General features: G+C 42.1%; 120 protein-coding genes, 37 long non-coding RNA genes and 2 other non-coding genes across 324 annotated transcripts in view; 79 read left to right on the plus strand and 80 right to left on the minus strand.

Moving 5' to 3' along the window:
* Positions 1-3206: 3206 nt before the first annotated feature.
* LOC124314489 lies at positions 3207-4258 on the minus strand. The gene is made up of 3 exons (XM_046779706.1): positions 4131-4258; positions 3597-3819; positions 3207-3479 (listed from the first exon to the last, which is right to left on the minus strand). The coding sequence occupies exons 1-3, from the start codon at positions 4149-4151 to the stop codon at positions 3367-3369; spliced, it is 357 nt and encodes a 118-aa protein (XP_046635662.1). The 5' UTR covers positions 4152-4258; the 3' UTR covers positions 3207-3366.
* A 13053-nt stretch (positions 4259-17311) lies between these two features.
* On the minus strand, positions 17312-28385 carry LOC124314398 (toll-like receptor 6). The gene is made up of 4 exons (XM_046779530.1): positions 26399-28385; positions 24208-26052; positions 20970-21033; positions 17312-20847 (listed from the first exon to the last, which is right to left on the minus strand). Exons 1-4 carry the CDS (start codon positions 26806-26808, stop codon positions 19150-19152), a joined length of 4017 nt encoding a protein of 1338 aa, XP_046635486.1. The 5' UTR covers positions 26809-28385; the 3' UTR covers positions 17312-19149.
* LOC124314515 lies at positions 22058-23280 on the plus strand. The gene is made up of 3 exons (XR_006911274.1): positions 22058-22091; positions 22265-22358; positions 22573-23280. It is a non-coding gene; the product is annotated as an uncharacterized LOC124314515 (long non-coding RNA).
* Positions 28386-34714: 6329 nt separating the features above from the next.
* LOC124314480 (coiled-coil domain-containing protein 28A-like) lies at positions 34715-35878 on the plus strand. 3 transcript variants are annotated; one of them, XM_046779697.1, is made up of 4 exons: positions 34715-34862; positions 34927-35204; positions 35393-35524; positions 35589-35878. In XM_046779697.1, exons 2-4 carry the CDS (start codon positions 34961-34963, stop codon positions 35798-35800), a joined length of 588 nt encoding a protein of 195 aa, XP_046635653.1. In that variant the 5' UTR covers positions 34715-34862; positions 34927-34960; the 3' UTR covers positions 35801-35878. The 3 variants fall into 3 exon arrangements, with proteins under 3 accessions (XP_046635653.1, XP_046635652.1, XP_046635654.1); XM_046779696.1 differs by having other exon boundaries at positions 34716-34851; XM_046779698.1 differs by having other exon boundaries at positions 34716-34851; positions 35444-35524.
* A 210-nt stretch (positions 35879-36088) lies between these two features.
* On the minus strand, positions 36089-37420 carry LOC124314469 (carbonyl reductase [NADPH] 1-like). Its single transcript, XM_046779681.1, has 4 exons — positions 37273-37420; positions 36662-37185; positions 36378-36595; positions 36089-36311 (listed from the first exon to the last, which is right to left on the minus strand). The coding sequence occupies exons 1-4, from the start codon at positions 37294-37296 to the stop codon at positions 36187-36189; spliced, it is 891 nt and encodes a 296-aa protein (XP_046635637.1). The 5' UTR covers positions 37297-37420; the 3' UTR covers positions 36089-36186.
* A 245-nt stretch (positions 37421-37665) lies between these two features.
* On the plus strand, positions 37666-46372 carry LOC124314402 (protein Aster-B-like). Of its 4 annotated transcripts, none has more exons than XM_046779538.1 (11): positions 37666-38203; positions 38997-39085; positions 39167-39903; positions 39986-40216; positions 40342-40518; positions 41063-41377; positions 43758-44151; positions 44228-44352; positions 44424-44616; positions 44686-45286; positions 45364-46372. In XM_046779538.1, the coding sequence occupies exons 1-11, from the start codon at positions 37989-37991 to the stop codon at positions 45668-45670; spliced, it is 3384 nt and encodes a 1127-aa protein (XP_046635494.1). In that variant the 5' UTR covers positions 37666-37988; the 3' UTR covers positions 45671-46372. The 4 variants fall into 4 exon arrangements, with proteins under 4 accessions (XP_046635494.1, XP_046635495.1, XP_046635497.1 ...); XM_046779539.1 differs by having other exon boundaries at positions 39989-40216; XM_046779542.1 differs by lacking the exon at positions 37666-38203 and adding an exon at positions 38484-38683.
* On the plus strand, positions 41967-43304 carry LOC124314490. The gene is made up of 2 exons (XM_046779707.1): positions 41967-42981; positions 43094-43304. The coding sequence occupies exons 1-2, from the start codon at positions 42766-42768 to the stop codon at positions 43196-43198; spliced, it is 321 nt and encodes a 106-aa protein (XP_046635663.1). The 5' UTR covers positions 41967-42765; the 3' UTR covers positions 43199-43304.
* Positions 46148-49657, plus strand: LOC124314416. Its single transcript, XM_046779587.1, has 5 exons — positions 46148-46258; positions 46466-46567; positions 46878-48160; positions 48224-48963; positions 49035-49657. The coding sequence occupies exons 2-5, from the start codon at positions 46488-46490 to the stop codon at positions 49440-49442; spliced, it is 2511 nt and encodes an 836-aa protein (XP_046635543.1). The 5' UTR covers positions 46148-46258; positions 46466-46487; the 3' UTR covers positions 49443-49657.
* Positions 49658-50167: 510 nt separating this feature from the next.
* LOC124314476 (40S ribosomal protein S5) lies at positions 50168-51584 on the plus strand. The gene is made up of 6 exons (XM_046779691.1): positions 50168-50272; positions 50483-50621; positions 50810-51019; positions 51081-51209; positions 51271-51369; positions 51428-51584. Exons 2-6 carry the CDS (start codon positions 50490-50492, stop codon positions 51494-51496), a joined length of 639 nt encoding a protein of 212 aa, XP_046635647.1. The 5' UTR covers positions 50168-50272; positions 50483-50489; the 3' UTR covers positions 51497-51584.
* A 399-nt stretch (positions 51585-51983) lies between these two features.
* On the minus strand, positions 51984-61324 carry LOC124314473 (RWD domain-containing protein 1-like). Its single transcript, XM_046779684.1, has 4 exons — positions 61268-61324; positions 52763-52892; positions 52466-52697; positions 51984-52396 (listed from the first exon to the last, which is right to left on the minus strand). The coding sequence occupies exons 2-4, from the start codon at positions 52842-52844 to the stop codon at positions 52003-52005; spliced, it is 708 nt and encodes a 235-aa protein (XP_046635640.1). The 5' UTR covers positions 52845-52892; positions 61268-61324; the 3' UTR covers positions 51984-52002.
* Positions 53065-55983, plus strand: LOC124314550 (mucin-5AC-like). The gene is made up of 6 exons (XM_046779746.1): positions 53065-53284; positions 53356-53488; positions 53629-53973; positions 54044-55530; positions 55599-55651; positions 55730-55983. Exons 1-6 carry the CDS (start codon positions 53126-53128, stop codon positions 55797-55799), a joined length of 2247 nt encoding a protein of 748 aa, XP_046635702.1. The 5' UTR covers positions 53065-53125; the 3' UTR covers positions 55800-55983.
* On the minus strand, positions 57507-61197 carry LOC124314412. 2 transcript variants are annotated; one of them, XM_046779582.1, is made up of 12 exons: positions 60960-61197; positions 60762-60878; positions 60119-60694; positions 59812-60047; positions 59540-59736; positions 59028-59475; positions 58848-58965; positions 58698-58789; positions 58511-58631; positions 58324-58434; positions 58034-58264; positions 57507-57978 (listed from the first exon to the last, which is right to left on the minus strand). In XM_046779582.1, exons 1-12 carry the CDS (start codon positions 61033-61035, stop codon positions 57602-57604), a joined length of 2700 nt encoding a protein of 899 aa, XP_046635538.1. In that variant the 5' UTR covers positions 61036-61197; the 3' UTR covers positions 57507-57601. The 2 variants fall into 2 exon arrangements, with proteins under 2 accessions (XP_046635538.1, XP_046635537.1); XM_046779581.1 differs by having other exon boundaries at positions 60762-61197.
* A 207-nt stretch (positions 61325-61531) lies between the features above and the next one.
* On the plus strand, positions 61532-62259 carry LOC124314487 (COX assembly mitochondrial protein homolog). Its single transcript, XM_046779705.1, has 2 exons — positions 61532-61758; positions 61829-62259. The coding sequence occupies exons 1-2, from the start codon at positions 61710-61712 to the stop codon at positions 62152-62154; spliced, it is 375 nt and encodes a 124-aa protein (XP_046635661.1). The 5' UTR covers positions 61532-61709; the 3' UTR covers positions 62155-62259.
* LOC124314484 lies at positions 62225-63459 on the minus strand. The gene is made up of 3 exons (XM_046779702.1): positions 63144-63459; positions 62785-62934; positions 62225-62678 (listed from the first exon to the last, which is right to left on the minus strand). The coding sequence occupies exons 1-3, from the start codon at positions 63205-63207 to the stop codon at positions 62446-62448; spliced, it is 447 nt and encodes a 148-aa protein (XP_046635658.1). The 5' UTR covers positions 63208-63459; the 3' UTR covers positions 62225-62445.
* A 733-nt stretch (positions 63460-64192) lies between these two features.
* Positions 64193-66767, plus strand: LOC124314442 (WD repeat-containing protein 37-like). The gene is made up of 8 exons (XM_046779628.1): positions 64193-64747; positions 64843-64968; positions 65024-65212; positions 65295-65467; positions 65546-65813; positions 65881-66019; positions 66089-66335; positions 66402-66767. Exons 1-8 carry the CDS (start codon positions 64513-64515, stop codon positions 66534-66536), a joined length of 1512 nt encoding a protein of 503 aa, XP_046635584.1. The 5' UTR covers positions 64193-64512; the 3' UTR covers positions 66537-66767.
* Positions 66713-67575, plus strand: LOC124314478 (UPF0598 protein CG30010-like). The gene is made up of 3 exons (XM_046779693.1): positions 66713-66850; positions 66946-66994; positions 67060-67575. The coding sequence occupies exons 1-3, from the start codon at positions 66713-66715 to the stop codon at positions 67491-67493; spliced, it is 621 nt and encodes a 206-aa protein (XP_046635649.1). The 3' UTR covers positions 67494-67575.
* A 46-nt stretch (positions 67576-67621) lies between these two features.
* On the plus strand, positions 67622-71146 carry LOC124314494. Of its 17 annotated transcripts, none has more exons than XR_006911234.1 (8): positions 67622-67781; positions 67852-68117; positions 68770-68890; positions 69065-69197; positions 69331-69470; positions 69639-69674; positions 69844-69927; positions 70157-70821. It is a non-coding gene; the product is annotated as an uncharacterized LOC124314494 (long non-coding RNA). The 17 variants fall into 17 exon arrangements; XR_006911229.1 differs by lacking the exons at positions 67622-67781; positions 67852-68117 and adding exons at positions 68134-68411; positions 68472-68641; XR_006911239.1 differs by lacking the exons at positions 67622-67781; positions 67852-68117 and adding an exon at positions 68136-68411 and having other exon boundaries at positions 69260-69345; positions 69401-69470.
* Positions 71147-71364: 218 nt separating this feature from the next.
* Positions 71365-72403, minus strand: LOC124314503. The gene is made up of 4 exons (XR_006911259.1): positions 72285-72403; positions 72154-72219; positions 71915-72072; positions 71365-71854 (listed from the first exon to the last, which is right to left on the minus strand). It is a non-coding gene; the product is annotated as an uncharacterized LOC124314503 (long non-coding RNA).
* A 471-nt stretch (positions 72404-72874) lies between these two features.
* LOC124314506 lies at positions 72875-74407 on the plus strand. Its single transcript, XR_006911263.1, has 4 exons — positions 72875-73005; positions 73066-73303; positions 74032-74160; positions 74246-74407. It is a non-coding gene; the product is annotated as an uncharacterized LOC124314506 (long non-coding RNA).
* Positions 74408-74847: 440 nt separating this feature from the next.
* Positions 74848-78412, minus strand: LOC124314508. Its single transcript, XR_006911265.1, has 5 exons — positions 78088-78412; positions 77850-77862; positions 77519-77701; positions 76243-76606; positions 74848-76128 (listed from the first exon to the last, which is right to left on the minus strand). It is a non-coding gene; the product is annotated as an uncharacterized LOC124314508 (long non-coding RNA).
* Positions 78413-78697: 285 nt separating this feature from the next.
* On the minus strand, positions 78698-79539 carry LOC124314516. The gene is made up of 2 exons (XR_006911275.1): positions 79237-79539; positions 78698-79020 (listed from the first exon to the last, which is right to left on the minus strand). It is a non-coding gene; the product is annotated as an uncharacterized LOC124314516 (long non-coding RNA).
* A 163-nt stretch (positions 79540-79702) lies between these two features.
* Positions 79703-83955, plus strand: LOC124314411 (protein unc-45 homolog B-like). Its single transcript, XM_046779579.1, has 18 exons — positions 79703-79897; positions 79972-80370; positions 80433-80562; positions 80633-80763; positions 80828-80996; positions 81061-81219; positions 81282-81459; positions 81525-81687; positions 81746-81865; positions 81946-82055; positions 82120-82261; positions 82360-82533; positions 82592-82674; positions 82738-82829; positions 82897-83104; positions 83163-83424; positions 83502-83670; positions 83755-83955. Exons 2-18 carry the CDS (start codon positions 79984-79986, stop codon positions 83859-83861), a joined length of 2784 nt encoding a protein of 927 aa, XP_046635535.1. The 5' UTR covers positions 79703-79897; positions 79972-79983; the 3' UTR covers positions 83862-83955.
* Positions 83956-83977: 22 nt separating this feature from the next.
* On the minus strand, positions 83978-85612 carry LOC124314454 (E3 ubiquitin-protein ligase RNF113A-like). Its single transcript, XM_046779662.1, has 5 exons — positions 85264-85612; positions 85001-85193; positions 84717-84941; positions 84450-84633; positions 83978-84382 (listed from the first exon to the last, which is right to left on the minus strand). The coding sequence occupies exons 1-5, from the start codon at positions 85429-85431 to the stop codon at positions 84043-84045; spliced, it is 1110 nt and encodes a 369-aa protein (XP_046635618.1). The 5' UTR covers positions 85432-85612; the 3' UTR covers positions 83978-84042.
* A 7300-nt stretch (positions 85613-92912) lies between these two features.
* On the minus strand, positions 92913-102231 carry LOC124314409. 2 transcript variants are annotated; one of them, XM_046779561.1, is made up of 6 exons: positions 101164-102231; positions 100757-101084; positions 95757-96026; positions 95562-95688; positions 95386-95497; positions 92913-95321 (listed from the first exon to the last, which is right to left on the minus strand). In XM_046779561.1, exons 1-6 carry the CDS (start codon positions 101317-101319, stop codon positions 93468-93470), a joined length of 2847 nt encoding a protein of 948 aa, XP_046635517.1. In that variant the 5' UTR covers positions 101320-102231; the 3' UTR covers positions 92913-93467. The 2 variants fall into 2 exon arrangements, with proteins under 2 accessions (XP_046635517.1, XP_046635518.1); XM_046779562.1 differs by lacking the exons at positions 100757-101084; positions 101164-102231 and adding an exon at positions 97479-97718 and having other exon boundaries at positions 92916-95321.
* A 3037-nt stretch (positions 102232-105268) lies between these two features.
* On the minus strand, positions 105269-113001 carry LOC124314448 (lipase member N-like). Of its 4 annotated transcripts, XM_046779647.1 has the most exons (15): positions 112854-113001; positions 111598-111754; positions 110921-111522; positions 110704-110839; positions 107658-107719; positions 107475-107596; positions 106665-106779; positions 106437-106599; positions 106282-106362; positions 106060-106218; positions 105915-105999; positions 105745-105845; positions 105639-105683; positions 105489-105572; positions 105269-105408 (listed from the first exon to the last, which is right to left on the minus strand). In XM_046779647.1, the coding sequence occupies exons 6-15, from the start codon at positions 107521-107523 to the stop codon at positions 105355-105357; spliced, it is 936 nt and encodes a 311-aa protein (XP_046635603.1). In that variant the 5' UTR covers positions 107524-107596; positions 107658-107719; positions 110704-110839; positions 110921-111522; positions 111598-111754; positions 112854-113001; the 3' UTR covers positions 105269-105354. The 4 variants fall into 4 exon arrangements, with proteins under 4 accessions (XP_046635603.1, XP_046635601.1, XP_046635602.1 ...); XM_046779645.1 differs by lacking the exon at positions 110921-111522 and having other exon boundaries at positions 111581-111754; XM_046779646.1 differs by lacking the exons at positions 110921-111522; positions 111598-111754 and having other exon boundaries at positions 112854-112971.
* A 191-nt stretch (positions 113002-113192) lies between these two features.
* LOC124314425 lies at positions 113193-116249 on the plus strand. 2 transcript variants are annotated; one of them, XM_046779605.1, is made up of 4 exons: positions 113193-113291; positions 113378-113517; positions 113780-115079; positions 115145-116249. In XM_046779605.1, the coding sequence occupies exons 2-4, from the start codon at positions 113506-113508 to the stop codon at positions 115933-115935; spliced, it is 2103 nt and encodes a 700-aa protein (XP_046635561.1). In that variant the 5' UTR covers positions 113193-113291; positions 113378-113505; the 3' UTR covers positions 115936-116249. The 2 variants fall into 2 exon arrangements, with proteins under 2 accessions (XP_046635561.1, XP_046635562.1); XM_046779606.1 differs by having other exon boundaries at positions 113193-113281.
* A 125-nt stretch (positions 116250-116374) lies between these two features.
* LOC124314462 (aquaporin-10-like) lies at positions 116375-118680 on the plus strand. Of its 2 annotated transcripts, none has more exons than XM_046779671.1 (8): positions 116375-116536; positions 116851-116953; positions 117027-117153; positions 117245-117382; positions 117458-117588; positions 117657-117812; positions 117890-117951; positions 118015-118680. In XM_046779671.1, the coding sequence occupies exons 1-8, from the start codon at positions 116514-116516 to the stop codon at positions 118286-118288; spliced, it is 1014 nt and encodes a 337-aa protein (XP_046635627.1). In that variant the 5' UTR covers positions 116375-116513; the 3' UTR covers positions 118289-118680. The 2 variants fall into 2 exon arrangements, with proteins under 2 accessions (XP_046635627.1, XP_046635628.1); XM_046779672.1 differs by having other exon boundaries at positions 116377-116494.
* A 769-nt stretch (positions 118681-119449) lies between these two features.
* LOC124314486 (nuclear envelope phosphatase-regulatory subunit 1-like) lies at positions 119450-120281 on the plus strand. The gene is made up of 4 exons (XM_046779704.1): positions 119450-119611; positions 119701-119772; positions 119841-119975; positions 120047-120281. Exons 1-4 carry the CDS (start codon positions 119584-119586, stop codon positions 120187-120189), a joined length of 378 nt encoding a protein of 125 aa, XP_046635660.1. The 5' UTR covers positions 119450-119583; the 3' UTR covers positions 120190-120281.
* Positions 120282-120372: 91 nt separating this feature from the next.
* Positions 120373-128004, plus strand: LOC124314463. The gene is made up of 9 exons (XM_046779673.1): positions 120373-120575; positions 122186-122613; positions 123176-123307; positions 123432-123502; positions 125843-125904; positions 125991-126064; positions 126206-126342; positions 126617-127004; positions 127433-128004. The coding sequence occupies exons 2-9, from the start codon at positions 122559-122561 to the stop codon at positions 127522-127524; spliced, it is 1011 nt and encodes a 336-aa protein (XP_046635629.1). The 5' UTR covers positions 120373-120575; positions 122186-122558; the 3' UTR covers positions 127525-128004.
* Positions 128005-142447: 14443 nt separating this feature from the next.
* On the minus strand, positions 142448-144273 carry LOC124314447 (glutathione S-transferase LANCL1-like). Its single transcript, XM_046779642.1, has 5 exons — positions 144069-144273; positions 143647-144002; positions 143266-143572; positions 143011-143193; positions 142448-142942 (listed from the first exon to the last, which is right to left on the minus strand). The coding sequence occupies exons 1-5, from the start codon at positions 144153-144155 to the stop codon at positions 142592-142594; spliced, it is 1284 nt and encodes a 427-aa protein (XP_046635598.1). The 5' UTR covers positions 144156-144273; the 3' UTR covers positions 142448-142591.
* Positions 144274-144312: 39 nt separating this feature from the next.
* LOC124314461 (OTU domain-containing protein 3-like) lies at positions 144313-146087 on the plus strand. Its single transcript, XM_046779670.1, has 5 exons — positions 144313-144557; positions 144625-144773; positions 144829-144899; positions 144965-145282; positions 145352-146087. Exons 1-5 carry the CDS (start codon positions 144406-144408, stop codon positions 145682-145684), a joined length of 1023 nt encoding a protein of 340 aa, XP_046635626.1. The 5' UTR covers positions 144313-144405; the 3' UTR covers positions 145685-146087.
* Positions 146088-146501: 414 nt separating this feature from the next.
* LOC124314413 (OTU domain-containing protein 7B-like) lies at positions 146502-150802 on the plus strand. Its single transcript, XM_046779583.1, has 8 exons — positions 146502-146897; positions 147017-147158; positions 147226-147408; positions 147479-147649; positions 147713-147840; positions 147905-148156; positions 148291-148486; positions 148559-150802. The coding sequence occupies exons 2-8, from the start codon at positions 147020-147022 to the stop codon at positions 150094-150096; spliced, it is 2607 nt and encodes an 868-aa protein (XP_046635539.1). The 5' UTR covers positions 146502-146897; positions 147017-147019; the 3' UTR covers positions 150097-150802.
* Positions 150803-151332: 530 nt separating this feature from the next.
* Positions 151333-153564, plus strand: LOC124314441 (histidine--tRNA ligase, cytoplasmic-like). Of its 2 annotated transcripts, XM_046779627.1 has the most exons (7): positions 151333-151414; positions 151496-151581; positions 151816-152256; positions 152325-152531; positions 152598-152892; positions 152955-153220; positions 153286-153564. In XM_046779627.1, exons 3-7 carry the CDS (start codon positions 151942-151944, stop codon positions 153496-153498), a joined length of 1296 nt encoding a protein of 431 aa, XP_046635583.1. In that variant the 5' UTR covers positions 151333-151414; positions 151496-151581; positions 151816-151941; the 3' UTR covers positions 153499-153564. The 2 variants fall into 2 exon arrangements, with proteins under 2 accessions (XP_046635583.1, XP_046635582.1); XM_046779626.1 differs by having other exon boundaries at positions 151362-151581.
* Positions 153565-154655: 1091 nt separating this feature from the next.
* On the plus strand, positions 154656-167739 carry LOC124314444 (heterogeneous nuclear ribonucleoprotein K-like). 6 transcript variants are annotated; one of them, XM_046779634.1, is made up of 11 exons: positions 154656-154813; positions 161147-161241; positions 161311-161367; positions 163106-163149; positions 164359-164431; positions 164517-164642; positions 165506-165634; positions 165704-166014; positions 166107-166185; positions 166308-166477; positions 166891-167739. In XM_046779634.1, the coding sequence occupies exons 1-11, from the start codon at positions 154783-154785 to the stop codon at positions 166925-166927; spliced, it is 1152 nt and encodes a 383-aa protein (XP_046635590.1). In that variant the 5' UTR covers positions 154656-154782; the 3' UTR covers positions 166928-167739. The 6 variants fall into 6 exon arrangements, with proteins under 6 accessions (XP_046635590.1, XP_046635588.1, XP_046635589.1 ...); XM_046779632.1 differs by lacking the exon at positions 154656-154813 and adding an exon at positions 155989-156292; XM_046779633.1 differs by lacking the exon at positions 154656-154813 and adding an exon at positions 155989-156292 and having other exon boundaries at positions 164526-164642.
* A 2344-nt stretch (positions 167740-170083) lies between these two features.
* LOC124314394 (unconventional myosin-IXb-like) lies at positions 170084-189561 on the plus strand. 5 transcript variants are annotated; one of them, XR_006911202.1, is made up of 22 exons: positions 170084-170576; positions 175285-175474; positions 176042-176355; positions 176432-176904; positions 177088-177215; positions 178660-178754; positions 178853-179015; positions 179086-179412; positions 179524-179699; positions 179869-180069; positions 180255-180580; positions 180649-181076; positions 181158-181315; positions 181397-181622; positions 181682-181995; positions 182082-182810; positions 182914-183295; positions 183391-183718; positions 183804-184034; positions 184116-185603; positions 185874-185980; positions 186732-186818. XR_006911202.1 is itself a non-coding variant. In XM_046779525.1 (22 exons), exons 3-22 carry the CDS (start codon positions 175445-175447, stop codon positions 188150-188152), a joined length of 7470 nt encoding a protein of 2489 aa, XP_046635481.1. In that variant the 5' UTR covers positions 170084-170576; positions 173379-174242; positions 175285-175444; the 3' UTR covers positions 188153-189561. The 5 variants fall into 5 exon arrangements, 4 of the variants coding, with proteins under 4 accessions (XP_046635481.1, XP_046635480.1, XP_046635482.1 ...); XM_046779525.1 differs by lacking the exons at positions 185874-185980; positions 186732-186818 and adding exons at positions 173379-174242; positions 187200-189561; XM_046779524.1 differs by lacking the exons at positions 185874-185980; positions 186732-186818 and adding an exon at positions 187200-189561.
* A 476-nt stretch (positions 189562-190037) lies between these two features.
* On the minus strand, positions 190038-194685 carry LOC124314453. Its single transcript, XM_046779661.1, has 4 exons — positions 194211-194685; positions 193634-193778; positions 193330-193535; positions 190038-191040 (listed from the first exon to the last, which is right to left on the minus strand). The coding sequence occupies exons 1-4, from the start codon at positions 194431-194433 to the stop codon at positions 190460-190462; spliced, it is 1155 nt and encodes a 384-aa protein (XP_046635617.1). The 5' UTR covers positions 194434-194685; the 3' UTR covers positions 190038-190459.
* Positions 194686-203727: 9042 nt separating this feature from the next.
* On the minus strand, positions 203728-205622 carry LOC124314479. Of its 2 annotated transcripts, none has more exons than XM_046779695.1 (4): positions 205242-205622; positions 204826-204964; positions 204556-204713; positions 203728-204428 (listed from the first exon to the last, which is right to left on the minus strand). In XM_046779695.1, exons 1-4 carry the CDS (start codon positions 205303-205305, stop codon positions 204199-204201), a joined length of 591 nt encoding a protein of 196 aa, XP_046635651.1. In that variant the 5' UTR covers positions 205306-205622; the 3' UTR covers positions 203728-204198. The 2 variants fall into 2 exon arrangements, with proteins under 2 accessions (XP_046635651.1, XP_046635650.1); XM_046779694.1 differs by having other exon boundaries at positions 203728-204431; positions 205242-205619.
* A 1396-nt stretch (positions 205623-207018) lies between these two features.
* LOC124314510 lies at positions 207019-208025 on the plus strand. Of its 3 annotated transcripts, none has more exons than XR_006911268.1 (5): positions 207019-207121; positions 207182-207293; positions 207362-207435; positions 207536-207774; positions 207849-208025. It is a non-coding gene; the product is annotated as an uncharacterized LOC124314510 (long non-coding RNA). The 3 variants fall into 3 exon arrangements; XR_006911269.1 differs by having other exon boundaries at positions 207019-207117; XR_006911267.1 differs by having other exon boundaries at positions 207019-207293.
* A 643-nt stretch (positions 208026-208668) lies between these two features.
* LOC124314511 lies at positions 208669-209000 on the plus strand. Its single transcript, XR_006911270.1, has 2 exons — positions 208669-208831; positions 208863-209000. It is a non-coding gene; the product is annotated as an uncharacterized LOC124314511 (long non-coding RNA).
* LOC124314502 lies at positions 208826-211245 on the minus strand. Of its 3 annotated transcripts, none has more exons than XR_006911258.1 (6): positions 210871-211245; positions 210618-210819; positions 210164-210392; positions 209967-210102; positions 209590-209738; positions 208826-209237 (listed from the first exon to the last, which is right to left on the minus strand). It is a non-coding gene; the product is annotated as an uncharacterized LOC124314502 (long non-coding RNA). The 3 variants fall into 3 exon arrangements; XR_006911256.1 differs by having other exon boundaries at positions 210164-210427; XR_006911257.1 differs by having other exon boundaries at positions 210164-210430.
* A 373-nt stretch (positions 211246-211618) lies between these two features.
* On the plus strand, positions 211619-213836 carry LOC124314451 (stimulator of interferon genes protein-like). Of its 3 annotated transcripts, none has more exons than XM_046779654.1 (9): positions 211619-211843; positions 211926-212125; positions 212202-212261; positions 212337-212530; positions 212629-212860; positions 212939-213084; positions 213156-213327; positions 213396-213509; positions 213572-213836. In XM_046779654.1, the coding sequence occupies exons 2-9, from the start codon at positions 211936-211938 to the stop codon at positions 213625-213627; spliced, it is 1164 nt and encodes a 387-aa protein (XP_046635610.1). In that variant the 5' UTR covers positions 211619-211843; positions 211926-211935; the 3' UTR covers positions 213628-213836. The 3 variants fall into 3 exon arrangements, with proteins under 3 accessions (XP_046635610.1, XP_046635608.1, XP_046635607.1); XM_046779652.1 differs by having other exon boundaries at positions 211619-211812; positions 211903-212125; XM_046779651.1 differs by having other exon boundaries at positions 211622-211812.
* Positions 213834-220799, minus strand: LOC124314396 (nuclear pore complex protein Nup205-like). The gene is made up of 17 exons (XM_046779528.1): positions 220507-220799; positions 219976-220448; positions 219144-219914; positions 218657-219084; positions 218449-218598; positions 218159-218382; positions 218000-218096; positions 217733-217938; positions 217371-217626; positions 217079-217286; positions 216476-217001; positions 215847-216420; positions 215442-215785; positions 215013-215363; positions 214713-214944; positions 214068-214642; positions 213834-214001 (listed from the first exon to the last, which is right to left on the minus strand). The coding sequence occupies exons 1-17, from the start codon at positions 220639-220641 to the stop codon at positions 213924-213926; spliced, it is 5628 nt and encodes a 1875-aa protein (XP_046635484.1). The 5' UTR covers positions 220642-220799; the 3' UTR covers positions 213834-213923.
* A 213-nt stretch (positions 220800-221012) lies between these two features.
* Positions 221013-232268, minus strand: LOC124314392 (histone lysine acetyltransferase CREBBP-like). Of its 2 annotated transcripts, XM_046779520.1 has the most exons (9): positions 231520-232268; positions 230600-231354; positions 229903-230538; positions 229646-229829; positions 229162-229577; positions 224802-229088; positions 223411-224542; positions 222938-223347; positions 221013-222862 (listed from the first exon to the last, which is right to left on the minus strand). In XM_046779520.1, the coding sequence occupies exons 1-9, from the start codon at positions 231602-231604 to the stop codon at positions 222578-222580; spliced, it is 8190 nt and encodes a 2729-aa protein (XP_046635476.1). In that variant the 5' UTR covers positions 231605-232268; the 3' UTR covers positions 221013-222577. The 2 variants fall into 2 exon arrangements, with proteins under 2 accessions (XP_046635476.1, XP_046635475.1); XM_046779519.1 differs by having other exon boundaries at positions 221013-223347; positions 231520-232267.
* A 1131-nt stretch (positions 232269-233399) lies between these two features.
* LOC124314399 (adenylate cyclase type 9-like) lies at positions 233400-239597 on the plus strand. Of its 3 annotated transcripts, XM_046779533.1 has the most exons (8): positions 233400-233490; positions 233574-234407; positions 234472-234666; positions 234887-235699; positions 235774-236486; positions 236557-236934; positions 237004-237452; positions 237521-239597. In XM_046779533.1, exons 4-8 carry the CDS (start codon positions 234909-234911, stop codon positions 238976-238978), a joined length of 3789 nt encoding a protein of 1262 aa, XP_046635489.1. In that variant the 5' UTR covers positions 233400-233490; positions 233574-234407; positions 234472-234666; positions 234887-234908; the 3' UTR covers positions 238979-239597. The 3 variants fall into 3 exon arrangements, with proteins under 3 accessions (XP_046635489.1, XP_046635490.1, XP_046635488.1); XM_046779534.1 differs by lacking the exons at positions 233400-233490; positions 234472-234666 and having other exon boundaries at positions 234082-234407; XM_046779532.1 differs by lacking the exons at positions 233400-233490; positions 234472-234666 and having other exon boundaries at positions 234083-234297.
* A 2-nt stretch (positions 239598-239599) lies between these two features.
* On the minus strand, positions 239600-242876 carry LOC124314426 (1,4-alpha-glucan-branching enzyme-like). The gene is made up of 14 exons (XM_046779607.1): positions 242621-242876; positions 242372-242541; positions 242187-242302; positions 241998-242120; positions 241792-241936; positions 241622-241712; positions 241355-241564; positions 241217-241288; positions 240982-241153; positions 240682-240891; positions 240446-240617; positions 240195-240379; positions 239882-240130; positions 239600-239822 (listed from the first exon to the last, which is right to left on the minus strand). Exons 1-14 carry the CDS (start codon positions 242746-242748, stop codon positions 239775-239777), a joined length of 2091 nt encoding a protein of 696 aa, XP_046635563.1. The 5' UTR covers positions 242749-242876; the 3' UTR covers positions 239600-239774.
* Positions 242877-243082: 206 nt separating this feature from the next.
* LOC124314404 (rap guanine nucleotide exchange factor 1-like) lies at positions 243083-247918 on the minus strand. Of its 2 annotated transcripts, none has more exons than XM_046779546.1 (7): positions 247230-247918; positions 246712-247163; positions 246453-246631; positions 246137-246378; positions 245713-246074; positions 244231-245632; positions 243083-244162 (listed from the first exon to the last, which is right to left on the minus strand). In XM_046779546.1, exons 1-7 carry the CDS (start codon positions 247491-247493, stop codon positions 243797-243799), a joined length of 3267 nt encoding a protein of 1088 aa, XP_046635502.1. In that variant the 5' UTR covers positions 247494-247918; the 3' UTR covers positions 243083-243796. The 2 variants fall into 2 exon arrangements, with proteins under 2 accessions (XP_046635502.1, XP_046635501.1); XM_046779545.1 differs by having other exon boundaries at positions 246137-246381; positions 247230-247917.
* Positions 247919-254599: 6681 nt separating this feature from the next.
* On the plus strand, positions 254600-255804 carry LOC124314514. Its single transcript, XR_006911273.1, has 3 exons — positions 254600-254940; positions 255031-255120; positions 255197-255804. It is a non-coding gene; the product is annotated as an uncharacterized LOC124314514 (long non-coding RNA).
* Positions 255805-262366: 6562 nt separating this feature from the next.
* Positions 262367-271216, plus strand: LOC124314407 (transcriptional regulator ovo-like). 2 transcript variants are annotated; one of them, XM_046779553.1, is made up of 5 exons: positions 262367-263227; positions 266881-268811; positions 268874-269309; positions 269379-269503; positions 269568-271216. In XM_046779553.1, exons 1-5 carry the CDS (start codon positions 262912-262914, stop codon positions 269736-269738), a joined length of 2979 nt encoding a protein of 992 aa, XP_046635509.1. In that variant the 5' UTR covers positions 262367-262911; the 3' UTR covers positions 269739-271216. The 2 variants fall into 2 exon arrangements, with proteins under 2 accessions (XP_046635509.1, XP_046635510.1); XM_046779554.1 differs by having other exon boundaries at positions 266884-268811.
* A 1023-nt stretch (positions 271217-272239) lies between these two features.
* LOC124314423 (1,4-alpha-glucan-branching enzyme-like) lies at positions 272240-275559 on the plus strand. The gene is made up of 14 exons (XM_046779603.1): positions 272240-272524; positions 272596-272765; positions 272827-272942; positions 273001-273123; positions 273190-273334; positions 273407-273497; positions 273556-273765; positions 273826-273897; positions 273964-274135; positions 274271-274480; positions 274539-274710; positions 274773-274957; positions 275021-275269; positions 275329-275559. The coding sequence occupies exons 1-14, from the start codon at positions 272376-272378 to the stop codon at positions 275374-275376; spliced, it is 2112 nt and encodes a 703-aa protein (XP_046635559.1). The 5' UTR covers positions 272240-272375; the 3' UTR covers positions 275377-275559.
* A 1422-nt stretch (positions 275560-276981) lies between these two features.
* LOC124314492 lies at positions 276982-279201 on the plus strand. Of its 11 annotated transcripts, none has more exons than XR_006911208.1 (9): positions 277047-277061; positions 277165-277215; positions 277300-277338; positions 277465-277588; positions 277760-277915; positions 278120-278191; positions 278361-278394; positions 278581-278650; positions 278828-279201. It is a non-coding gene; the product is annotated as an uncharacterized LOC124314492 (long non-coding RNA). The 11 variants fall into 11 exon arrangements; XR_006911213.1 differs by having other exon boundaries at positions 277764-277915; XR_006911210.1 differs by lacking the exon at positions 277300-277338.
* Positions 279202-279730: 529 nt separating this feature from the next.
* LOC124314497 lies at positions 279731-283477 on the plus strand. Its single transcript, XR_006911250.1, has 6 exons — positions 279731-279940; positions 280095-280235; positions 280298-280426; positions 280889-281066; positions 281140-281253; positions 282768-283477. It is a non-coding gene; the product is annotated as an uncharacterized LOC124314497 (long non-coding RNA).
* A 440-nt stretch (positions 283478-283917) lies between these two features.
* LOC124314498 lies at positions 283918-287514 on the minus strand. Its single transcript, XR_006911251.1, has 6 exons — positions 287305-287514; positions 287010-287150; positions 286819-286947; positions 286179-286356; positions 285992-286105; positions 283918-284447 (listed from the first exon to the last, which is right to left on the minus strand). It is a non-coding gene; the product is annotated as an uncharacterized LOC124314498 (long non-coding RNA).
* Positions 287515-288043: 529 nt separating this feature from the next.
* Positions 288044-290260, minus strand: LOC124314493. Of its 10 annotated transcripts, none has more exons than XR_006911223.1 (9): positions 290184-290198; positions 290030-290080; positions 289907-289945; positions 289657-289780; positions 289330-289481; positions 289054-289125; positions 288851-288884; positions 288595-288664; positions 288044-288417 (listed from the first exon to the last, which is right to left on the minus strand). It is a non-coding gene; the product is annotated as an uncharacterized LOC124314493 (long non-coding RNA). The 10 variants fall into 10 exon arrangements; XR_006911220.1 differs by having other exon boundaries at positions 289330-289485; XR_006911221.1 differs by lacking the exon at positions 289907-289945 and having other exon boundaries at positions 289330-289485.
* A 1445-nt stretch (positions 290261-291705) lies between these two features.
* On the minus strand, positions 291706-294565 carry LOC124314419 (cyclin-dependent kinase 12-like). 3 transcript variants are annotated; one of them, XM_046779598.1, is made up of 4 exons: positions 294404-294437; positions 292825-294335; positions 292379-292753; positions 291706-292309 (listed from the first exon to the last, which is right to left on the minus strand). In XM_046779598.1, the coding sequence occupies exons 2-4, from the start codon at positions 294300-294302 to the stop codon at positions 291793-291795; spliced, it is 2370 nt and encodes a 789-aa protein (XP_046635554.1). In that variant the 5' UTR covers positions 294303-294335; positions 294404-294437; the 3' UTR covers positions 291706-291792. The 3 variants fall into 3 exon arrangements, with proteins under 3 accessions (XP_046635554.1, XP_046635555.1, XP_046635553.1); XM_046779599.1 differs by having other exon boundaries at positions 291706-292306; positions 292825-294565; XM_046779597.1 differs by having other exon boundaries at positions 292825-294563.
* Positions 294566-295056: 491 nt separating this feature from the next.
* LOC124314390 (chromodomain-helicase-DNA-binding protein 7-like) lies at positions 295057-314605 on the minus strand. Of its 5 annotated transcripts, XM_046779517.1 has the most exons (23): positions 314452-314605; positions 314093-314388; positions 313675-314034; positions 313464-313606; positions 313336-313405; positions 313047-313280; positions 312761-312977; positions 310441-310725; positions 309705-310380; positions 307677-309636; positions 307334-307607; positions 306609-307222; positions 306126-306538; positions 305346-306055; positions 303899-305236; positions 303541-303829; positions 303221-303472; positions 302675-303155; positions 302370-302611; positions 302076-302163; positions 301490-301873; positions 301044-301416; positions 295057-300966 (listed from the first exon to the last, which is right to left on the minus strand). In XM_046779517.1, exons 2-23 carry the CDS (start codon positions 314348-314350, stop codon positions 295754-295756), a joined length of 14874 nt encoding a protein of 4957 aa, XP_046635473.1. In that variant the 5' UTR covers positions 314351-314388; positions 314452-314605; the 3' UTR covers positions 295057-295753. The 5 variants fall into 5 exon arrangements, with proteins under 5 accessions (XP_046635473.1, XP_046635472.1, XP_046635469.1 ...); XM_046779516.1 differs by lacking the exons at positions 312761-312977; positions 313047-313280; positions 313336-313405; ... (2 more) ...; positions 314093-314388; positions 314452-314605 and adding exons at positions 311033-311267; positions 311938-312164; XM_046779513.1 differs by lacking the exons at positions 312761-312977; positions 313047-313280; positions 313336-313405; ... (2 more) ...; positions 314093-314388; positions 314452-314605 and adding exons at positions 310970-311267; positions 311938-312164.
* On the minus strand, positions 301944-302023 carry LOC124315052. Its single transcript, XR_006911479.1, has one exon. It is a non-coding gene; the product is annotated as a small nucleolar RNA U6-53/MBII-28 (small nucleolar RNA).
* A 440-nt stretch (positions 314606-315045) lies between the features above and the next one.
* LOC124314499 lies at positions 315046-318058 on the minus strand. 2 transcript variants are annotated; one of them, XR_006911253.1, is made up of 8 exons: positions 317982-318058; positions 317759-317914; positions 316878-317177; positions 316655-316796; positions 316213-316572; positions 315674-315878; positions 315503-315585; positions 315046-315415 (listed from the first exon to the last, which is right to left on the minus strand). It is a non-coding gene; the product is annotated as an uncharacterized LOC124314499 (long non-coding RNA). The 2 variants fall into 2 exon arrangements; XR_006911252.1 differs by having other exon boundaries at positions 317759-317917.
* LOC124314445 (alkylglycerol monooxygenase-like) lies at positions 315169-317371 on the plus strand. The gene is made up of 11 exons (XM_046779639.1): positions 315169-315287; positions 315349-315393; positions 315516-315640; positions 315719-315870; positions 315957-315985; positions 316062-316136; positions 316204-316366; positions 316427-316578; positions 316646-316780; positions 316843-316956; positions 317021-317371. The coding sequence occupies exons 1-11, from the start codon at positions 315222-315224 to the stop codon at positions 317306-317308; spliced, it is 1344 nt and encodes a 447-aa protein (XP_046635595.1). The 5' UTR covers positions 315169-315221; the 3' UTR covers positions 317309-317371.
* LOC124314509 lies at positions 317758-318658 on the plus strand. The gene is made up of 2 exons (XR_006911266.1): positions 317758-317863; positions 317956-318658. It is a non-coding gene; the product is annotated as an uncharacterized LOC124314509 (long non-coding RNA).
* On the minus strand, positions 318567-319205 carry LOC124314491 (ATPase inhibitor mai-2, mitochondrial-like). Its single transcript, XM_046779708.1, has 3 exons — positions 319052-319205; positions 318868-318976; positions 318567-318806 (listed from the first exon to the last, which is right to left on the minus strand). The coding sequence occupies exons 1-3, from the start codon at positions 319108-319110 to the stop codon at positions 318666-318668; spliced, it is 309 nt and encodes a 102-aa protein (XP_046635664.1). The 5' UTR covers positions 319111-319205; the 3' UTR covers positions 318567-318665.
* A 181-nt stretch (positions 319206-319386) lies between these two features.
* Positions 319387-320861, plus strand: LOC124314465 (26S proteasome non-ATPase regulatory subunit 14). The gene is made up of 6 exons (XM_046779676.1): positions 319387-319630; positions 319709-319858; positions 319918-320134; positions 320193-320305; positions 320374-320574; positions 320639-320861. The coding sequence occupies exons 1-6, from the start codon at positions 319538-319540 to the stop codon at positions 320798-320800; spliced, it is 936 nt and encodes a 311-aa protein (XP_046635632.1). The 5' UTR covers positions 319387-319537; the 3' UTR covers positions 320801-320861.
* A 1221-nt stretch (positions 320862-322082) lies between these two features.
* On the minus strand, positions 322083-325878 carry LOC124314513. The gene is made up of 3 exons (XR_006911272.1): positions 325790-325878; positions 325558-325619; positions 322083-322537 (listed from the first exon to the last, which is right to left on the minus strand). It is a non-coding gene; the product is annotated as an uncharacterized LOC124314513 (long non-coding RNA).
* Positions 322083-326569, plus strand: LOC124314437. Of its 2 annotated transcripts, XR_006911203.1 has the most exons (6): positions 322083-322158; positions 322948-323671; positions 324395-325057; positions 325783-326077; positions 326137-326254; positions 326369-326569. XR_006911203.1 is itself a non-coding variant. In XM_046779622.1 (4 exons), exons 1-4 carry the CDS (start codon positions 323055-323057, stop codon positions 326200-326202), a joined length of 1641 nt encoding a protein of 546 aa, XP_046635578.1. In that variant the 5' UTR covers positions 322531-323054; the 3' UTR covers positions 326203-326569. The 2 variants fall into 2 exon arrangements, 1 of the variants encoding a protein (XP_046635578.1); XM_046779622.1 differs by lacking the exon at positions 322083-322158 and having other exon boundaries at positions 322531-323671; positions 326137-326569.
* A 390-nt stretch (positions 326570-326959) lies between these two features.
* On the minus strand, positions 326960-328379 carry LOC124314464. The gene is made up of 2 exons (XM_046779675.1): positions 327817-328379; positions 326960-327734 (listed from the first exon to the last, which is right to left on the minus strand). The coding sequence occupies exons 1-2, from the start codon at positions 328186-328188 to the stop codon at positions 327117-327119; spliced, it is 990 nt and encodes a 329-aa protein (XP_046635631.1). The 5' UTR covers positions 328189-328379; the 3' UTR covers positions 326960-327116.
* An 811-nt stretch (positions 328380-329190) lies between these two features.
* On the minus strand, positions 329191-333243 carry LOC124314414 (zygotic DNA replication licensing factor mcm3-like). Of its 2 annotated transcripts, XM_046779584.1 has the most exons (12): positions 333031-333243; positions 332852-332964; positions 332587-332795; positions 332387-332517; positions 332058-332157; positions 331846-331984; positions 331440-331777; positions 331182-331363; positions 330589-330714; positions 330195-330518; positions 329817-330128; positions 329191-329755 (listed from the first exon to the last, which is right to left on the minus strand). In XM_046779584.1, exons 1-12 carry the CDS (start codon positions 333100-333102, stop codon positions 329288-329290), a joined length of 2514 nt encoding a protein of 837 aa, XP_046635540.1. In that variant the 5' UTR covers positions 333103-333243; the 3' UTR covers positions 329191-329287. The 2 variants fall into 2 exon arrangements, with proteins under 2 accessions (XP_046635540.1, XP_046635541.1); XM_046779585.1 differs by lacking the exons at positions 332058-332157; positions 332387-332517 and having other exon boundaries at positions 331846-331904; positions 332578-332795; positions 333031-333189.
* Positions 333244-333370: 127 nt separating this feature from the next.
* LOC124314408 (protein argonaute-2-like) lies at positions 333371-341951 on the minus strand. 4 transcript variants are annotated; one of them, XM_046779556.1, is made up of 16 exons: positions 341563-341951; positions 339781-340195; positions 339482-339708; positions 339065-339421; positions 338801-338997; positions 338521-338744; positions 338204-338451; positions 338014-338142; positions 337773-337939; positions 337530-337714; positions 337355-337448; positions 337036-337272; positions 336767-336966; positions 336656-336697; positions 336448-336587; positions 333371-336338 (listed from the first exon to the last, which is right to left on the minus strand). In XM_046779556.1, the coding sequence occupies exons 1-15, from the start codon at positions 341621-341623 to the stop codon at positions 336479-336481; spliced, it is 2892 nt and encodes a 963-aa protein (XP_046635512.1). In that variant the 5' UTR covers positions 341624-341951; the 3' UTR covers positions 333371-336338; positions 336448-336478. The 4 variants fall into 4 exon arrangements, with proteins under 4 accessions (XP_046635512.1, XP_046635511.1, XP_046635513.1 ...); XM_046779555.1 differs by having other exon boundaries at positions 333371-336587; XM_046779557.1 differs by having other exon boundaries at positions 333371-336587; positions 339077-339421; positions 341563-341949.
* LOC124314482 lies at positions 341071-344159 on the plus strand. Its single transcript, XM_046779700.1, has 4 exons — positions 341071-341495; positions 343318-343471; positions 343561-343799; positions 344048-344159. The coding sequence occupies exons 1-4, from the start codon at positions 341387-341389 to the stop codon at positions 344068-344070; spliced, it is 525 nt and encodes a 174-aa protein (XP_046635656.1). The 5' UTR covers positions 341071-341386; the 3' UTR covers positions 344071-344159.
* Positions 344160-345132: 973 nt separating this feature from the next.
* LOC124314517 lies at positions 345133-345777 on the minus strand. The gene is made up of 2 exons (XR_006911276.1): positions 345556-345777; positions 345133-345452 (listed from the first exon to the last, which is right to left on the minus strand). It is a non-coding gene; the product is annotated as an uncharacterized LOC124314517 (long non-coding RNA).
* Positions 345778-345937: 160 nt separating this feature from the next.
* Positions 345938-348017, plus strand: LOC124314449 (abhydrolase domain-containing protein 2-like). 2 transcript variants are annotated; one of them, XM_046779648.1, is made up of 8 exons: positions 345938-346082; positions 346152-346315; positions 346382-346557; positions 346632-346986; positions 347059-347253; positions 347323-347477; positions 347572-347665; positions 347730-348017. In XM_046779648.1, the coding sequence occupies exons 2-8, from the start codon at positions 346161-346163 to the stop codon at positions 347794-347796; spliced, it is 1197 nt and encodes a 398-aa protein (XP_046635604.1). In that variant the 5' UTR covers positions 345938-346082; positions 346152-346160; the 3' UTR covers positions 347797-348017. The 2 variants fall into 2 exon arrangements, with proteins under 2 accessions (XP_046635604.1, XP_046635605.1); XM_046779649.1 differs by having other exon boundaries at positions 345968-346082; positions 346135-346315.
* Positions 348018-348230: 213 nt separating this feature from the next.
* On the minus strand, positions 348231-349804 carry LOC124314500. 2 transcript variants are annotated; one of them, XR_006911255.1, is made up of 4 exons: positions 349716-349804; positions 349021-349363; positions 348844-348944; positions 348231-348689 (listed from the first exon to the last, which is right to left on the minus strand). It is a non-coding gene; the product is annotated as an uncharacterized LOC124314500 (long non-coding RNA). The 2 variants fall into 2 exon arrangements; XR_006911254.1 differs by having other exon boundaries at positions 348844-348949.
* LOC124314475 (probable thiopurine S-methyltransferase) lies at positions 348601-350864 on the plus strand. 3 transcript variants are annotated; one of them, XM_046779688.1, is made up of 9 exons: positions 348628-348773; positions 348861-348984; positions 349039-349166; positions 349240-349370; positions 349436-350084; positions 350153-350276; positions 350332-350459; positions 350514-350644; positions 350712-350864. In XM_046779688.1, exons 5-9 carry the CDS (start codon positions 349912-349914, stop codon positions 350846-350848), a joined length of 693 nt encoding a protein of 230 aa, XP_046635644.1. In that variant the 5' UTR covers positions 348628-348773; positions 348861-348984; positions 349039-349166; positions 349240-349370; positions 349436-349911; the 3' UTR covers positions 350849-350864. The 3 variants fall into 3 exon arrangements, with proteins under 3 accessions (XP_046635645.1, XP_046635646.1, XP_046635644.1); XM_046779689.1 differs by lacking the exons at positions 350153-350276; positions 350332-350459; positions 350514-350644; positions 350712-350864 and having other exon boundaries at positions 348601-348773; positions 349436-349579; positions 349723-349916; XM_046779690.1 differs by lacking the exons at positions 350153-350276; positions 350332-350459; positions 350514-350644; positions 350712-350864 and having other exon boundaries at positions 348601-348773; positions 349564-349690.
* A 3-nt stretch (positions 350865-350867) lies between these two features.
* LOC124314483 (probable thiopurine S-methyltransferase) lies at positions 350868-352031 on the plus strand. The gene is made up of 5 exons (XM_046779701.1): positions 350868-351186; positions 351255-351384; positions 351454-351581; positions 351637-351767; positions 351834-352031. Exons 1-4 carry the CDS (start codon positions 351059-351061, stop codon positions 351722-351724), a joined length of 474 nt encoding a protein of 157 aa, XP_046635657.1. The 5' UTR covers positions 350868-351058; the 3' UTR covers positions 351725-351767; positions 351834-352031.
* Positions 352032-354836: 2805 nt separating this feature from the next.
* On the minus strand, positions 354837-357078 carry LOC124314430 (late embryogenesis abundant protein At3g53040-like). 2 transcript variants are annotated; one of them, XM_046779614.1, is made up of 4 exons: positions 355414-357078; positions 355298-355353; positions 355107-355221; positions 354837-355045 (listed from the first exon to the last, which is right to left on the minus strand). In XM_046779614.1, the coding sequence occupies exons 1-4, from the start codon at positions 357076-357078 to the stop codon at positions 354977-354979; spliced, it is 1905 nt and encodes a 634-aa protein (XP_046635570.1). In that variant the 3' UTR covers positions 354837-354976. The 2 variants fall into 2 exon arrangements, with proteins under 2 accessions (XP_046635570.1, XP_046635569.1); XM_046779613.1 differs by having other exon boundaries at positions 355411-357078.
* On the minus strand, positions 357056-358553 carry LOC124314466 (late embryogenesis abundant protein At3g53040-like). Of its 2 annotated transcripts, XM_046779677.1 has the most exons (3): positions 358406-358553; positions 357943-358041; positions 357056-357854 (listed from the first exon to the last, which is right to left on the minus strand). In XM_046779677.1, exons 1-3 carry the CDS (start codon positions 358438-358440, stop codon positions 357056-357058), a joined length of 933 nt encoding a protein of 310 aa, XP_046635633.1. In that variant the 5' UTR covers positions 358441-358553. The 2 variants fall into 2 exon arrangements, with proteins under 2 accessions (XP_046635633.1, XP_046635634.1); XM_046779678.1 differs by lacking the exon at positions 357943-358041.
* A 155-nt stretch (positions 358554-358708) lies between these two features.
* On the minus strand, positions 358709-363226 carry LOC124314474 (tumor protein D54-like). 2 transcript variants are annotated; one of them, XM_046779685.1, is made up of 6 exons: positions 363033-363214; positions 362823-362971; positions 362617-362765; positions 362190-362249; positions 360205-360367; positions 358709-360140 (listed from the first exon to the last, which is right to left on the minus strand). In XM_046779685.1, the coding sequence occupies exons 1-6, from the start codon at positions 363043-363045 to the stop codon at positions 359970-359972; spliced, it is 705 nt and encodes a 234-aa protein (XP_046635641.1). In that variant the 5' UTR covers positions 363046-363214; the 3' UTR covers positions 358709-359969. The 2 variants fall into 2 exon arrangements, with proteins under 2 accessions (XP_046635641.1, XP_046635643.1); XM_046779687.1 differs by lacking the exon at positions 362190-362249 and having other exon boundaries at positions 363033-363226.
* Positions 363227-363680: 454 nt separating this feature from the next.
* LOC124314427 (F-box/WD repeat-containing protein 5-like) lies at positions 363681-367080 on the minus strand. Of its 2 annotated transcripts, none has more exons than XM_046779609.1 (15): positions 366822-367080; positions 366636-366756; positions 366371-366528; positions 366118-366291; positions 365712-366035; positions 365542-365638; positions 365392-365473; positions 365100-365329; positions 364914-365043; positions 364736-364849; positions 364541-364661; positions 364366-364457; positions 364211-364284; positions 364118-364148; positions 363681-364055 (listed from the first exon to the last, which is right to left on the minus strand). In XM_046779609.1, the coding sequence occupies exons 1-15, from the start codon at positions 366894-366896 to the stop codon at positions 363911-363913; spliced, it is 1968 nt and encodes a 655-aa protein (XP_046635565.1). In that variant the 5' UTR covers positions 366897-367080; the 3' UTR covers positions 363681-363910. The 2 variants fall into 2 exon arrangements, with proteins under 2 accessions (XP_046635565.1, XP_046635564.1); XM_046779608.1 differs by having other exon boundaries at positions 365100-365332.
* Positions 367081-367304: 224 nt separating this feature from the next.
* On the minus strand, positions 367305-367376 carry Trnam-cau. Its single transcript has one exon. It is a non-coding gene; the product is annotated as a tRNA-Met (tRNA).
* Positions 367377-373977: 6601 nt separating this feature from the next.
* On the plus strand, positions 373978-380082 carry LOC124314428 (transcription factor GATA-4-like). 3 transcript variants are annotated; one of them, XM_046779610.1, is made up of 8 exons: positions 373978-374401; positions 374475-374593; positions 374668-374961; positions 375032-375193; positions 377235-377407; positions 377633-377797; positions 377872-378253; positions 378663-380082. In XM_046779610.1, the coding sequence occupies exons 1-8, from the start codon at positions 374202-374204 to the stop codon at positions 379133-379135; spliced, it is 1968 nt and encodes a 655-aa protein (XP_046635566.1). In that variant the 5' UTR covers positions 373978-374201; the 3' UTR covers positions 379136-380082. The 3 variants fall into 3 exon arrangements, with proteins under 3 accessions (XP_046635566.1, XP_046635568.1, XP_046635567.1); XM_046779612.1 differs by having other exon boundaries at positions 373979-374401; positions 377238-377407; XM_046779611.1 differs by having other exon boundaries at positions 373979-374401; positions 374478-374593.
* Positions 380083-381866: 1784 nt separating this feature from the next.
* On the plus strand, positions 381867-394382 carry LOC124314406 (box A-binding factor-like). Its single transcript, XM_046779552.1, has 11 exons — positions 381867-381951; positions 382364-383153; positions 383545-383794; positions 383982-384534; positions 384609-384892; positions 385688-385950; positions 386027-386161; positions 391944-392049; positions 392124-392309; positions 392408-392705; positions 393522-394382. The coding sequence occupies exons 2-11, from the start codon at positions 382365-382367 to the stop codon at positions 393646-393648; spliced, it is 2991 nt and encodes a 996-aa protein (XP_046635508.1). The 5' UTR covers positions 381867-381951; position 382364; the 3' UTR covers positions 393649-394382.
* A 78-nt stretch (positions 394383-394460) lies between these two features.
* On the plus strand, positions 394461-405969 carry LOC124314431 (transcription factor GATA-4-like). The gene is made up of 7 exons (XM_046779616.1): positions 394461-394646; positions 394719-395014; positions 398988-399755; positions 399919-400095; positions 403883-404055; positions 404497-404950; positions 405062-405969. The coding sequence occupies exons 3-7, from the start codon at positions 399041-399043 to the stop codon at positions 405427-405429; spliced, it is 1887 nt and encodes a 628-aa protein (XP_046635572.1). The 5' UTR covers positions 394461-394646; positions 394719-395014; positions 398988-399040; the 3' UTR covers positions 405430-405969.
* A 918-nt stretch (positions 405970-406887) lies between these two features.
* Positions 406888-408359, plus strand: LOC124314470 (estradiol 17-beta-dehydrogenase 8-like). Its single transcript, XM_046779682.1, has 7 exons — positions 406888-407059; positions 407200-407322; positions 407388-407428; positions 407492-407647; positions 407718-407899; positions 407963-408090; positions 408162-408359. Exons 1-7 carry the CDS (start codon positions 407011-407013, stop codon positions 408251-408253), a joined length of 771 nt encoding a protein of 256 aa, XP_046635638.1. The 5' UTR covers positions 406888-407010; the 3' UTR covers positions 408254-408359.
* A 928-nt stretch (positions 408360-409287) lies between these two features.
* Positions 409288-412884, plus strand: LOC124314495. 4 transcript variants are annotated; one of them, XR_006911243.1, is made up of 8 exons: positions 409288-409522; positions 409674-409806; positions 409868-409996; positions 410319-410497; positions 410571-410689; positions 411104-411205; positions 411602-411718; positions 412210-412884. It is a non-coding gene; the product is annotated as an uncharacterized LOC124314495 (long non-coding RNA). The 4 variants fall into 4 exon arrangements; XR_006911242.1 differs by having other exon boundaries at positions 409289-409522; positions 410571-410670; XR_006911244.1 differs by having other exon boundaries at positions 409290-409522; positions 409728-409806; positions 410571-410670.
* LOC124314518 lies at positions 411364-432128 on the minus strand. The gene is made up of 3 exons (XR_006911277.1): positions 432118-432128; positions 417950-417952; positions 411364-411493 (listed from the first exon to the last, which is right to left on the minus strand). It is a non-coding gene; the product is annotated as an uncharacterized LOC124314518 (long non-coding RNA).
* Positions 414171-415793, minus strand: LOC124314512. Its single transcript, XR_006911271.1, has 3 exons — positions 415744-415793; positions 415135-415231; positions 414171-414520 (listed from the first exon to the last, which is right to left on the minus strand). It is a non-coding gene; the product is annotated as an uncharacterized LOC124314512 (long non-coding RNA).
* Positions 418693-429115, minus strand: LOC124314443 (serine proteinase stubble-like). Of its 3 annotated transcripts, XM_046779630.1 has the most exons (10): positions 427771-429115; positions 425954-426156; positions 424724-424999; positions 421222-421407; positions 420271-420347; positions 420077-420177; positions 419907-420006; positions 419678-419846; positions 419440-419597; positions 418693-419377 (listed from the first exon to the last, which is right to left on the minus strand). In XM_046779630.1, the coding sequence occupies exons 1-10, from the start codon at positions 427773-427775 to the stop codon at positions 419222-419224; spliced, it is 1431 nt and encodes a 476-aa protein (XP_046635586.1). In that variant the 5' UTR covers positions 427776-429115; the 3' UTR covers positions 418693-419221. The 3 variants fall into 3 exon arrangements, with proteins under 3 accessions (XP_046635586.1, XP_046635585.1, XP_046635587.1); XM_046779629.1 differs by lacking the exons at positions 421222-421407; positions 424724-424999; positions 425954-426156; positions 427771-429115 and adding exons at positions 420698-420869; positions 422069-424675; XM_046779631.1 differs by lacking the exons at positions 421222-421407; positions 424724-424999; positions 425954-426156; positions 427771-429115 and adding an exon at positions 421993-424670.
* On the minus strand, positions 430105-432822 carry LOC124314458 (mitochondrial folate transporter/carrier-like). Of its 2 annotated transcripts, none has more exons than XM_046779665.1 (7): positions 432577-432822; positions 431717-431934; positions 431492-431645; positions 431235-431429; positions 430992-431166; positions 430773-430918; positions 430105-430388 (listed from the first exon to the last, which is right to left on the minus strand). In XM_046779665.1, exons 2-7 carry the CDS (start codon positions 431892-431894, stop codon positions 430175-430177), a joined length of 1062 nt encoding a protein of 353 aa, XP_046635621.1. In that variant the 5' UTR covers positions 431895-431934; positions 432577-432822; the 3' UTR covers positions 430105-430174. The 2 variants fall into 2 exon arrangements, with proteins under 2 accessions (XP_046635621.1, XP_046635623.1); XM_046779667.1 differs by lacking the exon at positions 432577-432822 and adding an exon at positions 432366-432443.
* A 432-nt stretch (positions 432823-433254) lies between these two features.
* Positions 433255-438533, minus strand: LOC124313829 (polyamine-transporting ATPase 13A2-like). The gene is made up of 15 exons (XM_046778626.1): positions 438446-438533; positions 437915-438185; positions 437623-437829; positions 437470-437561; positions 437199-437403; positions 437055-437127; positions 436891-436995; positions 436793-436819; positions 436406-436719; positions 436154-436342; positions 435916-436081; positions 435674-435852; positions 435217-435616; positions 434715-435154; positions 433255-434637 (listed from the first exon to the last, which is right to left on the minus strand). The coding sequence occupies exons 2-15, from the start codon at positions 438155-438157 to the stop codon at positions 433579-433581; spliced, it is 3699 nt and encodes a 1232-aa protein (XP_046634582.1). The 5' UTR covers positions 438158-438185; positions 438446-438533; the 3' UTR covers positions 433255-433578.
* A 307-nt stretch (positions 438534-438840) lies between these two features.
* On the minus strand, positions 438841-440029 carry LOC124315001 (lysozyme-like). Its single transcript, XM_046780340.1, has 4 exons — positions 439870-440029; positions 439444-439647; positions 439282-439355; positions 438841-439215 (listed from the first exon to the last, which is right to left on the minus strand). Exons 1-4 carry the CDS (start codon positions 439937-439939, stop codon positions 439069-439071), a joined length of 495 nt encoding a protein of 164 aa, XP_046636296.1. The 5' UTR covers positions 439940-440029; the 3' UTR covers positions 438841-439068.
* Positions 440030-441864: 1835 nt separating this feature from the next.
* LOC124315002 (lysozyme-like) lies at positions 441865-443120 on the minus strand. Its single transcript, XM_046780342.1, has 4 exons — positions 442940-443120; positions 442409-442597; positions 442262-442335; positions 441865-442162 (listed from the first exon to the last, which is right to left on the minus strand). Exons 1-4 carry the CDS (start codon positions 442995-442997, stop codon positions 442013-442015), a joined length of 471 nt encoding a protein of 156 aa, XP_046636298.1. The 5' UTR covers positions 442998-443120; the 3' UTR covers positions 441865-442012.
* A 188-nt stretch (positions 443121-443308) lies between these two features.
* On the plus strand, positions 443309-444780 carry LOC124315000 (protein LZIC-like). The gene is made up of 7 exons (XM_046780339.1): positions 443309-443341; positions 443411-443551; positions 443613-443825; positions 443880-444015; positions 444080-444235; positions 444308-444428; positions 444492-444780. Exons 2-7 carry the CDS (start codon positions 443529-443531, stop codon positions 444542-444544), a joined length of 702 nt encoding a protein of 233 aa, XP_046636295.1. The 5' UTR covers positions 443309-443341; positions 443411-443528; the 3' UTR covers positions 444545-444780.
* A 6564-nt stretch (positions 444781-451344) lies between these two features.
* Positions 451345-457499, minus strand: LOC124314999. 3 transcript variants are annotated; one of them, XM_046780336.1, is made up of 4 exons: positions 457316-457499; positions 456732-456827; positions 454677-454815; positions 451345-452373 (listed from the first exon to the last, which is right to left on the minus strand). In XM_046780336.1, the coding sequence occupies exon 4, from the start codon at positions 452355-452357 to the stop codon at positions 451584-451586; it is 774 nt and encodes a 257-aa protein (XP_046636292.1). In that variant the 5' UTR covers positions 452358-452373; positions 454677-454815; positions 456732-456827; positions 457316-457499; the 3' UTR covers positions 451345-451583. The 3 variants fall into 3 exon arrangements, with proteins under 3 accessions (XP_046636292.1, XP_046636294.1, XP_046636293.1); XM_046780338.1 differs by lacking the exons at positions 454677-454815; positions 456732-456827; positions 457316-457499 and adding an exon at positions 452692-454622; XM_046780337.1 differs by lacking the exons at positions 454677-454815; positions 456732-456827; positions 457316-457499 and adding an exon at positions 452487-454621.
* Positions 457500-458071: 572 nt separating this feature from the next.
* LOC124313926 lies at positions 458072-491069 on the minus strand. Of its 2 annotated transcripts, none has more exons than XM_046778777.1 (4): positions 490538-491069; positions 464497-464607; positions 459616-459933; positions 458072-459289 (listed from the first exon to the last, which is right to left on the minus strand). In XM_046778777.1, the coding sequence occupies exon 4, from the start codon at positions 459263-459265 to the stop codon at positions 458315-458317; it is 951 nt and encodes a 316-aa protein (XP_046634733.1). In that variant the 5' UTR covers positions 459266-459289; positions 459616-459933; positions 464497-464607; positions 490538-491069; the 3' UTR covers positions 458072-458314. The 2 variants fall into 2 exon arrangements, with proteins under 2 accessions (XP_046634733.1, XP_046634734.1); XM_046778778.1 differs by having other exon boundaries at positions 459529-459933.
* Positions 469227-479185, minus strand: LOC124313923. Its single transcript, XM_046778772.1, has 2 exons — positions 479046-479185; positions 469227-471568 (listed from the first exon to the last, which is right to left on the minus strand). The coding sequence occupies exons 1-2, from the start codon at positions 479143-479145 to the stop codon at positions 470532-470534; spliced, it is 1137 nt and encodes a 378-aa protein (XP_046634728.1). The 5' UTR covers positions 479146-479185; the 3' UTR covers positions 469227-470531.
* Positions 491070-491149: 80 nt separating the features above from the next.
* Positions 491150-492643, plus strand: LOC124313924 (protein HGH1 homolog). Its single transcript, XM_046778774.1, has 6 exons — positions 491150-491304; positions 491370-491793; positions 491865-491986; positions 492053-492243; positions 492302-492435; positions 492502-492643. The coding sequence occupies exons 1-6, from the start codon at positions 491220-491222 to the stop codon at positions 492596-492598; spliced, it is 1053 nt and encodes a 350-aa protein (XP_046634730.1). The 5' UTR covers positions 491150-491219; the 3' UTR covers positions 492599-492643.
* On the minus strand, positions 492627-500022 carry LOC124313921 (dentin sialophosphoprotein-like). The gene is made up of 6 exons (XM_046778768.1): positions 499822-500022; positions 499613-499746; positions 499228-499530; positions 494874-496703; positions 493372-494805; positions 492627-493305 (listed from the first exon to the last, which is right to left on the minus strand). The coding sequence occupies exons 4-6, from the start codon at positions 496686-496688 to the stop codon at positions 492952-492954; spliced, it is 3603 nt and encodes a 1200-aa protein (XP_046634724.1). The 5' UTR covers positions 496689-496703; positions 499228-499530; positions 499613-499746; positions 499822-500022; the 3' UTR covers positions 492627-492951.
* Positions 500023-501930: 1908 nt separating this feature from the next.
* LOC124313922 (uncharacterized protein DDB_G0283697-like) lies at positions 501931-504963 on the minus strand. 3 transcript variants are annotated; one of them, XM_046778769.1, is made up of 13 exons: positions 504752-504963; positions 504371-504676; positions 504271-504300; positions 504062-504196; positions 503864-503995; positions 503676-503795; positions 503440-503607; positions 503278-503376; positions 503080-503202; positions 502911-503015; positions 502754-502842; positions 502527-502672; positions 501931-502440 (listed from the first exon to the last, which is right to left on the minus strand). In XM_046778769.1, exons 1-12 carry the CDS (start codon positions 504842-504844, stop codon positions 502663-502665), a joined length of 1410 nt encoding a protein of 469 aa, XP_046634725.1. In that variant the 5' UTR covers positions 504845-504963; the 3' UTR covers positions 501931-502440; positions 502527-502662. The 3 variants fall into 3 exon arrangements, with proteins under 3 accessions (XP_046634725.1, XP_046634726.1, XP_046634727.1); XM_046778770.1 differs by having other exon boundaries at positions 504371-504672; positions 504800-504946; XM_046778771.1 differs by lacking the exon at positions 504062-504196 and having other exon boundaries at positions 504752-504959.
* A 243-nt stretch (positions 504964-505206) lies between these two features.
* Positions 505207-506083, plus strand: LOC124313928 (ribonuclease P/MRP protein subunit POP5-like). The gene is made up of 4 exons (XM_046778781.1): positions 505207-505321; positions 505505-505650; positions 505714-505883; positions 505950-506083. Exons 1-4 carry the CDS (start codon positions 505302-505304, stop codon positions 506052-506054), a joined length of 441 nt encoding a protein of 146 aa, XP_046634737.1. The 5' UTR covers positions 505207-505301; the 3' UTR covers positions 506055-506083.
* On the minus strand, positions 506057-507139 carry LOC124313927 (mitochondrial import inner membrane translocase subunit Tim22-like). 2 transcript variants are annotated; one of them, XM_046778780.1, is made up of 5 exons: positions 507012-507139; positions 506656-506947; positions 506401-506588; positions 506304-506339; positions 506057-506213 (listed from the first exon to the last, which is right to left on the minus strand). In XM_046778780.1, the coding sequence occupies exons 2-5, from the start codon at positions 506864-506866 to the stop codon at positions 506097-506099; spliced, it is 552 nt and encodes a 183-aa protein (XP_046634736.1). In that variant the 5' UTR covers positions 506867-506947; positions 507012-507139; the 3' UTR covers positions 506057-506096. The 2 variants fall into 2 exon arrangements, with proteins under 2 accessions (XP_046634736.1, XP_046634735.1); XM_046778779.1 differs by having other exon boundaries at positions 506656-507139.
* A 278-nt stretch (positions 507140-507417) lies between these two features.
* On the minus strand, positions 507418-509720 carry LOC124313925 (transaldolase-like). 2 transcript variants are annotated; one of them, XM_046778776.1, is made up of 9 exons: positions 509435-509720; positions 509229-509301; positions 508960-509083; positions 508764-508871; positions 508571-508702; positions 508375-508500; positions 508160-508296; positions 507888-508095; positions 507418-507704 (listed from the first exon to the last, which is right to left on the minus strand). In XM_046778776.1, exons 2-9 carry the CDS (start codon positions 509287-509289, stop codon positions 507638-507640), a joined length of 963 nt encoding a protein of 320 aa, XP_046634732.1. In that variant the 5' UTR covers positions 509290-509301; positions 509435-509720; the 3' UTR covers positions 507418-507637. The 2 variants fall into 2 exon arrangements, with proteins under 2 accessions (XP_046634732.1, XP_046634731.1); XM_046778775.1 differs by having other exon boundaries at positions 509366-509448.
* A 431-nt stretch (positions 509721-510151) lies between these two features.
* LOC124313853 lies at positions 510152-534762 on the minus strand. The gene is made up of 7 exons (XM_046778649.1): positions 534731-534762; positions 523574-523810; positions 513670-513847; positions 511472-511620; positions 511289-511402; positions 510952-511182; positions 510152-510846 (listed from the first exon to the last, which is right to left on the minus strand). Exons 2-7 carry the CDS (start codon positions 523808-523810, stop codon positions 510709-510711), a joined length of 1047 nt encoding a protein of 348 aa, XP_046634605.1. The 5' UTR covers positions 534731-534762; the 3' UTR covers positions 510152-510708.
* A 37-nt stretch (positions 534763-534799) lies between these two features.
* Positions 534800-536469, minus strand: LOC124313891. Of its 2 annotated transcripts, none has more exons than XR_006911044.1 (3): positions 536303-536469; positions 535164-535253; positions 534800-534940 (listed from the first exon to the last, which is right to left on the minus strand). It is a non-coding gene; the product is annotated as an uncharacterized LOC124313891 (long non-coding RNA). The 2 variants fall into 2 exon arrangements; XR_006911045.1 differs by lacking the exon at positions 536303-536469 and adding an exon at positions 535360-535642.
* Positions 536470-538535: 2066 nt separating this feature from the next.
* LOC124313864 (voltage-dependent L-type calcium channel subunit beta-1-like) lies at positions 538536-596451 on the minus strand. 10 transcript variants are annotated; one of them, XM_046778687.1, is made up of 12 exons: positions 594707-596451; positions 591877-592902; positions 588380-588469; positions 545620-545736; positions 545090-545209; positions 544232-544475; positions 543808-544048; positions 543103-543268; positions 542928-543026; positions 542513-542837; positions 541531-541575; positions 538536-541021 (listed from the first exon to the last, which is right to left on the minus strand). In XM_046778687.1, exons 2-12 carry the CDS (start codon positions 592162-592164, stop codon positions 540510-540512), a joined length of 2247 nt encoding a protein of 748 aa, XP_046634643.1. In that variant the 5' UTR covers positions 592165-592902; positions 594707-596451; the 3' UTR covers positions 538536-540509. The 10 variants fall into 10 exon arrangements, with proteins under 10 accessions (XP_046634643.1, XP_046634647.1, XP_046634648.1 ...); XM_046778691.1 differs by lacking the exons at positions 588380-588469; positions 591877-592902; positions 594707-596451 and adding exons at positions 546910-546954; positions 548774-549418; XM_046778692.1 differs by lacking the exons at positions 588380-588469; positions 591877-592902; positions 594707-596451 and adding exons at positions 546910-546954; positions 547198-548703.
* On the minus strand, positions 589291-589901 carry LOC124313865. Its single transcript, XR_006911031.1, has 2 exons — positions 589814-589901; positions 589291-589739 (listed from the first exon to the last, which is right to left on the minus strand). It is a non-coding gene; the product is annotated as an uncharacterized LOC124313865 (long non-coding RNA).
* On the plus strand, positions 589346-589876 carry LOC124313866. The gene is made up of 3 exons (XR_006911032.1): positions 589346-589428; positions 589603-589705; positions 589800-589876. It is a non-coding gene; the product is annotated as an uncharacterized LOC124313866 (long non-coding RNA).
* A 167-nt stretch (positions 596452-596618) lies between the features above and the next one.
* On the plus strand, positions 596619-611036 carry LOC124313863 (protein abrupt-like). Of its 8 annotated transcripts, none has more exons than XM_046778679.1 (8): positions 596619-597664; positions 604825-604936; positions 605136-605822; positions 606464-606661; positions 607094-608156; positions 608239-608475; positions 608573-608703; positions 608775-611036. In XM_046778679.1, the coding sequence occupies exons 3-8, from the start codon at positions 605136-605138 to the stop codon at positions 609387-609389; spliced, it is 2931 nt and encodes a 976-aa protein (XP_046634635.1). In that variant the 5' UTR covers positions 596619-597664; positions 604825-604936; the 3' UTR covers positions 609390-611036. The 8 variants fall into 8 exon arrangements, with proteins under 8 accessions (XP_046634635.1, XP_046634629.1, XP_046634633.1 ...); XM_046778673.1 differs by lacking the exon at positions 596619-597664 and adding an exon at positions 601217-602071; XM_046778677.1 differs by lacking the exon at positions 596619-597664 and adding an exon at positions 602562-602713.
* A 2001-nt stretch (positions 611037-613037) lies between these two features.
* LOC124315011 lies at positions 613038-614465 on the plus strand. The gene is made up of 4 exons (XR_006911468.1): positions 613038-613427; positions 613487-613612; positions 613676-613789; positions 613857-614465. It is a non-coding gene; the product is annotated as an uncharacterized LOC124315011 (long non-coding RNA).
* Positions 614466-619114: 4649 nt separating this feature from the next.
* Positions 619115-672403, plus strand: LOC124313854 (tensin-1-like). Of its 9 annotated transcripts, none has more exons than XM_046778650.1 (26): positions 619115-619531; positions 622271-622502; positions 636851-636962; positions 637207-637244; positions 637730-637771; positions 645042-645164; positions 649059-649106; positions 649336-649536; positions 649777-649949; positions 651259-651417; positions 651687-651819; positions 651912-652161; positions 653534-653647; positions 653871-653975; positions 656887-657674; positions 658769-659658; positions 666143-666512; positions 667060-667362; positions 668062-668577; positions 668756-668976; positions 669322-669432; positions 669900-670081; positions 670156-670377; positions 670489-670828; positions 670902-671003; positions 671070-672403. In XM_046778650.1, exons 2-26 carry the CDS (start codon positions 622413-622415, stop codon positions 671242-671244), a joined length of 5808 nt encoding a protein of 1935 aa, XP_046634606.1. In that variant the 5' UTR covers positions 619115-619531; positions 622271-622412; the 3' UTR covers positions 671245-672403. The 9 variants fall into 9 exon arrangements, with proteins under 9 accessions (XP_046634606.1, XP_046634614.1, XP_046634607.1 ...); XM_046778658.1 differs by having other exon boundaries at positions 668062-668229; XM_046778651.1 differs by lacking the exon at positions 669322-669432.
* A 1387-nt stretch (positions 672404-673790) lies between these two features.
* On the plus strand, positions 673791-676474 carry LOC124313855 (probable chitinase 2). 2 transcript variants are annotated; one of them, XM_046778661.1, is made up of 11 exons: positions 673791-673943; positions 674009-674122; positions 674347-674550; positions 674638-674797; positions 674859-674958; positions 675023-675099; positions 675159-675241; positions 675316-675389; positions 675628-675813; positions 675874-676011; positions 676080-676474. In XM_046778661.1, exons 2-11 carry the CDS (start codon positions 674053-674055, stop codon positions 676389-676391), a joined length of 1404 nt encoding a protein of 467 aa, XP_046634617.1. In that variant the 5' UTR covers positions 673791-673943; positions 674009-674052; the 3' UTR covers positions 676392-676474. The 2 variants fall into 2 exon arrangements, with proteins under 2 accessions (XP_046634617.1, XP_046634616.1); XM_046778660.1 differs by having other exon boundaries at positions 674021-674122.
* Positions 676475-676483: 9 nt separating this feature from the next.
* On the minus strand, positions 676484-677334 carry LOC124313858 (receptor-binding cancer antigen expressed on SiSo cells-like). The gene is made up of 2 exons (XM_046778670.1): positions 676906-677334; positions 676484-676846 (listed from the first exon to the last, which is right to left on the minus strand). Exons 1-2 carry the CDS (start codon positions 677200-677202, stop codon positions 676577-676579), a joined length of 567 nt encoding a protein of 188 aa, XP_046634626.1. The 5' UTR covers positions 677203-677334; the 3' UTR covers positions 676484-676576.
* Positions 677335-677446: 112 nt separating this feature from the next.
* Positions 677447-679685, plus strand: LOC124313857 (adenosine deaminase-like). The gene is made up of 8 exons (XM_046778669.1): positions 677447-677660; positions 677720-677907; positions 677981-678381; positions 678452-678564; positions 678619-678918; positions 678980-679058; positions 679301-679479; positions 679562-679685. Exons 1-7 carry the CDS (start codon positions 677643-677645, stop codon positions 679375-679377), a joined length of 1176 nt encoding a protein of 391 aa, XP_046634625.1. The 5' UTR covers positions 677447-677642; the 3' UTR covers positions 679378-679479; positions 679562-679685.
* Positions 679686-680465: 780 nt separating this feature from the next.
* Positions 680466-681275, plus strand: LOC124313859. 2 transcript variants are annotated; one of them, XR_006911030.1, is made up of 4 exons: positions 680466-680585; positions 680779-680896; positions 680956-681082; positions 681147-681275. It is a non-coding gene; the product is annotated as an uncharacterized LOC124313859 (long non-coding RNA). The 2 variants fall into 2 exon arrangements; XR_006911029.1 differs by having other exon boundaries at positions 680523-680896.
* Positions 681276-681777: 502 nt separating this feature from the next.
* Positions 681778-685601, plus strand: LOC124313856. 6 transcript variants are annotated; one of them, XM_046778664.1, is made up of 10 exons: positions 681778-681938; positions 682228-682763; positions 682845-682984; positions 683167-683301; positions 683403-683502; positions 683571-683630; positions 683728-683807; positions 683861-683969; positions 684067-684283; positions 684365-684462. In XM_046778664.1, the coding sequence occupies exons 2-10, from the start codon at positions 682229-682231 to the stop codon at positions 684375-684377; spliced, it is 1389 nt and encodes a 462-aa protein (XP_046634620.1). In that variant the 5' UTR covers positions 681778-681938; position 682228; the 3' UTR covers positions 684378-684462. The 6 variants fall into 6 exon arrangements, with proteins under 6 accessions (XP_046634620.1, XP_046634624.1, XP_046634623.1 ...); XM_046778668.1 differs by lacking the exons at positions 681778-681938; positions 684365-684462 and adding exons at positions 682055-682158; positions 685508-685601; XM_046778667.1 differs by lacking the exons at positions 681778-681938; positions 684365-684462 and adding exons at positions 682055-682158; positions 684579-684702.
* Positions 685602-686448: 847 nt separating this feature from the next.
* LOC124315022 lies at positions 686449-687807 on the plus strand. Its single transcript, XR_006911470.1, has 3 exons — positions 686449-686589; positions 686823-686952; positions 687308-687807. It is a non-coding gene; the product is annotated as an uncharacterized LOC124315022 (long non-coding RNA).
* Positions 687808-688489: 682 nt separating this feature from the next.
* LOC124313827 lies at positions 688490-689148 on the minus strand. The gene is made up of 3 exons (XR_006911022.1): positions 689057-689148; positions 688776-688949; positions 688490-688704 (listed from the first exon to the last, which is right to left on the minus strand). It is a non-coding gene; the product is annotated as an uncharacterized LOC124313827 (long non-coding RNA).
* A 1344-nt stretch (positions 689149-690492) lies between these two features.
* Positions 690493-692579, minus strand: LOC124314522. The gene is made up of 4 exons (XM_046779719.1): positions 692308-692579; positions 692063-692206; positions 691052-691987; positions 690493-690960 (listed from the first exon to the last, which is right to left on the minus strand). The coding sequence occupies exons 1-4, from the start codon at positions 692320-692322 to the stop codon at positions 690592-690594; spliced, it is 1464 nt and encodes a 487-aa protein (XP_046635675.1). The 5' UTR covers positions 692323-692579; the 3' UTR covers positions 690493-690591.
* An 879-nt stretch (positions 692580-693458) lies between these two features.
* On the minus strand, positions 693459-696376 carry LOC124314520 (U3 small nucleolar RNA-associated protein 14 homolog A-like). Its single transcript, XM_046779716.1, has 8 exons — positions 696070-696376; positions 695776-696004; positions 695547-695702; positions 695407-695478; positions 695199-695344; positions 694921-695122; positions 693940-694854; positions 693459-693885 (listed from the first exon to the last, which is right to left on the minus strand). Exons 1-8 carry the CDS (start codon positions 696210-696212, stop codon positions 693526-693528), a joined length of 2223 nt encoding a protein of 740 aa, XP_046635672.1. The 5' UTR covers positions 696213-696376; the 3' UTR covers positions 693459-693525.
* Positions 696377-696627: 251 nt separating this feature from the next.
* Positions 696628-699272, plus strand: LOC124314521 (ubiquitin carboxyl-terminal hydrolase 16-like). Its single transcript, XM_046779718.1, has 4 exons — positions 696628-696911; positions 696979-697312; positions 697374-697551; positions 697623-699272. Exons 1-4 carry the CDS (start codon positions 696762-696764, stop codon positions 699175-699177), a joined length of 2217 nt encoding a protein of 738 aa, XP_046635674.1. The 5' UTR covers positions 696628-696761; the 3' UTR covers positions 699178-699272.
* On the minus strand, positions 699189-702520 carry LOC124314519 (GPI ethanolamine phosphate transferase 2-like). Of its 2 annotated transcripts, none has more exons than XM_046779714.1 (9): positions 702225-702520; positions 701750-702155; positions 701464-701683; positions 700916-701394; positions 700598-700858; positions 700081-700535; positions 699765-700017; positions 699618-699696; positions 699189-699553 (listed from the first exon to the last, which is right to left on the minus strand). In XM_046779714.1, exons 1-9 carry the CDS (start codon positions 702374-702376, stop codon positions 699294-699296), a joined length of 2565 nt encoding a protein of 854 aa, XP_046635670.1. In that variant the 5' UTR covers positions 702377-702520; the 3' UTR covers positions 699189-699293. The 2 variants fall into 2 exon arrangements, with proteins under 2 accessions (XP_046635670.1, XP_046635671.1); XM_046779715.1 differs by lacking the exon at positions 702225-702520 and having other exon boundaries at positions 701750-701873; positions 701947-702036.
* Positions 702521-703832: 1312 nt separating this feature from the next.
* Positions 703833-704489, minus strand: LOC124313900. The gene is made up of 2 exons (XR_006911053.1): positions 704341-704489; positions 703833-704285 (listed from the first exon to the last, which is right to left on the minus strand). It is a non-coding gene; the product is annotated as an uncharacterized LOC124313900 (long non-coding RNA).
* Positions 704490-706028: 1539 nt separating this feature from the next.
* LOC124315017 lies at positions 706029-708267 on the plus strand. Its single transcript, XM_046780368.1, has 6 exons — positions 706029-706427; positions 706505-706778; positions 706913-707089; positions 707276-707530; positions 707596-707769; positions 707842-708267. Exons 1-6 carry the CDS (start codon positions 706215-706217, stop codon positions 707937-707939), a joined length of 1191 nt encoding a protein of 396 aa, XP_046636324.1. The 5' UTR covers positions 706029-706214; the 3' UTR covers positions 707940-708267.
* A 30-nt stretch (positions 708268-708297) lies between these two features.
* LOC124315016 (ATP-dependent Clp protease proteolytic subunit, mitochondrial-like) lies at positions 708298-714549 on the minus strand. 3 transcript variants are annotated; one of them, XR_006911469.1, is made up of 9 exons: positions 714424-714549; positions 714224-714367; positions 714077-714168; positions 713821-714013; positions 713465-713759; positions 712243-713096; positions 712101-712175; positions 709597-709723; positions 708298-709532 (listed from the first exon to the last, which is right to left on the minus strand). XR_006911469.1 is itself a non-coding variant. In XM_046780365.1 (5 exons), the coding sequence occupies exons 3-5, from the start codon at positions 712122-712124 to the stop codon at positions 708415-708417; spliced, it is 1269 nt and encodes a 422-aa protein (XP_046636321.1). In that variant the 5' UTR covers positions 712125-712175; positions 712243-712478; positions 712747-713091; the 3' UTR covers positions 708298-708414. The 3 variants fall into 3 exon arrangements, 2 of the variants coding, with proteins under 2 accessions (XP_046636321.1, XP_046636323.1); XM_046780365.1 differs by lacking the exons at positions 713465-713759; positions 713821-714013; positions 714077-714168; positions 714224-714367; positions 714424-714549 and having other exon boundaries at positions 712243-712478; positions 712747-713091; XM_046780367.1 differs by lacking the exons at positions 708298-709532; positions 709597-709723; positions 712101-712175; positions 712243-713096 and having other exon boundaries at positions 713437-713759.
* Positions 714550-714567: 18 nt separating this feature from the next.
* LOC124315019 (citramalyl-CoA lyase, mitochondrial-like) lies at positions 714568-716010 on the plus strand. The gene is made up of 5 exons (XM_046780370.1): positions 714568-714783; positions 714882-715010; positions 715075-715459; positions 715517-715629; positions 715712-716010. Exons 1-5 carry the CDS (start codon positions 714673-714675, stop codon positions 715982-715984), a joined length of 1011 nt encoding a protein of 336 aa, XP_046636326.1. The 5' UTR covers positions 714568-714672; the 3' UTR covers positions 715985-716010.
* LOC124315018 (reticulon-4-interacting protein 1, mitochondrial-like) lies at positions 715987-717625 on the minus strand. The gene is made up of 5 exons (XM_046780369.1): positions 717289-717625; positions 716800-717230; positions 716610-716722; positions 716275-716548; positions 715987-716207 (listed from the first exon to the last, which is right to left on the minus strand). Exons 1-5 carry the CDS (start codon positions 717509-717511, stop codon positions 716103-716105), a joined length of 1146 nt encoding a protein of 381 aa, XP_046636325.1. The 5' UTR covers positions 717512-717625; the 3' UTR covers positions 715987-716102.
* Positions 717626-717838: 213 nt separating this feature from the next.
* On the plus strand, positions 717839-719991 carry LOC124314578 (glutamyl-tRNA(Gln) amidotransferase subunit A, mitochondrial-like). Its single transcript, XM_046779774.1, has 8 exons — positions 717839-718100; positions 718157-718349; positions 718417-718593; positions 718679-718854; positions 718921-719076; positions 719177-719229; positions 719284-719507; positions 719573-719991. The coding sequence occupies exons 1-8, from the start codon at positions 717941-717943 to the stop codon at positions 719937-719939; spliced, it is 1506 nt and encodes a 501-aa protein (XP_046635730.1). The 5' UTR covers positions 717839-717940; the 3' UTR covers positions 719940-719991.
* Positions 719992-720072: 81 nt separating this feature from the next.
* Positions 720073-724918, minus strand: LOC124314577 (DNA-directed RNA polymerase III subunit RPC2-like). Its single transcript, XM_046779773.1, has 19 exons — positions 724634-724918; positions 724369-724575; positions 724057-724305; positions 723832-723999; positions 723616-723773; positions 723424-723532; positions 723063-723362; positions 722839-723004; positions 722724-722758; positions 722485-722647; positions 722278-722431; positions 721705-722216; positions 721447-721628; positions 721291-721391; positions 721076-721227; positions 720829-721010; positions 720657-720770; positions 720421-720584; positions 720073-720355 (listed from the first exon to the last, which is right to left on the minus strand). Exons 1-19 carry the CDS (start codon positions 724700-724702, stop codon positions 720136-720138), a joined length of 3405 nt encoding a protein of 1134 aa, XP_046635729.1. The 5' UTR covers positions 724703-724918; the 3' UTR covers positions 720073-720135.
* A 533-nt stretch (positions 724919-725451) lies between these two features.
* On the minus strand, positions 725452-729871 carry LOC124314581. The gene is made up of 4 exons (XR_006911280.1): positions 729685-729871; positions 729204-729604; positions 727835-729132; positions 725452-727723 (listed from the first exon to the last, which is right to left on the minus strand). It is a non-coding gene; the product is annotated as an uncharacterized LOC124314581 (long non-coding RNA).
* LOC124314580 lies at positions 729475-730847 on the plus strand. The gene is made up of 4 exons (XM_046779776.1): positions 729475-729559; positions 729878-730291; positions 730368-730453; positions 730533-730847. The coding sequence occupies exons 1-4, from the start codon at positions 729542-729544 to the stop codon at positions 730669-730671; spliced, it is 657 nt and encodes a 218-aa protein (XP_046635732.1). The 5' UTR covers positions 729475-729541; the 3' UTR covers positions 730672-730847.
* A 10-nt stretch (positions 730848-730857) lies between these two features.
* On the minus strand, positions 730858-733103 carry LOC124314579 (eukaryotic translation initiation factor 2 subunit 3-like). The gene is made up of 9 exons (XM_046779775.1): positions 732945-733103; positions 732712-732775; positions 732450-732643; positions 732253-732391; positions 732034-732192; positions 731736-731965; positions 731511-731655; positions 731100-731442; positions 730858-731034 (listed from the first exon to the last, which is right to left on the minus strand). The coding sequence occupies exons 1-9, from the start codon at positions 733017-733019 to the stop codon at positions 730977-730979; spliced, it is 1407 nt and encodes a 468-aa protein (XP_046635731.1). The 5' UTR covers positions 733020-733103; the 3' UTR covers positions 730858-730976.
* A 27546-nt stretch (positions 733104-760649) lies between these two features.
* LOC124315010 (toll-like receptor Tollo) lies at positions 760650-766133 on the plus strand. Its single transcript, XM_046780358.1, has one exon. The coding sequence runs from the start codon at positions 761226-761228 to the stop codon at positions 765501-765503; it is 4278 nt and encodes a 1425-aa protein (XP_046636314.1). The 5' UTR covers positions 760650-761225; the 3' UTR covers positions 765504-766133.
* Positions 766134-826075: 59942 nt separating this feature from the next.
* On the plus strand, positions 826076-826824 carry LOC124313912. The gene is made up of 3 exons (XR_006911059.1): positions 826076-826156; positions 826324-826422; positions 826630-826824. It is a non-coding gene; the product is annotated as an uncharacterized LOC124313912 (long non-coding RNA).
* A 5872-nt stretch (positions 826825-832696) lies between these two features.
* Positions 832697-834041, plus strand: LOC124313884. The gene is made up of 2 exons (XM_046778720.1): positions 832697-832744; positions 832860-834041. Exons 1-2 carry the CDS (start codon positions 832727-832729, stop codon positions 833328-833330), a joined length of 489 nt encoding a protein of 162 aa, XP_046634676.1. The 5' UTR covers positions 832697-832726; the 3' UTR covers positions 833331-834041.
* A 3887-nt stretch (positions 834042-837928) lies between these two features.
* Positions 837929-855282, minus strand: LOC124314583 (tyrosine-protein phosphatase non-receptor type 4-like). Of its 3 annotated transcripts, XM_046779780.1 has the most exons (15): positions 854789-855282; positions 854348-854727; positions 854188-854285; positions 853646-853814; positions 853427-853577; positions 853167-853346; positions 852979-853099; positions 852829-852916; positions 852612-852770; positions 851520-852546; positions 851224-851452; positions 850749-851154; positions 850630-850681; positions 847419-847420; positions 837929-837939 (listed from the first exon to the last, which is right to left on the minus strand). In XM_046779780.1, exons 4-13 carry the CDS (start codon positions 853757-853759, stop codon positions 850631-850633), a joined length of 2526 nt encoding a protein of 841 aa, XP_046635736.1. In that variant the 5' UTR covers positions 853760-853814; positions 854188-854285; positions 854348-854727; positions 854789-855282; the 3' UTR covers positions 837929-837939; positions 847419-847420; position 850630. The 3 variants fall into 3 exon arrangements, with proteins under 3 accessions (XP_046635736.1, XP_046635734.1, XP_046635735.1); XM_046779778.1 differs by lacking the exons at positions 837929-837939; positions 847419-847420 and having other exon boundaries at positions 850264-850681; positions 854789-855281; XM_046779779.1 differs by lacking the exons at positions 837929-837939; positions 847419-847420; positions 854188-854285; positions 854348-854727; positions 854789-855282 and having other exon boundaries at positions 850264-850681; positions 853646-853934.
* Positions 841275-844933, minus strand: LOC124314582 (pre-mRNA-splicing factor ATP-dependent RNA helicase DHX16-like). The gene is made up of 6 exons (XM_046779777.1): positions 844310-844933; positions 843720-844250; positions 843368-843636; positions 843095-843304; positions 842677-843033; positions 841275-842615 (listed from the first exon to the last, which is right to left on the minus strand). The coding sequence occupies exons 1-6, from the start codon at positions 844815-844817 to the stop codon at positions 841449-841451; spliced, it is 3042 nt and encodes a 1013-aa protein (XP_046635733.1). The 5' UTR covers positions 844818-844933; the 3' UTR covers positions 841275-841448.
* On the plus strand, positions 845151-846488 carry LOC124314586 (centrosomal protein 43-like). The gene is made up of 4 exons (XM_046779783.1): positions 845151-845290; positions 845346-845399; positions 845464-845815; positions 845878-846488. Exons 1-4 carry the CDS (start codon positions 845210-845212, stop codon positions 846093-846095), a joined length of 705 nt encoding a protein of 234 aa, XP_046635739.1. The 5' UTR covers positions 845151-845209; the 3' UTR covers positions 846096-846488.
* Positions 846674-850123, minus strand: LOC124314585 (GATOR complex protein WDR24-like). Its single transcript, XM_046779781.1, has 11 exons — positions 849852-850123; positions 849667-849783; positions 849487-849602; positions 849315-849421; positions 849025-849241; positions 848689-848937; positions 848465-848610; positions 847832-848396; positions 847246-847770; positions 846944-847163; positions 846674-846874 (listed from the first exon to the last, which is right to left on the minus strand). The coding sequence occupies exons 1-11, from the start codon at positions 849940-849942 to the stop codon at positions 846777-846779; spliced, it is 2451 nt and encodes an 816-aa protein (XP_046635737.1). The 5' UTR covers positions 849943-850123; the 3' UTR covers positions 846674-846776.
* Positions 855283-858904: 3622 nt separating the features above from the next.
* LOC124314997 (F-box only protein 21-like) lies at positions 858905-861592 on the minus strand. Of its 2 annotated transcripts, none has more exons than XM_046780330.1 (8): positions 861298-861592; positions 860986-861228; positions 860506-860899; positions 860301-860434; positions 859927-860230; positions 859776-859856; positions 859478-859712; positions 858905-859401 (listed from the first exon to the last, which is right to left on the minus strand). In XM_046780330.1, the coding sequence occupies exons 1-8, from the start codon at positions 861456-861458 to the stop codon at positions 859229-859231; spliced, it is 1725 nt and encodes a 574-aa protein (XP_046636286.1). In that variant the 5' UTR covers positions 861459-861592; the 3' UTR covers positions 858905-859228. The 2 variants fall into 2 exon arrangements, with proteins under 2 accessions (XP_046636286.1, XP_046636285.1); XM_046780329.1 differs by having other exon boundaries at positions 859927-860233.
* Positions 861593-876236: 14644 nt separating this feature from the next.
* Positions 876237-877692, minus strand: LOC124314551 (inactive pancreatic lipase-related protein 1-like). Its single transcript, XM_046779747.1, has 6 exons — positions 877682-877692; positions 877419-877570; positions 877168-877334; positions 876810-877098; positions 876557-876737; positions 876237-876476 (listed from the first exon to the last, which is right to left on the minus strand). Exons 1-6 carry the CDS (start codon positions 877690-877692, stop codon positions 876419-876421), a joined length of 858 nt encoding a protein of 285 aa, XP_046635703.1. The 3' UTR covers positions 876237-876418.
* A 203-nt stretch (positions 877693-877895) lies between these two features.
* On the plus strand, positions 877896-881943 carry LOC124315020 (transcriptional regulator ATRX-like). Of its 3 annotated transcripts, XM_046780372.1 has the most exons (13): positions 877896-877977; positions 878080-878653; positions 878709-878984; positions 879042-879080; positions 879160-879300; positions 879362-879601; positions 879659-879953; positions 880017-880298; positions 880359-880628; positions 880705-880925; positions 880985-881226; positions 881303-881381; positions 881452-881943. In XM_046780372.1, exons 2-13 carry the CDS (start codon positions 878594-878596, stop codon positions 881788-881790), a joined length of 2484 nt encoding a protein of 827 aa, XP_046636328.1. In that variant the 5' UTR covers positions 877896-877977; positions 878080-878593; the 3' UTR covers positions 881791-881943. The 3 variants fall into 3 exon arrangements, with proteins under 3 accessions (XP_046636328.1, XP_046636327.1, XP_046636329.1); XM_046780371.1 differs by having other exon boundaries at positions 877907-878653; XM_046780373.1 differs by having other exon boundaries at positions 877907-878653; positions 879371-879601.
* Positions 881944-882095: 152 nt separating this feature from the next.
* On the minus strand, positions 882096-883202 carry LOC124313828. Its single transcript, XM_046778625.1, has 2 exons — positions 882964-883202; positions 882096-882877 (listed from the first exon to the last, which is right to left on the minus strand). The coding sequence occupies exons 1-2, from the start codon at positions 883098-883100 to the stop codon at positions 882658-882660; spliced, it is 357 nt and encodes a 118-aa protein (XP_046634581.1). The 5' UTR covers positions 883101-883202; the 3' UTR covers positions 882096-882657.
* Positions 883203-889934: 6732 nt separating this feature from the next.
* LOC124314590 (inactive pancreatic lipase-related protein 1-like) lies at positions 889935-892281 on the minus strand. The gene is made up of 8 exons (XM_046779790.1): positions 892006-892281; positions 891618-891948; positions 891361-891532; positions 891126-891277; positions 890886-891052; positions 890528-890816; positions 890275-890455; positions 889935-890194 (listed from the first exon to the last, which is right to left on the minus strand). Exons 2-8 carry the CDS (start codon positions 891652-891654, stop codon positions 890137-890139), a joined length of 1056 nt encoding a protein of 351 aa, XP_046635746.1. The 5' UTR covers positions 891655-891948; positions 892006-892281; the 3' UTR covers positions 889935-890136.
* Positions 892282-892426: 145 nt separating this feature from the next.
* On the minus strand, positions 892427-897893 carry LOC124314589 (vacuolar protein sorting-associated protein 8 homolog). The gene is made up of 18 exons (XM_046779789.1): positions 897716-897893; positions 897526-897621; positions 897277-897459; positions 897037-897188; positions 896752-896929; positions 896445-896684; positions 896068-896376; positions 895885-896010; positions 895576-895824; positions 895371-895510; positions 894955-895304; positions 894533-894885; positions 894198-894460; positions 893806-894123; positions 893251-893717; positions 893061-893195; positions 892677-892987; positions 892427-892621 (listed from the first exon to the last, which is right to left on the minus strand). The coding sequence occupies exons 1-18, from the start codon at positions 897743-897745 to the stop codon at positions 892523-892525; spliced, it is 3999 nt and encodes a 1332-aa protein (XP_046635745.1). The 5' UTR covers positions 897746-897893; the 3' UTR covers positions 892427-892522.
* Positions 897894-898004: 111 nt separating this feature from the next.
* Positions 898005-905002, plus strand: LOC124314588 (1-phosphatidylinositol 3-phosphate 5-kinase-like). The gene is made up of 12 exons (XM_046779788.1): positions 898005-898431; positions 898504-899035; positions 899100-900098; positions 900162-901543; positions 901609-901720; positions 901780-901941; positions 902015-903330; positions 903415-903680; positions 903754-904083; positions 904162-904323; positions 904411-904548; positions 904621-905002. The coding sequence occupies exons 1-12, from the start codon at positions 898121-898123 to the stop codon at positions 904653-904655; spliced, it is 5745 nt and encodes a 1914-aa protein (XP_046635744.1). The 5' UTR covers positions 898005-898120; the 3' UTR covers positions 904656-905002.
* Positions 905003-905642: 640 nt separating this feature from the next.
* On the minus strand, positions 905643-906590 carry LOC124315027. Its single transcript, XM_046780380.1, has 3 exons — positions 906490-906590; positions 906115-906343; positions 905643-905978 (listed from the first exon to the last, which is right to left on the minus strand). The coding sequence occupies exons 1-3, from the start codon at positions 906497-906499 to the stop codon at positions 905810-905812; spliced, it is 408 nt and encodes a 135-aa protein (XP_046636336.1). The 5' UTR covers positions 906500-906590; the 3' UTR covers positions 905643-905809.
* Positions 906591-907722: 1132 nt separating this feature from the next.
* Positions 907723-908677, plus strand: LOC124315015. Its single transcript, XM_046780364.1, has 2 exons — positions 907723-907823; positions 907906-908677. Exons 1-2 carry the CDS (start codon positions 907814-907816, stop codon positions 908490-908492), a joined length of 597 nt encoding a protein of 198 aa, XP_046636320.1. The 5' UTR covers positions 907723-907813; the 3' UTR covers positions 908493-908677.
* Positions 908678-912254: 3577 nt separating this feature from the next.
* On the plus strand, positions 912255-918581 carry LOC124315028 (ras-like protein 1). The gene is made up of 8 exons (XM_046780381.1): positions 912255-912380; positions 914069-914221; positions 914292-914322; positions 916547-916686; positions 916820-916966; positions 917521-917644; positions 917753-918076; positions 918156-918581. Exons 2-8 carry the CDS (start codon positions 914108-914110, stop codon positions 918392-918394), a joined length of 1119 nt encoding a protein of 372 aa, XP_046636337.1. The 5' UTR covers positions 912255-912380; positions 914069-914107; the 3' UTR covers positions 918395-918581.
* A 568-nt stretch (positions 918582-919149) lies between these two features.
* On the plus strand, positions 919150-921984 carry LOC124313860 (alkaline phosphatase-like). Its single transcript, XM_046778671.1, has 10 exons — positions 919150-919416; positions 919485-919589; positions 919651-919766; positions 919847-920020; positions 920093-920287; positions 920358-920550; positions 920621-920755; positions 920823-921014; positions 921084-921206; positions 921313-921984. Exons 1-10 carry the CDS (start codon positions 919224-919226, stop codon positions 921648-921650), a joined length of 1764 nt encoding a protein of 587 aa, XP_046634627.1. The 5' UTR covers positions 919150-919223; the 3' UTR covers positions 921651-921984.
* Positions 921951-924267, plus strand: LOC124313862 (la-related protein 7-like). The gene is made up of 9 exons (XM_046778672.1): positions 921951-922263; positions 922326-922399; positions 922462-922575; positions 922632-922796; positions 922864-922943; positions 923043-923336; positions 923400-923637; positions 923720-923861; positions 923925-924267. Exons 1-9 carry the CDS (start codon positions 921972-921974, stop codon positions 924128-924130), a joined length of 1605 nt encoding a protein of 534 aa, XP_046634628.1. The 5' UTR covers positions 921951-921971; the 3' UTR covers positions 924131-924267.
* A 7427-nt stretch (positions 924268-931694) lies between these two features.
* LOC124313872 (FH1/FH2 domain-containing protein 3-like) lies at positions 931695-934026 on the plus strand. Of its 2 annotated transcripts, XM_046778708.1 has the most exons (8): positions 931695-932029; positions 932095-932372; positions 932443-932482; positions 932562-932596; positions 932681-933042; positions 933114-933286; positions 933501-933602; positions 933686-934026. In XM_046778708.1, exons 2-8 carry the CDS (start codon positions 932293-932295, stop codon positions 933686-933688), a joined length of 795 nt encoding a protein of 264 aa, XP_046634664.1. In that variant the 5' UTR covers positions 931695-932029; positions 932095-932292; the 3' UTR covers positions 933689-934026. The 2 variants fall into 2 exon arrangements, with proteins under 2 accessions (XP_046634664.1, XP_046634665.1); XM_046778709.1 differs by lacking the exon at positions 933501-933602 and having other exon boundaries at positions 931696-932029.
* Positions 934027-936134: 2108 nt separating this feature from the next.
* LOC124313873 lies at positions 936135-937372 on the plus strand. Of its 4 annotated transcripts, none has more exons than XR_006911034.1 (6): positions 936135-936299; positions 936485-936575; positions 936653-936861; positions 936944-937032; positions 937090-937224; positions 937316-937372. XR_006911034.1 is itself a non-coding variant. In XM_046778710.1 (6 exons), the coding sequence occupies exons 3-6, from the start codon at positions 936785-936787 to the stop codon at positions 937306-937308; spliced, it is 309 nt and encodes a 102-aa protein (XP_046634666.1). In that variant the 5' UTR covers positions 936135-936299; positions 936485-936575; positions 936653-936784; the 3' UTR covers positions 937309-937372. The 4 variants fall into 4 exon arrangements, 1 of the variants encoding a protein (XP_046634666.1); XM_046778710.1 differs by having other exon boundaries at positions 937301-937372; XR_006911036.1 differs by having other exon boundaries at positions 936286-936405; positions 937301-937372.
* Positions 937373-937557: 185 nt separating this feature from the next.
* Positions 937558-938404, plus strand: LOC124314552 (delta-1-pyrroline-5-carboxylate dehydrogenase, mitochondrial-like). The gene is made up of 5 exons (XM_046779748.1): positions 937558-937628; positions 937691-937763; positions 937826-937921; positions 937983-938170; positions 938236-938404. The coding sequence occupies exons 1-5, from the start codon at positions 937558-937560 to the stop codon at positions 938402-938404; spliced, it is 597 nt and encodes a 198-aa protein (XP_046635704.1).
* A 165-nt stretch (positions 938405-938569) lies between these two features.
* LOC124313875 lies at positions 938570-954223 on the plus strand. Of its 3 annotated transcripts, XR_006911040.1 has the most exons (6): positions 938570-938735; positions 938836-938908; positions 938981-939107; positions 939188-939325; positions 939426-939540; positions 954212-954223. It is a non-coding gene; the product is annotated as an uncharacterized LOC124313875 (long non-coding RNA). The 3 variants fall into 3 exon arrangements; XR_006911038.1 differs by lacking the exon at positions 954212-954223 and having other exon boundaries at positions 939426-939793; XR_006911039.1 differs by lacking the exon at positions 954212-954223 and having other exon boundaries at positions 939456-939790.
* LOC124313877 lies at positions 943319-943862 on the plus strand. Its single transcript, XR_006911042.1, has 3 exons — positions 943319-943336; positions 943625-943740; positions 943832-943862. It is a non-coding gene; the product is annotated as an uncharacterized LOC124313877 (long non-coding RNA).
* Positions 943863-945820, plus strand: LOC124313874. The gene is made up of 2 exons (XR_006911037.1): positions 943863-944150; positions 945226-945820. It is a non-coding gene; the product is annotated as an uncharacterized LOC124313874 (long non-coding RNA).
* On the plus strand, positions 944234-945004 carry LOC124313876. Its single transcript, XR_006911041.1, has 2 exons — positions 944234-944767; positions 944881-945004. It is a non-coding gene; the product is annotated as an uncharacterized LOC124313876 (long non-coding RNA).
* On the minus strand, positions 946332-988227 carry LOC124313870 (rho guanine nucleotide exchange factor 11-like). 11 transcript variants are annotated; one of them, XM_046778700.1, is made up of 43 exons: positions 987520-988226; positions 985180-985427; positions 984871-984920; positions 984684-984741; positions 982814-983061; positions 981759-981989; positions 980710-981168; positions 980308-980425; positions 980025-980200; positions 979784-979918; positions 979586-979699; positions 979405-979503; positions 979225-979317; positions 978942-979135; positions 978652-978829; positions 978435-978549; positions 978176-978331; positions 977993-978076; positions 969234-969399; positions 964859-964928; positions 964689-964744; positions 960417-960491; positions 959592-959827; positions 959001-959221; positions 958767-958880; positions 958344-958652; positions 957972-958236; positions 957688-957775; positions 951973-952161; positions 951666-951856; positions 951198-951377; positions 950891-951067; positions 950606-950811; positions 950286-950511; positions 950096-950226; positions 948133-950031; positions 947929-948036; positions 947757-947827; positions 947551-947693; positions 947355-947488; positions 946945-947259; positions 946746-946884; positions 946332-946527 (listed from the first exon to the last, which is right to left on the minus strand). In XM_046778700.1, the coding sequence occupies exons 1-36, from the start codon at positions 987549-987551 to the stop codon at positions 949951-949953; spliced, it is 5769 nt and encodes a 1922-aa protein (XP_046634656.1). In that variant the 5' UTR covers positions 987552-988226; the 3' UTR covers positions 946332-946527; positions 946746-946884; positions 946945-947259; positions 947355-947488; positions 947551-947693; positions 947757-947827; positions 947929-948036; positions 948133-949950. The 11 variants fall into 11 exon arrangements, with proteins under 11 accessions (XP_046634656.1, XP_046634655.1, XP_046634660.1 ...); XM_046778699.1 differs by having other exon boundaries at positions 948123-950031; XM_046778704.1 differs by having other exon boundaries at positions 947929-950031; positions 969234-969396; positions 987520-988227.
* A 929-nt stretch (positions 988228-989156) lies between these two features.
* On the minus strand, positions 989157-993198 carry LOC124313880. Its single transcript, XM_046778714.1, has 2 exons — positions 992717-993198; positions 989157-992346 (listed from the first exon to the last, which is right to left on the minus strand). Exon 2 carries the CDS (start codon positions 992336-992338, stop codon positions 989399-989401), a length of 2940 nt encoding a protein of 979 aa, XP_046634670.1. The 5' UTR covers positions 992339-992346; positions 992717-993198; the 3' UTR covers positions 989157-989398.
* Positions 993199-996228: 3030 nt separating this feature from the next.
* On the plus strand, positions 996229-998058 carry LOC124314593 (mitochondrial genome maintenance exonuclease 1-like). Of its 3 annotated transcripts, XR_006911282.1 has the most exons (6): positions 996231-997062; positions 997159-997375; positions 997443-997536; positions 997612-997650; positions 997714-997957; positions 998022-998058. XR_006911282.1 is itself a non-coding variant. In XM_046779797.1 (5 exons), exons 1-5 carry the CDS (start codon positions 996312-996314, stop codon positions 997867-997869), a joined length of 1254 nt encoding a protein of 417 aa, XP_046635753.1. In that variant the 5' UTR covers positions 996229-996311; the 3' UTR covers positions 997870-998058. The 3 variants fall into 3 exon arrangements, 2 of the variants coding, with proteins under 2 accessions (XP_046635753.1, XP_046635752.1); XM_046779797.1 differs by having other exon boundaries at positions 996229-997062; positions 997717-998058; XM_046779796.1 differs by having other exon boundaries at positions 997714-998058.
* Positions 997986-1068998, minus strand: LOC124314592 (irregular chiasm C-roughest protein-like). 4 transcript variants are annotated; one of them, XM_046779791.1, is made up of 13 exons: positions 1068330-1068998; positions 1047770-1047912; positions 1027235-1027366; positions 1006036-1006202; positions 1005653-1005915; positions 1002137-1002372; positions 1001606-1002071; positions 1000445-1000696; positions 1000232-1000366; positions 999986-1000144; positions 999803-999919; positions 999435-999737; positions 997986-999338 (listed from the first exon to the last, which is right to left on the minus strand). In XM_046779791.1, the coding sequence occupies exons 3-13, from the start codon at positions 1027235-1027237 to the stop codon at positions 999034-999036; spliced, it is 2406 nt and encodes an 801-aa protein (XP_046635747.1). In that variant the 5' UTR covers positions 1027238-1027366; positions 1047770-1047912; positions 1068330-1068998; the 3' UTR covers positions 997986-999033. The 4 variants fall into 4 exon arrangements, with proteins under 4 accessions (XP_046635747.1, XP_046635748.1, XP_046635749.1 ...); XM_046779792.1 differs by lacking the exons at positions 1047770-1047912; positions 1068330-1068998 and adding an exon at positions 1038242-1038574; XM_046779793.1 differs by lacking the exons at positions 1047770-1047912; positions 1068330-1068998 and adding an exon at positions 1027466-1027585.
* Positions 1068999-1078277: 9279 nt separating this feature from the next.
* The window catches only part of LOC124313913, a 38966-nt gene continuing 30162 nt past the window's right edge, over positions 1078278-1087081 (minus strand). Inside the window, exon 3 of the long non-coding RNA XR_006911060.1 lies at positions 1078278-1079870. This is a non-coding gene — a long non-coding RNA (uncharacterized LOC124313913). The remainder of the gene's footprint in view (positions 1079871-1087081) is intronic.

Genomic DNA, 1087081 nt, shown 5'->3' on the forward strand with positions numbered 1-1087081 from the left:
TGCTCCCGCCTTGCAGATAACCGGCCAGCCTCCAGTTGACGTGCTGGAAACTGCCGGCCAGGGCCAAAGCCGATATGAAGAACAGGCAATAGCTGGCCATCGGGTAAAACATACAGAGTTCGCCCAAAATGGAAGAGCTAGTTTGAAACCAGTTCCATTTCTGTCGGTACAGCGTCATCGCGATTTGCGCCGTTACCTGTGAATTGCACCAATTCATTTTATCTTTCAACAAATAGAGGAATTATACGGTAGTCATTTATTAGGGGGGTATAATTTGGGCGGGTTTTCGGTCTTTTTGCGGGTTTCATGCAAATTTTGATATGGATCTTGTCCGTGCAGGATAGGCTAAAAATCAAATTTGTTGAGACGAACAATTTAATATGAAAATAATGCGGTTGTGATTGAAGGAAGGGGTCGATTTTTCTACCGGGGGAATTATTATACCAAACAGAAATGGTATTAAATTTCAACTAAAATTATTCCCCCAACTTATTCGGTTAAAGTCGGTTAAAGTTCAAGGTTTTTATTGTTATACATTTATTTGTTTTTTATAGCCGCCATACTCCGTATTGTTTAGCGGGTAAATAAAACTAAGGATACAAATAGAATGATTGTGGGAGTTATAGAAGAGTTAGTTCCTGACTAGTCTTTGTCATGTGATTGCCCTGTCGATGCATGGCAGTTTGTTGGTACTATGTATATAAACCTTTTTTTTTTTTCAGATTCGAGCCAGCCATCATAAAACCACACAATATGCAAGTTTTTCTTATGCAGATGTCAACCTGTCACTGTCACCATCAACAATCTCAGGATCATCGCTTGGGTAATGATTTCCTTAATTTGAATTGACCTGTGACCTACTAGATATTTTAATGCTGCATTACCTGCATCAATGCAGTGTATTACATGTAAACCTTTAATTCTCCCATCCCATTTATTAAAAATTAGGGTTTACCCAGTGTCTCGCTTTCAACTGTTTCTGGCTTGTTGTTCCTGTCAATACTTATTCGTAACCCATTTTCTATTTTTATTTAGATAAAAAGCATCCCATTTGCACTGGAAAACTACCGATGTCAATCGAGTAACGGATCTCTCTTTTCCCCTTTCTTTAAATGTCCTCGTGTACGCCCATGTGAATGTGGGTCAGTGGGTGTATTCACGAGGACACCCTTTTTACCCTATCCCGTCTGGTTGTAATTTCAACTCTTCAGCGGATGGATGGAGCAACTGACGAAAATGCCTGGCTGTATTTCCCAAGCATAAAGGTAGGACAAATTGATCTCTATTCTTCCTTTTTGGTAATTTTGGGTGGCGTTGATTATAAATCGTAGTCACGGGGGATGTTTATTCCGGAGCTAGGCGGTTGACTGAAACTGTTTTCTCTCTCCGTTTTAGTTTTTTCTCAGTTAGGGTTCACTAAAAATCTCATTTGTCGAACGACTGCAGATCAGGCTTGTTTTATTTTGGACCTCACAACTTTTTCTGTGAGTAAACCATCACATTTTTAAATATTTGAACCTCTTACGAAAGCGACGATGAGAGTAACGGCGATGAACGACATGCGGCGTAATTTGCGGTAATAGTGGGCGTCGTGTTCTAGGAGGCGCTCCAGCCGCTCGATGGCGGAAATGATTTCGGCGAAGCTGCCGAAGGTCATGCTGTACAGAACCGCGTGAGCCAAAACGTTGCCAAGAAAGAAATTGATGTTATCAACGAATTCGTTCATGGTGGACAGTGTCAAGGTAGGAGTGTATTTCACGTAACGGTAGCCGTTCCATCCCATGTTGAGCGTGAGGCAAACGGCGGCGTAGAAGCGTAGAAAATAGTGAGTCCCTCTTCTTCTGCTGACTAATTCATCATCCAGTTGGAAATGGATGCCGCAAAATTGCAGGAATTTCAGGATCGGCTCAACGGCTTCCGAGAACGAAGCCATTTTTGAAATGTCTCTCAGCTTCAAAGTACGGCGCCAGCCAAACTGAACTGCTCGTTTATCAATTTGACTCGTGGGGGTTCCTCTCTTTGGTGGGGTTGACGATTGCGCCGTGACGCCATAACGTCACCGCCGGCCTTTATAACTCCAATATGTTTGATGAATGGGCTGAAACTGTAAACGTCAATCTAAAAAAAAAAGCCAACGCAATTTGTTAAATGGTTTTTTATTTATTTATTCTTATTTTCTGGAACGTTTTGTTGCGTCACGGCGTTTGACCTCGGCGACGATAGATAGCGCTATCGTGAGTTGCCCATCTTGAGACCTTATAAAGCCTCATCTTTTGGTGATATCACCCGATGATTTATATCTCTCTCGCCCGAAAGAGATGACACAAAAAGAGCTGCAACACAACATTTCATTGCCACGCACTCAGTGAATGATGATCGATCCCGTTTCAAATGCGTCCCACATGTAGGGAAGAAAAATATTGGACACAGAAGTTGCTAAAAAAGATATGCTGAGGGGTGACTTTTTTCTTTTCTTTCGAATGGGGATCAAGATGCGATACATAACACGTTAGCGAGGAAAAGGCAAGGCAAAAAAAATTAATGTATACCAAAAGACCTATTTCCCTAATGGAGCCGCCGACCCAGGGGAATGACAAGGCACAGCAGCGCCGACCGGAATATAAATATATAGATACTTATATATATATATATCTGGCAATATATAGAGCAGCAGCAATATAGCTGGTGATGTTTCCAACACATCTCTCGCCTCACCCCTGCTGCTCTATAGCTGGCTGTATTTTATATATATATTTCTTTAGTTTTCTTCCCTGCACTATATACTATATGACAAGGGTACCTTTCGCGGGTGAGCGTGTACACATAAAAAAAGGGGGGAAAATGATCAATACCAACCACTACTAGTATATAGTGTGTGTACACCGGCTCACGCGTCCTGTGTACACACATATCTATCTGATGTAGACAGCGGTATATATTGAGAGTTTATACGAGCGGATAAAAAAAGAGAAGAATAAGTCGACGACCGTGAACTTATTCACACGCTCACTCACGAATATTACATCTCGGTTCGCATTGATATACACACGCGCCTATTTCGATCTTTTTTTCTATCTATTATAATATAAGGAAGAAACTGGTGGGGATAATTTTCCGCTCAAAAAATCAAGGGAAAACGATTTGTGTTTCAAAAAAGAAAAATCAATTAATTCAAAAGGATTTCAATTTTCTATATTTGACGCTCAAAAAGGGGAAAAAAATTTCAAATTGGATTGCCATGACGACAATTTTTAGTAAAGTGACAGGGTGATAGACGCGCACACATTTTATATAATATTAAATCAATCAATCAAAGCGTATTTTAAAAGCTCCGGGGTTGGTTTTCTTTATATCTTGTTGATCGAATTAATGACGTAGTGAATTGATTTGCTGATCCACGCTGTGAATTTGCCGGATGAGGTTGGCTTTCTCCACTTGTAGTCGACTGCACTCTTCCTTCAATGAATGGTTATTTAGGACTGGGTTGATTTTTTCCGCCGTCCGGCAACAACAGCAGCAGCGAAATTGCGATAGATAAATCAAATGAAATCAGAGTAAATATAGATAGATGTTGTTATATAAACGTGTAGACTCACGGATTCGATTGGCGAAGGAGAATCGCGTATTGAAATTCCATCCGTGTCCGGCATTCTGGCACGGCTGGGTCGCGTAGTCCAAATCCCTCAATCGCATTCGGTCCACTTCAAGTTTCTTGCAGACGGCGTCCAGCTCCGACTGCAGTCGACTCTTGTCCTGCAAAAGCCTCTCCTTCTGAAGGTTCTTGTTGGCCAGATTTCGGACGGCCTCCGCAATATTTGTCTTTTGTTTTCAAACCCCCCAACGGACGTATTATTACATTTCAAAAAATAAAAGAAACGGCAATTGAACAAGAGCTGCGGTACTACTTGATGGCAAAGTTTAGACAACGCTGTATACATATTTACACAAGAGAGTAGAATGTAAATGAATTGATAGTCAACACAAAAGCAGCACGGGGGCGACTTTGTGCATGGCTATAAATATACGCGCAAACACAATCAAAACGAGTAGAGCGAGAATTGCCCGTTTGCGTAATAGTCCATGTATATTACAGGTGCGTGGGTTTGCTGTCTGTCTGTCTGTGTGTTTACCTGTTCGCCGTAAGAATCCATCGATGCGCAGATAAATGCAGAGGAATAATAACAAAGGGTGATGCTGTATAGCTGCTGCTCTAATAAATTTGTGTAGGACGACGTGTGTTGCTCCTGTTGTGTATCGATTGGATCTGGACCGGCAACTGATTTCTCCAGCTTTTAACAACTATCAAAGAACACACTGAAAGCTCTCTTTGAAGGCAGCCAACGAACCGGAACTGCACGAGTCTCCCCCTCCCACCCCACCCCCACTCTTTTTTTTTTTAAAGCGAATGAAATTTGAACGAATAGTTTGAGCCTCCTGTCTGCTAGCCCACACGTTCCAAGTATTTGGTGAATGTATCTAAACACCAGAGGCTTTTATTACTATTATAACATCACCATCTTTTTAAACTGGTGCACAGTGATTGGGTGTAAAACAAGAGTGCGACGAAGATTCAACTTACAACCACAACACCACAGGAAACAGATCCTCATTCCCGCGTTGTGTTGTTTTACAGCGCCCGGCATCGTCTCCGGTTTCCGCGTTTGTGTTATTATTCCCATCTTGAAATTACAGAGAAAAGCTTCTCCTTTCTTTCTTCTACTCTGAAAGTTTATACTATAACTTCTATATAATAGATCCATCCATTATTTGATGGTGTGGTGAAAAGAAAAGAGAAAAATATTATTGTGATACTCGGCTCGGCATCACGTCTCCCGATTTGTATCGCTCCGTTTCGGGTTACCCGACAGCACGAGCGGTGTAGTACACGCATTGACGACAAGGGGGGAGGAAAAAAAGAAATAAAAGAAAATCGTTTTTTCCTTCTTCTTCTTCTTAGATATTTTCCACTGGTGCGTGTTTCGTTTCAACTAATTGGATTGCTCTGCTTTAGGCCTTTCAAGTTCTTATAAGGAACATTTCTTCCAGTGTAGTTTCTTTTTCCAGTTGCCCAGTCATTGGTCAATTGTATCTCTCTTGTGTACACAGCACAGGCTGAAATAATATCGACTGTGACTGGCCTGTTTGTTGTGTAGTGTATAGACTCGTCTCTGCTGAGCTCTCCTGGACATGTCGACCACTTTGATGTCGTGAATAGATGAGTCTGGACGGGCAGGAGTGCCCGTTTCTCTCTCTATACTGCTGTCTCTATGCGCATTGACTAATTCCAAATGTCCAAGTTTGTAGGACTCGTTAATGAAGCGGCGCAGGCAGCAGCAGGAGCCCAGTGCTGCTGGCCCTCATTATACGCCCGTCTATATTCGCCCGCCGCTGCGACGGGAGAATGACGCGTGTCAAGAGTCGACAATATAAGTTGGGGGACCCAAAGAACGCCCCCCCCCCCCCTCGTGCAGCACTGCCAGGAGGAAGAAGCAGGAGCTATTACTAGCAGTTTCTAGAGCATCAGAGAGTTTGATGGTGGGCGAAGTGAACTGTCCAGCGCCACCGCCATCCCAGCAGTAGACTCACGCGTGTGATGCAAAAGGAGAAAAGCCCAGCAGCAGCAGCAGAGGCTCCTTTCATCTCTTTTCATAGTCCTCACCTTATCGATCGCTGACGAGAAGTTGTCTCTTTTATTTTGATTATTTCCACGAAATTATTCTCCCAACAAATTGAACGTTCACCGTCCGAAATTTGGCCCGGCCAATCGCTCACTTTTGGGATGGAGTTAATCGAGTAGAGATTTATAGTTTATAGATTGCGATGGACGGTGTCATTCATTTAATGCTGAAGGAGTTTGTCCGCCCACGCATCACACAGCTGGATTGAACGCACCTCTTTATCTCTCTCTCTCTTCTGTAGACAAATAAAGGAGCATCAGAGATATTAAAGGGGGGATCGCGGGGATTGCTTTTTTTCGCCTTCTTGCCCGTCAAAACTTTCCTGCCAAGGAGCAGCAAGGAGCTGCTGCCTTTGGAAAAAATAAATAAATAAAGACAAGTTTCAGGATAGGAGCTCTCTCTCTCTCTCATCGCTAGGGAATTCCTATCGTTGCTGCAGTCTATATAGAAGCTCCTTCATCTATTTCCCAACTGATTGTCCTCCTCCTATACACACGGCCCCGCTCGTTTTCTCTCTGCTCTCTCTCGTAGGATATATCACAAAGTCGAAGATGCTCCTGGCTCCTGTGTTAGTAGCAGTAGTAGTTGTGTATAGTCTATAGTATGTTGGTAATTGAAATTCCTGGCAATCTTCGTGTCTAACGCTATAGACGCGGGAGAAAGAGGGAAGAAAAAAAAACCTTGTGAGGGACACATAAGAGCACCGATCCTTCCCCCCTGCTCGTTTCTATCCCTCCCTCCTTTTCTTAGCCAGACGCAAACGTTCTTCCAATTCTCTCTCCCTCTCCTTAATATCATTCGACTATTATATGGTGCTCCTGCTGTATAGTACTTTTCCACCCACCCCACCCCCTCCTTTTTCTCTCTTCCTCCTGCCAAAACAGACAGACAGCAGACGTGTGCGTTCTATATAGTATGCTATGGGGCCCAGCAGCAGTGCTACACACACACATTGGAGCGATATCAACTTGGTATATTAGTCTCCAGAGGGGTTTGCTATATCCAGCCGATGGCTTTCGAGTCTTATAGTTAGAGACACACAACTTTTGGGCGGCTGTAATATGTAGTAGGTCCTTATTATAAAAGCGCTCGATTTCACCCTCTGCCAGTTATCATTATAGTGTGTATAACATCACGTGAAAAAGTGTTGAAACTCGACATTCGATTGGCATCCGGCTCCTGGATTGAGAATCTTTCAGTCTCACAAGGATCGGCGTATATACTGTAGACTTCCAGGAATGTTGCTGGTCTGAGGGGGGAGATGAATCAAAGAGGACGACCAAATCATCATCGTGCCGATGTTGGGCTCAATCATCCCCAAACCGAGTCGTCACGTGGCGCGTTCCTTTTCTATCACGTCAATAACAGGAGCCGCCCCTTCCTTTTTTTCTCTCTTTCTCTGTCGTCCGTGTGTGTGTTATGATATGTCACGATCATCCACCTTCTCTCTCTCGTCCACCCCCCCCCCTCTTTTCATATGGATACAAATGCAGCGGCTATGATTGCGCGATAAAAAAGAGAGAAGAATGACAAAAGGATGTACGTAACGTATTTACGTAAGAAGAAGAAGCGTTTCAATCAATACATAATAATAATACACTCGTGACCGGTTCGTTTTTATCCGAAAGTCTAAAAAAAAAGAGAAAAGAGAAACCCTTTTTTCTCTTTTATTATTTGGGTGTGTCCCCCCCATCTGTCCGTGCCTATTGTTCACGTACAAAACTTTTTTTCCGAGGGAAGGGGGGAGATGGCCATGACGTTTTTGCTGGGCATCCCGAAAATAAATAATAAAAAACGCGTCTGAAAGAGTAGAAGAGTAGAGAGTAGATGAGAAGTTGTATCTCCTTTTTATGATGTCGAGTAATACAGAGCGCCTGTCCGTGTCTACTATATAGAGGAGAGAGAGAGAGAGATAAAGGCGCGCGGTTTAAATCGATGGAGAGGCCATAGGCGATCGTCGGATATAGAGAGTCGTCAATATCTATCTATCTACTCTTTATATGTGTGTGTGTGTGTGTACTTTGGATATATAGTACATAACGACATGGCGAATGGAAAAAAAAGTAAGAAAATCTCTCAAAAGAAAAAGCTCGGGGGGTTCGAGAGCGGGAAGAAAGAGATGGCCGATGATTGCCAATGTTCCACGGCTCTAGACACATTTTTGGTCGATGGCTCTTTGATGTTCGAACTCTGTCTACGTGTAGACACACTGTGAATGTGTGTGCTGTGTGTGATGTTATCGTCCGTTTCGACTTCTTCTTTGTACCTTTGCGTTTCTTTTCATCGTTTTCATCCTCTTTTCCCTTTTTTCTTGGGAGATATATTTCTGGCTCTTTTGTGTCCTGTCGGGATATATATTCACGTTGGAATTTTTTCTTCATCATTTCAGTTGGGCCAGGGACGCTAGAGACCCCAGGAGCAGTCATTAGCCGGAAGAAGTCGGGTTACATATATATTCCGAATCTCTTCTCTATTAAAAGGAACAAAAGCAGCAGCAGTAGCAGCAGCAGAGAAACTGTACATTCATAAAATCCCATTTCTCTAGAAGAGAAAAGGTCTATATAGAGTCGTCGTATACCCTATGCTCTATTTGTTAGATTTAGTTTTGATAATGAGGACTGACGTCACATCGCTCTATAGATGTAGAAGACTACGATTCTAGCGAACTATATATTCTCGCCGTGAAAAAATAATGAAGCGACGACATATGCATTTCTATTTATCAAATGGAGGAAATGTTTGAGAGAAAAAACACACGAACGACGTGACGGGGCACCGGCATCCGCCAAACGAGCCGTCGAGTGTGTCGAGAAAAAAAACCTTGTAGCTAACCGGCGTCCTCGACTGCTGCACCGTGACGTTTATATACCGTAGCACAGTGCTCAGACGGACGGACGAGGAAGTTGAAGTGATTTGAATATATTTAAGAAAGTTTTCTTGACGCTGAGAGAACTGTGAAGAGCGCGCCCAGCAACTTTCCTCTTTCGTTTTTATTCCAGTCGCGAAAACTTGATAATTCTCTTCTGCTTTTTCCCTTAGCTGCTGCTGTACTATACTACTGCTGCTGGGGTGTGTAGACACTAACAACACGGTTCAGGGTCTCTCCATCTTGTTTCATGTTTATCTTGAAGTGGAGGAGCTGGGCGGGCGGGCGGCGACAACTTCAAAAAGTCATCGTGATGATGACAACGTTTCCAACAAAAACTTCCGCCTTTCTTCTTCTTCTTTTTCTCTTGACAGACAGGAGGAAAAAGAATCGATCGATCAACAGAATTTTGATTCTTGTCTCTAAGAGCCTTTGCTCTAATTGGGATGTCTTGTATAGGCGGACTATAAATATGACGATACAAGAAACGCCAGCAGCCTCATCTGCGGGCGTTTGTTGCATTGCATTTATGGATTTCTGTGTCTAGTAGCTACATAGTACAGTCTAGTCGTGTTTGTTTTCCTTTTATTTTTCTGCTGTGGCAGCCGCTTTCCTTCGCACAGCTGTGCGCTCGCCCAGCAGCAGTGGAAGAAGAATAAAGTGTCTAATATAGTACACACAGAGCGCAGGGTTTTGATGTGTTGTGATAGCCCAAGGAGGTACAGACGGGAGCAAAAATGGTGAGAGGGGTTCCTTATTTTCTCGTCGCTTTTGTGTGTAGAGCCAGAAATAAAAGGGGGGCACATGTTACAAGACCACCATCTATATATCCCTCGTCGCAGATATTATATATAGCAAGCCTTGGTGTAGGAGGGGTGGGGGTGGGGAGATGTACTATGTACATTTGTATTCAGGTCGGATGCGATCTTGATGTCGACGCGTGCGGCGCCTTGACAAAATCTTTGGCTGGGGGGGGGGGGGGGAAAGGGGTCGACGTCGGTGGCGTCGGCGGTGAGTCAACGGAGATTGTCGGCGACCCAGGGATTTTGACGGATGTGTCAAAATGCCAAGAAGAAGAACGTGCACAATGCAAACACACACAAAAAAACAAAAGCAACCCAAGACCCCTCTAGCCTGTTTAGTGTCGCAAAGCCCCTTTGGATCTATAAAACATCTTAAATATAGTACACGGCCACTTTTGAATAAATGTTGTAATCCATCCGCATTTCCGCGCTAAATCGATGAAAACATCGCATTTTGCATCTCATTATTGAGGAAAAATTCCTGACGTCTATACACATCGATCGATAAAAAACAGTCTACAACATCCTTAGTTGTATAAAACTCTAATGAAATCAAATTGCGCGCGGGTCCAATAGAAAGAAGAGCGGGAAATTGATCAAAAGTGCGAGCGCTGTTTTCCCTTTATTTTTTTTTTTATTATTTGCCCTTAACTAGATAAGAGCGCAGCAGGAAACTTGCAACTACTCTTGATAGAAGCGGTCGGGACTCGGGTCGTGAAAAAGAAAAAGTTTCGGGTTAGTAATCAGTTGATGGACTGGTCTATTCTCCTGCTGCTGCTGCTGCTGCTGCTGTGTGTATCTCGTCGGATGTGCGCACGTATCAACTCAATAGACGAGAGGGAGAGATGAGCGAAAAGAGGAAAAAAAAAAGGGATGACAGAAATCAATAACGAAAAAAAGTTTCTTTTTTGAAAAAAGGGTTTATTTCTTTTTTTCTTTTTCATTATATAATATCGATCGTCGCTAAATAAAAGTCTCTCTTTTTTTGTCACACAGCAGATAGATATTTAGATATGGTATTTCCTTATATTATCCATTTCTTCGACGTTGTATAATTCCTTGTCTATCAGGATTCCCTTCACCAATCAGATTTCCTTTTTTCTTCCGGCTTTTTCTTTGATCCTGTTTTTTTTTTTTAAATCTTGTTCACTCCTTGACTCGTTGTTATAACTATCTTAGCTCACAAGTCTGGCTAATTTATTAGATTTTCCCCCCTACGGTCGTCTTCGTTCAGAAAAATTCTGTGCATAGACAAACAAGAAATGTCGTACAGTACATCCATCGGGTCACAACTTTTTGGCTGTTGGGATGGAGAGGAAACAGATATCCCTTTTCATTTGTAGCAGCAGCAACCCGACATATACACACACACGTAGTTGGGCAGTGCACTATATATGCAGTACACACACACATGGATGTAGAATAGAGTCGGATGTGGCCATCTTTTATTCAAAAGCTGAGCTGCTGCTGCCACTGCTGGGCTGTATAGTATAGAAGCGACGCTTTGACTACTTGATACATGACGGCCCGCAACGAGACGGACGAATAAAAAAGGGTGGGGGAGGGGGGAGGGAAGAAGAGGCTTTCCGGCCTGGCTTCTTCTTCTTTTCTATTCCGGCGCTCTCTTAATATATATGTATGTACTTTTTTGAAGCTGTCTGTGTGTACAGTATATATATCTACTTGAGATTTATATATGTGGGACGCTCGTCGGTCACGGTTGGTGTGCGGTTTGCATTGGTTTCTATCTCTTTCTCTCTTTCTTTTCTCGTGTGTCAACACATCCATACTCATATATACAGCCGGGCAAAAGGGGGGAGGCAGAGCATTCCAGATTGATATTCTCCTGGCCCGCCGTATCCAATTTCTCCTGATTCTTTCTGATTCGCAGCCGGCCAGCATCCAGGGGGGACGACAACAACAACATCAACAACCGGCGTCACATTTTTCACTGCTGCCACTGGTGCGATAAGGAGAAGCGGAGGATCTCACTAGGGTCAAATTATTATAGAGGGGCTCCTGGAATATCTAACCGATCAAAGCCCCAGCCAGTGGCAGAGTGGGAGCCACACCATTTATTCAAAAAGTTGATGACGTGATCTACACCCTCTCCACCCGTTCTCCCTTTTTTGAGACCAAACCAAATTGAAGACGAGATATACAAAGTTCTTTTTCTTCTTTGGCGTGGGTGTGTGTCCCTGCAGCAGTAGCAGCAAAATTCAGCGCGTACGAAATGCTGAATGAATTCCTAATTAAACGGAGCAGCGGCTCGCAAGAGATCCTCTGCTGCCGTCTACATAGTCGCCCCGCATCTTTTCACATAGATGCCCTGTAGTTGGTGTGTAAATAGTGTACATGGATGTTGTTAATCAAGTTCCTTCGTCATAATTGCCAGCTCCTTTTCTACGTTCAGTACACACACACACGTACAAATTTAGAGATATATTTCTCGTCGTATCTTACAAGCTTTTGAGAGATGTACCCGCCGGCGTTTCTCTCCTGGTACATGTCGACTCAAAAAGCCAATCAAGAAATCAAATCTTGTCCCCAGGAAATGTGGAATCAGATTACATCATCATAGGCGTACACGGAATATAATTTGATTTCTATAGGCTACTAGGGGTAGGTCAATTGACGAGGAATTAGACGCGCCCATTTCAACCCGGGAAAATGAATTTGACGTTCGTTCCGTTTGAGAGCCAGAGAATACAAGGAAGACGATTCGATAGATTCAACTCCGCTCCAATGGTCTTCCTTCCTCCCTGAACCCCAGAATTCAATAATTATAACAATAGGAAATAAAGAAGTAGAAGAGGGGGAAAAGAGAAAAAATGGGGATTTTTTGGGTGATCCTGTTTAATAAAGCCGAGCTCGCGGCTCTTCATGACGTTGTGGAGCGAATTGGCTCATTTGAAAGTCGTCGACTGAATCATCTAGAAACGCGCACAACTAGACAAAAGGGGGTTTCTTCTTTTCTTTTTTTGATTTCCTGTTCTGATATTATGAAGTATTATACAGCCTGGTGATCCTGCCATCATTGATTGGGCGCCAAAGTTCAACTTGAAAGACGGGCTGAGGCTCATCTTCTTTTTCCCCCTTCTCAATTCTCATAGAAAATAAAAAGCGCCGGCTAATTGGATGGGCACGCACACACACAACCGACTTCTATGATATGGCGGGAGGAGCTTTTCAAACATGGCAACTTTGTGTGTTTGTGTGTGCCTTGTAGAGTAGATTTTTCACAAAGCCCCTCCCAACCAAAAAAAGAGACTTTGCGTGGATCTCTAACTGCCGAAATGCGCATACCATAAATCTGATCTCTCTCTCTCTCGGCTGCGCTGTACTGCTCTTGTCTAGATTTTTAGCCCGCAACATCTATTCTACACTGCCTTGTTACGTCAGATATACAGTAGTAGTAGCAGGAACTTTGTGCGCTTGTTATAATGCTACCGGCAAAATAGAAGATGTATCTTGATGAACCGCACGAATGCCCCCCGACATAGTATAGGATATAATACGTAATATCCATGGCCAAATAATAAGAATATCGAACAAAGTTTTCGCTAGCTGGATAAGTTGGGGGGTCACGTCCGTAAACAAATCGAGGCCATACGCCGTCAAATATTTAGACAAGAGCCTATCGTCGTGTGTTATTGTGTTGTCTAACTATATGGGCTAGTAGATCTAATGCCCTGCGGGCTTTAGGCTTTTTTTTTTTCTTTTTTTTCTACATGGCAAGACGGCGTGAATGTGTACACGCCTTTTTTAAATGCCCAGAGTTCATCCGCCGAGAGTTAATACGGCCGCCGCACACGCGGAAGCCGCCGAGGCTCAAAAGTTTTTCGACTCTTGTATAAAAGCACATTTGAAAGGCTTCAAACTATTCCAGCCTGACTTTAATTCTTTTTTTCTTTACGTGTATGTTGTGTGTATATATATACTACGCTTATGCACATCCAGCGATTTTTTTTTCTTTTTTGGGCGAGAGTTGCTGGTTCCCGCACTTGCATGCGGATACATATCCCGGGGTTATAATTTAAGGAACGTGAACTCCCAACCACACCGACACCAGGGAATAAGCTCTGGCGCGTGTTTTCAGAAGATATGGAGATTCTTTCTCTCTCAAGAAGAAAAAAGTTTATTTTAAAAATACAAATAAAAACTAGAATTTTTTTTTGAAATTTATTTATTTCAGTTGCTAGCGCAAACTGCTGGTGCTGAACTGCGCAACTTTTATTTATTTTCGGAAAAATAAAAAAAATCTTCTTTCCGGGAAGTTGTGTGCCGAATTTTACATAAATATATATAGCAGGCGCAGCAGCAGCAGCAGCAGCAGCAGACGCTTTACTGAGAAAGAAGATTCGGTGTATGTATATAAGGCCAGCAGCAGTCAGCGCTCCTTATGTGCTAGGAGCGGCTCGTTTGATTATATCGACGTTGGCATTTTTTCGCCGATTGCCGAATCCGTTTTCCTTCAGCGCCAGAAGTTTCTCTACATGTATAAATATACTCTGTACGCTTATATATATTATATATATATATTTCCCGTATAATATACGCTTCCTGTTGGACGTCGTCATCACACATATAAGACTGGGGGGGTAGGGCGGCGTCGTCTGTTGGCGACAGTTTCGTTATTATCGAGAAAGAAAAGGCATCGCCAGTTTTGATGGCAGTTGAGAGAGAATAGAAGGAGATCCTGTTTTCCACGAATGGGAGGGACAGAATAATAATAGGAGGAGAAACCCTCCTCCTCCTCCTGCTGCAGACACAGTTGAGCCTTTTTGAAAAAGGAAATACGTGAGGGCTACAAACATTTCTATATTATATAGACGGGAGCCAAGTGTTACTAGATGCAGTCTCGAGTTATGTTATAAAAGTGGGAGACTGCCTGTGCTGTCGTTATTTCTTTCTCTCCAATAGAATATCCAAGCCAAAGAGAATAGAAAAAGAGTCTAGGGGTGGGGTGTGGTGTCGCTAATACGGTCGTAGTTGTTAAGGGGTGTGAGACTAGCGGTCATTGTTTCGGTTGCCTAGGCGACAAGACCGCATCATCGACACCGTTCATATCCGGGGCTGGTTGTTTGGGCAACGGATAACATCATCTCTGTTGGGCTTCTACTATATCGTCTCAAATCTCTTTTCTCCATCCGCGTTCGACGATGATATAATTACCTTTTCACGCTAATCTTTTTGTCTCCTTATACGTATATTTTTGTCGCTGGGTGTTGTTGGCAGTCACTTGGGCGATAGATCTATATAGTCCGGATGGGGGGATTATACATGTAAGCAGAGCACGGGCAAATGATTAACGCGCTAATGACGCAAGGGGGGCGATGCGAAGAATCCAGACTGAACTGGAAGGGCGGTGCCAATATCAAATGATTTGGAACATTCTCTCTCTCGACTATAAAATCAGGCTCCCCTATTACTCTGTGCACAACTCCCTCGTGTGTGTCCCCCCAAATGAATCTCGTCGTCTCTTATTGCGCAACTGGGAAAGAAAAAATGTACCGAGAGAAAGAAAAAAACTAAGCGCATTGCGAGCTGGCGACAAAGTGATTTGACTGCCGGCTGTGCTGAGGACGACGGTGACGTCCGTCGTTTCATCGTGGCCGCCGCCCTTTCAATTCCGCTCCTCCGTGTTTTCAAGTGGATTTCAATCCGACCGACGCCGCAGCACACGCTCCCCACCCTCCCTCTCTTCCATTTCGCCTTGATGTTGGACTGCGAAATTGTAGACCAAATAAAACAAAAAGAAGAAAAGCTCGTCGTGATGGGGAGATATTGTCCCCCGAAAAGAACCTCCCCTTTTTACATAAATAGGGGGCACGCCCATCATCACCGACCGACGTCGGTAGACGCGATTATTTGACTGTTTCTCCCCCCATCCACCCCCGACGTCTAATCTTTTCCAACGAGAAATAAAAAAGCCAAAAAGTGGCTTAGACTCATTTTCTCCTGTAGTATAGGGTAGCCTTCCGGTTCCATCCATTGGTTATTTGGCGGAATATTAGGAGCACCAACGGGCCAAGGCTAGCTGCTGATCTCTGGTTGAGGGTGGGGCCACATCATTTCGTCTTTACTGGCAACTTGCCTTCCGTCTCTATAAACTACGAGATTGCGGATATGAGACGCGAAAAAAGAAAAGAAAAGAAAAGAAGAAGCTGCTCTCATGGATGGGCCGGCAGTGTGTATCTAGATGCACACGGATGCTCTCTATATAAGATACATCCAGGCCGTGCTGGAAGTTATCGAACCGCGGCACATCATATCCTTTTTTATTTTTTTTACTATTTGACTCGGACGATCTATATAGAAAAGTCGAAAGAAATTTCGATTTACAGTCGCTGGATCCGACCAACTTGTTAGTGATGGTCGGCTGGAATACACAGCAAGGCCAGCAGCCAAGAGTCTCTCTCTCTCTCCCGGCCACAGCCAAAGACATACGGAGAGACATCGTCGATGACGACGGAAGAAGAAGAAAAAATAAAGTTCCTTCCGGCCTATCCATCTCCGCTGCTCCTATCGATCGATACGCAACTTCTCCAAATTCCTTTTTATTTTATTTTTTCTTTTCAAATCGGAGCCAATTGAAATATTGAGGGGGGGTCTATTTTTGACACTTGGACCCGTTGCTCCCAATGAACGAAATGAGACAGTTCTCCATTATGGATAAAAGGTGGAAATAATAAAAAAAGGAAAAGAAATATTTGAGGTTAGTGCTATACGCTACAGCCAGAGTTGAATACGGTCGGGAATAAATAGACGTCATCACGAACACCAGCTCTCTCTCCTTTCAGGCGAGTTGTGTCATATTACAGCGGGACTATTTTCATTTTTTTTCCCGCGTCTACGATTTCGAACCCGCCGACACCGTTTAGACTCCCGCACTGCCGATGCACACACACACTCGAATAACACCAATCTCCTTTTCTTCTCCTTCTCCCATTTTGAGAGATGTGTGTGTGTGTGTGCATAGAGATACAAATCAAATATCCATTACTCTTATATAACAGGGTCGACTTTTCTCAACAATATTGAACAAAAGGCTCTTCGCCAACAGCACAAGGATCCTCCTAGTTTTTCTTGGTGGAGGGGACTACTGGAAACGATTTATGTACATTTCGAAAACGAATGGGCAAAAGCAGTTTCCCGACCGTCATTTGTGTGTGTACACATGTTATATACGTATATATATATATGATTTCCCCTCTTCCTTGTAGGCTTCTTCTACTGTCATATAAATCTCCTGGCTAAAGTCGTACGTATGAGAGCAAATGGCGAGAATGTTTATTTCATTGTTTATTGTTATTTCGTGTGAAGAATCAATGAGGAGAGAGAGAGAAATGAAGGGACCACACGCGATACACACATACAAATGAAAGGAGAGTCTCTCTATATGTACACACATTCCCTCATCCCCCATCCCCCATTAATAAGTATATGTATATAAATATAGGAATGGGATTATTATGAGTTGTTAGTAATAATAATAATAATAATATGCAATATATACAAGGGTGGGGAAATTGATTAGTAATATTTACCGAGCTGAAAGAAAATATAGAGAAAAGATTACACACAAGTCTTCTTCTTTCGTTATTACACCACGGAGTACATGTACAGTATAAGAAGTAAAAGAGTATAAGATCCACAAGGAGAGAAAAGTGTATTATTATGTAATGAATGATTGGTGAGAGAAAAGATATCGAGCTGCTGCTGGGGGGATATTTACTGCTGCATGATGGGACATATTTATTAACATGTATAACACACATTAGATGGATATATTTTCTCGAGAGTTATATAGCTGCTGCTGGGTGTGTGGGTAAAAGAAAGGGAAAGTTTCGTTATTGATTATTTTACATGTACACATCCAGCGCAACCAATTCCGGACATTCCTCGAATTTTTATTTCGTTTTTTTTTGCGGCGCTTGTTCTATTTGATTCGTCGTTTTTACTTTTAAGTTCTTCCAACAAACAAAAAAATTGTTTTCTTGTCATCAACGACTCGTCCAACAATTCTATAGTGACAAGGCACTGGCAGTTCGATTCTTTGCTTTTCTTCCGTTTGGGCGCTATACAATTCCGCCAACCTCTTTCCTCCTGCTCTCGCTCCAGCTGCTGCTGCTGTGTATTTTTTTGATAGACGAATACGTAAATTTCTAGACAAGAAGAAGAAGAAGAATCAAAAGGAAGGAACTGTTTGTAGAGTTCCTTCAAGAGAGAGTCGCTACTGATTAGCTTGACAGACCCTACCGACTTCTTTTCTTTTCTTTTCTTTCCCTGGAAATTTCTCTCCTGTTTTTAGCACGTGCATCCTGGCCAGCCAGCCATCTCTCCCCCCTCTTCCACTCATCTTCTTCTGCTGCTCCGCGCCCGGACAATCGATTTCCCTTTGCACGGTTGACCGAAAGAGAGACCGAGAGAGGGAGAAACTCACTCACAAATATCTCGAAATATTACGGATGGACGTCGAGCAGCAGTTTTCTATGTACCGCATATAATAACGAGGGTATGGTAGGGTGGTGGTGGTGCTAGGGGGGGGGGGGGGATATAACCCCTTAGCGTGTAGTATATGTACACTCCCTTGTGTTTCTCCATCTCGTCCGCGGAGGAACTTGCATCCGCGACGCCTCCACGGCGGCGGCGACAATTGTATTGATCGGCGCCATGGCAATATAGTGTCGACTGCTTTCGTGTGTACATAGAACAACACGCGGGAAAATAATATTCCGAATTTTTCAAACAAAAACCCCATCAATGAATAAAACCGGTGGCATGAGAGCCTGGATCTTTCAAATAGATTTGTGATGATACGTAAGAGAGATTAGAAAATCAAAATCAAAATCGGTCGATGTTTCTTTTTACAATCGTCGCTCGTAATATAAAAATAGAGCCGTGTCGAATGTGCAGCCTGCTGCTGCTCTTTTCAACAACATACAACAACCCCCCAACTGTAATTTCAGTTTTTGATGTTGGCTGATAGATATGAGAACACGAAACCGGGCGGTTGAGGGGGGAGAGGGTCGTCATCACTTTAATACACAAAAAAAGATAAAAGGGAAATGATGATTTAAGAGAGAGAGAATATAAATTTATTTATAGTGTGTGTATAGAGCGTCGAGAAGATATTCGATCCGACTAGACTCGGCAGCAGCTGCGACGACGAGCAGCTTTTTTGAAAAAACAAATTTTTTTATTTTATTTTACTTTTTTAATAAAATCTATTCACCCTATTATTATGGCCCATAGAGTATTATGTGTGTGTGTGTGTAGATCTGGTTCGCTTGAAATGTTTTAACTCATCCGCTTGAACGATCGCAATGAGGGAGTAGAGGGGGAGATTCTCTGGTTATCTAATCCTGTGGGGGTTGCTGCTGCTGCCGCATAGAAGATCGTTGCGGCTGTTTAAGCGTCGTCAACCATCTTGTTTTCGGTTGTTGTCGTTGTTGTTCGATGTCAATACAATGTACAGTTTTTCAATTCTTTTTCCCCACCGAATCGAAAAAGGTTTTTATATTCGTTTGGTTGTTGTTGTTGTTGTTCTAGTGATTGGGCTCGTTAAATTCACACGACTAGGTGGGTCGTCAAGGAGTTGAGGCCAGCACCAACAGGGCGTCACACGGCCTCTGCCTTAGGGCCATCTAATCCAGCCCGGAGTCGAAAAACGAACGAGTCTAGAACATAATGGATAGAGCGATGGGGAAACGCGATACATCATTGGCTGAATACAACAAGGAGCAAGTTCTCCCCATGTACACAGCCAAAGGATGGAGGAAGGAGGAGGACTGACTCATCAGATCGTTTCCGGAACAGTGGGCAACTGTCGCTGATGGATGAGCTTGTGATGGTGGTGGTGCTGCTGCTGCCTGCCAGCGGTTGTTGTGTAGTTGCTGGTACCACCGACTCCGCCGCTCAAATGATTGCCCAGCGGCAAGGCTCCGGAATAGGCGGATGAAACCGTCTGCTGCTGCTGCTGCTGCGGATGACTGATGGCCGGCTGATGGCAATCGGCGGGTGCCAGGACTCCTCGCGGCGGAGGCAGGGCCAGCAGCAATCGACTCCAGCAGAATCTCCGGTTCCACTCGACCACTTGACTGTGTTTCAACAGCAAGTGCAGGTCCAGGTCGGCGTCGATCTCGCGGACAATCTGCGGTTCCGGCAGCAAAATGATGACGCGGTCCCGACGGGATCGCACCGACCCTCCGCCGCCGACGGCCCCAGCAGACGCCGGTTGCCACGTCGATCTCAGCAAGGAGCGGACGTTGGCTTTGCCCCATTCCGTTTCCACGAAGCTCTTGGTCAGCAGGATGAGGAGCCGGCGGCTGGCCAGGGCCGCCGCCGTCAAGTCCTGGTCGTGATCGGCGATCCGGTGCTGCAGGCACAGCTGGTAGGTCTTGCGCTCCAGCCGGACCAGCGTGTCTTTGAGCAGGACGTCGTCCTTGGCCGAATAGACGACCAGAGCATCGAACGGTTTGCTCTCGGCGCTCTCCTCGTCCTGCTGCTGCTGGTAGCACATCCGCACTCCGCACTGGCTGAAGAGCAGCAGCCGCAACTGGCGGCGGCAGCAGCACAGGCAAATGCCGGCCGACAGGACCACCAGGGCCAGGGAGAATGTGGCGGCCATCAGGAGCCACCAGTCGGCCGGATGGTAGGGACTCAACAGGACCGACGAGCTGTCCGACGTCGGGCAACTTTCGTTGGTGGCCACCAGGATCTGTAAGCCCAGCGGTGAACAGGTGACCGACTCCTGGTCGTCGATGCTGGCCCGGGTCGACTGGAGCCAATCGCGCAGCGGGCGGACGAAATCGCATTGACACGACCAGGGATTGTCGGCCAGCCATAAGGAGCGCAGGTAAGGATTGGCCGTCAACAGCTGGGCAGCGTCGTAGCGCGCCAGCTGGTTGCCGCTGACGTCCAGCACCTGCAAACTTCTCAGGTGACTGAACGTCTTGGCGTGAATAAAAGCAATCCGGTTATTCTGGACGTAGAGCTCGCGCAGGTTCTCCAACGGCTCGAACTCGTAGCCGGACAACTCGGTCAGCTGATTGCGGTCCAGGTGGAGGACCAGCAATCGTTTCAGCCCGCTGAAGGTGTGGTTGTGCAGCGAGACGACGGCCGAGTTGTTGAGCAGCAAAGTCCTCAAGTTCTTCTTGCCGATGAAGGCGTGATTGGTCAGCTGACTCAAATTGTTGCCGTCCAGGTAGACGTCGGTGGCGTCCATCGGGATCCTGGACGGTATGTCGGTCAGCAGGTCACCTCCTCCGCCTCCGCCGGAACAGTCGACGACGTTGGTGGACCACGATTGGTCGTGGTAACAGGAGCAGTTGGTAGGGCAGGTCATTTCGCAGTCGCAGGCGTCGAAATCGCAGCAGTGGCACAGGGCGAAACAGTGGGCCCGGTACGGGCACAGAAAATCGGACGAGGTGGCCTCCACTAGCGGCGTGACTGAGCGTGAACCACGCCCATACGACAGCCGGCAGTAAATCGAGTCCTACATGTATAATTATGGAGATTGTTATTTATCGAACGGTGGTGGCGGAGGCCGGAAGCCGGAGCTCGTTAACTATTTTTTAATGAATTGATGAATTAAAAAACAGAACGGGAGAGACTTACCAAATCCATGGCACGTGGGTATTGGCCGGCATTGTTGAGTGCGTTGATCCTTTGGAGCCATTCCCTGCGTCGTTTAATAAATCAAGGCGTCATTTGCATTTCGATCCTTACTCAAATAGTTGTGACACACATTCAACGTCCCCCCCTTCACTATTCTAATTGGGCCGCCGGGCTCTCCACAAAAGAATAAGTATATCCCCTGCAGCCCCCTCCTCCCAGGAACAAAGTCAAATGAAAATGAATCGTTTCCTCCTCCTCCCGCGGTGCAACTATATGGGTGCGGCTCCTGCCGGCCGGGATCGACTCCTCGAGACTTTATTGATTGATCAGAGCTTGATTGATGACTATAAAAGACTCTATTTCTTTTCTCATTCGTTGTGGATATAAAGGAAGAAGGAAGAAAAAAGTAGCTTTGAAACAGGTCAAGGATTATATAAGTTCGGGCCGATGGAATATAAGGAGCTGATGGTACAGCCAAGGAGCAGCAGCTTGGTGGTATATATCGAATCCTATTCTCAGGGATATAGCTCGGGCCAAATGAACGACGGGTATAGTAGTATAGTAGGATGGCGACCCAATCTTATATTGCCCGTCTATATAGACGACGGCCTCTTTTTTCTCTCGACTCTCTCTATCGCCGGCCGTAAAGCTCCTTTTTTTTGTGTCGGGCTGGACAGGAGCTTGGCATATATACACTATATATAAATATACGAGCAGAGGCTTTTCTTTTATGAAGTGGCTTGTGTGCCACAGGAATTAGGGGGCCTCCTTCAGGATTGACTGGGCGATTCATCAGTGGATCGAGTAGAGAAAATAAAAGGAATCAAAATGTAGTACATCTTAAAAAAGGAAAAAAAAAGGAACAAGTTTCTCTATTCTTTATTCTTTTGTGTTTGATTAGGTTTTGGGGTCTTTGTTTTCATGTTCCATTTCTTTTTATTTTATAAGTCGATTTTGAATCATTTTAACTATCGATATCTTATTGGGCATGGCTTATGCTAATTAGAAGATTAATTTCGTCTGCTTTCCTTTTCTTTAAACGTTTCGAAAAATAGACGAAGATTATCTGGTGTCGCGACTGTTTATAGAATCACTTGATACACTCTCCATGCTGTTCAGCAGGTAAACAAAACTAAAAATACAAATAGAATAACTATGGGAGCTTAAATTAAAAAGAAGAGTTAAATCTGTTCTAAACTTGTGAAATCTAAGTTCCTGATTAGCATTTGTCATGTAAGCACCCTGTCGATGCATGGTAGTTTGTTTGTACTATATGTCACCTTTTCTTTGTGCAGATTTGAAACTTGAGGATGACCACAAGATATGCCAGTTTGGCTTGTGCTGATTTATTGACCAGTCATCAGCATCAATCTTATTATCATCGCTTTGGTAATGAAATTCTTTACAATTTTGCCTGTGACCTGCTAGGTAACTTAATGATGCACATGACTTGCACATGTGCAGTGTGTTACATGTAAACCTTTTATATTCTCCCATTTATCAAAAATTTTGGTTTACCCGCTATCTCATTTTCAGCTTTTCGTTAGTTATTGTTTCTGTCAATATTTTTATTCGTAAACCCATTTTAAAATTTTTAATTTAGATAAACAGCATCCCTCTTGGTTGAAGAAACTTCTAATGACGGCGTTACCGGATCTTTCACTTTCTTTAAATCCCCTTTCTCCTCGTGTACACTCATGTGAGTGTGGGTGTTATTAGACCCGTACGAGTCTGAGCCCCAGCATTTTCCTATCCCGCCTGGTGGATTCAACTCTTCAGCGAATGGAGCACTTTTGGATGCCTGGCCGTGAATTTCCCAGGCTTAAAGGTAGGACAAACGTTTCTCTCTATTCTTCCTTTGGCGTTGATTATAAATCTTTAAGGCCTACGATTATTTATGAGCTAGGCTGTTGACTGTTTTCTCTTGCCGTTTTTGTTAACTCAGTCAGGGTTCATTAAATAACTCATTCGTTAGAAGAACTCTGCACATCAGGCCTGTACGTCACAACTTACGTCTTTGGGTCGCAAATATTTTAACTTTAAACACTTGAAGCAAAGTGCCACTAGAGAAAGGGACGTGCCGCCACACCTCCTCGTTATCGACCTAAAATTTCACTTGATCGGATTTTTAAGTTGAAACTCTTTTATATAGGCCCACACACAAAGCAGAGCGAGGGCGGGTCACTATTGAGTGAGAATGGGGCTACAGCTAAGGATCGATGAAAACACAACTGGGGAGGAAAGGGACGTGTACACAATTTCGTGTGTGTGTGTGTGACAGTCAGTTGGCTTGACAGAGAGAACGACGACAGCTGAGAGAGAGTCGACAGATTCTTCAATTGTTGGTTGGCGATCGATATTCCATCTAGAGATGTTCCCTTAACATTTCCCTATTGTTCTCTGCTCTTTCTCATCTCCTTCCTCATCTTTTTGTCAAATTTGATGATTTCCCTTTTTTGCTCTCTCTCTCCGCCTCCTTGTTTGTATCTTTTTTCCTCGACGCCTCGATGGATTTCTTTTTCCCAGGGCCTAGATACTTTTTGCCCCCGACCCAACGGAGGAGGCCCATATATATTTTTAGTCTATCGAGCGAGAGGGGAAACAAAAGAACCGGAGCCTCATACTGTCGAAAATGAAATAGACAATTTTCTCCTCTCTCTTTTCTTTTCTTCTTTCTTCTACCCTTTTTCTTCCGTCATCCGGACAAAAGCTCCGGGGCCTATTATATATAGAGTCGACCGTGAATGTTGGGAGTCCAAATAAGAAGCTTATACAATCGCCCAGTGTGTACACACACACACGCTCGCTTGCAGAGAGAGAGAGAGAGAGAAAAGAGCCATATATACCCTGTTTTTCTTCCTTTCTTCTTCTTTTTGTTACTACAGTCAACTTAAAGATGAAGAAGAAAAAAGTCCGGCCACTCCGGAGCTTAGAGTTTCAAGTTTCGTGGCATCATGTTCCACGTCCAGTCCATAGCAAAAGAGCCCAGTCTTTTCTCCAGTTTGGCAAGTGAGAGAGAGAGAGATACAGAAGGGTCTTCTCAAGTTACTGGACTTGGGGGGAAAACTATCGCGTGCGCCGCCCAGGGAAAAAGACACACAGGGAGGGAGTCAAGTTGCACGGTCCGTCTTTGGTCCAGCAATGGGGAAGGTAAACTTTTTTTTTTAGAAATGGGCAGGGCCGGTGACTGTTAATTCGTGATTTCGCCTAATGAGCGCTTAATGGTAGTTCTACTTACATGTCGCAATCGCACTGGAACGGGTTGCCGCCCAGGTAGAATTCCGGCAGGACCTGGACATCGGGGCTGAGTCGCAGGGCGTTGAGGTTGAGCGTCACCAGCTGGTTGCCGTAGAGGTCCACTCGGCTGAGATTGGCCTTGTCGGCGAACGTGTTGGGCTCGACGACGCTGATTTGGTTGTCGCTGAGCGTCGCCACCCGCAGGCCGTGCGGAAGCGACGAGGCTCCGATGGAAGCGATCCGGTTGTAACTGGCGTCCAGCGTCTCCAACTTGAGGTGGCTCTCCAGTCGCAGGTAGTTGCCCAGCTCTTCGATCTGGTTCTTGTGCAGGTCCAGCCACTGAAGCCCAGTGGGCAGGAGGGCGTAGTCGAACCAGCGCAGGTCGTTGTCCGACACGTTCAGCCGCGTCAGGTGCGGAAGATTCTGGACGACGTGCTCCAAGCTGCTCAGGTTGTTGCCGTTGAGGAACAGCGTCTCCAATCCCGTCAGCCCGTCCAGGGCTCCTCGCTCCAGCGTCTGCAGCGACGAGTGCGACAGGTCCAGACTCTTGAGCAGACCCAGCGGCGGAAGCGAAGCCGCCCGGATGGTCTTGATTTGGTTGCCCGACAGCCGCAGGTGGTGGAGATTTTTCAATCCGCGCAGGGACGTGGCGTTGATGAAGCGGATGCGGTTGTGCGACAAGTCCAGGGTCTTGAGGAGCGTCAGGGTCTTGAAGGAGGACGGCAGTCGTTCCAGCCGATTCTCCTGCAGGTGCAGCTCCTCCAGGTTGGAGCAGTTGCGGAAAGTTTCGGCGTCCAGGCCGACCAGTGAGTTGCCGTTGAGTCTCAGCTGGTTGAGGACCAGCAAACCGTTAAAGTAGTGGCTCTCGATGAAGGCCAACTTGTTGTCGGACAAGTCGAGCGTGTGCAAATTGCTCAGCGAAGCGAATGAGCCGGACTCGACGGCTTCGATGGCGTTCGAGTCGAGTTTCAGGACCTGCAAACTGTACAGGTCCTTGAACAGCGGGCGGCGGATGCGGCCGATTTGGTTGTGGGACAGGTCCAGCACCACCAGACGGACCAGGTTGTCGAAGAGGCTGCCGTTGGCCAGCGTCAGTCGGTTCCAGGCCAACTGCAGCACTTCCAGGTGTCGCTGGGAAGCCAATGCGCCGGCCGGCAGGACGGACAAGGTGTTGTTGCTCAAGTTGAGCTCCTTCAGAGCGGCCGTCGACGTCAGGAAGGTTTCCGGTAGCCTCTCCACTTGGTTGACGGACAGGTCCAGTTGCTCCAGCTGCTCCAGGGGACCCAGAGCCTCGTCGTCCAGCTGCTGGATCTTGTTGTGGTCCAGTTTGAGGATGCGCAAGTGACGCAGGGCAGCCACTCCGCGGCCTGTCAGCGCCGCCAGTTGATTGTAGGAGGCGTCCAGCGTCGTCAGGGGGGTCGGGCAATACGCCGGTGGCGTTGGAGTTGAACTGGTCGTCGCCGCCGTCGTCGTTGTAGTGGAAGTTTCCGTCTCGATGGCGGCGGCCTCAAAGTTCAATCCCAAATCGTTGAGATCGGCCAGTCGGTTGTGACTGACGTTCAGAAATTGGAGGCTGGTCAGATCGCAGAAGAGCTGGCGCCGAAACGATTGGATGTTGTTGCGGCTGAGATCCAGCCGTTCCAGTTGGGCAACGTCGTGAGCTAAGCTGTCGCGACTCAGGTCGAGATTCATGGCCGGCCAGACGTCGTTGTGCGAGCGAATGGCCAACGATCGAAGATCGCGCAGTCCATGGAAGACGCCGCGGACCAGCTGGCCCAGCTTGCAGTAATCGATGGCCAGTTGTCGCAGATGGTGCAAATGGCTGAAACTGTGCGGATGCAGAAAGCTGCGACCAACACCCAACATACACAAAACCATTAAATTTTGATTGATTCGCAAGAGAGGCCACACACCCACACATCAAAAAGGCCTTTTAATCAATAAATCAGAGAGCTCGTTGCTGCTGCTGCTGCCGGAAGGTTTATTTGTCTTCATATACAAATGGCTGCAGCGGCGGCAGCAGCAGCAACGATTGAATTGCCAATCATCAAATGACGATCGATCAATAAAGTTAGGCGGGAAAATTGAATTATTTCGACGACGAAATTGAAAGGGCGGGTCTTTTTTGGAAAATAAAAGAAAATGGGTAATTGAATGTGTTGTACAATGGACGTTTTGTGTTGCTGGATTACCTTTGGTAGAGGAGCGAGTCGCTGCATTCGATGGTGAGCGAGGCCGTGTGCTCCCGCGGCACGACCGAGAAATTGGTCTGATCGAATTGACTGTTGATGGTGCGGAGTCGGCAGTGAAGTGCCACGTCGTTAGGGCCGGCGACTCCGGCCATTGGCAGCAACGCCGAATGACCCGATGATCCTCCTCCGTTCCCATCGCTTGACGTCGCCATCGACGACGACATGGACGACGTTGACGAAGTGGATAATGACGAATTCATCATCGTCCATTGGCAATCGGACGGCGCCTCGTAATGGAAACCGGCCCGGCACAATGCGAATTGCGTCGTCAGTAGTAGGAAAAGGACGGATAAAACATTGGCGGCGTTATTTATCGGCCGGCTCCGTTTCATCCCCATCATGGCCGCCATTTATATATATCCTCCCTTTTCTTTTGATTCCTTTTCTTGTATTTTGACTTGTTCCCGGATGATTCCCCACACTCGCACAGCTAAGAGATCGGGCACTGCACAATTGGAAGGAGGAAAGAAAAAGCCGGGCGAGTTGTATGGTACGTCTCTGAATGGGCAGCAGCAGCCTAGGAAGCACTTTGGAATTCTTCTTGTCTCGTCGTCGTCGTCCTTGTCTGACTTCTTTTCAAAAGTTGAAAACGTGAATTATGACGCCGATTTATCACAGCCAAAGGATCTTTACTTCGTTTTTTTATTTTTTTTTACCGTATGGTGGGTGGTACTAGATAGTTTTTCTTTTTTCCTTTTGTCGTTTATTTTGGATATTCCGTCGTATTTTATAATTCTTTTGTGAACGTCCTCGACAGAAAAGTTTTTTATTTTTATTTTTTTCCGGATTATAGTTAAGTATATCGGATGGGATCTAGGCGACACGGTCCCATTAAACTGACATCTGCACCGTTTGGTCTCTAAAGAATAAAAAAGGGGGGGGGACCCTGGACTGTTTAGTGGAAAAATCTAACCAGAGGGGGGGTCACACATACACATACACAACACACAGCTTTTTCTTTTTTCCGCTCACTCACTGTGCAGAGGTTCTTTCGGCTATTGAATTTCACACGACAATGGGCACCGGCAGAAGAAGAAGAAGAAGAGGCCTCAGCCGTTGGTTGTTGTGGGCTCAGCTCTCGGACGAATAATCAAGTGAAGGGATGCAGCAGTGGTGGCCATTTCCGAAAAGAATAACGAAACTTCCACTTTTTCTTTCGGTTGAAAAACAACAACAACACACGATCCGGTCATCAGCAATTTCCCAACGCCGTGATAATTACAGGCAACAGCACACCGAACACACACACACAGCCCTCAACCAACACTGGTCGGTTGGTCTGGAGAGAGAGAAAAAACAAGAAAAAAACAAACACTGCCACGCACAAACAACAATCATCAAGACACCCGCAAACTTGAAACCCCCAAAAAAATTCGAACGAGAGTCTCAGAAAGGGAATGTCGGTCGTGAATCACGAAACACACAGCGGCTGATGAGTTGTGTGCGTGTGTAGATTATTTTTCTTTCTTTCCCTGGGAAGAAGAAGAAGAATCGAAAAAAAAAGTTTTCTGGGTGGGATGAGACTGACACACACACACACACGTCTATCACCGACTATAGCGGCAGAAGGAATGAGAGAGATCCGTCCAGCCACGGTGACTTCATAACACACATACACACACACGGGCTGGGGGCTTTCCAGTACGTACCCAGTGTTTTCGGCGCAGACTGGATGGAGTTCCCTTTTTATCGACGAGAGAGAGAGAGTCTCTGGCCCTCCTCCTCCTCCCTGTACACACAATCCCCCGAAGAGAGAGATGGTTGGGGGGGGATTTTCAAAGCTCTTTATTCTTCTTCTTCTTCTTCCTTTTTTTTCTGTGTGTGTTGTTAACTGTGAGGGCCGTCTAAGAGCAGAGCTCGGACCCCCCGCTGCTGAACAATACACGGGCCGCGCTATATAGTACAGGCTCGTGTATTTATGTATACGAATGGCTTTTTAGATTGTCCACGGCGAAAGAAGAAGCAAAAATATCTGTCAACTTTTTATTCTTTTTCCAAAGACGGGACAGCATTTTAGTTCGGGAACGTGGAAACTTTTCGATCTCTTGTTATTTGGGAGAGATTGAAAAAAAAAAGGCGACACACACAAGTTTTGTTGGGGTGGGAGCTATAAAGCTACTGCTGTGGACGTTAGGCCATTTCTCTCTCTTCTTTGTTAACACTGGGAGAAGAATCCCGCGCGCATTTTTCAAAAAAAAGGTTCGAGTTGACGTCCGACGACCTATTCTGTGAAACTCTTTTTCCGTCCAATCGAGTTGACACTCGTCTTATTGTGGAGAAACTAACAAACAGAACGGGTCGCATCGATCAAAGTCACCAGCCCCCCAGAAAAAACTAGAGAATAAGTGAGGGGAAATGCTCGAACAACAACAACAACAACAACCACGACGCTACAATAATAGTCGGCACATTTATAAGAAAAAAAGTTGTTGCCATCCGAAAAAAGAAGAGGGTTTGAGCTTTGCTATTGGAATCGATTGTTTGTTTCTTTTACTTGTACGCATTGACGATAATCCACCATCCAAGTGTCCGCCTTATAATATTCCACGTCTTTTTTTCTTTCTCGAGTCTCTCAGTCTCAATCAAAGCCGCACCTGCTCTACGCCTACTCTCTTTTTTCCCTTCCTTGTGAGACAATCCTCCACTGTTGAGCTCGAATAATTCCGGGTAACAGTATCAAATTATGAAAATTCTAAAGGCCGGCCAGACGTGTCGAGTTTCCAACAGCAAACAGGACTAAGGGAGAAAGAAGGAAAAAGAGAAAAATGATAATCCTAAATTCAATTATAGAGGGAACAACCCCAGCCGACCATTTGAACTTTTGACGGTCTCACACGCCATATACATTCACAAGGAGGGGGGGAGGGGAGTCAAATAAACCTCCGACGTGCAGTGCAGAGAGAGAAACTGAAAGTATAAAAACTTCGACCTCAATCAGCAGCTCACACGATGTTTCTCCCCTTATTTCCAAGTGACACATGTGCTGCCAGTTAGAGCGAAATCTACGAGGGTAAAAGGGAATGTAGTATAACCTTTGTCAAGTTATAACCAGCACACACGGGGTGTAGAGGAGAGTAACAGCAGCAGCCCCTCTTAACTCGATTGTTAACAGTCGACGAGAGCGCAGCAGCACAAACGCCGAGGTTCTTATCTACGAGTCAGTGCGTTTTTTGGAGAGGGGGGGAGGAGGGCCGGGCGTGTATAGAGTCACGTTGATGAGAATCATCAAAACCTTTCATATTGTTATACATACACTTGTATTACGCAATTTTCTCTCTTTTTTTTGATTCTCTTAATGCGAGGGGCTCACATATTACAGACACCGACGACGACGAGCCAAGGATCAATGACTTTTTTTTTTCCTGGAAAGCTTTTGATATTTTTTTTTTGTTTTTTTTCAAGTAGGAGCCAGGAGCCAGTGTATAGTCGAGTACTTTTTTCTTCTTTCAGGAGCTCCTTGTTCATTCGACTTTGAAGTTGGAAACAAGCGCAAACGACGACGGTGTCGCTCTTTTTCTTTGCCCAGATTTGTATTTTTCTATTTGATGTCTTTCTCTCTCTTCGACTATTCATCGAATTTCCCCTCAAGTTTGTCTTCCTTTTCTCTCACGGCACAAACGCAGAGTCGACTGATTAGCCCTGCAACTGTGTTAGATAACTATCGTCTTCTTTCTTTCCCTTTTTTTAAAAAAATAAAACACGAAATCCTAAAGCGGTTGCCTCCTGCCTCATCCGAGAAAATTTCCCAATCGGATGGACTAGGACGCGTCAAACACTAAAAAACTTTTTCAACACCGCTCAAGTGCTTTTTTGTGTACTTATATAACACACACACACGACTATTATATGTTGACGGCCTCAGCGGGATTTTTTTCTTTTTCCTAGTCGACTTTGTGTCCGACCACTGCAGAGCCCTCGAGATGTGCTCCGACAACAAGGCAGGCGCACACACAAAAGAAAGAAAGTCTGAACCGCATACATATATAGCGTGTATACATAGCGGGGCGCTCACGGTCTATATCTATAATGTTCTATCATTATTTATGTGCGTTTACGCCTACGTCGTAAAAAACATCCGCGACAACAAAGGGAATAAACCTCCTCCTCCTCTCGGAATAATAAAACGCTGGTGAACAAGAAGAAGAAGAAGAAGAAAGTTTGAATGGTGTCGATCCTGCTCGGATGATGATGGCGGGGGGATCCCTTTTGGTACTGCTGCTGCTGCTGAAGAGAGTGTGCGGCGCATATCATTCTCTCTTTCTTTCTTTCCAGCTCTTTTGTATAAGTAGATATGTTGCGCGGCTGGTGCTGTGTTGTGTACAGTCGCTTTTATCAGTCGACTGGCCCTCCCGCTTCTTCTTTCTTTATTATTATTCCCTCCCGAACGCGCTCGCGTATTATAGTCGACGGCACGACGCGCCTATTATTCATTCTTGTTGCAAATTGCCACACAAGACTTTTTATTTTGTATTTTTCCGAATATTCTTCTTCTTCTCGTTAACTTTCGCTCTTAAAAGGTCAAGTCAATGTCGCCCAGCATCTTCTTCTTTTGCCTTGGCGTGTGTAATGTACATTTCCCTTTTTTTTTTATTTTTATTTTTCTCTCTCCCGAGAGTGAGAGAGAGAGAGAGAGCAATGATGGCGTGACGGATTCGATTTGTGTGAGCTGCTACTCCATCCGGATGCCTACGTGTTATTTCCCCTCCTTCTCCTCCTCCGCTCTCTTATACGGTTCATGTATAAATGTACATTGCGCGCACACACACACAAGTCATCAGGGAATCCGATTCTTAATGGCTCGGTATCATCGCGCCAACAAGCGTCGTCGGCGTCGGCGGCAACTTTTCCCGCTCTGCCAAATAAAAGGGGACGACGACACAAATATAACCCCAACAAAAAGTATAAATTCCGTATGTACCGGGAAAACGGTCACGAAATGTTCTTGTCTCTCTCTCTCGGCAGCTTTTCATCGTGACGTTACAGTTAATCTCGCAGACGAGAAGCTGCAGCAGCGCTAAACTATTATGTGCATCTGCGATATTTGAGCATCTCGCTCTAATGGCCAGTGTCGTCTTTGAACGGAATTGGGCACGAAACATTCATATTAAGGACCAAAAGGATACAAGATCAAAGGATAATAATGTGTGTGCACAGTACACACGGTCAAGAGCAGCAGCCAAGAGCGTGAATACTGCACCAATCCGCCGTGGACAACGTGACGCATAGTCGGGAATAATCCGTTAGACGGCCACATACAGATAGAAGCCAAAAAAAGAAAGCTAGAGAAAAAGGGAAAAACACAAGACACCCAGAAGTTTATATACATATACCTAGAAGAATTAAAAATGAATGTATACATGTAATTTTTTGGTTCCTTTATTTTTCTATCCCGTCTGCGCCATATAATCCCCGGGAGATGTCGACTTCTCGCCTATTCTTTTTTCTCTTTTTATTTCCCCGACACAAGGCCACGCCACACGTATGTACACGTCCATCTTGTCGACTTAGGATCTATTTATCACGAGAACTTTGTCTAGCGGGACTCTATATACATGTATGTGCGGCTTTTCGGATGCGGCGGCGGCGGCCCCCTTGCACACACTGTATAGACGCGGTTTACGTTTTCGCTTTGGCTGCTGCTGCTGCTGGCTTCTCTCGTGTATAAAAGATTAAATTCCCGCAGGGACGTGGTAGGACAGAGAAAAAAAATGGCAGCCAAAAAGGATGGAAAAGAAGAGGTTAATTCAATGTTATATTCGCCGGAGAATAGATATAGTACTATAGAAAGTAACGGCGCGGGTCTATAGACTTGCACGGAGACATGAACACGGTCAAATGAATTGACGGTTAGATGTGTACGTTTTGTGGAGAATAGCGACAGCCCAGAGAAGATAAACGAGGGACTCTGTACGTACAAGCCGCTGGGGGAAAGCATTCGATCAATTTGTTGGTTGCGGCCGTCCGTGTGACTTAACTCGCCAAAAAATTGTTCAGAGTCTTTCATCAAGTCTTCCCCTACACATAGTATACACAACCGCGTGTCGTTATTGAGCTTTCTTTTCTTTTGATATCGTTTATGTTTCCATGTATTGTGGCCACCCATCTCATCTCAGGCGTTTAAGCCTTTACATATACGAGCGTCCAAATTTGTTTGGGGGTTTCGTCGAGTGAAATTTGCATGTCAGATGAGGGAGAGAGAGAGGGGGAAAAAAAAAGAATCAAAAAGTTACAATAGGGAACGACTCGCTGATGAGTTATTCAGTCAGCGTGATGATGATGAAAAGCCGCACTGGGTTTTTCATCTTCCCATCAACCCTTGCGTCATCTCATATTTATGATAATGTCGGCGGTTTTTTTTTTATTTTTTATTTTTTCCCCTCCTTTTATTTTCTCGTTTCACAGAACGTGAACGACAAAAGAGTATATATGCGCGCTTGAAACTCTTGATGAATTGCTGGATCGTTCATCCATGTACAGTATATATCGCCCCCCTGCCATTCTTTTGGGTTGCGCTATCAATTCAGATCAATTCCCGTTTACATTCCCAATTGTTTTGCTGACCGTTTCGCCCAATCGATCGAATGACGTCGTCGGAGAATTCCAGCGTCCCCGTTTCTTTCGATTGCTCAGTTTCAATTACAAAACTATTTCGCCCCCCCCCTCATCTGATGTCAAGTATAGGATAGTCAAGTGTGGTATTCCGAGTAATCAACGTCACCAGAGATCACGACTCAAATGAATTTGGCTCGTTAATAAGTTAACTGCTTAGTTTGGTGAATGAAGCGTTGATTTCATTACGTGGATATCCGCGAATCGCATGCGTGCAAAAGTTCATTGAAAAATACCTGGAATCTATAATTCATTTGGAATTAATGGCGCTCTGCTGGCCAACAAGACAACAAACCTGTGCAATTCTTCACGACGACGACCGGTAACGACGGTGATTTACAAATTCGAAACAATACCAAATTTATGTCTGACATTTAGACTAAACAAATTGATTTAAAAAAATATCCTTTTGGCCAATCAGCGTAGTCATGGCGAGTGTAATGGCAAGGATGCCAGTCGAGTAGTTCTCGGTTTTTATAGTTTGAAATGGGGGGACGCCAATTAATTTTAACTGTTAACTATTTCGGAGGACTATGCCTATGAACAAAATAGGAATAAATATTAATTGACTCTTATTGGCTTCTGCGGGCACGCCCCTCTCGACTGCTACGTCAGTACTTTACCCGTGTGCTATCCTAATTATCTATTTATGGATCGTCCAATTATTTTACTGTCACTTCCGAGCAGAACAACGTATGAGTAGTGCAATTTTTACAAGTGAATAGCGAAATCCTCTTCCCATTCCGCGAATAATTATTTATTATGCAGTGCGAGCGCTATAAGATTCTGCTGTGGATGCCGGCAGGCTTAGAGCAACCCACTAAAATTGTTTGAATCAATGATTCAAAACTGAAATAACGTTTTGGTGAAAAGGGAACGATTCGCTATCTTGAAAAGACTCGTTGACATTGTTACTCGTATTACGACGCTTGGGTACCGTTAGAAAAGTCAATGATTGTAACATGTACCCGGAGGAACGATTGGGGCGTAGTTTTCAAATAAAATTTCATTTTACAAGAACCAGTGAAATACTGTTAGCTAACACTTGAAAAATAAATTAGTTTACTCAACACCTGCAGGTAATATGACTCAACGTTTGCTTTTTGGGCTGATTTACCCCTAGGAAAACTATACAGTAAAAAAATAAGAAATTACTAATGCTAACGTGATGAAGGGCTAGTAAGAAAATAAAAATGACAGCATGAACGAATGCTCCCATGAATATGCCGAAAGGTCATCTCTCGAGGGTCATGTTCATTTTCCTCTTCGCCAGCGCCCGCACACAGAGACAGCCTAGCTATCATGTTATCCACAGCTTGTTATCATCTAGCCCGAGTTTATGTAAACAAGTTTCCCCTTGGTCCGTTCAAATTGACAGGGCACAACAATAATAATAAGCTCTCAGACACGCTAACAAGAACTTACGCCCTCAAGCTCTGCTCTTCACCAAAGTCTGTTCTCCTTTTTAAGTTGATGATGATAACGAACGTACATGTATAACACAATTTATCTACACATTATATTTTAGTCTCTTCTTTCAACAATCTTTTTTTTTTTTAAACTTTCCCTTTACATCGTTTTCGTGACTGAAAAATAACAAAATAAACGAGCCGTCGCGTCGAGTTCGTCGAGTATGGCCGACTGGCCGTACCTCGAGTGAGAAGAGGCTTCAGTCGAGAATTGACTCGAAAATTCGGAAAATAAAAACAGTAACAAACATGGCCTACCTATGACATTTCACTTTCTACAACTGCTGACTGTAACGAGAAGTTATCAATCAACAGGTTTCTTAGAAGTCTTTTATTTGATTGAATTCATAGTTTAACAATGTAGTTTTAATTTTAACTATTCGTTTTTAGGATCCATATTGGTTTTCATCGTTAAGCAAGGATCATGGAGGAATCCCATACACCCAACACTCATAGCCATCATAACAGTAAAGAACGGACAAAGAAAAGCCCACATCCGATTCCTGAAGTGAAAATTCAGATTGATTGTTCTTCTCGTACGTCTTCCAGTCACAATCACAGGGGTGCTTCTTCAGATGGGACGTTGACAGAGAATTCTTCCTCAGAAACACCTTGGAATCGGGAAGCCAAAAGAACTAAGATATTTCACCCCAAGCCTCCCAGGAAGGGTATGACATCATTTAGCCTAGCATATTTTACTTTCTTCTCTTGGTGGCATGACTTTTTTTTAACTAGCACTACCAGATCTCCTGTAGTCAGTTGCATGCCTCATTATGATTTACACATGTCCTTTTCTCCATGTTATGTGCCTGTTTTCCCTTGCTTCTTTGTTGGCTTGTTTGTTGTAAATTGTCAGCTAAGGAGTTGTACCCAGAAAGTTCGCACAGTTCCCACTCATTCCTCACAGATGTGGCTGATATGAGGTCCATGGAGACGGCGCTGATTCAACTAGTCAACGATTTTCATTCTGGGAAACTCCAAGCATTCGGCAAGTTTCAGAGCCTTTAGTTTTTATGGCGTAATTTTAATAATCAAAATTTCGGAATTTGTAGGTCGTCACTGCAGTACTGATCAAATGGAAGCTATTAGAGACCAGCAGGAGAAATTGGCGAGATTACACTTCGAACTTGGAGCGCAGCACGATGTCAACGCCCAGCAGACGTCGGACAACATGAATGAACTCGTATCTGCTTTGGAGCATCTCTCCCAAACCATTGAACAATTACATCCACACTCTAGCCAGAGCCAAAGTGATTCAAACTAGCTTACCTCATAGTTCTGCTGTACAGTTTCAAGATCATTTTCTAAATTGATATTATACATTTCGGATCCTTTTCCATCATTCTGTCGAATTTTAATTTGAACCACGTCATATTTTTCTACCATTACACAGCTATCATATAAAATAACCTGACTAATCCTCAACATGTCTCATAAGTGTATTGCTGATGGGATGTGGCGCTACTACCTTCAGCATTATGATTTTCTCATTAATGTGACCAAAATGAGAAAGTATGAGAATAGTGAAGAAACGATGACAATGACCAAAGTATCCCTTTCAACAACCAAATATATTGTATTAAAAATATAAATCAACTAATTAGCTGGGTTGATTCTTAATCCATATTACCGATCAACGGACAGCAAACATTAGTCAAGAGGCGGCATCGGTCCTTTTACCCAATCAACAATAGTCTTATCGCACCAAACAAATAGCCCTTTAGGTTCTTGCACATTAGGAGGCAACAGGGCCAGCCACGATGGAGCAACGGCACCTAAATACAACAACATACCAGAAATCAGTAACGCACTTAATAATTTATTAGTAGAAATTGTGTTACCTTTTTCAATGGTGAGGACTCCTCTATATTCTGACATTTGAGTGTTAACATAACCGGGGTGAACGTGGTTGATGATGATGTCTTCGCGTGAATCGCGTTCAAAGTCTCTGTGTTGGATGCGGGTCATTGCGCTTACACCGATTTTTGATACGATGTAGGTCGTGTAGTAGCCAGTTGCAGGCCAGCCATACTTGGTATGTTCCCCTTTTTGAGCTGAACTGTTAATAAAGAACTTTTCTATCAAAATTCAATTCACTGTAGACTTCTAAGCTGAAATAACTTACTCAACAAAATTCTGCATCAGACCATCAAGTTCTTCGTAGGTCAAATCTGGTGAAGACAGCTTAGCTTTCAACTCCATAGCAACTGAATCTTCTCCTTTAATTTGTGTCAGATGACCCAACATGCTAGAAAGGTTCACCACCCTTGCATGTGGTTTGAGGATAGGAAACAAAATTTTGCAAACACGTTGAGTGTCAAAATAATTGGTTTGCATGGTTGTTTTTGCATGTTCAGCAAAGACTTCATCAGGCAGTCCTTCCTTGAATGGAAGTAAAATTGCAGCATTGTTCACAAGAACATCCAACCCTCCATAAGTGTCTTTTAAGTGATCTCGAAGTTTTAGCACACTGGATTCATCATTGATGTCCAGTTGATGAAACTTTGGCTGTAATCCCAACTTCTTCAGTTCTTCAACAGCCGCCAGTCCACGTTCTTCACTTCGGGCAGTGAGATATACTGAACCTTCGAATTTGGCACATAGTTCCTGTACTGTGGCAAATCCTATACCCTGATTAGATCCAGTTACCTAAAATTGTTTGAAATAAAGACAAGATTGTGTGAATGTATGCTTAAAATATGTGTGCGACATGTGGCACAAACGAAGAGAAATTACCACAGCGACTCGGTTTCCTGACATAGTTCAGATGGAGAATTTGTTTGACCTTAGCGTAAAAGTGCGAAGTGTGAACTGTCAATGTCAGTGAACTGTCAAATTCCAAAGCAGAAGACGTGCGGAAAATTTTTAAGAAACTCTGGAGTACGCAAGTCGCTAGATGGCATTAACAGTTTAACACTTAGTAGCTAGCCTATGGCAAAAATGGTTGTTTTACTGAAACGTGTTAAAGAGCTCGATATCTTTCAGTAACTTTTGGTAAATCAACTCAAAGGCACTGATTATTTTTACTGAAATCTGTAAGGTTTTATATTTTTCTTTTCGATATTGACCTTACCGATCGATTTAAGAAAGCAATCGATTACCTGAATGTTTTTACTTTTTTCCCCCTTCCCCCTTTTTTCCAGCAGAAGGAAGAAAGGAATATGGCCGGTTTACGGTTTTTGACGTGTCGTTCAGTCGTTCTCAACTGTGATTTTGTTGTCCCCTTCCCTAAACTCATCATCGCCATGAATCTCATCTCTATGTAATTCTTATTGTTATTGTGATTTCTCCGTTCTAATTGAGTGACGTGAAATAAGGGATTTTCCACTTAACCTTGCACAATCTCAGCTGTATTACTAAGTCTCAATACCTTGCTGAACAGTCACGCTTCAGTATTAATCGCGCGGTTTTCATCTATCCCCTTTTGTGATAAATAAAAACAAAAAAAAAACATGTCTCTTGAAAAGAGTCTCAACCTGGACAATGAAGAGTCTCCCGTTGGAGTGGTCAGACTCTTAAAACAGATGTCTGAGCCTAGTGATTTCAATAGCAGCATCAATAATGTTCAGTCTGGTGTGGTGATTTCTCGGCAGAGCTCCAGTAAGTCTCTGGGACATTCTTCAACAGCAGATTCCAGCTTTGACAGCATCTCCCCCGAACCTCTTAGGTAAATTGCAAAACATTTACTTAATCGTCAAACATTACAATGTTAATGACAATGGGTAAACACACACAGGATAATAAAAGAAAAGAAACACATTGTTTTGCATCACTAGTCACTGCCATCTGCTGGTAAACAGATGAGGATATACAAACTTAACTACGGCGCGTGCGCCTTTTGGGCCGTTATATTATACACGTTTGCCAATCGGTGGAAATGCTGCTCACGACTGTTTATTGATCTGTGCGTCCCCATGTAGCCTTAGCTCTTTTTCCTCTGCTCAGCTCATCCGCATTGATTGCTACGTGTCAGTTAAGCTGGTCCGGTGTTCTTCAGTTGCTGCTGCAACGGAAGAAAAAAGTCGTCAGAAAGCCGCAGTCATTCGATTGATTGCGGAACTTTTGCGCAGTAGCCAATGAAATCAGGAGCGGATATTATGTGTGAGCAACGTGTGATCAAATAATTTCATCGTTTTTTTATTCCAAGGTAAGGAAGGACTGATATGGCAACAATTCACGTTGGTGTGTTGTACCTTGGACTTTTTCAAAAGAGCTGAAGAAGTCTTAGGAGTTATAAGTATCGACAGATTTGCGCGTGCCTGTCTGTGTAGGGCGTCCTTATCGATTTGAAACCAGGAAACGACCAAAGAAAAAGTGTAGGAAGTATGACAGAAACGAGCAGGACAAGTTGTGGCCTTGACAAATGATGTTGTTGTCGACGTTGTTCCGTCTTCAGATGGAACATCTTTAACATTGTTTTTTATCATTGGCAATTATTTTTATCCGTTCGTTGATGGCAGTCTAGAAAGCAGCGAAGAACAAACGTCGCCAATACGGAATCGTATCCGTCGGAGCGAAACTCTGCCCCCAATCATCTGCAGATCCGAAGGTTTGTTATTTAATATTCATTCATTCTGTTTATGAAAGAATTCAAATTAAGTTGTTGTTTTTTTTTTCTTATAAATTAAAGGGGATTCGGCTGAAATTCCGAATGGAAACATGGCGACAACCGGATTGGACCATGGTGGAGGATCTTCTCATCTCACATCGCCGGAACGATTGGCTCCCGCACTTTCCTACCCTTGTCTGTTTACGGCCACGACGTCGACGTCGGGAAATTTATCGACGACCACAACGGCCACGTCCGGCCTCTCCAACTCTTTGCTCTCCTCTTCACCAAACTTGGCCGGTGCGACAGTGGAAGGAACAGCAACAACACCGTCTTCATTATCATCGTCGTCGTCATCCAACAACAATTCCTCGTCATCGGAGACGACGGAAGCGATTGGACCATCACCATTGGCCCCGGCTTTTTCATCCTCGTCCCCCCTGAACAGCAGCAACAGCACCGGCTGTTGCAATGGCTCCGTGGCGGACCATGAAATGAATCCTTTAGTTTCTTCCCCGTCGCCGATCCCCGGCGGTCATCAGAGACCGTCCAGGTCCCGTAGTCCATCCAGCCCGTCGCCTACCCGACGGAACGATGAATCTTCTAGTAGAGAAGCTAGTCTTGAGAAAGCTTCCAGTAGTGCGGCCATTGCCGCTGCTGCTGGCGTAATAGGAGTTGGTATTAGTAGTGGAGGTGATGTTTCGCTGGATCAGATTTCCGTCGAAGGGGGTGAATCTGGAAGCGCTGGATCGATGCGATCCTTTGAACATTTGCCGAGAAATACGCCCAGTGGTCCGGAAAGTATTAACGGTAGCAAGGTATTTCACATTTTAAATTTTACTTTTTTTTTTTAATAACCTTGATTGAATTACAATTGATTTTTGCTTATTAATTCGCCAGCAGGGTCGTAGTGGCGGAAGGAAAAAGTCTGCCTGGTACCAAATGTTGAATCCGACGTACCGCTCACGTTGCGAGGATTTCAAAAGGATTTTCAAAGATTTGCCGGTCGACGAGCGATTGATTGTCGATTATTCATGCGCCCTGCAACGCGACATTTTACTGCAGGGTCGCATTTATGTGACGCAGAATTACCTCTGCTTCTACGCGAACATTTTCCGCTGGGAGACGCTGGTATGAAAAAAAATTCTTTTTAAGTAAAAAAGAAAAGAAAAAAAAAATCAATTTGCTGTTTATCGATTTTATCAAATTCTGTGGCGTCGGATCTTTACTATTCCATTTTTTTTTTGTACACAAAGGTGCAACTCCGATGGAAAGAAGTGTCTTCACTGACAAAAGAAAAGACTGCCCTGGTGATCCCCAATGCAATCCAGATCTGCACCGAGGCGGATAAGCATTTTTTCTGTTCTTTTGGGGCGCGTGACAAAACCTACGTTGTCCTCTTCAGAACTTGGCAGCAGGCTCTTCTCGATCAGGTTTGTATTGATTTCCTTTAACTTTTCTATTATACATGGAGGCAGGCGGCAGCCCTGACGACAAGATTCTTTGATGCATCCTGCGTGAGCAGCGTATAAGATAAAGAAAGAAAGAATGGGGGGTTGACGACCGATCGAGAAACAGTACCATCTACTGGACAGTTCTACAGGCAGGAAGGGAAATGGGAGCCGAGATAAAAATTGTCTAGTTGAAAAAAAAACTGAAACAAAAAAACTAAAGCCAATGACTATGTGAAAATGAAGAAGGGATAAGATAAGAAGACACACCAAACTTTAGCGTAGGGGGTTATAGTCGAGAGTATCTGTTCTTTTTTTACTTCCTTCTTTTTCTATCCAATTGTTGATGATTCTCTCTGTCTCTCTTTCATTTTTTCCCTGATTGGTTCCGACGCTTCCGTCTCGGTTCTTTGGGTTTTTTCACACTCGTTCGTTTGCGGTGGCCGTCGTCGGTGTCTCTTTTTTTCACCTCATACGAAAACCCAACGGAAATCACTCACGCACATACGCACGCACTCGTTTGCAGCCGTTAGGCAATCAGGAATTGTGGAAGTTCGTCCATTCTGTCTACGGCACTGAGTTGGGGTTCAGCAGCAACGACGAGGCCGGAACTTCTTCGTCCATCGTCTGCGGAGTCAGCGCTTCCGCCGGCGAGGCCTCTCCTCTATCGGAAGTCAACCAAGTCCAGCCGTCTATTTCTTTGCAGCAGCTCAGCTCGCCCAGTCCATCGCTTCATTCAGCCCAGACGTCCAACGACGACGACAGTGGCAACGTCCTCCACCAGCCCATCAGCCACAACGCCATCCGAAATCGGCACCATCATTACAGTCGACGCCTTCAGGTGGGTCCTGATTCTCACTCACTTCATTCTGCATGTCTGTCCGTCTCGTCCGTTGCATCCATCTGCCGTTTCTCTCGTCTCTTTCCACTTCATCGTCTTCTATGTCTATCCGATTATAATCTCTGCAACAGATGGCGTTCGCAACAACTTTCACCATTCTTACCGCTAGATGGCAGTCAACCAAGTACCTAAAAAAAACGGTCAAAAAAAGACTCGAGAGACAGCATGCACGGGAAAAAAAAAAAAAAAAAAACAAAAAACGCAATTGACACAACATAGACTCATTGGGAGTCATTTGAACGTGAAGTTGGAGGGTGGTTGTTGTTGTTATGCCGGAAGGGCATGCGTGGACTGCTCTTTTGGTCCCTTTGCGACGCAGTAAAGATAAAGAATTAAAAGGAAAAAATAACTTATGGAATGTTGAAACCTACAAAAACGATCAACCAAGGACAAGGAGGGTCCTCTTCATCAATTGAAAGATGTGGGTTCTAATTGGAAACTGCTTTCTTCTTAATGAAATCAAAGGTTATCCATTTCAAACCAGTTATCGACCGTCGACCTCGATCTTATCTTTGAAAAATGTCGTCCGTTTCCTTTTTCCTTGCGATAGGGAAAAGTGTCAGACAGTTTTTTTTATTTCTTTAGATGAGCATGAAATTTGTTTATCACTCAATTGGTTGCCAATCATCTTTTAAATCACTCTTTTTTTTATTCGTCGTTTTTGAGGAACAGTTTATTTGTTTTTTAAAAGGAAACAAGCCGATAATGACGTCATTTCGCTTCCTGGAGCGATTCGTGATTCGATCAGCTGTTTAAGTGCGCGTGCACCGAATGAATAAAATACTACTGCGCTGCGTGACCCTTGTTGTGGGTGGGTAGACAGGCAGGCAGGCAGGCAGGCAGAGGGCACACTAACTAACGAAAATTTGACATTCAAACCACTGTCGTACGCGTGTTACGAGTTGTTGTTGTTACAAAATTAATGGAAAAAAACGTCTGTAATCGGTCGATCATATTGGAATTGCTGATGGTCCACCTACTCAACTACCGGGTGTATAGTGGAATTGTCCTTGGGTGTCGTGACTCACGGCCGTCGCTCAATTATGCAAACGGATAATGGAAAAGGTGATGTCGGTAACATAAGGAAACTTTAACAGAAAATAGTCTACACAGTGGGATGAGAATTAAAAAAAAAGGCCGAAGAAGAAGAATCGGATTGCTCAAGGACGGGTGGACTGGAGTGAGTAAGCCACATCCTTCTTTTTTTCTTTTCCCCCCAGTTTCTTTTTTTTTTTTTTTATTTCACTGGCACTCACGATGCGTAGTATATAGTAGCGAGACACGTTGAGTTTCGGGTCCAGTGCCGTGGAGGAGAGTCTCAGAGAAAGATGACGGGTGACGAGGTGAACGTAGCGTCTCGGCATCAGATCTTGTTGCCTATATCCGTCGAGTACACTGAAGAACCGGAAGAGCACGTGGATAATCAGAGTACAACCAGCGAAAGTATGGCGGAAGACGATCATTTGTGTACGGCCGCCGTGGTCATTGTAGTTGACGATCCCGTTTCCCATGTGACGACAGTCGAACCACCACCTCTCATTCAGGTATCCCGTCACTCAGACACTTTCTGTTCAGTGGGGAAATTTTTAATGTTTTTGGCTTTTTGGTTGATTGGTTTATTGATTCGTTTGATGTGTGGTGTTTGGTGTGAATTAGACGAAGGCGGCGACCCTTTTGGACGAATTGTTTTATCTCTTGTCCATGGATGGCGAAGCACTCTTCTACGACTCTGTCCATTCTTCTTCTTCTTCTTCCAATTGAACGGCACAATTTCAAAAATTCTATTAGACCGTCTTCTGACGGCTATTGTTTCTTTTTGTTCGTTTTGGTCGCTTCTATTTATTACACGCCCCGGTTGTTCTTCTTTTCTCCTCGACTTATTTCTGTAGTTTCTGCCTATCGCAATGATTTCAGATCGGGTCAACACTTCCACCGTCCAGAGAGCCAGTATTTATAAAAAGAATCCAGGTACATGAGTCCTTGCCAAACGGACACACACACAGAAAAAGAAGAAGTAAAAGTTTTTCAAGAGAGTCGAGATTAGAATAGAACGGCGGTGCAATGACGTCAGCCTCTCTCGGCCTTGCCTTTTTTATTTTTCCTTTTGAGTCGCCAGTTTCGCCACCAAAAGTTTGAATTCTTTTTTTCTTTTTTTTTGGTTTCCTTTGGAAGTTGACCAAGTTTTTCTCTGAAAATTCAGTGCTCGAATTTTCGCCCTCTTAATTGGGAATGTTTGTAAAAATAACAGCTTGCCACTTTTTTCTTTCTGAAGACAAGTTTTCCATTGTTTCCTTTTTGTATTTCGTCTGAATTTTATTAGCTGCCGGGTGACGGAACGGGATCCGATTGGAGAGAGTCGCTCGGTATCAGCAGCGGTGCCAGTGGTGGTAACAGCGTCGCCGGAGTGGGCGGATTAGTGGCAGTGACGGAAAGAGGAGGAGGATCGACTGGAATCATCTTGAAGGACAACATGCCGTCAGCTGGCGGAGGTGGTGGAACGGGCGATGCCGATGTTCCCCCGCCTTACAGCGAAACGACCGAGTCGGAAGATGAGCGTTACATGAATGACGAGGCCGTCCAGTGTCCCGTCTTGCACGAAGGCCGCGAAATGGTTAACATGGTCATGCCCATGAGCGTCGACGAGCTCTTTACTCTTCTCTTCACCAATTCCACGTTTTACATTGATTTCATCACCACAACTCGCAAGTGCACAGGTACATAAATTCAATCAAGCAATACAAGACATATGTTATTTCGAAATGTGAAAACTAACGAATTTGGGCCAAACAGATTTAGATGTGAGCCCATGGCAGGAAGGCGAGACGAATCCAGCGGAGAAATTCCGCAAGGTTGCCTTTACTATTCCGCTGAGTAACAACATTGGAGTCAAAAGTACACGGGCGGTTGAGAGTCAGGTAAATTACAAATCAAATTTACGAGGAATTCAGATTTGACGTTAATGACGTTTGCGACTTTGCCATTTTAGACATTATTGGATGTAAGCCGACCGGGCGATTTTTACGCGATCGATGTGGAAGCCTCAAACAGTGGAATTCCGTACGCCGAAACGTTTGCCGTCTGCTGCCATTGGTGTCTGATGCGATCGGGTTACAGAAAGTCGCGCCTCGTCATTTACTCGCAAATAAAATACAAGAAGTCCGTATGGGGAATCGTCAAAAGTAAAATTTTAAAATAAAAAATTATCTGAATTCACCGACTTAACGCGAATGTTTAATAATAATTTTCAGCTTTTATCGAGAAAAATGCTTGGGCTGCTCTTGAGGAGAATTTCGACCAAATGAAACGGAGCTTATTGTCAATGCAATCATCGAGAGACGCCGAAGATGTCAGGATCGAAAGACGCGCCGAGTTGCCCTCGTCGTCGGGCACAGGATCCGGCGGAGCCATGGGCGTCGGTGGGCCAATGAGTAGCGGTGGTCCGTTAAAGAAGAGACACCACTCAAGAGCCAACAGGAGGCGCAAGGAGGGAATGATTGACAATGGATTGATGGAGAAACGATCGAAGGAGTCACCTCGGTCGTCCAGAAGCGTCAAACAATCGGGAACTGGCGCTGGTGGCGGATCTGGCAGTCTAGGGGTTGTACGCCACAGTAAAATGGCGGCCTCCTCTTCTTCTTCCTCACCGACTCCATCTTCATCAGGATCGACGCCACCTGGTGGTTGCAGCGCTGTTTTCTATGTCGTTTTAGTTTCGCTGGTTCTTTTGCTCTGCACCAACGGGTTCCTCTTCTCCAAGATTTGGGCATTGGAACAATTGGCCGAGGAACTTGCCCGTCATCCGCCATCTTGCCTTTCGGCCGCCAACATGGCCGACCTTCGTGTATTAACGTGAGTGTAACCATTTCTGTCACTTTGGCAACCAAAATTGAAAGAAATAAATTTTCATTTTTCTTTTCTTCTTCTAGAGCCCAGCCGAAATCACCGGAAGAATGGATGCGGATATTGCGGCAACAAGAGACGCTTTATCGATCGACCGAGTCCAAATGGCGGTCGACTCTGTCGGCCATGAGCGGTTACTTGAAGCAAACTCAAGAATCGCTGGCGAACCTTGAAAGAGAAATGGAACCCGATTCCGATTTGATCCGCGCCATTTTAGAGAAAATCCAACCACCTGCCTCCTCTTCTCCTTCGCCCGTTCCTCCCGTTAAATACCATCCACCTCGATCGACTCCTGCGACTGACGGCGACGACCCTACCGATCCGCCCAGTTAACCCTAGGAAAAAAAACAATTATTCAATCATCACTTTAAAAATCCTATTCCATTTGTGACCACCTTTTAAAAGTTTCCTCTTACATACACACACACACAATTCACACACGTGCACACACACACAAACAAACAAAAAAAAACGGGCAGGATCCCCCCTGTTAAGTTTTCATTCTTATTATAATTATTCTTAAAAAGATTACAAAAAATATATATTATATTCAAAAATTAGGTGAAAAAGAAACAAAAATAAGGAAATGTGTGTGTGGCCCACGGCGTAGCTGCCCAACCCCCCATGTTTAAAACTATTCCAAAAAAAGAGATAAGATGTGGTATTGTTAACTGCGATAAACCCCTTCTTCCCCCGAACACTCCTCCCATTTGTGAAGAGAAGGAAAAAGTCTTGTTATTTGTCATATCATCTTATTTGGCGGCAACGTATAAAAACAAACCTCGGTTATCTTTAATTAGATTGAAGGCACCCTTTGTTGTTTATAGATACTTAGCCCACTTGTGTTTCATACATATAAATAATTGTGTATAGGAAGAGCCGAGAAGAAAGTGAATTCACCCAGTCAAGATGATGAAGAAGGTAAAAAAAAAGTCCTGATGATTGTGTGTGTTATACTATTATTTCTTGTCATGTAATTTGATTGTTTCGTCTATCATCGAAAATAATATCTAATAGGAAATGGAATTTCCCACATTTTCAAGTGTTTTCAAATCTCAATGTTTTTAACAAATACTGCCGCCATCAGCTTATTATCTTAAGCTGAGAATGCATTTTTTATCTTTTCAGGTAGTCGACGTTGGTTTATCCTATGATAACAATGAACGTCATTTCGAATGACGACTTGAAAAATAGCAGTCCACAGCAGAAGGCGTTGCAATCGAATCCCACGTAGGTCGAAACCGTTTCTTAACCAACGAGATGATGCATTTTTCTAAATTAAGAAATGATCTGTCGATAGAAATCAGATACAAAAACTTACCCAATGATTGAAAAAGGTTAATGATAAACAGGATATGGTAAAAAAAAAATTTGAACGTCAAGTATCGTCGCTTGATAGATTAATGGTCGAAATGATTGTTTACATTTCGGTCAAGAGTCGTCACGTCCACTGCGAACCTTCAGAGCTTTTGTAATCAGTTTGGAAAGCCGAAGATTAGAGTCCGGTTAGACTTTGATAATATTTTTATTGTTACTTTACAGTTGAGCCAAGTGAGGCCGAGACATTCGTTCCACGCATGGCCGACGCGAGTGACGACCATCCATTGAGGCCGCCTCTCTGGTACCTGGAGTTCAGGCAACTGCTGCGCCGGAATCCAGAAGAGGCGGCCAGACGATGGACTCGGCATCTGGACGACAAGGAAAGAATCGACATTGTTTGGACTGCTGCTAAAAGTATTCATTTGGATGTGCTCGAATGGAGTTTGTTGTTGGAGAACCAAGCGACAAGAAAACGATGGATCGACGCCAACGAATTGCGGGACGAATCCGGTTTGTGTCTCCTGCACGAAGTGGCGTCCAATATCTACGTCACCGTACGCAAATTGTTAGCCGTCTTCCAGTTGTTGATCCAGCGGGTCGGATGTCAAGTCAACGTCACAGATCCCGACGGATGGACCGTCTTGCACTACGTCTGCGGATCTCACGTCAAACGCAACCGTCGCGGGCGCCAAATGTACATCTGCCTGTTGAAACTTTTAGTCGAGTCCGGAGCAGATGTTACTATCGATTTTGAGGGAATCACTCCACTTCATTTGGTTCACGAATCTCCCTGGGCTATCAGGTACTTGCTGTTGAACACTCCAGCCAGGGCTGACATCTCGGATACCTTCCAACGGACGCCTCTCATATGGATTTTACGAAATCCTCACCTTCCGCCTGTCCGACGCATTCCAGTCTCCATTTTCCGCGGGCGAATGGACTTTACCGAGGCGGATTACATGGGCCATTCCTTGATTCACTACGCCGTTCTTCGCGCCCAGTCTGACAAACTGGACGACACGCTGCGACTTATCAAGCGACTTGTTGACATTGGCGCAGACGTCAATCATCGAAACAAACGACTTCGTACCCCATTATTTTTTCTCGTTCACAAGCCCGACATGCGCCAACTGGCGGAATCGCTCATCCAGCGATTTAATGCTGATGTTAACATCGTCGACGCCGACGGTTTCACCGTCGTTCATATTGCAGCTATCCTGGGAAAATTGGATTACGTCGCCTTGTTCTTGCCTTACCTGAAAAGGAACGTGCGTACCATCAACGGCGAAACGGTTCGCACTTGTCTGGAACAGTACTGCGATCCTTCGGCTATGACTCCCGAACTGCAGAATGAACTGGCCTTACTGGAAAGCAAAAGTGAATTCAGAGCCAAGCGGGAATATGTCGAGCCGTACACAGTTTGGAATTACGTCCATCAAATGGATCGATTTAGGGGTCTCCTGTCGCTTTACATTGTGGACACCTTTATCCGGTATCGAGGAGGTAATAATATCACGTGTTATTTGAAATTAATGACATTGATTCAACTTACGCAAAAATTTACAGGTCGGTCGTTATTTACTGACTTTTTCCACCATATCAGCCACAGCGCAGCGATTATACAAAGAGCAAAAGATTTCTTGACCCACATTTCCAAGTGGAACGGATCTTCGCAAATTTTACTGGATATAATCGATCAGTACTCGGTCGTTATTCAGGACGACGCTTCCCAAAGTCAAAATATGTCTATTGAAGTAGAAGAATCTACCCAAATTGCTAGATCTGTTCATCAGATAGTCCTGAAATTGATGGAACAAATTCGGATTAAAGATGCTCAAAATACCAATTTCGGTTGGAAATTGGACGTTTTGCCCGTGGGAAGCTCCGTCGATGGCAGTAAAATTCTCCTGCCGGATGAATATGATTTCCTTGTTGTATTCCGCCGTTTCGAGACCCAAAACAAGTTGGTGTCTATCGGAGAGGATTACGTGGATCAAGTTGAAAAATTTCGGCTCTATTTGATTCAATGCATGCAAGAAATGGACCAACAGTTGGCCGGAGAGGAACTTGGATTTCAGTTTGTCGATTCCGAAATGCGACGGGTCTGTCTCAACATTCGATTGACTTGGCGGGGTAAACAATTGTCAAAAAACAGTGTTTTTCGCGGTTTAGCCATTAGCGTCGATTTGACGCCAGTTTTCCACTTCATCGGATGGGAAAATCAAAGTGGATTTCGACCACTTCGCCCGCTAGAGTCGCTGCCCCTATGGTTTCAACGCGATCAAACTGTTGAACATTTTCGACCGGTAAATTATAATACAAAATATTATCGCAAAAAGTATTCTCATAGCATTGATAAAATATTTTTAAAATTCAGCTTCATAATTGCCTGACAATACCTCCGTGCGCTGCGACGATGGAGGCCCGCTGTCTGAGTCATTCATCTCACTGGCTGTTTCAATATTGTCTAAAACTTTTGAAACTGATTGTCCAGAGTGAATGCATCATCCAGGACGAACCTACACCCAATTCGCATTTTCTGAAAGTGGCTCTACTCAAATACATCGACGAAAAAGGTCCCCCAGTCCAACATCAAGACGTGGCCCGATATGTGGCAGGAATCTGCCGCAAATTGCAGGACACGGACTGGCGTTTCAGAATTGATGATTTTGTAGCTGATGTCTTGATGCCCTCGCCTGTCGTTACTTTCAAGAAAGAACTTTTATCAATTTTGGATAGAACTTGTTGTTCTTCTTTTTTATTCCATGATTGTACTTTACTTTAACTGTTTTCATGTTGTAATCGAATGCGCATTATATAAAAGGGTGATATATTTTTTCGGTCCTTTGTTGGTTTTGAGATTCATTTGGGCATTTAGTATTTTCTATCTTGTCAAGTTGCCATGATTGATAAAATTATCTGTGTGTATCAATACGCCTGCATCAAAGTCTTGTCAAATAGTTATTGGTTATAACTGGATAAATCTATGTAAAACACGTATTCCAATTCGCTTATCTATTTGGAAAATAGCTATGAGCCCTATGACATTGGGTGGGCAATTCACATTATTATCAAAAAGAGTTGAACTTAGCAAAAAAAAACCCCTGAAATAACCTGTGGTTGCACAATGTTGCAAATAAATACAAAACGGTTGGATTGTAAAGTAATAAATGTCAGAATCTTATCCCCGCTTTCTTTCAATTTGTAAACCTTTAATCGGGGCATCGGAGTTTATGGTTATGGTTATTTTGTGATGACTTTCACTGGGAAATTTAAAAAGTTTAGACATTTGTCCAGTAGATGGCTTAAATAGAGAAGCAATGAGAAAGAAAAGACTGGAATGAAAAAAAAATCAATTGTGATTGAATTAATAATATCAAATAAAACAATAAAATGCATATAATCCTATAATTTATGTTAAAAGAAATAACTAGAGTAAATTATATTAAATGATGTGCAAAGTTGTGAACAGTGTTTGACTTTGGTGTGTGTCCCAAAAACAGTGTTTAGGGATGTTCAGGTTTCGGTACGAACAGCTCCAACTTGCCTACAGTCGCGATATCCGATTTGTCTTTTCAGCCATTTTCTCGTCTGTGTGCACACCGGACTAACGTGGTGGGTGATTATTTAGCTACTCCTTTTCAGTTTTACATTTCTTACAGTTAATATTATTCATTACCTTTTCCAATTGTAATTAATTGTTAGTCCGTTTTCCTTGAATGTCGATTGAATGAGTAGATTCGTTGTAGCATTAAGAGTAACATACAGCCGGTTTCACACGGCGTGCTGTCAATATTGCTGAACGTGCTCTCTTCTAATTTTCAGAAACACCATGGCTGATGATGGACATGAAGAACAGGCTGTTGTGGTGGCTGCCCCTCCACCCATGGCTGAACTCCCAGAAATTAAACTGTTTGGTCGTTGGTCTTGTGATGATGTCCAGATCTCTGACATGAGTCTTCAGGTTGGTTGTGTTTCTCTTGTAAACCTATTCTGTTGCGGGATATTATCCCTGTTTGAGGCTCTACTTCAAACAGACGAGTCACTCCTGCTACATTAAACTGATATAAATTTATTTGATCATGATTTTCATTGCTATCTTCATGTTTAAATTTGTGTCAAACATAATTAAAATTTAACTTCTCATTGTAGGACTATTTGGCTGTTAAGGAGAAGTATGCTAAATTCCTGCCTCACAGCGCAGGACGGTACGCTGCTAAGCGATTTCGCAAGGCCCAGTGCCCCATCGTTGAGCGAGTTACTAACTCATTGATGATGCACGGACGTAACAACGGCAAGAAGTTGATGGCTGTTCGAATCCTCAAGCATTCTTTCGAAATCATCCATCTGTTGACTAGTGAAGTATGTGACAAGCACACCTGTTTAAATTTTGACAAGACTAACCAATTTTGAAACCATTTAGAACCCGCTGCAAGTACTTGTGAATGCCATTATTAACTCTGGACCTCGTGAAGATTCCACCCGTATTGGTAGAGCTGGTACTGTTCGCCGTCAGGCCGTCGACGTTTCACCTCTTCGCCGCGTCAATCAGGTATACCATTAATTTGTTTACGTAAGGGCTAATAGAATAATTGATATTTATTTTCATGCAGGCCATCTGGTTGTTGTGCACTGGTGCCCGAGAGGCCGCTTTCAGAAACATCAAGACGATCGCCGAGTGTCTCGCTGATGAGCTTATCAACGCGGCCAAGGTCAGTTACAGAAATATGCCGTATTTCTTGCATTGTTTAACGTATTATCCAACTATAGGGATCAAGCAATTCCTACGCTATCAAGAAAAAGGACGAGTTGGAGCGAGTTGCCAAATCTAACCGTTAACAACAGATTCTGGTACGGTCAGTACCATCGACCCTCCAGAGGTGGTTTTGTGTCGATCAGTACAATACACAGAATTGCCCAATTAAAATTTTGTTGCGTTTTTCTTCGAAATTACATTGCTTGTTATTTATTGAATGTTAATTAAATGAATCAAGCATGCTATTATAATGCTTTGTTCGTAGTCTTATTGTGAAGGACTGACATTGCCTTTTGTTAAATCGATCAGCTTGATTTAATTACGTAGTAAGTCATTTTTTTCATGATTCGAATATCACCGTGAAGATTGGTTAAGGTGAAGTCTTATGTGAGTTCTATGTTGGTCTACTTTCGCAAAATGACTGTCTAGGTGAAACTTCAGGGTCGTAAAAATTCGATCCAAACGTATTTACGCTCTCAAGTAAATACTCGCTTTGTCTTTGACCTTATGTTGTCTAGGTTGAAATTTGGTTTAAAAATGTAGAACAGAAAACAGACAAATAAAGTTGAATAATAACCAGTATTTTATTTTAATCACTTCCATCTGACACAAGTTCATCATCTAAACCTAAATCTTCCAAGTCCTGGAACAAGGATTCATCAACATTGACAACTTCTCCACCCTCTTCCAAGAATTTCAAATCAGATTCAATCAGTGATTTGTCAACCATGAACAACTCTCTACCAGAGAGCTTCTTATCCTTGTCTTCCTTCTCTGGTTTCTTCAGTGCAGCAATCTCAGCATCAAACTCAGCCTTCCACCGTAGAAAATTCTCCACAGTGACAGCAGTACCATGACATTTTTTATTCTCTGCTTCTTCAGCTTCAAGTATTTTACGTTCTGCTTCGTCATCCCGACGCCTAAGCTCAGCATCCCATTCATTATTAAGCCACTCATTGGCAGTGGAGACTAAAGAGAATATCCTAAATTGAACAAATCATTAATAAAATAAGTGATAACTTGATGGAAAACTTTTACTGTTAAATTCTTACATCACCATTCCTAGATTATCTTCAGCTTCTTTTTCAAGACGGTCTTTCAGTCTTTCCAACTGCTCATCATCCAAACCTACATCATCCATGATTTCAATCATTGGAATTTCTTCTGGGTAAGTTGGTGTGTAGGTAAATTTAAGGTCACATGCATAACCGATCCCTTCTTCTTCATCGTGTCCTTCGGATTTCACTTGCAGTTTAAATTGATGGAATGGCTCCTCTTCCAGAACTGAAAAAGTAGAGAAATTAATTTGTTGGCACAATGCTTTCTTGTATTTAAATTACAGTACTTACTTTCCAGTTCATCGGGATAAATTGATTCGAGAGAGAATATCTCGCCCAATTGTTCCTCTTTGTATTGTGAATTTTGTGACATTATTAAATAGGAGAAAACAGTTAATGACGTACTGTTAAATTCTCACATGTCACAACATGGGTTGCACTGAGCCAGCTCAGGCGCGGGTGAGCCCGTCGGCGGCACGGTGTTGAAGCGATCCAAGCGGCCATCGGCCGCAACTCGTCCTTAGCGTCAGACGACTGTTTTGAAAATAGCTCACCCCCGCCTGAGCTAGCCCACCTCTTCGTTTGAACTCTCAGGTGCTTTAATTATTCGTTTACCAAGTGCTTTCTATTTACCTTTTTTAAAGTGTGGTTGTGATGGAGAACTCTGACTGTGAAAAAAGTGATGAAGGTGATTATCTTCAAGTGAAACAAACGAAAAGTGTTTTTGGTAACTTAAAAAAAAGCCCTCTTGGGATTGGCGATGGATTGAGTGAATCAGCAAGAAAACGTCGGACATTAGCATTTAAAAAAGAGGTAATTGCGTATTTCTTTATATTGCATACTAAGTGTTGATCAATTAGTCTTGATATTTCTTGTTTGTACAGGCTGAAAAGTTATGCGAGAAGTTCAAGCTAGAAATACTGCTTGGAATTCATTCCCCTACAGCCGTTAGAAAAAGCTGGCATTTTGATGGCTATGGTGTGCGGATGAAGCAATTTGCTAATGAGACTGCTATTGGTAAGAAGATCAAGACCGACTTACAACTATTATCAAACAGTTGGTTGGTAGGTATGTAGTATACTGTTTTCATTATCACCATTCATTAAATGGTTTATTGTGTAGTATGTACATGTCAGTAATGTAATATTTTAATTTAGATGACAAGATAAACTTGCAAGAAGCGGTTACTGCATCCAGTTGCATTACTGGACCGTTTATCAGCGCTGTAGGAGAGGAAGCAATAATTGTTGCTCAGCAGCGTGGTGCCAGTAGGCAACTAGAGTTGGAAGCATTAAAGAAAAAAAAGGAGGAGAACCGAATCAAAAGGATGGGCCATGCTTATGGTCGCCAAAAAATAAGTCAAAAGACAACAAACTCAAGTTCAGGATCTTTCGCCGTAATCCCTTCACCTTCGAAATCTATTTCTTCTGGCAGCAGCTTGGTGGCGACAAGCACTTCTCCCTTTAAAGTTTCCCTGTGCAACAACATTGAAGACACACAAGGTAGTATTTAGTTAATACACACGAAAAGTGATGTTTACTGACGAATAAATGTTTAAAAAAATTTGTACAGGTGTTAAACGGAAGATATTTGATCGAACGGAATCTGACATCCAGGATGTGGTAGTAATCTCCGACCTTGACGAAGCTTTTTCTGAGGTCTCAAATGAGTTACCGCCAACTCCTCCACCTAGTAGATTATCTTTCCTACTTGCAGCTCCGACTGTCGCTATTGGAAAGCGCACTGTAACTGCCCCAGATCCAGCGACTGGCAGGAAGACTTTCTCGGCGTCCTCGGATGAAAATGTTGCTGCGTGTGCTACCCTGACAGCTCCGAATGTCGCTATTCGAGAGAAGACTATAACTGCACGAGTTCTCGCGGCCAATAGGAAGACGATTTCGGCATCCTCGGCTTCCCTGGCGGATCCATCTGTCGCTATTAGAAAGGTGTCTGTTACTCCAATTGCCCGAGTTCCAGCGGCCGGAAGGAAGACGTTTCTGGCGTCCACGGTTTCCCTAGAAGCTCCATCTGTAGCTATTGAAAAGGTGTCTCTTACTGCAACTGCCCCAGTTCCAGCGGCCGGAGGCAAGACGATTCCGGCGTCCTCGGTTTCCCTAGAAGCTCCGTCTGTCGCTATTGAAAAGGTGTCTCTTACTGCAACTGCCCCAGTTTCAGCGGCCGGAGGGAAGACTATCACATCGTCCTCGGATGAAAACGTAGCTGTCTCGGCTCCCCTGACAGTTCCGACTGTCCCTATTCGAAAGAAGACTATAACTGCACGAAATCCAGCGGTCGGAAGGAAGACGATTCCGGCGTCCGTGGCTTCCCTGGCGGATCCATCTTTTGCTAATGGAAAGGTTTCTGTAACTGCAAGTGCCCCCCTTCCAGCGGCTGGGAGGAAGACGATTCCGGCGTCCTCGGTTTTCCTAGAAGCTCCGTCTGTCGCTATTGAAAAGGTTTCTGTAACTGCAACGGCCCCAGTTCCAGCGGCCGGAGGCAAGACGATTCCGGCGTCCTCGGTTTTCCTAGAAGCTCCGTCTGTCGCTATTGAAAAGGTTTTTGTAACTGCAACGGCCCCAGTTCCAGCGGTAGGAGGGAAGAATATCACATCGTCCTCGGATGAAAACGTAGCTGTCTCGGCTCCCCTGACAGTTCCGACTGTCCCTATTCGAAAGAAGACTATAACTGCACGAAATCCAGCGGTCGGAAGGAAGACGATTCCGGCGTCCGTGGCTTCCCTGGCGGATCCATCTTTTGCTAATGGAAAGGTTTCTGTAACTGCAAGTGCCCCCCTTCCAGCGGCTGGGAGGAAGATTTCCCTGGCTTCATGTGATTCCGCTGCAGGAAAAGGGGCTGGTGCTGCTAAACAAAATACTTTACCGGTTGTTCCAACCACCGTTGCTGAAAGTGTGGCGAGTGTGGCCCACTCATCTTTCTCTGAAAAAAAAGATACCGAGCTGTCCAAGAAGCCTATCGTGACCAAGCGTAAGCGCTCGATAAAGACAAGAACCGAAGAAGAATATAATAATGGTTTATGCGATTTCCAACTGTGTTCTAAGGTAGTAATTTTTATTAAGCGGTTTACTTTTTATAAATGAAGTAACTTCTTAAACCTTTTTGAAAATAGCCCAATCAAGACTTGGTGGGGTGCGACATCTGCGATAGATGGTTTCATTTTAGGTTATAGTTTTTATTTTTTAATAATATTTATACGTTCATTAATTTTAATAGCAAATTCTCTATTTTTCCCCTATTTAGATGTGTGAAAATAAAGAAGGGTGAATACACTGAAGACCAACCCTATCTTTGCTCTGTTTGTATTAAGTAGGCTCAAGAAGACACCAACATTTGCTCACTTTCTATATTAATTTCCATACGTAGAATTTAGAGATGTCGATGGGAATAAAGAAAAAAATCCCCGTTGGTTTTATAATTGTAATGATTGTGTTTGACTGTTTGTACAGTATTGTATTATGGCTACTCCTTCTCTCAATTTCCTAAGAAAATAAAGAATTCGGAATAAATCTTTGCGTGTGGATATACTATACTGCACGTCTGTAAACATAGCACAAGGAAAAAATTATGGAATTTACGGTTTTAGTTACGCGCGCCAGACCCTCGCTAATAGACATCGAAAACTGAACTTGTCGCGTGTTCATATTTGTTAATCATCTTCCGTGTAGAGAAGCTGCTGGCATATTACACCTTCGCCAAATTGATATTCCAGTAGCTTACTAATTGCACCTAGCCGCATCTATATAGGTACTAAACGAAAACTTTATCGAAGCGGTAACACTTTGTATAGCCAATGAGGAAAATAGAACACACACACAACAACTATGCAACTCACGGCAACTCATAACGCGATATGTGTCTATTATGTAACATCCATGCTGGGCAATAGCCTATTTCGTGTTCTTCTGGGAAGAAACCTTTTCGGCGAAGCCTCGTCGACCGGCAACCACAGCTGGCGACCAACGTACGTTCACGGATCACGGTACGTTGAATATAATGCGTTTCTTAATGAAATGAAACGTTTTTTCCACTTTCGATGGTTCGGCTCGCCGGCTCGGTTTGGTTATATTCATTCGCTCACTTGATTTTCTACGACGTGTCCCGGTGTCGCAGTAGTCCAGCGCCCGAGTTTCGGCCCATGTGATCAAAATCCATAATCCGCAGCACAGCACAACGCGTCCAGTTCGGCCGTTTTGAGCAGAGTTGTAATATACAGACAATTTTAATATATCGGGAAATATTTTGTTTACTGTAATCATGAAATTGAAGTGTCTTCAAGATTGAGATCATGGCCGATAATGGTTGGCTGTACCCGGCTGTACGTTACGAACGAGATACTTTCAATAATACGTTTGAATTTATATTCCATTGCAGTCCTAGATTGGCCGTGTCCCTATATAGAGTTTTCTAGAGTATACAGGGCAAAGTCGTTGCTCTACACACCAGGCTCTGGTTTATTACAGCTTAGTCCGTGATATTATAGCTAGTCTTTAATTGTGTGCGGTTTATCTGAGACACGTAACTTCGTATCTGGAAGATAAGATAATCATGACCAAACTGTATGAATTCAATTTCGATTTTACAAGACACTTTATCGCTAGTCCAAGCACAGAAAAACTTGTGTTATAGACATGGTGATTGCAGTAATTTATTTTCATTCCTTTCAACTCTAAAAATACGTTATTGGAAACGGTCAATGGTGTTATACGGACTATCGTTTTACATAACCACGGCGTCTCTGGTAAAAATTTATTGTTTGCAGTTTTAAGATATTCACATGTTTTTTTTTTCAAATATAGTTTTCATAAGTAGCCTACTACCGTTTACATAAGTGCTACCGTTATTATGACCACACTTTTGCGGTCTGTTTCCGTAAATTCCGTCGTAATCAACAAAGAGTTGTTTCTGAATAAACCTCGTCTGAAAGTAATACCTAATACCATGTATGTTCTATCGGCTATATCTACTAATCTGTAATCTTAGAATACACGAAAGATTCAAAAAACAAATCATGTCTCTTTTATGAGCTCTTTTTATTAAGAGAAATACAGGAATGAACACAAACACAAGAAAAGTTGATGAACATTAGTGCGCAATAAAATAAGATATTTTCTTCTATCCTTCTTCCGCATCATCTTCTGTTTCACATCCGTCTTTTTGCATTTCGTCATCATCTTCTTCATCGTCTAGAAAGTTGAAAACATCTTGTGTGACGACGTCTTCCCTGTAGAATGCGGCGTAGCTTAAAGCTACTTCGCGAAGGTCTTGTAGTCGTCGAATTTCTTGAGCTTTTAGAACCACGTGAGCACGAACGATCTCATCACTGGTAAGACGGGATTTCAGTTGATTAATTTCTCCGGACAATGAGTTGATGCTTGAACAAACAGAGCTGATAAACTGCGACATTTCCCGAAAGGACAGTTCTATCTGCTCCTTGTTTCTATTTCGCATGTGCCAGTTGTCCACCAACTTAAATTTTTCTTTATACGATCCTGTTATTTAATTTTTTTAAATAAAAATTTATTTGATTTATTTCAAAATTAGTACTTCGGTTAGCTGGTTCCCAAGGGAAAATTCCCTCTTCAAAGTGGTTTAGAGTTACGAGAAAAATGGTCTGCTCTACAGACTTTTCCTGGTCCTTTTCCTGATTGCAAGATTCGGCAGCTGACTTTCGAACAGTTTTTTTGATCAGTTCGTTCATTTCTGATATCTTTTTCTCAGCCGAAGCGTACAAGGTCCCTTGTTTCCTCCTCAATTTCGTTCTCCATTTGCAGCCCTCTGTTAAGACAATGAAAATAATAACACTATTCCAATGATAAAAATAATTTGATACGAACCCGCTACAGCAGAAACTCTGTCTTTCACATTAAGCCACTCAAAGTGCAACCATTCCAATTCATCTTGTAATGTGGAAATATCTGTTCCAGCTTTCCCTTTAGATAGACTCTCTGATTGATCAGTTAAGTTAATAGAATTGATTAATAAAGAAATTGCTTATTTAAATATATCGCATCACGTAATTACTATATTCCAGAGCTTCTGCTACCAGTTCATCTTGGATGGATGGCAAATCCTCCTCTGTCAAATGGTTTGCATCTAAGAGAAATTTCAAACGATCTGTGTAAAATTCAAGTCCAGCGACGGCCTGAATAATGCGAAGGTAAATTTAAATTTAAAAATGTATTTTTATTGTATTAATTTCGCTAAACACCTTGAACATCCTGATAGTTATGATTCTCGGAATATTCCACTCTTTTCGTTCATTAATGTAAAATCCTGCGCACGTGAAAAAGTCGATCCAGTCTAACAGAATTTTAATTAATAAAATTGTTAAGTGAAAAATAAGAATTTGCAGTATTACTTCCTTCGCTCATATATTTAGTAGAGTTTTGGTATGGACCAAATATCGAAAATACACGTTCTGTCTCTTCACCCAACAACATACAAGCACCTTCCTTCCAATGACCAAAATTAAGAACCTGCAAAATCAAATAACAAGAATGAATAGGAAGATTATGGGGTTTCCATTGAATTCTATTACTTGACAATACCACCCGTGTGCTTGACCATGCACACGTGACAGAAACGGCCTCATATTTTCAGTCAGATACTTATATTGCGGCAAAAGTAATCCAATTGATTTCGCAAAATCCCAATATTGGCAAACGACGTCGTTAACCATGAACTGGGCATTCAAATCTCTGCATTTAATATGTGCTGTGAAAGTGTCACGAAATGTTTCCCCTTCTCGCATTTCAACAGCAGCATGAACAATATCGTGACCGCAAGCGGCCATCACAATACCTGTCCCCTCCAATTTTCTGTATTTGGTAGAAACTTCTCTGGCAGCAAGAAATTGAGAATTTCCACATTTGCTACTTATCGTGTTTTTTCCGGGAGGTTTTACACGATTAATTTCATCCCTAACTTTCGTTGCATATTCGTTAGAAACTATGAGCTTATCTCCAAACCACGCTTTGCCTTTCTCCCTGAAATTACAACGGAATAATTTTTAAATTTTATTATCCAATGAAGTTCGTAAAAACAACTCACTTTTTTTCCATGAATCTTCTAATGCATTTGTGACATCCGTCACAATGCAAACCAAGCGGGCAGGGCATTCCAAATTTATCAGTACAAGCTCTGCAAATACTTTTTCTTTTCCCTCTAACATTCTCATCCAACAGGTGACTGAAATATTCGTAGAGTTTACTGGCTTTATTGAACAGTCTTTTGTTTATCGTTCCCCGCTAAAAAAAGATAAAAAAGGAACACACATTAGAAACATCTTAGTAGTAGGCTAAGTACATAAAGCCAATGCTTACTCTTCCTAAATCGGCAGATATTGCTAAAATTATTTCCAGGAACTTAAATTCAGATGTTCCAGGCGTTAAGTATTTGAAATGGCGCCACATACGCAGTAACTCAAATGAAAAAAGATATTTAGTGGAAATTGGTGAACCAGGGAAATACCCTGAAACAATAAAGTCGCTCAACTCTGCTTCGCGGTTAATCGAACAGCTTTCGCAATGGAAACTAGTCCTATGCAAATTGAACCTCCCTATAAGAGAAACAAATAATATTGTTTGAAATTATTTAACAAATAAAAAACGGAAGATGCTCGAAACCGACCCTTTGGTGTGATGACTGCATGCATCTCGATAGTACCATTTTGTGACATAAATTTTTCACAGTAGTCGCATTTCGGTGAACACAATGGGAGCACAACGCGTTTAACAACAATTTGTCCTTTATGATCAAGAAATTCAGTAGGAAGCAATTGCTTCCCTGGCCGTGTTTTGGAATGTAATGATCTATGATGAAATGGATTTTGCAAGTGGATATCTTCATCACACTTTCCACAAAATACTTGATTGCAATCAATGCAATTCACTATTTCACTTCCCTCATTGCCACAGTTCTTACAACTGAATGTCTTACAGCCATGGTGAAGTTCAAAAACTTTGAAGGCAAGGGCCTCTTTGTCAGTCCACAAAAAATCAAGATCTTTCTCCTCTGACTTCCTTTTCTTCTTTTCTTTCTTTTTTAATAAGATTGAAGGATCAGCCATTGCTTCCAATTCTGAAGCAATCAATTCTTCTTTCAGTTTTTCTCGTAGTTGCTGTATATTCATGCTAGCACTTGAATGCTCCACCGGTGCTTGTTCAATATCTTCCAGGAATTTTTCGTGTAGATCCTCTTGAACTTCTGAAATAAACAAGAATACATTCATTACAAATAATTTAAATATCTAAATAGACTGTTGGCAACCAACCAAGTATGCTGCTGTTTACGTTGGATTTGTGTTTTAGATGAGAAGTTTTTTGGTCTTGTGGCTTCAGCTGCTTTTTCTGGATTTTGGCCTTCTTCTCACTTGGTTTCTTTGCAGCCCCTAGGAGAGGGCCCATGTTTAACTTGGCAATTCGTTTGGCTCGTTTTAACGCATTTCGATGCTCGGCCTCTCTTAACTTACTAGCTGCTTTTTCCTCTATTTGCTGTAGCATTTCCTCCTCATTCCGAGGTTTAAACTTACGACCCGTACGAATCATTTGGGACAATACCCTAATTAATGAAGCAGCAGATTAGATTAAACGTGACAATTATAAGTTTGACAGTTCAAACGAAGAGGTGGGCTAGCTCAGGCGGGGGTGAGCTATTTTCAAAACAGTCGTCTGACGCTAAGGACGAGTTGCGGCCATCAGCCGCTTGGATCGCTTCAACACCGTGCCGCCGACGGGCTCACCCGCGCCTGAGCTGGCTCAGTGCAACCCGCGTTGACATGTCAACATGTGAGAGAGCAGACGACACATTTCCAATATTCGGCTTGCCCAGTAACTATCGACATCTATGAGATATTGAAGAGACACCAAAAAAAGAAAACTTCTTTACGAAATCGTCATGTCGGGGTTAAAAGTCATCGAGTTTTTCATCAGTTTTTCTCATTACAAATTAAAAAAATAAATAAATCGATTATTTAGGAAGTTTGCTGAAACAAGATTGTGACTAACAAGTAACATGGCTCCATCTACATCTAGAACCAGGGTACTACACATACACAACTCACAATTGGGGGTGAAGCCAGCAGGCCTTGACTTCTTTTTTTATTTCTCTTATGTTATGTATGTTTTCGAAGTTAACTTCTCTTCCAGTCTTCCACTAAACGGTGTTATCGGGTTGTGATATCATTGACATATAGGTCATCGACTTTGAATTTAATGCGATTATGTCGAAACAGGAGGAAACGCTCAACGCAAAAGGCCCTCATGGGCTCGGTATTATATAATTATATCATTCCATGTTTAACCGGCTCCATTAATGTATATTCACTTGGTAATACCATAGGCGATCCAGATGACAGGACTTTGAGGATTGTCGAAAAAGAAGTTCTTATTCCAAAGATTATGAGAGACAGAGCCAAAATGGAAAAATGTGTGCCTGAAGTTGAAGAATTTACAAAATGTTGTTCATCCAGCAATGTGCTGATGGCATATTCATGCCGGAAACAAAATGCAGCCATGCAAGACTGTCAGACAAGATGGTATAAAGATGAAGTCTTCAAAGAAGAATGCAAGGAAATTTACCTTAAAGAAAGGAGAGAATTCAGACTAACAGGAATTCCCAAGAAACATCGTCACAAGGAAACTGAAAATGCAACTAATAGTACCTAGTCAAATATTGAATGGAGTTGGTGTAAGTTTTTCTTTTCTTTATAAATCATGAAGAATTTAAAATAAACAATGAAGATGTAGAATAAATTGTATTGATAACTCTGATGATACATTTTAACACAATTGATTGACACCAAATTATGAGCCCATTGCTTCACATCTGGGAATGTTATAAACCCACTCTACCCACCTATTATGAACTGGGATTGAAAGAGATTAATTGAAAAGGTAACATAGTGTAGACCAGAAAAAATGATGTTTCATTTTCTCTGGTTCAGCCCATCAATGCATTTACTGGTGGAAATTCTTTGAATTAAAGTTTAATTTCATTCCCTCCAGTGGGCACTTGATGGGATTTTGCAACCAGTCCTGGCTTTCTTTAGTAGCCGGCTGTTGCAATGTTGCAGTTTGAGCTTGACCTGACGAAGTGTTGCTTTTAAAATTGTGAACAGAATAGCGATTGTAAAGTCCCCAAATGGAATTCATCATCTTGTCACAGTACTTTGACGGTGATGGATCTGCATCTGTTGAAATAGATTGAAAAGGTTTGATATGATTAAGTACATGTTGGGAGAATAAAGTTGTATTACTGGACAATGAGAACCAAATCAAATATTTAAAAAATCTTACATTGGTCATTGCTAAACTTGAAGTTTGTATTATTATCTTTCTGACGTTTGCTTCCATTAGTAGTAGCATTTGCAGTGAGGTTCATATTAGCCCTCACTTTCTGCACAGCATGCATCCCAAATGGCATTGATGCCATTGTATGCAGCACAACTGGGGACAGAAAAAAAGGAAAACAAGAAACAAAGATCAAATTTTGTTCCCAATACAGGTTATTGAACATTTTTTATGAAATTCAAAAACAATAGCACACTTAAGCAAAGATAATAACCCATTCACTGTTTTAAGATTTTGGGTAGCAACAGATAAATGAAAAAGTTCCAAGTCCAAACGAAATCAGGCAAGTACGTGCGTCGAATTACCTGGATCACGAATATCAGCGATGCGAGAAAGGACTAGGTTGTAACTGGCCCCAGTAACACACATATAGAGTTTATGAAAACTAATGTTGACAAATCTAAATGATCAAATGGAATCACAGATGGAAGCGCTCGGAGTTTGTGCGAGAATAGTTAGTCGAGATATATTTAGAAGAACAGTTTCAAGGGAAAAATTTCGGGAGTTGAGGGAGCGGAGATTCTAGTCGGGAGGGATGTATGAACGCGACTGCTAGCTTCACGGTTTCGAGACGCCAAATTAACAACAACTCGAGCTCTTTGAGCTTTGGAACACGATCGATGGATACCATTGGGTAGAGAGACCAGTGCGTCAATGTTTTTATTTTGGTTCTCTGCGCTATCTGGTGGCAAGTTCTGAACTACTAATTTGGGCATGGAAAGGACTTTTGAGGTGCTTAAATTCTTGATTGCATTAGACGCACTTAAGTGTTATATTTTTGGGCAAGGGTTGACTCTCTTTAATGAAAACTAATTATCTCGCATATATTATCGTATTGTTTGTTAAATTCATAATGTCAGGAATTAGTTGTAACTTCAGCCACCAGTGGAAAATCAAACAATGGATGATAGCAGGAAGTTTTATCTCAATTTCGTGAGAGGCCCTGTACTAGTTTCAGAATTTTGAGCTTACTTGTCTGTCCTCACGTACACAACACGTAGACCAATTCCCATTGACCGAGAGCATTAACTAACTTTAAATATGCGAAACATTTGCTCCGGGCTAGGAGTTGATCACGTTGTGTGGACATGTGCAAAACCTCAAACTGATATTAAACATATTGAAAATGCCACATATCTATCTGGGCTGGCAAGGCCATTCACACATTCTTCTTTTATGTGTACAAACACAAACATAAATAACCTCATCATTTGGTATATTGTATTGTGAACAAAGACCCATCTAGTCTTATTAGCGGGATTGAAATAGTTGGCCCGAGAAGCGAAGTTCACGTGATGATAAGAGACTACTGGGCAGTCACGGTTATTTTTGCTTTGGCTTGAGCAGAAATGAAAGGATTTGGACAGGCGCTCTTTCCTTTGGCTTGCATGTCCATATATAGCTGAACGTGTGGGATCTATCCAAACAATTTGCGTCACGATCCAATAAACGAGGTTTAAGCTTTTGACGTCAGTAACAATCAAGTTCAGCAACTGGACGTAATATCTGTGGTTGCCGGACCCCATGTCGGGCGCTCCCAGAATCAGCTGTTCAGCTGTCAATAAATCCGCCTGCGACGATTAAAAGTCGCTGTTTCTGTGTTGTTATAAATAAGGACACTAATCTTTATCGTTATTGTACCACAGTTACTATAAAGAATTGTGTATTTCAATCATGGCTTCATCAAAGCCGTCCAAAACAAGGAGAATCCGAATGCCTGGAACTCCTCGAGCCTCGGGAAGTGACGATTTCGGTGCTGGATTTTTGTCCCTTTCGTTTGGTCGTACTGACCCCATGGAAGGCTCTGATCCTGTTTCCATTCTTCCTCCTGCATTTCGTAGCAGGCTTTATGGCCTCTTTAATCAGATTGAAAGGGAGTTTGAAGCACTCTACTCTGAAAACCTCCTGTGTAAGTAAATTATGCCTATCTGATATTTTTCTTGGTGATAATTCACATTCCATAAGACTAATAAAAAGTTATCTTTCTTTCATTTGTGGGTAAAGTGCAAGAAAAAGTTGATTCTTTAAGTGAGAGAACTGATAGAGATGGAATAATAATTGGAGAGAGAGGCGGATTGGATCAGACTGATTTTGACTCCTTCTTTACTCGTAACTTGTTGAAACAGAAATGTAGGTATTTTTTATCACAATATTTATCAAATGTAATAACAAATGTGTACTACAGCAAGTACAGGAAGTGCTCAGAAAATGAAGCCCAGTCACCGATTGAAAGCACAAACTAGTAGAATTGTTTCAAGTTTCAAGGCACCAGCCATCACTTGTGCCCTTTCACGACAATTCCGTGGTCACAGAGATGGCGTTTGGGATGTGACTACTTCCAAAACCTTCCCACTCGTTGGATCGGCCTCTGCAGGTTCTCGATTCAAAACGCCTTTCAAAACATTTTAAATAGCTCATAGTAATAATTTATAAATTTAAAAAATATGCATTTTCAGATGGCACAGCTTGCATTTGGAGCACAGAGTCTAGCCGTTGTCTTCTTCAATATCAAGGACACAAAGGTTCAGTTAATTCCATGAGGTTTCATCCAACCAAGGATCTCGTCATGACGGCATCGGGAGATCAGACTTGTCACTTATGGCAAGCTGCAATTTCACCCGAGCAGATGGTATCAAATTTCGTGCTCTTATCTGTTATCGACCAGATATATAGTATTTCAATATTTACTGCGCCGTTTTTTTTTTAGTATTCGCAGCCAAAGGGACTTTCTTCGGAAGAAGAAGTGGAGACGTCCGAGAGAGAGGATAATCTAGGACCAGCCGATGAAGATTACACACTTCCTGTCGGTCCGTGGGCGACACTGCGTACTCCAGTATGCGAACTCGTAGGTCACACGAACGCGGTAATTGCAGCTGACTGGATAGCCGGAGGTGAACAAGCTGTCACTGCTTCCTGGGATCGTACTGCCAATATTTGGGATGTAACGACTGGGGAGCTTCTTCACCAGCTTGTTGGTATGCGGAAATGTCTTAAACAATCTACCGTTTCCTGTATACTCTATAAACTTTTATTGACATTTAGGACACGACCAAGAACTCACTCACACTTCAGCACACCCTATTCAGAGACTGGTCGTCACTGCGTCGAAGGACACAACGTTCCGTCTATGGGATTTCCGTGACCCGATCCACTCGGTTTCTGTATTCCAAGGGCATTCAGAGTACGATAATTAAATTTTTAAATTGCTTAATTGGCATTTACAATTTTCTCTCTTCCTTCGTGTTTACAGAGTCGTTACTTGTGTCACTTTCACCCGAGAAGATAAGGTGGTTTCCGGCTCCGACGACCGGACTGCTAAAGTATGGGACTTGCGAAATATGCGTTCTCCTCTGGCTTCCATTCGCTGCGATAGTCCTGTGAACAAGGTGTCTGTTTCTCCAACTAACGTTATTGCTGTCCCCCTGGACAATCGTAACGTGCTTCTCTTTGATCTCAACGGCCAACGGCTCGCTCGCCTTCCGCGGAGCAATCGCACGGTATGTCTAATCGAAGCCAATAAAGAATGTAATAATTCAAATTTAATTTAATTTGTTTTATCATAGGGCCATCGTCGTATGGTGTGCGCCACTGCATGGTCTGAAGAAAACATTAACACTCGCTGCAATCTCTTTACGTGCGGATTTGATCGAATGGTATATGGATGGAATGTTCAGCCCAACAAAGAATTGAAAGATTGATCATCAACATAGAATGAGTGATCAACATAATATATATAGCATCTCTCTAATCATTTTTTTTTTCATTAACGTTGTTGCATTATTTAAAGCACTAAGAATCTTATACAAGTTTTCCGTGTTTCGATGTTTTGTGTAAAAATCTAACTAAAAGATCCAGCACCAGATGTCGCCTGAAAATGTTTACTAAAATGCAGGGACTTGGAATTCTAATACAAAAATGTTTCAATCACACTCGTGTTCTTCAATATATTCAAGGACAATCACCAAAAGCAGGAATACGAGAATACTTTTACTACATCGATCATCAAGGAATGGTAAATGTGTAAAAGAAAACTATTGAAAATCAATTAGCATGGCTATCATTTGAATCTGATGTTGCATAACTACGGCACTTTATTTCGCTTATTAGTTGTTTTTGGATGATGCGCGAATTAAGAATTTCACTTCGTGTTACAAAGGTACATATCTTTTAAAAACATTACAGATTTTTGTGATTTACAATGATTTTTAAAAATTAATTCAGAGCTCAAGTTTCTGAATTTTTTCTTTGAACGACTAAGAATCAATGACACTGGAAGCTACCAAAATGAATTTCCTTATCTATCTCCATGTGGAAGGGAGAGAAATTTTGTCCGTTGTGATGATCTACCCATTGTTTTCACCAAACTTCAGGTTTTAGAGGAAAAGCTTGTACTTCCTTACAATTACTGTGGAACCAAACATGTTAATTTTGAACCCCACAAACTGTACATGGGATCTAGTGGAAGGATCTACCATCCTGGGCCTGAAAAACTCCATGGAATTGGGTTAATCAAATCTAGTTTAGCAATAGAATTAAGTCAAGATTTTACATTTGGAGCTGATGGTCATCCAACCCATTTTAACATGCAAAAGGCAACGTTTGAACTGGACGATAGTCTAAAAAAAAATCTGCTTAATCTTGGACGGCCGGAATAACTTTACTGAACAAAATGCTCCATTCAATGTAAATGCTCAGTAAAAAAATGTGAAATCATACATATAATTAGCAGTGTCGAAACAGTGCATTTATTTTTATTTTTCCAGTTTTAACAGGACTCGCACAGGTTTTCTTCAGCATATATCTAATTTCGACATCTTAAGGCAGCGCTGAGGCGAATTTCTAATCAGATGATCAAAATTCAACATTTTCTTGTTACTTTTGCGGTTTTGCAATTCATCACCATGGTGATGAATAATTATAAGCAACGGCACGAATTCATCGGTGTAAGACAATCGATTACGAGTTTGCTGTAGACTTGATAACAAACGTTAGATTTTTATTATTATTTATTAGTAGTAGCCTACAACACGAAAAAATGAGAAAAGTATGATCTTCAGATACAGTTAGGAATTAATCAAGATGGATCAGTGAACATCTGAACAAACGTTTGAAATCGTGTAAATTCTTTTTTGTTTTGTTTGCTTTATTAAGAAGTTAAAGCAAGGCAGTGAAAAGTCAATTGTGAGGGGAGGGACAACGTAAATTAATTTTGGTGAGATCAGATGCAGTGGTGATGTTTGTTGAGTGACTGATGAGTGCTCATCTTGATGTGGATATGGGTAAAGTTAAAGCATTTTCACTAACTATTCCCTTTAAAATAACATTTTTCCCATAAAATAGAAATACCTACTCGGCTACTCCTTAACCAGCAAGCAACCAGCTAGGCCTAGCTTGTGAATTTCGTTTTCCGCAAAAATATTTTTGTTGTTGCATTTGCATTATTCGAAGGGAATAAAGAGTTGGCAACCCTGTTGGTTTTCTTCTTAAGTTCTTAGTCATACTCAGTCTCAAGTCGCATTAACTATTCAACCGCTGACAGAATATGTTAGAATTCTGTGCCAGGCTGTTCATGGGTAAGAACTAAGAACTAAGAAATCTTATTGTCCCTTTTAATATGCAAATGTGATGTGTAGTTGTCGATTGTCATTGTTGGAATGAGGAGTTGTGCGTCATTTGAAAAATGTAATAACAAATTTTAACCAGTTGAAACAATTGTCCAGTCAAGAGATGATTCTCCATGGTTTCTGAAATCAAAAGTCAAAAGGTTGACAACATTGCTTGAACTAGGGCGAACTGATGACCAGTAAGTATATTTGTTAGTGACTGTGAGATGTGTAACTGACACATGTGAGAAAACTTAGTTACCATCTAGAGTGATATCATTTAAAATATTTCAATCTATACTGATAGTCTATTTTTTCTGTTATTTAGTAGATGAAAAATGTTGAAAATTGCATACTGTATGCAGATCATGAGATGTACCACACTGTGTGTTATGGAAGTGCTGGGTAGTGCCCTCTTTGCTAGTACCCATTGTGTCCTGCAAACAAAGGTATATCATATGTGTCATTTTGTTATTGGTGTATGTTATACCATGCTGATGACACGCTTAGGAAACCTAAATATTTACCATGATTGTTGCTAATTCTGAATGAAACAAATATGAGCTTGAAAAGGACTCCTGTTGGTAGAGCAAATTAATGGTTTACTACTAAAAACTAAACAGGTGCTGAAACGTGGTTACAAGATGCATGACGTGTCTTCCGCGGTGTTTTACTGGATCGCCCAACTTGGTGTTTGCGTATATGCCGGTCGGAGGCCTTCGTGATTAGTTGACTACTTGGAAAGTCTTTGCAAAGGTATTGCATGATATATGCTTATCCATTCGAGCCTCAGAGTCACCGGTTTGACGTATGTCTAGGATTCCGGTGCTAGAGGATCTCATAAAGTAAAGGTCTAACCATTTATGCTCGATCATATTATTCGTTTCAGTGATCGATCACCTCGGTTGATACATGTGGTCGCTGCGATTGGAGTTCACTAATCATTGTATGTTCTTAAGGGTGTTGGTGTTATTCTGCTGCCCGATGTTCTCTCGCGATGCGTAAATCGATATATCTACCATGCCTGATGTGAGTTTCTTTTGTGGCATTGGTATTTTGACTACAAGTGATGATAATCTCAAGAGCCAATTTATCTATATGAGTATAAGTGAAATTGAATGATAGGACTGAATAAGATATTTGTTTTTGTTCTCAAGCACCATGAAGGTGGAATCTAATCAATTCGTCCATCTTTAGGTATGATCGTGTATTGCGGTTTCGTGGACGTAAATGGTAAATAAGTATTTTTTGACAACCATTTTCAAAAAATTATGTGGACCTTTTTCCAGATATCTTTCGTTAATAAATGGTAATTTGTCATTGGATTCTTTAAAGTTGTGAATGTAAAATATTTGTATTATATTTTATATTTATTACTTGCAATTTTCATCTGATTTTGTAGTATGCTAAGACTGCTGTACATTTAGCCAAAACGTCGTCTCTTCTCTCTTGCTATACATGAACATCTGCTTCGCAACCAACCAAAGTAATTATATTGATCTAGTTTCTAACCGTAAAGCTATAGATTTAGTTATTTTATTATTAGACCTTTTGCTCCTCGTTTTGTAGGATTCTCAATTATCAAGTTTATGTTCCCTATTTTTGAACTTTTTCTTTATTTGTAAGTTTGCCAACAGTTGATTCTTTTTTAACATTAAAAAAAAGTATTTGTTATGTTACGTTTCTCGATAGTAATAGAATTTTTTAAAGTATAGGATTAACAGGCAGACGAGAAGCTGAGCTTATTCGTTGCAGTCCAATGTGCATATGGATTTGTTGAAGCCGGCCAGTGAAAACTCTGATATTGAGCTGTTGCAGTCGTTAGTGCTGGTGTTATGATTATTATCCTGACGGGTTAAAGAGCTCTATTCTTCAAGTCTTATAGGAGTGATCATGTCTGAATCGATACTGGATTCTAATGCATGTCATCTTAAATTTAATGTTTAGATTTTCCCTGTTTTAACCTATTTTACCAGGATGTAGAAGTTAAGCCTGAAAAATGCAGACCAGGAGAAGGATATTATAAATGTGGGAATTTTAAAATCTCTTGAAGCCATTCAGGATGGTGATGATGACTGACAAAGGAGCTGTAACCTACAAGACGTAAACTTAAGGAACTTGTTACCGGAATTTTCCACAAACGGTAATTTTTTAAAGGATTGTTAGTTTTACTTAAAAGGTATTTAATGTTTCTTAAATTATCCATTCTCTAAAACATACCTTTTCTTGTTTGGAATATATAATCAATTAATTGCTTTTGATTCATTGAAATTATAATTCCAAAAAGAAGTTTTTTAACTTAGCTAAAAGCATCTGAAATATTCTTGCTGGTTTCTTTGACAAATATGTATGCCTGCAAGTATATAATTTTTTTTATTTTTTTTATTTCATAGAATTGCTAGCTGGGTTAGTAGTTTGTTGTTGCAATCTAATGCAGAACATTCTTTCTTATCACCTTGCTAACTGCAAAAATTGAAAAGCTGCCTTTTTTCACATCTACAACAACGTGTTAGTAGTTTTGTCTTGTATCTGATTTGTTTCATAGGTTTTCTCACTGTTGATGTTTAAAGTATGACTGAAATTGTCTGGCTTTGTAGTCTAAATTGCAGATTTCCACTGCCGCTTACAGCTTGTTTGAAAAATATGTAAACAAAATTGATTTCAAATGGAAGTTCTTTCGTTTTGTTTATACGTGTTTTCTACAAGTCGGTATGTGGTTTTGTTTTATTTGTAATCATCGTTTCCCGCCATTTATTAGGAATGAAAAATAATTGTGACATGTTAATTTGAAACACATTTTATAAAATATCTAATTATAATTTACTATCATGCGTGGCTAACAAATTGCGCATCTTCAATTTGTGTGTATATTTTTTAAAAACTTCGGAAAGAAAATTGTTAAATAAAGTAAATTGGTAAAATCAATATAAACCGCGTATTTAACTCTGTTAATACATACGTACACTAGACAGTTGGCATTCTAACAAATCAACACCAACCGAATAAATAAATGCCCCTGTTTGGCCGACTTGCAGGTACCGTCAATCAATGACGGGGGAAAACACTATCTTGATTAACTCCGACAAAGAAAAGTGTGCCCAGTTTTGCTAGGGAGCAATTAGTCATAGTCATATTCCTGATTAGACTCTACTCATAAACCTCCATTTTCATCAAATTATGAGCCTTCCAAGTAGTCCCCGCTCGACCAGCGCCCTGCGCCCTCCTCGTCCTCCTTAGTACAGCGAGTGAGTGACCACCGGCGGGAGTTGGTTATTGGTTAGTAGGGGAAACGGGGCCACAGAAAAGAAGGGAGCCCAAATATGCACTTGTAATTTATCTACGTCTACACAAATTATCAGTCTTCCATTCCAGAAATCTCTTGTCGGTTTCCAAAACAGAGGAGAGGGATTAACCTGAAAGGTAAATCCAATCAAAAGAATTTATAATTATATTGTAGTGACAGAAAGCAATACCTCAAATCTATCAATCTTACATTGTCCTCCTAAATTAGAACTAAGTGGTGATCACCACAAAATCTTGAGTGGCAGCATTTTCTTGCTGTTGTGACACACAGTATGTAGCAAAGAATTGGATCTGGCGAAGGCATCAATATCTTGAAGATTTACAAAATCTTGACAGGGAAAAGTTCATGTGAATATTATAAACCTTAAGGAACACAGTTAATTAAGATAAATTTTGGTAAAATAACTACCTTGCAACAGAAATTGTTTAGCTTCAGAAGACCAGGTAGGCAGGTACACGAAAACTTCACCTGAAACTATTGAAAACATTTAGTCAAGAATGCAGTAAGAATCATTGGATAAGGATTGTGTTATCTATTACTTCAAAACAGTTAACTCATTATCCGATCTCCGTTGTTCAATTTTTTAATTTATTTTGATTTAATTGAAGGAACTTTTGAAAGTTACGAGGTGTAATGTCATGTATGTGCGACTGTGTTGTGCAACCAACATAAGATTCAAAACTCATTACTAGATGTCGCCACTGTCTTTCTTGTTGATTCTATGTCATGAAACGAGGCGAAATGGGCGAAAGAAAATTGTTGCTCATATATTCCTGTGATTTCAAATACCAAATTGAACTCCGTATCTTATGTAGGTTTATCTTAACCTAGTTTCCTTATTTTCATATTATACCAACTTATTTCTTCAAATTTTAGATGCATAGCTGTGTTATGTCAGTCATCCCAACAAGTTGACTTAGAGCTCAGTCACTTTCCATCCATTAGATCCTCATGCTGTCAAAAGCCTAACACTCATGTTTGAAGCAAACATATAGTGGTATACAAATGTGTGTGTGGAGATAAGGTATTTTCCCATTACTGCTACCACACCAACCACACTACATCAAATACCTACTAAATCATCACCCATATGATAAAGGTAAGCATCAATATCACCTATCACCACGCTATTGCAACACTTCATAACATTTTCTTTAACATCATGAAATTTATCCCACCCGAGGAGTAATGCAGTTGGTTGCTGTAATTCCATTATTATGGTTTTTCATCATGAACATTTCAGTGTGTTTCTTAGAAAAGGTAAAGATTGATATGCTTTTTAATTTTTATATTTTCTTAAATGTAACATTTTTTTTACAGAGCACGCAAGATCCCCACGGACATCCTTGAGCCAATGCTGGATTTTGTCCATGACAGAAGAGGGACTTCCACTAACGTTCTGCTCCATCCTTATCTTCAAGACTCATCCAGCTTTACTGCTTCAGTGCTTCTTATGCTGCTAGTCCTGCTACACAAAATTGTGTTGCTTCACTGGCGAGTTGGATCACTTCAGTTGCTGTGACACACCTGCAGTCACTCACCACGGGATTATGGCAAGGTACCGGACAATTGACTTATTTTCGTAGATTATGTACTAGTAATCTATTTGCGTTAAACTCTCTGTCTGTAAAAATCAGGCCCTTCTTGCGCGCAAAAGTGTTACTTAGACTTAGAAGTGTTTCTTTTTTCTAACGCTAGATGGCTTTTCGATAGTTTTCAGCTGTCAAAACAGTCAGTTTCAGTTACTTTGCACTAAACATTTATCGGCAGCTATTGTGTGGAATTTTTTTAGTTAAAACTGATGATAACTAGTCAACCAACAAAGCTCACTTGTTAGATTTTTAATAATGTGTTTTTTTTCTACTTCCGGTTTTCTCATTTCAGTCAGTAGTTAAGTAAATATTCATCTAACGTACTAAATAACCACATATTCGTGATCCTCGTCGAATTTATGGTAAAGTTCGTGTTTTGTTTTTTACGTACGCGTAATTCCAATTTGGCCAAATTTTGGATTTCGTTTAAATCACACTTAATCGACCCCAAATTTCATGGAGATCACGAATATGTGGTTTAATTTGACGACAGCTCAATGGTTGAGGTGCTGTGGTCACTTTCGGTATAGTTCCGTAATTTTTTTTAAAGACTAGCAAGTGAGCTTTGTTTTGTCAATATTGTTAGGTAGATTTTAAGCAATTTAAAGCACGCCTTTGAAGTTTTGAGCGATGCGACTACTATGTAACTTTTATTGGCATGTAACTTAATAAGAATTGTTTTGTCATTATTCAGGTAATGCAGAGGAGACGTCGAGAAGATAGATTTTCTCATCTTTAAAAATCGTTGAAAAATCGTCACCGGTCTCCATCGGATGTTGCCCCTGCTCCTGGTGCGAACAAAAATTCGGTGGAGTGAATGGATGTAAGTTCATCATCTACAAGTTACTCACATTTAGGTTGTGTGTATTGTATTTTAATCCTATCCAATTATTCAAAATCTGATTTAGAATGCGCCTAACAAAATACTTCTGGCAATGCAAAGGCACTGGAAAACGGAAAGGGACAATCGCGACCGGCACCGAGACTCGTCATCAACGTGGATCATCGTATTGTTGGTATTATTTCGTTTGTGTTAGTGTTAGTTAACCCGTTGGCTGCCACGCCTTTGTTCTCCCCCTAGCTCCTTAGCACGGGCCGCGCTGTTCGGTCTCGTGGTTTATATGCCGCGGGGTCGGACAGTCGCACCAGCCCCAGATTCGCCGAAAGGCCCTGTTAGGCAATGCACCATAGGGACTTCCCCCTTGTCGATGCGGTGATGGATTCTAGAGGTTGTGCATTCCATCTTCTCCTGTCACCGTGTCAGCCCGGACTTGTCAGCAATGGCAAGTCCCACCTTGGTCATAGATCCCTCAGACGTGGCGCGTAGAGTAGTAGAGATCAACCTACGGGTTGTATGGCGTGGCAGCCAACGGGTTAACTTAAGTGTATGTATGTATGTATGTATGTTTGTATGTGATTGTGAAATGTGGTGGAATTGTGGGTGGAGGTGGGAAAATAAAGCAATTCCTTTTTAAGTTCTTTGTTTGCTGTGTCTTATAATAAAATAATGTTTAGCACTTGACTTTTATATTTCTTACAACTTTGAAGTTTTACATAAGTTATAGGCAAGTGACTGATCATTTCCAGACTTTTAAAATAAACTTCTATGAGAAACCAAACACTATCTGCAACTCCTTTGTTACGCCAACTTAAGTTAAAAACAGAGCTGTTTTTTAGAAAACGTAAACGGCTCTTTCGTAACTTGCCCTGTAAATCAAGTTCGTCCAAACATTAGAAAGTGTCGGGATGCAGATCGACTAGTGCAAGTCACCACCAACATGCGAAATAGGAAAGATCGAACAAAAATCAGAATACGTCGCAAAGTCAAAAGGCTTTTAGGTGGCAAGAGAAGTCGCGCAAAATGATTACCCAGATAAAAAATTTATTTTCTCATTAAAGATCAACAATTCCCAGTGACTAGTAACTATTAAGATATGACTGTAGTAAGTTGGAGAAGCGTATGTTGTGATATAATATTCAGGTGCCTCAGTAGTGTAGTTACTCGGGGCAGAGTAAGAAGGAGCTTCGGTGTAGTAGCTGAGTGTAGCGTAGGTTGTTGTTGTAATTGGAGCTTCAGTGAAGTATTTCGGTTCAATGAAATACGAAGAGACGGCGGTTGTGTAGGAAGATGGGGCTACCTAATACTTAGACGCCTCAGTTTGGATTATGTAGCTCGGGGCAGAGTAGTATTTGGGTGCTTCTGTGTAGTATTCGGCCGTTCTTGTGGTGTAATAAGTTGGAACCTCGGTGTAGGAGCTGGAAGCAGTGTAGTACTTGCAAGCATCGGTGTAGTAAGCTAGCGCAGCATACGTAGTGGTGTAGTACTTCGGTACCTTGATGGTGTAGTACTTCGCAGCCTCGGTGTAATACTCGACCACATGGTAGTGTAGCTCGGGGAAGAATAATACTTCAGGGTTTCGGTGAAGTAGCTCGGGACAGCACAAGTTGTGTAATAATCTGGAGCCTCCTTGGTGGTGTAGTACTTCGACGGCTCGGGTGAGTATGCTACGCGATGGTGGTGTAGTACTTGGGAGCCTCTGTGTAGTACTCAGGATCTTTCGTGATGTAGCTCGGGTAGCATAAGTTGTGGTGTAATACTCTGGAGCCTTGGTGGTGTACTAGTTGGGGGCCTCGGTGTAGTAACTGGTCGTTGCGTATCATGTTGTGGTTGTGTAGTAGGACGGCGGCGTTGTTCTTAAATATCCGACATTCCCATGAGACATCGGTACACTCGTGGTCGACCCAGCCATCAAAGATACAACACCCAACAGCAGCACAATACCATAGTAATCTAAATAATTAACAGTTCGAAAATAGACTTAATTAAAAGTGGCCATATCAAATTATCAACAATTAGAAACGAAATAGAATTGATTCACGACTCGAAATATAAATTAATAATTACCCATGAATCCGAATTGGTTTTCCTTCAATGGTTTCGGAGCTTCAGTGTAGCGGTTGGGGGCAGCGTAACCCTTGGGGCGATGGTTGTGTAGTTAACAGGAGCCTCTGTTGTAGCTCAGAGCAGAGTAATGCTTAGGTTGCTCGGTGTAGTAAACTGGGGTAGCATACGTCCTTGTGTAATATTCAGTATTTTAGGTGTAGTATTTGGAAGTCCCGGTGTAGTAACAGGTCGTTACGTGTGTTGCTGTGTAGTAAGACAGCAGCGTTGCGGCTTGGTATCTGCCATACCCAGGGAACATCGGTACACCAGTGGACGACTCGGCCAGCAACGATACAATATTTAACAGCAGCACAAAACCAGTTGACTAAGACAATGAAAATATCAACATCAATATTCAATTATAAGTGACACACAAACAAATAGGAAAAATTTGAATGGTCACAAGCACTAGTTGAACAAAAATTTTTGATCTATCATTGATAATTGAAAGTGAAGTTGTTGCCGGGTCGGAGATGCCCACTCGACTGAACTCTATCTTCTCCTTTTATACGACTTTTTCTCACCCTAACTGAACTCTCAAGCCTTGCGGCTATTGTAACACCTTGATAATTATAAAACACGCCACGTTCTTACCCAACCCCTACACACTACATGACAAGTTTAACGTAATGATCTCCGTGACCTCCGAATGTGAAAGCCATGCAAACTGCCTTTTCCTTCTGCAGGTTGACGTTGCTGGGGATTAGGATTGGAATATGTCTACAACAAAACAACCAATATCAAAATGAACACGAAATGGTTGTCTTAAATCTCGCTTTATGAACAGAAATTGGCATTGGAGAAATTAGAATGATTAAAAAATGATTTAACATGTAAAAACTCAATAGTCCTTACACAAGGTCATGTGCTAGTGAAGAGTCAACAACGCTTCATGGATTATACTAATCAAAAGAATTCTTGCAGAAGATAGAGCCCATCAATCACACATTCCAACACAAAACCCCACATGTTTAAATGCCTTGTTATGTAGAACTTCTCCTTAAAATAAATCCAAAGCACTATTTCTTTTTCTAAGCAAAACTATTTTCCCTACCCTCTGTACTTCAAACACATAAAATTATTCTAGTATTTCAGACATTAAGTGTGTAGAGACGAGAATTAAAGCAACACCCGTTGGGCCCACATCTGTTCCCATTTCTGGCTTCACCCCATGAAAACTAAAACATGCTGGAGGTTTGAAACCAATAGAGAGAGAGAAGAAAAAAAAAACACTTACTGATTGCAGCAAGTGAAGAATATCTATAATTCAGGGCGTCGGTGTAGTAGCTCGGGGCATCATAAGTTGTGGTGTAATTCCCTGGAGCCTTGATAGTGTGATAACCGTCTGAAGCGTATGTTGTTGTTGTGTAGTAGGGCGTCGGAATTGCGGTTTGGTATCCGTACAAAACACATTAGGACACTAGTGGTCGACCCAGCCATCAACAACACATCATCCGACAGGAGCGCATTATAGTTGAATAAACAATTAAAAATATTATATTTATACTCAATAACCGGCATATTAACAAATAGGACAAAGGATTGATAAACACTCAACATAATATTACCTATAACTGCAAACTGGTTAAACGATGAACAATCCAGTCATTGATGGGGTTGGTGAAGGAAACATCGGTACACCAGTGGTTGACCCAGCCATCAACGATACAACACCCAACAGCACCACGACGTCATAGTTAAATAAACAAATTATATATTTAAACATTAATATTCAATAGCATATTAACCCATAGTCAATAATAGATTAATAATACAAAACTCTATGTAGAGAAACGGAATGTTTACCAATTGTTGCGAGCTGGTAATGCGATGAAGAAGCCAGTTGGTACAGGTAGTTCGCGACAGTTGTTACCGTGTCGATGATGCTCACCCAACTGATGTCGGTATCCTTTTCTCTCTCCATTTATACGAATTTTTTTATCACCCTCACCTCCTAAGCCTTGCGGGTATTGTACCTGCTTGATAATGATGCAACACGTGTCGTTCTCACCCAACCTCTAGACTACACCACTGCATGACATGTTCTACCTGGCCTTTCCTTTTGCAGGTTAAAGTCGCTGGGGATGGGTCTACAACAAACAAAATCAAAATGAAAACCAAATTGTTAGTAACACGTTCCGTTCTCACCCAACCTCTACACAACATGACACGTTTTACGTAATGATCTCCGTGACCTTCGAGTGTGAAGGACAGGACAACTGGCCTTTCCTTCTACAGGTTGACGATGCTGGGGATGGGTCTACAACAACCAATATAAAAATGAATACCAAATGGTTAGGCCTATGGGTTAAAACCCACTTAATACCAATTGACATTTGAGTCATTTGACTCGATAAATGAATAAATCTTCCATTTCGATCCGTTTGAAGGACAGTCGGACTGTCGGACTTTTTAAAAATATTCCACTGCAACCTTATCTGTTTCAAACACATGATCAATCCATATTCAATATTAATTCATCAATCCATGATGTTTGTGCCTTTGTGGTCCTTGTTATTAGAAACCTCTTTTCTGTTTCTCAGTCGATAAGTTCTCAAAAGCTGCAAAAATGTTAATAAGGTATGTTGTTGGCTTGTTGCTGCAATGATGTTAAGGTAATTTATCTGATTTTGGCAATGACACCAACGATGATTTCGTATCCTATGGTTCAATAACATTTTCGGGTAGGGTGAAGGAAAATTCGGAATAACCCCAAAACCAACGATTCCAACAAAGAAGCTGAAAATTTGAATATAGATATGGGAAAACGGTTTAACGAGATTGCATGTTCAGAGGACATAAATTCATATAACATTTCAAAGTCAAAGAATTAATATGTAATAGGATTCATTCAAATTTTTAATATTTCTTCCAGCTCGCACATGAAAATTTCAGTTCAAGCTTGGTTTTTATTACTTCACCTTGATGACATCAACACAAATATTTAGAAATTACCGTTCAGTGAGACCTTCAGTTGAAATCTGGTGCTCTGTAGTACAAATAAATGTTGAAACATGCTCATGCAAAAATTGAGCATGACTGACTGCTGGTTGCTGGTTTGAAGGAATCCATTCAGGCATGTATAAATACAGCTCTTTTTATTTTTTCATAGCATATCTTTAAATGAATGAAATCATAGTCTTATTTCGGTGACACATCAATTCTAAGGAAGATGTAGCATGTAGCCACAGCCAGATAAGGGTTGTTAACTTGTTATAATCATTTACATATACAGATTTTCACACTCTTCAGTTTAACAGTGTTTTGGTTTTGGAATTGTTCGTCTGCTCTGCTTTCAGATTTTTCCGATTCTACAAGCAGAGCCATCTGCCCTTGCTACAAGAAATCAAGGAATTAAAACTGTATACCGCAGCAGACGATTCAAGAATTTGACAGCGGATTATTTGGGTGTGTGTTTTTTAACAAACCGTAAATAGAATGGTAAATTTAGAATCTCCCCCTTCTTGAACATTCGAGCCTGTTCTTCGCTTCTGAAAAAGATTTAAAAAAAAACATTCGAAGTTTTTACATAGTCTTTTTCCACGAGTTCGTTTAGTATTATCTTGCGCGCCACACAGAAAACACAAAAATTGCTACAAGTAAAATTGAAGCTACGGTAAGCAGATGTGCTAGGTTTACTCATGGATCGCATGTGCTCTTGTATTTAAGAATCTTTTCTGTTTTAAACAGGAGTCTAGGAAAATGACAAATGATAATCCAACAATTCGGCTGAAAGAGGCTGGAAATCAAGCATTTGCAGAAGGAGATTGGGACAAGGCCTTATCATGCTATACTCAAGCACTTCATTTAATTGAACTTGACACTCCAGAGAAAGCTGTCCTCCTCAAAAACAAAGCAGCAGTTTACTTGAAAGTGTCTGACTATGAAGCTGCCATCAAAGATTGCACCACGTCTTTGGAAATTTCGCCAGATGATCCCAAAGCTCTTTTTCGTAGATGCCAGGCATATGAAGCCTTAGAAAAATATGAGGAGGCTTACAAAGATGCCAGACAAGTCCACAATTTAGATAAAAAGAATAAAGCCATTGCTCCTATTTTGAAAAGGCTCCATGATATTGTCCAAGACAGGGTATGTTCCAATCAAATATTTTTATTTATTTGGTTATTAAAGAAACACTTGTATCCTTCTAGATGGCAAAATTTGCTCAGACAACCACAAAAGTGTCTCAAATGATGGAAATCGCCTTTGATTTTTCTTCGACTGTTGAAAAACGGGAAACTGCTACTTCAAATATTTTAGTTCTTGCCAAAGAATCTGCCGGTATGTATTTTAATGGTAATTTCCAGTGATGCAATTTTGTCTATAAGCTTGCACTAATTTTTCCGAAAAGGTGCCGAATTGCTGGTCAAGGAAGGAATCTTCGAGAAAATTAATTCTTTGTTGAAGAAAGAAACGACGCCAAGTATTGTAGTGACTTGTATCCGCATCATCAGTGCATTGTGCAAAGGGAATCTGCCTCGAGTAATTTAAATTTTCACATTCGCCTACGGGTTTTCTCCTTTTACTATTTATTCTGTTTGTATAGGCCAAAATGATTCTCCAGCTTTTAGGAGTTCCTTGGCTACTTGATCAACTGAATTCAAATAATGACGATCAAGTCAGTGCAGCTCAGTATTGTGTCCAAACAGTGATCAACACTATTTCGGGCTTGGATTTGAAAGACGATAAACAACCCAATAAGGAATTGTGCGAAGGTATTTTCGTTTTTCGTTTGTTTGTTTGCTTCTTTGTTTTTAATTTAATTTTTCGGAAATGCAGCGCACCGCAAGGAAATTGATACGATTTTAACTTGTTTGATTTACTGCTCCACCAGTCGAACCATCACTGGCAAATGCCGAGATGCTGTTCTCGAATTGATGATGAGGAATTGCGAATACCGCGCCCTGGATTGGGCCGAACGCCTCGTTGATATTAATGGTAATGCTATAAATTGAAAATGTAGTTAGTAAATCGATGACTATGATCTTTTTACTCAATAGGCTTACAGCGAATGATGCAAATCGCCAGTGAATTGGAGGAAATGAAGTACGAATCGTCCATGGAAATTACGGAAAATACCCGCACCATCATCTCCTGTGCCTTGGGGAAAGTCTATGACAACATGTACTACGACTTAATTAAAGAACGTTTCAGTGCAAAGATTGAAGATTTTATCCAGTAAGTTATTTTCTCTTTGAATAAAAATCGCAAGCTTGATTCTCCGTCTGATTTTTTGTAAACAGCGAACAATTGCAAACTCCTGGGATGGATAGCAAAGTTCGAGTGGTGGTGGCAGTGACGACGCTACTTCTGGGACCTCTAGATGTTGGTAGTTCTATTATTGGCAAAGAAGGTGTCTTGGAAATGATCCTCGTCATGGCAAACAGTGGCGAATTCCTCATGCAGGTGAGAAACCTTTTTCATAATTGATTTCTTTATCCGAGAGTTTACCGTCTTTTTTTAGCGTGTCTCTTGCGAGGCTTTGATCGCCGCCGCTTCTAAAAAAGATAAAGCCTCTGCCATCTTGGCTCAAGGCGTTACCATTCTCAAGAAACTCTATCAAATCGGCAACGACAACATCAAGGTGCGTATTTCAGTACAACTTTTAAGAAAACCGCAATCAATGAATGGATTGAATCACCTCGATTCCATTTGAAAATTTAGGTGAGAGCTTTGGTAGGTCTATGCAAATTGGGAAGTTGCGGAGGCACCGATTCGTCGTGGAAGCCGTTCACCGACGGATCCACCATGAAGTTGGCCGAAGCTTGTCGAAGGTGAGTTTCCTCCACTTTGTCTGTAAGAGAATTCAAAGTGAATTGAATGTTATCCATTTTGTAGATTCTTGATTAACCCAGCCAAGGACAAAGACATGCGTAAGTGGGCTATTGAAGGCCTCTCCTACTTGACATTAGACGCTGAGGTTAAGGAGAAACTCATTGAGGATCGTGAAGCTCTTCAATCGCTAATTGAAGTGGCCAAGGTATGAGGGGAAGGAAAGAGACCCAGAATTTTTACATTCCTAATAATTTGAATGAAATAAAATTACATTTGATAATCGTTATTTGGTAAATTTTACAGTCTGGAGACATTTCTGTTATTTACGGAGTCGTTTCCACATTGGTGAACCTTTGCAATGCATACGATAAACAAGAAATCATCCCAGAGATGTTGGAACTGGCGAAATTCGCTAAACGTCACGTGCCAGAGCAACACGAATTGGATGATCCTGATTTCGTTCACAAACGAGTCGATGTACGTTTCCACTTACCTTTAAAAAAAAAGTTCTATTGTAAATTGTCCATTGTTTCAGATTTTGGGCAAGGCAGGTGTCACTGTCGGTTTAGTTTCTCTTTGTAAAACAGAGAGCGAAAATTGCAAGGAATTGATAGCCAGGTAAACAAAACTAAAAATAATTTTTTAAAGTTTAAGTTATTTTATAGTAACTTATATCGTCAGGGTATTCAACGCCCTTTGTGAACACCAGAATTTGCGTGGCATCGTGGTCCAACAAGGCGGTGCCAAGGCTTTAATCCCATTGGCCCTTGAAGGTATTTCTACTTATTTTCAAATAAAATAGAAACCAATCGTAATTAAGATTTAAATGTAAAAAAATAGGAACGACTAAAGGAAAATACCAAGCAAGCCAGGCATTGGCCAGGATCGCTATCACCATCAACCCGGAAGTGGCATTCCCAGGACAGAGAATGTGCGAATTGATCCGGCCGCTTTTAGGTCTCCTTGATCTTGAATGCAACGCTCTAGAAAACTTTGAAGCTTTAATGGCCCTCTGCAATTTAGCTGGATTCGATGCCCCGAGAAAAAGGTATGAAATATTTAAACAATTGATTGTTGGCCAATAAATAATTCATCTCGGTTAAAAGGATCCTCAAGGAGCAAGGCGTCGCTAAAATCGAGAATTACATGTACGAAAACCACGAAATGTTGAAAAAAGCCTCGGTTCAAACGATGAGCAATTTGCTGTTTAGCGAAGAAGTGGTCAAACTCTTTGAGGGTAAAAACGACCGCACCAAGTATTTAGTCTTACTTTCCACTTCAGAAGACGTTGAGTTGTCCAAAGCTGCTGCAGGAGCCTTGGCTATTCTGACGTCAGTCAGTAAACGGGCTTCACGGAAAGTTTTCGAGGTTTGTCTCTATTCTTTTTAACTTTTTCCCGAAATTGATTTTAACTTTTTTTTTTCTCTTGTTAAATTTGTCAATAGCCGACAGAGTGGAAAGAAATCCTTTGCTTCCTACTGAGCAATACGGACAAAGACGTGCAATATCGAGGAGCTGTTATCGTCAAAAACATCGCCAGTCATTCGAAGGAGTTGGCCGAAAAGTTGTTGCAACCTGAGGTTATTATGGTCCTGGAAGTTCTCACCAAATTCGGTAAAGAGGATTAAGTTAAAACTTTTGACATGGTGCCTTGAACTAATCCTTTTTGTAACTCATTTGAATCCGCTCTGTACACAGAAACACCTGAAATGGCCAAAATTTGCGACTGCGCCAAATCAACCCTGGAAATCGCCGAGCAATGGAAACTGATCGAGAAGGAGGATGACTCTGAAGATGAGTCTTGATAAATTTTAATGAAATGATTTAAACAAAAATTAAATTGTGTGCCTATGCAAATTCACTCGTTAAAGTTAAATACACTTTATACGTCAATTGAAAGCATTATTTAAAAAAAAAAATAAATTACAAAATAATGTATTCTTACACGTGAATGGTAGGGGGGAAAAAATAAAGATGATCTTATCCTCAATCGCTGTCATCATCTGAATCCGTATCGTTGGCCACGACTCCTTCGTCTGCGTAGTGAATGTGCTCAATCTCCGTAACGGGCTCTTCCACATCTGCTGTTGCTCCCGTAGGTTTACCAGTAGTGCTGCCAGACGGCTGCATAATCAATTCCAAGTTGTTGAGCTCCTCGTCGCTGTCTGCTTCCTTGTAAGTTTTGCCTTCTTCCTCCAACTTGAGCCGCTCAATGAGGCTCTTTGCCGGGTTAAAGACACCAAAAGTTTGTTTGCCGCAAACAAAACACCGCTGCGATTTGCGGTAATGTTTCAAGGCGCAGGCCTCGCAGAAATAATGCTTACACCTGCCGTGTCAAAATTTGCGTTAAATTCTTCCTCTTATAAATGAATAGAAGAGAGTCGCTTTATTACTTGGAGACAACGGGATGTTGGAACGACTCGCGACAGATGAAACACTTGAAGGGCAAATCTTCGTCGTCCGAGTGTATTTCATACTTTGAGTCGTCTTCGGCCGGCTCACCTTTTCCCCTTTCTTCTCGCTCCAACTGCCATCCGAATTTATAATCGGAACGGTCGTGCAAGAACTTACAACTGTCTAATAAAACACAGCAAAGCTTTATAAAAGTTCAACTGAATGATGATAATAACCCCAAAAACTTTTGGTTAGATTTTGAATACCTCCGAAACCGCAGAAACCCGTTTCCTTGTAATCTTTACAAAGATCTGGTTGGTAATCCCATCTCACTGTTGACCTGATGTTGGCTGGGGCTCGCATAGGGCCTTTTCTCACATTGGCAGATGCAGCATTTCCTTGGGCTGTATCTCTTTTCTCGTAGTACTGGGCATAGTTAGCAAGGCCACGATATTTCTTGTCATCTGCTTTGCCTTTCAGCTCCTGCTGGACTGTCAAAAGATAAAAGAATTATTTTGGTTCATTCATTTTCATTTTCAAGTTGACCTACTTTGCAAAGATTTCTCAAAAATTGTCCTGGCATCTTGATCGATGGCAGTGTCGATCTGAACTGTGGAAGTGGCAAGATCATCTTTCTTGTTCTCAGCACTTCTGTCAGACTGGAAGACGACTGTGACCTTTTCCTTGACTTCCTCATCAGAGCTGTTTTGGATTTCTTGACGGGACTTTTTCGTGGATTTGAACTGTCAACCCCAAAGAAGAAAACACGATGAGAAACCCAAATTCTTTTTGCAGAGACTTTCAATAACTCACAGTTTTAGCCGAAAGAAGTCCAGCCGATTCCTTTTTCCCCACTCGAGCAACAACAGTTTCATCTTCGCTGCTGCTTTTCTTGTCATCATCAGCTTTTCTCCTCATGGCGGCTCCTCCTCCTCTTCGTTTCTTGAATGTAAACGTGCAAACTTTATTGTCGTCGGCCATTTTTGTTGTTTGTTTGTGGATTTTCTTGTTGGATCAAGCTTTCCTTTTCGTATATAAAAATGTATTTTGACTTGTCAACAAACGAGAACAATAAAAAAAAATCCTTCCGTCTTCTCGTCGTCGGCTTTTCAAAAGGATTACCGGTGCACTGTTGTCTGATTCCTCTAATTGGGTTCTTGATGACTGATTGAATACGCAGCAAGGGATCTGCAGATTTACATATATATGCACAGCAACAGAGACTAGTACAGTGAACTATGCACACACACACACACTCAAAAGCTTTTATTATTGTGATCCAGATTTGTCATCTACGATGTCGGTATTAACGACCCCGAAAACCCGCTTGAGACTTTGAATATCTTAACGTCATCCCGTTTCTACTACTACTACTACTACGGGTTTTGAATTTGTTTTGGAAAAATAAAATCGACATATCTTATTGCTTTACATCATTATTATTAGGCATCGTCGTCATTTCTTATGGTCTTCTTCTAATCATTTCCATATGCCTTGGTGATTTATTTTCCTTGTGCAAATGAAATGGATGGGGGGAAGAATCACGTTACTTAAAAATCTCTGGCGACTCGATTACACACAGGCAGTACAAAAAGGAGCATCCTTTCATTAATTAGTAGGTTCCCCTCTAATAATCTGGTGACGTGTATATGTATAGATGTGCTCGGCATCAGCACAGAGTCTGAGGACCTTCTTCTTTCTTCTCCTCGAAATAATAATACGCACTATACGCTTCTGCTGGCGATCAATTAGAAAAGACTGCCGAAGCTTTTAAGAACCTTTTCGCCACATATGACTGAATAATAATTCTATTTTCTTAATTCCCCTACCCAATTTTTATTAATTTGTCTTCGGTGGGGTTGGGCGGCGGCCACTGAACTGTTATCTCCTCTTCGTTCGTCGTCTACTTTTTTCTTTTTGGGTTTTTGGGGCTTGTTCTCCGGGCCTCTTTCGTCTTTGCCCGATGTCGCGCTTATTATTTCTATATCATCAGCAGACTGGATGCTAGCTGCTGGGGGCCGTTCGCTTGATGATTCCCTTACAGCGCCTTAATTAGCCCAGCACTTTTCATCAAGTTGAAATAATAAGGAACGCAGGCCAGAAAACCCGGCCGCAAAAGTGCACGCGGCGCTTCACCGTCCGATGAAAAGCTACTTGATCTCCATCCTCCGACTCCATTTATACACCTATACTGCGTTACAATATCTACCTATTCATTTAAAACAAAAAATATTTGTTTCGGCCAAACTTGTCGCTGACTGAAAAGCCCGTCTGCCAAACTTTGACTTCCTCCTCCAGCAGGATTGGCACATTGACTTATAACAGCACAGTTTTGCAGATACCGTTTCGTTCTGTGCAAAGAGAGGAGGAGGCTATAAATAGGGACTCAATGATAGATACATGTTATGCATAAAGCGAGGGCCTATTTATACAGAAGCTGAATGATCCAGACAAGATATATAATATCCACATGCTACACTTCTATACACGTATAAAAGGGGCTTTTGAGAGAAGGGCCAGCACGGCAGCAGGATCAATCCTTTACACACACACAAGTTACGCGCGCGTTCTAATGGGGCTGCTGCCCTTTTATTAAGACTTTTCGCTCTATGTTCTCTATATGCAGTTCAGCGTATTTATCATCTATATATTAAAGAGTTTAGATACAGTTGTTGCTGGGCTTTTAACCGACTTTTAATGGCCTTCAAGGTTAGATTACATGAAAGGTCGACTAACTGCTGCTGTGTATTTAGTTCAGTCTGTGAAAAGTTTTCCACAGTCTCCGGTGGGCGCGCTTGGCTCTATAACTAATCATCTAAATCTGATAAATAGCCTTTTATTTATATCCTTGGCAATCGAGGCTGCTTCCTATTTCTAAATTCGGGTGGAGAATATAACGCGTGTAGCCTACGTGATCAAATAATGACATTTGCTAGTAGACGACGACGACGGCTATCTACTTGAAAATTAGAATTTTTGAAATCCAATTTCCAATTCCCTCATATCTATTCCAATGAAAAAGAAGAAAAGAAAAGAAAAGATTGGGAATGTATTACAATTTATGCACAACAGTGATGAAAGATATATGGGGGTAATTGATGATCCCCTTTTATACGTTTTCATGATTATTCGACTCTTTTGCGTTCCGGCCGGATGCCCCGGCGGATATTCCCCACCAAACTCTTTTTTTTCTTTTCTTTCTTCTTCTGCTATACTTGAATTAAGGAGAAGAGCTATACGTAGAGAGATCTAACTACCAACCAGTATTTAGTCGAGTGGGCCTGTGCATTATTATTTTAATCATCCGGTCGCGCCTTATAACATTTCCCCGCGATTTTTCTTTCTTTTTTTTTCATCCCCCCGTTATATTTACCATATTCAACCGGGTTATTAAAATGATAATAATAAAAAAAGAATTCCGTGATATCTTCTCTCTCTTTCTGTTTTAAGGTACAGCAAAGGCCTATACGTATATATATTGATAAGCTTCTTTTAGACATCATCATCGTGTTGTGCTGCTGCTATAGACTGCCTGCGTCTTTGATGAACCGCAGTCTGAGAAGAATATATAAAGGAAAGAAAGAGCACAGAAAAGCAGCTTATATTTGCATCTTTTCTACTCCCTCAAACTTTGTTTCTCTCTCATCGCCCAGCAGTTTTGGCTGCTCTCTCTCTCCTTATACACGAACGAGAGACAAGGCGCGTCTTTTCCCGCATTTCGATTGGGTGTGTTCTTCTATTCTCCTTTTTACCGATGGAAACCGTTTTATTTTCCGTGCTCTATGGCAATTGATAGATACAAAAATGGGAAAATGGATGGTGTATATAGAGGAACACGCGGGAGTGAATCTCTCCCCATCCCCGGAATAGGAGGGGGGTTGGAAAAGAAGCTTATATATAAATGCGGCCGGGTATATTTATAATATTGTGTAGGGAGATTTCTTCGATGATTTGAATCGCGAACATCATCAGATCTTTCATAGGCTCGAGCTGCTGGATGCTGGGATCTTCTTCTTTATTTTTTTGAATTTTCCAATATCTATTAGCCGCCAGAGAGAATCAGATGAACGCACTGCAGTAAATAAATATATCTAGGCTGTATAGCCTTCTCTCTCTCTCTCTTATTTCTCTTCTTTCTTTTTGTCTGGAAGAGAATTAAAAAAAAGAAAAGAGGAAAAGTTCAGTGAATCGTGAATTCCCGCATGTATATATATATATATATATAATCCTCTAGCGAGTATAGCAATTGATTGAAAATCCTCCAGTCGTACTTTGCATATAATTGGACCCCCCTCCGATCCATCCATCCATGCACTCTGCTGTTATATATGTATTTACTGCATAGCCACGCATGTAATATTTACTGACTGTATAGGTATTATTAGATTTTTTTTTGATATCATATTCGGCCGTCGGATCATTCTTTCCCCCCCCCCTCAAATCTCTTTATTTCATTCAATTCAATAAAGTATTATTTCTCGGTACCGTGATTTTTATTTCACATCATAGTATTGAATTCCAGGTCTAACAACATATGTAACAAATTGATGACAAATAAACACCCGAAATTTCCATTTCACCAGTCAAAAATGGCAGCCGGAAAACCAACTTGTCTTTATTGAAATATCTACTAAGTCTTCTTTTCGGAATGTGCGTATGTGTGTCGTTTCATTTGATAATGTGTTGATCTGATTATGGACGAGCTATAAGAAAAAAGGGAATGGACTGGCGTCTAGTCCCGTGCGACCTGCTGACGACGAACGAAAGAGAAGAGAGCTCTAATATAATTAAAAATACGTCGTCACTTTAAAACTATGACATGCACACCCAACTTCTCCTTCAATTTGTTTCCTAAATATTTGACGAAGTCCGGAGAGAGAAGATAAAATCCAAGAATTTGACGTAGAACTACACAAGTTTTTGGGTTCTAGATTGATGGCTAGCTCGTATATGCTCGTATGGATGGATGGATATGTGAGCATAAAGAAAGTAGAGCGACTCAACTATGTGATATGTGTGTACAACATCTACGTGCAGTCATATATGTATAGCAGGCTTGGCCTCTCTCAATGCGCCTTTTTTTTCCCTCCTTTTTAATTAGCATCAGCAACTTGCTAACTTTATTCTCAACTGCCGAGCAGATGGAAAAGGAGACACCCACATAAGTTGATTGTAAGAGCAGCCAAAGGGAGAGGCCTCTCTTGAGCCTTAATCAACTCATTATTCTTCCATCTCTCTCAACACAGCACAAAGTCTTTTCAATGCTCTTTCGCCCCCTTTTTCCACTAGACGATAGACGTTCGCTGCATAGACACACACAGCAGCATCTTAAATATATATATACACCCATCTATACATGATATATATAGGCCCATACTATATGCCATACATCCACAGCATCTTTTTTTCTTCGTTCTTTGATAATCAAGTCGTGCAATCGAATCATTCGTCATTTAAGCAGAGCGGCAGAAAAGAAAAGAAAAAAATTTGTTTGAAAGAACAAAAGTCCGGGGGTTCCTTAATAAAATTGGGCGGAGGTGGGGGGGAAGGAAATGATGCGCTATTTAGAGCATCCTTTTCTCTTATGCTGTTATTCCGCCTCTGATGAAAAGATGCCCATTAAAACATCATCAAAGGTGATAGATCTGGCCCAGCCCTTTTTCTCTACCTTTTTTTCATATCTTTAAATATTCATCGCCGTTTGATATTCCATCGAGGCTGAATGGCCTATTATTAGCCTGCTGCTATAATATTACCCTTTCGTATTTGATTGTGATCTCTTCATTTGATGAGACTGTCGATCCGCCGTGTATCACCAACAGGAAAAAATCCGGGTAGAGCTCAGTCCGGAAGTGAAGAGAGTCGTCAGTCGTCTAAAATCAAACCACGGATGGATGGATGGATGCGGAATAAATCTGATTAAATATTGTGACGTGACGCGCCTAAACAAAGATGAATACTACACACACACAGCACACAGGCATGTATATCTAATGACACAAATCTATTATCTGTGGCTGCTAGCTGCTGTTTATTAAATATGGCGAGACTTTTTCCTTGTTTCCTTGTCGGCTGTTACATAACAAGATAAAAAGATTGCGTCTTGTCGCCTATTTATCAAAGGGATGAAAATGCGCATCGATTGTCAGTCGCGGGAAATTGAAATATAATAACAGCCAGCATCATCAGTATACCATGACATTTGTGCACGTAAAGACAGCGCCGGGGTGTTTAGCTGTACAAATTGAATTTATTGAAAGAAATCATTTGCAGTTTTTCACTAAATTGTTGACGAAATAGCGCATAGTTGTTGTATTGGCTAAAAAAGTAAGATTCGAATGTTTTCACGGCAATAAGCTGTAGATAGACACAGGTGCATGTCGAAATCAAAAGTATCTATACGCGGCTGTGCAATTGAAAGAATAAAGCTGTCATGTATATACTCCGGCCATGTTTTATAAGCGGATTATTTATGCGTGTGCGCCCGCAAAGTTGGGTGGGTTTCCATTTATATAAGAGAAGGGGGGTTCACGGTCCCGGAGAATATTATTTGTGCGTACAAAAATACATTTCAAATGCTGCTGTCTACATAGATAGATTTTTTTCCCAGTGTCTCTAAAGCGATCGTCATTGGGAGCATTGAACAAGTAGAAATATAAATCCGATTTTTAAATAATCAGCCCATTGAGGTGTAGTATAGGCTACCGCCTCCCCGACAGCAGCTGAGAAAGTATCTGAACACACACATCGGATGATAATAATAAAAATAAAAAAACATTCCCCGCCGTCTCTCCGTGCTGCTCCAAGAGAGCGACGATGCCGTTTTTCCAATCAAAACTTTCTTCCGGATGACAAAGTTTCCCTTTCCATGGCATTTCTAGATATATTCCTTCTTCTTCTTCTTCTTCTTCTTTTGGAAATAAGAGCGATGAGGTGAGCACAGGTGTTCCCCTTCTGTCGTTCGCCTGTCTGTCTGGGCTACTCCTGTTTCTGTTGTCGTGCAAATGTTAGTTAAGCCTTTCACTTTAAATTATTCTCGTCCGTGAGTGCTGTAGCACTACTTTCCGTCCAAACAAAAACTCTTGCCGACGTGATCATTACGAATGTTAGGCAGCCTGCTGAAATTCATTAGTCGTGTTCTCAGCGCCCAAGAGTTGATGTGTGCGCCCTCAAATTTGAACGAATCAAATTTAGAGCGATCGAGTCAGGCGCGGGAAATTTGATTTTCTGGCGACAATCGTGTCACTTTTTTTGGGTTGGGGGATACACGGCGGGCGGGTTACACATCAGATGACGGAAACCGGAAATCAAAAATCCCGCCAGTCACGCAGTACAAACGTCGCGGGCATTGATACACGCCACACATACAGACTGATGAATCGCCATTACATCCAATCACTTTCTTTGAAACGTTTCTTCTTCTTCTTTTTACATATTCCGCATAACATTTCTATATTATAGGAGATGAAATCAAGTTAATATCATCAGTTCCAGCATGCGCTGATCTCTCCACCAACGCAATTTACAGGAGGGCAGAGGCGACCATACACCCGATGACATAACGGTCAAAAGAAGAAAAATATCTTCTAAAGCTGATGTATGAGGATTAGCTCTCTTGTGCAGCAGCAGCAACAGCAGCCAGGATAGAGATGGAAATATATCAACGTCGTCTGATCAGCTTCTTTTTATCTCTTTGCTGCTGTTGCACCATCTTTCATCATCATTTCGACTCGGTTCCCGGGATTTCGGATTATTGCCCCTTTTTTCTCTTTTTCAGCCTCAAAACTTGTTGGTTCTCTATTGGCTTTATTATAATAATACGGAGGGGTTATTTCATCATTATTAAACAAGCGCCGCGATGCGCAATCTCCCCCGAAGAACACGATGAGTTGATTTCGTCTTTGCATGATGATTCGCTTATATTTTATTGAGCAATAATTAATACGATAATGCGATGTGAGACGCGCTGGGCGGATGAGAGTTTTTCTCTCCAAAGTTTTCCTGCTGCTGCGCTCGGATTATTATTACGCGCTACCATCACCGGGAGCAGCACGACAACAAACAAACAGCTCAAAAAGAAAACGGTTCAAAATAAAATGTAATAATAATAAAATAAAAAAAGAGCTAGCGCGGCGGCTTTGGGCCAACAAAATATTTCGTCACGTAAATCTTGAGATTAGTTTCATCCTCTCTCGACGACTCGTTGAACCTTGGCTACGATTTTCGCCCTGGTAATATAATAAGACCCTCACATCTAGACTATCACTCACTCACTGAGCAGCACCACCAGCACCACCAACCAAAAGAGTAATCCTCACGAACCTTTAATACATCTTATATCGTCTCTGCTGCAGTCTCTAATATATTATACTTGTGTCTCTCTCTCTCTCATCGACACAAAGTTTTTTATTTTTCAACCAAACTCTTTTAATGTCGCCATTTTTTTTTAGTCCGTTTATTTTTATTTTTTTTTAAGGTTTATTTGTTGGGGTGTGTTTTCAAAAAATAAACAAATTGAGGGGGGAAGAAAAAAATTAAAACAAATGGCACTTTTACACACACACAAACATTCGCGAGGATTCAGGTGATTGGGTAATGAACATCACATTGCCACATGACGAGAGATTATTTCCTTATCATCATAAAAAATTTTGCATTCATTATTTTCTTTCATAGAATAACAGAATGGGAGGGGAGGACATTGAAACACAAAAAAGATTGACGAGGTCCATCAACACACAAATGACGAAACAATCATGGCGGAGGGAAAATATTTTTGCCTTTTTCTTAAAATCGACACAAAACAGACGGAATCGTCAAAATCGGAACAAAAAAAATGTGACGACTAGGACCGAAAGAGAAAATAAAAAACAATCGAGGGGGTTGGATTGACACAAACATCACAAAAGTTAAGATAATCAACAAATGGCCATTAAATCGTCAAATAAAAACACAAAAGAAAAAATCGAGCCCCCCCACAACGGAGGGGGGGAACGGACTCGCAATGAAATTCAAATTCAGAGTGAAAGTTTGAGCCGTTTGCATTTAGCGCGTCGATTTTTGAACCAAAATTGGACATTTTTCGGCTCCAATTTGGGGAATTTGAGCCGATAGGGTTGGCGGTTGAGTTCGTCCGTGTAGCGGAGGACCAGTGAGTGCGACGGATGCGTGTTGAGAGAAAACCAGTGCTCCAATCGCGGCACTTCCGTCACCGGATCGATGAACGTCCGATTGCGTTTACGACGGTCGTCGCTGCAATTGCCGCCGCCAGACGATGACGTCAGACTCAATGGATCCATTCCGATGCTTCCGCCGCCACGGGACGAGGAGGAAGACGATTGGTGGTGGAGGTGATGGGCCAGTCCGGCGGCAGCGGCGGCCGCAGCCGCTGCAGCAGCCGCCGACTGGTGATGCAACAACGAAGATCCGATGCCCTGAAGGTATGGTGATGTCATGTAGACCAGTCCGTGCGGATTAAGTTGTGCGTGACTCAAGTTCAGGCCGGCGAATCCGGAATATCCGCCACCACTTCCGCCTCCGCTGGATCCGGCCGCTGCAGCTGCCGCCGCCGCGTAGTCCTGACTGCTGGATGAACCTCCGCTCGTGTTGTGTTGCGAAAGCGGATCGACTTTCTTGCCGTGGTGGCCGTCATCCACTGGATGTTTCGACAGCGACAAATTCTCGGCGTAATCTTCCAAGTCGGAATCGGAATCGCCAGAGGCCTGCGACCCCAAATCCTCGTCGTCGTCTAAATCTCCGCCGTCATTGACTCCGTTGGGCTGGACAGCCGGATGATCCATCGTTTGCTGTTCCGCAATCGGATCGCCATCGGTCCCCTGGTGTTGACCATCTCCTTCGTGATTAACTTTAACGTCACGTTCGTCGCAGCTGCTGCTGCGGTTGAGATCCAGCGGCTCCAATTTGAGCGGAATGGCGATCGACGGATGTGTCGAAGTGAAGCTCCGCCTGGAACGGTCAGAAACCGAAGAACTGGCGTCTTCTTCTTCCTCCTCCTCATCCATGTCTTCTTCCTCTTCCTCCTCGTCGATCGGATGATCCAATTCATCTTCATCCATCATCCGGCGACGGTGGCGATGATCTCCATCCAAACTCTCTTCTTCCTCCTCTTCTCCAGCGCCGCCGGAAGAGGAAAGCAAAAGTCCTTCGCGCAAAGATTGGCCGGCCATCCAGGATCCTCCTCCAATTCCTCCATTGGATTCTCTTCCGCCAGCCAAGTGCTGGTGATGATGGCCGTTGCCTCCGCCGCGGACCTCTGCGCGTTTGAATGCCGCCCTGGCGTTTTTGAACCAATAAACTAAATTGCTGACATCCAGCGGTTTACGGCCCCGTCTCGACTCCAATTCGTTGAGTTCCTGGACGTAGAGTTGGAGCTGGAAGCGGGTCGGGTGTTGATTCTCAGAGAACCAGCGCTGAAGCCGAGGCAGTTCCTGTTCAGGATCAAATGTTGTCCTCATGCGGACCCTAGGAGCCGCAGCCGAGGCCATTGCGGAAACATCGCGAGACAACTGGGACGAGGATGACGACGAATGGAGTCCGGCGCCGACGGACGTCGAGGACATGAAAAGGTGAAGGTTGTTGTTGTTTTCGGCCAACGATCCAGCCGATGGATCATTAGTGCTGTTGCTGGGACTGTGACGGTGGTGATGGTGACCAATTTTCTCGCTGTTGCTGGATCTCGTCATAATCAAATGTTGTTGCTGTTGTTGTTGCTGCTGCTGCTGTTGTTGAGTTGAGGTTATGGTGGGACTGGGACGGATCATTTCCTGTTGAAACCAAGCGTCGAATTGGCGTCGAGTATCGGCCGACGGTGTGGTGGGTCTCTCTCCTCTAATCACTTTTTGCTGCCATTTCTAAATAGAAATTAAAATCAAGTTAATTCATTTTTACTTGAAGATGTCGAATGAAATGTTTTACCTCGTCTAGGGGGAAACGGCCGTTGTTGATCAAATGTTGGCTTTGAGTCATAAGCCATCGTAATACTTTGTTCTTCATTTCCGACTGGTGGCTCGCATTGCCACTAAAATTTCTTTGGAAAAAATAAAATTAATTTTACACTTTATTCGATCTTAATTAATTTTAAAAAAACATACTTTCTGATGTAGATGCGGAGTGTGGCAACTGTAGTCAATTCGCCGAGAACTCCGCCGACAGTGTCCCGATCGCTGCTGGCGATTTGAGTCAAACTCAATGGCCTCCAGTTTTTCATCATCAGCCAACCTGTTGGGTTTTTCATCAACCATTTTCTATTACTTACGAAGGCCCATACGAATCAAATGAAAACAAACCGGTTGCGTTAAAGATGACGTCATCAGAGTATCCGAGTTTACGAAGGACGACGGGTACAATTTGGTTAAATAACGTCGACGCTGGAATGATAGCGTAACTGTCGACATCCACCGATTCCTCAGTCAAATTGGGCGTCAACTTGCTGTTGGGAGTCGAAGCTCCTCCTTCCATTCCACCTGGTGAAGGTGGCGAAGAGATCATGGCTGCATCCGCCAAGTAACACGGCGTCGTCGTGTTCATCACCACGCAATGAACCGGAATCGATTTACCTGTTTAAAAAATATAAGAATTGAGTCCAAGTTTTCAACATACAAATATTTGATACATTTTAAAATTCAGTTAATTCGTTCGTTAGTTTTGTGAGAAAGTTGGTTGTGGGGGGGGATACACATCCGACAGAAGAGAGGATGGGGGATTCATTTCCTTGGCTGTCACGGCGCCTGGAGATTAGACTAATCCCGATGGATAGAACGGGAAAGAGAGAGAGACGCGGATGAAAATGCGAAGGAGGAGATGATATAAAACAGAAATTCTTTTCCTCGTGAGTGTGTAGATCCATCCATCCCTTCATCCTCCCGAAAAGGAATTAGAGAGGAAGAGGGTGAAAATCCGGTTGGTGGGTGGGGATGCTACGGATGGATGGAAAGAGGCAGGGCTGTGTGTGTGTGGTGTAATACGAGGATTTATTGAGCGAAGTGAAGAGACGAACGAAAGTGAAGAGGAAAGAAGAAGAAGAAGAAGGAAAAGTAGAGAAAAGAGGGAGAGACGCTGTGCGGCGTGGCTACACAATGAGATTTTGGGACAAGTAAAAAGGAGAAGAAGAGGATCTCCTTCAATCCCCCATCGTAATCCCATCCCTCCCACCAGGAGGCGGAGGCCAACAACTTTTTATTTCTTGGGTAGGAAACGCCAACGCAACTGCCGCCCATTGGAAAAATTTCAAACAATTCTTCTCGCCAAAACAACAAATATTTTGTGATGCAATTTCATCAGTCGAACGAGCAAGTACAAAACTAATTAATCGATTTTTTAAAATTATTATTACATCGGCAACCCAAGGGACTCTACATACGGTATATGTGGTGAAGGGAAAAGGATTTCTTCTTCAACGACGTCGTCGCTCCGGGCGCGTCTCTTGTGCACACACACAACACGAGAGGAGGAGAGGGAGGATGAAATGAAAGACAAAAAAGTAGGTGGGGGAGGGAAGGAGGAGGAGGGTTACGGATGGAAGAGCTTTATCGATTTTTAAGCTGCACAGTTTTAAGCCAAATCCCCCAAAGCCGCTCTCGCACAACCCCACCGCCCAACCCCACACACGTCTCAAATCCTATCCCCCATCCACCCACCCACCTTTTCTTCAGCCTTCCCCTTTTTTCGCCTTTGTACGATGCCAAATGGATTGGCCTTCGCGGCGGTGGCGCTGCTCGACAACCCAGACACACCGATTGACTCGATACTCGGCACACACACACAACAACCCAAACAACAATTCATTGACACTCCATTTTTAGTGACTTTTTCAACTTTGTCTTGAATCCTTACATTTTTAATGTTCTGAAATTGATTAAACTCAAACTTTCGAAAGAGGAAATTTCAATCAAATTTCATCACACACAATTGTTCAGAAAAAGAATATTATCTAAAATTTTTCTTGGTTAAGAATCGAACAATAGAATTGAAACACTAAAAGGAAGGAAAGACATTGCAAAAATGCTCACCACATTCGACAAAGATGGGAGAATGATTCTCCATCTCGACACGCATGTCGGAATTCTTCATCACATTTAGCCAGTCACAAATTCAAGAGCACAACAACGACAAGTGTGTGTTGTTGTTGTTTGCACACAACAAAAAAAAACACAATAAAACAACGAAATGAATCAAGGAAAATGTTTTTGTGACGACAGCAACGACCGTCTTCCACGCAGGACACTGAGCGTCTGCCTCAAGACGTCGTCTGCTCTTACGCCCCAAAGACTTTCTCTCCTCTTCTCATCCCCCAAGGGCCCCCCTCCCAAACGCTTTTCCAACAGTTGTGTGTGTGTACAAGACGGTGGTTCCACCTTGAGGCTGATCTTTTGCCTATTATTATCCCAACAACGACGACGTTGGGAAACTTCAAAAAATAACACCAATGATCCAACAACATTTTATTTGCTGCCTAATCTCGCAATGACGCACAACTTATCAATATTTTTGAATTATTTCGGCCATCACATCTCACCTGATTAAAAGGTACAAATAAACGTCATAGAAAGTTAAAAATAAATATTGGAAACACAAAAACCGGATCCGTGTACAATGAATAGTAAAAGATAAACCACTTAGACTATGGGGCATTATTGCCAAAGGAGAGTCGGATAATACGGTTTTGTTACATTAAGGAATTAAAGAAAGAAATAAAATATTCCACTTCCTACATTGTACTATTTGCCGGAGGGAACCGAAAAAGGGATTTTCTAGTGATGCTCTCTTGGCTGAGGAGGCCAACTCCTCCTCGTTTCCTTACCTTTTTTCTTTCTCTTGAACTGGAACTGACTTTTATAACTAACACTTACGGCTTCCGGATTAGGAATCCCCATCTCTTCTCTCTCTCTCGCTGTGCAAAGTGACTTAACACGAACAAAAAACGATTAAGGTTCTTTCTACTTCCCAAAATGTGGGCGGAGTAGACTAGTCTCAAAGTTGCCTCCTTTTGATTTCAAACCCAAGAAAAAAGATGAAAGAAGAAGAAAGAAAGAAAGTGGACACATTCTTTGGCTGTAGATATATTGTCATGGAAAGTGTTGACTGGATAGGAAAAGCCAATGATCTATAAAGGTATATATACAATTCTCCTTTTCTCTAAGAGAAAAAGAAAAAAAGAAATAAGTTTTTTCTTTCTTTCTCCCGAAAAAAAGGACCAAGTCTATAAGGAACGGCTAATCCTCTTTAGCGTCTGTGACGAGCTTTTATATTTATATATATCTACGTAGAGAGAATAAGAACTCGGCGTAGGCTAGTATACGCTCCCTTTTTACTCACGGCACACACACACACTTAGTCGCTCGTGTAAAAAGCCAAAGCAGAGAGAAGGAAAAGCTTTTCCATGGAACCTACCAACTCAGGAAACTCTTCTTCTTCTTCTTCTCCAATCCAATCAGAAAAGAAGGGAGAAATAAGAAGAGAATCCATGTTGGTGGAGGTGGTGGTGACATTTTGCACCGGATTTAGATATGGAGGAATAGGATCGGAGGAATAACCAAATGTGTTTCTTCTTCTTCAATATAATGTTAACCCAATGATGCAACCATGAGGGCTTCTTTCTTCTTCTTATTGAATGTCCAGTTCAACTTGCGACTATAGGCGAACATACACACACCCCAAAACCTTGCAACTTCTTCCTTTTATCGTCGACTCTCTAATCCTCTACCTTTGCGTTTCTTCTTTACTTATAAGATAAAACTAAAACTTCTTCTTCTTCTTGGCTATGCCCCTCTATTGCAATGGCTTCCTTTGACCGACACGCAAAAAGAAATGGCCTCCCCCCCCCAACGGATAATAATAGGCAAATTCAAAGCCAAACTTCAAGTCAGAATTAGAATAATAAGAGTAGCTCAGATATTATTGTATACGTGACTGGTTAGCTTGGTTATCGGCTTATAGTGACGTCGTTGTGTGACTATAATCTATCGGCATGTTGTATACTCTTATATATATGTGCGCTATAATAAAAGAGAATGGAACAAGTTTAGAACCTTCAAAATAAAAATAAAATAAAAAAAGAGAAAAAAAATCCCAACAGCAGCAGCTCAATCCAAAAGCTTGAAACATGTCTCTACTCTAGTCCGCGTGCTGTTCTGTTCTGTGGGTCTTTAATCCGCTTATACATATACACACACAGAGAGAGAGCGTAGAGGCTCTCTACACAGTAGTAGAGAGAGACTGGGGAAGGGGGGGGATTTATATCATCATACAACTAAATATCATCTCTCACCCACCCGATGACTGTATATCCCTGCCAGCATAGAATTCTATACGGCGATAGAGAGCCACACCATCCCAGCCGGCCAGAGTTGCGGATCCCAATAATCGGGCATCTTCTATCCCATAAAGAAGAGAGACCACACCCCACCCTATATGCAACTCTACACAACCCCCTGATGCTTCCAGCAGCAACTCTCTTATACTTGCTTTCATAATAATAACGATGAATAATCTCCCCCCCCCCTCCTATATAGCAGACATCCTTTATCCGAAATCCTCGACGCATCTCCCCACAGTCTCTCCTTCTTTTTTGCAGCTTTTGACGTAACATGAAATGAAATCAGCCTAGGATCATTCTTTCTCCTCTTTTTCTTTTTTTAATCCAACGCGGGTCGTCGGTTATTACCTCCCTCTTTTTTTTATAACCCTCCATCAGGACGTAAACATTTAAGAAATAAAAAGAGAAAAGTGCTGAGCTCTTAATCTGCTTAAAACTCTAAAACCATCTCTAATCCTTCGTTCCTTCCTTATTCCACATTGCCCCCTGCCTTCACTCCCGTCTCTTATTTCCCATTGCCTCTTTATTCCTGTCGTCGTCTCTCAGCATCCCCCGCCCGCCTTTTTATCAAAATCCCCTTTCTCTCACTCGGATTTTTGTCTTCTTCTTCTTTCGTCCATTCCACTCCGCCCCCCTAGATTCTAACACTCCTCAGTCGTAATAGACGTTGAATAATCACGAGTGCCAAATCTTTCACGACGACTTTGGAAAATTAAACAGATAAATACTGGCGATTGCGTAACGACACACAAGATAAAAGAAAACGGGCGACGAGCTTTATCAATTCATTCAAAGTTAAATTTCTCCTTGACACGAGCCAGGTCAGGAGAATGTTCCAATTAATAACTTGAGTTAGTCGGACGAAAACTGATCTACCCATCACATTTTATAATTGAGACGGAAAACGGAACACCCGAAATTCCCGGTACAAAAGTGTCGGTAATAAGTTGAATAAAACGGAAGAAAACTTACTCGAAGTCGTAGGTGAGGCGAGATGGGCGTGAGAGTCGATCGAGATTTTGTTGTTGTTGTTGTGTTGATGGGACGAGCAGTTTTTGCTGCTGGTGTTGTTGTTGTTGTGGTGTGAAGCTGTCGTCGTCGTCGTCGTTTTGGACGGATCGACGCTGATGGAGTGGAGATAGGGATGGATGCTGTTACTGGCTGTCAACATCGACAGGTCGGTGGCGGTCGGATTTGAATTTCGCGTTGTTGTCGTTGGCGGTGGGAGCGGTGGCGGGAACATTTGACTCGTTCGGCACATGATCGGACGCCATAACGACATCAATTGTTGACTGCCCTGCTAAAGTAATTTATTTTTTAAATATTTTTCACATTTCTGACAACTATTTCTTTATAATAATTTCCAAAAATCAACTTACGCAGTCGTCGGCTGAATTCTTTGAGGAAGATGAGGTGGCGTTTTGAATTGCCGATTCCGCCATGTGGGCCATGTGACGGTTCAACACCGTCAGGTTGTTGTTGTCGATGAGAGAAGTTGTTGTGCTGCTCGGGGCGGCCACCACATCGGCATTCATTCCGATATGAAAAAAACCCACAAATCTCTTTTACCTTCCCTTGACTAATAAAACAAAAATTGTTCTGGATTTTAGAATCCCTCACGCGGGAGTACAACAATTGTCGTTGGGGGTTGTTGATAGAGCAGAGACACAAGAAACGGGGGGAGTTCTATCCCGGCCGGTTTGTATCACCTCACTGACGGTGTCACGCGCCGGAGAGCAACTTTTTGAAACTCTACTTTCATTCCGACGAGTCCGTGAGGGTGGAGATTCACTAACTCCCCGTTTCTCTCTCGCTCTTTTCTATACACGCTACCCCTCCCGGTGTGTGTGTGTGTGCGTGTAATGGAGGGCGGAGTCACCGCGGCTCCGCCCCTTTCTCTCTTACGCGACTTGCGCTGAATAAAAAAGAATCCTGCTAAATGAATCCGCCAGCGAGAGATCCATCCGGACACAACAACAACGTACTCGACAACTTCCTACCAAATCTAATTAATTTCAATTGTTGTTGTTGATCCAGGAATGTCTGGGTACAAAAAAAAACCCCAGCAAACTAAAATTTCGACATTTCCTTTTTTTAAAAGAGATTTCGGTTGCTAAGCTGTTTATGTGGCGTTACTCGACAAAAAAAAAAATAATAATAAAAAAATCACGGAAATTCGACTTTAGATCACGATAATCTCCCGACTGTGACTTTGACACGATGAGCCTAAAAAATATGTTGACTAACCACACAAAAATAGTTTATCGTGATTTTTCGACAAGGGGCGGTCATAGCTAAAAAGATATATGAAAAGCTAATCGCTTCTTCTTGTGTATAGGCTGTAGCAGCTACGTGACTCTGCCGTTTGCCTGCTCCACTTCTATAGCCCAACGAGTAAAACAAAACAAAAAGGATGACATGATTAGAAGCGGATCAAAGATTATTAGATCATCGGTCGTCACGCACGCTGCCCTTTTGCATAGATCGCCAATCAGTTTCTTCAACCGTTTGTGGGTCAGTGCGCAAAAATGTCACGCGGCAAATTTGTTTTTCTTTGGCCCTCAAAATAATTGGGGACGGATATATTAGTGGGCCTCCGTCGGATCAAACGGAACGTTACGTCAATGAAAAGAAAAAGTTAATCGAATATTAAAGAAGACCTTGTGCTGCTGCTTGCCCTCTCGACCCCCACGAGCGATGGCTCAGTCCATTTCTCTGTGAAGAATGGAAAAATCAAACATTTCAGTTCAGCAGCAATCATACAAGTCCGAACGTACACTATGTGTAAGGCAGTTATAATAATTTAATATCGTCGACTCCAAAAGAAATCAAGGGAAAAAGGTATGGAGGTTTGACCTTTCTTTCTCGGAAGACCGGGGGAAAGAGAGAGAGAGAATCATGTTCAACATTTGATATGAATCCGGTTGACAAGAGAATCTAACAAAAAAGGTTGGGCACGGATATCTTCAATGTCCGGCCGGCAGCAAGCGGGAGAGAGAGAGAAAATAAAATGTATATGATGTTATAGAGAGATATGAGATCCGAATGGTTGCGTCCAACATCATTGGATCTTGAGCAGGGCAGGGAGAGCAGCCATGGATCCGCAAAGGCAAAAGAGGGAATGGACATGGGGAAAGTCGATGAATCAATTTTTCTGTTCAAGAGCCGACGCTCATAGCAGAGAGAAAAGGAGGAGAAATGAAAAAAAAGGAGGGAGGGATAAGATCCCGCGGGTTAAAAGAGCTCCCGTTGTCAATATTGTCGGGATTTCTCTTCTTTTTTTCCAAAAATTTATTTTTTCCCTTGATCGGCCCGCTTCTTTTTTGTGATAAAAAGACCGAGCAACGACACCTAACGATAGAAATTGACAGCGCAAGTAGCAAACATTTTCTCAACAATATGACTTTTCAAATTGATTTCAATCGGGACAAGTTCTTTTTATTCCATAACAAACTACGTATTTGCAAGTTCAAAACTTATTTGAATAACAGCAATTTTCAAATAATTTTTGAATCTAATACTAAGTCATATACAAGTCTAGCAGTTAATGAATTAATAAAAAATAAAAATGTTTACTCACCTCAACGTCCATCCTTAGTTCTCCTACTCCAATCCAAAAATTGGTGTCTAACTGCATTTGTGAATATTCAAAAATAAAAAAAATTACTACAGGTAGAATGCCTCGAAGAAACTGCTTTGATGCTCATCTGACTTATAAAGGTCTATGAGTCCATTTTCTAAACATCGACTTCACGGTACTATCTATGTCAGCCGCTTCAATTCCTTTTTCAAGGTAACGGCCCACTTGTAGGACAACGAGGAAGATTGGTCAGATACAAAGTTTCTTTCGGTGTCATGGACAGTTTTTTTGCAGGACAGCAGCTATATCTAATCGGACTAGGAGCTATGGATACGCCGACGTTAATGCCAGCTATATGTGAACATATATTGCAATCTGACTGATGTAGGATGAATTCCAACAGTAGCCAATTGCATTAGGAAACGTAATTCTCGGAAGTTGGATAGCTGGATGAGAGATCAGTGTCGAGAGACGCTTAAAGCTACGAGTTGGATTCAACAAGAGTGAATAAATAAAAATTATTGCCGCTTGGACGCATTGTCAATTCTCTCGGTTGGCTGCACCGCTTATAACAAACTGCCAACATTGAACAAGCAACTAACAAATTGAATGCACAAAATTATCCATTACTTTTCAAAGTTAAAGAAAACAATCTTAACAAGAGGGGATCGTTTAGACTAAACCTTTTTCATGGGGAATTACCTTAAAAGAAATGTTGCGATTTTTAAGAAATGAATCTCCATTTGTGTCTTACCTGACCGCTCTAGGCATCCAGCAAGTGAGTGGTAAACTGTGAGCGTCTTCTAGATGAAAATTTTAGACTGTATAACATGGCAGAAGATAAACCAGTCGCATAATCCATAACTTAGCAACAGCTGATGGTCCGTTGAAAACCCATCATGCTAGATCAAAGCTGCGCAGCTACAGCTATGACTTGCTGCTGATATTGTGGTCCTAGGGTAGTATCCAGGAAGAGAAATGAAGAAAGCTTGGCGATGAGAACCTTTAGAAAAAGTATGATTCATCATTACAGTGGACGTCCAAATTTATCGAAATAGATTTATCTTTTCGTTTGATGGCTATGCAAACCAAAATTGCAACACAAAGCGACAAGGCATAAACAAACATGAAATGTGAAAACGGACTGAAAGTTCTTGTTATTTTAGTTAAACAAATAAATAGCATACCGTAGGTAGTGAAGTAGATTGATGATACCATACATTAATGGACGATTGGAGGTTTTTAAATTCTATTAGCAGCGAAAAGCACAGCAGGTTTTACGGCCTTCCCGTCGGTTGCCATTCGTGCAAATCCTACAAAAAGATGTACTGCAAGCTTATAGTGTTACAAAAGTGAAAACTCCAAATTCACCTGGACTAAATGAATTCAGGTATACATGTTAAGAGATCTTGATACTTCGACCTCCAGTATTGTGGAGCCCTATTGACACTACTAGTTGAAAATAGAATAATCAAAATTTTGAATTAGCTGTTAAATTATGTTGGAATAACGAGAAAGAAAAAACTTCTGTGTTAGAATGAGAAAATGTCGTGATAATACAGGTTCCCCTGTAATTCTCCAAATCGCCTTTAATGAAGATATTACAAAGCATTTCAGGATTGATCAGGCGCCAAATCAGGCGGCTGATGTAATCACCGATTAAAATTAAATTGCTGACAACTTTTGGCACTTGTCTTACCTCACCAGTCACACAAAATAAGCATAGTTCGTAAATTTTTTGATGTAGGGGGAACAAGTTATCATAACAAACGTTGATGAATTATTATAAAGAAAATAAAACTTAAATATAAAAATGAAAAAATAATAATTTAAAGAAAAATAATAATTTAAAGAAAAAATAAATAAATACAAAATAAATATTCTCTCTAACTCAACAAAACCAGAAATAATCAAACGAGATTTTATTTCTAACTTTTGATAACTTTAATTTGTGACCCATATCTGCTTAGGAGCAATTTTGGCTAAGGCATTACGATAAAAGAGTTAAGATATTATCATAGAGCCTCTCCTTTACATCGGTTCCCTATTGACAATTCCAAAGCATACATTTCAAACATTAGAACAAAAAAGAAATAAAAATTTATAGGTGTTCATTTCACATACCCATATGAAATCCAAGTGGTTGTATTCGAAGAAACGAGTTGAGCCCTTCAGGTTACTAAGTTTTGTAAGAAGCCAATCAACATCCTAAATTTAAAACATCGGATCAATTGTTATCCAAACGAACAATAAACAATAAATTGGAGAACTAACCTTCGGTGTAACTATTCGGTCAGCATTTCCTGAGAAGACATACACCTGAAAATTAAGAACTGGCCTTTAAAAGGAATTTCAGTTTCGATGACAAAAAGAATCATACCGGAGCTGTAACTTTTGTCAGGTCGTATTGATATGGTTTCGTTGAACCATATTTCTGCAAATTACCTTCTCGTCCGTAATCGTAAGCCTGAAAAACATCACCTGCATAGAAAAGTAAATCAAAACACTGTAATCGACCTGTTAAACAATTCTGGTCTGATTTAAACTAACCTGCATTATAATTCTGTGCAAATTGAGCAATAACAGCAACTGAGGTTCCAGTCATGAAATTCTCATTGATGACAGGGATCAAAGCCTAGATATTGATAATATATGACGAAATTAAAAATAACATTCAAATTTAAATCAGTAGTACGGGATCAATATTGTCGCGGTTTGGTCCACAAACAAAAATGAAGACGTCTCGACAAAATCGTGCTTGACTGTAGGTTTGTTCACATGCAAGGTCGAATAAATATTTCCCGCGAACATCGCTGTCCAAAATCACGCGAGCTCGAGTAAACTCAAGAAAATTCTGTAATATGATTCTTTTTTTTAGATGATAAATGATTGCATATTTGAACTGTGGGAAACAAACCTCAATGGGATTACTAAACGGAGTTAACATCCTAAAGATACCGTCAAAATGGGCAAAAGATGAAAGTGGCGCAAGGCCTACCTGTCGATCACAATCAAACGAAAAAAGTACCACGGATGTTGGCCACTTACGATTCACTAATTAATATTCCAAACCATGAGATCAATCTTCGCATTAAGCTCCGGATGCAAGACCATGGCTATAAAAAAGACACCACATCCTAACGAGTGTCCTATGTAAGTCAACTTGGGTTGACTCGTCTCTTTCAGAATATAATTAATGACAGCTGGGATATCATAATTCCCTATTTGATCCCAGCTAAAGAAAAAAAAATGCGTTTACATTGTAACAATTGAATTAATTATTGCTAACGAAGACCTTACCTAAACTTCCAATATTGTTCTGAATTTGGATCGAGGGTTGTATGTTTCCTTGAATACCTGTTACCACGGAAATTACCGAGCCATACGTCGTACGACTGATCCGCTAGTAATATTGCTAGAGGTAACAAAATATAATAATAAGAGTTTCATGTTAGTTTTTCCAACAACAAAAGTACGGCGCTTACATTAAAAAAAATTAGAATACTACTGCTGTCATAAAAACAAAAACCAAAGAGAAATAGGTAAAATACACAATGTTGAGAAGGAAATGTCGGTTACTAAACAGATGTTCGAAAAAAATTTCGACCTCGCGAAGAAATCTTTTTATTCCTCCCGGAGGCTACAAAGCAGCAGTTATTTGCTTATTATCGTAAAGATTCAACTAAACGTAAGTGTTAACGGGAAGTGAGCTCAGGGAAACCTCCCGTTGCCATCAAAATGGACCCATTTGATAGAGCAGGAAAACGTGGAAATGACATTTAAAAAAATTTTGCTGTTGGGAAAGGACTTGCGCTGCGATTTGAACTTGCTCTGCTTGTTACTTTTCTTGACCTTGTTGCGCATACTGTGATGAGCCATTTCCGGTTTCATTTTAAGCAACTACCGTTTCTTGGTCTCGATTATCCACGAAAAAACTGCAAAAGCGAGTTACCTGTTTTCTTCCCGAAACGATTGACAAGGGAAAAAGCTCACTTAAACTTTTCAAGTTCCATTTGATCTTTTCATGAATGGTTGAGTCCTTTACAGGCAGTAACAGTATAATAACACTTACCCACTTAAAGCTAGTCATTTTAGAATGATTATAATTACCCAGCGAACGACTGGAAGGATTGACGAGCCAAGTGCCTGAAGATTGCATAACTCCATGTTGCAAAAACACAACTTTCTTGGCGGTACCCCTAGGTGGAATTCGATGAAGTTCTATAATGTAACTACAAGTGGAGAGATTCCATTAATTATGGTCAACACAACAAATCTTTTAGAATTCTTTACCCGTCGTCTGTAGTCACGTGGTGAATCTCGGAAGGATATCCTCGGTATGAGATAACTTGCGTCTGTTTAAACAAAAACCAAACATAAATGAAGAAAGGATAATATTTAAGTAGTATCAAGCCATGGCATTAGTTGAATTTACTGTTGTATATCTGGATTCAACACTCTGAGGAAGCCGATCGAAGAATCTAACGCGTTGCTCTTCCACTTTTTTCCTCCAACTTTTTAACAGTAAACGGGCGATTAATGCGTCTCGATATTGTTTAATTGAACTGTAACTATTGACGTCAATTGCACTGATGGTCAACAGAAAAAACAAGCAACTAACAATAAATCGGTTCAAAAGCATAGCGGGAAAACTGTTGCACAGCACAATACGGAAAAACTCCAAACTGCAATGCAATAACAACAACAAAATAAAGTGCGACACACACGACGGACTTCCAAACGCACGGGCAACACGAACTCAAATAAAATTTGAGACAGGGTGCGCATCAAGACAGCGTGAAGGACTGAAGCCTTGAAGGCATTTTTTTTGTTTTTGTTTTTTTTTTTTTTTTTTTTTAAGATAACATGAAGTTGGTCTGTATCAAAATGTCGATTTAAGGGGATTCGCTTTAGAACGCTGTATTGAATGTATTTGTAAAAAAAAAAAAATGTGGTAGGCCTTGTCTGAAATAATAAATATAATAATCTAAAAAAAGAAAAAATCATTGACAAGAGGCGCGAAAAGTCCCGTTACTTGTACCCTCAAATTCTTTCTGGACATCGTCTACTTTCTCGCAGACACTTTTTAGATTTTAGAACAAGACGCACAAGAAAAAACATAACGTTTTCTCATAAACGCCTTCTACCAATGAACTAAACCAATAATGTACGATATGTCATTCAGTTATGGTCTAAATAAAACGTTGGATAACAGACCCTTCTGTCATTTGAAACTTCTGACTTTGAAAACCTGCATATGGTATTTTTTTAACTACTAGATAATGAAAGATATTTGGAACAAACGAAAACATGTTGTAAAATTGACAATGGAGACTTGGAAGTCTCCACACTAACCTACAAAACTGGACTAGTGGAACATAACAAACAACAAAACTTACTCGAGTTATGCAAGTCTAAAACCGCAATGTTTTCTGACACCGTCAATCATTTTTGCAACCTAACCAGTTGATGAAGGGACAAAAGAGATCAGTAGTAGTAGGGCACGAGACTTTCTAATTTTGACAGGTGGCTGTTAAGCAGTGGAGCGGAATACAGATTGTACCTAATGATTTTCTTGTCTTTGGGTTAGAGCCCACCCCTATAAATAACTACTTGTAACGCTGTACCGACTATAAAGAAAATCGAAATAGAGAAGTTTAAATAAATAAAAGTTTTCAAAGGTGATGAGTAAGAATAAGCAAAAAAATCCGAAAAGAATCGCGAGTGGGTTAACTCAACGAATGGTTAATGTACTAAGGTTAGCAGTTTTTTCAATACATTTATCACAATTACAACAGGTGGTAAAGAAGTACAGTTCAGTGTATCGTCTATTATCAATCGATAGCGAGCGGAATTTAAACGGAGAGAAGATTCTCGGCTCATTTGTAACTCAGCACACGACTCACAATCCGTGGCGGAATGCCAAGCAAATAAGGAAGCCACAAGACCAGGAAATATTTTCTCTTCTGAGGTCAAGAAGAGTTCCGCTAACCTACTACCGCGCTTTTTTTTTTATTAGACTGATTAGTAAACAAAATCGACATTGATTTTACGCAAAAGGCACGCCTACAATTTGAATGCCAAATTCATCTCTGGCATCGCCTATAAACTTATTTACACGTGTCGAATTTAAGAATTCAACCCTTTAGTCGTGACAAAGCAATAGAAAGAAAAACCGTTTGGGAAATAATGTTAGATTCCTAACTGCTGTTAGGTTTTAATGGTAGTAAAAACACATTCTTTGGAGCTGCTCAACCACAGGCATATATATGGTCTCCCAAGACTACCATAGAAATTTCGCCAGCCTATAAAAAGGAAACGAAATACCGTTATAGAACACTTATTTCTTTCGTGATACTTTTTCACGGACTAGAGACATCAACTGCAAAAAAAAGGAGAATCGCCTCTTTTCTTGAATGAATAACATATTTTCATAAATTTAGTCTTTCTACTACCGGAAACTAATGGGTTGCCCAGCTGTTATGAAGGAAAACTACCGAGTCTTACGCAGTCACCATGACTTGCAAGAAAAAAAGGGATGCCCTTTTTTCTTGTAAACAATTCCCAACACGGGAATATCACAGTAGAGCCATTCCTTTAATACACCAAAGAGAAATTCTATAAAATATTACGTAATAACGAGAAGGCCGTTTTTGTTTCCTTTTTACTACGTATGTTGCCTGGAGGAAAGTTCCCTGAGTCACCATGACTAGGCAGGAAAAAAATGGTGGTTGTCCATATTTTTTTAAATAATTTCCAACGTGAAAATATGACAGTAGAAACATCTTTATAACTCCGATACACCAATTTCAGATTTTAAAACGCTTATGTAATAACGGAACGGCTGATGTTTCCTACACATATGCGTGACCATTGCAAGACATACTTATGACGTATACTCGTGACGTTGAATAGAGAGGAAGATGGCGTTAATTTCCCTTTTTCGAAAGAGAACATTCTATTTGTATGAGAAAAAATCTCTTTGCTCCAATTTAATATAGAGTCAACGGCCTAACGGAAATATCATTTTGGAATTGTCGCTAAAATAGCTAGAGTAAAAGTTAAAGTAGTTAAAATTTCCCCCAATTGGGTATTGCGTTCCGTTTCCCACTGGAAAACAAACATGACAAAAATGCTGAACAGTTGTTTCATAGAAACATTTTCAAATGTTAAGGTTAACTTACACACGGTGTTTTAAACAAACTATTGAACACAAAAATAGCAAGTTCAACCACAAAATATTGTTGTTGGTTAAACCCACAGGGTTGAACGAGTATGATACCCATTTTCATGCTAGTTTCAACTTAATTTTACGTTAAAAAAATAAAAAGTGTCTGACCTTTAATAAATTAGTGATACAGCTGCGTTATCTTCTAAGTAACTAGCTCCAATCTTGGCGTCCATCGAAACTATCACAGCAAGGCCAACATCTGAATGATAGCTGGAAGGATCTTCAGGATAGAGCTTTAAATCGTCTTTAAGGATAGAGAAAAATTGGAGTAGTTAAGACGAATCACAAAAATAGCATCAAATACTCTATAAGATGACAAGTCTACCCTCTTTCACGCCTCAAGTTGGCGTATTCTTCGTTGAAAAAGGAGTACTAACAGCCTTGACTTAATGACGCACGTATTTGAGATCCTGCGGTCGAAAAACTTAAATACACAAGGTAACCGTTAAGGTTTGCAAGGTAACTGGCGTACGTTATGGACAGCGCAAACATTGAAATTTTTCTAGAATATGTTGGAGGAAACGACAATTCAGGAATTGTACTGTACACCTGACAAATGTTTTGTTGACTTCAAATGTATGTTTGAAATATCCCACTTACTGATATTGGACTAAAAATCATGGCTTTCTTTAACTCAGCATTAAGGACAAAATCAATCATTTTAGACAAGACTAGATGTTTACATAACTACTGTAATTAAAATTTCTAATTCTGAATAGCATATACTAACATTTACCCATTACCATAACAAAACCTCACTAGTAAAATTTCCCTCAGCCATTCAGCCTGATTGTAGAAAAAAGAGGTTTCCTTTGGTGTTGAATTCTAGAAATTTTCTTTGATTATTTTCATTCAGATTCTCTCTTGAATGAATTATTATACTAATATGTACATATCAACGTACAATATTCATTTCTATAAATAAAACTGAGATGGCGGAGAGAAAAGGACAAGTATGAATAAAACCATCACTTCCATAACTTACAACTTTTGTTGGAATACTTATTTCAGAATCTCCTCTTCAACAAAATCAGGAAAAGGGTGTTTATTCAATAACCGCACTTATCCAAAAGTGGCTCTGACAAACAACCCACGTTTTATCGTTTGAAATCCCATTCAGGGTAGCTGTAACCTTTTCGTTTTTTTCGTTCAATTTGATCTTTTATGATTTGTCAAAACAAAAAAAAAGTTAGCAAATATTCTTGAAGTAAAAGTAGTGGTGTCGATATGAGACTTTTGATGCAGATATATCTGTTTTTTGATCAATATATCAAAGTATCGATATATTAGATATATCTGTATCAAAGTCCGCTTCTCCTGCCATCTAGGAGTCAGAAATACAAACTACGGGTTATTGGACGAAGTGTATAAAATTTCTATTGTTTTTATCAAAAATTTTTAGAAGAACAGTCATTTTGCCCCTTCTCAACTAGTATTTGTGTTTTAAACCCGTTTGAGATCGAACAGTCGAGCTGATTGCTATGTTTCAGTATCTTTTTCATCAAGTGTAATCAGGAATAAGTTAAACGGAAAATGGCTAGAAACGTTGTTATGCTTCATTTCGAAAAAGAAGTGAAACCGGCAAAAATGATGCAAACGTATAATCGTAAGACCGACTAATAAGACGCACATCTACAATTTATGGACACTCTTAAATGAAATATAAAATGATAGGATTGGTATAGTGGCTAGCGTCCGCATGTCAGAATCTCGAGGGCTAAATTTCAACTCCAGCTGCCAGCTTTGGCTAATACAAAAATTAGAAATAGTTCAATATGCTGTGATATGTTTTTTTTCTATTTTATCATTTTAACTAAATACCTGGCGACAGAAACTTGTTAAAATTTTAAATTTAAATAAAAACCGTCATCTGAAGCATTAAAACAGCTTTGAATTGCATCATTTTCTTTTTCCGCACAATAACGCCTGACTTTTCCTCGTGTTTTTTTCCCCACTCATTGGAGCTTCATATGTTTAATATTTGTTCATTTGATTAAGCTAGCATTTTTATCTTTAAAAGATTGATTATGAGCAATTAAATAAAAATAAACCTTGTCGTCTTTTTCCTTTCATTAACAATCGATAATGAAGAGATACAACCTATTTAAACATTTTGCCACTTGGCAGCGTTGTTAGTTTGATATTTTCCCGATACAGATATATCAGAATATCGCGATCGATTTTTCTGATATCAGATAATCTAAAAAATATCTAATATCGACAACACTAAGTAAAAGTAACAGATTGGGAAGTGATACCTAATATGATTTCATTTTAGAGAGCGAAAGGAAATCGGCCATCTGCCTTACTGCCTCGCATTTCACATTTTCACTTAATCGAATTGCTGACAGTGCTTGCTGCTGCTGAGTGCTGACTGGCCTTGTGGGCTGTGGCTTGTGCTCGTGAGCTCGTCACTTTTCGCTTGGTTATGGCGCCAAACTAGAATGTAGAATGTACCAAAAAGAAATAGACCAAAAAGCAAAAACCATGTTGTTCCACGTGCTACGTTGCCAAGCCAATCAGTTGACCAAGGCATGAATATTATCCGCTAGGTGGGCATCATCCGTTTATCCCTTCAGGGGAAAAGGAAGCAGGAAGGGGAGATGGTTTCAAACATTTTTTTAGCACATGTGGGACGAACATAAGTTTGTCCATAATGACTAATGTAAACACGACTAAATAACCGGTGTGTGGTAGTACGTTATAACTAATAAAGATTATTATAGCAGTTATAACATATTTCTGAAAAGTTTGAACTTTGAAGTAATCTTGGTCTTTCAAGGTCTTATCAGCTGTTCAGTGTTCAATCTCACTGTGAAGAAGTTTAATCTGATTCTGTTTTTCAAGACCTCGTGACGAGCTACTACTTACTTCATTACTTAATCGAATTTCCTCAATTGAAAAATCCACATGACATATAAGGTAAATAAGTAACTTACTCAAAAATATTGTTCTTCATAAAACAAGTTGGTTAGCCGTCCCCAACAAACCCTGAAGAATTCAATTTAATTTTGTACAAATTATTTTTACAAAACCTCATGTTTGTACAAATTCTGAATTCTAGTTAATTGTCTTACCAGTAATTTTTGTATCATCCAGGTGTCTAAATTGAATAATACCATATCACATTTCTTATATTATTCATCGTGAATTAACATATTGTTATTTGTCTAATTTTATCCAGGAAATGGGTGTAATGAACGGTATTACAGTACAACCATCAATAGCTGATGCGGAGATACGCAAGTCTATGCAACTTTTGTCTACGGCTTTAAATGAACACATAAAAAAATGCCGATCAAGCAGTGATGACGACAAGACAAAGGTTATGTTCCACCAAGTGGTGGATTTAATGCTTGCCGACTGGTCGGCATTTTTCTTGCCACCAAAGCATTTGAAGTACAAAAAAGTATTTCGGCGAGCTCTAGGAATTCAACCTCAATTGGCGCAATTTGATGAAGAATCTTTCGATATTGATCGTCACCAACATGATCTGGAATGTTTAGCCAGAATCGCTCTTTCGATCAAACGAAATGACGTCGAAGAAGAAATCCGCAAATGGCTGCCTTATCAACCTCAAATAAATAATCCTACGTTGAACAACGAAACGAAGATAAAAGACGGCTGGGTAAAATTGAAAGATGAAGGAAAATATTTAATTGAAAAGAAGGAATGGGCGCAAGCCATGTTTCGATTCAGTCAAGCAATCTACCTTAATTCCGAGGAAGGTAGTCTCTACTGTTACCGGGCCATGTGCGAAATTCGTTTGTCCAAATTCCAGTTGGCGATTGAAGATGCTGAAGACGCCATTGATCTTAATCCAAAATGTTCCGAATTTCAGAATACTTTATCCAAGGCACATTTGGGATTGCGCTCTCCTCAAATCAAGGTCGCCACAAAATTACCAAAGACAGTGTTACAAGAAAATCATAAATGTGAAGAAGCTTTTCCAGTACTCCAGCGTGCGGCCGAAAACGGTTTGGCTGAAGCTCAATACCGATTGGGGCGAATGCTGATCTATGGAGACGGATGTCCTCGTAACGAGTTGGCGGCCAAAAAATGGCTTCTTCGGGCCCGTGATCAAGGATTCAAACCTAAAGCGCTGAGGACCGAAAAATGGGTGGATGACATGATGCGGCATGCCAAGTGTTTAATTCAATTCGAATCGGAGAATAAAATCAAGATCAACGGATTAAGCCTTGTTAAAAGGATTGAACGGTTTTCCTTTTTTACCCACTTTAAGTTTGACAGCATCGACGAACTTTTGGAATCCGCCATCACATTTGAAACTCGCCTTCCAGCCAAACAATCCAATTCGATTATGAAGCCAGTTGTAGAAGAATGGATGCCCTTAATGATTGAGAGAGCTAAAACTCGTTCGTTGAAAGCCCAATCTTTCTTCGTAGCTCATGAACTCATCATTAAAGCTAAGAAGTTACTCATACAAAACCAAACTGTTGAATCATTTAAAATGCTACGAGAAGGTACAGCAATTGAGCCCGTGCAGTTTCCAAACTATTAATGTTTTTTTTTTTGTTGTTGTTTATAGCTCGTCGACTTTGGGATTGCCCCATCATCGATACAACCATTTTTTCCGATGCAGCCGAAGAGATGCTCAAGAACAATCTCGCGAATGCTGAAGCCTATCATGTCTTGGTTTTCTCAGATAAGGCGTCATCCACTGAAAACCAACTTTGGTTGGCCATGCAGTCAGTTACGCTTGATCCATCGATTCCTGATTTTCATTGTGCTCTTGGTCGTGTCTATGGAATTATGGGCGACTATCAACGTGCTCTACAGTGTATTGATCACGCTCTAAAATTGGCTGTGCATTCAGATTGGCTGTATGAACGCGCGTCGTTTATTCGATTGAGCAAGGACAATCCCGATTCTGAAGTCATTAATGCTTACGAGAAATACCTTTCTTGCAGTTCATCCGATGATTTTCGCGTCCCTGATGCCCATTACTTTATAGCGTTAGCGTATTACCTCATGTCCCATTCTAAAAAATTCCGTATTTCTCTCAAGAACGGCCAAAAGGCTGAGAGCCCTGAAACCCGTCTACCCTGTTTCCTGTCTGTCAGTAATAGCGAGTGCGTTGCCAAAGAAGTTCTCAAACGCATTTTGAAGCCGAAATCTCGAGAGGATAACAAGCAAAATGAAGTCAAAATTTCTGAAATTTTTTGCGTAGTTTGTTCGAAGTGCAATCCGTCCATGTATTGCCTGTTTTGTCGAAAATGGGTGTGTGCTAGAGATGAGCACGATTTTCAGGGTATTTTGCACGACTGCCAGGTCAGTCACGTTGCGAAACACAAATCCGCCATCGTTGCTTTGTTCTAAATTGTCTCATTTTTTCAAAAGTGCTTTCTTTTTTCATTTATTTCTCTTTCAAATTCGCCACACTTGGTCTCTACTGCAATCCGATTGTTTCAGGGTTGTTGCTCCTTACTTCTTCCATTTATTTAAATGCGTTTAAACGGATTGTTTTTTGTGACTTCAAATGCGCCATTTCAGCCGATGGTTTAATTTTAGGACGCTGTAAGTGGGCTGTCCTCTGGGAAATTGTTAATTTCTACACATTTCCTGATCTTTTATAACCGAGTTACGGTATACAAATTGAAGTCGTTTCTTTTAATAAACGGAAACGATTTTGACGATTTCGTTGCTTTTTCATTTATGTAGATTTCATGTATGTAATTGTAAATCCTGTTAAATTTTTTCTATCTCTATTTTTAATCCCAAACTTGTGTTAATCTGGCAACATCATACCTCACCCCGTCTACCTGTCTCCCCACCCTCGTCGTAATTGAAGCAGATGTAAATTATCATTCGCGATCATTTTCTGTTTTCTAACTACACCATTTGGTTTTCCTGATATTGTCTGATCACAGTTTTAAAAGAACGCCCCTCTCTGATCTATGACATTTTGTACACTTAAAGGGTAAGTTCTCTCTTTTGCGATTATAAATTTTAAAACCAGTTTTGAGGATTGAATTATACCAGTCCAGAACTCCACGTGTTTTTATCAAGCGTTAATCAAAGAGGTGTATACATATGCCTATAAAGACGCTATTGTTTGCGATCTATTCGTATTATAGCCATAACATATTTATTCTACTGCCGGTTATTTAGTTTCAACATTGTGCAATCCTGTCCCTTGCATCTTTTACTGTGGTTTTATTTCATATTGTGTAGTTAATAGTAAGCCATTCCATGATCCTGAGTAAAATGTGTGATGTACTGTTGAATCTACAGAGTGTCACTTGTACGAGCATTAGAGAAGATGCGTCTGTGCTGTCGTGTTCATCCCCTGGTTCGAGCCGCTTTTGCCGAATTTATTGGCACCTTCATTCTTGTTGTGAGTTATTTCATCAATTTGGTCAACAGCAATTTTACATATTAATGTGGTTCCATTTCAACGTGAATTTCAGGCCATCGGAAATGGAAGCGTAGCCCAATCACAATTGACCCAAGGCGAAAAGGGCAATTATTTCACTATCAACTGGGGATGGTGTATTGGATGTTGCCTTGGAATTCTCGTTTCAGCTAAAGCATCAGGTAAGAAGTATTCGAATTTTCAATGAATATTTTGCTATTGAATTTAAGTGTGAATTAAGATACACTAAACGTTTTATTTCTGTGATGTTAGGTGGCCATCTGAATCCAGCAGTTACAATGGCTCTTGCTGTGGCAAAAGATTTCCCGTGGAAAAGGCTTCCAGTGTACTGGTTTGCACAGTACTTGGGAGCTCTGGCTGCGTCTGGTACTGTCCTTGGCGTTTATTACGGTAAAGTTGCATTGAAACTTGAATGCATCGCATATTTTTTATTATATTATCTGTTCTGGGGTTTCTTTTTTGTAGAAGCAATTATCGTTAGAAAAATTGATGGCAAATTCAGGATTCATGCCAATGCTTCTGAGCCCGGATCGGCTGCCATTTTTGCCAATTATCCGGCCCCTTATTCGTCAGTTGTTACTGGTTTAGTAGAGGAGGTGAAACGTTATTTAATTTTTCATGCATCATATGAGGTCTCTAATAATGTCGAGTCTATTATCCATAGATTTTATGTACAACGATATTTATGCTGGTTATATGCGTGGTAACAAATCCAAAGTATTCAAAAGTCCCCAGTTTTTTGCAGCCGTTCTACATTGGTTTCACTCTTTTGGCCGTCGGAGTGGCTTACGGATCTAATGGAGGATACGCTCTTAACCCGGTAGGTCAATCATTTTGAATACATATGCATATGATACTCGTCTATAATTGTTTGTACTTTTTAACGTTGAATTACAGGCTCGTGATTTGGCTCCTCGACTTGTTTCTTATTTCGGTGGATTTGGATCACGCGTATTCAGGTAAATATGAGGAGCTCTATTTATCTGTTAATTCTTGATTGCTAACTTTTCTTTAAATTTTAGTTTCCGTGGATACAATTGGTTTTGGATCTTTTTGGTTGGGCCGCATGTTGGAGCCATTCTGGGTGTATTTATCTTTCATTTTATTCTCATGGAAACGGACCAACCAGCGAGCGTAGAAGAAAAAATGAATAGTTCGCAGTTGCCAATCGTGGATTACGAATATGAAATGGCGAATGAGCTGGACGTCAAACCTCAAGCCAATAACAGCAAAGCTTCTGAGCCGCGTCTGCAATATCAATGTGAAGAATACGTTGACATCGCATCGCCAATTTAAACTTTTCTTCGATGTTCCGCCGTCTGTCCGTAAGCAAAAGTCAACCTTAGTACATTTATTTTACGGTAATTGACACAAGGTTACGGTCGTGTTGTATTTAATGATGTGATTTGCGTTTGGTATTACTAATTTACTATGCTTCCTGTGATCTGAGTATAGCTGGATTTTATCGTTAGTTACTGGTTGTAACCCTAGGAACACAAATTTTCCCAATTCTTTTTTTTTTTTACTATTATTATTTAAGATGGCTTTTTAAAAAAAAATCAATAATTCGTGTTTAAGTATAATTGTCCTTTGAAAAATAATTTAATGATGCATTGCCGTGGAATCATCTGGCTGGAGCTTAACTGTGTAAGCCTTTTTACGATCAAATACAAGAGATGGAAAGCTTTTTCGGACAGCCTGATACTTTTTGATGTCGCTACGTCATTTTCTAAATTGGAACCCTTTATAACCAGATGTCCAGATCAGATGATTCCCTTTAATGTAAATGTAGGATATATTAGTATGATGGCATTGAGTATCATTCTCTGTTGTATACAAAGGAGCAAAAGTTATTGTTATTACCAAGGTCCCGCGAAAACTCACAATACGAAAAGTGTATCTAAGATTGTCGTGATAGACTTGTCACCAACATGTTGCCCAGTTGCACGTTCTAATTGCTTAGGAAGGAAGAAAAGAGGCTGAGTTTTAAAAATATTGCTTAGGTCACGGAATAAGATAATAAGAATACAAAGTTAATAAGAATTCCGACAGTTGACTTCTGAGAGCCGTATTCAATCAGCAACTACGGATCGCTTATCATTAATATAGTTAGTTAGGTAATGTAAAGTGGTTCAATTAGAATTAGGGCCCAGTGCGCAATCAAGTATACAGCGTGTATAGTGTAGCAATTCTCTTTTAGGCTTTCAGTCCTTTCACCCTTTACAAGTGTGTATAGATCCTTAAGTATCATAAGTATACGAAGTATGCATGTTTTTTTTTGTTTTTTTTGTTTTGTTTTTTTTGTTTATCAATTACGTATATCAATTATTTACTGCGCTCCGGCTATTCCAGCCATCCTCAAAGGGATTTAATGCCATCTGTGGGAAACGTAAAATTCCACTATCGAGTGTCAAACTTTACCACCAGGTGCCCTTAATTATATCAAAGTGTTCAAACATTTCTCAGTTACGTCTGCTTTTGCCTAGGCTTGGTTTGGATTGCTCGAAGTCTCGAACGCTGGGAAGCCTGTTTTTGTTTTTTTTTAATTCAAGTGCAACAATACACAGTAATTATTTTCTTTTATTTGGAAAATGAGCTTGGAACAAACAGCATGTGAAGGTGAGCAAATTGTTTTCCTTCACAATATTGTATAAAACATTTTATCAATCTCTGTGTGAACGACTCCCGAATCTATTGGTTACTTTTAGACCTGAAAGCATTTGAAAGACGACTCACAGAAGTAATACAGTCCATACAGCCTTCAACAATAAGATGGAGAGGTATGATTTCGTACAAAAATGTACTTTGAATGTCATTAAAAGCCTACATTTTAATACAACTCTTGCAGTCTTGTTGGCCTTCATTTCCATCTGCACGGCAATTGCAGCTTGGCAATGGCTCGTGGATCCTGAAACGATGCAAGTGTCTTTCCTTTACTCACTCTACAATCATCTCTTTTTCACAATTGCATCTCTGCTACTAGGTAAATATTATTCAATCCCAATAAGTATTGCACAAGATACTTGAATTAACGGTGCATCTTGTTTATTGCAGTCATCTTATTTGTTTGTGGGATCCACAAACGTGTCGTGGCCCCTTCTATAGTGGCATCTAGAGCCAGACAAGTTCTGACTGATTTCAACATGTCTTGCGATGACACAGGAAAGCTGATTCTGAAGCCCAGACCCTCATCGTAATGTGATTTTCTTCATAAATGACTAATTATTCCTTATTTTGTAACCGGGGGCTAGAGAGAGAGAGAAAAAAAAATAGAAAGCCAGTCTCATCAGCTCTATTGCATCTCAAGTTTCTGCTACTCGATTTTGTTTTGATTCCTTGATGTAGGAACGAAGTCGTCGACGCATGCGTCTGTTGCCGTCTGGCGCAACAGAATGGTAAGAAAGGGGGTGTCTCTGGTAACCTTTCAAGAGGGGACTGTCAGTTCCACAGCCAACGTTCTCATGGTGCGGCACGTGAAACCAATCCAAGCGAGCAAGCAGTTTTTTTCATAGAGAAAAATACATTTCCCTGTATCCTTAGGCGACGTCGGACTTGGTTTCATCCTCCGCTTAAACTCTTTAAGGTAATATCACCCTGCCCTCCCCTTTTAGCTAATCTCAAAGTCAAATAATCAAATTTAAATAAAGAAAAAAAACTTTGGGTCCCGCGGAAACGTGCACTCATTGATCGCAAGAGGAAGTAAAATACCGCGTTCATCATCAGAGAGAGAGTCCCGCGAAAAAGTTTATCCTCGCAAGTTTAATTTGGGAAGGATGAGCATGTCGTCATATTCGTCTGCGGAGGGAGGATCTCAATCCAATCAACAATCTTTTTTTTTTCTTCCTTTCTTCCCGGGATTTGTTCTTTTTTTTTTATCACGAGGAAAGAAGGGAGAAAAAACAAGGGAGGCAAATGCAATTTGAATCGATCAACTGCTGAAGAAGCGGAAATAAATGTGTGAGAGCGCCTCAAGTATATTCCTTTACTCCGTCGGCTGCCCTTTTCTTTGTGTCCAACGAGCTGTAGAGATAAAGGAGCTGCTGCTGGAAAGCTTGCGCGGTTTCCATTGCTGCTGTTGGGTATTGCCGTTTCCGTTGATCGCTTCCGCTGATGGAAACATGTCCCTTCTATCATGTCCTCCACAATAACAAGAGAGAGAAAGAGAAAAGATAAGAATATCCCCCCTTTTTTCTAACACACATTTGTACTTGTGCAAACTCTCTCCTCTCGGCTGCTCGATTTATTTTCCCCTTTTTCTTCTTCTTCCACTTTCATGTCGGCCACTTTTTTTTCTTCGGGGGGTGTGTTTGTGTTTCTCCGTACCAACTCCCTTTTCTTTTAAACGCGGTAGTAGAGAAAAAGAGAAGTGAATTGATTACACATTCGTTGTGGGGGGAAAGAAGAAGAAGAAGCAAAAAAGTTTTTGTGTTGTGTTTAGGTCGCCAGGGGGGCTGGAGTTCTTTTTTTCTTTCCCGACCATTATTATATTGTTGTGTTTGAGTTTTTATTTAAAAAATAAAAATAAAATAAAGTTTTGACTTGTTAGCTGCTCAGTGGCTCGGTAATCATTCGTGAAAATTAAAGGGGGGAGAAAAAGAATGTTGAATAACGCCGGGGTACATTCGTTTGGCGGGGGGAGGGCGATATATACATTTTAATCAATGTCTGTTGTTGTTTCTTTTTTAAAAAAAAATCACTACTGCTAACCATCCAATTATGCGTATGAGAAAGGTTCTCTCATCCGAACAAACCAATCATCCCTTTTATTCTTTGAACGAAAAAAAAAAAAAAAAAAAAAAAAGATCTTATGAAACATTCCAAGTGGCAACCCCTCTGAAGCATTTTATCCTGGCCAGGCGACTGTTTCGTCTTTCACTTTCATCGGATGGGTTTTTTTTTTTATTTTATTTTTTCTCTCTCCTTACATCGGGGTGCGGATGATGATGAGAAGTGTGTGTGTGTGTGTTAGCTCTGGGGTTCGTTATTGGGCGTGTTTGTTATAGTGGAGCCGCTCGCGCTTGTCGCCAACCCACTTGAGTGGCAGAGCGCACAGCTCTCGAGAAAACTATTTGGTGTTTGGGGGGGTTAGAAGAGAAGAGAAAAGAGGGCACTCAATCGCACGACGTCTACACATCAACTCTCGTTTGACTCGTTTTTTCTTTCTTTTTCTTTTTCCTTTTCTTGTTTTTATAGGGCGACGACGTGCAGTGCTGTTTGGATACAATAGCCCGACTGATTTCTCGCCCTTGTGTGTGTGTCTCTGTGTGTGTGTGTGTGTGTGTGTTGAGAGAGTGATTTCTCCTCTCTTGGTGAAAAGAAAAAACAACCCCAAGGATGAAGAAGAAACTGGAAGCTGTTCCTCCTGTTACGAGGGCAAACATATAAAAGGAGCCCCGACGAGCGAATTGATCGACCGACATCACTCACACGGTCTGGGTTTGGGTGTTGAAGGGGGGGGAAGGCAAACCCAAGTGCGAATAAAAGAAGAAGGAAAAAAAAAAAGAATTTTGAGGAAAATATATTTTTACACCAAAGTCGATATAGAGAAGAAAGTCGGAGGCTGAAAATGTCTTCTTGGTCCGTCTTGGCACTGCTCATTCTCCAGCACGTCACCTACAAATGTAAGTTTTTTTTTGGAAAAATGCAACATTTCCCATTCAAACTGTCGTCGCCGATCCTTCCGCCCCTCCCTATCGCGTACATAGAAGGACCACATTCCATTTTTATTTTCTTCTTTTTTAATTCGGTTCTTCTTAATAAGTCGATACCGAAGTGGAGGAAATCGATCGACAACTTTTTTTTTTTTTTTCACCGGGAGCCATCCACAACAAAGTCCGTGATTGAAAACCGAAAATCCTTCTATTGGGCTTTCAGCCGGTCCCCGGTCCCTCTTTTGTCCGGCATCGATATATAATTCCCTTTTGATCAACTCGACCATTTATTCGCAACGTCGTCTAGTTATTATAATATCATGGTCCGGACACACACAAAAAGTTCTCCCCCATTAAATTCTACCTGTCATCCGCCCGGAGTACTACTATAAGGGCGGATTGATCTTTGCTATAAATAATTGGTTTAGAATTTATCTTTAAAAATAAAAGAAAGAAATTGAATTTAAAAAATAAGAAAAAATAAATTGTTGAAAATGTCATTTTTTGTGTCTGGGTGCATTGCTGAGTTCAGGTGACGCCTTGGTTATCACGCAAATGGTCGTTCCCGGTCACGTTCAACGAGGATCGGATTTTGTGCTGCGGTGCCTGTACGACCTAGACGGTGACTCCTTGTACTCGGTCAAGTGGTACAAGGGCTCTCACGGTACGTCTGAATATTCAAATAAATCAAAAAATATTATTCATAACCACCACAAAAAAAAAATCCCAAAAGTTTCAAAAGTTTCGTGCTGAAAAATTTCCTTAAATTTATCCCGGACGACATATAGAATTCTTTGGCTACGTCCCCAAAGAGACGCCGCAATTCCGAGTCTTCCCATGGTCGAATTTCACCATTCACGTGAGTCAACAATTTACACACACACGTTGAACTTAGATGCACGCGGCGCACAGCATAGACTGACAATGCCCCCCCTGTAAATAACTTGTTCTTTTTTCCTTCTTCTTCTTCTATCTGCGGGCTCCTTTTTACTTTTCTTTTCTTTAACTCCCGCCGTGCCCAATCCCGTCGTCGGCGTGATTTTGGTTTGTTTGTTGTCGTTTGCCAGAATGGGGCGCAATCAAAGTTTGTCCATCCGTGAGCTGTCGAAAAGGGCGGGGAGCGCGTGTTTGCCCAGAAACTTGCACACAAGTTTGGGGGACTTATAATATTGACTCATCTTCTTTTGTGTCAAGCATGTTTAATTACAGGACGGGCCAGAGCCCTAGGAGCGCATGGTGCACCCGTATAGTTGGCATACCCCAAATCTTTGCAGTTGTGTAGAAGCGATTAAGTGCAGCACGCCGTCGTCGTGTGCATTCCCGAAAAGATCCTTGCCCATGTAGACACACATTTCCATGGGTTCTATAGTAGTACGGTAGTGTAGTGTAGTGTAGTACGGTAGTAGTCGTCGTACTCGAGTCTGAGAGTTTTGTGCGCTTTAGGTTTATTATACCTCCGGGATGAGGAAAAGGAGCACATGTACATGTAATACTCTGCTGCTGCACGTATATATAGACTGTCACGGGGCGGCTTATATTTGCATACGTGAAATGGATGGGAAATGTTGGAGCAGCCAGCTACTACCGATGCTCGGTGGTGCCATTATTCAAAGTTCCTTTTGCTTATAGATCTCCTTATATGTACTACTCTCGCCCCCGTATACCATGCTGGCGCTAGCTGCTAGCTCTCGTGTTCAAGTAGTTGGTTCGACAATTAGTCCAGCTTCATTAAGTTGGTCTTACATGACGTCACTCCATGTGTGTGTATAGAGCGGGAGCGGGAATGTTTTTTCTTTAGATTTTTATTTTAAAATAGAGAGAAAGAAACGCCTAATTATATCTCTTGGCCGCTCTTTTTTCCCCCTTTCCTATTTATATCAGAGTCTAACTTTTTCCCCTTTTATTTTTCTCTCATTATACTTACCCGAAAGTCAAATATAATGGCCTATGGTGATGTACACTCACGAGTTATTGCCATTTCCTGTCTTTTCTCCCAATAACTGTCGGTACTAACCAATTCCAGGGCTTCATTATACTTGCGCAAACTTTGAATATATGGGTTTTTTCTTTCTCCTTTCGACAACTCTGTTATAAACATATTTGAGAGTACGTACGTTATTGGAGAAACAAAAATAGACTTGCGGGAAGGGGGGTATATAAGAAAATCAATTCCCCGAGATTTTGTTTGTCATTTCTTATATATAAACGTATCCATGACAGAGAGAGAGAGAGCAAAAAAAAACAGGGGGTAGAAAGAAAAATAACAAGAGAGTCTGTTGTATTGATATATATACGCGGTGTATTGCCATAGCTGGCGGCGGGTAGATAATGTCGCCGAAGAGAGACAGGTTACATTCAAGTGATTCCACATATAATATATATATAAAAATATCGACAGCAGCAGCAGCAGCAGCAGCTGGTGACTTTTTTCACTTTCAGCCGACTGCTACTCGCTTGAAAAACCTATAAAAATATCCTGGCCACATTGTTGTTTGTCTGACAGATATACTACGTATATATATATATACTGTAGGCACCTTTGACGTCTCCTCATATTGTTATTCCCCATAACACACACAAACGGGATCTATATAAAAAAATATAAAAAGTCGGTCGGGATTTCGCGGTAGACGGCTGCCGCTTTCACGTAAACAAACATGGCCGTCGCCGTCGTCTAAATATATATTCGTCGGATTTGTACGCATCGGTTACCAATCTATTGGCCATATCGTCGTATATATATATAGGCAAAGTTTCGTAGAAATTCAATTCCTCTTTTTATTTACTTCACTTATTGACGTGTGTATCCGCTGTCAAGTCTTCGAGTTGAATCGCTAATGGCGCCGCCGCCCTCATACATCAAATCTGCATCTTTTTTGATTCTCCGGTGGCGGTTATTTATATGTAAAGTTTCAATAAAAGAACGTGAGTGGCATGCTATTGGGTTTTTTTCCACGTATTCCCCCCTCCCGCTGTAAGTTGCTGTTGTTGTTGTTGTTGTTGTTGCTGTCGTCGTCAGCTATGGTGTAATCTGATGGGCGGGTCTCGCAGATGTCGCGTCCCATAACGCCAATGGAGCGGCATCAGCTGCTGCGCTCAGATCAAAATCGATTTATTCCACACCATTTCTCCTTGTCTTTCCCCCTTTTATCGACTTAATCAAATTAAATCTTATGTACTTCTTTTTATATCTCGTCAGTACGATGAGCTAGAAATTGGTAAAGTTCACCTGAAAGCCGTCACCCGCGAAGCCGAGGGCAGGTACGTACAATTAACGGCTTGAATTATTTCCCTGCGCCAATTTAATTATGTAAAAGATGTAATCAATTGGATTTTTCTGGGCGCAGGTACAAGTGCGAAGTATCGACCGAGGCCCCGCACTTCAACACCGACTACCGGGAAGAAAACCTCACCGTTTACGGTTAGTTGGATTCCGGCTGGAAATGACATTTCAACTTTTTGGACCAAAAAGTCAAAGATTTATTTCATTTATTTTATTGCTTTTTTTCCTTATACGTTTCCTATTGTCCGGGTGATTCTCTATATCCATACGGACAAATAGACATTTACAGTGACGGCCCTTCCATGGTAGGTAACCCTACCAACGATTTGAAACCGGGCAACCAGCTCCGATTCACCTGCTCCTTTCGTAAATCCAGACCCAAACCGATTCTCTCCTGGTTCGTAGACAGTCAAGAGGTACTACCATTCTCTCATTCTTTTCTATAATATACTACTACGTAGTAGACATATAACGCAAACAACAAGGGAATAAAACAGACAGGTCGGACAGAATCGTCCGCTGATGCATGAACTTAATGAGCTCCGGAAATCCTTGGCAACTGCCAATGTTTCGCCCGCATAATAATTTTGATCATTCGTCTCGATGATGACGAAAGTTGGGGGCGGTCTAATATAGGTACAAGTATATTATCAAAGTTAATTCATTTTGGCTTTTGTGATTGTCCACCAGACGATAAACAAAGTGGAGTCTCGCTACGTAATGGAATCTGCGCTGCTGGCCTCGGAGGACAAGAGTAGCGGAAGCGGGATGGAATTGTGGTCGGCCGAATCGGAATTGAGCTACTGGCCGACGGCCAGGCAACTGGAAAGAAAGTTTCTCAACGTGGCCTGCCGGGCCGTCGTCCTCAACGAAAGCATTTACCAGCGAGTGGCGTCGACCAACGTGACGACAGCGTCGGCGCTGACCGTTCAGCTCCAGCAGCAGGTGCAGCAACGATCCCGTTCTTCCATTCCATCCGACCGGAGCAGCAGCAGTTCTTCTTCCGGACAAGTTTCAGCTTCCATGGCCTCCTCCCATCACAGCCGCGATTCCTACTCTCTATCAGCGGCCAGCAAAGGTATAATATACACGTCCGTCCGTCCGTCCGTCCGTCCGTTTGGAGAAGAAAAAAACAGTTTGATCGATGACTCGACGGACGTTGTCAAAAGAATCTCCCACAGTCGGCTGTCAGGTTTTCATGGCCGGCCAGCAGAAAAAAAAGAGAAACGGGAAATCTTTTTAGTTGATTGAATGGCAAAAGTATAGCGGACGTCCTAAAAACTTTCTTCTTCTTTCCATTTTTGTTTTTTCTATCTAACTGTTATTTACTTTTATTTTGGAAGGGTAGGGGGGTGACTGTCGTCTTAGATTGTTGTGTCATTTCCTTGTCGCGATAGAGCGTCGGCGGGATGTGTGTGACGCACGCGGGTAGAGATGCTCGTAACAAATATCCCCGGCTGATTGTCGATTTTTCTCTTTTATATTCTTTTCTTTTTCTCGGCCCAGGACAAGGAGGATCGAGCAACGCCCGACCGATTGTCGTCCTTCTGGAATTATGGCTCTTTGTCGTCGGTCTGAGTGCCGCCCTTCTCAGTTGACGTGACGTTGTCATCGACGCCTGGCATCTTCGCCCGTAATCAATTTTCAATTCTCCCCCCCATCTCCTCCGTTTTTGTTTCTATTCGAATTTTTTTTCTTTTCTTATACGATCGGCCAACCTTTGCCCGTCGTCAATAATAAAAAAAAAAAAAAAAAAAATTATTATATTTGACTTGGAATCGAGCCAGCGGGAATGTATCGATATTTCTTCTTCTTCTCCCTGGAAGAAAAAAAAAAAAGAAATGTACTTAATCCGGTTTTTTTGGGGGGGTTTCCTATTCTTTCTTGTTTAACATGATTCCAGAAAAAAAAGGGAAATGTTTTTCCATACATATTTATAAATATCATATTTTGCCATTAACCCACTGCGGTATCACTGCGCCGATCTCAACAGCCCCCCCAAAAAAAAAAGAAAAATAAGAAAATACGTATATTCGAGCTCTATCATTTCCTTGTTGTATAATCAATGAAAACGTGACGATCAAATCCCCCACCGGAAAAAAAAAATTATAAAAATAATTTCTATCCAAAACTTATAAAAAAGAAAGAAAAAAGAAAAATGAAAATCATTTATTAGATGTGCTGTGGTTTCACGCGTCTTGGGGCTCAACGTGTTCTAATATAATATATATAACTAAATATATATATCCATCTAATTTGTGAAAACCCAAAAAAGAAGAAGGCGCACAAAAACGTCTAATAATAATTGTAATGTGTTGTATATGTCATCGTAATCGGCTATACCATATAATAATAAGAACCACCACCATTATTATTATTGCAATCTCTATATATATACTGTCACCCGGCTCTCTTCTGTTCTCTCTCCTCTGTGTGTGTGCGTGTGGCTGGGACGATGGGCTTTAAGAAAGCTCATCTGCTGCTGCTGCTGCTGTACTTCTTCTTCGTGAATTGGCGTTTGTAATAATACACGAAAGCGTTGCGCCCTAGGCGTGGCTCATTTATCTCCGTTGCCATCCGTCTTATTCCTCTAACCCGCGCTTTTGTTTTGCTTTTTAGTTTTCCGGATTTAAGTTGAGTTTCCCAAACGACTTGCTATTGAAATGAGCGACGGGCCCAGAAGTGTCTATTTTATAGATGTGAAAATCGAATTCATCTATTGTAGTCACGCCCAGCCCTGGGGGCAAATGACGACCGCCTAGTTTCAGCCAATGGGGGGGACCGACCTGTCATCGACGCAGTTATTTCATGTTCTCTCTTCTTCTCGCATTCATTTTCCTAATAATAGCAATAAAACCATAGTACCAGGCCGTAAATTTTCGTCGGCCGTATTTTATATCTATGGATCTATCGCTGGAATGCGAGAGAGTTTTCTTCTTTTTTAGTTATCCGTGGTTGTTACGTATGCCAAGGGGGGGCATACGGGTTAGCACGGTGGGTGGAGATAGACCGCATTTCGATTTTCCAATCGATTTTGATTAAATCATTTTTTTAGCTTTTATTAGTTGATTTAGTATATTAAGAAATATATATCCAACATTTACTATAGTTTTAGTTTTTGGTAGATTTTGAAATCCATTTTTACCGGGGGGGGGGGGGAATTTCTTTGCATAAAACGAAGAAATTTGAACTTTATTTTAGCTCTTTTTTAATTTTTTAGGGGGGTGGGTCAGCTGTTGACGTCATTTTCAAGAGGGGTCAGACATTTGTGACGAATAGGAAATCTCCCCCCCCCCCCCCATCCGACATTGTGACTGCGAGCTGGTAAAGTAGAAAGAAAGAAACCCGAGGTGAAACTATTCAAGTCGCAATCTTTTGAGTGATCCCCTCCCTGGTTATTACCTTGTTTGAAAACCCCCTCTGCCCAAACTTGGGTGGTATGGCAATAAACTCAAATGGCAGCAAGTGCGGAATAATTCCACACTTGCTAACACTTGACTCGCCGACACCAACCAAAAGTTGTGTGTTGGCACACACAACAAAATGGTTAAGCTTTACCTGCAAGGAGAAAAAAAAAAGCCTTAACCGATAGATTAAACAAAAATGAAATTGCAATTAAAATATCACATTAATTCAAAATTAATTTCCCCCTGGCCCTTCCCCCCCAAAAAAAACCCTTCCCCCCCATCTTCCCAGGATCCCAAATCCCCATTTTTAAACGGACCCCAAAAAACCCTTCCCACACATCTTCAAACTTTCAAAAATTCCCGCCAATCCGAAAAACAGCATTGCCCTTTTCCAGCTTTTCGACACAAACTGCGTCGGAGGTCTTCGTTGCGCATGCATAACAAAAGATCAAACAAATCTGAACTTATTTAATTGAAATTAGGGAAGCGGGGGTAGCCTCCTCCCCCTCCCCGGTAGAAAAATCACCGTTTCCTTGACCATTGACCACCAACCAACAACAACAACCAAAATAAAACCTTCAAAAATTATTTTGGAATTCAATCAACGAACTGTTGAAGAAAACACAAAGTAAGAAGATGAATCAAGGGGGAGAAAATAAAAAAAAACGAGACCCTTTCTTTTCTTAGGGAAGCGGGGGTAGCCTCCCCCCCTCTCCTTGACCACCAACCCCCTGCCCCTCCCTCCCAAAAAAACCCTTCCCATCCATCTTCAAACTTTCAAAAATTCCCGCCAATCCGGAAAAACAGCATTGCCCTTTTCCGGCTTTTCGACACAAACTTGGGTGGTATGGCAATAAACTCAAATGGCAGCAAGTGTGGAATAATTCCACACTTGCTAACACTTGACTCGCCGACACCAAAAAACTCGCCGAAATTAATTCTAAATTAATTTCAAAAGACGGTGAATGTGGCAATCAAACTCAAATGGCAGCAATCGTGGAAAATTATTCCTCAATTGCTGCGACTTGACGCGCCGACATCACCGACTACTCTGAATCGTTTCCCCGTTTGACAAGTCAATATTAAACAAACGGAGGCGTGAATAAACTGCAATACGATAACTACCTCCTCATCTAGTAACAGACCCGCCTTTGGACGAAATTGGAGTGGCTATTGTTGTTGATGGTTGATGCTGTTTTGTTACGTGGAACGTGGGTTTTCTTTAGATTATTGTTTCACTTTCGATGTTGGAAATCAGCTGAAATTTGAAACTCGTTCACCAGTTCAAGACCTCCTTTTAATTTCCCATTTTCAGGCCCAATTCAGAGAATAGTTAAACGCTGTATTGACTATTGAGAGAGAACAAACGATACTGATTTTTACCGCTCTTTTTGGCCTCCAAATGAGCCAAAGAGTTGGCTTAGGACATCTCTTTTTCAATATTGATTTCAAAAGAGATCACGGGATACTATAGGCCTACATTTTTCCTTTTTCACCGCTCTTTTATTTTCTATTTGAAACTTTTTTTTATATCTTTTCGGCGTGTCATATGTTATATAATAACGGCAACACAAATAAAAAAATGTACAAAAATGAAAACCATTAACCATTTTAAAACTTTTTATTTTATTTTATTGAAAAAAAGAATTTGATTCGCCGCTGTCGCCAAACACTCAGGGGGAATGGCAAAATAAATCGATTCGAGTAAATGAGAGATTGTAATATTATATGTGTGGTCACCGTTGATCAAATCACATATCACACATGTATCATGTAGGATGTAGCCATGTACTAGTAAATTTTAGCCCGTCCAGGGCCGGTCCTAATAATCTAGGGTCCCGTGACAAACGAAACACATTTCATTTAAGAAAAAGGTTTGACCAATAGGTTATGGGGAGGGGCGTAAGGGAAATGCAAAATTACACGTCTGCCTGCCGGGAGTGGCCGTATTCACGCGTTACGCCATGTCAAAGTTGGCGGGATTTGTCAGAAAACACATTTCTTTTAAGAGATGTGAATCAAAACTCAATAAATGAATAAAAAGAGATTGTATCAAAGAATCGTTTACATGTAGTATCTTTATTCATATTTAACTGTTTTTGCCTAAAAACAAGAAAAAAGACATCACAAAAACAAACTTAAATTAAATGATCTTTTACTGTACCTTGGAAGAGTATTAGCTTAGCTTAGTTTACTTTTCATCTTGTCTGTCGTGGGGGAGGGGGGCTCAGTGTAACTTGGTGAGATGAACTGTTAGAAACTAAAATATTCCGTTCAGCGGATCGGGTAAGAAAACCGCTTTTATAGTTTTATTGCTTTTGAGAGGTTTGGATTTAGGGGATGGCCGATAATGGTTTATTGGCTAATAGCAGAAGAAAATGAGAAAAGGATCGTCTGCTTTTCTTTGTGTTAACAAGTTTCAAAAATGTGGTGATTAAGTGATTCGTGATTAGTGAATGATATTGATAACTATGACCAAAAGATCACTCTCTGGGGAAACGTGGCTGCTCGAAAAATAGCACAAGAAATAACATTACAAAAACGTGGTCGTCGTGTGAAAAATCTGATCGTGGTTCTTAATTGAATAGCTTTATACACACTGTGGTATGCTGTTTGGCGGGTAAATATAACTAAGAATACAAATGCAATGATTAATGGGAACTTGAAGAAGAGTTAAACCTGTTCTAAATTTGAAAAGAAATGTTATAGTTCCTGACTTTAGCATTGATCATGTAAGCCCCAGGCTGTCAAAGCATTGCACATTGTTATTGACACTGTGGAACCTTTGTGCAGATTTAAGCCCTGAACCTGCCATCCTAACCACACAAGTTTTGCATGTACTGGTATTAACCTATCATCAGCAACAATCCCAGTATCATCGCTATATGATTTAATGATTTGTGCTACTTTTATTCATTTGACCTGCTAGGTATTTTAAGGATGAATGATTTGCACATATGCAGCTTGTATTCCATGGTAATCTTAAATTTTTCCTGTGTATTAACAATATACCCATTGCCTCATTCAACTTTTCTTAACTTGTTGTTTCTGCAAATATTTTTCGTAATCCATTTTTTTATTTTTTATTTAGGTAAACAGCATCCCTATTGATTGGAGAAGCTACCGATGTCGATCGAGTTATACGGATCTCTTTCTATAAATGTTCTCTACCCTCGTGTACACTCGTGTGAGTGATTCACAAGGCCTTTTTTCCTATCCCGCCCGATGGATTCAACTCTACAGCGGATGGAGCACTTTTGGATGCCAAACTTAAAGGTAGGAAAAGTGTTTTTCTACTCTTCCTTTTTGGCTTTTTTATTGTCTTTGCTGATTATAAATGTTTACATAGTACGAAGTACTTTTATTCCTGAGAGTCTGGGCGTTTGACTGATGGGAAGGTTTTTTTTTCTTGGCGTTTTCGTCGTTTACTCAGTCAGGGTTCATTCAATAATTCATTCGTAGAACGACTGCAGATTAGGCCCGGTTTTAGTACCTCGCAAACTTTGTCTGCCGGTAAATAATCAAAGTGGAAAAATAATTGTTAACTTAAACTTCAAGCAAAGTGCAACTGGAAAATGTTATGACCGGCACCTTCTCGTTATAAGACGTCATACTCAAATGTAATAATCATTTCAGACTAAAAAAAATCAACTCGTTTCCTGCCATCACAAATCTAAATTGTCTATCGATTTTTCGACAAGCGGAATCATAGTAATAATCACAAAAATATCAGCGGGACCCAAATTGAATTGACGACTCGGGGAAAATTGATGTCGAATTTGATTGTCGCCCATCTATCAATAACAAGATCGAATATATACGTGTGTGCGTGTCTCTATAGTATAGCTAATGCAGTCCTGCGTCGAAACCGATTCCGGGTCGTTCCGGGTCTGCTGCTGTCCAGCCAGCATCCCAGGAATCGATAACAAAAAAACATTCGCCAGGCGTCAATGGGCTACATGATTCGGAAACATTTTCTTCTTCCCCAAACAACAACTATCCATGATACAATAATGGCGAAAAAAAAGGGAGGGGGGGGGGAGGGCCAACGCGATTTCATTCGATCGATTCGCCGTTTCACAAACTTTTCTTCGCTTGTGCCATCGTCCAATCGAAAAAATTTCACACACTACGACCTACGCTGAGATTTGTGTCTCCGCCGAGACATATTTTGACGTTTGGGCCGCCGATTTCTTAGCTGAGACTGGATCGTTATACGACGGCACCGTATTGCCATCCATATCCGAAACTTGGGAAAAGGGAAAAAAGAAGATGGGAAATAATATATTTCTCAGAATAATAGTTCCATGTGTGCTGTGTGCTGTGTGTTGCTGCTGCTGATGTATAGGCCCATCAAAGTTGTTCAGTCATCCGTGCAGACGGAGCGTCGCGGGCGCCGAGACGCCAAGTGAAAAAGAAATAAAAAAGGAGAAGTGAAGAACTACATCACGGGGGCGGAGTTTAGGCTGGAAATCCCAGCAGCAGCACAGTATGCAAGAGTCTAAGAAAAATCTAAAGCAAACTCTCCCGACGACCCCAAAGTACACACACACAACCACATATAATGTGGGAAAACCGCCAAAGCCCTGGAAATATTGTGGTTGTTGTGCGGTTGTTGTTGTTGTTGTAGAGAGCTTTTAATATTTTTCTGGTCTTGTTTGGATTGCGACTTGTTTGGGCTTCTCCTGGCGCCAGTTCTTCCGCGAATGATGCGCATACGGAATCAAAAACTTTTTTCTTTTTTCATACTTCCGCCCAGCACGTGACCCGGCACTCTTTCCCTAATGGCCACCGCGCAACGCTCGAGGTATACAACATAATGTGTACACTTGTGCCATATCCATTAGGGTGTTTCAATGGCCTGTGCAGATATTGCTGGGGGTTTTTCACATCAAAAATTTTTTCTCCGGGCGCGTCGAGGCTCTTTCCTGAATGACTCGGCGATTCCGTCTACTAACTTTATAGACGCCATCGCGGATGGCTTGTGTTGGCTATTTCAAATTTGCGATGGACGATGAATAAGTCAAAAGGATTTTTCGCCTGGGCGTTGGGCCCATTCGGCGTGTAGAATCTTTGGAATTCATCAGAGCATTTCTCCACACATCTGTCACATTTGATGTTATTTTTTCAGCCCAACTGCTGCCCATTTGAAACGAACCAAAATGACATTTCCAACTTCTTCCGCCAATGAAAAAATATCGAATGATAAGTGAAAAGTTAAGTTGACCCTTAAGAGTGTGACTCTCTCGACCTACAGCAGCCAGCAGCCACTTTGAAAAGAAGTTTTTAGCCTTTACTGCATATTTCATGGCCGGCTCTTTCCTCTTTCTTCTTGCCCACGTCTTGATCCGTGACTCTTATATGCACCGTCCGTATAAAATGGGCGCGCACGCTACTTGCACCGCAACGGAAATGGCTTTCCATGAAAACTTTATCCCGCGCCAGCCATCTTTAAAAAAAATCTAACCGTAATAGTTGGATAGATCTCTGATGGGGATGGGGGGGGGGGATGATGCTCAATGGTGAGTTGATGTAGCTACAAGTTTAGACATTTCTACAAAGAGTACGACGTATAATAACCCGAACGAAAACTTGTTGCTAGAGATATCATATCCAATCTCGTTTTCTTCTTCTTCTTCTTCAGACTTGACTGCCAACTAATTGACTCTCAAAGTTTTGATCCGCACTCGAATCTATCTGCTAGCCTTCATATGATATGTATTTATATAGTTGTCGACCTTTCTACATCATTGATGGTATTACATCAAAGCGAGTGCATGGTGTATAATATATTTAGACTCTTTTTGAGTTGACGCTAAAGTCATCTTATCGATTTCTTTTTCTTTTTCTCTCTTTTTAAGTTGAAAAGTGATTGAAATAGATGAGGGGGGCGGGTGGAAAAAAGAGGAAAAAATCACAGAATTTCTTATTATTATTACACAACAGGCCAAAGAGAGTTCCTGTAAAATGAAATGGCTTTTTGCAACTAAAATAAATATAGGCTACAATGTGCCGCCGCCGCTCGTGATCTCACCCACGCCCCAGTCATTGACACTTTTCGCCTTTTCCTCCCGCGGGAATGCCGGGAGAGAGCGGGGGGGACTCTGGGCACACGAGCCAGAAATCTCTCGTCGTATAGAGAGAGACGGAAGAGAGTCCTGGGCATTGTGCGAGTTTTGGCCCCCTCGCTATCCACCCTCACCCACCCATTCGTTGTTGTGTATATACACACTGGTGCGCTTGTTTGTTTTGTCGTCCCCCTTGTATATATCTCTCCACTGCAGGGACGGCCAGGCCAGCAGCACAAGATAGAAATGTTATTTTTCTTTTTAGATTCATCCACCCCTCTCCCGAACGAGATCTTTTTCTTCCATCAGTGTCCAAACAAACTCTTTTGTCTGTACATCATCGACTGTGTGTGTGTGTATCCATCTCCTCGGGCAGTGTTGCCAAGGATTCGATTTGCACTCCAGCAGCAGCATCGCTGTTACTACTACTACTACTACGGTGAGAGTATTGCAGATGCCATCGACAGGGACCAGACAACAGGACAAACACACGACCCCGCATAGTAGACGAGAGTCTCTATAATATAAGGGACACGGGCGTCCAGCACTACTTGTTTTATTTAGACCTGCGCCGGCCTATATCAAAACACAAGTTTTTGTTTTCCTTTAGCTATAATGTACATCTTCTCTATCATCCCTGTGGACAATTTTTGTTTTTCCTGGGGGGAAATCTTCTTTGATAAATTGAGAAAAAAAAGTTGTAATTTGTTATTTTTTTGTTAACTGGACTTTGTGTTGTGGCGGACGATTATTGCGCAGAGTAGTACACAGCTGGGCGGCTATTATGTAACTCTTTGTGCTGCCCAGAGGCAGCAGCTAGGCTATTCTTAATGAACTGAGCGCGGGTAAGCGAGTTTCTTTTCTCTCTCTTGTTTGATGCGAAGAAAGTTTATTATTATTATTAGCCGCTCACTTATTTCACTGTTGTGCGTTCAAACTTTCTTCCTTTCTCTCTCTTCAATCTCGTTGTCGGGAGGAGAAAAACGCCGGTTGCTGGGCAATGGTTTTGCCGTCGAGCTGCTGTACAGATTGACCTCTGAGGGACTCATCAAAAAAAGGCGCAGCAGAAAATGTTTCATTCTCCAGAGCAGACGGCCAAAAATATAAATCTCGGAATTGACAATCGAGAAAAGTATAGAACGCCGGCCGGCCACTAGTAATTTGATGGGCTGCCCAGCAGAGAGAGAGAGAGAAAAAGCGGGGGATGGCAATCGCTATAAAAAGGATGGCTAGAGCCATTAGATGATGTGAAACTTATTTCAATGGCTAGAGCATCAGTACGTAAAAGATAGAGGACGAGAGCGAAAAACACACAACAACATTTCTATTATTTACAATGAAAAGAATCTTCTTCTTGTGCTTGTATACTTCTGGCCCTCCCACGTTTCCGTTCTAATTCCTCCCTCGGTGATCATTTGACCTACTACAACGGCGGCAACGGGTGCGCGCGCCCTGAACCGAGTTGATGTAAATAAATAATTCTTCTTTTTCTCTATAGCTCTTTCTATTTGGACGGATATAGACGCGATGATATTGTCTAATGCGTGATGGAAGCAGTCGTCGTGTCATACGCTATACATCACCAAGACGACCAAGACACAAAAGACGAAATGGAAATTCGTCTTCTTCTTTTTTCTTATTTTTGGGCACAGGGGCGTTGGTCCGCATAATCATCGCCCATCCAGCCATGAAAATGGATTGGGAAAAATATATGTTTTCGTTGAATCAGCTAGATATTCGCCACACACACGCAAGCCAAATATATACATAGGGTTCTGTAAAGTATTACACTGCAAATACTACATATACGTATAAGACTACAAATCAATTTTAGACACATATGACATCAATCCGGATCGATAGAAATCTGTTTTTGCTGACCGCTAAATCTTGGTGGAAATAAAATTCGCCCATCGGCAGGTAATATGGCATTTAAATTAAAAGCGACATTATCTATCTTCTGAGCTGATAGCAACGAGCCCAATGACTGTCATCAATCTTTTTACTGAAGTGGCAAAATCAAAACATTTATATGTAAGCCGTCCTCTTTGCCCTGAAGGGTTGCCTGGAGGGCGCTTAGATGGATCAACAATATCGCCCTCCCACTCTCTTCCCTTTTTTCTCTTTCCTGTCATTACATAACGTTACATATCAATAATTTAGATGCATCTAGGGAGAGAGAAAGAACCCGTGCTTCTTTTTTGAACATCAACACGCAGAAAATAGGATTTTCGTGCCGTATCTCTGTCCGGCGCTGAACGAGAAAATCGCGCCAACGGACTTGATAAATGTTTCAAGGCGAATCTATAATTCTCGGAAATGTGGGCGATGTTGAAATACTGTACAATTTCACCCCCCCCCCCCCCCAGATTTATTTTATTTTATTTCTTTTTGACGTTTTTTTTTTACAAATAGACTCGGTCGATTTCAGTTGGAATTCGTCGAACGAGCGAAAGAATATCTTGATGAGATCTATTTGAACCGCTATGCGGATTAGGCGCCTAAAAATCCCACGGACGGCATCTGTGCACATAGAGACACGGGATAATAATAATAAGTACAGGCCAAATAAGAAGAAGAAGAAGAAAGAAAGAAAAAGAGTTGAAAAGAGAGAAATGATGATGCTGATATACGGGACGAATCGTGAGCTCGCAAACGTCCATCATAAATTACGAATAGGAAAGAAAGAAAATGATCGATTGAAACTGCCTGCTGTACCACACACTGTGTGTGTATCTCGCTATCTATTTATAGAAGCACTTTGGCCAATTGAATTTCTCAAACTCGGCAGGAAAAACACAAAATAGACAAAAGAAAAACGCCATCAGTTGTAAAATAATGATACCAAAAATAAAAAGGTTGGGATTTATTTGAAAAGTAAAAAAGACTCACACTTAATTATTAGTGACGGGAATCCACTTTTCTGTTTCGTTCCTGAAAACGAATTGCATAAAATAAAAATAAAAAGATTCCAGAAGCTTTTGAATAATAATGGGAAAATTTCGCCCAACTTGTTCTCTCTGCTCTTGTAATGTCGACACAATGTCGCCATCTTTCTAATTGCGTTTGTCTTTTTCACGACTTGGATCGGGACTCCCGACAAGGAACGGGAACCACCCCTCCACTGATGAGATTATTCCGCAAACGAAATTGTCGATAGGAAGAGAAGGAATAAGAGAACCTGCTAGTTAAATCGCTGTTTAGCTTTTTGTTTGGTGTTAGCATGTTAACGAGTTGCGGCGGCGAAACTAAACGAAAATGATAAGAAGAAGCTAAGGAAAATAAATAATGAGATGGAGCGGCGGCGGCGGCGGCGTCGCCCATTCCGGAAGTAAGGGAATATGAAAAGCGTGAGCCATAAGGGCGACATTTCCGTCTCGTTTCCATCGCCCCATTTCGGCAAGACATTTGCTGCTGGGCTGGGCTGGGTGCGCGACGCAATGAAGTGGCGGGAGCCGTGTAGCATCTGGGTGTGCTCATAATATGATGGCGTCAAGGAGGCAGCAGTGTATTAGCCCCTCGGGTCTCTCTCTCTCTCTCTCTTATAGAGTGGATATGTGCTGTATACATCTGTTATTGGCCCCGGCACATCTAACAGCGGCAACACTCGCCGAATTTTCGTTCCCATGGCATATTCTGGGAGAAATAAGAAGAAGAAGAAAAAAAGAGAAGGCCAATCCAAGTGCGACTACATATTCTACCGACGACGTTCCCGATAACACATATGAGCGGGGCTAATAATTCCCCATCTCGTCGCTCTCTGTCGTGTACAAATCGTCACAACTCGGCAGCAGAACAGTTTCCCCCTCTAATACCATCGCCTTCCGCCCCATTTGATTGCAGTATTGGCTCTTGCCGAATTCAATTACCCCTCCAGCAGTAGTGCCATACTACTACAGATTTTTTCCCCGCATTTATATATCAATAAATAGCTACAACATGTAACTATTTATCTGTGGGTTTTTCTTATCTTATCTTATATCCTAGCTTATACCAGAGAGAGATAGAAAAAAAAAATAATAATTTGTAATTTTCCTGGGTCTATATTGGCTATTCTATTTCCAGCACCCGGCCAATCCCGCTGATTGGCTCCATCCAGCTCTTCCGATTCACATGGCCCATCTCTAGCTAGCTCCTAAATATTAAAAGATTGCGCTTGTATATTGCATATGATACACACACACACACACGGGCTATTAGATGGAAGCTCATCGTACGTGCAGTAAATATTGGACTAGTAGTGCACATAGAAATAAATGTGTCAATCTATAATATACTCTATAGACGAAAAATGAAGCCGAGCCCAGCAAAAGCAATACATATAAATGCTGGCGGCGGCCGGCCGAGAGAATAGTCGTTTAATTAGCTGCGACAAGAGTTGAAGAATGACTTGGGGTTCTCTCTCTATATTATATATATTATAAGATGTATCTAGTAGAGTTGTTTTGTTTGGTGAAGATGATGAAAACTTTTTTATCATCGTCGCGTTTCTCTCGTTCTCCGACGGAATGAAAATGTTTTTCCCTGAAAAAAACATGATTATACAATGTCGTTTATTTATTCCAATTGAAGAAAAAAAAACGGCCGTCTACCTCCTGGATATTTTTGTTTGCTCGCGTTTGTTCATCATCTCGTTTTCTATAACTTGGAAAAAACGAATGTGGCCCAGCATGATTGCTCTTTTCACAAACAAAGTTTCGAAATGATATGATGTCGACAATCTTTTCTTATTAGACATTTTCGGATGCTGGGTTAATTGGAAACTGCCGCCGCCACCGTGTCCTATTCCCCCGAAAATAACAGCCTAGTAGTATATTTCTTTCGAGTTAAGTAGTATATAGAGGCAACAAGAGAGGCAAAGGTCGGATAACAAACAGGACATCAGCGACGTATTGGCAAATGAGGCCGTCTGTACTATAAAGTCTGGGAAATATAGTGGCGCGGAGAGAGGCGTGCCTCTTATTTCTTCCCGGGATCACGTCGTTATTAGTTCTCTATAATTATTCAAAAAGGCGTAGATGAGGCACCGCCCCTTTCTCCCCCCTCCCTCCGCAACAGCCGGGCTAATGGGACACACACACACAGAGCACTAAGTATGCAGCGGCAGAAACTTGGCCGGCGTCATATTAAAGTCTTGAAATGCTCGGAAAATGTGACTAGCAGCGCAGTAATTAAAATGAATATTATTATCAGGCCCGCTCGTCTCTTCCATATGTCAAAGAATAATTAAGTGCTCGACAGTTTGCACAAAAATCTGTGTGTGTGTGTGTGTGTGTGTATGTGTGTATGGTGAACTGAAAAGAACTAAAAATGCTGCATGTTTGGGCATCAATTGATGCACTTATGCTGATCCATGTGTGTACAGCCACTACTATAGTAGCAATTAATATGATCTCCGGGCTGCCATGTAAATGTCACTGGCATAATGCAATTTCGCGACGCTTAATCGGGCCCCGTGACGCAAATGTGTGCACACACACACACACATCTCTCCGAGGGAAACTCTCTGGTTCTTAGCTAGATAACCGAATGATCTAATATGCGCTGGCGCATGAAATATTATTATTGTACTACTACTTGTCCTACTATTCCCATGTAGTAGACGTCGGATATTTATGTGATATGCAAGGAAAGCCGTTGCCAACACACAAAATCCAATGACGAGGGGTTTATTCTTCGGCGATTTCTTTAATCCCGGCCATGTCTGCTGCTAAGTCATAACATTATAGTTGCCCGCTAGATTATGTCGGCCCAACTTTGGGTGTGTGTGTGTGTACACGCCCAACTGTTGGTGCTCTATAAATATCGAAGAGGAAGCAAACATAGCACAAGTACCTGCTCTATATTATATTTTAGGACATTTGAGATGATAACACAACGGCCAATTGGTCAATTTCCCATCAAAAGGTAAATCGAGCTATGCGTTGACGTAATCGCGGGAGGGGGGGGGGAGATAAATCGGAATCGTCGATTCACCGGAAATCGGGATTAATTATAAGTAAAACGTCAACTCGTTCATTATGATCAACGTCAAACAACTTATTCCAATGACGAAGAATAACACACGTATAGAGAACTTTCCCTAGTGATATTGACAATGATATTTTCAATCAATGTCTTCATTCCTTTATTATGTCATCCCGATATTGTAACATCTACCGGTACAGACGCGGTGATATTAAAAACATCATGACAAGCAAGGAAAAGTTTCCGTATCGTTGTGGAAAAAAAAAACCTCGTACAGCCATGGCAACTTCGGTACAAATTAAATTCCGTATTGTTATAGATACTATACTGCACACACATGTGTGTGTAATCCTACCCTCCTTCCCATTTTTCATGGATATTTATTGTTCGTAGCGGAGACTTGCAACGCAATCCGATAAGCTCCAAAGTTTCTGCAGTCTGTGTCTGTGATGCAGATGGTGGTTATTTCTCAAAGAGGATTCAAGTTGTATAAAGCGGACATTATACGCGTGGACTTATCCACCTCTAGTCGATCCCTCAGGAGATTCAACTTGGATGCGTCTGTGCTGTGCAGCTAAGCTCTTTCTTTTTCAAATCGTTGAAAGCATTTTCGAGAAAGTGAAGAGAAAAAAGTTGGAGAAAGAAGCACCTGAACCAAGTTTCGCATCTTTTTTGATTCTACGATTCCCAGACACTTTGGAACCGGACGGAAAAGTATCGATTGCTTCAGCTTTTTTATTCATTTTATTTTAAGTTAATAGTTTGACGGGAAGAGAGAGCTGAGAGAGAAACAAAATACTCGTTACGAATGACTAAATATCACGCAAATAGCGATAAAAGTTACGAGTTTCTCTCTCGGACTCTGGAGGGAATAATAATGACCTTTTCCTGTTAATAGTTAAAACTTATACCCTTTCGACTTTTGTCCGCGTAACTTGGTAGTAAAACTACCAACTCAATATCAACAATGTAACCCAAAATAGTCTAATGGAATAGTAAATAAAGGAGTTGCTTCCGGTTGCTTCCAAATGGATTTAGGGCATCTAATTAACACGGAAACGTTAAACAAGCTCAACATGTCTGATGTTTAGGTATTTAATATCAATCGGATTCTTCGAGGTTGCAAAACAATTTGCAGAATAACAAACAAAAGATTTCAATATTCAACCGAAAAAACAAAACAAAAAACAAGTAACAATAACCACGTTCCATAATCGGATCGATTATGCTTTGTCAAATGAGTTGACTTGGTATCCGGGGAAGCTGCAATCGGATTTCTCGGGATCCAACAAGTTCAGCAAGAAGAAGATTACTCCGGCCATACCTTCGAACATGGACAACGGTCGATCTGGAGTGCGGAATTCGTGCGGACGATCGTCCATGACGATCTCGGCGAGCTTGCATGCACGCTGCAAGTAGACGAGGTCGTTCGTGTGCTTGTAGAGATGAAGAATGGCCATCGCATTCCCCGAGATGCCATGGCAAATGCTGAACCCTTTGGTCAAGATTCCGCGCTCCCAAGTCACATCGGCGCATTGTTTGGCTGCTTTCAAGTAAACATCCGAATGGAATACCTTTGGAAATTCAATTAGCAACGATTGCTCCGTTCATTTGCGACAAAACAATAGAAACTTTGAAATACCTTTGCGGCAACTACGAAACAGTGGATGAAACCTGGGGCACCGTGACACCACTGGACCAGACGATCACGATCACTACCCATAGACGACGGGATGTTCCCGCTGGGGAAACGAATTTCAAGAAGGAAATCAAGGCAAGGGCGGATGTAGTTTTCCAAAACACCTGGCTCCAAATAGTCCTTTACCTAGAATGTTAAAATTTAAAAGAAATTGGTCTATTTTTAACCCAAATTCCATTCAGTTTGTTCCCAACTGACCTGCATGAGAAGATAAAGTATTCCGGCGAAACCATGCGCTGGTCCCAGATATTTTTGCTCGTGCCATTCGAACATGAGTGGTGGTGTTTTGTGTCCTTTATGCTGCATCTCCTTGGCTAAGCGCTTGCCAGATTCAATAATCGCTTCGGTGATGTGAACAATCAAATCGCCGTCTACTTTTTCCTTGCAGTATTGCTTTATGAAGAGCAGTGCATAAAGACAGCCAGCTCGCCCATACAGCAGCTCGTCGGGAAGCCCACTGCTGCTGTTGGTAACAACTTCAAAAGAATGGTACAAACTTTGCAACCTAGACAAGGAGGATAAAAATCATATAATAAGCCAAGGAGTAAAAAATTATATACAATTATAGTTTATTAATACCTGTGAATGAAATGATGCTCTTTTTCTGGTTGCTTGAGGAAATGAGCACACACAGCAGATAAGGTGAGTGGGCCTCCAGCTCCAGTTAGGAAAGTGAGGCTTTTCACATTGGGTTTGTGCAGATGCATGGTGCATTTTTCTGCCATGAAAAAGGCTTGTTCCAAGTATTCTGCAGAGTTCAATATCTTTCCAGCTTCAAAATACAAGAGGGCATATCCTGAAGTTCCAGTGTAAATCGAAAAATCATCCCAGTTGGTGCTTCCAGTGTAATCGATCTCTGCTTTCACATCTTTTTCCCATTGCAGTAAAAGTTTGTTGGTGACAGCTTTCAAATGTTTTGTAAACTCTTCATTTTTCTAAATTGCACAACGAAATATTATGACAACAAACGTAGGCTGCTGATTGGCTAGGAAATAACTTACCGGATCAAAATTGAGTTGCTTTCCAGGAACAAGAAAAGGATTGAGGAAATGGCGATCGTCTTTTTTCACCAGCGACCAGGTATTCATTTTACGTTCTTTCACGTTCGGCAGTCAAGCGTAAAATGAACGTTGGAAAACGAAAATGAAATTCACATTAACGATTTCTTGGCGTTTTGACGTTTTCTGATGTTTTGAACTTGGCGACGTTTTCGGATCGTCTGCTTCAGAAAGAATTATTATCGGAAATTGGCAACGCCGAAGAAAAAAAAAACAACAATTTTGACGTGATAGCAGGGATAGCAGCAAAAAGTGACACAATTTGAGAACTTGAGGGAAAATGGCCAGGAAGAAGGAAGACAATGGAAAGTACAAGAGAATAACGAACAAATCAAAGAAATCATCTCGTGATAGTAAGGATGTAGACGCCGATGTGATAAAATCTCAACTTATAACCCTAGGTCTGACATTGAGAGAGGTTCCTGGGGATGGGTAGGTTGTGTTGCATAATATTTTAAGTTATCTCCTGTCTTGAATCTAACGATTGTTTGTTTAATAGGAACTGTTTGTTTCGTGCGTTAGGTGACCAACTAGATGGTCATATGGGCAATCATTACAGACATAGACAAGACACAACAACCTACATGCTAGAACACAGAGATGATTTCCAACCTTTCGTGGAAGATGATCTTCCTTTTGAGAAGCACAGTATGAATACATTTTGTTTTAATTATCAGCCACTTACAATCAATTATTTATTCAGTCAGTGAACTGAGTCAGCCAGGTACATATGCTGGAAATGATGCAATTGTGGCATTCGCTAGACTCCATCAGGTAAAAAAAATCCAACGGCATTTAATCTACTGGTTTTTTTTAATCATTAAAATGTATGTTCACAGGTCACCATTGTCATTCATCAACCAAACGCACCACTTTGGCAAATCCGTGGCTGGGAAAGTAGTGGAACTCAAACAGAGAAGAATAAAAAGGGAAAGAATTACAACAATATTCCCATATCTCGTCAACTGCATATTGCATACCATGGCGGAGACCACTACGATAGCGTCAGACGATTGGGAGATACCAGCCATATCCCCGCGAATATTCAAATCGACGTCGAGAGTGAAGGAAATGAGGTAACAACTCAGAGCCAAAACACAGCCGACCAAGATTATGATTCCTGCGAACTTCACGAAATCAACCGTGTCGATGATTCAGTGAGTGTTTTTATTAAAACGTTAAATAGTGAAATCTCAGTGCGAGTATTGTTCAATTTTGAAAACCAGGAAGCCAACGAAATTGAGCGCGAAGCTATTCTACGTACAGGATGTCAGGATCTCGCCATCGTTCGACAACTCCTTTACAATAATTGTGGAAACCTTGAAGCTGCCGTTGAAGATCTCTTGGCATTGTCTTTAACTCCCGTTGACAACGAGGAACCTAAAATGGATCCATCTGGGGGACGTTCTAAATCGACCTTCAGCCGAAAACAGTTGGAACGAATTCGTAAACAAGAGAGAAAGCGAGCCGGCGAGGCCAGAAGAAAACCTTGTAATACTACTAGAGAATCCCCAGAAGAAGCAGTCATAATTGGAAAAGTTCAGTGCCTAAACATATAAATAATTTTGGAATTTGCTAAACGTTAGTTCATTAACATCCAAGCTACAGCCACCGAATATGTGTAGCTGTGTGAATTATTTACTCATTGTGCTTAGTATTATTTATGAGATGAGTACGGTGTATGCTATCACTATTTACTGGAGGAATTGTGTGCTAGCTCTCACACAATATTTTCATAGACTACTCTTCACTGTGGTGAGTTCGATAGCTATGCTAGTTGTCGTTGCCAGCCAAACAGCTACTATGTTGTAAATTTAAAAATTAGAGCATATCGCTTCCCTGCTATTTGTCAAAATGAAAATTTATAAAATCATTTGTGTTTGATAAATTTAATAATTTATATATCTTTTAATCTCTTAATTATTAGTTGGTTCAGAAATAAAGTATTGGTGGAAAGGTCAACTGCTTCTGCTCACGTCTACTGAAAACTATATTATAAACAAATCTTTTGTCCGTGTAGTTTAATCAGAATTTTTATTCAGTGCCAGGGACCTGCCCGGTTAAAGTACAAATTGCTGAAATTAATCCGCAGGAAAGTCCGCCTCCGCCCGTCAGCTTATTATTAGTGCGGACTAGTAATAAATGTGACATAGCGTTGGGTACATTTGTAGTTTCGGCCTACAGGAGATTATGAATTTATTCTTTTTAGTCATCACATGATATAATAAGGTTACAGGGAACGGACGAAGTCTGTAATGAGAAGTTTCCCAGTCCCGCCCTTTTAGAAAATGACCGAAATTACTTTCGCTCTTTATTTACAGAGACATCTAGCGAAAAGGATTGAAACAACTCGTTTCAGGCTCCAGCTGCGCCGTCAAAATAGTAGCAGTCTACTCTACACTGTTACGACTACATAACACTGCAAATATGGAGCTTACGCTTGTTTGACTTTAGTGAAAGTGAAAATTAGGTCAGATGCTATACAGTTGAAGGACTAGTCACACGGACAAAAAAACTAGCTTCATTAGTGTACAGTTATATACCTGAGAAATGTACGGTTATTTAGATACTTCGTCAGCTAGTGTGAGGTAGTTTTCCTTATTCCTAATGTATACACTGGCGAACGACAGAGCAGGAAACATTTCGGGAACAAAGTAAACCCCAGGTGTTTGTGACGTGATACTCCTATCAGCTTTGACAAGTGGCCTGAAATAATCACGAACGTCGGACAGGAAATGCATTGATACTTAAAAGACTACAAAGGAAATTGTGGTAAGACATGTTCTAAATCCTTGCAGCCATTTACTTTAAAAAATCACCTTTAATTTTGGTTTTTAAATATATTTCTTCATTTAATATCAGTATTTCCACTTGCTTTGTTTACATTTCAGGTGATGCCTGTAAATCCAGTGGTAGCCCCTCTATCCCTTGGAAATGGAGTACAAGTATCTTCAGCAAACCTCCCTACTAATGTTGCAACTAATAAACCCACTTTAACCAAAATCTCAGCAGTTGATGTTTGTGATGAAGAAGGTGATTTTAACTTTAATTGTCTATTAATATTTTCAATGATTTCATGTTCGCTTTTTATTTCTTCCAGCCAAAAAGCTGTCTCGTGGGATATCCCGTACAGCAGAAAATGCTTGTGTAATCTCTCAAATTCGCAATGAACTTTGTGTTTCACTCTCTGAAGTTGAGGAACCTAGTTCTTTAAACAGTCAATTCAATGCCTTAGAGACAAATGACTGCACCTTTACTCTTCCTGATCTGTCAACCCAATCTGGTGAGTGATTACTCAATTAATTGTTATATATTTTTATTATGGTTTAAACAACATATTTTTTTTTCCATAGATGAGTTCCGTGCGTTCCTTGAAAATGAGTTGATTGACACATCTATGGCTGTGTCGTTGCAAGAGGCTGTCCGTTTAAACTGGTGGACATGTTTAGGTGAAGGCTGCGAGAAACTATGGCCGCTGTCGACAACAGGGGACGGCAATTGCCTTCTCCATGCTGCGTCTCTAGGTATTTCCATTGTGTTTCCGTGTGATAGAATAATTTTATTTGAAATGTTTCTTCTAATGAAAGGAATGTGGGGATTTCACGATCGACTCCTTATACTGAGGAAAGCACTGCACAACTTTCTGACCATGGGGACATTTCGTCATGCCTTGTGGAGGAGGTGGAGGTGGCAAAACGCTCGATCCAACCTCCAAGTAATAATGTTTTGATCACATTGTTTTATGGTGCAGTAAAATGATTCGATTGAAACTATTGCAGGCGGGATTGGACTTGCGTCTAAACGAGGAAGAATGGCGACGAGAATGGGAAAACATTCTGAAGCTAGCTAGTTCTCAGCCGAGAACATCAGGTTCATCTACACCAAGTGCATGCGAAACGGAAACCGATGGTCGCGGAGAATCCTTTAACACCTCGAGTAAAACTTACGAATCCCTGGAAGAGATACATGTGTTGGCATTAGCCCATGTTCTCAAGCGGCCTATTTTTGTCATCGCGGACACTGTTTTGAAAGTAGGCTATAAACAGGCTCGAATGATTCATGTCACGCCTATCACTCACGAAGGATCTAAGCTGATTACGACTTTCTGGCGGCCTTCTTCTGAGCTTTATTTTAAAACGTTTTTATTGGTCTATATCTCATCCAGGATGTCAATGGAGAGGACCTCGCACCTATCCCATTTGGTGGCATCTACCTTCCGCTGGAGATTGAGCCTAGTGAATGCAGCCGGTCGCCTTTAATTTTAGCCTATGACGCTGCTCATTTTTCAGCTTTAGTTGCCATGGCACCTCAGAAGAAATTCTCCCCGACCACTTGCGAACAAGTTCATGAGCCACCTGCCGGTATTTTCTTGTTTATTCAGAGCCAGCTTTTGTCACTGTTTGGAAATTGGTTTTCTTTTTAAACTATTTTAGTTATTCCTCTGGTGGACGTGGATCGTGAATTATTGCCCATCCAGTTTGAGGTGGATCCAGGCGAAGCGTGCGTTTGGAACCGGGATGAATTCAATGAGGCTGTTGTTCAACGGGTTGCCTTCACGCATGAGGATCGTCTTGCGTTGCTGAACCAGTTCCTTGATTTAGTCGACATTCCGTGTCCGGCAGTCATTAAAAATAGCAGCTCTAAAACTTCCAAAGTCAAAAATGATACCAAAGCAAATGGAACTCTCAGTCGTCCGTCACACGACACGGAAGGATGGAGTAGTGATGGCGAATTTAATGGGGCTCGATTTGGTCCATCCGGGCCCAAGGCCCCTGGCAAGCAGCTACACTACAGTGTAGCTAAACAATTTGGCAGTCTAGGGCGTTCCGTCGGTCGCAAGATAAAGAAAAATTTGATTGACAACTTCACCCTGAAGCATCCGCTACCGTCGCCAGCCCGCCTCAATAATGTCCAATGGGAATGTCCGGATTTCATACTGTGTGCCCGTCTGCATACCGAGAAGCACCATCCTTGCCTCGAGCAGATGATTAGCAATTACATGCAATCCGCTCGTCATAGATTTGAACAGCAGCAGGCCGAACGTCAACGTCAAACGCTTGTCTGGCAGCGCCGGAAGCAGCATACCTTGGCCGAAATGGCCATCCAAGAGGGACCTAGCCCTTGCATTAATCCCAACTGCTCCATGTACGGGACTGCCCTTACCAGCTACATGTGCACGGCCTGCTACGCAAAACAACTCGAGCAGGAAGAAGAAAGGGCCAAGAATCTGAAAGTGGCTGCCACAAAATCAAATAGTTGTGGCAATCAAAACGCTCTGTACGGAATCGGGAAATCCGTGTTCTATGCCCAATCAGACAGCCAATCTTACGCCGATGCCACCAACATTCCGGCGCGCAGACCACCGAATGGACAAAACGGGACGCTGTATCTCTCGAATTCTACTTTTTACGGCGACGGGAATCCGCCCAACTCCGCAACACCTTCTCCTAAAATCGAGGAAAAGGTTGTTTTCGAGAAGATAAGTCCTAATATTTGTGAAAAGTTTAAACAGCCCAGCGTGGTGGAGCCAGTCGGGCAACAAGCAAAAGCGACCACACCAACCATGCCGACGATCATTGCCAAAGTTTACGAGCGCAACGGAACCCATAAACCAACTGAAGAACTGATTGATTTGAGGCTGGATCATCCTGAAGAACAACAAAGGCCGACACATCCGCTTCGTCCGCCCAGACTTTTACAGCAGCCACACAAAGGGGTGGCAGGAAATTCTCATGTGGACATCGATTTACCGCGCTCTTCCGCCGTAGTTGAGAAAGTTGCACTGCAGCCTACGTCTCGACTTTTATCTCATTATGATAGCATCCGCAAACAGTGCAAATCAACCGGATGCACCTCGTACGGCATGGCGAACACCCAGTGGTTTTGCTCAGATTGTTTCTTTATCCGAAAGAAAGCTGCACTGGCTAGGGAGTCCATCCTTGAAGATCTGAAAGCGGCGCAAATGCAATAGTGAAAACGGAAGCAAATAATCTAGACTAATTATCCAAAAATTTCAGCCCGACTTTGTTCATATAATCGACTATTTATGACTACAGGGATACCGTTCCTCCAAACCTATTTCCTTACAAATACCAGTACATTTTGAAAAAAAAAAAAATAATTAGTAGCCAACGATTCAACTGATTGCCTTATTTTTCATGGATAGCGTCAAGCTTTTCTCGTTATCTCACGCTTTGAAACGAATTTTAAACGTGAAATTGCAATGTCAGTGAATTGCGGTTGTTTGTTTTGTGTGGCTTTACAAGTGGGCGGGTTCTGGTTCCATGCAGTTGTTTAGTCTCAAAAAGATTGGCTGAGTCACTTTTTAGTCGACACGTTCTTTTATTGAGAATTGTAGCTTTCTTCGATTGGATTTGTTCATAGTTGTAATATCGATTTTTTCAAACAAAGTTGTTTGCGTATTATCAAGTCCTTCTCTCTCCGCGTTTAAAAAAATCATTTCCGTCGCGTTTTTATTTCTTTTCGTTCTTTGTAGCATGCAAATCTCTCTAATCCGGGATATGAATGTTTTCTCATTTTTCCACATCACTAAGATGATCTGTCTTGATCAAAGAACGTCATATCTGGCATTTATTATTTCGATGTAGCTTATTGATGACTAAATATATATACGTATATATAAATGAAGTAAAGTAAATACACAACTTGCTCATTCACTAGCGTCTAGATGTGAAAAAAGGTTACGTTGTAGTTGTACTACTAAAGAAAAGCCCAATACAATTAAAAACGAATAAGTTGGTATGATCATCTGGGATATGACAGGCGTCACGCACATCCTGTATCACGCAGTCGTCGCTGCATAGTACTTAAAAAGTAAACTTTCAGTTACCATGACCCGATTTTGGAAGAGCATGCCAACTATAGGTGGATCGCGCTCACATTAGTACTATATCTTCTAAAATGTCATGGGACGTATAAGAAAAATAAGCAAAAATGTTAAAATACATAATGTAAACAAAATACAATCAAATATTTACGAATAACGGGGTACACTCTCTGTTTTTTTAAATAATTCAAACTTGTCTAGACGGATCATTTAAAAAATGCTTGCAGCTTAAAATTCACAGTTGTAACTTACAAGGTAGTAATCCGAAGAGAGTACAAATTACGATATGCATATTTACGACGGATTATTTACCCGGTCGGGATTATTTTGGTTCGTTCGTTCGCAGACAGAAGTTCATTCAAGTTGCATACTCGTCTGATAGGTGGTGGGGTTGTAGCCAGCCAGCTGATGCAATGTGCACATTGTAGTACTTGCATTTGATGTAATTATTCGTGCAATATTCTTTCATCTACTATTCCGGTATTTATTGCAATTAGTAATCTCCACACTTAAATCATGGCAGATGCCGGTAAAAGTATCGCCGACCAGATAAAAGAACAAGGAGAGATCGTTCGAAAACTCAAGGCGGAAAAAGCCGGCATTGACAAGGTATAAATTAAGTTTCCATTGCTGACCAGCACATTGTAAAAAAGTTCTGAAAGGTTTTTTTTTATTGGTGGAACTTCTTTTCTTACAATTCTTCCACACTTTTCCAAGGTGGTTGAATCTGTTGCATAGTTTCCTTTTCTATATTGTCAGTCTGCAAAGTGTTGATTGAAAATGAGACTTATCAATTTGATGCCCGGTGCTTATTATAAACAATTCCGCTGCCTTTCTTCCAAGATCACAGAGGAAGTCTCTAAACTACTGGCACTGAAGGCTCAACAAGGAAGTGACAAGGATGAAAAATCCAGTGGCAAATTCGTCCTCAAAACAGCCAAAGGAACTCGTGATTTCAACCCAAGGCAGATGGTGATCAGGCAGCAAGCTTTTGACAAAATTATTGCATGCTTTAAACGCCATGGTGCTGAGACTTTGGACACACCGGTTTTTGAACTGAAAGAAGTCCTTACTGGAAAATATGGAGAAGATTCCAAACTTATCTACGACCTGGCGGATCAAGGAGGAGAAATTCTTTCACTTCGTTATGACTTGACCGTTCCGTTTGCTCGCTTTTTGGCGATGAACAAGGTTGGATCCATCAAACGATACCAACTCGGCAAGGTGTACAGAAGAGACAATCCTGCCATGACCAAAGGAAGATTTAGGGAATTTTTCCAATGTGTAAGAATCTTTTAATTGAACAACTTGTTGCTACCGATATTTTAATTATACTAATTCTTTCTTTCTAGGATTTTGATATCGCTGGCCCAACTGATCCTATGATTCCCGATGTCGAGTGCGTCAGAGTGGTTACTGAAATTCTCGATTCGCTGGATTTGAGCGAACACATCGTCAAAATTAATCATCGTAAAATTTTAGATGGCCTTTTCGAAGCTTGTGGTGTTCCTGATACTCAATTTCGAGCTATATGTTCCTCAGTTGATAAACTAGATAAGGTACGATATTCTGTTTGATACTAGAATTCCACATAAACGATTTATATCAACTTAATAAATTTTTAGTCGCCTTGGGAAGAGGTGCGTAAGGAGATGACCGATGAGAAAGGTCTAGCACCAGAAAAAGCTGATCAAATTGGCCAATATGTTCTTCGTTCTGGCCAAGATGACTTGGTAGAGCAACTGTTAGCCGATCCCAAATTGAGTTTATCCAAGTCGGCGATTGAGGGCCTTGAGGCTTTGAAATTGTTCTTCCGATACGCAGAACTCTACGGAGTTAAGAAGCGTGTCAAGTTTGACATGAGTTTAGCCCGAGGATTAGACTACTACACCGGAATAATCTACGAGGCTGTGTTAACAAGTATTTTGTATATATTTTTTTACATTAAAAGACAATCCTATTTTATATCCATTTTTTGTTAGACCAAAACCCTGAAGAAGGCGTCGGTTCGATTGCAGGTGGCGGTCGTTACGATAATTTGGTGGCGTTATTCGATCCTAAAGCAAAGGCCGTCCCGTGTGTCGGTGTTTCGATCGGCATTGAGCGGATTTTGGCGATTTTGGAGAACCGAGAGGCCAATCTTAAATTGCGAACCGTCGAAACCCAAGTTTACGTTGCAGCTGCGCAAAAGAATCTCTTGGAGGAAAGGATGAAAATTTGTGCTGAGCTCTGGGACAAAGAAATAAAGGTTAAACGACGTGCTTATTAACACCTAAAGAACTTTTACTAATGCAATTTTATGTATCGTTGCAGACGGAAATGTCCTATAAAGCTAATCCAAAGTTGCTGGGGCAATTGCAGACTTGCGAGGAGCAGGGTATTCCCTGGGCAATTATTATTGGTCAATCGGAATTGGAAAAAGGAGTGGTCAAACTGCGTCACGTCCCGTCTCGTCAGGAAGAGGAAATTGAACGCTCGAAATTGGCGGACGTGTTGAAGCAAAAATTGAACGCTTCGATTGTTTGAAGATCACCTTTTTTTGTCAGTGCAAAAGATTCTATCTTGAAATAAAGATGTATGGATCAACTGAAATCCATCGGTTTATTTGCTGATCCGATGAAACGATTGACAACCAATTACTTTAATTTACTTTGCTTATTATATATACAGTAAATGGGTACATTTGTTTAATTAAGTGACGAGTCTTACTTTGAACACCTGATCAATCAACTATCACTAATGCTGACGTAACTTAGTAAAGTGACATCATTAAAATTGTATTCCATCCTCAGCAGACTGTGGGGCGTTACTGACGGGAAGGGGGGGGGGATAGAGACAGGAGTGACGAGGGCTTTCCTGTTTCCGGATTTCCGTGAAACCTCATAAACGATGCTTGTATGTTGCAGGTGAAAACACATCTGCTCCGTATCTCAAGGGACAGTTGCTATAGCGTAGAACAAAGAAGAAGATCGTGCTCAGTACACAACGGTCGATATTCTTCTGGGTCGCTCGTCCGTCAACTACGAACAATGAAACTCATTTGATATTCATGAGTCGGCCCACGCCGAAGAGTCGTTTTAATATTAGAACAAGCCAACTGAAATACGAGCAATAACCAGAAAAACTGCACTGTATTTGCCATGAAAAATAATGTTCATCACATGTTACTGGATAGCAGGAATATGTTTTGCTGTATCATCGTCCCGTATTACATCAGGTTGGTATATGGTCACATTGATCACATTACATCGATATGTCACGGTAACAAAAGGCAATACGAATAATGAAGAAAGAAGATGCTTTCTACTTAAACTCTGCCTTTACAGCTGCCTTTACATATGTATATATATATATAGGCTACTACCTGGAAAAATGATAGAAGACGAGACTGATAGCCGGCATATTTTTAGAAGCAGAGGTTAGTCAGTTAGTGAGAGTATATTTTTCTAGCCATAAAGGAAGAGGATAAACATTTCTTCGCTAAAGAGAAACGATCGTGTGGACTACTTTGTGACACCATTCAAAGCCAACGCAAACATTTTCGATCGGCTAAAAATATTTCCAAAAAGTCATCCCCCAGAAAAGGGGGGGTGGCGACTGGCGTGGTCTTTTTAATTCTCACCGTTCTCGCCACCGTGCGCAAGGAGTTAAAAACCGAGAAGAGGCTTCGCTAAGCGTCTATGACGCCTTCCCTTCCTCCTTGATTTTTGTTAGGGAAAAAAAGCGTTTTACAGTAACTTTTCTGGCTTATTCAAAGATATTTACAAGACACAGTCGCCGGCTTCTTCGACTGTTCACAAGAACGGGCAAATGTCAACTTTGATTCACATCCAACCGTTCGGTAAGTTACATTTTTAAGTTGTAATTCTACGTTGTCTATCTCGCCCATGCCAGGCTGTGTGTGAAGTTTCCCTCCATCAGGCATCTACTTCCATGCGAATCGATAAACCTCTTTGTTTAATCATACCCAATCCTGCCTCCATTTTTGATCGACACGCTATTCAACGTCATTGAAGAGCTGTCTGATCACTTTATTGACTTTTCCCCTCTGCAGCTCAAATGTGGGATTCATGTAGTTTGTTAGGGGACGTTAAGTTTTTTGTTTCATCAGTAGACGATGTGGGTTTGAATTGGCATTCTCATCTGGTCTCTTGAGCATCGGAATGCCTTCATCAAGAGACAAACCCTGTTTATGTGGCTTGCATTAGCAGGGCTATGTAGGATTGAATAACAGGTGGTAGGTTTAAAATCTTTAAAAGCTTAACAGGCAGTTACATTTTATTGATGCATTTTAACAAGGAGATAACCTCAGAGATTACCTCTCTCTTTTTTTAGAAGTTCTGGTTCAATCTGGTTCATTCGTTCCTACTGTCTGATTTCCCCCTTGAGCACCTATATGCCAGAACATATTTCCAGAATCCAGGTTTCTGTCATTCTTCTGATTGATGTGTTGAAGGCATTAAGATTGGGTTGGTTGTTTTCCCTCTTTTTTTCTTTTCTTTTTTCTTTTCTTTTCTTTTTAAAAGCCGTCTTACTAGGATAGCGCGTGTCGTGGATTTAGGAATCACGCGAGCGGTTCAGTAAATCATTCCCGTTTCATCAACATTTTCGACTCGATAACACATACATACACACCAACGCACACACACCGTCAGCTGAAAGACGAAGAACTTTTTCCTTTTTTCTTCACAAGCAAAGCAACACATGCGTCTTTTCTATGTTTTTGCTACTCTTCCACCCCAGCATTTCTCCCCCCCCCCCCTTAACCCCGCCCGGTTTTGAAGGAATGGGCCAAGTTTAGCACGGCGTACTAATGGGCTCTTCCAAGTCGCCTGACGTCGTATCCCGCTGACTTTGGAAGTTGAGAGAAAGAAAAAGTCCAATGAGGAGCAAAGGAAAACAAAACGAGTGCATAGTCGTCTAGCGTCGCAAGGATGTGGTAAAGCAGTCCTCCTTGAGACGTCGATGGTTTCAGTTGCTCAATCCTCCCCGAAACAAAAAAGTTGATCTCGAACCCGTTTCGCGTGTCAAATGTTGGATCTCGAATCCAGCGATTCTCCTTCGACATCCGGCAGCAGCCAGGAAGAGACGGCGTTGGCGACGCCGACGACGACCATTCAGCAGCTGCCGTCGTTGATGTCACTAAACGTGCCTCCTCCTCCGCCTGTCAGGAGACCCGACGTTCCAGCCGTTATTCCCGGAAACGGATCACCTTCCCAACAATTGCACATTTTAGTCATTTCACAGCCTCCCGGCTCGGCATCCGCTGCTTCTTCTGGTCGAAACGGGAACGCCCTTCAAGCCGTTCATTTGTATCCAGGTATGACTTGACGAGGATCGCCGAGACTCGCAGGATCGAAATGAAAAAGCTTCCTCCATCCCAACGGCGTGTTGGAATGTTTGTTGACGTTTAGATGGAAGTGGTAGGAATGTCAGCCACACGGGGGGGCCTATCGCGTATTGATTAATCGGCCGTCGGCGGGTGATGACTCCGATCCGCTTTGAGGGCAGAGAATCAGTGGAAAGAAGCTTATCAGTCCTTCTCCTTTCTTTCTTTTCTCCCTTCCGTCAGTCGGATGCCCTTTCTTCCCCCCTTCTCTCTCTCCATCCAATTAGTTATTTCGCCCCAGCAAACAGCCAACGAGTTTTTATGATACGTTTCAACTCCTCCTTCACGTCACTGTTCACTTCCGAAAAATTTCTGGTAAATCCTTCCTGCGACCGTGTGAGGATTCCGCACTGGCGACGGCACGCGGCTCCGACGACAGATCAGAAAGATCACGGCTGAAATTTATTCCTGGATAACTGTGATCGATGACTTTTTCTTCCCTTTTTTTCTTCTTCTTCCAGGGCGGTTCTCGCCCAGACTTGTAACGAGCGATTGAGTCATCTTTGCGTGCGTTTCGGGTCGCCTCGGTGTTAAGTCAGATAGGTCCCTTGATTGGATTGATGTTGACGAACTGTGTGTGTGTGCTAGCCTCCAGCGGAGAATCGTTGCCGGCGGCTGCCGGTCGTCAAGGCAAAACGGCGGGGTGAACTTATTTTTAAAAACGTCATCCCAGGGAAAAGAACCTGGTTGTAAGCCAAAGATGACATGGACACGGGACTTTTTTCCGTGAGAATATAAAGATTTTTCTTTATTATTATTTTTAAAGCTCGACACACTTAAAATTATAATTTTCCTGGGCCGACATCAAAGATAACACGATTTTTTGTTATTTCGTAGGAAAATGTTGTGTTGGGATTGTTTGGCTTGGTTTTTATTTGGAGGGGGGAACTTTTGCCAGAAGCATTGCGTGGAATGATTTACCGTCTAGACATTTTGTGTTTATACAATATGGGCAAGAAAAGTTGCTCTCTACGTACGAAATACCTCGTTTGAAATTTTTCCTCCGAAGAAGAAAAAACATTTCAGTTGGCTGGACAGTCGACCGGAGTAGAGCAGGGCAACAACAAAAAAAGGAGAGAAATCCCGAAACTTAGAGCAGAAGACGGGAAAAAAAACTATTCTTGTAACTTTGTTGATCGTCCGTCGGATGGGTATTTTCTCTCCTCTGCGGTGCATCAAATAACGGAGGAGCTGCAACTGGATTTTCTCTTCTTTTCTCTGTGTATATAGATTGCGATGTGTGTGTGTATGTTATGGGTACTGGAGAGGGGGGAACGTAGGGCCATGAAAAATATCCATTCGGCTAGGCAGAGAGTTGAAATATATCAAGGAGGAGAAAGAAGTAAACTTGGAAGACACAACAGGCAGCGAAGACAGAAGGAGGGTGGAAGGAGTTGGGGGGGATTGATGACCCTCCACCGTATTGTTGTAATGACGTTAAACATGATGGTTGCAGTGTCATTTTGGGAGCTCCTCATTTGACAAATGATGCAACTCACGACTGGCAACAGAGCCACGTCATTAGCGTCATCGAAGAATTCGACTTTTGTCTGCTCTGCTCTGCTGTTCCGCCAGCGTTTTTCTCTTAACGACTTTTTCTCTATTTTCACCGATTGAATTTCCAACACAAATTTGAATCTTGCATCGAAGCAACCTTTTTGTTAATTGAATTGCCATAACATTTGAGTCTCACTAGGGCGGATGCTGGATCTTGTTGAATAATTTGAGAGGGCGTGTTTCGTGTAAGTAGCGACTCTCAACAGGAGTGAACGAGCGTGTGTTTGTGTGTCTTGTCCGTCTTTTCTCTCTTGTGTTGTGACAGTTGACCGGTTGCCTCGGAGACGGGAATTGGACCAAACGTTTTATTTAGGACTTTGGTAGGGGGGGGGGGGCCCATTTCTCTCTGGTCGTCTCCTTGGAATTGGTTGGGGCATCTTCTCCCCAAATTTGGTTAAATATTGAAACTTTTGCCCGGCCGCATCCTGAAACTGTTTGGGATGATTGTCATGGTTACTCTCTTGTTTGTGTTTTGATTTGAATCTGGTTTGGGGTCTTTAGTTATTCATGATTTTGATCGACGTGACATTTCGATGGGTCCGATTGGAATCATTCCCATCCTGCGGGGTGGGGGGGAGCAGGCATATCTTTCGTGACGAGAATAATGGATGAGATTTTGTGGTCAGAAGGTCCTGCTCACCTGAAATGCTTCTCTCCGATTCTGAAGCTGACGATACTGATGATTATTTCACGTTGAATTTTTCCATCCCCTATGGGCTCCGGTCTTGTTTGTGGTATCGGTTGCCCCCGACAACGGCTCTTGTTTGGGTTAGTTCTTGACTGGCGTTTGTTTTGTTAGGCACGTTGTCATGGCGACGCGATAGGGAGCAAGAAAAAGTCGGAGAAGAAGCGAGGCCCAACAGCGGGGGCTGGCCATTGGCATGTCGTGCGGCTTTTTCGGACGGCTGGGCATCATCAGCGGATCTTTTTATTTTTTCACGTTTCCCCCCTCTTTCTCGTTGTGTGTGTCTTTGGGTCTCTTTATTCTCACCATTGTAGCCAGCTAGCAGCTACTACTGATGGATTATTGACGAGGTATCGGGAAGTTGGGAGGCGGTAGTATGTCCTCCCCTCTGCCAGCGCCACCCACTTTCACCTGCCCACCACCCACTGAAATTCATTCAAAGAGCCCAGGTGCTTGTGATTTCCGGACCAGTCTCGCTCATCCCGGCACGGTAGCCGGATGGGCTCTTCCGCAAGCTGGACGCTCTTTCCTCATCGGCTCGGCTCGGTCCGGTCTTTTTACTCCGCTGTCGTTTGATCATGGCAGTCGTCAGATCATTGGCCTCCTCCTACTAGGTCCTGTCACGAGATCCCGTTTCTCTTTTTTTTTTTTTTTGATTTATTTCGTTCTTCCTTACTTTGATTTTCTCGTTACTAACCCCCCTCCACCAGACACACACACACACACACACTGGGAGCCAATCTTGACTACGTGGTTAGTATATTATTACCTTACTTCACCTATTCGTCTCTTTCCGTACAAGAGCGCACAAGTTCCGTGCCAGTTTTGATTGGCTTTTTGTCCTCCGGGCTCGAAGGAAGCCTTTAAAAAACATCTCTCACTCTACACTACAGTCTACTTAACTTCTTCTTTTTTCTCTCTTTCAACTGGGGAAAAAAGAAGCTTTTCCTATTTATCGATCGTTTTCTTTTACCCCGCTGGCCTCGAGTGCTACCAATCATTTCTCCCTCCTCCTGTTCAACCTCGTCTTTTTATATGTCGTCGTTTCGTACTTGGTTTCCTCCGTCAGTCTCCGTAGATCGGCTGTTGCGTACGGGTCTTGTTAGATCCACAAAAGAGAACCCCGAGTTCAATTTCTCGATCTGTCGAGTAAGTAGTTTCTATTTTTATTTTTTAAGGGAATCCAAACTAACTTGTTGTACCTTTTTTACGTCACCGATTCTCTTGTTTCCGCTGTGATTAGCCAGAGAGAGCCCGTTGAGATAACGATCACCTGATTGTTACGTGTCTCATTAACGGTCAACCGTATTGTGAAATTTGATATCCAGAGAGCGAGATTCTTTTTCTTCTTTTTGTGTGTGTCGACTTAGTTTATTTTTTGTCCGTTTATCTTTTTTTGATTTCAAAACAGGAAATGGGCTTTGAAAGGTTTGCCACGTTTATACGTGCGACTGTCGTGTCGTTGAATCATTTTCACGCAATGAGCCCGTCCGAGAACGAAAAACTGGCGGCAGAAAAGGAAGGAAGGAAAAACAAAAAGAAAAAAATGCGGAATCGATTGACCAAGAGAGAATATAAGAGAAAGAGGCGAATAGATGGAAACAAGAGAAACCGGTTAAAAAGTGGGAGGGGGGTTTTGGGTTGAAGGGTGGGGTGGGGAGGAAGGAAGGAAGGAAAAGGGGAAAAAAAGGAGACGCTCGCGCAGCCGCGGACGCAATGGTCGACGCTCTTTGAAATGGAGTTGGGGGGAGAGAGTAACGGCGTCGGCTATGACGGTCTTTTCGGTAGTATTGCGCCACTCACTCACCGTGATTGACCTGATTCCCTCCCACTCTCCCGTTTGGTTTTGTTTGATTCTCTCTTGCCTACCACATTCGTCACCTTTTGAGAGTTTGGTCTTTCCATTTCCAACTCTATTCCATTTAAGAAAAACAAGTGCGAACTCGACTTACAATCATTGAACCTATCCTCTGTCTCGGGCCTTCATCAACACTCTGCGCTGATGATGTTGGTGAGTCATTCCGTCCAGCATTTCCCTCTGGTCGTCTTGTATTTTTCTTTTTCTTTTATTTAAAAAGCTCCGGAAGAAAAAGAAAAAGGGGGGAGCTAGTTGAAGGATCGCATTCGTTCCATGTCCCCTAAGCCCGCGCACTCCCGATTCCGGCAGCGAATACACACACCCAGTTCTCTTCTTGTGTGTGTGTGTGTGTCTCCCCCCCTCCTCTCAAGCAAGGAGGGGAGGGTTGCAGAGGGGTGGCAAAAATCAATAAGAACGCCTCTGTCCGCTTCTCTCTCTCTCTAGTTCTCTTCCGAGGTCCGCCTTTCGTTACCTTTTGTACAAAAATGGAACTCCGCACTGAAGCTTAGAATGCATAATGCAGTGACCGTAGGAGCGCTCTGCTAGTTTGTTTAGCGTTTCAAAATGATATTTTTTTGTCTTCTTCTTCTCTACTCCGATCTTGAACTGACGTTTTCGATTAAATTTCGAGGCCCCCCTCTCTCTTGAAATGTGTTTTCATTTTCTTATTTGAATTTTCCCAAAGGTATGAAGCGTAATTCTGACGGTGAGACAGGGCCGGCGGCCAAACGCCTCCGCCCCATGGGCGACACGGAACTTCGTCTACTCGTTTACAGCAAGGTAAATATGGCTCTCCCCTAGAAAATTGAATTTTATTTTTTTAATCCGTTTACTCCGTCGTGCTCCCAGGTTGCCGGGTCCATCATCGGCAAAGGTGGTAGCAACATCTCCAAGCTGCGCACCGAGGTGAGTTAAAACTCCTCCAATTGCCATACAAAAATTTTTTTAGTTCTTCACTCTCAGCAGCGCAGACACTTGTTTCCTTTTGTTGTATTTGATTGCGAATCGTTGATCGTTTGCCGGCTAGTCTTCTATCGACATTCTCGTAATTCCGTTTCCGTTTTATAAATTGGTTTAAAATGAAAAGATGTTGTTAATAACCTAAGCAATCGACTGTTAGTAGAAGTAGTAGTAGTAGTTCATCGGGTTAATGGGGAATAGTCATTACGTGGGGAGTTATCGACCGTGGCAGGGCGTAACCGCCACTCGGCATCACGCGATATCTTTACCGTCCTTTGCCGCTCTGGAAAACGAACCAACTATTTCATTTTTTTTTCTCCCTCTCTCTGTCTCTCCTTTCTCTCTCTCTCCCCATGTCCCCCTTGACTTCATGTTGTTGTCGGAAAAGTAGTAATAGCGGGTAGTAGGTTTTTTTAATCAAAGTTTCCCTCTCACACACGTCAGTAATGTCATTCCACCATCAGGCGAGTTGATGAAGTGGCGGGTGGTTGTTTGCCTCGCGGTTTAAAATCGTCCTTCGTAGATGAAATTGACTTTTTTGAAATCTTTCGACTTTTAATATGCCGAGCAAAGAGTGGGGGGCGGTGAGTTTGTTTTTCATTATGGGCCAGTCAGATTGATGAAAAAAAGTATTTCCAGGGAATTTATTGTTCGTTGCATTCGAGAGTCTTGTTTGTCTGTGTTTGTTTGACTGCGCCGCATATTTGTCGAGTGATTTAGACGGAATTAGATTTTTGTGTAAACCAGTAGAGAGGAGCAACTTGGGTGGGAGGAGGAAAAAGGAAAGAAGGAAACAAAACTTTTATTTTTTTGACTTTCTGATAAGAAAAGCTGGCCACTGCGTAAAATATAACAAGTAACACACGGCCCTCTTCTTCAGTAAAGAAAAAAACATATATAGCTGAGTCAATAAAAAGATTCTTTCTTTCTTTTTTTTTTCTTTGCCGCAGTGAGTTTCCTTTTTTCCCTTTCTCCCCCGGAAATGGAACATGATGAAATGCGTGCCCCGAGTACTTAATTATAATTTATTGTACGTTCTAAAAGATTAGATGATAGTTGAAGGACAAATGCGAGTCACTTAATAAGAAATGGGGGGAGGAGGCAATGGCAGCGAAGTAGGAAGTGTGTGCATTTCTTTTTCAATTGGAATTCGTGTGTGTGGCGTTATTTTCTTTTTTCTATTTTTCTTATTATCTTTTTCATTATTATTATTATTCTGCTGCTGCTGCTGCTGTTGAGTGGTGAATGATGTCTTGTCAAAATTTGTTGTTTCTCATCCGCGTGATTTTTTTTTCTCTTCTCTCTCTCTCTCGCTCGATCGCTCGTTCGCCCTTCTCCGCTCACTCTCTCCGCCAACAAAAAAATCCGCCTGATTCCGTCCCGGTCCTTGTCCGCCCAACAAATCGAAATGCGCGCGCGCGGAATGCCTTAACCGAAAAAAAAAAATGTTTTAAAAACAAAAAAAAAAACAAAAACGTACGACACACACAAAAAAAAACTCTCCGGGTCTTCCAAACTCCACCTCCGCCAAAATATATATATTAAAACACAAAAAAAAAAATCAAATGAAACATATCCGGATGGTTTCTTTGTCCAAATTGGGTTCCCGAAAAAAATAACTAAAAAAACGAAAATTCGAAATTGTGTTGCCACGAAACATAATGAAAAATCCACCATTCCACAGAACCACGCCACTATATTACTTCCCGATTGCCCAGGCCCAGAAAGGTAAATTTTCGCCACCAACAAAAAAAGAAAAAAAAAAAGAAAAACTTTATTAAACTCAATTTTTTTCTTGTAAGAAAAAAAAACATTTATAATTCCGCCTTGATTTCTTTTAAGATTTTAAAAGAAAAGGAAAGTTCTTGATGATTTGTATTTTATTTTTTATATAATTCAATGTGAAATCTCTTTGTCCTCCGTTTGTTATATTTCATCCTATTTTTTTCCTCCTCCTCTTCGCCCTCGTCTCAATCCACCTGGTCTTCCTCCACCTTGACCGTTTGGCACTTGCGCCACAAGCAAACAAAAAAGATGCAAAACCTTTGAAATTGCCGAATCAAATTTGCTGTTGTTTTTGTCAAAATTTCCGAAACATTTAATATTTTCTTTTCTCCTTAAAAAACAAAACAATAATGTAGTCCTCCGATATCCAGTTTTATTTTCTTTAAATTGTTATTTTAAATTCTGAATTTATTACTGTCTCTATCCCTCACGTCTCTCTCTGAAGCTCTCTTTCTCTCGGGGACTCGGGTGCCGCAAAGACATTTTTTTTTTCTTCCAGTAGTTTTCGTTGTAGAGTAGTAAAAAACATTTAAAAAAAAAGATCTTTTAAAAAATTGTAAGAGAAAAAAAATAAGACTTTCGTCTTGTCTCATTTCCATATGACAACACAAAAGACGGAGGAATCGACGATTACCACCATCCTCTTCATTCTTTCTCTCCCCCCTTTTTGCTGTGTGTCTTTTTTATTTTCTTTTTTACTTCGTTTCACATACTAACCCGGTTTTTGCATGTCCCTTGTCTTTCATTTTGATTTGGCTGTCTCCTATTTCTTCTACTCCACCACCACCACCGAACACACAATCCACACATATCCCCCCTCATCCACCAGAAAGAAAATTGTGTGCGTTTGTTGTATGTGCCTTTTGTTTCCTTTTTCGTTGATTATCTTCTTCTCTTTGCCCCCTCTCCCATCCCCTGTTTTACTTTTTCTTTCTGTTATCGTTTTTTTTTTTTAATTATTATTATTATTTATTTCGATCGATCAAGAGAAGCATTTGATAGACAAAACAGACAAAAAAGAGAAAATTGATATAAATCGATAAGAAATGTATAGACTAGACAATCTTTGCCAGACTGGATGACTGATTTGTCTTTTCTTTGTTATCCCCACCACCCATCCTCCCACTCTCGACCTTTTGAAACATCCACCAGGATCCTGACAATCCAGGGCAATTTGGACGCAGTCATCAATGTTCTGCAGAACGTTCTGCCATCGCTCGAAGAGGTACCGACCCCGTTTTTCTTGTCCGCCTCATTTTGTTCTGTCCTCTTTTTTTGTTTTCGAATGCCATTGATTTTTACAACTCAAGGTTTCCAAGATTCGAGGAGAACGGACTGGACGCGTTGGCGACTCGGATGCCCGTCTCTTGGTTCACCAGAGCCAAATTGGTTGCATTATCGGACGCGGTGGAGCCAAAGTGAAGGAACTCCGTGAGGTATTCGACCTTTTTATTTTTTTCTTATCGATTTAAATCACGTTTGATTGATGAAGAATTGTTTGTTCGGCTTTGTAGCGACAATGCGACTCGTTTGTTTTTTGTTGACGACTGCAACTTGTTTTGCGGAAAACTTGCGTCAGAATAAATTTCACCTAAAATGGGCTGACGAATGGAGTCCACGATAAAGAGGGCTCGACAGATGCGTCCCCCACTCGTCTGGCAGGTGGTGGTAGTAGTGGCGGTGTTTATTGAATTAACAGAAACGGCTGGTCGGGTTTTTTTTTTTTTTACTTCTAGACTTATGCAGATCCTGCATAAAAGTGTACGTTTTTATGGGCCACCCTGCTGCGGATTTGATCGCTTAGATATTCAAAACTAGTGGCGATTTAAAAGTATAAATGCCAACTGGACTTGTTTTTAAAAACGGAAGTTGAATTGTTTTTTACATGTTTACACTGCAGAACGCAATTCTTTCACTGGAAAACCAAATCCAGAGAAATAATTCAAAGGGGGTCATGTGTTTTTTTCTTTTACTAGGAAAGCCGGAAAAGGTGGGGGTTTGGACAGGTGCGAGATGTTGAAATGGGACAGATAGTAGGAGAAGGAAGGGGGGACGGAAGAAGGGAAAAACAAAGGCGAATGTTACACAGGAAAATGGGGGTTAAAGAGGGTGGATAGACAGACTGTAAAAAGAGCAGCTGCCAACTAGACCCACGTCTACCAGTGTAGGGTTTTTTTTTTTGTTATTCTACTTTAGTGAACCAAAGGTGCTCGTTGTCGCACAAGTGGTTCAGTCGTCGAGTCGCAGTCGCCCAGTTGTGTCGCATCTATTTCAATGTCTTCTTCTTTTGATTCGACAGTCTACTGGAACGAGGATCACGGTCTACTCTGTCTGCTGTCCCAGGAGCACTGATCGCATCGTCCAGATCCTGGGCAAGCCCAGTGATTGTGGCGAATGCATCAAGCAGATCATCGCGCTCGTCAAGGAGGTAATTTAAATCTAAAATTTACTTGATCCAACGACAGGTGGTTTTAATGATTTTACTTTGACATTTTAGTCGCAAGTGAAGGGACCAATTGACCAGTACAATCCGTATAATTATGACGAGTCGTTCGCCCAGGAGTACGGAGGTTACGGCGAAGGTGGCGTACTGGTTGGCATGGGAGCCGGTGGTGGTGGTGGTGGCATGCGCAATCCGGGCGGCCCTCGGGGTCCCGAAAGGGAGCTGAAGATTCCGACTTTGGTTCGTGACGTACCGCGTCCCCTCTCGCCGCCCAGGCATCGCTACAGGGCCGGCAGTTATGAACGTGACTTGCCACCGCCGTCGCTGATGGGTGTCGGCCAGCCCGTCCGTGGTGGACCTGGCGGGTATGTGTGCCATCATAAATTTCAATTCGTCCGTCGTTCGCAGCTTGTAACTCATTCCTTTCTCTCTCTCGCCCACCTCTCGCGCATTTCAGGATGTACCATGACGAACGGATTTTCCGTGAAGACGATCGCGGCCATACTGAAACTACCCAAGTTTCCATTCCGAAAGACGTGAGTTGTTGTGCATTTCTTTTTGAATTTTTTTCCATCGGAAAATTAAAAAAAAAAAAAAATAAGATCTTGAGGAGACACATTTTTTAAACAACTTTTATGGTTTTTCGGGGGGGTTCCAGTTGGCTGGTGCGATTATCGGCAAGGGCGGAGCTCGGATCCGTAAAATCCGCGGCGACTCTGGCGCCAGCATCACCATTGACGAGCCTCGCCCGGGCTCCACTGAACGGATCATCACCATTTCCGGCTCGTCGCATCAGATATGGAAGGCGCAATATCTACTGCAACAGAGGTGTGTACATGTTTCACCTGAGTTTTATGGACCGTCATCTGGCACGGCTTTAACCACTCTACTATCATTATCGCTCCACTATTGCTAACAGCCTTGTTTTGTTCTTTACCTAACTGGCGGTAGTAGTGGTGGTAGAGCACAAGACGTAAAAAATATAAAAAAAAGGGATTGTGCATTATTATTTGGTGTCTCGGCCTCCGGCTGTTGTGGTATGGAAGACTAGTGATTTTGTTGTTCGGCATAAAGACCGGTAACAAAAAATCTCTAGTTCACCTACCAAGGCAGTTGCATTCTTCACCGGGCGACGGCTTTACCCATTTTATTATTATTGTTATGATTACTACTGTCCGTCCAGTTGTGTTTCTCACTCAATTGTTTCTTAATGTCTCTCTTATCCTTTTTTTCCCGTCCAGTGTCCGCGAGAACAGCCAAGGAAAAGGTGGTTTCTGATGAGGAAGGAAAAAATGAAGAATTCACAAGACAACTGACTGGCAAAGGAAGACATTTGATTCTTAAAAAAACTAAATTCAAAAAAGGAATAAAATTCAAAGGCATTTTCGACTCTGTTTGGACAACCTTTCTCCACCCAACCAGCACCACCACCAACACCAACCAACCGGCACTTCTTGTTATGGATGATGTAACACACACACACACCTCTTCAACATAAAAAAATCAACCCCCCTTCTCCCATTCATCCCCTCATAATTAATTTTCACGTGTAATCGTAATCAGAAAAACAAAAAATAATTCGCAACACCATGTGGAACCATTTTCTTACCCGAATATGATTGACTTTGTGTATCATGTGTGTGTTTGTGGCCTCTTGATTTTTTTGCGTGTTTTAAAAAATTCGCCAAAATATTTTCAAAATTTTTTTTTATTGATTCGGAAGACAGGCAAGACACTAAAAATAAAATCGACCCAAGAGAAATCATTTACAAAAGCAGAAAGTTAACAGGAACTTATTTTCATTTCATTCACAAATTGTTCATTACAATCTGAGAAGACGCGGGACATTCACTTATTTTGTTCTTGTTTGAATTTTGTTTTCTTTTTCAATTTGTTTGTTTCCGTGTCTTATTCATATCCGATCCAAGACCATCTTCAAACAACCCACCAAACCAAATTTCCTGTCGACCACCCGCCACCCCGTTTTTACGTGTACACATTCGGTCCCTGTTGCCGTATGCTTTTTAATTCTATTGTGTACGGAACTCGCCGTTGTTGCCAACTTCATAATACATTTCACATTTTTGGGGGCTCAAATTCATTTCAATTACGTTGGAAATAGAGATTTTCAGTTGGAAAGTCTTTCCAGTTGCAAATATATGCTCTGGATTGTTAATTACTTCATTGGCTGGTTAGCCGCCACTTTTCCTTTTTCATTTCCTCGACTAAATAAACGTCAAATCTTTTGAATTCCACCAAAATGCGTACGTAGTAGTGGTGCACGTACCCTTTGGTAAAGAGAAGAAGGAGAGCTTGGCTATTTTTGGCGTTTGGGGGGACGGCGCGGCCGCACGGAATTCCGGTCATCCTCTCTCCTCTTCTTCCTTCTATTTTACACGTAGGCAACTCTTTGACGCTTCTAACTGGAGTGGATGTAGCTGCTGCTGCTGGTATAGCCAGCGCGCACGTGGACGACATGTACACATATACACATCTCACTCGCTTCTCTCGTTCGGACGGACGGACGGGAATAGCTTCGCAAAGCCGCGCTCCATCTTGTCCACTCTGGAAACGAGTTGCACCTGGAGGTTTTCGAGTGTGTAGAAAGTCTTGTCTTGTTGATAAATACTTCCCCCTTACCCATCCCTCCTTGTGTGTTTTTTCTCACTCTAATAGAAGGCGATTTGAAAAAGGAAAAAGGAAGCGTCGCAGTTTTTAGATGGGCCGGCCAACGATAGTCAGCTGCACTGCTCCGTCTTCCCGGCGACAACAAGTCAACATTCTGCTGCTGCTGCTGGGCGCCGCGTTGTTGACGTTAGGACTGGAGGAACTCTGAAAAGTCACGACTTTTCCCGTCTCTCTTTTAAAAAGAAGAAAGAATGCCTTGTCAAAGCAATCGATTTTCAATGATGATGATGATGGTCTTTTGGCCCGGCGTCGATGCGGCCAAGCCCTCTCATCATCTTCATCTTCTCCTCCGGTTCTCCTCCACACACCAATTGATCGATGAGCGCAGCAGTCCCGCTGAAGCAAAAGCAACGCCCGCGTGAAAAAGCGTAATGATCAAGTCATCAAAAAGGAGAGCCCACCCACACACAATAAGCCACAGCAGCAGCTACTTTGATTTATTTTCTTACGCCGAGAGCCGTCCAGCAGCAGCAGCAGGAGCGAAGAAGAAGAAGAACGAACAACAACAACATCCCAAAAGGCTTCAGGGGGGGAGATCCGGCTCAGTACGGCGCGTCCGCAACTGTCCGCGCGGCGTCCCGGAACGGACGGCTAAGTGTTCACCCGAGGCGAGCTGTTTCCTCCCGCTCTCACCAGATTTATGACTGGACACGTATGTTGTGTTGTTTCTCTTTTTATTTTTTTATTTCTTCCTGAAATTATTTCATTTTCTTTCTTTTTTTTACAATATCTGATGAATAGTGTTTTCACATTTGTTTTACAAAAGTGAAGCAATTATTCAATTTGCCAAGATCCTTTTCTGATTGATTCATTCGATAATTTGTTTATGACATTTTATGCTGTCGTTAATTTGTGGTTGTGGAATGTCCCAGCAGAAATTGACGTTTTCTCTGGGACGAAATACATTTGCGTCTCTGGGTGTTTTTGTTTTTCCCCGATCCTGCTGGAACTGCTTAGCATCCGTCAAGACGATGGTGTTATTGACCTACATCAGGACTTCCCAAGTCCCGTCGACGTGCGGTTTCGCCACCACCCACCACAACGTATTGACGCACGATCTATACGGTATGCGCTGCTGGCTTTGGGTTTTGTTGTTTCTCGTCATCTGCATATCGCCCCTTTTTTTAGATTGTTTCATGTCATTTATTATACACAAATAACACGACTCTCTGGTCTGTTTCGTGTATAGACGCGAGTCTATTTTGGATACTCTTATCAATGGGCTCGGAAACTCGTTTTCTCTCCAACGGAGAATTTCCCCATCAGTTTGCGATGAATGAAACCAGAAATCGATCGAGCGGATTGTGTGGGTGAAAATTTCCTCCTTTTTTCAATTGGAAAGTTGTTTGAAAATAAATAAAAGGAACGAGCTGTTGAACGAAAGGGGGGAAAAAGGAAGAAGAAGAAGAAGAAGAAGCCGGTGAAATGGGCCGCAACATAAATGTTTGAGAGAGTTCTGGGTCCCTATAAATCAGTTGACACCGTCGTCGGTGCAAACGTCGACTAACTCTGAAGAGCTATCATAACACTAAAACTATCAGAAAATATGAGTCCTGACAATCTGAGAAGTCGTTAAGTTCTACGCTACGAAAATATTCGACGTAGTAGTAGTAGTGTGCAATAATAATCATCCTTCATCTTCGAGACCCGAGTGACGTAACGTTAAGAAAAACCAACCGACATCCGCCAACATTTGAAAGCGAAGTGGCAACGCCGCCGCCATCGAAAAAAGGCTACCCTTCCCCACAGGAGAGGGAGGGAAACGTCAGTCAGTAGTCCCGAGAACTCACGAGAGTTTGTGTGTGTGTACAGTGAATGTGTGTGTATATGCTGGCAGTGAAGAACACTTCCTTCATTTTTAGATTTTCTTCTTTTTTTTTTCGAATCGACGTTGTTTTCCCTCTTGTTTGTTATTTTCTCTCTTTTAACTGGATCGACCAGGCCGATGACGTTTTAATGGAGGTCTCGTCTGCAAGGCTGGGTGCAAGTGTGTGGCCTTAAAGAACGCACATGGGCCACATCATCACCAACAGGTTGGGATTGCACAAAGTTTCGGAAGAAAAACGCGAAAACTTGCAAGCAGCGGGCGTTGCCTAGTGCCTTAGCCATTGTGTCTGCAGCCATTCCAGCCAAAAACACTTGCCTCTCTGCCGGACTCGATGTGGCTGTCCTTCTCTCATGGCCAAAACACTTTTGACAGGATACCCCAGCTATGACAGCCCATCTTCTCTCTCAGTTGGTAAGTCATTCTTGTGTCAGAAAGCCACCACTTTGATTCCCCGTTGTTCATCTAGTGTGAGATTCCAGGAAAGCTTGCATAATCACACATTAGTCAGCTCGTGCAGACTTCTGGTTTTTTATTGGTTCACAGTCTGGGGCCAGCCCGGAAACTAGTGAATGGCTGGCAACGAAACCCAACTGTACTCAGGCCACTAGTGTTGTGCGTGTTTCTTTCCTCTCCCTTGTTGACATTTTTCAATGATCTGGGAAACTGGTGGCAATGCTTGGTCGCTCAAGTGTCCAGAAACTGCAATGTGCTCTCACTCATCGGTCCACACACACATATGGCTGCAGCAAACTCACCTTGCTCAAGTCTTCCTGTAGGCAGAGGCATTTCAGACGAACGCAAACGCCGAGCGGCAGAAGCCACATGCCTTTTTTATTTTTTCTAGGCAGGTGTAATGATCCGTTCGCCCCGGATGAGCACAACTGCGTGTCCGAGTCTAAAAACCTGTGTCTGAGAGAAGAAGAAGAACTTTTGTTTCTCAAACGGGAGCCGCGTCTGCATTTCGGCAACTGCTGTCGTCGACAAGTTGCCTTGCACGCGATTCTCCCGACAAAAAAGAAAGAAATATCCCGAAGAAGAAGAAAAAAAGATGAGAGATGGAAGAGAAGTGGTGAGTTTATTGTTGTTGGCCTTGAGACGTAAGCATTGGCTGGAGCCAGGCAAAACATCTTGCACGAGTATAAAGAAGCTACACCAGCCTTTTTCTAAAGAGGCTGCTGCCATTTCTTCTTAGCTTTTTTAAAGGGGGGGGGGGGTTATGTCTTAACTGTAGTGAAAAAGTTGGGCGAGAGAAAAAACAGCCGGGCGAAGAAGAAAAACAGGTAAATAATAACAAACTTTTTTCCTTCTTCTTCTCACCCGGCCAGTGAGATGAACGGAACGTTTCATCATCGAATATAGAAAGAGAAATGTGTCGTGGGCGTGTGTTCCAGCCGGCCGGTTTTTCTCTCTTCTCTTAATCTTTTCCATCTTGATGTGTTACGTGTTGAATACTTTTCCGGCTACTTTTTCTTCTTTCGTTTATTTTGTTTTTGTCTCTTTTCTCTCTCTCTGCCGAAAAAGTTCATTTGGGATCGAAACCGTTAGCGCGTGGGTACCATAGTTGTGACGGCTGCTGTAGCCATATCTTTTGTGTAACGAGAAAAAAAGGGACTGAAGATGTGAGAATATGCGACGGAGCGCAAGAAGAAGAAGAAGGAAAACGGTCCAGCTTGGTGTGCAGCCCAGGCCAGCCAGACTCCTCTCTCCGTCTTTCTCGGCCAACTGTTGCGCCTGTCGAAGAAAATCACGGTCACCTCTGTCTCTCTCTCTCTCTCTTGCGGGGGCTAAAAGAGTTTTGTCAGCCAACACCTGGTGTTGGACCGCAGTTCTTTTTCTTTTTAAACGAAAAAAGAAAGAAAATTAAATTCTCTTTCTGCGTCTTAACAAACGAGCCACACTCCATCAAACACCGGAGCCAAAGCAGCAAGTTCCCGTGGGTTGTCCATTGTTTCTTTGGTAGCCGGCCAAACGAATGGCCTTTACTTCGAAATAATTTAAAAGAAAAAAAAATCTTCTTTTACATTTACATTGATTCAATCGACTCTTGTTTAATAGAAGAAAATCATCGTTGTAAATTAAAAAAAAAAAATTGATTTTTCCAAAAATCCCCTCAACAAAAAAAAAAGAAGATGAAACTAAAAACAAAAGAACGTCGTTTGGAACACCTGACTAGTTTCTGGCCGTTGGTTCGAACGGCTTGAGCGTGACGGGACCGTGTGTTGTACCTCTGCCCGAGTTGGTTGGTTGCGTTTCCCCCTCTCTTTTTTTTACTTCTTCTTCTTCCATTGCGGAGTTTTTTTGGTTTTTTGCTCCGGCTGTCGGAACTTGATGCTGACGAGATGTGACGCCGTAACCGCCCAGGCTGCGGCTATGATAACCTACAACAGTTGCAGGAGCAGCTAGAGACGAAGGATCTTTTAATTGGGCACGCGTCTGGTCCCGTGCCAACGGGACTCGGGGGGTCTCTCTTGTGTCTTGGGAGTGGGGGGGGGAGTGGAAGTTATAGAAGGAGCCGGTTGTTTCTCCCACCGCCAAGTCGTTCCATATATTTCCAAGTGAAGCATTCTTCTTCTTCTTCTTTCTTTTTGGACCCTTTTCATCCAATTGTCCATATCGGCTGCTGTTGCTGTACTAGTGGAAATATCCGGTTCTTGTTTGACTACCAAATTCAATCAGGATTTCCAAGGGGACACAAATTCAATTGCCACAGTTGGCCGAGCGTGAAATGAGATCGGTCGTCTTACCGTTGCTGGGCGTCTCTCGTCCTGTCTGTGTACTGAATTTGTTTTTTGTCTTTTTGTTCTTTTCTCTTCTTATCCACACAGTGGAGGTTATCGCACGAAAGTTTGAAACGCCGATGACAACAACGTGTGTTTGTTTCTGTTGTTGCGCCCCATCTCAGAGCGGGTGGTCCCCCTCTTGTGTGTCTATTATTTCTACCGATGGAGATGTTTTGTCAGTCAACCCCCCGGCTCATGCCCATCACACCCAGCACGAACATTGTCTTCGAAGACATTAGCGCGGTTAATTGGCTGTGCGGAGGAGCTCCTGTGTGTGCGTTATGAGTCGTTTTCTCCTCTTCTTCTTTTTCTTCTTCTTCTTCGTGTTGTTGTTGTTGTTGCTGTTACCGCTCCCGATTTGCCAGTGTGTAGCCATTGTTAGTGCGTGTGTGGGTTCGGGGCTCTGAATTTTTTCCTTTTTCTTCTTCTCAAGAGGCTGAGATCCTCGTGACGCGCATGACTGGACTTGGCGTCGTCGGCGGCCTCCCCTTTTGGCCGGCGCGAGGCTGATCCGCCAAAGAATCTCTTTAGTGTTGGACGAGCCTCTGGGCCGGACGCAGCCGTTTGACTCCTCGTTCAAAGACGACGACCCCCCAAAGTGTCTCTCATCTTCTTCTTTCTTGTTTCTTTCTTGTTTCTTGTTTCTTTTTATTTCGACTCGGATGTGCAATCCGGTCGATGGACGCAGGCCGATGGCAGGAATTTCTCTTTGGACGCGCCCGGGTGGCGGGCGGTATAAATAAGATGTGGAATCCGCCTACTCGTGCTCTTTGCATCAGCCGGACGGGACGACGCAACTCGCTCACCTCTGTGCCGTGCAGCAGCAGCAACAACAAGGGCAAAGTGCCGCGGCTGCTGTTGTACGTGTTGTTGTTGTGTTGTTGTCGGTGAGTGTCGTCGGGTGGGCCCAACAACTTACGCACGGCTTGTGTGTAGTGTGTTGTGTAGTGTGTGTGTGTACTATTATCCAACTGCGCTCTCGTCCCCTGGACTCTCGACAGAGACAGAAAAGATAAAGCGGGGGCTAAAAATAATCCGCATTGCCGGAATAGTATCGACCTCTTGTTCTCCTTGTGTCTGCCACGACGACAACGACGGCGACGTGGAATTATCAAAAAGACAATTGGATGCTCCTCTCTCTCCCTCCCTCTCTCTCTTCCTTCTTATTTCATCCGCAAAAGTCGACCCACATTCGCCCCCCCCCCCCTCCCAACTGACGTCTAAATTCGCCAGTGGGCGCCTGATGGTCAACAACAACATCCCGTCTACTTCAATTTCTCTTGATTGTTCAGAAAACGTAAGTTGCTCGGTAAGAACTTGTGTGTGTGTGTGGTCTCTGGTGATTGGGTTCGAGAGATTGAGAGAGAGGCCAACACAACCAATCGGGATGGCCCGGATAATGTCGTAAGAAAAGAGTTGACGCGTCGTGCAACCAACTCGTTGATGGATCACTTTTGTATTTTGGCCAACAAGTCATTTCGCCAACGTGGTTTCGCTGCTGCCCTGACTGGGTGCTCCTCTCGCACTCATGGGAGAGGGGGGGGGGGAATTGCATCGCATTCCGGAATTTGCGTCTGAAAAAATTGTCATCTTCTTGGCTGACGGATGCGAGCCCAAGCCCAAGCCAACATTCATCAAAGCCGGAAGAAAAAGTAACAACAACAACAGCAGCGGAGGAAGAAAAAGAAAAATAGGTCCCCCCACCCACCCACTAAAAATAAGACAAAAAGGAAAAAGAAACCAAAACCAACAGCAGACAATAGAGACGTCCATTTTTTCTTTTGGGGGGGGGGGATAATGTGTGAAAGACAAAAAGGGGAACACGGGCAGAGACGGACACGAGAGAAAACAAAAACACACACAAACAGTTATACAACTGGACCCAACTGGGCAGGACGTTCATTGAATCTTATCTCTCGCTCACGCGTTCACGCCTTGTTATGACCAGCCGCCGACGGTGACAGATGGCTGACCGGAAATTTCAAATGATAAAATAATTGACAAAATAAAAATAATAAAAAAAAGTGGATTTTATATATTTCATTATTTTTTCTTTTTTTTTTTTTCATTCCGCTTGACGGAATCGAGGAGAGAAGATGAGAGAAAAGAAAAGAAAAAATCCCGTTACTAAAAATTCTGAAACGGTATTGATTATTTCGTGGATTGACCGTTCATTTTTCTCCGTTGGAATTATGTTCCGAGTTTCAATGTCAGCCATTCTTGTCTTGATGAGAATGTGACGTAAAACTCGTTTTTTATTTGATTTTCTTTTTCAAACACGTGTAATTGATTTGTCTATTTTATTGTTTGTTTCTTTCTTTTCTTTTTCTTTTGATCAGGTTTTAGATAGTTGCATTTCGTTGGAAACGGGTCGGACTCCGGCTGGCGGATCGTCTTTCTGTCGGTTCAAGCCGAACTGAAAGAGCTGGATTTATGCGGCTGGATTCTGTGGACGCGTGATGAAGTTACGTCACCAGCGTCGACATCATCATCTTCATCATGGAACCAGAATCGCGATACATTGTACAGGTAATAAACTACTTTCTTCTTCTCATCTCCTCTGAATTATTCAAACCTTTTCCTCGTGACCGGCAATGGCTGAAGAGAAAGTGCGTGTGTGTGTGTAGATTTGTTACATACGAGTGCAGCAGCAGCCGGCCCGGAATAAAGTCGAAACCCGGAAAAAGAAAAAAAGAAAAGTTGACACTTTGTCCGTCTGTAGTGGGGAAACTTGTTTCCCCTCCCTCCCTCGCCCCCCGTGCCATAAGTCTCTCTCGATGATGATGCGTGTCGAGGAAATGTTATGTTCACTCGTTGTCATGTTCTTGACATCTTGCCCGCACCTCTCCCCCGACCGACGCAACTCCGTTGTTGGTCATTGGCGCCCGTCTCCGTGACGGATGGAGCCATTTATTTCTTGCGTGCAACAGCTGGAACATAGTGACGCGTGTATGACCCAAACGCACAAACGGAAACGTGAATTTCTGATTGACCACCGCCGCCGACGCTCGTTTTCCTCCGTCTGGGCCTTTTTTGAGTATTTCCATTTTAATTTTGGTTTTTGGTTTCTTTTTTCTTTCCATTTTTGGAACGCAGGTGTTTGTGGGCGCCCTGTCGCCCGAATTCGAGGCCTTATCGATCGAAGCCCTCAAGGGCACGACGGCCGACGAGATGGTCTGCTGCATCGTCGACAAGCTGCAGCTTCCCCTGCCCATCGAATCTTATGAGCTGGCCGAAGTGGTGGGCAATGCCGTCGGACAGGAGTGCAAGGAGAGGCGACTGGCCTCTCACGAACTGCCGGTCGCCCTTATGCTCCTCTGGCCAAAAGTCTCGTCGCCAGCCCAGGAGACCGCCTCCGCCCTGGCCGCATTGGCCGCCCACCGCAAGCTTCTCCAGCGATCCATTTCCAGGTAAACTGCGCCAAATGAAACAATTAAAAAAAGTTTATTGGCCTTCAATCTTTTAATTCGTCCACCCATCAATCAGGACGCTGGAAAGTCGTCCGATCGAAGAGGAAGGAGCCGATTCCGGGGCCGTGGCGCCGGATGACTCGCAGCAGTCCGAGTATCGGTTTTACCTGCGCGAGAAGCTCAACGACACGGTGTGGTCGGAGGCGCTGAACGCGGACCCGCAAGTGATCCGGGACTACTTTTACCGGTTCCTGTATCAGCCGCGGGATCGCGAATACCCCGACCTGTGCCAGTTGCCCGACTTGAACGAAGAGACTCTGATGGACAACCTGCGGGCCCGCTTCCAGGCCGGCCACATCTACACCTACGTCGGCTCGATCCTCATCGCCGTCAACCCTTTCAAGTTCTACCCGATTTACAACCCCAAGTACGTCAAACTCTACCAGAACCGGCGGCTGGGCGAGTTGCCTCCGCACATTTTCGCCGTCGCCGACGCCGCCTACAACGCCATGATGCGCGATCGGAAACCCCAGTGCATCGTCATCAGCGGTAATGATCCGTGCCAAGTTATCATCTTTTTCTAGAATTGGTTGTTGTTGTTGTTGTACCCGTCATCCCGAAATGGGATCTCTATTTCAAAATCTAATGGATTCCTTATCCATTTTCTTTTTTTTCCGTTTCGGTATTGTTCACTTGATTGTTGCTGTTGTTGTTCACCGAAAAATGCGATAGGTGAATCCGGTTCGGGCAAGACGGAGTCGACCAACTTCCTGCTGCACCACTTGACGGCCTTATCGCAAAAGGGAAGCCAAGGCTGCGGCGTAGAGCAGACCATACTCAGCGCCGGGCCCGTCCTTGAAGTAAGAAGTCCCGTCAATGTTTTTCTTTCTCTCTATTTTGGATTGGATTGGATTGGAGATTTGTTTTTTTCCGTCTTCTTCTGACATTTCGTCGAATTGATTTTTTCGGACAACTCAAGGGGGAAAATTTCTTTTTTTACTTGTAAACCGTTTTAAAATCATCAACGCCAATTAGTTAGCTATTTCTGACTGGAATGGATGTTGGGGTCCAGTAGTATACCACCCCCTGGTACTGGGACGTCGAAAAAAAAATAAAGTGCCCAGCGTCGAACTCTGGAACGGGCCTCTCTTTTTTTTTTCTCCCAGGAGAAAAATTCCAGGAGCCCAGTCGAAGCACTTTGGCATGAATTCTTACACCTTGCGTCTGGGGGATGACGACCGGACTGAACGACACGCTCGCAAACGGCCCCTCTCAACCTCCACACCCTATTTTGGAATGTAAATGACGGGTTGAACGTCTTGATGTTATGACCTGGTTTTTATCTTTTTTTTTTTTTTCTTTTTTAAAAGAAAGAAAAAGAAACGGGCGAGTTTGCTCGGGGGACTGGAACAGCAGTGACAATTGAATGCCAGAAAATGAAACAGACGCAGAAGACGGACGGGGGGGGGGGGATGAATGGCTCTCCACTTGTCACTGTCCTTTTTCTCTCTCTTTTTTTATATTTGTGGAGATTGTTTGATTAAAAAAGACTGGGCTAAAATATGCGGATCAATGGATTGCATTGCACGATCACGAGTTGCCCTACAAAGCGCAAACTGGATCCAGGCACGAATTCTTCCAGAGAGGACAGCTAGGGGAGTTGGGAGTTTAATTCTTTTCGCCTTCCATCCTCTCGCTCTTGTATCGATTGTGACATCGGTCATTGTGGCAGCAGCAGCAGCCGTTTTCTATTTTATTTCTTTTCTTTTTGACTTTTTTTCTTTTTAATTTTTTGTTTCTTGGTGGGCCCGATGTTTTATCCATTTTGGATTAGATCCAACGTTCCTGAGAGTTTGAAGGGGGAGGGGGGGGGTGGGTGATTGAGGGGCGGGTTTTTCTTCTTCTCGAACGGACGGGGGAAAAGGAATCTGTCGATCGTTCAGTCACGACCAAATGGACTCTGTCCGACTCCGGCTCAAATTAGACCGTGTGCGACGCGATCGACTTTTGCACTCTTCTCTCTCCCTCTTCCGTTCGTTCGTTCGTTCTCCATTTATATATTCCCCCTTTGGTTGTTCTTTCTTACAGCCGCTCATAAACGTTGAAGCGGCGCCATCTTCATTCCTTTTTTGAATTTTTCCCCCTTTTTTTTTCGTGTTGGTTTTGTTTTTTTCGACTCTCACTTCGGAACGTTTCTTTGTTTTTACATGCCCCTCGTGTGTAGTAGTACCTATTCTAAATGTCTATTTTTGTTGCCTTTTTTTTTTAAATCTTTTTGCCGGCCCTGTCTTCTCCTGGTTTTAGGCTTTTGGCAACGCCAAGACGTCGCACAACAACAACTCTAGCCGCTTCGGCAAGTTCATCCAAGTCAACTATCGCGAGAATGGACAAGTTCACGGGTGATTAATCATGAAACGAAAATGACTGAAGCTCTTTTTGGCTTTTGGTTTGTTTGTTTGTTTGGGCCTTTTGATGATTTTCTCGTTGCGTTTGACAGGGCCCTCGTGCAAAAGTATCTGCTCGAGAAGACGAGGATCTGCTTCCAGGCGAAGAATGAGAGAAACTATCACGTCTTTTATCACTTGCTCGTCGGCTCCTCGCCCCAGGAGAAACAGGCCCTTCATCTGCTACCCCCGGAAGCGTATCGATACTTGAATCAGGTAGGAAAGGATCAAACTGGATTGGAAAAAATTCGACTGGAATAAAAAAATTTTTTAAATCCTGCGACAGAGCGACTACCACAATCTGGACGAAGGTGACGAGTGCTACGAGCTGTCCAGGCTCAAACAATCGATGGAGTTTGTTGGCTTCTGCAGCGAGACCCAGCGGCGCATCTTTTCCGTCCTGTCGGCCGTCCTGCACATCGGCAATCTCGAGTTCCAGCCGAAGAAATCGACGTACAATCACGACGAGTCGGTGACGGTCAAGAACACGGCCGTCGTGGCCACCATCGCCCAGCTGCTGAGAGTCAAGGAGGAGATTCTGCACCAGGCGCTCATCTCCAAACGTGCCAGAGCATCCGGAGAGACGCTCGTCATCAACTACCGTATGCCAGAGGTAAGAAATATCCGCACGTCCGTCTCGATTTTTTGTTTTCTTTCCAACATTCTTCATCCATTTTCTTTTTCTTTTCTTTTTTGTTATTAAATTTCCGGGGGGACATTCCAGGCGATTGCGGCGCGGGACGCTATGGCCAAGTGCCTTTACGGCTCACTGTTTGACTGGATCGTCATGCAACTGAACCATGCCCTGCTGGCCAAGAAAGACGTCGACAAAATGCAGCGGGCCTACTCGATTGGGGTCCTCGACATCTTCGGCTTTGAAGATTTCGGCCACATGAACAGGTGAGACTGAGACTGAGACTGAGAAGAAAGAGAGATCAGACAGAAAGAGAGAAAGAGAGAGATTGCCCCGGTCTAGAGGCCGGAACCGCAACCGGAAAAAAAAGAAAAGAAAAGAAACGGATTGGCCGACCTAATTCCTCTCGTCGGTTATTGTCTTTATCCGTCACAGTTTCGAGCAGTTCTGCATTAACTACGCCAACGAGCACCTGCAGTACTACTTCAACCAGCACGTTTTCAAGTACGAGCAGGAGGAGTACAAGCGCGAAGGCATCCACTGGGTCAACATCCAGTTTGTCGACAACACGGGCTGTCTCCAGCTCTACGAGTCCAAGCCCAACGGACTCCTCTGCATCCTGGACGATCAGTGCAAGTGAGTCTTTCATCTTCTTTCAAGTTGTTGCGTCTCGTTTGGTGGACGTGACCTGTTGGACGGCCATTGGCCGTTGATTTACCTCCCTGGCCGGCTCACTCGCTTCGACGATTTACGATTGCGCCGGTCCATTTTATCTCATTTCTCATTTCTAATTTCTTTTTACTCTGTCGCCCACGCGCCAGTTTCCCCGGCGCCACCAACGAGACGCTGTTGCAAAAGTTCAACTCAGTCAACAAGGATAACGACTACTACGAAGTGCCACAGAAGCGGGAGGCCGCCTTCATCGTCCGGCACTACGCTGGCAAGGTCAAGTACCAGTCGAACGAATTCCGCGAGAAGAACCTCGACCTGATGAAGGCTGACATCGTCGCCGTCCTCAAGTCCAGCCAGTACGCCTTCGTCCGCGAATTGGTCGGCGGCGATCCCGTCGCCGTCTTCCGCTGGGCCATTTTGCGCGCCTTTATCCGCGCCTACTTTGCCTTTATCGAGTCCGGCAAGCGACATCGCGGTGAGTTTTTCAACATTTTTGGAAATTTTCATTTCCATTTTGATTTGATTTGATTTTGATTTTTTTAGATTTGACTTTGTCGGGCCAGGACAGCCTGACGGGCAAAGGGAAAGGTGGTGACAGCGCCCGGAAAAACCGGATGTCCAAAGCGAGAAGCCGGCCGTCGAAGAATTGGCGCAATTTGGAAACGGTTCGAACGCTGGCCGGGCGGTTAGGTCACAGCAGCTCGTCGCTGAATTCATCCGCAGCCCCTTCCAACGTTTCCTCTTCGCATGAAAAGTTGACGGTGTCGGCGTCCGGCACAACCACAGTCACAATCACGTCGACCGGCAGCCACCAGTCGATCCGCAGCGAGAGCCTCCTCGTTGTCCACAAGAACGTGAAAAAAGCCCAGACGGTCGGCGCCCAGTTCCAGCACTCGCTTCAGAGCCTCATGGTGGCGTTGAACACGGCCAACCCGTTCTTTGTCCGCTGCATCAAAAGCAACCGACTCAAGGTGCTGTAACGAGCCCATTCAATTCCATTCCATTCATTTCACAACGGACTGGCACTCATTCTCTGGCACGTCTTCATTCAGGGCCCCAACCAATTTGACGAAGAGATCGTCCTCCGCCAACTCCGCTATACCGGCATGCTGGAAACGGTTCGCATCCGCCAAGCTGGTTTCAATGTCCGATTGACGTTTGAGGAATTCATTCACCACTATCGAATCCTTCTCCCACGTGGGTTGTTGAGGTAATAAGAATTGGATATTTGGTAGATGATTTCATCTTTGATGTCCGTCACTCTACAATTGCTTTTATTTTCTGTTGGCAGTTCTCAATCAGACGTGCACGATTTCTTGTGTCGAATGAATCTCAATGCGGAGCACTACCAAATCGGCCACCAGAAGATCTTTTTGCGCGAGTCGGAGAAAGCCAAACTCGACTACCGGCTGCACCAGGCCATTTTGGCCAGCATCGTCACCATCCAGCGCTGGTTTCGCACATGCCTGGAGCGGCGCAATTTCCTCTCGCTTCGCAGGGCCGTCGTCCGGATCCAGGTAAAAATTGAAATGTTAACTTACGGAATATTGTACAAGTTTCTTTTCTTTTTCTCTAGTCCTATGTTCGAATGATCAACGCCCAGCGCCAAGTGATGAACCTTCGCGTCCGTCACATGGCGGCCACCTTCATCCAGAAAGTTTGGCGCGGATATCAGGTCCGCCATTGGTACACGAACCTACGCTGCTCGGTGGTGAGTTTCCAGTGCCGGGCGAGAGGGAATCTGGCCCGGAGGCGGTTCGAGCAGATGAAACAGCAAGGAGACGCCCACTCGGGCAAGAGCACCGATGAGGCCTTCCTGTCGAAAGGATCGTCGCAGGAAGAGCTGGACAAGGAAACCAAGGATCTGATCGAACAACTCAGTTCGGAAGAGTAAGCCGGAATTGAATCAAATTGAATTGAATATTTCCCAGTTTTTGTCTTGTTCAGTTTGATCATGACGATGACTTGCTGGTTAGGAGTAGCGGAATCCAGGAAGACAGCGAATCGGAACTGATGTATGCGGAACTGGCTTCCGGAATTCTGTCGTGCGCCTTGAATTTCCCGCTGCAGTCGACGGACGACAAACGGGATGATCTCAAATCGAAGAGGAGCAAGCCGTCGATTGTGATGGCCGCCGCCAGCAGCGCGGTGGGAGCGGCCGGACCTGTGGCCCATTCGCCGCGGATCGGCTCCATCGAGGAGCTGATCCGCGGGGCCGGCGATTCCAGCCGGACGGAGAAGAGCGGGGCCCTGCACAAAGCCAAAAAACATTTGAAGACGCTGATGGGCGGCGGATCGAAGCGGGACAAGGGCGACGCCCTCCGCCAAATGGCCGTCCAGGGCAGCGAGGATCGCGACAGCGACTCTGAGAGCACCTTGGTCTCGGCTTCCCGCTCGACGTCGACGCTCAACTCGGCCTCGGACTTGGAGTACGACATGAGGTACGCCAGGGAGCGGGAGGCCAGGCGGGAAGAACGAAGGAGGATCATCGCCGAAAGGCTGGCCATCCGCAGCCGGGCCAACAGCATTTCCGACGAGTCGCACTCGCCCACTTGTCCCAATCCGGTGCTCTGTCGGCGCTACAGCCGCGATATCGAAGCGGCCTCCTCGTCCATCTACGGCTACGGCCACTCGCACGGCCACGTTCACCACAGTCACTGCTGGACCTACAGTCACGCTGTCACCAGCCATTTGCCCATAGCGAGGTAAGTCAAGTTTGTTCCAGTCCGTGACGGGCTGACTGTATTTTCACGTAACTTTTGACTAATATTTTAATTCAAAACATTTTTCCTAATTGGACGACAACAGGAGAGGCAGCAAAGATGGCGGGCGCAGCGTCAGCGTGGACGGATCGTGGCGAGGCAGCCGTGACAGCCTGCGCGAGAGAGCGGCCGGGGGAGCAGCTGGCGGGATGACGGCCTCGCCGCTGGCCCGGCGTCAAGACAGGGACAGCAGCCAAGCGTCGGTGGCCGTGTCGGTGACGTCGTCCACCTCGTCGTCGACGGCCACGGTCCGTTCCAGTTTGAGTCAAGTCCACAAGCTGACGCGGATGAGCAAGCTGGCCAAGAACGAGGCCTGCTCGCTCTGCTCAAAGACGATGAGCTCCTTCTTCACCCACGGCTACAAATGCACGTCCTGTCACTTGGTGTTCCATGCCAAATGCGTCCAGCAAGGCATCACGTCCACTCAGGTATCATTTCAAATTCGACTCGGCCCGTCACTCCCACTCCCCGGCACGAGTGTAACCAATTCACAATTTTGCCCGTCTTGTTTTTTTCTCTCTAGGCTCTACCACCCACAGTCCTGGAATGTGCGCGCCCTTCGGCCAGTCCGACCCATCTGGAACCGGATCCTGTCCATAAAATCCGTAAGGGTAGCCGTGAAACGGTCGACAGTTCGCCGGGCGTGATTCCGCTGGGCGGCAACAACGAGAGTTCCAAGTGGAACCTGACGGGCACCAGCGAATTTACCGATTCGACTCAAGAAGTGGTCAACGGCGGCCAACAGCTGCACAGGCTGGACGAGTTTATCGGCCACAAAATCCAGAACCTGGTCGATGACACTCGTGGTGACGCCGACCGAGTTTTCCTCTCGGCTTTACGTGAACTCAGAGGTAAAAAAGAATAATCATTTGATCCGCTGTCCGTTTGGATATTTTTTTCAACTCGACGGGCAATTTTTTAATTTTTTGTAAACAGGATCTCTCATATCGGCTTACGGAGTAGCCTCTTGTCACGGTGGGGCAGAAGAGAATCCAGCCATTCGATTGACGTACCGCGACCTGATCGCCAATTTCGGCAAGATCGTCGAGTCCGTCTCGCGCGACGACACTAAATTCCCAAAGACGCTGGTGGTCAACGCCTTCCGTGGCTATCTCAATGAATTCGTGGTCCAGCAGAGAGTCGACGACAAGGAAAACAGAGCCAAAGGTACGTTGTTCATTCACGGACATGCCCAAATCAATCATGTCCGTTTTGATGCTATTCCAATCGATTTGATTGACGTCACAGGAGGTAAAAGGAGAAAGGAGCGATGGAAGAAACCGACAGCCGACAAGAGCCAGCGGGGCCGAGATCGGGAAACGAAACGGGCCAAGGGCCACGACGACGCGGCCCTGCGTCACATGGGCCACGAGTTCACGACGCTCAACAGCGTCATCACCATCCCGACGGCCTGCGAAGTCTGCTCCTCCTTCACCTGGCTCAAGGAGAAGGGCCTGGTGTGTCAGAGCTGCAAGTTCACCTGTCACAAGAAATGCTACACTCGAATCACCACGGCCTGCACGGCCTCGTCGGCCGCACCTTCGGCGACGGGGCCCGGCTCGGTCGGCGGAGCTTCATCCACGTCGGCCACCATCAGCATCGGCGGCCTGCCCAACCAAGCGACCGAGTCGTCTGGAAGTCTCTTTGGCGTCACCCTGGACAAGTTGGTGGGCCTTGGTGGCGGCGGCGCCGGATCTCAGCAGCGCCTCCCGCCCATCATCGAGAGGCTCATCTCGACCATCGAGCTGGTCGGACTCTACACGGAGGGTCTCTACCGCAAGTCGGGCGTCTCCTCGCGCGTCCAGCAGCTCAAGAAACTGCTGGAGGAGGAATCGTCGTCCAGCAAGGAAGGGGCGGCCAGTCTGGTCGACCTGCAGGAGCAGCCCATCCACGTCCTGACGGCCGTCCTCAAGGCCTTTCTGCGCGAGCTGCCGCAGCCGCTGCTGACGTACGAGCGCTACGACGACTTTCTGCGGGCCGCCGACATTGTCGACGCCAAGGAGCGCATCTCCTCGCTGATGGCCCTGGTCCAGGAACTGCCTCCGCACCACTTTGACCTCCTGGAGCGGCTCGTCTTTCATTTGACTCGGGTGGCGCTCAACGAGAAGTCGAACCGGATGGGTCCCAACGCCCTGTCAATCGTCTTCGCCCCGTGCATCCTGCGGACGTCCAAGATCCAGCAGGCGCAGGACTCGCTCTCCAACGTCAGCAAGCAAACGTCGGTGGTGGAGACGATCCTGACGGAGCAACTGCGCCGCGTTACGGAAACGCTGGCAGACATTGACTCGCTCGACTCGGTCTGCCTGGCCTACGTCGCCCGCCTGGGCACGTTGCGCTCCTCGAAAATGTTCCCTTCGACGACGGCCGTCGGCACCTGGGTCCTGCCCCAATCGGACGCCTCGTCGACGACGGACAGTGCCGGCGGCCCAGCGGCCAAAAACCCGCACCACCGCATCTTCCCGACCATTTCGGCTCCGGCCTCTTCGTCGTCTTCGCTCTCGTCTCTCTCGGCCCGCGATCAAGTCACCGAGGAGCGGATGATCCAGGAGCATTTGGATGAGCTCCGCGAAGAGAAGGCCGCCCTGGCCGCCACTCTGCCGTCGCTGGCCCGGGCCGCCAGCGACGACGACCTTCTCTCGACCGACGGCGACTTGGACGACCAGGACAGTCCCATCGGCGGCAGCGTCGACGACCTGCCGGCCAGCAGTCAATCGCGTTCCGATTCGCGTCCAAGAGGTAGGTGGAATCCATTTTCCAATTTGATTGTTGTTGTTGTTGTCCAGTTGTACAAAAGTAAAAACAAATCTGGTGGCTGGTAGAAAGAAAACGAAACAAAACGAAGAAAAGAAATTTTGTAACGTTTTGGTCTGATGGCTTCTTCTTCTATACGATTGTTTTTTCTTCTTTCTTCTTCCGGCTGTTTATATGTTGATTCTTTTCTTCTTTTGGCTTTTTTTTTTTGTCTTTTGTCTTTTTGGCTGCGCTTCAACTTCACGCAATCTCAAGCCGCTGATTTGTAGACTCGCACACACACAAAAGTCTTCCCCCTTGTGTCTGAGTAATAGGCAAAAATGGGTTTCTTCCTTCGCGCCTACATCGGCGCATTTCATTGGGTAAATGGCTTATATTAGGCCAGTCGGGTCTTTTTCTCTTTTATTTTTTTGAAAGAAGAAAAAAAAAGACGCGCTTGAGAAACTCCTCCAACTACTCCGTTTGGCTTTTTTCTGCTTTTTTTGATACACTCAAGTGCAGTGGCGCAGCGCTTTTTTCTCGTGTGTGTTTGTCTGTGTGTGTGTGTGTGTCTGTTTGCTTGCGAGTGACTAATGGGTGTTGGCCGGCGTCCAGCCAAACAAGTTTTCAAACCCCTAATAACGCGAATGCGCGCCTCCTCTTGTTGTTGTTGCTGTTCCTTCTGGTTGCGGATGCTGAAATTGCTGATGCCTGGGCCCCCCCACACAGCACGCGGTTATTGCTTTTCTCTCTCTCTCTTTTGCGCCCGCCTGGCCTGCGGTCTTTTTTTGGATTTTTATTTGTCCGTCTTTTTTTGATTGCCCATCAGATTGATTTTGATTCACTTTTGATCCGTTCCCGGATATTGACTCATCTTTTTTCTTTTTTCTCTCTCCTTTCAAAAAACAAAACAAAACACAAATTCCGCAATTTTCCCTGTGTGTGTTTTGGTTTTGGTTTTATTTTTTTTGCCTGGCGGCGTCTGCTATTCTTTTTTTTAATTTAATCTTTTCCCCTCCACTTTCGGTGTGTGTGGCTTATTCTTCTTATATTCTATTTTTTTATTTTATTTTCCTCTGCGGGGTGGGTTTCTCTCTTCCTTTCTGGTTGTGTCCTGGACTTGATGGCCATCAGACTATGAGGAGGAGGAGGAGGATGACGGCGATTTGGAGTTTATCGACGCCTCCTACCCGAAACGGGCGTCTTTGCCTTTCGTCTCGCCATTACCGCTCCGTTGCAAAGCTGTCCAACGTCAGCTGTCAGTCGACTAAAAAAAAAAAAAAGAGCAACAACAACACATATGTGTGTGTGTGTGTGTCTGTGTTGCTTGTGCGTGGTAGAAGATAGAGAGCCACCTCCTCTTAACTACTCTGCCCCCAAGGCCATCACATGTCCGTCTTTCTCTTTTCTTTTTCTCCCATCCCTAACTATATGCCACATTTTACTTCCGCTGTCGCCTAACCAACTGACGGACCGACCGACCGACCGACCCCTTTTTCCTTCTTGTGTGCTCTTACAGACGACAAAGACATTTCTGTTTTGTCTTTTTCAAGAGAAAATCGACTAACGCAACGTTTGATGGACCTTTTTCTGTTTGTCCAGTCTTGCCAGTGTCCGGTTGTCTAGCCGTGTCCTCATCCTCCTCATCCTCATCCTCTTGTACCGTCACCACCACCAACACCAGCGCCAGCAGCGCCAACAGCAGGGCTTTGCCCGCCACCAGGACGACGGTGGCCGTGGTGCCGAGCGAACCACCGCCGCCACTGCCACCTGCGGCGCCGACGGCCAATCACCAAGACGGCGCCGACTCGTCGATTGCCGCCAGACGGCGTTTCGATGCCAACAAAGTCGTCATCACGATTGTCGGTGAGCGGGCAAAGGACGTGCCGCCGCCTCCTCCTCCTCCTCTTCAACAACAACAACAGCAACAACTGGCAAAGCAGCCGCTCACTCCCGACTGGGAAAAACGATTGAGTGCTGGGCGGAGGGCCATCGAGGAGCAGGCGAGGCTCATGCAACTGCCGCAGACGAAACATTCACTGAATTCGACGACGACCACCGTCGTGCCCGTCGTGCCCGTCGTGCCCGGACAGCAGACGCTGATGATCGTCGACGGACGGCTGCCGCCCGTCCGCAAGAGCAATTTACAGCGATCGAAAATCGTTCAGACGCTGTCCATCCCAGCCGTCCCCGAGTCATCAACTGGCGGCGGCGGCGGCGGCGGCTCTGCCGCCGATCACGGCCAGCCGAAACGGATCACGGCCCTCAAAGCACTTCAGCGGCTCAAGTCGACTCTTTCCAGCCCGGCCCTGGTCGACCCGGCGGCAGAAAAGACGACGACGGCGGTGGCGGCGGGAGAGTCGATCCAGCGTCGTCACGATCTACTCAACGGCGGCCATCTATTATTGGCCAACGGTAAAAGCGGGGCCGTCAAGAAGAACCTTCGGCGTCGACTGTCTGGCGCCGACGACGGCCATCGGCAGACTGACGGCAGCGTCATGTCCAGTTACCAACCGCTGGAAGTCGATCTCGACGATGACGCCATTATGGTTTAGACTTTAGACGTTGCGTTTTCTATTTTTCATTCCCTTTATTTCTCGTTTCTTTTCCTCATTTCTCGTTTTATTTTTTAATTCAAACCAAAAAGAAAAAAAAACGGGAAATTCAAATTCAGACAAAAATGGGAAGAAAATGTGCAGTGAGTCGAGGCCAAAAGTTAACAAAACGAAACATGACCGACTGTGTATTACGCCGCGTGCAATACTCTTTTTCTTTTTTTTTTTTCCTTACGTCTCTCTACGCCTTGCGCCTTGATTAATTATCGTCTACTTAATCGCCCGAAAAAACACGATCGGATATTGCCGTTTCCTAAATTCGCCGGGAAATGAAAAAACCAAAAATTTAATTTTTTCTTCCTTTTTTTTTAGAGAGAGTTGGGCCCGCCTTGTCTACCGCCACGTTCCTATTTTTTCTGTTATGCGCTAATTATAATTTTTTTTTATTATTATTAATTCAAGAATTATTATTAAAAAAGAAAAAAGTAATCTCAGAAATCGCCTTCACTCTTTAATTTTTGAGGGGGGACGCTCTCACAGCGCCTCTTATTATATAATAATTAATATACATATGAATTTAAATAAGATCTTTTTTTTTCCTGGCCTTTTTTTTCGTGTGTCTTGCTCAGTGCCATGCTACTCGCTATCACTCTCCTATCCTCCGATTGTTGTATTATTGTATTATTGCGTGTGATGGAAGAGGGGGGGGGGACTGTCTTCCTGGAAACAAAAAACAAAAACATAAAAAGGGGCGCCGCGTTCAAATTGAGACGTCGCCGCTTGTCTTATATTTTGGTTGTTTTTGTGTGTGTGTTATGTTCCCACTGGCCGTGTGTGTGTGTGAGTGCGTGGATTTAGTTGAGGGGTTTCAATCCATCTTGTACCGGAGAATTTTTGCTACTTATTTGACATTGAAGGGAATTAGCCAACAGTCACCATCACCAAACAAATTAAAGAGAGAACAAGACAACGAGATTCAAATTAAAACAAAAATAACTTAACACAACGAGATTAAATAAAAAACAAAACAAAAAAAACTGAACAAAATATGATTTAAATAATTTTGAAAAAACTCATTTATAAATATGATTATTATTATCTACTCACACACACACGCAATGTCGAATGGAGAAAAATGAAGCGATTTGTTTGTTGCCTTGAAATTGATTTGCCTCCCGTGTCCCCTTTGTAAATTTTTTTTTTGTGGTTAATTGCGTTTAATTAAAAAAGTGGGAGAGAAAAAAAAATCATGAATTGTGTGTCGCAAAGAAGAATCCTTCCCTCCTCCTTTACCACTTTTTGTTTGTTTTTTTCCCTCCGATTCGATGTCCTCTCTCTTTTTTCGATCTGTTCATTCAAATTTATCATTTTACAACCGAGTGCCTTTCAATAATAATTCAAAGACTATATACGTTCATTACATATTCATTCAACGTTATGATTACTCGCGTATGTTTTTGGTTGGTTTTTGATTTGTAAACGAGACCAGGTAGAGAGTCTTTTATCGATAGTGCCGGATCTGAAATTCAATCTTTTTTATTTATTTTATTTATTTATTTTTTTAATATTTTACCTTTCGGCCTTTTTGATGCCGGCCATTTGGGATGCAAGTCGATCCTGGTTCGCCTTTTTTCTTCTTCAAATTTTTATTGGCAGTGCCGGCACGGAATTATTTTAACGATCGAAAGAAAAACTCGATTGCGTAACGTTCCCCGACACTGTCTCGACAAAAGAGTTGGATCATTCCGGTTGTTCTGACGCCACCACCGCCGCCAGTTAAACTTTTTTTTTTATTTTTTTTAATCACGAGATCACGTCGTCTAGACTTTTCGTGATTTTGTTTTTTTTTCGGGTGAAATTATAAATTAAAAATGAAAATCTCGAATCAATAATTAATTTCTTGTATTGTCTACACTTTGGGTCTTAGACAATAAAACTCGCGATACTTTTTTTTAATTTTCTATGTACAACGACAGTGTTGGGAGGGGGTGAGGGTTAAACTTTTTTTCTGAATGACGATCGAAAAGAGGAAAAAATGACACGAACAAAATTTTCTTTTACGACAAATCACCAAGAGCTCGAAATGGATGACCGTTATTTACAGGAAAAATAATTTGATAATTGTTTTTTTTTTGTTTTTTGTTTTTTCAATATTTGATTGATCGACGCGATACGATCAATCGAGTTTTTACATTTGTGAATCAATCATCGTAAAAACTCATTTTTTTTGTAGAAAAAGATTTGAATTGACTTTTGTTGCTGCCATCTAGTGGCGGACTTGTTGTTCATTAAAAAATCGAGAGGATTTCAAAGGTGTTGGATGGCTGGATTTTTGGCCAAAATGCAGCTCTTGTTCCACATGATCCTCTTGGGTGGGGTGATCTTTTGCACGGTGGGCAAGTAGACGATGTTGTGCGGAGCGTGGAGAAGCGGGGCCGCCTGGTGCGGATGGTGGCGGTGCTGTTGTTGGTGTTGTTGGCGGTAGTGTTGCTGCTGTTGCTGCTGGATCATGGACAACTGGCAGTCCTTCCACTGTCCGGATCTCTGCTGTTGTTGATGTTGTTGTTGTTGTTGGGGGACGTGATGGTAGGCCGGCTCGTGCTGGATCTGCCGGCTCTTACCCCAGACGCTGCGGATCTGGAAGTCGTTGCGGTGGATGGGCACCGTGTAGCTGTTGCCCGTCAGCATGTCGTTGTTGTTCTCCCGGTCCCTGCGCAGCATGCGGATGGCCAAGAGGACGAGCAGGACGAGGATGCATCCGCCGGCGATTGGCACTGCGATGGTAGCCGCTTTGAGCCACAAATCCTGGCCGCCATTTCCGCTTCCAACTGGCTGGCCGTCTCCGAAGAATCGAGTCTCCATGGCAACTGTCCTTGGTTCATGCACGCCTGGAAAAAGAAAGAAAAAGATAATCACACGTTAATTTTCCTGTTTTTTTATTTTTATCTTTTTTCTCTTTTTAAAAAATAAGATAAGGCCGACACACGAAGAAAGTTCCAGGAAAACAAAAGGGAAAAAATATAAGCGAACGTTATTTTTTTCGGTTAAAGAAAAAGAAAGAAAAAAATCTTTTTTGGAACGCCCACCCTAATGATAGAGGGTGCAAGGAATGTCTGCTGGACTCATAGGCCTCTGTCTGTGTGTAGTTTAGTGGGTGTGGTGTAACTCTGGTACATTAAAAAAAAGGGAAAAAAGGTTTTTAACACTGTTTTTTTTAGACGAAGGGAAAAAAGAGGTTCTTCTTGTTTGGTTGCATCGTGGAAGGGAATAGGTACCATCCCGTGTGATTGGAAGCTCCGGCGCCTCTGGCGAAACCTTTTTATTCTTTTTCTACCTGTACACACACACACGCACAAGAACCTCCCACTCTTTTTCTTTTTACCTATACACTATCATCGGTCACATCGGCGGGCTTTTTATTTTATTTTATTTTTTCAAATAAGAATTGGTTAGGGGAGATTGTAGAAGAAGAAGAAGAAGAAGAAGAAGAAGAGGGCGGTGATGGTGACCACGCAACCCGACCTGAATAACTAACGGCTTTTGATTTTTCTTCTTCTTCTTCTTTTTTTTTTCTTTTCCGTTTGTTGTTTTGTTGGAGTATCCGTGAGCAACATTTCCATTGCAAATCACCTCCCCCCACCAGTACATTTGAATGATTTTTTTTTTTACTTTTCTTTACTTTTCTATATATAGAAAGGTTATAAGGTATAAGAAAAGTCTTCATCATTGAAAATCCATAAGGGAAAATAGGGAAGAAAAATTCGATCCCGCGGCCTACCGGATACCCGTCGATATTTGCTCCCCCCCAAACCGAAAAAACGACGGGCGGTTTTTATTTTTGTTTAAAAATTTTATTTCAATTTTTTTTTCCACCGCAACATTCCGTCGATTGTTTTTCTTTTCTTTTTCCTTCCGCCCCAAAAAATTGGGATGAAATTTCGTAATTTTCTTTTAAAAAAATTAAATTTCGTCCAATTTGAGTTGGAAGAAAAATAAAATAAATGTAGAATTCCACACAGAGTAAGAGGAAACTGTTGGTGAAGAACCTTTGCATGTTTAGTGTTAAAAGAAAGAAAACAGTTTTTTTGTTTCCAGAGGGTTCAAGTTTCGACAGTGACTCGTAAATTTCCTCCTCTTAAATAGCTGGTGGAAGAAGAGGAGGACTTGTATCTTCCACGGAGGATTTTTCTTGTGTTTTAACCCGAGGCCAAAAAAAGAAAAAAAGCTAGAGAAGAAGAACCCCCCAGTCGAAGAAGAAGAAGAAGAACAAAAAACCCATTTTCTCTTTTGTCTTTTCGACCATCAATTGACCTGTTTGGATTTAGAAGAAAGAAAAAAAAGAAGAAAAAAGAAAATCAGCCAAAAAGACTTTTCAGGGGCTTCTAAATGGTATGCGAGCACGCCACTGGAAAAATAAAAATCTATCTCCAAATTCCTATCTCTTCTTCTTCTTCTTTTTTCCCTTTTCCAAACGGAATACCTTGATCCCTCGTCGTCTTCTTCCTTCCTTATATATTCTAATCCCCCACCGTAGAAAGAAAAAGAGCCTAGAGCTATACACCAGATAAAATATCATCCCCAGTTGAGCCCCTTGTCCTATTGTTGGTTCTAAAGAGACAAACTCATCGATGATGTGAATAACAAGTTGAATGGGTTCGCTCTCTCTACTGCCGGCCCAGGCCAGCAGCAGCACAGCCCAGTGAAAGATGGCGCCCAGTCCGAATCCCAAATTGCTCCGAGGGCCTTTTTTTTTTGTTAGTTGTTGGTTGTTTGTTTACTCGTTTTTTTACCTTTTCTTACGTCATATATTTTTTTAAGGCTTCTAATATACAGTGGGGCCATATAAAATGGCGCTATAAACCCCCTGGCGGCTTTAATTGGCCTTTCTTTTTTGTCTCCCAACAACAACAACAACAACAACTTGCTCCTCTCTCTCCATTGTTTGCCTGGGCCGTCTGTTTGTTCAATTATTTTCCGTTAAAAGAAAATAAAGAAGAAACAAGAAAATTCTTTTCTGGTGTCGTGAAACCGTGTAACCGCATCCGCGCCCGTCGGCTAAACCGAGAAAACGAGTGCGTAACCGATCGATTTCGAAATGACGATGTTGTTGTTGTTGTTGTCGTTGCCCGTTTCTTCTTCCGCGTATTTTTGACAAAATAAAAAGTGAGTCAACTCACCAGAATTGGAAGATGTCGAGTCGTTGCGGTGGCCGCCGTGGGTCTGGACGGCCGAGTCGAGTCGCAGCTGGACTTGCTGGGCCCCGTAATTGCACAGATCGTCCTGACAGCAGAGGACCAGGGGTCGTTGAGGATGAAGGTGATGATGGCCAGCAGCGTGACGGCCGTTGCCGTGAGCTTGACTGCTGTGGCACACCTGATGATCGCTGGATCAAAAAATAAAAAATGTAAATTAATTAATTTTTCCGAAAAGAATCAAAATGGAAAATAGAAAATGTTTTTGTTGGTTGGATTTTATTTTTACCTGCTCAACAGTTCGAGGCATCCGTGTCGTGATCTCGACAAGTCACTACGGTCGACGATTTCCGAGAAACACGTTCCCATGGCCGACTTGCACATGTAGCCGGTCGTGACACAGACGGGCAGATTGCAGTGACACCTCAACTCGTCTAGACGGAAAAAGAAAGAAAAAGAAAATGAACAAAAATGAACAAAAATGTTATTTTTTCGGTGATAGGAGAAATGTTGTAGGTGTCGAGAGGAGAAAGTGGGGGGGGGGGGGGAGGAGAGAGAAACGGACGTCTGTTATTCCAACTGTCCGTCTGCCCGGGTGTCGAATTGCACAAACTCGAAAAGTGAAAAGAGACACACAAACGGCCGACATCTGGGCGACACATTGTCGCCGCCGCCCGTCCGACCGCCGCACCCGTCGCTATTTATTTCTCTCTCTTGCCCGGCGTGCGAGAGATAACGAAAATGAGATGATAAGTAGACGGACGGACGGGTCTAATCCGTGAACGGTAGCTCGGCTATATATTTATTTCGTTAGACGGGCCGTCGTCGCTTTTGTTTGTTTGTTTGGGCGTGTGTTTGATATTTACCTTTGGATTTGGTCACCTGGGCCAGGGCGTTCATCAGGTCGTCGATCGTTTCCATTGGCCTTTTTTGGGCCGACGCAAACATTTCGCTGGAATCGACGGAATGCCGAGATACAGGCACCAACCGTTGGCTGGCCGGCGACGGGCTGTCCGTGTCGATCACGGCCGCTCTGGCGTAATAACACACGCCGGCCACGATCAGCAACAGCGATGCGAAATGGGCCATTTCTGTTTTTTTCTTTTTTCTTGAATTTGAATTTGAAACAACAGAAACACTTTGGGGAGGGGAGGAAAGATGATTTAATCCAATCAATGAACGCTTGAACGAATCCGGAATGGGCTGTGAACACACAAACACGGCGGATGAGAAAATAAATCGAATGTTTGTGTGCGGAATTTGGATGGAGAAAAAGAACACGTCTGTTCTGTCCAGAGGACGGATGACAACTGAAGTCTGAACCGGGTCCGCCCGATGTATTTCTATTGTAGCTGGGTGGGTGGTTGGGTTGGATTGGGTGGGTGGGTAGGAGGAAAGGAAAAACTAACAAGAAGAAGAAGAATGAGCCACAACAGACAGCAGGGGGTAATAGTGTGTATACCCCGGTCTATAGACACACACACACACACTATGTACACACACAGTGCAGGCAGGCAGGCCAGCAGGCCAGCAGCCGCTTTTAAACGGGCCACGGGTAGACGGCCACAGTATACCAAGGAGAGCCGTGGCGGCGGCAGCGGCGGCAGCGGTGGTGGTGGCGGGCGGCAGGTCGGAGCCAGTTTTTTCTTTCTTTTTTCCCTTGTGCTGGGCTCTCTCCTCTTTTGATAAGGAGCACAAGGATATCCAGCCAGAAAAAAAAGGGGCGGGCGCAACCACTCAACTGTGGGGGCCCCTTTTTTTTTCTTCCCTTCTCTCTCCTTGGGTTTGAAACGAGCGCCGGACCAATCAGGAGCCCAAAAATTTAAAAATAAAAAGGTTTTTCTATTTTATTTTATTTTATTTTTTTGCCTGTGTGGCGGCAGAGCCGAAACGATGGCGCCGACTGTCTTGGTCCTCTCTCTCTGCCAGTGTAATTAGTTGGGGCTGGCTCCTATCTCTTCTTATTTCTCGTCTGGCCCCCATCGTATACACCAGTATATACACACACAGACACACACACCAGCAGACTCTCTCTCCACCTGGTTCTATTGAGAGAGAGCAGCAGCAGCAGCAGCTCCTGATGGCCTGGCGCCACACGGCCACAAGATATCGCGGACTTTTCTTTCTGCTTTTTTGGGAACAGGGAGAAAATATACACTCCCCTCTCTTGTCTCTCTTCTCTCTCTGGGCCCTTTTAACGATAATAAATGAAGCCTCCAGCTACTATCTTCTTCTTCTTCCAGACTCTCTTGTTTCAGCCATGACTATACTACCGTATTTTTCGACTCGATGGCTGTGCTGCTGGGCCGCGACTTGTGTTTTGAGAAGAAGACGATCCACAGCACAGAATTGTTTTGTTTGATATTTTTGGGGGGTTCCGACATTTGCTCTCTCCATTGGCTATAAATAAATAGCCGGCGCCTAGACAAATAAAACGCAAATGCGCGGTGTGTGTGTGTGTGCACCGCAGAGTCGCCGGCGATTTTTGACTTTTTTTTTCTTTCGGTGCATGGATAATTTGGGTATTTTCTCTCTTCACCCAAAAAAGGCATGGATTTTATTTGCGGGAAGAAAAGTAGCAACAACAACTACTACTGTTGTTGTTGGTTGTATTTTTAGACGACACGGAAATCGGCTTTGATGTTTTTAGTCTCTCCGGTTGACTTTGTTTAATTCGATCCCACATTTAAAAAGTGTCTTTTTTAAATATCAATTTTGGCTTTTTATTTTACATTTTCTTTTATTTCGGTTTTGATTCGGAAGGGGGGAAACAAGGAGGGACGGGTCCGTTTGTTTGTTTGTTTGTTTGTTGATTTTTCCCGCATTTTAAATGATGACCCCCCGATGGTTTTCACGGGAAGAGAATCAACAAGGACTTTTGCTCTTATAAGGGCATCTCTATATACATGTTGAAATAGAAGAAGAAGAAAAACTACCTGTTACACACAGTGTGTGTGTGTGTATATACTCGGTCGGTCGTCCGTCGTCCAAATTTGACAGCGGCTTCTCTCTCCCGTCTTTTTGGCGGTTCCAATTTCCCTTTTTTTCTTTTTCTTTTTGATTTAATTTCGTGCGGGGGGGATTAGATTATCCCGAATTTGAAAAATAAATAACGAGTCATCTAGTCAAATCAGTGGCGACATTCGACTGGCCATCGCGGTCGGTCGTTTGTGTAACGAACCGCTTCTTTTGTTTCCCAAGTCGAATTGATTTTCTACGAATTTCTATTTGATGCACCGAGAATCTGCACGAATAAAAACCAAATTGAAATTGAATTTATTCAGAATAAATCAACCGGCGGCGGCTGTTGCTGTTATTGACTTGGCGGCAACAACAATATCCGCTTTACGAATACAAAAACAATCATTTTTTTGTTTTTGTTTTTGTTTTTGTTTTCCCATTTGATTATACAAACAAACAAAACAAAAAAATACGAAAAATATTTCAATCAACGCGCGTGCCCCGGCGTTCCGATTCGATCCGGCTCGTTTATTTTTCTCTCTCCCCCGGTTTTTTTGTTGTTGTCTTATATAACAACTCACCTATCCCCCTGACGGAAATAAATTTTTGTCTGGAGAAATGGATAGGCCGGGATTGTGTACACGTTTCTATTTTTTTCCCCACCATTTTTATTTATTTATTTTTTTACAATCCCGTAGGAAGAATTGAAATATGTGTGTGTGTGTGTATGTGTGTATAAGGAATAACTCGGCGGAATGGGAGAAAAGAAAAAAATATCCAAAAGGTAAACACGCTACTGGTTAGGTTAGGTTATTATATATTTGAGAGATTTTATTTTATTTTTTCTTTCGTGTGTGTGTGTGTGACTGGTGAGTCGCGTGCGTTTGCCAGTCACGTCATTTTTTTTTTTCTACTTTTTTTGACCGGCGGGAATTTTCTCGAGTCTCCTTTTTCTTTATTACGACGAAATCGAATAACACAAGCTAAAGAAAAAGGAAAACATACAGAAATGGGAGGCCAAATGTTATTTGATTCTTTTTTTTTTCAATATAGTAGCAGCTCAATATAAATTATTGATGGGGTGCACATTTCAAAGAGTCATCCGGCCGGATCTAATGAATTTCTTTTCTTTTTTTTTTTCTTTCCTTCTGTTGATTTTTGATTTATTAAATTTTTATTTTTTCTTTGGGTTTTTAATTTAATGAGGACAACAACTTTTTTGAGGACAAAATCCGTGTACGAGATTTTCTCACAATTTTTTTTAAATTCGATGTCATAGATTTTTCTGAGTTTTTTTCCCGAACGAATTCACGCCGTCGTTAAATATCTCCCCTCAATCCTCATTTCCTTACATTCAAGTCGTTAAAAGAAAAATATCCCCCCACGTTGAAAACGATATAAAAACCGGTAAAAAACAAAATAATAAGAACACACAAAAAGTTCTTTTTACTTCTTTCAATTTTTTCCCCCTATTTTGTTTATAAATAGCTGTTTTTTTTCTCTCTCTCTCTGTTGTTGTTGTTGCCACAAGACACAACAACAGCTCATAAAATGTAAGCATCTCCATTAAAAAAATAAAAAATAGGAAAATGTGTGGGTAAAATTCGGTTTTTTTATATTCATTTTGGGACCCGCTTTTTCTTCTTTTTATGTATTTTGATTGATAATGAAAAAAAGCCCCAAAAAATCCGCGCTTCTTCTTTTTATAGACTGCCATTTGTTTTCTGTTTTCTGTATTTTTTTTTTATTGGAACCGGAAGGTTGGCTGTCGTAACATTTCCCTTTAATTCCGCGTGGAACGTTACGTGATGAAATATTAGAAAATTTAGAGAAAATTGTCGTCGAAAAAGAGAGAGAGAGACCGCCGGGCGCGATTGAAAATAAAAATAAAAAAATTGCGTAAAAAAGAACCGTCGGGAGCAGCAATTGTTTATTTTTTTATTTTACAGGGAAATGGGAAAACCTGGTTTGGCCAGCAGCAGAGATATCTCCTGGAAATGCACTTTGAGTCGTCGTCTAATGACGCCACCCGCGCGAATGCATTTCACTTATTCACGGCGTGCTGTGCTGTGTGACTGTGTGTACACAGCTAGGCAGGCTCCTCCTCCCCCCATTTGAATTAGTCTTTGTCTTGCTGGCCCTGTGCAAACACACACACAAGGGGGGTAGTAGTATATAGCCTTTCTTGTCCGTCTTTCTTTCTTTCTGTGTGTGTGTGCAGTAGACATCTATAAAAGAAGCCCAGCCATGAACCCATCATTTTCGGTCATCCAGAATCATCGACAGGTTCTTCTTCTTTTGAAACCCACCCGCTGACTAATAGAACCACTATACAGCAGGGCCATCAACAACCAAGAAAGCCGGTATACATATATACACACACACATATATATATATAAGACAGCTGTGCTGCTGCTGTGTGTGTGTTCGGCTCCTGCTGGCTGATGCAGCTCCTTTTTGGTGGGGGCCAAAAAAATAAAAAGAAGAACAACTTTTTTTTCCTTTTTTCTTCAGCATTTTTTTTCCCCCCGATAATCAAAATTCAAAACCGCCCGTCGATTCCAAGACACACACACACGGTTGTTGTTGTTATATAAACCAGTATATTTATTTGATTTCTAAAAGGGCAAAAGAAATCAATAATTCTTTTCTTCTTCTTCTTCTTCTTCTTCTTTCTTTGGATGAGGAATTCCACGCCGGGTTGTGTTGTATATATATTTGATGATGATGATGATGGGATTGGCGGCGAGTGGAGAGATCAGTCCCAGCTGATAGTGGAGGACGATATATTTTTCCTATTTTATTTTCCTATTTTTCATAAATTATTTCTCGACCAGCCCGAGAAAGAGAGAGAGAGAAAAGGCCCCTGAAGAGATAGGGTCCCCTTTCCAAAAATCATTCACTTTATTATCATATACAGAGAAAAGAACTTTGGTGGGGGACTTGCAGCAGCCAGCAGCCGTTTGATGCCCAGTTAAAAGTGTTTCGATGTTTTCACCATTTGGCTGATGTGTGTGTGTGTGTGTGTGTGACGGCGGCTCATTTCCACAAGCTTCTTTTTCTTTTCTTTTTTCTTCTCAAAACAAAAGCTGATGTATCCAGTTCGTGTAAGTCCTATATAGTATAAAAGAAGCTCTTACCGGTTGGTTCTCTCTCTCTCTCTCTCAGACTCTCTTATCTCTTTCCCATGCAATCAACCAAAAAACTTTTTACGGAGTAGAGACACAAGTCGACAACCTCCCCCCCAAAAAAGGGCCACAGCTCAGCATATAGGAGAGAGACAGACTCTTATTTAAAATAGAACTTATTTTTCCTTTCTTTGTTTTATATTTAGTCCCTTTTTTCGCCTAATTGCTGCACTCTAACAGCGCGAGACTTGAATATCAAATTCAAGAGTCTTTACTACACCACTTATTTCACCACATTTCCTTCTTTTCTTTTCTTTTCTTTTAAAAAAATCGTATTTAAGGTTTTTCCTCTCCCCAAAAGTTAATTTTTTGATTAATCGCAAGGGTTTCAATCCGAAGCTTACATGTATGAACGTTGCAAGGCTATGTAAATAATAGGTTAGGATTATTAGACCAAGAGAGAGAGAGTGGGTAGTAGTAGTAGGCAGTATCAAATGTCAAAGGGGGGACAAAAACCAACCAAGTCATTTTAGCTAGGGACTGAGACCCTTAACAAAATGGATGGGGGATATTGCGCTGGCTGGACGGCTAGGCTGCTGGTTCCAGTGGCGCCGGAACCAGCAGTCCACTTCTCTATATAAATATCGACTTGTTGGAAATTGATAAGCCCATCATCTCTAAAACGGATATATTGTTTTTTTGTGTTTTGTTTTAAAAGGGGGGAGATGAATAAGGGGGGAAGATATACAAGTCTACAAAGGGAGGAGCAGCCCCCCTTCTTTATTTTTACAATGAAAATTTTCTCTTTTATTTTTCTTGGTTTCCTGACTGGGCCAGACATGGAAATCGGCGGGGGGTTTCGTCCGAACTCGGGGAAAAAAAGGTCAACTGTCGCCACATCTATTTTTTCCCCCCCTCCTTTATGGCCAGCAGTAGTAGTAGTAGCCAGTATGATAGTATAGTAGTCTCCTGGTTGCCAGTTAAATGTTTTTTTCTCTATGTCTCTGTTTTCTCTCTCTCCCCGCGGAGAGAGAGATAGCGTATGTTTTATTATAGACAGATTTAAGACTTAGAGAGACCCCCTCAAATATAATAAACCATGGCACCAAAATGTGTGTGTGTGTGTGCGCTCGCATGTATATGGTATGGCGGGGGTATATATATACAGCTGACGTCGGAATGAATTTCTTTTGATTTTATTTGTCTCTCTTCTCTATATGTGTTGACTGCTGCGCGCTGGTAAATTAAAATCCACTTTATGCAGTCTGGCTGGCTCTTTTTTTTTCTTCTTTTTTTTTAAATTGGTAAGAAATAAAAAATGAGGAGATAAGGAAAGAAGAAAAAAAAAAGAAAGACAGTTGTTGTCACGGTCGCGACGGTGTAATCAAAACTACTTTTTTTTTGGTCGTCGTCGTCGTCCCTTCGGTAGTTGAGAGAGGCGGTGGCGGCGGTTTTTTTTATTTTGGTGGCGGCAGGCACGGCGGCGGCAGCGGCGGCGACAAGCGCAGTGGCGACAATCCTATCGGGATGGGACGATGATGTACACACGTCTGGCATCCTATTTTGTATTATTTTTTTTTTATTTTTTGTGAGAGAGAAAATGTGGAACGGAAACCTGGAAAAACGCTCAATTCGATTAACTTTGATCGGAATTATATATTTTTTGGGGTTTTCTTTGTTGGGCTCAAAAGAAAAAACCAAAATTAACTTTTTTCAAAAAGAAAAAAAGGCATTTGCGCGCTTTTATTCCGGACGACCGAGTGCCTTTACACAAGTTGTTGTGTGTGCCCTGTTATTAGGCACCATTTCGTATTACACACACACACACACACATGGGCTGTATTCTTTTATGTACTGCGCAATCTAGAAGAGGAAATGGTGGGAACAGTCTACACACACTTCTTTTTGTGTGTATCTTTTTTGTAAAAACCCGCTGGAAAGGAAAAAGAAAAAAAAGAAATGAACGTCGCTGTTTTCGTACCCTGTGTTTAAAGTCCCATCTCCTCTCTACATATGAAAAGAGCAGCAGCAGCCCCCTGTACTTTTCAGACGGTTGGGCGGCTACGCCGGCGTATAAGCGCTTATATTTCTGTTCTTCTCATTTCTATTGGGGTGGTGTACACACTCTATAGAGACGGCCGGGCTTTTATTTTCTAGACTACATATTATGTGTGTTCCACCTTCATCGTGAAGGTAGAGAGGGGACGTTTCTTCTTGCGGATGTCTTCAATTTTTTCCCGAGTAGAAAATGTCTGGTCTGCTCTGGCCCTGGCTATATGTGGATGATTACATAGTACAAGGACCACCAATTTCCAGTCATTCCCCCCCACTCTTTCCCTGATGGAATTGTCTTGTCTAGTTATCAAACATTTTTCTTTTCCTGGTTCTTCTTTTTTTTTTTCCTTTTAAATTTGAAATGAATTAAATTAAATTTGAATTGAATTCATTTTTGAAAAAGTAACGTCAATTTTCTAGGCGTCGGTTAAGCGTGTAAACGGTCGAGGAAAAACGAAAATCTGAACTGATAATGATGATGCATTAATATTCGACTCCTCATCAATCAAGAGGCCCTTCTTAAAATTTCCAAATCATATGGAATCACATGACGTGTGTGGATTACCTGTGGTCGCACTAAATATTCAATCAAACCCTAATGGATTGATATTTTTCAGAGATGGACGGATTGATTATACATTCTTTTTTTAATAAAAAAAACCTCTTCTCGCTTTACTTGAGCAAGATGTGAAAATTCTCTGCGATTAACTTGTCTGCTCCTGTCATAATCACTACAGTAATTATACACACGGCGGTTGTATATAATATTCAAATATTTTTTTTTCCTAAAATGTTATGTCCACCCCTCAAATAAGAAAAGAAAAAAAGTTTCATCCATCGGCTCATTAGGGGGATTTTGGACGACCGACGGGAGAGTAGTCTCATTAAAAACATTTTCAATGTTATGTTCTTGTTGTGTGGAAGGTTATCGATCATATCGTCGTTTTTTCTGTCCGTCTCTGCTGCTGTCCGTCTCTGCCGTGTATTATTCCGGTTCGATGTTTTGTTTTTTCTTTAGAATGGATAGCCAGAGAGAGAAGGATGGCCCCTTTCAGCGGTCACTAAAAGCAAAGTCATGTTAGACTCTTTTTCTAGCTCTCATCTAAGAGCTCGGTTTCCTTCCAACAAAATATTTTGGTTTTCTTTCTTTTTCTTATTTTTTCCCCCCACTTTTATTTATATTTGTCTTTTTTTCTGTTTTTTCTTTGTCCGTTCATTCGGGAGTCTGTGGGTCTTCACGATTCCGTTTGTATATATATATGCCAGGCGACCTTGTGCCGTTGAATTATATTCCCCATCGATTTGTGTGTGTGTGTGTGTGCTGGCCCTGGCCGGCGTGCATACATTCGTCTATAGTTCGGATGTGTATAAATTTTTCAAAGCCGGTTGGACACGTCGTCGACATTCTTTTGTATTTTTATTTGTATTTTAGTATTCTTGATCAAATGGCATTCCTATTCTATTGGTTGGCAGCTAACTTTTTTTTTTTTTTTTTTCCGTTATTATTATTGGGCTGCGATTGGTGATGGCGTGCATGTGTGTGTGTGTCTCCTCGTCGCTGTTGTTGGAATCTAATGTCAAATATCCGGGGCAAAGCGCCCAGTTGATGGGCTGGCCCCGTCATCTCGTCGTCTCTCTATAGATAGAGAGGAAAAAGGCAAAAGAGGCCAAAGAGGAGAGGAGATAATTTAACATTCTACGTCGTCAAATAAGTCTGTCAATAGATGTTATCGATCGACCAAAAGGAGAAGAAGAAGAAGAAGAAGAGGAGGAGTCGCTTTCTTTTCTTCTCCTTGTGGATATTTGCTGACAGGTTTTTGTCTTCGAGGACGTACGACGACGACGAGGGACACACACACACACACACACGTAGATGGGGACATTAAAGAAGAAGAGGAGCTGCTGGTGCTGGGCTGGCTGGTGCTGGCGCTGCTTCTCTCGACATTCTTGCGCGACCTTTTCCCCTCGTTTTTCGGGGCCCCGATCTTTATCGACAGGTCTATTCCTCCTCCTCTCACCGGTTTTCATCTTCTTCTTCTCTTCGCCTTCGCCTTCTTCTTCTCGTCTCCTTTCCGCCTGGTTTCCCTTTCAGGTTGATCCTCCTCATCACGGGCCCCCAATGTGTTACATTCTCCGACATTCTCTGACAGGTGGAAAACCAACGAATTTTATTCATTCCCCGGCCATTTGAAATTTTTTTATTTTCATTTCCATTTTTTGAATTTTTTTGTTTGACCGCTCGTTATTTAATTGAGGCTGTTTGGATTGAATCAATCATCTTTTTTTTTATTTAAACGAATTGCGTGTCGCTAATTGAACGGATTTAATTGTTCGAAGGTTTCTTTTGGGTTGCGTTCTTCTTCTTAAACTCGTTATTGTATCAAATGGCAATGAAGTCGAATTCGAGATTTCTTTATTGCTTTTGATTTTGTTTTATTGTTTTTTATCACTGTGAAATTGATAAGCGGCATTAATACAGCCAAAGGGGGGTTGGGTTGGGGGACTAAAGGAATTGAATCGCCGCCTTATTTAGTCGACATGTTTGGGCAAAGGAATGCCTTGTGTACACATTTGATTAAATAAAAAGAAAGAAGAAAAGAAAAAGGGGAAATTTCTCTTTTTTATCTTTTCTTTTTTATAAAAAAAAGAAATTAAAAAGGAGAAATTGGGTTTAGACTGACATCTAGCGGCCGATGCAAGAAAGAAACTGTCAGTAGACTTGTTGCCGCTGAAGAACGCAGCACCCCGTGATCCCGATGGCCAGCAGAACGACCAAACCGACGCAGAAAACGATCATAACAGTTGGATTGGAAAGTGAGTTATTGTTGGGAGCGTGATTGTTGTTATTTAACGTCAATACGGCCTGGCTGCTCTTGTCGGTCGTGACATGAGTGGCGCCTTCTCCTCCGATGTTATCGCCCGTCTCCTGCCCGTCAGCTCCTTCTTGAGAATTCCAAAAATTTTTCCTTTTTTAAAACTGTGTTATTATTATTGACTCGAGTTGTATACGACCGCGTCAGAGTTAGAGAGAGAGAGAAAAGAAAGCGGTAAATTCGATTGCTCTGACCAGATTGTCCGGTGCGATCGGTTTGGGTGAGTTGTTGCAGCCGCAAATCCTCTTTATTGCACATTTGAGTGCGGCAGCAGAGCAAAATGGGCCATCGAACACGCAATGATGACGGGCTTTTGGGCGGACGGTTCTCGCATAAAAGTGGCGTCTTGAGGCTGTTAAAGAAAAAAGAAAAAGAAAAAGGAGAAATGGGGCGCGTATTGCCAATCAGATTTATCGCCGACTCTTGTACATATTCGCGCATAGAGAGAAAAGTAATAAAAATACTTGACGCAGCCTTTTGTGACGGGATTGGTCCCGTCCCGGCGGTCGAGATATTGCGAATAACACAAGCCGGAAGTGATGCAAACAGGTTCGGCCATCTCCTGGCAAATTCTCGTCGTACAGATGCACTGGATCGTTTCGTCTTTAGAATTAAATGCAAAAGTCAAAATTTTTTAAAATTTGTTATCCTTCAGTCCATTTTATCGCGGAGGAAAAAGCTCAGTCAATGTCGATTTTTGATGGCAAGAAATGTCGTCAAATCGACTGTGACTGGACTTATTGAAAGGCCGGCCATGTACAGAGTTTAGTTTGGTTAAATGGCACGACAAAGGGCAGTGTCACACGGATCGCATTTGTCACGGACCAGCAGATAGTCAAGAGTTAGTCAGCATTTGATGGACGTGTCGAGATGATGATACCTTGTTCGCTTTCCGCCAGGACCAAACTGATGCACATGAAAAGAGCGTTCCAGTGAACTTCCATGATGATGATACGCCAACGGTGTAGTTACAAAAGACGGTGACTGAACGCCAAATAATGCTAATCTCAGCCCGGGCAGTCGGATTTCAAAAAGGCACAACTTTGCTGCCGTGATTTTAGATTCGGTTAAAAGAAGGGAGATCGAAATATCGACAAATAAAGGCGACTCGGTCCCCCAAACTGGAGAGAGAAACAGCCGAACACCTGGTCGACTCTTTGGAAACTGTCGGACGAAAAAGAGTTGGTAAGTCTTGTGTATTTTTAATATGCATATACTACGTGTGTTTTGTAGAGATGTGTATAATAGCAGTATACGCACTGCTGGTGGAAAAAAATAAAAATAAAAACAAAATGACAAACATCTTTCGGGACTGTCGGACATGTTGGGCGCGCGCTCGAGCCATTCGGACGTTCAGACAAGGGAAGCGAAAGCTATTCATCAAGAAGCTGTGCAGCCCGTTTTTGGGGAGAAGAGATGGAGGCTGTTTGGTGTTCTCTCTCTCCCTACCGATGCAGCACCTTTCTCTCTAGCTGCATCGCTGTTAAAAAAATGGTACCAATACCTTATTCTTGTGTGCCATCTTTCCTCCACTTCTTGTCGCCCATAAGTCAAAGTCTTCTCGTAATTGCCGACGAGTCCGCTTTATGGAAAGAAAAAATCATCGGCTCAGAAAAATCATATTTCAAAGCGACTTTTCTCAGGGGCTTTTTTTCCTTTTTTTTTTTGAAAGACCTTTTCTTTTTGAACATTATCTATCATCTTCTTAAACATTCTTTAGCGATAATTTTTCCAATTTAATTGGTTTTAATTGCCTAAATGTTTACGCGCGTCGATCTTTGATTTGGATTCATTTAGTGAACAACTTCGCAGATGTATAGGATATCATATTTACCGTGTGACACGAAGCTACTACAAGCATGTATAACCGCGGTCATGAATGATAATTCCGGAGAGCCTCGAGGCTCACTTCCTGTTGCGCTATTCGTCATAAAAGAAAATGTTTGGCAGTTCCGCCATTGAGAGTAAATGGTGGCCAAGCCTCAATGCTTGGGCCGGTCGAGGCCGGAAAACTATCCAGCTTGTAATATATCGTCGTAAAAGTGCGTAGTAACTGTTGCAACTGTTTCATTTTGTCCTTTCTGGTTTCCATTCCCTTCCGGATTCCTCCATCCAAACGGGTGTCTATCAATAACCTTAATCATTCTTATTTATTTAGTCTTTTTACGACCGATAATTTAGGGCAATTTCTTTATTTTTTAGAAAATGTAAAATCTCTCGAACATCGCTCGGTGGCACTGCAATGGCATCGTGTAAAAGATGCCTCGTATATTTCTTATGCAACTACACAAAAGGTAATGACGAGGGTTTTATGGCATCAAAGCTATTTATATCAATGAAATTGAATTCAGCATTTTCATTACGTACGATAAAAAAAAAGTAGTTTGAATTTTTGTTGCCCCTTATACTTATCTTAATTCAACATATGTTGAAAAAGTTCCTTTAAACATCGAACTTGCAAGGAATTTCAGTAAAAAGGAAACAAATTTTTGCATTCTAGCTACGCAATATACCCGCCCGGCATAAAATTACACGGAGGGTTTCTGCACGGTCTTTTTTTATACTGACCACTTATTGAATGACCAGTCCTTCAAATACTGAATTTTTAGGCGTGTCTAATAGATGGCGTGTTCATTTGTGTCAGTTAAAATGGCGTTATGGGCTCATGGCGGTTTGTTGTCAAAAGATAAGCTATTTTTTCTTCGAAAATTACCAATGTATTTACTGGTAAATTCGAGTGATTTCGTCTGTACATTGTCGGTGATGTGTTCTATTCCGTGTATATGTTGGATAAACTTAATGTTTCTCATCAACTTACAGGAGAAAACGTGTTGAAAGGGTCGTGCAGCTTGCTGCTGTCAACCATTTGGTTCAAAATCATTGTATTCTACTGAATGTGCGACAATTCTTCAATTCCATCAAAATGAAACAGGTAACAACCATTACTAGCTTTATTAATACAGTATTGCTGGAACATATATTCTTCTCATCTTTTATTAGGATTCATCATAATTATCTGCTATTTGTATTGGACTTGCTAGACCACCAATCCCAGCCATGCCCCAATTTTGAGTGTACACTACAAACTGTTTAATTATTTCTAGATCATAGCTAGTCAAGCACATTGATGACACAAACTATAAACAAGGTGACTTATTTTTTTATTATTTACAGGTTCTTCATTACAGGTTTCTAACACATTTGCATGATCGATTTGATGAGAAGGAGGCATTCACATTGTACATCTTTCTAAATTGGCATGACAGACTTGATGAGAAGGATGTTTGAAGAAAAAGGACTATACAGTCAACAAGGTTCCTTGTTTGCTAACCCGTTGGCTGCTACCCTTGAATCTCCCTGTTAAACAGGGTCAGGGCCTGTTTACTTCCTTACACGGTTCCTCTTGATTTGAGGTACTGCTTTCTGTTGCTACAACCTTGTTTGAATGTTATTGTCATCCAAATGAATGTTCATTCCGCTTTTACAGGGTAACTCTTTCGCTACTGATCACATCCACTGTTGTAAACTGACGAGATAATGCTGCAATTCAAGACTGATACATAGTGTAGTTGTTAGATCAATGACAAGTGCATATCTGGGCTCCCTTCTTTTCTGTGGCCCCGTTTCCCTAACTAACCACTAACCAACGCCCGCCGGTGGTCACTCACCCGCTGTGAAACCAGGAGGAGGGGAGGGCTCTGGTCTAACGGGGACTTGGAAGGCGCATGATCCGATGAAAACTTTTGGAGGGTCATGAGTCTAACCCGGAAGCCTAGTATGACTACATCTCCCCAGTAAAACTGGCCTCGTACTTCTCTCTTCTTCTCGGTCCAGATACTATCTCTGGGGGCCGTAGACAAAACCTACAATTGCATGTGCGAGTTAAAACAAAGCAACCCACTACCCAATGAAACAAAAAGCCATGGTTTATTTTTTGCAGAAATCTGCATCAGTCAAGTTACAAATTATTCTACTTCAACAACTCGAGTAGAATTTTGCATCTAGTCTATTAGTGCAAATCGTGATTCCATGTAAAATGGTTGTTTAAAAAACAAACAATGGGGTGTTCTGAGTACCCAAAAAACTCACCATCGTTTGTTTTTTAAACAACCATCTCTACCTAACACATAGTATCTCTATTTGCACCAGTAGAATAGATGCAAAATTCGACAGAAGTTTTGAGTTTTAAAAATTTGTTACTTGACTGACGCAGATTTCCGCAAAACTAAACATCGCTTTTTGTCTCATTGCCGCAGCGGTGGTGGCGGGTTGCGTTAAACTCGTACAGAAGAAAAACAGTCTTGAACCGGACGCTCTCTTTATTGAATTTTTTGTACATTAGAAAATAAAAACCAGTTAAATGCATTATTTATTTATTACAGACATCACATTATTAGGGTTTAACATTGGTTTATGTGGTTTAGAGTATAAGTTTGAAGGTTGGTAGGTGTACGTTTGTGGGGTTTGAAGGTCGGTAGGTGTAGGTTTGTGGGGTTGGAAGAATTGGAAGGTAAACGTTTGTGGGGTTTGAAGATTAATTAGTAGGGATATGTTTGTGGGGTTATAGATTAACTGAATTTTTATCCAAACTTGAAATATCCTACCCCCTCCAACATCATCCCTTTCCTTTCCCAACCCCTAAAACATGTTTATTATTTGTTTGACATAAACATCCCATAATTGTTTTTGTTGCGTCTTAACTTATAAATGGTAAACTGCATAGACACGATGACAATTTGACAAATAATGATGCAACTTCGGTAACACGACACCACCACCAAGGAACGACCAGTTGAATGCAGAGAGACATTTCTCCAGCATAGGGTGCAACAGCGTGCCACATCGGACAGCAACTACGGGAACATAAACGATAAACCTATAACCAAAATCAAATGAATTTATCTTCAGCATCAATGGAAATGCTGTCAATGAAAATAAAATAAATGTCACTTTATGTTATTTACAAGAGTTAACCCAAATCATAAGTTTACCGTTAAGAAAATTGTACATGTCAAATTCAACAGTCTGGCTGAAAAAATCCATCTGTGAATTTTAGAGTGGAACCAAGAAGAAGGTGAAGCTAAGACTTCAACTAGCTTTATAACAAAAATGATCTCTAAAACTATGCAATCTCTTAAGAATTATCCTTATAAATATTCCAAAGGAATCTACGGTCGGCACGCTTTTCCAATGAGCCATACAATTAGAAAGTTGATTGAAATAATTACTTCAATTGTAGCTAAGTGTTTCTTCAAGTGATGAAACACAGCACCACAGGTAGCAAAACACCCTTTATCAGATGGCTGCTTCAAATCCATATTTATGTTGGGCAGCAACGGAGAAGATCAGAAGCTCAGACTCCACCAGCATGTTATTCCTATTCAAAGAAAAAAAAAGAAAACTCATGAAGCAACAATTTCTCAAATGACAAAACAAAAAATGATCAAAGTTAAGTTAAACTACAAAATCCTTTAGAATAAATGTTGCAAAGGAATGTACAGTTGCAAGGTTCAATTTCTGAATTTCCACAACTGAAATAGGTTGAAGAGATAGGCACTAACTAAATCTGTAGTCTCACTGTTAGAAAGTTGAAAATTATATTTACCCTAATTGTTCTGAAGTGTTTCTGACAAACATGAAGCTGGTACAGGAAAAAGAGAGGACATTTTGTGCAGCTGCTCAGGCCACATGATCAGATGAAATTGCCATGTAGAAATTGTAGGCTGTTACCAGATAGATACCTAAATTCACACACAATTATTAATTAACACAGTCACATCCAAGAATCGGAAGAGCAATTACCATTTTTACGAATAAAAATTTCAAGAAAGAAAAGTACGCCATATTAAGTATCCAATCGAAACGATACATTTTTAACATGGTTTCCAATCAAATCAGCGTTTAAGAAATGGCGGAATTTTGTCTTGACACTGATGATGTCTTGAGTAAGACACTCACGTCATCTAGCAGACATAATTTTAGCCACCAAGTGATATCCAACATATTCCTTAGGCAGCCGAAGACCGGAAGACTGGACGGAACGGAAGGAACATTTTTTTTTCAAAACTACTTTAAATAAAATCAATTTATTTCTTTACATAATTGCGGAAAAATTACTGAATTATTAATCCTATAAGGCCCCTATTAATCCCTAAGGTGAATGAGTAGCAGCAGCAATTTATATTTTTTTTCCAGTTCTTCTACATTATCTACAACCTGTACCTGTGAATTTATATCAAATGTAGTTAGCTCATACCTGTAAAGGATATGCTGTACTGGAACTCTGTGGCTGGAATGTTTTAAATTGTGGTGATGCAAAGTTGCAGTTCTTCCAGGACGCTGTTGGACAAAGTGACAACAGTCCCAAGACATCTTCAAGGATTTCAGTTCGTCTTTAGAAACAAGATTACTGAGTATGCTGACTGCAAACGCTTGATTACCCTGTGTGATGCACAAATCTATTTCAATAACATGTGTAGTTAGTTGCTGTGGTTGTACTTAAACCATACCTGTTGTGGTATCCTGCGATGATAAATTGCTGATGTTTCTTCTTACATTGTTTTCTGGCTTTTGGCCAGGACTAGAAACTGTTGCTGGTGAACTGACTGGTTCACTGGAATTTCAGATATACTCATGTCAAAGTGTATCGTAGTATCATTATGCAGCTTCTTGCCGTAAAATTATTCATGAAGTATTTCGCCTTTCTATGCAAATCTTTCTTTACTGAAAGAAACACAGCACGACTTCTTCATTCCAAACTCCCATTGCCCAAACATTAACCGCAAGGTTTCGTTTACGAGTTTACGTTTACTTTACGACAAAAACAGAATCAGCGGTTGAGCGGTAGCGGTACTGCGGATCGGTATGATGGTTGTGATGGAGACATCTGATCTGATTAAGAAGATTTAACACGGTTGCCAAATCGTTATTCCTTGCAAATTTCACAATAAGAAATATAAATAATTATCTTATTTGAGTATAAACTTTTACCCGACCGTGAGTTGACTTTCAAGGTTAAAATAATTTTGATAAAAAAAATTAACGATTCCTTAGAGTGCTCATAAAATAAAAATAAAAAAACACAAAAACAATAGATTTTTGTATCCTTGTTGTTCTGCAATTTCCGTTCCGAATATGAATTATGAAAATTATATGAAGCGCCGGAAGCGGGACCAGGACCATTTTACATTTTTATTACCTGTCATAACTATTCACAGCACATCAATGTTCGGAAGTCGGGGATTTTCACTGGCCCATGTATCGTTTTGCGGTTGTTTTCCTCCCCAAAGGGAACCCCCTTGACCCTTATCACAATGCCTTATCAAAAAAAACTTCTCTCTCTCTGTGTTTGCTCCAGTTGAAGGCAAGACATTGAACAAGACATTGGCATTGGCAAGACTGAAGCTTCATATTGAAAAGCCAGAAAATCCGACGTTTCCATTTTTTCGTTGGTATGTTCATCAACGTATAGAGTACTCAAAGGCAAATGCAAAATAAAAAAAAAAATGTATGTTTAGTAAATTTGGCTTAAATCTGATTAGTTCTTTTTGTGTTTTTGTATCAGTAATAGGATCATGGGATCACTAGGTATGGCTGCTCAGGTTGATTTTTTAAATCATCATACAGCAGTGCATTCTAGCAAGCACAAAAATAAACAGAAGCACAACAATAATGCAGCTTCTCAATCTTGTGGATTACCTAAAAGCCGTGGTTACACAGCTGAAATTCTAGCCTTCTTAATAGGTTCTGGATTTCTATTTATTGGTAACACAAACTCATTTTGTGTCTGTTTGGTATCACTGCTGACAAGTCTTTTTGTGTACTTTCCTAACCATTGCAGCTTTTGTATTTCCTCCTGTGGAACATCAGGGGCATGGTTCTCAAGGAATTGCTGTCCAGGGTAAAAAAATAATAATATTAATAAAAATAGTATTGGATAAAATTTGTAGATTATGACAATAGAACTCTTTTCTAGTTGGTCTACTCCTTTGGTTTGGGATGACATTTGTAATGGCTGAAATTATCCGACGTATCTGCCTCTTTTCTGAAGAGGTTCAACACCTAAATTCCCGATACGACCGGTCAATGTCTCGTGTTGTACTACACGTTTTTAATTTACGAAACTCCGCCAATTTCTTCACTGTTGTCATTCTACTTTCTTTATTATTTGTGAGTCACAAAATATTTACTTAATCAAATTGTCAATGTTGCCTGCATTGCAGGCCCTCCAAACATATAGCTGAATTCAAAATTAATATTTCTTTCAGATCAGCTCATCAGATCCCATGGTGATGACTGAAATTGGCTCTCATTGGCCGACATCATTTGGACTTTGCGGACTTTATCTTATCTCCAATTCCGTAGTTAAACTTCCAGAAAATCTTGTTGACTGTGAGGTTTTGCTTGATGATCGCGTAATGGCCATCGGGCATGGATTGGCATATTCGTATTATTACGGATTTCTCAGAATAATTCTACCAGCTACCGAAAATAGTCAAAGTATTGCTTTAAATGAGCGTTTTTCTTCTGGTAAAAAGAGCTTGGTTATTTATCAGCTAATTTTGTTTGAAACATTAGGTATCAGAGATCGAGCATCACATTTTGAGTTCGAAGAAAAAATCCAGTTAGCATCCAAAAAGATGCTAATTTTGATTCCTGATTCATGTTTCTGTACTCCAAGTTTCCAGGACATGGCGCCATGTGGACAGATCGAGCGAGTCAAAGTAAACAAAATTCGTCTGCTTTATTACTTAATAGGATTGCGAAATTTCATTCAAGTATACGTACTGTTTAGACGTTGGAAGACGTTATCATTTCTAGGGCTGGAATGAGAGGTCGCCCTTACACAGCTACCGTCTATTTAATTCAACCAGAAGGGACAACAACTCCTGTCTATGTCATGATGGAAATGCCATCTATTCTGTATGTTCTCCATGAAATGAACACGTTCGGACAGAAAAATTCAAGTACTAACGCATAGTACAGAATTATAATTTCCATATAAATTCGAAATGCTTCATTATTGTTTTCACAGAACTTTCAGCTTTTGAGCGAACACAGCAGGCTCAAGCTTTTTGCCGAGTTCTAGGTAGGCTACTTGAAGAGGATCCTAGCTGTAAGGACATGTATGAAATCATTTACTTTAAAGGTAAAAACAAATAACCTAGTAATTGCATTGCGGTTTAATTAATGTGTTCTTTACCTCTGAAGATCAAAACGTGAATTTGGCAAAAATGATTTACGACTATGTGCAAAATATGGAGTAGGGGGTTGTTCCATTTTCTACGCGATATGTCGGTTAATTGATTAAATTATGATCAATTCCAAAACCATTCTGTCTGTCTCTGTGCTGTTTTGTTTTCATTATCGAGCTTTGTTGTTTTGGTTTTACGTACCGTTGACCATTTATAACTGAATGAGACTGTAATAATTACAACTACAAAATTTACCATCCATAATGATCGCAATTGCGAAATGTTGAAACCTCGTGTTTAATTTCTTTAATCAACGAAAGAATTACCATTATTCTTACACAGTAATTCCAAAAAATGAAAGAATAAAATTACACGCTGAGCAATCGCTTAACTCGTCGAAGAAGGGCTTGAACAAAACCATGGCGCCCTTTTTTGTGTAGATAAACCTAAACGGTGAAGTAATAAAAGGTTAGAAAATACAGCTGAAATAAAGAATTCCGATTTGTCGTTACCTGCTCACATTCATTCATTTTCTTAAACAAAACTGTATTAAGATGAATCGGCGCTTCTTTCTTTAGTCGCCCATAATCTTCTTGGCTTAAAATCGATGTGGATCCACCGAGAGCTAACGATCTTTTATGCTGGAAAAAATGTTCCATGTGATGCCACAACAGCCAAGTGGTAGATTCCAATACTAAACTGCAAAGCTCTAGAAGTTCGTCCCAGTTTTTCAATTCCTGCTCAAGCGATTTGGCTCCAATCATTCGACGAACTTGAGCCGGCAATTTTTCATCTGTATCCGGAGGCAAAAGCTCAGCGAGTTGTTGCGTCGTCAAATCCTGGATAGAATCTAGTCGTCGACGACAAATTTCACTTTTTTCTTGTGCATTGATCAAGAGGGCTGAAGAGCTCAACAACGTCTTCGTAAGAATTCCCAGTGACAAGGACGATTTATTAGGACGCTCAAAGCTCGGTGCGAAAATGGCACGATTCTGAGTAGTTAGTGAACGTGCCAGTTTCAAAATGTTTACAGCAACCTGCAAACAGACTTTGCTGGACACGAGACCAAATTCCGACGTGTTTTCCCCTAATTGAAAAATAAATTTTAAATTCTCAAAACTAAATGGAAATGAAGCATGAGACTATGGTGCACTTACCCATAATATAGATTGGCAATAGATTAAGTGTCACTTGTTCGAGACGACTTAGCTGGCCGCGTACCTCCATGGCAGCCGGAGACTCTTCACACACTACGTTCCAACCAGCAGCACGAGAAATGACAGCGGTGAGTAACGCCGTCTCTTCCAATTGAGAAGAAACTGGTGCTAAGTTTCGATTCCGCAAAATAGCACTCACTGTATCGCTGTGAGAGAGTAAAAAGTGGATCACCTGGAATTAATTTAAAAATTTAGTTAGATAAAAAAAAATGCAAATTAAGAAGTAACTTTAAAATAAACCTCTGAACTTCCAGTGCGGTGACGGCTTCCAAGAGCAGTAAGCATGGTGTTAGAAAGTTGAAGAGCGGGAAAAAGTATTTGATGGAATCGATGGGCTATGTCCGGAATAAAAGGCGTGTTTTCCATAGTTGTCCCAGTTACTTCCGGACGTTGGCTAAACACAGACATTTCTGAAAGACGTTGGAATATGCCACTCTCCAGAAGCACGAGAGCACCCTTCTGGCTACTAGCCAATCGAGTTAAAAGCCCCATTTGGGATTCGTATACATAGAGAGTGCGCAAACCGTCCATGTTGGGTTGCATTTCTAAAGCGGCCACCAATCCTGCATCCAACTGGAGCAGGGAATTAACCTAAATTAATAATAGTAAAAATGTTAATATTTATAAAGTCAACGACAATGTAACAAAAAAAAAAAAAAAAGAAAATACCATGTGTTTCAAGTATCCTTGTGAGGACAAAAAGCTAGCAATAGGTCCTTGGTTGTCAGCAGCAGCTAGCTGATCAAGAAGAGAAAGAGCCAACATTCGTTGTACGTCGTGGCCACTGCTACAATCGCGAACGAGTGTCTGAAGCAATGATGCATCAGTCAACTTGTAGAATTCGGCTGTGTGGTTACTAATTCTCAGGCTGTTGAGTAATGCACTGTAAAGATTGGTTCGAACGCGGTGAGCAGACCCACTGGCTCGTAAGATCCAGCCAACTAACTGGCGTTGAATAACATTGACTGTGGCCGAAGATGTCGAACTTCCACGTGCAGTTGCAATCGAGCGGACTAAGTTCAAAAGAAAATGAATAAGATGTAAAAATATTTTTTTCTAAATCGACGGTAATACCATTTGGAGTTCGAAGAATGGTCCCATCAAGGCATCGCACATAATCAGAAGGCATCTTGGTGGGGCCAGATGAAGCTCCGGATTCGCCAACACCTTCAAGAGCACAAGCTCGTAATCCAGCCAACAGGATGACCATAACGCCTGATAAATAGTGGACTAAATCAGGCAATGTGTTGTCTGCGGCCAAACACTTGCTGAAAATGTCCTGGGTAATCTGAGTTAAAATGTTCCATCGATGCGTGTACGAAAGATCGTTTAGTGAACCCGTAGCTAACAGGCATTCCAGGACTTGCCTCCAGCCTTCTAAATAGAAGCGTCGAGCCGAAAGCTCCAATCGAATGTTGTTTCGTTGCACTACAAACGAAAGAATGTTCTGGACTTCTTGTACAATGAGTTGGCGTTGGCCAAGAGCCACGTTGGTAAGATTTGCAAGTTCGCTTCGCAAGCGATTCTGAAGCAAAGCAATTTTCGTTAGCTGGACATCCTCTTCACTGATGATTTCACACTGCTTAACCAACGCTTCGATGGCACCTGGATCGAAGAATTCCATAGTGGGAGCAGTCAATTCGGAAGCCTAGGGTTAAAATTGTTTATTCACTATACCAACACTATACTCTTTAAATTAATACCTTGAGATTGACGGCGTCCAACAGGACAGCAATTTTGGGTCTAGATCGCATGACCAATTGGTCCTGTGTCCCAAGAAAAGAAGTGCCACTTAGCAAAGATCTATCAGTGATATCGCCCATTGTGACTGATTCAGTCGTTTCATCCACTTCATACAGAAAGAGGGAGGCTAGTCGAGAAACGTGTGATTGAAGGCCTTTGTCCGAGGCAATTTTCACTTCGACAGCTACGGTTTTAAGCAACCAACTCATTTGTGAGAGCTGCGAGAATTCAGATCTCTCGGGGGCAAACGGCAAAGCTGCAACCTGACGCCCGAGGAAGTTGGAAGAACGCAAAAATCTCAGCATGACATCCGACAGATTAGGATGAGAACAAAGCTGGTAAAGGAGTTTGTAGGCCAACTCAATAGCACGCAAATTGGCACCAGCAGAGTGACCATCTACGAGAATATTTTTCTCCAAAATGCCAAGCAATGCATGCAGGCATGTCCGAGGCTGATCACGAATTCCAGGCTGCTGCAATACGGTTCTATCAAAACATAAAACACCGTGAAATTGCTGAAATATTAAAATTTGCATTTTTATTAAAGGGGGAGGGAGACTTACTTGCTCAATGGAGCCTGAATACTGAAGCCAAGGAGAAAATGTGCGAAACTTGGATGGGGAAGATTAACTCCTTCACTAAGAAGATGAAGAACTACAAGTCGACATCCTTGTCCAGCATGAGGTGTTTCGCCGTCCTGATCACCTAAAACGCTAGACGAATCATGGGGGTCTTCCATCTCTAGGGCTTCTACGAATCCGTGACGAATCGCTACAAATAAAAAATAAATTAAAATAACGAATTAGAGGGAAGATAAAAAGGTTTAAATCATTCCGAATTAAGAGTATTCATTACCTGTAGTGAGAGCAGAAGATTTGGTATACAAAGCCAGGAGTTGATTTTGGGTTGAAGGAATTGCAGCAACTCGTCGGATAATATGCAGAGCAACAAGAGCATGTTGGGGAAGATGCTGGTTTAGCGTCACTAGCTTTCCTATGTTGACCATGTGGTCCGGCTTCCCAGTACGACTGTTAATGCCCAAAAGTAAGCTGTCCAACGTAACTACTCTGAGAGCAGAACCCAACCGACGAATAAGTTCCAAAAATTCTTCCTGTAAAAAATGAATTATTGTTAGTTTGAAATACGTAATGCTGTTCTGACATTTCCTAAGTATAGGAGTTGTATCCTCTTATTCGATACAAGAAAAGTATTTTTACCTGAAGTTGCAGTACGCGCTTTAATAACAAGAGAACATTAAGCGTTAGTGTTTCCAACTCTTCAATTCCTGGCGTGGGTGTGTAAAGATCCAAGACACGACAGCCTTCGTCCACCACATGAAGCAGGAGGCGCAAAAAGTTGGAGTCGTGCAGACATTGCACCAAAAGATGATACCCTGGTGGTTTGCACCGAATGGCATTGCCGCCTACCAGGAAAAAAAAGCAAGCATTAAGAACAAGTTTTCTTAAAACTTAATTATGATTTACCAGACGGTAATTCAATGTAGGAGTCCTGAAAATCATCCACACTGGGTTCGTAATTCGAGAGCAATTTTAAAAATAGCTTTACACAGGCATTTCCAATCTACAAAACGAAGTCAATGTTAAGACTTTGTTTTACAACTTTTTAAACCTAAATGAACAAACCTGCCATTTTTCCGTTTCATTGCGGTACGCCCTACCACTAAATTTCAGGAAAACGGAATCTTTAACGTAGAATAAGTAGGGATCAAATCCAGGCGTTCTATGTCCAGTTCCCAAGTTGGCTGGGATGGATATATCAGTCATCACGTCCAGTAATTTAAGAAAGGCTCTTGTGAGGGGGTATTCTTCAGCTCGAGACTCAACATCTTCCAATTCCGTGTGGAGACCTAATATTCAACCATTTTTTTTTTACTGGGCAGGAAATTAATATAGAATTATCTTCATGCACAAACCTTTGACATTTGTTGAAACTATGCTTGTAGTTGACAAAATCTGAGCTATTTCAATGCTGTTCCACAGTGTATATGCGATGTCAGGTGACTGGGCGAAAGCTGCAAGAACCTCCATGATCTCTCCCTTCAAACTCAATGGCACAGCACAGCCTACAATTTAAAAGATGTATTTTTCGGGTTTATTCGATAGCTATTTGCTTTTACTTACCTAAGAGTCCGATCATCACGACTAATGGTATCCATGTTGGATTCTCGGCCAAAGATATCCTGGCAACAGGGTCATGTTGGAGAACGATTCGCATTAACTTCAAAACGACCTGCAATCCTTGAACCTCCTGTGGTGTAATGCCTTTTGTGAGGGGCTTGTGGCGGTAGATGGTGTCCGGTACAGGGAGCGACTCTTGGCGCAAACTGTTAAAATATCTGTGGAGTGATGAGAAAAAGTGTTCCCAAGAGATCAAATTGCTTTGACCGCCGTTGCTGTTTTGCTTCAGAAGGGTAAAGGCTTGGTGAGCTGCCCTCTTTCCATTTGCCAATCCGCAAAGCATGCTGGCATAAGAAATGTAAAGAGAAGGCGGTAGCAAATCCCCGGCCAAACGAATAAACTTATATAGGGCCATTTGTCGCTGAGAGACTCTGCATTAAAAAGGCGATAAGTTTTTATTTTTATTTCAAAATAAACAATAACCATATACCTGTAGTTTACTCCAGCATTGGCCATGTCACTAGACCAAAATTCAAGACACAGTTCCAGCTCTAGAGGATCCTCTCCGTAGAGAACGGCGATAAAGTTAAGCAACCATTGAAAATCCAGCGGCAGGTTTGAAGGTGGCTCAAGGCCCTCTTGCTGATAGACAAAGATGTTACGTGCAACTTCATCGGCCTTATTACGAAGATCTTTGATTTTCAGGGGCATTTGAACAATTAGATCCGTCACAAGTGAATGTAATCGTCGTAAGTAAAACTCCTCTTTGTAGATATGATTTTTGGTTTGTAGTAGATGACTGAGAAAATTCAAAGCTTTCCCCTCTAACGCGACGTCTAGGATGGCTTCGTCTTCGTCAACCTGCATTTGAATTGGAGCGCAAAGTCCAGATGAAAGCGAACGGAAAGTAGCCAAAGTCACTGCCCAGGCAAGTTGAACTGAAGCTTGAAGGCCAATGTTCTTCCAAGGAAGTGGTTCCGTCAGACGCTTTTGAATAGTCGCAACAAATGCACTTTCGGAAGTGATGGGTAATAACCGGACGACGTCTTCACTTTCTTCAGTTCTAACGATAGCGCTGATATCAATAGCATACAAAAGAGCCATGAAAAGAGTGACGTTGACGTTATCGACTTGTTCGACAGATGAAAGGTAATTCACTAGCAGCAGTGTATCGTCCCTACACAGTCCATTTTGAGCAGCCAAACAAAATACAATGTCCGCTAACGACTGCCTTATTTCAGTGAAGAAATCTTGAACTTGTCTAAAATAAAAAATACATAAAATTAAAAGAAAGAAAATATGAATCTTAATTGTAAACAAACCTTCTGTGTTTTGGTCCACCGAGAGCTCGGTTTTCGTGGAGCAAATTGATTTCCTTTTCAAGGTTCAGTTGACTTAACAGGGCTATGATTTGATCTACCAAACCTTTTTTCACCAATTTAACAGTGTACTCTGTTATTAAGTCAACAACTTGTTCGCTGGTGTCTACAGCCCATGAAATTCCTTTCCTTGCTTGGATGAGAATTTTTAATGAATTGACAATGGCACGTCTAGCATCATAGTACAGCAGTACTGAAATCAAACCCCTGGTTAATTCTGGATAGTAATGCATTTGCTGTTCTGCTGTGTGTAAAAGTTCAACAGCAACATTTTCGTTTAGATTAAACATATCAGAGATAATGAGTGCTTCATCCACAAACGACTGTTCAAGTGAAGCAGTCGTCTTTCTTCCAGGGAAAAGAACAGGTTCTTTGACAGATTTTAGGAGAAGGTTTCTGTCATCAAGATTTTTTGCCTGAAAATGAATTTGACTTGAGCTTAGAACACAGATTTAATCTGATTCATGAAATTACCGGCTGTTTAAGAAGGGCAGAGAAATCTGAACGGTGATTTTTCAATGCTTTCTCCAGATTGTCTAGGCTGTTGCATTGCTGGTTATTAATTGTGTCTTCAACCAGACTGTGGAGGTCCTTAGACTTGGTCCACATCTTTGATTTTAAAACTTGTGACAGTTCAACCAAAAGTAAAGCTTATTTCACTAAAAAAACGTAATAACCACAAGGGCAAAAGCTGAACGTATTCGAAACTTGGACTTCGAATTCGTCTGTGGGGAGTTGTCGTGTGATAATTTTTCGTACCGGTAGTCGGTGGATGATGCCAACGCCACCTACCATCACAGCGCCATCTATTCAAAGTAAATTCCCGCCAGTAAGAAAATTGAAACAATTGCGTTGAAATTGAAACACGATTACCGCCAAAAACCCATTTATCTATCTATTCAATATTCATCCATGGATTTATTGTTTTCTCAAAATAGGGTGTGGATATTTGAAAAATAAAGTAAAAACGAATCAGCTTATTTTAAGAATGATCAGACGGTTTGTAATCAAAAGAGTAACAAGTAATATTTACAAATGAACTGCAAATTATCCTGTACACATTATCTTGTCCACAACAGTCACGTATAACACGCACAAGAAAAAAGATTGAAAAAAAAGACCGACCACACACGAAAATGAAAAATAATAATTAATCGACAAGCACAAAAAAGTTGTTCCCTTTTATCATTATACAAAAAAGCAATGCTCTCAGCTGCTTTTTTTTTGTTGTGGAGGAGTGGTGGTGGAGTTGGAGCAGAAGGAAATACGGGAAAAGTTCAGTTTCGCTCGAGAAAACATTATAAAGATGACATCGCTTTTTTTCAGAATTTAATGACGCCCAATTTGGGAGACCGAGTCCAACGCGTCATCTCGATACAAAATAGAATAATAGCACTGAGAATTTGTTTTTTTTTGTTGTTTTCACCTGTACAAATTACACTAATGTCATCCAACTGACTTGATAATACAGACGCACACTTACGAAGACACGATGCGCTGTGCCACAAGTTACCATAGACGAACACTCACACTCACTCACACATACAAAGTCGATTCTAGCAGAATTTTTCTTATAAGATAATTTTTACTTTTTAAAAAATTTTCAGTGTTCAAACAAGGTAAATGAGGAAAATATGAAGGAAGATCAGGGCGAGAATAGAGGTTTTTTTCCTTTCAATGACACGCATTCACGCACACACAAAAAAGAACTGTTGACGGTTTGATTGTGGCAAAAAATTCAAAAAAAAAAAAAGAAACACAATAATCATAAGAGTTGGGTAGGTTGAAGTGAGGAGACGGACGTTTAGGAACGGTGGTGTCCACCTATTTGGGTATGTTTTCCTTGTTACATTTATTTACAGGATTCGCATATTGGGGCTCAAAATAAAGAAATGAAATCCAATCGTCAATCGCACTGCGAAGAGAGAAAAAGATATAAGGGAGGGGAGGAAATCGTAGGATTGAGCATTTTAATTTTTTTTTATTTCAAAACCTCCCAAGTTTTTATTTCCTCAAATTCGAAGAACGGTGGTTTTGTTTATCGCCAGTCGTTGCCTCCTAGACACTTTCACCATATGTATATCTTTATAAGGTCAAAAAACACATCCAATCTTTGATGCTCTCCATAACTCGTCGTTGTGGAGTCTACTTTCTAGACTGATTTGAGATCCTGAAAAAAAATGTCGTTCGTGATCCACAGAAAAACACCTCTTTGCCGCTTGTGTGTGCCCCGTAAAGATTTTACATGCATGTGTGATGGGAATTTGTCCACTTTCTTTTTTTCGCCATTTGAGAGAAAGGAGAAATTTTGGTAGTGTGGTTAGGACAGAAGCGGCGGGGTCGGGATGAACGCCTTCCAAAACATTCTGCCAACTAACTTGCTATTGCTTGGCTCGCAGTCAAGGTCACTTAAGAATGTATAACAAACGGAGAAGAACTCAAAACAAAACAAGAGGAAGCTCCTAATACTGAATACCCAAGCTTTTGGAAAAAGCTCTTCTCCGGATCCTAATGCTGTATGATGGGCCATGATCAAGTCCAACGATCAAAGTCCCTCGACAAACTTGGAAAGCTGATCCTGCGGCGTTTCCAGCTGCTGCTGCTGTTGATCCTGCACGTTGCTCATCATCTGTGACTGCATGAGGGCGTCGGACGGGTCGTGGCCTCCTCCAAGCTGTTGGTGTTGCTGCTGTTGTTGCTGCGCTGCCACTGCGGCTACCATCGAGTGATGAGGGGACTGCGTGGCCATCCGAGGCGAAGGAGCTGGCTGGCGCGGAGAAGGCGAAGGACCTAGCCGGGGCGAAGGATTGGGCTGCGGGGAGCGAACCGTCTGTGGTAAAGACGACGGAGGCGGTGATCGGACGGTATGCATCAACTGTTGTTGGGGAGAAACGTTAGGAGGTACCATCATGCCGCCTTGTTGCTGCGGGGAAGGCGACATGGTCGGAGGAGGCGTGTTTTTCATCTGCTGCTGTTGCTGCAAAAGTTGTTGCATCGTTGGCTGCTGTTGCCCGCCAAATTGACCCTGGTTGTTGGGACTCATAAACTGGTTGCCATCTCCGTTGCCTCCAAAGCCGTGCTGCTGCTGCTGTTGCTGCTGAGGAAAGCCACCCATACTCGGTAAAGGCTGCCTTGCTCTTGGCCCAAAATGCTGCACTGGAGGTGGTTGTTGGAAGCCCTGTTGCTGCTGTTGTTGTTGGTGCTGCTGCTGCTGCTGTTGCCTCTGCATTGCCATCATTTGTTGTTGGTGCTGTTGTTGTCTCAACCATTGCTGCTGTTGTTGCTGCTGAACCGTTTGTTGTTGATTTGGTGGAACTACAAGCGGAATACCCGGTTAACTGTCAAATCCATTTAAAAAACAAGATCTAATTTTCTTACCTGCATTCATACCAACATTGCCCATCATACCAGGCGGACCAGTTCCTTGTTGCATGTTTTGTTGTTGGGGTTGATTTTGCTGCTGCTGCTGCTGCTGTTGTTGTTGTTGTTGTTGCTGCTGTTGCTGAATATTCTGCATGGCTGCTTGCATTCCTGGTTGGGCTTGCATGGCTTGTATGGTGTTGGCCATCGGACCTTGTTGGCTCTGTTGGTTGGGGACTTGTTGACCCTGCTGTGGTTGCTGGTTTTGATTTTGCTGCTGCTGTTGTTGGAGAACAGAGCGTTGCTTGATGAAGGCTGCCATCAGCTGGGGATTGCTACGTAGAATCTGCACTACTTGCTGTTGCTGTTGAGGTGTGCTTGGTGACTTGAGCGTCTGCAAGAGTTGGTGGAGGGCTTGTGGCAGAGGGCGCTGGGCTCCTCCTGGACCAGCAATTCCACCCGCACTCACAGGTATCTGCGCCAAAGTTCCTGGCTGTATCTGCGCCTGGGGCTGTTGTTGAACGGAATTGACCTGTTGTTGCTGTTGCGCAACATTAGGTCCGACACCAGGAACTCCACTTCCAGGACCCATCATGGCTCCTTGTGCATTGCCCATAGCCATAGCAGGTGATGCTTGGCCTTGTTGCTGTTGCTGAGCTGCCATCATGTTATTGGGAGCCATGGGCCGCATCTGTTGTTGCTGCTGTTGCTGACCCATAACTTGATTGGGTCCTGCACCTCCTTGAGCAGGATTGACAAACCGAGGTCCTCCCCATTGTTGGTCGCCACCCATGCCCATGCGATTCCCTTGCATATTGTTGATGGGCATGCCGCCACCTCCCATGCCACCCATTGGGTTTGGTCCAGAAGGTACACCTCCAGCGACTTGATTGACTTGCATACCGGTGCCGACCATGTTGCCCGGCATACCAACAGGCTGCATGTTCATTGGACGAGGGTGCTGCATCATCTGAGGAGGAGGCATCACCATCGCTGGATTCACGGCGCCCATACCACCGACCGATTGCTGTTGTTGCGGATGTTGAGGTCGGATACCCCCTATAGAGTTCATCATTCCCATGCCACCTTTACCGAATCCTCCTTGTTGAGGCACTTGACTGGCTGCCTCTTCTTGGACCTGCTTCACAACCTATACAATTTCCAATGAATCAATTTTAAACTCGAGGGTGAAAAAAAATTGAAATCATTTGGCTTTAGAAAAAATGTGAGTGAGGTGAAATACTCGGCATTCAGAAGAATCACCGATTTTGGAATTCACTGCAGCTTAATTTAGCACTTAGAATTTGATCAATGATGCATTGCGAGAGCGTCATCGACGTATTATAACGGATCATAGTGCATAGTGAAATCTTCAGAAAACAAGAATCAATCAAAGTGCAATGATTTACCTGGAGAACATTGGCGGGTGGTGTCTGCGTGGCTGGTTTCATGCCGGCTCCTGGTTGATTGTGATGAGAATGGCCACCGATGCCCATCATATCTCCAGCTCCGGGGCTCTCTAATGGAGACGAGGGGCCCATACCCGAACCCATCGGTCCGGGCGTACTCGGCCCTGTCCCGCAAGCCGATCGAATACTCATAGACGAAACAGCTGCCATCCTTCTTTTGAGAAAATGAGCATGTTGAAGCCTCTGCTGTAGTTGCTGTTGTCGCAACTTTTGCCGGATGTTGAGACAGAACGGCACCATGCATTTCGTCTCGGTACAGTGTTTGGCATGGTAGCAACACAGGGCTATCAGTTGTTTGCAAATTGGGCAGCCGCCATTGGTTTTGCGTTTGCAAGAACGCGTGTGCGTGACAACGCGCTTCATCTTCTGACAAGACGGCAAGCGACAGTTGGCGTCGCGACATTGGCAGGCGTGAACAAGCGACTGGATACAACGTTGGATGGATAACTTCCGAGCTTCCTGTGGGTTGGCCTGTTTGGAATCGGATGGAGACGAACCATCGTCCAGATCGAATCCCAATTTCTCCATCTTGTGATGATGCCCATCTTTCTCGTAGCAAGGAACGCACAAGTCGAAATCGTCGCAGACAGTGCAGTGGAATCGCGTTTCGACTTGGGACTTACAATTGTTGCAAGTGTAGACAAAGCGGTCCGTTCCTTGGTTGTGCAGATCGTACAACATGGCCATGGATGAATATTTACAGCGACGAAGGGAAGAAAATTCGTAGTGCTTGTCACGGGCTAGAGTGAGGAAAGCATCACGGCCGTCCATCAAATCACACTGGATGAGTGGATCAGGATCTACGACTGGTCCTAATGAAGCAGCCGCTTGCACCGAATGCAACCGGATCACGAAAAACACCTCTTTGTGCTTCTCCATAGTAGTGAAGATTTTGGTCGAGAGGTCATTGCCCGTCTGTGGGGCGTTGGATTTTTTGTTGTTTTTCCGGTTGTTTGCCTTGGCCTTGTTGGATTTCTTCGCTTTCTTCTGGCCTTTCTTTTTACCATCCGGTCCTGCTTCCGTCTCGTCAGTGCTGACGGCAGCCGCAGCGGCCTCCAACGCTTCCGCTTGACGTCTCTTCTCTTCTTCCTCTTGATCCATTTCGCGAATGCTCTCCTCCAAAACATTGGGCCAAAAGTCACCTTCGAAATAAGGGAGTTCGGCCGCAGATTTTAAATTATCCTCCATAGCTTGCTTGAGGATGTCTTTGTAATCGAGAACGATTCGCTCAATGATGCCGCGATCAAGCATCTTCTTGTACCAGTCCTGTAGCCGTTTCGGCTTAGGAATGCGCTGATCGGGCGGGTGGCAGTGGAAGATGTAGTCGTCGCCCTCTGACGGCGGACAGGCCCAGATGTGCGCCATACAATAGCCTAACTGTTTGACGTAGTCCAGGTAACCGAGAAGAATCTCGTGGTAGACGGCAGTACGGAATTGTTTCGGCCTGAAGAAATGGACCGAATCGAGGTAGGCCAGATAGACGCGTCGCGTGTTTGGACTAGGGCTGTCCGATCCGTACTCTTGTACATGCATACCGAAAAAGCAGACATCGGTTCCATCAATTTCCTCGAAGGCGAACAAAGCCTTTGCCCTGTATGGGAATGTCTCGCACATTTCTCCGTTGTCGACGAATCTACTCTTCATTCCCGGCTTGACTTCGGTGATCTTGTCAGCCGAAGCGACGACTCGAATCGACACTTCACCTGCTCCCGCCTCCTTCTTCTTCAAAAAGTTGTTGACTCGATTCTCGATGAACGTTGATAATTTGGTGGTTGGCAACCGTTTGGCACCGTACTTGTTCTCTTTACGCTTATCACCGCGTCCTTTGAGACAGTTGTCGCAGGTGAAACCTTGCGGCCAGATGCAGTCCATGTGAAGGACGCATATCTGATGCAATTTTCTTCCGCACTCGCCGCAATCGACGAACGGCTCCAGATCTAGCGCGTCGTTCTTCAACTCGGTGAACTGCTCTTTTCGAATAACCGTCGGTGGCTGAGTAGGATCGTCGCCAAGAGAGACCGTGTCTCCGGGAATGTCATTGAAGCATTTGAGGCAGTAAGTGTAGCGATGGTAACTAAAATATTTGGCATCACGCGGGATGGAGCACAGCTGCTTGCCGTAACAGCAAAGCACCTGCGGATTGAATGTGTACTTTCGGCCGCAACAGTAGCCTAAGGATTGCATGACTGGATCGATTTCTTGCTCAAATACTTCAGAAAGCTTGGTACAGCATCGATAGACTCGCGACGTCTTGCGGTTGTAAAGCCAAGCATTGTCAAACATGAGCCAAACATCGTCAACATACTCCCACGGATCCTTGTATTGACCATTGTCGATCTTCCGCCGAATGGTGGCTAAATCCATCGGTTTCTTGATTATGTCAAAGTAATCGGGAATGCCAAGTTTGTGCGGATCGACCGGATCGCGGAATGGGATGGAATCGGGGTCTTGACGGTACAACTTCTCTAAAGTTGGCATTAATGCCTGACGAAGCTCGTCGGGTGAGAAGACGATTTTGCCTTCCTTCTTCGGGCGGATCAACGGAGGTATGGCAGTTGTTGGTTTTGTGTTAGAGCTGGCGCTAGCGGAAGGGCCCGGCGTCGTCACAGAAGAATCGGAATTGCCGCCGCCAAAACCTCCGCTTGGTTTCACATCTGAACTGCTGGTATCGTTCGTATTGCTGGCCGCTGAAAGAGGTGTCGATGGCTCCTCTTTTTCTTCTTTGACGCCAGTGAGACGAGGTTGTAGGTGGCTCGACGAGGAGCTGTCGTTGTTAAAATGCCCATCATCCATAGGTTCCGTCTTCATTTCTGGTTTTTCCTCCTCTTTGATATCTTCTGTTCCTTCCATACTACTGGAAACGCTGGCTGGAACATCGATAGGCTCCGTTTTAACCTCCATCATTCCCGAGTCCCGACCGTCAAAGGCATCGCCGTCCTGTTGCAACATTTGCTGTGGATCCGTCTCTTCCTTTTTCACACTGAAGTACCCTCCAGAGGGCGTTTCGTGTTTCACCTCGGTCTTCATACCGCTGCCTCCGCCGCCCGTACCGCAACTGGCGTCACTCATGCTACCACCAGCGTGTAAAGGAGTAGAGTCCGACATTGGCATCGTGCTGGGTGTATCAGCAAAGCTTCCGCACGGGGTGTTGGGCATGGGCATGTTCATCCCTTGCTGCATATTCGCTGAAGGCATCCCGTTCGGAGTCATCCGCTCGTTCATATGCTGCTGTTGGTCGGAAGACTGGACTGATTGCTGTTGTTGTTGCTGATGCTGCTGCTGCTGTTGTTGCTGCTGCTGCTGTTGCATCATCATTGGATGATTAGGTTGTTGTCGCTGCTGTGGCTGCTGCTGTTGAGACACTGAGTATGGAGGAGCAGGCATTCGGTTACGCATCTGTTGTTGCTGAGACGCGTTTTGGTTCATATTGGCACTGGGAAAGGGCGAACTAGCGCTCATAGGAGTGCCCATACTACCGTAAGGCGACAATCCAGGAAGAGGAACAGTTTGATTGGGTGGCCCAATGTTACCATGATCCGGTCTTATTTGCTGCATAGACATTCTCTGTTGCTGCTGAGCGAGTTGATTGGGCACTTGACTCATTCCGACTGGACTGGGTGGTATGGGAGTTGGGTTGCGCATCATCATTCCGCTCGTTGGTGCGATTCCTCGTGCCCCCTGCCCAGATTCCCCAATCCCTGGCATATTAGGCCTCAAACCTGCGTTATTGCTTGGTGGTACAGGTTGTTGTTGCTGTTGTTGTTGCTGTTGTTGTTGCTGCTGTTGCGGAGGTACTTGTTGGCCAGATTGAAGATGGGAGAGCGCGGAAGGAGGCTGCTGTTGCAGCGGCGTCGTCGGCGTAGAAGTTGGCGTTTGCTGAGCTTGTTGTTGCTCCTTGCGCTTTTGACGCTTCTCGTCCAGCTCCTTTTGAATCTTGTAAATCTTCTCAGCCAAAAGGTGATAATACTCGGAGCGGGAATCAGCCATCTTGTACATGTCACTTTCAACTTTCCGAGCATAGGCCACCAAGTTGTGCATCCGTTTATCCAACATTGCCTGTGGATCGGGAGTTGGAAAGATGGCCAGAACGAGTTTCTGAACCAAGTGATTACGCAGATCGGGTGAAACCGACTGATGCCACTCTTTAGACCCTTGAACAGGATCGGCTGTGACCTGACTTGGCTGCAGTCCACCAGGCAAGGGAGTTGTTGAATTTACCGGGCTCATCTAAATCGAATAAAGAAAGGGGTGAATGAAAAAAAATATTCTGCTATGTAAAATGCATTGTTTGAAATCATACAATGTGCTCAATGTTGGATGCGTTGTCTGAGATAGAACCCCTAATATTCCTTGCCGTGGTGGAACCAGCGGTTTGCTGCTGAGATTGCAGCGCCGCGTTATGAGGAGGGCCACGATTCATGGCACCAGGAGGAACAGGTTGCCCAGCTGCGGCGACGGCTGACGGAGGGTTATTTCCTGCTAACTGGGCATTGTTCATTGGAACCATTGAATTTTGCTGCTGTTGTTGGGGTGGTAGTAAAGGCCTCGGCATCCCACCTACAGCGTTAGGAGGAGCCTGAACTCCTCCGACAGCACCGCCTTGATTCAATGTTGGTAGGATACCTTGACCGGGTGTCGCAGACGATGCGCCAATCGAGTTGGAACCAAGACCGACATCGAAACCGGCAGGACTCGGTTGAGAAGCATTATGAGGAGCTAACAGAACGAGGAAAAATATTTGAATAAATTTCTCCACGAAAAATGAGCAAAACAAATTGTGGTACCTTTATTCCGATCTGCCTGTTTGAGAGGCAGGCAGACGGGGCAGTCGGAACGATTACAGTTTTTCCAATGAGAAATTATCTGCCGCGAAGAGGAGCAGTGAGGTACTTGGCATGATTTTCCCGCCTGACATGTCGTCATGTGGTTCAAAACATTTTTCATTGTCCGGCAGTGTGGAAGGGTGCACTGTGGTATCAAAAGATGAACCAAAACCATAAGGACACATTATTTAAAAATTTTCGTTGTCTATTCAACGCACCTCTCCGTTGGCCTGGTTCTCTCTTCGCTGGCACTTGTGAGCGTGAAGAAGGAGTACAAGTTGCTGCTGGATCAGTTTCCTTTTCTCGGGATCGGCAGTTGCTGCCGCATTAGCTGCTCCTGCACCACCGGCCGATCCTGCGGCGACTGGCACGACAGGAGTAACAGCTGGGCTTGGCGCTGCCACTTGAGGAGCATTAGCGGGCACTGGTGTGTATTGCTGCTGCTGCTGTTGTTGAGGATGCTGTTGTTGGGCAGAAACCATAGGAGTCTGAGTGACAGCGGATGACGCTGATGATACCATCGGCGCTGAAACCATCGCCGCTGCTCCACCAGGCATCATAACTGGTCGTGCTGACATGTTGGGATTCATGTTTTGCTCGCTATTAAACCTCGGTTGTTGTTGTTGTTGCTGCTGCTGTTGCTGTTGTTGTTGTTGCTGCTGCTGCTGCTGCATGGCATTTTGCATTGGAGGAATACCACCATTAGCTGTACCGATAGGTCTTTGCTGTTGGGCTGCCATCATAGCATTTGGCATGTTCGAATTAGCAAAGCCATATTGATTGGAATTGGTCATCACATTCGAGCCGGGCCCGGCATTTGGGCCCATGCCTCCCATTCCACCAATTCCCGGTCCCTATTTTAATCGAGTTGGTTTAGCTACAAAAGTAAGAAAAAGACAGAGCAGAATTTCTTACCTGCAAGCGAGGTCCTTGAGGATTCATCCCTTGTATAAGCTGCCCTCTTAATGGCGTTTGTTGTTGTTGTTGCTGCTGCGGCATCATATTGTTAGGAAGGCCTCCAACAGGCCTAGCACTGCCCATCATGGATTGTGGGCCGTTGTGTAAACCCTGGCCCATTTGGCCGGCATTCATCATGGACCCGGGTGTCTTCATCGAAACGTTCACACCACCCATTCCAGTTGGATTCAACATGTTATTCATTGATTGCTGCTGCTGCTGTTGCTGCTGCAACGACTGCATCATTTGTGGGCCATTTCCCATAGAATTCATCATGGGCATTGGGGCACTGCCAGGCGGTGAGTTCAACTTACTATTCAGAGGGCCTTTATTTAGACTACTATTAGCCATGTTCATGTTGTTTTGCCCAATTGCACTGCCACTTATCGCACCACCACTCATATTGTTCAGCGAAGCTTTGGTTTGCATTCCCAAATGAGGAAGCTGGTGATGATGTTGAGCATCCATTGATCCATTTTGTTGCTGCTGAGAACCAGGTCCTAAGCCCATCGACATTCCCATTCCAGGATTGTTAGGGCCCATAGGCTGGGGCCTCTGAACACACTGTTGTTGTTGTGGAGGCTGCTGTTGCTGTGGCTGGGCAGTCGGCTGGCTCACATTAGCAGTAGCATTACTCCAGCCCCCTCCTGATGTGTTGAAAAGCTCATCAGGCAGATTGCTTTCAAGATCAAATAGTGGATTCCCAATCATATCTATAAAGGAATAAAGATGGTTAGAATCAGAGGATGCAAGTAAAACGGTAAAAGTTGACCCAACTGTCAAACATGTGACAGCTTGACAACAATGACCCAAGTCGATTGTCAAACTCTAAGAATAAAGCTGTATTTATGCATTTTAAAAACAAAATGGTGTTATACCTGATGAATCAGTAGAGCAGTTGCCAATAGCATCATTCAGTTTGGGCCGCTTGTTAGGCGGCCCTTCAATAAGGTGTTCAGCCATGACTTTCTTTAGGTTAAACCAAGCACCTCTTCTGCTAAAAAAGACTCATCGCACAATCTTCCCCACCAGCAGCACATGACACTTGGACAAGTAAAGAGAGGTCATAGAGCACTCTTCTCCACAGCCATTGAGGATGTATGGATGGGAGAAAGACAAGACAGGTAAGATGCTTTCTTCCGAAATTTTCCTTTCTTCAATCAATTAAAGCGTCCAACGCGCCGGCCACTGTATTAATAAATGTTGGTGAATCACTTTGAGGGCGGTAAAACGGAGCCTTCCAGAGAGGAACTTTAGCTTCTTCCGTCGACCGTGCAGAATTCAAGCCTTCCTTCACGGCAACGGCTTTCACTTCAAAAAAAAAAAGAACAACCCCGTCCCACTGTAGTCGTCCGAGGATCTCCACAGTAGGGGTCGCCGCCAAATTTTCAATTTTTATGTAAACTTTTTTTTCGACAATATAACAATCCGTTAACAATCAGCGGCACTACCTAGCATCACGAGGTGAACGATGACGAAAATTTTCCGTTCACGATTTAATTTTTCTTCTCCTGCCACTAGATTTTCTACATTCTTCTTCAGGGACTCGAACAAAATGGCTGCTGTTGATTTCTTAGCTTGGATCTAAGGGTCCAACTCTGGTGGCCAAAGTCGTAAGTTTTAGACAATTTTTCCATCTAAATAGACGCGACTTGAGATTTTTGCGATGCAATTCTCAATAACTCTTATGATTTCATTTGATTTCCTAATTTTTAATAATTATTTTCAAGTATTTTGCATTCTTGAAACAATCATAAAAATTACATGTGTCAAAAAATTTTACTCAAGCTCATTATAATTCGTGAGAAGCGAATACGACGTTGTCAGGTTCTTCCTTGATTTCATTGTTGTTGAGCGCACATTTTCGATGGAACTTTCTCTGGTCTGCTCTGGCGCGAAAAGTTGTTCATAGTTAATACTCTTCGATCTTCGTCATTTGCTCGCAACAAACAGCTAAAATAATTAGAATGGGGAACTATATGTTTGGTGAAATCCTTGGATTAAAAATGATATGGCTTCAATAAAAGCATATAAAAGTAGCCTCGTCGTTTGTCTGTAAAATTTTATTACTGGTTAAAAAAATAGATGTGACAGATTTTACGTATTTGTAGATTTTGTAAATTTCAAGATTTTTACTAAAATCTTGATTAAGATATTCGATGAAAAATAAATGATAAAAGATTTGAAGCAAACGTCTTTAATGGGCAGAAATAAATTCAAGTGCGAAAGGACAGAACATGGCACGCACAGATTTGACATAGAATAGCGTCCACAAATGAATCATAAATATCCGCTTAATTAAAGAAGCAGAAATCCAGGTAATCTGTAAAATATAAATATGCATACATGAACCGCGCCAGTATGAATTATTATCAAATCAATCGTTTTTTATTTTTTATAATTATTATTTTGCAAACAAAAAAAGTTCGTTGACCTTCCGTTAAAGTAGATTGATCCAGCGGAAAGTGGTATCCAATCAAATCTGTCCTGACGTGGAAGTAATAAATGACATTTTACCTCAATCGGGGTTGATTTATGTACGCAATAAGCGGTTTAAACCAGAACTTATGACTACAAAAAGCGAATTGTAAAACAACCTACTTAATAATAAAATGTTGGAAAGAACAACTTTGAAAAGGTAATAAATTCGGAAAATTTACAACCAGCATATTTTCATACAGCCTTGGATTCCTCGTGAGGGTTGTAACTTACACTGCAACGTAACAGAACATTTGGAATAAAATCTTCAATGTCGAATGTCAAATATTCGACTACTGCTACAGAAAAAAAAATCTTCTCATTCTTCAGGACTATTATTCAATTCTTGTCAAGTTACCTTCGTCTAACCGGTAATCATAGCGCGATGTAGCCATTTTGAAATTATGTAAAAGTTGAACCACTTGTTTTTTTTATTGACTGGCATCATTTCTAGATCTCTAATCGTCAAGTTCGAAAAGCCAAAAAATAAATTGTTGAAGCAAATAATTTCCCTTCTAGAAGCCGGGTTCAGCAACCTTTCAGATGGCTCTTACCAAATGACGTCATGATCGAAGAAAGAAATGGCGGCGGCCGAAGAAGCTCTCCAGTTTTGCAAAATCATTATATCAGTCATGTATTTGTCTTGTTGCCACAACCTGACAAAAAAATATAAACACAACACACACAACTTTTTCAAATAAGATCCTTCAGACGATCCCCTGTACTTTTTTGACAACTTGTAAAAATGTCAATTCCATTAATAATTTGCATTTTGGTTTCTTTCTCTTACACGTTCTAATGGCAACAATATATCAACGATCCAGTTTTCATAAATGTTTTCAAAACTAAAACTAATTGGTTTTATTGACTATATTTCCCAAACTTTTTCTAAAATCTGAAATAGCCAAGTTTGACAGCCAGCAGAGTTACCAAATGGCGATGTTTCATGGAGGGAGGGGAAGGAATGTGGCAGATAGAAGGAGCGGCTGTCTGTCTTAGTCAAGACTCCTCCCACACATTCACGTGAGAATATGATGATACAAAACGTTTTTCAATTAATCTCTTTTAAATGAGAAAATGACGAAAAGGTCTTGTCGCCAAATCCATGAAGATTAGTTAACGTTTCATATTATCAAAGTTTTGTGTTGTGGCTAGATAGCCCCGTGTGTAAGTCGGAGGTGAGCAGATGAAAAGTGAAAATGTTACTCTGAGCCTGTATTAACTGTTTGCTTTGGCTGCCACTGTATGCACTCGCTTACCGACACTTGTGCTGAAATATAAAACTATGGTATTGTTAATAACACTTGTCTGTTGTGATGGCTCTTATTCTAACACCGTAACTTTGTTGTTAGCATTCTAGTTCCACTGTGAAGGTCTCTAACTTCAAAATATCACCCAGAATTCATAACTGGATTTGACAACTCTTGGTTTCGTAGCCCAAAGTTGTTAAAACAGTATTGCTAACAAGTCATATTCTGTAGTAATGCCAACCGATGGGCTGGACCACCACAGATGGGCTGGACCGCCACTGATGTGCTGGAATGCATGTATGTGACAATAGAACAAGCTAATGCTTTCCACTCACCATTAGTAACATATACACAGATGACTTTAACCCTAGACAGTTTTCATTCAAAAAAAGTTATTCGTTGACATTCTGTGAAGGGTTATGAAAGAACAGGCTTTCTTATGTCTTGCAAACCAATCAAAAATATTGAATTTTGAGAATGAGACGTATTTTCCCCATATCTTACCCTCAACATTCAGGTTGGGAAAGTGATGAGCAAAGATGACTAACCATAGTGCAGAAAGGGTGAGAATCCACCAGCGCAACATCCTTACCGCTCTGCCTCAGAGGCCGACAGTCAACATGTCTCGCCGTTCATCTTGCCGAAGCGGGAATAAGGATAACATGCGAAAGCATTCCTTGCTCTTCCACCGGGCTTCACCGTTTTGGTGGATCCCTCGCTTTGACTCGGACATCCTGGAGGGTCAATATTGGCGGAGCACGTTTCCACAAATTCGTCTACGTTTCCAGCTCGCTCTGCTCTACGTGTTCATCGTTTCGCTTTCCTGGTGTGTTTATTTCAGCGCCGTCACAATCCATCATTGGCTAGCCTTCGCCGTCTCCTGCCTTGTCATGCTATTCCTTTCTGCATTGGCTTTCTGTCTTACGCTGACATCAGTTTACCAAAATCACCATTTGCTCTTCTCCTGCCTTATGGCCATCTCCGTTTGTTTGGTGACACTTCCCGCCCATTTGACGTGCCGACATGGTACCATTATCGAAGGTGAAGTTTCTCCTGCCGGCCTACTCGCCTTGTCCATGGAGGCCCTCTTACTTATCTACACCGTAATCCCGCTACCCTTATACATGTGCATCGGTATCAGCAGTCTCTATTCCGTGGCTGTTGAGGCACTCTCTATCTTTGTGGCGTCCTGCGAGACCAATGCTGCCGCAACTCTTGTCCGAGCGTTACTTCACTTGGGCGTTCATCTTATTGGCATTCATATTTTCATTATGACTCAGGTGCGAATGCGTTGCACCTTCCTGAAAGTTGGACAGCTACTTCTCGTTCGGTTAGTGCTCGGCCAGAAAGATTATGATCAACAAAATTTTATTAATTATTACCTTGTTTCTTTTTATTTTTCAGTCGAGAACTAGAAGAAGAAGCACAATTAAAAGAAAAAATGATTCGTTCTGTTATGCCTCCAAAAGTAGCTGATTGGCTAATGAAAGACGGTCATGGAGACGATGACCTCGATGAAGACAACGACGATCGGTCTAATGAAGACAAATATCGTGGCAGCAAGCTCTCGTCTGGAGTCAACGATCAGTTACGAACCATATTCCGTCCCTTCAACATGCATCGAATGGAAAATGTCAGCATTCTCTTTGCTGACATAGTAGGTTTTACGCAAATGAGCTCCAACAAAACGGCAGAACAACTGGTCGGGTTGCTAAACGATTTGTTTGGTCGCTTTGACTTGCTGTGTGGTACACATGGTTGCGAGAAAATTTCAACATTGGGTGACTGCTACTACTGCGTAGCAGGTTGTCCGGAACCACGACTGGACCACGCTGGATGTTGCGTCGACATGGGCCTTAGCATGATAGAAGCTATCGGACGCTTCGATGAGGAGCGTGGTGAGAATGTTAGTATGCGAGTTGGCGTTCACACTGGCACCGTACTATGTGGTATAGTCGGCGTCAAACGATTTAAATTTGACGTTTGGTCGAATGATGTCACTCTGGCTAATCAAATGGAGTCGACAGGGAAGCCCAGTCAAGTCCACGTATCGCAGGCCACATTTGCTCTACTAGACCAACAAGCCTATTTCTCCGAGGAAGGGGCCGTCTATCACGGTTTGTTGTATACCCTTGCTGAATGAATTATTCGATTAGTATGTTTGTTTTTTGTTTTTTTCTACAATAGGTTTGAAAACTTACTTTGTTTTGGGTCGGAAAAACGATTTAAACGTTGAAGATACTACAACTGCTGAATTTTCGGCTTTGTGGTTGGATGAAACCGACCCCACGATATCTTTGCCGTCTGGTTCAGGTGTCCCTTCTCTTGTCCCAATTAGCGGAAATAACGTGAATGCTAATGCTAACAGTAAAAAAGCCAATTCACTTCCCAGTATCTTGGATATTTTGGATGAAGTGCCCACTAGTAGCGATAGCAATTGCAACTTGCCATGCGATTCCGCCCCACTGAGATCGTCCCGCTCTGTGAGTCAGGATCGTAAAAAGAAAAATATCCATTATCATGCCCAACGTTCACAGCAGGACGAGTTATCTCCTTTGTCTGCAGGTAAATTTTTTACACACATACTTTTACCTTAATGCAGTTCTGATGTTTTCTATTACGGCACTTTGTTAGCTCCGATGTCCGTGGAAATGCGAAGTAGCAATGCGATCGTCTGCCCGGCTGGTCAGAATGGTAGAACAGATGAATTGTCGCTCTTCCCGTCCGTCGAATCCTTCATGAAAGCGCAAGGAGCTACTAGCACACCCAACACGTTGCAGCGCAGACCAACTGCCTCTACCGCTTCACAACTTGGCACAGGCGGTATTGCTGATATGGAACGTTCACCTACTAGTATGAGTCTGGCTCTCTACAACAAAGATGAGCTGGCAGAACTGGAAGGTGCCGTAACAGAAAATAGTGTCGGGCTTCACGCCAGCCTCAGTCGATTCCATCAACTTCGGAAACAATCAGATTTGGCCATGATCCGGTGCATTCAAGAAGACGAGTCACATCGTGTCTACTTTATGCGTCCGCCTTTGAGTCAGGTCACACTGTTTTTCATCGACGCTGCAATGGAAAAGGTATATTCATTAATATATTTAGTTTACATCATTAAAACCATTGTGGTAAACTTGTTATTTTTGTTAAGGAATATCGAGCTCGAGCTCACCAGCCAGACCAGCCAGGGGCCCGCTTAACATTGGCCTCGCCAACTTACAATACCTATCTGGATATCTTAGTCTCGGCCGTCACTTTTGTGCTGATTTCGGTGTCATGCTTCGTTCATTTTGAATTTTCATGGCCGTGGGGAGTCGTCTTCGTCTGGGGGGCGCTGATTTTGTTGGCGACCAGTGTCGTATTCCTGCACAACTTGTGTCGCGAGGATGCAGTTGGCCGGAATTTCTTCTCCATCGTTCACAACTGGTGTACCCGCTGGTATTCGTGGCACGTCTGCGGTGCTCTGCTCATGAGCTTACCTGTTTTGGCGGTCATGTCCAACTTTGGCTGTCGAGTAGTCGAAGAGAAGGAAGAGTCCAGTCGCATATTCTGGTATCTCTTTTTCTTCAGTCTGGTTCATTTTTGCAACTTTACACAACTCAACTGTTGGATGAAGAACGCCTTAGCTGCCCTGGCCGCCCTTCTCCTTATTGTCCTCGTCTCCACGCCCGTTTGTCCCTGCGATTCCATTACTCTCAACACCAATTCCAGTGGCAGCAACGACGGAAATCCCAACTATGGAGAAACAGACTATGAGAAAACAGAGCTGGCTTTATGCTACGAGATTATTTTACACCTACTTCTGCTGCTGCTATTGGTCTGTTTCTTGAATCGAGAATTTGAAATCAGCTTCCGATTGAGTTTCCACTGTAACACAGTGGCTGCCAGGGGCAAAGCCAAAGTGCAAAATCTGAGAGATCAAGCTGATTGGTTGCTGCATAATCTACTTCCCCCGCACGTTGTCGAGAGAATGAGAGCTCGCCCCGGTTATTCGGAAAACCACCGCCAGGCCGGCATCCTCTTCGCCAGCCTTGTCAACTTCAACGAGATGTACGACGAATCGTATCTAGGTGGGCGCGAATACTTGCGCGTTCTTAATGAGCTTATTAGTGATTTCGACGAGCTTCTTGGCCAGCCTCAGTTCAAGAATGTTGATAAAATCAAGACGATTGGTAGTACTTACATGGCCGCATCGGGATTGAACTCGGAGGTCCGTTCACGCAACTCTCACCGTCATCAGCATCTCTTCGAACTGATCGACTTTGCCCAACAGATGCAATGTGTTCTCCAAAATTTTAATCAAAATCTACTGGAATTCAACCTGATTATTCGCATCGGTTACAACTGCGGCGACGTTACAGCCGGTGTCATGACTGGAGGCATCGGAACCATGTCCAAATTGCATTACGATATTTGGGGCGATGCCGTCAACATTGCCAGTCGGATGGACTCAACTGGTGTTCATGGACGAGTTCAAACGACAGAAGCTTGCGTTCAAGTTCTAGAAGAGCGTTACAATTTTGAAAAACGGGGCACAGTCTTTGTAAAAGGCAAGAATGACATGAATGTCTATCTGTTGTGTGAAAAGAAAAAGACATGTCTGTCATAAGCCTGCCCAACTGAAATCAAAGCTGCCATTTAACAAAAAAGAAGAGAACCAATTACCTCTAAATCAAGTGACCCTCACATCACGGAGGTTGTGCCATCCCGAAAGTCGTCTCTAGTTCGGCTTGTCGATTGCTAACAATGTTTTTCTCTTGAATTAAGATGATAACAACTAACAATCGCTTGCATTACTGTTTAATGTCATTGTTTGTTATACCATTCCCTCTTAACTTCCCTCGCGTGCGCGATTGCTGTATCAATCACTAGAACTTTAATTTGTTTAGATCTGATGTGGTGTGCATGTGATCGATGTTTCTTCCAATCTCCGTCAACGAAATCGCTGCCGTGCCTTTTGAACGTTTTTTTTTCTTTTCTTTCTTTTTGCCTTTTAAAATCAAAAATGAAACTATTCTGCCTTCAATGTGGTTTGTACTAAAAATAATGCCAAACTATTTTAACCGTGTTCTTCCGTTTTACCGCGTAGTGCCGTTTGCCTGCGACCAAAAGATGTGTGTTCTTATTACAGTGATTGTTTGTAATGTACAGGGATAAAAGATAAAGATCTGAATGAATCCCACGGCACCGATTAAACGCACGGATACTCGTGCTTTAACAAAATTTAATATCGCTGTTATTTAATCTATTTCATTATGCGTTAAAAATCCAAGCCCATAACAGACAAATCGACCTACAATCCTAACTGGCAAATATGACATCTATCAGCTCATCCGAGCCAGTCACTGAAATATTTTTAACTAGTAGCTTCCCTTCGTTGAGCGTAGAGCTATTTGGAGAGCCTTTCAATCGACTCGGGCCAAGACAAAGCACGTCCGACATGGAGCATACACCTGTAAACAAAGTGTTTGCTAGTTAAAGACATTGTACAATCTAGGAGGATATAGTATACCATCAGTGAATGAGGATGTCCTCCAAAAGGTTCCTCAAGGGAGAAAAAATCAGTATTATGGTCCAATCGTCCGTGACCGCCAAACTTCTTGTCATCCGAGTCTAGCACGATACGATATTTCCCAGCGGTTGGTATGGCAACACGGTAGTCGGTATAGCTTTTGGTTGAATTAAAGTTGAAGACAAACACTAGACCAGCTCGATCAAATGAGATGACTTTGTCTCCTTCGTGCTTTGTGCTCATGTAAGCCTGCATAAATGAAGAAATTGAAATCACTCAAGTTAAGTATTGCTATTAAAGTTATTTCCGTTACCGGATCCTTTTGAAGCCATCCGTATTGTTCTTCTAAATGGTTCATTGCAGCATCGAAATCGTTCAGGTAATGATATTTGAGTAAAGGATTATCAACGAGATTCCATTGTCTCCGAGCATAGTGAAACGACTCGTTGTTGCCAACGCGAGGGAAATCCAACCATTCGGGATGGCCAAACTCATTCCCTAATTTTGAAATACTTTGAAATTAATTTTCTTACAAAACCTTATTACATGTATAAACAAACTTACCAATAAAATTGAGATAACCTTCTCCGCCCAAAGCGTGTGTAATGAGCCGGATCATTTTGTGCAAAGCCATACCGCGATCAATCACTGGCGACGATTGTGATAATACTGACATGTTTGTGTACATTTCCTTATCCATCATCCAAAAAGCGATTGTTTTATCACCCACCAAGGCCTATATATATTTTCAAATAAACCTTTAACAAAACTACATTTTAATTAAGTAAAATTGTATCGACCTGATCGTGCGATTCAGCGTACGCGATGGTTTTCTCCATCCATCGTCTATTAGTCAAAGTGTGAACTAGGTTTCCAATGTCCCAGTCTTCATCTTTGTATTCTTTTAACAATTGGATCCACTTATCTGGAATAGCCATTCCCAAACGGTAATCAAATCCTCCACCGCCTTCACTTACTGGTCTGCACAAAGCTGGCATACCAGACACATCCTAGAATTGACAAGGACTATTTTAGGACCATTTTCAAAAATTATCTCAGAGCAAACTATAGCAAAAAATTTAAAATTAACGATATAATACTTCAGCTATAGTGATGACATCCGGATAAAATTCATGCAAAATATTGTTTGCCATCATTAAGTAGCACACAGCATCGGTGTCTGTATTTAAGCCAAAATATTCCTCATAGTCTCCGCTAAATCCTTGGCCAATTCCACGTGAGTGGTACAGCATAGATGTGACACCGTCAAAACTAAAAAGGGCAAATAAAAGGCATTATTACATGCACAACAACTAAACAGTAAATCAGATTTACCGGAATCCATCGAATTGGTACTCTTCCATGTACCACCTTAGATTAGAGAGCAAAAAGCGTAGTACCTCCCAACTAAAGAAAAAATATCACATATTAGGTCGAAACTAAAGAAACAAACGATAACAAATGAATTCTTACTTTTGGTAATCAAAAAGTCGACTATCCCACAATGCATGTTGACCTCGCACACCTCCATGAAAAAAGCAAGAGTCTGTCCCATCAAATCGATTGAGACCATCTAGAACATTTTTGGAAGCGTGAGAATGGACGACATCCAGAAGAACGATGAGACCATGAGAATGGGCTACATCCACCAACTCCTTCAATTCTTCAGGGGTCCCAAATCGGCTAAAATTCATTCCTCAAATGTTAAATCTTATTTTAAATAACATTTTTTTTTAATACCTTGAAGCTGCATAGAAGCTGGTAACTTGGTATCCAAAGCTACCATAATATGCATGCTCCATAATAGCCATCAGCTGAAGAGCGTTGTAACCTACGGTTATCAGATATAAGGCGGATGCAATTCACTTTGCGCTTAAATTCATTCCCTGATTCCCAAATCATTACAATACCAAGTTTTACTATGCGCGGTATGACATTTTCTCTAAATTCCTTGTAAGATCCAACTTTTCCTTCCGTGGTGGCGATACCTACATGGCACTCGTAGATTCTAAGACTATTCGGTCGTTTCGGGCGCGAATGCTTAAATTCATATTTCTAATAAAAATATTTTAAATTAATTAATATATCAACACAAAAGTAATGATCTTTTCTATACATGTTGTGGATTCCAAACCACTTGTTGGTAGGCACAGCCTTCATTGGGTGGGGGCTGAACAACATAAGTTGCCCATGGAGACAATCTATCCAGCAACGATCCATCTTCTGTTTCAACAACTACCTAAAAAGAATATACTATTTAATTACTCCATAATTTGAAAAAAATCATTAACAGATGTAGAACTACCTTTATTTTAGAACCATGTTTGATTGGGCAGGTTCCATCCGGATTTGCAGGTAAATGCAACTGCCATTTTCCAAAGTCAAGTTTCTCATATGGATTTCTCTTTTTCTCCCAGCCATCTGCAGCATTAAAATTATTAAAAATGTTAGTCAGTTGTAATAGAAAATTTTTAGAAGAACATATCTTACTGAAATCTCCATAAAGATACAACTGACGAGCTCCAGGTGCCCATTCTTTGCAAGAAACACTATTGTCTTCACCAATATGTATGCCAAATGATTTATAAGCTGATGTGAATTTATCAATACCGCCTTCACATTGGCAAATTTGTTTCTTCAACTTTTCAAACCTAGCATACCTAAATAAACACACAAATATTACATTCAAATGTTGGAATTAATCACGTGTTTTAACTGGCTGCTGTCAAAATAATTTACCTTTGCCGAATCTCTCCTTCGTGGGGTTTCAAGTAAGAATCTCGTTCCAAAAGTTTTTCAATATCTGGTACAATAACACATTCGTCGACTTGTTTATTCACTTCTGTTTCCTTGGTTTTTGATTCCATTGTCTTGCTGTGTTTACGAAACGTATGACAGTCACGACTGCTATCGACTGTTTCGTCAGTAAGATCGGAATCAACTGAAGGTCTTTGGCTTTTTGCCAAATACCAATGCTCAATGGAGAGGTATTAATATATGCACAGGGACATTAATCAAAGCCTAAAGTGCATCAACGATGCACGTGTGTCTTGTAAAAACAACCAATAAGAGACTAGAGAAAACAGCTGATCCACGGTCAGATTTTTGGCGGCATAACAGTCAAGGTCATGGGATATTCGAATTTTGCCATATTTGTTTGTAATAATCGTGATTTTTAATTTCAAAGTAAACCAGACGCCATTTGATTATATAATATTTATTCCAATATCCAATTTTTTAGAGGTGAGGCTCTAGAAAACCAACAACGGGCTAGTGAACAAAATAGCAAGACTGACGCGTAGAGATGGGGTGAGGGCTGAGGGGTCACAATGGATTGAAAGCAGCTTGGGACAACCGCCAATAATAACAAACGCAACGAAAAATGCAACATTCGATCATCATTAAGTCTTAGTAATTTCACTGCAGAACATCCGTGTGTGTACGTCCGTTCTTTTTTCGTCTTTTTGATTCGAATTTGAAGTACACGAAACATTTCACGCCATGAACGATTTTGAACATTCACATACACCATTGCCCGTATCAGGCTATATTCGGTTATAACATGATTCAGTACATTCTGCCATAATTCAAGTAGAAACGTTTCACTGCTTTAAGGACGATTCAAATGGCCCGTAACGACTGGTTTCTGTTTCCTAATAAACACTGACACGATACAAAACAACAATACACGATTAAAACATACGCCATGAATAACAGGTTTACAAAACAATAACGACCCTTCGTTTAGGATGTTAAAAACATACACGACGATAAAATATTTTGTAGCTGACGTTTCCTTATTTAAAAACATTTCTGGGTATTTGTAACATAAGTGTGATTTTCGGTAGAGTAAAAACAAATTGTCTGATGAAATAATAAGACTGTCGGTTCGTTTTTTCACTCTCTCTCTCTCTCTCATTTTTTGGCCGCGGAGGAACTGTTATTCGATCCTCTCGGCCTGATAGATTCGGAAATTTGCCACATGGACTCCTCGCAAAGAGAGTCATTAAACTCGTTGAAAAAGGCGACGATGCGATCGTTGCGTTTGAATTGATAGTGACATTTCTGAAAGCGTCGCATATTCTCTATAATATGGAACTGCTGCCAGCGTTTGCCAAAATTAATCCGGTTGTCGCTTAACGTGTCCGGATTGCCAATGTGTACGAAGGTCAGGTCCTGCAGGATAAGGCCAATGTACGGGATACACGGGGGCTGCGTTTCAGCCAATGCCTGTCGGTAAGCTCGGAAGGAAGACGAACTGTCAATCAGCGCACAATATTCCTGAATCAAATAAGAATAATGAGCATTTCAAGTCACAATGAATGACGAGCTACGATGCAGTAATTTACCTGTAGTCCGTCAGTGATGGATTTTTGCCACTCCAATCGACGCACGGGCGCTGAATCGAGTGCGGAGAGCAAGGCAAGATACGAATTGAAATTGTTCAGTCGCCTCAAATGCTTCATGATCTTGATGTATTTAACGACGTATCGTTCCCGGTCACGGGCTTCTGCTTGTTCCAGAATCCTCGAACGGGCCCAGTACGACATTTTGTTAAAGTGCTCGGTAAACAACGTCAAATTCGGCGACTTTTCTTCGTTCTGCTCCTGCGCCCATACAAGCACCTCGGGAATTTCGATGCGCAAAAACAATTCAGCATCCAACAGAGTCATTTGTTCAGCCAACTCGCTCGATTTAAAGTCCAAAAGGTGACTCTGTCGCGTCGTTACACCAAGGCTGGCTGGCACCGGAGGAATTTGAGCGACATTAATTCTTAATCGGCGGGCAGTGCATTTTTCCAGGAACTTTTTCCTGAGCGCCTTGGCCAGGACTAAATCTCCGCTGCGGATGAGTTGGCTTTGAAAGTCGATGATTTGACGCATCAATTTGTCTTCCAATTCCGACAGGGCCAGATCGTCCACCACGCCAATCAGCAAAGAGAAAGCGCTGCGGCCAACCCGCTGGAGGTGGACATCTGGCGACCGCAGAAAGTGATGGAACCTGTGAATGAGTTTGCGAGTCAACTCGGATGGTGTGATGAACGTTCTGTATGTCGTCAAGAAGGCCGTCTGATAGAGGTAGTCGTCCTTGTTGAGTTTAGCTGCGTGCGTGATGAGCGCATCGAGGCCGCCGCCTCGAACTTCGGGGCCTTCGTCTTCTGGCTGCTTGAGGACGAGATCTGCGCTAAGGTCAATCTGTTCCATTCCATCTTCGTTGTCCGATTCAGGGTCGATTTTGTCTGCTTCATTAGTGGTGATGGGAGGTGGTCCTTTGATTGCGGCCATAACGCGGGGTGGAGTTGTGGGTCGCGAGTCGGCTTCGGGCGTCGTTGTCGGGATTTCAGGTAGGGCCAACGCCGCGCTGTAGCTGATGGACGATCGGCCTTTTTTGGGTGGCAGTACTGGCGGCAAAAGCGACGGGGTGGCCATATAGCTATTGCTCCGCGATGGAAATGATTCGCACTCGCTGTGAGTTTGCCATTGCGCAGCCTTTTGATAATAAGCTTCCATCGACTTTCTAAAAATCTCGACTTCGCTGGGTTGCGAATACTTGCCCACAGCTGCCATGTATTCTTTGACGTGTCGCTTTTTGGGCGGAAGTGGTGGAGCATTTCCGCTGCCACTGCTATTAATCGTCACCAGTTGCTCGACGTGGCTGCTGTACTCGCGGTGCATTTGCACCGTCGTACTGGTAGCGCCACCCGCTGAAGAAGTTTGAACTCGCTTCTCTTCGCTGAAATGAAACGCTTCTCTGTAACACGGGAAAAAACAAAACAAAACAAGAGTCATCAAAATGGCGATAAGACACAAGCGAATGGCTAATGAATTTACATTTCCTCCTGTTTGACGGCCATAAAACCGGCTAACGACGAACACGGTGAAGTGCCGCAATCTGCCTGATCGACGTTATCGTATTGAGATGGCAATCTGTTGGCTCGTTGGCGGCGTTTGACCGGTAAGGCTGGCGGCACGGCAAGAACGTTCACGTTATCCTCGCTGGATGACATTTTCGTCGAGGCTAAAGTGGTGGCTGTAGAAGTCGAACACTGGAAAGCGGATGAGGACGATTGGTGATGAGATGTGTTGTACGATGCGTATGAAGATGTCGAAGATGAAGAGAAAACGCTGGTGGAACTTGCTGCCATCGTTACGTCTCTACGGCGCTCCTGAGACGAATCCCATCCCGATTGGGTCTATGACAAATTATTAGTTGATTCATTCACACCGTTTTTAGTTGGTAAACAGAGATATTTACCTGACGTTCAAACATTCCGTGCATGACAAGCGAGTTGCTGTGCATAACCGAATCAAAGCTCTCGTTCAACCAGGGTTGGCTGGGCACCAAATCTGGGAGCGCAGGTGGGTTCCCCCAGCCTGGGCTGAATGGACTGATGGACCAGCCGCCCATCGGCGATAAACTGCCGCCTATGGATCTCTTTTTAGGCGGCAACGGAGGTGGAGTTAGAGGATCCTGGATGGACAAGGCGGCCATTTCGCCTACTTAATAATAAAACGGATTTTTTTTGTTTAAACAGAGGTTGCTGCAATTGTTTCAAACGAAAAATCTATACCAAAATCACTAAGTAGGCCTTTAAGAGGTAAAGGTGGTTTCGGTGGCGGGGATTGATCCAGCTCCTCGGGCAACGAATCTGAGCTCCAATCTACACTACCGGGTGCGTCCTCTAACAAACTTCCGTCTGAGGATTTTGAAACGCGATTGAGGCTGGGCGCGGGTAACAAACCATCAACACTAGTATCAAAATAAAGAAAAAAAACACACATGTTAGATTTGTCGATGCAAAGACGGATCGGTTAAGTCATTCAACATACGTATCCTTGTCGCTGAGTGGCCTCAGCGGAGATGCGTCGTATAAAGCTGGCGAGGCGCACTGCGGAGTTGACGGTGGAGGTATCTTGTTGGCCGCTTTGTGTATAACGACCTGGACGAGATCGTTGATGGCGATTTTGAGGCCATCAACGACCGTCCTAACTTCTGATTGCAGTGAAGATTCGGCAGTGATTGTAGGCGTTGATCTGCCATCGTTTGTCGTGGTTTGAAGAAGAATGTCGTCTGACCATCTAATGAGTTGAGAAAGTGCTTGGTGCACCAGATTTGTGGCAGATATAAGTGAAGAGCTGTGCTCCCCCGATGGAGGTGAGACATTCCCCAATGCTGTCAAAATACTGAAAACATTCTCCAAGACAATAGAGGCAGAACCGGCCACCAATTCCAGAGTATTTTTCACCACAACATCTTCGTAGAACTTCAAGGCGTATCTCACCTAAAACGAAAGATGAGTTACTCAACGATAAATTCAAAAGAGTGATGTCTGGGCAATTCAATTTACCTGAAGTATGTTTTTGTTGATTACGTTGGTGAAGTGCTGATTGAGGGTGATGCACGAAGGCAGGTCTTCAATGAGGCAAAGCAATTCTTTCTTGTGATCTTTCTCGTTTCCGTTGGTCACACTGGTAGTGATTGGCAGTGCCTTTGGTTTGACGGTCACTTGGTTGGTGTTTGGGGGTGAACGAAGGTTGGAGAGTATATCGATGATGTCCTCTTTGAAGGACTTGGCCCTCTTGGCCAACCTACCCTTTTTCACCTTATCCATGGCTGCTCATCCTATAGATCGCCTCCGTCTCGAGACGCGCTTGTTCTGACGCCAAACACCCTTCCTCGACTCGGATGGGATAACGACCTCATAATGTGGGAATTGGAACACTTAACTGTACAGCAGGTGCCATACAGAACAACGGTAAAGTAGTAGAATGTGCGTAAGAAAGAGAACACACACAGAGTCACACAGAGGGAAGACGTTGAGAGAACTCTTCAACCAGGAGGCAAACAACTGAGCACAGCCGAGACAAAACGCAGGAGGCTTGAAATGCGTATTTTTCTTTCGTTCACCAAGGATATGAGATAAAAAAATTGAGTGTAGGTGTATAATAAAACATGACGTGAAACTCCACCCGAGCAAAAAGACTCGCCTGGTGTGTGTTTTCCCTGTGTTGCCCTTGGGTTCTGGCAACGTTGCCATCAATAGAAATAAAAAGAATTGGTTTTTTTTTTCTTTCGCAAATAAAAATAATGCCACCATGAGTTGCCATAAATGGTCTCCTATTCTTTCAGTTTCATGGGAGAATATTTTTGTGTATTGGTGGGGCAAGACGAAGTAATCTCTTGCGTCATTCGCCTCCTTTTGACTTTTATATAAACACACACGCGCAGCAGCGACGCCAACACTTGCCCTAATCTGGGCGGCTCCGCCTCGATATGGCTTCATCTTACGGCTAAATTTTCAAAATAAAAATATATTCTCGATAAGACGATGATTCCACTTGAAAAGCTGACGTCACCCGACCCGAAACTTGTTTTTTCTGCTCCCATAACGAAGCCTCTAGGGGCAAATAGCACACAAATCACGCATCGATCCAACAGTCCGTGTAAATAGACGACTCTCGTCTATAAACGCACGCAAACATGCAGCTGCTGCTGCTGCTGGCCCCCCCGGATTAGCATACCATTCCCCCCGGTACATGTCCATCTTGAAGAATAAACGAGGCCCACTTGACTTTCAAATTCGATAATAACAAGATACAGAACTCGGTGTATTATATCTCGAAGGAATAATAGAAAAAAATCTAACTGGAAATCAATTCGACGGCGGGATTTTGTCTAGATAGAAAAATCTTCAATTATACAACCACGCTGCCACTACTTTGTATGGATCTCTGCACTATACGTCGTGTTGTTGGGAGGGAAATCTGGGCAAACCGCACGCGGAGCAACGGCCCCGATCGATCAAACCACCAAAGGTTTTTCGGGGCTGCGGTACGACGTGTGCGTGATCAGCTGCTGGCTTACATACACACACAGGTAAACGTTATTGCTGTGTTATTCTACACACGATGCGAGACTACCGGATCGGAAGTGGCCGCGGAACCGCGAAGGCGCAACTCCCGACACATAAAAAAAAAAAAAAAAAAAAAAACGAAAAACGAAACCAAATTTTTTTCTTCTTCCCGCCACAGACGGACGGAATTTTGCCATCGGATGTACACACAGAAAAAAAAAAAGAGTTCATTGACGTCCGATGAAATGATTTAGCTCGAGGACAAAAAATCAAAAAGGCGTAGGAATATAATCAAAACTTGTTGTATGCAAAATGAAATAATAACAAGAGACTATCATCAGACAGTGGGAAAAAATGAGATTTTTCTAAAGGAAAACAAAATTCCTTTTTCCTCACAACAGTAGCTGCTGGCGCAATCATTCTCCCACCCAACGCTGGAAGAATAAATTGATTGCGGGGTCGCATTTGTTCCACCGATTTTTCCTGGTCATTGACTATGCAGGTGAAAAAATGTTCATTTTTCCAATATAGGCATATAAAAATGTGTAGTCTGAAAAAAAAAAGCCATCGACTTTTAAAATCAATCAAAGTTAACCGAGAGTCACTGATGGGAACGATATGGGGACGGCTCAAACATGTCCCACGCCATCTGGTCTGTGCCTTTACAGTTGGACTATCAGTCCAGAGTCATCGACATGGTATCAACTTTCTACCTCGTTTAACTTTGGGGAAAATCATGGACGATGACTATCGCGCTCACTACAGTTTTCCCTCAACTGGTAGGTCAAAATTCTTTTCCACCAGCTTCAGTCAGGTATAATATCGTCCCTGTCATTTTTGCAGAGTGCCACTAGACTTTTTTATCGTTTCAATCTTCCATATGTACCTACTATCTGCGCTCCTACATCTCGAGTAGGAAGATTTTTTGAATTGTAAGGAAACCTACAAGTGGTGTAAATCACCACCGCTAGGTGGCAGCTGGCGCATAAACAATTCACGTTATATAAAATTCGGCGAGCGTGATTATTCTAGACAGGTTTTTGTGACATTGGTGCACGCCATTCTTTCGCGAGAAAAAAACAAAAAGGATTTACAGGAATTTCCTTGACTGGACGCACTGGACTCACCTGCGTTTGCATCTACGCGTCCATCAGTTTTTACAGTCGTCGCCCTTTTTCGAGGTCGGGAGCAACAGGAACGCATATAAAAAGAGGAAATTGAAACGCCATTTAATCGCGCGAATTTAAGACACACAAAAAAAAACAAGTAGTCGAACAGCTTTTTCTTTTTCTTTCAAAATTCTGTCGCCCTTTTAGTATTTTTTACGACGTTTGTCGCCTGTATATAAAAATATGGCGCGTCAGCCATAAAAATATATACATATCTCGAACCGAAATCCATTTCGGTAGTTGGACGAAGGGAAAATTGGGGAAAACAAAACGAGTTTTGCGCTACATTGTAGTAGTACATTTTGAAAAAATAAAAAGCAAACGCCCTCCTATCTACTTTTTTTGAAAAAGAAATGGCAGCGGCTACTGGACACTATTAGGCCCCTGTGTAAAAAAAAGGAAAAACCGCGCTGTCAATCTTTTTGGCCAATTGGTGGTGGTATGGTTGAAATAAATATAAAACATTGAAAATAAAAAAAGAATTTGACCCTGGTGGTAGTTCTGGCCTTCGCCCACCGACTTTTTCTTTCCGTCAAAAAAGGTTTTATGAGTTCAGCCAAGGGCGGCTGAGACTGGCGGATTTTTTGGCGACCGCCAATCACTAAAATTAAAGAAAAAAAGGAACGAATCGATAGAATAGAGAGATGCTGGCGAGGTGATTAAACTGCCATATACGCATAAAAAAAAGATACGACTGGAAAAAAAACCCTTTTTTTTTGTTGTCCATGTATTTGAACCTATTCACCGAAAGTAAATTTTTTTGCGGCCTTATTTATATTTGCAAGGACGGTATTAACCTACATTTTCAAACAAGGGGTCGTGTGTCTGAAAATAGCACCGGGTTAACACGGTGGTACGCGTTTTTTTGTCTCCTCCCAATTGATGTGGCCAACAATTTATTCTTAGCAAAAAATGGCTAATCCCGTTTTTTAAAAGATATTAGACCTCTAAAGAGAGTTATTATCGGCGGGATTAATGACCGTGAAAAAGGGATAGATATTACATTGTCGTCCGTCTACTTGCCATTTCTGTCGATGTCGTGTGTACTATAATATATTTATTCCTGGACGGGCGGAATGATTCACGTGCCGGCCCACAATATCTATAGGAGCATTAGCCAGTCACATCATTTTGCGGTGGCCGTTCCCGCGGGATACCCTACAATGCAACGGAGTTAAAATTTAAAAAATAAGACAAAGAGCACAAGAAGAAGAAGAAGAAGAAGAAGTACCAACGTACTTTACTGCTGTTGCGGTCACTCACGCTAGTCCCGTTCTTCTTGGTCCATGCAAGGAAGAAGGAAGGAAGGAAAAGCGCAACAGCAGGTATGTACACTTGTTGTTTTAGGAGGAGGAGAAACCACACACACACAAAAAATAAAGAAAATCGAAAATGATATTATATAGAATTCCTTGTTGCTGGCTGCGGTTGCGGTCGGCTGTTCTTTTTATTTTATTTTTTGTATTTTTGTGCTGCACGAATTGTCAGGCGAAATGAACGCGGATGAGATATTCCGCACCGGGAAATATTTTCTCGTTCTCTGCTATTGCTCTTGAACTTGATCTACTTGTCTCTCTACCGCCACAGCACAGCATTGAAATATGTTTGATTCAATTCTTTAAATTATTGCTACTGATGGCTGGACGTTTGAAATAGTTTAGAAAAAAGTTTAATATTATTTCGGTTTTCATATAATAAATCAAACGGACAATGTCCAAATATCCAGCACAATCGGAATGAGAAAGTTATTGATGCGCTGCTGGATGAGATGACTGCGATGTTTGACTGAACACGATGAGCGTTTATGCGTTGCAAAGGTTTTTGAACTTTATTTCCCAACGTTTTAAATACATCATCATTATCCCGTTGGCTACGTATTATATGTAGACCCATCCTATAATCCGAGAAATAGGCCTACACAGAACGAATAGCTAGGACGACAGCAGGTGTAATAATATCAAGAAGTCGGTGATACGCAACTAGATATACTGGCGGCTATATAGAATTCACGCTAGATACACCTGAGACTATAGTCGCGCTGATGTTCAGCTCTCTAGAACTTGTTCAACTGAGGTTATTGGCCTTTCCCTTTTCATCGACTTGTTTTTTGGGATCTCGTCCCCCCCTCCCGATAGACTTTCTGACTCCCGGCGTGATGTTCGTTTAATCGCGTTACATCTTATTGTAATATCTTTCAGCTTTAGACTAAACAAAACGATGGATATAATCAGTCTACTATGATAGACAACCGAAAATATAGCATTGTACATATTATAAAGATTTGTTTTTTGGTGGTGGGGTGGTGGTAAATTATACTAAATCTGAAAAGAAAAGAGTCTCAGCACGGAACCGTGAGCAGAGCTTGTTCCTGACTGAATTCCTCATCCAGCAGCAGCATCTGATTATTATGACGATACGGGCGCGATGGAAATCCGGTGGTGGAGCGGAACAACTATCGTCATGACGCTCTTGTATATTCGCCTTATTGTATTGTGTGCTATGTGCGCCAAAAGGCATTCGTGTTTCCTGCAGCGTGAATCACGGACTTGGGTATCTATATGTACACGACGCGCAAGTTCCCATCCCCCCCGAAGGAAAAATGGAGAGGGGGGGAGGGGGAATTCTCTCGGGCGTCGCGATGCTTCCCGACGTTGCTGAACATGACAGCAGTCGGCCGGTTGTTGAACTTTGGCCAAGAAAAGAAGAAAAAGGGAAAAGGCGACGAGCTTATATCTAGCTAGTCTTTTTATTTCCTAAGGAGAGCCCTCCAGCTGTTATATAAAGACGGAAGTAAAAATAAAAATAAAAGAAGAAGAACAAATTCTCTTTTTCTTAAATCCGCCCAGGCAGCGTCGTCACTCTTCCTGGTTCCCGCCGACAGTGCTACACACGGTAACCGCAATGTCGTCCATCTTATCAGTTTATTTCTCCATTCAATTATTAATTTCAAAAAAAGAAGAAACGCGTAGCTACACACAAATGACTAATATAATATTTAATTCTTGAGACGAATAAAACTAAAAATTTCATTTTACCTTTTTTTATTTCGTTTTCCTTATGAGGGTTTTAGACATAATACATATCCAGCTAGGGGCTTCTTCTTCTTCTTTTTTCCTTCTTCTGTTTACAATTTAGTTGTAGGCTCTTTTGAAATGGTTGAAGAAAGAAAATGATCCGCAATTTGAATAATATATAAATGACGCACTCGAATGGTTATATATACATGCAAACAATATAGTTTGCCCCGAAACAAAAAATTTAAAAAATAAAAACCGTTGAAAGTATTTTATTCTCTGTGGCGCGCTCGATTGAACGCGCGGCAAGTGACGGGGTCGACTGAGCGTGAAACGTCAATTTCCCGATCTATTTTTCCTTTTTCTTTTATCTTTCGAATGATGATGATGATGATAACATTTCTTCTTTCTATATTCCATGTGAACTGTATAGACATTGAGTCTTGTGTGCCGAATCATTCGCACGGAGAATTGAATTTCGCGCGGAAACGACGGTAGTATTATTCAACATGCAATAATCCAGACGAATAATAATGATCATTTATAATACCCGCCGTGTATTATATGATATTTCCTTTTGACGGAATGATAATCATAGAGGATGGAATATCACACACATGTGGGTATTCTTATACACATGTTCCCCATCAATTCGGTCTGCTGTATAAATAAACACGGGGATAGAGAGGGGCTAATTATTAAATGACCATAGGCGCGCACATCACTATAGTAGTACGTCTGTCCGTTTCCTGGTTGGTTGACGACACGAGGCAATAGCCAATCTCGTGTAAAACATATGGGAGACGGAAAGGCTATTTTTGTCGGATGGAAGTTGAGGATTTGTGACGTCGATAAGAGTCATCGACCCTCTCTCCATATGATGATATGTATACCTATATACCATCACAAGCTGCTTGCCTGCCCTGCTGCTGATGGTCGAGTATTACGACTAAATAAAGCCATAGGCACATGTGAGCATCAATTGCTTGTGGCCTCTTATGAATGTCTGCCCGTCTGCCGGCTTATACCGGCAGCAGACACAGCAGCAGAGAAATGAACGAACGAACTCGAAAAAAAAAAAACGCCCGCGTCCGAAACACACGCGGCAACAGATGGGCTCTCACGACGTTCACATCCCTCCAGCTAAAATGTTTTAAATATTTAATTTCATCCGCCACAATTGTATTGAATTTAAAAATTTTTTTCATTTTTTTGTTAAGAAATAAATGTCATCACGCTCGGCTGGCGCAAAGCGAATAATAATAATAATAATATCAAACATTCTGTGTGCGTTGTAGGATAAAAAGAAGAAGAAAAAAAATATGTGTGTAATTCTCATGGCCACTTGCTCCCGATATTATTTCTGCGGCAAAACACAAAATTCCGTTATAGATACATCGGGCGCAGCAAATTGAAAAGGAAAATTTCCATGACACAAAATTCAAAAAAATTTCCCATTCCATTTATTATTATTATTATTTCAATCACCCCAAAGATATATTTTAAAAAATCAACTTGAATCAAACATTAATACGTAAATTGAATTTTTAGCTATGTATAATTATCGGCCTATGTTGGGCAACCGGAACCGGGAATAATCGCCTCAAGGAAATCCTAAAAAGTCTGACGACATTTGCTAAGAGTATATAACGAAATACACATATAAGCCTATACGTACTTGTATACACTCACACAGAGGTAAATTCAAGGTCACTGCACGAACCAGAAGGAACACCGACGACGAAGAAATGATTATTAGCTATTATGGCCTTTTTGTGTGTGTGCGCGCCGGGACTCACGGAAAGAGAAGATAGCGCGCGTGAACCGCAACATACATATAAAAGTTAACTATCTCCGCAGCAGAGAGCCATGTTCCGCTATAACCGAGTCAAACCATTTCGGTCGGTTTCTTCTTCTTCTTCTTCCAGCACTTTCCTCGTTTTCACGCGGAACCCGCCACCAGCAGCAGCAGCAGACGGTGAACAGCAACAGCAGTAGTCGAGGAAAAACCCGATTAAGAGTGTAAGTTGAATAACGGTGTGAACAACAAAAAAAGAAAAGAAAGTCACGCAGTTCTCTTACTCCCTCGTCCACCATTTTTTTTTGTTTCAGGTGACGTGACCGACCGTCGTCGTGTCATCATCGGCACCACAAACCGCGCAACCCATTCTCCCTGCTGACTGCTGCTGCTATACAGCGAAGGTGATTCATTTCGGTTTTTCTCTTGCGGTTAGTATATCAAAGTTGATTACATCTTTTTCTATTATTATTATTTCAGTCTGGTATCAATTAAAAAGTATATTGGATATCTTTTTCTGTCTGACCGGAAGGCGAGAGTCAATCACTGCGTGACTTGTGCGTTCGGCACCGGTTCATTCCACTTTTTCTTGTTGTTATATTTCCTTTGGGTAATTATATAGTCGACATTGTGTTGTGTGGACTGGCCGGAGCTGGATCTTGGTTTTTTTAGGCCTATATTGCGTCCAGCATTATTTCAGCTGCGGCCTACCACCGCCCATTATATTATTACATTCGATTCACATGTGTGTTGTTGTCCGTTTCCAGTTGTTTCCTGAATGGTTAACCAAGGGGGGACAATGTCTACGACCTTATTATTACGACATCACTTTCTAACCTCAATTATAACTGAACAATGCTATATCTCTTTTTACTTTTAGATCTAGTATATTACAGCCTATGCCAGCTGTATAAATATAATTTGGTGTGTGTATACTAGATATCCAGACGGCTAATACAGTTATGATAATTCGTCATGTGTGTGTGTGTTCTGTGGGTTTCTTCTGATCTATTAATTTTTCAAGGTTTATGGTTCCACGATCCAAAACTCTCCCTCTCTGTGTGTGCTGTGTGTCTATAATTTCATTTCATTGTCAAGGGGTTGTGCTAGACGTACATAGAGAAGGGGGGTGGATTGTGTCCGGCGGATATCTTGTCATTTCAATTCAACAACAACAACAACAAAAAAAAAGAAATGACAAAACGAACGGTTGTTTTTTTTTTTTCTGTCGGGATAGACGACGGGAGTCACGCAGCAGCTGACGACAACCCAACGAATAATAGGGAAATATACTCGTTTTTGATATCGAGACTCGGTTGCGGTAAAGTGGAAGTATCAGAATCGAAAATAGTTGTTCTTCCCACACAGACACAAGACGATCTTATACATTAAAATGAAATGAAATTCACTTGAAAGTACGTAGTTTGGTACACAGCACAAGGCGCTGTTGTGTTTCCGGTTCATTTAACTCTTGGCTCGCGCGGGCTCCGTGTTCCAACCGAAAATGTCGAATATTTTCCCGTTGCTTTTTCTTCTTCTTCGTGTAATCGTCTACCGCAAAAAAAGAAGCCATCCAGTTCTTCTTCTTCTTCTTGTTTAGACCGATGGGAAATCACGGCACTAAGAATGAGGAAGTGGCCCAGCAGTCTACACGTTAGTCGAATAGTTATTCGCCTTTTGTATTAGTCTTCTGAGCGACCAACAAAGAAAAGAAGCCAATAACAGCAGCAGCTGATGGATATGTTGCCCAGCTCCCCAAAAGACTGTCTGTGTGTTTCTGGACTTTTCTTATAGTACGGTCCGTCAAACACCTGTATATACTGTGTGTAGTATAGCTAGCTATGCCCGGCTGTTGTGTGTATACATTTCTCTCTCCCTCTGCTTGAACAAGTTATGATTATGAATGTGTGACAGCAGCATGGGGCAGTTGGAGCAAGAGAGCGACGTACGGAAATAACCTCAAACAGCACAGCAGCAGCAGCAGCGGCGGCGACTCATCATTGGACATCACAACAATTTTCAGACGCACGACCATCTGTCGCTGACGTCTGCGCTGCTATCAGATAAAAAAGAAAAAAATCTCTCCAGGAAAAAACAATCATCTCCAGTCGAGATTATTATTATATTCTCCTTGGGCGCTACACACACATACATTCGCCATATGGTCGTCAACAATAACTTTTGATTTTATTCCAAGTTCAAGTTCAACCCCCCTCCTAAATCAAAAATTGTTCTTTTAATTGTCCATCATAAAATCATTTTGATAATTTTCTGCAGTCGGTTTTGATAGAAATCCTTGAAGAAAAATGAAAAGTCTATTTTTTTTGCAAAGGCCGACTGATAATCACTTTGCGGTATTATATGCAACGCCATTGAAATTATCTTTTCCTTTTTGTCGTGTAAAAGGTCCCGGAATTCCCCACTAAACCGCACGACGAAAAAGAAAAATTGCGTTCAGACATTTCGAATGGAAAATGGGAGTAGTAATTTTGCACTTCCTACTTTGGTCTCAACGATGCCAAGGTCAGCAGACCCATACAAAGAGGTAGACTCTGTGTGTGTGTGTGTGTGTGTGTGCGTGTATTATGTATATACACACATACACACGCTCTCGATCATCATCATTGTACGCTGATACATGTAGAGTAGAGATACACACCCAGCCGAAAAGGCAGTTCAACTAGCTACAATAAGAAAAATGAAAGACGATGGCGAAAAATCCTTTTTGCCGCCGTGAGTCGGCGTGAAATGATACACATAAAAAGAGATTACTGTACAGCCTTGAGCTGCAATGGTTGGGGTTTAGTATAGTATACACTAATAACAGCAACAAACCTGCTGGACGAGAAAAAGAAAAATGTCGACAAAAAGATAAATGGTTCGGTCATCGTGATTCATTTGCAGATGCTGCCAGAGAGAGGGCAATTGTATAGTTAGTTTGTCTGCGCGGTTATTTCGACTGGGAAAAAAGAAGAAAAAAGCCTTTGTTATAGAATCATTTCTTTTTTTTTTGCAAACACGATTGGCTGAGCAGCACGAAGGCCATCGTGATGTTCGCCTTGAATTTTCCCGTGGCCGTCCAAAACAACTTTTTTTTCTTTTTCCTAACAAAAGAAAAAAAAAAAACTAAATTTTTTTCGAAAAAGTGGTGGAACTCGTCTCGGTGTGAACAAATGAATCTCGTTTATTTTTTAAAAATTTTTTAATTAAAAAGAATAATAATAATAATATCGAAAAGTGTTGATGATTTCATCAGCAACACGACACATTTTGATTGCTGGCTGCTGCTTATTACAACAGCGAAAAATAATTATATTATATAAGACAAATGGAATTACAATCAAAGGGGGAAATATGATGACGATAATTGCTGCTGCGCTGCGTGAGAAGAGGCTCTAATCACTTATGAGAAAAAAGCACAAGGAAAATGATTTCACAGTGTCTCACTGCTGGAGATGATGATGATGGCGTCGACTTGTTTCACACAAAACAAAAGTATTGCCAACCCGAAAATGTCGTGACCGAGATTAAGTTCAAAGTTCATTCCCGCGGTACGCACCCACCCACCCCAGCGTATAGCTAAGAAGTTGAGATGCTATAACCAACAATTGCTATAATATACAAGGGGGTCCCTCATTGCGGTTTTCCATTCTCCCTTTTTTCTTTTTCCCGAAACGGTTCTTCTTCTTCTTCTTCTAGAAACTCGAAAAGGGAAAAAACTGTAAAGGTCGACTCGCCTCGGTGCGATGACGATATTACAAAGAGAAAGTTTCCATTTTACCTTTTTTCATGCCTCCGCATTTTCAGGGTCGCCCTTCAAAACACTCGAAGAATAGGAAAAGAAAAAACATTTCCCAACTTTTGTGTATAGTCTACCTGTCTAATACTTAACATTTCCCCCCCTCTATTTTTTTGTTTGGGGTGTATACAAGTCACTTTTACCTGTTGTTGCCTGTTGTAGCGGCACCTGGCGTACGGTAAGTTGCTCCCCCCCCCCCCCCGCTCCACAGTTTTTGGGTTGAATCAAAGAAACAAGTCGAGGAAACGGAAAGCAAAAGAGAAAAAGAGAAAAGTGTTTTAACCTTCACAAAATGTTCCAGTTCATCAAGAGTGGCAACAAAAATAAAATATAAAAGAGAATATAACCGAGTGAAACGAAAAGAAACAAAATGACGGCAAACAAAATAAAGACCCGTTCGCTCTCCGGAGCAACCAATGGTGAATCAAAACAAAAGAGCGACGATAGCGAAATCAGTGGAACGTACTAGGAAGCCGTTCTCTTTTATTTTATAGCATAATTTGTATATCTTAAGAGCTTACTATTATAGCTACTACTTGATGATCAAGGCCGAGCCAATGTATTTTCATATTTAAACGCGCGCAAGAGCAGTTGATTAATCACGGCAGTTATTCGTACCGATGACGGGCAAGTTTCAAAATATGGGCGTGGATATACTACTACCTATGAGGTGCATTTCCCATCAATACAGTTAACAAAAAACAATTGCCTTAAAAAGCGATAAGGGAAATGTTACAAGTTTCATGTGTGAGTGGGGGGACCCATTCCAATCGATTTCTTGTTTTATATTTTCAAAAACAGTCAAATATGTAAACCTGTTTTGCACACGGTGGATTAGCGTGCGGACTGCGGAGATAAAAACAGAGATCCTTCGACTGGCCCATAGTTGTTGTAGCGAGTTTTTTCGTCAGCTCTCAGCAGCAACGGGGTCAAGAGAGTTTATTTAGACGTTTAGTCATCAAACTTCCTGGTCGTCCAGTTATTATGTTTGTTTGTTTTTTCTTTTCTCTCTAGCTATCCCTTTTGTAATTGAAACTGGATTGAATGTTGATTTATTTTCAAGGATTTCAAGTGTGTGTATAGTACTGTATAGGTAGATAAAAAGATAATACTTGATCGTGATTGGCGCACTGCATTGAATATCGAGTGAGTAACACAAGAACTGGGTTGCATTTGTTGGCGGTGTGTGTCACGAATGCAAAGAACCTTTTTTCTATTTGATTGAATAATTTCAATCTATTCAATTCTTTCTCTTTTTTGGCGAAGAAAGACGCCAATGTCAGATGGACTGATATGTAACAAGCGCGCAGCATATAGAAACGAATAACATTAACCAACATTGGTTGATTGCGCGCTATTTTATGGCAACTATATAGCAAAAATGTCAATTACGTATGCACACAACAGATCGCCGTTGTTCTTTTTGACTATAATGCTCCGAACTGGTTTTGATAGTATATACCTTTTGATTTAGCTGGAAACGAACATTTCTGGAATCAGTGTGCAGAAAAACTGCTGCGCGCTGTGAGCAAAAGGTGAATTATCATTGCTAATAAGGAAACCAAGAGAGCGCCCCTATCTATTTTCAAAAATCTCTATGTGTTCCAATGTGCAAGGACGCTGGGCAAACAAAAAACTAGCAATAGACCCGGACATAGTATATAAAAATATAATTTACAACATGCGATTACCAGTGAACTATCACACCCAGCCAAAAGCCTATACTTGGAAATGTATATAAGACGGATTGCGTCTTATTCATGAATATAACTTAGTGCCCGCAAGACACAAGCAAAATTGTGTAAATCAGTTCAAATTTTAACTACTCGGATAGAAACAAAAATTCCAATGTCATCTCAAAAAACGATGGAAACTTTCACCGAGGCCTAGTTAAGACCCCAAAAAATATAGGCCGACCATCATAGACCCTGTAAAAAAAAACGAAATAACGTAACCAGCGACCTCAATTCCGGATTCTAACCCAAGTGAAAATACACACTCTTCTTTTACCCTCATTTTTTTCCCAGTTGCCGCTAGGGTAGAAAAAGGACGATAGGCCTAGTAGTAGACGCCGAGGTTACGAGCTGAAAAAAAAAAGAAAGTTGAAGGGGACCGAAAGAAAGTGGGAGAAAAACGAAAATGAACCGTAGTATAGTAACTGTATAGACCTCTATAGTTATTATTATAGGTTCTACTATGCATCTTCCCTTTTTTTCTTTTTCGGTTGTATAACCTAGTAGGAAAAAAAATATATTTTTTAAAAAAAGGAAAAAAAAAGAAGAAGTTGACCGTTATTATGTGCATGTCATTTCGGGGAGGATGACCCAGACCTAGAACGAGTTCTTCTTCTTTTTACCTGCTGTGTGTGTGTGTATCATTACAGCTTTCTTTTTTTTGAATAACAGAAAATATTTTTTTATTTTTTCGGTTTTTAAATCCCCCGCCGAAATAATAAGAAAATGGCGATTTGCCATTTTTGCCGTTTTGTTTCGATATTCTGTGGGCCATCGGGTCACGCATCGAAAGTAAATTTAGCGAATAAATTGCGAAATTTGTTTATGATCGATTAATCGAACCTTGACACCGATATAACTACACTGTCCTGCTGGTGTCATCGTCTGCTCACGGAATAAAAACAACGGTGGACTGGATTTTTACACAAGAAGATTATCCAACTAAAATAAAGCGCCGTTTTATTTTATTTTATTTTATTTTTTTCCAGTTTCCTGGACTTTCAATTGACGACAACCAGAAAAATTCCGACGAGAGAGTTAAAAAAGAAAAAGAAAAACTTATAGCGGCCGAGTCCGTGCATCGACTTCTTCTATGAGATTCCATTGCCACAGTCGTGGAAGGAGAACCAATGGCAAGACTCGACTTTGAAAAAAAATAAATAAAATAAAAACGGGTGGTGGGTGGTGGTTGGGATGGGAGTGAGACCACTTTCGCCCAACGGGGCTGGCAGCAGCTCCTTCACGGTCAAAAATCCCTCCCACCGCCCGGAGAGGAGCTCACGCACACACACAGGCCCCCATCTTTTCTTTCTTTTTCTTTGTGTTATCGGCCACCACCTGTGTGTCTTGTATTCAAGTTTTTCTTCTTCTTCTTCTTCCCTGCACTTTTTAACCATCTTCTTCTTTTCCTTCCATTCGCCCGGAAGAGAAAAAACTGAAAGGGCGACGATCGTGACACAAAAAGTCAAAATTGATTCAAACATTTTTGGTCTTTTTTGGCTCATTTCGTGTCTAGGCCATTTCGAACAGAAATGCGTCAGGAGCTCCTGATTTATTAGGCGACCTTGTGTCGTTCACCCGACAGAGATTAGGAGAACCGCGGGATCTGACGCGCTCGGGATCGTTTTTTTTCTAGATTTTTTTGAGACTCGGCCAAAAATTCTGAAATTATTATTTATTTTAGCAAACTGCTGAAATCCCAAGGTTTTTTTCTTTTCTGAATAGAAACGACTTGACTTGATTCTTTAGGCCTTGAAGGAGCCCAAACGTTGTGTGTGAATTTCTCTCTCTCTGGTTTTTCGTCTGCAGAAACAAAATGGAGACCCTGAAACTAAAAGATGGTTTCGTCTGCTCAAGAATAGAGAAACGCATCATCATCTCTTTGGACTTGAAGAAACTATCCGCTAGGTTTCTTCACGTTCGTTCGTCTCTCTCTTGATTGTTGAGGTTCCCCGAGTATGGAACCCCTTGAGGCTACGGGTGGTGGTGGGTTGATAAGCAACGGCACTTTTTGTTCTTTTTTCTTCCCTTCAAGCGGGTGGTGGGTGGGTGGGTGAGAAGCCCGGCCTGCTAGTGCTAGTGCTAAGCTCAGCGTGGTCGACAGGGTAAAAGGTAGGTAGTGTCTAGCCGGTGGGTGATTCAAGTCACTTGTCCTTCAGCTTTCGTCGGAGGTAGACCAAACCAACGACGACGCTCGTGCACAGAAATAAAAAAAGCAGTTTTAACTATATCAAATCAACACATATATCAATCGGGTTTTCAGTTAACAGTGTTTTGTGAGTGCGATACATCAAAAAGTGAATCATCGACTATTTTTTGGGTAGCGTGACCGCGTGCACACACATCAAAGATGGCGCGCCACCAGTGATTTCAACGTCCGAACTTTGTTGTTCCGACCCACCACAATATGTCAGATCGAGATATTGAATTTGGTCGTGTGATTGAACGGAATCTATCGAAACATTCAATTCATTTCAGCTAGTTAAACGCCGAAATTCTCCCCTTTTATTTTGAGCGAGAGAGAGAGAAAGAGCGAAAAACAAAAGAAGAACTAGACGCGCGTTCGTTCGTTCACCAGAGACCTTGAAAAAAGAGACGAATAGAAGGAGAGAAGGAGATAAGAAATATTTGGGGGCAAGTAGCGTGAAAAGAAGAAGAAGAAAATGCCGAAGATTTTCGTGCTGAGGAATCGCTTGCAGGAGCAACAGGCCCGCCTGTTGGAGACGCAGAAAGGCCAACACATCAAGATCCGCACGGACGAATTGTCCACCGATGCTCATCTCAATCAACAGCATCGCCAACAACAACAACAACAAAATCATGGCGGCTCTGAGATGCAGGACGAGCCCGTGGCGTTGATTGTCGACAGAAAATCGGATATCACCGCCGCAGTGGCCGCCATTTCCCTCACAGCAACTACTTCCGACAAGGATAATCACCAACAACAACAACCAGCACCACCTTGTCAACAACAACCAGGTAAAAATTTAAAATTGAATATCCTCATTCGCTTATCGATCTACCCCGCATTCGGCGCTGAGTTGATGGTGCACTCTGGCGGCACGACCCGCATGACTATCTATTCTTCCCTTTTGTTTGAAAAATTTCCATTTTTTCGTGTTAAGCCTTCCTTCCTTGTGATTCTTCTAAAAATAGTTTCTTTTTTAAAGAAAGATGTGGCCAATGTGTCCAGCAGCTGTCTCTCACAACCCCAATTAAGGGTGGGGCGGTCAAAAATAGGGTCGTCGGAAGGTTTCCGAGAGGTCATCTTCTTTGTGTGACCTGCTGTGACCCTACCAGCAATTGAATTCGCACACATGCTGACCTTAAATGACCTCTGCCAATCTCTGCTCACACAATAAAAGAAAAAGGGAACTTTGTTGTCGTCGTCTAAGGGCATTCAGCTCATGTCCTTGGGACCCAAGACACACAAGGCCCAACTCCTTTTAAATGGTCTATTTTGCACAATATGCCGAGATTTCCCCCCTTGTTTAGTTTGGTCGTTGTGTCTTTGCCAACCAACCAAAGTAAAAAAAAAAAAAACCTTCAGTCCTACCCGACTTCCTTCCACCTTGAAAGATAACGAATTTGTAGTTTTTCGGTGGTTTATTAACGCGTTTGGCTTTGAGAAAATGTGTTGTGCTTACCAGATGTCACCTTTCATTTTTCTTTAAAAAGCTATCGAATCACCCCTACCCATTTTATGACCTTTTGAACTAATGCCGGATGTCTAATTTCATTGATTAAGAAAAGGTTAATTTCTCGACTGCCAAGGTCGTTTCTCCACAAACACCAGTTACTACCATTTTTAATTAGACAACTGGTGGACTTGGCAGATGTTTTTCGTGAGATTTGTCAATCGTCCAGTCGGACCAGTTTTTCTTCTCGCAATGGATCTTCTCCCGAATTCGTCTGGAAAAAACAAACAAACAAAAAACTTTGGGTCACAAGCGACGAAACCGCTATCTTTTTCCCTTACCAAGATTTCTGGTTATGTACACAGTGTGTTGGTTCGTTCGTCTCTCTCCACAGCTGTTGGTGTATCGTAATAGCCGGCGGGAGTGAAAGAAAGAACTCACAGGGAAAATTAAAATATGAAAGAATGCGTAGTCAGTTCGATCCATCACGAATCATATTTAAATTTCGTTTTTTTCTTCTTCTTCCCCTGCCCGCAGTACATTTCCCGCATTCTAGTCGTGACCCAAACGAACAAATATAATAAATTCCGGTTAGGGAGAGGGGGGAAAGAAAAAAGGTCCAAACTTTCATCGTCACGGCCGCAGCAGCAGCAGCCGAGGAAACTAAAATCTAAAGCGCCGCTTTTTTACCTTAGACGCAATCTGTGTCAAGGGTATACCTGTACACACACACACGGCAGGGAAAAATAAAAAAGGTGGTGGTGGTGGCTGTCATAAGAGGAAGAAACGGACGGGAAGTTGTATACTACGTTCACGCGACTTGGTCATTCTTTCCTCATCTCGTATTTCACAATTTTTCTCAATGTCTGCAAGGGATTACGTTATTGATCAACGGGACACGAAAAAATGTTGAACTACAAAATGACGCAATTCCAATATTTTATTTTGTTCGGATTTCCCCCTTTTGAAAATGACTGGCTAATTGTGTCACAGGGTAATCCCAGTTGATGAAAGAGAATATTCTTTTTCATTTTAAATGGTGCGTGTGTATACACCTGAGCTGCGTGTGTATAAAAATACGAGAAGTTGAGCTGTGACTGCTATACGGCAGAGGCGGCGCTCAGGGGAAGGCGAAAGTCAATGACCAGCGGTGAACTTTCCTGCTGCAGGGGGAATGAGAGAAAGAAAAAAGAAAGAAAATACTACACACAACACACACACACCGGTCTTGTGGTAAATTAAAAAGCCCGTCCAATCTGGTTTGAGTTCGCCAACCAAACGTTGGTCAATCGATAACCAACATCATCTTTAATTTATTATTATTAACGTACACACTTTTAGTTTTTTTCACCCCTCTTTTGATCCATTGTTTTGAGTCACTTTCATCCCCCCTAAGAGTGGGGGGAAAAAGGTCATTGGTTGACTTATTCCGAGTATGATGAGATCATTAGCCTCTTTTTTTTACCTTTGATTCCTTGGAGAAATTCGTGGGAGACTCTTATGCTACATCAATAACAATTGGTACCTGAATTGATTGGCTTTGGGGAAATGTCTGGTCCTGATCTTGTTTTTTCTTTCCCTTTTTGATGATCCTGTGAGACGACAATCGCACGACATTCGTCGTCTCACTAACAAGTTTAAACTCGTCGAATAACGGTTCTTCTTTCTTATAAACAAAAACAGGACCAGACACACCAAAAAACAAATCAAAAGATTGAAAGTTTATTAGGAAAAAAAACCCTAAAGCATTTTCACGGTTAAATTCAAACAAAATTATCATTTCTAAATTAAGTTTAAAACATCTTCTCTTGTTGTAAGCATATTCGTAACATCTGTGGTAATCACCTGCGGGAAAAAAAAAATAAAAAAGTTTAAAAAAATGATCGACCATATGACGTGCTGCATCTGTGGTGTGTGACTTGAGGGGGGAGTTTTGTGTGTGTGTGTCCTGGAGTCCATTCGGTGCCATCGAACCCAGCACTCTTCGTGAATTTTCTTTAACTTTTTTTTCTCTTCTGGTTCCCGAAGAAGCCCCTTCCAGCTGATAAATGAGAGTTCTCTTTCGCGCTAGGGCGGTTCGTTCCGCCGAGCTTCTTCCGCTAGATTCACGATCGTCGGGAGTTTTTCTTCTTTTTCTTTTTTCGTGGGAAGAAAACAAGTGCCAACAAGTATTAAAAAAAAAGAAAAAATAATATTTTTACTTCACAATGCGTAGTAGGTAGGGAGTCTAAGCTTTTAGCAACGGGAAATAGCGGGAGCCCTTTATAAATACATAGCGACAACTCCGCTTCTTCTTTTCTTCTCCTTTTCTTCTTCCCTTCCATTTTTTATTTTTTGAACGAACGAACGAACGACACAACGTCATCGTGCATGGCTAGTCGACCGGAACCGTGACAGGGCGATTACCTCGACTTCGATCATCAACGTAGCTAGAAATTTTTGTTCTTTTTGTTTTCCTTTTTTATTTCTGATTGAATGCCATGCCAATAGAGAGACACACCAAAAGCTCGAGTTCACGATAGCATGACAAGTGTGTGTGTGTGTGTGTATAAGAATGTGTCGCGTGTGTCAAAAAAGAAAAGACGAGAAAAACCACAGCGAAACAATAGGGCGGTGTGGAAAAAAGGTTTTTCAAGGTTTCCAACGCAAAATACGTCGTCGTCGTTGCGACAAGAAATGATGCAACTTCCTCTTCCTGGAATGCACAGTCACTCCAGGGAAGAAGAAATTTTGTATAGAAATATATCCCTTTTTTTCGAAATACTCCCCCGTACTTATTATTCCCGGTATAGTTTTCAATTTTCATGTGAAAAACAAAAAATTGGGCCCCTAAAAAAATCCATTTTTCCACTCGGACGGATTTCCGATCATCCGATTATCTAAACTTATCTATTATTACGTCTATCCAGCATGAGAAAATTTTTTCCTTTTTCAAAATTGTCCATTTGAAAATTCGATTTGATTAACGGTAGTTATTTCTTTCTTTCTTTCCAGTAGAAAAGAAACGAGAAACGGTAGAAGTGGAAGAAGAAGAAGAAGAAGAGTCCAGCACTGAAAATGAAAAGGAAGAACCGCAGCCGCAGTCTGGATCCGGACGGAGGTACTTGCCCTTTTTCGCTCATCTTCAAAAGGAGCAGCAGCAGCCGGAGGTGTCGGCGGCCGTGGTTAGTGAAGATGAACAGCAACCGACCACACCCGGACCGTTGCGCTACGTTTCAGTTATCCAGAGGACGCCACTCTTCCGCCCGCGTGAACCCGAAGCCGAAAAGAAACGGGAACTTGTTCAACCGTCACCCAAACCCAAGAAGGAACCTCTGCCGGAAGCTGACAAAGGAGTATTGAATCGTGAAAACGAAGAAGAAGCCGAAGAAGATAAAGAAGATGATGACTATGATGCCGTGGCAGAGGCGGCCATGCCCGTCCAGGAGGCGCCTATCGATTACCACGTCCCGAGAGCCAAGTCACCCGACAACGTGGACGAGCCGGAAAGGCCTCGAGGAGAAGTGAGAGAGACGGCTGCATCCGCCCGACGCCGAGCTCGTGAAGCGGCTGATAATGGCGCCATTGACATGCGTTGCGTCCGGCCCCGTCTGTCAGCGTCGCCCAGGCGTCGCGGAGGTAACCACCACCACGACAGTAAACCGATGGATGGAGATAACGGTTGCGGCGGAGGAGGTGGCGGTGGTAATGGCGGCGGAGGCAGCAATTCCGGAAGCGGAGGAGGCGGTGGATACAGCGACAGCGGCAACAGATCGTATCAGATGGGTGGCGGAGGAGGCGGAATGTCCGGATTTAGCGGAGGAAGCGACTCGGGTAACGGCGGTGGCAACGACAACCACCTGCCCTATGGTGATGGATCGCTGCCGCTGGACGGTTGCGGCAATGAATTCGACTACACGCGACTGGAACAGTTGGGACCGCTTCCGTCTCTCAACGACGTCCTTCCATCCATGCGATCCTTCCATCCGAGTCTCTACGCGCGATTACAGGAGCCGCCCCGTTACGCCAATCCGCCCGATTTAGACCGGCCGCCTGGCGTTGGAGGTGGTGGCGGCGGCGGCCCTGGGGGTGGACCCGGAAGTAACAGCGACCTTGAAGCCACCTTGACGTCGTTGACGTCGCTAACCAACCTCAACCCGTTCAATGGAAATCTGAACCTCTACGGAAACTATTCGCAGAATGCCTACAATTTCAACAATTCCGGACACGGAGGACCCGTCACCGCCGCCCACACTCCCAATTCCGGCGGCGGTCCCAGCCCTTGCGGAGGCACCCAGGCCGATCTCTTTGAATTGGCCAACGATCCGGACATGTGCGCTGATGACCAAAACTCGTTCTGTCCGGATGTCGACCAGATCACCGGATTGCAGTTGAATTTCCCCGTCGAGTCGGGAGTTCACGCCATGCCCGAACAGCACCACATTGCTGCATCGCAACAACAACAACAACAGCAACAAGACAGACTGTACCACCACCAACAACAGCAACAACAACAACAACAACACGATCAACAACACACCCGAGTCTACACAACATCACCTGGTGGTTATTCTACCGTTTCTCAGACTCATCGTCGCGGTGGATCCCCGACGGAATCGGATGGCCTTAGCGGCCTGATCAACTTCAGCCCATCGGCCCTGTTGACGCCGCTGTCCATCGATCAGTCGCCTCTGATGGACGTCCAGTTCGGCTCCTCTCAAATGTCGCCGTGCTCCATCAATTCCTCCTCATCGCCGGTTCCTCATTGCGAGTCTTCCGGCGGATTACTCAACCGCAGCCTTCACGCCCACACGCCGGCCCCTCAACACCAGCAGCAACAACAGAACAACAACAACAACAATAATAATTCCGTCATGTCTGTCGACCAATCGGACAACGAGTCTGTTTCCAACCTGCAAGTCCGCGTTTCCGTCCTCCAGCAGCGGGTAAGAATCAAACAAAATTGAGAATTTGATTCGATTTTAAAATTCAATTTCTTGTATCACAGGACATTTCTATGCAACTGGGCTTGCCCAATGACGCCCCACTGGAATTCGTCAACGGCGGACATGGAATTAAAAATCCATTGGTGCACGACAACGACGGCAAGGACTCGACCCGCGATGGATTCGAATCGGATTCGTCGTCCAGGACTCAGATCCACATGAAATCGTCCAAGAGGGGCAACAACAGCGGAGGCGGAAGAGACGGAGCCATTTCGGCCTGCTCGTCGTCGACGGCGGCTGACGGAATGAACACGGGAGCCGATCCTGACGACCCCAACAAATTCACCTGCCGCCTCTGCTCCAAGAGTTTCACCCTGCAGCGACTGTTGAATCGGCACATGAAATGCCATTCGGACGTCAAGCGCTACCTGTGCACCTTCTGCGGGAAGGGTTTCAATGACACGTTCGATTTGAAACGACACACCCGAACGCATACAGGTAAAAAATCATCATTTTATTTACAAAATTTAACTGCGTTTCTAAATGTTGATTCCTATTTCCCGACAGGTGTTCGACCCTACAAATGTGCCCTGTGCGAGAAATCGTTTACGCAAAGGTGCTCGCTCGAGTCTCATTGTCTCAAGGTGCATGGTGTTGCCCATCAGTACCAATACAAAGAACGGAGAGCAAAGGTATAATTTTTAAAAATTGTTTGTTTTAGCAGTTAATTATAATGTTCAACTTGCTTAAATTCAGGTATACGTTTGTGAGGAGTGCGGCCACACGACTAACGAGCCTGAGGTGCACTACGTCCACCTGAAAGAGCTCCACCCCTACAGTCCGGCCTTGCTCAAGTTCTACGACAAGAGGCACTTTAAGTTCACCAACAACAACTTTACCAACATGCTGCTACAAGTTCGATCCTAAAACAACACCAACAAATCATTCATAATCGTAATCAACGTACATATAATAACCCCCTTTCCTTTATTGTGTCTTACGCTCTTTCTACACGACACGACACTACATAAACACGGCGATTCAAAAAAACAATTATGAGCAAATTCGGTATATATAATAGTTTTTTGCTCGGGTAACATTTTTCTACTTTTTATTTGAACGGTGGCGGGAAAACAAAAGATTTTTGAAAAATCGAAAAAATTAGAAAAAAGTATACATACATATATACTATTACTACTATACAACAGACGCACAAAACGTTTGTTCCTGTCTTTCTTGTAGGCTGTTTTTATATCTGTCTGTGTGAGTGTGTGTGTGTGGGTGGGTTGTGTGTGTGTTTTGACTATTTGGATAAGGAGGGAAAGCACATAGGAAATATTTTACTCAAACACACACACACACGCACATTACCTTTTGTTTTTTGGTTCTATGTATAGTTTTTCATTTGCGATAAAAAGCACCGGGCAGAAAGATAAAACAAAAAAAAAATCTTACCAGTTGAATATTTTCTGGGGGAAGCAGGTTAACTTAACAACGAAACACACCATCACAAACACACACACACACACACGATACACACACATTAATGAGTAAAAAAGCTACATATTATATAATCTATGAAAAACAATATCTCTGGTTGGGACTTGCGCATCTTTTCAGCATTTTAAGACTGAGCAAGGTAAAAAAAAAGACGACAAATCTTTCTAAAGGAATTCAGGGGGCTCATGGCTATTTTTCCTTATTTTTTTTTTTCCAATTTAATTTGATGTTTGTAATCATCTCACACATATCTCCTGTCTCTCTTGTTTCTCTCCCTATATAGTGGCTGTCGAGCGATTTTCATGAAACATTTTTAATATTATGTATTTGCGGTGCGTTTATTCAGTTTTATTTGTGTGGTCTTTCCCTATCTCCCCCAATCCAAATTGATAAAATTAAACAATTAATGATTGAAAAAAAGGCTAAAAGAAGAAAAAAAAAACGAAAATTCGGCGAGCGATTTGTTTTTTGTGTGTGGTTTTCGGTTGTGGGGTTTCGTTCACCTGGCGGACGTTGGGTTTGTGACGATTCGGGAGTGTGCATCCATGTTGTGTCGTGTATGTGCTGCTGGGGTTTTTATATAGGGTCAGTGGAATATGATTCTACCGTTTTATGCAACCAAATAATTTATATATTTTTTCCTCCTTCCATACACCAACCATTTTTCCAGCAATTCCCCCCCCCCATTGTAGTTCCTCCATCCTCTTCGTAGTTTGATCCATACCGAACCACACCCTACAAAAAACTATATCAACTGAAATTTTACTCTTTTAGATCTTCCCATCTCTTTTATTCAAATGATCGCTCTGATGATTTATCCTGCATTTTTTTTTTGAAAAAAAAAGCTGTCACAATCATGTACGTCTCGTCATATTCTTTCGAATAATAAACACATATATCTGAGACATGAACGGCAGCTGTTGCTGCTTATTGCGTTCAAAACAAAATTTACTTTTATTCTTTGCGTACGGACGACATGTGTTTGGCTGGTCGGCAAAATATTTACCAAATAATATTATCCCGTTAGTTGGGTTTTATTTCCTTAGAAGCGATTGAGAGGGAACGGCATTGAAGTGGCGACATTGCGAGGGGCTCATGTGTCGCTCGGCACATCGCGCTATCATGTGTTGCCATAAATGGACGGCCATCGGTGACTCATTTTGGCCGTTTTCCACATGTTGAACAAGTGATAGACGCAGATTTTTTTTGTTTTGTCCATGTTAGATGCGATAGTGTCCCAATATATGGAGCTAGTGTTGGCCTTTCGTGATTTATTACTCCTTGAAGAGCTCAAGGGGCTTCCAAGGCCTTGCAAAACATTTGTAGTCAGCAGACTTTTGGCGACAATCATAAACATATTTTTTTAAAGCAATTTCATTCTCCCCAAAAAATAAGTCATAACTTAATTTTGTTACTTATTTATTTTAAAATGCGATTTAATCTTATTTTTGGCTTTGTTTTTCTAGGTTTCACTGGAGTATGCTCGTTGCCCCACTTACCCGAACGACCAAGAAGAAATTTATGCATTCACGCGCACCGTTACATAATTATTATAAACTCTAATGATACGTTTATTAATTGTTTTTTTTTTTTTTTTTACTTTTTGGATTTATTATTTTTATTTTGAATGACAACTGGCATCTTTTCATTTTTTTTTCTGTAGCAGACCTCTGGTGAGTGAATTCAAATTCTTCAAAATTCAAATTTTCTTGTAGTTTTTTGCAAACCCGTTTGACATTTGCCATTTTCCACTTTTAAGTAATTGGCAGCCGTATTTAAATATTACTTCGTAGTTATAAAAGTTTATTGTACTAGATTCTAGAATAAAAGTTTATTCAAATTAAATTAAAAACATTCAAATTAATTTAATGGCTTTTCCGTATTTTACCGCTAAAAGTCAAGGTCAGTTTATCAGCTGATTCCCTTCCCTACTTAAGTCGTCGTCATTTCGTTAGACATCTGGATCGAATTTCACTTCATTTACTGTATCTGATCGTCTCTGATCGACTCTTTAAGAGTCGCCAGCTTACAGTAAGACCATTTCATTTCGGAAAATTAGTTAAAATGGGAGGAAGTGCATCAACTCCTGCCAAACAAGAAGATGAGACGAAAGTCGTTGCTGAGGCCGACCCTGTAATTGTCGTCCCAGAAATTGACAAACTTTTAGATCGAGATCCTTACTTGAAACTTCATGAGACTGAAATCCGACGCAGGTATTTCCTCTTTCGATTCACGAACCACGTGGTAGAGTTAAATTTGTTTTGTCTGAATATTTTCATTTCAGGTATGGTGGTTTTGACAAGTTAAGGAAAGAAATATGTGAAAGTGAAGGAGGCATTGATAAATTCACAACGGCTTACAAATCATTTGGCATTCATATTAATGAAGACAATAGTGTTACATGTAAAGAGTGGGCACCTGGAGCTCGGCAGTTGTATTTATATGGAGATTTCAGTATGTTAAACTTTGCTGTTTTTGTTTTAGTTTTTACAGTAATGAGAATTAATTGTTTTAGATGGTTGGGAGAAAACTAGAAATCCATTTGAAAAACTCGATTTTGGAAAATGGCAGTTGCATCTACCTGCAAATTCTGATGGAACATGCCCCATCAAACATGGCTCAAAAATTAAGGTTAGTTAATGGCATGATTAAAATATGCCAAGTGAAGTATTTTATCTCAAATTTGCAGATTGTTGTTGAAAATGATGATGGAGCGCTGCTGGATAGATTGTCTCCATGGGCAACTTATGTGGTCAAACCACCAGTCAATGAAGGATGTGCATACCAACAGGTTGTTTGGCACCCACCACAGGCATGTTTAGGGAAAAAAAATGTTTTTTTTGTTGATAATAGTTTAAGACATGGAATTGTTTTGTAGAAATATGAGTTTAAACATCCTCGCCCGAAACGACCTTCCAGTCTTAGAGTCTACGAGTGCCATGTCGGAATCGCTACCATAGATGGAAAAGTTGGATCTTACAAAGAATTTGCAGAAAACGTTATCCCGCGCATCGTGAAACTTGGTATGGAAAATAGAGCTATTAAAATTCTAATTATTAATTTTAATGATTTAATTTTTTTCCTCATTATATTAGGTTACAATGCTCTTCAACTAATGGCTGTTATGGAACATGCTTATTATGCTAGTTTTGGATACCAAGTTACCAGTTTCTATGCAGCCTCAAGGTAATTATTTAATTTTATTAATTTTTAGTGAAATGAATCTTTACGGAATGCATTTTAGTCGATTTGGTAACCCCGAGGAGTTGAAGGAGTTGGTGGATCTAGCTCATTCTCATGGTCTCATCGTTCTTCTGGATGTCGTCCATTCTCACGCTTCCAAAAATGTATTAGATGGTCTCAATCAATTTGATGGCACAGACTCGTGCTTTTTCCATGGAGGTGCTCGAGGTGAACATGCATTATGGGATAGTAGACTTTTTAACTATTCAAGGTATTTGGATGACTGTTTCTTATGTTGAGGTTTAACTATACATATTTGTGTTATCAACAGTTGGGAGGTACTTCGCTTTTTACTCTCAAATCTAAGGTGGTACATGGACGAGTATCAATTCGATGGCTTCCGGTAAAATGGAATTTATTTTATTTTCTCTATCTTTTTAATTACTTTAACTATTAAACCTTAACTTAGGTTTGATGGAGTAACATCTATGCTTTACCATTCCCGTGGGATCGGGCAAGGGTTTAGTGGAGATTACAACGAATATTTTGGGCTCAATACCGATACCGAGGCTTTATGTTACCTTGCTCTGGCTAATTATGTGCTCCATGATATTTACCCCGATGTCATCACTGTTGCTGAGGTAAGTTGTAATGTTTTACTTAAACCCAATTTACGAAGTATACGTTATGTTGGGTTATCTGTGCATGTTTTAATTGATTTAATATTAAGATAATCATTATGAATAACATCACGCGACTAATACTGATTGTTTTAGGATGTGTCTGGTATGCCAGCTCTATGCAGACCAGTAAGTGAAGGTGGTGGAGGATTCGATTATCGTTTGGGAATGGCTATTCCAGATAAGTGGATCCAGTTGTTGAAAGAGCATAAAGATGAAGACTGGAATATTGGAAACTTAGTCCACACATTGACAAACAGACGATGGATGGAGAAAACCATCGCGTACGCTGAATCACACGATCAGGTAAGTAACTTAAAAAGTATTTAAAAATATCTTCTTACCCACTTTTGGATAAACGAAGGCCTTGGTTGGTGACAAAACAATTGCATTCTGGCTGATGGATAAGGAAATGTACACACACATGTCGGTATTATCAGACTCATCGCCAGTCATTGATCGCGGGATAGCTCTGCACAAAATGATCCGGCTCCTCACACACGCTTTGGGCGGAGAAGGTTATCTAAACTTCATAGGTAATTCGTAATTCCGTTTTAAGATAACACACTGAAAAGTAACTATGTATCTGTGATTTAAGGAAATGAGTTTGGACATCCCGAATGGTTGGACTTTCCTCGCGTTGGCAACAACGAGTCGTATCACTATGCTAGGCGGCAATGGAATCTGGTCGATGATGAGTTACTCAAGTATCATTATCTGAACGATTTCGATGCTGCAATGAACCATTTGGAAGAAAAATACGGATGGCTTAAAAGTGATCCGGTAATGGGAATTGCTTCGATGGCAATTCTTTATTAGAGTGATTTTAATTTCTTCTATCCGCAGGCTTACGTGAGCACAAAACACGAAGAAGACAAGGTCATCTCATTCGATCGAGCTGGTGTGGTATTTGTCTTCAACTTTAATTCAACCAAAAGTTATACAGACTACCGTGTTGGCGTACCAACCGCAGGGAAATATCGTATCGTGCTAGACTCGGATGACAAGAAGTTTGGCGGTCACGGACGATTGGACCATAATACCGATTTTTTCTCCCTTGAGGAACCTTTTGGAGGACGTCCTCATTCATTGATGGTAATTCTCTTATAAATGGTGCAACGAATAATAACATTAATTATGTTTACATTTCATAGGTGTACTCCCCATGTCGCACCTCCTTTGTTTTGGCTCGTATGGATTAATTTGGCGAGTGTATGTAGACTGTTAATGTAGGTAGCTTTGGGAAGTGAAACATGTCACAAAGTTTTGTTCAGCATGCTCTATTTTTCCACTCTTTAGTTTGGATATGTTGGTGTTGTTTTTAATGTGGGCAAGGTTTCTGTTAAATGTTGTAATAGATTAAATATAACGCAAACTTAATATGATATTGAATGTTTGTCGAGACTGTTATGAAGCGTTAACAAGCGTTAACATCACAGTGCCCACGTTGTCATTCGAGGGTTTTATGATTTACGACTAGGTGTATGGTATTATTATCAGGTAGTGAATATAGCATTTAAAAGTATACGGTGAATGAGAAAATGATCAAGACATTTGATAAGGTATGTAGGGCAGCAGGCAGTGGGAGGTCAATTGTAAGGGACACAGAACCCTGTAAATTGATTTTGGTTAAAGGTAATTCTGGTGAGATGCAGTGGTGATGTCCGTTGAGTGATTAGTGCCCATCTTGATGTGGATATGGGTATAGTCACAATATTTTCACTAACTAAATAACATTTCCCCCGTAAAATGGGAATACCTATTTAATAACCAGCTAGCCTTTGAATTTCCGTACCATTCCGCAAAACCCCAAATACAGGATGACAAATCATGTCAATTGAAAATTGACTGTTGCGCTTCTGTTATCTTGAGTAATCAAAAAAGATAAAGGTAGGAATAAACAGCGGATAAAAAAAAAAGAGATTTCAAAACTTCGACGCAGGTCCGTCCTACCATGGGTATGGAGAGGTGGTTCCCAATGACAGTGTTAAATTCCCCATAAGGGACTAAAGGGAGGGCTCCGGCCATTTTACTAAACGGCCCCTTCGAATGTCCATATGCCGCGAGAGCCTAGATGGCGCTGATTCAAAGGGGCCGCCGTATCATGCCCATACAAATGTCGCTAGTAAAAATGAGCATCCCGTCGAATCCCCTTATGGGAAATTCAACACTGTCATTGGGAATCACCTCTCCATACACCTGGTCCTACTACTACCTACTACAGTACTACTACTACCCGACTACCGAGCGCTCGGCCAGGGATCGGATTGTTCTTTAGTGATTGGTAAAGATGGAATTTCTATCTTGGAAAATGCGAAAAGCGCGCCAGTTATAAAGCATTTTCTCCTGTTATCGTGACCTCGGAAAAATGAGGGGGGGGGGTGGTGGTATAGGGGATAAAAGAGTCAAGAGTCTTATTTCCATTTGAGAAAGTCTAGGTCATGGGTAATTGGGTATGGTCAAGGTGTGAGAGAAATGAGTATATAGGAGAAATGGTTCCCAGTCCCCATGTTAAAATTTCCGGGTCGTCCGCTCATTTTACTAAAAAGGTCTTTTTGTATGTCAATAACTCCATATGCCGCAACACTGCAACAGCCTAGATGGTGTGGCATTCGGACTTCGGAGAGACCTCACTATGCCTCCATACAAAAGTCGTTAGTAAAAAAAAGTAGCTTCCCGTCGCTTCTCGTCGAATCCCCTTATGGGAAATTTAACATGGTCATTGGCATTTGGCAACCATCTCTCCATACCCCTGGGTCAACGAAGCTATTTTTGTTGATGCATTTGCATAATTCATAATAACGAGTTGGCAACCCTGTTGGTTTTCCTCTTAATCATACGACTAAGTCTCAATTTGCATTCACTATTCAACCGCTGACACTGACAGGTAATGGTGGAACTCCTTACAAGTTACAATGTTCATGGGTAAGAACTAGAAACTAATAAATCTTTTTGTCTCTATTCTTTTATTACTTAAATGTTACGTGTAGTTGCTGATCATTGTTGGAATGACGAGTTGTGCGTCATTGCGTCATTAAAATGTAATAACCCTAAATTTAAACCAGTTGAAACAATTGTTTGAAACGGTCAAGTGATGATTCTCCATGGTTCCTGAAATTAAAAAGGTTGACAACATTGCTTGAACTAGGGCGAACTGATGACCAGTAAGTATGTGTTGGTTTTATTACACTGACACATGTCAGAAAGCTTAGTTACTACTATTATTTAGAGTGATATAATTTTAAATATTTTAATCTATACTGATATGGGCTATTTTTTCTGTTATTTAGTAGATGAAGACTAGTAAGCGAAAAGTTTCATCCGGTATGTAGATCATGAGATGTACCACACTGTGTTCTGGAAGTCCTGAGAAGTGCCCTCTTTGCTAGTACGCATTGTGTCCTGCAAACAAAGGTATATCACATGTGTCATTTTGTTTTATTGGTGTATGTAATACGTACATGCTGATGACACGCTTAGGACACCTAAATATTTACCATGATTGTTGCTAATTCTGAATGAATTGAGTCTTATCTTGAAAAAAGGACCCCTATCTGTAGAGGCAACTAATAGTTTACTAATAAGACAGGTGCTGAAAGGTGGTTACAAGCTGCATCACGTGTCTTCCGCGGTGTTTTACTGGATCGCCCAACTTGGTGTTTGCGTATATGCCGGTCGGAGGCCTTCGTGATTTGGTGTTGACTGGTTCGTAGTTTGACTACTTGGCGTGTCTTTGTAAAGGTATTGCATGTTTTACACTGATCCATTCGAGCCTCAGAGTCACCGGTTCGACGTATGCCTACTATTCCGGTGCTAGAGGATCTCGTAAAGTAAAGGGCTAACCATATATGCTCGATCACATAACTCGTTTCAGTGGTCGATCCCCTCGGTTAGATACATATGGTCGCTGTGATTGGAGTTCACTAATCCATTTATGTTCTTAAGGATGGACTGGTATCATTCTGCTGTCCGATGTTCTCTCGCGATACGTAAATCGATATATCTACCATGCCTGATGTGAGTTTCTTTAGTGGCATTGGTATTATGACTGCAAGTGATGATAATCTCAAGAGCCAATTTATCTGTATGAATTTAAATGAAATTGAATGATAGGACTGAATCAATTTTTTTTATACTGTCCACGAGCACTATGAAGATGGAATCTAATAAATTTGTTTATGCCCAGGTATGAGCGGTATTGCGTTTCGTGGAAGTCAATGGTAAGGATTTTTTAATTTTTTCTGATTGCCATTTAAAAAAATTGAAGTGATGAGAAAGCTTATAAAGCAAATTCAGAATAGTACTATGCTGAATCAAACTGCCTTCCTTTTGATCGCTATCATTTCGCATTTCCATCCTACGGTTTTTGGAGCAGTAATGCAATATACTTTTCCTTGACTATTTAGATGTGGAAGGCGTTTTCTTCTGTTGGCCTTATTTGAATTTATCATTCCCTGCACTTCTGTCAAACATTAGGTAACACGAAATCCGGACTTCATCATTTTGGTTATATTAAATATGATGAAAACGAGTTACCGTTTGAATTTTATGAAACGTAATTTTGGCTGTATGTTAACTGACCACTGACAAGTTAAAACTGTCGTTTGTCTATTTTTACTTCCTTAGTAACACTGTTTTAACGGTCTTTTATAGTTGCTGATGAATACCGACCGTTGGTAGCTGCTTGGTACTGGCGATCAACTTTCGCAGTTGTAATTTACTTCACATCTATCATATTTTCATTTACTCAATGATGCTAATCTTTGATCCGTTTAGTCCAAATTTTCATGAGGCTGTGTCCATTTTTAAATGTTCTTTTTTGTAACATGTTGGTTTAGTTGCGTTGAAATTTAAACGAAAGTCAATATATGACATGTTATATAAAATTATTTTTTATATGAAGTGCTTTATAATGTGAAAATTCTAATATTTTTCTGTTAGTATGTATAAATGTTTAATCTAGAATTATTGTGTAATATCCGAAAATTCTTTTAAGCAACAACGAATTAAACAAATCACAGCACGAATATGAAAGAAAACATTGATCTGAAATCAAAGATGGTCAATGACTCAGAGCTCGTAAATTTCACGGCTCGATCCAAAGGAGTTAATTGGGTTGTTGTTGAGATAACGAATACGGTGAAGAATTCAGTTCAGAAAATGCTGCATTTTTATCGACATTTGGGAGGGCCATTAATGTAAAATTTCTATGCTTGCATCCACGAGACAATTTGAATAAGCAAGGAAAGTCTTCACATTCGCTGATCCTGCTGATTATAACCGCATTCAACCCTATCGAGACCCTATTCTACTCCTCGGACTTACCGATTTCGCACCAGTCAGAGTTAAACTAGTGAAATGCCAATTTCAACAAGACGATTCGATTAGTGTCCAGAGACATATTTTCGATAAAAGACCAGCCATAACCTCTCGAAGGTGCATTGGGATTATCTAAGGTGTTTTTAAAAAGTCTTTTTTCTCGAAAATAGATGGCGTGTTATTATTTTGTTTGGGTTTTTATTAGTCGTCTGCTTTTCTTCGTTCGGACTTCGGAGTTATGGAAAGAAAACGAAGAGAACTGTTATATGACATTCGTTACTGTTTCTTGTCTTGCAATTTATTGACTATTTAATAGTGAGATCGCGGTTTTCCATAAAATTGAAACCAAAATATTACCGACCTGTGGTGACTAATGCAAGGTCTCTAAAAGAAAATTCTCGGCCGGCCGTTATCTTCTTGTCTTCATTCGTTCTTCAAAACACCCAGGTGAATACACAACAGTTTATTTAGGATTACTTGTAGTCACTCTAGTCACTCTAACTTAATATAAAAGAAAGACCTAAAACCATTTTTCTGTTTTTTGTTTAGAAATTACGTGACAGGTTGTATCATATACTATTGAATTTCACATGTGTTTTAGGTGTGTAATCCTGGAATTTTGCTGATTACTAGCTCCGGTCAACATTTGTTCTAGTTGCAGTCTTGTAGATGCATTTTTCCATAACACTTTCCCGCCAGAAGCCGTTCTTTAGTGGACAGTCGGAGGATCGAAAATTTTTAAGTAAGACGCAAAAATCTTATTTTTGTTTAAGTTTCCTTTAAATTTCCAACTCGTTTATACAGCTCTATATGTAACGTGCCTAATATCGGGAGTCGGCCAACGATGTCAATCTACAACGCACTTTCTTAATTGGAGCTGGTGTTTCCTGGGATGTGTTGTTGCGGATTTGTTACACTATCATGTTCAAAAAGGTAACTGTGTTCATTAATTTCTCTTTTAGAAAGCTTCAGATTAAGTAACGGAAGACCAGAGAATAGATCCCTTTGTTTCAGTCATAGCCTACGCAAGTTACGGCCAGTCAACGTACGTATGCCCCTGCAAAAGTTGGGGAAGCTAGAAAACGTTCTTTTGCACGCAACAACTTTTGCAGGGGCCAATGTACACTGACTGGCCGTAACTTACGTAGGCTATGGTTTCAGTATTGTAACTTTCAGTGAAATCTGTGGATGTGTGGTTTTACATTATTTGATTTTCATCCTTTTAATTTGTTTGTATTAATTGAAAAACATGTTTACTATAGATTTTTCTGTAAAATTTCTAATAACAAAATAATTTTGAGGGATTTTGGTGATTCAACTTTACAGTCTTTAGACTCTTTACTCCTGTCATCTTGCTTGCTAATCTTATGCAAATTTTCTGGAATATGGCGCTAGGTAAAATTGTGTCCGCCAGGTGGTGGAGTGCCTGTTCGTGAGTGACGAAGCCGCCATTTGCTTTTGAAACAGCGTACGGGAATTCTTCCAAATGACGGTGTTCTTCGCTTTTACATTTTAAAAAATGTTTCCACGCCATTCGACCAAGTTGAAACGAAAGTGAATAATTCTAAAGCATGTAAGTGAATTGTGAGAGTTTTTACTTTTCGAAAAGTTCATTTTCTAATCTATTTTAATTTATTTTGTGTAAGCATGTCGAAGATCTTGCTTTTATCCACGTGATCGATGCCACAAAGGTGTGTCTTTGAGAGGGTCTCTACTATATTGCAACACAAAAATGTGAAGAAACCAGGAAATCTGAAATGGTAATAATGTACTTTTAAGGTAAATCAAGTAGGTTGTCGCTTGTTTTCGACATCAAGAACAAAATACTATCTTATTTCCGTGCTTCTAAATATGACAGCTGACATTGTGGAAAGTTTGTTGTCAGTTTCTAATCAATCAGTATAAAGAAATTGCCCTTTAACTTAAAAAATTTAAAGAAAATTTCACAAAGTGATCTTTGGTCATCTTCATTGACTTCTTTTTCTCTTGTAATCTAAATTTGAAGTATTATCATTGCCTCAACTACAACATGTTGCAACCACTTATGATACAGTTGCAAGCTAAAGAGAGCACTCTTACAAAACAGTGTATTCTTGTAGTTTTGTGGGACTGTTTAGTTTAACTTTATCCCTTTCATTATGTCACATCACACAAGACATCTCCTTCTCAATATTAATTTAATATTTTTCCATTGTTTTAACGGCATCTGAGTATGAGCTGCAGCCAGTTGGCGGAAGATGTGAACATGTTAGCTGTTGCAATCAGTTTGTGAGGAATCTCATGCAGAAACCAAAAATAATAAGGTAACTAACTATGTTCATTTATTTCTCTTTAAGAAAGCTTTAGATTAAGTAATGGGATACCAGAGAGTAGATTTCTTTGCTTCAGTATTGTAACTTTCAGTGAAGTCTGTGGACGTGTGGTTTTGCATTAATTGATTTTCATCCTTTGCATTGTTTTTCACAAATTGGAAGTTTTAAAGAAAATTTTCACAAAGTGATATTTGGTCATCTTCATGATATCTTTTTCTCTAGTAATCTAAATTTGAAGTACATCATTGCCTTAACTACAGTACATTGCAACCATTTATTGATCTTGCAACTATCTGCAAGATAAAGTCAATTATCATATGCATATAGTTTTCGTGTTTTGCTTTGCAATTTTTTTATTCATTTTACTAATCTACTTTAATTTTGTGACAAGCATGTCGGAGATCTTGTCTTTCTCAACGTGCGGTGCCATGTCAACAAGATGTCTCTTTGATGAGGTCTCTACTATATTGCAAAACAAAACTGAAGAAAACAGGAAATCTGAAATGGTAATGATTTACTTGTAAGATAGATCAAGTGGGTTAGGTTAGCATTTTGCTTAAACTTTTGTCTACGTTTGTGTGCTACCTATGCGTGATCTTTGTTTACAGTTTACCTCAGTTAAACATTTGGTTTATTAGATGAAATTTGGCTAGTTCCTGCTTCTAAATAAGACAGCTTTTATGAAAAGAACATCAGCTTATGAAGAGATGTAATTTTTTATCAAACAGAACAGAAATTCCCTTCATTCTCAAAAACTTGAAATGAAATCATTATCTTTGGTCATCTTTTTGATTTATTATTCTCTAGTTTAATCTAATTTTGAAGAAAATCTTTGCCTTAATTACTAAGCTAAAGTTGAAGATCACTTGCATTTTTTCTTTTGCTTTGTAAATTTTATTTCCTGTTATCTTTTTTCACATTTCAAAATGTTATTGGTTCATTAACGTTCTTTTGCTTTGTAGGATTCTATGGTCAGTTTGATGTTTGAGCTGTTTATGGTGTTGCTGTTTGGTGTGAAGTGGGTTTGCAGTCATTTTCCATTTGAGAGATGCGCTGAAATGGACCTTCGTCAGACTTGCAGTTCAACATCATACTTCAATGTGTTATTTCCGTATGTTTGTGTCCGTGCAGTGTTGAGCTGTTGGGCAAAACAGTCATTGTTGTCTGATGGCTGTCGAGGTATATTTTATCCGCTGCATTTTGTCAATATGTCGTCTCTTGCTACCTGTACGTTGAGGTAGTGCTTGATGAACAGTATCATTTAGTTTTTCAGTCGTTATTGCAGCCCAAGCTGGTGAAAGATCTTTTTGCATCAAGTAAATCTGACTGTTTTTTTTTGTGTTGTTGGAGTGTTACGGAAGTTATGTCATTATTGTGTTGAATTGTCATTGTGACTGCAGTTCACCGTTTATAATTTAGGAAGGGAAAAAAAAACAGAATTATGGGGAATTTATGTCAAACAACTAATAAACTTGCTTTCGGGATTGGGAAAGGAATGTGGAGGTTGTCAGGTGGCAGGGTGGTGACTAGAATTTTCATATCTCAAAATATAATGAGGTATGTTAAAATGTACTGATGCGAATAGTGTGGATAGAATCTTTATAAATCCACAACAACTTCTATAATTTCAAAACCTATTTAATTACCCTAAAATCATACAACATCTTAAATCCTTTTACTCAGTAATTTTACAATCCCATAACTCACTATCCTAAAACAAAATACCCAATTAAACCATATCCCTACAACATGTTAAAATGTAATGTAACGATTAATGAGGATTTAAGTTTATAGATCTACAAAAAATTTTCTAATGTTATAACATATTATTTAATTGACCAAAAATCATACAACAGTTGTGTTTATAGGTATATTAGTTTGGGTAATTTGTTTTAGGATAGTGAGTTATGGGATTGTAAAATTACTGAGTAAAAGGATTTTAGATGTATGATTTTAGGGTAATTAAATAGGTTTTGAAATTATAGAAGTTGTTGTGGATTTATAAAGATTTTATCCACATTTTTCGCATCAGTACATTTTAACATACCTCATTATATTTTGAGATATGAAAATTCTAGTCACCACCCTGCCACCTGACAACCTCCACATTCCTTTCCCAATCCCGAAAGCAAGTTTATTAGTTGTTTGACATAAATTCCCCATAATTCTGTTTTTTTTTCCCTTCCTAAATTATAAACGGTGAACTGCAGTCACAATGACAATTCAACACAATAATGACATAACTTCCGTAACACTCCAACAACACAAAAAAAAACAGTCAGATTTACTTGATGCAAAAAGATCTTTCACCAGCTTGGGCTGCAATAACGACTGAAAAACTAAATGATACTGTTCATCAAGCACTACCTCAACGTACAGGTAGCAAGAGACGACATATTGACAAAATGCAGCGGATAAAATATACCTCGACAGCCATCAGACAACAATGACTGTTTTGCCCAACAGCTCAACACTGCACGGACACAAACATACGGAAATAACACATTGAAGTATGATGTTGAACTGCAAGTCTGACGAAGGTCCATTTCAGCGCATCTCTCAAATGGAAAATGACTGCAAACCCACTTCACACCAAACAGCAACACCATAAACAGCTCAAACATCAAACTGACCATAGAATCCTACAAAGCAAAAGAACGTTAATGAACCAATAACATTTTGAAATGTGAAAAAAGATAACAGGAAATAAAATTTACAAAGCAAAAGAAAAAATGCAAGTGATCTTCAACTTTAGCTTACAATCGTAAAATAAATGTTTCAGACACTTAGTAATTAAGGCAAAGATTTTCTTCAAAATTAGATTAAACTAGAGAATAATAAATCAAAAAGATGACCAAAGATAATGATTTCATTTCAAGTTTTTGAGAATGAAGGGAATTTCTGTTCTGTTTGATAAAAAATTACATCTCTTCATAAGCTGATGTTCTTTTCATAAAAGCTGTCTTATTTAGAAGCAGGAACTAGCCAAATTTCATCTAATAAACCAAATGTTTAACTGAGGTAAACTGTAAACAAAGATCACGCATAGGTAGCACACAAACGTAGACAAAAGTTTAAGCAAAATGCTAACCTAACCCACTTGATCTATCTTACAAGTAAATCATTACCATTTCAGATTTCCTGTTTTCTTCAGTTTTGTTTTGCAATATAGTAGAGACCTCATCAAAGAGACATCTTGTTGACATGGCACCGCACGTTGAGAAAGACAAGATCTCCGACATGCTTGTCACAAAATTAAAGTAGATTAGTAAAATGAATAAAAAAATTGCAAAGCAAAACACGAAAACTATATGCATATGATAATTGACTTTATCTTGCAGATAGTTGCAAGATCAATAAATGGTTGCAATGTACTGTAGTTAAGGCAATGATGTACTTCAAATTTAGATTACTAGAGAAAAAGATATCATGAAGATGACCAAATATCACTTTGTGAAAATTTTCTTTAAAACTTCCAATTTGTGAAAAACAATGCAAAGGATGAAAATCAATTAATGCAAAACCACACGTCCACAGACTTCACTGAAAGTTACAATACTGAAGCAAAGAAATCTACTCTCTGGTATCCCATTACTTAATCTAAAGCTTTCTTAAAGAGAAATAAATGAACATAGTTAGTTACCTTATTATTTTTGGTTTCTGCATGAGATTCCTCACAAACTGATTGCAACAGCTAACATGTTCACATCTTCCGCCAACTGGCTGCAGCTCATACTCAGATGCCGTTAAAACAATGGAAAAATATTAAATTAATATTGAGAAGGAGATGTCTTGTGTGATGTGACATAATGAAAGGGATAAAGTTAAACTAAACAGTCCCACAAAACTACAAGAATACACTGTTTTGTAAGAGTGCTCTCTTTAGCTTGCAACTGTATCATAAGTGGTTGCAACATGTTGTAGTTGAGGCAATGATAATACTTCAAATTTAGATTACAAGAGAAAAAGAAGTCAATGAAGATGACCAAAGATCACTTTGTGAAATTTTCTTTAAATTTTTTAAGTTAAAGGGCAATTTCTTTATACTGATTGATTAGAAACTGACAACAAACTTTCCACAATGTCAGCTGTCATATTTAGAAGCACGGAAATAAGATAGTATTTTGTTCTTGATGTCGAAAACAAGCGACAACCTACTTGATTTACCTTAAAAGTACATTATTACCATTTCAGATTTCCTGGTTTCTTCACATTTTTGTGTTGCAATATAGTAGAGACCCTCTCAAAGACACACCTTTGTGGCATCGATCACGTGGATAAAAGCAAGATCTTCGACATGCTTACACAAAATAAATTAAAATAGATTAGAAAATGAACTTTTCGAAAAGTAAAAACTCTCACAATTCACTTACATGCTTTAGAATTATTCACTTTCGTTTCAACTTGGTCGAATGGCGTGGAAACATTTTTTAAAATGTAAAAGCGAAGAACACCGTCATTTGGAAGAATTCCCGTACGCTGTTTCAAAAGCAAATGGCGGCTTCGTCACTCACGAACAGGCACTCCACCACCTGGCGGACACAATTTTACCTAGCGCCATATTCCAGAAAATTTGCATAAGATTAGCAAGCAAGATGACAGGAGTAAAGAGTCTAAAGACTGTAAAGTTGAATCACCAAAATCCCTCAAAATTATTTTGTTATTAGAAATTTTACAGAAAAATCTATAGTAAACATGTTTTTCAATTAATACAAACAAATTAAAAGGATGAAAATCAAATAATGTAAAACCACACATCCACAGATTTCACTGAAAGTTACAATACTGAAACCATAGCCTACGTAAGTTACGGCCAGTCAGTGTACATTGGCCCCTGCAAAAGTTGTTGCGTGCAAAAGAACGTTTTCTAGCTTCCCCAACTTTTGCAGGGGCATACGTACGTTGACTGGCCGTAACTTGCGTAGGCTATGACTGAAACAAAGGGATCTATTCTCTGGTCTTCCGTTACTTAATCTGAAGCTTTCTAAAAGAGAAATTAATGAACACAGTTACCTTTTTGAACATGATAGTGTAACAAATCCGCAACAACACATCCCAGGAAACACCAGCTCCAATTAAGAAAGTGCGTTGTAGATTGACATCGTTGGCCGACTCCCGATATTAGGCACGTTACATATAGAGCTGTATAAACGAGTTGGAAATTTAAAGGAAACTTAAACAAAAATAAGATTTTTGCGTCTTACTTAAAAATTTTCGATCCTCCGACTGTCCACTAAAGAACGGCTTCTGGCGGGAAAGTGTTATGGAAAAATGCATCTACAAGACTGCAACTAGAACAAATGTTGACCGGAGCTAGTAATCAGCAAAATTCCAGGATTACACACCTAAAACACATGTGAAATTCAATAGTATATGATACAACCTGTCACGTAATTTCTAAACAAAAAACAGAAAAATGGTTTTAGGTCTTTCTTTTATATTAAGTTAGAGTGACTAGAGTGACTACAAGTAATCCTAAATAAACTGTTGTGTATTCACCTGGGTGTTTTGAAGAACGAATGAAGACAAGAAGATAACGGCCGGCCGAGAATTTTCTTTTAGAGACCTTGCATTAGTCACCACAGGTCGGTAATATTTTGGTTTCAATTTTATGGAAAACCGCGATCTCACTATTAAATAGTCAATAAATTGCAAGACAAGAAACAGTAACGAATGTCATATAACAGTTCTCTTCGTTTTCTTTCCATAACTCCGAAGTCCGAACGAAGAAAAGCAGACGACTAATAAAAACCCAAACAAAATAATAACACGCCATCTATTTTCGAGAAAAAAGACTTTTTAAAAACACCTTAGATAATCCCAATGCACCTTCGAGAGGTTATGGCTGGTCTTTTATCGAAAATATGTCTCTGGACACTAATCGAATCGTCTTGTTGAAATTGGCATTTCACTAGTTTAACTCTGACTGGTGCGAAATCGGTAAGTCCGAGGAGTAGAATAGGGTCTCGATAGGGTTGAATGCGGTTATAATCAGCAGGATCAGCGAATGTGAAGACTTTCCTTGCTTATTCAAATTGTCTCGTGGATGCAAGCATAGAAATTTTACATTAATGGCCCTCCCAAATGTCGATAAAAATGCAGCATTTTCTGAACTGAATTCTTCACCGTATTCGTTATCTCAACAACAACCCAATTAACTCCTTTGGATCGAGCCGTGAAATTTACGAGCTCTGAGTCATTGACCATCTTTGATTTCAGATCAATGTTTTCTTTCATATTCGTGCTGTGATTTGTTTAATTCGTTGTTGCTTAAAAGAATTTTCGGATATTACACAATAATTCTAGATTAAACATTTATACATACTAACAGAAAAATATTAGAATTTTCACATTATAAAGCACTTCATATAAAAAATAATTTTATATAACATGTCATATATTGACTTTCGTTTAAATTTCAACGCAACTAAACCAACATGTTACAAAAAAGAACATTTAAAAATGGACACAGCCTCATGAAAATTTGGACTAAACGGATCAAAGATTAGCATCATTGAGTAAATGAAAATATGATAGATGTGAAGTAAATTACAACTGCGAAAGTTGATCGCCAGTACCAAGCAGCTACCAACGGTCGGTATTCATCAGCAACTATAAAAGACCGTTAAAACAGTGTTACTAAGGAAGTAAAAATAGACAAACGACAGTTTTAACTTGTCAGTGGTCAGTTAACATACAGCCAAAATTACGTTTCATAAAATTCAAACGGTAACTCGTTTTCATCATATTTAATATAACCAAAATGATGAAGTCCGGATTTCGTGTTACCTAATGTTTGACAGAAGTGCAGGGAATGATAAATTCAAATAAGGCCAACAGAAGAAAACGCCTTCCACATCTAAATAGTCAAGGAAAAGTATATTGCATTACTGCTCCAAAAACCGTAGGATGGAAATGCGAAATGATAGCGATCAAAAGGAAGGCAGTTTGATTCAGCATAGTACTATTCTGAATTTGCTTTATAAGCTTTCTCATCACTTCAATTTTTTTAAATGGCAATCAGAAAAAATTAAAAAATCCTTACCATTGACTTCCACGAAACGCAATACCGCTCATACCTGGGCATAAACAAATTTATTAGATTCCATCTTCATAGTGCTCGTGGACAGTATAAAAAAAATTGATTCAGTCCTATCATTCAATTTCATTTAAATTCATACAGATAAATTGGCTCTTGAGATTATCATCACTTGCAGTCATAATACCAATGCCACTAAAGAAACTCACATCAGGCATGGTAGATATATCGATTTACGTATCGCGAGAGAACATCGGACAGCAGAATGATACCAGTCCATCCTTAAGAACATAAATGGATTAGTGAACTCCAATCACAGCGACCATATGTATCTAACCGAGGGGATCGACCACTGAAACGAGTTATGTGATCGAGCATATATGGTTAGCCCTTTACTTTACGAGATCCTCTAGCACCGGAATAGTAGGCATACGTCGAACCGGTGACTCTGAGGCTCGAATGGATCAGTGTAAAACATGCAATACCTTTACAAAGACACGCCAAGTAGTCAAACTACGAACCAGTCAACACCAAATCACGAAGGCCTCCGACCGGCATATACGCAAACACCAAGTTGGGCGATCCAGTAAAACACCGCGGAAGACACGTGATGCAGCTTGTAACCACCTTTCAGCACCTGTCTTATTAGTAAACTATTAGTTGCCTCTACAGATAGGGGTCCTTTTTTCAAGATAAGACTCAATTCATTCAGAATTAGCAACAATCATGGTAAATATTTAGGTGTCCTAAGCGTGTCATCAGCATGTACGTATTACATACACCAATAAAACAAAATGACACATGTGATATACCTTTGTTTGCAGGACACAATGCGTACTAGCAAAGAGGGCACTTCTCAGGACTTCCAGAACACAGTGTGGTACATCTCATGATCTACATACCGGATGAAACTTTTCGCTTACTAGTCTTCATCTACTAAATAACAGAAAAAATAGCCCATATCAGTATAGATTAAAATATTTAAAATTATATCACTCTAAATAATAGTAGTAACTAAGCTTTCTGACATGTGTCAGTGTAATAAAACCAACACATACTTACTGGTCATCAGTTCGCCCTAGTTCAAGCAATGTTGTCAACCTTTTTAATTTCAGGAACCATGGAGAATCATCACTTGACCGTTTCAAACAATTGTTTCAACTGGTTTAAATTTAGGGTTATTACATTTTAATGACGCAATGACGCACAACTCGTCATTCCAACAATGATCAGCAACTACACGTAACATTTAAGTAATAAAAGAATAGAGACAAAAAGATTTATTAGTTTCTAGTTCTTACCCATGAACATTGTAACTTGTAAGGAGTTCCACCATTACCTGTCAGTGTCAGCGGTTGAATAGTGAATGCAAATTGAGACTTAGTCGTATGATTAAGAGGAAAACCAACAGGGTTGCCAACTCGTTATTATGAATTATGCAAATGCATCAACAAAAATAGCTTCGTTGACCCAGGGGTATGGAGAGATGGTTGCCAAATGCCAATGACCATGTTAAATTTCCCATAAGGGGATTCGACGAGAAGCGACGGGAAGCTACTTTTTTTTACTAACGACTTTTGTATGGAGGCATAGTGAGGTCTCTCCGAAGTCCGAATGCCACACCATCTAGGCTGTTGCAGTGTTGCGGCATATGGAGTTATTGACATACAAAAAGACCTTTTTAGTAAAATGAGCGGACGACCCGGAAATTTTAACATGGGGACTGGGAACCATTTCTCCTATATACTCATTTCTCTCACACCTTGACCATACCCAATTACCCATGACCTAGACTTTCTCAAATGGAAATAAGACTCTTGACTCTTTTATCCCCTATACCACCACCCCCCCCCCTCATTTTTCCGAGGTCACGATAACAGGAGAAAATGCTTTATAACTGGCGCGCTTTTCGCATTTTCCAAGATAGAAATTCCATCTTTACCAATCACTAAAGAACAATCCGATCTCTGGCCGAGCGCTCGGTAGTCGGGTAGTAGTAGTACTGTAGTAGGTAGTAGTAGGACCAGGTGTATGGAGAGGTGATTCCCAATGACAGTGTTGAATTTCCCATAAGGGGATTCGACGGGATGCTCATTTTTACTAGCGACATTTGTATGGGCATGATACGGCGGCCCCTTTGAATCAGCGCCATCTAGGCTCTCGCGGCATATGGACATTCGAAGGGGCCGTTTAGTAAAATGGCCGGAGCCCTCCCTTTAGTCCCTTATGGGGAATTTAACACTGTCATTGGGAATCACCTCTCCATACACCTGGTCATTCATAGGATTAGTCAAGCATAAAACAATTTCTAGTTCGGCTATAGGCCACAGTGGTGCGCATTGGCGTAAGCTGTGCATGACTTTTGGCTATGTCGCGTACTTTTGAATTGCAATAAGATCTATACCATCACCCCCTCATTTTTCCGAGGTCACGATAACAGGAGAACATGTTTTATAACTGGCGCGCTTTTCGCATTTCTCTAAATAGGCAACTACTATTTATAAATGACACTTGAAACCTCGGTGATGTCGCCAACTAACTGCAGCGGCTGTTGAAAGCCTCTCTGTGTGCTCTTGCTCTTCTCCCAGACTCCCGGAGAGGACCCAAGGCGCGCGGCACAATCAGCCAAAGCGGCAAAAGTCCGACTGTGAACTGTGAATACAAAATGGGCTCATTTTCTCTTACGACGGGTCCATATTTTCTTAACGAGATCAAGTTTGAGAGTATTGAAGAACAGTAGCCTACAAAAATGTGATTTTCCTTAAACGAGCGAACGGACAGAATATATCTATAAACGTGTAGTCGTGCATTCGTCAGCGTTTAAACGACGTGGAATACGGGATGTAAAAAAAAAATTTTTGTACTGAATAGAACAATTTATTGCTCTTGGTAAATGAAAATTTGGAGGATTTAGCAGCATTATGACATCATTTATTTACAAAGGGCCGTCAACATGCACTTGATTCAATCGGTTGAGGTGAGCTTGCCACAAGTGCATCTGTGACAGCAGTAGGAGGCGACAAAAGCTGAAGAGTTGGTGATGATGGAGGAATCATTGCTTCAATTTGCGGAGGTTCAGGCGACCCAGGTGGAGGTGGGGGAGGTGGTAAGAGATCAAAAACGGGATCGAAATCGTCTCCAACAATCTTCTCCTTTTGGGGCTTTTTACATTTCTTTTTCGGAGACGTTTCGATAAGATGAACTGGTTGAACCACGGGCGGTGGTGGTGAGCGTCCATGTTCGTCCTCGTCTTCCGAAGAAGTTCCGTAACCGGGACGAACACTGTCGGCAAACACGACAGCTTTTTTCTGGTTTCCGCTTTTTTCATCAAGTAAAGATATCCGTGGCATCACCAGTATTCCTTTTCCAGCTTCCTTGAGCTCCACTGGAGGTGGTTTAGAGCGCTTCCCTTTTTTGACTGCTTTAGTTTTATCATTCTTAGCTTCGAATGTTGGCGATTCACTTCTGCACAGGAAAAAAATAATAATAATAATAATTCAGGGTAGTTTTAGAAATTTGCGAATCAATTCTTACCCAGACAGCAAGATGTTGGAAGTTTCAAATTGCATCAATTTCTCTTCTAATGCCTCCAGAACAGTTTCGTCTGCCACCTCCAAATTACTGGCCACAGCTTCCAGATTTTTGAGCTCCTTGTCCCAATCCTTTTTTATTTCTTGATCAGGTGCAAGGTCCTGTGACTGGGTGTCAGTTTTATTAATCTCGTTCTCCTCATGGTGAACATCGTTTGCTTTATCATCTTCTGTCTTCGGAGGAATGGTTCGCACCAGTGGCTGATACAGAACACTTTGAAGGTGTGGGGGAACGTAAGGAGCGGCAGGAAGAGCTCTGTTGCGACAATGTAAAATCCATGGTCCGAGTGGTGCAGCCTTTGGTCCAAAACCTCTTGCTCTAAATATGAATAAGTAAAAGTGAAATAAAAAAAAACGTTAGGAAACTTTAGCTTAAAATTATTTTGTTACCGCTTAACGGGACTTGTTGACATGCCGCATGAATCGAAACTCCACGAGTACTGATCAGTGACGGATTGAGGTGAAAGCACTGATGTTGTAGTTGGTATCTCAGATTCTACTTTGATTCCTAACTCCAGTTCCAAACGTTCATCTAAGGAAATTCTTTTTGCGTCTGACATCAATCCGTCAATTGCATCAATATCTCCAAGTCTGCTGCATTCATTTCCACCTTCCCAATCGTTTTCCTTGCTATTTTCATCGGGAGTGTTTGGCTCTTTTCTTGGGATAGGCGAAGTACCACTTGTACTTTCGCGAGAAGGTCGATAGCGTGAAGATCGCCACTGCTCGTCCCAGTCGGGGCTTGGAGCAGATCGTTTTCTGATTCCGTTGTCTTTAATTTCACTTGACATTACTCCATCTTCAAAATTCCGATCCACTGCTTTTGGGGATTGGCTTGGCTCGAACTTAATTTCATTCCTTGTTTCGATTTTGTCATTCGTATTTTCCAGACTTAAGTTAGGCGAATAGCTTTTTCGAACTTGCACATATTTACTCTCCTTCAACACTTCCTTTTCATCTCCAATATTTTGAGAGACAGCAACGGGCAATTCAATTGGTTCCTGCTTTATAACAAGTTTTTCATTGATGTTTTTCAGGCTTGACATGAATGCAGAGCATTCTTCTTGAATAGCCTTAGTTTCGGATTTCGACGGTTCCAAAATTATTTCCTTTTTCACTTTCGATTGGGAGGAAATGAGACTTGTGAGAAAGTCATCATCTTCAAAGAACGGCAGTTCTACTTTATTGATTTTCACTTTTGAAACAACCGTTGTGTTGAGTAGGCTAGGAGGTGGTTTAGGAAGGAACTCCATGTCATAGTCGGTATTATCTCGATAACTGGACTCATCTTCTGAATCAGTTTCCCAATGAGTAGAAAAAGACATGTTTTCAGAATCTTCTAAAGACTTGCCCACAAACATCTTCTTGCTTACATACCACTTCCTGTATCTTCCAGCAAATTCCCGATTCTGGTATAGAGGAGTGGTACTATTCATTATGGAATTCATAATTCTTTTGGTATCTTCATCAGCTGCATCAAAAATTTCTTTTCTAGATTGAAACACTCCTTTAGCATAGTGAGGGTTCTCACAATAAGAAATTTGGGGCTCTGTTTTAGTATACTGGATTATGTGAGCAGGAAAACTGATTTCTTCACAATCTTCTCCTTCAACAACATAAGTGTACTTAAGAATTCCATGGCGGTTTGGTCGTTTCTGTAGGTTATTGTCCGTATTTAAATTCTCCTTTGTTTTGTTCAATTGCTGGGCAAATGCAAGCAATCTTCTCTTCGCTTGCTCTGGTCCTAAGACCACCTTGGAAGGAGATGAGCCTTCATTTGATGCAGAATCACAATTGGGTAGTTGTTGAACATTTTCTTTCCTCTTTTTTGAATTGAGATTCAAGGGAATTACCATATCCATTTCCATTGCTCTGAAGTTTAGGCGGTAAACGTAGACCGCCTATAGAAATAGTTTTTTTGTAGCGGTAAGGTACCGGCTGAATATTTTTAGGAAATGGATTCGAATACCTATTTTCAATTACAATTCAAAATTTCCGGAGTTAAACATCATGAAATAAATAACAGTACGTTGATTCACCAAAAACGAAAACAAAAAATAACGACAACTTTTTGTATGCCAAAGAAAATTTGACAGCGAAGACCACGATTTCCTGTAGACATCTATGAAATAAAATAGAAACCTTGTAGTGATGCAGTATTTTAGGGAAAGATGGCGTACTGAGACGACATTAGAGTAATATGCGAATATGCTTAGAAAGTGCCATGCCACGTTATTAAAAAATATTTACGCACATAAATATGACAACGAAACTATAACATCAACAATCGCCAATTTAATCGCTTTCAATTAGCAGCATGTGTCGACATTTTCCTCGTCTCCCGCTTATCTGGGCTCGCTTAATTCAGCTTGAGTTATAGATCAGCAGATCCGTCTCTTTGGTTCTCTTTTCTTGTTGTCAGTTTGTAAATTGTTTTGTAAGCATGTTTCGATGTTTGTAAGTGAGGAATTTTGTAAAGGAGTTCAGACTATCAGTTAAATAAATTCTTTTCGAACCGCTCAATCATTTTTGGAACAAACCTTCACAAACCACCGTAAACTGATTCTACAAACAATAAAGTTTTTTTTTTTTTTTTTTTTTTTTCAAAAAATAATAACGACGAATGCTTTAAATTACGTTTACTTAATCCTTTTGTTCTCGCGGCACACACAGACACGTAAAGACACAAGTTCAAGTAAATGAATAAACCGACAGCCGGCGAATAAATCAGGAAATAAATCGCCAGTATGAAAAGCGATTTATTTGTCAAATATCAAGTCATGGGGAATAAATCACGAGCAACTTAATAAGATGGGAATACAGGACAGAGATACAGAGAAAGAGATAGATAGATGAGAGGTGTTGGACAGTGTTCATTTTTGACGATTTCGTAAAAATGGGATTCTACAACGGAAAAAAGGTAATGTTCAGAGGGAAAGATAAGACGAGAAAAATAAATCTAGGGGAGGATTTTTATTCATTATTAGGCCAGATGATACCAGAAAAATTTATATACAAGAAATTCAGAAACAATTCACGACAAGGTATTTTTTAAATGATATAAATACGTCTAAGAAATAATCAGAAAAACGGGGTGGTGTGGCTTAAATTTTTCTTTCTCCCTTATTTTTCGCATTTCACGGTCGCACGAATCAGCTGAATGGATGAGATTAACTGGTGTCCACACACACACGCACAAAAAACAGAGAATCAGATTAAGCAGCAGCACAATGTGTAGCACATTTCCTTCAGATATTCTTGTATCTACTTTCTTAGAAAATTTTTTTGTTGTTTTTGTTTTTTAAATTTTATTAACTTTTTATTCATCCAGTTTGAGCTTATTAGGGCTCTTTTTATGCCCTTTACTGTCATCATCAGCCGCGTGACGGCTCCTCCGTTCTCGTTCTACCGGCTCGCCTCCACCACGAGTCCTGGCCGGCGTCAAGTCTAGTCCATGAGAGCTCCGTTCCGATTTGGAGCTCCTTTCCTTGGAGGGACCTTCACTACGATCACTGCGATCGCGCTCAGCTCGCTCAGCTCTTTCGGCTCTTTCAGCACGTTCAGCACGATCAGTACGGTCGGCACGATCGCGACGTGAAGACGATGAGCCACGGTGAGTATCAGATGAAGTGCCACCTCCTCCCGAAGCGGAAGCAGTTGTTTTGGTGGAAGTCGAGCCCGGATCGTTAGCCATAGTTGTCGTCAGTCCATTCATGAAACCTTGGGCCCCCAAATTGGAAAAAGCTGTGGATAATGGGATGCCTGCTGGCAAAGAAAACGGGTTGAGGCCCCCTAGTCCCAGATGGCCGTACAGCATACTCGGATTGGGGAAAAGGAAAGGAAGTGAGGCTGCAGCAGCTGCAGCGGCGTTAGCATTGGCATTGGCGCTAGCACTAGACGACGATGTAGCTGGTTTCTTGCCTTTATCTTCGCGACGAGATGCCGATGAAGATTTGGTGGTTGTATTCGTGGTTGATGCACTAGGTGCGCTGCTAGTTGGCATGTCGGGCATGAATCCAGCCAGGTTGGAAAAGAGATGTTGCATACTGCCCATGTTGCCCATGGCCCCCATGTTACCCAAGGCTCCAAAGCTACCAAGTCCTCCCAAGGATCCTAGTCCGGGAAATCCACCAAACATACTTAAAGCGTTTTTAGGATCCAAACCGGCCAGCGGATTATTCTTCGGATCGAGTGATGCACCAAACAGGGCGGCCGTCTTGGGGTCTAAGGCACCAAACATCTTTGGATCAAAAGCAGCCAACAAAGGATTCTTCGGGTCGGCTCCTAGATGATGAAGAGATGAAAGGAAATTGGGATTGAGGCCGGCAAAGTTGGCTAAATTCAGTCCCGATGTTGAAGCAGAAGCACCCGACGACGTGCTGGCCATGGCTGAAGATGTCGCACCACCACCTCCACTGTTTCCGGTTCCTCCTCTTCCACTGGAGCCTGCGGCTGCAGTGGCATTAGTGTTGCTTACACGGCTTGTACCACGCTTCCGATCACTGGCGCTTGGGGTAGAATTGGACGTCGAGGTGGAAGCAAGGTTGATCACTGGAGCGTTTGCGGCCAAGGGGACGGATGGAGATCCGGTAACGCGGCGCTGAAGATCACCTGGTAAGTTGCCTTTTTCTTTTACCAGGTCGGACCATTTAGGATCCACGTCAAACATGGGATTGGCAAGCAACCATTGAGCCAAATTGCGCAAGTGAGGGGCTTTATTACCCGTAATTTTCTTTCCAGTCAGTCGGTTGATGACGCTGACATTCTCGTCTCCGCTTAAACGGTTCCAGTCAAGCAGAGCTGGGTCGATACGCGGCTTACGACGTCTTTTCGAGTCCAATAGATCAGCGTCAGGGCTGGCCGGTCTTTCAGGTGTAATACCTTGTTGGTCGGCTAACCACTTGGACACCTTGAGCTCGTGAGGTGGTGTGTGGCTATAGGCGTCAAGTTTCTGCAACAAAAAGTCAGGCAATTTGTTGATTCCGGCAGTAGCAGCCAAGTCACTAACCGTGGCAGCTGCTGCACTATTCGAATTATTCCTTAGTGGTTCAATTGAGATCCTAGGAGCTTCGGTACCACTGGCTCGTCCGGGAGTAGATGGACTGGCAGAAACACCAGGAAGACGACTAAGACCAGCCAGCAAAGCTTCGGCTTGCATTTTGCCCATCTTTTCATCCTTGTCTTTGTCCTTACTGCACGGCATGATTGTTATTCCGGAAGAACGAGGAAAACTCAAACCAAGAGGATCGGCCGAGGTAGATGCTTTTGGTGTGCGTGGCGAAGCGAACAGAGCTCCAATTCCGCCTTGTCCTTTAGCGGCCGACAAACCTTTAACAATATCATCCAACTTGCGACGCTTCTGGTTCTTTTCACCACCCGGTGGGGGCATCATTTCGTCAGATTTACGTTTTCGGTCTTCCCGTTCTTCTCTGTCTCCATTCACTTCCGAAGCCCGTGATTTGCTTAATCCTCCTGAAAGATCCATCGGAGCGGATGAGTTTTCAGATCCTTTGACAGTCACGGACACTGAGATGGAAGGCGGCAATCCCAAAGCAGCCATCGAATTGGCAATTACTTGAGCCGCTGCTGCGTTGTTTTGCGCCTGGGCGGCTTGCATTACTTGGGCCTGTGCCTGAGCGGCCTGTGCCAGCATCAGTTCAAGGGTATGGGCAGAAAGTGCTTGGGCTTGTGCTTGGGCTTGGGCTTGAGCTTGTGCTTGAGCCTGGGCTTGTGATTGGGCCGATCGCGAGGAAGAAGACGATCCATGCTGATGAGCTGGAGGTGGTAGCGAAGAGCGTTGCTTGGAACGAAGAGAGACAGAAGTTTCTGATGGAGTGCTTCGATCATCTTCTCGTTCATCCATCAGCATAGGCTTGCCTGTTAACTGTTGAGTCAAACTTCGCTGCATCGAGTGATTTAGGCTGAGAAGAGCACGTAGTTTAGCTCGTTCCTGTTCTACGTCCATATTGACATTTCGTTGGCCACGACCTCTTCCACGACCACGACCTCTGCCGCGTCCTCCACGTCGCGAAGATGGTAACATGCCAAGACCAAAATCACCAGATCTGTCCATACCAGAGTTCATCATCATGATGTCCGATGCATCAGATAGCGACATGGCCGAAACCGACGGTGCTGGGGTTGGTGGGTCACGCACAGCAACTGTGGCGACCACAGGTGGTGGAGGAGGCGTACTAGCCTGCTCTGGCGTCAGACTCTCCATTTCTACGACGCCATTGGCGAACGCGCTGAAGTCACGACCGACGGGCCATTCGCTTTTCTCGACGGCATGAACGATGTGCTGCAACCGAGCTTCAATGGCGCGATCTTTGGGCCAGTTAATAGGATTTTGGTAAGTTTGTGCCAAGATTTGCAAAACGGCAGGATCTCCATTGGCCAAGAGTTCTGGATCAAGAAGTAGTCCCTGGCGCGCCATGGCTTCGTCCATCTGTGCCAAACTGGCAAGTGGTGGTGGAACAAACTCTTTTTCTTTTGTCTTTCCTTTGGCTTCTCTTTCTCTGACGCTCCTTTTCTCGACTTTTACTTCGATAATTTCGGCATCTGGGCTGGACAACACAACTTCTTCTTTCTTTACAGTTTTCAATTTGGTCACTTCCTCTTTAACATGCACTGGAGAATCTTCAGTGATTTCTTCCACCGTCGTAGACTCTGGTTTGATGACAACAGCTTCTTTTTCATTTTCGCTGGTATCATTCTTCACCTCTTCGTCCTTTTGGGATGATTTTGGTTCACCTTCTGTTGATTCAGCCTTCTTTTCGAGAGTTTTGGATTCATCTTCTGATTCAGATGGATCTTCAACATCTTTGGACTTCTTTTCCTCCTGTTTCTCATCATCCTTGTTTGAATCAGATGGCTCCTCCTGATTTGATTTTTCAACTTTTTCCACACATTCCTTCTCTTCCGGCTTGCTGACATCCATTGCCTCAGGAGCAATTCCTTCGACATCGGGAGATTCTTTGATGGAATTCTCATTTTCGACTTTTTTGCTGGTAGTTGTTGAATCTGTTTCTTCTCCCGTAATTCGTTTTGATGTTACGTCTAAGGGTTTTTCGTCTTCCTCAACCTCCATGGCTTCTTCGGATTTGTCATCAGCAACTGTCGCAGATTTCTTGTCGATTATCTTTTCAGATTTCTCATCAACTACTTTTTTTACATCTTCAACGTCTTCATCCATCTTTTCAACGGAATCCTCTTCGTTCTTTTCCTTGGACTTCGTTTCACTCGTCTCTGTATTACTTTCCGCTATAGTCGAAGAGTTTTCTTCAGGAGTTTCTTTGTCATCTTTCTTTGTATCGTCGTCGGATTTATTTTCGTCGTCCTTTTCGGAATTTCCATCAGCAACTTTAGTTTCTTTGACAGAAACTTTCGGGGTTTCACAATCAGCGAGGGAATTTTCCACTTCAGTGCCTTCGATGTCTTTTTTGGTGTTGGCCACATCATCGCAATAAGTTTTTTTGTCATGAGATTTTGAAAGATCGGTAGCCGTTTCGAGAGAAGTTACTTCTGAGTCATCGTCAACTTTTTCAACTTGTTCTTCCTTTTCAGCAGCAGACTCTTTTTCATTTTCTTTATCTAGTGCTTTAATGCTTTCATCTAATTCTTCAGCATTTTCGTGTTTTATCTTTTCCGGAGATTTCTCATTTTTTATCTTCTTGCGTCGATGGTCATCTTCGTTTTTGGTCTTTTTGGACCTCACTGGTTCGTCTTCATCCTTGATCTTAACTGGTGACAGTTCCACTATATCGTCAATTTTGGTCGGGTTTTCTATTCGATCGCGTTCTTTCTTTTCGAGAGGATAGATCAATGGTTCACCAGCGTAATGACGACGTAGGATTTCGCGGTAACCAAGTTCAGGATCGTGAACATAGTAGAAATCTGTCCTGCCGAGTCCGTGCCGAGAAGCACCCATCAACAAGTCTCGATCATGCTTTCCGCAGACCCACCAATCAGGCAAATCGAGGGATGGCTGGCACAGTTTCAACCTTTCTTCCAGATCGGCGTGAGTTAAAACTTCTTCACGAATCTTACAGAGGAGTTCCAAACGTTCCAAACAACGTCTAGCACGTTCTTCACTGATCGGCTCGACTGTGGCTTGAGCAACCTCTTCTTCTTCGGACAGTTTCCTGCCACACGCTTTTTTGCACATGGCGCAGAACGCTCTTAAGTATTCGGTTAGAGTTTCGTCATACTTGCGCTCCAGACGCGAGATGGCTCTGAATTTAGTCCAGTCGTAGCGACCCAGCTTTTTGTTGTACTCGACTCCAAAATTGGAAATGGTGCGGAAGAAATCGCCCTCTTCACGGCGCGTCCAGCGTCTTTGTTGCAATTCAATCTTCTGTTTCTCTCGTTCGCGTACGATGGTTTCAATCTTCTCTCGCCTTTCCAGTCGTTTTGCCTTTTGAGCCATTTTCATTTCCTCCTTTTTGAAATTTCGCTGATAGGAAGTGATTAACCGACGGAGTCGAGTGTTTAATTCGGATGCTGGTGGGAACTGGAATTTGTCACCAGGAGCTATACAAATGGAAAGATGCAAAAGTTTTTTACTTATATTTCAACTACTTCGATCAACCACTACAATCTTAACTTACCACCGGAAGTAGTGGGCGCAACCGCAACAGCCTTTGAAGCATTGTTTGCCGCAGCTCCTTGAGTTTTCGTTGTGGTTGTACTACTGCTGTCATCGTCAATGTCTTCATCATCATCGGGCGCTTTATCGAGCTCGTCACCATTAGCTTCAAGTGAGGCCATTTCTGACAACAGCTCTTGTTTGTCAGGTGGTCCACAACGTACCAAAAAGCAAAGTGTCGGATCAAGTCGCATAACCGCATAACGTTCGTAACCGTGTTTGTATGTTCCAACAAGCAGAGATGTATCAGCCTGGGAGTCCCACCAAGGAGTAGGAGGTTGGTCGCAGAAAGGCGGTGCAATGGGCAATGCGGTAGAAGCGACGCCAGCATTTACCTGATTCAAACAAAACAATTGTTTATCGAAAATGAAACAACAACAAACAAAAAGAAAAAACAAAAAATCTTACCTGAGATTCCAGATCACGAATGATCTCTTGCTTGATATAATATAGCATGCGTATCCGCAAAAGAACTTTGTTGGCGTGTCTGGTTACATGACGCCGGTATCCGGAGTCTAGATTTTGTTCGGGATCGTATTTTTCATCGCGCGTCCACTCGGCACCCTCAACTAAAGGTGCATTAGGAGTGGTAGTGGTGGCAGCGGCCGCTGATCCTTTACTGGCTCTTTTAGATTCTTTCTTGTTCTTGCGACCACCACGTTGGATCGGTGCAGCCAATCCACTATGGTTTCGATCAACGCGAGCCTCTCCATTTTCCGAGGGGGCAATCAGTTCCCAAATAAAGCTTTTCATTTTTTCGTCACCACGGAAGTTCAATAGACAGTAGACCATCTAAGTATGAAAAATAATATGTTAAATATCTGAAATAAAGAGGGCAAACAATGGTGATTACAAACAATATTTCCATCAGTCAACTGAAATTCTCAACTCACAGCGCGCCTAAAGCGCCCTCTGTATTAGCATGGCAACTCATCACATGGACAAAAGCTTTTAGATAAATCTCTATTTACAATAAAACAGAGAGAAAACTCACCATCATCCTAGCGCAATCCTCGACATCAGATTCACGCCAGCCTTTACGGAACTGTCCATGAGCCATGATTTCGCGCCATCTACCCCAACTGCTCGTTTAAAAGCAAAATGGAAAAACACAGATGATTAAAAAAACACACCAAAAAAGCTGTTCGATGAATTAATAAGAAATTCTTTAAAAATCAGAAAGTAAACATCAATCACAAATTTCCTAAAGAAATCTCCGAATTAGCATGAAAGTCATCACGGGAATAAACCAAAAAATATGAATTCACAAAAATGGGAAATAACATACCCAAAAGTCATGAGACCCTTTTCCACTTTGAAGCACTCGGTTTTCGTCCAAGCACCATATTCGACTTCTCCTTCTTCAGGCGCAAAATCTTCATCATAGTTGCCACGTCTTGATCTTCGCAGAGATCGACGACTACGGTCCTTGCGGCCAGCTACTTTAGAGCGCGTGGAGGGTACTCCAGGTTCCTCATCGCTATTGCTGGTAGTCTCCAACTCACTGACTCCCTCTAAAACAGCTTCGTCCTGTAAGCACAATCGATGCAGTCGTAAGCACAAAAAAGAGCTACTTAAATTAACTTTTAGTACCTGTCCGTAGCGTTTGATCTGAGTCCTTCGTCGAGGTTCACTCAACACCAAAAGTTCTTCTTGGCCATTTGACAGGATTGTGTCAGTGTCGATTTCGGCACGTTTAGCCCATTTTTTCCAGAAATCTGGATCATCAATATCAATATCGGTTCGGTCGGAATTTGACGCGAAGGTTGCTTTGGAGAATTGGGATCCCTTTTCGCTTTCCAGCGTGATGATTTGCGTACGACGCATCAGGATTTGATCAATATCTTCTTCGCAAAATTTGTCGCCTGCATTATCATCCTCCATAAGTGCACCGTAAGCGCCTTTTTTCAAGAGATCTTCAATTTCTTTTTTAGACAACGGTTGCTTTCCACTTCCACCATAGTCTTTTCCTCCCTGAGTAGTGTTCATACTTTGTAGGACGGCCTTGTCAAGACCAAGCTTTAGTGAGGCTTTGTCAAACATTTCGCGTTCGTAAGTATTTCTCGTTAGAAGCCTAAATCCAATCAAAACATATGTCATGGCGTGACTCAAATAAGCTATGCAATTACAAACTTTTACCTGTAAATTTTAACCATCTTCTTTTGACCAATACGATGGCAACGAGCCTGAGCTTGAAGATCATTTTGAGGATTCCAATCGCTGTCGTAGATAATGACTGTATCGGCTGCTGTAAGGTTAATTCCCAATCCACCAGCTTTGGTGCAAAGCAAGAAGACGAAACGATCCGAATCTGGTTTGCAGTATCGATCAATAGCAGCTTGTCGCATGTTACCACGAATTCGGCCATCGAGTCTTTCGTAAGGATATTTTCTAAACAAGAGATGAAATCACCTTAATCAATGAATACTGGGGACACACGAGGAATTAAAAGTGCATACCTGTAAATCAAATAGTCCTCCAAGATGTCAAGACAGCGAACCATTTGTGAGAAGATGAGCACACGGTGCCCATCCGCTTTCAATTTCGGCAGTAACTTGTCAACAAGTACCAATTTGCCTGACGACTGAATCAGAGCTTTGTGATGAAGATCCGGGTCGGAAGTATGCGATACTTTCATTTCGTACTGAATCTGCTCTTCGGCTCCATTCAACAAATAGGGATGGATGCAGCATTTACGAAGTTCCATCATCGTATTCATCAAATTGGGTACGTTGGCGTTTGTAGTACCTGTCACAAATAGCGATAATCGGGAATTTAAATAACGTATAACATATAATAGAATATTTTTTTCTTTACCTTTTGTTAAGAAGGAAAAATTGCGTTCCAAGATTCCTCGGTAATACTTCTTTTGCATATTAGTCAGCTCGACTTCAACGATTGTCTCCTCTTTTGGAGCAAGAGATTTTTCGACATCTTCTTTGAGTCGTCGAAGCATCATGGGCTTTAGTAAGGCTTGCAACTTTTGCACTTGGTCATCCGATTTAAGGTCACCGAAGTCACGTGTAAAATCTTCACTGCTTGCGAATTGAGCAGGCTCCAAAAAGTTAAGTAGGGAATATAATTCGCTGATGTTGTTTTGGAGTGGTGTACCAGAAAGAAGAACACGATGCTCCATTTGAAGAAGCCGTAATCCCTCCAAAAGTTTACAGTTCTTGTTCTTCAAGCGATGGGCTTCGTCAATAACACACAGACGCCACGGGACTTCTCGCAGTTCCATGCAATCAGAGATGATCATTTCGAATGTGGTAATCAACACATTAAATTTGTACATATCCTTGAGTTGATTTCCTTTACTGTCTTTATAATGAAACTCGTACTCTTGCAGCATTGTACGACTAGGGTTGGAGCCGTGGTACACAATAATGTTTAAATTGGTCCAAGTTTCAAATTCGCGTTGCCAGTTAGGGATGGTGGATAGTGGGGCTATGACCAAGAACGGACCGCGGATACCAAGTCGATGTACTGATTCAACGAAAGCCAATGACTGAATAGTCTTGCCCAAACCCATTTCATCAGCCAAGATACAGTTACGGCCATTGAACCATGAAAACGACAACCAGTTGAGACCTTCTAACTGGTATTCGCGTAACGTGTTTCCGTTTAAATAGACGGGAGATTCATCTAGTTTTTTCCATTCACTGGTTCGTGGCTTCTTTCTGCCCTTACCAAACAAATCCTTTTCTTTTCCTGGATACTTGTTAACTATTTCGTAATGCTTAATTTTAGCAGGATCAACATCTTCTTCCAGTTCCCATGTGGAATCTTCGTACGGTAGAGATTTCCATTTGACCAAAAAGTTACGAGTCACCTTATTAGTGGCGGCGTCTGTGTGCTCAGCTTTGTCGAGTACTCGGTCAACTTCTATATAGTCTGGATTGAAAAGGTCTTCCTCCAAGAATTCAAACATATTGGCTGACTGAGCCTTCTTTTGATGGAAGCGCTTGAGTTTTTGAGGGATTCGTTTGTCTCCACGAACCAATTCCTCCTCAGTCCTCCATTCGCAATGGAGGTATGAAAAGTTTTTATACTTGACATAATACTCCTCCACTTCGATGGTGCGAGCTGGCTTCTTGTTTTTCTTCGGCTTCGTCTCCTCTTTCACCACCTTAACACCATCAGATGTGTCGAGTTCGTCTAAATTTTAAAAAGATTTAATATTAGATATATGTTCTATTTTTAAAATTTGATTTAATAATGATATTAACTATTACGTCCTCAAACGACAAGGAATATAATTAATTACCTTTAGTTTCTTCTTTAGATACTTCCTTTGGTTCAACTTCTTCTTTTTCTTGTGGTTCATCTTTGACAGGCTGAGTTTCTTTCTCGGCTAATTCTTTATCTTCAGCCACTGCATCATTTTCTGATGAAACCACATCTTTATTTTCTAGAACCTCTATCTTTTCAGGCTCTGTAACCTCGTCGATTTCTTCGGTTTTAACGACCATTTCCGTATTTTTCTCGGGAATGACTTTTTCAGTTTCTTTCTCGTTGTCATCAGCGTTTTCATTCTCTCCGGTCGTCTTTTCCGTCTCCTCCTTCTCTTTCTCACTCTCTTCTTTTTCTTTTTCTTCTTCTACTTTGACTTTCTCTTCTTCAATTAATTTGTTCTTTTCGTCATCATCTTCATCATCTTCATCATCAGAAGAGACAATTTCTCTTGTTCCTTTTCGTACTGAGAGAATGTGCTGAACAACCATAGTGTCCTCATCGGTTGTGTTGACGTAAACAAAGTTTGGCTTGATGCCACTCTCTGACTGGTCCGGTTCGACCGGCACTTCCACTTCAGCGGGTACAACTACAGAAGTGTCAACTGCAGCAGCTGCCGATGGCGAACGAGAATTGTCAGCGCCGGCGGCCGCTGCTAGCGCTGCTGCAGTAGCCGCAGCTTCTTGTTCTTCGTCAGAAATACTCCTCAACTCGGCCAAATCAAGGTCGTCAATATACTTCTTTCTGCAAAGGCGAACGAAAATAATTTTTTTTTTAATTCTCTTCAAATCTTAAATGACTTGTAAATATTCACCTGTTGGTATTGCGACCGGAACGTCTCTTTGAAGTCGAATTTTCATCATCTGGCAATGGCGATGGTGGTGGGGTGACTTCAAGATCACTGTTTTTGTCTTCATCGTCACAAAGTGGGCGCTTTTTCTTTTTTGAAAAGCTAATATTGGTCTTCGAAGGTTTCTTCTTCGTAGGTGTTGCAGACTTCACTTTAGGTTTCTTTTTCTTTGCCGAGCTAACTACTGGCGCAACATCGCTCAAGGCTGCAGCAGAATCATCGGCACTAGCTGATTCTATGGTTGGCGGAATATCGCCAATAGCAATACTTGTGTCGACGGTACTAGTATCGGCCCCACTGTCCAGATCTGCACCAATTTCTCCCTTTTTGGCTTTCTTTTTTGAAATACGTATCCTCTTTGGCTTTGGTGGTTTGACCTATAAAAAAAATACGACCAATTTGAATGATTAATTTTCCAGTAAACATGGACGTTAAACATGATTTTACCTCGTCATTGGTATCGGCTCCAGCTGAAGACAAGGCTTCCCCATCCATCCAAGAATCTGCCTCTTTTTTGGATTTCGATTTACCAGCTTTGGCAGCTGATTTCGGCTTTTTCGTGCGTGGTCTTTTGCCACTTGGTGTTTCAGTAAGGATTTCAGCCTCTCCTTGAATTTGTTCAATTTGAGGAATTTCGCTAACCGGGACTGCTGGTTTCACATCCACTGTTTCAGTTTCAGCAATTTCAGGTGCAACAAAAGGAGGAGGAATCGGATCGGGAACAGTAGCGGATGCAGCTGCAGCCATTAAGGTTTCCTCCAGATCCATACATGACTCTTCGATGGCCATGGGCTCAAGTACAGGTTGAGCCTCATCTTCTTGAGGTATCGATTCTTCTTCTGGCGCAGCCACCATTTCGGGGACTTCTACTTCATCCAAAGGGGCACTAACCGGAGATGTAAGGGCAGGGGCCTGTTGGTAAACATTTGGCGATGGCGCCACTGGTAAAGGAGAAGCAGAGATGCGAGGCGAAGTAACAGCTGCTTGCTGCTCGCCAGGAGAATCCGGATTCATGCTGACACTTAAAATTGTGCTCTCTATGCTATCCATTATACCACCATCTAATGCCAAATTCAAAACAAAAAAAAATCAAATTAACTTTCAAAATGTAAATTTAAAAAAGAAAAACAATCAAAGAAAATAAAATTCAAAAATGAAAAAAGAATTCTGACCAGAAGAAGCTGAGCTAGAACTTTGTCCAGCGGCTTTGATTTTGGGTGTCTTCGGAGTTTTAGGAGTCTTTGGCGGTTTGGGCTCCTTCTCTTTAGGCACCTTCTTTTTAGTCTCTCGTTTTTTCTTGCCTTTCCCACTAATTCCAGGTTCATCATCCATACTAGCTGGGAAATCGTAAACTTGTGAATTGGGTGGGGCCATGTGTGGCGGTCCCATGACCATTCCGGCACCGGCTCCTGTCGGTGGACCCATTGGGTAGTTCTGCCCTTGAGTCTAAAGTGGTAAAAATGAAAAATATAAAAACTCTACTCGAATATAAGGGAGAATACTATAGAAACGTACCTGAGGCATGTAAGGAGTTGAAGCTGGTCCACCCATAAAGGGTTGAGGCACTGGCATCCCTCCAGACCATCCTTGTCGCTGGAGCGCGGACATGCGTTCGTGTAGCTCTGCGATCTGCTGCTGGGTTTGTGGATTAGACGGCAACGTATACAAGTGTTGTAATTGTTGCTGCAGATGTTGCATCTCTCCCTGATGATTCATTCTTGGACCTGGATAACCGGCGACGCCATGACCAGCAGACTGGGTCTCGTGGAACTGTTGAGATGGATGTTGCTGGATCTGGGGTTGATGTTGCTGCTGTTGGTGTTGAGGTGGCATGTATCCCATTGCACTGGAGGAACTAAAACTGCTCGAACCAGGTAGTCCACCTTCGCGTTGGTGCATTGAAGCCATACCGCTAGATCCAGCCCCCTGGTGAGATGGAATTGAATGGATTTGGGAAGGCTGTTGTTGCTGAGACGGCATTCCTGGATGTTGATGAGGACCGTTCGGTTGATGTTGTTGCATGCTAGGAGTAACTGAATGGTTCGATTGGTTAGCCGAAGGCGGCTGTCCAGGGTGATGTTGCTGGGATTGTGGAGGCACTGGAATTGGAGGTTGAGGTTGTGGTCCTGCCACACCTGCCACCGACTGAGTTCCAGCCATTCCCATACCGGGCAAATGATGACTCGGTATAGCATGCTGCTGCTGCTGCTGCTGTTGATGGTGAGGTTGCAACTGTGATCCAGCATGTTGGGGCATTCCTGACTGGTTGGGTAAAATCCCACTTGGGTGGTGGGAAACCATTCCAGGTTGAGGCGTCATTTGCTGCTGTTGATTTTGTTGTCCCTGGTGATGCTGTGGACCAGGAAATCGTTGCACCATAGGAGATTGTGGCGCTTGCGATGCTTGCGGCAACCCAGGGTGTTGTTGAATGCCTTGATGCTGCTGAAGTCCTGGGTGTTGTTGAATGCCAGGGTGTTGTTGAATGCCTGGATGCTGCTGAATACCAGGGTGTTGCTGGATTCCAGGGTGCTGTTGAATGCCAGGGTGTTGCTGGATTCCAGGGTGCTGCTGAATACCTGGATGTTGTTGGATACCCGAGTGTGGTTGAAGACCAGGATGTTGCTGAAAACCTGGATGCTGTTGGCCATGGCTTGAAGCTTGGGGTGTCACAGGAACACTAGTAGATCCATGTTGCTGGTGGGGTTCCATTGAATCGAGCATCGTTTGCTCGTGTTTTTCAATCGCATTCTTGGTAGATCTGGAAATATCGTTTGCTGGTGACTCTGGAAAATGGTTCTTTTCGGAGGGAACAGCTCCTGACTGGGCAACAGGACTTGGAGGGGGCAGCAACCGAGGTGAAGGGGGGACCAAGCCAGAAACGTTACTCGGCGGCCTAGGAGGCTGCGCAGGAGAAGGTGCCAATGGAGTGCGAGGAGGAGCAGGCGAACCTGGCATCGCATTCCGGTTCGGGCTCGCTCCAGCATTGGTCATCTGTGTTGCTGAATTGCCAACGATGGGTTTTGGAGGAGAGCTAGCCATATTACTACCAGTAGGCCCAGCCATTGCCATTTGTTCAAGCTGTTGGAGACTTGATGGCCCAGCTGAATGCATGTGAGGAATTTGTTGTTGCTGTTGCTGCTGTTGGTGTTGTTGTTGGTGTTGCTGTTGTAGATGGGGCTGATGCAGCTGATGTTGCGGCGCTGCATGTTGCTGTTGATGTGGTTGTGGCTGCTGCTGCTGCTGCTGTTGTTGTTGCTGCTGCTGTTGAGGATGATGGCCAATACCAGGGTGCTGAGTTTGATTCATATAAGGTGCCGACATGGAGACAGTTGGTTGTGCAGTCGGACCAGCAGGATGTCCTAACGGAGGTAGAGGCGAACTTACAGCTCCAGGCATAGGAGAGGTATGCGGAGGTCGCGGAGATGCTTGCGGACGCGGAGACATTTGTGGTGACATTTGAGGAGGGAATGGAGCCCTACAACAAAGAATAAAAGGTTAAAATAATTTCAACATTAAAACAAACAAGTATGCTAAGTAACATGCCTATAATGCGGTGTATTATGCAGCTGAGCTGGAGCTGTCTGTTGTTGTTGCTGTTGTTGGTAAACGGAGGACACGTCCTGTTGCGGTTGCTGGGTCGTGTGCGGCTGTGCAGTCGATTCGGGCATATAATGCTGTGCAGACATCGGGTACGGAGCTTGCATCGAGTATGGATAAGGTTTGGACCCGCCTTGTGGCTGCTGAGTTTGGGGTTGTTGTTGTTGCTGCTGCTGTTGATGGATCTGCTGCTGTTGTTGCTGCTGGTGTTGATGCTGTTGATGGGATGATGCCATTGCATTTTCTGCAGAATAAATTGCAGGTCTAATAGGAGGAGCGGCGCCATATGCACCACTCATTGCTACGGGCGCCCCCTGTGCATGGGGGTACTGAGGGTGCATCGAAGCGGCCGTTGCCGTACCGTAGTTCGGCGGAATGTTTTTGGCGTTGGCGGCAGCAGCAGCAGCAGCAGACGCTGCAGCCGATGGGCCATTGATACCAGCTCCGTAAGTTTGTTGTTGCTGAGACTGCTGTTGCTGACCACTGAGGCGCATTGGTGGTTGGTGTGGGTAGTGAGGCTGGGCATGCTGCTGTTGCTGTTGGGCGTGCTGCGGATGGTGAGGACGGTAGCTGCCATGACCCATTGCTGAATACTGGGCGGGAGGATTCATGGAAGGATACCCTGTGATACCAAAAAGTTAAGACATTTGACAACGGATTGAAAAACATGCTATAAATTTACCCTGCCACCCCGACATGCTTGCTGCATTCTGATGCATCGCACTTGAATACTGCTCAGCGGCATGCTGCATCGGATACATTCGGCTGTCGGCTACATGAGGTTGGCCACTGTACATGGAATAGGTCGATTGTTGGCCGGCCATTCTGGGACCAACACCTTGCTGAGCATAAGAAGAGTAACCTAGTTGGCTAGGGCCTCCTGTTCCTGGCCCAGGACCTGGCCCAGCGTATGGCACTGGACCTTGAGGTACCTGACCATATTGTGAAGTTGAACCAGGGCCATAACCTAATGATTACCAAATTAAAATTAGACAACATTCTTAAAGTTGACAACGAAAACAAAAAAACAAGGAGGGCACATGCAAACTAAGCAACACCACACCAAAACTCATCTTGAAGAACGAAAAAGCAAGTATATCTTACAACCAAGCATTCTTTTGAAACATCACTTGATAAGAAAAAAATAAAAATAAATTTGTGTAAAAATGTGGACAATGACAACAACAAGATGAGTTAATGGTGTAGCACACCTGGAGGTGGATAGCTCCCATAATATGAATGCCCTCCTGTTGCCCGAAGTCCATGTGACTGACCTTGGCCTTGGTTATTAGATGTAGGGTACTGGGATTGATCTGTTCCAGTCCCAGTCCCTCCTAATTCTGCCAATCCATCGAGCATACTGCTACCCAATGAAGGTAGGTCGTCACTAAATAAATCGTAGCCCTCCATGGCTCTACTCTTCTCAACTCTTCAACTCCAATCCATGGTAGAGAAATACACTTGCACTTTTGCAAATATTCGATTATGTGGGCATGTACAACAGTCAACCTATGAAATAAAGAAATTTGAATTAGAAAATGATTAAATAACATTAAGTATTAAATGAACACAGGTACAAAAAGTTTCATAAACAAGATATTGGTTATGCAATAAATGATGCCACAGCAGTTCATCAAGTGACACTGCAGGGGAAAAGCCATACGCTTATGCTAATCAAAATGAGACATAAGAGCTACAACCTTTCCCTTGCTTTGCACACTTCTTCACATTAATTGTTCGATGCATGCAGTCGGTTAACGAGCACTGTCATAGAAAAAACTAGAAACGACTTGAATAAGGTCGATGTACGAAAATGTACCAGACAAAAAAGCTACCCCAGAATGGCGTACGGTTGGATGTTCAGCGAGTCAAATTTGGCAGATGCAGTTTACAACAAGGCAAAAAACAACTGAACGACTGATGAAGAAAAGAGAGCAGACTTCAAGCTCATTTGCTTCGAGTACGGGTCAAACCCGGTATACAAGTGCGGCCATTCTCCTTGTCTAACACACACATCAGAAATTCTCCTTTACACACATGGAAAAATTCCAGATTTTACTCGAGACTGCCAAAGAAAACAACGCGGGCTTTTCCCGGTCCAAAAGAAGTTTTTTCACCGAAAGAAATATTCACCATTTACCAAGGAGGCCAAGGAGGCCGAATCGATGCAAAACAATACCTGGCAATCTCATATCATTCCGTTGGACGTGGTCAAAAAGTCCGATGTAGTTTTTCACGTTAATCACACGCAGAAATGGTCACAAAACACTACAAAATGTTAACACTCGCCAATTTAACTTCTTTTAAAAGTTTTTTCGGACCAAAAAATGTCGCTTTCCTTCGTCGCTTTAGCTTTGCTTGGGAGTTGCAAGCGTTCTCCAATCCTGGTTGGCGTTCTGTTCTCATGCTTCTCAAAGAAAGGAAGGGATTGGTTAGTGGCTTCGGGCAATGTAGTAGCAGGCCAAACTACCCGCCATCTTGCGGCGATGACCGTCAACCGTAATAATGACATACCAAAACCCGAAGATTGTTGGAAAAAAAATTTAACACCTTCCTCTTACCGACATTATTTTCTTGCTTTCTATTAGATGCTATGCGTCGATTCAGCAAACTATTTCAATATATTTTCATGGTGAAACCAAGTATTCACAACAAGTGTTTTCAATGAAGTTTTTATTAATAAGGGTTTCTTATGCAAGTTTTTGTATTTATGTTTTCATCCTCATTCACACACGACACGCAGTCAACATACAAGTCAAAAATCAGTCATGAAATCTTGAGAAATGGTTGCCGTAGAAAGAATTTAATGAAAGGAGATGACTCTTGTAAGAAAAAAAAAACTGGTGACATTCGGGTAAAAAAAAGCATTTGGGATCGGAAATTTTTTCCATGGATATCAGACTTAAACATTACATCTCAATTTTCTCAATCGTCGCGACTCTTCTTCGCTGGTCCTTCGCCATGAGCTCCGCTAAGCGATCCTTCTCGTTTTCGGTCCTTGCCTTTGTAGCCTCCTCTTCCACCTCTTCCACCACGGCCACGACCTCGTCCGCCACCTCGACCACCACGGAAACCTCCTCGACCACCCATGTTCACTCGGTTGTTGACGTTTTCTTCGGCTTTCTTCAAATAGGTCTCCTCTTCTTCGCCCTCCAAAAGGCTTACTTCAACAGAGGAATCTTTGATGCTAATTTTTTTGTCAGTTAGCTTGTCCAGCACCTTGAATCATTGACATAAAAAATTAGCATTTACATATTCGCAAAACTGGGCAGATAAGGTAAGGCATACCAATTTTCCATCATTTTCGCCACGAAGTCTTACGAAAGCAGTGCTTTCAGGGGTAATTTCAACATGGGCGATATCGGCAGGGTAGGTAGAAAAGGCTTGCTTTATTACGTCGCGATCCATTCCGGAGGGAAGGTTAACAAGCTTCAAAACTGTGCCACGGGACAAAACAATCTTTTCATTCTTCACCGACTCCTTATCGTCGCCTTTGTGACCATTGCCATTTTCATCAGTGTTCTACAATTAAAGGATATTTTAGAATTATTCTAGATATTTCTCAGAAAGTCCATACCTTTTCCCGTTTCTCTTTCCTTTTCTTCCGTTCCTCGAATTCATGTTCCTTTTCCTTCTCCCACTCAGCACTTAACGAGCAAAAAATATTAATATCAAGAGTTTTTAAATGAATAAAATTTAACCTACCTCCATTGACGTTGAAGGGTGTAGTCGTTATATTTCACAGATTCAAGAGAAATGAACTTAGCAGCTTCGTCTCTCGTGGCGAAAGTAACAGTGATTGATCCTTTGAACTTGGCCATGTCGTCTTTTGTCTTGTAGAAACGCATCTAAAACAAGTCAATTTGGGAACATTTTCAATACAATTTTAAAAGAAAAAAAGTAAAACCAGGCAGACCTTAATATTCAATACTGTGGGGAAGCTCTTGAAAAATTCTAGAAGTTTGTCAATTGTCATGCCTTCCTTGGGTAAACCTTTGCAATAAATGGTGCGGGCCTTCACTTCAGCAAGATACTCTTCTGATTCCACAGGGATGGGTTTGTCTTTGGACCTGCGAATCTTGGATGTAGTTTCATTTACCTCCATCAATCCTGAATTTGATTTCTTCAAAGCGGCAAAAATGACTGCTGGGCTTTTAGTCAGCTGGGAGAGTCGTGCAAATTTAAGCATGGTGGCAATAGGGATCCAGCCATCATCAAGACCCATTAGTTCCTTTAAGAACTTGTCTCTTGGCAGATTGTAGTCTCCAAAATAGTACTAAATCAACAGAAAATTACTATAAAGAATCCATAGTAACATGTAAAGGTTTTTTTACTTCAACTTGGCGAATGATTTTGTCATCAAGGTCACCATTAACATTTGTGCCTGTAGTTGGCTTTCCATTGGCAGCATCTGCTTCAGCTTTTTCAATATTAGGACCATCAGAAGTATCCATCTGTGGTTTTTCCTCATTAGGCTCGGTTTTCACAACTGTCTCGACTTTTACAACAGCTTCCATTGTTTCAGTTTCGATATTCTCTTTAGGCTCAGTTGTGGCAACTTCGTCCATAACTTCTTGTTTAATTGTGGCCATTTCACAAACTTGTTATTTTAAGAGTAACAGGAGGTAAGCTGGAAACGATATTTATTAAGTTTTAATTCACGTTACCGAAATACAGCTAATCAGCTACTTACTCATAAACCACGTGTGTCCGTAAGTGTGGAAGTTGCAGTACGAAAAGAGACCGGTACAGACTCACAGTTCTCGCCGTGAATGTCGAATCTCGTACTTCAACATGGCTCGCGCTGCTTGCACGCCTCTTGCGGTCAATCAAAGAAATTTCAATCGATTAATAAGTCGTCAATCGGAATAATTTTTAAAAAATAATTTTTAAGATTTAGTTCTCTTGCAAATTTGCAAAAAACTTGCAAATTTAAAATTTATTCGCAATTTGAACGCGGTTTTGGGGAGGAACAGCATTATTCATTTAACATTCAAAAGTCTCATTGAGATTCAACTACTAGTTGCTGCAGGTGTTTGATTCAATGTCATAATAATTGCTGAATGCATTTAAAAATAATGGGAAACAATTTTATTTCAAATGATTTCCCTTGTTGTTTAACCCTGATTGACTTGAATTTGAACGTAGACCCCTTATTGTCTCGTCCCCTTTCGCAACAATTAAAGACCTATGGCACGAACTTTGATTGCAAATTAAGAGTTGTTTTTTTCCGACCCTGAAAACATCGCATTAATTTGTTTGTAAAAGTCACAGTACTCAGCGGCCAGACGGATGATTGATATTTATTGAACTTTGGCTTCTATTGCTCTTATCTCAAAAGTAGCTGATAAACAAAAACATGCGATGGTATTTAAGGACGCCTTTTGATCACTGAGAATCGCGGTTGGGATTCAGAAAAGAATTGAGTTGCATAAACGTCGAACCAGCAGATTTCTACCGTTCATGGATTTCATTTCGGAGGCATTCGAAGGCTTAGGTCACCTTTTTTATATTGTTAATCCTTTTCAGGTTAGGGATAGTTCAAGGTAGAATTGTAGAACAAAGTTAATGGTTTTCTTGCAACTTTTAGACAAGTTTTCGAACCACGGATGAGGTGCCTCATTATGTTAGTCGGGTAAGTTACTCATTTATTGTATCTGTAAGATGTAAGAAGAGAATACATAAATAACAAATCATTGAACATAAAATTTCGAGAATTATTGAAGAACCTGGAGTTTGTGTACCATTAACTTGCAGGCCTCAACGTGGTTTTTTGCTCTGATTGTAATTGAACGAATTATACTGCGTAAAAAAGGCAAATCACCACCTATCAATGATTGTATCACATCAATGGCATGCGGGTTATTTATGGAGATAAATAAGTAAGTTAAGTTATATACTTTTATAATACTTACATGTTTTGTTGTTTTCCCAAGATTTTAAACGGTCTTTTTAAATAGTATTGCCTTGAGAGGCGCTACTACTGCTGCGTATGTTTACATTTACGAGTACTACCGCATATATGAGTTTCCCTGGGATTCATTGTGGACATGGGTTGCTTGCGCTATAGGGATGGATTTAGGATATTACTGGGCTCACCGTGCAACTCATGGTATAAGCCTGCAAATAATAAACGAAATATTTTAAATGGAGATTAGATATATAATATGCAATCTTTCCGACGTATGGCATAAGCAGAGGTGAATCTATTCTGGTCTCAGCATCAGGTAAGAATGTCCTTAATTTAACCGTTAGATTATTAATAATTTACAAATTATGAGATTGTTATTGCATTTCCATCAGGTTCACCACAGCTCCGAGGAGTATAACTTAACGACAGCTCTAAGACAAGGTGTGTGGCAAGGTTACAGCACCATGGTAAATTAAATTACCGCAATTAACGCCTACATTATTTGCTGAACATCTTTTCGTTTTTTATTTAAAGTTTTATTACCTGCCAATGGCGTTTTTCATTCCTCCGAGTCAATTCTTCGTTCACTCTCAATTTAATCTTCTATTTCAATTCTGGATTCACACGGAAGTTATCGATGACCTTGGTCCGCTTGAATGGATTTTAAATACTCCTTCACATCATCGTGTGCATCATGGTATTTACAAATACCTTTAAATTGTTGACGAGTGTAAATTTACCACCTTACACGATCTAGGATCAACCCGTTATTGTGTGGATAAAAATTACGCCGGTGTTCTCATTATCTGGGATAGAATGTTTGGAACTTTTGAACCCGAGCGAAGGGACGAACCTTTAGTTTACGGATTGATTGAGCAAGTGGACTCCTTTAATCCGTTTTACCTAGAAGTAATACTAATCAATAACTACTATTTGAAATTGATTCCGCTTAACATTATCAATTCAACTTTCCAAGTTCTTTTACCTGCGGAAAGTCTTCCAAAAAATGCAATCCATGTCAGGATTGACCAATAAGCTTAAAGCAATCTTTTATGGACCCGGATGGGTTCCTGGTTCCCCAAAGCTTGGCCATTATGACCAACTTCCTGAAGTATCTTCATAGAATTCTATAATTTAAAAACCAAATGGATTTAATATTATTACATTTCTTAGACAATTGTGAGAGAGAAATTTTCGCATTCTCTTACCCCACACGACCAGATATATGCTGCAATTCATTTCCTATTACTGAGTGAAGGTTACCGATTACTAGCAACCCATTACGAGGTATCGTCGTAAAATTAATTAAATATAAAAGGGAAAATAACTGAATTCTGATACTTTTTTCCAGGAATTTGATGACTGGCTTTTATACGCTTGCTGCGCCTACATCATAGTCTCTCTAGTCAGCATCGGACTGATGTTCAACCGAAATCCCTGGTTTCCATGGGTCGAAATGGTCCGCTGTCTGGTTTTCCTGGGCTATCAGCTCCATTTCAAATTATTTGCTACGGAAACAATTGGGATTAATTTAGTTATGAATGGGGTTAGGCTCTTCTACTTGTACTCGGCATTGCAGTGCAAAATCGAGTGCGTTCATCAATTCAGAGAAAAGACCCAAAAAGAGAAAATGAAGTAAACTTCTACAAAATGTCTATAAATAGTTAGCAGGATTGCGAATAAAATACATTGGGAAAAATCAGCGTCGCCAGGAAAAATTAAAACCTGTATTCTGTTCTCATCCGATTTCGTGAGGTAGATAAATATTACTTCGTAAAGCTACGACAGAACTACTTCTGCAGAAACCGGAATTCATGATGTTTTTTCGTTTTGAGAATTATTTAAAAAACCCGTTTTACATCGTCAGAATTAAATATTAGCCAATCTTATGGATTCATCCCTGTCTTTACGAAGTGCTTCTTTAGAAAGTGCAGTCTAACGAGTTTTTCTCGAAATTTATTTATACGACTAAAACTGGGTCGAGTTCTCATCTACTAGTTTTGAATGCCTGAAGAAACGCTTTTGTGATTAAAGGCGCCTTTTTTGTGTGGATTTGTGCACGTATACCAACTCAGCTATACCGACTTACTCAGACAATCACAAGCTGCGAAATAGTGTCAGCATGGATATCGTGCCAGGTTCGTATGTTGACGATTTTGGATTCTTCTTTGCCGACGAAATCAATCCGTTAAAGGTTAGATAACAATTTCAATTAGAAATAAAGCGTTATTGAATTGCCCAGTATCTTCTTAAAAGAAAAGATGAGTAACGGTACATTTTATATAGATCAATAAATGGTTAACGTACGCTACCTGCGGCTACATCATAGTCTCTCTAGTCAGCATTGGACTGTTTCTCAAACGAAATTTCTGGTTTCCATGGATTGAGATGATTCGTTGCCTGACTTTCCTTGGCTATCAACTTCAGTTCAGAATATTTATCGCGGAATCAGGAGGAAACAGTGTCCTTATGAACAGCATCCGACTTCTTCACTTGTACTCGGCTGTGAAGTGTCAAGTTAAGTGTGTTGGTCAGGTGAGAGATGCAATACAAAAAGACAAAATTAAGTGAATACCTACATCAAAAACTGTCGTGCGTGCCATCTTGAATACATTTCCCGAAAGACAATACAAGAGCTGCTTCCAAAATTATTCCTTTGGAAATGCAAAAAATTAATGGCCCCGAATAATTCGCAGTCGAACGATGTTCCATTGAATTTTTACTTTTCTTGCCACAGCATGTAACAAAGGTTCTTTTTTATGTTTAAATTCATTTGAAGTCTGCTCATGTGTATGGCATTATGTCCCCTAAATAAATTAACCTGTTTAGTAATATTTTAGGGCATAGGCTGTATACTTCCTTCTACAGTATCAACATCCTTCAGGGAAATAAATAGCTCAACCATAAACTAGAATTGTATTTTAGGATATACATTAAGGCTACACATCCTTCCAGAATTTTGATATCCTTGCACCACACTCAGGCATATCAAACAATTAGGCTTTCTTTTTCTGCTCCAACTCTGTGATTCTCTTTTGATGAATGTCAATTGCATCCTGATGTTCCTTCATGCGTTGCTGATGAAATGTTATCTCCTCATCAAGGTGAGTTTTAAGTGTTTTCAGCTGTTCAGTTTGCTAACATCCATATATAAAATCAATACAAGCTATACATAAATTGTAAGAAAGATATTTCTACCATTTTACGGAAGTATCGTTCCTCATCAGCGGCTTCCTTCTTTCCGAAAGTTCCACCAGCTTCTCGAATGGCACCAGCTCCACCATCTTGGCTGTAATAAGCTAAACGACTAGAGAAGGCAAAACAAATGACAATTATTTCACATCAGATAGGTAGAATGCTCATTATAATATTAACTACTCGCCTCATAATGGGTACATTGCGGGAAAGCTTGAGCGCTGCAACAGATCGAGTCAAAGCCATTTTGTTTTGATGCGTAGACTCGGTGATTCACAAGTCAAACAACTGATTTACAAAGAGAATTCGTAACGACGTCAGACAAACGCTCGTTTGGATTTCTACAAACGTCGCAATCGACCAAATAAAATTTTATAATAATTAAAAGATACATCTGAAGAATAAAATTTCTTACAATAATGTATTCTCTTTAATGGAAGAACTATATTGATAATTAAAAACTGGGTTTGATAGAAACTGATAATGAAACATTTTTCATTCATTGTTGGGCAATGTTGCTAACCAGCATAAGCCCGTCGAAAAACGTTGCGCGGAGCGTGAATTGACTATTCTGTGACGGAAGGATTCATTGTTTTTACCGGCCGTTCTACTACAAAGCAGTTTCCTTTTTCTTCATTCGAAAAAAAGTTTGAACTATTAATTTAAAGAGATAATGGATCGTCTATTACGGCTCGGTGGTCCGATGTCTGGCCTCGGACAATCTGCTCCGCCAACTGATGCACCGGTTGTCGACACAGCCGAACAGGTATGACAGATTCGTTTGCATTTACAATAAATTACTTACTATACCTATTTAATTGTTTTCACATTTTTTTTATAACAGGTTTATATTTCTTCTTTGGCATTGTTGAAAATGCTTAAACATGGACGAGCTGGAGTTCCAATGGAAGTCATGGGACTTATGCTTGGAGAATTTGTTGACGATTACACAGTCAGAGTGATTGATGTATTTGCTATGCCTCAGTCAGGAACAGTATGAAACCATTATCATTTATCAATTTTGCTCACGGTAACTTAACTAACTTTATGTAGGGTGTCAGTGTTGAAGCTGTAGATCCAGTGTTTCAAGCTAAAATGTTGGACATGCTCAGGCAAACTGGCCGCCCTGAAATGGTTGTTGGCTGGTACCATTCCCATCCTGGATTTGGTTGTTGGTTATCTGGTGTAGATATCAACACACAGCAGAGCTTTGAGGCCTTGTCTGAACGTGCTGTTGCTGTTGTTGTTGACCCTATTCAAAGTGTCAAAGGTATTACAGATTTATTCATTTTTTTTTTCAGTTGTAATAAATAGTTTTTTATTTACAGGCAAAGTTGTCATTGATGCATTCAGGTTGATAAATCCAAACATGATGGTATTGGGACAAGAACCTCGCCAGACAACATCAAATCTTGGACATTTACAGAAACCATCAATTCAGGTGTGTTTGTTAGATTTTACAAAACATTACATTTTTGCAAGACTTCTGTAATTGATGTGATTCTCCAGGCCTTGATTCATGGACTTAATCGCCACTACTATTCAATCAGCATCAACTATCGAAAGAATGAACTCGAACAAAAAATGTTGTGGAACTTGCACAAGAAATCATGGACTGAGGGACTATCGCTAGCCGAATACGAGCAACACTGCAAAAGCAACGAGCAGAGTGTTCGCAGCATGCTCGAACTAGCCAAAACTTATAACAAGGTAAATTCTGAAACATACCGGACTTTGTTGGTAATCAGATGTTAAAATGATGTGTGTTGGACAGGCTTTGGAAGAAGAAGAAAAGATGACACCCGAACAACTCGCAGTAAAGAACGTTGGCCGTCAAGATCCCAAGCGTCATCTAGAGGAGGAAGTGGATGTACTGATGACTTCTAATATTGTCCAGTGTCTGGGAGCTATGCTTTCTACTGTGGCTTTCCGATGATTTACTTCAGCTGACGCACCTCTCATATCTATCCGATGAATACAATAATTCTCAAAAATCATTATTTCACATGCGAGTAGACGAACCAACCACGTACAGGGTAGAGAAAATGGGTCGATGTCATAAGTGGTTACCCCCCGCATTCAAACCTTTCAAAAAACAAAATCGTCCAAACACGTCCTGCTTGGTTTTCATCGGATTCGCTTGCAATACAGCTTCAAAGCTGCCATCGAAAAAGCTCCCCGTTTTCTGATCCCTTTTTAATGCACTCAACTTGGAACAGCGCAAGAAGGGTAAAGGGGACTAGTAGATCTTTGTGATAAAGATTATATCGATCACCCGGAATGAAAGGAGCAAAATAAAACCTAGACCTGAAATAACTCTACGCGGATTTAGGAAGGAAAAGCAGAATGTATGGTGAATGAAATGGTGTGGTTGCTCAAGATTAACAACGCGCCACCCACTGAGCATTTTAAAATAAACTCGAGTTGTTTGTGCTACGTGTTTAATGGCCTGCTTCTCGTGCTGTTCTGGGCTATTAGTGCATAGGGCATGAGCCGTGAAAAAAAAGATTGTCTCAGACAGATCGCGGGTTTTTTTATGTTGTCGTTAACAAACGCGATCCTGCCAACATCCACATCTGTCCTTCTTGCCTCTGTATATATACGTAAATGTTCCGACCTTTGTTATTTAGCCGAGCGAGTTAATATAACTACGGTTTCCGGTTGTAATGAGAAGAAACAATAGCTAGCAGGGCTGTAATAATAGATAGCGATATTTTTGCAGCAGAGTCCCCGCACAGACTTGCTGTCGGGTTGCAATGCAGTCCGACCTATTGAATAATTGAAAAGCAATTCGTTTGGCTGCGTGCGCAGGCTGTAACTACGCCGGGATTACAAGGATAAAAAGAATCTACTATAAATAAATGTCTGTAATAGAAAATAATAAGGAACCGCGATGGCGTCTTACCTGGATCGATGACGCCAAAAAAGTAAAAAAACCTGCAAAAGGGACACAGTACGCAACCGGTGGCGGCCTATAACGCGGACTGGCCAGCCAGGGCGCCGTCGCTGCTGCTGCGGCTAGATCTTGATGTATACGTGTGCCCCCTATTCTTTACCCCTCTTTTCTTGTTAAAGGCACTTGCTGGTCTAGTACGTGCGTTCAGTTCGGGATTGGACGTCATTCCGACGAGAGCGCTTGGCGTCGCACGCCCCGCGACGCCGCTATCCACACAGACCAACCGTTAATCAATCAGCAACTTTTGCTCTGCAACTTTTTGATATCCGCCTAGCTGTGTGTCTGAACTATTGTGCCGGACCTCCAATCAACATCATTCCTCAACTTTTGGATAGTAGGTAAAAACATAAAGAACCGTAGGCATAGAAACGGACGAGAGATAAACAAAAGAAAACCACTATCCATCGATTTTCGATCCGACTTAATGGATAACACGCGGGCGGCGTGTACAAGATTCATCCATTTGAATCAGCCGCTATCAAGATTGGCCCACCTGTCAAAAAAAGAACTAATAAGGAAAAGTCATTTTATTTTTGTTTGTTGGGGGGAACAATTGTTTGGCAACTAACATTTGTGTGTGCGTCTGTGTGTATCTCCAGCAAGATCTAAACTTGGCTTAGCTGCGCAAGTTCTACCCTTCAGACGTGGATAGCGGGAAAATCCGTGAGAAGATGTTCCAACATCTGCCGGGGAGGAACGACTCCATCTATCACGAGGCTTTGAAGCACGAACCGAATAAGACGAAGAATAAGAGAGAGTCTTTTCCCACGTTATATTTATAGCAGTGGGCGGCTGCTACCCATTGAATGGCGTGACCCTTTTTGCGTTTTGACATTAGTCTCTTTCGTGTTTTGTTTTCGTCAATTGAAAAGTGCGCCCACGTAAAAATTGAAAAGCCGCTTATTTCAAATTGTAGAAACTGGCCGGGCGAAATTGCAAATACTAAAATTCACTTTGGCTGGGAGTAGCCAACCAAATAGCTCGGCTCTACTTGGTGGTTTCGTTGTAAAATCAATGAAGATGCATGGTTATATTATGCGAGTAGATCATGCCATCTGAAACTCGCCGTAATGGCCGTAATCAAAACGCATCGGCCCTGATGAGTTTTTGTTGTGTTTTCCTTGCAGTATCATAGCGCCCGTTTTCCGGCCAGCAGCAGCGCAGCGGACAATGGATTGCCGCCGCCAACTTGGAAACGTCGAGTAAAAGTTGATGTGAACGAAGAATCTGATTCATGGCAGACACTCGTTTGCCGGATGTGGTTCCGGCTAAAGATCTGGCGTCAGGCAAGGAAGCAGTCGAACTGATGTCCGGGAGCAGCGCCGCTCAGCTCAACAGTGATAGTAGTCAAGTGGAAATGCCCGATTGGCACATGACGGTTCTCAGTGCTAATGAGGATCATCCGTCAGATACGCCGATAGTGCACATATGGTCCAGTAGCGACTCGAACGACTCGAACGATTCGTCTCTGCTGGCCAAGCCGGAGGAAGTTTGCTCCCGTCTGGAGCATCAGATTGAGCACCGGAGCGATAGCCAACTCGGCTCGGATTCCGGCATTGACTCTCAGCTGGCGAGTCCCACCGTGATAGACGGGGGTTACAACAAGTTGCAAGAACAATCTGCCTTCGTATTGGACCTGTCGGCGAATCACTTATCCGTGCCGAGCCGGATGAAACTAGGCAGCCTGCGCAGCAGTCTAGAGAAGCACAACCAACAGCAGCAGCAACCAAAGTTGAACGAAGATGAACCCCCCATCGTTGAAAATATCGTTCACGGAACTGGAGAGCAGAGAAACGATCCGTCACCAGCTAATACTATTCCAACTTCGCCCAGATTTTTGCCACAGAAAAGGTCAGCATTATTATTTTATTATTCTTAAAATTCCGCCACTTTTTTTTACTTTTGATGTGCTACAGACTTTTGAAACTAACTTGTCACAAATGCCAGTGTGCTAGCCCTACATCTGTGTCAAGTACAAATGCATGTACTGTAGTAGATGCTAGACAAAATCAATATTTCCTTATGAATGTTTGATGTGGGCGGAGAGACGGCTAGTCCCCGACGGCAGCGCTCATGGCCGGTATACAAGTTAGACATCAAACTAGAGAAATAACAGGCAATTAGGAAAGCAGCACGGATGAATTGTTGATTAGAATATGGGGGAAACGTTTGACTGTGCTGCACAACGGATTTGTGCAAAACTTGTGTCTATTGTTAAAACGCACAGTGCTGCTGCCCTGAGGATTCCATCATTATAAACTGAAAGCTGCATCTTGTTCAATTTCTTGTCTTCTCTCGGGAGAAAAGCCCAGCATAGCTTTGTTGTGCTGGGCTGTTTATTTGTTTCCTCTTGAGCTAGAACGCGGAGGCATTTTCTAAAAATAAAAAAGGCTCTTTCTCTCCTCCGCGTTCCAACAAACGGAAAATGTAAAAAAGCAGGGAAAGGAAAAAAAGGCAGCCATCAATTTTCCATTTGACCTAAATATGTTAGTATACCCCTACGGATGTGGCTTGCCGCTAACAGAATAAGGATCGTTTTGTGATTTTTTCCCCCCCCCCCCCCATCCTATATAGGCATCACCGGAACTTTTTACCAGTGGATTACAGTCTGGACGGCTGGCAGTCACCACGATCGGACAATTTCCTGAAGATTCGTTCGTTGCCGAGTGAATGTGAGCAGCAGACGGAGATGGAAGAGACAAACAGTTTGGCGGTCAGCTGGTCCGATACTAGCAGCACTCCGATTACGACAAATCCCGGCCGTAAACAACAAGCGACAATTTCGTCACCCAAGATCTGCGTTCAACGAGATGCTCACGTCGACCGGAGTTTTCACGAAGGCCAGTCGTCCATCGTCAGTGAACGCAGTTGCAGTTACGACTCTCAAGAATCGTCGCACTTTCTGGCCGATCAGGAAAGCGATTCCCGATGTTATTCTCCTTCACGCAAGCCGAGCTTCGGCTCCATTTGCAGTGACTCGTGCACAGACAACAACATGGACTCGCGGACATCCATCAAGCCGACACGTTCATCTCATCACAATTCCTTGTCCAGAAGTTCATCTTCACGATCGACTTTCCTCTCAGTTCCCACCAGAGTACCTAATCACCTGTGGCTGACATCCACTTCCGATCAGCATCAAACCGATCACAACAAGGAGCAGCACGGTCAATCCTCGGCGAATTCGCAACTAGGATCCACGTCGTCGCTGATGGCATCGCACTTCAGCCTATCAAAGTATTATGTCATTGAACCCTTTGAACTTTGCTATTAGACTTCAAAGGCTATATAGGCCGGCAGAGTTGTCATGGATCGCGTGGGATCGTTTCTACAAAGAACTTTCCAGGAAGGAGAATAAGCAAGGAGGTTATTTCTTGAGTGCTAGGACGGAAATCCGCCGTTGTTTTATATCGAATTGCTCCAGAAATCGTCGTCGAGTCAATTATAAGAAAACGCACCGGTGACAGGCGTGAACACCACGCCCTGAAACGTCTGTCGACAGACGGCGGTCTACGAGAAATCCGTGCAGACAGGGGGGGGGGGGGCGGGGGGCAAATCTACGTATACTATCCACTGTCACGCAATCCTTGCTACAAAAGAATCGTGACCTATATTATATTCTACTACCGGAGTTGGGTTTAATTGGCGTGCAAGGGATTATAGACTTTTCTTGGCTTTCATCTTTGCATTCTACTATTTACGTATAACCAATTAGACAAGTAGCTAGGCAATTTTACCTTATTACGACTCATTCGTTTCACGATCCTTATAGACTTTTGGGGATGTCGAGACAAATTTCCTGGAAAGTGAATGAACCATGTTAGTAATCATGATTAAAGCTTAGTTAACTGTGTACATAACAAAAGACGGTATTGAGCTCAGTATATGAGAATGCCTAACAATGTAAAATATACAAGGAATAGTAATTGATCATTATCTCGGTGTGCCTGTATGTTAACCAGCCCGTACCTGCGGCTGTGCCTGAACGAAGGCGGAATCAACGACGCCCTGCTGCTAAGCCTTGCTGGAGACGAAACGAACCACCACGCCGTTCTCGACATGTTTGACGATCCTTATTACGATTCGGCAACCGCTGCCGCCGTCCAGTTATCACTCACCCAACGGCTGGCCTTCCCTCAGCTTTTGGTAGACAATGATCCAGAATCGGACAAACAAAACAATCGCCATCAGCAACGCAACCAACTCCCTAGAGAAGAGGGAAGCCTCAATTTCTTCGCCAAAATCATCACCTTCCTGGTAGGCCAAACTTTTTCCCGTACTATACGTCGATACTAAAAAGTTTTATACAACTTCAGGTTCTCGTGTTCGTCATCGTCCTAGTGGTAGGTGTCCTCGTCAAAATATCGCACACACCTCGATAGCTGAACGCCAACCAATCGATTCTTCTTTCAATCTTTTTTTTTGCGAAAAACTGTAAGATACGATTGATTTGTAATTCAATTTTGTATTCTCAATTATTTTACAATGTCCTTGCATTACCCTCCCCTTTTGTCTGGCACTCTTTCAACGTTGTTTGGGGCCTACTAGTGAGGACGGGAATAAGAGAAGCTGCAGCCGTTTCCAGTCAACATGACGTCAATTCACTTCTTCTTCGGCTTTCACGGGTTTGATTCGATTTTGCCGAGCGACGACGAGCGTCAGTGCGTTTCTCATTCAACTGACTGTCATAAGAACGAATTATGCACCGCTCGCTGGAACTTTCTCGCAATATACTGTTGGTTTTCTGTTGCTGATGCTCACGTCCTACTTATGATTATTCTGGTGCTCCAAATGATGAATAATTCCGTCTTGGATTGAACGCGACGACGACGACGGCCAAGGCCGTGTGTTTGTGCCAGTCGGACCATCGAGAAATAACAGGGGCAAGGCACGCCATACGACGACTATGCACACAAACATCTGACTTATTTCCCTTCGCGTGTGTCTTGAAACAAATCGATACGGCGCCTACATGCGTGAACCCGGCTAGACGCACGATAAGAAACAGCTGCCCCCACCCCAATCCCCGATATTCACGCTATGGCGGCGTGAATGTTGGTGGCTATACGGAAACGCCAATCAGAATAAAAAGCTGCCACACTATCCTACATTTAAACAAAGAACCAAACAATCGATAGATATATTTACGTCGTGACACTATTCGTCGTGTTTATTTCACTGGTATAAACTCCGAAAATGACCAAAAAGGAAATGAGTAATAGACATAAATTTAGGTTAGAATTTCAAAAACGGAATAACACGACTTTGTAAGATAAGTGGACATTCGTCTGTGGGTTTACATGTGAGAGTAGACGAGAGACATCGCCATGGTGATTCGGCTACAGGCCGACACACTTAGTCTCGGGAAGAGCTTGATCAATTTTTCACTGCTGAAATGAACGGCCGCTTCTAGGAGCTCGTCGACCGAGTGTAACTTGGCCCAGGAAATTAACTGATAAACGTTGTTCATTCGGATGTGCGAAATCAGATAACTAACGCATTGTTGTTTGAGATCTCCAACACCGAATTCGTCGGCAGCTTCAAACAATGACTGGGCTTTGATTTGGTTGATGGAGGACGAAACTTTGCCAGAGTAGATAAAGTGGAGAACGTCTTTGAAAATCTCTGAGCGGATGTGGTGGATCCTGATCTTGCCCTGACGATTCGCTTGTTGTATCATTGCGGCAAGCACTGGGCTTCTGGCCGTCAGAATGATGGCGTGTCCGCCCACGCATTGGCCGTTATCAAACTGAAACTCCACATCACAGTTGGTTTGACGAACGTACAAGTTTGTAAACTGCTTCAATGCATTCGTTTCACTTTTACTCGGGGCCTTTGTTGTCATCTCGTTAAACTTGATCCAAATTCGACAAGTAATCTCCTGGTCGTAAATCGCCGTGGAACTGTACATCAACTTAAAAACCGATACACGTCATCAGCCATAAAGTCTAAAACACGACACAAACAAAGACAGACAAAAAACAAGAAATATTTACCGATTGCCATGTGCACCACTTTTCGTCCATCTTGTTTGTCGCCATTTGATTGCTTCCTTCGTTAATGCTGACCCTAACAGCTTCAGGTAAGGCACTGCAACTCGATTCTTCGTCGATCTCATTGCCTCCGGGAGTAATCAGTTTCAAAATGAAATGAAAACGTAGAGCTTTCTGTGCATTGTTACTAGAATCATCTTCTTCAAACTGTTCTAAACGAAGTTGAACTGCATTCGCAGCATCACAGTGAACACGTTCAAGTTTGAACCAAGAGGAACGAACTCCCCGGTCATTTTTGGGCTCTGAATCCGAGACCACAGTCTTCCACACAATTTGCGTTACACCTTCGTTCAGTTTCCTTACATTTATCGACATTCTTTCCTCTTATATTTGCACAAAAATGACTTTTACTTATGTCAATTTGATTATCTTGATCGTACTTAATGTTCAAACTCATTAACTATTAACGACACTTCCACCCTTGAGCTGAGTTTAAAGTGGACTGAAATTTGGAGCAGACGACATTGCCAATTTTGACCTTGAAAATGGCCGATTTTTTCGAAATGTCTGAAATCGTTATTCGTTATCAGTAATATCCCGTAATAATTGAAAACTTAAACAAAATTGTTGATTAAACGAAAAAACTACAGCAGTTTAAGTTTATTGAGAAATTGTTTTTTATCTTTTAGTCATCCATTAAAGTAAACTGCACATACATGAATACGTCCAACCCACGTTTTATGATAATCATTTACACTGAAAAACATTCCAAATGCACGCTAGATCAAATAAACGACATGCTTTTGATGATGACGAGATGACTTTTGGAGCTAGTCGTATCCTTGGCTGTGTACTAAAGAGAGATAATAAGCATGAAAACGTACAAAAAGTGGATTACCTTGGGGAACAAAGGTATTAACCTGGAAAGATCGTAGTAACATTCGGCATTGTTATGGGGTTCATCCGTTTTATCGTTTGGTGTTTGATGGGAAACTTTGCGAGATCGGAGAACAAGGGAACATGAAAAAGCCTCTGGAGACGTTTGCCCGTTCTATTACTTGGGGGATGAGGAACCAAATATAAAGTGGATGGCGTCGGCGCCGTTGTGGAATGGAAATGTCTAGAAAATTGAATTCGTGGCTTGGTGCACTGTTGCTCTGCTTAAAAAGTATTGAACCAAAAAGTTTAACGTATTTTACTAACACTTAGCCCTCCCAAAAGTTCCGACACCAAATATCCATTACTGTATTGAATATCCTCTCTGTTTTGAATATATTGAAACTTCATTTCAAGTTTGCCAAGTTACCACATCAATGATCAAACTTTCACGGTCGTTTACGTAATGCCGTTTCATGCCCTAGATAACAGTCACTGAAATCTTTTTGTTCGTTTATTGATTAATCAGTGATGAATTATTAGTATCGAAATAGTAAACAGAAGGAAAGGTGACACCAAATCATTCGGATAAGGGAAATTAGATGAGAAAGATAATATCATCTGCTACCATGATTTGATTGGCCTCCGTCATTCTTTCGAATGCTGCCCGAGTTTCATGAGACTGGAAAGGCTCGGCCGAATGTTTCTCGACCAGATACGCACGGAAACGGCTGGAAGGCAGCGACTGGGCACGCGATTCGCGGAATAACTGGGTCAACGACTTTTTGAACAAATTGTAACGCTCATCGCTAATAGAAGCGGGAGTCTCATCTTCATTGACGGTCGTATCCATCGGGACAGAGTCCGTTTCCAAAGAGGAACCTTGAGATGCCGTCGTGTCTTGTGTTGACTTCTTGGGGCGTTTGGTGGTGGTGCCACTGGCCGTCGGTTGGCTGCTGGTAGCGTCGAATTCGTACGGATCTTCCTGAGAGGTTCGAGTGCGCTTCCTTTTTTTCTGCGACTCGGCAGTAGACACGGTCGTTTCGTCGACATCTTCTTCCGGTTCCTATGTTCGCCAAATCGTGTTACATTCAGACTCGAGACTAAATGGATTACTGTTAAATTACCTCCTCCTCTTCGGTATCGACTTCATCATCCTCTTCGCCGTCGTCTTCAACCTTCTTCTTCTTACGCTGCTTCTCAAGAACTCGTTTAAAGTAAGCAAATTGGACGAGCTCAATGGCCGAATGCGCGTCATCAGCATCGATGACTTTTGATAGACGTGCACGGGCGTGAGCCGTGGAGAGACGGATCAGCGTCTCGAGCGCACGAGCCGTTACCGGTTGGGTGCGCGCCACATCTGGATTTTCAACTTCGTGAGACCGGAGACGCGAATATTCTTCAGCGATAGCGTCAGCTGCTTCTTGCGACAATGTCGGCTGAGATTTGTCAAGTTTAAATATCATGAGAACTTTGCCAAATGTCACAAAGAATAACGAACCAACCTTAAGGGCGCGGGCGACGTGAATGTACTTCTTCATGAACTGCATGCTAACGACTTTGTCCGTTTTCAAACGGCTTGAACCGTGGAGAAGAGCGTCGTACTTTTCATAAAGCGGCGTCTCCTGGACGGTAGACTCATTCTCGTCCGGATTCCTGGTCGATAGCATGTCCAAATTCATGGCCAATGGGAGCGGTTCTCCATCTTGTTCTGTTGAAGCACGGTAGCGATGCATTCGGACAACATGGTCGGCGATTCGACGGTCCTGCTCAACATCTACCAGATCCAGCACGATGAACAACAAGTCGAAACGAGACAGTAGTGAATCCTGCAGAAAACCAGTCAACTGTTATCGATTATCTGCTCCAAAGCAATTATAGAAAACCTATTAAAAGAACCTGCAAGCCAATGTTTTCCATGGGTGTTTTGTATTGGTCATAGCGACCGTACACTGGATTGGCAGCTGCCAGGACAGAGCAACGAGCGTTCAGTCGAGCATGGATGCCTGCCTTTGCAATGGTTACCTGAAGGAAAGAAACAAAACAAAACAAAATTTACTGAGTTTTCATCTAATATTAAAAAGGATGGGCGAGACGAAAAAAATCGATCGACAAATGTAAACTTTTTTGCTTGAGTGGAGGTAAAGCTGGATTGGATCGATTTCAATAAATACTAGGAATGGAGGGAAACGAAATTCGTGGTACGGACTATTAAATATTTGATTGAAAGCAGAATAGCACGGGAACTCAATTAACTAGTGGGCGCACGCGGCCGGTGGACATCAAATTACCATTTTCAAAGCGATCATGGCAAAACGAAGTTAGTTTTCTATTTCTAGAAAAAATGTACACGTCTAATAAAGCAAGTGGGAAGTTTGATGCATTGCGGGGTTTTTGAACCAAATTATTTCTAATATTTCAAGTAAGTTTTGGTTCAAGAGTAATAAAAGAATTATGTCAGGCGAGACGTAACGCAGCAGTGAAATATTTACCGATCCTTGTTCCATGACTTCGTGGATGGCAGTTCGATCGATGTCGGACATTTTGTCAAATTCGTCGATACAAACAACTCCGCGATCAGCCAAAACCATGGCGCCAGCTTCCAATCGTCGCTCACCAGATTCAGGATCGTTGGTCACTGCAGCAGTTAAACCGACGCCGGATGAACCACGGCCTTTCAAAGAAAATCAGATTTATGAAACGGTAAAGATCGATATGACGGGAGAAAGGCAACCAGTGTAAGATGATACCTGTTGTAGCAACGGCTCTCGGCGCCGTGAAGAGGACGTAACGAAGAAGTTGAGATTTGGCAACACTAGGATCGCCAATTAAGAGAATGTTGATGTCACCACGAAGGCGAGTACCGTTGGGCAAAACCTTTTCTAGACCGCCGAGCAACATGCAAAGAAGGGCACGTTTGATGTATTCGTGTCCGTGGATGGAAGGCGCCAGAGATTTGGCCAAGAGCTGGAAGACGTCAATTGATTTCATCCGAGAGAATTTTTTACATTTGCGGACATCATCACTAGTGATGAAAATGGAAGCCTCTTTGCTCAGGGGGACAATGTTGCAAGCTAAGAGGATCGTCCTGTAAGATCAAAGACGAAATGTTATATCAAAGTTTTGGGAAATAATAATTCTGAGAAGACGCGTTACTTGAAGGCACCTGATGTGAATCCTCCTTGTTTTCCTGGTAACGAGCGGAAAGTGCCAATAACTTGGATACGATCACCAGGTTTGCATCGATCCACCAAGTCGTTATCACAAATAATGTCCACCGCACGAGGCAGTTGTCCTTTAATGAGCAAGGTCAAAAGAACGTGTTAGAATGGGGGTTATAATTTACGCTCCAAAAAATTTGTATCTACCGGCAGGAGCTTTTTCTGGCATTTCTTGGATCGTTAACGTTTGATGGTCTCTATAAGTAGACAGTCCATACTCTGTCTCTAGCAAATTGCCATCTTCGTCCTAAATTATTCAAAGACAGACATGAGTTCGTAATTATTGTAGACTTTTAAATTTCATTTTCATAAGTCATCCCGTAATTTATTCTAGTTTTTTTTTTTAAAGTTAACTAAAAATAACGACCTGTGTACTTTCATACGCCATCTGAGGATGCTAGATACAACTAGACTGAACTTCGAAATCTTTCCTTTCTTTCCTTCAAAAGTTCTATTCTTACTACAAGATAAATTACCTTGGTTGGATAGACGGAACTTGAAGGGAATGCATCAAAACTAGTCAAATCGGTGTAACGCCGTTCGATAGTTTTCTTTGTTGCAGGACAATAATGCACACTGCGAACGATCTTCGGTCGAACCAGAGAACCTAACATTTTAATTAAATTAATTAAATCAAGTAATTTATCTTAAGGTTTTAAAGAAATTGGATTCTTACACTTTGTGACAATCCCTTCAACACAGACCAAATTTCCAATGAATCGTGAAGTGAGACTTCTTGGAGTGACATGCTTTGCTCCAAAACTTCCTTCGAAACCAAGAAAAAACTCGTCATGCTCCTTTGCATAGCTTGAATCAATACCTCCAACAAACTCTGATAAAGCTTTCTGGAATGCCAATTGCTCTTCAAAAGCATTTGTAAGCAGGCTGCATGAAAAGAAAGGTGAGTCTTTCTACAAAACTTTGATAAGTGTTTATTTTACCCATTGGCTCTAGCAGCATTGACACGGCGAAGATCATTGATGTTGACAACCAACCTGGTTTGTTTGTTACTCACCATATCCTTTACAAGTTGAGTATAAATTCCATCTCGATTCTGCAAAGCAATAAAGTTAAAAATAACCACTTATTGAATTGTTAGTTCAAATCAACTGGTCCCTACGTAGTCGTCGAGAAATTCAGCATATTCACGTTGAATGTCTCGGATGCGTTGATCGACATCTCCTGCAGACATTTTCGAATAACCAGTGGAAAGCAAAGATAAAATTAATCTACAATAGCAAATTCAGTGAAAACACTGTAAAAATATCGATCGCAGGCTTGAAAACAAGTGTGACCGACTACAAGCACAGCAGACAACGGATCTATACAATGAAACTAAAGCGCCAACTCCCGCCAAAATACGCCATCTAGTGACATGACTGCATAGGCTGGCGGGCGATTTGAAATGAAATTCGGAAAATTTTATGTAAAAAAAATATTAAATAAACGAAATAATAGTATTGGGAGTAAAACAGGCTAATACGCCCAAGTGTATTATAGACGATACAGTTTTCCCCCTTGCGATGATACAATTGGGTAAATTATGCAAGGGCGAGACGTGGACGCATGATTTTTACGACAGAAATAGGTGGATAGGGAAGAAAAAAAAGTAGAGCTATGTTTATGAGGACTACACATGATAACATTATTCTCACTGATGATTGCCCCACATAAGACAGCACAAATTATTCCATTCTCTGGGGTTATCTCTACAAAAGCGGAAAAGTCGTATGTAATCTTTTCTTTGTTTTTTTTCTTTAAGATTCAATTCCAGGCGCAACAAATATTCTGTGTTTTCAACTGAGATTGATCCGAGGAGTTGAAGAAAGGAGAACAAGAGAGGGAGACGCATCTTTCTTCCTCGAAATTAGATATGCCCGAAAAGAGATGTGTTCGTTAAAGTTTTTCTCATTTGAAATCAAAATGTCCCGACTTTTTCCTATAAGTTTCTCAACTGTAATAAGCTGAGGGGTGGGGGTAGTGAAGATTATGTTTTTATATGATGGAAGTAAAGCTGACTGGAACTTTCAGAACGGGACGTGAATGGGACTTCTAAAGTTTGTTTATGTTGTTGATTTTTGGATTCCTATCTGACTTGGAATGTCGGTGAAAGAAAACAGAAACATCAGGAAATAAGCCCAGATCCAACCCAAGAGCTCGAATTATCTAGAAAGTTTTTTGAACGGATTCAGTTGAGAAAGTTTTTGGGCAGAAGTTTGTCTTTTGTCACCAGGGTTTTGAACAATAATTTCTTTCCCCCTTTAAATCCCATATCTTTGTTTTTCTTTTTAAAACAAAAGCAAAAAAAAAAAAAAAAATCCCGTACTGAAATGAAAGCGTAAGACCTACCAAAACTAAATAATAAAGAGGCACAATTTAGAAGGAAAAAAATTGGACGAAAAAAAATTGCAAAGGAAAGAAAAGTCACCACGCGCAACATAAAAGTTAAATCGTTACACACACTCACACACATTGGAGGTAAATGGCGCGGAGGGAATATGATGCAGTAGAGGTAAAAGTAAACCCAAAATCATATTTTTGTTTTTCAAAAGAAGCCGTCGGAGGGATCGGGAGCGTGAGCGGAGAAAAAGGATTGTTTTTTTTTTTAAGCGGTGAGGACGGGTAGTACAGAGTGGGAGAGATGGTTAAAAAATAAAGGGGAGACTTGATCAGATATGTCAACGGTATTCTGACTCGCCTAAAAATTGTTGAATGCTTTTCCTGATTTTTCACTTATTTAGCAATTAGTAGCCGAGAGACAGATTCGGCGCATTTTTTCTTTTGTTTATAAAGCAGCTACAGGTACACGGGGAACATAACTCGGGAGACAAAAGAGCGGCAGGCGACAAAGAGGGAAACCAAAGCCAATCTAAAGAGTGTGAGATGAGGACGTGAAGAGAGACACACAAATTAGGGAAGAAGAAGAAGAAAGAATTGATATTTCTCACGCTTGCCGAGAAACGATATGGCTATTATTGTCCGCTCGAAGGAATTCCCAACCTCCCGTCCAAAATGAAAGAAATTTAAGAAGAGCAACACACGCACACACAACTAATTAACTACACGATACTTATTTCACTATCCAATCAAAAGGAAAACCAAGACAAGTTAAGAAGGATATTCTTTTTTGTTGTTTTAAGGAGAGAGGGCCAAACTTGATTGTAGGGTTGTAGTATATAGTATTACATCGCCAGCAAACTCTTTCAGGCTGACGTCGAGGTGCGGTGGGTGGGATATTATTATTTTCTTATCCTCTTCAACTCCTGCCCGGACGTTTTTTTAAGAGCTGCCCGAATGTTGCGTTGGGACCGCCCCTTCGCCACAACAAAATACACATGTACACTCACGCACACACACATAATTATTATTTTTTAGCTTTTTTTTTCTTGAGGAAGATGGTCGATGTCGGTGTGAGAAAGAATTATTTACGGGGGCAAGGATAATTTTGTCATGGCGAAATGGCCTTCCCAGCAGATTCTAAATGCACACACTACTCTCTCTCTCTTTTGCTTTTTTTCGATTGAAAACGTTTTTTTTTTTGAACGGACGCTGAAAGACGTTTGTAGCGCGGGAGGAGGGGCGATGATGTTTTTTTTTTTGGTATTTTTTTAAAGATTTTTTTCGAAATTGATTACAACTGTATCGAAGAACAAAGATAATAAAGGTGGTTCTCTATCCTAGGTAAATTTTTTTGTCCGGAAAAAAAAAGAAAAGAAACAAGTTTGACTTTTTGTTATTAACGCGCGCCGTTAGTTCGATTTCAGATGTCCTCTCAACCTCTTAGGGGGGAAACGAATGAAATGCTTTTAAACGCGAAAAAGAAAAGAAAAAACTGGGAGCGGTGTTGAGAGAGAGAGGGGGGGGACAGTGGATTTGTTAAACAAACAGATCGGTAACGAAAAGAATTGTCAATTTGATTTTGTCGTTTTTCTTTGAAGTAGCTACGGTCGAGGTCGGGATAAGGGGAAATGCGTATTGGGCAATTTCACGATTTGCTTGGTCCGTACTACATCCACATGCTGAAGGGAGGGGGAAATGCAATTGTAGTTGAGAGCTACTAAATTATCTCTAACCCTTTCTCACACCGCTCTTCCCGTTACTTCGTGTTCAGAGATGATTTCAGTGGGGGGGGGGGGGAACAAATTCAAGTGTTTTTTAAATTGCCACCAGGGAATTAAACATTTTAAGTGCAAAGTCTCGTTTAAAACCCCACCGCAGTATGTGTTTCGACTCCCGCCATAAGCGTGAAAAATATAATGAAAGACTTGACGGCCGTGGACAAATTATTCTTTTGCGCCGGGGATGGCTCTGTTAAAAGGGACGTGTGAAATGCTTCTCCTTGCACGACAGATCAGAGATGTGGTGGTGATGATGGTTGGTGACATGAAATATGTGTTGGATATTGTGCTCGCAAGCTGACCTTCCAAACTAGCTAGAGAAAAACAGCGTCAAGTCTCGTTGAAATACAACAACCCCACACTCCTACTCCATACTGATCCGCATCCGATATACACGTGATGACCAAGAGACAACTTACTGGGGAGGGAGGAAAAACTTCACGATGACTTTTAAGCAAAGTACATGACTTTCTTGGTATCCGCGTGAACAGTGATAGCACGAGCCATGGCGCCTGGCGTGCGATCTTCGCTGCTGCCACTTTGATGCGAACCTTCTCCACTGTTTCAAAAGAAATAGAAAATTTTAGTCATTTTCTAGGCGTTGATTTAACGTTCAAAGAAATGTACCTGGTGTAACTCTTAATGCAATCCTGTAGCGATCCTTCCCCACTGCAAATATTGGAAATCAATAAAAGATCAATAAAGTCTTGTTGCCAACGACCGTCATTTCAATATTACCTGTCGTGCTCCTTCTCCACTAAGTGGTATCTGGCACGGAAAGCCACCAGATGGGCGTAGTAAGCCGGCGCCGGAATGGAGACGGAACGAGTACAGCGCACATAAGTATGACAAAGCTGGTAAGTTAAGCACTGCAATTCGTCAGCGTCAAAGTGGTTGTCATCCCACAGAACGTGATAGTGGCTAGGACGGCTAGTGCCCTGTACATAAAGAAGAATACATTAAACATCAAATCACTGAATAAATATTTAGGAAATAAATTGTCTCACCTGAATGCCTTGATGCGAGCACAAGTAAAAGTCGAACTCGGTTGGGTGTGTAATGCCCGCGTCGACAGTGGTACCGGCGGGAATGTTTCCAGATTTGCCAGATTGCTCTTTCTTGTCGGCACAGAAGAGCCTGGTGTGATGGCGCTTCTGAACCACGATGAACGTGATACCTGGTTTGTAGTCAGGTTCCAATTTTATGCATGCCTCGCGGATAGCGGTCAACTCATGCTGCAAAACCTACAGAAAACGTGTCATTTATTCGAACGTATTTCTTTTTTAGAAAGCCAAAGTTTGTTTAGTCTAGTAGAATGTTGCTTACGGTGCTAAACTGGCCTTCACTGGCGCCATCGCGATACATGATAATTCGGTTGGGTTTGAACCTTGTAGTTTTGTAGAACAAGATCAATAATTCCCTGGGAAAAAAGGAAAGTTTCATCAGCCTCAAAAACACATGAAACTCAATATGCGGATTATCAAAATGTCAAATTTCTTACCGAACCATAGCACTGAGCTCTTGAATAACTTCTTGGCGGTGTTGTTGGACGCGAACAGTTGCAGCGTATCGCGAAGGATGAGCATCCATCGAGCCCACAACGGCTGCGATCGACGGCTTTTTGTTGTCACCAGCTGGAGGATGAGTTATATCGGCCCCAAGGAAAATGACAGGCTCATTGAACACCTAAAAAAACATGACGCATGAGCATTTTCGTGGGAAAAGTAGTTGATTTACGTTTTACCTTAGGACGAATGGTAGGAACAAGGATACTGTTAACACCACCAAGTTTAACGTTGATCTTCAGACACAAATTGGACAGAGTTTGAGGCGATGTTTTGTTGACATTCTTTGCTTGTACGCACTGTGTGGCCATGCCAAGTACAGTATCGCCAACACGTTTGACTTCGGCTATTGGCATAATGATATTAAAAACCTTCATTATTGTCTATGTCGAAACAAGTTGGTTTTGTAAATGATAGTACCGTAAACAGGAGTTTTGCCCGGTAGAACGACACACACCAACTGGAGACCTTGGAAGGTTGACTTGAGGTAGCGGAACATGGGCTCCACTTGATCGGGGCCAGTGGCATATTTGCAGAAACAAGGTTGGCCTAAACAATATTCGATTTGATGACAACCCATTCTCACAATCCTATATTATTTCGTCATTACCAATGATGGGCATCCCGGCGTCATTACTTATCTTCTGCAATTGCTGTGTGAAATTTCTTAGCGCATCTTCGCGAACTGTTCTTTGGGGTGCAAAGCAAGCGATTGCCCAAACGCGAATTTCCACTCCGGTGAAGAATTGCTTGCCACGCATATCCCAGACACCTTGATTAGGTAGCGCCTGTTGCTTAGTCCTTCCCCCATATTGTAGTTTTGGTGGCGGAAGCACACGGCCGCGCACTTCCATCATGCTGCAAAGCAAAGTCGAAGTTACATTTTTAACATGTCACTCGTAAAACAATTGCAAATCAATAACTGACCTATTGGAAATGGTCAATCCAAACTCCTGGACGTAGGGATCGTTATTGAAGTCGGCCTTTCGAATAAGATTATTGATCTCACGCTCACGGTCGGGAGCCGATCGGGCAGTGGCTTTGATCATGGTCGATGTCTGCATATCAGTCAGTTTCTTTATGCATCGTTGCCCGGCTACGATGTTGCAAACTTCCAACGGCAAATAGGTGTGCTTGTGCTCTTGTCCAACCTGCAGGAGAAAAAATTGATAGAGTTGTAGGGGGAAATAATCAAAATAGAACCAACCTGCAGGCAAGGCAGATGCGGGTAGCGCAATTTCATTTTGTATTTGTCCAGGAAATATTTGGCCACTGTACACTCGACAGTTTGACCGTTCTCCAACTGCAGTGGGAAAGACTGCATTTGAGCTGGACGGCGAGTAACGTTGCATACACGATATTTTCGTCGCATTGTTCCACAGTGGGTAATTTCAATTTTTAAGCCTATGGGGATTCAGAAACAGGAACGTTAATCAAGATGCACAAGAACAGGGATGAGGCGACAACCCACCAGCGAACCCACCTTTGATCTCTTTGGTAAATTTTACTCGCTGAGAATCCGTTAAAGGTTTTCTCTGCTCGTTAACATCGCGAATGTCTAACACTTCGCACATAAATTCGATCACTGGTTGCGACTTGTAAAATGCCGTCGCCGAGACGTCAATGTTTAGCATCATTTTCCATTGTGAAGGGCGGACAGATTGATGAAAACCAAACCAAACCTCACGTCCACCACCTAACGGATGATAATAACCATCAGGTGATGAAAAGAAACTCCGACCCACTGGAGTATAAGTCATTGAAGGTAAATGGCGCATAACCACGTCGAGAGCCAAAATGGCATCCATCGGAATTGTACGAATGCGACCTAGGAGGAGAAACATATTAAAATTGCGTTAAAGGTAATCGGCAGTTGTAATAAACATACCTTCCAAAGCTTCTTCGAGAGCGTAGAGGGATACTTTGGCCAACCATTTGATAGCTACATGGAAAACACGATCTTTTCCCTCTCCGGGCAGGGTAACGTCTAATTCGACTCTTTCATTGCCGATCGGCAGAGGATCTCGAGTATACAAGTTGCTTCGACCATCGAAAACGGGTTTTAATGCTCCAAATATTTTGCTGTAGGCATGCACCATCGTCTCGATAATCTCCCTGTAAGTTTGTATGACGAATGGTAAACAAAGCGAAATCCAAGACGATTTTAAAGATGAATTATTCTCTCACCGATTGACTTTTCTCGGGCACTTGTCTGGTTGAATGCTGATATCATAGTGGTGAATGTATCCTCGTGGCATAGATATTTGAAAATGATTTGCTCTTAGCATGATAGGTCTACCCTCACGACCAAGATTTGGACGACGTGGACAAACAAACATAGGAAGTTCTGGTGCCGCAGCTTGCGGCGCGGCCGAAGCCATAGGTGGGGGCTGTTGAGTTGGTGGCATCATAGGTGGAACCGGGGCCATAGGGGCCATGGGAGTCATTAATGCAGTTCCGCCTCCACTTCCACCACTCACTCCACTCAAACTTGTTCCACAATTACTACTGGTACTGCTGCTACTACTGTTACTTCCACTTCCCACTCCGATACTGGATACAATTGACTGGGCTCCAACACCTGAAGGGCCAAGTGCTCCTGCTGCAAATAGAAATAAACAAATAGGAGTTAGCACATCTATTTCGAAACATCAAACACAAACACGAAGATACAACAGCAACAAAGAATTCTTTGACCAGCAATATCAATGGAATTCATCTTCAGTTTGCACGGGAATAATGTTACTGAGCTGAAGAACTATGGTTCATAATGTGAAAGACTAAAGATCTTTAGCCAAACTTACAAGTGTGCTGACGTTCAATGTTCGTTTCTACGCAAACAAACGTTTCTTAATCTTAATTAAGTGTAAACGTAGAGGGAATCGAATGAAAAGTATAAATGACGCCAGCACGCCCCTGTTCCTTCACTTTACTTATCATTACCCCAGACGACCGTATACGGAAGGAAAAGTAATCTCAAGGTCTTTTAAAAACTACTTCTCTGTTCTAGTGAATGTATGAAAATATCACTGAGTGGTAAGAGCTTTTAATAGAATAACAGATGAGAAACACTGTAGGGCGGGGGTCGAAACAATTTACAGAATCGAGGGCAACTTACGCTGTCCAACAGGGTACATAATACGTCAACACGATTCCACATCGACAAGTTTGGCGCTGTTAAAAAAATCGAAGGCTTTCGAGAGAGCAAAATTGGCGTAGAATAACAAATTCCAGAATGGATGGATGGAGTAACGAATTATTTAAATGAAACACCAAATGAAACGAGGCACACAACGACGCACGGAAGTTGTGGCACACAAAACCCCACAAAGGCCGTCCGTTTCCCTTCCTTCGTTCTATCCAAGATGGCGGCGCGACCAGACGCAAGGGAAAAATCCCTCCCAACAACTTGCAACGTCGTTTTGAAAAGTCCACATTTAAATTTTTATTTCTGTCATTATCAAATAGTTTGTCGCAATTGACAACTTGATTAAAAATTAGTTTAGTTATTCTATTTTATTATTTCAGGGTTTCACCTAATTTAAATGTGAATTTCGAGGCACAGTTTTTGTTTAGTAACTTGGGCTGTAGCAAATGGAGGGAGGTCAAAATCCAGGGGAATCCACAACTTTCACAACAAAATTTTTTTTTTGTAATTTCTATCTAATTTCTCACGCTAGTTTTCCTTGAGAGTTAGTGTAGTGTCATCGAGTGCCCGATGTTGTTGTCATTGTTGTGATTCGAACAAAAAAACTTACACTCCAATTCATCTGTCAAAACAAAAAACACGACAATGTTTGCAATTGCTTCGAATTCTATTGGTGCTGTCATCATCCGGACAGTGTTGTTCGCCAAATTGGTAACATCGCTGTTAACCACCACTAATCGGAGCCATTTGACAGGTAAACAAACCCGAGTTGAAATGTGAGAAAAGAAGGGGGAGAATAGTAAAAGAGATTGAATACTTACTGCCATTGACATATTTATCCATAAGAATATGAGTAGTGTTGAGAGTACAAGCGACCCCCATTTTGCTCAACTAAGACGCACAAGTCGACTACCCTCCTACTGTGTGTGGGGAAACAGAATGTGTTGTGTCGTGTGTGCGATTCGTGTAATGCGCAGTACAATGCCGAAAAATCGCACGCACGGCGACGACGACTGGGGCGATAGGCAACAAACCGCTGGTTTTGAGATATCAGCCCTTCACAATCTCGTGTGTGGAGAAACGAGAAAAAACAAACAACACGCACATTAAATAATGAGCGACTGAAAAAGCAGTTTTTGGAGGTTTCCTGCACGTCGATTGACAGGCGGAGAACGCACTTTGGCTACGACCACGCAGTGTCGAGTCGGCCTAGAGACAATTCTTCTTCTTCTTTCACCAACTGTTGTGTGCAGAGAAGAAAGGAGGGGGAAAACCTCTTTGACCCCTCTGGTTTTTTTATTTTCTTTTATTATTATTATTATTTCGCCCCCTCTTTCTCTTTTTTGGGGTACGTCTACAGACTTAACCCGGTTCTTCCACCACCACCCTACCCGCAAGCCAATGAAAGATATATCCACCTCCCATTAGAGAAGTATTCCCCCCTCTTTTCTCTTAAGATAAAACGCAAATCCCTAGAGATGGAAAAAAGTAATAACCATGAAATTCTTGTTTAATGACGTTTGACATTGAATTTTTCGTAGTTTGTTCGTAATGAAGTCCTCAGGGTCAGCCGTGAAATATTTAGCAAACGTCGATTTCATTTTGACGCGTCATTTGTGTGTCAAAGATGCAACACATGGTTGCTTACCAAGACGGTGCGTAGTTGGTGCTGATTCGTCCCGTCGGCGTCGGTTCGAAGCGACACCTATTTTCAAGTTTCAAAGCTCACATTGAATCGTCTTGCGGTTTCAGACTTGAACGTCAGATGGCGCTGCGTTTTCCTTCTCCAAATCAAATATCGATTTTTCCGCGTTTTTTTTATATTGTAAAAGGAAAATTTACTTTTATAAACTCGATTTTCATTCTTAGAAGCGCGTTTGGTGTCTTAGAAGTCTGCGTAACTTTATTATGTTGCTAGGTAATTCTAATAGAATTGGTTTCGCTAAAGACATGTCATGAAAGTCTTTGTTGTTGGCCAACTTAGTAATGATATAAGGTAGTAGTAGTTGGTTATGGACTCGCTGAATCCCGACAAATAGTTTATCAGACCTGTAATGCCGCAAAACTTTCCCCCGCGGGAAAATGTTATTAAGCGACTCCGTTGAGAAGGAATAGGAGCGCGAAAATTGAATCAATGGAAATATAGTGGCTTCGAGCCAAGATATTTTTCGTTCATACAAGAGTTCGTTTCGTAGCTTGTTATCGTGCGTACAAAACCGGGTCCCTTTCTCCTTTTTTTCAAAGGTTTTCATCTGGATTACTTTTTTGGCATAGATTTGCCATAGGAACAACGTCATGGGGCTTGCAAGAACTTTTATAGATAGGGCGGTGGGCATACCAAAGCGGCCACATGACATGGTGAATAACATCGGCAAGATGACAGCCAAGTTTCCAGCGATCATACATGTGTGAACGCAGTCGAGAGAGAAGATTTGGGGCGATGGGGGGGCCTAAGACGTGGGCGAGATGCACAACCGGAAGTAGCTGGATCAATACGCCCACCCCGACTTAAATAACAAATTGCCTTATTGTTTTCGCTGCTGTTTTAATTCTCTCATTCATCATTATATACACAGATGGTGCAATGCGTTGCTACAGTTGCACTTCTACCGAAGAGGGTAGCCAATGCGAGACGAACCCCTCCACCTTACCTCATGGAATATTAGATGGCTGCACGCGGGAAGCTTGCACGATCGTGAGAGTAGAACAATGGCCATCTCAGCGTGTCAAGTATGTATGAATCGATATGTCTCCATCTGAGACAACATGTTTTGCGAAGATTTACAGAGAAAAAAGAAATAATCCGGAAAACTGTTTAGGAGTTTCTACCGTGGATGTGACGGGCGGACCAAAGTATTTGAGCAGAACAAATGCCAAATCGAAAAGGATGAAAGGACGTGCTTTACGGCTTGCGTGGGCGATTTATGCAACCACGGAAACGGCTTGGTCGACCACATTGTTCATTCAGGATCGATCCTTACCGGATCTCGAGCTGACGGCTGGGTCTTAACGGTGACAACCGCTGTTCTCCTGGTTTTCTCCGCTATATTATTATCCGGTAACGCCTAGTTTCGGGCCGCAGCCTCACGCCATTCACGAACTAATCAATACGCACATACTATGTACATACTCTGTTGATATATTGCGCCATTGCATCACATTCTCGTGTGGTAAAATCGGTGATGATGAAGACTTGGCCGCCAGCCCGATTAGGTGTGGCACTCTTGTCCCGGGCTCTGTAATCAGAAATGAAATAAACAACTTCAGTAAAAAGATTTCTAATATCCGTTTTTCCTCCCTTTGTAGAAAATCTGGGACATCACCAATGAAGATCCTGGACGAGAGCACAAAGAAGTTGGAATGGAAACACTCAATCACGTTGCGCTGCCTCAAAACAATAAAACTGAGAGTAAAGAGATTCGCCATCCATCTTTATTTGATAGATAACTGCACTTCTCATTGGTGAAAAAAAAAAAAGAAAAACAGCCAACTCGATCTCTGTTCATTCTAAAAGGCGAATAGAATTTTAAGGATCGATACGAGCCGATCTTACTCGACGATAAATGGAACAGCTTGTTCCCGCAGTGCTGTTGAACTTTTGGCGATCCCAGTTTCTCAGACTGGAGATGACGCTGCGAAAACTTTCATTTATATACAACACAAAGGCAACAAAGGGAGTGCTGTACCCAGATGGCGATCATAAATGAAGGAATAGGAGAAAGAGTTTACTGCTTGCCAAAATAACAAACAATGCAAGGCACTTCAGGCAGATTGCAAGTTGGTTCCGCGAAAGTTAAATTGAGCTTTATAATTGAATCGCAGATTGTTCCGCGGCGAAAGCAAGACGACAAGAAACGCCATGTTTATTTTTGATTCGGCAAAACGCTTGTATAGTTGCAGGATATATTCATGTTTATTGTTTATGAGTATACCTACTCTATTTGATCAAGGAATCTATTATGAAGCTTGCCGTGCCAAACGTCTATTAACATTTCAAATGCTATGGCAACGCCACAGAACAGTGTGTTTGCACACGAATAACTCATTAAAAATGGTCGCTTGAAAAAATTGGCAAGCTGTTTCAAACAGCTTCTCCTGCTACCCTTTAACAAAGAAGAAGAAGCCGAGGGATACAAATAAAGATGCAAATGCCAAGTGATGTCCTTGCTCGTTGGGTGTACAGACAGCTTCCCATCATGAAGTCAATGACCTTTTCCAAACGTCGATGGACACAGTCTTTCGTCGTTACCGAAACTTTTGGGTACAAAATGCACACACACATGTTCCCCATAAACTTTTCCCTTGACAACTAGATGCCAATTGCTGGACTAAATGATTTTGTACAAAGTTCATTTTTCTCCGATTTTCCCCATGTGGTTGTAGTACTACTATACGATAGAAAAACATTTTATCGTTAACTTTTTTTATCCAGAGTTATTTAGAACATATTTTGTCATATCAATAATTTGTTGTTTAATTAAATGAAATCACAGTTCAAAGTCTTGGCTGCATCCTGCGAAGCTCGTCACAAGCTTGAACTGTTGAAACCTTGAACTCAACGGCTGAACGAACAAGCGAGCGGCCATTGCTTGCGGCTAGGTGCTGCATATGTTGCTGATATGGTTAGTATACTGGTTTGGTCGTACCTTTCTTACTTCCGCATCTCCACGCCTTATTAGAAGCACTGAAGGACATTACTCCACACATAATACTTGCATCAGTAAAATTATCGGAGTTAAAAGATTTGGAATGAGTCCAAAAGTCTATTTGTGAACATTGTCAATGGAAAAATTGAGGGCCCCGCGACAGTTAACGTACCAAGGTACATAAACTTGCATGGTGACGTAGATCTCTGACTGCGTGTGGAATGTCGTGAAGGTCACGCAAAACCCACGAAAGGAAACCGATTAGGCTGGTATTTTACTGCTGTGGAAGTTACCGGCCTAAATTTAAGTAGGTTTACTCTGAAGGATTTTTATCGAATAGAAAGTTACTGCAATTTTCTATCTGCTCGACTGCGTGCGATTACTGTATGCTTTTTTTTTAACGGTCTTTGGTTGACCGCTAAAATTTATATTTACATCTGACCGAACCGGTACCGTTTTTTTATGTTGTGTGGCTGAAAGTTTTTCCCGCTAGATGACAATGGTGTGCATGCTGTTATCAAGGATCCCGGCACTCTGGTTTGTTGTTGGCTGAAGATCATACCACACCGAAGAAAACGTGAAATTCTGTACGAGTCTCTCTCTCTCGGTCTTCTTGTGAAGACGTTGCATGAGGGGCGTAACGTGAGGAATACGTTATTTCTTTAAAGTGAAACAATTCTTCCCAACAACAACAGGTATTGACGCCAATAAACGTTACTTCAAGGATTACACCAGTTTTCTTAAAAGTTATTTTTTCTCTGAAGGAATTCACCATGAGCCCCTTTATTGTAGCTTTCATCGCGTTTATTTTGCTATTCATTTTCCGAATTCTAAATATTGCGAGTCAGCCCAAAAAACCTGAAATCCTGTGCAAAGATAAAAAATTTGAAGCATTGTTGAGAGAAACTGCCCCAGAACTGGAACAAGCGTAAGTGACAACTATTAACAATTGTTATTCTTCTTCTTGAAACTCAAATTATTTTCACCTCGTTAGATACATTCCAACAAGGATATGGGGCTTCAGTGGTCATATTCAAACAGTAATGCACAGTTTGATTGGAAGGAAGAAATGTCCTTGGCCGATTGGAGAGAGGGTGTCACTTCTTTTGGATGATGGAGCCACCCTGACTTACGATGTTTACCAACCTCTTGATGTCCACTCTTCTGGAGGTATATTAGAATTCTTATTACAAACTTTTGCTGAATTTACTTACATTTTAAATTTGTTTTTATAATGTCAACAGAGGATGTCACTTTAATCCTATGCCCTGGTATTTGCAACTCAAGTGAATCTATATATATTCGCACATTTGTGCATCATGCACAGAGAAAAGGCTTCAGATGTGTAGCTATCAATCACATTGGAGCTATGAAGTCAATTAAGTTGACTTCTCATCGTATTTTCAGCTATGGCTGCACAAAAGATTTCCATGAAATGCTTGTCAACCTTCAGGAGAATTATTTCCACAGCAGGATGGTTCTTGTAGGTTTCAGTATGGGGGCCAACATTGTTACCAAATATATGGGCGAAAAACGACCTGATATGCCGAAAAATATCATGGGTGGCATCTCTATTTGTCAAGGCTATGACGCACTCGGGTATAACGATAACGTTATTAAATATTGTATTATCAACGTTTTCCTGACTGTTGGACTTTTCCCCTTCTATAGTGCTATGCAGCATATGTTGCTGTGGTCAAACTTCCGTCGGTTTTACTTGTACATCATGACTGAAAATATGAAACGCGTCCTAATGGCTCATCAGCAACTTGTTCTGTCCGAAGACGTCAAATCTCGTTATCAACTATGTGAACGCAGCATTTTGTCTGCTGCAACCCTACCTGAATTTGACGACGCTTATACTAGGTATTGAATTTTTCTCATAAATTTATCCAAACATGGCGTCAACAAATTCTTTTTTTAATTGTTCGACAGACGAGTAAGTGGATATGATTCGATTAACGACCTCTACACGCAAAGTAGTTGCTCCTTGTACCTGGATAATATTACGATTCCCCTGGTTTTTATCAATTCACAAGATGACCCAATTATTCCTGAACCCTTGCTTAGTTGGCCTAAGCAATATGCCGGTTAGTTTAAAACACGTTCGTAGTATTCTCGTTGTTATTCTAATATTTGCTTTTTTCGATTATCTAATATTATTTTTGTACATTTCATTTTCAGAAAGTCGCGATAGGTCTGCCTATATTTTGACGTCGCACGGAGGTCACTTGGGTTTTTATGAAGGAGGATTGCTCAAACCCAATCCTGTTACTTGGTTAGTAACTCAAATATTTTATTTGTTCTTCAAATTTGTTACTGAGCAATATTTTCCTTGTCAGGTTGGATCGCACAGCTGTCGGAATAGCCGACGCAATTCTACGTGATACGCACAGCAAGTCGCTCTAAATCCAAAATGTCCATAACTATTATCAGCGAAGGCAACAACAATATTATCTAAAAATCAAGCAATCGTAACTTACTAAAAGATTTGTTGACTTAATCAACTTCGTTACTTTATATAATACATACTACATGGATTAAAGTTGGAGAATTTAACCCTGTTTCGAATCATTCTGTAATGAAAAATACCGTGCGTACGTGGTCTGAATATAAGGCTTTTTACGGTGCTCAGTTCAAACTGTTTCGTTCAAATGGATGGCCGGTCGTCGGTCGATGACATGCGTGATTCAGCTATTCGCAAACCTGTTTTTTTCACGACCACTTTCCATTTGGAATCAATTGGCGCCACTTCCAAAGTCCGTTCATACTAAAAATATTTCTATCACAAAGGGTAAGTCAAATGCTTCTTTATAAAGAATTTTCGAACAAAGAGATAAAAATAATTTTTCCTTCTTTTATTTCCATTTCTGCTAAATAACGGTAAATATGGAGGCATAATATCACGGTTACACCTATTGCGCCTCAAACTATGGGACGCAATAGCAATGCGAACATTGACTTTAAATAACGTGAGCTATGATGTCCACCTCCATAATAATTGTACTGTAACATGGTAGAAAGAATAGAAAAGAGGTTTTTTCAGTCTAGCACCAAATTTACTCCCCATACCTCCAGGCTTCTCTCATCCCCCAAAACGGAACCTTTCTGAGTTTTTGGGTACTTCGCCCGTAAGCGACGGAACTCCTCTATTCTACCCGAATTCACGCTGAGACACAGCGCTTGTTCGGCATTCACAAGCAAATTTTCGAGATGGAAGAACGTGTCGAATATTGGTCGAAAAGGTGGCAAGCCGAAGACGCACCTTGGCACAAAACCGAAGTTAATGAGTTTCTAAAAACCTATTTTGATCATGTTTGTAAAAATAAAGAAGGGAAGTTACGCATATTCGTCCCTCTGTGCGGAAAAACACAGGATTTAAGATGGTAAATCAAAATTTGAATTAGTCAAATTAATTTTATCGAGTTAACATCTGATTATGCATTTTACTTATACATTTGTTTTTAAATTAGGCTTTATGACCTAGGACATGAAGTTGTTGGAGTAGATGGAGTAGAAAAACCAATCTTGGAATTTTTCAAAGAGCAAGGTGTAACCTACACTAAGGGTGATGAAGGAGGACTCCCGTACTATGTTGTAAGTTACTTATTTAACTTGATTAAATTGTCGTACTTATTTTGTTCTTCCTAGAATGATGACGGGCGCCTTAAAATCTATTACTGTGATTTATTTGCCTTGAATCCAGAAATGTGTGGCAAGTTTGATGGAATATGGGACCGTGGGTCTCTAGTTGCTCTATTGGCTGAAGATAGAGACAAGTAAAAAATAATGATGTAAGTTTTCCAATTCATTGTAGTTTTAAAGCAAAATTTTTCTCCCCTTCAACTCAAGGTATGCAAAGCTGCTGAAAAGTGTGCTTAATGAAAATTTTGGCTATCTGATTCATACCATACAATATGAACAGTCACAATACCCAGGGCCTCCTCTCAGTGTGCCAGTTGAAGAAATGAAACGTCTATTTGGTATTCAAAAATTGTTGAACATTAGCATAGCTATAATCGATAAATCAAAATAATGTTTAATTTAGGTGACATTTCTGAAGTTGAAACACTGTTGAATGTCAGCACAAAGGATGATCCAACTTCACTCATCCCGATCAAATTCCACGGGAACATTGATCAATGCTACGAAAATATATTTTTGCTTAAACCCAAGGCTGAGTAGCATCTGAATTCTTAGCGGTTATGGCAGATTCAACACATAGGCCTACACATTTAACGTTTACAAATACCAAAACCTATATTTATCTTAAATAACATAATGAAATATATAATTGGAATCACTCTTGGTTAAAATAATTCACGAACCAACTAAAGATGATGTTTCTTTCAGTGTTTCTCTCCATTTCATACGTAATGACAAGTGGCAAGCGACAACCATTGACAAAGTGATTTTGTCATCTGCTTTTCTATCGTCGTCTGCTCCTATTAAAGATTAGATACAGATTGTACTGTATCTGATCTGTTGAGTTTCTGAGACGTCAATTTGCAATCAAATTTCAAGATGGAAGAACGTGTTGAATATTGGTCAAAGAGGTGGCAAGCCGAAGATGTACCTTGGCACAAAGCTGATGTTAATAAGTTTCTCATGAGTTTTTTTGATCAAGTTTGTAAAATCAAAGAAGGTAAGTTACGCATATTCGTCCCTCTGTGTGGGAAAACACAAGATTTAAGATGGTAATCAATATTCAGATTTGTTAAACTAATTTTGCCTAGTTTATAATGACAGTATCTTTCTAAATTAGGCTTTATGACCAAGGACATGAAGTTGTTGGATTAGATGGGGTAGAGAAACCAATCTTGGAATTTTTCAAAGAGCAAGGCCTAACCTACACTAAGGGAAATGAAGGAGGATTTCCATTCTATGTTGTAAGTGACTAACTGTCCTCCTTTACTTACCTATTCAAAATTCTGTTCTTCTTAGAGTGATGATGGGCGTCTTAAAATCTACAACTGTGATTTATTTGCCTTGAATCCAGAAATTTGTGGCAAGTTTGATGGAATCTGGGACCGTGGATCTCTTGTTGCCATATTAGCTGTGGAGAGAGAAAAGTAAATGCTAGTGCTTAATCCATTATAAATATTTTAACAAATCTTTCTATCTAGGTATGCAAAGCTGATGAAAAGTCTGCTAAATGAAACATTTGGCTATCTGATTGATACTATGCAGTATGATCAGTCACAATATCCAGGACCTCCTCTTAGTGTCCCAGTTGAAGAAGTGAAGCATCTATTTGGTAATCTGAAGTCTTCTTGTATAACTAGCACTGCTCATGTACTGACAATATTCTTCGTTCTACTTAGGTGATACTTGCGAGATTGAAACGCTTTTGACCGTAAATACGAATGCTGACCCTACTTCACCTATTTCGGCAAAAATACGCTGGAACGTAGATGAGTGCTATGAGATTATTTTGTTACTTAAAGCTAAAGTTTTGTAAACAAAAATTTAACCAATATCCAAATGGTGATAAAAAATAAAAGTGTAAAATAATAATATCCACCTCCATTCTCCTACCTCCTACACTGCGTTCGTGACAGTTCTTTAAACTACCGAGTAATGCCGATTGACAAGCATTGATAACGTGATTGTATCGTCTGCTTTTCTATCTGAGACGTCAATTAATATTGGTCGAAGAGGTGGCAAGCCGATGACGCACCTTGGCACCAATCCGAAGTTAATGAGTTCCTTGAGTTATTTTGATCAAGCTTTTAAAATCAAAGAAGGAAAGTTGCGCATATTCGTCCCTCTATGTGGGAAAACACAAGATTTAAGATGGTAATCAAAATTCAGATTTGTTAAACTAGTTTTGCCTAGTTAATACTGACATTATGTTTCTAAAATAGGATTTATGACCAAGGACATGAAGTTGTTGGATTAGATGGGGTAGAGAAACCCATTTTTGAAATTTTCAAAGAGCAAGGTACACAAGGTACTACACTTAAGGGAAATGAAGGAGGACTTCCATTCTATGCTGTAAGTGACTAACTATCCTTTATTTAACTGTCACAAAACTCACATTTTTAAAAATTGTGTTCTTCCTAGAGTGATGATGGACACCTTAAAATCTATCACTGTGATTTATTTGCCTTGGATCCAGAAATTTGTGGCAAGTTCGATGGAATCTGGGACTGTGTATCTATTATTGCCATATTAGCTGTGGAGAGAGAAAAGTAAATGCTAGTACTTGATCCATTTGAAAATTTTAAACAATTCATTTATATCAAGGTATGCAAAGCTAATAATAAAAAGTCTGTCAAATGAACCATCTGGCTTTCTGATTGATACTATACAGTATGATCAGACATTTCCATGACCACCTCTTAGTGTCTCAGTTGAAGAAGTGAAGCAGCTATTTGGTAATATGAAGACTCTTAGTAGAACTAACACTGCTCATGAATGACAACATATTTTGTTCAAAATAGGTGATACTTGTGAAGTTGACTCTGTTGACCATCGATACGAATGCTGACCCAATTTCACCTACTTCGTCAGAAGTACTCTGGAACATAAATGAATGCTATGAGGTTATTTTGTTACTTAAAGCTAAAATCTTGTAAATGGGTGATATTAAAAGTGTAGCGAATTCAATATACAATTTCATGATAAAATGTTAATATAGAACGTCCTTATTTACCATGACAAATGTTTAGTCAATTCAAAATCGTACGTACGCTCTGAAAAACTTTTTGCTTAATTGTAAAACATAATTAAATACGAATGCCAATAAAACGAACCAACCAATAAAAACAAGAAAAGCCAAATAATTACTAAAAACAGTTTATTCTTCGTTCCACAATATAATAACCAACATAAACATTTGAACTTACAGTAGATGTATGACTTGATAGTTCTGGATGAATTCTACCCGGTGATGTTAGAAAAAGAAACAAAACCACGGTCGAATTCACCGATAAATACCAAGTACTCGGAGAATGCACAACATAATGATCACCACAATACAAGAGACCTACTCGATGAAATAGAATACAGCAACCGGACGAGTGTGGGTTCTAGTCATACCGACTAAATTTAAAATACAACTAAAACCGAACTCGCCGACTGACGCATGCTCAACTAGAAACTAAACAAGATAACTTTGAAGAGATGTTGCTCCGTCGACAGCAACCCACCGAATGAACTTTTTCAAATCCACCAAAGACCCCAACAGATCGGAGCCACCCCCTTCGGCAAAAGAGGTCACAAGAGGGTAAAACGGCCGGAACAAGTTCACGAGCTCACCCGACTATGAGAGCTCGCACAGGATTGGTCCAATGTGCCACACGTGTCCGACCCCATTCCAGGTCAACGGCAGCTAACGGGATTCGAGGGGAGGTCACAAAAGAAAGTTTTGAATACCGAAAAAATGAAATAAGGTCAAACCACCCTCGACGGATGAAATCCTGAGATGAGCGACATCTGGAACAGTTTTCAAATGCCACAGTTCAAAATAGAAGTTTAAGATTCATTCACCAAGGGCGAACGTACCCAGTGATTTGCACATAATATGAATCAAACTGAGTAAAGTTCCCCCCTGATGCTTGGCTCGACTAAACAAATTGTACATGCAATTAAAAAATAAAATTTCAAAACCACGACACACCAGCGGCTGAATCCCGTGGTGCTATGCAACCAAGAATTCAAGCTAAAATGTCTAGCACATCATCCACTAGACTCAGCACTGGGGGGCTGTGTACACACAAACACAAACATGCACGTTTACGAGACGAACGAGTATCGTTATCTAGTAACTACGACTGTGATAGAAATAAGACAATTGAATCGATTCGGAAAAATCGACAATTCAATCAACCACAAGCGGTAGTTCCTAGGTCCCGTTACTCTACACTGGAGAGGTAGAGTCACAATAGTAGTACATTTTAAACGTCGAAAACAATTCCACTTGTTGCCTTGCTGATCTAGCTTTATGAACTTATAAACCTCATACAGCTAGACCACCAAAGAAAAAAGCAAAAATAAAAATACAACCTGTAACAAGAGAAACTCACATAGGTAGATTGTTGGTTGACGTCGTGGACGAGTGTCAGATCTAGTCACGAACATAAGGAATTTCAACGCGACTAACGATCCCCACTCATCGACGAAATCCGACCGAGTTTTGAGTCGACTGCACCAAGTGGATGATACTGAAAGAACAAGCAATGTTTACTAAAAACAGGAGACATGAGCTCACAATTGACAGTTCGAATGCAAGAATTGAATTGACTTGACGAGTGCCGAGACGAGCCACTTTATGGGAGCTGCATTTCCACACCTTCTTTCCGAGCAGCCTCCCATCCCTATAACGCCGCTGGTGGTGGGGGGACTGTTTCGAGGTCGAACGAGGTTAAAATCTCTTCTCATCCCTACACCTTTAATGGCGTCTCTACCTTTTCGACTGCGCAGCTTCCCTTCCTCATTTAGCCAATCAACCTTGATCGACCAATTGAAACAAACAATTTAGACAAGGGATTTTCAAACTGTTGGGGAAAACGAGACGACTCCATTTTGTTTTGGCCTGCACACAAAGAAATGGGGGGAAAACAAAAGACGGCGAGATTTTCAGGCCGGTATAAAAGCCGCTGGGAATCTCAAGGGAGTCTGTGGTCTCTACATATATATTTCAGGAATTTTGAAAAGATGAAAATTTTGACTCCCACTTGACTTTAAATGCAGCTACCAATTTAACAAAAGAAAAATGGCAATGACCTCGCACGACCTTCTTGTTTTTTCGTTTGTTGAAGGTCAACAGCCTCAACGAATCTCAATTTTTAACATTCAAACTAGTTAATACTTGAAAGCAATCAAATGTAAAATCTGCAATGAAACACGAAAATCAAACAAAGTAATGGCCGCCTTGCTTACGCCAAATCGGATAACGATGCCAAAACGTTTCAGTTTGTGTGTCGAACTAGCTGTACGAAAGATTTCAAAATTTCCCAGGAAATGATTACGAATGATTCACGAGTTTACACAAATAGAGCGATAAGATTTAGTAATCACACAGATTACTTCACATGTAGGAAGAAGAGATACTTACGAAAGGGTAAAGAAGTGGACCACGTGTTGAAGAAATCAGTTTTCAAATAAGTTGATGCAGAATTGCAGATAATCTTTCCAACAGATAATTGAGAGAAATATGATCATCATAAGAGGAAAAGTAAATCGAGTAATTCAGTTGCCATAAAGTTTGATCGAATTAAGTTTTCGAATTCCATTACGTGACTTCGTGCGTTGCGTCGAGGTCAGACGGCTTTCAAGGGTATAATGGCCACCATGTAAGAGGGTTGAGAAAGCTTTGTCCTTTTCTTACCCTTCCTCCGAATTTCCGGTGGATAAGAATTCACCAGAATGGAGCACTCAGGCCATCTAGCGGTCGTTCTGAAAACATCAACTTAAAATTACTTCAAAGTTTCAAAAAATACGCGTATCTTTTCAAGTTCGTGTATTACACACATTTTCCTTGTTAACACAATGACTCGTTTAAAAATATGAACTATAAACTAGAGGAAATCAAAATTGTTTTCTTTCTTAATTAATAATAATCGATGATGAAATCTTTGACATCTTATATGGCCACTCGATCCTCCAACAGTGTGGTGTCTGACAAAGCATCTTCATTCGGCTCAAACTCCTCCTGTATCAAATAAGATGTCAATAAAGTAACACCAAAACGCTAAAATGAAAAACTATTTTACATTTGAGCTGAAGAGCCCAGTGACGTGCTTCTTCAACTTGGCAAAGGTAGAAGGTCTCTCAGCACTAGACTTGGCATCCTCAATTGATTGACTCGATCCAAGTTCTTGCTCCATTCTGCCAAAGTGAGACAAAACAGAAACAAAAGTTGGATTAATATTAATTCGTGGCCCAGACGCACTCAAGGACTTACGAAGCATCTGCACCCGGAAGAAGGGATCCGGCTCTCTCCTGTCTGGGCTCGTTGACCTAATATTAAACATAATATAAGATACAATTTGATAAATTATAAGAAAAATAATGTACCACCACAGATGGTTGATCGTGATGATGTGGTTCGAGATGCAGTTTTTCCATCAATCCATGAATGGCATGTTCGATTTTGTGACCAACTCCGGGAGCCGAATCTTTCGCCTGTTCCATTGATTCGCGTGAGTCGTCACGAACTTGGCCCGTCTTGTCTTTGATAGTCTGTCCAGCCTGATCGTACAATCCTGATGCTTTGTCTTTAACCTGTTGGGCCGTTTCCTCTGCTGAGTCCCGTGTGCCAGTAACCCAGTCCTTGGCTTTCTCAAACACCGATCCAGCCTTTTCTTTACCTTGTTCAGCAGCTTCAGACGCTTTGTCTCTGGCCTGCTGGGCCGTTTCTTCTGCCGAGTCCCGTGTGCCCGCCACCCAGTCTTTAGCTTGCTCGTAAACCGATCCAGCCTTCTCTTTACCTTGTTCCGCAGCGCCAGAGATTTTGTCTTTCGCTTGATGAGCAGTATCAGCAGCGGTATCCCGGGCTCTTCGGGTCGAGTCTGCAACAGTATCGCCGGCCTGCTGGGCTGTTTCTTTAGCCTGTTCGCCAGTTCCGGTGATCCATTCTTTAGCGCGATGCAACAGCGACTCGGCATGTTCTTTGCCCTGGTGCGCAGTATCTTGGGTTCCTTCCTTCACCTGATGGGCTTTGTCGCTGATTGATCCGCCAGCTTGCTGGGCTTTCTCTTTAGCTTGTTCGCCAGTTCCGGCCACCCAATCCTTGGCTCGCTCCAGCAGATTTCCAGCTTCGTCTACACCTCGGTTTCCAGCATCTTTAGTTCCTTCTTTCAGATTACGAGCTCTTTCCTTGGCCATTTCACCAGATTGCTGGGCTTTATCCATCGCTTCGCTGCCAGTTCCCGTAACCCAGTCTTTCACTTGTTCGAAAACAGTTTCGGCTTTCTCTTTGCCTTGATTTCCAGCATCCCGGGCTCCTTCTTTCACTTGGCTACCTGCTCGCGAAGCAGCGTCTTTGGCTTGCTGGGCCGATTGGGAGGCTTGATCACCTGCTTGATGGGCACTTTCTTTGGCCTGATCACCTGCTCCAGAAATCCATTCTTTGGCCCGATGGAACAACGATCCAGCTTCCTCGTTTCCTCTTTCGCCAACATTTTCAGCTCCTTCTTTCAACTGATGGGCAGCCCCGGAAGCGGAATCTTTCGCTTGATGGGCCGTATCGCTAATGGAATCCCCAGCTTGTTTGGCTTTGCCTTTAACATGTTCACCAGTTCCGGATATCCAATCCTTGGCTTTCTCAATCAACGATTCGGATTCTTGCTGAGCTCGTCTAGCGGCATCTTCGGTTCCTTCTCTAGTCTGTTGGGCTCCTTCAGAGGCAGAATCTTTAGCTTGTTGGGCCGTCTCTTGAGCTTGATGGCCCGTTCCCGACACCCACTCTTTTGCCCGTTGCAAAATGGATCCGGCGTGTTCTTTCCCTTGATTAGCAGCTTCTTCAGCCTGCGCTTTTGCCTGTCGGGCTTGTTCTTCCGCCTGATCGCCGGTCTGAGTGACCAAGTTCTTTGCCCGATCATAGGCCGATCCGATATTTTCACCGGCTCGAGTTCCAGCATCTTCGAAACCTTCTTCGACTTGTCTGGCTGCTCGAGATGCAGCACCTTGAGCCTGGTGGGCTGTGTCCATCGTGGCATCTTTAGCGCGCTGAGCTGCATCCATCGTGGCATCTTTTCCTTGTTGGAAATAAGTCTGATGGTTCTTCTTTAGCCTGTTCCAATTTCTCCTCGCCTTCGTGCGTAGTGCCAGCTATCCATTCCTTGGCCCGTTTGAAAAAAGATCCACCTTCTTCTTTACCTTGACGGGCAGCTTCTTCGGCTCTCTCTTTAGCTTGCTGGGCTTGTTGTTGAGCCTCATCGGTGTTTTGAGAGACTAAATTCTTGGCTCGATCGTACGCCGATCCAACGGTATCACTTGCTCGGCTACCAGCATCTTGGAATCCTTCTTTGACCCGTTGGGCCCCACGGGATGCAGTATCTTGGGCCTGATGAGCAGTGTCGACCGTGGCGTCTTTGGCGCGCTGGGCTGCATCCATCGTGGCATCTTTGGCCCGTTGGGCGGCATCGACTGTGGAATCTTTAGCGTGTCCTAATTTCTCTGCGCCTTCGTGAGTTGTGCCAGAAATCCAATCCTTGGCTCGGTGCAGCAAAGACTCGGGTTTTTGTTCCACGTCCAAGTTTTCATCCGCGCCAATGGCTCGCTTGACTCTTCCGGCCGTCTCATCTTGGGCTCGTTCTTGACGGATGTCTGAAGGATCGAAAGGTAGGTTATCACTCATGCTGGCCTTGAGGGTTTCCGCCGTTTCCTTAAGAGCTCTTTCAACTCGATGCAATAAATCTGCTCCGGAATCTTTAGCTTTTTCTATAACCGAACCGGCTGGAGGTGATGGGCTGTGAACGTCGGTGGCGAATGATCTTTCTCTTTCTTGTTGATTTGTTCTTAAAAATATATCCAAAATAAATGGCACATGTGAGGAAAAACATGAAATGAGGGTAAACTTCGTTATTCTATTATTAAGTAACTTACTTCTCTTCTGCGGTAAGAGGCGGTTCGATCGCGGCGGCCGCCAGGAGAGTGAAACAAAGGAAAAGTGCAACATCGACGCTACGTCGACGTTTGTTTCGACTGAAACGAATTTTGTAAAAAAATCAAATAAAAAGAAAAATTTGTTTACTGGCAATTTCTAGGAAGGAAAAGATACAAAAAACGTTTTCCGGACGGCAGCCATGATAACGAACCGCTTTCGAGAACTACTTATACATCAAATCAATAACTTTTACAACCGAAACTAAGTTTTGAATAACGATCCTTCTTGTTTCATGAAATGTGCCGATTCACACATACACATAAAAAACTAGCAGAATAATGGAACAAGGTTCAAAGTGTACGAAAAATATCGATCGGCTTTGACTGAAAATAATAGACACAGGAGCACACAAAAGAGATTCGGATTTCAAAAGGGCTAGAAAAGAAAAAAGAAAGAACTTACACCAAAATATCGATGAGATCCACTACGTCCGTCATTGGTCGTGAGATTGCGTGCTCTTCTTCTTCAGTTGGATGGCTTTCCTTTGACGTGCTTGTCTATACACTTGTCGATAGATCGCTGAAAGACTCGAGAATAAACCATCCACCGTCCAACAGACTCTATATATACCTCTCGACAGCCATCGACGTTGGTAGATCGATGGATGACGAGAGAAAAAGGATTTTTCCACGGTGACGACAGCATTGAGATTCAAAATTAAAACGTTTCCGATTCGAGAAGATACGACATTGAGAATTCGGGGAATTCATTAAGCTAAACGTTGTATTTCCAGTGAGAGAAAAACGAGCAGATTTTATTTTTGTTTTGTTTTTTTGTAGTTAAGGAAGATAAAGATCGAATAGATAAACCGGCCGACAGAGAGAATGACATAACGAAACGATGGAGAAACACACTTATTAGATCTGATGAAATTTTTTAGAAATCCCACGCTCCCCAAAGCAAAAAATAGAATAACCATAAAAGAAAAAAAAATTGGAAAGCAAAAAAGAAAAACAAAATTCTTTTTAAATAGATTCAACCATTTGGGGATGGGATTTTTCTTTTTTTGTGAGACGGATACAAGAGTCCCATTTCATTTAATGAAGAAATGTTTTCCCCTTGTTTTCTGCGAAGACTAACGAAACGAATCCAACACGGAAAACAAATGGAAAACATAAAAAGAATCGAGGGAAAAAGGTTTTTTTTTTAGTGCCATCGATGGGATTCGTCAGGGGAGGCAAAAAGGAAAAGATGGCGGGTGGTTGCGTGATTAAACATGTGTGTGTGTGTGTATAGAGTGATTTTAAAGAGAGAGAGAGGAAGTGGGTCGGGGGGTAGAAAGGAAAAAAAAAAAAGGAAACGAGTGCAAGTCAACAAAGTCGTGTTCGGCCATCACAGTTTCTCCCCTCTCACAAGTTCACATCACAGCAGTTCTGCTGCTGTCTAGTTAAGTGGTCGAACCAGTTGAGTGTGTGAGAGAGGTAACAGAGAAATAGGATTGAACACTATAGTTTTTATATAACACACTCGGTTAAAAAAATCGAGACGAAATCAAGGGAAAGAACAAACCTGGATATCCCTAAAACCACGATCGCCACTTTAGCGTGTTTTACTATCTTTTATTACTTTCGTTTTTTCGTTTTTGCTGTTTTTTTTTTGTTTGTGTAAGCTTCCTCAAACTTTTTCCATATTGATTAAGTTGGCAGTTGCTTCAATTGGTTTCAGTTATGCAATTTGGTGTACAAATAGAACTGTCTCATTACATCCCCCCTAAAGTTTATCCCAACGACTGCGGATAAATTATGAAGAATAATTAGCTCCTTTTTCCTCGAAAAAAACGCACGCGAAAAAAATTAGAAAAAAGAGAAAAAAATTATAAATGGATAACGATAAGGACTTCAACGGGAGTTTGATAATTTTTTGTTTTGTTTTTAGATGTTTTTTCCTCCTTAATGAAAAGAGTGTGTAACAAGACTCTCGCCGAGGTACATATTTTTCCCCATTTGTGAAATTGTTTGTTGAGTTTCTAGGCCACTGGTTTCTCCAGTTGGGTCGGTGTAGTGGTCGGAGTAGCAGTCGACGACGAGCCAGTGACGGTCAGACCGCCCGAGTTGGCGGCTTCTCGCTGAGCCTCGGCTTCCTTGAGAGCCTCGTCCAATTCGTGAGATGAACTTGAACGAGACGTCACCACCTTCGACTGCAAAATAAAATGAAATGAGTTGGGCCGTTATGGAAGCCAATAAATCAAATGTTGTTTATACCTTGACGTTAGTGTAGACTGAGCCGACTCTTTCCTCCATGGAGCGGAAAGTGTCCGAATTTTTAACGGCTCCGATCTTAGCGGACAATCCTCCAGTGATTCCGCCGAGGAAAGTCGTCGTCTTCTCAGCTGTCGTCTTCAGCGCAGTCTCCGTTTTCTGGTACCTAAAAGAAAATATCGGGAAAAAGTAAACGGAATTGTTTTATCGCTCCACAAAAATTCGAAAATGTGACATAAAAGGCCACGACAAAATTGACAATAATGGATCATCCTAGGGGACTTTCATCGCCCGTCTTTTGTGCAGGCAAGCAGAAAACCCCAAGCAAGACTCTGACGCTGGACTCAGTCGAGCGCATCGATCGCAATCAGTCCGGTATATGAGCCCCACACAGAGAGAAGAGGACCAAAAAATAAAAAAGAAGAAGAGTAGAACTCGCATATATGAGACAACAGGAACAACAACCACAATAAGAAGAACAAGGAGGAAATACAAAAAAAAATAAAAAAATAGATATGAGTTAATAAATGTGCAGCCATTTTTATTATTTTTTCTTTTCCTTCTGCCTGGGTCAATATGCCTGCATCAAGATCTGGGGGGGGGGGGGGGGCAAAAACTAAGGGAGAAAATGTGGTGAAAGGGCAGAGCGAGAGAGAGAATATGAGAGGGAGATCAAGGGAGGTGGGAAACTGTATCAACGTTTCTTTCTGAACGAGAGTGAACGGGCGCAGATAGCGCGGGGAAAGGCGGTAGGGGGTTCGCAAGGACGGACAGACGGAAATCAATACGAATAGTCAAGCACGTCGAGTCGATATTTTTCAAGGGGGGAGGAAGTGGGAGAGGGTGGCGGGGGATGTGCGAACGATGAGCTTTACAGCTCCAGGAGCATATAGAAAGGAAAGGGCGGTGGGAGGTGGAGGCGGAAGAGTACAAAATCCCCACCCCCTTCTTCCGCCTCCCACTCTTTCCCTTCTCTCTTGTGCCCAGATTGCCCTTTACCCCTATAAGCCTTTCATACAGTGGATATCAAAGAATGGAGGGGGGTCCCGAAAATGGTCCAGCTAGACTTAGACGTTTTTCTTTTGAGATAAGTCTTTGTTGGAAACAACTGATTTTTGTGCGATTTCCTGCTAAACGTGCTGCGGGAATAGATGGCAACCCATTTCGCTTTACCCCGTTTACCCCAGTGTCGACAGCAACTGCCAAAAGAAACCCACAACCTCTTCCACACAAAAAATTAAGACTTGCGCCAAGCGAGTAATATTCCCTTCCAAATAATAAGCGCTGCTCAATCCAATTATGCACCAACAGCAAGAATGAGAAAACTAGCAACTTCTACTCTAATCGTTTTACCTCAAAATACTACTCGAACGAAAAGAAATAGCGGGGCCGTTGAAAAAGACCTAGAACACTAGCGTCAACTTACATTTCACGAGCGGCGTCCATGATTACGATCAATACAAAAAGTAACAAATAATTCGATGACACTTGATAAGATATGTATGCGGATAAAAAGGGTCGGAATGGAAGTCCTATCAATTTTGGTTTTTTTTTCCTCTCCTACTAATTCAAGTCGGATGAGCGACTTGAAACCAGCGACACTTCGACACGGAGAGAGAGAGGCAAACTCTGGCAGCAATGGCAGGGAGACGAGCTCCTTTTTGCTCCTTCCCGTTTTCTGACTTTTCTTTTTTTTACAAATGGATTCCGATGAAAAGACGCCCAGCGACGACGCCGATCGATGGGCACGCGCAAGGCTATTTTACCGCACCGCTCGCGCAACCACTCACGCTCTGTCTCTTTTCATATCCAATACCCGCCTTCCTTGTGGTCTGCTCTGCCTACACACACACATAACTATGGTACCGTATCGAGCCCAGCTGTTGGGTTCTCGGTATGGAATTTTCTTCCAACTCAAAAAATTTCTACTTGGGTTCATTTTCGAGTGAAAATGCAAGACCTACAAACAAAAAAAGCAGCATACTTACAGGGGAGCGCTAGAAATCGCCTTGGATACTTCCTCCACCTTTTCCTCAATCGTTTGGAAGCTGACAAACACAAAATCAAGCAGTCAAAACTACAGTGGTGCTAAGGATTGAAAAAAACCAAGTATGAAAATAAAAGCTAAATTTGAGCAACAGCTGAATGGTTAAATTATACATATGAATAATCGTTATTGGTTGTCAATACAATTCAAATTATGGACAGGCCAACTGAAATTAACATATAATTATTTTCTGCTATTTTTGTACTAAGATGCTAATGTTTAACTTTAAGCTGTTGCTCTACAATCAAAAGTAAGAATAAACCCAAAAAGATAGTTTGTAGTTCCACAAAACATGTAGACGAGAACCAACAGTTAACAATGATTAAGGAAATGAAACTGTAACCTTTGCGTAATGCAGTAGTACTTACGTGGAAGTCTCCTTGACATTTCTCAAACCCTGTGAAATGTCATTTGAAAATTCACCCCAGGCTGTGATACCAAGTTTACGTTTAAGTTCTGAAGATTTCCTTAGTTTTGAAGTTAGGACTTGGCGCATTGTTTGAATTTCATATTCCACCTGCAGCAATTGATCATGACTTTGACAGTTCATCGAGACCCAATAAATATTATGTACCTCAGCCAGCTCTTTTCTCCATTCTTCTTTTTTAATTTCTTGTTCTTCCAGTGATAAATTCATGAACGATTGAGACATCGGGAATTCTCCCATACCGTCAGTGACGTCAGGAGTTTGAGGTTCATCTTGAAATTTATTGGAATTGGACGCTATAAAAAGATTAATAACCTTTAATAAATGTACAAAAAAACCTATAAAACGCAGTTATACCAGAGGTGTTCATGTTGACGAGAAAATGTGAGGTGAATTAATTCGGCTTTCGACTACGAACGAAACAATTACCGGAAAAGCAGAAGCACTTTGTAAAACAGTCGATGTGACGTGTCTTGCTTCCCCCAATAGAGAGGGCGCTTTTTCGTATTGTGAGAACTAGACCGGCTTCACGAAGCTTACTTGCCGCTTTTTGTTTCAAATGACAGAAAGGAAGTTTTATCGATGCAATTTCGAAAAACAAAAATATTTCGTCGCCTCAGTTGGCAATGCCAATACAATTAAAATTAGGCAAAAGCTTTGCACACAAAATTATGGTACTGAATAGAGAAATAGACCGTCATTTAACACGTAGAACACCAGCAGTTTGGCAGGTGGCCAGGTGCAACGCTAATGGGCAGCCACGCTACATCATTTCGTCATTCGTGAGTCAACTACCTCGAGTCATTTCTTTGTTCTGAGTTTCTTACTTCTGATAGTCAACTTTTATTTCTGGATTTTTTATCATACCAAAAAGGGTGCGGTTCACATTGGTGAAATAATTTTGCAAGCTAAAATAGGGCGGGGCAGCGTATATAGGCACTAACAATAATTATAACGAGACCATTTCCGTATATAGACACGAATTTATTAAAAGACTTGGTTTACTCGATCTTATTTATTTATTTTTTCTTGAGCTGAATCCAAACGCACTAAAGAAATCTAAAGATAAAAACTGTAATACAAAACTGCCAAGTGGTCAATAATAATGATTCCATAATTATTTTAATAGAAAAAGCAGTGCCATTCTGAGTAAAGTTTATGACGAAATGACGAACTGACAGCCATCATTGATTAGAGCGATTAGAGTGAGTTTCAAACACAAATAAAAAATTGTTTTAATTCAATCGTGAGCACCGTCGGCGAAACTCCATTCCAACGGGAAACTCTTCCACAGGCAGTTTTAATTGCCGAGCTCGGTGTCGAGATCGCCAAATTTTTAACGTATAGTCATCGGAAGCGGTGATCAAAACTTCGGGATCCCTGTTTAAAAAAAAAAGGAAAATTAACATTCTATGGCGATTTATTGGCAAACGAATACGAACCTGGGGTTAAACGAAACAGCATTCACCACATCTAGATGATGGAATAATAACATTAATGGGAAAATTCAAAAAAACGTCACTGTTCATAATTACCTAAATGGTTTAATTTTGCTAGTACGCCACCATAATGCCTATCCCATATGTACGCATACTTGTCCTCCGCACCACTTATTCACAACACAAATAGAATGATTCGAATCATTGAATTGGACTTAAAGAAACAATACAAAGTAACGCCCATCTCCTACCTTGCAACGTAATCCTTACTGACGTCCAGAAAGATAAAAAAGCATTCGTCATTAGGCGTGAATGACCGATGAGCCCGTAACAAAGATCCGACCTGAAAGGCAGAAACGTGAAACCATATTAGTTTCCCTCGCGTCATACCTTCTTACTTGGCCAATGGCCATAGTGTTCCTATACCTGCTTCAATGTAACTAGATCAATTACGTGTATGTCAATCTCTTGGGCAATGGGCGGTGGTTGGAGGGGATTCTCTATAGTACAACCTTGTGGCCAGGGTCGCACATTGACGTATAAATATCTGAAATCGGATATACGGATTTTAAGAAGTCAATAATAATTATGATGATGAAAACGAGGATCCTTAAGTAATACCTGTGATCTGGAGACAAAGACATTCCAATTATATGTCCATTCAAATCGATGATATGATCAATTGGGTCAAACCGATCGGCTACCGCCTCAAAGTCCTGCCAAACAGGTTCAGGACTGGAGATTTCGGAAATTTAGAAAGAATTAAAATTATCAATTAAACCACGAAACCTGTTCTTACGGAGGAATTCCAAGGGCCAGAGATTCTTCCAAAGCTTGCCGTTCTTGCCTCTGGATAGCCACTCGTTCAGCCAAACTCGGCCCAACGTCGATGCGATTGCAAAAAGTAAACGGAGTTATTCGTTTCAAACCTGAGTAGAAAATGTAATTAAAGATTCCGAGTTTAAGAAAAACGCTTTAAACAAACCTATTTGATGCGGAGTGTAAGTTCTAGAACCCATAGTGAAAATTAGGAATTTTTCACGGGGATCTAGCACTTCCTCTGAATCTTCGTCCGTGGCTTCAGATTCTGCACGTTGAGACCGTGCTCCAGTTCCGGAACTGGTCAGCGGCGAATCGGATCTACCTGACTGCTCACCGGCTTCGTTATCTTCACTCTTTGAATCGTCCTCTATGTCATGGTCCATTGCGGATGTACTAGACAATTTTTAAAAAATGTTTAAAATCAGATTTAGAAAATTCAGCAATAGTTATCTTACCCTGAAATGGAAACGTCGGGAGAGTTTCGCCGCCAGCACTGAAACTCATCGGTAGTATTGATTGGCCACAAAGATCCTTCAGCTGAAACATAAGGCGAAATATTAAGATGCAACTGAACGCAGAACCTAATATCTAAAAGATCTTTCTACATGTTTCTTGGAAGGACTCTTTGGCTGAACCGGGATCTACAGTCTTGGTTCCGGCAAGTTCGGGCTGTGAAATTGGATTCCCCGTCTTGTGGCAGCTCTGTACAAAATCAATTAAAAGGTCGCTCTCCACGATTATGCTGCAAGTTACAGCGACTATAAAAAATGAATACTTTATTGGAGGCGCAATCGTCAGACGTGCCAGAGGGTGTCGGCGAGGAAGAAGACGTCTGATGTTGAGGTAAAGAGCGGCAGTTAGCCACCGTGATTGAGCGAATAGAAGAGGCGCTTCGGTTATAAAACTTGAACATACGGTTCATGATTGAAGTGAATTCCGAATCGGACTCTTGTGAAGCTCGATTCAACCAAACGATTGACGTACTAACGAGATGGGCAAGCCAGCGTAAATCACCGGATAGTAGGTAGTTGTCATTGTACCACGTACCAAAAAAATCGTAAGGCTTATTTGACATTCTGCACTGAATCACAAAGTTCTCCTGAGAATCCAAGATTAATTGATTTAAATTAATTTTTCATCTAATGTATCAGCAGCTCCCTGCTACGGCACACTTGACTTACCTCAAGATTGAAAACGGCGATTTCACCCGTATTTGAGTGATTACCAAAATGAACTCCCGACACCAACAGAAGGGTATCTGATTCATTAAATTGACTAAACTGAGTGTTTTTCCAGCTGTACACTTTCATATCATAATAATGTTTGATTCTGGCAGGATAACCAGCATCCCAAAGCTGCACAATAAGAAATATCAAACATCATTATTATTCAAGCAATGTACTAGATATACCAGTGTTTTTAATCTTTTAATACCATGACATAGCCATCTTTGGAGCAGGTGGCAAAATATTTGCCATTGTGCGAGAAACTGACATGAAGCACTTGATGTGTATGGCCCTTTAATACCTCAGTTTCTAATATTGGTGTGTGCTGCCACAGTCTCAGATATTCACTGAACCATGAAGTTTTGCCTAAACAGAGATGAGAGATACAAATTAGAAGCCTACAACACATTTGATAAATATGAGAGGACTTTTTAAAAATTTGATAAATAATAAATATGAGAGATGAGATGTACCCGGAGCGATTCCAATTTTTGGACTGATGTTCCAGTCTCTTTTAAAGAAAGATTTCCACAATAGTTCATCTCTAGAAACTCTGTACCAAGTCTGGGAAACGGTGGAAAGTTTCAGTATGTCCTTGAAACATCAAGAGAAAGAAATTTAACTTGAAATGATGACTATAAACATGAAGCTCTACATACTTCTGCTTTGAGAAATCGAAATATCTGCAACAAAACGTGATCGGGCAGTTCACTCCAACCATTCTCCATGTCCATTTTAGATTAAATTTAAATCTTTTGTAAAATCATAAACATAAGATTTTCTGTGGAGATTCCAATTCAAGATGTTTCAACAGTTTATTCCGGGCATTTCATGTTGAAACTTTTTTTTGCTTGACGAACTGGAATGATGGATTGGATCTTGGCACAATTCACCATTCCTAGAAATAAAAACAACAATAACAACAAAGCGATAGTTATGAATGGTTGCCGCTAGATGACTCTCGCATCACTTTATTCCTCAAAAATATTCATTGAAATCCAAAAAAAAGTGAATTTGACATTATTTGTAGGTCAGTCTATGGTTGACTTTGCACAAATTGGAATGATATCATTAAAATATAAACTTTACAATTTAGGTTAAAGGAAAATTGCGAATCATTCAAAATGTTTACAAAAATGTTATAGCAGAGCGTGGTTTCGATCCACGGACCTCTGGGTTATGGGCCCAGCACGCTTCCGCTGCGCCACTCTGCTCTGTTGTTGACCTGTAACGATTTTTTAATAAAATCCAAGTGATTTGCACTGCTCCACTCTCTTGCCTTCCAATGTTCAACAACAATCGAATTAATGATTCCCTAACATTTGACACAAAATAGCAATTCCTGTTGATACAAAGCCACTGTGATCGATGCGTTACGTCTGAAATGAGTAAAAGAGACCGTTCGATTTTTGCTAGCAGCAGGAACACGAAACATTCAAGTCAATTTTTCTCGGACTCGCCGACATACGTTGCTGAGAGGTCAAGCTACTAACAAGCAAGTCGCGAGTTCATAGGTCATGGACTGGTTGAAAATCGGGCGACGTCGAGTCTAAAGTTTTTTTTTGTAAAATAGACGCGCTTCTCCGTCAAAGCGCGGATACTACTAGCCAGTTTCGACGAGATCAGCAGCAGCATCAACTATAAGTTCAATCAAGTTTTTGGTTTCTACATTTTGATGAAGCCTTCCAGACTGGACGAGAAAGCCAACTTGTAGTCAACCTTGAACATGTAGGAGGATGTAGCTATTGAGCCAATGTTGTGTCGGTGTTGATCCAGTTGTGAGTCTCTTGTGACATCCACCAGCTCCACTTGTTGTTTCGTATTGTTTTACTTTTACTTTTGGGTGTATATAGTAGACACATGTGTGTGCGTTGGGCCGGAAGACGGAGTAGGCGGAATACGGCTATATAGACGCGCATACATATACAACAAATCCAAGAGAGGAAAAGCGCCGTCGTTATCTTGTATGTGAACTTCTCGGGGAAAAGAAGATAACGATGGACGGTCGTCGCCAGGATTTTTATCTCGACCAAAGTTTTCATTTCTTTTTCTTTTTTCGTCTTTTCGGTCAGGTAAAGTTCACTTTGGTTGCAATGAACTTGACAATGGCATGTGACCTTTTCATTATACATTTAATTTTTACGTCTTTCAGCCTTACAAATGTGTCAACTGGCCAGCACCAGCCGCATCGGGGCTATTATAATTATCATCCAAGGCTGGATCCAAGGCGAATGATGAGTCTCCACCAGCTTTGCTCTGTCTGCTTGTTTGAGTCATCAACAAGAGAGAGGGGAGGCGGTCGTTTTCAATATTTTGACACATATATTGAAGAGGAAAAAGGGAAAACAAAACAAAAGGCCTACACACAGCACAGCAACGGGCCAGAGAGAGAGAGAGAGGAAGGAAGGTTCTTCGCTATCAGCAATACACAGACGGACCAATTTTCTGTTTCTTCAACTTCTTCGGGGCGGTTGGGAAGAGGCGGAGAGTCGGAGGCTGAACTGTGCAGAGAAAGAGAGAGAGGCCTAATCGCTAAGCAAACTCGCACATGGTTGGAACTTCTTCTTCTTCTTCCCCTCCAAGTCTCCAACTGAAATACACACATATACGAGCAGTATATTAAATTTTAAAAAAAAAGGAACAAAATCGAGGGGGTTGTAAATCATCGAACAAGTTTGCCATCCACACATATGGGGTGGTGGTTCAAGAAAAGAAAAGAAAAGAAAAAAGGGTCATCTTATTCTGTTTGTGGGGGTCAAGAAAGAAGAGAGCTAAGAAAGAAAAAAAGGTCATCATTGAGTTTCGCGCATTGACACTATCGTCGATACCATCCAGCAGTGTATAGGGGGGGTTTGCACACACACAGCTATAGGACAATTGGATCTGCGAAGGAGATGAGGAGCGGGCGCGTGCGCTCGGCGTCTTTTGTTGTTATTGGATACTCATCTCAGGTGTGTGTGTGTGTGTGTTTGATGACACACCTGTTGGACACGGTTGTTGAATGTTTGTCCTATTATTAGTCGGCGCTAAATGGGCCTATTCTTCCTTCTTTGCTGGCCAGAAACACACCCACAAACGACATGGGAGGTCTCTCTACTATTTTATACAGTCTCTCTTTTTCTCTTTCGCCATTGATTCGATGATGACGACCGCACGCGTTCATCAGCTGCAGCCACCCGGCGCACGCCCCCACCTGCGCCGACGAGAAGACAAATCATATTGTGCCAGCCACAACAAGAAATATTTGGTTGTTCCGTGCTGCTGAGGGAGGGTATTCCCTGGTTGATGTATTTGTTGTACTGATTGGGGTTGTCTATTCTGACATTTCAACTAACAAAAAGGCAAATTGGAGGACATTTTTAATGGAAAGAGGAAAGTGAAGGGCGAGGCTGTTATGACGTCATATCGGCAAACAAAATTGTTTCGCTCTCGTTTCTTTTTCGACTTTGTTAAAATTTGTGATTTAAAAGAGAGTAACATCCCGGTGTGTTTCAAGGAAAATGTTGTTTATTATATAAGTACGTCATTCCTGCGGTGTGTCATTTTGAGTTCCGGTTTTGAATCCTCTTCCCTGCTGTCGATTGCCTAACGAGTTATTTAAATAAGAACACTCTCTCTATATACCGTAGATATCGCGTGAGTCTAACCATTTCACACTCGAACACAGAGTGGCTTGTTTTAAAACGGGATAAACACATACGCGATTGCCTAATATCCCAATCAGATACTATCTCAAACGACTTAATTTTCAAGTTCAGTAGACTGTGGAGCTGATAACGCCATTATTAATTGCTGACGATAGCAGCAGCAGCAACTACTCTTGTATATACTAGTGCTACTAGCATTTAGCGAAACGCCGTGTTGCATCAATCGCTAACGGGAATGACACCAAGTGAATCACGACGTCAAAAAAAAAAGAAGCGCTTTAGAATCATCCCGTTGACGTGGAGAAGCTTATAGATTCGTGACCGTGATCAATCTGATGATGCAACCCAATCGCGCCGGACTCTGTGAACAGCCAAAAAAGAAAAACATCAAAATGATTTTATTTTTCATGAAAAACAAATAGAAATGCATATAACAGGCCAGCAAATCAGGCAGAGGAAGAAGCGCGCGTTGAGCTGAGCGGTTTCATCACGAAATGTTTAATAATTAAATCTCGTCAAGAAAGAAAAATCTTTAGTTTTGTGTACAGTGTTGAATTACTTTTCAACTTTCGTCGTTGACCTTTTCGCCGAGACGCGGTTCGTCAGCTCTCATACATAATATTCGGGATGAAAAGAAAATTCTGCACCGACCAGCAATCGCTGATGTTTCAAAAGTTCAAACATTTTTATGAAAGCGAATTTTTTTTTTAATTTGTAAACGGGCCGCTCCAACCTCAGCCCAATTTCAGTTTATTATTATTCAACTGGCTGTGAATTGCCTACCATATTTTTATTAAAAAACAACCCAGCAGCCAAGATGAAAATGTTTGCGAGAGATGAGCATTTTGAAATCAAAAGAAATCCAGATGAATATTGGGCAGGACGGATTCATTTTCGACCCTTGACATCGAGTACATAGCTTCCCTTTGAATACGCGTTCATGCAGAAATCTCGTCCACACACATGTGTGCATCAAGGAGAGCTATATGTGCAGCTGCGCTATCCAACAAATGTAATGTGATTTGTCGCGCGGTGCTATATGGCTCCGTGGTGGTATCCATGTAAACCGTTTGGGATTTGAGTTTGGCTGATGGAGAAAAAAGAAAAATAAGTTTTTTTTTTTTAAAGAGAGAATAAAGATGATGAACATTCAAGCTTATTGTATTCGCCTTTTTTTTGTCAGAGCCTCTCTCCTCGGCCACCAACTATATACAGGATATTAGTTGGGGTGGGTGGGAAGGAAGGGGGAGTCCCTTGGCAAGCAAATGGTTGAACGAGATAAAAAAGAAAAAGAAAAAAAATAAAAACTTGGGAGGCCAACGCACACATAGGAAAAAAAGCTAGAAAAAAAGAAAATTAGGAAAAAGAAAAATAAGAAAACATGTAGAAATGTATATAAAAGAGAAAACGAGAGCTGGACCGAGAGAAGAGCTGTGTGCCATGTACACAGCGTCCGGCCCGGCAGCCGTGGTCGGAAAAGGGGCGGGTATATTATGCTATACACGCTAGAGAGGAAAAAGAACATAGTTAAAAAAAAATAAAAATATAACTTTCAAATGTTTATTCGCTTTCCCAGCATCCCAAAAAGTGATAGGCTGGTCTTCTCTCTTTATGCTCAAAAGATTTAAGTGTTTATGTGATGTATGCTTGTTATGTAATGACTGGTAAACAATATTGACAAGACCACAAAGATACATAATCCCTTTAACTATATCAAAGTATTAGAGCAATCGCTACCCTTAATCATTGGCAGTCCCATCGGGATAACGACGAAGAATGACATGCAACTTATGTTGGTTGGTGCTGGGGGGAAATCCTCCGTCGGTCGCCGGGTTCAAATAGCCCGCGCTTTTTTATAGCCAGCCCCCTTCGGCCTTTTGGTACATCGAAAAAATAAAAGGTATAGGTCTTAATCCTAATAGCATTTGATATCTCTACCTAATATAGGATTAAAAATGGAAACAAATTTAACAACAAACAAGAAAATGTGTTAAAAAAAAGGTAACGAGCGACCCACGGTTGTTGGGAAACGTGCGGTATTAGACTATTAGGTCAAGTTGAAGAAGAACAAACACACACCCACGTATATAGACTCTGCTGGCTGTGCATAGGATGCTGCTTTCACTCTCTTCCCGTTCGGAAGATATCCGGATGGTCTTCTTCTTCTTCTTTACTTTTCTCGGATATCCGCCCCACCCTCTGCCCCCCTATAACTTCAAGAGAGAGAGAGTACCTTTCTCCTGCCCAGCGATGAAATGCCCGCGCGTGCTACATTATATATATACCGGCCAGACAAAAACAAACCGTTCAAATAGACGGACGGCACACCGGTCAACTTACTGTCACACAGTGTTGACTCACTCTCTTTTCTTCGCAATGAGAAAAAAGAGAACCTTAAACAATAACTTTAGAAGAACAGGCGAAAGTGGAATAATATATGCCTAGTTAAATATATGCACACACGCACTTGTTGGTCGTAAGCGCTCTGAACTTGACTGATTAACCTTAATACCTAATACGCGATTTATTTGGCGCTGGCAAGGCCATGGGAAATATAAAAGAGTCGCGTTAAACACTTGTTCTTCTTCTTCTTTTGAGCTGCTGTTGTTATCTCAGTCGAGATAACAATCGGACCAATCACCGACGAGAAAGACTGGAACTTATTATTATACCGCGAATTACTCCGCGCGCATCCGTCGTGGGGTTTTTCTTCTTTTTCTTTTGGCTTTCAATGGATTGATATTATATTCCGCCTATTTCGGTAGGAGAGATACAATATTTGCATAGACGCTGAGGTCCTTCTATTCTCGTAAGTGTGTAAAAAAGATAATCGTTATCTCTAAACAGTCGCCGATTTTTCCCTTTTGTTTCTTCTGCTTCCCGTCGTCATCTGGGGATTTTTCTTCTTCTTTGGCATAGATGACATGCCACAATGGATGCTGTGTCCAGCCATTCCCAACTCCTTCTTTTTATTTTTCCTTTTTTTTTTTAGATCATCAAGATAACATCGAATTCTCCGCGGGAAGAAGAAGAAGAAGCCCAGCACGTCGTCATGGATTCCCTTTTCCGTCATCAGCCGGTCGACCTATCGACTGAAATGTTCGTATGCGTCTGGGTCAACAGCTCGTTTTTATTATATAGGCCCAACCAACCACACAGTGATGGCGGATTGATTTTTATTACGACATCATCAAACACCAGACCATTTCATGGAATCCCACAGACGGGATGGATGACGCTGGATAGTTGGAGAAGGGAAACAAATTTTCGGGGAGAATTAAAACAAACCAAACGAAAAAAAAAAAAAAAAAACGCCCCATTACAGGACGACATTGTTTTGACGCTCTCTCAAATATTTTTTTGTCTTCCATCCTCTCGGAGAAAAAAAGAAGAAACCGCCCAGAGATAAGACGTCAAGGGTTCGTCAAACTAATTACACACAAAGCCCCCACACGTATATCCACACACAAAAGAACCCAAAAAATATTATATGTGTAAAGTTTGTTACAGACCGGTCAAATTATACATTTGAAAATGACGAGGCCTATTTTCTTTTATTCTCTTATTAATTATGTTCATAATTTGTTTGTCATAAATGATTGCACTAGCATAAATTAGTTTCAGAATTTTGTTGTTTTGAAATGATTCCGGAGAATGTTTTTGGCCGTGGTGTGTGTGTGTGTATGTGGGAATTACTTGTGTAACAAGTTGCGGTGAAAGTTATTTGTGTAAACTAGAGTACAGAGAGGAGGAAAGGAAATACCGGTTGGAGTGTACATTTTTTGAAAAAATCCTTGTGCGTCTGGTGAACAATTGTGTAGCTGAATTCATTGGTCGTCGCTCGAGTATGGTGTCCCGTGTCCTGTGGTGAACGCCAACCGTTCAACGTGACGGGCTTTTTGCGGTGACGGTGGCGGGAAACCGAACCATAACCGAATTCACTTTCCTGAAAGAAGAAGAAAAAAACAAATTTAAAAATGAAATTTTTCAAAAAGAAAAGAAAAGAAGAAGAAATCTCGTATAAATTGTAAACGAATAAGAAGAGGGTTGTGTGTCGTGTATAGGAGCTGGGTGCCTAAGCCCCGCCTCCGGCCCCTCCTGGTGCCATCCGCAGTCGGCATAGGAGGAGGGACACAAGTAGAAAAGGGGCGAAAAAGTGGATCCATCTTCCATGTATCATGGCGCATGCCGATAGTGTAGCTCCTCACTCTCTCGCCTAACTCTCAAGTCGACGCATGTGCGCTCATTTTCCATTTCTTTCTGGTTTTATTTTTTAAAAAAGAAAAAAAGAATTCATCAAACACAAAGTTTTCGTTTTCGCCTTCCGTTGCGGTGCCCACAACAACAGTCGCATTTCCTTCCATCGACCGACAACAGTTCGACGACAAAAAAATGTTTGGCGGCTTACCAACTCCGACCGAAACTGAAGCTCCTGACAATGTCCTGACGGCTGGATCGGCCAGCACGACGGCCAGTGTTGACTATCACCACCACCATCATCACGACCATCCGGATTGCGACGGCAGCCCCGGCAGTCATGAAGATCACAACGGCCATCTAACAACATCTCAATCGGCTCACATTACCCTCAGGTTTGAACAACAAAAATAAAAGCCTAATCAATCTAAAATTGTAACCTATAATAATGTGAATCGTTGATTCAAGCAGCAGTAGCTACTACAGCACCTCAGGATCAACAGGTGCTCTCAATAATTCCGGCCCTGTCGGATCGCCTTTGCTCTACTACGACGGACCTCCAAACAGCCACCACTGGATGACTCAAGGTATTTGTTCTTATCTCTTCATTCATCATTATCTTAGTCCGCAATCGACTCTAATCCATTCGTAATTGTTGAAGGATCGATGGAGCATCACCCGTCGCAACAGTCTCAGTCCAACTACGGCGGAGTCATGAGTCGTTACAACAGCGTCGTCAGTTCAGTGCCGTCGACGCCGACGTCGCCTCGCAACAGCACCGGTAGCAGCAACAACAGCACAACCGGAGGAAGCGGTACGACTCGCCTTCCGCCTTACGCCGCCACTTACGGCGACTACGGAGCAGCGGCGGCGGCAGCGGCGGCCGCAGCGGCAGCCGCCGCCACCGCTGCCGGATGGCCTAACGTTCCATCCTCGCCTTCCTTCGATTCCAACGGTATGCAATCAAACCCCCAAAAGTATTTTATTATTTAAATTTGGTTAATAACAAGGCAATTATTCCACAGGCCTGGGCGGTAGTTTGCCATCGTCCGGAAGCGGCTGGAACGGCAACGGCGGCCACTCGCGCGGCGGACCCAGCAACAACGGCCGCCACCACAGTCTTCCGCACCAATTCGGCAACAGTCAAGCTTCGATGATGCTCAACTCGTATTGCACCATGACCAACAGTAAGTCACGCCTTTTTTTTTTCTATCGCTCCCACCATTTAATCAACACACATGTGTGCCTTATAAAAGTCTATTCTTTTGTATTTGGGAGAAAGAAAAGGGCTTCAAAACTTGTCTCGCGGTATATCCCAGAGGTACAGTCAAACATGTACACATACAAACACACAGCCCTCGAAGCCGGCCAAACAATCAGAGCTCGTTGAGTGGGGGGAGCAGAAAAATATTCAAAAAAAGAGTCGTAGGTTTAGAGACCCAAACAGTTGACTCAACGCACCTGTGCCAATCTTATACAGTGGTATCCACCATTACATTGCCCACGCATATACAAGGGCCTATCTACTATATCTGGGCACTATACCAGGTCATTCGAGGTCAGTAAAGCGAGGCCCATAGTGAGGAGGGGAGTCCCATTCGATCGGCCTCTTTTGAGATTGAGTCAACATATCATTGGGCCCCCCCTTGCAAACAAAACAGCGACCTCAAACAACACTGGCCCATGTTTGCTGATCAATTTCGCAGAAAGCAGCCCAAGTCTGTCCGAGTCGAGGCAAGAAAAATATATACGGGGCCCCCTCTTGGTCGCTGACTCGTTTTTTTCCAAGAAACGACAAATCTTCCAAAATGCTCAGCTTCACTTTTTGGATTAATCAGCCAAAAAAAAATAGAAAAAAGTTTTTTTTTTTTTTTGTGCTACCACATATTGTGCTGACACCGGAGCAAATGATATTGACATCTTCTTCTTCTTCTTCTGTGGATGGATGGATGGAGGTCAGCATTCGATTTTTTGTGTCTGCCATTTTTCGCGCTACCCAAAACAAAATCAAAGTGGCAAGAAGAGAAAAAACTTTTCCAAAAAAGCGATAGCGAAAGGTCTTAATCCCGATGACTCGATCCATCCAGCCGCGTGATTCTAGCAGTCCGATTTTGTTCTTATAGCTTTTGGCTTGTTTGTTATTCGGAAAAAAAGAAGAAACAAATTGAATTTTTCTCATGAGAATGTTGGAATACGCGCAATCCCGGAGAGGAGCTCCTTAACAAATATAGCCTGTCCAGTTTTGTTTCGTTCTTTCCGTTGAATGGTGGTGCGGATTCGAATTACCACACAGCGGAGAGGTCACGGAAAGCGCATCGTTAGGTTATCAGAGTCGAGGAGAAGTGTGAGCGCTGCTGCTGCTGCTGCTGTGATTTAATGATCTTCTTCTTCTTCTCTCTTCCTATTTAATGGTGTGTCTATACTACAACTCGTTCACATTTAAATAAGAAAAAAAGAAATAGATGTGAATTCGAGACTGGGGTTGAACTTCTGGTTGCCTTGTCGTTATATTATATTATATATTTATTTCATTCCCGGTTGGACTTTCGATGCCATTTTGTCAACTCGGACGAAGGCCAATCGCAGATCCTCCTCATCTGCGTACATAGAAAATTCAACTGGCAGGGGAAAAAACGAACATTTCGTCATGTATTTGAGCAGAGCGTGGTTTCGATTCACGGAACTCTGGGCACACTTCCGCTGTTTGTTGCCACTTCTGAGTTTAAAAAAAATTGATTCGGATTTAATCTGAAAGGGAATAACCAGCGCGCAACCTGCCAAGTGTAAAAAAAAAAGAGTCTTGTTTCTTCGTATGTAACAATTTGTAATTTGGGAGGAAAAGTCGTAAATTGTCTTCCAACTCTTGTGCATCAGTTACTTGCTGCCCAGCCGACGTTGGACACAAGTTTCGAATTTTTGGGGAAAGTAAAGGGGGAGGAGCTGGAGCAGGTCCGAAGTGTTAACTTCTTCAATTCTCCTATTACCGCACACAGCACTCGTGACAGAGAAAAAAAAGATTCTTCTTCTTCTTCGAACTTCTCGCGGTCCATTTACCACTTTTTTTTTTCTTTCAAATTTCGTAAATCTCAATTTTCAATGTTAGAATGTTGGTTAACATGAGAAATAACGAGGTTTTATTTCGACCCCTTTTTTCTTAACTTTTTGAACCCGATGACTTTGTGTGCAAGTTGACTAACATTTCTCTTATCTTTTCTTTTTCCCAAAAAGCAGATGAGGATTACGAGCAGGTGGACGGGCGGGAATGCGTCAATTGCGGCTCGATTTCGACGCCGTTGTGGCGTCGCGACGGCACCGGCCATTACTTGTGCAACGCTTGCGGACTCTACCACAAGATGAACAACGGCACCCAACGGCCTCTGATCAAGCAAACACGTCGACTGGTAATAACAACAACAATACTATATGACTTGTATAGTCAATTACAATAATCAGTAAATAGAGCCCTGATTTGATTATCTGCCACGACGGCAACATGCTGTGCGCAGCCAACAAAAACGACCGGCTTATCGCTGAGACTAATCCGACGTTTTGTACCATATTTCATGACACACCAGATAATTTGGTCCTCATTCGTCTCTTTTGATTTGTTTTCGTCTCATTTTCAGTCGACCACGCGACGTTTGGGCCTGCGGTGCGCTAATTGCGCTACGACGACGACCTCCCTGTGGCGCCGTAATAACCAGGGCGAAACGGTCTGCAATGCCTGCGGACTCTATTTCAAATTGCACGGCGTCAACCGACCCCTAGCCATGAAGAAAGACAACATCCAGGTAATTATATAATAAACATCACCGAATTATTTGAATTGGGAATTACAATTTTATTTCATTGAATAAATGAACAGACTCGCAAACGTAAGCGAAAGGGAGACACTACACCGGTGAACAAAGTTGTTTTGGGTGCCGCTCCGGCCAGCTCGTCGGGCAGTTCTGGCTCAGCCGGCCATTCCGGCCATCACCACCACCTGAGCCAGCACCACATCAACAGCAACCAGGGCCAGCAACAACAAGCGCTGACCAGCAGCAGTCTGGCCAATCATTTGAATCCGGGATCGCCCACCAATAACTCTTATGGCGCTCCCATCCCCATGATGATGGGCAACAACGGAAGCGGCAAGTTGGTCTACCAACAACATCACCAACACCACCACCAGGACCCGGCCAACAGCATCAGTCCTATCCACCACAGCGACTTGATCAAAACCGAGCAGCACTCGGTTCTAAATGGTAAATTTCCTTCTTCTGAATCAAACTCGTTCGGTATATTATATGACCTCTCTCTCTCTCTCGTGGTCCGTTGGCAATTCTCCCATTTCGTCCATGTTTATCAAACAAAAATTGGAAATGATTGAACTGGGCGAGAGTATATATGGTTGAATCGTTCGTTGACATTTGCTATAAAGTCATCCACGTCAACCGCGCCGTTTCCCAGATAAGCCAAGGGTTGCGGCGTTTCGAATTGCTTCTTATAGCTTCCTCCATCTGTTTGTCGGATGCTGTTTCATCAGGAAATTCAGTTTTTTTAAATGAATTTAGATTTTTCTTTCGATATCAAAGCCTTGGGATTGTATCAATTTTAAAAAATGTTTCACAATTTTGACCGATCGATTCAATAACTCGACTTTTCTATTCATAGATGGAGATTGCTTGTCGCCAGAGAACACGTCGCCCTACGTCAGTGGCAACGCTAGTCCGGTGGAATCTCACCACCACCACCACCATCACCACCAGCAGCAACAACTGCACCAACAGTGTTACGAACTGCCGCCCATGACGGCGATGAACATGACGGTTCAGCAACAACACCAGCAGCCGGGCTGCAGCAACAGCGGGGGCCATTACAGCAACAACAATTCACCCGTCTCGTCATCGTACCCGGGCTCCGTCAGCCCCAACAACAACATCATCTCGTCGCAAACCGGCAGCGGCGGCGGTGGTGGTGGTTTGAACAACAACGATTTCGGCGCCTTTTCGGCCTACTACACCACGGCCAGCAACGCCAACAGCAGCCAACAACAGCAACAACACTATTACAGCAACGTGATCCAGCAACAACATTCACCAGACGACTGTTCTGGCGATCAACAACAATCCCTCATGACCAGCTAAAGATTAAAAAGACAAACAAAAAAACATATAATTTACTATTTTATTAGGCTTTAATAATAAGTGACACTTTTTTTTTGGTTATCTAAAAGGGGTTTCAATTTAATTGCATAACATAATTTTTTTAATTATTATTATTTTGCATGCCATTTATTTTCATTCATTTTTTTTTTGAATTTTGTAGTTTAGTGACTACAATCTTTGGTGAGTGCTTTCTAGTTCGTCCCTCATTTTCAATTTTTTGTTTTCAATTATTCATGGTCGCGTCAGCAGCGCGCAGTGCTATATTAGTTGACTAATTAATGATTGTAATTCGCTTGTTATTATTTAGTTTTTTTCGCAATTTTTCTTTTTATTTGAGAGTCTCTCGACCTTTTTGTTTTTTAAAAATGTTTGATTGAATTGTTCGTCGATCGAGACGACACATTGATGTTATACAGCCGAGACCAAAGAATATGAGGAAGATGACACACGTGCGACATCAATTGATTCGCGTGTCACATTGACCCTACCACTCCCTTTTCTAGGCGACCCCACCTACACATTTGATTTTGATGCTCCAATTGATTTATTTTTCTCTCGTGAACTCCTTTTTTTTTCTATCCTATCCTCTTTCATCGATTTTATGTTCAAATGCTGATGCTAGTAATCTCAAATGCTACAAGTGCACTTGTAATCTCTTATATTCAATGTTATGTTGTGTCTGTCTGTGCGCGCGTTGGAAATCATCTTTCTCCATTTCGCTTTTTCCTTATATCCTTTTTCACCCCCCGACAGTTTTTATTTCTTTGACTAAATGTTGTTTTTGTTTCATCTCCTATAAATTTCGATTGCATCCAATTTGATGATAGGAAGATTTGTCTTACCTGAAACTACTGTGACGTGTATAATCTGTCTGTCTAATTAATGACGGTCGATTAATGAATATACTGCTGCAGTTTTGCATCTGATTTATGTGTGCTCAATTGTTTGTGTGAAATTCTTTTTAGAACAACTTCCAGGCCGGAATATGGGCGCTCATTACGCATTTCTTTGGTTTCCTCCCGAATCGGGGACAGTTGGAAACATCTAGTTCCGGAAGGAACACACGAGCGACCAAGACTATATAGTATGTTCTCTTTCCACCTTTGTTAGTTGAGCCTAAATATTATAGTGAAAGAGGAAACTATATTTCCCTCTCTGCTCAACTGCTTTCGTTATGCCATGTGATGTGTGTACGGTGAGCAAGCGCGCGGGAAACGTAAATCGGATATTGACATGACCTGGATTCATTTTCTTTTCGTTTTCTCTGCTTCCTTTTTTGTTTCAAATTGTGTTTGACTCTCTCTCTCTCTTATTGTAAATGACTTCATCTGTGTGCTACATACGTGCGTGTGTGTCTAAACGGGTCTAGTTCACTTTTCGAGTCAAGGCGGGTATTTCGAAATTGGTATTGAGGGGGTTTTCAAATTCTCCCGTTTCTTGTATACTTTTCTCTCTCTCTCTCTCTAACTGGATTATTATACAACACTTTTTGAGCTACCCACGTCGTTAATGGAGAGATTAGGTCCTCTTATCTTTGTGACTTACGTCCCAAACCTCCAAAAAATGACGACCAGTAAATAAAGTTCTGTATTGGATGCCGTTAGGAAAAGAGAGAGAGAAAAAGGGTCCGGAGATTAGAAAAACGGACGAATATTTTTACACTCAGGGTCGTTTATTATAACGGGATACATTATCAGCACTAATTCTAAAATGACACTGTAAAAAGCGCGGGATTTTTGAATTTTCAAAAAAAGATTTCTTCACCACGGACTGGGTGGGGCATTATTATATTCTACGAGGTTGGAATGGTGAAGTTTGTTAAGTTGTCTATTAAGCACAACTTAATATACATGTCTGGTCTCATATACTACTTCCCCCCTGCCCCTCGAACCACCCTCGACGCTGACTCCGTTGTTGTATATATGTTTTGGCTGATAAGAAACCAAACTCTTGCGCTAGCTCACTCGTTGTTGGCTGCGCGTTGCGTTCAATTTTCTTCCCCTTATCTGCACCAGTTACAAATACAGTCTGCTGTCTACATATTTACCTGGGCCGGCTTGCGATAGCGTCGTCACGGACACAACTTTCGATAAGAGAAGAAGAAACAGAGAGAGAGAGAGAGAGAGAAAACCTTCCCAAAAAATAAAAATTAAAAATTAAAAAAGACACTTGTGGGTGCCTCTTGTATTCTTTTGGCGTCGTCTTCAATTTTTAAAATTTTCTTAAAATGACAAAATGATTTTTTTGTTAGTCCCCCACAAAATTAGGAAATTGTACAACGTTGTCCGATGGCCATTTTGAAATGATCCTGGACGCCCCGCCGAGTGTGTCCCCAGGAACAAAGGAGGGTAGGGAGACGAAAAGGTGAGGGATCAGAGTCCGACTGGGCGGCCGCTCCACATTGCAACTCGGACGCGCGGAACCAACAGGCTGGTTCGTGCGGTACTACTACACAAGCCAGAGCGCAGAGTGCTGGGGCTTTTGTCAAGGGGAAGAAGAGAAAAAAGGCTGGGCCACCACCACACGTAACTACAACCTTTGCTTGAGTTGTGAACCGGCGGAGAGCCAGTTGGCAGCCGACTTTACTCACCTGTAGCAGCACAACTCGATCCGCCGGCCCGGCTGCCACTTTTATTTGTTTCTTTCGTCCAGCAGCAGCAGCAACTTGTGTGTGTTTATTTAGCAGAACATCACAGCCGAGAAGGTAAGAAGCCAACAACACAAGTTGATTGTCGATCTGTGACCGCAACTCGAGTCCTTCCGCTAGCGACTGCTGGCAGCGTGTATATATCAGAGTAAGCAGCAGCAATCTCCGGCAAACTATATCGTAGATGATGTTATCCACTTATCCCCCCACCTCTCACCTTGTTGTCTCTATTAGTGCCCACCTACCTACCTGCTGTGGCCATTATCCGCTAGTATTATATCTCAGTTCAAAACCACTGTTAAGACTAATCAACGGACACTGTTGATGTCGCCCAGTTTCAGTTCAGATAGAGTATCGCACGTCGACATCAGGTTATAGTCATCTGGTTATTTATTACAACCGACCATTCTATATCACCCGGGGGTGCATCCCGTTTTTATTAATAAGACTATATCTGCGCTGCTCTCTAATCTAGCTAGCGATTCCAGGTTTAATTTTTATCGGTTCATTCTTATATGTGCAATCAGTGAAGTGAATGTATAACCTTGTTGGTCTTTCAGAATGGAGAGTACCAACGAAAACAACGAGGAAAAAGTTAAACAAGACGAACAACAGGAGGAGCAATCCAGCAGCAGTGCCAAACCATCTGAAGAGAGTCAACCTGAAGAACCGGATGTCAAACCCACCCAAGTTGATCTCTCGGCCATTCCTCCGCTGATGCATGTCACGGCCGAGGACGCAGTAGCAGTCGAACCCGATTCAACCGTGATCGAAAATCCCGTCAATTTGAAGGTGGAGGACGCCGGTATGACCGGAGCAGCGGAGGAAGAACAACAAGTAGAGCCAACGAGAAATCCGGATGGATCTCCTGCTCCGGCCGAAATAACTCAACAGGAGCGCCAGCCGAGATCGTCTCCGCCACCGCTCACGCAGCACGTACGAACCATCACGCTGACGCCAGACTACCGCCAGTTGCAACAGAGTCAGGAGAACAATCAGCAGGAGACGGCCATGAGCGAGGGCCAGCAGCTGGCCAACGAAGGGAACACGGCGAATAATTCGACTAATATCTACGTAGAAGAAGGAGCCGTCAATCCTGTTCAACAGGAGGCGACGGACAATGGCTCCTACTATCATCACTACGCCGAAGAGAACGGAGCCGGACAATCGGTCCGCTACCGAGAAATGGCTGACGATCACAAGACGGGATCGGTTCAACACACCACGGAGCTGCTGGATGCGGCTGCGGCGGAAGCCGGAGTCCCGACTGGTTACATCATGATGGAGGGCGAAGAAGACGACCAAGATGACCGGACATCCTATTTAGGCAGCCGTTTGGCCACCTTTCAGGTACATATAGCAATTATTATCTTGATTGCATTTCGGTAAATCCGTTCGATTGAGAATTTCCCGTACGAAAACAAAAACATCATCTCACTTGTCGTCCCAGTTTTGAGCGTGTATAAAGAAGACGATTATTTTCAGCTTGTCATTGAGTCCCGCCGTGATGTCACGGGGGAGACTTGGAAAGATAAGAGAAACGATTTTGACAGTGATGGGATTAGTTTGATAAGATCGGACATAAAAAGATGGATATTCCTTAAAGACATGCGATGTTTTTCCAAGTCCGTTTTGAAATACAAGAGGCCAGTTTTTGACTTTTGGAACGTGGTGCGTTATTATTGACAGTCTGTGCATGAGCTATTGTCGATTGACATTTTGTTTGTGCTGCGTGTTTTAGATGACGTTGGCTCGGCAGGTGGATCTGGAGGAAGGTGGTAACGGCGGAGGGCCGTCGGCCCATCACTCCCGCGACGAAGACGGCCACGCTTCGTCAGAGGCGGCCGACCACCAGCAACAACATCACCAGCAGCAGCAACAGCAGCATTCGGGCCAGCAAGTGTACAGCATGCTGACGCCCACGCGCTACATCATGCGATCCGACTTGTACAACCACAAAGGAGAGTTGGACGATTCCACTTACGACCCCAGTAAGTCAAATAAAAATTTTGAACTTTGTCCTTGTGGTGTTATTACTTATTACACCATCGTGCGATTTTCACGCAACTTTTAAATGTAGTTTTATTTTCTATCGCTAGATGGCCAGCGCTCGAATTTTTCCACCCCATTCTTTTTGAAATGTTATAACAAATGTTTTCTTCTTCTCGTGTCGTGTAGGCGGTGAAGTGATGGTCACCGATGGCACAGTGGATAATTTTGGCAGCAATGTCATCCATGTCCACACCACTTCGCTCCAGCCGCTGCAGACGCTGCAATCGTTCACTTATCCGTCGTCGGACAGGCATTCGCCCAACTCGGCGGCCGCTGCGGCCGCTGCCGCCTACAACACGTCCGACGGCTACCAGTACCACCAAATCGGGAGCAATTCGAAGCTGCAGTCCCAGCAAGAGACGTCGCACCATCACTACACTTCGCTGCTTTCGCACGGCGGCGGAGGATCATCGGGATCGTCGTCGGGCCGTCTGGTCGACCCGAGTCTCTACAGCAAACTCGAGGTGACTCCGTCGCAGTACAAGTCGACCCTGCACGGAGCCACCGCCCAGGTGTACAGCCACAACATCCCGTCGTCGTCGCCCAACCATTCCGGCGTCTACGACCACACGGCCACTTTGTACAGCGCCTCCAATCCGTCGCAGGGCGCCACCATCACTTACAATCCGTCCAATTCTTCCGGATTGTCCTCCTCTTCCGGCATCGTCATCGGATCTCAGTAAATTTCTACAAAATCCATTTCAATCCATTCCAGGTGAATAGCTAATAATAACGAGGATTTTTTTTCGACAGCAAAATGGATGGGATCAATATTCAACTGCCATGGAACTCATCCGAATCGCCGTTGGAATACAATTACGGATCTTACGGAATGGGCGGTGCAGGATCGCTGTCGCTTGACGTGTCGCCAACCGAGTTGAAATCCATGTCCGTCGGCGGGTATTCCGGCAATTATTCAACGGTCGGTGGCCAATTCACTTCGGTTAGTCCCGCGCCGAGTAATTCCTGGTACAGCCCATCCGACGGCAACGTTCACATCCTGCATACGGGTGAGATCCTGCGCAAAGTCGATCCAGGTCTGTGTGTCACGTCCAAATTTCGCCTATTCGACACAGCAGAAAATTGTTTGATTCGAATTTCACTCATATCCTCCCCTATAGACATAAGACATTCGTTAACTTTTTAATCCATCGAGAGAGATGCCGATGATTTCGTCAGTTTTGTCTCATCAGGGAAACCGCAAAAACAAAAGATACACGGCAAGGAACAACATCCCAAAATTCTGCTGGTTATTTCTTGGCCGTCTCCTCTTTCTTTCTATCCGAAAAACATTAGGGAAACGTAAAGTACACACACACCAACACGAGTGATTTATAGCCCCTACTATACGGGATACACACACACACGCAGAAAAAGAAAACCACTTGGGTTAAAAAGGGGAAAAAAAAGGCGAAACGACGACGAAGAGATGGGCGGCGTGTTTTCTTTATTATTATTATTTCCCTCTCCTCCTTTTGGGGGTCCATCCTTTTCCGACTTGTTGACGATTTGCATGTGGGAGAGTGTTTTGTTGTTGCCGCCGCCACCACCACCACCACCGCCGCCTTAGAGAGAGAGAGACGAGAGAGAAAAGGGATGATGTTGTCCAGAGTGATTTAGATGCAGGCCGTAATGGACGCTATATAGAATACAACTATAACTCTTCTTCTTCTTCTTCTTTCTTCTTTCTATTGTTTTAAAATTCTTGATTCAAACATGCGCAAAGTACCCTCCCAAAACCCCAAACTTTTTTTTTTTACTCCTTTTTATTTTGAAAGATAAATGTGCGAAATGTTGATTTAATTCGAATTAATTTTTTCAACCCTTAACAGATGATCCGGCCATGTTGGAAGGCAGAGAATGCGCCAATTGTAGCGCAATTGCTACGCCTCTTTGGCGTCGCGACGGCAACAATCACTATTTGTGCAATGCTTGCGGTTTGTACAAGTTGACCAACGGGACCAATCGTCCGCCCGTCCGTCAGCCGCCTTCCGGCGGCAACGGCAGCAACAGCGGCAACGGAATCGGCGGCCATCAGCCGCATCAAGCCAAGCGCTCTTCCGTCGGCAGCGCCGGCGGTGGCGGCGGGAGTTCGGTATAAAATAATTTTCTTATCTATTCAAAGTACAATAATAACATAAAAAAATTAACAAATTTTAAAACCCTTACAGTCGAGCGGCAGTGGCAACCGGCGAGCCGGTCTGACCTGCTCCAACTGCAATACGTCGACGACGACTTTGTGGCGCCGCAACGCCAATGGCGAACCCGTCTGCAACGCCTGCGGACTCTACTTCAAACTGCACAATGTAAGTGTACCTCAAAAATATCAATTTAACGACGACGATATTATGTAATATGCATATAGGCCTATATAGGACAGAGGGTTTTACCCGGCAGACATAGGCGGGCCGAAGGATTTTGATTTTAAAAAGGCGACAGAGAGAATCCTCATCATCAAATCATTAGTCACTTCTTCTGTCGATCGTTGGACTAGATGCCCTTCCCAAACACCAAAAGGGCTCAACACCATAAGATGGAAAAAGATGATTATCATCACTAAATATAAAGACACGCTCGCGTCTCTATATAGCTCCAATAGGGACAAGCTAATAATTTGACTGGGATATGGTCATCGGGTTCAAAGTCTTTTGTCGTCGTCCATTTTCTTCTTCTTCTCGCCCGGCACGAGCCTTCATTCAATTTTGAATTACTTTTTCTTGATGGGAGGATGCATATAGCGGCTGCTGGATGTGGTTGCGTGTTGGGCTTATTAGGGGGCTATTTGGTTGCGTGACTTTCTCGAAAAATGGGAAGTGTGGATATTTATAAATATACAGGACAGGTGGAGTTCATCGTCGTGGACTCCTCCCGACGAAAAAACAAAAGACAAAACAAGAAACTGAAAACCCGGCGACACTTTCCAGAAATGCATTTCAACCTTGGAGAAAATAACATAACGCCATCATCATCAACGACATCAAATCGATCAATCAAGATGATCTATAAAAACAAAACTTCCAATCCAACTTTTTATCGACAAATGCGAAAATAGAGTCTCGAATGGATAGAAAAATAACATACAAGAATCTTTTTTTGAAAGATATTTCGTCAGTTTAGTTTTTTTCCAACTGATTTTTTTCAACTGATTTGAATCTTTGGCGCGTGTGAGCTTTCATCTTGCAGCTTTTACAGTGGCTCATTTATGAAAAGAAAAAATTGACGACCAGAGAGAGTGGTCGTGATGATGAACGAGAGAAAAATCAGGAAATTGAACGTCTAACCCAATTGAGATTGAAACGACACGCAACGACAAATAATCGAATAACATATTGCTGTTTTCTACGTGTCAACTGACAACATAATTTTAAAATTTTTTGTCGAAGTACAAAACGATCAATTCGATTGTTTTATTTCTTATTTTAAAATTATAGGCCTGTTATTTAAAAAAAAAAAAAAAAACGATAAAATTGAAACCAATTTTGCAACGCCGATTGCCATCCGTTTGAGAGGGTGGGTATCATGTCAGTCACGCGATTTGTTCTTACCCTTGATCAGTTCGATAGAAAAATGCCACGTGAGCGGTCAACACACATTCCTGATGGTATTTTTGGTGATGAAACAACTTAAGTGGAAACATTTACGACTGGCAACTGGCGAAATGGATTGACCTGATTATAGGCCTGATTCTTTTTTGGTTTTTATTCATTCCTGGAATGGCGAGTGCGAGTAAGTTTTTGCTTTTGTTGCTTTGTTTCTTGTTCTTTTCCCAATTTGGTTTGCAATTCCATAAAAGGCCATTTGAATTTCCTACGCAACTCTCCCAAAATGAGTGACATGCAAGTTTATGTACACACATAACCATAGCATACCATTAGACTATAGCCTACGAGTATTCGATATCAGGTCGCCATTTTCCTCGTGGTCGCTGGGCCAATCAGAAAATTACTTTTTTCTTCTTTCTTGTTTGTTTTTGGGTAAATGCTGTCTCATTTACCATTGCGGTGGACGAATTTATAAAGTAATTATTCTAATGAGGTGAACTAGTCTGTGTGGTGTGTCTCAATTATATTGCCAGGAAAACTTGAAATGGTCGACCATGAAAATGGAAGACCTTTCTTGTTTTCTCTTTCAATTCCTCTGCTTTTTTTAAAATCCCAAACTTGCAAATTAAAAATAATACTGTATGTAGTACATTTTAAACTGAATTGTGTGCACGAGGAACGGTTTTTTAAGCACAAAAACTGCCGACTAAATGGCGTAATATTTTGTCGTTCGTTTTTCCCTTTTTAAAAATTCGTTTTTCTTTTCCGTCCTAATGGAGGTGTGTGCATGTCTATGAAGGCGACCGCATAGAAAACGAAAGAAAGTCATTTTGTTCGACACAGCCGCAAAAGAATCCCAACATCTATTTCTTCTTTCGACCCCTAAATAAACATATTAAAGAAAAAACCAAGACGAAATGGGCAGAGCGTCTGGTCCGTTTGAGAAAAAGGCCCAGAAAAGTTTAAGGAGCGAGGCGACATCTTTCCGCGCTCTGCCCATCAGCCAACTCGTCGTCGACTCAATCTATTATAATAGGTCCAGCGTCCGTATCGCTGCCAACCATCGAAACAACAAGAACAAATACCTTGGAAAAGCCTCTCCCATATCAATCAATCAACATAGGGCAGTTCTTAATTTTTTGTTGGTTTCTCTACGAGTTTTGTTTAATATTTTTGTTTGAACCTCTCAGACTTTTTTCTCGTTTTTCTGTGGCATCCTTCATATTTTTCGGGGCTGATAAGACTAGACCAATTTGGCCAAATTGTGCAATGTAGGAGGTCTCTTTAAACAAAAAGGGGCGGGAAGTTGAATCAGTGAGGATTAAAAACAAATTTGTCGATATCTAAGTGATTGGTGTGTTGGAAGGAAAATGGCGACGATGATTAGTATTAGGATGGGGAGTCAAATGATTCAATGCCAAAGATAAATCAGATAGAAAAAAAGTATTAGATAGTTTGGGGTCCATTATACGGATTATGTACGGTGGCAATGGCAGCTATAAATCCACTCGGCTACTTTTTATTCGTCCACAGTGGTATAGTAGTAGACCCTCTATCTATTATATCAACTTTACCGGTGACTTGTGTGTTTTGGGCGAGACGCCCGCCGCCATCGTTTTTTTTCTTTCTTTTTCTTTCCTATTCTGTCCACTGCCGACCGCTGATTGTATTTTCTCGGTAATGATCAATAAATTCGCTGGCAGTCACGGCGGTGGCGGCGGGAAAAGCGACACAGGGAAATCAGCAGAGCTCTTTTGTGTGTGTGTGTGCGCGCTTATTCGTTTTCTCTGCAGCTAGTTAGAAAAAAGAAAAAGTCGTCGTCGTCCGTCGTCCGTCGTCGCCGGCTCATGGAAAAGATGAGGACGCGGGCGATCCTGAGGGGCGGCGGCGGCCACGGCAAAGTGGCTTTCCGTGTCCGGATACGGACGGATCGAATAATAAGAGACAGCTTTAGGGACGAGAAGAGAGAGAAAGAAAGAGAAAAAGTCCAGCACAGCATCTCAGCTTAGCTTCATTTGTTTCCCCATTTTGTTTGTTTTTATTTGGTTCTTTTTCGCCTTTTTTGTCTGTGTCGTATTCGTAATGCGTTTGAGATGAAGAACTGGCCGTACTCTTACTTCTGCTGCTGCTACACACTGTCGTCGTTTTGAGAGTCGTTTTATGCTTCATTCACATGACAGAAGACAGTTGAGGAGGGAACCGACCGGTTATTCGCCGGATTTCGACACTCTTAATCGAATCTCTAGTCTTTCTTTTCTCTTTCGTTTTTCTTTTTCTTTTTTATTATTTGGCCAGAGTGTGGGCGAGACAACGACGTGATATGAAAGACCAGGAGACCCTTAGTCTCCGCACAGAAGGAAAATAAAACCAGTTTGAATTTTTCACGAATTTTTGTCGAAAATTGAACCAATTTAGCGGATCATTATGTAGCCATCTTTCCGTCTTTCTCGAAGAAAAGAGTACATCTAAAGTGTCTTTTTTTGACGTGGTTTTGTCACTGCCAACTTTCTTTTCAAATGCCAATGTCATCAAAGTGATCCAGCAGCCACTCAGTGATGGGGTTGCCTAAATCTCGACAGAGAAACCGTAAAAAAAGAACTTTTTTTTAATAGCCAAGAGTATATTACCAACTGTCTGTGGTTCGTTAAGGAGCTCGTTAAGGAGCTCTTTTGCCAACCAAGCTGATTGCTGCCTTGCCCTGTCTGAAAATGAATGAATGATAGCCGGTGTCTATTTGCAACAACGTCCCAAAGTCCTCAGCGGGAAAAGAACTAAATTTGAAAATAGAAAAAAAGGGACGAATTTGTTGGTGTGACGGACACGGTAAACTTGTTTAGTTTTTTTTAAAGGGGGTTTTCCATTTCGTTTGGTTATAATTTTTTTTCTTTCCACCTCGTTTGTTGTTGTTGTTTGACCGATCAGCATGCGAATAGTGCTACACGTCACGCATAGGGCCGGCTGCCGATAATATCCGCGTCGTGTAAAGTGCGTTGACATGGAGAGGAGTCGCCGAAAATAACCTTGCAGGAGCCCCGCCGTCGGGTAGTCTGTAAAATCTGGATAAGATTGGACATTTACGGAATACTAAAAAAATATGAAGAATTGCACCAGGGTGCCAATGGGTTGGGCTTTTGTCATCTCTTGTACATTGCCAATCCATCGGTGAAATTTTGTGTGGTGGCGGTGTATTTTCGACTGTTAAAAGAATAACTGTTTCTCAGCGGTTTGATTATTTCGGTTTCGATTGAAATCATTCATTTTTCCATTGGTACTTTCCATCATGGAAAATTCTTGACATTAATTGAATTGCATCAGATTGGCAAATATTTATCATCCGTCATCTATTTGAAAGTTGAATTTTTTAATTGAAAATCGCCAACGGATACCATGTCGTAATAGTGGCGGATGATTCAAACGATCCGTCATCTGGTTTTCCTTTTGATTTTGCGGTAATTTCGTTTCCTGTTGACTTTTGTGTGTGTGTTGCTGCGCCGTGATGGGAGGATTGCACTGGCGCCATTGTGTGTGTGTATAATATTCTGCCGCTGTTTGACCGCCACAGAGCCCCAACTGTAATAGCGCTGGCCAGTCAGGAGCTACTGCTGCTGCGCTGGAATCAAAGAATGCGTGTCCCCGGTGGTGTATAATGGAATAAATGGCCCTCGTTATAAAAGCGCTGGTGCATGTACATATGTAAAAGGAATTCGAGAAGAAAAATGGAGGGGGAATGGAAAATAGCTCAGCGGGTCAGAGCATGTGTATCGGCGGCGACGGTGCTGGCGTCGCCGGTCTGGGGCCCCCTTTTTCTCTCTCTCTCTCTCTATTTCTTCGCCGTGTGTGTGTACAGCAGGAGAAGAAGACGAAGGAAAGAAGAAGAAGAAGCCTGCCAGCGCAGAGCTGGTGCTGGTCCATCCACTTAGAGCCGAAGCCAACAAGAGAAAAGAGAGACCGGGAGATTAATGGCGGCCATTAGGGCTCGTATCAAAATGGTCGGTCCGAGACAGTTATATAGACTCGGGAGTGATGGTGCCGTGGGTATGCGTCTATCCACACACAGGAGAAAGAAAGAAAGAAAAAAAAAGCCCAGCTCGCGCCATAGCATCACCGGCATTGCTCCTCCTGTCTTAGCGCTTCCTGTATATTTACGTATACGACGCCAAAATGGCCGACGACGAACCTCGTCGTGAGACGACATCGACTAGACTATAGACTAGAAGACACCCCCGTAATTCTTTTTTTTTTTCCTTCTTTCTTGGAAACAAAATAAAAAACAAAAACAAAACTTATGTCTGTCTAAAGACACCCAACCACAACCACCCCGCGTTTTATTTGACAGCGGGGGCCGGTCAATGTCATCATTTCAAAAATTTTTCTTTTCGTAAGAGGGAGCGAGAAAGAATTTCGATGAAATGACAAAAAATTGATGGGGACGACTAAGGGTCTCAATATCGGTCACTAAACAAAAAAACTAAATTAAAAAAAAAAAGTTTTTCAGTCATACATTAGAATAATAACGACGAAATTGATTTGTTGAATGCGATGACAGGTGAGCCGACCGCTAGCCATGAAGAAGGAAGGCATCCAGACCCGTAAACGAAAGCCAAAAGCCGGAACTCCCAGTGGCGCCCCGACCGAAAAATCATCAAATAAAAGTAAATTTTCTTTCCATTCCAGCACCGAAAAGAAAATGAAGAACTAAAAAATTTTGGGAAATTTTGATTCATAGGGTCGAAGAACAGCAATAACACATCTGGCGGCCAATTGATTCTTCAGCATCCGTCCGGATCGTCTGGATCGCAGTTGCACCAACAACATCACGCTCAACTCAACCAACACTACGAAGAGATGAAGCACGAACTGGGCGAGACGGACGATCACGAAATGACCACCATATCCAGTAATCACATATACCGTACTGTATTTTTTGAAATCATTAGCGATCAAGTGCTGCTGGCTGTATACTCGCATTCGATGAAACGTCATTTACAAAAATTCGGTTGACCACAACAGGCCAGATGTTGGGTGTCGGTGGTGCCAGCGCAGTGATTCACTACACCCCGACGGTGATCACATCGTCGTCGCTGACCGTCGGCAACGGCGGAGCCGTGGTCCTGATGGAACCATCCGGATTGATAACGACGGTGGCGAGCAACGGGGCAGAGGACGAGGACCAGCAGCAACAGCATCACCACCATCATCATCATCATCAGGCCGATGGCGGTAACGACGAGGCCTCGGCCTCCAACAACGGCGATCACTCGCCCATCCATTTGCCTTCGACCACCTTCCTCAACACTCACATTAGCAAGTCAGTCAATAATCCTTTTAGCATTATCGTGTCGTGTGTGCTCTCCTTCTATTATACGGAGCCCCGTAACCTAATCCCCCCCACTCGACAATAGCGGAGGAATTAGTGTGTGTGGTGCACTACACTGATGTCGATATGCTGCAGTCCACTTTTTCTCTCTTGTCTGCTGCGCGTTGGATTCGATTTTTTGGTGGGAGGGAATCTGTCGTCCGTTTCGATTGTACAAATTGGGGAAATTGAAGAATCGGATGGCCAGTTAATGGCTTCCCAGCAGCTTTTTTTTTTCACGGTGCAGTTGATGGAACGAAACAAATGCTGTCGTATATCTTTTCGGATGATGATGACATCTATCCCCTATACATTCTAAAAGCATCCCGAGATTTAAACCAATGTTTCGGGTCGCCAGCAACAACTAATGACAACGCATAAGTGGTTGATAATCAGCACACCTATACAGCTGCAACTTGAGTTAGGCTGCCATTTGCACGCGGTTCGGAATAATAACGTATTTTATAAACGAAAAATCTGTCGGGTTATAAATCTAGTCGATATCTTTATTACACTTCCAGTGTAGAAATAATCTTTTCCAAGTCTAAAAAACTTCCAGAACTGGGAAAATGATACTTAATCCAATCACTCTAAATGGGTTAATGTATAACACTCAAGTTCCAATCTGATACAAAAAAGATGTTTATTGAAATCATATATTATCCAGCTAGATTTGCTTCGATTTGATTAAATATTTGTGAAGTAGACTGCAGCATTTTTGATGATTTTTCTAATGGAATTATTGGAATTTGAATTTTCTGATTTCAGTTTGCCGCCATTGGAGCCGGTAGTGATGATGCACGGATCGACTCTGGTGACTCGCGGAGGATCGCCGATTGGCAACGACGTTGGATCCAACATCGTCATCCGCCAGTTTGAACGCCAAGTCGACTGATCCAACCCGCCCAAATCATCTTCTCCCATCTATAAATACGTATACCTCGTAACTATTTCCCATACTAACCGAACACTAACCAAGGCACCACACGTAATTTGTAGCACATTGATCGCCTTCCGGTCGGTTGAACCAAACAAACAAGAAAAAACAAAGCACAAAAAAGTCAAATGGCAATCAATAAGGATCGCTTCTATTAACATTCGAGTTCATATTTTACACTTGAATTTGGGTATTTAGGTATTCTGTCGTTGTAGGCTGTACTTACTACACGTCACTCGTATAGGCTAAATCATATTGATGCAAATGTCACGTTCCTTGTTTAGCATTAATCCAATTGCAATCACGGTGTCAAATGGTGACTTATGCGGTATATGTTTATTATGCGGCGGCTGAGCACAATATTTGAAATTCCTAATGTTGGAACTTCATTCGCCATGATAAATCTAAGCATTTATCACTAAAAGGGGAACTTGTAATTGTCATTTAAACCTACGTCACATGCATTTCGTCCTATGACTTTCGTCTATTTCATCCGATGACTTTCATCTATTTCATCCATACGTCCACTTAAGTCACGGCTCGCAATTAGTTGCGCAGTGTATTATTGCATCCTCGTTTTTCATTCACATTCCCTTTTAACTGTCTAGTTGATTATTAGAGAAACTCATAAGCCATGTAACCATTATTATAGACTACTATGTGCAACTATACCAATATACCAAAGAAGAATTCTTTTTTTGTTCGGGGGCTCTTTGCCGGAAAAGTTCAAAAACAAAAAGAACGAACGAACGAACGAACGTAGATAATGTTAATTGATGTCTCCTCATTAACCTGTGGTACAACTTGAAAGTCGGACAAGAGTCGGCGCCATTTACCCGATTGACGGTATATATGATGGTATATACGGCACACGAGAGTTTAAGGACACAATTGGAAAGGGGGGGGGGGATCCACCCTCCTCCTCTGTGGACGACAAGGAAACAATCACCGCCACGGTAAAGGAGTTGTCCTCCATGGCTGTAGGAAAATGAATGATGTATCCATCTAATATGTTGTGAATCGCACAGGATTGGTCGCGCTGGATCCAATGGCACTCTGACGGAGGTGGAGTCTCGAGTCTCCTCCCCGAAAAAGAAACTACCGCGACGAAACCAGCACCAGCCCCGAGTCCGACTTTGCTTCAGTGAGTCCCTCGGCGGCATCTCAAAGTGTGGCGTCTTGTGTTTGCTCTCCGTCTTGTCTCTTTCTCCAGCTCTTCATCGTCGTCGTCGTCTGTTGCTGTTTATTTTTTTGGTTTTTCCCGGTAGCCGAAAAAGAAGAAAAATTATCATCGACTGCATTTCAATCCATCGACCAATTTCCGGTAAGAAAAAAAAACAAACTTGAAATCAAAAATTTTTATTTTTCTTCTTTGGTTGTCGTGGAATTTGCCTTGTGTGACGTGCTTCTCTCTTTGTCGCACAGCATGTACGTATGTAGTCCAGCATGCTCTGGCTGATTGCGGCTCTCACGTTTTGCTGATAGGAGAACAAGTTTGCGTCCATTAGAATTGAATGTTGACTATCGTCGTGCGTTTGTATTCCGCCGGTTTTTCATACATAAAGAGTTGAGACGTTATTCAACCGCCTCGGGTTCCAAATTTTAGATATTGGTTGCATAAACGATGCGTGCGTATCTTATGCTGGTAGTTCATTCCGCCCGGAAGCGTAGAGCAGCTGATAAAATAGCGGCCTGTCATTAGCAATCAACTGGTATAATCATTGATACATCCACGCAAATAATAACGTCCCGACCCGAGTCGTCCAACAAGTTATCTGCGCGATTAACATGTCGGTCCATCAAACAATTTTTAGGTTTTACAGCATTTCAGTCTAAATATTATGTTAAGCTTTAAGCATCGTCGTCGTCGTCATCCCGGCGAGTCTTGATTTGCATTTTGGTGTGGACCGCTACAACACGGATGAGGACCCGACGGCGCTCGGTGGAAAAAGATGAGGTCCGTTGACTTTGTGTTGCGTTGGGGATGATGGATCATTTGGAGCAGAGAGACGAGCTGTTGGACGATATTGGGAGACAGCAGGCGAGATTGTGATTCCTTTATAGTTTGGCTTTGGTCCTCCAAAAGGCCGCTGAGCTGTCTGCCCAGCCTGGATGTGATGATGATGAAGAAGATTCCATCATCATTCAACTGTGTATGGGGGGGGGGGACGCGATGGGAGGGGTTGATGAGATGTTTATCACGAAGATCTCTCGCCGCTCGCGACACCAGCCATCGGGTTGAGGTTGACGCTGCTGTTGCTGCTGCTCAACTGGGATGATGGCACGTGCCGGGCCAGCAGCAGCTCACCACGGAATGAAACAGTTTCACAAGAGCCACGCCTCTTTCTGTCGCTCTCTAATCTCGACTCTTCTTTCTTTCTTGACTATTTTCCGCTCGAGGAATTTTTTCGAATTCTCCCCAATGTCGAGCGTTGGGGAGAAAATGTTCTTATTCCGCTCTACACCGTGTGTGTGTGTACACAAGACACAGGGTATCCCGTTCGGCAAACTACCAGCCATCGGATCTTATATAGAGGCGATGGCAAGACTAATTGGACTGATTGTATCAAAGCAGCCAAAAAGGTCGACGTCGACTTCAAAAAAACTTTTTCAACTACGGGTTGCTGGGTTGGGGGGGGGGTGTCGGACACTGACGGCCATCTGGTGGCGACAACTCATCCGTCTTCTTCTTCTTCTTCCCAGCCAGTTTTTCTCCCCAAAAAGTCAATCAGTGACAAGTTCCAAGTCAATCAGCCCTTAAAATTCAATTTGGGACTTCGGTAGAAAAGAAGAAGAAGGAAAAAAGAAACCCTTTTTCCTTCCCCTTGACTGCATCCCGTCGGCCTGATTATGTGCCCCATCACACGGGATCTTTTCCTTGTATAGAAGTGACAGTCCTACCTTTTTCTCGACAAAATAAAAAACCGGTAGTTGGAAAGAGAACGCGAATCATCCAACGAGAAGAACACATTTTTATATTTTTATGTTTTGCGGACCTTGTGTGTGTTGGATCAGGTGAGACTTTTCAACACCTCGTCGTCTCCCGTGTCGGCCTGTTATTTCACCCCCCAATCGTTACGCTGCCAGAACGGGGGGCTCCCAGCATCTCATTGTCTTTCGTGGTGAGATGCACGTCGAAACGAGAGAGAGAGAGAGCCGTCATCTTTTCTTTCATTCTTTTTCCATATTTACTTGTTATCAGTCTGTTGGCAAAGGATCTGTACGTCGGTGCGAAGCGAACGCAGCTAAGAGAAGAGAGCGTCAGCAAACCCCCTCCCGAGACCCGTGCCACCATCAGATAGGATGATGATCAGTGTCAGAGCTAATGAGCTCACGGGATAAGATTAGATCGCGCGTACAGAGAGAGAAAGAAGAAGAAGAAGAAGAAGACTAAGAACTTTTTTGTTTTTTTTCGTTTCTTTTCCACTTGGTGCCAACCTATAAATAGTGAAGTTTCCTGGCTCTTTTCCTCGCTGTACACCTCCCCGTCACCCGAAACGCATAACATTTCATAAGTAGAAGTATCTATCTGAATATATGAAATGTTATATATTCTTTCGCGATGATGATGACTGGAATGTCGACGACGGAGAGGGCCGCTGCTAGCGCAGCAACGAGATAAGAAGAAGAAAACTTGGGAGCAACACATTCCGTCCCGAATAACAGGCAAACCAAACACAGGGGCCGACTCCCTACGTGTGAGTGTGTAGTAGGGCCTACACACTGAGAGACATACTCTCGAATAACTTCATATATTTATACATGGATATAATGTTGGAAAGGAGAGAGAGAGAGATGTCACTTGTCTACAGACGATGATGAGTCGCATCGCTCCTCTCCGCCCATTTTTTTTTTTTCCCTTCTTCCTTCTTACTTCCTCTCACGTTTTTCTTTGCTGCCCGTCGAAAAATATGCCGGCCTGTAAATAATTAAAAACATTTTCGGTTTTAGACACAAAAAATCCCGGAACGGGAAAAAAGAGCGAAAAAATGTTCATTGAATTTTGATGGAAAATGAAGAAATAACAAAAACAGTTCACGGACTGTGTGTTGTCTCAAGTTACACACGACAAAACCTCACACGGGTTAGGAGGAGGGGGACTCTAGCTAGACAAACAGCAGCCATTATTGTCCCAATAAATTGAGAGCTTTGCCGGGAGCCGTGTTAAATTTTAACGGCCGTCTAGTCGTAATTCATCGCAGACAAAGTTTGTTGCCTTTAGTTGCGGCTGGAGGGGTTCTCTCTGCGTCACATGTTGTGTTGCCCGTACAATGTGCGCGGCCTCATTTTGCATCGGACGCATTTTGCCGTAGACATATGCGTGACCGCATCGTCTTCTTGTGTCGGTTAATGATGCGCGAGGACGACAACAAGTTTGACCCCCGCCGTCACCTCCAGACCCGACCAGACCCGCGCGTCCGCCACTTTGAAAAAGCGAAAACTTCTCTCAAAAATTTGTGACAACTCTTTTTCTTTTTGAACCCCTTTTGCGGTTTTTCCGGCCCATCTGCTGTCGAGCTTTTTGTCTAGGCTTCGCGAATGGCAGATCGGAAAAAGGGCCGGGCCGGCCCTGGTTGCAAACTGCGGTACGCGTAGCACTTCCGTTGATTTATTAGCCTCCTTGAGACGGTGTTTGTGTGTATGTGTCTGTCTAGTTTAGCTCGTTGTAGAAAACAGGATTTGCACCCAGCTGAGAAATGTAGCACCCTTGCTGGCCAACCACAAACACTTGAGCGTGTTAGCCCTATGGATCGATTTGTATTTAACTGGGCGATTGGACCAACGGGGGGCGAAATTGGAGGTTTTGATGAACTCGTCGATGGATGTCAAAAAGTTAAGATAATGGGCCATAACACTGTCGCTGTTATGGGCGAGCAGATTAGACTATTTCTGTGTCGGGGGAGTAGCCAAAAAGGCCCCCGCGCAGCAGTCATCTTATCCCAATCGCCAAGTGTTGTAATGGCGACACACGATATGATGTGATAACTTTGTAGCTTTTTCTTCAAAAAAAAAAATCGAGATATTGACGCAATCCCCCACTGTCGATTTCGTCTTGTGTTAGATTAAACACTTTACACGGCAATAACTTGTGCTGGCCAGCAGCAGCAGCTTCGAGCCAGTTTCTCCATCTCTTTCCTAATATGCACTTTACCCCCTTCATTAGAATTCAAGTAGATATTACCCATTTTTATTTACATTGATGTTTCTGGCCAGTTAATTTCACCAATCTGGACTTTTATACTTGTTTTATAATAGACATTATTTATAGGCCACTATTTTTTTTCCTCCTCCAATAGATTTGTCCTGAATAAATCAAACCGAATCGACAGCTGGATCGTCGGGCCGCATCATGTTTCATCATCACCATCAAAACCTTCCGTCCCATCACCACGGGGGGAATCCCAATTCGGCTGGAGGTGGTGGGGGTGGCGGAAATGTGAGTCCGTCGACGGCCGACCAGCAGCATCACAATTATTTGGCCTACATGAGCGGGCGAGCTGCGGCGGCCGCTGCAGCCGTTGCCGTGGCAGCGGCAGGATCCAGCGGAAGCCTAGCCAATACGGGCTCATCCGGCGGGGCTTCGTCGAGCATGTTGACGGCGACGGCGGCCGGATCCAGCGGGAGTAGCAGTATTGGCAGTCCGTCTGGCGGCGGAGTGAATCATTTGAACGGCCACAATTCGGGCGGATGGGCCTCAACCGATCACATGGGCAGCCCCAGTGCTTCAATGTTTCATCCATCAGCTTCAGCCTACAATTCATCCGTCATGTCCGGAAGATTGGCATTCTCTTCATCTGGTTCGACTTCGGCCGCCATCACCAGTTCGTCCTCTTCCGGCGGCATTTGCTCCTCATCGTCGCCATCCAGCGCTGGAATGATCAGTTCGCGCGATTACAACAGCAACAATAACAACAACAACACCGGCGGAGGTGGTGGTGGCACTGCTTCGTCGTCTACAACTCCCGTCGGAGTTTCAGCCGCTTCATCCATTCATTCGGCCGCCTACTCGACCATGTCCATGGCTCTTCCGGCGGCAGCGGCTGCCGCCCTCAGTTCCACCGCAGGTAATCCAGCTACAAATTTTATTTCAATGAGTAGATGATTCCCAGTTCAAAAAGAAGTCTAGGCCTAGCACGAAATGTTTAGCCGAAAGAAATAATGTTACAAGTGTTTTCTCCATTTACTAAACCAACTGGATTTTTCTTTGCGGTTGGAAAAAATTGACAGCTTCGAGTGGCTTCGGCGCCTATTCCGCCTACCACCACCATCACCACGCAGCGGCAGCGGCTGCGGCCGCCGCTGCCGCAGCCGCCGCCAACCTGTCGCCCTGGACTCGAGGAGCCTATCACCATCCGCACGACGGCTCGTTCCACCATCAAAGCTTCCAGCACCACTCTTCCTACGGTAAACACAATTCATCCATTGCCTAATATATTTGCCTATATTTGATCGTCAAGTGTCTATTGGCTCTATGGGAATCTCTACGTAAAACGATAATATTTCAAAGTCGTAAAACTCCCAGGTTCGGGATCACTGCAAATGCGTAACAAAGTGGGACAAGCCGAGATCCATTTTCGCCTATATATGGCCGTAAAAAAAAAAGAGAGAGAGAGAGAGATTCCCGTTTGGCGGCCTTTTGTTTTTCTTTCCCCCCTTTTAGTCTGGTCGGTGTTTAATTGTTATCTTATGGGCCGTTACGGATATGTATAGGGAGAAGAAGTTTGGGATAAAGTCGAGATGAGATTGTAATGGTGGCAGTTTATTTTGTTGGGTGACGTTTGATGCCGTGATGTGATGGGTACAGGGGCCAAAAAAGATCCGGAATGATTTGAATATTCTAATAACAATTTTGGATTTGGCGCCATGTACGTCTGCGGTTGGAAGTTCGGCGTGTAAAATTTCCAGTTTTTTTTTTTTGCCTGGCTCTCCTGCGCTCTCTCGAAGGGGACGACGATGATTCATTTTGAATTTTGATGATGGCGGATATACTGCGCCGTGTCCACTCGTCATGCGGTGAAAGGTGCAGACTTGACAAAGCGCGGGAACCGGTCTCGATTCAGTTTTCTTGACGGACTCTTAAGAAAGAACAAGAACGAAAAAACCCAGAAAAATTTGCCATGTCGGATTCAGGCGTTTGTCAGACCATATTGAAACGGAAACCCAACGTGAGAATTAGAAAGAGGTGGACGCCAGTCGCCGTATATTATTATTTCAAGAAGGAACCAACCAGCAACAAGGGGGAGAGACTGGGCATGGATAGGAGTGGGTGGTAAAGGAAGGAAGGATATATAATCGACGACGGCGCGGTTGAGAGAGAGAGATGCTATTAGATCCGAGATAGCCATCGCCTACTTAGCTGACGAACAGCGAAACAATCTTATCGCTTCAAAGTGATCGTCCCGCCGCGACGACCTGAACCCAGAACCGACCGCGCGACAAAGAAAAAAGAAAAACTTTGTTTCTTTTCTTTTCGTCTTTTTAAGAAAGTAAAGAAGACAAAAAAAAAAGGATTCTCTCCTGTTTTTAGTGTGTTCGAAAAAAGAAAAAAAAGGCGGTCAAACCGGAACCATTATAGGTATATATGTATGTATATATATACCATCTATTAAAAAGTTTAGGGGACAGCTAACAATCCTCTCGCGTCGTGCACCACACAAAAAGAAGAAGAAGAAGAAGAAATAACTGGAAAATCGACTATTGTTGCGAGTCTCTTTTTTCCACCCTCCTTTTTGTCTGCGGTTGAAAAGTACCCGCTGATTTTTAAATGAGGAAAAGCTCATTAGTCATTGAGCAGAAATTGACTCTTGTTCCATTTGCCAAATCGGCACTCAATCATTCCGCCGGAATTATATAAAAGCCGGATGATGGAATTATTTTTTAAAAAAAGTTCGCGATTTGTATACGACGACTAAATATCCGCCGGGCTTTATTTTAAAAAAAAGGGGCTCAGACTGCACTTGAACGCTAGTCGATTTTGTTATGACACTATAGTCACTCTCACTGCTGTGTGGGCAATTTTTCTGCATCGTCCTGGAAGCTGGTGTGTGTTTGCTGTGAGTGCCGATGATGTACGCGAGGCCGGAAAAGAATTCCAATCGAGTAGGGAAAAGGCGTATTTAGTAAACACTTCTTCTGCTTGTGTGTGTGTGTGTGTGTGTGTCTGTTGTTGTTTTCTAGAAGAAGAAGAAGAATAAAGAGCACCTCTCCACTTTTGCCCATGTGAAAGCTTGTGGCTGCTGCTGCTGTTGCTGCTGGAATCCGGCACTTGACCGTGATGAAGCGGGACCGGTCTGTACGGCTGGCGACGCCGCCGCCGCCGCAACAGCAGCCACCGCCGCCAAATGTCTGGTGTGTGTTGCAGCAGCAGTCCAAGAGTGTAGAAGAAGAAGAAGAAGAAAGCTTTTTTTTCTCTTCTGCTCCATCTCCCAGCAGATATATTATGCAAGACAAATTCCCCTTCCCTGTCTCTCTCTCTCGCTCATGTTAGTGTAGCGGGGAGAGAAAAGTGCTGGTCTTCTTGCGCTCTATTTGGCTCTTAAAAAAGCTGGAAAAGCCAAAGCTGTTGAGCGTCTTGAACCGGCCAAATGAAAAAAAAAAGAAAGAGGCAAAACGCCATGCACGCAATATAAAGCAGCAGCAGCAGCGTATTCTGGTTCTCTGTTTCTTGTCTCTCTTGTGCCCATACTGTTTAGTTTTCAAACATCTTGTTCTTCTATAAATTCTTGTGCGCCCGACATTCTCTCCTTTACGAATTTCCCGTTGATTGATGCCGTCAGAGGGACCCCGTTAATTAAAGGGATCGATTAAGACCGAGACAAATATTACTGGCTGGTTATTTTAAAAACAAAAACGAGTTGAGACACATTTCTAGTGTTTCTAAGATTTGTCAAATGGCGAAATGTGGAGTGAGTATATCGACACATTCACTCGACTCACTTGTCGACTGTGGGAAAATTCAGTTGGCTGAAATCCCGGCAGTAATAAGTCCGTATATTATACAGGTCGCGGGCGCGCTATTATCCGTTTCCATTCCGAGTCGAGTGTGTGTGTGTACCTCCTAAGAGAAATCAATCAATGAGGGGGGGTCGATTTGTCAGCTGATGGGAACGACCAAAGAAAATAAGAAACAAAAACAAAAAAAAGGGAAACAACAACAACAAAATGGGAAAGGCAAAAAAGGAGACTTGTGTGTGTGTGTGAGAGCTTTATATACGGGAGACAATGTTGTCGATGAAAGCATTGGAGCCAGTACGACTGGAAAACTATGGCAGACGAGAGAGAAAGAGGTTCAGCCAGCTTGTGTTGTTTTTCTCCTTTTTGTTTCTTTTTTTTTCCTGTGTCCGTCCCCTTGGCTGTCCTTCTTTGTGGCTGCTGATGGATGGTGGGCTGTCCGGCAGCGGATGGTTATCTCTCGTTTCCACCTGAGTGTATGTGTGTGGTGTAGCACAAAACGCACACAGACAAAAAGTCTCCGTCGCCACACGGTTTTCACCTTATAGGCTGATACATTCTCTCTTTCTTTTTTCTTTTTTCTTTTTTTTTTTTGATTTTTAAAATTTAATTTTCCCCCTTTTTTCTTCTTCTTCTTCTTCTCGGAAAATTTCAATTTGAAAATGACCCAAAGCGACTAATCCCCGGGAATTTTATGACTGCATCCAGTAGGTGGTGGTAGTAGCTTTAGTAGCGTTCTAATCTCTCGCTATAAGATATTAACCCGAATGAAATGGCTTATTTGATTGCGTGTTATTGGCTGCTGCCGGCGTCCCTTGCGTGTTTTTCTTTTGCCGAGCCGATAGTTAACGAGACTCGAACGATCGCTTCTCTTTTTTTCTTTCTTTCTTTCTCTCGTTTTCCTGGAAAGTTCATTTCTTTTTCTATAGGCCTTAAACCATCCGTCACCATATAGTAATGACTGCCCTCCCCTCCGCTTCGGATCACTCCCTCCCTAATTACATCGTTGCCAAAGTATGATGGACTCGTTTCCGCCCCATCACTTTTTTTTTCACGTGAACGAAAAAATTTCTTTCGCTTCTTTATAACTGGCTAACCATACACCACCAATCACGTAACGAAGAAAATAATTTATTCCTGGTGGTGGCTTTTTTTTTCATGGCAAGATTTAAATCTATTGGCGCTCATCCCAAGTGGAAATTCAAATTGCTAAATGTCAATTGTTTTAATTTTTTTACAGTGGAAGATGCGTCGAGTTATTTGGAGGGTCGAGAATGCGTCAATTGCGGCTCGATTTCGACGCCGTTGTGGCGTCGCGACGGCACCGGCCATTACTTGTGCAACGCTTGCGGACTCTACCACAAGATGAACAACGGAATCAATCGACCCCTACTGAAGCCTCCACGCCGACTGGTGCGTTTTTTTTCTTTTTCTTTTTAACCCCCTTAAAAACTAATAATAAATGTACACGATTTTCACATTTACCGAAAAAAAATATATGCGGGCAAGGGCTCTGTCGACTGTATGGGAAAAGCCTTTCTTTTTTTGATTACGTCATCACGCTCTTAAGTTTTATTTTTTAATAAGATCGACTCTCAAGGACTTTTTGATCCATTCAATGCGGCAATGTTTCATCGTCGTGTGGCATCATACTACCTTCTTTTCTCTTTCATTTGCAATCACGGGAAATTGTTTTTTCTTTTTCCCCCGATTCAATTATGAATTATTCAATGGCGATTTCTTCAGGGAGAGATAACGTTCGATCCATCTCGAATATTACGACAAACTGAATCAATGTTGCGTGTATAACCGAATGATGTTTTTTTAAAACTCTCGCCTTTTTCTATCACGCAGAGCGCCACCAGGCGGTTGGGATTGTGCTGCACCAACTGCGGGACGACGACGACGACCCTGTGGCGTCGCAACGCGGAGGGAGAGCCGGTCTGCAACGCTTGCGGACTGTACCACAAACTGCACGGCGTCAACCGTCCGCTGGCCATGCGCAAGGACGGCATTCAGACGCGCAAGCGCAAACCCAAGAGCAATTCGGCGGCGGCGGCGGCTGCGGCGGCTGTTGCGGCGGCGGCGGCAGCCAATCACACGAATTCGGTAGTTGCGGGAGCGGCCTCGATGGATCACCAGCACTCTAGCAGCATTGGCGGAGGCATTAGCTCACTCAGCCACCACCACCACCACCATCCTCACCAGCACAACGGCTCGTCGTCGTCGTCGTCATCGAATCACTTGATTGGCGGAATGAAAATCGACCGGATGCAGTCGGACTTGCATTCGAAATCGACCGAGCGAGGTATGATTTCCCGACAATGGCCATTTGAAATCATTTCGTGACTTTCGTGTAGCAGCGGACTAATTTATTCTGAACCTCCCTTTTGGGTCTCTGTCGGCTCTGTCAATGCAGATTTACTGTCTTCCTCAATGAACCACACGGCTGATGCCGGCCAGCAACAACAGCAGCAGCAGCAACAACAGGTCCGGCTCCACCACGGCCACGGCCCGATGAGTCATCACCAGCACCACTATTTCGGAGCGGCAGCCAAGAGTTTGAATTTTCCGTCTGTCCACCATCCGCATCACCAGTCAGCGGCCGGGGCGGCGCTGGGTGTCCAGCATTCGCATCACTTTGCCGTCTCATCGCCGCATCATCACCAGACTTATATCAAACAAGAGGCCAGCGCCACCAACCATCTCAATGCTTTTTACGACAACTTTGTCAGCATGACCGGCGGCTCCGCTCCTCATCAGACTCTGACGACAAAATTGGCTTAATCAATGTGCAATCAACCCTATTATTATTACATATTATATTCGAAGAAACAAACAAACAAAAAAAAAACACAGAAATTATCAAGGATTTTCTCTTTTTCCCCCTTGAAATATTTAAAATAATAATAAAAAGCTTGTTTTTTTCTTTTTACTTTTGTTTATTTTGGTCAAAATTGAAAAAAAAGATTAGTAGCTAGAAAATCAATTGTGACAACTGGGGGGATTGGGAATATGTTGTTTATTATATCACTGGTTGCGTTCGTTGTTTCCTTCTTCGTTCTTTCTGATTTGCGGTTATAATATTGTCCTTTTTTTTACAAAAATTTGAATACCCACAAATTTTAGAAAACGATGCAAAAGTTGGTTCATATACAATTATACATAAATGTATTTCAAAAAATCTGTCTGGTTGTTTTTTTTTTTTGGGTGTACTTCTTCGATTTTGTGACTTGTTGATGGATAATTTGCTGCTTACATGGCAAAATCGTGCAAAAAAAGATTTCGTTTTCACGTTCGGTGTAACCAATAAATATGTAAAGCTAATGTGACATCGTTTCTTTGAAGCTGAAAATCTTTCCGTTTGCCTTACCCTAATCAAATGTAATGGCATGCCCTTTGTGAGACCGTCTTTGTCGGACTCTTTGTGGTATTTCCGAGATATGAGCCATGAATATTTTTAACCGGTTTAAATAAATTAAGGTAAGTTAATAAGTAATAGAATCAAATTTGTTATGGTTTTGCTCCTATTAGTTATTGAAATAATAATAAATTCTAACCATACCTCGTAACAAAGCAACTACTGTTGGAGGTGATTGATGATTTGGAACTTGTATTAAATTTAGTGCAAAATTTGTGTGTTGAAGCAGTGATGATTTGCAATGGATTATAGACTATTTCAAGGTGTCGTTCGGCGTGTTACCAATAATACAAGAACCCACTCTTTCCTTTATTAGTTATAATGAATGACGTTATCTGGATAAATCCATTCAAATTTTCAAGATCACGACGAGCATGGAAAGTAGCCTAAGCAACTTTTTTTAGCGCTTCTTCGAGTCTTTCAAATTGCTCTGGAACTGTCATGTGGTGTTCACATCATCGTACAAATTTGTGAATTGAAACGTATTCGTACGTAAGACCCTCTGTGACAAAGATGACCTACTCTGATTATCTCTCTTTAGTCTTTTCTCATGAACAAGCAACAAACCGTTACTAAAAAATGTTTAATAATACCGATGCACTGGAAACCATTTTCTCCTTTAAAGAAATAAAATTAAATGAAAGCTCATGTTGTTGACATGACCTTGGATTGAATTTATGTTTATTATTACACGTACAGTATTTGCATTAAACTCATTTACAACATTCAGGTAACTATAAAGTAGTACAAACCGATGTTGAAATTTGAAAATTGTGTGTTCCTACTTGCTATTTTTACTTTAAGAACACAGGTGGCGTTGGCGTCCAAAACAAAGTTCTTTTTTTTCGTCAGTCGCCATACAGCATTTTCTCCCTATTTTCTAAACGTTTTGCATTGAATTTTCTTCTAGTTGAATTGTTACAAATTGTTCAATCAAAGTATAATTAATGGCATCACCAATTGGATTGCTTTCAGGGAGACTTGCCCTTGTAACTGGTAATAATTTGATAGTTATTACGACGACCTGGTGTATCCCTTTCAGCTCCTGCTCGCGGCAGCTGTTTTGAAAGCCTGTTACTTTGTCACAGTGTAATTTAATGTAAAACTGCAATAAACTAAAGTAATGTTCTTCACAGGTGGAGGAAGTGGCATTGGCAGGGCGGTTTGCCATGTGCTTGCTAGAGAAGGAGCTAGAGTAGTTGTGGCTGACCTCAATTCAATTGCTGCTGAAGAAACGAAGAAGTATCTTGATGACATGGGTATGTATGTACCTACAACATGTATTTAATGTATGTATGTTTTAATGCAATTGCAAATCAACCAGGGGGACGAAATGAACACTTGGCACTCCCAGTGGATGTCTCAGTAATTATTAATACATTTCCCCACCATTTCCCAACTAATCAGATTATTGTTTATTGAGAACAGGTAGGCAGGTCAGTTCAGTCTCTCATTGTTGACATCAGAGGAAAGTTCAACGCAGCTCCCTCTGTAGTTGTTAATTCAGCTGGGATCACAAGAGATAACTTTTTGCTCAAAATGGATGAAAACAGCTGGAATGCTGTCATGAATGTTAACCTCAAGGTACTACACACATTTGAAAACATAGATAATGAGATATCATTTGACTTATTTTGTATACTGTCTGTTGTAGGGTACATTTCTTGTCACACAAGCTGCAGCTGCTGCTATGCTGGATGACAAAATTCCAATGAGCAGCATAATAAATATTGCCTCAATTATTGGGAAAACTGGTAATGTTGGTCAGTGCAACTATGCTGCTAGCAAAGCTGGAGTTGAAGCTTTTACAAGATCTGTATCAAAAGAATTGGCAAAGTATGTATTATTTAATTTCATTGGGTTTGAAGCCCTTAGTAATTTCAACTTTTTCGCTGAAAGGCACAACATAAGATGTAATGCTGTTTTACCTGGTTTCATTGAAACTCCAATGGTTCAGTCTGTGCCTGATAAAGTGAAAGAAAAATTCAAAGCTTTGATTCCGTTCGGTCGTATGGGGCTTCCTGAAGGTTAAAATATTCAATTCTCAATATTTCTATAATTATAAGTAAGACTATTTTTTCTTTGCTTGAAATTTTAGAGGTGGCCGAAGTGGTGCTATTTTTAGCTTCAGATAGAAGTAGCTACGTCACCGGTAATTGCATCGAAGTGTCTGGAGGATTAGCAACGTAAACAAGAGAGAAGCTTTCCTTTATCGTCATCAGTTTTGATTTAAGAAATTATAGATTTATTGTTATACTTATACTGCCAAGATAAATACTAAGGAGTGCAGAATGAACATTTGTATGCGCCTGAATTTTCGTTTTCAGTCATTTTTTTAAAGTTAAAGTAAGGGTGTGCTGAGAAATTTCGCCCAAAGCCTAGTTTGATGACACGTTTTTTTTTTTTTTTCTGAAAATTCTTCTTGGCCAAAACGGCAATATCAAAACGGTGATTACAAGTGTCTGTCAATCACCAGAATGACCAGAAATATCAATCTTTAATTGTTTTTTTTAATGAGTACTAAATAACCGTCCTATCTGCACGGTGGGTTTTAGGACTTTTCATTTTTTTTAAACTTTTCATTGCAGTTTCATTCGCTGTCATCTCCAAAGAATAAAATTTTTGTATTATTAGTCGTACCTGGTTTCTCTCTCCCTGGTGTACCTCCTGGTCCAGCCCAGGCCCGGTCGCGCCTTGAAGTGGCCTCGCGAACCCCTTGACTCTTCTGCTCTGGCGTAAACTGCGGCGAAGGCTGGATTCCGTTCCAATTCCCGGTTTAATCCGCGTTGGTCTTCGTCCATAGAGCTGGAGTCTTCCTCCGACGAATCACACGGACGGATCCAGCAGAGTTGGAGTTCCTCCTCCTCAATTGGCCTCCTCGGCCGGATTCTTGGAGCCGCTGCTCCAGCGGGAGGCTCAGGCCTCAGGCTCGCATTCACTGATCCTACTGATTATGACCGCATTCAACCCTATCGAGGTTATGATCACCATTCACTCCTCGGACTTGCCGATTTCGCACCAGTCAGAGTCAAACTAGTGAAATGTCAAATTCAACAGGACGATTCGATTAGTGTCCAGAGACATATTTTCGATATAAAAAACCAGCCATAACCTCTCCAAGGTGCATTTTGGGATCTAAGGTGTTTTTGAAAAGTCTTTTTTCTCGAAAATAGATGGCGTGTTATTATTTTGTTTTGGTTTTTATTAGTCGTCTGCTTTTCTTCGTTTGGAGTTTTGGCTTTTAGACATGAAGAATACGAAGAGAACTGTTATGACATTCGTTACTGTTTCTTGTCTTGCAATTTATTGACTATTTAATACTTAATAGTGAGATCGCGGTTTTCCATAAAATTGAAACCAAAATATTACAGACCTGTGGTGACTAATGCAAGGCCTCTAAAAGAAAATTCTCGGCCGACCGTTATCTTCTTGTCTTCATTCGTTCTTCAAAACACCCAGGTGAATACACAACAGTTTATTTAGGATTTCTTGTAGTCACTCTAGTCACTCTAACTTAATATATAAGAAAGACCTAAAACCATTTTCTGTTTTTTGTTAAGGAATTACGTGACAGGTTGTATCATATACTATTGAAATTCACGTGTTTTAGGTGTGTAATCCTGGAATTTTGCTGATTACTAGCTCCAGTCAACATTTGTTCTAGTTGTAGATGCATTTTTCCATAACACTTTCCCGCCAGAAGCCGTTCTTTAGTGGACAGTCGGAGGATCGAAAATCTTTAAGTAAGAGGCAAAAATCTTATTTTTGTTTAAGTTTCCTTTAAATTTCCAACTCGTTTAACAGCTCTGTATGATTCGTGCCGAAGATCGGGAGTCGGCCACCGATGTCAATCTACAACGCAGTTTCTTAATTGGAGCTGGTGTTTCCTGGGATGTGTTGTTGCGGATTTGTTACACTATCATGTTCAAAAAGGTAACTGTGTTCATTAATTTCTCTTTTAGAAAGCTTCAGATTAAGTAATGGAAGACCAGAGAATAGATCCCTTTGTTTCAGTATTGTAACTTTCAGTGAAATCTGTGGATGTGTGGTTTTACATTATTTGATTTTCATCCTTTTAATTTTTTTGTATTAATTGTAAAACAAGTTTACTATAGATTTTTCTGTAAAATTTCTAATATCAAAATAATTTTGAGGGATTTTGGTGATTCAACTTTACAGTCTTTAGACTCTTTAGTCTTTACTCCTGTCATCTTGCTTGCTAATCTTATGCAAATTTTCTGGAATATGGCGCTAGGTAAAATTGTGTCCGCCAGGTGGTGGAGTGCCTGTTCGTGAGTGACGAAGCCGCCATTTGCTTTTGAAACAGCGTACGGGAAATTCTGCCAAATGACGGTGTTCTTCGCTTTTACATTTTAAAAAATGTTTCCACGCCATTCGACCAAGTTGAAACGAAAGTGAATAATTCTAAAGCATGTAAGTGAATTGTGCGAGTTTTTACTTTTCGAAAAGTTCATTTTCTAATCTCTTTTAATTTATTTTGTACAAGCATGTCGAAGATCTTGCCTTTATCCACGTGATCGCTGCCATGAAGGTGTGTCTACTATATTGCAAGACGATAATGTGAAGAAACCAGGAAATCTGAAATGGTAATAATGTACTTTTAAGGTAAATCAAGTAGGTTGTCACTTGTTTTCGACATCAAGAACAAAATACTATCTTATTTCCGTGCTTCCAAATAAGACAGCTTTTGTGGAAAGTTTGTTGTCAGTTTCTAATCAATCAGTATAAAGAAATTGCCCTTCATCTTAAAAAATTTAAAGAAAATTTCACAAAGTGATCTTCGGTCATCTTCATTGACTTCTTGTAATCTAAATTTAAAGTTTCATTGCCTCAACTACAACATGTTGCAACCACTTATTATACAGTTGCAAGCTAAAGTGAGCACTATTCCAAAATAGTGTATTCTTGTAGTTTTGAGGGAATGTTTAGTTTAACTTTATCCCTTTCATTAGATTACATCACACGAGACGAGAGATTCCTTCTCAATATTAATTTATAATTTTTCAATTGTTTTAACAGCATATCTGAGTATGAGCTGCAGCCAGTTGGCGGAAGTTGTGAACATGTTAGCTGTTGCAATCAGTTTGTGAGGCATCTCATGCAGAAACCAAAAATGATAAGGTAACTATGTTCATTTATTTATCTTTAAGAAAGCTTTAGATTAAGTAATGGGATACCAGAGAGTAGATTTCTTTGCTTCAGTATTGTAACTTTCAGTGAAGTCTGTGGATATGTGGTTTTACATTATTTGATTTTCATCCTTTGCAATTTTTTTTTCACAAATTGGAAGTTAAAAGAAAATTTTCACAAAGTGATCGTTGGTCATCTTCATGATATCTTTTTCTCTAGTAATCTAAATTTGAAGTACATCATTGCCTTAACTACAGTACATTGCAACCATTTATTGATCTTGCAACCATCTGCAAGATACAGTAAATATCATTTGCATATATTTTTTGTGTTTTGCTTTGCAATATTTTTATTCGTTTTACTAATCTACTTGAATTTTGTGACAAGCATGTCGGAGATCTTGCCTTTCTCAACGTGCGGTGCCGTGTCAACGAGATGTCTCTTTGATGAGGTCTCTACTATATTGCAAAACATAAATGTGAAGAAAACAGGAAATCTGAAATGGTAATGATATTTGTAAGATAGATCAAGTGGGTTAGGTTACCATTTTGCTTCAACTGTTGACCACTTCTGTGTGCCACCTATGCGTGATCTTTGTCTAGAGTTGACTTCAGTTAAACATTAGATTTAGATGAAATCTGGCTACTTCCTGCTTCTAAATAAGACAGCTTTTATGAAAAGAACATCAGCTTGTGAAGAGTTGTAAATTACTTTTGATCAAACAGAACAGAAATTTCCTTCATTCTTAAAACTTGAAATGAAATCTTCATCTTTGGTCATCTTCTTGATTTTTTCTCTAGAGTTTAATGTAAATTTGTAGAAAATCTTTGCCTTACTTACTAAGTGCTTGAAATATTTATTTTACGATTGTAAGATTAAGTTAATTAAACATCACTTGCATTTTTTGTTTTTCTTTGTAAATTTTATTTTCTGGTATCTTTTTTCACATTTCAAAATGTTATTGGTTCATTAACGTTTTGTTTTTTGCTTTGTAGGATTCCATGGTCAGTTTGATGTATGAGCTGTTTATAGTGTTGCTGTTTGGTGTGAACCGGTTTGCAGTCATTTTCCACCTGAGAGATGCGCTGAAACGGAGCTTCGTCAGACTTGCAGTTCAACATCATACTTCGATGTGATAATGTCTATGTTTGGGTCCGTGCAGTGTTGAGCTGTTGGGCAAACAGTCAATGTTGTCTGATGGCTGTCAGACATATTTTGTCGGTTGCATTTTGTCAACGTGTCGTCTCTTGCTACCTGTACTGGTGTTGAGGTAGTGCTTGATGAACAGTATCATTTTTTCAGCCGTTATTGCAGCCCAAACTGGTGAAAGATCTTTTTGCATCAAGTAAATCTGTCTGTTTTTTTTTTTTTTTTGTTTTGTGTTTTGTGTTGATGCAGTGTTACGGAAGTTGCATCATTATTGTGTTGAATTGTCATTGTGACTGCACTTAACCGTTTATAATTTAGAAAGGGGGAAAAAAAAACAGAATTATGGGGAATTTATGTCAAACAACTAATAAACATGCTTTCGGGATCGGGAAAGGAATGTGGAGGTTGTCGAGTGGGAGGGTAATGACTTGAGTTTTCATATCTCAAATTATAATGAGGTATGTTGAATTGTACTGATGCGAAAAATGTGGATAAAACTTATAAATCCACAAAAACTCCTATAATGTTACAACCTATTTAATTGACTGAAAATCGTACAACACTTAGAATCCTCCAACCTTTTACCTAATTGATCTATTATCCCATAACTCTTGTTATTACATCAAAATACCCAATTAACCCATATCCCTACAACATCAATATTCCTTCAACCTATTACCTAATGTCCTTGTAACCACAATTGATGTATGATTGTAAGTTATTTGGATAATATAATGTAAGATAAAAATTTTGTAAATCTATTACAATTTTATCCACATTTAACGTATTAGTATATTGAAACATAGCCCAATACAATTTAATTTATGAAAACAAGTCAACATCCTGCCAATAAACAACCTCTACAAATATTTCCCAATCTCGTAAACATGTTTATTATTTGTCATAAATTTTTCATAAATCTGTTATTTTTCCCTTCCTAACATGTGAACGGTCAATTGCAATTAAAATGACAATTAACTATATAATGGGAAAATGGCCGTTACACAAATAACAAATAATTATTAATAAATATAATTTTCAAATGATATTATAAAAATTAAAATTATAAATATGTTGACTTTATGTAACAATATTGAATAATAGTTTTCATTGTAATATTTTTGTTTATAAGTTAGGAACGGATTTATAACAGATGTATGAAAAATAATATAACATTCAAGTTTTCGAGATTGGGTAATTAGTGTAGTGGTTAATAGTTGGCAAGATGTCGATTTGATAATTTCATATTTCAAAATATAATGAAGTGTGTTAAAATGTACTTAATCGTTAAACATTTAAAAAAATTAAAATTACAAAAAATTTTATGTTGTAACATATTATCTAAATCATAGAATAATTATGTAAACAAGAACGTTAGATAATCGGTTGAAAGCATATGGATGTTGTAGGGTATTTTGTTTTGGATCGTGGGTTATGAAAGTACTAGATAAAAGGTTTAAGGTTTTAGATGTTGTATGTTTTAGGTTAATTAGGTATTACGTTTCAATATTACAATATTGTTGTGGATTTATAAAGTTGTTATCCATCAGTACATTTTAACATACCTCATTATATTTTGAGAAATGAATACTTAAGTCACCACACTTCTACCTAACAACCTCCACGTTCCTTTCCCAATCCCGAAAGCAAGTTTATTATTTATTGACATAAATTCCCAGTAATTTTGTTTTTTCCTTTCCTAAATTATGAACGATAAACTGCAGACACAATGACAATTCAACATATTAATGATGCAACTTCCGTAACCCTGCATCAACACACACACACACAAAAACCAGCCAGATTTACTTGATGCAAAAAGATCTTTCACCAGCTTAGGCTGCAATAACGACTGAAAAACTAAATGATACTTTTCATCAAGCACTACCTCAACGCCAGTACAGGTAGCAAGAGACGACACGTTGACAAAATGCAGCCGACAAAATATGTCTGACAGCCATAAGACAACATTGACTGTTATGCCCAACAGTTCAACACAGCACGGACACAAACATAGAGAAATAACACATTGAAGTATGATGTTGAACTGCAAGGATGACGAAGCTCCATTTCAGCGCATCTTTCAAGTGGAAAATAACTGCAAACCCACTTCACACCAAACAGCAACACCACAAACATCAAACTGACCATGGAATCCTACAAAGCAAAAGAACGGTAATGAACCAATAACATTTTGAAATGTGAAAAAAGATACCAGAAAATAAAATAAAATTTACAAAGCAAAAAAAATATGCAAGATATGTTTAACTTTAGTTTACATTCGTAATATAAATGTTTCTAACACTTAGTAATTAAGGCAAAGATTTACTTCAAATTTACATTAAATTATAGAAAAATGAATCAAGAAGATGACCAAAGATGAAGATTTCATTTCAAGTTTTTAAGAATGAAGGGAATTTCTGTTCTGTTTGATCAAAAGTAATTTACAACTCTTCACAAGCTGATGTTCTTTTCATAAAAGCTGTCTTATTTAGAAGCAGGAAGTAGTCAAATTTGGATTACTAGAGAAAAAAAATATGAAGATGACCAACGATCACTTTGTGAAAATTTTCTTTAAACTTCCAATTTGACAAAAAAAAAAAAAAAAAAAAAAAAAAATGTGAAGGATGACAAACAAATCATGTAAAACCACACGTCCATAGACTTAACTGAAAGTTACAATACTGAAGCAAACAAATCTACCCTCTGGTCTACCATTACTTAACCTAAAGCTTTCTTCAAGAGAAATAAATGAATAAAGGCCTAGTTACCTTATCATTTTTGGTTTCTGCATGAGACGCCTCAAACTGATTCAACAGCTAACATGTTCACACCTTCCACCAACTGGCTGCAGCTCATACTCAGATGCTGTTAAAACAATTGAAAAATATTAAATTTATATTGAGAAGGTAGTGTCTTGTTGGATGTAATATAATGAAAGGGATAAAGTCAAACTAAACAGTCACTCAAAACTACAAGAAAGCACAATCTTGGAATTGTGCTCACTTTAGCTTCAACTTATCATAAGTGGCTGCAACATGTTGTAGTTGAGGGCTTGAGGCAATAATATACTTCAATTTAGATTACTAGAGAAAAATAAATCATGAAGATGACCATAGATCTCTTTGTGAAAGTTTTCATTACATTTTTCAAGTTGCAGATAACATTTCTGTACTGATCGGTTAGAAACCGACAACAAAACTTCCACAAAAGCTGTCTTATTTGGAAGCATGATTTAAAATGTCACTCTTTTCGACATCAAGAACAAAATGCTAACTTACTTGATTTACCTTAAAAGTACTTTATTACCATTTCAGATTTCCTGTTTCCATCACATTATTATCAAATGCAATATAATAGAGACCCTCTCAAAGACGCACCTTCATGACACGGCAGCGATCACGTGGAGAAAGACAAGATCTTCGACATGCTTATACAAAAAAAAAATTAAGTAGATTAGTAAATGGACTTCAAAAAGTCAAAACTCTCAAAATTGACTTATAACTTGCTTTAGAATTGTTCACTTTCGATTCAGCTTGGTCGAATGATGTGGAAACATTTTTTAATGTAAAGCGACGAACACCGTCATGAAGCAGAAACACATTCCCGTACACTGTCTCAATAACAACTGGCGGCTTCATCGATCATCATTCACGAACAGACACTCCGCCACCTGGTGGACGCAATTTTACACATCTAGACAAGCGGCATATTCCAGAAAATTTGCATAAAATTAGATTCAAGTTGACAGAAAGTTGAATCACAAAAATCCCTCAAAATTATTTTGATATTAGAAATTTTGCAGAAAAATGTATAGTAAACATGTTTTTCAATTAATAAAAAAAAAATAAAAGGATGAAAATCAAATAATGTAAAACCACATGTCCACTAGTGTTGGTGATATTCATGATATTTAAGATATTCGATTAATCGATACATAGTATCATGGTATCATGATATATCGGCGAATCGTTATCATGAAAAACCGCTGAATATGATGCAAAACAAATAACTAAGAATCTATTCGTACAGTCTTGGGGGTATGGCTATAGTCTCGGCTAGTGACGCAGGGTGTCAGAGTTCGATTCTTTCCGGGGTCAAGTGAAATAAAATTTTAGTTTATTCAATTTACATCCCCTCGGGCAATTTAGAAAATCTGATGAACGAATATCATGAAATATCAAGAATACTAGGCTTTCACATATGAAAGCATTAAAATAACTAATATCATTGCGTACGTCATGGGTAAGTGGGTATAATCTCGGCATTCCACTCAAAAGATTGATAGTTCGAACCCTTGTGGAGGCAGAATCATTCACATCGCTTTCATTTTACAAGATCTTGTGAAAGAATATAAAAATATTAAGATGACAAAAATTTCAAAGAAAATATGAGACATCCATTGATTGTTTCTACTCCATGTTCATGGCTTTGTGGATATAGCTCTTGGTTCCTACCTGGGAGTCTGACGAGTGCTGTAAGTTTATTCATTGAAAAATCGTCGTCATCTTCCCGCTTTCGTCTATTTGGAGCGCTGCTTTTTCCCTTTAGCTCTTCCCATACCTCTTTGTGATGGAGTTCTAAATGTCTCCATTGATTTGGCGTGTTCTTGCAAGAACCTACAGTTTTGCAAATAACACAAACCCAATTGACTTTTATCCTCTTTCACTTCCTGGAAATATTGCCATAGCCCATATGGCACTTGTGCGACATTTCAAATTGACGACGACGACAAATCGCGACATTTCAAGTGACTTGAACTGACATTTCAATTCAAACCACTATCACAGACACAAACAATAGGCAGAAGATAATCAGGGCAGGTAGAACGACCAAGACAAAACGAACGATCAAGAGTTAATCACGAAAAAAAAACTTTCTATTTTTACCGCTAGATGGCGTTAATTCGATACTTCATGATACCACGATATATCATGATTCTTGATATTCAGTCCGACGATGCCGATTCGGTGATATATCGATGTATCAACATCAGTATCACCAACACTAATGTCCACACTCCACAGACTTCACTGAAAGTTACAATACTGAAGCAAAGGGATCTATTCTCTCGTCTCCCGTTACTTAATCTAATAGCTTTCTAATAAAAGAGAAATGAATGGACATAGTTACCTTTTTGTGAATTATTTCTGGTTTCTGCATGGGATGCCTTACACACTAAATACAACAGCTTACTTGTTCACACCTTCCACCAATTGGCTACAGGCCCTACAGCTCATACTCAGATGCTGTTAAAACAATTGAAAAAATATTAAATTAATATTGAGAAGGAAATTAATATGAAAGGTTAAACTTTAGTTAAACAGCCCCTCAAAACTACAAGAATACTCTATTTTGGAATTTGTACTCATGTTGCCATTCTAATATCATAAATGTTACAATGGAATCTACACTTAGCAAGACTTCCTAACTAAAAACAGTAAGTCTAGTTTAACCCCATGGAAATTGTATCGTAAAACCAAATGTCCATTGAAGATGCAACACAGTCGATTCTATAACAGAATAGGATCTAGATCTACTCTGTCAACAATTGACTATATTTAAATGGGAATCAGTTGACATAACACACTTACTTTTCCTTCAAGTGTTTCTGCATGGGTTGTTGATACGTACATAGTACATACCGATACAAGTAGCAAGCAACGACATCACATCAGTTTCAGGCCACGTAATAACTGATAAGGTTATTAGGCAGATTTGAAATTGCAGGCTAGATCTCCTGTAAATAAACATGTAAACATTTGACGTTGAGCAAACCATACAGTCTCGTAACGAAACAAAACCTTTTGACTTAACTTTCATAATGGAACATTGTAATACGTCCTCACTGAGTGTTTCACTGTTTCGGAAACGAATGACCAAATTTATGAATAGAAGGAAAAACTGGAAAATATACAAGGTTGTCAAATCTTTATTTCCTGCAACAAGAATTGTTTTTAGTTATTTTCTTTTCTTTTCAACAAAGAAACATGCCAGGGGTTCAAATTTTCTAATGGCTAATTTTCGCTAATTTTTGTAATTGTAATAAGCCCGCACGAATTGTCAGCTCCCTCATATTATTAACTAGGTTTTTCTATCTGTGTGCACAAGTTTGTACTAAATTCGCCACAAGAAAACGATGTCATGTCACTACATTTCATTTCTGGGTACTTTTTTAAAATATTTTTCCACACTCCATTGGTGTTCGGAATATAATTTCACCAACCTCATTGCCATCATTCAAAAATTTTCTTCTGAATAATATTGCAAGATTTCACGCCTGATCTACAGTAATCAGCAACGAGCCGCGACGACTTGCACTAAATTGGTGACGTGATGATATGTGTATTTGCCAAGACGTCTTTTTTTCCCCATTTATTCGTTTGCCTTAACAGCAGCATTCAGAAATATGGTATTATTTTGGAAAATGAGTTGCCTCTTATGCACACACACAGACACGCACAAAATGTTATGGATGCACAACAGAAAAGATTTGTTTCGACGATGTACGAGATTTCGGTATAAGGGGAAAGAAAATAGGAGACAAAGAAGGCACGATTGCACTGCATGATGAAAGGCGGCACTGGAGGGATCGGGACATTCTCGAGGCTATGATTCATTGGGGAAAGGGTGCGCTGAATCAATTCGCAGGTGATTGAACTATTTACAGTGTGTCACGGAATCCTGTCCGTTAACTATCGTCGGGAGCGTAAATAATTGAAAATAAACAAGAATAAAATAATCAAGACAACACTAATAATAAATGGAATTATTTGTTTTTAAACATTAGATGGAATTATTTTTCGTCTTGGGCGAACTGTTATTCGATGAAGTTTGTGCTTGTGGTGATGAAATTGACTAGCGAATGTTTTGCTGGATCCAGTCAACAAAATGGGGAATGTTGGTATATACTCCCGGCAGTGACTCCCGAGCGCACCCGATGCCCCACGAGACCAGACCAATCAGGGTAGATCGACCATCCTTATCAATCGTCAATGGTCCTCCGGAATCACCCTGTAAATGATTTGGTCAGCAATCTTGATATAAAAAGCTTGCGATTGGCATTCAATATTTACTTGGCAAGAGTCACGACCGCCCTCCTTGTAACCAGCACAGGTAAAGACATTATAGATAGTCTCCCGCCGGCCTGCATCTTTATACCATTTCTGGCAATCACCGTTGTCAATAACGCGGACGTCGACTGCTTGCAAGACGTCCGGCACTGTCGCTCCACCTTTAAATCAAACAAGAAAATTCCCGTTGAGGAAAAAACCAAAACAAATTTAAAACATCAGGAATGAAAGGATAAATAACCGTGAGTTGTGCGACCCCATCCTGTAACGGTTCCGGTTTGTCCGACGTAGTTGGAGTTTGCGGGTGGTAGACACACAGGAATGATGTGCTCCTTGTAGACTACGTCGCGTTTAAGTTTCAATAAGGCGATATCGTTCTGGAAGTCAGCCGGATTGTAGTTTGGATGAACCTGTCGAACACAAAAGATTTAGTTTACTCCAATTCACAGTGATTATTCAGTTAAACGCACCTCTTTGCGATCGATATCGTAGTCCTCATGAGGTTGAGGCTCGTTGGTGTCTTTCATGTTCCATTCGCCCAGTCGAACTCGAATCCCCGACGTGGCCGTACTGCGTTCACAACCAAAAACGAGAGTGAGATTTCCCTTCCGTACAGCTTTAAGGATCCCGATGTTGATACCTGTGTACGCAGTGAGCAGCTGTTATCACCCAGCGGTTGTTGATGAGAGCACCACCACACGAGACCCTCCTGGAGAGATAACTGGTCTTGACGATCGACGCCTGCCGCCACCATTCATATTTGGAGAATGTTCATCAAAAATTAGTTTAGCGATTCTTAATAAATGAAATTGTTGGGATTATTTTTCATTTTACCTGCCATGGAACTTTTCCGAAGCTTGTATCGTGACCACCGACGATTCGATTCATACGAGTGTAGGTCAGTCCGCATTCTAGAATCACCAAATAGTTTGTTAAGTTTGGGCTTTTGACAGATTTTAAAAAGAAGAAAAGTGAAAAAAACAAGCGTTGCTGGCTCCCATCTTCGGCGCATTAAAAAGTACACAGTGACGGTAAATAAAATGTTGAGCAATTGTGTGTGTGAGACAAAATCTACAGTTCGACAGTGTTTACGCTAACTACGTGCTGTGTTCCATAAATCCGGATGGCTTTGCGTGTTTTGTTTGAATTTCCCGCGTTGGTGCAACATCTCTGTAGATGTTTTATATCTACTGTTTGCTGAGCCGATGGATGTGCGGTAATCACAACTCGTGCATTCTCCAAGGCACGTAGTCAGCCCTACCACTGGGTCTGGTGTATTGGGTGGACGGGCTGCTTGAACTGGGTCGAGTCGGTCTCAACAACAGGTTGAAAGACGGTGGTCGGAAAAAGACCAAAGACGGACCGTTCAACAGCGTCGGTCGTCGCGTCGTCACGGAAGTCGTGGTAGTAGTAGTCGTCGTCGTCGTCGGAGCTGATTATATGATGTGTTTTGATTTGTTATGTGTCAATGATTTTGATTACGTCAGAACCCACCCAAAGAATGATTTAAATATACAAAAATAAAAAATGAATAAAGAAAATGTTTAAGAAAAGAATAGAAAACTGCACTGAGATCAAGGCCATTGGCTTGTCACAATGTGTTTGGGAAAAAGTTGACAATGATGATTGACATGCGATACTACTATTCAAAGTTACAAAGTCTTAAAAAAATGGCCAAGGCCAAAATGATTTGGGTTGTTGACGTTTTGTCCGAAAGTCAAGTCAATTGTTTGGTTATTTCTTCTTTTCGTCCGAATGGTTGGGGGGTGAAGGAGGACAACTTACTTGCGTCATTCAGTGAAAAAACCGGTGCCTGGACAGAATTTTCATTGTCGGCGGATTTGGGCACGCAACACTGCCAGAGAGGGCCGCCGTTGCAAACATCCTTAGTTACACCACCTGCGAGGGTGCAGGCCAAACTCAGGCCGCAATTGTACTTGACACCCTTGTACTCGCAGCTAGGTTGTATCACTAAATTTGGTAGCCATACAGACGCAAACATCAGCCAGGCATTAACAAAAAAACAGAAAATAAAAAAAAGCAAAACCACAACAAGCACAGACTGTGCGTTGTCAACGATATAGTAGAGAGCGAGGGAAACCATCGGTACGCCAAACCTTAAAAGAGGAAAAAAAAACCAACGGAGAAGACGCCGAAAAACCCTAACCGACTTTCTCCTGAACGCATATCGTTCTCACTCATCAACCTCATGTACTAGCCGTCATGTACTAAGGTAGGTACAAATAAAGAAAGTCATGTGATATAACTCTATGGCTCTATCCATAGTAGACCAGAATCAGCCTCACGGCGAGCTCGTGATGAAATGTTTTCGCTTTCACCTCTCCCCCAATATCGCGCTGAGAAAACGGGAGCGCCGGAGTGGATCGGAAATCCACATCCGTGATCGCCATATAAAAGAAGGAGAGAAAAGAAGATCTGGCTATGATATGCAAAGCCAGTCGGGAATCTTCTTCACCATAAAAAAATACAACCGTAAAAACAAACAAAAAACAATCGTCCGTCGTCAGGTAGCGTCGGAATACTATGGAAATGAACCTTTAAACTGTCGATGAACAGTTGGTTTCTTGGTACGTTTGTTATGAGATTGAAGAGGACGTTGTTCGTGATTGAAATGATTGCCAGGAGGTAGATCTGATGGAAACTTGATTGAATTCTTTGGGGGCCTTTTGACGGGTGGCCCGGGGAAATTCAAATGAGAAGGGATCTGCTGTGGCGGAAGAAGAGGAGGTGGGCCCTGATTATGAAAATTGCCTCCGTGCTGATTATAATGATGATGGATGTTGAAATTGGGCTCTTGATTATTGAAGAAATTTGGCACAACACCGTTGAATAAAGGCTCGAATGGTTTCAGGAAGGTGTCGACCGGATGAGGAAACCGACTGTTTTGCTGTCCATTTGGAGGCCCTCGACGGTTGTTCGGCGGAGGACGAAAGGCCAGTGGAGGAGCGGATTCGCCGACAATTTCATCGTCATCCTCCGGAAAGACGACAGTTCCACTGTAGAGCTCGGATTCGGACTGGCTCGTCAACTGGGCCCTAGTCGTATCCAGGTCAGAGAGGATGAGTAGGGCACAAATGAGAGCCAGCACGGCCGTCAAGGGAGAAATCCGCAGGATGTTCATTCTTCTATTTGGCTGTGGACGAACGTACAAATGCACTCAATAGGGAGGGATGGGTCGAAAACAATGTTGGAGGTCACTATTGGCTTTCACGCCGAATCATCCGAAACACACAATTGGAGAGTGTCTGGGGTTGGCGAGAGCGGACAAACTATTCGATCTTTCCCGTAGTCGCTACTGAGCTCGACTGATCAAACTCAGATGGAAACCCCCCACTTTATAAAGAAGTACCGCAGTCGAGAAAGAGAGAAGGCGAATGAAGAGGAGAAAGAAGAATATACAACAGAAAAAAAGAACACCACCTTATTTTCAACAACAATCTCTAACTCAAGGCCCTGCTGTTGGGTGTGTGTTTTTCGGAGGGAGGGAGGGTTTCACTTCCAACACGAGAGAAGAGGAGGTCGGCTGCGTTGGTTTTCTTTTTCATGCCTTCAAGAGGGAAAACGAATGAGTGGGCAAGAAACTTTCACCTTCTGAACGTCGCCGGCGCACTATACTCGGGAAAATTCGTTGTCTGCGACCAGCAGCAGATGAGGCAAGGAAAAAACAAAAACAATGGGCTGCATCAGATATGCAAGCAGGTAAAGAAGGAATACGGGCAGGTGTTTTTTGGGTCAACTTTAAATCGATTTTTAAACAAAACTCGAGGCTTTACCCCGAATTGTGCTATCGCGATATGTAAATTATAGACGCAACAATAAATATATTTCCAATCATCATTTGTATAAAGTAGGCAAACAGCTTCCAGGGAAATATAACAGCAGACGGGCGGGTATTAAAGCTACCAGCCAAATCTAATGGGTGGAAGAAACTCAATTTCCCTTTGCTTTTACTTTCCCTCAAATTCCCTGAAAATGATAGTTGTTATAATTCTTTTATGAAATATAAACACAGTCGATTAAAGATTTGATTGCATATATGTCGTAAAAACACCTTCATTGAAAAAAGGGAAAGACAATTTGGTCTTCCGCAAAGGTGGCAAAATCAGAATAATTGCAAAATACAAGAAATCAATATGAGAAATGACTTGGTTAAGAATTTCAGTCACATTGCACATATTACTTGTGACAGAATGAAGGCAGAAATCTAACCCATATATCATATCGATTTCTAGACTTTCATCTTCTAGATCGTTTCATTTTCCCCTCGGGCGAAATAATAGTACGACACAAGGTGTACGGTGATGAGGTCTGTTGTCCTAGGAAGAAAGAGCTTTCTTTCACCAACTTTCTGCCTTCATTAATGCCAAAGACAAACCACCTCTTTGGTTGATGGGAAACAAACGCATTTACCACTCGCGATTCGGGATCGACCTAGCTTTCTATTCTATACTACATCTGTTTTTTTTTCCTTCTACTGAAATTTTCAGGTACTTTTTTTTCTATCTCACTTTAGAATAAATTGAACATACTAGGACAAGAGAGAGAAAGAGATTAAATAAATTAAAAGAAGAAAGAGTTGGCTTCATTTCTTGACCTTCAGTAGCAGCTGGGAAGTACCACTATGATCCCGCGTCCGCTTTTTGTGTCAAAAAAACAAACATTGAAAACTTCACAACCTTGTGTCCTGCATAAAATCTATAGAGTGAACCGATCATAATCTGGACGGTCACCGGATGGTGTCTTATTTAGGTTAGAGCCGTAACTTTCCTTTTCTCTTTTTGTATTTCTAGTCTATGTGTGCTGTCCCTCTTTGCTTCTTCATTTTCTCTTTCTTTCGTTTTGATATAATCTCTTTTCATTCCTGTTTCATGGACGGAAAGATATCGCTAGGGGTCTCGACTTTATGGTATCAAAATTCAATCAAGGGGATATTATTAGGTCTGTATATTGTGCTGGGCAGTAGAGCCTATCCCGTTTCACACCATCGGTCAGCAGCTGTTATGAGCTTTTATTTTCAGAACCGTTTCTCCCGAGAATCATGGATCGGAAGAGAAAAAAAAAACCGTGAGCATCACGAAATTCTCCGTTAACTCATTATAATTGCCTATTTGTTTTGATGCTTTCCCCTTCTCGTTTTCTCCTTCATCTCTTAAAAATGGCTCCTACCAATGGTTTTCTTTTCTCTCTCCTCGTATCGTTAACAACAATGTTGCTGAATAGCTGCAATTATATTCACAAAAGAACTCAATCAAAGTGGGGCACTTACATTTGTTGATGGTTTTGACCATGTTACTGAAGATGCCACGCGCATCGCTCGTGTTGCGGATGGTGGACTGCTGGCCTGCCTCCGACTCGTCATCGTTGGCCAATTTTTCTTCTTTCCAGAGATTTTCAGTGACGACCTCGTTGTCACTCGAGTCGACCACAGCCAGAGAAGTCGTCGGAGTAGCCGTGGTAGTGGTGGTAGCAGACACTTGCTCTTTCTCTTCTCGGCCGCCTTTAGTCGGCATATCCTTCAGCGTATTGGCGTTATCCCCACTCACTAAACGCACGACAAAAACCGTTATTAAATATCGAATAGGGAAAAAAAACGGGTGATAAAAATTACAAGAGTGACTAGTTTTTTCTTTGCCGTTCCAGCTGACGCATCGCAATAAAAAATAAGAGAAAGTCACGTGTTCCATCCCCACAAAGACTTCATTTTATTCCGAGTTGAATTGGACAACTCACACATGGATATATAGAAAGTAAAGTATGGATAATAAAAAAAAAGTATGCTAATAGGCTTGTGGCGGGCGGCGCATGAGAGTGCCGGATTGGACAGTTTAGCTAAGGTACAAAACCATTTTTACGACATTCTGGCGGGGGGATCGCCTAAAAGCGGAAATGCGACATCGGAAATATAACGGGCCCTAAACTTTCGCTTTCTTTCTTATCGCTTCAATTGAGAGTGAAAGTCTCGGTTAAATGCAGACTGAACGATACATACAGTAGTCTAGCTTTTGTGCCGAAGATAAAGAGGTCTAGTGAAAGAGTGAGATAAAGAAAGATTTGGGTGGCGTGGGGCCCTTGCCATCGTACTGGAACATAAAGTAGTTAGGTAACAAATAACAGTGTGAAAAGCGAAAGGGAAAGCCCGGTAGTGTCAACATCCCATGGAATATCTCTATATTTCACTAACCTCCACATACAGACAAGATTGAAAACTAGAATTTGTCGTCATCATTTTCCGTGGTAGAGAAATCTTGCTAATAATTTGGCGATCTTAAATTTACTTTCTATTTCTTAAGATTTTCTTCCAACCATTTCACCCGCAAAGATTTCTATTTCATTACGTTTCTATGCAAGAAATTGCATTTGCTATTTATAGGACGTTCAAGAAACCAATAAAATGTTATGAGAAGATGGGATGAAATATGAGCTGGTAACGGCGGTTTTATCGTGCGATTCTTTTCAAATTTGTTTTCCCGACATTTTTAGGGGTTGAAAGATTTACCTTGAATGGCTCGTGAGGTCTCGTCCCGGCCTTGGGAAGTCACATCGTCGGCATCGTTAGCAGCGGCCGAGACCCAGGATGATGATCGGCGGAAACCCGACCGAAAACCGGTGCGGATGGCCGGATGTTGCTGCTTGAGCGCTGAGGTCGCAGACGCTGTCAGCGCAACTAGCGCCAACACTAAGAGAAAGTACCCGGATATCCTGAAAAAAGAAAAAAAAAATCAATATAACAAAAAATATGAAGAAATCAAAGGTGCGATTGCGTGAAAAAATCTGTTGCATCAGTATAAACAATGAGGCATCTAGTGTCCTGGGCACGGTTCCAAGTTTCATTTGATTTCTCTATTGGTCAAGTCTCGATTAATTTGCGATGAACGCCCATCTGTCGAAACTGCGAATGGTCAGACAGTAACCATCCTTGAAGCGACAAAAAAATTGGCGAGGAAATAACAACATAACCACATGTTCAACACCCTTGAATCAAATTTCAGGCGGGAAATTAAAATAGTCGCGGTTGGCGCGATTAAGTCAGCTGAGAAAAAAAAAAATTCCTCCACAAACTTTCAAATCAGTTTAAATTTAGATTTTTCCTCTCCTAGCAGGCGCGCCATCTAGCGAAGAAAAACAGAAACTTGGAAAACAGATTTTTGTAGATAGAAAGTCGTTCCGAACCGCAACTGGTACACACCAATAGAGTGCTCTGTTTTTGAGGGAATAAAACACCTCGATATCATTCGGAAAACGGTTCATAGCGTGTTGACATAAAGAGCCATAACACAAAAGAGATAAGAGAGAATTTAAAAAAAAAGTTCAAACAGAATAGGTATAATAAGAAGAAAAGAAGGAAAGAGAAGAGAGAAAGAGAAAGCAAACAAAGTACCACATGACCTAAATACTGTTTCGTCAATGGTCGTCTCTGAATATCCACTTACAGTTGCAAATGAGGTCGGAAGCTCTTTTAAAAGCCATAAATTGTGAAAAAAATTTAACACCATCCAGCACCATCGCTCCTCTTATCAAAACATTGCAATAATCCAGCGATCTGGTGCCGTTCGTGTGGAACGCAATTCTTCCAAAGATCCGTGGCCGACTTCAATAAGTCCTTGGAAGGAGTAAAGTAAGTCAAGCCAGCGACCTGATTGCTACTAACTAAGCTAGACGCCTTCATTTGCAAAATAGGAAAATAGTCGTTGTGAGGAAACGTGGAGACACAATTGAATACTAGATTCGCTTCCCGATTTCGGTCTGATTATTAAAAGGGCGTCAATGGAGGAGGAAAAATATGACTAAAGGTCGACTTTTCATTTCCAGGATGACTGATGAATAACGATTGTTGTTCCAATACGGATGCTAGGCGTCGGCGAATGACGCCGACGACTGTTAATGCTCAATTATGTGGTTGACGATCCAGTTCACAAGCGGTTGAGTCATCACGTGGGCGCCTATGATGTGCAAACGTGCATCCGGAGAAAGTCTGGTGGATGTTTAGAAATGTTTTGGCAGAAAGATGAATAATAATAAGAAAATGAGGAAAAAATAGGCAAACGATGATCAAGAGCTTTCCCCAAAACGGAGTGGGAAACGGTTTGACGCACGCAAGGATGTGAACTGAATTTCCCATGTGGACTGGATTTTTGGTCATGCCTTCACGAACGCGACACAGTTCCTCTTTCACGCGCTCAACCAACAAACGACCGAAATAATTGTCACGATTTGAGCAATATGGTTGGCACTCGCTATTAATACGGCGACACTTAAAAGGTAAATTTTCAAATCAAATGTAAGATTGTGAAACTGACAAGTGAACTGACTTACCGCATGGTCAGAGTGGAATGAATCGTTTAACTTGAAACAGGTGAATGTCGGTTGCAAAATCACTAGGCAGAAGATCCAGTTGGGTAATGTATGAGTAGACGTCTTTGAAGCACTTGTCTTGGTAGCGGTAGACGACGGAATGGACTGTCTACAGGTAGCGGATCGGGGAGCAGACCTAGAAGAACTATCTAGCTGGATCGGTCGGCTCAACTGTTGAACTTGGCTGCAGGTCGAGCCATTGAAGAGTGAGATCGACTGAGAAGAAGAGCTCGAGAGACCGATATTCAATTGGAGAAAGCACCGTAGATAAAGTATACACTCCCACCGGTGCTCTGTGCAATGCACGGAATAGTGGAAAAAGTATACTACGCGCCCGTGTCTTCTTCTTTCTCCACCATCAGCAAGCCAACCCTCTCACTGGAGGAGTGCTCTCAGCAGGAGAGATTTTCGCCTCGCAGGCAATGGAGAAAGTTTTCGTCCTCAATTTTCTCCACAAAACTCCCCTTTTAGTTGGTTAGTGTTGCCTTTCTTTCTCTCAACAGATACAGCGTTTATAAACTGTATTTTCTCCTTCTGCTGGAACAACACGGAAGAATTCACTACATCCTAAATCCTCAAACGTGCCGATGTCACCGATCATCCGATTCAGCACAGACATGCAAATGATGCTGACGAATTACGGTTCCCGCATCGAAAATAATTAAGGTGCAACTCCAAGAGAAAGCTTCAAAACAAAAACGACGGATGAAATTGACGACAATCAGCTTTTGGTTTCCCACTCGGCTGAATAGGCGGTCGCGGAGGCAGGGCTTCGATTTGGCTTGTCGAAAACAAGTTAGAGATTTGACCTAAAAACAAATGGCAGAGAGAATACGAAATGAAAGGTAACTTAAAAAACGATAAGCGGAAGTGGCTCATCCGTATAGAAATCGAGAGCATTGCCTACGGAAGAAGAATGACCAATCGCGTGTCGTGCGGTCACCTGCTGCTGAATCGCAAAATCAAATTTCAGGTTTTTGACAATTTTGGGAAATATAGGTTAGCAGACAATTCTAGCATAGTTATGTTTGAATGCGATAGAAGTTCTGGTCAAAACATGTTTAGCCGGATTTTCTAGCCCCCACAACTGCATCACGGAGGGAAAAATTCCTGTACTCCTTCAGAGTGGATTCATCCGTATAGTAGACGTCACGGCAAAAGGGAAACTTTTTATGTTTTTTCGATTTCTGGGTTAGCAGGACAAACGAAATGCAGCTGGTTATATTTTTGTGTCCGTCCAGAAAAGAAGTAGGTTGATCTTCTTTTCTTCGTTTTTCTTGTCCTTTTTGAGGCTGCTCATCCTCCCCCCTCCTTCTCCTCCCCCTATTCGCTTGCCCCCTTCCATTTCTGGCTCCTCCTCACCTTCCCTATATACCAACAATTTTCTCCTTCCGCCCCCCTCGGCTCATCTTTAGACACCTGTTTGCAATACCTGTGGCTCACCATCGATACTATAGAAAAGTTGGAAAAATAGAGGAAATTTCAACACGCAAAACGTCCATTTGACACCCTCCCTTTCGCAATCACCCTAAGGGATTGGCATTGTTGATTTGTTATCCCATACCCAGTCGGACAGCGGGACCGACAGGAGAATGAGGATGTTGCATGATTCACTTTCTTTTCCCGACTGGAAGGCACCGCCTCCACGCTCCGCCAGGTCATCCCTCACTTCCAGATTCTTTCTTAACCTTGATACTTGACCCATATTTCGCCCTTAAAAAAAGGAAGAAAAAGAAGAGAGAAGAAAGAAAATGAGCCAGGGCTTGTGCCGAATGACCTCATTCAACGCCAGACTCTTCTTTTCTTCATACTCCACGTCGTAATATTCCAATAACACCGGCGCGTGTGTCTAGCCTCACAATCCTTTCCCTAGTCCAACGCTTTAAACGGAGTAAAAGTTCGGTTTCTTCAGGATGACCCGGAAAAAAAAATCTATAAAAAATCAATTATGGCGCATAAAGAATTAACAATAGAAAAGAATAATGCGCTTTCTCCCTTTCCTTATCACACAAAGAAAAATTGGGGAAAGTCATACTTCGGAAAGGTTTCAAACCACTAAAGCCCATACAGGTTGCAACGATTCTTACGCAATACTATGCACGTTTCATGGAGTCACCTGAGTCACGTTTTCGCCTCATTCTCCCTTCTTTCACCTGCGTCACCCCTTAAAACTCCGTCTGCAAATGGATGAATGAAAGTCATTAACTTGAAAAACGCAAAATACTGATGACTTTGAAGTTAACTCACTTTGTAGACGAGATGAAAACTTACCGGTTCGAAATCTTCATCTTGTCATTAAAGAAACAACAACAAATGTATTCGACTTCACTCTAACAGGGAAGGAAACATACGACTGGAATTTGTGTTAAGTTTTGGGCGTTAAGGATGTTGATGAGCTTGCATTTTGTTTAGCTGGGGTTTGATCCTTGTTCTCGGTTGGATGATTCCTTGGACCACTGGATAGGGATTTCAACGCGTGGGATACATTCTCGTAGACGACGAATGTTAAAGCCGTGGCCGGAGTGACCCTCAGTAAGTTAGGGAGCAATCCCTTGTAAAAGCCTCTCACACCCTCATGCCTGAAATTATAAGAGAAGAAAAAGCTGTAGGTCACTCCACACCACTGTTGTAAAGCCACACTACCTCAATTATAGACACAAGATGACGTCTCCCCGCGAAAATGACAAGACAAAGGCACAAAGAGGGCAATGCGAGATTCGTTATTGATCTTAATATGTACAGGAATTTCCAACTAAGATTAGCCCGGCATAACGAGCCGTACATAAACAAAAGGGGGGATTCGGTTGTACTCGATTCTGCGCAATTTCTTTAAATCCTAACTATATACAGATCACCGTTCTCCGGTGCACATTTCATAAATAAGGAAGACCAGGCAAATATTGGGCGTGACGTGGACCATGTAGGGCGACAGGCCTTTGTAAAAGCCGCGGACACCTTCGTACCTCCACGTCTGCGATATCACATCCATGACGCCCTTGTAGTCGCGGTATTGGTCCTGTAATCTTGCTCGCACTACTTGGTATGGGTAAGTAGCCGTTGCGGCAAACAATTTTGACAGGGCAGCAAACGACAAATATTCACTTGTGGCCTAGATAAAGGTGATAAAAAAAGTTTTGATATTAAAATTCAATTCTTCCTATCATCTATTGGTCATAACTTACCAATTTTGTGTCAATTGGTAAATTTCGGTAATTATTGTAACTATTCTTCATCTCTTCGTAAGCCATGAATTGGAGGGCACCATGTGAAACACCGAAGATTCCAGGCACGAATCCTTTGTACAAACCGCGAATACCTTCATAGCGGTACATCTTGACTAGAGCATCGACCATTCCCCTAAAAAAAAAAAATGATAAAATGAATATTTCGAACACAATCATCGTAAAATATAGATAAAACCTTACTTGTATCTTTTTTCTTCAGAGAGTTTGACTGTTTCGGGTCCGTATTGTAGACAGAGACGAGTTTTCACGACCCATATAGGATTTGTCAATATTTGAGTCGCTACACCTGCTTCAGCAGCCGCTAACATGTGTTTTGTAGGGCTTAATGCTACAGTGGGATCTCCATTTTGCATTTCTACTTTGATGGCATTGTAACTGTAAAAAAATATATATATATCCATAAAAACTCAGAAGTGATCTATTTTGAAGCCACTTACAAAAAGAAGTAGGATCCCCAAGCGCATCCAGCTCCACAGACATTGGGTGCAACACCTCTGTATAAACCGCGGATCCCCTCTGAACGAGTTATACTACATATTGCGTCATATAATCCAGAATACTGAGGTCGTATACTCAGCTGACCGTCACTAACTGAAATAAGAAATCATACAAATTATTATTTTAATAAAAACAACTCAAAACTAGAGTGAATGTAGATTTACCTGCAAATCTGATTTTGATCAAGTCCAGAGGATGAAGAATCAATGTGGATGCAACTCCACCAGATATTCCTGCTATAAGATGCTCATACCTCATGTTCGATAAAAAAATGGAAACTCTTGAGCTAGCATTGGACATGCCAAAGCTAGAGTTTGTCTTATCCATGTTAACTTGTTGCATTTACAATGGGTAAAATCGAAAATGTTACAGACCCAACATCCTGGATAAATGAGAAAATCAACAGTTTAGTTCAATATATTCCACTTTCTTAGTTAGGAAGACACAAACTCTAAACTCATATTTTTACAGACAGCTCTCATATATAAATATCCAGCTTTATTTATCTTAAGATTTGTCTACAATCTATTAAGACGATAAATGATTGAATACAAGATCATGGAACTTTGCAAGCCTCAATGATAACCTATTCCTCAACTAATAGGTAAAATGAAATCGTAACATCTTCACAAGTATCAATTTATTCCAGCTTACATTGACTAATCATGCAAAAGGATACTTATGATACCACTGTTATAAACGAACAAGAAATTCAAAAGTTCAACTGATTCATAAACATTTTAAATAAACATTTCTAGGGCGCCTTTCAAAAAAACCAAAGAAAGTTTCAACCACAGATTTCTTGTCAATTACTTTGCAATCAACTCCTTCATCCTCCCAGGCAATAAAAGCTTAACAGTGTTCAAAATTTTCTGTTTTAGTCATGAACAGATTGCAAAGAGATTGAGACATGATGCAATCCTTATTACGCTACATAAACAAAACGTGACTTTTAGTTAAGGACTAGTACATGATCTACGAAAATTACTTCAAATTCCGTTAGTAACAGCATGGGATAACATACCTGAGAAAAAATGGCCAGAGACACGATGCGCCTTGTATCAAGGTTGACGAAAGATTGAATTGTTTGAGAACGTCTGTAAATGAAAATAATCCGGCCTTGGAATGGTTCCCTGAATAGTACGTAACGTTTCACGGAAAGTATAATAATTGGCCTATGGGTCAAGGACTTGCGTAATAACTAATGTATGTGACTGTGTGCTCAGGCGCAGGCGCGCAGCTGCAGACGGAAATAAAAACCTCGTCTGCTCGTCCACTGTTGCCAAGTATGGATTTTCAGTATCACTCTTCGCAGCCGATTCTGGTCGTCCGGTTCCGGCAGAACGCAGAAGGAGGACGAGGACGAGTGGACGACACGGGACACGGACCAACACGATGGCACTGCATTAGACAAGATTGAAGATCGCAGTATTCCATTAGGCGCCTAGTTCAGAAAATTTTGTTAAATTAAAAACTAAAATCATTAAATTAAATGTAGAGCTGTCAAAACAGCCATTCAAAACAACCAAAATAAATTAAGTTTCAAGGAAATGAAAATGGTGTGTGCGTGTCTGAATTAAGTAGGGCATGGCCTCTCAATTTGGTCGTGGAAGTCAACAAGATAAAAACCTGAAGGAATGTAAACAAGTTGTTGTTTAAACAAAATCCAGTTTGGAAAGATAATATCAAGATAATACCAGAATCCCACAAAAATATTTTTTATTGACTAATAAACAGGTGAGATGCACTATGGAATGGGTGCTCCCCAATCACGACATAGAAATTACAAATAAATCGATAGGCGTACAAAAACAGCTAAAAAGGCATAAGGCAAAAAATCATGTCGCGCACCGTCAGTACCTCACATAATTTGCTTATTCGATAAGCACAATTAGCTAGAATGATAGAAAAATAGTGTTAAACGTTAATCGCATGCCTTTTTAACGCAAAGGATGAAGAACACAACTAAAAATGATGTACTTGAGACTTAACCAACACTGAATTTCATTGTGGTATACTCTAATGTTTAAAGTGACAATATTTCACTAGTGCTGGCTTGACCTAACGGGGGCCAGTCTTTTTCCAGAGATAACTCCAACTCCACTTTTTTGTACTTGTTCTTTGGTTCAGAATTTCGAGGATCGTTTGTAGGGCGCTGACTGGACTCATTTTCTGCAACCAAATTTTCAATAAAAAGCGCCACGGATGTGTGCAATATTACTAGAAGTATTAGGCAACTGCGGAATAGGTACATGTTGTCGTCGTCATCAGTTCTTGTGGATCCAACAGGAAGCTCCTTCTCATCTCCTGAGTACCAGTGAAAAGGATTTACGTTGATCCCTATCACTTGGAAAAAGTCAGCCAGCGGGCCAATCGGAAGCAACGTAAGGACTAGAGAGAAGGCTGTCAGGACCATCATGGCGAACAAAAAGAGTTTGTTGGTATAAAAGGGCTGTCTATAGGGAGGCCCGTAGGAAAATGCTAACGCAAGAATAAGGTACTGAAATGAACTGATCGAGAAAATGACGGTTACTTCCCAACAGGGAATAATAACTTCATCGCCCTCTGGACGCACAGGAGTGTACCATGGCTGCAGCATTAAGAGCAACAGTGCGCCTAGTTGAATTGCCGCTGTCAAAGCTATTTGCATGACGAGGGATAGCATATTGGAGCTGGTAAGTAGAGATCCTCTAGGCCGGTGAACCACTAGATGCGGATAGGGCTCTGTGTGTCCCATCAGTACGGCCACTGTTGTCGTTATGAACAAATCATGGTACAAAAACATGTAGTCGCCCAAAGTTGTGCGTAGAGAGTAAAGAATCAGCACCGAGATGAACTGAATCAAGCTGTAGAGGGCCATGTACTTGAAGACCCCAAAACTAGTCACTAATGCGCAACGACCTTCACGGATGATAGTTGGAACGCAGGAAATGTTTCCTGCTCTTGCAGTGAAGGGGGCGGCAACGGATGCCTCAGCATCCGATAATGAGATGCCTACGTGAGCCGCTTTGAGAGCACCACAATCATTAGCTCCGTCACCACAAAATCCAACGGCGTAGCCAAGTTCCTGAAACTCTTCAACCACCTGTCGTACAAGAACAATAAGAACCGGATTATAGTTACAAGATTCGCGAAAACAGAAACAGTCATGGGAAAAATTACCTTTGTTTTCTGATCAGGCGTCATCCGAGCTAAAATTGTTGCTCGCACAAGAATTCTTTGCAGTAATTGAGGAAAATGTTTACGAATTACGTCAAGGGTTTTGCCTCCCAGAGCCAGGTGTAATCGAGGAGTTAGATGTTTACTATCTAATCCTCTTTCCGCGTCTGAAATAAGAGCTTGCCTGCGCCACATTCGCGCAATGTTTTCCAAGGGCTGGAAAACGGAGTCTGGCCATGAATCGGTGAACATGGCGTCCGACTCAGATGAAGACATCACTCCACTTTCTTCAATTTCCGTTTCGTACATTTCTGCCAATGAATATGTGATGGAAGCAGAGGCGGTGCCTTTCGGTGAGCTAGCTGTGACAAGAATGACTTTCTCTCCCACAGGAAGCATATCGCAGTCTCTACCTACGTTGATTGCTGTTAACAAGTTGTCACCTGGTTTTAAAAATCAAATCGTCAATAAAATGTATACAATTTCACAACTATCAGATTTTTACCAGTAACCATAACGCAACGAATGTTAGCGTTCCGTAATTGTCGAACAACTGGAGTTGTTTCTGGCTTAAGAGTATTATGCATAACTAGAAGGCCAAGGAATTTCAGATTGCACTCCATGTGTTCCCGTTTCATGCGATGCATTTGATGCCAAGTCAAACGGCGGTCGAGAACACGATGAGCCAGCGCAAGGACACGGAAGCCACGCATTGTGTACGATCTCAAAACTTTGGCAAAGTTATCAGGTACGGATGTACTTAAGCAGAGTGTACGAATCATTTCGGGTGATCCTTTGCATAGCAGTTCCATGTTAGCGCTACCTAAGGTTCGGACAACTACCGACATCCTCTGTAGGCTAGAGCTGAACGGGAACTGACGCACAATACCTACTGCATACGGAATCTAAAACAACAGTTTCAGTCATGACGATCCCTTAAATTTTATTCAAATTCTGTATACCTCAAATCCTGTTTCAGCAAAGTCAAAACCATGTACGCCAAGAAAAGTATCGCGGGTCACAGGTTTGACAACTAAGGGAGCCATTACATCGTAACGAGTAATGTCTGCTCCTGGTTCTTCAAGGATCCATTGGGTTGATTTAAACATTTCCAGCTCCAAGGGATCCCCAATCAATTGACCTAAGAAAATCAAAAGAATCTTTCTTGAAACAAGTTTAGGGTTTTTAAATAAAAAATTAAAACCTTCAATTCGGGTAAGTGTGTGACATGCAGCTAAAGTTACTAAAACCGGGTCATCTTGTTTGAGTTGAAGGGCCGGATCGCGAACAAGATCATCAAAAACGTTTTCATCTTTCGACCGGGGTGCTACACCACAGAACTCTAAACCACCTTCTGTCAGCGTTCCTGTCTTAAATCAATTTGAAAAAATATACGACATCAGTAAACGATCCTTTTTATATTAGATTGTGAGGTTTCTTACTTTATCAAAACACATAAGCTTCAGTTTGCCGCATACGTTAATACGGGGTGGTGAAATGCAAAAGATTCCATTATGGCGCAGTCGTGATTGTGCATACACTGTCCCAACCGTCATAGCAGCTGGCATGGCTGGTGGTACGACTATGGTTAGCATATCACAAGCCCTGATGATAATTTCCCATATAGTGGCCTAAGGATATCAAGGATAAATTAAACCAAATTCAAATAACTAAAGAAAAATACTCTTTCTTACCCCTTTTGTTATATAAACGTATACGCAATACGTAATGCCACAAAGAGCCACTCCAAACAATAGCAAGACAAATTTGAGCGAGTCCACGTAGAATTTGAAGCCAATAGGCTTCGGATATAGAATGGAGCGGACCAATTCACCCTTTGCAGTCGTGAATCCTGTCCTTATCACGACAGCCAAGACTTTATCTTGGCCATAGTATCGAGTTTGAAGGACTTGTGTTCCACAGAAAAGAGTGTGCCTTTTGTGAATGTCGGTACAGTAGGGCTCATCCAGATCCGGGACGGGTGTTTTAGTCTCGGGAGCACTTTCACCTAATGAAAAAAAGGGGGGAATTTTAGAGGAATTCGTCCAAATAACAATACGATAATAAGTTTAATAACTGACCTGTTAAAACGCTCTCATTGACAATGCCTGTAATAGATTTGAATAATAAAATTGAATAGAGTTATACATTGGTAATGTGTTTAAGGACATTTAATTACAAGTGCCAGCTACAAGAACGGCATCGCATGGCATCATGAATCCAGTTGGAGGAATGACGATGACATCTCCCGGAACCAATCGGATGGCATAAATATTTTCATAAACTGAAATAAAAATCTTTATGTCAGCGATACTTCAAAAATATGTAAATGTAAGACAATACCTTCTCCACTGCGACAAACAGTAACCATGGAAGAAATGTGAGCTGCTGTCATATTCTTTAGTGTCTCACTTTGCTGGATAATTTAAAAAAAAAGAAATATAGTACTTAATTGCGAGATATCTAAACAACCAAATATTATGTTACCCTGCGGATTTCGTAAAGCGCAACGCCAACGGATATAATGGATACCACGAAAATGCATGCTGCGTAATAGATGTAATCATCCACCGTCCAAACTACGCAACTAAAAATCTCGAAAAGGTAGAAGGGATTGAGAACTTCGTCTATCAATAAACGCCAGTAGGATTTGACGTCCACAGACATTGTATTGAAGCCGTGTAGCTGAAGCCTACAATCAATGAAATCAATCAAAATTATTTGCAGTCTATTGGACAGAGGAATAAAATATTTATACTTTGCTTCTTGAACATGCACAGATTGCCCTTCAAATTTATGAAAATCACAAAGTTGAATGCCTTGTTCGATTCCGGTAAGCATTTGAAATCGCTGGTATAAAAAAAGTAAAAATCATCAATCAAAATCGAAAATCAAAAGTATCAGATAATACCTGGTACTTTTTGCTCCACAGAAACTTGACATGTTGATGGATAAAATACCGGGAGTAGGGCATAGCATCCTCTTCAAACAATTTGCTTGTTTCAGAATCCTCCTCTTTATCTGAATCCTCGTTTGATAAAAGAGAATATTCATTGGGAAAATAATCACCAACATTTTCTTGGTGCACTTTCGCGATGTATGTTTGTCCATGAACATCCTGTAGAAAGAAAAATGGCAAAAATGATTTATCTTTATAAAACTAATGTTAAAACACAAAGCGCATGAAAACACATATAACATACCTCTAACACCAATACTTGAGATTCATCTATTGGGCATCTAATGTACTGCCAACGAATTCCAAAGACGTTGTGCCAATAAATGAGAACATATGGAAGGCCCATGCATAATATTGCTAGACAGTGGAAGACGAATGTCTTGACATAGCTTCTAGTGTAGCCAACTGCTACAAGTTTCTCTTTACTGCCATCTCCTATCACAGTTGAATTGGGCTTGATATTTAAGTTAATGTAGCCCCCAACCATCTCACTGTAGGCGCCATACAATCAGAATCTGAAGGGGAAAAATATACAAAAATTATGAAACTACTGCCGATGACGTCGTAATTTTTTTAGTCTGATTAAAAAAATCCATCATCCATCCAAAGAAAACTTGGTGTGAATAAATTTTCTCTTAACTTATTTTACTCTTACAACTATTTACTCTATTTCTTAAAAGCTAAAAACACATAAATGAAATTTAACTGGTTGGAAGCACTTTAGAAGTGACATCCTGAAATAAAAAATGTAGTAGAGTAAAATTATTGTTTCAACCTTCACAAAATAAAAAGTCGGGTGAGATTTCCCGGATTTCACTGTTGTTAGATTGTTGTAGTCTCCTCTGTTTACTATTGACTTTCATAAATGAAAAAAGGCGTTGCCATATTCTATAATATTGGTTTTCTTATCTAATTTCTAAATTCCGCAAATTCTTTCAGAATTCAGATAATCTGAGATAATTAATTAGATTTATAAACAGATAAGATAACCGTTTTTATCTTTGAAATGATCATTCTATCATCGTGACCCATGAAAAGGGACAAAAAATTGAAAAAGAACCAGAGAAGAACCTCATCAGTTTATTGGCGCATTTCAAAGTTCTTCCTTCTTCTTGAACTGACTTTTGAAAATCTCAATGAGAAAATTCCTTTCATTGACTGTAAGAAACATATTTTGACCAACCGCTTTATTCGTACAATATAAAAACAATAACAGATCATCAAAAGGGATAAGCGCAGGGTTAATAAGTAACCATTCAGGTTATCGCAGTCGCCTTTTGGAAAGGTGAAGCTATACGGTTGCTCATTTTCGCAAGATGAGGTAAATGTAGCAAATAAAATGGGTACGCAATGAAGGAATAAATTTGGGACTGGGACTGCTATAATAGTAAAAGTCTATCACACTACGACAGGACTATCCCGACATTTGCGAAACTCTGTGTAGAACGGTAAACCTTCCATCTTAGCAAAGCAGGAGTCGGATTTTCCCAAAACATGGATGCGAGCGAAGTCCTCACAGTCAGTAACGGCGTCTTCATTGCAATCCTAATACGATTATTTAAATATTTTTAGTAAGAGGAAAATAATTTTCAGTATGAATTGAATAATTACCTGCGCATATTCGTTCATATACTGACGAACAGTTCGTTCAGCGCATGTTTTATTTTGGGCGCAAGCCTCAAAGGCTATACAATAAGGAAAAATTATTATAAAGATAAGTATTTCAAATTGGCATTACCAAAAATCTACCCCCCCCCCCCCATCATTTCTTACCTCCTGTTGCGTTAGGGTCGTCGTCTGGTAAGAGGGTAGGTTGCCCTGCATCTGCCCAGTAATTAACCCCAATGAGAAAAGGGCCGCAGAGGTATTGTGATCCAGTTGTGCACGGGGCAGTCAAATTGCAAAATGAGCTAGCTCGACACAAACATTTCATGCAGTCTTCAGGTATTTCAACAGCAGCAGGCTCACCCTCTTGTCCTGAAAATAATATTTTTCGGAACTCGATAAATCGGTTGAATTTTACAAGGAAAATTAATATAACCTTGGAATATCTAAACAAGTTTTACATTAATACTTAGAATTTATCAAAAACATGATTAATTCTATTACCTAATACGCAAACAGCGAAGAGTACTTTAGTTTAGTGAGTTTACTATTGACATTAGAAATACATAAACCGAAAAAAAAAATTTTTTTTACCTTGAATAAGCGGGAAAATAAGTACAGCGAAAGCGGCAAAAATGCAAGCAACAGCTAACTTGTTTAACATTTTTCTAGCTTCTGGGAGTTGGGAGCACCAAGGATAGGAGCGACTCAATTCTTCTAGCTGTTGACTGCTTCTGGTTTCGCTAACTCCCGGGGAATCCTTATATACTCAGTCGGATGGCGACCACTCAATTTGGGTGACCTGAAATTGGTGTTCGAGCCAAATAAAGAAATTGTTGATTAAGGGGAAAGTTAATAATTATGAAATTATTACTTTATTTTTTGTACTGTTTTTTTGTTTGTTTTTTTATTTTGTTACTTTTTTTCTTTAGCTCTGAAGCGAATGGTACCGCACTCTCACTCGCTCAATGTACTGTACATCTAACTATAGGTTAAGTGTACGTTGATTCATTCATTTCTGAAAACTTTATAAAATTGTTGGTAAAACAAACGATGTGCTATGTGGCACATCATGGCACGCATAAATTTGCTAAAAATGGTCATCATATAATAAGGAAAGAGCAAACTTTTCGTAAACCAGTTTGCGAGGAGACATGCACCTTGTGTGAAACCTTGAGTTTCCATCATTGTGGAAAAAATCGAATAAAATCACCCGGAGGAAACTACGTACATAAATGCCCTTCAAGACTGGGCTACAATATAAAACAAAAAAATAATAACTACCGTCTTGAATCGAACGACGATCAGGCCACTACCTTTCAAGCTACCGGTGTACACAACACTATTCGTTTGTCTGATCGCACTTGTAAGTTGATGTCGCTTTCTTTTTTTCCCCCTCAGTTAGTTCCTCAATTGTCAAACTAAAGTTCTGGGTGGCAACACGCGGATTTGTTGGTATTTTTAGAATTAGAAAATCTTTAGAAAGATCTTAGAATCTTAGAAAAAACAAACAGGTTATAAGCTGACACTTTGTCGCCAAGGTGATCGAAACAAAGAGAAGCAGAGAAGCAATAGATTATTCGGCATATCTTGGATCCAAGGTTTCCGATACATTTAGAATGGTAAAAAACCCTAAAGCAAAAGCGAATTGAACGGGGAAAACAATTACGATGGAGTTTCTTGTTATCAAAATTCATTTCTTGCTAAGACTTACCAATCCTAATCAAAATTCATTGCACAATGAGCTAAATGGATGTCAATTTTTAAAATTAATTACCCAACGTTAGTTTAGTGAGGTTGATTTTAAACTATCACACGGTTGAACCATTATGCGCGCGGGGCTTTCCTATATCTGGTGAAAATGAGAAAGGACGAGATCGTGAGTTGGACTAGTTTTTTTTTGGCACGAATATAACCCAGATTTCAGCAGAAATAAACTAGTGTAAAAATTAATCTATTTTTTTTTACCAATCGGCGTTGTAATTAAGAAATCAGAAGATTATTAAATAACCAGAAAGACGTGCAACTTGTACTAAAACTTAAATTAGAAACGCACTTTCTCTAATTAACTTGGGATACCTGTATAGAATTCATAAAATGCATGCGAATTTCACAAATACCTGCGGGTCATCTTTAAACTTAAAAACAAAAATGTCGCAAGAAGTTTGAGACGGCGAGACGTGCATACCTTGACAACAATTCTTCAAGTTAAGTTCAGCATTTTACTCTGCCATTACTTACTTGCTGAGCAACGTCTAAAGACAAATAAGAGGTAAAAGTAGAATATCAATATAAACAAACCCCAATGACCTATTTGGCATCAAAGATCCAATGCAAATTTCTGAAAGCAAAAAAAAAAAATAATAATAATAATAATAAAAATGCAATCGCTACGTGTTGGCTGGGTTAATGTTTCTAAACTTCATTGCCAATCTAAAACGATAAAACCTTTCTGTCACCTGTACGTGACACGAAACTCTGCGTTTCTGTGTAACTTTCTTCAGCACACATCAGTTTGCACAACAGATAGCGTCTTTAAAAGCTTTTGGCAAAACGCAAAAACTTTTCGCAATAAACTCATAAAAGCTATTTCGTCGTCAAGCGTATATTGAATTGTAAATCGTTTCAAGAGTCGTTTAAAATTTAAATTATGGAATGAATCTCCAAGAACTTTTAATTAATGTACTACGCGAGAAGGACATCCGGCTAGCCACAGTTGTATCGCATCGATCGATGTTTATCCCGCCAAAGATTGAACAGTGTTTCTACACGCGAGGTAGCCTTGATAGAAAGGCGTCTGAGTAATTGGTGCGTTACAACCAAATCCACCCAAGATGTGGAGGTGAGCGTAGTCGTCACAATTAATAGCGCCATCTCCATTGCAATCCTAAAAGCAACAACAACAAAAATAATGATGAAATTGTTTCACAAAAAGAACGCAAGTTTCATCACGAAAAAAAAAAAAAAAAATAAAATAAAATATTACCTGCGCGAACTTGGCCATGTATCCACGGACCGTCTCTCCAGCACAAACGGCATCTTGGACGCAAGCCTCAAATGCTATTCAAGGTTTGATGAAGATGACCTTAAATGTTGCCGTAATTTTAAAGATATGAAAACCAAAATGATTTACCTCCTTTTCGTTCAGGGTCATCGTTCGCCAGAACAAATTTGCCTGCATCTGCCCAATAAGCCCACGAAATGAGGAAAGGGCCGCAAAGATATTGGTGACCAGTTGTGCATGGTAAAGTCATGTTACAGCCGGTACTTGCTTGACATAAACATCCAAGGCAATCCTCTGGAACAACAGAGGCTACCTGACCTGAAAGAACGATGACGCAATTACTTAGACACGTACTGGAAAAACTGGGGAATTTCCAATGTCTTCGTCCTCGGGATAAACTAACTAAATATTTGTTTCGTTTTTAAGAAGGGCCAAAGAAAGTCAGACAAGGTCTTGAGGAACTAAAAAAACGGGCAATTTGCCCTGGAGGAAACTATATAGAATGCGTTGACCGATGTTGCAACAGTCTAGCCATGAACTTATTCTGATATTTTTGTCAAATAGCAGTCTATAATTTTAGATATCTGATTAGTTAACCTGTCTGCTAAGTGCTAATATATATATTGAGACATAACAGAGACAAAAAAATTCAATTTTTACCTTGGATTGAAGGAATTAAAATAGCCAAAAGGCAAGCGGCAGCGATCTTGAACAGCATCTTGTGAAGCTAGCAGCAGGACAACGACTCAAGGTAGGTTCTGGTATCTAACCGGTTTTAGGTATTGGGTAACCGTCTTCGTAGCAGCTTTAGCTGTTGACTCTCTGGCTAGAAGTTGACTCGGAAAATACAAACCTGGGGGTTTTATATAGGCTCTCGGCAGGGACGACCAACGTCCTTACCACAAATCGATTCGTAATAAGCAATTCCGGATGCCGGATGGGGAATTGCACATAGAGTCTCCGGAAGACCCAAAGGATTTCGAGATACGAACAACGACCTTCAGGATGCGAATATTCATAAGTATGGATACCAGGTAGTGTCCTAAGGTTTCAATCTTCATGGTCAGTAAAAGTGTTCAAGCGTAGTAAGGTAACCACACCCAATTCAATTACCAAATTCTTGTCTCATAGGATCATAGCTAGAAAACGGATCCAAATCGTTTTGTATGCAGCCCACGAGAAAATTATTAAACGTCAGTGGCTTTCTTTTATTTTTCTGCATGAGAGATACGTCCAATTATTAATCAACATGAAGTTCGCTGAGTGCCTGCTGTCAGTGCTGTGCCGGCTGTGCAATTCGAAAATTGAAAATGTTTTCGTTGTTCATATGCAGGCAACAGCGGCAACACTGTTGGATTGGATTTTGTTTTCGTCGTCTGCTACATTTTGACATTCTAATTTTTGACATAATTGATAATTCAAAACAAGTTTTGTTTTTAGCTGCAACTTTGGAAATGGCGCTAAAACAAACAGAGAAGCTGAAAGAAAATGTGGAAGAACAACTGGAAAGACTAGTTAAACAACTAGAAGATTTAGAAAAATACAGGTACTGATTAAATTTAATTATTGCACTTTTTGCACACATTAATAAGTTGAATAGAGAGGATTTTGAACCTGAAGAATACCAGGAGACTAAAACTGAAACACTTGAACAAATGAGGGAATTCCAGTCTTCCCTAGCAAAACTAGCAGCTGGTGATTTGTCTTTGACTGATTACTTTGCAGCCATTCAATTGGTAAGACACATGAATCAAGTAGCATTACATTTAAAACATTATGTGTAACATTTTGATAAACCAGGGAATACAAGCAGCTCTCAGTCAAGTATTTAGAACACCAGAAGTCATTCTCATGTTTGCCAAAAAGCAACCAGAACAGTTACGACTGAAACTAGCTCAAATTCAACGGGATTTGAAGCTAGGAAAACTCTCTAGTCAAGCAGCTCAAACACAGCAGGCATGTTTCCTTCATGCTATTTAATTACAGGGGATCACTTTTTAAATTTTGGAATTACAAAATTTACAATAGGTTGAAGTACTTGGAGCTTTGAAAGGACTTGGAGAAATATTGAGTACAGAAGAAGCCAACATTCTTGAGAAAACAAATTCTGCTTCTTTACAGCAATTCATCAAAGTGTCAACTGATCCAGGTATTTTTTCCCCCTGTGCAACCCCATCCAAATAATTTACACTTTATCTTGCTATTTTTATAGAATCAAAAAGTAAATTACTGGCATTGGCTGAAAATTCTCTTAGCCTTCAGTGAAAAGACAGTAAAAATCAAATAATTGGATGAAGGATCTATGAAAAATGTCTCCTGCTTCTAAAAATCCTATCTTTTTACTACATTCAAACTGGTTAACTGGCAAATCGTGTACCGCAATTTTATCTAGATGAAGAATGAGGATATCTAAATGTTTGAAACTTTTGCATTGCTCAGTTTTTTGCTATGACCGATTCTGGTAAATCATGTTAAATAAAAAAATAATAATGATTTCTAAATCAAGTCTTTATGCTTAGTTTTTAAGATTTTCTCACCATCACTTGGTCAAAATTTCAAAAAATAAATTTTGTGTTCAAGACATGTTCAAGATTTGACCACTAGATGGTGTTCGCTGGTTCTTGGAAAAGAAAAAGAGCAATATTTCGAATTTCTTAGTCTTCCTTTTACCTTTAATACTTGCTTTGAATTGCAAAATATTTCATCTTATGCAATTAAAAAAAACTTGAATTTCCAGTTCTGCAATACAAGTTGGCGATTGATTAGCAACATAGTTCTAGATTCCTATGTTAGTTTTCATGGGGAGAGTTGAAAAGGTCTCAGAAGGGATTACCGATAAGCTGATCGGACAAAAGTGGCAAGAGAGAAACATACTGTTCACTATCGTTTAACCAAAACAAATAGATTAGTTGTAGCATATCATGTTTTGTGGCAAAAGAACCGAATTCACACGGGATCAAACAAATGGCCTGCGTACACGAGAGGAGGAGTCAGTTGGCATCGGTCAGTGAGAGAGTAGAAGTTTTCTTGACAACAACCTCGTGTAGATAGTTGAAATCGCGCAACAGCTCCGGCCAATGAGGTTTCAATGCGGCAGCCTTTTACTCATTTGCGATTGGCTCGTGAAAGCTTATCCGCGACGTACACTTTCACACACACTCTCTACACACCCTTTTTTTCAAGTTTTAGTTGGGAAGAAAAAAAGAGGGGGGGGGGGAGGCGCGCCCCCAGCGCTGCACAGGATGTACGATTCATCCACATTTCGATTCGCTCGATGAGCTCTGCACGCGAAAAACCATAGCAACTCCCGCTCGCACGCAATAAAAAAAAAAGGAGGGAGGAAAAAGGGAATAATGACGAATATCCTATATAGATGATGCTCCATTTCCTTACAATTCCCAGTTATTTCTTGGCTATAATACCTTGGTCTTTAATTCGATTCGAGTTCCTGTGTGCCCTCCCAAAAGGATCAAAGAAGAGGCGCCATCATTTCATTTGAAAAGATCTTTAGGAGAAGAGCTGGGGGATTCGCAGATTGGTATCGCAAATTATCGACAGAAAGATTGATGGGTGCCGTTGTTACTCTGGCCGAAGGAATCGTAAGCTATACGGTGAAGTGAAGAGAGAGAGAGAGATGCTCTTCTGCATTCAGTCCGCCACCGAAGCATGGGCATTTGCAATATATCAAGTCCCCCAGCTGCCGGGCAAACTAAGTTGTATATCACTCTATTACGAGTGTGCGTTTAACCGACTCTGTATAACTGTGCACTGCGAATAAACATCGCCGGGGCAAGTTTCCCTCAACCGTCTGGATTTCTCGATAAGCAAGACTCACAGACTCGGGCGATACAGCTCCTCTAAACTCTTGGACTTGATTCGCTTGGAAAGTTGAAGCGAAGCAGGCGCCATTGATCCTCCTTACACACTAAACACTATACCACCGGCACGGGTTCACTCCAAAGTCCAAAGTAGACCACCACCATTGCATTTAATTTGATTTCTTCTTCTTCTTCTTGCAGCCGAAATCCAACTGGAGGTGATCAAGTCAGAGTGGTTTTTTAAACAATTAATTGCGGGAACATATAGAGAAATGACCACGCTCAAATAAGAAAGAGACAAATATTCGTTCGCACAGACTGGCCCACCCCGAAATAGCGCCGGAGCAAAAGCAAAACAGTTTGTCTTACTTATTTACTGTATTGTGTGGATTAATCGCATCGCTGAATTCCTTTATGATGAAAAACGAGAAGATTTCGACACCGTGTGGCGCGTTAGTAAGTTGTTGATTTATGCGCCACTCGGATGAAGAAACGAGGCCCCCCAAAAAACTAAAGAGATTCACTGGACTTTTTCTATTGCGAGTTGTTAAAAGAAAGGAAATAGAAATCCTTGCTGCTGGCCATAAAGTTAAGAAAAATCAATTCAAAAGGAGAGGGGCAGCTTTATATCAACGGAATATCTTTTCGGCGACATGTTATCGAACACTGGGAAAACCACGCATTTAGTTAATACGGTATGAAAGATGACGCCTGAGCTAACGGGTCAAACTACACACACACACACACACACAAACAAACACACCAATGGCAGAAACGGAACGGCATTCGATGCCGTTAGATTGAGCACTCCCGATGGTGGTGGTGGTGATGGATCAGTGCGTTTGACTCCAAATCCACAATTCCACATGTACACGTCTCACTAACGTAGTATATAGCACGAGTCGCAGCTGCTTTTTTTTTTCTTTTTTACTCCATTTTGTTTCCAAAAAGACGACAGTAATACTAACTACATGGCGAATGCAAATATCGCGGTCGGTCGCTACAACGACTCATCGGAAGAAGAGCGCGTACGAGCCAAAACGACTCGGCGATTGAGACTTTTGAAACACCTGACACGCACTCCACCTGATCCGATTCCAAAAGTGGCAGGTATATCATGACACACACACACACGACGCCAATAAATACGACGTCGTGCCTCCAACGATATATTGCGAAACAAGACGAAACGGTGTAATGATGGCGGCGACTATTCTAATCAGCCCACGCTAAACGATGAGCATCGAAGACTATCAAATCTATCACATGGAAGATATAAGGGGAAATATTCGAAGCGAAACCTTGAAAGCGCGCGGCCATCGAGCAATGCGAGCCAACCCCATTACCGCGGATAATGAGCACCTTTGGAAAGCGGCTGGAAGAATTTATGAAATTGGCTCGACAGAAAAAACTGAACAGCTTTAATTATTTATTTCCTACACACAAAAGGGGGGAAGAAGAAAAAAAAAAGCGCAGAGCGAACACGTTGGGCGGAGGATGGAGGCGGGACCGAATACGCAAAGTTATCGATGAATGTGCTCATTGTGGCACACGGCCCGAGGTCGCCAAAGATTTTTTTTTTTTATTAGCAAATCTCTCTCGCGGGAGAGATACTCTGTACAACAAAAGTTTATTGGGTACGTATGGGCGGTCATCTCATATATTCTAGCCATGACACACTACTACTACTCTTTAAGGCGAGAGAGAGACTGGCGAAATAATAATTCGATTCAGTCGTCATTGTCATCCGACTTTGGCTGGTGATATTACGGTCGGTCGGTTGGGCGGGCGGGCGGCGAGAGTCCAACAGTATGTGAGGGGGTGCAAACAAGGGCGAAATCACCACACGTTTCTCATACATTTGCACAACTCTCGTCTCGTCAGCCAACTGCTGCGAATACGTAAACTGCCAGTCATGTATGTCGTGTTCAAACATAATAACACAACAACAACACCGGCGACTCCTCCCACTTCTTATATCAAACCTCAAACTTCATTCGATTACGCAGGATGAAGCAGCTGCTGTAGCAGCAGGAAACGGACGCGGAAAAAAAAAACGGGATACGCGCAATTTACAGCGCAGTTCAGAACAAAAAAATGAAAAAATGAAAAAACAAAAAAGAAACAACTTTTTTTTCTGTTGTTCCTCCTTGTACTGTGTTCCATAAGGGGGTTTGGTAGCTGCTCTCGCCGGAACAATTGGCAATTTAACAAATGCAGCAGGGCTGGCCAAACAAAAATAAATCAACTTGAGGGACTGTGCAACGTTGGGAATAAATTGTCCGTGCACCCACCCGCGCCGCCGTAACAGTCAGGGCAATATAAGTGATGAGATCACCATGTGTGTGCCCCATGAAAAGTCATAATTTCAATAACACAACACGAAAAAAATATAAATAGGAGGAAGAAAATAAGATGAAATAAATGAAATACGGACCCCTTTTTATTTTTTCTCTTTCTTTCTTTCCCCCCACCCGTCCACAAAAGGAGACCAAACCCAACGTGATGCACAATGAACCGTCTATCAAGGACCTCTTCAACTCAGTGCTGAATTATGGATAAAGGATCACGATTGATTTCCCAAAGGGATCAGGGCAACAGTAAGTTTGTCACCAAATACGTTCGGTGTGGGCGCCGGAGCTAAAGAGAAAGATAGATACTATATTCACCAAAGTCTTCTTGTTAAAGGTTTGCAAGGGTTCCGCAACAGCTGTTGTGGTCGGGGGAGCAGCAGCAGCAGCAGCATGCATATAGATATGCGGAGGAGCCGGCTTCAACAGCAATTTCCAACTGATGGGGGACCATCACACAAGGAAATGGGTCTCTTCTTATATATATCACGGGGGCGCCTCAACCCATGATTGATACTTGTTACAAGACAACACTCCATATAAAAACCCAGGGAGGTTGTCATGCAAACAAAAACAAATGAGGGTCGGTAAATATGCTCTGCCGATACAACAAGGTACCGCATAAGAAACAAGTGAAACTAACACGGCCAAAAGAAAAAAAAGAAAAATAAATAAATATGGCAATGATATGACTGCACGTGTGGTGTAGAGAGCTTCTCCGAGGATGGCCCTTTTCTTTTTTTTGGGGGGGGGGGGGGGGGGGTTACGAAATCTTTGCGCTTTTATTGGCTGACATCCAATAAGTCGTAGAGGATCTTCGTTGAAAGGCGAAAAAGGGTGGGGGTGGGTGGGAAGGGAAGACAGCCCGCATGACGGGCACAATGTTTGCACGAGACATGGAGGAAACCATCCGTCTTGCAGCTTCCTAGCTAGAGAAAAGAGAACAAAAAAAGGAAAAGGGAGCTCGGTCGAATAGATATAACCGGTGGCCCGGACATTATTCTCTTTTGATGTGACGGACGCGCATCGCATACGACCATGTCAACCTGACAATCCTTTGCGGGACCGGGCCGGCCCGGGCAACCCCCCTCCTTTCCCCCCGTTGCTATAGAAAAGAGCACAGGAAAAAATGTCGTCGTCCCCCTTTCCACAACTTTTTCTTTTGTTCTTCCCCCCAATTCTATTTCGGGTTTCTTCCTTTTCGGCTATAATTCATTGGCAGAGAGAGAAACTGCATCCGACTAGAACGTGTTTTTATCCTCTTTCTCCTTCCACATTGGATTGACATTCTGAAAACGACGCGGTCGACTTGAACAACGCCAACACAAATTCCTTTAATCGATTTCGACAGCAATTTTGTCTCGACGGGATCCATCCTGGCGTGATTCTACTACTAAAGACCTCATACTAACGCTGTCAACACTTTAATAGTGTGCCGGCAGACAAGTGCTGGCAGCCAGCAAAGCTCGCGCGTGTACATATATATATATCTACTGTTTTAATATATAGTCAATGATCAAAAAAGGGGTGCCAGTGCTTGATTCCCCACTGTTGCTACATGTCTTGACGGTTATATTGTCTGGAGGAAGCACCCAACGCACACTGTGGCGGCCCGCGTCAAGAAGAGCGGGCCGGGGCTATTGTCAGATGAATGGACAGGGACTTGTTATCATAAGAGGCGGAAGCGGATGGGGCCGGGAGAAAACCCAAGAGGAAGAAGAAGAAGAGGTAAAGTAGGGAACAAAAAAGAATCAAAATAAAATAAAGAAAGGCAAGTTGTTGGTGACTGGCAATGGTTACTGTACACTACTACTACTTGCCCTCCTCCTCCTTATTCAACCAGCAACTCGTACTCTATCATTTTAACTTATACATTACTCGCGCCGCCTTTGTTGGCACACTGACTCACGACGAAAAAGCAGGCTGTTTTACTAGTCCAAAAAGGCGAGAGAGAGACAATCATATACGCGATCTGTTATTAGCTCTCACGAGAGTAGTGGGCAAAGTCCAGAAAAATCGCGGGACTGGCGCCAAAATCACAATGGGAGCGAACGAACGAACGCGAGAAGAAGAAGCAGTAGAAGCCTTTAAGAGAGGTACTACACCGGCTTTGCTGATAGGTTTGTATGCCGTTTCACCAATTAAAAATATATCCATGGTGCTGAAATGAGTATGCGTGCCTAGAAGCAATAAATTGCGACGCTCCCAACCCCCCTTCCTTGCCCGTGGTACGAGTCAGTTCCACCGTCAAAGCTATTCATACGTGAAAGATGTGAACGTGTGCCTTGCGTAGCAACCAACCAGAGGCATTTCCAGCTTGACTGTCTAACTTTTGCGAAACAAGAAATATGTCCAGCGCCGCACAAGAATATAAGAGAAAGAAGCTTAAGCTATCGCCAAATGGCAACTTAATATTACGATTGACGATGGCGCAACGGCCATCAAACTTTTGCCTGGCATCTAAAAATTGAGAAAGGTGATGGCTATATTCTGACAATGAAACGTTAGCCATTAGACATTTCCCCGATTCGTATCGAATAAAGTGCACGACGAAATATTATTGTCATCTTCAAAAAAATAAACATTCAAGAGTCCACATATGGGAGAAATATTTTGGGTGAAATCGAAAAGAAAGTTGACAACCTTTTGGTGATGAAAAGTCGCCATTTTAGAAATATTTACGACGAGCGCAAAAAATTGTTTTTAACGTGCATTTATTTGAAAATAATGAAAATTACACACACAAGTGCTACAACGGGTAGAGATTAATTAAGTAAGGGGAAAAGTACATATTAAAATTTGAAAAAGAAAGAATAAAAGCGTAAAAAGTAATAAAAAGTTTAAAATTTTGTTTTTTTTTTTGAACGCATTATGAGGTTCAAAATTTCAAGTCATAGAATTAACCACGCAAAAATTTTTTAGATCCCGCCTGTTCTACATTTTCTTACGGGATATTTCACAAGAAAAAGACCCGCCCTAACAATACTTTAATCAATAGAGCGCGGCAACTTATAAAAGAATTCAGACGACACATATACGCTTGAAATGGAGCAGTATGGCAGTGAGACATGAAAAAGAAGATTTCAACTTTTTTTTTGAACATTTGAATAATAAGCAAAAAAAAAGAAATTCATTTCAATGCGCAGGTTGCGCATTATAGGGAACGCAGCTCTGATCGGTAATACTTAGCGGATTTCTCCTGTCCGTTAGCTGCTCAGAGCCGGGATACATGTAGAGATGAGAAGGATATGGATGCGTGGCCGTGGGAGTCGGCGGGAGCAGCAAACTATTTCTAAGCTCATGAAACGAATGGACAGGAGGACCCGCAATTGCCGAGTGAATGTGTTCATGAGAAATTTGCTCCTGCAATTCCCTCTGAAAATCGTTGAGAGGTACTGCAACCTTTTCCACCAAGACTTCTCTGGCTTTCCTGACATCGTGGGTAAGGGTTTGCAATTCGACAACAGACAAGTCGGGTTTTGACAGGGCATCTTTCAGTAATAACAGGTATCTTTTCAGGAGGGAACATTCAACGAGAATATTCTCGCCCAGCAGCAGCGAATACGGTTTACAGTCGGGCAGATTGGAAGCGAATGAAGACGGCGGCCCATTCAAACTCAACATCGCGGACGTCATAGAAGAATTGCTTTCACGTTTGGCCGCAGACTGGCGTGACGGCCGAGAGACGAGCGACGCTTGCAAAGAAGATGACGACGACGTGGGCCCAGGATTGCCCACTGATTGTGCCATTATGGAACTCGACGAGGCTCCATCAACGACGGTCGTCTTTTTGGAAGCTACGAGCTTTTCGTACACTTCCCTTTTCTTGTAACTACTTTCGCGATGCAGTTGAAAAGCGGACACGGGGTGCCCATCATCCACCGTCAATTCCTCCTCATTTTCCGACATTGTCGCCCAAATTCTTCTGCATAAACAAAATAATCACAATGCAATAAGTCAACTGAAATGAGTTCAGAGAAGAGAGAAAAACGTCTAAAACAATTTTAGCCTATTTAAGAATGGAAAAAGCGTAATCACTCCCAGGAAGACGGGAGACGAACAATGGAAAGCTGATTGAAATTCTGTCCCAGTGTCGCAGCAGCATGCGATTCTTCGAGTAGAGTTAATCTACTACTACTAGTTCTAGTTGCCGAGAGAGAGAGAGAGAGAGAGCCAAGGTTCGAAAAGTATTTCAAAAGCAACTTGAAAGTGGTCGGAAGCGAGCGCAACTTCTTCGACTTACTTTGTCACACACCAGGGGGAAACTAGTCAGTGTTACGACTTTGAACCTTGCCGAGAACCTTCTGTTACCATGTTGCAAGCCGGCCCGGCACACAACCCAGCGCTGAAGGCGAGAGCACACTGCGCTAAAGGGGAACTAGTGGAATACATTACTCGGCTCGTGTTTACGCTTTGCTACAAGTATCGAGCCGCTGCCGCTGCCGCTGTACCCCTCCTCGTGTCGTCGTCGTCATTTTGAATACAAAACGAACCAAGGATTCCAATATCTGGCGACTAAAATTGCACACATCTTCAAGAACACTGAAATCGAAGGGTAACGGCGTAGAAATGAAAAAGTAGCCATCTTTCAAAAAACGACAGATATTGCATTCTTTGACGAGCTCAGCGCTGCAGAAGAAACATGTTGCAAAAACAAAAAGCAAACACATGAGAGAGAAATAACATCTAGCTATCGACTTAAATGCTACACGACTCACATCTGTAATTGCAATCTCAAAAGGCAACGAAACGAAATCACCTTCTATATCATTATAGAGAACAGTTTGATTACAAAGCTTCAAAGTCAAATTCTACGCTGACAATGCTCTCCTCTCTCAACTGGTCCGCCTTTTGTGAACTCGATGACGTTGTGTAGCCGTGGGCCCAATCGAGCCACACACAAAGTAGCTGGCCGCAGTCACGCAGTCATGTGAGATTAACGCCAGTCAACGATTGCCCTAATCGAGTGTTTTTAATCTTATTCCTAGCCGCCGGCGACAAAATCAACTTCATCGCACTCGACATTTTAGAGATGGGCTGTGTTTTACAGACTTTTAGAAACTGACACAAGTCGGCCTCAACCCCAAGGAGAACCAATCATGGCACACACACATATGTATACTTAGGCCCGGTTTTTAAAACAATTATTCGCTGTATCGCTGCCTTGAGCTTGCCGTACCCACCAAGGACGTCAGAAAAAGTTAGTTTCATTTACCGTGGACATTCACCACGGGGGGAAAAGATGAGCTGGAGCGAGGAAAAAAAAGAAAACTGCACGTGCTAGAGAGAGGTTTCCACCGTGACAGTCGTTATGTGCAAAAAAAGAGATTGTAGTTTAAGTCGGACGAAAGATTGTTTACCAGAGGGGGCAAAAAGCTACATACAGTATATCTGATGTTATTGCTCTGACAGAGTAACTTGAAGCAAAGCTCAGGCAAAGAGTCACGAGTTCCGACTGTTGCCAAGGTCCAGGGCAGTGGGAACGTCACACACGCACACACACCAATCGAAAGGTTTGCGCTGAAAGCTCATGGTTTTCTATTCAAAGATGGCAATACTCTCAACGTTTTGACAATCGAAAGATCACTCACACCCCACAATCGATGGTGTTGCCAGCGTATAAATAGAAGGAAAGTCAGTCGCTGAGTAAATATTGTGATTCTATCGTCTGAGGGTCTTTTAAATGTTGTCTACTGTGGAGTCAACTGGACCGGAAGGAAGAGAGAGAAAAAAAAATCGTTAATGAATAATTTATAACTTGAAAATAATAGATGGTATCATCGCGGCAAGAGCCGCATTTCAATCGGGCATAATTTTCACAATAGCTCTCGACTTCCAATTAGGAGTCCACGAGACGGATCGAGGTTGGCGAGAATTCGCTGTCTAAAACGACAGCAGCACTGCGATGAAAAGAGTTCAGACTTTCAAAAAGAAAGGGAGAAACGCGTCACTCACTGGTTCCCACTCCATCGCCATCTCAATCACAGGCTCGACAAGACGGAACAACGGATGAAGGAGACGGGATCCCCCCCAGAAAAAAAGAAAAACAAAACACTCTCCCGAGAAGCCTCGAACTCCCTTCCCTACGCCCGACAACAGCGATCAGATTGAATTCGGTAGGAATCTCACGTCATAGAATGGAAACGGGGGGAAAAGCCAATACATAAATACAGCTTCAGAAGCCATTGGTAGGTGAAACCCATTATACATTGACTGACATGGGCTTACCTTGGAATGAATATTCAAAGGCCTCCATCCATCCATCCATTTGGCACGAGGGAGAATTCAGCGGAATCCGGCACCTCACTACTTCCGACCGGTCAAAAACTCCTCGTGGCCTTTTTTCCCCGGTTTATCCGAAAATGATCTAATTAAAGAAAACCAGTTATTATTTCAAGTGGTAAAACAAAAGGAACCCATCAACTCGCAGTTGTAAAACATTAAAGACAAAAAATTGGAAACACTAGTTTTTTCTTTGGCAGAAACAAGTGATCATTAGTTACGTCATTAGAAATTGTATTGGGGCGGCATAAGATGTAATGGTCTTTCATTCACTAGATATAACGAAGTGCCCGATGCATTCAACGTAGCATAACTATGGGACCCTGTTCGCAAAATGCGGTTCTCAAACTCTCCCATGAAATATTCAAGTGCTGCTAGAGGAAAGAGGGGAGGGCGACCGACCGCAAATTTCTATCAGAATGACAGTAATCAGCGTTTCATGACGGACTGCACCCGTGTAGAGTTCCGGCCCGGTTAAAATTTGTTTATTTTTATTTTTGTACAAAAAGGGGAGCCGTTCAAAATGGGGTGGGAAGCTTTGGAGGAAGTTTTTTGCAAAACCTAGACGTTCATTAAAAATTCTGTTTCGCTATTGGTCAAAACTAGAGTTTCGTTCTAAATTTCACCCGTTAGATTTTGACGACTTTTCCTACACCCCCTCCATCACTCCATTTTATGCCCAGTGACATTGTAACACATGTTTTCGAGGCCCATATTTTTTCAGCTTAGTAACAACATCTAAATGACTTGTAATTTTAATTCAAATATAAAGTAGTCTGATATATACTGTAGACATATCAATGATCTTGTCAGCAATGACATCAGCCGTTATGGCAACGACTTTGTTATAACAGACATAACAAAATACTATAAAATTTCTAGTTTCAACAGTAGAAGAAGAAAAAAAAAGTTCAAAGTTGTGGAGTCGGAAAACTTTGCCTTGGAAGATAACACGACGCAGAAGAAAGCCGAAAATACATATACTTAATTCTTCAAAACAAAAATACAGAGTGTTGCACAATCGAGTCTTCCTAACATAACATCGGTTATCAAATCCTCCCCTCCGCCATTACCAAACGAACCCGTTCTGGAGCAACTTGAGAGAAATGTATCAATACTCGCTGCAACCTTAAATGGGCAGGCGGCTTCTCATGCCATGGCGAAGATTTATGACCCAAACTGCTGCTTTAGGCCGTCAAACATAATCGCTATATTCAGCTGCCGCTGCTCTAAATGAAGAATCAGGGCGAATCCACCGAATCGGATGAACTCACCGTCATGCTTGCATGAGCAATGACTCCTAGTCGTCTCTCTTTCTTTGACTTTCTCAAAAGAGACCGTTGTCGAACAGGCAGTAGTCGAACAACTGAGCAACAGACATGACATCGGAACCTTTCTTTATACACAAAATGTGGCTGCCCTCGATGGTTCGGTAATTTCCGTTTGTTTTATTTCTCCCTGCTTTCAACATGACCAACTACTCTTTACCAAAAGTCTCGCATTTCTCCATAAAGACTTGACTCAAAACATCACTCGATTCCCTACAGACATTCGCATCTCTGAAAACTATACTCACACGACGCCGAAAGTTTTCTTTTTCCTCGACCGAGTTTGACCCTTAGCTAGATCATATTGTCACTGATGCTCAAATAAACGAGTCGAGGCTAAAAACATACGTACAAATGAAACCATATACTAGATATACTTATCCTGACTACATACTGCTAATATTTTCGGATAAAACCCTCCCTTTTCGTCGACTACACGCTTATGGCGAGTGAACTTTAGCTGACGATTGTAAAATTTATTGTTATATACCTCAACTGAGCCTAACTCACTACTGTGGCAACCTGAGATTGATGCATGCATGCTTGCAGCTTAACATCAATCTTAAGTTCGAACAGAAAACAAATAATCAACAAAGGACCTTGAAAGACAATGAAATGTCAAGACAATAAACTGACATTTACATGAATGAAGTTTATCTTGCCTTTAACTTACAGCAGCCATAAAAGAAGTGGATGAGTGTGCGAACCAGGTAATCGGGCTTCCTTCAGTGAAAAGTAAAAATGTCAAAACATCTTGGAGGGAAAACACCTGGAAATGATGTAGATCTTTAGTAGCATATCAATACAGGTAACTCAAACTATAAAAATGTATAGCATTTTCTAAATTAAGTTGCAATTTAATGTTTGGGTGTAAATTTGACATGTCGTTTTTCACTTGGACGTAAGATTTGTCAAAGTAGCAAAGTTTAGGATATAGCTTGTGTTGTTTTAAATTTAAGCATCACAGACATGAATAAATAAAATTAGAATGCAAGCAAAGGTAACTTTTATAGGAATAACAATAAAAAACTATTCTGACAGATATCGGGGAAAATGTTAGCATGGCTAAACCAGCACAATGCAAGAAGAGATACTAAAATCAACAAATATGGTAAAACTGCAAATCATTAAACTGTTTTTCTAGCAAAAACCATTCAATCTCACAACTTGTATCGATTGCAGTTCGCGCACGTGACATTATGCCGCTTTCAAGCTCATGATTTCATACGAAATAGACGAAATAGATATCTTATTTACCTTCGACGGGGTCCGATATGGTGATTGCACTTCTAGCTTGCGAAGGACGTTGGAAGAAATGTTTCAGAACATTTCGATTTCGGGACATCGATAATTCACTTGGTTCAGCGTGTGCTATAAGTCAGACATCTTTAACGAGGTTTTGATGACAAGGTCGACTGCTCGTAAATTCGTGTGCCCTAGAAACAGCTGACGGTTGCCAAATTTCCATTTATCCTCCCGATTGGCTTCTTTTTCTCGAGTCGAGAGTAATTTCCATTAAAAAAATTGCGGGTAATTTTATTCATACAAAATAATATTCCTCATCCGCCTTTTTTGTCAATATAATTGTGTCAGTCAGTACTTTGTTACACAAATTTTGATTCGTTGTTGCCTAGTAACTGGAGAAGGAAGAGAAAAGAGAGGGAATGCCAATGCTCTTTGAAAAAAAAAATCTTTTTATAGAAACAAATTACATTCTTGTGGTTACTGGGAATTCTGAAAAAGTAATAACATAAAAAATATTATTTGTGAACCCTCCCATAGACCCCCCATCGGTTCGTTAGTTGAGTGGAACTAACCGTCACAGTTTTCACAATAATTAATGGTACTTTAAATAGCCATGACATTGTCCAATTGTCAGTTTGAATGCCCCAATAACCTACCTTGACGACGTTTAGGCCTAGAACCATTGAGCTATCAATTTTTGACAAATAGTTCGATACGGCTACAGACAAATAACAAATAGTCAATACCGATACATTTGTGGTAGGATTTAGTGTATTGATTCAATATATTCGATTTTATTTTTAGTCGATTTCCAGATTAGAGAATGGGGGGGGGGCGCACAAAGAATTTTTATTACAGTCATCACAGATAACTCCAAAAAACGAAATCAGAGAAGAAAAAAAAGAGGGGTAATCCAATGGCAAATCCAGTGGAGTTAATTTTTTAAAAATTGACAGGTAAACGGATTTTGTTGATTTATTTTACTAATTTTCTATTAAATCATGGGCCCAATTACTGGTTAACATACGGATAAACAGGAAGCGAAAGGTGACGAGGGGGACAAATGACGGTGTCTCGACTCGAGTGACCGTATAGTTGAGAGACACTAAAAGCCTCCTCCGATGCCACTCTACTGGATTGTTCCGAAAGGATTGCAAACTGGTTGGCAATGTACGACGGAACAGTGGCAGCAGCATTGGATTTAGCGGTCACATTACTTATCTGCTCTCGTTGCAATCTATCGATAAGATATTGATAGATATCATTCAACTGAGTTGAGACTTCGTCTCGAATGATACAAATCGCGGTACAAACGTCATTATCGAGATAAGCCAAATGCTCCATGGTAAGTCTCGAGTCACGAAGGGAATTTACTAGCAGGGAGGCTCTCCTTCCTAATAGAAAACATTCTAGAGCCATGTTTTTCCCGAATTCTTCGGGCCCACTGCCGGGAGTGTAATGAGATGGTATGTATTGAGTCGGGTTAGGCTCTATTAATGGGCGCTCCACGTCTAAAGCTGATCTAGTCGAGTTTCTTCCCAAATCGGATGGCGAAGCAGACGAACCGAAAGTCCTCGGCGTTGACGAACCGGAAGGAGTATTAGTCTGCATCGTGGGCCTATCAATTCCAAGTTCCCTGTCTTGTTGCTGGGCCCGTCTGGTGGCTACCTGAGATGCGTTAATTTTCTGTTTCTTGCGTGTCACCCTACACAAGTCACAGCTGCAACGCCCAAACGGACAGTAACGTTTGTGTCCTTTCAGCGGGCTATTGATGCCGTGGTTCTTGCACAGGGCACAAGTGGGATTGCGACAGGATGCTCCTTTTCCTGCGCCGAATGAATTTGGACTACTTTTCAACTCGTCCTCATCCATATGCTCTACATCAATCGTCTCTGAGTGATCAAACTGGGTTTGCGAGGACGGAGATAGCATTTCAGAGGATTCTTCATCGCTGAAGGGCATCTATTTCGGCCAAGGAGATCGCCTCTAAAAAAACAAAAACAAATGACAAAAATGCTTTTAAATAAAACATGAAATTCACAGAACGCATTTTAAGTCCATAAAAATTAACAAACTGCGCCAAAAAGGACATTTTAGAAAGTTTGAAAGACATAAAAAACCCAACTACATTTTTTTAAGCCGTACTAAGTAAAAGAATTCATCCAAAAACAAAGATTCTAATTTTCGATCGTTTTCCAAATAGAATGTGACCAATCGTAAAATACCTCCAACAAATCAAATTCAAGCACAGGAGCACAATTTTTGAAATGAAAACTCGAATACAAGTACAATTTTGGAAGTCGTACACTTACTTGGGAAAGGATATAAGAGCAAACTGTCCGCCACTAGCTCGACTTAGTCACTGCTTCTGTGTTACCATGTGAGACCAGGAACTACACATACCGCCACTATGCGACGAAAGAAAAGCCTTGGGATTTTCGGCAGCCATGTTTTCATCGCTGCTACTTTCGCCTGGGTCCGAGTATACCAACAACCCACACGTACTTCGGTTGAAATAAAATAGATGGGAAACCCATCGCAACCCACGGGGTTGCGCGCGTAGTCTCTCAACTATTTAGCATTCTGAAGAACTTATTGACATGTCTCCTCGGCTTCCTAAACAGCTGGACCTGGACAAGATCAATGGGAAATACAGAGTGCCGTTTGGTTAAAAAAATAGTACAGACAATATATTCAAAAAGAAATGAAGCTGGGCTCCCCCACTCTCCGCTGGGCATGAGAACATCCCCCTGATGCACAATCGTGCAATCAGCGTGACGAACCAAAGTTCGCATGCGGACCATTCGTCCTGTTTGTTCAGACCAGCAACACGGGTATTGGAAAAGTTTCATTTCTACGTCTCCTATTGCTAAATGTAGTTTGATCGATTTATCTAATAATAAAAATAAATAATAATAAAAAAAAAAACCTAACGAACGTGGCTTAAAAGGCTATTGGTACGGACCCGCGCAAACCACCGGGCGCTGTCATTCAGCACTACAAGATTACCCAGCAGTTTCATAGAGTCATGTCAAAATCAACTGCGATTCAGTGTGTGTGAGTCGTGAACCGGTTCGATATGTATTTGCTTTTGATAAATGTCCGTCCTTAGATGCCCTTGCGCCCCAAGTCGGCTGTTGCCAAGGGACTCCAGGAACTACTACAATTAAACCCATTCAATCTTCATTCCCTAAATTTAAATTCAAGGGTAAGAAAGGAAAGAAAAAAAAAACGGGAAAACATTTTTTCCCCCTTCAACATTTAAAGGAACTCACGTCAAAAGCAGCGGAACGTTACAGAACGCTTCGTACCGCTCCGTCCAAATGAGACTGGCATCTGACTTGACAAGTCACCCGCCATGTGACAAGCGTTTCCACCGCAGATGGGCATGGCATCAACGACGCAACGGACGGAATAGCAGCAGCAAAAAAAAATAAAAAGTTACTAAAAATGGGAAAATTAAACTGGTGAATACTCCAAGGTTTTCCTAGGTCAAAGCTGAAGCTAAAGTCGGGAATTGAATTCTTTGGATCCTGCATGTAGGAGAAACGGAACACAGAGTCTACGACGAGAGAAAATGTTCACCCCCAGAAAGAAACGAAGCAACGGTGCAGGATAATTTATAGCCTGAAATGATGGAGGAGCGATAAGGGGGAGGGGTAAAGGAAGAAAAAGAGTTTGCTCTTTTCCAAAACTTGGAGCGAGACGGGCGAAAGTCCGTGTGTGCGCACGTAGAACACCGCCTTCTAATTTAGGAGCTAGGAGAAGAGGGATTGCCGCATGAATCGGAATAACTTTTGTCCAGCTTCTTCATTATACACAAGATAACCTTCTTTGACTCTGTGCGCGTTGATTGTTACCGAGTTCACATACACACAAAGCAATAATCTATTACACAGACAGAACGTCGGCCACGAGAGACTTTGAACAACACAGCAAATAGTGGACGAGAAGAGAGAGAAAAAAGGTGAACCGGGCGAAGAAGAATGATTGCATCTTACACTCATAGCCAATCAACACGAAGTTAGAGACACACACACAGCCTCAGTAAACATTGCCGTCGAGTTTGCAAAGTCAGGGAGTAAACCACCACCACCACCACATCTCTCATGGCAGTACTCACCTAATTAACAAATTGGATGTTGGTTAAGTACAGCCACGCTTAACCTAGATTCGCCGTGGGCGAAATTTCCGACAAGCAGGTCACGTAGGATCTGATTGCTTGTCAAGCCAAAGGATCGCAGGGGGGGGGGGGATCAATGGTTATATACAACAGCACACACACACACACACAAGTTCATGTTAGATTTCATGACTTGAGGGGAAATGGCTTGTCACTTTGGTGTAACCCACAGTCACGAGGAGGAGAAGCCACTCGGTGTGCTGATGCTCTATGGGAAAAATGGCGTGTCTCCACGAGGGCCAGAAGAGATTTAAATGCGCGTCGTATCATTAGTTTTAAGATGGTATCACAACGATGTAAAAGTCAACACAAAATAAGTTATGCAATAAATATGTTGCCATTTCCGAGTGTGATTTATTCATGCTTTCAACCCATACGCTGAAAAGTTGGGGGAGAACTATAACGCTGCAATAACGGGTTCCAGATTGTCTATGGATGCGGTCGATAGCGCAGTCACTGTCGGCTAACATTGCCATTCGAAACCATCATCAGCGAGTTGGATGGGACAATGACCTGCCATTTTTTTTTATCGGTTCCCGCACGCGCCCTTGGTCCCTGGACTGGAGCCAACTTTTGTATGCACGCAGCCAGGCACCACACACACACACACACAAGGTGGCAAAAATGCACGCTACAAGAAGGAGAAGGAGAATAAATAAATAAACGGCAACTTTTTGCGTCAAGAGAAACTTGGGGGTATTGCAATCTCGACGGGGCCAAGAAGTGGAAGGGGGGGAGAGATCCGTGACGGGAAACCAACATGGTAAAAAAGGGGGTACGAAGAAGAGGCGGGCTGAGCCGATTTTCTCTAGCGTTTCGCGTGCTCCTAGGACATTAGACTGCGGCAATTTTCCCCCCTTTCCCTATATCACGTCAAGGGCGCGTCAGATCAAACAAGAGAGATCAATATAGGCGGCTATCGTCAAGTGATGTAAGCTGTAATATCTGATCGGCACGTCGTAAAATAGCCGCCACCAATATAGGGGTCTAGTGTGGGCAAGTAACGCAAGGTGAGAATCGAACCAACTCAAACAACCGTCATAAAAACAAAAGAAGGTGCAAATCTCCTTGCCGCTCGCCTAGGAGCCTAGGAGCCACTTTTCGGTAAAAAGAATAAAACACAAGATGGACTCGAGGTTGCCAGTTTCAAATTGGATAGGGCGGTGAGTTGATGGGTAAAACGAGTAACTTGCCATGACCGCCAAACCTTACCTCCTCCCCTCGCTGGTAACCTACCCCACTTTCTGTCATTTGCCATAAATCACGAAACTGGTCTTTTTTAACAGGGAAAGTTCTTTTTCTTGTTTCTTTGTTTCGTTTTCTTAAAACAACCATAAGAAGAAGAAAGTTTTTCTTCACCAACTGATGGATGATCCTACAAATGTAATTACTACCAAATGGCCGGGATTCGAGCCAACAAAAAAAGGACATTAGATGACGCAATATTTTTTTACATAATGTAAATCGATTGTCACAGGTGTTATTTAACTGGGTAGTAGCTAACCACAACACGGGTTTTTTTTAAAGAAAAAAAAAGAAAAACATTGATAGTGATATAGTCTCCTTCAGATATTGTAAAAATATTCGTGTCAGGGACAACACGCATATTTGTATAGTCGCCAGGAAGTACAGCATAAAAAAATTGATCAAAGAATTGCTTTGTAATAAAAAAAAAGCGAATTCTTCACAGAAAGTCCGATGTATCTGTGAGGTATCAATTTTAATTTAAAGCTAAAACTAAAGATATCAACGATGGTGTATGTAGTAAACACTAACCTTTTCATTGTGAGGACGACGACTATATACTCAACCAAAGGCCATAAAGAAAACTACCGAATTCTTCTTTTTCCATCACATTTTACAGCTTTTCCATCACGAGCATTGGTGCAATATTTCCCTGTACGAGATAGGAATCAAAACCTCGCGAAGTTGTCGCGGTATTCCCTTTGTTAAAAATTTGAATTCTTCTGGAATATTCTAAAGTCGGCTTGAAAGCAATCTCGACCACTGAGATATGAATCTCTGGGTACAGTATATGGGAATGCTTTAAAATGCATACATAAACGAGATAGCAATCTCTCCGGTAGTCACGTCAGGAAAAAGGCCATCGACATTTCGACATCGGTCTGTTTTTGTTTGACACATGCAAATGCTAAAACTAAATCGCATTAAGACGTACGTACATCTTTTTCTAAACAAAATCACCAACCCTCTAAACCACTGCAATTTAAGTCGTAAATTTTTTTCGAGTTACGGTTTAGATACAATTAAAACATACGTTTACAACTCAAAAAATGTAGCTCGCTAGATGTTTTCATATCAATAAAAAAAGTATCCATTGGCAATGGCAAACAGAGATAAAGGACAGCAGATTATAAAAACTTTATACTGGCCACGGATTGACAAATAAGTCAGAAATGTGATCTACAAATATAAATACTGTAGCAAAATAAGTACGAGTACTGAAAATCTTTCTAAACATCATATAGGTCAGGCCTTATCAAAGAAAAACAGCTTGATTCTGCAACACACCCTGCTGCCAAGCCAATCTTGATGTTATCTTCATTATTTCCCACTCCGAGTAAACACAACTTCAATTACAGAGTTTGGACTCAGCAAATGCAATATAGTTTCTACCGTACTTAGCACAGATATCATGGTGTAGATAGTTTTAAATTAAAAAGGTAGCTTTCAAATGTCAATGCTTCTTTACAGAAGTGATCGTGATCCTCAAAGCCACAAAAGTGTAAGGATGTATGAAACAGGAAAAAGGGTCAAAAACAAAAACTGCCCGCACTGAAACACCCCCTTAAGCCTAAAGAGGATCTATAGGCTTCACATGAAAAACATCAAATGAAAAAAAAGTCACAGGATTCAATCCTACAGACGAGAGCTGAAATATTGGTTTCGGCAATATTACATTCCATGAAGTCAAATTGGAAACTAAGATTCTAAATTCAGTTCGGGTATTATTTTTATAGTTTAAAATATGTTCGTAGGGTTAAATTACCTTGGGTTTGGGTAAGTAAATTCCAAATAAACACACAGCTGAAGTAAATAAATAGATTAAGCGACGGCCATTTTCACGTGGAATTTTGTGCATGCGTGGTTGCCAGTATTCCTATGGGAAACGAAAAATTCAAAAAAATGTTAAAAAAATCGAGATTTCGTACCAAAATTTCCACATAAAATATACAATAAAAAGTCGTTAAATTCTCACACGGTGTTGTCACCGTGTTAGTACATTTGGGAAATAACCGTAGGCAAAACTTGTTTCTCCGTGAAAGTATTCTAGCATGAAATATTGCCCATTTTATACTGAAACTGTCTTGAACTAAAACAAATTGTAATCGCAAGAGAAACAAATCTAAATACATTTGGAACCACATATAGAGCTGTGATCAATTGAAAAGAACTCGCTGGCTGAAGGGAAATGAATACAACGTCTGAATGCGCCCTGGGGCGAGATCATTAACAATCTACATTGTTGTGCGTTTTACGAATTACCAAGGTAAGTGGAGTTAAAGTCCAGAAGGTGTTGACGAAACAGTTTCATCAGTCGTAAAATCCAACGATATAGGGCTATGCGTTGAAGAATAGTATAGCCTTTCTTTTTTTTTAGATGACGTTGTTGTAGGCGGTTAGCGCGGCCTGTATAACAATCGCCTAGTATATATATATAGGAGTATCGCTTTCCCTCTTTTCAGCGGGTAGGCTGGACGCGCGGTGGGAAACCCGGCTTAGGGGTAAACAAGCGGCAATTTCTCAGTTGGAAATGGGGCCATTGATCCTCCCATTCAACGATCCCCACCAAAGTCTAATCTAGAGGTTGGTTCAACAGCTTAAGGTAATGCGCTCTCACATTATCTCAGTGTACACGTACACACCACCCAGCCAAGTTTTTTCAAGAAACGCTGACAAATGATTTTCCAATAGAAGAATTTATTTTTTTCGAATTGCAAACATCAACAAGAGCTTAGAGCTTGGACTGATGTAGGACATGTAAAATTATTCAAGTTTTATTACGTGTATGGAGAATCGCGGCCCATGAACGTTAGCGACTGTGACGTCGCTTCAAGCCTATCTTTCCCCAACTAGCTCCTCCAGGATTGCACATTATGAAACGGAACTCAACCCATGTAGGCGGAGGTCATATATCTGTCCGAAATGGGTAATTGAGCTTTCACAAGCGTTCTGTTGCTAAGGGAAACTGTAAGATGACGGAATTGCGCGCCAGGAAACGAGAATTCGGCCAATTTTGGCTTTCTTGTAAAGAAAACATACACGGAAAGCCTATATAATATAAATGTGAATCTATAAGTATTTATTGGAACGAAACTACAAAAAGAAACAGTTCCCCTATTTCCTGACTAAACCCTCAATGGGCTAATAATAACTACGCTCAAAGGAGGCCAAAACATTTCTTGTAAAAACCAAAACAGCCGTTAGTTATGTGTGTATACAACAGTTGGTATTTACGGCGAGATTTATTCAACTATGAACTCTCAGTGATTAGTTACTGCTGCTGATAACTGAATAGATATAGGCCTAAATCGTTTATTTATTAGTCATTCTACACAATATCGTTGCTATAGTGTATAAAGCTCAGTCATACTTGGCCATTATAAAGACTTTTATTTTTCTTCTTTTCCTGTAAACTGTATTTTAAGAGGCGAATGTTTCAAAATAGTACGTACTGGAAGTTTGCCGAATTCAAAGCAAAGCACAAGCACACACACTACAGACAAGGACAGGCTAATTTATGACTTGAAATCATAGGTTGGGTGTTGTGGCTGGAAGGCAAAAAAAAAACACACGCTACACACGAGGAGAGGGTTATTCTTCACAGTTCACTCTCTGAACGGGTTTTGCACGAAACGAAACACGCCTCCTAATTTGGAGACCACTAGGAGATTGAGGCTTTCTAACGTCAAACGCATGAAAGAAAATAAAAACTTGGTTCATCTGGTCCAGTGTCGAGTTACAAGACTTTGAAAGCGATTGGCTAGATTTTTTTTTGTCGTGAAATAAAAAAAGAGCCATAAAGACTAAAAAAAAAAGCTTTTAGTTGACTCGCTCGTTTTTTTTTTCATGTTATCACGACTTTTTACTGTGGTCTGTGTATTCAACTTTGTTGAATAGACGGTACAGTCTCTTGCCTTTTTTCACTCTTTGTTTCAGGTAAACGGAATAGTCTCATCATCAGTTATCATTCAAAGTCGCGCAGACATACATAATGTTCATTAAAGGACGATCAATCCGCTTCGTACATAATAACCCTGATGGATCGAGTGTAAATGAACCTAGCAACAAAGTCTTCCAGCTCCTTTCCAATTTTTCTTTCGGCTGTTTGAATAAAGATGTCCGTGAAATGGCACTTTTTTTTAAAAAAGGTGCGGTAAAGTGAAGGTGACAGCTAAATTTAATTAGAGCCAAATTCAAGGCTGCACTTCTGTTTGCTTGAAAGTATCGAGATTTGCGATAAAAAGTCGGTAAAAATAATTTGTTTCACGATTACAAGGATCATGCGGGCCTATTGTGGCTCTGGTATGCGACATGACGTCATGAACTGCAGATATTTTTTCGGTGAGAAAAATCTCCGATTATGAAGTGATCTAGGCGCCCCCTTACTGTGCGGTCGAAAAATCCACGTTTAGCTATCAGTGTAAGTAAACCAGTAAACATGTCGGACCCATCACCACAAAAGAAATAAATTTAATGGTGCCACAGGCAGCAGCCAGCTTTTGTTTCCCTCTAAAACCTTACGGCATAAAGTAGCTTTTTAGACGGATGGTAGAGAGCAAGTACTTCTTTTACACGTTGCAGGGTCATAGAAATAACCGTTTGAAACAATAACTTGGATACTACAAATTATAATCCGAACCTTAGGAGCAAACCCGGTTGTTGCCAGCCCCACGCAGCAGCATATGTTGGCCTACACACGCCCTTTTTCTTGACAAAAGCCATGTTTAATCTTGCGTTTTCCGGAATGGAAACAATTATAAGTCGGGGATCCAGGCACAAACGTGATTAGGCCTAAACTACGGCGATAAATCACCGATAAGTATAAAGTCGTCCTTTGTGTAACTTAACTGTCAGATCGTTTGTATTCCAGAAAAATTTGAATTTTTACACAAGACAAAGATGGAAATTCTGGTGATATAAAGACATCGCTTCGTGTTTTTTGTACTTTGGGTACTATAACATTCGTTTTTACAAGATTTTTAGACAATTTCAAAGTCCTTTTGGGAAAAAGGGTGAACGTCATTTAGAATCTTAAACGAGTCTCTTTTGTACTGTAAAACAAACTTATGCCTCCATTTTTATGCAGAGGAAAAGTGGGGGTGGTGAGAGAACATAAAAAAGAATGACTTTGTTCGCACCATTTAGGCATACAGTATATTAAGCGGTTGAGAAATACATTTTAGTTTGAATTTCCTTCGTTCCAATAGCAAGCACATGATTATCCAAAAGTTTGAGACTTAGAGTCTAAAATTTATCCATTATATGAATTAGAAACTAACAGTTGTTTAAAACAAAAGTTATCTAGAGGCCCATCAAGATTTATACATACGTATACTAGTAGTATACTATATCAATGGCTTCATCAAAGCTAACAAAAAAATGTTGTTCAAATTATTTTGTCGCACGTCACCACCCGGGGTTGATACGGTTAATCATCTCTTAACAAGACTGTTTGACCAGCGGGGTGACTTGCACATATGTCTTCCCCCCTCAGATTTGTAAGGACGACATAACAATCGACAAAGAAAAGAAATCAATTAGCGTATAAGATTATTTATGAAGTTACGTCGATTCGAGTAATTGCCTTTTATAGTATATAAGTCTTCGAAGTAACAACCCCTGAAAAAAAGGAAAAAAAATAAGATAAATCGCCCCTGCCCAAATATAGTAGGAAGGAAAAAAAAAGGGATCCATCTTCCACCCATTTCTTTCGACATGTATGTTTTACGGTCACTGATTCTTTTTTTTTGAAATTCTCAATTGTTGTTCGATTTAATCGAGTGCGAAATTTTTACCGTTATGCATTGTTGAACTCGTTTTCATCCGAGTTCAAGATTTTTAACTGAAATAATTTTCCGCGAACAAATTTTCGTTCTTCTGGCATCATAACTTGTGCGCTACCAAAGTAGGTGTTTTTTGTTCAGTAAATTATAGCATTTCAAATAAATATTTCAAGAAAATAACATGCCTTGCGTGACAGTTGGTAACGTTTCGAAAGCATTATTTCTTTATTTATAGCTTTTCCCCTTCCGTCGGAGAAAAAAAGAACGGAAATTTGTAACTCAAGGCCCGATTCAAATTTTTTGACTGAAATCAATCTGATAGGTTGTCTAAAAATTTCAACATCAAAAGCTAACATCCTGTAATGCAAATTAGTATCATCTGTCGCCTCCTTTAAAGGATAGTTGAACAAAAATGGTCACAGACAAGTACAACTTCGAAGGAAAAAAAAGTGACAATGTTTCGAGCGCAATGAAACGATAAGACGGTGAACAACAAAGTTGGGGACGACTAAACGACGACATGACAGCACTTTTTAGTGCCGACAATCTAAGCGCGGCTGCTTAGCAGTAATACAACGATAAAATATAATCACAAACTAATTTATTCCCATTGACGTCAAATTGATTTGACGGCCGGTTGCGCTTTGCGCTATTAGGCCTAAAGTAATACTTGTGTATGCGTTCAATTTTGAAACTCGTTTAAAGAGTCTTCTTGGTGGACGAAAATTTTATTTCGGGTCCAACTACATTAATTCAGGAATTCAATAATGGGAGGTTATTACATACTTTTTATGTAGAGGAGCAAAAGGTTTACATTAGCGATAGAACGTGAATCTAAAGAAAACGTGAATGGCTACTCTTTAGCGAAATCGTATTGCAAACAAAAGGTGGGGCATAAACTGATAAAGTTGGAAGGAGGCAAACAAATTTTGTCTATTATTGTTCTAAAATTGTTAATTTAAAAAATGGCGAATCCAAAAGTCCATCAGCGAAAATCTATTCTGGTTTCTCTTTCTGGTAACTGCCGGTCTCTATTCTTTCTAAAACAGAATTAGGGAACGACAATCCACTTGCTATAGCTACGATACAAATTCGTAGGCCTACTCAAAAACGTTAATCCAGAAAGACAAATGTCTATCATCAGGTCTCTTGTTTAAATCAGTTGTTCGACCTAGAAACGAATTTCTAGCTCAAAATTCTCTTCTCCGATTCTCCTATCAAAGGCCTCGCTTATACAGTACGAATGCTTTCGCGGTTATCAAACACTTGCATAACTTGGGAATAAATCCCCCAATCCAATTGAATAATCCTAACCTTAATCAGTTTCACGATACCAAAAAATATCCCCCTTTACTGGCAAATCCGTTTAACTTTCGAACAAATTTGCTGGTCCGCTTGGCTACAGTTTTAAACAAAATCAGTCTCAAATTCAGTCTCAAGCATCGTAACTTTTCCTTTGTCTCATCTCTGCACTATTGCCAGTAAAGCAACTGCCGTTTTCAAGTCATAGAATTGGTATCGCAAAACAAAACAAGTCGATCACAGATTTGCAGTTGAAAATTTCACACCAGTCAATTTCAATGATTAAACATCACAATATCAGTCAAGTTCCAAAAATATATCCCATCAAGATTTGTGTTCCTTGGGGTTGACAAGCTCAGGTGGTAATCATACACTTAACAATCACGTACAGAGAGGATGTTTTCATCAGGCTGTGAACAATAGACTTCTAAATCGTTCAGTACTAAAACACGACCAATCAAAGCAAAAAAGATTTTCAGGGTTTCGTTGGCATTTGGAATTTTTCACTAAATTTCATAATGAATCATGATAAAGAGTGCGAAGAAGGTTTTCTTAGAGAAGCACACGAAATAATAGAAAATTCAAAAATGAAACAACATCAATGATTTGAAAAAAGAAACGAAAACAAGTCATCTAAAATAATTTGCTCGGGCTAGCAAGTAAATCAATGAAGAATATAATCAATAATAATAATAATAATAAAAAAAAGAAACGATCAGTTGGGATACAAAGTTTGGTGTATGGGTGGATGAGGCCCGTTAATGACCGTCGCTCGGATTTGCGTTTGAAAAGTCGAAGGGATTTGGTAATGATGAATGGATCCCGGTCCGGGCACAGGATTTCCGTTCTGCAGTGGATCTTGACCATAAAACAGATTGGGATTAGGTGCAAAATTGACATTTCCGGAATGAATCTTGATTTGAATTTCATGGTGAATTTCATTCAGTTGAAATGAGACTCTTTCAATCTCGGTTTTGACGTCTTGAATGATCCGGAAAAGGAATCCCAGCATTTCAAATCCTAATCTCTTCTCGCATACAGAGTGTCGTAACAATGAAACATTCTGACCCATGAGGATGCTACCGAGCGATAATTGTTGCCCAAAGACTACGGGGCTCGATTGATGACCTACGGCGGGAGTAGGTCGGCATGGATTATCGATTTTCACTTTTGGCGCTCTTTCTTCCCTGCCCGGCAGTGAGTGTTGATGCTGCTCCGAACGAGCCGGCCTCACTTTCCCACAATCGGGTGATGGCGACTGTTGGATGGACGACGAGGGTGTAGTAGTGATTGTTGATGTTGAAGAGCTGGAAATCCTTTCGAGTTGTTGAATAATTCCCTTTTTACGCAGTTCCTCATCCTGGGCTTGAGCCCGTCTCAGGGCCACTTGCTCCGCATTTATCTTTCGCTTTTTATTCGTGCCATAGCACAATTCACACATACATTGTCGCCATGGACAGTATCTTTTGTGCCCTTTGAGCGTGCTTATCGTTTGATGATTTTTGCAGAGGGCACATGTCGGGTGGCGCTGGGTGGCGCCGTTGCTGCTGTCGTTAATCGTGTCGACTCCTTCATTACGGATCCTGAAACTCGAAGTCGAAACGCTGCTCGATCCTTCTTCATCACCGTCCATGATAATCATATTAGAACCGTGGTGGTGGTGGTGGTGCTCTTTAGCCGAAATGGGCGAGGGTGCCCCCACGGACAACTCTTCAGCGTCGCTGTCTGACATTGATGTGTAACGAAAAGCACCTAATAACATTTAGCAAGAAATAAAAACGCTGGTTTAGTTTTCATGCCCAAACCAAACAATTGATTCGGCTGCTAGAAGAGAAAGAAAAAACAAACAACCAATGGCCTACTACTAGGCCGTAAAGAAAGTAATAACTAAAATGGGAAAGTTAGATAACACGGGGCATTAAGCAATCGATGGTAACCGATCGTGACGTAAGCAGCGCATTGTTGCGTAGGACACGATTCTTCAAAAATAACGTCTAAAACTATTTTACTTTTTACATCGTTGAGAAAAAATAAACAATAACAAAGTGAAAATCAATTAAATTTGCCGTGGACATTACAACAAGAGACTTTGAAAATTAAAATAAGAATCAATCGACATTAAAAAAGAAAACTATGTAAATTCCATACCTCAATCGAATGTAACCACTAACCAGAACCCAAAACAAGAAGAAGCTGTGCGCGAAACAACCGGGTAGAGGGAGGAAAATAAAATAGAAATGAGATCGAGAACCGAGCGGACTTACTCAGTAAGGCACCAGAAGGGAACTAAACTGTGTTCTACGCTTTTCAGTCTCTGAAGCTTTCCTCCAGCGTGGGGATCATGCACTGTCGGTGCTGTGGCACCAAACACACAGTCCCCAGCACATGCAGTCGGATCGTTTTACCCCCTTGACTTGGCCAAAGGAAAAAGCCGCTTCGACTTCCACTCGGCGAATAGTATCACAAGGCCCCCACCATGTTTATACTACTGATTTCGTCCCTTTATGGTCCCAAGACTACCGGAAGGATAGTACAGCAGCAAATAGTAACAACAAAAAAGTAGCATAGAGACACACACACACACAATCTCCCTCAGAAATGAAAATACACACACTCATATAATTATCCAACAAATTCATAAAGACTGTCGGCTAAAATGTGATCGATCGAGACAGAAATATTAATCACAAAGTATGCAAAGCAGCGGTCCAACCCTCCAGCCTTTGGACGATACAGTTTTTATTATAAACATCAATAGAAACGCGGCAAAATAACATTTTAGAATCTATGCGGCGAAGCCAGAAACGAAAAAATATTAAAACTTTCCACATGCAGAAAGAAGTGGGGAGGGAGTTAATCATTTGATCAAGTTACATAAGCCGAGATTAGAATAATTCAACAGCAATATTAGTGTCTTATAACCAAGCAAAAGTCTAGACTTCAATGGGCAATCTCACACTGTTTCCGAGAGAAATTTTCCACTTAGAAACACATAAACGTCCCTGATCTACCACCACAAGAAATAACGTAGACTCTGTAGGCCATTCAAAGAACTGGAAAAAAAAAATATGTCTGACTAAAGCCGGAAGGCATAACCTTACTGGGAGAAAGATGGACGGCGACCGAAAAGACCAGTATTTTTTAAATTTTTGTTTTAATTCTTCCTTTTCTTATCTACTGACAATGTTACTATAGCCCATCAGGGTCATGCACACATCAGACTTTCTGTGTTGGTATCGGTAATACTTTCATCTAATCAACAAAACCGCTTCCCGCCCAGGGAAAAAAATCGATTGGCTGCCAAACTAAGTCACGATGACGCAAATTTTTTCTGACGTGCACCGTGCAAATGTCAAACGAAAATAAAAGCGTTTCGTTCCGTAATCTGTCAAATCACCATTTAAAATAAAATAAAAATAAAAGACTTTTTCAAAGCGAGCGGGAGATGGAACGATTAAGGTCGTCTAAAAGATCAGGGCTCTTCTTTTGGGGCGGGTAAAGTCATACCCCGCATTCTGAATAGATTCCTCCCGCTGTGTGAAACACAAAATGCAGAGCTCCAGTGTTGGAAACTCCCGCAGAGTGCGCGCATCTAATACGTCAGCCATTCGGCGAAGTAAAAAAGAGGAACAATGTCAGTCAAAAAGAAAAAGAGAGGATATCCATGTTACGTATAAAGTTGTTATTCGTATGGGAACTAGTGCACACTAACTATACTGCACAGTATATACTCTACCACCTATAAGATGATGAATTCTATTGTACACACATACAACAAGACAATAAAAATGAAATGCGGGCCAAGATGGAAGGGAGTGTATAGCGGAGCTGGAATCGCACTACTATAGTCACAAAGTGTATAGCGCGGAGAAGGGCGGTGAGTCCCGGCACATTCGGATTGGGTACACAAAGCAATGAGCGAGAGGAGGCCTCAAGTAAAACGCTGTTGCTAGGGTCCTACACCGCCAACCCTGAAGGCCAACACACGGCTGGCAGCGGTCCAAAAAGGCTCGGGGGAGATCCGAGGATTTCGCCAAAAGAGAAAAAACAAAAAAACACATTCGAACGTGAAATACAACAAAACATTTTTTGCGACACACACTCTCCTATGTGTAGAGAGAGCCCAACGGACACGTCGGATAATGTCTATAGAACGCGATTTTCTATCTAGAAGAAAAAATAGAAAAAAACCTTGCCATCAATCTGACCACCGTCTTATTGCCTTGAAGGGACAAGGTTAGCATCACAACAACAATAGCTGGGCAGTGGCTTTATATATATAGGACATGGCAAGTCGTCAGCAGGAGCGGTCGATACGGATGGAAAGGTTTGCAGCAGTTCCTTCTTCTTTAAAGAAAAAAGAAGCTGCTGCTGCTGGGGGAGATCTGTTTCGTCCCAACCTTCAACATCGCATCGGTGCGAGATTTATGACAAGATATTGTAGCGAAAAAAGAAGAGGACCCGACAAGACGACACAATGCCGAAGATCGAAATAGATCCAAAGTCTCCAGAGAGAAAAAGAGAGAGAGAGAGTGTGTGTGTGGGACCGAAATAGTCAATGCGGACCCATTTTCTCTTACTACGACCAGTTTTGATACTGTCGCCGGTGAGTCCCATTGCCAGCACACACACAAATTACATTCATCCAGGGAGAGAAATAGGGCACGGAGCATTTTTTTTTCTATCCCTCCGGTTCCAGGGCGGTGCAACTCGAACTCTTCTGTCATGGGAGACGGGCAGGAAAAACAGAAGGTCGAGTTAGAAACTAAGCAGGGAAGAAGACGATTGAGGGTTAAAAGCAATAACGGATCATGGAGGCCAGGAGAACACATCTTTGGACAGCCGCCCAAAACAATCACGCCATTTTCTATCCATAAAAATGCCGGGGACTGGGCCGAATGGATGACGAATCGCGGATGAAACCGCGAAAAAATAACCCAGCGCGTCACACTTCCTGCATACTCGAGAAGCTAGCATGTAAAATAGCATTGGCCATCAATAAAAAATCAGCACAGTATGTGTAGTTAGCTGCTGCAAACATGCGAAAATGCACAAGGTTGCCGGAAGAGTTGTGTGTTTGTCAGCGGGTCTTAAGTTACCCCAGCTGTCAATACACTGCGGGCAGACCCCACACACACACACTCTACGTTAGAAAGTAAGTAGCGGTGTGTCCAAGTCAAACAAACAAAGTCCGATTCAATTGATTATTTCATCTCCCCCCCATCCAAACAAACCGCCAAGAAAACAAAAGGCACGGCGATTGATACAGAATTTATCATTTTCTTCATCGACCAAGAAATAAAAAAGGTAAAATAAAAACACCGTGGCAGGAGGAAGATATGTGCATGTTATAGCCGAACGGAATTTGAAGTGAACACACACACACACATGGGTCACGCTTCGAATCCCTCGAGCTATTCGACCGCATTCCCGAAAATATTTGCATGACTCGAGGCGCTGTGAAAAATATATAACAAAATAAAAGCAACTACCCCTACCGCAGTAGTATAGTGGGAATAATAATAATATCCGGCAAAACTTTCTTTGCAATTCACGTTTCGCTTATTATTATTTAACCCATTCAAAGTGAAAAATAAGTAAGCTTGTTCGTGCGTAATATCGTGTAATCTCAAATATAAAAATAAAGAAACGAGAAATGAAAGAAAAGAAAAAAAGAAAGAAAAAAGGGATTTTTTGAACCGAGATACTCGCAAATTCTTTCATTGGTTCCTACGTCGACCAATAGGCGAAATGGCACATCAGTTTGTGTTGTTAGTCGGGGTCCCGGTTCCTACACGCCATTTCCCCTCCCCTCTTTCCCGTGACACGTGGAGAGACTAGTAGTCACGCACATGCATACACAAGGATCTCCGCTGCTGCTGCTGCTGTTTTCGCTTCTACTATTACTACACCATCGAGGTAACTGCAATTTATAATAGCCCCCCTGCGGTAGCAACAAAATGCGGATCCAATCCGGCTGCATTCAGTCATTTGTTCCAACAATGATGAAATCTAAGCAATTGAATTTGTTTTCGAAATCACTGATGCAGAGTCAACAACAGAGTATAATATATATACCCAATCCTATATTGTTCTATCCGTTAACTTTCACCATTATTGGAGGGGGAGGATGGATGGATGCTGCCATGCTGGATGGGCGAGCAATGGCAGAGAAATAGATTCTAAAATGGCTGCACACATAAAAATAAAATAAAAATAAAAAAAAGGGATGCGCTTCGAATTACAACCTAGTTGAAAGTGGGCGTGACCCTCTTTTCTTCTCCTTCTCTCAGCTTTCACTCCACATGGATGGCAGGTGCTCATTCGACTTGAACGAATAGAGATAGTCTCCTCATCTTGTGCTGAGGGAGGTCGGCATGTCAAGCCATTCCTCCTGCCCTTCGTTATGATTACTATAGAAATTGACAACGACCCTGACGGCATCAAAAAAACTTTTTTGACATTTCGATCAAACTCAATTTTTAAATAACTCGAAAATAACTCGAAAAAAAGTGGAAAGATTTTTTTTGTTTTTTTCTTTCTTTCTTCTAAAAAACCCCATCCACACACGCGATGGTAATGGCAGAATGGGGCCCCTATGGCATCCATTATGTGGCTCAAAGATATATATACTGGGCGAGAGAGAGAGAGAGAGGCTGGCGCCGCCATATCAGCCGGGCTCTAAGCGCGCAGACCCCAGCAGGACGCGTAGATCCGAATAAACTATTTGAAAGCCTGTAAGGAATGAAAATGAATTGGAATCGTCAACGATGGTAGTAAATGGAATATATATATGCAGCAGTTCTCTCGTCTCTTTCCTCGTTGGCCTTTCACACCCCCCTCAACAGCTAGGAGGCTATTATCAAAGCGACGAGAGACAAGCTCAGTCGACATTCCGACTTTTCAACCAACTTCTCGCTCTCCTATGAGCTCCTTTTATATCAACAACGCAGAGGCTACGTGGCACAAATGAAGAGGAATGACCGACAAAACCTGATTGGTCGGAGTTGGGGGGACGGCGAAGAAATTCTCTCTCACAAAGAAGAACAACAAGAAACCACCATCGATTTTCTCGTTCTTTCTCAATGCCACCACCACATCGTCTTTGTCTTGACGGCTCCTACAACATTCTCTAGCGCTCCTTTTCGCCCGACTCCTTGCAAGTTACCCAATGAATAGTTGTCGAGCAAGAGGAAGAAATGTGTGTGATTACAACAAAACCCACCCGTGTGTGTGTGTTGGTGTGCTGTCTATCTGTTTCAACCGTTTTGACACAAACAGAATACAAGTTTTTTTTTATCTCTTTTTTCCCAGATAACTTCCAGTTCAACGCGTTCCAACTTACCCATCGTCGTGTGTAACAGGAAAGGAAAAGGGAAAAGGAAAAGAAAAAAGTGGCACGCACATATCCTATAAGTATGACTATGTAGCCAGTCATATTGATGTAATGACATGAAGAAAAACTTTACGGGGAACCAATGGGAAAGTTTCAATAAATAGGAGGGGGGTCGAGAGATTGTGTAGCTTTCCTACCCAAAGTATTTTGTCTGCTATCATATCAACAGTGATGGGAAACATATCAACAAAGCAGCAGGAGGGTGGCCGTGGTAAGGGGTGAGCGGCCCTCACATCTGCTGATGTAATCGGATCAAAGAAAAACTTTGGACCATAAAAGAAGAAGAAACTCTTACGGACGACAACTACACGGTGCTGCTGCCCTATTTTCGACAAACTTGGCAAGAGCGTCAACAAGTTCACTCGTCCGAATAAAACCCAGGGTGGGGTGAGTCGCAACATGCCCGTCCGTTCACGACCATTGAATCCATCCAGTTGGGTTGGGGGGTGATGTTTTTTTTTCTCTCTCTCTTTCTTTCATGGTCCCTTACGAATCGTTCGTCGTCGTTACAGATGGCGTGAAATCCCTCGCTCAAAGTTTTCAAAAGGAACAATACGAAGAGCAACACAAAATATCATTAGCGACGGTTCGCTTCCTGAATAATAATTAAAGGGATCAGATAAGAAAAGAAGAAGAAAAAAAAAACTTTCGTGTGGCCGGAATTTACCCTCCCTCCTGGAAGGAAAAAAATTTTTTGTTTTGTAGTTCGTCGTAACAATCAATGGCCTCGGCCCGTAACCAATTCCAGGCGTGCGGCATCTAACAACCACCTTTAAGACCATCTGCACACAGGATGATCTAAACACCTTGGCTTAACCGCACGCATGGCACCTACCCTGCCTGGAACATATCGTACCCCCCTACCTACCTGGAGCGCCAATAACATTGACGCACCCAGCGTTATTAACGTTATAACAATGTAGTTATATAACGATTTCCCAGCTACTACAACTACGTTCAATAGGTTACGAGTTACACAATGGGAATTTGTTTTTTTCTCTCTCCATGACGCGCCTCTTTCATTCGCTTCAGTTTCATTAAACAAACGCTCTAGTTTATGACCTCAGATTCCGTGACATCAATGAGCCATTACATTCGAGTTTTAGTTTTTTTTTTTTATTCATTTAGTACTACTCATTTCGGCTATAAAAACAGGAGCTAAAGACATTGGTGATTTTCCCTAAAAAATAAAGTTGACGATTTCAATTGTTAGGCGAGTTCTTCTTTCAGTAAGAGAGAAAGAAAAAACTTTTTTTTTTGTTTGCCGGGGCTCGACGATAATAAATAACACACACACACAAGTTGACGCGTTCTATACTCATTGAACTATCCCCAATCCCAGCCGGTCCAGGATCCGCCCGCCTTGCCCGCCTCTTTTAGTTTTCCCTTTGAACTTGCCGGAGAAATACAAAACAAAATAAAAAGCTTGTTCTTCTTCTTCTTCTTCAATTCCCCAAGTGGAAGAGAAATAAGAATTCATTATCAACACGGCAGACTAGTCGTTATCGCCACGACGACCAAAAAAGAGACCTCCAAAAAAGAATTATCATCAACTCAATTATTTCCTACACCCCCCATGCACAACCCGCCACCCACCAGAGTTTTTTTTTTTTTTTCAATAAGTTCTTGAATGAAAAATTCTATTCTAAAATTAACGACGAACGAAACCCGAGGATAGAGAGAGACTACGCTGGCTGCCATTTTGATTTCTTTTTCTCTTTCCGAACGACAGATGAGATTACACGGGGGGGGGGGGGACGTGATCAGATGGGTAGGAAAAAGAAACTTTTGTATCCAATCAAAATCCAAACTACATAATCTAATTACACTCACATTCGATGGGCTGGTGCCACAGTTTTTCTCGGTGTCGTTTTTTAATATCCCAAAAGAAAAGTCTATGCGTAGTTTCTAAATGCGTAGCCATGGCAGCCATGTTTCACCGTAGACTGTCGGGATCGTAGCCCCTACACACGAATTTCTTCACGCTGCCCGAGGGGCCCTAGAGCATCAAAAAAGAATTGACTTGGCGAAAAAAAGTTGCATCAACGCCATCTGTATATGGGGACCCGATATAGCGCCACGCCGCGTGTATATTTTTATCTGCTTGATATCGTAGCAGAGGCCATTTTGGTTGCCCAGATAGTGGGCTAATAACTTAAGCCACTCTCAAGGACTTTCTCTCTCTCACACTTGTTTTCCAAAAATACTGTGATTAAATAACAGATGCGACCAACAAAAAATAAATAGATAAATATGCGCATTGATATCTGGAGGGCATGGCACGGTTGCTATTATTCGAAATTGTTCCTTCAAAATTCGCTGGGGTTTTTCTCTTAAGCAACGGTTTTTCTTCTCTAGGTGGATGCGTTGGTGGTGGTGGTGGTGTTGTTGTTGCTAGGCAAAAGCAATTTGCTAAACCCTCTCCTCTATCGGCAGAAGGGAATCTGTAGATTGCCATCACATGGGGATGTCAGACTCTCTCTCTTTCTTTCTGGGCTTGAATAATGTTTCAGCTTGATTGCCAGAGTATCGTAAAGTTAGTTGTCGCGCTGTGTTTTTTCCCGACTTTTTCCATTTTCTTTTCTTTTCTTCTAACGCCCGAAAAATATATAAGAAGGGTGGAAAAGTTGCATTCAACGCGACCATATCCCCCTTTGGCGACTATTACTGAATCTATAAATAAATATCCAGTACACACACACACACACACAGAGAGAAACAACATGATTGAACTTATCGAATTCCCCCTAACCCATCCTCTTTCCCATCCTCCTCTGGATCGATATGACGTAATAAGTCTTGATGGCCGAGGAAGATTGGATTGAAAGGTGAGTTGAGGATAAAGAAAGAAAAAAAAATAATTCGCTTGGCTGAACGATCCCAGTCTAAAATGGTTTGCCATTTTATCCATTTTGTTTTCTTTTTTCCAATTTTTTTCTTTTTTCAAATGAAAATAAGTTTACACACTAATGGATAGACTCGCTTTAGTTGAGTGGCTTGATAAAAGCCGTAATAAATGTCCATGGAATATATATTTATATTGAGTTGGAATTGTCACTGGGGTATTTCGAAATCAATAATGTTTTTCATTGCAATTCAAAAAGTTTTTTTTTCTAACAAGAATTTATCGTTTTTTTTCCCATTTTGAGAAAAGATAAAAGTTTGACAAGACATTTGTGAAAGTGAGCGGAATCTAGTTTGAGTTTTTCCTGATAACTTTGCACGTTCCACTAGGCAAAGACGCCGCCATGCCATTTTGACATTGTTAACCGATAGAGCCACTTTCCTGCCAAACTAGTCGAGAAAAAAAAAGAGGCCGCAAAGATTGTGGTTGGAATAAAAGTAAAATAAAGCATCCATTGGTTGCAATAATTTGCAAGCAAGGCAAAATGAAATAAAAGTCAATTTCAGAGAGACACACCATGACCAAACTTGACGAAAAAGTTGTGAAGCCGTCGGCAAGCCAAGAAAACAGAAACATTCTTCCCCCAGCTAAAATCAAATAGTTTTGAAAGACTTACATTTTGACGTGACGTTCATTCAATTGGCGGAATATATATTTTCTGCATAGCGACACGGGATTGATTTTTCAGTGCAATAGTTTAACAGGGACACACACACACACAAGGATTTTCAAGTGGGTTTCACTCGAGGGTCACACGCGCTTCGTGTTATGCTGGGCGGCCATTTTGGACGCCGCCAGGGATGAGAGTAAACAGCAACCTCTGTGTTCTCAAAAGTTTTCTGGGGGGAAACTTTTTTGGGACCGAGTTTTTGTAGTTAGTACATTGATCACTCGACGCTATAAAAAGCTATTTATCATACGCTTCCCGTTCTAACGACTGCTAAATTGATAAAACTGAGCTTATGGCCCCCTCATCTTACTTCTTTTGGAAAAAAAGAAAGAAAAGAAAATGAACACTTTTAGTTGCTGTTTAGCATTCGCGTTAAGGCGCTCCGAAACGACAGTGAATAACAGGACAAATGGCTAGCAATTATGGCGTTTAAAATGAAAAGATACAACCCATTTGGATGATGCAAATACGTTTGTTCACCTTCGACGCCATTACCGTTTCCCAAAATTTGAAAGCTCAAAATATTATTTGCACATGGCAAATACAAACTCTCGCTACTGAACTCGGCCCCGACCCGCAGACTCACGACGTATTTAGAGACACCTGTCAATTAGTGTGTGTATGTGTTGTTGTCCATTAATCATAGAGATTGGACATCTTGCATTCGCGATGATTGGCATCCAATGCATGCAGCAAACACAGAGCGGCGTATTTCCTTTTTTTTTAAATTGTTCCCGCTTAATAACTATCGACTTTCCTCCCGGTCGTGATACGCTGTTAACCCAAGAGCCGGTTTTTTGTTTCCTTCATCCACATGTGATGTGAATCATTCTCGAGTTACTGTACATGCGCCATTATCTTAATAACGCGCGCAAAAACTTTGGCAGGTGAAATCGCATTTGAGTTTCAGGATCTTGGCGAGTCCTCGTGAGGCCAGTTCATTTAACACCTTTCTAGAGTGCGTGGGCAGGTGGAAAAGATTCCACGTCTATAAACTTTCGAAGGTTATGTCGCCCATAACCACGTATATGCACTATATATAGTTATATACGTGGCTATAAGCTGGCGCCTGAGCTAGGATCGAAAATAACGTCGAAAACTTTTGCTCATTTCTAAAATGGTGGAATTTGTAACATTTTCTTTCCGGCTGCAACAATTTTGACGACGTGCAAAAGTTTACGACCCAGTCTACCACCACCACCAGCTCGAGTGAGTCTGCGTGCACTTCACTTTTGAGAAACAATCCCAAGAATTCGCCTTACCATTTATGCGACATCCCAAGCGAATATTGAAAAAGAGAGTTCCTTCCACAAGGTAGCGATAACGATATTTCTACCCAACTCGAAGAAGAAGAATTCCCACATGTTTTGGGCCAATGTGACTCACGTCGGCATCCCTCCAGAGTGATTTACGGTCATTCAAAGCATCCTTGGCTTCGAATATACATTACAATACACTCCTAGGCTTTTGTGTGTGCCATTTTCCAGGGCGAAAAAAATTACGTGAAAATATATGAAGAGTCGAAAGTGTGCAGTCACCGAAATATGATAATTACATGCATCCTACAAAATCGAAAATAGCGGTAGTGATGCACACACACACAATCTATCGGAAGTCGGGGATAGAATATGCAAATCTAATTCCCAAAAACTTTCTAAACGTAACTCAACCCTATCGACGGCGAGTGGGCACTTATCTATATCAAATTAGAATTTCGGTTCGGCCGAGGAAAGCCACACTGGCCGGAGGATCATATAATTGTGTGGGACTCGGTTACAGTCTATAAAAGTTGTTGGAAATAACCAATATTTGGCACGGCCCGGCCACATCCTTGAAGAAAATAAAATAAACACCCAAAAGTCCTATTTTTTTTTCTTCTTTTTAATGACGCCCAGAAAAGAAGACGAAGACGACGGCGACCGAAGAAATAACACCCCGTAAAGATATGTTCATTTCGTCCGCCATATTCATCTCGTTCACTGGAGCATATAAATTATTGCAAGATCACTGACTGACTGACTACCAGCCCTCTAGCTACGACTTGTCTTCAACACGTTTTAAAATAAATTTCTGACGAAAGAAAAAAAATCTTTCGATCGTCGGTTGTTACCCAACACACACACACACAAAAAAATAAGAAGAAAGAATAATGAGATTGCTTAAAAAGCGATTCTTATTACATGAGTCAATAATGGCCTAACAATTTCTTTGTCAGAAACCACAGGAAAACAAAGACCAATTTTTTTTTCGGCTTATTTTCTCGAGAGGAGTAATCAAAAAGCAACGGTTTTGGCTCGCAATGCGGAAAGAAATGCCACAGAGGGTATTCCGTGTACGTTTGTGTGTGTTAAAAATAAAATAAAAGATTTCTTTCACGTTGTTGCTATGCAAACAACAACACATGGCAAAATTTTGGAAAGAAAAAAGAAAAGGAATCCCCCCAGAAACGGCCCGGAACAAAACGAATCCAGCGTTTGTTTGCCAAGAAAATGAGTAGAAAAATCACAAATGACGAGTTTTGAATCGCAAAGATTATATGACTTCATGGTCTGTCATTTAGATCATTATCCCGGTCATTTCATTCGTCTTTTTCCTCTGCCCAGTGTCTGTGTGTGTGTGATACCCCCCCACTGGGCTTTTTCCTATTGCCTATATAAGCTACGTGGATTTTCTGTGTTTAATTCCATCAACTCAGACCGTGAAACATTGAGGAGCTTGAATTAATCCTTTTGATGGACGCACACATGCCGCCTTTCAGATATATTACTTGCCGCCCCGGGTCCACGATCTGCACGAGCACCCTGGGCGCGTGCAAATTAACTCGTCAGATGTAAAATTGCGCAAAAGAGCGAAAATAAAAAAAAAAGAATCCTTGGTCAAAGAGAGAGAGAGAGAGAGAAAAGAAAAGAAGAAAACGACAAAGATTTGATTGCGAATTTTATAGAAATGGCAAACAATTTCAATTGTTTTTTTTTTTTTACTTCATGCGAAATTGAAATTTGATTCATCATCTCATTTCCTTGGCATGTTCAAAATCGAGGAGCGCAGGTAGCCGGAGATTGAATCTTGAAGGGAAACCCGATACTCTCTTTGTTTTCTTGCCAGGAAACTGTAGATGAACACACACACACACTACCCTCGTTCCCTCTACTAGTATACGAATGCGTCACTCGATACTTACTATGTGTTCACTTTCAAGGTGAAACCCCCCACTGGAATCGTTCAACAATTGAATGTGACGAACGTCTACTTATAACGCGTTCAACAACAAAAGCAATCGAAAGGAGGCGGGATCATCTGGATGTATACAAGCGACGATAAAAAAAAAACGTTTGACGGATCTATCACGCCAATCTATTTGAAATCCCGAATTAGAAACTCGACAACATTCCTCGGCCACACGCAACGCAATGATTTGATCAAACCCCTATGATCAATATGTAAGCAAGACTAAGAGAATCAAAGTGTTGCGTCATGCAGATGTGATGAAGAGGAATAACAAACAAAACAAAAAATGTTGGGATGTACCCCATGAATATGACAGGCAACATCGGTCAATAAATTAACGCTATTTTCCCATTCTCATTCCGCTACTTAGATGGAGAGCAACTAGGTCGCGGATAGCTGGAAGAATACATTTTATGGTAAAAGTTGCTGACGCCAGCGGGGACAGTCCGGGCGCAATAACTAATTCATGTTGATATTGTCTATCTTTTGGTAAGGGGAATAAATTCATTGGCTCCTTTTTCTCTTTGTTCTGACGACGACAGCAACTCCTAAGATAATTCAGGATCAAGGCGAAAGAAGAAGAAGAACTGTGTGTGTGGGGGAGTCGGCCTTTTCGGAACTCTCTCAGAGAAAAAAGACCAGTGGACCGGTTCCGCTCCAAAAGCGCATAACGGCAATGAATTCAGAGCCCTTTTGGATGTTTTATATGTCCTGTCGATAAGATCCTATATTCGTCTTTGCGAAGGCCAACCGTCCGCAATTGGCGGCCGGCCAAAATCCCGGGGATTGCGAATGTGTACACACGCATCCAGAAATTAGAAATACAAATAAATAAGAAAAAGGAGACGAGAGATATTTCGCGACACTCGCACAGAGTCGGCAACCGCCTGTCGTTCCTGATAAAGTTTCAGATGCCACGATTAAGAACTCAAAAACGAAAAAGAAGTGGGGGACCTTCGTCAGGTTCAAATGGTTCAAATAAAATAAGAGTGACAGTCATGATAATTAACAATGAGAAGCGTAGCAAAGTCTAGACATTAAAGATATGAAAATCGTAAGAAATATAAAAGGCGGCTATTTCTTCTGATGAAATTTGATTTATATTAAAATCATTTGACTCTGTCAAACGTATTTTTCGAATGACTCCGGGCAAGACACGGCGAAAAAAATAAATAAATAAAAAAAAAAAAAAATTTGAGAAAAAGGAGGGACTGAGATTTGAATAAAATATGGCGTGACGCTGTTGCAAATTGATGACGAGAGTAAGTTAGTGTTGAAAAATGCTACCAAAAACAATTCGAAAAATTGCATACAAAACAGGAATGTCTCTCGATATAGTCTCTCTCTCTTTCGTACCGACTGGAAACGCTTTTTTTACCCTTTTTCTCCAAAAGAAGAAATATAAAATTTTTCCTTTTTTTATATTTCACGTGCGAGTCAAAGGTTTCACAAGCCGCGGTTCCTATTCGAGGACACAACTGGTTTGTCAGTCAGCCTCCTCCTCCTCAATGTCAGTCACGGTCCAAAAGCATCCGAAAGAGAAAAGGGAAAGATGGTTATCACACGAGGAAACTAGTCAACTCTGATTGGGTGAAGGCAAAAAGAAAAGACGAAGAAATAATAATAAAAAAGAAGAAGGAATGGCAGGACTATTTCTGCACAACCAATCGATCGTATTGGGTCGACAACTGCGGACTGCTAAACAGATAAGATGGCGCGGCTTATCAATGGACGGGCAGGACGACCGTCAACCAAGACATTTCATACTAAGACAATGTAAAGCAGGCGGCGCAGCACGGGATATATTCGGCCATAAATGTCCGGCAATAAAAAAGAAAAGGGATAAAAAAAATATCCGTCGATTTTTCGATAGGGAAATAAAAATAACAAAAAAATGTGAGGCAATCGATGGCACTTGACCATCGTTTCTCAAACATGATAGCATCAATTGAGAGAACAAATCCTGTAGCCAATCCAGGGTCAAACAGTTTGTTGAAGAGGGGCAGCGCCCAGGTTAAAACAAAGGGGTCGAGTGTTTGTTGTGTTCTTTTATTGATCTTATAACACCCAATATCGTTTAAATTGTCTTTGTTCGATCGGTAGATTCTGATCTAAAGCTAACTATTTGAACCCATGTTATATCGCGATAATAAAATTGTAATGTGTAGCCCAATATAGGGCAACACGCACGCTCAAAGAAAAGAAAACCGGCTTGCTATCAATACTAAATAGCGAGCTGGCATTTGAAGATGGATTTTTTCAAAGCGTCAAAAAGACTTTTCTTTTTTCTGGTGGTGTCCGTGGTAACGTTAGAAACAAGGGTCCGTTCCCGCGTGCTCTCCCCTCCTTTGGCCGGGAGAATTCCGTCATTGGTTCGTCGGGCGACCAATGGCTGAAAATTTCGCATTGGTGGGTGTCCCATACTTGGCAGATCCCTTGCCCTCCTTGGCCCCCCTTCGCCACCCACTCAACCTCCCTTTCATCCCGCACGACACGTGGAGTGGCGGAAGTAGAATTGCAGTCACGCACAACACATGCAGAGACAGAGAGAGAGAGAACCGGCATATGTCGACTTTCCAGTAGCAACAAAATGCGGCCAATCTTGATTGTTGTATTCCATCACCTTTGTAACTTCACACTGAATCAGCCAATTGAGAGTCTGTTGGATTCCTTTCACACCCTCAATTATTACTGTGTGTACACATACACGAACCACTTTTTTATTTTTCTTACCCCGAAAGAAAAAAAAAATGCAGAAACATTATTTGAAAAGGGAAAAAAGAAAAAAAGATGGGAACACGGTCGACGATTTGGCTACAGTTAGCAACTATGGAAATTACTAACTCAAGTGGGCGTCAAAAACCTACGGCTCGAAAGGAGCCGAGCACTTATTTTGAATTTTGGCGACGGTTACGTCGACGTTGACTATTGTACTGATGGTAGCAACAACTCTCCTTCTTGCATCAAGATCAAATTGTGGCTCGTTTTCCGACTAGCTCCTCGAGGCAAATTAGGATGTGTTTGTCGGCGAGGTGGTTCCCATTACATTGGCAGGAGAAACCGGCACAAACTGCCAGTCATCCAAATAATATCGCAGTCGACTCATCTCTACGAAAACGGACAGGATTCCCAGGGTTTCTTCACTCGGAGCGATTTCCGGGGAAGTAGTATTCAGACGCGCGTTTGCCATATGTATAACAAACTTGATAACATCATGTTGAACGCAAAGGGAGGAGGAAGGAAAAAAAACTTGTATTCCCAATGAAAAGACCCTCCCTTAATTTAAGCAATTTGCATCAGAACGCGTTTCAATCAACTTCAAATGCTTGTCAAGGAAAAGAGCAAGAAAAATGTGATCAAAAGCTGAGCTATTTTGGGATTCGCTGTGATTTTTGCCGAGACAATTACTAATTGCATTTTCAAAAGTTAACAAATTTGAAAAAAAAATGAGAGATTCAAGTTGCCAAGTGAAAATCAATATTTCTACAGATCCTGAATCCAAGCAGCGGGTGGTGGGATGGGTGTATAAGTTAGTTTAGATTCTTTGCAGTGCGTGTGCGGTGGTGCACTGGGTAAACCTTGGGATGGCCTTTTCTCGATGACCACATCCTTTCGTGTACGAAGAAGAAGAAGAAGTTGGGCGCAATGAAAGCATCAACAAATTCATCCGCCCATTAACACAAACTTGCAATTGCTATAGAAAATGAATGTTTCGTTTACATTCGCCCAGGAAAAAAAAATTAAAAAACAAAAAAAAAATACTACTTAAAAGCTTTCAATACATTAAGAAAATTTTTGCCGTTGTCCCGCTGGAGGCGGTTTCTCAGGACACGAAAAATCCTCCTCTGAATAAACGAATAATGCAAAAGAAAAAACAAAAAAGAGGAAAAAGATGTTGAGGCTGTTATTTGGTGGTTGAGGAGGCGATGGGAACCTCCTCTTCATGAGCAAGACTGGCGGAAAATTTCTTTTTCCGATAGAAAATATAATCGATGGCCTTGGTTGCTAGGTCGCAAAGTTTAAGAGCATCAGCTACCCATGAGCGATCACGATCATTTAACAATTCAAACACCATACAACACAATTGCATAATAAGACAAGAGAATGGTGTCGAGCTATAAATTCTCCTTTGCTGTGCAAACCCCCCACTGTGTAACGGCCATTTCCCCTGTTTTTACTGGACGTATAAAGAAAAGAATGAACAAAAAACATATTCGGATTTTTCCAGGGATCAACTCAAGAGGCAGCAGCAACCCCGCAACCCTACTCTATTCGATTCGACTGACTTGGATATTTAGCCGATTATTACGACGACGCCTAACCGCAATAAAATAAAAAAGTCACTCGGCAATCAAAGTGCAATCGTTTCGGAAAAACTTTTCACCCCAACGAGAAAAAAAGCGTCACATGAATAAGTAATAAGTTTTCCTACAAGGCGATCATTGAATCAACAAACGCCAAGCAAAGTGTATTAGCTACACTATATATATAGTGTAAGGAGCCTTAGCCACAGGGCTACACAAACAAGATCTACGAGAGATCCTCTTACAGAGCAGCAGCAGGACGCCAATATAAAGTAAAAGTTTACCACACACACACACCAACCCAGAGCAACTACCATAATTCCTTAACAACGTTCTCGGGTAACCGTTTAACGCAAACACAAGGCCCAGCGCCCAGACTGCTGCTGCTCTAATTCCAACCTTTATTTTTTCTTTCTCCGGCGACTTTTCCTTGCGAAAGAAAAAATTTATTGTGTAAACGACGTGGTAAAGTAATTGGAATCGTTTCTAAAAGTAAAACGCAGCTGATTCCAATAATAAAGAAAGAAAGAAGAAATCAATCCTGAGAGCTGTTAACGTTTGCTTTCACTTTCCAACAAACGGTTAATCACTCGTGCTGTACATTTTGGAGAGGAAAAGGACATAAAAAACAACACAAAATGTTTGGTACAGAGAAATCCGAGATGTGGTAGAGCACCACATCCTCGGCAACCGGAAAAATATCATCCACCGAGAAGAAGAAGAGAGAAACTCCCCACCAACGCCATCTCTAAATAGTTCTATAAGGTTTCTCTACATTCCTCGGTAGGGGGGGATATTGCTGCTTTGTATAGGAGCTTTCTATGGCAACAGTAGAATTATTTTAGGCATATAGTACTATATACTACGAGGGAAGGCAAACAAAATTAAAAAGAATCCACAGGGACATTTTCTCAAGTCTAAAGTTTTGCGGGGCCCAGTCCGAGTTTCCCTCCGCAAATCCAATTGGCGGGGCGTCGTACTTGACATGCGTCCCTTTTATTACTACTGGGGTCGTATCGTTAAAAATACATTTCCAACCGAGTGTGTATGTGTGTGTGTGCTCTTTATATTCCACCCTGTCAAACTTGTTGCTACGCAAAGGCAAATTTATTGGACTTGAGCCCAATCCGAGAAAGAGAAAAACTCAAGAAAAGAGAGAAAACTTTAGATCGCCATTGGATGCGAGACACTTTTGTTGTTCTTGCTGTGCTCCGCTTAATTGCCTGGACCGTCATAAAGTTGACGCGTATATATTTTATTTTTCTTTAGTTTTTGAGTTTTTTTTCAAGAAATTCAAAAACTTTCATAACCCGATCGTGCTTTTCCTACTGAAAAAAAAAAAAGAACGACAAATCGTTTATATTTCACACAAACAGTTTTATTTTTTACTGGTGCGGCTGCAGTAAAACCCATAAAATAACACACAAAACTGGTGGCGCCGCCGCCATTGTGCAAAAAACCACGAAGACATTTTCCAATGAATTGGTAATAAGGTTTCGTGAACTGACCCCGAGGTTCACACCCGGTACTTTTCGTGAAAGAAGCCTGAGGGGGGGACTGTCCAAGTTAAAAGCGCACACATGCCAATCAGATAATCCGATAGTCCGAAGCTCAAGCCATGCTCGCCATAGTCGTGTACACTTCAAATCCATGTGATCAATATTGATGGGTTTTTAAGTTTTGGCGTTTTGGCGTTTTGGCGATAGAGTCCCTGTCAAGATTTTTTGAAATTTTCGCCCAAACAAAGAAGCGTCTGCTAGCAAAACCAAAGACAAGAACTCACGAACGACAAGAAAAGGGAGTTAAAGAAAAAAGGACTCTAGTGATGGGGTAACATTTCATATCAAGGACTATGTGATGAGCTTGACGTGGGGTTTTGCTTATGCAAATCTGCATCTGCAAACGATTATTTATTCCATGCAGACAAATATGGGGAGAATGCTTTATTGCCTTTGACTTGTGTTTAAAATGGCGAGGGATGTCGGACATTTTGGCACAAAAAAAAACAGAAGAAATGCTTGTGTAGGGAATCTATCTATTCACAGCACGTGAAGGGAAAACGTGACTGGTTCGCAAAAAGAAAAAACTATCAAGGTCGGCGAATAAATCTACATAAATTTTAGAGCTTAAATTAAATGAACCGTACGGGTAAGACGCCACCCTCTAATCTTGCACACACTAGATATAAATAAGAGAATAATCAAGGTTACAAACTTACCAATAGTTGACTGGTGGCGTACATGCTCAGGATCGGTTTCGATTAATGATTTGATAGCCCTTTAATCATACCAGCATCAAATGTTTACCACACGGACTTGGATTTTTTAGGGGGCCGCCATGTTTGGATGAACCACTACACTAGTCCAAGGTTGCCATTGCAAACGAAATGGTTACTTTTATGGTGATACATTTCACTCTGAGACTCTGCTGAGAGGGTTTCCTGTTTGTTGATGGATTTCTTACAACAGCGGTTGTAACTTCTTATCATCCTTTGCAATCTAAAAGACGCAGAAACAGATGAGGATGGTTTCATACCGACGAAATCGACAAAAACACTTATATTTACATTGCAAGCCGTTTCAATGCTGGGATTGAATATATCGTAAATTTAAGAGAAAAACTGCACGATGTTCAACGATAGCCATTTAAGAAGCAGGGTTAATCAATAGCTATTTTGCATTTGCCCTTTGGTCTTTGGGTTTTTCGCAATTTTGTTTTACATTTTGAAATAACGTGGATTCAACCGTTCACTGACACACAAGCTAGTCAAAACTAAAAATGATAAGTAATGCGCCTACGCCATCTAGATGTCAGATTTGAAATCACGTATATAGAAATCGTCTGCTGTTGTTTGAAACGTCGTTTGGCACATGTGGTTCATATGGAATTGTTGATGTAAGATGTCGGAAATCGAAGAATTATCTCAATTTCTTACGCTAGAAACGCGACTAGATGTTAAAGCTCTAGCTCTTCAACAGACGCTAGGTATTTATCCAAATATTGTAGTATTAATAAGTATTTATTTTTTGTATTGTGCGTGTATCATTAAGGATTGACAGGAACAGCAGATGGAAGGCAGATGTTGATTAACACACCCTGTGTTGTCAAAAATTTATGTAAACTTCTGAATGATTATCAGAAATCTGTTGCAAAAGATGCTAGTTTAGCTCTCATCAATCTCTCTGCCGATGAAGATTTGACGTCAACCCTAGTTACAGAAGGAACTGAAATTATCGAAAACATGTTGAACATCATCACCAATCCAGAACACGAACTTGCAGACCCTGCTTGCATGGTGTTGTCAAACCTTTCACGGACAAAACTTGGAAGTGAAAGGCTATTCCAGACTATGGGAGAAAAATTAGAAAAATACATTGACATTTTCTGTCAAGAAAAATACAATAAAAAAGGTGCCCGTCTCCACTACCTTGCAGCTGTATTTTCCAATTTGAGTCAAATTCCAGCAGTTAGAAGGTATTCAAACCAAAGTACTCTTTGAAAAAATGATTTTGTTTTTTTTTACAATTTTACTACCTTTTTTCTAGTTACATATTAGATCCATCAAGAACTTGTCTTCAGAGGTTAGTTTCTTTCACAGATTACAAAGATTCCACCACAAGAAGAGGAGGTATTCTTGGACTTATAAAGAACTGTTGTTTTGAAACTGGTAAGATGTTTGTCAAAAGTAAACTGTTGTACAAACCTACAAATTAATTCTAACCTTCAAATGCAGACCACCATGACTTTTTATTGAGTGATGCAGTTGATTTACTCCCAAAACTACTACTTCCTTTAGCTGGCCCTGAAGAATTTTATGAAGAAGATAATGATAAACTACCTATCGATTTGCAATATTTGGGCGAAGAGAAAACCAGAGAGCAAGACCCCGACATCCGTAAAATGCTTTTGGAGGCTCTAACTCAGGTACTATTATTACGTCCTTGAGTAGTTTATTAAAAGACTTAGCAAATGTTTTAAAAAGTTATGTGCCACAAAATATGGGCGTGAATACCTGCGTTCCAAAAACACTTACGTCATCTTGCGTGAACTTCACAAATGGGAAAAGAACGACAATGTTTTGGCGGTTCTTGAACATTTGGTCAACATTGTGATTAGGTATTATATAGTCTATAATTATTTTTTCACGACGCAGTTAATAATTAGATCCATAAAAAATTTTAGGTTTGAGCACGAAATCGGTTACGACAATCTCAAGGAAGAAGTTGAAGTGCCCGAAGAAATTACTGAAAAATTTAATGCTTTAGAGCCCGCTTTGTGATCCGCTTTATAAGAGCACACCAATAAACTATGGTTTATCTTGTTATTTATTGAGTTCAGAGACAAAAAGATTAACACTGTACACTTCATATAATTTCTTAATGGCTATAGTTAAACACTTTGTTATTATTTTTATTTTTTTTTGTCCTTACTCGCTTTCGATAAATAGATTAAACCGCTCCTCATCGACGTCTCTATACTCAGCCGTAGAGATGCGGGAGGCCCTGTTCAATATTACACCATTCCCATTTTTTATTGCCTTTTTTTGTAAGAAGGAAGAAGAATTAATATCTTGAATGGGGTTAAGCATTTAGCCATTAAAAAAAAAGGAAAAAACATGTTCGTGGCCCATGTTTATGGTAAATAACCAAGCGAATTCTCTAATTCACTTCGTTTCGAGAACCCATTCTTATTATTCCGGGCTGCGCCTCGATAATGCATCGAGCTGTAAGCGTCATCAGTTGAGAGCTCCGAGGCGGTATCTTCAGTAACTTCGCTATCGTCAATGACAATATCGGTTGTTTGGTTAAGCTTGATATTCGAAAACATGGCCGCTATTTCAGTCGTCTTCTTGGCCGACAACGCACCTTCCGGCACTGCCTTTGTGACGGAGCGGTGATGATGTTGACTATGGTGAGTCGAACCAGCTGATGATGTGCCTCGATAAACAATTTTGCCCTTGGGGTCGACTGCCGACACCATCAAAAACTGAAATAATTGACCATTATTAGAAGGAATCCAATTTATACAAAAAAAAGCATAAATAATCCTTACTTTATTGCCACGAACCGAGTTTTGTGACTTTAGTGATCTATCGCTCGAGGAGTTGGAATTCCTTCGGCTGTCGCTAACGGAACTCAGATTTTCTAAACTGAAATTCCTCGATGTCCGGCCGCTGCTTCCCGTTGAATCATAGCTCTGATACCCGACCGATTCTGCGGGACTTGTTTTCCGTTGAAGCCGCTGCTGTTGACTGGCCAGGGAGACAGGACCACGAACGAAACTGTTGCAACTGGTAGAATCCACTTCCGTCTCACTAGATAAATATGAGCTGCGACTCTTCCTGCGTAAGATTTCTGGTTGTTTGGCGAAGGAACTTTTGTGATTAGCGGATTTGTGGTGAGCTGGTTCGGTCATGGCTACAACGTCCGAATCGAGTGACGTGTCGCTTAGGTAAGAACTCAAACTCTTTTGTCTTAATGACGACGCGCTTGAAAGAGTAAATCTATTCGAGGATGCATGTACGGAAGCTTTAGTGGTTGTTGCTGGAGCGGAATGCTGCAAGTTAGCTGTATTTCTTCGCCAAGCGGTTAATGGTGATTCGGCACCCGAGAGTGCAGACCACGACGTCATACTGGAGGATTTCCTTGCGTAATTCGGACGGTTCTTTGTAGGTTTGATGTGAGGAGGATGCCTGTTGGCCGGTTCAGGCAGACTATCGTGGCTGGTGTCGGTGTCATCCGAATCGAGACGAATCCGGTAGACTGGAGCTCCACTGGATTTGCTGATTCTCTTTAACGAGCAGTAACATCGCTCGGCATCGCTGTAATCAGTGGTATCTTGCGAGTGTGTTTCACTGAAGGAACAATAACATTTATGCGAACAAGATTCGCTGTCGTAACCGCATTCGGAGCAGGAGGCGCTATATTCTGGCGCTTTGTTGACGGTGCCATTTTTGTTGTTGCTCGCAACGACTGATCTCGGTGGTAATGGCGTCTTGGGATTGAAATGCTTTGCCGGGAAAACCAATGGAGCCAAGGAAACAATAGAAGGCTCAGGGCTTTTAATTTTTATGTTCTTAATTAACTGAGGTTCGGATGCTTGCTTCTCCTCCTTGGTAACCGAATAACCCGTCGAAACGGAGCGGGCTGCGCCCCACTTTGAGAAAGATTTTTTTGTGGCTCGCAAGACACTACTGATGCGTGAAGAACTGGTGCTGTGCTCAGCGTCCGAATCTCGCCCAGCTGATTTGTTTGTTCCATTTTTCGTTACTGCGTCTGCTTTGCCCTTGGATTTAGTTTTACTCAGGTTGCTGGTCTGATGCCTCATAATGTTCTTGGAGCGCTGGAACATCTCGTCCTTGCTGAGGGTCAAAGCCAATTTCATCAACATCTCTTTGTAGGCTGGCGTCAAGTCATTGAACGACATTCGATCTTTGTTGACGATCGACTTTAAGACGTCATCCACACTCTTCACACCTTCGTGTTTCTGCAAAAGACCAAGAAGTTGTCACATATATATGAATGAAAACAAATATAACTTGTGAATAGACTTACCTTTAATTCTTCGAAAAGTTCGGAAAAGGAGTAATTCTGTTGAGGAACGGTCATGAAACTTTTGCTACGGGGAATGGCTACTTTAGTAAGAACGTCGCCATTGTTACTTTGATCCGCCCCATCCAGCGCATCCGATAATAATATTTCACCCAAGTGTCGCTCGGACACGCTACGTTTAACAACGCGACTGCCATTATTACTCCGTTGGCTGGCGTTACGCATACTGCGACGTAAATTTGCTTTGCCTTGGGAAGATCTCGTTTTATTTTGACTCCGCCGGATGCTCTTCCGTCGTTCAAGGCCACCATCTTGGGCCTTTGAAGATTTCTTACGTCGCGGTGGGCGAACCGGTTGCTGGAAACTTGAAGTGACTGAACTCTCGCTCCAATTAGAGACACTAGTTGAAGGCGAATAGATGGGTTGAGCAATTTTGTTAACGGGAGTAGCAGATGACGGCGGTGGTGGTGGCGGCTGGTGTTGCGGTGATTGTTGCTGAAGCGGCTGTTGTTGCTGTTGTTGCGACGATTCATTGTTTTTCATATTTCGTAGCAGCGCCTGGTACAAATTAGCGGCAATAACGATGGCATCCTCGGGGTTGTCGCAAACGAAGGCATGGCATTCCAAGTCCTTTGGGGCTTGAGTATTACGCATAACACAGGTGAACAATGGCGGATGGAAGGTAGGTGAAGTCACCCATTCACCATCATCAGATGGACTCAGCGGGTGGAATAGATTCTGTTTGTCCTGATTCTCCGGATCGCAAATTAGTGGCAAAAAGGCGAACTTTCTTCCAGTTGATTCGGTACGAGCAACAAATTTGACTGCCGCCCAAACGGCGATAGTGGGAAATGGGTTTAATACTTCCTGTGGAACACTGGATCGGCGACTGTCGGATGAATAGTACTGAATTTTCAATCCGGCAGGTGAAATTTCCATCGTTCCACGGTAGATTTTATTTTCCTGCTGGCGATAGCGACTGTAAAGCTCTTTAAGGGGAAACTGGAGCGATTCTAAGCTGGTGGCCCGACCTAGAAGTGACAACGAGCCGAGATAATCGACTTTGTACTGATTGGTGTTGGTCATTTCAGTTGGGGAAGGAGGAGATGGCGACGGTGCAACCGGAATAGGCGGGAGAGGAACATTCTGCTTGTTATGCACTGCTTTTGGGTGGTTTGGTGCCGGATGATCCGAGCGGACATTAATTACGGCTTTATGGTTGGTAATGTTGATCACGTCGTTTGTGGGTTGTCCTGGCGGCGAGGAAACAGCTACTTGATGGATTGATGGAGTCGTCTTGTTTGGTTGTTGCACGTTGTTTGTGGATGCATCTTGGAACATTTTCTCGATTTGAGCCTGAACTGCGTTGCGCGCCTCATTGAAGCGCTGGGCTCGACTTTCCGATGGTTCACGAATCAGTGTGTGATTTACGTGGTTATTCACCTGAATGTAGGTGGTCGAGTTGTTTTTGGTCGGTTGTGCGGCTGGAACAGGTGAAGCAACGCTTCCTCGTTGTTCGGCCAACACTTTTTGAAAATGTAGCTGCAAATGTTCCATGGTGGGTTCATCTACGGCCGCATCTTCTTCCTCAATCAGAGGTTTTTGGGTCTCGCTGGTGTGGCGGCGAAGATGCTGCTGTCGAAATAGACTATCGATTCTTTCCTTGTACACGGAACTATCTAATGTCGATGCACCACTGTGATCCGACATGAGAGTTCCGGTTGGACTGCCACCATTCATATCGCCGTTGCCCCCGTTGTTGTTCACTAATCGGAAGGTGTAGCCCCGCTCACCGGCTTCGGGGCGATATCGCACCATTCCTTCTTCTTGAATCTGCATAAGACCATAACAAATCGTGAACATTGAAATGAATGAAAAGGATCAATTCTTAAGAAAAAGACGTTGAAAATAACAGTGAAAAATGAAAGAATAAGTTATTTCAGAAAGGAAAAAGAACAATTCCGGCGGAGAAGAAGAAAGCTGTGCGCGGGAAATTATCACAGCTGGCAGGCGGCAAGGATTAGCCGGAGGTCTTTGGGGTTTTTAAAGAGAATTTTCAAGAAATGCCGAAGTGAGTAGGCAAATATCGCACCTGACTGTCATCATCACCTTCTCTTTCATTTGTCGTCTACGGATGAATCTCCGAATCGAGATTCATATAAATAAACAATGCTACTGACAACAACAAAATGAAACAACGCAATAGAGTGGTTGAAAGAATGTGTTAAAAAGCCCCATAGCATAGCATAAAATTATTTCCCAATAGTTTGTTACATATTCATTTAAGGCAAACTAGTCACCTGGAAAGATCAGCTAGATAATGAATAGCATATATAAGGCCTGCTAACATTCTATTTTGTTATTTTATGTTCACGGGCAGGTTTCGTTCTCTTTCAAGGTCGTCGGCTGGCCCGAGTCCAGTGAACTTCTTCGCGTTCGCTCCAACTATTACACACTAAGAAATCCTACCAAATGTTGCCTATGGGATGTTGGCACGTATGGATGAGGCGGCGATCGGTGGCTTCTTGGGCAACAGACAACAGATGGTCTTTTACTTTTTCCTCAAGACCAATAGCCTCTCCTGTAAGTATCCTCCCTCTCCACACGCACTTACGCTTTTTCTCCCTTTCCAAGCCAAACTTTTTCCCAACAGGACGCCTCCAGGGCGACATGTTTGAATAATTTGATCTAGTCTGCATTAAAACATATTTTTCTCTCAATTCCTTCTCCTATAAAAATATTATTTTTAAAAAGCGATCAGCCAACAACCTCAGAATCCGAGTATACATTCTCCTCTTCTGTATCCCCACAAGCTGTCCGCTTTGCTTTTGATTAAGAATCGCCCGACGGGTTAAATCCATTATTATAAAAAAACCAGCCAAAGACGTACATGTTTTTTGTTTAGTTGTTGTCGGTCTTTTCTCGGTTCGTCGGTTTCTAGAAAGGATATACGTTCAATGGCTCCGACTTGATGAGACTAAATCATCTCGTGTCTTTGACCTTCACCCTATACATCTCTCTCTTCTCCTTATACAATACGGATAAATTGACCGCCACCAGCACTACGCAGAGCTTTCTATCGGGTTACAAATAGTAGTCATGTATTAAGACGTGATGATCGTCGCAATCCCACCCTTTTATAACGTAATCGGCCATCTTTCAGTGTCACTCAGTGTCGTTGTAATGCTTTGGGAGTGATAGGGAGATCACTCGAGCACGACACTGTGGCAAGTTGAGGGGTTTGTCGGAAGGAATGGAACGCGCTTGATCGCCCAAGCACAACCATGAAGCTCTTCTTCAAAGTCTTCTACAATCCCTGACATGTCCTACGGTTATGAATGTATACATCTACCGTATTCGTAGCAAATAAAATAACACAGAAGCAAACCATACGCCGAAGGAATGAACAAATACCTTCATCCACGCTACGGAACACTGATCAGCGCTATTGAAGCTCTCATAGGAAACTAAAAGCTTTTCATCGTTTCCACATAGCAAATCACCTTTATTTTCTTTCACCAAAGAAACCCGGAAGTTTCTACAGGTGAGGGCAAAAAGAAAAAAAAAGAAACAGATTTGTGTGATTTTTTTCCTACTTTTTCGTTACGTGCACATGTTTCCGTCTTCCTCCAGACGGTCAAATAAAGTTAAAAAAATAATAAATGAACTTGCAAACAGCTGTCGCGTTTTGAAGCGGAATTCAACAGGACAAAAACCAAATCATAATGACAAAAAAGGAAGAAAAAAAGCGCGGCCAAGTTCGACATGTGGTTTTGCGCACAACATCTGGCACTGGTTGTGTGGGCAAAAAGAGTCAAAGAAAAAAGAAAATAGCGATAAAACTTCTAGTTCGTTTTTCCTTTAAATCAGCAAAATTAAGAAGGAAACAAAAGAGAGGAAAAAAATCGGGAAAGTGTTGTAAAATCAAGCAGCTTCGTACTGTGTTCTAATGTGTTTATGTTTCTACGCGTACCACGGAAAAGAGATAAAAATTGATGAGCTGTGAGCTTTCCGAGTAATCGAAAATGGTAACAAGAAGGGCAAGAATTTATCGAGCACGAGAGTTGTGCTGTTTGGACGTCGACACGCTTCGCTGACCCCGTAAACGAGCAGAAAAGGGAATGAAGCCTGAATTTATCTTTCCCACCTTCAGGTGCTAGTTGTGTTCACTGCACGTCCGAGCAATTTCCCAAAAGAGAGACGACCACCAAATTTGCTTGTCTCTTTATCTCGGCACTTTGTTGTGACTTTCAAATGTTTCAGTGACTTTGGCATCGAATTTGAATCTGAGCTGATTGATTGAGCCCGTTCTCGAGTTCAGTTTTAAAAAGAGAAATCAACAAAATAAAGTGCTTACCTTTGAAATGAAGACTCTGCGTGTGAGTGAGCTTCCAGATGAGAAACAAGATCAAGACGGATGAACACGGACCTTCTGAAAACGCGCAGAGTCTGGGACATGCGGCTTACTTAGCGACTCAAGGGGTACTAGCGCCAACTCCGAGGATGGTGTTCCAGGCGAGCAAGTTGTTCTTCGGGAGGCCAGAAAAGAGTCACAGAGACGAATCCGAGTGGGAGGAGCTCTCAGTTTGCTGGGCTTCTTTGCTGACGGCTGCTGTTTCGTGCTGGTCGGTCAGTCAGTCGAGAATACGGGTACACTCACCTATACCAAAAGGCATGAAAAGGTTTTTTCTTTCCTTGAATAAATCACGCTAGTTGCACCAACTGCTGTCGACAGTACAAACCTGCTGACATGAATACAATGGACGCTGACTTCTAGTGTAGGCGATTCCAATCGGACGACAACAAAAATAGCCGGTACCAAAAGGACACGGAGCAGCTGTCGCGAATGTCTGTCGGATAATCGCAATCGTGGAATCTATACGAACGTTTGCACTTCATAATTAGGCAATTTAAATGTTAGACAGAAACCATCGCAATAACCATTTCTGACCTTGAGAGTGGGGTGTTGTCTTTCCCTCCGGGATGAAATTCATCATGTTGTTGACTGGAGATGAACAAATCCCGACTAGTGGGGGCATTCAGTACTCTGTCTATTTTAATGTGACAGTTTTAGAGTCGGCGTTGAATCCTACAAGAAATAACTATCTCCTAAAAATAAAATATAGAAAAGTTAACTACTGAGTTATAGAAGTGTCCTGAAATCAGTAGAGCGTTCATCGTACAAGATGGAGGAATTCCGAGTTGAGCTAATTCTTCTTTTACGTTATTATTCCTGCCTCTGGTTGTAAATCGTTTTGCCATAAATTCATAACATGGTTCTCCTAAAAGATGCGGGATCCGTCTGATCTGATGAATCTTTTAAATTTACTGTTCCCTGTAGGCAAGGATTTTCTCATCTCGATACTTAAAAAGCAGCGTACGAAACTTGACGACTTCGAAAAGTCCATAATAAATAATACCTTGTCAATCCTTTTTTTATAAATATTTCTACTATTTTCTTTTGGAAACCGATAAAACCACCAAAGCTCCAGGTGATGAATCGCGTCATCTCTTCTCGACTGGAACCTTCGTGGTCGATTCGAAGGTTGAGTAATCTCATAAAGATTCCCAGCCCCTGGTGTTTCCAAAGAGAGAATCTTCGCTTATTGTTATTACTATACTTAAAAATATGGAAAGGATAAGAATGCAATAATCGAAACGAAAAGGTTATCGACACAAATCGGATCCGCATATTTTCACCAAAATTCCACGCTAAATCCCTTCTTTTCGTCCTATTATTCGATTCCGGAATCGGAAAAACATGGTGTTTTTTGTTACTCTCATCATCCCATCCGGATGGGAAAATAAGAATAACATGGTGGGAGTTTGCAACAGTGAACATTTTTGTGATCCCAAAACCATTGCCGTCCAAAGGTGTAAATAAGGAAGGAAACAATCGAGACCGGAAAGGCTTTTAATAGAAAAATCGTCCCCAAGACGTCACTTAAATACGGAGTAGGTAACAACGGTGGAAATAACTTTTGCCTTACTATGTAAACGATCCGACTGGTGGAATTGGTCGAGGCCGGTGAGGACGAGGACGTTAACGGACATTGATTATAAGAGTGGGAAAAACAGCGGCAATGTACTTATATAAAAATTTAATTTCGTTAAAGAGACATGTGTGTTTTTGGTCAACTCTTCCAAACTTACTTGTTTACCGTTTGTGGTTTTGTCAATGCGAACAGTAGAGTCAGCCGGCCAGGTGTTTTCGGCGAACGTTTTTTTTTTCGTAGAAAAATGGCATTTCATCTTAGGACGTAACTGCACAGTGGCTGCTTTTAAGAAGAGAAACCCTGCTGATTCAAATGTTAGGAAATCTCACGAGTAGACACACTCACGTTCACAATAAGACTTCTACGATCCAACGACTTTTTCCTTCGATCATTTACTACTATTTCTTCTATATGTCGAAGATTAAACAAGCTGGGTTGTAAAACGCACCCAACCGTAGGACATCGAAGAAAGTAAAATAACGGTGTAACGTCCGCTATCGTTAATATAGCATCTGCTATATAGACCTAGTGCTGGAAAAGGATTTATTGAATGTAATAATAGAAAATAATCGATAGAAATCATTCTCGTTTTGAAGGAATAAAACTAAATGAAATAACTGTAGCTTATTTATATATTCTAAAATCACTTAATCTTTTAAAACGGTTATCATTCCTTTCCCGCTGAACTAATTTCTTACATCCCGTATCATTAAAAGCAAGCATATACACTGGTATTAGTTACCTTTACATTGTGGAACCTATGACAATTGGTCATATTTTCAACGCCAATGCTTCGCCGACTCTTCACAGAGAGATTGGATGTGCATCCACGTTGAAGGGGGGGGGGGGGTCTCATCCTTCTTTTCCCAAGTCAGAAACAACTAGAAAAAAATTGCACATTCAACAACATCCCACAGAGAATTGTAAGCTCACCTCAAGCGAATAAAATTCCCACTACCATCGTTCGTCGGTGACGAAAGAGACACCAGGGAACACCAACGTCGGTAAAAATCTTCGCTCCAACAATTTCACCGTTCTATCAAAACTCTATACGTGTCCTCGTATATTGGAATCTAAGTTTATTTCTTTGTTGTTTTTAGGACTTTAAATTGAATTAGAATTTGACAGGAATCAAACAAGAGAGACGAACAAAGTACAAGGGATAATAGCCGAAACAAAAAACTATAATGTGTTCCATAAAAAAGTTTCAAGAGAGCTGTTCCATGCTAGGATAAATATAAAAGGGAAAGTGAAAAATGAAATAGCATCAGGACCGAGATTGCCTTCCCGTAAGAAGGATTTCAAAATCTCACGCCTTCATAAAAGTTTCATCTTTACCTTTTTCACCTATTGGCACTGGACAAGCTCTCTATTACTTTTGGAAATCTAAAAATTGGTCTCAATAGAGTGCAGGTAACATGTAGAAAACATCGGAATAGTACAATTAATGGAAGAAAAAATACGTGGCGCCTCTCAAGCTAATGCTACCTTCAACGCTTCCACTAACGAACTCGGATCAGGGAACTTCAGCCGACGAGGTGGACCAAGCTTGAGACCACTCCATAATACGGTTTCTAAAATAATAGTAATGAAAAAAGTACTATCCTGAAACGAACGCTAAAATCCACACATTGAAAAATAAACATGAAAATAATCATACCGACACCCCGGGAATTAGTCACCATGATTTCAAATGCTCCTCTACGCGGTGCTGACAAGTTGATATCCACCACAAGGTCCGAAAAATGCTGGAGGAAATGCTCTTGAATTTCAAGAGCTTTCCTCTTAAACACGGATCAGGATTTACTATACCACATATTACCACAACCATTATAACCACAACCTTTTTCATGCAAATAAAAAAAAAGGGGGATTAACAGTAATTACCAGTGCTCCATGGCGAGCCGTGGTGAAGTACGGATTTTCTTAGAGTTACCGTTGGTCTCTTCTTCTTGGCCATTTTCTCCCTCGGATTCCTAAATGGAAATTATTTGAGAGCCGACCTAACACAAATGAAAAAAAATATATAAATAAAAAGGCATACCCTCTTCTTGGCACGCGCCCATCTTGTCGCCGCACCTTTCTTCCCAGCAGCAGACAATTTGTCGTGAGTACTAACGTCAGCCTCATCCGGTTCCTCTTCAGAACTCTAATAAAAGTCATTGTAAGAATTAGAAAAAACTTGTAAATGTAATATTGGTACATCAACTAACCTGCAGTTGGGCATGGGCTTTTCTGGTTGCTGCTGCTTTCTTTCCCGCTTCAACCCTTATTTTATGCAATCTAGCATTTTTTTCTTCTTCGTCTTCCTCGCCCGCACTTTCTTCTGAAGATCCCTAAAGAAATGTTTATGAGGATGAAAACAATGTTTGGAATATTAAAAACAATGGAATATTTCAACTACTATGTACCTTAGCACGAGCCCTTCTTGTCGCCGCACCTTTCTTTCCAGCAGCAGACAATTTGTCGTGAGTACTCAAGTCAGCCTCGTCCGGTTCTTCTTCAGAACTCTAATCAAAGCAATTTGAAGAATTAGCAAAACTTTTAACGGAATAATTAGTATATTAACTGACCTGCTGTCCTGCATGAGCTTTTCTCGTTGCCGCTGCTTTCTTTCCCGCTTCGACCCTTATCTTATGCAGCCGGGCTTTTCTCTGTTCCTCGTCTTCGTACTCATGCTCCTCTTTCTCATCCTCTTCTTCCTCTTTTTCATCCTCTTCTTCTAATTCTTCTTCTGAGTACTTTGAAAGAAATAATAATGAAAATTACAAAAAGTATTCATTAAATCAGTTTAAAGATATTGACAAACTTCTTCTTTAGCATGATCTTTTCTAGTTGCTGCTGCCTTTTTCCCTGCTTGAACCCTAATCTTATGCAAATGGGCTTTTCTCTTATCTTCATCTTCAATTTCCTCTTCTTCTGCTGAGCTCTTTGACATACATAACAACGGAAATTACAAAGTATTCATTATTAATCATGTTAAAGATTGTGACTTACTTGTCCTTGAGCATGAGCTTTTCTAGTCGCTGCTGCCTTTTTTCCTGCTTCAACCCTAATTTGATGTAGTCGTGCTTTTCTTTGCTCCTTGTCTTCATTTTCTTCCTCACCCTCACTTTCTTCTGCTGAGCTCTTGATTGTTAACAAATTAAAACAATAAAACAAATTCTTCAATCAATATTTAATGATATTACTTACTCTTTCTTTAGCACGAGCTTGTCTGACTGCTGCCCCCTTTTTCCCTGCTTCAACCCTCACCTTATGCAAACGAGCATATTTATCTTCTTCAGATTCAGGTTCTTTACGCACTTTGGTTTCACCTTTTGCAGAAGGCTTAGATGAAAAAAAAAGATATGTTTTAAGAATTGGGATGTCCATCTGTAGAACAGATAAATTGCTGAACTTACTTGCTGTTCTGCAACCACACCTTCCGATTCCTAAAAACAAATTGAAATAAATTTGAACCAATAGAACACAAATGTAAGAAAAATAAATTTTCAATCTAACCTTTTTGGTTCTGTCGAACTTAGCAGTCTGTGCATTTTCTTCCTTATCTGCCATTTTTTCCATACCTTTCATACTACTGTCCTTAGGTGTGTTAACAGTTTCTTTACTTGCATTCAATTTTTCTTTTGCAGCAGCCCCAGCAATAATTGGTTTTTCTTTAGAAGATTTTGGTTCAAGATTCGATTGCTTCGACTCATCAATGATGATAACCTCTTCGCCTTTATCATCGGATGTGATAATATCAGAAGCTTTCTTCTCAGCAACCTCTGCTGCAGCTCGTTTTGTTTGAGGCATTCGATAACCTTTTACGTACGTAGATATGAACGAACCAGTAAAAACACAGCGATTAACTTAGGCAAACGAAAAAACGTGTCTACTAACAGGAAGCTCGACTTGGTCTAACATTCCAACGTGGTCAAAGGTTTGTACCTGAACTAGGAAAGAGCGCCCAAAGAATCGTCGATCCGACGACATTGCCTTTTCGGAAATCAACGTTTTTTTTTTCTTGCAATCGTCTTCTATTCGAATTAATCCCAACGGCCAACGATGATTGATGTTATTTTTTCAGGTAATTTATTTTTTCCCAAACGATTAACGATTAACGAAACGATGAAAAAGCAATGTTTTTTTTTTTCTTTTTTAAACTTTTTAATAGCGGCTGCATTGCAACATTTTTTCTATAGATCTATATAAATTAAAAAATAAGGATATAAGTTTATTATCACTTTCCTTTATTCACTGAATTCAAATGTCGTGAGCACGATACTTGAATTCGTGATCACGAAGTTTTTTTTATATTTTTATTCGTGATTTTCGAAATTTGAACTGGTTCTTCGCCATCTAGTGATAGTATTTAAAATTTGGAGCATGTTTATCTGCCTCTGCAGACTACACTATAACGTGTTTACAAATTTACACGTGACGTTGGAAAATGGTCAGGTTTAAGAATCGGTAATAAAGAACATTGGATTTAAAAAACGAAGTAAATTATCATTTATGTCTGTATGGCCCCTAAAAAATTAACTTTACTGGAATAAATTATATCGCAATTTACCCTACTGACAAATGGGATCTTGTTTCAAGGTTCAGCAGTTCAGCTCTTTGTTACTATTTCATCTTTCATTCACATTTCAGATATTTAACTGCAGAAATTATACCAGGGGATTCGACTTCACAGCCTCTAAATGTGAAAAAATATGATTTACTTGCATCAGTTCTTGATATCACTGAACAGATCCATGGAGAGTTTGGAGCTGCAGCAATAAGAAATGGCTTAGAAAGTAAAAACACTTACCTTACTAAAATATTGGTGTTCTTTAATGTGTTTTTTTAATGACATCTAGTAAAGTACTGCAATGAAAGCACACAAATAGCAATAATCAGATGTAGACATGGCCCACATAGACTGTTGGCCTCATCACTTCCATTCCTATCAACAGTTGGTAAAAGAAAAGTTCAACTTCAAAGTGTTTACACAGGAGCTACCATGTTGCGGTGCTTCAAATTTTTAAAGGTTACTTTTGGGTTTCAAATTTAAAATTAATTTGCATTATCATACTAATAAATCCTTTCATTCTAGAAATTTCATGAAGACAAGATAAATGAAGCTTTGAAAACCTGTAAAACAGAGCAAGAAAAAAAGAAAGTTATAGAAACCATGTCCAAGGCCAATTTGGAATTCTGAAATATTTGTAATAAACTGTATTTCAACTATTTGTCTGTATTGTCAGTGTCTCATGTAGTAGTCTATTGCAGTAGAGAATGCTGCAAATCCTAGTGCCCCTACAATTCCAGGTTTAAGTCCAGCTCTAAGACCAATCAGCCCTCCAGTAATTCCACCAGCCTGCATTCAAAATAATTTAGAAATGGGTTTTTAAGATGCATTACTAAATTTCTTTCCACAAATTTTTCTTAAATAGGGAAAAAAAATTACATAGGTTCCATTCTTCCAATCTGCTTTCCCGCGATACTAAAAATGAAATATGGAATTACGCCAAGTGTTACATTGTAAAGAAAACGTGTTTACTTACAGATTCAATGGTGCACTCAACTGCAGAAAACATAAGACCAACAAGAGCAAAATTTTTGGCATAGCTAAGTGTAGAAAACTTCAAATCTCTGAAGATTTCTTTGGCTGTCTGTTGAGGTGCATCAGGGGCGGTGATATTAGGACTCACACTGGCACTGAACAATCCCAATGCAGCCCCCAACCCATAACCTGAATAAAATTATCAAAACATTATAATCAAAATATAATTGAGTTTGCTGAATTGTTCTTGGAGTACCCATTACACTTGCTACAAGTGATTTAAAAGCACATGACTCGAAGGCTGCTTCTACGCGTTTCTCATCAATACTTTTGATGTGAATTGGACCGACTGTCCTGGGGATGATGATTTGTTCTCGATATTTACAGTTATTTCCGACAAAATATTTCATTAAGGAATCCATCTCGTAAGGAGAGAACCCAGCAGGAGAAGTTGTTGATTCGTCCATGGTCTGTCAAAAGTGGTTACGTTTTCCAGGCACCAGTTTGGATCAGTTTAGAAAGATGCACATTCACTTTGATCAAATTATCTGGATGAAGACAAGTTTTAAAAATAACTTGTACAGGGTAAAATAGAGATTTGCTTCTTTTTACTTTTTAGAAACATGTACGGAAGGGAAGACGACCACAAATTCACAACAGTCGGCTTGAAACGTCGTCTGCTTTTTGAAAACTTGGTACAGTGTTGCATTGCATAAGACACTTTTACCATGCTTTTACGTCATCTTCCACGTCTGCTTCCTTTGCCCTGTCCCCCTGTGGACTGTGTCTCCTCACCTGTCTGTCTGTCTGTCTGGATTACTGACCGGATGATCCGATAAAAGCGACAAGACGGACAATATCATCTGAAACTCTTCACCGATTTCTTTATATTTTAATTACTTTTAATTTTAAACCACATTTGAAACTGAAAAGTAACGGCGGATAACATTATACCAAATAAATCAATGGTGTTTCCTTAAACGATTTTTGCGTAGAGGAAAATGTATGACAGGAAAACACGTTTAATTTCTTTGTAATTCAATAGAGCAGAACCACGGAATGTTGAAACTGATCACCAAATAGAAAATAGAGACTTAGAGTATGCTGATTAATTTTAAATTAGTAGTAAAATTCTTATAACTACAATTTCCAGTTGAAAGAATAATCTATGACATTTCTTACGCTCTAAAAACCAACAATCAAGGTTGAGTTATCGATCTTCATAGGATCTGGAAATTTTAAGCGTTGAGTTTTTCGTTGATAAAGGTTTCCAACTTGACGGCGTCGACCGCAAACTTACGGATGCTATAAAATAAAAATAAAAAATTTTATGTTATATTAGTTTGTTCCCCAATTTTTTTTAACCAAAATTAAGCCGCAATTTTTATAATGCATCTAACATTAAACCACTGTTTGTGGAAACAATCCTTAACCAGTATTAACCAATCGTTATCTAACCCACAAAAAAGTATAAGGAAATCAGTATACCCGTCACTGAGCTTATCGGTAGCCATCTGATCTTCATTCAGCATCCAACGGAAAGCTTTCTCGTCCAAAGAAATGCGTTCAAGATCGCATGTTTTGGCTTGCTCTGCATCAAGTTGACGAGTGACGCTTGCGCTGCTAGCATCCAATTCTTCCAGCAACTTTGGGCTAATAGTTAATAGATCGCATCCAGCAAGAGCAGTTACCTCGCCTATCAAACGATTTGGGATTTAACTAGCGTCCACGTTTAATAAACAGAACTGTGTAGAAAATACCGGTGTTTCGGAAAGACGCCCCCATGACTACGGTCTTGTAACCGAACTTCTTGTAATAGTTGTAGATCTGAGTGACTGATTTAACTCCAGGATCGTCTTCAGGAGCATACGATTTAGTAGAAGTGTTGCTCACATACCTAGACATCGAGAAATGAAGATTTAAAAAATGGTGCTTCAAAATGTCATTACTCATTAGTCTTTAAATTCCTTCTTACCAATCCAAAATACGACCAACGAAAGGAGAGATCAGAGTAACACCAGCATCGGCGCACGCAACTGCCTGGCAGAAGCTAAACAGCAACGTCAAGTTGCAGTGAACATCGTGCTTCTCTTCTAGTTCCCTGCGTGACGGTGGTTATTTAAAAAATTACCTCGCAGAAAAAAAAACGCGAAACACTTTAAATCAATTACTTTGCGGCTTGAATTCCTTCCCAGGTCGAGGCCAATTTAATGAGAACCCTTTCTTTCTCGATACCTTCTTCAGCGTACAACTCGATAAGCTTGAGAGCCTTCTTCACGCTTCCCTCTTTATCGAAAGAAAGTCTGTAGACAAAAATCGAAAGTTAGGACATCATTCTGGAGTTAACGTCTGGTGGTCAACCACCTGGCGTCCACTTCAGTAGAAACGCGGCCAGGAACAATTTTCAGAATTTCAACTCCAAACAAGACAAAGAGCTTGTCCATTGTAGCAGCTAACTTCTCAGCATTGTCCCTAATAAATAAAGCCATCAGCTACAGTTCAGGGAACAGTACAAAGTTCTGGTGTCTTTCTTTGCATTGTAAAACAAAATTATGTTTACCCTTCCTGCTGTTTGCCATAATCAACAGCTTTCTGAACAAGATGTTGATATTGAGGCAAAGTGGCAGCAGCCAAAAGCAAAGATGGGTTTGTGGTAGCATCAGTAGGCTTGTACTTGATCATGGCTAAAATTGAAAACATTATTTAGATTTTTTCCAATTGATGACTAGATTGTAGCTGAAATATTTTGTTGCCAAGAAAGACCATAGTAATGGCTGGGTAAAACATGGGCAAGAAGATACTCAAAAATAACTGTTTAACTCAACTCACTCTCAAAGTCTCCAGTATCAGCCACAACAATTGTCATCGTTTTCAGTTGTTCCAATGCCATTTTTGAAGATTTCTATGACAAGAAAAAGTAGAACATTAAACAAGTTTAAAAACATTTAATCTTAAAGAGAACCAACAGCTCTTTTCTTTGATCCAAACAATTCAACACAGCTACAAAACATGAGGTTGGTTGATCAACGACTTACCGAATTGACTTTTGAACAGTGAATGTTATACAAACGTCCAGCAGAGAAATTGTGCGTAAGAGCGTAGAGAGAGAACGTCCGTTCAACGTGAGTAGCGAAGCAAAAAAGGAGGGCAGAAACCGATGGCCTATCTTAACGTGACTTTATTTCAGTATTTAAAGGAAATCGATCGACCGCAGTCAGTGGTAAAGAGATTATTAGAGCAAAAGAGAAATTTAAGTCCACAAATCGACTAGACCTTCACTCAATTTAACTCGGTACTTGACTAGAAACCTGTTATCGTTGGTTTTGACTTTGACAGTTCAGTTTCCATCTAGCGGTCAACATTTGTAATAGTCCCAAAGTTTACATAGATGGAGAACTAGTGAGTGTAAAATTGTAGCGTCACGGGTCTTCACGTTTTGAATCTACATCTTTTTAAAAACATCATTGCATTTTATGATTTTGGATTTTGGAAAGATGGTTAAAAAAAACACTTCTCAGAAAGACGAATTTAATAGCAGTCGTTTATCATTAGTTTCGAGGAAAAACTTTAAACTTGATCCCCCTAAAATCAGTTGTAATCAAGATTGAAATTTTTACTGTATACGTAGCAGAGATGGTTAACGTTCCATCACGCCATCAGCGGGGAATGAGGTCGCGAATTGCGATAGCGGCAATTATTGCCAAGTCTTTTGAAGATTCGGTTCAACTCGGTAATCAAAACAAAACGACTCGGACATGAATAATATATCTGTATATTGGCGTTGATGATAGGATGTAATATAGACACATAAACACGCACATATTAATTCTCAGCACGACATATATAATAAACATTTATACTCTTCTGTTTTTTTTTTCTGTTGTTTTATTTTTTATTTTCTGTTGATATTTTTGTAACGGTGTCTTTGCATATTTATCTAGACCTTGCATGACTTATTGATCGGTAAGAGCCAATCGAGTTTTGTATCTCTTTCACACGCGAATAAATCGAGTAGGGAAAAAAAACACATCAACAACAAAATTTTGGGCGCGAGGACGCACATCGAATAACATATAGGGTGTGTGTGTGTGTGTTGTTTTGTAGAGCTGATTATAGCTAGAGTGCCAGTTACACATATATAAACATCATCTTTGAGATTATGGTTGTGTTTTGTCAGCAAACATTGACTTGAGTATTGGTAGAATCATGCGATATCCCAATTTAATATGTACATTTACACCGACACGTAATAAAGCTAGATTTTTTGTCTGTCGCTTATTCTTCTTCTTCTTCTCCGAATTTGGTTGCTTCAAATGTAGAAGTAATTTTCGTAATCGTGGTAAGAGGAGGAGCGTGGAATGAGAGCCGTTTCCGATCCGTCCGAAGTTGAACTGGCAGATGAAGAACTCTCACTGGTCGAAATGTCCAGACTCTTACTCCATGGAAGCTACTCAAAACAAGAAACAAATATGCGTTAGTTACGCTATCGACTGGTTGAAATAAAACAAGCCGAGAAGAAGAAGAAGTGAAAAAAAAAAGAGTATCAAATTACCCTTCGTCTGGCCATTTGGGCGCTGTTGTCGGGATTGCGCTTCAGCACGAAAGAAAAATAGGATTGGGGGCTGGTGGCCATGTTGGCGTTGGGCGCTGATGCCGCTATGCCTGCGCTGTTGTTGGCAATGTTCCCGCAATCAAATCGCGTCTTCCATGCGGTTTGAACATTCAGCGCCAAATCGTCGGGATGTAATTTCCGTTCGTGCTCGTAGCCAGGGATATTACAAACCTGCAACAACAAAAGAATGTTAGAAATGAATTTTAAAAAGATCAAAATCAAAAAAAGGTCGATCTGTACACAAAAAGATCAAAACGGTACGGATATGAATGTTTACCTCGTAGATGGAAAAGCGTTCGATACGCTCGTTGTTGCTATGACAACGCAGCAAAAGTTCAATCAGATCATCGATGGTAGTCCGCTCCGATATCAGCAAACTTTTGTACTGAGACTGCACATAAGAAAATAGAGTTATAGAAACCCGCGTCATTCTTACGCAAATGTGTTTTATTAAAATTACATTTGGCATGAGGACGCTGTCGTGAACTCGGACGAGTCCGCCTCGTCTCATCTGGATGGAGAATCTCGATCCGCCTCTGGGATAGCAAGCCTGGAGCTCTGCCGGGCAAGCGTCATCATCCAACACCAATAGAGTTCTCACCGGAGCCCCTGCTCAAATCAATAAAGGAGAAAAAGTTAATAAAGAAAAAATTTGAAATTGAAAACTCTTCATCTCATGCGAATCGATGCGCTCGAAGACGTACAAATGTTCTCTCTTTCGCGCTTATTCTTTTTGACACCGTTATCATCATCTTCTTCCAGCACGACTGGCTTTGAAATCAACACATATTCCCCCCTTCAACACACATATCCCTCGCCCGTCTCTTAAAAACCGTATAATGTTTCTCGAGGAGACGGCGCGATGGCCGGTTAAGTTTTCCCAGGGTATCGAAATTCAATTGATAGCCGAAGCGGATGAGATAAATGGCCGTCATAGTTATATCTTTCTGACTGACCGACCGACCGACCGAAGACGAAGGTTCGGCCGGCCACTACTACTATACCCCATAGAGAATCTGGCCGGGCGTTATATTGCCAGAAAAGAGAGAGGAGTGGTTGAGCCACCATACGCGAAAAATATATACGAGTTTCGGATGTACACAATATACATACGTATCTATAAAGTTATAACTCTCGGCGTCAGAAGAAGAAGTGGATGTTGTTTTCTTTTTTCCTCAACAGACATTCTTCAACGCTTGTTTCGTATTTAAAAAAATTGATGGGGATCTTTTTTTACCGTGACTGGATCGTTCTTTTTTTGAGCCGATCCGACCGTTTTTCTTTCGTTTTCTCTTATTCCTTTTCGTCTTATTACCATCTCGAAAATGATGGAACGCGTGACTGTATACAAGGCGACTGGCGTCGCAAACGTGCGGATGAGCATAAGACTCGCGCGCCAGCCAAACCCCGCTTTGGGCGACGTTTCAATTGCGCATTGTTGGTTTATCTTTCTTGTTGCTTTGGGCCGAACCGTACTAGAGATTTCAAAAGAGTATTGTCTAATCAATTCGCTCTAGGGGGCAGGCGACCGGCGTCGAAGCCGCTTATTCGTGTAACGAGCGCGCGTGTTCATGTGAAAGAACTTCCCTTTTCCTGTTTCCTTTGCATTTTTTTTTCAATTGAAGTTGCGTGATTTTTCAGGGCCGCCGACTTAGTCATTCGAGAAATCGTCATCTGTTCGGCTCGTTGAACTTGAGGATTTCTTCAATGCCCGACCGAGAGTCAGTCACTTCAATTCGAAGAAAAACCAATAATGAACGACAGGCGGATGGGAAATGCGAAATAACCACAAAATCAGCCGTGGTTATTCGACAGAGCGGCTAATAATTTTCCCCTAGCGTTACAACTGACACGTTTCATTACACAATGTTATTTTTTAAAAAAGTACCATCGATTTATTGATTCCCTGTTTGTTCAAGAAATAACTGCTGAAGAGGGTTGAAATTTTCGTGAAGAGATTCGAATGAATAACTATCATCTCAGCGGCGGTTCCCCCAATTTGCATACAAGCTGATGGGACGATTGTTCTGCCCACCTTGCACGCCCCGTTCACGCACGCCGAAATGTCTGCTATTGACAGCACACGACTGGCAGTCGAATAAACTAGTATTGAATTAGAATCTTTTTTCTTTTTCTCCCAAATCTCTACAGACAGGAGGCAGGTACAGGACATAGCTCATATTGCTCAAAATGCTATTCAGTGATGTCGTGACTGTAAGATTTCCCTCAAAAGATACAAAAGAGAGGCCGAACCTCCCTCACTCCGTGTCGGTAGAGTGTAGTAGTTGGCAGTGAAGAGTGAACGCATATTAGCGAGCCGAGGGAATAGTAGGTGGGGTTGTCGGTTGGAGGAGGTTTCTGTTTTCCCAGTCACTTAACGCGCCATAGACGCCAACCGGCTGTCTGTTTACTTAAAACCGCTCGGGCAAAATAGATACACACACACACGCGCATAGAGAAAGCGAGAAAAATTGAAATTTGTACATTCCTCATTGTGTACAGCACAGAGACACTCCACCCCATGCATAAGTAATTCCTTCATAGATCTTATCGATCTGACATGTCTGAGGGCGATCGACCCAACGGGGTTTTTTTTTTATTATTATTTTCGGGATTATAATGGATCGAAAATCAAAAAAGTTGTGAGTATGTGCGTACCTGATTTGCGTACGCCGACCTCCATGGTGAGGTAGAAGAGTTTGGGATCGCGGTGCTTCATCTTGGCCTTGTTGAGCAGCATCATGATCAACTCCTTGCAGCTCGTCTGGTAGTTGATGACCAACGTCTTGTATTCAATGTCGGGCCGCAGGCATCGGCAGTAGATCTTCACCGTTGTCTACAGAAACAATGTTCGAGAGATATTACAATGAGAGAAAGCGTCCAAACAATTTTCGAAAATGAATGAGTGTAGTACAGCGATTTCTAACATGTCCGCCGATATCGCCTCCGTATTTTCAGAGAGAGTCACTAGCTAGCGAGAGAGAGTTAGTCGATATAACAAGACGAGAAGATGTTATAGAAATAACGGCCCTGGTGTCTATAAGGCAACTCTAGGAGAAAATAACAATTTGGATTCATGTATGTGTGTGACCCCGCTGGGTTCAAGTCTTCTCACAGGCACCTCTGAGTGTACAGGTATATAGTATACTAGGCTGGCTTTTTTTTTTTCTGGATGGGGTAGGCTTATACACATGGTAACCATTTGGCTTAGATATATAGACCACCCGGAGTGCGCGACTCGGCTTTTCTAGTGATTATTTTCCAGGTTGCCTACAATTTCTCACAGTAGCTGAGAACACACACCTATAGCAGGCTATATCTACGTATATAGTGTACTCCACACACACTTGATACCTACATATAGTCAAAGCAAAATAACACTCTTCCGACTCTCTCCCATGCTTATAAATATTTTTCACTCGACGGCGGCGGTAAAGCACAAACAATAAAAAAATGGAAGAAGAAGAAGAAAACTATCAGCATCTTGTCGGGGGTCGTACAAAAAGTTCATGTGTCATCCGGAAAAAAGGCGGTGAAAAATGGAGAATTATATTCTTCTTCTTCTTTGAACAACAATTTCACGGTTGACAATATTCAACTTGTGAGCAACAATATAAGCCATATTGGATTGACTCTTGTTGTTACTGGACTTCAATCCGGCAAGAAAAATGAAAAATAAACGGGCCCGTCCCCTCTTCACCATCACGACCCCGGAAATTTCAAACGACACTGACCGACCGGATGGCTCTCGTTGTCAAAGTCAATCCTAGCGTGAACTAGATTTAGTTTTAGTTCTTTTCTTCCAACAACAACAACAACGTCGCTATTCTAATTCCAGCTGGAAGGGACTTGGTGGGAAACGACTTTGTTCGTTGCGTTCCAAAAAAGAAAAAAAATTGCTCTCCGCTTCTTTTCTCATTTGTCGAAATCTTTCACAAGACTGCTGCGGAGAGACGACATTTCCGGACAATAATGAAATCCCGCTGCTTTATCCCTATCGTCGTCATTTGACTCAAAGTTGAGACAGTTGTGACCCAAATTGCGTCACAACAGCCTTGTAGATAATGGCTGTACGAAAAAGAAGAGATTCGGGAACAGAGCCGAAACAACATGGGAATTGTGTCCCGATGAACTCCCAACCACACCTTTCGTTCCCTCTCCTTTTGGGCAGGAAATGCAGTTACGGAAATAAAAAGAGATGATATGGTTTGATGATTGCCTGGGCTCTTTTGTTTCTCTCTCCCAAAACCAGCCCCAGCACGTAGTATCAAACGAATTATATTATACACACTATGCAATTTCCACACACGCAGTTGTAGGCCACCAGCGCGTCTCTGATTCACGTTCAAAAGGTTTCTGGGTCAAATCAAAAGCGGACGGAGTATCTCTGGCCTCCGCCTGCAAAAGATATATGTATGATTTGTGCGCAATTGAATTGTGGAGGGGGTTTTCTTTCGTTCCTACGCGGCCCGTCGGTTTCGCGTGTCACGCAATTGCAGCCACATGTGAATAATCAAAGGATGATGCTCGTCGTTATGTGCTCAGACACGCAGAACATTAGACGCAGCAGCAGCAGCGCAATTGGTGCATATCCGCACATGATGAGATTACCATCGTGTCACTTCCAGCCGTAAAATTTAAAAAAAAAAAGAAAAAAGAAAAGAAAGTTTCGATAAGATATTCGATACTACTGACTACGTTTTCCCGACTGCCTTGTATCGAATTTCCCGATGCATCTGGAGGGGATCGCAAATAGTGTTGAATATTATGTGGAATTTATTGAACGGGATAAAATGACCAGTGTCGAGTGACTTTGACGAGTGAACAAACAATGGCTTCACCGCAGTGTCGATTACCTCGTGTGATCAGAAAAATGTGGTAGCCCGAGCGGCACCTTTGGCCGAAACAACAACCAACACAAAAGATTTTCACCCAGAGGGCGAGAAGCCCTTTCGATAATCAAACACACACACAAATTCTCCTCTGACGAGATTATTTATTTATTAGGAGAAAGGGAAGACGAATGAAGAAAGTCACAGCACAAGAAGATGAAGAAGCACACGTTGTTAAAGAGAGAGAGAGAGAGAGAAATTCGTTTCTCGCGCCTTCTACGGGAATCAATTGAGTTGGAAGGTCTATAATCTAAAAGAGCTCATCCCTTTCGGTTCAACGGTAAATCTGTTTTGCCTGGCCTTTTGTTTTGCTCACGGTGCGCACATTCCGCTGTGTGCTGGGCATGAAGGTAATCGTTACGGCGGGCATCGTAATAATCAAAAAGCAAGAAGCAGTCTCACCGGACGCTTGCCGCGCATCACGATACGCTTGTGCACGAAATTATCAAAGGCGTGCAACATGCAGCGCGTCCGACCGGTAAAAGTAGCAACAAATCCCAAACGGCAGCAGCAGCAGCAATATCTACGTTTTTTTTTCAAAAAAAAATATGGCTAGTTGTTTTGCTATATATTCTTCTTCAATTCCCGAAGCTTTCGTCCATTCGTCAAGGAGCCAGCGCAATAATAATAAATAATAACTGGGCCAATGAGAAACTCGTGTTTCGCCCGCCAGGTATTCCTTCTTCTCTCCCGCTGCCAAAAGTGTTGTTATCTTCTTTTGTTTCTTTTTTTTTCTTCCAACATTTCAAATCAAGGTAAATTCAGCATAAACACACACAAAAGAACAACAATGTTCACTTTAGCGAAAATCATCTTTTGCGTGTTGAAACTGTCAAGAAAAAACGGGATCCTTCATGTAAATCGCTTCTCTTTTTTTGTCTTCGACTTCCTTTTTAAACGACGTAGAGGGGGGAACGTTCATTAACCTATTCGGTTATACGGCGCACGACCGAGTGACGACCAGACAGGAGGAACCGAAAAAATTAAGCTAAAGGAAGAAGAAGAAGAAGAAGAAGTCAAAAAGAAAATAAGTAAAAAAAAAGAGCTCGACGACCTCTGCCCGCCCGCACGACCTTCTGTGCACATACCGTATCTTCCACGCTCATCGGGAGCGTGTGATATGTGCTATTGTTTTTCCCTCCTCCTCCTCCAAGAAGCCAGAGAGAGAGAGAAGCTCATTGTTTTATTGTGCGCCAGTATCGAGCGATGCACGCAATTCGAGCGAAAAAATAAAAATCGGGAATAGGGTCGACCCGGTTGTGTGTGTGCAGTGTATCGTCATCGTTTTCGTCTGTTGACGACGACGACGACGACCCGATCTCACCCTCAATTTGTCGCTATAAAAGAGAGCTACTACTACTACTGCACACACGTTTGCATAGGTAAGAAGAAGAAAACAAGAATCGAGTTCACCGAGGCTCGTAAAATTCGTCATCTCCATTATACTCGCATGTGTGTAACGGTAGGAAGTGCAATCTTCTCACAATGAATTCGAATTTCCCTTTTTTTATTCATTTCATTTTTGGTGATCGTCACATTTTTGGTTTTGTTATTCCAACAGCCCACAAAAATGCGCAACGAGGCGCAAAGAATTTTTTTCTTATTCTTGAAGAAAAATGAATTATAGTTCGATATCCAATTGACGTTCGATTGTGTGTAGATGACGGAACATGACAATAAAAAAAAAAGAAAAAGGAAGTCGAAGTTAAAGAGAAGAAAAAAGGTCTCGATTTTCCGCCAGGTTGCCGGAACAGCAGGCGGCGATCAGTTTCCCTCGGCAACAATATACAAGACGGTTAGAGGGGGGAGAGAGAAAACCCTCACGTTAACAATATAAAAGAAGAAGAAGAAGAAGATCCCACTCAACTACAATGGCGTGTCTTTTGAATTCCAGTTAACATTTCGGTGGAAAACAGTTCAAAGTGAGGTGCGGGGGGAAGAAGTAGAAGAAGAAGAAGAAGGTGGGAGGGCAGATGAAAGTCAATTTTTCAAGACTGGAAATAGCTCGCGCGAGCCAGAAGGAGGACCAAAAAAAGAGCGGTCTCCTTCTTCTTTATTATTATTGTATTGGATTCCGACCCGACACACACACACACCAGGAAATGGATCCTTGTTAGGAAGACAGAAAATAAAAGAAAAAAAGAAAAAGTTTCTTTGCAGGACCACAAGTAAGAGAGGGGGGCAGCTAAAAAAGAAGCAGCAGCAGCAGCAGACGTTCTTCTTGTATTCTGACGAGCAGCTGCACAAGCAACAAGAACAAAATAAATATCATAAATCGACTCTCGTATTTTACCCTTATAACCGGAGCAGAAAAAAAGGAGCACGTGCCCCGAATTTCCCGTGTGGGTCGCCAGCGAAAAACTTGCATGTCGACAGAGTCAACAAAAGATATACTGAACGTATATATATACCAAATATAATCAACTGGAAAATAGGAATCTCCCAAGACATACACAAACACAAGAGCAGCAACAGCAGCAGCAGGAGGCTCATTTTTCTTATCCGCATCTCTACTTTTCTTAATAACCATCATTTCTCTTCCACTCTTGTATCTCGAGAGTTTACTATTATCGCTAGACTGCTGTTTCTGGTTCCTGGGCTCTCTCGTTTGTTTTTCCTGGCTCACAAGTTTCTGGGGGTCTAAACTGGACTACTTTATTTTCGTGTACTTCACCCCAACACACACACGCACAGACGAAAATCGTTGAAAGAGATCAGGAGCCCTTGGAAGAACCCACAAGGCTTTTCCGATAAGGCAGCGACAAGCTCGTTAAAATCATGTCGTTAACTTTTATTGTGTCACTTGCGATCTAGAAATTTTTATACACATTTCGCCTCCCTGCCAAGCCATAAGTGAGGACACGGAGCCAGTAGGGTAGGATGGTAGTAGGGCGTCGCCAACAGCCGCTCATAAAACAAAAATCGGCGCCTTCATTTCCTTATAATTGCGACCAGTCGCACAAAGTTTTTACAAGAAAAAAATAAAACAGAAAACATTCGACGGGGTAGATTATTGCAGAGTCAAACTACTTCTGGTTTCGATGTGGAAAAAAAAAGAACCTCTCACATTTCTCCTCTGGGGCGCGCAGTTTTAAAAGAAATAAACTGTTGCGATGGCGTAGAGAATCGTAAACGAAAATATGTTTGCGTCTCTTGGCCAAAACATCAGACCGATGCCGACGAGAGAGAAAAAGTTTCTCTCTTCTAGGAGCTTTCTCCATTTCGGTAAAGATATGTAAGCAGACAAAGAGATTGCACGGAAAGAGAGAGAGAGGAAGATAAACAACAAACTCTGAATATGTAACCCATGCAAAAGAAGCTATACGGCAGAGCGAAAATGGGGCCACCAAACTTGCGCAGTTCAAATGAACATGTGTGTTTGTCTCCGTAGAGTTCCTCCACTCTTCTTTTTCTCTTTTCGTGGTCTGACAACAAATAACTTTACTCGGTAAATCAACTTCACGGTTGGGTTAGGCGACGTGAGGTGGAATGGCACGATGTGTCTACAAATTGATTCACAGAAAGAAAGAAAAAAGCCTCGAGGGGAAATCTGCGAAAAACTATTTAGCCGGGCGCGCACATCCGATCCAACAATTGGTGTAAAGTAATTTCGTCGGGTAAATAGCTCCGAAAATGTAAATCATTTCCCCAGCAACGAACTTTCACTCGCATTTTTTTTCTTTTTTCAAAAGCTATTAGCCTCTGCCACTCCGTTACATAAATCGTCGCTCCATTTTCTTTTTTAATTGTTCCGTTTACTTACACACCATGAAATATGCGATACAACAAGTCGGGTTAGATTAGACCGAACCAATTCAGGCAGAAAAATAGAAACTCGGCTAGATCGGTCTTCCGGTTGCAGCAAACGGTAGATTATACAGTTTAAATATCGACCGGTTCTCCTATTATTCACAATCCCTTTGTGTCACGGGCCTTTTCTTTTCTTCGTAAACGGCACGTAATGAAGCGTAAAAACGTCCGACATAGTTATACTACAGCACACAGACTATTACCTTATGTAGCCCCCTTTCTCGGCTAGCTCGCAACCCCCCTTTCTTATTCAACACTATTTGACAAAAGCATTTAAGTGTTTGTGTAATACGAGCAGAATTTTCGTTTGTGTGTGCTCAAGTGAATTCCAACACCTGGAACTGCATTACAACTCTCCAAGAAAGGAGTAATAGCTGTTGAAATGCTCTGCAAATATTTGCCCTTTTATTCATTTTCTCCGGGGCGTGTTGTAGATTTTAGAACTGTCCAGGCATCCGATTTCGTTTTCCAATTGTCCCGTCACTCGTTAGAAATTCTCCCCCCTTATTCAACGCTTTGAATAATAATAATAATAGCTCGACATATGCGCAAACACACATGCACTCTCTCTCTGGCCCGGGCATTTGTCAGGACTGGACATCTTTGTTCAATCTTTTTCGTTTTTGATGATATCAAGAAAGAGGGAGGAGGAAAAGTGGTAGGTTGATGATACGAACGCAACGGTCGTCTTTTTTTTCTTTTTTACTTGGGAGGGGACGAGTCGTTACGGCCCGCGGGTAGACGGTTCAAAAAAACGGGAAAGAAACTTGGCGGTTTGGAAAGAAAAAGAAGAAGAAGAAGAAGAAGTTCTTATCTCGACGAAAATTACGACCGAGGAATGTTTGAGTTGCCCCGCGTGTGACGGACTGCCGAAAACAATTGGACAAAGGCTCATTTCGTGAATTGTTGTCGGAGCAATTTCCCCCCCAGCCCTGCCCACGTATAAGGGAGAGAGAAAACAAGACAGCAAAAGTGATTCCGTCCAGTTGCTGTTGGCCCAGTCTTGGCTGTTTATATTGGGACCATGAAACTATTCGACAGTCGACCGCGAAGACTTCATGTTCACTTCATTTCTTTATATCCCCAGTGTCGGCCCTTGAGGCATTCATTTACTACGAAACCCCCTTCTTCTTCTTCCTTCCCCATCCCAATTTTACCATGTCCGACAAAAGGTAAAAAAGGTACAGAAGAAGCAAGAAGAAGTAAGAAGAATCGAGGCTCTTTTTTCTTATTCTTTTCTTCACATCAAATTGTTCCCTGAAACTACTGGAAGGACGACATCACAAAGAGCAAGTAAGAAAAAAGAACGACATTCCTAGAGCTTTTGATTCTCAACTGTGGTTGCGCTTTTGTGTATGTGACTCCCATAATAATCCGTTCAACTTTGAATGCGTTTTCTTTCCCAGAACGAACAAGATTTTTAGCCTTTTTTCTTAGTTTAAAAAAAAAGGTAGGAATATTCTGAACTAATTTGTAATCCCCTTAAAATCTACTCCTCCTTTTTCTCTAATTAGAACCGATGACATCCAATGTCCAGTTTACCCCCTGTGGATCAACAGCTAAAAGCTTTTCGTTTTTTAACTAGAGGCAGCAGCATCCGAGTTCATCCGTCAGACTCCCAAAAAAGAAATGTGACCCAAGCCGGATGATCCTCCTCACACAGAGAAAAAAGACCAGGAAAAGATTCCATTTACTAGGAAAAAAGTATCTATATTTTTTTAACAAGCATCAAACGAGGGTTGCGTGTTAAAACTTTTTTTTTCTGTGTAAATACCACCGGATAAGATTTTTTCCCTTTTTTCCTCTCTGAATTTTATTTGATGTAATGAAAAGAAATAGATAAAGAATGAGAGTGCCGGAGGAACAGTGGCAACAGGAAGGCGTGCGGAGTTCTGTGTATCTCTCTCTCCCGATGAGATATAAAAAGAAAATATTACAACAATAACCCCCCTCAATGGAAAAAAAAAGATGCGCTTGACCAGTCAAGTGAACAGCCCCTTTGCGTGGCTGTGTGTGAATATTTGTAGCGTCATCGGTACTAGTAGCCATAGCCGAAGAATTTTTCGTGTTTATTTATTAGACGGTTAGAATCTTGTAAACTATTTTAGAAAAGAGTAGGAAGGACCCACTTGGTATCAAAAACCTACTAAAAAAGAAAAAAGAAACTATAAATCCTCGCCGGGAAAGATAAAACGCTTAACCAACATATTCCTCAAGGGCTGTTACGTATATAGTAATGTCCCTGCAGAGAAGAAAAGAAGCGGTTAAGTTGTTATTGTTTCAAAAGAAAAGAAAAAAAAAAGAATTGGGCTGGTGGTGTTGTTGTTGTGGCCTCATATATATTGACGGGACGCAACGTGTCCTTGAAATGAACGCGTGTCACGCCGAGAGAGACTCCTCATTTGCGGCTCCAGGTCAGTGGCGTGCCATAAGGGTCACTCACGACCGAGCTATCAAATTCTCAACTCCAAGAAAAAGAAGTTGAAAGAAAAAAAGACGACGACGACGACGCGGGCCGTGACTTTTCATCGGTAGCCAAACGTCGGCGCCTTCAAGGCGGCGTCGTTGCCGGTTGTCAAAGGCGTAACTTTCGCTCTTCGAACTTGACAGTTTAAGGGCAAAAAGTAATAAATAATAAAAGGGGGGGCCCGGGTTAAAATGAAGAAGAAGAAGAGAGTAGTCGTCGTAATAACTGGCGACCTCCGATGACGAGCGTGAAAAATAGAAGTTGAGTATATTATTAGCCATGAACTCTTTTTTTCTTTCTTTCTATAGCCCGTGCGCGCGATTTTGCACGGCGATTGGTTTTCTTTTTCTGCTGGAAACAAATGAACCATCGAAATAAAAAAAATAAAAAAAAGTAAAAAGGCCGCAATCATTTGAGTCTCAGTTCACGGGGAGACTGAAATGGAGCTATTAACCCGCGACGTGGTGATTCAAGTCCCCGCGTTCGTGATTTGTTATCCAGTTCTTTCTTTTATTGCAGCAGACCCCTTTTTTATTTTAGCCTTGGTCCTGCCTTTAGAGAGTGCACATCATCACTTTCGCCATTGTGTTTCAGTTATTTTTTTGCAACCCATTCAAGCAAGGACGTCGACACGATCCCTTTAATTTTTTTTAAAGGTTTTTACCTAGCTGCTATTTTGGCCAGCTGCTGGACGAAGTGATGAAAAAATACCCGGTGAAACACAGTCTGAATTAAGAAACATTTGCCTAATAATTCCAGAAATAGAGAGAAAACCTTTCGAGGTAGAAATGTCCGGGCATGGCGAAATTGCATTTGTTATTTTCATGGGCAAAGGGGGTACCCTACCACTAAATTACTATACAACTGATTTAATCTGGCTCCTGATTAGATGGGCTACTTTATACGCATTTCCTCTCTCTCTCTCTACGTTATACTGTTGTTGCTTTTACGACTTGGAAAAAAAAGGGCCAATGAAATCATCCGTTTAAAAGGCAAAGAAATAATTTTTAGAGTGTGTGTGTCGCCCCACTGCAAGTTCCCCCCTGGGGTTGCGATGAAAAGATGAATTGATTAGGTTAAGGTTCTTCTTCACATTATTATTTTTACCTTTGCACAAGAACAGAGAGAGGAAGAAGTTTCGTATAATTACCGCCGAGTTCCAACTGGTTTAATGAAGCGAATGATGGTATTTATATACTAATGGGAGGACTCGTCCTTTTTTTCTTTTTCCAACCAGAAAAATAAAGGAGAGAAAAAAAGATTTCTTGGGTCTTAGACTATATTATGACTATATATATAGAGAGAGAGGAGCGCCGAGTCTTATAATAAAAATAATTCCGGCCGCGATGAAAAGAAGGAGATAAGGAACGGCGTGCTGCTGGTTTTTACGTACCATCGGCGACGGCGGATGCTGGGGCAGATTGTGAGACGACTCGTTCAAACTGGTGTAGGACGAGGAGCGGCTGGAGAGCGGATCCTGGTTGCTCAACGAGCTGCAGCTCATCGTCGAATTGAGGCTGAGCGTGTCGCTCCGGCCTCCGCTGCCAACACCACCACCTCCTCCTCCTCCTCCTGCGTGATGGCTCATCATCGAGCTCCGGTAGGGGCTCAGGTGAACGTGCTTCAACATCTGCAAAATAACAACAAAGCCAATAAATGGCACAAAAGCATTAGTCATCTGTGCAACAACAACAAGTAATGGTTGTTTCTTTTTTTTCAACAAAGTTATTCGGCACAGAAAGAAAAGATTTTTTTGATTGAGCAAGGCCGTCTGCCAGAAGAAAATTGAGTGTATAATGCTCCTTTCATGTGTTGGTGTTGTTGTCGAGTGTGTGGGGGAGAAGAAGAAGAAGGGGCCGTGATGGCGTCCGACCCCGTGACACCCAGCCCAACTGTGTTCCATCCTTAACCTTTGACCAGTAGCGCAGCAGCAGCAGCGTCAAGTAAAAGCAAGTAAGAGACTCTCTCTCTTTCGGGAGGATGTGTACTAGCAGTGGCATCGCTATATCTTGACGCTATGATTGCGCTCAACCGTAGCCTCGAGCCAATTTTTGATTATGACCAAGAAAAAAAAAATAACCAAAATAACCAAAATCTACTTTTTTGTTTTTCTGTGTTGGGTAAGGAATAGACACTAACCCGAGCCGCTTATTACACACGCACCAGAGAACACTGTGGGGTGGACTTCCGGTCCAGAGGCGATTTCGGAGGACGAATCATCAGCAAACCACAAAGAAAAAAAAAACCTGGGCCTTCCTACTCCTCCGCTGTTATTTCAGTAGTTGTGTTAACTATCACGCTGTTTCATCCCATTGGTTGCTTGCACACACATCTCTTGTAAAGCAACTAATTGGGCCCCCAGATGATGACCTTTCCAAGGCTCTTTTTGTTTTTTAAAAAGAAAAAATGGGAGCTTCGAAAATTGGATGAGGGGAGGAAGAAGAAGAAGAAGAACCGTGCCGACTATACCACCGACGCTTGTTAAATTCGTCTTAACAGTGGAATAATAGGGTTTTTTCGAAAGTGTTTCGGATGCAACATACACACAACTCGCTACCTACTTATCGCCTTCACGGCTCCTGCAGGAGTGAAACAAAGAATCGGTCGACTCGTGTTCCAATTGGATTCGCTTCTGTCTCGGTGGCAGAAGAAAGTTTTCCTCTCTCTCCGCTTCATTTGATTCGAAATTGTTTTTTTACTCTGACAAAAATTGTAAACTTTACCCCCGACAACGGCCAATACAATGCAATGCAGACGACGGGAGTTTATAGTTGTGACACGACAATAACAGCAACGATTGTGGGCATTGTCTTGTGTGTTTGGAAATGTTTTGACGGGCTTGTTTGTTTCCTCCTTTTTTCTCATGTCACAATAGACAAAACTGTTTTAGGAGAGAGAGAGAGTCCAAAAAAACGGCTGTTGTTTCCCTTCGTGACGCGTCACTCATCAACTTTGATAGCCACCCACTTCCTTTCTGACTTTGTTAAAGACAATCTCACTTCTTTTTTTTTTCGGGGGCTAGACCAATAAAGGTCATCCTCCCATTCAGATATCAACGAAAAAGAATAGACAAAATAAGATAATTTCGGATGCGCATATTGTTGTTGAATAAAAATGCGTTGCTCCCCCCCAAAAGATTTCGCCTGTTTTTATCATTCCTTCTGTCATCCTGTCGGCTCTTATCCAGCCCCAACAGTCCCTCCCCTCTTCTCTCTCTCCGGATGCGGGCGTCTCTGCTCAAGGAGCAGGATGGTCGGGAGAGCTACCAGCTAGAGATGCACATTGGCAGCTTTATCGGACAGGAACATGTGTTAGGCGTTAACACTGCGGCGTTGAAAAACTGACATCCAAGACCTTCCGGTTTGACATTTTTTTTCTCCTTAACGACGACCCTCTTGACAGACTTGTTTTTTTCCCCATCGTTTTTTAATATTTCCTCTTTAAGTATAGGCGAACCCACGTGCGATCTTCTTCCTTCCCCCCACCGTTTTGTTGACAATCTGCTCCTCGTATGCGATTGAGTTACGAGCCGATGAGCGGGACGTGCGCCGCCAAAGCCAAAAAAATGTTATTTTCCGAATGTTTTGTTGGGTGTATAATATAGAACGGACTGCTGCTGCTGCTCGGCACGGGACCGTTCACAAAAAAACTCGTCTGGTGATTGGGCCGATTTCACCCAACCCCAAAAGACCCCACCCTATTTTGTTATTGTTTACCATTTTGAGCTTTCCCTCCCGATTTCCAACTTTTTGAATGATGGACGAGAGTCAATCGTTCAGCGCTCTCACTTTTCTGCGCGATGACAAACGAGAAAACCCTCCATCTAATCGACGTCGAAAGGGGAAAAAAATAAGTCGCCAGACAAGTAGACAGGTTCAAATAAAGGCTGCACACAAAAAGTCAAGCGCCGAGGCTTTCGTTTTTTCCCCTTTTGTTTACACAAGACGTTTGGGCTTTTTAAACGAAAGAGAGAGTTTTGCGGCAGAAAAAAAAGTCACGTTCGTTTTTTTCTTTTTAACGAAACCCCCCAAATAACAACCCCATCGAGCAACATGCATATAATGTAGCCGCTTCATGCTGTTCCGATCGAGGGTCAAGTAACTCAAACCCACCCCATGGAAACCTCTTCGTGATTATTTAACCGACAGCAGCTGACCAGCGACCAGTTCGTAACTAAGAACAGGTCCCTTTTTTCTTTCTTTTTCTATGGAAAAGGTCGAATATGTACTCTCAAATTGCACTGGAGCCAGCCGAGCCCAGAGGGGGGTAAAAAAGGGGGGCTAGAGAACCTTATTCCTTTAGTTGATTGTGATGTAACAATGTCCATCCACTCGAGGCGTTGTTGTTGCTCCCCACAACATTTAAATAACTCCCTCAAGAAATGACCTTAAAAATAAGTGAAGACCTTTAACAAAAAAAGAAAAAAAAGCGAAAAATTTCAGATCGAAATGAGTTGTCATAAAACATTGAAGGGCGATCCGTTTCCGCGTTGGAAAACGCGCATCCACAACAACCTTGCGCTCGATTCCTTTTTCTTTTTAAGACATCAATTCGTTCTAATTCTCACGCGAATTGCGGTTTGAATCTTATCTTGCAACCGCAAAAAGTGTTTGGGAGAGCTGGACGTTTGATGATGGTCACTTTTCCCTGTTGTTGTACAATTTCTACTCGAGTCGGTGTGAGTTTGGGGATGGAATCAAAAGAAGAAGAGGAGGATCTTCTTTCAACCGCATTCGGTACTCGGCTGTGTCAATGTCACTGAAAGAGGTATAATACACACAATATTCCAAAAAGTGGTGGGTGGCAAAGGGATCGTCGAAAACGAGGGAGCTGACCGGGTTTGTCTCGGTTCCGCTGAGATGATTCCGAAAAGGCAAAGAAGAAAAAAAATAAAAAAGACATTCCATTTTTTCGGTGGGGGCGACTTTCTCATGATGTTCCTCATCATGACATGTGCATAGACACACCCCCCAAAAAACATATGCTGCTGCACCCCCCTTCTCTCCCCCATCAAAAGACAAAAGGGAAAAAGAAAAAAAAGACGGGATAGGTTAGGGGCTTCGTAATGTGTGACGAGGACATCGTCCATTCCCACGGAGAGCAGGTTCCTCCAACAACCTGCGCCACCGCGCCCTGATCAAAGCCGTTTCGTGTTGTTTTTCTCCTACCAAGGCCTCACGCGATTCCATTCCGATTGTTATCCAATTTTAAAAAGCATGTCCGAAACATGTGTTTATCGGTTATTGAAGTCGATCGATGCTTTCAAACAAAAGAATAGCCAGCAGTAATAATAACACGCATTCATATTATTATTACTTTTTTGCTCCTATGTAATATAGATGGTGGGTTCACGTTTTTCTTCCGGAGCAGCCATCAACTGAGACAGGGTGGCTCAATACCAGATGGTCCGGAAGGAGGTACACATCACGGATGGATGATTTTTTTTTCTGGGTCTGTGTGTGTGTTCAAGTACAAGTCCATAAAGAGAATCCAGCAGAGCAAAAAAATAAAAAAAGAGTTCTTTTTTTTCAGAGGGGATGAGAACGGAAGTTAAATGGCTGGATGGCTGAGTTTTCCAAGGAAATGGAACGATCCCACGGACACAAAAAGTTTCCCTCTTTTTCGACTTTTCTCTCTCTCTCTCTCGCTCACTACATGGGGGAAACCGGACCTGCCAAGGCACTTGCAACCCTTAAAGAAAGAAAGAAAATCAAAATATAAAACACCACACGCCGCGGTTTTTTCTTCAAAATCCCATAAACGAGCTGGTGGTAGAAATATGACCGACGACTCCCAAACGACAACTAACACGACGAAAATGAGACAAGGACAATTTTTCACACACACACACACGAACACAATTGCAACGTGATAGAGCCACTACCACCACGGACGCTACTTGGGCTGTGCTCCTGTCGGGAGTTGTACTAGCTACGAATTGCACGGCACTCTGAACGTATCATGACGATTTGTAATTATCCAATCGGAATTTAATAGCTCACATCCTCAGAGACTCATTAAAAGATGATGAAAGGGAGAGAGAAACCTTTGATCCATCGCTCATCTGAGAGAGTAGAGTTGCGTTGCCCCATCGACTCGTTTCGACATGGAACGCAAGCAACTACATGCGCATCGTCAATTTGGCACGAGTACAAACTTAACCGAAATGTTACATCCGAATCGACAAGGACGTTTGCCTCACTAACTTTCTTCCACATCACATTTTGACTCGTCTTTCTTTTTTCTTTCTTTGGGCGACGATAAATAACACGCGCAGATTCTCGTCAAATGCTCGTCATAAAATCATGCGCGATTCGATGATGAATCTTTCCGCTGGCAATTGGGAATCGTAGCAATAGCTGCGATTAAAAACGACGGTTTCTTTAGCGGGTAAAGGTGCGAGCCTGTTGGGCAACATGTAGCGCGTGGGTGCCGCCGCCGCCGCCGCTTTTATATGTTGCGACATTACCAGGAAACGACTATGACGACGTCGGTGACCAAGACTCACGCTGCAAACAACACTTTAAACTCCCGACTCCTTTGTTTTTTGTTTTCTTCAAATAGCCATCGATGACGCCGAGCGTTAGTCACACGACCGAACAATTCAAAACCGCAAGGGAACAAAAAAAAAATCACGCAGGGGACATATTTTTGTGACCGGACATCACCGACATGTCGTTAAAACGGATGAAGAATTTGACATTTCAAAGACAAAAAAAAAAATAAAAAAAGACAATAAAATTATTTTTTACCTTTGTAGAGCCTTTCAATCCGAAATAAATAAAATAAAAACAATTGTCCAAATGGTCGATAACACAGAAAGTTACTTTTCCACTCCAATAAAATTCAGTTGAAAAAAAAACAAAAATGTTCAGTCACACGGTTTGCACTTGAAATAGTATTCACAAAACGAGATCCAGCGGAATCATTCAAAAGGCGCTCAGTTAGCGGCAGTGTCGACTAGCGTAAAAGAATTTGATACGCTTTTCGAGCAGCAGACGACGACAGACGAGCGTGAGATTGGGTAGAACCTTTCGGTAGCGTGGCTTGCCAGCGACTGACTGGCGAACGGAAAGGAAACCGGGGCCTATTCAACTTCGCCCGTGTCCCAATGGCCGACCCATGGAAAATCTAAAAGAGAAGTGGGTGTGTGTTGTATAGCAGCAGCAGCGGCAGCGGCAGCACCCCCCTTGCTTCTTTTTTTCCTTTTAAAAGGCTCCTGGTATATACGTAGTAGTACTACTAATGTTTAGCCTAGAGCATCATTTCTCACAAAAACTACGTAGTTATTCTTTTGTTTGTTAAATTTCGCTCCCCCACCATTTAAAAGTGTGCTGGATGGACGGCCGGAGAAACCCATATCTGGGTAAAATGTACCTGCTACTGGATCCTCTTATGACGTAGATTTCCGACAGGACGCGCACACAAACACACACACACAAGAAATGGAGAAAAAGAAGAGCATTTACCCCAGAAAAAGAAGAGCTCGTCCACGGAATAACAATAAAGTCATTAAAAAGAAAAAATACGGCCGGCTCTTGTCCAACACTCACATCTTCATTATGCAAATAAGCCCGTTAGGTTTTTCTATACATCATCATCGGAAAAAAGACCGCGCGACTAGCCTAATTGAAACGACCGCTTTGGTACACAGTATAATGATGATGGCCTCTTTCCCAGTTGCAGATTCCAACCCGTTCTCTCTCGACAGATCATTTCAAACGTGTCACAAAAATTCTCAACATTCCATTTTTCTTTTGTGTTTGTTTCACAGTCGTCTAATTCGTGTGAAAAAACAGACGACGGTGTGATGATGGCGACTCTATATTATAAGCTACACTTTATAGTGTGTGCATAGGGGGGGAGGAGGTTGGGTGTGCTGAGGAATGCGGCAATGAGGTCGGCAAAGGTGAGTGATTATTAGAATAATGACACGACGCGACCGAAACGCAGGCGACGCGACTATTTCTCTCTCCGCACCTCTCGCCACCAGCGCACGGGACGGTTGTTGTTGTTTCTCCCTCTCCTGCGTGTAAAGCTTTTTCGGTTCGGCGGCACCTGTGCTCATCGCGGTACCTCTCGATTTGATTGCTGCCTTTTTTTTCTTCTTCTTCTTCCCTTTATATACGACCACGGGCTATGAAACACTCTCTCGATGGCTGACAGCAAAACAGGAAAAGGAAGGTTAAAATAAAAAAAAAAAAGGGGACCGGTCCTTCAGTATAGGAACTTTTGGGCTTTAAATTTTTTCTTTTTTTTTTTCTTTTTAAAAGGCAAAAACAGAAATTATTATGGCCTCCAGGCTGTTGTTGTAGGGGGAAAAAGAGAACAATCAGCTGTTAATTCGGTTGCGAGGTCTTAAAAAGTCAAGAAGAAAGAAAGAAAATCGGCGATCGGTTATGCATTTTTGCGGTTCCAACAGTCGCTGATGTCATTCAAGAACACGGAACCACAAGGGCCAATGTTTAACACACTTTGTCGGGTTCTCGATTTCGTTAGTGTCCAGGAAAAGAACAAAAACAATGAATTTTCTCGATAGGCATCCCGGAATCGTTGAGTATTCAATTGCCATTCAATCACTTTTATAACCAGTCGGCCATCAATCCTTGAAGGATACAACAACCAGAAAACATGTAAATCTTAACTGGTATTATATACGTATATACTGAATCGATTAGCGGTGGTTCTCTCATGGCTTTGTCTTGTCCCTACGGAAACGTTTGATTGACTGCAGCTTATTTTTCTTCTCTTCCTGTTGTTTTGGGATATTTTACCTTTTCTTCTTTTGTTTTTTTGTTTCTTGTTGTTCCTGGCTGTTGTTGCGTTACGGTCCGCCGTATCCCGCCACCCGTTATGCAAATCAGATTGCATGCCGGTAAGCTGCTGTTCCCCTCAAAACCATAGGCTACGAGAACGAAACCCCCCCAAAAAGTGAAGGAAACCAACCGAGCCAAAAGACAAAAGGAGAACTTTACCAGACGGCGATACACAAGTGACGCGCGGGCGTTTCTCGTCCATCACGTCAAGTAAAATCCTTTCAAACATTTCTTTAATTTTAATTTTTATTTCTACCCCAAAGACTGAGAATTGACTGTCGCATCGTTCATTGTGTTTCGGCTAAAATTGTGTGACTGTGTGAGAGAAAAACAAGGAGCCGATACAATTATACACAAAATATCATCTCGAGAGCCTCTCTGTTTCAATGATTCTTGGAAATAAACTCGTCGAAAATCTGTTTACGTTATTATTACAAGTTCCATTTTTTTGTTTCAAGTGCACTGCGCAAGTCGTCCCCCACCGAAAAATACATTAAGCGCAATATACACCACACAAGTTTCGAGTTACGGGCTTTTGAGTTTTCGGGCTGTTTTGGGTCAACACCGAAATGTTGATCCAAAGAAGACACAAATTCTGCGTCGTGAAAATTCGGTCTTTCGGCCAGCTCAGACAGCTGCTGCTTGCTACACTCCACAAATCCCTTAAGTTATGCTCGTACGCGTCACAAGTTATTACAGTCCGCGTATTGAATTTGAATTTATTGTTGCTACTGTAGAAATATTTAGCCGCCCGTATAACACTGCGTCAGGAAGACTTAGAAGAGTTATTTTTCTCTCCAAAAAAGGGGAGAAAAAAAAACCCTCCCATTTCTTTTTTTTTTTTTTCAACAGTATTGTGTAGACTGATTTGTATGAAAAATAATCGGCTTATCAATTCTTTTTAGATTTTCAACCCCTCCACTTCAGCTCCAGCTCCAGCCAGAAGAAGAAAAAAACTACTGCAACCCTAACCTACGAGTTTTATTGATTCTACCAAAGAAAATACGCAGAGAAAATAAAGTCTGGCGCGTGATACCGAAAACGATACGGTACGTACGGCCGACAACCCTTATATCCAGTGTTTGTCGCAGGATGGACAGTCGTGTGTCTCTTAAGAGCTGCAATAAAGGGGAGCGACTAACCGAATAAAGAAAGGGACTCTATAGCCCATAGCAAACGTAATAACACACTCAAGTAAGAAGAATCGTCAAGTTCAGAAGAAATAATATGGCCGCGAGATATCTGGCTAGTCAAGCAGGCACGTGGTTAAGCGTCCATCCGGAGAGGAACGTCCAAAGGAAATGGAAAAGCGGTCGAATATAGAAGAATAAGAAGAAATACAAACGATTACCAACATGGGGCTTGTGCTGCAATGCCCAAAAAGAAGCAGCACGCTCTTTTTATTTTTAACCAAAAAGGAAAACCGAGTTCATCCGCACAGGTCACGGCACACGCAACGTTAATACAACACGAGACTAAGAAAAATAGCTGACCGTTCATTATTACCCGAAAAAATTCTACGACATCCGGACGGGGGGCGAAAGAAGAAGAAGAAGAACAAACTTTTTTTGTTTCTTGTACGCGCTCACGTGCCCACACGTCACTTACATGCACTAAGTTGACTCAAAAAGATTTTTCCTACCGAAATCGGCCAAGGAAGGAGCAGGCGCACACACACAACAGGAAGCGAAATTAACAAGAAAATACGGGCCACCATGTCGGCCGGCGGACAGACACCCGAAAGAGTCACAACCCACAAGCCCACAAGAGAACGAAACATGGAGAAACATATGAGTAATGAAGCGATTCCGGTCCCCGGACTGTATATAAGCTGACTTGTACACACTCACATATGGAGAAGACTCAGACAAATAAATCACATCACCCAACAACAAAAATAAGTTATTTTTGGACGGCTACCACTTAGTCTAACGTAGACAATGTTAGAAGCCAGCCCAAATAGAAAAGAAATACAGAACTAAAGTATTTCTACTCTCCGAGGACTGCTGTTTTGTAGAAATTAAAGTGCTAAATCGCAGTAAATACAAACAAGAAGTAGTACGATACCATTATGGAGATCCACTGGGACGTATCGGAATGACGAATTGACGAGAGAGAGAGAGAGAAAACCCAGTCTGGTGTCGCCGGTTCAACGCGCCGACAGATTATTGAAGAAAAAACCGCCTGTCTAATGTCTATGGTAAGGTGCAGACGAATGCGTGGGTGCCATTCAGGCGACTAATAATGAAACGACAATAGCCAAAAAAGTGTTTCGAACCTACTGAGCAAATATTTAACCTTCTCCTTTTGAAAGGGTGGGGGGAGAGGTGAGCAGCAAAGGAGAAAAAGAAAAAAAAAAGGTGTTTCTTCGATGATCACACCGATGCCTATCCGGCGGGGCATATCATCGTCTGTAGTTCTCTGTTGCTGTTGTCAAAGGGCTATGTGGCTCTTCCTCTTCATTCTTTTCTTTTTCTACTTTACTTTTTCTTTTTTAACTTATTTACTTACTATGAGGAGGAGGGAAAGAGTCTACTACTACACACTTTGTGCACGGCTTGAATAGATTCTCGGTCTGGTGAGCCGTAAAAATAGCAATGTCATGAGGGTCCGGCGACTAGGAAACGCAGGATTTATTGCTCCCTATTGACAAGGATAACAGCTACTGCCCACATTCCTCTCGTTCAACACTCACACAATCATCACAGAATATAACCGTTTAGTACCCCCCTGCCACACAATATAACAAATACGTTTTTTTTTTCTCGTTGCATTCTCTAAGCTGTAGGAATCGATATGTGTAATGTGCGGGGGCACGGTCGGCCTCGAAGGCCTCCATTTGATTTAGAGTGGAGCAGCCATCGATCCAAGGATTCGGAATCTGATTAGGTGGAGGAATAAGTAATGAAGACTCGAGACGGATATTATATTGACTAGGGTTTGAAGGGAAACAGCTGCACACGAAGGTTTGCCAAAAGGATCTCCCGAATTTATAAATGTGGACGTCGGGAGACAAAGAGCGAAAAAGGGGTTTGTGAGCTGCTGGGAGAGCCGATAGACCTTCGACTAATTGATTTCCCGACTCTCGTATATATCGACGGAATAGACACACACAAAGGCTGGAGAGATACACCGCAGACTCGGCGACCGTGGAAACCGCACGCCTTGAATTGACAGGAAGCACGCAGGGCCCATTCAGATTTCAAGATTTTCTGTCCTCTCTCTCCCTTCCAGTTCCGCCAATATAACCACCATAGGCTCTTGGCGGAAAAGCATCAGCCCTGAAATTGATTTAGCCGTTTGACCCGTGGAGAAACGACTCTAATGTATGGAAAAACGAGAACGGCTCAGCAGCAGAGACGAATGTCTTATGAGGCGGTATAAATCACACGGCCAACAACATCAGTGAAGTGGAGTCTATTTAGTAACTCAGGAAGTGCCGGTGTGAAAGCGGCAAGACCCTCTTGGTGGGAAAAGTTGTCCAAGTTGCACTTTGCTTCAAGTGTGTCAATCAAATATTTCTGAATTTGATTGTTTAGACATACAAAGTTTCGAGGTACAAAAACAGGCCTGATCTGTAGTAACACACGTGAGCTATTTAATAAACCCTGACTAAGAAAAACAGCAAGAGAAAACAGTTTCAGCCAACTGCATGGCCCAGGAATAATCGTATTCCGTACTCCGCAACGATTTATAATAAACGGCGAAAAAGAATAGAGATGAATTTGTCCTACCTTTAAGTATGGGAAATACAGCCAGGCTTTCACAAGTGCTCCATCGACAGAAAGTTGAATCCACCAGGAGGAATAGGTAAAAGGGAGTCCTCGTGAATACACCCACATTCACATGGGCGTACACGAGGACATTTAAAGAAAGGGGGATTGAAGAGATCCTTAACTCGGTCGACACTGGAAGGTTCTCCAAGTAAACGGGATGTTGTTTATCTAGATAAAAAATTTCAACAATGGGTTACGAAAAAAAAAATTTAAAGAAACAACAATCAACAACAAGCAAAGAAAAGTTGAAAATGAAACCAGGGATATATCTTAATTGTTAATAAACAGGAGAATTGAAGGCTACCATGTAATACACTGCATTTATGCAAGTCATGCATCATACAAAATCTGGCAGGTCACATGCAGATTAAACAAAGCAACGAAATATTACCTAAGCGATGATACTCTGAATCTTGCTGATGAAAGGAGGTCCAGCACAAGCAAAACTTTGGTGTTACGATGGCTAGCTTAGGTCTCAAATCTACACAGAGGAAAGAGTTACATGTAGTGTGCAAACAAACTGCCATGCTGACCATGCATCGACAAGGGAATAAATAATGTTAGTCAAGAAGTAACAATTCACAAACTTAGACAAGTTTAACTCTTCTATTTCAGCTTCCAGTCATTCCATTTTTATTTTCAGTAGGTAACCCGTCATCAAACAGCATGGGGTGGAGAGCATGACTGATGATGACGTCATCGTCATGGAAAGTTGACATGACGAAGACCACATTTTTGTCCTTTTATTTTCGTGCATCACGTCCCAAAAAGTGTTTTTGTCATTTTATTTCGTGCATCACGTCCAAAAACAGTGATAGTTCCGTTTTTCTTAGAAATCTGCTCCTTTTCGACACTTGTAAACGACAAAGAAAGCAGACGACGCTAATCTTCTAATTAGCATTTTAGCAATGCTTTATAAGCTATCGATTAGAATTTAAATCGACCCTTAATCCAAATCGCACAAAAACAATAAAAGCGGTGTGATCGCCAGCGCTTAACATCCACTAAACGGATCGGGATTATTTTACATAAAATTGTTCGTCTCAACAAATTTGATTCTGCCTATCCACCTCAGACAAAATAAAACAAAAAGTTTGCACGACACCCGCAAATAGACCGAAAAACCCGCCCTAATAACACCTTCCACTCCTCCAGGACCCTCTTGGAAGCCCAAGAGGGAATAAGCATGTAATAAGCATAAGTACGATATATATTTGTAAAACTGTTTTCCTCTAGTGTCAATAAAAATGCGGGGTGCGATATAATAGTAGAACATGTCTCCCACACACGCACAGACGAGTGCGGGGAGTGTCAGTTATATGGCACGAATCTTGGCCTAAATATTCGCACAAAATGTTTCTTTATTTTGTCATTATCCGGCGCAAGATAAGCACCACACATTATAATAAAAATACAAAACAACAGCGCAGATATAGCATTTTTGGCTCGATTTTTGGTTACCCATTTTGTTGGACGAAAAACTGGGTCAACATGTGTAGGCATTTATCTCAACTGGGAAAATTCAATTACCGGAAGTCAAATCACCGTGGAAATTGTTTTCTGGGATGGCAAGGTCGAATTATTAATGACGGCACATATATATACACGCGTCCGGTGTGATGACGTAGTACATCCAATCATAAATTTCCTTTTTTAAAAAAAGACCTGCAGAATCTGCAGACCTGCTGAATTTTTCGGTTTTCCTGCACGGAGAGAGAGAGAGCGGATGAGAATAACGGAGCGGAAATGCTGAGTACACATCCACCACGCACCCATGCAAATAAGAGGGAGACAATAAGATGTATCTACATAGCGGGAATAAACAAAAAGAAAAAAAAAGGGTTGGGTCTGTGTCTAAAAATCTATTGCCAGTTCCTTTTTTTTCTCTTGAAGCCTTACATATTATTTGTTTTTCGAAAAATATATGTTTTATTTTATCATTTCTCCCTCTGTGGGTGTGGGTTGGAAAGTCCCAAGGATTTGACGCCCCTTCCTTCGGCTTCCTCGGTCACCTATATCATATTGTTCGACTGGGGGGGGGGGAAATGAAACCTTTTATTGCGTTTGGAAAAATACCGAAAATTCACGGGAGTGAATTCCATTTTTCAAACTTTAGACTCGTGTTCTCTAGACTTGTGTGTCCCGTAATCTGAGATATATAGAAACCAAATGATGGGGAGGGGGGGGGGGACCCAAAATGGGATGGATGGAGCTGACAAATTGTACGATCGGAAATTAGAAATTGACTTTGAGTGAGGAAGAGCGGCGCTTCCCCCTCCGAAAAGGGGGGACGAATTGTGTGGGAGGAAGAAGAATATTATTGCTGCTATATCTAGCTGCGAGAGCGGACACCACACCCTAACGTCACGTGACCGGTAGATAAACTCCAAATGACTCATCTAATCCGCGCGTCAAAATTTAGTTGTACTACGCCTTTTATTTTTATTTTAAAAAAAACATTTGAATTTTTCATCGCACAATTTTGATTTTTTAAAAGTCTGCGCTGTTAAGTATAGATGGTGGGTACCTTCTCATTATGTGTGACACCACCGGAATGCAAGAGCGTCTGCACGTGAGTGAAAAAATCACGCCCGATCGTATAATACTGTTATGAATGCAAAAGGTTACATCTACAGCAGTCAACGGTATGAGGCGCCGGGTTATTTCATAGTCATAGTTGGCGCGACCTTTTGAAAAAATAAAAGGTCGTCCGCAGCTCAGTGTCGAAGATGCCGTTTCTTTTGTTTATCATAATCTGTTTTGGCTAAAGGGCAATTTGAATACGGAACAAAAACAAGACGGGAAAAAAACCCCGCATATAGCTGTAGTGTATATTAGCTTTTTGACTCTTGTTACTGTTGTTTTTGTCAATCTGACCGGAATTGGAACAGAGGGGGGGTTTTTCTCCCTTGTGTGTAAATCGATTACAGCGTCTTGCACAGGAGACTGGCCGTGCGTAGGAATAAATACAATATACTCTCCAACAGTCACCGCCCGGAAAGAAGAAGAAGAAAACAAAAAAAAAACACTTGATGGAGTGCATCCCGCTGAGCGAGTTGCTGTGCACCTTATGAGGCGGAAGAAAATGCACTTGAAGCGGAGAGGAGGAAAGCGCACTAGTGTAGTAGTAGTAGAACATGTGGGGCTATGCGAATAAGACGGGAAAATCTCGTTTGCCAAAGAAAAGAAACGACAAACAAACACAATTACAAGTAGAAAGTCTTTTCGTCGTGATCCTTTGTGACCTTTACTGTGCCGACAATCAATCCCCCCCACTCCACTCCCAGCAAATCCCTCCTTCTCAATCACTAACTAGTTGGGGGGACCCAATAGAGTGTCTTGTATGCTATAATAAGTGTGATGTACGTACCTGGTTTAATCGCATTTTGTTCTTCCGCCAACGTTATAACTATATGGATGCAGGTAGAGATACAAGATTCCATTTAAGTGCTGGATGGGCTGCGCCTACTCCATTAGCCGCTCACTTTATTGCAGACATCCAATAGTTGTCGCATCGGGTACTATAGGAACCCAATCGATTCTGGCGTCGATTCCAAATCGATTTCGCTTTTTTTTCTTTCCCCCCGCCGAAAGACTACCGTTCCCACATCCGCATTATCTCCTCCTTTTATATTATTTCCTTATATTTATATACAAACCGTGCCAGAAAAAGAAAAATCCCTTTTTTGAAAATGATATAAAAGAGGCTGCGACTATTCGAGGAAGAGGCTAGAGGGACAATAATCATAAACGACTGGTGATAAAAATTTCATTATCTGTATTTACAATGCAAGAAAAGAGATAAAGAGAAGAAAGGGGGAGGGGGTAAAGAAGTTGTGACGAGATTTTTCTTCTTGCTCGTTTTTTGTTTTTGGGCATCCGCCCATTTTTGTTCAAGTTCCACATCATCCGTCTTTCGGGTTGTCAGTTTTCTCTCGAATATTTCCGGTATATGGATCGATCATTTTCTTTTTCTTGTTTTGCTTTAGCGGGGGTAATCGGGAGGGCAAATCAAATACACCACACACATACACTCAGACACACACGTACACACACGAGGAAAAAAAGAGTTTTTTTTTTCTTCAAGAAAACTAGGCCCAAATAAATAACGATGAAATTGACGATAAAAATTAATTTTTTGGTGTATCAAATTTAAAAAAAAAACATAGCCATAAATTAAATTGTAGCTTTTAAAAATGTTGAATTGAAGAGCGATTGTATTTATGTATAAAGGGGGAGGACTGCCAGAGTCTACGGTCGTCACAATATTTATGTATAAATCTTTATACAGCATAGTATAATATTTTTTTTCTTTTTTAGTTATTATTTATTATTATTATATTAGTAGTAGTTTTCACAACACCATTCACAGATGGCATTCGAGGGCGGGGAGACCCAAAAAGCGGCGGGAATTTTGAAAAAAAAAAAATCAAATGAAATACAGAAAGACCCAAAAGGAAAAAGGAAGTCGAGGTCGTACCACTCCGAAATAAAACCCAAAAAATCTTCCATCTTTCACGAACCTGACAACAGTGTGGCAACCGAATATAGGACCAACTCAAAGGGAAACAAAATCGAACGATATGTACCTATCCAAATTTTGCGTCATTTAGGCATTTATATAAAGCCAACGACCAAAGTGCCGTAAAAAAAAACAAAAGAATTTGAAAAAGTTATTGAATTTTCTGCAAAAATATTCGAAAAAGGGAGGGGAGGAGGAGGGGGAAGCGGCTGCAATGCTGCATCCAGGGGCTTTAGAAAAAAATTGGACACTAAATAAATGTAAAAAGGTTTGATCTTTGGTTGGTTGCGAAAATGTTTGAACAATTACAAATAGCGAGCATCAAAACGTTTTCCTTGCAAAAAATCTATCGGGAATTTATTTATAAAATTGACTATCGTGTTTTGTTTTTTTATAGGCAGAAACTGAAAGTCGCCTAATCGGCGATTTTCACTGCAGATAAAAACTTTAGTTTTTGCTTGCTCGGCTGACGAGACAAACGGAGAGAAAAAAAAACTAGATGTGTGGCTAGTTCAATAAATTCCAAAAAATGGTCGATGACTTCCCTAAAAAGAAATGTTTGATTAAAAAAAAAAAATGAATGAATAAATCAAAAAGAAATTTTAGGGAAACAGTTGGTCGCTGATCTAATGACTAGAATTTCATCAAAGGATCAATCAAATCAAGGTCGGAGTGGTCAGTATCGGTGTGGTGTGGTGTGTAAGGCTGCGTGAAAGACGTTTACACGGGATGAGGAGAGGGGAGGAACGCGGATTTTGAATGATTTGAAAAAGGAGAAATCACGAGGAAATGAATTTAAAAAAAAGAAAAGAAAAGGAAATTCCAAATCCATTCAGCGACTCTTCATCTGATCCATCCACTTGGCTGCTAAGTCCAAAATCGCCGAACGTTCCGAACCAACTGAAAACCTAAAGAAGCGGGACGTTGACCGCGCCAAATAAATACGAAGAATATTTTGTTTTCCTAAGGAAGAAAAAGACAAAAAATCAAAAAAGAGAAAGAGAGATGGGGAAATAGCAACATGTTTTTTCTCATTATTCATTTGTCTCTTTTTTGGTTAGGTTTTGCGATCAAGTGTTTTCCTCTCCGCTTTTCACGAAATTTGTCAGAATCCGTTCAGCACCAGACGAAGAGAAAGAACAGAAAGACTCTTTTTTGATAAGGTCGTTCGAGCACAATTGTCGGTGAACTATTTATTTTGTTAATTTTCTTTAATTAGATGGGGTTGGCCGGCGTTCGCCTCACGTTGCGATGGACAGGCGACTGTGGGTAATCCGACTCCCGCGAGTGATGCCGCTGGAGAACACGGCCCCCACCAGACGCTCCGACCACTGGCACAACCGGCATATCGTCGACGTCATCCCATTCGCGTTGTTGATGATGATGTTGTTGCTGCTGTTGCTGGTGGAGGTGGTGTGATTGTTGTTGGTGTCGCTGCTGCTGTTGCTGATGATGATGGTGAGATGGATGGTGATCGTGGTAGTCCCTCTGGTGATGGTAGTCACGCATTTCACCCCGAGGATCACGCATTTCACGCATCTCACGGTAGTCCCGAGAGTCGTAATCTCGCGAATGAGTCCGCTGTAATTGCGGATGATGCTGTTGTTGCGAATGAAGTTGATGGTGGTGATGCTGCTGAGGCGGCAACGGCGAAGGACCCAAGTCCTCGTCTTGTTCGGCGTCACTACTCCGCGACGGACGGCCTCGGGTTGAATGGTAAGCCACCACTGGATTCGCACAAAGAATAATAATGTTATTTCTTGGAAATTTGTCCGAATTAATATTGGTTAGTAGAAAAAAAGATTCTAAATAAGGTGAATGTGTTGTGTGCGCTAAGAAATCTAATAGAGTAGTAGACTAGTAGTAGTAGTGTTAGTAATAGTTTGGCAAGGCTCTAATGATAATAAGATTGTGATTACATGTGAATATCCGGGGTGATACCGTCTAACCCGATTGCTGGAACACGGGAAGAAGAACAAAAAAAAGTTGGAAGGTGACGGGAGGTGAATAAAAAATAAATAAAACAGAAACAGAATATTTAGAACACGAATGAAATCATAAACGGCGACGCAGCAATAAGAACAGAAAAATCAATGGCTACAAGTGACAAGTTATTTGTCAACAAACAAACGTGAAATAAATAACCCGAAAAATGAAAGAGGAAAAATGTTGCCTTTTGTGAATTTTGTTTTTTCTTTTGATTGTTTTGTTCTGTCATTTCCATTTTTGTCTTTACCTTTACTGCTACGCATTCTCCCGTAAGATTCCGGCACTTCGACAGCTGTAGTCGAAGGAGGAGGAGGAGAAGAAGAAGAAGTAGCAGGAGGAGAGTAAAAGTCGTGTCGCGGAAGACAGCGGAGGAAACGAGATGGAAAGAGAAGAGCAAAAAAGGATGGAAGAAAAAAGATAAAAAAAGAAAAAGAAAGAGCCAACATTGAGACACCAAACTCACATAAGCAGAATGAGCATTACACACAAACATCCACATCCACACACACAGAGAAAAAAAAAACGAGAACACGGATGAAAAGAGAAATCAGAAAGAAAAGATTGAGAGAGAGGAGAGTAAAGACAAAAAAAAAATCTTATATATAAAAATAAAGCGGATCGATTGGGATCCAGCCAGTGGGAAAGCGGAGAGCCAGTCAGCTGAGCGTGAAATCGTGTGGGTACGTCTAATATAGTAGTTGAGAGAAGATAGAAATATATATATATATCTAAAGAGTTCAAGGTGCTGACTCGTGTGTCAAATATCACGGATTCACGCATCTTACTTCCTATAGTTTTCTGGGTACGATGATTCACTTTGGCCCCCTTTCATTCCCGCAATTCATTCGTATGGGAACCCATCCAACTTTTCCCTTTTCCTCCCCATATTGATTTGGTTCTTCTTCCCGAGTCATCAAAGAAATTGTGCCTTCCCTTCTCCTCATTATTTGTCGGTTCGAGTCATTTTTTTTTCTGTTAATTTCAGCATTTTCAACGTACGAGAATAACGCTTTGATGCACGAATCAAAACCCCGACCCCCCCAAAAAATAATGCGTGGGCTGGCTGGATCTCATGGATTCGCGGTGGCTGGTTCCGTACCGAGACGGAGAGCCGGAATCGATTGAATGAGCAGCTTAAAGAAGAAGAAACTTGGGAGAGCAACGAGTTGAAGAAAGATAAAGGATTTAAAGATTAAATTCGTCGTTTCTCTCTTCTTTCCGGAATATACCTGGCGGAGAGGCAACGTTCCGTCCGGCCGCTAATCGAGAGTGGTGATCCGGATGGTGTGTGGGTGAAGTGGCCGTGACACTGGCCGTCACCTGCGGCCGTGGTACGGTGGGTTGCGGCGGCGTCTTGATCGGCGGATGGGTGGCCCTCCAGTAGGCCTCGAGGTAGTCGGCGATGTGTTCGCAGGCATCTTCCAGTTGGTTCTCATCCAGGATGATATCGAACATCTCGGGAGGGCACTGTGCCAGCTTCTCGGCCGCTACCATCTGGACGTTGAGGTTACGACTCTGCGACTTGCCCCGTGATTTGATCAACCGCTGAAGCACCTGCACAATGGAAATCATTTCATTAGTTGATGTGTGTGTGTTTGATTTCTTGATCAAACGCAATTTAATGGCCCATTTGTTGTTTCATACTTTTGGGGAGGAGATCTTCAGATAAACTATCAAAGGTGCCAGCGAGGTCTTGGCCAATTGAGATGGATGATTGATCGTATCACAATCCAGGACGACCAACTGGATGAGGGGAGAAAAAAAATCGATAATTGAAATTGTTTTTTCTTTTTTGATTAAATGATAGTAAATCAATCACCTGAAGCGTTCTGGCTAACTCAAAGATTCGTTCAATCTCTGCCTGGACTTCGGCAATGCAGTTGGAACGTGAGTTGGACCGCTCCATAAGCGCCCGCTTTGAAGGATTGTTGAGCAGCGAGCGTTTGGCCAGTGAAATGTCTGCACTCACCCTCGTTATGATGATCCTGCGTCGTGGATAAAGACGGAAGGAAAAGTTAATAATTCAAACCCCGAGAAATGACACACACACAATCTCAGCAGGAGAGAGAGAAACACTGGCCGGAAAAGTTGGCCGTTTTGCCGTCTCATCTAGGAGTGAGATAGCAACGACAAGTCAACTCCGACAATCAAATAACTTTTGCTACTCCTCTCTCTCTCTCTCTCTCTCTCTCTCGCGGGCGCGGATGTTCCAAGTCTCATCCGACTGAGAAACAGACAGACTCATCTAAAAGTTTCTTGCGAAAACAGGGAGCTCGGCACCGGAATGCTGGCATGTTTAGATAGCTCGTCAACCAGCACATTTTAACCCTCTTAACCCCCCTCCGCTCGCTCGCTCTCACTGGATGGGCGTCGCATGACAGCCTCTTTTATTCCGTCGCGACGGCGAGAAGAGGAGAAGGAAGAGTAGTCAGTGCAGTCGACGAGGGAGGGATTATTGTAATGGTCCCAACTAAATGGAGCAGCTCGGGAAGAGACAGAGGCGAGGACGTCAACAACAACGCACCTCCCTTCGAAGCGGTGCTTGAGATAGTCGAAGAGAGCCTTCTGCATCATATCGGTGACTTCGTAGCCTTTGAGCGACGGCCCGACCAGCACCACGGGTCTCATGGAAGGCACCACATCATACGGCGGGATCGATTCCGTCTTCTTAAAGAAAGGTTTACGCTTTTCCTTTGAACCGGCCCCGCCGCCCGGTAACCCGCTCTTGTTCAATTTGGAGCCGCCCATCGAGTCGGAGTTGTCTCCTAGAGAAAAATAAAAAAAGGGCCATTGAGAAATGGAGAAATACTTTGATGAGACTTTCCAGATCAGAGAATAAATCAAAAGATAATATGTATCATATATCATTGTCTGTCTTTTGATCATTCCCTTCTCGGACTCGAATTCGTTTTGAATTTTCGATAAGAAAATGAAGAAGAAGGAAGAACCTGGTGTGGGCGGAGTGGATCCACGAGAATTGGAGCTTTTGCTATTGGAGAGGACATCGTTGAGGGCGCTGAGGTTGGACGAAGAGGAGGCCTTGCCGGCGTACAACCGGGAATTCCTCACCTGCTGCTGCTGTCCCTGTTGTTGCACGCGCAACGCCTCCAACTTGACCGGACTGGGTATGAAACCCACATCCGAATTCTCCTTGACTAGATTGCCGATCCACCAGTCGTTGTCGTATTTCTCCTGTTATGAAAGAATAAAAGAACCGAGGGCCATGAATAATCCAAACGGGATCCGCAGCGTAAAGATACACACAGACACACACAGACCAAAAAGAATCAAGGGCGAATCATTTATTTATTTAAAAAGAAAATGATTCCCCGATTCTCCTCGCAGCGACTCTCCCCCAATCCGATTATCTAAGCTCTTCCATATGGTTTCCGAGTGGCTGAAACAACACACTAAATTGACGGGGTTACACACACACAGCCAAAAAAGGGAGAACGACACAGCGACGATCTATAAAGAACTGGCGGAACTCACTGATGGAGTCTCTCTCTCTCGTCGATCAAACTGTGTAGGGACACCACCACCACCGCTCCGATGTTCCGTCACGAAAGAGAAAAGCAGAGAGAGAGAGAGAGTCGGGATAGACAGGGGAAAAGGGAAGAAAAAGCCATGGCAGAGAGAGAGAGAGAAAGAGGAGTTGGTGGGTCGATTGTGACGGGCTGACGGCGTGAGCGGGGGCGGATCGATAATAATGTCGCTAGGGGGATTGGAGGGGGGACTGGAAAGAGTACACACACACACAAGTCCTAACATATATACACACACACACACATCTATGTATATAATACCTTGATATGTAAAAAATCGCGGACGTTGAAGGATACGGCACTGCCGTGGACGGGCGAGTCATCATCGATCGTCCCGTCGTACGATACGTTGGTCCTCACGGCAAACGCCACCGGTTTAGTCTGTTCCGATCCGACGAGAAATAAAAAAGGCAAACAACGTCAATTTCAGTCGATTAAACATGATGCCCGTCACATCCCCAAACAAAAAGAAAATGTCCCTCAGCAAGAAAAAAAAGGAGGAAACGATCGAGACAATAGCCGACAACAATAGAAGAAGAAGAAGGAGAGTATGTAAGGGACTAAGGGTGAGGATGAAAACAAAACAAGAAGAAGAAGGAGGAAGCAAAAATCCCCAACATTCATCCGGATGCGGCTCATGGATCCGGATGGAAGAAACAAAAGAGGAGCCAACCACATAAGACGGCCCGCCGTCGAGAAAAAAAAAGGAAATAAAAAAGGAGCAGGCGAAAAAAAGGTTGGTTTCAATTTTCCAGGTTTTCGAGCGGACAAAATAAAATGGCGCAACTCACTCTTGCTTTGTCGAGTTGGGCCAGGGCCAGGCGTTCGGTTTCCCGACGGAGCGCTTCACGTTCATCGTCCAGCGACAGATCCGACGAAGGCTGCGAGTAGTTGGAATCGGCCGAGCCCTAAAAATGTGACAACCGCACAGACCGCCAAGGAAAAAAAGAAAGAAAAGAAAATGAAATAAAAGATGAAACCAAAAAATTTATACAAGTGAGAAAAACGATATCAAAAGAATTCAAAACGACGACGACCATCCAGCAGGAAGGGAATTGAGGAGGTCTGACTACGAATAGCACATTTCTATAATCATCCGCCTATATAGTATATATCAATGTAAGATGTGTCCTCTACGGGCACACTAACGGCCAATAAACATGTCTCTAGAATCTAGATCAATGAATCACGAGAAAGGAAATGAAACTCAAAAAGAAAATGAAATAAAAAAACTATTATTATCGATCAGCGCTACGTTCGACGTTTGATTTTTCGATTGAGAAAAATTCGAGACCTGGTCAATTGAGGATTGAGGAATGAGGAGTAGTTCAGAGGAGAGAAGCAGGTTCGTCATCTAAACATCCATGTTTTTATGTCCATCTTTTGTTTTTCAAGTCTCAAAAACACACAAATCCACTAAAGAAAAAACGAAGGCCCAGGTCAACTTTTTCTGGCTGACAACGCACTGCAGTTCACTAAGTGAAGTTTTAAAAATTTCGGACACACACACACAGACACAGCAGACACACGAAGAGTTTAAAAAAAATGGTTCGAGTCGAAGATTGTCAAGGAACACACACACACACGAGAGTACGGCAGCGCCCGACTGGCAGCTCTGGTGGCATACGACTAAACTGGCGGTTCTAGTAGCTCACGAGAGTCCCTCGCTCTCACTCTCTGCGGACTCTCTACACGCCAAAGGCAAAGCGAATCCAGAGGAGCCGACACACGTACATAACATACAGACGAACCAACAACACAGACAAACAACCAAAGAAGAAGAAGATGGAAAAAGAAAAGGAAAGAGTCAAAAGAGTATCTAGACAACAAGACTATACAGAGCAGTAGTGTATATATCTGGTCCTTGTGCGCCTGAGCAAATGGCGGTGTACACCACCATGACGACAAGTTCAAGCCAGCAGCCAAGCCCAGCTTTGCAACAACCATACAGCAGCACATATACTACTATCATCCATCCTATATAGAGAAAGAGACGGTGTGTGTGTGTGTGTGTGTGTACAGCTTTATGTTGTTTTGTTTTTCTGTTCTTCTCCTACTTGTGTATCTCATCTTGTTCTTACCAGCGGCGTGTACTTGGACATATGTGACGACTCTCACCACCACCTCTGCAGCAGCAGCGGCCATCAAGAGAATGAAAGAGATGAAGAGATAAAAGAGAGAGACAGACAGAGCGACACACACATAGATATAGTATAGATAGATAGATATATAAGACACACACACACACTACTACTCATGAACATGGCAAATGATCGTCTCGCTTCAAACATTAGTCTCTCTGGGCGATGGTTTCCTTCTTCTTCTTTTCTCTCTCTCTTTCGTGTGCTACACACTACAAATGTTCTTACCCGACCAACGGCTTTCTGTCTGCGCTAATGATCAGAGTTGACGGCATCAGAGAGAGACGCAGAAGAGAAAGAGGAAGAATAAAATAAAGGAAATTCCGCTCTGTCCCAATTAGAAAAGGTCGTCTAAAGAGAATACAAGAGAGAGAGAGAGAACCGGCCGTTGCAGGCAACTGAAATGCACTGGTGCACCGGCCCGGCCCGGCCCGGCCGGCGACGGTCAAACAGATTGACAAGACTCGACTTTTGCCACCACTCCCTGGGCTGCACGTATGAGAGACACAGGGGGCAAATGGATAGAAGGCTTTTACCGGGGAACGGCGTAAATCTTGTTACAGACAAGCCAATCGATGCTGCATCACCCTCCACACGCTCCTTGCCCAGCACACACTCACTTTCTTGCCTTTTTCACCTAGAAACATTTTTGTTCGACCCTTTCGTTTTACTTCTCTTCGCCTATTTTTTTTTCCTTCTTTATCCTCGACGCTCTTGGGGTTTCCGAAAGGGAAAAAGCCAGTCCCGCAGTGACGTCAATAACTGGCCTGGCAAACAACGGCACACGCAAGTAGTACAGCTGGACCAACATTGCCTACAGTAGGATTGAATGACGGAATCAATAGACTGGAGGGACTAGGGGCACACGGAGAGAAACCACACACCAACAACAACAAGGAAAAGAAGAAGGAAAAAAACAATCCAATAAAAATCAAGTAAAAAAGGGGAAAAAAAAGGAGCGAGTCCTCGACGACAAGTCAGTCGAACTGAGGGTGGGGTTTGCCCGGATGTGTGCATGGCACAAGACGCGATGGATGGGACCCGGGATTTGCAAGCCAAAGCTGATCGATACTCGATCGGCCACTTTGTCAACTGATGGCGGAACGCGCGCGGTGCCCTGGTACCAAAGTCCCGGCCATTCATCTTCTTCCTTTTTCTTTTTTCTTCTTCTTCCTTTGCAGCAAAGGGGGGAACCCAAAAACTCGAGGTCGACTAGCTCCTTTTTTTTTCTTCTAGCTCCTAGCTGTTTTGCTGCTGCTGCTGCTCCCCTTTTCTCATTTGGAGGTTTATATTCTCTTTCTCGATTCTAGGCTTTGATCCAAGAAAGCTCAGCGTAAATATCACGGAGAGAAAAGGAAACTAAAAAAGAGAATCCCAGTAAAAAACCATCAGAGGGAGAGAGAGAGAGTCGTTTCTTGGCCGATATGCCACAGATCAATCCCGGCGATTCTCACCCGATTCTGTCATAGCTTCTCATCAGGACAAAAAAAAGGAGAAAAAAGATATACAGAATAGAGGCAGATTTCTCTTCTTCGTGGACTCTGAGCAGGTGCAGAAGTTGATTTTCTGCTTGTTGTTTCTGTGACACAGCTGCACGAAGAGAGAGGAGAGAGAGCATGTTGTGCATGTCCCATCCCCATGTCCCATCCCGGCATGAACCAAAACATACACACACACACACACACAAAGTCTACGAGCTATTCTAGAGAAAGATAAATAAAGCATTTGCAGACCAGATGTACCTAAAACAAACAATTTCAGATGAGCGAGTAAATGCAATCCAGAGACGTAGAGTAACTTATACCTGAGTGAACAACTTATTGTAGCCCTGGTTGTATCCCATCGCAATTGGTCATCAAGCACACCAACATAATCCGTTCCTGATCTCACAGCATCAGGAGGACTATGGGCGCAAGGTTAGGCAATGTTGTTGTTTTCAACTCTCTGTCACACAGCAATCAAGTCCACAAGCTGGGCTGCCACTATATCACGAGAGCTCACGAACCGATTTGTGTATAATCAATGAGAAAACGGTCACGACATCGACCAAAAAGTTTTCAAACGCCGAGCAACTCTTGTGTGTGTTACCACACGCGAACTCGGCCCGGTGTAAAAGGGGAAAAAATATCAAGGAGCGAAGAAGAAGGGGGGAAAGAGGGTGGAGGGGAGAATAAAAAAATTAGACACACACACACACGAAAAGGATTGCCAGGAGGGAACGTGCCGGGAAAGAAAAAGTCAAAGAGAAACGTTCTTTGGCGAAAAAAAAAAACGCCGCTCGACGAAGAAAACGAACGACGACGAACGAGAAAAGAGACAGACAGAAACTCGCGGGTCGTGAGCGAGGAGAAGGAGGTAGTAGTAGATTCTCTGCTCACGAAAAACCCCGAAGGGAAGATCAATAACGTCGACTGCAGACAGCCAGTGTTGCCATTTCTCGTTTTATCTCGATCGCCGTTATTATTATTATTATTATAAATATCGGTTGTTTGTTCATCATCAAAAATGAACGCACCTATAATCACCGTTTGTTTGGTTTTTCTCCACTTTTATTTTTCGGTTTTGACGAATTCGCCGGGATTATTCAATCGACTTTTCTCTCCACAATCGGCAATTAAGAAAAAAAAAATCGAAAAATTTACGAGAAAGAAAAGAAAAGTAAAAATCGATCGTCTTTTCTCAATTGTTTTTCTAAATCTCGGCGTGAATCGAGTGGCACATTAAAAACCGGAAAAAGAAAAAATCAAATAGCCTTTTTTTCTGAACTGGAAAAAATAAAGAATAGAGGCTATTAGCAAAAAAAAAGAAAAAGAAAAAGAAAAAAAGATGAGAGCCGAGAGAAGACGAACGTCACTCGTCGGGAGCGGGAATGAATGGGGCTTCCGCCGCTCTAGCTTTTTCCCGCACACTCTTTTCTTTAGCTTCCTTCCTTTTTTGGGTCGGTCGCCCGAGTCTACAGTTGTAGGATAGTACAGTGTGTGTGGATGTATTTTACACAGCCATAGCTGCTACTGCTGCTGCTGCTGTTGTTGTTGGGTTGTCGAGTGCGCGGACACGGTGAACGACAAGTTACGTCATCCAATTGAAAACGAGGGTATAGACAAGCGGACCGTGCCGGGCGGCTCGAGGAAATCATTGCAGACATTTTTATATACACTTGGCTTATTTACTAACTCGTATGTCTAAGCTGATTTCTCTTTGCTTTCCGCTTCCCCCTTTTCATCTTCTTTCACGCTCCTTTGATTTCCCAGTCCCCCCCCCCATCCGTTTATTTATTTATTTATTGCGACCGAACCCCACCACCTACTCTCCTCTACTGTCTTACAGTGGAGAGGCAAACGCCATCTGTCGGCACGCAGGAATTCCCGCCGGATGTCTACGCCCGTGAACCCGCAAATTCGATTTCATCCGTATATAAATACATGTACATCCGCGGATCGCTTGCTGCCGAGCGTCACGCATGACAACTCAACCCCGAAACGCCATTTTCATTTTGAATCTATTGTTGGCCAATAGAAGAAACCTATATACGCAAATGACGCAATATTTTTTTGGTATACCAAATAAAATTTAAAAAAAAAAGAAATTGCGGAATAATAATGGCGGAGAGATTCCTTGCAAGCGATACAATAAAAAGGAGGAAATAAAAATAAACAGACGAAAAAATGTTTCCCGCTAGCTGGCGGCCTGTGGAAGTCTTAAATAGGTCAAACTTGTCTCAAGTGGCTGGGGGGGGGGGGGGGGAGACTCTGGGGTTTTCTCTCTCTGGCTCAAGCTATATTTGTACTTCCCGCCAACACACACACGTACAAATCCAGCCCAGTCAGAGCGGGAGTGAGCCCAGCAGAAGAAGAAGCCCAGAGACATTTTCAGTTGAGAGAAAAAAGACATAAGAAGAGAGCTGGGCGATGAGAAGGTTAGGAGGGAAGGAAACCTTAGAGCATGTTGCAACCAAATTCCTTGACGACGGTGGCGAGGTGAAAAAGTTTGATGGGAGCTGTGCACAGCACTAACTTTGAGACTCCTCGATGGCGGGTGGGTGGGTGGTTAAAGTACTCTCCGCATACAGTATGTATAGCACATGATGTACATACACGAGCACTACATCAAATAAATCAATAATGGCTGATCGATGAGCATCGAGAGGGGGAACGACGACGGACGGTCTAATCATAAACGAAACGACAATTTCCACTATATTGCGATATAATAATAAAAAAGGGAAAAATGCCATGTTGTGTACACTCTCTCGCTGTACATGGTGCACGTCGTCTAAGATCTAAAACGGAAATAATATTACAGGGGGAAAAGGGGGCCGATACATCAACCTGGCAACAACGATGGGGTTAGTACGATACGTTACATTTTAAATGTAATAGGACTAACAGGTAGATATTATCTATAAATAATAATGGCTATAGAGTCGCTATAGTTGAGAGCGGTTGGGTCTCTAATGTGTCTACATCTCATCATCATATAGAATAGCCGTGTGTATTTGTTGTCGTGTTTGTTGACATGCTCGTGTTACCGTTGGGCCACGATTTGGGATTAGTTTCACCATCTAGTTCTCTCTGCTGCACAACATTTAGACATTGCACGTGAAAAATAAGGTTGAAACTGACATAGAAAACAACTCTGATGTGTGTGTCGCCCTAATCAAAATGCGAGAGGCCGGCAGTCGGTTCGATTCACGAGTATTAGGTAATTGAGGTATAATATTCATAAATGATTATGATTATGATTATACCTTGCGTTTGAATCCCAATGGTGAGTAGGTTTCCCGGCGGAGCACGCTCCGCCTCATACTCATGTTGAAAGGCTTCTCTTTCTATTTTTTGTCTGTTGTTGTTGTTGTTTTATTCCACGGGTCTCCCGTCTGCTGCCGCTACTTGGTATATATATATTTATATATTCACTTGCTGCACTGTTTCACTTATTTGCCCGTTCTCTCTTGGCTGGCCGTCCCCACCCGCCAGCCTGCTGCTGCTGCCGCTGGTTATATCGAGGCTATATATTTATACATAAAGGCAACTTGGCTATGCTGGGCAACTCGGATATGTGTGTGTGTGTGCAGGACCGTGTGGCTGGAGGGATCTAACGGCAGCAGACGAGAGAGAGAGAGAGAGAGACTGGAACCACACGCACAACTGCTGCAATGCGGAATAATGTTTCTAATGTCTATCCACCAGGCCTCGAACCATTTAGACGGGCACACGGAGAATTCAACTCGTCTCACTACAACCGCCAACCCGCGACCAGCACAACCCCCCCTCGAATAAACCAGACGGAAAAAGTCAAATTCTCCGACACACACACTGTTGTTGTTGTTGATGTTGTTGCAACTTTTTAGGAAGAAGAAGAAAGAAGTTAACTTGATTTGCGAGCGGAGCCAAAAGGCCAAAAGCGACTTTTTAGATCATGGCGTGTGTGGCACTTTGATTTCCCGTAAGGGCCACTCGAAATAGTGGGGGGGAAATAGAAACAAAAATCCAAAAGGAGGAATAAAGAAACAAGGGCGATCCCAATTCACGAGGATCGTCTCGTTCAAACTGCGGACGGAAGCACACACACGATCCTCTGTACAGACCGTCCGACCTTTTCTCTCTCTCCTACAACAGCCAATGGCAATCGAATCAAACACAAATGTTTTCCCCTTTTTTTTCTCTCCACACGATGAAGAGGGAGGTGGAGTTTGGTTTCCGGCGGGAGTCACGCTGGAAACGGGTGGGTGGGTGGGTGGGGGGAGAGAGAAAAAAACTCCCGAACGAAAGGCAAAAATGGTGTGTCTAGAGTTCCCAGAGGAGGGAGAACTGACTGACTGGTAAACGCTGGGCCAACCAACAGCCCCCACCCCGAATAAAACGCAGAGACTAGACGTCGACTGCTTTTCAGAGTTCAGCTACTGCAGCCCCTTGCAGCGGGAGGACGTGAACTAAAACGGACCGCGTCCAAGTCTCAAATATATGTACGCAACAAAACAACAACAACAAGAGAGCGGCCGGCCCGAGGAGCTCTGCTGCAGAGCTCTTATCTGCAGACCCGAAGTTGTGTATAGTGTGCGCTTGTATTTTTATTTCTATTTTTTGTTGTTTCTCAAGTGCTGCAGGGCTCAAAACAGTCGTCTACTATTTAGTTTGACACTATTGCCGACAGGCGGCCCGCGCCGGAATTTCCATCTCATCCGCCCTGTTGTTCAAAAAGTTGTTTCCTCTAGAATTCTTTGATTTCTCTTTTCTGTTCGGTAGTTTTTCAACAGACTGTTTGGCTCATTCCTCCGAGAAATGACGTCACAAGCTCACGACTGTACATCACATCACATCCCGTCCAGGTCCAGCCTTGGACAATAAGTCTTTTTTTCTCTTTCTTATAGAGAGAAGAGTGTCGTGACTGGGTCAGAAGCCAAACGACCAGACTGGACGGTGGGTGCGGATGGCCAAGAATAGCCTCTCCATCAAAAGGAGAGAAGGGGGGGGGGCGAAAATGTGTACAACGGACGGACGGGCGGGCGGACGGACGGGAGAGAAAGGAAACATCAGACGTCCAAAACACATAAGGGAAACAACCAAAAATAAATACAACAAAAAAAGAGGAGGAGGAGGAGAGAATACAATACGATTCGGCCAAAAACCATTTTGAACTTTAGGCCGAATGATCTTTTGACGATATACGATTCGGCCTGTTGAAAAAAATGAATGATTCGGCCTGTTGAAAAATTGAATGATTCGGGCAATTATTTAAAAAAAAAATTTTCGGCCATAGGCCTTAAATTTATGAGACGATTCGGCCAAAAAATTATTCGCCAAGTTTTTTGGTCGAATCGTATTAAGGTTATCAGACGATTCACGGCTGTTCAGGGCTATTCAGATAATAGGGCTGTCAGCCATTTTACCTTTTAGGTTTATTTGAGCAACTAATTTTTTACACTTAATTTTCTTAATGGAGCAGTCTAACATCCTGTGTTGCCATCAAATTTGTGTCCAAAATTGCCAATCAGCGTACAGCAGCTTTAAAACGCTGTACGCTGATTGGGCCATTTTGGACACAAATTTGATGGAAACGTGGATATGTGACTGCTCCATTGTACAACGTCGACCCACAGCACCAACAAATTCTAACTTGCAAATGAAGCACTGGGACATTATAAAGTATGGATAGACGTTAAGAGTGTTCCGAGTGTTCATCAAAGGCAATTAGTAAAATTCAAACTAGATTGTTGACTATTATAGACCAAATTATTGGCGGCAATCCTCCGGCCTTCTCCCTCCTTCAATATAATGGTTGCCAAATTAAAATTTTGTTTGGCCGAATCGCACAAAATCAATAATTTCGCATTCGGCCACCAGTCAATTCAAGAATAGAAAGAAGTCTGATCAATTGGCCGAACAGTATATTTTTTAATTAATTACTCGCCATTTTTGGCCGAATAAAAAACATAAAAACAAGGCATTGGCCGAATTGTATATTTCAATGTATTTTTCCACTCATACGATTCGGCCTTGGCCGAATAAAAAACTCAGAAAAGCGGCCACAATTCTTTGTTTTTTATTCGGCCAGGCCGAATCGTATTTTTTTGGCCGAATCGTACGGTTACCGGAGGAGACGGACGTTGCCCGTGTGTCCGAGGGTTCACGGGTATTATCGACCCTGTTGGACCAGTGCGCGGCTCCTCAGGGGGTGGCCAGCAGATCCAATAAAAGTATATAGACGCATAGACACACACAATGTACGACGACTACTATACTACTACTACAACATATCTAATAATCAAGTCGATATATCGACAAATTCTTCCTGGGCGTCATTTATTATTATTTCGTCCGGCAACTCAACAAAATCAAACAAAATTCATTGACGACTTTTGCTTTAAAGTTCAAATGGACGCGCTTAATTATCCATTTATCGGCCGGGCAAGTACATTAAGAGCTCGTCTACCCGTCTTGGCTGGATGGCAGCGGCAAGTATAAATGCGGATTAATTAGCTACTCTCTCCCTCATCCGCAGGATATATGCTGGCCCGTGCAGTGACGTGCAAAACAGGATTTTTGTTGTGCGTGTGCCGTGGAAGAAGAAGAGCCGGGCGCATATCGATCGCTGCATATTTCAACGCTCTTCGACTGCCAGACCTTTCCCATTCGAGTCGGGAATTTTTGAACGGACCCGACCTTTTGTCTGTGTGCGTCTGACGGATGTCTAGTGATTGCCTCCGGCGCCCGCCGGATAGATTTCCCCGTTTCGTCAATGACTAGTCATATTTTATGAGCGGCGGTTGTTGTTGTTGTCGGAACAAACGGCCCACGCACCGTTTCTTGATAAATCGATCGCCTATAATGTCGACCATCGCTCAATTCGATAGATGAAATTCATTGATGCCTTTAAGAGTCGTTATAGCCACCGTATTTACTTTTATGATTCCCAATGAATTCTAATAGCCTTAAATTTAATGGGGTTATTACCGGAATCCGTTTGGCGATGCGGTGGAGGGATCGCAATGAAATGGCCGTGATCGTCCAGCGTCTGACTCGTTTCTGCGACAATCTTCGGCGGGAATTCAAAATGTGCTGGGCGGCATTACTGATGATGCTAGTCCGGCGGAACATTGTCCCGGCTGGCCGGTGGACATTGTCCTCCATGGAACTGCCTCTCTTCTCAACCGGAACGGTTAGCAAATTTGGGGGTTTCGACTTGAGATCCTCGTCGGATGAGGCCCTCACCGAAGGGGTTGCCGACCTGACGACGTTGCTGGCGTCGCTTCTGGTCCTCCTCCGCATCCCTTCCGCCTTTCCGTCTTCCGCATTCTCCTCCGCATGGTCCCCCTCGTCGGCGTCTGCACCAGCGGCCGCTCCTTCCGGTTGCTCACCTTCAACAATTTCTCTGTCCTCTTCTTCCTCCTCTTCCGGCTCGGGGAAGAGCCCGAAGCTCTGCAGCGTCTTCAAGAAATCCTTGGAGAGGAACGGATTGAGCCGCTGCTGGAGGTCGAGCTCCTCCGTGTCTTCCAGGAGCTTCTGGCGCAGCGAGTCGACAATGTCGTCGGTGTAGTTGCTGTCGGGATTGCGGTAGTCGTGCTTGTCGGAGCGGAGGACGATCCTCGGCGGCGGCACGTCGCTCCTCTTCTGCAGGTAGTAGGAGATCCACCAAGTGTCGGGGATGGTCGGCCGCTTCGCCATCTTCTGGGAGAAACTGCTAATAGTCGACTGCGTCGACTGGCGGTCGTCCACCGTCGACTCGAAGCTGAAGCGGATGGTGCGGCTGCCCCTAGATGGCGTCGACTGGGCCTCGGCCGAGACGCTGTTATGGTAGAGAGGCTCCAGCGCGAAATGTTCATCTTCTTCGTCGAATGTGTCATCCTCTTCCACCGATTTGCTGATCGATTGGCGCTTGAGCGACAGCATCGAGCCCTTCTTCATTAAACGCGCCAACACCATCATTTTTTGAAATTTTTAATTTCTTCTTCGACTAAATTTTCCCACTTGTGCGCCTCTCAATCGCTAACCAATTAGTTGCGATTAACACCACCACCACCACCGGGTCGGAGAAACTCAAGAGTCGACCAGTTAAAAATCCCCTCCTCCACTTGTCACAGATGAGGGAAATATGAGAAAAACCAATCGAAGGAAAAAATTAATTTCTCTCCTCTTAATTATTTGGCCGGAATAATTTTTTTGCACATCAGCCTGCGCTGCTACTGCTGTTGAGGTTTGGGTTTGGGTGTGTCTCTCTCTATTTGTCTGGTCGGAGAAGAAAAAAAAGGTGAGAGGATAACGAGCCACTCGAGAGAAAAAAGGACGGGCGACGCGACCTATAACGATATGCACCCGGTTCAAGTTGTTGTTGGCTGGGTGGGGAGAACTAAAGAGAGAGAAACGATCGGCTCCTGTCGCCAAGAGCTAATCATTGACTGAAAAAAACAACTCAGCCGAACAAATTGAAAAGAAGAAGAAAGAAAAAAAAAATCTTTTTCTTTTTTATTTTCTTCTTTTGATCAAAAAATTGAGAGAAACTTCACAATTCTCTCGGCGTCTCTATCAAATAATTTAAAAAAAATAAAAAAAGCTAAATAGAAGAAACCGGATTTTTCCCAACACCTTCTTCTTTCTTGTATACATATTAGTTGTCTCTAAAGCGGAATAACCCAGTCGTGTGTGCTGCGGGTGGTGGGTGGGGTTGGTTGTACTATACTATTCCAGGGATCGTTAAGGATTCTTTTCACGGTCCGGCTGAGTGAAGATAACTCGAATGTGTGTCTGTGTGTGTCTATAAGGAAATTTGTTCACCCCTTTTTTATTTTTATTTTTTATTTCTTATTTCTTCTTGATATATTCCAGAAATTCATTTATTTCCTTCGTTTCTTAATGAGGACCAGAGGAAGAAGAAAAAGAAGAAGAAAAAAACAGGAAACTTTTTATCACAACTCTCCCCCCGTGTAAAAATTGTACTTCCAACTCTACTCTCCTCTTCATTTATTATTTAAAATTGGAGGGGAAAGAAAAAGAAGAAAAAATCATTCGCTCTACATATCTCGGCATAAAAGAGTGTGTGTCGTATGCGTGTAAAAGAGTAGAAGAAAAAAAATAAGCCCACGCACACATACACGTTTATAGATACAGATGTTGGGGAGCGCGTTCGTTCATTTTTCACCGGAAACTCCGTTGGGCTGGGCTGTCATAATGAGATTTTTTTTTTGCCTCTCTCTCTCACTGGGCTAGCTCTGCCTCCTCCTTTTTTTTCTCTTGAAGTCTTATTATCAAATGTGTCGCGTACGTTTGTACATGTGTGCAAGATGGAGGGGAGAGAGGACGGCATATTAAAAAGGGATAGAAAGTCGTCGTCGTCGGTGTCGTCCCCTTCCAACTTTTGCCTTTTGATTTCTTTTCTGACTTGTCAAAGCTTTTTACACACACACACACACACACACACAGAGAATCAATTATCATTCCCTTCTATGTATTTGAGTCGCTGCGTGAAGGAGCCATTTGATTCTTTTCTTTCATTCTTTTCTATTCATTACTATTCCTCTTCATTCTTCCTCTTTCTTTTTCTTTTTTCTTTCGTTCTGCTTATATAATCAGCAGAAGGAGGCGGAGGATGGGAAGAGGGGGGGGGGGGGACGTCGTCCGGATATTTGATTTCAGGTTGATTTCAAATCGCGTCGCTTTGAATCGGAAGAAGAAGAAGAAGAAAAATTTTTTTTTCTTTTTCTTTTTTTCTTTCCCCCCTCTGTTCATTTGCATATATAGCTTTTTAGATGATTCTTTTTCTCATCTTTGTTTATTTAGACGCAGCAGTCTCGTCCCCCACCTCATTCTCTTGATTTATATTTATATTATATTCTTCTTCTTCTTTTTCTTTTTCTAGCCATTTGGATTATTATTCATATGTGTATCTCTTGATGGCAAAGAACTAGGCAAACGGCTGCTCCCGTATAGGCGGCAACGCCCCATTCGAATGCAGATGCACATTTCCCGCCCTCTCTTCTCTTGTATCTCTCCCACTGTTGCGATGCGCTTCTTCGTCTAAGATTTCTTCTATCTATCCCGACGAGGAGTGTTGGTGCCGAGAGGAGGAGGACAATGCTGGACTGAACCGCCGAAAACTAGTGGCATTAATAAATCTATGGACGGGAGTCAAATAGATCTCTTACAGCGCACACTTCACCTTCTCTCTCGGGGCTGCGTTGGAAAACATTTCCTCATTCGTCAACATTTCCCTATTTGAAAAAACTAAATCTTTCATCTGATCGTATTTGAAAATAAAACCCGTTTTTTCTCTTCTCTTCTTTTGTTTCATTTCGTTCAACCTAGCGGCTAATGAGAAATTTACATTGTTTATTATTTCAGATGATTATCTCGTGAAACGGTGGGGAGACCGGTGGTCCCTCTCGGTACCAGGAGAACGTGATTGGTCGATGGCCAATCTCACCCGGAGGAAACAACACGAAAAAGGTGACACGACCAATTGAAGACCGTTAAAGACTATGAGGAAATATTTTCATTTGATATGTTTTTTTTCCTATTGTAAATTGTCGTGTCACGAACTTGATTTGACACAATTTCACAATTACCTTTTTTTTTCCTCATTGTTCATTTTTACACGCCAAAGGTGAATTTGCGCTGCTCATTATTATGCATAACATACCGAAAGGTAAAAAATTGAAACGGGTCGGGAGTTTTACTCCCTCTTGCCAATAGATGGCCTTGCGTCAGAGTTCTTTCAAACGTGAAAAATCGGGAAAAGACGTGCAAAATAAAATAAATCCGGGAGTGTGAGTGAGTGCACGTCTGACCGGTTAATGTGACGAATTATGATTTTGGCAAATGTTTTTATTCCGCATAAATAAAACCCACGGGGCGATTTTCGGATACCGACACATTGTGAGGTACGGGAGAGAGTCTCAAAACGACATTGTCACCGCGGGAGTGTTGGGGTGTGTGTGTACACACAGAGACGGACAAAGTTCTGAAAAAAAGCTTATTCATCCGGAGCAGAGCTTTTGGTTGTTAAACTCTTCGGAGAAAGAAAATAAAAAAGAAAAGAAAATACTCGTGGAAGATATTCATTTGAGAGTGCGGGCTCGTTGCGGTCTAATAATAGCTTTGGAAAACGACCGTGTTGGGAGTCGGAAAGATGTTCGAGCCACAACAACAACAACAACAACACCAAATCCTTCCTTCCTGTGTGCTCTAGTCCCGCGTTCACGTCTGCTCTCAACTGTTGTGGAGAGAGCAGATCGGGACCAGCAGACTCACTTAATCACGGGGCGTTCGTGTTGAACCCAGGCAACAACCAGTCCAGTCACTCAATGTCTCCCCCCCCCACACCTTTTTCACGACGCACGTTATACAATAAGAATATTTATTATTTTACAATGCTTCCCCCCGTCCTCCTTTACCTCACGTTGAAATGATTCATCTCGTTCAACATTGACATTGTCCCAGTTCGGGCAATGGAATTTTGAAGGAAACAAATTTTGGCGGGGTTTATTTTACGATTTTGTTAGCGGTCAAACAACTTTTTGTGTGGCGCAATTATTACAAAGCTCTCTTTTGGGCGATGGTCTTGAAAAAACAACGTGAAGGAAGAATGTGGGAGTGGGTGGAGGGGGGAACCGCACATCATATAATAATTCCCAGTGGGAAAAAAAGGACGAACCGAAAGCAAAAAAATTCGAATCAAAATTCTAATGGAAACATTAAACGTCTCTATGACATAATGTCAAAGACATTTCGGGAGGGGGTACTACTTGTGCAACATTCATTGGGAATATATTATTTAGGCATTTCGTGCTGTGTCTCAAATCAGGCGAAGAAAAAAGGGACGCCGGAGAATGTTGAACGTTGCGCGTTTTTATTTCTTTTGACGCTGGCACTAAAAATAAAAAAATATGAAAAAAAAAAAATCCTTTTTACCTCTGCTCTGCTCTTATAGGTTTGTTATATGGTGTAGTAGTACATCGAGGAGGAGAAAAAAAAATGCAAGGGGTTACCAAAGAAGAAGAAGAAGAAAATGTTTAACGATCGGTCGTCATTTTTGTTACTTTTCCTTCGGTTAAGAAGAAGAAGAAGAAGAAAATAATCCGAGGCGCATAACAGACGAACAGGGTCAGCGCGGCCATCCGCCAGTTCTCTCTCTCTCTCTCGGCGGAGAGGGCGGAATACATAACACACTTTGCATTTCTCTCGTTAAATGTCTGTCTGTCTGCCTTAGATGCGTCTATAAGTACCCAACACAATAAACACACTAAAAAATAAATAAATCTAAACTAAAACGGGGGGTTAGAGAAAAAAAGGCAAATTTTATTTTATCCCTTTTTTTAATGTTTCTCCTTTCTCCTTACACATATATTCGACTCGTCGTTGGCATTAATAAACGAGCGGGGAGAAAAGATAACAACCGCCCCCGTTGAGTTTTTTCTTTATTTTTTAACCCCCGCACGCGCTTATATAATGGAAAGAGGGGGGTGAATCAACAACAACAACAACAGCAACCTGCATCGGGAAAAAATGTTTTCTTATTTAGAAGAAGAAGAGAAAAATTCTTTTTCATTGGGTATTTTTTTTTTTTACGATTTTATGTTGCACACTTTGATGGGACATGGGGAATGTCCGTCCTTCTACATCCCAAATTGGCTGTTTGTACCGCGCTCTTTCTCTCTCCTCTCTCCGCGTACCTAGCTATATCTATCTATACACACATTATTATTATATTACTTCAAAGAAGAAGAAGAAGAAGAAGGAAAAATTCATTTCGGTTTTTTTATGACGGACATGTACGTGCGTAAAAAGGAATAAATAAATAAAAAAAAGAAGAAGAAGAAAAAAAAGGGAGAAATTTATTATCATTATTATTATTTATGTGTATGAAACGCACTTAAAAATAAAATAGCCGAAGATATAACACACACGGGTACGGGAAAAAAAATATATTTTCCGAAGAGAAAAAGAATTTTACTTTTTTTCTTTCAGCTTCTCTGATTGCCTTTTTGAATATTTTCGAGTAATTCGAGACGCGCGCCATTTTGTGAAGTGAAGCGCGAACCATCCATCGGATCAAAAATCGAAATTTTTCTCTCAGACTAAAATATCTTAATCTTTCACCATCGCAACCCTCCAGCCAACGATCCAGCAACAACAACTCGTTCTATTAAAAAAAGAAAAAAAATTCTTCGAGTTCGTTGGGGGGGAATGAAAACAAATGGCCACTTGGTAAAACATAGTAGCGAATTGAAAAAAAGGTAAAAAAAATTCTTCTGGCCAGATGCAGCGGTTTATTACGGCACTATGTAATATCTATGCACACACACACATTGTAGGAACTCGAGGGTTTAATTTAGAAACGGCCAGCGGTCACGAAAGACAAAAAAACAAACCCAAAAGTTTGTTTTTTGTTCATTCCATAAAAATTGTTGGCCGCCGTGTTTACGAGCGAAAAGTCTCGGCTGCCCAGAAAAAGTAGGAGGAGTACCTATGCTACTACTACTAGATATATTTCCTTTTGCGCGTACATCTATACTAAAGTGTGCGGTGACTCTAGCTGCTGGCTGCACTATAGCTACGCGCAGAGAGAGAGAGAGGCCGTTATAATGTAGCGCCTTGGGAGTTTGGAACGAAAGAAAGAGAGAAGAGAGAAACAAGTTTTTTTAGCATCCGACTGCCAATCGCCAAGACTTTTTGTGTCAGCAGACGAGAGGTGCTGGTGGTGGTGGTGGTGGTCGGTTGATGGTTGAAAAATACCCCGACATATTTTATACTCTCCAATATAATGTGGCCAAGCCAGCAACTGTCTGATTCCATCAAAGAATAAATAAATTCCCAAAGCAAAAGGTACGACAAAATCCCCTTAACCCAAAGAAGAAGAAGACGTTTATAATTCCCGCCACGAGCAGGGGCGAGCAATAAGAAGAGACCAAGCGCTATAGTTTTTCTTTTCACCCAAGTTTCACGTATGATATAATATACAGAGAGAAAAGAGAGAAAAATAAAAAGAAGGTTGCCCTTTTTATTTTATATTTATACAGCGACTGGTGGAGAGAGAAGAACTCTGGTAGAGAGAGAGACGAGAGTTATATGTATATATATGCATATGTGCACGCATGCATGCATGCAGCAAAGGCCCAGTCAAATAGAGTCTCTGTGCTTGTGTTTATATATAACCTCCAGCTCTCCAAAAGAGAAGAGCTATCCGTGCTTCTTCTTCTTCTTCATTTTCGTCTTGATTTTTTAGCTCCTGCGAGAGGAAAGAGCGAGCGGCTTATTACTCGACGGTTTATTACATTGTCAGACCCGTGTGTGTGTGTGTGCTGTGTGCCCGTCTTCTTCTACTTTCGGGTTCAACAAATCCAAAGCGTTCCAATGAGCTAGCTGGCCGCTGCGTGTATGCTGCTGTGTGCTTAGATTCTTTTTTTTTTCTTTTATTAAGTGTCCCGAAACATTTTCTTTTCTTCAACTGCGTTGAGACTGTGGCCCGCAGCCAAAATGGGAATGTGTCGGAGATACTTTGGAGATCCTATATAGCTTCTTCTTCTTCGCCATCGCCTTTGCCTTCTAGACTCTTTTATAGTTTTTTTTCTTCTTTTTTAAGTGCGACCTCTTTACCGAAATTGTCTCCTTCCAGCAAAGAACAACAAATCACGGGACTGCTCCCGCTCCCGCTCGTCTATTTATTTATAGATATGACTCGAGCATATGCATCTCAGATGAGAGAGAGAGAGCTATAGAGCTATAGCACACACATAGCCCATGCAGTCTGCTGTGTGCTGTTATATACATGTTGTTTTTATAATGAGCCGGGCGCTTTTTTTTCTTCTTCTTCTTTCCTGGCGGATTAAAAACGTGGGGGGAAATATCGGAATGCGGATGACCGCACCGCACCGCACCGTGCCACAGGCAAAAGAATCATCATATTCCACACGCATTTTCGATCTTTTATAGGATATGAGGAGCTCTTATCAGAACCCCAAAAAACCTCTCTGATAATGTCGTGATATTCCACAGACTATTTTTTTCCTTTTTTTTTCTTTTTCTCGGGATTAACTCATAAAAATTTGGGCAAGAAAAATGAATGCTGAATCTTCTTATCAGGTAATATAACCGAGAGGAGGCCGGGCATGCCCAATGAAAAAACACGGGGCAATGATTTGGAACCTTGATTGGCTGCTCAGCCACAAAATAGAAAGAAGAAACAAAAAGAAAGGAAAAAAAAAAAAAAGATTGAACAACACATTTTTGTTGGGTTATTTTATTCGTCGCTGCGGCTGATTGCCTCGGAAAGAATATGATCGGCTCTCTCTCTCTCCTCTCCATCCAGCTCTCGTCTCTAATAAAATGAGCCCGTAATGGGTAAAAATGAACTTTTTTTTTTCGAGAAGAAAAGAAAAAGGAACAAAATTGTTGGAATAATCTCATCTGAAAGTAATAATCTCAGCCAGCAGGTTTCTTCTTCATCCTTTACCCTTTGGAATGTTATTACAACTGAGCGCCTGTATATAGCTCTGCTGATTAGCTTTTCTCTCTGTGTGTGCCCAATAGGAGCAGCATCAGACTCGATATAATATTATAAAAAGGATGGTCATCTTGATTTTAATGATTCACATTTCAGCGCAAAAAATTGCACGGAAATAAAAACAAATTCTCTGTCCCTTTTTTTGATTTAAAAGGCCCAAATCGTTAAGCCAATAATAAAAAAAAGAGGAAAAAGAAGAAGAAGAAGAAGAAGAGCTATTATCTGCTTTTGGTCTTGAGCTGAAGGAAAAAAAAAGAATCAAATAGGGGATAGTACTAGCTAGCTAGCTAGCCCCCATGTGAGAGATGTTTAACTACCTTCGCCCTTGAGGTCAAAGAGACGCAGAGCACTTTTATATTTATACACACACACACACACTCGTAATATATAACATGCACAAGCAGAGAGAGAGAGAGCCCCATCTAAGAAAAAAAAAAATAAAAATAGAGAGAAAGATATGAAATGGGTTCTCCCCCATTATAGATATATACACTTCTTCTTCGTCTTCTTACCTGTGTGAGCCGTAATGAATGCTAAGGCATGCAGTTTCGGAAGAAAAAAGAAATGAAGGGAAAGGGGAGATGGCCCGTAGAAGAAGAGAAATAAATATCTTCTTATAGTATATCAGCATAGACTAGTATTTATATATATAGACATATAAGAAGGATTTTCTCATTTTCCATTTCTTTTTACCTTTTTTTTCTTTTGCCTGTACGTCTAAGCCGAAATACCACCCTCTGGCGTTTACCTTTCAATACTTAATATATATCGCCCCGTTTTGTATTATACATTATAGATATATAGCTTGTGTGTGTGCTGTGTGTGTGTAAGTAGTGTGCTGCTATAGGAATCTTTCTTCACCCCCCTCCATTGTGGGGGGATTTTCTTTCGGGTTGCATCACCTGCAAGTATTTTCTTTTTTTATTTCTTCGGGTTACACGAGACCCCAACTGGATGCTGTGTGCAACCCAAGTACTTTTTATACATTCTCCCAAAGCCCATCAGCTAGAGAGAGTTAAATTTCTGTCCGTGTGACTTTTATACGGCCGATGGCCTAAATATTTCGGGCCGTTGGGTGCGCACGTAATAAAATTTTTTTTAAATGTTTATTCTTATTCTTCTTCGAGGGTTGTAGCATCTGCATAGGATCACGTGAGATGCTTAAACGCATTCAAGCGCAAACGTTCAATCCTTTCAAAAATTAAAATTCCACGTCAATTTGTCTTTCTTTTTTTTAATGTTTGTGTGTCGATCGAAATGAATTCAATTGCGATTCAATCAAGCGCGTGCCGATCCCGCGCAATGTCGTGCCGTTCGGTCGTTTTCCCCCTTGCACACACACACACACACACACACACCACTCGTATAGTAGATATATATCCCGAAAGGAGCTGCCGGCCATCATCGCCGCCGCCGCCGCCGAGAGGAGTATAGAAGAAGAAGATGAAGAAGGACTGTTAAATGGAGGGGGATGGATCTGCTATTATATGTGCTGCTGGCGCGTCCGCTTCTTTTTGTGAATGACCCTGTTATTTACTGGGAGGAGAAAAGGATGGATAAAAGAGGAGGGAGGTTCCTTCCCGGACGGAATGGACACGCCGGATTGACGCTGATGATCAAAAAGAAGAAGAAGAAAACAAAACTGCGGCGGCTGCTGCTGCCGCTGATGGTCAGTTTTGTTTTGTGGCTTTTTTCTTTCTTGCCCGCGGGATTCGATCCGTTTGCATACCGCGTCTTGTTTTTTGTTTTTTTTTTTGTTTTTTAACTTATAATAACTCAATCAACGGCATTCCTATCCGATTAGAATTTGTATTTTCATTTTATTTCTTTTTTTGATTGGCGAATTCCCGGGGAAATCAACAGCAGCCGGTTATTATTAGAACCGTGGGTGATTGATCGATGTCATTTCCCCTCGGTGTTTTCGTGATATGTTAAACATTCGGCATATACATGATGCCGTCGTCATTACGCAATGCGATTGAATCATTTGCTGCTCAACATTTTGATTGATTGCCATCGCTCTAAAGATCTTCTTCTTTTTTCCCTCCATTTTAATTTTATTAAAAATCAGGGGAATTTCTATCGAACAAAAATTTCGCGTGTATCTGGAATTTTTCTTTTGATTACAATCAAACGGGCGCAGACTCTTATCGACCAACTCATCAAAGAAATTCGACCCAAAAAGGGGGGTCGGAAAAAAGAGCCTATTACGAATTAAATAAGAAAAGAAAAAGTCGATAGACCATCATCATCAAGTCATCAATAAAATTTGAAAAAAGAAAAAGGAGGAAATGCATAGGCCTCGTCACCCCCCGCACCCCACCAGCCTCCCAGTCTCAGTCTCTTTTTTCTATTACTAAGTATTATTATCTGCTGATGGCGTAAGCAGAAAAAGCCCCTCAGGCCTCCTCCTCCTCTTCATTTCCACCACCTTCTCTACTCGTCCTCCCCTTTTACAATATATAATATAGTAAATGTTATATATAAGTTAAAAATCTGGCCCATGTATTCCTCCAGCACCTCTCGATTGATTAAAAGAGACGATGAAGTGGGGGGGAAAAAACTTCTCCCGATGAGTGTGTCTGTGTGCTTGATGGCTGGAAAGAGAAGAGATTCCATCATTGAGGCTGAACTGCCTATGCCCCCCCCCCTCCCTCCACCCATCTATAAAGTTGGGAGGGTGGTGAAAAAAAAAGAGGAAATAATTAAAAAAAAAGAGGAAGAAGGAGGGACAAGTCATTTTCTGCTCAAGTGTGTTTTTCAACGCGCTCCTGGCGCATCCATCCTATCCAGATAAGATTTCTTTTATTTTTTTACTTTTTTTTTTAAATGTAGCAGCACTTTTTCTTTAGAGGCTCACGGATGACAAATCGATAAATCAAAGCTGATACAAATAATAAAATGTCGTGGAATTTGATCCAATCAAATTATATAAGCTGATGATGATGAAAGAATAATAATACTATAAAGCCACACCTCCAGCTGTCGTCGAGAATATTTGACACGTTAAAAAATTAATCTTAAATTTTTTTTTTAATAAGGACAAATAAATAATATGCGAAATCGCGTCCGTTGACTTGGAAAAAAGAAAATCGCCGAGATTAAGAATTCTGGCCAAACATTTGTGTGGAAGGGCTCCTGCTGCTCCTACTCCCATGGACGGGTTGGATGGAAGAGAGAGAAAAAAAGGAGCAAAAACAAGGAGTTGGTCGCATCAAATATATATTATAGAAAAGAGAAAAGAAAAAGAGAAAAGATGATGGCGGAATTTAAAGAACTCAATTCTCGTCCGCTCTTTTTTTGTGTGTGTGTTTTCTTTCATCTATTTCAGCGATTGCGCTCCCAGCCCGTCGTCGTCGTCGTCGTCTTCGCTCGAGTGATATTATTATTTTTTAATGAAGTGCTTTTGTCATCGGCGATCAGCTGATGCAGCAGCAGCAGCAGCAACATATATAGCCAACGCAATATACAAACAGCACAGTCCTCCTTCTACCCCCTGATTTCTTTTCTCTCTCTTTCTATTTCTATTTTTTTTTGGTGAATAAATAATAATAATAATAAGAGGATTTCATTCTTTCTCTGCTTTCTCATTAATTCTTCATCGGCAGTGTGTTTGTGTTATATATATTTGAATATACGAACCAGCGAGCCCGCCAAGAAAGAAGAAGAAGAAATAAATATATTTCTTCTTCTTCTTCTTCTGTTGTTGTTGTGTAATTGAAAAATTGTTTTTCTTCTTAATATTATATATATCTCTCTCTCTCTCTTTTTGTGTGTGTCTGTGTGTGTGTGTACGCTTTTATCATCAAGTCAGCGATGCGAGCCACACTGGAGAGCAGCAGAGAACGTCGGAGGACTCCTCCTCGGAGGTAGTATATAGTAGCTTAGATATATTATATATATACACTCGATGATGATGATGGGAATGAAATGCGCGTGCATAGACAAAAGTTCGTCTCCGACCCCCCCACCGTTTTTGCATGAGCCAACTCAACGGGGTGGGGGTGGGGGGAATAAATAAGAAAAAAAAAAGAAATCAATAGTTTTCTAATTTACTTGTGTCTATTGACTAAACAGGGGGGAGAGTCCTCGACTGTATAGACTTATTATAAACATTGAAGAGAGGGATCGAAATAAGAAAAAAAGTTAAATAGTTTCGCCCTGCTGCCGTTTGTGTTTTGATTAAAAAAAGGGGGGAATATATATGTTACAATCAGTGGAAGCCAATCAGACCAAAAAAAGGGGGGGTAGAAGCCGAAGAGAAACTCTTTATACAAGGAGAAAAGAGTATCATTTGATTGGAAAGAAAGAAAAGAAAAAGATATATATTTATTTTTCTTGGGCCCTTCTTATGTCGTTCAAATATTTGACTGCGCCTTCGCCTACTCGATCGGCCGACGTGGGACGACGATGAAACAATTTGAGTGGGGGGCCCAGCAGCGCCAAATAAAAAGCTAAAAAAGAACAGAGGACCCGAAATGAGAGACTCTTTCTCTATCAAGGTGCAATATATAAATGATTTGAACCGACTACTGAAGAAGAAGAAGAAGAGAACAAACGACTTCTTCTCTTTTAGGCTAATGATCCTCGTCTGTGATCGCATGACGGACTTCTTCTTCTTTCAAATATATCCAATCGCTTTTCCCTTAGACACACACAGCAGAGCAGAGCAGAGCAGAGTAGAGCAGCAGTGCATCAGTTGACATATAGGCTAGGAGCACTGGTTTATTAAGGACTTGATCGGCAGCCGTTGATTGCGACCAAAGCAGTTCAGCACAACCCCTTTTTTCTTCTTCTTCTTCTTCTATTTCTCTTGAAGAAAGAAAAAAGGAAATATCTAACATATTAAAATGGTCTTTTTCTCTTTTGCCTTTATAGCTGATGATTCCCCTCCCCTTCTTTTTTGGCGCAATCAGGGAGGTTCGCCACTCAAACCGCCGAGAGAGAGAAAAGTCTTTTATAATTTGTATTTATTTATTTATATGTGTGTGACGACGAGAGAGAGAGAAAGAAATGATGAAGGTGAAATAAAAAGAATGGCCCGGATAAAAGGGCGTCATTAGAGAAAGAGGCTGAGGAGGAGCAGGACAGGGGGGGGAAGAACAAGAGGTATACACACTCCCATGTACGGGGAAAAACCGCATAAGATAATGAGTCGTAGGTTTAGATTTTTTTTTTTGTTTTTTTGTGAAATTTTTTATTTCTTTCTCCATCGTTTTATAATCAGGACGAGTCTATTTTCTATAGCCTTCGATAAATCAATGCGCCATGTCTATAGACTATACAACAGATGAATCGTATATATATATAAAAGATTTGATTTTGGTTTTCCTCCCCAGTTATTCCGGTTTATCTATGTGTCTAGGAAAAATTTCGAATTTTCTGTGTTTTTATAATAGTTTTGCTCGGATGGCTAAATTCAAAATTGTGGATAAATGATGAAGCACTCGGTGATGACCAAGTGCATTTTTCGAACCCTCGGCACACAGTCGATGATTACGCTCTTTTTCTTCTTACATGCATTATTCTCCCCCCCCCCTCCCTCCTCTCTTGCTGCTCTTTTCTTAACGCACTTCAAGATGATGGGGGCAAAAGATTATTAGATATTTTCCCATAGCCCGAGAAGCAATTATACAATTCTGGGTGTAAATATATTATACGGAAGAGAACTTGTATTGTAATGTACTTTCCGCAGCGTATACACACACTACACATTACAGTTCTCTCTCCCCCCTCTTCTATTCTATGTATCATTTATTTTCTCTTATACATTTTCAATCTCATCCGAGGGGGGTGAAATAAACGAAAAAGATTTTTTTTTCTTTCATGACAAAGTGGGCAACACAAAACAATTTATTCCGGGGTAGGAGAGAATATTATTATTATTATTATTATTATTATATACGCTTACTGTACACGTGTACAAGGCCAGCAGGCAATTTGTCTGCCATTGAAATTCGTTTGCGTCATATACATGTAATCAGTGATTTGACGGTATTGAATTATTTCGATTTCATTTTTTGGTTGTCATCCGGATCCAATCCAGACGCTAACAACCTTTTGCATATCGCCAGACACACATTCAGCCACACATGTATAAATATAGGCAACAAAGAGAGAGACAAATCAAAGGATATGTATAATCAAGCATTTTTTTGTAATCAGCCGCTAGAGTCAAACGGTTGGGCGTGAGTCAGCGCAAATGAATTAACACCCAAAATCAAGTAGAAGAACTCTGACGCATACACATCTTTTAGAGGGGCTTCAATTATATGCACGCGGCGTCTAGCCGAGCGTCAATATCAGCCCCCAAAGTTTAAATATAGACACGGCAGTCGTGTGCGCGACATTGAGACTCCCGAAATTGGAATAAATCGGCGGTAGAAAAAATAAAAAGAAGAAAAATAAAAAATAGCCGGTCGATATGTTGGCAGCGGCGTCCGCTTGTGTCCCGCGGACGCGTTTCGTCGGACCTATACCGGAACAACACGGCAATAAAAAGCGGAAGGGAGAGACTAAGATCGGAAATGTATCAAATAATAATGTCTTTGGAGTGAAGAAGAAGAAAAAGGAAAGAAGAAGAAGGGCTGCTGGTTGATGGCTGCTTGAAAAGAGAAACAGTTGACGGTGCCAAGTTTTGTTTCCCTTTCACTTGATACTGCACGCGGAGCGCCCTCATGTCCTCATCTATTTCCATCATATTCTCCTCTCTTTGGCCGTCTCCTCTTCTCCTTTTTTTCCCTTTTTTGAAATTGTACTTTGAGCTGAGCTGCGACTTCTTTCTGTGGATAGGCCGACAGTAAATATCCCCTCACCCCACCCCACCCCACCCCTTGGTGGGTGTAGGTGTATAGGAAGGGTGGGGCACTCTCTATATACCCCGGGTGGAGAAAGAAAAGAGGAACCCACCAAGTTGCTCTTCTTATACTATATAGTCGAGAGAGAGATATACACGCCCTAGACGGCTGGTAAGTAGTGGTAGTAGTCTCAGTAGTAGTAGTAGTAGTAGTAGTACTGCTGCCGAGAGTCTGTGAGGGACTTTTACGAGCTTTGGATCGAGTCCAGGTGCCCAAGGATCGTGGAAGAAGAAGAAGAAGAAGAAGAAGACGCGCTATTTCAGGATGAATCGACTGTTGGAAGAAAAAGCGACGAGGGAAAAGTCAAAAGAGAGATCCCGAAAGTGCTGCTGCTCGCCGCCGTGTCTCACTCTCTCCGCCATCTAGACTAGATACACTCTATACGTCTCTCTACGCGATATATAATATATCATCACCGGCGGATGATGTTTCGTCACGGAACATTTGTCCAAGGAAAAAAGACTTTTCTTCTTCTTCTTCTTATCCCATTCCAGTTGAAAAATAAAAGAAATAATATAAGAACTTTTGAATTTGCCGCCCACAGATTTAGATATCTACTTTTCCCCGTTTTGTACACATTGACTCATCGGTGCTGTAATGATCGCCACGGGGGTACTGTCTATATCAAAGCAGGAGAAACACTTAAATTGCGCCTCTTGCGCAGCCTGTGATATCTTTTTAAAATCGACATTCACGGGATATCTCGTTCGATATCCGAGAGTCTTTTGATGTTGCTCGAAATTTCTTTTTCAACAACTGATGAGGAGAAGAAGAAACATCCAATTATGGACGGGGGATGAGAAGACTTCGATTACAGGCCAGAGGAAGAAGAAGAAGAAGATCATTTTTATGCAGATGCATCTGTACGCGGACGAGTGGACAGGTAAAAAGGTGTGATATCCCCCCCCGACCTCGTCTATACTATACACAACTGCCAGGCCCTTTATGCATATAATTATGTACATGAAGCACAAACAGGAGCTCGATATGTATCCAACTTGTCTGCGATATTACAAGACCGGCACAAGAAGAAGAAGGAGCCGAATCGTTGGCGTGAACTTGATGACTTTTCCACCCTCATCCACCAACTATGGGGGATAGAAAAAAATATCCATCATAGTCCAACACACAGAGAGAGAGATAGAGGGGCTGGCGATAGACGGAACAAAAAATATGTGTTCCTCCTCCTACTTACCTTTGCAGCTGCTTCAGCTGTCAGTTACCATGTTGCTGTCTGTGTGTATTATTATAGAGTAGCTCAACAAAAAACGACTACCGGAATATATACATTTAGGTATATATTTGTATTTCGACTACTGGGGGGATATAGCCATCTCTCATCATCGGCCCATATATATCATCCGGCCCACTTTCCAAATCTTTCTCTCTCTCTCACTTTCGAATAGACGGAAATTGCGATTTCAAATGGGCCGCAGTCACTCAGCATCAATTATACACACATCGCCCGGCAATAATATTTATATCTCCAGCTGCTCTCCAATAAATTATATCGATAAAAATATTTCTTAAAAACAAAACAAAAATTGTGATGAATTCCATTATATTCTGTGGGACTAGCGCGTTTCATTTGAAAAGAAAAAGAACCGGCGCGTGTCTTTTATTTTTTTTCTCTGTAACATTTTTCCCAGGTATTTTCTTTTTAGTTTTAAAATATAAAGAGGGGGTTGTGTCTCCCCCCCCCCCTTTCTAAACCACAATTTATAATACACATAACAACAGTATAAAGAGAGAGAGAGATAATGTATTTACATTATTATGTGTATATAGCTTTGGAATTTCATGAACCCTTAATATTGCCTTGAGGAATAAGAGAAAAGGTATAAAAATAGATGATTATAAAACACTAAGATGCCAGTTCACAAAGTCAGCCAACCTTCTTCTTCTTTTTCCTCCTTTCTAACCCCCCTTCTTCTTATTCTCTCTCCCCCCAAAAGAAAGAAGAGATGTTCACTAATGGCTTTATTATTCAACTATTTTTTCCTTTTTTCTTCCACGCGTCTCGAGGTAACGAAGGAATGGCCCAGAAAGAAAAAAAATCCATCCCCCCCTCTTCCATGAAGAAAGTGGGGGTTTAATTAGAGAATTCAAATGCGATGTTTTTGGAAGAGAAAAGAAAAAATTTTTTTGGTTACCTATTCGGTTGGTTGGAGTAAAAAAGAAGAAGAAAAATGAAACTTGTATATTATTTTTTGGGCTGTTGCGGGTTTTTTCCTCGTCTATAATAATGGATGGCAAGTGCGCGTGAATTTTCCGGTTATTATAATATGCGCCTTCTATTATAACTATGCACGCAATTCGTATAGTCAACGTTGGATATTTTTGGCTGACGTCAAACCTTTTCTAGAAATAATTTTTCTTTCTTTTCTTTTGTCTTTTTTTGATTCTTCTCTCACGTGTGACAGCATCGCTCAAGGCTCATTAATCTGACTCTAATTTCTTATTACATCGCCTTGATTATTATTGTCTGGTGACGTTATTATGGATCTTGGTACACAATATCAGGGCTCGTGATTTATACACACGGACTTGTGTCTACGTGCTGGTGCTGGTTGGCTCATTCCGGCAGGAACCGACTGCCAGTGGATCGAGTGTCACAATATTTATTGCGTTCAGTTTGATATACAATATACTCTGGGCGACGTTTTTTCTTTTTTGAATTTCATTTGTTGTCGAAATGATAGCGCGCGGGTCCCGATTGGAATGCGTAAATTACCCGTATATGTTCTTTGCGTTTTGGGTTGTCTCCTATGTCTGAGCTGCTGCTGTTGCTGTGACTGTTGAGGTCATCTAGCCATAAGAGTTGAAGGAGGTCAACTGGGATCTTCCCGCGATGGATGGACATTGAACCGTTGGTTTCCCGCTTATTCGTTCGCGAGTCTATCACAGCACACACACACACACCGGTCGCATTTCACTCTACATTTTATAAAAGAAAAAAAAACGCTTCGGTTAAGAGTCTAGCTGGTGTGTGTAGTTGTTATCTCTTTAACCTCTTACACGTTTTGGCCTTCTCTCTCTCTCACTCACTCGTCCAGCACTTAATATTATATAAACGCATAGTCTCTCTCTCTCTGCTGTGTATAAATACACGGGCGAGTGTTTAGTACTTTTTTCCCTTTTTGTTTGTTTGTTTGTTGGTCGGAGCGCAACAAGACGGAAAACAAACTCTATAGGAAAAAAGGGAAAGAAGAAGAAAAGTATATTATAAGCGTTGAATACTGATTAGCTGATGGGAGTCCAGGTATTTCCAGTCTCTCTCTCCTCCTCTCCTCCTCGAGGAGGAGAGTCAAAAAGAGGAGAAGAAGAAGTTGATTTCCATCTCATCGCCGCTCGCACAAGATTGGCTATTGGGCAGTAAAAATACACACGATCGTTAAAAGGGAAAAAAAAGACGAAGAAATAAGAAACAAACCCAATGCGGATGGCAAAGAAGAATAAAAGGGGATGTTTTATTTTTTTTTATGTTTCATTCCTCTCTATACGCTCGGTCGTCTGTGTGTACGTCTGGAAAAATGTGGTCGAAGGGTATTTTTTTTTCTTTTTCTTTTTCCTGTGCCCCTTTTTATTTTAAATGAAAAAAAAAAAAAGATTTCGGGTTATTTTATTTTTACTCACTACATGGCGCGCTGGGCGCAAAGGGCGTTGCACCGAGAGCTCTAGCTACACACAGACTTTTTTTCTTATTTTATTTTTATTGTGGTTTATTTTTACGACGCATATAGCTCAAGTCAATCGCTGGCATTTAATGCACCATTGTTCGAACTTGCTCCTTGGGTCATTTGCATTTTCTCCTTCGTCCGATTTTTTCCTTTTCCAGGAAAAAAAAAGAAAAAATTTTTCCTTTTTATTTTATTTAAAAATAAAAAATTTACACTGCGCCCGTATTTATTTATTCCCTCTCACATGATGCCAGTGTATTACACTATTGAACGTTTTGGGTTTTTCTTTGTTTTGTTTTTTAAATAAACAGCTGATTGATTTATTTATGTGTATAGATTTTGATATTCAAGGCAGGCGGAGGAAATAATTAGGCGAACGGTGACACATATTATCCAGGACATTGTTTTTTGTCTGGTATAACATTTCACATTTCCCTGCACCATATATAAAGAAGCAAACATCATTATCATTTCCTAACACCACCCACCCACCCACCCCACCAGAGAATGTGTCTGGGGCTAAAACCCAAAACAAAAATCCAAAGATTGCAGTGCGTGTGTAATAATGTATGTGTATCCACACGGATATGGAATATTGAATAAGCTGAGCGTGAGCAAACACAGCGCTATTGATCACGCTCACGATTGATAATGACGAAAACTTTATAAACGACCCGACGAGTGGCGACCTATTATTTCAGGTTGGATATTTTTATGGTGGTAGGGGGAGAGAGGATAATGTCAATCGACATGGTAGTGCGCTATATCATTGTGTGTGTACGAACATGTTTCGCAGACATTCTAGGAAGTAACTAAATACTTAAATAGCAAACGGCAGCAACAGTTTGGTTGCCCGTTTAGGGCGGACGTTTCCATCGGGATAAAATAGAAAAAATTAAAAAAAAAAAACCGGCTATAGGGATATTATTATTATGTACATTTGTTATCCCCGGGCACCCAGACGCACCTGGACTTGTTGGCCTCGATGAACTCTTATTTGTTTCCAGGTGCGCAAGAGACGACCTTTCTTGTTTTCTTCTAAATTTATTCATCTGTTGATAAACGGGAGCGCGTTCGAATTGTCAATTATTTATTGAACGAATGCGAATGTTTAAATGAATGATTTCGGTTCGATTCGATGTCGATGAAGGGTAGTCATCCATTATTTGGCTGATGATCGAATTCGTTGAATGACGTCACTCACGGGTCAGAGGAATAAATCTTTGGTTAATGCAGTCCGTTCTTCGGTCGCGGGTCCAAAGGGTTTGACTCTCGTTGCTCGCCGTGATTCATCACATAACAACGAACGCCAGCGCAATCTCCGCCCGTGGTTTTTATTTTTTACGCACAACATTTTTTCCCTCCTCAGCAGCAAAGATTCAAAAACTGCCGCAATTGGGCCCTGCCGGGCGTTTCCCCCCCAGTTGGGGCAAAATAAAAAAGATTTTTAATTGTTTCATTATCTGCCATTTTTGTTTAACGATTATTATTAGACGTGTGTGCGCCCGCGTGCATTCGCCTCCGGGGCAATTTCATTCTTGTATGGCCTTCCAGACAACACAACAGCCACAAGAAAATTCCTTTTTTTTCTTTTCTTTTTCTTTTTCTTCTTGACGATATTTAATTACACGATGGAATGTTGAACACGAAGCCATAACCTCCTTTTGGGACTGGAGGGGGAGGGAGTAGAAAGATGGTGGGGGGGGGGGGGTTCCGGCTGGTGGGAGGGTATTTCTTTTTTAATATAGTACACCGATAACATAATCCCACAGTATAATGGTGAGCATATATAATATCCGTCTTGTTGTTGTGTCATCGCATTTTATACATCGAAAAAACGAAATTGACCAATGGCTAAACGGCCAGCAGACTCGGAATGAACTTGAAATTCGATGTCCAATTAGAAGGAGCCAACGCCTTCAGCATCGGCATCGATCCGGATAAACCCAGACGGCGACAAAACCTCAAAGCGCCAATGACCTTGCTAATCAACAATTCAAACATGGTAATCTGCCCAATAAAATCAACTGGTTTTTTTGGTTTTGTGTGTTTCAATAATTCAATCAGAAACTGGATTTGTCAAAAAATTCCCAACTCCCGCTAAAATCACTATAAAGATTCGTTTAATTCACTACATATTAATTCGTTTAAATCGTCCACACACAACACACACACAGAGCCGAAGCTATTTGTATTGTGTTATTGCTGCTGGGTTTTTGTCTGAGACTTGTTATGAGGAAAAAAAGAAAAAGAAACGAGCTGGTTGCTGAGAGAGAGAGAGAACAAGTTGATTGGGTTATACACGAAAGGAAACGGTTGATTAGTGAGTGCTGCTGCTGCTGCTGCTGGGTTGCTTTGGCTTTTTTTGTGTATACGTTATTATATACACTGCTGGATGGAGTCGATTGCGCCATACACTTAAAAAGCTGCGCCCAAATAACAACACGATCGTTTCCTTGGCTGGCGGATAGAGAGACTATGGCTCGGCAGCTCTGATTGACAATAAATAACTCTTTTTGCCTACTAGCTGGCGCTAGCTAGAGAGAGCTGAAACTTATACAACCGTCCCTCTTGTTTCATTCCCCTTGCACACATTTTCCTCCCAAGTTTTTCAGCCTCTCTCTCTGTGTATATTTTAAGTATTGCGTCAATAAACAGTCGCAACAATTGCTCGTCTTTTTTCCTCGTTCAAGACACAACAACTTGTGAGTCGGGAAAAAGCGCCGGCCGCATCTGAATGCCTGGCATACAGTATATACTTACCACTGTGTTGTTGTTGTTGTTGTTTCGGAGAGAGGAGCGCTGATGGATTGCACTCGACTATTACGTACGCAGACTATGGCATCCCTCTCATCGCCGACGACGATTGGTTGTATATCAAACTTAATTGAAGCCACCGAATGTATATACAACACACACAGAGAGAGAGTTTGGGTTGTTGTTTTTCTCTCTCTTTTTTTTACTCCGCAAAGACATTTGAATGAAAATGTTGCACGCTCCGGCGCTATAAATATAAAATACACACAGCACAGCCAACTATTTTTTTTTATTTTAGATTTGTCTTCCCTTTGGTTTATCCGAGATCAGAAGGGCTCGGTCTCTCTCTCTCTAATCGACTCCACGTGTATGGAAGGCCACTCTCTAGCTATCCTCACACTCTCGAGATGTTGTTGTTGTTGTTGTTGTCCCAGGGCCAAAGGCGCATTTAGACTTCCGAATATCTTTTTCGGGTCTCGTTTTTTTTATTTTCTCCCCCTCATTTCAACGAGACGGACTTGATTCATCTTCTTACTTTGTGTTTTCTTCAACAGTTCATTGATTGAAATAATCCAGATGGGCTCGCCTGATGTCGCCCAGTTGTCCGTCCCATCATCAGTTATTCCCTTTTTTTTTCTTTTTTTTTCTCTCTCCCCCTAACAACAACAACAACAACAGATGACCTTATATAAAGTGCAGGGGAATTTAGTATTTTCCTGGAAATTTCTAATTCTCTCACCACCTTCTCTCTATACAACGACAATTCCCTCGTCTCACCCCTCGTTTTTGGACGCGTTGGTTGACTCTTTGACCGGGGCCAGCAGTTTATCAGTCCGGAATATCGCCCAGCTAAGAATAAGTTATAGGATCAAACACGTTTTCCTTCTAGTTTCTTATTTTTCTTTTTTTCCTTTTTTCACATGCACAAGGTCGGCGAGTGCACACACACACACACACACACACAAATACCTTTTTTTTTTTAATTTTTCAAAGTTGATATGTCCGATGCTGTGTATGTTGTATAAGTAAAAAAGGACGACAGGACAGTCCCCCCCCCCCCACCCTCCTTATTTCCACGACAACTTTTTTTCTCAAAAAGGACCTTCTATTCGGGGGTGTTCACCTGTTATTCTTTTTCCCTTAACAAGAAGAATGAAGGTTGCTGTTGCATATACGCTGGCCCCAATCAGCACTAAGCCATCGGCTTTGCGTTATAAGTCCGTCCTTGTCTTTCAACTTCCATCCATCCATCCCAGTCTCAGCAGCAGTTACTATACAAGCACACGTATAGAGAGAACGCATATGTATAGTATAGAGATACTTTCGAAGCTAGCGCGCTATTAGATATCGCGGAAAGGCATCGGCTTTCACAGCAGTTTTGGCTCTTCCATCCGGCCCCAATGCCCCCGTCTGACTCTCGTCTCATCCTCTCATCAGACGTTTGTGTATTTTTCGCAATTTCTTCCGGCGTAAAAAAAAAAGAAAAGAAAAGAAGAAAAAAAAGTAAGAAGAGAAATTTGTTTTGCGCATCAACGGACGCGAATGGACGGGTCTTATAAGGGACACACGGACGACGACGGTCTATTAGTCGAGCCGAAGATGCGCGACTACTAACGCGCCCCTGACTTTTGTCTTGTCGTCTGGCGATTCCCTCCCACTGATAAAAGATTATTGTCTCTTCTTCTTCTTTCTTTCTTTTTCCCTTTGAAACAAAAATAAATATACAAACAACCAAAATAAAAATCTAAAAAAAAAACACGCAAAAGTTTTGAAAAGACATTTCCCTAGCTATGCGCCGAGAAGGGGGACACACAAACACGCAAGGTAGTATACCCACACAAGAGAGCCGAGGGGGGAAAAAAGGTAAAGGAATTAATGATTGCCATAAAAGGTCAAAAAAAGAAGAGAAAAAATCTTCTTCTTCTTTTAAGATTTTTGTTGTTGTGTGTGTTTCCCCCCCCCCCCCCTACACAACAGCATCGGTCGATGTGCCATGAACCGAGCCGACCCCTCTCTCTATATATATAAGCTTCTTCTTCTTCTCTTGTTATCGCTCTGTGTGTAGATATGCGTTAAAATAAGGAATTTTCCTTTTTTTTCCCAGTGTACGACGCGACTTGTATTTTCATCAGATATCAACCGAATAGGCATCAGCAGCCAGCACCACCACCACTACTATCTTATATAACAATAATAATAATAAGATATTTAGATTTGACCGGCCCGGGTCTCTATACTCAAACTATTTTAATGACTTGGTGTGTGTGTAGTGTTTTTGTCGCTTCGAGTGACGGACATAGCTAGAAGAGAAAATGCGATTTTATTTCGATATTTAAAAAAATAAAACGAAAGAGAAGCAAAAAAAAATAATAAAAAAAAAAAATGAATTATAAATGAACTTGATCGCACACACTTACCTTTCGATTGTTGTGTATGTGATTCATCTTTATTCAGTGGCCGGCACGTACCATTAGGCGCTGATTATGGGACTAACTAACTCTCCGATTTTTTTTTCTCTCCTAAAATGTAAAAACTCGACGAAACGAGTGGGAAATTCGGGGTGGGGGAAATAATTGGATTTGATGCCGTTGCACGCGTCTATACGACGTTTAACAGCAGCCCGATGAATTGATCAACAGGTCATTTATTTATATCAAGAAAGAAAAGTCTTGTATATTTGATTCTTATTAGATTTGATTCTTATTAGATTCTAAACGGTGACAATGTCTTCATCACTTTTGGGTGGTGTGCGCCCCTCTCTCTCTCTCTCCATTCGAAACCCCATGTGGATAAACGGCTGGGCCGTCTCTCCATCTCTCCCAAACGGAGGGGCAACGGTCGTGTCATCATCTCGACGGGATGGTCCGACCGCCGACAGCGATGATCGGATTAAACAAACAGCCCGTTTCTTCTTTTCTTCTTCTTTCCCGTTCTTTCCTCTATCCGAATCAAAATTAGACCAAAATTTCCTTTTTTCCTGATGGTATTATACTTTTGATTGACGCCATCAATAGCATTATTTCGCCATCAAGAAACAAAACAACAAATATGTAGGACTAAACACCAGAGTTAAACGTGTGTGTGTAAATTATACGGCGTAGCCTGTGTCTGGATTGTGTTGCCCGATCACGCGCTCTCCAGCGTGATGAACGTTTGATTCTCTTTTGTTTCGTTTTTTTCTGATTTTCTTTTTCTGAAATATGGTTGGTGCATGAATAAGGGATCCCTATAAAAAAAAATATCAATAGAATCAGTTTTTCACGCTGATTCTCATGGTATTTTTTTTTATTTTAAAATAATAATTTCCGGGACCCTAGACTATAAGGACCGGCCCTGGACGGGCTAAAATTTACTAGTACATGGCTACATGATACATGTGTGATATGTGATTCGATCAACGGTGACTGACCATACATATAATATTCAATCTCTCATTTACTCGAATCGATTTATTTCGCCATTCCCTCTGAGTGTTTGGCGACAGCGGCGAATCAAATTCTTTTTTCAATAAAATAAAATAAAAAGTTTTTAAATGGTTAATGGTTTTCATTTTTGTACATTTTTTTATTTGTGTTACCGTTATTATATAACATATGACACGCCTAAAAGGTAAAAAAAAAAGTTTCAAATAGAAAAAAAAAGAGCGGTGAAAACGGTATAGTATCCCGTTCCCGTGATCACATTTGAAATCAATATTGAAAAAGAGATGTCCTAAGCCAACTCTTTGGCTCATTTGGAGAGCCAAAGAGTTGGCCAAAAAGAGCGGTAAAAATCAGTATCGTTTGTTCTCTCTCAATAGTCATTACAGCGTTTAACTATTCTCTGAATTGGGCCTGAAAATGGGAAAAAGAAGGAACTGGTGAGTGGTGAACGAGTTTCAGATTTCAGCTGATTTCCAACATCGAAGGTGAAACAATAATCTGAAGAAAACCCACGTTCCTACTCAAAACAGCATCAACCATCAACAACAATAGTCACTCCAATTTCGTCCAAAGGCGGGTCTGTTACTAGATGAGGAGGTAGTTATCGTACTGCAGTTTATTCACGCCTGCGTTTGTTTAATATTGACTTGTCAAACGGGCAAACGATTCAGAGTAGTCGGTGGTGTCGGCGGGTCAAGTCGCAGCAAGTGCGGAATTATTTTCCACAGTTGCTGCAATTTGAATTTGATTGCCACATCACCGGTGCTCTCAACAGGGTAGGCGGTTGAATTGAAAAAAAAATATATGTTGGTAATTAAATAAAAATTAATTTAAAAACAAATTTTTGGTTGGTGTCGGCGAGTCAAGTGGCAGTAAGTGTGGAATAATTTTCCACACTTGCTGCCATTTGAGTTTATTGCCATACCACCGAAGTTTGTGTCGAAAAGCCGGAAAAGGGCAATGCTGTTTTTCCGGATTGGATGCTGTTCTCGTTGGATTGGCGGGAATTTTTGAAAGTTTGAAGATGTGTGGGAAGGGTGGTCAAGAAGAGGGTGACTTTTCTACCGGGGAGGGGGGGAAATCCAATCGTCGAAATCCATGAAAAAAAAAGACTCAAGACTCACGCATCAGGATATTACAAATGAAATCTTATGGATCACGAAATTATTAGTTCCTTCCATTCTTCTTTCCTGGAAGAAGTCCTGGAAGTTGGTGGTCAAGGAGAGGGCGATTTTTCAACCGGGGAGGGGGGAGGCTACCCCTGCTTCCCTAATTTAAAGGAAATTTCACATTGGTATGCTTTGTTATGCATGCGCAACAAAGACCTCCGAACGCAGTTTGTGTCGAAAAGCCGGAAAAGGGCAATGCTGTTTTTCGGATTGGCGGGAATTTTTGAAAGTTTGAAGATGGGTGGGAAGGGTTTTTTTTTTGGGGGGGGGGAGGAACAGGGGGTTGGTGGTCAAGAAGAGGGTGATAAAAAATTGTGTAGTTAACGTAATTTGTGTGTGTATACTGTATAGTATTTTTTTTCTTTCCAAAATATTATGTACGCATACATGTATTTTATCCCATCAGATATTCCAAACCAAACCCGATATCGACGTCTATAGAAAATGTAGAATATGCGTAGGCCGGGCGTAGGCAGACAAGCACAGAGCAGACTAAGGGCAAAAGAGGAGGTGAATAGGAAGCAAGAAAAGGGTGAAAAGGGGGGAAAAAGAGCAAAATTCATCCCATTTCAAGGACCGCCCACCACAAATGGCATGGGGTCCGTTTTAAAATGGGGGGAGCTAATCTCAACTTTTGAAGTGAGATTACGGGGGGAAATTATTATTTTAAATTAAAAAAAATACCATGAGAATCAGCGTGAAAAACTGATTTTATTGATATTTTTTTCATAGGAATCCCTTATTCATGCAAGGACCCTATTCTTAATGAAAGGGGGGGGGAGACGACAACGACGGCTAACCGACGACGTGATTTATTTTAAAATGATAATCATCCCTAATAAATATCGGAGAGAGAAAAGAAATAAGAAAAAAAGAAATCAGCCAGGGCAGGATTTGGCATTGAGGAAGGACTGACGTGAGTCGTATTACTACATGGCAATGTATTGACTCTAACTGTTTTCAATCGACGTGCGCTTGTATTATGGCCGTACTAGTTGGAGAGCGTCCCAAGTAGAGCATTATTTGACCACTAGATATACTTGCAGAACTGGCTCTGTTGTGTTTGTTGTCTGTTGCTGCTGCTGCTGCGCATGCATTTCTTCATTTGCATACACGTCACTGGAGCACACGCGCAATCAATGCGGCAACAACAACATGACCTGGATTTCCTTTTCCAGATTAGACAAATAGGATGTGTGCGGTTAGACAGCACACGGCATGTATATCCAAAGCGACTCATTTTCTTTCACAGAGTAAAAGAGTAGAGAGTCTCAACTGCTGCCCTTTTTTCTCCTTCTTCTTCTTCTTCTGCGTCTATTTCTGGTCACATGAGCCATCGGCCGCGGCTTCTCCAATATATCCTTCACGTGTGTGTGACTGTGTGACTCTGTTTTTTTTTGTTTTTTTTTTTTGTTTCTTCTCTTCTTTTATGGACACCCAGGACTTAGGCGAGATAAACCCAGGAGCAGCCAGAAGAAGAGTCTGATCTCCTAATTCCGATGTTAATCAATCTCGTCTTCTCGTCTAGCATTCCACATCTAGAGAGTCCAGGCCGTCCAGGCTCGGATTATTAAAGGCTTATATCAAGAGCACACGGCCCGTTTGGTTGAGTGTGCTATATACTCTACTTGTTGTTTTGCTCCTAGTACATGATTGAGAGGAGTCAGGGCCGTCTTGACACGGTTATAATATGGGCCCATACGCTTATTAGTGTTTCAGTGTTTCAGATTCGACTGCCTCTAGATTATCAGTTGTGCAACGCTGCGTCGTGACTAATCACACGTTAGACACTCTATAAGAGAGTGTATGTATACTTCGTATAGTATAGAGGGATTGGGGCTGCTGATGGGCGACTTGCTGGAAAGGTGAAACACGAAACTGGTCCGGTTTCTTTTTTCCCGCGTGATACGTCGGCCAGACATCTACGTATGTGTAGCGAGGCGGGCCCAGTCAGCCATAGCCTCATATCTGGTATGATTATTTATACAGTCGCACTTGATATATTCCGCTCTTATTTTAGACAGTGTGTCCAGTAGGATTTAGATCTAGTTGTCCTTGTTGTTGTCGCTCCACTCCGGCTCCACTGGGTGACAATTTGGACATTCAGGTTATTGTTGTTATCAAACCGGATCAATTATATGATGAAGGACGTCTGGGCCCATCGAATCCGTCTGCCCAGAACAATGACGGAACAAAGTAGAGAGAACAAGAAAAATGAGAATGCCAGAAATCAGAGATCCAATAAGTAAAGAGAGAGGCTGATGCTGATGGCGAAGGTCAATCGTTCTTTTTTTGTTTTGCTTCTTCTTCTTCTTCCTCGATGGCTGGGCGGCGGGGGGTCATTTGCCCATATAAAGGTCCTCCCTCCCTTCCCCCCTTCTTCTTCTTCTCCCGAATGGGTTATATAGTGTCTATATATTCGTCTTTCATCCAACTATTTAGTGAGGGCAAGTTGGTCAAACTATCGGTCGGGATTGTTCGGCAGAAGAAGAAGAACAACAACAAGGAAGAAGAAGACGAGATGGGCCCCATCACACACGGCTAAAAAGCGATGAGCAGATGGTCATTTGTTAGCCGTAGCCAACAAACAAACAAGTTAAAAGGGAATGAATATAAGACTATGGGCCAGCAGCAGCCGCACAACTCTAATACGAGAGAGAGACCCAAAATGAGAAAGAAGAAGAAGAAGGAAACAAGTGGAGTTGCTTGTTGCGCGTTCCCCTATCTCCTCTAGAATTCCTTTTTGGAACGACGACACACACACACATATAAGCGCCTTCTTCTTCTCCTTCTTTGATATATAATCGTAATGTTATTTTCGATACATGTGTGCTGACTGTGTGCCCAGGGATCATTGCGCCTGGGCCCGCTGCATCTCTTGAATGTCTCTCTCGTCTATATAGTTTCTGTATAGTGCTATATAGGAAGATGCGGTGTTGATCCTCGCTAGGGGCCATCTTCTTCTCTCTACTTTTTGGGGCTGTGCTGCTCCTGCTTGTGTACAGTTTCTTTATCTCGGCCGTTCTGTCTTCGTCCCTCCTTAAAGGTCCCCCCCCCCTTCTTCTTCTTCTTCCTTATAGACTTGACTCTCTTCTTATAGAAAAATAAAAGAGACACAGAGACGAGCAAAGAGGAGAAAATTCTTTTTTTCTCTTTCGGCTGATGGACCCGGGACGGACCCTTCTTTCTCTCTCTATAAGGCAATGACAAATTCCTGTAGACGGGCAGAGACACGCACGCAGTTAACAAAGTCAAAAAATAAAATCTAGGAAAAACCGGCAAATCAGGTTAAGCCCCGCCCTCTCTATACTACCCCCCTCCAATAAGAACACCAAAAATACCAAATGTTCTTCTAATCTTCTATTTTTAAAATGGATCAAAGTGTGTATAGACCTCTTTTGTGACGAATCATTCTAATAAAAGGGACACGCGCAACATTTTTGTTTTTTTCGTTTTCTCCCCTCAACCCGCAATTGGTTAAAAGAAGAAGAAGAAGTGGCGACTAAAAATATATAGCTATATACGCGGCGCAGTTGTTACGCGAGAGCCTTATTTTCTAGCCTGTCCGTACGAGCGTAAATAAACCGAGGCGCAAATGTTTCCTCTTCTTCTTCGTTTTTTCTCCCCTCTGCAGTCGATAGAGCAGACGCAAGAAAACATTTCTTGCTGCATAAATACCAGGAGCTTACTCAAGCGAGAACTGGTTTCTCCTATACCACCACCACAACATTAAAAGCCAAGGGGATAAAAGAAAAAGAAGAAGAAGAAGAAGAAGGTTAAAGACAAACCATCACGCCATTTCTCCATTTGAGCACGTCATTTGTTTCGTCAGAAATGTAAAGTGACCAAATGATTCTCCGATTTTTTTTTCTTTTTCCTATACAGTGCACACAGCACACAGATGTGTATTGGGTCTTTGACGTGTTTTCTAGATCCCATTGTCACTCTGTCATGATTGATGAAGCTCAACGTATTGACGAGTTCAAGGAAAAAGAACAAAAATATTAAGGGCCATCTTTTGTTTTTCTTTTGAGGGGGAGGGGGGTTGGTATATAATCAACACAACCACGCCCGCTATGGTAGCGCGTTTACCTTGGCTCGAACTCAAAATTTGGATTCGCTTTGTCAACTTATTGTCATCGGCGATCAAAATAGCGTGTTTTTTCTTCAGAAATTCGTATTATTCGATCGGGAGTTATCGTTTGCATTTGGGATGGGCGTGGTTCGTACCCCGCTTGATTCTCACCTGGTAGCTCGGAACAACAACAAAAAAATAATATTGGAGTGTCCTTGGCCATGTAATGCCGTTTGGCAACTTGTTACACGTGCGTAACCGCGTCCTTCTTCGCCCCGGTCACTATATGTATCAAGTGCCCACCCACACAAGAGTCCCGAAACTCGTTTTCTTTTTTCCTTCTTTGCCTCCGCTGTCGATCCACAATTTAAAAACAATGAAATTCAATTCATTCGTCAAGACAGAGAGAGAGAGAGATAATATTATATTATTAAGGAAGAAGAAAGTCTCTCTCTCCGCTGCAGCTACTGCTGACCTTGCTGATAGTCGCAGCTGGGCACTGACTGATTTCTGCTCGATGGGTGTGTTCAAGGCGCTGGACGTTCGATAAAAGAAGAAAATCATTCATATACTTGGTATGAACAGGCCAGTAGATATACTATATATATTGATGAAAGACAAGTTATAAAGATATTTAGATGTAGTATAAGGACTGTCCATCTGGACTGATGCTCTATAAGCGATTGAAATAAACCCATTTCCGTTCAGCCCGTAGTTCACAGATGCTGGACGCAGAGGCCGGCCTGGGTGTGAGTGTGTATATTATAGACAGCAGCACAGTACTTGCAACAGGGTGGGGGAAAGGTCGTCCGGGTCGAAAATCTATAAATCCTATCCCGAATGCATTCGGTCCGTCCATCTGTCTGTCACTTTGAACTCGAAAAAATCTTTTTTCTTATTATTTTTAAAAATTTCCAGCCGCAAAAACAAAAAAATTTATAATTTTTTCCTGATAGAATACCAGAGTGAAAATATGTATATATATATTTGGGGTGGAGTATATATAAATATATGAACTGTATGGCTGTGATGGCCGCTAGCGAACGCGGGACTGGCACTCGCCCGCGCGGGCCCCACTTGTTGTCTGAGATTACGTAAACACGAGCAGCTTCACTCCTCCTCCTCCTCCTCTGCCGGCCGGATTTTTTTTTTTTCGGTACTAGACACTCACACAACTCGGACTCAACAAATAGTTTTGTTTTTATTTATTTTCGTGTGTGTGTGTGTGTTTGTTTGGAATAAAAACAGGGGAACAAAAAATTGAGCAGTAAAAATAAAAATGAGAAATTCTTTCAACTCTCGTCTTCTATATGGCTGACTTGTTTTTCGGGACTGTGTATATAATAGCCCGCCGGCTATAGGGCTCTCTATATTATACACATATATATATAAATACTATATATAACTACTACTATATAGCACTGATTCTGGTCGAGTCCCACTCGAACTACTACTACATTTATATTGATGTATAAATCTAAATGTTATGCGTGTGTATACATTTGGAGAGAAAAATTTTATAGTTGCTGGTTTGCTTGCTTGCTGCCCCTTTTTTTTCATTTTTATTTCCTTCTCCCTTTCTTCTTATTTATGCAAAAGATTTTTGTCTTAAAAAATAAAATAAAATAAAATAAAAATGGGGTGGCCAGGAGAAGGAGGAGGCCTCCTGGCGCAAGTTCTTTTTTTCTCTTTTAATATTAAGAAGGAAAAGTTATGCACTGCGCTTACAATTATACCTGAGGGGCGGCTGGCCGAGCAGCAACAAACACACACAGCGACTAATGTTACCTAGGCTGGCACTGCCTGTGCTTGTTGTACTACACCGTTTGCATACGCAATGAAGAGAGTCGCGGGGCCAGCGGAGAGTGGCGTTTTGTCTCTTTTCTTTCTATTCTTTCTTTTTCTCTCGAAAAAATACAATTTTAGAAGAGAGGAGCCGAGCGGCGACGTGATGCGGATGGACCAGAGAGATAACACCGAGAATAAATACACACCATCACTCTGTGTATCTTCTTCTTCTTTCTCTTATATATATGGGAGTAGTACCATATTATATATATACTATACTATACACTCAATATCATCTTTAGAGGGGGGAAATGAAGATTGGAATGCGCCAGCATCAGAGAGAGAGACTCTACGCTCTTCTGATTATGTCCACCCCGTCTCACTCTACTCGTCCGCGCGCACCGGTGTGATTATTTTGAGAAAAAGAAATGTAGAAATTTTTTTTTACCATGTATATACTACCTCTGGTTTGAGAGGGAAGAAACAAGTCATTCGATATCGATAAAGGAATTTTATTTTTATTTTTATTTTATTTTGGCGCATCCGCCTTGTATAAGAGAAAAAATAAGACGGGCCTCCTTTTTATTATTTTTGTTTCGCTGGGGATGGTTAGATGGGCGAGAGGAGAGATAGGGATAGTAGTAAAGCTTGAAGAGAGGTCACTCACCTGTCGGATGAAACTGCTGGAGCTGTCGGAATAGCTGCCGTCCGAGTGCTTGTGCTTCTTGTTGCTGCTCTTGACCTTGTCCGTCTTGCGCTGTGTGTGCAACCGTCGCGTCCAGCAGCATCCCCACCCATCACCCGCGAGGAAGAAGGAGAAATAGAAGAGAAATAAAAAAAAGAGAGACAAACAAACACATTAATATCTCGGGTTACGCACAACGTTGGATTTATTATAAGGAGAAGAGCTCCGGCTCATCGCTCTCTCCTCCAATAGTCATTGTCTTTTTCTTCTTCTTCTTCTTTTGATTTTTTGTTTTGGCTGATGGCTATTTATTTCCATTTCTGATTCGAGAGAGAGAGAGTCCGTCAACTTATTCCCTCACTACATATCCAGTAGTGTCGTTTGTCTATACAAGGCATTCCAGACGCATCCGCCGACATCCATCATCAAACGATCGCTCAGCTCCAAATGGAGAGAGCTCTCCTTATATATTTTACCAGCAACATTGCGGATATTCATGTACCAGCAACCAACTCATTTGTTGTTGTTGCACATCACATCATCGCCGAGAAAATAATTTACAAAGAGTGGAAAGTCAAAATAATAATTTAATTCCCTCTTGGTTTCCAAGAGAAAACTGGAGGAACTTATTGTGGTGATTTCGGTCTTTTTTTTAAATAATTATATCAAGTGCAAATTTTACTTTAGACGAACTAGGAACTAAGAAAACGGTTAATTATCGTTTTTGAATGGTATGAATTTGGAGGGAGGGGGCGATTTTTTATAATTTCAATCGATACCTTAAGGATGACTAATTAGAAGATTAGTGTCGTCTGCTTTCGTCGTTTAACAATTTCGTATTAAAGGAGACAAAGATTAAATAAGATTAGAAATAACAGAACAATCAATTTTTGGAAACGTACACGTTGCTGCACGAAAAAAGAGCACAGCAACTAATAAAATGACAAAAATGTGGTCGTGTCGTGTGAACTCTGGGGTCGCTGCTCGGGCTCTCCATGCTAGATCTCGATCAACTCCATGCTGTTTGGCAGGTAAATCAAACTAAAGAATACAAATGCAATGATTATGGGAGCTTAAATGTAAGTGTTGAACCTGTTTCACATTTGTGAAATTTTTATATAGTTCTTGACCAGCATTTATCATGTAAGCCCCTTGTCGATGCATGGCAGTTTGTTTGCACTCTGTAACTTTTTTCCTTTGTGCAGATTTTAGGCCTGAGCCAGCCATCGTAACCACAAGACATTCAAGTATTGCCTGTGCTGGTATTACCCTGTCATCAGCAACAGTCATCTGCATCAAATCACTTGGGTAATCATTTTCGTTACTTTTATTAACCTATGACCTGCCAGGTATTAAAATGATCCATAACTTGTGCATTGCATAAATGCATAATTTCATTTAGATAAACAGCATCACCTCTTGGTTGGGGGTAACTACTGATGTCGGTCGAGATTCGGATCTCGTCTCCCCCTTTCTTGATACACACCCATAGGTGAGGTGTGAGTGTGTGAGTTATTCGCGAGGACGCTGCTTTTCCTTATCCCATCTGGTGTCATTCAACTCTTCAGCGGATGGAGCAACTGCTGAGTGGATGCCTGGCTGAATTTCCCAGGCACAAAGGTAGGACAAATACATCTCTACTCTTCCTTTTTGTCTATCTGGTGGCGTTAGGTTATAAATCGTGACATAGTTTACGGATTAGGTTTATTCTTGAGCTAGGCGGTTGACTGGAAATGTATTGTCTTGCCCTATTTGTTGACTCAGTCAGGGTTCATTAAAAATCTCATTTGTACAGAACGACTGCAGATCAGGCTCGGTTTTTTACCTCACAACTTTTGTCAGTGGGTAAAAACAACCGAATTTGAAAAGTATTTGAATTTTAAACACTTGAAGCAAAGTGCATCTAGAAAATTGTGTATGACGGTCCCTGCCGCCACACTGGCACCTCTTTGTCGAAAATTAAAAGAATTTGGATCGGATTGTTTTCCTTACGATCGTCTGAAATCGATAATGGATCGATTTCCCGATGGCATTTTCTCGGTACGGCCATGTCTACACAGAGAGTATACACACAACATTCCCGTCGTGCCCAGACGCCATAAATAGACGCGTACGTTATAAAAGAAAGAAAAAAGAGGAGTTTTATGAGGGGGGAAAATGAAAAAAAGAGAAAAAAAAATGGCAATGTGAGAGAGAGAAAGAGGCTGACTGAGAACTCGACTCTCCGTGAAGAAATGGAGGCGACCGCGTTCATTCCATATGGGAAGGGAGGCGAAAAAATAGATGCATCCAATAGTATAGAGGCTATAACTCTCCGTTGAACGGTGCTCGTTTACATCGCGTTATGACTTCCTCGGCGGAGAGAGAGAGAGAATACAATCTAGTCTCATTTTCTAACGTCGCCATATCAAAAGATGCGCACATCTTTTCTGTATACGGTTGGTGGGGGCAGGAGGAAATAAAATCAACTACGCAAAACGACTAAATAATCAAGCGCGTCCTTTTATTGTGATGACCATCTTTTTTTTCTCTGTCTACGACGACTTTGATTCGGTCCATAACAGAAAGAAAAAAGTCCAGTCAAAAAAAGAAGAAGGAAAGTCTTTTGGGTCATCGCAATTCGTCTTGTTAAAAATTACCACGAAATTTACAACCGGCGATTGTAGGAATTCAACTCTCTTTTTTTATTCAACTCTGCCGAGCAGAGCAGAGAGAGAGAGAGACACAAAATGGCTTTATGCAAATGAAGGGAAAACGGCTTGCGCCACCGGCAGCCCCGTGTCTTGATGTAACGAAAACAAATCAAGAGGAAATCTGTTGATTCAATCAAGGTCGCGCCTCGTGAAAATCCAATAAGAGGAGAACCAACCGAAATAATGGCGGGGGGGAAGGAAACAATCATAAAAATACTTCTTCTTCTTCTTCTATTCTTCTTCTATCTTTTTTCGACAACAAGTCCGAAAAAGAATTTTCCCAAAAGATAAAAATAAACAGAAAGTCCGAAAATGGTCAAAACAAATAAATTCCCCCCTTAAAAAAAGAAACGGAGATTTGAAATTGGCGCCCGTCCTTGTTTTCTTGTTTTTTTTAAATACATCTGCCAACTTAGACCCCAAAAACGCGTAATAATATTTCGCAGTAGAAAACCACCAAGCGCGCTCAGAGAGAGAGAAAAATGTCGCAACGAGGATAGTTGCTGCACACTCACTCAAAACATGTTGTTATATTCTCTCATGCGCAAAATGGCGTCACGTACAACAAGGAAGCAGGAAAAAAAATAAAATATGATGGAGACAAACAGGTATTGCGTCTCTCTCCCCCCTATCAGATAATGATCCATCCATCGTCCATTTTCTTTTTTTGTTTTTCTTTCAAAAAAGAAAAAAAATGTAAATTGGTTATCTGTGCCAAGGCATCGATCCTCTTCTTCTTTTTTCCCCTCATTTTGTGTTTTGTCTATTTGTATATTATTATCATACCTGGCGATGGAGGGCGAAGTGAGGGAGGGACAGGTGAGAGGTCATCGTCTGCTCCGAGTCGGTCTGGTTGTCGGTGCTCTGCTGCTTGTGCAGCGGTGCCATTTCCTCGCCCAGCCCGGCCGCCGCATGATCGTCTTCCTCGCCGTTGTGGCTGTCTTCCGGGTTGTGGAGCAGAAGGTGCGGATTCTTGTAGTCAGCGGCAGCGGCGGCCGCCGAGCAGCCCAGCAGACGGTCATGATGATGCGGATGATGCGAATGGTCGGTTATGAACAACGAACGGCGGTTCATTACGACACCGGAAACTCTCACACCACCAACACGACAATCGTAACCTTTTTCTCTTTTAATTAGCGGAATTATTTTCTTTTCTTTTCCTTCCGCACCGAATCGGATATTTAGTCCAAGAGGAAGGAAACAAAAATGGCCGCCCTCCCCACCACACACCCACTGGCACTTGTTTCACCTTTTTATTCACCAACGACAAATTTTGGTTTCAAATCAATTCAACTTTTTTGAGAGATTGTGAATTTAATTTTACTTTTTCTGGCTACAAACTACGACTGGAAACTACACACTATTAATAACGGACAAGATCAATCAAGCGGCGATCATTTTGTTCGGCTCGAACACAAAATGCCGAGTTTGTTTCGTTTCAAAATAAGTCAGAAATGGCAAAGGGAAGAAAAGTGTCCAGCCAGTGGCGAGAGAGTTGTTGCACGCCAGCCGTTGATTGTGCTGCAGCAGGACTCAACCAACATGGCGCTCACACCTGTAGCCCCCTTTAGGGTAGGAGACGAGCTGGATCCGGTCCAGCTTTTGTCGATCGCCCAGCAGCACCTTGTTACTTCCACCGTCTCTCACAATCGCCGCCCCGTCGAATTTTTCCGCTCCTTTTGCCAGGGCCCTTCGATTTCGGATGATGGGCGAATCAAAACCTACAAAACAACAAAACCCCGTCCACCTGATGAACTTTGGGCACGTCCTGTTGGGATCCAAGCCGGGCAGGGACAGTTCCTATCCAGTCCGCTATTGGTAGAAATAACGGGAAGCAACTGGTCAATCACACAAGGCCAAATGGAGACGACGTCCAGCTTGACGTCCGACACTTTTTCATTCGAGTTTCCCAGTTGGGAAAATTCAAAACAAAGAAAACACGATTGAACGTTGGAACGACGTGAAGGATGTGGTGGAAAAAAAAAACCCAGCAGGGGTAAGGACTTAGCAGAGAGTCGGAGCTCTTTGGGCGTCGCGCGGGACTATCGGCAGTAGGTTTCTCCGGCTAGGAAAAGTCCATCGTCGCTACTACGGGACTCTAGCGAAGCCTCTTCTTTTCTTTTTTTCCACGGTAGCAGCAGCAGTATTGATCTTCTTTTTAGCTGGATGGATCTCTCCCCCATGCGCAACCGGAGTACAGTGTACAGAGTACAACTCGGTCCGGCGCAAGCGCTCCTTTGCCCGTCTCTCTCTTTTGTATGTGTCCGAAGACAAAAGAACGAGTATGTGTGTGTGCTTTGAACACACCACATACTATGTATAGGCCTATCAGCTGATCCAGCACATCTAACCCCCCTTTCCCCCCACTCTCTTCTTCCGGCCGAGAGAAAAAAAAAGTAATCCAGGCTCTCCTTCTCTTTCTTATCAGTACCCAGGCCTCTATATGAGTGTGTGTGTGTGTTGTACCTTGCCCATGTTTTCATCCACCCTCTTAGCTTTTTCTGCTGGATCTCTGCTTCTTCTTTTTTCCACCCGACTTTTTTATTATATGACAGCGCAAAACTATGGGCGGAGCGCACTTATCAAATGTCTCTCTCCTTTTTTATTTGGTGGAAAAAAACTTTTTTTTTTCTTCTTTTACTTTTGGGGCTTAAGGCGCGCAGGCCTTGCTTGATTATTGATCGACTTAGTAAAAATCGTCTCTACTTTTTTTTTTTCTTTTCATTTTACATTTTTATTTTTTATTTTTCTCTTTTTTTTTTTTCTTTGCTTCAGCCGTGTTAATGAGTCTCCCGGCCGACCCACTCAAAGAGAGTATAGAGGATGGGTGTGGGGTGGGGTGGAGGTGGGTGGGAATAAATGGGTGGAAAAAAAAATTAAAGAGGGAACGAAAAGAAAGATGAAGAAGGCGCATTGAACACACACACACAAAGTGTGAGAGAAATGTTTCACAGGAAATCTATCGATTTTGGGTATTTATTAAAAAATGTTATATAGGCGCGGATACGCTTAAAGTCAACTCTTGTCTTCACACTCTCGCTCGGCAGCCTTCACTTACACGCGCACAGTAACACACCACTCTTCCCCACCCCTCCCTCCTTTTGCCAAATGATTCTGTCAGAAACTTGATAATTTATTCGTCGATTGGAAACGTTCATTTATCAATTAAACGTGGCGTTTTCTTTTTTCTTCTTTCTTTATTTTTAAATTTAGCGCAACCCGTGAGAATTTTATTATTTCCGACGTCGCTACATTTTTATTGGATTTTTGTCAAGGATGGCGCGCGAGACGTTAATCAGCTTTGGCCACCTATAAATAGTTTGTTGTGTCTGTTTCCTCTTTCTGTATCATAGGTCGTCGTCGTCTTATTTTTGGCTTCCCGCCGTATGATATCCCCCCCGTCGTCGTTCAATCCGATCATTCACGGTCAATCGGGCTAATGACATCGCTGCTCCCGCCCGTCTATACTACCAGTGGCTCTATCGGGTTTTATTGGGCGGTGGGGGGGGGGGGGGAAGAACAGAAACCTCCTTTCACTCCCATCCAGAGCTGTGGGAGTGTGTCGTCGGCAGACAAACCGGAATTAGAAAAAAATAAAAATAAATAAGATGTATACCTGCTTGGTCTTCTTCTTTCCGGTGGATGTATTTAAAATGTCCGCCATCATGTCGCTTCGGGATTTTAAGACGGTGGAGAGGTGGGGGGTAAGGTAGACAAGTGAGAATTAAGGACGTGATGGGATTCCACATATAATTTCCCCCAGGTTGACAAATCCCTCGTCGACCTGATGGCCAACAAACAGCACATAGATGCGGGATTCTAACCTTATTTTAAATTGTAATCGAGGCAAAAAGACGCCCACCCACGGCACCGCGTTCTTATTCTGTATACGTCTAGTTTCATGTAAAAATCAAAACGAGATCAACGTGGAATCAATCAACGTCCCTTATTGCTCGACGGTTATTATCATTTGCCGCTCGACTGATTTCAAATATTTCCTTCTCCTACTCCCCCGACCCCCAGTTCACTAGACAAGACACACAAACAACTTGTCTCAGACTGTAAAACTGCAATTTTTCGATTGTTTTTCATTTGCCTGTGGAATATTAGAAGGACCGAGCGCTCCCATCCGTCCCTCTCTCTCTCTCTCTCTCCGCAATTCATTACAAATTTAAAGTTCAATTACATGATCCCCCCGTCTTTTCTACTTCTCTTCACTAACTACACATGCACACAGAGCAGCAGCGAGCACCGGTTCTTCAAATCAAATGGTAGATAGCACACACACACACACACACACGCTAAATACTTTCTTCTCCATGCACCTCCTCCTCCGCGTTTGTGTGTGTATAAATAATCCTTAAAAGGTTCTCATCCAACCTGTATGTTCGGCAATGTTTTATATGTTTTTATTTCTTTTTCTTTTTTCTCCATCGGGTGCGGGGTATTCACTATACAGTCTGTAAGGTAGGGATTCATTAATTTTTCACATTCGGGATTTATTCTCCACAGTTTCTATTTGATTTATAAGAGTAGAAGAAGAAGAAGAAGAAGACGAAGGGAGGAGAAAAAAAATGTGATTGCGCTTGGAGACTGTGATCGGATTGAGATCGGTGCGTACCGTACCGTGGCTGATGTTTGAAGATGGGAGGAGGAGGAGGGGAAAAAAACGGGATTGCTCCCGTGCTGGGCCTTGTTCAGTTGCAGGGTGGGGTAGGAGGGTGGGTTGGGATAGGATGGGTAAAGCTAATTGAAATCCTTAATTACTCAAGGCCTCCTTTCCGCCTCAGTTGACTATTTCTTTTTTTAATTTTCCTTATTCCCTCCTTCTGGCTCTGCTGCTCTCTCCTAACCCTCACTTCTTCTTCTTCTTTTTCCCTTTTTATTTTCAATGATGAAGAAGAAGAAAATAAAAAAAAGGAGAGAAAATGTCGTCGCTCGGTTCTGCTAGGGATTTCTATCATCGCGTCGTGTGCTCTGCCGATGGGAGTCGATATGAATATTTCAACGGAAATTAATAAGAGCCGGAAGAGAGAAAAAAAAAAAGAGTTGCGACGTCGTTACAAGTAGAAGAAGAAGGTAACGGAGTAATGAAGGCAAAGGGCAATGAGCTCAAAGCCAATGATGAACGTCCTGTACTGTAATTGATGATGAACTTTTTTTCACCCCTGCCGGGCAATCCATCTCTCTCTTTTTTCCATCAGCAATATCAGCAGGCCGATGATTGGAATGAAATTCACTTTGCCAGAGATGCCAGAGAGAGCCAAGTGCGACATGAAATAACACACAGCGCCGAAGAAGAATCTAAGCGGAGGAATTGTTATGTATTATTTGCATTGCCCCCCTCCCACCGCCCCACCGCCCCACCCGTTTTCTCATTGCGGGCCCCCACCAAAAAACAGCGACGACGAGTGGGAGGGAGGAAGGATGGAGAAAAAGAGAGCCGCACGATCTACGCAAGTCATTTTCTTTTCTCTCTCTCTCACCCAAAAAAAACTGGCATGTCCCCCAGCCCACCCCCCACTTCTTCAGCATCTTTGATAATTCTTCACGGAACGGGTTGGTTCCTCCTTTTTTCCACCCTTTTCGTCCATATACAGACATTTATATACACCACCCCCCACCGGCGTATACACTATATAGACAGAAGCAGTGTGTGTGTGTGTGTGTATACTATATATCAGCGTGCGACGTCGTTTTTGTCCCGCCACTCGCCCGGCGACGCCCTCTCACTTCGCACCTTTTTTTGTGTCTGTCTCTCACCTTCTTCTTCTCTTCTCTCCCAACTTGTTCTTGTTTTGGTTGCCGTTTTGCCACTGCTGCTGCTATTGCTGCTGCTATTGCTGCTGCTATTGCTGGTTGGGTCCTGTCATCATCATCATTTCCTCTTCTTCTTTTTAAGTTTTTGGGCTCGCAAGATTTCGGGGCTTTGATTTAAAAAAGAAGGAAAAAGGAAAAACAAAAAAACTTTTTTTCGGTGCGGGAAACAAGTCAAAACTCTTTGGCTGCCGGTGAGGGGGGAACTGACTGGTGGCGTGGAGGATCCAACTGCTGATAGCGTCTCTCTCTCTCTCTCGCTCTCCCTGGTTGTTGTGTGTCTGTGATCTTGTCATTTTTTCCCTTTCTGGAGGAGGACAAGAGACAAACAAGAAAGAGGAACTGTTATCAACACGCTTTTGTGCATCGTTCGTTCCGGGGCGGCCAATGCAACACACACACACAACAAAAACCCACAAAAGTTCGTGGCCCCCCTTGCACGTTCTTGTCTTTTTGTACCGACCGGCGCGCAATTCGGCGTCTTACACATACAACAACGACACACAGAAAACCGCAAGTGCTCGTGCCGGTGTCAGCGGCTGTTGACCCTCTGAACCGCTCCCCAACCCAAAAAAGAAGAGAAGGAAGGAAGAAGGTTGTTGTTGTTGTTGTTGTTGTTGTTATTGTCGTTGGTCGTGCGGTCCGTCCCGCTCGACTGTCCCTCTCACTCTCTCGTCTCTCACCTGTCCAGTCCGGCATCAACTGGTCGGCCAAAATAAACAGCACACACGCAGATAAGAACAACTCATCGAAAAAGGTAAAACACAAACTCAACCCAGGAATGGGCTTTTTATTTTTTATTTTCTCTCTCCTTTTCTTTCGATTGTGTGTAACGTACAACATGACAACATACCTATGGCCGTTGCGAAAAAATGTTGTCCAATGTTACAAAAGGCCCGGTGCTGTGTGTGTGTGTGTCGTGTGCCGTTTGTTTTTCTCCTATCGGAAAATGAATTGCACGCAACTATGTGTGGGCAAATCCCGGGGGAGGAATCATCCACACCTCCAAGAAATTTCTATTTTTCTCTTCAAACTAAAAAGAAGAAAAAGAAGAAAGAAATAGTTGCGTAGAGAGAAAGAAAAAAGATAAAGAAAAAGGCAACTGTTTGGGTAATCTAAAGTGATTAGAATGGCACCAAGTCACGAATCTTCTCTGTATAAAAAAGTGTGTAGTCTCTTCTCTTTTTCTTCAGCTTCTTTTTTTATTTTAAATTTTAATAAAAAAAGAAAATGGCATTATAAAATCTCAAAAGAAAAAAGAAAAAGAAGAAGAAAAAAAAGTTTGGACGAACCGGCACAAGTTCCTGGTTGTTTCTTTTAGGTATAACTAAAAGGGGTTTCTGCTCTCGTCTTATAACGCGATGGATAGATTGTCAAGTCTGCCGGCCGTAAAAGGGGATGCTGCTACACACAACCTGCTATAACTGCTATACGCACACACACACATAGTAGATAGTGAATATTTATTTATATACATAGTAGTACAGCAGCAGCAGCAGCATTTATAGATCTATGCACGGCCAGAGCGACACTTGTCTGTTGTTTTCTTTCGGTTGCGCAAGGAACAAAACTCGGACGGCCGGCGGCACTAGAGAGTGGCCAGCGCGCATAGAGAGGTCGATTTATTCGGTCCAGACGCCCATGAAAACGCAACGCCAAAAGCTGTAAAAGTGTCGGCTGGAGCGCGACCCGCAACATAAGACCAAAGAAAAAAAAAACAAGTTTCTTCTTAAACTTTTTTTTTGTGTCGGGGTTTATAGCAACACACACGCAATAAGAGAAGAAGAAAAAAAAGGGGGGGGGGAAGAGCCGAGCCTATTAAACGCCGAAAGGGGTTGAACAAAAAAATAAAAAGGTGTACACCTAGGCTGGCGAAAAAACTGGTCATTTTTACGCAAAAAGGTCATAAAATAAAATTTTCTTATTTTTTTTTTTGAAAAACCAAACCCCGCCGAAAATTCGGCGGGTTCCTTATTGCACGTCTAGTTGTAAAAAAATCTGGTCAATTGTATATAACCCTGGTTTTTTGGGGGGGAAGAAAAAAGAGAAGCCGCGCAAGAAGAAGAAGATGCTGATGCTGGCACAGTTGAATAAGGGTTCAAGAAACTCGGTACGTGCAAATCTTTGTCAACTGTCCGAGGAGAGACGGAAAAAAAGGGGGGCAAGCATATCCGCTTGTCCGTCAAGCATTTATTGTGAAGAAGAAGAAGAAGAAGCCGATGACGTGATTTGTTATGTACCAGGCTCATCCATCTATAGTACAGGCAAAGAGAGAGAGAGAGAGAGAGAGGAGGAGTCAGCAGCCGTTGGCGGGTATTGTATGCGAGTATATTGGATTTTTCATGGGCCCTTGTCTTTCTTGTTTGCCCATGTCAAACCAGAAGAATCTGATCCGTTTCAAGTGCTACAGCACAGCACCATCAGGCCCAGAAAATAGAATTGAACGCTGTACACACAGTCACCACCACCACGGCACCGCACACACGAAACACGAAAGAAGAAGAAGTTGAGAGAATTTGTGTGCAAGAGTACCCGCCCCCGCCGTCCCGTTTTCACGCCATTGTCTGCCGTGATTTGTGGGCGCTGCCGCCTGCTGCCGCTGCTGCTGCTGCTGCTGCTGCTGCTGCTGTGGCCGAGAGATTCGAATCTCGAAACAGCTCCCGACCGAGTCAAAAACATCCTGTTCTTTCTTATTGTTATTATTACACAGTAGCGACAAGGAAACACACACATCGTCCCCCTCTGACCGGAGGAGGGAGTGTATACTCATATCCCCTGTGTACTTGGACCTTGATGCATAATTCACAGATCCAGCAGCCGAGTCCATTGATAAATCAAACACAGTAACACACAGTGACGACAAAAGATTTTTTATTTTTTTATTTACGTTGAGAATTTGACAATGAAGCGATTCAGCCAAAAAAAAAAAAAAAAAAAAAAAACAGAATTGCCGAGAGAGAATGAAGCGAAAATTGAAGGAATTTAGATCGTCGCACACACACACACACTTGTCTGAGACTAAATGGCGTGTAGATATATCCAGCGATTAGTTGTCTCTTTCTGCTTTTTTCTCTTGTCTGTGTTGTGTGTATATTGAGGCGCTTGAAGGAGAGACGTGATGGGGTACGCGACGATCCACTTTGGATGTTTAGATGATTTTTCGGGTCTAAAAGGCAAGGAGAAAAGACAATGTAGTAGCTGATGAACGGTCCGACTATTGGCTATACAGGCTCGGATTACAGCACACACACACAAACTCTTCTTCTTCTTCTTATTCTTTTATTTATTTATTTTTTTGTTTACTGGCAAGATATAGGCGCTGCTCTGCTCTTTCTCCCCCCTCTTTTTTTTTCCCCGTATAGCCGGAGCTGCGCTAATTAAAAATCCCTGGGCCGTTCCAAAGAGGCAAGCGCAAACCTCTCGGGCGATCGACCCCTTTTTATTTTACTTTTTTCCTTATTTTCACGGGGTGTTTCTCCCTTCCCCCTTCTCTCTCCTGCAAATCACCGGGATAAAATGAAAGAGAGAGAAAAAGAGCTAAAGTAAGCAGACACGGGCCAATCTGATGGTAATTACGACCGAGAAAAAAAAGAAAAAAGGGAGACACACATAGTCCCAGCCAGCCAGCCCAGCCAGCCAGCGCAGCAGCAATCAAAGTTCTTCTTCTATTTGCTGGGGCGTCTCTCTACGGCTATTATATAACCGTCTGCCTGGCAAATGGGCGCTCTCCAGCACAGCCCCCAAACAAACGACTCGATGTGGCACTTCTTTCTTATAAATAGCGGTGCAAGATATTTGAGACTCTCTCTCTCGTCTCATCTCTTATGCGCATCGCAGCCGATGACCACGGGCCGTTCAATCTTATCGAAACAAAAAATAGCGGCGATTGTCTAGATTCTCTTCTGCGCCTTATTTTTCTTGTTTTCTGCAATTCAATGGCCGCGCCAAATGCTAAATGAAATCATAAAATACGCCAGAGAAATCAAAGACGCCCCATCGGCCATTTGTCGACGATCCCGCTGTTTAGCTCTCTCTCAGCTTATTAAGAGAATAACTTGCCAGACACACACACACATACACACACGCACGCACATATAACCTTGCCTGCAAATGTGTTTGTGGACGTGTAATGGGATGGTTTGTGTGTGTGTGCGCCGGGCGGTGGTGCCCCCTTGTGTGTACACACACTTTACTCTCCAACAAGCCAAAGACTAGAAGAAGAAGGAAAGAAGAAAAAAAGGGAAAAGCAAAGCAGCCAAAGGAGCTGCTGCTTGCTGCTGCTGCTGCTTGCTCTTGTGTGTGCTTTGCTGTGCCACATAACTCGGTACGGCCGCAGTATAGACGCACACAAGAGCTAAACTCTCCGCCCCATCCCAACTGCCTCCCACCATCACTACCACCTCCCCACATCTTTTTTTAAAAAGCGGCCCAGCCTTCTTTTTCTCCTTCTCTCATTCTCGTTCGCCTTCTCTACTAGACTTGTATACCATCAAGCAGAACACGAAAAACTGGCATCCCATAGGGTGGGTGGGTCTCTCTCAGTCTCTCCTTAGTCTCTCTCACTAGTAGAGTGTGTGGGATATACTTAGGCCCAGACTGGGTCGCTAGGCCCACACCAGTCTCGACTACGCTACCGTCGTGTTGTGTATTCTCGTCGGTCGGTCCGTCGTGTGTCCGTCTCTCTCTTTTTATTTTTCCGCCTTCCAAAACGGTTCGGTCCGTCGCCGTTCCGTCCCTTTTTTTTTTTTTTGGTTTTATTATTTCACACATGTGAGAGTGCAGAGTGGATCATCTCGTGGATGTGTCGTCGGTGCTGTTTATTCACACGAGCGAAATAACTATTTTTTCTCGCTCTCCTTTTATTTTGTTTTCTACCACCCCCGGAAAACAAACAAACAAACAAACAAACAAACGCAAACATTTATTTGATAAATTTCCGTCCGCTTGAGCAAAGCAGTGGGGTGTGTGTTGGAGAGTGTCTGGTAGTCACGGAATCGGTGCCCAGTGTTACATCCATCTTCCGATTTTCTCCTTTTTGATTTGATCGTGTAACGTCGTGTGTTCAATCGACATTTGAAAAACAAGCGCGGAAAACCCAAACCGCACAGAAACGATTTCGGACCCACCACCACCGCGGCGATCCTGCCGAATTATCCGCCGTAACGTACGTGTGTTGTTGCTGATTTGATTTACCTTTTTGTTTTTTGTTTTCTTCTTGTTTCTTCTTGTTTTTATCTGTTTGCTTGTGTGTTGTGTGTCTGGTCGGATCCAGTATCTGTTGGCCAGTTTCTTAAACGTCTACTTAAGACTCTAGTTAAGTCTCTAGCTCGCCTCTTAACTGTCCAAAGTGTCTACCTTGATGAATGGTCTCCGTAGGAGGTTTTTTTCCGTTTGGGGGTGGTTTCAAGCGGGGGCTGTCTCACGGTGGGTGGTGACCGTCAGTCGTTGAGCGAACCGGCCCACGGTCAATTTTGGACGCTCGTCGATTGGCGTCAAACTTGATTCGTTGACAAACAAATGCAATGGCCCTGATTGGCGAATGTCTGCTCCCGCCTCAAATATTCCTAGATTACGACTATTTCTTTCTTTCTTTCCTTTATGAATAAAATTTAATACTTTTTGTTTATAGTAAGATGGAGGAGGAAAACCCAAAGAGTCACATTCGATCGTTCGTAACGGCTTAACGCTTAACTGTTGTCAAAAAAAGAAAAAAGATCCGGGTGTCCATTTTTATGCTAAAAATTTGGTTGTGGTGTCACAAACATTTTCCCGGACCCGCCCGCCTAAATTCGATTTGTTTTTTCTGGTCAGTTAATTGTTTTATGTAATCAACATTTTTTATAGTGAGGCAAAAAAGGGGCGACGGACGTGAAATAGTCCCAGGTGATTGTTGTTTCTGGGTACAGACGGGCCCGTGGGGCCCGCCAGCATCATCGGTGCGATTTTGAATCGCTCTCTTCTTCTATTCGCTGATGGCAACAACTAGGAAAAAACACATTTTTCACCCGATTGTATGAAGAAAGAGCAGTCAGTTGCGAAACATTCACGTTGGAGTGCAGACAGTTCACATAGAGCGAAGAAGAAGAAGAAGAAAAAAAACCCTGAAAAAGAATAAGAGAGACCCGGACCCAACAACCAACCGGTCCTTGTTTTCTGTTTTCGTCCGTTGCGTGTTGCTCCCGATTTTTGCGTCTCTCCTCTAGTGGCGGTACAGTTGTCGTCGTTGTTGCCTTTTTCGTCCGCCAAAGTCACTCACACAAGACTAGACGAGTTGAGGTCCCCCCCCCCCCCTTGTTCGACGACGCAATAGAATCGAGTCCGTACGGTATATCAACGCAGTAGTAGGGCGGGGGGCACCAAATACAAAATTTCTGTGAAGGTTTTTTTTTCTTCTGATTTTTTGTATTTTAATTCATCGAGAGCGCGCGCGGAGAGCAAAGTGAAACTTTTTCTTTTTCCCGAAGGAGCGGACAAGAAAACGGGTTGGGCACGTGGCATTCCAGGTCAGATAGTCACTTGGCTTTGGCCTTTAGCCCGCGATTTATTAGCGCGCAGTGTCTCTCTCTCTTCTCGACTCTCTCACCTCTTCTTTTAATTCGAATTTTCAGACTTGACAAAGAAGAAGAAGAAGAAAAACTCTTTTGAAATTTGTACGGCACTCGTCGCAAACAAGGGACGAATCTTGAGGTAGAAAAGAAAAAAACCCACTCGACTCTTTTTTGGCCGGTATAGTTTTGGTGGCTGTGTGCAGTTGTGGCAAAGGCCCATTATTATTTTCGCTTCTTATTCTGTGCTCTCTGTGCTCTCGATATTTTCCCTTTCATGTGAGCGTGTGTGTGTGTCTCTTTTCTTGGTACTAGACTACTAGACTACTGCGGTGTATATATACATGTGCGCTATTGTGTGTTTGTGTTACATCTTTTCCTCCGTCTTCTTCTTCTCCTTCTTCTTCTTCTTCTTCTTGCTTCTTCTTTTGTTTGTGACCGCTGTTATAAAAGGGGAAGTGATGAGGAGAGGAAGGAACAATCTGAGCGACGATCCCCCAAACTCATCGATTGGGAGTGGCCGTCTCTTTGACTTGTTCTCATTGTAGTTTGCTGCTCGCTAAAAAAGAATAGAAGAAAAAGAAGGAGAAGAGGGGGGGGGGGAAAGTGTGTGTACATAAAAGACGCTTTGCCAACGAAAAGAAGAAGGCTGTACATACATAAAACAATCGAACCAATTAAGCTTTCCTGCGATAGTCTATAACCCAGCCGCCAGTCGCGTCGTCGTCTCCTTTTTGCTGCTGCTGCGCTCTTGATTCTTTTCTAGAAAACGTCTAGTGTTTGTTCACTGTCGTCGATTTCTCTCTCTCTCTCTCTCTCCGCCCCAGTCAAACACCCAGCCAAGCCTCAAACGTCGTGATAAAAGCCTGCCGTACAACGTCTCATTATTCCATCGGATTGCTCGCGCGCCCACTGAAAAAATAACCAAACTTATCGTAGACACCCTATATAACTCATGTGAGGCTATTGCGCACACATTTTTCTTCCTTTCAGGCCGGTTCGAATTGCGTCAGCGTAGACGAAAGAAACAAAAACCCCCCTCAAAAATTTTTCCTTTTTTTCTCTCTCTCTCTCTCACCGGATCAACCGGAACAGACTGGAATTTCCGTCGTAAGACTCGTGACGTGATGCCGTTTGCGAATTACCCGGGATCTTTTTTTTGATATTTTTATTTTTCTTTCTCTCTTGTATTGCGCGACGACACCATTTGCTCTCTGTCTGAAAAAATTCTGTGTAACTTGCGCAGCACATACGCAGTTTGATGATTTTGTGGCTGTGCCAACGGCGTGACCAAAAAGTGGAATTTAATGTTCGTTTTCTTTTTCTTCTTATTTTACTTTTTTTCTTGGACTCGGCGCGCTCACATCATCAGGATTTGATTTCTTGATTGGATTTTCCAATCGGACGGCCGAGACGAACGAAAATAAACCAAAAGCAACCAACAAACATTTTGGAGACCCGTTTTGAATGACTAGGTGTTCGTGGTGAGTGTTGTCCCGACAACCTTTACTTTTTTTTTTGTCTTGTCTTGTCTATTTTTAAATTATTTTTAGATTTCTTTTCGTGTTTTCTTAATTTGGATTGATCCTATTTGCTTTATCCGTCGGTCCAGCGATTGAAATTCTTTCCCGATAAAATAAAAAAAACCCGTCGGTGTTTTCTTTCACTTGTTCGTTTGGGCAGATGGTCGGAGCCATGGCACTGCTTTCGTCTTCAATGTCGATGCCGACCAGCGTCGTGGAAGAGTCATGCATCCGAGAGCATCCGTCGCCCAGCGGAAGCGGATCACCAGATGAATCCGCCAATTTGTTGGCCAACGCGCAACAGCAGCAGCAGCAGCAGCATTCCGTCAATAAGCGACGCCGAGTGGCGGCCGACACGGCGGCCCAGCGTCGCCGGCACCGCCAGCAGCGGACAGCCCAGCATCGGCTCTCGACGGGCCGGCGTTCTCAGCGGACCAACCGTCGCGACAACAGCGAGGACGACGAGGAAAACGACGAGGACGAAGAGGAAGACTACGACGAAGATGACGACGACGACAGAGATATGGACGCCGACGTGGGAGACGACGCGATAATCGACTCGCGTCGCGAGCCGCAACAACAATTGCCCAAACAGAAGCCGCTCCATCCTCAGCACCACCAACTGCAGCAGCAGCAGCAGCAACAACAACAACAACAACAGCAGCAACAACAGCAGTTGTACAGTTTGAGGTGGCACGACTTCCAGTCGTCGATTCTTTCCTCGTTCCGCCATTTGCGCGACGTCGAAGACTTTGTCGACGTCACGTTGGCCTGCGACGGTAAATCGTTCACCGCTCACAAGATGGTGCTCTCCGCTTGCAGCCCTTATTTCAGACACCTCCTCAAGGTAAACAACCCAAAAAAAAACCAGCAGCAGCTCTCCATCACATTCCGCTTATTGTTAAAAAAACCCCACCCACCCAAAAAGAAAAAAAGACTTTGACACGATCGATTATGTGTCCGCTCCGACGTGGGAATTATTGCGTGTCTATCCGATTTGGAGACCCCGGCCGTTATGTAAGAGTGGGAGCGTTTCTCCTTTTACGTCCATCGCTGACGAAAAAAAGGGCATAAATGGGATAGAGATCCTCGTTGCTGGTCTATTCTGGGATGGGGCTTCCGCTCTTCTTCGTGCCGTGACGCCGTCGTGTAACATCAGTTATCTCTCAGCTCAGGAGAATCTATCGCTCTCTCTGTGTGAGCCTAACCCCGTCGAGAACTCAGTGAAAATCTCTCCTCCTGGATTTTTTTTTTCCCTCCTCCTCTTCTGTCTAATCTCAAAGGCGGCAAAGTTTCCTATTCAAACGCTTTCCTTCATAATTTACAACGTCAGCTTCTTCTTCTTCTCCTTCTGCTGCTTCTTGTTGGAACGATATGATTGGTTCAACCCTGTCGCGATGCCAAGATCTCAGAGCCGCACTCGCTAGGCCTCTGACCTTTCGCCGAATGAAATAATCAATGCCATTTCCTTTTTCATTTTCATAAAAGGCGAATCCGTGTCAGCATCCGATCGTGATCCTGCGCGACGTCAAGTACCGCGACATGGAGGCCCTGCTGCGCTTCATGTACAACGGCGAGGTGAGCGTCTCCAACGAGCAGCTCCCGTCGGTCCTTCACACGGCCCGGATGCTCCAGGTCAAGGGACTAGCCGACGTCCCATCCAAACATTACCCCAACAGCAAACGAGTAAGTTTCTTCTTCTTCTTCTTAAAATAAAAAGAAATTGTCACCTGATGGTATGCTGCCGCATTATGATGCCATTGCGTCATGTGACCCACATACAAATTTTTCCTTTTTATGTGTCGAGTCATTTGGGGAAATTTATAAGAAAAAACCAATAAAACCAGCTGAAACTGAAATTTTTATATCAAGTCCCTCGATGCAGCTCACACCGGTGTGTGTACGCGCAACGTCAAGGATTTTTTTTTTTTTTTCTGGTGTACATTGGGAATTTCCTTTTATTGTTGCCTATTAAACGTGTTGAAAGATTTGGATTTTTTTTTTCCGTCGAAGAGAAAGTCGTAAAAAGAAACGAAAACAAACCTCATTTCCTAACGTTTTTTTTTTTTGTTGGATTTTATTTTATTTTTATTTCCCTGCCTCTTCGTCAATCACCAGGTGTCGGATTATTCGAACGAGACGCCGTCGTCTCGGGAGTCGTCGGCGGAACGGCGCCCGCTGGTCGGATTGGTCACGAACCCGCCGAGAAAACGGGTCAGATCGCGGTCAACCTCACCGATTTTGGCTGGGACTGGGGCGACGACGACGACGACAGCCATGGGCCATCCCGCGTCTGCTGCTGCCACCGTGGCGGCCGTGACGGCCACTCTGGTGGCAGCCAAAGCGGACGAAGGATCGGGAGCGAGGACTGACGGGGCTGCTGCCGGCCTGGTTGTGGTGACGGAAAACGGGCGGCGGCGACGAACAAATGAGGACGACGACGAAGATGAGGAGCACATGAACGACTTGGACGACGACTTGGAAGACGATCATCACCTCCACCACGTGAAAGTCACGATGGAGGAGAAGCAACAACAACAACAACAGCAGCAACAGCAACAGCAACAGCAGAGGGAGCAGATGCTGCTGGACGTCCACCGCGAGTCTCTGCTGAGTCAAGCGCTGGAAGGCCGGTCGTCGCAGAGTTTGATGGCCCATCTGTTGGCGGCCAGGAGAAGCGGCAACCAATCGGAGACGAGCTCCCGATCGGGACACGGAGGCGGTCACGGGGCGGGAGCCCATCATGTCGAGGACGACGACGCCAGTGACAGCGACAACGACACGGACGCTTCCGATCGAGACCGGACGGACGTCGGCGACCTGTCCAACACGGAGGACAACGTTTACCCGTCGTCCGGCATGGGCGATCATCCGCACCATCACCGATCCTCATCGCTGCACCATCACGGATCCGAGATGATGGTGCCGCCTTCCGGCTACGGCGCCCACCACCACCCGCTGCTCAACCTGCAGAGTCTCCATTCACTTTTCCCGCCAGGATCCATGGCCGGACCCAACGGCGGCGGCGGCGGAGGAGGCGGCTCCCACCACGGCCACGGACGTCACCAGCACGACAGCCACAACAACAACAACAACAACAATGATCTGGCCCAGGCCACCCGCCGTTCCCTGGATCTGATGCGCATCCGGGCGACCGATCCTCGCCCGTGTCCTCAATGCGGTAACGTATTACAAATCTGTTTGCGCTGCCATGACCGGCTGGACACATTTTTTGACAATGTCCGCGCGTCAATGAATTGCAGGCAAAATTTACCGGTCGGCCCACACCCTGCGGACGCATTTGGAGGACAAGCACACGGTTTGTCCAGGGTATCGCTGCGTCCTGTGCGGGACGGTGGCCAAGTCGCGTAATTCGCTGCACTCGCACATGTCGCGACAGCACCGAGGCATCAGCACCAAGGACCTGCCCGTCGTCCCCATGCCCGCCCCGTTCGATCCTGTTTTGGCTTCCTGCCTGCTGGCCAAGGCCGGCGTCAAAGGTAAGTGTAAGAGAGCCAAAAAAAAAATACGACACACAAAGTCTGTCTGACACGGCCGTTACTCACGTCACACATTCGATGTTTTTTTGCTGTGCAGTTTCTCCGGCGGAATTGGCAGCTCGCGCCTCGCCCACCAGCGGTAATCCACGCGGACGGACAGCTGATCTCCGATTGGACTTTAAGAGCCCCCATTCCGGCTCTTTACCTCCCGGCACAATCCCTCCTCAGGTGAGTTATTAAAATGGTTGATTGAGTCACATTCAGTTGAGAATAACAATTTTTAATTCCGGCTCTCGCAGGTGACGATTGGAGGACTGCAGTCCCACCGCAACAATCCGCTGCAGTTGATCCCGCTGGAACAGGATCCGGAAGATTTGAGTTTGGCACAGCAGAGGCTTCGTGGCGATGGCGGCCGGGATCACCACCACCACCACCGCCATCATCACCACGAAAAGGGCGGATCGGGCGGATCAGGCGGAGGAATGGCCACCATCTCTCCTTATGGTCCTGCCGCAGCTGGATTAGTCAACCGTTTGGGATTGTCAACCAAAATGGGTAAACACTGGTTGGAGACGAACATGCAGGCGGCCATGCAACAACAACAGCAGCAGCAGCAACAGGCCAATTCGCCTGGCAGTAATCACAATGCTTCCGGCGGCGGTGGCAACGGCGGAGGATCAACCGGAAGCGCTCTGCTCGACACTTACCTCCAGCTCATTGCTGAGCATTCTTCCAACATGGCCGCCGTAGCTGCTGCGGCCGCAGCCGCCCAGAACAACGCTTCCGGCGCTCCCAACAACAACAATCGCCCGCAGTCTTCTGAAGGCAATCAACACGGTGACCGTCCGGAATCGGCAGCAAATGTGATTGAAACCTGTGTCAAGCGCAGTCCCAAGACGACGGCCGACGATTGAATCTATACCCACCACCTCTCTCTACCCCCCCCCCCCCCAACACACAACACACACACACAATATCACATACAGAACGGTTTAAGTTTTAAAAATTTTAAAAACTATAAGAACTAACCTTCCAAATGAAATACCTCAGTATCAGCAGCAGAACAGACCTTCCTCAAAGCTCTTTGAAATCCCTCCTTTAATTATATTCACTACTAGTTCCGCACCTTTTTACCTCGCAGAAAAATCATAATAATAATAATAATACCTGAATCAATTGCAGAACAAAGCAGAGGGGAAAACAACAATCCAATTACAAAAATCCGGTCACAATTTCAAAAGAAAATAAGCCAGCAAAACTTTTTTTTCCTTCTTCCAAGTTTTTGAGAGAGAAAATTTATTTAATATTTTTCTTTTTTGTGAGATAGAAACATCTCGAAAATGTTAATAATTTCGTGTTGATGATGAGGAGCCGAGTATGCATGCAGCTGCAGAGTAAATGGGTATCCTTCTGTGTTTGTGAACCCGGTGATTTATTGTTATCGGTTATACATTCAACATTTTGTTGTTCGGGAAAGAAAAACACGAATGTTTTTTTTTCCTTCCATTGGGAGCTAATAATTATTAATGATTACATACATGTATAGACACAAAACAAAATATTGATTGACGAGCTTATTTGTTGGGAGGAAGAAAGGGGAAGACAAAATGTGAGGGCCACTATTCATTTTGATGTCATTTTCCGAAACGTGCGCAATGTGCCAAAATGAACGAAAACAACGGGAAAATAATTTACACAGAAAAACAAAATTAAAAACAAAAATGTGAATCCAGCGATCTGAACGAAGATGTTGTACAAATAGAGATTAGATCCTTATTTCACAAAAAAAGCAGTTTAACACAGATATACGTGAGCGAATGGCCTTATATGTTTGCAACTTTCCACGCCGAAAATGTGATCGATTATCTTACACAACAAACAAATTGACCCAATTTGATCACATATCCGCCCCATCTACATTTCCCATAGCAACACACACACAATATCTTTAAATCCGCTCCGTTCCAACCCCCATCTGTTTCAAAAAATCCGTCAAACAAACAACAGCCGAAATTCCTTTTTCGGCTATAGCCAAGTAAAATAACAGTTTAAACATCAAAAGGTACAATAATAACGCGCAGCGTATAGAAACAAAAAATAATAAAACATGTGTTGACGTTGTCGTATTATAAAAGAATATAGCTCTCTTCTTTTGGAATGTGAACGAAAGGTGACAATTCAAGAAGAAATGATGATGAAGCGTTTCTCGATGTATTTGTTCTTCTCTCTGTGTGTGTGTGCGTGTGCTGTGTGTGCTGTGTCCAATTTGAATAAGAGTCTCTCGTGGAAACATGTCGAAAAAATTAACCAGCAAAAAAGCAATACTGAACGATGCGCGTGTGTTAATTTCATTTTCGATGTCGACATATTTCTCTGTTTCTGTGTAATTTCTCATAACACTTTATAGCCCAGTATGTGCTCGCCATGTTCTTGCTGTCCTTTTTTTTCTGTTCTCTGAACAATTTTATGTGTGTGTTTATTTTTTCTTCTTCTTCATTATCTCACATGAAAATGGATAAGTGTGTGCGTGTGTGTTTAAATTAAATTCTGATGTTCGGTGACCCCTTTTTTTTTCTTTTTCCTTTTTTTTTCGTCCCTTTTGGAATTTTAATTTCTATATTCCCGAGCTCCTCCTTGCCTATTTCTTCTCTTCGTGCCAACACGTTCACCTTTGATGAATTCTTAATGAGAAGAGATCTGCGCACCTGACCGTTGCTGTAGTCAAACCGTGTAAAAGGGCAAATCATTTTATACATTTGTCCTGGGAAAAAGAGAAAGAACAAAAAAATAGGAAAAAACCAAACACACACACACACACACACACACACACTTACACGCCAAAAGAAAGCAAATGCTGATTCGAATAATCCCCCCATGCCACGCTCGTTAATTACACACACGACACAAAAGTCTAAGGAGAGAGAAATTGCCGTTCGTTTGATGCGCGCTGCTTCGTTTGTTATCGAATTCGGTTTATTTGTTGTTGTTGTTGTTGGTGTCTCATCCTCTCTCTTTTGTTGTGTTTAATGTTTAATTACCGCCGAGGGCTCGTTTTTTTACTACCTCAAAAGCCCATATGGGTTATCATATAGTTTCAGGATTCTGTTTCTCCTTTTTTTCCGTCTCTCATCTTTTCTCGAATTAATTAGCGATTTTATTGCACAGCGACCCTTTGGTTTTTTTGTGTTTCATCTCTTCATTCACCAGTTATCTCTTTTATATTATACACTACAACAGTATATATTATGTCTAAATTTGGATTTCACACAACGATTTTTGGTTGACTGTCTGTGTAATTTTTTGTTCGTGCGCTTTTCCTTCTCTTATCATTTGTCCCGCAACATTTTTTTTTTGTTGTTTTAAATTGTGTTCAGACTGATGTTGTCCAAAATTGTATTCGGTTTTTCGAAATCATCATCGTCCGAGATGGATAGCATCGAGGTGCCAAAACGAGCAAAAAAACAAATGGCGGCGTGTATTGTCAGCAATAGACTTACTATTTCAATCTCTATTAAACAAACAAAAAAAAATTGTTGATTTCTTTTCGCCCGTTTTTTACCGTTTTTTTCTGATATGAAACAGCAATAGAAATAATATCGAATTGATTCTCTTTGGCATTTTATTATGACCTTCCTCAGTTTCGGTGATTTTTATTTTTGGTTATTTTTCTTTTGGAGGAAATTTTTTTTATTCCCAAGCAGCTGAACGTATGACTGGACTTTGATTTTCGGATGGTCTTGGCCGCGGTGATGCAAGACTTCCACGATCCCCGTATAAAATATATACTCTGGCCGCCTCACGGATCCGCTTGCAATTCAACCGATTCATCCGCTGTATCCATCCACACCCGGGATGTCTATAGTATATAGCATAATACACACAACTCAGGTCACATTTCCATTGATACACTCCTCAGGTACCGAATAGCCCCAACGCAATTTCGAGCCGTAGCGTTCGGTGAATACGTAAATCTCCCGTTACCGCGATCCCACGATCCCAATACCCGCACCAGCAGCAGTAGCAAGACAACACATACCACATCTCAAACAATCTCTCGGTTCAAATATGATTTATATCGAACACTGGCAATTGAATGGAGCATATATACGTGACGTTTTCTCTTATATGCCTGTCGTCATCACGTGTTTTTTTTTATCGCTGTCCCGCGTTTGTTATTTGAAAATGAATCTGCGTGAGTGACTTGAATGAAATTTGATTCCGATTTGTTGCCTAAGAGAAAAATTGTCTGTCATTCAAGTGACCCTGGGAAAGTCACATACATATTAGTCGTTATTATACTTGATACCATAGAAAATTAATTACACGCACGTCGAAATCCAAAAAATAAAAAAGCTAGTCATGATATATTACAAATGAAATCTTATGGATCACGAGAACGGGCGTGTGACGATGTGTCGTTGTTGTTTGTATCGATTAACATGTTCTCAAGTAGATAAAAAAAAATAAAGAAAAATACTATGTATGCTATTGCCATTCATTTTCATTATTTTAAGACCTTATTACTATCCAAAGGTATGGGTCAAGCCGACCCCCTTGCGGCGCGTTGTAGTGTGAAGGGGTGCCGTGAACAGCCGCTTTTTATTTGGCTCGCCCGATGTGGTTGCTCGCTAGGCTTTTCAACGGTAGCAGGCGACTACCACATTTTTCGTAAGTTTTCTGACATATGTTGGATTACACGATTTCGAACAACATACGAGAAATGGGAAAGACAAGAGTGTGTTGTATTTGTGGTATTTCTTCAGATTATAAAAAGAAGAGTAGAAATTCCCGTAGCTTTTTTAATTTTCCGAACCCGAATATCAAAAAGTTAGTGCCGTTTGATAAGGATCTGTTGGAAAGGAGGCTTGTTGCATGGAAAGAAGTTGTTGGAACTAATTATGATAATGTCCCTATTGGGCTGACTTGTGTTTGTTCTGACCACTTCCAATCAGGTAAACTTCAGTTTTGTATTAAAACACTGAGAACTTTTATTTAACATCATGTATTCTAGGTAAACCAGCTCACTTTTGCAATTCAAACGATATTGATTAGATACCATCAAAGAATTTGGATCTGTTGGTCACTAACAAAACAAGAAACACTCAATATGCAAACGAACATTCACACAATTACAATGGTAGCTACATTTTGATAACATATATGTTAACTACTTTTGATTAACCAATTGTTTGATTTCCAGATGAAGAATCAAATGTTGATGTCACCTTACTTAATGATGACACAGCTTCATCATCAGACATTGTTGAAAACAGCACTGCAGCTACAGAGTACAGTAGTTCACAGCCTAATCCTAGTAAGAACAAACAGTAAAATGAAATGGAATTAAAAATTAAATGTATTCTAATCAGCATATGTTGTAGGTATAGATTTCATTTCAGCAGCCTGGAAATACAGAAATGAAATAGCAAGCTTGATCTACGACTTGAGAAGAGCTGGTGTTGAAAGCCCACAAGAATGTAAGTTGGGTGACTTGATTCATTTTCATGAACAGGATACCTACGTCAATGAAGCAGTCCTTATGAGAACACAATTAAACCAAAAGACAATTGCTTTGGAGTCGTGTAACCTCGAATTAGATAATATGAAGAAAGAGCTGGAAATAGCAAAGGAGTATATAGGTAACCTAAGAGCACAATTAGAAGAGAACACCCAAACATTGTGCTCATACCTAGCTAACCGCTCATAATTTGTGTTTTCTAATTTGAAATCTCAATCATGTGAAATCGCAATCAAAGTCTCAATCATGTCATCAGTATCAATGTATCAGTAATCAAAGTCTCAATCATTTGAAATCTCAATCATCAAAGAATTTTTTAATCTGTCGAGCGAATCAGATTACTTATTTTTATTCGGAAACGCAGGTTGGGTTTTTCAGTTTAGTTGTGGGATTCCGGACTGTGTTATGAAACACTTGAATTGCGGTTTGTTTTTTGGCAAAATATAGATCCGAATAAAACCTAGCTTTCTTTACAAAGTTCTTCTAACGACCGTTAGATAACTTGGACACACGTTAGAAGTTCTACAACTAGATGGCGTGGCATTCTCCTTTTTCCTCTAGCGCTGTAGCGGCAATAGCGCTACCGTTGAAATAAAAAAAAATCCATGAATGAATAATATTTCAAGCGGCATTGTATTCGGTCAAACACGAGAGGCTATACAGGTGCTATCTTGCCTTGTTTTGGCACGCAATCCTCAGTCTGGTTGGTTAATTCTAGTTTATTGCAGAATTCATCGCCAGTATGCATCGTTAAAAACACGGATCTGAATCCGATTAAACTAACGGAACCTCACCTGTTTTTTTCCCCTTTAATCACGAGCTTTGTAAAAGCACTCTAAACAAACAAAGCTTTAGTTCATGACTGGGAAATTCCTTTCAATGAATTTCCTTATCAACAACAAAATCCCAATTTCTTTTTACATTGATAGGATAAAAAGAAAAAGAATTTCTTAACCTTCGTGATTTCTTGACTATTTTCCGGCGTATAGCCATTCGAGTTGTAATGGACATCGATAGATGGTGTTTGCCTTAACTTTGGAATGGCTATTCTTTTTTGAATGACATAAGCTGTCGCCTGTCGGAAGTGGATAATTTTCACGAGAATGGGGGAGAAAGAGCGGTAATCCGACTCTTTGCTACGCATTTAACTAAGGGCAAACGAATGATTTCAATCATCGGGAGAGAAGAAAAGGTTTTGACAAGGGAACGGCGAGAGAAGCAGAAGAAGAAAGAAAGAAGAAGGAAACGCCCTCGATTCATTGCAGCCCAGTCAATCCAGCATCGCTCCGGAGGCGCACGGACGCGCTCTTTTCCGCTGTCTGATTGACGAGCATCGACGAAATACATTCCTTTTTCCATTTCTTTGTGTATTTGTTGTTGCTGCTCGCTTGCGCATTTCCCTCTCGGCGCTCAACGTCCGCCACTCTTTCGCCCCGACTGTTAAGAGATAATAATGTATAGGCTCCTTATATTCCTCCTCTTCTCTCTCATTCAGAGCCCCAATAACGAGAAAAGAAGGGTGAAGACAGAAGCTTATATCGTAGCGAAGAAGAAGAAGACTTTTTTTAAAAACATTTTTCTGATGGAATACACACATAGCGAACGATGAGTATACGGAGGAGCGTATCATATTGCACCCCGGAAAAAAAAAGTTTTTTCTTGGGGGGGAACGACGCTGGTCTCTTCAAGACGTTGGTTGTCGGCGCTGATGTTATTCGGTTAATCTTTTCCTCTCTGTCGAACGATGAACGCCACGTGTATCTCGTTTCAAACCACCCTCTCTGTCTCCAGTCTGTCCATCTACTGAGGCGGGAAATTCGAAATTCTAGACACCCAATCTAGCGCGGAGACCAGATAAACTCGTCGGCCCCCCCTCCAGCCCCATCCAGTTTTAAGGATGGAATAATCCAATGAATCATTGATAGTAGCCCATATAAAAAGGGCCAGACGTTTTGGAACACCTTGAAGCATTGATGGAGAAAAGACTGGTCGTCGTCGTCGTCGTTCGTGTTCTCTCGGTGAGAAAGTGACTTTAATACGGTTTCTCTTTCCACTTTGAAGCAAAAGAGGAAGAAGGGAAGACAACACGAAGACCACCACCGTGGGATACTTGTCTTTTTCTTTTCTTCCTTCATTTCCTTGTCGCCTTTTTCTTTTTTTCAAAAAGGAAAAAAAGGAACGTGTAACGAAGGCCCTCGGCAGGGCTTAGACGCCGACGGACGCACAACCCCCTCCAAGATTATATAGGCGGCGATGGCTTGCCGTTCACGTTTTCCGTTCGATTATCAACGAGCGCGGGACGGTATATTACCATACGCGATAGAGTTTGAACGTATCGCGGGAAAAGATCTTTTATTTTTTCACTGGGGGGTTAAATTTATTTTTCCCCCTTTATGTATTGTATAGTATCGACTCTCTGCACAAGGGACACAGAGAGCATGTGGAAGTACTTATGATTTTGTTTCCCCATATAAGAAGAACTCGGCATGATGATGCATGAAGATGTCCGACCCGTCGATCCGGCCGCTCATCGTTCATGTCCATTTTCACCCCCGACCGGCTCTTTTACACCCCCATCAAAAGCCGCGCTGTATAATAAATAAAAGTAAAGTGCATATAGTTGTGTGTGTGGTGTCCGTCCGTGCAGCGCAGCGCAGTACATGTATACCCCCAGCGCCAGCGCAGTATCCCCTTAAAGGAATACATCACATCTGATCGGTGGAGAAATCTCTGACTGATGGATGATCATCTCTTAAGTGATGTTCAATGGGGGTACAGCAACGTCTAGAGGAGAGGCGAAGGGAAAAATCTCCGGCCAGATAGAGTCTCTCTCGTGCGGCCCGTCTGGGAAATGTATTCAAATGACGCGGCTCAAAAGTCCCTTTTATTATTTTTTTCATTTTCCCAGCAAAACAACATTCCTTGGAGGAGCTATAGGGTCTCTAGGTGACGGTGCCGGATGGTTTCCCGATTTTCCAGGGTGGAGGGAGAAAGATTTTGTTCAATATTTCTCCGCGATAGTTTTTTTATTTTTATTTTTCTTTTCTTCCCTTTTGTCAACGTGACAACCAAAACGTGCAGCTCCGAATGGGTGGGTCTCTCACGTCCGTGTGTGCCGCGGTACATTGTTGTGTTTATCGACGGGATATCGATATACTCGGCTCACTGTACAAAACGACGCCAGTGTTTTCGACTTGTTCCATGAATTATGTAGCGGTGCCCATCGCATTCCATATCCAACTGAATATCTTACAAGGGGAGAAATCATCACAAAGGGAATAATAATTTCCTGGTTTTTGGACAAGTCCGTTGGACAACACAATATAGCGATACCATCTTGTTGAAATTTGCGACGTGCAGCAACGGCCAGATCATCTGATTACGTCGTCATCATAAGGAATGAAAAAGAAGCGCAACAATACGAAGAAAGATAAGACATCGCTCGAGAGAGCCACCATTTTGCCACAAAATGGTTCACATAGATCGAAATCAACGTAGAGAATATGATTCGAAAGGAATACATAAAAAAGATAGACCTCGGACATGATGTCGGTTCCAAAGAAAAAAATAAATAAATAAAAAAAGGAACAACGGACGCACGAAAGTAAAAAAAAGAAGTTGGAGCGCGGCTGCTACTCCATGAGCGGGGTAACACAATACGGAGCAACAACACAAGAGAGAGCGGACTATATGAGTGGTGTGCTCTAGCCCCTATATGTTTATTGTTGTATGATTTTGAATTCAATCTATGCGGTCTATTGTAACTCTCATTCGGTTCAGGCGGCGGTGGCCACCTGGACCTCTCCGAGTTTGAGAATATTACAACAAGCGCGCTACACATTTTCATGAAGGGAATAAATATCTTTTCCCTTTCTCTCTTGTGTATCCCTTTCTATCCTTCGCAACAACAGGCCAACAGCAAAAAAGAAAAGAACTTGAAATACACATCAGTAGCATACACCACGTACTACTCTATCGAGTGCACATATTGGAAAGGGTATGAAGGATTAAGCCGACGCCGTTTCCAATGATATCAACTTGACGTTGAAATAACGTAAAAAAAAATATCTGTGTGTTTTTGTTTTTCTCTGGAAATTTATTTCTGACTCTCGGTGGAATGCGGTCCACGTCGTGGAACCCCTGAACAAAAAAAAATCTCATTTTCTTTCTTATAATCGACGCAAGGACTCGCCAAGTCCCACCGATTAGATAAAGCCTCAGCATATGTGGATTCAACAAACATAAAAAAGGCGCTGCTGCTGAGCTCCTGTCTCAAATAAAAACAAAGCGGAAGAAAGAAATCCTCAATTGGGATATAGAAGGTGAAAGACAACACACTCCAACTTAGAAAAAAAGGAAAATTTCGTTCGGTTATTTATTTTTTGTTGTTTTGAAAAAAAAAATCAACCACACGTCACGACTGTGAAAAAGATTAGAGCGTTTCTCGTCGATGTTGATAAATGCCTACATTCATCCATCACTTGGCCAGCAGCCGAGAGAGACAACGACAGCCAAAAAAGAAAAAAAGAAGTTTTTAAAACACACAAAAAAGAAAAATAAATATTTTGAAAAAGGAGAGCAGTTTTTCTTTAGATCCCGAACTCGACAATGAACTTTTTTCCTCATCATCGACATTCGTGATGCTGCCGCTCGTGATCGAGAGGAACGCCGCCAATAAACACACACAAAAAAGCCGGCATAACTCATCATAACGAAGATGCTCATTTAACGCCATTGAAAAATGTGTAATAACGAGCCGCGAGAAAAACAAACCAATTTCCCCCCGTATTTTGTTCAAACGAAAATTTAAAAGAAATGGCGCTGGGGAATTTTATTTATTAAATTTTTAACTTAATCAAAAGTTATGAAAGAGTACATGGTGAACCTTTTGCAGAGTACAATATACTGTTGTTGAGAAGAAAATTTATTTCATCGGTTAGCTGGTTGTGGTGAGCTGAGCTGTGGTGTGGTGGTGGTACTAAGAAGTACAGGGGGTGATATATATACCGAGGGCCGGAGGAAGAAAAGGGCCCTCGAGAGGGCGCCCGGGGGGGTTCAGGCCGAAAAAGCCGCTAGATGGTCCCTGCCTGAGCCCCAGACCGGCCAGTGTTGTTCTATCGCTCTGCACCGTTGCACGTGTTGGTGGTGTTTCCCTCCATTTCCCGTAACCATTTTTCATGTGTGCTCTTGTCTTGTTGCAAGTGTGTTGTGCACATTTCTCGTGCCACCGACTTTATTTCTCTGTTTTGGGCTGAAAAAGAAACAACGACCACACGATTGGCCACTGGTACACCACAACTCTTTTTTGATTATTATTCCCGATCTTTTCACGCCAATCTAGCCATCGGATTTACTCTAGCGAATAAATAGTTAACAGTACGGTGCCGCCATTATTACGTTGTCGTAAACTGTATCGACTGCAGTGCCTCGTGTTTGTGTAGTGTGCCGGGCAAATTGCCGAAGAAATATCACAAGTGCATCGACGACGACCCACCCACGTCAAAGGAAGAAACACACACCGAAACTTCTCATGGACGGGTAATAAGTTGTTTGAAGGAAGAAAAGTTGTTTTCTTTCTCTGTGAAATTCAACTCCTTCTTTTCTCTCTTTGCTTATGTCATTTGATTTACGGGTTATCGTGAAGGGTCTCTGTCAGTCTGTGTGTGTGTTTGCTCTCGCTGTGTGTGTGTGTGTGGCACATGTTTGAATCGTGTGTGATCCACTCGCTTCTGTGTAAAGAAACGCACGAAAGTGCAACGACTGCTGGAAGGAACCAACGCTGTTTGGATGAAAGCGGATGCACGATCCACCCATCCGCCGTTACTTTGACTCCACGATAGTTTTTATGATCGACATGTCCCCCGACAAAGTAAATACAGGGCAGCACGTTCTAATCCGCGTGAAATAATGAACCGTTGTTGTTGGGAATCAGTGTCAAAATCTCATCAGTCAGGTGACGCCGGCCCAGTGCGGGTGAAATGCTTCATTAAGCTCACAGCAGCAGCAGCAGCAGTAGTCCCCTTCTGGGTTGTTGGTGTTGTTGTTTGCCTAATGGGCTAATTATGTCGCGTTTGTTATGCTCGTTTCCGGACGGCCCGGATTTCCTACGTGCCATTATTCTCTCGTCTGTCATTCCACTTTTCTGCCATTTCCTTTCCATCTTCCACTTTCTTTTTGCAAACCAAATCCTTTCAATCTTTTGACACGACATGACCCTCATCCAGGCATCAGCTGCTTATTTAACCCTCCTTCTTAGGGCGGACCATTTTTTTTTTTTGTTCTGGGAGGGTTTCAACCTCCTGCCGACTGAATAAAGCGGATAAATCAATCAAAATTCCTACCTTTTTGACCTTTTCCACGCCTGTGTGTTTCTCCATCGAAATCCGCGCACACAAACATACCGAACTCTCGTCGAATAATAGCGGCCCGTTTCACCTAAATTCGCCCTGCGCCCAGAGAGTCGACTCGTTTGTTGCCTTTTCTTCTTTCTGAACGATGGGGGAAAATTTACGACTCCATTATTCGTCGTCGTCCGGATTTTTGCTTTCTGGGAAAATTTTTTTTTTTTCGACCAACATTTTTACATGTACAGGGAACCGTAAAAAAAGGAAAAAACTTGAATGACTGCTGGACGACACTAAGCTACTTATATCATTATATGCTTGTGTGTTTTTCCTTTTTAAAGGGTGGACGTTAAAAAAGAAGGAAAGAAATCCGGAGGGACTGCCAATGTTTGTTAGTGTTTTGTTCAAGTCGCCATGTCTTCCGGATTCGTAGTTTATGTAGTGGGACATTATCGGCTATTTTCCTTTTTTCCAAATAGGGCTCTAATTACTTCATTCTCAAAGTTCGTTCAAGAGTTCATTTTGTTTATTTATTCTTCATTTTTTTTTTTTTTTGCTTCTTCTCTGAAGATGTAACTGGAATTTTTCCCAAACATTCCCGGATGTTTGAACTTTTTTTTTTCTTTCACTCGTTTTTTAATTTTTCTGAAATGAAAACCAAACAGCACACTCCCCGAAAAACACACACGGACATTCTGTAGTCAAATATGAGATGAAATCGAGTGCGACGTGACATTCCTGGACGGCCGAGGAACGCTAATACGATAACTAGATCCTTCCACCCTACAACAGACGTCCCACATTTCATATATACTCTATAGTGCCATACAAAATCCCCATTTAGCAGCTTTCCATTGCAGATGAGACATCGTCTGTCATATAGCACCAAAGAACTCTTTTTTTTTCTTCGTTCGTTTATAAAGGAAGTGTTATTGTGTGTAATAAATATCTACCTACTACCAGGTGCAGGCATCATCAAGCGATAATGTGATCACGGGAATAATACGCCGTAGCGTTTCGAATGCGGGAATGCGCCTGAATAGTTTCCTTTTCGTGTAGAACGTGATCGATTACCGGGACGGGGATGATATGATTGGAACATAATCTCCCAACACAGCGATTACTATCTTCTTCTTCTTTTTTTCCCCTTTGCAGTATCTTCTTCTTCTTCTGGAACTTTTCTTTCGGTTATTTGGGTGGGAGTCGCCAAAAATGTCTTGTGCCAGTTCCTCAAAGAGGGGGTGCGGAGGGGGAAAAATAAGAAATGGTAGGCCTGATGGTTCGCCGCCACAAGGGGCGAGGAGGAAACGTCGATGCTTTTGCTGCTCCGGCCGCAACAAAATTAATGATGGAATATAAATCAACCAAAAAGGGAGAAGAAGAAGAAGAAGGTGTATGTATGCATGTATATATACATACACATGTAGAAGGGAAATTTTCCCCGGAGAAAAAAAGAAAACTACAACATTCTCGACCAACACCCTCGAAGTATATTCACCCTCAAAAGAAGAAGAAGGAAGATTCTCGGCCCCGGCTGTTACAACCCACACACATACGAACACCCCTGCTGCGGGTCCCAAACCATAAAAATGCCTTCCACCCCGAAAGACATGCATCTCTTTCACATTCAATACTGATGATTTTTTTCTCCCCTTATAGCGCTGCTTCTTATATGTATATTCGTTATTTTCTCTTTCTCTCTCTTGCTCCTACTGAATCATTTGCTGACCTGCTGCTTCGAATGTTGTGGGGTGTGCTGCTGGCCGAGCAGCGCGCGTGATTTCGAATCGTTTCTTTTTTACATGCAGTTGGGACGAGTTTATTTTTTCTTCTTCTTTCTTCGACGACGTTGATTGTGATGGATCGCCCTGATTTTTGTTTCTTCTTCTTTTTTTTCTTTACTCCCCTCCATCATCCGATTCAACATCCCCAGGTTGGCCGCTGAGCTGTTGAGACAATAACGTGTGGTGGCCCGTTAGGTATTTACTCCGCCATCCACTCCCGGAGAGAAGAGGTCAATACATACCTCTACCCCCTTCGTCCCGACAACAGCAACAACAACAACCACAACAGATATGCCGAGCTGCTGGAAATTGGCCTGGTGCTTCTGCAGCGACCCGGGACGCCGACCGAAAATCAGTTCGCCCGTTCATCTCCTTCTCAAGGTAATCATCCCGATAATCATTATTATTTGGTGTTGGTGGGGTTGGCTAGCTGCCATCAAGTAGTAGTAGTAGTAAACTCTCTCAAGGCAGTTACATCTCTATATGCCATCCCTCAACCGATTCAACCTGTTCACGAAATGGCCAAAACTGAAAAAATTGAATAGAACCAGGAAGTGATGGAAAGGTTATTTTCGCTATTATTACTGCCGGCCCGCTGAGAGCTGCCAGGGCTATTTCTATTGCGTCTTGACGTAGTACATATCGCCACTAGCCATGCACCTCGGTGTATGTGCAAGTATGCAGCCGACAGACACACTTCGCTATGTGTTAAGAATGAAATGAAGGAAGAAAAAAAAAGAGACTCACGTGAGCGTGCGTGTGTGTGTGTGTGATCGTCAGGGTCGGTCGTGAATTGAGCTCGAGCCACCGCAAGGTCGCACTCTCTGCCGACGAGTTTTTTTTTTTTCTTTTCTTGTTTCTTCTGCAGCGCTTACAAGTCTAGAATTTTTCATCTGCAACACAATTGAAGCTGTGCCCGTAACAATGGCTGTCGTGATCCAACGCGTGCCGGAAAATATGACGCTGCAAAGACGCCGAAATAAACTGGGTGGCAGGAGGGTATACATCATACATCTCCACCAGGGCCGTCGCCGTGAATTCCCACTAGATGCACTGTGAGCACTGCACAGTGTTACCAAACAGACGAAATGAAAGCGTATAGAGTTCTTCTTTTGGCGGCGTAATAGACGATGATGATGAGGTCGAAAAGAAAAGGAAAAAAAAAAAAAGATTTCAAGGACCGGGAGGGCCGACGAAAGACATTGAGGAATGTACCATGTACTACTTTATTTCAGAATCCAAGCTAGGCTGCAGAGTATAGTAGTTAGTTGGCGCCTTTGTAAATTCGACCTGCTCCTGCTGCAACGGCCGTATAATCAGTACACGCAAACTCGGGCGTAAATGGTGGCAGCGCATTTTTCTGTTGTCTTACTTGTACGCCCGCACGGGCTTCTGTCACGGGATGATCACGGGGGCGTGAATAGGTGGTGCGCGCCAGAGATCATCTGGCACTCGCAGGAAATCATCAGTCTCCGTCAAAAGCCAAGAAAAAGAAGAGCCCGCCATTGCGTCAGGAAATAATCATCAAATAAAAATAACGAGAGAGAGAAGTAGAGAACCTACAAGGAGCAAATTAGCCAGGCATTTCGGGATGATTCACCGTCCGTGCCATTACGGGCCATTACACGGCACAAAAAGATGTTGAAGAGGGCTTTTATCTGTCAGTATCCTCGTCAATTTGGCACTGTAAAAGGAAACGAGAGCTCTTTTTCTTTTTCTTTCTTGTTGCATCAGATTGTCGTCGGTTCGTACCAGATATGGTTGGATGCGACCGTTTAAGGATGATGTACACTCGTGTGTGTACATATGGGATAGAGAAAGAAACCTGTCTCTCTTGAGAAAGGTTCGCTCTACCGAATCTCAAGACAACGGCCAATGTAATCACAGACACCTTTCGACACGTGTAGAAACTCCCAGCTCGACGGAAAAAGTAAACCAGTGACAAGACAATAAAGGGTCGCAATCAACAATGATCGAACGTAAAAACTCTTACGGTTTTCGTGAGTCATTACATGTTTACTGCGTTACCAGCGCTTTTCACGCAATCTCTCTGACTTATTATAGTCAGAGAGAGAGAGAGAGGAAAGAGATTTCCTTGTTTTTCCTCCCCGCTTGATGATGTAAAACGTTATCTAATTGACGGTTTTCAGATTCATTTCTTTTTCTTTTAGTTTTGAAGGGGAAATTTCTGGGGGGTTTAACGGTAGGGTAGAATGAGGTTTTTTTTTCGTTCCATTTGGGAAAGCAGGGCGCCCGATGATGATGCCATTGGCTATAACCTCTGAGCTTCTCGGCGTGCTTCACGCCGAGTCTTGTGTATCTTGTGTGTTTGGTGGGTATGACCTTCTTTTTCTTCATGTGAAATCACGCAAGGCCGTGTCGATTTTCTTGTGTGTATTGTCTCTCTCTCTCTCTGTTTTTTTTCCCCTTCATAACAAACAATCGTTAAAGATTAAATACGGGTGGGAGGGAGGGAAAGAGAAACAAAAGTTCAATAAATCGGGAGAACTCTTTGACAGGCAATCGTGCGTTATAGGACGGAGCTTCCCACACGCACCCGCATTCATTGCCATCGCGAGACGGGCCGAGAAACGCAAGCAACTGGGAAGAAATGTAATTATAACAAAACAAACGAAACTGATGCGCGAGCGGCTTTAGATTCCCGGAGATAAATAATCAACAAACGCACATGCATAACCATACACATATCAGTCTATGTATCAAAATGAGAGAGAGAGAGAGAAATGAATAACATTATTCGTAGATATATATGTGTCCCTGGGTCTATGCGTGTGCGCTTGTATTTCCCAGTAATAGCTGCCAGTTATTGAGAGTCATCTAAAGTTACGCGCACATTTGTAAAAGTTTTATTTTCATTTTCGGTATTTTCCCTTCTCCGTTTTCTTCTTCTTCTTCTTTTCGTTGCATTCGAGTTGAATTCGAAAGAAAAAAAAGGGATAGGAAGAGAAGAAGAAGAAGAATTTGTGTTGTTTTTCGGAAGGGAAATAAAAAACCACGGTATTACTGTGTTGCTGCGGATCGGGTTACCCGGAGAGTTGCGTGACTTTTACAATCCAGCATCTCTCTCCCCTCTCCTTCGAAAATGCCCATGTTGTTGTTGTTGTTGTGTGAGAAAGAAAAGCGTCTTAAAAATCAAAAAAAAGAAAAGAAAAGAAACGTGGTCACGGAACACACGCACAAAATAATATCGATTATTATTGATGGACATGGAAGAAATGACTATCGATGAGCATCTGCTGCCCACCTTATGTATTTCTTTTTCCTGGTTTCTGTCTTGGCTTACAGAATATCAGTCCTTGAGGGAAATGTGACGGGACGGATTGACGGGTTCTCAATGATGATGTGAGGCTGGCCAGACCCCATCACGGAGGTTATCAGCCCGGAATGTTATGCATTGGGTTTTTATTTTTTCTTCTTCTCCTCCCAAGAAGCTTCCGTCACCGTTTGAAGTGGCTTGATGGACGCGTTATTGAATTCAAGTGATGGGGCAAAACGATCGAGTTGTATCTTGTTGATTTTCTGGTTATTGGTCGTGTCTAGCAGCATATTTGCTTCTTCCTCATTTTGTTTTCTTCCTTGGAGAGGATTCCGACTATTGAGGAAGACGTCAGCAGATGAAAACTGATCGTTAAATAACAAAGTTCTTCCTCCTTTCAATGTCAATTCCATTTTTGGCAAAGGAGTTGATTCGAAGAAACTAGAACGGCAGTTTTGAACGTCTTCAAGTACAAGAAAAAAAGAAACTTTGGGACGTTCACTACCTTGGGTTGTCAGAATTGCGGTTATTTTCCCAATATTGAAAGGAGAGAGAGAGTGGAAGGACCTAAAAGTGTGTTCGTGTGAATCCACTGAACTGGAAAAACAGTTCCCTTCGTTGTTGTTGTTCCAGCAGTGCCGAGAGAAAAGCACGTTCCTCTTTCCTTCTCTCGGAACATTTTCTTGTTTTTGTTTTTCTTCTTTTTTTTTTTTCCTGTTACCTCGTCGGCTGTTTAGGGCGGAGGGGGGACATCAAATGTCTACAAAATCAAACGGGCCCAATCAAAATTGTTTGCTCACTCGTAGATAGGTTAACGATTCCGTGCTGGGAGCAAAGTTCATTGATCGGACCCATCGTCGCCAATCGATTATCAGAGCATTAAAAGCGATGAAACCGATCACGAATTAAATTCGTGCGTGAAAGTGTAATGCCCATGGGGCGTGAATCGTATTTCCCCACAGTTATTCACGGCCAGTGGCCCCTTTTACCGTGCCATTCCGGCGCAGCGGGCCCCCACCATACTATCGCCATCATCATTATGATTGCGGTGACTTTCCACGCACACAGCGGCTGATGGCCTTTGCGCTCTTTTTTTCTTTTCTTTTTTTTATTGTTTTCATTTTTATATTTCATTTCAACAAATCTGCTGGGGTTGTTTTGTTGCTCCTCGCACATAATCTCCACTCCAGTTCATCCATGCAGCATGCGATAATGATGATGATGATGTTTGAGGAATGAAAAGTTCGGTCCTCGGTCGGTCGTGGTTTGTTATATTTTCGGAGTGGGGAAAAGTATCTCAACGTGAATCCACACGATATACGACGATGCGCAGGGACGCCCTGCATCGTTAAGAATTGGCAATTAAGACGAGATAGTAGAGCCTCATCATCTTTTTTGGTGGTTTTTTTGGTCTGGTTCGTTGGCGCGATAACGGTTTTATTACGTGATTGAGAAACATCCGTCGGGGGCTCTGCTATCTTCCTTTGACCTTTTCTCCGCGTCTCCTTGTTGTTGGTCCATTTTTCGAATTAAATTCCCCGGCTGGTTAATTCTGATGAAACACAAATGAAAAAAAAAAAAGTGCGGTGTGCTGCGCCATTTTTCTGCGTTCTGTTTTTTCTTCTTCCATTCCACTTTCCAAATAGTCCTTGGCGGTGGGAGACCCTGCAAAGTGTGTTGACATTCCCGTAAAACGATACCGAGGCGCTCCTAGTTTTGCCCTTGCATCTATCTATTTTCTATCTTTCTCTCTTTTTTTCTCTCCTCTTCTTCTTCTTCCCCTGAACAAATATATGAACGACCGAAGTTGTGGGTACGACACACATCGCTTCGTCCATATATTTATGAACGGATACGCTAAGATACCGGGGGTCTGAGTGTGTTATTGTGTTCTCTCCTATAGGGGCACACCGAAATAGAGCCTTTGGTCCGTACAAGAGGAGATCAACGGGTGATGAATGACATCTTTCGCACCTTTTGGGTCCGACGAGGGTGATATATTTTTTCGTTCTTAGAGACTTTCTCTGCTGTGTGTACAGTTCGACTCGCACCGCTCCGCTATGTTTTCTCATTCCTCACACACAAGCTGTCTTCTTATTGCTGGTCGTTAGATTTGAACCGACAGACAGACGGCAGCAGCCAGAAACGAGAGTTGAAACATCCACGTCTTCTCAACGAGAGTTTGTCTTTTCTGTTAGTCTGTCGGGAAATGGATGGACGGATTTTCTTGTTGATTCATTCCACTCCCGCGTGCATCGTCTCCACCAATCAACTCGGACCAGTTGAGCCTGTGAAAAACAAAAAAAAATTCCGAGCGAGAAGAGGGAAAACATTTTTCTGAAATTTTTGATTGATCGTTGCACTCGTAAATCTTTTCTGTGTGTATATACAAAAGTGCTGCCCTCCCCCAATTCCCGAACACACTCCACGAATTGGATAGCAGCGCCCATGTCGCGCGGGATTTATTCAAATGAAAATCTGTGAAGAGGTTCGAGTGAGAGCATAGGGGGGAAAAAGTGGACGGGTCAGAAGAAGAATGACTATGTCGGAAAGACAAGTGTCGCTTGTTCACTCTCTCTCTATCTTCTTCTTATATACCATAGAGTATACCTATATAGGTAGTGTTGTAGAAGGCCGCCGCGACGTTAGTCTACCCACGCCCTGGACATGACCTGCATTTTTGGTCCAGCATCTTCTTCTAGTATTTCTTCATTCAGAGTTGAATAGTTTCTTACCAAAATAAAAAGGATGCCAGTTTCTTTTTTCCCTGCGATGCTGGCCCTGGGGGGGATAATATCCCGATAGAGAAATTGATGAAATGATTGGATCGAGATTTTCTATTCGAGATAAAAAAGTGATCAACGTGAATGCATTTCACATATATAATAATGGAATCGCCATTAGTCGACCCCTTGTCGGGCAGCATTAGGACCCTTTCAGACGGACAAACAACATTCCAGCCCGCCACCCCCCCTCTTTTCTCAGTCTCATAAGAGTTGGAGTGTCTTGTGAATAAAAAAAAACTAAAATAAAAGTATAGGCCTAGTCCCCGAACTTCACCGTTAGCTGTACACTTCTTTTCTTACCTCGTTTATATAGTCTAATAAAAATAGAAAGATTTCTTGTCCTCCCCCTCGTTCGACTTCCATTTTTATGATGTCTTCCATCTCTTATATAATAGAGACAACACGGGGGAAACATCTTTCGAGAAAGAAGGAAGAGAAATAACCCACGCTCTGGTTGCTGCCATCCATCTTTTTGCCAGCAGCCCTTTTTTGACATTCATGTTTTTTGGGGGGATGTTCTTGTTTTCTTACCGATTTGGGGCTCGTCCTCAAGCCGATAACCATCAAAAGTGAAAGAACCTTTGTTGCAGAAGATGTGCCCTTCCGTATAACTCGGTGGATTTCTTTTTTCACACAATGCGGGAAAAAAAATCGAATGCCACTGCTAACCTTTTCTATTCTTCTTTTTTTTCTTTTCCAAAAGTTATTTTTATTAGACCCCCCAACGCCGCGCTTTATTGAATAAAAGGAGGAAAAAAAAATAGGCCTTGTGGGGAGAAATGCTTATTGTTTGAGTGAGGCGATTCGCACTTCGTCATTGCCCGATAGGAATCGTGAAGCGATGAATAATGGTTCTGCTGCTCAATCTCCATCTTGAATCTCCATCTTGTTTGCTTTTGTTTTGGCTCTTGGATGCAGTCATACATCAAATGCGTATTTATGTACATGATTTATTTCTGTATCGATTGATCATCGTTGCGCTTGTGGTGGTCGTGGTGTGTGCCCATCCGTGTGGCACAGCCAAATGGGATGTTCCGGCCGGACAGATAATACTCGGACACAAAAGAGGAGGTGGCGGCCAGCAAATGGGAGGAGAAAAAGGACTCGGCGTTATAGAAGTCACTTTCAGTTCGGCAGTCTCTGGTCTCGTGCCACATTTCTTTTAACCCCTCTCGTCCGTAAAGAAAAGAAGAAAAAGAATAATGGGCCAACAATAAAGTATATAGAATGGTCGGATCGTAGGTATGGCCAAGAGTCAGTTCTTTTTATTTTTCAAAAAGAAAAACCTTTGGTCGGCCTTCCTATTATACCTTGGCAAGTCCATTCAGCGCGCAGGTTTTTTTATTTTTTATTTTACCCCTCGCCAGCAGATGTTTTTTTGTGTGTTGTATATCTGCGTGTGACGTCAAAACTGAAATTCTTTTTTCAACTCTACGTCCAGAGATAAAAAGAAAAAAAAAGAAAAGAATGAGAGACAAAAGAAGAGAGAACTCAATTTTCGAGATATGTCAAAGTTTTTTTTCCCTCTTCTATTTTCGAGGGGGGTTTGAATTTGGCGCTCGTTTTATTTTCGTCAGTTTAAACATTCCCTGGTCCCCTTTTTGAGTTGCGCTCTCTTTCACAAGGTATAAATATAACCCAGAACGACTATATAGGATAACGTCTCGTCTTCTTCTACTCTCTCGAGTAGAGTTTGCCCTGTGTAACTAACTTGAGGATTGGTTGGTCATCGTGGAATGTTTCACCGTCACCGCTCGCTCCCTCAGTTCGACCGATTGTTCGGTCAACACGCGGGGTGGAAGAGGGATCGTTATCGGCTCTTTTCTCATCTCCTCCACTTCTATATGCTGAGAATTGATGACTCCTGACGTTCTTCTTCTCCCCCCCCCCCCCCCCCCACTGTACCTTGTTCTCTGCACCGTATCCGTTCTGCCGATCAGTATCGAATTGGTGGTCATTCGAATGTGGTGCGGCCAATAAACTGTCATCATCCCCCCCTGGCGCGTTATCCTATAAAAATGAATAGCTATATCCAGATGAAAGTCCAATGAGATCGACAACGACGACACACTAGAAAACGATTATAGTCGCCGGAGATAGAAGCCCCGTTTCATCGTGAGCAAATATCGCCGTTTCATTGACAATGAAGTCGTACAACATTCGAGTCAATTGTTGCCGTGCGCTGAACTTGTGTGTACCCTCTGCCCGCTGTCTCTCTGCTCTGCATGGGCTGGTATCTAACCACCACCCTGATGATGTTGGACCCGAACCAATTACGGATTCCATTATTATTGTTTGCTCCCTGCCGCTTCCTTCCCCTCCTCTGCCCAGTCCCTCGCATCTGCCACGAACTTTTTTTCTTTTTTTCATTATTGTCCAGCTGGCCGGATACGGGCTATTAATTTGTCTGCGCTCCACGTCGTCCACGTCGTCGTTCACGTACTATAGACGAAACGTCGATTTCAATCTTCCATTTAAAGCGATCCTCCTTCTCTGCTGGAGCGTTATTATCTCAATGTTGAATGGGTTGTAATATGGAGATGGGGTGTCGTGTGAATCAAATGGGAAGAGAGAAGATGACAAAGAACCTAATCCCGCCCAGTCTGTTACGTGTTGGTAAAACGAAACGTTCGTGGTCGTGACGAGATAAGTCGGTTCTTCTATTTATCTTCTTTTCCTTTTTTCAAATAATTTCTTCCCCCCCCCCCCGTAATTCTTGGATATGTTTATCCTTCCAACAAAAAAAAAAAAGATGGTTCTGCGTTTCTTTTCGTGCCGTTTAATCCGCACTTCATTCTGCCGCTGATGTCACACGAGATTGCCATTAAATCCCTTTCCGCTATTCCACATAATGGGTGCTTAGCGCTTGAATGTCTCATTTCCCTTCTCCGAGCCGCGTTTGAAAAAGAAACGAACCAGACAATGCCATCTAAATGCCGAGGACGAGGCCCCCTTGCGCTTGTGACTCTCAATTTCGTCGTTTTATTCAAATATATACAGAACCTTGGCAGATTTTTCTCAATAGTTTTTTCGTGACGTTCAAGTTTTTGAAGGCCGACTGCATTGCGTGATCGATGGCGGCGGACGTGTGACGCAAGTTGTTTGTCTCGAATTGCGGAGTTGTCTTTTTTCTGTTCCGAATTGTCGTCGACTTTGTGTTAACACACAATCAAATGAGTGATGGACTAAATGTCCATGGTTCCATTTCCCCTTTTTGGCGTGGTAGACGATGGCTCAGATAGTATGTGCGCCGATTGGCCGTTGTTATTAGTCTTTGCTGGAGTTGCTTTGAAATTAGAATGTGGAGCGAAGGAGTAAGGAGAGATTGTCAAAGCTAACAAGTCGTTACAAAGTCTCGGCTCCCATTGAAATGCTTGAGCTGCCGATACGGAGAGTGAGTTTCTGGTTACGGTTGCTGAATTCGGTTACATTTCGACCGACCGGTTTCCTTCTCTCGACGTCTTTTTTTTTCTCTTTGTTTTTTTTATCTCTTTTTGTGTGGCCCTTTTTTTCTGCCTTCATGTGACGGGGTTACGGGTTCCAACTGGTTGATCGTGCCACTGTAGTAAGTGTTAACAAAAACAAACAAAAAATTGGTCGAACAATGCCGAACACAGAGTCAATCATTCGGTGGAAGAGGGACGACGAGCGCGTGTCAATCGTTAATTTGCGTGCGCTGTCCGTGTGCACGCGCGCGCGTGCTCTCCCGCTTCCTTGGAACCAGCGGGATTTTCTTGTATCTCTCTCCCTCTCTCTCCTTGTAGTTTCGTGTGTCTCTTGTTTCTCGGCGAGATGTCGAAATAAAGAACACACATCGCTTCAATCTCCGATATCATCCAACCCGTTTTGTTCGACGATATTGCGATGAAATCTTAGCCGGGATGAAATGTTGATATGGCGGTAGCTTGGCAATTTGTTACTTACCTGCGGGATGGCAACAAACATTTTTATGGCTGCGCTATACAACATCGGCAAATACAAATTGGCGCTCCCTGTAAAGCCACTGGGCTTCCAATAGATTGTTTATGCCTTTTTCTTTTTTATTATGGGCAGATTTTTATTTCCCAATATCTTTTTTCTTCTGTTCGGTTTTGCCGTAAATTGCTTCTTCTTTTTCCTGGAGGTGTTGTGTGACTTGGAACGTAAAAATAGTGGATCCTCGGAGGGGTGTAACCGAAAGAGCGCGAAAATATTTCAATGGCCACATCGACCGTGTCGAATGTGTCCGCAAGTCGTTAATGAGGGCATGCGGGCGGCGGCCACCTCCATCTTTTCTCGGTTTTGGTCAAACTTATTCGAGCAGTTGCAAGCGGCGTGTCTGTGTTTTGTTTGGACAAGTTTGCCATCCACTAAACAACGTCTAGTTAAATATTCACCGCCATCAGGTAATAAAACCAAACGAAAGAGAAGAAATCTGTCAGCCCCCCTCCTGCCCTTGTGGAATTGAATAATAGCGTTTGCTAGAGGAATCGAAGCGTACATAGAGAGTCTATCTATATGCATGTACATATTTGAAGTTATAGGCACGACACACGTGTCTTTGTTAGACCGGCCCCCAACTGTCACCACCACGGCGATCGTATAATAAAGCAAACGCCATTTATTATTTCGATCTCATTGTTACGGACTTTGGACACGCGGCGGCCGTTGCGTGGCTCGGCTACTTGATTGAATGCCACGGCCAACAGAACACACGGGGGATAATCCGCATCCGATCCATCTCGTTTCGCTATAAAAAGTCAATTATTCCGGCCGCTCTCTCGCTTCTTTGTTGCGTCTTTTTTCAGCTGCTCCTTTGTTGTTCCGACTTTGGCGATGAAAAAAAAAATCCAGCAACAGTTAGATGGCCCCCCCCCCCCCTATTTTGACTTTGAAGTTTTTCTGCCGTCGTAATGAGATGAAATAGGAAGAAGGAATCTGTTGTCAAACAAACACATATCAGATCATCTTGTTTGGTATTTTAACCCAAGTAGACGAGGCGACTAAGGAGAGCTGGGGGGTGAACCGAGCAATTGATTTCTCCGAGTCGCTCCGCCGACCGTTGAGTGAGAAAGTGGCAGCTCAAAAGCTCCTTGAGCTGGCCGAGCTGCTAGCCTTTTGATCTTTTTTTCGCTCTGTGTGTGTGTGTGTTGTGGTGGTGTCGCCCGACTAGTGCGACCCGAAGAAAGAAGGTGCCGTTGTCCGACACCCCCCTCGGCAGTTGTTGTTGACAGTTGACACATGCTCGTTAAGGACCAAGAAGCGCGAGAAAGAAGCCACAGAGAAATAGAGAAGAAAAAAAGGTCCGAGAGTACCGTAACACACAAGTCTCCAACCCAAAAAGAAGGGGGGTGAAGAATAAGCGATGTTTCCCAGCCGACTCTTATAAGGGAGGATCTAAGGGGAGAAATATCAGTGGTAGTGTACACTGATGAGACGGTCCGTCCTCCTCCTCCCCTCTTGCTTGGTACAAGATTTTTTTCCGACAACAAGAAAGAATTAGAAAGACGTCAAAGAGAAAGAAGAAGAAGCCGGGAATCAGTGGGCACTGCTGCTGCAGCCGGCAATATAAGTCGACTGTCAAAAGTGGAAGGTGGAGGGAGGAGTAGCACGTGTGCGGATTGTCAGCTGCCGCACAGCCGGCAAACTAAATGAAAAAGAAAAAAAAAAAGAGGCCGTCGAGTTTGGTATCGCGCGTGCCCCCCTCCGAGAAGCAGAATAATATACTATGCGTGTTCCAACTAGTGCGGAAGTAGGTATATACCTTCCGCTGTGTCCCCCTATAGCTGCCGCTTCCCTTTCGACCTTCACTTGCCCGTTTGCCGTTTCATGCCTTGTGGAAAAATCCGAGCGGAATGTTCACTCACCAATAACTGGGAAAGAAAAAAAAAAAAACCAAGCCAGAGAGGGGGGCATAAACTTCCGGTACCACCAACACCTCGTTAGCCACTTCCTCTCTTCGACTGTCTATCCATCAGCTCTTCTCGATTATTGCAGTCGTACATCATTCAACTGATGCGGGCTATCCGCTACTCTCCTCGTCAATCGCACATGTCACGATCACTCAAAAATGGGCATCAAATAAAAAGGAGAGGGGCAAAAAAAAAAGAGGAACAAACGTGACTGAATCAACGGAGGCTTAATTAATATTCCGGGAATAAGGCATATATATACATACTGCGTATATATTTACGGTGAATGCGTACACACTTTTCACGCAGAGTCATTGCCTATTCAAGCGTTAGATACTATGTATATTCAATTGCGCCAATAGTTATTCTTTTTTCCTTTTTTACTTCTTCTTCTTATATTCCAATGACGCTGGTCAAACAGTGCACACCTGTGTTGACTGGCCCGAGGTTCCGGGTTTTTTCGGTTATGTATTATCAGCTCGGTCCGTCTGGCCATCAGCGATTGGAGAGCCAGGGAGTGTAGAATACAAGTACGGCCGATAGGTTGTCGTCGCCGGCGGTTTCGTTTGAAAAATGTAGAAAAAGAAAAAGAGAAAAGAAAAAAAAGAATCGACGTTCGTGAGTGAAGCTGCTGCCCGACCATTTGGCGTCGCAGATGGGGCGCTTACTATTTCTGTTGTGTGTAAACACATCATTGTCATTAGTACTAAACATTTTTTTACGAACATTGTGTCTGAACGTTTTTCGTTTATCTTGTTGTTTCCAAGGTTGCACCTTTCCCAGCGGTGTGTTTTTCTACCTGTCTCTCTTTTTCATCCCGCGGGAAAAAGTTTAGAGACGTCGTAGTAAATTGTCGAGTCAGCGGCTAGATGGCACTGACTGTGTTCAACCGGGACTAAAATGACTTGAAAACAGACAGACAGACACAGCAATTAACAGTAATCTACTAATAAAACTATCCTACCTTTAGTCGAAACGTCTGCACCAGGAATAGAAAAAAACGAAACTGCTCCTCGAGGGCGAAAGATTTATTTTCGGTCGTATAATCTCGAGCGATTTCAATTTGGGTCCCAAAAGCAGCGCGCGTACGACCATCAATTCATAAAGATTAGGAATTATGAATGGGCCAAAGCCGTAAAACGGAATTACTTGCTGCAAGAGAGTCTAACCAGCGCTAGCCCTTATCTTACCCCCTCTCTCTCTTTTCAACTGTTATAGACATGCTTGAAAGACACCAGCTGATTATAATCAACTCTATGAAAAAAGGGTTGTTTAGTTTCTGTTCTTTCCGTCGTTTTTGTTTTTATAGTGCGCGTCCCTCAAACATTCTCCAGATGTGAGCGACACGCGCGCCACGCTTATTCCCTTCGCAACCCAAAAAAGAAACACAGCCCCGCCGTAGGAAAATAATCATCATCAAAAAATATTATTAATAATAATATTCCTGATCTTGTGTCTTGTTCAATATTCCATCAAAGAAACGGTAGAACCGCGCCGTCATATATATAAGAGAGAATGAAACTTTTGATTGTTTTCATTCATTTTCGATAGAGGGGTGGGATATAAAAAAAACAAAAAAAAATCTGTCTGTTTAAGACAACACACAATATAAGAGAACGTTTGATTTTCAACCAATCCGTCTATCTGTCGCTCTCGACGGTATTCCGACTCTTGTGTGTAGTTGCGGCATCCGGGGCGGCGGCGATCGGCCCCGTTGGGTTCTTCTCTCTCTCTCTCTCTCTCCCCCTTTCTTTCTCTATCCCGAAACAACAACAACAACAACAAAAAAAAAAGAACACGAAATAATAATAATAAAATTTGAATACATATCTATTCAAATGAAGATGGAGAAGAGGCCGGCTCCAGTGGCCCGCGTGTTGGAGAAGAGTGGAGGTTCAGATCAGCGGGAAAGCTTTAATCGATTATGTCCAGCGGCACTACACGTTACTACGGCGCGCAACGGTTGTAACCTTGCTGGCAAGGAAGACGAAATTGGATAGAGTTAAAGAAGATGGGGACCACAAGGGGACGAAAGGGGGAGAGCAAAAGCAATTTGTATTTAGATTGAGACGATGCAACATACACGTAGGGATGTGTGTAATACATAAATTGTGTAAGATTTTTCCCTCGTTTGTTTTTCTCGTTGTTCAGAAAAATGGCCAGTGGACTCCAAATTTAAAACAAAAAATTCCTCGAGGATTTTTTTCTTGTCCAGGTGTTTATTTTTCCCTTCCAGGAGTTAGCCCGCCGTCATCTGGCGGTGTCGATGGGCGGCTGTAGAGATTCGACTTGACACCTTTTCTTAATAGAAAACACGCACATTTCTCGTCTGGTCTTTTTGTAAATTTTTAAATCCGATTTGTTTGGTTGTCAATGGATAGGAGACTGATGCTTCCTTTTGATGAAGGTTGTGTACAGTTAGTTACATGCAACTAACGCCAAAGACATGTCTGCCTGTGTGTCCCGTCCCGTTGTCGGGTCCCATTTTCTCCTTCCTACTGGATCGGTTTATTGATAAGATGGCGCGCGCGCGCGTGCGTGCGTGAGCCAGCGCAGCTCGCGCAACGTGTATTCACACCTTTATCACTTAACACCTGTCCGATCTTTTTGTTTAAAAACAAAACCGGATTATCCGGAAACGTCTGCCCGTGTGAAATGTCACTCTAAAATAGCGCAAACCAAAATGGCGAGATGCGATAAATTTTTATGACGCCGGTCCCGACTTATGTCTAACTGTTTTTTCTTCTTTTTCTTTCTGTTTGTTTTGATACTCAGCCACCTGACGCCGAGCTGCTAGGTCACGCCTTCAAGCAGAAGCAGTTTCGTCGGTCCCGACCGTGCAACCTTTGCCACCAGCCCGTCAAGAACGTCGGTAGCTCCTGTCGAGGTACGTGTACATTTACAATCCACCAACTCTGCCAGTCAGTCAATCTCTCTCCTACCTGTTGCTTTCTGCCAACAGAACACACACAACAGACGACCATATATATAATACATACATAATGACTTCGACACACACACCTTGGACGCTGTCGATACACACCCCAATTCCTCCATCCGATCCTTATTCGTCGCCTGTATTATTTATAATATCCTTTTTATGCCTTTTTTTTCTTTTTCTCCCATTCTAGTATGCAAATACACCTGCCATAGAACGTGCGAACCCAAGGTATGTACAACGTTGACATTCTTCTTCTTCTTCTTTTTATTATTATTTCTGAAACAAAAAATCGGGAAAAAGAAATTCAAAACAAGACAAACCAAAAAAGAAATTGAAGTCCTCTTTATTTTTGGGTTTTCTTGATGTTTCTCGACTGCTGGGGAAACAAAAAAAGAGAAGGCCCACCTGTGGTTTACCTTAGGACCTGTATTCAACACCGCCTTGTCTTATTGATAGATGGCTCGTACGTGCATGATTCATAGACTGGGACTTCCATTTTTTTGTTGTTGTGTGCTGTTGTTGTGGTTGTTTGGTTTCTTTCTCCTCTAAAAAAAGAAAAAAACACACACGACTAATTTCCATTTTTGTCCCTCTTCTATTTTTCTGACTGTGTGTACTCACTACGCCGTTATCTTCGGAACCGAACGAATGAACCAACGTCATTTGCCTCCCCCCGTATTATTGACGTGGCGTTCAACGTCATCTCCTTCCAGGTGTGGCGAGCCTGTCGTCATGGAAACCCCTCCTCGTTCAAGGTGAGTGATAAACAAACCCACACAATCTAAGAGCGACTATTTATTGACGTGATGCTGTATACATTCCTGACGGCTTTTTTTTTAATGTCTTATTGTGGATGTTTGGCTTGGCTTAGTTTAGTTTAGTTTAGTTTTTTTTTCGAATGCATTTTTAAAATGTAGAAATGGGAATCTTCCCTTTCGTTCGATGACAAACGATGGATTGGATATACGATTGCCCCAATCAGATATGCAATGGAGGTTGGTGTTGTTATCGTTGTTGACAAATCTCCCGTTGGGTTGGAGGGATAAATAGGAACACATATATAAGAAGAGCTCGTCGTCCCCGTTTCTTTTTTCAAATCGAAACTGACCGGCTGTTTAACCAAGTCGAAATGAGAATTTTCGATACCACGGCCGGATGATGGCGTCATTCCGAATACCTTAGATACGAATCTCTCGGGATCATCGGCCTATTGATATCACAAAAGAGGACGGGAATGCCAACAACCACAACGACCAGACAGAAATATGTAGAACGGTTACCCAACTTTTAAAAAACTTAAAAAAAACATGTGTGGTGGTGTGTTTTTTTTTTCTTTCTCCAAAATTGTTTTTTCGTGAAAGAAAACAAAACAGCTAAATAATGTTTTTTAAATTACAAGGCTCCGGTTAGATGATAGGACCGCAGTAAATATTTGATGGCGTATTCGGTAGAGCGGAACAGCAGCAGCAGCGGCGGCGTCCTCGTGATGATTAGGCCCAATTTGAGTTTGTGTAATTCCCTTTTTATCAGCAAAGACAGCAATGGATGTTCTTTGCGTAATCGGATTGCGCCGCCTTGCCCCCTCGAGGGTCTGGCATTTAAATAACCTCACATCTCTTCTCTCTATGCATGTGACCGGGCGCTTTCTCTCTATCCGATTAAAACGTTCCTTGGTCTCGCGTGTTACACGATATAAAGACAAGGGAATGAAAGGAGAGAAAATATACGCGCAGAGAGAAACAGCAAGAGATTGATCTAATTAGATCCCATCATCTTCCATCATCTTCATTCAGAGCTCAATCTAGTGGGGCCCCCCGTTATATTTATAGTATTCTGTGTACGGTGTGTGTATATATTTTCTCTTCTTTCATCTTAATGATATGTGTCTCTCAATCCGTGAGGAGGAGTCGACTCGGCATCCAATCCATCCCCAAAAGAGATATTGGCTCGTGTTGTTGTTGTTTGCTGTTAGGCTGCTGGGCTGCTGCTTGGCATGGAGCGTGAAATCCTTTGCGATTCGCTCCACTAATGCGTGGGATCTAATCAAAGCTAGTCAGATTTGCTTCTCTCGATCTCTCTCGAGACTTAAGGACATGAGAAACATGGGCCGTACAAAGTCTCGACCTTATTTATTGTAAGACTCTCTCGTCTACATCATCACGACGGAGTCGAAGTGAAATTGGAATCTCAGACAGAGAGAAGGAGAGAGAAGGAGAACAGCAAACTGGCATGGCATGGCACGGCCGTTATATGTTGTGTAGTACCTTGTAGAGTGTATTTATTCCTTGAACGCAGCTTCCCATCACCCACCAAGAAGAACAGGGAAAATGTCTAACACAGAAAAGAACACCTATGAGTTGGCAGAGAGAGAGAGAGTAGGTGGAGCCATGGATAATCTCCTTGAGGCGGAAGACTTTCTTCTTCTCCAGCTCCTCCAGCTGAAGGTATGTATAGGTAGTAGAGAGAGTCGCTATACCGACTGCTCCAAGAATACATGAAAGAGAGAAAGAAAAGAGCGCAACAACAGTGTGTAGAAGAAGAAGAAGTTGAAAAGGCAGCCAGCTTAGACCAGTCAGCTCCCGTCGATAGCCGAGCGTGGAGGTGTATATCTGTGCGTGCGCTCATTTATTACGCACACATTTCTCGTGCTGGCTTGTTTCTCACAGTTGCGCGTGTCGCTTCCGAGTTGATTGCGCGTCGAGGCTTTACGCGACATCAAACAGTTGCCCCAGTTTTTTCGATTTGTTTTTTATTTTATTTTTTATTTGAACCGAAACTATCGGGACATCATAACGGAAGATCCTTTTCGCTCTCCATCGGCGGCTTATATCTTTCTCTGTGTGTGTGCATACGGATGATATCCATCTCGCAGTGCGCCAGGGATTTATGGAGGGCCGAACCAAACTGGACAAAGTGCGGATGAAGAAGATTCTATAGGCGTCGGTCTCATCTTCTTTTCGGCTTAGACGATTTTTCTTCTTCTTCTTTTTTTTTTCCTTTATCCCGGTGTTGTGTTTGATCTTGGTGTGTGGTCTGTGCTGCGCCGTCGTGATTTACGGCCGGAACTTTTTTTTTTCCTCTTTCCGTCTCCTCCCCCTCCCCCTATATAAGGGGTGATTTGATGGGGGGACACGATGACGACGGAGGATCTGATTCGACGTGAACGGGAAATGTACTTGTACCGTCATCACTCGCTTCTTCTTCTTCTTCTTCTTGGAAGTTTCGTCTCGCATAAACTCGGATTCGGTTGCATGACGGCCGTAATTGATTGATTACACACAACTGGGAAGAAGAAGAAGAAATAAGAAATAAGAGAAGAGTTGTTCCTCCTTGGCTCTGAGATTCTTCCTCTGTTGTATTCCGACTATCATTTCGCCAGCCACCAGAAGTGCACCGTCCAGCCATTACCACCATCACGGAGTGCGTGTATCCGTGACGTCCGTCGCCCGCCTGTGATCGTGTACGAGCGGTTGGTTAGGTTTCGCTGCTCGACACAGTGCGTGGTTGCATTCTTGATATTTCATTAAAAGCCCCAACCGAAGAGAGAAACAAGCAACGGTGCTGCTGCTGCTGCCATTGCCGTGGTGATATGCGCCGATCATGGCACCGGCCCCGACTCACTGGACGCGTTTCCTACAATGTTCCACCTGCCTCTACTCGAAGCAGCAAAGATCCGATGAGGTAATTCAATCCCGCGTATAGAGCTGCTACACAACTGCGCAACACGTTTTTTTTTTTTCTTTATGCCTCCCCACACATTTCTTGAGGGGGAAATCCCGTTCTTTTCGTTTGCTACTCCAAGAGGAAAGTATAGGGTGTTGGAAATAGTCGAGGATGACTCTGTAATAATCTCAGAACAAGAAACCCAGAGGAATCTTGCCGGTGTGACGTGATCGCCAAATCGAATCGGTAAACCGCACTAACAGCCGTAATCATAGAAATGCCTGGCATCAATGGCCAGTCGCCGAAAAGATGTGCACATTTTTTTTCTTTCTTTCTCCCCAGAAAAAAAGAAAAGAAATGAGAGAAAATCTGTGGTCCATCAGGTTTTGGGTTTTGATTTTATTTCGTTTTCCTTGTAATTCGAGTCCCGTACGGGGAAAAAGGCAAGAAGCCCAAGAAAATGAGGAAATTGAACGGTTTTTTCTTGTCTGATTACACTCGATGACGTTTAATGCTCTTGTGCGGCGTTCAAGTGGCCAACTCTAGGAAGCGAAACAAAAGTCGAAACGAATTTGGGTGACGAACGGACTAGAAGAGAAGAGAAAACGGTCGTTTCTTTCAGTGGTGACTTTCCGAGTCAGACAAGAGAGAATTAAGTCTACCCGTCGTGGTCGACGGAAATAAATGGTTGGCCCGTCGTCTCCTCTTGTGTTCAACTTGAGCGCATCACCTTGACTGCGGTTCGGCTGCTGGCTGCTGGCTGCTGCAGCATTGAGGATGAGTGCTAGAGACAGAGAAAGAGAAATTCATCTCATTCATCTTATGTACATCCTTGGTGGCAATTATTCCGCACTTGAGCAGCCGTCCGAAACTCCCGCACGTCCCGCTTCTTTTTGTCTTCGGGATTACTCTTTCCACTTCCCTCCCTGTCATTTTCTCTCCCCCCTCTTTTTCCGTTTCTTTCCCCTTTGAAAAATTGAGCATGTCCAACAGCCAATATAAGAAGAAGAAGACCCAGTGCCATCCTTCCTTTTTTTTTCCTTTTTTTTTTCTTACTAATTAGCTGCGAATTACTGGTGTGGAACGCCTGCACATTTTCAAACAGGATGAAGGGTCCGTGGGGGTTTTTCCTAAAATTTACGTCTGGTCAGAATAGGATTTTTGTTACCTGGGTAGGTGTAATGTTATATTGTTTTTTTTTTTTGGGTTGTTGTTGCATGTGTTTTCGGCATTATATGTCGCTTATGAAATCACTGGGAATGAGTGAAATGACCGTATGGTGAAGAATATTCTTCCTCCCTTAAATAGAGTTGTCGACATTTTTTTTTTTTTCATTAAGCACATAGCGGAGAATTTGCGGCCGAGATGGGGCGCCAGTATTTGTCGTGTACGTTGACGCCCACGCTTCGTCTCATTAAAAAGTCGTCACGATTCAATCGCCATTCCCACCAGTCAGTTGCGTTTGCGATCGTTTCATTTTGGTTTTTTTCTCTGAAAAGAAATAAGAAAATAAACTTGTGAACTCCCCCCTTAAAAGAATCGTAAAAAAACAACATGCACAGTTGAATGAATAGGTAAAACGATTACATACGACGATGTCGACGCCGACTTTTATTTATCTTCTCTACAAAACTCGTCAAGGCAAATAAAAATCCCCAAATTTGAAAAGAAATTCGCGCTTCGCTCCCGGTAAAGCACTGGCTTTATAATATCTAGACGAGTTCACTCGTAATAACATTTTTCTTTCATTTTCTATTCCGGGGAAAAAAAAAAAAAAAAGTCGCACAAAGAACTAAAAATTGTTTTCATGTCGCGCTGTAAAAAAAAGGAAAGAAAAATCAAAATGCGTTTGTTTGGGAATGAGGTCGACCGAAACACGCTCCATCTTTCGGCTTGTTTTTGAATCGCCCCTTTTTCTTTTGCCTTTTTTTTTCAAAAAAAGAAATGTACACACACAAGTGTACAGCAGATGCGCGTTGTAGAGACACAGCGCGCGGAACATTGAGAGGTCGAATGGCATAAATTTCACATTACGTTCTTTTTTTGTGTGTTGGCCGCATTTTTTTTTTCTCTCTGCATTTTGCTCGCTGGAGAGTGAAGCAAGACAAGACCAAATAAATGGCGGTTGCAATAATAATAAAGATCTTTCCGAGTTGATAAACTCCGTCGTCCGTCGTGTACAAGTCTCTGGTGGGTTGGGTTGGTTTTTTTCTTTTTCTTTTTTGGGCCCCCAAGTGCATAACGCGCCTCATAAGGCGAAAGGAATTGTGGCCCCCGCCTAGTTTTTTCCACAGTCTGTCCGTCCCGCACTCACACTTTCAGTTGCCCTATCGAAATATGAATCAAGTACAGACGGTTGGCTCCGTCTCCGTGATTCTCCAATCTATTCATTCCCGACGAAATGTCACCGGGAATTTCTTTTTGGCCGCTGCCAAATCGTAACGGTACACAGCACCTAAAATGTACTACGGGATGAATCATCGTCAAGAGGGAAATCTTTCTGCTTGTTTGCTTGGCAAACAACACTCGAGGCTCATTGAACGGATTTGCACGAAAGAAGGAGAAGAAGAAGAAGAAGACGAAAACGGGAAATGTTTTGCCTGCCGCCATCAGCCGGCTGGTGCTGGAACTGGTTGATGTGTTTGATCCCGTGTTGTATACATACACACGGGGGCGTCTTTTTGGTCATGTGTTAGTCGCAGTTAGTCTCTGGCTTCTCTTTTCGGCTCTGGCAGCTTTCAGGAGAAGACCTTTGGACGCTCTCGCGTGCTGGCCGCCCGGCAAAAAATAAAGTGCGTTGCGTTGTTGTTGTCATCGTTCGTGCTTTGTGTACATTCACGGACATTGACGCAGTCACGATGACGACCAGCAGCCGCTGCTGCCTCTCTCAGGTGTTGGGAGCCAAAACCGCAATAGGCACAAGTCAGTAGTGTCCCGTTGCGGCCACTCGGCTACAACTCAGTTCCGGGAGTTGTAGATGCTGCACTTGTGTGTTGGTTTGTTTGTTTTTCCCCTCCTGTTTATCTCCAAAGTGTATCACTTTCATTTATGCGTGATTCAACCCGGCGGGAAAAGTGTGTGCGTCAAAAAGTGTGCCGTGTGTCCAACGGAATTCAAAGTCTGTCAATTTAGAAAACGATCGTTCATTCTCGATTCTCTAGAGAGAGAAAGAAAGAGGCGAATCTTTGTCATCTCCTTATTTGTATTCCACTGCGCCGCAGCCGCGCAGTCGTCTTATCTTTTAAATAGTTTCGGCTTCTACTTTTTTATTATCTGAGAAAAAAAAAGAAAAGTGATGTCTCACCTCAAGTTAAAATGGCGCTCTTTATTCCATTCCGGCCATGAACGTGTGACGGTCAGCGCCGAGGTTAGTTTTTCTTTCTCTCCTCCAGCTTCGACTGGACTCAAACTCAATGACAATTTTCTTTGCGATTCTTTATATCTGATGTCTATATTATTCCGTGTTTTCTTTTTCTTTTATTTTCCTTCTTCTTCTTTTTTTGATTCTTTATTTGGCTCGAGTTGCGCGATCGTTTCTATCGATCCGTTCCGGACCCGCTGGCTTGTTTTATTTTTTATTTTTATTTTTGTGCTTCTTCTCTATTCGCTTTTTTCCTTCTTTTTTTTCTCTCGTCCTCCCTTTCTATGAAAAAGGATAGAAAATACCCAATAGCTTTTTTTTGGCCGTCTTAACCGGTGGTGGCCTTCGTCGAAAATGTCACTCCTATCCGTCTCCTCTCCGGCGCAATCATACGTCTCTGTCCGTTCTTGACTGTCCGGAGAGATTCTTGACGGATTTATCGATCTGCCTTATGGGCTCAAAAAACTTGCTCTCAGTGCACAACCACCATACTATAGTAACCAACATAACAAATTGTGCATGCCCTTTCTGTCTAGTCGTGATAGCCGCAACGTCCTTGATCTCGGGACGACGACGCTCCGCATCCAAGTCGTCCACATATACACACACTAAATACGATCTAGAGCTACTCGTGATGCTGTTCATCATATCGATTCCCCCCACTTCGTTTTCTATCCTTTTTGCTTGTGCCTCTAGTTGCATGTGGCAGTGAGTGTCCCCTCAGTTCTATTCTTCTCTTCAACAAGAGAAGAATCGGAAGTTGGCACAGCTCTCCATCGGCAAAAGAAGGACTTGTGTGTGTGTTGTAGCTTTTTTTTTTCTTCGTTCGTTTGATCATCTCTGCTCGACATCCCGCGACATTTCGTGTTTTATTCGCTTCAATCTTTTTCTTTTTCTTTTTCTTTTTTGACAATTTTCGTTTTTCTGTCCATTGGATTTGGCTTTCTCGGGGGCTCTATGGTTATATGTGCGTGCCTACGTGTGGCGCTTGATCCGTGAAGAACCTGAGTCAATCTTGTAAGCGGTCCTTTCAAGATCCCGCCCGGCTCATATTCCAGCACGATCGGCACACCCAGAAGCAGTACGGTGCTGGATTACCCACAGCCGTCAGTCTCAAGAGTTTGGTAAGATCTCTGGAAAATGTGTAGTTGTTGTAACATCCTCCTTTTTTTCTCACCTTCTTTCGTGTGAATAATTGAGTCACTCACCATAAGAAAGTTCTTTTTGCCCCCGTTTCCTGTATCCGATTTCAAGTGAAAAAAACCAAAAAATTCTCATCGTAGATTTTTTTGACAAAATAACTGGATCTCATGGCGCATTTGAATGACTTTCATTTTCGCCCATCCATCGTCCCCTTGCATTATGTGGGCTCGTAAAACCTGTTTCGTTAGAGAAGAAAAAAACAGACAAGGTTTTGTGTCAATGCTCATTGTTTACGGTTACGGCCTGGGATCACGCTAGCCAAAATGTACACACAAAAGAAAATGAAGAGCGACATTACGGTTATTTTTCCTCTTTTTTTTTCGTGGCGAATTGACTTTGTTGCTAGCCAGCAGCTATACCGCTCGTTATTACCGCGAATCGTCAAGAAAGAAGAATAATCTATTGAGGAATGCCCGGCTCTATTGTATTGTCTCTCTCTCTCATCTAGCTGTTGGTGGCCCCCCCTCCGCGTTTTGGGTCGTTCTGTTTGGCTGAACGAAATCGTTCTGCGGGGAGGGACGCTTTTTAACGAGAACAATAAATCTATTGGCACTTGTCCTTTATCGCACCGATGCGCTCCGTTCGGCTCTTCTATTATGATGAAGCGAGTCGAGTGACAATCACACAAATCGCACCGTATAGTGTGTACAACAACCGATATTTTATTATTTTAAAAGAAAACGGGAATGAAAAACAACAGACACGGGGCGGAATTCTTTCTTTTTTCGGTGGAGAGGTTCCGCACCGCCAACTTATTACCGAATGACCGGATCTATCTTCCGTTGTGTGTGTGTGTGTGTTTCCTTCTTTTCTTTTTTTCGAGGGGTAACCGTACCGTATGCTCATCAATAGTGAGAATCGAGAGATAGCTAAAGCTCCTTTTTTTGTATTTAGAGAATGATGGATCAAATAGACCTAATGTGTATAGAGACTATTGCACTACTTGAAGTAGGTTAATGCACACGTCAATTACGATCTCCGCTGTTCCTCTTTCCGGAGTCAGCTCTGTGTAACGTACAAAATCCCCGGCCGTAATGACGTATACACATAGGAGGGGGGAGGAAAAAAATAGGCAGCTATACAGAGAGTACATTCTCTAGTATAGTAGTACATAGAGAGTCAGTCAAATGTGTGTTATATTCAACATCCGGAAGCTGGGCACCATGTTTTTGTGAGTGTGCATACGACCGATTCCTCTCCCGTTCTCTCTCCCCCCAACACACATTTTCGGTACTCGCTAGTTTTCTCTTCTTCCATTTTTAGCCGTGGACTATCTGGAAATCTCATCATCCGCTATGTAGTGGAGCCCTAGCTGCAAAGAACCGCGCGTTCCTCCGAGCTTGACTCTATGTAAACACAAGAGGATCGTGTACAGTAAGAACAAGATAAACCATCAAGCAATGGCAACCAGATGCCCCCCTCTCATTTCGTGTTCTTTTTTTAATTTTTTTCTTCCCACACACACACACAGGAAAAAGAAAAAAAAAAGAATTTCAGATGGGGGAGAAAGGGTGGAGTTCCATGCCCAACAGGTTAGATGGCAGCATGAACGCGGGAAAAAAAAAAAAACATGCGTACATATCGTGACACATTTGAATGAAAGAAAGAAGAGGGGTGTGTGTGTGTGTTTGTTGCATTACCGGATCCTTACAACCTTGTCAACGAGGCCAATTAACTTTCGCCCGTTTGGTTGGGGTTGGTTGGGTTGTTGCCTGCGCCTTGTTTCGGCGGGAGCAACGATGCAAAGCAAAAAAAGAAGAAGGAAAAGGTCAAAGACAATGGCGGGAAAGATCAGTCCCGATTCCCACGCTAAGACGTTCAATGTGGGGAGAAATGGCGCTCATTAGCAGCGCAGGCGCTCCTGCATGTTGGGTGAATTTCCATCGGGGGGGAAAGAAGAAAAAGAAGAAAACAACAGCTCGGCTGACACGTTGGTTTTTTTTATCGGGTTGATATATTTTTACGAGACTCTATAGTCGATGGTGATTGCAGCGTATGATATAAGCCATCATAATAATGCAGCGCAGTTGCCTAGCCTCCGTGTCCAAAGGCGTATATAGCGAATCTAAACAAACAATAACAATAACAAACAAACAGAAAGAAAAAAGGAAAAAAAAAGGAGAAAAAGACACGGAGAGTCAGTCCGCGAATGACTCGCTTCCGGGACGTCCCACATCGCATTGTCGCTACTTCTAAAATCAAAATTCAAAAATTCAAAAGAGAGAAAAGAAACGAGGGGGGCCTCCCGACTATTTTTCGCCGTGTTTGTACATGGACAATTGCACGCAGTTTCACTCCGCCATCCGACAGCCCGAACAAAAAAGAGACTGTTGTACTGGATGGCCGTCTCGTACTACATCAACGGGCTACGTTACGTATGCATAAAAATGAGAAGGGGGGAAGAAGAAGAAGGAGGAGGAGGAAAAAAGAGGAGGAGAGAAAGGGAAGGTACAGCACAGCACAGCACACACATTCACGCACGCAAACAACAAAACAATCCGAGAGTCGGGGGGGGGGGAGCAAAAAATGGCAACAACAAGAGAGTCAACGTCATAAAAGCCGAGTGAGAAGCCTAGGCTCACGCTCAGTTGACGCTTCAACGCTGATCCGTTCACGGCACTCTCTCTCCTGTCTGTCTGTCTCCCTCCCGATTTTATATCCAATAACGTTTCGTGTTTTGGCGAACAAACGACGAGCCAACAATTGAATATTTGTGGCGATTGATCCGTGACACCCCGCGACCGATTTGTGCGCTCCATTGAACCTGTTGTTGACGGTTCATTTGTGTTTGTGTGGTGTGTGTGTGTGTGTGTATTGTGGGCATTGTTGGCCCGTGTGAAGGGATTATACGCGCTCCGTTTGCTATAAGACTCTTTTTATTTTTTCGGTTGGCCAATGCCCTTATACGGTAGAATTGAAATATCGCGGAATGATCAAGACTTTTTTGATTGAGCGCCAAATTTGAAAAACAAAACAAAAGTTGGGAAATTGGGAGGAAAAAGAGGCCGAGTTATTTGGTTGTTTTTATCCTTGTCTTTGTAGGGGGGGTTGGGATTGGGCGTTCGCAATGAGTTGTTAGCGTGACGTCCGGATATAATCATCATCATTGGTGAAAAAGCGCGTGGTTGGTTGGCATTATTGCACGCGTCCGTGTAGATTTGTGTTTTTTTTGGGGTTGAGCTTTTGGTGGGAGAAGAAGAAGAAGAAGACGAGAGAGAGAGAGCTGAGAGCCAGCCGCCAGTCATTATGAAGATCAATGCCAGCGAATTCATGATGATTATGGAAGCGTCGGTCGACTTGCCTTTTTTGGAACACATTCGGCTCATCCAGCTGATGCGCTCCGTTCGTGAGCCGTCGGACGATCTGTGTCTAGATCAGCCGGCGGGACAAGCCCTCTATCTGATGGCACGATCCGTCAGCCGCGCCGCCGAGCATTTGCACGACGTGCGTCGACAGAGTTCCAAGTTCAACGCCAGTGGCTTACCCCTACTACCACTGCCACCACCCAGGGTATTTTTTTTCAATTGTATAACCTTCTCCTGCCGGCCCAATTTCAAAGGGCAAAGATAAGACCACACGGCTGCCTTTTTTTATTTTATTATTTTTTAAATCCGATTTATTGCGTTTTATTTCGAGTCAAAGAGAGCTGGAATGCAGTAGGTAGTGGTGAACTTCGGTCGTGAGTGAACGTAAACCAAAAGATTGTCTGTTTTGTGTCATTGACGAGTTGTTGTGTGATTGACTGGATAGCCCCATTTCCCACTGGGGGTTTCGCCATGAACGTTGACAGTAAAAGTGATTCTTGTCTATTGCAGAATGGCACCGAACCGCTGATGAGTCGTCCGTCATCCGGCGCTAGACAGGTACGTCAGAAATAAAAAAGGCCGTGTCACCTGAGCCCTCTTATCTTTCTTACTCCAATCTTTCGTTCACAACAACAACAACACCCCAGAATTACCGCACAGTCTAGAGAGAAAGACTTTCCCTTGACCTCGTTGGGAGACTCTCTTATAATAATCATTTCGTGTCTTTTTTGTTTTGTTTTTTTGTTTCTTCCCCCCCTTTTCAATACTCTTCATGGAACACGAACAGGCGACCATCTCGCCATCTCGCCGGATGGACTCTTTGTCGGGCTGCGGAGGACCGTCGTCGTCGTCGGCCATGGACTTGAGTTTCGTGACGGAACGAATTCTGGCGCTGAGTTTCCCGCCCGAAATGGACACGTCCACATACAGAGAAGCCCTTCACCAGGCGGCCAGCATGCTTCAGACCAAGCACGGCGACAATTACATGGTATACATATTTATTGTTCAATTGTAGTAACGCTCGCCCTTGGAACCGTTGCAAGCGAAACAAAAGAGAGAAGACGATGATGACTGGAAATTTTTTTAAATATATGGAAACTGGTTCGGATGACGTCATTGATGGAGGCAAAATTGAAAAAATAAAAATATAAAAATATCACCTCGGTCATCATTCACTGTTCTGAAAGATGTACGGTGAAAATAATTTAAAGAAATGTATTTGACGCAGGTGTTCAACCTGTCGTTGCCGAGGAAAGAGATTGGCCTGTGGAACCCTCGAGTGTTGGACGTTGGGTGGCCGGATCAACTAGCCCCACCTTTGGAAAGACTCTGCTCCGTCTGCCGGGCGCTCGACTCCTGGCTCCAAGCTGATCCCCAACACGTCGCTGTTCTCCATTCCAAGTACAAACTTTAAATATATAAAGTTTCCTGAGTTCCAGTGCGTAACACGATCCATCGCATATTATATTTTTTTAATATTATACATTTTTTTTTTCTTTCGGTAAAAATTTGAATATTTCCTTGAGATTTCCTTGGATATACTTTCCCTCGTCCGTTTTATTTGAAATGGTCATTTCTTTGCGTCGTTTTCGAATGTTTTTCAGATGTGAAGAAATCGCCTCTCGGGGGATTATTTTTGCATTTTTCGGGGTTACGAAACTGGAACATATATTCTTTTATAACAATCATAAAATACGAGTAGGTCCCCCTTTGCATAATCTTTAACCCTGGCTGGTGTGTAAAATCCAAATAGGGCTGATAAAAGGAGCTAAACAAACAAAGAATTTCAAAAAAGAAAAAGAAACAAAAAATGAAGTTTGACTGTTTGATGATTTTCTTTCCGAGTCGACACGTGAAGTCGATTCTTCCCGTCCGAGCCATTCTTTTTGGCCGCTCTTGGGACGTTGCACTTTGGCCGATCGCCACATAGTAGTGGTATTACATTCATATTACAAATAGCCTCTCGCCGAGCCGTTTCTCTCCTTTCGTTTCCATTTTCTTTTCTTCTTCTTAATCGCAGCCAAACGATAAATCGTTCAAGTTGGTAGTGCGCGGTCGTTACAAATGCCTTTGAGAAAGTCATGAATTCATCAGTTGATTCTTTTCAACCCGCCCTGAAACCTTTAAAAAACAAAAAAAACAAAAAATAGAAAACAAAAACATTCAATCCCGCCGAGATTTATTTTCTTTTAAATAGGAGAATATCCGACCCTCTATACTCTTTTTTTTTCTTTTTGTATTTTTTACTACGGCCATCTTTTTTTTTCCAGCTGGAAATGAGGACTGCCTTTTTGTAATGAGTGACTATATACATCGTGCTACAATTAATGGGTTTCGAATGTTTACTGAGAGAGAGAGAGAGAGAGAGAGGGGCCCCGTGTGTAGTTAAAATAACGCGCAGAGACAGACAGTGGAAAGAAAAACAAAACAAGGGAGTGGGGGGGGGGACTATAGTTACGACCCGAACGTTGTACGTAATATATTTCCTCATCGGGAATGTCCCACCACCACAGCCGAACAATATATATGTACATGTTCAAGGATCTAAGGTTTAATGGGGGAAAATGTCGGTGGCGTGCTGGCATCTCTGCCCCCATTGATCGCCCTCTGCTGACGCTGCCCCCCCCCCCCCCAAAAAAAAAAATGTGTACGTGTGTGATGTATTATTCGAAGCGATCTAACCGATGCATACATCGATGATTTATGGCAGGTGCGGTTTGCAGCGTGTGGGCGTGGTGGTAGCGGCCTACTGCGAGTACACTGGACTCTGCCCGCCCAATCAGCAGGAGCAGCAATCGTTGGATCGCTTCTCCATGAAGCGGTTCCTCAACGAACGAGTCGGCGGACTCCGAACGCCATCCGACAAAAGGTGCCAATAAAATAAAACAAACAAACAGACAAAGAAACCAAACGCGCACTCCCATTCGACTGCTGGGCCCCCAAATGGAATGGGCCCGTGAGTTTGCGTTTCCCCACCGACGGCGCTACCTATTTGTGCTGATGCAAATTTGCGTGTCTTTGATTATCGCTCCTGTCCCGCCTATTCTAAATGAGAAACATTTTCTAAAACATATTTTTTATTTTCTTTTTTTTTTCTGGTTGTGTGTCTTGTGGCGATGCTTTAATTATTCGTTTCAGGTATGTGGAATACTTTGCCGGACTGTTGTCGGGTGCCATTCAGGTCAATTCCAGTCCGCTTTTCCTGGATCACGTCACCGTCGTCGGCATTCCGGCTTTCCAGTCCAACGGCGGCTGCCGCGCCTTTTTCAAAGTAAAAAAAACAAACAACCAAATCCCAACGTTATATTCCCGTTTTCGCCATTTTACGACTTTTCTTTTTCTTTTTTGTTTATTCTCCCCAAGGTGTACCAAGGTAGCGTTCCCGTGCACACGTCGTCCATCTACAACCTGCACGACAGCGCCCGCCATTTCACCATGTCGCTGGGCGAGCGCGGCCTGGCGCTGCGCGGCGACATCCTGGTCAAGTGCTACCACCGCCACCGACTACCGGTAGATGGCCGTGAGACCATCTTCAGCCTCCAGTTCCACACCTGCGCCGTCACCCAGCACACGCTAGTCTTCCAGCGCCAAGATCTGGACGACGCCTGTCAAGGTCCATATCAAAATAAAGTCGTTTTTCTCTTTTCTTCTCTCTCTCTCTCTCTTTCACGTTTACTGCTGCCGTTGTTTGCATTTCTTTTCGGTCCGATCGTTATCGAGGCTCATCGTCGACATGGCCGACAACAAACAAGAATAAGAATGAGATGAGAAAACCAACGGAATTCCCCCCTGAAAGAAAAAAAGAATCAAACCCAAATGTACATATGAAAGGTTCTGGTCACCTTCCAATGATGGATGAGTGGGATAAGACGATTGTGAAAAAAAGAAAAAAGGCTTTTTTCTGAAATCCCGTCAGTCCATCACCTTCTTCTTGCCCCCACCACTTCTAGATTTCTCTCTCTCTTGTGCCCTGACAAGTTTAAGTCTTTGGTTTGTCACGGCCGCCGGCTGATTGTGTTATCAGTATATAATTGGGGGTTGGGAGCTCGAGTGAGGCTGTAGAGATTCGTTTTCCGTTGGGCTTAGATTCTATATAAGAACAGGCTCTAATCTGAAAATTGTGGAACACATTTCTCCACTTTTTTCTTTTTTTTTTCTAAATTTTTACGTTTTTATTTCCAGTCGGAATCATCGAATAATAAATCTCCTGCGAGCGGAGACAAGTCTTACTGTGTACAACTTCCTTCTTTAGAAACTCGACAAAAAAATAAAAATCGGGACTCTTAATCTAATCGACGTTATCAATCGGGAATCACGTCGTCACAAAACCGTCCTGTTACCCATAAAAGTGATTCCCCTTTTTTTATTATTGGAGAGAGAGAAAAGAAAAACAGCGTTCAACGTGAACGAATTGAAAAATAAAATGTCGGGGAAATTCCAGGCTTTATAAAAGACTGATGTCCTTTTTTATTGGTTTTCAAAGTCCATATTTTTGGTATTCCCCCCACCCCAAAGATGGCCGTTGATCCGCGATGATGTGCCGTTTATCCTTTCAGACGAATCAGTTGCAGCAGCGGCACTTTTTTTTTTCTTTCTTCTTTCTTTCTTCTCGGCTGTAATTTTCAAAATTTTATGGGCGTTGTAACGAGCCCATAGAGGGGAGGAGAAGTATGGGTGTAATTACAGCACGTCTCACATTTTCACGCCGGGGACGGTCGTTCGCACGCTCGCCGCATTTTTTTCCAACGTCCAGTCCGTAGAATTTGTCTTGGTCCACCAATTATTTAACGGCGTTTCTTCTTCTTCTTCTTTTCGCCCTAACGGCTTCCAAAGTAAACAGACTTCCCTACATTCATATAACAACAGAGTCTCTCACCTGCCTGATCTCCACCTGTTTATGACAGATATACAGTCGCTCCCCACTTTTTTTTTGTGTTACGTGTGAAAATAAAAGTTTGAATTTTTTGTTGGAATGTTTATCACAGATTTGCGTTTCCCGCTGGACGGTTCGGTTCGACTGCACTTCTCAACGAGTCCCGAGTCCCGCCTGATGGGCGTCAATGAAACGCACACCCGTTACACGGTCGAGTCGTCGACAGGTAAAACAACAAAATAAGTCATTCATAAGAACCATCATCTCCTTCGTGTCGTTTTTTTTTTTAATTTTCATTTCTGGCGAGTGGCAATGCTGTCGTGTAATTGTAATTTTTTCCCCTCCTTCATGTTTGTTTTTGTGTGTGTCCCGCAAAAGTGTCAACACCTGAACATATTATATGCACCGCGTTCTGTTCTCATTTTGTTTTTTTTGTTTTGACTGCACAGGCGATCCGGTCGTTCGCTGGGATAGTTACGACACCATGACTGACTCGGCCAGCTGTCCGGATGATCATCATCATCATGACGTCTCGTCTGCCGGATCGACACAAAGTGAGTGGGGCAGGGCACACCTCCTTTTTTTTTTGGTTTCTGTATCAAAAACAAAACAAAACTTGCATCTTGTTTCGTTTGAGAATCTCGTTAGTTCGATGAAATTTCATGAAAATAATTTCGACTGTCGCCTGGCGCAAGGAGCCCTGGAGACTTGTTTTTCTGTTGTTTTTCTTTTTGTCTGACCGTGATTCATTTGCATACTGAATGGCCAGCATTTTGAACTAAAAAGAATAGGGAAATCAGAGCAAATAAGACGAAAGAAGCAGCGAGGCTTATGGAAGAGAAGCGTCCCAGGTGTTTGTCAGTGATTTGTTGTTGATCATCACGTGGATGGACTAGATGAACTTGGGAGGGAGACGCCCATGTTCCCATTTTGGGTTACCCTCGAGTTCATCATCATCATTTGTTTGATTTGATTTGGGCTTTATATTCTTTTATCCTTTTTCTTTCTTTCTTCGTCTATACCATTTGAGGGGGGGTTATTGTTTACTCTCTGATCCGAACTGGAAAGTCGACTCCACTTAAGAAAGATTGAGAGGGGCAAATCCATCTGAATAAGGGCAATAGCAACTTCTTCTTCTTCTTCTTTGCCCGTTAAGAGGATGCCTTTTAAAGAGCGAGATTTACGATGTCGCCTTCGTTGCTGCTCTACCGGTACTTTTCTTTTACTCGGCACAAGATTCAACAAGGACTTTTCTTTCTTCTTCTTCTTCTTCTTCTTCTTCTTCTTCTTCTTTTTGGAATGAATGGTGGACGATGATTCTTGCCTTTTTTTCCGAGTTAGTGGCCCGGGGAGAAGATAAGAAGATGGGCAATTCTATCCGTTTGATAACAAGAAGAAAGAAAATGAGCGATTAGCATTCTTGCGTCGTTATGGCGCGCGCGGGTCAGCGGGGCGGGCAACAAGACGCTGCTGGTAGTAGTAGTAGATTTCTGCTGGGGCCCAGCATCAGCCGAGTGGGCGGCAATGGCCAGCTCCAGTCCAACGACGACGAGAAAAAAGTCCATTTCGCCTTTTTAATGAAATTCAAAAAAGAAAGAAAAGTTACCTGGCTTGTCTGTACTACGTGCATGTGTACACGACTGTACGCGTGTTTTTATTTGTGCGTGTGATGGAGAGCCACACGTTGGCCATAAAAGGTCATGTCCAATTTCGGAGCTTTTTCTTTTTTTCCCTCTTTATTTTTGTTTTCATCTCTTCTAGTAAATCCTTTTTTTTTCTTCTTCTTCTCGTAATGTTCTTCATGCACCATGCTCGAATGCTTATTCACGGTCTGGCTGACTGCGGGATGGACCAAATAAGGATTCCCTCAGCCAAAGTTCGTCGCACTGAACGCTGGAAGAATCTTTTTTTCTCTTTCTCCCTTGAACGGGAAAATAATGAAACCAAACGCACACACAAAAAAGAGAGAGAATATCAATTTGTTTTTTTCTTTTTCTTTTTCTTTCTTTCCTCCTTTGAGGGTGAAAAAGAAAAAGAGTTTCCCGTACGTGTTCCAGAAAACGTCAAAAAGAGTCGAGAAGAAAAAATTTGTTGGCCCACCTGGCGAGATTTTGGCCGTGATTCTTTTTTCCACCATGTCATCCTTTTCAAATGGCTTAGCGTTTTGATACTCACACGACGTTATATAGGAGTCGCTGGGCAAGAAGAAGAAGAAGGAGGGGGGAAAATATCGACATCTAATAATAAATACCAACAACCGGTTGGGAAAACAACAATAACACAACAACAACAACAACAGAGGTATATAGAAAAAGGGGGAACTTTTGGGTTTTTGTAGTGGCGTAATAAACCGACCACCCATCTTCTTCTTTTAAGAGAAAATCCCACCTCTTAAAAGAAGAAGAAGAAGCGAACAAAAGTCACGATGGCTATCGATGAACACTTCACCCCACCAACGAATGTTTGCTCATTTTTAAAAAAAGAAAATCAGTCAAAATAATTTTTAAAGAAAAGAAGAAAATTTCGTTTTTATTTATTTATTTTGGTCGAGAAAAAAACCAGGACATTAATCACTCAAATTGTTTCGCTGTACTTAAACATGTTGGAAAAAGGGCAAGACGGCCAGACGTAAATATATCACGCGTGAGTTGTATATTACCGCGCAATTCTCGACGGTTGATGTTGTTGTTGTTATGTGTGTGTCAACTTGTCAGTCCAGATTTCGAGCAAAGTTGAACAGCTGAGCGATAGATGGCTTATGGAATTTCACGGGCGCATAATCGATGAACGAACGAACGGGGGGCTCTCACACAGTCCGGGATTTCCCTTTTAATTTTTCCGTCTGGCAGCTTTGGTGTTGTTGGTTCGTCCACCAGATGGAAACCAAAGTCCAAAGGTGAGTGTGTTTGGCTGTTTGATACCGATCGCCAGCATAACACATTCGACCAGGGCGGGCAGCTATTTCCGTCTTAAGACGCTGGGCCAGGGCCGCCCTCATTTCTCCAGCTGTTTCTCCTCTCTCTCTCTCTCCTTCTTCTCTTTTTTCGTACCTGAAAGAGAGAGGAGAGAGAGAGAACCCTTTCCTTGAAAGGTTGAAATACAAGTTTTTCCCCCCGTCGCCGTCGTCCCTCCTCTTTCTCCTCCTCCAGCGTCTTTTTTTTTTCTCAAAAAAAGAATATTGAAAAAAAGGAGAAATAAAAAAGTTTTGAAGAATAAACTCATCCTCCGCTTGTAGCAGTGCTCCACCAGCTGCCCGCCGGTGCGGTTCTATCCATTTCGGGCTCTCTCTCTTTCTTTCTCTCTTTCTTTTAAATTCGTTTAGACTTAACTCTTTTTATTTCTCTCTCTCTCTCTCTTGACTTCGGCAATTTTTATTGGTGCGCCATCGCCGAGTCGTGTGAAGAAATTAACGGAAAAAAGTGTTTTGTTTGTTGTTTGATTTTTCGCTTCCGGCGGATCGCGCAGATCACCGATTGGCGCATACGTACGGGCCGTTGGATGGTTCGCTGTACGCCAAAGTGCTGAAACAGAACAGTCCAAAGACACCGCCCAGCAGTAGTCCGCCGCCGTTAGTCGTGACTGGACAGACGTCCAGCAGCAGCGGAGAGCAGCGGAGTGCCAGTCGATTCAGCGATCCGTCATCGTCGTCTTTGACATCTGGCGGAACGTCTGCCGATTACCACCACCTGCATCACCATCTGAATCACCACCACCACCTGAGTCATCACCCGGTCCAGTTCCTCAACAGTCCGCATGTGGCCTCGACCGATTCCGGAATCTCGTCGGCCGGCGTAGTGCGCAGCGGAGGAGGCAGCAGCACCCACAACCGGGAATTGGGAGGCAGCGGGAGCACATCCGCGTCGCCTCCGCATTCCGGCCGATCGGCCGAGTCCTCTGGAGCCGGTGGAGTGTTTTTGGACCCGCCGCCGCAGACGCCCAGCCCCGTCCAGCAGCAGCAGCAACAACAACAACAACAACTACAGTCGTCACCGCAGGCAGGGCTGCAAAGGATGCCGAGCATTGTGGAGACACGGGCGGAGATCCATCGGGCGGACGGCCGTGACGTCATGATGACGGGCTCTTCTTCGTCTTCATCTTCGGCTCCGCCTCCACCATCGCTCACGGCCACTGCCGAGCTGGACCAACTGTTGAGTGGTATGCTCATGAACGTTCAAAACATCCCCGACATCCGACCCGAGCACAGGCACCACTACCACCAGCGAGGTGACGACATTGACGTCGACAGCATTCAGGTATATCCATTTCACATCCATTTTATTTTGCAACAACGTCCGGCTACAGTAACGGACCGTTACTGCTTCCACAGTGGCCGTCCTCCACTCTCCCTTTTCTCCCACCATCTTGATGTCATCACCGATTACCATTCGCACAGCTCCGTGATCTGGAGCAGAGGGCCGCCCTTGGCAATAACGTCGTCGGGATCAAATGTTTGATGGGCCATTTTTTCTAGGTCGGTCCGGTTTAGTTTAGGGATTTGAGTACCGTCCATTTTTGTAAAGCCATTAAAAATACAACAACAACATTGCATTGAGTGTAGCGTGTCGAAATGGCCGTCTAGAATTCGATTCTCGGGAGTCCTTGAGGGAGGGAGCTGGAAAAATGAGAAATGTGCTGAGATGTGTCAGTTTTCCGAGTTGATTCTGCCAGTGTCTCTCAATTTTACAATTTTACAATTTCGAAAGTTGGGTTGGGGTCGGGCGGTCGGGTGACAGGTTGATCGAATTCGACATTCATCCGACTGAATGAATGGAATAACCCAGAAATTCGGGAATGAAGGCACAGCCGGGACGAAGTCGCGTGTTTGCTGATGCCACACATACGACGTGATCCCGTCCGTCCGTCCGTCCCTTTTGAAGTCGAAGCGCGGCGTCGGTTTGTTGATGTCGTGGATCCTGCCAAGACCCCCGAGTGCCCTTCTCCTTGGCCGACGACGCCGCCGCCGTCACCGCCGTTTTAAATTTAGCTTGGGACCCCTTTTCTCTCTCGATCCTTTCTCCTTCCAACTCAATCTCTCCCCCCTTTTTCTTCTTCTTCTTCTTCTTCTTTTCCTGTGAAAGAAAAACAAAAGGAGGAAGCCAAACAAAAAGCAAACGGCCAGGGGTTTCTCTCTTTCTTTCGTTCTGTGTATGTGGAAAGTTTTCATTTCAGCGTCACGCTCTCATTAACTGCAATCTGTTGTGTTTACGGACCACCATCGAATCAGCTACTAAGGGTTCCATTCGTCTCGAAATAGTCTTCCCCTTTTATGTCGAAATATCGCCCATTTTAATTCTATTCATTTGCTCAACTAATGATGATGTTGAAACAATGACAAATTTAATTACAGGTCAAGTTTGATTTGACGCCAACCCGGGACACGACGGATCGCTCGGCTCCTCCTCCATCATCGCATCCGGTTGTCAGGAAGAACAGCAACAACTCGTCGTCGGGCTACGTCTACGAGAGCGACACTGTCCGACGGGCGTATCCAGCAGCTCCTCCCACGACGCAAGCCGACGCGGCGCCCGTCCTGAAAATGCCTTCCGGTCCAGTTCCGCAGACTCCGCCGCCGTCCCAGCAGCAGCAGCAGCCGTCGGTGAGACCCAAAGATATTCCGTACCACGCCCGCGAGGATAGTAAACCGTTCACGTACGGGATGGTGGGCATGGCGGCCCCGCCAACCAACGGCCACCACCACCACCACCACCATCAGGAGAACGGAAACGGCGGAGGCGCCGGAAGTAATGGCATGGCGTCGGCGATGATGACGAGCACGCCAGTGGCCAGCGCCTCTATGCACGGACGCAACTGGAAAGAGTCCAGCAGCAACACGATCAACGGCCAGCAGGCCAGCAAACGCCTGGAGAGTCCCTCACTCGTCAGGAAGTTTTCCAACGGATCGGAGCCCGTCAACATCAGTCCGGTTCGCTCCTCGCCGAGGATCCCAGTTCCGTCCATCGCCGACCCCGTCAGCCCGCGTCCCATCCGCAAACTCAGCGAGAGCCTGCTCCTGTCCAACGGAGGAGGAGCGACGCCGTCGGACGCCACTTTGGCCAGCAACGCCTCGATCCAACCGGTGGCCACGTCCAGTCCTCGATTGGACAATTCGCGAAATCGAACCTCATCCACGACCAGCGAGATGATGAAGGCCATGCCAACCACTCCGCAGCTCCAGCACCGAGACATCTCGCTGGAGGAAACGATCCAGGACATCAGCACTTCGCCCGACTCGTCCCGGTACGTGCCCCCGATTTTTTTCTTTTTCGACTATTCCGCACTCTGCACAAGACGTTCGATTACTCATTACGACGGAAATGGTGGCCGTTGCCAAATTCTCGCGCCATTCATTCTCTGACGAAATGACGAGCGTTTTTCTGAATTCATTTTTTGGCTTTTTGGTTTTTGTTGTCCTTCCGCTCCGTCATTTTTGCGCGTGTACGCAAAGGAAAACGCTGGAGTTGGTGGAGCCCTCGATCTCGAAATAGATCCGTCAGCCTTCAAGCGAAAAATACAAACGAAAAAACAAAAAAATTATTTCTCGCGGAGTTAAAACAAACAAACAAACACATCGCACGCACACAACTTTGTGTTTTGGAAGTGGTAAAAAATCTTGGACTGGATGCAACTGCTGCAGGGCTCTGTTTTTTGTTGCTGTCCGTCAACAGCTATATAACGCTGAGAAATCTAGCGAAACGGGCAAAAAAGAGAAAGAGACGGACAGTCGAGGAAACGGACGGCGATGGAAGGCAAGCGGAGGCGAATTCCGGTTGTTGTTTGTTGAAAGACTCTCGGGGTCTCTGCTAATTAATGTTTATCAAACGTGGTAGTAGTAGTAGTGTCTCATCCGCCAGGGTCACTCTTGTATATACAACCGTAGACGAGCGCCCAGCAAAGCTCCTGTATAGGGTCTCATGTACACCAACCACATATATATAGGCGCCGGCACGCACATCCGGCACACACAGCGGGCGTTTCGTTCCAGCTCGCTTGATTCTCCCAAAGCGCCCCGTGTGTGTACCATATAGGCGTGTGATGTTGTTTGAAAAGGATTGCCAGTTATATAGACTCAAGCCGGAATGAAATGTTTTGTTCATTTTCTGCCCGTCCTTGGTGTAGTTTTTTGTTGTTTTCTTTTCTGTTTTTCGCTTTTGCCGTAGACGAGAAAAATCACGTGCAGTTCTTTTGCATCGTGCGGCTCTATCGCTCGATAAAAATAGACCTTTCAAGTATGGCTGCTGCTGCTGCTGCTGGGCTGGAGCTGGGCAGCAAAGTTTTCTAATCTCCTCTCGTCGCTCACACGGTTCGGGAGGTTCAGTCCAACGGGAAGGAAAGGAAGGCGGACTCGTTGTTTTGGGGGGGTCCGTTGAAAAGGGCGGCAGCTCTTTTTTTGGCAAGACCAAATTTGGCAAACATCATCACACGCCGCCGTTTTCGTCTGAATCATCTACGGACACAAACTCATTTCTTTCTTGCCTTTCTTTCCGCCTTCAGGAACTCGTTTGTTTTTCCCGAATGGATAGGCTTAAAAGCGGTCGCACCCCACGTCCTTGGGATTATATCAACGCCGATGAGAGGCCGTTACGGCCCGTCTTTTTTGGCTCCGTTTCAGAGGGAGTTGCTCTGCTTCTTGTGCATTTCCTTAAGACTCTAGCCTAGCGAAAGAAATCCCGGTGGCGTAACACGGGCTGCCCGTTATTAAAAAATCCCTACTCGCACGAGAACTTGTTATTGTCAACAGTTTTGCCAACACGCAACCGGCGTCGGTCGTCGCCGAAAAAACAAAAAGACAAATCACTTTTAAAATAAAATAAAGCGGATGATGATAATTAAAAGAGAAAACGGGCGCCCTTCCAAGGAGACCCTCAGCTCTCAATGGAGCTATTACGCCGCGAAACCTTTTTCTTCCTGAATTTTTTCAAATTTTTATTTAAAAGAGGAGGAAATTTTTTTTTTTTTTTTATTTGTCCGCAAAGAAGTTTTTTGAGAGGCTGAGCGCCAAGTCAAAATCCATAAGAGGAATTTGTTTTGTTTCTTTTCCAAACGTTTCGGCGTGAGAGAGAGACGGTCGCCGGGAATCTTCTCTCTCAATCGCGATAAGATAAAAGAAGAAGAAGAAGAACAATACCAAGCGAGGCTATTTTCTTGGCAACATCATTCGGCTGGAACGAAAAGGGAAAAAGAAAAAAGATTTCGAACGCGAACTTGAAGATACTCGAGCCGAGACGAAAACAAAAGAAGAAAAAAGACAAATCACCAGCAGCAGCAGCATCACACAGACACACACGTTCTAGTATTTTATTATATGCCCGTCTTCTTTCAAAGAAGAAAAATCTTTTCCACCACCAAGTCCGCGCCTTGTGGTCGAAGGTGTTGCACGATCGTTTCGGAATGAGGTCACCTTTCAAGTTGCGGCGCAACACACACAAGCCGCAGCAGCAGCAGCAGCAACGGCAACGGCCGGAATAATTTTTTTATTTTGTTTTGTTCTCTCTTTTCAAAAAAATTTATCCTCCCATCTTGTCTCTCTCTACATATCTCTCCACCTATTCCTCTCTACTCTCTAGTTCACGCGCTTTTGGGGTCCTTCTGCGTGACATAATAGCCGCCGGGTCCTCAAGGTCGGCAACGAATAACAAGAATCAAATACAAAATGCCACTACTACTTGGGCTGGCTGGCTGCTGCTCTCTCTGCACAGCTCTCTCTCTATCTCTAGAAACTTTTTTTTTCTTTTTTCTTCTTTTCAGGGCGGACGGCCCGCCGGTCGTTTTGTGCGCACCACATGTGAACGAAATCGGTCGGATGAGTCAGTAGGTTGATCCGGGCAGCTTCGCCGATGTGACCATTCGCTCCGGCTCATCACAAATAGTCTGTCGGGTGCAGGTCGTCGGTCGGTTGGCCAGCCGGGTCGTCCATATCGGACAATTTACGAGACAAAAGATTAGGCGAGGTTGAAGACGAAAAGGAAGAAGAAGAAGGAGAAGAATAAAAATTGGTAGAGATGCATAATGATGACGATCGGCAGACAAAAAACAAAAAAAGAGAAAGACAAAATAGGCCCCCCCCCTCTCTCTCGTCTTTTCCCGTGGTATTCTTCTCTCAGTTCTCTTCTTCTTCTCCGGGAAAAAAGGAGGACATAATTGAATTCTTTCAAAGGATCTCTTCTTCTTCGTCTTCTTCTTTTGGCTTTGGTGCCAACGGTACATATTCGCACGCGTCCACGGGGCTGTGTACACACGGGCTCGTTTCACGTCGACTCAGATTCTTGTCCATACAAGGTAAAACCGCCTTTTTTTCTTTCTTTTTTCTTTTTCTTTCTTTAAAAAAGAAATAAAGAAAATGGTTGTGTGTGCTGCTTCTTCTTCTTCCAAAGACCCCCAGCACGTAGTGGTACACCCAACACAAGAAGGTCAATGCGAAAAAAGAAAAGAAAAGAGACCCAACCCGGAGCAATGCAGATGGCCATTCTACGTGAGCAGGAGAAGAAGAATCCCTCCCACCCACGAATGGGAATATATAAATGCCGTATAGCAACTGCGCTGGGCTTTTTTTTTTTCTTATTTTTTTAGTGTCAATGACCACCGTCAAACAACCGACCGTTAATGTAATAGAAAGAAGCTACACACAGCGAAGCACACTATTTAAAAAGTCTCGGGACGAAGACCAACCAGTGAGAGGAGGAAAAACTTTTTTTGGCGACTTTATCGACCGAAAAGATTTTTCTTTTTTTCAAACTTTCTTTTTTTTTTCTTTCTTTTTCCTGCTTTCGCAATCCACTTCCATAAACGAGGGGGCAATCGATTCGGGATGCGCAGTACAGGACAGACGAAACCCATCAGAGTTTACAGCTTGGACGAATGGAGGAATTCAAGAGCCCCAGCAATGCAGTCGAACCGCCCATTTGGGTTTCTTTTTTCTTTTTTTAAATTGCGCCGACTTCTTCTTTGACTTTCAAGAGAAGCCAATCGAATGCTCGAGATTGAACGTATACACACACAAGTAGCTCCTAGATCCGGCTAGCTCTTCTTATCCGCCAAAATTCTTTTTTCTTGTTTACAACTTTTTGAAGTTTTTCTGACGGAGATTTGGACCACGGGGGGAAAACACATTCCGTGCGTTTGACCGTATCGAAAAGAATATCAATTGATCCGCGGTACACTTGAAGAAAACGAGTTGCAATCAACTGCTTCCCACTCGTCTTGTGTACAGAACCCTTAAAAAAAACATCCCCCCACTACCATCACCATCACCAATCCTTCCCTGTGTGTACGTTCGGTTCATTAAGTTTTACGACGCAGACGATGTAATTGGCTGGAAGGATTGGGAAAGATGCCGAGAACTTTGTAACGTGCCCTCCTTCAACCGCGTCCGGTACACAAGTTCACGAATACACTAACAAGCTAAAAAAGAGATAACAAGACAAAGTTCTCCCCCATATTTTTCCATTTTATCTTCGTTCGGAAGGGGGGAAACGACTGGAAAATGAAACCAATTTAAAATCGACTTGTCTGCTGGACGATGGGCCGGACATTACACATTTATGCATGTTCATATAAGAGAGCTGTCTGTCTCTGATAGGGAAGAATTGAGGGAAACGAGTGTAAAGTCGAGAGAGATAGTCGTAAAATTTGATTTTAATTTTTATTATTTTTCCTTGTTGTTGTTTTTTTTTCTTCTAGAAAGTTTGTGACATGGAATTTACGAGCCGTTTAAAAGAGTTCGATTTAGTTTCCAAATATTGAAAATGGAAATACGTAAACGCCCTACGTATATATATATAGAGAGAGAGATAGAGACAGGAATTATGTGTAGAGGTTTTTTCAAAAAAGAAAATGTCCGCCTTGGATATGGTCTGGCGAAACAAGTATGACTGGCACAGGATATTTGGATCGTTCATAAGTTACTAAAAAATTTTTAAAAGAAAAAAAAAGGATATATATAAACCTACTTCTTCTCTCAACGCTGGACAGAGACCCGCCACCCTGGCGCGCCCATCAAACGGGAAAAAAAAATATTTTTTGAGGAAAAAAAAATGAAATTCAAAAAAATAAAATTTTTTAAAACTGTGTACAGTAACCACCGGCATGCCCGACTCTTTTTTGTGGGTAATTCAATAAATTTTAACGAGTCATATAATATTTAGTTTTTACAATGTGTATTGATTTTGGGATCGGGTAAAAAGGAAAACGCCTTGGGTAAATAGGGCGGTGTCACGGCATATCATGTAAGAAATCTTCTTCTTTTTTTTCCAGGGGGGAAGCGACGTGTGTAACATTCCAGTAACGTTTCATGATTAGGTATAATGAAGTTGGTAGTAAAAAAGAAATCAATTTTTTTTAAAAGAGAGGGAGATTTGAAAAATGGAAGAATTCCTGGAAGCATCAAATAGCCTTTACTGTGTACGTGATCTCGAATTTCCTATCCATTTCTCTGTCTTCACTCCCGCGTGCGAAGCACTCTGCACGGCTTTTCTCACAGACACACACACAGACACACACACACGGCTGTGATGTATAGAGAGGCAAAAGGTTTCTACCTCTCCCTCAATGTCCGGCTCTCTTTTGCCTTCAATAAGATTTCAAGTGGAAACCTAAAAGGGCAACTCTCTCGCCTCCGTCGCTTCTTTCCCTAGTACCCGTTCGTGATTTATCACAACACACACACACGAAAGAGAGAGAGAGAGAGGAACAAACACACTCTCATACTCGGCAAACATCCCGACCCTCTCGTCGTCTATCCCTGACGATGTTTATAATGGAACAAGACGGAGAACCGAGTAGGAGGAGGCACACAGCACGGAGAGAGACGAAGATGCTGTTAGTGTTAATTTTAGAGCGACTGAGTCATCAGACACGTCCTTCTCTCCACCGTTTCCTTTTTATTTTCCCTTGTGAACCCCCCAGAAAAAAACCGACGACGACGAATATCTCCGGAACGAAAAAGAACTTTTTTTTTAATGTTTGCCTTGTCGTTTGTTCTTCCTCTTCTATTTGCCTGGGATAAGTTTTAATTACTTCCAGATAGGACCGACACCTCATTAGATGGAGGGAAATAATCCCGCAGTTTGGGCCACGCCGCATGCAAATGAGCTCGTCATTTTTATAAAAATTCGGAACCCAAATGATCCATGGCCATGGATGGCGATGGGTGGTAGTCATCATTGCAGATTTCAATCGTTGGCTCTTTTTGGTTTTCGGTTTTTGGACGGATGACGTCACTTGATGGATGTCTTCGACCCCCATCCCATTTGGCGCATTCGTCATTTGTCGGTGGGAAAGGCGAAAAATAACAACAGGCAGCAGCAGCAGCAGCAGCAGCGGCAGCCACGCCTGTCTCGTTGTTGTTTTGGCGATGTTGGCGGAATGAGGAAATCCACAGCCACATGTATCGAATCACGTTGGTGTTTGTGACCAATTATGGTATTCAGCGCAGCCGAAATTCCAGCTAACCGATCGTTATTATTATTATACACCACCACCCCGCCCGGTTTTCTTCTTTTTGTAGTTGTTGTTTTTTTGTAAGTCCTTGTTTGATGTTATTCAGCGTCAATATTTGGTCACCTGTGGGCGATGGCACACAAGGAGAAACAGAGAAACGAGTTGTCGTCCTTTTTCGGGTTGCCGTTCAACGCCCCGACGTCCCAACTTTCTAATATCCTTGTCAGAAAATGTGATGTGACCAAATATGTGATATCGATCATCATGGGTGTTGTTGTTGTTGCAGAATGTCCAACGACATGGCCGGCCTGTCGTGGCTGCAGCGCCAGCAGCAGAAACTCCGCGAGCGCAAGGACTCGATGCGCAGGGCGGAGCGCAATCCGCAAGAAGTGCGACTCATGTCGGAGTTGCAATCCAGCCGACAATTCAGAGGCCAGCAGCTGTTGCAGCACCAGCAATCGACGACGAGTTCGACCATGGGTGGCGGTGGCGGGAGCCACCGACCCGTTGACGACGCCGGTTACCTGAGTGACGTCACCTTGTTCTCGGAGCTCGACATGGTCAACACGTCCCGCGAAGGATCGCCCGACATCCGCAGCCTCTACGCCACGCCCCTACACATCAACACGGCCGGCACTTACGGCCAGTATCAACAGGTGAGTCACGCGCCTGATTTTTATTTTTTTATTTTTTCTGATTTGCCATTCGCACAAGTTGCTCAAAGTCGTGACTGGAACCTGAATCGTTTCAATTTTGATTTGAACCAAATTTTGTTTGACTTTCTTTCTTATCGGCCGATGGCTAACGTGCGCTCTTTTCTGAAAAAAACTTTAATTGGAAACGATTCACCGCATGCAGCGAAACTCCTTTCACAATGTGACGTCAGAGCGAGTTCAGCAATTAAGATGAAAGAAAACAAAAAGTTTTATTTATTTTTTTAAAACAACACTAGAAAAAAAAGGATCATATAATTTCGATTTTGTTGTTGTTGTTGTTGTTATATTTTGTTTTATCCACCGAATGAATAATGGATGAAAAACGATTTACGTATTCATATGATGATCCTTCTGGCGCTATATAATGTTGTAACGATGGCTGATTGGATTCCTCCTTTTGTTGTTGCCTCTCTTTGTCTGAATATTTTTCATTCTTATTTTTTTACATTTTATTATTTTTTTTTTACGTTTTTAATGAACCAAAAAGTCGAAAGCGGGCCAGGCCGGGAGTGGCGTTAATAAGACACTGTCATCGTCCAATCCGGCATCTCCGCTGCTCACGCACCGTTCAGCCTCGTTGGAGCGCAGCGGGCGGTACTTGAGCGGTGGCGGGGACATGCAACAACAACAACAGCAGCAGCAGCAGCAACAACAACAACAGCAGCAGCAAAGGTTGACTCTAACGCGTCAAAAGTCCGATATGAGCCATGACCGAGAACGGCCTTTTGTGGCCGTCAAAAGAGCTCACGAGCAGCACATCAAGACGCTCAACAACAGCAACGGAGGCCAGGTACGTGGGTTGCTGCTGTTGTTTATCTCTCCTTCGTCTTTCACGTTGGCCCATACGCACGAACGAATCGCCGGCCACACCCTCGGAATCCTTTTATATCTTCTCCCAAATCGACTGGCTGGCGCTGGCTGCTGACTGACAAGAAAACGCCATCACTCAGAGAGCGTCTGCTGGGCTGACATCATCCCATGCACCTGTTTTTTGTTTTGTTTTCGGGGCCGTCTGATGTTGGGGTGATCACTGGCACTTGACCTCCCTCGTATAAATTTCGGTTGACGGGATTGACATTCAAGAAAGAAAAGAAGAAAACAAAAAAGATTTTCTCTTTCATTCGGGGGATGAAGAGAAAAAAAAAAGGGCTCGTCTCGAATTACGGCTATTAAGTTATTCATTAGATGCAGTCACTATAGGCCTGGCATTCCATTGGAAAAGAGAAAATTACTATTCATCGTTGCCGACAAATAAAGCCGCCCTTTGATTGCTTGTGCCATCAATTTAAACAAAACAAAAAAAAAAACCTCCTCCCGAAATTGATTTTATTTCCACTGCTTATTTTATTTCATTCAAAAAAATAATTTCACCTTCTTCTTACCTTGCATTTATTTCTAAACTAATGGCTTGCACTCACCCACCCAATTTTTGTGTATTTTTTTTTTCTATTTTCTTTTGGCCGCTTACCCCACAAAAAACAAAAAACAGCTGAACCCCAATGACCTGCTAGTGGCTGCCGCTTCACCTTACGGTTTGATTGGATACCACAACGGATCGTCGCCGACAGAGACGGCGGCGGTGGAGCCGTCGGCCAGCCGAACGGGACTGCTGTCGACCGTGACGGACACGACGTCATCGCCGTCGTCAGCCAACGCGGTACATCAACCGGTCAATCGGCTGGGCAACCTCGACTGGCTCATCCACTCACTCAACACTAACTTGCCTGATCCTGCTGCACTTATCCGCCAGCCTAATCTCACCCCTAACCTCAAACACATGATCCAAGGCGGCGGCAACAACAACAACAACAGCACCGCTACCACCACCAACACCACCAGTGTGCATCAGCGATCACCGCAGCATGTTGCCCATCAGGGCAAATCACCTCTCAATAACCGACACCATTCGTTCAGTAGTAGTCTGCCTGCCCGTGCTAATTTTGTCCCGGTGACGGGAATGGCCAGCAACAGCACAAACACTAATAACAAATTCCCCAAATCATCAGTAAGTCCCGCCTTTTAGTGGCTTTAGTAGTTAGCTGGATAGTTGTAGAAATGGACGGGCAAACAAGTTGGGATGGTCCGAACACGGGGGAAAATGTGCCATGAACGGGCCATGTCACTCGCGTGTGTCCAACACAAACAAGTTAATCACATGTGTCATGTTGTCGATGAAATTCCAGGATAGCGTCATGTCGTGGAACTCGTCTCTGAGCGGCGACCTTGACATGTCGGGCAACCGTCCGACGACGCCGGCTTTCCCGGTCGTCCCGCGTACACCTTACCTCAACGTCCACCATCAAGGCCACTATGGTGGTGGCCGCCAGTCGATCGACTCGCCCGTCACTCCGACCTCGTCCCATTCAGGAGCCGGTCTGCCACCAAAGAGTCCAACTACCCAACGGTAAAAAATTAGAATTTGATTTCTCTATTGCAATTAGATTCGGTGCCGCTTTTTGACCCAAATTCCTCATTCCGACCCGTTCGTTCCACATCATCAACCGTCTCTCGTATCAAGAGATTCGAGTGTGTGTGTGTTGCCTTGGTGACGGTGTCGTGTGTTTATTTGATATTTGACTTTGGAGGGGGGGCTTATGGTGCGGGCGCTACGTCCAACATGGAAAGGAATTTGATTTATTTGATTTACAAACAAAAAAAGAAACAATTTCAGGTTTTTTCGGATGCTTGTCGACAATTTCATGAATGTTTCTATGAATGTGTGTGTGATTGTGTGTGTGTGCATATACAGACGCTACCCAGCCGGTTTCCAGCAACAGGTTAATATCCAGCCTTATTCGCCCACTCCGCCCTCTACCGCTAAAATCCTTCGCAAATGGCCCTCCAACTCCTCGGTGTCGAGGTAAAAACTCTGCAAAAACAAACTCCGCAGCCACACATTCCTTTCTCTCTCTCTCTCTGATCCGTTTCGATTGAGCTTTCCTTTTCCTTTCGCCCGTTTCTGTTTTGTCTTTCTTTCTTTCCTTCTTGTATTCTTGAAACGTCTGGTTGGTGGTGATGGCCGGATTGAAGTGGTTCCACCTCACGGGTGAGCTATTTGGCCCCTTTTTGCGTGGTTGTGGCTGCTATTTAGTTGCCTTTATTCTACACGGGTCACGCCAGCCAGCTTTGAAATTATAATCACAATGATCGCTTTATAATCATATAGCTATCTCTCCTCTTTCACCTCTCTGATGATGCTGATGATCTGACGCCACAAAGTCTTCACGATGATGGCTCTCCTTTTTTCTTTGTTATTAATGACGCGGTGGCTCGGTGGCTTTTTCGGTGTATAATAATGGCGACGGTCGTTGTTGTTGTTGTTTGCAGCAAGGAGAGATCGATTTCTCCATCGCCCTCATCCGCCTATTTGGGTCAGTCGCAATCCCGACGTTCTTCCGTCCAATCCGTCAACGGATTGAGCGAGCCGCAAGAAGTCAGCTCTGTTCACGTGAATTTCGTCAAAGACAACTCACGCTATTGGTACAAGCCCAACATTGCCCGTGAAGATGGTAACTAACTACTACCTTAATTATAAGGCTTGGCCACTGACCCCCGTAATTAAACCATTTTCTCTCTCTTGTAGCAATCAACATGCTTAAGGATCAATCTCCTGGAACGTTCATCGTCCGTGATTCAAACTCTTTCCCCGGAGCTTTCGGTCTGGCCCTCAAGGTGGCCACACCACCTCCGCACGTGGCCGGAAAGAACATTGCCGACCCGTCCAGCGAGCTGGTCCGCCACTTTCTTATCGAGCCGACCTCAAAGGGTGTCCGAATCAAGGGCTGCAGCAATGAACCCGTTTTCGGTTAGTTAACAACAACGATGGACGGGCGAAGGCGAAGTCAATTAATGGATGTTGGATTTAATGGAATTTTTGATCTTTTTCTTCTCGACAAAATTGTGGAATGCCCATCAGGATCCCTATCGGCACTTATCTACCAGCACTCGGTGACACCGTTAGCTCTGCCCATTAAGCTTGTTCTGCCCGAAAATGATTTGATGCTCAAGGATGGCAGTTCGACGGCCGTTCAATCGCTGGCCAGTCCGACGACTCAATTGCTGACCCAAGGAGCTGCCTGCAGTCTGCTTTATCTCTTCACTATGGACACGGAATCGTTGACCGGGCCCCAAGCCATCCAGCGCACCATGACCCACCTGCTGGACGCCAAACCGCTGCCCGTCCCGACTATTGTTCACTTTAAAGTCTCGTCGCAGGGCATCACTCTCACCGACAACGAGAGGAAACTCTTTTTCAGGTAAAGAATGTTTTTATCATAATAATGCGTTTGAGTTCAAAGCTATTCAACTCTTTTTTAATTATTCGATTAGGCGACATTATCCCGTGTTGACCGTTTCCTATTGTGGACTGGATCCTGAGGATCGACGCTGGAACCAGCGTAGCGAGGAAACGGGATTGCCCATCAGTTCAAAGTAATTTCAAATAATTTGATATCAAATCTCCTGTAATGGTAAAATAACCTCGATTGTCACCTATAGTCGCTGCTTTGGATTTATTGCTCGTAAACAAGCCAGCAAAACTGATAACCAGTGCCACATTTTTGCTGAACTTGAAGCCGAACAGCCAGCCACGGCTATCGTCAACTTCGTCACTAAAGTCATGATGACCTCTTCTCCTTCTCCGTCGTCTAGCCACAGCAAGAACAACGTTTGAAAATTCTTTTTAAAAAATGACTTTGTTGGTTTTTGTTTCTTCAGATTTACTAGTTCGGCTTTTTGTGTGCGTGTGTGCGTGTGTGAGTGTGGTTATTTAACTAAACTTCATTCTTCGTCGTTCAAAAATGGGGAGGGAAATTTTTACATCCCGACCCGTACATCAACACACTAAAGGCGAAAACAAAACAAACGCATATTATACATTTAAAAGAGTAAAAATCCCGTTTTGCGGCTGTACCTGTTCGTACAATTTGCAGTTGTTGCTCCTTGGCCGCTGTCACTCTCTACTTTTGACTAATCTGTAATGCGAATCTTCTGCATGCCTATATAATTCGTTTAATTGGCGTTCTTTCGTTGACACATTTATATACATAATAACTGGCTGGTTTCTTTCATTTTTTGATTGTAAATATTCTCTCCCTCCTCTCGATATTCTCGATATTTGTTATGGGTTAATTGCTGTTCTTTTATTTTGTATTTTATTTTGGATGGGTATATGCAAAACAGTTTTACGTGAATTGAATTTTCTTGATAACCCAATTTCATACAATCTATTAAGAAAAAATGATGTGAAAGAGACAAAAAAAAAATGATGGAATACCCATTTTTATGTGCCATTTTTAATGCCAATTTGCTGCAGAGATCAGCCTTTAATGCCCACAATTATTAGCGAGAGAAAAAAAAGAGGAAGAGAGAGAGAGACTGTAGTGGCCGCAATCCGTTATTGACTTTCTTCACCTGTCCAATTCGACTAGTAGCGAGAACAAAGTCCCTAGCATGAAGAGCTTGATTAACCCATTGATTTTCTTCCTCTTCGTCTAGCTACACATGCCACCGCCCTGTACTTTGCCATCGTTTCATGTTATTTCGACTCCCATTTCCCCTTTTGAAAAAGCAAAGAACACATATTAACCACAGTTGATTGGTGACATGAGCCTGTAGAATTATACATAATGACTTGATTTATAAATATGCATATAAACACAATTCATCGTAATACATAACCGAGTGTTCCTAATATTAAAAAAACAAAACAAACGGTATATTGGATATATTGACGCGCGTGTGTGTGTGTGGAATTATCGGTTGATTTTCTATTGGTCTTCGTGCAGTAGCTGAACACAAAAATACACAGCTTCCATTCTCTTCCCGAAAAATGTTGACCTTTTTATTTTTTCAAATTCCAGACAGCGTCAAATAGTTGGATTTTCGGTTGCTAGATGACGGCGTTGTAGTTGCTTTTTCAGCCGCAAGATGGCAGAGGCGGTATATTTGCTTGAAAGGAAAAACTAGGTAGCAATGGTGCAACATTCACCAAAGTCAAATGGTTATGGAGCTCTCCTTAAATGTCACATTCCACACCACCACGTAGGTATGTAGTTGAATTTCAAGGCAATCACCAATCCCGCTTGATTAAGAACACACAAGACTTGTTTTCTTGATTATCCGCTCATCCACCAAGGTCTCGACTATCTTCGACCTCCTTTAACCTCAAATAAATTTCCATTGTTCGCCCCCCCTTAAAGAAGATTAGACAGCAGATAGATAAACAGGAAGAGCTTTTCGTGAATTGACTGTTGAACTGCCTATCACCGCCAGGCATTTAATATTACGAGTCTAATTGACGCTTCCGCCAGTCAGCCGATCGATATGGACGACCGCTCCCTTTGATGTTATTTAGGAGTGGTAAATACACCCACTTTTGTTTTTGCTTAACAACGTAGTATTTTCTGTTGTTTTTGGGTTTTTTTTGGCTCAGATCAACCGTAATGACCTTCTGGGAATGGAGAGAAAAAATAAACTTTCCAAAGCCTAGTAACCCAAAATTTTCTATCCATTTTTTTCTCACAGTCAACGACGACGAACGCGGGAGTGTTATAAAACGCAGGGTGCAGTGCACCCGAAAATATGGAGTATGGATACATCTGGGGGCCGTAGGGGGTGAAATAAATTTGAACTTAATCGGCTCCCAGACCGACTCTCAGCATAGGAAACCTCGAATTTCCTCTTGTTGGAGAAACCGGACATGGGGCTAAGATAAGACTCGCTCGCCCTCATCCAATTTCCTCGTCTGGTTTTCCACAGTGGAAACCAGTGCTGCGATGTGGTTCAATTACAACCGAACAAAAACCTGCGCGTTATTTAGCATATTTCTGTTGGAATACAAGTGGAATGTTGTTGAAATCAGATTCACAAATGACGTGACTCGTGCGTAAATTTGCCCATTCCGCTATTTCTAGTTGTGTTTGAGTCATTGTTGTGCCGCACTTCAGAATGACCGTTGATTGCACTTGAAGATGACTAACCATGTTGTTGACACTTGCCGAAAGCTACACGAAATGTGCAGGGAAAACGCTGACAAAGTTTGCGTAATGTGTGACGAATGCTAGTAACCCACACGCGCGTCTCCATGCGCGCTAGTTTTCGAAAAAGCCAAAGTTGACGCCCCCTAATCCCGTTGCAGCCAATAGGAGATGGTTCGCTCGCCGAGGGGCATTTTCAAAATGGAAAAAATACCCTTACTCCAGTAGAGAATTTTTGTGTGGCACTGTTCACTTGTGTGTGTTGTGTCGTGCGTTTCACTCCATTCCCCCGTTCACTTTGGCGTCGCATTCTTTGTTATTTACTGCTTCACCGGGAATTTTTAGTCATTCTCTGCAGTTGCAACAGGCGAGGCAAGTCGTGCGCCAATCTGTGGTAAACTTTTCAGTTGATCTAAGATTTACAGTTTCTATTGCTGTTATCGTTCACTGACATTTCAGCTTTGGTTACAGGTTGTTGTTGGCATTTCTGAAGACGATCAAAGATGATTAAATCCTTATTTCTGTGTGTTACTCTTGCGTTCGCCTACGCCACCGGTTTAGACCTTGATGCAAGTAAGTCAAGCCCATGTCTGTAACATTTTTTCGGCTCCCTCATTTTAATAGTGGTCAAGGTGAATCAAAACATGTTCCCTCAGGCAACACCTAGTGCCTTAAATGGCCATAAGGTCCTGTTAGTCAAACCTTCCCTCTCTCTTTCCTTATCTATCTCTTTCAAAAATCTGTCCTTGTGCGAAAAAATGGGCTAACTAAATGCTGTACTATTTGACCTTTTTTAGATGTCAACTCCCACAACAAAGTTGTTGTTTGCTACGTAGCAGGATGGTCTGCATACCGGCCAAACAATGGTGCTTTTACTGTTGAAAATATTGACCCAATGCTTTGCACACACATCATCTACGCATTTGCTGGCCTGGATAATGTCACACATTCAATTCAAACTCTGGACCCTTTCCTTGATACAGAAGATGGAGGTGGCAGAGGTAATGTGCACAACTTTCAAACATGACCTTAATTTCTGCAAAACATTATAATAAAAAATATATTATTTTTTTTTCTTCTAAATACAGCCCAATACAAAAAAGTCATGGGCTTCAAGCAAAAACAGCCAAAACTTAAAGTTACTATTGCCATTGGTGGATGGAACGAAGGATCTGGGAAATATTCTGACATGGCCTCAACCCCTGCTAATCGCAAAGCTTTCATCGACAGCGTTTTGACTTTTATCAAGTAAGAATCATCTTTTCTCAAAAAGTCTGAATTATTATAATGACGTAATTTTGCTCTCTAGAAAACACGGCTTCGATGGATTGGATATGGATTGGGAGTATCCCGGCAGCCGTGTTGGCTCTCGCCCAATCGATCGAGAGAATTTCGCACTCCTACTTAAGGTATAAATTATTTAAAGAAAAAAAAGTAGATTTATTTTATTAATAGAGCGCTTATTCTAATTAGGAAATGAGAGCTGAATTCGATAAAACTGGACTTATTTTGACAGCCGCAATCGGTGCTGCTCCTCAAACTATCAATCGGTATTATAAAAAAATATAATTTAAAAATCTACAAGACTAATGTTTTATTAATTGTTAAGTGCTTACGATGTTCCAGCGATAAATCAACATCTTCATTTCATTCACATCATGGCGTACGATTACCATGGATCATGGGATTTCCGTAATACAAATTCCCTTGCTTATTTGGAACGAGTAAATTTATATTGTTTTGTGGTGGGGCATTTTACATTACAGAAATCGGACACAACGCCCCCCTCAGGTTGCCAGTCAACAGCAGTATGATCGAACCCGAACTTCGTCTCAGTGTTGTAAGTATTGCTAGTTCTCAATGTTTTTTCCGTGCAAGGATTTTGTTTTTGGGCTTTTTCTTTTTCTTGTTAGTTTTCTTCTCAATTTGTTTTTCAACTTTCGCATTGCACGGAAGCTATCAATTAATGTCTTAAGCTTTCTCGTGTGGGAAAGTTGCGCCCAACTTGTTGCACGCGAACATGCATATAACGTGACAATGTACAAGGTGTCAATTTCACCACACTTATTAAAATGCAGGACGATACAATAACCTATCTGCTGAAACTTGGAGCATCACCGGCTAAATTGGTAGTCGGAGTTCCTTTTTACGGAAGAACATTCACCCTTGTTGATAAAAATTTGCGTCAAATCGGTTCTGCGTCGAATGGAACTGGATTTCAAGGACCGTACACTCGTGAGGATGGATTCCTTGGATATAATGAGGTATATCAGTTTGTGTCGTTAGTTTTTAAAGACATGTAATTAATTGAAACAAAACGACAGATTTGCAAAGAGCTAACCGCCAAAAACCAAGAGGGTGACAAATGGGTTGAACAATGGGACGAAATTGCTCAAGTCCCTTATATGTACAATGGTGAACGGTGGGTTTCTTACGACAATCAGCAAAGCGTTGCCATCAAAGTACGCTAATCATTTAATACAACATTCAAATAAAGAAATTCAAGCTAATGATATGTAACCTTGTTTAGGCTCGTTACGCATTTAATCAAGGACTTGCCGGGCTTATGATTTGGGCCATAGACAACGATGACTTCATGGCCGAATGTTCCAACGTTCGATACCCATTATTGAGAGCCATCAATTCCGAATTTAAGGCAGCTTCCAGGGACGGTGCCGTAACTGACAAGACTCCCGTTACTCAAAAACCGAAGGATGATAAGGACCAACAAGGTGACAAAAAGGAACCAACATCTGGCAATTCCGGTATCAAGGGATTTTCCATTAATATTTTCGTGTGTGTTTTAACACCTGTGATTTTCACGTTTTCTTTTTTACATTGAGTAAATGTTGAATGGGATGTATAATTCCTTCTAAAAAAATTTATCGTATGACATCTTTTAATACAATCTTTTAATGATAATAACAAAAAAAGTTTTAAAATTCACAAAAACAAGTAGATTGTAAACATTCATACAGAAATCAATGTATGACAAATGAAATTCATTTTCTTTAAATTCAGTAGTCTTTACTCCCCTGATCTAAGGGATCTTTTCCTTCTCTCTTCCATCTTCTGCTGTTTCAGTACTGCATTTATGTCTTCAGCATCAGCATCCCAACCAGTTGAAGTTGGATTTTCATCTTCATCAACGATCTCACCAAGTCCAGGAGGTGACAATAACAGGCTGTCAAAATTTTCTTGAATATCAAAAGTTACTTTCTGCTGTTGCTGCTGATTAGGTAAAGGACGGAAATTAAGCTTCAGGCTATTTGATGTTTTTATTTCAGGCGTCATGTCCTTCAAGAAAGAAAGAAAATAATAAATGTTGAATACTGGTGCCAACTATATACACTTACATTGAAGAAGTCAGGTTCGTGAGCTATTTCTTCACTGGCTGAGCGTAGCTTAGTAAGTGATTTCCTGTACTGCTCTATATGATCTTCAACTGTTGCTGGTTTTTCTTCCCAAGTATTCCAAGGTATCATTTTGTCTCGATTTTTATCAGTGCTACTTTCTGTTACAACACATTCCATTATGACGTCTCCACTGGGTTTACGTCTACGCTTGTTAAAAATGCACATGACACGTTTGAAAACGTTGAGGATGATCAAAATCAAACCTTTGATACGATTCACAAAATATGAAATTGGCATTGTGCAAACACACTAAATACGAATTGTTTTTATGTATAGATAAATACTGAGGAATTTTTATTTATTACGAGACAGTTCGGCGCAAGTTTTTTTGACAGGTCAAAAAATGTGAACAGTCGTCTGCCTTGCTTAAGAGTGTTAGGCCCTTGCGGCGTTATCCATTTTCCACTACCACGGTTTATTCGGAAGTGGAACTTCAAAGTCATAGATTCATAGCAGACAACACAGCAGCAATGTGCATGCTAGCTGGCGCTAGCCAACAATCAATGTTATTGTTGCCCTGCAAAAAAAAAAAGAATTTGAAAGTAACCATATCTTGCCAGTTGCCACGAAAAGTAGAGTTTATAGATAAATCTTTTCATTCTCGTCACGTGTCAGACCTTCTGACATCATCTTTGAATCAAATTACTGCGTGAAGTCTCGAAGAAAGACCTACAAACATGGTTTTTTCACCCAAGGTTTTTAAAATCAAACTTTTTATTTCAATTTGTTTGTCTTACAATCATTATTTTTATAGGTTGAACTGCATGTTCATTTGGATGGTGCCTTAAAACATGAAACAGCTTGGGAACTACTAAAGAAAAAGAACTTGCCGCTGCCTGGAAATGGTACTTACGAAGAATTTCTTGAGTCTGTAATAGTTAAAGAACCAGACAGCTTGATGACTTTTCTTCGGGGATTTGGCATCTTTCTCCCAGCAGTCATGTGAGTTTTATTTATTAAATTTTTAGGTATGAATAGCATTTATTATTACTATATTGTCACATTTAATTTGAAGAGGGGATTTGGAAGCCATTGAAAGAATGAGCTATGAATTTTGTGAATGCTCAGCTGAACAAGGGGTTATTTATGTAGAAGCAAGATACTGTCCCTTCCTGCTTATGCCAGATAGCTTCAACCAAGCCAATTTTTTAAGTCACAGCACTGGAAGTGAAGATTCTATTAACAGCAAACTAATTTCAGCACAAGAAGTAGTTGAAGCAACAATTAAAGGTTTTCAAAGAGGTGAAAAAGATTTTGGAATCATTGCCAGAACAATTTTGTGCTGCATTAGAGGTAAACCTGAATGGTCCCAAGATATTCTTGATCTTTGCATCCATTTCAAAGATCAAGGGGTAGTAGGAATTGATATAGCTGGTGACGAAGCAGGTGAAACTCCAATTGCAGGAGAGGAATCAGGTAAGCTCATTCGTCATAGTGGGATTACATATGCCTGTTTGTACTAACCGTACTCGATTTAAACAAATAGAGCTTCGAATGCTCGACAAAGAAGATATTGTTGTATTTGAAAAAGCAGCTGAGCTTGGCATACACCGAACGGTTCACGCTGGTGAAGCTGGTCCAGCACAAATGGTGTGGAAGGTAATATCTGCTCAGTAATTTGACTGTGCGCTCTCATTTCAGTTTTAGATATAGGCATTGACTGTCATGAAAGCGGAAAGGATTGGCCACGGTTATCGAGTTTTGGAAGACGAGTCGATATATCGCCACTGCTTGGATAATGACGTTCATTTCGAGTGCTGCCCAACGTCCAGTCTTCTGACAGGTAGTGTCTCGATGAATGGCGGAAAACCGCATCCTATAACGCGTTTTGCACAAGACGGAGCCTCCTTTTCCATAAACACTGATGATCCCACAGTAACAAACACCAATTTAAGCGACGAATACGTACTGTGTGCACAGTGGGGATTAACTCTTGCACAATTGCAAAAATCGGTAAGCCACGGACGCAATTTGGAAGATAAACAATAATGACGCCTACATTTTCTGTTTACAGAATATCAACGCAATGAAAAATTCGTTTGCTGAGCCAGACGTAAAAAAAGCAGTTTTGGAGAAACTCTACAATGCATATGGTATAAATTAACTCATTTAAACATTTAAAGAAAAAAGGCTACAATTCAAACTGAAACCAAATGTTATTCAGTGCAACAATACAAATTTTGGGTCAATTCACTCAATTGTAATTACTTCTAATAGGATGCATTTGCTACAAATTTACTTTTGTCCAGTTGACTTCACAGTTACTTAGCTCATCAAAACTAATTTTGTCTAACGTTTCGATATTTTCTCTTATGTATTCGACTAACGCTTCCAGGTGACGTGGATCAAAATCTTTTTGAAGAAGTAAGGTGCGCCAAATTGCACCGGCCAGTACTGTATCAGAACTCATGAGACCTTCGTCGTATGAAAATAAGCTTGCTTGAAACTCATCAGCTAGAGTTTGAATCTGTTTTCTTCTCAAGCTCGAAGCCGTATCCTATTTTTAAAAAAAATGTAAAGGCATATTCTATGTGAGCACATTTTTAATTTCTTACTCCAAGCCTTTTACTTTTGGCCTCAACATCTTCCCACATAGCTTCAACTACAGCATTACGAAGAAGTCTTCCTTTTTCTCCTTCATTCATAAGTCTTGCCATCAGCATCCAAACATGGAGACCTCTCACTATGAACCAAGAGTGGAAAGTATCATCCATTTTCAATTCTAGAAATTAAAAAAATTCATCAAAATTTCATTCATCTCAAGTATTAAAGTAAGATTCTATGCATTTGTAATAGGACTTACTTTTAAAGAAAATGTCATAATCCACTTGATCCAAGGACTGATACAACTTGTATCCAACTGTGCGCAACATCTTTACAATGAAAGTATACAATATGTAAATTAAATTATGAATTGATTGATGCATTGATAAACTTACAGGTTTTGATAATCTGCTTAGCCCAATTGCATTTCTAAATCGTTGAAAAATGCCTTGATCTGATTGTGTAGCATACTGGCGACAAGTCAAATTTAAAGGTAAATGCTTCACTCCAGTCACTACTCTGTTACATAAGGAGGAATGTGCACCTCGAAGAACCGTAGCAAAAAGTCGTGTTGTAACACAGTGCTGACTGGTGAATTGAACTCTTCGAAATAACTGGACAGGATACACGCGTTGCATTTTATCAATCTTATTCCGATATTGAAAAGGTATAGTTTCAGGTTTTCGGGATGCAAATATTGGTACTAATTGCAATTAACTTGGATTTTTTTTTTTTTGATGTTTGATGGGGCTCCGAGGAGGACATCTGGTGATTAACTTGGATGGTTAGTATTGACTGAATTCTATTTTCAAAACGATATTTTTCATAACTAGCAGACGACTTTTCTGATGAGAAGCCTCTTCGTCAGCGGCTTGTACCGACTTTAAAAAATCGACTTTTAGTCGACTTGAGTCGACTTTTTAGGTCGACCCGAATAATCGATTACGAGTCGAAAACGTCGACTTTGTAGTCGACTTTTCTCGCAAAAGTCGAGTTTACAACTTTTCATATGTCAATTCAAATTTTTTATAATTGGCTTCAAAACACCTTCAATTCTTCATAAATATAGAAAACAGGTAATATTATTTTAGCTTAGTAAATGTTTTTTTGCTTTTGTGTGTCTCAGCATCGACTATTATTTTAATTTTGACACTTCAAGCCTTGTGTGTCAAATGGAATTATTTTTAGAAAATGCTATTTATTCCTCATCTTAAGTCTGCTTTGTTAGATTTTCTTGCGATATTACTTAATTCTCGTGTTTTTACCTAGATTCGCTGCTAGTTCTATTGAGAACAGTGTACACTGCTAGGAATATTGGCCTATGATATATCTAGAGTAGTCGAGCATCCACCTGAAGCATTTTGGAACCTCTATCTAGCCAATTTAGGTATATCACTCTTAATTGGTAAATTTTTCCCCATCTCTTAATTCACACATTACTTTTAGGGCAACACTCTGCACTGGATATACACCACTGCTCGAGCATTTCAATGTGATAAGGTGATAAGTGACACTTACACTGTCAACTGTGAAACATCCTTTAATTTCTCCCATTCGTGTTTCGTCAGTTTGGGTAATGATATTGAAATATTTTATGCCTAACCTAGCTAGGGAACTCATCGTTTTTTTAAACACAGGAGACCATTGCATTCCGACAGACTTTGGATTCTACAGGTGTGTCTGGAGGATTACTTCATTTATGTTATATTTTAGCTTTTCAATACATCATGTACCAAAATTCGAGTGTACCATGTACCAATTTCCTCAAGTATGACTGCCTTTGACAACTTGACTATGAATTAACTTCCATGAAAATACAAGAAGAATCCAAGAATGAATTTTATTTCGTTTTTCTAAATGAGCCAACATGATTTTGTAATATTTACAACCGTTGTTGTATCAATAAATCGCATGTTGCATGAATGTAAACAAAGAAAAATTCAAAAGTCGATTATTTTAGAAAGTCGACTTAAAGTCGCGACTTTTTTCCCAAAGTCGACTTGTAATCGATTATTTTTCAGAACAAAGTCGATTATACAAAAAGTTTTGGTACAAGCCACTGCTCTTCGTTTTGTTGGAAGTTGGAAAGATGGCGATTTGGCGAATAAAATAAAGAAATTCTTAAAAACCGGGAAACAGGAAAACATAATTGTGTGTATATTCATTTTAAGTATTTAGACCATTGCATGTCGGCTACAATCCCTATCTAAGTAACGTGTCGAATCTGTATGCACACAGTAAAACGAAAAAAACAACTAATGAATTTATTTTATGAGGTTCTTCATGAAAAGATCTTTTTAGGTCATTCCATGCCTAAATCTAATTACACAAAATGTGTTACCAGGCCGGGTACTAGCCGTGTACCATCAGCAGCTAACTCCCCGGTCACGACTCGCCTTTACGTCCTTCATAAATTAACACATTCACAGGTAAGCATTCTTAAATTCTAACGGACAGTTCAATTCGAGATGTGCACGCAACAATGTGTTAGCCGCTGGCACTTGCCTTCCTTTTAACCGACTGTTAAAAAACAATGGGGAGAATCTTAGGTTGAACGAACCTTTTCATCAGTTTCATCTACCATTCCGTAGCCAGTTGTACGCAGTATTTTTCGTGGGGCAAACTCAACTTGTGTTTTCCTAGACCAACGTAGAAAATTTTTCTGTAGTTATTACATCTCTTTGCTATTAATATTTTTAAACAAATAATTTTTTTTAGGATGGGCAGAGAATTAAGCGGATGGCTATTTATGGCGTCATTTATTATTGGATTTTTTTCCTGCGCTGCATCAGCGTCCGAGAAGGACAAGTTAATGACATGGATTCACGAGAACAGTGATATGTTCGTGATGTTGAAACACTGGAACGATTTGCCTCTCATTTCGACAGCTTGGAAAAGATTGAAAATGACTCCCCAAGTACAGGAGGATCGAAAAAACTTCGTGAAAAGTGTCGAAACTTTCTTAGAAATATTAGGAGATGATTTGCAAATCCAGCGACCCAAAAATGTTAGTTCAATTTATGACAATCAGACTTTGGTCAATGGAACTTTTGAAGTTGCTCCGTTACCCCAAATTCCATCGGTCATTGATTTCAAAGATAACACGGGGGCGTTGGTGAATGCCACTCTAGTACTGGAATCATCGAAAAAAGAAGTTGAACCAACCACCAACAGCAGTGCAAGCCAATTTTCGAAAGACGATAAAACCTTAATTGTCCAGACCCAGACTTCTTCAATTCCTTGCAGTTGTAATGGTAATAACCAGAGTGTGATTATCATCAATTTTGTATAGTATTAAATAATTAATCGATTGGATTTCTTTTTATGTTTCTAAACAGATTCTCTTCAGTTTGACTCGAAATCTTTTCTACGCGATTATGAGGAGGAAAAACGCTGGATGCGTAGTCAACTTATTCCTTTAAATTACCTTTTTGATAAACTTCGGGTAATCGAAGACAGATTCACAAATTTGCAGGTAAATTTTACTATACTATAGTATCGTTGGTTCCATTATAAATATAGCTTATTCTTAAGTCATGGGTGTAGAGTTCTATGAGCTCTATTGTCATGCATACGTTAAATATCAAATTTACATACTGTATACTACATAATTTTTCTTCGCTTGTTGCGCTCTTTGATGAATATTATTATCGCCAGCGAACTGCTTGGACGTGCCTAAATGCCAACGAGGCAAAGAATGAGACAACAAACAACGTGACCTCTAACACAAATGTAGCAACAAGTAATTTAGGTCTTCAATCGCGGATTGAAAACCTTGAATCTCTGAGCAAGGTAGAGAAATTGATTTGCCTTTTTCTTATCGTAAAATAACATGCTCGATTAGCCTTAAGTATTGAGCATATGTAATTTTCACTTAATCACTATACGTCTAGACATTTTCTGTTGAGTATCAAAACCTTACCGCTATGGTCATGTCAGTGCAAGAGACCGCTAAGGCAACAACGGAACATTTAGAAATTCTTTCCAGTCGCGGTAGGCTATCTATTTTTTTCCGGCGCACAATTAATTTTAAAATTCTATATATCTTTGTTTCGATTTAGTGTCGGATCTTGCTGTTTCCAAGTCTGCATTGTATGAACGCAATAATACGGAAGACGTAGGTATACAAAATCTACGAAACTTTTTATTAATTTTTATGATACGGTATTATTCGTACTGAAATGATTATTATTATAATTATTTTTACAACAAATTCAGAATACTGTCCAGAACATTTAGACGAACGGGTTCCTTGTGCCGAAGTAGGCAATTCTTGTTATTGCTTTTCCAAATTGCAGGTAAGACAATTTTTATTTGTCTTTACCTTGAAATTTACATTTTGTTTTCTTAGAGAAATTGGACAGCCGCACAAGAATTTTGTCGAAAGAACGATATGTTTCTGTTAAGTCTTGAAACGCAAAATGAAACTGAACTTATTAATAACCACATTAAAAATTCAGGTAAAAAAATCAACCTTTTTCGATATCTTTATAATATGACAATTGAAAATTGCTAATTGCACATACTGCAACAACTATTGATTCAACGTTTTAATAGGGTTACCAAAAGATTTCTATTGGACGTCAGGTAGCGACGAAGCTAAAGAAGGCCAATGGATTTGGACTTCGACGCAAGAAAATATAACTGTTACAAACTGGCGAAACAATCAACCCGATGGTGGAAAAAAAGAGAACTGTCTCTATCTTCACAGCAGAGATGAATTTAAATGGGGGGACTGGATGTGCAATTTATCTCAGTATTTCATATGTGAATGGTAAGTCTGCGCAGTAATATTGGAATATATAAAACATTTATTAAATTAATTGCACGGAGTTTTCGATAAAATGTGAACTAGGCTACTTTGCTGAAGAACTGTCCGTTTTTTAACATTCTGTTCACTTATGTACTATCATTGTTTAATTAATCAGAAAAATATTAGCATTTTCAATTTTATTTTATTTTAGAGCCCATTCCTATCCAACCCTCTTCTAAAAACTAAACCATCCCTGAAAATTTAAAAATAACGAATAATGCAGTTCTCTCCCTGTTTTTATTGGAATTTGCCAAAGGTAGTCTATAGTAATGCCGGCTATAATAGCCACCTGGCAAAAACCGTTCAACACCGAGAATTTTCCTGAACAGAAATCAATTCAATGGAGTTCTACTGTCGGGCATGAAAATAGTTTTGAAATCGTTGGAGTTCTATTGTCAGACATTTAAAATATTTAAAGAAAAAAATAATTGAAGAATTTACTGGAGTTATATTGTCGCGTAGTGGAGTTCTACTGTCAGGTACTGGAGTTCTATTGTCGGGAATTTTATAATATTTCAAAAAAAGAATTCTTATGTCTTTGGATTTCTAGTTTTCTACTGTCGCTGGAGTTCTACTGTCGCATCCAAAGAATTTTTTAAAAATTAATTAAAATATTGGGGTTCCATTGTCGGTGGAGTTCTTCTGTATTTGGAGTTCTACTGTCAGCAACCCCAATATAGGATAGCGCAACGCGGCGCTGTACAGCGCCTAGCGGCCTGACGTAAGTTCAGCATAGTCATAAAGAGAGGCTCAGTGGTAGAATTAGATTGAGATTAAAGATTCAGGTATAATATAGCGATAATGGTTAAGGCGCTATCGCTTACTTCCGGTATACTTCCGGAAAATTAGCATGAAACTAGCAAGTGAGCTTTGTTCTCTGTCCAGTTCTAAGGATAGAATGCTAGGTTTTAGCAAACAAAACTGGGCTTTTCAAGTTTTGTGAGTGTCTTAAGACCAGAGTTCTGCAAATACTGAGTTTGGAGACGTGTCAAATAGATGGCGTTTTGATTGTGTCAGTTATGGACTTATGGCGATTTGCTGTCAACAGTTAAGCTATCTTTTCTTCGAAAATTACCAATGAATTCTTAGGTAAATTCGAGTGATTACGTATGTAAATTGTCGTTGGTGTGTTCTATTCCTTGTGTATGTTCAATAACCTCAATGTTTTTTCTCATCAACTTACAGAAGGAAACGTGAAAGAGTCGTGCAGCCTACCGTCAACTATTTTGTTCAAAATCATTTATTGTATTCTACTGAATGTGCCATCAAAATGATACAGATAACAACCAACACTAGCTTTTTTTTGTTGAAACATAATTCTTCTCATCTTTTATTAGGATTCATCATTATCGGCTATTTGTATTGGACTTGCTAGATAACCAATCCAGCATGAACCAATCTCTCATTCCTACTTCTTTAGGGAACCTTGGATAGCTGATCGGTTGATCTGCACTTACGTCCATCTAATGTTTAAGAGACAATTTCAAGTGTATACTAAAAACTGTTTTATAATTGTTCTTTTAAATTATAGACATCAAGCACATTGATGACACAAATGATAAACAAGGTGACTTATTGTTTATTTTTTTTTTACAGGTTCATCTAATTACAGATTTCTAAATTGGCACGGCAGACTTTATGAGAAGTCATGTCCTTTCAAAAAAAAAGGACAACGACTATACAGACAACAAGCTTCCTTGTTTGCTTACCGTTGGCTGCTACCCTTGAATCTCCCTTTTTACTTCCTTACAAGGGCCCTCTTCATTTGAGGTATTGCTTTCTGTTGCTGCAATCTTGTTTGAAAATTATTGTCATCCAAAAAATGTTCATTCTGCTTACAGGGTAATCCTACTAGTAATCCTTTGATACTTGTCATGGACTTTATCCACTGGTGAAAATCAACAATAGAATGCTGTAACTCAAGACTTATAAATTGTATAGTTAGCTAAATTACAAGTGCATATTTGGGCTCCCTTCTTTTCTGTGGCCCTGTTTCCCTAACTGACCACTAACCAACGCCCGCCGCTGGTCACTCACCCGCTTCGAAACCAGGAGGAGGGCAGGGCTCTGGTCGAACGGGGACTTGGAAGGCCCATGATCCGATGAAAACTTTTGGAGGATCCGGAGTCTAACCCGGAAGCCTAGTATGACTACATCTCCCCGGAAAAACTTGCCTCGTACTTCTCTCTTCTTCTCGGTCCAGATACTATCTCTGGGGGCCGTAGACAAAACCTACAATTGCATGTGCTGCGAGTTTAAACCATCAGGTAAATATGTTCAACTTTCTAACTGTGAGACTTAGTTATTTGGCGACTATGTCTTAACTTGACTGTTGTAGAGTCATAGAATCTACCTTGGAAAAGCTTGCTAGCTGTAGGATCCTTTGCAACATTTATTCCAAAGGATTATGTAGTTAACTTTAACTTCTGTCATTTTTGTTTTTGTCATTTGAGTCGCTGTGCCCTTGATAGTAATTGATTTTTTTTTTTGTGATATACAGTCTGGTAAAGTCTGAGCTTCGTCGTTTCTGCCCAACACATGGATTTGATGCAGCCAGCTTGTAAAGGGCGTTCCTCTTGTTACCTGTACTGCTGTTTGTTTCGTCAAATGAAGAAACATGAACAACTAAAGTAATTATTTCAATCAACTTTCTAATTGTCTGGCTGATTCAAAAAGATTGCTAACTGACACTGAGTGGTTCCATAGTTTAGCTATAATTGTGTCATTTTTGTTATTATCGCATGAGAATTTACTGCTTATGATAGTTATTGATTTTTTAAAAGCAGGATTAACATCAGTTAAAGTTTTAGCTTCTCTTTCTTCTTTTTGGTAGTTTAAATCACACATTTTGTTTTTGTTTCAACAATAGCTATCAGATATTGTTTTCAGAATATTTGGTTTAACTAAAACCACATAAAGTGTCATTAATTTGTCTTTTCAGACAGCATTGATGGTGAAGATTAATTCATTTCATTTCGGTTACAGGTTTATCGTGTATGTTCGCGTAGTTGCTGTCCGCTGTGGTACGATATTGCAGCCTATGCTGGTGATAGATCTTTCTGCATCAAATTAAACTGGCCGTTCCTTGGTGCTGGTGTCATGTTACCGAAGTTGCATCATTATTTTGTTAAATTGTCATTGTGACTATGCAGTTTACCGTTTATAAGTCGGGGAGCAACAAAAAGAAATATGGGGATGTTTATGTCAAACAAATAATAAACATGTTTTCGGGATTGGGAAAGGAAAGTGGAGGATGTTGGTGGGGGGATATTTCAAGTTTGGATAAAAAACAGTTAATTTATAACCCTACAAGCATATCCCTACCAATTAATCTCCAAACCCCACAAACTTATACCTTCCAATTCTTCAGACCTCACAATCATACACCTACAAACCCTCAAATTTATAACCTAAACCACATAAACCAATGATAAACCCTATGTCTGTAATAAATAAAAAATTTAATACATCAAAATTAAACAAATTTTTATTATTTTTTTGAAATGTACAAATATTCAATAAACAGAGCGTCCGGTTCAAAACATTTTTCTTCTTCACGAGTTAGAACGCAACCCTCCACCACCGCTGCGGCAATGAGACAAGAAACGATGCTTAGTTTTGCGGAAATCTGCGTCAGTCAAGTTACAAATTTTTCAAACTCAACAACTTCTGTCGAATTTTGCATCTAGATGGTGCAAATAGCGATCCTTTGTGTTTGGTAGTGGTAGAAAAGAAGATAGTTGTTTAAAAAACAAACAATGGTGAGTTTTTTGGCTACTCAGAAGTCAGAACACCCCATTGTTTGTTTTTTAAAAAACCATTTTCTTAACTACCAAACACATGGAATCGCGATTTGCACTAAAAGACTAGATGCAAAATTCTACGTACATTTGTAACTTGACTGACGGAGATTTCCACAAAAAATAAACCATGGCTTTTTGTTTCATTGGGTAGAGGGTTGCTTTGTTTAAACTCGCACATGCAATTGTAGGTTTTGTCTACGGCCCCCAGAGATAGTATCTGGACCGAGAAGAAGAGAGAAGTACGAGGCAAGTTTTTCCGGGGAGATGTAGTCATACTAGGCTTCCGGGTTAGACTCCGGATCCTCCAAAAGTTTTCATCGGATCATGGGCCTTCCAAGTCCCCGTTCGACCAGAGCCCTGCCCTCCTCCTGGTTTCGAAGCGGGTGAGTGACCAGCGGCGGGCGTTGGTTAGTGGTCAGTTAGGGAAACAGGGCCACAGAAAAGAAGGGAGCCCAAATATGCACTTGTAATTTAGCTAACTATACAATTTATAAGTCTTGAGTTACAGCATTCTATTGTTGATTTTCACCAGTGGATAAAGTCCATGACAAGTATCAAAGGATTACTAGTAGGATTACCCTGTAAGCAGAATGAACATTTTTTGGATGACAATAATTTTCAAACAAGATTGCAGCAACAGAAAGCAATACCTCAAATGAAGAGGGCCCTTGTAAGGAAGTAAAAAGGGAGATTCAAGGGTAGCAGCCAACGGTAAGCAAACAAGGAAGCTTGTTGTCTGTATAGTCGTTGTCCTTTTTTTTTGAAAGGACATGACTTCTCATAAAGTCTGCCGTGCCAATTTAGAAATCTGTAATTAGATGAACCTGTAAAAAAAAAATAAACAATAAGTCACCTTGTTTATCATTTGTGTCATCAATGTGCTTGATGTCTATAATTTAAAAGAACAATTATAAAACAGTTTTTAGTATACACTTGAAATTGTCTCTTAAACATTAGATGGACGTAAGTGCAGATCAACCGATCAGCTATCCAAGGTTCCCTAAAGAAGTAGGAATAAGAGATTGGTTCATGCTGGATTGGTTATCTAGCAAGTCCAATACAAATAGCCGATAATGATGAATCCTAATAAAAGATGAGAAGAATTATGTTTCAACAAAAAAAAGCTAGTGTTGGTTGTTATCTGTATCATTTTGATGGCACATTCAGTAGAATACAATGATTTTGAACAAAATAGTTGACGGTAGGCTGCACGACCCTTTCACGTTTCCTTCTGTAAGATGATGAGAAAAAACATTGAGGTTATTGAACATACACACGGAATAGAACTCACCAACGACAATTTACATACGTAATCACTCGAATTTACCTAAGAATTCATTAGTAATTTTCGAAGAAAAGATAGCTTAACTGTTGACAGCAAATCGCCATAAGTCCATAACTGACACAATCAAAACGCCATCTATTTGACACGTCTCAAAACTCGGTATTTGCAGAACTCTGGTCTTAAGACACTCACAAAACTTGAAAAGCCCATTTTTGTTTGCTAAAACCTAGCATTCTATCCTTAGAACTGGACAGAGAACAAAGCTCACTTGCTAGTTTCATGCCAATTTTCCGGAAGTATACCGGAAGTAAGCGATAGCGCCTTAAGCCTGTACAGCGCCGCGTTGCGCTATCCTATATTGGGGTTGCTGACAGTAGAAGTAGAACTCCAAATATAGAAGAACTCCACCGACAATAGAACCCCAATATTTTAAATTAATTTTAAAAAAATGTCTTTGTATGCGACAGTAAAACTCCAGCAACAGTAGAATTCCAAAGACATAAGAATACTTTTTTGAAATATTATTAAAATACCCGACAATCGAACTCTAGTACCACAGTAGAACTCCACTACGCGACAATATAACTCCAATAAATTCTTCAATTATTTTCATGATCAACAATAGAGAACTCCATTAAATTTTAAATATTTTAAATGTCCGACAATAGAACTCCAACGATTTCAAAACTATTTTCATGCCCGACAGTAAAACTCCATTGTTTGATTTCTGTTCAGGAAAATTCTCGATGTTGGACGGTTTTTGCCAGGTGGCTATTATAGCCGGCATTACTATAGACTACCCTTTGGCAAATTCCAATCAAGACAGGGAGAGAACTGCCTTATTCTTTATTTTTAAATTTTCAGGGATGGATTAGTTTTTAGAAGAGGGTTGGATAGGAATGGTCTCTCAAATTAAATAAAATTGAAAATGCTAATATTTTTCTGATTTAGTCTGCAACTGCAATTTTGACAGTAACCCTTCGGGTATTCTGGTAATTAAGTTTTTGTTTTGTCAAAACCTATTTAAAAATCTGCAGTTACTAATTCATTTTAAATATTTACGCTTAGTTAACGTAAGCTACTAACAGTGTTTATGCCTTTATTGTTCATGGTAACGGGAAAAGAAAACACTCCTAAAGTAAAAGGAATGAATATCAATAATTTCACCAATCATCAGAACGTCACAATGTTTGAATTGGGAAGTTTGGTCTTCGAGCAGCTCCGGCAGGTGGACTGAGAAGGCTCAAAGAATTCCATGTTCGACTCATGCAATTACTGCTGCTATGAGCCTGACCACTGGCTAGAGTGAACCAGAGTGTCTCGTCCATGCGGAACTGTGGTGAATTAGCCATCATGGTATCGGCGACTGAAAGGGCGGCACTGACTTGTGCGTAGTACGGGTCTTCTTCCAATTCTCCAACGTCCATGTAGATCCGTTGAGGAGCCCTCGATCCTAGGTTCGTCTCTTTGATTGTATGGTTCAAAAAATAGAACCCGTTGTCAACGTTGATTTCAGTTGGCCACCAAAACGACGAGCTCTTACACCATCCCTATTGATCCGTGCCAAGAAAAACGAAATTACAGTGATATTGTAACTTGTTTTATAAGCAGAAAAACATAAAATATATTTGTAATACTGACCATTCCAAATGTATTGGGCCGTGTCCAAATAGCGTGACAAGCTAACAGTCCACCCAAAGAGCATCCGCCAATACCCAAGTCATCGCGAAAGATGCGAAGTCGATCATTGGTTAACAGTTGAATGGCAGGTAAAACTTCGTTTACCATGTAGTTGACGTAGTCATCTCCTAGCCCGCCAACTTCGACTGGATAACCACAGCCATCTCGAAAATACTCCATGTATTCTCTACCAGACACGTTCGCCGGAATGCAACCAGCGCAATTGTCAGACCAATCACCGTTATAACAGTAATACTCAATGCCCGGCGTTGGTGTTAAAAATGCTATTCGGCCATGATATTGGGCATGGTCGACGATCACATTTGACACTAAAGCGTAGTCATTGGAACCGATCAAAACTACTTCCTCCGCAATAGCTTTCTCAGCAAAAATGTCATCAAACGAAAAACGATACAGTTCCATGGAAACCGCATTCAGATCGGGTACAAGGAACGTCTTGTAAGTCTTGTACGAATTTTCATTGTAACTCGGGGGCAGGTAGTATCCCCAGATTCGACTGTCGATTACCGTGTTGATCAAAGATTTGACCGAGGTAGCACGTACGGATCCCTGTCTGCTGAAGAAATATGGATATGAGAAATGTTCCCGGATCGGGAAGTTGGCTTCGAGCTTTGAAATGTGAACGGCTGTTCCGTGATTAGGTCCAACCATGTCGGTCCTGTTACTCGTCAGGATCCGATACTCAAGTCGACCGTTGACTGGTAGGGTGTTGTTGTGGATGCATTCTGCGCAGGCATATCCGTCGAGAAATCCAGAGAATTTCAAGTCGATCGACCAAGTGTCAACAGACCCTGGTCTCTCCAATAGTTTTAGATCGTCCCATGCTAATCCCAATCCATTGCCAATGATGTATAAATCGGTGGACAGCGAGCGATTCTGCAAACAAAAGCGTCGTTAAATACTGATTGATTATAAAAACTTGGTATAAGAAACTTTGAAGCATGTACTTACTATCAACTCTGATTCGGGATATCGGACGACAATTCTAAGCGTCAGGTTAGATCGAATATAAGACCTTTCGACCTGACCTTCAACACAGCGATGCCCCGTCGAATAGAAACAAGCGACAATAACTACCGCAATCGCCTTCACAACCTAACATACGTCAAATTAGGATGTGTCAGGATTAAGCACAGAATTATTCAGACAATTTAAAAAAAAAATAAGAAAAGATAAAGTAGTAAAGGACTGTTTACCAGTTTAATTTCCATGGTCGAGAACGGAGAAGTAATGAGTAGACAGGATCACACACCGATCTTGATTGATTTCCCTAGTTAATGTTTCAATCTTTTATAGAGACGGAACTCTGCCGATAACCTTCCATTATTGATAACCACTGTCGCACCAGAGCAAGTATCTGAAATAGTAGTGTTAGTCCTATTGAACTATCTATGAAGGATGATTCATCTCAACCTACGATTTTTTAAAAAAGATTGACATGTTGACACAAACGAAATCGACTGAAATGTTGAAATATTGGGACCTGTAGCGCAACAACGTTTTATCAACTTCCCTAGACAGTAAACACATTATGCAAGGTGATCAACGGAGTTGCACCAGTGCATCTTGATCAGCTACTATAGAAACCATTCTTTTAAAAATAGTCTTTGGGCTGATCTAGGCGGACAAAACATAAGATATTGAAAACTTTTTTTCCTGCAACAGAAAATAACGGAAAATAACAACTGCGATTTTATATCCTTCACAATTCACTGATCTTAAAAATAAAATGAATATGTAAGCCTTTCGTTTGAAATTTCTTATAAAAAACCTATAAGTTGAAAAGTGATTAGACTAGTTACCAAATAAAAAATTGCGAAGTAAATGGTTAACTCAACCAGGATGGCAATGTAAACACAAAAGATGCAGCACGCATGACCACGTTCCATTCAAAAACAAAATGTGATACAGTACCCTTTCAATGATTTCTTTTGAAATCATTATTTCGTAATCAGATTACTCGCATGGCCAACCCTACCTATAAGCCATTTATGCATTATTTCATGGAAAAAATACGGTAAAAAGGAATGTTCAATTAATCTTTTTCTTTTAATTAATCTTGTTAAGGGAGCATGTTCTATTTCCAGCCGTCCATCACGAGGTACTATTCGCACTCGCCGTGAAAGAGGCTTACACACACATACATACACTTGCATATTTACCTTCTTAGACGCATGGATTCCTGCATGTGTGCTATTTTAAGCAGAAGCACATCAACCGATTTACCGCCGAATGTAAGCGCACTGTATAGTCACTGTAGCAATGGGTTCAATCTAATCACATTTCGAGAGCTAAGACTAGCTAACGCGATTATGACAGTCAGTCTTGATTCCAAAAAGATTTCTGGTGGAATTCCAAACAGGATATATTCGACGTCAAGGGAGTAGGGAAAAAGAATAATCAACGCCAATTATTTATTTCTTTAATGATTTGGCTGCAGGCTTGTCAGTTATCTTCCATTCGTTTTTCCGCACTTTGCGCTTGTTAGGTGGGGTGGCGGTCAACTCAGATCTTTTTCTTTTCTTATCTTTAACCTGCGATGATTTCTTCACATTTTCAAGTTCCATTTTATCGTCTGATTCTTTGTTTCGATTGGTCGTCGAGATGAGGACCTCGTCGGTCATGGGAGCAATTACAGTACCAATTTTGGTTATGACCTTAGGCGCTGCCAATTTACGAACAGCAGTTTCGGGAATAAATGTCGATGTCACCGGTGCTCGAATAGTGGTTTCAAAGGCAGCAGCAGAGCGGAACGGGAAAGGCAAGTCATCAACCTGAGATTAAACAAAAGTTAGGTTATGTTCAAATGATTCAACCGAAGCGATTACCTGTTGACGACGCATGTTAGTATTCTTATCCTCGTTGATGATAAGATTTCCCTGATTTTCATCTCTTCGTTTAGGGGCGGGTGGGGCTTTGATGATAAATTGCCTCCTCTTACGTTTGGAGATTTTTACACCAGAACCACCCCATTCTCCCCATCCAGGTAAAGTCAAATCAATATCTTTAGGAGCGGATGCACTAACAACTCGTTTTTTCTCCTCCTTGAACTGTTCGATCACATCATCATCAGCAAATGCTTCCGCCAACGTCATCCGTCGTTGTTCTTCTTCGTCTTCTTCTTCATTTCCTTCTTCTGTCACAGGAACTGAGGAGTTTATTATTGTGGTGTCTGGCATCGAAATAAACTTGAATGGATCAATGTCTGTGACCAATTTCGTTTTATTTTTAGTTGTTTCGGAGACTTTTTCTTCTATCGGTATGCTTTTTGTTTTCTTCGGCCGATGGATTTGGTCGATTTCGATGTCTTCATCCCGTTGTTCGAAATCTTCCATTGTGCTTTTTCGAACTAAACCTTCGTTCAGTTCTTCTGAAAACTCTTCCTGCATTTCTGGAGACTCTGAAGTGATGCTCTCATTGTCATCCGATGCAGATAAGTCGCTAACATTGACTTCACGATCAACTGATTGTTTCTTCTTTTTTGGCTTGCTTTTAGCTTTGATGGGGATTTCGTTTATAATTTTCTTTATCTCTTTATTCTTGTTGACGGTGTCCCAGAGTTTTCGATATCCTGAAGTGATCTCTGAAGTAGGATGAGCTGATTCTGTGCCGCCTAACCACGGGTTGTCGCTTTTTTCCAGAGGAATCGGAGGAATATCTTCATCAGATTCATCGTCTGATTTTTTTACTTTCCTTGTCACTTCCTTGCCAATACGCAGTTGATCTGCCAATGATTCTCTTGCCTACGTCGTAAAATATATATGCTATTAAAACTTGTGAAAAAGATTAAATTACAAAAACTTGATTACATTTTCGTCGTATTTTGAACGAATGGCTTGCAATTTGGCCCACTTGCCGGCGCCTTTGTGCTTTAATGTCATACGCTCCTCGATTCTCTTTTTATCCAACTGCTCGAGTTTTTCTAATGCCTTCTCGGGATCATGTTCTTTAAGAGCCTCAAATTCTTTGACGTGATTTTTCATTTTCTCTCTCTTAAGCAGCCGATGATACCTTAAGATGATTTTTTTTACATAAAGCGTGAATGTAACATATGAAATGATTAGAAATGAATACAGTAATTACGTACGTTTTGCTCTTGATTTTATTTTGCCGTCTAGCTTTTGCTTCTTGATATGACTGAAGAGCTCTGCTTTTGGCCAGTTCTTTACGTCTCTCTAAAGCTTCTTTCAGAGACATAGAAGTTAATGCCTCTTGCTCAGCAGGGGTAAGTTCCTAAACATATACAAATAATATGATCAGAAAATTTGAAACATACTTTCCTGGAATTTCTTTACCTGATCTTCAGCTTGAACATTTTTGTTTCCTCGTAAAAGCTCGCTAATTTGTTGTTCCAAAGGAGTTTTGGGCTAGCAAAAGAACATCAAATTTTGTGTTGAGAGTCATTTGACTCAACTAAAAACTTTGAAGAAGATACCTTGAATTTTGATGTAAACTCCTTTGAGGAACACATTTTTAAAGAGGGTTGGTTCAAAGGAAAAATCAATTGTTCAGCATTTCGATTCCCTTTCACAGTGTCATCCCATCTTGATATTTCGTCTTTAACTTTTTCATAGCCAGCTGCACGCTCAACCTAGTGTTAGATGAGAAAAAAAATTTGAAATAAATCTCAGTACATTGTTGGCAACGGTTCTGTTTGTACAGACCCTTAAAGCTTGGGGTTTTTCTAGAGGAACTTTTAGAGTTTGGGTTCTTGATTTTGCTTGCTTGACAGTTTTTGAAAGTGCTCCCAAACGAGTTTTCTTTGCAATAACACTAAGTAAATCATCAACTTGAATTTTTTTAGCCTTCGAGTCTCCATCCCCAGTACCAATTTGAACTAAAGCATGTTCATTGATTTTAGAAACTGGTTCAGTTCTCTGGGTTATTTTCATCCTGTAAAACAAAGTAATACATTTTGGGTTAAAAAGTTGTGGCTTGATAATAAGAGTTATACTTGCTTCTTATTTCTTCCCAGTTTCGATATGGCATTAAGCAACTTTTCGTGTTTCTGTTCATCGTCTCCATCGTTACTCGCAGTTTCATCGATGTCGAGAAATTCTTGCTTTTCTTCAGCAGGTTGAAGGGTTTTCAATTTAGACATGTTTCCGAATGTTAAATTAACTTGTTAAATTCTTTACACTTCTAAAATAGGCTGAAGCCGGTTGGCATGCACACGGTAAGTATCTGACAGAACACGTGCTTACAAACTAAAGCAAAATGATACAGGAAATAATTTGTCTGCTAGTGCTACACCAGCGATGTTACAGTAAACAGGGCTAATCGGTAAACGTTGGCAGGTAATAGCCACCTGGCGAATTATTGCGATACCATAATATATGAAAACAAAAATTTCTGCCGTAGAAAAATTGTAAAACAAAAACTCAAATAAATATTTAACTTGAATTTATTTTCACCAAGTTTCAACCTCTTTGGATAAATATTACAACAGAATATTTGGGCCAAGAAACGAAACATTCCTTCTAACCCAACCGACAGGGGCGCATATTGCTTTTTCACTGTCTGCTCGTAGACGTCATATCTTCACTGCTAGGTTGGGAAAATCTCTTCGCGCACGGGATTTATGGAATACAGGACTAGGGTAAATGAATGACTGTTACTGTGTTTAATCTACATACAGACGGCCTTGGTCATGGCCGATTCCACGCGATTAGCCCACACGGTTGACTTTACAAGAAAACAAACTGGAAAATCACCCAAGAGTAAATCACATATGAAAAGAAGTCAAAGCCATTTCGACGCCAAAGAACTATCGAAAAATGGATATTCCAGCACCCTGAGTGTAAATATAGTTTGTCTGTATTCATTTAGTAATAATGTGACTTTAATTTCATCACTTTTATCTGTAGTTGGACGCTAAAGGAAAGGATATAAATGGAAAAGATAGTGTCAGTGAGAGCCTACCTTCAGTTAAAGGTCTCTCCAATTTGGGGAACACATGCTTCTTCAATTCAGTAATGCAAGTGTTGAGCCAAACACATTGGTTGACACAACTACTAGACATGGAAGTTCGTGATGGCCATGTTGTGCAGCTGAAAGGTTCAGATGGAAATTCCTCCTGCAGCAGTTCCTGTTCAGCCTTTCAAGAGCTTGAAAACTGCAGTCCCTTAGTGAATTCATCAGAAAATACAAGTGTAGAGGAACCGTTAGTTGCTGAGCCAATCAGTGTAACCCTTGGTTCAGGTAGATATATTTCGTAAAATAATCATTCAAACTGTTTTTAATAAATTCAATCATCTTCTAGGTAAACCCCTAACACTTACATTGGCATCCTTTCTCAAGGATATGCATTGTCCAGCTATAACAGGAGGAACAGGAAAACGAAGGCAATCATTATCCACAGTAACTCCTTCATCTCTTTTTAACCAAGTCTGTAAAAAGAGTCCCCAATTTAGAGGATTTCAGCAGCAAGATGCCCATGAGTAGGTTGCAGTTGTATGAGTTATATTACTCTCCTAATCGTAATCCATCGACTAATTACTAAAAAAATTAGGCTTCTACGTCACCTGCTGGATGGTATCCGGACTGAAGAAATTACACGGCGGCGCCACGCAATTATGAGCCATTTCAATTTACCTCTCACTATTGTGAAAAACCAGCCGACAGAAGTTGATCCATTGCTAAAGCGAAAATTGAAAGTCTATGGGAAAGAATCCGCCCACACTTTTGTGGATCAATTATTTGGTGGTCAACTTCTCAGCACGGTGATCTGTGATTCTTGCCATCACTCGTACCAAATCCTTGAGCCATTTATGGATCTTAGCCTACCAGTGTCAGAAGATAAATCACCACCGACCAGCCACAAGCGCAAGACCAATGTCGTTGACTCACTGTCGTGCTTAGGCTCGTCCACACCAGTAACCCCATCGAAACATCAGCGTAAAAAAGAACGTAAAGCTGGGCGTCGAGGCAAAGGGAGAAAATTTGATAAGGAAGAAGAAGAGGATTTGGTGCCAGTTACCAACACTCATGTGGATGAAAATCCTCCAGCTGTGGACGAACCTGCTTCTTCGGGTGTCGAAGATGATTCTACGAGTATGAAGACAGAAGATACTGCTAGTATGAAAACTGTTGATAAGGAAACCGATAAAGGGGAAGGAGACGACGAAGAAGAAGAAAGTCTTGTCTCGAGCGGAAGAGAAGATGAAGAGGATGATGATGTGGGCGGTGATGTTGAGGACAACAACGAGGAAGTAAACGAGCTAGTGTCAAGAATAGAACAGGTTCGCGTTGATTCAGCAAACGAAGAAGATGGAATCGAGCAGCTCAAAATGGACAGCCCTCCTTCGACTCCAACTGCAAAGAAAATTCGCAGCGAGTGGATTGCCAAGAGTCTCTGTTCCTTGGCCGTCCGTTATCATGCCACCAATCAAGAATGTTCAGTCCAATCGTGCCTTAATCTTTTTACTGCCCCAGAGCTACTTACTGGCTCAAACAAATACGGCTGCGAAAACTGCACTAAACGAAAAGCGGCAGCAGCTGTAGCTGAAGGGGCAGATGAAAATACTAAAATACCAACCGTTTACAGTGTGGCTAGCAAACAATTGCTCATTTTCGCTCCGCCAGCCTTATTAACACTTCACTTAAAACGTTTCACGCAAAATGGAATAGCTCTCCGTAAAGCCCAGAAACACGTCGATTTCCCACTTCGTTTTGACCTCGCTCCGTTTTGCAGCGCAGCAGCTGCTGGTGTTAGCTCAATACCGGCCGACCAAAAAGAAGTCATCTACTCATTATATGGAGTAATTGAGCACAGCGGTCGACTTAGTAGTGGCCACTACACAGCTTTCGTAAAAGTACGACCAGTGACATCTCATCCACTAACCCAGTTTCTTCAACGAGAACCAATGCAGACAGAAGATCTTCTTCGTCTTAGGGATCAACTTAGTGAACGCTTGCTTGCTGAACGATCGACCGTTGAAGATTCGTCTGAATATTCATCTGAAGGGACTTGGTACTATTGTAGCGACTCCCACGTAATGGCTGTCAGCGAAGAAAAAGTCTTGAAAAGCCAAGCGTTTCTCCTTTTCTACGAAAGGGTACTGTGAATTGCAAATGATAATTTGATTGTTTAAATTTGCCGCCACTATACAAATATGTCACTTAATACAAAATTTCATCATGAAAATGATTTGGAAAGGAATATTTTGTTACAAAAGTTTTGCTATCGCGCTAGAATGAGAATGACTAACAGAAATATACTCATTGTCCCTTCGTAGAGAAGTTTGGGAGAAAAAACGGTCCAAACAAACAGGTGGTAGCGAAGAGATGTGACAATCACAAAAAGAAACGCCATGATAAGCATTCTAGAATAAATAAAGCCATACATCTGCGTATTGTCTTTAGAATGCAACTTTTGTCTGTGGATATCCAACAGCAATGCAAGAACAGGACCCGAAAAGGTTGCACAGCTTAGCAAGAAACCTTTGAAATCAAAAGATATAATAAGTTAATGCACGCAGCGAATTCAAAGATAGGTTTTCCGTACCGACTGCAAACACATTGTAGCTTGACAATCCAACGTAGCCAGAAGCAAGATCGATCCTGGCCAAATTATTGCCGTTTCCCTATTAAGAAATATCACATTGAGACCAGATTATATTTTAATGGTGAGATATAACACATTTTGCGCTACCTCTTGAAAGTACCAAGCCATTCCAATACAGTAATGTGCCAGGTTGTTGTAAAAAGGGTTAAGCTGCGCAGTTAGATGGGGGCTTATCAAGGAGTACTGCAGCAAATGTATCCAAGTAAGGATAAGATTGTGAGGTCGTTTCAGTAGAGAAGTCAGAACAGTCCACATCGTAATCATTGTGGAAGAACGTTCACGTGAAAAAACACCGATCACAATCACAGACAAATAAGCAACGCTAGCTTCCACAAGACCCCTGTGATAACGAAGATGTGATATGTTAATAACTTTCTTAAAAAAAAAAAAATTTAACGCTTACGTTGACTGAGGATAGCAAAGGCTGAAAAAACCCAAAGCCGAACGATGAGCAAGATTTGCGACCAGGCTTGCAAATGTGGCCATCACCTGCAAGGTTCTGAGTTTAAGATTTCTGAGAATCCAATGCAAAATTCCCATCGCTCCAATCACGGAAGAAACAGTAAGATAAGGCTGATTGCCTGGAGTGTTAAGCCATTCTTTAACGTCGGGTTCGTTTATCCATTTGTCTCCGGTTTGATTCCAACAACGAGCAATCCGAACGAGTCCCATAAAACCAATCAGTGAAAGTATACTTTCTTTTCGCCTTTTGCTTCCGAAGATCATAAGTAACGCAAGCGTATTGACGAAGTAATAATACGTTTGGTGTTCTTCTTCGACAAAGCTACTCGCACCCAAACTGAATGCATGTAACAACGACCCGAGTAAAAGAAAAACTTCAGGGGAGCATCCTAATTTCTACAAATAATAATAATTAAATTTGTAGTGAAAAAAGTAATGAATAATTTTTTAAAACATACCTTGAAGCGAAACCATGAACGATTCCAAATTAATTGGCAATTTATAACAAAAAAACAAAGGATGCAGATGCTGAGTCCTAAGCAGTAGATGGCTGGAACACGCCCATTAATACAAATGCTGCTTTCATTGTCAATCGACACACAAGTCAGGACATGGAGAAATATTGAAAACAGACTGATTCCAATGATAAGGGAATAAACAGGACGGATAGTTGACCAGTCAGTAAATCTGTGGCATTCTAAAACTGTAATAAGAAGAAGCTAAAAAAAATTTGTGTGAGAAAGAGAAGTTAAATGTGTACATCAACACACACATACCTGGAATGAAATGACGATGCCCACTATCATTAAATAAAGATCGAATTCCACGAGGTTCTTGATAGAAAGACTGCTCATTTCTGCCGCAGCTTTCACGAAGAGGTTTGCGATGTAATCTCCTTTTCCTGATGCGTCGTTAGTTAACCAATCTTGATACAGCTTAACAGCTCGCTGAAATTCTACATTTTCATTGTTTCTTTCGGATTGGAGAAAAATATTCTGGGCGTTTACGTAGGCTGCATAAAGCTTATGTTTAAGCTCAAAATCATGAGTGACACCAAGAAGAAGGGAGCCCAAGTTGTTAGTTGGAATTGGGACTCCCATTAAAACAGCCATCGTTGGAGCTAAATCAATCTGAAGGTGATTTGAAAAATCGGAATCTGATTCAGGATCGGGTTGGCAGCCTTCCATCACAAAAGTGAGGGGGATTTCAACTTCAGACTTTGAAGATCCCCCATGACTGCCAGAATCACTCATTCCTGATTAACGGAAAGTTTGTTAAGTAAAGACAATATCGTAATTATCTTTAGAAAAATATGTTACGATACCGTGATCACCGCAGATAATAATGGCAGTGTCGTTAGTACTGAACTGTTGGTGAATCTTTCTTATAACCTCATCCATTTCTTTTAATTTTTGTGGAATCAATGGACTTCTTGGTCCACGGACATGCCCAATGTGATCCAGCCCCAAATAGTGAAGAATCATCACAGACCAATCCATTTGGCTCAATTCAAAATCTAAATGCCTGGTAACATTTTCATCGACCTAATGTTAAAAATTACAAAAACACTAAAAAGAAATGCTAGTAGGTAACAAATTATTTTATCAAACCTCTTTGAAATCATTTACAAAGAAAGATGTGGTGCCTTCACTACGGAGAAATTTTCCAGGGAAGAGCTTCAGCCACGTATCATCACCATAAAAAACCATTTTATGGCTGTTTGCAGCGAATTGACTAAGGATATTATCTTCATCAAGTTGTGGACTACCCAAGTTGAAAATGACATCAGCAAATCCTGGCACACTACCTGTTACCAGAGCCTTTATTCTAGGTAAGGTGACTGTTGGTGTATGGGCATGGGCAAGATAGGAGCAAGCTTGACCGTTATGATGAAGCTTGGAAAGAAAAGGCATGGAATCGAGATTTTCTCCAATTATGAAATCTGCTCTCAAAGCATCAATCACAATCAACACTAATTGTGTTAATTTGGGAGTGTACAGCTGTTCAGGATTCAACCTGTCAAACAATTCAAATTTAATTTGAGCATACAGTATAACTCACTGTTAAACCAGCCATAATACTTACACTAAACCATTTAATTCTTTTGGGAAACTGTCAACCCAACTTGCAAAAGTCTGGTTTCTGGTTCTGACAGGCAGGAACCCAGCTAAAAATATGAAAATTGCAGCAACATGGGAAAATATTATGTAAAGGAACCACAAATTTTTCAACTTCATTATTTAATGATGCATGTGGAGCAACAACAAAACTGTAATAGGCCTACACAAACAATGTGACAGGACTCCAGCAAAAAATTTCAATTTTTATTCAATGAAATTGTAATGCTAATGTTTAGAAGTTGCTCCAATGCTCCAACAACAAAGTGACCGACTGAGTTGGGCGCAACCAATTTTTTAGAAGTATTTAGAACAGAGCTCTGTTTAGAGACTTTTATTACCACAATAAATAATAATGGCCTATAAATAAATTTAGATAATAGATTTTTTATAGTCTACCATACTACCAAAGTTGCATAGTCTAACATTTCAAACTGTTGGTACTTGGTACCAGACGACATAGACATCTAGCGGCTTTACAATTTAAGTAAGGTGACGGGTGGGCGAGTTGGATGAGGCGTCAGTTGATGTGTATACTGACTCTACCAATATTAAAAAGAAAAAATCTAGTTATTGATATGTGCTAGTGAACAAGAAGTATAAACTTCTTTCCAAAGAGGCGAGACTATCTTAGGCGGTGATACCGTAAAGGTATATCTCGCAATACTCGACTTCATTCAACAGTAGATCCCATCCTTAGGGATGGGTGTGTAGATCCGAGTCTGAGAGAACTCGATTTAGGATTGAAGCACTTCAAAACTGAAAGTGTGTTTACCACACTGGGTTGCTGGACAACGAATATAGTTTGAAGTGTACAAGTGTACAATCATGTTTGGGTGTATCGCTCTAAGCTGCCCGGGCAGGTTGTATTACTCTCCCTTCCTAAGTTGATGTATGCCTGTGAAGTGTACCGGCTCAGCTGAGGTCAGGGATTGATTGTCAGACTATTGACCCGCCTGACCTCGTAGGGTTGTTGAAGTTTGGCATTAGAGATGTCAATGTAACAAGTAAACTTTTGTTTTTGTTTTTTTCTAAAATTCTAGTCGATCATATAGTTTATGAAGTAACAGAATTCTATCAGTGTAGTGGATCTGATTTCAATGTAGCGAAACAGCAAAGAAGAGGAAGAAGAGAAAGTACACGCTTTTACGAAGACAGAAATGGTGGTATTCAATTACCTTGTGATACCTTCCATATGGAGATTAATTTTTTGTTTTTCAAAGAATCGAAGGTCAGATAAGACAGATACTTAAGAGAATCTTTTTGTTTTTCAAAGAAATTCTAGTAGCACATCGAAGTAAAGTATCACAGTCTAGAAGATTTATTACTCGCAGCGACTTACCGAATTCTCACTTCGTCAATCGTTCTTCTCATATAACGTTCAGTGTTGGCGTGTTAAGTGAAAGCAAAAGAACACGATTAAAAAAAAACATCAAAGGATTAGTGGACAATCCAAGGTGGCGTGAGAAGTAATAACGACGGAGGCTATCACAACTGAAAAAACGGAAACAAGTGATTTACATCTGTTTTCTACATGGATTGCTAAAAAAATGGGAAAAAAGGCATGTAGCCATGTTTAACTGAAAAATTTAAAAGAGCTTTTATTTGGTTAAAATCCAGGTTGCAATATTTAGAACTGTACACAGAACTCGCAGGAAGGGCCTGATTTAGGAATTATTACACAGGCACAGAGTTTAAAGCAAGGAGTTTATAAGTAGATGATCTACGAAGATAAGTAAACTTTCGCGAACATGGGCTTAATCCCGTGGTGAGTGACTATAGGTGTGACACAGCGGACGGAAGCGACCACTGAAGTGGCCTAACTCGTCAGTGGCTGGATGAGCATGGGTCACGAAGTCAAGGATGGAGCAGAACGTTGATGGAAGTCACTCTTCTGTCATAGACAAATGCCAGCATTGTTTCAGCGATCTCCGTGCCAGGACCACACAATTGAAACCAAGAAACTACATTGATTGGCATCAGCGGCCGACTCGCGATCTCAGGGACGTAACAAATAAATGAAATAATGCTGTAAAAAGGAGTTGGAAATTAAAAGGAAGCTTAAACAAATATAAGATGTTTACTTAATTTGGGAACAACCCCCCTCCGACTGCCTACTATAGAACGGCTTTGGTAGGGAAAGTATGGGAATAATACATCCGCAACAAGATCAAATGTTGACCGAAGGCGAAGCTAGTAGTCAGTAGTCAACAATAGCTACTTCCATGATTACACACCCTAAACATATGTCAAATTCAATCGCATAAAATAAGACCACCAAGTAATTCCTGAGTAAAGAAAACAAGGTTTTATTATTGCAGGTTCATAAATACAAGGTCAAAAACATTGTAAATATGAGCTTCGTAAACCGACAGCTGCCTCTACTGCAAGTCCTTTGCGCTTTTAAAGATGTGGATGTCGTCCGGATACATTCCTTTTCTGACTGTCTCATTGTTAAAAACCCTGGAATAGTAAAGAAAGTATTTGATTTTCCATCATATTCACACTGAATGAAAATTTAATACGATGTAATTTAAATTAAATATAAAACCTACCAGACAATATTTGACTGATGTAGTGTATATCTAACGTACAACATTTTGGATCATCAGCCCAGCAGGTAAGATCTTGATAAACTAGAAAGTCTCTGCAAACTGATGTTTTGTTGGTGACCATTGTCTGCTGATCGATTTCGCAGGCAGGAGTTGGAGTATAATTTACATTAGTTTCCAGTTGCACCTTCAGACTGATCTATCCACAGGAATCTAAATCAGAAATGAAAGAATTACTAGCAGAGATCAACCATGAATTTCTGTGTGTCCCACATATAAATCTCTTGTTTCTTTTTATATGTAAAACATTCTGGGCAACCAATTTTAAGAGTGGTGTGCCATTGATGATGCCAATAAATTAACAACAACAACTTTGACGATGATGATCACAAGCAGCGGTCGCAACCGACCAGCAGCTTCCTCGTTTCATGATGGGTTAAACAACACACAACCGTGAGGCGAAATTTCGTGAAACATCGACAAGGACAACCAATTTCTATGAGGGGGGGAATAAAGAAAAAAAAAAGGCTGATGCTAACGGCAATTCACACAACACACTGTGGAGAAATTGTAAGGGAACTGAACACCATCCGTCGTTTTTTTTTTTCAGGGTTAATCCGTGCGGTGATGGAAGAACAAACCAGAAATGAAAATGTCGTCGTCTCGTTCGTTGTTTTTTTATTGTTCATTTTTTTTTGGGGTGGGGCTTCGAAAATTCTTGTTTCATTCACGCACTAAATTTCTTCACATTCAAACAACTGGCCGCTAGCTTAGTACACGCACGCCTCGGAATCGTTTCGAAAAAGGATCTCCTTTCGATGGAGTTGAAAGCCATCGGTAAGCCATCGGCTGTTGAATGTTGATAGAGACTTATTAGAGACCCCATCTTTGACCATGGATGATTGAGTTGAGTTGTGAGTTTGTGAGTTGTGAGTGAGAGAGTAGGTGCGTCTCCATGGATCCGGTGTTGCCGGATATGGTAGACATCATGGTCTTCTGGTTGAAGAATGAAGACCCTTAGGCCTCAACACCGGCGGGATTAATTTCTTTTGATATCTTGTGTGGGATTTTTTTTTTTTTTAGTAATGGGTGTGAGAGTGGGATGTGGGGTTTGAGATTTGTGTGTTTCATTTTATGGCGGATGGCGGCAACGTCTGGCAGAAGAGGGTGGGTATAATAGTCTGCTGGTCTCATTCGTCACGTAGTCGCCCCCAGGGAAAGAGGACGCACGAGTAGATCGCTGCGGAGTTTTTGTCGTGTTATTGTTGTTTTTGAGCTGGTTTTTCTGTGAAGTGTTTTGATTTGGATGTGAAGATTTGGCGCTGGATTGATTTAGAGTAGATTTCTGGATACGGCTTCCAATGGCTTGATTGATTGTGTGCTGCCACTGTGTGCTGATTCCAAATATGGAACCTTCCGATCGCGTAACTCGTTCTGCAACCCGTGGTTACTTTAAATGTGATTCGGAAAAAATTATCTCTGCTGATGTAATCGCGAATATTCCGCGCTTGTTGAGCATTTCAGAACGGGTAAATTACGAACATTCTCCGAACCAAGAAACACCAATTGCGTTAACGGAAGAGACTAAGTCGGATTTACCAAAAGACTGGACTGATCAGGTTTATCTTCTTGTGTTAAATTAAAACTTCAAGTCAATCTTCTATTTAACTTTTCTCTTTTAATTTATTACGTAAAGGATACGTACAATTTCCAAAACAGCTCCAAAGAGAGAGGCAAAAATTTCGATGAAATTTCAACAGAAATTCGCAAATCGTTTTCCGATTGCGTGTTTTTTTATTACCGGACAAAGAAGGTGACTGATTACAAGAAGCTTGTTGCTGAGGGTTCGATTTCTCGCAAAGCTGATACAGCTGTTCGCAACGTTTCTGATGCCCGCGTGATTGCTGTTACTGGTCGTCAACGTTCTCATATTTCTACTATCAATAAACGTCCCAATGAACGTCCACTAAGTAAGATCATTTATCTGTTTGTGTTGAAATTAATTCATTTCATTTTCATTTGTTAATTTTTGCCATTCACAACTTTCTGGTGGATGTGATGATACTTTCATTCGTTCATTGTTAAATTTTGTTGATTTGTGAAGGCTCATCATTTTCCACCGTGTCTAAAGCCACTTTTAGTGGCCCAATGCAAGGTTCGGAAAAAGCTGTCCGTCAAACCAGATCTGTTACTAACGGTAGTAAGTATGATTTATCGACAAGTGCCTCGACTACAGTTGCTCGACATGCAGCACAAGTTTTCCCGTATCAGCACTCACTTGGTAAGGACATCTCATGTTTTCTCACATTGGAATTAATTAGTCAATTCTTTTAATTGTTTTGTGTGGATACAAGTGTTGCCTACAGGATTTGACGATACTGCCAATCGTTTAGTGCAGGGATCTTAATTTTGTTTAATTATTGAGTTTCTTCAATCATGTTATCGGTCATTTACCCTACTTTTCTAGAACGTTGTCTAGAACCTGTGACGCGAGTTCAAGTCCCACCAGCTATGGCCATCGATTCTCCTACGATGCCCGTTTTAAGGCTGCTTCATGAACATGGGGATGAGTTCTCGCTAGACCATTCTTATGAGTCCGATCGCTCTATGCCCAACTTAGTTCCACTCTCACCTCCATCTACTCTCACCGGTTCTTCTGGATATGCGTCGACAGCATTTTCTCGACCTGCAGCACAAATTTCCCCGTACCGATACTCACTTGGTAAGGACAATTATAATTAACTTATACCATTTTTCCGTTTCATTCTTAAAATGAGCTTTGGTTAGGATCGTTATTTTCTAGTGGACCTTGTGAGGAGCGTTCAGTGCATGGTTCAGACGAGTACACTTTTCGTGAAACTAAGACGTTCACTGTTTTGAAACGTAATTCGTCAGAATGTGGATCACCACCATCACGTACTCGACCTACTATATTAGTAGCCCCTTACCGACGCCTACTTGGTAAAGATGCAAAATTTCAACTTCTTTAATTTTCTTATTCGTTACTTAACTCGACTTGACCTATTTTTCTAGAACGTTGTCTCGAAGCCCGTGTTGTAGTGACGCGAGTTCAAGTCCCACCAGCTGTGGCTGTCAAATCTCCTACGATGCCCTGCTTGATAAGTAGCTAGTAGCCTATGTGAATGATGAGCTATCGGTAGACCATTACTATGATTCCGATCGCTCTATGCCCAACTTGTTTCTATTCTCACCATAATTTTTATCTTAAACCGTCCCACAAACTATGAAATTTCTTTTGCAACAGTCTTGGAACATTATTTTCAACAAAATTGTACTTGTTGAACTTCGTTAAATTTTAAAATTTTCACATATGGTTAATTGGTTACTTGCTTGATTTAGGTATTGAACATAAATTGTTTGACTATTATTTGGTTCGTTTTCCGGTGGGTTTTTCTCAATGAAATACAACACAAAATATGAGATTCTTGATTTGGTTAAAAGCGATGCAATTTGGACAACTAAATTTGGTGAACAATAATTTATTTGAGAGAAACATTTCCCAAAACACAGACACAGTTTATACTTGAGACTACGGAAACTATATGCATGATGAGATCGTTACGATGGGCGTCAGGACGGACGAATTCACGTTAAAACGTGTTTAAGATACTTTTCGTGTATGTTCAAAGGGATAGGTATGGGGACAGGAATGGGTAGCGGGATCAGATACGGGATGCGCAGAACAACAACATTGGGAGGAATCTCTGGAGTCAACAATTTTGTATGATTTATTTCTTGTTTATTTTCAGTAGATTCATTGATGGCTTCTGCCGTCCTCTCATCAGGCGGTTTGGTGACTTTCGTCGATGATTGCTCTACGGCAGGTTCGGATGGCATTTTGTTGGATTCGATTACGGGCGTAAATGAAATTTGGTCTTCGCGATCAGTAGAACGCACGCAGGGATTCTTTGGTGGTTTAAGTGAACGATTTAAAGCCAAGAATTGTGACTGTAGAATGTACGATGGGACCATATGTGGTGGATAAGGAAAAGATGGCCATGTTGTTGCTGGGCATGGCAGAGTCGGCGGGGGTGGTGGAATCAGGTTCCGCGTGTAAATCGACGTTTTATGTTGATGACTACTCGAATGATGTTTTCGGTGACTCTTACCTTTTTTCGACAAAGGAATTTCGACTAGATTCGGTTTTCTTTTGACTGGTTGGTCACTGCGACGTGAAGAGTGGACTAGATTCAGCGGGATTTCGCAGTTTTTTTCTTCAGGTTCAGAGTCAAATGAAGCTAATTCGGTTTCTTCATTGCATTCAAGTTTAACGTTGATCGGATTATCGAGCTGGCAGTCGGAGAGCCACAAATCCGGCGTGATTAATATACCTGTCGACTGTTTTTTTAGATCGATCGAGGTACCGGGCGAAGTCTCACCCTTTGAGCCGGGTGTGGCACAACTTTGTACGCCCAATGAGCTGGCCTCGGCAACAAAAAGCCTCATTTTATATTGGTTACGGCACTTGTCGGTGCAGAATTGCAATTGGCGCTGGCCGTCGTGGAGATCGACATAGCTGACGGTATGTCGAACGTGTTTGCACCAATCGCAGACCTTTGCCCGCTTAAAGGCCGCCCGTCGACATTGCGAAAAGCAAATATCTGAACAAAACACTTTTGCAGGACCAGATCCCTGGGTTTCGACGTGTCCTCGAACACCGCCATCTCCGATCTCGCTCGCTCCACACCAGGAACAATTCCCATCTGAATTTATTGATACAAATACAATTATGGATCATTTTATGAAATTTATGATAAGTTGGTATACCAGGGTGAACGACTTCGATAACTGATGGAGTGATTGGGCGTTCCGTTGGACTGCTGGATGGCTGGTTAGTGCTACTGCTGCTGTTACTTCCATCCCAGCTTAAAAGTTCCCGTCGACCTCGTATACCCTTTAATAATAAAAAAGCAATTCAGTGATTACCTAACCTGATTTATGAGGTAGCCTAATAATTTCGAAATAAATTCTGACATAACCAATTTGTAATAGACCTAATGATTAGGTACACCGTTACTGCTAAGGTTGGGCTTCTCTCCATGGAAACGAGTAAACTGAGCTGCAAGAAGCATCCAATCACTGTAACCGAATATATATGCGGACTTGGTGACCGATACGCATCCAGTGTCACAAGATTTCTTTTATTTCTCATACCAAAATAAGTCAATACTAAGTCAGTAAAACAACAAGAAAGGAATGTTTTTTAGCAAGATGGTGCTGATTTGAATAATAACAGCCGCCGCTACTATACTATATACCAGCTGATTAAGATTGTGATTAAGATCCCCGGTACCACTAGCTACACATACATTGGCTAAATTGTTCAATGAAACTAATTTCGCAGATCTTAATTAAATAATCTTGACAATAATCTACAGCCTTAACAAACCGAGTCTAAGAATGATGACAGGGGAGTTCTACAGAGGCCTATAATCTGTGTACTCTTATGGATATACGTATTAGGCAAGTCGGAAACAAAGAAACGAAATACGAGTAAACATTCCATCAATTCTAAAAAGGTTTCAAGTTCCGTTACACGACCGGTATATAATAAAAACAGCAAGGAAACTGGAGCGCAGCATCCGTACGGATGCCTAGTGCAAGTTTCCACTACATACGAACGACGTCTTAATCAAATTGGTCTCTTTTTTCTTTGATGTCTTACATGCAGATAAGTTACATAGTCCTTTTGGCTGTTTGATACAAGAGTCAACCGTGGGCATACTATTACCAGTTTCCCTGACCGGACTTGGGTAGTACGGGGATCGAATGTTACGTGCCCGTCAGAACATCAGCAGGTAAACGTATATGCGCATTCACTTAAAAAACTAAAGCAACAGTTTGACTGAAACCATACACTTTTAAACATTGCAATATACGTACAGTATATACACTAGTGTACATACACCGGTGTATTACGTGCTCACAATAATATCAAATTACGCAAATGACTCCAGCCTGCAGAAATGTAAGTATATTATTACAAATTCATTACCCTGGCTATTATAATAATACGCTTGCACCAATTGAATTGGACAATTGCACTCGGAATCTGAGGAATTTTCCTCCCGGAATAGGCCTAGATTTTGAAAATACTTCTCAGTTGCGACCTTTTTAAAAAAATTTGACTACATCTTACTTTGTTTAAAACGTAAAAGATTACATTCAGGAAATGAATATTGAGTGCATGCATGGGTATTTTTAGATGGAATTGAGGAGTCCATGAAAAATGATGCGTCTGTGACTAGACAGCAGCAAGCTACTAGAGAAATGGTGCCAAGAAGGGCCGAAGGGCCCATCCAAGTTTAGAATTGCTCGATCTTTGTGGCGCATCCTCTTCTGGTGAGCGCGGTTATATAGCAAAAAAAAAAAAAAAAAATGGTTCGGTTGAGAGGGAAAGTTCTACAGTGGAAACTGATCTATCCCGATTGAATTACATCCACACGTATTTCCAGCAACACACTCGCTAGCGCAATAACAGTATATAGTCTGGCCATAGTGGACTTTAAAAATAGCATCCAAATGGCTTTCTCGAACCGGTACTACAGGACATTGAAGAAATCCCAACTCTTTTAAAAGTCCGTATACAGCACAGAGTGTGAAAAACTGCTTTGACATTTATAGTTGTCTGTTATGAGAGTAATCGGCCCATAGTAATGGTTAATCAAAGCCCTCGAGTCCTTTCCAAGGTAATTAAAAGTGCACTACGAACTTGTAAACTCAGCAGATACAGTAAGGTTGATTCACAAGTTTCATTGACAAGGAAAACGCAAAAAAAAAATAGCAGGCAAATAAAACAGAAGGAAAAACAATAACAGAAAGAGGGACGGACTCTGTTTGATATTAGTCTTCCACTTACTCCTCAGATGGAAACGCTAGCAACGTGGTTACAAGGTATATTGTATATTATACAACAGGTATACCAACATCCTGATCACAAAATCGACTCTGTAGTCGCGAGTGTGTGCCCTGCAGCCGCTGCAATTCAATCCGAGGTGATCTGGTGTCATTACGCAGCGAATTCGGCCTCTCGCCTTTCACTCGTAACGAGATCTCAGACCTGGAAACCCGAATAAACTTCCCTACTCCCACACGTTACGTCTACCGGAGTACACTGCCGAATTCACCCTAATATACTTTCTGTTCTTAGCTCTAAAAAAAACTATGCCCTGCAAAAACTTTCGTTTGCATCGCTCGGCAATATTTTGTCTTACTAAAACTCGTATGCCATTGTTTTTAAAAATTTCAAATGAAAGTGACACATCACTTACCCAGGACGTATGCGATTGGGCCATTTTAAGCTTGTACTTTTGGGTTGAATGAAGATCGTGGAATTCAAATGATGGCTAAATGAAAAGAAAAGAAAATTAAATACGAATCACAAATGCTCCAGAAAGCGAAACGTGTACATACGTTTTAAGAAAAGAGCGGAGAAAGTTACATCTGGCTCGTGTTGGACAGCCGCTCCAACATCACTGACTGACGGCGTCGAATAGGGAAAGGATCTCTTGTGCGCGGTGGGTTAACCTACTTGGAGTATTCGTCCTGCATCGCTTGGGCGCAGGGTGCACCACAAGCCTAGTAGGAGCTTCTCAAATGATGTTTAATTTTTGTCGTTGAACTATAACACCTTGGAATAAACCATTAATCTGGATAGAGGAAAGGGGAGGGATTAACTGCTATGAAAGAAACGAAAACGAACCACCTAAATAATAGAAAGGGAGGGGACTGCGGAATTCTCGGAAAAAAGGGTAGGGCGCTCCAGGTGGGGGGTGTCAGACATGTGTGCCTTCATTGTTATAACTGAAAGGAAGCAAAAGAGTTAAAGGGGAGGGCGGAAGGATGTGTGTAGGTAGGCGTGTTGAATTCCTGGAAACAGGGCTCTATCATCAATTGCCTTTTTGGACTGGTACTCACCTGTCGTCCCTTTTGCCCAATGACACCACGGGGTTTTTTCCCCCCTTTCTTCATCCGCTAACAAATGGGTTCCGATTCTTGCAGCACGATTGTGGTTCAAACTTATCTCCATTTACCTTTCCTCGATGTTGTTACGCGACGCATTTTAATGATGTTTAAAAATTGCGATTCTACTCTTCTAACTACACAAATCATGTTACCAACTGTTGCCGTCAATTAATTTCTTCTGGTGACTCAAGAGGAAGGTATGCTCTCATGTTATCAAAACATTAAAGAGGCACAGATGAGATGAATCGGCGTCTCTAGCACCACCGACGTATTACTTACCATCTCTCGACAGCTGGATAGGCCTAAAGGAAAATTAAGAAGGATGCCGACTATAAACCAGTTGACATGTTTTCAAGACGCGCGTATTCATTACATGGAGAACACAGCAGCGTATAAGTTTGATCAATCTTAATTGCAGCGTTTTATAACTAGCGTACAATGGCAAGATTTCAATCCTTCGCTTTCACAACAAATATAGCTAGCGTTTCCTTCTATATATATAAAGTAATTAAACATCGTCAAAACTATTTTGAAACATGAAACTGAAACTTGTTTGGAAAGACTCAGAATATCGCAAAATTATTCTTCTGGATTGCGACAAACGTCAAAGAGATAAAGCTATTAATGTAATATAATAGGCAATTAACCCAACTCTATTAACTGTATTTACCCATGATCTGCTAACAAGATGTGGAAAATATTCTTTAATAACAGCACATTTACAACTTTGGTTCAGTCTTTTCATCCTTATTAGCAGCCAAGTGTTCATGTTTTGGTGGATGTTCTAAGATCTTATCAATCAAGCCAAATTCTTTGGCTTCTGCTGGTGACATGAACTTGTCACGCTCCATGTTGCTCTCTATTACAGACAACTGCAAGCCAGTATGTTTGCCATATAGCTGATTTATCTGCTTTTTCAGTTTCATAATTTCTTCTGCTTGGATTTGAATATCTGTTGCTTGTCCCTAAAACATTAATTTGATCTTAAATTGGAAACAAATATGAAAAAATATTAATATCAAGTACTTGAACACCACCAGATGGTTGATGGATCATGATTCGAGAATTTGGCAGTGAGTATCTCATTCCTGGGGATCCTGACGCTAACAGAAGGCTGGCCATACTACAAGCTTGCCCAACACACCAGGTGGCAATTGGTGGAAGAACATATTGCATTGTATCATAAATACCCAATCCTGCTGTTACTGAACCACCTGGACTATATATGTTAAATGTTATCAACTCGTCTACAAAATCCATAATAATATAGATATTTGAATACCTGTTTATGTACATGTGAACTGGCTTTTTGTTGCTTTCTGACTGAAGGAACAGCAATTGAGCAACAACTAGACTAGACAAGTCATCTGTAATCTAAAAAAAAAAAAAATAGTAAATTGTGCATTGTTTGAAAGACTAATTCGATTACCGGCCCCATAACGCATATGATTCTTTCTTTTAGCAACCTAGAATAAATGTCATAAGCCCGTTCTCCTCGTCCAGTTTGTTCAATGACAATGGGTACTAAAGGATACGTGAGCTGTGCACTGGCATGAAATAAACGAGTACTTCCCTACACAACAGATAAATAAAATCAGAGGGTATATTCAAATTTAAAAATATTTCTACCGTCACGCATTTTATTAAAGATTTAGTCAGCATTGTAGGTTGGAAGTTTTCCTTGTTGTTTTGATAGATCTTAAAATGTTACAAAACGAAAACTACAAGTGGTTGAAATTTTCACGCTAGATGGCTATCAAGGACTAGGACATCTGGCGGCCATCAATAGCAGATCAAAATGTAAACAAACAATCAAAATTTTGTATGTAAGTCGATGTAAGTGATCAGTAATCAGATAAGCAAATAAGATCAATCAACATGCTCAGAACTAATACTGTTGTTAAAACCATCTCTTCAATGCGTCGGAGTTTGGCCCAAAGTCAATGGTATACTAGATCATATGCGGTCGGAAACGTAAATGTTATAAAGGTAGCCTAAACCGATAGACTATATCGCGTGAATTTTCTGTAACTTTTTACCTATTCGTTTTGCGTATTTTTTTCCTCTCGCAAAATACATACATTAAGAAATATACACCTCGTCGTGCAATGATGTATGTTCCTGGGAATGACTGGAAAAAGATTAATAAGATTCCTTCCTTGGAAGCTGATAGTTTTATCCTGGACTGTGAAGATGGTGTAGCTTTGAACCGGAAAGTAAGTTGGTATGGGGCATGTCTGACTGTTTACCTCATCTGTTAGTCTAACTGTACTTTTTCAGGAAGAAGCCAGAAACAACATTAAGAAAATTTTCCAAGAACAAATATTTCCAGAAGGGAAATCTGAATTGTCTGTAAGAGTGAATTCAATAGACAGTGGTCTTTGCAAAGCAGATTTAGAAGCTGTTCTGAAGGGCCCAATTTTCCCATCAACACTTCATCTCCCCAAGATGGAATCGAAAAATCAGCTTGATTGGCTTGCGCAAGAACTAGAGTCCCTTCTGGGCAAGGAACATAATATCAAATTGATTGTGTTTGTAGAGTCAGCCAGATCTTTACTTGATATGAAGGAGCTCATTCAACACAGTTTTACTTTGATGAACCAAGGAGCACCTTTTACTCTAGAAGCTGCAATATTTGGTTCAGATGACTTCTGTGCTGATATTGGTAATCATTGGGGAAATTTACAAAAGATGTAAAAAATATACGAAGTTTTTTTGCTAGGTGCAACAAGAACACCAGAAGCCAAGGAACTTCTATACTCCCGTCAGTATTTTGTCACTTGTGCCAAAGCCTACCGTCTACAAGCGATTGACTTGGTGTACATCAATTTCAAGGTTAGACGCACTATAGAAATCTATTGCTCAAATAAAAAAAATTTGCTATATAACTCCCTGTTGATTACCTTTTTCCTTGTAGGATATCGACGGTCTATGGACCCAGTCAGTGGAAGGTGCTCAAATGGGTTTCACGGGAAAACAGGTGATACATCCAAGCCAAATTGAAGTGGTACAGCAGGCCTTCAGTCCATCGATTGAGAAGATGCAATGGGCTCGCGAACTCATTCAATCCTTTGAAGCACATCAGCAGTCTGGAAAGGGCGCATTCACCTTTCATGGACACATGATCGACATGCCTTTACTTCTACAAGCCAGAAACATTCTTCAAATGGCAGAAAATCTCAACCAGTAATATTAATACACAATTTATATTTCATAGTCTGAAAATGTATATTATCTTAATGGACTTCACCCTAAAATTCTTTTTACCTTGATCACTAAATTACAAAAAAAGATGAAAAACTCCTGCTTTACATTTGAACAATAATTTTACCGTGCTTATGCCCTCCTTTCATTTTGGCATAAGCTTCTGGTAGTTGATCGTAGGAGAACACACTATCGATGGACGGTTGCAACTTTTAGAATCCAAAACAATTTTTTAGAAAAAAATCATAAAGAAACGTAGATCTAAATTATTAATACCTTCTTCTGTCGGGCTAAATCAACCAGTTGCGTGAGTGCAGTTGAGCTTGGGATAAAATAAGCCCATCGCAATGTTTTACCCTCTATTATGGCTGTAGAGTTTGCAGCCAGTAAATCCAACCCATTCTTCATCAATCCTCCAATCATTCCGTGTTCGTCAAAATTTCGCAATGTAGGCGGAGATAAAGTTACGTACTTAGCGTTTGCCCAGGGTTTCAACAGACTGTACGAGAACTTCTCAGTTCGACCAGTACAATCCAATATCACATCAAACCTAAGCAAATAAAATTGACGGAACTGTCAAGAGCAAATAAACCTATACATGTGATACTAACCCCCCAAACTGTTGTAACTCAGAATCTGCTTCAGGAGAGGTGTAGTCAACTGCAAAATCAGATCCTAATTGCAAAAGAAAAGGAATTGCTTCTGAGGACCCTGTTGAAACAACCTATGCCAGGGACCAAATGAGAGGGATTTATAATAGAGCATGAATTATGTTTCAATCAATAACATAATATCTTATACCAATGTGCCCCAATTTTTCAAAAGCTGTATAGCTATTGTGCCAACTCCTCCAGCTGCTCCAAGCACAAGCACCCTTTTACCTTTAGAGCCAATACATAGCTCAGCAGTGATACTTAATGCTGACCAAGCAGTGAGGCCAGCATAAGGAATAGAAGCTGCTTCTTCCATGGTCAAGTTTTCTGGTTTGTGTTTCATGTTGCATGCTGAAGCTACAAGATATTCAGCATGGGATCCTGGTAAGGGAGGTTGAATAACCCCCATGACTTCATCACCAGGTTTAATTCCTGTGACACTTCCACCCACAGCTTGAACAACACCTGCAAAGTCTCTTCCAGGATACGTTAATGGAAGATCCTGATTATTTGCCATTTGTCTGAATACACTTGATTTCAGTTTATTAAATTTTTCAAAAACCTGGTGGCCGTAACCCTCTGAAAAAAAGAAGATAACTGGACATAAGTTTGAATACAATGATAAAAAGTGATTTACCTGTCATCATTACATCAAGTGCATTTACTGATGCTGCATTCACTTTAACTAAGACATCATTTGGGCGTGAAAGAGGAGGTACTTCCACAGTATTGATCAACTTTAAAGATTCCAATCCACTGTACCCACAAATTTGCCAAGCTGACATGGTATTTGGTAAATCTGTGAATTCATTTGGTTTCACAAATGAACTGAGTCTTCGAATAGATGATTTTAAGAACATTATGTCAAGTCCCAATTGGTACGAGTGAATCAACGTTTTGCTATCGTTTCATAACAAATACACGTGTGGAACATGAACGTTACTGTCTTGTCGTCTATTATTACATAACAAACCACACAGCGCTCCGAGTGGAAAGTTATTCAACTATATTTTTACAAATTTCATTTAGTTGAATTCAATTTGATGAAAAATTTGAAGAATTATGGCGTTATTTTGCGAGAAATTCTCTTTATTTTTGGTCTTTATCTGTGCTTACTGCTTAGAGCCTTGATTTTAGTATATTTGAAATCAAAGAAAGCAGCACTGGCAACCGGGGAAGATTCAAAACAATTTTTGTTTTGAGACGTCTGCTGGTGTGCAAAACCAAAACCAGGCAACTTTTAACAATATTACACGGGAATCGGGGAATAAATCTAATAAATCACATAAATGTTGCATCAGTTAAAAAATGGAAGCTGCACTGTGCAAGAACTTTATGCGCAATGTGCAAATCGTGTGCAAGTGATTAAGAGTTTAAACGCTTACATAAGAGTGACAGATGAAGTTAGTCAAGTACAGCTTCAGGAATCTACTACGAGATATTTGAAAGGTATTACAAAATTATGTTGATTTCTTTAGTCCCCAGCTAAAAAATAGTATTTGTAGGAACAACCAGACCGATGGAAGGAATTCCAATTGCTATAAAAGATAATTTTTGCACAAAGAACATTACAACTACATGTGCTTCAAAAATGTTGGAAAACTTTGTTCCAACTTACAATGCAACTGTTGTTGAAAGATTACTTGATTCAGGAGCTATATTGATGGGGAAAACAAATTTGGATGAATTTGGAATGGGGTACATACATTTTCTACAGCATTTTTAATACAAGTTCTCACTGAATCTATATGATATGTTGTTACAGATCAGGAACAACTGAAAGCATATTTGGACCAACAAAAAATATTTGGGGGTCCAATTTAATTAGCAAGGCAAATGTTATTGATAATAAGGTATCAGGATCTCAATCAGATGATTTTTGTATTGCTGGTGGTAGCTCAGGTGGTAGTGCTGTTGCTGTTGCTGCTGGATCATGTTCAGTGTAAGTATTCAATTCTTAAATGTATAATGATAAGATAGACTTTATTATACAAGTTTTAATGTAATTTTGTTGTCCCACATGACAGAGCTTTAGGGTCCGATACTGGCGGCTCAGTTCGTAACCCTGCTAGTTATTGCGGCGTCGTCGGATTTAAACCGAGTTATGGGTCCATTTCTAGATACGGCCTAATTCCCTTGGTTAACTCCATGGATGTTCCAGGGATTTTAGCACGCACCGTTGGCGATTGTCGGTCTGTTTTTGGTATGCTATTAGCTGCAAGTAATTATTTGGTGAATTCGTTTCACCGTTCTTTCATTGGTTGAACAGAAGTTATAAAAGGTTGTGATCCCAAAGACTCAACGACACTCCAACGGCCGTTAAATAAGAGTAAAACGAAAAGAAGCTCCAATAAGTTCGATAAATTATGTGTGGGGATTCCAAAAGAATTCTACTGCCCCGGATTATCATCTGAAGTTATTGACGGTAACTTTTTGTTTAGAAAATTACACGAGTTGTCACTAACTATTTAAAATTTCTTCTTTGCTGGGCGGTTGTTGCTTCGGAATTACCTTTAAATACTCAGCGTGGAAGGATGTAGCTGATCTGTTAGAAAACAGCGGATTTCGTGTAATTCAGGTAAATACAAGTGCTTATTTCTACTCTAACAAATTCTGATCCGACTTGTGCTAGGTGTCACTTCCTCACACTTCGTATTCTATTGCCTGCTATTCTGTACTCAATCCTTGTGAAGTAGCTTCGAATATGGCACGGTATGATGGACTACGATATGGCTATCGTGCAACTGGAAAGGACTTGAACAGCACTGAAAGTCTTTACGCGGCCAATCGATCACATGCCCTCAATCAAATTGTGCGCGGACGGATTCTGGCAGGAAACTACTTCCTTTTAAAAGAGTAAGTTCCCCGTCTTGTTTTTGTGAAGACCGCTCTATGCTATATTTACTGGTGAATTTTTCTAGGAATTACGATAAATATTTCGTGCAAGCTCTAAAGCTACGTAGATTGATTTATGACGATTACATTAAAATGTGGAGTACTGGTGTCGACATACTGTTGACGCCCGTCACCTTGTCTGATGCGCCATTGTTTTCAGAATTCACCGAAAAGGATTCTCGTGCTCAATCTGCAGATCAAGATTATTGTACGCAACCTGCAAACATGGCTGGAATACCAGCATTGAGCCTACCCGTCAGATTATCGAAGCGAAATTTACCTCTAAGTCTTCAACTAATGGCTCCTCATTTCGACGATGAAACGCTGCTAGACGTTGCTCATCTGCTCGAAAAAGAACTAAATTTTACCCATCCAACAGTTAAAGTAGCATAAGATCATGTTTCACTAGGTTAAATAAATTATCAATACAATTTATAAAGTCAGATTAGCGCCATAATGAAGTTTAGATTACATTTTCTTACTGCTAACCTATCCAGTACACAAATTTTTTAATTATACACAATAATAATCAAATCTAATTTCGTTGATGAGTTGTAATGTTCAGCAAATTTGAGATATCACAACATCTTCAGTCAAAGTACTTATCCAATTTGAGTCGTGGAACTATGTTCATTGCCTGAAGCTCCTGAAATAAAAGTTTACAAGCATAGGGAATACGGATAGAAGAGACGGAGACGCTTGACTTGCAATAATGGCACCAACCAAAATAGCCCATCAGTCCGCACTGGTTGCAAACATCGACATCAAAGGCGTCACTAGATATCATTAATCGCTCCAAGATCAACATGCTAAAAACAAATTCAATACCAACTTTAAAAAATTCTCTTTGAAGAGCACGAAATATTTATCAAACCTGGATCCGTATGCGATAAGGCAATCTCGTTCCATCTCGCCAAGACGTAAACCACCTTCACGGGCCCGACCTTCTGTCGGCTGCCGTGTGAGTACAGCTCTTGGTCCACGGGATCGTGCGTGCATCTTATCCATCACCATGTGCTTCAATTTTTGATAGTATACCTAGAAAATTACAAGGAGGCACATAGACGAATTAGGTGGCAATTCAATTAAGGTCGCTAGTCGTTTAATTACCGGCCCGAAATAAATATAAGCAGACAGTTGTTCCCCTGTTGTACCAGACGTCATACACTCTTTGCCTTGGTAGTTGTATCCATGCTTAATCAATTCTTCACTAACATCTTGCACCTAACACAATATTCGAATCAAATGATTGTAAAAAAACGAAGATTCAAATTTAGTGAACCTTAGACCCTCCAAACGCAGTGCCGTAGTGGAATTTGCCTTCCAAAACTCCGGCCTTTCCCGCAAGCAGTTCAATCAGCTTTCCGACCGTCATACGTGATGGAAATCCGTGGGGATTCATAATGACATCGGGGCAAATTCCTAGCTCCGTAAATGGTAGATCTTCTTGTTCAGCAATAAGTGCTGGAGAGAGAGAGAGAAAAAATATAATTAAACGGACACACACAAAACATACAACAGACACTTACCAGTGACTCCTTTCTGTCCATGTCGACTACTGAATTTGTCGCCAATCTCAGGACGACGAGTCTGTCGTAACTGGATTTTTATTATGTGTGATTCTTCTGCATTGGAAGAAAACATGACTTTTTCCACGTATGACGGAATTGCCCCTTTATAACTGAAAATAAGATTTAAAAAAATTATGAAATCTAAAGATTTTTAAAACAGTAAAATGCACTACGTGATAGGGACATCGCGATATTCGGGCAGAGGAACAGCCGCAGGCGCTCCAGCAGCGACAGTGACCACGGGAGCTGTAGGCATAGCTTTGTTGATCAAAACCTAATGCAAAAAAGTTTAACATAGTTCGGTTTGGTGAATTTTTTTCTCTTAATACCTGCTTAGGTTCAACAGGTTGACCGACTGCTGCGAAACCATCCGCATCTAGAATGTCGTGCTTCCATATGGGCTTTTTAGATGCTGCATCAAGTATTGGACCATTTACACGATCAGAGCTCTGATTGTTGTACCGCTTCAAAGCGCATTTAGCATTTTTGTAAACCAAACAGCGTCCATAACCTATAGCGAACATAACAAATTTAATTGCATTTAGAAAAATAATGTAACTAAGTAATTTTAGAGCATAAGTAAGTACCTCGATCCAATGATGCTTTGTTCAAAACAGTAGCGTCCTCAATATCGAAACCTGAGTAGCTCATCACTGCAACCATAGCGTTTTGTCCAGCAGGGAGATTCTCAAAGTTAATGAGTTCAATCGTTCGAGTTTTGACCATTGGCTTGTGGGGGTACACCAAATTGTAGAGAAGCGTATCAATGCGATTTCGTTGATTGCAGGCAATAGTTCCCATTGCTTGTTTTCCCATGGCACATTGATAAGTGTTACGCGGACTTTGGTTGTGATGGGGATACGGGATCAATCCAGCGCATACGCCTAGCAAGGTAAACGGTTCAATTTCAAGATGAGTGGTTTCTTCGTTGATGTCGGATTCGTATACAGCAATGTTGCTGTCATTCTCCTCGTTCACGTCCAAGTATTCAATCAATCCATCGTGAATGAAGTCTTCAAAGGTTCGAAAGCTATCTGCCAATTCTTGCATGTGTTTATCGGTTAGGGCTGCTTTCCCTTTTCGGACGATTATATAAGGTCTACAAAATGTTAAATATTAGGAATCAACTTACAAAGAAATTTGAAAGGAATAATAATTACCGGCACAAACGACCGCCATCGGAACTTATATAAACGGAACGCGTTTGGAAATGCGGGTAGATCGACACGAATGCATTGATGAAGCCATGGCGTCGAGCCAGTTTGAAATACCGGATCAACCGCAGGTAGTCCTTGACCAACCCGAGAATATTACCTAAAATGACAAAAATGTAACAAATAATTCTTTTAAAAAGGGCGATTGCGTACCATTAAGGAAAACTGTGTAGATGCTTGGGTCACTAATTTCCTCGCCACTGAAAAGGTTAATATCTTCGACACCCATATTTTGAGCGATCCGGCTGATGGGTTCTTCCTCGGCTTCAGTTGTGATATGGGTCATAAGTGCGAGATTTTTCACGAGCCCACATCCCTAAGAACAATTAATAATTAATATCACGCCGATTGAACAATATTTCCAGGTGTAAGAAACAAATAACAATCATTACCTCCCCTTCTGGAGTATCTGACGGGCAAAGCATACCTTAACGAACAACAACAAAAAAGGATTTTTTTTTTTTTAAATGCTGACAACGTCTAAAGAATTCAAGTAAAAAGTTTTACCCCATTGAGAAGGTTGTAAAGAACGCGGTCCCGACACCTTTCGCGTCTTTTCGAACTGAGAATTTACACGTGTCATCATCCCAAGTCCGGAAATATACGACAATCGACAGAGCATTTGAGTAACACCTTGCCGATCCATGCGAAAACGTTTGATGGTCCAATTCCCCTAAAAAAATCGAAATGAATTTCGTGACGAATGGAAACCAAAGAAGGAGAAATATTACAGTGGCTATGGCATTTTCCAATCCATTTGTTATGTGGTCTGTCCGTATGTGTTTGATAACATCAAACTGAGCTGCTTTAATCTTCGGAATGTTTTTGTCCGCAATTTGTTTCAATTCAAAATTCATTCGCTTAAACAAATCCTCGAACAGTAGGGAGAGAAGTGAACCGGCTAACTCCAAACGCTTGTTACCGTAATAATCACGATCATCAACAGAAGTTGGGTCATTTTCAGCTTGAATAACTCGACGAATCATTAATGCGAGATACATAGCCTTTGCTTTGAAATTAAAGTTTTCCACCTATAAACGGTTGAAATTACATTAAATATAGTTCATTTTTAGCTAGAACAAATGGTCTTACTGGAACATGGGCTAAAATAGTCGTAGCAAGGGTCTCCCTGGCTTCTTCGGTTGCTGTTTTCTTCGGACCTCCAAAAAACCGTTTCTGGCGCAATTTGTTACCCAGATGTCTATTAAAATCGGAGAAAGAGCAAGGGAAGATATAGTTATCTAAACTATTGTGGCTGACAACATGGCTAATTTCTTCGTTTACCCTAGAGCTTGTTGTTGAGTGAAGATGGAAGCTCGAACGCACTCTTCTAGTGAAGGGGCGAATGACGTCATCACACGATCATCAGTACCGATCATTTGGACTATTTCTTGATCAGACACAATCCCCATGGCTTTAAACACTATAGCAACCGGTATGTCCTAGAGGAACGGTTTCGTTATTTTTCAAATATTGAAGTTTATGAACGTTTTAATTTACATCTTGGAAACTATTTTGTTTCAGATAGTATTTCCCTTTGTTAACAACGACGTTGGTACGCGTCTTCGTTCCATGGGTACTGCTGGTGACTTGACAAGACATATTTCCTTTCCTATCCTGCTCGACGATCATGCGATTTTTTGACATTTGCTCTTGAATTAAAATTACCTACAACAAACATTATAAGAAAAAATACAAAAAAGCTAAAGAATAATTACTGAATACTTTTTCATTTCCGCGAACAATAAAATATCCTCCACAATCATATGGGCATTCATTCTTTTTCGCCATCTCCGCGGGTGAAATACCAGCTAGTGTGCAATTTGAGCTCCTGAGCATGATGGGCATCCTCCCAATTGGAATTCCATTACGAACAATCCTTTGTTGCCCTCTGGTATATTCAATATCCACAGTAACTGGTGCTGAATACGTCATATCTCTCAATCTGCACTCATGTGGTGTGGTCAGCCGAGACTAAGTCACAGAAAGAAGTTAGCAACATAAGAAATGGTTTCTTAAAACATTGAGTAGCTTTACATGGTTCATATCTTCAATCGAGTCTGGCTTCCCCACATGAATATCCAAATATTTGATGTAGAAGGTTTGGTCAGCATGACTTACAACTTTTTCATTGGCTTTCACAATCTTCTTAATATCTACATTTATAAAATAGTTGTAGGAATCAATGTGCTGTTTTACAAGACCTTTGGTCTTGAGAAATGCTGGAACAAGCTTCCATTTTTCCTGAAAACATAAAGAAATCAGGTTCAATGTTCATTGATACAAGAAAGAATTTTGGTACCTCAACAGCCTTTATTGGTTCCAATAGTTTTTCCAAATCCGCACACACATCCCTGCTCGCTTCTCCCATTTCCCCCAAATATAAAACAATTAAGTTCTAATAAAACCCCTCAACAGAATTTTTACTGGTAAAATGGCGAAATAATATTTGTTAAAACGTTGAGCCGTGGTGTGTCTATTCTACGTTGATAAAAATGTGTTTTGCTAAAATGTGTACTAAGTACTAGAGTACCAAGTGCACGGCGAGACAGGCTGACGACATGTGATGATGCGAATTAAATTCTAGTTTCTAGCAGACGCACCGACCATTGAATTGAAGCGCCAATACTACCGCACTGTCATCTATCGGATTGATTATTCACCAGCAGTTGTTTTGCTAGGGCCTAAAAACGTAGAGATCCTACCAGCTGATCGACCACACAATTTGAACTCCTGTCAAATTCTTCAGTACTGTTCTAGTTCAGTTGTCTTTTTTTCACCAATTAGATAAAATCAAGGGATAAAATGTCTCCTATTGGAATTCACCAATTTTCCGGAAAAGTTCTAGACAAAAATGTTTGCTTTCAGGCATTAAAATTAACAGATCAGCTATTGCTTTGGATCGGCATGGAAAGCGACCCATCTTTCAAAGATTTTGCTGTAGCAATGAGCACGCCGTACGAAAAATCACCCACAACAGTCAAGATCTTAGGCGATCCATCTTCTCTTACGTCTTCAACACTTGCCAGCCGCTTATCCAAGAGATGCAAGAAACCTGTTTTTGTCAGCTTCAACATTTCAGAAACTAATCAAGAACTGTTCACCAAGATTGAAGAACGATTATTAGAAGAAATTATGATCTCCCCAGAATTGTTCTGATGAATTCAACTGTGAAATCTAGCTCAATACAAGCATATTGTCTTTGTATCTATTTTTGTTACACAGATTCTTTTAAGATTTGAACAAAAACAGCATAGTAATAATCAGGCAAAGCAGTATTTAGGTTTTTGTGTGTCAGTGAATTTAAGGAAATGAGTTAATCTAACAATCCGTAACTCGATGTAAAATAACTTCCTACCACGACACATGTGGTATTCAATTAACAGCCGTTTCCGTTTGACTCTTTACCTTTCTATTCTTACAGGGAAAATGAGAAACGACAGGCGTAATACGACAAGGAGAGCAACAAACAATTGTGACAATATTTTCTACATAAAATCTGGTACTCCACAATCTGATCAGACGGAACAAGACTAGGTGGGCTCGTGAGACTCTTTTTTAATGTGCAACTCTGTATGAAACTGTGCAGTTTTACCTTGTCTCATCGTCAATTTTTTCTAGGTTTTACGATCTTTTTTTTTTGTAGGTAAGAAATATGAAAATGGCCCAGAACAAGTTTCCGCCTCCTGCTAAATATGTAGACGGTTGCGTAATGTAATGTTAAGCGTCGTTCACAGTGCGCCAAGATATTATTTGTATAACGGTTGAAGGAAAACTATCTTTAAGCAACAAAGGGTCTTGATGGGATTTTAACGGCGGTACAAGAAAATAGATCGAAGAAAAAGAAACAGCTAAACGGACAAAACCGATTATCTGCCGATCGACCATTTCTAGGTAAGTCGGCCATGAATCACTCAAACTTGACCACCTGTTTTTTTTTTGTTTTGCTTATGCTCGTAGCCTATAGAATGTAGTGATATAGAACGCTACTCTTTCGTGTTTACAAAGAGCCCGCAAAACCAACCGATTGCAAATACAATACCGCGAATGAAAAATAAAATGCCTTGGTTGAATGATGGATTTTTTGGAAACCCCTAGTTTGACCACGAATAAGTTGCTGTATATTGTCATGAATGCCAAAAAAAATTGCCAACGGAAAGGTGAAAAACTGGGATATTATTATTAAAAGTTTTAGTGGTTGGAAAGCTGAGTGGATGTGCTGGCGAAATTGGGGGGACGAACTGGATCGAATAAACTGATATATGAAAAGAAGATTAATATTCTCACCGGCCTAGATATTTGCCAACAGAGAAAGATGTAAAGGATGGGTAAAAATTCACCGTTAATCAGTAGCCGGACGGCTATTTGTCCACCTGTTATTCTGTCTGAAGGTGTATGCTTCAGGGTGTGTGACATCACAAGCACAGCTGCAAGCTAGGCAGACACATGATGAGACCTCATTTCCGAGTTGCGCTTTTTTCCCCGTCTTTCACATTTCAAAATGACAGATAGTATTTATATCTAGGCTATATAGTGCTATCGCATCAACCGGTTGCGTGCGTCCGTAATGAATTGTTGAGCGCTATTGATACGTTGTTGCGTCACGCTCGCCAACCATCAAATGGTCAGTTCCGAATTCAAATACTTCAATAAGTAGTTCACCGGTTTGACAGGTGGTTTTCGCGTCGACGATTAGATGGATGTAGTATATTATCACATAAAATTATACTGCAAGGTAATGGGTTTACTTTGGTGCGTTGCACATTCGTCTCTGCATCCGTTACAAGTATTGAGGTGAATGAGATAAAAATGATTTATGACTAGTACTTACTGAATGTCCGACTCGAAATGATTGCCCTCTAATAGATCATAATCAAATATAAGTAACAAAAAAAAGGATTGTTATTTTATTTGAACGTGAAGAGTCTGCCATTGGTTCAACTAGAGCGATAAATTCCCTTTCCCAAAAATTACAACCAAGGCATCAGAAATGGAGAAAACTGTGAGCACTTCGTTACAGTTGAACGACTCATCTTTGGAAATTCTCGCGTGCTTCAAATAAAATTCTGATCCGACGATTGGAATGAAGTGAAATGAACGCATCCTTGACATGCTCTGATTTGTCAGACGTAGGCAGCCCTACATCTCTGACCCATCGAATCCTCAACATTTTAAAAAGTGGCGGAGAAAGAAAGCTGAAAGACGGATGAGCCACAAACCATGGAAAAACAAAGGAGGAAATGTTTTCCTCACATTTAATTCTGGGAGGAGGAAAAACATCCGAAGCATTCTGTAGCCCTCCTAAATGGTGTCACCACGCACCAACAGCGAATAAGGTCGCACTGGCTTAGCCCTTGGAGGATCACCGATTCACTATCGGACCTCATCGCACCTGAACGCAAGTGATCGTTAAGAGAGGTTTGATCTGTTTCATCAAGACATTTGATGGCGCATCGCACTGCGTTGAAAATTCTGAAATATCTTTAGTTCACTATCTACGTACCAGCAGAAATGCGATGGGCCAGAATGGCTGACGTGCTGGGGAAAACAAGGCCGTGTCGCTCCCGCAAGCGCCCTTAATTGGATCTCCTTCCCGGGACACATGCGTATGATTAATCAAAAATGCTGTAAAAAGAAACGACAGAAAGAGAAGAAAAACGACTTTCTCCAATATAAGACGCCTGGATGGTATATAGCCCCAGAGCCCGTCCCGCTTTTCTTCGGCCAAACCAACACGTACTGCACATAACGGCGCAACGGCCAATTGCTGCTGGAACAATTTGGGTTTCCTAAAATCTTCCAACGGTAAAAGATGGCCTCCTGTCAGCTTTCGAGACTGTCTCGCCATGACGTGGTATTGTCCTTCTAGTGAAAGTTGGGTACATTTTTAAGTACGCAAGCAATTTCATTTAGTTGCTCCATTGGGCAATAAGTACCATGTTAACTTGTCCGGCCCAAAGGATAAGCCAACGGCTTATGATGAACTACTAGATGATACCTGTTTGCCTTTTCAGCTTTCCTTTCCACGCTATCTTTTATTTGGTGTAAAATGCTGAAAAATTCTGGGAAAGTAAAAGTCCATTTCTTATTATAACTAGAGTTGATTTTCTCGCCCCAAGCTAAGAGTCTCCAAAAAGTGGCTGCCAGATGTATAGCCTCGATCGCTCATTTTTGGTCATATGGTAACACACATTTGATTTGGGGTAAAGCAATGTTATAAGCTATTTGGTGAGCCGTCGGGAGAGAAAGAAGAAAAAAAAAACAATTATGAGGAAGAAAGAAGGAAGTCTAATGAACTACCCCGAAAAATAAGCCGCTGAACTTGAGTAGCATAGCGGTAGCAGCTGCTACCCCGATGTTAAATCACCATCCAATATTACAAGCTATTTTGCGGAGTAGCAAAGAGAAAGTCAGGAAAGATTTGAGTGTTTTCCCAACTGAAATTAGCTAACAATTTCTGTAACAGAAATCGTTTTTCGATATAAGCCAATTTCATAATCTCTCACGCGCGCAATACCAACAAACGATGCAAATGTAAGCAGTTTTCAATTCTTTTGTTCGGTAGTCATTGTGGGTAAACAGGGAAGAACCCCCCTAGGAAAACCCTTGTCAACGATCGTAAAATGTTTTCATAGTTTTCTCCGCAGTTTATAGGGCATCACTTTGAGTTTTTTGTTTTTTAAATTAACAAATATACTTAGTTGGATTGTAAAGGCGTTACATACCGCTTGGTGTCCATCCTATTTACGGCGCGTGGTACTTTCTCTTCGTCGACGAAGTGATTACACTCATTCTTGCAGCCTAAGGAAAGAAGAACATACTAGACGCCGATCTCTAGATAGTAGGAAGCATTTCTTTTTTCTTTCTCTCACTGATCTTTTTATTGTATTTTCCCCTCTGGTCTTTTCTTTCGTGTGCCGGCTGTCCACAAGAGATCCCCGACCACCAGCCCATCGCCAAGTAACCAGATGGAAAAAGGAGGAAGAAAAGAATAAGAAGGAGAAGAACAGGAGAAAGAAAACACCTTTGGCTGCCGTGACGTATACAGAGTGAAAACCAAAGGATGGTCCAGTAAGGTGTGGGCGGAGTTATCGGGTGATAGTTGTATAAATATGCCTGCACCGTGAATCCAGTATCATTCTCAAAACGAGTGTGCAGTGTACTCCATTTGATCCTATTTCGCCTGCAAGTTCCAAACATTTCCAGGAATATGAAGATTTCCGTCGCGGTAACTATTCTTTTTCAAAAAATAATTCCCTGTTCACTAAATCACCTGAAAAAAAAATGTTTTAAGTTTATTTCCTTAGATTAAAATTAAAAATTAAAAAAAAAGTCTAAATAAATAGTACGTACCATTTAGGTCAAAAGGGGAAACATGTGTGTCAAATCTGGAACACCATACGTGTACACTGTACAGTATTCCAAAGGAATAATTTTTTTAACGACTGTGAAACTAGGCCGTTATGGACTTGGAGACGATCTGTCGCCTGTGCCGAAAATAATCTAAATAACGGATTTCATTTTTGTCGTGTGTGCTGACTTCCAGGTTGGATTATTGTGCCTGGTCGGTCTGTCGGTCTGTTATCCGGCACAGCCCAATGAAGGTCCCTTTGAACGACGCAACTTGCGGAAGAAGAATGTGGTTAGCGGACCTCGTGAAGATTTCCGCAGCCGCCAGTCTGAGCCACTTCAACCAGAGTACCTGACATCTAAGCCCAAGAAAACCAGCCAATACACTCCTCTAGGCCCCAGTGTCCTCGACCGCGAGTCCTCCCCTCAGGAGAGCTTCGTCAGACCCGTTTTAACGCAAAAACGCAAGCCTATCAGTCCAGTTAGACCAGCAGCCGAGAAGTACGTCGCCGAGGCCAGCAACACCTACGGTGACAGCAGTTACGACGATTCCCATCTTAAATTCGAACAGGGAGTTCAGAATAGCGCCGCTTCTTACAACAGTGATCAGGTCTTTTGCATATGCTGACACACCTTTGTGGAACGTGGGAACTAACTGTAACACACATTGTTTTGTTTTACTACAGGGAGTGAAGGATGGCCGCGTCCAATTCTCCATCGCCGGCCAACAGGGACCCAACAGCTACCGTTTCGGTTACGACACCGGCAAAGGGTATGTAAAATAATGGATGGGAATCTCATTTGTAAATTCAGAACAGAATTACTTACCCGTTTGTTGGTTTGCTGTCTAGACCCGATCGTACTTTCCGTATCGAAGAACGTGACGCTGCTGGTATCATCCATGGTCGCTACGGATTCTACGATCCATCTGGCAAATTCCGCATCGTCAACTATTCGGCTCATCCTGAGCACGGATTCGCTATCGTTTAAACGTGTTTAGCAAAACTTCCCGGCCGGAGGGTAACTACATCGACGTCTGCTGAATTTCTTATAAGTTACTCGTTTTCTTCATTAAATGTTTGTTGTCGTTGGTATAGCTGTGCTACGCCAATCGAATTTTTGTTTTTCGAATACACCCTTCTCTTGATGAGAAGTTAAAAACCTAATTTCGGGAAATCAAAATTTTGTGGCACGTGTATTGAACACGTATCCTCAGTGGTCAAATATCCCATGGTTCCTTCAAAAATAATTGAAAATAAAGTGGCTGGCGAGTTGGTTGGGATTTCTGGTTCTTTTCACTTTTTCTCGGCTGCGATGGTAACTCCACGACGAATCTGACCCCATCCAATCAATCTACACGCGAAAAGATAAATTCAGCAACGAAGAACAACTAGAACAGCAACAGAACTCAAACTCACCTCCAGTGTTTCTCAACTCGGCGACTGAGAGCGATCTTCTCTCCCACATCAGTGCACACGGGATTTGTCAAGCTAATTTTTGCCAAATCGGCCTTAACAGCTAAGACGCGACCACCAGTAGACAAAGAGCCAATGTTGACCATCAGAACTTCGTTTTTAGAAAGTTTCTGGACCTTGGCTCCTTTCTTGTCTCCTTCAGTCCTAACACCCAGCAAGCGACGAAGTAAGAAATAGGAAATCTCAAGCTCAGTGAAAATCTCTGGCAGAGCATTAATAGATCCCAGAACTTGTCCAACCATTCGATCCGCTCGGCTTAAAGTTGGGTCAATCATAGTACCGACACCTGCCAAAACAATCAGACCACTAAATTTAGTCAACTGAATAAGACATAAAATAACCAAATACTATTACCAATCAAACCACCCGGAACGGCATACATCAGCTCATTTTGTTCGGCATACAAAGAGACGATCCGGGAAAAGATGGGATTGCATGTTAGCTTTCCTTCAGAATCTTTAGACACCAATCCAGGCCGCACTTCAATCTCTTGTCCCACCTTGAAGATGCGAGGAAAGAATAATAACAATATAAAGGTAATATTGTAATATTCTTTTATGACAAAATTGTGAGGTTTACCTTGAGAACACCCTTCAAAATACTGCCTCCAGCAACTCCTCCCTTAAGGTCGTCTACTTCGCAACCGGGTTTATTGACATCGAACGAACGAATAATAATCAACCGGGGTTCTGCAGTAAAATCGCGCAACGGAATGGGAATCTTGTTAACGACGTACTCGCAGATAACTTCAATGTTATATTTCAGCTGAGCTGAAATTGGGATAACGGGAGCTCCTTCGGCCACGGTACCTGTGAACAAACAAACAAAAAGTCACGTCACCATTCAGATACCGTTTAACCGCTAGCAATTGACGCACCTTGAACGAACTTCAAAATCTGTTCGTATTGATCCTTAGCTTGACTCTCTTTCACCAAGTCAATCTTGTTTTGAAGGATCAAAATGTGCTTGAGCTTCATGATTTCAATAGCAGCTAAATGCTCTGAAGTTTGGGGCTGTGGACAGGATTCATTCCCAGCTAGCAAGTCATTAGAAAAATTTTAGAAAATAGAAAGTTGAACAATGATGTAACTATTACCAATAAGAAGGAGAGCCGCGTCCATGACGGCAGCACCGTTCAACATGGTGGCCATGAGAATGTCGTGGCCAGGACAATCCACAAAGGATACATGTCGAACTAACTTGAATTTTCCTAAGGGGCCCATGAAGGAGTCATCCTGTAAACATAAAAGCATTAGATTTCCATCAAACTAAGCAATGTAAAACTCAATGTACCTTTGATGAGCTTCCAGACATGTAACAGATAGGTCTGGGGCATTTTTCATTGTCACACTTGAAAATCTTGGCATTAGCATAACCTAACTTGATAGTGATGTTGCGTTCCAACTCATTCTTGAAACGCACAGTCTGCACACCTGACAGGGCCTTTACCACTGTTGACTTTCCATGGGCCACATGTCCAATCGTGCCTGTGAAAATTATGTGACATTTTACAGTAGCGAACAACACATTATTAACAGTTTTTAACTTGGCTTACCAATATTGATGGTGGCCTGCCGACTGATGACTTCAGGAGAAAGAGCATTCAATTTAGAAACATCCTATAAGGGAAAAAAAATCAATTACTAACACAAGGAGAAAACTAATCCACATTTGCTGATGCAATCACAACACCCCGAGCCGGGTAACCAATCGTCAATCCATTTCGTAGTCGATCAGACATGTTTTGGGTTTTGTGAGTTCTATTTTTCAAAATGTAATTTTCCTTACTAATTTAGAAAGATCTTGTTTTGCCAAATGAGGCTGTCCAGTAGTCACAGTCGGAAATTCTTCAGCCGCCGACATTTTTAACGTGGAAGCTGAAAGGTAGAGGAATAGCAGACGGGAAAGGTGCGTTCATAAAACTTGGTAACCAAGTTGTTGTTGCCAGTTTGACATATGAAACTCGCGAAAATGTGAAAAGAAATTGTTTCGATTTTAAAATGTTCAATATAAGTTGTCAACAATCTGGCCAACACAAAATTACAGTGTTAACCCAAACGCTTTACTCAGCAGTCGTGCTTTTACGACCCTAACTTTATTTTGCAAGAAATTACTTTCTGAGGAACTTTTACAATTGAACGATAGATGGCGTCTAAAGCTTTATTTTAAACAATATTCAAATTTCAAACTGATTCCGCTTTGGAAGGGATCGTGAATTCGTGAGTGACTTGGGTCTAGATCTCGATAGTACAATGATAAAGGTTTATACATCAAGTGCTCCTTGTATTTCTTTAAAAAAAAATAAACATCAGTCCTCTCATGATACAAAAAAGGATTATTCTGGGATGACGGGTTATTTTTTTTAATTGTCATGTGAAAATCGAGATTGACGTGACAAAAGAAGAGGCGAAAAGAGCAGTTTCGTGCCTCTTCAACCCGGCCCCCGAAAAAATGCGGATGTGAAATCGTGATCCGGGAACGATTTCGTGAGGATAAATGCAGCGCGGATCAAAAATCAAATCAAAAGAGAGAAATACATGCACACAAGATAGACAGAAGAAAACAACATTTCAAATCGAGTTGATGCCTCTCAGAATATTAAATCAGGTGTACGGTCAATCATTGACAGGTTGGTATAAATAATAAAAGAAAAAAAAAGGTGGATCAGGTGGATGCCTGGAATTGATGGAAGCGCACCCAACGTATATTTTCCCCCCTTCCATTTGTTTGTTTGGGCAAAAGGAAAACCAATAGATCCATCCATATAAGGTGAGCATATGCCAATCAAGAAGAGGGGGGGGGATATAGGCTAACGGGATAAGGACGAGCTAGACAAGATGCATGGAACCTTGTATAATACATAGCCCTGCGGCTCTCCACGAAATGACATTGATTTACAGGCGGGATCGAAGAAGCGCACACAGCACCAAGTCTGGAGAGAAATGAAATCGAAAGAACGAAGAAGAAGAAGAAAAAAAATGGGGTTCTTCTTCTTATAAAATACACGAAACGATAGTATAGGCTCGATGCTGCTGCGGCTATGGCATCCGTCAATTAAACACAGGATGAATTTCTTTATTCTTCTTTCCTCTCCCCAAATAGAAGAAGCCAGAGGACCCATAAGTTATCAATTAATGTCGACCTCTATATCGCTGGGATCTCTATGCACAGCAGACCACGGGCTTGTTAAATTTTTCGATGACGCAGGCCATAAAACCCATCATTTTTTTACGGCTTCTGAAATTCGTTTGCATATCATATTTTCCCCGTCACTTTCATTCTTTTTTGATTCTCCTGCGCAGGTGTGCACCCATTATAAATTTCTCCGATCTAAGATAATTTGTTCTCCCCCACCGAATCTGGACGGATATTCAAGAAATTCTATATCCTCTGCGATGATAATAAGTAAATTGATCAAAGGTTCTTCGTCTTGGCGATGGCGTCCCCACAATTGACAATTTCCTATTCGCTTCATCAGCTTTATATAAAAGATGAAAACGTGATAATGGGGAGGCAACTTGAGACGTCAAGTTGCCGGGGCTGACAAGATCACTTAAAAGAATCTAAAAAAAGAAGAGAGGGTCCAGCACCAGCAGCCACCGCACATCTCTCTCTATTTTATATGCACTAGAGAAAAAGTCAAATCTATTCCATTATATCGTTTCGAAATCTCTCACACACTTTTGTGTGCCGTATAGTCGAAGTGTGCCGAGCACTTGTCTCATTCTGTCAATCGGTCTTGTGTTTAAGCTGCTGCGTCGGATATTATTCAGTTGTAGACGAGAGAGTCATGTGTGTGTGTGTCGCCATCAATTCGATCATGAATTGAGTCAATAGATTCAAGTGCTGGTGCTCGGCCAAGTGAGAAAATCAGGAGGGTGTGCGTTGTCGCCTTCTTTTTGGCGCCTGTGTGATGCAACGGACCCAGTGTCAGTCAGGGGCGCCCGGCGGCTTTTGATCAATCGGCGCGCCACTCCCGAATCAAAAAGATGTCGCACCCACTGTCATAGTATATATATACCCCGGCGTGTCGATTGAAGAATAAGAAGACGCCGCGTAACATATATAAAAGGAAAAAAGAAAAGAAGTAGCCCGAGTATAGTCGACACAGCCTACACACACAACACGTCGATTGTGCGTGCGCGATGTGGCGCGGCACGAGCGTGTTGGACCGACTGCTGGAAGGGGGACCGGGGTAGGTGATGGGGGTGTGTTTTCAGGGGGTAGGGGGGGGGGGTGCGGATGGATTTATCCATCAAGTGATCAGCTGATGGATGTAGAGAGGAAATAGAATGAAGAACGAAGAAGAAGAAAAAAGGGAACTATAGACCAGAGAAAAGGCCCTGGAGTGCAGCCGACGATGTGATTCAATCGCTCGATCCAATCCTCCTGAATATCCCAAATCCTCCCGCCCCCACCTCAGCTCGGGAGAGTAAAGACGATAGAGAGAAGAGAGACGAAAGAGAGAAAAAAAAATAAAAGGGAATAAAAGAAGAAGAAGAAGCTGATGGAACGTGGCGATAGGCTATTGAATCCCTCCCTTTACCCAAGCTATAGCAATGCCTCAATCTAACGTATCGATTCATTATTTATTTCTTTTTTTTTTTTCTTTTTGGCCTCCCCTTTCACTCTTTTATTCTCTATCTCTTTATTTGACTTGATTCGACAGCTATATATGTATGTATGTAGTATATAGGCGCAGCGTGATGTGATGCTGGTGGGGCCCTTCCCAGTTGTCTCTATTGACACTCCCCTCGGTGGCGTCGCGGTTCAGTTCATTTTCACGATTCCGAAATCGATATCGAATCGCATCGTTTTTTTTTCCTTCCTCTCTTATTTTTGCTTCCTCTCTTTAGACACGCCAAAAAGAGAAGGACATCCTTCCCTCTTCTTCTTTTTTCCAACCAACAACCCCCCCCCCCCCCCCGTTTTGATGTAACATCAATACATTAAAGTCGGAAATGCTGTTGACGCGTGAGCTGGTGTCCGCGTTGACATACAGCTCGGGCAAGAGGCTCATATAGATGCATATACACAGCAGGGCCGGCTACTGTTCATACGATCCTCTTGTATATATGGACTCTATATAGGCTAGATGGGGCGCGCTTTTATTTTTATTTTCCCCCAGGATGGGCTATAAAATCAACAAGGAAATTGATTGATTCATATAAAAGATCGGACGGACGGGACCCGTCGACCGAAAAACAAAAATAAAAATATAGTATAGTGAAAAACAAAGTTGGATGCAATAATCCATCAAGTCTGGCAGCGCGCACGATGATGACTATACACTGATGCCTATCGCCCAGTTTGAACGCGGGGCGGCCTTCAGCTCGTGCCGCACGAGAAAGAAAAGGAAACCCTCCCGACCGACAACAGCACACACACACACGGATCATATAAAAGCCGCGATTGTAAAATCCATAAAGTCAACTGCCTTTTTCGCCCATCTATAGAGTTGCAATTAAAATCAAATTTCCCGCCGCCGCCCGTGTCTGAAGAAAAACATATCGAACGCAAGCGCGGAGAGAGAGAAAGACGCAATGAATTGATGTTGACTCGACGGATGTTGTCGATGGAGCGGGCGCGTCTATCCTTTTGAAGGAATTCTATACCCACACAGCAGCCAGCCCAGCAAATATGGGAGAGAGAGAATATGAGAGTGCGCAGCTGGTCGAGATTCCGAGGGACTAAACAGGAGAGAGGACGGAGGAAAAGAGCAGATCTAGCAGCCAGCAGCAGCACTTAGTCAGATGACTTGACGCACACATGAATTCAACAGAGAGAGAGAGAGAGTCGATGCCTAACACACACGACAGTCAGAGTGAATAAATATATGCATTCACAATGTGTATAGTAGAAGTAGAGGGACTCCGGACGCTAGTAGAACCACACACGGTTTCCTCCCGCGACTCCCATTTGCTCTACTCCTATTTCTGACGAAATGGACAAGCTGGGCCTGCGTTTTCCCTCTTCAAATGGAATCGTGAGAATAGGTTGTTCGATTTTTATATAAACAAGGCTCGGGTTAAATAAAAGACCGAACTCTGTAAACTCTCCCCTTAAAGAAAAGGAAAACTTTTTTTACGGTGTCGACGAATGACTGTCAAAACTTTTTTATCCCCTCAAAACAATATCTCTTCCGTACGTGTTATTTTTGTAACCAAAAGTAAAGGACTCGACATAAACGGACACACGTTGTCCCATTTAGACTGCGTAACAGACGTAACATCAAATGAATGAAATTGAATTCCTTCCGAATTTTACCGTTTTGTTCGGATTTTTTCAATTTCATAAGTCTGAAAGAGTGAAAGTGACACTTTGAGATAATGAACTGTGTTCTTCTATAATATGGCATGCTAGATATTTAAAAAAATTTTCCCTTTGAAATAAATGTGTTGAAATAATAATAAGCTAATGGAATGCGTTTACGCCAATACACTATCCTAGTAACCAGTCCATATAGTTCAATTTCTTCATTGTAATATTATCGTTTTCGAGAAAGTTAGTTCGTGTACAAATATTGGAAAATATATTGGTTCTGTACACAACTATTTGATCTCTTACCGATGTAGTCGCCCAATGGTGGCGCTGGTACCTTAAATAGTTTAAAAATCCTCTATATCAATCGTGCATCCCGCTCATTCGGGATGACTATCTATGATCTATTAAGCTCTTAACGATATCTTAAGTGCTCACAATTTTTCATTTATTCGCGCGTCATTCCACGGTTAGAAAAGTAAAGAATAATGTTCATTTATAATAAATATGAAAACATAACGCCAATTATTATTATCGAGTTTAAACGCCGTCATTGAAACGGATTCCAAATAAGTATCATTTCCATTCATATCTTGATGCGTTCCAAATGTCCGTTCTGACGGTTCTGACGTCATCCCTTATTTATAACCGATTGCTACAAGGATCGAGCGGACCCTACAATGAAATGCGCACCAAGTAAAGTATTTATTCGTCCGTGAGAATCTGCTACGCAACTTTGCCGTAATTTCGACCTAGACAATGATCTAGACGGATAACGCCTTGTCATGTTATTACAATTGAAAAAAAGAAAAACAGATTACACCAACGACTTGTAGGAGATTCCATTTGATTTCATCGTCGTCATACTAAATATGGAGCTAGTTGTGGACTTGTAGATTTACACAGACCAATAGAATAATGAAGTCAAAGAGAAAATTGAACGATGCACCGGCTGATGTAATCATCGGTAACCCGGAGAGGGGTGGGGCCTAGCCGGAGGGCAATATAGCGTGTGCGACGGTTATTCGGTTACACATTTACTGTTACACAACTATATTCGCCGATTAAATTGCTTTCAAATTTTAAATTTCGAATCAATGAACATTTTGTTCGATAGTTACGTGTATAATAAAATGTAATTTGTTTCTATATGATGGTAATAATAGCGATTATTGATACGGTTCAGACTTCCCAATATAGCTGTCGGACGTAACCGGGTACTAGAGAATTTATTCCTTCCATTTTAATTTAAAAATCTGATATTTTCTTGTGATATATAAAATTTAAAACAGTAGTAGAAATTGATAGTTTTTCTACTCGTATCAAATGATAAAATCACAAGTTAATCCAAGCCTTAATTGATAAAAACAATTCAAGAAAATAAAGGGCGGAACGACGTTGTTGCCAGCTGATGATATTACCAAACAATATAAAGCTAAAAAATTCGATTAAATTTAAAATAATGTATCATATGTACCTCAATCGAAGGGAAAAATTGCTTAAATTAAAGTTCATGAATGGAATTAGCTAAACAAAATCAACACAAGTTGATTAAAGGTAAAAGTCCATCATGTGTAGGACTATCCCAATATTTATTAACCGTGTAACAATTTCATCATCCAATCAGTTAACTCTATTCCCCTTTTTTCTAGTTAAAAAAAAGGGAGAAACAGTGAAACACCAGTGAGCCGCAACTTTGAGTTCATGTATCGTGTTTAACGAAGCCATTATAAGATTAGAAAAAGAAAAAAAAAGTTGAAAAGATGCTGGAGCCGTGTCTTTATTTATTTGTTATCCAGCAGCCGCCGCCGATAATAAGTGGCTGCTGGGGTCGGCGTGCGTCGTTGTTATTACGGCACAACTGTGGGGCACGTAACGAGGCTAATCACGTCATATCGAACGTGGTGCTGGTAAAAGGCCAAGGCAAAAGGTTCAATGGGATGAGAAGAAGGAGGAGGAGGAGGCGTACATATAAGAAAAGAGTTCGTCCTTGTGTTTAGATCCTCCTGCTCGTCATCCTCTATTAGATAACAGGTAGTATAAACTACATACACGGCACTTTATATTATATCGATCAATAGCCTAAAGATCAAACTGCTGTGCTATTCATTTTTGTGTCATCAACTTTTTACCCATATTTCTTCACGTTATATTGTATACCAACCTCATTTTCTTTTCATTAGAGATTCTGGCTCGAAGTTTTTTTTTATTCGACATGCACAAGAGGCCCAACAAGATTTTATATTTTTGCTTGTTGTAAAGGGGGTCAAAATCTTTGCTCGTAATTAGGGCACGCGCCATGGACACGTGACTCTTTTTCGAGTGTTGGACCAAAACTTTGCCTCTTCTCTCCCCTGTGCTCTTGAATAAACCTCTCGACGTTTTGCCCCCCTCTGATTTTCTTCTTCTTTCATCCTGGCGCGATGGAACGGGGCCGGAGGGGGGGACGGGACGTCCACCTTGTTACTATACACACGCCGCTGAGTATAAAGTATATAAAGTCCGTGTGTTTTATCTGTGGCACGACCGAGCGTCATCTACAACATCATCGGGGCCAAAAAGCAAAGAGAGCCCGGCATCAGGGGGGTCACGTTCAATCTATATATCCCGGCGTTCGTTCGTTCGTTCGTTCGTTCGTTTGGGCTTTTATTATATATTAGTCCATTCCTTGTGTCGTCTTTGACTAGCCCTTTATATTCTTCATTCTTCCGGAGACCGGGGCGAATAGTTGTCGGGTTGTCGGCCATTGATGAAAGGGCATCGCTTCCTTTAAAAAAAAGGAGAGAGAAACAAAAGAATCGGGAAAAAATATAAACGAAACCGAAAAAAAGGGACGACGACCGAGTTTGTCAGGGCCCTTTGAAGCTTTTATACGGCGGGATATATATACGGAGGAACCCCAGCAGCATGTCCTCTTGTTTCCATCCGCATTGTACGGCGAGGAAACGGCGCTATCTTTCCGTCGACATCCAAGAAGCGGATTGAACATGTATAAAGAAAAAGAAGAAAAAAAGATTCCAGCACGTTTTATATATACTAGTGTGTGTGTGTGTCTGTGTGGCGGGATATATAGGATTTTATATATCTAGTACACACGCCCTTGTGATGGGATTTTCCCTTTCCCATGTGTAGTAAATACATACACATATATATATACTCCCGAGACTATAAATGTATTGCCTTGATTTGACTTTGATATTACATGTTTTTTCCCCCTTTTTTTTATTTTGCGTTTGAATTTGTTTTGCGCGCTCTTGTTTCTCCCTCCCCCTTTTTTCTTCCTTTCGATGGCCAGGGGTTTTGTGCGTTTTTTCGTGGGTTGATTGCTTTTGTGTGCGTTGTCCCGGCGTATGTGGAAAACTCTGACGCTATCGGACGTCGACAGCGCACAAAAGGGGGGATCTAACGACGTCAAAAGGGGATTGCATGATGATGGGCCAAACAACAACAACAGCATCATCCCCAGCCCCAACAACAACAACAACAAGAAATAAATGTCATTCCGATGCGATGTAACAAAACAAAGGTGGAACAACAGCCCCATTGGCTTTGGGGGGTCACTCGGAGAAATGCAATAAGAATCTAACAAATCCGATGCTGCCGGCCAGCGAAAAAAAGACAAAAACAATTGATAAAAAGAAGAAGACGGTTTATTTTCTTTTAGAATTTTTCCTCCTATTCCCTCTCTATAGAGAGAGAAGTATATATATGCCATCAGTAGACTGGATCTGGATGATGATGGCCTTATAGTGGTCCGGCACGCCATTCAACGATCATTGTATGGATGGAAGAAAAGGGCCAAAAACAACTTTTGCTTCTGTACATCAATTGCGGACGGACGAAAAAAAGAAACAAGTAGATCGTCGTGCAGCTCAGTCACGACGCAAACCTATGCAACGGGCAATCATGACCCCCCAACACGGCCAGTCGCATTTATCATTTTTATCAAAACCCCAACACAATTTGAGAAAATCATCATCATTTTTGTTTCTTCTTTTCACGATTGTCTAACTGATGCGCTCTTGATAAAAACGACCGACACATTTAGATGTTTGACGCTATAAGGATATTATCGGAGAAAAAAGATAGCTCCATCATTTATTTAGGCCGGCGTCTCTATTCTAGTTTTTCCCCTTGCAGTTGAGGGGCTTCAATCGTCATTAGCGTTTGAGTGGATAAAAAAGCAAATAGGCAACGCTTTTCTTTATACTATACAAGTTCTTCTTCTTCTCTTTTTCATGTCTGGCTACACATATATATCTATCTCTCCAGCAGCTACTACTAGTCGAAATGCACGTAATAGACATCATCAGCCCTCTATATAGTATAGACAGAGACTTTGCCCGGCGCCTGTATTATTAGAAAGGCTATATATTACATCGCTGCTGCTGCCGCTGAGCTCTAGATCCGTTCGTCCGGAAGAAAGTTTCATTGATACAGCCAGGAAAAACCTTTATCCGTCCCTCTATATATACGTATACATATCCATAGTAGCAAAAGGAGACTATCCGCCCATCCATCCATCGTTGGTTGGGGGTGGGGGAGATCGACTCGTCTTCTCTCAAGTGGTGCAGCAGCTTTTGTGTTTCCTTCTTTTTTCTCTTCTGTCTATTACTAGTTACACTCGTTCCGCTTTTTCTCTCTTCTTTCTCCTTTTTTTTCTTATTTTTTCTTTGTAGTTGCCATTGAGTCCGCCTCGGTTATGTGCAGTGTATAGAGGAGCGGAACAAGATGGACGACATCAAGAGCCTCACACATATATCCCGCCCTCCGACGTCGTTCAGACGCGGCAAAAATCTGAAATTTTGAATCAATGAACATTAGTCTAGATTGTTCCGTTTATATGACTGTGGTATGTTTTAATGTTTCTGTAAAATTTACCAATACAGATGCTATTCGGATATCCCAACAGAGTTGAGTGCTTATCCTTTAATAAATCATCAGTACTTGACTGATTGACTCGGTAAATGTATACGTTGACTGTTTCTTTTCACTTAACCTGATTAAATTTTTAAGTCGATATTATCAATACATTATTGACGACATTGTTGAATTACAAGATATTCGTTTCCCCGAGTTTCTATTATTCTGAATTAATTAGAGAAATTTTAGAATATTAAGAGCGAATGACGCTGGTTGTGGCTGATGTTAATGCCACTAACATTCGGTTGTAAACAATGAATAAAACTTAGAATTAATACACAATTAGCCATCAAACGAAGCGCAAAAATACGCCGATTAAGGTTCACGAATGCAATCAGCGAAACAAAATCAACGGTGCCGTTGATTCCAGGTAAAAGTTAATTTTGTATGGGACGATCCCACTTTTTATTAACCATGTAACCATTTCATCGTCCAAACAGTTAATTCTATTCCTCTTTTTTTCTGGTTACCTTAAAGGGAGAAACACCGTTCGGATGCACATTTACTGTTACTCAACGATTTTCACTGATTTAATTGATTTCCAATTGGAAACTGAGCATTTGAATCAATGAGCATTGGTCTCAAATGTTCCGTTCACATCACATTGTATTTTTCTTCAATTCATCTGAAAAATTAGCTTAAACAGATAGTGTTTTGACTTGACAACAGAGTAGTCAGATCTTCCTGTGTACCAGAGTACATTAAATGTTTATCATTGTTGTTAAAAAGTAAGATTCTACTGTTGATGATCCAGGTGTCCATGACGGTGGGCACCATTTATATAACGACAGATACTGATGCAGATGCATAGTGCACATCTGCAATCTGAGTACAGGATCCATTCAACATACTAGGATAGAATCATCTTAGATAAATCAAGAAAAATTCCATAATATAAAGAGGGAACGATACTGCTGTTGATTGATGTTCATGCCGATAAACAATAGTGAGTACAGAGTTAATAACTCTTAGACTTACTTTTCAGTTAGACTTCAATCAAAGCGCAGAATTACGCCGATTAAAGCTCACGAATGGAATCAGCCGGAATCAGCGAAACAAAATCAACGGTGCCGTTGATACAGGTTAAAAGTTCATTTTGTGTGGGACGATCCAATGTTTAAACCGTGTAACGATTTCATCTCATTCAATCAGTTAACTCTATTCCCCTTTTTTCTGGTTAAAAAAAAGAGAGAAAAACAACAGTGAGCCGTCTTCTCTCAAGTGGTGCAGCAGCTTTTGTGTTTCTTTCTTTTTTCTTCTGTCTATTACTAGCTTTACACTCGTTCCGCTTTTTCTCTCTTCTTTCTCCATTTTTCTTTTCTTATTTTTTCTTTGTAGCTGCCATTGGGTCCGCCTCGGTTATGTGCAGTGTATAGAGGAGCGGAACAAGATGGACGACATCAAGAGCCCCACATATATATCCCGCCCTCCGACGGTCGTTCAGACGCGGGCGGACAGACACACGCAAAAATGCTGGCGAACGAACGAACTGGCTCTGTGTGTAATATAGGAGACTAGAACATGCGATGAAGCAGACACAACACAAGAAGAAGAAGAAGAAGCTCGGCGTTATATATATTCTCACGATATATATATATATGGACGGCCGCGGCAGTTCACATATTTATTCCGACTTATTCAGTCGTGAGGAGGAGTCTACATATAATAATATAAATAGATCGTCGGTTTAGATGGATGTCGTGTATATTTATGAGCCGGGACACGCTAAACGGAGCCCTGCCGCCCCTCCTATTGCTTTCTTGCCTAATAACTCTGTCGTTAAAGGCCCCGTTTATTCAACAAGAAAATAAAAAAAAGGAGGGAAATTATTTTGTTTTTTTCAAATAAAACTTTTGACTATAGAGACCGCGCGCGCGTGAGCGGCGGGTTCCCGCGTGATGGCCGCGAAAGAACATGTTGACAAATGGATGGGGGATTTATTGCTTTAAACGATTCCCCCCCCCCTCCGCTCTATCCCGAACCTTATATATTATTCGGTCGTTGCGGGAAAATGGAATTTCGTTTGTTCCCATAATGAAATCAAAAAAGTTTAGGGGAGAAAAATTATTATTCCGTTTCCGTCGATTGGCTTGTTGTGCATTATTCGCTGAGCTGTGCTGCATTGGCTGAATTATCTAATGGATACACACACAGCTGGATGAAGTGGACGACTGTGAGGATCGAGGGAGTTGGGCGCGTCTATTTCAATCGTATCACAAGGCAACAACCGACGGCGGAATATACAACTATTGTCCTATATAGCTCCTCTTGTGATGTATACAACAAGGCTCCTGGCTCCTGTTGGATGTCTACAGTATATTACATATTGTTATAACACAACCGGATTCATCCATTTTTTTTTTCATTTTTTCAAGTGGATGTGGGGGGAGGGGGCATCCCCTCAACTGGCTCCTCGTCTGTGCACTTGGTGGAAAGAGGAGAGAGAGAGAGAAAAGCGGGACATATTAATAGCCAGTGATGCAATCATGCGAGCACATTGGAGTGGCGCACCGTCGCAACCACCGGGCAAAACAACCAAGTGCGCCCCGTCCTACAGGCTACACCATATGATGGACAAAAAAGGAACCGCAACGATATAATATATACTCGTGGCGGATATTACGTAATATAACAAGTAGTAGTACACACAACATAAGGCCCCCCGTCCCATCCTTTTGCTTATTGTGTGATGTTTGACTAGATCTTCGGCGCGCGGGTCCATCCGGAATGAAAACGTGTATATACGCGTCGCTGTGTCCCTACAGACGGGAATATAATCGTCTCCCTGCCAGACGACGACGACCGACCGACTCTGTGCCTAATTGGACAGAGTGCTGCTGACTTCCCAGCGCAGTGAAAGTGTAGGAGAAATAAGTTGCTCCTGGATGGGCTGGGGCTCCTTCCTTCCGCCCGTTCTCGGCGAGAGGAGAGCAGCAACCAGGAAGCGATGACACTCGTCGACTGCTACTCATCTCAGTTCCTCTCTCTCTCGGCTTGAATCAATACCGACGATGGCATCCTATATAGACACTGTCGGGGGCTTATCTAATTGGAAGGAGCGAGGCATTGTTGGACTCTCTCTCTCTCTCGCGACGCGTGTGTGTGTGTCCCGCACATTTGCCTGCGATGATCTAACAGCAACCGCGTCTCTCAGCCCCGACCGGTTGCCAAAACAAACACGAGAAAAACGGATCCTTCTTCTCTTATGTCAATGTTGGTGTTTGTGCTGTTTGTAGTAGTAAGAGGCGGCTGCTATGTAATAGAGAGCGGCTGCCGGGATTGCAACGGTGGTTTTCACCGTGTTTTATATAATATTATGCATAGACTTGGGCAGCAGTATAGGAGCTTTTGTCGTGACGTTTAGATGTATTTGAAGGTCGCAGGATTGACTGGATTTGGCAATCCTGAGATCCTTTTTTATAGTTGGACATGCTGGACATGAAACTTTTGGGTGGAAACTTTCGGGATCTGCTTCTATTTTCCTGGATATTTTTAGACCAGAGGCAAACGAGATACTACACAATAGACAAAACTAGTCCTAGGAAAATGACGATGCATAATTTAAAAATCTGTAAGCTAATATTTATAAGGAGGGGAAGGAGAGGATTTCTAGCTCTTGGAATAAAAAATAAGAAGAGGAATCCCGTTTTGGAGCGATGGAGGTAATGGACGTCGGATGAAGTGAGGCCCAAGAAAAGAAAGACAAATAAAAGATAAAAGAAGATGATGTTGCTGTATAATGTAGCGTGGTGGTGGTGGTGGTCGCGGATGAGCGGAAGCGGAAGGAATGACGTCATTTTTCCCCATCTAGTTGTCACACTTTAATCCTAAATAACGCGTTCAAGCTCTCCAATTTCGTGAATGTCAGACAGGGGCTTTTTTTTTCTCTCCGCTTCTTTTTTTCTTTCTTTCTTGCCTCTTCACAATCCCGATGCAACATCGTATAATCTCCAGGACACTCCTGCATGCTGCTGTATATATATATACGTATATATACTCTATACTATTACATAGCAGCGGCCAGCGCCTTTTCTCTTTTTGTAGATATGTCCTTTTGGCCGTCGTGGCTGGGCAATATAGAGCGTCACGCCGGGACTAGGATCTCTCAAGTTGTGATAGCCGAGGGGCTATCCAATCAACTGACAAGGATCTAGTGGTCGTATTGAGCTAAAAAAAAAGAACTAAAATAAAAGAAAAGAAGAAATAGAAGGGCGGATCATGATTCGGCATCGGTATTTCATGTCTTTTATATTCGCTCGCGTGTGTGCTGTCACTCGATACAGATAAACACATTGTGCGGATATACATCCCGGCCAACTATTACACTCATCCATTTTTCTTTTTAAAGACATAAGACTCAACTATTATAGAATAAGCTCTCCGACAAAAAGAAAAAAGAAAAAAGAAAGAAATCGATTGATGGCAAATTGAAGAAATCGAGTGATGATGTTGGTGACTTTGATGTTTCGGACGGTTTCATCTTTTCAAGCGATCGAATTGGAGCGTGAGAGATCGCCCAATGTAGCGCGGGGCCGGCGCTCAAATGAGCGATATATCTACTAGGAGTTTCACTCGGGAGGAGATGGAAGAAGGAGGAACAAGCCGAGCGAAAGTTACAACCGTTTCTCTCTTCTCGTCCTGTGCTCAGCACAAATATCCCCCGCGCGCGCAAAAGTGACATCCATACACAAATACAGCGACGCCGACGCCACCCCCCACCGACGCCACACAAAAAAAGGGGGAGAGAGACGAGATATATAGCCTATATCATATATAGTATAGTACTAGTGTATACGTAAACTACTACAACTCGGTCTAATATCTCAAAAGATGGGCACCACCACCACCACAGTCACTCTCCATTATAACGGCGGCGGCCATTAAAGAGAGCAAAAGAAAAAAAAAGATAGTCGGCGTCGGATGTCATTCGTGCGTCGGCCGGCGTCCCTTGGCGAACGTTTTACCTCCTTTTTTTCTTTCTTTTAGATTCGGCGCATGTGGCGCCATGCAGGGTCTTCTTCTTCTTTTTTACTGATTTGTATCGCACATGTCGCGATGCCGAGACCTTCTTCATCCCGACGACCGACGCCCTTATTTAGACTGACATCATCGTGAGAGAGAGAGAGAGGCTAATCGACCCCGGGCACACTATACAACAAAAACCCCCCGACGACGACGACGTTGCTGCCTCAAAAGACAATCATACATTACACCCTGTTGGTCGGCCATATAGAGATGAGCCACTCGTCCGCAAAGATAATACGTCAACAACAACAACAACAGCAACAACAAAGCCCTCCTTTTGAGTGTGTTGTGTGTGTGTATAGAGACGGCCAGCAGCTAGTAGACACACACACAAACAATTGCCTCCTGTTTGATTTGTGTCGGTATTATGACGTCCGACAGCTAAACATGGCGTCTCCATAAAGACGCACGTCTTCTTACTATATATCCGCCCGTTCCCGACTTGGATTCACCCCGAAATATCTAATCATAAACAGTTACGACGGCGGCGGCGGCGGGTTATTCCGGCTCCATCATTTAGCAGGGGAGACATGAAAGACAGTCAACTGATTCGGCGGGAGGATCTCTTTTTTATTATTTCCATTCTATTTTTTTTTAGTGCACCTTAAATAATAAGACGACCAGTGCAAATATTAGAAATGCCCATCATACTGACCTCGCCCTTTTTTTTACTGCCATTCTGATCCGATCCATCAAGTTATGACGTTTCGGTTTTTTATTATGGGGAGATATTGCCGTCTTAAACAAGACAAAAGAGGGTGGATTAATGGCCGGACGGTCGCCATTGTGTGTTGTGTGTTCAATGGGATTAGATATGGGGGAAAAAGTATATGGGAATAACAACATCATATTGAGCTACTGGTGGACTGTAACTTGGACGATTTAGACTTGACTGCGTTTAGTTACAGATCGTGTATGTATATTTTGGTGCTGGCCAGCCGGACGTATCAAATAGAGTCATGGGGGGGGGGGGGTCCCTTTTCCCCATATATCCCGCGATATATTACACTATCGAATTGACTGCCACAATTTCTTATTTGTGTCTTTGGTGAGGCTCTGAGAAATGTTTTATTTTTTGGTTTGGTTTTTATCCGCCGGCGGGTCTAATTCCAGCGACACCCTAACGGACCAGCAGCAGATCCTACAAAGTCACAAAAAGATGATATCGATGGATGGTATTTATGTCTGCCCAGCAAGTCAAAAACAAGGATCTATATCCGTTTACAAGACCTCACACTCCACCATCCGCAGCACAAACAGTTTGGCTTGCCTTGGCTGGAAACGACGGAAGGAGCTTTACTCCCCCTCTTCCATAGACCGAGTGTAGTACACGTAGTACACATACAAGTGCTCTATATATTGTGGGCCGTCTTTTTTTTAGTGATATATATTGGCGGGGTTGGCTGGCCGCCGCCGACGATTGTATATTGCGCCGGACGGAAACCCATCCTCATCGTTGTGTCATTGCACCGACGAGCGAAAATATCCGAGTCTCTCGGGCTGGATGCCACGGTTGTTTTTCTTGTTTATAGGAAGAGGCCACACACATACAGCAGCAGCAGCAGGCGCGTGTTTACGCCGGAAGGACTTGTTTTTGGCGGATGTACTCCGAGAGTAGACGTTTAATCCGCTTCCTTTTTTTCCAGCGGCACCAGGAAATGGATCCATCCGCCAATCCGCAGATGGAAAAAAAGCAAAAAAAAAAAAAAAAATTAATTTTTTCTTGTTTTCTTAAAAGCCCGCGTCTTGTTTATTTCTAATATATAGCTGCCAGCGGATCCTCTTTCTCTATATCTCTCTCATCCCGTCGTCGTTGGCATGGCTGGCGAATTATCGATTTCGTTTATTTATTCACCCTCGTTCTTCTCTTATTCTACAGTCAGTTGTCCTTTTTTTCTTTTCCCCCCATTGCGTGTGGCTCTGCTGCAACTGCATCAACATCTTTTCCATCTCGTCTTCTGTGTGTGTCCCCTCTTATCGGCTGCTGTTTCTATACTCTACACGCCAGCCAGTGTCTTTATATTCCGGAAAAAGAAGAAGAAGAAGAAGAAGAAGGAGCGATCGTTGCTATGCAAACAGATGTGTAACAGAGCTCGGCAGAGAGAGTCTAGACAGCAGGACGCACACGGAACAAGAAAATAAAAAGAATGGATCAAAAAAGGGGGGAATTTCCAAAAAAGGACGACCCACAGTCCCACACGATAGTCAAATCGTCAGACTCCTTTTTTTATTTATTTGATTTTTAAATTTGGTTTCCTTTTTTCTTCATCCATCCATTTGAATGCGACTTCTGCCGGCCCGTTCGGACTTGTCTATTGAAGAATATAACGTTGCCGATGCGGAGACGTCAACTCTAGATACGCCCATGCATCTCTGTCCGACATGTCGACTCATCCCAATAATCTATCGCGATGGATGGAGCCGACGACCGTCAAGTCGTCATTCCGCCCCAAAATGTTCGCCGAAATCTCGGCGAAAGCAAGGCTATAGGCCCGTCCTCTATCGTGTACACATCCCGTTAGACGACATCGGCTCGGCGGTAATACCGGCCCTGGAATCTCCGCGCATATCGAACGGCCAGGCATGCGAGCCGAGCAGCGCAAACCCAAAAGCGGAATGACATACGCATCCGAAAACACGGAGCCAATATATGCGTCATCATATGGTGGTATCAATAGATTCTATCGTCGACACACACACGGACAACAAAAAGACGACGACGCCAAACATTTTGCAAAAAGGACAACAACAACAACAAACAACAACTATTCCCCCCCCCCCACGTCAACTCTCTTGTTGCAAATCAAAGTCGATGTGTCTACACACAAATGTGTGTGTGTGTAGACACATCACAACACACGGAAGACAAACGGCGGATGAACATAATATCGGAGAACATGTTACTGTAGAACCCGTGGCATTTGATAGTTGTTGGGTATTAGCAATAATAGCTCGCGAGTTGTATGTGTGTAGACTTATTCCAGGAAAAGTTGCGCAACACGACGAAATGTCAATATGAAATTCCACCCAGGCCCACCATAGTGCAGCAGCAGCAGCACACGCAAACATTTGAAAAATGTTGAAAGCAGTTTTAATGAACTTAAACTTATTTGTGTGTGTCTAACTCTGCTGTAGTAGTAGTAGTATACTCTAATGTGTAATGTAGTAACAAGAGGGCGGATGTGTAATTCAGTTAGATGGCGATATGGTGTTGGTGGTGGTGTAGAGATCTGCACCAAGAATGAGGCGAATGAATTGTGTCGGCCATTACATACGACGGGACTATATATCCGAGCTCGGCGGGACTACTAGCTACTAGTAGTTACTGTATAGTACGAACACTAATAGCAGCCGGCGGCGCGTTCCGTCCGTCCTCTTCTCTCCTCCTGATGGGAAGCGACCGCATCGACTCGGCGGCTGTTGGACTATGTGGGGCGTGGAAAACTAATTAGACTGATTAGAGCCAAAGTGATGACTGAGCTGGAGCAGAGCAATATAACAAGACACGGACGAGATGCTCACGCTCTGCCGTCTCTTCCTCCCGGACGGACGGGAAAAGGACGGACGGAAGAAGGGGAGGGAGAAAGAGCAAATGGGCAAGAGAGAGAAGAAAGATGTGGCGGTCGACATAAAAGCCGATCTGAAAGAGATGAGACGAAGAGGGGGGCCGAATAATATCAGCAGAGAAGAGCCGGGCCGATCTGACTTGATGATAGGAGCGTTTTTCAATTAGACATCAGAGATGGGCCAGCACAGCAACTCGCAAGTTAGTTTGAGTGTCCCACACACACACACAAAACTCTCTCCAATGACTTTGTGCGTTGCTGGACTATCCGCATCTTGGCTCCCTTTTCACGCCGATCGATTTTATTTTTCTTTCTCTCCCGATGACCGACATCTGAGAGGGGACACACAATTCTTGTTTGTTCAATTTCTCCGCTGTTATTCAATCGCACAAAAGTCGACTGACGGTTTGATTTCGTTGTGTGAAAAATCAAATGAAAATATTTAAGGCCGTCCAAATGATGAGGGAACGGGTCACGCTCGACGTTCCCATGCTCAACTTTTTATTTTTATTTTTTAAAACTCGCGTTGATTGCCAACATTTGCATCAACTCACCATGAAAGAGACATTGTGTTTAAGAGCCAAACAAGATCCATGTGAACACGAAAATAGGGACACTTGACGTTCATTTTCGGCGGTCAAGTGGATGTGCGACCGGGTGAACCTGAACCTGCTGGGCGGACCTGGAGACGAAAGAAAAAAAAATTACTTTCTCATCTTTTTTGATTAAAGGAATTGGACCCGTTTGATGCTATTGCGTCGAGTGTTGTCCCTCTCATGTGCTGCTGATTATTTGTGTTGATTCTCCCTTGTTGCGCGTTTGTCTACAGACACACGGGCACAATGGGAGAGAAGAAGACATGGAAATCATTTGCTTCTTCATCATCTTTTGCTCCCCCCCAAAAAAACTAGACAACAAATTCTTCTTTTGAATAGAGTAGCCGTACATGTTGTGTAGACCTATAAACGCGGGAGTGTGTGTCACGCCGGCGTTGATCAAGAGACGCCGCTCGCCGTTTGATCCATCGCTAACGAACCACTCGACTTTGTGTCGTCCGCGTTTCTTCTTCTTCTTCTTCTTCTTTCTTTTTATCTGCTCGGCTCTGTCCTTCAGCTTCACCGCCTCTTCTTCTTCTTCTTCTTCTTCTTCTTCCTGTGTCATCTTTTATTCGCCTCTTTTTTCTCTCTATGGAGAGAAAGCGAATCTCCCGGTTTCCATCTCGCTCGGCGTCCCTTATAATTAACGGACAAGGAGGACCCAATCGGGACACGCGCGTGTCTACCATAACCCGCAACGCTTTCGTCCTTTTTCTTTTATTTTTCTCCTTTTTTCTGTGTGTCTCGTCTCCTAATACATTTTGCATTATATGGCGAGATGTATCAATTTAGATCTACGTGAATCTTGTTAGACCACGGACGGCCGCAAGTCCCGCAGAGACGCAAATTTGGGGCTTTTGTGGCCTGCGATTTGGGTGCGCGCGTGAAACAAACAACATCAGGAAAGGCCTCAGCAGGGGGAAAAGAAAATCAAGGGGAATGAGGAGCAAACTTGATTTATTATCAGAGTTGATTTCCATTAGGGATAATGGTGACTCTCTTGATTGTTTTAAGGGAGAAAAAGGAACAAGAAGAGCGGAGAGAGAGAGTGGGAATAACCCAGTAGCTCTCCCAACTGCCTCACGTTCAAAGGAAAACGATTTGTTATTGAAGGGCCAAGTGAGGGACCGGCGGGAGCACACAGCCCGAATCTCTCCCGTTGTCGACTGCATCTGTCGTATATGTAAAAGGACTGGAGAGAAGAAGAAGAAGAAGAAAAAACTCACGAGCTCACCACCGCCGCCACCACGGCGGAGGGCAAAAGGAAGAAAAAGAAAAAAACAAACAAGGCGGAATGCATCAACACGACACACACACACACGGGAAACGGGAGCCGATGGAATGAAGAAACCAGAGAGTCTCTCTCTAGCTCTCTCTTCTACTGTACATACATACATTGTGTGTGTGTGTCTTTTTTATCCTGATTCTTTGATTCGTTTTTCTTCTTTTGTGTGTGCTCAGCACAGAGGGAATATTTGAAGACGCCGGTCGCCTACCAAGACTCTCTCTGATCAATTACTCGTCCACGTCCCTCAGCGTGTAACCACATTTCTACCTCCCCTCTCCTCTTCACCTCCTCTCGTTTATTCAAATCTAATTTCCAATGAATCAACGGGCGTCTCCCGTCTTATCACACAACCAAACGCGCGCTTTCAACTTCTCTCGCTCGGCATTTTTCACGAAATAGAATGAAACAAAACAAAATAAAATAAAATAAAACACGTTTGTGATTGCCAAACAGCTCCGTCCTTATCCAGACACACATGCAGCAGGGGGAATATAATAATAATGATAAGGTGTTGATTTAGAAAAATTCCCCCCTTAAATGAATCCACAGCAACGCCGCTTTGGTTATATCAAGTATGTCTAGCCACATTGAATCTTTATTTGGTCTGATTGTCTTGGACACACGATGACGGATGTATCGGTCCCGCTAGCTCACGCTGCCAACCGGATCTAGACGGAAAAGGGGAGAGATAGAGAGAAAGACAAAAAATGATCTCATTCAATCTTCGTCTTCTTGTTCTGCTGTTGAACGACGAAGCAAAAAAAATAAAATAAATAGACTGTGAAGAGAAGGGAATGATTTTGTCAGGCAGCTCCATGATATCCGGGCATCTATATACAGCAGCAGCAGATGGACAACACAAAGTAATAGAGCCCATCCCGGAAAAAAATAAAAAGATATATTTAGTAATATCAAAAGAGTTTTGGCCTTATATTTTCTTAAGGCCAGCCATGAGCCAACCAGCTCCTTGGAGGACGAGTGGGTTGGGAGTATAATGGACCGTGACGTGTGGTGAGCGTGACTTGGATGTGGATAAGAAAAAAGAATTAAAACAGAAGCTTCTTCATGTTAAATCCTCCGTTTTCTAATGTCGTCTATAACTCGGATGACCAAATTGGGCGATTCATTTCTCATTTTCTTCCTTATTTTGTTAGCTCAGTGGATATATTTCGGGTTGGTGTGCGAAGCAATTAAATCGTTCAGCTCGACAGTCTCGACTCACGTGAAACGAAAGCGACAGCTATGCTATATACGCTCTGATTGAATTACTTGACGGCCGCATCACACGAAGGAGAGAGAGAAGAAAGTTGCCTCATCTCCTTCCACAAAAGTGAACTCGTCCCTGCTGGAGCAAAGAACAGCAGTAACTCAGATCGGATTTATTCGAGCGATTTTACACTCCCCGAAAAGATATCGAATGGCATCCCCGACTGCCCAACTAGTGTCGCAGCTCGACTTTTTAGAGATGTTGATGACGTCGTTCCCTTCTTCTTCCATCACCTTTTACGTCGATGGCAGTATATGTAGCGTATCCCTAAATGGCGCCACAACTCTCAAATCTCGTGCGGCGTATCATAAGGGAATTATGAGTTGTCTGACATTTGATAGACTACACTGGTGACACGATGATAACGCCAGCAGCAACAAGCGTTATCATTCCAGGAATTATTTCTGTCTTCTTTTTTTATATTTTTCATTTTTCATCCCATCATTTCAATATCATAAAACAAAAACAACAAAATAATAAAATGATGAAAAAGATGGAAGAAAAAAACAATGTCCTTAGAGTTCATTTTTGTCCGTTTTGGTGGACGGGTTTTTCTTATATATAGTCTCTCCTGCTGTATAGAGCTGTTCAATGTTCACGGTTGATGGCCCACCAACTGGTGATGGATGATGCTCTACCTGATTAGCATATATTTACAACCCCCACAGCCATACATAGTGGCTGGAGCAGTCCCCCCCATTTCTATAGCCGGGTCGCCGAGAGATATTTATTTACATGAATATAATCAAAATATACGTCGGTGCATATATGTCTCCTCACATGTTGTTGTGTTAGATTCACTGTGTGCCCCGTGTGTGTGTGTGTGTCTACGTGTCCTGTGTGTCTATTGACGTTGACGTATCGGCCGGGGACATGGATTCAATGACGAGATGGATGGCGGCCAATGATCGGCTCCTCTTTTTCCCCTGGAAGAAGAAGAAAAAGAAAAGAAAATCAAATAGAAAAACAAGACGGGCGACCTCATTAAAAACAGCGGTGCACGTCCGTTCCGTCCGGCCCAGGCACCCAGTCGTCATATCATCGAGAAGAAGAAGAAGAAGAAGAGATGGCGATGGATCATCAATCAGACCAGAGCCGAACGTGATGTGATGTGAGCAACGCTCACAAAAAGGGAGGCCGGAATTTTCTCTTCTTCTTCTTCCTCCGCCACAAAACCGAAAACCGCCACCGTCAACCGCCGCCGCCACTAAAAGTAAAAAAAAGAAAAACCTTTTGCCGTTGGCTTTTTTTTTATTCTGTGTGTGTGTGTGTTTTGACTGCAAATAGACGGGCCCATATCAAAAAGGGGTAAGAGACATAACCCAGAGTTTTATAAGAGAAATAAAACATCAATAAAAAAGAAGATTCTAAATCTCTGGGGGCTAAAGTTCGAAAATGGTCATCGTGGTTGATGCTGATCGTTAACTGGCATCGCTCGAAACTAATCTGTCATTTGCGAGCCAGTTTGCGAGCCAAAAGAATTACGACCGAGTCCTCCATCTCCTTCGGATAGGACGAAAAAAGAAAAGAAAACAAAAATAAGAGATTTCCATTTCAGAAGAAGAAGAAGAGCAATCTGCATATGGTCACGAACGACGACACGAATATTCATCATCAAGTCCATATAACCTGAGCACTGCTTCTCTCCTCCTATTATATCAATGTGTATAATAGAACGTGTGTGTGTTTAAGAGAGAGAGAGCCAGGAGCTGTGCAGTCTGTGGGAGAGTCAATTTATAATTTCAGAAATCACAAAACGAAAGTGGGATAGATTATTGTTGCCCGGCTGGATGCTGGCTGCTGGCTGCTGGCTGGCTGGCAGCGCCCAGCCGACTGTTATCCATTATATCGTTTGTCGCCCGACCGCGCTAGTTTATAATGTAAGAAATGTTTATTTTTTATTATTTTTATTTATTTTTGGCGTTTTCTTTTAGAAATATATTTTTAAGCAAATGACTTGTGTGGAATTGCCACCGAAGGCTATCAACCTTGAGGGGAAAATGTGAGAAATAAAATCAACACGATGGAAAAAGAAAAAAGAAATCCAATTGACTATTGTAACGATGATTGTATTATGCGCATGTTATTATTATATTGTGTTGCTAGTTGGTTTGTCTGTGTAGATTTCAACTCTCGTTATTGCATGAGATTTGACCGCGGGCGACGTTTGCTGAAGCAAATGGAATCAAACGCCACAGTCTAATCATTTCCATTAATTTTTTCTTCTTTCCCAGTATAAAATGAGAAGAAAAAAACAAAAAGAAAAATCAATTCAAATTAGAACGCGTAGCGACCGCGTGTCTGTAAACAAAACGCAGCGACATTCGATCCAGCAGCCTATCCTTTTGGGTCTAATCGGTAATCAAAGTAGATAACATGTTCGAGACTCCTTCAGTGTCAAGAACGGGTTTTTTTGTTTTTCACTCTCCCTCGCTGTTCGCTCAAATTACCGAAAAAAAAATCAGAGCGTGATTGTGTTACACCACCACCACGTTTCGTCACTCTCTCTGATCACCAAATGAATCGAAAAACATTGGAAAGAGATTAAATTTCTTCTTTTTTCTCATTTTCTAAAATCTATATATTTTTTTGTTTTCTACATAGATAATATAACCTTGTGTTGCACACGTTTACTTTGTTGCCAAGGTCAAAATGGACGCCGATTCTTTTGTTTTCTTCTATTTTTTGGTCGGTGACTGGACCAACCACCGGATGGCACACGTTCAGGGAATTGGGAGAGGGCGAGAAAAAAATCGCCCTGGGATGTTCTCTCTCAGTTCGTTAATTGTTGCAAAAAAAGAAAAGTGTGTTACTAATCCTCACTTCCGGCACTGTATACTGTATACATAGCAACAGACATACCTCCCCCTCCCTCCTTAACCAACAGAGTGTGACTCGAAGCAAAAACAAATGTTTATTTGACTAAAAAAAAGAAAATTGCACAGTCGTCAAAGTGATGGGAGAGAAAACAGTTTTTTCCTTTTTTCTTCTTTTTCGAGTGTCCGTTTTCACGCCCTGGATACATTTTGCAAGCCGAGCCGTGAGTTAAACGAAGCTGCTGATGGTCGACTTGGAAGAAACGTAACACGAGAATCTACTGTATGTAACCTCGTCAACTTGGGAACTTTCTTGGCCGCTGTCGCCATCCGCCATTTCCCCAATGAGCCCCGACCTAGGCGCCGGTAAGCGTTCAACTATCTATTTCACTTTGCTACAAGTATATGTGCATTATAAAAGTGGAATAACACTTTAACGAGTCTAGGGCGAGATAGGATTCCATTGGTTGGAACTATTTGAAAGTTCCACTCTCACATTTCAGCCATTCTCCGGCAGATCATTTTTAGTCCGTCTGTATAATTGGGACGAGAGGGGGGAAGTAATTGGACGAGGTAAAGCAATTCCTGCCGGATTTTCGAGGTTTTTCCTCATCCTACAAGAAGAAGAAAAAAGGAAAGGGTTGAAATTAAAAAAAAAATGTTTTGACGTTTTTTCTTGATAGAGAAGATGATGACTCGTGGCGGGTCTGACCGCGCCCCAACCGGTTCGTACTTGCACGACAATCTCTCAAGGAAAACACACATTCTATAGCTATACAATTTATAATAACGAGCTTGACAATTCTGACATATCCCGTGAAAGTGTTGAGACTCTAATGAGAGACCCAATGCTGCACGGACTGGCCTTGATGTGGATGATGTTACGTTTGTAATTCAACGCCATTCTTTCCAGAAATGTAAATGACGCATTTAGTCGACATGGCCAGAATGTGGGCCACACGTGATTTATTGACGGAAACTGCCAGCTAATTTTAATTGCGCTAACTGCTGGGTCGTTATCCTGATTATTAAAAAAAGGGGGGAGATTTTTTTCTTTTTTTTTGGCTCTGGGTTTTAAATAAATAGTTTTTAGTCACAGTCGAAAGACACACTCGGAGCGCAATAATTAAAAGAATTATTGCCACAGCGTACCAACAGACGAAAAAGAACGACACATCACCCCACCCTAGTATATGCTCCATACTATATATATACTTGTCTTTTGATTTTTAATTGGAACTTTTTTCTCCTATCTCCGCCGGAATTCCGTTCCAGCGTCCGGGATGACGAATGGCATTCACTTTGTTCTCTTCTCTCTCTCTCCGTCCCTTTCCTCTTCAACCTCATGGCGCATCTAAGCGTCAACGTATAACCCGTATAACCAATACTCTTTTAACAGCACAAGTAACAGAGTATAGTATTAACTAAATATCATCTAGAATCTATCTCTATGTAGTTTCCAGCTTTTGAACTTGGCTTTCTAATGTCTGGGGCCAGTGAATGAGCTGAGTTCTCCGCACGGATCACGGAGTTTCCCTTGGTTGGGCTCCTACTCCAACTGCTGGGCGTTCATTAGCTAATGGCCGTGTAACGACGACAAAGCTGCTGCTGCCGGAGAAAGAGGACAGAAGAAGGTGCTGCTGCGTTGTTCTCCATTTATTTTCTTTCTCGCTCGGACATCCGGGCGGAATTCTCCTTCTTTTCCAGCATGAACAATTGGTGACTTATTATTTTATCTTCTTATCTAACTTGCTCGCATTCGATTCTTTTTCGGCTGCTGGCACGATTGCCATTATTCCTTTCCACTGACTTGTAATCCGAATCAAAAGAGGAGAGAGACAGACAGAAAGAAAGAATAAAAAAGACCAGAGAGCAGCCGGAGCAGAGCCGGACGGGCAGAGACAGTATTGGCCTGCATGCCCTGCCCTTATGACAGTGGAAAATTGGTCGCAAGGCCGGAATCGTGCTCTGCTTCCATCATTTCTCTCTCTTGACTCGTGTGTGTCCAGTCGACTGGCTGTTGATGTATTATTTGATTTCTTTCGTGCCGATACAATTCCTTTAATATCTACATACATTTTCCTGCTGGCCCAGTTTTTTTTTAGAGGGGGGAATAGGCTACTGGGCTCGTCTCCCACACAAGACAGCCGGGCCAGCAGCAGCAGCAGCAGCGAGATGAAAAAGTCATCCAGCTGTCGAGGGATGCGTGTCCTGAACAGCAGCACATTTTCGTCGTCTGTTATATAACTAGAAAAATATAAAAAATAAGAAAGGACATCACAGCATGCATAGGCGCAGGAAAGCGGAAGAGAAACGAATCAATCCGCACGACCGGAGGCGAATTGTTTTCCGATTCTCAAAGGGCCACGACGTCCATTTCTTTTTCACTTTCAAAGAAATAATAAACAAAAGGAGAGACAATTTCGTCGTCAGGAAAAATAATAAAAAATAAAAACATATTTTGCCTTTTTCGTCCGTCCATTCGACCGGACGTGATGACGAATAACATTTCAAATGAAAACAGCCGGACCGGCCGTAACTAATCCAAAACACATTTTGTATTTTAATCGGATTATTTATATAAAAATACTATATTGTTTAAATTATTATTTTTCCAATAGAAGAAATAGAAAAAGAAGATAAAGAGATTCCGGTCGAGTCCATCAGATAAAAAGCAGCGCGCTCCAATACTTGACGTTATGTAACGGATTGTTGTTGATTGTTTAGCGCGTGCCTACCGAGAAATGAAAGTGACAATGGCACACGACCATTCCCTAATCGTACGGCAAGGACAACAACAATTTTTTTTCTTTCTATCAAAACGGATTTGTTTGAAATCCACGAATAATCTCACAAGCAGCTTTTCAGCGAAAATGGTCTTATACGACCGTTACATTTTTGCGCAGGTTGTCTTATTATTTATTTCTTTGCTTGCTATTATGTTCATTCCATATAATGATTGAATTGACGTTATATTTACTCTACTGCAGATAGTTGTTGTGTGCCCTTGGTGTTAACTCGGTCACCAGGGGGTTTTGTGTATAGAGGAGACGAGCGCTGGGTATTGGCTCGTGCCTTTCCATCGGATTATAACGATCCGTCCATGATGACGACTCAACACTGAGCCCACCCTTACATAGTCTACTCAGTATAGGCTTTCCTATGCAGCTAGAATTTTATTTTCTCTTATTTTTTCTCTCTAGTCTCTACGCCTGGCAGGGGAAAATCGCGCAATCGCCAAACTTAAGCCGATGAGTGTGCGAGTTGCTCCGGGTGTTGTTTTGTTGCACGAAAATCAAACCCAACTGACTGACTGGGTTGTTGTTGCCCATTTATATCCCTCAGCTGCTGCTGGAATATTTCTTTCCGCTTTTGCCTACGCATTTCCGGTGTTGGTTCTTATTATATATTCCAGTTCCGAATTGTCTTTTATAAATATTTTGATTTTATTATTATAAGGTTTTATATTGGAAAAGCGTTTGGTTACAACAGCGGACACTAGACGTCGTTGAAGAGAGTTCAAAAGGAGAAAATTCAACCAACAGGAAAACAAAAAGGATAGACACACAAGAAGAGGAATGTGTTTTTCCCTTGTTAAAAAAAGAGGAAGAAAAAATCAATTCTTTTTATTTTTGTTGTTTGATTTAAAAGAAGAGGAGGGTCTTTTACCCGTGGTATGTGGTGGTGGTAGAGACTTTTCTTTACCTTTTTTTTCCCTTTTTATATTTCCAAGGGTTTTCGGTGAAATATTTTCCAAGCCGTTTTTTTTTTTCTTTTTCATTCTTTTTTTTCCGTGACTAAACTCCGCCTACTTTTTCCCTTTTAACCACAACTGCTGGTCCACCCTCCCTGCGCCACCCTCCAAGTTTGTTTCTCTACACCCGACCTTGGGGTCCCTCTGGCGGACTCGCCTGTCAAACGCCAGACTCTAGTTGAACCGCCGAGCCCATCAGAGTTCAGTCGTGGCCAGTCCTCTCCTCGAAACGGACGTGCCTAACATTTCTCTCTCTCGCCCCACACAACAACATTTTTCTAACTTGAAAAGAAAAACAGAGTCCAATTTTTATCTGTTTTCACAACGTTTTTGATTTTCATTCAAACATATTTTTGGCTAACATTGTGTGCGCGCTCAAAAATTCAAACAAAGTTTTCAATCGTGTTCGAACATGTTTTTGGTGATTTAACGGAATTGTTTGATTCAAAACTGCATCAGCCACTCCTCAACAGAAAAACGATCGAAACAGTGTGTGTGTATATGTCTGTGTGATTCATCTTTTGTGATATTTTGTGCGTGTGCAAAGTGAACGGAGCAGAACACCACGCCAAAATGCCGTCGAGTCAACTTGTAGTGTCATCTTTCTCGGTTGCTGTTGTTGTTGTTGTTGTTGTTTTGGCTTCGCTGGTTTCGGCGACAGTGCCGAGCTGCCAGTGGCAACAACCGGCGGCCGACGAAGGCAACGACGAATCGTCACTCCGCTGTCAGCTGCGGACTCTGCAGCCGGCCGAGTGGGAGTCACAGCTGGGCCGAGTGTCTCATCCGGAGCGGGCCACTTCTTTGCGCATCGAATGCAGCGACGTTCTCTTCTTCGAATCGGCTCTCGAGCGAGACATTCTCAAACGTCTGCCCAGGCTCAGACAATTGAGCGTCTCCTCCTGTAAAGTCAGAGCCATCCAGCCCGGATCGCTGGCCAGTCTGCCGGAACTCAAACGGCTCTCCATCCGCACTCACAACACCGACTGGCCGGCTATGGCCCTCACTCTCACCGATCAATCGCTGGCCGGCATGAGAGAGTTGAGACATCTCGATTTGAGCGACAACAGTCTCATCTCAACACCTGACGGCCTTTTCTGCTCGCTGGCCAGTCTGTCCGGTCTCAATTTGTCATCCAACCGACTTCAAGATGTCGCCTCGCTCGGATTCAACTCGGCCGACGAGGAATGCCTTCAAGAACTCACCGAATTGGACTTGAGCTGGAACGGCATCTCGGAACTTCATCCGCTTTCGCTCCGGGCCCTCCGCAAACTCCAGTCGCTCTCCATCCAGCACAACGGTTTGACTCACGTGGCCGATCAGTCGCTGGCCGGTTTGGAATCGCTTCGTATGTTGAATCTTTCCAGCAACGAATTGTCTGTTTTGCCACCGGATCTCTTCCGCGATTGCCACGACCTCCGCGAGTTGGACCTCCACCAAAACAGCTTGGCCGTCTTGCCTTTGGGCAGTTTCGCCGGACTCAGCCAACTCCAGGTGCTCGATTTATCTCGCAACTCTTTGGGCCCGGTCCATCGCGACACTTTCGCCGGACTTTTGCGTCTGGTCGTCTTGAATTTGGGCCACAACGCCCTCACCCGGATCGACTCGACCATGTTCCGCGACTTGGCCAGCCTTCAGGTCCTCCGGCTGGACTCGAATTTGATTGAATCGGTCGATTCGGACGCCTTTTTGCCCCTGTTCAACCTGCACACCCTGGACCTGTCCAACAACCGGATCAGCATCGTCAGCGATCGACTTTTGGGCGGACTCTTCGTCCTCAGTTCCTTGTCGGTCGGCTCCAACCGCATCCACTCCATCAGCGAAGACGCTTTCCGCAACTGCAGTGGCCTCCGCGATCTCGATCTGTCCGGCAACAGCTTGCAGTCGATTCCGGAAGCCGTTGGCCAGTTGTCGCTGCTCAAGTCTCTCGACTTGTCGTCGAACCGAATCACCCGGGCCACCAACTTGTCTTCCACCTGGCAGCAGCTCTACAGCCTCAACCTGGCCGACAACCACATCCGCACGGTCAGCAAGGAAGCCTTCTCCGGACTGGGTAATCTCGTGGCTCTCAATTTGGCCGGCAATCAGCTGGAACAGTTGGAAGCTGGCACATTCGACCGGACTTCGGGCCTCCAGGTCTTGCGGCTGGACGGCAACAGCCTTACCGACGTCAACGGCCTTTTCGCCGGACTGCACAACCTCCGCTGGTTGAACGTCTCCGCCAATCGCATCCAGCTCTTCGACTATTCCTTCCTGCCCGCCAACGTCGAGTGGCTGGACATCCACCAGAACGCTCTCAGCGAACTGGGCAACTACTTCCAGATCCAGCTGGCCAATTTGCAGGCCATCGACGCCAGCTTCAACCAGCTGATGGATTTGACATCGGACAGCGTTCCCGACAGCGTCGTCCAGCTCTTCGTCAACGACAACAAGATTTCCAGCATCGCGGCCAACACTTTTCTGAAAAAGGCCAACCTGTCGAGAGTCGACCTCAACTCGAACAAATTGCAGACGCTCGATCCGGCCGCTTTGTGGCTCAGTCCCGTTCCGGCCGATCGCGATCTGCCCGAAATCTCTCTGGGAGACAATCCGTGGGAGTGCGACTGCGGCTTGGAGTGGCTTCCGCTTTTGGTCCAGCCCAGCAGCGCCTCACGCCAACAACCGCGTCTGGTTGATGCGGCCGACATCACTTGCCGCCTGAGCTTCCGCCGTGACAGCAAGAACGAGACGGCCGGCGAATTCTCCTTGGTTCCTTTGGTCGACGTCCGCCCGGAAGAATTTCTATGCTCCTACCAGACCCACTGCTTCGCCCTGTGCCACTGTTGCGACTTTGACGCCTGCGACTGCGAGATGACTTGCCCGTCCGGCTGCAGTTGCTATCACGATCCCACCTGGTCATCCAACATCGTCGACTGCTCTGCCTCGGCCGGCCCGCTCAACGATCTGCCCGAAGGGATCCCGATGGACGCCACCCAGCTGTACCTGGACGGCAACAACTTGACCGAGCTGTCCAGTCACGCCTTTATCGGCCGCAAAAATCTGCGAACGCTCTACCTCAACGGCAGCCGGATCCACACGCTGCGCAACCGGACTTTCCACGGACTGGGCGCCCTCCAGGTGCTCCAGCTGGCCGACAACGAGCTGGAAGAGCTGCGAGGATCCGAATTCGAGCCGCTGGATCATCTGAGAGAGCTGTACTTGCAGAACAACAAGCTGCGTTTCATCTCCGACACGGCCTTTGTCCATCTGCGCTCCCTTCAGGTCCTCCGGCTGGATGGCAATCGACTCCTGACCTTCCCTCTGTGGCGTCTGGGCGTCAATCCGCATCTGAATCAGCTCTCTCTGGGATTGAACCCGTGGAGCTGCGAGTGTCGTTTCTTGGCCGACTTCCAGCAATGGATCGCGGCCCATCCGCAGCAGCTGGTCGATTCGGATTCACTCCACTGTCTGATGGGCGATCAGCAGCTGATTGGTTTCGACGAGTTCAACCGTAGCTGCTCGGCCAATCCTTCCATCAGCGTCGTGACACGCTTCAGCGGCGCCTCCGTTATGGACTATCTGCCGGTAATGGCCGCCGGAATTTGCCTCTTCCTGCTGGGCCTCATCGCCGTCGTCTTGGTCTTTGTCTACCGCCAATCGGTCCGCATTTGGATCTTTTCTCGCTATCGCATCCGCCTTTGTGATTCCAAAGCCGAGGAACTCGACGCTTGCGTCTCTTCCTCCTCTTCCGGCCGGAAGGATGCCATGTTCGACGCTTTCGTCAGCTACAGTCTCAAGGACGAGCAGTTCGTGTCGCAGGTGTTGGCCGCCGAGTTGGAGCATTCAGCCGAAGCCGGATCGTCTTTCCGGCTCTGCCTCCAGCACAGGGACTTTCCTACATCCCATTCCGGAAGCAGCAGCACCAACAGCAGCAACAGTAGCAGCAACCCGGGAGGAGATCCGCTAACGTTGGGATTGGCTGCCAGTCGCCGGATCGTCTTGGTCATTTCCCAGTCGTTTATCGAGTCCGAGTGGACCCGGCCCGAAGTGCGGACGGCCCTGACCGGTTTCTTGCGTCTGCCCCGCTCCCGTTTGGTCGCCGTTCTCCTGACTCCGTGGACCGACGATCAATCGGACCCGGAATTGAGTCTCCTCCTCCGCTCTTCCATCATCATCCGCTGGGGCGAGCGCAACTTTTGGTCCAAGATTCGTTACTACTTGCCGGATCCCACTCCCCGCCAGCACTACATCCGCAACATTCACTCATCCGGCAATGGATTGTGGTACCAGACCAACGGGCCGGCCACCGGCAACACTCTGCTGAGCTCCAAACGGACCCTGCCTCACCCGCTGCCCATCGACGCCATGATGGACAAGCAAGGCAAGGCGGAACTCTACTGGGAAGTCGGCAACGGCCACGGCCAGAACATCCCCCGTCGCTACACCTCCACTCCGCACACCGCCTCTTACGCCTGCCGCAACGGTCATCACGATCCCAACGTCGACGACATGTCATCCATGTATTCCGGCCAGTGCTACTCCCGCCTGGAGCACAGCTACATGTCCATCGATCACGGTCACGAGCACATCTACAGCAGCGTTGGAGATCAGGCGGAATCGCATCCACATCATCACCACCACCACCACCATCAGCAGCAACAACAACAGCAACAACATCCGCACCATCCGCAACGCCCAGACTGCTGGTCCTACCAGCATCCGCCTTTACACCAGCAGCAGCACCACCCGGAAGCCGCCCAGCACATGGTGATCCATCACGGAGGTCCCCGGCCACCTACCCAACAGCCGGAATTCATTTTCTCGAACCACCAGCAGCAGCAACAACAGCAACAACATTCAACTTTCCTCGTTTGAATTTCGTTCCGTCAATCGAAACCAAATGTCTTAAACACGAAAACAAAAATATCCTACACGTCTTTTGAAGGCCACTCCGGATGGATGGCCTGATTGTATCATTTGTGTAAATTAAGAAAATCAGCAAAAATTTCCTCGCGCCTGTATAATCTTGTGTGTGTATAAAAATAATTCCTCCTTGTGAGACTGATTGGGGGTTTGGTTTGATTTGTATAGTCTTCCTAGTCACGTGATCTGCCGTTTCCTTATATTTTTTGGTTTTGTTTTAAATTTCTCCCGCCCGCGAATTGTTTTTCCCGGGCGCGGAAATGTTTCAATTTTTTTTCCGACTCTTTTTTTGTTTTCGATTTGTCTTGGGGACGAAGGAAGAAAGAAAAAAAACAAAATGGACAGCAGAAGAAACTGAAATCGAGTTGACAACTCCCGTGAATTGTGTTGTCCGCGTTTGTGTAAAAAAGCAAAATGATGATGTGCGTGTGCTAAACGATGTCGTGTGTTTAACTATTTGTGTCGGGATTTACGACGAGCCGGAGAGAAAAGAAAAAGAGGAAACAAGAGAGAAGACAAATTTTTATATATTATATAAATATATCTATCGCGATGCAATACAATGCCTTTTCTGAGTTGAAACGAATTTTGTCGTGTTGTTTTATTTATTTTTTTCATTTGATATTTTTTCATTCGGGAAAGAAAAAACAAACGGGTAGGATTGCCGATTCTTTTATTTTTTCGGGAGAGACCTGTATAGAGTTGCGTGAGCTGGAGGCCCGTCCCTTTTTGTGCGTCAACCTTTTCTAAATGGCATTGGGTGTTAAGATGCGGCCAAAAAGTTAGGGGAAACCTTTGACAGTGTCGTAAACAGTGTGGATCCACTATGGCAGCAGCACGCGTCGCCCCGCGTCTATTCGGTTCCAACTGCCCAGATTTTCACGTCTGTAGTGTTTCCCGTTAAATGGATTAGGGCTTTACCCCCCCCCCCTGTCTAGTGTTTCTCCTTCTTCTTTTGTTGCATCGATCACATTTTTTTTCTCAATTGAATTAAAGGGTATAGGTATAATCCCGTCAAAAGTGACCTCCTTTTTGATCGTTTTCCTATTCCAGTCCCGCAGTCCCGCAGTCGGGAAAATAAGCAGCAGCAGCCAAGAGCTTCGGGCCATATGTCAGCAGACAGTCTACCATAACTTAGAGACACACTTAATATATTATGGCCGGTGCTGGTATGCGGTCACATGTGCTGTGTGCACTGACCAGCGTTATTGCTTCATCATTTGTTTGGAAGGGGGGGGGGGGAACATTATTCATGCGTTGCTGTGAGGAATTCGTGGAAAACAGACGAAAAAGGAGAACGCAAAAACAATAACGGGACACGTAGCTAGCTCTCTCGTGTTGCAGCATCGATTTAACCAAGCGTCCGTTCACTTTGGTGAAGAAGGAGGGAGTGTCCATTACTATTTAGCCATTGCTGCAATCGCTGATTGGAAACAGCAGCTCACACGCAATAATAACCAGCTATAATACGGAGAATAAGAGAACGTTGGGAAATTAGTTGCGCAAGAATGTCGGGGGCTGGCGATGACAATTTCAGGTGCATGATGGTCCGTTTTGATTCATGGAAATCAGAGCGGGAATAACTACCTCAAATAGTTGGGAAATAACCAAAAAGTTCCATTCTGTGTGTGTGTATGTACGTATATTCTTTTCTTTAGCTGTTTCTTCACGGTGCGTTTGCAAAGGGGGGAAACATTTGAAACTATTTTTTTCTTGCGCTCTGTGAACTAGACACTAGTCCAAGTTTGGGCTCGACTGACTTTCATGACCGCGTCCGATTCAATTGAACAATTTCTGGCACCAGATAAAAACAACACGAGACGACAAGGAAATGAATCAAAAGAAATTTTTCGTCGCCCACCTTTTTGTTTAAATTTTTGATGAGTGTATACGGTACAGTTTTAATTTCTTTATTTTATAAAATTCATTTATCACTGGCGCTGTTTATTATTATTTTTCGGTGAGTTGGGTGTAGGGCTAGGGGGGAACAAAATTCTAGATGGAAACATCACGCAATTGCGGCTTTCCGACGATAACAACAGGCCCTGCGGATAGAAAAGTCAAACAGAGACTCTTCTGACTTCTTCTCTAGTCGTCGTTTGCTGTTGTGGAAAAGGTGGGAGGGAACCGAACGTGACCGCAGGGCCGTCTCTCTCTCTCGAGCAGTCGCTAAATGGCCGCGTTGGTTCTAAAGTTTTGAGCTGCTGGTGACGACAGGAGAAAATGTTTGAAGGGCGGCCAAGCCAAAGTGCCGTGGATGATGGGCGGAAGTCGTTGGTTCTAATCTAAGCGTGCTACCTGGCAACAAAACTGGCTAACTATATAATATATCTGTGTGTGTGTGTGTGTGCACATGCAGAGAGTTATACATGTATATAGGGAGGGAGGGGGGTGGTGACGGACATCAGACGCGCTTTTTTTTTCCAAGGATCGAAAACTTTTGTTTTATTTTTTGGGTGAAAAATATAAAAAATATAAGGGACGCCGGGGAAGTGGTGATGCAATCGTTGAAAATAATAATAATAATAATAATAACAAGGTGAATGATACGTCTACTCGTTGCGAGACCGACACTTCCCGCCCCGGAACACTCACACCTGTTTTTCGGTGATGCTCGTGCGCCTATTTTTGTTTTTTTCGAAAGAAAAGTTCTCGGTTGAAATATTTTTATGATATTTTTCCTCTTTTGTTTCGCTGGCTTCGTTTTCTTTTTTTTTACGATTCGGATATATTCAATAACGACGGGCTCGTCGGAGACTAGAGAGAAAAAAGGATTTACACGTCGTTTCACACCTGGTCCTTTAGCAGCCTCAGCATCGTTCTTCATTCCCCTCTCTCTCTACGATGTACTGAGGGATATCATAATGGGCTAACTATCACCGACGTGTTGTCTATCGCGCCTACAGCAGGCGGCGGAATCATTGGATGCGCGGCGATCGGCAGAAGCCCATTCCATCAAACTATTTATGTGCTGGAGAGAGAAGAGAAGAGAGGATCGACGCGGAGGAGCTTATAAGACTCTTATTATTGGGCACCTATAATATATATATAGTGGCAGTTGGTGGTGTTGCTGCTGCTGCTATCGCGCCATCTTGGCCAGGTGTGAAAAGGTGGACTTGGTCGATGGACCCCGGCGAAAAAGTCTTAAGACTTTTCTTCTTCTTTTTTCTCCGCGGCTTGACAAGTTTTTGATCATCGCACGAGTCGATTCAACCCCTGCGGGATAATCTCTTCTGATTGCCTCCATCCGGTCCCTCAGCGAAACAAAAAAAAACCACCTTCTTAACTTTTCTTATATTCTTTAGATTTCCTTTTGATGACGGTCGTTTGCCACCACCCCCCTTCACTTTCAGAACGTGACACCTGCCGAAAATTCCAGATCTGTCGCTCATCAGAAATTGCCGCATGAAATACCCCCCGAAAAAAATTGTCTTTCTTTTTCTTTGGCGTGATGATACATAAGAAATAAGAATATATGTACAATTGACGTCATTAAAGTTGACGGGATTTTCTTTTCTTGATCCAACGGCAAATCAGATGGAGTGGCGGCTGAAAGTCGTCCGCGGTCAACCGGGATTTTATTCACGAATAAAAAAAACGAGCAATTTCTTGAATTTCTTGGTCGTGCGCCGAAGGTAGGAAAAAAAACATTTTCAAAGACGAATGGCCGCCCGTTCGTTGAAAGGCACCGGAAAACTTGAATCTGTTTTGCCGGAATAAAAAATAAAATAAGATTGAAATAAAATGAAAAGAGAAGAAGCCGATGTCCGGTCATGGCGGGCATTTTATTGTCGTCTACGACCAATTCCGTACGGTTTGATGTGAAGAGAGAAAACGGTTCCAGCTCTAGCACGGACTTGTTAACATAACGTTTACCCAATAAAAGAAAGAAGACCCATCCAGCAGCAGCAACTGGATGTAGAAAACGGTTGACAGTGTAGTAGCAGGTTCAAGTAGCCCAACTGGAAATGTGGCGGAACGAATCTTTGTTTCTGTATCAATATACACACACACACAGAAGGCAAGAAAGAAGAAGAAAAACTGAGCCGTCAAGGTTCCCTTAACTTTTTTTTTTTCTTCGGCGGCCTCTTCTCTTTTTTGAAGACGAAAACGTTCCTCCAACAGGGACACACAAAACGACAAAAAACTGGGAAATTTTAGAGAGAAAAGCGGCTCCCCCCTTCAACTGTATGGGAGAAAAGAGAGTCATAAAACCATTTCGGCACTCCTCTCTCTCTCTTGGTCGTACCGCCGTCCGCCGTGTGTTGTTGTTGTTGTTGCGCTGGACAGCGTATACAGCTCGGACACACAAAGACTTTGAAAGAAAAGAATAAAAAATTAAAAAAAAAATGTTTTTTTTCTTTTTTTTTTTTTTTTTGTATTTTTACCTTTTCGTCGTTTATTATTTTGAAAATTCTCGCAATGAAAATTTTGTTCGGTTATGTATATTTTTTCGCCGCCTTTTTTTTTTTTTTTAACATGCGCATACGTCAATGTAAATCGCGCGGGTGCTGTGCGCTCCTTTCGGTGGGTATCGACAGCCCCGTCCAAAATGGCCCATTCCGGCCATTCGGAAGAAAACAAGAAAAAATAACCAAAAAGGAAAAGAGATAACTTGGAAGTTTTTCAGCATTTTTTTCTCTCTCTCTCTGCTGCTGCTGCTGCTGCTGCTGATGTTGGCATATAAAATGTTTTATTCCTTCGCGACGACCTTATCTCCCGCAACAAACAGAAGAATAAAAAGAAACTTATATCCTCGAATTTCCCCCCATGCACCAAACAGAATGTCTAAACGGACGGGGGGGGGGGAGAGATTGTTATGTGACAATCATATAATCATAACAATAAAGAGACGACGAGTGAAATTTGAGCGATCCTCGTTGGCTTGAATATAAGTGACGATGAATTTTTATAGAAATTACAGTTACATTTCTCTTGGTTCTCGGAGCCCGGCTGTTGACGGTATTGTCAAAAACGGACCAGAAAATAAAACGATACGAAGGAGGTTCTTGCACGTGTACACCAGATCGGATTTCCTGGCCATATCTCCCTTCCCCCCTTCTGCGAAAGCAGCTCACAGACTTTTTACGTAAGTATTAGATGATACAATAAATGCGACAGCAGCAGCGGCCAGCGCTGCATTTCAAACAGACCAAAAAATGGTTCCAGCAGCCACTCCACCGACACCACACACACACACACACATGTGTGTGTATAAAGTGGATGAGGAGGGTTAGATGATGATGCCTTCTGGTAGTGACACGACACTTTCCATATCTCCTCTTCAAACCAGCAACTCTCTCTCTCTTGCTGGATGGCCGAGTTTTTTCGGTTTTTATTTTTTGATGCTCCCACCTGTCCGTGACATCCATTGAAATCGTGATGCCTGCGCCTCGTCGTCTAGTTTGGGTATTTTCGCCTTGTTGTGGCGTATACACTTTCAACCCCAACCCTTCACTTGATGTTGCAACCAGATGATACTGGAGAGAGCGAGAGAGAATCCATGCGTCTGACAAGCGAGAAGAGGAGAGAAGAGGAGGAAAAAACATCAGAAAAGCATTCGCCTTTTGCACGATATCATCGGCTTTTGTACACGGAGCACGTCCATCCCATATGCAGGAGCAGCAGCCTCTCACTACTTCGTCCGTCTTCTGAGTTTGATTTTGCCTTGTTATGCTGTGTGTGTGTGTGTGTGTGTGTGTGTGCGTGGCGGCCGTTCAAAATATACTTAAAAGCCTTTCTCTCTTTGACCCACAGAGAGTTTCGGTCGGTGCACAGAGAGAGAAACGAAATGATGGAGAAAACTCATCGGCCATCAGCAAACGCCGCCGCCGACGCCGCCGCCAACGGCCAAGAAAAGCAAATGCATATTGGATGGATCGAATAATAAGAGATCCTTGTTTTTTCTTCTTCTTCTTTTTAACTGCTTGCGCCGTTAAAATTCTCTTTGAAGCAGACGAGGTCTATAGTACCCAGTTTGGACAAATGTTTCACTTCCTTGTTGGATCGAGTGGTAGTTTTGAAATGAAAAAAAAGATAATTCAATTTATTTTTAATACACCAATGAGGGGGCCGCCATGTTTGATTCGAAAGTATGCCACGTCCTTTCCTATATACATTGTAATCGGACACGACCCTGTTCCAGGTGCATTACTGGTGGTGGTGTACAGTGGCCGATGAATATTTCTTTTTTGGTGGGGGGGATTCATTTTGAAACCCAATGGGGAGGAAAAATAACACACAGACGAGGAGGGGGTTAAAAATGGGACTGATTTTTTTTGTGTGGTATTCTTCCCACTTCTGTGTGTATGCGCTGCTTTATATATTGTTAGATTTTCAGTGTACACCACTTAAAAGCCAAAGTAGCCGGGCATTAAACGTTCGATTGACCCTCTATGACCTTTTCTCCATCTATGTACATTATCCCCTTCGCCTATTACTGTTCTGCATTTAGACTTTATGTATAACCGACACTCCAAGTGAACCCGACTCTTTTTTTCTCTTTTGCCCTTCTTCTTTTTTCCTGGATGGACAATAAGACATTGACAATACGGAAGGAGAAAATACGACCCCTCACATCAAATAGGGGGGAGTAGAGACTTGTTGTATTCTCCCCGCGCTATTATTTTCTATATCGTGGCTATAAAGAAATAAACGGGTTCAACATTCCGTGTCACAATAAGTCACGCTGCTGCTTCCCTTTTTTTCCCCTCCAGCTCCATTCTTTGCTCTCGCCATTATTGATAGACACGGAGAAATGCCCAAAACGGGTTCAAAGGTCGTTATAATATTCAATCCGCAGCAACCGAACCGCGAGCGGCGAAATGTCAAACAGCAGCAGGGAAAAGGTGAGACGGTTCCATTGGTCCCTTGGCGACCATTGCAGGTTGTGTTTCCAATGGCGCGAGCCTGGAACATTTTTCGAAAAAAGAAAAGTAGCCGATTTGAAATCGTAAAAATAATGACGCGCCCAGGGAATGTGTTTTTTTTCTTCCTTGAAATCGTCAAAAATGGATGGCCAATACGAAAAATGATATTACGAGAGTTTTTATCATATGGGTACACCCTCACTCGAAAGAGGGGGGGGGGGTGGATGACTATAATAGACGAAGATTTGTCCCTATTTCTTTTTACGACCATCAGCAAATGCTGCTGCTAGTGCTAGACGGCTCTATACTATATATAACGCGCCATCATCACAGAATTTCTCTATCGGCTTATATGAAATTCGAAATTGCCGCCACAGCCGTTCATCCTTGGTGTTTCTCTCGTCTCGATATTGAAGCGAAAATGAAATTGAAGTTGAAAAGCGCGCACAATAGTCGATGAAATTTGTATTTTTTCTGTCCGTGTTTATTTACATTTTCCAATTCTTCCGAGTTATTTTCGAGTTGTTTAAATGCCGATCGTGAAGAGATGAGGGGGGAGAATTTTTCTTTTTCAGTTGAAGAGGGTGGAAATCTACCGCGCGCGCAACTCCCCATCGTGACTGGGCGGAATGTGTTCCATCAACTTGATTGCTCTATTCAAAACTGTACAGTACACACATCTCCGGTTAAAAAAAAATGTGAAGAACATTTTCCCATCGATAGAAAAAGATGCTTCGACTGCCGTGGTACGTGTGTATATCTTCATATAGTTTCTCTGACGTCATCGCGCCCAGTCTTTCATTTTTACACTCACAAATCCCTTCATCACACATTTCCTCGACATCAGTCCCGTTTGGAAGAAAAGAAAAATAAAAAAAAACTTGGAATTTTGGTGGGTGGGGGGGGATTATAAGTCAATTTCCCCTTATAATAATGGCGCCCTCTGGCCGATAGAAACGACAATATCACATTTAATATTTTATTGTCCGGAGCTACTATACTATACTCGATTCTCATATATACGCGGCGACCCCATCACCTCGTCAATTTGATATTTAAAAATTTTATTTATTTTCCGTAGAGTCATTGCCGCGCCGCCGTGGGTGGAGAATAATAAGATAAGGGGGTAGTATCTAGTAGCTAGTAGCCAGTAGATAGTAGTCCAGTCGCTGTGTTGTCGGCAAACAGTCGAAATTGGACCGTGTAGTTTGGAAGACGGAAAAGATGTTTTGATCCGTTCGCCGCGATTTTAGCGGGCCCGTGTCAAATGTTAACGACATGTCGGGCGGTCCGCGCCGCCGGGCTCCCAGGTCATCAAACAACAAGACAAGACCCATGAGAATATATCTAGTATAGGAGAGAGAGTGGGGCTGCTCATCAGCCAAGGACTTCTGTTCCAGCAGCTATATACGCATTAAGGATGGATAGGGTTGCTTTTTGCCGGCCCTTAGAGCAGCTCGACTAGACTATGGAGAGAGCTACAAGCAATAGAGAGCCCACAGGAGGCCGTGTACACACACACACACCCCCAATTTTCGAAAACCGGTTCCCATTTTCGACATGTCGACTGGCCACAAAGTTGTTGTGGTGGGCAGACAATTCAATTTTCCTTCCTTTGGCTGTTTTTATAAGCACGTCGTCGACGGGTCGGTCGCCTCTAATAGCCCGCGACTGCTCTAACTGGACAGCTCGTCTATATATGTACCTATCGTCCAGCCAGCAGTAGCCACGCATCTATAAACACTTGGACATTTAGACTCGTCTTGCTCCTAGTAATGACTTGATGGCTTTTTAACTATACGCTATACCCCGTATAAACGTCTCCTCTGCTCTCAGTCTCGCCATTTTATTTCGCATTATTGCCAAGATGGGCTCAATTCCAGTCGACTTATTTTTTTGTCCAGTTCCGCGTTGTAAAAATACTTGAATACTATAAAAAGCTGATAAGCAATTGTCAATTTCGTGTGTCCAGCTGAAGAATGTTGCAAGAGCGGAATGCGAGCTCGCGCGCCAAACACAATATCGTCTACTGCGACCGAGCAGCAGCAGACGGCCAGACATTTCAACGCCAGTAGGCCCAGGAACGCAATGGCGTGTTTATTAAATTGTCGATTGGACTCGGCTGCGCTTTAATTTCCCAACTCGTCGATTCGATCCGCTTCCCTTTGCCCAACTTTCTCAACTTTTGAATATATGCGTTCCAGGAGCCCCAAGTAGATTTAAGAAAGTCTATACAACCACATTGGCTTGGATGGGGATGACCTTTTCTTCCCACAGTCTGCTGGGCCCAGGTTTCATTTTTAACAGCCAAATATTTTCCAACAGGAGGAATTTTATTTTCTCTCTCAAAATTTTTCGCGCGTTGATAGGCCGTGACCAATCGGAGCCGTCGCGTGTGTTGGTTCCACTCTCAATGGCGAAAATAATTTCAAGAGCGCCACATTTTTCGTTACATCTTTCTTTTATGATTTTATTTAAAAAAAAAAAAAGAACGACGTATTTTTTGAAAAGTCATTCCATGTGGGTCCACCCAGAAAACGGTTTTTTTTATTTTTAAGGAGTCGGTTGATTTGTGACACGACTGTACATATAAATACACTTCAAAATGCATCAGCTGCTGCTTTTCCTTTTCTTGGCCGCTGGAACATTCCTCGCGCGATGAACCCCGAGAGCGAGAGCCCTGCCCATCTCAAAACCGTAAAGTGATGACGTCTGGGCTGATAGCGCGTCGTCTCTATGGCCCTAATAATTCATCAAGTGATAGGAGGTAACTATCTATTTTTTTGAATAGGAGCGATGAGTGTTGAGGAGGAGAAATGAATGAAATCAAATCAAAAGAAGAGAAGTGGGGGGTGACCAATAGAGTGACACATTGATAGCCGATATTTACGACCCCCCGCCCTCGACGTTCTAGATTATAACTGTACACTGGAAATATAGAGACGCTCATATACGTATATAGGCCTGCAGTATGTTACGTTTTATTCGACGAGCTCCCCATCATAGCTCCTCCTGGCGTATATTTGTACAAAGTTCCAGTGACCATATGTCGACCTACAGCAGTCCTATAGTCACCCCTCTCTTCTTTTTCTCTTTGCACTGCTCGACGGTGTATAGTAGAGACGCACACGCATGTGAGAATGAGACCAGTCAATAAACAGGGCCAACTATACAGTAGCCCTACTGTTCTATGTATCGCCGTAACTAGCCTATACATAAACGCATCCAAAATAAAGTTGAAAAGCAACTAGAGAGAGAGACATATGCTGTGGATGTGTGTGCTGCCGCCGCCCAGTTACAATAACAAACTCAAATACAATCGATAGAGAGAGGAAGAAAGAAAAAGGAGAGAGCAGAACAGACGGATGGAGGCTCTCCCGTGCTAGGAAATGAGTCGAGGAAAACATCAAAGAAAAACCGGGAGCCAAAACGGATATACATATAATTTATGGACAAGTTATAATTAGACCTTCCATACAGATACACACAGACATCAAGAGGCGGAATATACGACGATAAAGTTGGGCCGGAAGATCCGTTTTCAACGACGCCTGTCTTCAAAGTATTATTATACGACGTTTTAGTGTGTGTGCTCGTGTTGCCTGTGTGTGCTTGTACCGTACGAACCGTCAGCCTCAGAGATCTGCTAGCCCTTATACACACGCATCATACCGGCAGGCGGTAGGGAGGTTGCAAAGTGTAATAATGAATCTTGTTCTTGACTCTTGCGCAGCAGCAGCAGCAGCAGCAGCCCAGCCCAGCGTGTGTATAATAGCAGCGGGAAACATTACAGAAGCAATTGGATGAACAGCCCAAGCGCAAGGAACAAAGTTATAATAATAATACGTACACGAAACATTTCGTCTTGTGTCCCGAGCCTCTTTTAGACGCGTTATATGTACATAATCTGAGCCCGGATTATACGACTGTCGGAGGAGAGAAAAAGGAGAGCCATCACCCGGGCTGAAGAGCTATACTGTAAAGAGACGTGTGCGTCCGGCAATAAGGAGCCGACAAGTTTCTCTTATTCGTCGGACTCACTTGTATGATGTGCAAGCGAAAAATAGATAGGAGCCATATACATGTAGGGTGTCGATATTAGTTGGACTGTATCGAGCGATGAATCGACACTTTCTCTATAGACGCCGAACTGCGTCTCTCTCTCCTCCATCTGATTCCTCTATGAAAAGACGATGAGAGACAGAAGGGAGAGACTGCGGACAAAATGTTTCCCAATCGGAGCGGTAATATAAACCCTAGAGACGGGCAGATCAAGTCGGACGCGGTCGTGAATAGCCGAGAATAGAGAGAGACAAGGGAGAGAGAGGGGAGGAAAAGACTCTTATTTTCTTTTGGCCGGTTCCATCACGATGGATCTTTACACACACATACACATACGACATAACAAGATGCACACGTATATCTCTCTACGCACCCACGTGCGTATGGGGAGAGAGAAGGAAAGAAGAAGAAAAAAGGAACTTTTGCCAGTTATAGGAGAGAGTTGCTGCTGCTGGTAGGAGAGTCTTTTGTTGTACTACGCCATCAAGGATCTACCAGGAGCCTCTCTCCAGACGGAGGGGGAGCGCATACAATTGCCATGTCACTTTTTTGATGGAGAAAATCGTGCGGGATTAATCAACGTCAGGATACATAAGATATAGGCCTACAGCCAAGGAATAGCAAGGAAAGAAGGAACTTTTTTGGGGGAGGGCTCTGCTGCTGATGTGACTGTGAAGGAAGAAAAAAGCCCAGCAGGACGAGGATATGTGACGAGCTTGTTATACCACCAGCCCCCGAACAGCCGATAGGCGCGACATCCACGTTGATGATGATGTGGACTTTGTTGACGAACTCGACAGTCTCGACTTAATCTCCTTCTTCTTCGTTCGTTCGTTCTTCTTCTTCTTTTTCACGGTTGAAGGAGTCCAACATCCGCCCACTCGAACGACGTCAGGGTAGTGGGTGTGTAGTTGAATTAGAAGATAAATGTTTGCCAGTTAATATGAGTAGAAATTGAGAGAAAATGACAGGCTGCTGTATGTGTAGATCGAGAAAGATTTTCATTTCTATGGGTGACCGCACCCCCCCACTGATTTTCTCGAGCAATTGCTGCTGTGCCGGAGGTTTGTTTTTATCAGCTCCTGTCCAGTCTTTCCCGTCCGTCCGTCCGGCACACGAGTCCGGGGGTGTTTGAGCTTTGCTGCTGGGGGTTGCCGATGTGTCGGCGACTTCATCGACAAGATTATTCTTCATCGTCGTCATCGTCGTCGTCTCTGCAGTAACGACCTCTTATTGTCTCGCTGATTGCCCCCTCACTGCTGCTGGCTCCTGGGCTCCTTTTTCTTTCCCTCCACCAGATCCTTTTATAGAGAGAGCCCCCCCCCCCCCACCCTTCCCCCCCTGTTCTCTATATGTAACATCCAAAGCTGGTAAATCTGGCAAAACACACTCGTTCACGTCATCACTCTCTTTCTTTTTTGGCTGGGCGAGTCTGTGAGCTGCTCCTGCCTCTCTCCTCCTAGCTCCTCTCTCCTCTCTTCCGCCTTGATGTGTGTACAACTGGGGAATCATTAATCAGGCTCATTCTGAATAATAATGAACTTTATGTGTGTCTGTATAGAGTGGAGAGAGAGAGAGAGAGAGCACAGGGCGATGAGTTCTCTCCTTCAGACCCACTCGTCCAACCCCCCCCTTGTGTTTTTCCACCCTTTTTCTGGTACTACTATATACTGATGCGCCCTGTCTATCTCGTTTGCGCCCAGGGTCCTTCTCCCGACGACGTTGTCTCTCTCCTACTCTCTCCCGTAATGATGCGCGTGTTACATCCGCACCGGGGTGCCAGTTAACATCGCATTAAAAACAAAAAAATAAAAACTTCCCCCCTCCACACACACACACACACACACACAAATAATAATAATAACAGTCGAAAAAATATATATATCTATCTTTATATTCTTTCCTCTCAGCCCCTCTCTTCTGTTTCCCCGGACAACAACCCCCAAAAAAATGACACGAGAGAGCCGGGAAATGGATGGAATTTTTTTGTTTTTTTCTCACGAGCGCCGGAATAATATCCTTCTCTCTCGTATTAATAATTGCGTTTGACAATGTCGGAATGATTTCCCGGAGACGGTCCTATTCCGCAACATTTAGACAAGTGGGTTTGGGCGCGATGAATTGGCCTCGACAAACGATGTTAATGATATCAGGGACGATCATAATCAGGTTAATTGAATTACCAAATCAACGGAGCGCGAGCAAATAAGTCACCGCGGCTAAACAACACACAGCAGAGAGAAATAAGAAGAAACAAGATGACATATGAGGAAAAAAGAAAAATAGAAGCTGATTGGTCTCGATGTTTTGCCGATGCGAACGTGATGCAGTGGTGTGTCTTCTCTTTGCCCGGCATGTCTGCTGTTGTGTGTGTGTGTTGTGTGGGTGGTGTGTGGAGAGAGAGAGCCGGATGAATGGAGTCGCTGATGATTCGCCATTGCGGCCAGCACAGGCTCAACCATCCGAGATGATGGGTTATCCAGCCGTGATTGGTTTAGATTCGTTCCTGATTACGTCGATGACGTCCTCTCATCGGATCTGATCGAACCCCCCCCCCCCCCACACTCTTCTTCCCAATATAATATTTTTTCACTGGATGACCTGCTGCGCTTGTTCCGGTGTATCCGCCCGTGTGATGTGCTTTCTCTCTATTCTTCTTTTTCTTTTTTTCCAGATATTATATTTATATTTTTCTGACGAGAGAGATCCATTATATTTCGACTTTTCTTGTCTCTTCAATTTCCAGCGGTTTATTTATCATCAAGGCTCTCTCCTTTTATTTTATCCGCCTCATCCGCAAGCAGCAGCAGATCCGGCGACGGCAGCATCAGCAGACATATTATATAAATATAGGCATAGTGGTGCGCCATCATTGTGTGTAAGAGACAAACCCCTTAGACGGGATATAGATTCTATGACTGGGCAGACACATCTAGATATAGGCAAGCATTTTTTGTCGAGGGGGAGATATAATACGTACTAAGCTTATTATCGGTTGCGAACGGATAGAAAATAGAGAAAAAGAATGAAAGAAAAGGAATCGAGAAAGAAAAAAGAAGAAAAAAGAAATAAGCTTTTTCGATCGGCTTGGGCTGTTGTCGACGTGTCTATCCGAGCGTGTCAATCGATAAACTTTTGGTCCCGAAAGCAAACGGGGCTCATCTATCTCCTGTGTATTTCATTAAATTAAAAGATTATTATTTATTATTATTATTATTATATATAGTTTTCCAGTTTTTTTTCTTTTCCATAAAAACAACTTTGCGGGAGTTACACCGAATTCAACTCGGCCCCCTCCTTGGAAGCGCGTGTTATAGCAGTGCGCCCGCGTGTACAAAGCGTAGTACTTTTTTTTTTTTTTTTTATTTTTCCATGAAATAAAAATGATGGATTTGCTGGAAAGGAAAGGGGATTTGGAGGGAAAACGATTGCGCGGACTCTTGTCGACGTCTGTGTGTGTGTGTGCTGTGCTGTGTGGAGTGACTATCTGGCCGTCCAGCAGCGAACGGATCAATCAATCAAAATCTTCTTTTCCTTATAGCTTGTTTGTTTTCTTCTTCTTCTTCTTCTTTTTTTTTCAATCAGAAATGGAAGAAGAAACGCTTATCTGGTTTCGAATTTCAGCTATAGATATAGATATTATATACCATAGAATAAGGTGAAAAATATAAGGGGCCGGACGAATAAAAAGGCAGTTGAGACGAGAGTAAATGTCAGCTGACTTTGACGCCCGATCGAATTGATCGTCGCAGAACATTAGAATAATCCAATATTCTTCCATCGATTATATATTCCGTCTGTAGTGTCACCAGCGAGTGTATAAACCCCTGCGGGATCACTCCCACACACAGATAGAGGCCCTCGATGGAACGGACACCCTCCGGAATAAAATAAAAAAAGGAAGATAAGAAGAAGCAGTTCACTTGTCCGATGATTTATTCGAGTACAATTCAATTAGATATATATGGGCAAAGTAGGGAGTGCCATTACATATTATTAGGCTGTATATACGGAAAAATTCATAAAACTTGATATTTCACCCCCTAAATTTGGATTTCTTCAATAATAATTTTTAAGAGGAGTCGTAGAATCCGACTGGTTTATAAATGACACATTCCGGATCGGTTGATTTCTCGGCCAAAGTTGTCGAATAGTTTCGACGTTTTACGGTCGGACGGAAACATCGCGAGTTGCGTATATAGTTTCCAGCGTGGGTGGATATTCCTCGAAATGTGTATGGATCGCCGAAATCCTAAACGGGAGGAAGCAATTGTCGTCGACGTAAAGTCCCGCCGTTTTACATAAATTCAAGTCTTCCAGCATTTTCCAGCTGTGCGTCTGTCAACACTTTCTCCCTCCCCCCTACCTTTGCCTAACCCCAGCAGTTCTCTCGGTTTTTATCACGATGAAAACTGGGGCTGGCGCTGCCGTATATATTTGACCTGGTTATATGTACTCGTGATGATGTGACAATGCTGACGAGTGAATCAAATTGAAAGAGCTCCCAGTCGGAACTCTCGAAAGGAAAGGAGGGGGGGGGGGGGTGGCGGCGGATGCCATCCATCGGGACGGATGAGGGTGGAAATGTTCCTCCCAACGACGTGTGTCCCTTGGGCGCCATCTTTCCAGCCCCTGAGAGATTGAGACGACTCTTGTCGGGTTGATTTTTCCTTCTTGTTTGTGCCTTTCTTATTCTGTTGGCGCGGCGTCGGGAGGAGGCGGCGTCCCCTCCCCTCCATCTCACAAAACTAGTCGCTTTGAAATGATTCGCCGCTCTCGAATCGATGACTAATTGACTCTGGCCAGGGAATTGCAGCTTTTGCCAAGGTGCTGGCCAAGTTAGACAGAGGGGGGGGGGGGATGTCTATTATCTATAGTACGGTAGGAAAGGACGACGATATAGTGTACATATATATAAAGTTTCGTGCAGAGTATATGGCGACCGATTTCCGACTCTCTGGTCTGGCGGTGGGTCCGCGTTCGGGAAAGATTCTCCCCCCTCGCCACTCTCCCAAAACTATCCGCTGGATATGCACTTTGACGACGAAATGCTCAGCTCTCCTTCTACTACTATACAAATGCATGCAACGCACACACAAATTTGGCCGAGTAATGTTTGGTTGCCGCCCGATCTGCACAGCAGCAGCAGCGGACTTTCCTTTTCGTCCTCACCAGCAAGTTTCCTTATGGTTCGAGTTTCCGGACGATAGTTCCGGAAGAGAGAAAACTATGTATATGAAACTCTCTTGCGAGTATATATCTGAACTGTGTGTGTGTGTGTAGGCATTTCCACCCCGTTCGACCTTAAACTAACCCAGGAGGGAAATTGAAGCCGGATGCAAGGGAAATGATACAAGTTTCTTATATTCTCTGCTGTGCTCTACTAGTATAGACTATAGACTCCGGCACATCAAATGTCGTGGTGGCAGATGGAACTCATTGTTTTCCATGTCGTAGATTATGTCATGAGCTTCTTCTCTCCCTCTTCTTCTTCTTCTTCTGGTTCACTACAGAATTACCAAACACTTGGGGCAGCCAAAACTGCCTCGGGGCAAAGAGCAAAAACGAACGACATTGTGCAGTGGTGGGTGGCTTTTTTTTTGGGGGTGGGAGCGCACATAACAGATTGCGATGAACTTGGAACGTTTCCACCCCAAGTCAGAATTTTTACTAAAAACGCTCCTCACTACTTGTAGTATAGTAGTATAGATTTCCCTTTATTTTTTTTTTTTTTTCTCCCTTTCTTCCGGCCGGGAATGAGCGGAAGACTTTTTTGTGTGTGTGTGTGGGTGCTGGTTGCCGGCTGTGTGTGTGCGGTCGAGAAACAATCGGAGCCGGTGGTCGACCTCCGACCCGGAACGGAGTGAAATGACAACTGCACCGCCCCACTCAGCTGGAACAAACTGACGGCGCACATCATCTTTTTTCTATTTCTTCCTATTTCTGCTCAAAGTGATCCGCAGATCTTTTTTGGCGGCCCAGCACAAAAAAAGTGAAATCAACAGAAATACTTTGGTGGACAGGATTAGAGAGACTTATATCAAAGAGAAAGTTTAGCTCGGAGTAAATGATCTTTTTTTTACGGTTCATTCTTTGATGATATTCCCATATCGGTTAAACTGCGCATCTACAAGAAGCTGGAAATGTTCCAGTTGGAATTGTTTTACGAGGACGTTGTTTCCTTGTGCATTGGCCCGCCGACAACCAATAACCAGAGACGGAGAACGGTTAAGGGTTTTCCGCACATTAGGTAACCCAGCTCTCTAAAATGCTGGGCCAGCCAAGAATCTGCTCTTCTATTAGACGAACGATATCCGTACGCGGTACATACGCGACGTGATTTGTTGGGGTTTCTTTTTTCTTTTTTTTCTGGTTGGGAAAGACTCGCGCGGACTAAAGAGTTTTAATTTGTTCCAGACTTGTAGACGTTTTCGGCTTTCTCTCAACGCTTCCATAGCTCCTGGGCGCTCCTGGGCTGGGGATGGAGTTTGTCGCTGTCTATTCTCGACTTTGTGGATGCATGGCGTTGCGCCTTGTGAAACGTCGGGGTCCCCGCCGTCAGTTTGTTGGAATCAGACGGCGAATGGCGAACGCGCTGGTGGTGGGGCGCGGCCGGCCCTGTCGCGCCACCGGTCCCCACAGGACCCGTTGCTCTGACTGTGTCCCGACGATCAAATGTGACGGGTCCTAGCGGCGGGGAAATAAAACCATCAGTTGAGAAACAGACAAAGAAATAAAGAAAAAGTACACAGACACACATAACACAACAGGAGAAGAGCGGAGAGAGATAGATTGTATTGTTTTGTGTGGCGTAGGCGTAGGCGTGTTTGTTCGCCGTCTCCTTTTGTCTCTCATCCGCAGAGCTTTTTTTGTATTTTTCTGTCTAAAAGGATAATCAACCGAAATGGAGTTTATTTTATTTATTTTATTTTTTTGCGGCTGCGGCGGAGGGGAATTTGTTTATTTCGTCCCTTTCCATTTCTTTTCAACAGCCCGGGAGTTTCCACTTGTCACGCAGAACACGCCTGTTGGAACGAACGCAAGTTGACACGGCACGCGCATTCGTGGCCACACGAGCCGATTTGTCACCGTCTCTTTTTTTTTTCTCAGCCAACCAACCCTCCTCTGCTGGTATAGTTACATTTGGGGAACAAATAATAAAAAAGAGAAACGGAATAAAAGAAAATAACGGGCGGTGGGAATATCTGTCGTCCTCCTTTTCCTATTCAATCAAATGAAAATTGTTGGATGTGTCGTCCGTCGCCGGCTTATCATGTTGCTACGTACCGTTTCAGCTTTACCACAGATGAGGTGTTCCAGTCGGCCGACATCCCAGCGGCCACGCCCAGCCGACGTCCACATCCATCAAAGAAGGAAACAAAAATATATTATTCCGGCCGACGGACCGAGTTTTTCCCCCTCCGGCCTTTTTTTTTTTTTTTACCATCAAAATGTCCGGAACATGTTACAAGAAAATAACAAAATTCGATTTTTCAAAAAAGTCCGTCAGACCCAATTGCGAACTAGAAAAGAATTTTTAAAATCAAATATACTGTAAAAAAAAATTGTTTTATGGGTTTATCGAGTTTATATTTCCCTCTCCCCTATATGAAAACCATTTTGTCTCTGTACAGCATTTTGTTCGGTAATAGCCTCCCCCTTTTTGGTGTTTTCCCCCTCGCTCGCTATGCCTTTAATTTTGTTTATTGACCGAGGCAGGAAAAAATGATGAGAAACTTTTGAATATTTATAGATATATAGGTCACACACACTGCTGTTGCTAGTAGGGAGTATATAGTACATGGGTCTCTCTTGTTTAAAGTTGGATAGAGAGACGAAAAAGAGAGAGAGAGACCTGCTATTTCCAGGACAGGGAGGAGGACAGGAGGATGACTCTCCTACAGCTAGATGGATGGTTATACGACGGATAGTGTAATGCGCTCACGAAACATTAGTACCGCCTGTGTGCAGCAACTCTTCGGGATCTCGTCTGCGGCCCTTCTGCCCTAGCTGTTCAGTAAATATCCTGGAAGAAGAAAACTGCCAAGGGGCTATAGAAGCTGCTGGGCGACGCATACGTTGCGGTGATTTCTAACCAACAGCCGCACAACCCAACCAAACACACATTCTTCTCTTCTTCTTCTTCTTCTTCTCTTCTTTCAACTTTGGTTTCAATTTTCGTCACCCAGCTGAACACAAGAAAAACTGGTAGAGAAGAGAAGAGAAAAGAGCAGGAAGTGGCAAAGACATTTTCTTGTCTATGCCACACAGCAGGGGAAAAGTTCTTCCTCATTAAGACAGCGCTATAGAGTAGTACATGTGTGGATAATACAAGCCATAAATTACCCCCACAAAACCGAACCCATTGCGCGTGGCCAAGAAGAAGAAGAAGAAGAAAACAGACTATAATAAAAATAAAAGTGTAACAATATTTGGCGCATGATCGTACAGGATTCCCATTGAATTGCTTTCAATTTTGAAATTCTCCTTGTTGCGATTGTTCGGTGGGTGTTCCACGGGGTTTCTCGTGTGACGCAGGAGGCGGCCGACCGCCGTCGCAGTCGTTTATTGTGTGTCCATTCATGACATTCACTCAACTATTCCGAGAGAATGAGAGGAAATGATGAGTGGGAGGAAAAGGTTTCTTTTTTTTTCTTATTCTTCATTCATTCGATTTCCCCCCTTTTTTTCCCATTGAAAATCCTAAACAGTCTCTCAATGGAACACACACGCATCTACACCGTGTGGCCGGCTGTGTGTGTTGGGTCCGCTGCTGCCCGCTATAATACCACACGCATTGTGTCCAGCAGTTGACTTATTCTTCTCTCTTTTTCTTATTTTATATTTCTCAGCTCCAAAAAATCTATGGGCGGCAAACGTTTCGTTGACTGGTGGTCGTTGTACACTACAGCGGATCCAAACAATAAATGCGACTTATTGTCAGCTGAAGGAGGATCGCCGAGGAGGATATACTACTATATATCTGAGGGTGGAAATAAATAAAAAGATGAAAAGGCCAAGAAGTATTTATATACAACACACGTTTAGCGTTATTTTCGGTGCTGTGTGTGGTGTGGTGTGTTCCATGAGAGAGTCAAAGTCCGGTAGCTTTTGTGTGTGTGTGTGTGCTGTCTGCGTGTGAACCATCAGCTGCGGTTCTCAAAGGCTCATCGTTTTGTTCCACGCGTCACACAGAGAGAAAAAAGATAGAGTGTGCCGGGCCGCTGGAAAACTATATCCTTTCCTTCCGTCACACACACACAGAAAATGTACATCCAGTTGGATGTATAAGGAGCACACACAACAGCTATAAGGAGAGAGAGAGATGCGGCTCTTTCTCTCCGGCCGTCTTATTGTCCGCACGATGTATCCGCTGATTTGTGGCTATTTTTTTCTATTCCCCATTTCTTGTGCTGGCGGCCGGGGCAGTCAAAGTCAGTCAGTCTGGAGGATTAACAACGACGACGACCTCTCCAGTTCGAAAAAAAACCCAAAAAAGCCTAGATCCCCTCTTTAAAAAACTACCAAATAGGAAAAATTGGATATATAAGGAGCTTATCTTATTATTTAGCTGCATTGTTTCGCCTTTCACAACCTGCCTGGAATGGGGAAAAAAATTTCCGCCAGTGTTAAAAAAAAATCTTTAGAGATGATGGGCCTGCGCCGCAAAGTCGCTGGAGAATTTCAATCATTTTAAAAATGGAGATAATACCCGTGTCTTTGCAATTATTTCCAATTTAGAAAATCTGTTTTCCCCCCAACCACCACCACTTTATGTTTCCTATTACCGTCCTTATATACTTTTGAATATACGAAAGACTACTTTACGGCGACTATAGAAATCCATAAGGCCGTTACGGCGCATATTGACGGAAGGGCAAAAAAAAAGATGATCCATCGATCAGATATCCGCATAGCCCAAAACGTTACGGGTGGTATATGCACAACAACCTCTATATAACTGGTTGGGGTGGTTGTTGTTGTCTGAATTCTTTGACCGCGGTTGGCAAAGTACAATATAATGCCGCCCATATTTTTCCCCTCTTATATATTTATTTCGAATTTTCTTTTTTCGTATATTTTTATTATTTAGTTTTGTGTTGAATAGAGTCGACATGGGCGAGCCGAGGGGGTCCTGCCCAAAGAATAGACGTGTGTTCCCCATTCCCGGCGTGTATAATGCCAAAAAGCTTCTACACACATCTTTTCCGTCCGATCTTGTTATTTAACTGTTGGCTGGGAATACAAGTCGAAGTAGAAGAAGAAGAAGGAGCGAGACCAAAACCGAGCGACGCGGCGGTGCATGTGCGGTTAATACATGTGTTGTGAGCTGCCGTGTGTAGATGTGTGTGTTTGCCTGTTTTGGTGGTTGACCGCGAATGCCTGGCTCACCCGAGCTCTTCCATCTCTTTCAATGAAAAGAAGAAAAAAAGAGATAAATCGAAATAGAGGGGGTTACGCTGTGGTAGAGAACAGCGCGCTAGAGGGTCAACTACCCACCAGCAACAGCCGGTTGGGTGTACATCAGCCACTCTCTTCTATATACACCACTGGCTTTTTTTATTTTATTTTTGGTCGGTGTGTGAAGAGTACACACACACACACACACAGTGGATAGACCACACCTGGCTGGGAAAAATCATTTCTTCTTCTTTTTCCTCCTCCTTTGCTGACTTTTGACGATAGACACAATATTGTATAGAGCAGAGCTAGGGAGCCCTTTTCTTCCCTTTTTCTCTGTGGCTGGATGTGATGGGCTTCTCCAAGAATGCCAGCAAAACTCCACGGGAGGTTTGTGCTCTTCTGAACAAAAGAAGAAGAAGAAGAAGAAGAAAAAAGTCAGAGCCTAGCCAGAATTCCCGCGTATATAAACTTCTCTCTCTCTGACGGTCGTCTCCGGAGAGATCACAACACAACACCCAAAGCTCCTCTCTCTCTCTCTCAGCTGCTTTTCTTATTCTTCTTCTACTTGGTCTCCATGGTGTTTGGTGTTCCAGTTTTTTCTTCTTATTCTCCGGCAAACAAGGACCTCCAATAATGCGGTACACACAGCCCAAACGGAACACACGGAGAGAAGATCGATGGAACGGTTTTTGGCTTCCCCAGTCTCTCTGTTGTCCTATACCTTTTGTAAACAATTATTATAACGATTTGTTTGGCATATTATAGATTGATATTTGTCCCTGTCGAATGTCTGTGTCCCCCCCATCATATTTCTCCTATCTCTCTCTGTATCTGTATGTATGTGTGAGTGTCTGTCTATATGCACATTGAAATGTATTCCCTTTCGCCCGTTTGTGTGCCGGTTTGTGTGAAATTCGTGTGTGCAAGCGGATGATGTCACATCCTGGCGCGGGTTGCCACCCCTGGCTGACTGCCGCAAACACCTACACACATGACACATCCAACAACCTATAGCCATCTTCTTCTCTTCTCTCCCTGCCTGCGCAAGTTATCTGCTGCTCATCCTGGAACAAACAAACACATTTATATACACATATACGGGTCCGCCTTTTTTCCTTTTTGGCCGAAAAACAAGAAACAAGAATAGGAAGAATAAATCGTGAGAAAAAAGATTCTTTCTATTTTTTCTGCTGGGAGGAGGAAACGCGCAACACATTTTCCGCCGTTTTCTCTTCGACATTTCCATTGAGCCGGACGAAACATCAGTTTGACCTTTTTGTCTCGAAATCAAATAAAAATAAATACAAAAAATAAAGCGAGGATATGCTGGAGATTGTGTATAGTATATACAAGACCGCCAGCCATATCTTATACACTGTATAGAGTAGAGAGAGAGAGAGAGTCCAGTCCAGTGCGGGTGGCTCAATCAAAATAAGTTTTATTAGATAGAAAAAAAAAAGTATAAAAGTGTATGTGTGTGCTGTGTGTGTGTGTGGGGACTGTGTGTTGTCCCGCGTGTCCCGGAGGCTCGGCGTGGCTGCCAGCGAATGTGTGTGGCGGCGGCGGCGGCGGTGGGGATCCATTAAGTTTAACGACGGGCCGAAATGGTCGCCATCGTCCTCGGTCCACTCGTCCTCCGGACTGCGCTACTGTTGATAACAGGGCAAGAAAAAAAGAAAAGAAAAAGAAAAAAGAAAAGATTTTTTTTTTTTTTTCTTATTTTGTTCGGGCGAAAAGGCAAAAGGCTCAACTGTTTTATTCTATAAGAGCATCTCTGCCCGGCATTCACAACACGGTGTGAGAATCTACTGCCCGGACTTTTGAGAAAGAAAAAGAGAATTGCCTGTCAAGACAAAAGGAAAAAGAAAGAAAAAAAGGGAATTTTCTTTTCTTTTCTGGAGCAGCTGCTGCTCTCTCGTTTCTCGGGTTGTCGAAACACCAACGCGGCAGGAGGAGCCATCTTTATAATGCGTATTTATATACTTTAGCCTCTCACCTGAGGGCCACACAACAACAACAACAGCCAAACGGATTCGATTCTGCGCCATCACCAAAAGAATTTTATGTTTTTCTTCTTCTTTTCGATATTTCTCTACGGTGAATTATTTCGAGTCAAGTCCGTGTGTCCCGCGTTCAAAAGAGATTCTCCCGCTCAACACACGTGCTGCTTTCTGTGTGTGTGTGTGTATATGGTAGTGGCGGTCGGGCGGCGGCCGCACCCGCCGTCAAGTTCTCCCGTCATCCCGTCGTGAGCCGCACATAAAACATTTTGGCCGAACGGAATCATTTTTTTGACTGCCTGCATGGCACGGCTCTTATATATTATATACTTCCATAGATATTTTTCTATATATCTTTTTTTTTTTTTTTCGCCTGTCTGTCCGTCTGACTGGGATGGCTGGCTGGCCCGGCCTGTCTTCTCGTCTATAGATGTTTCACGATCCCCCTCAAATGGCGGATTGAAACGACTTATCTCTATAGTCTTATAAGAAGATATTCCTTCTTTTTTCTTTCTTTCTTTTCCTTGTATATATATATTTTTTCGATTTTACGATTTTCTTGTGTATATCTCCTTCGTTTTTTAATATGTTGATTTCTCTCAGCGCTGCCATCCGTGAAACTCCGTGATGCCCGGATAGTTCTTTTCCCTCTCTCGACCCTCTCCTCTGCTATGCTGCTGCCATCGGAAAAAATAAAAACAAATCGATAACAAGAGTATCGGATGACTCACACAAGACCGTCGAGAGATTACCTTTTTTTTGGTCAAAATGGCTTTTTGAAAAATAAATAAAAATAAAAATAGAAAATTCATCCCGGAACAACAAGTCAGTCAACAAAATCACTAAAGTGGCGGGGGACAGGTCTTCAGTGTCTGATGAAAAGTGCTTCGAGAGGAGGATTATGTAGCCTACGTAGTATGTACAATATAATTCATCAACAACAAAAAAAGTGGAAATAGATTTTTCAAACTTGTTCTTATTCGCGCGAAGGGGAGAACGAAATTTTTCATAGCCCCCGCGACGCGCGGTGCTACACACACACTACGTCTCGGTCTAGAGAGAGAGAGAGAAGAGTATAGACGAAAAAGGGAGAAATATGAGATTTTATAGAGTGAAAGGCACGCGCTTTGTGCGTGTTTATAATATGAAAATAGACGAGGGACCGCGAAGGCAAAGAAGAAGAAAAAAGAAGAAGAGGAACGTCGAGTCTGTGCTGCTGGGACACACAGAGACTCTTAACGTTCTCTTTTGCAAGACTCTCCTTTGATGTCCATAAAGAAGAAGAAGAAGAAGATATAAAAATACAAAAGGGAATATAAATACGTAAGGAGGGGGGGGGATATGGATAGTGGAGGAAAAAAGGTGACGTCACCATTTGATGGTTAAGATAAAATGAATTGAAACGATGGCGGCAGCGGCGGCGACGGTTGGGAAAATCAGCCAGTCTTCTTCTTCTTCTTCGTCTCTCAGGAGGGCCATTCTCTTCATTATCGTCTCGATTCATCAGCTCCTTGATGAATGATGATCTATCCCCCCGCTGGATTGGGAAGCAGCACCACCACCACCACAGCCTTGCGCAATGTCTCTTCTAGATTTCTGGCTACTCTTCCCATTTTCCTTCTTTTATCTTTTTCCTTTTGTGTCTGGGTGTCGTCCGCCTCTATCCGTTTTATTTTTTCTAAGACGGAAGAAGAAGTTAAACAATTTTTCTTTCGGGATAAAAAAAAAAAGTCCAAATTGTTTTCCCCTTATCCTGGTCGTTGTTATGTTACGAAGAAGAGAGAAATTCTATTGTGCGTGTCGACCGAGCTGGGCTCACACACTCTCTATCGCGGCCGCGCTCGACTCTATTATGATATAATAACGTTCCAGTTTGATGTCCGACAACTCGGGGCCGGTTATATGGAAAATATTTTTCAAAAGGATAGAAAGAAGAAGAAGAAAAAAGGGAAATTTCTTGGCTCGCGCTATGCTCTTGTTATTTTACTATTTAAAAAGAAAACACTTCTTTTTTGTGTGTGTTTGTATTTTTCCACGGAATTGTATATTTTATTATATATATATATATTTTTTCTTTTTCACCGGCCGGCCGGCCGCATTCTTCGTTACGAGACGTTGGCCCTGCCATTCGGATGGATGGATGAAGTCAACGACTATGCGCCGGAGCGGTGACGTTTCAATTTACCACCGCTGTCGTGACAAATGCTGCAGTCGTGTCGAGTTCCTTTTTTCAATTTTTCTCTGCCGTTTGCCCGTTTTGCTCCGCACACGTACGCCCGTCTTTATACACATAGTGTAGACGAGGGGCCGCGTCGTCCACTACACACAACCACACGTAACGACTCTGTACATAATAAGCCTCGTTTCCGGCATTCTTTTTTGTCCGCCACAATAATAAAATAAAAAATCCAGCGCCATTTTCTCTACACTTATTTCTCCATCATTTTCTGATTATTTATTTCTGCGATGGCGTCATTTATCGCCCGAACAAACGTCGACGAGCGCGCTGTAAAGGCAAGCTTCAAAATTCTTAGCCGGCAATAGAATAATAAGAACGTCGATATCATTTTGTTCAAAAATTCCCCCCGCAATTTGCGGCTGCAATTCAGAACCGATTTGTCCGGAGACGAGCCAGAAATGAAATGCATCCAATAAATCAAATGGCACACACACACACACACGGACACGGAAGAGACGAAAATACAACTGGGCGTTGTAAAATTGTTGACGCTTAGAGCTACTTAGACTCTACACGACCGCCGCTGGCCGCGCTAACCCCCACCCATCCTGCAATGGCCTGTCAAACGATTTTGATTGTCTGCATTTCTCTGCCGAGCAATTTTATTCCGTCTTGACTCCCGATTTGTATTTCAAGTCACAATGTCTCCAACACACACTCGAGCATTTCATTTGGTTCTTTTTTTCTTTCTATTATGCGCAGCGGGTCTTGTGTATATTAATTTTAAATTTTCTTCTTCTTCTTCTTCTTCTTCTTCTCTCGAAACTCTTTTGTTGTTGTTGTCGTCTTCGGTGGGGGGGGGGGGGGGTATTCTCACGCTCAGCCAGGCACGGAGAAAAAGGGGCTGCAGCTATACAGCACAGTATATACGTGTGTTGAGAGATTGTGCATACCTAATGCTATTTCGTATCGAAATTGAGAGACAGAATGTCCTGGCTGGAGGCTGGCTCGCCGGAATAAATCAAAGTCGTTCGTTCGTTCGCTTTTTTGTCGTCGATTTGAAAGTCACAGACGGGAAAAGGGGGACGACGACGACGGACAATTGTTCCGTCAACGACTCCTCCAGTTCTCCCAGCATAATATACATGCTGCACACACACAGAGAAAAAAAAAGTCAATTGAATTCACATCGTCGGTCGGCCGTCGGCTGTATTATTCACTACGCGCCGTTCGTGACACGCCTCAAACCGTCTAGAAATACGTCGTGACACATAAAGTTGGGGTTCTTTTTTTTTCTTTTTCTTTTTGTGAAGTTGGAGTCGAACAAATCGCCCACTTCCTTGATGAATCAATTCAACGCAGCGTCCGGCACCTGGAACCAATTCTTCTTCTTCTCCGTTCGTTCGTTTCTCCTCGACAACGCCACGAATAATAAGAATGTCGACTGTCGCCATATAGTGTGTGTCAAAGTCCACCACAATCCAAGCTTTGGGGGGAACCGAAATGTCACCAAGATCACGTCTTTGGGGGGGAAGAAAGGAAACAAAAAATGAAGAAGCAGGTGCCGTTGAACTAAAAGGTATTTTTTCTTTTTCTTTTCTGCATTCGGAATAAATATAAGAAATGAAAAAGAAAAAAGAGAAAAAAGTCCGTTAAAGTTGAATAAACAACTGATGCAGATGGCGTCTCTCTTGGCGATGGCGTGACAAATGGAGGCTCCGGAAACTTCTTTGGCCAGGGTTCACGGCGATATACAAAAAAAGAAAAAAAAAAAACCCAGCCAGCAGCACAAGGGAATAATAATGCAACCCACTAAAAAAAGAATAGAAAATCAAACTGTTTTTTTTTTTTTTTTTTTTTATAACCACAGCAGAAGAAGGAGAGAGAGAGAGAAAATAACTTTTGAGATGGTTATATAAAGGTTTAGTGTACGTCATTTATATTGTCCAACTTGCTGTGGGTGGGCTCCTGGTTAGAGTGTGGTGAAAGGAGGGAATTTGTAGGAGAGAACGGATTCGTCGTCTACTACTCAAAATATTTATTTTAGCCGGGAAATATGAGAATAGGATTCGTACGGCCTATGCCCAACAATGATCAATCAATGGACCATTCACCACCAGTTTGTGTGTGTGTGTGTTTCGACTGGTGCACGACAGACGGACGTTCTCTCAAGTGTTTGTCAATTGTTTGCCCAATTAGCTCCTCGTGTTGGAACTTATTTTTTTCTTCTTCTTCATCTTCTTCTGTCGACTCCAGTTGCAAACCGGCAGCAGCAGCAGCAGCAGCAGGAGCAGCAGCCAGAAAGTCTCAAGTGGATGACACTCCAAACGTCGTTTTTCTCTCTCCTTTTCTTCTCGCTGTTGTCCAAAACGGACACGCAGAGTTGGCGGACCACAAGAACCGTCGCCTATTCAAACGTCCAAAAGGGAAAATAATCATAAAAGAAGAAGAAGAAGAAGTCGGCTGTTTGTTTGTTTGTTTGTGTGTGTATAAGGTGCTGAAGACTCTGAAGAAAAGAGAGAAGAAAAAAAAGTTTTGCATCAGCAGGTATAGCGGAGAGGAGGCATACACAAATCGCCTGGTGGCTTCCACATAATGGCTTCCAGTGTTACCTGATATTGTTAAATCCACACCTTGGTGGGCAAACACTGAAAGTCCATTAGTGCGCAGCCGCAATATTAACGTTTCGGGGGTCCGTCCGTCCGTCCGTCCGTCGTCGCTCCCTGTGTGTCTGGCCGGATCCTGTTATTATGCAGCCGGAGAGAGAGAGAGAGCGGGCGACACATTATCACAGGCGATAACGTCAAGATATTTTTAGGGTCCCCCTTTTTTTCTTATACATTGAGGCTGGCCTTTTGATTCTTATTCTTCTTCTTTCTTGTTGGCATGTTTTGTTTTGTTTCCAGCCACTCCGCCACCAGTCCACCGTGTCTGGCGGATCCTTATTCTCCTTCTAAGCCTCTCTCTCTTTCTCTCCACTTGGTTCGTTATTTTTTCTCTTATAAAAACGAAAATAATAGGAAAAAAAGAAGGAGCTTCAGCAGTCACTCTTGGCCAACCATTGAGCAACAATTCTTTATTTTTTCTCCCCATGAATAAATATTTGTATTATTAACCATTCGACCTCAGTCTGTTTGTTTGTTTTCCCCCCTCTGTCCTATTTATTGTGACGCCCCCCCCATCTCTCCTGATATTTACCTGAACAGCAGGAAGAGAGAGAGAAAAAACGCAAGCAGGTCGGCGGGTGTATGTGTGGTAGATTGAGGAATTTCTGTGTCGAAATTGAATTGTTATTCACTTCTTCTTCTCCTGCGCCAACAGGTTTCTCTATTCCTCTCATCAGCAAGGAAGGTGGTGGGGAGGTTAAAGGGAGGGGGCCCATCGCTGTCAGTCTCAAATGCTTTTCTCTTTTTTCAATCGACTAGATGCTCAGTTGAGAGATAACGAGGTGGGAGTGAATCGTGTGTGTACTATCTAACTCTGAACGAGATGATGATGATGACCACCTTTTCCCCTCTCTCTCGTCTCTCGCTTCTCCGCTTCTATTATTTTATTTCTTCTTTTGTTTGCCCAAAAGGTATTTTCACCGAGAGACTGGCTCCTAAATCCACGCCCACATCCTCCTCTCATTCGATGGCTCTCTTTGTGTTATCTATCTATCTCTATTTCTCGTTTGGCTTTTTTTTTATTTTTCTCTCTTATTCTTCTGACTCGCCGCAAGCACGGCGCACAACTGTAATCAACTTGCTCAGCTTAGAGAGACTCGCCGGACGGCTGGACCGGGCCACACACACAACCGGGGCCGGCCCCATATCAAACCACTTGACTTTATATAGAACCTCTTAGGAGCTAGAGAGAGAGAGAGACTATAGGAATATAATATAAGAACTGGTCTGTAAATGGCCGCCAGAGTTGGGCTCTATGTTTGTCTTTTATTTGTGTGATCTGGTTGCAGTTTACTAATCAAGTGACCGCGGCACACAAAACAACCAGAGAGAAATAGTCGATATAACTCTCTCTCTCTCTCCCGACTAGGCAACGGGGGGAAAATGAGAGTCAAGTGCTACTAGACAGATGAAAGAGTGATGTAGATTTATGTAGAGGCCAGCCGTGATTTAGACGACTAGAAAGAAACCCAAAAAAGAAAAGAAAAAGTAAAGCAGCGCAGATTGATTAATATGAGATAAAAACCGAGGCGAAAGTGCGCACTAATAAATCATGACCTCCAAAACTGTTTCGAGTGACTTTTCTGGGTCGCAATTCGATCTCTATAATCAAAGAGAGATTAAGAACTCTCGCTAGTCATATTCTGCCTACATGTCTGACTGACCATGGAAAATTACGAAATGAATTCTCCTTAAAAAAATAAATAAAACAACTAACAAAAAAAAGTAAACGTAAATTGGGGGTTTAAAAAAAAGTTAAACGAAACGAGAGCGCCAGATTATTGTGTTCAAGGTAGTGCAGCCGAGTTGCACAAACAAAAACAAACCAACAAAAAAAGACCCCCTCCTAAAAAAAAAAAAGAAATTTCAAAAGAAAAGATATATACATTATAATTGAGATGCATGTGGCTTGTTAGTCAACTTTCTGGTGGATGATGTGACGTTGACGTGCGTGCTGGGCGCTTTAGAAAGAGAAATAAACAGACGCGTAAAGCAAAAAAAAAAAAAAAGGGAAGGAACAAAAAAATACAAACAAGAACGAAAAACAACTGTCCGCGTTTGCCATCAGGCGCGTTTGGGAAGAAAATAAGTTCATTCTCTTTTTTTGTTTGTTTGTTTAACCATCAGGAGAGTGTATAGTAGTACTAGATTATATATATAAATACACACCTGCAAAGATATGAGCACATCCTCGCCTTAAGGATCCGGTTGGATTCTTTTTTTCCTTTTTCCGCTTTGGGGCCTTTGACCGTGTGCGGATGGGGCGCTCTGCTGCTGCTGGTGCGATCGACATCATCAGATGGATAGATATACACACAGTGGGTGTACAGTTAGATCTATCCCGAGTGAATGTACACAGAGAGAGAGAGAGAGAGACGATGATTATTTATTCATCGTGTAGATAGAAAACGAGAGACCCAAACACAACTGGTGGGCCAATCTGTTTTCTTTACCTGCCATGGCAGGTTGCAATTATCTTTTGTGTGTTGGTTTGTGCGGTGGATTGTTGCCCAAGGAGTATTGAACATTCGAAATTTTTTTTTCCATATTTTTTTTTTGTATTTTTTGTTTCTCTTCTTCGAGAATAATATGAGAGGGGGGGGGGGCCACCCGCGCGGCAGTCGTAATCAGCTCCTTCTCTATACCCACACCAAACCCCCCCTTGTATTCGGGGAATGTTTTGTATGTATACCTACGCATTGGCTGCTTATGTCATTATACATTTTTCTTCTTCTTCTTCTTTCTGTGTGGGTCTATCATTTCCCTTTTGACTTGTGTACTTGTGTGTGTGTGTGTCTAGTTACTTACATACGCCTATTGAAATGACTCGGGCGCCGCGAGATGAAGATGCTGGGCGCAATGTTTGATTCTCCGTCCGTGGGTGGGCACACGGCCCCACCAGGGATCAATTATAAGGCACTCAGCCGTGTGTGTTTGTGTGCATGTGCAGTTGCCGTGTGTGGCTCAATTCAGGTTCTCGATTCCATCCATCCTCTTTATAGTACATATATCTGGCCGTCTGATGATGGAGCGCATCCATCCATTTTTTCGCTATATAAATATCGGTGCGCCTCCATCAGAGGAAATGATGATCCGGCCCTTTGGCGTCGTCGGTTGATTCGATGATGACTGGGCCAAAAAAATCGAAATCATAATCATCATAATAATAACAAAGTATTTGATGGATTAGATTGGGCAACCCGGCATAACTTGACGGAACCCCGACGTAGTACACTATAGTTTCACTCTGTGCGTTCCCAGAAAGTTTTCTCAAGTTTCTTCTTCTTCTTCTTTTATATATAATAACAATAATCCTTTTGTTACATTTGAAATACAACAAAAAGTATACGTAGTATAGTCTGCAGACACACTCACATCGAATCGAATCCAAGAAAGCCAGGAGCCCAGGAGCCAGCACAGCAGTAGAGAGAGACTACCGGCTTTGCAGTCGGCGCGGACTCTCTCTCTCTCTCTGTGTGTGTGGATTTTCGTCATCGGGCCGGAGCCGTGGAGGAAAATGCGCGTGTAGTGGACCCTGTGCACGCGATCGCTTCATTAGTCATAGTCGCGTCCGTCGTGCGCGCTCTGCCCGTTTGCCCCGGCCTACCCACTCGTTTTCCGTCTCTTTTCTATTTTCTATACATAAAGAAGAAAAAGAAACATTTCCTTTTTTTCTTTTCTGTTTACGTTGTTTCGCCATCCATCGTCCGTGTGTTCCGTGTCTCTTTTTCACTGCGTCCGTCCAGGCTGTGTGTTCTTGTAACCGTGTGACGTCGACTTTTCTTTTTTCAAATGAAAATGAAAATGTATAGGAAACGGCGGCCATGGCCAGCAGTCCGAATAAGAAGAAGACGACACGGAAGTGGACTATACAACACACCCCAGTTGGTTCTCATGAACTGGTCGATTGACAGCAGAGGAAGAGAACGACGAGCGATGATCTATCCAACATTTAAAAAAGAAACTACAAGTCAAAGAATCAAAATCCATTTTTGGTTTGAGAAAATTCGGCGTGGGCGGAGCACTCTGCCAAATGTCAAAAAGTTGAGAAAAGAGAAAGGAGCCCCCACCAAAAAATGGCCACGACTCCTCCCACATACAGATGAGAGAATTCATTGTCAATTTCCTACGAAATATTTTTGTTTCCCACTTTTATTTTTTTCTTACTCCGGCTGTGTATGTACTATATAAGGCCGCAATAGAAGCGCTCTGACATCTTCTCAGCGAGGATCAAATGCTTAACGTCAAAATTTTGGGTTCCCTTTTTTCTTCTCTAGGGGTTCTCCCTTGCGTTTTCTCGTCAGCGCAGAAAATCCTCAGCTGTCAAAAAACAAGAAAATGGCAGATGATGATTCTTACTTCTTTCTTCTTCTCTTTTCTTGACTTGATCCCTCCCTTCATTTCTTTTTTTTTTCTTTTACTTGTTAACTTTTTTTTTGTTTTGTTTGTTCTTGTCCGCCCGGATGAGAAAGAAGAATAAGAGAAAAAATAAAGTTCGTCGTGTGGGAATCGCAGTCAAAATGAAGACACGGAGCGCCCAAGTTTCTGTTTGATCATTGGCGTGGTACTTATGGGCCTATATACACTCCGTGCCTGTGTGTTGAACAACCCCCCCCCCCTCCTTTTCCCCTGATGGATCTCTCCACCCTTTTTTCATCCATTCTTATTCCTCCAGCCGGATGATAATGAAGGCCCAGTCAATCAACGGCACAGTTAGATATATTCATGTGCGCTGTTTGTGCTGTGGTTCAGAGAACTCTCACAAGAAGAGTACAGTGAGAAGAAGAGAGGGGGATAATAGTAGTCCTATGAGGAACCATTAGGGCTTACGGCTTCATTTGCCATGCTAATCCATCCGGGGGGGCCACGTTGGGTGCATCTTTTCTTTATATCGGCACAGCGCAGTGCAATGACTTTGCTCTCTCTATATCTCTCTGCTCTTAACTGTTGGACTACACGGGCACACGTTGTTAGTGTGTGTACTTTCATCTATCCATTGAAGCATCCGTCGGATTCCCTCTCTCATTCCCCCCCGGTGGAATTGATCACAAGCTGCAGCCAGCAAGCGCCAGCTCAGTTGACTCCCTCTCTCGTCTCTAAGGCTTCCGTTCTTCTATTATAGAGTTGCAGCTTTTAACGCGCTGCAATAGACACACAAAAGGCCCAGCCGGACTACAGAGAATTCCGTGGGCGGCTTGAAAAAAAAAGGGAAAGTCGAGTGAAACCTTATTCTTAATTGTTATTATCACCGCTGGCAGTCTGTGCACATATACCAGCTCAACACCCAAGCGAATCCTTTTTTTTTATTTTCTTATTATTATTTCGGTTGCTCAGCTACTTGCGATGGGCAGAGTCTGCTGCTGCCTCTTTGAAATATCATGCCATATATTTATTCATGATTGGCACAGCAAGGCAGAAGCTGGGAAAATCATCCTCGGCTATTATTTACGTAACTAGAGGCTCAAATGCCAAGTCCCAGCGGAGAGAGTTAGACGGATGAATTCATCCGCGCGCCAGCCCCTATATCAAACGCGAGTCTTTTTTTTTTTCTTTTTTCCCTACACACACGCCGTGTGCTGTACAACTTGACAACTTATTTTCAACTATCCGGTGCCCTCTTCGTCTTCTTCTGCCCAGTTCCTTTTTCTTTTTGGTGGTGGGGGGATATTTACCGCAGTTATCCATCATCTCCCCATGCACGGAAAGCCAAAAGAAAAGAGAGAGATATACATACACACATACGACGTGGATATTCTCTTTTGTTACCTTTCGGGAACGCCAGTCAAGGTTGACTATTTTTTCTGTTTTCTTTTAAAAAGATAAAAAGAAAGAAAAAAAGCGCATACGATTAGATATGAAAAAAGTTCTCGTGGTTGGATATTAAATATGTAAAGCGGCCTTGGATTTTCATCTTCTCTTGTCCCGAATGACAAGTGCTGCATCGTGACCGTTCACAACTGTTTTCTTACTTCGTTACCGTGAAAAAGAAAAAAAGGAAAAGATATTCTTTCTTTTAAACGTTAACACACAGACAACAGCCCCGGCACGATGGACATGTATATAGTCAGTCTACATATCTATTTTGGCTGTGTGTGTGTGTGGATATGGTTTTATCTGTTTCGAATGTATTATTCAACATGATCGCTCAGCATAAAACACGAATCCGTATGGATCCACAGAGATATGTGTACATGTGTTGCTCGTTGCAACGTCGAAGAGCGGCATCATCTATCGGATCTCTCATCTACCAGCCACAACATCTCTCTCTCCGGTCTGTGCTGGTCTTTCTACTGCTGGCGTACATATTATGATTTGACGTATAGACACAGCTCGAGTATTCAATCGCTTTTCATCCATCATTTGATCCCGGTTCAATCTTTTTTGTCTTGTTTTGTTTGTTTTCTTTTTTTAGCCAAAAACATAACCAACGGGATCCACACGACTTTTTCGTTACATTCGGGATGAATATATCTTCCGCGCCGGCCCTGCGCACATATGTGTCTACACGTCGTGCGGATTGAAATCGAACACGGGCTCGCGTGTACATTTTACACACACACACAACAGTGTGTCTGTGCTAGACGTGTGTACTCTTTGACGTGCAGTCGCCAGGATATAGGGGCAGATGACGTCGGTTGTATCTCGAATAGACCCGATGAACGATCGCTGATGGACTGCATAACCCTCCCTCCGCCAAAAGAAAAATGTATTTAAAAAATGAACGAACAAACAAACGAGGAAGGATATAGAAATTCTTTTTTTTTCCCGATAGAAATAGGAGGATCGATATTTTCCACCTATACAGAGAAAATGCGGTGCCTGCCAGCCATCCATCTGCGCGCGGATGTTTTTTGCGGGGCGGCTCTCGTCTAACAGGATGATGATGTATATGCCTGCACATATATGCGCGCAACAATCTAAGCAGCGTGATGCCAATTAAAATTAATGATAGCCACAGCGCCGTTCAGCAGAGAGTTGATGGGGCGTGTAACTTGTTGCCCGTCATTGCGTAATCATCTTTTGTGTTGTGTGTGTTGTGTTGTGGCTGGGCTGTGCTGTGCTCTGTGAGTTGGGCCGTGTGCGGTTCAAGTATAAATACGATGGGCGCGATTGTGGCATCGTCGGAGCAAATGTGGCCCACGATCCGACAGCTTCTCACATGTCTCTCTCTCTCTCTCCCTCTGACAAAACACACAAACTATTATATATCGCCGCCTGTATGTGTGTGTGTATATATGCGAGTGCGTGATTGACATTCAAAGGGGTCTCCATGTCTGCCCAGCTCTCGGTACGCGCCGTTATAGAGCTATAACAAGAAGAAGAAACGAAAAAATTAGAAATTCTAAGGGCAACGCCCAGCATATCCACTTCAGCGATATTGTTGTAGGTACTGGGCGCTGTGTGTCGTCCGCCTTCATTTACATATACGAGACCGTAACTACCCCGCTCAACATATGTATACACACCGCTCGATTTTTTCCTTTTTTTCTTTTCAAAAGTGAGCGCGCCTGTTTTGTGTTTCTCTCCGACAACTTGAATGGCTGGTGTAACCAATTAAAGTTGATTTTCTTTTGAGATTGCGCAACGTCTGGTTTGTTTTTTGGGGCGCTCGTTCGGCAAAGGCGAGAGCGAGTAAAGTGCGTCACGTAACCGAGTCAAAACCGGAGAACGAAGCAGACGAGATTCTCAATCGTTTAGTCAACCTTAGATTGGATTACAATGGCGGGCCCTACATGTTTGATGGTAAATCGTTGGGTCGATTTATCTGAATTCATTGCTGTGATTGGACTGCGGCCAAGGTACTATAGGGTACGAAAAAAAGGGGGTGGGTGGGTGGAAGAAAAAGAGACGGGAATGGTGTTCCGCAGCTCCGGGATTCACTAAATTAGCTCGCCAGCCAAGCGACTTGAGCCGCGCCCGCCAGAACAACCAGAAGAAGAAAAAATAGCCGAGAGAGTTAGTCTATCGAGGCCGGCTTAATGATGCGGGAGACAAGCGAGAAAGAGAATCAAAACGTATATACACGAAAAGAAAAAGGAAAGAAAGAAGAAGAAGAAGAAACAGCGCAGCAGCAGCTGGATGTGTCTTTTGCCCTTCCTACCCCATTTTCCTGATTGGAAATTGGCCTTTCTTCCTCCCTTTTTGTTCTTCAACTGTTTTACGTGTGTCAGTTACATTCAACGCCAGCGCCAGTTGTGTCTACCGCCGTGTGTGTGGGTGTACAAGGCGTCCCTTTTTTTTTATTTTAAGGAGAACAAAAAGGAAACACAAGTTCCAATTTTGAATTCACAACGTTTTTTCAATGCGGAGGAAATTGTTTCCTGGCTTCTTCCCTCGTCGGGTTATTTTATTTTTTCGGCCCGCCAGTCCATCCGTCTCCACCCGAATCGTGTAATGGTGCGGCTGCAATTGCAGCCGTCGTGTCCGCTTGTTTGCTCCCATACAATCGCTCTCCTCTCCTTTTTCTCTTGGATATGAAATTGCAACGGACCCGCCTCTCCGATGATACAGACATGCCAGTCGTACAATATAAGAAGGGAAAATAAAAGCCATAGATCTCCGAGCTCTTGTACATTTTCTTGTTGTTCTTCTTCTTTGTTGTGTACAATTCTTTTCTCTTTAAACAAAAAAGTAAAAAAAAAATACAAAATAAAAACAGGAAAATGACCTCCGGAAGCAGCAAAGGCGTAGTCCACCTAACGACCGGCCATAGTCTCGACGCAATCAGGTTCCGCCGTTTACCAATTACTCCCCATAGTCCCTCTCTTTCTCTCTCTGCTAGGCATCTGCTGCTGTGATAGAACCCAAGCAGAGAGAGAAGAGAGAGAGAGGCATTAAATCTTCTTCTTCGGGGGCTCATACTGTGTCTCTGTCTTATTTATTTATTTCTTCGCTGTGCTTTAGATTATTCATAAGGTTATATACCCGCCGTGGCGAATCGCACCAGTGTAAACATTTTCTATATTTATCTTTCACGACTTAAAATAGTAGTTAGACCGCATCACATTTTATGCCATATAAAGAAAAATATTCTAAAAAAAAATTAAATAATTCAATGTCAGTTGTGTATTTGTCCAATTTGCTTTCACCACACCATCGGATTAAAAGTAAAAAAAGAAAAAATAACATTTGGTCTCGTTTATATTTTTTGACAGGGCAATCGGCTTTGAAGAATGAACGGGCCACGCCAAGTTTGTGTATAGCAGTCGACAAGTTTCTTTTTTTATTTCTCCGGCTTTGAATAATTTCCTATTAGGGATTTGAGATGATGAAAAGTGTTGTTGGCCATTGACGAGCTGCTGTTCGAAAAAACCGTTTTGATGAGGATTGAAAATTTTTTTCCCGACTGCCTTTGATGGATGGAAGATTAAAACGCTTCTGTTACCATTGTCACAGTGTGGCAGGAGTTGATTAAAATCCCTCGGCTTGTCGAGGGACTCGCAGAGTGCGTATCAATACAACAGGGGGGCTCTACTCTGCTAAAGTTAAACGCGCCATCCAAAATAGAATTGAAAAAAAAAAAAATGAAATAATAAAAAAAGGAAAAGTTAAAAGGAATAAAAAAGGGTCAGCTGTCAAGTGATCAGCAGCTGTAGACCTACATTGTGGCTCCTGACTGTGGGGGGCGAGGATGGGAAACCTTATAAATGTCTATAAAATAGACTGTAGAGACTTGCAAGCCTCTCCCATCACACATCTCCACACACAAAAAGGGGAAGTCTAAGAAGAGAAAGAAAGAAGAAGAAGAATGGATAGATTGTAAAGCTACCAGTGTTCACTGCCGAGAAGATATTTTCCATTTGGGGGCCCCATGATGTTCACAAGGCAGCAGGAAGAAAAAAAAATGGGAAAGACAGAAGTTAGTTGAGAGCAGAGCAAGTAGCCGAGACTAAATAGAGTGAGACAGGCAACAACCCCTAGCAGCACTACAACTTCTACAACTAGTCCTATATAGTAGATATATAAGAACTGTTCTTTTTTCTTTTCTCCGAGTTGTGCTGAGCTCCTTTTTTTCCTTCTTCTTCTCTCCGCATGAACGAATCTCACATCAGACAAAAGCCAATTCATTCCGTCAGCCCTTTTCTTGACATTATGTTATTTGCTGGTGTATATAGATCTGCTCGATCCATTGCTCTACACACTCGGAAATGAAAGGGGGAGAGACACACTGGGCTGTACATACAGACAGAAAGGAAAAACGATCTGTACTAGCCCGAAAAGTATCATCTGAGAGAGACCACCCGGTTGGATGCGATGATGATGATGCCGTCTCGTGTAAAAATGTGAACTCGAATCGTCGAGGGAGACGAAAAAATGTTTCCGTCTTGTTTTCGTTCTCTTTTTTGATTCTTCCGTCCGCGTTGTCGAGGTGATCGATTCTTTCAAATTCACAGCGTCTGGAATTTTCTTCAAAAAGCCGGCGAGTTCCAGCAGCGCGGGAAAACCAGCACCGACGAAAAACGGGAAGGAAAGATAAATTCTCCACATTTCTTAGATATGCGGGGTGAAAAATAAAAACCAAAAATCTCTTCACGATTTTCATTTCCAAAACTGGGAAACCGTGTTAACTTTGAACTACCTACTGGCAAGTTACAATAAGATATGTCGCTTCCTTATTTTATTTTTTGTTCAAATGTTTCAACATTCCCGGGCTGTATAGACAATCGTCCGCGTTTCATATTCACGCCGAAGCAAGAGAGAGCCGAGAGAGAAATATGCGCTGCTATCGCGCGAGCTGATTGTTTTCCGTCCGGCCGGCAGGAGCGCAGCGCTAGAAAAAGCAGATTAAATACATTTCTCTCTCTCTCTTTCCTTCTTCGAGTGTTATGCCGGCCCAAAGCCGTCGTCGAGATATTAGGGAATCCGCTTAGACGCAGAAATATATACGCGAGGCCTTTTATATATACACAACATTGTCTAACGCCAAGTCAAACGGCGGGACGGCTATTTTTCACGGGCTTTTGATTCGAACGAGCTGTGTGTCTATGGCGCTGGGCTACGCTTGGCATTGTGACAAGGAAGAATCCTCCTAGCTTGTGTAATAAACGTGTCTAAATGATGATGAATTGAACTCGGGAGAGAGACGAGACGAGTGTGTGCGCGGGTCCGGGGTGAAGGTTATTTCATCTTGCATTTGCCACGGCTGATGTGGCATTTGCTATCTGTCGGCCAGGCGGCTGGCGGCCGTGCGGGTGTAGAGAAACACACACGCGCCTCGATGGCCCTCGCTCCTTTTGTAGGAGCTGAGAAATCGTCACAACGGGGCAATAAGTCACGTGATTCATCCGACTGTGTCTCCTTTTTTTGTGTCCGCTGTTTCATTTGGGAAGTATAGAGAGAGAATCTCGGAGCGACGGCCGTGTCCATGAATGCGGATGATACAAGTTGTCCGTGCGCCGCACCACCCCCCGTAAATTGCCGTGGCGATCTCCGCAATTGGCTCTGCAGATTTCAGTTATATTATTCCCCCCCGCTTGTTCTCACTCCCTTCTCACTCTACACAGAACTATGTACGGACTACGGACGGACGGAAGGGGAGAGTGAGAGTGTAATATGGCGCTATAATATAGAGGGAATTCCGGATTGGATCTTTGATCTCATTCCGGCGTTTCCTTTACGTCTAAATGTAACAGTCAGTCATGGAAGGCGACCCCCCACCAAATCATATATATATAAGAGAGAGTCAGAGAGAGGGGGGAAAAGGCTATTTAACAGACATCCCACTTTAGATCCCTTCCTTCCTTCCGTTTCTCTCTCTTATTTGTACGAGTCGACGATGTGCATGGCCACACACTTGCCACTGGCCCTGACCCGTGGGAGTCATCGAGCTGAGCGGAGATCTGGGCCAGCTCGCAAATCACAGGGAAACTAAAGATCGTTTCATCTTTGCCTTATTCTATGTAGACTCCTCCTCTCTGCTGCGTATATGTATACATGTATAATACAAATATATCCATCCTATAGCTAGCTAGCTCTCTTTCTCTTTCATGGCGATTAATAATAAAAGGGGGGACCCCCGACTACCCTTCCACACGGACGGCCAAGACGGCGAGGGCGGCGGGCCATCACGATCGGGGGCCAATATATATCCACACACACATATCCCGCAGAGCTGCGCTAAATGAATACCGAAAAACTCATCAGCGCAAACTGTTTATTACAAGAGTTATATTATATGCGTGCGCTCTTTCCTATAAGCTCGATAGCTTTCGGGTGTTCTCCGGGTTTTTGTTTTTAAAAACTCCAGCGCCGCACGATGAGAAGGGGAAAAAGAAAAAGAAAAATGGATATGAAGGATCCATCCATCCATGGGAGCTAAAGTATCTAGAGAAAAATTGGGAATCAATTCTCTCGTGATTATTTGTTGCTGGCACGGATGGGTGTAAACACACACACACACAGCACACAGCACACACACAATAGATATATCTGAACTGGCTTTTCTATTGACTTTTGCTGAGCTGTGTGTGCTCCCCTTTTTGATTTTTAGTGGAGCACAATATACATTATTCAGGGCCCCGGCAAAAAGCCATTGTGGGTGGCGTTCGTTGCCTTGTATATGCCCACCCCCGACTGCAATCAAATTCGGTGGGGAAAAGCAATCAATTTCCAGACGTCCGGGGGAATGGCAGCCGCAAGAAAAAATTTCGATAGAAAAAGCCAAAGAAGAAACAAGTTTTTGCCAAGAAAATAAAATAAAATAACCAACTACAAAACTATTATAGATAAGACTCTCCTTTTGGTTTTTTTTTTCTTTCTCTTCTTCTTCTTATTTATCCGACGAGCGTTTGTGTGCCGGATAGATATCGAACGCAGCTGCCGCTTTTGCTGGCTGGCCTGTCGCACACTCGGCTCACACACAACGGAGACGGACGTCTGTGTTTTTGGCCGCCTGACAAATCTACCCTGGGAGCGAGCGACTGACGTCAACGTTTACAACTTTTCAAAAAGGTCAACCCCGACCGCCCAACCGGAGGCGGGGGTCAACTTCACCACGTCCCAGCCGCAGCCGCAGCAGCGCAGGTTTTTGTTTGTGCATATAATAGAAGAAGGAGGAGGAGGATCGCAGACCAGAGCGGCCGGGACTCGAGCCAAGAAACACACACACACGGAAAGAAGAAGAAGAAGTAGGTTTGTGTCGCCAAAAAGGGTTTTCGCCTTCGCATTTTCTCCGAATGTTTTGACGGCTGGAAAATAAAAAGGGGGAAAGAAGAAGAAGAAGAAGAGGAAGAAAAAGCTTTTTCTACCGGGTCAAATGGCAGGTCACAACCGTTTGCCAGTGTCCCAGTGTGTGTAAGATGTGTGGGTCCGTCCATATCGAATAATGGACGGCAGCAGCAGCAGCAGCAGCACCCGGCCTGGCTGCACACAGCACACACCCTGTGACAGCTATCGACGGAAAAACCCTCTCCCTTTTCATTCCGGCAACAACAACAACAACAACATCGCAAGAATATAAATATCTGAAAGTTCTTCTGGTTCCATACCATCCCGCAGCCCTTAATAAAAAAAATAAAGGCGTAGTATATGCTGGTATACAACAGGATCTAACCCCCCCACGGTGATATCTACTTTCAGCATCTCTTCTCGGTCGAGCTGGGGCGCCCCCGCCGATGGTAAGGAAAAAAGGTGGGACGGGCGGTCCCCCATTTATAAGGTTATCGAATCAGTTCATCTCTCGGGCTGTCTATATACCAGCACCTACACGTTCAAAAGGTATATACACACAGCTAGCTGCTAGCACTATCTACCAGCAGCAGCCGGCCAGCAAACACGAACCAGCGTTTTATTTGTGTTCCGATATCGACGTGTGTCCATGCAAATCATTTCCTCGTGCTGTCGTGTCTTTTTCTCCTAGCTGGATTATTTCTCGTTGTGTCTATGCTAATCGTTGACTATAATAAGGAAGAAAAAATAAAGAAACAGATAACCATCTCTCAAAACCCCCTTCCAGATCGTTCCTGCCTATCGTCTATATGCCGCCCGGTTGTGTGTGTATAACTGTATATATATCCCTCTCTTCTGTATATGTTATTTGGGAAATGATATGCGCACCAATTATAAAATATGTTGTTTCTAGTATTATCTTCTTCTTCTTTTTCTTCTCCGGCTGTCTCTGCTGCTGACGTTGTAACGGCTTTACATATATTTCGAGTCTATATACCTATTCCTATATTCCTATCCCAACGGAAAACGAATAACAATCAAAAAATCAAAAGGGGGTGAAAGGCAAACAACCCCACAAACTCGAAAAACTGATCGACTGTGAAATTGGTTAAACGAGGAAAAAGAAACACAGATTTTTATACCTGCATCAACGCAATTCATTAGCCGCATAAAGAAGCCTGTGATTAGGCGATTTGAATATGTATGATATCCCAGTATTATGGATATTGTATATCGACCGCTGTTTCAATACGATTTTAATTTATTTCAACAGATAAAAGAAAATGCGCATAAAACAAAAAAAAAACAAAAAAAAAAAAAGATTTCTTTCCAAATTTATTGGAAGCATTTGATGTGCGCTGGCGCTGAATTGTTTATTTTATCTTGACTCTTTTTCTGTTTTTTATTGGATAATCCAAATAGAAAAGGGAGTCGATACACTTTTTCTTTTTTTGTGGGGGGGATTTTCGAATTTTATGGCAGTCCAAAAAGAAAGAAAAGTTTGAAATCAAAGAGGTTTTTGATGACCGCAAAAGAATTTCCTCGTCCACGTCACGCGCACTGTAAAAATCATAAAAAAAATACACGAAACGAATGTGCATAAATTACATGCAAATATTACTAGATCGATCGAAGAAAATCGGAGGAGAGATCCCCTTTCCGTGCTGGCCGTCGTCGTCTCGTTCCACTGACGGTGGTGCTAGCTGCCACTGCCGAATTAATTAATCGGAACGAACGAACGCGGTCGCGCTCTCTCCCCATGCCCACGATAGCCTATAAATTACCAGCGGCCGTGACAGCTCGATAAATGCAAATGAATCTGAAAAAGAAAGAAAAAGAAAAGAAAAGAATTCGATACATATATATATTGCTGCTCTGCTGCGCTGCTGGCTGCTTCATTTGTTTTTCTAATGGGCGGACACACAGATCCATCGGCACCTTGATTATACACACACACATACGCCGGGAGAGTTTTGTGCTGGGCTGCTGCCGTTGTGCTTGTCACGCGGACCTCGGGAGCTTTCATCCCACATTTGACCCTGTTTTTTCCCCTTTTTCTCTTTCTTTCTTTTCCCATTTTGTTTATTCGTGTGCCGAGTTGATTTCTTTGTGTTTTTGTTTGTCTTCTTCCTCCTCCGCCTGAGTGACGATGGGGTTTGGAAAAGAAGAGATAAGACTCTGGCCAAAAACCCCCCACCCCGCACACTAAATCGCGCTGCAGCCGGCATATGTTGAAGTGCGTTTGAAATTCGACAGCGCATTTAGTCTTTTTATTTTTTTCCCGATGAAAAACGAATAGTCGAAAATCTAGAAGGGACATTTATATAACAAACTGTGACGGGCTTCTCTCTCTTTTTTTTCTTTCTTTCTTTCTCTCCCCTCCTGATGTATTTATATTTATTTTTAATTTCACGCTTATCAAATGTGTCGTCTATATGCATCGAGGAAAAAGAGAGAGAGAGAGAGGGGATTTGTTATCGAGTGGCTGCTGGGCCAGCAGCAGCGAGGGGGTTTACGGTATTGCTGCAAGTAGAGTAGTAATCGGCTGGATGGAAATCAAGCAGTGCAATCTAAAGTAATGGCCTCGTCCCTTATTTGCCACAGTTTCTAAAGATGCGCGCAACTGTCGGCCGGCTCCTTTTTTCTCTCTCTCTCTCCCCCACGTATACTCAGACAGAGACACATGTCCTCGGATGGAGCATCTATATAGCTTTCCAATTGCACTAGCTCGGAATCATTCGGGGGATGGCTGGATGGCGGAAATGCTATTCATTCATCCACTCTGCGCCACCCTAATTCCGGCCTCATTTTTCTACCACCACCAGCCCAGTCACCGGATCGTCGCATGGATATCCAGCCGAGCGAACGATGAGCTATACGTTCACTGAGATCTAACCGAGGCCAACTCTATCAGCTTCTTTTTTTTTTTCCTTTTGCCCTTTTCGCCATATCCGACTGACTGCGTCGTCGTCCCCCTTTTTTCAATATTTTTGGCTTTGCCCATCTTTTCCCATCAGGAGCCAACCTCCCATCCATGGGGCCGAGATTTATATTGGACGCCAGGCAGGAGCGGCAGGAGTATAAATGTGCGTCAGAGTGCGTCTAGGGCATAAATCATACATATGTGTAAGCGGCGCCGTTGGACAAAAAATAAAAAAATCAAAACGACGAGTCGATCCCTCAATCAGTCAAAGGCATTCAGTCGTGGGATATGTTTGCGTACACACGCCGTGTGCAGCGGTGTATAGTTCCAGGCAAACAAACCGCTCAACCGATATGGAGCTAGTCAAGATATAGAACCAACCAACGATCCGTGGGCCTCGCATTATATTGCCATCTCTCTCTCTCGAGCTCGCTATCGCCGGTTGGTTGTTGTTTGGGAGGGAAGAAAATGATCAAATCATCATCTCTCTCTCTCTCCCTTTTGGAACAACCAAGCCAGCAAATAAGAGAGAAGAGGCTTACGCAATCATCTACCTCTCTCCCAGCCGTGCGCTATAACAATATTCTTTCGCTTGTCATCTTTATCCCGACTCTATATCAATCAAAGGCCGGCCAAAGAAATCCAGTTAGATAGACTACAATATTTCCCCGTGTTTCTCTCTATAGGATATAGCTATATTTAAGACGGAAAAAAGAAAGAAAAACTAATTTCGCCGGAGAGAAGAAAATAAAAAACAACAACGGCGTGAGACTTGAAAGGGACACAAAAAACAATTTCCTTCTTCTGCACATTTGACACGGTTTAACGTGACGACACACACAGCACACAAAGTGTTAACTTTTTCTTTTTTTTTCGGGTTATATACCGGGAACTGGTTTGATAATGTTGTGATCCGCCGAGTGAAAATATTTAGAGCCCTTATAAAGAGAAGGGGGGAAGAGAAATGTTACGTCGTTTTGCGTCACGGTTTTTTTTTTTTCTTTTTTGGCTTTTAATTTTATTACGTTTTACTGTTTTTTCCGCTTATACTATTTTGGGTTTCTTTTCCTGGAGAGACTTTTGAAACGATGCCGCGGCTAGCTGTGTGATGTCGTGTTGCTCGCTGGACTTCAAACAGAGATAATCGTTCCGGCCAGTTGATCCATTTCCATCCACTTCCTTTTGCGGGTAAATAGGAAAAAAAAAGAGAGTCAAGAGACGATGGGGTTCATTTTTTTTTGGTTTTGTTTTGGGTTCCAACTTTCATCACAAAACAAAACGAAAAAAAAAAAGAGAGAAGCGGTCGACTCTCTCGGTGCGAACAGGAGAATGTCTATAAGAGTAGATAATTGGTCAATTTCGTCCGGATTGTGTAGCTGCTGTTGCTCCTCTGTACCCACCACGGAACCACCATACAATATACACACCGCAAACGCTTGTTATAAATATAAAGCCCGAAGAAGAAAATGTTCTTCTTATACTTCTTCTCTTCTGCTCCAGCAAAGAAGAAAAGAGAGAGAGAATAAGAAGAATTTACGTGCTGTGTATGTATACCTGCATGAGCGGCCCGAAAGTCTTTTGTTTTGGGGTTTGGCTCTTTTTCTCTCTCCTCGTACCTGTCGACAGTCAAACAGCGGGGAAGTTATTAAATTCCATTTTTTTCTTCTTCTTCTTTTTCCCCAACGTCTTCTATGTATCTTTCCATTTTTGTTTTGTTTTCTGTTTTTTTTTTTTCCATGGGGGTTTGTACGTTTCCCATGGATGGGTGGGGGGGACTATGTGGGTCCGCTGCTGCGCCATATACACACCGACGATATCTAATTTTTTGATGACTTGAGCCCTTCATTTTCCACTTACCCTCTTATTATACATCAATATAATTCCGCGCGCACCGTGTGGTGTTTGTGTGGTGCGGTTGCTGGTGTATACAATGCGCCGTGTTTCCCCATTTCCTAAGAAAAATCCTTTTCTCTTTCTTTTTTTTTACTTTTCGACTAGTGTGTTACTTTTCTGCTGGAAAATTCGATGTGACTGGGCGGAGCGAGGAAGCCCACAGCCAAACTCTCGTCTTGTTTTTTTATTTTTTACCTGCTGACGGACCGTGGTGCATAACAAGGAGATGGAAAGGTGTGCAGTGACAGATGTCGACTGACGCTCCGAGACTTGCCCACCACTTTGATGACCGGTGATGAAAGTGTCTAATCCGCATCGGAACCAGAAAATAAAAGAAACAACCAAACCAAACAATCGCTGAAGTAAACAAACATACACGGTGTATATATACCTGTGGTTGATTTAATAATAATAAGTGATGAGTGACGCTCTCAAAACAGCAACAGCAGACGGCCAACGCTCGGCCAGCCAAACACACACAACTCTCAAATAAATGATTAGACCCAAAAAATATTAGACTGACAGCCAACCCTACTTATTGTTATTTACACTTATTAGTTGATTATGTGGTGCATTTTCTTTCCTTCTTTTTTCCACAGAAAAATTAAGCTCAACTAACCCTATCTTATACTACCTGTGTCTATCACCATGCGGACAAGATCCTTCTCATGTAAATATACTATGTTTCCCAGCACACCACTATAGATATCCACCCTTTGGGTATAGTTTTGTGGTCCCAGCCGGGCGGAGCTAATTGCTTATTTGCATCAGACTCGGAGCATTGTTTCCGACACAGGGCCGCCGTTACGACTCTCGAGTTCACGGCCCGATAGATATACCAATACTATACATATCTACACACGAGCGCGGACTTGACTTTGGGAAAACTGCATATAGGAGAGCACCAGCGGAGAATGATTTAGGATCATTGATTTCACGGTTTTGACGAGCGGGCGAAATCTGATCGTGTGGTTTAGACTTTCTCTCTGCTCTGCTCTGCTCTGAACTCTCTGCTCTCGGTTGGTTTTGGAATTAATTAGTTATTCCACACAGAGAGCAGAGAGCTGATATATACCGGAGCAGCAGCAGCCAGATAGAGGCGGAGGCCATCTAGCCCCGGTTAATCACCATATTAGTATGGTAATCGTGCGGATCTGCATAGGCGGCGGTCTCATTATGCAACTCTTTTTTTTTCCCTGAGCCCTTCTTATTTTTCATTTATTTTTATTTATCTTTTTTTTTTCCCCACAGAGTCGTCTAATCGAAAACAAAAAAACAAGTCCATTTATTTAACCGAATACAATTATCAATTTCTTTCCTTATTTTTTTCCAGTGTTCCTGGAAAAGTGGCTGTCTTGGCTGGACACGGGCTGCTGGCAAAAGCGACTTATTCCCATCCATTATCCGGCGATGCTTTTGGGTGACAAATGGGCAGGGCCCCCTTAGAAAAAAAGAAAAGAAAGACATTGCCAATTTGGTGGTGCGATATTTCAGGTGTGCTGTCACAATTGTCTTTTTTTGGTCGCAGAAGGGCAGGCAGCAGCAGCTAGATGGGAGCGATTGATATTAACAGTCAGTCAAATGGGGGGAAAAGCTCATATGTATGCACATGGAAAATATATATATAAGGGCCAGCGCGCATATCTACCAGGCTTTTTGTTCTATACCTAAAATAGGTATGGACTTATTCGTCGTCGATTACCGACTCTCTCGTCTCCAGTTGCTGCTCTTTCTCTTCTTCTTCTCTTCTTCATTCTTCTTGGTTTCGGTCCCTGGCGAGAGATGTGCTGCTGCAGCCAAAAAGCGGAACACACGTCGCGATCACAAGTCGAGATAGTTCCATTGTTCCAAATCACACCTGTCCGAGCAAGTGAACACTGCTCGGCCCCTTCTCTATAGTCCAGGCTGGGCTTGCTGCTGCAGTGCTGCTGCTGGACGAAGAGGAGAAAAATAGAGAAGATGGTTTATCACTTGACAAATCTCATACTAGACTCGGAATCCCATACAAGTATTAAGTGGTGGAGATTTTCGATGTGAGCAGCCCCATAGGCTCTGTAGTATAGTGTAGTAGTAGCTGCTACTACCTTCTTTTCCCCAGGAAATTCAAAATAGGGAGAAGAAAAAAAAACTAAAATCTGATGGAACAAAACAAAACAAAAAAAGGCTGACAACTACCCCCTTGTCTACATATAGGAAGCTTTAAAAGTGTGTACGAGGGAGAGAGAGAGAGAGAAAAAGCTTGGACAGTAATCTGTTAATCGATTTCTCACACCGTTGATATCGATCAGTACCTTGATGAATTGGGAGCAGTTGGATTTTCACAGCTGCCCCTGCCATTCAGGCTCGTCTCTTGTATTTGTAAACGTCCGTTCCGGTCGAGCGGAAAAATAAAAGACGCGCTGGCCTGCAGAAGAAAAGAAAAAAAAGACGGACAGAATCGGTGGAATCAAAATAAATTAAAAATCAACAATCTGTGAGAAAAAAGAAGGGAAAAAAGAAGAAGAAGAAGGAGAGTGATGGCTGACTCGTTCAAATTGTGTCGAGAAGAAGAAACAACAGAGAAAAGACGAAATAGATTTTTAAAAAATAAAAATAAATAATAAGAAGAAGCGCATAGGTCTAATAATAAATACCGCCATCTTCTTCGTTCTACCTTTCGGTTTCTTTTTATCATTTCCAACCTTTTGTGAACGACTCGTTTGTTAACATAACAATCGTCCAAAAGGTGGAGAAGGGGGGGGGGACTGGTGTGTGTGTGTATATATCTCACAGGTTCTCTCACTCAAATCATCTCGTTCGTGCCCGTCGGCGGACCTCGCCGCTCTCTATAACCTCCACGGCACTCCGGCAGCTCATTAGCTATGCCCCCAGCTCCTCCTCCTCATTCTCTTCTCTCTTGTTGTTGTTGTTGCTGTTGTTGTGCTGGGCATATCATCGTGCGTGGCGGCCGCCTTCTTATATATCCCCGACTTTTAGAGTTTCGCTTATTCCTCGTCTATTTCTTTTTTCGTGAGACTGCACACACAACAACAACATCTATAGGTTAGCTATATATATCCACACACAGAAATATTTAATAGACTGTCCGTCCCCCGTGTTATGTGTTTTATTAGTGCCTCCTTTGACGTCGCGGCGCGTCCAGGTCACGGCCAAATTCCTTGAATATTTTTTCTGGGGGGGAGAACAAGAATGAAATCAATTGGCTGGCCAGCGCCAGCGCCATCGAAACTTGACTGACGCTCATCCAAGTGGAGACAAACCACTTTTCTTTTTTCTTGTATGTAGTTAGTAGCTGGAATCTGCTCTTTTGTCTCTAGAGGGGTTTCTGCAATTGCTTTAAACACCCCAGACCCATTGTCGTCCGGCTCATATCTCTCTCCGTCTCCTGTACACACACAATCCGCATTGTGAATTCCCATTGAAAACGAGTCTATTGGTATCCAGCCATTTGATCAATGGGCTAAGACATGCGAAGAATGTTTCTATATCTCGTTATAAAGACATTTTTGCTCTAATTCCGTGAGAAAATAGCTTCCGGTCATTTTCTAGGTGCCCTCCTCCCCCCTAAAAGAAAAATATGTGCGTTGAGCGGAATGAAAATCAAGTAAGGAAATCGGATATCTCTTTTAGGGAGCAGCGGCCTCATGTTCCAGTATATAGGTTTGGCAGTTTTGGCCAGCGAGAAATCCGCATGTCTCTGTGCGCAACAGATCCGATTTCACCACCACCATCAGCGTCTTCTTCTTCTTGTTTGTCCCAATTTTCTCTTATCTTTCCCCAATCTTTTGGCTGTTGTAGCTCCGTTTTCCAAAAGAAGAAGAAAGAAGAAAAGAGAAATGCGAACTTGAGTGTTCGCGGGGTTCGCCTCCTTGTCAATCGTCGCAGAACTTTGGCCCGGCTATTGTGACGTACGGGTGACACACGGTGTCAAACGACACGTCAATGAAAGGCCAGCCAGCGCACACGGTAGTTGTCGTCGCCCATACACACACACTCGCATCCGGAGGAATGCGACTCTGTATATTTATACAGAAAGAAAAAAATTTCATCGTCAGGGCAAAAAAGAATTTCCTTAACTGCGGTGTATCAAGTTGCGCAATTCAAACTTTGATGTGGGAGGGTCACAAACATTTTTTTGATGATGAGGTAATTTTGTTTTTTAAAATGCTTCTGCAAGTGCGTATACAGTATATCAGACTGCGCATCTGGCCGCCACCGCTCTCTCAGTCTCTATTAGCGGCTCCCTGGGCCTCTTTTCTCTGCTGCCGATTGGAGAAAATGAAATGAGAGAAGGGGTTGTTGTATTAGTGGCCCCTGGTGGAAAGACGAGACATTTTTTTGTCTGTTAATTAACTGTCTGCCTCGTGTTACTCGATACCGCAACTCGTTCCTCATCCACTTGACGTGGGCAACGAAAAAAAAAAGGTCCTCTCGACTCTCTACTCCGGAGCTAAAACCCCTCCGCACTGGCGGACGGATTGAATTTCAAATGGAGGGGGATCCGCGCCGCTCCGTGATGTGACGGGCTGCTGCTGTACTTGCCCTGTACAGTAACACAGCAGTCTACTATACGGGCAGAGCGCAGCAACCGCAGCTCTTTTGACTGCCAAGTGCCACCGCGTGCACAGTCATCAACTGGCTCACGCAATTATTTGCTCCGTCACGGTCCCACTGGAGGAATTTCTCTTCTTCTTTTTCCCTTTCACTCCCCACAAACCGATGATGACGGACTTGTCAAATAGTTTGCAGCCTCCCGCTGCTTTTGAGAGGGGGGGTTTGAAGCAATCTTCTTTGATTCCCTTTCGTGTTTTTTTCCCCTCCTCTTTCCCAGCCGCAAAATGGGCCGGCGTGATGGGGAAAAAGAAAAAAGAGAAACAAACAAGATGAGCTTGTACATTTCGTGCCGTAAACGCTCTCCACGCAACAACATTGTTGATTCAGAAATAATTCCGTTTCAATTATGTACCATGCGAGTCTCTATTATAATATGCGCGCACAGTTGTGTGTGACTGCCCCTGCGCGAACGGGAGTCTCTGCTGCTGGTCCATCAAGTGCCCTGCATGCACACAGCACAGAGCAGGCAGTACAAACCTAGCGCGCAAACAACACATGTTTCCCTTCGAAAATAACTCTCAAGTGGCTCATCTTCCCTCGGCCAAGTACCGCGACCCTGCCCTCTTCTCTCTTGGCTGGAGGTAAGACCAAGTAGACGCGGACCCGAATTGTGAAAATGTTAATTCCCGTTTTCTTCTTCTTCTTTTCAAAAGCAGAAAAAAAAATAAAAAAATATAAAAAGAAGCGGTGCAGTAAAAAAGATGCAAAGAAACAAAGATAATGCGGGGGGGGGGGAAAAAGAAGAAGAGGCATACAGCTAAGATATCTCTTTCCGTTATCTCGACTGTCACGAAGGGCATCATCACACGGTCCGGGCGTGTATAGAGAGAGGGGCTAAAAAAAAAAAGCCCGTTTCTCGTCCCCTCTCTCTCGGCCGGCGTGATGTGCCATGATATTCTTTTCGGGGCTGTTGACGGGGTGCGCACACACACACCAGCTAGACTCTTCGGCGACTTATTAGATAGACCTCCACAAAAAGAGAGAAACATCAAGGAGCTGTTGCTGCTGCTGAATATTGGGGTTCCGATCTATTTTTCAGGGGGCAGCAGCAAAGGCACAAAGTGAAGCACGACAAGGAGCATTTCGCTCCAAGAGAGAAAGAGAGAAGTGTCGAAATATGTCTACGTCAAACGGGCAAGGAGAAGAAGAAGAAGAAGAAGCCTGGGAAATGAGTGTACCATGGCGGCCTGTTACCTCTACAGTTGAGCGTGTCGAGATTGTAGCCTATAGATAGACTCTCGGCTGTGCTCTGGCGCTCGACCGAGGAATAGAAGAGAGCCGGCCCTATTTCTCTCTAGCTATGCTCCACATTGACAACCAGCTCTCTCTCTCTTATTTCTCTGTTTCTCTTTTTCTTTCTTTCTTTTTCTCTCTCCTTAACTCGATGTTGAAAACTATGCCGAGACAATTATATCCGTGTAATTTCGAAAGTTTTTTAACGACCCCCCGGCTAATGAACTAGACGAAAACAACTTTTGACGTTTTTGTGCTGCTGCTGCTGCTGCTTATATGCACAGTTTGCTTTTTATATTATGTATACCTGTTCGCTGAGCTGCTCTCGCTGCATGTGGACCTGCCAATAATATATTATGTTATTGCTACTACCGTAAAGAGCAGCGGCTGAACCTTTTTCTAATATGTCCGTCCGTCCGTGTGTCTGCCAAAGTTTTGGGCCACCGTTTCGACAATAGTTTCTCGACCTTGGGATTTGGCCCAAACTTTAATGTGCAATTTGTATTGCTGCATACAAGGACAGCGTAAACGAGACTTGACGAATGCTGCTGCTGGGAAAGAAACAACTTTTGTTTCGTCCGTGTTTAAGTTCCTTTCATCCCATTCACTTATGTGCCACATTATTAAAAAGAAAACAAGTTTTTATTTATTTTTATTATTTGCTTTTGTAATAACTTTATTCACATTGGAATACACACAATCTAATGATGGGAATTTCGTCACGAAACGGCCTGGGCAGCAGCAGCAGCAGAATCGGATGTCAGTTGAACAATTGAGTCGTGATGGAACCCGGCGCCAAGCAGCAGCAGCGTCGTCCTTGGTGGAATTTGCGCCAAGTTTTTCTTGTAACGTGACACGACGACGAGTGCGCGCGTCTACCATTACAAACCGCAGATGAGATGCTCCTTGGCTTGGCCCGTCTCTCAAATGTGAACAGATTGCTTTTGTTATATCATTTCTGCATTCCCTTATTTTTTTTCTTATTTTTTCGCTTTGGTCCACCAAATAAAACGCACTCACGTAATAATAATACATGCGCATGTGTATATAGTTATACCCATTTGTTATTATCAATTGTTGGATAGACTGATGCTGCAGTCAACAGCTCGACACGAAGGTTCCTGTCAGTTGAAGTGGAAATGAACAAGTGCTCCTTCGCCTGCTTAGATTCTTTTCAACTCCTCAAGGCTCCAATCTCTTCGCCTGTCTGACACTCGGTGCGGATTGTCCGTTTCTGGCTCCGGCCAAATAACCAGCTCCATTCTGCTATTCTATCTTATACATACTTGTAAATGTATACAGATGGATATGTGTATAACTACACGCTTGTACTTGTACCCGAGCAGAGTACACACACAACACTTATCGTCAACACTTTCTGGGATGTAAGTGATCACTTGGCTCATCAACTTTGCCTATAGATGTAACACCCACGCGACTCTGTGGTATGTCTATAGTGTGTAGCTGTCACAGACGGCTCGTTGTGGTCCTGTTCAACGTCAGCCTGGATAATATGGCGGTTACAATAGTGTAGCTGATCCTGGGCTGCTTTTGTCGCTGGAGAGACAATTGTGGACAATTGTTATATTGAGGTCGTTAATGCGCCTCCTATACTACAACCATATAGGCGACTTCCGAGTTATATGGTTATAATTCTTGACGATTTGAATCGCCATGGAATGTGGTACTATCACAAACGAGAAAACGGGTTCGGCGCTACCGCCAGATGAGAAACCTCGTCGGGTTTAGACTTATCTGTCTCATCAGCGCTGGCTCTGGCCCTTTTTGAGAATTGAAACAATCTTGGTCAAATCGTATTAAGAAAAAGAAAAATCATAAAAATCTGAAAGAATAAGAAGCATCGACCCAAAAGGATTAGTCACAGCGGATATCGTCTAACATAGTTGAAATAGTCTTTTTCGACCGAAGAGATTGTCATCTCACAACGATATAACTGCGCCACTAAATGCTGAAACTATAATATTCCCTTATATTCCTATGCACATATCGATTGCTCAGCTGTTTTATTTCTGAGAGGGCCCCCCCTTAGTGTTGGAATAATTCCATGTTCTTGGTTTTTGTGGTGGCCGTGAAAGAAAACAAAGATGGGAGAAGAGAGAATATTGTTATAGTGATGTGTGATGCAACCTTGGCCACCATATTCACTCCAGGTTTAGTACGAGTAGTACGAGGCATATGTGTCAGCTGTAGAGAATTCCGATGGCAAATTTCCCAGGCGCTAAAGTTGCTGTTGCAGGCGCGCATCACGTGTGTGTTGTTTTCCGTTGGAGAAAGGCAAGCCAGTCTCAGAGAGTCGGCGTTAGATCGGTGTTTTTCGTTTGTTGATTTACCGACAGCTGAGATGAGTGGACGAGGTACGAGGGAGAGCGCGCGTCTTTCTCTCGCGCGCCGGAGACGAAACCCAAAACTCCTCCCCATTCTGGTTGATCTGTTCGTAAATCAATCGGCGTGCCCTGTCATTAACTAGCGTTAAACATTCATGCGGCTGTTTGACCAATTGTGCGCTGCAGATGCGGCACAGCAGCAGCAGCAGCAGCGCTTTGCCCAGTCCTTCTCTCTTACCTGTTTTTTCTTTTTCTTTTCAAGGCAAATGAATTCCATTCTATATCGGCTGCTGCTGAATAAAGCGGCGCTCTTGGCCAGCCGTTTCTCTCTCGACTGGCCAAAAAACACATTCAAGCACAAATCTACTGCTCGAATACTTTTGGATAGGTAATAGCTCCAGCTCTTTTGTTGTTTCCATTTTTTTTTCTATTCTTCTTTTTCTTCTTATTCTCCGGTTGTATAGAAGCGGTTGCGGCTGGCCAAGGTTCTCCCCCCCCCTTTTCTCGGAATGGGCCAGTTGACGACCTCGTTTGCATAATGAAGGCAAGACTTGAGCCTTTCGAAGGCTTCAATTTAGTCATTAAAACTCATATCGAACACGGTTGTAGACATATCCCCACGCACGGCTAAGTTTATTCCGCATCCATCGGCGTCCGTGGTATGCAGACGTGACGTCACCGCCGCTATACACACACACATACAACATAGCAGACGCTATATATATACATATACATTATGGATCGCGTTTTCATTTTTATTTCGTTTCGCATGGGGGGAAATTTGCATTAAACAGCGCAAGCGATTACATAAGCCCAACAACAGCCGGGAGAGAGAAATATGTATTGGCGGGAGGAAAAAGCCCGGGCGTGTGTCTATATTATAAGCTCTCGGCCCATCAATATCTTGCCTTCGTTCACTTTGCCTGTCACTTCCATAAACCATGGATCACACAACGTTGTTGACTTGTTTATTCAAATCAGTTATATTCCCCATCTCCGCCCCATCGCCCCGTCGAATTTCTTCTCCGATTTTTATGTCCGGGATTTTGTTTTTGTTTTTCTTTTGTTTTGTTCTTTATTTGGTAAAGGGTTCACGGAATTTGGCTTTCATCTTCTCTCTCAGACTGAACAAACAATGGTGTAGGGGTCGTAATATTTATTATTTTTTAAAAGAATCGCCGTCCAATTGTCTGTCCGGAAGACGAGAAGAACAATACCCGTCGCGCCGACGTTATTTTGTGAAAGAGAAAAGAAAAAGGAGAAGAAGAAAAAAACGACCGATGAAAAGTGGCTAATGAGGGTCTAATTCCGGATTCAGTACCGTACAAAATACCCAATCAGGCGATCATCATGCGGCCGATCCATCCTCCCACCTTTTCCAGGTTCACCCAGAGCGCTGGCCATATTATACAGTTTACCTTGTGCGAGGAGTCCATTTATATCCATCAACAGCAATTTATCTCCAAACTTTGGCCTCCTTCATTCCTCATACAGCACTCTTTTGTTTCTTCTCTGAACAAAAAAATAAAATAATATAATTTCCAGCAGGGCCATCCTCCAGATATTGTATTACCGAACCAAAACGATTGGAACTTCTTTTTTTCTTTTTTTTACCTTTTGGGGTTTTCAAACAATAGGAAATGAGGGGGAGGATTTTTGCCATAACTTTTTCTCTCCTTGTTTTTATCCTTTCGCTCTTTTTTTCCGTCCTGCACAAAAACCTTTGAAAATGCCTGGAACTCGGCGCGCGGACCACCGTAAATTTGAAACCCTTCGATCGGCCCGTCATTTATCTCTTGCGAAAGGAAGGAGGGTATAGCTATATATCCGTGTGTGTGTGTAAGAGGCAACCACTATTTTTTTTTTTCTTTTCTTTCCGAGGAGACTTAATGAATTCTTCTTTTCCGCCTTTTAAGAGAAGAAGGGGAGGTTGAAAAATAAGGAGAAGAAGAAAAATGTCTAATCTATAAAAGAGAAAAGCTAAAGGCAAAGAAAAGAAATGGGAGGAAAGGAGGACTTTCCAGTCACTCCCTCCAACCCCCCCTTTAAGAAAAAGAAAGAAGAAGAAGAAGAAGCCGATGGATTGATTATTTCACTCATCACAGAATATTATTATTTTCCCCCATGAGTCTAAAAATAAAACCGAAGCCAAAAGAGATTGGAATAAAAATCTACTTTTCTCTTTTCTGCAATATGTTGTATATAAGAGAAAAAACATGTACATCCCGAGAAAGATCACCGGGAATGATAAGCGATTCGCTGTATATTATGATGCGTCTAGAATTAGCATGGATTTTGAAAGAAAGACGAAGGAGAAGAAGAAAATAAGAATCTCATCGTGTTGAATCCGACACTTTGGTTGCGCGTTCGATCTGCAACGGCCGCAGCGGGAGATGGCACGAACGGCGAAACGGGAAAGAAGCCCTGGCACGAATGCCATCATCATCGGAAACGTTCTTCTTTTTTTTTACTCTTCTTCTTCTTCTTCTTTTACAGCTAGTCTCTCACAGCATTCCGATCTCACCTGTGAATAAGCAGCGGAGGATTCAAATTAGTTGCGTTTAAGTCGAGATCTGTATACAAGAAAGAGCGGCCGGCGCAAGGCCGCGCAGTCTTTCACAGCAGCACAGATGGAGCAGAACAACAACATAACCTCCGCTGCGGGCAGCACTTCTGATTTATTGGACATTTTGGCCTATTGATTTAACATTTCAAATCCATTACGATAGTATGCGTTGCTGGGGCTGGGGCCTGGCCTGGCCTTCTTCCTTAGCTTCTACCCGGTATCGCAATGTCCCATCGGAAAAAAAAAAACTTTGGGATATGATTTAAAGGCCATTGGAACTCGACAAATATATGGGCAACTTCTTTTTGTGCGGGAATTTCGAAATAAAATAATATTATTATATTCCTTTTCCTATAGCTGAAAAAAAAAACAATTTCAAAAGTTTCTTTTTTTTTGTTGTTGTCATCGTGAACTCGTTGCATTACCAAGTCGAAGAAAAGAAAAGAAAGAAAAGAAAGAAAAAAAAATGATCCACGCCCGGTTGTTATGCTCGTTAATTCATTCTGTCAAGAAACAGTTGAAGGAATATCCCCTTGGCCCCATAACTGATGGAGATGTTGCCATCAGAGCCCTCAGTAATTAACTTTGATGGGATTGCCCCAGCGTGCAGCACATTATCAACATCGTGCCAGTTGTACATATAGCGATGCGCTTATAAGAAGAAGAACAAGACGATTGAGAGCGCCGTCCTTATATAACATGTTCTCCCCCCTCTCCTGTAAGTCTATACGCATATGCGGCCGCCTGATCAAGATGCGAGTTGTGCGTGTCTCATCGCCCAGAACCTCTCTACACACTACACACACAGCACACAAATAAGAAAATACATCGACAAGCCCAGCCATCTAGTAGTACTACTTCTTGGCTGTATGCGCGCGTCTGAGACTCTCTTTCTTCTCTCTCTCTCTCTCTCTCTCGAGAGAGAAAAGCTCTGAGGCGTGCGATCATTGCTTGTCTTGATCTGTCATCATCGATCAACATCGTCTATCACGATTCAATCAACCCTGTGGATCAAAACTGCTGCGCGGCCCCGATTGGTTTTTCTTCTTCGCCTTCCTTGTATGTATTCAGATTTCCTTTTTTTCAATATGCTGAGGTGTTCCAGCAGTTTTTCTTTTTCTTTTTCTTTCTTACAGTGATGGCTGATGGCCGGACGGCAGACGAGATCACCCGTCCTGATTGAAACTCCAAGAAGCAGAAGAAGAAGAAGAGAAAAGTGATTTTCTTGCATCATCGATGAAGCGTCATGACCGAGCAGGAAAACCTCAAACCCAAAAATCAAAATGTTGGACCTCTCGTCATTTCGTTGTTCTCCTCTCGTCTGTTTTTTTTTTTTTTTTTTTTTTTTTTGGTGTGTACAGCAAAAACCTTGGCCGTCCGAGCGCTCCGCTGGGCACCACACGTGGGCCAGCACGGTGACTCTTCGTCTTCACTTCTTTGCCCGCGCCCTAATTCGTTTACATAAGAAATTTCATCTTTTTTTTCTTCTTCCCTTCTTGCCTCTCTCTGTGTACACTAACAATGTTCTTGATGATTTTCCAAACGACCCGTTCAAACAAACACACGCCCATCATCAAGTACATGTGTTGTTCTATTCAACATTTTTCTTCTCCCCCCTTTGAAAAAAAGAGAAGAGAATTTAATTTTTGTTTATTTTTTGTTTTCTTCCTTTTTTTCCTTTGATTTGTTTGGTTTCCCCTTTCAAATTTACGACATTTGGAGGGGGGCGTGTTATTGACGCCCCTGGACCGGGCTGAGGCGGAAATATTTTGCTTGTGTTATTATAACATTGCCAACCATCAAAGCGAAAAAACTTTCCCTTTCTTTTTTTTTTCCAGCCCCCCCAAGCTCCTGAAAATAATTTTGTGTCGCTTCGTCGGCCCGTCTGTAGGTGTGTAATCCTTCACTGGCTGGGCTGTATATGGCGGAAATGAATGCATGGATCAAGGAGACGACGGATGGATAACAGCGTCAATACGTCGCTCGAGACCGGCAGCTGCCAACTGCGAAATCCGGAGCTCACATAGTGTACACATTCAGAGCACTAATCCAATCTGATCTTATCCGAATTATCATCTAGTTCAGCAGCAGCAGCAGCTCCAGAGTCTATAACGATATTACAATCACAGTAAGAGAGAGATTCTATCAAGACATTCTTTGAAAGTAAGAGAGCTAGATAAAAGAGAAAGATCCTATAGTGACAAGGATATATATGTGTAACCCCATCCGGAGATTCCGTCAAAAAGAAGAAGAAGAAAAAATAAGTTTTTGTGGTGGGGGGACGTTTGAGGGATTGAGGAGGGTGAGAGATAGATATGAGCAGCAATTCCTTTACACCGAAAATTCAATACGCATCGAGACTACACCAGTATACTGTATAGTATAGTCTAGTACCGTAGTAACATGGCGATATTGCTATCTTGTCTTTAGTCAGTGAAATATTAGTGCTGTGAGATAGGGATCGAGCGAGGGCCCGGCTGTGTGGCGTTGAATAATAATAGACTGGCAAAGCAAACAGTGCTGGAATTTATATATATACATGTATCTGAGTGTATTCTCAGCTGTCTGTCGCTGTCGTGCTGCTGCTGATGGGGCGCGTTCATTGAAGAAATTTGTCGAGAGAAAAGGACGAATACGATTATTATTACTACAAGGACCTCATTTCAATTTTTCAAGTTCCCTTTTTTTCCTATTCAGTCCCTCTCTTCTTTGGGGGTATGTGGCACCTTTGGCATGGAGGTGGTTTGTGTGGTTGGGTTTGACTGGTGGGGGGAGTGTGTGTGCGGATGGATTTTTATTTTCTTTTTTTTCCTGTCCATATTTATTCTATTCTTCTTTTCTTTTTACTTCTTCAGCTTGTGCGAGTCTTTTCTTTCTCTCTTTTGTCATCCTCTTATCTGCAACTACTCATCTGACTGGGGGTCCTTATATTTCCCATCGTGTGTCCTTTCCCTGTTCACCCCCATTGAGTCTCTTCTCGCTCCGGCCTCCACAGTCTCCGGCACAGCACACACTTCACGCCAGAGAAGAGGAAGAAGAAGACGCAGGACCCAACAAACACACACACACAAAACACAATAGGGGACCCTATTGTCATCCCTAGACGAGTGAAAATAAGAAAAAGGAACGCTCCACCTTGGGTCAATTCGAATCAATCGAGCGCACAGCTTCCAGAATTTTGTTTCTTATTTACTTTCTACCCCGGCTCACAACAAACAACACCAATAATAATCCGACTGGCATATTTGTGTCTTCCAGTCAACGATTTTATGTCGTGTTGTTGTCGCGTTTCTTTCGTTGTTCTTTTTTTTTTTTAATTTTATATTCACGTTCGGGATATTCACTTTCCATAAAAACGAGGAAAATTTTGGCGGAGACTGGGCGGGAAGGGATTGATTTTTCCACCGGGGAATTATTCTGCTGGAGAATTGAATTATATACTTAAATAAGGGGGACTTAATTAACATAAGAGGGACAATTAATTAATTATTAACTTGAGGGGGAGTTTGATTTTTTATCATTTCTAATTTCTATTGATATCGTATTATCGGTAAGCATGCTGATTAGAAGACAATTGGACAAGTGTCGTCTGCTTTCGTCTAGTTTAAAATTTCGAAAAAGTCAGAGACAAATTTCAAGAGTTAACCATTTGTGATAACCGTCATACTCCATGCTGTATAGCGGGTAAATAAAACTAAGAATATAAATAGAATGATTGTTGGAGCTATTGAAGAGTTATACCTGTTCCAAATTTGTGAAATGTTAGTTGACTAGCATTTATCATGTGATTGCCCTACGGTTGATGAATGGTATGTTTGTTTGTACTTGTGTAACATATTTCTTTTTCACAGATTTGAGGCCAGAGCCAGCAATCATAACCACAGAATATGCAAGTTTTTCTTGTGCAGGTGATAACCTGTCAGCAACAATCTCAGCATCTTATCGCTTGGGTAATGATTTTCATTACTTTTATTGACCTGTGATGTACTAGATATTTTAATGCTGCATTACCTGCATCAATGTAGTGTATTACATGCAAACCTTCCATTCTCCCATTTATTAAAAATTAGGGTTTACCCTGCATCTCATTTTCAACTTTTCATGACTTGTTGTTTCTGGTAATATTTTTTCGTAACCCATTTTCTAATTTTATTTAGATAAAAAGCATCCCGTTGCATTGCCAATCGAGTTACGGATCTCTCTTTTTCCCTTTTCTTTAAATGTCCTCGTGTACGCCTATGTGAATGTGGGTGTATTCACAAGGACACCCTTTACCCTATCCCGTCTGCTGTAATTTAACTCTCCAGCGGATGGATGGAGCAACTGTAGGTGCCTGGTTGTATTTCCCAGGCACAAAGGTAGGACAAATACATCTCTATTCTTCCTTTTTGACAATTTTGGTGGCGTTGATTATAAATCGTTATGTGGTCACTGGTCACGGAGTACGTTTATTCCTGAGCTAGGCGGTTGACTGCAACTGTTTTCTCTCCGTTTTTGTTTTTTCTCGATACGGGTTCACTAAAAATCTCATTTGTCGAACGACTGCAGATCAGGCTTGTTTTGTACTACCTCACAACTTTTTTCTGTGAGTCACATTCGAAAACATTTGAACTTTGAACACTTCAAGCAGAGTGTAACAAGGCATGTTTCTAACCAAGAGGAACCTGTCGCCACACCGGCATTTCGTTGTTTTCTACCAGGCTCCCAAACAAACAACACCAATAATAATCCGACTGGCATATTTGTGTGTTCCAGTCAACGATTTTCTGTCGTGTTGTTGTCGCGTTTCTTTCGTTTGTTCTTTTATTTCTTTTATTTTTATTTTTCCTCCTTTCGGGATTTTCACTTTCCATAAAAAAAATAGGAAAAGGAGAAGAATGAGCTAAAGAAAAGTGCCAGTTACAAATCAATTTCTTCCCGATTTTCACGAGCCTGTTTAACGGCTCGGGACATTCTTCTCTTTCCGCTGTTACGAGGGTTAACGTTAACTGCTTGTCGTATAACCGATGACTGAATGAATGGGAGAGAGCGCGGAGACGTTATGGCTCTCTATATACGTTGGTTGCAGCTATCGAGACCATAAATCTCGCTCATCTCTTGTTTCTTTTTCTCTCTCGTTTCCCTTTTTTCTGACTTATACGGATAATATTGTCCGCGATAGTTATTTGACTTTTTCTCTCTACGCGTTTTGCTCGCGCCCGCCAGAGACATTGACGGACGTGAAATGCCCAACTGTTACAGCAGGGACAAGTGACGGGGTGTCATCCGCACATCTTTCATCGTCGTCTTTTTTTCTAGACACTTTTATTCTCGCGCCGAGCCCCTACATGGAACGGCACCACAAAACAGTTGAGGACTAAACTTGAGCGCGCGCAAGTCTAGAAAGATGAGACCGGGGCCGGTTAGACTATTCTCTAGCTTACATGTGTGATGGACTTTCGAGAGTTTTTTGAGCGAGTGTTTTTTATTCCGAGAATATGGAATGTCCATTTTGGGGGTGGAATGGCGGACTTGTACGACGTCCGCAGCCTCTCTTTCTCTCTCTTCTTCGGATATGTGAGAGAGCCACACGCGGAGACAGAGTGAGATAGAGCACACGTAAAGGGTCCCTAACCAGTCAAAAGGAGAAAGACACATTTCAATATATGCATCAGAGCCAAAGGTAAACAAACCGCAGCAGGAGCGTTCGACTCAGAAGAGCGGGGGGAATAGGTGCGCTAGAGCTGCTGATGGTGAAGTGGATGACGGACTGTAGAGCTATAGTAGAGAGCCCAGCAGTGTCTATCGATGCAAGTTGCTGTATATCAAATGTAGGAGAATAAGGAGAAGAAAAGAAGGTGGAGGACCTCCTGTCGCGAGCGCGCTGTTAAAGGTCGAAACTGGAAGAGGTTTTTTTTACAGGGCTGGAGGAGTCCTGCGGTTCCCGGGGAAAAAACAAACATGCTGGCCATATAGACTCTTGAAAAGGAGAAAAACCCATATAGCCGGGGTTATTATATGTAGTACTATTCGGCGCGCACTATTCATCATTGAAATATTTCAGCCATCAGTCCTTATGTTTTATTTATTTATTTACATTTCTCTCGATCCCCTACTACGTCCTTTTTTTCTTTTCACATTTTTACGACTTCGCATATTTAGCCACAGACACACACGGGCCGGTAATAATGTTGCCAGAGCCATGGAGATGGAGGTGTGCAATACCGGGAATTATTGAGTTCCTTTTCCAGTATTTTTCTTCTTCTTCTTCTTTTTTTCAATCATTACGTCCCATATTGCAACGTGAAGTTTCGGACGTACTTATTCATTCGGCTGGGAAAAAATTTGACAATCGGCTTGCGGGACATTTGCGCGTTGTACAAATAATGTAGTCGAAAGTAAGAGAGAGAATAAGAGGTGGCCAGCCATCTTTTATCTATTATTGCTTTTTTCCCCATTTGTTTGTTGGTTATCTCTCGGATGGTATCGCAGAGATGATCTTCGGCGTGCAGCGGGGGCGCGCCCAGGTGTTTGCGTGCGGGCCGCTTACCGGGGGGGGGGGGGGGGGGGGGTTGGACAGCAGGTGATATCTGCTGTTATGCACACACACACACAATAGTGGGGAATATTATTAAGCCAGGAATGAGAGAAATGTGGGGCCCTTTAAAATAAAATAAAAGGGGTGAGTCGTTACAATACCGCACGCCGCGCTGGCCAACACCATATCACCAGGGCGCGCGAGAGAGAGCAGTCAGTTAAATATTTCCAGAGACGACAAAACAGTTGTTCCACAAACACTTTGTTATTGTGTTTCCCCTGTTTACATTGGCCTCTTCTCTCTGTGTGTTTTAGTCGGGGGAGATTTCCCACGCCGCAGCCGCCCTTTGAACCTTCCTTGTATCCGATAAGAATAATTGTCATTCCGTGTGCTCTGCCCAGGGAAGGGGGTCCAGGGGGGCCAGCAGCAGCAGCAGGAAAGAAGATGAGTCTATAGGTGGGAGACATTCCTGCTCCGTCTCTGGGGAATGCAGCGCAATCATAGCTGCATAATAAACAGACAAACAATGAGAGTATATGGGACGACTAATCGCAACACACACAATAACAGATTGGCGGACATGCAACAACAGATGGCCCAGCTGGGCAAAAAAAAAAAAAAAGAGTTTTGGCTTCTATACGGTCTCCCTTAACTCGATAGATCTGCCGTCCCGTCTCGTGTTTGAATAAGTGATGAGGCCGGCCTTAATCAGGACACAACAACACGGCCGGAACACGGAAAGGGGGGTCAGAGGAGAGATCATTAGCATTTGTGGGGGGAGAGAGAGAGAGAAATGACGACGTGATCGAGGACTGTGGGCAAAGGAGAGCAGCGCAGCCGCGGAGATGAGATGATTTGTTAGGTTGAGAAGCCCAAAAAAACACGCAACCTTGCGACGAGTTGATTGGGAAATCTCAAAGAGAATGAACCGCTTCTAGCGGTCAAGTCTCTCGGTCCATCCATCAAGCGGGCCCCGGGTTTATTTTATTTCTTTTCTTTTTGTGGTGGATGGATGGAAAACTCTGCTGGGCAATGAATTTTTTCCGACAACGGATTGATCATCTCCTCCTCCTCCTACCGAAGATGAAACTGCTACCTGTATATGTGTCTGCTGTTGTGTGTACACAGCAGAGCCGGGCACGCTCGCCGTGCGCGTACGGATGCGGATGCCCATTGGCCTGGGCGAATGGACGCACAGCCAACTGGGCCGCGCAGTCATCTCATAACAACAAATAAAAGGAGGCTAGGAGAACGGGCAAAGAGAAAATGATTATGTTCAAACAAGGTAAAATGATGAACAAGAAAGAAAAAACGAATAGGAGAAAAATCAATCTACCTCTCTCTCCTTTTTTTTCCATACCACAATCCGGCTATGGAAGAAAGGGCAAAGGGAACAGAAAAATCTCTTCGCTCGCGCGCATACACATCCAGCAGTTGATTTGTTTGCCAGAGAGAGGCCCCCTGCCTGTTTTAGCCGATGGGGCGGCAATGACTCGACGTCTCTTGATCTCTTATCTCATCTCTCGACGGACGATTCCAACACAACAAATAATCCCAGTCTTTTGGGATTGCCTTTTTGGTTTTGCTTTTGTTTTATTTGGGGAGTCTCTACCTATGAGTATGTGTATAGTCCAGCAGCTCATCACATTCCGGCTGCGCGGTGATGATGATTAGGCTCTCCGTCTTATTGGCTCCTGAGACTCTAATGCGATGGCGTGTGCTGTGTGACTCTGGCCAAGTGACGTCGCAAGTGACGAGAAAATCATTCGCTCATCAACATTCTTTCGCCGTTCTGGCGTGCGTCACCTTTTTTTGAGACGTTTTTTGTGTTGTGTACATATTCATGTGTGCACATATTCTCGTTATATTATTGTCGTTGTGTTGTTTCCTTTTTTTGATTTGTTTTTCTTTTATTTCTCTCTCGACTTGCCAGTCGCTAATTTATGTTCGGCATTCAAGCGCGTTCTTCTTTCTTGTTGTGTGTCTGTGTGTTGCTGGATGATGCCAACTGCAGTTCTCTCTCTTGCTCGCCCAGCATCTTGTTGATTTATACTGTCGGAAAAGCCGTGGCAGTCGACCGTTTATTTGTTTGTTTTCTATTTCATTTTTTTCTGTTTCTTTTTCATTTTTAAACGCATCAGCATGACTGCGCCTTAACTCTGGCGCACGGCGAATATCCTTTTTTAACAAGGGGAGGCAAGAGCGGAAAAAATGGGCGGAAAAACAAGTCAACTAAAACATTTGCCGAACTTTTATTTTTATTTTTTCCCCCCCTTTTAACGATTTTTGGAATGTCGCCAAATGACGTAAAGTAGAGACGATTCCAAGAATTTATGTCGAGCTACAATTTTTTATTTTTTACAGTCAACTATAGAGTTTGTTTTATTAAAAGATAATAATAAGAGCGCATTTACTACAAGTCTGTCAATGTCTCTGCAAGGATATGTGACGCTGAATAGACGTCGCATATTATTACGGCCATCAAAAAGGAAAAAAATAAAAGTCCCTGTGACTCTTATTCTTATTATACATTCCTAGTTTGGGTTTTCACCTACCGATAATGTTCTGGGAGTTGTCGATCTTGCGTCAACGCCGTGTCCTTTTCCGAGAGGTGGAATCTAAAAGATAATATACAGTCGCCCATCATTGATGATGAGACTGGCGCTGAATAAAATCTCTATAACGATATGAGATCCCACCTTATACACGGATCATTTCACGCGATTGTGCGCCGCCATTGTTCATATGTCTTATTATAATTCACGGGCCTTCAATGGCTTTGTTAGATTAGACGACGTATAGATCCGAGCTGCGGTGGCGCGGGACAGCCGGGCCATGATAAATATAATGAGCAGGGATTCTCATCGCCGACACCACTCACCAGCATTGTAGATTATATATCGTCGTCGTGATCCTGTTTTCGCATGATATCATAGAGCCCCCATCACGTTTGGCTTCAGTTGGCTTTCGTGGTGCAGCAGCTTTCGTGCAGCCAAACGATTGAACCAATCGGACGGCCACGGAGAAAATACCGGATTGAATCATCGCCATCGAAAGTGTCGGAGCGGCCATACACCGACCGGAAAAAAGAAAAAAAGAAAAAAAAAAACGGCTGAGCTGATTGTCACGTCGTCCAAACTCTTTATACCGCAATCAATAATTTGACGTGACGCCGTTTTTGTGCATTTTCAACTCCGATTAATATATAATAACCAGCTGGGTGAAATCATCAATTGACGGATGAGTGACCACTGCTTTCTCGCTGCCTAAAAAATAATCAATTCGTTTCGTCCAAAGTGGGACGATGATTAATTTTTTGCGCATGGCGCTATAGACGCCCCCCAGTATTTTCTTGGGTAGCCGAAACTTGATCTACGCCGTCAAACTAATAAAACCGTGACAAAATTCCTGGAACAAGTGAAATTCAGGGAAGAGAGAAAATTCACTTTTGCGCAATTGGTATGGGACGAAATGAAATTTAAATAAAATTTTCCGGGAATTCAAAAACGCCATGTTGTGTCGCCTTATAGTTTACAGTATATGGAACCATAAATAGACCATGTGACGAACAAGACGAGAGGGTTGTCAAATTATATTGAACCTCGGCGCTGCATCAATGTCCCTTAACATCGCCATTTTATTGCGAAATCAACCAATAATATAAGTTATAAAATAGAGCGAGTCGCCCACCATATACAGAACTGTACTGCAGCCAAGAGAGCGCAATTGACGTACTGATGTCACGCAAGGAACAAGTAAGTCGCCATATCCTCCTTCATGTGATTTGAATGTCTTGTGCGCGTGTATTTGCCGTCGTTCATCCTTAGACTAGCTACTAAAACGATAATGGCACTTTTTCTTGTTGAATAGATCATTTTGCGCATTTGTGTATCCCTCGTGCTGCTCTTATTGGTCCACTCGACTGGCATCAAAGCGGCCAACACAGACACGGCGGCCATTTACAATCCGGTGATTCCACACCGTAGAATGCCTTATTATCCAAAGACTGGCACGTATTATCGCCCGTACCCGTACGACTACGATTACGACTACCGTCCCGCGGCTGCTGCTGCTACCGCTGGCGGGACGTCGTCATCGTCATCGGCGGCCAACTCTTATTACTACTACCCACGATATCCTTATCCATACAAGTATCAGAATCCGAGTGCGTCCTCATCCGGCTTCCATGCGGCCAACCAATTGCAGTTTATTGGACCCATTGAATCGGCGTCGTCTTTGTCCAACGTCAACACCAACGGACCGAAACTCCGGCCCCCGCAAAAACGACCGCGTCCCCGACCCACCTGCACGCTCATGGGACTCGGAGGCGGAATGGCCTAAAGTGTTTGGTGTGCGTGCGTCTTTTTGATTTTTGTTTTTCTTCTCTTCTGCTGCCCTTTCTTTTTTTTTGGCTTCCAAAATCCATTTTGCACTTTAGATTTTGTGGGGTTTGAGGCGATTGGGTACGTAAAGTCCTCCCCATTCCGACACTTTGTGCTGTGCGACAACTAAAAGTCATTTTTCGTCGAGATTTATTTTTGCGCAGATGAAATAAAATATACAATTTCTCCCTCAACAAGATGATGGTGAATGATAAAACGTTTGTGTTATACGTAAGGGAAAGACAAACTTCTTTTGTGAGGGCAGTACTTGGAAGATCTTTGAGATTTTCTTTTTTTTTCTTTTAAGTTGGTCCAGATGACGAGGTAGGAACTGGAAAAATATCTTCCGTCAAACAATTGAGAGTCGATTTTTGGTGGTAGTCGGAAGAAGAAAGTCGAGGCGCGGTGGTCGATGGAACGCCCGCCGTTTCGAGTGTGAGTCAACATGGCGGAGAGCGATTTCTTCCACCCTCTTCTTCTTTTTCTTCTTCTTTGCCCAGTCAAATCAACAAATCAACATTAAACGGCCACCTCATGTTTGCGAGAGGGGCGATGTTCCTCGTTTGTCGAGTGCTTGTCTTCTTCTTCTTCTTCTCCTTTGGAACCTTCCAACCTCCTCCACGATGACTGCGGCTCTCCTCAGCAAATAGACACAGCGCGCTCCGGCCTTGTCCGTGATGAAATATTAATGAGCAGTTGATGATATTTATTTATTGTCAGAAAAATGTAAAGAAAAAGGGGAAAAAACGAACTGATGTGGTGTTCGCCCCTTTTTTATTTTAAAAATTTAAAAATATTATAAAAGGAAAGGAACCAGTTTCTTTTTATATTATTATATATTTTTATTTAAAAAAAGTCTTTTCTTGCCCTTCAATTCCTTCTGGATATATCTACTGATGGCGAATAGGAGAGGGAGTACAACATAATTCATTCTTCCACCATGTTGGAGAGAGTTTAAATAAATATCCTGGGAAGCCTGTGTATACATGTGCTGTGGCACTACTAGACCTTTATATCCGCGCCGATGGATGAAGGAGGCCCGAAAAGTCAGCACTTTGATCGTAAATTATAGCGCATACAGTTTAGTTTCGGGTGAGCAGCTTTTTTTTTTTAAATATTTTCCACAAAAAGGAAATCTGAAACCCTTCTCCTCACCTGTGCGCTGCAGGAGGCTGCGGGGTTAGATGCTGGTGCCAATTAATTCAGCGCGCCCTCTGCTCTATCGGAGAAAAATTCAAATTTCCCCCCTTTTTTTCCCGATCCCCACACAAATAAGAAAAGGAAAGAAAAGAAAAAAACATAAAAATAAACACCCAACAAAAAAAGTGGTCGGTGGCGCATTTTTGTTGAAATTTGAATAAGGAGCGCGCGCAGCGGAGCATTCGATTTGGGTATGATGATCCAGGTGTTTCAATACTTATTCCTGGCCCAGCTATAGAATATAGGCCTATATGATGTGTAACACATAAATCTTGTTTGTTTTTTTCTTTCTTCCAACCCTCTCTCTCTCTCCTCCTGCTGAACAAACACAGCCAGAAAATGAATTCATTCCCCAAATCGAAATGGTGTTTGTATTTTATACATATATTTTCCCCCATCTTTCCGCGCGTGTGTCTGTGCTGTGTTCCATTGTCACGATATTATTTCGACTGTAGAATTGATCAGCCGTGTGAGACTCTGGCGAAGGAAATTTGAAATAACGCCTGGTGTGGCTGCTCTTGTTGTTGATGTCTTGACTGCTGTGAATGTTGTCGCTGTCGTGGTTGGTTATACCGTGCCGAGAAAGTTTCCCTGTGGGAAATCTCGCCGTGCGGATTTATGGAGTTTTGTTTGGATTACATGGAAAAGGGCAAAAAAGAAAGGGAGAGACTGAGAGAGATATTCCCGTAACGAAATTTTGTCTGTGCCCGTCTCAAATTTTGACTCCCAGAAGTCAACAACGACTGAGCAGAACTGATTGAAAAAAGGCAAACAGAGTAGTAGCCCCCCTTCTCTACCAGCAGCCATTTAGGAGGAGATCTATATACACGGGGGCTGTGTAGAATATTGAGGGTTATAAGACACAAAAAACCAAACAAGTATACAACCCTGAGAGAAACGATATTCTTCTCCGGTCTTCTTCTTCTTCTTCCCAGGCTGTGCTCTCATCGGGCATCAGCCTCTGCTGCTGCCTGTGCATAGATCATAAAAATAAACACAAGACAACTCGGCCGTGTTGGTGCAGTCCATATACATAAAAGAGGGGATAACTCCATGTCCTCCATTCCTCGGCTGCATGGCGGGTCACTCTCCGAGTCGGGTGAATCCGATTCCGGATTCTAAAGATTCCTAAGAGGCCGATCCGCTATAAAGCCCTCTCCGTGGGAAAATCGGAATAATAAGAAAAAATAAAATAAATAAAAGGAAGGCAACTATGACCAATGAGCTCTTGAATAGAATCTAAGAAAAACAGCCCAATGTCTACTCCTGAACTGAGCTGCTCTTATATATAGTCTACATCGATCCCTATAAAGAGAGAGAAACAACTACTACTGTTTTGGTTCGGTCAAGTGTGCTGTCCTTGTTGTTGGTCCAAATACAATACAAGAGCCTCTGCTTGTGTCTAGTATAGGGCAACAGAGAGGGCCAGAGGCAGCATCAGAAAGCGGCTTTGGCTTGTCCACACTTTAACGTCTTTAAGTTTACAACTGCAAACAGAGAGAGAGGCAGAGGATGGCTGGAACCGACTTTTTCACCCCCGCCAAGCACTTATTTTCCACACTTGACGCCATTGAAAAAAAAAAACTCTTTTGGGATCCGTCGTCTCTCTGTGTGTTTCCACACATTGGTAGAACTTATGGAAGCAAAAAAAGGCAAGCAAGAAATAACAGGATGTTTTACAACCTTTTTCTTCTATTCCTTTTTGGCCAGTTATTTCGTCCGTTACAAATCGCTTCCGCCCCCACATGTATACACACACAACTGGTCAAACACTCTTTTTTTCTTGTTCCGACGGCCGCCCGCAGTTTGTTTTCCATTCAAGCACAACTTTGGCTGGAAATCGGTCGGAAATGTCCACACACAACAGGAGCCGAAAAGAGCAGCCAACTCTATACAATGGCTGGCAAACAACCGAAATCCTTGTGGTTGTCGGTGCGCTCTCGCCGTCGTGTCTCGTCGTGTCGCTCCAGCGGTATATCCATCACCTGTGTGAATACATCACTTTAATTGGCCTATAGGATTCAGGAGGAACTTATTTTTCTTCTTCTGAGCTGGGAGAATGGAGGGGGACGAAAGGGAGTTGAGATTCAAAGGATCTCGCGGAGTGAGCGGGTTTCCCCTTTTGCGCGGCCGGACAAATCGACTGGAATCTATTCCACAATAAATAACTCTCACCAGGTATTATAGTGTGCTATACACTATATGTCGTCTAGTGAATAGTGTAGCATATATATGACGACTATCCGATGTTGAATAGGTGGGCCCTATAGACACCTTGTGTTTGTGTTTGAATGTTGATAAGAAAAAGGTGACTGGTGTTTGCTGACATTTCCCACGCAAAGACGACAGGCCCACGTCTTTTGTTGGTTAGGACGAGAGACGAAGGGGAATCCAGCGGTCAATTCCGTGTCGTATAATACAGCCACAGCATCTTTTATTGCACCTCATTCATTCTACTCTGCTGTGTGTATACCGGTTCAAGCTTCGTGGGTTTCTCCTTCTCCTCCTCCTCCCTGGCAACGGTAGGAGCGCGAACGATAGTATATGTACGCAAGGCTTGACGGGAAACTGGGAAAAAGGGAGGAGACAAAGTGGTTCCTTTCACTATACGGAATCTGTCAAAAAGGGAAAAGGGATATAGCGCGGCCATTACGGCATGCTGGGGCCACCCAATTTTGGCTAACCCCAAAGAACCTTTAAATGTTTCTTTTTCTTTTTTCTATTTCTTTTTTCTTGAATTCGAGAAAGAACCAGAGGAACTCACCTGTGTGGTCTGGGAATCTCTGCGGCACGTCGCCAGCTTCGCTTTCCATGGGACTTTTGGGTCATTGTCGTCATCCACACAGGCAGCCAGCGCAGCTCGAGGGCCAGCTATTACCTTACTGTGGAAGAATTTTTTAATGTTGGCTATAGTTTGTCGATTGCGTTAGTGCATTTGATATACGCTCGGAAGCCGTTTGGATCAATTCGATTCCATGTCCGAAGCTATAGCAGAAGGGCGGCGATGTGTGCATGGGGGGAGGGAGAAAGGAACAGAAAAGAACAAGGGGTCGTGTTTGGTTTTCATCATGTCATTTGAATTGCAAATTTTTCTTTTTTTCTTTTTCCTCTGTTGAGCTTTTTTTCTTTATTTTCTGTTCGGTTTTCCCTTACACCAGCAGCAGGAGTAGCAGGAACAGCTGGAACAGCAGCAAGTCGCCAGATAATGAATCGATATGCAAATGAACAAGCTTTTCTTTTTTCTTCTTTTCTTTTCTTTTTTTCTTATAAAGCTGCCGGAGAAATTCACCAAACGAATGGGAATAAGAAGAAAACATTCCTCGGGTTTCCAGCGCATTGTCGCCGCCGTCGAAACAATAATTCAACTTCTTTGTTTTCTCCTTCTTCTTTTCTTCTTTTTCTTATTCTTGCCTCTGTTGAGAATGAAGAAAACAGAATGAGAAAAACGAACTTGTTATCTCGACTCTTTTCTACCGTTTTCACATGCATATAAGATGCCCTTTGCGTCTATAGGAAACTTTTTTCTCTCTTCTTCTTCTTCTTCTCTTCTCAGTCCCCGGACTTGTCTCGATTCCGAATGCATATCCAATCTGTCGTGACGCAATCACACGTTGGCAGACGACGTGAATTTATATTCAGTGGGAAACGACGAGGGGAAAAAGTGGAGAGGAAAAAGAGGAAGATTGTAAGAATGGAAACGAGCAGCAGCAGCAGCTATATAGTACTCGGGGGGATTTCGCCTCGTTTGAAGTTGCGTAACTCTTCTCCCTTTTTATTTTTCTTCTTCTTCCTCCCGGTCCGGAACCCTCTGAACGAAATCATTCCGATATGTGTGCAAAGAGTGACTATAGTAGGCAAGGGGTCTCCTCCCGTCTATATCCGCAGCGGACTCGTTCCTTCGATAATCTCATTTGATTTGAATCGTGTCAGCAGTGACGGCCAACCCGCGCAGTTCAAGTTACTACCCCGTCATTTCCACGCAGAACATATCCCATTTGCGCATCGAAAATGGGGTTCCTCCTCTCCATACATCGTCCCCAGCTATTCTCATCTCCTTTGGTCGTTTTTTTTTCCGTTCGGGAAAATCGAATGATATCCTCCTCCTCCCTCACAATGGCCGTCGTCCCACCAGATGAGGTTGTACGAGCTTTTAAAAAAATAAAATACCGCGGTCATTTCTTTTCTTTTTTTTTATGTGATGAGGTATCAACACTCTCGCACGTAACAACGTCCACTATATAAGCTGGGGTCAACACTCAAAATGTCTGCCTCTTTTTTCTTTTTTAAAAGAGGGTTTGACCGCGAATGGTGTCAGACGGGCGGTGGGACCGAGAACCGCATCAGCGCTGGCCGCGTGATAATCCCCTTTTTCCTCGTAATAAAATGTCATCAATTGAAATACACACCAAAGGCCACCTAGCGCTAGGATAACTAGACTGGCCCAGGCCATTTCAACGTGAAAAAGCCATATATCTTTTCCCTCCAAATGGAGATTATGTAGGAGAACGAAATAATTATCTGCAAAAAGAAAACAAAAAACTGGCGTCTTTTTTCGGAGTTTCCGCCTTTTTCACCCGAAATTTATTTCCACGCTGATTCTTTATTGGTTGGAATCGTAAAAAACACGCACACAAAAAAACAAAACAAAGTTAGGTGCTTTTTAGCGTAGTCTTGACGTTAGAAACCCTCAATTATGGTGAGATAGCGAGCTAGTGGAGCAATATAGCGCAGTATATATATATATATCGGTGCGGGTTATTATTATTTTGTCTTCGCGTCTCTCACCAGCAACATCTCATCCAAATGACGGCGAATTTCCTTTTTATGTGAACTGTGAAGAGATCGAGAAAAAAAAGATAAGAGCACCCAAACTGTATAGACTTGGGCTGCAGAACGATATATCGCCTTATTAGCGCAGGCAAATAAAATCGTCTCATTCAACCATTGATGGGATGTTTTTGGAGCGTATATAATAAATAATGAGATAGTGCATGTATAGGACGAGTTTTCGCTAATGGCAAATGAAATCCTGTTCCTTATATGGACATGTGCGTAACATCCACAGAAACACTTTAAAATTCACACAAACAGTCGTAATTAAGTTTTTTATGAAATACCCCGGAGTAGTTGGAATTTTTCGTTTTTGTTTTTTTCAAGGGCAAAATGTTGATCACGACGCTGTGTTGTATTATTTTATTCTTTTTCACGAAAAGAACAAGCCAGGACAGCGGCCTGTTGTATAACACTCGTCATTTATGGCAGTATTCCAGACCACCCACCATCTTTATTCATTCTTTCACAATACCATCAGACTTTTTGGCCTCGTGATAAAAATAATGCAACGACTCGGAAACATTGCAGCAAAACCCCCCCACACACACCTTATTCATCTTTATTCCTCGAGGGGGGAGCGGAGGGATGCTGCGAGGGATTCATTTTCAGACAAATTCGATTTCCCAGTCCAAATCCAACAGACACAATAATCCCAAATATTTATTGGAGCAGTGACACACTCTTCTGATTCAACCCTGTCATTGACTCGAGAAGCAAAAGAAGACCTTATGTTTAATTCTATACAAGAAATGTCTTTATATAATAATAATCCGCCTCCTGGTAATAACACCTTTGTTTCTAAATATCTTGCCGGGTTGTTCATCAGAACTGGTTGTCAACTGCGACTATTACTCGTGAGAAAAGCCCACCCAAATCTCTGTGACTCTTTTTTTCAAATGAAAGAATAATGACGTTATATGTTTCGTGTAATTTAGACGTTAAATACAAAGGCTAGCAATTATTTTATTCAAATCTTTTGGGAAAAGACATCCTTTGAACGCTAAAATGGGTGCCCTACTTTCCGATTGAAAAAGAAACATTTTTTTTTCTTTTTCGGTCGGCTCCAATAGATTATGCCACGAATCCAATAAAGACATGGACGAAGGAATTTCCTTTGCTGCTGACCGTTTGTATCTGAACTAGACCATCACCTCATGAGTTGGAAAGCGTGTTCGGTGCTTCACTCAATCACTGCTGAATAATAAGACTCTCGAAAATGGATTCCAAGAACCAATCGGGAAGCTACGGTACTATACTCTATAGAGTCTGCGACTCGATGTCGAGACTCGAGCGTAGGAACGTATAATGTATTCAATCTTGAACGTCCTTCATGGTAGTGCCTAAAAAATCTTTACCTCATGAAGGTGCCCTTGTCACTGTAAGTTGTTTGCTCTGCGCGTATCTTGCGCACTTATATATACGTCAGATTTAGGTCACCTCCCCCCAAACTTCTAATGTAATTTAAGGGTAGATTACTTACAAAAGTAATTACGGTTTCGTCTCGCTCAAAAACACCCGGATCACTCATTTTTAATAATGCTACTAACTACACTTAATTTACGCTCAGCTGAGTTAGCTTCGGGTTTTGGGAACTTTAAAAAGTTACCCCTAGCTTTGACATGACTTGAGCTGTTGCTGGTTATCTTAATCACTTGTCAGATGCATACAGTCGCTCTACCTAGAAGCTAGATGCGTCAGGACAGGAGAACTTTAGTAAATTGTGTTTTGTACGTGGGATGTTTTACAGACTTTGCCAAAATTAGTAAAAAAAAAAAAATTAATAAAATCCGATTTACCTTAGATCACAAACATTTAATATGAATTAGAGATGCGGAAAAAAAACCAAACCGTAAACATTTTGGAAAAGAAATAGAAAAAAAAAGACTGTATATTTATCGGCCCCAAAAGATCACAAGATGACAAATAACACTGATAAAACCTGAAGGTGATGGGCACGCACCTTTTCAATATGCATGTTATCACTAAAAAATGATGCATCACGGAATATTTTTTTTCAAGATTCATTTCAGTGGTGTGGTCAATTTCAATGGTCACCCAACTCCGCCCGTGATTTGCCCTTATTTTTAGGCATCTTGCGAGTAGTTGTGTCTTCCAGGTCCTTGGCTTTGTAGTAGTGCGGAGCCACTTCCAGAAGCCAACTGTTCTCAATCTGAATAACTTGCCTCATGTACTCTTTAGTAGTAAATACAAGTTCGTGATAGATGAGCCAACGAGGAAGTTCCTCAAACATTGAGCTGTTTGGGTGGATGAGCACAGTTTGATTGTGTTTGACTGTCTTGTATCCGCCCGTCTTGGACAGGCGCGATGTGTTGTAGAAGAATCCAGCCGTAACCGCCTTGCCGATAGCCACTAAATCTTCTTTATTAGAAACCATGTCAATTTCAACTCTTTCCACAAGGCCGACAAGCTGTTCTCTGACGTCCCTTGCGCGTCTCATTGATCGATGCTGGATGAAGTTTTCAAAGCACCATTGCGTCGAGAAATCCGTGTCAACCCATTGGTTGTAAACGTTGAGCAAGGTAAAATGGTCGCCACCCGGTGAAAAGAAATTCTTTCGAGCCGTGTCGGCATGAATTGCTTTATCTTTGGGTCGATAGAAGACTGCACTGTTGACTGAGAGCATGGCTGCAATGGTGACGATCTCTTCCGAACATTTGTACTTTTCGGATGCCAGGAGCATTTTCGCCATCATAGGATCAACGGGGAATTCAGCCATCCGCCTGCCCAGCTTGGTCAATTCGCCCATGTGGTTCAGGGCTCCTAGAGCGTAGAGTTGTTCCAGTGCCAAAGCCAAAGTCTCGTGCGGAGGCGGATCCAAAAAGTCAAAGTGAATCAAATCGTTGATTCCAAGTGATTTGAGAAGCAGAACGACGTTGCCTAAATTAACTCGCTGAATTTCTGGCACAGTGTTCTCTTCGAGCTCGTGCTTGTAGGCCCATGCTGTGTATAGGCGGAAACATTTGCCAGCTGCTACACGTCCAGCACGTCCAGCTCGTTGATTCGCCGACGCTTTCGAAATAGGAACGACAACAAGGGATTCCATGCCAGTTCGGGCATTATAGGAATTTTGCTTGCAAAAGCCTGGGTCAATGACGAAGATAATGTTGTCAATAGTCAAAGACGTTTCTGCGATATTCGTAGCCAGAATGCATTTCCGCGCTCCGGGAGGCGTTGGCTCGAAAATTTTTGCCTGGAAAGAGAAAATGAAAAGATATGAAAAGGATAAACTTTGAATAAGCAAGTTAATGAACCTGCATGTCTGACGGTAAATTGGCGTAGATAGGAAGAATGAGCAACTCTTTGATCCTGGTGCCCAATCTTCGGGTACGTTCTGTCAGACTCTCCAGTGCCGTTTCAATTTCTTCTTGACCAGTAAGAAAGACAAGAATGTCACCCGAGTCTTGAGTGACGTGAATCTGTAGAATAGTGACAACGCAAGCATCGATATAATCAGCCTCTGGAGCTTTGGTGTAAAAAATTTCGACTGGGAATCTTCGACCGGGAATCCTAAATATAGGAGCTTCGTCGAAGAAATCGGAAAACTTTTCAGCGTCCAATGTAGCACTGGAAATTAGCAGCTTCAAATCAGGTCGAAACCGTGCAATATCCTGAAAGAATTTATAGGAAATTATTCAACAATTTAAGAGTTGTTGTATAAGGACGGCTCACCTTGATCAGCCCAAAAAGGATATCGGTATGGAGTGTTCGCTCGTGGGCTTCGTCAATAATCATGACACTATAGCTCTGCAAATCGGGCTCAGAGAGAAATTCACGCAGCAACATACCGTCAGTCATGTACTTGATAACAGTCCTCTCTGACGTGCAATCTTCAAAGCGAATGCTGTAGCCTACTTCGTTACCAAGTTTCTTGCCCATTTCCTGTAAACGGAATCGCACAAAATAAGATCCTTGTCAAGATTACAATTCTTGATTGAATTCTACCTGGGCGACACGAGCAGCAACACTCATGGCTGCAACTCGACGTGGTTGGGTACAACCGACTTTCTTGCCATCTTTACAGTATCCCGCTTCGTACAGATACTGGGGAATTTGCGTCGTTTTTCCTGATCCAGTCTCTCCTTCCACGATCAGGATCTGATGGTCTTCGACGGCTTGGAGTAAGTCTTCGCGAAACGGAAATATTGGAAGCGATTTCCTCGTATCCTGAAGAGACATTTTCTTTTTCTGGATGTCGCTTACCTCAGGTTGTTCTAATATAAGTTAAAACGAAAAAAAGGTGGAGGGATAAGATTATTAAACATTTATTCAGAAGGTTTTAGGTGTGTTACTTTACCTTCGATACCCTTGGTTCCTGCAAGTTGGTTTGTTTGGATAAAGTCAATGGTGTCATCCAATAAGAGGTCATAATCATGAACTTTTCCCTTCTCCTGAAGACGCTGTTTTGCATCTCTGGCACCGAAATTCCACTGAGCAGTGGCCATGCGAGCATCTTCCCAAACTTTTTGTTCGGAATGAGGTTGCTTTTCACGGTCATCTATCTCGACGTACCTATCAGGCATTGCTTTGTCCCGCTTATCATCGGGCATATGGTATCGTTGAACCAATTCCAATTCTCGTGCTTTGTCATGTTCTTTCGCAAGACTGAGAATTTTTTTCTTGTATTCACGATCCTTTCGTTCACGCTCCGTGAGTTGTTGCTCATCAAACAAGTACTCATCGTCGAAAATATCTGCTTCCAATTCATTAATCTTGTCTCCTTTTCGCTTCTCCAAATATTTTCGACGTGATTCCACTCTGAGTTTGGGAATAACACTGGCTTTGTCTTCAGCCTCCATTTGAAGCCTCTTTGCAGCTTCAGCAAAACCTGGATAATTTTAACATTTTATTGTAATAGTTATTTAAAATATTGAATAGTAAATATACCTTTTCCCACAGTAACCACATTCCTCTGTTTATCTTTATCTTTGAGTTTAAGACGTTCAGAGAACTCATCTCTTTCCTTCAAATCCTTGACTCGTTGTTTTTCATCTTCATCTTCACTGCTTGAATCAGACTTCTTCTTTTCCTTCTTGATCTTTTTATTTACTGGTGGTGGAGGTGGTGCCATTCCTTCTTCATCGCTGTCTTCTATCAGCTTATATCTCTTGTTTTTTTCGATCATTGCTAACATGGCTTGTTCTTGTTGCTTGGCGGCAATTCTTTCAACATTTACTTTAGGGGCAGCTCTCGGAATCTTTCCCCATAACTCTGATAGAAAACTCACCACTTTTGCATTTGTCACATCAATAGTGTCTGTGCTACGAACTTTTTCGATAAGTTCATTCACTGAAGAACTTTTATGAGCCAGGGATGTCAAAAACTGAGAAGTATAGCGGTCACTGAAGTCCAATATCTCAATTAACTGATCGCTAACCCACGTTTCTAAACTCATTTTTAAATGTTTATTAGAAACGAATTTGTAAACAAGGCATTAATAACGTTGAGTCCGTCTGAACTTGCCGGACAAGCAAAAATCTCCAGGATCTTCCACGACAAAGCAGACTAACTTGTGAAGTCAAGCCTAGCGGTCAAATGGATTTTAAAAAAAAAGCCGAAAAAAAAATTATGTTATTTTAATCTTACAAAAAAAAATTTTAAATCCAAAATATCTTGTAAATATTTTCAAATGTTTATTCGTAAATTATTTTACTTCTGCGTACATTTTGACAATGACAATCACAAAAAAATTAGTTTTTACCGTGTTAACCAGGTGACGCTTTCATCATTTGAACAATTTTGAATTTCGTCGCCATTGACAACCGCCAGCCAAAGTCAAACACAAACATGTCTACAGAAGAAGATCCAGAACTTCGAGATCTTATTGCAAAAACTCTCGAAAATAATGGTGTTCTTGGAAAATTAAGAGTAATAAATATTTGACTTTTTTAAAATTTGATTTCTAATCCATTATTTTATTAAGGCTCAGTTACGGGCAAGCACATTTCTGGCATTAGATCAACAAGAAGATCCTAAGGTATCCCAGAGTAGTTACTTTTGAAATCGTTTAGTCATAATAAAGTCAATGTATTTTATGTTAGGTCACTTTTCCAAACAGCAATGTGGCTGTCCAGCAATTTGCCTCATCAAAGAATGGAGCTGTCACAATGTCCCTTGTACGAGATTTCCTTACGTCATTCAACATGCAGTTTACACTAGCAGTGTTTGATCCTGAAACATGTGAAGGTGTTTCTTATAAAAACATGTCTCGGTCCAATTTGGCCTCAGAGCTAGGATTGGAAAATGTGAATCCTGATTTTCCTCTTTTACATGCATTGGTTGCAAATTCTATAAAAGAACAAAATCCTAATGCTGTTTCTGGAACAAACACTGAGAAAAAACTAACCTCAACATCAATAGAACTTATTGAAGCAAAACTTGGAAATCTCAAAGGTATTACTTCAACTTTAAATGTGAAATTATCTCTTCATTATGTTATTTGCATCCATATATAGTACAGAAAAATGATGATTATGATGAAGATTTCCAGTCATCTTCTGAATCTTCAGTATCAACACCCAAAAATGAGAACAAAGAGGCTAGTGTGGAGGAAGACTTGGATGTATCTGCTTCAGACCTTTTAGCAAGTCAGAGTTCAAATGCAGCAGATACTGTGGATAAGTCAACATCAAATTCTTCCTTGGGAATTGCTGACCATGTAGAAAAGCTTTGATTTTCAATCAGGGGTTGGTGTCAAAAACTTTAAATTATCCTATATTTTGATTTTGCAATATAATTGTATTATCTTTTTTAAAAAAGATTTGTTTCTATGAGCTGACAATGTTAAACAAACAAAAATTTTGAAAATCGTAATCTAACAAACACAAATTATCCTTTCCTGAATAACAATGAGGTAACGTTTTAGGCAGGAAACAAGGGCGCTAGAATTATAGAAGAATGACAGTTGCTCCTCTGTGTAACCAAACAAACTGTGAACATACGACAGGCACACGTGCCGGATGAACTAGTTACGTACTGCACGCTGTTTCAATCTTGGTTTCAATCTTGGTGTTTCTGCCGTTAAAATTGTCGCAACACAACAACTAGCCATCAAAACTGTTAACACACATTATACTAAACTTGATTTTTTTTACGTAATTAATATCCAACTCCGAGAAAAATTTTTGGCACCAGGCAATTTAGCCTATAAGAAGTATTACCTCAGATTCACTGTGCCTGTTTACACCAAAACAAAAACACCATATCGATTGGTTCGCCTTCTCTTTTAAAATAAAGATTGAGTGACATTAGTAAGGTTCAACGGTACATATCTTTATTTACCGAAACCAGAATCTGGACATTATTATCAAATTTTATATCATTGTTATGTATGAACATTGTCGTTGTAAAAATTTCAGTCAAACTCACAGACATGACCACAACCAGTGGGACAGGCGCTATTCCGGGAGAACCATTCGCGTATGTGAAGTAAATGGCCTCCATGAGAGCAACCTGTTGATTAATTAGAAACAAAATTTTCATTCAATCTAACCTATCTTCGTACATGTAAATGAATATGACCTCGACACCAAACGTAGAGGCCTCGAACGACCAAATGGCACAGCGAACAAGTATTGGTGATGGTCTTGCACGAATCACATAGCCAACCACGACGCTGCAAGGCCCGACTGCATAAATTGCAATGGGTCGGGTATACGTCGAATCTCAACTGGACACTTTCGCACTGCGACAATTTGACTACCAGGGCCGCAGTATTCCATAACCGACATCTGCTAAGGGACTGTCAATAATAAACGAATAATAAGTAACAGGAATAAAAAAGAAGTGAACAAAATAAAAATAATTAATTAGTACACGCTTACGTCAATGTAAGCGAGAATCCAATGCTCTACGGCTGACTCATTTAACATGTGACGAATTCGATCTCCTAAAACTAAAATTAGCGAAACGGCTGTTTGGACATCACCGTCTTCGGCCATGTGATAAACCATCTCTACAGCGTTAGAGACGCCACTCCAGCAGGTCGTGCCGAGACTACTGGACGATCCCGGTAAACACAAAAGAGCCGACGTCGTGTCTTCTACCTCTACCATCTGAGCTTCAATACGAGTTCCAGCAAAGCAGCGACTGGGAAAGTGTTCCGGAGGTGGAGACCGATCTTTGATTTCGTGACGAAGCTGAAAGGCTTCACTAGGTAAAATCCAATCCATCTGATTCGACTGTTGCTGTTGTTGCTGCTGCTGCTGGTCAGTATCTCCACTAATTTTCCTGCCTTGCACAGAGTCTGAAGTTCCATTAAAGTCATTTAACACATCGGCTTCGGCATCCCCGAAGAAAAAATCGCTCGTATTAAAGTGAGAACCGCTCGCAATATGAGACAGCATGACCTAATCAAATGATAGAATTTATTTTTTAAATGCAACGACTGTCACCCATATATCCTTTTACCTGAGAATCAATGTCTTCCACCTCGGATTCGGCTTCTTCGCTGACACCTCCAGAAGTGTCCGATACTCCGCGTTCGTTACTGTTGGACGTTGGGGCGCTATTACTGTTATTAGATCCACTTCCATTTACCAAAGTTTCAGACTGTTGTGTTGCCTGCTGATTGGGAAATGAGACATTTCCGGACTGGTGTCTAGTGCTGGGTCGAGTTGAAGCGTCTTTGATACCGGAATCACCTGGCTCTGATTCTTCTCTGCTGACGGTTGTCGGTCGATTGGAACCGACTGACGCCACCGCGGAAGTTGAAGTCAATTCCAAACCGGAAAAACCAAACAGAAGTTTGACAACTCGCCATATCGTGGCGATTTGAATCCGACCAGCGTTTGATGCCACGACTGCATTATGATCACAAATTTCACCCAAAGATTTTCCCGTCGTTGTCTGCAGCCAGTAATGTCGTGCGCAATCCCGAAACACTTGCGCAGGTGTGGGTTTCTCGTTCTCAAAAACGTAAATAGAGCACCGGACGGCCGGATAGTCTTCAGACTCAGACTTAGATTTTCTGGGTCTAACAAAACAGATTAACAAATTAAATAGTCTATTTTAATGGAAAATATAATTTAAAAAAAAACTCACAGTGTCAGAATTTTACTCTTTTTGGAGTTCTTATCAACTGCTGCCAATGTCAAACTTCCTTTAGAATTATAAGTGACACAAATGGGATTGGCCTTTTCCATTGGCCTTTCAGCATCAGCAATAACGTGTTGGATGAGATAAGAGTCCTAAGTAAATTTTGATTAAACAAATCAGATAAGATTAAAAAAATTAATTCAACATTTTCATATATATTTCTAACAGACTTTGCTAGTTGAAAGTAGAACGTCCGGAGAACCTCTCCAAGCAATACCAGTTGTGATGTCTTTATGATCGTTAAAAGAAGCGTGCGGGATATAAGGCCGACGAACGTCCCACACGTGGATCACACTGTCGATAACAAGTGCACAGCTGGCGATATGATGCATCCTTTGAGGGCGCCATTTAATACGGCCCACTGAAGCCATTGTTGTTACCGTGTATTCCAACACTGGTCGGTAACCCAAATCCCAAACCTATTAATGGTATAATGCTGAATCATTCGTCATCTGGCTGAGGAAAAAAATGAAAATATAAACGCGTAAAATTTTCCGAAAACAGACCTTGACGGCTTTGTCTCTACCGGCTGTGGCGAGCCACGATTTGTTTTCAGGATGCCAATCGCAAGCGAAAACGGGTCCACTGTGTGCTGTAAACTGTTTCTCAGATCGGTCTTGGCGCCGGAGATCCCACAACTGAACGGTGCCGTTCTCTGAAACAGCGGCGAAACTAAAACACTGGTATGGATTAAACTGCACATCTCGTACACTCTCTGCGTTGCTAAAATTTCGACAAATGCATACAATGTTAGTTAAATATTTCCAAGTTTTAATAACATTGCAGTTTGTTTTACCTGACAAATGTCATGACTGCAGCTTTCATTCTGATATCAAAATACTTCATAGTCCCATCCTGACTTCCTGAAAGTAACATGTTCTGTTCTGAGCCATGAAAAGTCACCTACATTCTCCCCCAATAAAAGCATTTAAAACAAAAATGAGGCAACTAAAAATTTAAGATAATACCTTGTTAACTGTCCTTTTATGATCATTATAAACTGTTTCCTGTTTGAGCTTAATAGATTTCTGAATGTTCCATAAGACAACAGCTCCATTAGTGGCAGCAGTGGCCAGCCATTGCTCTACACAAATTCAGTTAAATAGACATGTTAAATCATGTAACTTAAAATCAGTGAAGAAGTTTACCATCAACTGGATTCCAAGAGGCATCATTGCAAGAAAAATTTAGATTGGAATTCTTTCCTGTTCGGATATTGTCTCTTTCAACAAAACCTGTGTCTTTGATTTCACAAACCTTGAAAACTAAAATTTAAAATATGAAAATGTAAGCAGAACTAAATTTTCGATGTTTTAAATATTATTAGCATTACCATTTCTGCCGGTAACGACAACTTTATTGCAGTCTCGATTGAGGGCAAGAGTATTAATCGGGCCTTCTTGCATCAATGTCATGTGATGCATCGCAATGATCACAACAGACCTAGGTTTTCCCTGGGCAGCTTAAATAAGCATCAACGGATTTTGAAACTAAAGGAAATGATAAAGTTGGGGACAAAACTCGATAGGACAAAGGGTATAGAATTCAAAGGAAATGATTCACACCAAAACATCAACAAAGACAATAATCTCACAGTCGTCTGCTGATTCACACAGTTGCAACATTTTATCCATAACCAAGCAACGAATTCGTCCTTGCGAGGTTGCGAACTGCAAATTTGCGATTCCAATTCATGAAGAAAAGCAGAATGAGAAAAGTTTTTTGTGTTGAAAAGTCGACAAATATAGAATAAAAAACGAAATGTATTTTGTTCGATTGGGAACACAAAATGGTGGAAGATCTAGTACTTGTAGCTATAAAATGTGAGTTTCTTTTTCAAATAATCCATTGGCAAATATGCGATGGAAGAAAAATTAGTTAGTTAATTTTTTGGTAGCAGTGAACAAAGCGATTTGTGTTAGAATGTATAAAAATGAAAATATCTTTGGATTGAGTTGCCTCGTGCTGAGATTCAGCCAAATCCATCAATTGATGAATAGATGGTAGATGCAGCTCTTCTTGACTAGTGCCTTCTTTTTTTTTTAAACTTAGTTTCCCAGTCATTTTGGGATTCTTATAGACTGAATAATAATTTCCCGGTAGACACGTACTTCAACCTTGCAAACTCTCGATGATGCACTCGCAAACGTACTGGAACTGAATCTAGAAATAATAATTAAAAAAAAAAAAAAAATATGATAGTAAATTTAAACGGGAAGACGATATTTACTGAAGTTTGCAGCATCATAGGTCTCTGATCCCGCATCATCTTTATTAAATGTATAGGATTGATGGGGCAATCGCTTTCCACGAGCCGTAAAACAGAATCTAGCAGGATAAACGCTCCCGTACGTCCGATTCCGGCCGAACAGTGTACCAACACCACGTTCTCTTCTTCATTATTGCCAAGTTTCTGAATGTGACGAACGTATTCTAGAAATTGAGAAGCTAAAACGGGAGCACCGTGATCAGGCCATTCCAAATACTGACAATGCGAGATGGCTCGCATTTCTCCCGTCTGCTCATCGGCTACAAGGAATTCACGGTGAATAAATGGACCCAAATGGTCCAGCTTTGCTTGGCAATTAATTACCAATGATCCCACTCGAACGATTTCATCCAATTCTGGCCAATAACTTTGAAAGAAAACTTCTTTTAGAAACATTTAGAACATGATTATAATGATAAAGAATAGAAAATCACACCGATGGCACTTGACTCGGCCGCGTTCCGTTTCTGGTGTCACCATGGCAACAGTTCGGATTTCCTCCTGCCACACAAGTAACCAAAAATCTTCCACAGTGTGTGGAAGAGGCCCTTGAGTAGCAATATAACGGAGTGTTTTGTTCTCACCCGGCAGGGGAATATTGACGTAACTGGCGTTGATGTAATCTTCGTCTTGACAAGACGAGAGCACAACTCGGTTACAATCGTCTATTGAAACAAGATAAATTAGAATTTCTCGTCTAGCCAACGTATCAAGTTGAAATATAAAACTCACATGGAAAAATGTCCCCGTATCGATTCTTTTGAATGTTTTCGTCACGACGAGCAACGCTGGACGAAAGTTCTGGACGTGTTCGAGGCAAAAGATCAAAATGTGACAGGATACGGCCGGTACGCAAACCATCTGCAATAGCAGCTACGCTTTCTTTGGAAGACATCTCTGTTGACTCCAAAATGTATTGCACGGGAGGGTCTTCGTCCTGTTCGTTCCAACAGTAACCGGCTCGACGAAGTGATAAAGTCAAAGAAGATTGCCTGGCCGCTCGGAATAATTCCATCAATTCGGCCTGAGTTAGACATTCAACTGGGTGGCCCTCGACGGCCACCAACTCGTCACCGACATGCATAGGAGGATAGCTCATGTCCGCTGAGCTATTAGGTAAAAGACGAGACAGACGGGCACTGGATCGTTCCTTTTCGAAGCGCAAATTAAAACCAAAAACGCCTGAAGCATCGGCTTTGAGTCGGACGTCAAATTGATCGGTCGAATGTCGAGAACAAGAAACTGATGGAGAATTATCTGACAAATAGAGTGGAAGGCGTAGATCCGGTTGAGAATCCTCGTCCGCATACTCAAAGCTTTGCAGTCCGTTCGGGATGAATGCCGCAGTTGAAACGGGTGAAATAGACGGGCTATCATTCCCAGAGGACGCAATCGCTTCTTTCATTCCACTTTTAGCATCGTCGTCATCCAAGCTGCCCGGTAAGCTGCTAGACCAAGCTGGGCGCGGAGAAGTCCCTTCAGTGGTCGACTGGACTTTGTGAAGATGATCGTATCGTCGGTAAGTGATGGAACGACGGTCAACAGCCACTTTTGTCGAGGGCTCTCTGACATTGTAGCAGGATTGAACAGTAAACAGCTTGCGTAAGACGGGCCAGACGCCTTTAGTGACTTGTTTTGGATCCACTTGTCGACAGCCCAAGCGAAAAAAGGAATGTTGCTCGATGCAGTTTTTCCACAAGAGTTTAGCAGCTCTCTTAGTAGGCAGGATGAATCCTACCACTGTGTCGTACTCTTCAAACTGTGGACAATAAAGAAGACTTGTCATTTTCTTTGTTCAACCATTTCTACTGTCACATTTTTTACCTTTTCGTGTTGGAGTTGAATAAAGAAACGTTTCTTTTTGTAAAAGAGTCGGAGTATCTTGCACCAGGCGAACGAATTGATTCGTACATTATTGCTGGATCGATAAATTGACAAGTTACGGCCAGAAATTCCCAGCTGAATCAACTTGCCTTTACCGTCCTATGAATTATAAAATCAACATCATGAATTTCTTAATAAAACTACGTTCCTGACATACCTTAACGGGATGTAAATCAACTCCGTATAATTCAACTCTTCTCACGTGATCGAGAAAATTTGTCTGGGCTCTTTCGATGGACTGCTCTCTAAAATAGAGTTTAACAGATTTTATTCAGAATTTCATCAAAATAGCAAGGCAAAAAAATACTTTAACAATCCACGAAGTTCCAAGATGACGGGAGTATTTTCTTTAACAACACTAGGAACACTCTCTAAGTTGGAGATGTTAATAAGATCTTCACCTTCGGAGCTGATAGGACCAAATGTAGCTGAAGTTATACATAAAAATTTTTTTTTTAACTAATTGAGGGAACATTTAACTGTTAATCAGAGTACCTTGAAGATAGTAACTTGTCAAAAGGCAGCAAGTTTGAGGGCTAGTAGGTAAGGAACCATTAACAACTTTTTTCCAAGTCTGCAGGAAAAAAAGCCATCGAGTCTGCTCATCAAGCAGCTGACTGGGGTTCTCAACATAATATTTTACTTCAAAATTGAGATGGATCTGACCAGTTGAACCTGTAATGCAAATGCATCAATTGTTCTTTGATCAGCAAAAAAATATACACTTAATAAGTAAAATCTGTGATGGAATTTACATTTAAATTGATGAGATAGAGTTTTTTCAAACTCTAACCAGCAACAGCCTATTAAATGGTCAGCAGGAAAGGAGAGTCCAAAATACTGGGGTTCACGAAGGCCAAAACGTTGGATCACCTGATCCATCAAGCACTTTCCATTATCTTTCCCCTGCAACAAAACATAAAAGTTGAAAAACAAACGTGAACAGCAAAGAAAGAGACGACTGAAAGACTTACATTGCATCGAAAAAGCAAAGCAGTTTGGTCTAAAAAATGCACAATGCAATGCAAGTTTTTTGGTGATCTTTTTTTCCGTTTCTGGTTAGATTTATCTCTCCGATGCTGGTTCATTTTCCTGTTGGGCTTCCGATCCTACAGCACCTCAACTTTGACTGGCTTTGATGGCCTATGCATTGCAAGTAAACAATGACTCCGCGTCAGTATCGATCCACAAAAAATCATTTTCATCGGAGTGTCGTCTGCTATTTCCAAAGAATCGATGTTTTCACTTATCGATATTCTTCGTTAATTGGGGCGTGAAATTCAAACGCTGCCCAAAATAGACATCAAATTTATGTATTTATATTATATGTAGACGATGGAAACAACACCCTCAGAACGTAACGGTAAAATTTTCTTGAATGAAATAATACAAGGCAATTTTAACTTACGTCCTAATGGTAATATTTCTTGAGATCTTCGCAAAACTGATCTTCCTTTTCACAATGATTTCTAAAATATCAATCAACATTGAAATAATAATAATAATAGAATATTACCAAGGAAAACACTTCCATCATGAAGATGCTAAATATTTTTATCTTAAAGACAAAAGCTCCTTTGTCTGGTCTGGTAATCTTTTTCTCTTCTTAGTTATCTTGATTCAAGTGAAAAAGAATTAAATAGCAAATCAGATAAAATTTTTTTTGTTGCTTTTACCTTTGTCAATTACTAAATTTTCAATGTACCCCTAATTTTACTCATCGGAGAACTTCATTTCATGAAAAAAAAAATGAATGCAATCAGATGTAGCCTACATTTGTAGCTGTATCATTATTAGCTTCAGCACATTCAACATTTTTCTTTTTCTTGAAACAAATCTGATGCCATGTCACCATGCTGATGTTTTGCCTGATTTTGTCAAGTGTTTGCTCAAAATTTGACTTACATAAACAAACCAAATCAGCCATTTTCAAATAAGTCTTGAGGTGCAATTTCTGTAAATGAAATTTGAGATATTTTTGAGATATCTTGTAAATCATCAAACATCTTGGCAATTTCTTTGATTTTTTAATAGAAGCACATGGTTATATTCTATCCTGGAAAGTAAAAACATTTTATATATTAATTCTGAATATTACTCTAAAAAACTTAACTCACACTTCTTGGTGAAATATCTGTCTGGTAAGTTTGTCTTCAACAAATTCAGGGGGTGATGGGGTATTCATCAACAGGCAATTTTCCGATTGTAGCTAGATGAATTCATGAATATTTCCAACTGGATAGTACCAACACAAAGCAAACATACCGCTACAAGTATTTCTTAGATCTTGAACAACTGTTTGCATGCTTTAAGCTTTTAAATAGGCTGTGCTCCACAAACGTTAATGGTCGTTAATTATTTGGGTTTTTTATTTTTATCATTTGGCAGATGCGATGAGCCAATGACAAGTAATTGAAATATTCTTCAAATCAGGGATCAAGTAAAGGACTTAAATATCATATTTAGGACTTCATTTGGACAGAAAAGCAATTCTGGCATGAAGACAACAGTTTTCGACGTTGAATAATGAAATGCAATTGGAAATTGAAATTGCTTGGAATGGAAGTTGGAAGAGTAGGAAGACCAAGCCGACAAGGCGACGAGGTCACGTAACGGCACGGAATAGGGGTGTTACTAAAACGCGAAGCGAAACGGCGGAACGCGAAACTCCTAAAACGCAAAACAGTGGTGCGAAACGGTCCCAAAAATTTTCGGGACCGTTTCGCAGTTTAGGCGCTAGAGGTCTTACTAAAATGCGAAACCATAGACGCGAAACAGTCAACGTCAGTGGCTCAGTGGTAAGTGCATTGTTAAAAGTTAACTACTTACTAACCTAACTAACTACCGAACTGGCTTTTGATATGTATGTTGGCAGTTGAGTTTAAATGTGTGTACACGGAACGCTCTGTCTCGGTTTGTCTCATTGAAAAAAGCAGCAGCAAAAAATAAAAATAAAAAAGCAGAAAAGTTGAAATTATTCGAGAGAGAAAAAGAAAAACAAGTTCCTTTCAAAGAGACTAAGTAGTCACGAAGACGTCGTTATCGTTCGTTTTTTTTCTTTTGGCTTCTTCTTCTTTTTGACTCTTTTTTTCTCGTCGACTGATGTTAAAAAAAAATAAAAAAATAAAAAGTATTAATATAATACTCAAATGTCTACACGGTTGGTACTATTATACACATCATCCCACAGCTTCAAACCAAACATATAATATTTCAACCGGTGTGTGTTAATGATGATGAGCACCGGTCTCGTCATATCACGACCACCACTTCTTTTATAATTTAGCGTTATAGACGACAAAATAAATCTATTCCGATCAATTCTGATTGCGAGTCAAACACATAAAAATGTCGTCCTTGGGAATATGATTTCTTTTTCTATCAAATTAAAAAAGAAAATAATAAAGTAGAAGATTTATTTTTTGGGGTTATTTTGTTTAAGAGCCTTTTATTTTCTAAACGCTCCGGAGCATTCGAATAAAAGAGCATCCATCAGCAATGGCGAGACGTTGTGCAAGAGTAACTTCGGTTTTGCCACGCTCCAAGTGCTTCGACCGGCTTCGACAAAATACGACGGAAAATACACAGCCATATGGCCAGGGTGAGAAAGCGCAAAGCGGCATACATGCATTCATTGCCTTACTCATTATCAAAATCAATTAACGGCGAATTATCTTGTGTAGAATTGATGCCCAAATAGCTATACCGGCCAGTTTAATATCAGAAACTATAACCTATTTATGTCTGAGTCTGTAATTATTGACTTTGTACGAAAATATGTATGAATAAACCAACAGAACTTGTTACCAAGCCCATCTTTGTTATTCAATTACTCTTTGAATCTGTTCAAACTACAATAAACGGTGGAATTCAAGATGTTCATATTATTTATTTAAATTAAATAATAGTATCATTTTTAAATTTCAAAAGTAAAATATTTCGCAAGTAGTTTCGCAATTTAGGATGCCCTTGGGCGTTCAGAAATTTAAAAACAGGAAATTTTTATATTTCAAAAATCAAAGGTTTCGCAAATGGTTTCGCACTTTAGGATGCCCTTAGGCCATTGGACCCGCGAAACGGTCCCCAATTTTTGGGACCGTTTCGCACCACTGTTTCGCGTTTTAGGAGTTTCGCGTTCCGCCGTTTCGCTTCGCGTTTTAGTAACACCCACGGAATAGGTTGACAAATTTGTTTGGATTAGTCATCGGTTTCCGTTGGCAACGCCGCCATACGGGCGCACGGCACACCATAAACAATTTAAAAAGTCAGGTATTATTATGAATGGTATTTATGTATTAAGGTTGAAAAAAACTCAAATGTTTAGGCTACATCCTTTAAGCAGATTTAATATATCACTAGTTAACACACTTTTCTCATTATTTAGAAAGCAACTATGTGTAAAATACTAAAATGATTTCGTCGACATTTGTCCCAACATCATAAAACAATAATTGTCATCACATAACGGTTGTAAGAAACAGAGAATTTTTTAAACTTTAATTTTGACTTCTTTAATCTCTGAAATTTTCACTTTAATGAAATTCCACCAAAAATTAGTTATAAATGATTAATGGAAAATAACATTTAACTATAGGGGCCGGGTAGGTGAGTCAAATAAAGCGTCCGCTGTAAGACCGTAGAAATTTGGAATTTAGAGACCTGGGTTCGACTCTCAAAGTGAGCATAGTTGCTTACAAGAAAAAGTTCGAAAAAAAAAGTTCGATTGAGTGAACAAGCTTGTGTCTTGTGTATAAGAAAGGTTTAAGTCAGTCAGAAATATAATTATAATTATAATTAAGATTAATAAAACGTAACATACGGTTGTGTGCTATGAGTATAGGGATGTGACTCATGTGAGCTATTGCCTATGAGCATAAGCCGGCTTAGTGTATACAACGTGTGTATACAGCGTGTGTATACAGCTAATGGCCGGCCTCTAATGGATGAAATAACAATCATTCGTTTCATACAACCTAGGAAAAGTAGCTAACTAGATATTAAATAAGTAAAATCCGACCCCTCTCGGTCCAACCTTTTTTGAATTTTTTTCTTAAATTTTTAAAAATAATTCAATAGATTTTACAATAGTTCCCTTCTAAACTTTAACTAGTTAGTTATACATCCGTTCAAGGGCGGCTTAGGTGTGGTTTGAAATACGGGATGGCAACTTTTTTCATTTACTGTCACTATGGAGCTGATAAAGCATTTTATACTATGTGTTGCAACAAAAACTAAACAGGATTAGAGACTAGGTGTTAACGAGCGGCCTTTAGATCGTTTCTAACGTCGCCTATATTGGAGGACCCCTGCCATTCTCCAGTGACTGAAGAGAGATTTTTCTTTTTCTTTTTTGGAGTGGCGTTTCTTCTTAGCTCCCAGTGCGATTGTTTTCTCATTTGAAAAGTAAATTTACTTTGTCGCAGTCATTTGCGTGTGAAGCAACGCAGAATGGAGCTCAATAAGGACCTCAACGTGGCTACATCAGAGCAATTTGTTAGACAGTGAACCTTGATCGTAATCGAGCGTTGAATGCGGACATAATCAGCAGGGTTAAAATGTGAGTGGGGGCTCTTTTTCAAATTGTCTCGTGGATGCAAGTAAATAATTTTACATTAATGGCTCTTCAGAATGACAAGGTTCAATGCGGCAAGTCCAACAATGAACTCTTTAGGATCGAGTCGAATCGGGCACAGCGCCAAATTGTTTTTTGGTTTTGTGTCACTGAAACAAAAACTAAAACAGCAGGACGATGTTCTCTTTCGAATTGCGAGCGATGTACTCATTCCACATACGTTTGCAAGTCTGTCGGAACATACCCGCATACCATCGTAAGTAAGTTGTGCCGTTGGGTTGGGCCTGGAATCGTTTAGCTGTCGATAATCTTTGGTCATATAAGGAGTTGAAATGGGAATTCCATGCAGAGGTCCGTGGCGAGGTCCATATGCTTCGTCTTTGACGACTCCTGTTCGTGGGTCAGTCGTTTCCCTATACATGCAAATGTCCAGGTAATATCCACTCTCGTTGTTGAGGCACAGACGGATCGGAACAGTCTTGCCTACGATTCATTTCTAATTGGAAAGCGAGAACAGGCTCAAGTTGTCTGTAAATCCGATCCTCATTGAAGTTTTTTCGTGCGCGGAACGTAAATAATTTGGGATGCTGCCGGCGGAAGAGAACGACAAACGTGATAAGGTGCTCAATCAGAAGAGAAAAAACAAAAAATTTTATTAAACTTAATTAAACAATTTTATTTTTCCACCAACTCATGTAGTTAGGATAAAGAGAAACAAATACCAGAAGAATACATTATTTTTTACAAAGTAGGTTTTACTAAGTTACTAATATTTAGTTGTAAATTTCTAGACTAGATTCATTTGGAATTTTACTGAAACGCACTCACCCTAATAATAGTTACTGACCAGTTCAACCTTAAAAGTGTAAAACAGAGATAAAAGCGCACAATGACAATCTGATCTAAAATAAAAACTGGCGGGATAATCAAAGGCTTCCTTAGACGTGATAAAATACTGACATTTCCCAATCACTTATACGTACAATTAATTTTGGTCGTCTAAACTCTTAATCAATGAGATCGCGACATCCTCGTCCTCTGGGTATTGCGCCTTCTTCTCTGTGTTTGGTAAATATCTGCGGCCGTCAAATCGTTCAAAGTGAATGCATAGTTCTTCATGTTGGATTGCAACACCGACAGGATGAAGCTCCAAAGTCTCTTAAATATAAAACAAAAATTAGGGGACGAATTATAAACCTTTCGAAATATGCAGTAAAAAACTTGATTCTATTACCTTGAGCTACATACAACTTGCCGTATTCAATTTTTGGACCTAGTATGCGATAATACGGCTGATCAAGGTTTTTAGTGGACGGCCAAGTCAACCACTCTTCTGATTTCTGAAACTTGGCATCCCAGGAAACAATGACACAAGGTTGACTTTTCTTAAATCCGCATGCTATGTAGCTGTACATACATACAAGGCCAACTGCGTACTTGATCGATGGTAACCGAGGACAAACAATTTTCTGACAAAACAAAGATAAATAAAGCTAAAATATCGTTATTCTGAAGTTACAGTAGAATCTCACAGCAAGCGAAATTTCAGCATATTGTTCGCGTTGCTTTGTTATGCAATCGGCCATCACTGGATCACCGTGAAGGCCTGCAGACTAGATATCAATAAAAATAAAGAACAGTCACTCGCATAAATAACAGTTATTATTTATCGAAGGAAAATACCTGAAGTAACTGAATAGCATCATCCAAATGGATGCCAAAAGAGGCGGAGAGCTTCCCGTAGTCCAGAACAAATCGAGTAACTCGGGGTGAAATGACGCTGGCCAATCGGAAGAACTTAAGCGAATTCTTTTCGAGAAAATCAAAATCATCGAAGAATTCCTGATAAGTAGTAATCGGTGCTTTCAAAATCCGTTGAAAAATGCATTCGGCAGAAACAACTGGTTGACCCATAATGGCAGGAGTGCTGGGAATTAAAGAACCGCCTTCACGGACGTCAATCAAATAGTAGTTCGAATCCACATTCCTTCTAGTGATAAAAATTAAATAAAATTAGAAAACAGGAGAACATAATTTACATTTTCTTCTTTTTTTACTCGCAACATTCTCGAAATCTAAGAAGTATTTGACCACCACAGTCGATCGGCTCACATCGCAGGCCCATCATCCTTGCCACTTCTTGGTATACGATACTTATTAAAATTGCGGACCCTGTCCTGTTTTCAAGTACCTAGAAAGAAAAAAATCCAACAATACTTAAGACAATATCTTCAAATCAAAGTAGCTAAATGTATATAATACCTTTTCAATTTGATAATTGATGAAGAACCAATCTTCATTTTCTTTTGAACAGCTAAAACCCATTTCCTCAAACATGACTTTATTTATAGTTAATAATATCTTCTTGGCATTCCTCATGGAGCTAGCAGGATATGTTTTTAGTGCAAGTGCACTATTCCCCATTTCAGCGACAAGTTGCTTCACTCTTTCAGTTGTGATCTTCATTAATGGTTCAACATTACTGGAACACAGGTAATTTCCTTGAATGCATTGAGAGAATAACACAGCTCCCCCTAAAAGTGAATTTTGACATTCTGGTTGAGACAAATAATCTTTCCATTGTTGGTCAAGCTTCTTCATCCAAAAACTCTCTGACAAGGCTTTGGCATAGTAATTCAATGCCAAATTATCATTCCTAATTTTGTTGAAATAGCAAATAAAATTTAATTTAAGGTAATTTTAATTTTCAAAATTTAACAATACAAAATAAATGAAACTTACATTCCAGACTTGGACAATAGCTGACAAAGTTCAGCTTCAACAAAATTTGGAATGGGATGGGCCGAAATTATCCATTTGTTTACTGGACCCATTGGTAATGCCGTTTCTCCTAATGGATAGCATACTGATGACATCATTCCTACAGTCTCTTTAACCTCTTGAGCCAGATTAAGTCGAAGAGCAACCATCTTCATCCATATAACTTCATTTTTCTCCTCTTGTTTGTAGCAATTCTTGCCCCACCTTTGCGAGGGACAAAAATTCACATGATTTCCATTCAACAAGGTACTTTTTTACTGTCATTAAACTCACCTGTTAATGAACTTCTTCCTCCACAGGTCGTTAGAGTGTCGGATCAAGCTGTTAAGTCCATGGCAAGACCTCATCAGATTATTCAAGTCTGTGATTGTAAGAAAACTTCTTGAAAATACATGATTTAGCAAAATTTCGTTTGGCAACGAAAGAAGATCCATGGTTGGAATCAGATTAATACGTTTGGTGGATAATGATACGTATTTTTTTTACAGTTATTACGATAACGAATTCACAATGATTTCAGTCAACAGGTCAACAGTTCAAAAGCAAATGCATGTGCATGTGGTTTTGAGAAAGGCCACGAAGAGGCTAATCTGATTTCACGCCATCTGCTGGCCGTTTTTTAACTATAGCTAAGCCATCTACTGAGCTAAATAGTAGTTCGAATTCGAATAATGAATAAATATGATACGATTTTTTACTCAGCAATATCTTTTAAAAATTGCAGAAAAATTTAACGTATTCAAATTACATGAATCTTATCTTATTAAGATTATTTAAAATTTTAAATAAAAAATTACACAACACTTTTTAAAGTATCTAATTATTTCTTGAGTCACGATCACGATACAACAGCGAATAATTAGGGATCAATCGATTTAGTGCATAGTTATGTGAATCGTCTATTTTATATTTTAGTGTTACGTATACTTAGAGGGCACATCTTTTCCCTACATACATCAAAAGCTTCTTGATTAAAATCTAGTTATTTGATCGCGCTGCAGCCCTGTGCTCAGCCTGTGCTACAAAAGCCCTTAACATAAGAAAATAACTGCACGGGTTGGATGTTTTGTGATTGACAAATGAGATTCAATTGCCCCTAGAACAATTTTGCATGCCAAAACAAATGTTCAGAAATGAATGCTGCAAAAGTAACGAGATATCCTACTAACAATACGACAAAAGCCCCTGTCAAATTTGTGAGAGACAATTGAGGTGGATTGTTTTTGGACGGTTTCAGTTGCATGATCTTGTTCGCTTTGTCTAGACACTGTCGAACATCGGGCTGGTACCATCTTGTCCAAATGTCCAGTAATCCATTTGCAAACATTTCAAGAATCCTGCGTGAAAAATTTTCAATTATATTCATGAATTTAACATACACGTAGAACAAAACTGATATTTCTGTTGTTTTTTTTGTTTTTTCTTTTTTTTAAGATAAAAATAAAAATATTTAAGCAATAACCCTCTGCTTATGTATTCCGTGTAAGGGCTGTTCTTAGTCAAAACCCAAGTTCCCGGGGTTCCGGGTTCCATTTGCCTTGCCAAAGTCAGATCACATTTTCCCGTAGTGTGAAAATCATTTTTCATGGCATCCAGTGCGACAAGAAGAGCCTGAATGATTTTCAAAATTGTATAGTAAAAATTGTGTTCTTCATCTTCAGGTTCATTTTATATAGATATACGGCGATGTAAACGTGATTGCCAGACTTGACCAGGTCGACACACGACTGTGTTTTTAAGCAGCGTGACTTCGGTAGATACTTACGAAACTTATCTCCCAAATGTTTGCTTATTCCATTTTCCGCATTCTGAGTTTTAGCATAAAACATAGAAACTTTTACCTTGTGTTTTTCCCCATTTTAATATAAATCATAGCAAATACTAGTAAGCGTATGATTGGTATGCGAATGATTGAAACGTACCGACAAAACATAATCTATAGCCTGTCCAGCGTCCACCACAATCTCAACACTTGAATTTGGCAAATCTGCCATTGAATTAATTAGCGGTTGGGCGTTTGGCGAGGTGACGTATGAAATGAGAAGACTGTTATAGCTGCTGACTAAAACAAAAGCTGCCAGACACCAAGTGATGGCGATCAGTCGAATGAACAGTCTTCGGTCGGGACAATATGCACCTTTAAATAGATTTTAAGAAAAATTTAAAAATAGAAAATGTCGGTGGTATTTGTAATTTGGGTGATGCCGAATAATGGCAGGCTCAATTTCTGAACGAAGTCATATACACATTTATGAAGTAAATTCATGATTGGTTGCAGTTGCTGTTTTCTTATCGAGCATTCTTTACCTTGATTCAAGAGAACTCCGAAGACGTAGAAAAAAAAAGTCGAGAACCAAGAAGATGGTTGCTCAATTAAGTAGATTTCACGATAACGATTTGAAAAATAAAGAGCCGCTAATACGCAGGGAAGAATAGTCAAAATGGCAATCCATACCTTTAAAATAAGTTTATAGAGAAAAGAGGAAAACGGGAAGACACGCATTGCGTTCGATAATGAGCGTGTCTATCAAATATTGGCAATTAAGATTTTACCGGAAGTTGAAACGGTTTGACGACAGCGGCTACGTTGTTTGAATTACCGGGCATTGGAATCATGAATGCAATTCCCGTGTAATAATAACCTTGAGAAAAGTCCAAGACGGGGAGACGGGTATTTGTCATGCCTATGGCCCCCATTACCAAATCACATTCCTGGTCATATTTGATAAAATATTCCAACAAAACGAATTTATTAGCATGTTGTCGTTGTGCAGCATTAAGATAACCATAATACATAGTCATCAGGTACAACCTACCCCGTTTATCAAGTAGAAGTACGGTCCGGGAGAGGAACTTGTTCCGTCGAATGTAGTTCTGTTCAATTGCATAATGGAATACCTGAACATACAAAATAAAAAATAAGGTTAGGATAGATTCCAATATTAAATATTGAGAGTTAGCGTTGATCCATTTCAAGATTATTACGTAAAACCGTAGCGAACTGTCAGCCAGTCTAACATTCGGGGGGAAATGCCATCCATAGAAATGATATGACCTGAAGAATTTCTCCCAACTGCGAGAGCAACTGGAAACTGAATCAATGAAATCAGATGCACGGTATTCTTGTTAACTTTCGAAAAAAAAAGAGAACGTGAAACATGAAAACTTACGGGTGATGTAGCAATGCGGAGATGCCTCCCTTTCATTATTTCGAAGGATCGTGCCATTGCGAAATGATTCGCAATTAGCAGAGCTAGCAAAAGCGAGATAAGACTGGGCATATTCAGGATCTCTTTTGATATTTCTATATGGACCAAACGTTTGTGTGATGTTCCAGGTGCAGGCAGAACTGCTTCGAGCAGAGCCGATTGGGTTTGTGACACACGATTTCATTAGGAGATGCTTTTGAAACCTTTGATTACCACACTGAAAAGGCTATACTGTGTATTCTTTGGCTATAGACTTCAGGAAATCATGTTGTTCTTTTTGTATATGACATGTTCGGTGCTCCTGTTTCCGATTCGTTACGAACATGCATACTAATTTTGACATCTTGAAATCCGATCTGTGTTTCTGGAAGCACATTTTAAAGAGTTATGAACTGTCAATCAATCTTGCTCGCAGTATGGTTCTAATAAATAATAAAATATGCCTCGCATCGCACGAATTCTACCCGAGTAATTCACGCCAAGCGTGATTCATTCAGTCGGATGGGACAGGTTTATGCACCGCGCATTAAATTTTACAATTTCTTCAGAGTGTATCAGATGGATTAACAGCAGCAGCATTCTATTTACACAGGCTATAAAGGCAGATCCGTAGATGTGGAGGAATTGAATCAAAAAGAATAACTGAGTAGTCTAATGACACTGATGGGTAGCGGTAGTTATCAATTAATCAGCTTGATACTTTCGTATTACAGGATACGAAAGACAACTATACTCAAATTGTAGAGTGCGATGCCAGTCGCGTGAGTTGAAAACCGCGCTATAGAAGGAACAGAGGAACAGATGATCTAAGGCCACCTATTACTATCTAAGTAATCTAACGTACAACAAAAATATGAACATGTCGAGTTCGTCGAACGGCATAGGAGTGACAAATTCAAAAAAAAGTTCAAACTAAAACAAAAAATGAAAGGTCATGCTTGTTGCTCAATCGCGTTTATCGCTGTTGTCCCGGTAAAAATAATGGCTTGTTCACGGTTTCTTAGAGTCACTTTTCAGTTATGTATATCACGGATCACCATCATAGTTCCAACGTAGAAAAATTTCAACCTGTAGGTATTTAAGCAGAGCCATGTCATTAAATTGATTCTTGGGAGTCTTAATCAAAACTTCTGAAAGCACTGGAAACTTCATGATCCACTTTTTTAAATGTATACTCCACGTAGCCTACTTTCCTTCTTATTCCCGTGCAAAATATTGTACTGTACCCAAGATGAGCTGAGATGGCCGTATTAACTCTTTCTTGTGGCGCGGATAAGATCCTACAGCTTTTTATTTAATCTAAATTCGGAGGGAAGTAAAAGGTGCTGTAAAATACTTTCGCTCAACGGAGGCTTGAGACCATAAACAATATTGTTTAACGCTACAGTATTATACATTGTGTATTAATCAATTTCCGATTGATTGACAGCCAGAGCTCTCTGGAATCAAGATACGATTTCCTTCGACTCCCAATCAAATCCTTCGTCGACTTTCATCAGTATATGTCTATAATTATTTCAAAGACGTGGGGAAAAGTGCGTCTAATATTAAAGGTTTTTATAATACGACATAATATTTTCAGCAAGAAATGCGACAAGAGAGATAAGGTATCCGATTAGCAATACAACAAAAGCGCCAGTCAAATTTTTTAGAGACAATCGAGGTGGTGCATTTTTTGAAACGTTTTTTGTTATTTTGTCTTCTTCAGCTCGACACTGCCGGATATCCGGTTGATACCATTGGGTCCAAATGTCCATCAATCCAGTCGCCCGCGTCTCAAGAATCCTGTTTTTAGGTCAGTCATTTACTCGTTTTCTTTACTTAATTGTTGTTATTAATAATAAAATATAATAATAATAATAATAATAAATAATTATAAAAAAAACAATAACCCGCGGTTTATGTATTCCGTGTAAACACTTTTCTTGGCCAAAGCCCATGTCCACGGTAATGAATATTCTGTTTCTTTGACCAAAGCCAAATCACATTTTCCCGTAGTCTTGAAATCTTTTTGCATGGCATCCATTATGGCTAAAAGAGTCTGTTTGATCCATTACGTAATTTGATTATTTTTCATCTATACGGCAAATATTTTACGTAACATACGTTAATGTAAACGTGATTGCCGGACTTGACCAAATCGACACAAGTTTCTGTGGTGCGGCACCGCGACTTAGGATAATTCCACAACTTATCTCTCAAATCTTTATAAATGCTTCCGTTGGGGTAAATTCCGTTCTACAGAAAACAGATAAATAACCTCAGTACGGTATTCAACATTGCTCACACGATGTGTATAGGCTGCGAGCGCGAAATTTGGATTTTGTTATACCGAAAGAATAATGTCGAAGCCCTGACCGGCGTTCACCACGACGTGAATCCTTGAGGCATTAGACAAATCTTGAATGGAGCGAATTAAAGGCTCGGCGTTGGGAGTTGTGACGTAAGAAATCAAAAGACTGTTGTAGCTGCTGACTAAAACGAAAGCCGCCAAACACCAGGCAGATGCGATGCATCGAATGAAAAGCCTTTTGTCGGACAAATACGAACCTTTAATCGGGAAAAATTTCAAAAATAAAATTTCAAAAAACTAATATGTAGGCCTATTATACACACACAATACCTTGATTTAAGAGGACGCCAGAAACGTAAAATAAATAGAACGAGAAGAAGGAACATAATAATCGCTTATTATTAATTGCAATCTGATAAAACTGTTGTGAAAAGTAAAACGCGGCAAACACGCACGGAAAGACGCAAAAAATTGCGATCCATACCTGGTGAGCAGCAAAATCGGAATTAAAGTACATCACAATGAATAGCATTTTAATTCTCGCGAATCAGCTATACACTTCTTTTTAATTATTTTTTAAGCATATGATCTGTCTTCTATATAGGATTGGTTTTCGGGAGTTGACGGATTGACAAAAAACGAATCTATTTTTACCGGAAGTTGGAAAGGTTTGACGACTGCGGCTATGTTATTCATGGAATCCGGCATTGGGATCATAAATGTAACACTCGAATACAAATAACCTGATGAAAGATCCACCAAGACTATCCGTGTGGTTGTGATTCCTATAGCTCCCATTACCAAATCGCATTGCTGGTGAATATTCACAAGTGCCAGTAAATACAAGTATGTGAAATCATGTAAAAATAAAAATGTAATCGAAACTCAGATTAAAGTATACGTATAGAGGCACTTACCCCATTTGCCAAATAGAAGGCAAATCCAGGAATTTCTTTCGTTCCTTCGATTGAAGTTTTGTTCAAATAATGGAATATCGAATATCTGCAAAATTTCAAGTGAAAATCCACATCAAATTTTGGCCATGATTGGATGAGGAGCCATGACTGTGCGCTAATCCAGCCTTAAGGGATGTTCTTATAAGACATTCTTATTATAGCGTTTTCGTCTATAACTACGTACGAGAAATTAAAGCGAGCTGACATCCATTCTAACATGTGCGACGATACTCCATCCATAGCAATGACGTGACCCGAGGAATTTCTCTCTACAGTGATGGCAACAGGAAACTGCGTGGGATTTGAAAACGAATTGCAAATATTTTTAATCAGAATTATAGGCAAGTATTTTTCTTACGCTTGACGGGGCAACGGATAGATGCTTCCCATTCAATGATGTCGCTTCTGATGGTGACAAAGAATTCACCAAGAAAGCCAGCAGCAACATTAGGCGTGTCCTGAAAATCTTAGATTTAGACAGTGTAGAAAAAAACGAAATATCTTGCATTTCCTTTGTTTTAAAGGTTTTCTGAAAAAATTGAAACGTTTAATTGTTGATTTTTATTTGTGGCTGCGCGTAATAAGCCTAGATGAATGAGATGATTAAAGATGAGCGCTCGATTAGGAATCAGCTACGCTTCTCTCTTACACCTGACTAATGTGTACAAAAAATGCCTTTTTATATACCGGATTGTTATACTCAGGTTATACTGTGTAAAAGCAGGAGTACGTATTACTGGGTACGCAACTACGCATCTTTTTGTTCCTATGCCATGTTATTTACTTTGTCCTTTTTTAGTTGTCTTGGTTACCAATAAGTTAATTTTTTCTTCATGTTTCCAACATTTAAAGAATAATAACCCGTCACACTAATTTTTAAAAATTTGAGGGTATCGCTACTGTACTACCTGTATAGGCAATATTCGTGACAAAATACCGTTATTTTCATCATTCAACGTGACTCACTTTTTTCCAAGAGATGTCATTTTAAATATTTTAAAGCGCATTTAATAGTCTATGCTGTTTTCACCATCAAAGTTGACATTCAACTGGTTCAAGCCTTTTTCATGGAATATCCTTTTTTTCTAGGTCGGTTTATGCGCACAAAATATTTTTCATCCGTGTGGGCACTATAGGCTACATAGTATTGGCTATAATATGCGCGATGTATTTCTGCTTCGTTTTTTTGAGTGTATAACGTATACTTATAAATAATAAAATATGCCTCGCATCGCACGTATTCTACCCGAGTAATTCACGCCAAGCGTGATTCATTCAGTCGGATGGGACAGGTTTATGCACCGCCAATTAAATTGAAAAATTTCTTCAGAGCTTAGATGGATCGGCAGCAGTATCGGATTTATAAAGGTAGTTGTTGTATCAAAGGCAAGAACCAAATAAAAAACAAAACAAAAGAAAACAAACATAGTAGCCTAAGGATACTAGGTAGCGGTAGTTATCAATTAATCAGCTTGGTACTTTTGTTATTACAGGATAGGAAAGAAAACTCAGATTGCAGTGTGCGCCGATGCCAGTCGCATGAGTATGAAAGCCGCCCTACTAACACAGCGATGTACCATGGATATGACTGAAGCGTACTCCCAAGGATAAGGGAGATACAAACAGCATATCCATGGAATGCTTCATGTTTATCCTTATTTCCCCTTCCCCGCACGTACCATTTGTATGTCCCTTGAATATACCGGTTTGTGTATACACAGTATCCTTAAATAACATCCATCTTTGGATATGATTTCTGTTAGAAAATAAAAGATAGAAGTCTACCCCGAGATTTGAACTACTGACTTTCAATTCCGCAGCTCACCTCTCTAACCATTTGACCAACTGTTCGTACAATTTAGGAACAAACGTTTGGGAGTAATGAAAATTGAGATATTTTTTAGCTTTTTCGTCCACTGTGTACCTAATATGGTTATACTGTGATGCACATTCTGTGTATGTACCAAATGGTATCACAACAAAATCATACCCCCGAGTATATTACTTTGATGTACAATCAGTATGTTAATGAATATACGCTGGTGGATCTACGATGAATATTCTTTATTTGATCCTATCCTAGATCCGAATAAATTTATACCTACGCTATACTACCGCCCCACAATTGCGACCTGGATCTATCCATCCCATATTTATCTACATCTTACATAAAGAGGATGGGCCGTGTTAGTAGGGCGGCTAGAAAAACAGATGAAAAGACCTATATCTAATAAACGTATAGGCTATAAATAAAATATCAAAATATCGAATTCGTCGAACTGTGTAGGACTGTAGGAGTGACATAAATTACATAGAATTTTTTTGAAACTAACACAAAAAATGAAAGGTCTATACTGTATGTTTTTTACGGTACCCAACCGCCTTTATCGCTGTTGTCCCGGTAACAATAATGGCTTGTTCACGGTTTCTTATAGTCACTTTTCAGTTATACGTATCACGGATCACGGATCACCATCATTACTCAAACGTAGAATAATTAATTTCAACCTGTGGGTATAGGAGCAGAGCCATAATCAATAAATCGATACTTGTGCTGTGGAAGGTTTCATCGAAACTTTTGAGAGCACTGTGACAATTTCATGATCCACTTTTTTTATTTATTATCTGTGCGTCTGTGTGGCACATAGAATGTGTCAGCTGTTGTACTCAACGTATAGCCTAATACTTTCCTACCCGTGCAAAGAGTAGTGTAGATGTGCTAAGATGACCATATCAACTCTTTCTTGATAAGATCCTACAACCTTTTAATCTAAATTCGGAGGAAAGCAAAAGGTGCTGAAAATGTTTTCGCTGATTCACTCAACGGAGGCTGGAGGCCACAAATAATTGTTACAAAATCAAACCAACATTTAATTATACATTGTGTAATCGATTTCCGATGGATTTCCGTTTAATTCACAGCCAGAACTCCCTCAGAAAATCAAGATACGATTTCCTTCAACTCTCGATCACAACTTGCATTGACTTTCATCAGTACTATTGAGGATAATTTAAAAAAATTTTAAGATAATTGAAAAAAAAACGTAGAAGGGCCTAAGTTTACTTTCTAAGGTTTCTACAATACGACAAGACATTTTCAGCAAGAAATACTACAAAAGAGACAAGGTATCCGATTAGCAATACAACAAAAGCGCCAGTCAAATTTTTTAGAGACAATCGAGGTGATTCTTTTCTTGAAACTTTTTTTGTTATCTTGTCCTTTTCAGTTAGACATTTTCGAATATCCGGTTGATACCATTGGGTCCAAATGTCCATCAATCCAGCCGCCCGCATTTCAAGAATCCTGTTTTTAGGTCAGTCGTTTCTTTACTTAATATCGGTTTGATTAGTTTTATTAATAAACCCTAATAGTAGGCTAATAATAATAATAATAATAATCAATAACCCGCGGTTTATGTATTCCGTGTAAACACTTTTCTTGGCCAAAGCCCATGTCCACGGTAATACAGTACCCACCAAACTATTAGGTACACCCCCCTATTTTCAATGCATTCTTATGGCACTACGTGTCCTAGAAAAAATGCAATAACTCTTGAACCGCTTGGGCTAGATTTTTTCCCTTTTGGCCCTGAGTAGATCTAATGATGATCTACATTTTTTCTACACATGAAGTTGTCGTAGGATTAACCCCCACGGCGCTACGGTATCGTTCAGTTTATTAGGTACACCCGTTTTCCCCCCATATGCGCCGTGTTAAATACGGCGTTTTCCAAAATTTACAAAAAATACTAAAAATCAAGCTAAAATCTTTTTCTTTGTGCCAAAAGATGCAGAATTCTTCACTCTATGCGAATATAAAGAATAATTTACAATCAAACCAACTCAGAGAACCCTTCCCTATACCTCAAAGTTTTCCACTTCAAAATTTGGCGAAATTGGGCGCCCTCTGCTGGCGAAAGTGCAAGTTTGTTGAAAAAAGTACAAATTTTGAAGTGGAAAACTTTGAGGTATAGGGAAGGGTTCTCTGAGTTGGTTTGATTGTAAATTATTCTTTATATTCGCATAGAGTGAAGAATTCTGCATCTTTTGGCACAAAGAAAAAGATTTTAGCTTGATTTTTAGTATTTTTTGTAAATTTTGGAAAACGCCGTATTTAACACGGCGCATATGGGGGGGAAAACGGGTGTACCTAATAAACTGAACGATACCGTAGCGCCGTGGGGGTTAATCCTACGACAACTTCATGTGTAGAAAAAATGTAGATCATCATTAGATCTACTCAGGGCCAAAAGGAAAAAAATCTAGCCCAAGCGGTTCAAGAGTTATTGCATTTTTTCTAGGACACGTAGTGCCATAAGAATGCATTGAAAATAGGGGGGTGTACCTAATAGTTTGGTGGGTACTGTAAGTACTCTGTTTCTTTGACTAAAGCCAAATCACATTTTCCCGTAGTCTTGAAATCTTTTTGCATGGCATCCATTGTGGCCAAAAGAGTCTGTTTGAGGTTTTCCCATTACGTAATTTCATTATTTTCGCTCAAGTATATTCTTTATTTTACGTAACATACGTTAATATAAACGTGATTGCCGGACTTGACCAGGTCGACACAAGTCTCGGTGTTTTGGCACCGCGACTTTGGATAATTCCGTAACTTATCTCTCAGATCATTGTAAATGCTTCCGTTGGGAAAAATTCCGTTCTAAACAGAACACAGATAATAGAGAACCGCATGATAGACATTTACACACACGACGTGTCGAGCGTGAAATATGATTTTTTTGAATACCGAAATTGCAACGTCGAAGCCCTGACCGGCGTTCACCACGACGTGAATCTTTGAGGCATTGGACAAATCTTGAACGGAGTGAATTAGAGGCTCGGAGTTGGGAGTGGTGACGTAAGAAATCAAAAGGCTGTTGTACGTGGTGACTAAGACGAAAGCCGCCAAACACCAGGCGGACGCAATCCATCGAATGAAAAGTTTTTTCTCGGGGCAATAGGAACCTTGAAACCGGAAAAAAACGGAAAAAAATGTCCAAATGTTACTTCCAAAAACTGATCTGAATTTAATTATTCACACAATACCTTGATTTAAAAGGACACCAAAAATGTAAAATAGAAAGGACGAAGAGTAGGTAGATAATAATCGCCCATTAATGACCATCTGATAAAACTGTTGGGAAAAGTAAAACGCAGCAAACACGCACGGGAAGACGCAAAAAATTGCGATCCATACCTGGGGGTAGGCAACCAAATCGGTTTTAGTATCGAAATGATTAGTGAAACCATATTCGCAAATAAACTATAGTTAAAATATTTTTTTTGTTGGTTTGGTAGAGTTAGAATTTTCGAAGGATTGACAAAAAAAAATCTATTTTACCGGAAGTTGGAAAGGTTTGACGACTGCGGCTATGTTATTCATGGAATCCGGCATTGGAGTCATGAATGTAACACTCGAATACAAATAACCTGTTGAAAAGTCCACCAAGACTATCCGGGTGGTTGTGATACCCATAGCTCCCATTACCAAGTCGCATTGCTGGTGCATTCACGAGTATATCAGGAAATAAACATTCACCAAAATATAGTGTGATGTGTAATAACGTAAAATGAAAATAAAATCGAAAGTCAGATTAATTAACGTATAAAGACGTGCTTACCCCATTCGCCAAATAGAAGGCGAATCCAGGAATATCTTTCATTCCTTCTATTGAAGTTCTGTTCAAATGGAATATCGAATACCTGCAAAATTGTAATTAAAAATACACACACAAATTTTACCCGAATTTCTACCCAATGAGCCATGACTAAGTAAGCGCTAATCCGGCATTAATGGATGTTCTTATCAGAAATCGATCAGAAACTCTTATATAGTGTTTGTGAATATATACATACGAGAAATTAAAGCGAGCTGACATCCATTCTAACATGCGTGGCGATACTCCATCCATAGCAATAACGTGACCCGAAGAATTTCTTTCTACAGTGATGGCAACAGGAAACTGCGTGGGATTTGAAAACGAATTGCAAATATTTTTAATCAGAATTATAGGCAAGTATTTTTCTTACGCTTGACGGGGCAACGGATAGATGCTTCCCATTCAATGATGTCGCTTCTGATGGTGACAAAGAATTCACCAAGAAAGCCAGCAGCAACATTAGGCGTGTCCTGAAAATCTTAGATTTAGACAGTGTAGAAAAAAACGAAATATCTTGCATTTCCTTTGTTTTAAAGGTTTTCTGAAAATATTGAAACGTTTAATTGTTGATTTTTATTTGTGGCTGCGCGTAATAAGCAAGCCTAGATCAATGGGGTGAATTATAAAGATGCTCAATGTGGAAGCTAACGCACTTCTCTCTTACAACTGACTAATGTATAAAGAAATGTCTTTTTATACACTGGATGGCTGCTTGTTGACAGAAGCAGTGCGCACTGGTTACGCATCTTTTTGTTCTTATGCCATGTTATTTTCTTTCCCTTTTCAAGTTGTCTAGGTTACCAAAGTTAATTGTTTCTTCGTGTTTCCAATATTTAAAGAATAATAACCCGTCAGGCTGTTACACTAATTTTATAGCTATACTGTATACAAGCAATTTTCGTGACAAAATACCATAATTTTCTTCAAACAACGTGACTCGCAATTTCAAAGAGGCGGAATTTTAAATATTTGAAAGCGCTTTCAATAGCCGATGCTGGTTCCATCATCAGCAGTGTTGAGTGTTGACATTCAGCTGGTTTCAGTAGATTTTCATGAAATCAAATTTTTTGGTGCGCACAAAATATTTTTCGTTTATGTAGGCACTGTACATATATTAATCGACTTCATGATTTATTTTTGGTTAGTCAATTTAAAAAAAATGACTGGATACATTTACCGGACATTTACTATCTCACGATTTGAGCACAGCAAGAAAATACTGCTGAAAACAATTTCTTATATGCTCGAGAACTCATCGTATACACCGACGGCAACAACACTAAAACACGAATAATATTTAACGTCTAAAAGTTATGAGCGGGTATAAGAGTATATAAAAGAACCGGAGTAACTTGCATCCATAATATGATTCGTCATTTGGACACAGAGAATATATAGGCCTATACACGACTCTTTGACTATTCTTCGTCCTTCCATCGATTGGCAATACAGCATTTTTAACATCTAACAGTTAAGGTTTTCTAAAACACAACGATAGAATATTTTCAGCAAGAAATACGACAAAAGAGACAAGGTGGCATCCGATTAATAAAACAACAAATGCACCGGTTAAATTTTTAAGAGACAATCGAGGTGGACCTTTTTCTGACGATGGTTTCTGTCGCATCATCTTGTCCGCTGTGTCCAGAAATTGTTGAGGGTTGGGCTGATACCACTTGGACCAAAGATCCAACAATCCAAAATTACGCATTTAAAGAATCCTGTTTGAAATCAATCTCTTTCTATACTTAATTTGGTAATAAACTAATAATACAGTGATAATCAATAACCCGAGGTTGATGTTCTCCGTTATTTTAGTCAAAGCCCATGACCGCTGAATATACGGCGGTACTTTCTCCTTTGCCAAAGGCAAATCAATTTTTTCGTGGTCCGAAAATCATTTTCCGTGACTTCCATAAAGGAGACAAAAAAATTCTGTTTTGATTCCATTACAAAATTTATAATTTTCTAGCATTATGTTTATTACGTTGATGTAAACGTGATTCTCAGACTTGACTAGGTCCAGTCCACCTGTCCACGTACGTCTGTATTGTAGAGCAACGTGAATTATCTCCATATCTCTGTGAATACGTTCGACGTTGTAAAAATGCCTTTCTGGAAATTATATAACAAGACGAATTAACATTGAGCATCAAAGTATTCTTGCACGATAATAATAAATGCGTTGAACCGTAAGAGCAACATCGACACCCTGTTTTAAGTCCACCACGATGCGGATGCTTGAAACATATGGGACAAATCTTGAATGGAGTGAATTAGGGGCTCTGGGTATGGCGAAGTGACGTAAGAAGTCAAAAGACTGTTGTAGCTGGTGTTGTGTGGGTGGGTCTGCGGGAATATGCGTACACAATCATTAATTATTAGCTACTTACTTATTAGCGCTACTTAGTACAGGTATTGATGCAGAGGCAGATATTTGCTGCCGTTGGTAGATTCAAAAATAGGAAATTGATAAATTATTTAATAGCATCAGTGTCGTATGAACCATGACTACAATCTTCTTTTCGCTGAATGACATTGACATGTCACGAAGAATTCTTGCTAGCCTTTTCTTCGTCTTCGAAATTCGTTCGTGTCCAGCAAAAGTCGCGAGATATCGAAACGACAGATGATGGACGTATGCTTAGTGGGGAGTTGAAAGCCCCTCTGACATATGAAATAACAGGGAATTGGTTTTGATATGCCATTAATCAACCTGATAGTCTAGACAAATTAAGAACGAGCCTTTTGCTTATGGGTTGAAATCCCCTAGCTCCATAGAAAACACATCAATCTGTATGGTCTATGGATGTTTGTAAAATTATAGCATGGTATGGGGATTAGCATGGGTGTATACCCGTGTGACTGCACTAAGATAAGATTATATCTCTACAAGGCAGAAGATCAATAACTGTCTGTATTCTTGTTCTTCGTTCTTTAGTTTCGCCCTGACGAGTGTTTGAATTTCTTCTATGGCCCAGCTTGGAAAATCTTGGCCCATAGCCTCATATTAGCTACACTTAGCCTATAAGCATTCGGCTTCTACGTTGGAAACTAAAATAGCAGTTTCAAAAGAGATGAGAAAATTACGTGTTTTTTTTATTGAGAGTACTGTACAACGAATTTAAAACACAACATTTCGTGCTACAATTTAGATTCGAATATCAAAATCCTATAAGGATAAATCATTTCCATACTGTTCTTCAAGCCTTGATAGAGACTTTTGGAGCAGACGTCGTGATGGTGGTCGGTAGATATTATTAAAAACTCTCCGAGCTATTCGATCGAGTAAGGTGAAGTGGGATTGGTGTACAGGTAGTAAGTTCCAGAGGCACTGTGGAATTTAAAAAGGAAAAGAAAACAATTGTAACAATCTGATTCAATTTTAAATGAAATAAGGTATATGTATATTACGTCGGATTGGCGAATTCTCCCATCGAAACACAATTGTGTCTGTCAAGTGGATCCTGACAACCACCGCAGATACCGAGATTGAATTTCAAATAACTTGGGCACCTCGATGACAGGAATTTGGTGGGCCCAGCCAAGATGGATTCGATGAAATAGTGTGTCGATCGACCGTGACTGCAATGAACTGAATAATAAAAATAATAAATAAAAAAATAAAATAAGGAATACTCAATGGAGTCATGCTATAAATGTTTACTTAAGGAATCGTATTCCGTGTTCCAGAGACAACCATATTGCCAGTGGCCGCCGTTGGGATAAAAATCGGCATGGCCGATAGGCGTAGTGGTGCCAAGACCGAGGACATTCGCGTTGGTGTGAATCACATCAACAAAATCGGCATCACTGGAGCTCAAACTTCTCAGTTTCTCAATCCGTTCGTAGCCACCGGAAGCTGGTTCAAGTCCTGTGATTCGCGGAAGGCGACCGAGGCGAAGACAGTTTCCGACACTACCGGCCACATGAGCTCCCAAGCTGTAACCAATAACCTGAACAAGGGTTATAATGTTAGTCGTAGTATATATAGAATGCAATAGATAAATTTAAAGTTTATTTACGTGGAGTAATGACGACGAAGTACCCTGAGATATCAAAAAGTCCAGGAATTTTGCAACGTAGATGCCAACTGGCGTCGTGCTAAGAGCAGCGCGGGCATAGTTGGGATACTCAGCAAGAGAACGCCAGTCAACCGTGATGACGTTGAAATCGCCCAGCAGCAAATAAGCTAATTAAATAATGATTTTAAAAAAAGAAGTTAATCAATTTTACCATCGTTTACAGAGTTTGCTGAAAATTGTGAATAGCTTACCGTCGCGGGCTTTTGACACAAAGCGGTCAGTCGTCCCATTTCCACCAAATCCGTGAATAAGAACTTTGACAGGTCGGAGGCGGTTGAAAGTTGACCGATTTAATACATCCGGTTGGTTTATCAGAAATTGTAAACCAAAATTGGGATTTGATCTATATTTCAATGCAAACCAAACAAAAAATTGAATAATTAGTATTCCATTTTTTATATTCCAACTGCCAACGGCTAAGAACTGAAAGAGAGAGAGAGAGGTAGGGGGCTACAAAATCGCCATTTTTGCCTCGCGATAAAGGTGTGGTATGTAAATTTAAATAGTGATGGGTGGGGTTCTTTTGTGCCTGTTGCATCATTATCGAGTAGCGCGATAACTCAAGGGCAAAACCAGTAAAACGATTAGGGAAGGGTAGACATCGAGGTAAATCAGGGTAACGGGAAAAGGTATAAAATGTGAGGGCAATAGCAACATCAATTAGTCTAGTGAGCGGCTCCAACGCAGCAGCATAAATCTAGTGTCTGTATTTTCTCTTGGATCTGGATCGTGTTTTCTATTTCAATTAAGGTTAAGTTTTAATCGTTTAAATTTTCACTCTGAATTGAAAGGAATTGTTGTCTGACCGTTTTAATGAAATTATTTGGCAACCATTTATGTCTGTATATGCAGCTTTAATTCCAGCATCATGGCGGTTTTGTCGTCAACGGCTGGGAAAATCAAAGCTGTACCGACATCTCCTAGGTATAGCAGTTATTGTTACCAAATTACCACCAAGGTTCCCTACTTACTACACCGATGCTCCCAATTACTACACCACTGAGTCACCGGATCATTACACAACAACCTACGCTGCCCCAGTTTACTACACTGTAATTTCCAATATTACTCTATTCCGAGCTATTAAACTGATGCTCTAAAATACTACGCTACAATTTACAATATATGATTACCACGGTTTAAAATACACAAATTAATAGTTAATAAAAATTAAAAGCCAAACCATACAAATTTTGCAAATTTCCTCCTCTATCACTCTGCATCAATAGGACTAAGTTTTATTTCAGCCAACTGGCAACGTCCAAGAATTTTAGTGGTTGAAAGGTGAAGTTGGCTTCCATCGCTCATGCAGCGTTTTCAATTATCTTTCCACCTAGCACTGTAGAGTCTAGAACTAGACTTAAAAATGAGTGAGAAAGCCTCAAATGTTGCATCAGGAAGTGGTCAGCAACCACAATCTGAAAAAGTAAAACGTCATGAAATATAAATGAAAATATCTTACTAAATTTTTCGTTAACTAGAGAAAGACGACGTCTACGAAAGAATGTATGACAGGGTCCACTCCAGAAAAGAAAAGATTTACTCCCACCATACCACCTAAGCGTGATAGGGTAACAGTTAACAAGTCTGAGCCTCTCAAAGATGGAAAATCAGATGCAAATCAGCCAGACACAGTTCCTCAAAGGGAAAATTGTGGCAGGGGTTACGTCAGAAATGTCATGGGTTGGCGAGCTGATCAAGGATATCAGCCCCACCCTGAGAACAAGCCTCCATTACCACGGCGTCAATATGTGCAGGTATGCTACATTTTCAAACTGTGATCTATTTTTATCTTATAGTTTTTATGATTTTAGTCAGATGGAGGTGTCTTTAGTCAGGGAGTATCAAACAAGGTAGGTGTTCCAAGATATAATTGATTAGAAAAGGGCTAATTTTTGAAATCAAGCTTTTCATTGTTTTCTGCCATTCCAGGTAGATTTTGATCCTATCAAGTATGCTTTGAGTGCTGTTGATAAATATGAGAGTGTACAGAAGACAAACAAATGTTCACACGCAAGTGTGTCAAATCCATCATCACTACCAACTGTGATACAGAGGGAAGAATCACACCAAGTAATATTCATCTCAGTGTTAAAAAAGCATTTATTTACTTAAATTCTTTTGTGATTAATAGATGGATCAGTTTGTATTGCAGACGGGCAGTCAAATAAAGAATGAAGAACAGGTGATAGTTAATCAAAAAATGAATGACAAGTTGAAGCAACATCAAAGAGAAGGTATCGAATTCATGTGGAATTGTTGCTTTAAAACCAACTCCAATGGTGGCTGCATCATTGCACACTGCATGGGTTTGGGTAAAAGCCTGCAGGTAGTGACACTGTGTCATACTGTGCTAACAAACGCTTTGTGCAAGGTATTTAAAGTTGTTTGTGTGAAAGCTGAAATCTTATTTATCAAATTTTAAATGTAGGTGAATCGTGTTATGGTTGTCTGTCCGCTTGGCACGGTCTTAAATTGGGAAAACGAGTTCAAAATTTGGCTTCCTGGAGACTCATTTAAAACGTTGAATGTATGTGAAGTGGCCAAAAGTAAAGATAAGGTTGTAATGGAGCGAAAGATTTTAAGATGGTTTGAAATCGGAGGAGTGTTAATTATAGGATATGATACCTATCGGATGGTTACCAAAGTGAAAAAACAGCGTTCGGAACAGGAAGAACGATTATGGCAAGCCTTAGTTGCTTCTGGACCAGATCTTCTCGTATGCGGTATGACAATGCATCCAATCAGTGAAATGTTTCATTTTCATAATTCATGTTTTTTAATGACAGATGAAGGACATCTTCTAAAGAATGAAGACACATTGCTTTATAAAGCCTTGAACAGGATATCGACGCGACGCCGTATCATGTTATCTGGTACACCACTGCAAAACAATTTGATGGAATTCTTCTCTATGGTTCAATTCGTTAATCGTGGCCTTTTGGGCACTAATACGCAGTTTGAAGAAAACTTTGTAAAGGTGTTCGTAAAAGGACAAACTGTAGACTCTGAGCTGTCAGATGTTCGAGCCATGAAAGTGCGATCTTTCATTCTTCATAAAACGCTAGAAAGTAATTTCCTTTTGTAATTTCCATTTGTGTTTTTATTCATTTGATTTCTTCCTTTGACAGATACGCTTCAGCGGTTGGACATCAACGTCCTGACGCCTTTTTTACCACCCAAACTGGAATATGTGGTTTCTGTGAGGTTGTCAGAACTTCAAATCAAACTCTACAAGTATTATTTGGAAAATTTCACCAAGGGAAGTGCGGTTCAACCAACCGAAAGTAAAGTTGTGAGTGCAGGACTGTTTCACTACTATCAGAAGCTCTCTCAAATCTGTACTCACCCCAAAGCTTTAATATTGGCTGTCTCCAAAACTGAAGAGGAGTCAGACTTGGGTAAAATTTTAACATATTTTTTGTTATTTTTCAGTTATCGCAATCCATAATTGACTTAAATTTTTCTGAATTGCAGAGGAAAAACAAGAATTAGCGGATCAGGCGTCAAGTAGTACTTGGTGGTCAGATCTGGTTTCGGATGACGAGATGAACAAAATCGATCATGGTGGAAAAATCCTTCTTTTGATGGATATTCTAAGACGCTGCGAGAAAATTGGGGACAAACTTTTGGTCTTTAGCCAGTCACTCGCTACTCTTGACTTAATTGAAGAATTCCTGGCCAACAACGCTAGTGAAGTAAGAAATCATTTATGCCACCCAAAATTCTATTTTTTAATTCCAAGTTGTTTGTAAAGGTGTCTAAAACTTGGAACTTAAACAAGGATTATTTTCGTATGGATGGTTCAACCAAACCAGAAAAGCGTCTGGAATGGGGCACAGCATTTAATGATCCTAAAAATCCCCGGGCCCGATTGTTTCTCACTTCCACCAAAGCTGGGGGTATAGGTATAAACTTAAAAGGTGCGAACCGAGTGGTTATCTTTGATGTCTCGTGGAACCCTTCTGTAGACGAACAAAGTGTATTCCGTGCGTACAGGTACAATTTAATTGAATTGCTACCATTCTCTATTAAAAGAATCTTATGCCTTTTTTTCTAATTTTCTTGCGTTCAGGCTAGGACAACATAAGTCGTGCTACGTGTATCGCTTTGTAGCTCAAGGTACTATGGAGGAAATAATCTTCTACAGACAGGCAAGTACACCAACGCTAATTATTAATAAAACGTCATATTTTTCATGTTCTGCTTTTGTGTTTTTTACAGGTTGAAAAACTTGCCTTATCTCGTCGTATCGTTGATGGAGAACAAACAGAACGTCACTTTGCATCGAACGATCTAAAGTACCTTTACGCATTTGATCCTGATGGCCTCATACGTTTACCGGACTCTGATCTTGGGCACGAAAAATTCTTGCCTCCTAAGGATGACTTGTTAAGGGAACTCATGGAAGGCATGGGAAAATGGATTGGCGGTTACCGCGAACATGATTGCCTGCTTCAAAACCGGCCCGAAGATCATCTAGACGATGGTGAACAGGAAGCTATATGGAAGATATTCCAAACGAAGAAAGGTTCTTTTTGTGTCCCAGAAGTTCCGAAGTAATTCTAAGAAGAGGACTACTTTTGTTTAATCTCCACTTTGTTCTCTGTTGTTATCCCACTCGGAGAAGAGAAATCCTGTTCTCTTGAAATCTTCCCTCGCAGTGTTTTTATTACTAATGTGTTCAGTTGTTTTAATACAATGCGATCGAAGTTGATAAAAGATGGCGGTGTTTATTTGTGTCTGGTATTTTGGAACGAAGAAATGATGAGTGAGACGTTCATTCAAGCAAATGACCCAATATCGTCGATATTTGTCCCAAATGATGGCAAAAACAATGATTGCCAGATAGTATACTCACAGAACGGTTATAAGAAACAGAATTTTATTGAACTTCAACTAATTTTTCCACCAACTCATGTAAAGCAACGAATACCAGAAGAATAGATTATTTTTTTACAATGAAGGTTTCACTACTACTCACTACTAATATTCAGTTGTAAATTTCTAGACTAGATAATTTGGAATTTTACTTAAACGCACTAGCCCTAATAATAGTTACTGACCAGTTCTACCTCAACAGTCTAAAACAGAGATAAAAGCGCACAATTAAAATCTGATCTAAAATAAGTGGGTGCTAATCAAAGGCTTCCTTAGACGTGATAAAATACTGACATTTCCTCAACCATTACACGTATAACTAATTTTGGTCATCCAAACTCTTAATCAATCATCCTCGTCCTCTGGGTATAGCGCCTTTTTCTCTGTGTTGGTCGGTGCTTTCAAAATCCGTTGAAAAATGCATTCGGCAGAAACAACTGGTTGACCAATAATGGCAGGAATATTGGGAATTAAAGAACCGCCTTCACGGACGTCAATCAAATAGTAGTTCGAATCCACATTCCTTCTAGTGATAAAAATTAAATAAAATTAGAAAACAGGAGGGCTTCGAAGGAGGAGGACAATCAACATTCCTGGAACACAGGTAATTTCCTTGAATGCATTGAGAGATAGCACATCAGCTCCTCCTAAAAGTGAATTTTGACATTCTGGTTGAGACAAATAATCTTTCCATTGTTGGTCAAGCTTCTTCATCCAAAAACTCTCTGACAAGGCTTTGGCATAGTAATCCAATGCCAAATTATCATTCCTAATTTCGTTGAAATAGCAAATAAAATAAAATTTAAGTTAATTTTAATTTTCAAAATTTAACAATACAAAATTAATGAAACTTACATTTCAGACTTGGACAATAGCTGACAAAGTTCAGCTTCAACAAAATTTGGAATGGGATGGGCCGAAATTATCCATTTGTTTACTGGACCCATTGGTAATGCCATTTCTCCTAATGGATAGCATACTGATGACATCATTCCTACAGTCTCTTTAACCTCTTGAGCCAGATTAAGTCAAAGAGCAACCATCTTCATCCATATAACTTCATTTTTCTCCTCTTGTTTGTAGCAATTCTTGCCCCACCTTTGCGAGGGACAAAAATTCACATGATTTGTTTTTTGAGCCGTTTTCTTATCGAGCTAGCATTCTTTATACCTTGATTCAAGAGAACTCCGAAGACGTAGAAAAAAAAAGCCGAGAACCAAGAAGATGGTTGCTCAGTAAGCCACAATTAAGTAGATTTCACGATAACGATTTGAAAAATTAAGAGCCGCTAATACGCAGTGAAGAATAGTCAAAATGGCGATCCATACCTTTAAAATAAGTTCACAGAGAAATGAAAAAAACGGGAAGACACGCATTTCGTTCGATAACACGCGTGTCTATCAAATATTGGCAATTAAGATTTTTACCGGAAGTTGAAACGGTTTTACGACAGCATTACCGGGCATTGGAATCATGAATGCAATTCCCGTGTAATAATAACCTTGAGAAAAGTCCAGCACGGGGAGACGGGTATTTGTCATGGCTATGGCCCCCATTACCAAATCACATTTCTGGTCATATTTGTTAAAATATTACAAGAAAACGAATTTATTAGCATTTTGTCGTTGTGCATTATTAAGCTAACCATCGCCTTCTTAATACATAGTGATCAAGGACACCCTACCCCATTTATCAAGTAGAAGTACGGTCCGGGAACTTGTTCCGTCAAATGTAGTTCTGTTCAATTGCATAATGGAATACCTGAACATAAAAAATAAAAAATAAGGTTAGGATTAGATTCCAATATTAAATATTGAGAGTTAGTGTTGATCCATTTCAAGATTATTACGTAAAACCGTAGCGAACTGTCAGCCAGTCTAACATTCGGGGGGGGGGGGGGGGAATGCCATCCATAGAAATGATATGACCTGAAGAATTTCTCTCAACTGCGAGAGCAACTGGAAACTGAATCAATGAAATCAGATGCACGGTATTCTTGTTAGCTTTCGAAAAAAAAGAGAACGATAAACATGAAAACTTACGGGTGATGTAGCAATGTGGAGATGCCTCCCCTCTATTATTTCGAGGATGGTGCCATTGCGAAATGATTTTCAATCAGCAGAGCTCCCAAAAGCGAGATAATTAAGACTGAGCATATTCAAGATCTCTTTTGATATTTCTATCGGACAGAAGTTACGGGTGGGACGTTCCAGGTGCAGGCAGAACTGCTTCGAGCAGAGCAGATTGCATTTGTGACGGATTTGTGACACACGATTTCATCAGGAGATGCTTTTGATACCTTTGATTCACACGCTGAAAAGGCTACACTGCATACACTTTGGCTATTGATTAAAATCCTGCTGTTCTTTTTGTGTATACATGACCTATATCCGGTACTCCTGTTGCCGATTCGTTACGACCAGCAAGCATAGGATAATTTTGACATCTTGATTAGTCTACTGACAGCGTGTTTTTGGAAGCAAATTAAAAAAAAAAACTTATGAAATGTCAATCAATCTGGCTCCGCAGTATGGTTCCAATAAATAATAAAATATGCCTCGAATCGCACGAATCCTATCCGAGTAATTCACGCCAAGCGTGATTCATTTAGTCGGATGAGTAAGGTATGCACCATCATGCATTAAATTTAACAATTTCTTCAGAGGGCTAGACGGATCGGCAGCAGCATTGTATTTACGTAATTTACGTAATTGTGTCAAAGGCAAGAACCGAATTTTAAAAAAAGAAAAGAAAAACCTAGCTAGTAGCCTAAGGGTAGGGGTAGTTGGCGGTAGTTATCAATTAATCAGCTTTATACTGTTGTATTGCAGGATACGAACGAATACTCAAATTGCAGTGTGCGACGATGCCAGTTGCGTGCGTTGAAAGTCGGCTAGAGGAACAGATGATAAGGCCTAATAGAGGCCTAATATCTAGTAAACATTTCTTATAGCCAACAAACAAAATATTAAAAATCGAGTTCGTCAAACTGCGTAGGAGTGACATATTATAAAGAGTTATACGTTAAAACTAAAACAAAAAAATTAAAGGTCTATGTTTGTTACCCAATCGCCTTTATCGCTGATGTTCCGGTAACAATAAATAAAGCGTATAGTCAGCACTTTTCAGTTATAGCCTACGTATCACGGGACACCATCATACTACAAAGTAGGAGAATTTCAACCTGTGGGTCTGAACAGACCGAACAGACATACAGCATCATTAAATCGATCCTTGGGAAGTTTCATCAAAAATTCTGAGTGCAATGAAAACTTGATCGTAATCCGCTTTTTCAGTTATTTATTATATATCTGTGCTGGGGCACAGAATGTGCCAGTTGTTGTACTCACCGCGTACTTTCCTTATTCCCGTGCAAAGTATAGTATCTAAGAGGAACTGAGATGACCGTAATAACTCTTTCTTGGAGCGGATAATATCTTACAGGTTACAGGTTTTAATCTAAATTCATAGCGAAGAAAAGGAGGTGCTGTAAAATACTTTCACTAAACGGCAGCTTGAGACCACAAATCATTAATTTTTTAAAATCAAATACACTATTATACATTATGTAATAATTAATTTTCGTTTAATTTACAGCCAGAGTTCTCTGGAATCGATTTCCTTCAACTCCCAATCAAGCAAAACCTTCACTCTCAGTTTTTTGGGGGTATTCGAGGGTATTCGAACTAGTAGCGTTTTGGTTTTTGCTACTAATAGTATAGGGGGGGTATTCTATTAGTAGCATACCTGTTCTAGAATAGGGGTTCGAATATCCCCCGAATACCCCCTATTCCATGCCTATTCTAAGAGTTTTGCTGAGTGGGGTAAGATCAGAAAAAATGTGTGGAGCGTCCGCGTATTGAACTCGGGTCTCCCGCATTCCAATCCGAGCTTCTTCCATACGGCTATTCTGAATGTGTTAATCTTCTGTATTATCGATAAACTGATTTATACGTTTTGATACTTTTGGAGTTGGGACTTTGTTGGGACGGATAAATTTTCAATCTGAAAATTAAAAAAAGTGTGCTGGGAGGCAACTCGATACACCGACGCCGTATGTGCAAATGAAACATTCGCCCACCCAGGTATTCTATTCGTATATGGGGTAAGGTATTCGATTCTTCGAATACTGGGGTATTCGAAGGAAAATCGAATCGCATAAGGGTTCTACTATGGGTATTCGAAGCTTTCGAATAGGGTTGAACCTATTCTAGACCTATTCTAAGCAAGGGTATTCGAAGCTGGAATATCCGTCGTAGAGGGTTAGAATATCCCCTGAAAACTGAGAGTGTTATTCATCGACTTTCATCAGCATGTCCAATCATTTCAAAGACGTGGGAACAAGTTCGTCTAATTTTTAAGGTTTCTATAATACGACATAATATTTTCAGCAAGAAATGCGACAAGAGAGATAAGGTTTCGATTAGCAATACAACAAAAGCGCCAGTCAAATTTTTTTAGAGACAATCGAGGTGGTGCATTTTTTTAAACGTTTTCGAGGCAAATAAACCGGAAAAAATGTCCACAATTTTATTTCCACTGATCTGTATTCAATCATAGGCTACATAATACCTTGATTTAAGAGGACGCCAGAAATGTAAAATATAGATATGACGAGAAGAAGGAAGGTAAGAATCACTTTTTATTAATCTGCAAGAATTTTTAAGCAATCTGATAGAACTGTTGTGGAAAGCAAAATATAGAGAGAATTCAGATTATAATCGCAAAATAATTTTGCGATTTAATTCACCTTTTTTTATTCAAAATTGAAAATTATTTGCCAGACTCTTGCATTTTAAAAATGCCACCTGGCTCATGGTTTTTTATTGGGCCCGGTATTAGTTTATCTTTATAGTTTTTGTTTTCAGTTCCTTCTCCATTTTGGCAAAGTTTAAAAAAGAAAGTGTTGATCGGTGTTGATGTCGTCATCAAAAGTCTTTAAATGAAGAAAGTCATTTCTAATTGAGGAGCTTTACAGATTTCAACATTTCATTCTTATAAATATTAACCAGTAAGTCTAGTAGAAACACGCCAAAAAAAAATGAATTTTCATCGCCTTTAGGCTCGCACTTCCATTTTAGTTCGCGCTGACTGTTGTTGAACAACACTTTTGCTCCGCCTCCACCGTCGTCTTTTTATCCACCAAAGGCTTCCGTCTATTATCCAGGGGTTTATCAGCCTTCCGCGAATGGGACTCTCAGCACTCTCGGATGTAGCGGTCCTGTACCGAGTTACTCCGCTAGCGTCCGCTAGCTACGAGCAAAATGCCTATTATGGAAGAAATGAAAATGACCTTCTCCACCAGAATCTACGGGGCAGACTCAGGATGCTGGGCAACATTCGGCAGTGCACCTTTCTTGCATGCAAGAAACTATTTCACCGGCTTAAGTACAGGCAACTAGGTACCATTCGGTTCAGGTCGCCCCGAATCACCGAGCCAGAATTGACGAGTAGCAGCCATTCGACGAAGGATATGTGAAAATGTAAAATTGCAGCAGAAGAAGAAAAAGTAATTACCCACACTTTTCCGTTTGAACAGTTTAATGTGTGCAAATTTAAAGTGTGACGTGTGCAAATTATTCTAAATTTATTTGTTTGTTGAATATGTACCTAAATTTTTAACTAGTGATCGAACCTGCGAGTCTCCGGATCATACATTCCACCAAAACCAATGCCTTTCCATTCGAAATACAAAACACTGTCCAAGAAAAAAGAGTTAATGAAGCTCTACCACTTGCCAAATAACGTATATCATTATAAATTACAGTTAACCGAATTGATACATCGACGCAATGTGATATCAAGCGGTTAGAGGTTTGAACCCTGGATCAGATTTTTTTTTATATTGCCTAATATTTTACTAGTTTTAGACTACTGGCAAACATAATTGTTATAAAGATAAAATTTATTAAGTAGTTTTTAAAAATATATAATTATGAAAAAAAATTAAAAGAAGGCAAAATAAACAATTAGGCTTTGTCCCACGAATCCGCGATTGAGTAGTTAAAATCGGTGAAAATAAGTATAAGTTTGTCGCTGCTGCGTTTAACCATCTTTTTCTTCTCCTTAAATTTGTATAAAGTCAATTGTAAATAAATAACTACTTACTTTATAATAGGAAAGTCATTTTAAATTAATTTAAAACTTTCGGAAAAATATGGTGTGGAATTAAATAAGGTTATGCTTAAAATAAGAAAAATTGATATACAGCATTACTACATAAAACGAAATTTTTAAAAATATATAATGAGTATCCATAGCCTAGTGGTTAAGGCACTAGGGATATGTACTCACCAATCACCAATAAACATTGAAAGCAAGGCCAAAATAAGTCCAAAATAATTGAGGTTCTGGTTACGTAACCGAAAGTAGTATACGGCGCAGTAAGGTTTGTACAGGCTCCAATCGAAATATCGAAAATCGAAAAGTCGAACTATGGTTATAATTGGTTGATATTATAAATACGCTGGCTTATACTGATTGATTAAATCAGTCATATTATTACGAAAATACGGACGATAACGGTGAACTGAAATTATTTCAGGACTCAGGTTCAAATTCTTGAACATGAAAAACTTTTTTGAATCCTAATAATTACTTTTTTCAATTTTTTTCGATGGTTTCTATGTTTTATCATTTTAAAATATGTATTTTCGTTACTTCCTAGATCAAGTTGAACAAAAATTATTACATCACTGCTATGGATTTGATCAGCGATGAGCCTCGATGTAAGATCGTCTGCAACAAAAATGCTGTTGCTTGAATTGAAAGTTGAAAGCTTTTATTTGCCTGCTTGTAAGCATTTTGACCGACTAGAGGACGTAAGCGGCCCATGAAGAAAGAGTCGGCAGACGGTTTGTGATACTGTGATTGTGCGTACTGACGTTCTGCTGTGTGAACGTCATCTCGCCTCACGTGTGTGAGACTGGTCCTACGGAAGGGCTGTGCTGTTAATGCTGGCCACCCCCGCGTAGGTGTTAAATATATTTTTGTAAACCCTAGTCATTTGTAAGTCTAATATTATCCTAGTAATAAGTAATTAGTTCCAACCGATTTTTTTAAGAATTTCCCTTTCCGGGTCTCCTAGTAAATTGGGGGCTAATAGTGTTAAAATAATTAAGAATCTTAGTTTAAGTCCCCCTTTTCATTCGGTTTGTTCGGCATTCGGCTGAAACCACTCGTCGATCGCCAACGAACCGCAACAGTGTTTTAATCAACTGTGTTATCAATTTATTTTTCATTCTCCTTCAACAGTAATTATTGAAACTCTTTGACTGAAACGAGGAAGAAACAACAAACTGAAAAAGTTAAAGCAGGGACGAAGGCGGATATTGGAGTCGCAAGGTATTATTCGCACCAGCAGGACTGTTTAATTAACGTAACGTTAGGTGATCGCTTTTGAAAAGCAACATGATAAAATTGCTTTGAAAAGTAAGGCGCCGCAAAGACGCACGGGAACACGCCAAAAATTTCGATCAATATCTGTGCAAGATGAAAGAGCCGATTTGGAAACTTTGAAAAGCGCCTCTAGTGAGTGTGTCAGCTACTACGTCTAGCTACTTCGTACAGCCTAGATGGCTGTACCGTAAAACCGGGATAGGGAAGCCAAAACAGCCGTGAAGAGACCACTATAGCTCTGATAGTGATAATGAATGAAGAGAGTTGCCGAAATGGTTATTCGGTTCGGCAAAAACAAATTGGGCAAAAACCGATTCAGCAACCCTTTTTTTTGCCTAATCGACCAGCACCCCTCATACATAGACTCATAGCTAGGCGCTAGGCAGAAGCGCTAGACTTAGGTAGGCAATCGGCTTCTACGAACGAGATGAGAAAATTACGTATTCTTTTATTGAGTCCTGTACAGCGAATTTAAAACATTACACACTACATTTCGTGTTACAATTTAGATTCGAATATCAAAATCCTATAAGGATAAATCATTTCCATACTGTTCTTCAAGCCTTGATAGAGACTTTTGGAGCAGACGTCGTGATGGTGGTCGGTAGATATTATTAAAAACTCTCCGAGCTATTCGATCGAGTAAGGTGAAGTGGGATTGGTGTACAGGTAGTAAGTTCCAGAGGCACTGTGGAATTTAAAAAGGAAAAGAAAACAATTGTAACAATCTGATTCAATTTTAAATGAAATAAGGTATATGTATATTACGTCGGATTGGCGAATTCTCCCATCGAAACACAATTGTGTCTGTCAAGTGGATCCTGACAACCACCGCAGATACCGAGATTGAATTTCAAATAACTTGGGCACCTCGATGACAGGAATTTGGTGGGCCCAGCCAAGATGGATTCGATGAAATAGTGTGTCGATCGACCGTGACTGCAATGAACTGAATAATAAAAATAATAAATAAAAAAATAAAATAAGGAATACTCAATGGAGTCATGCTATAAATGTTTACTTAAGGAATCGTATTCCGTGTTCCAGAGACAACCATATTGCCAGTGGCCGCCGTTGGGATAAAAATCGGCATGGCCGATAGGCGTAGTGGTGCCAAGACCGAGGACATTCGCGTTGGTGTGAATCACATCAACAAAATCGGCATCACTGGAGCTCAAACTTCTCAGTTTCTCAATCCGTTCGTAGCCACCGGAAGCTGGTTCAAGTCCTGTGATTCGCGGAAGGCGACCGAGGCGAAGACAGTTTCCGACACTACCGGCCACATGAGCTCCCAAGCTGTAACCAATAACCTGAACAAGGGTTATAATGTTAGTCGTAGTATATATAGAATGCAATAGATAAATTTAAAGTTTATTTACGTGGAGTAATGACGACGAAGTACCCTGAGATATCAAAAAGTCCAGGAATTTTGCAACGTAGATGCCAACTGGCGTCGTGCTAAGAGCAGCGCGGGCATAGTTGGGATACTCAGCAAGAGAACGCCAGTCAACTGTGATGACGTTGAAATCGCCCAGCAGCAAATAAGCTTATGATAAAATAAGGAGTTAATCAATTTTACCATCTTTTACAGAGTTTGCTGAAAATTGTGAATAGCTTACCGTCGCGGGCTTTTGACACAAAGCGATCAGTCGTTCCATTTCCACCAAATCCGTGAATAAGAACTTTGACAGGTCGGAGGCGGTTGAAAGTTGACCGATTTAATACATCCGGTTGGTTAATCAGAAGTTGTAAACCAAAATTGGGATTTGATCTACATTTCAACGCAAACCAAAGAAAAAATGAAATAAGGAAAACAATTAATAAATATATTGTTTATGACTATGAAACACGAACCTGGTCCAGAGGAAAAATCGGACGTCGCTTAACTGAGGTGCGACATTTGAGTTAAAGATGCGACTTGCAATAAATGAGACGACACGATTCGAAAGTGTATCTTGCCGAGGAATTAGAATATCTCCAATAGAGGCTCCAACTGTGGCACCAATAGTTTGTGGACTGGTCCGATCTGAATAGGAAAAAAAGGACGATACAAGTTTTATGCTATCAATTGTGAAAGGATAACCCTATGTTATTAGGATGTATTTACTTACCGAAAATTGCCATCAATAAAAAAACAAACAGCTTCATTGTAACCGTGAAAGATGTGAAGTGTGATAATTAGAAATGTTGTTTTCGATGTTCGGAGCGATCCTCGTTGTTGACTTGTTGCGAAGTGCTGTACGACTGCATTACCTCTTGGATTCTTCAGCCCATAATATTTGAGTTAAACAAGGACGCGACCTTGACCAATTAAGCCTTGAAGAAGGATTATCACTTTACAAACTGACGGTGTAATTCTTAAAATCCCGGTGGAGTAAAGGCATGACTTGCAGAAGGATTTCAGTGGGTTATAGGTGCACAGTTGTTTTTTCTTCTAACTCCCTTAAGATAACATTGCATTAAAAATAGGGAGAAAAATGGAATGGACTGTATTATTACTTTTCTCATAAACAGGCGACCATATAGCGTGATGGAACTTGTAAACTGTTCAACTCAGCATAAACAGTCCATCCATCACAAACAAATATTGATTATATCGCAAAGAAACTCATGACCAAATTCACATAAAAGTTAATTACTACGAATTTTCCTTGATTGGGGTGACAGACCTCAAATTAATCCTTATTATGAGGCTAAGTGATTGTCGAATCATTCCAACCAACTTTTGGAAACATGTTGGATCATTTTGGATGACAGGCCAGACAATTTTAGTCAACTAATGTCGAAATCTGAATACAAATGCCTTTGATTTTTGCAGTCATCAAGTGGTGGGCGCTGTACAGTTCTTGTATAAACGAGAAAATATACGAGAAACATTCTCTTTCCTTCTAGGATTGTGAATGAACACAACAAGAAAACATACGTAACACGCACATTCAAGTCGTATTTGCAATAATAAATCAACAATTTGAATAGTTTTATCGAAAAAGTTTCATACTGGATAAATATTTGGGTATCACTCGAATAGGTTCTGTAATGCAGAGGACAATCCGATTCTGGCCTTGTAGATCGAATCCAGCTGAGCAGGTGACAACTGAGAAACTGGCAACTGCTCCTAGAAAATGACAAAGCATTAGCAAAATAACAATAAATTCAACAAAACTCTTTACTTGATTAGAGACAGTAGAATCATCTTGCTCTGGCTCTGCAATGATCGGCGTCGGCTGACAACGGATACATTGCTTGATTTCCCCTCGTAAGCAGCTGCTATGGAAAGCGTGACGACATTGAAATGCAGTAATGGACGGATTCCGGCCGCTTTGAAGCAGACGATTACAGCTGCTGCAGCGGGACGCACGCAACGCAATACCTTTCCGTGACTGGCGGTAGCGCTGAGACAGTAAACTGTGTACATCCCCTTGAAGCAGTCGCGTGCTGATCCGTAGTAATGTTGTCTCGTACGTGTAGTTATCCAAAAGACCTATTAATAAATGAATCATTATATTAAGTATACATTTTATCTCAATGAATTAGATTTAATTTTTGTGTGTTACCCATTATAAGTTGGCGAAGATCCCCTAAAGTGCCTCCTGTTGTTTCGGGATCCTCAATCAAACGAGGTAACACTTTAGTCAAGCTTATTTGACCCTGGATGCTTGTCACGACTTTTTGAGTAACTTCTCTCAAACCTTCAAATCGTTAATTGTTAACGGATGGCTTTTTTTTTAAATAAAAATTTCCAACCTGAGATGATGGAAGCGGAAGCATCCGGATTTCCCTTCAAGCTTCTTTGCGGAAGAAGCAATTCGTCGAGAAGGGTTAACCAAATCCTTTCACGTTCCTTTTCTGTTAAAGAACTTGCTTGTCGCTGACAAAAATCAATTACTGATTGAGAAGCAGCCTCGAAGTCTTGCCAACCCTCTTTTTCAACAAAGAGTTGTTTGATGGAACCTTGAAGCTGGCCGAGTAGTAAATCGTAAGCGGCTGTTATCTCTCCTTGGCGTTCAAGAATTGCCGCCTCAGCTTCGACAACAGAAAACTTGCGACAGATTTCTAACAAACGCGGCAGATGTGGGATATCGGCTAGTTGGACGTAAGACGTAAGTCGCTCCGGCTCTAGCTCCGCCATAAGTTCAGCAAATTGCGCAATACAATGACCGTCATCATCGATCAAAACAGCAGTATTGGTTGCCCCATCTATATCTTGAGTCCTATTTCAAAGAGGGTTAGAGAAAATCGTATTTTAAAAGTTGAAACATCAATGTAAAATAAGTCGATACAAATTTAGTTAAAACTCACGCCAAATCAAGAATAGCTTCAAGAAAACGATATCGTTCGTGTGGAAAAGGTATCAGGGCAGTGACCGCCTCATCAATTAATGCAGGTTTATTAACAGCCAAAAAGACGGCCAATGAAGTTGCGTTTAGTTGGACTAGAAGTTGGATATGTTTCAAAATCAATCGTTCCATCAGTTGGACATTGGATGCAACAGATTCGGTGAAAACGTTCCGCAGGAAGTGAAGAATGTCGCCGTGGCGAGAGGTATCGTCAATGTAGCACTGGAACACTTTTTCCCAATCTTGGCGCTGCTCGTAGATATACTCGCATACACGATAACTAATAATAAAGTATTTTTTTTAACGGAATGTGAAAATTGTTTCAAATTCATTTTTGATTTTAAATAATATTACAATTTAGCGGATTGAGCTTGTTCAAGTAGCTTTTCTTCATCTTCTGCTCCCAATGATAGCTGGCCTTTAATCTGAAGAAGTTGAAGCAGTGCTTGTTGCCTTTCTTCGAATCTACTCTGAACTCGAGTCTCTTTAGAAGACAAAGAGCAGACCAAATCTACAAGCTGCTGAAAAAGACCACGCTCTAAATGAATAGAGTCGTGGCGAGGTGAGCGACTTATTTGACGAGCAATGAATGTGAAAAGAGAGCAAATCTGATCCGGCTGTAACAATAATTAAAAACAAGTTACAAACAAGTAAGAATGACTATTAGGCAGAAGCAGAAAGTTGTTTACCGAAAACTGAGACGAGTTGATCATAATTTCAACCAGAATGTCTATTACTCTCTGCTGGCGTCTTGCTCCCATCTCGCCAATGAATTCAGATTCTTCAAAAGCTAATGAAAGAGCATTGAGTAATTCTTGGGTATTAAACTCTAGTAGAGTGCGCAGGTATGGATATGGAGGCTCATCCTCCGAAGCTCGTTTACTGTGCAGGCACGTCAGACTAGTTAGCACTTGATGTTTGACTTTAACACGGGAATCTTCGTCAATTTCTCCAACGGGATAAGCCCTGCCAGCCAAACAACATGAGATGTAGACCAGGATGACGTGGCCCAACTTGAGATCTTGTTCAGAATACGGCGGACCTAAGGGTATACGGTACATGGAATGGTTAACTAGTTAGTTTTATGGAATCATGTTATATAATGCTGAACCTAATTTGACTGCTCCTTGCAACTGTTTCATCAGATCTTCCAGCGGACTGACGTAATCCTGAAGCGCCCGTGTATGCACGTAAAGGTAAGCGTGACACAACCCCTGGTTGTGCGACAACGTCAGAATCTGATGCAGATCCAAACTAGAGACATCGACGTGACTGATGCAGCTCTCCAGAGCCTCAAGCCAGCCCTTATCTTCATAAAGGGCTACAAATTGCTGCATAATAGAAGGTGAGATAGATTGCAAACGGTCGTTGAGAAAGTGGGGTTCTAACAGTTGAAGGAAGCAGTCTCGGGCCACTTCGAACGACGAAATTCTTTGATAAATTTCATCAAAAAGCAACGATCTACGATAAAATGGAAATCATGTTAAAATAATGCTTCATCATCAGTGAATCCAAAATTCCAATTACTGTTTTTGAAGTTGAACGCAAACGTCGATACACAATTCGATGACTGAACTAAGATTTCGGCCACTGCTGACCATACTGGGTTCTTGCATTACAAGAGGAATCAAAACTCGTTCAACGTAAGCATTGAGAATGTCAATCTCCTAAAAGAAAAATTACAATAATTTGTTAACAAGGCAATAGTCATCACATTTATAAAAAATATTACCTTGTCTCGTAATTGTCTTTTACGCTGGTTCGGGGTGCCCTTTAATCCGTGCATGGCTTTAGCTTTACCGTTCAACATGCGCAAACCTAGATGGATGGCTTCTTCAGGCCGTGACTGCGAAACGAGCAAATCCAATCTTTCGTCCCAATGTCGTAGACCAACCGAACGCAAGCTGGTCGCACAGAGTAATAATAACTGACCAGCGCAACTGGCCATCGAGTTGTAGCACGCTTCGGTTCCAACAAGAGCCTATGCAACACAAAATAAGTTTCACTACATACACTTGGTTCACAAAAGCAAAATTTTTACCAAAGCTTCACTGACGTTACCACCAGTCGCCAAACCTTTAAAGAACGGAGCTGAGTTGACTAAATTAAAGCCAGACAAGTCGACGACATCAACAGATTCTTGGGTTTTAATGTCTACAACATGGACCTAAGTTCAACGTTAAATTAATGATCATTTATGGAATTTTATATGCATAAGTCTTACTTGCTGCTCAGAATCTAATAAAGCGAGCATACGAGGATCAAGCCACTGTAATCCACGAAGATTAAAGTCAAGTTGGAAACGAAGAAGAGGATGATAGCGGAGTCGACGTCGTTCTTCATCAACGCTTAACTGGATGAAGTGAAGTTCATTATGCCGACCATAAGCCAAAACGGGTTCTATGCTCCTTCCTCGTTGCTGGCTATGGACAGCTACAAAGTGCCAACCAAGACAAGGAGGGCTTCGACCATCCCCGCTTAACAGTTGGCTGTAGATAACTTTAGTGGTTGGCCGTATTTGCACTATTAAAATCTATTTCATATTGAAAATCAATTTAGTGGGATGACAAAAAGGTTAAATAAGGAGGGGAAAATAAATACTTTGGAAAGTGTAGCCATGGCAACAACTATCAACGGTTCCCATTTAGAGTGAAAATCGAAGCCGATGTTTAAATCTTGGTCTGTAGTTCTCAACGGTTCTAAAGCGCAGACTTCGCCTCGGCTTCCCGAAAATAGGCATCGGGTGTCAACGCCTCTAACTCCCAAAGTCCTCTTAAAACCAAGTTCAAAAACACTACCTCCACTATCGCACAGAAGAGCAAGAGTAGACAAATCTGTAAACTAATATGAAAGAAATGTACATTACTACAATGACTGTTTATTTTATAAATTGGAAAAAAAATATTACTTTTAAATGAAGAATAGCTGCTTCAGGTGGGTGGACATCATTTAAAGTCCTGACTAGCTTCCCATCTTTCATATCATACTCTAGAATGTGGCCACAAGCATTTCCAACCAACAGTCTACTATGATCACAGTTAAAAGCCATTGCTGAAATGGCATTTCCCCATCCATTTGGAGACTCACTAGATTGATAATAAAAAATAAATTGCAACAACAATATTTAAATACATATAAAAATAAATTTACTTCATCATTTGAATAATTAAATTATGCTATTATTAAATATTACCTTGACTGTTTTGTTCCAAGGACATCAAGTGTGTCCAAAAACCATTTCAAATTTTGTGTGACATCAAACACCAAAACTAAACCATTTTTTGTGCCTATACCAATCCAGTTGGAAACGGTTAGACATGTTGCATCTTTGGATTTTAATTTTACCTAATAAAGTCATAAAGGATGTGAAAGAATATTAAATGTAAAATCACAAAAAATGTATACTTAATGATTATTGCTGTGTGGAATTTACCTGAGCAGTCATCAATTGGGATGAAATGCCCTTCAATACAAGCTGCTTAAGTATGATCCCATGTTCAATACGTTTACATGGTGTTGGTGGCAAAGAAGAAGGTTTTGAATTTGAGAGAGAAATTTTTTCTTCACTGTCACTGGAGTTTGCCACAGATGAGTCTAAGCTGTTGAGTTGCCAGTTCTAATAATAAAAAGAAATCCATAGTGAAATCAATTTGTGACAAATGCCCACATTATAAAATCATACCTCATTTTGAAGATCAAAGTCTACTGATGAGGCTGTTTCATCAAGGGAAGAGGTTTCAAACACAACATTTTGTTCTTTTTCTGATGCAGCCAATACCTGTGAAAAGGTAATGTAAGTACTCATGGTTTACTCAAACTAATTATTTAGCCAGGCCAACAAAAATAATAGGCCTTTGTGAGAATGCTCATACTTCAAGCTGTGGTTCTCCATTCTCCGACATATTTCCTTAAAATATATGACTCGTCAGTGTTTCGAAATGAAACCAGCCCTAATCGGTGAAAACCACTTCCGTGAAGCTTTCTTATTTTGTGTAATCTATAGGGAATCCCAATGCAATACGTGCTTAAGGCTTAAGACTTTAAGAGCAGGGGGTACACAAACGTGAATTTAATAACAATCACATCAGCTGAGAAGAAAATCGAGCGGCTGTTTTTGACAGTTCTCCGCCTACCTAAGTCGTCTGCTAGTTTTTATGCACTACATAGTCAACAAACGAGGGCCAAGTAAAAAACTACGATTGATTACTTCTTATGGAACCAGTGCTGGCTATCGCACCGGATGTGAACTGTAACATTTTTATTAAAGATACAAAATCATGGCAAAAAGTTTAGAATCACCGACCAAATTGACGGAATTTGCCCCGCTTGCTCCTCCGGAATCACAACAATCTGGTATTCGATCAACATTTGCTCGTTGGTTTGGAATCAACAACAAAAATCCACCCCCTACCATTAAAGAGGTAGTTAATGGAGCAAGCGAAGTTCCCTGTCCACCGTCTCGTTCTTCGAGTCGAGATGATATCTCTCAATCAGGAGAATCCACAGTTTCAAACATCACTTACACAGGTGAAGGTGGCCTTCCTGTGCAGTACTGCGAAGGAAGAACTCTAGTCAGTGTACTTACTAGGTAACAGTAAAATGCCTGTAACAATGTGATAATAACGGTGATAAATTATAATTCAATTATATTTATTTTTAGGGTATCCAATCTTCTGGCTCAGAAAGGAATGTATAGTGAAGCAGAGTTTAAACAATATTGGATGCCAGATTCCGTCAGCAAAGAATGCTATGAATGTAGTTACAAGTTCACTGCACTAAGAAGACGCCACCACTGTAGGATCTGTGGGCAGATATTCTGTTCGAGATGTTGCCACCAGCAAGTTCCAGGGAAACTTATGGGTTATTCTGGTGATCTTAGAGCTTGCACCTATTGCTGTCACATTGTACTGTCCTGTCTGAAATCAATTGATCCTTCTACCGATGGATCCACTGACCTTTCCAAAATCCAAGAAGATCTTCAGAAAAAATTAGCCCTTTTGCAACCAAATAGCGCTTCCCGCAGTGAAGGAGTCGACAGCAGTGGCGAACAGAAAAGTCGGAAGACGGTTTTAAAACGCAGAATTTCTCTCAGCTTCCAAGAGGAACGCTTTACTTCAGGTTCTTCAACGAACCAACCTCTTTTGTCTTCTGCTGAAAGAAAAGTTCTTCTTCACGATTCCTCCCAACTCAAGGTATTATTTTCATAGTCGTAGTAATAAAAGACATTTTTTTAAATTAAAAATTATTTGTTTTTAGACACTCCATGAGGAAATTGTTCATCCTGTCCGTGGAATATTATTGCAAAACCATCGCTACAAGTTGCGAAGCATCACAAACTGTTGTGCAGGCAGCGAAATTGTAGATTGGTTGTTGGTTCAGGACAAGGCTAGTTCACGGATTCAAGCAACAGCCATCGGGCAGGCTCTCGTCGATGCAGGCTTTTTAGAGTGCCTCTCGTTGACCGATCAAACTTTTATCGATGGCTATTCACTCTACCGGCCAAAAAACAGCGATGTAACGTCTTCGATGAACGATTCCCTTGTGTCGTCTAACAACACTGAAGTTGCTGAAATCGTCGAACCAGAGGATACGCAAGAACCGCTTTGGGTACGACAGATCGGCATGCAAGAGGACCGGCAATATCACGTTCAGATCAACACAGGTGAACAACAATTTCATCGCCAGTCTACTGCGTCTCATTTACCTGCTCCAGATACGGACATGATGGACGGTTTGGGCCGTAGAAATCATCTTCTCGTTTTGCCACCGAAGAAGAACGAAGAACTTTCTCTTTCTACCGATCTTAACAGTCCAAATCCGGCAGCACTGAGCTCACCAACTGTGCCCCAAGCCGAGGCATTCGCCCTTCCGTTGCCCCCCATCACACAAGAGTCGCGCCTTTTTTTCGAACACATCCAAAGACTTATGAAACAACTTCTCAGTTGGCAAGGTCTTTCTTTTTCTTGGGCCGATGTTCTCATGCCTTTGGTTCAAAGTCTTGCCCATACCGTTCGACCCGACGTGCGAGACGATGATGATGAGATGGACATCAGACAGTACATCCACATAAAAAAAATCCCTGGCGGAGTCAAAAGTGACTCGAAAATCGTGCATGGCGTGGTTTGTTCCAAAAATGTGGCAAATCGATCGATGCCTAGATGGTCACACGATCCCAATATCCTGCTTCTCAGCTCCGCTATCGACTACCAACGAGTCGAGAGCAAATTAATTTCCTTGGAACCGCTAATGATGCAGGTAAAGTCAATTAACTTGAAAAGTGACCAATTTGTTTTTTAATATTTTCTCTAATTTTAACAGGAAAATGAATATTTGAAAAATGCGGTGGCAAAAATTGCTGCCTTTAAACCTGAGGTATTGCTAGTCGAAAAGGTTGTGTCGGGTTTAGCACAAGAATTTCTTTACAATTTGGGCATCACTTTGGTGCTTAATGTTAAGCCCTCAGTGATGGACCGGGTTTCGAGATGTTGTCAGGCGGACATTGTACCATCCATCGATGCCCACCAGCTCAGTCGTCCGAAATTAGGATCCTGTCGTTTATTCCACGTTGAGACTCTGACCCTGGATAGGAATAACTCCACAAAGACACTCATGTTCTTCGATGGTTGCCAACCGAGATTGGGTGCCACTGTGTTACTGCGTGGCGCCAGCCACTTTGAATTGCGTAAAGTGAAAAAAGTGTTAAAGTTCATGACATTTGCTTGTTATAACGGACGACTGGAACGCGCATTCTTAGCCGACGAATTCGCCATTCCTAAAATGCTTGGATGCAAGACGGAGATGTTCGACGGAACCGAGACTGTACCGAATTCCGATGATGCTCCACTTCTAGACAGCACTCGTCTCGACGATAACTTAACTTTCGAGAGCAGCAGTCTGGTGATTGTTGATAGCGACTCATTGATGAGTCCTGGGACCAACCCCGATGTCTCGTCGGTCCAAGTGGTGGAGAAAAGTAATACTCCGGACGATATCAGCTCGACCGATCTCAGACCTGTTCGGGAATTGGATGATCCTCTTCACGAATATTTGCGCATCCGTCAGGGCGATCAGTCACTGAGTTCAACTCCCATTCAGCAGCCGTCGCAATCACTGAGCATACAAAGTTCATCGCTAGCAACCAATTCGATGTTGTTCCGCAAAGCCATGGAGGACACGATTCTTTCCATTTCACCACTCATCCGCCATCCTTTACCCTATCTGGAAACCGAGGCCGGCCGTAACGCCCCTTTGAGAAAATTCTTACCGGAGGTGCTGTACTACTCGCAACAGCTCAAACAGACTGAATCACCGCCGCGCAAGATACGCTACGGCCAGGAAGATGGAATGAATGGCGATAATTCTACGACAGATCCTACATCCGAGAGGAGTTTGATCCACCCTTTTTTGCGGGCTCGAATCACGCCTGCAATATCGCGAACTGAGCTACTTGGTTTGCTTAGTGACTTCCGCGCCAGGGGAGTCCGTCCAGGATGCAAACCGCATGATCAAGTGGTCAAGACCAAGTTGTCACTGTCCAGTAGTGACGATTGGGAGAACATTGCCGAAGAGGAAAACCAAGCGGAGGGAGGAGGACTTAAAGATTGCCTGGACCCGTTCAATCTTCAAAAACTTTGCGCTTTATTTTCCAGCTTTTGCCAACCTGTTTCGACAGTCGCTCCCCAATACTGCGTTGCTCCTTGGTAATTTGAAATAATTGAATTTTTTTCCTCTTCTTTTAATTTATATTAACTTAATGTAAATCCAGGGTTGTAGAAATGGATTTCTATGGTAGAAACGACATCACGTTAGGAGGATTCCTGGAGCGCTACTGTTTCCATAAGAATTACACCTGCCCGTCTTCCTCATGTCAATCGCCGGTACCGTCTTTCCATTTTAAATTTAGAAATATCATTTTTCTTATGAGACAAACATCCAGATGGCATCTCACGTCCGTCGCTTCGTTCACGACACTTCGTCCATCGTAGTGATTATCCGGCAGTTGGCAAATTCGGTCAATTGCAACGCTGTCTCGTCGGGTACTTCTATTGCTGACGATCGATCCATCCTCATGTGGTCGTGGTGTAAAAAATGCAAACAGGCAAGTTCCTAGTGTTTGGCCTTTCTTCTGCAGAGCTCTTTCAAAACTTTTCATGTCTTTCCTGTTGTTGTAGGTTTCTCCCATTTCCACAATGTCCACAGAAACGTGGCATTTCAGCTTTGCCAAGTATTTGGAACTGCGCTTCTATGGGCATGCCTACTGTCGCCGCCAGCTGACCAGTCCTCATTCAATTCCGGTTTGCGCGTGTCCTCATCCACTACATACAGAGCATTTCCACTACTTTGGCTGTCGGGATCTTGTCGCCTCTTTCAAGTACGCTCCAATCGTTCTCAAGGAAATCGTACTCGCCCAACCTGCCATCGCAATTTCACTCGAACCCGATCTTTTACCTCAACTTATCGAAGAGATTCGGCTAGTTGCCCAATTTGGTCACGGTCTCTACTCGGCCATCGGCGAATGGCTGAAAGCGCTGACGGCAGAATGCACGGGAACGAAGTTGGAAAATCAAGTCGTTGCCATGGTGGAGCAGCAGATCCAAGAGCGATCCCGCTTTCGAAAACGTGTCGAAGAGATCCAGCTGATGTTAACTTCACCTAACCTTCAACAAGTTAGTTCGCCCGGCGGTGGCGAAGAATCCTTGTGGCTTATAGCGGACCACGAAGTTCTCCTCAAGCGCATTATCGCCGATACGGTTTGCTCGTGGAACGGTCGGTTACAGGAAGTAGTGGCTGCTAAGAAGAAAGAAGACAAGTCTTCAGCCTCCAAGCCCACGCAGAAAAATGTCCAACCGTCCGAGAACGAATCCGTTGATGTCAAACCTCTTCCACCGGCTCCGCCGATCTTCACCATTTCGCCCAACTCTTCGCGCGATGACTCGTTGGCCGATTCGAGCCGCAAGATGAGTGAACACAGCATGTCTCCGTCGTCGTTATCCAGCTCACCTTCCAAAAGCCCTTTTCTGCACCCCAGAAGCAGCGTCGATTTTCAGTTTAGTGTCGAGCAGCAGTCGGAAATAGGGTCGTCCCTGGATCACCGTAGTCGCTCCGTTTCGCAAGTCAGCAACGAACATCTGGAGGGCAGCGAATCGAAATCATCAGTAGCAGCCCTACCGGTGACTCCGTTACAAACTCGAGTGTCTTTGGGGGCCCTTCTGTCGATGACTGGACCAGGACCATCGTTATTAACGATGCCATTTCCTTCTACGGAGCACCATCTCCTACCACCCGGTTCCTCACTCCCGCTTATCGTATACCAAAACGAGCCCTCCTCCATCATTGCTTATGCGTTAGCATCAGTCGACTATGAACAGCAGCTGTCCGAGTTGCAAGCAGATTTAGCAGATCAGGTCGGCCCTTCTTCACCAACTCGAACGTCGTCTCCAATTGGACCGGATCGATGGTTTGACAATATCGAACGCGAAGAACCGGGGTCAGTGGGAAAAATTTCTTTTCAATTAGAAATGCCCCAAAAAAACAAAATTTCAGTCTTCTAATTTTGTCTTCTATTATTTAGTGGTCGAAGTTATGGATCGTCTTCGACTTCTGGAATTGCCCAGGCTCCTCCTGCCGGAGCTTTGGCTTCTAATCAGCATTTAGAGATCCAGTTCAGTGACTCGAATACCAAATTTTACTGCCGTGTTTACTACGCGGAACAATTCCGCGCATTACGATCCAAAGTCTTCCCTGCCGGTGAGGATCGCTTCATCCGTTCCTTGGCTCGATGCGCTCCATGGGCAGCTTCTGGGGGCAAGTCCGGTTCCACCTTTTGTAAAACATTAGGTAAAAATGGCTGAAAATTTTTTTGTTTGTTTTTTGTTTTCTATAAATTCTTAACACGTTCTTTGATTATTAGATGACCGTTTTGTATTGAAACAAATGTCAAAAATGGAAATCCAGTCATTTGTTGATTTGGTGCCCAATTACATAAGTTACACTCATCGCGCTCAAAGAGAGAATCGCCCGACGGCCTTTTGCAAGATTGTGGGCGCCTTCCGCATCGTGTTCAAGAACGCCCAGACAAACGTGGCTAGCAAACAAGATCTTCTAGTCATGGAAAACCTCTTTTACAAGAAGAATGTCACCCGAAAATTTGATCTCAAGGGTTCGGAGCGCAATCGCCTTGTGTCAGCCACCGAAGCCGAGATGAGCGATTGTGTTCTCCTCGATGAGAACTTTGTGCAAAGTTTGTCTTTGGTCTCTTTTGATCATTTTGTTGTTGTGTAACTTCAGTTTCTGTTTGTTTTTTTCCCCGGAATTGCAGTGACTTGGGACAATCCTCTTTACGTTCGCGGTTATTCTCAGAGCGTTCTCAACAAAGCTCTCAGCGCAGACACTCAGTTTTTAGCCTCACAACTGGTGATGGACTACTCTCTCTTGGTGGGCATTGATGACGACAACAATCAACTGATCGTCGGTCTAATAGGTAAGACTTTTCGATCGATTATTGTTCCTTTTAACTTTATTTGCAAGGATTTTTTTTTTTTTTTACAAAATTCGTGTATCTTTTTAGATTACATTCGTACATTCACTTGGGACAAGCGGCTTGAAACTTTTGTCAAGTCGTCTGGCATACTGGGAGGACAAGGAAAGATGCCTACAGTGGTATCCCCTGAACTGTATCGTACACGTTTCTGCGAGGCCATGAACCGTAGGTTTCTACGAACTATACAAGACAAACAAGTCTTTAATGGTTTCCTTTTTTTTTTAAATATTTCCTCAGGATATTTTACTTCTGTGCCTAGTTTTTGGGACTGAGGAGCGTGTTCAATCGCCAATCGCAGTGACCAATCGCCAAAAGTTAAACTGGAAACATCCACTTAATATCAATCTTTTAATCATCCACTCATGTAACAACCTGTAAAATAATAGTTAAAAACTAAAGAAACTCAAAACTATGAAAGTGAATGCCACTCTACTCCAAGTGTCCATATTGTTGAACTTTTTCTTTCGATGTTATGTATATTTTTACATCCCATATAGTCTATCAGTTCAATAAGGCATCAAATATTATTCGTTGTTTTTTAACACATGTTAAAATGTGGAGTTATATAATCCTACGCTGTAGTCGACATCACGTATAATAAACTCTTCTTGCAGCAGCATATCTGTAATACTAACGTCAGCAGAAATTGGACAAGTGTCTGAGAAAACTCACATGGGTATCGAATAAATGAATTCCGTAGATACGATTGTTGCTTCAACACTCTTGGAATTATTCAAGGGCTGGAATTATTAATCAAATGAATTCCCAATCGAACAGATTCCTTGAACTTTGTTGATGAGAAAAACAAAAATAGCTTGTTACATTTATAACGACGCGGAGAATATCAGAATTGGGGATGCGAGCGCTGCAACTGTTGCGCTACAACTAAAAATCGATCACCCACCTTTTTTGAAATCTTTTCCAATGGCGGATTACCTTGAAAAACATAGTCCTACGATTAATTTTAATGAAATACTAAGAAATACGCCCACAATGCTTATGATTTAGCTATAAATATAACATCATTGAATCAAGTCGTTTGTATGGCTTCGATAAAGAAGTTTGATTAGAGGAACATATTCAATTGTGCTAGACGCGACGCCACAAATATTTTGTTGTTCAAGAATTAGGAATTCAATTTGCTCTACCATGACAAACGTGGAAGTTTTTCCTTGTTTACTCTTTTTTGATGCATCGCACTAAATTTGTTCACTACTCTTCTAGAAGCGTGAAACTAAGGAAATGATTAGATCTTTCAATACAATCACGCCGAGTTTATGAAACAACCGATATTTTCAAATTGAATCACAGACAATAAAACAATTAATAAACATTGAGATTGACAGCGGGGTTTTTTTTTTGGAAGGAAAGAAGCTATAGAAAGGGGATTGATAACAACAACAGAAAAACGTTTGACTGATGAGAATCAATAGAGCACGTGTGAATAAGTGCTAACCTCGCACCTCATGTTTCCACAGGTACCGGGCGAGGCGGAGATGCAGTTGAAAACCGGGCATTGCGGAGTGATCCTATCTGGACTGCAAGTCATATCGCAGCTGCCAGTCCTCATGCCTGGCTTCGAATCGCACGTGTACCTATTTAAAAAATTTGAATAAATTAGCGATACGCATGACATCGTCTCTAAAAGCGAATTAACTTTAATTCCATTCATTTAAATGGCGCAAATAAGTTTTGACGTACAAACAAATCCACAGCTAATCGGAGACTTACTTTTTGCAGGAGGCATCGAGAATCAAAGGAAACGGACTAATGGCGCCCTGATTGTAGTAGATTCCGTTATTGTTGCCGCCGTAAAAGTTGCTGCCTCCGTACGGCAACGGCTGTTGCATGTTAGGGTAGCCGTAGCTTAGACGGGCCGTTTTATCTCCAGCTTCAGTTGGTGCGGCCGAAGAGCGGATGACAATGACCAACATCATCAATACAGCTTTGCAAGGAGACACTTGAAAATTGGAAAACAAAAATCGTAAATAACAACACAAATACAGACACCAACGGATATCTAGGCCACAAGTAATGAAATGCGAAATCATTTAAAGAATATTACAATTTAATACATTAAACTATGACAAGAAGATAAAGCGATACCTGGCAGCATCGTGAATTGGGAGTAAGTGTCTGTTGGCAATGCTCAGAACAGAGTGGGTAATTTTTCTACCTGACACTGTGGCTTATGTACCTGAGCAAATTGCCTTGGGTCAAAGGTAACCCTTACCCTTTTTACTCCTACGATGCAACTTTTAACGGACGACGGAAGCGTTGGAAAAAGAAAAACGAAAACGAGACATTGGGTCGATAACCCAATATTCCCAGCCTCTAGAAAGAGGTGACAGGTAAAAGTGTCTATGATGCTCGAGGCGAACCACGTGTATTTTACCGGAATTTTGCAGAATTGAATCATCCTCTTCGATTATGTCATCCCTACCTCTATTTTTTTTCTCCATTTCCCATTGATTTTATTATGCCCACCCGTGGATTTATCATTTCGTTCTTTTGGGGGTAATGCAATAATGCACTCTGCGTGATTAGGTTCTATACCTAATACAAACTGAGTAGTTATGGTTAAATCTCTTCGTGCTCACAATATACTTAATTGAATAAGAATGGCTTGTCAACTATTCTTTGTCTACATAAAAATACTAAACAATCTGAGACTGATTTTAATTATAATAAAATTCATTCAGACTTGAAACAACTAGTGTAGGACTATAGGCAGTTTCGTGTTGAACATTGGGTTTTAACTTAATTCATTTAATTTAATGTAATTATAATTTGTTGTCTGTTTGGATGGCAACAATACACTATAGAGAATGGAATATCAAATGGGCTAGCAACCCCACACACGTCTGACACGTGGGCAAGGAGATTGCGCAATTTATTTTTTCAGCATCATTGACGTAAGCAGTTGGCCAAAATAACAATGTGGTCCCGAGGCTCCCGAAAGTTTCTTCCCCGGCCAGCACAAGGACAAAGACAACAGTTGATTGACTGGCCGGAACCTTAATTGAACGGAAATGAAGGAAGAGCAAAACGGAAATCATTTTGCGCTAGAATCGCATTGACGCATTTCTATTTTGAACAGTTATAAACAGTTGCGTACACTTAGACACATTTCAAAATACAATTTTAAATGTGTGACAGGTTTAAAAAAAAATAGGGGCGTGAAGCATCTAAACTGGCCAAATTTTTGTTTTGTGAACTTTTGGTGACAGACTGTCAGCCGCCAGAGAGCCCCACTGTAAAGTGTGAAACCAAAATGAGCTCGAGGGCGATTAGCCAACATATAAAAAGACAGGTGTAAAGATGATAAAACTTGCATTCGATCCTCGTTGCTCATCCAATCAACAGCATCCAGACGAACCTGACGGAGTCCTGCACTAATATATTCATATTCAACTCTGAAACACCCAATATGATTGCCGGTAACTATCTTTTTTTACTCTAGAGATAGCTGTGTAATATCTGTGTGTATAATGACGCCATGTGTTACGTTTTCTAACGAAGGCAATCAACGTCATTCCGTGGTGTCATCTCTTCTCCGCCTGATGGTCGTTCAAGCGCTGCTGTTGGCATTGCCAGCTGATTTCCAACGTTATCCCAACTACGACGTGCCTTACGTAACCAGCGGGATCGATCGCCTGTACAATCCGCTGTATTCCGCCCCGCCACCACCACCACCACCTCCAGTCTCGTACAGCAGCCCCAATTTCTACGGCTCTTCCATCTACGGCGTTCAAGCACCTCAGCAGCGTCCGGTTTACCCGCAGCCCAACTACTCGTCGGTCACACCATCCAACTGCTTGTCGTACTACTGCTACCGATCTGCTCTTCCGTCGCTGGATGCAATTACTAATGCCACCGCACCGGCAGTCCCTCCTGTCTGTGGGAAAAGGAATTACTTAATCTGCGTGGCAGACAAGCCGATGTCCACGGAATACGGCCCATCTTCTTCGCCTTTGTACCAGTATCAACAATCCTACCAACAGTCTAACGTTTGTCCAGCTTATTTTTGCAAACTGGTCCCGAGGACCACGCCGGTCCTGGTCGCTGCTGACTCGTGCGATTCCTTCGAGTGCAACATAATCGAGTGAACAAACGTGACGATGAATAATACTCAAATATTGTCGATATAGTACATGTACGAAAAATTGAAACGCCATGCTCAAATTCTGATGTGTTTATTTGTTGTTACCATTTTGTTTGTATTCAACTTCTATATGGTTATTTACTTTGCAACTGCAATCCACCAGATACTATAAACAATTCCGAAAACAAATTTTAACCTGTTTCATAACATTTCTCTGCAAGCTAAAAATTATGGCCTAGTGATGTTTGCATAATAAAGTTTAATTCTTGGTAGACTGTGGAAGTTTGTGGCGGATTACATCTTGTTTCTGCTGCCTACCGAGGCTCTGGCGCATTAGTTTGTAAGGACGTTTTCTTGTTTTCATAATTCTATGTGTTATTATTATTAAAATTAGGCAATTAGTATTCAAATTAAGATCAAGTTGAAATACTATTGTGGTGGCTGTGGCGGAATTTTCAAAATGCTCCTCGTCACAGAGATTCTATTGACCTATAATACTGCAAAGTAAATTTACGCGAATCAATACGTGAACCACAACGACATCTCCAAAGGCTTATATTTTCAGGACTCGTATGGGGGGAAACAATGGGAACAAAAGTATTAAGTACAACGCTGCTGGGTGTGCTATAGTGGCTAGGTATCTCAACTTATGAAAAAAGTCTACAGACTATTTATTTTCAATGTTTTTAAAAGATCCGCTGGCAAAGCAACGACCCCAGCCGTCTCACTCGCTCTATTTCAATTCCGTTCACGGATGGCGCTGTTATGTTGCCATTCCACTCGCTATAAAATGGGATGAAAAGTAGAGATGCAATGAAAGTGTGGTTTGAATGCCACACAAAGAAAACGGTTTCCATGCGCATTAAATTGTCGGTAACCAGTTCATTTCCTTTTGATTTTATTTCTGTTTTAAAATATATATATCACTTCAAATGCGTCTGAAACACATAATAGAGATTTATTGACTGGCTGACTTTGAAGCGGAATAGGGGAAAACCATTATACGTGCAAAAAAAATGTTTATTTTGTTTTTTCTTCTCGTTATTTGTTTCAAGCCAAGTGGCAAACGATCCCGGCTGTAATAATAAACAGCCTTCTCGGTGACATTGAACGGCTTTGGACTCGGACGCTATTCTCATTTTCTCGTCGTTCCCACCACCAGTTGGGTGGTGTTTATATCCTTGGGTTCTTTATTTACTCTACGATTTCTTCCGGTCCATAACAAATGGCCCAACCAACGACGCAACGAGCTGCGACTCTTAATTGAATAACATCCAGCGCAATCTTCGCTTTTGAAGGTCGAAGGGGAACCAAAACAGAGTGCTGCCATTAAATAAAAGATTCCTATAAGAGAATAATTACGTCCAAAAAATCACAAACAATCGGGTCAGTTTGAAATCAAATTACATTCTGTTGTAAAATGAAAATCTATCTAATAAAGGGGGATCCGGATATTCATATACAAAAGCTTGCCGGCAATAAGTGATACAAAATACGCAGTTATATATGTGCATGATGACTCTGCGTGACGATGTATAGCTGGAGACCTTGTCATGGCAACCCATACAATCACGTAATAAGAAGTCAACGGCTTCAATCTGCATCCATACCCGTTAGTCGCTTCGTGTTGTAGGGTCTGATTGCGGCATGATAATTACTTTAATTTGTGGTTTTCAAACGAAACCAATTCATTAACTTGGATTATTCAATTAGAGCAAGGTTGCAATGTATACGGGAACCACTTTCGGCGTATATCCAATAGCTACTGCGCACGCGACATAATTCTGGACTGTTTGATAAAGCAACGTAAAAGCAAATAATAAACATGTCGTACTCTACACCACTTTGCATGGCATCAGGACTTCTATAGAACGTCTGTCGAAAAGTGTGTTAGATTTTCTGTCACTCAAATAGTGCAACTATAGAGAGCACGCGATTCCCATATGGATTAAAAGCTCTAAACATACGCTTATGGCTGTACACTTCTAGTTCAACAGTCGCCTGATAGACACAACTGTATGAACGCAGGACTGGGAAATACAAGTTTTGACCGTTCCACGAAATCCGGTCGATGAGATAAGACGATGATGTATATAGCCAGTAGGAGTCGGGGATTCCGGAGCTGGTGCGTAGTTGAAGACGTTGCGACGGAAAAGACGGTTGTTGTCTTGGTGACTGAAGAATCAGGCATACAGTGGCTAAGCTAGGCTATTGTAACATCAAACATCGTGCTACATAACGGTCACTGATCTAAAAGCAAAAATAAAAAATGAACCAAAGAGCTGAGTGAATCAAATAACATTTCTTATTTTCCAATCCGTTCTTTCGTTTCTTTTATCTATAAAAAGATTTGATACACATTTAATACGGTTAGATTTTCCAGGTAAAATACTACGGTACCTCTACTAGCTATATAAGCCATGTAACATACAGTAACAGGAAGGTAAATAATAAATAATAATAATATAATAATAATATGTGTTGCTTATGCATTCGGCCTTTTTGGATTTGCGGTCTTTTTGTCAGTTCGGCGGAAAGGATGGAACAAAAATATTGCTGACTGCGGCCGAATAAGGCTTATATATGGCGTTTATTTTATATTTCGCACGAAAGGAGATCTATACGGCGTATATAGGCTTGATAAAGGCACTTTCAAGAAAAATCTGGTGAGTTATGATTCTCTCCCAACTGTTAATATAAAACCTTGGCATTGGAAAGTTACACAAAAGAAGCCAACTATAGAAATCAAAATAGCCAACTAGAAATCATTGCATTTCCGACATTCTTAGAGTTTGCATTCACACGTCGCATATAGCAGGGCTACTTTTATTATTGGCCTTTATATGGACACGCGTAGCCAATATTATTCTGTTTTTATTTTACTTTGGCGTATAGCCATCACTTTCCGGCTTTTATATGTTACTTTAAAATGCATGGCGGGAGAAAGAAAACAAGCAGTGTCACAATGCAACCCCCCTCCTTTGTTGTAAAGTTCACGACACTTTCAAAAGGGTTCCCTCAGACGAGAGCGTTCACACACGAACACTCAATCGGAAAACTTGGGACGAAGTGAGCGTGATCCTTTTTTGATCTTCGAATACCCTGACAATTGCTTTTCTTTTCGAGTAGCCTGACAATACAATCTAAGCACAATGCGGTTGGATATTTCGGTCATAATTTTTGTCGAACCTTTTACCAGTAGAATCAGTTCAATAGAGAAAGGTCCAATCAACAGCACCATCATTTATCACGTAATCAGATTTATGCTGCTTTCAACGCAAACTCTTTAGCAGGAGTACCACCACGTAGCGGAGTATCACGTAGGTACATTACAACAACAAAACGAATAGCCTAAATGGCTATTTTTCTATTTATCATGATAAATTACTTTTATCATTGGGCATGAATAAAATAATCTTTTTACCGGTACTTAGGTTTTTCAAGACAATTTTTTTATTTTTTATTTTATTTTAATTTTTTTTTGGGGGGGTCTGCTTTTGAAATAGCAATAGTTCTAAGGAAATTTAGCAAATACTGTTTGCACTATCATTGAAAAGTTGGTAGTGACAAGCAGAGAGAAAATAAAACAATTCAAGTTTTTTTTTAAAATTCATTGTGGCCTCAAACTGTTGTTGCGCGCGCGCCTGTCGAAGAACATGTCCTTGTTCTGTACTCTACATCCAGCCGCAGCCCATGGAGACATCCGCCCCGATCCGCCCAAATGGTTGCACTCCCAGGGTGAGCCTCCCAGTGTCGGTGAAGCTTTCGATCAGAAAACAAGACGCTCTCTCTCATCGATTGTCGGTTGATGCTCATTTGATATTTTGGTATTTGGTTGATTTTGTTACTGGCGCTGTGACTCATATTCTATCAATCAACAACTTAATCAGCAGTGAGTGATGTTATGCTACCGCTTACGTATTATATTATGTTTCACATTTTCACTGAGTTGTTGTCTTGTATCTTTTAGAGGCAATCCATTTTTTATTCGTCAATGTTTAATTAATAGTTGGCCTTTCGTTATAGCTTTCCGAGCAATCAAGTGGAGCTCGTTGGAGTCTGTGCTTATTGAAACGCGGAGCTGGATTATTATCATTGTCTTTATTTATCTATCATTCTGCCTCACTTGCGATGGGGTAGCGCCATATCGTCATGGTTGATATACACAACTGATGTCTATATCCCTCGACAATCCGTCTCTATCTACGTCGGTCGTTTTCTCATATTTTTATCCTTTTCTTTATTTTACTTTCCTCTCGTGTAGGGCCATTTGATTTTCATTGTTGATTATTGGTTAGCGTTGTTATAGGGCCGTTATTTTCATGGTGAAAGAAGCCAGGGTCGCATTATATATCCTTGCACCGAAAAAGACGCTCCCTTTCCCGGTATACAAGGAAAAAAAGATCGCTTTGGGCTTTTCAGCGAAAATTGTTTGGAAACGAAAGGGGGAAAAAAAGAGACACAAAAATATACTACGTGAATGACGCACTTCCAGCTCACCATTTGTGCGCCGTATTATTTTCTTTTATTTGAATTCGTATCGCGTTCCGGAAATCTTTTCCTTGTTTATTTCCTTGCTGATGAAGCAGCGCAGATTGCTCTGCACTTATAGCAAAAATCCAGCTATGCCGCAACCAAATAATAAATAGTATATCCGCAAAAGAGCATCTATTCGTCATTCAGTCAAGTCCAGTTGGTTGATTGGATATATTTTTCTTTGTCGCTGGCTGAGCTCCTGAATAGCTATATCACTCTCTATATACCGAGGGGGGAATTAAGGCTACGTCAGCAATTAATAGTGCATTGAAGGAGTCCAGCGTCCAGCGTACGTCTTGAAGAGAAATTGAGATAAATAATAAGACGCCTTCTATAAACACAGAGTGGCTGTGGATCATCCAAGATAATATATGTTACGGTTTCCATGAAAATGGTCTTATATAGATGTATGCGGACGATTTCCTGTTTTGTCTCCAAATGCTCTATCTCATTCTTGTTCGATCCTCGCGCCCATCAGCAGCTCGCTATATGTGGGGCGTGTGAGCCGAAGGCTATCATAGACAGCTGCCGAACCTTTGACAGACCTTTAAGATCAAAATGGTGGTTTCATCATATCCGTCCGCGTCTCTGCTCGTCCCTCTTCCTTTTGCTGTTTCTGCGATGATATCCTCCTCCCCCTAGGCCATTTCATCCCATCCGTATTTCTCACATTGCTGCTCTCAATTGTTATCCAGCGGGCGGTTCTGTCTAGTATAGCAGATCCCATTTCCTGTGTCATCTCCCGCTTTCTTCCGTCTCACGCAATACTCTAGGCTATATATTCCGCATAGTTTGTTACCGAACGAAATGAAACGAGAATATTGAAAGAAGAGGAAGCTAGTAACTCTTTGAAGGAAAGCTAATCATCGTGACTGAGACATAAGACATAATATAGTACCCTGCGAACCTCAGATGTCACATCCTCGAAATGGCGCAATACAGATGGCATCTATCTAGATTCCTCTTCTCTGCACATGGATTTAGGATTACGATCGTGATGTTGGATATTTAAACAAACACAATAGTTTGAATTTGTTGTTGCAGGCTTGGAGCAGACGTGATCGAAGCAAGGAGGGAAAATCGATGGCGTCACCACCCAAACACCAGCAACACACGTCGGATAGTCCGCACTGCAACAAGTTGGTCAACCGCCTCAATTTGGCTACGTTGTCTTTAAGGCCACGATGGCGAGTCATGGTAGAGGGTCTACAAATCCTGATTTTCATTTCTAATCATTTGTTAATCAATGTTATTATTTTATACACAGGTTCTCGGTCATCACTCGGTCGGCAAATCTGGTAAGATAATTTCAGCTTTAATTGAATTCCATCATGAGTAATAGCTGTTAAGAAAAATGTGTCGAGTTACAATTTCTTCCGAGCGCAACTGTTTTTAAATGTATGGTGAAATCGATACACCAGCTAGAGTGGAGTCTACTTTTTCAATAATATTGAGTATTAGACTTGATGTATTCAGCATGTGCTCGGCAGTTGCTATGTTATTATGGAAATCCAGAAAAAACATCAGGCCTTGTGATGTCTCATGCCGGTTGTCTGGGCTGTCAGTGTTGGTTGGTCATCTGACAATAGTATTTGATATCACCTCGTACACATTGAACCCTTCAAGAATAAAATAGACGACGTAAAACGACAGAACGACCAAACAGACATTTATGATAGTAAATAAGGTGGGCACATGTTATTTCCACGAACCCTTTGTAATATCAAACGCGCTACAACTCTAGAAAGTGTGGACGTGCGTATACAGTATAAGTTGTGTGTTTGCGACGGCTGATTGTATCATTGCATCCTTTGAAAAAGAGCAAGTCAAACCAACTATACGACTGCTGCAGTGTATATATGAGTGTGTAACTAGGGCAAGAGAGAGCACAAGTTTAGTAATGCAAATGAGAAGACGATGTGTGGAGCTAATGGCAAAGCGCAACGACATGGCATATTACTTCGGAGAAAGGCTCTATTATTCCATGGCGATTGCTAATTCGTCGACGAGGCTTTGGCAGTCGGGAGACAGCTGTTTACCGAAAAGTCAACAGTTTCCACAACACGTGTAGCGCGCAATGGGAATGCCGAATGCGTAGAAGACCGGCCAGACATTATTCTCGCGGACCCCAAAACCTCTTCATATTGCCCTCAAGCTGCGCACATCTAATGGGAAGCAAATGATATTGTGTAGCGTCCGTCTTGTATTGTCTCAACAATGTCAGGAGAGTAATTGAGACTAGTGCGGAAAGATCAGCATAAAGATGGACGAGATATGGATTAAATGGGGCGGTAGGTGCCGGAGGGATTACTTGACACTGGTGTGACTGCAACTATTCCGTCTGGAGGCACAAGCGAAACGGAAAATGATAAAAATTTAACTGAATTATGCAATTCCAATGGTTGCCATGGATGCGGGTGAAAGATCACTTCTACCTGCATATATGCTCGCCAAAAAGTTGAAGGTTGCGTTGCCATCCACAGTCCATACGAACGGCAACCCAACAAGGGCGGACAATTGGCGAACAAGCAAATTAAAAGAACCGCGAACATCAGTCTATAGTTGGGTTGCTCGTTACCTTGGCGACACAACCATGAAACTGCTATGTAGCGCCTTTAACACTCGTAAACAAATGATCCTAATTGCATTTTGGTCATCACGGATCGTTAATCTACACGACAAAACCTATTTTCCCCCAGCATTCCTTCAATGCGGCCTCTGCGACTCTTGTCGCTTTTTGTTTTCAATCTGTTATTGACAGTCTATTAGCATTTAAATTTGTTTTGCCATCGCCTGCAGCACGACTCGTCTATTCGACCAAAAGCTACCCGACTGTCTTGTCGTGTTTGTCACGTTCAATTGACGTCAGGGTTTGTCTAAAAATAGAGCGGAAAACGAAAACAAATTCAACAATCAAAGAATAACATAGTCAATCAGCGCATTTCTTATATATTTTTCCTACCATGTTTTCCATCCGTTATTTACATATACTTGAGAAAATGCAAGGCTTTAGAGCGCAAATACACGCTATTTTGGATTTGAAAGTAAAGCAGATCGTCGTACGATTTGCACCACCAACAATGCCCCCAGTTATATGAGAGTGATGCCTACAGAGCTGCATCACCCCGATAAGACCCGAGAGTTCGTATAAGGTTCACTTGAAAAGAAAGTGCGTGTTGTTACTTTTACTCTTGCAACGCTAAAATAGGCCTAGTCATAATAGGCCATTGCACGTAGCACCATCATGTCTATATTTAGCAACTCTGTTAACCCTTAAAAAAGAAATTTAAGACCCTATATTTATATGTTTAGACTTGAAAATCTTTATTTTTGTATACAGAATCAGGTCATATCGGCTATAAGCTTATGTATAAGCTTACATAACTAGAGCAGTCTACTGAGTTGTTTATAATATAAGAAACTTTTTTTTCTATCTATAGCCCCGGTGCATTTCTTTAATACGTTTTCTGATCCTATTTACCAAATGAAATGATATGGTTGAATGATGAAATGGATTTGCAGCGTTCGTGGTTCGTTTCTTAACTCGTCGCTTCATCGGGGACTACGACCCCAAATTGGAAAGATGTTATCCGGTCAACACAACTTTGAACGGAGAGCACGTGATGCTGGAGCTTCTGGATAGTGGAGGACACCATCTGGAGGTTTGAGTAAACGACAAAATAAATATTGGCATTGTCTAGACGCACAGGCACTCATAAACTTGTGCACTTTCATCACCATAAATTCACATAATCTTACTTATATACGTCGTTGCCCTCTTTCTATATTTGATAGGACGGGAGTCAATCCGACCTGGAAGCCAAGATCCGCTGGGCTGACGCCTTTGTTCTTTTGTATTCAGTGACGGACAAGTGCTCGTTTGACGAGTGCTGTCGACTTCGATTCCTTATCGGCTACAATAAGCGTCGTCGACGACATTTGGTAAATATCCGGTATTTTCTATTTCATGTAGCGGGACTATTTATTTTTCTATTATATTGGACTTGATCAACTTTCGATGAACCTATTTCCGGAATTCTTTAAATCCCCCTCCCCCCCCCCCCCCCAAAAAAAAATGACGTAATTTTAATATAAGAGCGCTAAAGAATTTTTTCCCTTTTCGGTTTCATTCAGATTTAATTTTGAATGTTGAGGTATCACTCATTTAGTCGCGCTTTACAATCCGATTAAAATTTAATTATACATTTTGAGAACAAAATCAATGAAATGAAATGGACCCGAGACAAAAAGGTTCATATGCTATCGATCTTATACGGTATCCTAATCGTAGCGCCTGATCAATGCGGGGTATGCCATTACTTTGAATGAAAGATCAAAGCATATCAAAAGTTCTAAGCCTTTGGAAGACTAATTGATTTTTCTCGTTGGTTAGACAAAAGGAAATATAATTGTTTTTAGTTATTGCTGTACCAATCGTATTTTGCTACGTTAAACCCGGTTAAACCACACAATTCTTTATCTCGTGTATCTTTTAGTTTGGCTCAGCTTTTGGCAATGGCCACGGTCTTAGCGCAGAAATAATGGGGTCCTCTTCGAGTGTTATCCTGGTAGCCAATAAAGTCGACCAGGTGGAAGATCGGATGGTGACTACCGACGAAGGTAGATAATCAGTCAATCATGCGTCATAGTTTAATGATTGTAACTGTTATTACATTTTCTCTTCTTTCAAATAAAACACCGTTTTTCATTTTTGTTTATCCATCCCAGGCGAAAAAAGAAGCCGTGATTTGGGCTGTGATCTGTTCTTCGAAATTTCCGTACGGGAGGAAGTTGATGTAGCCAAGAGAGTGATGGAGGATTTATATTTCCGCTGGAAGTACAATCAGTCTCATCATCATCAATCGCATTCACCCCAAACGCAACAGCCGCATCCACCACTCGGTGCCTCGACACCAAACGGGACGTCAAACCACCACTTTGGCCGGCGATGTTTAGAGACGTTCGCCGGCCGGTGTTCTGCTAACAAGAGCAACAGCATGGACGTCATTAGCGAAAGAGAAGACGGAGCGTTGCCCATCTCTCTGTCTTTAGGTATCTCTCTTCATGACCTAAATTTAATGTTATAATAGTTCCATTGGGAGAAATCTTAAATTCGGTTTTCCGTGCATAGAATCGCCGCCACCTACTGCAACCGGTAATAACTCGCCGGACGACAAGTTCCGCTCCAGGGCTTCCACAGAGGGTAGTTTGAGCTTCCGAAATAAACGTGTGATCGTTCGCCATTGTGCCCAGCCAGCGCCCGTGGCCCAGCTCGATCATCCGGGTTTAGCCGTTGCGTGCAATTTGGCCAACAAGAGACCTACTCGCCGCATGAGTATCAGCCTAAGAGGGGCCAGCAGTGCATTCTAAAAATACGTATACATGTCATTTTTTTTTTAAATTGTTTTGATTATTTATTCTACATTTCATAACAGTGAATTATTTTTATTGGAAGCTTTCGCTGTTTTGTAGACATTTAAATGACTATTTTGGCCGTTTTATTTCTCTTGATTGTGTTTCTATGGAGGCAGGCATTACACATTTCACGTTTCAACTCCCGTTGCTGGGAAATACTTGATTGGTGAGTTTCACATAGGGTAGGGTCTAATTGAGTAATCAAAACACGTACGTTAACGTATTCTAATGATATGGAGTTGAGATATACTGTCAGGTTTCCTAAATCTCCTGAACACTTATTTGTTCAACTGAACAACAAACAACAAAAACTCGTGGCGTCATGGGATATAAACATACAAACAGTACAACTTCCAAGGGTCGTGCAACCTTACGACAGACAATATTGATGGGTAATATTAGTTTGAAGTATATTCGAGCTTGAAAAACAGTGAAGCGGACCCAGACTTATTTAGTGACGATATCAGGGTTATTCAGTGCGATACAAATTTAAGAAGCCATACGCTGTCTGGCAATCTGAGAGTTTAGCTCTAGCATACTATTTACCGGTACACTTCATGACATGTATATGACACCTTCGGTAAACAATAACACGTAGCCATAATTTTATGGTACAAAATTGTCGTCATCACCCGCCATCTTTTGAATTCTTATACAAGTCAAACTATTTTTTTCCTTGCGATAGTAACGAATTAATCCCACCATTAAAAAAGCTAGCTCCCTCGATAACACTTTGGCTGCTGCAGCGATGCATTTATTGAAATTTTGAGACTTAGTGAGACAAATGCTGGAGTCTACACACATATCTCAAACGATCAAGTTTAATATGATGTGCTCACACAAAATAATTGTTTTGATGGTGACGCTGGTATTGTCTTCGACAGCCGGTGTTCACGGGGACGAACATCATCACAGCAGACCCCTTCGCGATTCCGCCACAGATGTTAACAACAAAGCGGAACAGTCCGCAACGGAAGGTAACATGAATTGTGTTGTTTGTCTTACTGAGAAAATATCATGTGGTTATTTTCTAATATTTAAACAGACGCTGCATATTGGACTCAACTCGGTCAGCAGTTGTTGTTTGACGAACTGGCCAAACAAAGGATCAATAGCCAAGCAAAAAATATCATATTATTTCTCGGAGATGGTCAGTACATCTGCGCTGGGCCTTACTCAGCAGCATTTAAAATTCAATTTAATATTGGTAGGTATGTCAATCTCAACTGTAACAGCTGCACGAATCTATAAAGGACAAAAGGCTGGCAAAACGGGCGAAGAGGAACAACTTCACTTTGATCGATTTCCTTACGCTGCATTGTCAAAGGTAAATTGAATCCTCGACATGTTTCTAATTAAAATATCGCATTAATTAAAATCCAAATCAATGTCCACAAACACGCAAAGACGTACTGCACGGACATTCAAGTGGCTGATTCCGCTTGCACTGCTACCGCCTACTTGTGTGGCATTAAAACTGATGTGGAAACCTTGGGACTAGACGTCAACGTCATAAAAAAAAATTGCTCGACGCAAATCGATCCGGCTAATCAAGTTGATTCCGTCATGACTTGGGCCCAAGTATGAAAACTTCAACTTTGATATTACATTTTTCGATTCAGCTAGTACCAATTTTTTTCGCATTTACATCAGGCAGCCAACAAAGCGACGGGTATCGTGACTACGACGCGAGTAACTCACGCCACACCGGCTGGAGCATACGCCCATTCAGCCAATCGTTACTGGGAGGATGACTATGCTCAGTCTTTTGATGGAGTAGATTCCAACACTTTTTGTGACGATATCGCCGAACAACTTGTCCTCAACAGCCCAGGCAAAAATCTTAAAGTAATGAAAACCTTTTTCTAGTATAAGTATACATATCAATCAAGGATGTAACATCTGTGTGCGTTGTAAGGTGATTTTGGGAGGTGGACGTACTTATCTCACTCCAACCACAACGACAGATCCTGAGACACAAGAAGCTGGTCGCCGCAGAGATGGGAAAAATCTGATCTATCAGTGGGTGACCGATCACCCAACGGGGAAATATGTAACTACCCGGGATGAATTGGTCAATCTGGATGTGGCCGGAATCGATTTTCTCTTGGGTTAGTTTGCCATCATCGTCTCTTTAGCAGCTTTAGTTTAATCCGTAACATTTGACACATTATGGTTCAGGTTTATTTAGCCCATCTCATATGGAATACTTTTTGGAATCGAGTGCGGCCAATAACCCTACACTGGAACAAATGACCCGAGCAGCCATTCAAATGTTACAAAAAGATGCCAACGGTTATGTCCTTCTCGTGGAAGGTTCGATTCGACGACTCGCACGGAAAACGTTATGGCAAGTACGCAACTAATTATTAACATGTTGCAGGCGGGAGAATTGACCAGGCACATCACGACGGACGAGCAAAATTAGCCCTCGAGGAAGCTTTCCAGTTTGATCTTGCTGTGGCTGCTGCACTCAATCTGACGAATTCGGACGATACTCTAATTATCGTCACGGCAGATCATTCCCATACCTTGAGTATTAACGGCTATCCCAAACGCGGCAATGATATTTTAGGTTAGTTGGTTTCTCTTTGATGAATTATTTTAGCTAATTTTCTTTATTTCTTAATTTACAAACTTTAAGGCTTAGTCGGTTATGCGGCCTCCGATCTCAAACCATACACAACCCTAAGTTACGCCAATGGACCCGGTTATGCTAACAGTTTCTCTGGTGGAGAGCGCCTGGATTTGACCGATGTTGATACGAGTAAATATTGTTTTCATTTTCAACGATTTTAATTGAGATCATAGCAAAATAATCTTTTGCATTAAAATTAGCAAGACCCTTTTATTGACTTATCTTAATTATTTAGCATCCGATTCATTTTTACAACCAGCCATGGTTCCTCTGGCCACTGAGTCTCACGGTGGCGATGACGTAGCTATTTTCGCTCTCGGTCCGCAAGCACATCTATTCCAGGGCGTCTACGAGCAGCACTATATCGCTCATGTAATGAGCTATGCCGCTTGCATCGGTCCCGGGTTTACTTTCTGTAACAACCCAGCGAATCCACCTTCAACGACTGCAATTCCTCCGTCGACTCCATCGTCTTCTAGTCGCATAGGTGTAAATCGCTCTTTAGGGAGCATAAGCGCATTCATGTCCTGTGTTTGGATCCAGCGACTCCTCGTTTCTGTATTTACTCAGTAAAATAAACTAGTCATTTAACATTCGAAAGTGCATCATTTTATATTCGCAACGCATTGTTAACACAAAAAACAGCACGAAAAATCTTGCGTTTCTAGCGCCATCTAACGAATACACTTAAAAACTGAATTTTCTACTTGATAGAGGGCTCTTAAAAACGTGTTTGACACATAGTGTTTTTCTTTTTTTAAAATTACAAAGTTGAAAAGTTCTACAACATATATCCTTAAATTAGTTAATGCTGGTTTATTATTACTGAACTTATTCTCGATAGCGATAGTTGACGACTTGACGTTTGTTCCTTCGCAATTTAAAGGAGGAAAAATGGAAGAAATAATAAAAGAAGCAGATATAAAAAAAGAAGAAGAAATAAAAAAAGAAGAAGAATTGACTAATCCCAACGATTTTTCCAGCAAAGAAACTTGCGATGCTGAAGTGACAAAAGACTTAATTGTCAAAGATGAAACCCCTTCAGGGACAGCAACAAAAAAGGGAAAAATTCGTAAACGAAAAAAGGCCCTGCATACTGCCATTAGAAATCAAATGGAGTTTTACTTTAGTGATGCAAATCTCTCAAAAGATAGGTTTATGCAGAATGTTATCAAAGATGGACCTGGTAATATATTACATATTATTTTCTGTTTTTGTGTAGCTAACATATTATTTAATATTTGTTAGAAATTCCACTGCATGTTTTTATGAACTTTAATAAGCTTCGAGCAATGACTGAAGACCTCAAAGAAATTGCTAAGGTACAGCTTAAAATCATGTAATCTCAGTTCATGTTTTATTATTAATCTATGCATTTTTTAAGGCGTTAAAATTCTCTAAAACATTAAAACTTAGTGAGGATGAGACAAAGGTTTCAAGAATTACACCATTCCGCCCTAAGTCTCAGGAAGAGGTAGACCTTTGCACTGTGTATGTGGTAAGTAAAAAGAATTGTTGGTGTACAGCTTAAATACATTTTACCTTTATAAACAGGAAAGATTACCACCCCATGCTTCAATTGAATGGATTACCAGCATATTTTCTGAATATGGAGTGGTAGCATATGTTTCACTCCCCAAATTCAAAGATGCAACACGAATAAAAGGCTTTGCATTTGTGGAATTTTGTGATTCTGAGTCAGCTGCCAAAGCTGTCACGGTAAGTTTTCTTTGCATATTTAGGCAGTAACACAAAGACAATGAGGGCTCATTCAAAAATTTTATAGGAATATGCAGCCTCCAGCGAGTATCATTTATTGACTGAAGATCCGGGGCAGTTATGTAGTATTCAGGCGTTCAATGCAGAGTGCGTAAACTACTTTCTAATTGAACAATCGAAAGTTTTACTTATTTACCTTTTTATTTACTTTAATGTGATTTTCAAATCAAATAATTGTTCATAAAGGAGTCAGCAAGACGAAAAAGGGGACGAGAAGAAAACCAGCCCAAAACCAGAAACGGAGGAAGATGAATCCAATGCTGAACCAAAATCGAAAAGAATAAAAGTAGAAGAAGAAACAACTGAGATAAAAGAAGGCATTGCAACGACTATAGAAGAGACAACTGTGATTAAAGCTGAAAAAGAAATTACCAGTCAAGATGAATCGAAAGCCATCACAAAAAAGAAGAAGCAACCAAACGTGTTTAAAGATGAAATTAATGAAGAGGCTCTCAACCTGTCATTACAGGTCATGTCCAAGTAAATTTCCCTTAATTTAACAAAAATATTGTTCTGAACTTAACCATAAATTCATTATTAAAGGAAAGAGTGGAAGAGATTGCGGAATAAATATCTTGATATGCAGCGCAAGTGTCTCCGCCAAATCCGAATGAATGCTCGACGCCAACATAATGAAAGCCGATTCGATCCTGTTGTATTAGTTGAGGAAACTAAAGAACAATTTGTTGAGGACAAATCTGATCCCTGTCCAGATTTTCAACCTGGTCTAATCGTCAAAATCATTCTGGACGAACCTATTACAGATGCCAAACGTTTCAAAGTATTTCTTCCTTACGTTACTACTTACTTACTAAATATTTTTTTGTTTGTAGTAACAGTTGATTGTATAATTTAATTATTAGAGCCAAGTCAAATGTCAGGAGGGTGTAACTTACGTAGAAGCGCAAGACTGTTGCAAAATTGCTTTTGTACGATGCACTGACGATGCAGCTGCCCAGTCTCTAGTCGTCAAGAAAATATGGAGTCAATCAGAAATTCTCCAAGGTTTTTCTCTCTTTGGCACAGTAAAGGAAAACATTTAATAATTGTTATTATTGTGAAATGCAGGCGAAGAAGAACGAGACTACTGGAAAAAGATCGAAGAGAACCGAATAAAGAAGCGTGACAAATCTTCACGACCTAAAAAATCGGGAGCTGAGAGAGCCCGCAAGCAAAAGGAATCGATCATTGACGCAGACCAACCTGGCTACCCCACCAGAGCTATACAACACAAAAATCTGCATATTAGGTTCGACGGCGAGGACGATGATTAAAGGTGACGAACTATTTACTCGTAACGGGCTTTCATGTACGGCTTTTATAAACCTCTTTCGTTCACCTAATACAATGGTCTTGAACCTAGGTTCTTGTGATGTGTATCGAGTCTGATTACATGAATTTTTCGACCGTTGCCATTGTTTTTTGTTTCGTCAAATGAAGTGAAAAGCATTATTCGGTTGATATTGTAATGTATCACATAAGTGTTATAGATAGACGACGGATTGTCTAGATTTGCTTACCAAAACGAGTGAAAACTGCGGTGATTTGTGATTTCACACACATTAATTCCCCACCAGGATGGCTTCGGCTTTTGTTCCGCTCATCCATTTCAATAGTCTGTTATTTTAATGTGTTATACTAACAATTTAATAATTTATTTAAAACGTTTTGATGTACGTTTTCGTTTGAAAGCGCTAATAAGACGCTTTATCGCATTTGATACGGTATTTCTTAAAAGACATTTATTCGCAACATTTCGTGGCTGTGGTTTTAAGACAGTAAGAAAGTCAGGAAACGTTGGTCACGCCAAGTTACTGAAGTACCAATTTTTCGATAAAATTACTTTTTAGCTAATTTATTTTTGGATGAACTAAGTTTTTAAATCGTAAAGTTTAAGTATTCTCCATTCTCAACATTTTTCAGAAGAAAATTAATTTCTTTATGGGGAGAAGGTGTGTGTAGCGTTCTCACTCGACCAAAATCGATTGAAAAATGGTCCAATTAGTATGGAAAAATTAAGCCAAATAGGGAAGTCTACCCAAAACAAATTGTTAAAAGCGACACCCGCTGGGGGGGGGGGGGCTATGTCGAACAAAAGTTGCGGCTCTTCCCTAGCAAGACAAGTTTTCTAATATAAAAAAAAGATTGATACAGGATACATGATACGCAAATAAGCGGAAGTGCCCATAAAACGCATTCAAAGTTTTGAGTTTTACGGAGCTGACGCGCAGCCTAAGCCGGCCTAAAGGGAGGTCGAGCGGAGGGGACTGCGCGCACCCTTGGGAGAGCGGTGAGTGAAAGGGGGGTTTACCTGTGCCATACTATACGGGCCATGTTTCCTCTTGGCTATCTTATCAACGGTGATCTAATGGTCAGCATCCCGGGTTGATATGTCGAAGGACCAAGGTTCGAATCTCGACCAAGTCGAAGAAGAAATTTGAATTAAATTGAAATTTTTTTCAAATTTGTATTTCGACTTGACCGAGATTCGAACTTCGGACCTTTTACATTACAACCCGGGTTTCTGACCATAGACCACCGTTGCTACGGTGGTGAGGGCGGAAACATGGGCCGGTATAGTATGGCCCAGGTAAACCCCCCTTTCACTCACCCCTGGTGCGCGCAGTCCCCTCTCGCTCGACCCTCCTTTTTAGGGGGGTCGAGCGGAGAGTGGAGCGTCGAGCGTTTTACGGGCACTTCCGCTTATTTGCACACCCTAAACCCTATTCATGCAAGACTGAATGCTATTCGCGAAAGACCCATTCATGCAAGGACCCTATTGTTTTATTTCATAATAGTTAAATTTTTAGGCCGAGTCGTGATCGTTAGGTAGCTTTGATTTAGATCAAGTTCGAGATCCAAAACTCCAGCAGGTTTTGTAAGGTTAGATTGATGTTTTCTTTGGTAAACATTGTATCATTCATAATTCAAGATTTTATTCCTTCAGGGCAGTTACCGAGTGCATGATCTGTGGTTGTTACTCATGTCACAATCTTGGCCATTTGGATGGTGCATTATACTTGGATTAAATCTATGTGTCTGCAGTTTTCCTCCAGAGTAGTAGGTATTATTTGTAATAAAATATATAATGCACTCCTTCTAATATGTGTTTGTTTGGTTGCCACCCGTTTCGGCACTTTTTTTCGGCACTTCAATTTCGTCGTTTTCGGTAGCTGTGATTCATTTGAAGTTTGAGATGCAATACTCTTACCAGTTTTGTAAATTCAGATTCATATTTTCTTTGTTAAACATTGTACAATGCATTGTTCAATCCTTTATTCTTTCAGTGTAGTTAACATCGCAACATCGCTCTGTAATTCTTTGCCATCTCATAATCTTGGGCATTTGTGTTGTGTTGAATTTGTTTTGGAACAATTCCGCATGTCTTCAGATTTGTGGGAGATTTCCTTTAGAGAAGTAGGTTTTATTTGATTTAAATTCCATGCTGGACTCCTTCTAGTATGTTTGTTTTATTTCAAAGGTGTTAAATTTTGATGCTGAGTCGTGATCATTGGGTAGATGTTAAGATCTTACGAGGATCGAAGAACAAACTGAGGTCCCAGTTAACCAAGCTGTATTGAACGACGGGCTGGGAGTACTGAACAGGCAGAACACTAAGGCAAGACTGATTGACCCCTGGCCGGAGAGAAGTAGGGCCGACATGAGCCTCAAAGGGGCTCAGGTGTCGAGCTAAGATGGAGGGGGGGGGGGCAGGGCCTAGGCGGAGACTATAACAGTAGAGCTGTGATTTAGTTGAAGTTTGAAATCCAGAACTCAGATTTGTAAAATTTAGATTGACGTTTTGTTTTTTACTTATTATTTGACCTAATTCAAGCCTATTTTTATTTTAAGGCAGTAGGGGAGACTGGAGTAAAATGGGACAGTTTTTGTTTTCCCCCTATATCTCCCAAACTAATTATTTAATTTCTTTAAAATTTTGTTTTTATGTATTCCATGTTATAATGAACCCCCCATATTTTTTTTATAATTTAATCATGAACCATTTCCCCATAAAATACCTTTAAAGTTGCCTCAGATTTGTGGGAGGGGCCTATTTTTGGGGGTAATTGAGGACACTGGGGTGGGTGGTAAGGGACGTCCTCCGTTTTCGCCTTAAAATTCATTAATAAAATTGAAAAAAATTGAAAAAGTGTTTCACTGCATAGACTCTTCGAGTTTATAAATGTTTCAATTAAATTATTGTGTTAATGAACCTTTTTTCTTATATATACAAATTCCCTTATGGAGCTGTAGGACATCCTGCGTTGCTAGGTCAGGAAATCGAGCCTCTTAAAAATGCTGTACGCTGATTGGTCCGTAACTGTCCCATTTTAGGCAAAAACGGCTGTCCCAAACAACCCGATTATGACTCTTTTTTTAAAAAGTTCATACCGTCTAAACAAATTGGTCTAAAATTCTAATTTTTGTTTTAAACGATCAAGAAATGAATCAGCTTCATTTCAATATTAAATTTACATGCCATTACCGTTTATTTGTTTCTATAAACATAAAATGGCGGAGACAAAAATTTATAAATAAAAACCGTTTTTTTAGTTTTGTCAATAACTCATGCAGTTATTGACAAAAATCAACAAAATTTCATGCCGAAGTACATTATACAGATTCACATAACATACTAAAAATTTTTAAAGTTTTATTAACATCTACTATTTTTCCCCCCACTGTCCCTTTTGACCCGGTGTCCCATTTTACTCCAGTCTCCCCTAAAGGAGTGAATGCTCATGTGCAAGCTGATGTCACACTCTTTGTAATTTGGATTGTGTTGAATTAGACGCGAAACGATTCCACCTTCCAGCATTTTGTGGTGGGTTTTCTTCGTAGTAGCAGATATTGATTGTTTTTAATTCTATCTGCACTCTTTTTAACATGCGTTGTATTTTCATGCAGAAATGAATTCACTGAACAGAAATATTGAGGCCTCGAGAGAAAGCTTAGTTGAAGGAAAAGGTGAACGTTGGCGCAGATCTTACCAATGCTTCTTACCCTGCAACTTTCAGTTCAAGAACCACTGTTTCACGAAGATATCTCTTATTTTAGCTAGCATATTCATAATTGTGAAGATAAAGATAATAATAAGATTTTAGAATCGAACTTTGCCACGAAAAGACAAAGACAGTTTCTCCAAAATTTTCTAAGTGTCGAGAAGGAGCCAAAATATAAAAACGGGACGTATCAGAGACTTCTAGGAGAGGGAGTAAAAAATGACGTATCCGACAAGATGAAAATGAATAACGTGTTTAAATAAGGGCTCGCAAAGGGACATTTTAGAGATTCCCCTGTGCCCACCGCACCATCCACACGGCTTTGGCCCCGCCTTGGGAGAATAATTTCTATCTGGGAAGCAATCCATTTGAGACTCGCGATGTTGTTGCGTCGAACGTGAAAAGAAAGTACTACAGCACCCCGGGTTCCTTAAAAATGCATCAAATTCCAGTAACACTGAAATCCCGTTTGATTATCTGATGGAACTACTGTCCTTCTGTTTCAGTTACCAAGTTAAGGTCCACGACAGCTGCCCTCATGATTTGACAAAATTTATTATGCCGTACTTGTTGGAAACGAAAGACGTCCCCGACGGCCGACGACGAGATCCGGCCGAACAACCAGGATTCCGGCCCATTTACGGGAATACGATCTTCGGGGCCCCCTTGTTACCCGCCTGACTGTACCAATTCTTTGTGCCCTTCCCCCCCCCCCCGGTGTCAATGTAATGTTCAGGAGGGGGTCGGGCCCTGTCTGTCTTAATCTATCTATCAAACGAGTCAGTCAATACAATCAGCGTAGCAATCTCAAATTAGTGTCATCATCTTTATTCATTTCATCTAATATTCGGTAAGGTAAAAGCTTGACACACTACTTCCTTCCGAACAGTAACTCCATCCCGGTTGCAATTCTTTTAATTCTGGAAGCAATGGTCTCCACTCCAAAATCAAAGGGACAAAGCTATCTTGAAGAGCAACTTAGCATGGTACATTCATGCCTTCGAACAGAAGAGAAAGGGACACAAATCAAGTCTGTTGTCAAGGGTAGCCGCCAACTACATTGGGACAGAAACAGACTTCAAGATGCTACGACTAATGCTGAAGGCGGGATCTGATCCAAACATCAAATGCTTGCATGGATGCAACATTCTGGAACTGCTGGCAGAAAGGGAGTTCATGATGCGCTGGCTTTGGAAAACGAACACGGAGTACCTCATACCTCGCGCCCAGTCCTTTACAGCGATCGTCAAACTAGTAATCAATGAAAGGTTCTATTACAATTTATTTGACAGCAGTGGAAAGTCAGGATTGGAGTGTTTTTAATCCAAAAGTCCAACTTTTGTTATCCTAATCCCGATTTCCTTGAGCTTTTAAACAACACCCTTAAATGCGCTCGCCCCTTAACTTGCGCTACTGCCAAAGTTATTCAGAAGCATGGATTGGCTCATGGACTCCCTTGAGGATTTTTACCTATGACACTTCAGTCGTGGATTTTGTGTTTAAATAGCTCATTCCGTTAAGCGTTTCTACACTTTTTATTATTTCCCAACAAAATTGTATTCTGAAGTCATCTGTTTCTGTTGGGTGTTCCTCACTCAAGTGACATTTTTCTTATTGTATAATATGTATGGTCTAAAATTTCCTACCGCCTAAATCCATTCCTTGTGTGTGTGTATTTATTGTAAAAGTTATCGTTCTTTCTGTCTCTCTTCATAAGATCTTGATTTCATGTTCACGTTTAAAACAGAATAAAGATAAATATGGTATCCGTTAGCGTGATGACATTTTTCATAATGTGTGTAATAAGTTATATGTACACAGTTTGCGAATTTATTCTGGGTGCAGCTGCTGAGAGCAGTCAATAGCACTGGTTTCATTCTGAAGTGTAACAGGAATTGAAGACATTGTTGAAATTAAAAGAATTAGCAAAGGGAATCACTATTCTATATTTGTGTAGACAGTCATAGCAGATACAATACGCGTCCATCGAACGAGTCGAGCTGTCAAAAGAAGTAGGGCGGAGGTGTTACTAATCGGCAACCGAAGTAGACTATAGATAGGTTGCCTCACCTTCACAATCAGCGCCATCTGGTGGCTGTTACAATACAACATATATGATTACAGATTACACTTATAGGGTACTGTACATCGTTAAGAAGTCATGTACGTACATTCAATATCTGGATTGCAAATTATTTCCAACAGACATCATGGTAGAAGAGGGGATGGTATGTTCACGCACTAGAAATTTCCCATAAGGCTAGATCCTCGTTTTTTCAGTTTTTTTCAAAGTTCTTTGCCACGATATATGGTGCTGCCACCAAGCGTAGCGTTACTAAAATCGTGTTTTCTTGAATTGTGCTTCCAAAAAGGGGTTATGATTAGCTTTTTTCTAGCATCGATAATCAATTGACAGCCAAGTTGGAAGAGTATCGAGTTCCCATGTGAGACGACGTAAGTTTTAATCAGTAATCATTTTTATTTTTATTTTCCTTTTTTTCAATTTTTTAAAGCGAAATTGATAGAATACCTAGATTCTGTAAAAAATGCGAGTTTTTTCACATTTTTTTTTACAAAATCCTAATTGTTTTTCTTCCGCAAGGACTTAGAAAAAAAACGTGTTCAGACATAGTTCTGGAGAAAATCCGCTTGGTGTCGCTACCATTCATCGTGGCAACCTGGGATCCAGCCTTATGGGAAATTTCTAGTGCGTGAACATACCATCCCCTCTTCTACCATGAAGACATCTTGTAATGGTAATTTGATTGAGATATATTGGCGTAATTGGCCTCAACTGAAGAACTTGTGTTTTTAATATAAGGTTGTATATGTAGGTCACAAGTTGAATCCTCTGATGTAGAAATCTGATGTCTGATGTAGAAAATTCTTGACGTATTAATGAAACTATTTGCTGCTTGAGTTTTTGTTAAAATAGTCATGTGCTGGATTACAGATCAGCTTGTGCTGGTAATTTCCTTTGCAATAAAACTAGAACAAAAATTCCTTTTCCATTTCACAAATATTTTAATGCAACCTTGACTTGTGACCTAAGAAAACAATTTTCTGTTGCTTGGATTCAATTTAAATTTGAAGTTTAATATGACATATAAAGATATACCGTAAATCAGTATCGCCATCATCAATATAATTTAATGTGACTTTCGCTATCATAAGTAAACACTCTTCTTAGCCTCTGTTTAATTCTGTCTGTATTTATAGGTTCATGTGGTGAGCAGCAAGTAGGCCAAATGCAAACAGAATGTAAAAATCACTGCATCCTCCAATAAACTGCATTGACAGCCAGCAACAAAAGGATGGGTTCCTCTAGCTAATAAAGCATTAAAATTTCCTAAAGTACTAACTATTGGTCAACACCAGCGTTGTTTCTCTCATACACCATCGCCTGCTCGAAGTTGTCTTCACGTAGCTCAGGATAAATTCTCCGTGCACTGCTTGTCGACAATGAAAACGCAGTTGATGGAGAATTCTTCGATCTGGTAGTAGGATGTGTCGGGGGTAGTAGCTCCAGTCGTCAGGAACGGGTTGGGTAATTCGTAATTGGGTTGCTCCAGCCGTGGGAAAGTGGGAGGGTTCCAGCCGTCGGAGGCTTCGGAGCGCTTCTAGCGGCGTGACAGCGCAATAGCGCGGTTCTCCGTTGCTACGTGTACCTGCTGTCTGCTGCTGTGTGTTTCGTCACATGCAGAAACACATAAGAACTACTAAACTATCACTAAAGTAATTGTGTTGACACAATCTAAGGCTTATCCCGAAAACTATTAGTGAGAGTACTCGATGTATAAAAGATTCAATTTTGTTCCCGGTTATTTCAATGAAATCAGATCAATATATTAAGCGTATTGCATGAATGGTGAGAAAACCTAAAGGAGTTTCCTTAATAATTAAAGAGTTCTGCGGTACAACAAAACAAAACGGGTGATATTTTGGACAGAGATGGGGGAAATCAAGAGCACAGACAGACAAAATTGGCAGGAAGGAGGGACAAGTGAAGACGATCTTATTTTTTTAATTAAGTATTAATCTTATTAATAGGAACTGGCCGAGCCTCTAATGGATTTGAAGCAAGGAATTGAAATCTTGCAATCCAACGTGACTTTCAGAGCCATTCTGGCAACTTTACTGGCTGTGGGAAATTTTCTTAACGGGGCTGAAGTAAGTTGCCAATTCATAGAAAGTTCATTGCATAATTTGCTGACACTGTCAAAATTCCAATCTAGATTAAAGGTTTCCAAGTAGATTATTTAGCGAAAGTGCCTGAAGTTAAAGACACGGTGCACAAGCACTCGTTGTTGCACCATCTGTGTCACATGATCATGGAGAAAAATGTCGAAACGACGGACCATTATTCAGAAATTGGAGCAGTGACGTGAGCTTCTAGGGTGGACTATGACGAATTGGCTGCAAATCTCAACAAGATGGAAGAGGACTGCAAGGCTTCATGGGATCATTTGCGAGCCATAGCTAAACACGACGGCAACACTACTATGAAGATCAAGTATTCATTTTCACGTTTGATTTAATTGTTTCATCTTTTCGTTAATTTTACCGTAATTTCGCTGTCAAAGGATGTCAGAATTTCTAACTGACTGCGCTGAAAGAATCATGGTAAAAGAGTACTAAACATATACATACATTCTTAACAGGTTATTTTCTAATTACTTCATTTTTTAACATTTTTTTGTAGGTGGCAACAATAGTGCATCGGCGCGTGACGAATAGGTAATAAATAGAATCCCCATCAAGACATGTAAAGCAGAAGACTAATTTTTTTTAATTTTAAATATGTTACAAAACCTGTTTAAGATTTCGGAAATTTCTGTTATGGTTGGGAACACCTCCGGCCCAAGTTCGTGAAACGAAGCCGGGCACATTTTGTCGAATCGTATCCGAATTTGCTCTCGAAAATCGAACGACTCGCGATCGAGTACTCCAGCAAATGGAGAAAAAGGCAAATCACCGTGAACGAAGCAAAACTCGGGGCAAGATGATAAATCAAATTGGCAGCACCAACGGTTTGAATAGTTTGAGTAATTACGATTCGCCTGTCACATATGGAACCAAGGAAGATCGTCGGGCAGATGCAGAACTCCGCCAGCTTCTCGGCAGTGACATTTCCGACACAGAATCTATGCGCACAGGAACATGGGGACGATCGCGGAAATCAAGTAGTTTTGCCGTTTACTTACTGCTTGAATGACAAATTTAATTCATTCATTTGCTTGTTTTTTAATTCTAGTGGGCTTGGGACGCAATACATCGATTCGTGATGATTACCTAACTGATGCGGTGACAGATGGTGACGATGAGATTCTAGAGGTCTTGTCAAGACTGCCACGTGAACCACTACTCATCCACGCGAACGGAAACGAAGCAATTGTCAACACAATCACGTTGACCGAAGCTCCGCACGTAATTACCCGCTTTTAATATTTTAATTTATTTGTTAAGAAGGTTATAAAATAACACATTTGGCTGCTCCATCATTTTGGGTTACACATTTTTTAACAAAAACATTTCTGGTGTTTGAGTAGGCCTATTTCGGTTATGGGGTAAACTCAATGGCTTCTATTCTTTTTCCTCCTTTCTTTTTTTCTCTTTCATTTTCCCCTTGGCTTGGCTATAGTCAAGCGTTCACGGACTCGCGACAACAACGTCTTTCAACCACTGCCTGAAGAAAGTCGGCATTGAAACTACTCTTCCTTTCGCTAAAGCTTCATGTTTCACCGTAAATTTCAATGATTTCCCCCAATTTCTTTGCTATTATAACCTGGATACTTTCTTTCTTTTTTATTTTGGTTACATTTTTAGTGAGGAGGACGCGAAAGCACGGATTGTCTGATGAGGATCGCAAATATCTAATAACGCTGGCAGTTCAGCTCGCCGCTGCTTGATCCTTCGTCTATACTGCACTTCTAGTCTCTTCATTTTATTTCCGTTTTTTTTTTAATTCTTATTACAAAATTCGTGGTTGCGTCATTCATTTTGAGCCGTAGAAGAGATTTGATCTCTTAACTGCAGTGTCCGCTAGAGAATGAAGAATTTTTTTAAAATTGCGATTGCGTCTTTCGCCTCTCATTTCCAATCGGTAAAAACTTAGACCTACGCACCACCTCAGCTGCTTTTTGTCCCCTAGACCATTCGAAAGAAAAGTATAGCTTTCTGGCGATAAAAAAAAAATTGTCATAGGATTTCCGTCACCATTCATTAGAGCACTTGCCTTGTGATCAAGTCTACCATAGTAATTCAAGCTCGGGCAGCCAGTGGCTTTACCTAGTGTAAATTGTCTGGGTTGTGCTTCTTAGAAGTAAAATGCGTTACCAAAGTAATTACGCGTGATGTGCCTCGAGGTGTGAACCTTGTCCATTGTATTCATGAAAAGAGAAATACATAATACATGTTTTATAACAAATAACATAATGTCGAAAAATAGTTTGGGCTCAAAGTATGGCGAAGTTGAGGAAAATCATGATTTGAGACGTGAAATAGAATAGGGATGCTTATTGTCCTAGTTAACTAGTTAACTTCCGCACAAAAACGACATCTGTTGGGCGACAGAGAAAACGACAGTTTCTTCGTCTGCTTGAGTTCCACACATCTTGACATCTGTGATGAACAGAACCAGAACGAACGGTTCATCTCGTCTCGTGGACAAGTGTGGAGTGAGAGTCACGTTATTTCACGATGAGTTATGTTGTATTGTATGTGATTTGTTAATGATTTGAATTGTGATGTGTAAAAGTATTCAAAAGAGACTTAACTATTTTACACTAATGCTGTTTATGACGTCCGAAGCCGATCATAGTGTGGAAGTAGGCAGACCGGTATGCTGGGAGATGTGGACCTCGAACAATTTCTTTTTCCATAAGTAAGTCGTAATCAATTTACTTTTTCAATCGAACGATGAACTCGAGATCATTCCTGTGCACTGTGCTAAAGGAAACTTGACAGACTTTTAGGGTCGATATCGTAGCCTATTAAAGTGCATCGTATCCCAAAATGTGGAAAAGAAACGATATGCCGTATTCTAATTGGTTCTAATTAGTGATGTGTTGTGCTCTTTCTTCGTGGTTAATGATGATATTTAAAATCGATAAAAGGCAGTATTCACTAGATTTATTTCTTGCGTGAGGCCATTTTACAGCTAGATATGTAAAATCCGACAAGTCCATTATACTTCAAGTTGCTGCGAGAATGCCGGTCTAATTAAATTCACTGAATATTTAAAAAGCGTCGAGTTTTGTGGTATTTCAATTGAACTCGGTAGCAGTTGATTAGTGATTCCTTGCTCCTTTTTTTCTCAATTTTCGTGCTAACATTGATATCGTTTTGCGAAGAATAAAATGCTAAATTTTGTGATTTATTAAATGAAAGGATTGACTCGATGATTTTTTTCATCAGCGTGCTTGATTCTGAGTAATAACTACATTTAACTAAATAGTATACGAATTAACGTGTCTGTGTGCCAAGTTTTCCAATTCGTCAGAATTTTATTCCCTTCCTTGGCGGGTTAAAATTCAATTCCTCAAAGTCCAATTGTTTTTTCCATGGAAAATTATCATTTCTCCTAAGAAAGTTAGGAAGGACAAGACACATCCGAAAGCTAAAACAGCAAAAGCCCCTGCCAAATTGGTCAAAGACAATCGCACCAGGGGCTTTTCCTTCTTCTTGTTTTCACCGCCATTTTTCCTGTCGTCATAGCAAGGCTTAGAATTTGGCTCATACCAGTTCTGCCACAAAGATATTAATCCTAATTCAAAAAGACGTGCGGTCTGTAAAAAAAACACAACAACAAACAGATAATAACGGAAATAATAATAATACTCATCGCAACACCACAGGATATTCACAATGCTAGAAATTACCCCTCGGTTGAATTCCTCCAGATAAGGGCTGTGTTTAGCTAATCCCCAACCGACAACCTGTTGAAATGTTTGGGTAAATTAGTTATATGGTATCCCTGAGGTATATTTATATACGAAGGTCCTTAACAATATAGGGTGTGGGGTATAGGGGGTAGGGTAGTAGTAGCTAGTAGTGGAATTCAGAGGGTTTAATGTCCATTTAGTTATCCTTTATACGTTTCTTCCCTGAATGACCAATCGTCACCAAATTTTGTACATAATTCTGTCAAAATTTGATACATGTCGTGACGGGGTTTCATTGGTTTTTATTACTGTTTTAGAAATTTAATTTGCGTGTTTATTACCTAGCTGGTTGCCGAATCCAAGTTAGTGAATTCGCTTTGTTTGCTTAACCTTCTAACTGTCAGTGTTGTGCAGTCAGTGCTCAGTAGTGTCAACAACAAGAGAAAAAAGTTGTTTTCAGAAGAATTCTTAAACTGGACTGCTGATTAAACTGGAAAACTATTTCTAGCAACATCTAGCAAATTCTTTGAATCATGACAGCAGAAGAAACCCTTCGGGTAATCTTTATTAGAGTAACTTCATAAAAACAATACTTTTTCCTTTGTGTTTGTGTTTTAATGCGCAATTCAACACGAGTAAAGAGAACAAAGTGAAGAAGAAAAAGTGAGATTAAAGTGGTTTGTGATAAGTTCTTCTTGAATTTTAACAGTTTTGATATATTTTACTAAATTTTACAATGTAGAGGCCGAGTATACCTGCCAAGTCGTCAAAGAATCTGGACCATTTGTCAAATTTCAGCTAGAGTGGCACTTGCCAAAGCACAGTACAAATCGGTATGTCAAATTTGCAGACAAAATTCATAGCGCCTGCTCTGCTCAACTCCTAATGCCATATTCTCTTTGAAACACAGCATGCATGATATACTCAACAAGCCAGGAGCTATCAACACCCTTCACCTGACAATCCCAAAGTTACAGGAGTCTGATAGTGGAAAGTACCGTTGTGTTGCCAGAGGTCTATTACTACCATCAAAATTTTTAAAATGATTTCATCCGTTTCCAAAAATACTCTTCATCTTTCATCAGCACAGAGACTTTGGTTACCGAGACTTTTTGTTGGGTAAATAAGTTTTAAAATGTTGACTATAAATGAGTTAAAACTAAGCGTACAACATTTATATATACGTTTGCCCACTTTATAGGAAATCATTTGTTAGATTTTTGGGTGGACCATCTATTATTCAAAAACCTATTGCTCAGCCAATTAATTTGGCAAATGAACCTATTTTAGGTAAAAGTTAAAATTACTTATGATTTGATGGTTTCATTATTTGTTTATCATATTTAGGTTATTTGAAAAGCAGCGAAGAAAGAGTTGCCTTGGAAAATGCATTACAACATAGGCAATCTGCTGTTGAAGAAATTCCAATTGTTATTGATGGCAAAGAATATTGGACTGATGATGTTCATTTATCAGACAATGGTATTCTATTTCTTCCGTTTTAAACCACATTTATTGACGTGCTTATTGTTTTGTTTTTTTATTTATTAAATTGCAGCCCTCTAACCATCAGAAAAAGATCGCGATATTCTGCTATGGTTCTCCCGTATTTTACTTTTTTTTTAAAAGGGGTTATTTTTGTTTCTTAATTTTTTATTTCCATGGAATTAGGAACTACTACAAAAAGCTTTTGGCGTTTCATTGAAAGCCAGAAGCGCGTGGGAGAAGGTTCCTTTGAATAAAAAAGTTTATATTTTTTTTAAAGCAGGAGATTTGGTTTCCACAAAATATCGTAGTCAACTCGATGCATCTACCATGCTGGGACAAGGCAAAACAGTTTATCAAGCTGAAATTGATGCAGCTTGTGAATTAGCGGATTTTTTGCGGTAAAACAAATATAGAACATATTGGTATTGATGACGTTACTCAAGAAGTTTTATAAAAATAGATTTATTGCAGAGTTTGCTCAACGATTGTATGATTATCAACCAGTAAACGTTGTTCCTTCGATACAAAATTCGGTAAAATATTTATTTACATTATAGAAACCATAAACTTTAAGATTAACTTAATTCATGTGTAGGTTCGACATAGAGTGTTGGAAGGATTTATCGCCGCTATTTCTCCATTCAATTTCACAGCCATTGGAGGAAACCTTGCATATGCCCCTGCGATTATGGTACTCTTCAACCATTCTTTATTTAAGAATTTATTTATGTTTAGAATGGTTTTGTGATTAGGGAAATGTTGTTCTGTGGAAACCCTCTGACACAGCATTGTTGTCGAACTATATAGCATTCCGATTGATGGAAGAAAGTGGAATTCTTCCTGGCGTAGTGAATTTCTTGCCTACAGAGGGTCCTACTTTTGGACGAGCGATTACCAACTCGACGCATCTAAGCGCCATTAATTTCACAGGATCTGTTCTGTAATATTTTTAGATACCTGATGGTACCGACGAAATTCTATTGCTATTTTTTTTTTTGGAAACAGTACAGTCCACTGGTTGTGGAAGCAAGTAGGAGAAAATGTTGACCGCTTCCGGAATTTGCCACGTTTGGTTGGCGAGTGTGGAGGGAAGAATTACCATTTGCTTCATTCATCTGCTAATGTGGAGCACGTTGTCAATTCTACCCTTCGTGGCAAAAGCAGCTATTTCTGACGGCTTTTCTGATGGCACATGATCGTTGTCATGAAGAAAGCGATTTAGTGAATGAAAGAATTTTCAAGATAATTTGTTTTTCATACAACATGTCCGTAAAACGTGTCATGGAGTAGTGTAGATGTTGGGTGAGAATTTAACGTGTTTAATCATCATCAAGCAGGTACAATACCGCAAGGCTAAGAAGCGAGGGTGAGAAATAAATCGTATAAAAGGAGATAGAAAAGGCCAGAGACACCAGTAAACTGATCATCACGGACAAGGCAACAACTTCAGTGCACTACCTGTACCAAGGATTTTTCTTCATCGTATTACTGGTTCGCAACAATGGGTAAATATTCCGTTTCTTTACAAGGATATTTATTGACTGTTGGTAAATATGCTCGTTACTGTTGTATATAAACGTTTAACTATGTATGTTAATTTTCTAGTTAACTATGGCGACATGCTGCTGTTGGACGTTCCATCGTTAATGGCTGGTTCGACTACACTGGTGTTTCCTGGGTATGGTGTATACCAAGTAACAGCAGCGAAAGAATAGTACTTGATACGCAACACAACTTACTACATTAACAGGCTCCAGAGTACTACACCACCAAGGCTCCAAAGTACAAGTCGAAAACTTAATCTGCCCCGAGTCACATCACGCAAGCGCCTGAGTACTGCACTGAGTCTTCCAAGTTCTACAACACCAAAGTTCAAGGTCCAACCTTTAACGTTACACTACAATCTACGCTTTTTTAGCTCACTATACTGATGCTCCAAATTATATTCTGCCTGCAGCTACTACACCGAGTCTCCAGATATTCACCATCAGAGCGATCTTCACCGAAGTGTCCAAGTACTAGACTACAACCTACTGCAGCTCACTGTGTGTCACAACTGTCTTCTTTACCGTATTAAATCGGTTTCCAATCATGGGTAAATATTCATTTTATTTTTAGTTGTGAATCAATTTTATCTCATTTTTGGTTGTTGACAAGAACATTAAATTTTTAAACTGTATTGTTTCATTGATTAGATAGCGCTGATATGTGATATATTGTTTAAGGCTGGGTCGACCACGGGTGCACTGATGTCTCCTGGATATGGCCGATACCAAATCACCACAAGCTGCCATACTTCACAACAACGAGGTCCAAGTACTAAACCACTGTGGGATGGAATATTACAAGACTGCTGCTACTTTCTACTACACCAAGGCCCCTAATCCCCTACTGGTTGTCTACTGAAATCACCTCCATACTCAAGTTTGAAAAAATAAGTTTTGATTTTCGCAACAATTTTATTTAACTTTCTAAAAATAAAACATTCATGGTTCGTATGTGTGATAAACTTTTATAATTAAATAAATTGTTTTCTACTGCCAAATAGTGTATTTTTTAATATAATCATGAATGGTGTACAGACCTGAAAAATGTCTGTTTCTAGTCTGTAAAATAGTCAACTCAACGAGCTGCTTTTGGGGATTGGGAAAATGATGTTGTTCGAGCAAATAGACAATTTTCCATTTCTAGTAATGTTAATACAAAAATTACGCGTAGATGTTTTTTTCGTTAGGATCCACTCCCCGGCGTTTAAAAAATGCCCGAAGGACATTACCGAAGGAATCTTGTATTAATTAAAACATGTATAATTAGTTAATCAACTGACAACCTGCTTCATTAATGGGTCTTCTCCAGCTATAGTCAATTTGCACTGCCGCGTTTCCATGTAATTTTTTCTTATGGCGGCTTTTAATCCTACTAGAGACTGCCTATAATTAATATAATAATTAACTTTTTAAAAAAGCACACTTTACTACATGTCACATATACTGTTATTATTATTATTTTTTTAATATTGAATTTTTTCACTTACGTTTAGGTAAACGTAGCGGGGTGGCAAAGATTTTACTAGATCGACACATCATTGCTGAGTGGAGAGACATCTCGAATTGGTATGTGCTGTCAATTTGTCCTTCATTGCCTTGTACAATCCTTGTTGTGACGACTACAGAGTGGTTAAGGTTAAACTCAAAATTTTGAAATATGGTTGCACTATTCGTTTTTTTTAAATGAAAATCGTACCGAAATCACAATATCGGCGCCAAGTCCTTTATCGAGAACCAAGATGATATTAGAGTCATACGCTGCGTCATAGAACGAAGTGATGATCGGTTGTGGTCGACCCGATTCCGTTACATAAGAAATGAGAACTCCATTGTAGACATTTAGCATAACCAGTGTCAGAGAACACCAGGCCCCTACCACTAGTCGGATCGAAATTAACTTGTTCGTTATGACGCCACCTATCAAATAAAAATAAAGGGGACTAATGCTAGTTAATTCCCATATAAATCAAATATTTTTTCGATATTTTTACCTTGATTCAAAAGTGTTCCGACTACGTACATGGGAATGTTTTTTATCACCTCAACTGAAGAAAGTATTGCAGTATTTTTTTGAATGGATCGATCCTTCGATTGAAACAATCGATTGAAACACGATAGGGTAACGGTAACGGGTAACGGACGTTGTAGCAAAAATGAACGCCATCCAAACCTGATATCGTTTCAGAATGCGCACAAGGGAACGGGATTTTAAGTAAATAGGAAAAATATGTTCAGGGTTCACGCTGAAAATCGATAGACGATCAACATTTTATTGTTATCAATAACGAACCCAGAACTGAAATGGCTTGACGACGGCGTCAACGTTATTTTGTGAAACCTCAGGCATTGGGATCATAAAGGCCATCGACGCGTACATCCAGGGGTGAACGAGTTCCAGAAGACGTAAACGTTGTGGGGTTTGTCGGATGACTGCAATAATGACGTCACATTCCTAAATATAAACGGGATAAGCAATGAACGGACTTTGAGAAGTGCAGAGTATTATTTTTTTTTATTATTTTTATTTTAAAATTTCTTTTTTTGTATTTAATTTAATTTTGTATTACTTTCTTATACTAATTGAATTTGTACGTCATTTCCTTACTCCCCTAGTTGCGTAACTAATTATTCCGGGTAATTTTGGTCCTCCATCTTCAAGGATAGTTACATTGACGTCAAGGATAGAGTAGCTAAAATATTAACAACTCAATATTTAAGTTTTAATCTTCAATTGTTTTACATACTCAAATTGGTATCGACGAGATAGCCATTCTAATATCAGAGATAAAACGCCGTACAATTTAATCACTTGGCCTGTCGAGTTCCTTTGGATCTTAAGTGATACCGGAAATAAAATTTAAATTTTTTCTTTGCAAAAATGTATGTACGTAACATGTTTAAACTTTATTGAATTGCCTACCTCTGATACGAGAACCACAAGATATTTATTTTTTATTCAAATCTGACGACCATTTTGCCATTGCCGTGGTAGAGTTGGCGTTCGTTGACGAAAATTGACAAAAAAAAAACAGATGCAATAAGTTACCAGAAATTTCACCCAAAGTTTAGCCATCACTGAAACAGGCAAACGAATAACCGCTAGTGCCAATTTGCCGTCGACTGCGAACTGGGTTTTATAGCAAGCAAGGTGGTTTATTGTAGCATTTATTTATCGTAGCAATCTGGATTGGGTTTGTCTTGGATCGTGTATCGGCAACTTTAAAATTCGTTTAACCAAATTTGTCTGTAAAATTGATGCATTTCGTGTACAGGTTATCTGTGCGATTGAACAGAATATTTTTTTTTACTGAACTGGTAGTGCCTAAGCATTTTGGAACTTGCTGGAATAATTATTGAAGTATAAATACTGTGTGTTTGACAGGCGGTCCCCTAAACCTAAACGTAACTGACAGACAGATTACTATGGACAGAGAACGAACTAAATAACTGACAAATGCAATTAACCAGAGTTGGATAGTTCGTTGGATAGCTCCGTGATAAATTTACTGGTATTGAACGACACATAGCTCCGGAATGGAGATGGAATTGCTTCTAATTAAATGACGGATTCTGATGACGCGAGATTTGTGAAGGCTGGTAGAAGAATCAAGTTATCAGTTTATGAAGAACCTTCTCAATATTTTGATGTCGTTGTGCTTAAATATAAATTTCAAAATTTATAGCTCAGAATATTCACAGATGCAAAACGAAAGAGCGTAACCGGACATGAAATAAAAAAAAATTTTGCGGTAGCCATAGTGATAGAATTTTGTTGTTCTGCTCCTAGTGGTTAGTGATTCATTTATTATAATTGTCATATATGATTAAATAATCATGATGTGATCTTTGTTGTTGGGCGTGGATTCGAAAGCGCATTGCTTCCCTTTGTTTCCCAAACCTTACATACACACTTTTTTAAAGTTGCTAACTAAACCTCTGTTACTTTTCATCTTATCCACAGTACTCCAAAAGCAACTTTGCAAAATTTACATTAATCTTTCAAGTGAGCTTTGATCTCTATACAGTTTAAAGTTTTCGAGGTAGACCCGGTCGTCAAAATTGCGTTTTATGCAAGATTTTTGCGGATTTTTGTTTGCGAGTGTCTAAACACTTGGTCTGAAGGACTGGATTGCTGTCGAAGTTTTGGTTTATTTAGCCAATTTAATACAACCAATTATTTTTGACGTATTTTTCAGGATATAAAAGAAATTTCCAGTGATGTCAACATTTCAACAAAACAAACCGTCTTCGTCCGACCTGAACAAGAATTAAAGCAACTAGCCCGACGTCGTTCAAGATTTCCATCGTGGCCCCAAGAATAACTCGTCGGCTTGGATTGAACCATTTACCAAACCTCTCTTCAAAAGAATGTCTGGTTTTTTGGTATTCATTTTGATATTGGTTGTTGTAGACCCATTCCCCAGATGTATTCCCATTCCCCAGCAACGACAACCTGCAGAAGGAAAGGCCAGTTTGCATGTCCTTTACGCTCGAAGGTCACGGAGATCATTACGTAAAACGTCACAAATGGTGTAGACTGTAGAGGTTGGGTGAGAAAGGTACGTGTTTCATAATTATCAAGCAGGTATAATAGCCGCAAGGCTCAGCCATTTGATATTCATTTTGATATTTGTTGTTGTAGACCCATCCCCAGCAAGGCCAACCTAAAGAAGAAAAGGCCAGTTTGCATTTTCTTCATGCTCGAAGGTCACGGAGATCATTACGTAAAACGTATCATGCGACGGCGGAGAGGTTGGGTGAGAAAGGTACGTGTTTCATCATTATCAAGCAGGTACAATACCCGCAAGGCTTAAGAGGTGAGGGTGATAAAAAAATCGTATAAAAAGGAGAGAGAAAAGGCCAGAGACATCAGTCGAGTGAGCATCTCCGACACGGCAACAACTGCAGTGCCATATCTGTCACCATCTGCCTTCTTCACCGTATTGCCAGTTCGCATCCATGGGTAAATATTCTGTCTTTACATGAAGTTTTCTATTAATGCAAATAATTATTGAATATTGATGTTTGAATTTGTTTACTGTCCAGTTAATAAGGCGTCGTATGCTGTTGGGTGTTGTATCGTTGATTGGTGGGTCGACCACTGGTGTACTGATGTCTCCTGGGTATGGCGGATACCAAACCGCAACGCCGCCGCCTTACTACCCAAAAACAACTTACGCAACGACCAGTTACTGCACCGAGGTCTACAATTACTACACTACTAAGGCACCGGAGTTCTAAACCACAACTTTCGCTGCCCCGAGCCACTACACTGACGTCCTGAAGTATTATTCTGCCCCGAGTTACTACACCACCAAGGCGACGGAGCATGACTACGCATACTGCCCCATCCTACTACACCGAGGCTCCCAAGTATTACTCTGTTTTCAGCTACTTATTGCACCGATTTTCCTAAATACTTTTCTGTTCCCAGCTGCTACACCGAGGCTCCGCTGATTACTCCAACAAAACGGTCGAATACTACACCGAAGCGGTTAAGTACTACTCTGCCCCGTTCTACACAACCATAACTGAGGCGGCCAAGTATTACGCAGTCCAGACTTACTACACAGAAGCTACTCTTTCGTGCTACGTTGAACAGAAATACTACACTGATGCTCCAGTCTACTACACCACGACCTACGCTACACCGCAGCTCCCAAGTACTACATCGAAGAAGCCGCCTATTACACAACAACGTATGCTGCATAGTTTACTGCACCGAGGCTCCCAAGTACTACATCACTAAGGCACCGGAATTCTACACGTCTATGTATGCTGCCCCTGCCTACTTCACCGAGGCGCCGCATTACTACAACACTGAAGCGCTTAAGTACTACACTACAACCTTACGCTGCCCCGAGCTACTACACTTACGTCCCGAAGTATTACTATGCGTAAAAGGAGTCGTAAAAAAAAAGAAGTCGTGCCCAAACTGCCTATCTGTCACCAACTGCGTTCCTCATCTTGTAACCGATTCGCCATTATGGGTAAATATTCTTATTTTTACATTGAGTTTTGTATCAATTATGTTTTTTTTTCTATTTGTTAATATGCCTGTTAATATTTCTTTTAATGATGTTTAAATTTATTTACTGTTTAGACATCTATGGCGTCGTGCTCCTGTTGGGTGCTGTATCGTTGATGGTTGGGTCGACCGCTGGTGTAGCGATGTCTCCTTGGTAAGGCGGAAACCAAACCGCAACGCCGCCGCCTTCCTACACAACTTACGCAACGACCAGTTACTGCACCGAGGTCTTCAAGTACTACACCACTAAAGCACCGGAGTTTTATACCACAACTTACGCTGCCCCGAGCCACTACACTGACGTCCTGAAGTATTATTCTTCCCCGAGTTACTACACCACCAAGGCGATGGAGTGCTACATGACTACGTATGCTGCCCATCCTACTACACCGAGGCTCCCAAGTATTACTCTGTTCCCAGATGCCACACCTAGGCTCCCGCTGATTACTCCACCAAAACGGTCGAGTACTACACCGAAGCGGCAAAGTACTCTGCCCCGATCCACGCAACCACAACTGAGGCGGCCAAGTATTACGCAGTCCCCACTTAGTACACAGAAGCTGCTCTTTCGTGCTACCTTGAACAGAAATACTACACTGATGCTCCAGTCTACTACACCGCGACCTACGCTACACCTAGCTACAACACCATAGCCCCCAATTACTACACCGACGAAGCCGCCTTTTACACAGCTACGTACGCTGCCTAGTTTACTACATGAGGAATTTAAGTATTACCCTGCCCCAAACTACTAAACTGAGGTTCATATGTATTACATCAGCAAATCTCCCGACTAGTCACCACTTACGCTACTCCGACCTATACACCGAAGTTGTGAAGTATTTCTCTGGATGTGTTGAAAGATTGCTGAAATACAAAATTGATAAATAACAAATTCATGTTTCTCCTTATGTACTTTTCCTGCTGCTGATAATTGCATGATGTGAGAAAATATTTTTGAGTGCTATGTAAACTTACAATATTGATCTTGCAAAATACAACAATAAAATTCAAACTCATGTTTTACATTTCAATTTTTATAAATTTTTTCTATCATGAAAAATTCAAAGTCCAAATTTAACAATCTTAAAAAATTCAAAGTCCACCCTATTTTCTGCTAAGTCCAGACTTTTGTTTTTGGAAAAAATTTAAAAAAATTACCCCTACACAAAGTTTTTAAAAAAATTTCGCGAAAAAATTTTATTCAAAATTTTTATTGCAACAAAATTTATTCTATTCGAATATTTTATTGCATACAACATTTATTTTATAATATTTAAATTATTTATTTTTCCTATGGCCCCCAGGGGGGGGGCCTGTCGCTTTCTCTACCGCGATAATAACATGATGCAAGTTATATGCAAGTTATTATTTGTTTGGCGCAGAAAGCTTGTTTTATCTAGCAGTTCTCGACTGTGTCAAACCTGATATTGATCAGGTTGCCTCAATCGTATACTGCATGATTGAATGAAAACTCAAAAGACAACAAACTTTTAACTCAGCAACACACAAAGCAATTCATATCCATGGCATAAACGACAACACAAAAATTTTTAAGTCAGGAACCCAGATGGAACAGCTCAGCTACAACAGCACAGCAACTTCTGGATTGAACTGCAGCCACATGCTCCATACAATGGTTCAATCTGTCTTCGTCATACCTTTCACCATTTGGCTGCCACAAGGTAACCACCACCAGCGTCAAAGAAGTGTTTGTTATACCTGTTTAAGAAAAGAAAATTATTTTCGAGAAATACAACTCTGTTAACATGCATACTCATTGTAACAAGAGAATACAAAGAGTACAGAAAACTACGTGGTCCAACAGAATAACTTTGATATTGATTCAAAATTTCTATAGTAGCAGAGCAAATTGGTCTACTCTCTAGTCATGTTAACTAAATCTGTACTTTTGCAAGACATTTGATCAAAATAATTACTTTTTGCTGTTGCATGGGATGAGACGTACGTCTAAGAACAGGCAGCGAGACACACGAGGCACGCCATTTCGGAAATGTACAGGCACTTCCAAGTCTGAGTTGAATGATTTGGCAACTTGGTTTCCACATGCTAAATCACCTGTAAATTTTCACATCAACATATTACATTCAATAGCAATAGGAAATTAACAATAAATACCTTTTAATTTTCATCGTGAGAAACGTCACAACCCACAACACATTTCTGCTGCGTCTTGGAACAAAATGGTAGCTAAGCGTCCCTGAAGACATTAGCGCCACCTGGTGGACATCATTTCAGCCACTTATTCACAGCCACCTATTGACAGCCATTAGATTCCTGTTCCAAATGACTGAACGTAACGGTTGGCTGGATTGTTTGCTTCGAGACAGCACGCAGCAGCTCAATTGAATTCGACATGCCTTTCGGCTTTCACTAGCTGGCATGAAAAAAAATAAAATGAGCATGGCCACCAGATTACTCCAGCAACTTTCCCTATGATACAAATACACAAAGTTTAACTCTTTCAACATAAAAATCTATAATGTTAACAGAAAGTGTTGGGGATCAAGACAAAAAATTAAACTTACAATTTTCTGAAGTAAAGAATAATTTTCCTGCCTGTGGCTGAAAGGCAACAGCACCGCCAGTTATCTGTGTTAGAGTACGTACAGTGAGTTGAGTTCCAACCAACTTTGGCATCAAACAGTTAGTCATGTTGAATCTAAAGGAAATATGTCAATAAATATTCCAACATTCTTCCAATAAACTAAAGTTAATGGCTACCTACTGCTCGTGTTTAAAATTCAGAAAAATACAACACATGTTGGTATGTGCCCTGCATTTGTTCATATTCTTCTCTTAAGCTGCTGCAATAAACCTGAAGATTACCCATGGCTAAGATGATATGATATTTTTCACAGTTTTCCCTATGACAGAAAATACAATCTATGACATCAAATATAAACAGTTTAAAACCGAAAGAAGAATACTTGTATGTCAAAGAATTATTTGTTGAAAAACATGTTCAGAAAAACAAACATGTCCACACTGGGGTAGTGACCTACCAAGATCAATAGAAAATGCTGATAATTAGACGAATATTAACTAAGTCTGGGAACAAGTATTTAAAAAAATTGTGACTAAGACATTTTTGGTTTTTACCTGTATTAACTGCATGATGCATTCAGCAGAACGAAGATTTTTAATACAAGAGTTGGTGTTAGTGATGGTAGGCAACTTACATGCTACTGTTTCCTTTCCAGTTATTTCCTACAGGTTAGATTGAGGAATTTTGAATTTAATCCAGCACACATACGGAATAAATCACATCAAAAACAATTTGCACAGAAACGAACTTGAATAAACTTATGATTCATCGGTAATTTTCATGGAAAAATAGGAAAACTTTTGACAACCACTCAACACAATTATCTAATGAGTAATGGCTGTCAAGTGTCAACAGGTGGCTGTGAATGTAACACGGGTTGAGGTGAGCATGCTCAGCCCAGCTCAGCCAAACAGCCAGCCTGCTCAAACGTCAATGCTCTGCCACCCTGCGCATATTTTGTTCCCGATTCCTAGCGCTCCTGCGGCAGAAGATCGCAACTCACTCAAAAGTCAAAACACCAGCTGAGCATGCATCTGGGAGCAGTCAATAGCACTGGTTTCATTCTGACTGCCTGCTCGAAGTTGTCTTCACGTAGCTCAGGATAAATTCTCCGTGCACTGCTTGTCGACAATGAAAACGCAGTTGATGGAGAATTCTTCGATCTGGTAGTAGGATGTGTCGGGGGTAGTAGCTCCAGTCGTCAGGAACGGGTTGGGTAATTGGGTTGACTCCAGCCATGGGAAAGTGGGAGGGTTCCAGCCGTCGGAGCGCTTCTAGCGGCGTGACGGCGCAATAGCGCGGTTCTCCGTTGTTACGTGTACCTGCTGTGTGTTTCGTCACATGCAGAAACACATAAGAACTACTAAACTATCACTAAAGTAATTGTGTTGACACAATCTAAGGGTTATCCTGAAAACTATTAGTAAGAGTACTCGATGTACAAAAGATTCAATTTTGTTCCCGGTTATTTCAATGAAATCGGATCAATATATTTCAAGTGTATTGCATGAATGGTGAGAAAACCTAAAGGAGTTTCCTTAATAATTAAAGAGTTCTGCGGTACAACAAAACAAAACGGGTGATATTTTGGACAGAGATGGGGGAAATCAAGAGCACAGACAAAATTGGCAGGAAGGAGGGACAAGTGAAGACGTTCTTATTTTTTTAATTATTAAATCAAGAAGGGAAGTCAAATTTCAAAAAAGAAAAGAGCCATCGCGCGAAAAATAAATTTGATCCTATGCATTTCAAATCTCTCTCGTTGTTACATCAAGTAAGTTAAGTCTCTAGCGCCACTTTCGCAATTTGAATCTACTTTCTAAAAATATTTCCATTGAGACGAATATAGGGTTGCTTGCCATAATTCTCTTGTTTTGTTCCTCTCAATCTCTCTCCTACACGTCTTTTGATACAACAAACTTTTTCTTCCTTCTCCGCGTATATTTGTTATGAACCAATCCTGCAAGTTAAGGTATAGATCAGTTGGTTTTGCAATTCACAACAAAGAAGAAGGAGGAATAAAGAGACATACGACTGCATCGAATCGAGAGATGTACAGGGAAAAAAAGAGGGGGAAAAATTCTTCGAGTCCAGAGGTTCGCTAGTCGCCGAAGAAAGCTTTGAAAAATAAGGAACAAAATAAAACAAAACAGAAAAAAAAGAATGCAATAGAGATCGGCCTTAGCGCCAGGATCCGACTGACTCCATGTCTTGATTGGCACGTTAAACAATCGTCCACCGTGTTAATTATTGATTTTTCGTTTCTTTCAATACATCTTCACAACTGGGAGGGTAGGGTATGGGGTGTGTGGGGGGAGGAAAAAAAAATCCATGCTCTTATTGTTTTTGAAATTTTTGCACTTTAAGCGAATCTTGGCGTCATATGTACAAAGGTCGCTCAATGGCGGAATGAGGTCATCGAAAGAAGATGGAAGTGAATATTTCGTTTTTTTTTTTGCTTCTTTTTTTTTTTTTTTTTTTTTTTTTTGCTTTTTTCATGCCACTTAAAACAATGTACTTGGGAAGATAAATTCTTATTATTTTCTTGGTAGCTGTTGAAAAAATAATGATGTTTTTCAAGCTTCACTACTCTGGGAAACTTCCAATTCTGTTTTCTCGCCAATGTCGATCCTTTCGACTACTTCCTCGCTCAAAGTCTAGTTTTGAATGTAGTAATTAGTCTTCATCTTCTCACAAATTTGTTTAAATTGTATAACATACCTGGTTCGAGTTTATTGCGCTGTCGACCTCGTCAAAAGGCGAAGTGACTGGCGACGTCGTTTCAGCTTCAACTGGAACTATCGATTTGTCGACTAGTGACTCGTTCCCATCATTTGATTCTCCTTCGCATCCTACAATATTAAAGCAACATGTTAGAGAAAAAAATGGTTGAATAAAACGACGATTTTACCACTGGGTACTTGGATGTCGACTTCCGGAGACGCAGGGGCGCCCTCTGACTGTTCAGATTCTATCGTCGCCTCACAGTCCGATAAGGAAACGTGGCTGACCGGACGTGAAGTGGACGTAGGATGGGATACGACTTGCAGTACCAACTGTTCGGCCAACTGATCACGTGTCTTCTGTAATTCACGACGCAACTGATCGCGTTCCTCGTCTCGATTTGTGACGATACCCTGTGTTTGCCAATAGACAAGGTTGGAATGATTAATAAATGAGATTTCCCATCCACTCGTTCATCTAAATCGAGGCTGCGGTAAATATATGTACCAGGAGCTGTGTCAGGTCCTTATTGAGAGCGGACGTGATGGCGAGCAATTTGGTAGTTGCAGCGCCCGGCATTCGATTGATCCGCCGAGCCGAGCGTGGCGATGATGGTGATGATGTGACTGGCGTGGGATCCGCCGAGACAGCAGCGATGGCTTCCTCTTCGGTGACGTGCAAACTGTCGTTCAGTACAGCTGAGAGTTGGGTGGCTAAAGGCATTGAAAAAGATTGAAAAGGTCGGTCAAGGCTGAAATTCAATGCCGTTTCGTTACAAGACAACAGGCGTACCTTGAGCTATGGCCGTCATGACTAGCAATCGAGCTTCTTTCTCGCCTTCCGATTCGCTCAGCAACTCGGATGATGCTGGATCCAGCTCAGAGTGCGGAACGTGCAGAATGTCGGCCACGAGTCTTTGTTTGTCCGCCAGAGCAGCTCGGATCATCTGATCTTTTCTCCGCAGCTTTTCTATAAATACATAAGACATGACAATGCACAGCGTTAAGACATGGAAAAGCTTGGCAAAAAAACAGGCAACGATATGATTGGTTTCTGTTTTCCCTCTGGGAAAGAGAATTCGGATTTTTAAAGAAAATACCTAATGGAGTGAGGACAGGTTCGGCGATGAGAACGGCTCCTTGAGAGACTACCACCTCAGTGGGATCGATTAACGGCGTTCCTTCGGCTATTTTCAGAATTTCGACTCTTTGAAGGCGTCGCTGTGGCGCCGGTGAGGCCGCCGTTGAACCGCTACCCGGAGTCGTCGTCCCGCTCTCACCTTAAAAAACAAATTCACAAGCATTAAAATGATTATACGCAACATTCTCCGCTTTAAGTTGGATTCCCAGAAGTAAAAAAGAAAACTTAAATTTGTAATAAAAGAAAGAAAAAACAAACATGTGCTGCACATAAATCCGACCAAATTACGTTGACAATACGATGGCAATGGAAATGCGACTTTGTGCATTAAAAAAAGAAACAAAAAAGAAAAGGGAGAAGAAGAAGAAGAAGAAAAAAAGAAGAAAAAGGACGACACGCAGTAATCCATTTCAGTCCAAAATTATACCTGGTTTCTTAGAGGCTTCGGCTTGGGCCGCCTCCAAGTTGGTTGGCTGAGATTGCTGCTGCTGCTGCGGCGGCGGCGGCGGCGGCTGTTCACTCGCTGGCTCGCTTGGCGGCGGCTGAGTTTCGTTGGTACTGGGCGTCAAACTGACGCCGGAATCGGCCGACACGTTGTCCTCGATCGGCTCCTCACTGCTTTACGTAACAAACGAATGAGGTCAAATAATAATGATAAAAATTGAATTTGAAATTTGAAAAGATTCTTTTCAGATTCTCCCCCCTCCCCTGAATAGATGATTGAATGTTATTACGTTTTTTCCGATGAATCGGCGGCCTGTGGCAGTGGCGGTAAAAGTTGAGCGGAACTGGAAGAGGAACTGAGGCTGGGGGTGGCGCTTCCCATCGACGGGGAAGAGCCACTCCCGCTTCCATCCGGTCGCCTGTTGCGACCTTCTCGTGCTTTGTACGCTTCCGTGGCGTCAGTGATGTGGCGAAACCATCTGAAATATCAACAGCAGTGGCGAAGAAGAGAGGGCAGCAGCCGAAGAAACAACAGCGACGAAAAGGAAAGAAAAATAAAAATAAAAAGAGGTCATTAGCAATGATGTGATGATTTGCGCAGGTTCGTAGTAGACATAAATAGGTTCGAGCAACGAAATGGCGCGCGCGCTCGCTCAAACACACATACACACATAGAGAGAGAGAGAGAGAGAGAAAAAGAGACACCCGGATAAAGTTGTTACCGGTTGGTTTCACTGAACAGAGAACGGATCGGGTTGAAATTGGCCATAAACAAACTGCGGCCCAACTCAAAACGACACCACCATCGCTGGCACTAGGACGAATGGGCCAAAAGATAAAAGAGACGGGCAGAAATGTGAGAGGAGGAGGATACGGATTTCCGATCGAGCGATCGGGCAGCTCGGAGACGTGTCGTCGGTGGCAAAGAGTGTGTATGTAAGAAGCCCAAGCTTTTCAATGGAGCACAACCGAATGACGTCCAAAACTTTCTGGATAGACTGGAAGACTTTGGCAAAAGGACGACGACTGAGCTTGGCACTACGTCAATCGAGGCCGGGGCAGGGAAGAATAGCGCAAAGTCGAGAGGAATCAGAAACAACAGCGCGCTTCTTAACAAAACAACGAGACCGCCAACATCTAAAATAGAAAAGTGCCAACTCTATCTCTCTCTCTCTCTCTCTCTCTCCCGCGGTCCACGTTGAGCTGGCCAACGCTGGCGCAAGCGCGAACGCCAATGCACTCGCCATCTTCCCTCCTCACCACCCTCCAAAAAAAAACACACACACACACAAACTCACTTCTCCTCACATAGTTGGGTCAGCTACGCGCCATCCCAATCGTAATCAGTGCACGCCAACTATACATTCATTCATCAAGGAGCCTGGGCGGATGGAACCGGAAGCCACGCGCCATTCAAGAGGGCAAGAGGGGGAGGCAGGGGAGGGAGTGTAGAGGAATCGAAACCGAAACCACAGATGGCGCACATGTTACGGTTCGAAAGACAGATGTGTCTGCTAGCCATTAGCTACACAGCTCACAAGTAAACTGAGAGCACACGCTCGCTCTCTTTTTTTTTTCTCTTTCCCCCAACCAACAGCGATGTCCATTGAGCGACGCAGTTCGACACAATGCGGATATGATGACTGTCCAAAGTCGCAGTTAAAAGACCAGGTCCACCACAAAGTAGTCTGGCCTGTTAATCACTTTAACGGGTCAGTCTTCGTCCTTACCAAAGTGGGGAAGAAAAAAAAACGAGCTAGCTCATTACAACAAGTAAGGTCATCAGGAGGAAAACAAAAATTGGTCAGATAGGAAGAAGTAGGAAAACCTTTTCATTTCTTGCTAACATCTAAGCTGCGGCGATGCTGTTATACGAGTCCTGTTACCTATCTATAAGACGGTTTATAGAGTTCTTTTCCACCTCAATATACATCAATGTAAGTACTTAATTTTTTATTGTTTACATCCGAGATCGGCACCGGCCGTTGGGGAACTTTAAGTACATATCTATAAAAAAACATAAAAGAGTAGCCCGTGTTTATTGACAACGGTTGGCTCAGAATGCGGCAGGTTTTGCGGCCGCCGATGCCAACAACTTTTTTCCCCTCCACATCTGAACGCTGGTGGTAGTCTGTTGAAGGCGAATATTTCTTTAAGGACGGAGAGGGGATGCGGGCATACGTGCGTGACTGTTATTGTTTTTGGTGGTCGATCCTTGATCTACGCCACACTTTGTAGGTCAAACTGGAGGGACGTCAAAGCGAGCGGTGGCGGCGGCGGCCGCGTCGGCCCAACTCCCTTGTTAGCGGGAGGGAGCGGTTATCACACACACAAAGAAAGTGACGTCACGAGTGATTCAATCACGTTCCCTCCTCTCTCTCTCTTTTATTTCCTTTTCCCTTACGTTTTCTTTATCGGAGAGTTGCGCTCAGAATGGCCAATGTTTCGCCTTAGACGGACCAAAAAAAGAAGGACGGCCAAGATAAAGAGCCGTCCCGTTTTGTACCAAACCATAACAGGGGGTGGGAGGGATCGGAAGAGACAGATTTCCTTTTGGAACAAGGGAGGGGGATTTTAATTTATTTGGTATTTGTTTCTCTTTTGTTTTCCAAACCTGTGTAGTAATCCGCCACCGGAGGAATGGGCTTTTTTGTCAGCGGACACGCTATCAACAGCCATGCTTCCCCGACGCATTGTCGTTGAACGGAAACGTTCAACGTCGCCGTTATCCAGTTGGAGCGATCTCCGCCGTAAATCACGCAGGATATCCATCGCGCAAATTGTTCTTGTCTTTGGTTTTGTTTTAGAAGGAAGGAAGGTGTTCAATCACGGGATTGTGAGAAAAATTCCATCCGGATGTTACTTATTCCTCGGCACGATCACTTCGGGGGAATGCCGGACGGGAGGATAAAAAGTTAACACGTTCTTTTTTTTTTTAAGAGGAAGTTTCACAACGACGTGTGTGTGTGTGTGTGTGAGGGCAGTCAAAGACTCACACAACTTCAGTGGCGAAATGCCAGCGGTGAAATGAGACTTTTTTTTTTTTCACTTCACCCACAACGATGATGGCGAAATGGATAGTACAAAAGAACGTCAGAGATTGTCGCGTTCTCTTTGCTCGTTGTTTTCACTGCATCAACACGAGGAGTGGCATCTCAGGTCGCTAACTAGCCAGCCGGCCATGCACCGCACGATGAACTGGCCCTCTCATCGATGTATCAAACACTGAGCTGCAGACAGCTCTGCAGCCGTGACTTGCTCACGTGGAAATCCGACGATACATAATCCCACGATGCGAAAAACGAGAAGACGGCAGAAATTCTTGTTTCAAATAAACACGTTTAAAAAATGGAAAAAATGGGATGAAATTACGTTCCTCGTCGGGAGTCGCAAACGCACACGCACAATAGAGTCGCACCGGCTTAATTCAAACGGCAGAACGGATCAAAAATTCTCCACGAATGCATCTCCAGTTTCACAGACAATTAAAAGGCAATGGCACAAACGCGCTGGCGAAAACGTTGCCGTCTCCAGTGTCGTGCGAGACGGCTCTGAGAAGACGGCGGTTCACGCGGGACGGCTAAAACTTCTTAGAGTTCTTGACCCGATTTTTTCCCCCTTCGTTCTTTCTTTCTCTGTTTCTTTCTTCCTTCCTTTTTATCCTTTTTTCTTCGTCTTTTCCTTCTTTCAAACCAACATTATCACTCCCGACCAGTCCCGCAGTCTTGAACGAATCCGAGAGTGGGTGTTGGCATTGATAGAGAAGGGAGAGAGAGAGAGAGAGAGAGAGAGAAAAAAAAGAGAGAAATAAATACAAATGCGATGCAACCGGATCAGCACTTGACACACAAACACTAAACAGTCTCTTGTTTGCCAAAAAAGAAAAAGGCCACAATGAAAGCGACCGGCCAGCCGATATTACATCGGGGGAACACACAGCGAGATGTCGTTGAAACTCATTTTCGTTTGATTTCAAAATTGACAGTTTGAAACGTTTCCTCATTTGGAGCCGTCTGACTTGACAATGGCGCAAGACATCTCCGAGCAACACGATACAAGAGCTGAAGCTCTCTTTTCTTTTTCTCTCTCTCTCACAAAGTTGCTAGTTTCCTGTTTCGTTCCGCCCTTTTGCTTCATCGATGGTTTTTATTTTTACATATACTCCATTCCTCTCCTCTTTCTCCTTCCTTTTCTATTTCTTTTCTGACTTTTCCCTGTTCTCCAGTCTCTCCTCTATTCCGGCTAGTTAGCTCCTCCTACGAGCAGAGCCTCTGTTATTCGTACGGGAGGAGGCGAGACCCAGCAGACAGAAAACTCCGCTTACGGCTTGTGCGTGAGTTTGGAAATCGGGGACACACGCACGGCACCAAAACGGCGTTTGATCCCGAAGCGACCTTAATAGTTGATACGCCCTTCGTTTGCCACCTACCCACCTCTCTCTTTTCTTTTTCTTTTTTCTTTTTTCATATTTCAGTCCTCGATTCCAGAGAACACGACAATATGATAAATCAAAATGCATTCGACAAACAAACGAACACGAAATTTCTGCCTTTTCATTCTGCCCGTTCCCTCCCTCGTCTTTTCTTGCGATAAATGTGGTAATTGAGTTATACCATCTCGATTTCAGTGTGTGCCTAGTCGAGCGAAAAATGCGGAGGTGCCAAATTGCCGAAGTGACTACGGGTGGTCAAAACGGAAGGTCGGCCTTGGCGGCGGTAGGATGGCGTCATTCCGCGCCAACAGACGCAGACAGCCTCTTCAAATTTCATCAGAATAAACCGTGATTCGATGGAAACGGGGAAAGAAACGAAGCGACGATGCAAGGACTCTCAGAGGGATAGAAAGAAATGAGAGAGAGAGAGATTGCGTGTACGACCAGAGTTTGTTTGAGTCGAAGAAAAGAACAGAAAAAATAATAAAAATTTTCAGACAGAATCGATCCATCATGGAAGGACGGAAGACGAGGAGCAAGCATATCGTGTCTTCCCCTCACGAAGAAAACGAAGGAGAAAAAGAAGCCAAACAACAAATTCTTGGAATGTTGCTGAGCCGCTTTCATCCAACAATGTTGTAACCTCAGCGATACTTTTTTTTTTCTTCCGGAACTGCGTTCTTTCTAATCACGAAGCGTCTGTTGATGTATAAATACGGAAACTCGAAAGCCTTTGTTTCTTTTGTCAACATCCCAAGTACACAACCACACACACAGAGCAACCTAATAAAAACGTTACTTTTTTATCTCGTCCTTCCTCTCCGTGTTTTCGTGTGTGTAAGCCCGTATATGTGTCGTTGGTTCAGACTTTGGTTTGAGCCTTTAGAGACCGGAAATCCGGCGATAAGTGTAAAGTCCAGCGAAAGTTGTCGACGTCTTGATAGAAGTAAGGCAGCGATCAGATTAGCGACGCCCTCAAACACAATGCCCCATTAAGAGTGGCCGGCAAATTCGTTTGCATTCGAAATTGAAATTCCTTCAAGGTGAGGTGTTGCAAACTTTTCTTTGCGGTGTTTTTCTAAACGACCCACCGACCGCCCTCTTCCTCCCACCACCCAAAAAAGATCCGCATACCATCAAGACGTGGTGATATTTGGGAGCTCCATCTCTTTCTTCGTAACTTATTTTCTTCTTCTTCTTCTTCTTTCGAGTCAACCGTAACCAACGGTGTTTTCCGTTTACATCCAACGGAGAAAAAGAGATAAAAATAAAAATGGGGTGGCTATAAAAACAACAATTCCCACACCGAGCAATAAATATCCCGAGAGCTTCGGTTTCGGTCCAATGAACTTTATTTTCCTTCGTGAATCATTTCCATCCATTGAAAATGAACACTTTTCTCTGCGTGTATGTGTGTCTTGAGAGAGTATGTGCGCGCGTATTTGTTGCTATGCCCAACCGAAACTAATACGCAATTTCGATGCAGGGACACTCACGGCGATGGCGAATGAAAAGTAAGGAAGGACCACAACCGGGACTCAAAAGAAAAGGAAAAGAAATAATTCAGACTTACGCTTTTCTCTCGGCGATGGAGACGGCCACAAGATCGTAAATCTGAGCTCCTGTCGGCGACGTGTTGACCAAATACAGAGCAAGTTTGTCTGCAATAACGATTGGAATTTGTGAGTTAATCGGAATACCAACAAACATATCAAGAAACCAGAACACAAGTAAAAGCGAAAGAAAAAAGAAAAAAATGGAAAAGATAACAACACAGCAATCTTTTCTATTGATATGGTTTTTTCCTCTCTGACATTCCGGTCGGATTGTTTCAAGATTGATGAGAGATAATCTCACCTGTAGCCACCGGCCGAACGAGAACTGTAGCGATTTTGATGATAGGACTGTGTGTACACTTGGATTCCTCCTTGGAGTTCAGGTAGTTGATGCTGTGGAATTTCAGCACGTACTTGTCGTCTTGCTTCTGGAGCAAGAGGATGTACTCCTCCAGGAGGACGACGTGAAGATCGACATTCTTCTGTCCTTTTGTCCTCCACGTCAGGGCGCCCTCGTAGATCAGACGGTGCTTTGTCAACTCAAAGTTCTGAAATACCAAGAAACCCTTGTAAAGAGATTGAAATGCGATAACATACTTTCCAAACACATCGCAATTGCTGTCGTCTTTGGGTATGCAGGTTGTTCCATGGAAAATAGTAATAATGATAATACCTTGAGTTCATTAGCTATGGCGTGGTCGGATTTCTCGAACGCCGACTTGTCCAGTCGACGTTGGATATCCACCAGCCGGTTGTAGTTTTCAGCCTCCTTAATGGCTTGGTTGACTTTATTGAGGATTTCGCGAGACCGTTCCAAACACCTGCGCACCAACGTCATTTCTTCACTGCGCGGCTGCGTGTACTTGGCCAGGCTTTCCAGCAAGAGCGGATATTTAGTTAACCGCTGCATGGCTGTCGGGATGATATCTTTCAACTGAAGTCGCCGACAAACGGGATTGCCTTCGGCTTCAGCCAAAAATGCCTGCGCAAATAATAGAACGATAAGTTGTCTTGCCAATCGCCAAAAACCACAGACGAGTTCGTGATGTGCAATCTAAATTTGTCTAATGGGACAACCAGAACATCGTCATCGTACCTGGAGTTTAGAGTCTTTCTTGCGTCTGTCCCTTAAACTCTCCAAAGCAACTGACTGGTACTTGCAGAAGGTGGCGGCAGCTTGCTGGAACGCTTCGCCATTAGGTCCGTCAAACTGTTTCCAAATAAAAAAACAAATCGTTAGTCTTTCTGTTGTTGTTCTCATTGAATGGAAGACGGCCGACCGGGTTTTTTCCTCTCCCGACCGGAAGTCAAAGAATAAAAAAATACTCACCATGGCAACCAGGATATCACCAACAGTTTCAACGGCCGGCTGGTCTCTTTTGCGGGCTTTCATGAGTGTGTTGAAACGTCCGTGGATTTCCAACATGTCGGGCAAATTGGGGAAGAGCAGATTAACAAGATCGCTGAAGCCGTTGTCGAGTAGCGGGCGGTAGAACACCCGGTCCAGGACCTTTAGGTTACGAACGTGACTCCGTTCGGTATGGAAGAGCTCTGTGTCAAACAAATTAAAACAGAAATTTAAAATTATGACGATGAAGTATTGGGGCCACAAGAGCTCTCAAAGAGTCGGTCAAAGCACAGCGTGATATCGTAAACATTTCGGGATCTTTCCGTCTTTACGCGCAACAGACGCATCTAATTTTAGAACCGGATGATCAAGATTTGCCAACTTGCTGGCCCATCCATTTTCTTGACGTCTCTCATCCAGTTTGAAAAATAAAATAAAAATAATAATATATGAAAAAAAAAAGAAAAAAAAGAAAAAAGTGAATAAACTAAAAAGAGAATGAAGGCTGTAAGAGTCGTAATAGGAGGGAATCAATGGCGTTGCTCGTATAACAGGTGAAAGCAAGTTATTTACCATTGACGACTTCCTGCCGTTGTTTCTCTTTGGGCGTCATCTTGTCTACAACGTCAGGATCCAAATTGCGCGTCCAATCCGGCGGATCAGGATCCGCTTCGAGGTCACTGTCCCAGGGCGTGAGCAATCCGCCGGCGTTGCATGAGGCCACGGACAAGGCGGCAGATACCCCTGACGATCCATCTGATAAGGCGGAACCCGAAATGCGGATGTCGGATGGACTGGGACTCTCCAAACTTGACAGAAACAAATCAAGAAGACGAAAATTAAAAGATGGAAATTTATGTAACAGATAGTTATATGGCGGGAAGGTGTCACGCTGTCCAAGCCACCTGTAACTCGCACGTCACGGAACTCGCACAGCTCAGAATCTATTCTTGAATATGGGTTGGCGGCGGAGGTGAATGAGCTCTGCGCCAAGTTTGAAACAACCCGGACCTCGTCATTCTTTTTTATTTTTCTTCTAGTTTGATTCTAACTACTTAACAAGCTAAACCCGGGTCATCTGTGGTGTTGTAAACCCGATACAAAACAGTTTTGGGGAATGAACCGTTATTTTTCTTTTTATTTACTATTAGTTATTTTCTCCTGTTATTTGTTTTGTTGTTCCTTTTTTTTTTTTCACTTTTCCCCCTTTTCGCCAACTTTGCAATATTAGCGGAAAAACAGCCAAGTTGTTGTCAACGGTTCGGCGATTTATGATCGAGGCCGTACGGGCGAGTGTGCGAAAGTATTTGTATATGTATATATAGAAAGGCAAGGTTATTTTCTATTAGAAATACATGTTCCTAATTTTTCGTTTCTTTCATTTTCGTTTCATTTTACCTTGTGGAGAGACTCGAATTGGACGAACTGCCAGAGTTGTTGTTGGATAGGCTCCGGTCTTCTCGATCCATGTCACTGTAGGAAAAAAGAAGAAAAAACAAAAGAAATCAATCAATGAAATCAAGTCAAGGCAATACTTTTTTTCAGGGAATTTTCGGAGATGATTAATTGAATGGACAATTCGGGGTGGGCAGGAAGAAAAGAAAAGTGGCGCGATTCGATGATTCACAGAAGAAAAAGCCTTGTGCAACCGCTCCCATACAATATTGGGTCAAGGTGCCGTCAAGTTTTTAACAGTTCTCTAAAGACTGCCCGTTTATACAAGGTTTACCAGCTCATAAATTAGGTCGAAACGAGTCGTGTTATCTTAATTCATTTTATCATCAACCGAGTATACACGCTAAGTGTACGACTTTTATCTATCGAACGGAATTAGTGGGGGCCACAATAAACTACTATCGACCATCAAAAGTCCTTCTCTCCGCACTCTTTTCCTCTGTGTGTTCCAACCCCGAGTTGTTTTTGTTTGGACAGTTGAAATGTGATTTCGGCTGGCGGCCAAACAGTTGCGCTCTTCTATTTCTCCAACTTTTTTTTTTTCTATCTCTTTCACTGATTCTCTTTCCCTTTCCCATTCTCGATAGTCGACGTGGCCGCAACCTCTTGTCCACCCATCTCGTCCAGCGGACGGGAAAAGAGGCGCCGAGCGGGCGGAACTATTTCGGGACTCGATGATCCGGCACAAAAAGGCTTCCACCCTCTCTCGTGTATATCTATGTGCCTACGTGATTTCTTCTTTCTCTTCATTTTCATCCACCCACCCTCCTCTATTTCACCACTCCCTTGCTTTTCGTAAACGGACTCGGCCATCTTGAAGTCATCCGACAGCTTTTCCATTCACTAACTCTCTCAAGGAAGAAGAAAAAAAAAAGGAGGATGAAAAAACATCAACAAAACAAGATCCTTCGACAAGCCCAACAGCTTTTTGAAAATGGTTATTATTTTGATGTCGAGGTAACGCCATCTAACGACCCTGTCGAAATTTTCCCTTTTCGTTTTTTCAAGATGAATAGAAAAAGGACAACACACACGGAAAGAAGTCAAAAGAATAAGAAGAATGCCGTGCGGAGGCGTCGGAGGCGTCGGAGGGATCACGAAGTGCCCACCCAAGTATGGACTGCGTGTGTCGAGTCATCCAACGTGATGTCATTCGACCATCGATTCTTGTGTGCGTTTTTCCCTTTCACGGGTTTCAATGTGTTCACGTGCCCTTGGCTTCTCCACCTTTTTCCTATGATCCAACGCGGATCTTTATGCTTCGAAAGAAAACCCCATTCCCCTTCGGGTGGACATTTTTATTGTTTTCCTCATGGCACGACGTTGAAACTGGATGTGTCATCCGCTCAAAAAAGATGGGACGGATCAGAGGCGCGGAGCAGAAGGGAAATGATTTTGAATTCGAGAAATCAAGGCCTACGGAAAGGAAAGCGATCCGTCTTTCGCACGTGACCATCTTTTGCGTTTGCGATCCATGTGGCTCACTGGGCAGTTCAATGAACGCCGCGCGCAGCACAAATACACTCAACACACATGGGGCAGGAACCCAAACAAATGCGGCACACTATACATCCCACTACGCAGAGCACTCAGAGGGAGAGTCCGGACGGTGTGACTTCACGCGTGCCACGTTACAGAAGTTTTGCCCTTGTGAAATCAAAACAAAAACACACGAAAACGAACAAAAAGAGAGAAAGAGAGAGAGTTTCACACACGCATGGCCGCACCTCTGCACGGCCGATCCATCAAAAGACGGTGATCAAAACATCCCAAAGGTCCTGGCGCCGAAGATGAAAACGGAGGAGCAACAACAACACAAAATTAAAAGAGAAGCGAAGAAAAACAGAAAAAAGTCAAGAAGAGAGAAAGAGAGAGAGAGAAGAAAGGGAGAATTATTGAAAGAACCTTTCCGAGAGGCACCGTCTGGCCTCATTGAGTATTTCATCGGAATGGGGTGATACAGGCGCAACAGTCGAGGCTGGAACGGCTCGATCTACCGAACGAAACGAAGCCATACGATCCACTAGGACGCTGCCCAAACTACGTGGGCTCATAGTCCGTCCAGAACTTCGTCTTTCGATCCCAAATGAGACGGCCATGTCTTTTCTTTGAATTGAACAACACTAACGAGAAACAAGTGGCGACAGGCACTCGATAGTCGCGTTTTAGCGGTAATGGCGTTTGGAAAGTGTTGCCGATTGAACTCGAAATTGAATGGACTTTTGCGACTTTTTAGGTCGACATGGTCAACTGCACCTGACGACGATCTCTCCTCACATTTTATAGTTCAAGACAGACAGACACCGGCACGGAAACGGTGACACCAGACGGGGGAAAAAAATGAGGACGACGTTTCAGGCACTGGGTAATCAATCAGCAATCAATTCTTTTCGCTTGCCGATACAATCGATTATTATGAAAACAACAAGCTCCTGCTGGGGTGGGAGAAGTAAAAAAGCATGTGCAGTGGAAACAAAACGCGTGCGGATGCGCGGATGAACCGGCGACAACTGAGCCCGTGCCAAAGGACATGACGAAGACCTCCAGAAAAGACGGGACAAAGAGTCTAAAGAGTGGAGAAGAAGAAGGAAAGTCGAGATGAAAGAAAAGACGAAAGAGAGAGAGAGAGAGAGAGAGAGAGAAGAAGAAAAGTGAGCATCTCTTTCCTAGCTCCCAAGGAGGGAGCGGCCCACCCAGTTCGTCTCCTCCCCGTTTTGTAGACGCCCCCACACTCCTCCCAAGAAAGAAGGAGAAGAAGGAAGCGTAAATATAGAAAGCCAAAAACCCAAAAAGATAGCCCATCTTCTAGCCTTTTTGTACAGAGTACGAGTGTGTGTTTTTTGTTTCTTTTTTATTCGGTAGCGACTTGTTGCCAACATTCAGCTTCGGTCTGCTGAACTGCGTCCTCTTCGGCTCCTCACCTTTCGACGACAGTTCGTGGCGACTTCATGAAATACTTGCGCCCAACAATATCACAATAATTTACTACCGTCTATTTGGGTTTCCTTCAAAACCAAAACGAAAAAACTAACCAATCAACTTAATCACGAATCTTCGCCATCTAATAATTCGTTTGGCTATTTTCTTTTTCTTGTTTTAAGCCTTCCACAAAAGGGTGTAAACCTTTGCATATTTGATCGGACAAAAGGGCCCGACGGAACGAATCAAACTATGGCGATGAGCAGTGAAAGGTGTGGAACTGGGTACAACACCTTCTGAGTCACTGGTTTCTGTTTTTGTTTTTCTATGAATAGGACGATGTCCATTTTGGAAATTGGTTTTTGGTTAAGTGGCGCGGTGGAATTTGGACTCTGCGAACTCGCGACAAAAAATACGGTTATGAATCCTACACAAGTCAAAGTCTCTCTTTAAACAAAAACAAATGACGAATGATTTGCATGCGATGAAAGCGGCTGCCGAAACAAATGGGACTTGCGTTCGCTTCTTTTTCACATCTTTCAGGTTTACATGGATATTATTTACTCAAGTCACGTAACCCTTGGGTCATCAGGATGAATGGCGTCAGTGAATAGCTCAAAAGTTTTTTTTTTTTTTTTTTTTTTTACAAAATAACCGCAAACTCTCATCGAATTTCGGATATTCAGCGGAGAAAGCAGGGAAGGTGAGAAAGAGAGAAGCTAGTGACGTCGGTACACGTCAATAACGCGCCGGTCGGCTACAGTCTAAATATACATGGGCGCATACAACATCGTTAGGACATGACATCGGGAAATGGAAGGCAGAAGCAGCAGCCATATGAGCGTTCCGATAAGATAATCATTTGTTTTCCCTTTTTATGATTTTGTTGTCAGAAAATCCGCCTTTTTTTTTTCGAGGGTACACACACTGTGTGCAGTGGGGTTTATAAATAAATCCCCCGGAGGAAAGGGCGCACCATCTATCGGTTAATGCTATCACTCAACGAGTTATAATTATAATTAGAAAGAATAATAAGGAAGAAGAAGAAGAAGAATATCACGAAAAGAGGCAACAGCTGAAGGAACAACAGCAACGAAAGAAGGTGGGATCGGATCATGATGGATGTCTCATCACAATGCAAAATAGGCTTTCAGTTGGGGTTCCCTCTGATTGGACGAGTACGACTATGAGTAAGGCTTATGAATAATAGATGAGAGGAGGAATCTGAATTCGGCCACTCTTAAGCAGTGGGTAAAGACTCGGCAGAGAAAATCATAAAAAAAAACAGTGACTCACCTGGAATGGGATGGTGGAAGATTCGGGTCGCTATGTTTCCGCTTTTCCCGATGTTTCTATACAAATGCAGAACAACAAAAAATAAACATTAAATTCCCTCATTCAATCATACAACAAACCAAACAAAAAATGAAAGGAGAAACAAATCAAAAAGGTTGTCTGTTTCTTACCCTCTGCGCCCGTTCACGCAGACTCTCCGAACGGCTGACTTTCTTTTTACTGAAGTTGGATGCGCCGGAACTGGAGAAACGAAACAAAAAGACAAACACAACAAATTAAATCCACTGAGTCACTCACTGCATCCGATTTTATTTCTGTTTTATTTTGTTTTGTTTTGTTTTGTTTAGGAAAGGAGATCCTCTAAAAAATATATTACGATCCCAACCGCCGATCGCGTCCTTCCCATCACAAAATTGCTCCGAAAAAACGGCAAGCACACAATCCTCGTAGGAGATTTAGTCATAGAGACACACAAACGCACTCGGCAAGTGCGAACCAGGCACGCACCAAAAGCAGACTGTGACTGGGCGATGATAAAGAGAGATTAAATCGAGACGCAAGCGAATGGAAGCCAAGAAAAACGACCGAAAATGTTTCCCATTCTCTTTTTGACTTGTTTTCACTCGATGAGACTGACTCCTTACGCATTCGAGATATAGAAGACAAGGCTAGAGAGAGACTGAGCGAGAGAGAAAGAAAGCAAAGCAAAGAAAGAAACGAAACGAGAAAAGAGAGACAAAGATAAATGCCACGACAAAAGCGATAAAGAATAGTGCGGCCACAACGAACGGACGCGCAACCCACACACACACGAGAGAGCGATCGAATGGGCACCCCGCGCTATCAGCAGTCCCGTCCCGTCAAAACCGGTCAACAACGGGCCGGCTGTCTGCCAGAATTTCGCGGTCTATGCTTAGCTGGACTCTTTCCGAGGCGGATACACATATTAGAAAATGAGAAATCAAAAAGGGTTGCCTCGGATCGGCAAACGGCGAAGTGGGTTCGCTGCTGATCGCCAGGCATTCAGACGACTTGGCATTGATCACCAACTGAGGCAACGGTTGTTGCTGTTGTGGTTGTGGCGCGTTGTGGTGGTGCAAAGTGTTCGCTTTCCTCGACTGGCGTTCGCTGGCCGACTGGCCGACGTCCAGCACCGCTGAATGGATTGAATTCATCACCATAGCGGCTAGATGATTTCCCGATGGCATCGGGCTCAGACTGCGCCCTTTCGGCTCCACGGGACCACCGCCGCCGCCGCTGCCGTGAGTGTTGAGTCTTTGCGGTTTGGGTGCGGTCGACGGCTTCAGCTCCGAGACCGAGGACGATGGCGATGATTTGGAATGAAAACTCTGCGATGAGAGATCCATTGGGCTTCTTTTGCGCCGGAAAAGTCCGCCCAGACTGGACGGCGACGAGGTCAGCGAAGTGTGCGTGTTGTTGTTTTCAGGCGAGGCGGCCGAAAGGCTGCGCCCAGGTAAAGAAACCCCCACCTGTTTTCGCACCGGGCTGGGACTGTGATTCGGCAGACGGAAGCCTTCCACCATGCTGGCAGCCATTTCGACAGTGGTGGCACAAATGGGACTGGTGCACCTTCGATGGAACGCCGACAACTCCGTTCCCAAATCAGTCGACTCGATGTGTCCGCTTTTCAAGGATCGAGACGGCGACGACAACTCGCGTGGCTCGATATCGACCCCAACGGCCGCAGGTTCAGAGTGCCGTTTCGATCCAACCTCGTTCGTGTCATTCTCTTCCGTTTGCCGGTTGGCAACGGCCGGACGAGAATGTTGGTGGTGGTGATGTCGTTTGCGGTGAAACATGGCGTCGTCGTCGGCGGCGGCGGCGGCTCCCTTCTTCTTATTATTATTTTCGTCGTGTAACTTGTTTTGGATTTTTCTTCGTCTAGGAAAAAGCGAGTCGGTCGAGTCTCTCGTCTTATCGCCAACGTCGGAAACCAATCTAGCGGACGAGGAGGTCGACAGAGAGCGAACGCCTCTGTTCCACCCACTTTGGCCGACTTTATACCCTTCGCCGAGGAGAGAGAACCTACACACAATCCAACTCCTTTTTTTCTCTCTTCTGCTTTTTCGCTCTGATATTCTTCTTCCTCTTCTCTTTTTTCTCTTTTTTTTTTACAAAAAGCAAAGATTCAATCGCATACACACAACACAAACACACTGATCGATTCGGTTTCGTTTTGTTTCGGCCAATGCCAACTTTTCATTCGACCTTTCCCCCTCTCTATTCCACTGGGTCTGGATTTTTATTTCCAATTTCTATTTTCTTCCGGCCGTATGGTAACAAGCTCGAGATAAGACTATCCCGAACAACCGGATGCACACACACACGCACACACATACACACACAAACACGCAGATGAAGTCAAATGAGTAGTATAGTAACTTCGTCGTCTACGACGAGAGGGGGCGACGTTGCAAAAAGAAAAAAACAAAAATCGGTAGGGCGAATCAGTTGAATTGAATCGACCAGCGGATTCCAGATGGAAAAAGGGGGCAATAACTTCTTATCGAGATCAAGATTCGATTAGATGTCGTCACTTTTCGATGTTTCCTCCACTAGCGCTAGAGCCACTTTAGAGTTTTCTCTCGTTCCTTGTTTTTTCTTTTCCTTTTTTTCTTTTTTTGCACAGACTGTCAGGAGAACACAGACGACATAACGGTGAATCACGGAGCCTAATAATAGCGCAACACAAGAAACCCGAAGCGTTTTCAAGTGTTTTCTTCGACCGGACAAAAGGAAAAAATTTATTTCGAGTGAGTGGTGGTGGTGTGGCGGCAGCAGTGTGTTCAACTTGTCGGCCGGTCGAGCAGAGCACAAAATCAAGGCAGGGGACAGGGGGTGCAACAGAGAGAGAGAGAAGGAGCGAGAGAGACCGAGTGGGTCGCACGGGCGTTAGAGCACTACCAAGGCGAACGGGAAATGGTAGGACCACGCCGGGACGGAGACGAGGGCGGGCTGATAAAAACGGAAGTGCGCGCCCGCTAGTGAGCCGCACACAACTGAGGCCGGGGCTTGTTCGGTTCATCCTTTCCTTATAGACCGTAAAAAAATTACACACACACCACACACACACACACACACGCTACACACACAATCCCATCTGCATTTCTGGATGGTTGCCCATTGTATTCCTATTGGCCCCAACAGCGCCAACTCCAACCTCTTCGCAACCCTTTTAGCCTATTTCATCCCTCTCAATCTCTTCTCCACTCCTTTTCTTCGGCACCCCCGCAAATGGTAAATAAGAATTACGTAACTAGCCGACGAAATGATTGAAGTAAGTGTGGAATGGCGTCGACTGGCTCCGTCATTCACTCGATTTTTTTTCTCTCTCTCTCTTTCTTTCCCACAAAATAAAAATTAAAAGAAGATTCCAATTCCATGAAGAAGAAGAAGAAAAAAAAGAACGTCATCTTGTCAACACGCGCAATTGGGCCGAAACCGGTAGAAAATAGGGTCGGAATGGAGGAGAGGAACCCGGTGCGGCCGGATGCCAGAAAAGCCCCAAAGGAAAATTCTATTAACCGAAAATCTGTCGTTTTTCGCTGTTCGCAAGGGGATGGCCATCAGCTGTTGGACCGACGACGACGATGACGACCCAGGTCCAAGTGGAAACAGAAAACCTGGCGGATGTGGTCATTGCTTCTGGTTAACGTCATGATCAAAAACACGCAAAACAGGAGAGACTTAAAAAAAGAAAAGTTGGGGGTGCGGGGGAGGGTGCCATGGGTGCGTCGACTTAAAGAGCCGCTCGCGGATATTTATACAGTAATTTCTTCGACTCATTTTGGCTGCTTCAATCGACAACCATCTTCTTCGTTTTGAGCCGAGAGAATCCAGTATAGTGCCCGCCGCGCCATCGTGTTCACGACTCCTTTTGCGTGTTTTTTGTTTTGTTTTGATTTTTGTTTTTGTGTTTTTTCTTGTTCTTCCTCCTTGCACAGTGCCCGCGTATCGTGTGTGTATGACAACTGGCAAGAGACCAAACAGGCATGCGGCCAGCTCCTTCTCGCTGGTTCTTTCCGTCCTTGCTCGTACACGCGCCCGCTATATTATTCTTTCCTTTGCCTTTTGTTATTTTTTTGTCTTTTGGAAAAGGCAGGAAAAAGACGAGAGTGAAAAAAAAAAAAAAAGTCCGCACACATCTTTTCCTATTCGTTTTTCTCCGTCTTGCGCGCGCGCCTTCACACACATGCAATGGGCACTCCGCGCTTCGCGCTCGTACAGACCCAAATATAGCATCCAGCTGACCCTCAAAATGCAAAATAAAAAATTCGGGCGTGACCGCCTGTGTCTGTGGAGCATCTAAGCGAAAGGAATGAAATCGGAATGAAAAGTCTATCTATAAAAACAAGGCCCGGCTAATCATCATTTGGCAACAGCAACTACACCACCCTCTTACCCCAGTAACTAACTCTCTTCCGTCTTTTACTCCGGACACAGCCGCTAGATGGCAGTGACCAACACGGTCGGGATCGTAATAATTATTGGTTTATCGCTATCAAATTATCAATGAAGGTGTACCTGTCGAGCTCCTCTTCGTACGGTGGTGTGTAACCGGCCCGTCTGTCAGCCTCTCCAAACGAATCGGATCCCGATCCAGTTCCCGAACGTCGATCACGTGCTCCATCTCTCGAGCCGTCATTGAACGATCGGCCGTTAGATCCCAATCCGCTCTGCTTGTCACCTGCTTTTATTTTTGGCGGAACCAAGAACGAGACAAAAAAAAGAAACGAAATAATTAGTAGAGCAAAGAAAGAAACTGAGGAAGAGAGAATAACTTTCTCCATTGAATGCGCGGAATAATAACAACAACAACAAAAGAGTGGGGAAAAAAGGAAAAAAAAAATGATACAAAAATAAGCTCTCGGGATCTGTTCCGGCTAAACGAGCAGGAGGAAACGGAGTAGGGAAACCCCCAAAAATACAATTTTTCTCTTTCTATACAAAAGCTCCTATGGATATAATAATGGCCCTCCCTGGAGTTTTGTTTCTTCCATTTCCTGGCCGCGGAGAAAAGAGAAAAGCGAGACTTTGACAGAATGAGCCAGCTCTCCCTTTTCATTTTCATTTTTTATCACAATAATAATAATGAATGGTGCACATTTAAATTTATCTAAAATCCGCTATTCCGTAACAACTAAGCAACAAAAAAAAGGGGGGAGAGAAATAGAGAAAAAGGGGACGGCCGGTACTGACGCAAACTCGACCGGAGGTTGTTCACACCTAAAAAAAAATAAAATTCTATACGTCAAATCAACAAAGAATAAAGTAAAGAGATCAAAGAGATAACACGACAGACGGTGGTACACATGAGGTCTATGCGCATTTCTTCTTTTCCACGCTCCACCAGGTTGTGATGCATCACCACCAATCCCACAAAGCAAAAACACCCCTTTCCCTTTCTGAATTCCTTTTGTCCCAAGTTGACGGGCAACGGGGGACGCATATTACATAAAAAAATATGATTGAAGAAGAAGAATAATAATAAAAAACAACAAGCGACGCGGGGAGCGGAGCAGCAAGCAAGAAAGAGGAGGGCTTTGTTTGCTCCGGACACTAGTCAGCGGATTGTCATCAGTGGACAAGAAGACGGACGATACATTGAAACTCATTCCGTCTGTGGTGGCGCCATATGGTTTCTTCTCGCCTAATTGGATAGAACATAAAAACATCACGAAAAGTCTTCGCGCCAAGAAGCAAGGGCGACAGACGATGTCGTCTCCCGAGTGTCACAAAGGGAACGAACGAAAGAAGAAGCAGAAGCAGAAAAAATAAAAATAAAATAAAGACGGAACAGGTGTTTTGCCGGCCTATGGCTATAAAAGATACCATCTTTTTCACAGCTCACGATTGAAATCACACGAAGAAATCGGTTTGAGGTTTCCTATACAATTGGTAAAACCACCAGTCATCAACTACGAGTACAACCGCCACTACTTGTAACTACCTGGTCGATTACGCAAGACGACAGCGTAGACGGGCGCTGCTGAAGGGGTGGTAATTCGAGTGCACAAGACACCGGGTGCGTGAGGTGGGACAGGGGGAGGAGGTGGACTCGATCGATGAGACGGAGGTGGCGGAGGAGAAGGAGGCGGAAGAGGTGGCAGCGGTGGTGGTGGGGCTGGAAGAGATGGACGGTCGATATCGTCGCTCAATAGAGTGTAAGATCCGGACAGGTGCGATTCGGACGAAGCCAAAGTCGACATGAGTCCGTTGTGTCGCAAACTGGCCGATTGCTTGCGCAACGGCCGAATCTGTCGCACTTCATTAGTCGATCGGCATCGATATGGAGCGATGTAAGTGGGCTCCAGTTTAGTGTAGGCCGACGTGCGGGGACGTCGCAGGAGCAGCTGTTGCGAGTCGCTGCTCAACTCACTCTGCACTCGTTTGAGACGATTAGCCGCTCGAGTTCCCCAACTGGAAGAGCCGTTAGCGACTTGAACCGTTGGCGAACGCACATCCGACAGCGAATCAGAAACCCGAGTGGCAGCAGCGTCCCTCGGCTCCTGGTAGCAAGAAGCCGATCGTTTCAAATCGGTATGCGACGCGGAAATTGGTCGATTTTTGGGCGGAGGCAGAGGTGGAGGAGGAGAAGTCGTTTCGGTTCTTCCGTTCGTTTCAGTCCGAACTGTGCGAGCGGTCGCACGACGTCTAATTTGCCATGCGTGCGGAGGGATGGGTGGGGGCACTGTGGAAGTGGGAGACCAAGAGGATGGACGTCGCGGGAAATAAGACAAAATGCCATAACGTGACGGAGTGGCGGGGGAGGCTGCTGCTGCCGCTGCTGCTGGAGGAGGCGGCGGTGGCGGCGGCGGATGAGAGGGAGGTGGCGGAAGCGGATTAGGCACAGCGGGATGGACCAACCCTTGAACTTTTGGTCGGGGACCCCAATATTTGACATCTTCGTCGTCCTGCGGATGAGCAACTCTTTCTCCTCCTTCTTCATCGTCGTCCTCATCTTCTTCTTCGTCCTCCTCTTTGGTGTTGCAAGGCTTGGCCGTGAAGATCCACGGACTGAAATTTTCAAATTCCCATTCTGATCCAGCGTTCTTGAAAGCCGTAGGACCTTCGCGATCCCCACCACCTCCCACTCCGCGACTCAGACTCAACTTATACTTGCGCTTACGCAGCTTTAACCTGAGACTCTGCATGCCGAATCCAGATGCTGAGGATTCGAACGTGATCAAGGGGGATACGCAGCAGACACAGAGACACACAAACAGACACGAAGAGTTTCCGGTGAAATGGAATCGTGTCGCGCACAAACACAAAATTCCGTGACAAAATGCAAAAACCCGCCCGACTTGTTATCTGTTTTCAACCACTCGACGGCGCCATTGTTTTCTTCCTCTTTCCACAGTCAGTTTATTTCTTTTTCTTCCGATCGCTTTTTCCTCACGCAACTCACGGGATTTCTTTTCACTTTAATCAGCTCGACTCGGGTTCTTTCGTTTTTCTTTTTTCTTAATTTCTATTGTAAAGTGTGTCCAGTCGAATCTGAGTCCGTTCCCAGTCGAACGAGGAAGTTACAACAGCTGGGCGCACAAACATTAAAAAAAGATTTCGACAACCACAAAGACTTTGTCTTTTCTCCCTTTCTCTCTAAAACACATTCAAAATCGTAGGGGTCCGAGAGATATTCAGATTTCGTTACGGATAACAATCAAAAGTCACAACCAGATCAAATGTTAAGACTGCAAGGTCCCTCAAAAGCGACCCAGCAATAAGCAACAACAAAGGCACAGGCACCACTGCACAACTTTCCGATGTTCGTCTAATCCAGCAGACGACGTGATTTTCTCTGAGCGACAAAAATTGCCAGCAGAGCCCAAGGAGGTTCACAGAGTTATCGATCAGTGGCCGGGGTTTGGCGCGGCTGCGCACTCTGGGCTAACAATAACAACAATAAAGGAATCCCACAACAAAACGAACTGTCGAATTGAAAAACGACTTGAACACTAAATGGATCACAATTCACATACACTTCCAAGAGTTCCCCCGTCTTAAGAGATTACGAGAGAGAGAGAGGGGGAGAAGAAGCTTCACAGGTAACACTTGCAAGCATTAAGTAGTTGTGAAGTCAAACAAATCAATTGTAGTTAAACTTAAAACAGTGAAAATCGTCGCCATTTGCCGGCAATGTAACGATAAGCAGCCGGACTAGTCCGAGAGCACCGAGCTGACTAAATACATTCGACGGCGGACAGAGTCCCGACTGGTAAATGCTTTTTGTTTTCAAAAAGTCAAATATCTCGGCTTGGTCGTTGGACGAACGAGCGACGGCGACGACCAACGATAGAAGGCGGCCCGAACGGTTTTTCGGCACCATACGGTTACCTTGGCAACCCTCAGCTATTGGTTTACGTCATGGCTTCTTCAAACTCCACCCCCTTTTCTCGGCCGTTCTTGCTCTATGGCATTCAAAGGAGGGCGCTCTCTTTTTAACACGGTCTACATCTACCAGTCTTCTACCTGTTATTTTTTGTTCGTTTGATTCGTTTGCTTTTGCTCGGTAATTTCAACCCATAGTCTCTCGTTGCACGTCTCATATGGAACGGGATTTTCAGATATCCGTACCCATGTACGTATTCGCGAAATACTACAAGTATCATTTATTTATTTTCTCATTCTCTCTTTCTCTCTTTCTCTTTACCAAATCACGAAAGGTTTCATCATATAACACGCGGGACCGGATGTGCGCGCGGGCGTCTATTTCTTAACGTCAAAATTTTTAAGGGTCTTTTCGCCGCTCTCTACCTTTAGAAACACGCACATGACGAAGCACAAGACGATAATCAGCCAAATGACGAAAAAGAGAGGCACTGACGGAAACAACGTCAGTCGTGTCCGTCTGTCAAGCGACACTAAAGTGGCTGATGAATATGAGAGGAAAACAGGAATGAGGGGAAATAAACCAGAAACGAAGAATCATAATAACAGTCGGAAAGCGGGGATTGTGGAACCTTCAAAAATTTAAGACAGGATGTGCCGCGCGCTCACGCTGGCGGTTTTTTCACGCACTACACATCAAGAACTGAGATTTTTTTAATAGCTGGTGGGTACTTAATAATTTTCATGGGATGCTCTGATTTTCGTTTTTGATTTTTTTCTTTCATCTTAAAATAAAATAGGAAATCCCAGTTATGGCTTTGAACGCATTATTCGATGAAATGGCCATAAACGGGAGCCATCAAATGAAAATCTTCTTACAATGGTAACGGCACAGAAAAGGACTTTTACGTTCTTCCCTTTCTCTGTGCAAACGATTGGAAATTTTTTTCTTTTTTAGAAATCGCCGACTCCGAGGTTACTTCATCGATTTTCGTCGAACACACAACGGGAGTTTTCTATATTCTATCGAGTACCTTAAATTCCGGCATTGAGAAGAGGCAAAACTCATGGTCGTTGTTTCCATTAAACGCTGTTGGCAAACACACACGCACGTGCACTAGTGGCCAAAAAGAGGGAAAGGGGGGGGGGATCTCTCTTTTAAAAAATAAACAAGCACACAACACACACAAGAAAAAAAACCCATATGATCCACGAATAGGATTTTTCAAGGCCGGGACGCTCAGTGCACGGATCTCGCTCGTTCACTCTTTGGAGGATATCTCTCTCTTCCATACACATTACACAATGCCCCTACGCATCAACTCCAAAACTGTTGATCTTAACTCATGCACCATTGAATAATTCTGAAGAAAACTGAAGTACTCCTCCGATGCAAACCTAAACTACGATTGCAGTTACATTGAATCATTCTTCTGCCGCGAAGAGGAGCTTATCTACGTCAGCACAATCACAGGGGACTAGAGGTACCTGAAGCCCAGGCTTTGATGAGACGTCGGAAACTTGAATTTCGCCTGAGAGGAGAAGCGCCAAACCGGTCGTTGGGTGTTGGTTCCATTCTTGTTTAGCGCTTTGTGTAAATGTGTGTGTGTGTGCCAAACGGGACGAAAGAGGAAAAGTTCACACAATCCTTCTATATAGTATACGACGTGATGATGATGATGATGATGGTAGGGACGACGGTGACAATGACAACAACACACTGGTAATTATTACTCACTTCATCACTAAAATTCCGAGAAGTCAAGTTCATTCAACTTTGAAATGTGGCTCTTGAGTTGCTAATCCAAAAGTATTATTCCCATTCAGGTACGAAAGTAGGCGGTGAATGTCATTTCGCTAAATGGACATTATGTGTCGACGACGAAAAAGGCGCAAAGAAATCAAATGCGAAAACAGTCCAAATAGGGAAGAAAAAAAATTGCTTGTTGACCGCTAGTCAATTACTGTTCCATTAACGTGGCTGCCACGGCCACCATTCACTGAATCTCATCAACAGATGATGTTCGTCACCATGAAAAGGTCAGAAAAACATTCACGAATGACGGACCCGGTTTGCCCCTTTCCCGATCGCAAGGCGGTGCGCAGCAAGCAGCAGCAGCCCCTCATTCGCCACATCTCTTCTTTCCATCCTCCGCAAAACTCCGCCGACAGTAATTAGTTACTTCCGTTCCAACCGGCCGACTGGCAAGTTTTCCCTTTTCCTTCGTCTTCCACTAAACGTGTGGGAAGACTCACGATGAGATGTTGATCAGATCCCATGTCGCTATTGACGAACCTCGTTACTAGCGCTGAACTCGAGTCCCATTCAAAAAAAAAAAAACTTTATGACGTCAGCAGATGGAAACAACGGGAGCCTACGCAAAAAGAGAACTACTTGCATCCGATGAACAGTCGAAGGTCCTAATCGAACCCTATAAACAGACACATCCGATATCAAGAGGAACCAGGGAAGTGAATGGACCCTATGGGCAGCGGCTGGACACACTCTTTGTTCAACAGTCTTGAATTTCTCCTAGACGGCACAAACAAACACATAAACGCACAAGGAGGTTTATTCAACTGCTGCACAGTAGCACCCAGCCGTTTTTATTACTGCGATTGCCACACGTAGACTTGTCGAACTATGAACGAAAACTAGCCCTCACCGAAAAGCATCTAGCCAAAAATTAATGCCACGTTCAAACATCGATTGTTTTGACGACGATGTTGTTCAAACTTAACTGCGCGAACTGAGCGAGCGCGTGCGTGCGGCCCAACTGGCGTTCAATCCGCGACTGACTTGTAGGGACAGCCCATTGCCGTCGTTTTCTGCCATAGAGAGTGCGTGTGTGTGTGTGTCTGTGTGGAACGAGCACTATTCATCTCCGCGACTGGCTAAATTCTTTTTCAGTTTTTTTTTCGCTTTTTCCTTTCCTTTTCTTCCTCTTTTTTAGTTACTGTTTACCTACAACTTGTTTTGTTCCTCCCACTCTTCGCTCCCTTGTTTTGGCAAAAGGGGAAAATTTTTTTTTTGCCCCTATTCTTTTGTATTTGACGGGCAAGTTGCCCGTTAGTTACGCATATGCAAATGTCACGCGTTAAAGAAAGCAGAAGCAAACGGACAGAAAAAAAAGAGAATCCTTTTGCTTTGCGCGACTCAAACTTAAAAAAAAAAAACATAGAAATAAAAAGATAGAAAAGTGGAAAAAACCGCTGCGGCTATGAATGTGGTTGCGCGGTGGTTAGTGAAGGCGACGACCACCACCGGCGACGGCAGCGCCCGAGATTGACTTCTTTTCTTCATGTCGTTTCTTTTCTTTTTTCCAGCGTTTACTCCGCCTTTTTTCTCTTTTTTCTTCTCTTCCCTTTTGAGGTTGCTATTGAGGCCGTCCTTATTCTTAGTCCCTCAGCCGCATTAGCATTTGCGGATGGAGCGAAAGAAGTGAGAGAGAGATGCCTGAATCGGCAGCAGCAAGCAAGCGAAAACTCCTTAACGGATAATATTTTTTAACAACGTCCGCAAAAGCTTCTGGCTGATCTATTGGCCCGTCATTTCTGGCTTCCACTTCCACACAACTAAGCAGCGACACCGCCAGAAAGAAGAAAAAAAAAATATTGCCATCACTCGACTCGATGGTAAAAAGTTTAAAAGATTGCATATGCTGCACGCGGCCGACAGGTTAGCAACAAAACCCATCCACCACCACACCGCACCGCTGCATGTGCGCTAACATTTGGTGACTTGTAGAAAACCAGAGTGAGAAGCGGATTAGTGAAAACTCCTAGACGGAGAAAGAAAGAAATCCAGGAAAACGTCGAAGAATTGCAAAAAAAATAAAAGAGGTCATGAAATACAATTACTCGTCTAAAGAATGATGGGAACAACTTGGCACGGCCCATAATGGCGTGTTTTTCTCTCAACCGCTGATTTGTGTGACATCCGAATGACGTCAAACAACAGCGACTACCAACGGCGGAGAGGGAGAGAGAGAGAGAGAGGGAGACGAAAAGAAAAAGAGATATGTAGATGATCGGTCTGGCGACTGTGAGGATTGTTTGCGCGCTCCACCATCGGACCATCCTTCTTCATCAATCGAAAGAACCATTCAAAAAGACGTGACCACACTTATTCTTGGGGGCTTTCTTGTTTTCTTTTTTGGGAACTAGGATTCAGTCGTCACGATTTCGCTCTCTAATGGTGCCTCTAAATCAACCCGCGAAATAAATAAATAAACTCAGAAATAAAAAGGAAAAAAAAAATGGACAAGGGATAGAAAGGATACGAAATACGAGAGATAGCTGGAAATCAGACTTCCAACTTTGATTTGGTGATTGCACGGTGAAGAGTCCAGTCCTACGAAAGCTTGCCAATGCATTGGCAAAAGGAGAAGAAGCCAAGCAGGGGAAAAACAGGAAATCTTGTTGAATGTTTTTTGCCCCCTTATTTTAACAAAACCATTTCCTTCATCTCTTTGGGACACGAGCCCAACTCAAAAGCGAGACGACGTTGTTGGCAGCGTGTCGTGGCGATTTTCTACAGTTTTGCGACGGTCGAGAGTTTCGGTAACGATCTCGCCATTACGAGCAAATCTTTGGTCTGAAGGAGAAGGAGAAAAAAGAAGAAGAAGGAAAACGAGGCATTTACGTAAATGGTCGGTTAAATTGAGAACTACTATACACACTCGAGCCTTTCCCGACAGGCCAGAAATCAATAATCCAGTGCTAGGAAGAGATAGCAGCTGCGAGAATCCATGGAAACCCGAGCGATTCGGAGGGAGTAGGGACTAAGGAACCCGTTTCCACGGAGCTTTTAAGCACGCAAGAAAAGAAGCTCTACTTTTACGAATTATAAATACAACACGATCGGCTTTTGGAAAGGGTCTCGAGGAAAAACCGAACTCGTGTAGTTGTTCACAATTAATTAAAAGGAAGATGGGGAAAACACTCACCTGTTGACGATTCAGAATCCAGCGATCCGGTAGCAGACGCTTCTAGGGAGTCGTCGGCGCGACGTAAATTTTTATCTCCGAATCCTTTTGGTCATTGTGTGACACGTACGAGAAAAACAAAAATAAGGATAAAGTGGTTACCGTCATGATCTCTTGAGATAAATGTCTGATTTCGTGTAATACCTTGGGTGGTCAACTTTCTCTTTAGTTCCCTTTCAGGACGAAAGCGATCGACAATCTTGCTGATGCGATCGTTACCACGATCCTTGCGATGTAGAGCCCCGATACAGCTCTCCTCGATTACCTTGACGCATCCTTTGTGGATGTTCATCTCGCAATCTACACAAACAAAAGGAAAAAGGGGATAAATAACAGGGGCCAATAAGAGAATAATCACGCCCTTCTTCTACGGACGCCGTAGCGGTTGGCTATAATTTATTACTTGTGCATTGGTATCCCTGGGGACTGGTGCCCCACAAGACGTTGCCACAGTGATTGCAGAGTGTCACGCTGAAATACTGGTGGGCCACAAAGTGATGGCCCTTGGCAGTCAGTTGCTGTCGGATGGAAAACAAAGGCAGATGAGTCAGCAACATCAACATCAATAGACGGGTTTATATGGAAATGCAAAAAAAAAAAGAAGAAAAAGAGAACCCTACCTTCTTGTTTTTACTGAGGAATTTGGGCTTGATTGATTTTTCCTTTGCCACAAATGTGGGACAACGCTCGATCTGACTGGTTGCTTGTGGCCCCTTGACATTAAAGTTTTTTTGCAAAACTGTGGCCAACGAAGAGGCAATGGCCTGGTTTCGATCATTGGAATTTTCCAAATCCTCCCTGCAAGGTTAACACGAGAATAACGACCATTAAGTAACGTAATGGCGTCGCAACCCACAAAAAAATAAAGAAAAAAGAATAGTGGGCATACAAAAAAGAAAAATAAACTTACGCCAACAACTCTAGCCGAGGTAGGAGGAGGCTCTCTACGATCTTAACCTCTTTTGCCTTGTCGTGGATCGTCTCGTCTAGAACGGCGTCGCTCGGACCAAATATGGTTGCCAAGCCGACGGTCCGTTTACTTAGAAACTCGGCTAAATGCCGTTTCAATTCCTCCTTGGCTTTCGATCTCGCTTTCAAAAACACCTGAAATATCAAAAAACAGCTAATGTGAGTGCACAGCACAATTTGGGGCATCCCTAGAAATTTCAATCATCAAGAAAATCCAGACAGACCTTTCGCAGGATCTCCTCCTTGTCAATGTCCACTTGTAAGGCGTCATCAATTTCGTGCAAGACGTGCTCGTCGACATTGTTTAATTTCAAAGGCTGTAGAACAGGAGGAGAAAATAAGGATGAACATCAAAGCCCGTGATTAAACATCAAAGAATTGAAACCATGAAATGAGAATCATACCGCATTAGGAACGAGGTAAGTTGAATGAATCTCATAAGCCCACTTCTTCATATCCTTGGCAGTGCCCTCTTTGTACAGATCCGTTATCAAATGGAAGAACTGTGCCAACCATCAAAATAGAATTCGCGATGCATTTCAGAAAATAATTCGTCAATGAGAAATGCATAAAATGTAAGTTTACCAAACTGGCTGGATCGCAGTTAGACATGACAAAATTCATGAAGACGGCCAAGTGTGCATTGTGCTGCCATAGTTTTGCTAAGGTTTTGAATACTCCGTGATCGTCAATCTGTCCCTGAAGACGACAAAAACAAATTGGTTATCTATGTCGTAGAACATGATACAACATTGACGATAATGTCTCTGCGATTATACGAACCTTGACCGATTCGTGATCAGAAAATTCATCCTCTTCCATCGACAGAATATTTAACTGGGTTTCTTGTCCGGCATAAACGACTCCGGAAGGCGAGGCCGCTTGATGAGCAGCTGGAAACGAGCCTGTCGCCGCCGTCTGAAAAAAAAAAAAGAAAGCAAAATAAACTGTTAGCAGATGGCACTGAATAAAGACGGGACAGACGGCACCCAATGTGAGCTGGTGCTTCTGGGTAACAAATTACCTCACTGCCATTCCCATCTTCGGCCAAAGGACTGACGGGTCGCCTGTAAGGCGGCGGAGGTGTGCCGGGAGGAGTGCCGTGTGTGGGGGAATCCGTGTCTTTGCCACTGACACCACCACCACGTCTGGTCGATAAATCCAACTCACTAATGGAATCGGATGAACTGAAACGACGGGCTGAATTGTGGCCCAGCAGAATAACAAGAATGGAGAAGATTTATAAGAAAAGAAAAAAAAAAAAATTGGTTAATTCGGCACTTTCTTCCTCTCAAAAATTTCCGTACAGTAATTTATGTTCTTACTGTCTGGCGCGCTGGCAGCAACAGGCTGGACTGGAAAAGGAAACGGGCTTGACTTTGTGCGGTGATGTGAAGGCAACGGGCTTGTACTCGGTCGGCCAGCCTGCAAAGAGATCGAAAGAGATAAATATCCAAAGGCACGACTAGTATGTCCAAAAACGATCCAAATAGGAAAAACAAAAATCTCAGAACAAAACAAGGCCATGGCGTGAGTTAGTCATGCACGTTGTTGAGCAAGCAGAGCAAGGCCTCGTTCGAAAAAAAAACCAATCGGTGGGGAAAACACAAGAGTTTTCTCTTTTTAAATTTAAAAATGAATATGGAAAGATATGAACCAGAAAATAGGAATTTTGCGGAAGGTTAAGTCAGGAGAAAGGTTCAACTTACGCTGGACGAAGGAGGTTGGTTAGTGGGCGAATCGCGCAGCAGAATTCGATGTTGATCCTGATTACTGGCTCCGTTTACCGACGGGACTAAGTCCGGCATGGCTGTGGAGGATGACGAAGAGGAGGAAGAACAAGAGGAAGACGAGGCCGTGGAAGGATTGCGGGGTGGAAGTGGGGGCGGCGGTGACGAGGGTGTCTCGCCAGGAGTTGGAGCAGGACTGGGGGACAGGATCAACGGGGATGAATTGTGCGAGACCAATGAGCGATTACGGGCTGGCAATGGCGGAGGGACGTCGCATCCTAAATTGTCCCAACCGCCACCTTCAACGGCACCAGGTGGTCGCTGGGATATCCGACTTCCACTGCCACTACTGCCAGAACGTCCTACAGATACTCCACCCGGATAATGAGCCGATTGGGGACGGTGGGCCGGCGACGGAGAGCGTTGAGCCGACGACAACTGGGGGGTTTGGAGATCATTTTTTTTTTTACGAAACAGGGTGTTTGTGTCGTTGTTAGAAAAGGAAAAAAAAAATACAAAGCAAGACACGCCATCAGTTATTATGTCATTAGTTTGCATCAACTAAATAAAAGGTCATTAAACAATTTCTTGGAAAACGCCCAAACGGGTCGGTCTTTTGAGGTGGGTTGCGTTGGATTAGAAAACTTGAGAAGAACCGTAATAGCGAGTACTGTTGTTTGTGTACGGATCGTCTGCCAATGTGCGTGTGCGAGGTGAGTTGGAGGGGATCAATCACCATTCGGAAGCCAAATAAAACCAAACAAAAAAAAAAAAACTTTTGGGGAGAAAAAAAAAAGAAGACGGTCCATCATAGTGGTGGTATACGATGCAACCGTTAAAAAACACACAGCCGCTTAAAAAAAAAAGTAATCAAAATAAAGAATGTTTTTTAAAGATCTAGGAGGCAAAATAAAATTCACGATGCGGCAAACGACTAGGCACTAAATCACAATGTTCGTTTTGAAGCAAACGAGGTTTTCTTTAACTATGACTATCGTTGCAAGGAAGGTCCGAAATGAATACAGTACCAGTAGCGGTTGACTTTCCGAGGTGGGCAGTCCAAGTCGGTTTGCCATCTGGTTGTATTTCTGTTGGAGCTCTCGGACGCGCTTTTCGGCGCTGGCCAACTCGATGGCTACGGCAGGGTTGTATCCGCGCGCCAAATCACCTCTCTTCGTCTCCACAAACTGGGCTTCCTTCTCCAGCATCAACTTGAACGTGTTGAGACGCTCCAACTCGACGACGCGCTGTTGTTCGTGCTGCACACCACAAAGAAAAGAGTCAGGCAAAAGGGAGACGGAACCAGAGAGAAGAAGCAGCGAACAAACAAACATAAACATCGCGTATGCAGTGTACGGTCGGCAACGTCGCGCTACGAGGTGTCTACCAGGTACAAGGTCTCTCATTTTTCACACCAGCTACGTTATTCAACAAACAAACCAGTGTTCATCATCACAATGAACGCTCCCTCCTCAAAGGAAAGCACGAATTGTCATGCTCTTGTCATGTTTACCGAAACTTTTCCGTTGGTTGCGCCGAAGGGTTGGTTTTCACAGAGCTTGCACAACGCCACCAAAACTCTTTTTTTAGTCTCTATCGCAAAACGCCAAGTCGGAAAGACTCGTATTACAACAAGCTGGATAACAAAAGGGCGACGACAAGCCGACACGGCTCTGGGTTTGCACTCGAGTTTGGCCGTGGACCAAGGACTTTTATGTCACTTTTTTCGGGTGCTAAAACTCGTGCTACGTCAAGGTAGCGATACGTGTTTTCACTTACGCCCAATCATAACCCGCCGAGTACCTCTGGCATATCGAAAGCAAGTCCAAGAAAAAATTAATATAAAAAAGAAAATAGCAAAAATCGTTCCGCATTCCTGCGAGTCGGTCGAAAAAGGAATCAGTTTTGCGGCCAATCGCTACGCGTCGCTATCGTCGCTAAGAAAACGTCAACAAAACTGAACTACTTCTTAAACTACAAGAGGAATGTGCACTCATCTAAAAGAAAACAAAGAACAAGAAGCGGAGAGGAAGGAAACAAACAAAAGACTCAAATCAAAGGTTATTGCAATGTGTGTAAATACCCCGACAGGCTGTGGACTAGTGATTCCGCCTCGCATCGAAGGCTGATGATGCAATCCTCTTGACGTCGGAGTTGTCGTCATGATGGGAGGTGGTGGCGGAGGCGGAGGTGCCTGCGAACCCGACGGACTTGACGACGGATAAAGTGAAGGCATAGCGTACGGCGAGTTGTAGTGAGTCGGGACGCCGGACCCGTTGCTTGATCCGTAGACGGGCGATATCACAGTGAGAGCAACACTCGATCCACCCGCTGAATTCACGAAATCATAACAAAAGAAACAAACACACATGCAATATCTGGTTAGATCGTTGGAGGCAATAACAACCAAGATGGCAGCAGCGCTGAGAATCGGTTGGCAATGTACAGTTAACCAACGAGCAATAGTAAGTCAGTGGATAGAAGAAAAAAAAAAGAAAGAAACAACGGAATAAGGTAACAACACAACGCGTGCTTGCAACATGTTGTATATTGTGCGCCCTCAAATGGTGTGTGGCGCAGGCTCGTGGATGTTTTGGACGATGGCCAATCATTTCGACATATTCGACCAACATCGATTCGACATTTTCACTTCGCAAGAATTAATGACTCCAGGCAGGTTAAACTGGTCAAATGATATTAAACAGTCGTTATCTAAAACGAGACTCTCATTGTTGTTTATCGATACCAATCTGATTCGGAATTTCACGGAAAAAGTCAGGCAAAAGAAAAAAAGAGGGACCAAGTTTTTGTGACCACTAAAAGAAGTGTGGGATCCCCCTCATTCTTAAAAAAAACCCTTAAACTAACCAACCCGTTCACAGATTGATTATGTATGCCAAAGCAGGAGGGAGGAGAGATCCTATCTCTCTCTAGAATAAATACATAATTTCAAAGAGAACCAGAAAATGCAGGAATTGTCCGGCACCGGAGCCATTAGATTACATTCTAAGACCTGATGAAGATGGATGAGATCCTCATTGGAGGCATCAGGGGAACGTGACAGGCATTTCAAAAATCATTATATAAGCAAGAGATGGAATGTTTTTCATTCACTCCTTCAAATGTGGCGAGCAAAAGAAAAATCCCAAAAAACTCAAGTGGGTCGATAGTTCTACATCTCTATTTCTAGCCGCCGTCGCCGACTTCTACACCAGACGACGTCATTGACAGCATCAGAAGCAGCAAGGCGCGTCCTTTTTACTCCCACCCCCTTCCTCCCATCCAGAGAGATGAATGGCGATGCTTACCATGGGCAGCTGCGGGAAGTAAGGCCGCCGGAGCAATACCCTCAACCATCGGGGGCTTAAGCGTGCACTCTCTTTCTCTCTCTCTAGTCTCTCCTCCTCCCCTTAAAACAGCTGGCGGTGGCTGGGCGCCGTACACCAAAACTTCTTCTTCTCGATAACAAAATAAGAGTCGGCCAACAAGTAAATAGATAAAAATGTTCAAACGGGGACTTGACCGAACGTTCCCCTATTTTCTTTTAACGGATCATTTTCTTATGTGACTAGTAACTGTGAATAGATTCATTGGAATTTCAATTTCTCCCTAAGTATCCCCCCGCTATCTGTGTGTGGGGGGATAGCTTTTGCCTGCCTAATTATTGGCAAGGTTGAAGAGGGTAAAAGGACCTGGCGACCGAAGTCGGTTGTTATCTTTTAGGAGCCTCCTCTCGAGGAGAAAGAGATCCATCAACAAGCGGACCAGCATTGTTATTTTTTTCCAGAGAGACTTTTTGAAATACCTTACAAAGTTATTTTATTTAAAATTCAAAAAAAAACCTGAAAGGGAAAATTCCACGTTCAAGTTCCGCCCTTTCTACCTCCCGTCCCGTCTGAAAAAGGTAAGAAGGTAGAAAGAGGTGTGCCAAAGAGAAAAACACAACAACGTACCTCTAATCAAATCGACGACCTCGGCGTGGTTCGACTGGGTCACCCACGATCCGTTAACCTATTCAACCACAAAACACACACAAGACAATGGGAAAAATTATTATTTTCAGAAGAAGAAACGAAGAAAAAAACAAAAAATAAATGTCCTTTTACAACAAAAGAAATCAAACCGAGTCTAACTGAATACCTTGATAATAATATCATCCTTAAAAATGCCGGCTCGCTCAGCGGCTCCGCCTATGAACATAAAAAAAGGGGTAAAGAAACCAAAGAAAACAGAAAAAAAAATGACAAAACAAAAAAGACATAATCGAATTCTACCTATTATCATGCGAAAATGCTAAATAAATAAATGTAGAAACATTAGAAGGGATAGACAGACAGACAGAGAAAAAAAGACGGAGAGACAGAGATAAAATATGTCATTGATAGCATCGTCGCCGAGAAACACCTGCAGGAGCACGGAGGGAATGATCAAAATAAATATTTGCGCTACCTTCACGAACGGTTTGAACGAAGACGGGATTGTCACCGGCCACGACGAAACCGAACCCTCTATCGTCTCGGTTGATAACCACCACCCGCGACGGCGGATTGGAATGGCTGGCGTTATTACTACTGTTGTTACTACTGCCGCCAATCAGGCCGCCGTTGATTGACGACGTGCCGTATTGCGACGGAGCAGGGATCCACTGCAGCTGTGGCGCACCTCCTTGGAATCCGGACCAGTTCGGCTCGTTCAACCTATAAGAGGGAGAGAAAAGAAGACATTAAAAACCAACGTTAAAAAATAAAGATAGCCTCTATAAATAAACTGTTGATGTAGTAGTCTCGCAGTTGTTGCGTCACAGATATGTGTACGATAAAAGGAGGAATTTTTCAGCATTTCCTTTTTCATTTTCAACCAAAATGCAATCCACTTTGAAAAATGAAAACAAACTCTTATAACAGCAATGACATCATCATCAAAGGCCCTCTTAAAAAATCGTTTTCAGTTACCCGGGAGTTTCCGGATGTACTACTCACATATACAACAAGCTGCATTGAATAAATAAATTTACAAATTGAAAAAAAGAAGCTCGCACAGGCGCATGATTTTGCATCAAGATTTCTTTTTAACATTTTGTTTTGCCTCCCAACAGTTGGATACAGGACTTGTGCGTTGTTTGTTATCCCGGACACACAAAACGTCGATCATATTACCGCGCACTATCATCACCCAGAAACAATCTCGCATCGAGAAGTGGGGGGGGTCAAAAAGTCTCAAGTTCTTTCGATTCAAAGTCCAAAAATCCCATTTTCTTGATTGTTCTCGCCCCAAAAAGTCATCGACAAATAATTCTTTTCAAAAAGGATTGGGACAAGCCACTGGTTCATTGTGTGGTCCTTCAGAGGGTGGTGGTACGTAGTGGTGTGCATTGCAGGTGGCATTTTCAATTCTCCTCCCACCTTTTTTCTTACATTTCCTTATAACCAACGCGTCTACAAAGAAAGAAAGAGAGAAAATACGCCATTTGTTTCCTGGGCCATGTCAGAAGACCTTGGAGCTCCTCGAAGGGGAAACCTGAGAGGGTGGCCCCCCTCTTCGCTCTCTCTCTCTCTCTTTCTTGTTTAACCAGGGCCCCATTTTTCCCAGTGTTTTTGGACCGGACACGGAGGCCTTTTAAGATTTTTTTTTCTTTTTCTTTTAAACAAAATAAAGCATCCTCTTGCCTTCTTTCCCCATTGGGAACAGTATACACCAACGACGAGAGGAGCGGTTGGAGGGGAAGACTTGGCATACACAAAACGGCCAGCACACTACTGGCAGTGGTCTCTGTATACTGTATACACAAAATGCACTAATGTAAAAACAGGTCCTGTCGTCGGGAATATTCTCAAGCAACTCAAGTATATTCCACTCGTAAACACGATGAGAATTGAAAAGATGTGTGTGTGACGGGCGTGGTAGATTGGATGAGAGTAGCGGTCGATTTTCACCGGAATTATCCGGCCAGAAAGAGCTTTTCTTTGTGTGTACGTACGTTGCGTTAAGAGAAAACAAGAGGAAAATCCATCATCACACGCAACACATGCGGAACTTGCTCAACCCCTAAAAACGGCTACAGTCCTCCCAACCACCAGCAGCGAGCAGTAGAGAGAGAGAGGGAGAAAAAAGGAAAATTTCAAGCGGACATTAGTTCAGGTTCTCTGCGTTTTAAATCTCTCCTCCACTCCCTTTTCGAATTAAATGACGACGGACGTACTCGCTTATAGTGCAGGCGATTCTAATGGAAATTCACTCTCGACGACTGGTTTTAACTTGGCTCACGAACGCTCCGTCACGTTCCAAGCCTTGTTTAAAACATGGGCTGGACCTCTACCCTTTCCTTTTTTACTTTTCTTGATTTCCCTCCCCCTCCTTCTTTTGTTACTTCTCGAGAAAAATGTACGGTTAGTTTCGAGTGGAGTCGGTCGGCACGCTGGTAGCGACGAAGAAGAGAGAATGAGAGAAACGGGAATTGGGATCACGTCATCGTATCAGAAAGGGCCCAGCCCTCCAAGAGACAATTGCCACAACAGGAGGCTGATCAAAAATGCCTTGAATCCCTTGAAGCCAAACAAAACCTAACCATCGTGGCTCATTTTCTCTTGGCCCCCATCAACAAAATGTGTGTGGGTGTAAAAGCTGGGTGTGGATCCAATGCCTGACATGAGTCGCAGAGTTTAGTTTCTCCTGATGGCTTTTCCAGCCTATCGGTTATTTCCTGTTTACAACCACAATCTTCTCACCTCACGAATGAATCTTAACTGGAAATTATGAAAGCAATCATGAACAGAAATTAATATATCTCACCTCTCTTCCAAACTGGTCAGCGTGTTATCCATACTTTCATCGAGATATCACTCATCCACTAGGCACTATGGCTGCACCCATAGCATGTAATGACACATTGACAAGTGTAACACAGTGGAAACAGATTCCTCAACAGACAAAAAGTCTGGGACACGGCCAAAAAGCAATGACAAATCACAACGCGAGATCTAAACTGTTAGCCAATGTGCAAAATGTCAAACTGGAGGCTGTCTGGGGAAGCAGGATAGAAAAAAACAACACAAGCTGTTGAGGCACAAACAAGAAGTTGATGAACAAAGTTAAGGCCAAAAAACGAAACTAATCCTGAGAGATTCGTTGTTGCATTCAACTTGTGGATCCAATCAATGAAGCAAAACTGTTCTTGATCTTTCTTCGGCTTCTTTTTTTTCTTGGTGTATGAGTGGTTGGCACACCGCCCCCGCTGCTGTGTTGTATATGCTCTGGGCGTCTACTGAAGAGTGGGAAGCCAGCAATATGGCCGCCAACACTTGTCAACAAAAAAACTCAAAACAACACTTAGGCCACCAGAAAAGGCAAAGCAGGGCTGGGAAAAAAGCTATTTCTTTCAAAACTTTTCTCAATCGTTGGTATAAAGTCACTTGATATGCTAAAGAGAATCAAGCACAATCCGTTTTGACGATTCACGGGCTACTAGTTGTAATGCGAAAAAAAATTGGACAACTTCATCCCTGTGGCACGATACAGAAACTTACAACGAGTTCGAAATTCATCCACAGTGTGGCGCTAGTTGCTGAAGCGCGTGCGACTCGCCGAGCTTCCCACGAGAGATTTGAAAAGAAAAAAAAGTTTGACACTTCCAATTATATCCATAATTGATATAAACAAAAGGATTTGTTATTTGTATACAAGCTAGTGTTTACCTTTCTCAACACTTGTTTTTAACTTATGACCTCCAGACATTTTCACACGTTATTTATAATTTCTTTATATCGCAATTCCAGCGATATTATTATAGCTAACAGCATTAAAAATTGTTAATTTCTGCTAAATTATCTAAATGCGATAAGGATAAAAAAACTTGGAATAGAAATCTGGCACAAACAAATTTGTGTGAGATAATGTGATTAACATTTTGTGGTTTTTTCCTCTAAAAAGAATATCTGAGATTTGTCACAGATTCCACACAAAAAAATAGAGCGGGTCCCATGGAAATAAGACACGCTCCTTAAAAATAAAAAGAAATCTAGAACATCATTACTGGTGGTTTTTTAAAAAATCGTAAAAAAATCATGGAGATCCGGGAAGTCGGTATATGTTTGTCAGATGAAAAAGTCAGCCACAATGCATATATAACTCAACTGTATAAATATAGGATAACCAAACACATAACGGGAACTGGGCAAAGAGGAGGTTATCCAACAGCTGGAGCTGACGCGGTAAAAAGAAAAAAAAAAGTAAGCTAATGGATTTTACCAAAAATCTGACAAAAATCGGCATACAGAGGCAGATGTTGACTCCCTCGAAAAATAAAAAAGTACTGTTTGAGTTTGCCCTACAATCTGTTCAGTGTGTCAAAAAAATGAATAATTATTTTTATCCCCACTGCATCTGCTTTAATGGATTCGCACTCAATAATTTACAAAATTTTTTAATACTTTTTAACTTTTGTTAGATACTTTATTCATATATCAATTTTGTAGAGTCACACGAGTACACAACACGGATCACATTAGAGGAAGATTGTTTTGTTTTTTTCTGTAAGCTGCTGATACGTTCTTGTAGGAGATGTCATTTTGGTAAAAATTATGAACAGATGTTAAATGAAATAAATAGAGCCAAATAGGATGCAAATTTTCACACGTCACGCGGTAATATATATATATAATAATGCTTTCGATTATGTCGGGGGCGATTGGCTTATTGGAAGACGGCCTTGATCTTCGGCCATTTTCTGTAGGTGGGCGTGATATTCAAAAGGTTCACTGACGACAATACTGGGATGCCAGGGTGCATTGCTCGGTGGACCTTGGCTGCTCTTTGATGATGAAATGTCTGGATTAGAGCTACCTGGTCTCTTTGCGAAAAATACCGGCCTGATTGTCGGTTTCTTTCCGTTTGCAATCGGGATAGATTTCTTGGGAACGCTTTTGAAAGCCGAATGGCCTCCGCCACCAGTTGACCTGATGGGCAGATAAGGGCTGAATTTCCAGTCGTGTTCGAGCTGTTGCTGTTCGTGTTTCTGGAGAAGGCTGGCCAGATATTTGCTATCAATCGGTTTCAATTCTCCGTTGTGTAGAGCGTTGTAACCGAAAAACTTCACCTTGGAATGGCCTTGCGTGACCGTGTACATCGCGCCTTTGGGAGACATTTTCCCCATTTTGTAGTACGGGGCCGACGCCTTGACTTCAACTTCTTGGGCGGCCGATTGCGGTTTGATCGGGCGAACGCGGGGAATGTTTTCTTCGTAAACGGACGTTTCGTGAATCTGAGAGCCGGCTACGTGCTGGTCATCCGCAAGATTGGGTAAGCCGTGAGGCACAGAAAAGATGTTACGATCGTCGTGATCCGTAGAGACGACGCGTATGACTGGTGACGGTGACACTAGCGGTACATCGGATGCGAGTTCTGGTTGATGGGAATGATCTTGTGGTGACGGGCTACTATAAGGAAACTTTCCAAAACTTGGTTGAAAATTGCCGTGGAGTTCGGGAATCGATGGGATTGTCGGCCTGACCATCTCATCAGTTCGGCTCGGTACTGTTGCGGTCGTCGTCGCAATTTCTTCCACTGGAATGGGAGGAACAGTTGTTCCCCTTGTTGTTGTTGTTGTCGTCGTCGTTGTTGTTTGTTGTTCTTTTTCTTCTGCTGGCGAAATTGTTGTTGGTGAAATTGTTGTTGGCAAAATGGGTTGTCCGTCGAAATAGCCTGTGATGATATCGGCAGAATCTCCTGTCGGTTGTGTCCTCACGTCGTTTCCTGATTCACTTCCGGATGTAGCCATTTTAGATCGGACCACCACCTCGGCGGTTTCTGGTGGAACAAAATAGTTCTGATGGAGAACTGACGCGCTTGTTCTCTCGTCTTGTTGTTGATGATCCTGCCCATTTTGTGGTTGCTGTTGTTTGTGATGTTGATTAATATTGGTTACAACGCTGGGCTGTTGTGTCAAGTCACTAGCCGCAGACGGTTGATGTGAAATTTCCGCTGGTAATGGTCGGAATTGATTCCACAAAAAGTCGAGTTTCGGCGCTGGGACGATCTTTAGGGGATCTCTCTGCGTGATGTGAACGTTGGAATCGGCTATCACGTCACCGTTATTTGTTGGTATGATCCCTGCGACGTAGTTGGAACGGGTATCCGGTTGCTCTGTGGCCGTGACTCTTTCCGTGGCGGACGAGACGGGCGCGAGTAGAAAGTTCAACGGGCTGATGTCTTCGGAAGTGAAAGGCACGAACCGAATTGTCGTCTTGGTCGGCCCTGTGGTCGGTTTGGTTGGCTGATGACGAGTCGGTTCCGATGGATAGGCAGAGGCGGCGACAGCAGTGCCAAAGTTCACTTTGTTGGGAGATTTAAACTGGGTCAGAAGGGCATTCCCCTTGACGATTGCGGGTTTTGGGATCGGCTTTGGCAACAACTGAGGTAGATAACCTTGCGGAGGGGTTACCACTTTGCTTTCGTGAATGACACTCGTCGAACCAGCGATTTCCCCTCCACCAACTGCTGCTGGTCTGCTGTTCAGTTTGAGAAAGTTCTTGATGGTTTGCGAGTTGAAATATGAAGGTGGGATCAGTTTCGGTAAATTGGGATACAGGGTCATCACTAGGTCCAAAGCGCTCGAGTGGGATTGGACAGGAGTTGTTGGTTGAATGGTAGGTCTTTGAGGACGATGAGAAATATTTGGATCTTCCTCGTTATCTTCTTCGTCGTTTTCTTCCTCCTCTTCGGTCGAAAATCGCGTCTCCTGTTCTTCTGTTTCCTCGACTTCTTGGTCTTCTTCCTCGTCACCTTCCTTGCTGTGATAAATGGCCGGTGGCGGACTAAAAACAACAGGTGTTACCGGCTGGTTCTTGTTCACTAGAACGACACGCGTGGTAACCGGGAAAGCTTGAATCAATGGGTCTTTGCGCCGCAGAGGAATGTAGATGGATTTCTCCGAATCAGAGTAGTATTGATGATCTTTCCTCGACACGGCTGGCAAATAAAAACTACCCGGCGGCAGAGAATAATCGTTCTTTTTAATCAAAGAATCGTCTGAAGTTGAACGACTTTCCATTTCGAGTGCGTCCCTGATTTTACTCCGCTCTTCCGCTTTTACCTCTTCGTCCGCTTTCTTTTTCTCGTCTTGGGTGACAGTTGCTGGTACAGGAACGATGGGTTGAGGCGGATGGGAATAACCTATGGCCGCTGATGCGGTTGTGGTCGATTCGATCCCGGTCGTCGACGACATGACCCGGCCTATAATCACATCCGGTGACCCAGTTGGGGAATTGCCACCGCCGACTCCCATCGTTTCGGATATCGGGCTCTTCTTTCCCACCAGAACTTCGTAGAAGCCTTCGGCCGAGGCAGCTGTAAGAAAGGGTAGTCCTTCGTCTACCTTGCGGAACGTGGAAGCCGTGGAGGCCGTTAAGGCCGTTGGAACCACTTCTGTGACTACCGGTCGAGATATTGGGTATGGCCCCGGGTTGTACGGCCCATTGGAGGCCTGCCAACCGTCTGAGCCGTCATCACTGCGCGCCCATCTGTTGGAAAGGCGGTCCACATTCAAACTGCTTCCGTGACTGATGAGTGCGATAGAAATCCAGCACAAGATTTGCATCGTAATAGCTGAAGCCATTACGCGACCTAAAAATGGCAACATAAAAAAAAAAAAATCCTCAAAAAATATTAATGTACCTAGTAAGCCTTCATCGAGCACGACCTCATGCATAATGATGTAGAGGAGGATTATTGCAATAAGCAACTAAAATACACGCGATCATGAATGTCAAGTTTTTCCCATTTCTTTCTTTTTTCTTAGAGTCTGAACTATTATAACGGCGTGCAGTGCAAAGCCACACACGGAAAATAACCGTTGACGACAACTTCCAACAGTCATTCGCTAATGGTGACTGTTCGTTTTGGATATTTGGAAAAGTATTTTTATTGCAGTGGGAATTTTTTTTTCTTTTATTAGCGAAAATAAGAGAGAAAAAAAACTTCGTTTCGTATTTACCTGCAGTGAGTTGAATCCGTAAAATTGTTTCGCAATGTTCTGCTTTATTCACTCACAGTGTAGTGGTTCCCTTAATTATTATTATAGATTTGATTTAGCTGTTTCGGACCGTTCAACTTTGAATATCCATCATCACAGGAGGGGAAGCACAATCACAGTTTTTTGGGGGTTCTCTTCTGGGCGGCACTCAATTTGACCGCGTCCAGGCTGCGGTAGACTGGAACATTTCACGCTCGGTTGGCTTAGTGTAACAAACCGACGGGACCTTTGTCTATCTACGACCAAGAACTTCTTGATGTCAAAGGGAAATAAACGATTTTAAATTGAGGCTGAAATAAGTGATTGCCGCAAGACAGCAACTTTTTACGATCGTTCTCCCCAACTATTTGATGGTTCCGCAGAGCAGCACGTCAGGAAGAAGACTGAAGAAAATTTGAGGAAGACTCCTCCTTTTTCGTTCGGGAAAGAAAAGCAAGGTAAAAAGGAAAAAAAAAATGCACAACAACAATAACAACAGCGTGAGGTAGAAAAATAAAGGGGGAAAAAAGTAGGTGTCTCTCTCTCTCGCTGCCTGCTGTTGCTTCTTTCATTGGCGGGAATAACCGCAAGCCGAGCATGCAGTCTTATATTCTAGGACTGCAGGTTAGTGGGCCTTTGTGAGACCTCTGGAGTTTAATGGGCTATGTTTAACGTACGTTCCATACAGTCTACTGCGGGAAACACACGGCAACCAAACGGCGACGCTTCTTTTGTTATATACAACAACGACGAGCTCTTGTTTCGCACGGGTGTCAAGCCCTAGAGTGAATGTAATGTGCCTTTTGCGCCGCAGGTGACTTGCTTCTCATAACTTGGAAAAAGAACAGAACCTTTGACTGACAACCAAACAGAGGAAACGGGACAATATGGGCCACACACACGCACACAACGTCTCTCGCTTAATTATCGGCATGTTTTCCCAGCAAAACTGGATTTTATGAGTCCCATCCACGTGCGATGGGAAAATGTACATAATAATGCCAGTACAGTACAACAATGTATCAACACAACAATCGATCAACATTTCGTTTGACGTCTCTATGCATATGAAAATTCAAAAAAAACCATGCGGGTACCATTAAGAACTGGACGTCGGAAATCAGGCTAGCCTAAATCCGCCAAAACGGTTACTGATTACATCCATCCTACACACTGTCAACCTTTCTTTATGGGCCATTCTCTAAACGGGATTCCTTCATTTGATTTAATTTTCTTCAATCGTCGCCATTCATCGACAAGTTTTATCTCAAAGAAAGACGGTAAAGAACTGCAACCAGCAGCAGCCAAAACTATCTGAAACTGTGTCAGTGGACTAGACAAAGGGCTGTTAAGGCGAATCCCTCCCGCGCGGCTAGGTCGTCTGCATATTACCGTTAGCTTGGACGCACGAATGCTAAACCTATACACAGCCCTAAATATCGTTTGTTAAGCCTGTTTTTTTTTTTGCGCACATCATACCTTCATGTTTGGCTAGAAGGCATGTAATTGAGGGGCTGATTTCTGGCGCCTCTATTATTCATCATCAAGGTACAATGTTCCATTGAGTAAGTGAGCAAGAAATCAACATCTGCTGTGATTCCTGAGGCTGTGTATCTAGTACGACTTCGACCTATTTATCATTCAGTAAATCTCAGCATCAGTAATTTTGGTGTAGGTAACACCATTAAAAATCTTCACACGATTCACCGCTCAATTTAATTTACTACTACTACTACTTTCTGACCTAGTTTTTGTTGTGAAATTTATACTACCAAAAAAGAAATAGACTTGAAAACGTTCTCAGTACCGCACACGTTCTTTTGTTACATTTTTTAAATGTTTGGCCCTTCTTCAAGAGAGCCAATTAAAGTGGCCAATTACAACCGGAAAAATTTACACGGCTGATGTTGCAATACTGCCAGGGTTGATAAAAAAGTCCAACGGGAAAACGGACGTCATTGACCCACTATAAAATCTAACCTAACCGGACTGTTATTTGCTTGGGCGTGACAATGACTCTCTTCGTTAGTAAGTGCACTAAAGAAATTTGCTTACATCCACATAAAAAAGTACAAATGATTTAGAGTGGAAACTCATTGCAGAATGAGGAAACACACTAAAAAGGGGTTGAATTTTAATCCATAAAATAAAACTTTTTTTTATAACGCATTGTTTACTTGGCTGCGTGTCACGAAAAAAGCATTATAACTTGATCAAGTTTCACAATAGTAATTATGACGTGACCTGTTCTTTTTTCCCAAAAATAAACCGCGTTCAAACTTTTTTTTAACAAGTCTATGAAATAATCGGACGCATAGTTAGCATTTAAAAAAGGGCAGAAAATTTTACATAACCGATTATCTTTCGTCATTCCTCTCATGGATAGGAGCGTCAACACTAAGTACTAAAAATGTAGATGAAAATTGTCAAATAATTGCGATTGAGCCAGCGCAAGTTATTTGGGTCTGTTTGTTCTCAGTTTAGAGTTAAAACTCGGCTGCTTATTATTATGCAAAGCGCATCACATTTAAATTACGTAGAGCCGGATTAAGCGATGCGCAAAGCTTTCTGATGAAGCAATTTCGTTACATTTCTTTAAACTTCATAGAAATATTTTGAAAAATCTTGTTGGATTTCAAATTTTCAATAGCGTCAAAGTTAAGTGACGCGCATGATAAAATGTCCCGAACTATTTGAAGGCTGGTCAGCCTTTAAATTGAACTGAATGAGTTGGTTGGCATAACTTTAAAAAATATTTACAAACATAAACTGTTAAAAATAAGCATCGACAAAGCCAGGTTATGGTTGTCAGGACTCAGGACTTGCATCCATATAACCACTGTCGTTTTAAAATTGTGTGGAAAAATATTTGATGAGTGATGTCTACTGAGTAACGGTGTGCGGAAAATTCCAATCACGAAATAAAACTAGGTGTTTTTAAATGACAATAATCTGATAACATTGAATCTAAACTGAATTTACCTTATAAAGTCTTCTTCTAAACCACTACAGCACCTGTTACGGCACTGATAGTAAAAAAGGGATCTGCAACAACTGGACAAAAGCTTGACCATGTCGGAGAAGTTGTTGCAGAGGAAAAGTGTTACGACGACGCAAATGATGGTTGCTGGATTGTGTACGTCGAGGAACCTCTGGAACCTGCATTCGAATAATATAAAATCCAGATGTTAGATGAGTTGTAGATTGATGTAGAAGTGAAACATTGCATGGATACAGTTCGTTTGGACGAAACCATCATCACAACTGTCTACGTTGTTCAACGCAAAGCCGTACACAACTATAAAACATTTTTTTATAACTTTGAGGTGGTGGTGGATTTGGTCTGAGTAATAGAATTATTCTATATTACTCTGATTAGGTGTAGCGTGTAGGACTGGTACCGTGTGGTAAGTTGGTAGGCGGGCAAGGCGGCTAAGCGAGCTCTGAAAAGCAAGCAACTGGTCTTTACAACAATTTCATGTGATTAGGTTTACTACTGTTTGGCAATAGCGCAGTAGATTGGTTTTGAGGTGAGAATTATTTTGTAAACACACAGACTTCTTTTCTTTATTTAAAAATGTATGGTGTGAAAATGACAAGCATTATTTTACGGTCTGATAATGTTTGGTTGAAAATTCTACGTGGGAAAAAATCGATTTTCACCTCAACAGCGTCATGGAAAGAACCGACTGATGTAGATGAAAAAACCAAAAGAAGACAGCAACAAATTGAACGGCAAAAGACTGATTTGGCACTATTTGGACCGATCATCAAAGAAAAGAAAACAAGGAAAAAAAAAGAAATTAATACTCCTGATCCCATTAAAGTTGATAATACAATCAAGTCAGAAGAACTATTACCAATAAACTTGTGGAATTTACCAAAAGAGCAATTCAAAATCACCAAGGCTCCTTACTCGAAGAAACATTTGATGCCAACTGACAACACAATTTCCTCTGAAGGTACTGAACATTCTTCGTCCATCAAAGATTCAAAAGAAACCTCAAACAAAGTACCACCAAAACGAAAACCTTTGGCTGAAAAAAAGGTTAACAATGAAATCACATTTTCAGAAAATATTGAACCTAGTACGCCATTTTTCAAAAAAGATGAGATTATTCTCCCTTTTCCCATGGTTCTTAAAAAAGAATGTACTCTCCCAAGTTCAAAAGAAATCTTATCAATTGCAAGTGCTAAAGTTGATGTACCTAGCGTGACACAGGTTTTGAGTAAGACCATGTCAGATAAAAGTGAAATGATGTTGGCTATGTGGCGGAAAAGGAAAATAGCAGAAGTTGGAGAGGAAGGACTTAAGGAATTCATGAGAGGTCAGTAGTATATTGTTATTTTTTCAAAATAAAATGTCATTTTGTGCATTGACAGTTGATATGATTTATGCCTTAACACATTTTAATAACTTTTAGAATCTAAACTGACTGGAAAAGAACTGCATCTCAGTATTGAGACTTACCTACGAGGGGTGGAGTACAATTCAGTTCAAGTTGTGCCACGCATTTCTGGTCATTGGCTAAGTATGAAATCGATTTTGGGATCTCTAGAAGACGTCGCGGTGCTAGAAAGCTACGTTGTACATAAACAATTAAAATATAAAGGATTTGTGGATTGCGTTTGCAAGTACAAGTAAATAATTTAGTCATAGAACAAGATTTTTGGGGTATTTGGTATAACTATTAAATAATTTTTTCAGGGATAATTTAGTGGTTGTTGAGTGGAAAACATCTCAAAGAACTAAGTCAACTTTACAGGATGCATACGACGATCCCATTCAAATAGCTGCCTACGTGAGTTCGTCTGTTCATAAAATTTCATTTCCATTAATTTTCATTAATAGATACATATTTTTCTTTTCAATTTAGATTGGTGCAATAAATGCTGATGAAAGATATCCACTAAGGGTAATAAAAATATCAGTTTTGGAGATTTAATCTATGTCCACATTACAAATATTTCCATTCTAGCAGGTGGAAAACGCCTTGTTAGTGGTCGCTTATCCAACTGGTCGACCTGCCGATGTTCTAACTTTAGATAAAAAACTGTGCGAACACTATTGGAACGAATGGCTCAAACGCTTGGAAGCATTTAATGAGCTCAAGAAATCTGCCGAAAAACAGTGAATGTATGCTGGTGAAGAAGAATGAATGGGCTGTAAGGCAAATCATCCACCAGCTATTTTATCAAATCACAAACTTGATCTTGAAAAAGGTAATTGAATGTATTGATAAGGCAGGAATTTCAAAGTCAACATATTGTGTATTCAATCCTCAAGTACGAAATCGGCCAATCTGTATACAAGAAAAATCGTGTCACATTTTTTATACTTTTCTTCCGCTGATCCGAGCTAGAAAAATTCAGCAGAACATGTTACAAAAATTGCTCGCCGTGGCTATAAATTTCTTACGGTATTTTATGAAGAATATTAAATCATTGCCCGTTTGTGATTGATCGATTATCGATTTAACACAGGAACTTTGGCATCTTGGGCTGATTAAATAGTCATAAACGGTGAGGACAGTGCACACTTGGCATGACGAAATGAACAGGCAGCATAATCTTGAATTCAATGGAAAATATTTACAGTACAATTGGATGAGGATTTTTGTACAACCTCGGAGTCGAGAATCGGAAACACGTTTGATAAAGAGACCGAAGTTCCTCTTTTTAATATTTACATTGGTGGCAAGGAAGTTGTGTGGTTGTGTGTGTGTCAAGCGCGTTGCGGAACCTACCACGAGGAGCCTTAATTCTCCCAAGTCACGACTTCAATCTCAAATTCGGATGAAAAATAATTTCCAAGTTTCTCTCTTTATAGCTCACAGACAACAACTATTTTGACTGAAGTTACAAGACCACCGGCCTAAAAGTTGCGATTGTCTTCTCTTTTTCTTCTCGGCATTCCGCATTTAGACACCTTGACCCGCATTGTAAACCTTTTTCTCCAGCGAGAAAAGGGAAGAGACGCCGTGCGCTGACACGCACGACACAGTACATGATATTCATAAAATTTCTGGTTTGAGTAGCCTCTGCCATCTGGATCTCATCAAGGTAGTTGGAAGTCGTCGAAGAGGAAACTAGAGGCATTGACTGGCGACGGCACACAACAAGGTTCATCAGCAAAAAAAATAAAGTACCAAAATCAAACAGAACAAAAGGGATTTCAAATGACAAATGAACTGGTTAGCTTGGATATTTATAAGGATTAGGATGGAAAACGGTTTTGAAAAACAAGAGGCAAAAAAAATAATAGATTTGTATACAATATGATGGGGTAAATTCCTTTGTTAGACGTGGGTTGCCAAAGTACCCGGTTTGAGCTGGGCTTTGTTTGACACGATATACTGAGAATGAGGAGAGACAGCCGATGGAGGTGGCGTCCGTGCAGGCGCAACTTGAGGCGCTGGACCGCTTCTGACCGAACCGTATGTCGCTAGACCACCGTTTAAGTGTGGCGGCGGGAGCGACGTCGTCGAACTTCTTAAGTAGGGATTGCCGTAAGCGGCCGAAAAGCGCGGATCGATGCCTGTCATTGGTATAACTGTGTGTGGGTTGGTGGCGTACAACGAGGCTTGACTATTCGATACGCCGGCTGCACGAAAACAAAAAGAAAACAAACGGGGCGTTATATAAAATCCAAAAGTTTGGCCATCCTCTTAAAGCGTTCTCTATCGTTCTATATATTTACCAAATGCAGGATTGTAGTCTCTTCCATAATCGACATAAGGCACGTATCCGTTGTTGTTGTGACCTTCGGCTTTAGGAGGTGGGAAGCACTGGGCGTCAGTATAGTCTCCAGGAGCATATCGGTACATTGCATCTCCGTTGCTGATGACAGCCCGAGGTGTAATCCTCTCACTGCTGTCATCCCACTGCTCTGATTCCGGCGGATTACTCAACGACGACGCCGTTCTGATGTCAACCTTCAAGTCGGAATCGTTGTTGGACGTTTGATCCGACTGTTTAGACGTTCTGTCACCTTTGTCTCCCTCTGAAAGATAAAAAGAAACCAGTCAATATGGTTCTTTATACAACAATGATTGTAGAATATTGTACCTTCAACTTTCTTATTGGATCTTCTTTGACACACAACGATGATCATCACGCATGCAATCAAGACGACGATACCGCCAACCACTCCGGCAGAGATGAACAGTAATTGCAAATTCCCGCCTAATGATTAACAAAAATTCGTTAGAAATCCGACGAATCGATGAACTTGTTTGCCATTGATCTTACTTTCTTTTCGGAGAATAATTTCCGCTGCATCCATGCCGTAATCATTGGCTACTGAACAGTTGTAAGAGCCAAAGTACTTGTCGTTTGCTTCTCGGATGATTAATGTGCTGCGTACTCCGTCGGGAAGTGGATCGTTATCGAACGTAACGTAAGGATCACCTGTTCGCCCAACAAAACAGAAACATCAATCAAATACTTAATTTCTTGATACTGCTTGGCGTTTTGAGTGCTGCTGCTGCTACTTACCGGCATCGATTTCGTATCCTCGGTGAGTCCATGTTATTTTAGACGGTCGAGGGACAGCGAATGCTACACACTCGATCCGCACCGTGTCCCCTTCATGGCCAAATTGGATCCGTTTACTCCGTACAGTTGGAGGACCTAGAGACGAAGACAAGAGAAATTCTTTTTATTATTAATACGGTCGTCATGACGATGTGATAGCGATTGCAATGTCACCTTTCAAGAAAACGTGAGCATCCGCCGACACTTCAGCAAAACCAGGCACACGTGCCGTGCACGTATATTTCCCGGCCATATCGTGATTCATCCAGAAAGTATAGGCCGGCCCAGTACTTAGGACACGCCTCGAGCCTTCGTAAGTCCAGCTGATTTCAGGCTCCGGGTTGCCATTCACGTCACAACGAAGGGTCACATTACTGCCGATATCCGCCTCCACATTGCTGGGTCGACTGCGGATTTCGGGACTGTCTGCAAATTGGCCAAACAAAAAAGAAAGAAAAAAAAAACATTAAGTTGGAGATTGAAATTTTATTTCCCCTTGACAGACCGTCAATCAAATATAGTATGAGCGAATAATGAAAGAGGTCTCCACCTAGCTATTTGGTTCGGTCATATATTAGATCGATAGTTGGGGGGGGCAGAAGAAACATGAATTGCTCACAACTGTGCGTGCTCCAGATTTTTTCCCCTATTTTTTTGCAGTCTATATGTTAGAGGAGTGTGAGACATGCTCGAATATGAAAGAGGCGCATCAGAGAGCAGGGAAGACTGTCAAGTATAGAGTGAGGCCGGCCAAAGGGGGTACAGCAGTATGCATCGAAAGTCCAGATGACATGACAGTGCTATAGCGAAGAATCTCATGTACGTCACGCTTCTTGTATATACATATAAACTCACGGATGGATTTTTTTTTTTTCAAACAAGACGGGAAAAAAGCCCTTTTTTTTCGTCACTTGGTTACTAACGTCGAATTTTACCATCCCGTTATTCTGCGAAGAAATAAAAAAGTAGCGATGGCTATACAACTTATGTAGATCTACATGTGTGTACTATCTAGCCGATCTCACGGTCGGTGGGTGTAATACTGGAATCATCACATCGCACTAAAACGTGGTGGGATCCGTTGACGGATTGATCGAAAAAAGAAGCCCCGCCCTCCTTCTACTAGTCAATATCTCAAAAGGTCTTAAGGTCTCAAGGTTTACATCTGAATATAAAGAGTCGAAGACGGAATCTTGACTCATATGGCCCATTACAATTGCAAGAATACAATAGCCGCCACTATCTCTCACCCCATAAGCTCTCTAGTGTTTTGCTGATTGCGCTGGGATTGTCTTAATCTAAAAACAACGGACTCGTCTATACAGAAAAACTTACAGTGAACGCTAAGCGTCTGATTATCTTCGCCTTTGCCGACGGCATTGGTGACTTCACATTTGACGATGGCGCCATTGAGTTTGCGGCTGGCGCTGGCGATGGTCAGTTCGGTCGTGTAATCACCATAGGCGATTTCGTCGTTAATGTACCACTTGTAGACAACGTTGGGCGGGTTGGCATCAGCGTGGCACGACAAACGGACCGATTCCAGCTCGGCAATTCGTCCCTGCTCCACCGTGACCGTCACTTTAGGCGCATATTTGACCTCCATCAGGAGCGATACGCTTCTCGGTGACCTTTCGGCCGCATTTTGGGCTTGACAGGTGATGTTCTTGTTGTGATAGTGCATCTTGGGTGAGAGTTTCAGCACAGATTTGACGTTGGTTCGTTTGCCGTCAGCCAGCACCTCCTTGAAGACTTCCACGTTATTGGTTATCAAGTTGCCATCGCCGTCTAACCAGATAATCTAAAGCACGAACAGTTGGGATGTTATCTTGAGTTTTTGATCAAAAATTTATGAGAGCTGCGTACCTCTGCCGCTGGTTTCCCGGAACGAGATTGGCATTCCAACTCCACCTCTCGATCCTCCGTCGTGATCAAGTGCGAACCCTGCACGATCTGAGGAGGCTCTGGAGGGATAGTGACGGCTAGAGTGGCGTAACGCGATCGAATGGCCATCGAGGCCGGCTCAGGTCCGGGACTCACTTGGCATTGGAAACGGCCATCATCTTCCAACGTCACCGGGCGAATTTGCAGTGAGAAAGTGCCTATGTTTTCCAATAAAAAAGAGAAAAATATAACTTTCAATTAGTTTGCGCCGAGTGGGGTGGGGATCAACATGATGAAAAGATGAGATCCTGGAACGGAAAACTAGTAAATCATTGGGCAATCATATCCGTAGCTAAAGGCCCAAAGAAATAACACAAGCGAAAGAAAAAAGGAAATCAAGAGTAGGAAAAAGTTGCGCGCCCGAGTTCATTCGCTTGCCGATTTCCAACTTTATGTGTAACCCCCCAATCCTCGCCTGGGAAACTCGGGAACGCTATCATATATAAAATAGGAAGGAAGGAACGCTTGTCTCCTCAGAAAGTGTCATCCTTCGAAACCTAATAACATCATAGATAGAAGAGTACAAAGAAGAACAAGCAGAGAGGGAAAAAAATGGTTGCCATGTATCGAGTACTAGTGTAGTTGTTCAGAAAGGCAGGAAAAAAAAAGTTGTGCTGCTCTCGCATTGGGTGTCGAATTCTATACCGACGGGCAGAAAAGTCTCTTTTTTTTCTTTTTGTCCTTTTTCCCTTTTTAGAATCACAAAAGAAACGAGCGACGATGGATGTTCTTTTTCGAGGGGGTGGGATTCCGGCAGTGAGAAAGAAAACATGTGGCAGACATACACACAAACAGTAAAAAGAAGAAAAAAAATTGAGCACACGGCTATATCCCGCGGGAAAATCGTTTCAAAAATGAAATGCATCACTGACGTCGGTGTACAGAAATATTGCAAGCCATTTCAAACAACTGATCGATTAATCGATGAAAAGGATCCCCGATCGAATTCATCTGTTCCCTGTGACACTCCAATCATACCCCCAAAATTATCTAGTAATGGAGACGTGACGTCCTGGACCGGGAATGTTTCCATTTCACGAGCTGTTGATTTAAAAATAAGAAAGGATCTGGCAAGGGGAGGATAAGGAGATATAATCAATCTCTCTATTGACAGACGACCAACTTGTTTCATCTGTCCCCCCCCCCCCCCCAAATATGTGACGGTGACGCACATCCATGTTTTTCTTCACTTTCTCTTTTGGTTGATTGTTGCGTCACTGGGTTCGAAACCGAAAAATAGGACTTTTGACTGGAGCTTTACAAGAGCGATACATCATACATTTGTTAGTTTGTTTGCACGTTTTTTCGTTTCGGCGGGCTCTGGTGACAGATGCGCATTGGCCGACAGGAGATTCTTTTGAGAAGAGACATCAAAGCCCAGCCCAAAAAGAAAGAAAACTTTTAATCAGTCCTTTTTTTATTTTTGAACTTATGGTGATGTTGACTGGAGATCCCATCTGCCGCTATATGTACCTATCCGCCTGCTAATTAACCATATAACAACGTCATTTGTCTAGCGTGTCTATTCACTAATAAAGGGAAACATAACACCGGAAGTCAAGGGAACGTTGAATGATGCCGGTGAACGTGGGTAGCCCAACGAAATTTTGCCAGTCGATATCCCGATAGCACACGTTACGCTAATGCAAGTCCCTTTTTATGGTGGTCCATTTAATCATCACCGCAAAACTTGCGCGCCATCGATTAAACGAACGCTGACGTCGCAGGTGTCAGTTTACATAACAATCGAAGGGGACCGAAAGTGAAGACCGACCGCGTCTATATTTGTCATCCCTCCCGCTGGGAGGAGAGGAGAGGATCAGGTTTTTTAATTAATGACATTATTGATTCACAACTGCTGGATCCTCTCGACGCGCATAGACAGTGCAATTGATTGAAGGAGGCGAGAGACAGAAAGACAAGGGAGAGTCGCTAGAGAAAACTCTGCAGAGGAGTCGATGAAAGCCTCAATGTTCATTCGAATGGATAGAGAGAGAGCGAGAAAGAGGAGCAGAGAGGACAAACAAGGTAATTATTCATCCCGGGACCTTCATCGACAAAGGCTTCACTCATCATTATTCAGCCGAACATCTTCGTCAGATCTTCCTAGGCCACTCATTTTTTAGTCGTTTCCTTCTTTTTTTTCTTCCTTCTTCCGTTTTCACCATCTCAGTGGTTTTCCCGGAGAGATGCGAGATTCGATATGCACCGGATCTACTACTAATGAATCTGTGATGGATATATATCGTGACTCTCTTGACCAGATGGCAAACCATTCGCAGAGAAGTACCCCGATAGATCCCCTTTTAGAAAAATCTCCGTCATCTCTGGCGTGTTTCTCGGCGCCAAGCGGACGGACGGCGATAATTCACCGTCTATGGAGATCCAGCGATCCAAGTGCACACCAGATCCTGCGGATATGGTTTTGAAATCAAAACGACTAGGCGAGTGGGACCTAACCAAAATGGAGACACACAATCTCTGGTGGCGTCTATACTCGAAACCCCCCCTCTCGCTTCCACCAAAGTTATGACCCCAGAGTGGTCCCAACTCGCCAGAGCAAAATCAAAGAGTCTAAAGGGCCTACTGTTGACAAGGATGTTCCTACTGCCTACTACCTTATATAAGGGGGGGGGAGGGGATAAGGGAGAGTGTTGGAGCTAAGCGACAAACCGTTCTTAAACCCTATCAGTGATTGCCACCATCGCATCCACGTTGAACGCAACTAGGCATCCGGAATAGTAAGACGAGAGGAAATAGACACACAGAGCGAGCGAGAGCGAGCGAGAGAGAGAGAGAGAGAAGAGGGTGTTTCTAACAATCGGTGCTCCTCTTCGGAGGGGGGATTAGGACTAGGCATTTTCCTTCCTTCCTCTTCCAACCTAGACTCGTCCATTTCCATCTAGCTCCTAAATTCTGGCACATCGTGAAACATCGGGGGGTGGAACGAGAAGGAGGGGGGGGAGCAAATATCCCTCCGGAATGGGTACAGCCGGAGACGTCAGCACAGTCAAATAGCGAGCCAGAGCGAGAAAGAGGAAAGCCAAGATGGACGTCGAGAAGAAGTGAAAGAGACGCACGCGGATGGAGTGTGTAGAGAGATCTTTTGCCAGACGCTCCTTCGATTTCCCCGCGTCTCGTAATGAAACTACCAATTAGTACGGGGCAAAAACTTGAGACAAGAGAGAGAGAGAGAGAGAGTAAGGGGGCAGTCTGCTGAGAGAGAATGAAAAGGTGAAAGAAAACGACTTTGGATAATAACGGCAGTCAACGAATGGCATATAACGAGAAATGGACGAGGAGAGGAGGCCATTGCGTTCAAGGACCAAGTTAGTCCTCCTCCTTGAGAGTGAAAATGAGGAGAACATTAAGAGCTCGGCATCAAACCTTAAAAAAGATGCCAAGAGTTATAAAAATTAAAACAGCGTCGAAGCTCACCTTCGTCTTCGGTGCCAATCATGCTGTATCGTTCGAATCCGCTCAGGTTGCGGTCGCTGCCTAGACCGAAATCGTCCTTGGTCCACTGAAGCACGCCACCCTTATTAAGGACACGACAGGCCATGACCACAGTTTCACCGACGACGGCCGTCTGGTCTTCAGGTTCGCGTTCGAATCTCTGCACTTGTCGCAACGATTGGCCGTTGGCTTGGCCGTTCGAGCCGCCCACGGAGCAAACGAAAGCCAAAACCACGAGCGACCACCTGTCAAGGTCGATAAGAGTCACGAAATTGTGGTTAATTCATTAAGTTGGCATTCCTTTTTGGGTTTCATTTTATCGTTTGAACTATAAAAAGAGAAAATAGTCATTAATTTTTGTTTACCTGAACAAATGTGAATCCCGTCGTCTGTTATCCGCCGGAGACGACGATTGTCTGAATCGTTTGTTGTTATGATGCATGGCGCTGTAATTACTGGATGCTTCAAAAATGTTGCGGTTGCTCATCTCTGGTCTCTGGTAATAACTGTAGGCAATGTTTATGGAATCGATCTGAAAATACAAGAATAAAGAAACACATGAGCATCATAAAGTTAAGGTACAACAAAAGCGTATCTGTCGTCCAGACACAAAGTCAAGATGAATTATTCAGAATATTTCATGCGCGCACACGAGTTGAAAATAGTTTGTCTTGCATAATTAATCATTTCTCTCATTTCTTTCTTTTTTTCCATCTTCGAATGTGCTCCAGGAATCTGATGGAGACACAGGGTGGGAGAAACGACACAAGGAATAACATGCACTTCGTGAGTGCCAGGGAGAGCGTGACAATATCTCGAATAGCAAACGAGTCCCCACAGATGATGGGGGTGGTACACTATGATGAAATTTCTTTATTTAAAACGAGGTCGTACGTCGTCAACGGACGCTTATACATCTGCATTGGACACTCGGCTGCGTGTGTCAAAGAAAAAAAAGGCGGTCAAGTCGTGAGTGCAGCAATGGGTTATTCCTTCATTCCAGAGTTGACAGATAAGAATGGGGAAAAAAAGTCGTAAAATAGGAGAGCGAAAGCTACAACACAGTTGACAACTTTGATACACACGGCGAAGAAGAAGAAGAAATCCGAACATAAAAAAGCCCCATCGAGTGAGTCTCAAAAGATGACGACAAGAGTGAATATAATGTCGGATTCACTGTATTTGCGTTGAACATATACAGTCGGCGAAAATATCTAAAAAGAATTTGCCTTGCCGGCAGGAGGAGGAGGACAGTGTGTGTGCGCAGTGCAATGGATTTTTCTTCAAAGAGTGCCGGTTTCCGACCGAGTCTGAAGCCGCACGTTTTCTCGCCTTTTGCACGCAATGTACACACGGAAAACACTCAGACACAACGAGTGGAGAGATGGATGGAATGGTGCGGATATAAAAATAAAAAACCAGGAGAAAGAAAGAGACGGCGTGAGTGAATCGATGTCAAACAGTAGCAGCGGATTGACTCGACACACACACACGTTTTTAGCCTCCTCCCTCTGTGAAAACACATAAGCATGTTGTGTGTCTCGGTTCTTTGAAACACCGCACACACACACTCCACTTTTCGATCCTTCGAAAATCCCTATAGCAAATGCGTCTGCCAAAGCTCGCACGTCTCCAAACAATTCCATTTTCGTTGGAAATCAAATTGCATGCGACTGCCGCGCACATACGATCCTCATCCCCGAGAGAGGGCGGAAAAATAGAAAAAAACCAAACAAAAAGTAACAACAAAACAAACAAATGCATACATACAGGAGTTTCACAACCATCTCTCGCCGAAATGTCTCTGTTTGTGTTGTTCAATCCTTTACAGATTCCTTTGCGTGATTTTTCCAGCAGAAAAGAAAACCGCCGCCGCCGCAGCCCCAAGAAAGCGGGAAGCCAACAGATAAAAGGAGGCCAAACAATAAGTCATTGTTGCGCAGATATTGATGTCGGTATCACAAGACGTGGGTGGGTTTCGTTAGCAGACGTCATCCCCCCCCCCCTCGTATTATGATGACGAAAATGAGGCTTTCCAGTAGTAGTAGTAGTAGGCAGAAAGACGGTCTGAAACGGACGAATAATGGCCGGGTCGTTACATAAGCCGTCCAAGAAAAGAGAGGAAGGCCGAGTCCGAGAGGGCACGAGCGGGCAAAGCAGCACGCGCGAACTCCCTCGCCCTTTATCCCGCCGTATACACGTTGGCTCTACTAAGAGACTTTCTTTCTGTGTGTAGTATACTGTGCGTTTCCAGTTGGCTAGACACCCAATTTCCGCTAGCATCGAGATCAAGATAGAAACAACATGGGGTAGTAGGGAGGAGAGATTCAACTCTCACTTGAAAACCCCGTCGTCCTACCCCCTTGATGCGAAAGCAAACCTCCTCCAGAGACATCGCCTGCTTCCAGTCCAAAACGCCAAGATGCGAACGCACAGAAAACGGGAGAGACCGACGGGGAAAAATCCAGCGACGAGAGAGAGAGAGAGAGACAAAGACCCGGAGAAAAAACATCATCCAGCACACACCCGCACTCGATATAAAAGGCGGCATAGAGGAAGAAGAAGAAGAAAAGCTCTTTCACTCTCTTTTACCACCTATATCATTGGGTGAAATATGGAAACTTCATAATTCGACAATTTCCTCTCTGCCACGTTTCCTTTTGTTTTATTGTTCGTCCATTTACTTTGGATGTTGCCGCCGTGAGCATCGCTCAATCCAAATGATGATGAAATATCCTCAAGATTTCAACTCGACGTTGCTTATTGTTTTCGACGCAGCACGACACTCGAAAAAAAAGAGAGAACAACGCTACATCACAAGAAAAAGATGCAGAGCAAAAGATCCGACAAGAGCATAGTTTATTCCAATTCCTTGAACTGCCAACCTATGGATTTCTGTGCTGGATTTTGATGTATTTCACTTGGCAGGCACTGGGCGTGGCCAAAGGAAACAACAAAAGACTGGACCAAGAGGCATTATATACTACGGAACTCGATAAGATAAACATCATCGACGACACAAAGTTTGTTTCCTTTCGCCTTCAATATTCCCAGCTGGCTTTTAAACAATCGAAGCAAAACAGAAATGTTAAATGTTTGCAGAACAGATTTTCCATTGAAATGTTTTAGCAAAAACAAACGGGGAAAAGAAAAATGGAACTTTTACCACCCAAAAACTTTGCAACTTGAACTTTCTTTTTTCTTTTCATGAAGAACAAGAGCCTTCTTACTTAACGACCGGAAGATGTCGAGACTCAAAGTCGAGAGTGAAAAAGATGTTTAAGAGAGAAATCGGAGACGAGAGTTTTTATAGAATCCATGTGTGTGACTGTGTGTACCATGTACTTTGGATTTGATGACTTGATGGGGGCGCAAAGAGCCTATGAAAAACTCCTTACAAGACAATGGTCGAACCAAAGTGAATACAAACAAATCCTTGAGGAGAGAAAGAACCTGTTCATCCGCCGCATCAAAATTTTGCGCAGAAAATCTTGCGCAGAAAACAAGAAGAAAAATTCGGCGTCTTTGCCAAACGTGTCGAACATTGATGTCACAAAAAGCTCTGCTTCATTTTACACATGGATGATCCTTGTGATGCGCCCCCCGTCTTTTTCTTGAGCGAGCGGCGGACTCGTACACAAAGCCCAAAAGACATTAAGGAGAGTCTTCGTTTTACATTAGCAAAAATGGGGAAAGTGAAAGAGAGCCAGGAAGAATATGAGTATATAGAAAAAGACAAGTCAAGAAGGAAAACACAAGACTCCATGTGTTGCCCATTTGTCACGTAATATCGAAGGGGTTCCCGCGACTCTTTTTCTCCGAGAGAATAAAATAAAAAAAGGCAGAGGCTGGTAAAAGACGAGGGGTACCACACACTCACTCACTCAAGAGTAAGAAAGGGTAAACGACCCTGTGGGCTCTTTCTTCTCGTTCTTCTTACCACTATAAGGCAAGCAGAGAGAGAGAGAGAGGGGGGGGGATCTGACTAGGATCGCCTTACGAAATAGGAGAAACGCTGGTGCCTCTCTTCTTTCCCCAGCTCTGCTGAGGGGGTCTCTCTCTCTCTGCAGACAAGAAGAAATCGAGTTTTCCTTCTAGAGTGTGTTGTTGCAAGGGTGGCTGGTTGACTGCTGGGTGGGAAAGAACAAATCCAAATAAGCTTTGACGAAGAAATATAAAGAATGATGATTATCTTCACTCGCCTTCTATAATAAACCGAGCTCGAGGTGTTGGGTATCCAGTGAAAGAAGAGAGCAAGGGTTCCTTTCGGTCCCTCCAACGGGAGAAAAGTAAAAACGAGCAGACCTTTTTACGCATATGCGCGGCTCTCTCTCTCTCTGAAGGAACTGACAATACACACACACACGTGGCCCTTTTTTCCGTCGTGAGAGAAGAATCTTTTATACAATCTCCGTGCAGCAGGATGAGAGAGTGAACCCTTTTTTCTTCCAACATAGGGAACAAAACAACATGCGTTCGCTATCATTAACAATTCACACAAAAGAGATGATGGGGCCGGTCGCTGCTGCTGCTGTCTCTGAATCCGTGAGTGTCCGTCAACAAACGTACATGCTGAATAGACACATGAAAGATGGACGAGTGTGCCGGGTAGAGGGGGGGGGGAACCCACCGGAGGTCCATTTCGATTACATCCGCTGGAGATGCATTCGACGAGGACGCCTACAGCACACGGACGTGGTGCTGGTCTCTGTGTCATTCTATAGAATCATCTATATGTGCACTCTCTCTCCCCGTTTTCTATCTCTTTGATAGAAAACTCGCCGCCATCAAGGAGGTAGCACAGACAAGAGTGACAGGCCCGAGAAACACATGACGACCGACTCGATGTCCCTCTTGACTAGCGGATATCGATTTTCTATTCGCAGAAAACCATCGGCTAGACGATATTACCAACTAACGTCGGTTGGTAAGATCCTGAGGGATAATGACCTTCCATTTTACTCAATCTCGGATGCTATTCAAACTACGCGGTGGATCAATATTAGTCCATTGGTCGTAAATGGCTGAGGTTCCGGCGGGTGTCAAATCTAACGGCACTGTGCCGACTGTACCTTTTCGTCTTTTATTGTTTAGAAGAAGAATTAAAAAAAAACGCCGTTCTCTTATTTGTCAGTAAACTTTACGGTAGATTCCTGTTTTCTTTGCTATGGCCAAAAAAAGAAAAAGAAAGACGTCCGCAACAGTCGGCTACGTCAGTAAAACAAGAAAGCGGACGAAAATAAATTTAAAAAAAAAGGAACCGAGTCAAAAGATGTCAGGTACTACGGGATCAATGAATTGTTTGTCGTCCGTGTTCTCATTTCCCTCTGTTGCGCCAGTTGCCGCAACAAACTGCAATCCTTTTTTTTTCGTCTTTCTTTTTTTTATATTTTTTGTTACTGCATTTCTGTGCAGACAAAGTACAACAAAAGAGCTAGGAGAAAGAGAAGAAAACAGCTTCTCTATTTCAACTCTATTTATAGGCAAGAGACTAGACCTCTGTGGCCTCTCAGGACCGGACGGTAAAGCAATTATAGGAAACCCAGAAAGCAAAAAAAGAAAAAAAATGTAGGGCGTCTGTTGGGGTGCACTAGAGGGTGAAATGATTCAATACAATATCTTTAGGCCCTCGTACAGGTCCCAAGTCGACCGGGTTACGCCGCGTTGGCTCCCGACTGGCGATGACAGCGAATATAAGGCGCACCGCGGACCTCCGGATTGGTCGGCCGCTTTCCCCCCCAAAAAATATAAGTAAACGAAGCGAACACGTTCCACAGAAGAAAAAAACCCAGAAATGTTGAAGTTCAATAAATTTCAATAACTGTTGTGTTTGCTCCACACAAGGAAATCGTCTACATACGCCAGAATACGGCCGAATGCTTCACGCACACTCCCGATTTTAAAGTCGGCTGCTGTTTTTTAGAGTCCGATCTTTACCTCCCCCATTAACTTTAGTGAAAAGACATTTATTCGGTTTTGTTTAGTGACGAGAAAAAAAAAGTACCGCCTGCCTTTTTTTCCTTCCAAAAGAGACGAATGTTCTTTCTACCATCGTCGGCTTTTATACTGTCCAGACCATCTTGAATGTTGTCGGGGTTCTTCAGGGGGTTTCTCGTCATTCTGCCCATCTCTCACTGCATACCCGCTTTCTCCCCCCTCGTCGATGAATTACGTCGGTGGCGACACCAATGAAAGGCTGAAACGAGCACAGGACCGTATCGAAAGGCAAACTGACCGTGATATGGGATAGCTTCTTTCTTTGACTCGATTCAACTTCTTCTTCTTCTTCTCGATTTCGCTCCGTTAGAAGAAAAAAAAAAGGACTGATGTGCATCCAACGACGGTGTAGCCGCTTCTTTGTCATCCGCCTTTTGACCTGCTTCTTCCACCCATTCAATGTTGTTGCCTCTGCGCTTCTTCACACGCAAAGAATCGAAAAGTTCGGAGAACCTTCAAAAAATAAATCAAAAAAAGCACGACCACGCCTTTCTATCGTCTCGTTTTCCACCCTTCAAACTCCCAGCATCAAACACGACTACCAGTTCCCACTTTTCCGTCGTGTTTCTATTCAGTTATTGAAGTTGAGTTTCCCTCTCAAGGGGTACCCCCTGCACTATTTCTAGCCAGAAATCGATCAGTGACAGTATTTACCCATCCGAAAATAAATAATACGAAAAAGAAAAGGAAGGGAGGGGGGTGGCGACAAGGAGTTGCACAACCCTCTCCACACGGTAGTGGTACGCACCGAAAGTTGCTCACAAACGTCGCCGAGCTACCGGAACAAGGGATTCCATGCAGCATGAATTTCCTGACGGAGCAATATCACATATCTTTGAAAACACACGCGTGTAATTCATCGTGAAAGATAGTAAATATAAAAGGAAGGGGAGAGAAAAAAAAGGACACATCTGAGGGAAATAAAAAAAAGAACGAGGACAGCCAAGGAGGTCGAGCCTCTTGAACCAAAAGACACTACAAGTCGTCTTATATAACAGATCTCCTGGCCAAAAAAAAAGAGGATTATTCATTCAAGTAAGGAGAACTTTGTCAAGCTCCAGCCATTATCAGTAGACATATATGGCCAGTCGTAACCATACAAAGGATATAAACAGAGTGATGAGGTTAAAAAGAAAAAAAGAGATGTATAGGATGAAAGAGAGAGAGAGCTGGTGGTGGGCGTTATACGGTCAGTTTGTCCAGTTAGACCCACTTGGTCAATAAATTCACGAACGAGAAATAGACTTTATTCCAAGGCCCGCATGCTGCTGCAAGTTTTCTACATATAGAGTGGACTCTCAGTCATCGCAGGACACACATCAGATGGCCGACGAGTATGTGAAATATAAAACAACGAGATGGCGTATGTTTATACATACTATTAACCCCAATTTTTTGGGTGGCATTTCTGTGTGAAAAGAAACAGACAAACAAAAAGAAAAAAAGGGACAGACTCGAGAAATGACAGCCTCTCCAAATGGTTCCAAGCTTGGATGCAATTAAGCAAAGTGGCACAAAACACACGAGGAAGGAGACAAAACAAAGTGAGGCTAAAAGAATCGAATAATCGACTGCGTGTGCCGTATTCCCTGGCGTTTTTTTGGCACGAGATGACATTGAAGAACGATGACCGGCTTATATAGGCTATACCTCTTCTTTTTAATGGCCCAGCACTCTTAGAAAGCAGCAGTGACACTTCCATCGCTGCATACATAACAATAATGAAGGTACCCAAAAAACCCGAATTCGTCTTTTCTTGTTATTTGTGTCATACCCAAGTGTCTGTCACCCCTTCAAAAAAACAGAGTGGCTGCATATTTTTTTCACCTCCAAAGTGAAGCTCCCATCGTACTCTACCCGCTGTAAGGCGAAATATTCAATTACAAGATTGATAGAAATAAGTAGACCTGACATGCCGCTCTTCAATCAACCAAATGCGCTCTTCACAGGTGTTGTCACGACACGAAACGCGATTCATCAATTCTGGGCGGGTCCCATCAATTATATCGAGTCGTAAAGACAAGAAGAACAAAGAAAAAAACAATTATTGATTTGAATCGTTTCCTTCAAAAACACACCCAAAAACACGACACGTTAAATTGGAATGATGAACTATACTTGGGGAACTATTGTGGGGTGTCAATGACGTGACTTTGGGTATTGGTTCAGAGACACCTGCGATGCTATAGCCATCAGAAATCCATCATCGAATGCGTCCGATGCCGATGACCTCTCTCAACGTCATCAAAACTTATTTTGGGAACCTTTCAACGCCAACTTTTCTCATTTCTGTTGAACCGTGTGAACCCAGCATTGACTTCCTACTTGGACAGTCAAACGCATCTGACCGGAAAGGGGAGAGAAACAAAATAAAGACGACTGAAAGAAAAAAAGAAAAAGAAAAGAAGAAGAGTCCCAATATTTTTCCTCTGGCCAGCATCTGTGAAGCAGCCCCTGTTTCCCAAGTAACTCGTAAAGATATTCCCTTTTCTTTCTCCCTCATCAGTGGCGATGGGAACCTCCTCTCTGCCGCCGCTGTTCCATTCCGGCACCGCGTCGTGAACGCCCAAGCGTGTATATGTATAGATATGTGTTTACTTCTTCTTCTTTACAGAAGAAGAATGAGAAGAAGAAGCTTCTTCTTCAGCCCGCTCTACATTAAAGAATAAATAACCCGAGGGCGAGAAATACTGATGCGAGCTGCTCCAGTCAAACAAACATTAGCTCGTTCCCCCCGTCTTTCTTCTTAACCCCGGCTGTTGTTGTTTTGTCTCCTCCCCGTGTCTTTTTTTCCCGGTGCATTTTCTAGACTCAGACATATTTGTCGAATGATCCCTACACCTAACGACTGCGGCAGCCGTGACAGCCTTCCAGAAAGCAAAGTAAACGACATTGATGTACAGAAGAGAAGGATTGAAAGCAAGAAGAGAAGAAAAAAAAAACATCTTTTCAATTCAGACGAAGGAATCTACACACAATCTGGTTGGAAATAAAAAACATCCTACTCTATTTTTTTTTTGATCGAATCGCGGCGCCATTCCATTTTTAAATACGAGTGCCGGGAGACACGATAGCGGACAAGAGTACATGACAAGAAAAGGAAAGAAATTCAAGCGAATTTGATAAATGATTGATAAAAATGATGACGACCTACAACAGACTGCTGTAGTGCCAAGAAAATCGACCAAATGGGAGGGTATTAAAAGCTCGACAAAGAATGATGGTTGTGCATCCTTCTCTATTCAATTGGCTGTCCAATGCACCCACAGTACATGGTAAAAAAAATAAAATAAAACTTCCGGACAATCGACTCCATTAATAGTTATATCCTGTCAGTCCTGTCTTGATGTTCCAGCCGTTTGTTTGTTAACCCATTTCTTATTTTATTTTATTTAATTTTTTTTATTTTGATCAGGCAACTCTCTGGGCATACACGTAACGTGTACTCGTGTGTACTAATAAAACAGGTAAAAATAATGGCGTGTGCACAACACGGGAGCGCACGGAATGATTGCTGCCGCTTTTCGTTCATATTCAGCCGCAAGCTAATGGTAATCTTTTCTCTCTTATTTCACGTTTTTTCCCCCCGTGTGTGTGTGTGTGTGTTTTTAGGGGTTGTTGTTGTTGTTGTTCGCTTATTATATTTTTTTTTCTCCTTTCCTCTTCAATCCTCTTTTTTTTAAATTCTTTTCAACATTTTTTTTCTCCCTCTTCAAGATTACTCGACCGCAAGTCGTTTCGGATAGAGCCAAAGCGGATTGGAGGAAACTTTTTCTTTTAAATTACCTCAGTTCTTCGGACATTGGTTGCAGCACTTTTTCGGAAGGTCTGTTGTTGTTGTTGCTGTTGCCTTTTGGCTGAGTCGGTTGTTTTGTTGACTGTGCCGTAAGGGGAAAAGTAATTGTCTATTGAACGGACTCTCGGCACACCAAGGTCGCAATAGTTTAATATTTATCTTTCGAAATAACAGCGTGAACGATATAATGGCGTTGGTGGGCTGTGCCAGTAGGGTCAGACAAAAAAAAAACCTTAAAAAATAAAATAATAAAATGAAAAACCCTAGATTTACTTTTTCCCCCCCTTCGACTCATCACCCCCCCTCTACCCCCCTCCCGCGTATGTTACTACTATGCTGATGATGGCCATCTAATGGGTTTCCGGGATGTCCATTCGTTACCATAAAGTGAGCTAACCTTTTTCTCCCTATTTACTATACTACACTTTTTTTTTCTTTTTTAAGGTGCCTAGCTTCTTTTTAAATATAATTTGTTTGGCCTTTCTTTCCTAAAGAAGCGGAGGAAGCAAATGAAGTTGGTCAAATTTACGTATCATAAATCGACCCATCGCCTTCAGTTGCTGGTGGTAATTTGTGGGCCACCATTTGCCTGAGCGCCACTATATAACGCCTACCAATCAGGTACACGCCATCAGCAGAAGCAGCAGCAGAGCAGCAGCGCAAAGAGAAAACGGTACGGTAAAAATAAAACCTATAGGCGTCTTCTCCTTTTTACCGGTCACGATCGATCCGACTCCTCTGTAGGAACGCGGCGAAAGTTTCGAATCAAATTTACCACATTTTTTCTTTAAAGGAGAAATGAGCTTAAATATACACACACACTGACAATCACGCAAGGGGGAAAATAACAGCAGTCTATACAGTATGCAAATTCGGCCAAGGGAAAATAGGAAGACAAGAGCAACAGCAGCCGCCGCCAAGTCAAAGTCATCCGAGACTGAAAAAGAAACGAGTCAGATGAAGAAGGAAAACAAAAATCTTCCTTCTAGTCAGTCCTTTTCCCGTTGATGACGCTATTGTTATGTCTGTTGTTTTTCTTCTTCTTCTTTTTTCTACTTTGGTATTGTTTTTCCTGAGCGGAGAGAGTTAGCGTCTGCGGTTGTTTGCGCTTCTTTGGGATTGTTGAGGGAACAGCAGGAGCAGCTCAACTTTCAAACCAAAGACACTAAGTCAAGTAAACGAAAGGAGAGAACGAAAAAAAAAGGGGGCCTGTATGATCGCCCACACAGGTGGATGAGTCTCCCCAGCAGCACTTGGGGATCCCGAGAAAAAGTTGTCCGTGTTTTAGTCTCATTTTCGACTGCACTGGAAGCGAATCATCTTTTCGCTCGTGGGTCGGCACTTTTGCGCAGGCACATTTCGCGTGCTTCCAAAACCATGCAACTATGTAAAATAATATGCATACCAAGTAGCGTGCAACAACTTTGATTAGGGGGGGTTCAGAGTTTCAACAACAACATTGTCGTTCGTCAATGAGCCGGTGGAAAGTTTTTTTTTTTCAGTAACACTACAAACTACTTTATAACTGCGAATCGATTCCAATTTCTGGGAAATTCAGAAACACTTCAACGCGAATAATAGGGCGGCGCCCCGCAGCCTGACTTGATAGATAAGCACAAATTCACGGGCCTTGCTTTTGCTCTATAGTCGAATCCAATTGACTTTTCTCGCATTGGCAGTCTCGAAACAAGAAAGAATGCAAATGTATAACTTTAACAACAACAACAAAAAAAAGGCCCATTCCAACAGCGGATCCTATTTGCTCGTTCGAGTGTGAATTTTTACATCCTTTTTCATCATCCTTGCACAGCCTCTCTCTCTGTCTTTAGTTCCTTCCGCCCCCCTCCTTTTTCCCTTATGAGAGGAAGTCGACAACGCAGGCGAGATACAATAGGGAACTGAGAGGGAACGGGAGAGCGAGAAGAGGTGCCATCGCCCATAGAGGAGAAGCGGACGAGGATTGGATCTGCTACTCAAGAATAACAGGAGAGCGCACACACAAGGATGAATAAGGGAAAGCAGACAGACACAAGAGCGGAGTGTGTCACATTGAAGGAGCGCTGGGCAAAACTAGCATGTATGAGAAGGCCAGAATGGGAGATATAGTACAAAACGAATGGCAACAACGACGGGGCAACAATAACAGACTTATATTATGTAACGAAAAGCTATGAGCTCGGCATGTTTAGCTATAATAAGCCCGGCAGCAGCCCCCCCCCCCCAATCAAGCTTCTTCCTTCAAACGGCTTCTGTCGTCACGCTTTTTAAAGGATGTTGTAGAATAAAATATTGCCATCAAATGTTACGCGATGTGTTTCACTGTTTACAAAAGCTAACTGTTTGCGTACGGCACCGAGAAGTAAAAAAAAAACAACAAAAATCACTAAACCGGTAACGGAATCTCATACACCACACACCATTTAGTTTGAGTTGTGCTTGGCCTAGACGCTAGAGCAGACGGCTCACGTTTCAAAAACTCCGGTTGTAAATAATCAAAGAAACCCGAAGAATTGCAAGGAGGAAAGCCCTTAAAAGGAAGCGAGGGGTTATCAGACATTTTCTTTAAAAAAAGAGAAGTTTGTGCTCTAACCTTCTTAGCGATTGGCAAGGAGTCAATGATGAGGAAATGATGCCGTCGTGTGTAATAGGATCCACATAAATAACACACACAAAACACAAGCGCAATCCGTCACGGGATGTTAGTCACATCGTCCCCGCACCTTAACGGGAGATGAAACGCGCCACATTTGAAAACACAACCACAGCACAGCGACACACAATGTTTGTTTGAAATCAAAACTTGTGTTGTTTTCAAAGCGAAATAAGAAAACAGCAAAACTCGATAAGCGAAATTCAACGAAACATCCAAAAGTTTTGGAAGGAAAACTGAAACTGCAGAAAAAGTTGTCGGCGAGAGGCTCGAATGTAAATACGACAAAGTCCTGCGCCACCACGTACACGAGAAACCAAAAAGAAAGAAAAAAATCCCAGGAGAGAGAGCAGAGCAGAGAGAGAGCGAAAAAGAAACGCGTGCAGCACCGACAAAGTCTTGGAGACGACTGACGGGTGAGAGTCGGCTTGGGTCGGTTCTTGCTTCCTTTACCCCTAGTGGTAAGGTCTACTACCAAAAATGGGGGCTGGTACTATTTAGAAGTGAAGCCCTATGCGGGTCTCGACCGGTCGCGACGCGTCCGACGCAGCCCAGTACTACGGGGCTCAATAGCTCCACCTTCTTTTTTTCTTTTTCTTTTTCCTCTCTCCCCGCGGACAAATGAGAGAAATAGAGGACAGAGGGTTGGAAACTATCAAGACAAGGCAAAACACATGGTGCGAAGTGGTGGTAGGACGAAGAAATAAAATTCTTCTTCTTCTTCCACCACTGCACAGGAGACCAGCAGCAAGAGACCCATAGGCTCCTAAAGGAGTAAAAACGTCTTCTCCTTCTAAAACTCGGAAATGGATTGGACCCCCAGCCGGCGTTAAAGGGGGGAACGCTAATCTATTTCGCATGTGATACACACAAATCTGAAGAAGACAAAAAAAAAGGGAAATATTTTAAATACAGCGGCTGCTAAATCCCCGTCACAATCCATCTCAGCTTCCTCTTTAAGCTTCTTAACTCACTCCTACCTCAAGTCATCTAAATAAACTATTTTGGGATTTTTTTTTAATACAGAAAAAAAAAACTAAAGTGGCCAACTATAGCGCGCGCACCCCTTTTTTTAATTTCTCTTTTCCTCCCTAACAACAATTATTTGAAATTGAAAATTCATCTGTAAAAACGGAGGGGGGAAAGTGGTGTACAGAATAAATTATAGTAAAACAGTCGGCCACCACCAGAATCAAGTTTTTTTTTCTCCTTCATTCCGATGGGGTGGGTTCTAATTAAACAACAAGCACCACCACCACTATAAGAGTCTCAGTCAAAAGAAATCAAATATTGGAAGCGGATGGAAGGAAAACGGCCAGAGCCACACAACATATACACACACACATATTGTTCAACGCATAAACCGTCTCCTCCTCGACTAATACGTGTGTGTTCGTCTAATTATTAACGTTTCTGGAAAGGAGGGAAGAAAAAAAAACCAAGAGTTGGGTTCGCTAAGAGGGTTGTCTCTACTTATATCTATTTTCCTTCCTTTTCGTTGAATAATACAAAATTCGGAAGAAACAAAAATGAAACAAAGACTTGCGATACGAACAAAAGTTTAGTTGCTGCTAACTCTCGAGATAAATCTCAAGAACATTTAGAAAAAAAAAATGCTTAAAATATTCAAAAATCTTGTTTCTTTCCACGCAGAAAAGTGAGAACAGACGCAGGAGAGTGGCATAGTTAAACAATATTAAGAAGAGGAGAGTCAACGACGATGTCGACCGTGGCGCGTGATCCCGGCATCCTGGGTGCCAGGCCGGGCCCAGACGCGCCCGGTCGCAGTCCGAGGCGCTGCCCGAGATAAGCGAATCAAAAACTTGGCCGAGCGTGATGAGGAAGACTCGCCAAAAAAAGATACACACTAGAGAGGAGAAACTCTTTTCTCTTTTTCTTCTTCTTCTCCTCCCGACACGAGTACACTTATATAAACTCCTACTATGCCGAGATGAACAGGAGATTCGAGTTCTCTCTTTTTATATTCAGACTTGAAAAAAGAAAAAATCGTCGCCCGAAATGCAAAACGGTAGTGCTGCATCTGTGCAACATTTTTTTTTTCTTCATCTCTCTTGGAATAATATCACGAAAAGCGGCCGGAGATCCTGCCTGACTATGCAAGAGGCTTTCGCTTTCTTTTCTTTTCTCCAGATAGAGTATAACAAAAGAATGAAAGAATATCAGCCTGCAACAAAAAAACGACGAACACACGCGTTCCTCGTCGCCCCGTTATAATAATAATATTGACGAACAAAAGAAACGTTAGACGGAAATAAATCGTGGAATAGATTGAGTTTGTTTTAATGGAAAAGAAAAAAAACAAACAACAACAACAAGACAACAACGAGAAAAAGGGGAAATGGAATTGCGCAACGAAATTTATTTAGAAATAAAACGGGAATGAAAGAGAGACAAACTCGTAGCGACGGTCGAGCAAAGAAGAGAGAGAAAGAGAGAGATAGCGTTCGTGCTTCCACTTCAAGACAAAATCACGAATCGTGGAAGAGAATAAATGATGTCTTTATTTTCCGGAGACATTTGTCTCTTTCCCTTTTCTCTTTTGGATTCGCCCATAGCCTTCGATTGACATTTACAAAATAAAAAAAAACAGCAATAAAAACCCCGTAAAACCCATAATGACGCAAATTCCAAAATTTTTCTTTTTGGGGGTCGTTCGCCGCACGTTGCCTTCATTTCAACACCGGGGAGAGAAAGGACAATTGAGTCGACGGAAGGCGAAAGATAAATATCGATGAAAAGGCCAGACCGCCATCGAGTAAGCCGCAAGCTCAGCCCAAATAGACACACACCATTACGCACAAAAACCCATGCACCTCTCTACCCACACAAACATTGATCAATGTCGAATGGAAACACTTTCAATCCCTCCCACACGGTTACGCAACACTCCCGACGACACACACACGTGCGGTGTACCCGTGTACCTTATCCCGGCATCCCCCCCCCCCCCCTTCACCTCCGTGCAATTTTGACATCAATCGACTTTCTTTTTCACTATTGAATGACGCCACTTTGTTCTTCAATTATGAGTTACCACGCCAAAACACGACACCAAACCCGGACCCGGAGTTCCTCTGCGTGAAACGTGTCTAAAATTTTGTTTTCGAGGTTTTGTTTTCGCCCCTATCGTTGAACCGCTGAAATGTGAAAAAAGACTTGACCAGAAACGATCGAATTCAAAGCTATTTTGGTGGGGTTGACTTTGGAAGCCGATGAAAGAAGACGAAAAAGAAGAAAGTAATGTTGATTTTGTTTGTTTGTTTCCTTTCGTAGAGTTGCGGGAGCGCGGGACACGCAGCACGACATCTTTAGTGTAACACAGTGGGCGAAATTGAGGTCGAATGCCACCAACGACGAAGACACACGGCCAGCAGCAAATAACGATGAGCTGAGCTGAGCTGAGTGTGTGTGTGTGTGTGTATAGTAAGAAATACCTTGGTCACGGTATAATAATAATAACAGCCACGGGAAAACCCGCCCACCGACACACACACACAAGGACCCGCTCCGATCTCTCCAATCCCGCGCGTTTTCACGTGACATCGAGGATTCCCATTTTATTTTGGTTTCGTGACTCGAAAGATAAAGAAAAAAAATAAAACTTGTACGAACGATTCTTGGTGACTGTAGAACATCTCTGGTATATGTATATATACTATTATTTCGTGCAAACTTCATAGACACGCGGCTCGGCAACGAATCAACGAAATCGAGAAAAAAAGAATAAGAGAATCGAGTGAGCCACACACGGGTCTTAATTGCAAGCAGTGGCGGCGAGGGGTCGCGGAGGAACTCTCGGTCGGCTTCAACCAGCGACTAATGGTTCCTTATTCATTTCCGCTCGGCAATTCAGTGTGTCGTCTATGCGCTGTGGGCTATATGGCCCCTACCACGTACGGAGGCGCGAGCTCTCCCTCCAGTTTACTTTTTATGCCACCACCACCCGCTGACGAAAATTTAACAGAACAAGCCAAAGAAAATAAGAAAAGAAAAATCGGAGAAAACGATCCAACACACAAAACAGACGCACAAAAGAATTTGTGAAGGTTTTGAAATCTCCACAGGGGGGAAAACCCTCCATCTTATGCCCTCATTCGCTGGATAATCATCATAATCAGTTGATTTTCTCCCCCACCTGCAACTTCCCCCTTATCCTGTCCTCTGTAAGTTTTAACGACATTACCTTATCTCTTTTCAAGAAGGGCTAGACGCAATAATAACAACTTCTAAGCAACTAACTAAAAAGAAAAGAACTTTTAATTGCAATTGCGCTCGGTGAATTTCATAATTCAAACTCTTTGTTTTAAATAGACGTCGAGTGCTGCTCACAGCACGCACCAGGAAGGACCTCCACAACTCACAAATGTCTTTGGGAACAAGACAAACCAACAGAAAATGAAATGATTTGAACTGTTAAAAAGAAAAAAAAAATCTGGGGGGCTGTGGCAAGTCAGTTGAAATCAGTGTAAGACACGCGAGAATTTTAAAAGATGGTGAAAGCAAACAAATTTTTGTAAAAACCAACAAAAAAAATCCAAAACAAAACAGGAGCTCTCTGCGACAGGTTGAAAGGAGGAAGTTGAGAGGGAAAAAAAAGGGGTCGTAAGTCGGTTGTAACGTGATTGCAATCAGAGTGGTAGTGAACTGCTTCACGGGTTACTTTATTTTGGCTCCTGAAATGCTGCAAAGAGGGATAGGCAGGGGTGGTGGTGGTGGTGGTGGTGGTGGTGGTGGTGGTGGTGGTGGTGGTGTGTTCGTACACGACAACAACAACGCACGCACGACGAGAAGCGAAAAAATAAATAAATAAAAAAAAAAGGGAAGAATGAAATGAAAATGACGGGATGAACAATTTCATAGGGGTCACTTCCTTCCTGTAATCACGTGGCCACTGAGTGCGCTATCTCTCCCCGAGTCTTTTTCCTTTCATTTCAGCGATGATTATCGACACGGGCCATCCAAATGGAACGTGCTGGGTAGTCTCAAAACGAACGGAAGGAAAATAAACAAGTAGACATTGCCGGACTGATCCAGAAACATGAAAAAGAAAAATTATTTTTTAAACAAAACATCTAGAGCAGATTTTTTTTTTCTGTATGTGTTCTATATGTCAAGATAGAAAAAAAGGAAGATGGATAAACAAAAAACTCTTTTGTTTCTGGGTTATATTGTTGTTGTTTTTACTCTCCATGTCGTACGTTGAAGAGCAGCACTGGCTGTCAACAAACAACATCCATCTGGCGCATCCGATCTATACACACACACACACTACACCACACATGGCAGTAGCTTAAGGCTAGGGATCAAATCATCACTCCTTGTATGTTGTATTATACTATATATCAAAATTTTTTTTTCCTTATTCGTTATAAGAAAAGAGAAGAGACGAAAGAGAGTCTAAGCTCTCTTCAAAGTGCGCGGACATTTACTGGGAGACAGCTGAGAGGAAGAAAAAAAGGGTATATACGAGATGAAATAAGAACAGAGAAACATAAAGAGCAATCTTCTCCTTCATGTGAACACAAGACATCCAGTGTATAAATACGTATCCTCTCTTCTTCATGAGTCTATCAGTTCGAATGCGACCAGTCCCACGACGTTTCCCAAGCAAAAAAGAAAAAAAAAACTCGCTAGGAATCCTGCCGATCCCTTACTCTTAGATATATGGGGGGACGACGAGCACTTTCAAGCCGCACTACATCATGAAACTTGACATTTCGTTCTCCTATTTGCCCCCCTCTACTTCTTCTTCTTTTTCGAACCATCAAGTTTGTGAGTGAATGGTAACAGCCCAAAAAGAGAAAAGAGATCAAAAGACTTTGTGGGGGGCTCCTAAAGACAAACCAGGGATATATAAGAAGAGGCTGTGTGAAACATCTCATCTTCCTCGCTGATGCCTTCCTTCGTTGTCGGCGAACTGCTATCTACACATAGCCATAGATGAAGAGTAGTGGCAAACACATGGTCAACATAACCGGGATGGAATCACTCCCCCTACCACCCCACTTTTTCGCCCTTCATCCACAGCATCCATCCGGAGACATGTGGTGCCATTTCCAGCTAGTCAAAAAGGAGAAAATGCCTTGCGGTTTTTCTTTCTTTTTCTTTTCTCTTTGTTTTTAAAAGGACATTTTTAATTAACTGGGCAAGGTTACAATCAAAGCATGGTCTCCTTTTTGGTATTCTTCTTGGTCTTTTTTTTTTTTTTTTTTAACTACGGGCTCCGGATGTGTGTGCAAGTTGATGGAAAGGAGACGACATGCATACGAGTCATGACCGCCAGCGGCGGCGGTGGCGGCGGCTCAGCCTGCGCCCGTCATATAAGTGTCGGAAGTGCGGCTGGGCTTCCGACGCACAAGCCAAGCAACCAAAGACACACAAAAGACGGCGAATGAAGAAGGAACTAATAGCGCTGCTGCTGGAATTCAAGATTCCAAAAGCTAAACGAAAAAATAGAATTAAACTTGGCCGCCCTTGAGATGGGGTAGGAGGCCAGTGCCTATTAAGACTTGTGTGATAGAAAATGTTTGCACGCCAGCAGTGGCACACGACGACGACGACAAAAAAGTAGAAGTTCTTTTTCTTTTCTCTTCTTTCATTAGTGGCGATAGGAACCGGAAATATCACGTGCCTTTAGACTTTCTTTGTTTTTTCTTCCTAAATTCTTTTTTTTGTGTTAATTCCTTTTTTTCGTGAGCGGATTTCATCAGCAGTTGGTTGGTAATCGTTATAATATTCCTCCCTCATCGGTCAACAAAAGAAAAAAAAAATGACGACGACATCACACAGACAAACAGACAGACAAGAGAAAAGATGACGGATGAAAAAAACCGAAAAACCTCCTGGCCACTAATGAAGGAATTGGCGATGAAGAAGGAGAAAACGGGAGACAACCGGAAGACAGAGAAAGGAAGGCAGATAACAAATGAAGAAGATGTTTGATATAAGAGGCAATAACAAAAGCCCTTCAAATAACTAACGTGGAGCTAATTGATGGGCATCACGCACGTCCTCACACAGCTGAGCTACTGAAAGATAACGAATAACTCGTTTGGCTTTTTCTTCTTATTTTCATGAAACGGCAATTTGTTAGGGAAAACTCTTGAGCGCAATTTGACGCGGAAATATTTTTCTGCGCATGAAATGAAAAGGAGACGAAAGAATTTAGTCAATTTTGGTCGGTCCGGTTGGTCGCAGTGAGTCGATCCGTGATCAAGAGAATGTGCCAATTAGACGCTCGCCGAATGAAAACGACGTGAACGTTGTCGACATGACTAGAAATAAGAAAATCGAACGAAAAAGAAATACTCGACTGGAGAAAACAACTTTTCCACTGCACAATTCTCCAACCGAATAAAAAAGAGAAAAAGAAGTGCCCGTTTTTTTCTTTCTGCTACGCTCTGCGACTCCTCCGGGATAGACTCGTTTGCCCTTTCTCTTTTTTTTCTTTCACCTTATTTATAACCTATAGGGAAGAAGAAGGTCTTCAAGCGTCCCTACTACTAGACCCGGTCTCAGCTTCTCCCTCTTTCCTCCCCTATTTTTTTAACGAAGAAAAAAAAAGGCAATGGACTTCTTTTCATCATCATGATGAAATCGTAATAGCAGCAGGCTCATTTGAATGTCAAAGTAGATATGGGGTGACAGGGAAATAAAAAGAGGCAGAGGAAATTAACACGCAAACTCCCTGGGCTCGTTAATTCCCCCTAGGCCGCAGCCACTGAATGACACGTCTGGGTGATCGTTCTGTTAACGATTTCCATGTGAAATTCGGGAAAAAAAGAAAAGTCTTCCGTCATCTTCTACGCGTTATTTGATTCCGAAGATTAAAGTAGCCAACCAACCAGCCAGTCAAAAAACGCAACGGTGGCAATGCGATACACCAAAAACAGACTCGTGTTTCGGTTTCAGAACAACATGTAAAAACAAATCAATAAACAAACAAGTCAAAGAGTTGAACGTTGCCATCGACCTCCATCGTTCGGTAGCCGAAACACCCGAGCGTGAAAATAAATCCAAAGCATCAAAGAAGAAGAAGAAGAAGACAACAACTTTCATCGAGATGTTCCAGATTTCGACGACAGAACTGGGACCACCCCTTCACCGATCGACGCCGAGCCCAATCCACCGCGCGATGCCTATACGTTTTAATTTATTTTGTTTGGATTCGAGACATTCGCTTACCTTTTCTTGCCACACGCAGGGCGAGAGAGAGACTCATCAATACACAAACACAACAGATACTCTCTCATCCGAGAAGATATGAAATCCAAACAGAGTTGGAGGAGAGAAGAACCTATACCATGGCTCTAAAATTGAATGTGTTTGTTGTGTGTGTGTTTGGGATTTTTTCTTTTTTTTTCTTTTCCGTCCGCATCATCTTGGCGATCGATAATGCCATCAGAATTTCACTGGGCGTCGCTCTGAGCTCAACTCTGCTGCAGGATCGCAAAGAATGGAACTCATTTCGACTATCGATTGAAAAATAAAATAACCTTCCAGGCGAAGATAATTACCTTAGGAGCTTAACATTTTTTTTTCGTTTGCCATGGTGGAATGGGAGGGAGGGTGGGGGGGGGGGATTGGGGCTGGTCCAAAACCCAGTCACTACAACACGCCCACGCCACCCGCTGTTCAATAGATGATATACACCGCATAAGGCACATATGTGTCTGTCTATGTGTACAGAATAATAATTCTTAAGTATAGAGTCATCCTTGATTGTGGTCTATTCAACCTTGGATGACGAAACTAGCTCATCTAGGCGTGGCATTGGTGTAAAGAGAGAAACATCAGTTTTAATGAAAACCGGCTCTAACACACACACACACACACAAGTGAATAACCAGCACAAAAGCAAAATCCACCCACCCACCGAGACACGGACAAACAATCACGATACAATCACGGCCACACCACGGCCGCCACCTCCGGAGGAAAGAGGTGTGCGCTTAGTAGTAATCAACCGCAAGTTGAATTTACAAAATAAAGAAAAAGAAAAATGTGACTTTTGATAAAAAGAAAAAGTCGTGGGTAGGTGTAAAAAACTCGTTCAGGAAATGCCAGTCGCTAGAAAAAATAATGGATAATCATAACTCACCATGATAGGAGGCAAACAATGGAAAACTGGGTTGATTCTCGTCGTGTCGTTTTCGTCACTTTTCCAATGGCGGTCAATTGCTGTGACGCGGCTGTCCGAAGGGGAAGAAAAATTCCTCGCTCAGGATTCACTCTGTCGACGAAGAAGGAAAGAATTTCCATAATTAGATTTGGGCCGAGATGTGAGAAAAAAGTGACGACTTGAATCCTCTTTCATATAGTGTAGAGATACCACTGAATTTGATTCACGAGAGAGAATGTGGAGAGAGACGACACACACACAACTCAAGCAAACAGCATGGCAACACGGACGACGTACGCGGAGAGAGCCTTTTCTCTACCGGCTCCTTTGGGTGTATAAACAGCCAAGGAATTTTCTCATCCGGACGCCACGCGTTTCAAATAGTTTCGACTGTACAACAAGGGGAAAAAAAACAGGGAGGGCGAATAAGTTTAACCTTGATCGTACCAAGAGAATACTATTACACAAGACGAGACCGAAATAAACAAAACAGGAAGAGAGAGAGAAAGAAAAAAAAAAGGGAATAATCTGTCCTTCTCTCTCCCAAAAGTTCAATTTTCTCTTATTCTATTTACTTTATATATACGTATTTCGGTATGGGTAATGTTCCAACAACACAACTGTTTCCACCACTAAATCGTCAAAAACTTCCACACCCAGCCCCCTTATTCTAAATGGTAGAAGAAAGAGGGGGGTTTGGAATAGAAAAAAAGCCGGGGCTCGTTCAAACGATTTTAAAATGCCCCCGTGTTGTGTAATGCCGCACAGCTTTTGCCTACTGGCAATATAACTTACACGCTCGTGCGGCGCTTACCGGCTTCTCGCTATCTAAAGCCTCTTCTCTTTTTTTCTTCTTCTTCTTCTTCTTTCCCTCTCGTTTTTAGCTGAGCATTGAAAGTTGTTTTCAAACGGGTCATTAAAATCCGCACTCAGCCGGAGGTAGTAAACGCGCAGTAACAGCAGCAGCAGCAGCAGCCAGACCAACCAGGACCCAGAAGGCCGGGGCGTGAACGGCTGTGTGCAAGTAGAGGAAGGGGGGGATGTATAGCGTCTAGCAGCTCCTCCTCGACTGCACTGTGCAGTACAGAGTCTATAACTTTTTTGGGTGTAAAATACTTTTAGTTGGTTTTTTAAGATGTAGCGATAATACACGAAGAAGAAGAAGAAGAAGAAGCGCAGGACAGTTGTCGCTCGTGATGGAGTGCGACATCGGGCAACATCGAACAAGAAGAAGAAGAAGAATGGCAGCGTGAGGGCGACGGCTGTGCTGGAGCAAAGTCAAATAAAAGACAAGACAACAACATACTGTCAGCAAGTTATATAGCACGTCTATAGCTATATAAGCAGGCAGGCAGGCTGGCTGGCCACCCCCTTTGCAGCGGGGGGAAACCGTCGTCACCGTTGCGGAATCAAAGCAAACAACAAGAAAAGGCAAAGGGGGGCAAAGTTAAAACACAAGAGCCGACAACTAACAGCCCAAGAAGAAGAAACGAATGTTAAAAGAAGGAAAGAAAACAACAACAAAAAAAAAGAAAGGGTGTTTTTGGTGTGGGGGGTAAAAATTGTGTGTACGCTTCTTCGACGCCGGGAAATTGTTACACAACACGCAAAAAAAAGCCGGAGGGATCAGTCGGCGCGTCCGGGACACGCTTGTTTTTAACACCTGGGCTGTGTATTTTTTTTCCCTTCTTTTCTGGTGGTCTACTAGGGCCTGTGTGTGTATAGTATTAGTGTACCCCTATACCAGTCCTAGTTTTCTTTCTTTTTCGCCGCTTTTCAGAGTCTTCTTTTTTATTTCTTAACTTTTTTTTCGACGTTTCAGACCCAACTTTGATTCGTTCTTTTTTAATATATACACAAGAAAAAAGAAAAAGAAAAAAACACACATCAACTAGTCGTTCAATTTTCTCCCGCCGCTTGTTCGGGTCAAGGCAGACAGAGGGAGATGGGAATATTTAAAATGAAGAGAAAAGAAGAGGAAACACGAATGAAAATACATCAAAAGGAACGAGGAGAGAAACTAGAAAGACGGCTTCTTTTTCACCGACAAAGGCATCAAAAGAGATGTCGTCCATGTCCAATATTACGTCCTAAAAAGAGGGAAAGAAATATATAACAGGGAAAAAGAAACAACCACAAAAGAAGAGAAAAGTTGCCGTTTGGTGATATCTCTGACTAAATGAAGAGGAACAAATTTCCCTAAAGGGGGGGGAGAAAAAAACAACACGGCCAACACCAAAAAAGGTGAACACAAGACAAAAACAAGCATGAGAAGAATTCCCCAGAAAATAAAAAATAGAAATATTCCAATTTTTACAAAAATGCTGAGCGACTAGATCCCGGAACGGAAAATTAAGAAAACATCGGCTATTCTTATTTCACTTAAACCGTGAATCCGCATCGTGCCGGCCCCTTTTTTTCCCGAAAAAAGTGAGAAAGACAACAAAACACTCTTGTCATAACAAAAGCTCGGCTAAAAACGCCGTTACTAGTCAAAATAAGGGGAAATCCATCTGCAGCGATGAAAATAACAAAATAAAATAAACTCATCCGATCTAAAATACCAATCATGCGGGAAACGATTCAAACAGTCAAATCGTCATCATTTGTGTCGCAACCAACAACTTCCCCCCTCCACCTTTGCCTTTTCTTCCACGTTTGTTGCTGACGTGGAAACAACTTCCTGTCATCGTTTCACGGTCCAGTTTATCCGTTCAATCGTTGCCCGATTCCACAAACTTCCAAGGCCTCGGGATTGATTCACTTTTCCCCCGACGACGAAACGTTGGAGAAACCTTCAAAACCAATTCCGGTCTTCGCCCGTCAATAATCGTCGTCCTCGACGGGACGACCAGCCGACATTAAAGTCGTACGACTTTTTAAAAAGTTTCCGCACTCCGTTAAATGCAGAGAGGGGGAAAAAAAGAAGAAGAAGGAAGAATATTCGGAAAGTGAAGTGACAACGGTCAGTTTTGATTTTTTTTTTCATCTGACGTCGTTTGCAAGTTTTTTGAAGTTTTATTCAAAGCTTTTACCCTCTTTCTCGTCTTTGATGGAGTGGAGTCGAAAACCCTTGTCGAAACTTTAAATTACGTACGTGCAAGTGTTACACGCTGTAATACACATCCTCGGAGAAAATATTCAAAGAAAAGTTACGAAGAGAAGTCAGGCGAAAAGAGGAAATAAAAAGTTAATTTAAAAGGCAAAAAAAAAAAAATTGATAAAAAGTTATGACGCAAGATGCGAGATCATGTATCAGCGCAAAGATGGTAGGACTGGAAAATGATATCCCCGTCTCTACTGTTTGCTATTCACGTTCGAGAGTTTTGAGACGGACCGCTGAATTTCTATTTGATTTGCTTACAACAAAAGAAAAGTGGGGAAGAACAGAAAAGAAAAGAACTGCTATTAGGAGTCTGTCTTTTTTCATCTAAAGCAAACAAAGCTGCCATATCTATTGGAATGAGAGAAGGAGGGATCCAAGCTGACGCCTTACAGTGAATTTCCGGCCCCCACACTCTCTTTCTCTCTCTCTCTCGTAGACGCTGTGTCGTTTACAGTAGATCGAAAAGATTCATCTCTCTTTTCCTTTATAGCCGCTTGTTTATTTTCTTCTTTGCCAACTGACCATAACCGACACTCGTTTCGGACCCAGACGTCGCCTATATATTAGACATAAAAATACAAGCGTTATTTTTACGGAAAATAATCTGCGGCGACCAAGTGGCGTTGCGCCACGTTCTGACCATCAACATTGATGGGCGATAGCGTAACGTACGGTCCTCTCATGCAGAGGCCTCGCAGTAATGAGCAAACTGCTGGCTCTGTCACTTTCAATTACGGCTACCAGCGCAAACTATTCGTCTCTTTCTTTTTTCCTTTTTTTTTCTTCTTCTTCTTTTTGTAAAAGAAGACGGGAAAAAAACGGGAGTGAGATTGAGAGAATAAAACAAGCAGATGGAAGGCTGAAAGTGAGAGCTTTTCTGGTTACTGATGCAAAGTCAACAAAGCAAATTGGCCTCGACGAGGCACATTACAGGGGGCTCCGGGTCATCAAAGATTGTACATGTATATATATATGTGAGTGCTGGTCTGATGTGTGTGTGTGTGTGTGTACAATACTGAGCTGTTTTGGTGGGGCGAGCGTGTGCCGTGCCGTGAGAAAGACGGACCGCATTTTCCCACCAGAAATACACACCACCAGAACGACTACAACCAAGACGACGACGACTCTACTACTACATCGATATTAGTAGTAGAAGAAGGAGAGCGGGAGTCGGGCGCGAGCCGGTCGTTGCGGTGGCGTGACGTCGCCGTTCACGGGCACGTGCTTTAACGGGATTCTTGTTTGCCGTGATGGGCTTGTGCCTGCTCTTTTCTCGTTTATTCCCACTAACCATTTTCCCACAGTTGCGCCGGGGCAAATGGACGTGGGGAAAAACACAAAAAGGGAAGTTAACTGTCGGAGTCAAGCATTGCCTTGTTTTGATGTAATTACAAACGGCTATAGCAAACGGCGCTCCCTCGTAACCCAGGTTATATCCAGCACCTCTCCCGACAACTTTTCTTCTCTCTGACCCCCGGTTGGAACACCACCAAACCCAAATGGCCGCCCACCACCGCCACCACCGCCGCCGGGAAAGTTAAGACTAAGCCCTGGGGCAGCAATAATCTTCCATTCATCAATTAAGCATATCGCTGTCACAGCTCCTCGGCATCGGAATGAAAAGACGTAGGGCCTCTAAAGCAGGGGAATGAGGAATCGTCAGATTCACTGTCAGAAACAAAAGCTATGTGGGGTATAAAACATCGCCACCTTTCCCCGGATCATAAATCAACTGCTCCGCGGGAAAAGGGCACAAACGCTCCCGAGATTTGTTTATCGTCGTCGTCGTTATAGTTTCATAGGTTCCCTGTTTCGTTGCCGTTGCCGGTATAGTTCTGTACCGCCTATACTTTGTCTTTTCATTAGGCTGTTAATCTTTTTGATTCTTCTACTTTCAGGTGCGATACGATGCGCTTCGTTTCTTTTTGTCTTGACCGAGTCTTGTTGTTGTCTCACTCGCATTGGAAATCGGTTTACATTTTACAAGGCGAGACGTGCAAATACGAGACGACGACGACGACTACTCTGATTGGCAAACCTTGTTTCATTTGGTAGTCCGACACTCGGTAACACGGCGGCAATTCGAGTCGGAGCGACAATCGGCCGAGACTTGGGAGGATCAATGTCATGAATACGCTACCGTCCAAAGTGGATCAGTCTAGTGGGAGGGCGGAGTGATGATAATCGGCTATTAGACCGACCGTTATTCATGACATCATCTCACCAATCATAATTAATAATCTTTTTTTAATTTCTTCGACCGGGTTCTCATTTCACCTTACCAACACACTTTTATCGACTTTTCTTCTTCCAATTAGATTTCCCCTTGGCAAACAAACGGAGTTTTGCAACTCGGACCGAAAAGTGGTGGGTTAACTTTGGTTAACTAACCGGGCAATCGGAGAACTACAGGCGATAAGAGTGTGTTGTTGTGGCTTAAAAAAAAAAATAAAGATTTCACCATCATTCGGAACGAAATACGCCTTCTCAAATTCTTTTGTTGCTACTCCTTTTACACTTAAAGCTGTTGGTGCAAGAGCCCCTCGCACCAAACAGGAGAATAAAAATCTGGTGATTGGAACCGCAAGGACGTCACCTTTTTTATTTTGGGGGGCACAATTACACAACAACACAGTAAAAAAGAAATGAAAAAGAAAAGAAAAAAAAGACCTTGGGATTAAGTAACTGCAAAGCGTGCATCTTCTTTCCTGCCCTGAAATTCGAGTGAGCCCCCAACTCTTTGCGTACATTTGAGATTTTTTTTTTCAGTTCTGCAAACAGACAATTCCTCTCTTTGCAGAGCAGTTTATTGAGTACAGTCCTTATTCCCCAAATCCTCGAGTAAAGCTTTAAGACTTTTTGAGCAGTAGAGTGTTGCTTTATCCCACTTACTATCCCCTCCCAAAACTTAAGTCGATGAGTCTACCGCAAACAGTTTATCCCACTCAAACGGCAAGGCGCCAGACTGGCGGAAGAAGAAAAATTAAACCAAATAAAAGAAGAAAAATAAAAGGAAAAAGTCGAGTAAAAATAGAAGCAACTTTTACTCGCGGATATAATGGCGGATTCTCGTCATCTGCTGCTGTTGACGGGCTTTAATCTCGGGGCTTGATTCTTCTATTTTCTGGTAGTAGTATGACTAGTTCGTCCGACCGTTACTACCCTTTTACGACAGGACGGAGGAAACGGGGGGAGCTAAACTAGCTTGGGCCTCGGTATACTATATATACGAGCCATGCGCTCCTCATAGTCCAACAGTTCCGAGAGAGGGGGTCGTGATGACGATAACGACTGCGGGAAACGAGCGATTCGCCAGTCATTAAAAACCAACATGCCGTGACGACGCCCATCTCCACCACCACCAAAGTTCCGATCGTTTCCTGCCAGCTCTCCTATTCCGTGTATATATTTTTTGCGGAATTCTTTTTGACGACCAACCAAGTTGTTCCGAGCACATCATCATACGGCACACACACACACACACACACATCCACACGGATGGTCTGCCAATGAAGGGCAATAAAAAGCAACCACCGCCAACACCACCACCGCTGCCGCCGTCGTCTACATAAGCGCAGTTATTATCAAATAAAGGCGAATTGAGAGTCAACGGCGGACCAAGAGGATGGCCAACTAAATAACACGAGCGGCGGCTTGAGCTGTTTATTAAATCAGGAAAAAAAACGACCTAGGTTAAAAAGAAGAGCATCGCAAGCAGTGAGGCAGACAGACACAACACACACAACACACAGAGTCTGGTATGATATCTATTATTAGCCGTTTGACTTATTAGTTCAATAGCTGGCGCAGCGGCACAAGTATGGAAGCGCGCGCGTCTTGTGACATGTAGTTTTAATGAAGCTTCCGCCCGGCTGTGCGTGAAAGCACTTACACATGACGACATTACCATGGCAATAATGTATCTCCCACTCAGTCTCTCTCTCTCTCCTCTCTCCAGCTTGCTTTTCTCTCTCTGTCTCTCTCTCTCTGTGATCTATCTCTGCCCTTATCTACGTACACACTATGTATGTATGCCTAACGCCAATGTGTCACATCGGGATCTCATCCCCAAACATGTGACAGCTCTTCGACCACTGTCGGGAGTCATAATGAGAATCTGGGACTTGTAATTCGTCGAGCGTTGAAATTGCCTGGTGGCACGGGCTTGTGGTGATCTATTCAACGATACGCAGATCTATCCAAGCGTCGGGTGCAGGGGGGCGCACACACAGTCCCGTGCGTCCCAATGGCCCCCAAAAGCGCCAGAGACTTTTTTTGGGGAGAGCTCACGCTTCAATTTCACAGCTCACCGAGCATTATGTGCCGGGACTGATACCAAACCAGCCGTACCATCTATACATAAATGATTCACATCCAAAGTAGAAAGTGAGGCTCAGTGTTGTTTGTCCCACATAGAGAGGACGAGGACAAAAATAAAAAACAAGTTAGTTTCTTTTATTGACGACCGGGGGGCTGTCGCCGCTGCTGCCCTTTTTTTTAGTATTCTGTATACAAAACAAACAAAACCCAAAAAGCCGCGTGCCCTGCCCAGTTACATCCGGATGTACACTACGTGATTCGGGAATCACGTGCTGCTGCTGCTGTGTGCCACACATCATGTCAACGTGCCCTTTGCTGGACCAGTAGCCACTGCAATAAACACAACGTCCGACATAGTCGGAAATCAGACAAGAGATTGAAAGAAAGATGAAGGTGAAAAGAACCCGAGAGTGTAAAAATGAAGGGGGGAAAAATCTCTGAATAGGGCATGGGAATCCAAGGATGAGTAGACCAACGAGCTTTCATCGAGAGACGGCACCAGCCTCGAAAAAAAAGTTTGTGAACACGAATTGACGGCTGTCTTACACGTGTGTTACCTTATACACGACAGGGAACATCATTTTCTTTTCCTTACTCAACAGACTTGGGTTGCTCCAACTCGAAAGCAGTGGTGCGCAAGTTTAGGTCGTAACGTAATATGTCAGAGAGTAAGGGGATGTGTGTGTGTGTGTGTATAAGGTGGGGATGATGAACGAGAGAGAGAGAGAGTAGGAGACGGACGGCAGGGATATAACTTTGCGCTCTCGGGATCTATTCACACGGGAGCCGTTCTTCTTCTTTCTTAACTGGCAAGTCTAAGGGCTTTAGACATTGCTAATTGGTCCAGGATAGAGATAGAGAAACAGGAGGCAAATGATACGGGAATCTCGCTTCCGCCGACGCCCTACTCCACCACCCTCGTGATCTATCCAAAAGCGAATGGGAGCCGAGCGTCAAACGGAGATAGAATACACCGTCAAGAATGCCTTAGTAAGGTAGGTCCCGGGAAGATGTTTCAAAAATCGTCTCCCACTCTCGTTTTAGTATGTAAAATTCCGTCGTCTTCTCTTCCGGAATAGTCTCGTAAGGGCGAAAAGAGACAAAATGCCTCGAATTCCTCCGTTCCTTTTTTTTCCACAAACGAAAGGCTTAAAGCAATTCCGAGTTTCTTGGAAGCTCGTTACAATATCCGGGTCGTTTTTAGCTAGACGAGCAGACTGCATCCATATGCATACCTATCTCTTACCTTACCTCCTCTCAGGGCGCGGCAATATTTATCTAGAGCTCCGTGGAACCTTATACATGATTCCTAACGTCTCAGAGCAACCTCTAGAATAAGGAAGATGAAGCAGGAACAGATGGGGAAAAAGAAACAAGTGCGCTGTGCCTTGCCAGTTCGATACGTACAGCGTTTGAACTCGGCAATCCCGCGTGACTCGGCAACCGTGCGCACAGCCACAAGCCCCGTCACGCTGGCTTATCAGCGGGAAAACAGTCCCTCCTCCCACACACGTACCCCTGGGGAACTGACTCTTGAGGAACGATTCTTGCTTACTTTCTCCATTTATTTCTCAAAGACAATGTCTAGTTTCTATTTAATCATGGAACTGGCTCTCTTTTTTTCTTCTTCTCTTCCCGCTGGCCAATTTTGGGAAGAATCGACAAGTAAAGTGGAAGAGATTTGTAACCGCAATGCCATTCGCCGCAAGCTAAGCTATATTTTTTTTGTGTGTGTGTGTTTCTCCCGTGTTTTACTGTTCTTCTTGGAAACGTTTGTCTTCCCGTGACTTCCGAAACGACCAGGGAGAAGAAAAAAACCCAAAACGCAAAAGCCCTAATATAATGTCGTTATTTATCCAGCCCCGGAGAAAGATTCGGGGGCTAGATCATCTCGTTTTCAGAGAAGAGATGATGTATATCATTCTCATATTAAAAAAGAAGATGAAAAGAGAGCGTTCAGAGAAAAAAGAGTTAACAGACTATAGAAAACGAACCAAGGTCCGTAACAACCAGAATAACCAGGAATTTGCTAGTCATTAACTATGACATTACCAGTTTTTTTTTTCAAGAAATTGTTGAGTAGAAACCAAAACCGTCAATCCGACCAAGTTACAAGTTTTCAGTCACTCATTCCATTTTTCATCCTGTCCTATGGCTCTACTTTCTCAAGGAATCTCTTCGAATGAAACAAGACCCATCAAGACATGATGACGTGGGTCACGAAATCCTATCAAGATTTAATCACGGAACCAAAGGAGGCGGTGTCTAGTTGTCTCTCCTTTATTTCTATTTCATCGTAACAAGTCACTTTCATGAAAACGGCTCCTTTATTTGATTAAATATTTTTAAAAAAGGGGTCACGGTCATGACAGATGATTTCGTTTTTTTTTTTTTCTCTAAGAGGGAGGATAGCATTTGTCGGTTAATGCTTTATACTTACGACCTTATACATTTTGATTGACAGAAATTCGAGAAGAATAGACGCGAGTTGTGTGCTTGTTGGTTTTTTTTTGCCAATTTCGTCCAAATAGTTTTGTATAACAACAATTGACACAGAGCTCAACTTCAACCATCTAGCCCCATTAATAACAGGTTTCGGTTTATTTTAGCTCTTTTCTTTCGTTCGTTTTTCTCGAGGGGGTCCTATAGCTCTGATCGCCCTCCCCTCACGCACTGCCTCCTTACCACTTGCCAGGTATTTATCTCCATTTCCGGGAGACGAACGACCGGGAAAGAAAAGAAGGAAAATAACACGAGGGAAGATAAATATAAATAAGTATCTAACTGCTGTACAAAAATGAGAGCCAGAGAAGGGGAAGCTTCGCTTGTTCCCTCGAGGCGATGCAACGTTCCAAGCTTATGGGCAGTCCTACGCAACATCACCGGGAGCTTGACTGGGTCTTAACGCAAAAGAGAAAAAAAAAATAAAAAAAAAAATAAAGAAATGCAAACAACCAAAAAGACTGCGCGATCGAACGATGCTTGAAAAATATAAAAATAGAGGGATTTAAAAAAAAAGAGAAAAAGATTTCCAGGATTCGAGCTCCACTTTTATCTAGTGTCCTGTCAGTCTCTAGCATGTCAGCTTGACGTCTACAGAACGAAGCCCCCGTTAGACTACTCCTCAAATATCCACTGAGACAATTTCTCTTTGGAATCGAAGAGAGGAGCAACAAAAAAGGGGCAACAAAAGAAAAACCCAAGAGGCAGCTAGGGCCCTTGATGGACGGACAAGACTTCTATTTTCCTCAGTTAATGATCGGTCCCGTCCTCACGCTCGTCCTCCCTCCAGACGGTAACGTGCGATCGCATTTCCAAGTCAACAGAGAGCCACGAGGTCGTCACGAAAGCATTGATAAAAATAGCAGATAAAAAGAACCAACAACAACATCACAATGAAAACAACAAGTAACAGTATCTCTCTTATGATGCATTAAATTATTGCGAGCCAACTTGGGGGCAACAGACCCAAGAATAACAAAAAAAAGTTTTTTTTTTTTTCCCCTTATCAAATCGCTTTGTGCATGCTGAACAAGAATGAGCCCAAATATGGTTCATACCCCAGCGTGCAACAGTTTCTTGCTTCGTGGCCAAATTAATGAGCGGGAAGAAGTTGACACGATCAATTTTCACGGGTATTCTTTTTTCTTCTTCCTCTTCTTCTTCTCTTCGAAATTCAAAAATCCAGTCGGATAGGAGTTGGATGACCGTCTTTGTACTTCCAACTAGACACGGCGTAGTAAGTCAACGAAAAAGATTCACTGCCAACTGACTGACTGACTAAGAGCGTAAGAAGCCCGTCCTGGCAGTTGCACGTCCTAACACGAAGACAGAGACTAACGTCGAAGACACACAACAGGCCACGACCGGTGCTGATGAGATACTGTGACGGAGGCGTAAGCGGGTCGAACGCACGACGCCGACTAGAATGAAAGAAACGAAAAAGAACGAAGCGAAAGTCAACCTCCTCCTCTTTCTGGTTTCGTTCTCCGACTTCCTTTCCGTCCCCCCCGTCTTTTGCGTTCATCTGTTATACCGGCGTGATGCCGACGCCTCCGAACTCGCAGCACACAGCCACTCGCCCGCGCTCATTTGGTAGGCTTCCCTCGTGTAAGTCACACGCGTCCGAGCCAATATACGAGAGAGGGGTAGAATACAACAACAACAACAACAACTAAAAAAAAAAATTTTCTAAGAAGAAGAATGGAGAAAGGGGCGTCCGCCATCTATCCAGGCGGTACTGGGCATCAGGTGATTGATACTGGACTCGACTAGTGACTATCACGTGACATTTAAAAAGAGCCAGGAGGACCTTTTTTTTTTTCTTTCCTCCTCTCCATCCACACACTCCTCAACAGCCACCAAAAGAAGAGGATAACCCAGACGTGCACAGTCTGAAATTCCATCCAATTCCGATCGGAGCCGCCTCTCCTCCGACTGTGTGTAACGCATAGCACCACCAAAAGAAACTAACATAAAGAAGAAGAAGAAAAAAATAAAAAAAAGACGAGAATCAAAGGTCTCATGGACGACAATAGTATCACTATGGTGACACCATTCAAATGAAAAAAGTTGGGAGGAAAGAAGAAGAAGAAAAAAAAAAGAACCGTTGGCATTTTATTCGGGTGAATTCACTTGGATAAAGTCGAAAAACAGAAAAAAAATAGAGATAGGTTGTATGTAACGCATCACAGCCATCACGTATAAGGACGGAGGTGGGGGGAACCGAATAATAGAAAAAAACACGGAAAGATATCCTGTAAATAAACACGTTCACTGTTTGCCATTTTTTTTTTTCGTTTCGTTCAACATTTAAATTCCGCCAGAAACTCATTGGCCTGTTAAGGCCTATTACAAAACAACCCAGAGGAGAGACTTGTTAATCATGGGAATCTCAATTGGAAACCAAATAACTGGAGCCACCACCCCTTCAAAAAAATAAAAAATAAATTTAAAGCCAAACTCAAACTACTTTCGGTACCAGGCACACAAGTTTTCCATTTCATTAGTTTTTAAAATGATTTTGGGGATGAAAAGAACAGCGAAGGGGGGGGGGGGGGGGAAAGAATCACTACCACCATCTTGGGTCTCCCTATACTGTTCTCATTTCCGAATTCCCAGTTTACAGCCAGTCCTAAGGACCTCCTCCTGCCAGCCACTGCAATCTGAATTTCTCCGGTCGAATGTGCCAGGAATTTTCCGCATCTCCCCTCACTCGAGATTGAGACGAGAGACGTTCATTTCGCCGCATCATTAAGGACTGAACGAGGGTGGAAACTTGAATTTCTCCTTCTACTCTTACGATATTTGTGTAAACTCACGCAGGGGTTAAAAAACTATGGGGAGAAAGTAGTTGGTAGTCGGAGAAATGACAGACCGTCACCCGAGCACAACACATGCACATGTTTAAACGGGATTGTGCAAGGGGGGTATAAACAGCCGTATAGACTATGGAACCGCGGGATAGCCGTCATCGCCTCTCCCGGAAAGGCGGTAACCCTCGTTAGAACGTACCCAGTTAGCGAGAGGCATTTTTATGTTGTTTGTGCCCTATATCTTACGCCTTCTCGGTGCAATTCACAGAATCTTAGTCCCCACTTTTCTTCCCCATCCGCAATCTCCGAAAACTTTCCAGCCAGCGTCCTAGTTCTTCTTCTTATTTTTCTTTTTCTTTCCCCCTCCATGCTGATGATGCTCTTTTGCACCGGCACCGATTCTAAACATAGTCACACAAGGGCATATACACTTATGTGTATTCTTCTATCTACGTCATCCCTCCTCTTTTTCCCTCTTGTTTTATGTAACCTCTCCTCCTCTGGTTTTCTTGGCCCCCTCAGCGTCTGGTTGGGCCTCACGAAAAATCCTCAAAAGTTGGTCACGGACATTTTTGACGCGTTTTTCCCCTCACTGTCTTCTAGCTCTCTTATTTTTATTTTTTTGCATTCTACAAAATTCCTGTACTGTTCCTATTTTCCCTGGGCCCAAGCGTTACAGAAAAACCACAGATGGTTGTTGTTTCCAGTTACGGGGAATGTACTCATTACGGGTGAAAAAAGATGGAGAAAAAAGAGGGACAGTTGAGCCAGTCTAGACACCGCAGAATCTCTTGAACGCTCCTCGAATCATCGATCTTTGTTAGTGGGGGGTGGATCGGGAGGTGCGTATAGCAGAACCCATGCAGAATGCTTGTCTCAAGACGTAATTAATTAAGAAACCAGTAAAGCGATATCTCTCTTCTCTTTTCCCGTAGCCATTATTGAGTTGGGAAAATGCATAATCGGTCGCCGATAAACGAAACAAAGAACGAAGAGAATAGAATATCAAAATGATGAAGAAACTGGAGGAGAGGTGAAGAGTATCCAATGGATGCGCCTCACCGCCACAGGATCTTTTAATATCGATGAATAAAAATCTATTGCGGAGGGAGTTTTTCTTGGCTTTTTTTTTTTTCTTTTAAATTCTCCCCTGCGAGATAAAAGGGGGGTTCCTTTGGTATTTGCGTTTTTTCCCTTTGAAACAAGAAACGGCCGGTCCCGCTTTGACAGCTATCGCGTTCCCCCGATTTTATTTTTGTTCCAAAGGGGCCCGGAGTTTTTCTTTCTATTGTGCGGCGGCATCCGACGATTTCGATCTGGCACCACGTTTTGTCTTTCTAGCGTCGCGTGTTGTCGCTAGATCGGCTCGTCCGTGGTGTTTGTTGTTCCATGTCAGGCCCTGTCACACACGACGGCGAGAAGTTTTGATTTTCGTGATGCCTTGTTTGTTCCCCCCCCCTTTCTTCCACCCAATCCACCCTCTGATATCCCGCCTACACATACCGGCACGACCGACATCGCGCAAGTGAGAATCCTCCACAAAATGAGAAAGGGCCCAACCGTTTCCGCCGGCACCGGAATGTCAACGACTCGAACGAGTTGAAGGGAACCCGAGAAAAAAAGGATCAGCCCCCAAAATATCCGAAATGCGAGGGATATTTTTGGTGCATACACGCAAAACGGGACGGAGCTACGTATAGTATATAGCTCGAGAGAAAAAAGACTTGCCGTCGTTGTTGTTGTCTTGTTTATTTTTTTGTTTTGGGGGTTTTTATTATCTCGGAAGTCTCCGTCGACAGCGCACAGGAAAGAAGAGAAATGAAAACGTCAAGCAGATGAAGTAATGCGCAAGGGCCATGAAAAGAATGTCAGTCGCCCCCAACTTCCGACTCCGGTATACTGTCCGGGAGCGTTCGTCGTCCGTTAGTCGTACCACGGCGGACCGCCGTAGACTACTAAATCGTACAGGAACAACCAAATTGGAAAAATTTCCCCAGACAGACAGACAGACAGACAAGGCTAGACGACAAGTCTACGTACGAGACGTCAACGTAGCCGATCCCGCCGTACCTTCTATTCATTAAGAATGCATAGAGTTACGTGGAGGCCGTCGAGACTGAATGGATTTCCAAGAAAAAGAAAAGAAGAGAAAACGTAACAGAATTGGTGTTTGTAGCGAGAACTGTCAATCGGAAAACAAGAGATTTCATTTCACTTGCCAAAAGAAGGAAGATCTACTAACAACACAGAATGTCACTTGTCTTTCAACTTAATTTCCCCCGTCTCTTCCAGCAAACCGCAATCTGTGTATTACGGTACTGGTGCTTGTTGTTGTCGTTTCCATCATCTAGCACCTCCTAAGTATCGTGACCCCCCTCAGAGTTTGGTAGAATTCCGGTCAGGGGTTCTGTCCTCTTTCTTTTTTTCTTTCCTCTCTCTGCGATGCCCGTCGTTCGGTCACCCAAACGGGACTACCTACTAATATAGGAGGTATACTGTACGCCACCACTACCACCCAGAGGGGCATATCTGATGTGTTTGTTTTTTCCTTTTTTGTTCTCCCCTTTATAACAACAACTTCCTGCGACTAGGTTGCCCTCGTTTCATCGCCGTTAAACCAGTTTTCAGCGATCAAGTCACGTCAAAGAGTCATTGGCAGTCATCGAAGCGACTTTCGTCAGCGGTCGTTGTCACGCACACGCCACCTGCGCCATATCAAGTCGCTATATCTCTTCATTTGCATTTTTTTAATTCACCTCAAATACCGCATTAAACCGATTATGATAATAGCCGCGATGCGCTGCATTTGTACACGACATTCAACTCAAGCCCATCAAGTGCTCAAACGTTGGTTTTGATTTCTTTTTAAATGCAATTTTGATTTTTGGAAAATTTTATCATTTTCCTGGGCTGGACAGACGAAGAGAAAGATTCTGTTCAGACCCAGTTACATGAACAGAAGAATAACATGAAAAGTATCGATTTCCCCATCAATACTTATACGGCTACACACACACCTATTGATTGATTGAAATAAAGAAGAATACCACAGTCCACTCAAATCAGGTAAAAGAAGCCTTTGGATTTTGATTTGTCCCCGACGCCCCCTTTATTTCACCGATACTACAAGAGACTACCTAGAGTGTAAAAGCTACAGAAAGACACACAACTAACCAAATAAAAGTTAAGAGGAGAAACAAAAAAATGGAGAATCGACGACAGCACGACACCGGCGGGAGTAGACGTGAAAATCCACTTGATCCACCCACTCTTCTCTCTCCCTGCCCTTCAAGTTTCAGTTATCGGACACTTTGAGACAGAAACCCGAGAGAGGGAATCACTTTGATCCAAGCCCTCTACTCCCCTATGAAGCCTCCAGGCAAAGACACATTTCCTTCCACGAACCTTTAGTCTTCCCTTAGCTAGACCTCTCTAACGATTAAATCGGCAACTCCTACTTCTCTACCACAGTCATCTTCTCTCACTTCTCTTTAACTTCTCCACCGGAAATGAGCGTTCGGCGAATAATGGCTAAGGATAATGCAGTGGAGAAGAAAACATATATGATTGAAAATTGGGCCACTGACTTTGGCTTATTAGTTTCCCTCTCAAATAACCTTCTCTTAACAGTTAACTGCAAATTGAGGCAAACTTTCATTTCCGCTCAACTTTGGATTTTTTTTTTTAAGAAATTCCTACGCACAGAAAGGGGAAATCAAAATAGCCGGTGGAAGTTGAGAGCGCTCCAGGTGCACGGTGACAACCCATCAAATGAAATCAAATGAAATCAAAAGAAATCGCAAGCAGCGACAGCGACAAAACACAAGAGTTTTCATAATTGGGAGCCAGCGGGCGCTTGCTGGTTTGCCAGTGGGGTCGGCAACTCGCGTCAGCTCCGGGATTATTCACGGGTTGCCCAAACTTTGTCCTCGCCATCGTGTAATCAACGGCAAACGAGCTGAGCGCGACAGGAAAAGGGATGGAATGGCAAATGGAATGAGCTCGCCCAGAGTCACGCCAAATAGAACCCGAAATAAGCCAAAATGTTGCACCGCCCACTCAGCACTAACACGTTACACTATGGCTGTGCGGTGCCAGCCAACGAGAGGAAAGAAAGATCGTGATCAATGCCGTCCCTTTTTAGCTGACATCTAGTGCACAGCAAACCTCCCTTTTTATTTTCGCCGTGTCATCCTTGTTCAGCGAACTTTGCGATTAAAAGAAATCGGGAAATCACAAAGAATGATACCATCTATCTATCTATCTATCTGTCACGTGAGGGGAAAAAAGGAGTATAGTGTGTGGTCCCGTTTTATTCCTCCTCATCGTCACCTTGAAGCGAAGCAAAAGAAGGTCGTGTGCTGGGCAACACGAAAAAAAAAAAACGACGACGACAACGTCCAGGGGGTTGAAAAAGTGGGTGAACTCGAGCGAGCGTGGTCATGTCGTTAAAAAGGGCACGGCCATCAATATTCCCGTCGACTATACATAAGAGGGTAGACACACACACACAGTCGGTAATGTTACCCCCCTCCGGACAGGTATGGGCGACGTAAGCAAAAACCGCAGGTGCGCCACCCGGTGAGTGTGTGCACGCTGGCCAAAGAGCCAGAAGAAGAAGAAGAAGAAAATCAAATAAATTTGATGGAAAGAAGAAGAAGAAGAGAAAAAAAAAAGAGCGACGCCATGGAGCGGCCCACCAGCGCTCATACAACCATCGGCAAGACAAATGACACGAGAAGCGATTCCCACCAACACGACGAGGCCAAAGTGAAAAGAGGTGAGTTTGTGTATCACAACAAGAATGTGCGACGACCACCACAGTGGGCGCGCACACCACCTTCCAGTACCTGTACAGGTACTGGTAGATGTGGACTATTCAAGTGAAAGGCGAGAGAGAACCCGGGAAAAGAAGAAGAAACTGAAAGATGGATGACGAAAGAATTCAGCGACGTGGAGAGTACAGTCATTTGTTATTCCGCCTTCACACGATGCGCCCGCACCACCACCACGAAAAGGAAATGAAAATTCAACACTTTTGAATCGGTGGGGGGATCGTTTTGTTTTGTCCTTGTCCTTGTTTGTTGCTTTGCTTGTTTATCTTTCCAACCGCTCACGATCCTCTCCTCTCGCTAGATGTCTCTCGAGCTTCGATGCTGCGGATAGGGGCCAGACGGCCCAGACGGCCAGCAGTCTTATTATCTCTCCCGAAATATCTCTCGCGTCTTTGCGTCAACGCAGCGCAAGACGGCGTGCGGGTTTGATGTAATCGACTCTGGGCTCGTACGTAGTCGCCCGTCTATAATCTCACGGTATTTTGTTATTATTTCTTTTTTGTTTTGCCTTCTTCTTCTTCTTCCTCACTTAACATGAATAAAAGAATGGGACCACCCTCTGTTGTAACGGAATCGTTTCTTGACGCAGAATCACGGTTGTTTGGACGCCACTGTGGGACCCACAGTGTGATCATAATCATCATCATCGCCGTCGCAACCAAAACGACGCTGCTCCCACCAGTGTGGAGTCCAGCCTCTTCTCCCCAATCTGTTTTTACGACGGCTCTTTCTAGTTACAGCATTAAACGAGTGTCCAGCCTCACAAATGATCGTGATGACTCGTGACGTTTTGAAAGCCCACTAAACGAAATGGACGTTGGGATAAGAGGCAAAATGAAACAAGACGACGCTGCTGCTGTTGGGCTGGCACCAGCAGCATCCCCCGTGCGAATGACCCATCAAAAGGTATACCAAACATTCCCCAACGTATCTATAAAAATAAAATGAAAACTTGTTGTTTTGGCCCCGTGTTTTTCCTTCCTTTTCATTTCTTTTGTTTGTGTCTGTTTGTCGATTGCCAAGAGCCCGGGCAGCACATCCCCCCGTCAACAGGTGTGATGGAAAACTCTCATTTAGATTGGTGAACGAGATTTCTGTTGGTTCAGAGGGACAATGAAGAAAGCCCAGGTGGTTGGTGGTGGTGGCTGCTAGCTGCTAGCTGCTGCTGGTGTCGGGAATCTGTTTTGGCAGACGAAGGTGAACAATTCCTTTTTCTTTCTTTTTTTCTTTCTCTTTATTTTTTTGTTACCAGCCCGCATGAAATGTGGTCCATAAAAACGGAGAACGATAAAAAAAAAGCAACTATTCACCAGCAAGAGAGTCTCTCCTCGGGCAATATTTTTTCCGAGTTGGGATATGTGGAAGTTGTTGATGAAAATAAAAGAAGAGACCATGTAAGAGTGGTGGCGAACGAACGATTTCACGGACATCACAGACAGAATCGTCTTTGCGCAACAAAACAACTTATAGCTCCCCTGTAGATTCGTCGGGACAGAGATGAATAGCCGGCTGAGAAAAAATCTCTTTTCGATATATCTCATCGAGCACAGACATAGTCTCTCACTTTTTCTCTTTTTTTTTTAATAGGTGCCATTCAGCCAGCAGACAGAGGGGCTAATTATATTTGAGAAAGAGAAAAACTATCGTTACCGGACAGGTATACTCAAACATTAACATGACGTCAAAATATTGGAAAAAACTTGAGGCGACAAATGGAATCTCTCTTTCTCACTCATTCTCGCCTTTTTAAAATTTAGTCAGGGAAGAGCGCGGTCGATAACTCGATACACATGCTGCACTTTATCCATACGCGCAATGACTTAAGCAGCAAATACTGTCACGGCAACTCTGCCATCCAGACCTCTCGATACTAAAACTCAGACTGTACATATTTGAATGTTTGATGAATCGAGAGTGGAGTGGAAGGTTCGAGGCTGAGTTATAGAGTAGCTCAGCAGAAGCCAGTTCCATCTCCCGGGGATAAAGTGGCCATTCGTGTCGCTAGATTACCGCGCCCAAAAAGCAGATAATAACGAATGCGTTTCATTACTCAAGAGAGAGAGAGAGACCGGCAAATATAAGTTCCAGCGTTTCGAATGGATACATACAAAGCCGACTTTTCATTTTTATTAGTAGAGAACAAGACGAATAGACCCGATGTTACGTGCTTGTTACAGCAAGCCCCCAAAGCATCATCTCTTTTTTTTTCTTTTTATTTCGACCGATAATGGAGCAGGACGGGAAAAACGATTAGCGTGATGAACTTCGTCATAACACGGATCCCCCTCGCTACACGGCCAATCCTATTGCTCTTTCCCGCTCTTGCACGCGTAATTGAAGAGAAACAGGAACCAACCAATCATTCTCACGAGAGATGATTCGTCTCTCGCCCCCCTTCCAATGATTAGTATGATCGCATCCCACTCGACTCTGTAAAAGACTTTTTTAAAACACCTGAGAATACCGCCTCCGCAACCAACCTACACATGCAAACCACTAGAAAAACTCTTTTCTCTCATTCGCTCTCTCTCGTGGGATAACTTAATCGGTCCAGCAGCTGCTAACGGGCAAATGGTCTGCATCATGTATGACCTTTTTCCGTTCCAGGAATAGAAACTTTTATATCCAGCTATTTAGGGAGGAAAGAGATAGGAGTCAAGTGAAGAGCAACTCAAGACCAGCGTTACCTAATCCCGATAGCCCTCACTACATAATCTCCAAGCACTCAACATTCCTCAGTCTGGCTTGAAAATACCTTTAGCGTTATTTATTAGAGAATAGTCTCTAGTGAGTTGCGGCAGACGGCGGCCGTTCTCAGAGACTCTCTTCTGTTTTATTCCCGCTCGTCTTCGCTCTCTAAACTCTTCAGTCTTCACGTATATATAGACAGACACGGAAGCGAAAAACCAACTAGACGAGTTGCTACGTGTGTACTCACCCTTGATAGGAATCCCGCAACTTCCGGGCTCCTCCTTTCGCCTCTCTCCAATGACCTGCAGATGCTGCAGCTCTTATGCTCGGCTATTCGGAACAAACGCGGAGAAAACCCCAAACTCGATGCAGGAAGTGTGACAGTCCAACCTGAACCGAAAGGAAACGCAAGAGAGAAAAAAAAAAAGAAAATGAAACATACCATTTCAAAATATGCCATACAAGTTATCAATGTCTAACCATAATAGTAACAACAAAAAGTATAAAAACATCGTCACGACGAGATCCAGTTGGTCACCACCACATCATTTCCGTCGTTGCGGAAATAATACAGACGGGGGGAATATGTACACACAGCAATACGAGCATGAAAGACGAACATGGTGACACTTTCGTTCCCCCGACCATCTCGATTTTTATTTTGTATTGTCGTGATATTTCCGACCAGAGAGATGATGGGAAACTGTCAGCGGGTTCCTACTACGCAGCGAGCAGCAATCCGCTTTTCTTTTTTTTTTCTTCTCTTATTTCATTCCGTTTTGTAAGGTTGTACGTGTTATTATCCCCATCCGATTGCCACGACGACCATCAAGCGGGCAACCGGTTGTCGGGAATACGAGGCCGAGACATAAAAAAGAACCAGGCAATCCCGGGCGAATGGGCACCCTCATCCCTTGTCTCTGTCATCGGTCGCAGAATGTCTTTTCAGCGAGCAAAACTCTCCGACATTCTACTAGACAACGAGCAAGTAGTATCCATATACAAGGAGAGAATATTCATTCCCCCCCTCGTTCCATTACAGAATGTTGTGGCGTATAATATCATTGGACGGCGCCGGCAACCGACGAGGCTCACGACGGGGGGACCGAAGGATTGGCGAGAATTGCTGCACGGCGCCTCTACTATACGCGGTATGTAACATGCCAGTGGGAATTTCTTTTCTCTATACACAACTTGCCGCCAAACTTCTTCTTCCTTTTTTTTTTCTCTTTTTCATCTTCTTATATTCACATTTTCTTTGGAAATTTAGTTTTATCATCTTTAAATTTAGAGCCGCTTGCTGCACTCGACACGGTCAATGAAAGAACAAGACAAGCTCAACTGAATTCTCTCCCCCACCGACAATTAGAAAAAAAAACCGCCAAAACAAACCGTTTGAAAGTCTCCCAGAGAGAGAAAACAAGAGACGAAAAAAGGTCGTTTCGTGTGCGCAGCGACCTTAATTGATTGAACTCGAAACTGAGCTAGAGAGAGAGAGAAGATTCAAGTCGAAAGGAAGGAAAAGGTTGGACGGGGTGGCAGCACAGCCATGCGGTACGGAGAAATGAAAAGACGGGGGGATTTTGTTGCACTGCACAGTAGATCTATATAGAACACGTCACAGTCGGTTATAAACATGGAAACTTGTTAAGGCATCACGATTTTTTTTTTCAACAGCATTTCAAGTGCCCCCCTCGTCGCCGTCGTCCCTTCTCCTTTCCAAGTGACGTCGTCGTTCTGCCTCTTTGCCCGTGTCTCGGTAGGAGCAGAGTTACGACCAGGTCTAATACAACAAAGCGCTTCATAATTACACGAATGATGGACGCATCTTTCGTGTTTCCTTTGCTCTTTTGTATATCGAACCACCGAATAAAAGTCAAAATGTCGGGGGCCTGGCCCAGCAAACGGACCACAAGAGAACGGACACACACACACACACGAGAAAACACAAAGGGGAACGCGTGTAACAACAACGTCAGACCCCCCATAGTTTTGGACGCAATTTAAACTCAGTAAGAAAGAAAGAAAGGAGAGTAACAAAAACAAAAAAATTGGGAAAACAAAACAAGAATGAAGAGCGCGGTGTGCTGAACAGAGGAAGAAAAAAATGGGAAAAAAAAAATAATCTCTCTCCCGGCCGCCACCTCATCATCATTATTACCGTCATCACGAAGTTACGTACAGAGTTACATTATAGTAGACCGAGCTACCGGGCACAGCAACAACAACGAGTTTTATTCACCAGAATTTTTGCAGCCTCACAGGCCTTGCTTTTTGAACATAATCTCAAAAGTTGAGACTTGGATGTGTGTGTGTGCTGGCTTATTCTGATTCGATTGAAAAGCAGCGGCAACCATTCGAGCTGCGTTATCCAAATAACTTCCAACAACAAACATATTCTTTTGTGTCTCGTCTCTACAACAACAACAAAAAAAACGCGTTAGTTTCGGGAGCGTTTCAGCTCGGCGGATGGCGGCTCGTTGTATTTCTGGGATCTTTTCTCGTCCATTCTCTCTACTGTTGCTACTGTACGACTGGAATGCGTGTCAAAGCAGTCTCTGCGATGCCGCTATTGCCGCAAGGCCTTCACGTACGTTCACGTATATTAAAGTTTGGAAAAGACAACAGTTTTTTTTCTTCCCCCGAGAAGAATTCAAAACAAAACATAAAAGACTTCCAATATAAATATTTAAAAAAAAGGGGTGAAATAATAAAGAAGTTTTAGCGCTATATCAAGGCTATCAAAAAAAGCTTTTAAAGCCGCGACGCACAAACGTGATTGACGCCTTTCGGGTGGGAAAACACCAACACACACACACAAAACGCGCCGAGGTGCGTCAATGACGGAATCAAAAAATGACAATCCCCAAAAATGGGAGAGTCAAAGCGACAAAGAAGCGACTTACGCGCTTCCGAGCTTCCGTGCGATTATCCCGTGGAAAACGATTCAATATCTCAATTTATCTCATCTCCGAAAAGCAGCGTGCAAAATGATTTCAATAACAACAAAAGACACCCATGCGTGTACGCCTCCTTTTGATATTCAATACTCACTTTTTCCCTCGCAATTTCCCGTAGAAGAGAAATGAAAATAAAAAAAAGTATTCCAATAGCTTTCGCTTTCTTCTTTTGTGGAGTTGTGGGGAGGGATGGATGATGTTTTCGTGTCGTAACACACAAAGTCATGTTGTGTGTTTTGATGGTTAGTTTCTTTTTTCTCTTGTTAGCCGAAAGCATTGTATTTGAAGCGAACTCTGTGCTATGGCATCGCCAGGGATAATCTGTTATCGTTACGTGCGCACGGTTACCTTCTTTCCTCCGTCCATTAAAAAAAAAGATGGAAAAATATCCTTATGTGTTAGCTACCGCGGAGGCCAAAGGGATTGGTTTTCGGTTCAATGTTGAGCTGTTAGTGATCAGCTGCTTTGCTGCGGATGACGTCCGCTGAATTCCTAAAGGAAACCTTCCGTGTGTGGGTGTGTTTCCCATATTTTTGCTACGAACGGGAGGGAGAAAAAAAGGAAGAAGATTTCGGCCTAGCCATTGTGAAAAGTCGATTACATCAGACCGGATCTCTTAGCTTATGGGTGCCGATGTGTAGGATATTTCATTCATCACTGCCTTTTGATGGACGAAACAGCAACAAAAAAAAAATTCCAAAGTACATGGCAACGGCAATAACATATAAATCAATCTTCTTTCCCCATATTTTTTGTTTTCCCTTCTTGTTACCCAATCCTAAAAATCCGAATAGGAAATAAAAAAAGGACACATTTCCCTTCGAAAAATAAAAATAAAATAAAAAGGGCATTCCGGTCTCCACCCTCTACGGTACACAACGACGACGGCAGCAGAGAACACTCGTCTCGATTGGCCTTCATTACATTCATTATATCATATATATATTATATACTGTGTTCCTGTCCCCTCCCCCCTAGTTGCTCTTCCCAAACAAGCCGGGGACATGACAATACATTTCCTCTGCTTATTGCTTTATTGAACCTATCGAGCTCCGATGCGTGATGGTAAACCTATACTATGATGACAACAACTAACGACGGCGCAAAGCAGCCAGCGGCTGCTGCTCCATGGCATTTGTGGAAAAGAAAGCACGGCAATAATGACGCTATTTTCCAACGATCATAACACGTAGTTTACTACCAAACAAAGGGAAAAACTGCGCAGACGTTTCTACTGCAAGATATTAAATAATTGGTGCCACCGCATGATGAATAACTGCGCACCCCCAAATCGATTGTTCAACTGTTTCTCCTCTATTCCCGGTGAAGCCAATGAGAATATCGAAATGAATGTTGGCCATCAAAAAAGATAACGCGTGCATCTCTTTGCGTGATAATCCTTTCCACTATGAAACTCAAAATTAAGTGCATTTTCAGAAAGAGGATTTTGATGAGGTTTTTGGTTTTCCTTTATTCTTTTCAAGCGTTGGTGGTGATGCCCTCCTCCCCCGACGCGATAAAATCAGTAATTATATTTAGAAAAAACTGCAGCACTTCTTTTTCTCATTTCAACTCCATTTTTTTAATTTTCTCGGTGAGGGGGTTCAAAACACTTGCACAACTTCTTCTTTGACTTTTGGGACTTCACATTCCTTATTAACAAGACTTCCATCAAGCACGTCGGCCCCTGTCGCCCTAGGATGTTGTTCTTCTTAGAACCAAGACGAGAAAAGTCAACAAGAAACAAAGAAACAATGAAATAGTCTACACCTCCCACTTTTTTTTCCCTTTTCATTTTTTGATCCTCTTTTATTTAATTCCCCAAACTAGTCGCTCAAACACAATTGGTATTGAATGTCAAGCAGCTTTGAAATTGGTTAAGACAGAAATTGTTGCAGTCCCTTCCAACACTATCTGTTTGGTTATGAACTCGGACCTGATTCGATTACGTAATCGCTGCCTACGCAAGGAAAAGAGTACCCAGAATAGCACGGCTACTTTTTTTCTTTTGCTTTCTTTTACTGACAGCTTCGGGAAAAGTGATCAATTTATTCATTTAGATATTTGGCAACTGACAGGTCTCGGACGTGTCCCCGTTGCTCCCTTTTATTTCATGGTTGATCAATGACGGCCAAAGGTGAAGATGGCATGCGTGATAGAAAGAAAGATTGCTCACAGCTTGTCAAACATGAACATAATAAAACAAAGGATATTTACATCGAGGCATATTCTTACTTTTGATTCCGGCTCTATGTTATTTTGACAGAACTGGTCAAAGTGTAATCACGTCTAGCTAAGAAATTATTCACCTAAGATGCCCGTCATAAAGGTGAACTTTTATTCTGTTGAATGAATTTTTGAACCAAAATAGCCAGGTAAAACTCGCCAAGGCTGATTAAATATGCAATTTAATGGCTAAAAAATGCAGGCGAGCCGATCGACGTCGACAGATTCCCTTGCCTAGCAACGACACACAAAAATTATGCAGACAGCGACGACATCCCGGGCTCGGTTATAGTGGGGCTCACGTTTTATATACCTTGTTTACGTATGCAGACGCAAAGGGCAATAAATCTATAAGCCACGCTACCTGTACTCTATGGAACAAGGGGGCGCACATATAACCGTACTAACACATTTCAACTTGGCTTTATTGCGATTTATTTTTTTCCCCCGTTTATGTTTTTGTTTCTTGAGCATCATTTGCATTCCAATCGTTTTTCGCCACTCTTGCCATTTTCGCCTTTCATTTATATTCATCTCACTCGACCTCCCCCCCCCAATCCCACCCCAATACAAGCAGCAGTCAGAGTTGACGGGTTCAACTTTCTCAAACTTCATTCTCTCCAAACTCTGCAGCAAAGAGAGGCCAGCAACATCTCTTCAAAGTTTGGAGAGGTCGCCCAAGTTGCGAGAGGGAATCATTCGATCTGAGGCACACAAACAGCAGCAAACAGGTAATGAGCGACAATTTGGGATGCGAGTCGCAGTTGCAAGGGACGAAACGAAGAGAGTTGGCGGATACTAAGTTGCCTATCTAGTCGGTTGGTGGTGGTAGCCGTTGTGCTCTACGATACTACTACAACAGCAAGTGGACATGTCGAACAGGGTAATCGTGCGTGCCAGATCTGCGACAGTAAACTAGAGATATCCGACAGCAGAGCGGTAAAGAGCAAAAATCCCAAAGTCGTAGACAAGGACCGCCAAAGTGCAGCCATTAAAACGAGAATTTAAACGAGTTTCTTTCCCAAGGTGTAAATATATAATGCGCACACAAGTTCGTAACTCATGCCTATACTGCACTGTTTTTTTCTGTTAAATGTTAACTGGCCGCATCATCCATCTTGGAAAGGGAATGAGTACAAGATGATGAAAAAGAAAAAGAAAATAATAAAAAAACAAATTTTCGATGTGAACACGCAACGAGTCGAGAAGGCAAATTCAAGAAAAACCGAGAAAAACCCAAAATGAATCAACGACTCAAGAAGAGTGAAAACTATGAAGGAGAAAAACAAAACAAAAAAGACTAGAAGAAAATAAAAATAGATATTAATGATGAAAATTGATTTTTGTTTTCCGTTAAGCTCCACACACTCACACACACACTCGACCGCGCTCTATTCTTCGCCCGTTCAGCCCCGCCGCTATATTTATACATTCCGTCATATATATCTAAATATTATCTCTCTCGCCTCGTTTTCGTTCTCATTCTCTTCGAGTGTGTTCGAGAGCGTATAATCAACTTGATCGTAATAACAACACGCCAACTAAAAAAGACTTGCATGAGGTGTTCGTGTTTTTAAATGCCGCGCGCCAGCCAGAGATTGGGGGAAAAAAAAAGCGGGAAATGAGGCGTAGACTCGGCTGCACGCGGCGGCAGTGGCGGCGAAGCATTCTTTCATTTAGACCCGAAAGAAAAGCTTTCGTGGTGGTGGCTTTCCAACCGATATGAAAATTGTTTCAGCCTTTTCCTCGTTCGAGATCACTCAAAACGATTATTGCATTCCCGACGGCGAAATTACATCAGACGGCTGGGGGGAGCAGGTAAACGCGGACAGGGCCGCCAACAACAATGTCCGTCCGTGAAACATTTGAATGTGGGAAGAAGCATTTTTCACTCGAGTGGCGAAAAAAGATCAGACGGGAGAAAATTGATAGAATCTTTTTCACTCGACGGTGGCGCAGCAGAAATCTTCTTCTTTCCGTTTCCCCCTTTTTCAAAAATATTTTCCGACTTCCCGCCCCGAATCGAGTCACACCCACTCAGCCGTGTGTGTGCCGGCAGTGCCACACGGAAGGACGTCTATTCAACCGAGGTGCAACGTCTCGGGTCCATTTCACGCCCCAACGAAATCTCATTCACACACACACGATCGAGACGGCAGATCTATCCGCGGCGAGCGCAGCGACACACACACACACACACAAGAATAAAATAAAGAGATTTTATTTTGGACACAAGGAGGATGTGTGTGAAAATGACTTAAACATCTCTAATGCGTTCACTGGGTGGGCGGTGCGCAGTTTGGGCGCGCGATTTCTTCTTTTAACTCCCGACGCCCGCGACTTCCGACGTCGCGTTCGCCGTTTCCGCGCGTCGCCGTGCGTGTGGTCCATTTCGACGTGAAATTCGATCAAAATCACTCCGTTACCGCCTACACAAGATCCATCATAGGCATCCATCAAGCGCAAAAGAGGTTTTGGTCGTCGGGTCGATATTTCTGTGATTGCGTGTGTCGTTGATTGATGAACGGATCGATCCCGGCACCGGTATTGCCCAAGCCACCCCGACACATTTTTTTAAAAAACCCGGCCACCACCACCACCAGCAACTACTGCAGCATCAAAGTTTCTTTTGTCCTCTTTCTCTCGGTCTAGACTGTACTGATCTTCGATCGTGAATAATTCAATAGTAATTAACCAGTCTAATCAGTCCACGCTTGTCAACTCCACCGGTGCATAAAACTCATTAAATTTTTAGCTAATAAATCGCTGATGGTGGAAAATTCACCTCCTTTTATTGTACCCCGCCACAAAGTCACACTATTGGGACAAAAAAAAGGGAGAAAACCTGTTAGCCTTGGTACACTTTTCGGGATGAATACGTGAGTGCAATCAGAGTGTGGAGGCGTCAATAATGTCGAGTACAGCCGACTGGCTGGTCCCGCGCTACGGTTATTATTCATTGCCCATCCAGGCCCATCCGCAGGAGCATAGATCAAAAGCCAACAGGAGGAATGAGATAAGTTGACGGGCCTCTGGGTAAGATAATCCCTTTGCTGCTGTCCGTGGTCGACAAGTGAGCGTACAGCAGAACCGGATTCCAAAGTTCTGGGCGCAACTTGTCGTTAGGCCGATGATGGAGCGTAGACACATAACAGCTGGTCAGCGGCTCACACATTCGTTATGAATCACAGCAATGGATGAGAGAGAGATAAGACGACGACTTTGTCGTCGATGACCACTGCCAGGTTCAGTGTACACGGGAGTTGCAATTTATAGTACGGCACCATTTTATTTGGTTTTGTTTGGTTTCTATACTGGCTGCGCGGGACTGCCAACTCAAGGTCCTGGGACGACTGGCGGATCGACCGCCTTGTACCCTGGCCAAACACCTAACCTTTTGGCTTCGACCGCGACTCGAGACACGACATATCAGACCCCAGAGAAAACAGGGAAGAAAATGAAATGGAGAGATGCGGCACTGCGGCGGAGATATTCCCGGACAAGAATCGCCTTGTGTAACCTCGGCCGAGATGACCCTTCTCATTGATTGATTCGCTAAAGTTGCCAGTCTATCTCTGTCGACATTATAGAGTGATCGATTGCTCCTAAAAGGGAATAGAAATTCCATGTGTGTACATGGGCATCGAGCCGGTACATTCTGATACTCTCACACGAGAACTTCACGAGAGCAACTGACCATTAACCGAAAAGAGCAACCAACGTAACCCGCCCGGGAGCCATCCGTATCACCGAAACAGAAGCAGAACATAAACATCAAGAAGCTGCGCCAAACAACCAGAAAATGTTAAAAGAAAACCCCCCAAAAATATAAGGAATGAACGAAAAGAAAGAGAAATGAAAAGTAGTAAGATGAAGAAGATGAAAAGAAAAACTAGATTTTCGTTTTTTTCTTTCTTTCTTTTTTGTTCAGCAGCCGGACGAAATGGAATGGTCGAAAGCCCCCGAAGTGGTCAATTAACCTACCCTGAAAACTTGAGGGTTGTAGGCGGTTCCCTCCTTGATATTCACAGGGCAACCAGCAAGAGAGAGAGAGAGAGAGAGATGGTTGGAAACATGTTGTATACACGCATCAATACGTTTTCAAAGTCAAAAGAAGAGCGCAACTCGGCTAGGAGCCATAGGAGAGCGCTAGGAACAAATGTAGAATGTGGCAGCATGAAGAGAGAGAACTAGACTTGAAAGTCTACTGGACTTCTGACTGCTGCATGGAAAGGAGGAACAAAAAAAAGGGAAGAAAAAGGGCAAGAGCCAGAAGTCGAATGGCGCTCTGGGCGCTTCACCTGATTATATTGCCGGCCATTACAGGCCTCACCTGACCCCCGAGAGCCACGCCAGGTAGTATACATACATACATGCAGACACTATAGCCCCCATCATCACTAGCGACTCTCTTCCGTCTCCCTGTTTTTTCTTCTTTCGACGCCATTCTATTTAGATTTTCTTCAACCTTCACCCCCGCTGGATTGGGTTCGTCCCCTTCAAGAAATGTTTCATGAAATAAAAATCAAGGAAAAAAGAAAAGAAGACGTTGCTTTCGATTGCGTCAGGGCACCGCCACCACCACCCTTTATTGTATTATTATTATACTACAGTAACCCCTCCACTATACCTTTTCTCTCTCTCTCTCTCTGTCTTGTTGACTTGTCATGTTTCCTCTGCCATGTTAGGGAAGCCCGTTCAATGTTTTTTGGTCTCCCTTTCTTTCCATCTCTCTCTCTCTCTTGGTCTCTATCCCGCCCTCGACTAGTTATATTTTGGGGTTCTTCCTTCTTCCACCCGATCGTGTGCACTTGAACTTCTGCCCGCTTCCAAGATGGCCACAAGTTATATATATATTTAGATATGCATAATAGATTACGTGCACACACATATATAAACTACATTTCCATGTATTCCAGAGTGGCTTCACAGATCGATGAATTACTTCTGATTCCATGCTTATTCTTTTTTTATTTTTATACTTTCCAGAATATTTCGTTGGCCTTTTTTTCTTCTTTTCAAAAAGCGCAAAGTGAATTTGCTTATTTGATTTTTCAACAAACGTCAAGAGATTTTCTGCGCCGCTCTTTGTTGCACGAGTCCCTAGCTAAAGATGGTGCTGTATGCGAGCAGGTTGCGTGGAGAAACGCCAAAACGAACGGGACAGCAGAGAGAGAGAGAGAGACCCCAAGAATAAATATATGCGCACACAAATAAAGCGCAACACTGGTTGCAATCACGCAATCACGTCGCTCATGACTGTCTCGATCCATATAGCATAAATAAGATGGCGTGTTTTTATTTTTTTACGCAGTCCATCTCTTGCCAAAGATGGAACCAGACGCTACACACACTGTATACTGTAGTACGTATCTTCTTTCTTTACGTTCTTTACGGGGCGTTCAAACAAACAGACACACCTGTGCTGTGTCCGCCGTTGGTGCTGCGTGACCCCCAGTTAGACGCCGTCGAGGAGTCAAAGGGTGAGAGAAACAAAAGAAGAGGAGATACTCCAGACAAAACAAACAAGCGATAGCCAAATGGCGGCGAATCTATCAAAAACAAAGTTTTTTTGGGGGGGCAATCATCATAAGACATTCTTTTGTGCCGGCTCGTTTTCATTTCAGATGGATCTTTAAAAAAACGGGAAAAAAATAGGAGGAAAAGAAACAATAGACCCATCACTAATATGCAGATGCTGATAGTAGTAAACAGCATCAAACAAGGGGGGGGGGGATATATAGACAAAAGCCAAATGATGAAGGCCGAAGAAGAAGAAAAATAAAAGAACTAAAAACCTTTTTTTATTTTTCGAGGGGATTCGGCAGCCAAAAGTCCAAACAGTCTTTCGTCTCTTTAATGTATCTACTACTACCCCCACCACTCTTCATCGCGCGTCCTAACTACTTGCATGTATTATCCTACAAGACGTAATATCTCTCTCCCCCCCTCGTTTTCTTTTTTCCCGACTCAAGACTTGTTTTTGTTGTTTTCTCCCTCAAATTCGAAAAATAAAATAAAAATCTCAAAAGACTTGAGATGATGATGAGGACGGACCCTAGTTTTTCCCGACCAAAAGCAACTCCGCCTCTAGCGCACCGCTGCCCCTTCATTTGAATGGCTACAGGTTTAAGATAAACAGGGAGCAAGGAAGAAAAAAAAAACTACACTTGTACCTGTAGAAAATTTTGTACAATGTTATTTTTTTTTCTTTGGTTCTATGTCGAATTGTTTCGTCGTGTTTTTTTCCCCCTCTTGGACCCAATTTCAAGTGGAGTTGGATAGTTTCAAAGAGAGCGCATCTAATTTCTCAATCAACGGTCATTTTCGACTTTTCTTTTTTTCTTTTTGTTTTTAGTCGACAGTGAACATTTTCCCTGTCAGAGCGACCCCCACAATTTGCCCCGTGGGTTATCTTTCATTGCCGACCTCCCCCCAATTTCTCTCTTCACCTGCAGACACTTTCCAATCGGAGCAATCACACGGCTGGATTCACAGTTTGGATGGATGTGCGAGGGAGAGTAGAGACATCAAGTCATCATTCAATTTATTCAAATCCTCGCAACTTTTTGGCCTACCCTGTTCTTAACCTTCGTGGGGGGAAAAAGAAAGAGTCTCTTGCATAATGCAGACATTTCGATAGAAAAAAAAAATCTATTTTTATTCCATGAAAGAATAATTTCGAAAATGTCAAGGTGTTCTTAACCAGTTTAAAGAAATCAAATCCAAGGCATCAAACCAACTGAAAAGCAACGGTCAAAAGTCAAAAGAATCTTCTCGACTCAACTTTGTATAGTTTTTGGATGCAAGAAAGAGAGAAGAAGCAACCAAGAAAAAATGCCAAAAGACCACCCGTTTGGGAGTCCTCCGGCAGGAGCAGGTTTATTCCATCATCCGTTTTTATGAAAAATGTATACATAATAAGGACTTTTTGGAATCGTACAGCCCTCGACCGCAAATGTTGGTTACCACTGGCACTGCACGAATTTTAAACTATTTCAACTCCATTTCTGATCTTGTGTCCTTGTTTCTTTTCTTCAAAAAATACGAAAAAGAAAAAAAAAAGTGTGTGTGTGGCTTTTGGTGTGTACGGGTTTCTACGTACATCTCGCAGTCGTTTCTCTTCTCTTTTCCAGTTGGAAAAATAGAAATAAATCTTTCTCTTTTTTCGCCTTCTCGATTCATCATGAAGGATATCACGATCATGGCGGTACTGCTATATAATTCCCCTCCATTTCTTTTCGTTTTTCTTTCTTTCTTTCGCCAGTTAGTTTCAACACTCTTCCTCGTTCTTCATCTTCATGCTGCCTCCACCTCTCTCTCTCTCTCCTCCTTTGGCTTTCCACCTACCTCATGCTCATTGCCCCCTTTCACCGACAGCACCACCAACACACACACACACACCGGTTTACCTTGTTGCTTTGTATTTTACGAGCTACGACTCCCTACGAGTAGATAAATAGTTGGCGAGGATGAGCTGCTGCACCAGCAGCAGCAGCAGCAGCAGTGCAAGGACGAACGAACGAACGAACACAAGAAAACACAAAGAATCTCTCAAAAGAGAGCTGTTGATTGGAAGCCCTTTTCAACCTTTTATCCTTCTCCCAGAGACAACTAATTGCCCAAGCGCCAGCCTCGAGACGAAGATAATTACGACCTTTCTTTTTTCTTCCTTCTCCTTCTTCTTGGCTTGATTTAAAACGACCAGAAGAGTTATTTTTATATCAGAAAGAAAGAAAGAAACAAGAGCGAAAGAACGCCACTAAATACTAGACTGCAGCAGTTGGAAGGTTATTTGGTTTTAAAAAGAAAAGAAATGTGTAGAGTCTGTAAACATTCTTAGCTCATTGGGTCTAGTAGCTGAACGAGCCGATGGCAGGAGCCCCGCAGTGAGACCTTTTGTTGCGTCTAAGAAAGTGCGGGGCGAATCTCGATCACTTTCTTAACGCTCTCTTTATAACGCCATGAAAAACAGTCAAGAAAAAGCCACTGCTTTTTTCTTTTCGGGGGGTTGCCCGGGAGGAGACAAATATTACGCACACACAACATTCAACAAAAGAAGTGGAACCTTTCGGACTTTTTCTAATTCAAAAAAAGTGTAGAGAGAGAGAGGGGGGTGATGCAAATGACGGGGCATTAGCGCGATTGGTCGCAGTCACACAGACGCGAGAGAGAAACTGGGTGTTAATAGCCAACTGTCGCCGTTTTCATGTCATAATGTCTGTGTTTCTTTCTTATTTCCACAGACGAGTAAGTATCCCTCTTGTCTCTTGGAGGAGAGAAGGGGGAAAAAAAATAAGTTGCGGTGACACTCGAAAGAGTGACATCAGCACAAGAGAGAAGAGACAACTTTCGACCCCACAAACCACTTAATAATATTCCTCTCCCTTCTTGCTCGTCTTCGACTTCGTATTTTGATTTCCCTCCGCTTGGTCTATGTGCTCATAAGTATGTACTACTACCTCTCATTATGTTTTTACCCTCCCGTACATCTCCAGCCTATACCGTCGACAACAACTACTTTCTTTTATTTGGCTTGTTGTTGTTGCTTCTGCTGCTGCTGGAGTTGTCAGGTACCAGGGGGGGAGCTCCACTTCATCATGTGGCCGTCCGTAAAGAAGAAGAAAAAGAAGAAGAAGAAAAACAAGGAGGAAGGTGGTTACCGTCAAGATGATGAAAAAGAAAGACCTACGGCACTGCGCTGGCAGCAATCAAAAGGGAACGCAACCGACACAACACGCTCGGCAGCGGAAAAATGGAAGAGGGAAATAGTTCTACGACGGCCCAAGACTCTAGCAGCTCCGTTATGTAGGGAGTTTGAACCAGACGGAGGAGAGAGGAGACGTCTTTTTAAATGTTGCGATGATGGCCGTCGAGAGTTTTTTTTTTTAGGGGAAAGAAGAAGAAAAAGGTCGTAACCAGTTGGGAGGTCCAACCGTCAGTCCGTCAACAACCAAAATGGATATAAAAATCTCCAAATCTATATGAGCTTATCCCGTCCACAAACCCGAGCGACAAACAGAACACACAGAGCGAATATGTAATAATATTTCTCCATCAAAATAAATAAATACTTAAACTTTCTTTTTTTGATTTTTATCATGTCCCCGGGAGTGATTGACGAAGGAAAAATAATCAAACGACACACACAAAAAAAAAGGACAACTCAAACGACGGAGGGGGTTTACCAGGAAGCCAAGTGTCTTCTTCCTCCTTCAGGAAAACAAGTTGCGACCAGATGGGGGCGCAAATGAATCTAGAATCAAGAGAAGAGGCTACTACTGCTGGACGCCGGGAAAGAAAAAAAAAATCCGACGCCGATAGTAGTGAGCCGGTGTACAATTGTGTCATGTGTCGGCCATGACACGAGGATATATAAGAGATATATAAGAGATAAAGAAAAAAAAAAGCTGTACACTAGAGAAAAAGAGAGAGAGAGAGAACTAAAGAGATAGATAGTAGAGAACGAGCCGAGCGGATATTGTATTTTGCTTCTTGCGCCCTTTTCATTTCTTCTCGCGTCTCGGGACCAGACGACAACAACGGACGAGTGGATGGCAACGTGTCGTCCGTGTCGCACTAGAAAGCTCGCAAGGTAATATCGAATGCGTCTCACAGAAAAATAAAAAAAAAAAGGGAAAAAGAGAAAAACTATTACAATGATTTTTGGGGGGGCTCAAGAGGGCGAGCGAACGAAAATAAATAAATAAATAAATAAAAAAATTCTTTCTCTTATTTCGTTTCATCTTCTTTCCGCATCTTGGCCAAGAGGGGGTGAAGAGTTCACGGTCCGCACGGAGAATCACGCTAGACTGAACATATTACTAGCGCCGGGAGTCTAAGAGGAGGCAAAAGGGGGGTTGGTGGGAGAAGCTTTTCCGTCGTGTGTGTGTGACTTTATATGTGCGTTTATAGACACCCCCCCCCCCCACTCCACACCGTCTACCACCCAATAGAAAACTTATTGGCGCAGGGAGTGCAAGCACGCCTGGTCTCATTTTTAATGAGAATCGCGCGCCCCATAGTCTTTGCTTCTCTCTCAATCATTTCGTGCAACTGCGACCGGATCGGGAGAGATAAATAAATACGTCAATTCGTGCAAGGCGCAGCCGAGAATTAAGTACCGCCGAACCGTTGACGACAAGCCAAAAGCAGTGCCGTCAAAAGCCCTTTCGTGAGCTGTACGTAAGTACGAGCTGCTTGCTATCACTGCTGCTCGTTGTTGAGGCATATCGGTCGATCATCAAAACGCCCTCCCCTCCTCAGGTCTACACACACACACAAGTCCATCAGGGCGACCAAATATAATCTGAGCGCTTCGGCTCAACTCAAACGCTGATGGACGTGACCCGTGCGTGAATCATAAACCCATCACACACACACGTAACGGGCCCCGGCGCCATTTTCCTAAATGTAATGTACGAAAATGAGGTCATCACGCTCGTCCTTCCCCCCCCCTCTCTCACGTCAACAAATAACACAAGAAAACAACAAGAAAACAAGAAAAGCCAGAGAGAAGAAAAGAAAAAAAGAGGCAAAACGATGTGTGTGTACAAGTGTGCATAACACGATCAAAATGGCGGACCAACCCCCTCCACTCATATCACTCAGCTGAGACTGCGAGAGACAAAGAAGTTGAACAATTTAGAATGTGTGAGAGAAATTGGACGTTAGACGATTCAATCATCATCCCAACTCGTCTTCGGATGGTTCTGGTCTCTCAAGATGACGCCGGGGGAAAGTCGACGTATACAGAGAGAAAGAACGACTTGCAACAACAGAGATGATTAGAATGCGCATCGGGTAATTGTTGAAACCTCCGTGTGCGCTTTGCTACTTACACATTTCGAGCGCAGTCGAGATTCTTTTTCTTTCAAATAAAGGTAAAAAGGTAAGAAAAAGAAGCTCTCCGTACAAACACACAGGGAGAGAGAGAGAAGAGAGTTGCTCTCACTACAGTTTTGATTACGCTCATTATCTCCACGAATGGTAAAACAGAGCCAGAGTAGAGCGCAGCAGCAGCAGCGGCGGCGGCGTCGCTTGTTTCTCCTTCAGCGCAGACACAACGGAGGTACGAAAGACCAATGGGCCCCCGTGATGACTGTTATGATGATGATGATGACGCGGCTCTCTCTCTCTCTCTCTCTCTCGAGAAAATATAAGAAAAACCGTACCGGAGCCATTTGTTTTTGTTTTTCTTTTCGGTATACTCCCCACTAGGAATAAGAGCACGGCCAGGATCTTTTCTTTCGAGTCTCGGGACGTGTGTTCTTCTTTTTTCTGTCGTTGAACGGACAAATTTGAAGAATGGCCAAGACGAGTAGGCATGTGTGGGTTCACCTTGACGTTTCTCGCTCACGGCCAGGTGATTTGAAAAAAAGGTCAAAACAAGAGAGGACCCTTCTATAACTTGCTGCGCTTGCTACTACCGACTACGCCAAACAATTCTGAAAGCCATAACTGGAAGGGAAAAAAAAAAGAACAAGTCTACTACTTTCATATGCCGTCTCTCAATAGTTTAGTCGTCGAGGTTTATTCATCTCTCGAATTCCGACAAGCTCGCTCGGACTCTTGCTCTTCTTTTACTATTCCGTCCCGACTGCTGCTGCTGCTGCTGCTACTGCCCTTTTCTCTCTCTCTCTCTTTCGACAGTCTAAAAATAACAGAAAAACACAAAAGCTAGAAGGAAATTCTTCCTGGCACCATCAAAATGTTTTGCTTCTGTCGGTCAACAAAACTTTTTTTTTTCTCCTTTTTCTAAAAAAAGAAAAAAGAAGAAAATTCTCGACAGTTTCTTTTCTATGGCGTCGATCGTTTCAACAGCTGTACAACATCCAAACGTTTACGACGGTACCAAGAGGACAGGGATGTGGAGCGGGTCACGAAAGGTCCACGATGTAATTAAAAAATATCAAGCGTTTCTGATGCGCGCTCGCTCTCTCTTCTCCATGTTTCGTTATTAACAAGCGCAGAACCCAACGATTTCAACGAGCCAAGACGAGAGCCGGCGAGGAGGCTGCTGAGAACGGCGCTGCTGTGATCCACTGAGATCCTCCAAAGGTGGGTCATCCCATCAACAATTCAACAACAACAACATCGCAACGGTTTATTCTTTTTATGATTTCGTTTCCTAAGTATTTTTTTTTTTTAAATATCGAACGCTCGACCTCATATTTTGCGACTAGTTGTGCGAGTTTCTCTCGGAATTGAAACCAAAACATAAACATTTGATTTTTTTCATTTTCATATTAAAGATTTAAAAGAAATGAAAAAAAACTAAAAGAGACAAAACGCGATGCCAAAAAGTTGACTCGAGATCAACAAACTCCACGCGAAGATACAATGTAACCAAAAAACAAAAAGTCGAATCGTTTTCTCGACGCCCCTCGTCATTGGCTCATAACCGTTTTCTTTTTATTCATCCGATTATTTATTCATCAGCGATCCGACAATTTTGAAATAAAGAAGAGGAAAACTTGTTGTTGTCTGCCATCCTCTCTTCGGGGACCTCCCATCGTGAAGGATAAGGAAACCAAAAAAACGACGCGCGATGCATTTCGTGTTTGGCACACGTCGCCAATAATTTGCGCAAAAAAGACAAAATAAAATAAGAAACAAAACCAAGGGGATTCTGTGTCTGTCTGTGCTGCACAGTTTGTGAGACGTTGTTCGACCCGCCAAAGAACGTTCCGATGGAAGCTGGATTTTTTCCCGGAATAATGTACTAATCCCGCTTGGGAGAGATGGGTGACTCGAGCGAATCAAAGCCTCACAAAATTTCATTTAGACAAAATTTCCCCCGCCAAAAAAGAAAATGAAGAAAAAGGAAAGAAAAAGTTGGCGAGAGAAGACTACTTGCTGCATCAAAGAGTAAATGAATGCGGGCCGAGCGAGCGGCACCTCCCAGTGTGCGGGAAAACGTCTTTACACCAAAAAGGGGTCCCGCAATAATAATCATAATAATTCCACGCTCCGATTCGGTAGAGTAGAGAAGGAGAGGACTGGATGGGTAAAGGACGACGAATGAAAGAAGAAATGCTGCTGCTCGTTAGATTACACTAACGTTTGCGTTGCTTAGCCCGAGGGATCTTTTTCGTTCGTATACCCGCCGCCACGCGTATTGATTGATGGGCCAGCCCCAATGATTTACATATCACGCTCGCGTAAATAATCGCCCGGTTTTCGATGGGGAGGGCATCGTGCGTGCAGTCTCGTGCAAAACACGATCGTTACCAAGAGAGAAGGAGGGAGGCAAAAGAAAAAATTCAAAAAGAAAGAAAAAAAAAGGAGTTACATATAACACATGAAACGAAACAAAAGCCAAGCGGACGTTTATGGATTCATTTGGCGCCAAAAAGAAACCTACAACGCCTAGTCAGTCGGATATCGCTGCGGTTTACGGATGGCTGAAGGATTCAATCACTCGGAGCCGATTCAAGGGACGGGCGGATCGATCGGTTTGCAAGAGAAAAACCAGTACACGACCGGGAGCATCGTGGACGAGTTCATTAATAGCGAATCACATACGCGCGATGGAGCGGGGAAGAAAAAAAGTTGTCACCTTCGCACAAAAATCAAAAATTTAATTTAAAAAAGAAAAGCAAGTGACTCCAGTCACGCTGAGCTGAGCTGGACCAACCAGACAATCCAGCATGCACGGTTGGAATCTCGGCAACAACTCTGGGTAGATTCAACGGCTTTTCTAGATTGCTAGTCAACATGTCATCCTTGACGACCGCTTTTCCTTCATCCTTGATGCAGCTGCACAGCTCTCTGTGTCACCTCACCTATACGTCTTATCTGTGGGTGTCTGTCTGTCAACTGGCACCGAAGAAAACCGCTCTGCTCGTCCCTAAACCTCACCATTTCGTGGTCGATATATCGATTACTACACCATCACGCCCTATTCCTCGTCTTGTCTTCCTTTGTTGTTGCCCTTGCTGCGTTCCTGCGTGACTATTTTTCCAGAAAGAAAAAGGAGAGAGAGAAAGAGATTGGCCAAAACACGTCATCCGTCCCGATAGCAAAAGAAAATATAAATTCTTTTTCTTTTTTTCATTCTCGTGTGGACACCTTTCATCCAGCTCTTATCTCCCGACAGCCCACAGACGGGCGGAAAATATGAAACAAACAAAAACTGAACGAATCCCAATCCCGAAAACACAAGACACACACACACACGAAAGAAAAGGCCTAGCTTTTTTCTGGGTGTTGGATCAAGCTCGGCTAAAGTCGACCAACATTGTCCCGTTCGAGCTTTTTTGTTGTTGTTGTTCGATATTCGTGCTGTCCCCCTTTTGCCCTCGCGTTTGAAGCTTGTTGTTGTTGTTTTTCCTCCCCCGTTTCTCTTTTGTTTCTTCATAGTGAGAGACAGTGAGACTCGTGCGCTCACGGTGTAATAAGAAAAAGACCAAAGTAACCGAGCTCTAACTACACGTAGGCAAACACACACACACACATGGACGGCCTTTAAATTGGCTTTGGACGCAGACAAGGTGGATGGAGGGAGGAGGGGGGGATGACGACGTCCAACGACGCCGATGTTTTGGGGGAATGGTTCGACCCCTTGGAAAAAGAGAGAGAAAGGTGACGGGACTTCGTAAGGCTCTTGTAGGGTTGCAAAGCTCAAGTTCTCCTGGCTGCTCTCTTAACATTAAATTTTTTTTATTTTTATATTTAAAAAAAATATTTTTCCTTCTTTTTCTCCCCCTGGCCCCCTTCTCTTTTGATGGTGGCTATGTGCATGTATATGTAGACTATATAGATAGAACAGAGAGATAGAATGAAACTTGGGCGACTTCGGCAGTCGCTCGCAATTAGACCCTTAGAGGGGAAAGGCGACCAGAAGAGTTATAAAAATAATATGTTGGATCTTCTTTCTTCTTTGACTTCCATCATCTGGTTGGCTATATAAAACTATATACTCGATTACGTCAACCCCTTTTTTGGCGTTGGGGGAAAAAGAAAAAAGGGATAAAAATCCAATAAAATTGTGACATTTGTTTTCGATACCTTTGCGACTTCCCCTCCACTTTCCTAGGCTAGTCCGACTGTCACTTGACACTATCCTATCACAAGAGTCACGGCGAGTGGGTTGTTTGGTCTCTTTGGCGTCCACCAGTCAGCCCCACACAATAACGGGCAAAAAAACCAAACAGAAAAAGGCAAGCCACTTTACGAAAAGCTCGTTATAAGTAAGTACATTTGGGTTGGGCTCGTCGAACGCTGCAGCGGGTCAAAGTGACTGGGCAACGGTCCACTTGGTTCTAAACCCGGTAGATTTCCACTACCCACCAGCACTCGGATGATGCGACTCAATATCAAGACAAAAAGCCAAAGAGCTTCTACATTACAGACACACACAGACACGCTCTTTCTTTTCTGCCAGTTATCCACTTGTTAGCCATTACCTTGGCGACCTTTGCCCACCTTCCCGTCACATCCGACATGTCAAGTTTTGTTTCTCCAAGAGATTCAGGGATTGTACAACATTCAAAAGGGTATATGTGTGTGTGTGGGCAACTGCCCAATAGTTAATGGCCTTAACTACTAAAAGATTGATACGAGCATCCTGGAGTTGCAGTCTTAAAAAAGTCAGAAGAAATGTCAAAAGAAACTCACTTGTTGTTGTTGTTCACTGTGTCGACGACGGCTCCTCATTCATAGCCAAGTAGTTCCATGTGGTTGAAAATGGGCGAAACAAACAGATCCTGGTTGCACTCGAGTGTTTCTTGTTGGATGTTTTCTGGTTGTAATTTCAAACAGGAAAACGCGTGCAGAAAAGTCAGGGCCAACAATTGGAGGGAAATCAAAAAAAGATCCTTGTCTCTTTGTTGTTTTGTTGTTTCAACAACCAAGCACTGCTTACTCGATGTAAGTTTAAACCCTCGTATTTTTTTGCTGATTTATTAGCCGTTGACACGAAAGTTTTATCCGATAGAGACAAACACGATCACTCAACACTGGAGCAAAAAGTATCCCGCGTTCAAGTGAGAAAAAAACCAATGAAAACAACACTGCACGAAGGGGCTTGCCAAAATCCAAAAACGTGGTCGTGTGCAGCTCAAATCAATCCCAAACGCCCAAACTGAACCACAGCAGACGACGTTAAAGTTAAGCCTGATTGGGGTTTGACGCCAAAAACTGCGTGTAGATTCCGCTGATTTTCAAAATGAAATCAAAACGAGTGGGGGTGATGCAGCAGCAGCAGCAGATTGGAAACAAAACAGAGATTCACGGAGCAGCAAGAAATAAGCACCGTAACGCCTGACAGCCGGCTCGCTTCTGAGCACGCTGGTCCCTACGGTCGCCCCTCAACCCACCTCACACACACACACACACAAACTGCATGGTGTGTGTGTGTGTGTGTTCATAGCCCAACCCCTCCGTACCACCTCTCACTAACCTACCACGTTTTTTTTCTTTTCTCTTGCAGCAATGGTGGTGTGTATCTCTCTCTACCTTTTCAATGCGGTCTATATCTCTCTCCACCCACCGTGCTAACCCGTATGCCCCCCTTGGCATACGTAACAACCACGGATATAACTAAAAAAAGAAGAAAAACTGCGCTAGACTCTCTCTCACATTCCAGCACAGCAGATCCTTGAGCTCTGCTGCAATATCAACACACCAAGACAATTGTTGGATGGATGAAAATCTTTCGACTCTGGAAAGTAACATTTTTTTTGCGCATAAGCCTATGGGTTAGGTAAGAAAGTGTAATACTGCACGTGATTGCATAGAGAGGGTATATGTATACCTACACTCCGGGAAACTCCGGGAGGCGTGGTGCGGATCAAAGGAGAAAGAAGAAGAAGAAAAAAAAAGACGACCTTGAAGGAACGCACACTGAAATAGAGATAGAAAAATTTGTTTATTCTTTTTCAACAATTTGAAAACGACTAAAATATTCAAATCAAAGCCCCCAACACTTTTTTTTTTCTTTCTCCTTTTTCAAAAGAATGTCTTTTTAAACTTTTTTTTTTTTTTGCGGCATTTGCATATTACGTAGCAAAGCGACGAGAGAGAGAGAGAAATAATGGGAGGGAATTCATCGACGCACACGTATCCACAGAGTATATTCAAATCGCCATGTGGTAGCATAAAAATTCGATCGTTTTAGAAGAAAACAACTCGTTATCTACGGTGAGAGACTTTACGAAACCAAAGTCTGAAGCAGAAAAATCTTCTTCTTTTTTTTTGATATTATGAAAATGAAATTTTTTCTTTCGATTTCTCTTTACACAAAGTCTTCGGGTCAGCGAGAAAGTTTATTTTTTTGAATCGTAAACGCGCCACGATTAAACGAACTGGTCGTCGCCGTTCTTATTTTTTTTTTTTTCGGGTGAAAAAAAAAAATCCATCGAGTGGCCATAAAAATATTTCATTATAAATCATTAACAAACAAAGGGGAAAAAGGAGAGATTAGACCCCCGGTGCTGGACACGTTAAGGACAAAAATGAGAGCCGGGACACACAAACGATTTCAAATAAAAGGAGAAAATAAAAATAGAAAAAAGAAAAAAACGGGACCCGACCCGCGAGAGTCAACCGAACGCCAACGTTTTGAACAAACACAATTTCCTCCCTCCATCGGTCGACCTCAATAAATTGAGGGCAAATAGAAAAAAAAGAGAGAAAAATAAAAATAAATAAAAGGCTCAACCGACGAAAAATTGGGGAGTTGATGTATTGGATATCTGATCGGATAAAATACATGCATGCGATATCGGGTTTGGGTTTGTGTGTGTGTATATAGTCTTTTTCTTTTTTCCAAACTATTATGTACGACGTCGCTATAGAAAATGTATAATATGCGTGGGCATACAAGCACAGAGCAGACAGCCCCGACGTTTTTCACCGTCCCCCCTTCTTTTTGTCATCGGGGTTTTCTGTTTCCCGAAATTTTTCGTGTCCTGTGGGCTGTGGCTGTTGATTTGGTGGCAGCTCTGCGGTTTCGTTTCTTCTTCTTCTTCTTCTTCTTCTACCCTTAGGTGATTCTTCTTCTTCTTGTTATTTTATTTTTATTTTTTTTCTGATTCGTCTTTCGCTCTTCTCCAAAGGTTTTGCATAATCAACCGATCAGATTCGGCCCGCCAGACAATTCAACACACACACACACACACACGAAAGGGAGAAGAAGAAGAAGAAGAAGAAACGCATCAACACCACAGCCAACGACGCAACGTACAGGACCGCTGCTCTCCACTGCACCTCAGCGTGAAGTCCAAACGCGAGTCGAAAACTTTTTGGCGGCGGCACATCATCTTCTCGTTTCTCTCTCTCTCTCTCTCTCGTTTTCGTACAGTTGCGGGAGTAACAAACACATCGGACTCAACAACAACAACAACAACAACAACAAAGTGAAGAAGAGATGGGCAAATGCCTCGGGAGAGAGAGGTAACTCTTCACCGGTAAAGACGCCACACATCATCTGTAAAAGCTTCGCCGTGAATTTCTAGCGCTGTTACACAGAGAGAGAGATGAGGAATAACAATAAAGACGGACGCCACATGCTGCCGCCCAGCTCCGCACACACACAAACACACAGAGGGTAAGCAGAGAGAAAAGTCTAGAGAAACTGATGGATACGTCAGATTGAATGCCGTTACAAGGCTTCTAGATCCCGTGTAAAAGCATCTCCATTACAGAATCATCTGTGCACAGCACAGCGCTTTTGTGTGTACAGCAGCACACGCCAAAAGTCGTTATAATCGAACTCAAAACAAGTGTTTATGTATAGTATAGGTAGTATATATATTCATATTCACCGATGGCAACTGCTAGTACTTTCACCACCAAAGTTTCTGGTTGCTGCTTCCTCGGTTTGTTCTCACGAACAGCGGGGTGAATTAACACACGCCGAGCGCCTTCTATGCAGACGCCCGTGTAACAACTGTAACGCACGGAACAATAACGTTTTCCTATCACAAAAGCTTTTCCGGATATTTGGTATTGCGATATACAGACATTAAGAAGCGAACCCAAGAGTTTGGGGATTCTCTCTCTCTCTGTGTCTGAGTATATAAACACAACAAACTCTGGCGGTTGATGTTGCTGGAGCTGGCGCAGCAGTCTCATCAACTTTCAAGTAACAACAGCCCCAACAAAAGATTTTCGCAGCATCTATATGGCTGGGTTCCGTTGTATCTGCCCAGCGAGCAACCAGCCAGCCAGTGTCTATATATGAGGTACGCAGACGAGTTTCGTGGAACTTGTGAAAATGCCAAAGAGTCTGGAGAGAGAAAACCGAAACAGCAGTGAGAGAAACGATTCGGAGCGGTTGCTGAGCTGCCCCAGCTTTTTTTTTCCTATTTTTCTTTGGAAACTTTGAAAGGTGTATATACTATATACATGCACAAAACGAGAAGCTTGATAATAATATATATACTACTACTTTTTCTTCTTCTTCTTTTCTCTCGATTCTTTTTATTTTCCCCTTTTCTCCGAGTTGGCCCCCCTGTTCTCTCTCTCTCTCTGTTCTCCTTGCTTAGCAAATATATTGCTAATGAGTGTAGTCGTCGGTCTTAACGAGCTGGCAGCCAACTATTTTCCCAAAAACTCTTGCCAGTCGCTCGAGCCCACACTGCAACCCCAGTACACAGCACGATCAGCAGCACAGCCGCATTACCAGTCGACTTGTCTACTTAGCAAAGTCGGGATAAGGGGAAAACATTGGCCTCCGCGTGATTATTATTCAAACGAATCCCCCAGAGAAGAACAAGAAAAAAAAATAAAACAAACAAAAAAAAGGAAACTTTTTTTTTTCTTTTTGGTACCAGGCTTGTAACATAGGCGTCGGTCCTCTGAATCATTGCGATCCGTGAAAGAGAAAAGTAGAGGAAACGAGTAACACACAACTGGTTATAATGCTGCGCTGGCCAGCACAGCAAGCTCTGGAAAACAATTCGAAACGTAAACGAACTTTTTTGGGGGGGTAGAACTTTTTTTGGTTCGTTCCGATTCGCTTCTCTGCGCAAGTGTTGAAATTGCCGCCGACAAGGCCGCCAAACTTGCAGGGATGGCGAAGGCAACCCAAAATGACGAGTTTGCATGAATATTACATGCAGACGCTTAATAGCTTGTAATGGGCCACAAGAACAACAGGTCCTTAAAAGAAAGAAAGAAAAAAAGAAACGACAAGACGATTGAGCTTTCAGTTTCTATAAGCCGAGGGGCGTGAATAAGTGAACGAAAATAGTCAAATGACTTCATCATCATCTTTCTATATCTCTACCGAAAATTTGTGAGTGTATTTTTGATTATTTGATTCGAATTTTTTTCCCGTCCTCTTGCCTCGAAATGCGCACAGTGAAACTGATCGAAATCGCTTCTGATTGGCCTCCATATTTAGTCATCTCTCTTCTTCTTCTGGCCTTCGCCAAGGACCCGAACGGTCGAATGCTTGGAAAAATTGCCTTTTATATCTATTTTTCTTCATCTTTTTTTTTTTTTTTTACTTTCTTTCTTTCTCCTTTCCTTACTTGAAAAAAAAAGAAAAAAATCCCGGGTTCAACAGTCGAAAATGAGTTGTGAGGTAATTGGGTCCCGTTCAAACGCCAACGTTTCCTTAATTTCCAGGCCCTTCTGCGTTTTCTTATTTTTTCTTTTTCTCTTTTTCTCTTTTCCTTCTTTTTCGTTTCAGTTCAGTTTTCTTTTTGAAGAAATCACTCGATTCGTTTCTTCATGGTCGGCTGGTCGTGATTGGAATTGAAACGGCGTGAAGACGAGCGAAGAGCGAGAGAGAGCGAGAGAACAACTCCGCCAGTCCTCGGCTGCTGGATCCCGGGCAGGGCGGGCAGAAATTAAAACGAGTGAATATATTTTCAATTCAAACATTTTTTAAATTATTATTTCTTATCTTCTTTTTCTTCTGGTATTTATTTGCAACTCCGCACACGGAAACGCGTACACTCCGCACGCCTCCTCCTACAAGTTTCCACGCGTTATTCGTCAGCTGTGTGCACTACTACACATACACACTAACGTGGGAGTTGGGCAGCTTAATAGGCTATAAGCCTTCACCCCCAAATTCTTTGTCGACCATCTTACCAAATACAGGAGAGACTAGCATCTTTAAAAATCCCTAAAGAACGCGGGGGATATTTGGGGGGGTTCTTTAGTCGTAGGAGGAAAAATAAAAAAAAGCCCCCCCCCCCCCCCCCCTGGAACCACCCTCCAAACATGATCCATGTCCAAGATTCCAAGAGTCCAAAGGCTCGAAAGGCTCTTAAGTCTCATCAGCGTCCAAATGCACGCACAATTTGACATATCACAAGTCAAAGATCTCATCGCTGCGCGCATCGCTCTAACAAAAGACCTATACTACTACTACACCAGCAGTCGCTCCGGCTGACCAGCTAAAACCGATGCCAAAAAGATGAGTCGCCCATCAAGGGAAAAGAGCTCAAGTTTTTCGGCTGCGATTAGATATCCATCTCTCTCTGCCCACGGTACAACAACGAGCATCATTCGAGTATATATATATATATATATACAATGTACACACACACGATGGCAATTGACCCGCATTCTTTGATTCCGCATTTGTCTCCTTTTACTTCCGCCCACCAGCGGAATTTAATCATTCAGGCTTCTCCGGTTGACAATTTTCCCCAAAAGGTAAACAAAAAAAGAAGCCTGTGGACGGACAATCGCTGTGTACTTATCTGTCCAGGGCGACGTTTCTATTTTCAGCTCGATTTGAAAATTTCAATCGTTCCATTTGGAGAGTTTTGGAACGTTACCAACGGCAGTAAATTCGTTGTGTATCTTTGATGTAAGTTTCGAAAAAAACGGGCGCCGAGATGTTTTAGAAGGATAATGCAGAATGCAGGATATGGCATCGTCCATCAGCCCAACTTTTTCTTTTGTTTTCTTTTTTCGCCTACGCGTTTCGATCGTGAATAAATCACGCTTGGCGATTTGAACCCGATGACGAACGATGGTAGCCGTGGGAGAGACAACAACAACAACAGCAGCAGCATCTCAGCGCTGGAAATAAGGAGAAAAGCAAATAAGAGATGGACGCCGGAGATATCGTTCACCACCGCGTCGTCCACCAAACCACAAATCGTCGCTCTCATCGGGTAACAACCCGTGCCCCGCGCCGTCCCACCCATATATTCCTGGGCGTCCCATTCTTCTTGATTTCGCAACGGCGCGCCTTGACAAAAGGAAGAAAAGAAGCAAGAGAGAGAGAAAGAGACAACCAAAGGCAACAACTTTTCCAGCGGAGAAAGGAAAAGGAAAAAAAGAATCAAGGGAACGTCGGGCGATAAATCTCTAATGGCTTTTTAAAGGAGTACTAAGAGCCGGAGCGATATGTCAACTGCTTCCTCGTTTCTTTTATATTCTCTTTCGACTCTCTTGTTGTTCAAAGAAGACGAGTCAAAAGGCAAAAAGATGTCTTGTACACTACAGCACTGGCAGCATCCAGCCCCTTCTTCCCAGCACACAACAACAACAAGAAGAAACTGTGGTGGGCAAAAGTTCTAAGCGAACGGGGGGCAACCAAAAGAGTCGATGGCGCTTTTTTTTCTTCTTATCTGTAGTCATCGTCTGATGTTTGCGTCCACCATATTAGAGAGGTAAGCAAAAGACAGACGATACGCAGTATATATATGGAAGGAGAAGAAGTATTACGTGTATAAAAAAAGGCAGCAGTTCCCACAGGCCTGTTAGTTTTTTTTTCGGGGTTGTTGTTTGGAGCTCTTGGTTTTTATTTCGTGCTTACCTGGATAAGAGAGAAGAGGAACCTCTCGGGGGTTACGTCTGTCTATCTCATTTTCTCTCCTCTCTCTTGTCTTGTGCACAGTCGTACACCTACCACCGATGTTTCAGGTGGAAAATAATAAAATAAAAAAAGAACCAGAGTACAGACAGCGGTGTGGGAGCTGTTGGTTGGTTGGTTTGGAGGGGAGATCTGCATAAGACGGATTCGGGGTTTCGTGTTGCCTGTCACGACGCTGGTGGTTTGTGGTTATGGGCCAGCGGCCCAAGGGACACCAAATGATGGCCGGCCATGCCCAGGCGCTGTGTCGTATCATTTCGAAGAGAGGCGACTATTCTCTGTGTAATGTGCCGCCCGATGAACCGGGTCACCACTAAGACCCTGGACTTTTCTCAGAGCAGTCGCAGCTACTATACTAAAAAAAAAGAAGAAGACTACTACTAGTCTACTACCGACTTACGGCGCGTATAAAACGCCACTGCCATCCATCCATCCATCCATCCATCGGCCACCATCAACGACTATCTAGATACTTAACGCAAAAGGCTTCGGCTATTTTCGATTATCCAAACTTGGCTTTCCTTCTAGAAAAAGAAAACCTTCTTCATGACTGATAACAGCTTCCAGTTTCTTTGATCAAAGAATTTGAGCATAAAACTTAAAATCTACTTTTTTAATTGGCGTATCGTATAAATAATTTTGTTTCCCTTCCAAAAAAAAATTGAAATTCAGTTTTCTCTGGTATGTGTATGTGTGTGTCTGTATAGCGTAGCTGAACTCCTTTCATGCGGAATGGAATACGGAGACAGAAGGCTCGGGCTGCGTATCATTGATGTCTGTCCGCCACGTCCGAGGCGCGCGAGTTTGAAACTGTATATTGGCCGGAGAGATTCCTGATGGAAGGAAGGAGCCCATGCCGGCCGGCATCGAATAATAATAAGCAAAGAAGAAGGAGAAGAAAGAAAAAAAGGGTATATACATATACTGCGCTGCCAACTTTTGTCGGGCTTCTTTCTTTCTTTCATCGTCAACCCCTTTTTAGTTTTCTTTTCATTCTTGTACAACTAACTATAGGCAAGTACAACAACTACTGTTGTTCCTCATAGCTCCTGCTCTATCCTCCTCCACCTCGCAGATAGGGTAGAATGTATCAAGTAATTTGAACTCGTGAACGGGAAAAAAAGGTGAGGGGGGGGGAGGGGGAAGGGCGTCCAGCACAGACGACACAAGTGTGCACGTATTAAATATATAGATGCGGTTAGCATTTTTATCCCTTAATTTTTTTTTTCTTCTTCATTCGAATGCTAATTCGGTTTCATAACACAACCCAGAAAATAAAAAAGGATGGGGGGTTGGGGGGGGGGGGGGGGAGCGGGTATCTTTTTACGTTTGCATCCCGCGCCCTGTCAACATATGGGAGAAGACATGTGTATGTGTGTGCGACGATCGTGTATATTTGTGGCCATACATCAAACCAGGATGAAATGGCTATCCACTTAATCCTCGGACGAAGCCCCCTGTCCGGTGAATGTATAAGAAAAGAAAAGAGAAAAAAACAAAAAGGCATCGTACGCAGAGTATGAACGTAATCAAGCTGTTTAATTAGTAACGAATATCCGGCGGCGACTGTAGCGACTGCAGCGGTGGCTTGTATGAAAAAAAGAAAAACACACGACAGAAATATTACTGTAAAACCGTGCGCCATAGCCCCGGTGTGTATGTTATACCGGTCAACAAAATAAGAGGAAACTAACTCGAGCAATGAAGAAGAGGAAGGGCATGTTTTATAAGGACGCGCATCAAGGCAACCCACGTTGACTCTTTGCGTGATGAATTGCAGGGGAAATTCCGCCGACCGTCGTCCGGCACTTTTCTGATTTTACTGATTAGTTTTTAATTTTCTTATTAAACCATTTTCTCATCTCTAGTTTTTTTTTTCGTCCTAATTTTTCTTTTTGGGTGATGATGACCAGGGGGGTCGAATCAAAACTAGAACTTCAAATTTCCCGCCTGTAGCACAAGCATGCTGATAACAAAATTGCAATTTAAACGTAACGTCTTTGCCATCCAATTTGGTTTCCAAACAATCTAAATGCACAAAATCCTTGTCCGGTTTCACTCAAGTCAATCTAAGAAAAAAAAAACCCCACCAAAAAACGCTCACGAATAAGAATTATTCAAACAAGGTTGCGTAACCGAAAGGCATCAAGACGACAGCCGGTGAGGACACACTGGTGACTATATACGCAGACGGAATATAAGTGTCGGGTTTACATAAGAAGATGAGATGACGTTCTCGTATTCGACAGACAGACACACACACAACCCAAAAAATAAGGAAATTTCCCCCAAGTTTTTTTTTTTTTTTCTCCGCCAAGTCAGCAAAGTATTGCGCAGCCCGAAATTTATGGGCTGGAAGAAAAATAAACACGAAAACAAAAAAAAAGAAAAGAGCAGGGCAAAACGAACACGGCGGAGACGACGACGCCCGCTGCCGCCGCCACCGCCAAACCCAAAGAACGAACGAACGAACGGACGAACGAACGAACGAAAAAAGTATCCGAAAACGATTGGGAGAAAGAAAGAGGAAGGACCGTTTTTTTCTCTTTTCTTGTGTCGTCGTATCCCGCTGTGTCGCTTTGCATGTGTGTGTGTGTGTACGTGTGTGTTTGTAGATATGCGAGAGTCGCCTGTTTCTTCATTCTTTCAATGTTATATTTCAGATTCTCAGACTCTGTCCATGTCCGACTACACAAACAAGCAAACAAAACAGAAATTCGAATACACGGAAATATTAAAAGAATTTTTGTAACTTCCCCCCCCCCCATTTTATTTTATTTTATTTTATATTTTCTTTCTAGCCAAAGTAAAAGAAACGGGTTTATTTTGCTCGGCAAACCAACGAGGAATTACCACACACGAAAGAAGAAGATGGTAGAGGTCACGCCCCGACTCGACTCATCACATATTACGAGGAGGACAAGACCGCCACGTCTCTTTTTCCTAACGTCTATCATAATTTAAAAGCCTCGACAAAAAGAAAAAGAAGAAAAGTCGACAATTATCTCCGCAAACGGCGACATGGCGTGCAATCAGAAAAAAGAAGAAGTTGAAGAAAAACCGCCGAAGAGTCGAGGCTAAAGAAGAAGAAGATAACGACGACAATTAAGGAGACAATAGAGTCAAATACCCGCATGAAGAAGAAGAAGAAGAAGAAGAGGAAATTGTCAAACATCACAGAGAAGCGCTTGTCATGTCAAAACATTTTTCTTCTTCACCGGTTGTCTCGGACGCATACACAAAAGATGAAGAAACTTTCGGGGAAAAAAAAAGGTATAGACGTATTATATATACCCTCGGCGTCTGCGTCCTCACGTGACCAAAGCACTTGACTTTTGATAATCCGTTCGGGAGAAAAGAAAAAGGAAAAGAAAAAGGGACGAAAAAGACGACGACGACGACGCACTCGGGCGTCCAACCAACCGAACGTTAAGTCAATTGTCTCTAGCTCTCTCTATACTCTTTCCTCTTTATGTATATATACGATTTCCCCGTCGTCCTCCAGAGTCTCGCTAACTGTTATCAGATTGTTGCTGTTTGCGTCCCCAAAAGAAATCTCTCCGCCGTATGATAATAATAAATAGGAGAGAGGTGCACACACACACCAACAACATCTCTATATAAGTGAGTTACCTTGTTGGTCCTTCACAGGATCAACGCACGCGAACCGTTTCATTTTTTCTTCTTCTTTTTATTCTTCTGGTTGTTGTTGGCCGATGATGCAGGCAAAAGGCCAGTTTTTTCGACTCGACGCTCGCATGAGACCGAACGAGCGATCCGACCCAGGCGGAATTCCACGGCCATCGCAGCTAGCGAAGAGGTTTTTCTATATGGCCAAAAAACCAGCGGGCGGTCAAAGTTCGCCTCAGTCATAACCGGTTCTCCCCTGTCTCTCTGACTCTCAACTTTTTTCGTTTCTTTTCTTATTGTCGTTCCGCGTGATAATGTTCCTGTTCCTCTTGGTCGGAGAACGGAACGTCCACCCAACTTGGATCTTGGCCAACATCCACTGAGGGGGGGATTGACTCGATGCACTTTCGGCATTCACTCACGATAGATATACCGGCCGTATAGTACACATGGAAAAATAACCATATACAGAGCTCTCACTCAAGACTCTCAGACTCTCGTCTATAGTCTATAATTCTTGATACTTCTTTTTTTCTTCTTCCTTCTTCTTTTTTATTGGCGCGGGGGATTTATTTAATATTTATTTGTGTTCAGTATGGATTTCTAAATCTATGTGGATCGGCAACGGAATATTTCTAGCCCGAGGGGATGTCGGCAAAGTCGCAAAATGGATTGTAACCCGTTTCTTTTCTTTTTTCAGGGTACGGCACAGCATTTTTATAAACTTTCCGGACAATAATCTGTAAAAAAAAAAAGAAAAAAGAAAAAAGAAAACTGGTGTACATTCCAATTTCAATTGAAAAACGGCAAAAAAAAATTGTTTTCCGTTTAACGACTTGGGGGTTTAGAAAAACGGACACAAATCGGATCACTCGTATCTTAGGGCGAGATGGAGAGAAAAAAAAAGAATTCAGGTTGGAGCACACCTGGGCTGTTTCCTCCTTTAAATAATTTTTTTTTGTGGTCATGTCGCTGGTTTAAAAAAAACGGGCCACTTATGCATTTATATAACGTAAAAGAATTCAACACACAAAAAAGTAAAGGAATGAAATAGTAAAAATGAAAAAAATAAGAGCTAACTTATAAGAGGGGTGCACTCAACGCAGCGACCGCCTAATCGTATATGTCATAAAGGCGCTCAGTTCCTATATCTAGTCAATCCCCTGCGCATGTACTACAGTCTGATTTTTGTGTTACACACACACAGCCCCCTTTACCTTTTTTTCCTTTTTTGTTTCTTCTTCAATTTTGTGGTGTCCTCTTGTGTGTAAGTAATGGCTTCCGACCCTGAAATGGACCCAACCCTTGACCCCCCTCTCTCGGTCTATTTTCCACTCGTTTTTAGAGCATCAGAAAGAAGAAGAAAAAAAATTATTTAGTTGTGTGGGATGTAAAACTTTTTGGTCGCTATACTATCTACCGGAGCTGACGAAAGAATAAGGAAACAGGTGATAAACGAGTGTAGTAGGGTTTTTCTTTTTCTTTCTCCAATTTTATTTTTACTGGGAGAAACAAAATGGTACACACACGCGATGAAGGTCCATGAAAGTTCTGTGGTCTTTGGCTCCCCTGTATAGCTAGGAAGCCCTTACTAACTATGTGTTCTTGTATGCAAGTTCATAGAATCTGGATGTTATTTCTCGAACCAAAAAAACAAAACAAAAAACATTAAAGTTAAAATGATAATAAGATTATTTGCCCGAGTTGAACGTAATCAAGCGCAAGCTCAACGATCGTTCGTTCGACTCCCGTCGAGTTCTTCTAAATGTTTAGTGCTCTAGACGCTGCATTCAAGGAAATCAAGAGCTGATTATAATTAGAGCTTCATGCATACCATTCAAATGCTCAGTGTCTGAGACTCTTATTTTTTCCCCCCCTCCACGTTTCCATCTCTTCGGTCTGTTCCGCAGAGTATGTTGCCCTTCTCCGACAGCAACGCTTTCCTCTTCTTTCGACCTGTCGCCTTTGAATTTCCAGGTAACTCATTAACTGCATTCTTTCACGTGTCTGCATGACGCGATTTCAAGATTTAGAAATAATAAGAAGCCAGCCAAATCAAGGAGATGCTTATCGTGCCAGGCTAATCGACTCTCCAATAATTGCGCCCAGACACACCCAAACGTGAATCATTTCCCCCTTTTGCTACTTGGATTTATTTCACCAATTTGTTTTTTGTTTTAGTTTTGATTATTTTTATTTATGGAGAGTTGAGGTCATCTCACGAATCTGTCGCGCGAAACGAAAAGGAGAGAGAAGAAACTTCTTGACTGCGGTACTTTGACGGGTGACCGGGTGTGAATCTCGGTCAACTTCGTGACCACATTTTCAAACTGAATCGTAGAAATCTTAATAGCAACAGCGCTATAGACATCGGCAAACAGTAACGATTCTTTTTTATTTCTCTGGCCTGTTTGTTTCCATTCGTTTTCCAAAGAGCAGCAGAGGGGAATTTAAATAGCCCGCCACAATCACATGAGAGGATAAGATAATTCCGAAAAAAAAAAAAAAAATTTAAATAAAATGTCCGAGAAAATGGAAGATGAAAAAGAAGGACCATCAGCGAAGACGAAGAAGAAGATGATGATGCCAAGAAGACGGAAGAGCGTTCCATCATCTTTCGTCTCGTTTTTTTTTTTCGTTTTTTTTCTTATTCTTTTTCGGTTGTTTGTTGTTGTTTCTTTTCATCCCTCCCGGCCTGGCCGTCGAGTGATGGAAAGGAGGGAATGGATCGAGTCACGCTGGGGTTGCGTCAATGAAGTGACGAGAGACGTTTCTCTCTCTCTCTCCCTCATTTCCCTTCCACCCTGGCCGACGTGTTGCACAATAGGACAAAAGGCGCTCTCCTTTTTTAATTTAGGATTTTTTCCCATTGAGTCTCCCAGACTTTAGTGTGTATCCTTCATAATCCCGCCAGCCTCCCATTCTTTCCCTCTCTCTCTCTCTCTCTTCCGCATATATTTATTAAACATTTTTTCGGGACTATACAAATACAACGCACAAAGTTCGTCTTCTAGACGTTTCGTTCATTCGTGGCAGGTAGAGAGAGGGGGGCGTACTTTTTAATTCAAATGTATCCTAATATATAAACTTGTCTGTTCTGCTTGAAATAAACCCCCGGATAGCATCTTCATTTTTTGAAAGCTTTTGATTTGATTGTGTGTCTACATATTTTTGTTGTAGTTTTTTTCCTCCCTTTCAGACGGAAAAGAAAGTCGATAAGAAAATAGAGAAAAGAACGGGCCTGGGTCTATACGTTGACTCTTGGACAATATCTGATTAGCTATAGGCGACAGGGAGACTGGAGAGAGAAACGGAACTGTGCTGACCGCCCGCCCGACCAAAATCAAAAAAATTTCGGATGCGATGAATGGCCGCATGACTTTGTAGAAATGCAAATCATAGAAAACACACCCTCCTAATTAAAGCGTCAAAATGCCCAGCAACCGCAGATGGACTGACTTGCGCCACTTTTTTTCCCAAAAATAAAATATGGTGGCGCCTTGATTTATTAGACGTTCGGGAGGGCAGCGGCCAACAGCGGACGCGTGAAAGAGCGTGAGTACGAACGCGCGTTTCTTTTATTATTAGAATGTCTCATTTTGGATGGTTTGGGTTCTCTCCTTTAATTTCGAAAATACAAGTTTCTCCTATACAGAAAGCAGAGAGAGAGAGAGTCAGAGAGCAGCGATTAAGATCTGTAGCACTGGGCATATATTCATTGCGGAGATATGGTGCAGCGCTCCTCCCAAAAGGTTCGTGCGTTCGTTCTCTACCGTACTCGATTATTCCGCCGCGCACACATAATATTATTACTTCGATGGCAATTATCAAAATGTTCTCAACTTCCCAAATGGGGTAGAGAAGAGAGAGAGAGATTATAGGGGAGATTATAGTTATGTGGAACGCGGGCGAGAAAGTGGAGTAAAGTGAGAGAACAGAGTGGAGAAGATCAACAGTGTACACACGAACGGACGAAATGGACGATGGAGCCTATTGAAATTGGGAGATGGTGGCACAATGGCCTGCACAACAACAACAGGCAACAACAACAACAACAACTCAAACACCCACTTTCATAATTGGTAGCTTAACCGGAATGGGCAAACTCGCACACAAACTGAAGGCTTAAACATATTCCAACCTCCCTCTACCCCCCTTTTTCTCCCCAGCCCACCCTTCTCCTGGCTATATCCCTATTGAAATTGTTTCTTCTTCTTATCTCTCTCTACTGTGAGGTTACTACCTTTAATTATATGTGCACGCTCAGGATGGACCCTTAATCAAGCCCGGCCGAACTGACGATCGATATTAGACGAGCGGGACGAGCCGGAGAAGATAACGCCAGTCCGGTAAAGTGTATAGATGCAAAGTTAAATAACACCAAAGAGATAGAGAGAGAAGGAGAGATATATAGGCGGGGCGCCGGTTTTCTGGGTTCTATCGAAACTGCGAAGAAAAGAAAAAAAAAATCTCCGCTATGTAATCATCGCCTCGGTTTTCTTCTCTCTTGAAAAATAAAAAAAAAGTACTAAGGTAAGGGTACACAACATTTTTAATGATCTTCAACATTCTTGATAGAACACGTCAAACTATTGTGTACCGTACCGGCCTATTAATATACACAGAACGGGAGAAAAAAAAGTTTATTTTTTGTTGTTGTTGCACCGCCGCTTGTAGGCGGAGTGGTGGAGTGTTGCCGGCCTTCAACAGCAGCAAAGTTAGACACAATTTATCTCCCCTTTTTCTGTATGGTTCAAAAAAATGTTCATACGGGTTATTCATTCGGTATGTAATTGATGCAACAGCAGCAGCGCTATAGACATACCGTAAAAAAATTGTTTCTTCTCCCGACGCAAATGGAATGGAGAAAGTGAAGGTAAAATACCGAAAGACTTTTTTGAAATAGACCCATCGCACTGAACAACACATGAAGACGTGGAATTTTATTTTCATATTTGAATAAAAGTCAGAGCGCTAAGATCTCCGAGCACGAGCCGCTTCTTTTGCCTTCTCTTATTTTTGAAATTGGATATTAATATCAGAATTGATTGAAAAAGAAAAGATGAAAGGTATACCAACAAGATTACACAAATATCTCGTAACTTTCGAATTCAACGGCCCACTCTTCATTTTGAAATTGCCAAAATTGGGGAGGGAGAAACGAAAATCAGGAGCGTGCGAATCCTGATGGAATTTAACGACGGCGACGCCTGTGGAAAAATGTTTCGCTCCTTCCGGATTGATTGGATCAGCGGCGTAACTGCGCTCGAATGCGAATTGAACTCAGCGCTTTGACTGTACTCAAAGATAATAACGACGACAAGAAAGGGACTGAGTGGCGGGAGCCACCGCCCCGTGCGTATAACTTAGTCATTCTAATTAGCGGTATACATCGCGCCGTCTGTTAAGTTTTGAAGCAGCGGAGGTAGTACAACAAGGACGGGGGGGGGGGGGGGGGGGAGAAAACTAAGATCTGTGCAGCAACGGACTTCCCACTCTGTTTCCTTGACTGCACATTTTATATGAGAACCTTGTACATATCTAGTACAGCCAATAAAACCTCCCCCACATGTTAGAGCCCCCCCCACACAGCCTGTCGTTCGTTATAGGTGAACTCGCTTTGAATGGCGTAGGTCTTTCGTGTCGGGTGCGTTCACCTGAGATCGTCTACTCGTGTACATGGCATAGCAGGCGCCGACCTATAAGGATGAAGGGTCTTACAGGTGATGTACCCGAAGAACTTTCGAACCGCGCTGTCCGCACGTCTCCGGTTAGTTTCGCTGCAGAGGGATTTCCAGCAAGTGGGCCGTCCATTGCACAATATTCCTTTGGTCGAGCTGGCTTGGAACCGGAGGAAATACTCGTCGGATCTATTAGGTTGTTTCACGGACCGAGCTCAGCGATTGGTGGCAACTTGGGAGCGAGGGAAATAAGAGGAATGATCCAGCGGAGTTTGGACCTTAGAGAGACCGTTGGCAGTTTCGTTACAAAAATTACAAAAAGGAAACTGCTGGAGAGAGAGAGAGAGAGCTCACTCTCTCACTTCATTTCTGTTTGCTTGTCCACTTCACGGGTGGCGGCTCAAACTCCGTTCGCCTTTCGCCTGCTTTGCCTATACACGGTTCCGTTTGACAGTCTCAGACGCCCTCGGTCCCGGAGTGGCGGCTCGAGTCGAGTACAAACGTAGGTGAGGAGGCAGTCTATCTTGCTCTCTGTACAGATTCCCCCCTCTCTCTCTTTCTAGCTGCTCATCGCCGTTCTTCTTCTTCGCTGGCCTCATGACAACCGGCATTTGCATAAGTAAACCTGCCTCTGCGCGCTCTTCTACCGGATCTTACATTTCCAACCGGATTTCAAAAAGGAGAAGATTGAGCCTCGCCCCCCTCCCGGTAGAAGATCGTCTCTTGTGCCGCCGTCTCATCGCCATTTCCAGGGATAGAGAGAGAGAGAAAGGCTTACACACAACACGTCCGCTGGACGTAGGACAAACTTTCGGATGTTTCCACTCGGCTGGCTATGCTGATGCGTTTTCCCGTTCCGTGCATTTTTCATTCCTGTCCGGCAATCCTCCACTCATCGCTCATCGATCGCCAACTAATCAAACGCGGGCGGAGGTCCCGCCAAGTTTCTCCTGAAGGCGTTCTTAACAAGAGTCCTTGGAGTGTTTTACTACTACTGTTGCTTTTTGCTCCAACCGGTCAGCAATGACGGATAATGTATTCACGAAGAGTCTCCACCTAAAATACGCAATTACCCACGCATTTCCGAAAGCAATCTGACCTTTTCCTTTGTGGCACCACTCGCTGTGTGTTTCCTATAGTACATTAACTATTCACATTTCTTTCGAAAGTTTATGCATTTAGAGCTCACTAAATTACTCAACTCTTCTTCAGTCAAGTCAAAAATCTCAACACGGTTGCAACTTGAATGTTGGGATCCCCCCCCCCTCCCATTTCCGAATGACAAATCCGTTGGCAATGGCAGCGAATCGGAGTTTAGTTTCTCCCTGTGTGTGTGTACAAGAGAATCTCGTGTGCGCTGCATAGTAAATAGCCCAGAGGACGACGACCGCGGATGAGGAGGACGGAAGCGAAATGGCGGCAGCAGGGTTCCGCTTCCACGGGAAAATAAAGAAAATAAAGGCGGGGTGGATGGGAAAACGCCAAAACGGATAGCCGCCGTAGGGTGGGGGGAGAGAAAGAAAGTTCAATTGTATAATTTAACAAACGATGGTGATGGAGGTGGATCTAAATCTACTGCGTACTGCAGCGCTTTTCTAATAATTCAATTGAAAACGAGCCAACGAAATTCACGGCTCTGATCGCCGGGATGCGGAGTCGGAGGCATTGCCATTGGGAGAAAGTCGGAGAGGTCAAAGCGTTCACGCACGTGCATGTTGAATTATATTAGGGAACAATATCCAGCCAACTAATAATCATTGCCAAGAGTTTCACCGATGAGGGCGGGCGCATTGTGGCCAGGGGTCGGCAATGTTTACGTACACACACTGACGTGCAAGCAGCGTGACCTACACAAAATATTTCTAACCTTTTCCTTCTTTTTTTTTTTTTTTTTTTTTTTTAATTTTCGCTTCCTCGCCCACAACCCCGCAATTCCGGCATTTGTCAATTGGGCGGGGGAGAAATAAAATAAAGAGGATATGCTGAGTTGCGCATTGTCCGGTTATTATGTTACAAAAGCCGGTCCTAAACTGAAACGATAAAAATACAACTCGGACAAAATGAACCGTCAACAACAAAAAAAAAAGACAACCCGTCCGGACGGCGCGGACGGCGAGGATGTAGAGTCAACCAACCGGTAATTGTACGACGGACGTGAAATTCCTTGCCCGGAGCATCATGATCAGGAAAGGGGAGAGAGATAGAGAGAATTTGTCCAATGATTCCCATTCTGCTCTTTTATGTTCCTCTCTATGTTGGTAGTAGAAACT

The sequence above is a fragment of the Daphnia pulicaria genome, chromosome 10 (genome assembly GCF_021234035.1).
Source record: "Daphnia pulicaria isolate SC F1-1A chromosome 10, SC_F0-13Bv2, whole genome shotgun sequence".
NCBI lineage: Eukaryota > Metazoa > Arthropoda > Branchiopoda > Diplostraca > Daphniidae > Daphnia > Daphnia pulicaria.

Excerpts from the sequence above, each read along its gene's own strand:
- LOC124314489 (XM_046779706.1), bottom strand. The coding sequence starts at position 4,151 with ATGGATTCTTACGGCGAACAG. Across the intron at positions 3,820-4,130 it reads TGGATTCTTACGGCGAACAG|ACAAATATTGCGGAGGCCGT; the intron begins GTAAACACACAG and ends TGAAAACAAAAG. Across the intron at positions 3,480-3,596 it reads CTCCTTCGCCAATCGAATCC|TCCTAAATAACCATTCATTG; the intron begins GTGAGTCTACAC and ends AAATCAACCCAG.
- LOC124314398 (XM_046779530.1), bottom strand. The coding sequence starts at position 26,808 with ATGGCGGCCATGATGGGGATGAAACGGAGCCGGCCGATAAATAACGCC. Across the intron at positions 21,034-24,207 it reads TTCCAGTGCGATTGCGACAT|GGAATGGCTCCAAAGGATCA; the intron begins GTAAGTAGAACT and ends TAAACGACGCAG. Across the intron at positions 20,848-20,969 it reads ACCCACGTGCCATGGATTTG|GACTCGATTTACTGCCGGCT; the intron begins GTAAGTCTCTCC and ends TTATACATGTAG.
- LOC124314480 (XM_046779697.1), top strand. The coding sequence starts at position 34,961 with ATGGAGGAATCCCATACACCCAACACTCATAGCCATCATAACAGTAAA. Across the intron at positions 35,205-35,392 it reads CCCCAAGCCTCCCAGGAAGG|CTAAGGAGTTGTACCCAGAA; the intron begins GTATGACATCAT and ends GTAAATTGTCAG. Across the intron at positions 35,525-35,588 it reads TGGGAAACTCCAAGCATTCG|GTCGTCACTGCAGTACTGAT; the intron begins GCAAGTTTCAGA and ends CGGAATTTGTAG.
- LOC124314469 (XM_046779681.1), bottom strand. The coding sequence starts at position 37,296 with ATGTCAGGAAACCGAGTCGCTGTG. Across the intron at positions 37,186-37,272 it reads CAGGAAACCGAGTCGCTGTG|GTAACTGGATCTAATCAGGG; the intron begins GTAATTTCTCTT and ends AAACAATTTTAG. Across the intron at positions 36,596-36,661 it reads CTGATGCAGAATTTTGTTGA|TTCAGCTCAAAAAGGGGAAC; the intron begins GTAAGTTATTTC and ends CTTTATTAACAG.
- LOC124314402 (XM_046779538.1), top strand. The coding sequence starts at position 37,989 with ATGTCTCTTGAAAAGAGTCTCAACCTGGACAATGAAGAGTCTCCCGTT. Across the intron at positions 38,204-38,996 it reads ATCTCCCCCGAACCTCTTAG|TCTAGAAAGCAGCGAAGAAC; the intron begins GTAAATTGCAAA and ends CGTTGATGGCAG. Across the intron at positions 40,217-40,341 it reads TTTTCCGCTGGGAGACGCTG|GTGCAACTCCGATGGAAAGA; the intron begins GTATGAAAAAAA and ends TTGTACACAAAG.
- LOC124314490 (XM_046779707.1), top strand. The coding sequence starts at position 42,766 with ATGACGGGTGACGAGGTGAACGTAGCGTCTCGGCATCAGATCTTGTTG. Across the intron at positions 42,982-43,093 it reads AACCACCACCTCTCATTCAG|ACGAAGGCGGCGACCCTTTT; the intron begins GTATCCCGTCAC and ends GGTGTGAATTAG.
- LOC124314416 (XM_046779587.1), top strand. The coding sequence starts at position 46,488 with ATGATAACAATGAACGTCATTTCGAATGACGACTTGAAAAATAGCAGT. Across the intron at positions 46,568-46,877 it reads GCGTTGCAATCGAATCCCAC|AGTTGAGCCAAGTGAGGCCG; the intron begins GTAGGTCGAAAC and ends TTGTTACTTTAC. Across the intron at positions 48,964-49,034 it reads CTGTTGAACATTTTCGACCG|CTTCATAATTGCCTGACAAT; the intron begins GTAAATTATAAT and ends TTTAAAATTCAG.
- LOC124314476 (XM_046779691.1), top strand. The coding sequence starts at position 50,490 with ATGGCTGATGATGGACATGAAGAACAGGCTGTTGTGGTGGCTGCCCCT. Across the intron at positions 50,622-50,809 it reads TCTCTGACATGAGTCTTCAG|GACTATTTGGCTGTTAAGGA; the intron begins GTTGGTTGTGTT and ends TTCTCATTGTAG. Across the intron at positions 51,370-51,427 it reads AGCTTATCAACGCGGCCAAG|GGATCAAGCAATTCCTACGC; the intron begins GTCAGTTACAGA and ends ATCCAACTATAG.
- LOC124314473 (XM_046779684.1), bottom strand. The coding sequence starts at position 52,844 with ATGTCACAAAATTCACAATACAAAGAGGAACAATTGGGCGAGATATTC. Across the intron at positions 52,698-52,762 it reads TTATCCCGATGAACTGGAAA|TTCTGGAAGAGGAGCCATTC; the intron begins GTAAGTACTGTA and ends CTACTTTTTCAG. Across the intron at positions 52,397-52,465 it reads GATAATCTAGGAATGGTGAT|GATATTCTCTTTAGTCTCCA; the intron begins GTAAGAATTTAA and ends TGTTCAATTTAG.
- LOC124314550 (XM_046779746.1), top strand. The coding sequence starts at position 53,126 with ATGGAGAACTCTGACTGTGAAAAAAGTGATGAAGGTGATTATCTTCAA. Across the intron at positions 53,285-53,355 it reads CATTAGCATTTAAAAAAGAG|GCTGAAAAGTTATGCGAGAA; the intron begins GTAATTGCGTAT and ends TTGTTTGTACAG. Across the intron at positions 55,652-55,729 it reads GATAGATGGTTTCATTTTAG|ATGTGTGAAAATAAAGAAGG; the intron begins GTTATAGTTTTT and ends TCCCCTATTTAG.
- LOC124314412 (XM_046779581.1), bottom strand. The coding sequence starts at position 61,035 with ATGATTCGTACGGGTCGTAAGTTTAAACCTCGGAATGAGGAGGAAATG. Across the intron at positions 60,048-60,118 it reads TGCAGTCATCACACCAAAGG|GGAGGTTCAATTTGCATAGG; the intron begins GTCGGTTTCGAG and ends TTTCTCTTATAG. Across the intron at positions 58,790-58,847 it reads TAAATATATGAGCGAAGGAA|ACTGGATCGACTTTTTCACG; the intron begins GTAATACTGCAA and ends AAATTCTGTTAG.
- LOC124314487 (XM_046779705.1), top strand. The coding sequence starts at position 61,710 with ATGTCGAAACAGGAGGAAACGCTCAACGCAAAAGGCCCTCATGGGCTC. Across the intron at positions 61,759-61,828 it reads AAAAGGCCCTCATGGGCTCG|GCGATCCAGATGACAGGACT; the intron begins GTATTATATAAT and ends GTAATACCATAG.
- LOC124314484 (XM_046779702.1), bottom strand. The coding sequence starts at position 63,207 with ATGTGTGTTACTGGGGCCAGTTACAACCTAGTCCTTTCTCGCATCGCT. Across the intron at positions 62,935-63,143 it reads CGCTGATATTCGTGATCCAG|TTGTGCTGCATACAATGGCA; the intron begins GTAATTCGACGC and ends TTCTGTCCCCAG. Across the intron at positions 62,679-62,784 it reads CAAGTTTAGCAATGACCAAT|ATGCAGATCCATCACCGTCA; the intron begins GTAAGATTTTTT and ends CTATTTCAACAG.
- LOC124314442 (XM_046779628.1), top strand. The coding sequence starts at position 64,513 with ATGGCTTCATCAAAGCCGTCCAAAACAAGGAGAATCCGAATGCCTGGA. Across the intron at positions 64,748-64,842 it reads CTACTCTGAAAACCTCCTGT|TGCAAGAAAAAGTTGATTCT; the intron begins GTAAGTAAATTA and ends TTGTGGGTAAAG. Across the intron at positions 65,468-65,545 it reads CAATTTCACCCGAGCAGATG|TATTCGCAGCCAAAGGGACT; the intron begins GTATCAAATTTC and ends TTTTTTTTTTAG.
- LOC124314478 (XM_046779693.1), top strand. The coding sequence starts at position 66,713 with ATGTTTACTAAAATGCAGGGACTTGGAATTCTAATACAAAAATGTTTC. Across the intron at positions 66,851-66,945 it reads ACATCGATCATCAAGGAATG|TTGTTTTTGGATGATGCGCG; the intron begins GTAAATGTGTAA and ends TTCGCTTATTAG. Across the intron at positions 66,995-67,059 it reads TTTCACTTCGTGTTACAAAG|AGCTCAAGTTTCTGAATTTT; the intron begins GTACATATCTTT and ends AAATTAATTCAG.
- LOC124314411 (XM_046779579.1), top strand. The coding sequence starts at position 79,984 with ATGACAAATGATAATCCAACAATTCGGCTGAAAGAGGCTGGAAATCAA. Across the intron at positions 80,563-80,632 it reads TCTTGCCAAAGAATCTGCCG|GTGCCGAATTGCTGGTCAAG; the intron begins GTATGTATTTTA and ends TTTTCCGAAAAG. Across the intron at positions 83,671-83,754 it reads GGAAGTTCTCACCAAATTCG|AAACACCTGAAATGGCCAAA; the intron begins GTAAAGAGGATT and ends CTCTGTACACAG.
- LOC124314454 (XM_046779662.1), bottom strand. The coding sequence starts at position 85,431 with ATGGCCGACGACAATAAAGTTTGCACGTTTACATTCAAGAAACGAAGA. Across the intron at positions 84,942-85,000 it reads TTTTGAGAAATCTTTGCAAA|TCCAGCAGGAGCTGAAAGGC; the intron begins GTAGGTCAACTT and ends ATCTTTTGACAG. Across the intron at positions 84,634-84,716 it reads GGGTTTCTGCGGTTTCGGAG|ACAGTTGTAAGTTCTTGCAC; the intron begins GTATTCAAAATC and ends GTGTTTTATTAG.
- LOC124314409 (XM_046779561.1), bottom strand. The coding sequence starts at position 101,319 with ATGAATGCCGATGTGGTGGCCGCCCCGAGCAGCACAACAACTTCTCTC. Across the intron at positions 101,085-101,163 it reads AGAATTCAGCCGACGACTGC|CAGGGCAGTCAACAATTGAT; the intron begins GTAAGTTGATTT and ends AAATTACTTTAG. Across the intron at positions 95,322-95,385 it reads GCCGTTTCCCCCTAGACGAG|AAATGGCAGCAAAAAGTGAT; the intron begins GTAAAACATTTC and ends ATTTCTATTTAG.
- LOC124314448 (XM_046779643.1), bottom strand. The coding sequence starts at position 108,006 with ATGCTTTTGAACCGATTTATTGTTAGTTGCTTGTTTTTTCTGTTGACC. Across the intron at positions 106,000-106,059 it reads ACCGCGACAATATTGATCCC|GCTTTGATCCCTGTCATCAA; the intron begins GTACTACTGATT and ends ATCAATATCTAG. Across the intron at positions 105,573-105,638 it reads ACCGAATAGTTACACCGAAG|GATGTTGATTGGCTTCTTAC; the intron begins GTTAGTTCTCCA and ends TTTTAAATTTAG.
- LOC124314425 (XM_046779605.1), top strand. Across the intron at positions 115,080-115,144 it reads ATTTAAAATGCTACGAGAAG|CTCGTCGACTTTGGGATTGC; the intron begins GTACAGCAATTG and ends TGTTGTTTATAG.
- LOC124314462 (XM_046779671.1), top strand. The coding sequence starts at position 116,514 with ATGACATTTTGTACACTTAAAGG. Across the intron at positions 117,813-117,889 it reads GAGGATACGCTCTTAACCCG|GCTCGTGATTTGGCTCCTCG; the intron begins GTAGGTCAATCA and ends GTTGAATTACAG. Across the intron at positions 117,952-118,014 it reads TTTGGATCACGCGTATTCAG|TTTCCGTGGATACAATTGGT; the intron begins GTAAATATGAGG and ends TTTAAATTTTAG.
- LOC124314486 (XM_046779704.1), top strand. The coding sequence starts at position 119,584 with ATGAGCTTGGAACAAACAGCATGTGAAG. Across the intron at positions 119,612-119,700 it reads GGAACAAACAGCATGTGAAG|ACCTGAAAGCATTTGAAAGA; the intron begins GTGAGCAAATTG and ends GGTTACTTTTAG. Across the intron at positions 119,773-119,840 it reads TTCAACAATAAGATGGAGAG|TCTTGTTGGCCTTCATTTCC; the intron begins GTATGATTTCGT and ends CAACTCTTGCAG.
- LOC124314463 (XM_046779673.1), top strand. The coding sequence starts at position 122,559 with ATGTCTTCTTGGTCCGTCTTGGCACTGCTCATTCTCCAGCACGTCACC. Across the intron at positions 126,343-126,616 it reads GGTTCGTAGACAGTCAAGAG|ACGATAAACAAAGTGGAGTC; the intron begins GTACTACCATTC and ends ATTGTCCACCAG. Across the intron at positions 127,005-127,432 it reads TCTATCAGCGGCCAGCAAAG|GACAAGGAGGATCGAGCAAC; the intron begins GTATAATATACA and ends TTCTCGGCCCAG.
- LOC124314447 (XM_046779642.1), bottom strand. The coding sequence starts at position 144,155 with ATGAATACCTGGTCGCTGGTGAAAAAAGACGATCGCCATTTCCTCAAT. Across the intron at positions 144,003-144,068 it reads AGCAACTCAATTTTGATCCG|AAAAATGAAGAGTTTACAAA; the intron begins GTAAGTTATTTC and ends TGTGCAATTTAG. Across the intron at positions 143,573-143,646 it reads GAGCATCATTTCATTCACAG|GTTGCAAAGTTTGTACCATT; the intron begins GTATTAATAAAC and ends CTCCTTGTCTAG.
- LOC124314461 (XM_046779670.1), top strand. The coding sequence starts at position 144,406 with ATGGCCAGGAAGAAGGAAGACAATGGAAAGTACAAGAGAATAACGAAC. Across the intron at positions 144,900-144,964 it reads CATTCGCTAGACTCCATCAG|GTCACCATTGTCATTCATCA; the intron begins GTAAAAAAAATC and ends GTATGTTCACAG. Across the intron at positions 145,283-145,351 it reads TCAACCGTGTCGATGATTCA|GAAGCCAACGAAATTGAGCG; the intron begins GTGAGTGTTTTT and ends TTTGAAAACCAG.
- LOC124314413 (XM_046779583.1), top strand. The coding sequence starts at position 147,020 with ATGCCTGTAAATCCAGTGGTAGCCCCTCTATCCCTTGGAAATGGAGTA. Across the intron at positions 148,157-148,290 it reads TCGCGGACACTGTTTTGAAA|GATGTCAATGGAGAGGACCT; the intron begins GTAGGCTATAAA and ends TATCTCATCCAG. Across the intron at positions 148,487-148,558 it reads AGTTCATGAGCCACCTGCCG|TTATTCCTCTGGTGGACGTG; the intron begins GTATTTTCTTGT and ends AAACTATTTTAG.
- LOC124314441 (XM_046779626.1), top strand. The coding sequence starts at position 151,489 with ATGGCAGATGCCGGTAAAAGTATCGCCGACCAGATAAAAGAACAAGGA. Across the intron at positions 152,893-152,954 it reads CTACGAGGCTGTGTTAACAA|ACCAAAACCCTGAAGAAGGC; the intron begins GTATTTTGTATA and ends ATTTTTTGTTAG. Across the intron at positions 153,221-153,285 it reads TCTGGGACAAAGAAATAAAG|ACGGAAATGTCCTATAAAGC; the intron begins GTTAAACGACGT and ends GTATCGTTGCAG.
- LOC124314444 (XM_046779632.1), top strand. The coding sequence starts at position 156,004 with ATGTTGGATCTCGAATCCAGCGATTCTCCTTCGACATCCGGCAGCAGC. Across the intron at positions 164,643-165,505 it reads AAGTGAAGGAACTCCGTGAG|TCTACTGGAACGAGGATCAC; the intron begins GTATTCGACCTT and ends TTGATTCGACAG. Across the intron at positions 166,015-166,106 it reads GTCCGTGGTGGACCTGGCGG|GATGTACCATGACGAACGGA; the intron begins GTATGTGTGCCA and ends CGCGCATTTCAG.
- LOC124314394 (XM_046779525.1), top strand. The coding sequence starts at position 175,445 with ATGGAACCAGAATCGCGATACATTGTACAG. Across the intron at positions 176,905-177,087 it reads CCAGTGCATCGTCATCAGCG|GTGAATCCGGTTCGGGCAAG; the intron begins GTAATGATCCGT and ends AAAATGCGATAG. Across the intron at positions 180,581-180,648 it reads GTCCGGCAAGCGACATCGCG|ATTTGACTTTGTCGGGCCAG; the intron begins GTGAGTTTTTCA and ends TGATTTTTTTAG.
- LOC124314453 (XM_046779661.1), bottom strand. The coding sequence starts at position 194,433 with ATGGCCCATTTCGCATCGCTGTTGCTGATCGTGGCCGGCGTGTGTTAT. Across the intron at positions 193,779-194,210 it reads CCAGGTGACCAAATCCAAAG|ACGAGTTGAGGTGTCACTGC; the intron begins GTAAATATCAAA and ends TTTTCCGTCTAG. Across the intron at positions 193,536-193,633 it reads TGCCTCGAACTGTTGAGCAG|CGATCATCAGGTGTGCCACA; the intron begins GTAAAAATAAAA and ends TTTTTGATCCAG.
- LOC124314479 (XM_046779694.1), bottom strand. The coding sequence starts at position 205,305 with ATGGAAGTTCACTGGAACGCTCTTTTCATGTGCATCAGTTTGGTCCTG. Across the intron at positions 204,965-205,241 it reads CCTGGCGGAAAGCGAACAAG|ACGAAACGATCCAGTGCATC; the intron begins GTATCATCATCT and ends TTAATTCTAAAG. Across the intron at positions 204,432-204,555 it reads CGATCGCACCGGACAATCTG|AAGGAGCTGACGGGCAGGAG; the intron begins GTCAGAGCAATC and ends GGAATTCTCAAG.
- LOC124314451 (XM_046779654.1), top strand. The coding sequence starts at position 211,936 with ATGGGATCACTAGGTATGGCTGCTCAGGTTGATTTTTTAAATCATCAT. Across the intron at positions 212,262-212,336 it reads TCAAGGAATTGCTGTCCAGG|TTGGTCTACTCCTTTGGTTT; the intron begins GTAAAAAAATAA and ends ACTCTTTTCTAG. Across the intron at positions 212,531-212,628 it reads TTCTACTTTCTTTATTATTT|ATCAGCTCATCAGATCCCAT; the intron begins GTGAGTCACAAA and ends TATTTCTTTCAG.
- LOC124314396 (XM_046779528.1), bottom strand. The coding sequence starts at position 220,641 with ATGTGGACCAAGTCTAAGGACCTCCACAGTCTGGTTGAAGACACAATT. Across the intron at positions 218,599-218,656 it reads CGTGATGATCGGACTCTTAG|GCTGTGCTGTGCCATTGAGT; the intron begins GTAAGTAAAAGC and ends TTTAAATTGTAG. Across the intron at positions 217,627-217,732 it reads AGCGCGTACTGCAACTTCAG|GAAGAATTTTTGGAACTTAT; the intron begins GTAAAAATACTT and ends CATTTTTTACAG.
- LOC124314392 (XM_046779519.1), bottom strand. The coding sequence starts at position 231,604 with ATGGCTGAACACCTTATTGAAGGGCCGCCTAACAAGCGGCCCAAACTG. Across the intron at positions 230,539-230,599 it reads CTCAAGGACCTCGCTTGCAG|GGACCGGGAATTGGTGGAAT; the intron begins GTAAGAAATTCT and ends CGATTAAAATAG. Across the intron at positions 229,089-229,161 it reads CATCCAACATTGAGCACATT|ATGAGCCCGGTAAATTCAAC; the intron begins GTATGATTTCAA and ends TATTCGATTTAG.
- LOC124314399 (XM_046779533.1), top strand. The coding sequence starts at position 234,909 with ATGACTAACCATAGTGCAGAAAGGGTGAGAATCCACCAGCGCAACATC. Across the intron at positions 235,700-235,773 it reads GGACAGCTACTTCTCGTTCG|TCGAGAACTAGAAGAAGAAG; the intron begins GTTAGTGCTCGG and ends TTTATTTTTCAG. Across the intron at positions 237,453-237,520 it reads TCGACGCTGCAATGGAAAAG|GAATATCGAGCTCGAGCTCA; the intron begins GTATATTCATTA and ends ATTTTTGTTAAG.
- LOC124314426 (XM_046779607.1), bottom strand. The coding sequence starts at position 242,748 with ATGGAATCAAAAACCAAGGAAACAGAAGTGAATAAACAAGTCGACGAA. Across the intron at positions 241,154-241,216 it reads TACCAATTCGATGGATTCCG|TTTTGACGGTGTCACATCTA; the intron begins GTAAATCTGATT and ends TGCCCTTTTTAG. Across the intron at positions 239,823-239,881 it reads GACATCCTCATTCACTGATG|GTGTATGCTCCATGTCGGAC; the intron begins GTATACTATATC and ends CTTTGTTTACAG.
- LOC124314404 (XM_046779545.1), bottom strand. The coding sequence starts at position 247,493 with ATGGATAAGGTGAAAAAGGGTAGGTTGGCCAAGAGGGCCAAGTCCTTC. Across the intron at positions 247,164-247,229 it reads TCAACAAAAACATACTTCAG|GTGAGATACGCCTTGAAGTT; the intron begins GTAAATTGAATT and ends CTTTCGTTTTAG. Across the intron at positions 246,632-246,711 it reads CCACTCAGCGACAAGGATAC|TGTTGATGGTTTGTTACCCG; the intron begins GTATGTTGAATG and ends TTTTGATACTAG.
- LOC124314407 (XM_046779553.1), top strand. The coding sequence starts at position 262,912 with ATGCCGAAGATTTTCGTGCTGAGGAATCGCTTGCAGGAGCAACAGGCC. Across the intron at positions 268,812-268,873 it reads TTTCCGTCCTCCAGCAGCGG|GACATTTCTATGCAACTGGG; the intron begins GTAAGAATCAAA and ends CTTGTATCACAG. Across the intron at positions 269,504-269,567 it reads ACAAAGAACGGAGAGCAAAG|GTATACGTTTGTGAGGAGTG; the intron begins GTATAATTTTTA and ends GCTTAAATTCAG.
- LOC124314423 (XM_046779603.1), top strand. The coding sequence starts at position 272,376 with ATGGGAGGAAGTGCATCAACTCCTGCCAAACAAGAAGATGAGACGAAA. Across the intron at positions 272,943-273,000 it reads AACATGGCTCAAAAATTAAG|ATTGTTGTTGAAAATGATGA; the intron begins GTTAGTTAATGG and ends TCAAATTTGCAG. Across the intron at positions 274,711-274,772 it reads AGGTTATCTAAACTTCATAG|GAAATGAGTTTGGACATCCC; the intron begins GTAATTCGTAAT and ends CTGTGATTTAAG.
- LOC124314419 (XM_046779597.1), bottom strand. The coding sequence starts at position 294,302 with ATGGAAATGGATATGGTAATTCCCTTGAATCTCAATTCAAAAAAGAGG. Across the intron at positions 292,754-292,824 it reads TCAACAAGTCCCGTTAAGCG|AGCAAGAGGTTTTGGACCAA; the intron begins GTAACAAAATAA and ends ATTCATATTTAG. Across the intron at positions 292,310-292,378 it reads TCCAACATCTTGCTGTCTGG|AAGTGAATCGCCAACATTCG; the intron begins GTAAGAATTGAT and ends TTTCCTGTGCAG.
- LOC124314390 (XM_046779517.1), bottom strand. The coding sequence starts at position 314,350 with ATGGCCACAATTAAACAAGAAGTTATGGACGAAGTTGCCACAACTGAG. Across the intron at positions 309,637-309,704 it reads CATAATACACCGCATTATAG|GGCTCCATTCCCTCCTCAAA; the intron begins GCATGTTACTTA and ends TCTTTGTTGTAG. Across the intron at positions 305,237-305,345 it reads ATCTAAAGAAGAAACTAAAG|ACGAACTCGACACATCTGAT; the intron begins GTAATTAATTAT and ends TTTAAAATTTAG.
- LOC124314445 (XM_046779639.1), top strand. The coding sequence starts at position 315,222 with ATGGATTTCATTTCGGAGGCATTCGAAGGCTTAGGTCACCTTTTTTAT. Across the intron at positions 315,871-315,956 it reads GGCTCACCGTGCAACTCATG|AGGTGAATCTATTCTGGTCT; the intron begins GTATAAGCCTGC and ends TGGCATAAGCAG. Across the intron at positions 316,781-316,842 it reads ATTATGACCAACTTCCTGAA|ACAATTGTGAGAGAGAAATT; the intron begins GTATCTTCATAG and ends TACATTTCTTAG.
- LOC124314491 (XM_046779708.1), bottom strand. The coding sequence starts at position 319,110 with ATGGCTTTGACTCGATCTGTTGCAGCGCTCAAGCTTTCCCGCAATGTA. Across the intron at positions 318,977-319,051 it reads CGCAATGTACCCATTATGAG|TCGTTTAGCTTATTACAGCC; the intron begins GCGAGTAGTTAA and ends TGCCTTCTCTAG. Across the intron at positions 318,807-318,867 it reads AACGATACTTCCGTAAAATG|CAAACTGAACAGCTGAAAAC; the intron begins GTAGAAATATCT and ends TATGGATGTTAG.
- LOC124314465 (XM_046779676.1), top strand. The coding sequence starts at position 319,538 with ATGGATCGTCTATTACGGCTCGGTGGTCCGATGTCTGGCCTCGGACAA. Across the intron at positions 319,859-319,917 it reads CTATGCCTCAGTCAGGAACA|GGTGTCAGTGTTGAAGCTGT; the intron begins GTATGAAACCAT and ends AACTTTATGTAG. Across the intron at positions 320,306-320,373 it reads TACAGAAACCATCAATTCAG|GCCTTGATTCATGGACTTAA; the intron begins GTGTGTTTGTTA and ends GTGATTCTCCAG.
- LOC124314437 (XM_046779622.1), top strand. The coding sequence starts at position 323,055 with ATGGCAGACACTCGTTTGCCGGATGTGGTTCCGGCTAAAGATCTGGCG. Across the intron at positions 323,672-324,394 it reads AGATTTTTGCCACAGAAAAG|GCATCACCGGAACTTTTTAC; the intron begins GTCAGCATTATT and ends CATCCTATATAG. Across the intron at positions 325,058-325,782 it reads TCGCACTTCAGCCTATCAAA|CCCGTACCTGCGGCTGTGCC; the intron begins GTATTATGTCAT and ends TATGTTAACCAG.
- LOC124314464 (XM_046779675.1), bottom strand. The coding sequence starts at position 328,188 with ATGTCGATAAATGTAAGGAAACTGAACGAAGGTGTAACGCAAATTGTG. Across the intron at positions 327,735-327,816 it reads AGTGGTGCACATGGCAATCG|TTGATGTACAGTTCCACGGC; the intron begins GTAAATATTTCT and ends TCGGTTTTTAAG.
- LOC124314414 (XM_046779584.1), bottom strand. The coding sequence starts at position 333,102 with ATGTCTGCAGGAGATGTCGATCAACGCATCCGAGACATTCAACGTGAA. Across the intron at positions 332,796-332,851 it reads AATGCTGCTAGAGCCAATGG|CCTGCTTACAAATGCTTTTG; the intron begins GTAAAATAAACA and ends CTTTTCATGCAG. Across the intron at positions 329,756-329,816 it reads TCGATACCGAAGAGGAGGAG|GAACCGGAAGAAGATGTCGA; the intron begins GTAATTTAACAG and ends TGGCGAACATAG.
- LOC124314482 (XM_046779700.1), top strand. The coding sequence starts at position 341,387 with ATGTTTGCAATTGCTTCGAATTCTATTGGTGCTGTCATCATCCGGACA. Across the intron at positions 341,496-343,317 it reads TAATCGGAGCCATTTGACAG|ATGGTGCAATGCGTTGCTAC; the intron begins GTAAACAAACCC and ends TTATATACACAG. Across the intron at positions 343,472-343,560 it reads TGGCCATCTCAGCGTGTCAA|GAGTTTCTACCGTGGATGTG; the intron begins GTATGTATGAAT and ends AAAACTGTTTAG.
- LOC124314408 (XM_046779556.1), bottom strand. The coding sequence starts at position 341,623 with ATGGGGGTCGCTTGTACTCTCAACACTACTCATATTCTTATGGATAAA. Across the intron at positions 338,452-338,520 it reads GGATTGACCATTTCCAATAG|CATGATGGAAGTGCGCGGCC; the intron begins GTCAGTTATTGA and ends TTTGCTTTGCAG. Across the intron at positions 336,588-336,655 it reads TGCATTAAGAGTTACACCAG|TGGAGAAGGTTCGCATCAAA; the intron begins GTACATTTCTTT and ends CTTTTGAAACAG.
- LOC124314449 (XM_046779648.1), top strand. The coding sequence starts at position 346,161 with ATGAGCCCCTTTATTGTAGCTTTCATCGCGTTTATTTTGCTATTCATT. Across the intron at positions 346,316-346,381 it reads GCCCCAGAACTGGAACAAGC|ATACATTCCAACAAGGATAT; the intron begins GTAAGTGACAAC and ends TCACCTCGTTAG. Across the intron at positions 346,558-346,631 it reads TGATGTCCACTCTTCTGGAG|AGGATGTCACTTTAATCCTA; the intron begins GTATATTAGAAT and ends TAATGTCAACAG.
- LOC124314475 (XM_046779689.1), top strand. The coding sequence starts at position 348,601 with ATGGAAGAACGTGTCGAATATTGGTCGAAAAGGTGGCAAGCCGAAGAC. Across the intron at positions 348,985-349,038 it reads GAGGACTCCCGTACTATGTT|AATGATGACGGGCGCCTTAA; the intron begins GTAAGTTACTTA and ends TGTTCTTCCTAG. Across the intron at positions 349,167-349,239 it reads TTGGCTGAAGATAGAGACAA|GTATGCAAAGCTGCTGAAAA; the intron begins GTAAAAAATAAT and ends CTTCAACTCAAG.
- LOC124314483 (XM_046779701.1), top strand. The coding sequence starts at position 351,059 with ATGACGCACCTTGGCACCAATCCGAAGTTAATGAGTTCCTTGAGTTAT. Across the intron at positions 351,385-351,453 it reads GAGGACTTCCATTCTATGCT|AGTGATGATGGACACCTTAA; the intron begins GTAAGTGACTAA and ends TGTTCTTCCTAG. Across the intron at positions 351,582-351,636 it reads TTAGCTGTGGAGAGAGAAAA|GTATGCAAAGCTAATAATAA; the intron begins GTAAATGCTAGT and ends ATTTATATCAAG.
- LOC124314430 (XM_046779613.1), bottom strand. The coding sequence starts at position 357,078 with ATGGATGCAGCTCAGCGCGCTAAAGATGCCACGATGGACACAGCCCAC. Across the intron at positions 355,222-355,297 it reads CTTCCGGGTGCAGATGCTTC|AATGGAGCAAGAACTTGGAT; the intron begins GTAAGTCCTTGA and ends TCACTTTGGCAG. Across the intron at positions 355,046-355,106 it reads CTGGGCTCTTCAGCTCAAAT|GAGGAGTTTGAGCCGAATGA; the intron begins GTAAAATAGTTT and ends TATTTGATACAG.
- LOC124314466 (XM_046779677.1), bottom strand. The coding sequence starts at position 358,440 with ATGACGGACGTAGTGGATCTCATCGATATTTTGGT. Across the intron at positions 358,042-358,405 it reads GATCTCATCGATATTTTGGT|TCGAAACAAACGTCGACGTA; the intron begins GTAAGTTCTTTC and ends AATTCGTTTCAG. Across the intron at positions 357,855-357,942 it reads CCTCTTACCGCAGAAGAGAA|AACAAATCAACAAGAAAGAG; the intron begins GTAAGTTACTTA and ends TATATTTTTAAG.
- LOC124314474 (XM_046779685.1), bottom strand. Across the intron at positions 362,766-362,822 it reads GGAGAAAAGAGCTGGCTGAG|GTGGAATATGAAATTCAAAC; the intron begins GTACATAATATT and ends CAATTGCTGCAG. Across the intron at positions 362,250-362,616 it reads AATGTCAAGGAGACTTCCAC|CTTCCAAACGATTGAGGAAA; the intron begins GTAAGTACTACT and ends TGTGTTTGTCAG.
- LOC124314427 (XM_046779608.1), bottom strand. The coding sequence starts at position 366,896 with ATGGACATGGAGAATGGTTGGAGTGAACTGCCCGATCACGTTTTGTTG. Across the intron at positions 366,292-366,370 it reads CCAAAGATGGCTATGTCATG|CTTTGGGATGCTGGTTATCC; the intron begins GTATTAAAAGAT and ends CTTATTGTGCAG. Across the intron at positions 365,333-365,391 it reads CCCGACGTTTCCATTTCAGG|TAGTACATCCGCAATGGACC; the intron begins GTAAGATAACTA and ends TTAAAAATTGTC.
- LOC124314428 (XM_046779610.1), top strand. The coding sequence starts at position 374,202 with ATGTTTGGCGGCTTACCAACTCCGACCGAAACTGAAGCTCCTGACAAT. Across the intron at positions 374,594-374,667 it reads CCACCACTGGATGACTCAAG|GATCGATGGAGCATCACCCG; the intron begins GTATTTGTTCTT and ends TAATTGTTGAAG. Across the intron at positions 378,254-378,662 it reads GCAGCACTCGGTTCTAAATG|ATGGAGATTGCTTGTCGCCA; the intron begins GTAAATTTCCTT and ends TTCTATTCATAG.
- LOC124314406 (XM_046779552.1), top strand. The coding sequence starts at position 382,365 with ATGGAGAGTACCAACGAAAACAACGAGGAAAAAGTTAAACAAGACGAA. Across the intron at positions 383,154-383,544 it reads GCCGTTTGGCCACCTTTCAG|ATGACGTTGGCTCGGCAGGT; the intron begins GTACATATAGCA and ends TGCGTGTTTTAG. Across the intron at positions 392,050-392,123 it reads CGAAAAATCATCAAATAAAA|GGTCGAAGAACAGCAATAAC; the intron begins GTAAATTTTCTT and ends TTTGATTCATAG.
- LOC124314431 (XM_046779616.1), top strand. The coding sequence starts at position 399,041 with ATGTTTCATCATCACCATCAAAACCTTCCGTCCCATCACCACGGGGGG. Across the intron at positions 404,056-404,496 it reads TGAAGCCTCCACGCCGACTG|AGCGCCACCAGGCGGTTGGG; the intron begins GTGCGTTTTTTT and ends TCTATCACGCAG. Across the intron at positions 404,951-405,061 it reads TTCGAAATCGACCGAGCGAG|ATTTACTGTCTTCCTCAATG; the intron begins GTATGATTTCCC and ends CTGTCAATGCAG.
- LOC124314470 (XM_046779682.1), top strand. The coding sequence starts at position 407,011 with ATGGCATCACCAATTGGATTGCTTTCAGGGAGACTTGCCCTTGTAACT. Across the intron at positions 407,323-407,387 it reads GAAGTATCTTGATGACATGG|GGGGACGAAATGAACACTTG; the intron begins GTATGTATGTAC and ends CAAATCAACCAG. Across the intron at positions 407,429-407,491 it reads CACTCCCAGTGGATGTCTCA|GTAGGCAGGTCAGTTCAGTC; the intron begins GTAATTATTAAT and ends TATTGAGAACAG.
- LOC124314443 (XM_046779629.1), bottom strand. The coding sequence starts at position 422,578 with ATGAACATCCTGCGGATTTCTCCCTTGACGGCCGTGCTGGCTCTCATT. Across the intron at positions 420,348-420,697 it reads CCAATACACCAGACCCAGTG|AATGCGGACTGACCTACACT; the intron begins GTAGGGCTGACT and ends TGGTGATTCTAG. Across the intron at positions 419,598-419,677 it reads ATGGGGTCGCACAACTCACG|GTGGAGCGACAGTGCCGGAC; the intron begins GTTATTTATCCT and ends TTTGATTTAAAG.
- LOC124314458 (XM_046779665.1), bottom strand. The coding sequence starts at position 431,894 with ATGCAACAAGTTAACATGGATAAGACAAACTCTAGCTTTGGCATGTCC. Across the intron at positions 431,430-431,491 it reads TGGGGATCCTACTTCTTTTT|TTACAATGCCATCAAAGTAG; the intron begins GTAAGTGGCTTC and ends ATTTTTTTACAG. Across the intron at positions 431,167-431,234 it reads TCTGAAGAAAAAAGATACAA|GGGAATGGTCGATGCTCTAG; the intron begins GTAAGGTTTTAT and ends TTTTTTTTTTAG.
- LOC124313829 (XM_046778626.1), bottom strand. The coding sequence starts at position 438,157 with ATGGTTGGGGGCTACATTAACTTAAATATCAAGCCCAATTCAACTGTG. Across the intron at positions 436,720-436,792 it reads CAATGAGAGCGTTTTAACAG|GTGAAAGTGCTCCCGAGACT; the intron begins GTCAGTTATTAA and ends TTTTTTCATTAG. Across the intron at positions 436,343-436,405 it reads ACGTTTATATAACAAAAGGG|GCCACTATATGGGAAATTAT; the intron begins GTAAGAAAGAGT and ends TGATATCCTTAG.
- LOC124315001 (XM_046780340.1), bottom strand. The coding sequence starts at position 439,939 with ATGTTAAACAAGTTAGCTGTTGCTTGCATTTTTGCCGCTTTCGCTGTA. Across the intron at positions 439,648-439,869 it reads TATTTTCCCGCTTATTCAAG|GACAAGAGGGTGAGCCTGCT; the intron begins GTAAAAAAAATT and ends TATTATTTTCAG. Across the intron at positions 439,356-439,443 it reads CGACCCTAACGCAACAGGAG|CCTTTGAGGCTTGCGCCCAA; the intron begins GTAAGAAATGAT and ends CTTATTGTATAG.
- LOC124315002 (XM_046780342.1), bottom strand. The coding sequence starts at position 442,997 with ATGCTGTTCAAGATCGCTGCCGCTTGCCTTTTGGCTATTTTAATTCCT. Across the intron at positions 442,598-442,939 it reads TTTAATTCCTTCAATCCAAG|GTCAGGTAGCCTCTGTTGTT; the intron begins GTAAAAATTGAA and ends TCGTTCTTTCAG. Across the intron at positions 442,163-442,261 it reads ACATGGCCAAGTTCGCGCAG|GATTGCAATGGAGATGGCGC; the intron begins GTAATATTTTAT and ends TGTTGCTTTTAG.
- LOC124315000 (XM_046780339.1), top strand. The coding sequence starts at position 443,529 with ATGAAGTTCGCTGAGTGCCTGCT. Across the intron at positions 443,826-443,879 it reads GAAGATTTAGAAAAATACAG|AGAGGATTTTGAACCTGAAG; the intron begins GTACTGATTAAA and ends TAAGTTGAATAG. Across the intron at positions 444,429-444,491 it reads CAAAGTGTCAACTGATCCAG|AATCAAAAAGTAAATTACTG; the intron begins GTATTTTTTCCC and ends CTATTTTTATAG.
- LOC124314999 (XM_046780336.1), bottom strand. The coding sequence starts at position 452,357 with ATGTCGGAAAATGAGGAGGAATTGACGGTGGATGATGGGCACCCCGTG.
- LOC124313926 (XM_046778777.1), bottom strand. The coding sequence starts at position 459,265 with ATGCCCTTCAGCGATGAAGAATCCTCTGAAATGCTATCTCCGTCCTCG.
- LOC124313923 (XM_046778772.1), bottom strand. The coding sequence starts at position 479,145 with ATGGCTGCCATGGCTACGCATTTAGAAACTACGCATAGACTTTTCTTT. Across the intron at positions 471,569-479,045 it reads GTGGCACCAGCCCATCGAAT|GTGCTTTTCGTTACACATCA; the intron begins GTGAGTGTAATT and ends AAATGTTATTAG.
- LOC124313924 (XM_046778774.1), top strand. The coding sequence starts at position 491,220 with ATGTCGGAAATCGAAGAATTATCTCAATTTCTTACGCTAGAAACGCGA. Across the intron at positions 491,794-491,864 it reads CAAATTCCAGCAGTTAGAAG|TTACATATTAGATCCATCAA; the intron begins GTATTCAAACCA and ends CCTTTTTTCTAG. Across the intron at positions 491,987-492,052 it reads GAACTGTTGTTTTGAAACTG|ACCACCATGACTTTTTATTG; the intron begins GTAAGATGTTTG and ends CTTCAAATGCAG.
- LOC124313921 (XM_046778768.1), bottom strand. The coding sequence starts at position 496,688 with ATGGTGCGATATCGCCCCGAAGCCGGTGAGCGGGGCTACACCTTCCGA. Across the intron at positions 494,806-494,873 it reads AACTTTTCGAAGAATTAAAG|AAACACGAAGGTGTGAAGAG; the intron begins GTAAGTCTATTC and ends GGTCTTTTGCAG. Across the intron at positions 493,306-493,371 it reads ACTCGGTTCGTGGCAATAAA|TTTTTGATGGTGTCGGCAGT; the intron begins GTAAGGATTATT and ends CAATTATTTCAG.
- LOC124313922 (XM_046778769.1), bottom strand. The coding sequence starts at position 504,844 with ATGTCGTCGGATCGACGATTCTTTGGGCGCTCTTTCCTAGTTCAGGTA. Across the intron at positions 503,996-504,061 it reads AAGCTCGTGCTAAAGAAAGA|AGCTCAGCAGAAGAAAGTGA; the intron begins GTAAGTAATATC and ends TTAACAATCAAG. Across the intron at positions 503,377-503,439 it reads AAGCTCATGCAGGACAGCAG|AGTTCTGAAGAAGAACCGGA; the intron begins GTCAGTTAATAT and ends TGCTTTGATTAG.
- LOC124313928 (XM_046778781.1), top strand. The coding sequence starts at position 505,302 with ATGGTCAGGTTTAAGAATCG. Across the intron at positions 505,322-505,504 it reads ATGGTCAGGTTTAAGAATCG|ATATTTAACTGCAGAAATTA; the intron begins GTAATAAAGAAC and ends TTCACATTTCAG. Across the intron at positions 505,651-505,713 it reads AATAAGAAATGGCTTAGAAA|TAAAGTACTGCAATGAAAGC; the intron begins GTAAAAACACTT and ends AATGACATCTAG.
- LOC124313927 (XM_046778780.1), bottom strand. The coding sequence starts at position 506,866 with ATGGACGAATCAACAACTTCTCCTGCTGGGTTCTCTCCTTACGAGATG. Across the intron at positions 506,589-506,655 it reads ACTTGTAGCAAGTGTAATGG|GTTATGGGTTGGGGGCTGCA; the intron begins GTACTCCAAGAA and ends AATTTTATTCAG. Across the intron at positions 506,214-506,303 it reads ATTGGAAGAATGGAACCTAT|GCTGGTGGAATTACTGGAGG; the intron begins GTAATTTTTTTT and ends TTTTGAATGCAG.
- LOC124313925 (XM_046778775.1), bottom strand. The coding sequence starts at position 509,410 with ATGTTTTGTAGCTGTGTTGAATTGTTTGGATCAAAGAAAAGAGCT. Across the intron at positions 508,501-508,570 it reads GAAGGAATTCAAGCCGCAAA|GGAACTAGAAGAGAAGCACG; the intron begins GTAATTGATTTA and ends ACCGTCACGCAG. Across the intron at positions 508,297-508,374 it reads GTTGGTCGTATTTTGGATTG|GTATGTGAGCAACACTTCTA; the intron begins GTAAGAAGGAAT and ends CTCGATGTCTAG.
- LOC124313853 (XM_046778649.1), bottom strand. The coding sequence starts at position 523,810 with ATGTTGAAGCACGTTCACCTGAGCCCCTACCGGAGCTCGATGATGAGC. Across the intron at positions 511,403-511,471 it reads ACAGCGTCCTCATGCCAAAT|TCTCAGTACAAAAGTTTGCT; the intron begins GTAATTTTAATA and ends TCTTATGTGCAG. Across the intron at positions 511,183-511,288 it reads AACGCTTTTCCATCTACGAG|GTTTGTAATATCCCTGGCTA; the intron begins GTAAACATTCAT and ends TTGTTGTTGCAG.
- LOC124313864 (XM_046778682.1), bottom strand. The coding sequence starts at position 556,394 with ATGATGGTGTTGGCGCGTTTAATGAAGAAGGGCTCGATGCTGTCGCTC. Across the intron at positions 543,269-543,807 it reads AAGCACCGCTTCGAAGGGAG|GATCATCATAACGAGGGTGA; the intron begins GTGCGTTGTTGT and ends TCCACGACGCAG. Across the intron at positions 543,027-543,102 it reads AGTTAGCCAGAACGCTTCAG|TTGGTCGTCCTGGATTGTGA; the intron begins GTGATTGATTTA and ends CCCCTCATCCAG.
- LOC124313863 (XM_046778679.1), top strand. The coding sequence starts at position 605,136 with ATGGTCGGAGCCATGGCACTGCTTTCGTCTTCAATGTCGATGCCGACC. Across the intron at positions 605,823-606,463 it reads ATTTCAGACACCTCCTCAAG|GCGAATCCGTGTCAGCATCC; the intron begins GTAAACAACCCA and ends TTTTCATAAAAG. Across the intron at positions 608,476-608,572 it reads GGCCAAGGCCGGCGTCAAAG|TTTCTCCGGCGGAATTGGCA; the intron begins GTAAGTGTAAGA and ends TTTGCTGTGCAG.
- LOC124313854 (XM_046778650.1), top strand. The coding sequence starts at position 622,413 with ATGCCGAGCTGCTGGAAATTGGCCTGGTGCTTCTGCAGCGACCCGGGA. Across the intron at positions 669,433-669,899 it reads TCCAACTCCTCGGTGTCGAG|CAAGGAGAGATCGATTTCTC; the intron begins GTAAAAACTCTG and ends TGTTGTTTGCAG. Across the intron at positions 671,004-671,069 it reads GGATTGCCCATCAGTTCAAA|TCGCTGCTTTGGATTTATTG; the intron begins GTAATTTCAAAT and ends TGTCACCTATAG.
- LOC124313855 (XM_046778661.1), top strand. The coding sequence starts at position 674,053 with ATGATTAAATCCTTATTTCTGTGTGTTACTCTTGCGTTCGCCTACGCC. Across the intron at positions 674,123-674,346 it reads CGGTTTAGACCTTGATGCAA|ATGTCAACTCCCACAACAAA; the intron begins GTAAGTCAAGCC and ends GACCTTTTTTAG. Across the intron at positions 674,798-674,858 it reads AGCGTTTTGACTTTTATCAA|AAAACACGGCTTCGATGGAT; the intron begins GTAAGAATCATC and ends TTTGCTCTCTAG.
- LOC124313858 (XM_046778670.1), bottom strand. The coding sequence starts at position 677,202 with ATGCCAATTTCATATTTTGTGAATCGTATCAAAGGTTTGATTTTGATC. Across the intron at positions 676,847-676,905 it reads ACGAACCTGACTTCTTCAAT|GACATGACGCCTGAAATAAA; the intron begins GTAAGTGTATAT and ends TCTTTCTTGAAG.
- LOC124313857 (XM_046778669.1), top strand. Across the intron at positions 678,565-678,618 it reads CAGCACAAATGGTGTGGAAG|GCATTGACTGTCATGAAAGC; the intron begins GTAATATCTGCT and ends TTTTAGATATAG. Across the intron at positions 678,919-678,979 it reads TTGCACAATTGCAAAAATCG|AATATCAACGCAATGAAAAA; the intron begins GTAAGCCACGGA and ends TTCTGTTTACAG.
- LOC124313856 (XM_046778664.1), top strand. The coding sequence starts at position 682,229 with ATGGGCAGAGAATTAAGCGGATGGCTATTTATGGCGTCATTTATTATT. Across the intron at positions 683,631-683,727 it reads CAATAATACGGAAGACGTAG|AATACTGTCCAGAACATTTA; the intron begins GTATACAAAATC and ends CAACAAATTCAG. Across the intron at positions 683,970-684,066 it reads TAACCACATTAAAAATTCAG|GGTTACCAAAAGATTTCTAT; the intron begins GTAAAAAAATCA and ends ACGTTTTAATAG.
- LOC124314522 (XM_046779719.1), bottom strand. Across the intron at positions 691,988-692,062 it reads ATCCCGAATCAGAGTTGATA|AATCGCTCGCTGTCCACCGA; the intron begins GTAAGTACATGC and ends TTTTGTTTGCAG. Across the intron at positions 690,961-691,051 it reads GGCCCAATACATTTGGAATG|GGATGGTGTAAGAGCTCGTC; the intron begins GTCAGTATTACA and ends ACGGATCAATAG.
- LOC124314520 (XM_046779716.1), bottom strand. The coding sequence starts at position 696,212 with ATGTCTAAATTGAAAACCCTTCAACCTGCTGAAGAAAAGCAAGAATTT. Across the intron at positions 696,005-696,069 it reads AAACTGGGAAGAAATAAGAA|GATGAAAATAACCCAGAGAA; the intron begins GCAAGTATAACT and ends TTTGTTTTACAG. Across the intron at positions 695,479-695,546 it reads AGTTTACATCAAAATTCAAG|CCCAAAACTCCTTTGGAACA; the intron begins GTATCTTCTTCA and ends TTCTTTTGCTAG.
- LOC124314521 (XM_046779718.1), top strand. The coding sequence starts at position 696,762 with ATGGCCGATTCCACGCGATTAGCCCACACGGTTGACTTTACAAGAAAA. Across the intron at positions 697,313-697,373 it reads CAGTGTAACCCTTGGTTCAG|GTAAACCCCTAACACTTACA; the intron begins GTAGATATATTT and ends ATCATCTTCTAG. Across the intron at positions 697,552-697,622 it reads CAGCAGCAAGATGCCCATGA|GCTTCTACGTCACCTGCTGG; the intron begins GTAGGTTGCAGT and ends TAAAAAAATTAG.
- LOC124314519 (XM_046779714.1), bottom strand. The coding sequence starts at position 702,376 with ATGAAGTTGAAAAATTTGTGGTTCCTTTACATAATATTTTCCCATGTT. Across the intron at positions 702,156-702,224 it reads AAAGAATTAAATGGTTTAGT|GTTGAATCCTGAACAGCTGT; the intron begins GTAAGTATTATG and ends ATTGTTTGACAG. Across the intron at positions 700,018-700,080 it reads CTTTGCTATCCTCAGTCAAC|GGGTCTTGTGGAAGCTAGCG; the intron begins GTAAGCGTTAAA and ends TCGTTATCACAG.
- LOC124315017 (XM_046780368.1), top strand. The coding sequence starts at position 706,215 with ATGGAACCTTCCGATCGCGTAACTCGTTCTGCAACCCGTGGTTACTTT. Across the intron at positions 706,428-706,504 it reads CAAAAGACTGGACTGATCAG|GATACGTACAATTTCCAAAA; the intron begins GTTTATCTTCTT and ends TATTACGTAAAG. Across the intron at positions 707,770-707,841 it reads CCCTTACCGACGCCTACTTG|AACGTTGTCTCGAAGCCCGT; the intron begins GTAAAGATGCAA and ends CTATTTTTCTAG.
- LOC124315016 (XM_046780365.1), bottom strand. The coding sequence starts at position 712,124 with ATGGCCCAATCGCATACGTCCTGG. Across the intron at positions 709,724-712,100 it reads CCCAATCGCATACGTCCTGG|GGTATACGAGGTCGACGGGA; the intron begins GTAAGTGATGTG and ends TTATTATTAAAG. Across the intron at positions 709,533-709,596 it reads TATCGAAGTCGTTCACCCTG|ATGGGAATTGTTCCTGGTGT; the intron begins GTATACCAACTT and ends CAATAAATTCAG.
- LOC124315019 (XM_046780370.1), top strand. The coding sequence starts at position 714,673 with ATGCTCAGAACTAATACTGTTGTTAAAACCATCTCTTCAATGCGTCGG. Across the intron at positions 714,784-714,881 it reads GAAACGTAAATGTTATAAAG|AAATATACACCTCGTCGTGC; the intron begins GTAGCCTAAACC and ends ACATACATTAAG. Across the intron at positions 715,011-715,074 it reads GTGTAGCTTTGAACCGGAAA|GAAGAAGCCAGAAACAACAT; the intron begins GTAAGTTGGTAT and ends GTACTTTTTCAG.
- LOC124315018 (XM_046780369.1), bottom strand. The coding sequence starts at position 717,511 with ATGTTCTTAAAATCATCTATTCGAAGACTCAGTTCATTTGTGAAACCA. Across the intron at positions 717,231-717,288 it reads ACTTGATGTAATGATGACAG|AGGGTTACGGCCACCAGGTT; the intron begins GTAAATCACTTT and ends TCTTTTTTTCAG. Across the intron at positions 716,208-716,274 it reads ATTTAGCCCGACAGAAGAAG|TTGCAACCGTCCATCGATAG; the intron begins GTATTAATAATT and ends GGATTCTAAAAG.
- LOC124314578 (XM_046779774.1), top strand. The coding sequence starts at position 717,941 with ATGTTGCATCAGTTAAAAAATGGAAGCTGCACTGTGCAAGAACTTTAT. Across the intron at positions 718,101-718,156 it reads TACTACGAGATATTTGAAAG|GAACAACCAGACCGATGGAA; the intron begins GTATTACAAAAT and ends TAGTATTTGTAG. Across the intron at positions 719,230-719,283 it reads GCGGATTTCGTGTAATTCAG|GTGTCACTTCCTCACACTTC; the intron begins GTAAATACAAGT and ends GACTTGTGCTAG.
- LOC124314577 (XM_046779773.1), bottom strand. The coding sequence starts at position 724,702 with ATGGGAGAAGCGAGCAGGGATGTGTGTGCGGATTTGGAAAAACTATTG. Across the intron at positions 723,363-723,423 it reads CTATTTTAGCCCATGTTCCA|GTGGAAAACTTTAATTTCAA; the intron begins GTAAGACCATTT and ends AACCGTTTATAG. Across the intron at positions 720,585-720,656 it reads CTTATATTTATTTCGGGCCG|GTATACTATCAAAAATTGAA; the intron begins GTAATTAAACGA and ends GTAATTTTCTAG.
- LOC124314580 (XM_046779776.1), top strand. Across the intron at positions 730,292-730,367 it reads CTTCTTACAACAGTGATCAG|GGAGTGAAGGATGGCCGCGT; the intron begins GTCTTTTGCATA and ends GTTTTACTACAG. Across the intron at positions 730,454-730,532 it reads GGTTACGACACCGGCAAAGG|ACCCGATCGTACTTTCCGTA; the intron begins GTATGTAAAATA and ends TTTGCTGTCTAG.
- LOC124314579 (XM_046779775.1), bottom strand. The coding sequence starts at position 733,019 with ATGTCGGCGGCTGAAGAATTTCCGACTGTGACTACTGGACAGCCTCAT. Across the intron at positions 732,392-732,449 it reads TGTCTGGAAGCTCATCAAAG|GATGACTCCTTCATGGGCCC; the intron begins GTACATTGAGTT and ends TTATGTTTACAG. Across the intron at positions 731,443-731,510 it reads CGTTCCGGGTGGTTTGATTG|GTGTCGGTACTATGATTGAC; the intron begins GTAATAGTATTT and ends TTGTTTTGGCAG.
- LOC124315010 (XM_046780358.1), top strand. The coding sequence starts at position 761,226 with ATGCCGTCGAGTCAACTTGTAGTGTCATCTTTCTCGGTTGCTGTTGTT.
- LOC124314582 (XM_046779777.1), bottom strand. The coding sequence starts at position 844,817 with ATGAGTTTAGAAACGTGGGTTAGCGATCAGTTAATTGAGATATTGGAC. Across the intron at positions 843,305-843,367 it reads TTGCTGCTCGTGTCGCCCAG|GAAATGGGCAAGAAACTTGG; the intron begins GTAGAATTCAAT and ends TTCCGTTTACAG. Across the intron at positions 843,034-843,094 it reads TCCTTTTTGGGCTGATCAAG|GATATTGCACGGTTTCGACC; the intron begins GTGAGCCGTCCT and ends AAATTCTTTCAG.
- LOC124314586 (XM_046779783.1), top strand. The coding sequence starts at position 845,210 with ATGTCTACAGAAGAAGATCCAGAACTTCGAGATCTTATTGCAAAAACT. Across the intron at positions 845,400-845,463 it reads ATCAACAAGAAGATCCTAAG|GTCACTTTTCCAAACAGCAA; the intron begins GTATCCCAGAGT and ends ATTTTATGTTAG. Across the intron at positions 845,816-845,877 it reads AAAACTTGGAAATCTCAAAG|TACAGAAAAATGATGATTAT; the intron begins GTATTACTTCAA and ends ATCCATATATAG.
- LOC124314585 (XM_046779781.1), bottom strand. The coding sequence starts at position 849,942 with ATGCATCACATGACATTGATGCAAGAAGGCCCGATTAATACTCTTGCC. Across the intron at positions 849,422-849,486 it reads ATAAAAGGACAGTTAACAAG|GTGACTTTTCATGGCTCAGA; the intron begins GTATTATCTTAA and ends GGGAGAATGTAG. Across the intron at positions 848,611-848,688 it reads TTCTACTTTCAACTAGCAAA|GACTCTTATCTCATCCAACA; the intron begins GTCTGTTAGAAA and ends AAATTTACTTAG.
- LOC124314583 (XM_046779780.1), bottom strand. The coding sequence starts at position 853,759 with ATGAACCAGCATCGGAGAGATAAATCTAACCAGAAACGGAAAAAAAGA. Across the intron at positions 853,347-853,426 it reads TCTATCTCATCAATTTAAAT|GTTCAACTGGTCAGATCCAT; the intron begins GTAAATTCCATC and ends TTTGCATTACAG. Across the intron at positions 852,547-852,611 it reads TTCAACTCCAACACGAAAAG|TTTGAAGAGTACGACACAGT; the intron begins GTAAAAAATGTG and ends TATTGTCCACAG.
- LOC124314997 (XM_046780329.1), bottom strand. The coding sequence starts at position 861,458 with ATGGATCTTCTTTCGTTGCCAAACGAAATTTTGCTAAATCATGTATTT. Across the intron at positions 860,900-860,985 it reads CTATTGTCCAAGTCTGGAAT|GAATGATAATTTGGCATTGA; the intron begins GTAAGTTTCATT and ends CAACAAAATTAG. Across the intron at positions 859,857-859,926 it reads ATGCTATTCAGTTACTTCAG|TCTGCAGGCCTTCACGGTGA; the intron begins GTATTTTCCTTC and ends ATTGATATCTAG.
- LOC124314551 (XM_046779747.1), bottom strand. Across the intron at positions 877,099-877,167 it reads CTTCGTCGTCATTACTCCAC|GTTATTGGTTACAGCTTGGG; the intron begins GTAAATAAACTT and ends ACCCTTGTTCAG. Across the intron at positions 876,477-876,556 it reads GGAGAATTCGCCAATCCGAC|TGCCTCTGGAACTTACTACC; the intron begins GTAATATACATA and ends TAAATTCCACAG.
- LOC124315020 (XM_046780372.1), top strand. The coding sequence starts at position 878,594 with ATGAGTGAGAAAGCCTCAAATGTTGCATCAGGAAGTGGTCAGCAACCA. Across the intron at positions 880,629-880,704 it reads TGAAGAGGAGTCAGACTTGG|AGGAAAAACAAGAATTAGCG; the intron begins GTAAAATTTTAA and ends TCTGAATTGCAG. Across the intron at positions 881,382-881,451 it reads AAATAATCTTCTACAGACAG|GTTGAAAAACTTGCCTTATC; the intron begins GCAAGTACACCA and ends TGTTTTTTACAG.
- LOC124313828 (XM_046778625.1), bottom strand. The coding sequence starts at position 883,100 with ATGATGTCATCAGTATGCTATCCATTAGGAGAAATGGCATTACCAATG. Across the intron at positions 882,878-882,963 it reads CTATTGTCCAAGTCTGAAAT|GAATGATAATTTGGCATTGG; the intron begins GTAAGTTTCATT and ends CAACGAAATTAG.
- LOC124314590 (XM_046779790.1), bottom strand. The coding sequence starts at position 891,654 with ATGAAGCTGTTTGTTTTTTTATTGATGGCAATTTTCG. Across the intron at positions 890,456-890,527 it reads CACGGAATACGATTCCTTAA|TTCATTGCAGTCACGGTCGA; the intron begins GTAAACATTTAT and ends TTTATTATTCAG. Across the intron at positions 890,195-890,274 it reads GGAGAATTCGCCAATCCGAC|TGCCTCTGGAACTTACTACC; the intron begins GTAATATACATA and ends TAAATTCCACAG.
- LOC124314589 (XM_046779789.1), bottom strand. The coding sequence starts at position 897,745 with ATGTCGGAGAATGGAGAACCACAGCTTGAA. Across the intron at positions 896,377-896,444 it reads CCATGGCTACACTTTCCAAA|ATTTTAATAGTGCAAATACG; the intron begins GTATTTATTTTC and ends AATATGAAATAG. Across the intron at positions 896,011-896,067 it reads TATTAGATTCTGAGCAGCAA|GTCCATGTTGTAGACATTAA; the intron begins GTAAGACTTATG and ends CGTTGAACTTAG.
- LOC124314588 (XM_046779788.1), top strand. The coding sequence starts at position 898,121 with ATGGCAAAAAGTTTAGAATCACCGACCAAATTGACGGAATTTGCCCCG. Across the intron at positions 901,942-902,014 it reads GGTGTAAAAAATGCAAACAG|GTTTCTCCCATTTCCACAAT; the intron begins GCAAGTTCCTAG and ends CTGTTGTTGTAG. Across the intron at positions 904,549-904,620 it reads TTTCTGCGAGGCCATGAACC|GATATTTTACTTCTGTGCCT; the intron begins GTAGGTTTCTAC and ends ATATTTCCTCAG.
- LOC124315027 (XM_046780380.1), bottom strand. Across the intron at positions 905,979-906,114 it reads CTCGATGCCTCCTGCAAAAA|GTACACGTGCGATTCGAAGC; the intron begins GTAAGTCTCCGA and ends TTTTTTAAATAG.
- LOC124315028 (XM_046780381.1), top strand. The coding sequence starts at position 914,108 with ATGGCGTCACCACCCAAACACCAGCAACACACGTCGGATAGTCCGCAC. Across the intron at positions 914,323-916,546 it reads TCACTCGGTCGGCAAATCTG|CGTTCGTGGTTCGTTTCTTA; the intron begins GTAAGATAATTT and ends ATGGATTTGCAG. Across the intron at positions 917,645-917,752 it reads GATGGTGACTACCGACGAAG|GCGAAAAAAGAAGCCGTGAT; the intron begins GTAGATAATCAG and ends TATCCATCCCAG.
- LOC124313860 (XM_046778671.1), top strand. The coding sequence starts at position 919,224 with ATGCTGGAGTCTACACACATATCTCAAACGATCAAGTTTAATATGATG. Across the intron at positions 919,417-919,484 it reads GGAACAGTCCGCAACGGAAG|ACGCTGCATATTGGACTCAA; the intron begins GTAACATGAATT and ends ATATTTAAACAG. Across the intron at positions 921,207-921,312 it reads TTTGACCGATGTTGATACGA|CATCCGATTCATTTTTACAA; the intron begins GTAAATATTGTT and ends TTAATTATTTAG.
- LOC124313862 (XM_046778672.1), top strand. The coding sequence starts at position 921,972 with ATGGAAGAAATAATAAAAGAAGCAGATATAAAAAAAGAAGAAGAAATA. Across the intron at positions 922,797-922,863 it reads CAGCTGCCAAAGCTGTCACG|GAATATGCAGCCTCCAGCGA; the intron begins GTAAGTTTTCTT and ends AAAATTTTATAG. Across the intron at positions 923,337-923,399 it reads TCATTACAGGTCATGTCCAA|GAAAGAGTGGAAGAGATTGC; the intron begins GTAAATTTCCCT and ends TCATTATTAAAG.
- LOC124313872 (XM_046778708.1), top strand. The coding sequence starts at position 932,293 with ATGGAAGAGGACTGCAAGGCTTCATGGGATCATTTGCGAGCCATAGCT. Across the intron at positions 932,373-932,442 it reads AACACTACTATGAAGATCAA|GATGTCAGAATTTCTAACTG; the intron begins GTATTCATTTTC and ends TCGCTGTCAAAG. Across the intron at positions 933,043-933,113 it reads GGGACGATCGCGGAAATCAA|TGGGCTTGGGACGCAATACA; the intron begins GTAGTTTTGCCG and ends TTTTAATTCTAG.
- LOC124313873 (XM_046778710.1), top strand. The coding sequence starts at position 936,785 with ATGATTTCATCCGTTTCCAAAAATACTCTTCATCTTTCATCAGCACAG. Across the intron at positions 936,862-936,943 it reads TTACCGAGACTTTTTGTTGG|GAAATCATTTGTTAGATTTT; the intron begins GTAAATAAGTTT and ends CCCACTTTATAG. Across the intron at positions 937,033-937,089 it reads GGCAAATGAACCTATTTTAG|GTTATTTGAAAAGCAGCGAA; the intron begins GTAAAAGTTAAA and ends TATCATATTTAG.
- LOC124314552 (XM_046779748.1), top strand. The coding sequence starts at position 937,558 with ATGCTGGGACAAGGCAAAACAGTTTATCAAGCTGAAATTGATGCAGCT. Across the intron at positions 937,764-937,825 it reads TTCCTTCGATACAAAATTCG|GTTCGACATAGAGTGTTGGA; the intron begins GTAAAATATTTA and ends ATTCATGTGTAG. Across the intron at positions 938,171-938,235 it reads AATTTCACAGGATCTGTTCT|TACAGTCCACTGGTTGTGGA; the intron begins GTAATATTTTTA and ends TTTTGGAAACAG.
- LOC124313870 (XM_046778700.1), bottom strand. The coding sequence starts at position 987,551 with ATGGATAACACGCTGACCAGTTTGGAAGAGAG. Across the intron at positions 980,426-980,709 it reads ACCAACCTCCTTCGTCCAGC|GCTGGCCGACCGAGTACAAG; the intron begins GTAAGTTGAACC and ends ATCTCTTTGCAG. Across the intron at positions 964,745-964,858 it reads TGCGTGAACGGGCGCAGAGG|AAACATCGGGAAAAGCGGAA; the intron begins GTAAGAAACAGA and ends GCATTTGTATAG.
- LOC124313880 (XM_046778714.1), bottom strand. The coding sequence starts at position 992,338 with ATGGCTTCAGCTATTACGATGCAAATCTTGTGCTGGATTTCTATCGCA.
- LOC124314593 (XM_046779796.1), top strand. The coding sequence starts at position 996,312 with ATGTATGGTGTGAAAATGACAAGCATTATTTTACGGTCTGATAATGTT. Across the intron at positions 997,063-997,158 it reads ACTTAAGGAATTCATGAGAG|AATCTAAACTGACTGGAAAA; the intron begins GTCAGTAGTATA and ends AATAACTTTTAG. Across the intron at positions 997,376-997,442 it reads GATTGCGTTTGCAAGTACAA|GGATAATTTAGTGGTTGTTG; the intron begins GTAAATAATTTA and ends TAATTTTTTCAG.
- LOC124314592 (XM_046779791.1), bottom strand. Across the intron at positions 1,002,072-1,002,136 it reads CCGGGAAACCAGCGGCAGAG|ATTATCTGGTTAGACGGCGA; the intron begins GTACGCAGCTCT and ends TTCGTGCTTTAG. Across the intron at positions 1,000,367-1,000,444 it reads TGCTCACGTTTTCTTGAAAG|GTCCTCCAACTGTACGGAGT; the intron begins GTGACATTGCAA and ends CTTCGTCTCTAG.